The sequence below is a fragment of the Lissotriton vulgaris genome, chromosome 3_1, assembly GCF_964263255.1.
Source record: "Lissotriton vulgaris chromosome 3_1, aLisVul1.2, whole genome shotgun sequence".
Taxonomy (NCBI): Eukaryota; Metazoa; Chordata; class Amphibia; order Caudata; family Salamandridae; genus Lissotriton; species Lissotriton vulgaris.
In genome coordinates, this window is record NC_141689.1 from 881,379,688 (window position 1) to 882,387,474 (window position 1,007,787).

Sequence of the window (1,007,787 nt, forward strand, 5' to 3'; positions counted from 1 at the left end):
TTGCGCATTGACCGAAAAGCGCACAGGCACAGCATCAAATTGCCAGTCTAGTTAAACTCTGTTTAAGCCCCTATAGTCTCGCAAGCTCAATGCGTATGCGCATTGACAGGCGAGACCTAATAAAGGAGCTTGGCTGTGCTGTGTCGGGAGGTGGGAGGGGTTTGCTTTGGAGGAAATCCAACAGACATTTGAAGCACACACGCTAAAAAGTGATGCAGCACTGTTAATAAATAATTAAAGGCATGCGGACATGCTGTGAGGGGAGGGGTTTGCTTTGTAGGAAAGCCAACAAAAAAATTCCAAGCACACGAGCCCAAAGTTATTGCGGCACCGATATTAAATAAAGGTGCACAGCTATGCTGTGTCGGGATGTGGGAGGGGCCTGAAGAAACAACATTCCAAGCACACAAGCCCAGCAAATGTAAACGAGAAAGGAAGTGCGAGGGCTGCTCGAGGACAGCTGAGCTAGAGCGCTGCTCGAGAACAGTTAAGAAAATAGTACTGCAAAGTGTAAAAATAACATGCAGCGTTAGAGTTCATGTAACAAGGCCAGTCTGTATGGGAGGTTACAAAATTTTAATAGGAGGGACAAGTAAGCTATTTCACCAATGAAAAGCCGGTATTTACCAAGGATAGCAAGAGGAAGCAATAGAAAAGATGGGAGGGGCTTCAAGCCCATATCCTGAACAAAGCATGTCTCGAATATACAGCGCAAGCGATGCCTAGGCAAGACCTAAAAAGGAGACAGCACAACACAAGGAACCAAACTAGGGGAATCAAAAAAGGAAGTAAAAGTTTAATGTGGGAAATGCAATAACAGGTGCGAACTAGTACGCGAGAGAAAAGCCAATGCATCTACGAGACACATTGCCAGGAAAAGCAGAGCTGTGTATGTGTGCCTAAATAGTGCTCTACGCGTCTACACTTGGAATTCACCCAAACACAGGAAGTGAATAACTACTGCTACACTAAAGTTAGCAGTCTAGTGTTACACCCCGCTGTAAGTTGGACTGGCCCGTTCTCCAGAATCACCTGCCTCATTGCACTTGGCATTTAATCTCAATCCTCACATTCCTTCCGGAAGAGCAACAGTGAAGTACTAGCTTGAGGGAACTGTATGGTAAAGGAGCTCCTGCAGATGAAGGGGAATGATTGGTCCATGGTTGTGTTCCAGGCGTGGCTCTGTCAGTGTATTATGTTGGTGAGAAGATTGCCAGAGGCTTGTCGATGTTCACCAGCAGGGAACCCAGCAACCCAGCTATGAAGGTGGTCCACCCTCTCTCCAGAATGTGGAGGTATTGAAGGGAATGCCTGGAATACTTAGCGGTAATCTTCATTACTCCTAGTACTCCAGTCCCTGTCCCATTCATTACTTATGAGGAATACCAAAGCGTCCCAGCTATACCGTCAGACTGTAGAAGCCCCAAACAAAAGGGACACCATCAAACCAAAATGCTGCAAGCACAAAAAAGTTTAATCAAGAGAAACAGAAGAAGAAATAGGGGCAAGGCGTAATCCAGCACACCTAGCCCAAAATTCCTATGGCCATGCATAATATTCTGCAAACGATAATGGTGAACAAAAGTATTTGGACCAGCCCCGGTAGCCGTTTTGCAAATTTCATCAATGGACACACCCTTTGCCTCAGCCCAAGAAACAGAAAGACTCCCAGTGGACCTCACCTGAACACCGGGAGGGGGGGAGGGGGGGATTTGTCGGTCACTGAGAATTGGGAACCATACCCTCCTGGGCCAAAAGAGAACTGCATGGATCATTAACCTCTCCTCCCTCTGGAGCCTGTACAGCAACCAGGGAATTACAGGAAACGGAAGGAAAGCATAAAGGAGTTGGTTGGGTCAAGGAATCAGACCAGCATCCACACCCCAAGCTCCCTCCTGTAGGGCTCTTGTGCAAAACATCTGAAGCTGGGCATTGCACCGGGTTGCACCTAGATCCAGAAAGGGGACCCCAAATCGCTGACAGGTCTCTCGGAATATGGACACTTTCAGGGACAACTCCTGAGAGGGAGACAAAAATTGACTGAGAGAGTCTGCAACCAAATTGTCCACACCCTTCATGTGCACAGCCGAAAGAGACAGAAGCCAGACTTGCGCCCAACCAATCAATTGTCTGACCACCAAATTCGCAGCTGGGACCTTGTACCCCCTGGAGTGTTCACATAGGCCACCGTCAACTTATTGCCTGACCTGACCATCACATGCCACCCCAAAAGCAGATCCTAAAAATGCAACAGAGCTCTGCTGACTGCCATTAATTTCCTCCACTTGCAAGACCTCCTTCTCTCCACCAGCAACCAACGAGGACAGACCCAGAGTAGTCCCACACCAGAAGAGGCTGGGCGTCCGTCTGCAGCCGCATCTCCCAGGACAAGGAATCCGTCAGAAACCACCATGCAAATTCCTTCTTCTTGGAGTCAAGCTAGCCTGGCTGATGAGGGGATAGGCCGATACCGGCCCTAGGATGCTTGATTCCTGTCCAGGGAGGACCTGGCCTGGCAATTCGGGCTACACTGCTCCCATGGGGAACAGGGTCAAGACGGATTTGCGTATGGCTAGGTCTAAACTGAAATGGCATGGGGAGCAAACAAAAATTATGGATTTAGTTGGAGTTGACATTTCGCCCAATTCAACAGAAAATCGTGTTCCTGGACCCGACTACGTACTGACTCCAGGATCTGCAAAAGTTGTTGCTTGGTAGGAGCATGCAGAAGTCAGTCATTCAGATATGGATGAAGGCAGATCCCGTGTAATGAAGAGAGGCCAAAAGAGCAGCAATGACCTTGGTGAAAACCCGAAGGCCTGATTTCAGGCCAAAGGGAAGGACACAGAACTAGTAATGGACTTTGTTCACACAGAACCGAAGATACTGATGGCGCTCTGGTTGTGTCACAATATGGAGGTAGGTGTCAAGTAGGTCCAGCGTGACCACCCAATGACTCCTGCAGACCAAAGATATAATCATTTGAAGTGTTTCCATCTTGAATGGAATGGACTGGATGAACTTGTTCAAACACTTGAGGTCCAACACCATACAGAACCCCTGTGACCTTCTGGACCAGAAAGATAAAGCAGTGGAACCCCCAACCTCTGGAAAGCAGGGGAACCTCTGGGCCACCACACCCTCCTGAATCTCCAGCATCTTCTCCCTGCGAGATGGCTAAGGAGTTGGTCAGATTTGTGAATGCTGGAGAAGTGGCATGAACTCTATCTGGTGACCTGAGCAGATTATCTGATGCACCCAAGAATCTGAAGTGGACCTGAGCCACCCCAGTAGAAAAATGTCAGCCTACCTCCGACCAAATAGGGCCATCTCCGAGATAGTCAGAAACGCTGATTCTTCGAAGACTTAGGTTTCTTCTCCTGATCCTTACTGGGGCTAAACCGCCCGTGATAGCCTGAAAACAGACGCTGGGAGGGCTGCGCACGAGAAAGACTTAGCCGGACAGAAAAAAGAAGGTTGTTTCAATGAAGAGCAGAGTTTCTTCTCCTTTAAAAGCTTGTTTAGCTTACCCTCCAGTTTTTCATCAAACTGATGGGAACCCTCAAAAGGAAAATCGCAGAGCGGAGGACTTTTGGCCAGAGTCTGTGCACCAATACTTCAAAACAAGGTTGCGGCAGGCCGCAAATGAAGCCCCAGCCAACAGTGCTGAGGCTCTGACAACATCAAGGGAAATGCCTGACATGAACTTCACCTGCCTCTCAATCCCCTCAAGCAAGGAAGAACACTCAGTACCATCTTCCACAGCTTTGAATAGCTGTTTAAAGTGAGATATCAACGTCTGGGAGACACAAGAACTATAGAGTGAACTTCAGATCTGGGAACCTTATATAAATTGCCTGTCTGATGTATTGATGGCTGGAGCACTGTTCCAGAGTTGCTGGAAAGGAGTGGAAAGACTTTCCATTCATAGAAATGGCCACAAATCTACACCAGGAAATCACAGACCCATTAGTCTGATTGACAACATTCAGAAAGTCTATAGCATGCAAACTGTATCTAGGCTACCGGACTGGATTTCCCAAACTAAAGTCTTATCCCACTTACAGGGGGGATCCGGATCCAACACTAGTAGTATTGATAAGATTGTGAGGTTCTTATCTATTAAGAGGAAGATAGTAGACACTGATAGGGGGTTGCTGTATGTCGCCTTTGTCGAGCTGTGAGCGGCGCTCAATACGGTCCTGAGGGTAAAAAGTTTGGTGGTTCTGCATAAGATTGGGGTCCCGTGGAGACTACTCTCCCTAATACAGGCTTTATATATGGAGAATGTTGCTAGGGTTAGGTGGGGTCCTACAAGGGAATTTAACTTAGACATTCCTATCAGGAGAGGAGTAAGACAAAGGTTTGTTTTAACCCCTACAGTCTCTTTTGTACATAAGTGGATGCATCCTCTATATTTTGGATTGTGAAAATGACTACCCAAAGGTAATGGATGAAAACATGCTGTGTCTCCTTTTTGCAGATGACATTCTGTTATAATAGAAGACTTCTCGTGGTCTATCTATTCTCTTCGACAAATTTAATACATTTTGTTCAAAGCATGGCCTGGAAATTAACAGCAACAAAACTAAGTATATGGTCTTTGGTGCCCGGAGGAAAACATCCAAGAGTAGCGCATTCTTAGGGGAGAGGAGTTGGATAAGGTACATGAGTTCGACTATTTGGTCGCAAGATTGGAAGATTCCCATAGATGGGTAGCCTAGGTACAGAAAAGTGTTATGACTCTAAAACAAACTGCAGGGTCTATTATAAGATTTGCCAATAGGTCACCCACTTTGGCTTTTTTCTCCCCCTTGGAGATATATACAAGAATAAAGCTTGTGAGAGAGCCATGAATGGGACAGACTAATGAGGCACTGTAACCTTAGTACCCTTAAAAAAGCTGAAAATGCCTTTATAAAGACCCAGGTGAGACTTCCCACCAGTGTGCCGACGCTACCAATTAGACTTGACCTAAACCTAAGATCAATTTCTGACATTGCTCTGTTGAGACCTATCCAATATTGGATAAGGCTCTGAACCAAAGAGGATTTAGAACCCTATAGGGATTGTATTAGATGACCATCATGTTGGGAAGATTCCCTGGCTTGTCCTCATTAAAAATTGGCAATTCAAGTTGGGTCTGGAAGGCTTTTGGTTGCAGCCTTCTGCATTACCCTAAGGAGCTCAGGACAAACTGAAAACTCCCTTTTGGAATTGTTTCCTTGGAACCAAACTTTCTGTAGCATCCCCTGGTACCCCGGTAGACTCCTTCATGATGTTTGAGTGTGTACCTGAGTATGCACAATACTTGAATATCGTTATCAACCCTGCTGCACATGCACTTTATGTAAAATTTAGATTGGGATATTTTACCCTTGGCCACATTCAATCGTTCCTGGACGAAAAAGGGAGACATGTTGAATCTGTGTCCGATGGGTTGTCAAGTAACCGAGAATATTGAAGATGTGTTATTTTTTTGCAAGGCCTATGCTAAACTGAGATCACGCTAGATCATTCCTCTTTTGTAAGCTCCTCGGTATTAAGGATCGCCACACGGCTCTTAAGTAAAACCAACTCCAGAGACTAAGTGGTGTATTCAGTCGCAAGATATCTATCTGCAATATTTCATATTAGGTCGAATGAGACAGAAAAAATAACAGGAGGAATGCCTGGCAGGGTATACCCTTATAGGCCAAGATCCTATGGGGGAGGTTTGCCTCAAGCATTTCCTGTTTCTAAAGGTGTAACACCTCATAAGTAATGAATGGGACAGGTACTGGAGGACGTAGATGTAATGCAACTACAATTAGTACTTGCCGTTTTCAGGCGTAGCCTCAGGCAATGGCTATTCTCTTAGTTACCCAGATCAGCACTTCATGGTTGTGGGCAGAAAGGCTACCTCTGGGTGACTTATTTCAGCGGATTAATTTAGGTCACCCAACCATCGTATTACTACGGTAGGAAGAGAGCTTATTAGTGCACTTCTAAGCAGCAAGCTAGACTTGTGTTTGTTTAATTTTGTAGGCACGTGCTTGCACAACATAGCAAACCACGGTCTGTGCTCAGCCTGCAGAAGTTAGCTTGTAGGTGCCCGAATTGCATTTCATGTTTATTAAATCAATCTTGCCAGTTTAGTTTTCACATATTACAATGATCCATCAGAGTCGCCCTTCAAGATTTATGTCATGTTAAACAGAGCATAGAAACAGCCCACATAGTTCTCTCTCCCTGGTTATGCTCATTTCACAAGTTCAGGTCCCAGACTGCAGAGCAGAGCTCTTATTCTGGTAACATAAAATTAACCTGGGAACATAACCTCCCAAGTTTATGTTCTGGAAAGCCAAGGTGAACATGTACAACACAACTGTTCAAGTAGAGGATCTGCATCATCTATTAGAGAAGGTAGACAATTCGCCGACTTACTTGGACATGTAAGTCGTTCTACCTTTATTACCAGAGTCTCTGGTGATTTGTAGTAGGTTGAATGAGATTATGCTTCTTTCGTTAGATTGTTTGTTTCTGTGTCGTAACATATGAGCCTTTGAAGTGCTGATTTCAATAGGATCTCGATTCAATGGGCCTCGGTCTTTGGCGTTTTTCTGATCCTTATGATCTTCCTTCTCTCATACTCCACTCTGGTTCCTGTGCATTAATATGAGGTCTCCATTTGTAATGTCTTTATTTACTGGATGTTGTACTATTCTTCGATTTTGAGTTTTTCTAAGCAACATTATTATCAGTGACAGGAAGACGTTAAGAATCACACTTCTTAAATGCAGGCTTCTCATCCCCGAGGTCTGAAATGTCACAAAATACTGTGCTCCCATAAAACATGCCTGGTACATGGAAAATAATGTAAGGGTAGAAGGAAGCGTGTTCTCAGCTAAAAAATTAGGGGACAGCTTGGTGGTCATGTGTGTGTTTGTACTGAGGGCAGTAGGGAAAAGGCAGAGCAGAATACGGTTATCTCCGAGGGCAGAAAAAAGGCGTTATTAATTCAGGTTCTTTGTCAGATCAGAATTTTCTTGAACAGGCAAATTTAAGAAGGCTAGCGCTTAAAGTCGGTATGTGTCTGAGGCTAGGAGTTCAAATTCATTTTGCCACAGAGTAAGACACGTAAAAAGTAACACACTCACAGATGCTATGCTTGCACAGATGTTTTATTTTTTCAGATTATTTCACTATAATAAAATAGAATGCTACACATATATACACACACATAAAAAGGTGATGAATGATATGCATAGGAACCCACTCACATTTGTAAACTCAGCTTCCACATTTTCAAGTTTTAAGTGTTTTTATTCTTAAAACTGAATAATAGACTTAAAGCAAATCTAATGCTGTTACAGAACAAATAGCCACACCATAATCCCTTGTGAGGTTTAAGTGAAAAATGCACAAAGCTTAGCAGCACAAACTGAATTTCTTAGACGCTAAAATAGCTCCATTTTGGGCCTGTTATTCTGAGAAAATTAAAGTGCAGCATCTGAGAGTAGGGTGACCCCCTCCAAACATACTATCGAAGGTTGAAGTTTAACAAGTCTTAGTCCCATCTTTCCCCACCTCAGACCAGCTGCGCAGGAAGAATAGTAGCAGAGACCAGGTTGGCACAAAAAAAAGGCAAGAGCCATCAAGCAGGACTGCTTGGAGATGACTGTGGTGGCTGACACGTGAGCGAACTCAGCTTTGGCGTAGGTCAACAACCATATTACCATTAACACAATACATCCTCTAAGAAGTTTAAGAAAAGAGGATGTATTATTACCACAAAGACAAAGGGCTTTATGTCCCTTATGGCGCAGAACCTTTCAAAGAAGGAAGAAAATATACAAGGAAGCTCTTTTACCGCAGTTAAAACAATCCCAGTAGTTAGAGTGTGCAGTAATTTTTTCCCCTGGATGAGGTATTTTCGCAAATGACATGTTCTGTGGATCTACAGCTAGCCAAAGGAAAACCTACACCAGCTCGAGATCCAATCCTTGCCTTAAACTTGAAATAAGACCCATGAATTCACATTCCAAACTTTCCGAAGGCACAGTTAGGGTCAGAGCGATGAGGATCCTGCTGTCTCTCCAACAGCTGGCCATAACATCATCAATGGAGCTTTACGTTATGAAATTAGCCACAATTTTCCTTTCTCTGCATCAAAAAAGTCTTGGCACTAGATGATCTAAGCTGTATCCATCATTTTGGATTCTTCTTCACCTTGGTAAATCCCTCCACTGCAACTGTAAAACTCCGCATTCAGACTGGAATCAGCTTTCTAGAAGAAAGGCAAACAATACTTTAAAGTGTGTATGAAATACGAGGGGCTAACATGTAATCATTTATTCAGACCACCCTTATGCTCACATATTAATGTTCCCTTTTTGCATAATATTTGAAGGGGAGTCCCCTCGCCCCCTTCTTGAACATGTTTATCAGGACTCCAAAATTCCGTTTAGAGAAGTCCAGCTCTAATCCACTTTTCAAAGATTTCTAATTCTTATAAGTTTGAATGGCTCATCTGAACAAGCTACAATGACTGGACATCGCGATCCAACAGGTTTGTGAAGCGATTCTTAAGAGTAAAATAAATGGAAAATCACAAACTGAATGACCAATTCATAATGAGTTGCGGCAGCACAGAAGCTCCTGCAACAAAAATGTACATATCTAAACACACAACATAAAAGCACACACTGATAGGTAAAGTTAAATGGCTATCAAAGGCGCCTCCAAGTAATACGGCAAACTACATAGGCAGTAAAGCCCAAATGGTAGATTTAAAATAAATAAATAAGTAAATCAATGAGAAAACTATAGATATGTTTACAACAAATTAGCACACAAAAACGGAATGGAAGAAGTGCACCAACCATATTTAACAGTACCCACCCCAACACCATCAATCACTCAAATCAAAAGCAAACATGTTTGTACCGCAAATACATTTTAGCAGTGAAGTCACAGTCAGTGAAAATAAAACAATGACCTTCATGGAGGGGCATTTGTAAGAGAGGAAGGGAGCATAGCACGCGGCATAAAATATGGATTCAATACAAATTGGTTGTCTTAAAAACACAAAGGGCAAGAGCCACAATGGACATATCGGTGCACTGTGTAAATTATTCGTACCTTCACCATGATGCATCGGTGATCATTTTGAGTTTCTTTACTTTTCATAGGCAAATAAATCCTTATGGGTACAGCTACAGTATCGCAGATTTTGTTCTACACGTAGAAGGTTGCTATTTACATTCAGTTCACGACAAGCTTATGTTTGCAGGCAAATGGTTTTGCTCATGGCTTTTATAGATGTCAACGCATCGCTTGACCATGAAGTAGTCTGTCTCACACTGCGTGTAAATTTCTTCCGTTTTTATAAGGATTGTGTGCTCTCAGTGGTTTGTCAGATCCCGTCTGTAGCTGGAAGAAAAGCCTTCCTCAAAAGATTTCCAGACAATCTGTGGTATTACGGCCTGCTGCTGGGGGTTCTAACCAGTTCTAAAAGTTGAGAGAAAATGATGGAAGTGTTGGTGATAAATGAGTATCCTCAAGAGTGTGGGAAGTGGGAAAGCCTGTGTGATGCAAATTAAAACTGGAAGCCATGAAACCACCAAACCATGGCCATGCATGTATACGATTACATGATAGTGAGTAGGATTAGATATCACGTGGCACCTCACTGGAGAATTGCAAAGCCCACGTCACTTTAATGAGACATGCCCTTTACCTTCTATGGAGCAGTCAGCATCCTCATGTGAATGTGTTTTATTCAATAGCTTGTCTGTGCGGACAATCACAGGGAGAAGAGGAAGAATGGTTTAACATCTTCTAAACATACAAAGCTCACATACGTAACTACCGTCACAGCACCACGACTCACTGTGTGATATATCAACAAACCAGATTGTACATGACACTGCACCGGATTGGGAAGGACAGCATCGCAAAAATGCAACACAACTATAAACAATGCCGGGAATATCCGTTGTGCTGCAGAAAACCGCCCTTAGGCATACATTTAGATTTTAAATCGCTCACAAAGAACAGCTTGAATATAATAAAGCCCCATGGACTAAAGAACATTACTTGTCTTCTCTAGTGGATAGCAAAGGCTGATCCGTGCCACACATTTTCTTTTTACCACCATACGGACTTCTTTTATAATGTTCTGTGGTCCAAAAAAGCATAAACCGGCAAGCCTGAAAATGGCCGACTCATCTCTTCAAAGCACAAGCACTTTATCCTACCTCTGTATGATTTTTTCCAGTAGTGGCTCTTGGCAGGCCCACATAGACCACAGTGGGAGCAAACTGTTTAGATGGTCTCTCCTGGGACAAAGGTAGTAATATTCAGTGATTGGCATACATAGAATCCTGTATGTATAAGGCCTTTAATAACTGTTCGAGAAACCGGATGACCCTCACATCATTAGCAAAAGACACTTGTGCCCTGCCTGGTCTGAGGTAACACATGCGGAGAAATTGAAGAATGAGCTTGGTAAATGAAGAGTGGTAGTTTATCTGAAGACGAGCTCCAATGGATGCACCCGCATTCAAAGGTACAGGATGAGCCCAATGGGGCAGTGGGAGCACTATCTGCTAAGCTTCCCATCAGACTTTCAAACTAACTTAGACTCCCGCCCCTGTTCTTGCAACGGGAGGTCGGGTCAATCAATGTTACATTTTTATTCTTTTGTGATTTCTATTTAATGTACACCAACAGCTTTCGATTACCATTAATTAAGAAGCATTGTATCACAGATTTTAGAGGAGCTTATGACCTCCTCCTTCAGTTGAATAATGAGGAATGCATCTTTCATGTTGGATTGTTTTTGAAAACTGCTGGGAGGGCCCGGCAAACAATGACTATCTTTTAGTGCTCAGTTTTAGTGGCATATTGTTATAATGAGTGCACTGATTTTATTATTTTAGTATGGACATGATCCACAGCACAAACATGTTTTTAATTATTTTATGTATGTTTGTACTTTTATGGCTGCTTCTGTAACCGAATAAAGATCTGGGAACTGAGCTGACTTCTGTTATTTAACCAGCCTTTTGGCTACTCCAACCACCACTCATTCTGTCTAGTAATTATAGCTCCTCAATCTTGGCTTTGGGGAGACACCTCTGAACCCTAATCTTCTCTGAGACCTCAGTGACTCAACTCACCGTCGCTATTTTTATGTAAAGTTTTGTTCGAGCCCCACTGCGTCACAAAGAGATTACAAGCTAATGCGTGCATGTATGTGATCGTTCTTCTGCTCTCGTGCAGAGCATGCTCACTTACATATTGTACAATCATTGCCCATCACACCATTTGCTGTGGGACGTAAATGAGGTATCCTGAGGTATATAAGTGAATGAGAATTGCTTGAATGTCATGTCATTGCATCTCAGCACTATCTGCACATATGTCATTGCCATGTAATGATACTCCTTTCCTACAGGTAACGCGCTTCTAAGAAGCTACTTAAATGGCGCACTGTTACATAAGGTGCTGCCACATCGGTACACAGGGAGAAGTCTAAGCTCAGGGAAAAGTTTGAACAAAAGATTTACTATGCATTCATTCATACAGACATGGTTAATGAACTTGCGTTGTGTGGCTAGGCTTGAATTGTGTTTACTCTACGCAGGCACTAGCAACAATGTGTCCTTCCTGTGAATGACAAGGGGTTCTGAAATATAAGGATTCGGACATTGTCCTGGTACATCTTACATTGTATTTGCCAAAATACCACAGCATTCCTGCACTTCTTCACTTCGAAAAATAACTTTGATTAGCAAGAACCAATAACTTTTGCTAATACTCTTCCAATAACAGAAACAAGGTATTATTATGCCATTACACCTGTAAACTCACTGTGGTCTTGATGCCTGGCATGTTAACTGTCCACATATTATTAATAACGATATTTATATAACCAAGCTTCTCAGATGTTAGTGCGAGGCCTGAGGTCAAACCTTAAAGTGGGTCCCTGCAGCAGCTTTTTCTGTTTTTGGCCGGTGGCTCAAGCATCTCTCAAGTATTTTAAAAAAATGGATTAACAGGAAAATTAACATATTGCGTCAGGTGCGATCTAGTGGTCTGGCTAAGTGAGCGCCCTCATTACTAAGGAAAACGTCACGCTTGCTTGCAAGTAAATGTCTATAAATGTTGCTTAAGGGGAGGCGTGCCCAGAAAAGTGCTAGACTTGGGGCATAATGCGTTCCTTCCCCCAACTACTTCTGAAGGCCCAACAAGACATCACAGAAATCTTACGTAATAAAAAGAAATCTGGCAAAAGCATCACAAATTGTTTGGGGAGGAAGCATATGGGTGAAATCCTTAATAAAATACATCACAACCACCAGTGACTTTAACAAGGATGGTTGGGCCAGTAAGCACAGAGAAGCTGAAAGGGCCAATAACTAATCCTTCACTGTACGTACTGCAAGACCTTCCTGGGCAAACTTGAGGACGTCTGAAAGTCTGCACCGTAAAAGGTTGGTATTTTGGACACTACCCAGGCACACGTTCTTCCCAGCGTCTGACATAGGTGGACTTTATTGAAGTGCACCTGCAGCCTGGATGACATCAACCAACACGGTCAGCCAAGCAAACTCATTCAGTGCCACAGTTCAATCTCTATGCATGTAGAGACTTGGATGCAGGACTTTCTCTATTGCCGAGATAAAAGATTCTCCCAAAGTGGTAGCTTGATCGGAGGACAAATAAATAGGCTCAGAAGCTCTGGGTACCACATTCTCCTGTTCCAGTCCAGGGTAATTAGAATGACTAGGGCAATTAGAATGACTTGGGCAGAGTCTGTCCTGATCTTCTTCACAACCCAAGGAAGGAGAAGTAGCAATAAGAATGTGTACAGAAGCCCCTTGATCCATTCCAGACAGAATGAGTCTCCTAATGGAGGCCTCAAAGGAAAAGTCTTTGTGCAATATCGCTGATACGATGCAAATTCACAGTGATGAATTGATCCATCAAGAGGGTTCCCCAATGATCGAAGACACTGTGCACCATCTCGTTGTGGAGACACTGCTTGTGACCTGTCAGATGATGCATGCTTAGTTCGTCCACTCTAAGACTGAGGGACCCTGTGGCTGGCTTACCATCATGAAGATATTCCAGCCATATGCAAAGAGCCTCCTGGCACAGGATCCATCCTGCTTGTTGCAGTCCCACATGGCAGACGTGTTGTCCATGAGGACCTGCACTAACTCCCCTTTGATAGTTGGCAGGAATAGTTTGAGAGGCAGATCAGCTCTCTTCTAGAGAACAGAAGCTTCTGATCGCCACATCTCCCCAACAGCCACCACTGTAGATTCTGCACTGTCTCCTTTGGAATCCGATTGGAGTCGGAGAGGCCTGATGCTAGGCCGACTGAAATCTGAGGGGCCTCTGCAGGGCCCACATGTGCCACCTGCCACTCGTGGCTAAGAGGGTACACAAAGCCTGCAGACCAAGAAGTGTTCGAGCCATTCTCACTAAAACCCAGGACTGATCCCAAAACATTGGTATCCTATCCTGATGGGTCCCATGTTGATACAGCAGTGGACAGGCCCTGAAAGCACATTTACCTAGAAATGCCCCAATGACCAGAAGCCTCTGTGTGGGGCTCAGGTGGGATTTTGTCTCACTGATGGTGAAACTCAATGACATCAGATTTCGTCAGTTGCACTGGGGTGGTCTACAACTGACTGCGGCCAGCTCACCTTTAGCAGTGGGTCATTGAGGTGTGGGAATACATGTACCCTGACCTCTGAAGATGGCCTTTCTTGAACACATGAGTGGTTGAGTTGGACAGGGCTAAAACAAACTGAAAATTGTCTTGTCCCCCTGAACTGCACGAAACGCCTGTGGGATAGCAGGAAACACATGTCTTGCAATTACAAGGGCACCATCCAGTCTCCTCGGTGCAGAGCAGCACAAGCATTCTGGATTTGTCATTTTCATTGAAAGGCATTCAATTGGCTGAGGCTCAGAACTGTACAAAAAGAAGGTATAGCGAATAGCACCCCTCTTCTTTCTCAGAGTCTGGAACCCCGTCATTGGCACCCATGAAGAGTAAACAATTGATCTACTGCTTCAGGATTGCAGAGTGCTCCGCCAAAATTTGCTGGCTGCTTTGAGGGAGGAAGGTGAGGTGGGGAGGGAATAAAGTGAAGGCCCTAGCCCTTTTGAACAATTTGTAAAACCCATTTGACTGACGTGATGGATCTCCACCCAGGGAAGAAATGTTGGATCTTGTCTCCAACTGGCCTGGCACGAGTTGTTACGGACAAATTGATGCTGCTTGAGAGCTGCACTAGAAGAGCAGGAGAAAATGGAGGAATGCAGAACCTGCCAGCCTGGATGATTCCCACTGGTGCCACATACATGGCCTTGCAAAGGGCTGCTTTGGCTGCTGCACAATTGGCTGTGAGGGCTTGTGTTGCCTGTAAGGTATCCCTCTGGGTAACCTCTGAATTTCTTGAAAGTGTCTGAAATTGCTTTGCAGGCATCAATAGTCCCAAGAATTGTTAAGTGTATTGACTGTTTTTAATCGTTCTAGCGCCTAATCAGCCTTTTTATCCAAAGATTCTGGACCCCTCTAAGGGGATAGCCATTAGGAATATTTGCACATCACCAGCAAACCCACTTTCATACTTACATTATGAGCATGACGGTTGTGTTGATATCTCTGCCAATCCAGGCCAGCCTAAAGTACCTATTATGGTACCTCCTGGCCTCTGGGACCGCTGGCAAGAACTTGCTGGTCCTGTCCCACAATGCATTTGTATACCTGCCCAATATGCAAACCACATTGATGGAACTAAGGGACAGGCTAACTGGTGAAAACACTATTTTCCTGAAAGAATCAATTCTTTTTGGATTGCCTATCCAGGGGAAGTAGTTGGAGAGGAATTCGGTTGTTTGTTGAGCCCTGCACAATCAGGCTCTCTACTGTTGAATGTTTAGTAAGGAAGTCTGGATGAGAAGAAGCAGATCTGTGCCACTGAGCCACAAGTCTACAGACTGGTGGACATGAATATCTTTTGAAACATGGAGCCATAAGGGCATCGATTAGGCTTCATTAAAAGCAGTAATGGTTCAGATAAAGTGGGCCATGGTTGGAGAATCTCCATCAGAATATTTGTTTTAGCTTCAATAGTTAGCGTCTAAAGTTCTAGTGTCCCAGCAGCCCTACGAACCACCACTGCAAACAAGGCACTTTCCTCTCTAGGTCTTATTTGGCGAGTTGACATCTGTTTCAGTTGATTTATCTAACCCACTGGCATTTTGCAGGTCTAGATACGGAGCATCATCAATGTGACGGTGGGAAAAATTAATTTCCATCCCCATTATCATCAGTGTCCTGGGAGGCCATGTGAGCTTGCTGCACTGGAACAGAATCGGAGTTAAAAAGAGAATGAAACTCTTATAGGTTAACTGAATAAAGAATCGAGGTTTTATTAAAGAGAAGGAGGCTAGTAGTGACAGGTGGAATTTAAAATCACACTGTCCTTATTTTTGTTTACCATCCATTATTGCTTGCATTGGTTTCTAACACAAATTTCGGTTTCATTCCTAATATGCCCGCCTGTTCCAGGCATTCAAATTTTCCTTCCACCACGCTAATTCTTTCTTGCATCTCTGCTCAGACAAACCATATAGCTCTGTACCATAAATCCTTCGCTAGCCCAAGAGACTTTGCCCGCTGAAAGGCCCTGTACTGCAACAGCTCTGGAAATCGTGCCTGAATTGACGATAAGAGGCCAATCACTTGAACCAACTCCCTCAACTTCACTGATTCCTTTTTTGACATTGAGTTCACCTCCTGTCTTATCTTCCTCACCTTTTTCTCTGGTAACCGTAACTGACTTGTTACTGTGTCCATCACAAAACCTAGAAACTCCATCAACTGAGATGGTACCATTATTGATTTGTCCAAATTTATCACAAACCCTAGACTCTGTGGTAAACCTACCACCACATTAAATTCCTTCTGCAACTCCTCTACAGCTTGATTCATTATCAATATATCATCCAAACAGACAATCATTCTTATTCCTCTTTCTCTTGAGAAGCCTACCACTGAATGCATCACTTTCGTGAAGCACCAAGGTGCTGCTGACAATCCGAAAGGTAGACTTTGCAACTGATACATTTGCCCCTTTCATCTGCCACTAAGTATACCCGACTCTTCTTCGCAAATGGAATCAAGGAATAAGCGTCTTTTAGATTTATTTTCACCATCCAATCTAAGTCCTAAAGTAGATCCCTCAACAAATGAATTCATTTCATTCTGAAATGTAGGTTGGTCACATACCGATTAAAATTCTGTGTGTTTATTACAGGCCTCCAGCCCTTGTCCTTCTTTTCTAAGAATAAGGTACTTACAAATCTCCTTTCGTCCTCCCTTACTCCTACTGTTACTTTCTTCTCTAACATTTGTCTCACCTCTTCCTGAACCAGAGTCTTCAACTCATTCGGCTCTGATGACTGGCATGGTTCCGAATCGAACTCTATTCAATAACTCTCTATTGCATATAACACTCATGCGTCCTTTGTTATTAACTCCTTTTGATCCCTGAAATACCTTAATCTTCCTCCCACACCTGATGGGATGAAACCAGAAACAATCCTTGTACTTCCCTTGTCCTTGACTTTGATTAAGGGTATGTCCCCTTCTGTGGTTACCTCTTCTTCCTTGGTTTCTGCCACTCTGCGGGTGAAAGTGTCCGCCTCCAGGATTTCCCCTGAATGCTCCATACCCAAGTTACGTTGTGTTTTGATACTGGGCTCTGAAGCCTGCTCTCCTACCAGCCCTGCCATAAAAACTACTGTTTGAAAAATCTCTGCGCATGGAATACTGTGCCTTGTCTAAGCTTGTGAAGGTCTTCACTTTATTTGATTAAAGACTTAACTAAACCATCCCCAAATAGTAAACCTTCAGATGATTCTCTTCTAGCCAATTCACTTAACTTCAGATTAATCGGCAAAAGAAAGCCAACAGGCCTGCATTTGCGGTGCCCAGAAAAGAAATTGTCCTTTGACACCATTTTCTTAAAATAGTTACATCTACATCCGTGCCCTTTAAAAATGCTTCCTCCACAGAATCAAAAATCTTTGCCAAGGGCCCTAGGACCTCCAACACTTTATCCTGACAAATTTTGGGAGATTTTTCCAATCCCTTTTTGGGATCCTTCCCCATCTTAAACATACATGTAATCAAAGCAGGGTCTACGTTTAGTGTCAGTCACCTTCTCATCTATGATGGGCTTAGAACACTCAGCCTGCATGATATTTCGTTCCTCCTTCTCCATGGACCTATGCAATCTTACCCATCTATATTCTGAGACATGGTATAAGGGCCACCAATCTTTGAACCTGGGATCTCTTATTATACCCACTTCGCTCTCTTCATCAAATATGCCTTTATATTCCAAATCTAAAATATAATTATTCCGATCCTCACGTGATCTGTCGCTTTGCATTACCAACTCATCCCTGAGATTTCCTCCATTTTTAGTATTCAACTGACCTCTCTGCATGCCGCTTTGGACACCTGCTCTTTGCGAGCCCCACTTCCTCACTCACCACCCTATGCAACACTTCCTCCTCATTACACTCTTCACTTTGATTTGCATCCATATTTAATTTATTAATATTAACAACATTTTCTATTGTAAACCAACAATATACGCCTATTCACCTTCTTTCAAATTCAATTTTTTATAATTTTCCTCAAATTGCACTTTAAAAAAATCTCTGATGCACCTCAGCTCTATCAATGCGTGACTAACTGCTCCCGGTTAAGGAACGCACTACCAAGTGCTTTATTAGCTAGTTAATGGCCTTGCACGCCTATCGCCCTTAAAATCAAGCCAAAATGCTGGGGCCTAATTCCTGCCGTAATCGACCTTGGTGTTGTTAACAGCGAGTGCCAGATACAAGCTAAATTGCCTAAACAAGGCCAATCTCCCTTGAAATGTGGGCTTAGCATTGTAAATAGACGCCGAGCGTCAACATAATAATACACTATACACTCTGACGTCAGCACGGCCTTGCTGCATACACCTGTACGGGGAGTGCAGTCCCAACTTGAAATGCCATAGAAGCGTAACAGGCCTTTGCGCTCGAGCCACACGTTTCTCATCGCTTATTTCACCCAAGTAAGAAATACGTTTTTGAAACTAAGTCTACTCCAAATACAAATACACCTACTCCCTGTACTTACTGGAAAAAGAAACCTCTATTGTTTAAAAAAATTAAATAAAATAATTTTTTATTACAAACACTTTAAACAAGCATTTGCAATGCAATAGGTCTCGCATTAGGAAAGTTTAAGCTATTGGTCTTGTAAATGACAAATTTTTTATTTATGTGTTGGTTTTGAAAATAGCGAAATTAATAGCATTGTCATTTACAATGCCAATACTTTTAACTTTTGCAAATGTGACACCTAAAGCATTTGTAATGCAACATGTTTTGTATTTACGTGACTTAGATGTATTGATATTACAAATAACACTGGCTTTTAATTTTTTTAAATTATTAATACTTAAATAACAGTTATTGGCAATAGCTTAAACTTCTGTAAATAACATGCCTTGGGGGGAATGCAACAAATGAGCTGCAGCAATGCAAGCACCATCCTATGGTTGTGCATGGCTGCAGTGGCAGCCTCTATTACTGTCTCTCTTCTGCTGGTTGGGTTTTGAACTGCGGTCTCTTTTCTTCTCTGAGGGCTATCAGCACAATTTGTCAGGGGTACCTTGGAGGTTTTTATAGGGTAAAGCTAGATGAACCATTACATTACTGAAATAATTGTAAAATTATAGCAAGCTGAATCAATGTCAGACGCCTTTTAATTGCTCATATCAGGGACAACTCTAAAGAAACACATTTTATGTCCGATTTATATTCTGCTGCACCTACACATTTTAGATTGCCCTCTGTGGCTTGCGGGGGAGGACCTTCGTCTTTTCCAAAACAAAGCACATTTGGTAACTAAGCAACGAATAACCGCTTTGAGCTTAAAAGCAGAAGAAATAATTTTTTTCACACTTGTGGATGTTTTAACTTACTTGCCAATAGCCAGTTACATTTTTTACTCCAGTGTTAAAGTAGTGTGATGTGTTATTGAAGACATTTCATGTTCCCTGAAAAAGTCCTTCTCGGTTCTTAAATTGCCCTGTATTTAGACACAGAGTTAAGAAGGTTCGACGTTGTTTGAGCAAAGAAGGAAGTAGCCGTTCCATTGTTCATTGATTGACAGACACCACCTTTAAATGCGTTAATAAGCGTGCAGTCTACATTTCAAAGAATGCTGTCATTCCTATACATATCACCCAGACATTTCTACACATTTGTAACCTCAGTCTTTTTGCTCATCTTAAGAGCCCTTTAGGCAACATTTTGTTAAAGTGAGAGGCTTCGAATATTTTTATTTCCGAGCCTAATTATTTAAAAGCGTCAGAGACCGTTACCCTAAACTCAGAATTCCCCTTGTGCCTTCTTAGTATAGTAAATATAGCTGAGACGAAAAGAAAGACATCTGGCTTTTAAAAGAACTTTCTAGTGGGTTGAAAGGACTCTTATGACATTCAAAGCCCGGTAATGCACAGGTAAGTATTAAAATTCCAGATCCGTCATTAGATCCAGTTAGTTTTTTTTAACCAAATATTCTTGAGGTTTAAATTTGAATTCTGATCTGTGTTTACTAGCTTTTCAGTAAACACATTTTGTCTGTGATTCCAACAGCTGCCCTGAACTATCTCCAGATCTCATCTGGAAAGCCGCGGAATTGTTTTAAACAGACTGTAAGCTGCAGTGACCCATTTTTAGGGTTATTAACTTTGCTTTGTTACTGCTTGGATTTTATGATCAGTGTTTGAATATTAGTTCCATTGCTAGCATCTTTAAAGGCCTGCCATCCGCGATGAGTTTAATTTGTAATGGCGCGGGCCTCGCTTTTAATTCATGGAGCAGCAGTCCTAAAAAACAGACATTCAAGTGCTGCGATGGGGTAGAGCTGCCGGACAGCAACCACGCCACGGGGGTTATGACCTTACACTGTATCTGACTCAGTTCCGCCTATCATTCAGCAGAATGTGGCCCACTCGTCTACGCCGCTCCATGCGGGGCTGAGCCTGGTAAATTTAGAGCAAAGCCTGCCCACACTTAAAATACTTACTGTGCGTCATGAAGTCTGTTTCTTACCCCCGCCCAAATAAAAACGGCGGATTGAGAGTAAAGGAGTGGGTGGCTGGAAAACAAAAGGATCGAGTGATCCCTTGAGGTTCATTGGAAAAGAAGTATAAAAATTTTTGATAAAAGGGAGTCGAGATTTAGTTGATGCTAGGAGAAACATCCCCCCTGAACCCCCTCTCCCTTATAAAACTTGCTAAGATCAAATGTGTGTTTATGTTCAGGAATCGAACGCGCGACTCGCCTATTTGAACAGCTCAGTCTATTGATTTTGCAGCACAAACCCCATGAATTCTGGGCGTGTGTGTACACCAATGTACAGCCTTTTTATGTGGCAGAGAGCGAGCGGGCGCCGTGGGGGATACCATTCTGTATGATTTGTTAGGTATTTGATTTTGTAGTTTCTGCGTGTTCTGGAGAATGTTCGCGTCTTTTCCCTCTCTCTGCATGTTCAGAAAGATGCGGTATGGCCGCTTCCGTGTTTCTGTAAGCACTGCACTGTGCAAACTACTGTATTCCGGTTTCTGTGCACCGTGTCTATCAAGTGCACTGCCTTGCATGCCATTTTAAAGTTGTTTCTTACACTGCGGTAAAAGTTGCGGTCACTACTGAAAAACGAGTCTAATAGGTGCAGAAGGGCACAAAGAAGCGAGTCTAACAGAGGGCAGGAGGGCAGAAAAATGGGAAAACACGAGTCTAATAGGGGCAGAAAGGCACAAAATACGAGCCTAACAGGGGCAGAAAAAACGCGGCCGCGAAATTAAAGTAAATAAACGCGGCCGCGAAATGAAAGCCTTTGATGCAGCAAGGGGCAGAGCGGATCCCTTTGAAGTGAAGCTGCTGGCGGCACCACGCGGGGAAGCAACAGATGGCTGGCTTTGATGTGGTGATGCAAGGCAGGCAGGCAGGCGGATAGAAGTGCGTGCACGGGACAGATGCACTTCTGGAAATCCGCATTTTTGAGAGTTTAGTTTAGCTCTTACCTTCACACCAATAGTCTCGTCCTATTCATTCCTTGCGGAATGGAATAGGACGAGCCCTAAAAACGTTAGTTTTGGCACACAATCATTCAAATACCCATAAATTGGGTACTATCTACTCAAAAATTTTTAAGCATACTATACATTCAAAATTATTAAATGTACTCTCTCTATGACCATGCTCAGAAGCAGCAAACAAAAGAGGCGGAAGATGGGAGGACAAACCGTATATATGAGATTAAACATTGTATTTCTCATTGTGATGTTCTAAAGTTCTATTAGGGAGCTTTTAATGGTTTGCTGCTCAGAAAGAGGGAATAATGCTATCCCCCTGTCTTGACATAAAGAGAAGTCGCTGCTGGTAGGTGTCGAGGCAGAGACCTCAGATTACAGAAAGGCTGTATGACAACTGAATGTGCTGTAGTAATTTTGTAGAGCATCACTTCTCTAGATCGTGCATATATTATACTGGGGCCAGGTTCATATTGGCACCAGGTTGGTGTGGGTGCAGCAGGAACCGGCGCAGACCTTGAAACCAGTGTGGAAGTCTGCACAGAGTCGGTACAGGCTCTGTAGTGGGCCCCCTGGGGCAGACTGTGATGGGGATGGACACACTGGAAGTACACTGACTGGAGACCCATGTGGCTCCATGAAACCCGAAAACATGCCAGAGGGAGTCCGAATAGCACCACAAATCTGTAGCATACCCCTTTTGAAGGCTGTAATCTGCTGCTGAGTCGATGATGGCCTGGGAAACTAGGGTCACACTGGGGCCAATTGGTTCAGACTCTGAGGACTTAATTAGGGTGCACCCCTTGCACCTTCTTGTGGGATGTCGAGAGGCAGTGGGTGCAGGGGTCGAGTACTGCTCTGTTTGTTTACGCTTGGAATTCGAATTCAACTTACAGGAAGACTTTCAGCATCAAGTAGTTTTCTCATAGGAGTGGCCTCGTAATCTGGACTAAGGCCAGGTCTGCGACTTAAGACCTCTTGTGTTTGACGATGTAGAGCTTTGCCTCCCGTTCTAAGATCGACTTCGGGTGCAGTAGGGAACACCTGCCGCATGCCGAAATGCAGGATCTCTAAGAAAAATATCCCCAGGTCAAGTCTGTGCCTGGGGATATTATAAAATGTGAGGAATCCAAGGTTAGAAGCTTCAATCAAAAATTCTGATTTCACTTAGAATAAAAAATTTCTGTGGAAATACCCCATATTCTCCTTTTACGCCTTGATGGCTGGAGTTTGAAATCACACTGTCCTTATCTTTGTTCTACAAACTGAAACGACAGGTAATGTAACTTTCGTACATAGGCCCCACCCTATGGAACAAACTTCCCCTCAATTTGAGACAAACCCCGAATCATTCAATCTTCAGGAAGACATTAAAAACACATTTGTTTCTGACAGCATAAACCTTTCTCACACCTCTTAAAGCTTTGTACTAGACACATATGGCGAACCAAGCGCGGAGATACCCCTACGGGGGTCGAGTCTTGCGCTATATAAGAATATAAATAAATAAATAATAAATAAATGAGAAAACTAGCGAGCTCTGGTATTCTGTGCCGTTCTTCTACAAACTCACATTTGTTTTATTCGTTAATCATTCCCAGCTTCCATACCACTGATTTAGATGATTAAAAGCCTGCTTTCCAAGTGCTATTACAATCACACAGCACATTTGAAACCAAGCAACGTGATCTGCTTCTAGGCCAGTAACAGACTATCACAGTCATCTCATATGTTTGCAAGGGACACGCCTCATTAAACATCACCCTCAGGCTATCACAGTTCATGATAAAATAGGCCATTCATTTGTGCCTATTGCATGGTCCAATAATTCCTATTCATTTTCATTGGTACCTATTGTATAGTGAAACGTGATAGTAACACTGCGATAAGTCATGCCAAATATCTGACACATGTAGCTTCTCTTAATGAAGAATTTCCTTCTGACTTCCAAATTAGGGGAAATCTATCAGCTTCATGCATAAACCATTTTTAACCATAAAGATTGCGGTTAGTGCACACATGTGGCATTGTTCAGTCCCTTCAATGATGGTACAATTTCCATGTGAATGATTGTACACATAGCACTCAACGATTCGGGTGTAAGGCGAATCTCAAACTCAAGAACCCTGTGTTCATGGCAGAAGCCATTAGGGAAGAAGGGTTAGAATAGTACTCTGCTGCAATGACGAAAAAGACACTTTTCAGTATGCATGTGGCTTGCTCAGAGGGTAGATTGAGGGGCTTGGTGCATGGGACTGGGAAGACGGATTGGCAGTTTGGTGATAGGGAGTTGGTAAAATTGGCAAGTCAATGTATTTGCAAAAGCAGCTTGTCTGTTAGTAAGACTGGAGGTTCCATGACTATCTAAACGTCGGTGGAATGTAAAAAGGCAAAGAACTCTTTGTAAAGAAAATCCATCATTTGTGGCATCATTTTCCATGCTGTCACAGAGAAACACTGATCCTTGGCTGAGGAAAATCATAAGACTGCTGGTGTGAAACAAGCATTGCCAAATGCAATTTGATGGTTACTTTAGTGCTATGTTCACGTGTGGTGTACATAATGTAGTCATTCAGACACAGTGGGTACCAGGAAGTGAATTGCTGTGGGAAACAATAAGCAGATGTGAAGCAGTCTTGTTAGTTATTTAGAGTAATGCTGTAGTGGACTTTAATAGTGTTTTAAGTTGATTTAGGGTCAGAGTAGAAAGGTTGTGGTCGTTTGAAGTGCCCGCATTGTTCCGAATTGTGGAATGTATCCATAGTCTGGCTTTGTGTTGCGGTGTTTGAAGCATCAGCCTTGATATAGACAGTTGTGGTGTTGGGAACCGCACCATTGTGCTGCAGTTGTTTTAGAGTCCAGGCTGCCCGGGAGAAACATTCCATACCTATGTTCACCCGATTGAAAGCCACGCCCTCAAGTTTAAAGTAAGCATTCAATAATGCAGCAAGTTTACATTCTTAGTGTGTTACTCTCTAGTGTCTGGCTTGGGAGAACCAATGGATGCCAGGTATTCACTTTCTTAGGCAATCAGAATACTCCTGTTCGTGTACAGTTGCTTCATCAGAATATTGACCGAACAGTGTTTCCAATGAAGTGTTTTCTTTGAAGCCCTAAAGCTGTAGTGTCACAGTGTTAAGTGTGTCATGGTGTCAATATGGGAGTAAAATAGTTTATTGATGTTCAGTTATTTAAAATCATTACATCTCAGCAGAAAGAGATAAAAGGCAGAGCGGATAAAAGCAAAGTAAAAGCATACCATAGCAGAGCATAATAAACAAGCATTTGCAATGCAATAGGTCTCGCATTAGGAAAGTTTGAGCTATTGGTCTTGTAAATGACCATTTTTTTATTTATGTGTTGGTTTTGAAAATAGCTAAATTAATAGCTTTGTCATTTACAATGCCAATAGTTATAACTTTCGCAAATGTGACACCTATAACCTGGGGTTGCGCTGAATTATGCTGTGGTGGTGCTGAGTGGTGCTGAGTGATGTGGTGCTGAGTGGTGCTGTGGTGGTGTTGAGTGATGCTGTGGTGGTGCTGAGTGGTGCTGTGGTGGTGCTGTGGTGGTGCTGAGTGGTGCTGTGGCGGTGCTGTGGTGGTGCTGTGGTGGTGCTGTGGTGGTGCTGAGTGATGCTGTGGTGGTGCTGAGTGGTGCTGTGGTGGTGCTGAGTGGTGCTGTGGTGGTGCTGAGGTGAGCAAGCACTACATAGACCACAATTTAGTTTTTGTTAACTGTAGTAAAAAAAAACTTTCCATGGAAGTTACGGTTTCAACGTGTGTAGACTGACTACAATACCAAATAAACAAGCAGGGGGGAGGGAGTGCACAGAACAGAAGAGAAGCCCACGGAATGCCTCCGATTACAACTAATACTTTCAAATAAAATATAAACTCAAAAGTGGCGTTCAACTTCAATATTTTAAATGCTGTGCAACACAAAACCATGCAGGACCAAAATAAAACAAGAGGGAGAGGTGGGGTGCACGGAATAACTAACAAACAAAAGGAACGGCTGCCATTAATCCAACTGAGGTTTGCTGCGCAAGTTATATAAATAAACAAGGTTAATGCAGCGCCATGAATCATGGTCCGTTTCAAACTCGATTCCAACGAAACCAAGTGGCAAACTGCAACTATATATGACGTGCGGTGATTAACATGGCTGACTGCACAGATGTCTCGAAGCACACAGGCTAACAGCGCAAGCTCTCAGCATTGCTGTGGGGGGGGGGTTTGGTGGGTGGGCGGGGGAGCAGCAGCCTTTGATGTGGTGTGCGAGGCGGATGGGGTGGGAGGCGGGGGAGCAGGGGAGCGAGCGAGTGGGAGGGAACCATCTACAGAGGCATGGTATACACATCTACGGTGTGCGAGAGCTAGTGAGTGTCAGTAATGTAATCCATACATTTATGTACACACACACACTGTGTAAGGCTGCCAACACGCACCCACACGAGGGAGTTGATTTGTAGGAATATGTGTTCTTTGCGGTGCTCCTAAGTGGCAAACTGTGATCTAGCAAGCACTACATAGACCACAATTTAGTTTTTGTTAACTGTAGTAAAAAAAACTGGGCGATTACTACCCTGGGTTTTCAAAAGGGAGCTGCTGAAAGTAAATATTTCAGAACTTCGGAAAGAAATGGGGAGTTTTTGTAAAGCAGAAAACCAGTATAAACTATGTGTTTAGAGCCTGTTTAAAACAGATGCATTCACAGTCTTTTCACCCTGATTTGGAACAAGTGTGTGAGTAACAACTGGTTGGATGACGTTAGCATGCCTTATGCAGGAAGAGGCAACCTGGAGGTTTCCTTGAAGAGGGACTAGCATTAGGCTAGAGATCAAAGATAACAAGATTGAATAAATTAATAAAGTGAGTGAATGCTTGGGACTTTGAAGTGAAGCTCTCGGCAGAGCACGGCCTCGCGGCCGTGAAAGTGATAATTAGGGGGGAGGAGAAGTGAGGCTGGGGCAAATGCCTGAGGCCGAGCGCACGCTGGGGAAGCTTCAGATGCCTGTGGGAGGGAGGCTGATGGCTTTGATGTGGACGCGCGTTCCGCCCCAGAGCACCACACGAACTGTAGGAAATCCGCGATGGTTCAGACCTTGGTTTGGCCTCTATACTCTTGTCCTATTATGCCTTGCGGGATTAATAGGACGAGACCTAAAAAACACTACAATTTGTGTGTGTGTTTTTTAAGGGGATTTAGGACTGTCCATACAGTTTAAGTGCGGCTCAATGACTGCAGTCCATAAAAATCAAAAAGTGCTTTGTGCTTTCAATAACAAAAACATAACTTTTTCTCCTCAAACAGTTTTTGATTGATAGAATAGCGGTGAGCTGCATCAAAGTGCATGCTGCTTCGTAATTCCTTACTGGTGAGGTGCGACTGGAGGGGTGCGACTCGAGGAGATCCGGCACGGATGCCCAGGTTATCAGGGGCACCTTTAATTGTCTGGTGCCGTTTTCCTTACTTTGTGTGAACCAGTGCAAGTACCGGTGTTACTTGCTAATATGACATTGTGTCATGTTTGGTAGTGTATTGTTGTCCATCAGGGTGGTTGTATTGTGGTTGCCCTGTGCTCTGAGCTGCACTGCATCAAAGCCAGAAAACAGGAGCTGTAGTGTGACCGAGCCGTGTTTGTTCGAGTTGGAGAGTCAAGGTCAAAGGTCATCATCTATGACAAGTGGACACTGAGTTGGCATCCAGGACAGCGAGGAGCTCACTTGATACAGGGCTGCGTGGAGCTCATTCGTGGTGGGTATTATGAAGCGGAGTTGCCATTTTGTAGTTGATTTACTGTTTTGTTGTTAGGGTTGCTGTTTGGTATTACCTGCTAAAACTTGTGAGGAAATAGCACGGGCAGGCAGACAATAAATGGGCAAATTTCAACTGACTGGGAAGTGTGCATCTGAAATTAAATTAGCAAAACGTTTATAATCTGGCCTCAGTGCAGTTATTGGCAACCCTGCTTCATGCAATATAAACAAACCTTAGTTAAAGCCAGCGTAATATTTTCCTAATACTTTCTAAAAGTGGATTTGTAAGCAGATGTAGCAGTACTAGAGTAGTCCCTGAGCCAAGTGAGTTTGAGTTGACACACATTTAATAACAGCTAATTCTGGGGTAAACCATGGCACTGAAAGAATCTTGTGGGCTAAACAAGATTTCTTACCCACGGCAACAGCTTCAGATATCATACCCAACTATTTTTCATAATTGCCGATTCTGGTTTCTACAGAGCAGGCAAGACCTAAATTACAATCAACCATTCAGCAGCATCTCATATGTAATAAGTGCATCGTATTCTTTCCGGACCATGCCCTTTAGGTTTTGAATTGGTATTTTTTTTTTTTTTAAAGAATATGTTTTCTTCCAGAACCATTTCAAGTAATAGTGTAGTTGTAGTAGGGGCTGAACTGAACTGACTCGAACGCTCATGACCACTACACAAGCTTTTCATGATACCAGCATCCCAGAGTATATGACTATGAACCATATAGTTAACTATTTGCTGTCATTTGGTGATAAAGGTGTGCAGAACCTCAAAGATGACATTCCCCGGTCTCAGTCCTGGAAAGGAATCTCTTCTGCAAACAAGGGGTAGCACATGGTCTGAGCTTCGTGTCCTACAATTCTGGTCTTTCTCACCACCTACCATCTTTCCAGTCTGTGTTCTACTCATCTCGTCTTATTTTTTTAACACTGATTATGCATGTTTGCAATGCATTCAAATTCAAAGTCTGTCGCATAGTAATTTGGTACTGTAACTTGCTACTGTAATTTAAACCATCCTATTTTAGAGGAAGCCAACAAGGGATATATGTAGGAGGGTGAGGATGCGTTGGGTTTTTTATACCTGCCCTTAACTGCTTGTATGGTGTCAAGGGAAAGTGGCCTGTGACAAACTGCACCACAATGCATACCTGAAAGATCACTGGACTCAAGAACCACACAAGTAAAGCCTTCCAATCAGAAAGGCAGTAACAGCACAAGACTTCATCCTATAACACAGGTGAACCAATTACTAGATCTTTTGACTGGGTGTGAGTGTTTGATTGATTCAGATGCTCCGTCCATCACCACCCCCTTTTGTACCGCGAACCAATTACTAAAACAGAAAAAGACAAGTCTTTTTTCGTATTTGAATCCATTGTTCAACTACTCGCTCACGGTTAACAAGTGAAGCTTTTTTGCCGCTTGCCCAACAAATAGGATTTCCAAAGACACCTCTCCCATTTGGCACTTCATCTATGTCATCAAGTAGGGTAAGAGTTCTTCGCAGTGCTCAGTTCACAACCCACTTTATCAATAAATAACTGGAAGAAGTCCTTGACTGAGCATGTTTTGGCTGCTGTCTCCAGTACCTACACATTGTGGACATAACATTTCTGCCAATCAAATTGCTGGTGCCTTTGGTAAAGTGTGTTCAAATACCATTTACCTCTTCCCCTTACTTTTAATACTAACTAAGGCAACCAGATCAAGCTCAAATTTATGTTGGCCAAGCGGACTACTGCTTTTGAACCACTGTTCCGATATAACAAGGTAAACCTAGAAGATCTAATTCATCTAATGTAAACACTGATGCACTAGTTGAGTTAAGTAGAATATGGCAAATGGGACTATTTGGTTTTAGACCTAGTTCTGAAAGCTCGACATAAGGTAAATTCATCAATACTCTGAGCAGACGTTTCATCCGAGGTTAAGGATATCACTTCCAAATAAAAGACAATGCAATGTGTCATTGTCTACTTGTAAAACGCATCCATCCTTTTGTAAAGCACTGATATCCTTTGGGATCTTGTTCGCGCTATATAAAACTTTATAAATAAATACATTTGAGCCAACTACAATAGCTGGAAACGTATTGTCATACCTTTTTAGCTGATTACAGTTTATCCACTTACAAAGCTCTGCAAGAAGAGTTAGCAACAAAGAGATACCAAACCATGCATCAACAACATTGCCAGGAAACCCATGAACAAAGCAGATGTCGGAAGAACTATGACATCTACACAAATGTAGCAGAGGTGCTCCCGCTTTTCTGTTGCTTTCCAAAGTCTGTTATTTGTACTGCTCGCCTATCAGTTGGAATTGTATTGTATTTGTTTATCCTAGGGGGCTGCTTTTAAGTGCTATTCCTGAAACGGATACTTGCAAATTATTGAGATAGAACTCCAAATAGAAGAGTTTCAGATTTTGACGTTGTTGACTCTGCCCAAGAAGGCTGTTGTAGCAAGTATAACACTGCACAACGTGAGTAGGAAACAGTGAACAGAAAATGTGGCAGTTAATACCAGTTTTTGCTGCATGAGTCCATCCAATTAGAAATACAATGATGTACTTTCTACTAAAAACACCGAACACCACAAAGAACTGTTCTGTCCTCGGTTGCATAGAAGTTAGCATAAGAGTACATGTCCAACATTTACACTTGATATTTATGTATAGCTCAAAGGCTTTGGAAAACAAAACTGCACAGAAATTGTCAGATATATCATTGAAAAACCTTTAAAGAACCCTACAAGGCTCTAAAACATTATCCAGATGAAAGCTATAAAAGATTTGCTAATTAACAGAGCATGAAGAATAAGTTACTTACCTTTTGTAAAGCTCCTTCTGGTCGATCCTCTATCTAACCATAGATTCCTCACCTTGGAATGTTTCCAAGCAATCAACTTGATCTGAAAAACATTTCCCTAGCAGTACTCTTGTACTGTTAGGTGGTGTCATGTAGCTCCACATTAAATCCACACTGCAATGGAGTGGAGCTGTATATAAGCTGCCACCCTTGCGTGCTGACGTGAGTTTATCTTTTACCCTTTCTTTGCCCTCAAATGTGGAGCGTGAAGAATCATTGGTAACAATATGCTGAGTACTAACTTGGGTCTTTTTCAGATGTTAAAAGTAGGCCACTCCACAGAAGGGGGAAGGCCTTGAGGAATTTGCAGATGGATCAAGAATCCACAACAACAATGATCCCAAAGGTAAGTAACTTGTTCTTCTGATGAATACTTCTAACCACAGATTACTCACATTAGAATAGATATCAAAGCTGTGCCTCCCCAGATGGAGGGTGGACTCAGACCAAAAAGTCTTTCAGGACAAAGTGGGTGAAAGGTCCTTTTTGCCAGATCTAGTTGTCAAGGCAGTAGTGTTTCAAAAACGTACACAATGACGTTGAGATTGCAACCTGGTAAATGTTAAGAATAGGCATTCTGCATGCCAGTGCAGTGGTGGCAGACGTAGACCTAGTGGAATGGGTTCTCAGACATTCTAAGGTTTCTTCAAGGCCAGAGAGTAGCAGATCTTAAGGCTGAGGACTATCAACCTTGACAGGGTACTCTTCTGCAAAGTCTTCCCTTTCTTTATTCCAGAGAACCACACAAAATTAGATTGTTCACTCTATGGTCCTTGGTGTGGTGAATGTAGAAGCCTAAAGCCCTTTTAGAGTCCAACTGAAGGAGCACCTCCTCCTCTTTTGAGAGGTGCAGGGGAGCAAGAAAACCAGAAAATTGAGAGAGTCACACTTTTCAGTAAGAAGGTTGCCTTAGTTCTCAGCATCAACTTGTCTGGGGAGAAAGGTGGTGTAGATTAGTTGCACTGAAAATGCCTGAAGTTCACTCATGTAAGAAACTGCCGTAAACGCAATGAAGAAGACAATCTTAAAGTTCACGAGACACAGAAAACAACTATGTGTCAGCTCAAAGGGCATACACATAAGAAATGCCAAGACCAAGTTTAGGTGCCATCACAAATGGTTTGGAAGAGAATGTGTATAAACCCTTTCATAAATCTCCTCACAACAGTCAGTAGTCTTACAAGGCCTTGCTAGGCCTTAGGCAAAACAAACACGAGGATATCGGACAGCTGTGCTTATGTGTAATGGTTTGTAAACGCCATATCAGACTCAAAATTTGACTCAGCGTCTGCTATAAATGAATTTTGTGGGAGGGTGCCTGGTGGCAAGAATTAAATCCACCATTTCAGGTGACAAACCAAATGCAGTCAATTAATCCACTCAATCTCCAGGGATATAGTTGTAGACTGCGTAGTGTTGGTGGAGAATGTGCCATGATGATGATACAAGAGGTGCTTGCAAAATGTCAGCCTCATCAGAGGACAGATGTTCATGCCTTGAATGTTTGGGTACCTCATTTTCCTGGTCCAATTCAGAGGCACTGGGATGCCTTGGGCCGAGCCATTCCGGATTCTTTCCAGAACTCAGGGCATGAAAGGCAGGGGGGGGGGGCAGACATACAGGAGTCCTGTGTTTCATTCTAGATGGAATGCATCACCTAACAAGTGCTCATGCGGAAACTCCTACACTTAAAACGGTCAACACTCCTTGTTCGACAGATCTAGCCAGGACTCTTTGCATTGTTGGAAAACTTGTTGCAGCACCTCAGGATATGCCTCTCGTGACGCCACCAGCTAAGTTTGTGAGCTTTGGCATTCCGGAACCCTCCTAGGTGGTTTGCCATCTGGAAATTGCCCAGGTCGGCTAACAACCTCTAAAGATGTAGAGCTTCCTGACTCAGGACCCCCATTCTGCATATCTTACTGCAGTACCACATGGTAGTGATGCTGTCCGTGACAAAGGGCATCAATGTTTTCATAGTCGACATCAGGAAAGTCTTCAAAGCCAGGTGAATGGCCCGCAAATCCAGCAGATTCATATTAAACAGTCTGTCTGTGGGAGTCCAGAGTCCCTGGATCTGGACCAACCTCAAATGATAGCTCTGCCCAGCAGTGATACATCTGTCAGCACAATCAGCTATGGGTGGGAAAGGGAGAGGGGCCTGTAGCTGGGTCAACTGCGTTCGAGCAGTCACCACTAAAAATCTCAAGACTTTCCCCCAAGAATTGAATGGCACTAGTCAGAAAGCCTTTGTGCTGGACCCACTGGAACTTTAAAGTTCATAGCAGAGCATGCACCTGCCACCTGGCGTAGCTGAAGAGGAGGATGCAAGAGGCTGAGAGGCCAAAAAGCCTCAGAGATTCTCTTACAATGGTCAAGGAACGAGCCAGAAACACCAGGATCATAGCCTGAATATTATGGGTTAATTGCAGCTCAGGGAAAGCCACTCCACAATGCCCAGTATTGCTACAGTGAAAGGAAAACTCAGTGAAGGAGTCAGGAAGGATTTCAGCTTGTTGACAGAGAAGCTCAAAGATGCCAAGAGATCCGCCGTCGTCTGGAGGTGGTCCAAGACTGACTGGCACGCTGGACTTCAACAGTTGGTCTTCTAGGAAACAGAACACTGGAATCCTTGAAGATTTGCTTCGACTACTAACATCCATTTTGTGAACACTCAAGAGGTGTTGGTGAGGCTAAAGGGGAGATAAGCAAACTACAAATGCTTCTGGTCCACACTGTACTGCACATACTCTTCTGTGGGACTGCGGTACGTATATATGAAAATATGCGTCCTGCAGGTCCAAGGACACAATTCAGAGCAGATAGGATTTTCCCTTCCACAGGAAGGTATTCAGAGGCCAAAGGTCCAGAATAGGCCTGACGTCACCTTCCTTCTGCAGAATGAGGAAATATTGAGAGATAAACCTCCAACTCTTCTCAACGCAGGCAACGTCTTGATGGCACCCTTGGGGAGTAACAGCCACATCTCTGGTAGCAGAACGGATATGGGCTTGTCTAAAATTCATTCTAGTGTTGGAGGAATTGTGTGTGGGCCAGAGAAAAAATTTAGGGCACAGCCATTTAGAACGATCTGCAAGACACTTTTGTCAGACATGATGGCTTGCCAACCTGGGAGGAAATGTTTAATCCTGTGCCCCATTGTTGGGTATGAGCCAAAAGGGGCAAACTAAAGTAGTTTGGTAGTCACTGCAGGAGAAGGATGGGGGATTGGAGGACTTAGGGCCCTGCTGGCTCGCATGCTGCCTGCCAGACTTGCGTCCCTGTCCTCGAAAGGACTGAGGTGTCTCTAGCTGTACACCAGCCCTCTGGAATAGCCTCCAAATTTTCAGAACTGATGTGAAAATGTTTGGTAGGAGACAACAGCGCTAAGGAAAACAGTGTACCAACGCAGAGTCCTCCTCACTAGAAAAGTGGGAACCATCAAAAGGAATATCCACAAGGCAGGCTTGTACATCGCCGGAGAATCCTGTAGATTGCATACACAGGTGCTGTTGAAGGGCAACACTGGTACAGACTACCCTTCCCAGGCAATCCGTAGTCTCCAGATCTGCACAGATAAAGTATTTAGCCACGTCAAGTCCATCTTGACAAGTCTGGGCCAAAGAGGCCCCAAGATCTTCCAAGACGGCCAGTAAAATTCGCTGGCCATGTCACAAAGGGCATGTTTTTAATAGCCCAGCATGCAAACAGAAATTACAGTCTGCAGTGCTAGGCTGGAAGTAGACGGCATATACTTACCAAAAGAGTCAATCCTCTTGGATTCCTTAGCTGAAGGAGTGACTGGAAAGGAGTTTGGGTTCACCTTACTGGTAAGGGCCTATACAATGAAGCTTTCTGGGTTGAGGTGTTTGGGGAGAAAATCTGGATCACCACGAACCAGTCTGTGATGTCTGGCCACCTACCTATTCACAGGTGCTGAAAAACACAGCTTCGACCAAGTAGCAATCAGAGTATCAATGAGGGCATCATAAAAAGTAAGTAAGGGTTCAGATGTCACTGGCCCAGGCTGCAAAATGTCTGTTATGACAATTGTTTTGGTCTAAATGGACAATAGCTGCACTTCTAGTGCTTTCTGCCAGATCACCACTGCAAATGAGGCGCACTCTTGCGTTGGTGGTCCAAGAGGCGAGTAAAGCTCTGTCCCAAGCGTGGTGTCAAAACCACAAGCATTCTGTAAATTTATGTATAAGGTATCATAACCATAATAAGAGGGCAGCAAGCCTTCCCCATCATACTTATCACGGTCATCATCTTGGGGTGTCCTTCGCTTAGGCATAAGATCAGAGCCAGAATCATAAAGATAATGGATTCTCTCCTGGGAGGTCCGGAATGGCAGAGGCACTGCTTTCAAGTCAAGGTGGGGAATGACTGGTTTTGCAATTTCACAGCGCGGCACCGGTCGGCCTCGAGCTGAAGTTGGTTTGGGGCCAACATTGGTTTCTGCACCGGGGTAGCATGGATCAGTGTGACCCTGGGTCAGAGTACAAGTCGTTACCACTGTCAATATGGACAATACGGGCACTGTGGGTGGGCCCCCTGGCGGTAACCCAACTGGAGGATACAGAGTTTTCATGGGACCCAGAAGCACACTAGAGGGAGCAGTGACTGACTGAAGGACTTCAAGCATGAAGTTGAATGAACGGTCACTGGTGCTGCCTAGGCACGGAACAGAGTCTGAGCCGGCAACTTGGTGCATATGAGTGACTCGCTTGAAAGCCACAACGTCCTGTGTTTGGTGACATACAGCTGTGCCTCCAGGTCTCCAACCGCCTTCAGGTAAATGACCTGCACATTTTGCATGATTTAGAGTCATGTCTAGAGCCCAGATCCCAAACAGACATGCTGTGTAGGTCTGTGACCAACATCTGCTTCATGCAATCATGGCATGGTTTGAAACCTGTTTTAATGGTGAGGACATAGTTCCTTACCACACTGGCACACTGTTAAAACTGTAAGACGTCAGAAAAATGACAATAGTACAGGATCTGTGCTCCGGATTGGCATCGGAAAGGGTGGAAAGAAAGGAACTGAAGTCATCGTATAGGGGGGGTGCTTTTATGCTGTTCTGCTCCGTCACATGCAGGGCAGTGTGGAGTCAGCGTGGTGATTCATGACGCCACCTAGTGTTGCGTAGGAGCACTGCTAGGGAAAGACTTTCTGTATCCAGTCTGGCACCTGGGGAGTATTCTAAGGAATCGGTGCTTTAAAATTTCCATCAGAAGTCCTAACTTTCGGGGGTGTGGCTTGGACGCTGGTGAAATGGCGGCGTAGTTTTTGACCTCCTCCAAGCGGCTACAATCTCGCGCTGCTAAGAGCTGCTTTTACGGTCCCTTTCCAAATCCAATCGGATAATCCAATGTCGGAACTTCATCCGGGCTGATCCTGAGAATTTGGGCATAATCCGAACACGGAGAACGAAGAAAACCACCCTTTGTCCCTGACCGCTGGTTCCCCCGGACTCGACCGGTGCCTTAACCCGGCTGAGCCCACGAGACCTCTCGGAGCGCCACAGAGACCCTGCATGCTTCGCTGCTGTGAGACGTCGGATTCACACGGCCATGTCTCCACTTCGATTCCGCCCAGCAAAGAACTCGTGAGTACAGGGTGTCTCAGAAATAACTGAGGAAAGTACTTTATTTATGAGTAAAAACGGCGCAAAGACACTGCTCAAAATGGCGGCTTGCCGATGCTCCTAACTGTGCATACGAACACCCAACGGGGGAATACCAGACAAATGCATGCTATCTAACATTTTTACGCCACTGAGTTGCTGGGCCCTATTTGCATACAGCTAGTGAGAACTGAGATATTATTGTTTGCCCTTGTGTCAAGGTGAATGCCAACAGCGAGCAATTGTTAATAGTTAATCACGCTCTGCAACACGTGAAGTAGAGACTTACAGTGGCATCTTTATGTGTCTCTCTGTGGGAGGCTGTGTTTTGATCATGACGGGGAGGCATGTAACCGGCATGTAACCGTCCACGCAAGAGAACCCACTAATATATGTTGACCAATGCTGGTGTGATATAATCCTGTCACTACGTTATACGCCTGGAATCACTGGGAAATTCGCCATACGTGGAGTCTGCTGTGTGTTAAAAGAGTGCTGCTGGAGTGCCCTCAGACCAATCCAACTTCTATACCGCCATAAAGCAATTGCCGCCACCCGGTCCCGCAATGGGTGACAAAGACAATGGGAAGACACCTAAACGCCTGAAATCTGACCCACCCACTCCAGTCAAAGGGAGGAAAGACATGACGGAGGCCATGGAGACCATCTTAAGTAGGCTGGAAGAAGTTAGGGACTTAGCCAAATCAACCAAAGAGGAGGTTGTTGCTGTTCGCCAAGACATCAAAGATATCAACTCGAGGTTGATGGAATCAGAGAGCAGAATAGGCAAGCTTGAAGATTTTGAGAACAAAGCCTGCGGTGCCATCAAGAAACTCACAATGTGCTCAGAACACCTGGTGAGGAAAGTTGCGGAGTTAGAAGACAGAAATAGGAGGGGGAATCTGAGAATTTTTGGTATGCCAGAAAAAGCGGAGGAATCCCTAGAATCGTGTATAACCTTCCTGGAAAAATGGTTCACGCAGGCCACGAATTTGACTTTCGCACAACCACTGGAGTTTGACAGAGCCCATAGAGTTCCGGGGCGAATCACCAAAGATCAGAAGGGTCCGAGAGCGATTGTGTGCAAGCCGCTGAGGTATCAACACACAGAGCAGATTCTCACATTCATGCGTAAAAATAACCATATTCTATGGAAAGGCCACAAGATCTTCATTTCACAGGACTTCAGCAAGGAAACCATGGAAACAAGGAAAGCCTTCCTTGCACTGAGACCACAATTGAAATCTATGGGGTACATGTATGGTTTTATTGGCCCGACGAGATTCAAGGTAACCCTACAAGGTGTGACCCAGGTGTTCTCTGCACCGCAAAAACTACGACACCTGCTATTTAACCAAGGGGATGGCAACATGGAGGTTTCCCCTGCATCTCAGATGAACGCCTCTACATCTGGCCTAGGATGAGCTCTTACTTTTCTTTCATAATTATCCAATGCTCTCTGTCGCCGCACAACCTGCCTGATTGAGCTTACACACCCTAGCTCAAGACCGTTGACTACTGCTACTTTCCTATGGGTTTGTGCTGCCTAATGGACTCCACGTGCTGGATACTCTGCACTGGATTGATTACCCAAGTTGTACAACCCTATCCGATCACTTATGCTACAGGTTTGCCCCGGGCAGTTTAGTCTGCCTGGACCTTCTTACATTTCCCAATGTTAAGATTGCTATGCTAGTGTTCTTGCGCTTAGTTATCAACGCAACATGTTTTTCCAGTGCTACTTGTCGCGATAAGTAATGTTGATTCTATTTACACAGGTAATCTCAGACCTAAATTTATTGTTTGTTCTACAGCTCTTGTGATCGTTATGATTGCTAGGTTTGGCAAGCCGATGAACGCATTTACACCCTGTTTGAGAAGGCCTATGTTTATCGTTACCTTGGTCAGAACTAGTTATAGTGCTCAGTGGTGAGATTTCGTACTAATAGTTTTACGCCAGTTTATTTGCAGGTGTTTGCAGATTTTCACGGACTGTGTACTGTCCGTGCACTGTTCATGTTTAGCGGACCGTTATTGAGCGACCATGCTATACACAGTACTCCAATCCGATGTATAATCCATGTTGGTTTGGCAGGTATGAGACTCTTGCTATGTCTACCTACCTACTCACTCCTATGTTTGTTAGACCACTAATCTACAAGTTGGCTTGGCAGGTATGAGATTCTCGCTATGTCTACCTGCCCACCTACTCTAGTGTTTGTCGGACCTCTAATCTGCAATAGGTTTCGCAGCTCTTATGAATAACATGTTTGAATAAGCTGCTTGGAGGCGGCCTCGCGGTCGTTCCCGAGTCGCCATGTTCTTTTTCTACTATTGGGGTGGGAGGGGAGGGAGGGGAGGGATGGGGGATTGGGTGGTGGGTGGTGGGAGGAAGGGAGGAGTGGGGGGAGGAGTTGTATTTACACTGATTGTATTATTTGTATTGTTTTGTTTTGTCTTTGCTGAGCCTTCTAATTTGCGCCCTATTCTGCAATCTTATGTACCTCTTGCAACCATTTTGACTGTTTTTTACAACATGTTTATCTTCTGCGTAGTGCTATGCATAGGCCTACATGCAACCTTTCATGACAATACAGCTCATAGCAGTAAGCTTGATTATCACACATGGAAACAACAATGACTAACGTTATAGATACTCCTATAGGGACGACGACCATAAATAACCTTAAAGTGCTTTCATTGAATGTAAAGGGCCTGAACCAGCCGATTAAACGGCAAAATGTACTCGACTATCTCCGAAGACAGCATGGTGACATTGCCCTATTGCAGGAAACAAGACTAGAAGAAAAACACCTTCATACCCTACGTAATAAATTCTTTACTGAAGTTGTAGGCTCTAGCGCTGTGTCTAAGAAAAATGGAGTAGTAATTCTGCTAGCCAAGAAGTCGAATGTGGAGGTGATTTCCTCCTCTATAGACAACAAGGGGAGATGGGCCTCTGTGAAACTAGTTAAGGACGACACTGAGTTCTACGTTACAACGATATATGCCCCTAATATACACGAACCTTCCTTTTAGGCAGGGCTCACAAAACAGCTAGACACTATCTCAGACTCCTCGGTCCATATTCTAGCAGGGGATTTCAACCTACCCTTTGATCCAGCCTTGGATAGGGACTCTAAATGCACCTTCAGACCTGGCAAAGCGCATAAGGAATTCACTAGACTATGCAAAAAATTCCACATGATAAGACACATGGCGTATTCAACACCCCGATGGTAGGGACTACTCCTTCTACTCCCCACCCCAAGACTCGTTCTCAAGAATTGATTACATTTTCTTAACCCGAAATGCAGTACCCAGAATAAATGAAACCGATATTGCACCGCGGCTTGTTTCTGACCACTCCTGCATTTCACTCACTCTGTCAAATGTCAAACCAACAACTCGCCAATCAATGTGGCGCCTCAATGATGCCATTTTGAATGACGAGAAACACAGAGAAACTATAGAAGGCGCCCTAAAAGACTACTTAATAATTAATAAAAAAGGTGACACCTCTGACTTAACTAGATGGGAAGCACTGAAAGCCGCAATAAGAGGGCTGATCATAAAGATATCATCAGCAATGAACAATGATCATAATGCCACCCTCTTAACCCTGGAAAAAGATATATCTGTGCTACAACGCGAATACCTGCACAACAGAAACCCAAAATTACTATCTGAATTATCCAATCGAAAATATACCTATAACAAACTAGTGAGTGAAAGAGCGGGAGTCTGGCTAGACAAGAGGAAACGCTTTAAAATTTGTGACTCTAATAAGGCGGGGAAGGGTTTAGCAGCCTACCTTAAATTTAAAATTCAAAAGAACGCGATAGACTCACTAATGGATGACCAAGGCAATCCCACTTCGGACCCCAATAAAATTGCAAATTTATTCAAAGACTTCTACGAGAAGCTGTATGCTAAAAACAAAAAGGTAAATAAGGAAAAGGTGGTGGACTTCCTCGCCAAGTGCACACTTCCAAAACTTACCCCATCAGAACAAGAGTCCATAAACGAACCGATATCTGAAGCTGAGGTTACAAATGAGATCAAGTCCCTTAAGAGTGGAAAGGCTCCTGACCCCGATGGGTTCACGGCAAAATGTTATAAATCCTTCTCGCACACGCTTACAGAACCACTTCTGAACGCACTTAGTGAGATTAGTGATACGGGCGAGGTAAAGGGAACGATGGCTGAAGCGGTGATAGCCGTGATACCTAAAGAAGGGAAGGATTCTAAATTGGCAAAGAACTACAGACCCATTTCACTGATAAACCTAGACTGTAAGCTATATGCATCAATCCTTGCAAAACGCATTCAAAGAGTCCTGCCCTCCCTAATCCATCCCTCACAAGCGGGTTTTTTTAAAAATAGATTGTCTAGTGACAACACCAGAATCCTAAGCCATGTCATAGAAAAGGCTAAGCTCCTCCCCACGCCACAGTGGCGATAACACTCGACGCAGAGAAAGCCTTTGACAAGGTGGACTGGTCATACCTGGAAGCGGTATTACAGAAATTCGATCTGGGCCCACTTTTTACTAAAATGATAATGTCATTATATACCTGTCCCACCGCTAGAGTGAGGGCTGGTGGAGCCTTCTCGTCACCTTTCAAACTAGAACAAGGAACCAAACAAGGCTGCCCCCTGTCCCCATCCCTATTCCTCCTGGCAATCGAACCCTTTCTGTACCGTATCCGAGAAAATCATAACATACAGGGAACCCATTCAATGAATGTGTTATAAAACTCACGGCATACGCCGATGATGTTTTAGTACCTAGTGAACAGGCTGACAAAGCTGTACCCGCGTTACTTTCCACGATTGAAGAGTTCTCCGGTGTATCAGGGTACTCCCTGAAAAAGGACAAAACTGAGGTAAAATTACTAAATAATTTGGGTGATAGTACCATCTTCGGTGACTCTGGGCTCCCTTGGCAGCCTAAGACCTTCAAATACCTTGGCCTGGAATTCGAGAAGGACCTGATTATGACGCTGAAAATCAATGAGTTGCTAGAAGAGGGCAACCCAATATTCCCCAAGGAACTGGGTAATTAATATACATAGAAAAATTGTGCCTTGAGGTATTATTCTGTCTTATTCAATCTTTTAACATGTCATATCTATGTACCATGACTTCAAAAAAACATCAGAAAACGTGGAATTTCAATTCAGAGGTTTTATATCATATCTGAAAACCAATATATTCATTTAGGTATTTCACAAGTAAGGCAACAAAAACACTACTACATTCAGTGAATTTCCGTAGTGTGTTACACCGTTGGTATAATATGTACAAACAATATATACATAGAATGCCACTGAAAGTACAGTTAGCTCAGTCCATCATTTTATATACAATCCTGTTGTTGGTGATTCTTAACCCAAAACGGTGCCTGGGCGTCGACGTTTCGGTCTTTACTGTATAAATCACACCAAGACCATCATCAGGACTACTGTTGCACAAAACATCTACAAAAAATATATACAATATATACAATCAGTCTCATTATATCCACATTCCAATGTCCAATATATTTAATCGTCTGCTGACATTAAACCATCACCTCACCCGGTGTGACAAACCACTACCTGGTTTAATACTCACTGAAAAACGTCTATCCTCTCAAGAATATTCTTTCTGAGGTACTTATGTTCCACTGTGGTTAGCCTCTGTTGTAAATTAATCCAACTTTTGCCCTAAAACCAGGGCAACAAGGACATGAGAAAACCAATCACATGAAAAAACCAAATCAATAAGGCCATATGCCACATCCATTCCACTTATATGTCATCCACCTCGACTCTTGGCTTACCTTGATTAAATCTAAGAGCATGCATGTAACCACGAGTCCTAAACTCGACTCCGTGTGCAAGGTTATTACCTAAAAGACATAAGTAAGGAGGGCGACCATCACACTTCTGTCTCTATTACTTTTGGGCATCTTCAGTTCGCTAAAAGGCAGCTAGAACATAGCGTTAATACTCACTCATTTACACCGCCACGGACGGGACCCATCCTCGTCACTTTCACTTCGCGTCTGTTTCCAAAACTCGCAAACCCGGGAGACAAACTCTCCGTGAAGTGCACGCATGCGCATAGGCTCACAAAATGCTCGTAATTGTGGTGGCCATCTTGGAAGAGGCATTTATGACCTACTATATCCTATGTTTTTACATATATGTAGTGTACCATCACCATACCAAAACTAAAACAGCAATTCTTAAAAACATATAAGGAGTTCTCTCAGTTATATTACATCAACATACCGATCAACAGCTAATGAGCAAGCGTTCCTCACCTAAACGGACCACTGTTGCGCATTCTTGTACTAAACAATGAAATATGTTACATCACGTACTTAAGCTCTACAACTGAAACTCAGATAGTTGCAAGGTTGTGCCATTCCACAAACTGATTCAATCCATATTCCACTGTTCTACTCATCCATATCCATTTGTTCTCTTTTAATGTCAACAGACGATCCACATTGGTCCTTCTTTTTGATCCTTTAACCACTTCCAGTACAAACCACTTCATGTCTTTGGGACCATGCGATTTTTCAATGTAATGTTCTACTAATGGTGCCGTTAACACCTTACACCTAATTCTAGATTGGTGTTGTGATATTCTCTTCCTGATCTCCTGTGTGGTCTTACCAATATACATCAGGCTACACGGACATTCTATACAGTAAATGACATTCCTTGTCATACAATTTGAATGATGTTGTAGCATTACTTGTTTGCCATTTAAAGTACAGTATTTTATCCTGGCCGTGGTATCACAGACAGCACATTGTCCACACGGGTAATGTCCCACAATGGGGGCCAAACCCCATTGGTTCTGGATAGTGTTCGCACATGGTTCCCTGTATGTTTTAACCAAGTGATCCCGCAAATTCCTGCCTCTCTTAAAAGCAAAGCGGGGAAAACTCAATTGTGGTTCCACTTTCTGTATTAGATGCCAGTTTTTGGATATGATTCTTTTAATCTGGCTAGACTCTGTCCCAAAGGTAGTAACACAGGCTATTGTGTTATCAGCCTTCTCTTTAGTTTTATTTTCAGTCAATAATGCTCCACGGTCATAGTACCAAGCCCGCTTAAGGGCCCGTTTCACCATTCTGTGTGGATATTCTCTGGCACTTAATTTCAATTGGAGGATTTTAGCCTCCCTGAAATAATCCTCTTTGCGTGTGCAGTTACGTTTGATTCTTAAAAATTGGCCAAAGGGGAGATTATCCCTTAAATTCCTGGGGTGATGACTAGAGTATTTTAAAAGAGTGTTGCGAGATGTAGGCTTTGTGTACAAATTGACCACTAGACTACCATTGTCATTGATTAATTGTAAATCAAGAAAATTTATCCGTTCATTGCTATACTCAATAGTAAATTGTAAGTTGCTATTTTGTTCATTGAGCCAAGCATGGAATGATAATAGGTGATCCTCTGAGCCTTCCCAAATCAAACACACATCGTCGATATACCTCAGATATCGTTTGATATAGGTTGCGAAGGGATTATTATTGTGGATAATTTTATCCTCAAAATCTGCCACATATAGGTTCGCTATGTCCGGAGCAAAAATAGCCCCCATCGCCACTCCTTTCCGTTGGCCAAAGAAGTCATCCTTAAATAAGAAATAATTGCGCTCCAAGGCTATTTTGGCACATTTAATGACAAATTCTACCGGTACCTGCGTGGGACGTGTCTGGGTTTCTAACACTTTCTCAAGGACTTTTAGAGCCTCATTCTGGGGGATATTAGAGTATAGACTCTCAATGTCCATGGTAACTAGGATATTCTTGTCCGGGTCAAATGGCATACCTTCTAGGGCATTAATTACACTGATACTGTCTTTAGTGTAAGATTTGGTCAGTGGCACAAAGGGCTTTATAAAATGTTCTACATACTCCGCCAAGGGTTGCAAAATTGACCCACACCCTGCCACAATGGGTCTTCCTGGAGGGTGTGTAGAGTTCTTATGTATTTTAGGGAGTATGTAGAACGCCGGAATAGTAAACTCATTTTTGTTTAGGTATTCAAATTCTTTCTGGCTTAGCCACATTCCTTCCAAACCCTCTTTGCTAGTAGCAAGTATTTCCTTCCTTATCATTTCTGTGGGGTCTCCTCTCAGTCTGGTGTAATGTAAGTCATTGTTTAATTGGCGTAAAGCCTCCCTCTCATAATCAGCCTTATCTTGTACGATTATACTACCCCCTTTGTCAGCGGGTTTAATATAGATGTCCTCCCGTTTAGACAATGCCTGTAGCGTCTCATGTTGTTCTCTACTAAAGTTATATTTAACAAACCTTCTCTTATTGTTAAAGAGTTGGTCCAGCTCAACCAGAACTGTGTTTTCAAACGTTAGTAACTCTTTAGGCATAAGGTTGTTCGAGGGGTAAAACGTTGATGGACACCGTAGACCCGTTACATTCGTGGAATCATTAATGGTCATAGATTTGCTGAAAAAATGTTTCAAGCGCAATGTACGGAAAAACCTGTGTATTTCCATCTGTGTTGTAAAATGGTCATTCCTATTGGTGGGCACGTATGACAACCCATGGCTCAAAAGATCTAATTCTTGTCTCGTAAGTTCATGACTAGAGAGATTAAAGATGGGTACCACCTCCAGCAAAGGGTTCCCAACCTCATCTGTTATTGTATCCATCTCTCTCACCACTCGTAATAATTGTTCCGGGTTTGTCGGAACCCCGGGGTGTATTGATTCCTGTACTGGCCCCTGCGTCCTCCCCGTGCTCGTCCTCGTGGTGGTGTCTGGCCCCTCCCTAAAAAACGGCCTCTACCTTGTCCTCTATTGTAGCCTTGATTGGAGCCCCCTGCTCGGCTAGTGCTGTCGTCTGAATTAGATGAAGCTGTATCAGAAAATGTTATTTGTTTAGGAGCCCAATGAGTCTGACCCTGTTGAAAAAACTCTTTCTTGAGGTAGGGATAGGTACGCTCTTTTGAATAGTACTTTAGATCTTTTTGTAATTTCTCTGTTTTTCTAAGAATGTTATTTTTTAGGAAATCAGCTATCTGTAACTCTAATTTCTTTAGGAACTCCTCAGCATCAGTAACGGTTTGATCTTCCCTAACCTGTTTTTCCAAATCTGTTATTTCTTGTTTAAGTTTTTCAATGTGCTTTTGTGCAGTTTCAATTCCCAGCACCATCCAACTGCGCGAGCACTTATTGGATACAAAACTAAAACCCACTTTAAAGTCCTCGTCTTCCGTAAATATTGCCGGAATATTCCGTACTTGTAACCCCACCGGAATGATGTTATTGTTCAAGCAGTCTGTGAGGAATTTAGCGTGTAACTCTGTTCTAATTAGTTTCTTCCGCAGTCTTTCTAGATTGTTACGAATTGTAGTCTGTTGTATGCTATGTGTGCTTGCGGTATTCTGAGGTCCCAGTAGGGATGGTCCGCTTGCTACCTTAGCAATGTATTCATCGCTATAAGTGAGAGTCTCCTGTTCTGACATTTACAATTTTAAATATTCAAGTGTCATATACAAAACCCAGTGAAATACAATAATACTTTTTGCAGTAAAAAAATACTTACAAAAAATTTTTTACAAAAAGTTTTTACATACACATAATTAAAGAAACAAATGCAAGCAGAAAAACCAAACTATTTGATACAACCACTTTCAAAGAAGGGCCCTTGCAGAACTTGTCTGCGCCAATATAGTTGCTAGAAGAGGGCAACCCAATATTCCCCAAGGAACTAGGTAATTAATATACATAGAAAAATTGTGCCTTGAGGTATTATTCTGTCTTATTCAATCTTTTAACATGTCATATCTATGTACCATGACTTCAAAAAAACATCAGAAAACGTGGAATTTCAATTCAGAGGTTTTATATCATATCTGAAAACCAATATATTCATTTAGGTATTTCACAAGTAAGGCAACAAAAACACTACTACATTCAGTGAATTTCCGTAGTGTGTTACACCGTTGGTATAATATGTACAAACAATATATACATAGAATGCCACTGAAAGTACAGTTAGCTCAGTCCATCATTTTATATACAATCCTGTTGTTGGTGATTCTTAACCCAAAACGGTGCCTGGGCGTCGACGTTTCGGTCTTTACTGTATAAATCACACCAAGACCATCATCAGGACTACTGTTGCACAAAACATCTACAAAAAATATATACAATATATACAATCAGTCTCATTATATCCACATTCCAATGTCCAATATATTTAATCGTCTGCTGACATTAAACCATCACCTCACCCGGTGTGACAAACCACTACCTGGTTTAATACTCACTGAAAAACGTCTATCCTCTCAAGAATATTCTTTCTGAGGTACTTATGTTCCACTGTGGTTAGCCTCTGTTGTAAATTAATCCAGCTTTTGCCCTAAAACCAGGGCAACAAGGACATGAGAAAACCAATCACATGAAAAAACCAAATCAATAAGGCCATATGCCACATCCATTCCACTTATATGTCATCCACCTCGACTCTTGGCTTACCTTGATTAAATCTAAGAGCATGCATGTAACCACGAGTCCTAAACTCGACTCCGTGTGCAAGGTTATTACCTAAAAGACATAAGTAAGGAGGGCGACCATCACACTTCTGTCTCTATTACTTTTGGGCATCTTCAGTTCGCTAAAAGGCAGCTAGAACATAGCGTTAATACTCACTCATTTACACCGCCACGGACGGGACCCATCCTCGTCACTTTCACTTCGCGTCTGTTTCCAAAACTCGCAAACCCGGGAGACAAACTCTCCGTGAAGTGCACGCATGCGCATAGGCTCACAAAATGCTCGTAATTGTGGTGGCCATCTTGGAAGAGGCATTTATGACCTACTATATCCTATGTTTTTACATATATGTAGTGTACCATCACCATACCAAAACTAAAACAGCAATTCTTAAAAACATATAAGGAGTTCTCTCAGTTATATTACATCAACATACCGATCAACAGCTAATGAGCAAGCGTTCCTCACCTAAACGGACCACTGTTGCGCATTCTTGTACTAAACAATGAAATATGTTACATCACGTACTTAAGCTCTACAACTGAAACTCAGATAGTTGCAAGGTTGTGCCATTCCACAAACTGATTCAATCCATATTCCACTGTTCTACTCATCCATATCCATTTGTTCTCTTTTAATGTCAACAGACGATCCACATTGGTCCTTCTTTTTGATCCTTTAACCACTTCCAGTACAAACCACTTCATGTCTTTGGGACCATGCGATTTTTCAATGTAATGTTCTACTAATGGTGCCGTTAACACCTTACACCTAATTCTAGATTGGTGTTGTGATATTCTCTTCCTGATCTCCTGTGTGGTCTTACCAATATACATCAGGCTACACGGACATTCTATACAGTAAATGACATTCCTTGTCATACAATTTGAATGATGTTGTAGCATTACTTGTTTGCCATTTAAAGTACAGTATTTTATCCTGGCCGTGGTATCACAGACAGCACATTGTCCACACGGGTAATGTCCCACAATGGGGGCCAAACCCCATTGGTTCTGGATAGTGTTCGCACATGGTTCCCTGTATGTTTTAACCAAGTGATCCCGCAAATTCCTGCCTCTCTTAAAAGCAAAGCGGGGAAAACTCAATTGTGGTTCCACTTTCTGTATTAGATGCCAGTTTTTGGATATGATTCTTTTAATCTGGCTAGACTCTGTCCCAAAGGTAGTAACACAGGCTATTGTGTTATCAGCCTTCTCTTTAGTTTTATTTTCAGTCAATAATGCTCCACGGTCATAGTACCAAGCCCGCTTAAGGGCCCGTTTCACCATTCTGTGTGGATATTCTCTGGCACTTAATTTCAATTGGAGGATTGAATGTAGTAGTGTTTTTGTTGCCTTACTTGTGAAAATCAATGAGGACATACTCTTCAAAAAAGTAAGAAAACTCCTAGAAGGGTGGTCCCCGAAATTCCTCTCGTGGTGGGGTAGGGCGGAAACGTTAAAGATGATGATCACCCCCTTGATCAATTATATGGCAAGCATGCTCCCAATGACCTTCACGGAGGACTTTCTGAAAAAAATAACCAAATTAATTAGTAATTTCCTATGGAAAGACAAAAAAACGAGAATCTCTATGAAAAAACTGCAGCTACCCAAGCAAAAAGGTGGACTAGGACTGCCAAACTTTCGGAATTACCAAACGGCCTTTTTATGTAAACAAGGAATCTCCTGGTTCCATGAAACTCCCGGCTACACGCCGCTATGGGTAAACATAGAGAAAGCTATCATTGGTAAGGCCCCTCTATCAGCAATTTTAACCATGGACCTGTCCCACCTCATACACTCCAAATACATCATGCTTAATACAAAAAGGGCTCTTCTCAGACTTGACCGAACACATAAATCTGGCCTACAGTTAGGAAAGTCGACGTCCTCATCTCTATGGTGTAACCCACTCATTAAGGTTAATGGCTCGTCCCCTCTTTGGAAGCATTGGTCAGACAAAGGACTCAATGTTATCTCAGATCTCTACGACAACCATGTGCCGCTGCCCTTCTCTTCAATTCAGTCTAAACACTCCCTTGAACCAATTGACTTCTATGCTTTCCTTAAAATAAAGTCAGCTATATCTACACGCACATTCATACACTCAACGCCGTGGTTAGAAAAGATGCTCCCTCTCCTGCAATCTTCAGGTCATTTTGTATCTAAAGTCTACAAGCTGCTTACGCCGAACTTGAGTAAAACACTAAGACGTAACGAAATTAAATGGGAACCAGAGCCCAATGACACCGGTATAATTATTGACTGGGATAAGATACACGCCTCAGCCCTCACACACAAAATATCACCAATCCTCTCGCAGACCAATTACATGATACTCAATAGGGTGTTCTGGACTCCCCAGAAATTGTTTAAACTGAAACTGAGTGACTCCCCCACTTGTTGGAATTGCTCCCTGGCGGATGGAGATCTTCCGCATATGCTGTTTCACTGTACATTGCTGAAGAAATACTGGTCTGATGTATTCGACTATATTGAGCGCATATTTCACATCAAACCTGAGAGGGAATTTATTTACATTATTCTGGGGGCCATCGACCCATTGGTAATTAAAGACCACGACCGACAACTCCTGGACTTGTTCCTCACCTTGGCCTGTAAGGTCGTCCTCTGCCACTGGAAGACGGCTTCTGAGGTCTCTTTCAATGCCTGGAGGGAGTGGTTGGCTTGTATTAGAGGGGTGGATAATCCGGCCCTAAACTCATCCCAATGGCGCGCTACAAGCAAGAGACTCTGGTCTTCACTGGACGCGACCTCTCTTTCTTTCAAACCACCATGAGGTCCCTTCAATTATGTATGCGCATCATATAGCGATAGGCAGCCCTGGCACACGCATTGTTTGTTGAACCCATTCTGGTTGCATAACTAGGCTCGTAAGCTTTATAGGCGCTTAAGCCTAACGTCGACATGAGGCCTCTATAGTTTATAGAATTGATTATCAATCTAAGCCCACAATGTTATCATAAACACGTTGTTTTGTATTATTGCTTTGCTGAAGCTCGGCAATGTTTCCCATGACCAAACATTTGACACTTTACTTATAGACCCATATCTCAAACATCATTGTCAAATGTATAACTGTCAAATGCTAATCAATGTTGACGTTGTGGCTCTGATCTCTCTTATTTTCATTTCTTATTTTCTCATTTTCCTATCTTATTTTTCATATTTCATATTTCATATTTTCTTATGTTCTTTTCACTCACTGATTACCGTAATGTAACCACATGACTGTATCGTATCAAAGCCTGTACATTTGCTTTCTGTTTTATTGAATAAAAATGATTTGAACAAAAAAAAAAAAGAAGTCCTAACTTTCGGTCAAGGAAATGATCTCCATAAAGCCCACTGTATTTTTATGTATCGGTCTGAAGGAAACACTTGTACACCTGCACAAAATAGCATTACATTTCCAGGTAAACAAGTGGTGATTTTGCCTCTGATGAGATAATGGGAGTAAATGTTTCGAAATGGATCACAAAACTGCAAGTACAAGGGTTCGCTGCATTCACATAGTGAGTTGATATTTCAAGTAAAAATAGATACTCGTGGAACAATAAGTTGTTGAAAACAATGAGCTCTTTGTTGAAGCCATCTAAACTGTCTCAGAAGCAGGCAAAAAAGCAAATACGGGCAAGCAAATCCCACAGAAGATAAACACTGTTGACGTGACAAACTATAGAGCTGATGAGATTTGTAAACGCTGCACAGGAAAGAGACTGTAACCATTAAAAGACAGATGGGTGGCAGCTAAAGATGGGAGGCCCAGCAAAGCTCAATCACTCAGCCCCCTTACAGCTCACACGAAGCATATTGCAATGCAAGGCAGTTGTTTTAGTACACAAAGTCAACGCATCTACTGCACCCACTGTACCAGGTGACCACCTTCTGCATATTGAAAACTAAATATATGTCGAAAAAAGATTAAAATACATCACACTACAATTATACACCTCCAATTGAGTGTTGTGCCACGCAGGTAGCATTTACAAAGGTACTGCACTAACTATCCCATTTCTGCTCACATCCGTCACACACATTGCACCATGGGACATGCAGACAAATTATGTTCCCTGGGGTACCTAATGTCATGCCTGATGTGTCAATGCATCCACCCATGATCACGTGGCAGGGACTTTTGCACCAACATACAAGTCCATAGAGTTAAACACATGTATGATTTGCGTGTCAACAAATACAGTCATGAGGGGTGGACAGCATCTGTGCAAAGTTGCCTGGCCCTCTGACATACCCCCTGATCTCCCTCTTTATAGATCCAGCCAAATGGCTGCAACAAGTGAGACTCCAGACCACCAGTATGAGTTCCACAACAAGCCCCGGCTCTAAACCCCAAGGACCTTCGTCAGCAGCACCATCTGGGTGCCCTGCAATCTAACAGGCCAAAGAACCAGATGTGACAAAACCCCAACGCCAGCCACATTAGGTAAGTGATACAGGGCTATGGGGGAAAAGCAATTACAGGCAGCAGATGATGATGATGGCGGTACTACATCAGCAAGGGAGACTAGTATGCTGGAAAGGTAGACGCTAGAAGTGTATTAAAGGCAACAGAGTAATTCGGGACTTGGATGGAAGGGTGGATTATCTAAACATCAAAGTGAACAATGGTTTTGAGACCCTAATACCGAAATGTGTATACACCTAACTCTGGGGAGCTTTACATGTGTGTGAGTCTTTGGCAGACAGGCACCACCATAGTCATACTGCCATTCACCTACAGAGCTCTGGTTGATTTGCAGACAGACTTGTGATTACCACCACCAAATGGTGTAGTTGGTCAAAAAGGGTAGAGTGGAAGAACTTGTGAGTCATGCATGCTCGTGTGATCAAATGCTACTCAACAGTCTACACTAACTAGATGTTCAGGGATCGTTTGGGCATCATGTTTGTGTAAATGGAATTGGTCTTCGATGTTCGATGGGGTAAACAAATATATGCTACATCCACATAGCCTACAACATTAGGGAAGTTTGCCTCCCAGTGCTATTGCAAATTGCTGTCGCACTATTGGTTAAAAAGTGGTTGAAAAGGCTCTGCATTTGTGGAATCTAGACAACATAGCATATAGAAATTTCCCAAATTCTTTCGATACGGCATTTGGAATATGGCACCCTCCACAGTTATTGTTCTTCCACAGAAAAAAAACTAGAATGCTTTTGGACGCCTATTTTTCATCTCAAGGAGGAATTCGAAAGAATCTTGAAGTTTTCTTATCGTTTACTATGACCTTCATTAACTCAATCTGAAGAGATGCTTGGAAGGTGACTGTAGAAAAAGACCGCCTTTTACATCAAGTGTGCCACATATACCCACCTATTCCAAAACCAGAAATCTTATTTAAGATGTATCTTTGCTTGAGATAAATTCTATTAACGAGTCTTTGTTGTTTATTTTTTTTGAAAAACTTTATTGTGCAAAACAGAAGAATTACAAGTATGGGCCTACAACCCAGAGGCCGTCCGCTAGTGATCAGCAAATAAAAAGGCAGTCAGTGAAACAGCAGCAGGTCTCGGGTAGGTCCAACAAAAGTACAGGATACACAATCGGCAACAAGGATGCATGCAGGATACGCGATTTTTTATTTTATGAAAGGAACAATAAAAAACAAAGAGACAAACAACTCAAGGCGCGAAGCATGATAAATGAAGTCGAGCTCCGACTCTGGGGACCTACCATAACGGATAGGGAATCAGGAGGACATTGAAGAACCAATGGGGGGGGGGGGGGGGGGGGGGGAAGCAGTGGTGAGATCAGGACATTCAATCAAGGAATATGGTATCGAGGAACCTCAGAGGTCAGGGGGACAGGGAAACATCAGGGATATCTGCGAAGGGGGGAGTGCAGATGTCTCCTCGGGACGCATTCCATTGGCCCCAAATTTTACTCCACGCCCTAGGCTTGCCCCTAGCCAAATATACCGTCTTCTCCCTGAACATGCACCAGTCCATGTTCTCCTTCCACTTCGACACGGTGGGCGGCCGTTGGGATCCCCAGAGCTGTGCGATGTCCCTTTTGGCAATCATGTTCCCAAGAGCCGCCCACCGGGTCTGGGCAACGTTGTAATCATTCGGCTCCCACACATTCAACAAACATCTTCGAGCCTCAGGCAACAGAGCGACCCCAGTGACGCACTCCATCACAGCATGCACACAGCGCCAATACGTAGCGACCTCATGGCACTCCCAGAGGATGTGAAGAAAGGTGGCACTCATTCCACAGCCTCGCCTACACAACCCATCCGACGAAAAACCCATGGCAACCAAACTAGGACCAGTTACATACACGCGGTGAAGAATTTTAAGCTGATCAAGGCGGAGACGGGCCGGAATGGCAACCTCTTTAGGGGAGAATAGAGCAGACTGCCAGTCTTCGTCGTCCAATTCCAACCCGTCTCTAGCCCAGGTCTCCCTGAGGCGCACGAGGAGATCTGCCCGATTGTTGATCAACTTTTTATAGATCAAGGAAATCGTACTATCGGACAGATGACCGTCAAGTATACGATCCTCAAGTGGGGAAGATTCAGGGACCACAGTACCGGCCGTGAAGACCGACAGTAAAGCATGACGCACCTGTGCGTATCTGAAGAACTCCCGCTCACTCAATTCATATTTACTTCGAAGCTCCGCGAATGTTTTCACCGCACCCTTCACCCAAAGATTACCCACTCTGCTAAGTCCAATCATATCCCAGTTCTCAAAACCTTTCGTCTTCCAGAGGCACCCCAACCGTTCCGAAGCAAACAAAGGGGTCGCCTGCGTCAATCGATCATTCCATCCCAAAGCCACATTTGCATCGTTCCACACACGCACTGCAATTTTAGTGGGTCCCTAAGTTTCCTCCCCGCCGTCCGAGAGTAGAGTGCTCTGTTAAAGTCGCCACCGGGCAACAAGTATTTGTCCATAGCGTAGGCAGGATTTGGCCCGGGAGCGTATGCGGCATGGTTAATGACGGACAACTGGGAAGCCCAATAGTACCTCCTGATGTCCGGGAGAGCAATACCTCCATCGTACCAGGGGAGGGTCAGTTTCGAGAGAGCAATGCGCGCTCGGCCGTCCCAAACAAGTCTCCTCTGGAGTCCCTCAACCTCCCGAAAGTAGCGCGCAGGAATGATATCAAAGGAGTTCTGGAGTGCATAGAGAAATCGGGGTAGGGGCATCATTTTGAACAGCGCCGCTCGACCAAGTGGGGACAGCGGCAATCTGCACCAACGATCCACGTCGAGCTTCAAGCGCCGCAAAGGAGGAAGGAGATTATGTTCGTAACGGGCAGCCGAGTCCAACGATATATGAACCCCTAAATATTTAAAGCCAGAGTGGGAGACCTGAATGGGAAACCACGTCGGTAGGGGAGAAAGACCACCAGAGATAACATATACGCAGGACTTAGACCAGTTGATAATCAACCCGGAGTTCTTGCCAAAGTAAGTTAGGACATCAAAGAGGACGTTAAGGGACTTACGGGGGGAGGTAAGGTACAGGAGAATATCATCTGCATATAACGACACCCGGTCTTCAAAGTCAGGGGTCCAACGAATGCCCTTTATCGAGGGTTCCCATCGAAGCCAGGCAGCAAGCGGTTCCAGGGCGAGGGCAAAGAGCAGGGGGGACAGTGGACACCCCTGTCTAGTACCCCTACCAAGAGCAAAAGACTGGGAGACTCTACCGTTAACCACCCAGGCCAGAGGGTCCGCATACAGTAGCCTCACCCAACTAATGAATCCCGCACCAAACCCAAACTTCTCAAGTGTGGCCCAAAGACACGGCCACTCTATTGTATCAAAGGCCATCGTGGGGTCTAATGAAGCCAAAATGGCCGGTTCAGACAGAAGCTCCGCCCTTGCAAGAACGCCATGGAGGCGACGCAGGTTTAGAGCCGTGTTCCGGTGCGGGATAAAGCCGGATTGATCCGGATGGACCAGGTCACAAATAACAGTGAGGAGGCGGTTGGCAAGAACCTTCGCGAGAATTTTATGCTCTGCGTTTAGTAGAGAGATAGGCTGGTAGGAGGCACAGCGGTCACAAGGTTTGCCCTCTTTGGGAATCACCACTATGGTGGCCAGGCGCTGATCAACGGAAGGTAGCCAAGGTCACGCGCCTCCGCGAACATGTCACGGAGGTACGGTGCGACCCTGTCCGGGTGAAGTTTATATAATTCGATGGGCAGGCCATTTGGCCCCATGGCTTTACCGAAACGGAGGGAACGAATGGCAGTTGCTATCTCATCGACTGACAACGATACCTCCATACTCTCCCGGTCCTCTTCGGACAGGCAGGGTAGCATGATATCCCTCAGCAAAAGCCGAGAGTCATCCTCGTCCCTGTCGGACACCGGGGAGTAGACCACACGAAAATAGTCAGCGAAACATTCCACAATCTCACCAGGGTCAGTCACCTCCACACCATCGGAATTTTGAATCATAGAGACCACACGATTTGCTCTCTCCTCCTTATCAAGCCAGGCAATCTCCGCCTTGTCACCAACGTCAATCACTCTACCTTGTTGTTCTCTGTACATCGATTTGGCAGCCTCTGTCACAAGGGATTTGTAATCAAACTGTTTCAAGCTAAGGGCGTGGAGTCTATCCCGGGTGACACCGGTAGCCAGGTCGTCTTCTAGGCCCAATATTTCAGCCTCCAGACTCTCGACCTCCCCGTCCCTCGCTTTCTTGGTCTCTGCTATTAACGATAGGGCGTGTCCGCGAATAACAGCTTTAAAGGCCTCCCATCAGGACACCGAGGACGAGACAGACCCCTCATTCTCAAGGAAATAGTGATCAGGTGACTTAGTGAGGCTGGCGCGAGTCTTAGGGTTACGCAGGTGCCAAGGATTGATAGGGGCAACCCGTCCCGCAGTGCGTAAACCCACGTCAAAACGAGTCTTTGTTAACAATTTTTTGACATGAGCTCTCTTCATGGCCCAATTACTCCAGAGTATGAGCTCCCTCTGGGAATACCAACATTAGATAGTACTTCAGTTGAGTTAACACCAGACACTCAGGAAGGTAAGGTAAGGGATATTTGTCTGAGGTTGCCAAATAAAGCCTCAGAAAAATATAAAAGTATTGACAGATGACTTACTAAGTCAGCAGATCCAATATGGCTGGTAGAGAGGAAAGAAACACAGGCGCTAAAGAGCAATTAAATTCGAGAAGGTCCAGGAAGAAAGTAGGCATGTTTGAAGACTACAAATGATATCAATCAATCAATCAGTTTTACTGAAAATGTGAAAGGGCAGACAGCAGAACCTAATGCTACAGATATTCATAAAATTAAATATTCAAAATGTGTATTGCCGATTTGTAATTGCTATTTTCTCTAAATGTACTAAATGAACTTACACCAGATCACAAAAAAAGGACCAAATCTGGAAAACAATTTCCCTTGTGCAAAATTTGGTGTTAATCTGTTGAGTAGTTCGGGCTAAATTGCAGATCAAAACCGAACATTAGGGATATGTACATACACCACCAAAAATGTTTTTCCAGAGTAACTTTCACCCCCATTGACCAATCTGTGCCATATTTGAAAAGAAGAACCACTGTCAAATGGGGCACCCCCTGCCAAATTTAGTGTGTTTGTTTCCAAGAGGTCCACATTTAAAATCATAAATAAATGTCATTTTCTGTTTAAAGTCCCAGTCATCAACCATGACTACAGCTTCAGCCTTTGTGCCTCTGAATTTGAGATTGACACATCACTCCATATAAAGTTATTTTGCTAACAACTTTGTCCACCCTTGAACAATATACACCAAACGGTGAAAGAAAAATCTAAATGGGACTTATTTTGCTAATACTACATTTGGTGCAGATTGATTATTAGGAGGTATAGGAGGAAAGAGGGTCTCATAAGGCATATCTGTGGCCGAAAGAGAACAGGCTAGGAAAATGTGGCTCAGAGAAAGAAACAGCCACATGAAACTGATTACGAGAGCCAAAAAGACGAACGGATCAGGCACCAGGACAGCCCCAGGGTGTTCTCACCATTCTCTGGTCCAAAGGAAAGCTTTTGAAGTACAGCTGGGAAGTTTTTAAAATATATGTTTTATTAGAGTTTTCTGAACAAGAGAACCACAACAATCAGCGAGGTAATGCACTTGACTTACAGTGTAAACATTGGAAATGAAACAGGCGTATACATACATAATGAGATCAGCCTTAGTCCTCAGGCCCACTAATCAATTTTGAATAATGCACATATACAGCAAGTGATACTATTTTCTAAAGAGTAGCAAATGCGGGGAAAAAAGCATTACCATACCCTGAATGTCACGTTGGGTAAGGCGTCAATAGTAAAGTAAATATGAAACCCCAGACCGCCACATGCGATCATCCAAATGCAAAAGTAGTATGGGGTCAGGCACCTCCTCCCCAATTTCGGCCTCTACCCCTAGCGTCAGGTAAGTGATAAAAGGGGCCCAGATGTATCTAGGCCATGACTTTTCTGCAGCTGGGAAGTTGGTGATTACAGACATTGCAAATCAATGAGACAAAGTGGGAAGAAGGGGGAGGGAACAGAACCCCCAAGAGAGGCTATGAGGGGCGGTACTAACCAGCAATCCACCCACAGACTAATAAAACAACATAATTTAGATCCAATTATAAACGGGCATAAATAGAAGGTAAGGGAGTGGAAAATACAGGCTTACAGTGGTATAAAAAGGGAAGGAAGACTCAGTTGGGAGGGAGAGCAGTGGGACTGACAGCCCTTTCTTCTTAATGTTGCCTAGCAGAGCATCCAGACAAGGACACTGGCATTTAGAAAAAATCTCCTCCATAAAAAGGCTTTTGGATTTTATTCCATGACATTTACTGGGGGGAATATTGTGAACAGTAAACCTTAACAGGCATGAACCTCTATTTGACCCATTGACAGCGTCAAAGTTACAAAATTATCCCAGTTCAGTGAATGTACAATTGTGTATTAATTTTTCCCAGTATGAACTAGAAACCCCGAAAAAACGCAAAGCATCATGTTCATGTCGTTAAGAAGATAGTGAATATCAGAAACATTAAAAATACGGAAATTTGCTTTCCGATTGGTTACAACTATATAAGGTTCCCTATTGCCATCAGCAAGACCAGGGAACCAATGGCAACATGAATGGTTTGAGCAGTTAAGATATCACAGAAATTTTCTAAAATCTGTACTGTTGCAGATTTTCACATATCTTCGACATTATTTCTTATTTGTTACAAACGGGGAATGACGTCCTCACCCTCGCCCCAAACTTTGTATACTTTCACGCAAAGTAAATTAAGCCTTGTGCTTGAGGTGGTCACTAAATCAACAAGTGGGATGAATTTATCACCTATAATTTAAATGAATGTTTCTAATATTTTATGTTAATGATCGCCACCTTTCACAGAACTGAAAACAAAAAAATGACTGCAAGTACTTTGTCGCAGCCAACTTAAGAGACAAAAATCAACATTGTGGCACTTGAATGGTCATGAACATTAAGCATACCAGCAAAAAAGCAAAAAAAACTATTACTGCTATGGGAGCTCATCTAAACCTTGAAATTCAATTACATAAACCCTTGTTAAAGAGGATGGGGAACGCAGCTGTACTAGGCAACTGCAGTGATGGGAAATTCTAAAATACACTGGAAAATCCCTAGAAAAGGTATTTATGCAACCTTAACGTGCTGTCAGATGCTACTTTTCGTTTTTAAATGGATTGTATAAAACTCTATATATAGCAAAAGGGTCAACTGCATAGCTCAGCAGTAATGCGGACGACAAACATTCAGATTATCCAATATCCATAGTTCTGGTTGCACATACAAAAGTCATTCACGTGCGCCTGGAACAGACAGAAATGACTATCAGATATCTGTATCTAAAACACCTGTGATGAGAATGGTAAAACCAAGTAAACGAGCATGTGATACTGGATGATTGAGTCATTCCATGTTCGTCCATGATCGAGAATTCAATGGTCAGTATAGTGACTCTCGAATTCTCATTGCAGACCCTGGTCTTAATGTGTTGACCTCTTTAGATATTCACGCAGTACATCTTGTCCCTGAGGTTTCACATCAGTAGTAACTTGAGTAATTCCCCCCTAGGCAGCATTCACACCTTGAACCATTTTTTCATGTCTTTGACCCAAATTAGGGTTGGGGAGCACGTGATGACCAGGTCATGATTCTGAAACATTTAGCAAAATGAGACGCAGTGAAAAAAAACTTTAAGTTATGGCCTGTCATCTTTATAAGGAACATTCCTAGCAACAAGTATTGGCAGAGCGAACAGGTTTGGTATTGGGAAGCTGGTCGGTACAATAGCTATTTTGTCAACATTTAAACACAGCTTTCGTGTTTGTTTTTTTACATTTAAAATGTACTTTGCAGTCCCTGTTGTGACTGTTTCGCAAGTGATGTTTTTTTTTTAAATAGCACGGCTTCTGCTGTGCCATGTGTTCTGAAATTAACATTTGTGAAGGCAATAAGAATAAATCATCACCTATCCAAGCATGCCAATCACTGGCTGTTACAATGTCGCTTTAACACTTTAAAACACAAAAAAGGAGGCAGAAAATAAGCCATTTAACTAGGCATCTGAAGTGCATGCAAAATAAACATCCAGTATCTAAAGGTAATATAAAAATATATAAAATAAAAAAGCACAATTTGAAGTAGCTTTGTCACTAAAGAGTAAGAAATGATTTTTTAGGCAGATGGGAACAGTGTGCCAAGGCTTTGCGCACATCACTCAAAGTGAAGGGAACCAATGGAAAATTTGGGCTGACACACTGCCCCATGCTGTGTGTTGCAGTGAGTGGCAGCAAAATGTGTATGACAATTTAATTGATCTATTGATGAAGCCGGCTGACCAAAAGCCCCTTAATGTATATATATATATATATATATTTATGATGTACGAGTTGTTTGAAAACAAATATCCTGGTGAGGCAACTCAAGCTGCATCAAAGGCCAGATCTAAAGAACAGTTTTGCTGGAAGTCAGCAAGGTGTTTCCCCACATATACCCATTACGACCAAATCGCATTACAAGTGCACCACATGCACCAGAAATCTCACTGCCCGCACTGCACCAAATTCTGCGTGGAGTGCAGTAAGAGTTACTATGTATACACTCATTAGACACTTGCATTGGCTCATTATGTTACTGCAATAAATTGTTTTAATATGTGGACATATTATTCTGCATCCAAACCTGCTACCCATGGTCTTCTTACCATTTCATTAGGTCCGCACTAGAGACAGCTCGATGTTTTAAATAAGTACAAGAAGGGATTTTTGGTTAGCCATCCTCTTCCACTGTTTTTTTCAAGTGCCCTTCGCATTTCGCTGCTGCCCACGACAGAATATAGCATGTGGCAATGGGTCAGCACACATCAACCACAGGCTCTCTTCAAAGTGAGTGAAAATATTTCGTTTTTGCACAAGTGGTCCACAGGGCGTGGCCAAGATGGCGGTGGCGTAGCAGGTCGTCAATGGAGCTCCGCCGGGCGAGACCCACATCTAGCATTGAAGCTGGCATCCTGAGGCTCTTCGGGCCATGACAAACACCGGATCACGGAAGGCACGCCTGTTGCAGGTGGATTTTGGCAGGACTGCTCTGGCGGCCGCAGAATCCTTCTAAAAATGGCGGCCCCTGTTTAAGGCCCCGGAGGGCAGAGGCTGGAGAAACCAACGTGATCCCTGGAAGGCGTTGGAAGGAGCTGGCACCAGAGGTGAGCAGGGGGCCTCAGTGTGGTCTAAGGCACGCGCCCGTAAAAATGGCGGCCCCTGTCTGGGGTGTCGGAGGGATGAGACGGTCGAAGCCTTTGTGAGCCCCGGAGAGCACCTGAAAAAGCTGACACCCAGTGTGGTGTTCGGAGCGCGGAGGAGATCACAGCCCCCTGCTCTGGCGGCACAAATGAGCGGATGGCCACGGTGAGTTCTGAGGCCCTGGAGGCCCCCGATGGTGCGATTCATGGTAGAGAGGTGCAGGGACGGGCACCCCCGTTTAAATTCCAGCGGACATTGGGGAAGTGTGGTCTGCCCTGGTGTGGTGTGGGAGTGGAAGAGCCCCCCCCCCCCCCCCCCCCAAGAAATTGAACTCTAGCCAGCCCTATTTCTGCTGCACACAAAGAAAACTCTGCACATACTGGAGCTACCGCAGGGTGCGGCCTCCAGCACGAAGATCCATAGAATGAGGCGGCATTTGCCTTGTGGCTGTCTGCAGGCAAGGGATGGCCTCAAAGAGTGCTGATGAACTGCCTCTGGAGAGCCGGTATCCCCTGGAATGTTGTCCAACCACTCCAAAAAAAAGGCTTCAATAAAGGACCTATTGCACAAGCCCAGTGCTAAAAAGAATGAGGGGTGCACAACTCCCAACCACCTTCCTCTGCGCAAAGCGGGCCATGCGGTTGAGGAGACTGGCACTGAAGAACTGGTCACCAGCAACTTTTTAGTACGCTGCGGGATGACTTTGCAGCTCTGCGACAGGACGTAGCCACAGACATACGGAACATCAGGTCCAACCTTATTGAAGGGGGGACAGGGTGGACTCCCTAGAGAGAGCTGGGGGTCGACCGGAGGACAAATTCCACGCCATGCCCGTGAGCTGCTGGAACTGAGAGACCAGAACAATGAGCTGAACTACCTCCTGGAGGATTTGGAGAATAGGTCTAGACACGTCCACATTCGTAGGAAAAGTGTTCCTCTTCAAGTGGATGCCAGAAATCAGGTAGAAGTACGGCTGTCTCCACTCCTACATGCAAAAGGAGATGATTACAGTGGCGACTTGAGACTTATCAGCTATAGCCTTCGAAGGATTCAGGTTGGAATCTTTCAGGATCTTTCGCTACCTACTCACCACAAACCTAAAGCTTTGAAACAGTCCACGACCTTCTGGCGTGAGAAAGGGATTCAATATAAGTGGGGTAATCTCTTTCAGTTGATCTTAATATGGACCCAGGAGACCCATGCAGTCCTTTCACTGGGGGAAGCGCACTCCGTGCTGAGTTTTGACCTGGCCTCTGATGGTGAGCCCAACCACTAGCAACATAAATCTTCAATGCATCCTGGTGTCAAGCCGAGATGGAGGGTCGGGGAAGGACCTACTGATGAAACCTTTGGACTCCGAAAGCCATAGGGAAAGGGAGGCGCTTCTGCGCCAACTTCAGCAACATGAGGAAGCCTCAGATGCTGTGGGTATATATGAGCTACCCCTGGGACTCGCATGGGCTCTGTGTATCCGTCCCCTCCCTGAATGGGGATGCCGAAGTGCTCCATTCACACCAGCCTTGTCTGGCAAAACTCCCCTTTCTTTCTCGTCTTCGTGGTGCTGAGATGGCTGGATGCCTGCCAGACGGACCCTTTCTGTAGGAAAGTAGGATCTGCTTTCATGGTTACCCCCACTTTTTGCCTGGGGTGATGCTGTTTCTGACTAGTCTGACTGGGATAGTGCTAATCAGGACCACAGTCTCTGTGCTTTCACCCCTAAATTGGTATGGTAAGTTCTCTGGTACACCCCGGATAGGCTGGTAGTGTACCCTTATAAGTCCCTAGTATATGGTACCAGGGGCATAGGTACACCAAGGATCTCCCATGGACGGAAGCATGTACTATGCCAGCCAAAGGAGATCACTCAAATTGTGACTACAGGCCTGCCAGTGCAGCCTGTGTATGCTGGTGCTAGCATCACTTTCAACAGATATAAGCTTGCTTATATATGAGGTCACTACATTTAAAACCTATAAGTCCCCCCTAAAGCAAGCCTTTCAATCCTGAAGACAGGGTGCTCTTGGTTCTAAGCGTGAGGGTGTCCCTGCATGAGTGGGACACCCCTACAACCTATGGAGTCCATTCTTATGGTTGTAAGAGCATCAGCCATTATGACATAAAGAGTGGCCCTGCGTAGTTACACGATAATCATCTCTAAACTGGCTGTAACGAACCCCGTCATGTTTGGTATCAAACATGTTGGAATCATACACCCACACTGTAGACAGTGTGGGAGGTATGATTTTATGCACTGTACAGCTACTCCGGGAGACCCTCAGTACTCCCGGTACCAGTCTTCCAGTCTTCCAGAACCAGAAAGCAAGCTAGGGCTGCTGCTGCCGAAATTTAAAATTTGCAACTGCGACTTACCCATTGACTTGAATTGAGCACGCAGTTGTGTTCCTACTCTGCACACAACCTCCATGGGGTTCCTGGGCACTTACCTCAGGTGGTTCCTTGGGTCCCCAGCACTTCTACGTCTTCTGGGTAGAGTCTTGACTTGAGTCGTGGTTTGCATCCTACTATTTTAGTGTATGGTTTGGTCTCCCCCTGGAGACCATTGTGAATGAGTGCTATTTACCTGTTTTATTTGCAAAGTATTATGTGCATTGTGTTAAATATCCGGGTAGGAGATATTGTTATGTGTTAGTGAGAGTCTGAAATAAATAACTTTTCATAAATACACTGTGTGGTTCTTTTTCACTTAAGCTATACCAATAGGATTAAGATCTGGTAATACAAGGTGCTTCACACGCCTTCTGGACTAAGCCTGTGGGGTGCTCTACACAACTACCACTTAGAGAGCTTTCTAAGGTTATCCAAGACCACTAAAAACACCATAAGGGTTGTCAGGGTGCTACACTTACATAAGTGAGCACCATATACTAAGCCAGCCTCTCACACTTCCTCAGTGCTGACATTGTTCCCCAGAAATGGGACTGTTTTTATAATGTCAAGTTCTCTGATGTTGTTATATCTCTCTGCGTTTCCATCTCCTTTCCCATCCAGTCCGCCAGAAGTGCATCCACTGGCTACCCTAAGGGTCTGCATGTTCTGGGTTAGTAACCATGCAGTTTTGGGAGATTATGCTTCCGTCTTGCGCGTGGCCCATAATGGACATAAAGACTTAATAATAGTGAATTTCTACAACAACATCGCCGGCCATAGACAGGGGTTGTTCATCTCTGATATCGAGCAGGCCATTGATGCAATGTTATTAAGCTCCTCTAAACCAGCTGTAATCTTGTGGGCCGGAGATTTTAACATTAAAACGTGCACTTATGCACTTAAGGGGGCTTGTGGCCATAGGGAGGAATACTCAGGAAGGGAAACTACATGTGCTTTTAATCATTTTCCGCACAACATCCTAGGCAGTGCCTTGAATAACCTACTGGCCAAATATGATCTGGAACTTCTTGAATGTAATACGAATGTAAACAATGTCAGATGTCCAACATTCCATGGAAGGAATAGCCAATCCTTTATAGACCACATCATCGTATCCAGCTCTGCAACATATATAAATGTTTGGGTAATTGAACAAACGGTCAGTGACCACAACAGTGTATCTGTCGAATTACTGGGCTGGGGGTCAAAAAGGAACTCCTATGGCCAACCTATTCAGAACATCTCCGTAGGAAGGCCAAATGGGATGAGGGTGAAATGGACAAAAGTTGACCCTGCTAAAATTGTCACCAATGTAATTACTAACTGCTATGGAGAAGTGGAGTACTGTCTATCCCCAACACCATGCCCAGGAACTTTGCTGTCTAAATTTCTAATCATTACACAAACCGTCGAGAAATCACTGACACGCAAATCACGGGAGCCAAGAAAAGTTAAGACAGTGTGGTTTGATGATAATTGTGCCCAGTCACTAAAAAGGCTAAAAATTTCGCTAGATGCCAAACCGAGAGACCCCTGTAAGATAAGGGAAGAGCGTCACAATTACAAAATCGCACTAGCCACCCGGAAGAGAGAACTACAGGACGAGGCATGGGCTAAATTAGATCAGGCTGCGGAAACAAAAGACCATAAACTCTTCTGGGACACTGTAAACAGCCCGTTCTTAAAGAACGACAACATTCCCGAACTTACTTCGCATGTCAGCTGTCAAGACTGGATTATACACTTCACTGGGATTTTTAACTCTGATTGTTCCTTTGATTGTACTTTGGCCCCAGATCCTAATGTTCTAACCGTAATGCCAATCAATTTTAAATGGGAGAAATTATTGTTTTCAGTATCTTTAAATGAGGTGCGGGATGCTATAGAGAAAAGCAAGGGGGGGAAAGCCCCGGGCCCAGATGGGGTCCCTGTGGACTTTTTTAAATCCAAGATTGATTTATGGGCCCCTATTTTAACACGCTATTTCAATGCTGCTATTGAGGACGAACTACCTACCTCATGGGGTCAATCTATTTTGGTGCCACTTTTTAAAAAAGGTTCAAGGGCTGAAGCACGTAATTATCGCCCAATTTCCCTTCTGGACTCGTCACTAAAAATACTGAGTCGCGTGCTTCTGGGAAGATTAGAGTCCTGGGTTGAGGACAATAATGTCCTGTCACCAATCCAGTACGGGTTCCGTAGGGGCATAGGAACCATGGAGCAGTGTGTGAACCTTGAGCTTATCATCGGCAAGTACACAAAAGCAAAGGAAGGGAATTTGTTCATGTGCTTTGCCGATCTAAGCTCAGCGTTCGATCTAGTGGAACACACACTGCTCTGGCCATCATTACATGCTATGGGCGCACCCCCCGAAATCATTCATTTGCTGGCCAGAATGTATAGCAGCTTATCAAGTAAAGTTAGATTCGGACCAAACGGAGAATGCACCCCCTTTTTTAAAATAGGCAGAGGGATTAGGCAAGGGTGTGTTCTCGCACCCTTACTGTTCTCCCTTTTTATAAACCAGGTCGATCAGTCCCTACAAGAGTCTTTTGCTGATGCCCCTATGATAAATGGTAAACAAATACCCGTCCTCTTATACGCGGACGACGCGGTCCTGATTTCCAGGACCGCGAACGGGCTCCAAAAGCTAATCGACAAATTTAATGTTTTTATTAAAGGCAGAAAGCTTCAAATTAATAAGGGCAAGACTATGACTATGACCTGTGGGAAGAAACTAAAGAAAAGTAAGTCATTCTTCCTTGACGGGGATAAACTTGAGTCTGTGCAACACTTCTGTTACTTAGGCATTACTTTCTCAGGGGATGGGAGATGGGTAAACGAGCAATCCTGTATAGGCATGAAGATGATTAGAAATACAAATTGCATCTTCAGATTCGCTTCCAAATTAGGGGGGCGTAGAATAAGGGAGATGATTTCTATTTATAATTCCAGGTGCATGTCCTCTGCTCTATACGGAGCAGGGATATGGGGATATAACTCGCAGATCGCCCTCTCCATTCAGCAGGAAGAAAATAAGTACCTTAAACGCTTATTATGTCTTCCTGCTTCAGCCTCCAACGAAATCACTCATAGGGAGCTGGGCATACACCATGCCACAGACTTGATTGCACTACGCCCCCTCTCCCTCTGGCGATCCATTTGGGCTAAAGATGAAACCAAGTTTACCCAGGAAATAATTTTAGACTGCATTAAATTGGACCAGCACTTAAAAATCCCTTGGTTAAAACACATTTTTCACTGGTATAATTCCCTTTTTGGTCAAGATATTTTTAAAGACACTCAAACAGAATCAGTTTTAACGAAGCGTGACCTTAAATCCACCTACATGGATCATGCAAAAGGGATTAGAATGAAGGGGTATGCCACACAAAGTACTTTTAAATTGTACCTGGAATATAATTTAAGCACAGGATTCCCATCATACCTTACATTTGTCAGTATTAACTCCCATCGCTTCGTTCTGGCACGCCTGAGGCTGGGTATAGTCCACCATCTGGTGGCCTTCCCTACTGTAAAGAAGCCGGGGTCTTGCCCGTGCCCATGCGATGGGAAATCGAAACAGAGTATCTGCCACTTTTTACTACTTTGTAACTTTTATACTGGTTTTAGAAAGTTTTACCTAAAGCAACTATTTTTAGAATATAGTACGTGTGATATAAGAGCTGCAATGCAACTGTTGTTTGACCTGTCGTCCCCTAATGTGTGTTACCGTGTAGCCACCTATGTTCTTAAATGTATCGGGCACAGGAAATCAATCATTTTATGATCTCCGTTGGAAAAGACACCTATTGACCAACTGTGAGCTACTGCCAAACCTTTTGCATTTCTCTTATACATGAACTTTGGTTATTATTATGTTTTTAGACCCGGGTATCGATTGTTCCCTTGGTTCTGTACCTCTCTGGACTTATACTTTTTTAAACTTCTTGTACATAATTGCTGCTAAAATATGTAAGAGATTTTATAGACATTGCACTTTAGTTATCCTCGCATATTTTTGCACATACTATTGCACTTTATGCCAAGTTCAGGCCTCTCTTCGACTTGTACATAATTGCTGCTAAAATACGTTAGAGATATTATAGACATTGCACTTTAGTTATCCTTGCATATTTTTGCACATACTATTGCACTTTAAGCCCAGTTCAGGCCTCTCTTTGACTTGTACTACCTCACTCGGCATGTTTTGCACTAGATTTTAAAATTGCTGCTAAATACAACGTCCAATTTTTGCATATTTTGCACATACTATTGCACTTTATGCCCAGCATAGGCCTCTTGTCTAGTACCATCTTATTTGCATGCTCTGCATCAAACGTTTAAAACGGCTGTTACATATAAGTGATTATTCTACGGTATATTAATGTGATATGCTTTGCATTAATTTGCTAAATTGCTGTTAAATACTATGTCCAATTTTTGCATATTTGCACATATTACTGCACTTTACGTCCAGCATAGGCCTCTTGTTTAGTACTATCCCACTTGGCATGCCTTGCACTAAACGTTTAAATTGACGCTACATTTAGTGATTATTTTCTATTTTTCAGGTTTTAACTTGATTGGCTGAATTAATGTAATTGTTTTAGCAAGTTTCATCATTCTTTAATCTTTTATAAAAGTGACTTCAATTGTATTCATGAATGTTGCTATATGGTTGTACCTGTACAAACCGAATAAAGCATTTTGAAACTGAAACTGAAACTGGCTACCCTAAGGGTCTGCATGTGACTTTATCTTATTTACTTCTTGATGACCGCCGGTGGGGGTTTATTTGCATGATTTGTTAAGGAAAGACTCTGGTGATCCTTTGTAAATGTTCTCTCCCTCCCACCCCCGACTTCGCTATATTTTAATGCTATTGTACATCACCTAGGGAGAGTACTCTTACCTAGGAATGTCTACGTTTTCTTGGTTTTACTCTTGGAAGGGTTTGAGAATGATTTTCATTGCAAATTCTGTGCCAAACCATCGGGAATTTGTATTTATCTCGGGGTTGATGGGCTTTTCCTTTCTTAACTCGACAGCCTTTCCCTTTCAGCTACAGTATGACTGTGTTGCTCTGCTCCAGACCCAACAATAGAGGGGGGAGAGTAGGGGGAGTTTGACCCCTTACCTACTTGCCAGCAATATGTCCTACTTATACGTAACCTTATGACTAAGAAATTGAACCTTAACATATGGGGCCTTAATGCCCGGCAAAGTGGCAGACACTCCTTACAATTCTCAGGGAGGCCGGATTTGAGGTTTGTTTCTTACAAGAAATGCATTTACTCCACACCGACTGGAAAAGTCTTAAATTGGCAGAAAATGCAGGCACTCAGTCAGACTATCACGAGAGCAGACTAGATACGACTAGCGAATATGTTTCCCTTTGTCTGGGCGACCAGTTGAGTGACATGCCTGGGACTTCAGATCTTTTCCATGACTGAGCGCAGATCCCAAGAAAACTATTCTGCTCTCTGTCCGCTGCCAGAATGGAACTTTCGACTTGGAAAAAATGCACACTGTCCTAGCTAGGTAGACTAGCAGCCGTTGAAATGACCCTACTCTCTCGGATTTTATGTTATGCAGACTTTACAATTGCAAACCCTCTCGATTCTGGCTAAGCTGTAACATCTTATGGGAGACTTTATATGGGGTGGGAAGAAATGCCACATGGCCCGTACCCAGACATATCTCAAACAAACGGACAGTAGGTTGGGAGTTCCTCATCTAGAAAGATACTACCAGTAGCCCAACTACACTACATGATAGAATGGTACAGAACCACCTCTAAAAAGCACTGGTATTTTATTGACCGCGCCGTTACTGGGATCCATGTTTTGAAGGTACCATGGTTACCTAAAAAACACCGGCCTATCTCACTTGTCACCAGGACTACAGTGGGAATGTGGGACAGGGTTCAGGAAGCGAGACGTCTCTCCACGAGCACATTGCCCCCAACTCCATTTATAGGCCACCCAGACTTCCCACCAGCAATGGACGGCGACAGCTAGATTAGGTGGTAAGAGGCTAACTGTAAGAGAATTGGGGACCTATTTGATGCAGATGGGGTGATGGACTTCACCCAACTCCGCTCTAGTTACGGTCTGCCTCATGAGGCCTACTGGCAGTATATCGCTCTGAAGCACTGGGCCACGCAACCCCTCATCCGCCCACACACTGGTCGCCCATTGACAGACTTTGAAAAATGGTTTATTATACGCCACTCGGATAAACACCTACTCTCGGAAGTATACTCCTTTCTCCTCACACCACATCAAATCACCAGCGAAAATTTAGATGGGAATCTCAATGCGAGCGTGAATTTTCACTTAAGGAATGGCAAGATATTAACCATAAAGCTAGGGTTTCTTCATGCAGCACTGCAGGCAAGGAAATGTTCCTTAAAATAGCTCACTATTGGTACTATACCCGAGTCAAGGTGGCCTGTTGGAAGCCAGGGGGGGACCCGCAGTGCTGGCTTCGCTATGGACAGGAGGGCACCCTAACACACCTGCTATGGCAATGCCTGAAATTCCAGCATTTCTGGACCGCCGTCCTGTCCGATATTGACACCACTTATGATACAGTGCTGCCCAGGTTTCCTAGTTACATACTACTAGGAGTTCCAAATGCTTTGACCTACCATTTAAAATCTCTCGCCAAAGCCATCACTCTGCCTTTGAGGGCTGCTAAACGGATCCAGCTGTCCCGCTGGGGTACTGAAAAAGTACCGACTAGAATAGACTGGCTGCATAAATTGTGGGAAATTGTCGGTATGGAGAAACTGACGGCAAGTGTCACACACACTGCAACGCTTTGGTAAAACATGGGGCTCAACTATTACATTTTTAGCGAGTGAGTTTGTCGAACTGACTTGTGCAATGTATCTCTGGGTTCTTCGTCTCAACCAAGCAGTCCGTGCAAATGCATAATTTGTCTATTGAGGGTGTGCGTTGTGCCTACATGGGAGTAGCTCTATAATTCTGCGGTGTTCCTTGCTTAAACTATCGAGTACTTCCATCTATTTATAGTTTCTTATGATTTCCTTTCCTTCTCTCCATTATTCCTTTCCATTCTTATTATTTTCATGCTGGTTATTGTTTCCCACTAGCCTGTGGATGTAGGTGGTTGCTGTTGTTATTAGTCCCCAAATCAGTGATAAGATTTAAACTTAAAAAGTAGTCCACTTCATTGTTCGGGACCCAAAGACATTTTTTACTTTATTACTATTATTATTATTGCATGCCACCTTTGGATGGCTACATTTTAATTTATTAGTTTTATACTTTTAATGTTTATTTTATATGTTTACAAAAACGAAATAAAAACACGACAGCTAGGTCAGACCAGGCTTTTCAAATGCCTGTTTTAGTGACTGATTGCATTTGGGTCCAAGGTCTCTGTACAGTACAGTTATGTGCCTCCCACCCGTTCCTAGCAATTGAATAGCCACATACACTTCATGGGTATCTAGAACTTTAGAAAACAAACTCCATGGCTTTCTAGATCCTTCAACCAACCAGGCAAACAGAAAGAAACTGGCCCGTGGTGTACCAAATGTAATGAATCTATTATTTACGTACAACTGAGAGGGCTAGACTGGAACAGAAAAAGTGTCGGGCACCAAAATAAAAACAGTCCCCCCCATTAGTAAAATAGTAAGATAAACAAGCACTGGCAAAGCCAATAGGTCTTGCCAATGCAAGCGCTATTGGCCTTGCTTATATGTTTTAGCAATGTTGTACACCAGAAGGGCAGATGTTCAGCATGGCTAAAAGTTAGTACGGTAAAGAAGAATGGAGTGTCATAAAATGGAGTGTTATGGAGTGGCGTAGAGTGGTGTGGAGAGGAGTGAAGTGGAGAGTCATGGAGTAGGGTACAGTGTCGTGGAGAGAGTAGAGTGGGGTTGAGTTGATTGACATAGAGTAGAGTACAGTGTTGTAGAGTAGAGTGGCATAGAGTGTCATGGTGTGGTGTAGAGCATATAGGGTGTAAACTACGGACGACGGCAGAGGCGGCTTGCATTGGGGACCAGGATCTTTGGATCTTGCAAAATGTATCTACATGATTAAAGACATACCATTTTATGAGGATTATACAACTAGGAAAATTATTTAAAAATGTGGCGTCCCCTCCACACCACCAACGAAAAATAAGTCGACCTTAGAGACAGTTATAAGCCCTCCTCTGCCGGGCTCTGTCCCTTTGTATACAGTTCAGGTTCCTAAAAAAACAGCTGCCTTATCCATTAATAAAAAAGGAATATAAATCTGGCCTGGTGAACATCTACGTATCTCCAGATCGGGCTTAAGTGTTTGGAAACGAGTAGAAACACCCCTAAATGCCTGTACGTGTCCTAGAAAGATCTGCACCCCAGGTTGAGAGATCCTATACCATACTGTCTGTTTGGTCCTGATGAAGGTGGTCCCTTATGCGGCATTTCCACCGAAACGCGTCGACCTTTCTTCTCCTGTTGAAATCTAAATGACTTTGGTCATTTACTGGACTACAGTCTCAATGTTATAGGAAATCTCCTTTTTTGCTGTCTTTGTGATGGAATGGATGTTTAGGAGGATGTCTGTGGTGTGTGCGTGGCTCTTTACCTGGTGTGCTTATTTAATTGATTTCATGTTTTGTATAAATTTGAAGAAATAAGGACAATTTGATTGTGTTGTAAAATGTTTTTTTGTAGCTATTGTGTAAAATGTATATATTTTTTATAACTGATGAATTTTGAAAAATATGATATAAAAAAGGAGTAATAAAAAAAAGAGGAGAAAAAAATGACTTTTTAAACTGCTAAAATGAAATAAAATGAAAAAAACTTTTCATCTTGTGTAGACATTGTTGGTATATGCCCTATGTTTGAGAGGTTACTCCTATAGTTTAAGTAGTTATAGGTCAAGAGGGAGTTCTTTTCTTGAGCATATAGGGTGTTGCATAGAGTGTTGTAGAGTAGAGTAGCATAGAGCGGAGTAGATTGTCAGAGTGGAGTGGCTTAGAGTACTGTGTCATAGAATAGAGTGGAGTAAAGTGTCATGGAGTGGCACTCAGTTTTTGCCATTGCCGGTAGTCCTTATGTGCGTCCTCTTCACCTATAATTTCTGGAGCTGTATCAGTCTTCAACCGAGAGCTAAATCAGTTTTGCTGAACAGTTCTCCCCACTGGTTAGCTGCGAACTCTTAATAGCACACCGAATGTTACACAAACAGGCCCGCATGCAACTGAAACTTCTGATAAATGTAGACAACGTACCTTTGGCTGCAAATCAACTATGCTGGGTGGTTCAAGGCTGGAGCAGAACACAGGATGCGGAGGGGCCCCTTGGCCAGATCTGCTGGAATCAGAGAAGAGCTTCACTCGCTCCTTGAAGGCTTCCAGTTCACTTCTGAAGGCCTCAGAATAGCCAGCATCCCCGGCCTAAGAGAAGAGAGGACTGCTGAAAACACGTGCAGCTCTTTCCTTAAGTAAGCTTTTAGCTAAGCCTAACCTCCTGACTATGCAACATCATTCAAAAGAGAGATACATCTACAGAATACAAGCAGAAGACCACAACATTACACCCAAAGGATCATTAGGTTTGGGATGTCCACCACATAAGCAACGTTTTTATTTTAATAAGCACATATAAAAACAAATAGGGTGAAAGTCGAAATACAACATTCTGTCACTGGTATTATAAACCATAATTAGGAGTTTTAATGATTAACATTTTTGCATCTAGGTTTAGATATATATTTTTTAGTTCAATCGAATGAGTATACTGCCTTTTATGTCTGGTGCAGCATGATCTATGTCATTAACAACTCCCAGAGATTGGGCTTTGGATCTGCCACCTTCAGTCACTGGCATATCTGGATTGGTCGCTTTTAGTCAAAGTTTACTTGAACCGTCCTTCACATTGTGGATCAGCCCCCAGCATTTTGCAGATGTTTACATTCTGCAGTGGTGATTGGAAATGAAACGTCTAGCTCCAACACTGCAGCCACTGATCTATGCTCAGACACAACAGTGAGGGATAACTACACAGAGCTTCATATCGCATCTTTGGTGTTTCTAGGCACTGCACACAGGAGATTAGTTCAGTGAGCAACGAAAAATACCATTAGCCTGTACAAAAGAGCATTGTTTACCATAATGTGTAATACATGCTTAAATACTAATTTTAAAATATAAAACAGTTACAAAAGTAGTTTCGTCGTAAATAGAAATCAACAAATATTATCAGCTCCCATTAAGTGCAGAAAAACTAATGCCTACCAAAAGCAAACAAAAAGAGACCAGTTGAACGCATGCTTTGTTTATATATGGATAAACATGGAAACCTTCCAGGCTCTGTGTTCAAGGTTTGCACATTTTTGCTCAAGGGGAAAGAAATATAACTTTGCAGCTGGAATTTTCTGATATGTAGCAACGACTTTACTTGAAATGCACTTGCTCCTCTTGTGAACAATATCATTGTTGCCTATAACGATTAGTAGTACTCCGACTGGATCGTGGGAAGCAGGACAGCCAATCAGACTGCTCCCATTCCAGAATAACTCTCCTATTAACAGAGCCAGAAGGAATGCTCGATGTTTACTAACATTCGGTTATAGGGCAAGAGGGATGTACACCATGCATTCTGTGGCCTATCGTTCACATCTTTGGCCATGAATGAGGATTTGGCCGCGTGCACATGGGTGTTGTTTCATGAACACCAGTTATCCTCCCACAAGACAATTCTGAAATTGGCGACCAGGAGCTGAGGGTGAATTGCGTCATGCCCCTGACTTTGTATTTTCGACTATCGGAGCATACCTCCAGAATGCAGTTATCACAGTTTGATCGTTCATATAACACAGACTTATCTACCCGCTTTTAAACTGCAGGGATTTTTTTGGTACGGCCTAGTGTTTTGTCGCATTGACGACTGCCTGGTTACACGTGTTGGTGTTGCTGTTCTTTGTGCCATACACAGTAGTGCTCCCAGAGGACATTGTAAGGGAATTGGGTGGCAGCCTTTCAGTCCTTGCTGTTTGTTAAGCAGGCAGTCAGAGAATTTTATTTTTTATTTTTTGGGGATTTATTGAGCGCTCGAATGCCCGAAGGCGTCTTGGCGCTGAAGAGAGTGCCTTAATGCCTGGCTGTTTTTTGTGGGCGTGAGAAGAACATAATTCATCCTTGATGTTGCTGGAGCATTTTGCAGTCGTTTTGTTTTTTGATCAAAAAAAGACGTGTCTTTTTTTGCCTAGTATAGTTTAATGTTATATACACTCAATAAGGGTGGATGCAGGCTGGCGTTTCTAATACTTGTGGTCAAGTTTTAGATTGATGCTGAGATTTCTTGTTAAATCCTGTTTTGCTGGTGGTGATCATCTGATTGGAGACGGTTGTGCCTTTCTGCTAGGCTCCATTAGGTCATTTGATGAGAGCGGCCCCTGACCACTGTGATTAACCATTCACTTTTGCTCATGAGCGAAGCATTTTCCGACCCATGCATGTATTAATTGTATGGTGTATTTTACTTTATCCTGACTTGCTATCCTTTTCTCGCTGAAAGCTGGTATTTTGAGCGGGTTAAATATTTACAACTTTTTTTTAAGTTGAGGTACCTTGCAGCGGGGGCTCCTTTGTTACAGCATTGGGCCTGTGGCCCCCCTATATTTGGCCCCTCAGCTCATGAATTTAATGTTAATAAATATATACTTTAAATATTTTTTTCCAGCCGTAGGCAGTTTTTTTTTTATTGGGCATGAGCGAGGTGGCTTAGTGATGAGTGGGTGGGGCTTAAAAATACAATGCAGGCTCACCTACTGGTGTCCACACACACACACACTTCAAAGTGCGCAAGTCAGGTTGGCCGACAGACTTTCTGTGACTAGCCCGACATTGGCACTAGAGTCCAATTACTATCTGTGCATAGTGAGGGTGATGGGCATCTGCAGGCCCCTGCACACAGAATGAGCACTGGGTTCACCTGCCTGACCTGGTCTTTCTTGTTTCTTCTGTCATTAATGCCTGGATCTAACTCCAGGCACTGTCCAGGATGGTCAAAGAATACTTATTCATCAAATTCTGCAGGACGTCCCTCTTGAAAGACTTCATTACATTAAACAGGAGTTCTGTCTGACTAAACCAAAGCAATCGCCGATTTATACATGAGGAACAGTAATCACTGCTCTTTCCCTCAATATTGACCATTGATTGGTGTTCGCTTTATCAGAATATAGGCATTTGCATGTCAACACACGTATATAGTATGGTTGTGTTTAGCAGATTAAAAAATCATTAAAAAATCAAGGTGTTTCTGTGGCCAGAAATTGTCAGGTGCAGACCTCGCCTTGCCATGCAATCTATTTTCTCCTGTGCAGTGCACACTTTGAAATGAGTCGTCTTCAGGTGTTTATAAAGGGCCACTATAGAGAGCTCTGGAGCAAAGAATTTCTCACAGGGTCTGTCAGTGGTTCAAAAAGTGTTCAGAATACTTTGTCATTCAATCCTTGGCCTCTCTACTGAACAAACAGAGCAAAGGTCACTTACTCAGAATTGTGATTCTGTGCAACTGTATGTGAAGGAGGTACACAGTTGCCAAAATATTGATAAGGCAAAAGTAAATGAAAATACAGTGCTTACAGGTGTGCTGGTGCATTGTATGTTTGGGGGTTGAGAAGTGAAGGAGGTGTGAGGAAGTGCATTCAGAAGTCAGTGAAAGGAGCTACTGAAGGTAAGCTATACAGATGGACGAGATGTGGAGAGAAAAGGGTGCACGTGTCTAACGTAGAATGAGCGTAACAGGCATGACTGAGACACTCTGAAGACCACTACCCCTTCCACGTGCCTAAGTAATGTTTAATTCCAGTCTCAGAATTGAAACTTTTTTTTGTTTTATTAACCTTCTTGCTTTCTCAAATTTGCTTGAAAATGCACTATTTCACCACTCTTTTTTCAAAATGTTCCCAAGGGGAGAACCCTCCCGAACCCCCCTATCACGGTCGGGCCAGCTCGCCACAGGGCACTCATCCTAAACTTTTACACCTTCACCACTTTTAAATGTCACCAGCCGCCATTAGTACCTCATTGGATCGGATTCCTGTTGTAACTTGTATCCTGTTAGCGGTGAAATCACTGATATGAAATTTTAAAACAATAAAAATGTTATACTGTGTAGGGTTTTGTTAGGCTGAACTGCAAGCTTTTCAATCACACTATCTTCCTGACTATTTATGTCTCATGGTACATTTACTAAAGACTGGGGCAGAATAATCGGGTCCTGGGAAATCTAACTGCACACGTAGTTAAGGCTCGCCCATAAGTTTGTTTTATCCAATTTTCCATTGTCACCACACGTTTATTCAGTCAACACACTCATCTTTTTAGTTGAGGTGAACCTTTGTATACCATAATTAAGTAGAGGTCCATAGAAGAAAAATAGTTCTCAAATATCTTGCAACAGGGTCATGTGGCCGCAACTTGCACATCCATAGAGCATTGTTAATAAGAGCGTGATTGTACAACACTCTAGCCCATCCCCTGCAAAGTACCCTTTCAGGCACACTTATTTTAATTATTACTAGAACCTGGGGACCCCATCTGAATCATTATTGGAATCTGGGGACCCTGGCCTAAGCGACTTTGAATATTTGAAAAACATCACAATACACAAAAATATGGAAACAAGCATTCATCAATCAAATACACAAATGATGACATTTTATTCAGAAACAAATATGAAAAATTGAAAGTTTTAATGGAAACGTTGGAGCGCTTCTAAAGTCAGTTGAGGCCACCTATTGCCCACACTACATTCTGTGCGACTGCTTCCTTGAATTAATCTGAGGATGCTAACTCACTTTTTAGTTTCAATTTAAAATTCATTCATATTTATAGTACGTTTTAATATTTTTAATGTTGCTTTTTCATTCATACACACCTTACTAATCTGTTAAAATTGTTTAATTTTCTGAGCAGTTGGGGACACCAGAGTGGGTGTTGCAGGCAGACCCGGTGTCCCAAGACCCCAAGTTAAAAAACACTGACCTAGTAATGTATCTTTATGGCCCTTTAAATTATGAAACGTCTTGCAGCTGCTAAGCATTTTAGGAGTTTTGTGATTGATGTGTGATGATGGTTTGGGAAGGGCCAGATGAATTGATGTATAATTCATTGTTACTTCCAGTTATCATACGAAAGAGTAATTTCTGCTTGTTAACTGTATAGCATCAAATCAATTCTTTGTGATATGGTCGTTAAACGGTGCTTGATTTGGCGACGTGCAGCATCACCTGTAAACATATGGAGACCATTTTGCTCTTCACGGAGGGGGAATCCTCCAATCAGTTCCCTCTTCCTGTGTTCCATCCTGCTCCCTGGTATTTGCATCTGTGTTCTGAACTGCCCTTAGCCTACGTTCTGTAAACAGTAAAGTGCTTAGATTGTACTATTTGAACAATTCAAAACTGCACTTTTAAAATGTATTTTGTTAAAGTATTTTAATCCCTGTAGAAAGCGAGTCGGTGCATCTTGCTTCGGGCAGAGCAACGGACTTCACAGAAGTGTATAGTTCAGTTTTCCTGAACCCTACAGTTTCTGGTTGCCAAGATCTATTGACTTTGCATCCAGGATAACGTGCTGCATGACTAAGCACTTATAAAGTCCAAAAGGTGAGACCTATTAGCTATGCTAATGGTTGTTTTTTTTTACTGTTTGAGTTTTAGGTGACTGCATGCATTGCAAAGCAGGTGTAAGGGCAGATTACACATACCGGTTTAGTTTTTGGGACCTTCTTCAATGGAGTAAACTGCACCCTGTCGAGCCATATCTTGATAACATTGTTTTGTATAGCTTACCTGAAAACATTTCCTCAGAACCTGAAAGTGAATGAGAGATTCATCCGAGCTTGGTCTGCACAGATCCACGGTATTGAGACAACAGGAGCTTCTTTGGCGTCTTGTGTGTGCGCGCCTCAAAATGGAGGGCTGGGGCTATAATGCAAATTATTTTTAATCATTGATTATTTAGTCGGTCTACGGGGTTCTGGTGGCCAGGTGCAGTAAAACACCCACTTCATGAACATCTGTATGAGCCTTTGGTCGCTGTTTGAATCTCGGCAGAACCACTCAGCCTTTCATCCTCCTGGGGCCCATAAAATGAGTAACAAGCGGGATAGCAAACAAGCTTTTGCAAAGCAATAGGTCTAGCATTTACGTGAGTTTGAGCTATTGACATTGCAAATTACAATGCCTTTTATTTTTGTTTTCGTTTTTAAAACATAAATAAAAGCATTGTTATTTGCAATGGCAATAGCTCAGACTCGCATAAACTCGAGACCTATTGCATTGCAAATGCTTGTTTTTCGTTGGCTCTGGGGAAAGAAGGGGTTTGCAGATCAGAAGGGAACTCCGACTGACCGCGTTTGTTTCCACAGCTGCAAATTAATATAACAGATTTCTTAACTTAAGTTATGAATATATGTGGCGCCTCCGGGAGCGTCCTATTTAATTTTAGGGCGCGTGATTAGCACGGACGGGTGTCGGGGAAAGAGATTTCTCCTCTAGAAGTTCCCTGGCCAGTACATCAACATCAGCTCGCCAGAAGAGAAACGTATTCCGTGACATTGCACGGCTCTCACTTTGAATACGAGGGCAGTGGCGCATCACAGGGCGTACAGACCTCCCCACTCATTTCCACCAGGCTTCTGGGCGCCTCCCACATTCCGAGAGGTGCCTCCCATTCATAAAACTCCGGTGGAAGTGGATCTGGGAGTAAAAGGTGCGCACCCCAACCTATGTTTAGGGATACAGAGGGCTGTGGGCGTGGAGAGTGCAGGCTTAGGGGAGCTCTTGCAGATGAAGAACCTGATCCGGAGGAGGCGGGTGGCAGGGCCTGACGCGCGCCAAGAGACCCCCTCCCAGATCCAGAGGAAAGCCAAGAGGAGCAAGGGAAGGAGGCAGAGCGTGAGGTGAGAGCCACACATGCCACCAGCGCCTCGCTTGCCGCCCGGACATGTTGAGAAACTTGGATCGCTGGTTCGCCTCTTCGCTCCTCTCCAGCCGGAGACCTCGCTTTCATCTAGGCGCTGCCTGCTCACGGCGGTCTCCCTAACATGTGTAGCGCCGCTTTGCAGGGCTGGAGGAGTTCAGCTTGGGGTGCTCTGGAAGAAGCCCGAGGGGTGGCTTGTTGGCTACAGGCGGCGGTTGTCCCGTCCGGAGGGAGGCTCTGAGCAGGGCAGCACTGCATCCAGCTGGGCTGGTGAATATGTGCAACTTTACCGATCTTCGTGGGGTAGTTTGTTGCAGAAAATTGACCGCAGGTTAGTTCCATTGTACTGTGTCGCAGAGCGAGAGGGAGGGAGTAAAGTGATGGGTGGTGCGCGTTGTGCCTGCCTACAGCCCTGCCTCCTTTTGGGACGGCCCATCCAGACTGGATCACGGCTTGTTTATATAACACGCCTCGTGAAGATAAGAAAGTGCTTCACGACAGCCGTGAAGCAAGCGATCAAGTCCGGAGGGGCTGTCCCAAAAGGCGAAAGGGCGGCAACAAAAAAAACGAATTTCCAATGGCAGGCCACCATTTAGCATAAACAGTGACGCCAGCCAATGGAAATGAGGGGCAGGGCTTCAAGCCCCCTTCTTAAATCCCTCTCTCACAATATCTCTCGCCAGCGAGCAGGGCATGAGCTGCAACGCTAGGCGAGACCTAAAACCCCCCAGTATCTATCAACAGCGATAAGAGGTCGCCTCTGGGTCAACTGTGCTCCACCAATACGCCTGTGTGATATTATTATAATGCACCTTTAGTAGTGTCTGCACAGCAGATCTTTAAGCTTCACAAAACGCAAGTGAACGTTTGATTAAACCACGCATAATTTGAAGTATTCCTTAACAAGATGACGTACAAAGATTTCTGAAGAGTTACATCCAAATGCGCCGGCAGTGCTGAATTGCGTTGATTTCAAACAACAGAATTCTTTATGTGCCACTGGAAGTCAAATCCCGGGGCCCTAATATTAATAAGGGCCCAAGAGGGTGCTGCCTGACTTAATGTTATGCAAACAGCAGCTCATGCATTTCACTTGGTTTTAATCATGCCAAGGTTAAAGACTTTGTAATCAGCCCTTAAAAAACCTCACCGTAATTGTTAGCACCCCATCAACCCCTGCCCTCCTCCCATCTTCCTCATACTTCCTGCATGCACAAGGTAACGACCCCTCCCCCACAACAAAGACCATATTTTCTATCCGCCGGGAGCGCTGTCTAGACCAAATTTTGCGGCAGGGTTGACTAAACTATGTGGCACGAAAAGGCAAACTATACGGTGTAATAATGCAAATTTTCGGATGGTTTTACTTCATTATTTGGTCCTTTATATACGTGTTAACACTGTCTGGACATACATTACTTATTAGTACCAGTTTAACATGCATAGTAATAAGCAACAGAAATATCACCAGTCAAACATTGGAAATTGCCTTTCAATGCGTGAGCATGCATGTTGCTGCGATGTTAGTAACTTTTGAACCGTTTGAGCTAGGAACAATTTTTTGGGGTTCAAATCTGCAGATTGTGCAGCAGATGATGGAATATGTGGCAAATGCAGCAGATCCATAAGTATGTGAAAAACACTGCAGCCGCACAATGGCATAATTCCAGTGGGCCTGGTATGGTTATAATAACACATTACTGCAGACTCTCTTTCCCCCTCTCATTCCCATTAGGGAGCATCCTTGGCTAGAAGGGGAAGAGTAGAACATGACCAGTACCAAAAAACAGATAAAGGAAGGTGGGGAGCAGAAGCAACAGATGAGTTAAAGGCAATAAAGAGTAGGAGGAGGGCGTAAAACGCACAAGCAACATGGGAAGGGCAGGGATAGATGGACTCGAAAGCAATACGAGGGAGGTAGGGAGGAACGGGGAGGCAACACAGGGGTATGGGTATACAACACGGAAGGCACACGTGAGAGGGGGCAAAGAGGGAGCATACAGGTGAGAGAAACAGGAAGGGAGACGGGCGACAAAGAGCAATGCAGGGACACAAAAGTCCACAGGGAAACAGCTCAACATCACATGCACTCTGATGGAGTGCTCAACATAAAAGAAAAAAGTAATGCTTGAAAAGTAATCACTGGAAGCACAGGTGCCAGCCAATCAAAGAGATTCTAAAGAAGGAATGCTCCATGGGAGGGACAACACAAGAAGCAGGCAAATGAGAGTGACAAGGAAAACCTGCCAATAGTAATCAATCGGCCCACTCTAAGCCCATCTATGTTGTTGGAAAGCCTCAATACGCCTCACAACACATAGCGCATGCGCGGTCTAGTAGAGTCGACCTAAAATGGTGCATCCATCAAACAGAGACAACTAACTGCAGTAGGAAAGCCATTGGTAGAGTTGCAGGGATCACTTGTCACAAGGTGCATTTAGGCTTTATGTTTTCTCTCTCACTATCATTAGGAGTAAGAAAGGCCTGTGGAAAATCAGGCTTAAACCGTGGCGTGGACCATGGGTACTCGCCAACATTTTCCTGGGGGCCAAAAAGTTAATCTGTGGTATGACCGAGTGCTGCATGATGCCAACATGGTGATGGTCGCGGCGTGGGAGGTGTAAGGTGGGCTTAGGGGAAGCAACGCTTGTATATTTAGTGGCAGAATTGCACCTCGGATCAAGCTGAGCTTCCACACTTGACCAAACTGTGATCCTGGGCAATTGTTTTACTTCACTTTGCCTTTTGGCATTGTTGTCAGTGGGGAGTGGAGGCATGAATGTTTCTAATTTCAAGTTTGAAAACTCACCTTAAAATAAAATCACATTGCACTTTTATAATCTGATGTACTAAGGTTAAAAGCCTCTGCAGGTTAATAAAATATACTTTTTTGAATTTTCAAGGGACTTTATCATAGTGTCATACGTTTGTTGCAAGATGTCTTTAAAAAGTAAAGTGTTCTTAAAGTTAAGTGGTGCAAGATAGCTTCTGGGCTTCTTTAGTTTTACTTCAGTTTGACTGTAAATAAATGCTTGCCATTTATTTTATATCTTTGAGTATTAGTGCTTTGTAAAGTAACAGCAGTGCTGCTGTTCAACCAGAGGCCGCATTATAAAGGTCAGGAGGACCGCATGCGGCCCTCGTGCCGTACTTTAAGTATCACTGGCCGGGACAGTGTAGCTCTGCTCCAGGATTGTCTAGAAGGGCTCTTTAGTGCAGCAACTTGGCGAGGAACTGTTCTGCATTAGTTTGTTTGCTGGAAGCATGCTGAGAGACTGCCTTACTCCCTAAGGGCTTCAGCCTGCCACTGCATCCTGTGTCTTGGGATGACCTCTGTAGCACATTAGCAGTACACAAAGAATGTAAATGGAGGGATGTGTTGCGTCTGGGGCAGAGCCATTAATAGTGCAGTAGGTGCAGCGGCACCAGAGCCTATGAGTGTGCAGAGCTTGCTGCAACCAATAATGGCTGCTTTGTATTTCCAAATCATAGGACAGAGGATTCAGTTTAAGTTATCTGTATGAAGGCACATGGGACCTTTCTGTGCCATTGGCTGTGGTCCAATGTTTTTCAACAAGAGAAGACACGGTTTAGGCTCATGTACTTATGAAAAAAAATATCCATCACTCATGAGGGGTTCAAATTATAAAGTGCCCAGCAATCCCTCCGAAGTGAAGACAGCAGCAGCGCGGCATTGTCTGACGATAACTACTAAAATTCAGTCCCGAAACTGCGCATAATTTAAGTATGGTGTTTCCAACTTTAGGTAGAATGATCCCTGAAAGACTCCGTAACCTAGGTTTTTAAAATGGACAATATTAAAGACTAGAGAATTATGTTGTCAAAACGTATTGCACAAGTGTATGGCTACCTCTGATGACATGCTAATTCTAATTATCGTGCCAATGTTTATGTTTGCACCAGACACTAGATTATCCTTCCTCTCATTACTGCCAATCAAAAACCTTCCCATATCTGCGTAAAGGGGCCTGGACACTTATTTCATTTAGTGCCGAGTTGTGCTGCAGTCTGTCAGACTGAACAAAGGTCAACCTGGCAGACACTGTTCATCTCAGGTCAGGCAGCCAGGAGCCAGACATTCGCAGGCTCCTGAGTTGAACTTTGCTGGGCTAAGGAGGTCACAGCTTCTGTGGGCGTGACGTCCTCAGCTCAGCAAAGATCCCTGAAGCCCTCCCCTCAGTGACGAGGGGTAGCGTCACGGATTGCCTCGCACTTAGGCGGTTCCGTTTTAAGCCAGGGTCCAGTGTCAATGAGTGACACTTCATCACAGAGTGGGGTCAGCAGTCTCACTGACCCCATCCCACTCTGTGATGACGTTGGGACTGTGTAACTGCTGCCTTCCCTCATTGGTAGACCTTAGGAAAGCCAATGAGGCAAGGCATCAGTTCCAAGCCTCCTGGGACCTCCAAGGCAGAGCTGCAGGTAAGTGTGTGTGTTTTTTGTGTGTTTTTTTTATTTTGTATTTATTCGTGTAATTAATGTTTGGTGCGTGCATGACCTTAGGTCAGCCAGTGAGGGAAGGCAGCAGTCCCAAGCCTCCTGGAACCTCTGAGGCAGAGCTGGCTGAATAAAGTATATTGCTGCAGGATTGAAATAATTCATTGAATGCGGTCCCAAGCAACGGACACAGGAGGTATGGGAAAAATGCTGCTATAATTGCAACAGGTTTAATTCTTCTGTGGATACTAAGTTCTCGCCCTCTTTATGCACATTTCTTCATCCGTCTCACTGCTAAGTGCTGTATTCCATAATACGATAACAGAACCTGGGTGCAGTGGCGGCTGGTAACTTTTGGAGGGAGGGGGGCATGCGGGACACGCACACATACACATAACACTCACAACCATGCATTCACGCATAAACACATCCATTCACAACACTCTTTACCAAACATTCATACATACATGCATGCACGCACGAAGCACTAATAATATACTTAATTTAGCCCTACAAAGCAGCCATCTTTGAGCTGGCACTAATGCACCCTGCTACTTCTAGCAGTTTGACACAGCAAGTTGGTACATCAGACAATCACATGGGTTACTATTTGTATCAAATTTGGAAAAGGTTTGATAACCAATCTCAATTTTATAGATTGTCTTTTCTATACCTGTGGACATGAACAGGAGGTTACCTCGCAGTTACCGTTCCTAAACTAAAGGTGAAATGAGAGTCTGGCAAGTACTGGAGCACTGGCCATTCACAGGGTTATTGATTAACTTTCAGTTTAGAAAGCGTCCTGATACCAAAAGACTATCTGGTGAGGGAAAACAACAGATCTACTGGACTGCATGGATAACCACTTCTATAGCTTTTTTTTGTTTTAAATAAAGTCAAGTTAGAGCTGCTCGAGAGGTGTCCCCAGAAAGAGAATTCCAAAGGTTTGTGTGTCTAGAGAGGTTAACACGAGGCAAGGCTATGAGATGCAAAGAAGAGGATCTGGTTGTGTGCGGATGCCTGTAGTATTTTAAGTTTGTTCTGGAGGTAGGTCGGACATGTGTTGGTTATTGCTCTAATTGGAAGGCACGTGCCTTAAAGAGGATTTTTTTCTGGATGGGGATTGAATGAAGGTTGGCCAAAGAAGGGGAGATAGCTGTAGAGATCAGTCGTGGGCACTAACAGGTGGTCTGTCGAAATTGGCATGACTTGCAGACTATGAGAGAGATATTTAGGGGCACCATGCAGCAGCCAAGTCCTCATACTGTAATCTAGAAGTCACTAGAGCCTGTGCTGCTGTATTACCAGTGGAAAGGAGAAGAACATTATGTGGCATGTGTAAAAAATGCAAACAAATGGTGGAGACATGATTGACTCGGTATTGAAAAGGAAGTTTGACAGCAAAAAAACATTCCCAGACTTTTAACCCAGGACTTGGGAAAAGGGCCCTGTCCTAAAGACTAAGTCCATCAAGAATCAGACCAGAAAGGTGTGTCTTTGGCAAAGATAAACAGTTCAGATTTTTCTCTGTTGAGCTTGAGACAGTTTGTGTTCATACATTTTAAAACATCTTCAGTGAAATCCTGAACCCTGATCTCAGTTTCCTGAGTGTTGGTAGGAATGGACACGAGTATCTGTGTATCACTGTAGTTTGATCGCGTCTCATATTCATGAGAGGAACCAAGGCGGCAATAGGAGAAACATAGATATTAAATTGAGTGGGACTTGGAGAAGGGCTTTGGGGGCACCATATTTTAGAATGGTGGGGCAGACTGAATGGGCTGTAGGAAAATAGCTTGAAAGTGATCGGAGAGGAAAGAATGAAACCATTTCAGAGTGAATTTGCAGATATCTAATTCAGAAAGATGAGAGAGAATGTGAGACCATATCAAAGGCAGCAGACAGGTCCAGATGCATAAAAATGGTGGATCAGCCAATGTCAAGGATGGTTCTGTCATCTGAGATGGAGAGCCGAGCAGATTTAGAACCATCTACAATTTTAGAGGCAAAGGGCGACAGTGAAATGGGTCTAAATCTGACAAGTTGGTTAGGATTGGCAGAAGGTTTTGTAAGCAAGGGGATGATCTTTGCTTTATTGCATTGCACTGGGACTGTGGCTTTTGACAAAGATAGATTACAGATGCTGAATAATAGAAGGAAAAAATTGTGTCTGTAACAACTGAGGGTACTTTAGGAAGACAAGGGTCGGCAGGCAAGACGGACTTAGTGAAAGTAAAAATAGTTTTAACTTGGGCATTAGTGAGGGGAACAGAGTTTGAGAGAGAGGGGTCACTGCAGAAAAGCCAGAGGCAATGGCATCCAGAGTGGCCCCAATTCAAGAATTGAAATCAATGGATTGACCGGTCAAGAGAGGACATTGGCGGAGGAAGTACTGGGTAAACCACCGAAACCACCTTTGAAATTGAGATGGTTAACTTTACGTCAAAGTAGGGTAATACGGAAAGTCGGACTGGTAGTGGGAACAAAGGAAGGTGCAGAACCAGAGAAAATGAAAAGATCAGCAAAGGGATCCAACCATACAAAACCAACAGTAAAACTAAACTAAATTAACAGTTAAACTAATATTACCGACAACTGCAACTGCAAGGTAGGTGACAATGGTGCACATAAGCTCCAATGTCTTTGACTAGGAAATGCACTTTAAAGGACGCTCATAGCTTTGATTAATACCATGTAGGAGGTACAACCAACAGGATGCACCAAAAAAGACTCAATAATGTTACTCGTTTCTTTAAAAAAAATAATAATAATGTTCCCTAATCGATGCAAAATGTTTAAAAAACAGTTTATTTCATAATAAAATATACGAGTACCAAACCTGGACTGTAATGATACTTACATACTATACATGCAAAACAAATCAAATAACCAAAAAGAAACTTAAAACATCCTGTATCATGTAGGTTTTGTTAGTATAAGCATGCATTGGCAAAGTCAAAAAGGTCTAGCTTGAACACGCTTGCATGCTCACTCAAATCATTTGGGCATTTGGGCACATGCATGTCACCACGTGTTTGTAAATTAAAGACACATCTACTGACTTTGGCAATGCTGGTTTTATTTTTAAATCCGTGTGAGTCATCATCACAATGCATGTTCACTCATGTATAGCGACGTTAAGCATGCCATACATACAGTAAGTTTTAAAGAACGCGTTTCAACAAGATAACTATCGTTCTATGGTATGGTGGCACTAATATGCTTCGTGGAGATATGGTGCCACCGTGTGGCCAGGCCAGAAATTGCTCTTCGATGCGCGGTTTTTACAGACACTACATAAAATAAATACGTCCTATTTCATACGCAGTGAATCCGTTGTTACAGGTCAGATGCCGTACACCTGTGCGGCTACATACTCGACATTTCCCTACAAAAGCTCTTTGGACGGATAAATAGGGTTCCAGGTGCGGGAAGGATTGTTTACATCCTCTACAGCAGACACCCATGGGCAACTTTTAAGCGAGGAGACAGTCTAAGACGTTCATTGTTTCAAAGTTGATCAAATTAATACAATTATGTAATTATTAGTAATAATCAGAATTCTGGCAGAGAGCAAGGCGGGGGCCTGCAGAGCACGTGCACGGACGCTCACATTTGCTGCCCTTCAAACGTCCATTACCGCTGCATAATATCGAAAAGCACAGATGCGGACATGGCTATGGCAAAACATGCACCATATGGCTGGAACAAAAGAACTCCGCTAAAGAGCCCCTTCGCGGGTGCCTGTCAGACATTGCAGCGCCAGTCTGACGAGGAGCAGACCCATATGATGAAGCATGACACCTAGCTTGCTGGGTGTGTGAGGGTTCTAGTTCCCAAGAGAGAATCCCCTCTTCTTCCCTCTTGGTCATTTCCTTCTACACCACACACACTTCCCTTTCCACCCAGTCCTCCCGGGGAACTTTGTGTATCTTCTTTGTTGCTTGCAAAACATGCACGAATGCCAGCACAAGGGACAAAATTATGGGCACAAGTCCCACCAGAGTATAACTTCAAGGCCAGCATGTCACCCAAGTCGCGAGATGTTCTTTCAGCTATGAAAGAATGAGAACCGAATAAAATAAACAGTTTTCTTTGCACATATGAGGTATCCGGGGCTCTAAGTACATGATGTGCAGTCCGGAGGTATCCGGGGCTCTAAGTTCATGATGTGCAGTCCGGAGGTATCCGGGGCTCTACGTACATGATGTGCAGTCCGGAGTTTCGATGAAGTCATTTAGGGCTAAGAGCAATATAGCAATGGAGTTCACGCATTCACCTGGGTGACGGCACTGTTAATAGGGAGGCGGTCTTCCATAGCAGCAAACGGAAGTTACAAGAAGTTATGGGGTTCAAAGTTACGAGATGGAGAAATTAGAATTTCTTTCCACAGGAAACGCATAAAGCCGTCATGCAGTGTAAAGCATGCGTGGTTATGGTTACTCGTGGAAACGGCTGCGTTGTAGTGGCCGTTTCCCAAAGCCGTCCATATTGTGGCGCCATCACAATATGGTCTGAAGAAGAGAGAGGCTAGAGCTCAGACTCAGAAAGCCTGACTATTTATCTTACATTGTAATCACGCAAACGTGCCCTTTAGGTTGGACTTTGACAGACTAAATTCCATGGGAACCAGCCTCAAGTCTAAAGGCAAAGCTGGAATGAAGGGTTAGAGGCCTTGCTCCATTTCCAAAACACCAGGAATGGCCACAGGAAGAAAAGATCTCACATGTTTGGCAGAAAAAAAAGTTGAAGATGATCAGAGACTCAAAACTAGTGCGATCGCTTTGTGGCTATGAGGATTAGGCAATAGTTGTAACTTTCTAGGAGCATGAAATCTTCCCTACCATATATACGAAGATCTGATACCCTGGTTCGTGCAAATTTTGTCTTGTTGCAAAATGATCACTTTGGGTGAACCCCTTAATTGGGAAATATAAGATGTCACTGGTTGGTTGGGCTGCCACTCAAATATTTATTGATTAAAACACTACTTACTGTTTTTAAAAGTAGTTGGGTACAAGAAGTGGGAATATAGGTTCAGATTTAAATTCATGCAGTGCACCCTAAACCAGCATATCATTGCAACCGTTTTAACATTTTCATTGTTTTTGTTGCTGCAAAGCCGTATCCTTATGTATATTGCTATGGTTTTTAGTGACTGTACAATAAACATTTTGAGGCCCACTAGCAACGCATCTAGTCTCAACTCATAACTCCATGTAAAGGGGCGGGATCAGCAACTAGAAAACGGAAACGATTCATCTTTCAAGGTGCAGCAAAGAATACTGAGAGAAACGGCAAATGGGACAAATGGAGCGTTGGAGTTTTGACGTCTTGGTGGGCCATCAAGCCCTGCACCAAAGTTTCAGACACAAAGGAAACAAATACAATCTGGGATTCAATGCCTAGATTAGGAAGACGTGCAGAGGGCAAGGCCCTTTTTCCACCAAGCGCAGGGATGGAAAGCTCGACAGCCTGGCCTCAACTATATATAAGAGCCTTTCTTCTCCTCCACAAAGCACCAAACATGGTCAGAGGTGCTGGATGCAACGGTCCGTCTGGTGTAGAGGATAGATCTTCACTGAGTCAGGATCTCACCACAATCTCCACAGGCACCACTTGCTTCTATTCCCCCACTGATCCATATTGTCAAATGATTCATTGTCTCTCTGAACTGCAGCAAGAGGAAACATTCAAACCCACTCTACTAACCCAAAGCAGAAGGGAGGAAGGAGAATACTAGGTCTAACTTGTCCTGAAATGCATGCCTCATTTTAATGTACTTTCATGAAGATCCTTAGACTGAGTGCAGGTTTGGCTCAAAAAGTGCAGCGGTTAGATCTGTTAGAGGCAGAAGAACAACAGAGCAGACTGAGGTAACAAGAAGAACAGGCTATGGTAAGAAGGGCCAAGAATACAGAAACATAAGAGACAGACAGCAAAGAAACCTACATAAATAATGACATTTCAGAGTGACCATAGTTGACCTATGCCCTGGCTTTCAGCACGGCACTAGAAAGTTTCACCTACTTGGGCTTTCTGGAAAAACAACCGGAAACAGCCTCTTGGGTCCACATTAGCAGCTTTAGCCATCTCTAGAATGAACTGCATGACGACTGCCTGATGGGCCACTTGTTCCATCAGAGCTCTCTTCTGCAAAGAAAAGGATGGGAGAGAAGAATGTGTAAGGAGAATGCAACTAAATGTGTTATTCATAATGTCGTGCAAAAGACTTGCAACCATTTACAAGCTAAAGGCGATAAAACATGTCTTTCTGATACAGCAAGGCACGGAGGAGTTATCCTCAAGCATGTAGAATCTAAAAGGTGTGATTTCTGGGGTAGAATTCTAATAAAAGTAGGCTAAAAATACATTTACTTTTATGCAAAGATTTACACTTTGACATATGTGTCATATGTATCGTTAGGGCACCTTCAAGGACGTGCTCAGGATATCAAATGCTAATATTATACAACACTGTAGGAGGATACACCTTTCTGAGAATTCTACCCCTGCCGCAAATAACCAGCCGTGTTAACTTCTGAGGAACCAACTAGCAAAAAGGAGTAGGAAACTGTAAGCAGTGAATGCAAGTTTACCATTATGGACAACGATGTACCTATATCTAGTGATGTGCCTTCAATTTGCCATGAACATCCCAATTCTTATGCTTCTAAAAAGTATATGCGAAAATGAGTCATTGAGCAATTTTACACTAAGACACAGCCTTTAAATCTATTCAAAGTTCATTCAACTGAGCTTCTAGTGCCACAGGTACTGTCCAAGTAAAACATTATCCCCCAACATAACCTCCTGTTAAAACTGATATTAAAATCAATCAAATAAATCAGCTTGAAATAAAAAAATCTATAAAAGCAATTAAGAACCACCCCACCTCTACCAAAAATATCTTTAAAAACGAAAGTGGTCATAAAATACTAAGTGGGCTAAGGCAACCTACTTACTGGCCGTGTGTCCACGGTGCAGACTGCGTTGTAAGGCTCGCGTAGCACTAACAGTTCAGCTTGGTCTTCAACAACTAGAGTACTTACTAACAAAAATGGCATTTATAAGTAGGGCCAAAGGAGCAAGAAAAAATGGCATAGATTACCCAGATAAGTAGGGCTAGATTGACTTGTAAATTAAATCGATTCAGTTTGCTCAACTGAGCTTCAAGGTATTGCCCCAGTAAAACATCACCACGATTCCACCCCCCATACAACGGGTTCGCAGGATACTGGGATCTATGGTCCGATTATTCTGCTGAATGGGGCAGGCAAAATGTATGGTACACTTTTGATCAACCGCATTCGGATTGGGCTGAAAACAACCAGATTCTATCCAACCTCCAAGAAGGGTTTAGGAAAAGAAGTTGAGACTCTACTTTACATGCATCAAGTATGTGAAGCTGAAAAAAATCTACCCAGTTAATGATATTCATATATTTAAAAAACACATTTGACTCAGTCGATAGAACTCTCCTATGGTACTCACTGAAAGACAAAGGATTACCCGAAAAACCCCAGAACACCTTACCTCAACTTCATCATAAGAACACAGCTGGGGTCAGGTATGGGCAGAGGAGTCAGACAAGGCTGTGTTCATGCACCAACTTATTCAAAATATTCAAAAGTGATGCAGGATAATCCTGTCTCGAGCTGAGCCTGGACATACCAACAATTGTAGGTGAAAAAATCCCAAAAGAGATTACTGGAAATATGTACTGTCAAAATGTTAGAAAACGGGGTCGAGGCTAAGCCAGGAATGGAGTGCAACGTGGGTCTTCGCTTCTCCACTCCACCGCGGCCTATCTGTACTCATCTGCCACCTTTATAGCATTTATCCTGGGCCACGACCATACGCCACCTTCCCAGGATGAAGCAGAGGGCCCCGGACATACCTGAAACCACTGAGGCGCCTTACCGGGATTAAAGCCCGACCGAAAGCCCGATACAACGCCTGGGGCTGTCAACTTGTATCCCCAGCCTGGAAACAGAGTAGGAATTACCTTCCCTCCCTTGTTAGTGCCCAAGAGTCGGCCCGCCCCAGACCTGGACCGCGTCTCTGGTGGAAACGAACCCTACTGGCTTTATTGGTGGCAGGGCGTTCAGGCGGGGCTTACCTGGGAGGAGACCCTCTCCGGCCCTGGTGCAAACTTCTCGCTGACTCCAGGTCTCTAGAGACCGGTGGAGGCTCGGCCCAGCCACTTGCTCCGATGTAGAGCCGAATCTGGAGACTACCCAAGAACCCATTGCATGGCCCGAAGGCCGGTAGGCATAGACTCCGCAGAGCCCTGGAGGGACGTAGCTGAGACCGTGCAACGCGGCTCCTGATCCACCGCGGCGGTGGCGCTGGGCCATCATCATCCACATCACTGAGCAGCCGACTGGGAGCCTCACCCTTGCAGGGACTTGGCAGCAGACATCAACGGAGGAGGTAAGGGGGATCGGCTGCGGGAATCGAGCAGCATGCCCCATACCCCACTTCCCTCTTTTAAAGCCTACCAGTCGTTGACTCAACCCTAATCACAGGGGACCGGCCTGACGGACGGGGTGTGTGGACATCCAACCCATCATGCCACAGTCTTGCATCCTACCCTCCCTGTCTGGTGTGCATAGGGCAGACGGGCGCCCGACCAAAGCAGCACATTTACCAGGCACCCTCTTCCCTACCCAGTTCGTGTGCTCCCTGTGCTGGTATAGACAGCTTGACATATCTCTTTGAGGGGGTTTTGCATCGTCCCTCTACCTCTGCTCCGACCCCCCTATAGGCCCTGATAACAGGCCGGTCAGTAAAATATAACTCAGGGGTCCAGTGTGCTAACTGAGACGACCTACGTAGAGACTTCCCCCCTCTTGTGGGCCCTGTCTGAAACTGTGGCCTGCCTACTGCCTCGTCCATCACACTCCTGTGACAGAATACATGCCTTTGAGGCCTCTGCCCCTGGAGGTGGTTGTACATGGCCCCTACAACAACACATGAGGATCAACAGGCCTTGCTCTGGATAGCTGGTACTCCCCGCTGCGGGACATTCCCAGCCACCCCATTCCTACAAAGTACTGCAGTCGCACACACCGCAGGGTCAACCCCTTGGCCTGCTCGCTGACTGGCTGATACACAAGCCCACCACACAGGCAGTACACAACTGACAGAGCCACTACGGCCATGCCACGTGATAAAGCTGGCCAGGATACCCTCTCCACACCGGCTAAGGATAATCCAGTGACTTCACTCTGGCAGACCGGTCCTGGTCACATAGGCTTTTATGACCACCTTTCTGCAAGAAATCAAAACCAAAATTGGCTCCGGCAAAACAGAGTTAAAGGACTGCCTCAGAGAGATCCAACAGGACGTTAAAGTGATTGGGGGGAGAGTGGACAACTTCGAAAGCACAATGGATACGCGATCAGAAGATCACAAGAATTTGTGGTGCAGGATGCTAATGCTTGAAAATCAACACATCGACCTTCAAATAAAGCAGGAAGACCTGGAGAATAGAAGTCAACGCAATAATCTCCGCATCAGAGGTGTTCCGTGCAGAACTTTACAGCAGACCTTTTGCAGACAATCAGAGTTGATGATGACGCGTCTCACCCCACTCCAGAGAGAACCCATTGGGTGGCTGGTCCTCGAGGTTGCCCAGACTTCACTTCGGACATTCTCACGCGCATCCACTTCTTTGTCGAGGAGGAAGCCATCTTGCAGAATGTCAGAGGAATTACCAACCTACCATACAACGGATACTCGATTCAGATCTTTCAAGATATTCCTCCTGTTACTCTCCGTAGACGCAGAGACTGTAAACCAGTAACCGACAATCTGAGTGATCTCCACATCAAATACCAATGGGGTCACCCTTTTGCATTGATCTTTTCCTGAGAGGGCAGCCGCCGGGCTCGCTGCTCCCTGAGAGAAGCAAAGCAACTTCTCTAGCTCCAGTCGGAACCTACAGATACCAGCCCCTCTTCTGCCCAGGCTTCTTGCAGGATAAGAATACGGCCTGAATGGGCCACGATACCTCCACCTCATAACAAATCTGGCCCTAATAAACAAGACTCTACCCAAGCCAAACAGGACATCATTCAGCACATCGGCGCCATGAGCGAACCCCGTTCACTGGCCCACTATTCAGAAGCTGCGGAATAGCAGGCATTTAGATCTCTGTCGGACACACTTGGGTCTCCCTACATACAATTTATAGACTTGGGGACACTATAGACCTTACTACTTGGAACATAATATAGCCCCGAGTGGCTCGTGGTGCTCTTTCTACTCTGCCCGCTCCCACTCATAGAAGCATTCCGACGAGGTTATTCTACCACCTTGTAGGCTGAGATCCATCGCCATTTCTCCTACTCTTTAGACATAGGCGGATCAACAGCTGGCTTAATGCCTCCTCTCCAGAATGGTGGCTGATTAACTGTGCCCCCCATACCCACAATGCCCTTCAGAAGAGTGACTTCTTCAATGGCTCCTATCTGGACTCCCGAGCTGTTAAAGAATGGCAGTACACGCTACCGGCCCTGTTGGGATTTCTAGGTTACAAATACCATTTTTTCTCCCTCTCCCTTCTATCCCTACACTGGAGGGCGTAGGCGTCTGTCCGGGGGTCCCCTCTGCACCTTACCAGATATGCCCTTCAGACTGGAGGCACTTGACACAAAGCCTCCATCTCTCCTCCATGGGATGGTACAGCCTCCCCATACATAGCCTCAGCACCGCCTTTTCCTACCACTATGAATGCAACACCAATTGTTAAGCTCCTCTCCCTCAATGTCAAAGGGTTTAACTCCCCAGATCTGACAATATATGCTCATACAAGACCTCAATTTCATCTTCTTACACTTGCTACTTACGGACACACATCTTATGGCTCATCCCAAATACCCCTGCCAATACCGGGCGTCCTCCACCTCCAAAACAGCAGGAGTTGCAATACTAACTAAAGCCAACCTAAAGCAAAACACCCCCTTGGGTGCTAAGAGACACTGAAGGCGGCTACTTAAAAATTCAAGCCCAGTTAGGCCACAACCCTCAATCTTTGGGTGCCCAACCAGGCACAATACGCCTTCCTGAGGTCTCTGTTGAGGTACCATTTGCGCTCCCCAGAGGGATTAGTGATACTTGGGGGTGACTTTCACTTGGTCTGGGATCCGCATACGGACGGCAGCATCACCACCTATCAAGGCACAGGGGCAATGTCAGCCGCCCTTAAGAAAGACCTTACAGACTTAGGCATGGTGGATGCCTGGAGATACCAATTGCCAGTCTCCCGGGATTACTCTTTCTACTCACATGTCCACCGCTCATACTCGCGCAATGATTATTGCTTCCTTTCCTACTCTCTGATAAGGTCCCTGGAAAAGGCCACTGTATCAGATATATCTATATCGGACCACGCCCATATAGCCGTAACCTTCCGTGTCCCTGGGGTGGGCATGACACCCCGCGTCGATGGCACCTACCTCCCTACATACTACGAGATCCAGTAGATGTAGTCAAGATCCACCAGTAGATTCTAGCCTTCTTTCACACAAACATCCCCCCAGATCCGCTTGCACCTATGCGATGGGACACTTTCAAAGTGACTATTCAGAGAGTCAGCTCCTCCATTGCCCGGTCTTGTGAAGCCCACCTGGTCGAAACTAACCTAGCGAATAATATCAGGGCCTTAGAACGCACAGACCACACAATGCCTTCGAATAAGCATAAGAAACGCCTAGCGATGCTAAGGAGACAGCTAAGACTACATCGTACTAACAAAGCAGAACAGGCACTCATGACCCTTAAACAGAAATTCTTTGCAGGGGGAGATAAGGTGAGGCCATCACTGACACACCGTCTCCGGGCCCAGTCTGCCAAAGCTCATACCTCCAAAATTAGACATTAAGTTAACTCATGTGCTACGACTGAATGGGAAAAAGGGCAAGCTTTCTCTACTTTTATAAAGAGCTCTATACTGCCGGCACCTTATTGCCGCAAGAGATCACCTCCTTCCTCAGAGCATGCCCTTGGGAACCCATTATTCCACAAAACGCAAAACTCCTTGATGATCCTATCCCTTTGGAAGAGCTACACCAGGCACTAAAATAACTTCCGATGGGCAAAACTCCGGAACCGGACGGCCTCAGAGTTGGCTTCTATCATGTCTTTCTCCCCCAGATCCAAGACCACTTTCTTCATCTTTTTAACACTTTCTCTGAAGTGTCGGGTCTTGCCTCAAGATGTCAGAAGCCAAAGTAGTTCTCATACCCAAACCCGGAAAGGATCCTTCTCTCTGTACTTTCTACAGCCCCATCGCCCTCCTCAATACAGACGTCAAGATATACACTAAGATACTGGTGAATCGTCTTGAGCCTTACCTCCCTGGCCTGATAGATCCGGATCGGGTGGGGTTTATAAGACACCGTCAGGGTGTAGACAACATCCGTTGCATTGCTCACTTCATCGAAAAGGTGCAAAGGTGAGTTATCCCTGCTTTTTTAGTGTCCCTTGACGTAGAAAAGGCCTTTGACCGCATCAACTAGCAATTTCTACGAGCAGTGCTGCACAAGATAGGCCTACGTCTGGCTATGATCTCCAAACTAATGGCCCCCTACACCAACCCTACAGTGGGGATCCGTATCAATGGTCAACTCACGCCTCTGGTTTCTGTATGCAGAGGCAACCAGCAGGGATTGCCCACTCTCTCCCCTTCTCTTCGCCCTTGCAGTGGAACCTTTAGTTATTGCTATACTCCGGCCTCCGGAATTAGCAGGCATCCCTTTTGGAGGTCAAGACCACAAAGTGTCATTCTTTGCTGATGACCTCCTACTCATGCTCACTGCACCTACTACCTCCCTTCTGGAATTAGCCTCCCTCCTTTGAAGTAGCCTCAGGCTTTAAGATTAACATGACCAAGTCCTAGGCCCTGAACCTCCCTCTCCCAACTTTGGAGATCCAGCAACTCCAGTCTCTCACCCCTTACATTGGACTGACAACTCAATCCTGAATCCTAGGACTCAATCTGACCCGTCACGCTCCTCATGGACTCAGATCAATTGGCCTTCCTGCCGACAAGTAATCCGGGAAGAAATACGCCGCTGGAAAAAACAACCAATCCTATGTATGGGCTGCCTTAATGTCAAAATGATGCTCCTGCCCAAAATACTATACCTATTTTAAACCCTGCCCACACCCCTTCCGCAGGTAGACATTCAGAGTCTTCAACGTGACCTAACCTCCTTCATATGGGGCAAAGGCCATCCCCGCTTTTCATATAAATTGCTTATGATGCCCAGAGATCGAGGCGGTTTTGCCTGCCCTAACCTCCTCGAATATTATTGGGAGTCTCATCTCCGATATATTTCAGAATGAGTGGTTCGTGAAAGTGAGAAACATTGCCTCCACCTGGACTGGGCAGTCACATGTAGACCCCTTTGGAACCTGGCCTGGCTCCCCAGAACGGCGCTCCCACGAAGCGCTTACATAGCAATCCCCACGAAAACAGTACTCAATATCTGGGATAAAAAATTGCGATCCCCAGAAGCCTCACATCCTTCGCCTCCACCAACACACCTATAGCTTGCAACCCCATGTTCGCTTCGGCCTTGCAATCACATGCATTCCTATCTCGGACTCAGGGAGAATGCCGTACTATCCAAGACTTATTCGATGGGGACAAATTAAAAACTTTTGAACAATGTAAAAAATCCTTTCATATCACTGAATCTGATAGATTACAGTACAACCAGCTATGTCATTGGCTGCTCGCCCCCAACTATACCCAAGGAGCCACCAGACCACTCACTCCTTTTGAAGTTCAGGTCAGAGCCTTTGAGGGTACATGTGGCTTAATATCTCGTACATACCAAAAATTACAACACTCCCACCCAATCAGCTTTACACCTATCAGAAGAAATGGGAGGCGGACATGGGGGGGAAGAGGTGACTCCACAAAACTGGGAACAACTAGGACGTGACATTCCTAGAATATACAGGAGCATCCCCTAACCTGAGTCTGCATACAAACTAATGACGCATTGGTACTATACCCCCGTACGACTAAATAAAATGCTACCTACACTCTCCCCCCTCTGCTGGAGATGCCAGGCAGCAATGGGAGACTTCATACAGATATGGTGGACTTGCCTGCGCCAAGCCATGTTTTGGAACAAGGTTGTAAGTCACATTAAAGATACAGTGGGCTTTCCCATACCTAACTCCCCCATAGTGACCCCTCTAGGTATCAACTTGCAGTCATGACACACTCTGATAGGTGCATCATCGCACAGATGTTGGGAGCGGCTAGACAATCTATTGCTCTACAATGGAAGAAAACCTCTCTCCCTGATCTCCACTTGGATCCACCGCCTCTGGCATGTCATGGCTATGGAGCTACTGACGGTCCGCCTAACTCACAGGGATGCCAAATTCACTTGCACTTGGCCATCACCATTCACCACCTTTTGCAAATAGAAAACACTCGCTATGCCTCTCCCACACTACGGGGACTACTTGAGGACCACCTCCTGCCATATCCCGAGACAACCCAGGACAAACCCCCTGACGCTCGGCCTGAACAGTAGGCCTCCCTCCTCTCAAACGCTGGACCTAGACTTATCGATCACCCCCTCCATCAGCCCTCTCCATTATCACCCTCCTTATTCGAACCCCCTTCCCCACCCTCTGTTATTTCATGAGTTCTATTCAATTCAATTCAATTCAATTAATTTATATAGCGCGCTACATACCCAGAGGGTCTCAAGGCGCTTGAAGAAGGGTGGGGAATTACTTGTCGAATATCCAGGTTTTAAGTTGCTTTCTGAAGGCTAGGTGGTTCTGAGTGAGGCGAAGGTGAATGGGAAGTGAGTTCCAGGTTTTAGCCGCCAGGTAGGAGAAGGATCTTCCTCCCATGGTGGTTTTGTTGATGCGAGGTACAGCAGCAAGGGCTTGGTTGGAAGAGCGTAGCTGGCGGGAGGGGGTGTAGAAGGAAAGTCGTGTGTTGAGGCATCCGGGTCCAAGTTCGTAAAGTGCTTTGTGTGCGTGGGTTAGGAGGCAGAATGTTATCCTCTTATTGACGGGGAGCCAGTGGAGGTTTTTCAGGTGACCAGAAATGTGGTCTTTACGCGGGATGTCTAGTATGAGTCTGGCTGATGCGTTCTGGATGCGTTGGAGTTTTTTCTGAAGTTTTGCGGTGGTACCAGCGTATAGGGTGTTTCCGTAGTCCAGGCGGCTTGTAACCAGTGCGTGGGTGACCGTTTTTCTAGTTTCGGTGGGGATCCAGCGAAATGTTTTTTTGAGCATGCGAAGAATGTTGAAGCAAGATGATGAAACGGCGTTGACTTGTCTGGTCATCGAGAGTGAGGAGTCCAGGATGACGCCCAGGTTCCGTGGGTGGTCCGTCGGGATGGGTGCTTTTCCAAGGGCCTCTGGCCACCAAGAGTCGTCCCAGGCGGAGGGGGAGGTACCTAAGATAAGGACTTCTGTTTTGTCTGAATTCAGTTTCAGACGGCTGTGCTTCATCCACTCGACTACTTCTTTCATTCCTTCATGTAGGTTGGTTTTGGCTGTGTTAGGGTCTTTGGTGAGTGAGAGGATCAGTTGAGTGTCATTAGCGTAGGAGATGATGTTGAGGTTGTGTTGGCGTGCGATGGCCGCGAGGGGGCTCATGTATACGTTGAAGAGGGTGGGGCTGAGTGAAGATCCTTGTGGCACGCCGCAAATGACTTCAGTGGCCTCTGACTTGAATGGTGGGAGGCGGACTCTGAGTTCTTCCGGAAAGGAACGAGGTGATCCATTCCAGTGCTTTTCCTTGGATTCCGATGTTTCTGAGGCGTTGTAACAGGGTGCTATGACAGACTGTGTCGAAGGCTGCGGAGAGGTCGAGGAGGATGAGGGCGACTGTTTCTCCATTGTCCAGTAGAGTTCGAATGTCGTCTGTTGCTGCGATGAGTGCGGTCTCAGTGCTGTGTTTGGCTCGGAAGCCGGACTGTGAGGAGTTGAGGGATTTGTTGGTTTCGAGGAAGGCAGCGAGCTGGTTGTTGACAGCTTTCTCGATGACTTTGGCCGGGAATGGAAGGAGCGAGATGGGGCGGTAGTTTTTGAGTTCGGTGGGGTCAGCTGTGGGTTTTTTTCAGAAGGGCGCTGAGTTCGGCGTGTTTCCAGCTTTCCGGGAAGGTGGCAGAGTTGAGGGAGCAGTTGATGACGTCTCGGAGGTGTGGTGCTATGATGGAATCTGCTTTGTTGAAGATGTGGTGAGGGCATGGGTCTGTGGGGGATCCTGAGTGGATGGAGTTCATCAGGCGGATGGTGTCCTCAGTGGAGACTGGGTTCCAGTCATTAAGGATGTTCAAGGGGGGTGAAGGTACGGCAGAAGGTTGGGTGGGTTGGTCTCCGGGTTGGTTGTCGAAGCTGTTGTGGATGTCTGTGATTTTGTCGTGGAAGAACGAAGCTAGGGAGTCGCAAAGGGTTTGAGAGGGAGTGATGTCGTTGGAGTTAGCAGTGGGGTTGGTAAACTCTTTGACGATGTTGAATAATTCCTTGCTGTTGTGGGCGTTGTTGTCTAGTCGGTCTTTGAATGCGGCTTTCTTGGCAGTCCGGGTCAGTTGGTGGTGTATGCGGGTGGCGTTTTTGAAGGCGTCCCTGGTGCTGGTGTTTGGGTCTTTTTTCCAGGCCTTCTCAAGGGAGCGACAGAGTTTCTTAGATTTCTTAAGATCATTGTTGAACCAGGGGGCATTTTTGCTGCCTAGTTTGATTTGACGTTTTTTCAAAGGTGCTAGGTTGTCGGCGCTGTTGGTTAGCCATTGAGTGAGGTTAATGGCTGCTTGGTTAGGGTTCGAAGAGTGGGCAGGGGGGTTTTGAAGAAGCAATGAGGAGATCTGGTCGATGGTGATTTTGTTCCAGTTTCTTTGCAGAGTAGGTTGAGGATGGTTGTGGGTTGTGGTCTTTTTGTAGATAAAGTGAACGCAGCTGTGGTCCGTCCAATGGAGAACTGTGGTGTGACTGAAGGAGATATGTTTGCTGGAGGTGAAGATAGGGTCGAGTGTGTGACCTGCGTAGTGAGTGGGGGTATTAACAAGTTGTTGGAGTCCGAGGTTGGCGAGATTGTCCAGAAGGGTGGTGGTGTTGCTGTCGTTGCTTTTTTCCAGGTGAAAATTGAGGTCTCCCAGTAGAATGTAGTCCTCGGAGGGGAGGGCGTGTGGGGTGATAAAGTCAGTGATGTCTTCACTGAATTGTGCACGGGGTCCTGGTGGTCTGTAGAGGAGGGTGCCTCTGAGTGTGGTCTTGGGGTCGATGTGGATCTGGAAGTGAAGGTGTTCGGCGCTAGCGAGGTTGACGTCTGAGCTGGTTGAGATGCGGATGGAATTCTTATGGACGATAGCGATGCCTCCTCCTGTTTGGTAGGTGCGGTCTTTTCGGATGATCTTGTAGCCTTCCGGGATGGCAATGGTGATGTCTGGGGCTGAGGAGGCGTTCATCCATGTTTCTGTTAGGAAGGCGACGTCCGGAGAGATGGTGTCTAGTAGATTCCAAAGGTCGATGGCGTGTCTGTGGACCGAGCGGGTGTTTAGCAGGATGCATTTTAGGTGGTTGGTGTCAGATCTCTGTTTGGTGTTAGTGGATGAGGAGTTGGTCTTGGTGCCGTCATACTTGCAGGAGTTGCATGTGAAGGGTCCATGGGTGTGTCCAGGAGCGGCTTGGGCGCAGTTGGGGAGTCGACCGGGGTTGAGGGCTAAGAGGGTGGAGGCGTTGTATGTAATGCGGGTGGGGTGGGTGGTACGGGGGCCAGGGGGTCTGGCGCTGGGCGCGGGCTTGGCGCGGACGGCCGTAGACGGGCTTACCTTTGGCGCACCTTCGGCGCGCATGGGGCGCGACCGCTGCGCGTGAACGCTGCACGTAGGAGCATCTGTCATAAATGGAAAGTGGAGGGGGCGGAGCGTGGGAGGGTCAGCTGGGAGGCGGGCGCTGGGAGGAGACACGGGCTCACACAAGCCTAAAATGGCAGCCCGGTCCTTGAAACGAAAGTGAGTCACAGCCGGAGTGGTGCACAATTTTAAACACTCTCCACACAATTTTCTCTTCCCCCCAAACAATGCCAATAGTGCCAGCTATTACAGACAGAAATAATGCAGGCAAATGAATCCAGGCGCCGAGTGTGCTATTAATTAAATAATTAGTTAAAAAGTCTGCAGAACGATACCGGGCGCTGGATGCGCTCTTTCAGGGCAGGCAGCAGCGCGATGTTCTTTTCTGTGCTAATCAGTGTCTGAAGGGAGGCAGAGGGCGAGGGGAGCGACCGCTAAGGAAAGCGTCCGGTTCTGTCATCACTGTAGATTATTCAATAAAGGCCGTCGGGACTTCTTGGAGCTGCCTCGGGCTCCCTACTCAATTATGTCTTACAATGTAATAGATATATGCATCGGCCATTTGGCACCTCTAATCTGCAACGTTTATCTGTGTAACTTTCATGGACTTTAAGATGTACTTTAATATACATTGTAACCCTTGCATTTAAAGTTGAAAAACATGTAAGCTTACATTGCCTTGTTAATGATTTGTACTGCATGACAACGCCTGTTTTTCTCCTAAAAACTTTAATAAACATATTTTGCAAAAAGATTTGAGAAAACTGGAGTGAGCTTGCGAATATGCTATTTAGAGATCAAATACTTCTACATTCTATGAAAAATACAAGGAACACACACAGCCTTAAATAAAGAGAAGTCTTTACATAAAATTCAGATTTGGAGTCCTACCACTTTTAGGCCACACAAAAAGTAGTCTAATAATAAGGATTGCTCAGAACTTTGTAATTGTGAGCTATTGGTCAAGAGACAGTGAAACACGTTATGCTGTCATGTACAAAAACCTTGCTTTGTTCTCTTTTTTGAAAGCACAACACAAGACTGTGCAATGAAGACATGACTTTACGCTCCCGGACCCATTAGAGAATTTTTACCTCCGTAAAAAAGTTTTTAAACTCTTTTTATTAGTATATATTTGCCACACTCCAGCACCATTGGAAACACCATGGCATTAAAATTATTAATTTGCTTTACAGTCACGACTAGGACTCCACTGCAAGGATTGTAGACATGTTTACTCCCTCCCCACTGCCCCCCTCCTCCTCAGTCCTCTCCCTCGAACCTTTGTGCCTGGAAAATGCCGGAGTACAGATCTGGCCCCTGTGTGTATTTCAATTTTTTCAGATTGGTGTCCATTTGTCCTCTACTCTCAAAGATGGTCTTCTCGGCTATCATCGACCAATCCATATCTTTTTCCCATTTAAGCAAGGTAGGTGGATCCCCTACTCCCCATTTTCGTGCTATATTTCGCTTTGTGGTGGCAAACCCCAATGTCACCCATATTTGTTGCTTCCTATTAAGGTCTGATTGCCCCCATATATTCAGAAGACATAGTGGCTGTGTGCGTTATAGTTCCATAGTTACCTTGCCACTACTCGCCAGTATTTCTGGATAACGGGACAATCCCATATTATGTGATAAAATGTTCCCTCTTGCATGCATTGTCTATGACACCTGGAGTCTACTCGTCTTTTGATTTTGGTCAGTGTGACACAGGAGAAGTACGATCCATGGAGGATTGAAAGCTGGATTAGTCATAGTTTTGCTGTTTTGGCCACCCCCATGGAGAAGCCAAGGCTTCCTGCCAGTCTTCATCATCTAGCATTCCTATGTTGTTTTGCCATTTCTCAAGTAAAGTCTGAAGGGGGTCCAGCGTGTTAATGATTAGTTTCCCATAAGTCAAGGAGATCCCTTTGTTATCCATGTGCTCATTTAAGAGTCTGTCCTCAAGCACTGTTGACTCTGGTAGCTCTGTAACCTGAGGGATGGCTGTTTTAACAGCATGGCTGATCTGGAGATATCTGTATGTCTCGGAGTCTGTCATCTCAAATTCCTTTTAAAGTGTAGCAAATGGTTTCATGGCGCCCCTTACCCACAGATCCCCCACCCTCGAGATGCTGATCATAACCCATTTTTCGAACCCGGGACATCGGCACAGCCGACCACTGTCATACCACCCCCTTACTAATTTGTGGATAGCTATGCGCTGGGGCTTTCCGTCCCACAGTAGTGTACGGCTTTCAGCTTCGATCTTAGCAAAGTAGGTGTCGGTGACCGGATAATGAGTATTTTGCAAGACATACAGGAATCTTGGCAATGCCATCATTTTAAAAAGGGCTGCACAGCCTATGAGGGACAGTGGTAACATCCTTGAGTGTTGGGTGTCTTTCTATAATAATTTCAGGGGGTCTAGCAAGTTCAGCATATAAAACAGCGCGGGATCACGAGTGGCACTGAGTCCTAGTTAGCGGAAGCTATCTTCTGCTATTTTTACTGTACGTCCCAGCGGTAGATTGGGTTTAGGACAATAGAAGATATAAAGTACAGATTTGGACCAATTTATGGTGTATCCTGAATAATTACGGAACTAGGTAAACACTTGGAGGACCCTGTTGATGGAAGCGCTAGACGATGCAATGTAGAACAATATATTGTCTGCGTATAATGAGATTCTATCCTCCCACTCCACAGTCCATTTCAGTCCAAGGATCAAGGGATCTCCCCTTATCTAAGTAGCCAATGGCTCAAACATTAGTGCAAACGTCAATGGTGACTAGCAGCATCCCTGTCATGTTCTTCTTTTCAGGGGGAGTGTGTGTGAGGTGTGTCCGTTCACCACCACCTGTGCCAGTGGGTTAGTGTAAAGCAAATTGATCCATGCAGTGTATTCCGGACTAAAACCCAGCCGTTCCAGTACTGCATAGAGATAGGGCCATTCAATGGTGTTGGACGCCATCTGTGCATCTATTGATAATATCACTGCATCTTCCCTTATGAATTCACTTCTGCACAGGACGCTGTGTAGCCGGCTGAAGTTTAAGGCCCTATTTCGCCCCGGCATAAAGCCAGATTGATCTGCTTGTACTTATTTCGAAAGAAGTGGTAACAGCTATTAGCTAGCAATTTGGCCAGACTCTTTTCCTCACGTTGAGCAGTGATATGGGCCGATATGAGCTGCATGATTCTGCCATTTTAGCTTGTTTATGGATGACCACAATAGTGGCCAGTCTCTGGTCACTCGGGAGGGTCCCCTGTCGTGTACTGGCGTGGTACAGTCAGCACAAGAGAGGTGAAACTGTTGATGTCGTGAGTTTGAATAGTTCAATTGGTAGGCCACTAGGGCCCATTGCTTTCCCTAATTGAATACTGCTGATTGCACCAATGATTTTGTCATCAGTGATGTCCCAGTCCAGTGCGTCTGTATCCTCTGGTGATAGTGACGGGAGGCGAATGTCTGACAGTAACTCTTTGGCGTCATTGAAGGTTGTAGTGGATGAGGGAGTGTATCATCTAGTGTAATATTGTGCAAATAAGTCAGCTATATCTTGTGGGTCCCTCACAATCTCATCTTTCTCGGTTCGGAAACTTGTCACCCATCTGTCTGCTTTTACACGCCTGTCTAACCAAGCTAGTAGTTTTCCCGCTTTGTCACCTATCTTGTATAGCCTGTGATATGTTGCTAATCGGTTACTCTTTGCCTCTTCTGTCACAAAGTTTTTATATTCTTGTTGCTTAGGATCTAGTGAGTGTTTCATCTCTTCCGTAACGGGGTCTATTTGCTGCGTTTCTTTATCCAGGATCTATTTTTCTAATTGTGCAACCACCCCCTATCTAACCTTTTTGTATCTGGATGTCAGGGATAGTGTTTGCCCTTGGACGCCTGTTTTGTACGCTTCCCATAATGTGGTTGGGGATTGTACGGAGCCTTCGTTTTCTTTAAAATAGTATTATGTTGCGCGGATTAGATCATCACCGATGTGTGGATTTTTGATGGGATGCAGGGTGATCGTTTTGTAGTGCGCTGGTTCCTCGCGTGTGAAGCTGGCCGACAGAGGGGCATGGTCCGATATTCCTCGTGCCAATTGTAGGATGTCCTTAAAGGAGGGAAACTGGTTCGGCCAGGTTAGAATCTAGTCGGTTTGTGACTGACTGTTATATCCACCTGAATGGAATGTGAAGTGTAATTACTCCGGATTGTTAGTGCTCCGGATATCTGCCAGGACCCATTGCCACCAAATATTCTGCTAGGGTGGAACTGCTATCTTCAATAAGGAGCTATAGGGGTTCTATAACAGCCAAGTCAAACCCCCACTCAATGATTCAGCAACACTATATGACTCGACACTTTTTCATGAACAGATTCCCTTGGATTTCAATGCATCTTCTAGCTCCCACAGGTTTGTGTGCTATCTGGGCAGTTAATACATATACTGTCCCCCACCATGAATCGCTGTTCAATGTAATGTTCCGTTCCCTCCTTGTGCACCCTAATGTGTAGTGCAATATATGAAAGAAGAATGTGTGAAAAGATATGGAGTGCCTCACGGAAGTAACACCATGCGAGTTCACTGGTAGGTTCTCACCAGTGGTCTCAGGTTCTCATCATTAGCACTACCATATCAAAAACAAAAAAAGATGATGTGCAAATATAGTGGAATAAATAGTGCACCAATGGTAAAGATGCTGGTGCTGCAAATACTAAGGGATATCTCCCTAGTGCATGTAAGAACTTACCAAAAATAAGGTGGACCTTCTCACTTCAGACCATGTTATTTGGAATTAAAAACAAGCTATACCTACACTGGCTTTGCCTTTTCATTCTATGCTGTGAGGTTGCTCACATTAAAAGACACTCTGTTGCCTTCTAACTCCGCAGAGGGCCAACATGTTTCATTGCCTTAAAATATTTGGGCAATTTCGTCAGGGCGATAATGACGAGAACCTGAGCCCACTGGTGAGAACCAGTGGACTCCCATGGTGTTACTTCCGTGAGGCACTCTATATCTTTTCACACATTTTTCTGGTGTTTCTTCTTTTGTATATTGCACTACACATTAGGGTGTTCAAGGAGGGAACGGAATCAGTGGCGTCACTAATGGGGGTGCGGGGGGTGCGGACCGCACTGGGTGACACCAAAACATGGGGTGACACCAATGAGCGGCGACCAGCGCAGATGCCATGTGAAGCTCTAATTATTGTATTCACCGATGCAGACTGTCACACATTAGTTTACTTTAAATAATTCCTGCTAGCAATCACTGATTCTAGTTAAGAACGGTCTCTGTCATTCTCCCTTGTGACACCTGGAGTCTCGCCTTGAGTGCCTGTGGCCATGCATGGTCTGATTGGTCAGAGGCACAGGCGGGGGTTTCTCCTTATCACGCACGCATGCGTCAAAGCAGCGCCATTCCTCCAGCTCTTATCCTGTGCGCGCCGGGGCCTGTCCGGCCGCCTCCTTCCACGCACAGGTCACCAGGTCACTAGGCATGGGAAGATTCATGCCGTGTGGGTGTGCTGCTAACACATCCCTGATCCAAGGCAGTGTTTCATCACGGAACGTGCTGTTTGGTAAGTACAGTGCTGTTCATATTATCAGAAACAATTGCGTGATCGAGTCAGGTGCTTGCATTTTGTTCGTGGAGGGGTACGCACCAAAATGTAAAACAAGTGTTGCTACTAGTAAAATGAAAGTTTCCTGTGCTGATAAAAGGAGCACATAGGAGTCATATAGTGTTGTTGAGGGTGGAACTGCTGCCAGGTTTGTGCAGCGGGGGATTGTGATCTTTTGTACTGCATAACACCATGCTTAGGGCCCCCCTAATATCAAATTTCCTTTTGGGAGATCTAGCATTACTTTGCTTAATTCTGGGAGAGTTGTCTTCTTTAATGTTGGTGGGATGTACACCGACAAAAGAGTGAGTGGCTTGCCCTCCCATATGCCAGTGATGGCCGCGATTCTGCTTAACAGGTCTAAATAGGATTGTCCTGGAATAAAGTGAACATTACTGCGTATGAGAATCCCTGACCCTCTGGATCCAGTTGTGAAGCCCGCATGGGGACTAGAGTGTATCTCCATCTATTTAAAGCCTTGCATTTATTACCTGTGAGATGTGTCTCTTCTAGCTATACCACATCTGGTGTATTTTGTTTAGTATATTGTAGGACTATACCTCTCTTAAGCTTATCCCCCAGATCGTTTAAGTTCTTGGACAGCAAGTAAGAGGGGGAGGCATGGTATCAGAGGTCACTAGGTTTTGATTTGTAAGTGTTATTTTCCAAGGGAAGGAGAGGTTTGTGAAGCGGGCCGTTGCTACAAGTGGGAGATGTTCTGAGTTTTCGTTGTGACTGTATTTGGCTTACTATGTGGTTATCTGAGTGTGACTGTGCAGAGGGTTTCCGAACAACTAAACTAGAACGCAAAACCATCCCCAAGTATCATCCATGATGCAGGATTCATTTCTGGTATATGCGATAACACTTCTTTATTTGATACTCATTTTGTGTAATGGTGTCTCCACTATAATTTGTTTGTCATATCAAAATGTGCCCCATACAAACAATTTACTCTGCCTGAGCCTTTCTGTTTTCATGTTGTATGTCCTTCCCACTAAGTTGAACACAGGCTTGTGTCCCACTTTAGTTGTTTCTTGCTTTATTTTGTGTATATTTAAGCAACTACATATTAAAAAACCCGGCTTGGCTGGACAGCTGTAAAATATAGTACTTATTGGGTCTGTATTTATTGTTTACTCAAATTAATCCTTGTCTAGAGACCACTGTCTATAGAAATAATGGATTACCCAAGGTCCCGGACCAATTGTATTTGGGTTTCCCTTGTCTTTAATTCATTTAAAAAGTGACACAATTAATAAAACCAATTCCCTTAAAATGGTCAATTAAAACATGTTAACGTGTACTTAATCACTCGCTCCTTACAAAATATATTGGATCATAAAAAACAAAACAAAAGCATGAGAGAGAGAGTGTTTATGGAGACTTGTGGGTCACTGTTTTAAAGGGTGGTAAATCGCAATAGTCTAAATTGCTTGATTTTGCTTGGGAGAAAGTGTCACTCATAGTTATTGAAATGTCACTCATAATTACACTTAAATTATGAAAATGTCACACATAGCAATCTGAAACGTTGGCAGCTATGATGGTGACGACTGATAAGATCCAACATAAAATTCAAGATAGGTGGAATATCATAACAACAATACCAAGACAAACGCATTATCCATGGAAGGCCCTAAAAAATGTGTTTCCGTGGTTTGCAGAGCAAATTGGTCTCACACACAAAATCAGGTCAAAGAGGGCCAATGTAGCAGGATGGAATCAATCAAAGACTACTGGGTCAATCTTAGCTTTGGAAAGGGACATTTACCAGAGTCTGTGGAAAAATCCACACGTTCATTCTTCCACATGAAAATCATTCCCTCCTTTGTGAGGGAATGCTGCCATTCCAGGGACTCTCGAACAGAGAAGACAAGGTAAAAGGAGGTTCAACACTTTTCACCGACTACCAGAATGTCAAAAACCTGGACATGTGTACTAGGAGCACATGATTTGACTCTCAACTCTCATAAATAATACGTTGCTCTCTGCTGCTTACAAAAAAGATCCATAACACCACTAAATTAAAAATACAAGTAAAAGAGAGATGGGGAAATTGTAAGCATAAGGCAGAATTACATAAGTGCCATTTCTTGTCTAGACACATGGTGGGGTACATGTTCACGTGTGGGAGATACAAGGTAGACAAACAATGCCATATTACAATTAGGATACCTAGGGCGAACTCGAGAAAAAAAGTGATAATTTAAATACATTAACTCAAGGACTGCTACATTAGATATAAAGAAAAACGCTGGACATCAGTTGTTTAAGCACATTTACAGGAAAAATAATTCTTTAGAGATACAAGAGGTGAAACAAAGCACCATACCTGCTCTGCTTCTAGAAGAAAACACCAAAACAGGAGATATTTAGACGTCTCTTCACAAACTAAATCTGGATACTCCGACAAAAACCTCTGGCTATCAGCCCATCTATTCAGCATGCCTGGAAAATACAACACAGCCATCCTAAATAAAGTACTGAAATACACAAGGATTCAGAAAGCTGCAAGTAGATAAAACTACTAAAAGCAGACTGAAAAACAGCAACTCAAAACAGTCCAGTAAACGAAATTTGGAAAAACATTGCATGCACAGGTTTCTGTGATTCTTCAGTGGCATTTCTTAAAGCAGAGGTAACATTAAAAATTGAATAATCTGATCGTTTGTGGTAGTAGTACCTCAATGATGGCTCCACTACACCTTCTCTGTAGACTTTTTCCTAATCTCAACTTACCATCAAGTGAAGGACCAAAGCCTTGTGTCCTGGTATCACACGCATTGACATGCGTCATTTGTGGTCACAGGTCCACCCACCCCTCTTTAATTCCAATGTCTATAGAAGGAGACCATGGATTTTTTGTTTGACCAGTGGCTAAAGGTTTGCCAGAAGGATATTGATAATGGGACAGCACTTATGAAACCCAGAAGTAATGGTCTCGACTGCAATGACTAGTCTTAATAACACTGATCTGGCGTCTACGAGATTCACAATGTATGGGTAGATTTCACTGCAGAAAGGGAGTTGAGGAAGGCATCATCATGCATATTAAAGCCTAGTTAAAAAGGCTCCTCACGTCTTCCTAACCAAACGTGAGCACTGCGTCATGAAGAAGCCTCGTGAGCATAAATAATTAACAATATGAGTGGCATATCGCACATTCATTCAGAGCTCTGCATTGGTTATGAAAGACACCTGATAGGAGAATGCCACTGAGACTTTTTAGCTCCGATGGTGGATGCTCCAAAATGGGATGGAGGACGTCAGCAAATGTAGCGGGCAAAACAAATCACAAATGGTTGAGCTGTATAACAGAGCCCTGGTTCTCTCCAGATAGAATAAAAGTGTGGGAAACATTGAGCATTTGTATGGTTTCCTCGCCTGGAGATGCACTTGGGCGTGGAAAAAACACAGGAAGAAAAATCCCTGGGTTCATGTCAAATTCGGTCAAATCCAAGAACAAAGGTGAGGTGATCCCCCAACTCCATCTTTTCCTTCTAGAACAATGTGTATGGGTTGGATTTACCCGGGATCTGTAACTCACTAAATCCACTGGCTAGATTGATCAAGATCAGAAAATAAGCTTTAATCCTTAAAAGATTATATGCTTGATGAGTGAGTGTATTAGACTGTAGAGGACAAAGTTCACAGCCGAACTGGCAGTAAGTCACCTGAAGATGAGGGTACAGCTACAAGAGAACTGATAGATGATGCCCGATCTACTCTTTGGGAGTAGAAAAACATATTCTAGTCTCATGCTGTAAGCACTATGGCCGCGAAGTATCTGGTGACAGGATGTCAAAAGAGCAACAGAGATATCACCTTCCAAATCCTCCAGTCCCTGGGCCCATCTCCCTGTGAGGTTGCAGGACACTTGCATAAAAAAGCCTTATGAAGAGATAATGGGACAACATAATAAAATAAAGGAGTGCAGGCTCAAAGTAAGAAGTGATTCAAACAACTTTCTAGAATACATTATTCAACATATGATCGTGCATTAATATACAGGGTGTTACCATGTCAACGCTTTTCTTCTTCAATAAGAGTCTGTCTGCGGGATCGGGGGGAGCAAACTGGATTCAAAACTGTGCCAAAAATAATTTACTAAAAGGCTCTCACTTGATCATTTTATCATTAGATAAGTGAGTGCACATAACTAAAATTATAGCAGTAATGTAGACAACACAAATAGTACAAAACAGAAAATAATTGTCTGCACAGAGCACATGGACTGTCTAAAGAAACTAATGTCAACCAGATTAGAAAGAAATACTCAAGTAGCAGATCCATACAGAATAAGTAACAACATTCTCTTCATGAGAACAACAAAGCCCATAAAAACGTATGCACATGCAGAACAAGCCTGATTATAACTGCAAATAAGTCAACGGTGCAACTGTGCCAAGTAAATTAAAGTGAGCCTGCTAACAAGGGAGCTCTAAAGAAAAGATTTAAAATGTACTGGCAATTAAAGAGCAAACGTGCAAAACGACCTGCAAAGAGCCCAAATGAAAATGTAAAGAGAGCACTCTGTGTGTGTGTGTGTGTGCTCAGAGTGCAGAAGTGTGAGAAAGAGTCTGCAAAGTCTGTACAAGAGTGTTTGAAATGTGCAAGAGTGTTTGAAATGTGCAAGAGTGTTCAGGACTGACAATAACTTAAGTCCATTTATACTATTTTGCAAAATACACGCTACACAGAACAAATTGTGAGATGATACACAAAAATAAAACATTTCTTTTGCTTTCCACCTGCACACGTGTATTGTTAATAAGCAAAACTATGAATTCCTGTTAAGGTATTTATTTTTCAAGTAATGTTTGCACCAGAAGTAAAATAAAAAAATTAAATGTATTGCTTAAATTCATGTTTTTGCACTTATCATGCTGAAGGAAGCTTTACATAATAGATAATGAAAATATTCACTACTGCCAAAAGGCTACAGCCTTCGCCCTTCAAATTCTGGATCTTATTAGCTAAGAAAAGATACAAAGACTAGTAACGGCTAGTTGAAAATTAATTTACAATATTTTTCTGTTTTACAGTGAAAGAAACGTGTGCGCACTTATTTGTTATGCAGGTTTTAAAGGCCTTTAGTTGGTAACATGTGTCAGAAAAGAGGGGGTATCCCCGACTATGGTTCCTAATTCGGGATATATGAATCAATTGAAAAAACAGGTAATTAGGAACAAAGATAATTGGTGGACATAAACTGACATCAGACAGTAAGGACTATATCTTAACAATGTGCATGGGACAAAAATATATATTTATTTTATTTAGTTATGGTCTAAAAGGCATACGTTTTTGTCTCCTATGTATTTGTGATATATAATCTACATATACATGATGCTGTACAGATTTGTTTGTTTCAGTTTGCAGTACATTACATTACAATTCATTGTACGGAGACTTCGTTTTGGATAACATTTCAATCTAAAAACATGGCTAAAGAGTACTACGCGCGTTTCGGCTATTAGCCTTCATCAGGAAGCCATGATGATTTTTCCAAATGAACCTGAGGGTTGAATTGAAAGAAGTCTTATATGGTAGACCATTAATACGCCTCTGTATGGTGAAAACTTATTCGGTGATGTTGGGAGTCTCAGAAACCATAAGTGTGGATGTTCCCAGAGCGATGGACTCGAGTGTTTTTCTGCTCGCAAGGTCCGGCGTGTCTTCCAATGGTGGGGTCTGTGTAACTGGTGCTTAGATCTACGTTTTAAATGAGGTTGCAATCTCTGTGGCAGGATTATCTGCTCGCGCAGTCCGCCGCGTCTTTCAATGTTGGAGTCTGTTGGTCGGGTGCTTCAGTCTATGTTTTGTATGGAGTTGGAATTTCTGTAACGGGATAATCTGATTAATGGGTCCCGCATGCGTTCCAATGGTGGGGTCATCTGGCGTCTCGATAGACAGTCCGGGTGGTAACATACAATAATGTAAAACATTTTTTTGATTGCTTTCTCTTCCACAGCTCATCCTTCAGGTAACTACTCTACCTTTATAATGTCAACCCATCTCACCTGCTGATACTTGCATATATAGGGCCTGATTACGAGTTTGGCAGTCTCACACTGGGCCATCACGCCAGCGCCTCACTGTGAGACCACTAAACCCGTAGTCAGACTGCCTGTCCGATTACAAGTTGAATCCTGGCGGGCGGTCCTACTATGGTGGTCCCACAGTGGTGCCTTTCTAAGGCTCAAAGAAGAGCCATAGCAAGGCAGCGCCGTAGCAGGTTCCTGCATGCGAATAAATACACCATGCTGTGGATTTCTTCCTGTGCAGAAACTGGGCATGCTATCATACAGGGGGCACAACATGTGCACCCCTGCATGCACACCTCTGCACACAGGTGACAGGGGGCCATGTAAGGGCCACCTGAGTTGCCTCACTGCTACCCGTTCCATGCTGTGGATAGGGTCGTAGTGAGGCAACTTGTAAAATGCTCGGCATGCCAATTCGGCACCGTCAGCATGTTGTGGCCTCATCCAGGACTGCCACCGCCCTGGGATCAATGACCCCCGGCAGTTGCAGCAGTCCTGTGTAGGTCTCACTGCCGCACTAGAAATATGACGGTCGGACCACCAATGCGGCAGTGTGAGGACTGCCACCACAGGTTTGGCAGTCCCATGGACCGCAGAAATCGTAAACATGCCCTTAGACTATCAATTGTCCAACCAATGTAGACCCTTGCAGTAATGAACATAATCGATTAAGTCCAGGTGTAAATATTTAAACAGGTTTTTTAATCCAGGGGAGCACTCCTCAGTATATTACCCAGAAAAAACTCCTTTGCAAGAAGCATGAACTGAAAAGACCCTCAGCAGCGTAACTAAACAAAAAGAAATATGAACTTTAACAGTAATTTCTTGACATTTCCTGTAGATTTAAATGAAATATTTGGCATCAGATTAGTTTACTGCAAGACACTTTCAGGGTACAATGTATTCCCATAGCATGTAGATAGAATTTATCACAATGTATCCCCTATGAGCAGTAGAACAAGTTCTTGTTGAAAACCAATGTAGGAGACTGGAAGACAGCTTTTGTACATGCCCAAGATGGCATCTGTGTTCTTGCAAGATTTCTTCCATCCGTTGCAAGGGTTTGCCGTGAACTGCCAGATATGCTATATATAAATGGCTGATGTGCAACTTTTGACTTATGTGCCAACACTTAGCAGCTGAGGTACGGATGAGCTGTTGGTCACTCTTGATGTGCTGCAACATGGGTGCCTTGTTTCTCGCCAGGCACAGTTGCAGCAAGAGAGTGCATTTAGTGGCTCCCGGCTGTGCTACCCACAACAAGGAAACTATGAACCAGGCATAAATGCAGTGGGGCTTGTTTACGTGCTTGAGGCACAATTGCTAGCATGACATGGGTCATTTTTTAATACTTTTTTGTCTTCAATGAACTGGATTCACTTTAGGTCTGCGTCTTCCTTATGAAGCTTCTAGATTCCCTCTACCTCCTGAGTTAGTTTTCTGATCGCCAGTCCCCAGTGATAAAGTGCTCCAAGAGCTTAATCAGACCCTCATGTATCTTATATCATCTTCAGGAACATTTACGTTAGCTGGGTTTCCAAAACATTGTGCTTCCTCACAAATATATCACATTGTGCCAAAAACGTGTCCCCCTATGGTCTCTTCATTTTTAGGCAGAGTCCCATGATAGGATCCCTCCTTCTAGAATCCAGGACCAGGGTATGATGTTTTTGAGGATTTTGAGAAACAGGGCCACTTTTATTAGTCAAAAACAAAGAGGTTCAGCAGATCATATACTTCACCCTGAATACTCATGCCATATTTACTCGGTAGGTACGCACACCATGTCACCACCATGGTTGGGCAATGAACAGACACAAATATGTCTGGTCTAATCTCTGGTGGCTCATGTGGATGTAACAGTAGCAGGTAAAGGTTGAGAAAGGAGCCCTCACCCGACTACAGAAAAGATAACATTAAGTCACATCAGGCCTCCGAGAACCGAGCAAAGTCTGCCAAGTTACTGAAGCAGAAAGGATGTGAGGCAGGACAAGGCCAGGAAGACATTTTCTTCAAACCAACTAGATGTTGCTCAAAGGGGCTGGATCATTCTTCCCTCTCTGTTAGAACCAAACGTTGAAGGGTATCCAGAGGAAGGGGAGGAACCTTCAACCGGGGCGCTACATATGCACAGCAGCAAACCTAAACAGAAGGAGAGGCTGACAGACAAGCTCCCTGACCACAGTATATTTCTCTCTTTACAGGGCCCTCATCTGGACATATATATATCCAAGATGAATGTCACTGTGAACAAACTTTCCACATACCTCACTAAAAACGTGATTAGTGGGTTACTAGTCCCATAAAGACCTTCCACCTATAAAAATCAGAACTGTAGCACAATCCACAGTTTGCTTGCAATCTGTGTTAAGATTGAATATAGAATGGGCTGTAAACTAAATATAAACTTTCACTGGATACCACACTGAGTGGGTGCACACTCAATTTGAGTCAACACACAATGCAGGCAAGTATACTCCCCTTTTAGTCATGTAACCCTGCTAAACCGTGCAGCAAGAGAGTACAATAATCCAAATGTTGCACCTAACAAAAACGGACAAGGTGCACAGACAGAAAAAATGCGGACTACAGTAATAACTGTTGCATCATGTTATAAGCAAGACAAACAATAGTTCCATGTAATAAGAAATGTGTTTTTTTTTACAGAATTCAGCAAGTATAAATAAATAAGAATTTTGAATACTTTAAAACACAATTAATGAAGCAGAGAGGCACATTAACAAGTGACTCAAATCTTTACTGCTACACAAAAAGTGCTCAGTGCTGATAAGTGTTCACACAGTGATACATGACAAATAATGCAGAGTGTACATAAATAAAATTAGCAAAGGTACCCAAGCAGTGCATAATCGATGTTCCTTAATGTCCATTCAATGATCGGTCCCATCAATGCATGCATTCATATAGGCTCCACTGGCCCATTACGTTGACATTTCAACCCTAGCCTTCTAATGGGTCATTACCTAGACTGTTAAAATTCCTACGGAGCAAGCGGCTCTAATAATTACTGTACACTGGTAATATCTGCAAAGAATTTGCCTCCCGCAACTTTCACGAGCATGTCCACACGTCTAATCAAGACTACCACAGATTTTCTGAGCAGCTTAACACTTAGTTCATTAAGAGAGGGGGGAAGTCTAGTGGCTATACTTTATTCGGCCATCTATTTGCTCACCCAACGAAAACCAGAAGATACGATCCAAGTGGGAGGTTGATGTTGAGAGGGAGGTTCTCAAATCATGGATGTGACAGAGTACACAACTTTACCTAAAAAAGTACAGACAACGCAGTTTCAATGTATAAATAGATTCTATAAAAAACTCACTATTATTCACAAAATATACCCCGATATTTGCATTGATGCAATTTTGAAGGGGCTGAATGCATTCCTGTGATCTGGTGCTGCGAGAAGCAGGTAGTCTTTGAGTTACAGAGATAAGTGGTTTCCATGAAAGATTACTCCCTGGAAGAACGCCTTTTGGGTTCCTACCCAAAACCAAAAAAAAAGGACCTAGTGTGGGATGGTGTATTTATAAAGAAAATGATATGACCATGATCTCCTTAAAATCATCATTTTAATCTGTTACAATCATAAAAAACAAATTCTTGAATGTTCAACTTGTAGCTGAAATTCCATTGCATGCTTGATACATTTTCATGCTTGTGCCATGATCATGTTCATATCATTTTCTTTATAAATATAGCACTGTTAATTGTATAATATATATGCACTAGCTGATTGTAGTGAAGCTATCAGAATATTTAGAAGCAAAAGCATCTCAGATACAGTGCACAGAGGTCAAGTAGCATTACTTGAAGTAAGAGGAGGATAAAATAAGGCATGATTAGACAGCATGTCCGCCTCTGTGGCACGCTAAGTTTACAGGAGTATAGAAGCTAATATTTAGATCATCAAGGAGTGCTCCTCTATAACGCAAAAGAGAACAGATATTGTGCCTCCATCAGCGAAGACTCTAGCAGTGTGGCCGTATTGTATTGGTGAAGAGCCCTCTTTGCCTTAAACGATTCTCCATGTACACTTATGCTCACACTATGCTTTTTTATACGATGGAAAACTTCAGAATACCCCGTTACTCTGATAAACATATATACTCCTAGTGTGTAGACATTATGGAGTTTTTTGTAGATTATAGCACTCTGCAGACCGCACAGGTCGCGGAACATCCTATGAAAAGGCAATTTTAATTTAACTATGCAACCTTCATTGGATATCAACATTCTCTATAGAGTTCATTATCCTGGATCCACAAGCACACAGAGGTATAGTTTGGACATGGACAGGTTGAGGGATGTATGAAGGGAGAAGAGGGGTGAGAATAGAGTAGATTATAACTATTTCACAATATATGACATGTACTCACGTATGGAAGCTGAGACATTGCTGTGGATTGTTAACATTGAATATTTGCCACGAACATTGTCAGATCCCTCCCAACTTAGGTTGGAGATCCCTGAACCACTGTGACAAGAACATGTGTGGGACTTCCCCTTGGGGGCACATTTAAAAAAATAAACATTCGGTCTGTTGAGCAGTTTTCAATAGTATGGGAGATGTATAATGTCTACATAAGAGGCTTTCCGATTGGAAAGTGCAAGAAACTGGATTATTATTTGAGGTAGTTTACCAACCACTTTACAGAGTAATCACAACCAATTTTTGATATCACTTGAAAAAGAGATTTTTAATTTTAACTTAAATCACTGAGTGGTGCGGCAAAACACAAGTCCTAGATCCCACATCGGAACAGCAATGTACGAAATTGTATTATTATACGGGGTGGGTGACTGCCACCTCAAGGAATAATTATAATCCTAGTCAGAACAATCAAAGTTACAAAGTTAACCTGATCTCAAGCCCTTGGTAGCAATAGCACAGAGCAGACCGGCTTAATTTAGGGCAATGAGTAAAGGATTTATGCAGTGCAAAAATAGTAAAATCTAAATGCAAAGCAACAAAAATCCCAAACCAAATTTGAAAAATATAGTAACATTTAATAAACAAAATGACAAAAATGCAATAATGGAACTGCTGTGAAAATGCACTGCAAACCACAATATTTACTGTAACGTTGGTATACTGTACCACAATGGATGGGCTCACACTGCGTGATTTACCTCTGTCCTGTAACGGCGTAGTCCACTACAGTACACGTTCACCTATTCCTTTAACAGTTGCATACCTATGATACACTATACCGCAGCAACTACTGTGTATCACAGAGCACCATCCACGCCGCACCCGCAAGAACAGACAGACAGACAGACAGACAGACAGACAGACAGACAGACAGACACACACACACACACACACACACACACACACACACACACACACACACACACCTGCAACATCACACCTGCACCACATCCTTCCCCAGAAAACCCTAACTCCAAAGGGCAGCAAGAAGCGTGGGTAAGGAGGCAGAAATGTTAGTAAACAAGCATCTTCAGGTACATTTTTGCTCCAGCTTCAAGTGCCTGCTGATCAAACGGAAAGCTTCCTCCTCCCCCAGGAGGCAACAGAAAGGTACAGAAGGCTCAACCACAGGTAGGCGAGCAGAACTTCTGCAGGCTGGAAGCAGTCAGCAACGCCGCCTTCCTCAGTCAGGAGGACAATACAGATCCCTCCAACCCCAGATCACCTTCTGCCGCCTTTTCTCTGGGCGCTGCAGGCACCTCTGGGACTGCGCGTTTAGCCGGGTCCTCTCCTCGCCCTGCAGTGGCAGCCGGGGTGAGCATGGAGGTTGTAGCTTCTCTCGGCTTTGAGGTAACCAGGGCCTCAGATCCCATTACTTGTTGCTCAGCACCAGTGACACCATGATGCTGCACCGGGAGGAGTCTGAGAGCATCATTGTGACGTCAGGCAGGGGGTAGCCGCAGTCCTCTAGTGTCCATCCTAGAAGCCCCCTCTGATTTGGAAAGGTCTGGTCAGGCTTTCTTTGAATACCAAGCATATTTTTACAAGAAAAAACCAAGTGGGTTAATCTTGATTTCTTGGGACACACATACCAACTTTTATTATTGATGAGAGTTCAGACTATTGTTTCTGCACATAGCAATGTTTAGACTGTTCAACTTTTTATCTCTTTCTACAGTATTTCTCAGAGCAAAGCAAATACATTCGGTAATAGTTTGGCGTATTTCTCAGGAAAAACTTTACCATGAAAGCATTGACATTTTTTTCAGTTGAAATAGCCCTAGGTTAAATTCAAAATATTTGCAATGCAATAGGTCTCACAATTAAATGTGAGACCTAAGGCACTGGAAAGAACTGGCCGCCATTGTCCCGGCTGCTTGAAAAGAGAAAGCTCGCAAGGTGCGCTGAATAAAAGCAAAGCAAGCCATGCCTGCAGTAAGAGAAAGTCAATAAAGAAAATAGTGCTTTCAAGACTAATTAACACGTACCGTGTAACAACCTAAGTAAAAGGGCCAGTCACCATGGGAGGTTACAAATTAAGACAAGGCAGTACTAAGGAGGGACTAACAAGCCTATTTACGAATCAGAAGCAAACATTTACGAAAGACAATGACACAAGCCAATGACAAATATGGGGGCGGAGAGTGGGCAGGTTTCTATTCCACACTCCAGTACATCAAGTCTCGCAGAGCAGCGCATGCGCGCTGACTCTAGGCTCGACCTAAAAACAATTGGGAGGCTCTCATGCAGCCATATGAAAGCAGGGGTTTGTGGTCCATGACCTAGAGGTACTACCACGCAGCGCAGTCCCATTATGTGGAATACTGGCTCAACTCGCGGCGCTGCATGCCTCAGCTCCTGATCGTAGAAGACCAGATAGATGCAGGAGAGTTGAAAACAATCATTATAATTAAACTAACCAAGCCAATTCAGCTCATAGAAATGGTTCTCTCCACAAATTGGTTGATTAGCTCATGAATAATCCTCCTCTACACAGACACTAGACAAGGGGGCGATAAACAGCCTGGAGAACGTGGGCCTGACATAAATAGGGCAACTGGCTATAAATAGTAGGTTCATGAAGCTGAACAATTCTGGGTATAGAGATAACAGCTTTGGTCACATTCACCTTTCTCAGAGTTCGACACGTGGTGTTGGTTATATGGCCCTTGTTCTCAGATGAGCCTGTTGAATTTCCTCCTCACCCTTAAGATTGGGGTGCCTGAAATGATGAAATGAGGGGGTGGGTCTCAACACTGTACAGGTTATACACTAATTATTCTGCTGTAGCTGATAATAAGGCTTTCGAGATCTGGGAGCTGGACTTGGGAGAGACAATAGAGGCTGGGGTTTGGAAGTACCATTGTGCTCAAACTAAATTTGTGCCCATAAAGTAGAGTAATACGTTGTTTCAATTTAAATTCCAGAACAGACTGTACTGCTCCCCCAACTTCCTGCACTAAACTGACCCTACTAAGCCCTCGCACTTTGCTAGATGCATGAGGGATCCTGCTGGTTTTGTTCCACTTGGAGTGGAACTGTCCACCAGTCAGGATGCATTGGATGGAAGTATCACAGAATGTAAAGAGAGATAATAGATGCACATGTACACCTGTGACATTGATATTGGAATATGTTAAGTTACTTCCCAAAATGACACACCAATACTAATGAAACATAGGGTGCTAGACTCGTGGATGAAGACCCTTCTCCCCCAATAGAGAAAAATTGGTTAAATGTTGCGGTGGCAAAATGGCTAAGGTGTACCCAGTGCTACAGATACCACAAGCATGGCCAAAACACATTTGGGGACCACTCCGACACTATTTAGATAGTCGGCTGGATGATAATGGGCGCACTAGAAGGATTATGTAGGAGAAGAGCCTCAAGACCTGGCTTTTCGGCTGATTCTGAGCTGCATTCCCCCCCCCCCCCCCCCCCCCCCGGACCTTGAGACCCTCAAGGGTGAGTTGCGCGATTAAAAATTCCCTAATTGATTGAGAATGCAATTCATGTGGCAGTTCATGCTTAACGCCGCATACCACGAGATCCACAAATGAGTGCTGTATATTGTTTTATGTAGAAGCTGTTTTGTTACGCCTCACATGCAGGCCAGTCAGTGACTGTGCACGTGATTGCTGGATTTATTTACATCCTTAATCATTATTGTGTTTATAACATTTCAGATGAGTGATTATGTACTCCTGATAACAGAACTGCTCTCTGCCTACAGTATATGCTTGATTCATGTATGTACTTACTTGTTTACTTACTGATAACCAACAAAAGAAATCAGTACAACATAATTGTGGTCCTCTCCTTGCTATTAGTCAAGAGGCAAACAGCAACTGGTTGCTAAGCACTGGTCCAGTCACTGCATTATGGCACTGAGATATAGGTAACTAGTCTTTGGCTCAAAAACTGTTCATGACCAGAATCCAAATGATTTCAGAGGACAAACTAGATGAAAATCTGTAAACACGGAAGAGCTGGTCGGCAGTCTACTGTACCAACAGGAAGAGGAGGACATCTCTTCATCTGTAACCTGATTATTAGCTCGAGTCTTGCATGGAGGGGAACATGATACCGGTTGTGGGGGCAACGTTTTTCCCAATTTTTGTGATAGATGGTGACCTGTAAGGGTAAGCAGCCTGGACTACAACAGCGCATGGTCTATATACCGACTTACCTGCAATTGTTCTTTTATTATGTTGTTCAAGTATCCCTCATTCTAACCTGTATAATACAATTTGAAATTAAGGCCCCGATTAGGCTACTGTTGTTTGAAAATCTTATTGTATTTTTTTAAATCAATAAAAGCATTATTTATTTATTCTTATTTTTTTAAGCACTGCCGGTAGATTTGGCAATTTGGATCCCCTTTTAGCCTTCCCATTAGCAAGAACAATTGATGAATATTTAGACTGGTGCTTGGCCAGGCTACAGATGTCTGATCTTTATTAATCAGTACTTTGATTACTCCAGCAAGCCTACTAAATCAGGCTTTTACCTATTATTTTGGAGTCTGCATCAATCAAGTCGAGCAGTGTGGGGGGGTCTACACTCCTGAGGATCATGTTCATGTTTAGTGAGCAATTCCTAATGCACCGATTATGGGCATTTCCCTATCACCAGAGGCGCGATGTATAATGCCAACAGTTTGGAACGAACAGGTCAAGATACAAATCATTATATATTTTATAAAAATGCATCTCTTCCAATATCCTACAACTTTCCAGTTTGCCCATCAAATGTCAGTTAATTATATATGGGATAATTATCTCCTGACATATATTAGAAGGATGTTGAAAGTCACAGAGACATTCCATGGCCATAATAGAGGAATGAGGCCGGAGACAAATTCCTATGTAAGGCCACGGAACTCCGAGGTGACCTGCTTTATCCTTTTAAAATACAGCAGAGATTATTTTATTGTTTAAAATGCATTGCAACACTATCACCCTTCCCAAACATAGCTTAAATGCTTGGCGTCTTGGTCTTTCATATGAAAAATAAGAGTAGAATCTTTAGTGGAAAGTTAAGCACACCAAATCGCTGTTATTGATTTGGTGCACAAATATATCAGAATCTCTTTAATGCAAGTCAGATAAAAAAACATGCCTTAGCTCAGAATGTTTAGAAGCATGGAGAGATTTCGTGTAATGACCTATAGCATAGACAGAATAAACACATTGCCAAAAAGATCTCCTTTTTGCTGATTAATGTGGATTTTGAAAAAACAGGTCAGAAGAATGAAAAGCGTGTTCACCTTGTCTTTGTTTAAACTGCAGCTATAATTGTACACTGTGGCCTGTCTTTCACCTTGGCCACCAGCAGCAGGCATAATAACTTCAAAACTCAAATGTAATAACTTATTACAGTTGTGAAGCTCTGTCATTTTCTTATTACATATGACTAGAGACGTCACAACTGGACTATAAAACGGAATTTAGACACACTTTTATATAGTGATTGTAAGCTACCATGTATTACAATGGACGGTGCCTTGGAAAATGTCTGATTATATGATGCATTAAGATAAACTACCTGTTCTAGATCTTCTCTAATTTAATCAGCCTACAATTCTTAATACAATTTCTCAAAAATCAGCTTTAACTTTATCTCATTGTACACTGAAGAACTGCTGTTTTAATCATCAAACTCATTTTTCTGGGTTTACTAGCCATACAATAGATCTTCCCAGCATGACTGGCATAGTCATGTGGTTTTGTCATTTGACCATTACAATAATCATCCTTGAAATATTGTAATTGAATGTTAATTAAATACTTTGACCGCTGCCGGATTACATGCATGGGTTCTTGGAGCTCTTCAATTTCCTTTGCCATTATTTTCAGCCTGGTTCATTTCTACAAGCATTCAAAAAGGTTACCTTATCTAAACACATTTAAGAGAACCGTGGCCTCTGCTATCAACAGAAGATTGCACCAAAACCAGATCCAATGAATATCACCAGGCAGGAACTTACCAAAATGCCTCATCTTGTCCTCATATTTTTGGATGAAGGTTTTCGATGTATCTTCCTCCTTACCTTGGTCTTCTTTATTCTGGTTGATAAATGTCTGTTAAGAGTAGAAACAATATTTCGGGTTGTGTATACAGTAGACCAACCAGAAACTCAATACTGAAGTCATTTTAAACCAGAAAAATGTCTGCACTGAGATCATTACAAACATTCCAATGAAATGCCACTTTAACAGTACCCAGACATTGAAGACACTCGGTACATTGATTCAGCAACAAAATATTTTTTAAATTCCTATCGCCAATGCACAGCACTGAAAACACAACTCAGTTCACGAGCAACAAAGGTCTTCTGCACATGGCTGCATTCTCTGCCATTACAGGTTGCAAACATTTTGCTTCAGTGACAAAATTACTGTAGAGCTCAAAATAGCAACTACATTGAAGTTTCCTTACCAAAAGCTAATGAACCTGTAACATCATTATGTTATACAAATTCCCACCTTGGACACAGGCTGTTCGTCAATCCTAAGAGATAATAAAGGGAACGAAGTACCTGAATATCAGTCATCTCAGGATAAACATTTAATAATGCCATGTTCTACTACCGCTAAGACCAGTGAGAAAGGATAATAAGACCCTGTATGGGTGAAAAAAAATTGGCGTTCATAAAACCTCCTCCGATTTTCATTGTCTAGACCAGTGTTTCTTAACCCGTGGACCGGGGGACCCTGGAGGTCCACAAGATTAGTCAGGGGGTACAAGATTGCTTAGAAAATTAAATAATATTGACCAATTAATAACAAATATAATGGATTTTTTTTAACGTCATGTCAATGTGAAGAAATTTGAAATAGGAGTCTAAAAATTAAGTTGGCATTCTTAGATGGATTTGTGGGCATAGTCCAAGTGCATCAAACCGAATATAGTATGGACGATGAGGCCCCTCAATTGAATTTAGAAAAGCTTAACCCTCATTAAAATGTACATATATTATATTTGTTTGTGAATTAAATAAAATATTTCATAATGTGTGTATTTGTTTGAACGCTCGTTTCTGTATTTTTTGTGCATTGTTTTGCAGATCAAATAATCTTAAGTGCTAAGGCCGAGGGTCCCGGCTTCCAGTAATGACTCAATGGGTGTCTCCAGATTTCAATAACGATCCAGTGGGGGTCCAGTAATGATTAAGTGGGGTGCATATAGGTCATAAGGTTAAGAACCACTGGTCTAAACGGTCTTGTTTTCAGGTTTTGTAGAGTAAGGAGAAAAAGAGTTCAAATCTGTATTCTGACCTCACTTTTGATCTTTATTGAAACCTCAAATCTTCTTATTAGATTCTCTGGACTGACAGATGGGACGAGCAATATCCTTTTGTATGTGACTAAAGCTGGTGCAACCATAACTAATTTGTTGGACATCACTCAAACCTTTGGTAAATACTCCGGCTTTCATACTAACTCAGAACGCGTCTCCGGGTCCATTCACCTGTTGCCAACTGCAGATAAGGCCACAAGGGTTTAGGGAATATTCACTATTTGTGCTAGGACGAGGTTCATTAATTTGGGTAAGCTTCTAAACCAGTTTTTTTAATTTTTTTTATAACACAATCCTAAACCAGTTTAGCTCTAATTTAGAACACGTGCGTAGTCCCCCTTCCACCTAACGGGACGGGATAAAATAATCACTCTTCAGAGACTGCTGTATTTTATCCAGACTACGCCTTGCTAGACTGAGAAGCAATTCTTCTGTAAGACTGGAACCCTGCTGTGCACGCCACTGTTGAATTGTGGTACACCACACATCTCACTGGAAACTCTACAATGAAACGTGTATGATGTGGAATATCCTCCCTGGTATTCCAATTTACTACTGGCTCTCCCATAAAGAATTTTTACCAAATGGTTTTTTGCTCTATTGAATGAACCATCTGAATATGGAGAGGTGTGTCAAGAGTGCTGAGATTTACGAAGGCACTATACATGGGGACAGTCTTTCTTCACAACTGCAATGGTAATTCAGCTTTGACAAAAAAGCATTGCAATATGTGAAATGGGAGAGTCCTTATCAAAACTAAACAGAAAAAAAACATGTAGAGGAGTAGTAACCTGCTGCTGTATTTGAGTGCCCTTATCCGCTTTGGGGCATGGGAAATAAGAACCTTGGTGACATTTGGGAAAGTTTCTCTACAATGATCTTTGAATATTTACAATCAGAGAATTAATTGACACCTACTGAGCACTAAAGATGCATATAACCCACAGACGCCCCCCAGAAATATGTGAATATTAGCTTCCACTATACAAGATGGCTTTCCCCTGGAATACAGATTTTAGAAGGCCCAGATGAAACCAAATGTTGTCTGCCAAATGTATCAACAGCCAATTAATAAAACCCCACTCAGAAGTCAGAACTAATTGGGAGCCAGAACAAAGCACTTTGGAAAACTCCGACTGGGAGGAGGCCCTGGGATACTCAAGGGAGATAGCCTTACATAATGTTTTCCATTAATACAGGGCACAGCTCTGCACCTACTTCATTATTCTTGCACTCCATGAAATTCGAAAGGGCAACCAGTAACAGATGCCTCTGGGGTTATAAGCAGCCCGAGAACATTTCCCATACCATATAATCGTGTCCAGTGGGTTAGGCTACCTGGAGTATTTGCACAGTTTGCAGGAGGTGAGTAAACACTTAATTACTCTAGAATCTAAGCTTATGCTGCTGGGTAAAAGGGCGAGGTTTCTTGACCTAGGGTAACCAGGATTATGCAGGCATGGATTCGTGTTATACACATATGTTCAGTGGAGAAGTGTGGCTCAAGTGGTTGGAGCGGCAGACCCTGATGCAGAGGTCTGGCCCGGTCCAGGGTTCAATTCCCCGCCTCAGTGGGTCTTGGGCTCAATTTCCCCGGACCTGACAATTCTCGCCTCGGTGCCTATTCTAATCATGGAGTCCCACTCTGCAACTCTGGGCAATAGCTTGCTTAATCTCCACAACGGCCCCTCGCAGCGGGATGCCTGGCTTTCACCTTGGGGATGCCCAGTAATGGGTTATCTCGCAGGGGAATACCAGGACGGGTTCCCTAAGCAAGCCCTGGGACGCTTTCGGGCAGCCATGCGCTCTACAAATCAAATTTCATTTAATTTCAAAGCGGGGATGGTTTGAGGCAGGAGATTTAGAGAACCATAAGTAACACTGCCTTTAACGCTTAGGCCACCACTACAAGTTAATTCACCAGGGAGATACTGGGGTAGGAATTAATGATTTAAGATCGTACTAACAGGTATGAGTTAAAGGTGCAGTAACGGGGTTTAACCCACTGCCCCTCGGATTATCAAATTATTTTGTGAAGGAATTCCGCAATTACGGATAGTGTAATGCAGATATTTAGCACCTGTTCTTTGCAGGCGGTGTGGGGAGGACGTGATGGGTGGGAGTCTGGGAGGGCATCTGAGGGATGGAAAGCTGTGCACTCTATTGGGGGTGTGGAGGTGATACTGCCTGGAGTGGCTGTGTGGGGGCCGGGCTGTTCTTTTACCACAGCCTCTGCCCCACTCCCAGACACAGGTTTTATGGGTCCAAAAACGCAATGGTAAAAAGGGCATGCTGTTTCTCAACTTAGAAATTTCAGGTCTGGAAATACCAGACCATTCAGAGTTACCCAGTGCGCTATCCCTGTCAGGATTGACTCTCAATGGGTGCCTAAGAGACAAGACCATAGAAATCTTTGATCCTGGCAGTAAATCAGGAATACTATCCGGATTGTTAGTTCTGGTGTCTAAAAGGTTGATAGTGTTAGGGCTGGACTTCTCTTAAAAAGGATGCTAGACCGCTCAACACGAAGTAGACATTCCTCATCATAGGATCCTGCTCCTCAAAAAGGACAAAATATCCAAGATGGGTTCATCAGGAGCATGGCAGGTGGATACAGATTATCCTGAAAAGCAAACGGTCAGCTTTTATTGCGGACAACAGTTACGATTGTATAGTGAAAGGCATTAGAATTACTTATTGAGACCTCTCTAACCCAAGGTAAAAAGACATGGGAGTTAATAGCACGCCCTGTGTCACTGCCAGTATGTTTCTGTATATCACCCTGCCGCAGTCAGGGATGCATCAGTGATGTCATGAGTGATGTCACTGACCATGTATTGAGTGATGTAATATGTGACGTCATCAGCAGTGCATTGCGGGCGCGCAAGTTATAGTTAGCTGAACTAACTATAACGGGGGAATTTCAATGGTTTTGTATGAGTGAAATGTCCAGCTAACTATAACATGTGTGAAACCTATGGTTTTTTCAGTGAATTTGCAAGGTTTTTTAAATGCTAATTCCCAACTATAACGTGGCTGAAACCTATAGTTTCTTCAGTGAATTTCAAAGGTTTTTTAAATGCTAATTCCTAACTATAACGTGGCTGAAACCTATGTTTTTTTCAGTGAATTTCAAAGGTTTTGTAAATAATTATTAAATGTATTAATTGTTATATTTTTTATACTAATTTACTACATTGTTTTAAAGTATTTATTTGTAGATATTTTATTTTTTAAATTACATTACATATTTTTAATATAAATTGAAAAAAATGTTTTTAAAAATATTGAAATTGTAATTTTTTTTTTTAATTTATATAAAGTTTATATAGCAGGCAATGATATCCTATGGAAGGAAATTCAAGTTACTGGTGAAGACAGTTAAATTTACTTTTCAGGAATAGTAGTGAGCTGAAAGACGCAGCACTGAGGTATCTCCTGATAACAGGTGAGTAAATTGGAATTCGTAGTTCGACTAATTTTTGAGGAATTTTTTTAAGTTCCAAAACTCTAAAATTCCCAAGTGAAACCAGTCAATGTTAGCCTATGAAAGGAAATTCAAGTTACTGGAACTACGATTAGAATTACTTTTCAGGATCAGTAGTGGGCTGAAAGATGCAGCACTGAGGTCTATCCTGATAACAGGTGAGTAAATCGGAATTCGTAGTTCGGCTGATTTTACAGGAATATTTTGCTCAATAGTGAAGGAAGGGGGCAGGGCCTGCGGTAACATGCGTGCAAACACGCCCTGTGGCGCTTTTTAGATTGGGGAATTAATTCCTCTTCAATCCTGAGGTCCCCTGTGAGCCAACTAGCCCACCAGGTACTTCCAGTATGCGCCAGGCAGCTGTGTTGCAGAGAGGTGTTCAGAGGGCACAGACCCTTTTTACAACACTCTGCAACACAGCTCCTTGGCGCTTACTGGAGATACCTGTTGGACGAGTTGCCCCGTAGGGGACCTCTAGATTGAGGAGGAATTAATTCCCCAACTTAAAACGCGCCACAGGGCATGTTTGCACTCACATCACCTCAAGCCCCGCCCCCTACCTTCACCACTGTGCAAACGCACCCTGTAGCATGTTCTAAGTTGGGGGATTATGTCCCCTTGCATAATGGGGGTCCCTGGGGCAAACTAGCCCACCAGGAACCTCCAGTATGCACCAGGGGGCTGTGTTGCAGAGAGGTGTAAAAAGGGGCGTGGTCTCATTACACCTCTCTGCAACGCTGCCCCCTGGCGTGTTTGCAGAGAGGGGAACCAATTCCTCTTGCATACTGGAGGTCCCTGGGGGCCAACTAGCCCACCAGGAACCACCAGTATGCGCCAGAGGGCTGCCTTGCAGAGAGGTGTAATGAGGCCAAATAGAATATTGTGGATTTCCTATGGAAACTAGGTCCTAACTATAACTACCAATATATATCTATATATATATATATATATTTTTTTTTTTTTTACAAGTTCAGGGTACAGAGCAGAGTCCCCTTGTACTGTAATGGCAGCTGCAGCATTATTGTTCATCTAGAAGCCAGCCAATCTGATAGCTTGGTCCACTGGACAAAAACAGCCGATGGAGAAAAAAACCCTCTCAGCCAACTAGAGCGCTCTATTATTTTATTTTTACCTCGTGGTACCGTGGGAATGCTGCACGAGTCCTGTGGGACCACCTGTCCAGATAGCACTATAATTTAAAGGCAATGTCTCAAAAAAGGCCAAACGGATTTACACTAAATAATGAACAACACACTTCTGAGTAAAACTCTAACTTTTTGTCAAATATGGTGTCATTCAGTTCAGTTGTTTTTCCGCTGTCGCTTCCCTATAGTAAGTAACATTGGGAAAAAATACTTTCGGACCCCTTCTTTTTCTTGGCCCCCGTTTCACAGATTACTCAAAACTTTCCAGGAAGTAGCTGAGGTCGATGAATGTTTTCTTTGGAATGTTTCGTGAAGAGGCACCAAACAGTGCCAAAGTCACTGGCAAAATAAAAAACGCTCTTCCTATGGAAATTCTGAAACTCTGGAAGATTCTAAAATAAACACACACACACTAGATATATATATATATATATATATATATACACACACACACACACACATATGGACTGCGGGGGTTCTTGAGGAAAACTTTTAAATATATATATTTTTTGCACTCGAAGATTTAGAAGTACTTCAGTTTTGTCCTGGCTCAAATTTCATTTAGTTGACAAACATTCATCACAGAACAGCTGACAGGCTGTCAGTTAATAGTAGTATGGATTTGTAATTGGAATAAGAAGAGACTGAAAATAAGCTGTGTATTGTCTGCATGTCTGAATTTGATGGAGCAATTTGGCAGGTGGGTGCATGAAAATATGGACGAGTAACGGCAATAAAATTGAACTTAGGGGGACACAACTATCAATGGTCTTAAATTTAGAAAAGAAGGGGAGTTCATTGCTGTTTGCTGACAATTTCACAGACAGACTTTCAGCCCGAGTAGGAGCGAGTCTCTAAGTTAGCAAACGAATCTATTATGGTCAATGATGTGAAAAGCAGCAGACCTAGGATCACTAAGGGCTTTGAGCTCTCGGCATCCAGCAGTCAATGTAGATCATCTAAGTCCTAAACAACTAAAAGTTCAGAGTTTCACGAAGGCAGAAACTTACCCGATAGGGATCGATATATATCTATATCTATATATATATATATATATATATATATATATATATATATATATATATATATATATATATATATATATATATATATATATATATATATATATATATATATATATATATATATATATATATATATATATATATATATATATATATATAATTTGAGTAAAAATAGTTTCTGCATTACCTAGGACAGGTAAGGAAGTGACAAAATTGGTCAAACGTTAGGATCACAAGAATTCAGTGAAGGCTTTCAAAGCAAAGGTTTAATCACTGTTTTTTATCAAAGGCTGACGTGTCAGTTCAGTTTTCAAGTAACAGTTAAAAATGTATCAGTCTTACAAATACTTCAGCCTTAATATGTTTCCTAATTGAAACAATGTTTTCAGAGAAGACTTTTGCAATTTTTCGCAGAAAAACAATGATGATGGAATGTCTGTTTGCACAGAGGTTGGTACCTAACTCTCTCACAATTTTGAAGTTATTTTAGAATATTGGAAGCATTGGCCAATCATGTAGAAAAGTAGGACTTTGTTTGTTTCTTTTATTTTCAGATAAATACTCTGTTTTTTTTTGTGAGTATCGGCATTTTAATTTCAGGTTGGAATCCAAACGTCATTGGCATTCTAGTTGCCTTAATACTAATTTACATTTTCAAATTACGGAGAAAACAATGGATTATCCTTTCTTTTCTTTTGAATTATTTAACTTTCTGTTGAAAGGTTAAAGTCTCATTTAGAACCAGATAGATTGCTTTGTTGAATATCTTCAAAAGGACTGTAGAGCTTGCTTTTACATGCCCTTACGTCTTGCATTCTAATGTATGAGAACTTTTGTGACAGGTGACAGCAGACGAAACGTTTTCCAGAAACGCTGTCCCACAACTATTTGGGATGGGATGGTTTTCGGGGGTTAGGCAAGTACATGCAAAAAGGAACAGCAAAATTAAATGCCCAAATCATTTGGAAAGGCTTACCCACTTTTATACCATAGTGGAAAATATAGGGTCTAAAATGTGACCTGAACAATGAGTGAGTTCTCAGGATGAGAGATTTAGTTTTAATATTTCAAGGTTTTTTTCAAATGGGGTGTCTGTCTCGCTGGAATTTCCAGCCACAGATTCATGTCACCCAGGAAAATTGAATTGTCATTTAGAAGGCAGAGGGAACTCAGCTCTTAAGTTAACTGTTCCAGTGCAGCAGAAGGAGCGTGAAGCAAGAGATACATTAGAGTGAATGTGACTGAGTGTACTTAAAATCTACTTGTGGAACCTGGGTAGCACAATCTTGGACTGTCAAAGGATTACAAGGTTTTACATGTGTAGCTGATAAAGTATGGCAACTACATCACCTAGTGTACTCTCTCGATTTGATTGAATGATTTACAGCCCTCAAAAACGAGTTCACCTAATACTGTAATGGCCATGAAGAGTTAGCCACATGCCTGTCAAAAATAATAGTTGAACACCGAGTTGTTCAAAATGGGCACAAATGTTAGATCTATCTGCCACTGCAGCACATAAACTGCATTGCAAGGAATTCAGCATAGAAAATGAATATAGGATATAGTGTTTAGGCAGGCCCAACTTATCTAATTTGCCATTATTGGAGTTGTTTTGACCACAACAATAAAATAGGTAGATGTTTCACTGGAAGTGTTATCTTAGAAGCCATGACCTGAAAAGCCACCTTCTTACAGTTCAATTTTTGTTTTTCTGTGAGCCACTAAATTCTCCTTATAACGTTCCATAACTAAAAACCGAAGGCGAGAAGACTACCTAGAAAGGCTTAACCTTAGATTGAGTACTGCTTCATTTAACATTCTTAACCGGGCACATAACGTGGCCAGGACCTACCTTATTGAATCCATACTGTCGAACTGCATCCACATTCCAGTGATTGGTTCCCTCTTCCTGCAGCAGCTCCTCCTCCTTCTGCCTCCACGCCTGTTCACCCTGCTGCAGCTTGAACACTTCCATCTGTACTTTGGCCTGCTCCTGGTCCATGGACTCGGAGTTATGCAGGGCCAAGCTGCAAAGTTTCTGCTGGGCTTCAGCGAGATTCCATTTGCACTCCACTGAACTCTTCACAAACTCGGCTTGCCTTTTGCATTCCTGCTCCAAACTGCTGTTGTACATCTTTGTGATTCACATTGAGAAGGCAAATAAAAAAAAAACATATATTCAGTTTGCAGCAGTCTTGTAGTCATCATAATGCAAAGACATGTTAGCAGCACTGCTCTTTCAGTGAACTATACACCTTTACCGGTGTTTTTCTAAGCTTCTGCCTTGCTTAGCATATACTGTGTAATGGATCGGGAGTCACATTGTAGATAAAGCACAACACTATTTACCACCCTAGCCCCATACCCTCATACATTACCCTTGGAATAGCCATCTCTAGCCTCAGGGGAATGGAGCCCAGAGAGAGCAGTTTCATTGCACTCCAAATACGGTGCTTAGAACCTTGCAATATTTAGATTAATAAATAACACCTAAACGCAAAATGTGACTAAACAACAAAACTTGATCAAACCAACTAACAAGACTACATTCATAGCTGTCAAATTGGTAATTGTAACGAGATATGTAATATTATATTCAAGACAATTTACATTTGTAAATTCATCTGTTTATTAACCATTTTGCTGCAAGGCCTTTTCCTCCAAGAACGCTAAGCCCCTTTTTAGATCTAGCCTACGCAGCGTGCACGCGCTGCTTGGAGACCTTTAGCAGTCGTACAGCTCTTTTTCCAAGAACATACTCGTGCTTGTGGCTGCAAACAGCTTGCGGGAGTGCACATCTAATGATAATAAGCAACATGACGTAACATCTAGAAACGCAAATCTTACGTCTCTAATTAGGAAAAACTTGTCTCCCTCTTCCTTCCCAACTCCTGATGACCAGTTGTTTACCTAGACGTAGAACGACTCTCTCGCCCTCTAGATTCTGCAAATGTTCTATTACTTTTAGTTTTGCTCGATGTTATAAATGTAAGTTTTAAATACATTCTTTGTACGTTACCCTAGCACCTCCTGGGGGTAACAGCATTTTATCGCTATATAAACCAATAATCACAAATCAATTAATAAAAATTGGCCCTGCCTCGAACTCTCAACGCCACATCTCAGATGCTGGGAGGCGGGCGTTCTGGTGTAGTCTCTACAACCTGGCGGAAGCATCCGTGGAAACTCCAACTATAACCTGTGCAATTTTTGTTTGGAAAAAGCATGACATACACGTTACAACTCTGCAACGTGCCGAGTGTCATCTAATGATAATAAGCAACATGACGTAACATCTAGAAACGCAAATCTTACGTCTCTAATTAGGAAAAACTTGTCTCCCTCTTCCTTCCCAACTCCTGATGACCAGTTGTTTACCTTGACGTAGAACGACTCTCTCGCCCTCTAGATTCTGCAAATTTTCTATTACTCTTAGTTTTGCTCGATGTTATAAATGTAAGTTTTAAATACATTTTATGTACGTTACCCTAGCACCTCCTGGGGGGGTAACGGCATTTTATCGCTATATAAACCAGTAATCACAAATCAATCAATAAAAATTGGCCTGCTCAAACTCCAAATGGCTTTCCCGCCTCGAGGTGCCAAATTGTCCATAGTGTTTGAGACTACATATGGCTAATATTTGACTGTTAATTTTGTTCAAACCAGTTTGTTAACTTGCCTGCGTTTTTGCAATGCTTGCATCGTTTTTTAGAATGTATTAAAGTGGAGACCAATTGCTACTACAAAATGGGCGAGTGTCAAGGGCCTGGCGCTCCGAGCTGAAGATGCGGAAGGGCGGGCCAGGCGGAACAACCTGCGCTTCGTCAGACTCTCGGAAGGCTGCGAGAAGGGCAATATGGAGGGCTTCTTGACGTAGTGGATGGAAAGTTGGCTCCCCCGATTCCCTTTCTAGATGTTTTGTGATAGAGCGGGCACACAGGGCTCTCATGCAGAAGCCGCCGGTGGGGGCTCGCCCACGGCCTGTGATAGCCAAATTGCTGAACTATCATGACCGTGGCACTATCCTGCAGCAGGCCAGGGCTAAGGAACCCCTACTCTACGAGAACAAACGTATTCTAATCTTTACGGACTATACGCTTAGTACAACAACAGCGGCAATCATTCACGGCCGCCAAGGCTCGTCTCCGAGAACTTAAGCTCCCCTACGCCGTGCTCTTCCCGGCCCGCCTGCGGGTGGTCTTTCAGTCCCGCACCCACTTCTTTGATACCCATGAGGAGGTATTTAAATGGACTGACGAAACTGTGAAGGTGAGGGTGCACACACCGCCGGGGTTGGAGTCGGATTCATCTTTGAGCGAGGCACAGTCACAGACCTCCCGAGGGTCACGGAGGAGGGGGAACTGGATATCCAGGTCCAGGCGGCGCTCTGCATTCGGTGGTGCCTCATATAAGGGGGAAGAAGGCTCCTGAGGCTCAGACAGTAGACCCTTGACTTTTCTAACTGGCGGGCAGGAGGGAGCTGGTGTGCATTTCTATTTTGCATGGCTATGTGTTAATGTGCGTTGCGGTGGGGTGGAGGGGGTTGCATTGTGGGCGGACTCCCCCATTAGCCTAGTGCTTGTTGGGGGTGGGTCTGGGCTTCATGGGCTGTTGGGTGGGCTCAGGTCCCATGTTGGGGGCCGAGAGTCTCCTCTGCCGCGACAGGTACTTCAACGTTCTTGAGGTATGGGGTGGGGGGAGAGGGGGTGTGGGGGGGTTTGTTCATTTTTTGGGGGGTCTTGTTTGGGTGGGGTATGAGTCGTACAGTCGCGGGCGGGTCTCAACATCTGTTGTGTGTACACCTACTTTGCCCAGTATCCGGGCTTGGGCTCTGGGCGTTGTCTGATGGCGGTGAATGTGGATAAGGCTCTAGGGTCCCGAGGCTCTCTTCGTGTCCCTAGTTGGAATGTACGGGAAGTCCTAGACAAGATCAGGAGGGGGGCGGTGCTACGGCAGGCTTAGAGGGCGGGAGCAGATGTGTTAATGCTGCAAGAAACTCACCTGCTAGATATCAAGGCTCTGTGCCTGCAGCGGTATGGTTACCAACAAATTTTTCATGCAGGCTTTGCTTGGGCTCTAGGGGGGTGGCTATTTTGGTGCCACGCAGAATCCCCTATGTCCACTCTAATCAATGGATTGATACGCAGGGACGATACTGGTTTATTAGGGTATGGTTGGGGAGGAGTCTTTGGTGTTAGGATGTGTGTATGCCCTGCCCCCTCTGCAATGGTCGCTGGTTGAGAAGTTGTTTGGTGGAAGGGCCGGTATCCCCGATGCGTTAGCGGTGGTGGAAGGGGATTGGAATGATGTTATTGATGTGTGCAGAGATAGATATAGGCCAGGGGGCTGCCCGATTGGGGGTCAATCCACCAAACTGAATGACATGATTAGGGGCTTGAATTGGGTGGACACATGGCGGCACTTGCATGGTAACGAGCGGGAATACACTTATCGCTCAGCTGTCCACAAATCCTTTTCTAGGCTGGACTATATCTTTGTTCCTAGAGACTCGATTGGTAGAGTGGAGTCGGCAGACATACTACCACGTGGGCTCTCAGACCATTCCCCCATCTCAGTCGAGCTCCGCTTGGGCAGGGGGCGGCAGTCATTTCGCTGGCGCCTCTCAGTGTGGCACATGCAGCAGGAGGACTATCAGAAATGTATGGGCGAGGCAATATCTGGGTACTTAGCGGAGAACGTGGGGTCTGTCGCCAGTGCCGGGATGCTTTGGGAAGCCCTAAAGCTCACGCTACGGGGGTAGATATAGCTTGGTGTGCTGCGGCTCGGAAGAAGCGCAGGGCGGAATTGGTGCGGGCCGAGGCTGAGATTGAGGCGTTGGAGCATCAGGGCCACGCCGAGGGTGAGGGCCAAACGGTGGGGCGGCTACTCCTGGCGCAGCAGTCCTACGCCTCTCTACTGTTAGACGAGGCGCAGTAGATATGGCTTGTGACGCGCCGCGCCGCAGTATTTATCAGTGGGGAGACAAATCGGGTACGATGCTACACCGGTTGTGTCAGGGCACCTTCTAGGCGCAGACCTTGCCTGGACGGTGCGGGTGCCTTAATTATGGACCCGAGAGAGCTGGCGGAGAGCTTCGCTGCATATTATGCCGATTTGTATGCCCCAAAATAATGCTTACCCAAGGATATGGTGGACAAGTTTATTGCCGATTTGCAGCCTTGTGCGGTGACGGATGAGGTGCGGGAGTGCCTAGAGCTCCAGTTGACGGATGAGAAGCTGGGTACGGCCCTAGGTGAGCCCAATCCGGGGAAGGCTCCCGGACCAAATGGGTTCCCCAGTGAATTCTTCAAGAAATACCATCTGCAACTTGGTTCGCACTATAGAGCGGCGTTGGAGGAAGCCTGGGAACAGTTTAGCCTCCCTCCAGATTGGAGACATGCTGAAGTGGTGGTGTTCCACAAGCCGGGCCGACCCCCGGTGCGCCACGCTTCCTACAGCCCAATCTCGCTCTTGAATGTGGAGGCAAAAGTCTTAGCCAAAGCGTTAGCAAACCGGCTTCTACCCTATATCTCAGCACTTGTCCACCCAGATCAGGCCGGCTTTATGCCCCAGAGGGCGACCAGGCAGAACATCCGGTGGGCCCATGTGGCGGTTCAGAGCATGGGGGAGCAGGCTGCTCTTCTCCTAGCGGATATGGACAGGGCTTTCGATTCGCTGAGCTGGGTCTACCTGTTTGCGCTCCTCCCTCGTCTTAACCTTGGGCCCCGATTCCTATCCTATTTGCGCCTTTTATACATGGACCTGACAGCCTCGGTTCGAGTGGCGGGGGCCGTCTCTTCATGATTCTCCATCGGGCGTGGTACCCGACAGGGTTGCCCTTTCTCGCCGTATCTCTTCGCCCTGGCTATGGAGCCGCTGGCGGCGTGGGTGCGCATCGATGCACAACTACGAGAGTTCGAGTGGGCACAGGTACCGTCGGACAGGATTGCGTTATACGCGGATGATGTCCTGTTCTTCCTTACAGATCTCAATAGGTCGGGGCTGCGTCTCTTGCGAATTATGCACATATTCGGAGAAACATCAGGGCTATATATGAACCCTCCTAAGTCCACCCTATAGGTGTTGGGGGAGCGTTCGAGAGTGGGGGATTGGGCATCTACTCTCCAAGTGGCAGTGGGGGGCATTAAATACTTGGGGGTGTTTCTATCTGAGGTACCCACAGTCTCCTGGGAGCGGAATTTAGCGCCGGTGTGGGAACGGGTCCGGGCGGATCTCAATACGAGGTCCCGTATGCCACTGACGATCTATGGCAGGTCGGACATTTTTAAAATGGTGGCTCTCCCCCGGCTACTATATCAGCTTTAAAACCACCCATACCCCGTCCCGCCCAAATGGTTCCGACAGGTAAATTCTGCACTAGGGCAGTTTCTCTGGGAGGGGGCGCTGTACGTGTGGCGCTCTGCACTTGTTTCCTATCTACATATTGCGGTGGGCTAGCAACCTCCGACATTCTCTCCTACTATCAGGCTTCGTTCCTCCTAGTCCTGAATGAGTGGTGCTATGGAGACAGGGGGGACCCGGCATACGCTCCGGAGCGGTACATTATGGGGTCTCACACGTTGCACACTCTCCTATATACGGCGCCGTTACGGAGGGTGCTACCACCAGCCACGCAGGTGGTGCTTCAGGCCTGGAGGCAGGCTCTGCGCCATATGGGATGGTGGAACACCCAGACGGGTGAAACCCCTCTGTGGCACAAGGGGCGGCTACCTGGGCTTCCGACGCTACAGGGATTCCGGGGATGAGATAGTAATGGTATCTCGACCTTGGGAGACTTTTTATAAAGGTACGATGCTTACGTCATTTCAAGAACTTAGCAAGGAATTTGGTATGCCCCGCTCTCAGTTCTTTTAAATACCTGCAGTTCCGCCATGCACTTGCCCCTAGTCTGGAGGGCCTTGAGTCCCTTCCCGAGTTTAGCCCTCTGAAAGCAAAGGTGTTTATGGGGGATCTGGAGACGAAGAAGATATCGCGCATATACCAGTCCCTGGTCACACATTGTTCCCCCACATTGCAGAAGCTCTGGGAGACCTGGGAGGAGGATGTGGGTGAGTTGGAGGAGGAGGATTGGAGGGAGGTGCTGGCAGCCCCCAGGGGTGCAGCCATAGCGATGCGCCTACGCCTCATCCAATTTAAGTACTTGCATAGAGTTTACTTCACTAGGGTGCGGATCTGGCGGGCCGGAATGATCGTATCTCCGGATTGCCTTCGGTGTGGCAGGGAGGAGGGGACGTTTCTACACACAGTGTAGGGTTGTGGTTCCCTTGCTCGGTTCTGGAAGGGGGTGTTGGACTGCTTATCTGACTGAGGTCTTGGGGTGGGAGCTCCCCCGTTCGTTGCAGTTAGTCCTACTGCATGTGATGGAGGGGGTGGGTGGCAACGTCTACAAGAGGCATTTGCTTCTGCTGGGCCTTACATTGGCGAAAAGAGACGTGGCCAGAGCATGGAAGGATCCGCGTCCCCCCTCTGTGGTGGCATGGAAGAGAGACGGAGGGGGGGTTTGTCCAATATGGTTTTTGTTTCTAGATTTGGTCAGGAAAAGGGAAAAATGATTGCTTTTCAATTGATGTTGTATATTTGTCCTGCAGATGCCTCTGGTGTGCAGAGCTCTGCGGAATGTGTGCAATCTATCAATAAAATCTGTTTTTAAAAAAAATGGCCGAGTGTCATCAGCAGCATGACTCCAAGAAGCCACACTGCATTACACTGCATCTGCCTACAATGCCCAGTCTCAACCCTTTCTTTCCCAGCACCTTTGCACCAACAGATTGCAAGAATCCGCAACTGCGACTGACAAGTGAACTGGGCTTTACAGATGCACAGAGCTCGTGTCTTTGACATTTCACTGCATGAGCGAAAGAGTGAGACAGTCGACTCTGTCCCAATGAAATGCATCCACAGTTGGAAGCAGCAGTGTGTGTCCAACTACCACTGGCAAAGAAAATGCTCACTGTGGAAGAGCAAGAAAACAGAACTACAGAATCCCAGGCCAACCCATAAGAGTGGGCCATTGTAATTTTCACTAGTGCACAAGTGTCCCCAGAGATAGATATGACCCACGTGCTGTTCTCGACGGTGAATCGCCCTGTACGACATTTCCAGGCTCACTGGAGACTGCGACGGTGGGTCTGTTTTGCATCAAAGAACCACCAATCGTCCCATTGCAATGAATGGGAACAAAACTGAAATGTACTTGCTCTGAACACAAAGTAGAAACAAGCATTGGCATATCCAATAGGTCTGGCCTTTGGGACCTTATAAGTGTTTAGCCATGCAACTTTTGATGTTGTTGCACCAAGGATATTGTGCTGCATAGCTAAATACTTATAAGGTTTCAAAGTCGAGACCTATTGGCTATGCCAATGCTGGTTTGCTATTTGGGGTAGTTCGCGCTTAGGCCTCCATAAGATTTTTCCACTGAAGGTATCCATGCCAAATTAGCGTCCTGCCATTTCCACCATCCTAGGGATTTGAAAGGTACATAGGGTTTGTGGATTAACCTGGGAAACCGAGAAACTAGCCAGAATTTAGCTACATTTGGGAAAAAATAAGAAAAATGTACTCCGCAAAAAAGTGTCAGTTTTTTCCCCTAAAAATGGCATCACCAAAAGGTTTGCTGAGCTAAAGTCACCACTTCCCTAGCTTTCAGGAACATGCAGAGCTGAATCAAACAAATTATTTTTTAACCACAGTTGTGGCCATTTTCAAAGAGGTAGCCCATTTTTCCTTCCTATTGTGTATCAGGGGTGTGGAATTTAATAATAATAATAATTTCTTTCTTTATTTGGATGAAAAACACATTCATAAAAGATACAATTATACAATCATACAAAGTAAAAAGCATTACATACAGATAGAATAGCGCAGCATTATTAAAACAGAGCAAAACAAGTTGCAAAACCTCCACGATCTGCAGCTATACACCCCATCACACCAGCACTAACTTCATAAATACAAAACGATGGGATGTCAATCAATCCTGGATAGCCTAGATCTATACGCTGCCCGTAAAAAGCTTAATACTGGGTGAAGGGTATAAGAGTTTGGTAACAGCTGCAAGTGTAAAAGTGCCACTTTAACCTGCCTGAACTTCAGACTCTTTAGTAAAGGCCGGAGATATATCTTTCTTGGCACTGAAAACAGTTTACACAATAAAAGAAAATGAAGTGTGTCCTGTGGAGATCTGAAATCGCAGCCACAGGGGCCTCTTTGGGTTAGAGAGAGAAAACCAGCCGGAGATCCTAAAAGATGGTGCAATTGATTAAATCTTAAACGTGTATTAAAAAATCTGTCATGGACACTAAAAAGTGCAAGAAGGTATGGCAACATACCCAATATGGATTTTAAGATTACATAGGCCCTTACAGAGGGTTTACCAAGCTCCACAGTTTCACGCTGGACAATAGCAAATTTAAAATATAGATCTTTTGTTATGGTTACATCCCTGGGGGCCGGGGCTCAAAGTGTTGTATGAAAAATAGAAGTCTGGCCTCCCTATGGTCTTGAAGGATTCCTTTATATACCGTATCCAAGGGATTTTGTTAGCATGTTCCAAGGCCAGACAATCTGCTAAAATTAGACGGTTTAAACCCTTAGCTTGGCATGTCCATATCTTTAACCAGCAAAGTAGGGGTTTAATGGCCACTTGGTCCATCAAATATTCAAACCCTAACTTGGGGAAGGAGGCGACGCAAAAACGTATTTTCTGCTACCTGTAACCTAAGGGTAGAGACGTACCCCCAGACCTCACTGCAATATAAACACTTCGCAATGGCCTTAGATTTGTACAATTTTAGAATAACCTCTGGAGCCCATGAAACCAGCCTGCTAGCAAAGCGGGAGATAGCCCCGCTGCTTTATTCAACTCATTGAATTTCCCATCTAAAGGGCTCTCCACTGCAATCAGTCATCAAATAACACATCTAGATAAGAAAAAAACGGAACCCTGGTGAAAATATGGGGGCCCGCGTTAAAGCTTTTTAACAGGGTCCCCCGACAGTCAGCAACTAGCACATATGACTTAGCATAATTAACAGACAGATCCAGTCAGTCCATAAAAGAAACAAACCGTCTATTGAAATCTGTAGGGCCCCAGGCCATAAGGACCGCATCGTCAGCATAAATTAAAACTGGGAAGGCTCTCCTACCCACTTTAGGGGAATCAGACTGGAGGGTCAATAAGGCCGCCTAAAGACCGTTAATATAGACCGATAATAAAAATGGAGCTAGAAAAGTGCTTTGGCACACCCCCCTATTGCACATAAAATGATTTGTAAGTGCCCCCTCCTGTGTGTATCGCACTGCCGCTGTCGTCTGGGCATGAAGTGATAAACGCAAATTGACAATACAGGGTCCGCTCCCAAGGAAATCATAATGTCCCACAACTTCGACCTGTCAACTCGATCAAACACGGGCGTAAGGCCCATGAAGGCCAAATACAAAACGCCTAGTTGGGTCAGTGTGTATTTAGCTGACAAGAGATAAAGATTGAGACATTGGTTGGTGGTTGACACGCCTTCACGGAAACCAAATTGAACGTCCGATAAAATCTGGTTGTCTGTGGCCCAAAGGGACAGTCTGGCTAGAAGAACCCGGCCAGAACTTTGACCACAACATCAATAAAGGAGAACGGGCAATATGATTGCAGATCATCCTTGTCCCCGTTTTTGTAAATCTGGATTATTGTAACTGTAGACCAGGAAGCCAACATCCCCTTTACGACTGCCGCATTTAAAACTGGAGTCAAAAGATGGGCCCAGACCTCAATATTATCAATGGAAGAGATCTGTAGGTATTCCATCAGGACCAGGAGCCTTATTTAGGGCAAGCAGCTCTATACTTGAACGTCCTTCATCCAAAGAGAAACTTCTAGGGATTAAATCTGGACTAAAGGGTATGTCTACCTGTGAGTCCACCAGAGAGCCTACAGTATAGACCTTTTCAAAATGAGAAACCCTCTGATTTGGCGAAATATGGTGGCACACGGTCAGTCTAGCTGGTTCAGCAAAGCAGGGATTGTTAATGGTCTTCCAAAATAAAGTTGAGTCCCTCAACTCTCCCGCTTTCGATAAGTCCTCCCAGGCCTGCATCTGCAGCTGGTACCTACGCACTTTCACTGTTTCCTTATAAAGACGCCGGCACTGAGTCACACTGTCTTTCTCCCACGGCACCTGCTTCAAGGCTACCTTTAACCTCCTCAATGCTTGCAAGCCCTTTTGGTCATACCACGAATGAGAATCCTGGGCGTCCTTCACTGAGTGTGTAGATAGAAGACCGGACACTACCTGTGCAATAGAAATAAAATAACTTAATATATCTTCGCTCGGGGAGTAAGGGTCTAAACAAAGGCCTAGCTTGGGCAGACAGGAAGAGAAAATGTTATAATTAAACATCTATACTTGACCAGCGAAGGCGCCTACCCTGGTCTGTTGGAATTAAAGGTGCCTGGGAATTCAGAGGGCCCACAGTATGGCTGCCCGCCCCCTCAATGTAATGTCAGGGGGTTATGGTCACTAAATGGGTTATGTTCTATTTTAAAGGAGCCCATGCCTGCGTCCATGGAGGCAGACACAAATATCAAATCTGTAATGATAGCAGAGCCCCTACCTTTATAAGACGGTGGCAGATGTGAGATAGGTTCAGTGTACCAGTTGTCTAAAGTGTGTAAGAGATTATGAACAAGTAAAAGATTATTTAACTCATCCCTTCTCTAGTATGCTCCATGTGCAAATTCTCTATAAACAGACAGGACTGTGGGATATGGGTAATCTTACCAAAGGTGAGCACAGATGACAATTAAAATCCCCACTAAAATAAACAGGGTTTGCCTTTGTATACACCTCAGAGGGTGGAGCTAAGCAAATCCTATTCGAACTTAACAAGTGGAACCCCGACAACCTCCAGACACTGAAGCATGGGGCCTAGGTGATGGTGTAGCTGAGCCTGACTTGCGTCTGGATTACGTAGTCAGTCCAGCTCATCCCGATCCCCTAAGGGAGCGTACACATTTCTAAGTTGTAACTGGCGGCCCATACCTCCTGCAGTACGCCCACCTACTCTGCACAATTCCTTATCCGAGTTACACCATTGGCGGGTCTATAAAGGAAACCCACCGGGAGTAATGTAATGCATGAGTCTGTGGAAAACAATTTGGATGTCCCGAAAATAATTTTTAGTGCTAACTCAGGGTGGTGTAAAGAGATGATGATGCAATCTCCATTATGCATTTTTCATTGAGGCGCCTTTCCAAGCCACCCTCCGTGCCATCAAAATGTCATGATAGTCCATAACGGAGAACCTTGAATGCTGCGCTAGCCAATGAGAAGCTTTATTAATAAATTGGATGGTAGTTTCCTATTTATGGGCAGCCAAACCTTTTGTTAAGATTGTATCGATAGTGAGACGCAGTTGACCCAAGGGGGTCACAGGCTGAGCCTTCCTCTTTCCCATTTCTCTATATCAGTCAATGGCCCTGACAATAGGGCCCTAAGTGTGGGAAAAACAGTGATCACAGTATAAAACAGTGATTCGCTCTAAAATAGCTCAAGAACCCCAGGTGTATTGCCCCACCTCAAGAATGAATCCTGGTGGACTTCTGATCTACTTCAAACCCTCAATGTGGCAGTATAAGAGTCCAAGGGCTGGTCTAGGGACCAACTGCAAGAAGATGCAGGTGAAACCAGGCTTAGCAAAACACACACTGCAGGGGTGTTGTGAATCACACTCCCACCGTTTGACAATTAGCGCCCCTGCAATAGTAACATCTACAGAAAGTCCGAAGGGCCTTAGGCCAGAGATCCCAGTCAGTACAAGAGACAAACAGGGGCTGCAGGCAACACAACAAAGAATGCCCCCATGATATCCAATCACCGTCTCCAAAGGTTTCACAGTCCAAACCCCAAAAGAAAGAGGGGTGGCCCAGCTCGACCACTTCCGGTCTATGACAGGCTAAGACGGGCCTGTCTTGGACCAGTCTTCACCCAGCCGCGCCTAGTCTTCGCCCATGCACGCCCCATGCAACGCTTCTGATGCTTTTAAAGGCTTTCCGGCCCCGGTTGTCACGTCACTGACCAGTGGGAGAGCAAAGGACTGGCCCAGTGGAGGTTCCACCATGGGAGAGGTAGCTTCATAAATCTACTTGTCCTGTAAAAGACATCCACTTGTCCCTTTGGTGCCACGTAGTGCGGCGACAAATTATGGCAGCAATCTCATATATGAGCTCTGATAATATATTCTCCGATTCTGGCAGGGAGAATACTACAGTAGGGTTTGAATTCTAGCAATTGCCTTATTTTGCCACTATAATACAGACCTACATAATGGGGTTGGAGGTAGTGCTAAGTAATAGTTTTAGGGTTGGAATAGCTTTTGAGTCTGTGCAAACCTACTAACTTGCACTTCTCTAATCTTTCCCTATATTGAGAAAGGTTGGAAATTTACCCCAGACAAGGACAGAAGATAAACTTCTTTCCGAGTTGGGAAAAAAGTGGTTTGAGAGAAAGTGAACTTTTAAATGCTCAAAAGATTTTCTCATTAGCAAATCTACACTTGCATATTCAAAGACTCATCAATCTTGCTTTCAAGCTTCTGCAAATATTAGCATCTAATCAGAGAGCATTCTGGGAGCATTATACTTAGCCTCATATTGTTAAACTTTTCAGAAGTGTGTACACATTTTTATACTGGGATCAGTGACAGCAGTGCAGTTCAAGCTTACAACATGTCCTTAGGGCGCTCACCCTAATATTAAAGACTTTTCAATAAAGGACCATAAATACAAGTTCAAACAATATTAACATATGCACACAAATAGAGCCTTAACTGCAGACAATGCACTTCATTGATCCATAATGTGGCACTCTAAACTGGCAGCCAAAGGGTTTGTGCTGCAGGGGGTTGGGCCTACTTGTACCCAAAATAGTAGGTCTTGGGATCTTGGGAGTTGGTCTAAAGGAATTCCACAACCCTGCAAACCTACTACTAGTTGCACACAGCTGTGAAACCGAGGGTGATCCAGGAAAGCAATAGAATTTTGAAAAGTAGATAAAATTCAGAATTCAAGTGTTTGTGTAGATCCCTCAAGGGTTTCCCAAGATACTAACCAGTGAAATAAAAAACATATTGAGTAGAAAAAAACATCGATTTGAGACATTTTCATTTGAAAATTCTTGCCATGATGGCTGATGTAGAAAAAGGCAATATACCACTATGTCTGTTAGCCCCTTCTAGTTTGCGATGATATATAGAGTTTGTAGGTATTCCAAGGATTCTGAGGTACCCAGAGCCAACAAATGACTTTGGGCCATATGTACGTAAGACGTGTTTTGCGATTCTCAAATTGCGATTTTTTAGGGAACCTCAATTAGAGTATCGCAACACGCAATGTAGGTAGGATTAGCAAAATATTTTGCAAATAGAGATTCGCAAATAAGGAATATCTTCCCATTCATTCCTACGGGCTAGAAGGCCCATAGGAATGAATGGGAAGACATTCTCAATTTACGATTCTCAATTAGAGAATCGCTAATTGAGAATGCAATTTCAAGGTTGCATGGGTGTCAATAGGATACCCTTTTGCACCCCTGAAATAAACATGTGTGCACATGTGGTGCACATACATGAGCTAAGGGCATGTATGTGCGCCACATGGCACTTTGAAAAATGTAAAAAAGGGCATTTTTCAAAGAAATCGCTAATTACCACCAACCTGAAGGTGGCGGTAATTTGCGATTCCTTAAGCCAAAATCGCATAACTTCGGTGCTTCCTACATTGCATTTAAGGAATCGCAATTTGGGATTCCTTAAATGCATTCGCAAAATAAGGAATCGCAGATTTTGCGATTCCTTATTTTGCTGTGGGTTTTTGTGTGCTACTTAGCACACTGCCCAAATTGCGATTGCAAAACGCTGAAATTCTGCGAATTTCAGCATTTACGATCGCAATTTGGCTTCCTACATATGGCCCTAAGACCTTACAGTGGTTTTTCCATTGTGTACTGGTTATAGAGCAATGCATATGGCAACATTCAGAGTTTTGTTTTCAAAACGTCTTCTTTCTTGCACACTGGCATGCATTTGAAAGGCACATTTGCAGGGAAATATATTTGATAATAATAAGCAATGTTCTACCATCCTGATTCCCCAAGTCCCCTGATAAAAACGGCACCTCAATTGTGTTGCTAGGCCTAGTGTACGTGACAGGAAGGGGCCTAAAACACAACTTAGACACCACATTTTTCCATAGAAAATGGACCCTTTTTATGGAATCCGGGTAGCTATAGATTTTGGGCTTTAGCTCAGCTGGCACCTTTGGAAACCTTCAAAACCTGTAGATATCTGAAAACTAGACATCTAGTGGAATCCAGGGGAGTGGGGTGACTTTGAAGGCTCTCACTATGTTTTCCTACTCAGAAGCCTTTGTAAACATTAAACTTTAACTAAAAACAAAAATATTCTTCACATTTCTGTGAGGAAAAGTTCTGGAATCTGATGTGAGTAGGCAAAGTGCCAGCAACAGGAAAGGGCCCAAAATTTAACAGTAGCTCACCCAGGCATCACACCGTGCTCCCAATCCAGAATGGGTCCATCAGTGCTTCTCCCCCACCCCCCTTCCAAATCTGCTGCCAGGCAACAGAAAGGCCACTATACATTGTGGGAAACATAGACCGAAAAAACAAAAAAAGGGGGTGGGGTGGCTAACCCTATGCTAGCCTTACGCCTTGCTCCTAGTACAGAATGGGCACAACAGCTTTTTCTGACCCTTTGGGCAGATTGTGGGTAAACACCCACCAACTCAGAAAAGGGGGTGGTGATGAACAGAGTGTCTGAATTAAGCAGACCACTCTTACCCAGTCAAGAGATCAGGGCTTGATCCATCACCGTTATTTAGCTCACTGCATCACCCCAGTTCAGAACCTGGCTATATGCAAATTAGTCTGACCCAGTGCCTCATGGGAACAGGGCAGACCAAACTACCAAGCCAATTCTTCACCGGAAAGGAGACAAGCTTCCGGGGACCGGTTTCTGGCATTTCAGCCGTCGTCGGCCCGGCTTGCTTGAATCCTGGTGGTGCAGTGAGCAAGGGACTCATGTCTGAGTATACCCTGCCACACTTGTGGTGGCCAAAAAACAATTCAGAAAAGGGGGTGGTGATGAACAGAGTGTCTGAATTAAGCAGACCACTCTTACCCAGTCAAGAGATCAGTGCTTGATCCATGAACACCCACCAACCCCTTAATTGGTAGACACAATAAAATTCCCTGTGTAGTGGACTCCTCCCTCCGCCCGAAGGGCATACTGGAAGTACAGATCTATCTATCTACCACCTGGGGTGGGGGGGGGGGGGGGGGGGGGGGGTTAACGGGTTCGGGGAAGAATGTTGGGGCTATTTTGGGGATGGGAGCTCGGCAAGATGTCTGGGTAGGCCATACCCATCCCTTTGACTGATTAAAAAACTCTTCTGTCTAATAGGCTTACTCATCACCCCCCTCCTCCAGGGTGAGAGAGGCAGATAAAAGGTCTCCTGCTTGACTTGGGAGGGGGGAGAGTTCGGAAGGGGGACAAAGCCTGTCAAGGTCATTTTGATAGCAGGTGCTCAGCTCAATGTCTGGGAAGCAATAAAAGAATCCAGACAGCAATAAAAAAATATTGTCCTGATATCTAGTGGTCTTTCTGCTCGAGGGGCATATTGGTGGTAAAGACCTCCTATATGTCCCTGTGGTGGGGCAGAAAGACTGTTGCCATATTCATGGGGGTGGGAGTTTGGCCAGTTGCATGGCATGGCCACCACCATCGCTTTTCGTTATAATAACTAAAAAATAATACAAATACTTCATGGTGGGTCGAGGGCTTAAGATTTTTGTGGCAGGAGTACAGTACTAGTCCATTGCCAGGTGAGGCATTCTTCCCTCCATCAACACCCCCTAGTGTCTAGTGAGCTTTTTGGTTCCTGCTCTCAGGGCGGCAGATTGGAGGTAATTACCTCCTTTCTGATCCAGAATGGGGAGAGGTAGAATGACTGTCAGGGTAACTTTGGTAGGGGGGGGCTCGTTGTCTGGACAGGCTGACCTCATTAAAAAAATGTTACTTGTGTCTAGTGGCCTCTCAGGCCCTGAGGGGAAGATTGGATGTAAAGACCTCCCTTATGCCCCTCTTATAGGTGCGATGCTTGGGTGTACCACTTCCACCCCTTTTCATTATTAAAAAAAATACTCACTGGTTTTTAGTGGGCTTTCTGCCATCCCCTTGGAGGGCAGATTGTAGGTAATAACCTACTTTCTGCTTCAGGTGGGTGGGCGGGGTCGTGAGGACAGAGATCATTTTGGGGTTGGGGGATGATGGGGAGCATTAGCACATCGTCAGGGGGCTTCTACCACTCCAAATAGGCTACCCAGGGATCTAGAGGGCATCTCTTATCTGCCCCGATGGGAGTGACAAAGAGTGAGTCAGCTCTAAGGCAGAGTCCAATATATTACATGTGAGGACATCTCTGCATGAGCAGATATGACCCTGTGCTAGTAAGTACAATTACTGTTAGTACAAGTGAATAGGGATGCCATTTTAAGGTGTGTACTGGTCCTGGCCTGCCACCACCGACGAGTTTCTGACCTCCCAGGGGTGAGAGCCCTCGCTCTTAGGAGGTCAGGAACAATGCCTGCTCAGGATTGAGGTGTTATCTATTCCTCTTCCAGGAAGGCTGTTAAATCAGCAAATCAAGGCAGTAGGCTCCAAAGGCCTCTGCCACCTTTGATATGAGACCCCAGGCCTCACAGACAGGGGAAATGCCATCCCCTGCCCTAGGCCCATCTGGCAGATGGACAGGCAGGAATATTAGCTTTGCAGGAGGATTGTTACACTGTCAGGGTGAACACACCTCTAGGATGACCAGTTTGAAGTGAACACTAAATTAGGAATTTCACCACCTTGTGTGTGGTGGAATTAGGAATTCTGGGACAGGGTGATGCCCACTCCCAAAAAGAAGTTGTCATCTAGAGGATGTAGTGACCCCATGGGTAAGTAACCCACTGGCTACTACCCCTCAAACCTCTTAATGCCCCTAAATTGAGTATGTTAGGGGACACCCTGATACCAAGATTTCAGATTTCGACTGACAAAAAGAATAAGTAGAGAAAGAAGAATGCTGCTGGCCCAAGAAATGAGGATCACGACTGACTAGACACCAACCCTGCCAGCCTGCCTGCTGCACCTAACCTCATGGGGCAGCCAACTCATCCTGCTGCTGTGCAGACTCCAAGAAACCCAGAGGGCTGCCAATGCTTCACCAATCGCCAATGCTTTGCCAATCGCCAAAGAAGCTCCCTTGGAGTGGAGGAGCTTCTCCCCTGCAGCTGCAGGCACCAAAGAACAAGGCCTGGTACACCGACCAGCTGCCTACAGGGATAACCGATGAAGCAGCCACCCATAAAGAGGTCACAGTGCTCCTGCAGGCCAGATCTGTCTCCCTCCAAGTGCGGGGATGTCAGGACCAATCGGAGCCGCACAGTACCAACACCTGGAATAAAGGACCCTTGCAGCAGCCAAGGCTTGTGTCCAGTCTGGACACCAACACTGAGAAAGACTGACCTGCACGTCCAGGGAGTTCTGGAACAGTGAGACCCACATCAAGAGTGGCCAAGCTGTTCTGGTGGGACCTCTGCAGCAAAGACAAAGAGTGAGTTTGCGACCCCTGCATAAAGCATCTCTGTACTTACGCCACAGATTCCAAGGGAGGGGACGGTGCCAATGGGTTTCCGAGACCCACAAGAGCCAAGCTTATCCCAGGGTCTAGCCAGACTGGACTTCCAGTTGCCGCCTGCAGCCTCTTTTTGAATGCCCCCTCCAACAGTGAGAGAGTCCAGCACCGGACCAGACGCCAATAGACACCACTGCACCTGAGCACCACAGCCCGTGGAGAAGTGACCTAAAGGTGTCCCCACGTGCCAGAGCATCTCAAGGGTCGAGCCCCCAAGTGGGCTCTCCCAGACTGGTCCCCCAGTCCCAGCTTGCAGCCTCTTTCCAATCGGACTGTTCCCCGTTAAAGTGAATGGGACACCTGATGCAGTGACACACCTCTGCACCCGGGGGCCCCAGAGCCTCTGAGGTAACTTGTGGGTATGGCCTTGGACCTTGCCCTATACTCACCTTAAGTCCCGCAGAAAAGCCCTGTAACTCGCTGTTAAGTGTCCGAATGCAGTACATGTATATCCCCATAGGATAACATTACCACTCTCAAAAGTGGCACTGTCAACTTTTGAAAACTGTACAAATTCTTAAAATGAAAAGTACTTATCCGATTCTGATGATCTTGGTATCTAAATTCATATACAAGTATGTGTTATTTTTATATACTAATATACCGACCTCCAGGGCCTTTAGGACAATTCGGTCATTCCCTACCGGATTTAGCAGCCAATGCAGCAAATATCTCAGCCAACTTCATTGTATTAGGAGATTTTAATCTGCACTTCAATGACCCCCTGCAGACGGTGGCAGCAGAGATCACAAGAGATCTTGCTGCCTGCCAGCTTCACCAAAAAGTTGCCAAACCTACTCACACGAAAGGACATTTATTAGCGCCATCTTTTCCAATGTGAAGGAACTAGCAGGGGAGGATCCGATACCAGTATCATGGTCTGATCATTTTCTCATTCCATGTCTCTGGACCCCCAATAACACCATACCCCACGCTAAACCAACCAGTAGAAGGTCATGACCCTGGTCCAAGTTATCAATGGAACAATGGACCTCACAGTTAGAAAAAACAAAACCAGCGCCAAATGCTGAAGTCATCATTGCCAAGGAAAATGTTAACAAATAGATACAGGATTCGTTAGATCTACTTATTCCAACAGAAACAATCCAGGTAAAAAAAAGGTAGTAATAGAATGCCATGGTTCTCTGCTAAACTTCGAGAACTAAAAAAATACTGTAACAAGTTAGAAAGAACGTGGAGGAAGAATTTCTCTTCATATAACAAACTAAGATACAGGTAAACTCAGTGCTGTCAACCTACCTGCAGACCAATTCACTCCTCCACCGTCTCAAACTGGCTTCCGCTGACGGCAAGGTACAGAAACAGCCCTACTCTCAGTTGTAGAAGAGTAAAAAAAAATTGTTGATGCCGGAGGCATCAGGGTGGTTATACTTTTAGACCTCAGCACAGCCTTCGACACGGTAAACCATCATTTCCTGGTCCACAGACTCAGGAGACTAGGAGTGAACGGGGTTGCGCTGGCCTGGCTGTAATCATTCCTGAGTGATAGGCTCTTTCAGGTCTTTGACTCTGATGTAGCCCATAAACATGTGCCTCTTCGCTGTGGGGTCCCCCAGTTGTCGTCCCTGAGCCCCACATTGTTCAATGCGTACCTGAGTCCTCTAGCTAGGCTGGTGGTGCCATTTGGGGTACACATAGTGACCTACACAGATGACACACAACTGGTGGTAGGACTCAACCATGTCGACATCGCATCCTCCAATATTCGACAGTGCCTGGAAGAGACAGCCAAATGGATGGATGAGTCTTTACTGAAATTAAACGGGGAAAAACTGAGTTGATGATTCTGGGGAACCGGTCACCCATTGATCTGAACACCATATGGCCTAATACATTGGGCCTTGTTCCCACCCCCAAGTCCCAGATAAAGAGCCTAGGTATCTAGATTGATCAGGACCTAAACTTTAAAACTCAGGCACATAAGGTAGCGGCTTCATGTTATGGGATTCTGAGGATGCTCCGGAAGGTCCTCCCTCTCCTTCCTTTCCAGGACAGGAAACTGATGTTTAGGCTCTTAACTGGTCATGGCTGGACTACGGTAATGCCCTTTACTTAGGTGTCCCATGCGCAACATTGTCCAAACTGCAGACGGTACAGAATTGGGCAGCCAGAATACTCCTGAACATCTCAAAATTCCAACCAGCAAAGCCAGCTTTGAAATCCCTCCATTGGCTCCCGATCTACGAGAGAGTCGAATTCAAGGCGATGTGTACAGTACACAAGTCACTGGCTGGGAAAAGTCCTGCCATCAACCAGTCCGTTATTCGCCCCTACCGTGCTAACAGACGCCTTAGATCAGACCATTTATACCTAGCCACCATCCCAAAAATTAGGAAAGCCAGAAGTGGAGGCCAACTGTTCTCATATAGTGCATCAAAACTGTGGAACTCCCTTCCTCTTGATTTACGGAAAGAAACTAGCCATCTTGTCTTCGGTAAACTGTTAAAGACCTGGCTATTTTCTTAATTTGGTTGCTACGCTGTTCCTTCCGCTGTAAGCACTGGGATGCCTCCGGGTAGCCATGCGCTATATAAAAAAAACCTTCATTCATTCATAAATTGGTGGCGTATTTCTTTATTGTGTGTCTTATTTAATGCATTATGTATGCAATAAATGCTAAGCACTACCCTCTGGTAAGCCTAACTGCTCGCACAACGACCACAAAAGAGAGTATTTGGGGTGACATTGGTGCCTCTGTAATTCCTTTGGGGTTTGCCTGGACTCTTTACACAGTGTATCTTTTTTTGGTTCACTATAAAGAGCCAACTCCCTACAATGGGTATCCGATACACTCTAATGTTGCCGGAAAAATTGAGAGTCATGGTCTCTGGAAAGGCCCTATTCTTCACAACCCTTGCATGGGAATGTTGGAGTTGAAGGTGATCACATTTATTCTCCAAGACCTCCAGCTGGACGTTGTGTGGCGCCCCCCAGGGATCGGCATGATGGCAAAGCAAGGGATCGACCCACCTGCAAACATGCGGCGAGAGAACAAGACATAGTGGTGGCTGAACTGGGATCCCGTCATCGCTCAACCACTGGCCCTTTAAGTCATGCATTTGCTTCTCTGGAGCAAGGACTGGTCTCTATTCTGAAGAGTCTACCGGTTGAGCTGTGAGTGGAACTGGAACTCACTCAGCTGCCAACAGACCAAGGGCCAGATGTAGGTGGCCAAATACCGGTCGGTAACGGCCGATTTCGGCCGTTACCGACCGGTATTTGGAGTTTCAGATTTAGGGGCCTTAACACCTTAGCAGGTATGGAACGTCCAGCTCCAGTGCTGAACGTTCCATCGCGCGGTGCAGTTGGAACGTCCAACGGCCGACGGCAGCACTCCCGAGAAAGTGGTGCCGTCGGCCGTTGGACTGGGCGCAGCACTTATGAGGTTAAAAATTCCCGAATCAGTAAATTCACCGATTCGGTAAATTTACCAATTCTGTAAATTACCAAATCGGTAATTTGAGATTTAGGTGGCACTGAAAACAGGGGCTTAAGGACAGGGCCTTAAGGATTCGTTATTTACCACCAACTATTAGTTGGTGGTAAATAATGAATACCTGTGTATATGTGAATCTGTGCATGTACACCTGTGCCATGTGGTACACATACATGCCCCAGGGCATGTATGTGTGCCACATGGCACACAAGCCTGAATCAGGGGTGGAACAGGGTGTCAAAGTGACACCCTGCCACCCTTGACTATTCGGTAATTTTACTGAATCGGTATTTACCGATTCGGTAATTGCCATTGATTCCTATGGGTCTCATGGCCCATAGGAATCAATGGCAATTACCGATTCGGTAATTACCGAATCTTAATGATTCGGTAATTGTTACCGAATATTTACCTACATGGCATTTACCGATCTGTAAATACCTAATCGGTAAAATTCGGTATTTACGAATCGGTAAATGCCATTTACCTACATCTGGCCCCAAGTTTTAAGAACTCGCCCACTACGTCCATTTGCATTTCTTCCTATCCCCTTTTTCCCGGGAGTAGGGGAGGGACCTAGTGCGGTGGTGACCCAGACGAGGAAAGGTAATTTCGCTTTTATTTCTCTGCCTCTGGTTGACGCCTCCCTCAATGAACCATCTCACATTAGAAGTGCTACCTTCGATCTAATCATCGATGAGGACAATCCCATTCAACTGGAATACATAACACCATGTGATTGGGCTGACCACTATCAAATCGCCTTCCTCATCCTGGCTATGGTGTTGACTAGAAAGGGACAACCGCTCAAACCCAAACAATGGTTTACAGACCTGAGAAATATTAATCTAACTTCTCTTTGCAATAACATTCTCCCTCCACCCTCAAGCATGAAGAAGGTGAATGAGCTCACGGAGCATTACGTTCAATCCATGCTATTCCAGTTTGGACATAGCCATATGCAAATCAGTCTTGACCCTGCTTCCCATGGGAACAGTCCGTCCAAACTACCAGGGCAAGTCCTCCAAGGGCCGGAAACAAGCATCCTGGTAGCAGTTTCGGGGTATCACCTATCAGTCAGGCTAGCTTGACTCCAGTGGCATGGCGTGCACGGGACTCATGTCACGGCATACCCCATATGCAAAAAGAACATATGATGGACGGAATGCTGAACAATGTCAAACAATCACCTCCAGTACAGAGATCTATGCCTAAATCCAACAGGTCCCAGGATACTTCTTTCCAGACTATGGAGGAACTGGCTTGGTAGTTTGGGCTGGACTGTTTCCCATGACAAGGCTCAGGATCAATATGCATATGGCTGGGTCCAAACTGGGGTGGCATGGTGAGCAAAAAAACAATGGATTAAACCCCGATCTTTGACTGGGGATGAATGTTTACATGGTTCAGCATTCCATCCATCATCTGTTCTTTTTGCTTTGTCAGTCTAAGTGGGAAGGTTATGCCCAAACGTGGTTCAGTGCTCACTGTGCCTCTGGATTCAAGCTAACCTGGCTGATGAGGGGTGTGTGATCCTGCACTCTATCTCAGGGATCCCAAGACGTCCAACACAGACTACCCGCAGAGAGACTAAGGTAGCGTACCAGCATGCCTATCACACGTGGCCGGAACATCGTCAGACAGACCTATGAAGGGAGAGGAGGAAGCAGGCGACAGGAAGACTCTAAGGAAGACGTCGGCAAACACACAGAGTCTGAGAGCACAGGAGAAGGGAACCATCCAGAACAAGGAGAGTACACAGAGTGACGACTCGTGAAGGCAACGCCAAGACAGGAAGGAGTAGACGGGGATGCAAAGTCTCTGCCAAGAGCCCGCCCGAGACTGGACCAGGAACGCAAGTGGTCAAGACGGCTGGTCCTGAGTAGGAGAGAGCGCCAAGATATCCCCTGCCATGGCCCAAGAGGGCTGTGGCCAAAGGCAAGTTCCTATTTCTTCTTTTTGGTCGCCGAGAAAGTGGTGGGTGGGAAAAGGGGCGTCCACACCAAATCACTGAGCATCTATTCAAAGATGCATGTGATCACCTAACACAGGCTGTGGTGGTGGTGGTACACTCTTAAAAGTGCACAAACTGAACCAAGGTCTGTGACTTTTAATTTTTTTTTAATTTCTTTTTTTGAGGCGCGATCTTGTTATTTTTTTTTTAATACCCCACAATGGAAAGCCTATCCTGGAAGGAAGACTGCAGCTATTAAAGAAACCCCAAAAAAGAAAGAAACGAGAAGAGGAGACACGTTACTAGTCTGCCATGATAAAAAAAAAAGAAATAGAGACATTTTTGGAAAAAGAAATTAAAAAAAAATTGACATCTTATTATTGGGTTTTGGACATTCACTTTGTCTCATTCCTTCCCCCTCCCACCTCACAGGACTACAGGGTGATACCTCAAAACCAGTCCCAGGATGCTTCTTTCCGGTTCAGGAAGGACCTGGCTTGGCAGTTTGGGCTGGACTGTTCCCATAAGGGGCAGGGTCAATACTGATTTGCATACAGATGGTATCCAAACTGGGGCATCATGGTGAGCAAAAAAACGTGGATTAAACCCAGATCTGTAACTGGGGGTGAATGTTTGCATTGTTCAGCATTCTGTCCATCATCTGTTATTTTTCCTTTTGCTTCACAAATTCTATGCACCACTGGAGAGAGGAGGACTGGGAGCTCTGCATTATGAACTTTATTATGCAGGGGCACAATTGCAGTGGCCTATGGGGTGGCTCTCAGAAGCACCCTCTTCCGAGAAGGCAGTAGTTGTGACAGATGGTGGGAGGACATAGAATCATAGCCTGGGTGTTAGACCCTCACAGGGACATTCTGCTACCAGGACATCTAGCCAGAAGGTCTAAACATTAATGACATAAGTATGTAAAGTGCCAAAATAACCCCATAACTTACTTGGTGAACACTCCATTATGGGCACACCTTGCCTTCTGTGCTGTGGCTGACAGGCACAATGCAAGACCATGTATGGAGACAGGCATCCTCGCGCTGGGTGACTCTTACATGCATAACAGTCTGTAGTCCTTCTCAGAGATTAGGGACTAATACAAACTAGATGATGGGCAGTCCCTGACTAACAATGCTTTGGTAACCATAGTGTGGGGACCTGACCGAACAGAACCCAAAGCGTTTCCGACATTGCACTCCTGATCAGTCATGGTGCTATATAGGGCACTACTGGACACCTTTACCACATGGCATGAGCCTGCCCAGATATTGGGAAACTTTGGGCAGGTTCCGTGACCACCTAGTCAGAAATTATAGGTCGACCCCTATTGGTAGACCCCATGACAGGTCTACTGGGAATACTGCCCCGCACATGTAAGAATACGTACACTACAAAATGTATAGACATAGCCTATGCCCTACTCAAATGGCATACAGAAAGCCTTATGCGACAAAATAGCTACACACTTCACACAGAAAATAGATCTGATCTACAACAATATTACCCGAGATGGAAGGTGCCAACTCAACTTATCTAGCCGATCTCTCACCCACTCGAGCTACCGTGCAGGAGTTGGAATACTTCCCCTTGATCATGCCCGATACAGGAGAGTCCTTACTTGCTACTGTTAAATCAGGCTCACCCCTTGATATAATCCCGGCAAGGACCACCTTACTACTATTCAAACAGCTCGCTACCCCCATCTGCTCCATTCTTAACCTCTCACTAAATAAAGGTCAAGTCCCTACTGAGTGGAAGGCAGCACAAATAGTTCCTATACGAAAGAACCTTAAGGCCCCTATGGATGACTTGACCAATTATTGTCCTATCTCACGGTTACCTCTCTTGAGCTTTTTGTTAGAAAAACATATTATTAAACATCTTTAGGACTTTGTCGAGGAATCCGGCTGTCTTGATCCATCTCAGTCTGGTTTTAGACCCAGACATAGCACTGAGTCAGCCTTGATTGCCGTCACGGATTACATCAGACAGGCTCTGGACAATGGACAGGCAGTGATACTTTTGCTGCTTGACTTGTCGGCGGCTTTCGACTCTGTCTCGCACCAAATCCTGCTCAGGAGACTCTGAAATTGGGATTCAAGGAATAGCCTTACAATGGATGTTGAGTTTCCTCTCGCACAGAATTCAGACCTTCAATCTAGGCCCCTTCCGTTCTGAGACCATGGAACTGACCAAAGGAGTACCCCAAGGATACTGTCTCAGTCCCACTTTATTTAACATCTATGTTACTTTGTTGGCAGGTTTACTTAAGAAGTTAGGTTTGATACTCATCTCCTATGCTGATGATACTCCGCTCCTGCTATCCCTTGATAAACATAACCCCAATGATGGATAAGGCAAACTTTTCTCCAGCTTAACGCGGGAAAAACGGAAATAATGCTGTTTGATGATGCTCCTTTGAGATGGTCTCCGAGCTGGTGGCCAACGGAATTGGGACCCGCACCCGAGCCCAAGACTGTGGTAAAAAATGTAGGTGTCCGCTTGGACCAGAAATTAATTATGAAGGATCAGGCTTCTACCACCATTGGCACCTGCTTCCATGCTCTAGGTCTTCTGAGAAGAGTATTTCCCTTTCTCCCCTTGTCCACTGGGAAAACCTTGATCCAGGGACTAGTACCAAGACGCCTAGACTACTGCAATGCTTTGCTGATCTCAGCCAGTGAAGCATCTCGGAACAAATTGCAAGTGGTCCAAAATACCGCTGCCCGACTGGTCTCCAATGCTCCTTCCTCTACTCCCTCCCTTCCCAACTAACACAGACTGCATTGGCTGCCAGTGCAGAAGAGGATCCGCTATAAGATCTGCAGCATTGTACAGGAAAATAAAAAAATACCAGCCTCCCAGGACACTACGCTCAGGAACCAAGGGCCAGATGTAGGAAGACTATTACCGGTCGGTAACGGCCGAAATTAACGAATTTCGGCCGTTACCGACCGGTAATAGGCTTTTCTGATGTAGGGGCTGAAATTAAGGATTCAGTAATTTACCGAATCAGTAATTTAAGGAATCAGTAAATTATCGATTTCTTAAGTACCGATTCGGTAAATCACCGAATTCCTAATGTAGGGAGCACTTAAATGAGTGCTTATCCCATGTTAGGATTCGTTATTTACCACCAACTTCAAGTTGGTGGTAAATAACGAAAAAAATACGAAAAGCAATTTTATGCAAATTGTTTCAGTGCCATGTTGCAGACATACATGCCCTTAGAATGGCAATTACCAAATCGTTAACTACCAATTCGGTAAATACCGAATCTTAACGATTCAGTAATTTTTACCGAATTATTTGCTACATAGCATTTACAGATTAGAAAATACCGAATCGGTAAAATTCTGTATTTTGGAATCTGTAAATGCTATTTACCTACATCTGGCCCCAAATCTCTACTTGTGGTCCCACGCTGCAAAAAATCTCAGCTAGGAGGGAAAGCTTTCTACCACTTCGCCCCTACCTTCTGGAACCAATTTCCAATCCATTTGCGAGAGTGCTCTAATCACCTGCAGTTCCGTAGGCTTTTGAAGACTACTTTGTTTTAATCTATTCCTCTTTCTCTGACTGACTAAGTAGTTCGCGAGTGCAGAGATAACCATTGGGGGGTTATACAGGCGCTTTATAAATCCTAAATTAAATCAAATCAAATCAAGCAATGTTGTGGAAATCTTCTATCAAGTCACCTCAGTGACTCTGGCTATACGACCCATTAAAGTAGGCCAATGCGGAAATTTGGACATGGTGCTCACTGCCAAATTGACAGGGGACGAACCCACCGTGAGATGTGTGGGATACATATATAGAGAACCTAACTGTGAAAACAGGTGAGAGATCCCCTTAAGGACCCAAGCCATGCCCACCTGCCAGCCTACCTGTCACTGGATGACGTTCTGGTATTTCCAACAAAAATAAGCGAGTTAAGCGCAGATCATGGCACAATGGGACAGTTACTTGCACTGGCCCCCACAACGGCCCAGACATACATAAACAAGTGCATGAAATACATACATACTGACATGGGCTATCCACGCACGCCCTTCCTAATATGTAATAACCCACTATATGGAGAAAATCTGCTCAGACAGGCGCAAATGCTTAATTTTGTATCACAGATAATTCTTAACAAATGCACTCCCGTTGGGCATTGTTCCTACATCCATGATGGCACGAGTGGTAAATGCAGATACATCAATTTGATTATAAGTGTAACATTTTCTTCCACTTGCAGGTTTGATATTGAGTCTGTGGGTATGCACAGAGATGCTCCAAAGTACACAAGCGAATGCAACCAAACTCAGTTGCATTCAGTCATCAGTCTTGGTCTCTTGCCAAATCCTGCACCCAACTGGCAACAGGCTGCCAACCCCACCTCACACGGCCTTCAGCTTTAAGCAGCAGGCACTGGCCACATGGCCTGAGCTATAGCCAGGACGGGTACCCAATACAATCCGTCCATCTCTATGCTTTAATGATTTATAATGGATTCTTATAGGTGCAGTCATGTCATCAGTGACGTTAGTGGTGATGTCATCAATTTCATTGTTGAGATCATCAAATGATGTCCTGAGTGAAGCAAATTATGGTTGGACCATGTATAACAAATTTCCACAGTCTGTCGAGTCCGAGCCAGAACGATAACTCAGTTTCTGTGTTTTTTCAGTGAATTTTAGGAGTTAATTTTTTTAGCTAATTTACAACAACCATTGAACACGGAATGTGGAGCGGTGTTGTATGAGGACTTTGTACAGGGCCAGGTCCTGTGCCAAGGTACCTGTGCGTGGCGAACACCCACTGCACTCTGCCTCTGGGGTTGGTTGCAGTACCTCACCTCCACCCAGACCCTGTGCAGGTTGCAGCAGGGCATGTCCACAGGGCTCGGCCTGTGGGCAGGTCTAGCACTCAAAGAAGAGCAAACAGGGAACCCCCTTTACACAACCCGCAGGGCATGGCTTGCCCAACATACCAAGGGCAATGAACCCTGGCGCGCATGCATTTTGGGTGTGCGCAGCAGGGGGGTTCGGCACAGACCGTGGCTTCCTGCAAGGGATTGTGCTCATCCATGGGCTGACAACCTCAGCTTTTTATTTTATTTTTAAATAAGTTTCTTTTATTGGAACCATTTTTTGGTAACTTTTTTATGTTAAGCTTTGCAAAGAAGGCCTTGTATCATGTTATCAGGTGCTTGTTCATTCCCCAGACTAAATTATTAATTTGCATTTATTGTAGTACATGGATGGAGAAAATATTCTACCTTGGGTCTTCTTCCGCTGCTTGTAGCAATTCCAGTGGGACAGTGTTTTCTTCCCCTTCCGCCTGACGCTGCTTTTACACTTCTGTTTGGAAGTAACTGTTCAGGCACATGGTTCATAGGAGTTTGATCATCCGATACTTCTGAAATGACTACATGCCAGGATGTCTGTCCTGCAGGACCCAGTTGCATAGAGTGCACGTCACCTTTCAGGCATTCACTTTCTTCTCTCTATGGTGTGACAATATCAATAGTAGAGATTCTTGCCCAGAATGATCAGAACCACAACCCTTGACGTTGTTGCCACTTTCCCTATGTCACCTTAGTGTTGTAGCCCAGCACATGATTGTCCTTGACAGGATCTTACTGGTTCCAGGGCATGCCTGATCCACCCTCGCTTATTTCGGGGTAGCCCAGATCCTTATAAACCATTAAGGAGCTTTGATAGGTTCCTGAGAAAGTATTGCTTCACATTCAAATAATTGTTGCAACTAACACACATCAATCCACTCCTTACCAGAGGAGAACTCTGCAGCAAAGTGGACTATTTTTTGTTTTGCTTTTCTTTTTGGGGATATAAAATGCTTTGCTCCTCTGCAACGGTTTATGGAAAGCAAGGACATGGGAGGGAAATCCAGAGGAACATGATGAGAAGACGAATGAAGAACTGGAAGATGTTCAGATAGAGGAGTCGCAATCGCCACCAGAATCAATTGTTTGGACGCTAGTGAACTATTCCACCTAGTGAAAATAAATTGACCTCAAAACACCAAAGGCCCACTTTCTGCAACAAAAATCTTATCAGTGCTAGCAGGGGGGAGATCAGTTTTGAAACCTCTTTGATGCACCAGCATCTTAATGCGTGGTATGAATGGCACTTCAATACTGAGAAAAGGAAAGAGCATGCCGAAGAGGAGGCTAGATCTGCTTCACCACGAATACACATAACCCCTCCTGGAGAGAGGTCATTGGAAGATGTACTGCAGCAAGAGGAAGACAAGACTGATCAATGCTTTTCAGCTATCCGCTTGCATTGCTTGATGTGCCGTGAGATCTTCTCTTCTAGAGAGCCAAATAGGAGAGTGTGGAAAAGATGAAATGCCTCTTTATTAGAAGATGTAAAAAAAAAAAAAAACACATTGGTTCACCAATTTCATACCCCAATGCTTCTATTACATTTTGGTAAGAAACACAAAAAAACTAAAAGAAGGTAAAAAAAAAGACTATTTTCCGAATGACCATAAATGGGTTAGCAAAACGCTAAAAATGTACGTTTGTTTTGTATGTGCATGTGACCAAATAAGCTGATGCAAATGGTGGACACAGAAAGAGATGAGCGACGAAAACAGCGTTGTGAGAGAGTCAAAGAGGGTGCAAAAACATGAGGAAATGATTGGCGCAGTGGGGGTGCCTCCAGGGCAGGGCCACCAGCCAGACCGTTTAGCCAAGTCCCTTGTTCTCAGTCTTTTGCCGTGTACAGCAGCAGATAGTCCGCTGAGCCTAGCTTATGGCCAAGGCCTCCGCCTAATGGCCATGAGTGATCAACCCCCTCTGCATAAGGTCTTTGCCCGTACGCAGCAGGGACTACTTAGAGGGCCTGTGCTGCGGCTAAAACGTGTGCCTAACCAACGTGGGAGACCTACCTAGCATGCACCTGTTATGTTATGTCTATTTGTATAGTGCACTAAACACCTGTGAGGGTATTCAGGGCCTTGAGCAAGTGGGTAGGTTTGTGGTTATTTGAAGAGTTAGGTCTTCAGCTTCTTGAGGAAGGTTGTAGGTGTCAGGAAGGCAGGAAGGCAGGTGAAAGTGTATGCGGCTGTTCAGGTATACTGGTCCAAAGTTGTACAAGGCTTTGTATGTGCAAGTGTGGGCTGCATTTGTGAATGGGATGCCAGTGGAGGTGAGATATGGGTGCAGCATGGGAGGTTGAGTACGTGTCTTGTTCTGGATGGTCTGAAGTCTGTGTAGGAGCAGCTTTGAGATTACAGCGTAAAGTGTGTTGCCATAGTTGAGTCAGCTTGTGATGAGTGCTTACATGACAGTGTGTCTTGTGTTCTGTGACAGCCACTTGAAGATCTTTCATGGAGGCGTAGGATGTGGAAACAGGTAGTGCTCACTGCGTTGACTTGTGCCATAATGTTGAGTTTGTCGTTCAGGATGATCCCCAGATTTTTGGCTTGGCTGGTGAGTGTTGGCCCTAGCTCTGTTGGCCTCCAGGTGGCATCCCACAGGGATGTAGGGAGATCAAAAAAGGGGGGAGGAAGAGGTAGTGCCGCGTGGCACCGAGGTGGGCACGTCCTCCTCATGTGAAAGTAACTGTAATCAAAAGGGTCCACCTCAAGGGGGGTTTTTTGTATGTATCCTGATGGCTCTGGAATACACACATTTGTTTAAAATACCCCTCACACACCAAAAGGGCCCTTGGTGTCATGCTTCATCATCGGGGTCTTCCCGCCCGGCGGCCGGACGGGGCAGTGCTGCGACAAGCGACTACGCTGGAGCACCTTTTTAATGTGGGTGCTATGTGAGTGAATTGGAGTGAGTGTCAGTGGGGTCAGGAGTGATATGAAGGTGATGTTAAAAAATACCTGGCCTAGTGATACAAAAAACTATTTTAGTAGTATGCTTATTATGATGAGGCCACGGACGGAGGAGGAAGCACAACGAGGCTGGGGGACGCGAGCGGGACGGGACGCCCGGATAAAGGGCGGACAGTCTAAGACAGTCCAAGACTGGCCACGACTGGACTGGACCAGGACTCTAATAACATCAGTACTGTGAGTTACTTGCTTTTTTGTCCCGCTGTTATTGACTGCCCAAAGACTTAAGGCTTAATATCTTGTTATTGGTAATACCTCACAATCTAGCCTTATTGTATTAGGATTGTCTGGCTCCCATATGTCGAGACAGAAAACCCCCATCACCCCTGCCAACACCATGGACAATTATTTAGTCCAGGTGGTGGCAAAAATAAATAGCGAACGGAGGTCTTCCCTGGGGCTCAGCGACTCTCCACCATGTGCACAAAGAGAAGCGTTAGGCTTGACTCAATCGGACTCTGATGCAATGAATGTAATAGATCTACATACTGAAAATGATTGCTCAGTGCTAAATGTTTCTACGGCATCTATCGCCCCACAACTAGATACAAATGCCGACCTATTAATGGGGGATGAGATAAATATGTCCTGCAATGATTTAGAGATATGTGAAGAGAGCATCACTCCACCAACGCCAGTCCCCGCACCAAGAGCAGCCAAAGGGTCCACCAAGGTTCCCCCTAAAAGACCAGGACTGCGGTCTAGTAGGAAAAGACCAGCAACCCCCCCTAAAATTAAAAATAAAAGTGTCACAGAAGGAATAAGGGAGGAAGGGAATGACAGTACAGGATGGGATGATATGATATCGAATAAGTTTATGGGCATGTTGGAATCTAAGATATCACGGTTAATTAAACCTCTCCTATCTAAAATAGACCATCTTTCTGATAAAGGTAACAAACTGGAGACCCTTTTAAAAATAACAAATGATAGTGTGGGGGAAATACCGAATTTGATCATAGGTAAACTTGATGAAAAACAAGCGATGGAAAACACATCAGGGGGAATATTTCTGGGAGAGTAGAAGATATACCAGCCCCTATTCAGTCAACTAGAACTAGATCTAGTAATGATCTCAACAACCCTATAGCTGTAGACCCTCCGACAATCCAAGGGAATGCTATAATTCCTGATTTTAATACAGAAACAAGCCCTGTGGAGTTAATAGTGGAAGCCTCACCCCTGATTCTAGTACTTGCCAACGTGCCACCACTGAAAATAGGCCAGATCGAGACTCCAGATTCCCTATTAAATAAAGCATTGCAGTGGTTAAGTAATAATATGCACATATCTCCCTGGGGCAAAGAAAAGCTGACAGAAGACTTGCTAACAGCAAGAAGAGTAAAGTGGATAGGGATTAAAGCCAAGAAATTTGCAGGAGATTGTGTGGTACTAAACTTTAAGGGCCCTGATGTACTACCAGACATTCTGCTTAATATTTTCCCTCCACAAAGCAGAACGGCAGAAATAATTCCACTTACGTTGGACTTCTTTTATAGCAGAAGAGGCCTTGTGGCAAAGCCAAGCATACTAAGGACTAAGTGGTCAGTAGTGGGAAATAGAAGGGCTAGGGGTGGCCCCATCTGTGACTGGGGGCTAAATTTGGAAAATCATTTCTCGGCTATATCCGATCTAAACAAATGCGATTGACTCGCAAGCCGTGAACCAGTCTTTCCCAAAAGGCAGATGATCCAAAAGAATGGAAGGGTAGAAAACTTGACATGTACACATTTGAGCAAGCAGATAATAGGCAAACAGATAACAGGTCCCATGGAATCCCAAACCTCTCTATCCGGAGAGCCAAAGATAGATATAGAGGGCTCAATCAGAATTAGAGAGGCGAAAGGGAGTATGATTATATTGACGGATGGAGAAATAATAATGGCAGAAAGCGAAGTATCTGTAAATAATGTTGAAAAGGGCCAGCCACTGCAACAACAAGAAACTCCATTACTGTCCCTTGTCTCTTGGAACATAGCAGGCATAGTAAATAAGGTAACTACACCGGAATGGGTTGATTTCATTGATCAACATGACATTATTATGTTGCAAGAAACTTGGTCATTGACTCCAACCTTTTGCCAGGGGTATCTAAACTTTTACATGCCAGCAACTAGAAATCGTTTGGGACGCCCCTCTGGAGGTTTGTTAATCTGGATACGCCAGTCCCTGAATTGTACAATAAAACAACGATCTGTACCATCTAATGACATCATGGCACTTAATATTGTATGGGAAAACGGCCAAGAACTCGTCCTGTTTAATGTTTATGCTAGGGGAGTGGGTAGTGGCAAATCCTCAGAGGTTGTAACAATTTTAGAGCATAATATCGAAATGTTAACACCAAAATCTCACATAATAGTGGGCGGGGATTTTAATGCCACCTTTGAACCCTTGGGTGTAGAGGACAGGATCTTGTCTGAGGAGGAGGATGCCAAGTGGGGAATACCCCAGTTGGAGTTGCCTGCCATTAAAAAATGGAGTGCAGTGGCAATCCAGCTAAAGAGTCTCTGCTTAGCAAGAGGATTGAGAGCGGTAAATGGGCGCTCGCCCTCTGATTTAAAAGGGAACAACACGTTTGATAATGGCCGATCAGCTAGTAGAATTGATTATTTATTATTGGATGTAAGGGTCTGGAATAAAATGCTAGACATGGTTGTGGAAGAAAGATTAGAAAGTGATCACAACCCTCTACGATTGACCCTTTACTCCCACCATGAGACTACAGTGTACACCAATAAAAATGGAATGGTGACGCAAGATGTTGCATGCTCGAATAACCAACGCCACTTGAAATGGAGAATGCTAATAGAAGATGTAGCAAAATTAGAGGTCCTCAAAAAAATGGTAGTCGATGAAGTAAACAACATCAAGTCCCATTATGGGAAGCTTAACTTCCAAGAATACGTGATGGAGGCCCATGAAAAACTCTTTTGCAAAATTCAAAGCTTCTTCATTAAAACAGCAGATCCCAACAAAGCAAAAAAAGAACAACCAAGACAAGGTTGGTATGACAAGAGCTGTAGGTTGGCACGACTCAACCTGAGTACGGAATTGAGAACAGGCAATGCCATAGCAATTAGGAGGGCGAGAGACAACTACAGACAGACCCAAAAACAGGCCAGGAAACGCTGGGATGAGGAATGCTGGTATGAATTGAAGGAGGCCTCTGCTGCCAAGGATTCCAAGCGATTTTGGGCCACAGTAAAATGGGAGAGGGGAGGGATGGCTGCCCAGCCACAACATTATGTTGCTATAAATAAATGGAATGAGTTTTTTAAACCACAGTATGCCCGAAATCCATCCTATATTTCTGATCAACCCCCCCCATCCATCTTCTTCAAACACCAAATATTTAATGAAAAGGACGTTGACAAAGCATTGGATTGTATAGCGGGTGGAAAAGCTCCGGGCATGGATGGAATCCCGGCTGACGTATTTCTATCGGACCGGAATTCCTGGTGTACTTACTTTAAAATGTTGGCTAATGCAGTGGCGATGGGAGGGGAAGTGCCCGCTTCATGGAAGGGAGCAGAAATCATCCCTATATTTAAAAAAGGCAATAAAACTCTAGCTAAAAACTACAGACCCATCAGTCTCATTGACACAGCACAAAAGCTGATGGGGCGCCTAGTCCAGAACAAGTTGCAACAATGGATTGACGAAAAGAACATACTGTCACCCTACCAGGCAGGGTTTCGCCCCCTGACTAGTAGTGTTGACCAAGTCCTTTACTTCATAACTATCTATTGGAGAAATGTCACACTAAAAAAGGGTTCATTGTATGCCGTTTTTGTGGACTTAAAAGCAGCTTTCGACCTAGTCCCTAGAGAAAAATTGTGGCAGACCTTGGCTGATGTAGGATCAAGCCAGGAACTCCTCACTCTCCTAGTTCGCCTCCACGAAAACAGTTTTGCTAAAATCAGGTGGGGCAAGCAGGGAGAAGTAACAGACCCCTTCCCAGTAGAACGAGGAGTAAGGTAAGGGTGCGTCCTAGCGCCAACACTATTTTCAATCTATATAAATGGTATTGTTGACCATCTAAAGAAATCCCCATGTGACGCTCCAATTATAGCAGGCTCCCATGTCCCCGTCCTAATGTTTGCGGACGACACGCTTTTACTTTCACGCACGCCGAGCGGTCTCCAAAAAGTGGTTGATGTCTTTGGTGAATATTGTGATAGTAGGGGCCTTGAACTGAATACCACCAAAACTAAATTCATGTGCCTAAATTATCAGTCCACTTTCAAAGGTGTAATAAAATACAAAGGCACCCCTCTAGAGAAAGTGGATGCTTTTTCTTACCTAGGCATCATTCTACAGGGAAACATGAAGTGGAAATCGCACATTAACTCAACAGTATTGAAGTTTAGCCAGCTCGCAGGCGCAGTTGCTTTAAAACATCGAGCCTCGCTAACAAAGCCGGTAAACTGTGCACTTGAAATCTATAATATGAAAGTACTGGGCGCCTGTTTATATGGATCCGAATTATGGGGGTTTTCAAACTTGGGAAAGTTGGGGCGCGCAGAAAACAGATTTTTACGAGGGCTTGTAATGGTCCCCCAAAGTACACCCATAACTCCTCTGAAACTGGACCTTGGCAGAAAAAATATTGAGGACATAGCTAGACTGCGGCCACTTTTGTATTGGAGACGCCTGATGGTGACTCCAGAGCTAAGCCATTATGCTGCAGCTCTGGCAGATGTTGTCAAGTTTGATCGTTTTCATTGTATTGAATGGCTAAAAGAACAACGGGGACTTCTTGTAAAGTTAAAGCTGGAACACCTATGGGGCACTAATGATGTGGCTAGTTTTCCTTCGAAAGCAAAATTGAAAGAACTATATTGGGAGATGGTGTATTTAACAATGTTCTGTAAAGGATCCCAATCAAAATTGTCAACTCGCTTTTTTGATATAAAAATGTACCCGTCATGCGAAACATATTGGGATATAATCGAACGGCCACATGACAGGAAACTATACTTCCAATTTCGTATAGGAACATTACCAGTGAATGCTTTTAAGAAGCACTGGTCTCCAATGTGGGATGAACATTGCTATTATTGTAAGGATCAAATAGAGCACATTTCCCATTTGTTGTTCTGTTGCCCATTGTATGCCAGCCCTAGGCGAAAATGGCTAAAGCCAGTGTGCTCAAATATTGGTACTCGTAGTCAATCGATAGCCCTCAGAATACTAGAATCCGATTGTTCTACACCATTTGTAGTTGCTGTAGCTAAATTTCTTGCTTGGGCTTGGGCAATCCGCACTCGCACTTTAATGTCAAATACAACAACAACATGAAATATGGGCTGCTATTATCTAATCATTCCGTTGTATGAATTGTCTTTTTAAAAATAACTTTTATGAATATTGGAAAAACTTTTTTGTATTTTTAACATGTATAGCATTCGACTGTCAATGTTTAATATGTGTTTTAGAAAGTATTTTTAGCTGTAGTATTTATTGTAATAGGGTTAGGAAGGATGCTTTTATGACAAACGTCGAATAAAGCTTTGAAATTTGAATTTGCAATAGGAGTCCTTTATTTTTTTTAATTTCTAGTCTCACAGAAGATTTACGGATCCCTAAGGGCTTCAAAGATGTACGTAGGTGTTAAACCTTGAAAGTCTGCTCTGCAATTTTTTTAATGCTTAGACGTTTAAAACTACTGAACACATTTACAAACCAACAAAAGCACAGTTTATAAGTAAAGTTCTACTTTCATGCCAAGTTTGGGATAACTAACTGTTAGGACAAATTGGCATGTTGAGCCTTAGCTGACTATGCCAAGCGATTGCCAAATTTGGTGCATATCCTTCCAAGTTATTAAAAGCTAAATTCGAATCAAACAAGCTTTGGTAAACTCAATAAGTCCCACCTAAGAGGGCTATCAGCTTTGTCAACTTCTTTTAGCAATGTTGTACAGCAGTGCGACTGCTGTGCAGCATTGTTGAAAGTTAGGGAAAAAGAGCACTATTACGCAGCCAGCGCTGACCGTTAGGGGCAGTGATTCATTTTCTAAGTATGGAGTTTTTCTATGCCTTCACAAAAAATAGTGCAATTATCTTAGGTCCCAGCTGTAGTTTGCCGGTTTGGCCACGCATGAAGACAGTTCCAATAAAGCAATGCAGAGCAGTGAGCTGAGTGCCGTTTGGTTCTTTGTAGCATCTTGAAACCCTTAGATGTGACTTTCAGGCACTTTATTTTCTGGAGGTACAGAAGGGAGTAAGCAAAGAGGAGGGAGGGGTTAAGCGGGTGGACAGGGCAAGCAACGATAGGGGAGGGGCGGACCAGACGAGCATTAACGCAGGAGGAGGGTGGAGACAGGGCAAGCAACAACGGAAGGGGGGGAGGGAGATAAGGGGTGCAAGCAAAGGGAAAAAAGTACCTCAGAAACTGGTGAGCGGTGTAAAAACAATGGGCAATGGAAGGAGCACTTGGGCCATGCTCCAGGTTACGGAAAAACACACGAAGAGGAAATAAAGCTGGCACTTGTTGACCAAAGAGAAGTAAGGAAATGACAGTGATAATGAAGTCAACCAATGATAAGCAATAGGCAGGCCCTAAGTAAACAAAATGATTAGCAAGCCACAGAGCATGTGCTGTCGCAGGTATGACTTACAGTATAGGGTGTGGGCTGGAGGAAGGGAGGTAGAGGGCAAACTGTTAAAATGGTAAAAGCGCCTGCTAAACATACTGAAGGGCATAAAACAACCAAAAGTGCCCCAAAACATTGGTATCCTGCCTGAGACAAAACAGCCTTTACCTCGCTGACCTTACCATTCAGGACCTTTACAACGCAGTCTTTACCATGCAGGTAAGTACCACATAGGTAAATATTGTTTTTAAATACCATACCTTTTTGTAAAATGGCTTTAGTGTTTAGAGAAGGGTAGAGGTAAAGGGAGAGGAGGGAGACTTGAGCGTTGAGGGGTGGATAGAGGTAAACGGTGGTTAGGGTGACTTGAGGCCTCAGAGGTGGGTACAGGTAGAGGGAGGTGAGGGGGACTAGAGGGTTGAGGGATAGAGGTAAAGGAGGGGTGAGGAGGACTTGAGGGCTCAGGGGTGTGTCGAGGTAAAGGAAGTGAGGGTGACTTGATTGGATAGTATGATATAGTAATGGCCTGTCATGGTATGGTATGATATGATAAGGCCTGTATTTTTATTTTATGGTATGGTAGGTTACTGTATGGTATGTTATGGCCTTTTATTGTATAATATGGTATGGTCTGTTACTGTATTGTTGGACTGTTTTTGTATTGTATGGTAAAGATATTGTATGTTATACATTGGTGTGCTGTTTTATAGTATGGTATTTTATTGTTCAGTATGGTGTGGGGTGGATTGATCATAGACTGTTATTGTATAGCATATTGTGGTTTGAGTATGTTGTGATATTTAGCCATACAACCCATGAATCGCCAACAGCACGCATACACATGCATTTAGGCAAGCATTGGTATCACCAATTAGTACAATTTAAAAACGTGTAACTTACGTTGGGTTTTCCAAATTGGTAAAAAAAAGGCACCCTTAACCCTGAATGCGACTAACATGAGAATGAGTCGTAAACAAACACACCCTTACCTTAGTGCATGCTGTAACATTTAACTTTATTCAAACTGAATAAAGTTGTGTTATGCAGTTTGGACAAGACTGGCTGGAGGAAAACGGCGTACTGGAAAGAGAAGCAAATAATGAGCAAGGGGAGCCGTGGGTGAAAGATGTAAACGCAAATAAGAAGGGGTTTTAAAGCAGCTAAAGAATAAGAGAGAGAGCAGTAAAGGAGCATGTAACAAAAGAACATACAAACAATAGACACTCCTAAAAAATCAAAACTAACACAATAGTGGCAAAAGCAGCATGGAAAAACACTCATCAAAAAAAATCAATCAATACTTAGTCAATACTCCAGGGAAAAAACAAAAACATAGAGACGAAGTGACTCCAACATGCACAGACACATGTTCAACAATGAAAAAGAAGAACATAAGAGTGATAATAACGCCAACCAAATTAACCAATGGTAAGTAATGTGTGGGCTAAATGCCCATTTCTAGAGGTTTTTCCCCCCAGAAACAATACATAGTTGCAAGCCACACCACATGCAAGCGGTCTCAGGAGAGGCCTAATAATGCCTTTTCAATAGAAAGTGTGGCTGAACCATAAGTATTAGTAGTGACTGCCACTGTGTAACATATTGCCACTTGCATACCTGATACCTATAAAGAATGACTGGGAGTTTCTCTCTAATCAGTTGAAAGTGTCACTGTAGTCATAATATTCAGAAAAAATTGTTTATGCAGAAAAAGTTGCTTATTTGGGTCAGGGGCATGAAGATTTTTTTTCTTTCAACTACTGGTTCCACGAAGACCCCTCAAGTGCCAGGGTCCTGGTGAAATGAGTATACTTTGTCACAAGCATATTTTTAATTGCTGGCAGGAAGCATTTCTGAGGGAGGGTGTGGGGGAATAAATGTGCCTGTGGAGTCCGCATCATAATGCTTTTTTTGCTCTGGCAGGTGGGTGAGGGAAAGCAACAACAATGGAAAGGAGGGAGGGAGGTGAGGAAAGGTTTTTTTTTTTTTTTTTTTTTTGGTGTAAGACGTTTATTAAGTACTGTCGGGTGCACACAGCGTCACGCCTACAACCCGGAGGCCGGCCGCTATCCACATATAATCAGGTAGTCACAAGGCATCATTTATAGCTATATACATTCAAACTTGCAGTTACACTTCTAACATCATGACAGTACGCTTATTCAGTAATCAAATCCATGCGTCTCACTTTTTTCATTTTATTTTTTGTGTGTTAACTTGCAACTCGTGCGGTATCTTAACTCGTCAATGGGGTGTCCGTCCACTCGGCAGAGCCTAGTCCATATCAAGCGTGGCGCGACCTACACACCACACAGCTGGGTTGCTTGGTTGCTTTGGAACAATCTACAATGTCCTGAAGTGGAGCCAGACTGGCCCAACATTTGCCTAGCCCCCATTAACCTCCCCTGAACAAACAGAGTCTCACGTTAGTGGCCGCTGAGGCCCATACAGGGACACTAGGGGGACATCAATACCAGAAAGTGAGGTCACAGTTATCTCACCCCTCTCCTCAACCCGTGAGCACAATGCCTTGTAGTAGTACTACTGTAATGGGTAATGCCCCACGTCAATTACATGGCTCTTCCCCAGGTATTTCTAGCAGATAACATTGCAGTGGGGCCCATACATCAGTAGGCCTGGAGGCGACAGGCAACAGCTCTGAATAGGTATGCAACTGTTCCTGACAATATACCAGATCACTCATCCAATCCTTAAATTTGGGGGCTCTCCCTCTTCCCCATCTGCACGCCACTCTTCGCTTAGCCAACAACATAGCTAGTGCTACATATTTGCGATGGGCCGCCTGAAGCGGTTCCACATACCCCAGCAGTGCCATCACCGGGGATAGCTCCACCTGTGCGTGTATCATTTTGGAGATGGCCGTAAACACCTGTACCCAATAGTGTTGGACCTGGTCACATTCCCATGCAAGGTGCAAGAAATCAGCCTCCGGGGCCCCACATCTATCACAATTTGCAGTATCTCTCAAGTGAAATCTGTGTAGTCGTGCAGGTGTGTGGTAAAGTCTGTGTAGAAATTTGTAATGAATGATTCTATATCGACTACTGGATGATATGCGTTCTGTCTGCTGCAAGCAGAAAGTCCATTGTCTATCCGTTAGGGCCGTGGCCAATTCCTGATCCCACTTTTCCCTGGCAGGTACTTCTGTATACTCCACCTGGGCACGGACCGACTTGTAGAGTGTGGACACTAGTTTGCTGGGGTTGTCGTTCAGGAGAATATGTTGTAGCGGGACAAGGACAGGTGGTTCGTGTGGAAAGTCGGGTGTCACAACTTGCAAGCCACCTCGGAGTCTGATATAATAAAAAACCTCCAGTGGTGTGGGCTGGATTCCACTGTAGAGCTGTTCCCTTGAGCGGAATACGCCATTCTGGTACAGATCTCCCCATGTACTCACATTTATTTTTTTGAGTAGTTTCTGAAAGCCTGGCTCCTGTAACAGTGGCATCCTCGGGTGATACACCAACGGCAACAGTGGGGCATATAGCATCTCCAGGTCTAATTTCGAGCAGATATATCGCCATGCCGTCACTGTGCTTAACACAGTATTGGGGGTTTTATCTCTGCCCTCCACAGCGGAGTAGAGTGCACCTTCAATAGGCGTAGGATGCGCCAGCCAGTGTTCAGCAGCTAATTGGGGCATATATCTGGGCTGCCTAATCCAAAAATAAGCAAAATGGGCCTGGGCTGTACGGTAATAAAGTTCAAAATCTGGGATTCCGAACCCCCCCTGTGAGTAGGGCCGAATAAGGACTTCCCATTTGAGCCGTGGCGACTTTCCGCCCCACACTAGACGTAGCAGTTCAGTGCGCAACAGTCGAAAAAAAAAGGTCCCTGGGTGGAACGGAATGTTCATAAAGAGGTATAGTAATTGAGGGAGAATCACCATCTTAATCAGCGACGCCCTGCCAGCCATGGATAGCGGAAGGGTAATCCATCTGGAGACGTTGTCGCTAATCTTATCCATAACAGTGCCATAATTGGCCCGGATAAGTGCGTCCCTGTCTTTCTCAACTCGTATCCCCAGGTATTTGAAATCTCCCTCACACCAGGCAAGCGGGTAGTCCATGGCGAATTTATGCGTTGACGCCGTTAGCGGGAATATACAGGATTTGCTCCAGTTAATCTGGACCCCGGAGAGGACTCCAAATCGCACAAACTCTCTAAGGATAGGGTTTAAGTTGTCACCAGGGTGACGAATGTAGAGCGTGATGTCGTCGGCATACATCGAAATTAATATCTGCCTTTGAAAGCACCGCAGTGCACTATCTCGGTGATGTTGGCGCAATTTGGCTGCTAGGGGCTCGGTGGCTATGGCAAATAGTAGTGGGGAGAGGGGACAGCCCTGCCTCGTGCCTCTGGATATAGTAAATTCCGAGGACAGTTTGCCGTTAATGAGGACCTTGGCCACTGGTTCCGTATACAACAATCTAATCCAGGATATGAAAACTGGCGGAAACCCCATACGTCCCAGCACCTGGAAGACATAATCCCACTCTAGCGAATCAAACGCCTTTGTGGCGTCTAGAAAAACGGCCGCCATCGGTAGGTCTTCATGAACCGAACCACAAATTGAAAAAAACGTGCGGAGGTTATGTGATGTTGCCCTACCCGGCACAAATCCAGCCTGATCCGGGAGTATCAAACCAGGCAACAGGAGGCCAATGCGCGTAGCTATCAGTTTGGCGAGTATTTTCACATCACAATTTAATAGTGACAGGGGTCTGTACGAATCACAGCGGGTAGCAGGCTTCCCGGGCTTAAGAAGGGACGTTATTAGGGCGATTCTCATGGATGCAGGCAGGTGGCCTACCTCCAGTGCGTCCTCAAATACCTCGCGCAAGACCGGTGCCATGAATTCTATATATGTCTTGTAGAATTCGATAGGAATGCCATCTAGTCCCGTCGCCTTTCCAGAGCTCAGGTGCATGATGGCCTCCCGCACCTCGTCAAGTTCAAATGGGGCACTAAGAAAGGCACGCTGTGAGTCACTCAGCCATCCCAGCGACACATCTGCCAGGTAGTCGTCCAGCGACAATTCTCCTGTTCGGGTTGAGGTGTACAGAGCACTATAATGTCCTATGAATTCATTCATTATTTGTGTGGTGTCTCTAAGGAGAATCCCCTCTGCCGTTTCTAATTCAAAAATAATAGCGGGTGATCGCATAAGTTTAATCGTAGCAGCTAAAGTCTTCCCAGGCCTTTCGCCTTCCCCATATCTCCTGGCCACCCAGTGTTTGTTTCTGAATTTCACCTCCCGCGCAGCCTCATCATTGTATTCCGACAATTTTTCTCTTATGGTAGCTAGTGTGTCGCCTCCAGGCTCAACCCGAAGAGTAGCCTCCGCTTCTCTAAGTTCTGACTCTAGCAGTGTCAACCTGTTCCTGATAGCTTTAAGTACCCCCGATCCCTTCGAGATGCAGAGACCTCTGAGTGTGACCTTAAAGGCATCCCAGATGGTCTCAACGTCTTTTACAGAGTCTCTATTGCGCTGGAAAAAATCCAGACATTCAGTCCTAAGTTCTTCCTGAAATGTATTGTCTAACAACATCATGGGTTGCAATCGCCATGCCGTTACTGGGGGCCCCAATTCAGCGCCTCGCAATGTGACGAGGACGGGGGAGTGGTCTGAGTATGTTCTGGGGAGATGCGTTGAGTGGATTAGGGTTGTGTAAAGCTGTGGTGTTAAGAGAAAGTAATCCAATCTAGCCCAGGACCTCGCCTGTGCTGTAAAGTGTGTGCCTTCCCCTGCCGCCCCGTGCATAGCTCTCCATGCGTCTAGTAGATTATTATCCTTAATCGTTGCCCGGAGGAACTCCCTCCCCGTGGTATAATGGTGGGGGGCCGGATGCGACCTATCCAAAGCGGGGTTCAGGGTAATGTTGAAATCTCCCCCCCAAATGAGATGCTGTGGCCCAGTTTCAACGATAGCCGCCCATAGGTCAGTGAAGTACTGCACATCATCCACATTCGGCCCGTAGCAGCAGGCCAGGGTGACAGCAATGCGCCCCAGTCTGCCCCACATCAAACAATACCTCCCCTGTGTGTCTGCTCTCGTGCCCACCAGCTGAAAAGGCGTGTTTCTTTTTACCAAAATAGCAGTACCTCGTGCATACGACGAGTAGGAGGAGAAGACTGCATGTAAAGCCCATTTCTTTCCAAATGAGTGTAAGCCCTGCGGTTTAAAATGTGTCTCCTGAAGAAAGGCAATATGTATTTTGTGGCGGTCAAGGTAGCCCAGAATCTGCCTCCTCTTCCTAGGATCTCCCAGCCCTCTCACGTTCCACGTAATTATGTTCAAGTCAGTATCACCCATGTATGCATCTGAAAATATCAACAAAAGGCCATGGTTCAAGACTGGGCCTCCCCGACCCCCACATTCCACATAGTATGGCTGTATAATGCACACACCATATTCTCCAGCGATAACAAAGGACCAGACAAACAGAAGATAGTACTGCCTCCGCAGCAAACCGCTGCAAAGTAGAGTTCACAAAGCGCACCCCAGGCGTATTCACAGACCCTGCGGAATCCGAAACACCCACATCTAAGCATAGAAATCGCTTGTTGATACCTTTCGCACATGAAACAAACAGTAAACAAAACATTCCCCAATGTACGTATCCATCCCTCCTTCCCCAAGAGACCCACAGCCGGCACATAGTGCGCACCGAAGCAGTAGCAAAAATTCCTCTCTCCTCCGCCCTCGGATCTCCAATTAAGGCTGTAAAGTGAGTCCATGTCTCAATACCTACTGTCAGGATACATCCCAAATCTACCCTACCCCCCCCCACCCACTGAAGCATCCCCAACTCGCCAGTACTCAGAGCCCCCCCCCCACCCAAAACCCTACCCAAACATTCAAACATGAAGAGAAATAGTACCAAGTCACTTGGGGTATACCCAGTAGGGGACATCCGAGGTGCACTACCGCCCACCCCTAGTTCTCCCGCTCCGTGCACGCTCGCCCCTTGTGCCTCTGTCCGAAAGGGGAGGTGAAGCGGGGGGGGTGGGTGCCTGGCATACGTTACCACCTGTAGTCCGCGCCCGTCCGTGGCACCCCTTGGAGTCGTTAAAGCCTTCATAATCAGAAGTGGCACCATCTTATGACTTCGAATCAGGGACCACTCCACAGTAGCACGTAGAACTCCATGGAGCGCAAAATCAGTTCACAGTTCACTCAGACCTTGCGTCGTCCTGGTCCTCGGCGCCCGCAGCAGGCCTTCCACGCTTCGGCAAAGTTTTAATGTAATCCTCGACTTGTTGCGGGTTGACAAAGAAATGTTGCTTCCCCTGGTGCGTCACTCGCAATCTGGCCGGGTACAAAAGGGCATAGTCAACTTGAAGGTCTCTAAGTTTCCTCTTCACCACCAGGAACTTCCGCCTTTGTTCTTGTACCACCGGGGTGAAGTCGGGATAAATTGAAAAAGTAACTCCATCGTGTGAGAGGGTCCGATTTGCCCGGGCCGCTCGCAACGCTGCATCGCGATCTCTGTAGTTGAGTAGGCGCGCTATTATGGGCCGCGGCGCAGCGCCTGCTTGGGGCCTGGGCCCCAGCGATCGATGAGCGCGCTCCACTATGAATTGGCTGGAGAGGGCCTCCGCTCCCACCGCTGCGACAAGAATCTTTTCAATGTAGAGCTCCATTTTCCCTGTATTGGTTGTCTCCGGAATGCCCGTGACGCGAATGTTGTTCCGTCGGCTTCTCGCTTCCAATTCCTCATTTTTGGCGGCAATGACTCGCAGCACATTGTCCATACGCGACAATCTCGTAGCGTGGGAGGCTGTGGTGTCATCATTATCGGAAATACGGCGTTCCGCTGCTGTGAGACGCTCTTCGTGAACATCCAGTTTCTGGGCAATGCTGTCCATCCTGGCCGAGAGGCTGTCCACTTTGTCCACCACTGTGGCGAAGCCCTGGCGCATCTCCTGGAGCATCGTAGTAAGGTCCTGCGCCATCGGTGTTGATGTGGATTGTTCCGCAGACGGGCTTCGAGGTGGTACGCCATCCACCGTGTGCCTTGTGGTCTTTCTTTGCACAGCAGGTTCAAATTGCAGTTTGGGCTGCTTGCTGTCAGGTTTCCCCATTGCGCCGCAAGGCCGACCTGTCCAGGCCGAGCGCTGGACCCTTCAATAGTAGCCTGCCGTGTATGGACTCACTGCCTCTTCAGATCAGCCACTCACTGCACCCCCAGGTCTCAGTGCGCTTCAATCTGGTAAGTAAATAGGGGCTCAGAATATTGTAAGGCTGTATCAGGCAGGGTAGATGGGTAACTGCTCCCAGGGCCCTCTCAGTACTGGCGTGTGTTTGGCCTCGTGTCAGGTCGTTGTGCAGTGCAGCCTGTAGTGCCCCAAGTCTTCCTCAGTCCTGCGGAGAGTGGCAGATTGCCCACGTTCTCCACGCGATCACAAAAGTGCACCAGCTGGGGAGGCAACGGCCCGGTCCCCCTCCCAGCGTTATCAGGCCGGCCGGGGGGGAGAGCCCAGTCCGCCTCGTACCGTGCGCACTAGCGTATGGCCGCAGCGCCGACGTTGGTTTAGAGCGCCTCACCTCCGTCTGGTCTTCACACCGCCTGCGTCTGTCCCAGGCTGTCACAGTACAAAGGATAGGGTCTCCGGCAAATGATTTCGGGAGGATGCGGTAAAAACCGTAGTCTGCTGTCCCGGGTGCATCCAGGAGCTCCGTCCACAAGTGGCGCTCAGGCCTGCGCACCTCGTGTTGCGCACCGGTGTCTGGTGTCCACCCACGCCGCCAGAGAGCTCCACAGCGGCAGGGCGTCCCCAAGGCGAAAAGCTTCAACTCGCTCTAATTTCGGAGTCATACAACTCCGAACCACCAAACTTTCACCGAGTGTTCAGCTGACCACACTCGGCAATTACAGGGGTTTTCAGACGTCGCGGATCAGGTCAAGAAGGATAAACTACGGATATTGGCGCCAGGCTGCTGGAGCCTCACGGGAGTGCGGCCATTCAGCTTGTGCGCCCTCTAGCGCCCCTAGGTGAGGAAAGGTTGTATGATATGGAAACGACGTACAGCCATTTTTGTATCTACCTGACATTTTTGGACATTGTTGCCTGCAGAGTTTTTCCATGTACCTGCTGACATGTGCATATTCAAGTCAAAGTCAAGTCAAGTCAAAATATGCTTTATTCGAGGTTTCACTCATAAAAGCAAGAACAGTCTAAATTTTTAAAATACAATTAAATTGTCAATCAATTACATTAAAAAGATAAAGCATATTATTTACAATTCATGACTCAACATACAGTTCAAAATTTAAAAATGTCATGTATCAATAATTATTCATTATTAAAATAGTTTAAAAGAGTTAAAAAAACACCCAGGACTAACAAGGTTCTAAAAGAAAAAACATGAATAGATTATACGGGCAGTTTACCTAGACAGAGAATAGTCGAATGACTAGCAGTCTCTGTCTGATCGACCATGCCCATCCAAGGTATTTAGCAGTTGCTATTAATATCCATATCTCGCTACTGGTGCATATAATACGCAAGGCAACTGAGCTACTGGTAGTCCCTAAGTTCTTGCACATCGGTTTTAGCCAAACACGTCTTGGATCCAAGTAAGCTGTGCAAGAGAATAAGAAATGGCCTATAGTTTCATTAGAGGAACCACAAACAGGGCAGCTAACATTTAAGCCACCTTCCCATTTAGCTGTCAGAGATCTGAGGGGTAGTGAACCTGCTCTTAATTGGAATAGAAGTTTTCTGTCTCCAGGCCTAGTTATACTATCCCAGTAGGGCTCCAGGGAAGGGTACAACTTAGCCTCCAAAAATCCTTCAGTCATAGATCCTAAGCTAGTGCTACTCCAACCCCGAGAGGCTTCCTTTTCCCAATAGATTTCTTTTAAAGCACTTTTAGTAGGGAATGTTGTTCCAGCTGGGTCTGACCAAAGCGAACCCATTCCGAGCTCATTCAAGATACCCTTCAAGGATTTAACACCTTGGCTGCTAGGGATATTTTTCCCCTGTGCTGGGATTCTGTAAAGTCTATACTTCATGACGAGCTCAGCTCGTCATCAGCACAGCTCAACCGTGCCTCATGACGAGCTGAGCTCGTCATCAGCATCGAAAGGGTTAAGCCACCTATTTATATGGAATATATCCGCTTTGATCATGTCTAGAAACCCCTCAGCATAGTGGGAAAGCTCAGGCGTAGTCCAGAGCCTTCTCCAGTACAGAATCGGTCGGAGTCTGACCAGGTCTGTAACCGCTTTTCTACCCAAGTCATACCTGAGGGGCAACAACGGAGTACTTTTCGGGACACCAGTGATAGACCGGAAAAACTTATTTTAGGAGATTTGCAGGGCAGCCACCTTCTCGAAACCCCATAACTCAGCACCATATAGTGCAGAGCCAAGAGCTTTTGCCTCATATACCTGCAAAGAAGGCTTTATAGGTTTTGTCAGGGACTTTCTATGCTCAGAACTAATAGCACCTGCTAGTTGCCTGTGCCTCAATGTAGCTATATCTATATGTTTGCTCCATCCGTTCTTATTTGAGATATGAATACCCAGGTACGTGAAAATGTTCACCACTTCTAGAGGCCGACCATTCATTATGATTTTAGATTTAAAACTGGGATGGGGATTGAAAATCATGAGTTTTGTTTTGGTCACATTGACCTCCAGACCATGCTCACCGCAAAATAGATCAAAGATAGCCAATGCACGCTGTAAGCCACTTGGGGTTTTTGATAGGATGAGCGTATCGTCCGCGAACATTAAGATTGGTATTTTAGTGCCAGCTAGTGAAGGAGCATCTAACTCTGCCGATACCATGCGGCATACAACACCGTTGATAAACAGTGTAAAAAGAGTGGGGGCCATTGAGCAGCCTTGGCGGACGCCCCGCTCTACCGGGAAATCCGCTGTCACCAAGCCCTGTCCCCCCCACTGGATTCTAGCGAATGTTGCTTCATGAAGCCGCATTATCAGAGTCAATAAATCATCAGGTACACCCAGGTTCTTAAGAACAGACCACAACTTCGATCGCGGCACTAGATCTAAGGCAGCCCGCAAGTCGACAAAAGCCGCGTATAGGCTGCCCCCGCCCAGCACCACGGTCTTCCATTGCAGTAGGTTAAAGCGGAAAACCTGATCCACAGTACTTGTGGACCTACGGAATCCCGCTTGAAACGGTGACAAAGCATCATTATCCTCAGCCCAGTCAAAAAGCATGTTCACAATCACACGCCCTATTATCTTTTGTATGATATCAATAAGGCTAATCGGCCTGTAATTGCCGGGCTGGGATCGGTCACCTTTCCTAAACACTGGTATTATTACGGCTCCTTGCCAGGATATCGGTATCTCTGCACCCCTAGCAATGTTGTTAATGAGGAGGCAAATGTACTTACACCAGTGTTCTTTATCATTGATAAAGACGTCGGCAGGTACACCATCCATGCCTGGCGCACGCCCGCTGTTCACGGTACTCAAAGCCGCCAGAATTTCTTGTAGATGAAGGAATTATCTTTAAAGTGGGTATAATTTATATCCGCTATAGTTGTAACCTGTTTTATCTCAGCATACTGAGTTCTAAAACATTTTACCCACTCCTCCTCCGGGACATTGTTATTTGGGGGTTCAGGTTTCCCCTCACCACCCATTTAACAATGCTCCAGAACAGTCTAGAATCTTTCTTATCGCTAGCTCTTTTTAATTCGGACCAGTGATGCTCATCCCAGGCTTTCTTTGCGTTTGGTATACTGGCTTTATATTCCTTTCTAGCGGATTGAATAGCCATGGTATCCCTACCCTTTAGAGCAATACCTAGGGCGTTTCGTGCATCCCTACAATGGGCATTATACCATTTTGCGTTCTTGGGAACTCTCTCACCCTTGCCCTTCGCAGGCTTCAAAAAGTGGTCTTTAATTACGGAAAAGAGGGTATCGTGGATTACAGCCAGGCTACTCAGCTCAGAGCTGGAGGGATTAATACATTCCATCAGCTTCGATTTTGATGTTATCCATAGCCTGTTGATTAGTTACAACATTTATCCATCTCAACCTACGCATATCGTTAGTGGGGACAATTAGGGGTGGAACAAGGGCAGTAGGGCCATTTGTCCTGGTGGATAATCACCACCATTTATGCTTTATACACAGAGGATTGTGGTCACTCTCGCTCCGCCATACAACCTTCATGTCACGTAACAACGGCCATAGTTTCAGACTACAAAGTACATAATCTATTCTGCTCTTGTGCGGCCCATTGTCAAATGTCATGGAACCATTTTTGTCACTAGACGTCCTTCCACTTAATGCTCTTAAACCTTTCTCAAAACATAAGGCATTCATACTAATCACATCCTCAGTCCAGCGCACAACTGGTTTTAACTCTAGTTTTGGGACCCCCCAATGCCAATCCTCTTCATCCCCAAGGAAATCATCATCTGTGGCTAAGGGTTCGAATGTTCGATTAAAATCACCTGCAATCACAATATGATTATCTTGGGAGTAGGTATCTAGAAGGGAGCCAAGGCCGCTAAAACCTCTGGCCTCCCACCCCTAGTACTCCTTACATATACATTGTAGATGTCTAATGTTCCCAGAATATCTGAATTCATTGTGATTAGTTGAATGTCTCTATGACTAGTTTCTTTTACTTTAACTTCTAGTTTTAGGGACTGCCGAACCCAAATGGTTAGACCGCCCAGTGGTCTTCCCTTCGGGCCTTTTAAAGCAGGCACAGAATAGTTCAAGTATCCCTGTGCAAAGGATGGTTCACATGACCAGGTCTCCTGAAATATACATAGGTCAAAAGAATTAACAAATTGAAGCCACTCTCCAGAGTCCAGTTTAGAACCCAGGCCTGCAATGTTCCATGAGAAGAATTTCCCCATATTGTCCACAATACCATCCGTGTCCGTCAATGAAGGATTCTCAATGTTAGTCTCAAATAGTTCCTGTTCAGTTCCAGCTGGCATGCCTTCGTGGCAGATAACATCAGTAACCTCTACCCTCACTGAGGTGTTCTCAAAGTTAGTATCCACTATAGGAGCTACAGCACACGCTTCAGACTCAGGCTTTGCGGTGGTAATTGGCTTGGTAATTTCATTCTTCTTGCTATTAACTAGAGGAATTGTGTCACCTGTTAATGTTCCTTGGGGCATACAAGTAACATTACTAAAACCAAACTCCTCGACAATAGAAGTATAGATTATATTTGGTTCAGCCAGATCATTGAATACAACACTGCTTGCCCTGTCAAGTCAATCGCATTCATTCAGGTCTGACAATGCCGCAAATCTATTTTCAGCGCTGATTCCCCATTCGCTAGGTTGTACGGCCCTACCCCAGTTATATGTTACCGAGTTCCATTTTGTTTTTAAAATGCTTAGATTCACTGTGCTACCTCTTCTATAGAAAAAATCCAAAGTTAGCGGAACAATCTCGGTACTCCTACGTTGGGAGGGAAATATGTATCTTAGAAGCTCGGGAAGTACTTCTGGGCTTAAGAAATGCAGAACTACACAGTCTCCTTTTAGTTTTTTTTACGCTGTTCCCTATCCAATCCACCCTTCTTGCCATGGTAATTTCCCCGGCTAGCTGTTGTTTTCCCCTCGGAGTTATCATCGTATTATTACATAGCCAGTGGTATGCTTTACTAATCAAAGAGGAAGTAGATTCTACTGGACCTGGTTTTAGGGGAGGTACGTTGGCCAAGACCAACACAAGAGGAGAGGCCTCTACAATAAGTTGAACCGGGCCTTTGTCTGTACTGATCCCTATGGAGTTTGGTGGTAGATCTTGATTGACTATCACCCGGGCACCTTTATCTACTGGCTGTTGAGTAGGAGGCGGAACTGGTATCACACCATCTCTGCCCCCTGTCCCACACCTAGGGATATTTGTAGATGATACAACTCTATTTGCCACTAAAGTTGGTATGTTACCCACTTCCTCCGTTGTCTTGTTTATCAGGCCCCCTAATCTATTTACTTCGGCTGTTAATAGGTCAATTTTGGTTAGCAAAGGTTTAATTATAGAATTCATCTTGGAGTCTATCATTCTCACTAGCTTTCTAATCAAGTCGTCACCTAATATCTCCTTCTCACCTTGCTCCCCATTCGCCTCTATTATGGCTGTAGTTTTCGGTGAGGACGCTGTTCTTTTCCTACTGGAGCGTAACCCACCCAGTTTGCTCTGTCCCTTTCTGCATGATCTAACAGCTCTAGTTACAGGCACAGACACAGGGGAAGGGGAATGATCTTCTATCGTGTTTGACTCCTCACCTGGTTCATTGTCTAGATTAACAACAGAAGATGTGTTTAAATCAAGGTTAACATTCGGGCTTATCTCGGTGGCTGAAATATCACTATTAGATTGGACCTGATAAATAGGCCTGAAAGTTTTCTCATTTAGTTGGTCTCTGACTTTGAGGGATAGTGAGCAAACTAAAGAAATGCCTTTCACTGTATTGTTGTTGCTGTTTCAGGAGTTCATGCCCGGATGAGTCTTAACCAGTCCTGGTTGAGGGTAGTACTGCATGGAAGATGACAAATTATGGGACAGCGGTGACTTGTGAAATAGACTATGGCATCAATATACTACGGGAAATGAGGCTTTGAGATGGCAGCTGGACAGTTCATTTGCTTTGGATAAAATTCAATATTTACAGCAATGTTTGTTTGAGGGAAAGGTCAGATTAGTGATGTGGGAACGCTTCAATATATGAGAAAATATGCTACGTTAGCGATAAAAGAACAAAAAGAGAGGGAACAAGAACAGAAAAAGGGAGTGTTGCAAAAAGCCAAGGCAAATGACCAACTAAAACAAACTGCAAGTATTGAATGTATAGACAGAGTTTAGAATGACCGCTAACAAGACATATGTGACAAAAGACAAACACTAGGACAGAGACGAGGTATTAGAGAGACTACTAGAGAATCCCCAACCATATGTACCACAGGTTCCTGTACCTGCCCCACAGGTACAAAATGTACTACTACTGATGGGTCAGCAGGGAAATGCACCTCTAGTACCCGTTCCAAATGTACCAATTCTTCCTGCCTAATTACCAGGTCAGCAATTGCCTGTCCCACCTAGACCAATACTCAACCCACCCGCTGTTCAACAGCAGTCACATGCAGGACAAGCGATATCTGCACCAAATGTACTGACTACCCTCAAGTGCATTTTCTACCAAGAACCCCCTCTGCATCCAATCAACTGGAAACACTCCTGCAAGTACCCCGCCTTTGATTCACAAGCATGGTGGTAGTTTGATAGATAGGAGTGGGAGTTGGAGGGAGAGACCTAATACCAGATATGGATCACAGAGAGGTGACCCAGAAGAACTAAAACAGATAGCCCATAGATGGATGGATGGCATATATAATGCCACCATAAATACTGTCATGCCAACGGTGAATAAGTTTGATGTTTTTCAGCAAAACAAACTCATCCAATACATGACTGAAAGGATAGAGAACTGGTGGACATGGTGTAATACAAACACCCACAAGAGCTGTTATGATTGTAGAGTGAAGCGCAGGGAAAGGGGAATATCCCTTGAGGGAAATACACACCCTTCCTGTACTCCCTGCTGTTGCTGGTGTTCCTGCTCAAAACACCATTCAGTAATTTGTCTCTACCCCATGGAGCAAGAATGAATTAATGGCAATAAAGAAAGATTTGCTCGACTTTATAAAAAACCAAAAGGGGTTTTATGAAGCCCTAGAGTCAGCCACTACACTATGTGTAATGACATTAAAGGACTAAGATCTATTTTTTGATGCCCTGCTCCCCAGAGAAATATATAATGAAATACGTAGCCATGATGATGTAGGACACTTTGGGCATGCCTGAAGACACTTTGAAAATCTAAAATGATAGAGCAGCCCAGAAGACAGACCAGATCAACTTACACTTGATTTGCCTGATCGTATTACTGCTAAATTGCAATTAATAATACTGAGGGAAGACATAAATTGGGATAAATTGACAGCTTGTAAACAAAAGCCTACAGTAGAAGTTTCCGACAATTTCACTAGGATGGAGGAAATATTCAGGGCTCACAGTGGTCAGGATTTGGCAACTGTCACGGGGACAGAATGCTTGCTGACAAATTCATGAATAATTTAATGAAAGAATTAGGAGACTTGATTAAAGTGTCAGAAAGCAACTGGCCAACTAAAGAACCTGCAGAACTCATTGTAATGGCGACGTATTATGAGAATGACCAGAAATATAATAAGGAAAAGAATGATAAGAAAATGAAAGAATTAAAAATTAAGGCTTTACTGCAGCAAGCCTTCCCAGATAGGGGAAGACAAGGGGGCATGGGAAATGTGATGGGAGGAGGACGTGGAAGAAGGGCTGGCAGAGCCTCATCAGCTCCTGCACATCAACATAGAGCAGGATTAGACCAAAATCAATGAGCCTATTGCGTCCAGGAGGTTCATTGGAAGAGGGAATGCCCTAGTCTACAGGGTCAAACAATTGTGGTGAGAGGAAGAGGCAGCTCAGTGCCAAGGTGGCACAAATATGCAACATTTCACCCAGTGTCAGAATGACAATAGACGTCAGAATTATTTTGATGGCCAACAAGTTGACAGAAGTTTCTATAATGACGATGCTATTGACATTGATTATAATACCTTTGAATATGCACAACAGAACAGCGATGGAAAGGGTGGGAAGAGGGTAAATGTGTAAATGTAAATGTATGTATACTTGTAAAGTGCACTATCACCTTTCAGGCATCCTGGCGCTGTATACTGCTGTGGAACCCTTCCTGGCTTTCCCTGTGAGATGCCCCCTACTGGGCACCCACAAGGTGAAGCCAGGCATCCCAGCGCTTTCAGGGCCGTTGTGGAGATTAAGAAAGCTATTGCCCAGAGTTGCAGAGTGGGCCCCATGATTAGAGTAGGCACCGAGTCGAGAATTATCGAGTCCGTGGACATTGAGCCCAAGACCCTGCCGCGTCGGGAATTGAACCCTGGTCCCAGGTCACACCTCTGCATCAGGGTCTGCTGCTTCTAACCAGTGAGCCACACTTCTCCTGTCATGATTACAGTTAATCAAGCAGGTCAATATGTCATCATGTGTATAGAAGGGGGAAGTTGGTGACTTCCTTGTTGCTACAGGCGCCACTCACCCCTCTTTGGCTCTTGACCAATTTCCAGGGGCTCCCCTTTCTGGCAGAATGAATACATCAGTGGGATTCTCAGGTATCCCCATCCAGAGCCCCATCTCCAAACCCCTAGTTGTTACTTTTATCATTCCTAACCTGCTTCATACGGAATAATTCTGCTGTTGCCCATTCACCCATATCTCTCAGACATCTGTCCATGAGCGGCGGGACTGGACTTAACCACGAGATTGCCACTTGTCTTTTTGCCAATACCAACCCTAGGAGTACAAACCACTTGCTTAATTTTTTTTAGGGGTGGGCTGTTTGTCCAACAGCACAACTCGTATTTTGTTCTAGGGATTGTGCAACCCATGGCTATATATAGTCTTTCTAGTATACCATCCCAGTATTGTGTTATTGTTTGGCATGTCCACATCATATGTATAAAGTGAGCGTCTGATTCACAGCATCTAGGACAGGTATCTGAGCGTCCCGGGTATATTTTACTTACGGTCTACGGTGTTAGATATACTTGATACACAATACTGTATTGTATTGTATTAGGTTAAATCACGCGTTAGAGCTCACCCTTCGTACCACTTCATGTATCTTCGTCCACTCCCGGCTTGATATAGGTTCGTCCAGTGCCTCCACCCATCTAGTCTGCAATGGGAGAACCCTGGTGGGGAAATCATCGCGAAGTGCTCTTTAATGTGGGAAATCAGACGTCTTATATAACATTACCGTTAGTACCGATGTATTGGGGGGCTCTTTCGGAAATGAGCATCATAACTTTCAGGCAACCACAGACATCTTCCCACATTGGAGAAACTGCCCAGTTCCCAGGTCAAAGTATGATCGCAGCTTCCACTCTTGACAAAACTCCCCATTACTATAAAAGTCCCCCATTGTAAGGCATCTGCTGTCCATCCATTTTCGGAATGACAGAGTCCGCTATTCTATAACAGCATGTCCAGGGCATAAGGTGCGTGCTGAACCACCCTCCTAACTGTGGCCTCTCATTTATTTATTTATTTATTTATTTATTTATTTATTTATTTATTGCTATTTGTAAAGCGCGGCAAATACCCGTAGGCGTCTTGGCGCTGGTTAGTTTGCAAAATTCTGAATGATGTTAGAGTTCTCTGTATTTACTGATATTTGTGAGGTTATTGAGTGAACAGCCACGTTTTGAGTCTCTTGCGAAATTGGAGCAGGGTTGGACAGGTTCTAATGTCCAACAGGAGAGTGTTCCACAGTTTTGGTGCAGCGACCGTAAATCGACGGTCGCCCCAAGATACTGTTTTAACACGGGGGATCATTAGGTGGTTGCAGTTGGAGGACCGGAGTTGACGGGAAGGCTGATATGGTATCAGTTGCTCTCTCAAAGAGTGTGGGCCTTGCATGTTGAGTGTTTTATAAACAATACACAATGACTTGAATTTGATCCGGTTTTGGATCGACAGCCAATGAAGTCGTGAAATGGCGTCCGAAATGGCCGCATATTTAGGAATTCCGAAAACCAGGCGAGCCGCAGCATTTTGTATTGACTGTAGTTTTCTCAGGACTCTAGTTTGTGTGTTTAGAAATAGGCCATTACAATAATCCAGTGACGATAGAACCAGGGAGCTAACTAGGGTTTTAATGGCCGCCACTGGAAGGTAGGGACTGATTTTTTTTATCATGCGAAGTTTATGGTGGGCTGTAGAGGCCACTTTATTTGCATGGTCCATAAAATTGAGGCCATCATCAAAGATGACTCCCAGATTTCTTACTTTGGAGACTGGTTTGGGGATAGCTCCAAATGTGGCTGGCCACCATTGGGCTGACCAGTCCGGCAGAAGGGGGCCAAATATCACAACTTCAGTTTTTTCTGAATTGAGCTTCAGGCAATTGGTTGCCATCCACTCTCCTATCTCCATCATTCCTCTCTGAAAGCGTTGGGCAACCTCTACTCCATCTCCCCTGATGGCCAGCACCAATTGCGTGTCGTCCGCATATGAGGTAAGGCCCATCCCATGTGCTTTGATGACACTAGCAAGGTCCGACACATAGATGTTAAATAGTGTCGGACTCAGGAATGAGCCTTGGGGTACCCCACATGGCAGCGTCAGCTTAGCAGATTGGTAGGGTCCTAGGGTGACGGCCTGAGTTCTCTCAGAGAGGAACGAAGCCAGAAGGTCCTTGGCTGTGTGGCAGATGCCCATCTTCTCGACACGATTGACCAAGATCTTGTGGTCGACCGTGTCGAAAGCTGCCGAGAGGTCCAGCAGTACCAGTACTGCAGTCCCCCCACGGTCTCTAATTCGGCGCACATCATCGGCGGCTTTGATTAAAGCAGTTTCAGTGCCATGATGTTTCCGAAATCCGAACTGGGTATCGTCCAATAGTCTGTGCGTCTCAATATACTCTGATAATTGAGTATTCATGGCCTTTTCCACCACTTTGGCTAGGAAAGGCAGACTGGCAATTGGCCGATAGTTTTTTAGCTCTGTCTTGTCTAGTCCCGGTTTCTTTAAGAGAGGTTTGAGCAGCGTGGTTTTTAAAGACTGGGGGTAATTTCCTGAACACAGGATGGAGTTGCATACCTGTGTCAAGACCTGTGTGATTGAGTCCATCACTGGAGGGAGGACCGAAACTGGGCAAGGATCTAGTATGGATCCCGATTTAATAGTGGAAACAATACTCAATATTTGGTCATCTGTTATTGGTTTAAACTGGGGAAGATTGTAGCTTGAGGTATCTTCGAGGTGGAAGACACTGTTTCGCTAGATTGAGTACTTGTAGATTTGAGGGAAAAGGCCTGATAAATGTCATCTACTTTTGAAAAAAAGAAATTTGCCAGCGCATCACACAGGATTTGGGATGGTGGTGGTGTTAGGTCAAGGATATGGCCTGAGAGGGATTTAGTGATTTCATAGAGCTTTCGGCTGGAATTTTTTGCTTGCTCTATTTGGTCTGAGTAGAAGGATTTTTTTGCAGCTATAATCAAGGTTTTGTAAACGGCCAGTGATTCTTTGTAACGTATTCTACATGTCTGATCATAATTCTTCCTCCATTGCCTTTCATAATGTCTATTTTGTTGTTTTTGTTTTTTTAATTCCTCTGTATACCATGGTGCAGTAGGGGTAGACCTGTTCTTTGAGATGGTCTTAGTGGGAACAAGAGGGTTTATGGCCTGGCTCAGCCAGTCCTGGAACAGCTGTGTTGCCATAGCCGAATCTGGCGGAATCCGCGGGCGGGTAGTGTCAAGCTGTTTTATTAGGTCTGACTGTTTAATATTATGCCAGGCTTTAAAGGGCCCTGGTGAGCCACGGTGGTTGCCTTGTTCGCGGGGTTATTTGTCATGGTGCAGAATACCACGTAATGGTCTGTCCACGTCATTGGTAAGATGTCCGAGACCTGTAGACCTTGGACATTGGAGAAGATCCCATCTAGAATATGTCCCGCCTGATGCGTGGGCGATGTGACCAGTTGTCTGAGCCCCATGGTTTGCATATCCGAGATAAGGGTTGAGGTATCACTGTCGCTTTTGTCATCTAGATGAAAGTTCATATCGCCCAACACGGTTATGGAACTCTCGAGCGCAAGAGTTTCTAGTGTTGAACTTAAGTTAGCCAGAAAGCCAGCCTTGGCTCCTGGGGGTCTGTATAAAAGTAACCCCTTGAAGTTGTTAAGGGGACTTAGTTTGATAGTGTACCGAAGGGCCTCGCAGGAGGTATCTGGAATAGGTGAGGTCGTAACCCCAAATTTGTCTCTGGCTATAATAGCTAGCCCGCCACCCCTTTTTATGGGTCTATCCTGTCTATAGGATTTATAACCACTCGGTGTTGCTGTCACCAGATCTGGTTCGGACGAATCATCTGTCCATGTCTCTGTTATGAAGAGAATGTCCAGATTGAAATCTGTTATTAGATCTGCGATTTCATGACTGTGTTTACATAGGGATCTTGCGTTAATAAGGGCTAGATTTATAGTTGTATTGGCATGTGGCTTGGTAATAGTTCTGTCATGATTGATTGATGTTGTAAACTGACAGTGAGAGCAGTTGTAATCTGCTTCCTTAGCATTGCTAACTAAGTCTAGTAAGGTACATGCCGGGTCTATGAGTGGTCTGAAGCTGGTCAAGGATGCTTGAGTGTAGACCAACTGGCGAGTTGTGGGGGTCGGACCAGGGGTCTGGGCCCTCGGCCCGGGACCGGCGCGGACGGGCGCAGACGTGCTTGCCTTTGGCGCGCCCGCTGCGCCCGCCCGCTGCGCGGACGGGATGTGCCTATCCTTATATTCATGATTGGGCGGGGAAAAAGGGGAGGGTTCGACCAGCTCCACCGCTAACCCTACCTCCGCAAGATGGCGGCTGAGGAGAGTCGGGTGAGGTCCCAGCGTCTGTTTCCAGTCGCGCTGTAAGTGGCCAGCTGATTTGGGCAGCCTCGGTGCGAAGCAACTCTCGCGCCGAGGTGTAGATAGTTTTAAAAAAGCTCCGATTAAAATATATACAATTTTTAACAACACGTGAATTTTTAATCAATTACGCGTTTAGCAGTCTACGTTATGGCAAATAACAGAGTAAAGCAGAGATACCCCCGGCTTCCGCCTCAGGGGTGAAAGTACAAACAAAGTTGTGGACTAAAGGAACTCCCTTAAGTAGTCTGAGAAGGGGGAGGGCTCGACCAGCTCCACCGCTAACCCTACCTCCGCAAGATGGCGGCTGAAGAGAGTAGTGTGAGGTCCCAGCGTCTGTTTCCAGTCGCGATGTAAGTGGCCAGCTGATTTTAGCAGCCTCGGTGCGAAGCGACTCACGCGCCGAGGTGTAGATAGTTTTAAAAAAGCTCCGATTAAAATATATACAATTTTTATTAAAATATATACAATTTTTCTCATAGCTCCGCCACGTGCCATACTATATATGGGTATTTTTGGGGAATCCCAACACACAGCTTAAGTAGCTCGGGGAGGGAAGCCCCACCATATGTGCCAGCCAATAGCTGCTTTTCCCAATTGTCATTCTCCTCCAACCAATGGATCGCATGTTGCAGATGTTTGGCCATATAGTACAACTCCAGGTGAGGCACCTCCAAGCCACCATCCTCCCATTTTCTTTGAAGGGTTCCTAGTCGTATGCGCTTACGCTTGTTACCCCATAGGAGCTCCAACAGCAGACTGCCTAAAGTTACAAACTATCTTCTGGGTACTCCATATATGGAGTGCTGAAGGGCAAAATAATCATTTTTATAAATAGCTACCCTCCCAATCAGGGACAGAGGTAAATCTTTCCAAACACGTATTGAGGTACGGATACCTTTCATTACCCTCCCAATATTGTGTTCGGAAGGGGTCGTATTCATCAGGTGGATCCCTAGGTAGTTTGTTCCATCAGTTACCCATGGCAGGCCCACAGCAGGAAGATCATCTGGTGACTCCTCTGCCAATTTCCCTACAGGGACTAATTTTGATTTCCCAAGGTTAATATGGAGTCTCATAAGTGCCCCAAATTTCTCCAGCTCCTGAGAAGGACTGGCACCGCCCGGGCTGGGTGACGTAGATACACCAATGTATCATTGGCATATAGGGATACTACATGGTTACTGTCCCCCATGGGACTTCCCCAGCCACTCATTCTCCACCTCAGTGTCGCCGTCAGGGGTTCCACTGCCGCCGCAAAAAGGAGTGGCAACAAGGGGCAGCCCTGTCTGGTACCCTTTGTCAGTGTGAACTGTTCAGAAACCAGTGCCCGGAGCTGGACCCGGGCTGTTGGGTTTTTATACAGCAGTTAGATCCATTGATTAAACCCCCGCTCCATACCAATTCTTCGAAGAAATGCCCAGACATACTCCCATTCCACTGAATCAAATGCTTGTTCAATATCAAGCATTGCCAACGAGCATTCCTCGTTCCTAAGGGACGGGGCGTGCCAAACATGTGCTAATCGTTGCACGTTATGTGTGTTGCTCCTCCGTGGAATAAACTCAGCCTGGTCTGGGTGTATAAGATGGGGCATATGGGGCAGTAGCCTGGCCGCTAGGATCACCTTCAGGAGCGTAACTTCCAGATTTAGGAGTGGGTTCGTCATGCAGGACTCGGGCAAGAGAGGGTTTTTGTCAGGTTTTAATATCATACTCACAAACGCCTCTCGCATAGATGCGGGCAAAGTCTGTCTTTCTAGGGCCTCATTATAAACTTCTAGTAGTCTATCTGCTAGCAACGGCATGACTCATTTGTAGACCCCAGCCGGAAGTCCATCGCTTCCGGGGCATTTGGCTGGTTTAAGACATCTTAAGGCTGCTGTTATTTCTTCTTTGATAATGAGGGCTGATAGCATTTCTACGATATTATGATCTATTTGGGGCAGTTCTATCTGCTCTAGGAAAGTTTGTATTATTTCTTGTGTCGGGGAGAGTTTATTTTGGTATACAGCAGCTAAGTGTTGGGGGAAATGTGTTAATAATTGCACCCTGGGTGCATATTGTGTCCCCGTTGTTATTTTGTAGTTGCAGTATCGGAGTTGCAGAGGTCTCTTACTTAATAAGTCTAGCTAGTAGGGTTCCAGTTGTATCCCCCTCTATATGTAAGCGTTGTCGGTACGCTGTGTACGTGAACTTTTCCAGTCTACGCCAAGAATCCAGCAGAACTTCTCATGACTGTATGCCACTCCTCCATGTGCGTGCAGGTCCACTTCTAGGGTACCCAACCGCTGCTCTTGTGTTCAGATATCCTGGTCTAGCTGATGTCACACCTCACAGGATGTTTTAATACAAACCCCCCCCTTATAACCACCTTCATGGCCTTCCATTCCATTGATCTAAAGGATGTTGTCCCCCAGTTGTCCTCAAAGCAGTGGAATAGGGCACCTGAGATTGTAGCTTGGTATGGAGGGTGTGTCACGGCCTCTGCCCGGAGCTGCCATACAGGCATCGTCGGGCAGCCATCACCACCATTCAGGCTTAGCAGGACTGTAGAATGGTCAGGTAAATAGCGGGGCATATAGGTCACCCCGTTTAGGTCAGGGGAAAACTCTGGTGAAGACAACAGTAGTCCAGTTGACTGAAGGTGTTAGTCGCAAGTTATGACATGAGAATACTCGTTTCAAAGTGTAACACGCTCTCCGTTTGTCTCGGAGCTGCATGCCCTGCATAATATCTAACAGTGTTGCAGTCATTCGGGGTTTGGTGTTTTTCTAGGGGGCTCTCGGTCCAACGTTGCTTCAAAGATGCAATTAAGGTCACCCGCTAGGATCTTCCCCTCCCCAAGTTTCGGGGTGGCTGCTTTCATGACTGTTGGGAAAAAGATAGGACAGTCCGATTAGGGGCATAGACATTGATGAGGCATAGCTCCCTTCCCTCCCATTTTCCATGTAAAATCACATAGGGCCCATCGGGATCTGTCACTGACAATCCTGAGGCGATCAGCCGGAAGGAAACGCGCTTTTTAAAAAATTAATTGAATTGTTGAGGAAACGCGCTTTTTTAAAAATTGATTGAATTGTTGAAATTGATTTTACTTGTGTACTGCTCCTTCCCCTGGGCACTCCCCCCTCGCCAACCAGTCCAGTTCTCCCCGCGCAGCCGATTGGTTCTCTAACCCGAAGCAGCGCTTCAATCAGGCCACGCCACTGCCAGGCCCGCCTCCCTGACCCGCGCCAGAACGGGCCACGGGCCCAGCCCCCCTGCACCCCTGATCTCATCACCCATCACATACTCTGCATGTGATCTGCGGCAACTCAGGACTAGTACCTCTGATCATTGTCTCCACTCAATAACACCCGAGCAGAGTCAACGCACATGCAGACATTGCTCATACAGACTTACTCCCCACGCTACTCCCAAACCTCGCACAACTAAAATGGCCCTGTTCAACTGCAGATCCCTTCCAAAACACAGGACCGAGATTAACCTTCTCATACTGGACAGTGACATCGAGGTACTGTTCCTCAAGGAAACCTGGACCAACCCAGCCTCCGACCCAGACATAGTCCAAGCTCTACCTCCGGGCTACCTTATCAAAAATCATGATAGACCATCAGGGCCAGGAGGCGGCATAGCAATCATCACCAAAGCACCCATCTCATGCCAGATCTTGGACAGCCCAATCCTTGACTGTGAAAACATCCACTTCTCCATTCACCTCTCCCCAGAGAAAACATTGTCAGGACTGCTGGTCAATCGTCCCCCGGGCCCTCTGGGACAATTCCCCAACTCCCTAACGGACACAGTTACCTCACTAGCATGCCTTTTCTCCAACTTCACCGTGCTTGGAGATCTTAATATGCATTTCGATGACCCAGGGAACAAAGCAGCGGTAGATCTTAAAGAAGACCTAGCCGCACTCAGCCTCTCCCTGAAAAATCATCACCTCACCCATAACAAGGGCCATCTCCTGGACCCAATCTTCTCCAATATCCTGGAACTCTCCACAACGACTCCCCTACCCATTCCCTGGTCTGATCACCACCTGATTCGTCTAAACTATCCGTTTATCACCAAACCCACACACAGCCCCCCGCCTCAGGCCCCCTCGCGCCCGTGGCACAAGCTAGACAAGGCTGTCTGGAGCAACCTGCTGACAGCTTCCACTCCTATGCTGGACCCGGACCCCTCTCTGGCGGACATCCAAATTCGTTCATGGATAGAAACATCCCTAGACTTAATCCTCCCACACAAATGCCTACCTAGCAAAAGGGGATCTTTCAAATCACCCTGGTTCACCCCAGAACTGCGCGAACTACGAAAACAATGCAAAAAACAAGAACGCCTCTGGAGGAAAGACTGGGCCCCCAGCAGCAGAGAAAAATATAAATCAACCATGAAACAGTACAAAACCTGTATTAAAAACACACAAGCCGCTTACTTCGAAACCAAAAACCTTGCAGCTGCCAACTCCTCTAAAGAGACCTATCGCATCGTACTGTCACTCATGAAAATCCCCGAACCTCAGCCCATCGCAGACCCCACCGGCGCGAGATGCACCAAACTCGCCGAGTTCTTCTCCTCCAAAATCCTAAAAATACTAAAAACCTTCCCCCCTTACCTCCCCCCGGCTAGAATCACCAGCCCAGTCAACTGTCCCAGACGTCCCTTGCCTGGACGCCTTCTCCCCCATCTCCACTGAGAGGATGACGGCCACCCTGACCCAAGTGAAGAGGGGGTCACCAGCAGACCCAGCACCCATGAGCAAATTGAAACTAGTTGCCCACATTATATCCCCTGTCCTCACTAAGATGATCAACGTCTCCCTCTCCCAAGGGATAGTTCCTACCAACTGGAAAAACGCGATGGTACGTCCCCTCCTCAAAAAACCCCATCTGGACCCCACGGATCCCTCCAACTTTAGACCAATTTCCCTTCTCTCAGGCTTCAGCAAAACGGCAGAAAAAATAGTGAATGAACAACTATCCACCTTCCTAGAAACCCACAACCTCCTCCGACAATCCCAGACAGGGTTTAGGCCTGGACAAGGGACTGACACCGCCCTCCTGGCCGTGACAGAAGAGACGAGATCCATCTTGGACGCAGGGGGATCAGTGGCAGTGATCCTCCTGGACCTGAGCGCCGCCACGGTGGACCACACCATCCTCCTCCACCGTTTGCACAATAGCGGAATCACTGGGACCGCTCTAGCTTGGTTAAAATCGTTCCTAGAGCACAGGACCTTCCAAGTGACCGATACCCACGGTCGCTCCAACGCCCTTCCCCTTCAGTGTGGGGTCCCACAGGGATCCTCCCTGATCCCCACCCTTTTTAATGTATACATGGCCCCTCTTGACGACATAGTCTCACCATTTGGCATAAAAGTGGTCATGTACGCTGACGACACCCAACTAGTCGTCTCCATCAATCAGGCTGACCAGTCCATGGAGAATCTGGTCTCCTGCCTGCAGAGCGTTTCCAAATGGATGGTAGACTCCCGCCTTAAACTCAACGGCGAGAAGTCGGAGATTATGCTCCTAGGCAACCGAGCGAACTCCCCAAGTCGCTCGCTTGGCCGCCCAGCATGGGCGTTCCCCCTACACCAAAAAACGAAATCAAGAGCCTAGGCATATGGCTTGACCAAGACCTCAGCGAGAGACAGCCGGTACATGCTTTGGCCTCTTATGATCAGCCCGGAAGATCCTCCCCCTGATTCCCCCCAGTCCAGAAAAATTCTCATCCAAGGCCTTATCATATCCAGACTTGATTACCAGAACGTCCTATACCTGGGCGCCCCAGCAACTGTGATCAACAAACTCCAGCACGTGCAGAACGCGGCAGCAAGACTCCTCACGGGGACGAAATACAGATGTTCTGCCAAACCTTCTCTAAAGGCTCTGTACTGGCTCCCCATTCAGGAGTGCATCACCTTTAAAACCCTGTGTATCTCTCATAAAATCCTCCAGGGTAAAGGCCGCCCTATTCTCAAACCCCTTATCAAACCCCACACCTCTACCAGACAGCTAAGATCGGACTCCCTCTCACTGGCCAGCATACCCAGAATAAAAAGAGCACGTACGGGTGGTCGCAGTTTCGCCTACAATGCCCCAAAGCTCTGGAACAGTCTCCCCATCAGCATCTGTAAAGAAACCAACCTGCTGCCCTTCCGCAGGGTTCTGAAGACCTGGCTCTTCCCCCAATAACTTCGTCCCAGGATCATTTCTAGCTGACACTATAGCGCTGGGACGCCCTTGGGTAGCTACGCGCTTTACAAAACCAAATCCAAATCGCGATGGTCTTGAAAAGGCGCTCTGGAAGCCACCCAAATAAGTGTTCTCTGTGCAAATACGGAGTAAGAGGTGGCATATAGTTGCCCTCTCCACCATCAGCGTATACAGGGAATAGCATTTCCCCATATGTGTATCATTTGTAAACATGCTATTACCACTTGGTATTCCTTCAGGTAAGCAAGCACCCTAAGTCTTTTCTGACAGTTTGCCATACCCCAGACATTCCAGGTAATGAGTTTCAGTACTTGTGCGGCCATTGTACAATGAATTTCCGCTCATGTTCCCCACATCAGCTTCCTTTCATTTTCCACCCCTATACATGTACACTGTGTTGGTCTTTCGGACCCAGGTACCAGACAAGTCATGAGTAACATCTTAAAACTTTTCCAGATACAAGCAACTATAATATATTCCCCTGTCTCCCTCCCTCAGGACAGTCATATGGCTCGCATGTGCCCCTTCTGGAGAAGACACCAAACTTTCACAAGCTGCCCCATTTTCTACCCAGCCAGCAAACAGAAAATAACAATCCACAGCATCTTAATTTTGTATGTGTCTACATTTTTGGTACCAGTCGTAGGTGTGTGGCTGGTTGCAATGTTGCTGCACCAGTGGTCTGGCAGCCGGTGGAGTGTGAGGTCAAGTCCTCCGGCTCTCCACTCGTGTTCTGACATCTGACGGAGAAGCCCACCATCGATAGCGCAAACCTTAAATTACAGGATACCCTTTCTATTCCATAAAGTACCTTGTTTACCTTTTGCGTTTTATTTCTACTCCCTCCCTTCCTATGGTTTAAAGTCCCTGAACACCAGGGGCGGATTGGCACAGCGGGCATTCGGGTGTGGGCCGAAGGGCCAGTGTCTCTGTGCCCTCTGTGGGCCGTTTTTTTCTCCCCTTTCCCAGTCCACGGAGTGCTCACTGTGGACTAGGAAAGGGGAGAAAAAAAAGGGCCCACAGAGGGCACGGAGACAAAGACAGACAAATGAATGCAGCTTCACTGTGCGGCCGTACAGCGATTATCCGCTGTGGCCTCTCTTCACCCCCTGCCATGCAAAGGAATCACGCTGGGAGTGGGCTGGGGAGATGTGATTGTTTGCAAAAATCGGCCTTCCTGGGGGCCAGATGTTGCTCAGGCCTTTGAGCCATTTTCACCTCGGGCCCCCCTGGGGCATACGCAGCTCAGAAACAGTGTTAGTTTTAACACCTTGCCCACAGCCCTTCACATTCAGGGCATAGTGGGCGGGAAGAATGGGTCTCGCTGTGGGGGCCAGGTGATTTTTGGAACTTGCACCATCTTCACCTCAACCTCCCCCTGGCTAATGTTGATGACCCAGCAGCTGTGTTTTGTGCTTCCCTGCCCGGACATTGCCCTGAGGCCTGGAGGGCTGGGGAGGACTGATTAAATTACTAATTGCAGGGGCCTTACTGCTGTTCATGTGCTCCTGAGCTGAAGGTCTGGGGAGGGCTGAGTAGGTTAGTAATAACAGGGGCTTCCTGCTTATTAGGTGCTCCTTCGCTGGAGGGCTGGAATAATTTTGTGACAGAAAGGGGCCTTGCTGTTTTTTTAGTTGCTCAGCATGTAGGCCATTGTCACCTTGGTCCTGTGTCCTGGGCAAGAACAGTATCCTCCAACTTTCATTCCTTGTCTGTGCCAGGGACATCTTAAGGATTTTGGGGGCCCTGGGCCAAACATATTTTTGGGGCCCCTGTTCGGAACAGATTTGAATTTATGATCCAATTTTACCTCAGCTGGTCACTGGACAGTGCACTACCATACTTGTCCAAATTCTTAATGTAATGACATCTAATATTCAAGGACATTGACGTGTGTTTTCAATATTACAACACAGTAGCAGCTCACTAACATTACTGAAAATAATCTCAGTGACATCCTCCCATTTCTCATATGTGATGGCCTGTTTGATCTCAAAGACATTTTTTATGGATGTTGCATGAAACGTAAACACATTTTTCTGCAAAATCTCTGTGATAGGTTCTTACTCATCGCCCATATTAAAAATACATTTAAAAAAATGGTATTTAAAACAATCTGTTTAAGTAGTATGCATGGTCATTAGGGCAAGATTCTCTGCAGAAAAGAGCTGGCTCTATCAGGGGGCTTCCTGAAAGGCTGGGTCCCTGGGCCAGAGCCCACATTGCCCATGCCTTAAAATGTCTCTGCTCTGTGCATAGGCATATGTGGCCGGACGCCAGAGGTGCAGAAATGGGGATTCAAGTTGGAGTCCCAGCGTCTGCTCAACAACCTGTGATTCTGGGCTTAATTTACTAAATATTTCTCTACAAATTAGACCTCAAAGTGTAACCAAATGGTGTTTCATGTAAGGGCATGCCCCTTGAATGTGGGACACGCCCCTTGAATGTGGGACACGCCCCTTAAATGTGGACCACGCCCCTTAAATGTGGACCACGCCCCTTAAATGTGGACCACGCCCCTTAAATGTGGACCACGCCCCTTAAATGTGGGCCACTTTTTTCGTCAGTGCCGGGCCAAATTGTGATCCCAATCCGACCCTGCTGAACACTTATCTGTACATCCCACGTAGCGACTCTTTTCTAGGTGATCATTTGGCAGCGTCGTCTGGTCCCTTGGAGTTTACGACAACATCCTGGCTTGCCCCCTCCAATTTTAGCACAGTCTCTGTGTCTGAGGCTTATAGAGTTTCATCAGGGTGGACCCGGATCCGTCCCGGGCTACTGCTCCCATTCCGTGGTTTCTGCTGCATTCTTGTGCGCCGGTCATGGATCTTTTCCCCAGCCGGCGACGCTCTGGAGGACCCTGTCGATGGGACCAGACAAGCCCCTAGTTCGCCGCTAGAGACAAGCCAATCACTGGCCTCGGCTGCAGAGAAGAAGAACAGGGTTCCGCCCACATTTTCAACTCTTTGCTGGAAACATGAGAGCATATTTCATGTTTAGGTCTCAGAGACACCGTTTAACCATTAGGAATGTTTTTCTCAGATCTTGGGCCCGTTGTGTATAGTCGGGATATATTGAAATGGGATGGCACTCGAATAGTATTGGTCCTTCCATACGGGTGGACTGCAGGATCGAGTCTCTATCCTGGTAATTAAGAAAACAGGAAATAATGGCTCTCAGTGGTGCCCCAGGTCTCGGCGGGGGAGCCAGTGCTCTGTGCGCTCTTTCCACATTAAAACAAGCATTTACAATGCAATGGTTTCGCCTTTGGAAAAGTTAGAGCTATTGGCATTGTAAATGACAAACTTTTTTATTTATGTGTTGGTTTTGAAAACAGATAAATAAATGGCATTGTCATTTACAATGCCAATAGCTTCATGCAGCAGTGCTGCCAAGGGACTCTGCGTGTGCCGCGTAGTTGTTTGCCTCTGTAGTGAGACTACTACGCACGTTCAAAGCTTTGCTCGACAAATAACATGCACAAAAGGTTTGGGCAACGTTTTGGGCACCCTTATCCTCATCACTAAACTAATGCCTGCATAGTTTCACCCAGCCACTAACCCGGGGAGCTATCCAGTGTAAGAAATAAGATGGGCTATGCAGAGTGAGTACCACCAAGGGGCGTGGGCAGGACAGCTGCACCTCCGGTACGAGACTGTGGGCTAGCCGGGAGTGTTAATGCGCATGCTGCGGCGATCTGCAAGCAACATATAGGTCATGGGCTTCAATCCCTTTAAAGTAGTCAATGCTATGCACCTTTTGTAGAGATATGTGTATATGTTGATAGTATATCCTACTCCCAGTAGGATATCTCAGTTGGTTTAATCATCTGCTGCGAAGAGCAGTTCTGCAGGAGCACGTTATAGTCCCAGTGAAAAAGCACAGGTGGCTAATGCACATGCAAGCATGACGTGTAAAACAGAGGTAGGTGCAGCTAGGGTCTGCTTATGCGCCACCTACCAGGTAAGCTTGGACAGAGTAGCTATGGAATTAAAATCACCCCTCCCCCGCCCCTCGAGGTTCGCACCGCAGGCACCTCTAATCACACTCATTGCTGAAAAAATGGCAGAATTTGACAACCAGTTTACACCAAATAAAACAATGATTTGGTAAAAATGGTCTCTGGCCAACAGGCCTACACCCAAAGAAAGTCTGAAAGCATCCAAAATATATAGATAGTTGTTAAGAAATTGTGACTGTCTTGCCCCCACCACTCTTTTCGACCCTTCTGCGGGCATGCAAGGTGTCATTGTGTGGCCCTCATTAAAAGGTTAAACACTTTTGTAGCTTTTTAAAAATGAAACATATATGAACATCCCAAACCTTCATTAAGTCCAATGCACCGGAACAGCGCTAGAAAGAAGTTAGGCCAGAACAGAAATGGCAGGGACACTGGTCTTGAGTTATAACTTTATTGGTACGTACTATGCAGTTGAAAGCACGTGCAGCGTACGTCACTTTAGCATTGTTGGACAAGGTAAAATACTGAAGCCAACTTTTAACTGTATAATCTATTCTGCCCTTTGCGTGAATAACCAAGGCAAGGGACAGGAAAGTCGATTTTTTGCGCGCCCTCTGAGCTGTCTGCAGTGCCAGACGCCCTGGATGTGAAGGCTCTGTGAGTTGAACTTGGAGGCTGGCTTGTCTCTGCCTAGAGGGCGCAAATAATCGTCCCGGCTGCAGAGGCCCTCACAAAGGGCGCCAATCCCTCTCTGAGATAACACTGCTAACCACAGAAAACTGGAAACCGCCGAGCGGGCTGGCGACGGCCGCAGGAACACTGCTCAAAAACACAGTTTTGGAAACAGACGCTTCTAAACCTTCTCGCTCTTTATTAAATAAAAAACAGAAAGGAAAAAATGCACGTTTGTTGATGCAAGAGGCCATTGAGAGGGAGCCGGGGCCGAAGTGCAAATGTATATTTAAAGCATTCTAGGAAAGCTAGCAAGAGAGGCCGTGCTTTCAGCAGACACTTTCCCCTCTGCGCTATCTCTGTCACATTCCAGGCCGGCCCTGCACTTTTCTGTCGATGAACTTGCAGTGCAGATGACTTCTCCACCGGAAAACCATCTTCCTGCCCCGAGCCGAGGGCACAGGGGGTAATAACACCGTCTGAGCGCGCCCCGTGCCGTGCAGTGCACAGAGCTGCAGCCCGGATCCCCGGACAGAGTGAGGAGCGGCAGAGAGGGCGCGAGGAGCGCGTGCGGCGTCAGAGCGGCTCTGTTCAGGCAGGCACAGGAGCAGGCAGTGCCGAGGACTGGAGGCAGCAGGCACGCTCAGCGCTGACATCACGGGGGTGTCCCGGGCCAGCAGCCAATCACTACGCGGCCCGGGACACACGGCAACAAGGGGCAGGACTTTAAAAAAAAGAGTCAGAAACGCCCCAGATTCGCGTTCTGACCGGGAAAAAGCGATTGGCAACGATGTCTTCCAATGGCTAGCCTCCATTTATGGAGCTAGCCAATGGAAGACAGAGGCGGGACTAAGCCCCACACTGTAGGACATAAGATTTCGCCTGGGCGGAGCACTAGTGCTCCGGCCCAGGCGAAACCTAAAAATGTTGAAAGTCTTTTTGGGGCCAGCACTTGAACTATCCAGTCTTCTAGAAATAGCCCCACCTAATCTGATCCTCACGGTCTTGCATTGTCCCGGAACATTCGGATCGGGTTCAGCCAGGTTCAGCCCAACTGTTGGATCAGGCCGATCCACGTCCTCTGGCTCCGCCCCCGCACCTTGTATTACAGCCGCTCGGCCATTCCCCGGGGACTGCGAGGCAGCACCAGGGAGGAGCCCCGCGGGGCCCAAGCTGCCCAGCTCACGCAACACCTATCCCACTCTCACTATGGGATTGTACGAGTCCTCCGTACCTTCGCTCCTCTTGCGGGTAAGAGGAGGAAGCCTCCATTCATTCCGTGATGTCTTTGTTTCAGCTGGGTTCTATTGTAGTCTGCGGGCTCATCAGTGTTCCATCCGCTTGATCTGACTCCCTTTCAGGGAACGGACAGCATTTCCCATGGCTCCCTCTGCTTGTTTCCCCGTGGCAGGCCATGGCTGCAGTCCCCTGTGACTCCTCCTGCCCTGTACTTGAGTTGCACCAAATGGCGCCACCGGGCCCATGGAGCTTCCCCTTTGTGTTCAATATCACCTCCGAAGCGGCCGACTTCGATGTTCAAATTCCTCCAGGAGGGAGCAGTCATGATTACCCTTATATGGGTGCAGGTAGATTGGGCAGGATATTTGTAGATTGATGAAAGATTACTTCGCCAACGACAGGAGCGCCGGTAGAGACGTCTACATGCACATCTTGTTAGACCACGCCTCAGGAGATAATTATGTTGGCAAAATGGAAATAGATCCCATAATAATAACTGTTAAACAAGGTGTTCCCTTAACCTGCATTCTGCAATACAAAATATCCCGGGAGGGAGAGGAATATCTCAAAGATATTCGCTCTGATTTAATATATAACGGTATAATAAAAGAAATTGAAGGTAGACCATGTAACAGTCCTATACTTCCCGTTCTGAAAAAAAACCAGAGGGAATACCTGATAAATATAGATTAGCGATTAATCTTTGAGCCATTAACAAAGTTGTAGTACCCCAATATCCTGTTGTTCCTGACATGAATTCTATTTTTACCATGATCCCGTCTTCACCCAAATATTTTACTGTTCTTGATTTGAAATGCATTTTAGTGTGCCCATTGCTAAAGAAAGTCAATACCTTTTCTCATTTTCATTCAATCCTAGTATATACAGTCAAACTTTTAAGAAACAATTAGGCCTTTATACCCCCTCTAAGGGCTCTGTGTTACTCCAATACATTGATGATCTGTTGATTGCCTCCGATACAGAGGGAGGTTGTAAAGAGATAACAGTTAATTTATTACAACATTTAGCACTCTTAGGACAAAGCTTTGTAATCTAAAATGCAATATTGTCAACAGGAGGATGCCTATTTAGGTCACCTCCTGTCGAATTTGGTACAGAAAATCAAACGTCCCCAGACTCAAAATGATGTTCGTGCCTTTATAGGTAGGACTTCCTTTTGTAGACAATGGCTACCCAACTTCTCTTTATGGTTTAAATCTTTTTATTGAATATATAGCAGACAGAAATACAAGACCCTCCGCTCCCAAACATGAAGCGGGAGAAAAAGTAAATATCTAATTCAGGGTTGCCATCGGCAAAGGGCATGGAGCGGGTCTGCCAATGAGGTGCTAAGACAATGAGTAAATGAAAAGAAAAGGGACCCAACAACAACCCCCCCTCCCCCACCCACACCGGCCCATTCCCTCCCTAACCCACCCACCCCTCGTCCACTAGGAAGTGAAAAGGAAAGTGAAACATGAGGGAGATCAATGCAGAGGTCAATGGTGAGGTCCACGGGCCCTTCTGGGAGCGACATTGGGAATAGGAGTGTCAGAGAGGCGGAGCAATCGAAAATACCAGGGGCAGGTCAGTTCCCTGAATTTCGGTGTCAATAATGTCAGGAATGGTCGCCATAACTCGGGGAATTCCGACCCTCTACCAGCTAGTGTCCATGTGAGTTTCTCCATGCCTAACCCCATCCAAAGTCTCTGGAGCCAGCCTGTATGTGAGGGGAGTTGGGTGGACCTCCAATGAACCAAAATGTTTTGTATGGCTGCCCCGAGGGCAATGGCAATCAGCCTGCTTCTCTGGGATTTAGGTGGAAATGTCACGGGATTAGGTGAACCAAGCAGGATGTAGGAGGAGAATCGTGGAGGCGGTGTGTCAAGGTGTGACTCCACTTCGTCTAATATCTGAGTCAAGTAAGGTCGCAGGCGACTGCAATCCCACAGAACATGCACCATGGTGCCCACCTCCCCACAACCTCTCCAGCATAGGTCACTCCTGCGTGAGTCGAACTGGTGCAGTCGCTCCGGTGTACAATACCAATACGTGAAGATTTTTGTTAATGTTTCCATGAGACCAGCATGGTAAGCTGAATGTCATGCTCTGTAATATATGCCCTCCCATTCCCGGTGTGTGAAAGACCTCCCTAAATCCTGCTCCCAACGTACTAGACCTGCATTATATGTATGTGTGGTGTGAGCAAGCAGCTGTTTATACAGATCTGAGATAATTTTCTTGTTGGAGGTACGGGTCACTAACCATTTTTGATAGGGGGTCAGTAAGCGCTGTACTTGCGGTCTGACCGAGGGGTGCAGAGCCCAATGGCGTAAGTGTAGATACTCCAAGCGGCCTTTTTCCGGAATGTCGTAATGCTCCCTGATCTGTGGAAATGGGATGATGCCATTTAAATCAAAGAGGTGCCCCAACGCCCTGCAGGGGGAGACGCACCATACTTGAAATGCACGTGCGTCCATGCCTGGATGAAAATCGGGGTTGTCACATAGTGGGGTCATCGGAGAAGGGAAGGAGGTCAACTGCGTCGAGACAGCAGCGTTGTCCAGGCCTCCATGATAGTACCAGTGATGTAGGAAGAATATAGATTAGGCAGGCGATGTGGTTTATGGAGGAAAGAAATTCCCTGTAAAGGTCTGCCCGCTATTGCTTGATCTTGGAAGCGCCAGTGCTTCTCTGACTCCAACCTTTGCCATTCCACCAGGTATTGTTTTTGAGCAGCATAAAAGTAGGTTTGAAGGTCCGGCACTCCCACTCCACCCTGTCCTGGTGGCAAAACCGCAATCTGATGACGGAACCAAGGTTTGCGACTGTTACAAATAAAGCCCGAGAGCTTCGCCTGGGTCTGTTGTATCCAACCCACCGGGGGTCGGAAAGGGAGAGTATGAAAAAGGTACAAGATCTGTGGGAGGATCGTCATTTTAGTGGCTGCGATCCTACCCAATAATGGTCATTGTTCAGTGTTTCCACCGTCTGAGCTCTGTGCGTATACATGTGTGGAGGAGAGAGTAGTTTGTGTCGGCAATGCACTGAAGAGACGGTGCTAGGTGAATGCCCAAATAATGTATGTATGTATTTTAATGCTTATTAAGCGCGGCTGTCACCCAGCGGGTATCCTGGCGCTGAGATCAGTTCCACCATCTGTTCTACCAATTATTCTGCTCTAGGGAAGAGAAAGGTTTTAAGGTCCTTTTTAAATAGAATCAAATTTTGACTGCTCCTCAGTGTTAGAGGTAGAGTGTTCCACATTGTGGCGGCCGTAAAACTGAAGGCGCGGCCGCCCATTCTCACTCTGTTTATTCTTGGGATTTTCACCAAGAACGCTGAGGCAGATCTCAGAGGTCTGGCAGCCTGATACCACGAAAAGAGATTTTGCAATGGTATTGGTCCTTGACCGTGCAGTGCTCCAAAAACCAGGCACAAAGCCTTATAGGAGATCCTCTGCTGGACCGGTAACCAATGTAAGATTGCCAGGGCTCCGGCAGAAGAAGCCGAGCGAGGCAGGGATAGGGCTAGTTTAGCCGCCATGTTTTGAACCCTCTGTAATTTATGGATCAAAACCTTTGGGGCTCCTAGAAGTAGTGCGTTGCAGTAGTCTAACCTACTGAGGATGGTACTACGCACTACTTCTACTCTGGCTTCCCGCGGGAGAAGCGGCAGTATCTTCCGTAGAGCACCGAGCAGGCCAATACATGTCCCAACAGTCCTGTTCACCGAGACGTCCAATTGCAGGTTCGACTCGAACATGACTCCCAGATTGCGGGCCGAGTCTGCTGCCTCCACCGAGCCTGGAATGGAGATAGGCCAGAAGACTTCCGGCAATGGGCGAGGGAGTCGGTCAGAAGAGCAGTGCAATATCTCCATCTTTGCGCCATTAAATTGGAGTGAATTGGCTTGCAACCACTCTGTTGTGGCCGACATACACTGATGGAAGGTGTCCCTCGACACTGCCTCTGAACCCTCAAAAGAAAAAATCAATTGGGTATCATCGGCATAGTTGATGACTTGAATACCGAAAGATCTTATAAGTTGTATCAGGGGGCGGAGGTACAGATTAAAAAGAATCGGACTTATCGCCGAACCCTGGGGGACACCCTGGTTCACCTGGCGTATGGCAGAGCGGAACGGTGGTAATGTTACTGCCTGTTGTCTGTTATCCAAATAAGATGATAACCAGGCTAGTGCTGAGCCCGTTATTCCCGCATTACCGAGACGGCCCTGGAGGACCTCATGGTTCACCGTGTCGAACGCGGCCGACATGTCAAGTCAAATAAGGGATTGTTGTGGCCGCCCAGTGCACTGGGAATTCCTTCTTTAAGGCTGCCAGGGTCTAAGCTGAAAGGGAAAGGTCCAGCGCATGAATTTTTCCACATTGATCTTAAACCCTGAGCCCCTCGCAAACGCGTCCAGTTCAACTAGGAGGGCACGAAGAGCTGTGACCAGCTCTGACAGGGAGAGAAGAATGTCGTCCGCATAGAGACTAATAGTATGGACATCACCGCCGAACTTAATCCCGGTGATAAGAGGGTGTTTCCGAATCCTGAGAGCTAGAGGATCCATATAGAGCGCAAAGAGGAGAGGCGACAGGGGGCATCCCTGCCGCGCATCCCTACTGATAGGGAAGAGGGAGGACGAGCAACCATTTACGCGAATCGTTGCCATGGGTAGCCGATAACAATTCAAGATCCGGGTCCTACATTTCTCCCCAAACCCGGCGGCCATCAGGACCATCTCTAGGTAGGGCCAGTGCACTCTGTCAAAAGCCTTTTCGGCGTCAATGGCTAAGAGCATAAATTCACCATGAGTGCGGGATGCCTTCTCTATCAAGTGGAGGACGCGTTTGGTATTGTCGATGGTTTGCCTCTGTGATATGAATCCAGCCTGGTCAGGCTCAACAAGAAGAGCCATGTATGGTGCCAGCCGTGTCGCCAGGATACTGGTGTACAATTTAAGGTCAATATTTAAAAGTGAGATAGGCCAGTATGCTCCACACATCCTTTCCCGGGTTTGGGATAACCATGATTGCCGCCTCCAGCATTTCCCCCGGGATGTTACCCGTGTGCTCAAATGTGTTGTAGAGGCCTGTTAATATAGGAGCTAGTTGAGAACAGAATGATTTATAGAAAGCGGCTGTGTAGCCATCGGGGCCAGGCGACTTACCCAGCTTGAGGGCTTGAGGCGGGAGATCGCCGAAACGACCTCTTCCGTTTGTATGGGTGTTAGAACCGGCTGTCTCTAGTTGGCAGAGGTATGCACTTCTGACAAATAGGGACACTCCTTTTCTAGTCAGGGCAAGGGGATCACACCCTTCGATAACCCCTGCTCACCCCCTTGGTAGCTTGGCAGAGCAGAACAGGCTTATCTCAGAGGCTGTGCGTTAAGCAATTATGACCACATACAGTAATACAGTGAATACACTACAAATGGACACGACACCGTAGTATTATAAAAATAAGTATTTTTATATAAGACTTAGCACAAGACCAAATAACGGCAAAACTGTACACAATCGGAATAAATATGTTCAGGAAGGAAAAAGGATAGTTCAAAGGTAGTTTCTTCTTTAGCACAAAAGTCTTTTAGTATCAAGCAAATCTTCTTCTTGGAAACACAGTTCTTAGCAACAGGGTAACTCACACGGGAGCTACACGACGTCGAGGCAAAGATAATCCACAGGTGTGGCGTCGACTGCGAGGAGTGCTACGTCGGGCCTGGAGTCACACGGACCCCCCAACAACACAGTACCTTAGGAAAATGAAGCACACGATGATCAACGGCGTCGAGCAATCCGGCGTCGCGTCATCGGTGTCGATCAGGCCTCAGCAGGCGTCGTCGATGATGCGGTTGCACAGAGTGAGCAGCGCTCACGGCGTCGAAGGGCACACGGTTGATGCGATCAGCAGCGGGGCAGACACGAGGTCCTCTGGAGTTAGAGCCGTACTCCTACTCACTGGCGTTGCTGCTGGCGTCGGTCGGGCCCAGCGTCCGGTCGTCGTGATTGCTGGTCCTTTCAGAGGTGCTGGATTCACACTTCCAGCAAAATAGCACTTTAGCAGATGAAGTCTTTTAGCCCTGTGACTTCAGCAGGAGACTGGCACTCTTCCAGTCCTTGGAGATTTTCTTAGCAAGCGTGAGAGTACACACACAGTTCCTCTCTCCTGGTTCCTTGGCAAAAATAAAGAAGCACTGCAGGATTCCCCCAACAACAGCACACTTGGCAGAAGGGGTAGGCAGTCCTTTAGATCAGCAGGCCTCTTGTCCTTGGTTACAGGGTTCCTTGTCAGAAGTGATCTGATTTCCTAGTTCAGGGGTCCTTCTCTTATACCCCTTTTCGTCTTTGATCCCTTTGTCTATGCCGGGGATTTCCCAACATCCCGGGTCTGTGGTGGGTGGAGCTAGGCAGTAGCACCTGGCCTATTCATTGAGCCGGGCTGAGTCCTCAGACGCCCCGCAGGGGTGGAGCCAGCATTGACACTGGCAGGAGCAGAGCTATCGCCCTCCTGGCAGGAGGTGGGGCTAGGATCGTCCATGGCAGGCACAGAGCCATCAGTCGCTTAGCAGGGGGTGGAGCCAGCATTGTATCAGGCAAGGCAGGCTATCAACAACTACTCTCCCCCTACTCTCAACGTAAATGTCCCACTCATCCCATACTGACTCATCCAGACCTGTGGAGCCACCCAGCTCCTGTCACACACACGCAAGACCAGCAGAAACCAGATATGGTTAGGCAAGAAAATAGACACTTTCTAAAAGTGCTATTTTCGAACCCAGAGTCCAAAAACCATCCACACCAACGGACGCGTAATTGAACCCCGAGTTCAGGGATACCAAACTCGACATTGCACCGTGCTCTCCGAGCCAGCTAGGATCATAGCATTAACAATCCCGGCGGCCCATTCTAAGCAATGGAGAGCAGGCTACCTCGCAATAGTGAAGCACGAAGATGGCGGTACTTCACTATCAGGACATGCCAACTTGGTCAGGCGTGTCCTACCTTACACTTACAATGCACCGGCCCGCGGGCCTACCATAGGGGTGACTAACATGAAGTTAAGGGAAGGTTGGAGGGGCTGGCAAGTAGGTATACTTGCGCAGCCTGCGCGACAGTACAAGACTGCACGTGGGTCTCGCAATGACCGACCCGTAGACATTCTTTTACGAAGCCGCTCCTGTGGGTGGCACAACACGTGCTGCAAGCCCACGAGCGGCATTTGTATTTACAAGCCCCGGCACTCCTGGTGCACTAGACTAGGGACTGACAGTAAACCAAATAAGCCAAACATGGATACAATAGACACATCAATTTAACATCGGGAGCACTTGCGCTATGGCACTGATCAGCAGTGACACGGCGCCCAAAGCATATACCAGCAAAACATCGTAAAACAGTAGAGGCAAACAGAAAAAATGGAGGAGAGACTCAAGCCAATGATGTCAGGTCTAACACGTGTCCCCTCCAGCTGAAAGGTGGGGAGAACTACCCTTAACCTAGGGAGTCCTCATCACTAAGGCGGAAAAATCTGGACAGACCATCAGCATTGGCGTGATCTGTACCAGGGCGGTGTTCCACCGTAAAGTCCATCCCCTGTAGAGAAATGGACCATCTCAACAGTTTCGGATTCTCACCCCTCATTTGCATCAACCATCTGAGGGGCCTGTGGTCGGTCTGAACCCGGAAGTGAGTCCCAAACAGGTAGGGCCTTAGCTTCTTCAGCGCCCAGACCACAGCAAATGCTTCTCTCTCTATCGCACTCCACCTCGTTTCCCTGGGAAGTAACCTCCTACTGATGAAGGCTACAGGCAAGTCTCGACCCTCTTCATTCACCTGAGCTAGAACAGCCCCCACGCCATGCTCTGAAGCGTCCGTCTGAACAATGAATTCTTTTGAAAAGTCGGGTGCCTGGAGTATAGGTGCTGTACACATTGCAGTTTTCAGGGTGTCAAAGGCCGTTTGACAGGCATCAGTCCAGATCACGTTTCGTGGCTGCTTCCTGGAAGTCAGCGACGTCAAGGGGTGCACAATGTTGCCGTAATCCTTGACAAACCTCCTGTAATAACCCGTGAGTCCTAAGAAGGCTCTCACCTGCGTTTGGGTTTTGGGCGGTGCCCAAGCCAGGATGGTATCAATCTTGGGTTGCAGGGGGGCAACCTTGCCGCTCCCTACTTGGTGCCCCAAGTACACCACAGAACCCTGCCCAATCTGGCACTTACTGGCTTTGATTGTGAGGCCTGCTCCGCGCAGGGCCAACAACACTTCCTGGAGGTGGCGCAAGTGTTCCTCCCAGCTGGCGCTGAACACTGCGATGTCGTCCAGGTAGGCGGCACTGAAATCCTCCAGTCCAGCCAAGACCTGGTTGACCAACCTCTGGAAGGTGGCAGGGGCATTCTTCATCCCAAAGGGCATCACCCGGAACTGGTATAGCCCATCTGGTGTGGAGAATGCTGACCTCTCTTTTGCCCCATCAGTCAAGGCGATCTGCCAGTACCCAGACGTTAAATCGAACGTACTAAGGTACCGGGCAGCCCCCAACCGATCTATGAGCTCATCAGCTCGGGGGATGGGGTGCGCGTCAGTCTTCGTGACTGAATTGAGCCCTCGGTAGTCCACGCAGAACCGGAGTTCCGGTGAAGCACCAGGCGCTGCAGCCTTCGGGACCAAGACCACTGGGCTGGCCCAAGGACTGCTAGAGGACTCAATCACCCCTAACGCGAACATTTTGGAGACCTCCTCCTTAATGTACGCTCTGACCTTGTCAGTCACCCTGTAAGCCTTGTGCTTCACAGGAGGGCTGTCTCCGGTGTCAACGTCATGGACACACCAATGCGTGACACCCGGAACCAAGGAAAACAGATCTGGGAATTGTCCCAACAGTTGGTGACAATCCTGTTTCTGTTCAAGGGTCAGTGTGTCAGAGAGGACCACACCATCCACTGACCCGTCTTGCTCTTTAGCACACAGGAGGTCAGGAAGAGGTTCACTCTCCTCCTCCATTCCATCATCTGTAGCTAGGAGCATGCCCACTTCGGACCTTTCTAAGTGGGGCTTCAAACGGTTGACATGCAGGACCCGCAAGGGGTTCCTGGGAGATTTCAAGTCCACCAAGTAGGTGACATCGCTCCTCTTCTCCACAACCTTAAACGGTCCAGTCCACCTGTCCTTGAGCGCACAAGGTTCCACAGGGGACATGACCCACACTTCCTGACCAGGCTGAAGCTCTACCAGAGTGGCATTCCGGTCGTACCACCGCTTCATCTCCTCCTGGCTGGCCTCCAGATTTGCCTGAGCAAGTTCTCTGAAGCGCCGAGTCTGGTTCCGAAAGGCCAGCATGTAGCTGTATACATCCTGGGGAGGTTTCCTGGGAGATTGCTCCCAGCCTTCCTTGACCAGACTCAAAGGTCCTCTTATCGGGTGACCGTATAAGAGCTCAAAGGGGCTGAACCCTAGAGACTTCTGCGGCACCTCACGGTAAGCAAACAACAGGCATGGCAAGAGGACGTCCCATTTCCGCCTCATTGGTTCTTCAAGACCCATAATCATGCCTTTCAGGGTCCGGTTGAATCTCTCAACCAGCCCATTTCCTTGAGGGTGGTAAGGAGTGGTGAACTTGTAGGTTACCCCACACTCCTTCCACAGAGACTTCATATAGTTCGAAATGAAGTTGGTGCCTCGGTTGGACACCACCTATCTGGGGAACCCCATCCGGGAGAAAACACCCATCAGTGCCCGTCCCACTACGGGGGCCGTCACTGTTCTGAGAGGGATGGCTTCCGGGTACCTTGTGGCATGGTCCACCAAGACCAGGATGAACCTGTTGCCCAGGGCTGTCTTGGGGTCCAGGGGCCCAACAATGTCAATACCCACCCGGTCAAAGGGGGTGCTGACCACTGGAAAAGGTTGGAGGGGAGCCTTCTGCTTCCTTCCGCTTTTCCCACTTGCCTGGCAAGTGCGACAAGTCTTGCAATGGATGTCTACATCCCTACGCATCTGAGGCCAATAAAAATGGGTGACAAGCCTGTCATAGGTCTTGTCCTGCCCCAGATGTCCAGCTAACGGTACGTCATGAGCCAAACCCAGTAGGAAGGCTCTGAAGCGCTGGGGTACCACCAGCACACGGGCTGACCCAGGCTCAGCAGCCTTAGGCTCGCTATACAGGAGGTCGTTCTCCCAGTACACAAAATGTGACCCTGACTGATCACCTGAGGATTGGGCTGAGGCCTGCTGCCTCATGCCCACAAGAGAAGGGCACATCTTCTGTTCCGCACAGAATTCCTCCCTGGAGGGACCACCATCCTGCTGCCAGTGGGTCAGCTCGGGCAGATCTCCCAGTTCGGCAATTTGTTCCCCGGTGGGCTCCAGGGCATCCCCCTCAGGGTCTACCTCCTCCTGGACCACGGGAACTACGGGGGCCGGTTTCCCGCGCCTCCTGCCTCTTCTCTTCACAGCTGGGTCCTGGGCCATACTTTCAGGCTCCGGGACCCCATCAACACCCTTACTCGCTGTCATCGAACGAGTGGTTGCACACACCCACTCTGGCACACCCAACATTTTCAAGTGCGCCGCTCTCTCCACCTTAGCCCAAGGGGAGTCTTCCAAATCATTGCCCAGGAGACAATCGACAGGCATGGCGGGCCTCACAGCAACCTGAAGAGTACCTGAAACTCCCCCCCATTCAAAGGAAACCTGAGCTACCTCACACTCTTTCTGGGAGTTGTCGGCAGCTATCACGGGGTAGAATGCGTGGGGAACCACCTGCTCTCTGGACACTAAGTGACACCTGACAGCTGTCACACTCGCTCCGGTGTTTCTGAGAGCTTCCACTCTATGGCCATTAATGGTCACCCACTGCCTATATTTACTAGTGTTACTAGGCAGAGGGGGTGGAGGGACCATTTGCATGTCTCCTAGCGAGACCAGGGACATCTCTGCGGGACCCCTCCCACCATGGACAACCATCTCCCCCCCCCCCCAAGGCTACGCTCGCCAACTGATGAGGGGGTGCACGCGGCGGTGCATTCGAATCCTTTTTGGGACACTGGGGGTCATAAAACCGGTGTCCCACCTGCCCACAACCGTAGCAGGTTAGGGGGCCCCTATGAACAGGTTTACCCGTCGGGCCCCTGGCTTCTTCTCAGGGGGAGGCTGGGAACCTTTCCCTTGGTTCCCTTGGGGATTACTTTGGGGCCCTTTCTGAGACTCCTTCTGTTTTCCCTTGTCCCCCCCACTCTTCTGCTGGGGACCCTGCCCACCTTTGGCTGAGTCTCCCACTGGACCCTTGTGGACCCTGGTACTGACCCAGCGGTCCGCCTCCTCAGCAAGTTTTCTAGGGTTAGATATCTTGCTATCAATCAGGTGCTGGCGCAGCTCTGGAAAACAGTTATTAGACAAGTGCTCCCAAGCAAACAAATCATAAAGAGCTTCATAACTTTCCACTTTGCTGCCCTTTACCCAACCATCCATGGCTCTGCAAAAATAAGACACATATTCAACCCACGTCGTACCAGGCAACCTCTTACATTCTCTAAAAGCTTGTCTGTACTTCTCGGGGGTTAAGCCATATCGCGACATTAAAGCATCTTTCATATGAGCATACGACATCCTATCTGCAACAGGCATGTCTAACAGGGTATCTCTTCCCTCATTCACAAAGCGACCCCACAACCCCGCTCCCCAATTCTTCTCAGGGACCTGGTGGGCCAACAATGCTAACTCATATGCTTTAAACCATTGACCAATATCTTCATTCTTATTGTAATCTTTGATCACATCTTTCGGGAAGTAAAACTTACTTTCTGCAGGCTCGGATGGAATGCTGCCACCAGAGGGATTCAACTCTAACTTTTTAGCTTGGATATCCAGTTCCCTCAACCTGGCTTCACGCTCCAAAGCTAACTTCTCTCGTTCAAACTCCAACTTTTTGATCTCTAAATCAGCTTCCCTTCTACCTCTTGCATTTTCTAACTCCAACTGCCCATTTATTTTTAGCCTTGCCATCTCCATGTTGTAAGCTCGCTCTTTCGCCCTTTCTTCTCTTTCTTCAGGGGAAAGACCTTTGGAGGAAACACTGCTTCCGGGAGAGGGCATAGGTCCATTCACTGGCACCTCCTCATCCCCTTCCTCTGTGGGTACCACCACCACATCAGAGGGATTTCTGGACTCCCACCAGGCCTGCAATGCTTTATAAAAATCATCTTTTCTCGAGAGGCCGGTGGTAGGAACTTTAAACTGGTCGCAAAAGTGTTTCAGCTCATCTTTCTTGTATTTCTTTAGCTTACTCCGCTCGAACTCCTCCACAACAACGATAGCAGGGGCAGTGACTCCGTTGTCACTCATGGTTAAAACTGGCAGTGTTCAAAAAATCAAGTTTCAGGAAAGCGGAGAACAAAATAGGATCCTTCCGAATCAGATTGTGACTGCGCTATGGTCTGCTTTCACTATGTAGCGCACACTAATCACTGTACATGGGTCATAAATGCAAAGTCCAAATCCTCACCGCTGACCCACCAATGTTAGAACCGGCTGTCTCTAGTTGGCAGAGGTATGCACTTCTGACAAATAGGGACACTCCTTTTCTAGTCAGGGCAAGGGGATCACACCCTTCGATAACCCCTGCTCACCCCCTTGGTAGCTTGGCAGAGCAGAACAGGCTTATCTCAGAGGCTGTGCGTTAAGCAATTATGACCACATACAGTAATACAGTGAATACACTACAAATGGACACGACACCGTAGTATTATAAAAATAAGTATTTTTATATAAGACTTAGCACAAGACCAAATAACGGCAAAACTGTACACAATCGGAATAAATACGTTCAGGAAGGAAAAAGGATAGTTCAAAGGTAGTTTCTTCTTTAGCACAAAAGTCTTTTAGTATCAAGCAAATCTTCTTCTTGGAAACACAGTTCTTAGCAACAGGGTAACTCACACGGGAGCTACACGACGTCGAGGCAAAGATAATCCACAGGTGTGGCGTCGACCGCGAGGAGCGCTACGTCGGGCCTGGAGTCACACGGACCCCCCAACAACACAGTACCTTAGGAAAATGAAGCACACGATGATCAACGGCGTCGAGCAATCCAGCGTCGCGTCTTCGGTGTCGATCAGGCCTCAGCAGGCGTCGTCGATGATGCGGTTGCACAGAGTGAGCAGCGCTCACGGCGTCGAAGGGCACACGGTTGATGCGATCAGCAGCGGGGCAGACACGAGGTCCTCTGGAGTTAGAGCCGTACTCCTACTCACTGGCGTTGCTGCTGGCGTCGGTCGGGCCCAGCGTCCGGTCGTCGTGATTGCTGGTCCTTTCAGAGGTGCTGGATTCACACTTCCAGCAAAATAGCACTTTAGCAGATGAAGTCTTTTAGCCCTGTGACTTCAGCAGGAGACTGGCACTCTTCCAGTCCTTGGAGATTTTCTTAGCAAGCGTGAGAGTACACACACAGTTCCTCTCTCCTGGTTCCTTGGCAAAAATAAAGAAGCACTGCAGGATTCCCCCAACAACAGCACACTTGGCAGAAGGGGTAGGCAGTCCTTTAGATCAGCAGGCCTCTTGTCCTTGGTTACAGGGTTCCTTGTCAGAAGTGATCTGATTTCCTAGTTCAGGGGTCCTTCTCTTATACCCCTTTTCGTCTTTGATCCCTTTGTCTATGCCGGGGATTTCCCAACATACCGGGTCTGTGGTGGGTGGAGCTAGGCAGTAGCACCTGGCCTATTCATTGAGCCGGGCTGAGTCCTCAGACGCCCCGCAGGAGGTGGAGCCAGCATTGACACTGGCAGGAGCAGAGCTATCGCCCTCCTGGCAGGAGGTGGGGCTAGGATCGTCCATGGCAGGCACAGAGCCATCAGTCGCTTAGCAGGGGGTGGAGCCAGCATTGTATCAGGCAAGGCAGGCTATCAACAACTACTCTCCCCCTACTCTCAACGTAAATGTCCCACTCATCCCATACTGACTCATCCAGACGTGTGGAGCCACCCAGCTCCTGTCACACACACGCAAGACCAGCAGAAACCAGATATGGTTAGGCAAGAAAATAGACACTTTCTAAAAGTGCTATTTTCGAACCCAGAGTCCAAAAACCATCCACACCAACGGACGCGTAATTGAACCCCGAGTTCAGGGATACCAAACTCGACATTGCACCGTGCTCTCCGAGCCAGCTAGGATCATAGCATTAACAATCCCGGCGGCCCATTCTAAGCAATGGAGAGCAGGCTACCTCGCAATAGTGAAGCACGAAGATGGCGGTACTTCACTATCAGGACATGCCAACTTGGTCAGGCGTGTCCTACCTTACACTTACAATGCACCCGGCCCGCGGGCCTACCATAGGGGTGACTAACATGAAGTTAAGGGAAGGTTGGAGGGGCTGGCAAGTAGGTATACTTGCGCAGCCTGCGCGACAGTACAAGACTGCACGTGGGTCTCGCAATGACCGACCCGTAGACATTCTTTTACAAAGCCGCTCCTGTGGGTGGCACAACACGTGCTGCAAGCCCACGAGCGGCATTTGTATTTACAAGCCCCGGCACTCCTGGTGCACTAGACTAGGGACTGACAGTAAACCAAATAAGCCAAACATGGATACAATAGACACATCAATTTAACATCGGGAGCACTTGCGCTATGGCACTGATCAGCAGTGACACGGCGCCCAAAGCATATACCAGCAAAACATCGTAAAACAGTAGAGGCAAACAGAAAAAATGGAGGAGAGACTCAAGCCAATGATGTCAGGTCTAACAATGGGCCTGTCCAGGAAGGTGGCCTGTGATTCAGTAAGAGCTGGTATCCCGGCCGCAGCGAGATAATCGGCACTATGGTGGGCGTCTAAACTGTCCCCCGAGTACAGTTCTGCATAAAAATCCCTAAACTTTCTTGCGATGGCAGCATCGTCTACGACAGTTTCGCCTCCAGTCGCGCGGATGCCCTGCACTCTCTGGCATTGTCTTTTCTCCCTCAGTTTGTTGGCCAGAATGCGGCGACATTTATCTCCTCCAGTGTAATAAGAATTGCGGAGCCTGAGGGCTGCAAACTCAGCCCTGTCTTGATCCAGCACTGCAAGTTGTTTCCGCTCTAGGCATAACTGTCACTACGCAAGGTGAGCACTGGTTTATTGATGCAGCTGCTCAAGCTCTCGCACATTCTGTGTGAGTTCTGCCCTTTTCTGGCTCAGCTCACGATTCTGGGCAGAGGAAACTGCCATGAATTCGCCCTGTAAGACGGCTTTTAATGCCGTCCACTGGATCGCTAAAGAGGTATCCGGGTTGGCGTTGTGAGATAAGAAGTGAGATATCGCTTTCTGAATCTGTTCAACCACCGAGTGCTGGTGTAAAAGAGTGTCACGCAGACGCCATTATCTCGAAGGGCGGGAGGAACGCGGGAGACAGAAGGTAGCCAAGACCGGGGAGTGATGACAATAACACTGTCAGGATTTCAGCGTCAGTGGCAGCGGCTTGAAGGGATGTGGAGCAGAGAAAATAGTCGAGTCGTGCCTATGTCTTGTGAGCCCCAGAAAAGAAGGTGTAGCTGCGTGTGTGTGGGTGAAAGTGGCGCCACATGTCAAAGAGCCCCGTGTCTCTCATGTGTATCTGGTCTTCCCCGGGGAGAATCCCAACCTGTGTCCTCCGTTGACAGGAGCGATCCAACTCATTACCTAGTACTAGATTAAGGTCCCCCCCCAAGCAGTAGGTGGCGGTCCGATGCAGCCATCGCCTCGCAGAGGGCAGTGCGTAAGAACTTGACTTGCCCCTCGTTGGGAGCATAGATGGAACCAATAACTAGAGTCATGCCCCCCAGGGAGAATTGATAGGCCAGGAGACGGTCTTTTATCTCCGCCTCCTTCTGAATCACACTACCGGGGAAGGAACGAGAAACCAAAATGGCCACTCCCAGCTGTGTGGGGAAGTGTTTGGATTGCAGCCTATGGTGATCTTTGGTGAGGAGGTGTGACTCCTGGAGGAGGCAGATGTCTGCCTTGGAATGTTCCAGGTAATTGAGCACTGCTCTTCGTTTTATCGGGATGTTCAGACCCTTCACATTGAGGGTCAGGACCTTAAGCGTGTCACCTGTCATTAGGGGAGTAGGAAGCTGCCCAGGGGCTATACCCACCATCCCACACTATGGGCAAAAAAAGGAAAGGACATGTCGCATTAGGCCCAAAACTGGGACACCGTGGAGGAGGGCCAAGGGAAAGTGGACGAGGCACCCCTACCCTGAAAAGAAAACCCCAAAACCATGTCTGGAAGGAAAACAAAAAACAAAAAAACAATTCCAATCTGGAAAACACAGTTCACAGTACAGTGTTCATCTTTCCCGGGAATCCGGGAAGTCGTCATGGTGGAACTCGGAATGCAGTCAAGAATGGCGGTCCGGAACCATCCGCCATCCACCACGGATCAACCAACCTCCGACCAAGAACAAAAGGAAGACCTCGTAATACATCTTCATTCCATGTCCGAAGTAGGCCCTGCAAGGGCGTCAGCGGCGACGGTAAGAGCCTCCTGCTGTCCCTGCTCTATTACTCGCTGGTTCGGTTTCTGGAACCTGCGTCGTCTCCGGGGTCTCTGCCATCCAGATGGTGAAGTCCCAGGTTACGATTTTCGTTCCCCCTGTCCTTCTTCTTCCTGGGGCACCGCTAGACCCAGCAGCTGACAAGCCTCAGTAAGCGAGCGCATCTGGTGTAGCCTGTCCTTGAAGCGAAAGATACGCCGAAATGGGTGCCCCCAGGAATATATGATGTTCTGTTGTCGGAGGTGCTCCGTGACCGGGCGGAACTGCCTTCCATGTTGCAGCGTTATTAGATCAAGGTACTGGTATAGCACTGGAGAGCAGCCTTGATAGGAGGTAGGGTGCATGGTACGTGCCTTAGCCAATATTGCTTCCTTTGATTTAAAGTCTTGTACACAGACCAGGATGTCCGCAGGCGGAGCGTTGGGTGCACGAGGCGGGCCGACTATGTGCTCTGTCCAGGATGATGGGGACGTCCACCGGGGCGCCCAGGACGTGTCTGAACAGGCCCTTTGTGAAGGCAAAGAGATCCCTGGTCTCATGCGACGCTTTCACCCCTCGGATCCTGATTGTATGCCTACTGGTTGCGTAGTCGCCATCGGCGCCGAGGGGTTCAGGGTCATGGGGGTGGCTGAGGTCTGTTCAAAAAGTTCTTTTAGCAACTTCTGCTTCCGCGTCCTGGCCGTGGACATAGTCCTCAGGGCGCCAGCACTGTTTCAGGAATAGGGTGTTGACTACCCAAACCTCTCCGCTTCGAAGCGTGCAGCCAGCCGCAGATCTGGACAAGGCCCAATGGAGTCCGCTCTCACCACAATCCACTATGTGGGCCCGCTATCTCTACTGGACACTTCCCTCGGTGAAGGCGATGGCCAAAGAGCGATCGGGCCAGGCACCCTCCACTCACTTCTCAGCCCCTTTCGATGACGTTAGACCAGGGGTCCCCAGGGAGGTCAATCTTTGCCGGGCTCTCCAGAAAACTCCCTGTGAACCGCTGAGTCTGAGTTTTGTTCCTTGGCTTGCGGCACCATAAATGTCAAATTGCGACCTAGAACATACATTTCAGATTGTCTGACTGCAGCAGCTGCTATTGCGCACAAACAATTTGGCAAAGCCTTTGCTACTGGATTCAGTGTGGTGGAAAAATAGGCACAAGCTCTATTCCACTCCCCTCATGGGACTGTGTCAAAACAGACAAAGCCTAGCCATCTTTTTCATGCACAAACCAGCAGAATTCCTTGGCATAATCAGAGTCACCCAAATTAGGCGTATTGCATAAAGCATTCTTTAGCTGTTGAAAAGCATGCTCACACTCATCTTCTAAGAGTGGGTTACCAATAACCTTTGATGTTAGAGTAATCAAAAGTTTTGCAAATAAAGACAAATTGGGAGCGTGGTCAAGATGGCGGTGAGGTAGGGAGCAACTTGCGGAGCTCCCGCCCGTCGTCCACCACACATAGCGGCAATCAGCTTCTTGTGAGCCGCCGATCGTCCGGAACTGGTGCGGAATGTGCCTTCGAGCCCCCCTGGTCCCGATAGCTCCGGGGGCTCTGCTGCTCGACTCCTGTGGGCACCGGAGGCGACGGACCACTGAGACCCGAAGCAGGCCCCACAGACAGGGGCAGATCGTGAAATGGTCTGCAGAGGCAATCAGCCTGTGTGCGGGCCTAATTCCAACACGAGCACCGGGGCGCTGGGGGCCGGCAGAGGCGCCGGAACCAGTGAAAGCAGTTGTCACTATGGCTCATAACCCTCCTCATATCAGCGAGAAGGGACTAAGACCTTAGATGATGTTTGGCGGAATCCCTTAAAAGCCACAATAGTTGCCTCTTTGGTCAAGAATTATTATTTGTGCAATTCACAACGTAGGTAAAGGCACTGTTGCACCACCAGGACATTTTGACTCACCAGTTTGAGAGCCTCCTGATGGACTTCATTGAGATGGAACGAGTAGGCAAACTAAAGTATTGTTTGAATGTGGTCTGTGCCTTTAGCAGATAGGTAGAGCCCTGTCCCATGAAGTATAACACAGCCTTGAGTACCCCAAAAGTGCTTCCCAAAGAGTACTTTCCGATGTTTGATTTGCCAAGGGTTCTCTTGAGTGACAAAGGGCCACACTTAATTGGGAAAGTAATGGTACTGGTCTGTAATGAGTACAAATAAAGCAAAAATGTCATGCTGCTAACCATCCACAGGCTGCGGAGAGATTTTAGGATATCTTGAAAAACAAACTGCCAAAAACATGTGAAACAAGTGAATTTAAATGGCCTGACGCCTTACAAATATTTCTATTTGCACCATTGCACTCAAAAAGGGACTTAATTCCCTATGAAGTAGTCATGGGGAGGCCACAAATGTGTGGGGTGTACCTGGACCAAAGAAATGTTCGGAATTTGAATATCCCTTGCTGAGATTCCTGATTTTGAATATGAACAAATTCCACAGCAAGTACCTTTTAGTGACCGTGAACTGGTCGAAGAAGGAGAAGTAGCACATCGATTGCTCAATCTCACTCCTGTTGAGCCTGAATTGATACCAATACCTCCGTTAGAGCATCCAGATTGTGATTCGCCTAGGTATAATTTGAGATCTAGGACTGTCAAGAACTATAGACTTTGATTGAAGAAACGATCTCGGGAGAGATAGCAACCCATGCTGGTGGTCAAGACTGCCAACTGAGGTCACGCTGCCTTCCTTAATCACAGAACAACAAGGTTATCTTGATCATCTGATTACACAGGGAGAGGTTAATGCAGCTATTGTGAGCTGTAAAAAGGGGAAGGTGGCAGGTCCTGACGGTCTCCCCTCGGAAATTTACAGGGTGTTGGGTAAGGAAATTGTCCCTATTTTGACCGCTCATTTTAATCGGATACTCCAGGAGGGGGTAGCCCCTCCAGCTTCGTGGAAGAATGCATCTATAACTCTGATTTTAAAATCTGGCAAAGCTGCATCTAGTTGTGGGTCCTATAGGCCAATATCTATTCTCAATACCGATTATAAAATCTTTGCTTCTGTTATGGCCACAAGACTGGGGCTGGTAGCTGGTGATATCTTGCATCAGGATCGGAGGGGCTTTGTTAGGGGTCGGCAGCTTTCGGATTTGACATACGACTTGATCGGTGCTATCGATATTGCATCTGCTCAATCTCTAACTCTGGCAGTTCTGACTCTTGATGCCACCAAGGCCTTCGACAGGGTAAATTGGTTATACCTCACGGGGATCTTGGGTAAAATCAATATCGGGGAAAAAAATACCCCGAGCTGTTGGGTTGATTTATCATAATCCTTCTGCATGCCTTTTGGTGAATGGAACTCTTTCTGACCCTTTTAAGATCACAAGGGGTACTCGTCAGGGCTGCCCTCTCTCCCCTCTCCTGTTTGATTTGTATATCGAGCCCTTCGCCCAAAGGCTGAGGAATGATCTTAACATCAAGCCCTTCAGGTATGGGGAGTGGGAGAGGAAGGTAGCCCTGTACGCAGATGACATTCTGATTTTCTCCTTCAATCTGCATACAGATTTTCCTTTGGTTGTCAAATTAGCCCAGGGCTTCGGAGCGGTCTCCGGGTATGAAATGAATGCATCCAAAACAGATATCATGGCTTGGAACATGGGTGAGATCCAGCAAGGGCTGCAGCTTAGCTCTAAAATGAGGTATCTTGGAATCAGCATTCTTCAGCATTCTTCACGGTTGATGCGATCAGCAGCGGGGCAGACACGAGGTCCTCTGGAGTTAGAGCCGTACTCCTACTCACTGGCGTTGCTGCTGGCGTCGGTCGGGCCCAGCGTCCGGTCGTCGTGATTGCTGGTCCTTTCAGAGGTGCTGGATTCACACTTCCAGCAAAATAGCACTTTAGCAGATGAAGTCTTTTAGCCCTGTGACTTCAGCAGGAGACTGGCACTCTTCCAGTCCTTGGAGATTTTCTTAGCAAGCGTGAGAGTACACACACAGTTCCTCTCTCCTGGTTCCTTGGCAAAAATAAAGAAGCACTGCAGGATTCCTCCAACAACAGCACACTTGGCAGAAGGGGTAGGCAGTCCTTTAGATCAGCAGGCCTCTTGTCCTTGGTTACAGGGTTCCTTGTCAGAAGTGATCTGATTTCCTAGTTCAGGGGTCCTTCTCTTATACCCCTTTTCGTCTTTGATCCCTTTGTCTATGCCGGGGATTTCCCAACATCCCGGGTCTGTGGTGGGTGGAGCTAGGCAGTAGCACCTGGCCTATTCATTGAGCCGGGCTGAGTCCTCAGACGCCCCGCAGGGGTGGAGCCAGCATTGACACTGGCAGGAGCAGAGCTATCCCCCTCCTGGCAGGAGGTGGGGCTAGGATCGTCCATGGCAGGCACAGAGCCATCAGTCGCTTAGCAGGGGGTGGAGCCAGCATTGTATCAGGCAAGGCAGGCTATCAACAACTACTCTCCCCCTACTCTCAACGTAAATGTCCCACTCATCCCATACTGACTCATCCAGACCTGTGGAGCCACCCAGCTCCTGTCACACACACGCAAGACCAGCAGAAACCAGATATGGTTAGGCAAGAAAATAGACACTTTCTAAAAGTGCTATTTTCGAACCCAGAGTCCAAAAACCATCCACACCAACGGACGCGTAATTGAACCCCGACTTCAGGGATACCAAACTCGACATTGCACCGTGCTCTCCGAGCCAGCTAGGATCATAGCATTAACAATCCCGGCGGCCCATTCTAAGCAATGGAGAGCAGGCTACCTCGCAATAGTGAAGCACGAAGATGGCGGTACTTCACTATCAGGACATGCCAACTTGGTCAGGCGTGTCCTACCTTACACTTACAATGCACCCGGCCCGCGGGCCTACCATAGGGGTGACTAACATGAAGTTAAGGGAAGGTTGGAGGGGCTAGCAAGTAGGTATACTTGCGCAGCCTGCGCGACAGTACAAGACTGCACGTGGGTCTCGCAATGACCGACCCATAGACATTCTTTTACGAAGCCGCTCCTGTGGGTGGCACAACACGTGCTGCAAGCCCACGAGCGGCATTTGTATTTACAAGCCCCGGCACTCCTGGTGCACTAGACTAGGGACTGACAGTAAACCAAATAAGCCAAACATGGATACAATAGACACATCAATTTAACATCGGGAGCACTTGCGCTATGGCACTGATCAGCAGTGACACGGCGCCCAAAGCATATACCAGCAAAACATCGTAAAACAGTAGAGGCAAACAGAAAAAATGGAGGAGAGACTCAAGCCAATGATGTCAGGTCTAACACGTGTCCCCTCCAGCTGAAAGGTGGGGAGAACTACCCTTAACCTAGGGAGTCCTCATCACTAAGGCGGAAAAATCTGGACAGACCATCAGCATTGGCGTGATCTGTACCAGGGCGGTGTTCCACCGTAAAGTCCATCCCCTGTAGAGAAATGGACCATCTCAACAGTTTCGGATTCTCACCCCTCATTTGCATCAACCATCTGAGGGGCCTGTGGTCTGTCTGAACCCGGAAGTGAGTCCCAAACAGGTAGGGCCTTAGCTTCTTCAGCGCCCAGACCACAGCAAATGCTTCTCTCTCTATCGCACTCCACCTCGTTTCCCTGGGAAGTAACCTCCTACTGATGAAGGCTACAGGCAAGTCTCGACCCTCTTCATTCACCTGAGCTAGAACAGCCCCCACGCCATGCTCTGAAGCGTCCGTCTGAACAATGAATTCTTTCGAAAAGTCGGGTGCCTGGAGTATAGGTGCTGTACACATTGCAGTTTTCAGGGTGTCAAAGGCCGTTTGACAGGCATCAGTCCAGATCACGTTTCGTGGCTGCTTCCTGGAAGTCAGCGACGTCAAGGGGTGCACAATGTTGCCGTAATCCTTGACAAACCTCCTGTAATAGCCCGTGAGTCCTAAGAAGGCTCTCACCTGCGTTTGGGTTTTGGGCGGTGCCCAAGCCAGGATGGTATCAATCTTGGGTTGCAGGGGGGCAACCTTGCCGCTCCCTACTTGGTGCCCCAAGTACACCACAGAACCCTGCCCAATCTGGCACTTACTGGCTTTGATTGTGAGGCCTGCTCCGCGCAGGGCCAACAACACTTCCTGGAGGTGGCGCAAGTGTTCCTCCCAGCTGGCGCTGAACACTGCGATGTCGTCCAGGTAGGCGGCACTAAAATCCTCCAGTCCAGCCAAGACCTGGTTGACCAACCTCTGGAAGGTGGCAGGGGCATTCTTCATCCCAAAGGGCATCACCCGGAACTGGTATAGCCCATCTGGTGTGGAGAATGCTGACCTCTCTTTTGCCCCATCAGTCAAGGCGATCTGCCAGTACCCAGACGTTAAATCGAACGTACTAAGGTACCGGGCAGCCCCCAACCGATCTATGAGCTCATCAGCTCGGGGGATGGGGTGCGCGTCAGTCTTCGTGACTGAATTGAGCCCTCGGTAGTCCACGCAGAACCGGAGTTCCGGTGAAGCACCAGGCGCTGCAGCCTTCGGGACCAAGACCACTGGGCTGGCCCAAGGACTGCTAGAGGACTCAATCACCCCTAACGCGAACATTTTGGAGACCTCCTCCTTAATGTACACTCTGACCTTGTCAGTCACCCTGTAAGCCTTGTGCTTCACAGGAGGGCTGTCTCCGGTGTCAACGTCATGGACACACCAATGCGTGACACCCGGAACCAAGGAAAACAGATCCGGGAATTGTCCCAACAGTTGGTGACAATCCTGTTTCTGTTCAAGGGTCAGTGTGTCAGAGAGGACCACACCATCCACTGACCCGTCTTGCTCTTTAGCACACAGGAGGTCAGGAAGAGGTTCACTCTCCTCCTCCATTCCATCATCTGTAGCTAGGAGCATGCCCACTTCGGACCTTTCTAAGTGGGGCTTCAAACGGTTGACATGCAGGACCCGCAAGGGGTTCCTAGGAGATTTCAAGTCCACCAAGTAGGTGACATCGCTCCTCTTCTCCACAACCTTAAACGGTCCAGTCCACCTGTCCTTGAGCGCACAAGGTTCCACAGGGGACATGACCCACACTTCCTGACCAGGCTGAAGCTCTACCAGAGTGGCATTCCGGTCGTACCACCGCTTCATCTCCTCCTGGCTGGCCTCCAGATTTGCCTGAGCAAGTTCTCTGAAGCGCCGAGTCTGGTTCCGAAAGGCCAGCATGTAGCTGTATACATCCTGGGGAGGTTTCCTGGGAGATTGCTCCCAGCCTTCCTTGACCAGACTCAAAGGTCCTCTTATCGGGTGACCGTATAAGAGCTCAAAGGGGCTGAACCCTAGAGACTTCTGCGGCACCTCACGGTAAGCAAACAACAGGCATGGCAAGAGGACGTCCCATTTCCGCCTCATTGGTTCTTCAAGACCCATAATCATGCCTTTCAGGGTCCGGTTGAATCTCTCAACCAGCCCATTTCCTTGAGGGTGGTAAGGAGTGGTGAACTTGTAGGTTACCCCACACTCCTTCCACAGAGACTTCATATAGTTCGAAATGAAGTTGGTGCCTCGGTTGGACACCACCTATCTGGGGAACCCCATCCGGGAGAAAACACCCATCAGTGCCCGTCCCACTACGGGGGCCGTCACTGTTCTGAGAGGGATGGCTTCCGGGTACCTTGTGGCATGGTCCACCAAGACCAGGATGAACCTGTTGCCCAGGGCTGTCTTGGGGTCCAGGGGCCCAACAATGTCAATACCCACCCGGTCAAAGGGGGTGCTGACCACTGGAAAAGGTTGGAGGGGAGCCTTCTGCTTCCTTCCGCTTTTCCCACTTGCCTGGCAAGTGCGACAAGTCTTGCAATGGATGTCTACATCCCTACGCATCTGAGGCCAATAAAAATGGGTGACAAGCCTGTCATAGGTCTTGTCCTGCCCCAGATGTCCAGCTAACGGTACGTCATGAGCCAAACCCAGTAGGAAGGCTCTGAAGCGCTGGGGTACCACCAGCACACGGGCTGACCCAGGCTCAGCAGCCTTAGGCTCGCTATACAGGAGGTCGTTCTCCCAGTACACAAAATGTGACCCTGACTGATCACCTGAGGATTGGGCTGAGGCCTGCTGCCTCATGCCCACAAGAGAAGGGCACATCTTCTGTTCCGCACAGAATTCCTCCCTGGAGGGACCACCATCCTGCTGCCAGTGGGTCAGCTCGGGCAGATCTCCCAGTTCGGCAATTTGTTCCCCGGTGGGCTCCAGGGCATCCCCCTCAGGGTCTACCTCCTCCTGGACCACGGGAACTACGGGGGCCGGTTTCCCGCGCCTCCTGCCTCTTCTCTTCACAGCTGGGTCCTGGGCCATACTTTCAGGCTCCGGGACCCCATCAACACCCTTACTCGCTGTCATCGAACGAGTGGTTGCACACACCCACTCTGGCACACCCAACATTTTCAAGTGCGCCGCTCTCTCCACCTTAGCCCAAGGGGAGTCTTCCAAATCATTGCCCAGGAGACAATCGACAGGCATGGCGGGCCTCACAGCAACCTGAAGAGTACCTGAAACTCCCCCCCATTCAAAGGAAACCTGAGCTACCTCACACTCTTTCTGGGAGTTGTCGGCAGCTATCACGGGGTAGAATGCGTGGGGAACCACCTGCTCTCTGGACACTAAGTGACACCTGACAGCTGTCACACTCGCTCCGGTGTCTCTGAGAGCTTCCACTCAATGGCCATTAATGGTCACCCACTGCCTATATTTACTAGTGTTACTAGGCAGAGGGGGTGGAGGGACCATTTGCATGTCTCCTAGCGAGACCAGGGACATCTCTGCGGGACCCCTCCCACCATGGACAACCATCTCCCCCCCCCCCCCCCCCCCCCCCCAAGGCTACGCTCGCCAACTGACGAGGGGGTGCACGCGGCGGTGCATTCGAATCCTTTTTGGGACACTGGGGGTCATAAAACCGGTGTCCCACCTGCCCACAACCGTAGCAGGTTAGGGGGCCCCTATGAACAGGTTTACCCGTCGGGCCCCTGGCTTCTTCTCAGGGGGAGGCTGGGAACCTTTCCCTTGGTTCCCTTGGGGATTACTTTGGGGCCCTTTCTGAGACTCCTTCTGTTTTCCCTTGTCCCCCCCACTCTTCTGCTGGGGACCCTGCCCACCTTTGGCTGAGTCTCCCACTGGACCCTTGTGGACCCTGGTACTGACCCAGCGGTCCGCCTCCTCAGCAAGTTTTCTAGGGTTAGATATCTTGCTATCAATCAGGTGCTGGCGCAGCTCTGGAAAACAGTTATTAGACAAGTGCTCCCAAGCAAACAAATCATAAAGAGCTTCATAACTTTCCACTTTGCTGCCCTTTACCCAACCATCCATGGCTCTGCAAAAATAAGACACATATTCAACCCACGTCGTACCAGGCAACTTCTTACATTCTCTAAAAGCTTGTCTGTACTTCTCGGGGGTTAAGCCATATCGCGACATTAAAGCATCTTTCATATGAGCATACAACATCCTATCTGCAACAGGCATGTCTAACAGGGTATCTCTTCCCTCATTCACAAAGCGACCCCACAACCCCGCTCCCCAATTCTTCTCAGGGACCTGGTGGGCCAACAATGCTAACTCATATGCTTTAAACCATTGACCAATATCTTCATTCTTATTGTAATCTTTGATCACATCTTTCGGGAAGTAAAACTTACTTTCTGCAGGCTCGGATGGAATACTGCCACCAGAGGGATTCAACTCTAACTTTTTAGCTTGGATATCCAGTTCCCTCAACCTGGCTTCACGCTCCAAAGCTAACTTCTCTCGTTCAAACTCCAACTTTTTGATCTCTAAATCAGCTTCCCTTCTACCTCTTGCATTTTCTAACTCCAACTGCCCATTTATTTTTAGCCTTGCCATCTCCATGTTGTAAGCTCGCTCTTTCGCCCTTTCTTCTCTTTCTTCAGGGGAAAGACCTTTGGAGGAAACACTGCTTCCGGGAGAGGGCATAGGTCCATTCACTGGCACCTCCTCATCCCCTTCCTCTGTGGGTACCACCACCACATCAGAGGGATTTCTGGACTCCCACCAGGCCTGCAATGCTTTATAAAAATCATCTTTTCTCGAGAGGCCGGTGGTAGGAACTTTAAACTGGTTGCAAAAGTGTTTCAGCTCATCTTTCTTGTATTTCTTTAGCTTACTCCGCTCGAACTCCTCCACAACAACGATAGCAGGGGCAGTGACTCCGTTGTCACTCATGGTTAAAACTGGCAGTGTTCAAAAAATCAAGTTTCAGGAAAGCGGAGAACAAAATAGGATCCTTCCGAATCAGATTGTGACTGCGCTATGGTCTGCTTTCACTATGTAGCGCACACTAATCACTGTACATGGGTCATAAATGCAAAGTCCAAATCCTCACCGCTGACCCACCAATGTTAGAACCGGCTGTCTCTAGTTGGCAGAGGTATGCACTTCTGACAAATAGGGACACTCCTTTTCTAGTCAGGGCAAGGGGATCACACCCTTCGATAACCCCTGCTCACCCCCTTGGTAGCTTGGCAGAGCAGAACAGGCTTATCTCAGAGGCTGTGCGTTAAGCAATTATGACCACATACAGTAATACAGTGAATACACTACAAATGGACACGACACCGTAGTATTATAAAAATAAGTATTTTTATATAAGACTTAGCACAAGACCAAATAACGGCAAAACTGTACACAATCGGAATAAATACGTTCAGGAAGGAAAAAGGATAGTTCAAAGGTAGTTTCTTCTTTAGCACAAAAGTCTTTTAGTATCAAGCAAATCTTCTTCTTGGAAACACAGTTCTTAGCAACAGGGTAACTCACACGGGAGCTACACGACGTCGAGGCAAAGATAATCCACAGGTGTGGCGTCGACCGCGAGGAGCGCTACGTCGGGCCTGGAGTCACACGGACCCCCCAACAACACAGTACCTTAGGAAAATGAAGCACACGATGATAAACGGCGTCGAGCAATCCGGCGTCGCGTCTTCGGTGTCGATCAGGCCTCAGCAGGCGTCGTCGATGATGCGGTTGCACAGAGTGAGCAGCGCTCACGGCGTCGAAGGGCACACGGTTGATGCGATCAGCAGCGGGGCAGACACGAGGTCCTCTGGAGTTAGAGCCGTACTCCTACTCACTGGCGTTGCTGCTGGCGTCGGTCGGGCCCAGCGTCCGGTCGTCGTGATTGCTGGTCCTTTCAGAGGTGCTGGATTCACACTTCCAGCAAAATAGCACTTTAGCAGATGAAGTCTTTTAGCCCTGTGACTTCAGCAGGAGACTGGCACTCTTCCAGTCCTTGGAGATTTTCTTAGCAAGCGTGAGAGTACACACACAGTTCCTCTCTCCTGGTTCCTTGGCAAAAATAAAGAAGCACTGCAGGATTCCCCCAACAACAGCACACCTGGCAGAAGGGGTAGGCAGTCCTTTAGATCAGCAGGCCTCTTGTCCTTGGTTACAGGGTTCCTTGTCAGAAGTGATCTGATTTCCTAGTTCAGGGGTCCTTCTCTTATACCCCTTTTCGTCTTTGATCCCTTTGTCTATGCCGGGGATTTCCCAACATCCCGGGTCTGTGGTGGGTGGAGCTAGGCAGTAGCACCTGGCCTATTCATTGAGCCGGGCTGAGTCCTCAGACGCCCCGCAGGGGTGGAGCCAGCATTGACACTGGCAGGAGCAGAGCTATCCCCCTCCTGGCAGGAGGTGGGGCTAGGATCGTCCATGGCAGGCACAGAGCCATCAGTCGCTTAGCAGGGGGTGGAGCCAGCATTGTATCAGGCAAGGCAGGCTATCAACAACTACTCTCCCCCTACTCTCAACGTAAATGTCCCACTCATCCCATACTGACTCATCCAGACCTGTGGAGCCACCCAGCTCCTGTCACACACACGCAAGACCAGCAGAAACCAGATATGGTTAGGCAAGAAAATAGACACTTTCTAAAAGTGCTATTTTCGAACCCAGAGTCCAAAAACCATCCACACCAACGGACGCGTAATTGAACCCCGACTTCAGGGATACCAAACTCGACATTGCACCGTGCTCTCCGAGCCAGCTAGGATCATAGCATTAACAATCCCGGCGGCCCATTCTAAGCAATGGAGAGCAGGCTACCTCGCAATAGTGAAGCACGAAGATGGCGGTACTTCACTATCAGGACATGCCAACTTGGTCAGGCGTGTCCTACCTTACACTTACAATGCACCCGGCCCGCGGGCCTACCATAGGGGTGACTAACATGAAGTTAAGGGAAGGTTGGAGGGGCTGGCAAGTAGGTATACTTGCGCAGCCTGCGCGACAGTACAAGACTGCACATGGGTCTCGCAATGACCGACCCGTAGACATTCTTTTACAAAGCAGCTCCTGTGGGTGGCACAACACGTGCTGCAAGCCCACGAGCGGCATTTGTATTTACAAGCCCCGGCACTCCTGGTGCACTAGACTAGGGACTGACAGTTAACCAAATAAGCCAAACATGGATACAATAGACACATCAATTTAACATCGGGAGCACTTGCGCTATGGCACTGATCAGCAGTGACACGGCGCCCAAAGCATATACCAGCAAAACATCGTAAAACAGTAGAGGCAAACAGAAAAAATGGAGGAGAGACTCAAGCCAATGATGTCAGGTCTAACAATGGGCCTGTCCAGGAAGGTGGCCTGTGATTCAGTAAGAGCTGGTATCCCGGCCGCAGCGAGATAATCGGCACTATGGTGGGCGTCTAAACTGTCCCCCGAGTACAGTTCTGCATAAAAATCCCTAAACTTTCTTGCGATGGCAGCATCGTCTACGACAGTTTCGCCTCCAGTCGCGCGGATGCCCTGCACTCTCTGGCATTGTCTTTTCTCCCTCAGTTTGTTGGCCAGAATGCGGCGACATTTATCTCCTCCAGTGTAATAAGAATTGCGGAGCCTGAGGGCTGCAAACTCAGCCCTGTCTTGATCCAGCACTGCAAGTTGTTTCCGCTCTAGGCATAACTGTCACTACGCAAGGTGAGCACTGGTTTATTGATGCAGCTGCTCAAGCTCTCGCACATTCTGTGTGAGTTCTGCCCTTTTCTGGCTCAGCTCACGATTCTGGGCAGAGGAAACTGCCATGAATTCGCCCTGTAAGACGGCTTTTAATGCCGTCCACTGGATCGCTAAAGAGGTATCCGGGTTGGCGTTGTGAGATAAGAAGTGAGATATCGCTTTCTGAATCTGTTCAACCACCGAGTGCTGGTGTAAAAGAGTGTCACGCAGACGCCATTATCTCGAAGGGCGGGAGGAACGCGGGAGACAGAAGGTAGCCAAGACCGGGGAGTGATGACAATAACACTGTCAGGATTTCAGCGTCAGTGGCAGCGGCTTGAAGGGATGTGGAGCAGAGAAAATAGTCGAGTCGTGCCTATGTCTTGTGAGCCCCAGAAAAGAAGGTGTAGCTGCGTGTGTGTGGGTGAAAGTGGCGCCACATGTCAAAGAGCCCCGTGTCTCTCATGTGTATCTGGTCTGCCCCGGGGAGAACCCCAACCTGTGTCCTCCGTTGACAGGAGCGATCCAACTCATTACCTAGTACTAGATTAAGGTCCCCCCCCAAGCAGTAGGTGGCGGTCCGATGCAGCCATCGCCTCGCAGAGGGCAGTGCGTAAGAACTTGACTTGCCCCTCGTTGGGAGCATAGATGGAACCAATAACTAGAGTCATGCCCCCCAGGGAGAATTGATAGGCCAGGAGACGGTCTTTTATCTCCGCCTCCTTCTGAATCACACTACCGGGGAAGGAACGAGAAACCAAAATGGCCACTCCCAGCTGTGTGGGGAAGTGTTTGGATTGCAGCCTATGGTGATCTTTGGTGAGGAGGTGTGACTCCTGGAGGAGGCAGATGTCTGCCTTGGAATGTTCCAGGTAATTGAGCACTGCTCTTCGTTTTATCGGGATGTTCAGACCCTTCACATTGAGGGTCAGGACCTTAAGCGTGTCACCTGTCATTAGGGGAGTAGGAAGCAGCCCAGGGGCTATACCCACCATCCCACACTATGGGCAAAAAAAGGAAAGGACATGTCTCATTAGGCCCAAAACTGGGACACCGTGGAGGAGGGCCAAGGGAAAGTGGACGAGGCACCCCTACCCTGAAAAGAAAACCCCAAAACCATGTCTGGAAGGAAAACAAAAAACAAAAAAACAATTCCAATCTGGAAAACACAGTTCACAGTACAGTGTTCATCTTCCCCGGGAATCCGGGAAGTCGTCATGGTGGAACTCGGAATGCAGTCAAGAATGGCGGTCCGGAACCACCCGCCATCCACCACGGATCAACCAACCTCCGACCAAGAACAAAAGGAAGACCTCGTAATACATCTTCATTCCATGTCCGAAGTAGGCCCTGCAAGGGCGTCAGCGGCGACGGTAAGAGCCTCCTGCTGTCCCTGCTCTATTACTCGCTGGTTCGGTTTCTGGAACCTGCGTCGTCTCCGGGGTCTCTGCCATCCAGATGGTGAAGTCCCAGGTTACGATTTTCGTTCCCCCTGTCCTTCTTCTTCCTGGGGCACCGCTAGACCCAGCAGCTGACAAGCCTCAGTAAGCGAGCGCATCTGGTGTAGCCTGTCCTTGAAGCGAAAGATACGCCGAAATGGGTGCCCCCAGGAATATATGATGTTCTGTTGTCGGAGGTGCTCCGTGACCGGGCGGAACTGCCTTCCATGTTGCAGCGTTATTAGATCAAGGTCCTGGTATAGCACTGGAGAGCAGCCTTGATAGGAGGTAGGGTGCATGGTACGTGCCTTAGCCAATATTGCTTCCTTTGATTTAAAGTCTTGTACACAGACCAGGATGTCCGCAGGCGGAGCGCTGGGTGCACGAGGCGGGCCGACTATGTGCTCTGTCCAGGATGATGGGGACGTCCACCGGGGCGCCCAGGACGTGTCTGAACAGGCCCTTTGTGAAGGCAAAGAGATCCCTGGTCTCATGCGACGCTTTCACCCCTCGGATCCTGATTGTATGCCTACTGGTTGCGTAGTCGCCATCGGCGCCGAGGGGTTCAGGGTCATGGGGGTGGCGGAGGTCTGTTCAAAAAGTTCTTTTAGCAACTTCTGCTTCCGCGTCCTGGCCGTGGACATAGTCCTCAGGGCGCCAGCGCTGTTTCAGGAATAGGGTGTTGACTACCCAAACCTCTCCGCTTCGAAGCGTGCAGCCAGCCGCAGATCTGGACAAGGCCCAATGGAGTCCGCTCTCACCACAATCCACTATGTGGGCCCGCTATCTCTACTGGACACTTCCCTCGGTGAAGGCGATGGCCAAAGAGCGATCGGGCCAGGCACCCTCCACTCACTTCTCAGCCCCTTTCGATGACGTTAGACCAGGGGTCCCCAGGGAGGTCAATCTTTGCCGGGCTCTCCAGAAAACTCCCCGTGAACCGCTGAGTCTGAGTTTTGTTCCTTGGCTTGCGGCACCATAAATGTCAAATTGCGACCTAGAACATACATTTCAGATTGTCTGACTGCAGCAGCTGCTATTGCGCACAAACAATTTGGCAAAGCCTTTGCTACTGGATTCAGTGTGGTGGAAAAATAGGCACAAGCTCTATTCCACTACCCTCATGGGACTGTGTCAAAACAGACAAAGCCTAGCCATCTTTTTCATGCACAAACCAGCAGAATTCCTTGGCATAATCAGAGTCACCCAAATTAGGCGTATTGCATAAAGCATTCTTTAGCTGTTGAAAAGCATGCTCACACTCATCTTCTAAGAGAGTGGGTTACCAATAACCTTTGATGTTAGAGTAATCAAAAGTTTTGCAAATAAAGACAAATTGGGAGCGTGGTCAAGATGGCGGTGAGGTAGGGAGCAACTTGCGGAGCTCCCGCCCGTCGTCCACCACACATAGCGGCAATCAGCTTCTTGTGAGCCGCCGATCGTCCGGAACTGGTGCGGAATGTGCCTTCGAGCCCCCCTGGTCCCGATAGCTCCGGGGGCTCTGCTGCTCGACTCCTGTGGGCACCGGAGGCGACGGACCACTGAGACCCGAAGCAGGCCCCACAGACAGGGGCAGATCGTGAAATGGTCTGCAGAGGCAAGCAGCCTGTGTGCGGGCCTAATTCCAACACGAGCACCGGGGCGCTGGGGGCCGGCAGAGGCGCCGGAACCAGTGAAAGCAGTTGTCACTATGGCTCATAACCCTCCTCATATCAGCGAGAAGGGACTAAGACCTTAGATGATGTTTGGCGGAATCCCTTAAAAGCCACAATAGTTGCCTCTTTGGTCAAGAATTATTATTTGTGCAATTCACAACGTAGGTAAAGGCACTGTTGCACCACCAGGACATTTTGACTCACCAGTTTGAGAGCCTCCTGATGGACTTCATTGAGATGGAACGAGTAGGCAAACTAAAGTATTGTTTGAATGTGGTCTGTGCCTTTAGCAGATAGGTAGAGCCCTGTCCCATGAAGTATAACACAGCCTTGAGTACCCCAAAAGTGCTTCCCAAAGAGTACTTTCCGATGTTTGATTTGCCAAGGGTTCTCTTGAGTGACAAAGGGCCACACTTAATTGGGAAAGTAATGGTACTGGTCTGTAATGAGTACAAATAAAGCAAAAATGTCATGCTGCTAACCATCCACAGGCTGCGGAGAGATTTTAGGATATCTTGAAAAACAAACTGCCAAAAACATGTGAAACAAGTGAATTTAAATGGCCTGACGCCTTACAAATATTTCTATTTGCACCATTGCACTCAAAAAGGGACTTAATTCCCTATGAAGTAGTCATGGGGAGGCCACAAATGTGTGGGGTGTACCTGGACCAAAGAAATGTTCGGAATTTGAATATCCCTTGCTGGGATTCCTGATTTTGAATATGAACAAATTCCACAGCAAGTACCTTTTAGTGACCGTGAACTGGTCGAAGAAGGAGAAGTAGCACATCGATTGCTCAATCTCACTCCTGTTGAGCCTGAATTGATACCAATACCTCCGTTAGAGCATCCAGATTGTGATTCGCCTAGGTATAATTTGAGATCTAGGACTGTCAAGAACTATAGACTTTGATTGAAGAAACGATCTCGGGAGAGATAGCAACCCATGCTGGTGGTCAAGACTGCCAACTGAGGTCACGCTGCCTTCCTTAATCACAGAACAACAAGGTTATCTTGATCATCTGATTACACAGGGAGAGGTTAATGCAGCTATTGTGAGCTGTAAAAAGGGGAAGGTGGCAGGTCATGACGGTCTCCCCTCGGAAATTTACAGGGTGTTGGGTAAGGAAATTGTCCCTATTTTGACCGCTCATTTTAATCGGATACTCCAGGAGGGGGTAGCCCCTCCAGCTTCGTGGAAGAATGCATCTATAACTCTGATTTTAAAATCTGGCAAAGCTGCATCTAGTTGTGGGTCCTATAGGCCAATATCTATTCTCAATGCTGATTATAAAATCTTTGCTTCTGTTATGGCCACAAGACTGGGGCTGGTAGCTGGTGACATCTTGCATCAGGATCGGAGGGGCTTTGTTAGGGGTCGGCAGCTTTCGGATTTGACATACGACTTGATCGGTGCTATCGATATTGCATCTGCTCAATCTCTAACTCTGGCAGTTCTGACTCTTGATGCCACCAAGGCCTTCGACAGGGTAAATTGGTTATACCTCACGGGGATCTTGGGTAAAATCAATATCGGGGAAAAAAATTACCCCGAGCTGTTGGGTTGATTTATCATAATCCTTCTGCATGCCTTTTGGTGAATGGAACTCTTTCTGACCCTTTTAAGATCACAAGGGGTACTCGTCAGGGCTGCCCTCTCTCCCCTCTCCTGTTTGATATGTATATCGAGCCCTTCGCCCAAAGGCTGAGGAATGATCTTAACATCAAGCCCTTCAGGTATGGGGAGTGGGAGAGGAAGGTAGCCCTGTACGCAGATGACATTCTGATTTTCTCCTTCAATCTGCATACAGATTTTCCTTTGGTTGTCAAATTAGCCCAGGGCTTCGGAGCGGTCTCCGGGTATGAAATGAATGCATCCAAAACAGATATCATGGCTTGGAACATGGGTGAGATCCAGCAAGGGCTGCAGCTTAGCTCTAAAATGAGGTATCTTGGAATCAGCATTCTTCAGGACGTTTCCAAGATTGTTGAAACCAATTTCTCAGATGTGGCGAAGGAGTGTCGGAAACTTATGCGAGCATGGGCTTTACTACCCCTGTCTACTTTGGGAAGAGTAAATCTAGTAAAAATGTCAATCTTACCACAAATTAAGTTTCTTTTTAATACTATTCCACTTTACTTTGAAAATGCCTCTTTAGTTAAGCTGCAGAGCAATATTAATTCATTTATTTGGGCATATCATAAGCCTAGGATCACCTGGAAAAAACTAAGGCAAAAAGGGAAAAGGGGCGCCTAGCTGCTCCGGATCTTCAGTTGTATGCTTGGGCTATCCAACTCTCCCATTCTCGCATGCTATTGAAAAAGCCAACTAACACCGGGGCTGGTGGCATGTTCCTGGCTATGCTTAGAGGGGCTAGGTTACCAGAGGAGGGTTTTTTGTTCAAATTCGGTGATCCCAAATGTAAAAACAAAATTAAGCTAAAGGTTTTACAGGGTCTAGCTAAAACATGGGCTAAGTTGAGAAACTCAGTAGTGCTAGGATATTTTTCCAGCATGGCCCCTTTGTGGGATACACTGGGTGGCCCGGAATGGCTTAAAGATAGATTAGTCTTACCCCTGAGAGAAGCTGGGATTTAGGTCTGGGGAGATCGGTTTGTGGAAGGTATCCTTATTTCATGGGAGTCTCTTAGAGTTAGGATTGGCATAGGCCTTTCTAGGTTAAAATACTTGCAGATGGTCAGCTGGGCCCAGTCGCAGAAGTCCACCCAGAGCAAATATCCAATTGGAGGAGGCAACCATTTGGAATATCAGCTTGTTAACAAAGTTCCGGGAAAGAAGTAAGTCGCTTTCTGGTATCAAGCCATATTGGAAGAGGTAGATGGTGAATTTCAACTAGCCAGCAATCTCTGGGGCAGTTCCCTTTTGGATCAGGATAGCGAACATCTGAGGATAAACTCCTGTAAGACTCTGTGGGAGGTAGTTAAACCTGCAGGGCTCGGAAGGAACCACCTCTTCACCATACACAGGGCCTATTATTCATCTCAGAGACTATCAAGATTCTCAAAGGGCCCCTCTGTGTGCTGCATGAGGTGTGGGACAATAGCTGCCTCTGATATTCATATGTTCTTCGAATGCCCTGCCCTTTCCTCCTTTTGGGACTCCATTGGCAAAACATTGACAATATCTCTTGGTTGTCCCGTTACTATCAATCTATCGTTGGTTATTTTTGGCTTGGTGGAGGGCGTGACAGGCCCCGCTAAACAACTTCTTTATTATGCCATCCTGGTGGCCAGAAGAGAAATCTGTAAAAAATGGACAGAACCCTCATCCCCCTCCTTTTTGGATTGGCAGTCATTGGTACTAAAGGTTTCCAGATTGGACTTTATGAGAATAGGCAACCAAAATAAGGGAGCCTTCTGAAATCTCTTGAAATGGGGGTAGTTACAGAGGTAGTGGAGACATGTTTTATTTTTGTTTCCACTGTCCTATGATTAAGCTGCCCTGCTACTCTGTAGGCACTCCCGGAGCCATCAGGTTGCGTCCTGATATGACTATGTTTGTCAAGCCTGGTAAGGCGGCCTCCCATTAGGCTCCATATAGGCCCTTGAGTATCCATTAATACTGGTAGGCGAGGGCCCTCACCTTCAGATGCCTACATATCCAGTATGCTGAGGCAGTGTGCGGATGTCTCTAGGGTAGATTGGAGCTAGTTGGGTAGAGAATGAGGACAAAAAAAAAAAAGGACTGCCAACGTCTGGGCCTGTATATAAGCTTGCCAGTGAGGTTTTGAAACAAAGCACACTGGGAACTCTTGATGTTCTTTGGTAGAGTAGATTAGGATGTCTTATCCATGTTACTTTGATTTTTGCCGTTAGGAGCTCTTGATTTGTTTCTCTTTTGTAAAAAAAAAAAAAAGAGGCCTGCATAAACAAGGTTATCTATCCAAGGGAAGGAAGGGTAGGAAAAAGAATGGTCTGCGCATAAAGACAAGTATTAGGAGAAGCATCAGACGCTCATCAAGAACAGGTATTTGTATGCAATACATGATAAGTATGTTATGGTAACACTAGGAGTATTGAACTGAGATCGTTTAGGAGGTCACCCTCATATCTTTGGTAAGAGGGGAAGACTCCAGTATCTGGTATCCCTATTGAGTTACAACAATTTTGGATCAGGAAAGTGAAAGTTGAGGTGCATCTATGCCTTCTGATAATAACATTAGGAATTCTAGGATTGTTCTGGTGGTTAGAAGAAAACTACCCAGTTGACAAGCCAGTTAAACCAGTCACCACACCAAGACCAGAGCATCATTACATAACCCTTGCCCCTGATAAGAAAGCACACCGCTTGCATTATGTGAATTATAGATTCATTCAGGTTTTATATAATGCCTATCTTGGCTATAATGCTACAGATTGTTGGCTATGCGGCTTCCTGCTGACTTCAGTCAAAAGGAAGGCACCTTATTCCACAACCTTTATCCTACAACGGGTCTTGCAGTACCTGATGGGAACTGAATTAAGCATCCTATATCAAAGTCACTAATAAGACTGTACAGAGTCAATTTAGGGATCACCTCTATTAGCAATGCTGGTCAAATGCTGTTAGGATCTATGGTACCATGGAGGAGAGGGAGTCATTCACCGCTATAACGACTCCTCTATGCTATTATTCTTTAATGAGAGAAAGATGTCCAAGTTGGCTATGCTTCCCATACCTGTGCATGCCAATAGAGCCCCTTTTGTGTTCAAAGAGAAGGCCCCTCGCTGTTGGGAATAGTATTTGTTACCGTACAGCGATAGTAAATTGCACTAGTTCCCCATCATTTGTGGCCTCGCAAAATACCTATTTTGTTTGTGGTAACTAGGCTTATGTCTGGCTCCCTAGAGGATGGTCAGGCAGATGCTATATCGCATTACTTCTCCGTCCCACTTACCTCGCACACTCCGATTATCACGATATACTGACTTAATAAACAGGAAGTACAAGTTAACCAGACATATACAACCTAACAGCAAGGTCCTGGTGCCTTTCTGGGTCCCATGGCCAATAGTGTTCAGGTCCGTTGATTGACCAGGGTAGTGGAAGCAGTTATCATTGAGACTGCTGGTGCCCTGAGTAACAATATTGTAGAAATGCAAGCTACCCATCTTGTTTCTGTTCAAAATCGTATGGTTTTAGACATCCAATTAGCAGAAAAGGGAGGGGTATGCCGCATAATTGGCAGCTCATGCTTTGTGTATATACCAGATAACACCCCTAATGTCAATTTGGCCATTCAAAACCTTCACAAAATTGAGGCTGCAATACATCAGGATACTGGAGATTGGACTTGGTCGGATTAGCTTAGAGAAGTACTGCTCACATTGGGTAGGGAAACTATTAGTGATAGCTTTGATTATAGTTTGGATTGTTTTAGGAAGCTGTCTGTGTAAATTATCTTCCCATGCATTGAACCATGTGCATTTCAGCCTACAAGCCCCTCCAGTTTCTTTACCCCAACAGAATATGCTTATGATGCAAGATGAAGAAATACGGGATTTAATTAACATTACTGTTACTGCACTCACAGGTTAGCCTTCTTACCAAGGCCCATTTGTTTCCTATTTTCCCCTGCTGCAATGCTATAATGTAGAATATATGGGCATGAAGAACTATCATGGTATGAGGGACCAATCCGAATGATCTACTACTGATACTAAAGGTTTGTGATAGCAGGTAATGATAAAATGTTGCACTTATTTTCAAGGACCATTTGAGGAAAGGTTGTATGATATGAACACGAGTTCAGCCATTTTTGTATCTACGTGACATTTTTGTACATCGTTGTCTGCAGAGGTTTTCCAAGTATGTGCTGACTTGTGCATGTTTTTGTTCGCTATGCCCTTGGAAAGTACCGAATGGTTGCTAAAATAATTACACGCTGTTAATCATTTGTGCTCATCGTAAGATAAAATACCACATGCTTTTTCCATCCAATTTGCAGTTTCTCTCACATTGCTTGCCTTGAAAATGTAGTGTGATTAGCTATTTTCTTTGTATACATAACTGGAAGGACATTTTCAATGGATTAGAGGCGGGGAATGGAGTTTGCACACAGACTTGTTTGTTATATAGTAAAAATACAAAAGGAAAATTGTTGCAGTTGTTCATTCCCTTCACGGTCATGTTAATCCTGTGTGGGTTTATACCCGCTCAAGCGTAATAAAGCTACTCTGTTTTACCTAAGACTACCTGTACTCATTTGGATTTAAGTACACAAGATTGGTATTATCTAAGGTGCAAGAGTACGCTTTCCAATAGGAACTGGTGCCTGGCATGATAGGTTTATTAAAAAAACAATAAGATGCAGCCAATTATGGCAGGTGAGGGCTGAGGCAACACAGACAAAGAAGGAGGGTGGGAGGGGGAAGGGAACAACATGAAGGGGGAAAGCAACACCGGAGAGCCAGTGGGGGTAAGCAACTGCAAGTGGGTGGGGGCAAGCAACAACAGTGAAAGCAAGCAACAACAGCCAATTATGGCAGGTGGGGACAGAGGCAACACGGACAATGGAAGGAGGGCGGGAGGAGGCAAGCAACAACAGGTAGGGGACAAGCGACAACTTGGGGGCAGAAGAGGGCTAGCAATAGCGGGGGAAGGATGGGTCAAGCAACAGCTGGGGCGGCAAGCAACAGTTGCAAGCAACAGTGGGGTGAGTAGGAAGCAATAGTGGGGTGGATGGGGGAAGTAATAGCGGGGGTGCACGGGGCAAGTAACAGCAGCGGGCGTGAGGGGCCAAGCAACAGCAGGGGTGGCTAGAGGCAAACAACAGCAGGGGGAAGTACGACGGGGTTGGAGGAGGCAATCAACAGCAGGGGGGAAGCAACAAAGGCCAGCGCGGGTGCAGGCAAGCAATAGAGGGGGCGAGTGAGGGAAAGCAACAGCGGGAGATGGATGCGGGGAAGCAACCGGTGGAAGCGGGTGTGGGGAAGCAATAGATGGCAAGCAACAGCGGGGGTGGGTGGTGGCAAGAAACAACAGTGGTGGAAGCAAGCAACCGTGGGTGCAAGTGAGGGAAAGCAACAGTGGGGGACAAGCAACAGCAGAGGGCAGGCTGGGCAAGCCACAGCAGGGGCAAGCGGGCCAAGCAACAGCGGTGGGCCAAGTAACAGGGAGGGGGCAGGTGGTAGAGGCTAGCAAAAACAGGGGGATGGTTGGTGGGGGAAAACAACAGCACAGGGGCGGGTGGGAGTAAGCAATAGACGGCAAGCAACAACAGGGGAAAGCAACAGGGGAGTGGAAGCAAGCAACCATTGGGGCGGGTGAGGGCAAGTAACAGCAGTGGGGGCAGGTGGAGGCAAGCAACAGCGGGGCAGGTAGAGACAAGCAACGGTGGTGGGGTGGGTCGAGACAAGCAATGACAGCGGAAAAGTGGGGGCAAGCAGTGCCGGGGGTGGGTGAGGGCAAGCAACAGCAGGGGGAGCAAGCAATAACATGGGGTGGGGTAAGCAAGCAACAACGGGGGCAGGTGGGAGCAAGCAACATTGGGGGGCTGATGCTGGCAAGCAACAACAGAGGGTAGGGTGTGGGCAAGCAACAACAGGGAGGGTGGGAGGGGAAAGCAGCAAAACGGACATAGAGTGGGGGCAAACAACATCACTGACTGTGGGTGAGGACAAGCAACATCACGGATAGCTCATGAGGCAAGCAACAACACAAACATTGGGTGGGGGCAGGCAACAACAAAAACAGGTGGGGCAAGCAAAAACATGGACAGCGGCTAGGGGCACATGGACAGCAGATGGGGGCCAGCCACAACATAGACAGCGGGTGGGAGCAAGCCACAACACAGACAGCAGTTGGGGACAAACAAAAACACACATAGCGGGTTGGGACAAACAAACACACAGCGCGAGTGGTGGCAAGCAACAAAAGAAAAGGGGGACAGTAGCATATGAGTAAGAGAGCGCGACACAGAGAAGGGGAAGGGAACCACTTGAGGGAGACTGCTTGCAAACACACAGTCTTTTGAACTGCTTCAACAAAAATAAAAAAGTAGCGCTGAAAGCACGAGCAGTGAAAGCGCACAAGCACTTGAGAAGTGCTCCAGGGGAGGGCCAAATAGAAGAAGAGGAAGTGAAACTGGCACATGCTGACCAAAGGGAAGCAAGCAAATGAGAAGGATGATGAAGACAACCAATGGCAAGCAATGGGTGGGCTCTAAGTCTACTGTAAGTTACCAAAATGTCTTGAAAGCAACAGCGCATAAGCTCTTGCAGGCAAGACCTAAAAATGCTTAGACGCCATACAAGATGGGATGCCATAGAAAACAAGCATTTGCAATGCAATAGGTCTCGCATTTGCGAGAGTCTAAGCTATTGACATTATAAATGACAATGCCTTTTATGTACATGTTGGTTTTCAAAACATAAATAACAAACATTGTCATTTATATGCGAATAGCTTAAACTCTCGCAAATGCGAGACCTATAGCATTGAAAATGCTTGTTTAGCACTGTCGACCGTTCAGTATTTTTTGTAAAAATGGAATGAACAAATTGGTCAATTCACAACAAAATATGTTGTTTTTAACTTAACTTTGTGCTTGTTTCCTATTGTATTAGTTTGTGTGCAGGGGTGAAGGAGTTAAGCAATGCCGAAAGCAGTGTGAATGCTGGATGTTGTAGGACTGAGCTTCTACCTGTTGCTTCCTACAACGGTGGTCACTGCTGGTGGAATAAGGAATCATGTGCTCTTTGTAGGATTGCAAAGGAGAGCTTTAATACAGACCTTGGAGAGTATTTTATGCATAAATACAATGTGCAGCAACGGAGATAAGATAATATTTTGAGTGTCTGGTAATTATTTTAGAGAATATGCAAGAAATAAATGGTGCACGTTTACTGAAGGTTTTTGCCCTTGCCGGCCTTTTTACTCGAGCAAACGGGCAACCTAAACGAGAGGAAAACAAATCCTAGTGAGAAGGCAGAATGGGCAGGAAGAGAGGGGAACGCCACGTGCACAGAGGGAGAGGAGGGGGTAGATGTCGAGAGAGCTTCAGGCGTGGAAAGATGATGATTGGGAGTTGGAGGGCAGGCAGACATCATGTGGCGAGACTGTTGGAAAGAGGGACGTGTTTCAATATCGTTAGTAATGCCCCGGTTACTTACCGGTAATCTTCATTACTCCGAGCCCATGTCTTCCTCACCACAGTAATTACCCATGAGCCTCCGGCTCCACACAGAACTCCAAGTATAAAAAAATCGCTCTAGTCTCCCTCTCCCTCCTCCAAGATGGCCCAAGTGGCTCCAGCCAATCCTATAAAGGGATACAGATACAGCCAATCGACCTGAGAAACCAAGCCGCAGACATGAAGCCACCACCAGGGCCGGGAGGGAAGGGAAACTATACTGCGGCGAGGAAGACATGGACTCGGAGTAATGAAGATTACCGGTAAGTAACCGGGGCATTACCTCCTCGTCCAGTCTTCCTCGCCACAGTAATTACCCATGAGCCGATACCAAAGCAATCAGCTTCATGCAAGGAAAACACTCCACAGAAATCATGTAGAGAACATATTCAAACACAAGAGGCACAAATATTCCACAGAAATATACACCTCAAGGAATCCCAGCCGACAGTACAGAGGAGGCAAAGGAAACAGAAACCACACCCCAAGCTGAAGGCGACAATGGGACCCAAAAGTATGCGGGAACGACCAATCGGCCGCCCGGCAAACATCCTCCATGGACACCCCCTCAAAAGCGGCCCACGATACAGAAACAGATCCGGTGGACCGACCCTGAACAGTAAGAGGGGGAAGAACAGAAACAGAACCGAAGCCACCCGTATGGCCTCCATAATCCAATGACTGACAGTGGACAGGGAGGGCTTCAGGCCCTGACGAGACAAACCAAAAATTGACAAACAAAAAGTCAACCCTACAAAGGCAATGAGTGCATGAGAAATAAACCAACAATGCACGACGCACATCCAACAGGCGGAGAAGGTAATCCGCAGCCGAGGAAGGATCAGGACAAAGAAATGGAAGAACCACTTCAGCATAACGGTGAAAATAAGAATCCACCCCAGGAACAAACGCAGGATGAGGGCGCAAGACTGCACGATCAGACAAATTGACCAAATGGAGCAGACCGTAGGAAGGCACCCAGCACACCAATAAGCCTGGCAGAAGCAATAGCCACAAGAAACACCACATTGAGTGCCAAGAATGTCAGGCCCACCGACACCAAAGGCTCGAAGGAGCCGACAGCAAGGAACGCAATACCAGAGTAAGGTCCCAAGGAGGAGAACACAAGAAAGGACGGGGACGTGGCAAAGAAAACGACTGAAAAAGCCGAGCCATCAAAGGAGAAAATCGATCCAAAGGCAGGACATGAAATGCCCGAATGGCGGCCCAATGAGCCCCGAGAGTGGAAACGGCCAAGCCCATAGGGAAACCATGAAGTAAAATTTCAGAATCCGATCAGGTTCCAAGGAAGCCAACGACAGCCTGTGACACACACATCAAGAGGCAAAGAAATCCCAACGCTTAGCGTAGGACTTAAGAGTAGAAGGCCTCCGACATAGCTGAATGACGCCAGCCACAGACATAGAACAACCTCCATGCTACAGAGAATCCCACACAAGAGCCAGGCCCGCAGACCCATGGAACGTAACACAGGTAGAGGAAGAAGAGGACCCAACAGAGGGTAAGGCACGAATGGTAAGGCCCACCCTGGAGACACAGCCAAGTCCAACAGTAGGGGATATCAAGTGCGACGGATCCAACCCGGAGCAACCAGAAGCATAAAGCATCCCTTCCTCTCGATCTTTTGTAAGACCGCCGGAAACAGGGGAACAGGGGGAAAGGCATACAACAGGCCCCTTGGCCGAAGGAACGACAGAGCGTCCACCAACCAAGCACCCTGGCAAGGCAAAATCGTGCAAAAGCAGCGGATTCAGGCAACAGCCCGGGAAGCAAAGAGGTCCACAATCGGAGACCCAAACAACCTCCGCCACCCCATGAACCTCAAATGTGTGAGGGACAAAGACTCCATGGAAGGAAACACCATGCCAGAAAATCCGCCACAGTGGGCGCCGGACCCGGCAGGTAAATGGCAGATAGGGACGCCAGGTTCACCTCCGCCCAACAACAAAACAGACGGCTGAGGCAACTGAGGGAACGAACCCTGCATCCCCCTCGACGGTCTACATAAGACCTCACCACCCGACTGTCCGTCCGGACATGCACATGGAGACCCCGAAGAAGATCCTATAATCCAGCAGATCAAAAAGGACGGCCGTCAGCACCACGCAGTTGGAAGAACACGACAACACCGACAGAGGCCAGACCCCCAGAGTCGCCGAATCCCCCAGAGTAGCACCCCAACCCAGCAGGCGGGCATCGGTAGTGACCATGCGGGTGGGAATAATCAGAAAGGGGCGGCCCCCGGACAGAAGACCCTCGTCCAACCACCAACTCGGGACCACCCGAACATCCACTGACCTAGGAACCAAAACATCCATATCGAGGGAACAGGGGTCCTAATGCAACCCAATGTGGGAACACCACCGGGTACATGTGGAGGCGAGCCCATGGCATCGTCAATAAAGAGGCCGACATCACACCTTGAACCCTCAACCACAGGTGTACAGGACGAGAATGCTCCAACAACAGGGGACTAACAGCCGACAACAGGGACAGAATCCGGGGAGGGGGTAGGAACACCATCCCCAAATGAGTCTTGAACAGAACCCCAACGAAAGTCAATCCCCGTGTAGGAACCAGGAAGGACTCCGGCACAATCACGAGGAAACCGTGATGCCCCAGGACATGGAACACACTCCGGACATGAAACTCCGCCATAGAAAGAGAAGAAGTAGAAATGAAAGTGTCGTCCAGATAAGGAACATACACTAATGCCCTCCCCATGCAAGAGTCCAACAAGAGGAGCCAGAACCAAAGCAAAGGTCCCGGGAGAAGAGCACAAACCAAAAGGCAATACCAGGAACCGGGAATGACGACCCAGGACGCAAACCGGAGAAACCGCTGATAGACGGGATGAAACAGGCACCTGCATACAAGCATCTCTCAAGACCAAAGACGCCAGGAAACACCCTGAGACACCAGAGGAAGGATCAACTGTAGTGAAACCATATCGAAATACAGGCGCGGGATGAAAGCCTCGACCCACATCAGGTCCATCACAGGACGAAGATCCCCGGTGCGTTTGGACATAAGAATATAGAATGGAATACACGCCCAACCTCAACAGATCGCCGGGCACAGTAATCACCGCATGACTGGTCATCAGGAAAACAAACGCTTTCCAAAGCGCCAACCGCCTTAGAGGGTCTCTGGGACAAGGCGCGGACCTGAAACAGCCTGAGGGAGTCCGGTTAAACTCAAGAAGTACACCCTCTGAAACCACTCAAAGAACCCCTTGGACTGACACAGTCACTTGCCAAGAGCCCATGAATCAAGTGAGGCGACCCCCAACCGCACCAACACCAGGAGCGATCCAGTCATGACTAGTAAGCCCAGCACGGCCCCTCTTAGAACGACCAAAAGCATGCTGGGAATCAAAGGCACGGAAGCAACCAGTACGCTCAGGAGCAATGAGCTTACGGCCCAACTCAGTACTAATCACCATGTCATGCAAAGGAGGACCAAGCAAAATAACACCCGAAAAAGGGATCATCACCAGGAGACTCCACTGCGCAGCATCAGCCTTCCAGGAACGAATCCACAACTGACGCCAGGTAGCGACAGAAGACCCAGCCGCCGAAACCGCCCGCCCCCAATGAATCAAAGGAAACATCAGCCATCAGGCGTACATGCCGCTCCAGCAATTCCAGATCAGAAGAAGCATCCTCCCCCTGATCCAACATACAGCCACAGATTGAAAATCCATTAGCAAAGACTGGATCGAGCAAGATGAACAGGCAGCAGCCCTGACAGAAAAATTCACAGCTGCAAAAGTGCGCATCACCGCACTATCCACATTACGGTCAACCGGGACAGCAGAAGAAACCACCGAAACAACAGTCCCCTGAGAAGACATGCTGGCCATCAAGAAATCAACCTCCAACGAGGAGGGGCAGTACACAGCAAACTCCTGCAGGGTTTACCCTTACACAAAAAACGCGGAAAGGAACCCTTGGCCACAACCATCCACACAAACTCCAGAACCCCCAAAACTGAAGAATGAAGGGGCAATGATCCAGGCTCAGGGCGCTGAGACGGATAGAATAAATCATCAGCAAGAGGTGACACAGAATCAGGAAAACACCAAATGCTTGGTAATGTGCCCAAGGACCAACGCCAGAACGGCCCCTTGTACAAAGCGTCATCAACTCAGGCCCACTCCACAGCAGGAACCGGCCCCTGACACTGTAAAGCAGCAGCTACAGCAAAGTTAATCATGCGCTGCGACAACGTCATAAAGGTAATCGCCATCCCAGAAGTAGAACTCACTGAGAAGGCGCAAGGAACAGGCACGTCAGAAGCATCACGCCCTATGTCCACTCGAACAAACACAGGCATACGTGAAAACAACACGGCCGGTAAAAAAGGACCCTAGGTCGCCAGGCAACCGTCCCAATCACCATAACACACGCCCCCTAATAGAAGAAGAGCGCATGCAAACCGGCGCGCTTCGCCTAAAGCCAAAACACACGTCTGAGCACATCACGCCCATCGACAGGTAACAACACACAGAAGCGACATAAAGCAAGCGGAGGGGAAGAGGAGCCACCGGCCCCGAACATCACCTCACCCGGCCGCGCCAAGTTAGCTCAGCATGACGCGCGGCCGGGAAAGAGCAGTCCCGAAAACGGTCCCGCGCAGCAGGACCACAGGAGCCCTTACATAGCTCGAGGTCCAAAGCGACCGAGCACAAACAAACAAACGCCCCCAAGGTCCGCTACAGCAGGACACGGAGCGCGGAGGCAAACGAATGGGGAATAAAAGCATGTAAAAACACAAAATGAAATATATATCGATTCGAGAAACAATAAAAACGACATCACATCCCCCACCGAAATACCCAAGGCCAAAAAGGGGCTGCTCAAGCAAGACCCCAGCCTTCAATAAACAACAACAATCACTCACCTGACCAGCAGGGAACACAGCACTCGGAGAAGTGCAGAAAAAAAGAACAGGTCGATTGGCTGTATCTGTATCCCTTTATAGGATTGGCTGGAGCCACTGGGGGCCATCTTGGAGGAGGGAGAGGGAGACTAGAGCGATTTTTTTATACTTGGAGTTCTGTGTGGAGCCGGAGGCTCATGGGTAATTACTGTGGCGAGGAAGACTGGACGAGGAGGTAATGGAAAGAGTTGCTACCCACACTCAATGGCACGTACAGTTAAATGCCTATCATGCAGGAATTAAAGATTGGGATGCATATAATTTAATATTACTAAACCAGGATTTCAAAATCACTCACATTTTTATTGTGACTCGGATGAGGCTGTATAAAATAGCATAGCGCTGAAAGAAGAAACTGGACGTGGTTTCTCCGACATTCTTTGGCCTGCTCTACAGAACGGAGGGCTTTTTTTATAAAGAACATATTTCTCAGTCAGCACTTTCATTCTTGCTCAGCGGTGGGGAGATTCATTCTTCAGCAGCGACAGGTCTGACTTGTGTACGGCAAAAGAGATATAATAAAGAGTAGCTCAGCTTGTGAGACGCAGGCAGTGGGGTGAGGTATGGCTTGTACGGTCGAAAGGTGCGCTGGCCTGCAAGGCTAGTGGGCAGTATGCTTGAGTGGATTACATGAGATCGGCTGGCCAGTTCTTTGCCATTTTGCAAGCAAAAATGTGACCTGCAGAGGCAGCGGCAATGAAAGCAACATGGAGAATGGGAGGGTGGGGAATGGAAGCTAAAGAATCGACAAGCCTTCTTATCAGCAGTTAATTGATGGAGTCACATAAAGCTGACGACGGAGCAGGCGCTGTGCTGAAACATGGAGCACTACAAAAGGGGGTGGTGATGGACGGAGCATCTGAATCAATCAAACACTCACACCCAGTCAAAAGATCTGGGTTTAATCCATCACCGTTCTTTAGCCCACTCTGCCACCCCAGTTCAGACATGGCTATATGCAAATCAGTCTGACCCTGTGCCTCATGGGAACAGTCCAGCCCGAACTGCCAAGCCATGTCTTCCCTGGACCGGAAACAAGCTTCCGAGGACCGGTTTCTGGCATTCCAGCCGTCTTCAGCCCGGCTTGCTTGAATCCAGTGGCATAGTGAGCAAGGGACTCACGTCTGATACCCTGCCACACTTATGGCGGCCAAAAGCAGTACAAAAGGGGGTGGTGATGGACGGACCGCTTTCTAAAGAGCACTGGTGGGACGCCAGCTTTAGCAGGTTTTTTAAATTGGTGCTTGAAGTGTACTATGCGCGGTTTTACTTTTGTTTAATGGGCATTGGTTTAACTTTTAAATATGCCCCCTTTTTGCACGGACGCCGCGCGAAGCGGGAGCTGTGTTAATTACAGCAATCTCTGGATGACTCAACCATTGATTCCCCTCCCTCTCCATCCATGCCCTTCGTGTACCTTGTGGTTTTTTTTTTATGTACGCTGTGTCCGCTACATGGTGTTTGCATTTTTTTTGTTGCTATAATGGGCAGCCCTCACACTCCGTTAAACTGTCCTCCACAGCACCCACATGGCTGCCTCTCCCCCAGTTTCAGCCAGTGCTCATGCAGCTGCCCAACACCCACCTTCACCACTTTCATGTCGAGGGGGAGAGTGAAGAGGAAGAACTGGTGAACCTCCCTGAGGCGCAGTCACAACGTGATTAAACTAAAAAGTACACACAGAAGGCTTTTGCATACATAGCAGGTATTTTTATTTATGTTGAATTATCTATGTTGTTCAAAAATATTTGGTTTCTTTGAGCCTGTTTCACATGGTAAATATACTCCCCCATGGAAACCGCGATTTGTGCGGACTACTCAGCGCAAATCGTGGTTCCCATGGGGGTAAATCGATTGTGCCTAAATCATAATACTTGACTTATGTTGATCTGTCTTGTATCATTGACCTCAGAACTACTTGTTTTTACTGTTTTTCCACAGTTTACGCAGTTTTTTCACCTTTGTGTCACTGCACAGTTCATCAACACAAGCATATTCAGTGTACACCTGGTTGTTATGGCTACTTTAAGTTAAATTGTACCGTAGTGCTGATCCAACTACTTACAAATAACATCTTATATTCTAAAAAAAACCTGCTCTTGGTCTACCTTTCTTTTTTTCCCTCAAGTGATTTATACACTTTTTGTAATTGTCTTTGCTAATGATTACCGGTTGAGACACTGTTGTTTTTGCTATATACTTCACCCGGTCTCAACTGGGTTAACGGGTTTACTCCTGTGCTGTGTGTGATTACTGGTTGAGACACTGTTGTTTTTGCTATATACTTCACCCGGTCTCAACTGGGTTACCGGGTTTACTCCTGTGCTGTGTATTCTTTCCCATACTCTATAAGTAAGCATTTCTTTCTGTATAGACTTGCAGTTTTTGATTGCTGTTTTGCTTTCTCTGTCACTCTGTGCAAACAGAACTTTGGTTCTAGCACTCATTACCTGCCGGTTACAAATGAAACTGCAAAATTGTACTGGTGATGTAAACAAGCATTGTCATGCAATAGTCTCGAATTTACGAGAGTTTAAGCCACTGTCACTGTAAATGACAATGCCTTTTATTTATCTGTATTCAAAACCAACACATGGAAAAAAAGGTTTGTCATTTACAATGCGCTTAGCTCAAACTCTCGCAAATGCGAGACCTATTGCATTGTAAATGCTTGTTTTGTTTGTTTCCAAGCACTCTATAGGAGTACTTGTCTTTTTAGGCCATCTCCCTTGTACAATTACACACACATCACAAAAATGCACGCATGTGTATAAAACGTATGCATTTCTTAACAATGTGTTAAAACACGATCTGTTGGTAATGGAACTCTCGCTCTGTCATCCATCTTGCCATAGCGCAAACGCAAGGCACTTTAAGTGCTCACCAGTTACATTACACAATGACACATTAGTTTTTGCCACTGATCCTGCTTCAATTATAGTTTTTTTCCGATTGTTGCTTGCGCCCAGCTCCTCTTGCTTCTCTGCTTGACCCATCCTCCACTACCTCCCTCGTTGCTGCTTTTTTTGTTGTTGTTGCACAAATGGACTCAGAGTCTGCTCAAAATACTATGATTCTGGGCTTTCCGTAACTTTCCGCTATGCTGAACAGCACACGTGCTGTTGACATCATGACTAAAGGATATTCCCATTGACAAAGCCAATAGCTTGGACATTGCCGCGACCATTTGGCTTTGCCAATGCTTGTTTTATGTTGACCAAATTACTTCTGAAAACAGCTGCTCCATCAAGCCAGATCCAAAAAGAATGTAGAACATTTTACACAAAATAATATTTGAGTACAAACTCTTGGCCCTATTAAAATCTGAAAACATGAAAATGGGTCACTATTATTCTCTGAAAATGGTGGCAACTCTTGTAACAGTGCATTGTTATAGGGTAGAGGATGCCTGCACTAACACAAACAACACAACCCGTCATCCTTAGCATAGCGTATGCAAAATGGATCTTGACGCACATTTGACAATTTCAGAGAGTTCAGAGTCAACCATTAATAATTCGTAAATTGTGATTTTTTTAGACAGTTTTGTGATATTGAAAGCGAAACTATAAATCCAAGAAATAGGCGTGTTCTTGTGTTTAAAAAATAAAAACAGGCACGGGTAATTCCATATAATAACGATGGGCCGGCCCCTTGTTATGCTTGTCAGAAGGTTGGTCTAATGTGCTACATTAACACACTTTAAAAGCGGCGACGTGCCGGGAAGTTGGCCTAAAAACAATCCATGCAATTTTTTTACCGGCACTGTGACCTGAGTCTTTGCAAGTAACCTGCAGTATATATGTGGTTTGGTAAGTATTCATCACTTGGCTTTACACTGTTTGTTCAATAAAGAAGATTACACCAGCAAACCTCTGGAGGTGTATTAATGAGGGATTACTACACAGCCCAGCACATGGGTATTTCTGTGTGTAGCCCAGTAATTATACGGGGAGAAGAGAGGCTGTACCTGCTGAGAAGCCAATTCCTTGTTGCTTTCATCTACCGCTACGTCACAGCCTACGCGTAAACCCCAGGACCCGTCCATGACTCGCAAGTGCACTGCAGAAGAAGCGAGCCCAATCGCCACCTGTTTTTTTCATGACCCCCCCTCCCCCCACCCAGTGAAAGCGTTTCAGTAGTCACGCTCATCAACGCCACTTCCTGCATTGTGACGTTGCGGTACTAGGGACGACATGTTAAAATCAGGCAAAGCTGTTTTCTAACACCAGAATCAAATAAATCATTTTGGGGTTTTACAGCTACTTTTATGAGTCATTCTCTCCTCTATCTCTCTGTGGTGCTTGATCCAGTCTTTCATAACATACGCTGGCAGTTTATAACTGGGCACGTATGCTTTTAAAAATATATCGCACTTTTAAAACGTCCACTTGGTCTTTAGGTGCGGAAAAGCCGTTAAAGAAATTAAAGTGCCATACCGCGGCCAACCTAGGACGTTTATGAGTCTGGTGTGATAATTAACGTAACTTGTAATGTGAGACATCAGCAGGGATAGAATGAAGTTTTCAGAACATCTGAAAGCAGTCTTCAGGGATACGTAACAACGTGGAACCCTCGTGTTCTATTGAAGCCAGCTGCGTCATGTGACTTGTACGTCACTGTTAGTGGCTGCCATGGCAACGGGACGCTTCCCCACGCTGCCTGCTCCCTGTATACCAAAGCCCGAGGGAGGAGGAGGAGCCCCGAACCAGCACCGGACGCACCGCGAACACCGGCACTAGGCGGACCCTACATCAAAGAAACAGAAATGCCGCTGAAAGTGCAGGTGGAACTTCAAATACAGGCGGTAAGCCAAGACACCTACATAACTGCTAACATACGTTGAAACACAGTGTGTTAAACAAGCAATGAGTAAATGTACACACACATAATTATAGACACATTGTTTTCGCCAATACATAAAGACATTCACTTACACTGCAGATATACCCGTCCGTACACACAGTCATGGCTACAAAGTACCACTTAAAAATCGCTTTACAGACGGACACATTAATTTTTCAGGCAACAGAGAGATAAAGTGTTTGGCCCAGAATCACAGGATGCTTGAACATCCTGCTAAGAATCGAACCTGGGTAGAGGACGTGGCCTTGCGACCAGAGCTGCCGACTTTGGTGCGGGGTACCAGGCTCGAGCCTCGGCTCAGCATCCTGTGGTTCTGGGCCAATCACTTAATCTCCCCGTGCCTATAAAAAAAAAAATGAATGTGTCCTTGTGTAAGGTAACTGGTGCTCATGTAAAGCGTTCCAATACCTTTAGGTCGAGTTTGGTTTGCGCTATATAAATATGCCCGCCCCCCGCGCCCCTTCCCATCAAGAAACAAGTATTGGCATAGCCAATTGTTCTCGCCTTTGGGACCTTATAAGTGTTTACCTATAGCTAATGACTTCTGGAGGCATATGTGGCGCGTACACCGAAGAAGCCATTAAGCTGGTGTAAATCTATTGCTTATGGTAAACAGCACCGCAAAAACATATCAAGCTTGGTAACAGCGGGAGTGGCTATGGAGTAGGAGCTGTGATTAACTACAACACTGTAGTGTAGTTCCTATATTCCCAATAGGCTCTGCACATTGGAATAATATACCCTATAGATATGACATAGGACTGAGGTCAGTATGTCTCTATCGAGTATACTAAACTTAATTGTGAGTGCCCGCTAGCTCAGAGGTTACTAGAAACTTTCTCGAGTACACAAGAAGGGATTTGTTTCTGACAACCGCATAAACATGACAACTTTGTTTCCCAAGAATAAAACGTATCTTCAGAGTCATTGAAATAATGGATAACTATTTTACTCAGTCAATCGTGCATGCTTCGTTTCTACAGAGATGCAGAGAAAATAGACAGACGGGCGTTTCAATAAAAGGGGTTTATAGAAAAGTCTTCTTTCTCATGCAAGAGAGTTGAACTGCTACAATCGTTAGACAGAATGTAAAGTATAATGCGTACAGCGTAAACAGTAGTATATAATAATACTGTAATAGCATTGTCTGGTGCTATGACATATAAAAATACATACATAAATAACACAGGCTAAAATACTCAACTGGTGCTTCTAAAATACGCCTACCCCGATGTACCTAACCTAGGTCTAGTACGAGGGAAGAAGTAAGTGTGGTCTTTAGCATAGGTTTAGTTTTGCCCAGAATTGCCAAAGGTTTCTCTAGGTTCTAATCGACTCCATACCTTAGAATGAGAGAGGTTGGTATCTCTTTCACGGACTCGATTTCCCAACACCCCGCAAGGGGAGTCAGAAACACTGGAGCTGGATTCTCGGCAGAAGAGGACAGCTTCTGATCAGTGCGTCAGCTGGAGAGTTGGCTTCCTTCGGGACTTGCTGTGGCGAGCTGCGTCGTGCAAGTAGGTAGTCGAACTGCAGCGAACCACACCTTGCTTTGCCATAGCAAGTGAAGGTATATTTATACCTTGAAGGTGTTTAGGAATGCCAGTATTGACGTAAAGTCGGGCATATGAATGTCATGAATGAACCCCTAAGGAATAGATGTTCATGAATAATAAATTAGTTCTTGTAGAAATCAATATCCAAGCAAGGGGAAGTCCCTAACAGCTTAAGAGTCTGGTTTTCCAAGAAATCGTTGTGATGTAGATGAACGGATGGAAGTAGCCATGCCTGTGTTTGGGTAGCATGGACTATGCCTAAATAAGGACTGGATATCTATGCCTATATAAGGGCAATGTAATGTACCTATATAAGGGCATGAATCGGGAAATGCATACAGAATCTAAATCGACATAGAACACCCACTCCGCTTTCTTGTGTACGACATTACTAAGTTCTAAACATGTTAAACATATCCAAATCAAATCTACACATGAAGTGCTAAAAGCATGTTTCAAATACATTGTAAATGATGTATCCAAACTAAAGCATTGGTGCTGGACACATTAAAGTAAGTATTCACTCTAAGCACATGTTGTCATTTGTAAATGCTCACTGAATGAATCATGAAAATATACATTTATGAAATGGCTTGTTAAATACAGAAGAAAAGTGTCAAAACCATTTCATGTCAGATTACATAACACTGTTTGTATGTGGACAAGGTCATATATTGTCTCTGGAAGTTTTTCAAAGAATTCTTGTTCTCTATGAATAGTTCTACTGTAAGCAGATTACTTGTGCCAAAAAAAGAAAAATACAAATTTGGAAAAAAAAGTAATCATAGGAAAAAAGAGTTCCAAAGTTAGTACCTTGTTTTGAAAAATGAAGGTCAAATTCAAAGTCTCTCAGAACTCTGTGTTCCAAAATCGAAAGTGAGTGTTAGTGCTTGGAGAAAACATGAAATCTTCTATGTCTGTTGACAAAAAGTCGTCTACCATTGTAGGCGAAAGTTGGATTACCTCGTTTAGAAGATTAACTGCACATAGATGTGAAGCCGTCAGCATGGGTCGCATTAGCAATGTTCGTAATGGATGGTACCTGCGCGCCTGTTTCCTCTTGTACCTCAGCAGTTGCAATTTGTGTCTGTGCGATCTCAATGAATGCCGTCATCAGAATTGGTAGCCACTGGGGACAACACAGTGCATGAGCTATTACTGGTTCAAGCAAAGTATCAACATCCGTTGGCATGACTGATGGGAGTGTGAGACATGAGTCTAACACGCATTCTTCTCCGCATAACAGGAAGCGTAGAACAGGTAAGATGCAATCTTGCCAAATTGGTCTGAATGACAGAAACCATGTGGTATTTAACTCTCGTAGACGAGGTAGTCCCAAAATTTGGACAATGCGCTCACGACACTTCATCACCAGTAGAGTTGTTTCCATGGAGAGCTAGTTTTCGCTGGTGAATTAGCTTGCCATATCACAGTAGTAGGAGCAAAAATAGTATCTCTGCAGCCAGTCCCAAAATGAGAGGCAGTCTGCCAAACACAGAGTGCATGAAGTTTGGAAATATTCCTAGGACTGCTTGAAAAGGTGCTAACAGTCCAGAAAATACGGTCTTAAATACATGTACAATACCGCTCGTATTTGACATGTTTAAGGTATGACTTAACATTTCTGTGAAATGTATAGGGCAGTTTGTAGTTAAGACAGCATGTATCTCGGCAGAAGTCCTTGCCACTTGCAGATCATAGGTCTCTTTGGCCGAGGTCAGTGGCACCGCTTTTTGCAAAAGAATGGCTTTCATTCTGCTTAAGGTATCAGTTCGTATAGAAGAGATGTTCAGTGAAGGCCATAAAGGCGACTCCCTGCCTGTGTTAGTTTTAGGAAACAATACTTGCATACAGCAAGTGACCCTGGCTGACACAGTTACTAGATATGGTATGCCTGGCAACATGCCACAGCAGCCATTATCATTCAACATTAGGTAACTCCCATTTGAGAGCTGCCCAAAAATTGGATCAGTCACTGCAGCTGGTGAACCTTGCAGGTGGCACGATAAATTGTTAGAGGAACCATCACAGGCCCCGTGTAAGTTTATACCCTGACAAAGGAGAGAACCGCTTAGTGCGTTTTCACAGTTTTTCCCACTAAGAAACACTTCACGTCCCCCACTCCAACATCTATGTGTGTACGGTAATTCCCAGGATGTCTTGATGTATTATTTCCCCAACCTTTCATAAGTGCCTGCTGGTAAATGCTTTAGGCAATACTGAAAATGGAAAATTGTAACAGACAGAGAGATTGTTCCATGTATTATCCATTCAATAGACTGGTTTCCTTCTACTATAAATGGCAATCTTTCCAGTTTTTCAATGCTCAAAACCGTATAGTCTGCTCCCCTTTGTGCCAATTTAATCTGTTTATCAGTGAGATTAAGTTCTGAAAACAGAGACGTTGTATTGATTAAACGCCAAGGCACATAGTCTGAACGAAGGTTTTGCCACGTCCAGCATAATCGCATGATAGAACGTAGTTGTGACTGACCATGTTGCAACATGACCAAGTCCTGTTCCATGATGTCTATGGCAGAAGACACTATGCTGTCCAATGAATATATCCTGGACGACAGAGTCGTTAACTCATTGTCAACCACAGAGTTTTCTCCAAATGAATACGATCAATTCCTTGTATCCTTTCTGCAGCCTCTGCTTGCATAATCTTCCATGCCTCATTATAAGCAGCATAGATCAAAGCATATATAAAACGTTTATGACGCAGTGTTCTTGGTCCTAGCAAGAATTCCCTAAGATCAGCGCCATCTTCAAGTAAAGATAAGTGTTGTTCTACATCCTTAAGTGTAGATCTTTGTAGCCAATCAAGGCAGAGCTTCCCTACACTGTATGTTGTTACTATTCCTGGATGCTGTCTTTGAACATATCTTAGGTCTGGCCTAGTGTGTGTGAAATCCTGTGTTTTGTTCACTAATCTATCTTGACTGCTGTTTGTGTCTGTGGGCCAGATTAACCATTTATTCCAATCAGGATCTGTTCTGTTGTGATGCAAAATAATAGTATGCACGTCTACCTCCCCCTCTGAAGTGTTACTGCTATCAAGTGTAGGTGTAGGTATAGATGGATTGTTCAGGTCTTTTATCTTGGCTATCCCAAGAAAAGACGTCTGTTGGACAGTGTCATTCAAACACATAATTTGCTCAGGGATGATACTGGCTCTAAACATAGCTTCTATACCCTGGACCTGCCAATCTTTTGTGCCCCAGACAGTTTTCGTCTCAATGTTGTCTTTCCAAAAGCCGAAACCCAGTTTAGACATTTGAGCATAAAAGGCAGCAGAATAAACTTGTTTGGTATTTGTCAACATACTTTTCAGTCCTGTTTTGTTAACATTTCTAAAGTAAAATGATTTTTGATTAGATACATTGAACCCTGAAAAGTATGGACATTTTCTTGCAAATGTTTTTGAGAAATCCTTTGGTGGAGTAGGATAAAGTTCCCATTGGTTATACATTAATAAATTTCTAGGATTTGTAGATTTGTGCTAGAAATTATGACCATAATGATTATAACAATACATTTGTTCATAGTCTGATGAACCTTCTAAATATTCATGATTTGTAAATACCGCAGACATTTCTAAGTTTGACATCATATTATTAACAGTCTCGAAGTCCCAATCATCAGAAAAGGTACTTGATGAAACAAAGTCACTTAACCTCATGCGCGCTAGCGGAATTCCGCTCGTACGCTGAGACTTTTAAAAGCGCATGTTACGTGACGAGCTGGGCTCGTCATCAGCGTGCGAGGAGGCTACGCTATGACGAGCCCAGCTCGTCATCAGCGTGGAAGGGGTTAATGAAATCTTGAATAAGTGTGGAATCTTCAACAGCTCAGACGGGCCAAAAATTTCATAGTCAGTTCTGTCCCAAGTTATACCCCCAGGTATAGGAACGGCTGTGATGTTCACTGATGACACATCTCTTTGTTCACAATGGGATGATTTGTGTGGCTTGAGGAGTAAGTTGACGTTCTTACTTGCTGTTTCTATTTTGACATGTCTTCCATTTATCAGCATTCCCAAAGTAATTACCAGAGTCAAACAAAGTAGGAGAAAAAGCACACCCAATACAATCCAAAGTTCAATCCATGGTGAAATTAGATACGTTTTTTCCAGGTGATAAAAATGTCTGTAGCTTGTTCTTTCAAAGTTCTTTTTACTGGCATTGTTTCAGGCTCACTGGGATCCTCTGAAAACGTATCAAAGATAATGAAATAGCCAGAGGCAGTTCTGTCAATTTTTGGGATTGCATCAGGATTCGTTGAAATCGCTGGAACCTCAGGATCACTTGTTACATTTGTGTAGTCAGATGTTACTTCATTGTAGACAGGCGTTTCTTGATGAACTGTTATTTGGGTTTCAAGAGGTACAAGTTCCATAGCTTTGTTGCTTAGTCCTTCATTTCGCACTGCAGATTCTTCAAAGGTGATGAGTCTCTCACTTTGAACCTCTTGGATAGTAGCTAGAGCAGGGTGTCTGCTACACTTGCAGAGTCCACTTGGCCTACTGCTTATTATCGGCCACATGATGTGGTTTGATCAGGTCGATAGACACGTACTTGTTCTCCGTTTTACCAGCAAAGAGCGGCAGTAAAACTGTTCTTGATCTGTGGATTGCTAGGACAGGTACCGGTTGTCTGTAAGAAATCCCAAATTCCTTCTTGTCCGCAATCTTTTCTCTGACTAGATCCCCAAGCTTAGGAATCCAGACAGGCCTTGCTGGGACAGTCGGTTTTTCCTCAGTGGTGGTGGTTTTCAGGATCACGGTACTTTGTTTAGTTCTTATTTCTTTTAAGTCCTGCAAAACAGCCAAACGATCTTTGATATAAAAAGTTTTCTGGTCCACCACTGATGTCTGACAATCAAGGTCCGCAATCAGCATCCTAGTCCCAAAAAGGACCTCATATGGAGTGATACCCCATAGAGAACTTTTTGGCAAGTTATTAAGACTACTTTGGACACTTATTAGATGTTTGATCCACCTGTCACCCAAACCTAATACCCTAGCTGTTATAGTTTGCTTTATGTCCTGTTTTTTTCTCTCCACAACAGGATTTCCCTCAGGATGGAATGGACTAGAATACCACAATGCAACGCCCAAATTGGCCATGGCCTCCTTGTAAGCTTGAGAGCTAAACACAGGACCCTTGTCAGAATGTAGCGTGCCGATTCCGTATGTGTCGATAAAGACTCGCAAATCTTTTACAATAGTTTGAGCGTCAGCCGAGCACTGAGGCCACATCCAAATGAAACTTGAACACGAATCCACTGCGACCATGATATATTTATAGTTACCATCCCTTTGTAAGGGACCGCAGTGATCCAGGTAAACGCAAGCTAATGGTTTATCTGAAATTAACAGGGGCGTCTGCACAGTACGTTTCACAGTAGAGATTTTCATCTTCTGGCATATTTCACATTCCAAAACATAGTTTCTGGTTTGTTTCCTCCTGCGTGGCCACCAGTATCTCTGTTTTAACAATGACACTGTGGCTGAAACACCTGCATGAACAGAGGCGAGCCCTTCATGTGCTGCTAGGATTAGTCCTAATCTATGTTCCATGTTTGGAATTACCCTGTCCCCCACTCCAGGGATTCGAGCAAACAGAACATTGTTCGCATCAGTTATGTATGCGTATTTGAGTGGAAACCCTTTCGGTAATGTTTTACCACTGTCTTTGCTTGAAGCAGTGACAGCTAGCATTATTTTGCTGTCTATTTTTGTTTTTGAACGAGTGATTGCAGCTACGGAAGCCGTTTGCACAGCTGCCTTTGCAGCTTCATCAGCCAATGAATTCCCTGCAACGTGAACGCCATCACATTGATGACTCAGCGTATTGATCACATGAGTGTTTTATACTCCTTGTCGTAACTGAACTACTTGTTCCCAAGACAGTTTATGCTTGATTGTGCCTTCTTTTGCATCTTTGTAGCTGTTTTGAATCCAGTTTTGCAAGTATACATTGTAAGATTGAACACAATAATATGAATCGCACACTATGAGTGTGGAGAATTTGCGGTCCGTATTCTCAAGTGCCATCTTGAATGCTTTTAGTTCAGCTCGCTGAGCTGTACAATCTCCTAAGGATTGAGTTTTAATGACCATTGGTTCGAATTTGCCATTGCGCCAACAACCTTTAACGATCACGCATGCCGCACTATAGGCTTGTTTACCCTCCGTAGCGGGTTGAGCTGATCCGTCAGTATAAATTATACATTTATACTGCCCTAGAGGCAGAATTTCAGTAGGCAGAGGACATTCTTGTTCGTATTGTAGAAAAGCTTGTATTTTCAAATAGGGATCCAAAACGTATTCAACATCAGTTGCAGGAAGGGAATTAACCCATTGTATCCATCTTGGATGTAAAGCTTTAGCATTTGGAATGCTCACTTTCGTCACTGCCTCTAAGGCAGGTACAGGTGTTACGACCATAATGCGCTTACCCTGTGCGTGGGCTCTCTCTTTTGCTACAGCGGTTTGAAAAGCTGTCAGAATTTTTTCTGTTGAAGTGAATTTCATTTCTGCTTGTGTCTACAAGTGTGACTTGTAAGATATTGGTATTTTTTCACCTTGGTTAAAAGTTAAGTATGTGAATCCGCTTTGTCTTGGAATGATTCAGATCACTAAGTTGCGTATTTTTGCGTGCATTTGCAAATGTTTAGTTGCTAACACATCTGTTTGCAATGAATGCAAAATTTCAGTGTGTTTTTGTGTCCAATTTACTGTTTTAAAATCAGGTTTGATTAATTCATAGAGAGGTTTAACCCTTTCTGCGTAATTTAGAATGTATGTTCTTCCGAAATGTAGGAAACCTAGAATCGACTGTAAGTTTTTCTACATTTTTAGAGGTTGGAGCAGCGCACATTTCTCTAGAAAGTTTGCTGCCAGGCTTTTGCCAATTCATATCCTAGAAAAAAGACGCTGAGATGGGCAATTCTCGATTTCTTAAAATTTAATTTGTACCCTTCAGAGGCGAATCCCAGTATAATGGTGTTCACCCTGTTCAAGTGCCTATCCAAGTCATCGTCTGTCAGATAGATGTCATCTACATATGATAATGCTTCGTCATCATATGTTTGTAGTAACTCTGTTACCCTCACTGAAAATAACCCAGGACTATTCTTGAATCCCTGAGGGAGACGACAGAAGTGGCTCTGTGTCCCCATAATTGAGAAAGCGGTCAAATATCTACTTTCTGTTGCAATGTTTTGACAGAAGAAACCGTTAGAAATATCTAATGTTGTTTTATATTTTTTACGCACAATGTTATTCATTAATGCTGCACTGTGTGCATTTTGCACTACAAATGTTTTGCAACAAGAGTTTAGATGTCTGTAATCCAATACTAGACGATTTGGAGACAGGAAACAAAGGATTGTTCATTGATGAAGTGCATGTTTCAATCACCCCCTGGTATTCAAGTTGATCTAAGATCTCCCTGACCTGTTTTTTAGCTTCTTGCTTAACTGGGTACTGCCTTTGTGCAGTTGGTTGATTTTTTTATTGTATTTTGTGGGGAGGTGAGTCCTCATCCCATCCTACATGATTTTTGTATAATGCAGAAGCCTGGGCTACTGCTCATTTCCTGGCATAAGTATATTTTAAATAAATTGGAATATGATTAGGAAAGGCTGGCATAATGATGTCTTTGCCATGTGGGCACTCCCTGACAAATTCTGGTGGCCAGTCTTGTTTAGCTAGAAGAATGTCATAACCCTTAGAAAGTTGCTCCCAAAAGAGTGCTCTCACTTTTCTTGGTATGTCTCCCTCCATCCGGAGGTACTTCATATAACTTATGTGGAGAACTAACCCTGGTATCTGCAGTTTCAACTTGAATGAATTCATTCAAGTCCACTATCTCAAGATGATCCTTCAAGTTCTTGCGAGCTATGGTGACTTCTGCTGAGCTGTCCAACATTGTCTGAGCCCATTCCCCGTACTTGAGTTGTGTCCTCAAGATCCTCGGCATGTCTGATTTTTAGACCTGCTACCTTCTTTTTGGTGAATTGATGTTTCTTGTTTTTCTGAACGTGTTGATCGTCTTTGGACTTCACGCATTCTTCCTTGTGTTCTGACCGTCCTCTTCATTCTGATTTCTGTGACAAAGTCTGAAAGGTACAAGAGGAACGTGTATCAGTATCTTGATATCTATCAGGTTTTCTCAAATTATCCCTTTTCCTGAGTTGTACCCCCTTTCAGAGGGCTCTGTTTGAGGAGACCTACCTCTGGAATGAGAACACTTCTCTTTAGAAGTTTGTTTAGTGTTTTCCCACTTCTTTTTAGAAGGAGTAGGAGTGTTTTTAGTAAAGACCTTTTCAGGACTTTCAGACAGTTGTGGTTTCACTGGTTTCCCACCCAAACTGTCTCTGCCTAATTCTTCATAGGATTTTTCAATTATTCTGGCTAGTTCCTGTGGTTGCTCAGTTACATCAAATTCTCATAATTTCTGGCGGCTCGCCACTAATGCTGCTTCACCTTTAATATTAGCTAATATTATTGTCGAGACCTGTTTGAAATCTTTCAGTAGTTTCATACCCAGATTGAAAGCAGGCTCTGCCCGGTATTCATTTTGAATCTGTTTTAGGACGTCTGGTATTACCGCCATAGACGGAACACCATGCGTTTTTGTGTAGATTGCAGCAAAGACTGTACCCCAAGTGGTGCAGTGCTCCAGATGTGGTGTGATCCCCAGTGGTAAACAGATTGTTAAAATTCTGTGTTTCTCATGACGGTTAGTATTGGGAAATACTGAATAAATTTGAGTAATTTTTTGAGCTATCCAGAATGGAATCTGTTCCCGCTTTGTAGGTAATTTACCAATGACTGAGTGTAAAGTCTGTGGTGTTATTTTTAGTGTGTTCCCCTGGTGAGGGGAATGTTGAGGAATCATTATTGCAGGTTGGACTGTAAGAGTCCGCATGACATATTGAACCAATTGTCTATAAATTTTGATTAACTCTTTTAGTTGAGTTCGTAATTCTACATCTGTCATTTCATTAATGTCAGGATGCGGTGTATAGCTGGCTAAGACCGGCCATATTGCCACTGGTCTACCTAGTGAACTGAGCCTGGTAATGTGATTTAAATGTTTTAGGGCGCCTTTAAACCAGAGCTCATGCTCCTGGTAAATTTGTGGAATTTCTGTATCTTCGAAAGGAATATATTCCTCTGGTGGTTCATCATCTTTGTAGAAGTGAAACACGTGTTATTGGATTTGCTTCTGGGAGGACTATCCATGAATAGAATACCTCTGTCTGGTGATATTCGTGTGCCTCTATCACAAAAACTATCCTACCACCTCTCAATGTTAGGCCATTTTTTACAAGTTTTATAGTGATGGCTTTCCTTAAATTTATAGGAATGCATCATCGGTTCCTTGGAAACCTGTATAGTTTAAAGCTCTGTCGGTGTTGTTGTCTGTAGCTCCACTGGCCCCTGGATTACTTTCGTCGGCCATTTTGTTGACTGAAAGTTTGCAGAGCAAGTTTCAAGGAAACAAAGCTAAGGTGCACAATATTTTGGAACACTGTATCCTTCAATGTTGAACAAACCAAAAAGCTAATACATAGGATTTTTCGTCCTACTCAGCTATGGCGGATATTAGCCCATTACCCACTCCAGACGTCTATTGGAGTATTTACTGAAAAAGGGGTCTCTGAGAAAAGCACGGCTGAGTTACTTTAGTATTAAACGATAAATTAGTGCCTTACAAAACGTTGGGCGCCATGTAGTGTAGTTCCTATATTCCCAATAGGCTCTATGCATTGGAATAATATACCCTATAGATATGACATAGGACTGAGGTCAGTATGTCTCTATTGAGTATAGTAAACTTTATTGTGAGTGCCTGCTAGCTCAGAGGTCACTAGAAACTTTCTTAAATACACAAGAAGGGATTAGTTTCTGACAACCACACAAACATGACAACTTTGTTTCCCAATAATAAAACGTAACTTTAGAGTCGTGGAAACAATAGATAACTATTTTACTCAGTCAATTGCGCATGCTTAGTTTCTACAGAGTTGCAGAGAAAATAGAGAGACGGGCGTTTCAATAAAAGGGGTTTACTGAACAGTCTTCTTTCTCATGCAAGAAAGGTGAACTGCTACAATCGTTAGACAGAATGTAAAGTATAATGCTTACAGCGTAAACAGTAGTATAAATTAATACTGTAATAGCATTGTCTAGTGCTATAACATATAAAAATACATACATAAATAACACAGTCTAAAATACTCAACTGGTACTTCTAAAATACGCCAACCCCGATGTACCTAACCTAGGTCTAGTACGAGGGAAGAAGTAAGTGTGGTCTTTAGCATAGGGTTAGTTTTTGCCAAGAATTGCCAAAGCTTACTCTAGGTTCTAATCAGCTCCATACCTTAGAATGAGAGAGGTTGGTATCTCTTTCACTGACTCGATTTCCCAACACCCCACAAGGGGAGTCAGAAACACTGAAGCTGGATTCTCGGCAGAGGAGGGCAGCTTCTGATCAATGCGTCAGCTGGAGAGTTGGCTTACTTCGGGACTCGCTGTGGTGATCTGCGTCTTGCAAGTAGGTAGTCGAACTGCAGCGAACCACACCGTGCTTTGCTGTAGCAAGTGAAGGTATATTTATAGCTTGAAGGTGTTTAGGAATGCCAGTATTGACGTAAAGTCGGGCATATGAACGTCATGAATGAACCTCTAAGGAATAGATGTTCATGCATAATAAATGAGTTCTTGGAGAAATCAATATTCAAGCAAGGGGAAGTCCCTAACAGCTTAAGAGTCTGGTTTTCCAAGAAATCGTTGTGAAGTAGATGAACGGATGGAAGTAGCCATGCCTGTATTTGGGTAGCATGGACTATGCCTAAATAAGGACTGGATATCTATGCCTATGTAAGGGCAATGTAATGTACCTATATAAGGGCATGAATCATGAAATACATACGGAATCTAAATCGACATACACCAACCTCAACAATAGTAAAGCTAGTACTGCCAGAAAGGTACCAGGGAATGTTTTCGGATACGTCCTCGTGCTCAAGTTTACTAAGTAAAAACGAGGGTTTGTTAATTACAATAGCTGCAAACGTGTGTTCGGCATACATTAAGGCTGTCCAATGCGAACTGTAGGAAGGCTATCTGGAACACGTCCTGAAGTAAATAAAGCTCGCTGTTGAAGTCTTCATTACCTTTAATTGAATTTCACCAAAAAGTAAACTGTCCCGGAACACCATGACAGCTCTACTTCTTTATAACGATTCAGAACTTATCAGATAAGTGGAAGGGGCCCGACCACGCAAGCTGCATACACAACAGAGGGTTCCAGAAGGAGCAGGATACGAATGTCTGCCATGCCTCCCCAAGAACATATTACATTTTTGCTAGGAACCGCATTACACAGACTGGTTGATTACCAAGACATAGATGCCTTCATTCCTGGCCAGGGGAAGCAACCTGTTAGTTCAGTCTGTTGCGAGGCGTATAAAAAAGTCATGCTGTGCTCACCAGTGTGGGTGGAGTCTATGGCAAAGCTGAGATGAACTCCCAACAAGTACGACACATGCAGTGAGCTTTGGGCTGTCCCTGCCTCAAAACTGCCCGGGACAGCTGGTAAGCATCAGGGAATTGAGACTAGTAAGGGCAGCTTGTGTAAGACGTAGGAGGCAAAGACACTTCAGTAATACCAGTCTTGCACACCCAGCCGCCTGAAGTCATCATTTCAGTGCCAACAATCGGAGCAAATACTTTTCTGCCAACAGACTCCGAATGTGAAAGCAGAATGCGTTCAGGTGAAACAGTTTAAATTAACTTGGTGGCTTAACACGGTCGATATCGGGACAAAATCAGTTGTCAAACAGTAACGCACACAACCTCTATTTTAAAATGTGTCTAATTTTAAAAAGATCTATTGGAATGGTCACAATCTACTACGGGTGGTTTCTAAAGATAGAGCTTGCATACATCATTGTTCTACGAAGTACAGCATAGGAAACAAAAAGATGGCAAGACAGAGAAACTATGGGCTTCTGTATTACAAACCACAAGCTGAATGATTCTTAAACCATTCTCTAGTAACCCAACACTACCTCCATGTTTTAGTTTTATTACAACCACAGCCTGCAAGAGGAGGGGTAAAGACTGCATGCGAACCAAGCGTGCCCATCCTGATTAAAAACAGATGGTTCCTGCGTGCCGCTGCTGGCTCCTGAGAGCAAAACGCTCTGGGAGTAAACCTTTGAAAAGAAGCTGGGACATTCGCATGCCTTTGGCCAATTGCGTACTGAAACCAGACACAAAGGCCAATAGCGTGTGAGCACAACATGCATGTGCTTTGAAGAAAGCTGAAGTGATTCCAAGAGGTTGATATCCTATGCAGCGCATGCGCACTGCCATAGGAAAAACTGCTTCCCCACCTTCAAGGTTGGCCTCTCCATCCTTGGCTAGTGTAATAGCCTCTCAGTATCCCTGCTCACCCCAGGCTTTATGTTCTCTCCCCAGGCTTTCTGGTCACGCTTCCTACTGCACACATGCACCAAAAGTGTTAGATTCAATGTACCTGATTTGTAACGCACTACATCTCATCCGACAAAATAACAACTTACTCATGCTTGGTTATTACTTTGCCTGTCCTGCCACACTACATCATATACTAATTTGTATAATGAAAACAGTCAGCCAATCAACAATGGACAAATATAAAAGTTTGCAATATTGTATAAAGTCTCTTATCCACTCTGAGGGTTCTCTAGGAGTGCGCACCTGGTCTTTTGGCTGTGGGGAACAGGCATCCTTCTACCTGGCTGTCCTGGCATCCTATTCCTGGACCACCAGGGCCCGTAGGGGACTGTCTCTCTAATGTCAACAGTGTGCATCCGTAGGGTCCGCTCTGTTCCGTTCATACAAACACCTCAAGACAAAGGTGTAAAAAGTAAATGGGCACTTATACAAAGCCACTTCTATGAATGAAATTCAGGCGGTGCAACATCATGCACAGGATAGCTAATTCCAGAATCTGAACTCAGAAAATCACTGCCCCGACATCAATTACCCATTTCATTTGCGGTTTTTAAGTGAAAAGCATTGGTCTGTCCCTTCACTACCACTAACGTGACATCCCTACTTAGCATGTCCCAGGCAAGTTTCGGCAAAAGGTGTCAACATGTGAAGGCTTCCTAAGAAGTACACCCACTGTGAATGGGCCAAGTAGCATAAAGCTACGGAGCTCGTGTTAAGATGCTCTCTCAAGTCATGGCTGAAGTTCCCGGACTCTGTCCCTAACCCCATCACAAAAGTCATAGGCCAAAACCCTCCACACATCACAAAATCTTGCCATCCAGCTAGACACTTCCTCTTAGGTAACTTTCCATGCAGCAGCGGTGTCCCTAGGCTCTTTCTCATTGACCTTGATTATCAGGTCTTCTCTGGTGAGAAAGTACACCTTCCCACATTATCAGCATTTCTTGTTCAAATGTATCTCCTCCTTCCTAAGCATAGCTCCTAAAACAAGAGCGTTAATCTAACTAACAAGGATGAATTTCTCCACCTGCAACAGAAACGTGGAAAAGACAAATTCCACATGGACATGAATTCTAATAGCAAACTTTAAAGTGAGAGCGAACAGGGAGAAATACATGTTAGGCCTACCGAATCCGGCCAACATAAGGAAAATACATAAGCTTTAGAAAGCATACGCATGTATAAATCATTAAACTTAACATGTTATATAAACACATTAATATCGAAAACATTCATTAGTTATAAATGCACTTATACACGTTGAGATTTCATCTAAACACGAGTAATTACAACGTAAATTCTTCGTTTCCATGAAAGAATGCTAAACACTTCATTTCTACTGTTATTACAGTACACAATATGATGATCGAATGTTAAAATGACAAAGGATTATATGTAGGTTGCGAACTAATCATAATTATAATGCACCCCTACAAGTGAAAGAGCAAAATCGCGCTCTATCAGTCCCTTCTACTCTCTCCACCTTACCCTCCTTTCTCTCACTCTTCCCCGTGCCACTGTCCAATTCGCCCTCTGCTTCCTCCCACTTGTCCCTCGTCTCTCTTCACCTCATCCTCCCCTCTCGCTGTCTCACCTTCCCCCACCTCAAACTCCTCTTGCCCTACTGCGGCTTCCTTCCTTTCTCTCTCTCTCCCTCATTTCATTTTACCCTCCTTTCTTTCTCCACCTCGCCATCCTCTCAATTTGCATCCTCTTTCCGCCTCACCCTTCTGTCTCCACCTCACGCTTCACTCTCTGCCTCACCATCCTCACTCTCTGCCTCACCTCTTCTGTCTTTCTGACATATCTTTCTTCCTATCCCCATCTCGCCTTCCTCTCTCTCTTACTCATTATCCTCCCTCTCTGCTTCACCCTCCTCCCCCTACCCGAACTCTTTGACCTGTTGTCCTCACCGCTCTCTGCATGACCATCTCACCTCACCCTCCCCTGTCTCAACCTCACCCTCTTCTCTTTTCACCTTACTCTCCGCTCTTTCCTCCATAAGTCCCTCTCTTTGCCTCACCCTCATCTTTCTCTCACCTTTTCCTCCTTTCTTTCTCCATCTTGCCATCCTTTCCCTGTATTTCATCCTCCTCTCTCACCACCTTACTCTTCTATCTCCAACTCACCGAACTCTCTCTATCTGATCCTTCTCCCTCCATCTCTCCTTGCTCACTCTCTGCCACACCCCCTCTATCTTTTGGACCTGCGCTCCTTCTCACCACTTTGTTACCCTCCCTGACTTCCTCACTCTTTCTATCTCACCCTCCTCCCTTTTCCCCTTACACTCCTACTTTATTATAATCCCTTCTCTCTGTTTCACCTTCTCCTCTCTCCATCTCCCCACCTCATTCTTGTCTCTCACCGCCTCTCCCTATTCTGCCAGACTCTCCTTCACTGCTGCTACATATTGAGTAACAAGTTTGTGTATGCTGAGGATAGTGCCTGCTGCTGTTCATTTACTTCAAGAAGGCATGGAAACAAATGAAACAATTGGAAGAGCAAATATAGTTGAGAACGTGAGCAGGAATGACCAAACATCAAAAGTGGGTCTGTTTCTACCCATAGCGGCTCACTGTGCAAAGAGTACAGCTTCCAAGGTTGACAATTGGACTTCCCTTTTGGTGGATAGTTTCTCAACCAATATTTTGTTGTCAGGTTCTGGAGCAGAATGTATTTTACTGGGAACAAAGAGAAAATATATAGCTCATGTGAGTGCCTCAAAACTGAGCTGACTCTTCTAAATTGTGTCTTGCATGTTCCCGCCTCTTTCCCGTTTTCATCATCTTTTGGAGTAGTCTCTCCTATTCCCATCACCGTCCCTCACTCTATCACTCTCCTTGCCTATCACAACACTCACATCTACCATTGGTTCTGCCACTCTCCTCCAGTCTATTCATCCGCCTTCTCTGGCCCCTCTCCCGTAATCCTTGTCTTGGATCACATTCCTTTCTCATTATCCCCCTCATCCTCCAGCAGCCTCATCCTCCACATTCACCCTTTCCTTCTCCTCTTTCGCTACTCACTTTTTGGCCCCTCTCATTACATACCTAGCCATCACCCTACTCCCATCTGCCACGTTGCTCATCATTCTCCAGCTCCTTCCTACTCCATCATCCTACTTTAGGCATCAAAAAACAAAGTGATGGCTGCGATGCTGGAATTAATCTTTACTGCTGGTAATCTTTCGGGCGACACCCCAATCAATAGTTTTTTTGCCTACCATGCCAACTCAGGGCTATATTACGATGTTGGGCAGAAAGCCTCCGGCTGCTGGTTGGAGGCTTTCCGTCTGACAGGGTAGGTGTAAAGTCCAACCACTGTATTAGGATGATGGTAGTCTGCTTTGAAACCTGCGGGGGAATCTGATGCGGTTCGACGATTGAGCCCGTCGGTCCGTCGGAAAGGCTGTATAATCCCTTAAGGATGGCGTTTCTGCCATTGGGATTTTGATGTTTGTGTCTGACAGCCATTCCAGGATAGCCTTTCCAAAATGGAAAGGCTGTCGGAAAGCGACATTGGTTCCCAATCTGGCTCGTTGCATACTGCCCTGATGGGGCACTCATCATCCCTGCACCGTGGCACGGTGCCTGCCACACAGAGCAGTGATGTTTATAAACTTCCATTTTTCAACGGAAGGTTGTGCAGCAGGCATTTTCAGCCCGCAGCGTAAGTGCCCATTGAAAAATTGAAGTTTCCTGCACCGCACTATGATCTTAATTGGGATTACGGAACCGCCGACCCATGTTCGGGCGGTTCCTTTCCCACCCTGACATCATAATGAGTGCCTCAGTTTGGACCCAGTCAAATGCACTCTGCTCCAATGGGAACAGTTCAGCCCGAAATGCCAGGTCAGATTCTCCCTCAAATAGAAAACAAGAAACCCAGGTCTTGGTTTGCCCTGGTTATGGACTCTACAAGATGTACAAAGGAAAAAAGTATGGAGGGATCAATCACTCATTTATTTTTGTTCAAGGCACCATCAATTACCCTGATGTTTTCTATATTTTGTGTTTATAAATAATAATGATTTTTTTAGATACACATATCATTCGGCGGGACTCTGGTACACAAATCAATTACACATGAATTAGACATCAAACATAATATATATAAGACATCAACAAATAAATAAGAATCAAACACAAATCATTATCACAAAAACAGTACAATCTACAATATATACAACATATACAATACCCTCATTATTACATATAATAATGTACACTCCTCAATCTGAGTGATACATTCCGAGGTAGTCCTCTTAGCACAAGAGGTATCACACATCTCTTTCATTCACTTATGTGCGCCTATAATCTGAAGCCAGATGAAAAAATAATTGGACTCCTCATATATCTGTCGACGCTGTCGCGTTTCAGCCCACAATTTCTTCGAGCTTTCTCAGGACAAGGGTACACAATATCTACAATAATAATTGAAGTTTTAAATTGCATAACTATACATTTTATTCTACCGATCTATGACTATCCCTTATTTGCCCATACAGTGCTCAGTAAAAGTAGTCTAACGACTACCATGTGGAAGTATCCACTCCCATAAATAGTATAGTGGGTGTGTTTTAGTGTGTATTTGTTTCAGAAAGTTCCTTTAATTGCACCCTTTGTCAGTGTATATTATGTGCATATCACCTAGTCTGAGCTTACCCCAAGACACCAATTAACTACCTGGTCTAATGGAAAAAATCTGGAGTCTTATCCTAGCTATCAGGGTCAAGGCGAATACTTTTCATCGGGGGTACGCATTCCCCTCATAGCGCGTTTCCATGCTACGAATGTAAACTTGTGGTGGTAACAAGGTAGCCAATATAGGTCAAGATTGTATTCTACTCCTTTCTATCTATACTTCAAAACGTCCTTCTATCCAAGTACACTAAAGAACATACCAAAAATGACCTTCAATTTATATTGTATGCCGCTTTTATAAACAGTTGCTGTCCTCCGGTCACTGGCCGTTCCTTCAATTCTCTCCTTAGAGCGAAAAATTTACTAATGTTATATTCGCGTCATTCACAATGCCTGTAGTCCTACTCAAAAAGTAACTAAATATCCGGTTCTCAACTCTGGTTACCTGCCGTAATGGTCCACCGTCGAATAGTACGATTCTCACTGTTCACGCCACACTGATGTAGTGCAAACGCTCTCCGGCTGTGATTGTATCTGTACGCACCTAATCGTGTCATACGCCACCCGCTGGTAACATAGAGAAAAGACTATCAGAAAACTTCGTATAGTTACCAAATTCTCCGGACTGCCTTCTTTAGAAAAAAGACTACTCTAATGTTAAGTCGTTGTTAACCAGCACTGCAATCCACATATGAATTTATGCATTTGTTCCCATTGGTAAGACGACAATTAGAATATGTCCGCCCGCCCCCTCGCTCATTGAAATGGGAGTTAATCTCATCTAATCCAATGTCAATCTAAATGACACCAATACGCATTGGCGCCCTTTCTGCGTTACCTGTATCTCATGCAGGTTTAATGTTCTAACTTTCTACACTCTCTTATACATAGAAGTGTGGACATACCAACACTTTTATTAATACACTTGTGTCCATAATCTATCTACTAAAATGTGTTGTTTCACGTCCCCACATGTGGCAAAAAAATGCTCAGTGCCAGGAGAATATACCTCGTCCCCCTGAACCCATCAAAATATATCTCTGACCTACATAGTGCAGGTAATTTCCTAGTATCTATACATACAGGCTAAGCTATGATATACAGTCAGGGCGAATATTAAAATTATATCCAGAGGGAACCGACTTCCTCTCCAAAATGCAGGTGAGGCAGCGCACCTACTTATATACAAGGTGCCTCTAACTTCCCATATTCACTCTCACAAACGAGGTTCTAGTGCACTGTATGTTCAAAACAGGGTTTACAATCTACCAATCAGTCTAAATACATATTCTCTCTCTGTTCTACAACCCCACCTATATCCAAAGAACATCAGTTCCATGTTTAGCAACTCCGTCATGGTGGAATATTGGAATATCTGGGCATACATGATTGTACCGTATAGTGCAAGAAAAACATACTTATTTGTTCCACATTTTCAAGTTAATAATCATGACACATACATCCCAATTGGAGTACATTTTCTTCTAAATCAATGTCCATAATTCATCACGGTCATTGAGACCCTCTGTAGCTATATGGTATCTTTCTATGAGGCGTGCTTCTGTGAGGTTCAGCCTCATTTCTAGTTCTCCTTTATTGCATGCCTTAATTACCGCCAATACAAACCATACCAAGTAGTCCTCACTATGCCCACACTCAATGTAGTGCTGCACCAATAGTGCTCCGTGAGTTCTACATCTTATGCGGGATTGCATTTTTACTGCTTGAGTTGTTTTTCCAATATATGACTTCCCACAGGGGCAAGTAACTACATACACCACATTTCTGGTGTTACAATTCAAAAAAGTCTGCATCATATGCTTCTTGTTGTTAATCAGGACAAATTTTGAGACATTCGTGTATAATCACGCGACACAGTTATTACAACGGTAGTGTCCTATCAATGTGGGTAAGCCTAGTAAACCTCTTGTATCTTTTTTCATCAAAGGTTCCCTTATTGCTCTTACTAAATGTTGTCTCAGATTTTTACCTTTTCTAAAGGCAAAGAGCGGGTTAGGCATATTCAGATGCTCAATCAGTCTCCAATTTCTCAAAATAATTTGTTTGACTTTATTGGCTTTGGGGTTAAACGTGAGGACACATGTTATTTGTACTACTTTTATTTTAGGAGTTAACAAACTTTCCCTTGGTGTATACTACGCCCTTTTAAGGGCTGCTCTCACCAGATTTTTCGGGATACCCTCTAGCACAGAGTTTATTTTGTATGCTTTCCACATTTTCAAAATAATCATCCTTATTGGAGCATATGCGGCATATCCTTAAAAATTGCCCATACGGCAAATTTTCCTTGAGACTTCTAGGATGCCCAGACGTGAATTCTAAAACGGTATTCCTATCTGTGGGTTTAGTATATAAACTCACCTCCAACTTACCCTCATTGTCAAAAATCCATACGTCCAGGAAATTAATCCGGACATTACTTACAGACTTAGGGCCAGATGTAGGTAAATCTGAAATACCGATTTCTTCATAGCGAATTTTACCTATTCGCTATTAAGAAATCAGTATTTCCTATGTAGGTAAAGATTCGGTAAAAAATACAGAATCCTTAATATTCCTTATTACTGAATTGGTAATTGAGATTCGGTAATAAGGAATACCTACCCATTCATTTCTATGGGCTTGGAGACCTATAGGAATGAATGTGAAGACATTCACTGTTAGCGATTCGGTATTACCGAATCGCTAATAGCGGGAGCACTTTCAAGGGTGCCAGGGTGTCAAAAGGACACCCTGTTGCATCCCTGAAATGTGCATGTGTGCACATGTGGCACACATACATGCTCCAAGGGCATGAATGTGTGCCACATGGCACTTAACAAAAAACAAAAAAGTGTTTTTCTAAGCAAATCAGTAATTACCACCTTTGTTGGAGCAATTGCGGCGTATCCTTAAAAATTGCCCATACGACAAATTTTCCTTGAGACTTCTAGGATGCCCAGACGTGAATTCTAAAACGCTATTCCTATCTGTGGGTTTAGTATATAAACTCACCTCCAACTTACCTTCATTGTCAAAAATCCATACATCCAGGAAATTAATCAGGACGTTAATCACAGACTTAGGGCCAGATGTAGGTAAATCTGAAATACCAATTTCTTAATAGCAAATTATATTGATTCGCTATTAAGAAATCGGTATTTCCTATATAGGTAAAGAATCGGTAAAAAATACAGAATCTTTAATATTCCTTATTACTGAATTGGTAATTGAGACCCCGTAATGAGGAATACCTACCCATTTATTTCTATGGGCTTGGAGGCCTAAAGGAATGAATGTGAAGACATTCACTATTAGCGATTCGGTATTACCGAATCGCTAATAGCTGGAGCACCTTCAAAGGGGCCAGGGTGTCAAAAGAACACCCTGTTGCATCCCTGAAATGTGCATGTGTGCACATGTGGCGCACATACATGCCCCAAGGGCATGAATGTGTGCCACATGGCACTTAACAAAAAACAAAAAAGTGATTTTTTTAAAGCAAATCAGTAATTACCACCAACTTGAAGTTCGTTGTAATTTACCGATTTCTTAAGGCTCAAAATCACTCTTTAATGCGCTTTCTACTTTGCATTAAAGGAATCTGTATTACCGAATCCTTAAATGCAAGAGCAATAAGGAATCAGTATTTACCGATTCCTTATTTACCGATTCTTTACCTACATTAGGAATGGCTAAATACCTGTCGGTAACGCTGAAATGTACAGACCGGTATTTAGACACCTACACCTGGCCCTTAGTGAAGTTCAAATCTGGAGTACGTGAGTTCAACCATAAGTGGAACCTTTCTAGCTCTTCTTTACTTCCATTTCATATAAGGAATATATTGTCAAATAAGCGCACCCATTTATTCGTGTTGTTTCGAAATGGTGCCGCCTCACCAAACATCTATTGTCTTTCAAAGTGATCCATAACCAGGTTCGCTATTTAAGGGGCGAAGCAACAACCCATTGCCACGCCCTTTATTTGCAAAAACAAATCATTCCTAACCCCTTCCATGCTCATGACGAGCTCAGCTTGTCATGCAGCACAGTGCTCGTGTGCTTATGACGAGCTGAGCTCGTCATGACCACACCCGTTTTTATTGCTGTCCAGCACAGCAGAGGAATATCTCAAGCAGCGATGTGGTTAAAAGAAAAAAAGTTATTTTTCAAACTGATTTTTGCCAACTCTAGTATAAAATCTATAGGCACCTGGTGTGGTCTTACCGTTTGCTCCAGGACCATTTCTATTACCAATAACGCCTCATCCTGAGGAATGTTACTATATATAAACTCTCGATGTCGAAGGAGACCAACAATTGTCGGTCTACATCGAACACCGAGTGTTCAATATTAAAAATAAGGTCCATGGTGTCTCTCACGTATGCCTGGGTGGCACTCACAAATGGTTTAAAAAATGTATCTCCATACTTAGCCAGGGGTTCAAGTATCAACCCTTAGGCAGCAATGATGGGATGTCCTGGTGGATTTTGGACATCTTTATGTACTTTGGGCAGTACATATATCGTGGGCACTTTTTGTGTTGTAAAATTTAAGTAGTCATATTCTTTTTTGCATAGATAGCCACAATCTCAAGCTTCAGTGGTTAAATACAACATTTTTGCTTTTAGGGTTGGTGTTGGGCTGTCATGAATTCTGCGGTAGTGTGTGGGATTATTAAGTTGTTTTAGAATCTCTTTGTCATATTCACCACTATCCCATAAGACCATTCCCCCTCCCTTGTCAGCAGGTTTTATACCGTCAAGGGATTACTTGCTAGATTTTTAAGGGCTGTACTTTCTTGTTTGGTAAAGTTAGACTTAAACGAAAGATGTTTCTCATTTAGTTTGTCTATTTCCCGCAAGATTTGATTTTCAAACAGTATGATCTCATCTGGCAGTCATACTATCTGGACAGAAGGACAATTTTTTCTTGAGACCACTCACATTTAGCTCTTGTGTCTCACTTTGATTTGCAAAAAAGGCTTTCAACCTAATCTTATGTAAAAATTTGTAGTACTTCAGTTTTTTTATCGACTGGATCCTGTACCACCAATGGAACAAAAGATAAGCCCTTTTGTAAAACTTTTATTTCCCATGGGGTAAGAGGATGCTTTTATAAGTTATATATAGGCATAAGTTCATCGTTGGATTGGCTGATAGTATCTATATTAGAAACTACCATCTGTACACTGTGACTGTGACTCATCAGCCAGGTATAGTTGGATTCCAGTGGCACAGTGAGCAAGGAAGCGCGTTTGCAGAGTGGTGGAGAAAGGGGGCGTGGCCTCACAAAATCTCGCAGCAATCTCACTATGTGGGACCTACCGAAGGTAAAAGGGGTGCTTGTTGTTTCCCAAGGACACTCCGCATCTAAAGGGACTTCATTCCCCAACCAGCAGTGCGCCAGGTGGTGCGGTTGCAGAGTGGTGGAGAAAGGGGAAGGGGCCTCGGTGACTTGTCGGCTTCTTAATAAATTTTAAAATGTATTTGGGAAGGTGAGAGCTGCGTGGCCTCCTTTTCCTGGGCTGATTTGGACCCAGGAACCTTATCCCCCAGGGCCTGGCCTTAATGTTTTTTAATTAAAGAAAAAGTGGAGGATCAAACTTTCTATAGGAAAAACGTTTTTTGCTTTGCCAATACCTTTGTCGCCATGTGATGAATCTTCACAAAACGTTTAAAAAACGTCTCCTTTGTAGTTCAGCTGTGAAAGTTTTGGGGTAATCCATCAAGCGGGAGCTGAGAAAAAAGGGGGGGGGCCAAAACTCGTTTTCCCCATGTTATGTCTATGGATTTTTTCATTCTTTAAACACAACTACAGCCCGAACACCGGAGAACGGAATTACAACAAATTTTGCAGATTTTTGTCCAGAAAACGTGCTTTTTGTGATTTGGTGTAAATCCGTTCAGTAGTTTCAGAGATATTTAAGTGTAAATAATAAAGCTATCTGGGAGCCCAAAATCCTATTGAAACCATACTGAAATTTGATTGGCCGCCTACACTTCAACCAGAAAGTGTTGGCAGCTATCTTGGGACTTGGTTGTACCGAGTACCACACAAAAAAGAAAAAAAAAAGAAAGAAAAAGGTTGTAGGGTAGAAACCCGCTAGGCTTCATGAACGGGGATAACACTGGGATCCCACAGGACCCATAAAAGCTTTTTTTAAGCATATTCGGGTGAAAATAAAAAAAACAAAGAGAAGCTCCCTCTTTTCGTTCATTATCAAACAAGCATTTGCAATGCAATAGGTCTTGCATTTGCGAGTGTATAAACTATTGGGATTGTAAATGACAATGTCTTTTATTTATGTTTTGATAATTAACACATAATTAAAAGGCATTGTCATGTACAATGCCAATAGCTTAAACAAACTCTTGTAAACGCAAGACCTATTCAAAGAAGTGGCTACCATTGTCCCGAGCTGCTTAAAAAGTCAATATGCTCATGACGTGCTGAATGTTGCAGGAAAGCATGTCGTGCCTGCAGTAGGAGAAACAATTTAAAGAAATAGTGCTTACAGACTAAAAAAGAGTCACTGTGTAACAACCGAAGGAAAAGGGCAAGTGGTCATGTAAGGTTACGAATAAAGAGAAGGTAGTACTAAGGAGGGACTAACAAGCCTATGTACAAATCAGAAGGGAGCATTTACGGAGGACAATGACACAAGCTAATGAAAAATATGGGTTGAGCGTGGACGGGGCTTCTATTCCATTCTCCAATATAGCATGACTCACAGAGCAGCGCATGTACTGCCCAGGCTCGACCCCCCCCAAAAAACTACATTAACCGCCCGTCTACCTTTTAAGCAAAACGTGTAAATAGTGTATGGAGCTTGAGAAATGGTATGGCACCAAGTCACAGACTAAAAGAAACAACAGACCGATTTTTCCTTACACAACAGATATAGCAAAACCTGAGGCAGGATGACCTCCTTAACACACAAATCAGGCAGAAAATAGTGCAATCTCCCCTTAAGCTGACCATGCAGTCAGTACAGGTTTTTCTAATGGAGAATTTTAATAAATCGACAGTAAACCAAAACTACATTACATCTCTTTTCTTTAAAGGCTATTTCTTCATCATCACAAATTGCTCAAGTCTCCAGAACAAAGGCAGACATGTCCACAGATTTTCAACATGAGCGTCCATAAAACGGAGACTGGAATGAAACATTTGTCTCACTTCTTTTTTTGGGGGGGGGGGGTTAATAAGCTATTTTGTGTTTGAAAAATGTAAGTTGTGCTTCTTTCATTTCTTCCCAGACTTGTGCATTTTCACTTTTTACTGCTTTTTTGTTTATGAAAGTAATCTGGACTAGAACGATGCCTACTGGGTCTCATAAATTCTACAGAGCCTCCTGACTGAAGAAGTTGCCCCTAAAAAGCATCTACAGCGCTTTTTTTAACTTTTCCCTAAAGTGAACTTTCTTGAAGTCCTGTAAAATCACAGAATCCCACCTAGTCCCTCTAACCAGACTAACTATTGCTTACTAGAAAATGGGAATATTTGCAGAAAGGGAGGGGTCTTTAAACTTTATCTGAATGAGTCTGTCCCAGACCCACCAACCTAAGAAGACCAATGCCAGATACAGTACTTATTCTGTATAGGTAGATAGCTTTACAAGAGAGGTTGTTAAGGGGTTGAAACCGGATTGATTCTACCCCCACTTTACCAACCTTTCCAAGCCCCATGTCTGAAGCCCAAATACTAACTCACATAACCTACAAGCCTAACTCTGAGAGCAATATGTAGTAAACGCAGAATAAAGGACGACTTTAGGGGGCCCTTTAGCACACTCTCATACCTCATGACCAGCTCTAAATATGTTACACAATGCGGGAGTGAAGTTGTGACCACCACTGTATAGTAAACATACTGGAAAAGGTTTCGACAGAACACAAGGACCGACCACACCAGTGGCGTACCGCCTGCGAGCCCCCCCCCCCCCTGCAATATCTGGCCCATTACAAACTTTGATTAACAAACCGCAGTCAAAGCCTTTCATCGAACAACAGACTGTTTTAAAGCGCAGATAGGTTTCTTGTGGTTTACTGTAAAAACTGAAGAGGGTCACAGAGGTCTTTCATACTATAATAAGGATTAAAATTAACGTTCTGAGACAGCCATGTTACTGACCTTACCTCAACCCAACTGGCACTGGAGGTGAAAACTGATCCACCCTCGCATACCCACTTTTCTGAGGAAGCAGAATGGACTTGTCAAACACTGCCTCCACTTAAGGCTTTTCAAGGGCAGATGAGCAAACTGTGTCCCAGCCCTGCCGCCCTCCGTAAATCTTTGCTGTGCTAGGAAACCAACTTCATTTTGGCCAGCACCTTAAAAAGGAACAAGAAAGAAGTGCAGAAGTGCCTTTTGGCATTGTAAAAGTAAAAAAAAAGAGAAAGAGCAGGGTGTCCATGAAGTGGGCGCCACGGTCAGTAGTAAAGTTAAAAAAAACCAACAAAAAAAAACAGAGCGCGGTGTCCCTGAAGCGTGCACCGCGCTCGGTATAAAAGTTAAAATAAAAAATAAAATAAACAGAGCACGGTGTCCCTGAAGCGGGTGCCGGGCTCCACATCAAACTTTTAAAAATAAAATTTAAACTGAGCGCGGTGTCCCTAAAGCGGGCGTCGCGCTCAGCATGCAAATACAACAAAGGAGCCCCCATTGTCCCCATTAGTGTCACTAAACAAAATAGTGCTTACCTACTAGATAAAGCAGACCGTGTACCGAGCCAAGTAAAAGGTTGTCAATATGGGCTGTAACAAATTGAGGCAAGGTGGTACCTAGGAGGGACTAACAAGCCTCATAATGAAGCAGAAGCCAGTGTTTAGAACTTAAACTTGAGTTCTCAGAGTTGAGTGTAAAGGAAGGAGTAATGAGAAGAACAGATTTGCTGATTGTTCCACGTGGTATGAAGAGCAAAGTGCTATGTGTGGCACATGAAGGACATGTGGGAATGACAGCCATGAATAGCCAGACTAGTGAAACATTTTGGTGGCCTGTCGTGATCAGATGTGTGTAGAACTATGTGAGAGAATGTGTAGCTTGTGCTGTGAGTGACACATTACAGGTCACTTTTCTCAGTCCGGTGCAAGCCTTACCGGTTCCAGGGAAGCCTTTGCACAAGTTGGGTTTGGATGTCCTAGGACCAATGTATGTGTTGGATGAGCAGAATAGGTATGGTTTGGTCTTAATAGACTATAGTACACGATGGCCTGAAGGGTAGTTTGTTAGATTGGCAAGTTCTGAGGCAGTAGTGGAGTTTTTACAGTCCATATTTTTGAGACCGGGTACCCCTGTGGAACTCGTTACTGACAATGGCGTGCAATTTATGTGAAAGGAGTTCCATAAATGTATGTCCCATTGGGGTATAAAACATGTAACAAACTTTTTGTACCTTCCCCGCAGCATTAGTTTTGTGGAGCATTGTAACAGAGTTATCAAGGACAACATTTAGTTGTCTTTGGCTAATGGTTTGGAGGAAAGAGCTCAAAGACTTGATGTGGACCGAAGCACTACTCCCAATGGCACCACAAATGTATAACTGTTTACGTTGTTGAAGGGTCGGTTGGCTGCCACAAAGCTAGTCCGACCCTGGATGTGTGATTTGAAGGTGTCTGAGGAGAGATGGAAGCAGGTAAAGGACAGTTGTGAGAAAGTGCAAGGGAAATATGTAAGCAAGAAAGAGTGGGTCAAGTTGAACTGCCTTATATAATATCCAATGGACAGTCAAAGTTTTCCAACCCGAAGGAAATTGTGTGAGTCAAGGATAAGTTGGTTAAACTATGTCCTGGAAAGTGGTGGAACAAAAATAAAATGTCCATCCAAAGAGGGGTGGGAGACCTTCTTGCTAATTAGGGCAAGTTCTCATCTGTGCGTGTGGATGCAAGGAGCCTGAGAATGGAAGAGGAGAGAAGATCATCTGCAATGTTCATTGACTATGTCTGCGCAAGCACTTTATTCAGACTTCTGAAGGGTACATTTTGTCATCTAAGGCTTAGTCGTAATTAAGTAGGTTGGGTTTTAGAGAGTGGTATGCTCAAGTTGTGTTTCCCAACGCTTCTTGTCATTTGTGCATGCATTTATATTCTCAGTTTTTCATGCTTTTCTATTTCTTGAGTTCTGAGGGTTTTGTGTTGGGTCTGAGTTCATATTATTTCGGTTCTGACGGCGTTCTGACAATTGACACCTAACATTTAGGAGCTTTGGATACAGGTGTGGCATTGGCCATTTCCAATTTCCATTTACAATTACAGCCACATGTAGGGTTCACATGACAGCTAAATTGCCTCTTAGTTCACGATGGGGGAGCAGTTCAAAACAATCAATTTTAAAAAATAACTCAGATAGGTGTAAGTAATATAATATGATGCTTTAACATGAAATGCTCCAGCATGTTAGAAAGACGCTTTTTAGGTTTTGCCTAGCCAATGCGTACGAAGTACGCATGTGCTAGGAAAAACCTAATGAGTATAGTATAGGGGTTGGAATCCGCCCCCGTCTTCCATTGGCTAGCTCCATAAATGGAGGCTAGCCATTGGAAGACACGTTTGTCCGTCAATGCAGGACCAGATTCGGGGGCGTTCCCGAGAATTTTTGGCTTTTGGCGACGTCAGCCGAAAGCCGATTCTCGGGCACGCCCCCGAATCTGGTCCGGCATTGAGCCGGCACCCGCCTTTCTGCTCATAGCGCTTTTCTGCCCTAGCGAGTGCTCACCTCGCTTTTTTGTAATTAAATTGTCCCCTGGCAGGCGCCCAGGGACCTTGCCGCTATTGTTTATTTTCACCTCGAGGGAGCCCACCCCTCGGTGAATTCACTCCCCGCCTGCAGTAGCTGAGACGGGCCGCCGCGCTGCCCGCGACGACCCGGAAGCTGAGGGGGCGACCCGGAAGTCCCGCCCCCCCAGCGCGGACAAGGAGAAGCAGCTGCACCCACCGGCAGGGCTCCATGGTGGAAGAGGAGCCCGGCCGCCGCCCGTGAGAGCACCCGGCCCCAAGAAGCGTGACCGGGTGAGGAAGAGCTGCAGCGAAGTCCCCCCCCCCCCAGCGCGGACAAGGAGAAGCAGCTGCACCCACCGGCAGGGCTCCATGGTGGAAGAGGAGCCCCACCGCGGGACCGGGTGAGGAAGAGCTGCAGCTTCCCGTGGTGACATTATTTACTTCTATAAGTGTTCCAACTTGTTCTGAGGTGGAGTAAAGTGTTACTGAAGTTATTCTACAGCACCTCTTAGTGATTTTTTTCGGCCTCACTGCTAGCGGTGAAGGGTACATACCACTCATCCCTGCTGTCCCGGATGTTGTGGTGTTGCCTCCCACGGGGCTCTGGGTCACACGCCCTTCCATGTGACCAGGTAAGCTTTCTGGCAGGAAATCCAATGTGCGTATGTGACGGCCTGACCCATCTGGTCCCACGTATTAGTTGCGCAAAGTAAAAACAATAAAGGACTACTATACTTCTGTGTGTACATACTTATGTGTGTATGTACTATGTGTATGCGCCTGTGTGTTTGTGCGCGTGTGTGTGCGGGTTTCTTCATGTGTGTACGTCTGTCTGCGCATTGTGTGGCTGAGTGAGTGTGCCTGTGCGTGTCAGCTCGTCTGTCTGCATGTCTCTCAGTCTCTGCATATGTGTCTACGTGTTGAGTATCAGTGTGAGAGTGTGTATTGTGTGTGTGTGTCCGCCTGAGTGTGAAAAAATGTGCGTGCAGTGGGGCGGGCACACATTGCACAAGGGCTGTCGTGACGCCGTCGTGCCCCGAGAGGAGTGCACTATCCCAGGACACATTCTGTGTGTGTGGGGCTAGCAGTGTGTGTGGGGGGCTCGCAGTGTGTGGGGGGCTCTGTGTGGCTGTGTGTGTGGGGGGCTCTGTGTGTGGGGGGGCTCTGTGTGGGTGTGTCTGTGGTGGGCTCTGTGTGTATGTGTGGGGGGCTCTCTGTGGGTGTTTGTGTGTGGCATTTGCGAGAGATTAAGCTATTGGCATTGTAAATGACAATGCCATTTATTTATGTTAAAAAAAAACATAAATAAAAATAATGTCAAGAGCAATGCAAATAGCTCTAACTTTAACAAAGGCAAAACCATTGCATTGTAAATGCTTGTTTAAATTTGGTGAGAGCAAGCTTGGCTCGTGTAGGGGCTCTTAGAGCCAAGCCAGACTGTCCTCCAATCAGAGAAACTGCAACCTGGATACCAAGAATTGCCTGTGAACTGCGTGCATAAAGATGCACCAGCACCTTTGGAATGCAGGCTGGACTTCGAAGGAGTTTTGCAATATTCTACGTCATCACTGCTGCCTTCCACTCCTTCCTGCTGCTTTTCTTGATCGCCGCTGCTGCTGATTTCACCTCCTTTCATACTTTTACACTTTTTATGCTTCATCTTTGTGGTTGATTCGTGGCTGTCTCTGCACTAGGATCGTCTTACTATGTCTCTTGCTGTTTCCAAGGCAACCAAAGCTTCCCGGAACTGTTAGGCAAGCTGCCTCTTCTACAGCTCATCCACCATGCCCTGGTTTTTCACCTGTTAGATTATCTGTGGTTGGTAGCTGACCCTGGGAACAATAAACTTCACCCACAAAAACGAAACGACTGGTGTCTTTTGTGTGGGCCTTTATCTCTAGACGAGTGTGTTTTTCTACTTTTTACAACCTTTCCTCTGACCCTCACCCTGCAAAGGCCCTCCCAAGACGAAGGTTTATGTGAGCCATTTTGAACTTTCAACATGTTGCCCTCCACCTGAACCAAGTGCACGGGCACACGTGTTCACAGTGAATACCATTCTCCTTCCAGACACCAACTGAACTACTTCCCTGCAGGGAAGGGCACTTCCAGGGGCACTGATATGAACAAGGCTTGGGTCACCTGCTAGGGACACCAGTGTGCATCGGTGGTCTGCTGCAAGATGACCTCTGTGTATAGTCCAAGCGCGCACATCAAGCACAAGGGCATACGGTACCCGATTGCCGCCATTTCGCCACCTCAACATAATTATCGTCCAGGCGACTAGACACCGTGGTCGTCAGTCTCTTATCAGTTTGCAGTGGTCTTCAGAAGTTATAGTTCACTTGGCTAAAACGGTTACCAATAACGGAAAAAATAACAACAACTAAAAGAGCAATGGGGATATGGCTTGATCCTGTGACTCCAGCCAGTACCAAGTTCTCGATATGTGTGTGTGTGTGTGTGTGGGTGTGTGTGTGTGTGTATGGGGGGTCCATACGCCAAAAAAGTTTGAAGACCTTTCGAGTCATGTAGGCTGGGTATAATTAAAGAATGGAAATATATTTTTAAATGAAGCAGTAGTGCCATCTACTGGATACAATGAAATTAACATGAAATAAAATCGTGTTTTTTTAATGCCGTGTTAATAATGGAAGAATAATCATAAAAATAGCGACCCGAAATTAATTACCTAAAACTAATCCCAGTTTAGTTGTCGGTCCCTGGATAAGGGCAGGGAGACGTCCATTGCTTCTGTAACCTCTGAAGCCCTCACCGACCATAAGATGTTACCTAGCTCCTGCCAACATTCCCAAAGGGCAAGCTTCGGCAAGGAAAAAGTGATTTCCACTCGAGCACACTCTAGAGCGAATTCTGCCTGCTTATAAAAGACACACCCGTGACCTAATTAACTATACACACGCGTATAAGCTTCAATCCTTTTTCTGATGGAAACAAAGTGCCGGTTAGAGCACCCGTGAAAATGAGGACCTGGTACTATAAAGAACGAAACATAATGTTATTGAAAATCAAATGTTTGTATACACCTGCTCGCAGTCAACCTGAACTCAAATTCTTGTTTGATGGGCACATGCTCGTATAAACAATTCCATTTCCTTAGTGTCATAAGCTGTGCCACTATTGCTGTATAATGTAATCGATTTAAACCTCATTTGAACCAAAGTATATTAATGAAATCTTATTGCACTATATAACTCACTTGTAACCACAAAATTGAAATTGTGTATGATGTATGCGTTTGTATAAAGCAAACACAAGGAGATGACGGACAGAGCGCTGAAACTTTTCAGACACTCAGCCCCAGTCACAGATCTTTGTTGAATCCATCATCGTTCTTTAGCTCACTTCGCCACCCCAGTTCAGACATAGCTATATGCAAATCAGTATTGACCCTGTGGCTCATGGAACAGTCCAGCCTGATCTGCCAAGCCGTATCTTCCCCGGACCAGAAACAAGCATCCTGGGACCTGTTTCGGGCTAACAGCCCTTATCACACAGGCTAGCTTGAATCCAGTGGCAAAGTGAGCAAGGGACCCACGTCTGGGCATAACCTGCCAACTTAGGGCGAACAAAGCAAACACAAGGAGATGATGGACGAAGCGCTGAAACTTTTCAGACACTCGCCCCCAATCACAGATCTGGGCTGAATCCATCATCGTTCTTTAGCTCACTTCGCCCACCCAGTTGAGACATAGCTATATGTAAATCAGTCTTCACCATGTGCCTCATGGGAACAGGCCAGCCCGAACTGCCAAGCCATATCTTCCCGGACCGAAAACAAGCATCCTGTGACCGGTTTCAGACTAACAGCCCTCTTCAGCCAGGCTAGCTTGAATCCAGTGGCAAAGTGAGCAAGGGACCCACTCCATGTCACTGGAGTCAAGCTATCCTGGCTGATGAGGTCTGAAAGCCCAAAACCAGTCCTAGGATGCTTGTTTCCAGTCCAGGGAGGACCTGGCTGGCAGTTCGGGATGGACTGATCACATGCTTGATGGCCACTCCAATTGAAATTGTATTTGAAGGCTACGTTGGTATAATCAATGCCACTACAATAGAGGGTAGTTAGGCTACTTTTAATACGCCATTTATTGAATTTACATCATCTGATTTAAAATGTATTCTTATATTGCTGATTCTTGATGTGATCGGCGCAGATCAGGTGAATGGTAACCTGTAGTAGTGCTAGGACTACCAGGTGGTCAATGGATGTCTGCAAGCCATGCTTCGCTGGGCTGCACTACTTCCTGCCAATCAATCTTTGAATGCTTATCTCACTTCCTGATCCTTACTCCATATACTAAACAATGGTTGTGTAATACACATTACTGTGGATCCATCTTTAACACCCCTTGAGGGGATTACCAGACGAGTCCAAAGGAAGCTTACTCCGGTTCTGTCTTTTCATGGAGGAACACAACCTCTGCCACAAAGTGTGACCTTCTATACTACGTTTGCTAAATTGAGTATATGACAATTGCTTGAACGGGTCAGTCGTTTTCAGACTGGGTGTAGTAATCAACCATATACCACCCTGGCTCACATAGACCCAGAGATTATAAAAGGGTATTCTTCAGTTGGTTCTGGATTGACCACAGAGACCATATACTATGGCTGATCATATACTGCCTATTCACATTGGCGGCCCCTTCAAGACTCTCCGGCCTTCCCCCAGAGAATATGATCCAGCTGATGGCATAATCTCCATTCCCATTGGCTGCCCAGCCCCTTTTGGATTATAGAGCAGATCTCATAACAAGTTCCATCTTTCCCCAGAGCAAATATACAGCTGGAGGCATAATCACCACTCACATTGGTTGCCTTACTGGCACTTATTGGCCAGAACCAGCCAGAGAATACAGTAACACTGGCTGTATGTCTGTTGACATGGGTCGCTCCTCTGACCTGTCTTTGCGGCCTCTGGAGCTCATAGTGAAGTCAATGAAAGCAAACAGCACCAAGGGGCAGTACATGCTCAAGCAGGGTCTTACAGGGTCATGCAGACCACCCTACCATGGTAGGACTCTGCATGCGTACTCGGCCACGTCTATTCTTAGGCATTCCAAACACTTGCTTATGCGCAACCTCACTGCTGAGGTGACTTGTGTTTAGCTTCCTTGGCTTTACACATTTTACATGAAAATGCTTCCCACAAAGACCACTCCCCCTGAGAATAAAAACTCCAGGTGTTGTAGTGATGGATTCCAGCGTGGGAATTCCGCACCAATGATGACCCCCAAGTAAGAATCAATCTAGGAGAGGTACTGCTGGAAATTGGAAAATGTCCCTTTTCCAATGGTACCTCTCCCATCCTAGTTGGTGCTTGGGGACGGAGCTGGGCTCCCACGCCCTGCTATACCTGAAATCCAATGGAGCCAAGAGGCTTGGCTGCTTTCAGTTTGCCCTCAATGACATCAGAATGCCATACACGCGCCATGCATGCTGATTGCAATTTATTCACCTTCTTTATTGGTTATCCCTCTATCCCTCACAATTTTTTTGGTTTTGCAGAATTTTTGAGAATAGCAATATGTTACAATAGGAACACGCACACACCCACACTCTCTCTCTCCCTCTCTCTCTCTCTCCCTCTCTCTCCCTCTCTCTCTCTCACACACTCACTCACCCACCCACTCTCTCTCTTCCAACCTGGGGCGTAGCATGCTACACATCTGCAAGCAATGTATGCTATCGCAAGGAACAAGACACCCTTTTCTATTTCTAGTAAATATCTGAAGTTAAGCCAGGCATCTGGTCGTTTTCCATCAGCCTTAATGACTTCATTATCTTTCTATAAATTTGTATTCTTTACCAGACAAACTGATAGAAATTTTGTTTTTTGAATCACCCTCTTAGTTCTAACTTTGCTGAAGCAGAAATGCTCATCTCCATTTCTTAATATGTGAATTTTATAACAGTTTCATGTCTGAAATACATATGATTCACCAAAGCCTAAGTAGAAAACTTAGGAATTGACTGCTATGTTTGAAACGCATGTTTGGCTTTTATGGAATTCCCAATGAAGTACATTGAATATCCACAGTCGGAATGGTAACCAAATGGAACCAGGTCTTTAACAGCCATAATATTTTTCCCTGTGGAAATCCTTTCCGCTGCACCCCCTTTAAATATAGTGATTTTCCCTCCCCATCCTGACCTGGAAACAAACTTACTCCTGCCTTTAACAGGAGTAAATTAGCGTGATTCCAATGTGGGAGACTAGCCACATGTTGTTGGTGAGTACCTCAAACTTACAAGATCATAGTCCCTCAAATTCAAGTATTTAATATTGTTTTGTGTAATATTGTTTAAAATAATTCCTGTTTTTTTTAGTAGTTTGGTGTTATATGTAATTATGATTTAAAAATTACTTGCAAATATTTTTGGTGACATTAATTTTTTGTGTCTAGACATCTATTTTTTTTTAAAACTCTTTTTTTATTGAATCATCAAATAAAGTAATCACATATATTACAAAGAAGTAAAAGTATAAGTCAAACAGTATATCTGTTTCTGAGCAGGCAACTACTATATAGCTTTTATAAAGCAAGAAAATAAACCATTCAGGTCTGTAAAAGACAGCCCCTAACATTATTAACATCTGTGTCCCACACCGCATAGCAAGCCTCTGATCATGTCCATCAATCCGCCCCATATATGTCACATCTGATGTAACAATATTTCTGTCCTGTGATATATCTCTATATGGTTTCAACTGGCAGGTTGCGGTGGAGGTGGTTCTAATAGGAGACCCCTAAAATCCACTGATCGTTTCCATATTTTAAAGTGTTTCTGCGGACACCCCTGTGCTTTAAAAATAGGCAGTTCCTGGCCCATACGCCAGTTCTGCAAGTGTCTAATTTAGGCGGGCCTGGTCTTTCCATGCCCTTGCTATATCCCTTTTGCTATGGTAAACCCCAATAATAGTAGATGTCGTTTGTAGATGTTTCCCCCAATTTCGTCTGTGATATGCAACAGAACGAGTTTTGGAGAAAGGGGTATGTCCCAGCCCAGCACTTCTGATAAACAGCTAATAACCCTTCTCCAAAATCTGCCCAGCGCGGCACAGCTCCAAATTGTATGTAGAAGTGTACCTTCCTTGCTGCCATATCACAGGCACATAGAGGAGTCTATCAGCCCTGCCCTCCAAAGTTGGTATCTGGTAAAATAGCTATGATGTAAATACTTGAACTGAGTAAGTCGGAGACGAGATGCAATTGCTGCACATCTCCGGTATTCCAGGGCTTCTGTCCAATCACCACCATCTAGGGGACCGAGGTCTGTCTGCCATTTCACTCGAAGTGAATCTAAAGTCTTGAAAAGGTTTGTCACTAATTTTTGGTATATTTTAGCAGTTTTGTGAGCTCATAGATCTCCCATAAAGACCTTTGCCTCAATAGGGTTAACCTCCGGGAGGGATTCTAAATGTGTAATATATGGGAATAGAGCATGTTTTAATTGCAAGTATTTATAAAATTGCGTATGTGGCATGGCATATTCATGTCTGAGTTCCTGAAAAGATCTCATCGTGGTACTATGCATGACATTTCCCAACATGGAAATTCCTATAGCATTTCATTGTTTAAACCCTACTAGCTCGGACACTTGCGGCATAAGGCCGCTCTGCCAAAGGGGGTGTGTCCCTTGTCAATCGTTTCCACCACCCTATCTTGCTCATTGAGTCTTTCCACACTCTGAAAACCACACGCGTAGCAGGTGGTAGCTTCCGCAGCTTTTCGGCGTATATAGTAGTTTGTAGGGCAATACATCTCCCATAAGCCATCTCTCTACCCGGTAGGCTGGGTCATTGCTAATTCCGTACCACCAGTCGTTCAAAACCAAGAGGTGGGATGCTGCATGACATGACTGAAAATCAGGGGTCGCTATACCTCCGCAGTAAGTTGTTTGAAAGCACGTTTTAAGTGGTACCCTAGCGGCCTGATTGTGCCACAGAAAGAGGCTAAGCCTAGAGTTGAGCTGCCGGAACCAGGAGGTTGCTATCTGAAAAGAGTGATTCTGCAGTTGGTAGAGAAGGCGAGGGAGGGACACCATTTTGAATATTGCTGATCTACCCAGTATGGAAAGGGGCATACGCGCGCAAGACTCCATCTCTGCCTGTGCGCGCGTCCACATGGGGGCAATGTTCTTATTGCACAACACCGATTGAGAGACCGAAATATATACCCGAGGTATTTCAGTCTGGTTGTGGCCAGCGTTACGTATGCTGTTCAGGTGCCCATATCGGAGCCACCGCGAATGGGCAAAATAATTGATTTTTTGGCATTCGTATATAGGCCAGAGTGCTGACTGAAAATCTGCCTAATGCGGAGAATACGAGGTCTCGTCCGCTGCGGATCCATTAGGAAGAAAAGGACATCGTCTACATATAGGGCGATCCGATCTCAAAACCCCCCTGGCCATTCGAAGCCCCTCACCTGAGCATTGATTTGAACCCATGAGGTTAGCGGTTCCGTAGCTAAAGCAAATAAATATGGTGAGAGGGGGCATCCCTGCCTGGTGCCGCGACCTATAGGGAAGGGATCCGATTTTGCACCGGCCGCTTTAACTGAGGCTGAGAGGGCAGTATATAATAGTCTAATATAGGACCTGAGTAGCGGTCCTATGTTTAAGTGCTATAAAAGAGCAAACGGGTACGTCCATCCGAGTGAGTCAAATGCTCTATCTATGTCGGCAAATAATAAGGCCGCCGGGCTCCCCAGATGATTGTTTGCCGCTACTGTCTTGTGTACCCATCGGATATTGTGATGGGTCACCCAATGGGGCATAAAGCTGGCCTGATCTGGGTGAACCAGTTCCTATATATAGGGGATAATATGGTTGTCCAAGGCTTTGGCCAATAATTTGGCCTCCACATTCAGCATTGAAGTGGGGTGATATGAAGAATGTTTATCTGGAGATCGGCCAGGTTTGGGAAAAAAACACGATTTCAGCATGTCGCCAGTCCGGCAGAAGCCTCCCCTCCTCAAGGGCTTCATCTACCACTTCCAGGTAATGAGGAAGAAATTGAGATTGGAACGACTTATGAAACTCACTCGGGAAGCCATTCAGGCCTGGTGCTTTACCGGAGCGTAAGTCAACCATGGCGGGCCCTACTCCTCAACCGTCAGCCGGGCATGAAGATTCGCCCGTGCCAAGTCTGAAATGGCCTTAGGGGGCAAATCATCCAGATATTGGTGGATCAAGGGTGCCGGTAGGGCGTCATTAGGGGCATAGAGCTCTGCATAATATGTCGCAAAGCTAGAAGAAATTTGAGTTCGGTCCATGAGAGTACAACTGTCATGGAAGAGAATACCTGGGATACTTATTGGGTGGAGGGCCCGCTGCCACAAACGGTGTAGTAGGGAACTCAACTTATCGCCCCATTGATAGATTCTACTGCGGGAAGCCAGCCAAGCCTGTTTGGCCTCATCACGCAGCGTGTTGGCATAGGTTTGTTGCAGAAGAAGCAGTTGGCAACGAGTCTGCCCGCCGTTCACACCTCTACAACCCCGTTCCAGTTCCTGCAGCTGGGCCTCAGTCTGAAGCAGCGCCTCTCGGCGTTCCTTCAGTTGAGCTGCACAATATGAGATATCCGCCCCCCGAAAGGTGGGCTTCATTGCCTCCCAAATACTTGCTGCAGAACGCACCGTGCCCAGATTGTCGGGAAAAGAATCCGTAATTGTCTGACATATGTGCGATTTATATTGCGGGTCTTGGAGATGCCACGGCGACAGGCACCCTCGAAAGGGGGTTGGGTGGGCCACCCTCAGTCGTAAAGTCAGGACCACTGGAGAGTGATCCGACAAAGCACTGGGCAATATATCTGCAGCAAGAGAATAGTATGCGTTAGGTATAAATATATAATCCAGCCGGGAGAAAGAGTCATGGACTGCCAAATAATATGTGTAGCCCTGTGTAGTTTGATGTCCGTGTCTCCGCGTGTCCAACCATCCCATGTCACCCACCAGTTCCTGCAGACGTGTACCTCCAGGTGTTTCTGGCGCAGAGTGCGATCTCCATCTATCTTGAGCCACACTCACTACATCGTTCCAGTCTCCACCTATTATTGAGAGGCCCATCGCTAATTCCAACAGCATGTTTGTCAGGTGCTCTAAAAACGAGTCAGAAAGCGGGGGGGGCCTAGATACTGCTCAGTGTAACGGACTCTCCATGCAGAGTCCCAGTAACAATAATATACCTGCCGTGGGGTTCAGACCATGTTTTGGTATGTGTATATGGAACCCGGCAGTGAATGAGGACTGCTACCCCACGGGAGCCTCTGGTGAACCCTGTGCGAAAAATTTGAATATAACCGAAACGAGCAAGACAAAGCACCTTGGTGCCCGTAAGATGGGTCTCCTGCAGTAAGAGGACATCGTCTGTGGTGCGCTTGGACCGCACCTATCTTGATTTTATCTAGTGCCCCCGTATATTCCAACTGACTACATGTAGCCTACCAATAGGGTCCATCACAGTGGAAGGTATCTAAGAGAAGAGTGGAGATTCGGCCTGTCACAAGGCATATAGACCATATAATTTAGTGAGTGGGACAAAGTATTTTCAGTAACATTTAACAAACCCAACCCCACCCCACCCACCCAATACCTCAAAACAGCAGAAGCATCTGTTGCGGTAGGTGGCGTACCTCTGCCCCAGCAGGAGCAGGGCACAACCCCATACCAAGGGTTCCCCAAGCAACTGTCCCCAAACATAGATAATGTTCTCAGATACTTAGAAAAGAGTTATGGGGGAAGGCCTCACGTAGGCCCTTAGATGGTGACATCAGCTTAATACACATCACAGTCAAAGTTCTCAAACCCCATGTCATGCTGGTGATGGGTCTCACTGGGCACCTGCCGCCCAGAAGCAGGAAGCACAATGTGACTTTCACCGGCGTCTCGAATGCGACCTGCAGGCTGGCTTCACCTTGGGCTTGGCAGCCTGCCTCCTGGCTTCTCCAGATGAAGATTTTAAATCAAACCATAGCGGGGCATGTGACCTGGGCCTCTGTCTCTCATCTGTCCAGGCGAAGACCTCTTCTAGAGTATCAAAGAAGTGGGTGTGTGACTTGTAGACAACTCGCAATCGGGCAGGAAAGAGCAGTGCATGCTGGATTTTGAGCCGAGCCGAGCTTTAGCAGCCGTAAATGACCAGCAACGTTGCTGTACCAGTCTTGTGGAGTCCAGAAAAAATTAGGATATGATGCGATTCGAGTTGGAGTTTGCCAGCAAGTCTGGCCTGCGCGAGGACGGTGTCACGGTCATGAAGGTTCAAGAGTCTGGCAATTATAGGTCGCAACTGGGCCCCAGGCGGAGGCTTTTGTAATAAGGCACGGCGCGCCCGTTCAATAATAAAGAACTGCAACAAGGCTGTCTGGGGGATCTAACTCGCTATCCACTTTGCAAAAATTGCTCCATATTCTTGCCCTCTGATCCCACCGGAAAACCCACAAAGCTGAGGTTGTTTCTCCTTGCTCTACCTTCTGCATCTTCCGCCCTGATCACCAGCCCTTTCGTAATGGATTCCAGAGAGGTCATCCGCTTCTGAAGGGACGCAACTGTATCTTCCACAGTGGAGATGCGAGTTTCCGCCTCCGTGTTTCTATCCACCGCTTTGTGGAGATCCTGATGAATAAGTGCCACATCCGACCCCACCTCTCCAATCTTAGCCTCCAGTGCCTCACAAGACTGGGTTATCGCCGCCATCGGCGCAGCATTATCTGGGCCGACAGAGCTCTGGCTCGATGTTTCTGGCGCTTGCGTTCCAGGCCCCGAATAGCGATCCAGGGTGCTCTGTTTCTGTAGTTTGTCCTGTGTCAATGATAATGATCGTATACTGACCCAGCGAATAGGGATATTGCGGCACCAGATATATTAGTTTTTTTTCATAGTGCCAGCGGCTTTTAAGAGGTAGGGAGTCTACGCCTCCATTGTCATACAAATCGGCGGGAAGACCGGCACTGAGGCAACCCACACAACGGCCGCACCAGACCTAGCCCTGCTGCTTCCACGTACAGGTACCCTCGCACCCCTCTATTAGTTATCACTAATCCACCCAACGTTGCAGTGTCACAATAGGAGGAGGCCACAACTGGGCCCTAGGCAAACAGGCAGGTCGATTCCCCCGTGCACCACAACCAAGGCCTGGGGAACTGGGGTGTAGCAAAGCGCAGCTCTCTCGCTCTTAAGAGATATATTGAAGCAAATCCCTGCAGGCAAGAGTCTGTAGAGGCCACAGTGCCGAATCCTGTGGGGAGCAGCATAGAGGCAGCCAGGTACTTTCCACTCGCAATCTCTTTTTTTGTTGTTGGGGGGAGGAAGGCGATATGGTGGGGGGAGCCACCAGGGACTTCGGCCGGGCACTCTGCCTCACCAACCCGCAGCACACACAAAGTTGTCTGTTGCCCAGAGATGAGCAAACAGGACAGCAAAGGGCTCACGTTTAGTTCCAGGAAGGGGGGGCACCATGCAGCCACAGTTTATGGCGGGCCGCCACCAGCCCCTGAACACACCAAATATGTCAGGGGGAGCGTGGCTCACTCACCTCAATAGTGCCCAACCAACAGGAGAAAGTCGGGGGCAAGGGCCACAGTCTCCGACCTCTCAACCACCCAGTCCTGGTGTCGGCAGCCGGCGCCGTCCAGGTCGCGCCTGTGGTGCCCCGCGGACCAATATGTATGGCGCGGGATCCACCCAGCACCTTGCGGACCAGCCAACAACTGCACCAGGGTGCAACAACGTCCAGCCACGAGGATCCAGTGTCAGCCGCAGCTGGGTTATATTAGTGCGGCGTCGCTGCCGCGGGTTCCAGGTCGTTAGGTCAGCCCACAAGATGGTCGTCTGCTCAGCAAGAACCGCAAAACTCACCTGGCCGCGCCCGGCCTAAGGATTGTGGGATTCCAGAGGTGCTGCATTCTGGGCAGTCACCGTACCAAGGTCTGCTCTCGATGTCCGGGAGCCCCACTCGGCTCGGACAGCTCCGCAGAGGCAGCAGCCTAGCGCCTTACGAGCGTCACCCAGTGTTGCCAGATTTTGAGACCCATCCCAAGCCCAAAACTGCTCAAGTATAAGCCCAAATCCAGCCCAAAGCATACCACTTCCAGCCCAAAGTAGCAAGTCTCAAATTATGCACAAACAGTCATCAAAAACAATTTTAAGGACACATATACATTCTATTCAATATACAGATGGTGGGAGGGAGTTAACTGGGCACCTGCCTTAATGCTACTCATTTTTAAGACCAGTCCTCACTTACTCAACTTTCCATGTCGGACTCAAGTTTGTGACAAGCAGAAAAGCTTTCCCCTTTGCATTTTACACTACAGCGACACAACAGTTAAACTCTAGAATCACCAGCACAACACGTACACTGCAACCATTTCCCAGAAGATTTTCATTTCCTTATTTACCCAATACTCCCACATCATTCATAAAAGTGTTTGATATAATTAAAAGACATGTCTTGTAAGATCTTATCACAGTGCATTTGAGGAGAGTTTTCTGACCCTCATGGCCAATCTGCTAGCACCAGGCTTCGACCGGATGTGCTGCTCACTCATGACCCTTGCGGTAGAAAACTCGTGTCACTGCACATTTCTCTTTTTATCGTTGGGGCCGTCATCAACTTACCCACCCAGGGCAAAAAACAAAAACCTACACAAAAGCAGTTTCCAAGTAGTTTAGGCTCCGTAATCCTTGACAAACTCAGTCTGCAGAATAAGCACCGCAATAACAGAGCCCGTAGGCTGCAGCACAATAGGGTGGAGAGAGCGCGCGCAAGAGTAGCCGCTGCAAGTCCTTCAAACCTAGCGCTTCTCAACAATGTGGTGTGCAAATGTTACCTACTAACCTTTCCTGTGCCTGCACCCGGCCAGGCAGGAACGACGCATTGGTCAGTACACACACACCCTGTCACTGTGGCATAACTCTCAACCTAGGCAAGTTCCTACTGTATAGGTAGTCTGGACGAAGAGAGGGAAAAATTAAATATCACTTATTTAGATTAGGGCAAGATACAGTCAGTAAACCGAACCGTCCTGGTCTTGGCGTCCTTAAGTTGAAGAAGGCAGCTACTCAAGACAGGATTGAAGGCTGGGGCCGGGCCGCAACTTGTGGCAGCAGACAGTGCACACACAGACGCAGGCCAGCCAGCCCAGTGCACGCGTACTGGAGGAGACAAGATTAACCAGTGCCAGACTGCAAGTATTAGTGCACACCAGTCACTTTCGAGTCTCTCTTTGACCGTGATGACTGTGTGAGTGAGACTCCGGACCGCGGCTTCGCCCGGTGAGGAGGGGGCCCTCAGACGAGACTCACAAAGCTCTTGTACCTACGTCGTTGGTCCCTACCCTATCCTGTGGCATCCTCCAGGCTGGCCGCTGGATCAATGCGGAAATGTGGTCTATTATACAGCCTAAGGCAGCACTGAGTGTGCAAGCTTTATCCTGGCAGGCAGGGGCCAGGCTCTTCAAGGTGCGCATTAGCTATAAGCCTATGATGACTGAAAGACGAGACGGTGCAGTACAGTTTACTGGACAGGTGAGTGGGCACCAGACCACGGAGAGGAGCAAGTCTGCCTGCTGCGGCTCATCACACAACTTCAACTTTCTTCCACGAGTGGGAGATCGCGTGGTCAGCCAGCATTATAACGAACCGCGCGGGGGCTGGCCAGAAATGATGCCCAGGGCCGTCATTGGTAGCCCTTTCGCGCAGTACACGATTGACGGCCCTGAGGACCCACAAATCGTCCCGCGACACACTACTAAGCTAGGTGGTGGATGGTGGGTGTGCAGCGCTGTGCATATGAAAGTGGCAGCCGGTGCACTTGCACTTACAATTTACATGTGCAACCGCCTCACGAGTGTGTGGGGAGGGGACAACTGTCGTTGATGCTCACGTCACTGGTAGGGTCATGTGCGAACAGGCTGACCTTGTGGGGGTCCTCCTCCAATCATAGTTACCATGTCAGCGCGCTGAGTGCTTATTCGCCATGATGGTCCCTGCAACACAGGTGAGCCACTGTGATAGGCGCACCCCACCGGCTCGTCGTGGTCGGCTCCGCCCAAGCCAGTATTTTACCACACTTGCCTTAAATCAGCCCAAAAAGTAGCCCCCACCAGGTATGGGTTTTCCCCTCACAATTGGGAAAAATGTCGCCCAATTGTGCGGGAAATAGCCCAATCTGGTAACTTTGGCATCACCCCCTATCTGGTACCACCCTGCGGGGCCGAATTAATAATGCAGCAATGCAGTAATGGGCGTGCGCGCAGCACGGGTCCGATCTCCAGCGCCCCAGCTGCAGTCAGTTCTTGGAGCGACACGTTCGCCACTCCATGAGGCATCCGGCACAGGTAGGGGTATATTGTGGAGGGTGATGTACAGGATAATTGTAGGACTAAGTCCGCCCGCCATCCTAATGACCCACTAGGTGTCAGAAAATAGATTGCGGTATCACTATTGGGAGCACTGCAAAGAACTATAGCAAGCAAGGTAGTGCTACCATTTTGGCCATGTCTATGCGGCCCGCCACCGATAGGAACAGGGTTCTCCAAAATGCTACGTTGCACGCATAGCAGCCACTGCCATTCTTGTATTACCTCCCAGGAGTTCAGGGATGGTTCAGTATATGTGGACTCCAAGGTATTGTACCACTGTTGGCATGTCTCCCAAATCTGTGGGTTCTTCCCGGTCACCACGGATTGAGAACTGTACGTAGGTCATGCAAGTAAAGCACCATGTCATCTGCGTACAGAGAAATAAAATGGGATGCGCCTGAGCCCAGATACCAGAATGTGACAGGCCACCAAGCTCATTGAAACCATGTGGTTCCACTGCAATGGCAAAGCGCAGCGGGAAGAGTGGGCAACCCTTGCATGTCCCAATTCCTACAACACATTGGTAGCGCTTTGCACCCCTGTGGTTCCACCGCAATGGCAAAGCGCAGCGGGAAGAGTGGGCAACCCTGGCATGCCCCAATTCTTATAACACATTGTTCCGATATCGTGCGACCAGTGCAAATCCTGGCAACAGGGTCAGTGTATAATAGAAAAGCCCGAGAGACAAAGCGTGGCCCCAGACCCATCCAGAGCATGGCGGCGCAGAGGAAGTTTTAATCTAGGCTTTCAAATGCCTTTTTAATATCCACAAACATGCACGCTGCCCATTCCGGCAATAGTTGTCCCTCTCCCATTTGTGCCAATAGGCGTCTAACATTTAGAGCCATGCACCAGCCTGTTAAAAACCCGTACTGGTCGGCGTGAATCAATCTGGGCATGTTGGGGAGTAAGCGGTGTGCTAGTATTCCACTTAGGGTTTTGTAATCAATGTTTAAAATTTACATGGGTCAGTAGGCAGCCATATCTGAGGCAGGTTTACCCGGTTGGAGTAAGGGGACTATAAGTACCTCTAATATAGTGTGGGGCAGAGCCTTGGCAGCCAATGCCCTTTGGTATAACGTCACCAGGACCACAGACCACGCCAAAAACCTCGGCATCGTACTCGACGCATCGCTCACCATGAACCCACAGGTCAATGCCGTCACCTCCAACTGCTTCAACACACTCCGCATCCTCTGCAAGACATTCAAATGGATCCCCCTCGAGTCAAGAAAGACGTTCACCCACACACTCATCACCAGCAGACTGGACTACGGAAACACCCTCTACACCGGCACCAACAAACCCTACTCCACAGACTACAGACAATACAGAACGCCGCCGCAAGACTGGTCCTAGGCCCCCACAAGCATGAACACACCAGCCAACACCTACGTAGACTCCACTGGCTCCTCGTGGAGAAAAGAGTCACATGCAAGATCCTCACCCATGCCTACAAATGCCTACACAACAACAGCCCAAAATACCTCAACGACCGAATCAAATTCCACGTACCCAAAGGAAGCCTCAGATCTGCCAACCCCATACGGCCTAAAACCCACGCATCCACAGAGCCAGAGCAGGCGGAAGATTCTTCCCCCACATTGCAGCCAAAACATGGAACGAGCTACCAGCAGTCATCAGGCATGCCCCCTCCCTGAACACCTTCATAAAAACCCTCAAGACTTAGCTCTTCGGCTAAGCAGATCTATTCCCCTCCCCCCCTCAGCACCTTGAGACCTTCACGGGTGAGTAGCACGCTTACAATCCCCTGATTGATTGAAGTGTGGGGTGAAAATATCAAGATAAGCAGCATAGAATTTCACAGGAAGGCCGTTGGTTCCCCGGACCTTCCCACAGGTCCTGTGCCGAAACTCAGCAGGGATCTCCTTTTCCCTAATATCTTCCGCTATAGCATCAACGACCTCCGGAGTCATCCCATTAGGCGACAAGGCAGTTAGCCATTCACCAATAATGGAGGCATTAGGTGGTTCCAATTCTGTGTACAGAAATGAACAATAGTCTGCGAAGGAGTGTTCAATGTCTCCCTGACTAAATAGACAGATGCCAACTGTAGCTATTAATTCTAGAATTGAGTATCCTTGACACAAGGGGTTTGCCGGCAGAGGGCCTAACCTGTCTGCCTCTAAGTATGCCCTAACCATATAAGCTTTATGATCAAAACAGCGGAGACGTTCCACATGTTCTGCCACCCTTTCCTCCCCTTTTAGCAACTCTCGCTGCAGATTCGGTTTTTCGGTCGTAAGCGTTCTAAGTCTCAGAGGATGCAATCATGGGTGACAATGTTTCGTAACAAAGTCCTCCTGAGCACTGCAGATTCCGATAGGCACTGCCCCTAATCACAACTTTAAAGGCTTCCCACGCCACAAGTGGAGAGGAAGCTGAGCCGACATTTTCGTCAAAATAACATTGAATACCCTATTTATTTATTTTTCTTTTATTTAATGAGTTTTATATAGCGCTGGCTAGACCCGTAGGTATCAGAGCGCTTTACATTAGGTTACACACTGTAACAGAAAATGACAACAAATACACATTACATAAAAAATAAGCAACACTTTGAGAGAGGAAAGAAAGGTGAGACAAATAGAGCGGAGGGGGAAAGGAGAAGTGTGAGGGGTGAGGATGTGGGAAAAGATGCAGGAGAGACAAAAGCAAGTCTGCCCAAAGACCAACTGGGTAGGTGACAACCGAGGAGGGACTCCACAGCCCGTCTCCCCTTTAACTAAACAAGGTAGCTCCATCAGGCATCTGTCAAACAGCTAGGTCTCAACTGACGAGGGAAAGTTCACAGAAGAAAGTCCAGTGGATAAACTGGGTGGGAACTATGAGTAAGGACGGGTGAGGGCAAATGTCAATAGCTGGAAAGCGGAGAAGAGTAGAGCGGAGAGGGGTAAGGCGCAGGGTGAAGGAGAACGAGTGAGATAAGGTCAGGAGAGAGGCAGTAGAGTTTGTCCAAAGACCGGCAGGGTAGGTGATGTCCAAGGAGGGAATCCATAGTCCATGTCCCCTTTAGCTCACGAGGTAGCTCCACCGGGCATCAGTCAAAAAGGCTAGGTCTCAACTGTCTAGGGAAAGTTTTCAAAGTAAATGTCCTGGTGGGTGAGCAAGAACAGGGTCGGGTAAGGGCAGGTCAAGATCAGGATGATGACCAATGATTTTAGACCAGGAGAGATAGAGCATTGAGGAGGGTCCCACTGAGGCGGCCATCCTGAGGTCAGGCAAGGGGGATGAGTCCTTGGAGTTCTAATTCAGACGGTCCTCATTATTCTCTGTTAGAGCAGAGCGGGGGGGATGAGGGAACCGCCAGTTTTGTGGAGCCACGGGCAGAATATCGTCGACAGGTGCTTAAATGCGGAACATCATGAAGTTTACAACTAGTACTGGCACATTGCAAGATAAGCTGGTCTCAGGTTGAGAGTATTGGCAGATAGCCCCCCCCCCCAGCTTTTTATATGGGAATGGATGAATTGATCTTAACGTTGTAGCGATTTCAGATGGTTGTATTGCTGATTTAATTTTGCTGAGGTCTAAGTCCCGGGCGCCATCTTAGGTTCAGGCACCCACTGAGGGGGATCACCCAGCTGAGAAGATCAATTTTCGTGCAGAAATGTTCCCCATAAACAGCAGACCCAGCCTTATCACAGTAAATGCTCAAAATTGCCAGTAGACTGCAGCGCAGCTCCGCATGAGAAGATTACGCGCAACCTGTACCTTTCAAACATCTGCTATCTTAGGGTCAGGCCGCTTTAGTTAAAAGTCACTCGTAGTGCAAACTTTCTTTAGTGTAGTAACAAAGGTTGATATACCTTGTCGAGAGGTGAGGTTGTTCACATCACCTGAAACGGATACGCAGGAGGGCAATCCAGTTCTTTTCCGTGCCTTCTGTAATGATTTTAACAATGTTCCTCATCATCCGCCTTTATGTTCCTGCATGTTGCTTCGGATGGCGGAGTAGCAGTGATAATACTGCTTCAACTGGCACCTTTCCTAAAATCTCGATGTCACCCACAGGAGCAGCGCTCCATCAGAGTCCTAAACCTGGTGCTTAGGTTTAAAAGCGGTCTTGGGAGCTCTGGTATCCAAGCATAATGCTCGAGGGCGTCAACAGCCTGTGCATGCGTCTGCCTCTGTTCTTAAAAAATACCCTCCCGAACAGTTTCCTGGAACATGAGGTCTTCCAGGCTCTCCACTCTCAGGCGCCCACTGGGAATGCAAGTCTGTGGTCCACCCCAGTGTAAGGTCAAAAATAAGGGATTATGATCCGAGATGGTGCAGGCTAAATATTAAATGGACGAAATGGTCCCCAGAAGGTATGGGGAACATAAAAAGATTCTGTAGAGCACCGGCACATCTGAGGAGGGGCACAGAGCTATGCCAAGAGGGGGGAGGAAAAGGAGCAGGCCTCTGCAGGACTCCAGTTAATCCCAACAAACAATAAAACAAACCAGCACCCTCTCCCCAGGACAGTACTGCAATAACTCCCCCATCCAAACTGAGAAACTACTATGACTAAACATAGACTCATTCTAAGCAGGGTGGGGACTGACATAAGACACAGTACCCTCTTAAGGGAATGGGAACCCCGACGGGCAACTCCAACCCATGGCACAAACCAAACAACGAACACAGGGATTCTTCAGGCTCCCACACAAAAGGAAAGAACCCCTCAGCCCCACTGCAAGGAAATAGCAAGAGATCATACTTGCAAGTCCTTCTGCAGTTTGCGGGTTGATCTCAGGCAGATCCCAACTCCAGTCAATGTGTAGGGTAGAATCTGACTCTGTGCGTGTGTCAGGGCCAAAGGATGCTACTCTCACCTCGGAAGAATGTCACCCAGTGGTAGAAGTTGCAATCTTAGCTGCTGCCTCAACAGCTCTGGTTATCCTTACGGGCCTAGTCTGAAGAGGGGGCACCGCTCCATCCCGTCCTATGTCTTGACAATATCAATAGTGCCTGCTATGCCCCTGAGATTCCAGGCTCAAGTCAAGCCAATCCCACACTTCATCCGGTTCCAGGAAGAATTTCATCCCCATGGCAGTGATCCCTTACAGTCATGTAGTCTAAAGAATAGCATATTGGATATCAAGTTCTCAGAGCTTATGTTTGAGCTCTAGGAAAGAGGCCCTCTATTTCTGGACCACTAGTTTAAAATCATAACCATTATCTGACTGTTATCCACCTGGAGGTTCCCAAGGTCTCTGACACATTTAAGTATATGGTCTCTGTTCCAGAAGTGGAGTAGGTGTGCAACGAGAGCCCTAGGTGGCCCATCGGGGTAGGAGGGTCAGGCTGGCACCTGTGGGTTCCCTCCAGTGCAAAGAAGGGGGACAAGCCCTCCAGTGCCATCTTCCCCCTCCACCATGCCTCGAGTAAGGCCACCATGTCCGTGCCCTTTGACTTTTCAGGCATACCCACCACTCGGATGTTATTTCTGCGGATTCAGTCCTCAGAATCCTCCACACGCACCTCAAGAGTTCTGACAACCTCTCCTACTTGAGTTTTCAGATCTGTGGTCATGGGGACCAGTTCCTGCAAGGTAAGTTGTGTGGCTGCTGTGCAATCCCCCAGTTTACGGTTATCAGCCCTTAGAATGCCAAATCCACTATCACCATGTCTATCTTGTTCTCAAGAATATCCTTGGAGTCTTTAATGGCCATACAAATAGAATCCAACTTGTCCTGTGATACTGTCACTAAATCAAAGTGTGTGCTTGATTCTTCGCTGGGTACAGGAGATTTTTCATGTCTTTAGCCCAGGGCTCCTTCCTGCGCCCAGGGCACGGTATTGTGACAAGCAAGACGGGAAAGCTGAGGGGGGTAGTCAATCAACATAAAGTATAGTCCCCAGCTGCCAAACAAGGTTGGGAGGGTATATAAGCACCACCTGCACCCATCCAGGCAAATCCCACAAGCGAGGGGAGGTAGGCCGCAGGGCGGGGAACAGGCACGCAGTTGGCCCAGCTCAATAAGTGCGTCGATATGCCATATACAGCACTTTACTGGTTCCAAGTGCCAATGGGAGGACCTACTCCTCACAGTAAAGGTCACAAGTAACAGCAAAGGTGAGGCAGTGGTCCCCTCGGGAGGTAGAAAGCAGAGGGCGATACTAGTGAGCTCCTTTGAAGGAGTCCAAGCTCCCAATGTAATAAGATGGACCCTGTGTCAACCACCCAGTCGGCCAACCACAGTCAATTAGCCCATATCCCTTTTTACGGCATTCCTCACCTTCAGCATGGCAGCACAGGGATCCTAGAGTCATAGAATGCCTTTGTGGAACTCTGTCAGTGTAGTCCACAACCAGAGTCCGAATTCAAGCCCTGGTGTTTTGAAGGACCTACTCGGGGCCCACCTGCCCAGTGAGGCCCTCCAGCAAGGCAGACAGATCTCCTCATCCAAAGTTTGTCTTGAGCAGAGCATCGGTGATCTTAGGCATTCTGTACGCTAGTGCAACTGAAAATCAATGGCAGGGATCCGCCATCTTGGGTGTGGGAGCGCCCAGCATGGGCGCTAGGTGAACCAGGAAGCCTCTAGTAAGGGGGTAGAAAGGACAGCGGGGTCGCCCAGCACCCAGATCGCTGATGTAGAGGTCAAGCAGCAATTTCTTCATGTCGCTCCCCTGGTGGCTCACACTCTGGAGTCACAGCAGTTGCCTGCTGGCTCCAGCAAAAGGTAGAAAGGTTCCTCACTGATCAGCGGGATCCCTCAGGTGTATGCAATTGCTCCGGTCCACCTGCCAGGCCTCCGCTCTGTCCGGCAAGCTCCTTCATCCATTGCCAATTTTGGCTCCTTTCAGGTTTTGCCAGGAAAAGCCACCATCTTGTGTGCGCGTGTACGGCTTGGCCAAAAAGTCAGCAGCCGGAGCACTTCAGTGGTATCAACTCGGACCCCAAATAGCTGGTGGGGGTTCCCCCAGTCATGCAGGTGGTGGTACAAATGGGGTCAGATGCCCCCTGGGGCAAGTATTAGCGGTAGAATAAGGTCTAAACAAGGACCCCGCTGGGAGCGCCCAAAACCTCGGCTCACTTCATCGGCAGTTGTCCACCCCATTGGTATTAGTAAATCTGATCCCTCTACAACCACCTTTCCATAATATTGCTTGCATTGGAGTGGCAATAGTGCATTTATCTCCTACAAAGAGAAATACTTAGGCTGGAACTTGAGTAGAAAATTTCGTTTTCTTTGTTTTGCGTATTTGTTGTAACATTTGTTTGCAATGAGTTATAATAGTTTTTTAAAATTTATTTGCTTATTAAATTGGAGTTAGATATATAATTATTGTTCCTCTGTATTCAAGTATATGTCATGTATTCATGTTTTAGGTTTTTTTGTACACGTATTTGTGACTATTTGTAAATTATTCTTTAATTTGAATGTTTTTCTTTTTTGTATTTGTTTTAGCAAATGTTGGTATTTTTTTAAAATATATATTTATTTTAATTTTATAATTGTATATACTTTGTGTTCCATTTTTGAGAAACATTACTGCTAGTAATCTTTTTTATATTTAATTTCTGTGATTCAATAATTATATTTTAGCTTTTTAATTTGATTTACTTTATTAATTCTATATTGTTTTTTGTTATTTCAGTTTTTTTCATTATTTTTGTTTATTTAAATAATGTATCTATGACTGGTGCATATATGTTGATTTTCTGTTGAAATGTTATTTGAAGTAACATTTGTTTTATTTCTGTGTTATTTTATTAATGATAACTTCTTTCTATATTTTGAAATATAATTGTTTAATGGTAATATAGTTCTCAAAGTTATTTTAATTTTACATACTTTTATATCCTTCTGACAAAATATTGTTTATATTTTTGTCTACAATGTTCTTGTAGTTGACATTATTGTAATTTTCATAGTAAGTATGTAAAGTCGATATTTTTGCTGTGATTTCTTTTTTAATCACAATTTGTTTAAGCTCGATATTATGTCACCCACCCCTGCAATTGTGAATGCAGAAAACCCTCCATACAGGTGTTATTTCCACTTTCCTGAAGTCCTTTGGTGTATGGAAACTTCCCCTCTAGTAAGATTCAGGATGGAGAAATCCCATGTTCAAGTAAACATTTTGCACATCAAAGTTAAATTTAGGCATGCAAACTCTACCGTGCTCAAAGTCCTAAACAGAAAACGGTGATATATATGAATAAAAAAGGATATATGTTGATGTGTCGTATGCATTTGAGTTGAAATACTGCAATTCTCGTATTCTACGTAACCGCTTTTTGATTTCACGTTATATGTTGGTTTTCTGTTTAAGGTCACCTGTCCGGGTGTTTTCCTGCCAGAAAAAGATGACATCTACCTCAGTGTCTCTATGTTGGATCAATGGAAGGAAACAGAGTGCCTTCCTCCAGTGTTTCCACTGCTGTTCCACGAGAAGATGAAATTTGAAAAGGTGAATGTAATAATTCGACTAATATATAGTTGAGATGAAGTTTTTGAAATTTATATTCCATATTGTTTTGCATATTGAGCACATTTATTGAGAAAATATTTGCTATGCTGTTAGCCGCAGTGGTAGCTTAAATATCTCATTCTCATTCGTAAGTAAGTTTTGCAAATATTTTGGGTAAGAATGGAGAATGAGACACAAAACAAGTAGCAAAAGCCCACTCCTTACTTGGAAGTACACTGCGTTAGAATGGGTTATGTTATTTTGAATCAAAATGAAATGGCGGAGACTGATGCTCCAGAAATTGTAGCTTTTATTCGGACAAAAAGAGTACAGTGTTATAGTATTAATGAGTTGCTATGGTTGCAATGAGAACCTTATAAGCACCATTGTTCTAGGGGTTTCCATGAATCCATATCAATTGCCTGATCCCTTTTCCAGAATTAGGATGTTATTTTAAAAATACCTTTATGACATGAGCTCAGTTAAATACTCATAAGGTCACTCCTTCCTTCTAACTATATTCATGTTACTTGCTTTTACATCTACAGGAGCAGCACCGTTAATTCACAGCTCCTACGTCCAGCCAAGTAAAGCGGTCACATAATCAATTGCTTTAAACAAGGACCAAGCTCGGCCTAGTGTTAGGTGTCCTACTCCTGTATTTGTCGGCTTCCTTTTCAAACATGTTTACAGACAGAGGTACTGAGTACTGCCATGGAAAGACCAAACTGGACAGTAGTATGCCATAACAACTTTTTAGTTTCAATTCTTAAATGTCTGCTACTTCCTTCTGGATGCACCAATCCTTTTTTGAGTTTACTTAGTGGTCTGTATGATAAGAACAGGACAATGTATCTATGTTGAGTTTCACCATCATATTGACAAGGAAACTGACTAAACATATTTACACAGATTACAAACCCTGAGCATCATCTCAAAGGTAACTGTCAGCTCTAAAGACTTAAAAAGGTTTGAGCTTAGAGACAGTAATTTTGCCAGTATGAAAAATAGTAATCCATACAATTCAGTCATCCCTGGTTTAATTTCATGCATGACATCCATGGTTGTCCCTCGGATCCCAGCAAACACTTCTTCCTCACTATATAGAGTTTTGTTGATGAAGAAAGGGCATATTTGCCCAACAACCATGCAGAACATCCCCAGAGTAAATCTTCCAAATGCCTGTCTGGAAGTGTAATAGGCTTGTTTCATCATCACATGTGGGTCAGAGTGTAGTTGATGTAAACATAAAGACTGAAAGATGAATAACTTGTTAAGTCAAGAAGCACAACTCAGTCACTCAATTTCACCCTTGGTTTACTTCGGGTAGCAAGTTTCAACTCCATGCACTCCTCTTCCTTCGAGCACATCTCAGTCTTTGTGCTCTGGACGTTGTGATGCCTGCGTGCGAGTTCGGATGGTGAGATTGGTGCAGCCTGTGCTTGCAGTAGCTGCTCCTGGATGCTGATTTCACTGGGTGGGAGCAGTTCGGGTTCGGATGTCACAGCCCCACCTAGGCACTGGAGGGGGCCTCTTCAGTTAATCAGGCTAACATCAGTGCCATGCAGGTACAGCCTCCCAGGACATTTGAATTCACTGTGAGGTTGAACAGTGCTGCATCCCAGGCCAATCAGGCTCACAGTACTAAGGTTCGGTTACTGCATCCTAGGCCGATCAGGCTTACAATGGCGAGCTGCAGTTGTACCCTAGATGGCTGATCAGACTTTCAGCAGAGAGGTGCAGTTGTGGCCTCCTAGACTGATCATGCTTCCAGAAGTGAGCTGCAGTTGTGGCCTCTGAGGCAAGCCAAGTTGGCAGTGGTGAGGTGCATTTGCAGTCTCCCAGCCAATCAGGTTCACAATGGTGATTTGCAGTGGCAGCCGACTGGAGTCACAGCCACAGTGGACAGAAGATACGGCCATGTCTGATTGAAACAGCCTTTGGTGCAGTTCTCAGGTTTGAACCATACCAAGATTACAGGGGTCCGTGCGTCCTCCTCATGATGAAGTTCATTTCTGGATCCCACTCTATGATAGCATCTGGATTCCCTAGGTGCGCCACACACCAGGAACCCACTGGGTTTCTCCTCCTTTACAGTCTCTCTTCCTGCAGGTCCATGCACGCTCTTACTCTCTCAGCCAGAAGGCAGACAGGCTTCTAGACACTAGATAGACCCCCAGCTGCCTAGTGTCTAGGCAAGAAAGTGCAGACTTTAGGTGCCATCCCGTCACTTTTGGGAGCCTGGCTGGTTTCACTGCAGTTCTTCCAATAGTCTGTGGAGTATTCCCTTCCTTGACCAAGCAGAACTTGGGACTGTAATAAAGTGTGTGTCACTTTTATTCACATTTTCTGGAAAGGCAATGTGATGCACTGCCTCCAGTGTCAGAGCTGGTTTGGGTGGTTCTCCCTAGACTGCCCTTCTCGCTTTCCTGGCACAACCTTTGTGTAAAGTGATGCTTTTCAAAGCAGGTAGAACTGGGGCTGTCTCCAACAAGGAGCATCCATCACATGAGCACAATAAAGTGTGATATCTGTGCTCCTGTCAGTCATCAGTCTTTCTAAAGTAATCAGTGACAGAGTGGCGGACCTGTTCTAGAAATGTCCTCATCTTGAACAACAGAAACTGCAGTCTGACCTTTCCCTCTTACATCCACCAAATGATAGTGCTCAGGAAGAACTAATGGCAGCCCCTTTCTAGCAAACTCTTCATGGAATTTGTGAGGTAGTCTATCCTCATCCTTCTCAACTAATGTCTGGATCTCCACCTTCCAGTCACAGGAATGACGGCCATACGCTTCCTCTGTCTGGGGAAGTTATCCATATCCTGCACACTGAGCCATGCAAAACAAGGAACATCCAATACGGATCCTAGCATTACTTAGACTCACACACAGAGTCCTACTACCATGCATGTATCAGACACTCACTGTACATGCACATGATGTAAATGCAAGTTTTGAAGGGATACATAACAGCCATAATAGAAGAACCTTACACAGGAGGGGTCAGTAGACCACACTCACTGATACAGATAAAAAGATCTGGTCACACTATAAATTACAGAACATAGTATGCTGTCACCACTACCTTATGTGCTACATTCTGTCCAGAATGAGGATACATTTGGTGCACCCCACCAGGGCACATGACCAGACCTGGAACTCACATTGTCAGGAACAGGTCTTGACCTTTGTGCATGTGCTAGATCAGTGTGTTCGCTAAGGCCAAAATAAAATTCAGGATACCAGATTTGCGTACAGTCAGGAACTCGAGTCAAGTGAAAACCCTTGTATGCAATGCAAGGCATATGCTCATTCCAATAGCCTGCTACTTCTCTTTTGGAGGATAGAGCAAGTCATTAGACAGTCACGTAGCATGGATGTGTTTAGGCAGAAGTTGGGTATGGTGGCTAGGAAGCTTCTTGCTATTCAATCTTAGTTTTTAATTTGACCTGGAGTGTACCCAAGCTGGTTCATTGAATGCCTTAATAGAAGTACTGAAAGTTGAAGTGAACCTCTGCATGTGATTATGTAGAGATTGCCTTATTACAATTTTGACGGATGGGATACTCTGGCACACACATGACGGATATCCCATCTGGCATATTACAGTTCTATTATGTCCTGTGGAACTTGTAATATGGCGGATGGGATGTCCGTCACGGTTGTGATGGAGTATCCTACCTCCCAAACTTGTAATCAGGCCCTAAATTATCAAATTGGGCTGCTGGTCTACATAGCAAATCAACGTCAATCTAAAGTGGCCTTCAAGTAGGAGCTTAGAACTGTAATTAAAGGAGTACTTTATACTCAAGTACATTTACCGTCTCAGGAGAAGAAACCTGCAAATTCTTCTTACAATATTTTAACTCTTGCAGTAGCTGTATACTGTTCTCCGCCTTCGTCATCGAAAGGAGTTTGCAGTTTGGACACAAATGTGTTTGGTTAGTCAAATGCTGCCTCAAAGGTTTCCCTTCTTAAAACATAGTTCATTGCTATTGTAAATGTGATTCTATTGGTAGCAGTTTCTACAGAATGTGTAAGAAACACATTGAAGTGAACTCACTCTAAAGTTTTATTGGATGATTTTGTTATCAAAGCACAGCCAATTACATTTTATAAGTCTGGCGCATGTGGCCCACTTTGTATTAGCATCTAAAGGTCTGTGAATGTTTGTAAACATATTTTAAAGGTTTGAGAGATCATGTGTTGGAACATCCATTGATGGTAACGTCTGACTTGTATGATGCATTAGTAATACAATGTTTTAATGTTTGCATTGTTTTGTAATTCATTTGCTTGCTGTAATTGACTTATTGCATGTCTTTTGTACAGGTGTTTGAAGATGTCACTGACCCTGCTGCAGTAGCAGAACTGCTAGAATGTATGTATCACGCAGAGGGAAAAAAAGAATATGATTTGTGAGAGAACGTACTAAAGTGATATAAGTTATGATTTCAGTTAAATCTTGTTTGAACATGACATTTATAACTTAAATATGGTTGATCAAATTAAGAAAAGTATATGAACCAAAGACTCCTAGGAGGTACTTTTCCTAATGAGAACATCAAAGTGTTTAGCAATTTCCTTCTAGGATTGGATGTCTCCTAGAATATCGATTGCAAAAGTATCATGTGGACAGAATATTGATTTAAAAATATCAAGGAGCAAAAAATAGAGAAGGTAAGTCCAAATAGTTAAGTATAGTAAAACGTTGCTTTCCCATAGAAACGTACCTTCATTATATTTTTGCCTTGATATTCTTGTCACTTTATTTTGTCCTACACGATATGTATTCCTCGAAATTTTGTCAAAACGTCCTGGGATTTTGTGAATAAAGGAATCCTGTATTAAAAGGTAGGTGTCCTGGTGCTGCAATCACATCAGGCCTTTAGTGAGTGTGCTTGATAAACTAGCAGTCTATGCAAAGGTTTTATGTTTGTTTTTTCCAATAAACTAGGTGATTGGCTAGAATGCACAGATTGAGAGGGAGATAGTTCCAAAAAGTGTTGCCAAGGAAAAGATCTGCCTCCTTCTTTGGAATGCAAAAAGAACAATGGATGGACAGAATGCAGAACAAATGTCACTTTGGACCCAGCCATATGCAAATCTGTCTTGACCCTGCGCCCTGGGGGTGAATGTATGATTCATTCAGCATTCCGTTCATCATTTCTTTGCATATCACTTTTCATCCAAAGTGGGATGGGTATGCCCAGACATGGGTCCCTTGCTCACTGTGCCACTGGATTCAAGCTAGCCTAGCTGATGAAGGGCAATACCCATAAATCGGTCCTAGGATGCTTGTTTCCGTTACAGGGAGGTCCTGGCTTGGCAGTTTGATCTGATCTGGCAAGTAGAAGTGAGGGTGTAAGCATGTGTTCCTCCCTTCAGTCGGTCTATGATTTCATTCGGTTAATTCCGTTTTTGTAATACAACACAGCAGTCCAGGTGGAGTAGAGTGAAGGTAGATATTTTATTTCCATTTGTCACTTAAAACAAAAAAAAACATTCCACTCTTTTTTTCATCATGTTGTTATGACAATTTGTTAGGCAAAAAGAGACAACCTGGCTTGGCAGTTAGGTCTGGACTGTTCCCATGAGGCACAGGGTAAAGACTGAATTGTAAATGGCTGGGTCTAAACTGGGATGGCAAGGTGAGCAAAAGAATGATGGATTTAACCCAGATCTCTTGACCTGGGGTGAATGTATGATTTATTCAGCATTCCGTCCATCATTTGTTTGCGTAGCACTCCTTCTCTGGAATGGCAGGGACTTTGAGGTGGATCCTAGATGATGTCTAGGTGAGTAAAGCACAACGTGAGAACAGTAGTTGCTGGGACCAACTCCTCTTAGTGTCTGTGCACAGTGACTTAAAGATAATTTGCTTGTTGAAAGGGAGCCAGTGAAGGTTTTCCAAGTGATGATCTTTTTTCTGTCTAAGGCATTTTAGTCATTAAAAAATCGACATTGGTACATCCAAGAATATATATTGGCTCCTAGGGTACAGGATGTCCAACCTCTCTCCACACTTTACCCCAGATCTGAAAAATCAGGGCATTCACACTCACCTGATAAATTGCAATACACCACATGGAATGGTATTTCATGTAACTGTGAGACAGCCCCCAACCGCCAAACAGTCATTGCTATAAATCAGGGATCCCAATGGCTCTTACACGATAAAGTAAGTGATCCTCGTTGCAGATACTATACAAGAAGTTTCCCAATAACACACAAAATCTTTATTTTTAATTTTGCATATCTTAAGACAGCATTTCCATTGCTATCACTGTCCGCTGTCTTCTGGACGAAGCAGAAGCTCTCTTCCAATTAGTGACTGGAGGTGAGTGAAAAGTTTCAGCACTCCGTCCATCTTCTCCTTGTGTTTACTTTGTTTGCCCTAAGTTGTCAGGGTATGCCCAGACTTGGGTCCCTTGCTCACTTTGCCACTGGATTCAAGCTAGCCTGGCTGATGATGGCTGTTAGCCCGAAACTGGTCCCAGGATGCTTGTTTCTGGTCCAGGGAAAACATGGCTTGGCAGTTTGGGCTGTACTGTTCCCATGAGGCACAGGGTCAAGACTGGTTTGCATATAGCTGTGTCTGAACAGGGGTGGTGAAGTGAGCTAAAGAACAATGATGGATTCAACCCAGATCTGTGACTGGGGGTGAGTGTCTGAAAAGTTTCAGCGCTCCGTGCATCATCTCCTTGTGTGTGCTTTGATATGCATTCAAGAGCCATGTTTGTACCTAAATATGGGTGGTTGAGCACACATGTACAGAAATCGACTCTTATCATTTCCTTCATCCCTGATGGTGTCTCCCAAAGTATCAAGATCACAGTTTATTTTTTCATGGCCCATACCTATTGAAGTATTCTCTCTCCAGATGTCTAAGGTTTTTCAGATATCAAAGCTGCTACTTAATGGTGGTTGCAGCGCAACCAGCCGATCCCCTGGTATTTCTAGCACAGAGCAGACAGATTAAACTTAGAGGAAATGTGTAAAGTTTTTATACAGTCCCAACATAGTAATAATGTCATAAAGTAATAAAGTCAAAACACAACACTTGGAAAATCCTAAACTAATGTTGAAAAATAGAGGGAATTTTAATAAATTAAATTACACCAAAAAGACAAAAGTCTAATAGAGGTAACCAGACATATATGTAGTAGTTTAGTTTATTAGTAAAAAAAAAACCCATAAACAAATCACAAAAAAAGTACATAACGATTATAAAGTAAAATGGATATAAAACAGGTGTGTCATACAGCTAGTACAACCTCGACTCTTCACGCTACATACCATTTGCTTTCTTCAACTTTCCTTCCTAGAAATTTTAGTCAGGATACCAACACTAATCTATGTTAGAAAAAAAGTGAATAAACAGAAATCATTTGTCACCCTAATGTATAAAAAGGAAGCTTTTTGCACAAATAAATGTCTCTCAAGTACCATAATATATATAAATAAAATGCCTATAAGAAGTACTAAGAAAGGTATGAATACGGTGCCAGATGGACTATGAAACCCACTACAAAAACAATTATACAAATATTCACATCATTAAAAATACAGAAATAGATAAAGTAATTATCTGAGTCTAATGGGATAGGGATATACTGGTTTTAGTCCCTAGCAGCCCGTCCTTCACAGTTACTGTGAGTGCTCAGTTAACATTAAGGGTTTTCGAGTTATCACAATTTAGGATTACATTCAGGGACCACCTCCAGATTACACATCACATATCCTGTTAGCTGATCATTTTCTTAAAACAGATCGATAACTGAGTCAGTCTAATGTTCAGCATAGTGTTGATTGGGTCCATGGATTCCACCAGTGCATGCCTGCAGGACCTAATTCCCCGTTCAAGGAACTCCCGTCTTAATAGCACAGAGCAGACAGGTTAAATTTAGAGGGAATGTGTAAAGTTTGTATACAGTCCTAACATTGTAATAATGTCATAAAGTAATAAAGTCAAAACACAACACGTGGAAAATCCAAAACTAATGTAGAAAAGTGAATTTTGATAAATGAAATTACACCAAAAAGACAAAAGTCCAATGGAGGTAACCACACATGTAAATTCTTTAAATAAAAATAGCACCAAAGAGCATTAGGCCACTGTGATTAATCTCTTCTGATGGCCCTTCAGAGTAAGGATCGTTGGGGGCGGACCTTTCATTCTGTCCATCTAATTTAGATGCATTGAATGACTGGTCAGTTTTCACTGCTCGTCACAACCAGGAAAACCCTTGTGGTAAGAGCCAATGCAAAATGCTCACCTTGCCATGGGAAAGGACTCCCATTGCAGGGGAGCATTATTTTTTTATTTTCAAAAAGAAAATTCCATTTCACGATTTTCATTTTTAAAATAGAAAAAGAAATCTGTTTAGTACAGGGCTCCATCACACTAACGGAGCCCTGCTTCAAACAGGAAAATGCACTATTAAGACCCACAGTGACAATGGTTCCTGCCAAGGCTTTATAAATGACCGTCAGCTTAGAGGTCATTTATAAATCTGTTGGATGGTCCCCCCACCCAGGTGACTGAGTAATTTACTCTGTCAGATTTGTGGAACAACTGGCCATCCACCAATATATAAATGAGGCAGTAAGTCTAAAAAAATTGAAGTCTAAAATCTACTGTGGAGGAAGGCAGCACCTGCAGCCAAGGAGGGCTCCATGAGATTGGATAGTCGGTGAAGCTGTTGGTTTTTGGCAGGAAAGCTCTGAGTGGGGAAAATTCAAATGTGCACACAGTGATGGCCCCCTCGCCAGCCGCATACTTTTTGGCACCTGCGCCCGTCAAGATTCAGTTCACCCTGTGTCACTTTTTTAAAGCTTTGATTCTTCCAGTAGGGCAATGCTGCAGACTATAGCCAAATAAGGCTCCACGAGTCTGGATAGCTTCTCTGTGATGTGCCACTAAATCAGCTTTGCTACCACGGAAAAGCTCCAATAAGGTGAAACCTAAATCTCTAGCCTACCTGAAACCCACCCCGGTCAGACCGGTTTGGCAGGTCTTTCCTGATTCTCTGGAGGTCTTTGGAGCCAAAGCATTTCTAAGCCCCAGGTATTCATTCAAAGGTGGTTGAAGAAGTCCATCTAGACACAGACAAGGCTCTAGGACCACCGGGAACAGCACTTCAGGATCAAGACTCACTCCAGCAGCAGGGTCAGGCCATGTCCAATTAAACCTGGTCAGCTGGGTAGTTGCAGGAAAATTTCTTGTAGCTTGTTGTGTCCCTTTAGCTTGAACAGCTCTTCCAAGCTCACAAACACCCGGTTCTGTTCTCTTTTAATCTTCCTCAGGTCCAGTAGTGTTCTGAGGAGGGTATTGGGGATGCCATATTTATGCCTGGTACCAGTTGTGCCTGGGTGTGACTTTTGGCTTCTCCCTAACCAATGTCGTGAAAGTTCCCAGTGCTACCCTACTCACTTTTGCAGCACTTCTTGTGTGCCATACTTTAAACAATCCCACTGTACCACTCTCTGCCTAAATCCAAGATGATGGTGAAACTTTTCTCCCTTTATACAGAACCTTTGTGTCCACCCCAGAGCTGTGGCCAGGAAAAGGAGCAACCCATCCTCTGTGGTCACTTTGTATCAATTCTGGGGTCTGCTCCCTTCCCACTGGGATTGGTGCCTGTCTGGCTGGTCGAACAAAGAAGGGGCCTGTTCAGGTGTCATCAGACATCTGCGTGTGACAGGAGAGACCTCTTTGAACTTAATTAAGTTGCTGGGCATTGCTCAGATGGTCATTCTAAAATAGTAACAGAAACACTTTCCCACTCCCAAGCCTTTGTCTCTGCTCTGCGAGCAGTTGTCACACCTCATTCAGCGTTGAGCACTCAGAGGGCTGCAGCTGGAGGCTAACTCCAATTAGCCTCCAGAGGCTTCAGGCAAAGAAAATTTAACTTTCTAAACATACATTTTCCATAATAATTTTAAAAAATCTGACTTTACCAGTGAATTGGGCTTTTAAAACATATTACAAAGAGTCCAAGAATTTAATTTCTAGTGGTTCCTAGTTAAAGATAGGATTACTAAATTTAATATTGTATCCCAGTGTTTCTCTAATGGACAGCTAGCTTTGGGATTTTAGGTGCTAGTCACTGTAAGGACATGTTTGGAAGTAACTTTCTGCATGTCATACTTCTAAATGCCACACCCTGCATTATGGGCTATAAGCCTACTTAAGGTTGACATATTTATATTTAAAAGGAAGATATAGACCTATCAAAATGGTTTATTTTGCAGGTTTAAGAACTGCTTCAGCCAAACTATGATGGTTGGCTGAAAGCCATGTTTTACACTACCACTGTAGTGAATGACTGAGGTGTTGCAGTCCGCTAGTGGCATTTAACTTATAGGTCCTGGGGACACTTTGTAACCATATACTGGGGACTTATAGGTGAGTTAAACATGCCAGCTATGGTTATGCCAATTCAAACATGTTTAAAGGACGAGCACAAGCACTTTACTACTTGTTAGCACAGGTAACATGCACAGAGTTCTACAGCCAGCAAAAGCAGGTATGCAAAAGTCTGGTGTGACAACACATACACCATGGTCATTTCCTGTAAACGTATGGTAGATGAAGAACATCGCAGAACCACGTTGAGGGTCAGCTCATGTCATAGGAATATAGCTTTTTTACAGCTTTACACAATGCTTTCTATTCCTTAAAGATTACCATGCCCTGGATTGGTCTGTTTCTCTAATCTTTAAGCACAGTCTTGGTAGCAAGAAATTCTACTTTATGGCATCAGTTATTGCGGAGATGGTGAGGAGCATCCATGTGGCATAATTGTTCTGGTCGAAGAGCTCTCCCTGAGTGGCAGTTGTAGATCCTGCTGTCCATTGGATGGTCTCGTTTCCAAACAACAAGCATCAGGAAGATGTTGATATTTAGTTCATTCTGGTATGCCTCACGTCATGTTTCTCTAGAACATTTCAATGACCATTATATTGTGGATCACAATAAGATTCTTGGGATCAGATGGGTCTACACTGGATTTTTTAGCAGTGATTTTACCAGTGGCAGTCTTGTCTTGAGGAAGACTGTTAATATTAACAAAAATAAAATATTTACTTTATCTAGCAAAGAAACGTTTGAAAAAAAGACGATAGCTGAGCAGTTACCTGGTTCATTAACCCATCTCTTTATCCCATTTACAAGGGTTAATAGTATTAACCCTTTCCATGCGGCTGCGATTCCCCTGGTGTGCTGTAAACAACACGAACAGGGGCGGGCCGTGACGAACCCCAGCCGTCATCAGCACACGAGCACCGTAGTGCATGACGGCTGGGGTTCGTCATCAGCATGGAAGGGGTTAATATAAAGTTCTAAAACTGTTAAAAATAACCTTTTTCCCTTTTATTTTTTTCATCTTTGCGAGTTCCACCTTTTGAAATCTCCTATTTTGTTAGTTCCATTTTCAAACTTTCTGTTTGAAGGACAGAAATAAAGGATCTATTAGCATCCCTAAACTTTAGGGCTTTGGGCTTCTCAGTCTCTTGATGTTTCTGCTACTGGCCAGTACTTTAACTCCTGAGGATTAAACACCCATGCCAGTGTGTGTTTGACCCTGAGAAGTGGAGAATAACCAGTGTAATCAAATTAACTGCCTCCAAGCCCACTCATTATTCAATCACGGCTGCATTTTAGCCAAGACAATTTGGCTTCTTTGAGCAGCTAGAGTCCCCAGTGGAAATTGTAGGAGTCTCTGGCAGTTTTACATTACTCATAATTAGGGCTCCCGGTTTTCTGTTTAAATGGATTTTTACATATAAAAACTGTGCATGGTTTAAAGGGGGGTCCCAACCTGAGACCTCCGGGTTAAGGGGGGCCTGCTATGGGGCTCCGATGTCAGAGTCAGACAGACATTTTGTGTTGGGTAAACTGAATCGGAACAGCTTTCCAAATCAGTCATCGTAATCGCTTGTTCGAAAACCGTGTCCATAGAGCTATATGAATCGACTCCGAATTACATGGTTTGTCCGAATGTCCTCCAGAACGGATTCAGACAACCCAAACAGTTTCCTTGTATCGTAATCCGTCGCCTGGAATGGTGTCCGATTTGGTTGGAAACATAGGTTCAGAATCGGATTCACTGAATCCTGTCAGAGCCTTTCCGGACAGCATCATAATCAACCCCTAAATCTACATCCCACAGAACGTCAGATCTTGCCTGTCTTTTAAGGCTCATGCTCTTCAAAATCCTACAAACCAAAACATTACTTCCTTACAACTTACTCCTAACAAAAGCATGTCCAGCAGAAATAGCTGACCTATAACAATTTATCGTCCCATAGCTCAAACCCGTTTTAAATTGCTCTACTAATAATTTTACAACTTCCACTACAGACACCTCCACGGGATCCAAATCCCTTTCCATGCACCAACAAGTCCAAAAGTCCCATACTCCTTTATATATTCTTCTTGTGCCCGGGCCTAAGATTCTTCAAGCAACTCTACAGCCCCCTAGAAAAGGCCCTCGAATGCTCTAGATCTCCTGACACCTTCCAAACAAGAAGGTTCAAGACTTTGTTCAGCATCAAAGGATGTTCCTCTCTTTCCTTGTTTGATAACAGACATTCTTCTGCCGACATCAACATTGGAACTTGACATGCCAGTTCTAATACTGCTGGAAACCATGCCTGAGACACCCAAAACGGCGTTACCAGTACCAACTGACACCTCTCCATCCTCACCTTCAGATGTACTCTCTGGATCATTGCAAAAGGTGGAAAAACATACCCCGTCATGTCTGACCACTTTTGTTGAAAAGCATTTATTGATGTCGCACCCAGATCTGGTAACCAACTGAAATACTTTTGAATCTGGTATGTTAACCTTGTTGCAAACAAACCCATCCCTAAGGGCCCAAAGATCTGATCTATCCTCGTGAAAAACTCTCGCTTCAGCATCCAATTGCTGTAATTTTTTTCACATGTCTCGAATTCCAATCTGCCACCAAATTCATGTTTCCCGGCATGGTACTCTGCTCTTAATGCAATCTTGTGTTCCTGAAATAACATTCACAAATTTTTCGCAATGTACAAAAGGCCCTTGGACCTGCAGCCTCCTAACATGTTTATGTAAGACACAGCAGATAAATTGTCCATCTTTATCAAATCCGTCTGACCCTGTAACTCCTTCTTGAAACTTCTCAAAGCATACAAGCCTGCCATCAATTTCAGACAATGTATGTATAGGCCCCTCTTGAAGCCTGACAAAGCACCACCTATCTCTTTTACTCCCAACCCAGCTCCCCAACCTAATCCATTGGCATCTGTTACAAAACAAAATCTGGCACACAGCCAAAAATGGCTCTTCCATTCCATTTCTCCAGATTGTGCATCCACCAACTCAGATCCTCCTTTGCTTCCTGATTACACTCAAGACATCTACTTTCACTCTCTGTAGAGCCTGGTAGGGTAAGGAACCTGGAAAAATCGCTTCAATTGATGATGAAAATAACCCTAAAATCCTTACCAAGTCTCTCAAGGTTAAAGTTTCCTTCCGTAATACTCGTATAACCTGTTTCTTTATCATACTTTCTTCTCATGCAACAACAACACTTCCCCAATTGTGTCTATTTTGAAAGCCAGAAACTCCATACTCTTAGATGGAGCTAATATTGATTTTTCCATGTTTATCAAAAATCCCAATTTCTCTAAAAAATGAATCGCTTTGTTTAGTTGTGAATTCAATTCCTTCAAATCCTGAGACATTAACAAAATGTTGTCTAAATAAATAATCAAATGGAGTTCTCTCTCCCTCAAATAAGCTACTATTACTCTCATCACCTTTGTGAAGCACCACAGTGCCGAAGTCAGACCAAATGGAAAACACAAAAACTGATATAACTTGTTCTTCTTTCTGAACTGCAGAAATCTCTGACTTTCTTCCTTCATAGGCACAGTGAAATAAGCATCTCTTAAATCCAATTTCACCATCCAGTCCCTTGACTGTAATATGCCCCTTAATAGATCGATTCCTTCCATCTTGAAATGTCTGTAAACCAAAGACCGATTCAAACTTCGCAAGTTTATAGCTAGACAACTCTTTCAAGTTCGATCCCCAAGCTGTGAAGGTAACAGGGGCCTGCTTTGGCACACTCATATTACACGGAAAAGTCCTGCCGCTCCTTCCAATGGCTGCAAAAAGAACCCTGATTCAGGACTTGGTCCTATCACTATTGGATTATGGCAACTCCCTCTACTTGGGGACTCCCAAGGCAACATTAAGGAAACTTCAAGTGGTTCAGAAGTATGCAGCCCGGATGCTACTCGGGATTCCAAAAAGCCAGTCAGCCAAGCCAGCCTTAAAGACCATACACTGGTTGCCAATCCCCGAAAGAGTAAAATTTAAGGCCCTCTGCATTGCCCATAAGACTATGTGGGGAACGTGCCCTGCCATTAACAAATCCCTCATTAACCCCCACCGCCCTAAGAAGGACTTGCGATCGGGTAATCTAAATCTTGCAGTTGTTCCCAAAATCAGGAGGACAAGAATCGGAGGAAGATCCTTTGCCTATAATGTGGTGAAACTTTGGAATACATTAACCCCTCACACTCCACTTTGAACTTCAGCTCCTTCCGTTTCGTAAACTTTAAAAAATCTGGCTATTTCAACAACCAGCTCTGTAACCTCACTCACTTTCTGTTCAAGTCGCTAGCGCTGGGATGCCCGAGGGTAGCCATGCACTCTACAAATGTTTAATAATAATAATAATTATTCCTTAGCTTCCTCTCAAGAGGCTTTCTAATCCACTTGTTAATAAACTTGCTGACATGATCCAAAGGCCACCAATTTGCACTTCTCGGATGCCTTATATCATACGGACTGAATATTTCCTCCGACTAAAGATCTTTAATTACCGTCTTGGATGATGACACAGCTTCTGCCTTTAAATCATCATTCAAGTCATCCTCTTTGTCCACATCATAAATAAACTCATTGTACACTTTACCCGACCCTTCCAAAACTGTCATCAGTTTCCATTAAATAATCTTCATTGAATAATTCCTGCTTGCCACCACGGACACCTTTGCTCTGCATGCCACCATGGGCACCCATTCTTGTGATGGAGTTAAATCCATCCTCTGTTTTTATCCATATGTTTTGTTTTCCTCATTTTCTTCCCTTGTTTATTCTCCTTTCTGTTACATTCTTCATGTGAAAAAGACCAAAAATCATTCTCTGATCTACTCTCCTTTCTCTTTATCCAAAACAATCTCTACTACTTCCCTAACAGAAGCTTTCACCTCATTTTGAATTAATCTTCTTAAACTTTCCTCATTAACTCTACCTTCAACCACCTGCGTCTGACCGACTCTTTAACCAAAAAAACCTTCAAACAAAGATGTAACTTGATCTTTTTCTCCAAAATAGATTCTTTAACCAACCCAAACCTTCTTTCAGGTGTTCGCTCGATAATTCAATGCACCGCCCTCCTCAGCTGATTAATAAGTGCCTAATAACTTTGCGCACTGCCTCCTACAACAAAAACGGTAGCATGAACCCAACTTGATATCGAGTCTTTCAGCCCAATCCAAGATGACTGCCATGATCTTGCAAGATCACAGCGAACCAATCACTGGCCTTCTTCTCTCCGACTCCTATTGCATGCGGTTTTCAGCATCAAACCGCCATGCTGCCAGACCTCGGATGGCTGCACAAGCCCAGGCTGAACAGCAAACCTACTGCTCAAGGAGCCTCTTCTCTCCCAGGCTCGCACCGACGAACGCGCTGACCTGAAGGTTAAACCTGCGCGCACCTGGAAATCTTAGAACTGAACAACACAACATTTTTTTTCCAATACCCAAACACCTAAATTTCGTGTGAACTACTGGGTACACACATACCCCTTGTAAACAGGTATACCATAAATACCCCTTAAGGCATTACTTACACATTCAACTAAACAACCACCATACATACAGAATTTTACTATCAATCAACAATATACACCACTTCTGAAAATTAGAAGCCTCCAACCATCCCAAATACTTACACACTAATAAAGTACCTAACTATACATAGTTAAGAAGGTATTTATCAGAACAGGAGCAGCATTTAAAAGAGGAAGAGAGTTCTGTGCAGTAGACATTTAATGTTTATTGAGATTCCAGTTCTGGATTGTTCTTGTTGGAAGGTCCCTTGAAGGTGCTGCTGCAGGGGTAGCAAATAAATCCAGGAGTAGCAAATTAAAGAATATGCATAATGGTAGCCTCCGGTCTTGTAATGGAATCATACTGTTCACCCAGAATGAGATACATAGAAAATGTTTGAACTATATACTGAGTGATATAGGAGAGCAGCAACAGTGTCACAGACTGATGTTGATTCAAACTTAGACAAGGCGGTACTAACCTGCACACTTTTGAGCTGCCAGGAAACATTGAGCCTATCTATAATAGAAGAAACTGGAAGTAAGCCATTCATGATATGGCCCTGGAAAAAAGCTCAGAATCTGATGGCCTACATATGAAACTTTCTTTGACCTACCCTGATCTACTGGTCTTCCATTTAGTGCAGATTTACTCTGCAGTCTTGGATCAGGGTACCTCCCTAATACAAATAGAGAGAACGTGATTGTTTCTGATTGTTTCTTTTTGGAAACAGATGAGACCTGATAAAAACAGATCTTTTATAGTTCTCTGTCAATGGTAAACTTGGACTATAAAAACCTTATCAAACTCTCAGCACAAAGAATGTATCCGACACTTCCTCTGCCTCAACTGAATCGTAAAATAGCGCTGAATATCAAGCTTCTGTTCAAAGTATTTGAAGAAACCCTGCATAGGCTGGAGTGCTCAGTATTGGTATTGAATGACTTTGAAAAGGCCTTCGACTCAGTTACCTGGAAGTATCTGTCTAGAGTGCTAGAGTGCATGGGTCTAGGGAGAAACATGCTTCACTGGATATCCTTGTTAGTCGTTAACCGCATGACTAGGACCTGCACCGGCCAGATAATCTTTTTCTCATTTAGGGTGCATAGGATTAAGCATCAAGGGCGCCCCCTGTTTACCATGCTGTTCGCCTTGGTGATGGAACCTTTTGCTGGAGTATTGAGAGTAGACAGGAGCATGCTCCTGGTGGATGGCACACACATCATTTTGCCTTATGTAGATGACCTCCTTTTGTTCCCCTGTGAAGAGCCACAGAAGACTGGATAGCACAGTTAGTGCTTTACAGACTTTGTACAGGTGTCATTACTTCGAGTGAACTTGACTAAAACTTTAGCCTTCCTGGGGGCGTGGCCAAGCGACTGACGATGATGGATGCGTAGGGGAAGAGCTCCCAAGCCGCGCCACATTATCCGATCCTACACCTGTGTTGTGGCAGCCATTCACAGTCAAAGTAGGGCGCAAAAGAATCACCTAATCCTGCCGGGACCTACCTGGTGGAAAGGAATCCAACTGGCGGCATCTAAGGGTACCGTGTGGGGTGCCCTGCAGTCTGAGGCTTGCAGCAGACGGTCTCAGCCTGCATGAGACTTGGCCGTAACTAGCCTGAGGAGGGGATCACAGGAACAACTGGGGCCTGCCTAGTGGCTAACTGATCGCCCTGTGGGATGTGACGGTCCCCACCATGGCTGGGCGGCCTGTGCAATAACGTAGTCCCTAGTCCTGGGGTGCACCGATCCAACTGTGGCAGTGTGAGGAGTCCTTGTAGGGCCTGTGGTGTGCCACGGCTGCGCAGTGGGGGCGCGTCCACACCCGAGAAGCACCGACTCCTGCGGGGGGCCATAGCGGTGGCGGCTCTGGCCCGAACAACCCTCTCCTCTAGTCACGACGAGTTGGAATCAACTTAAACGGCCATCCTTGAGGCGGGCAAAAAGCTGTGAGTTCCAGCGTCCAGGTGGGGGGAGAGATGGAGGGGGCTGGTCCCCTTTATCTCCGTGCATATGAAAACCTGATGAAGAAGGCCTCCCTGGGGGGTGACACGCCTCCGGTCAGATAGCTCCATCGGCAGTGGGGAAGACTCCAGAGGGTGGAGGAATTGAGGTGAACGACAATATACATAAACTGAGCTGCAGACTGTTTAAAAGAACAGTTCATGGCCCAAAGACAAGAACGTCATAACTGCCAGGCCCGAGGTCCGTTCTAGAGACAAGATCTGGGCTAAATACCCTGAAATTGGGCAACAACCAAGAAAAAGGCCACAGTTAACCCGTGTAGAATACGCAGGCCTGTGCAGAGTGCGCTGTGAAGTGGCAGTCACCTCACGTGGGCACACGGTCCCCACTGCATAAAGATTGGCTTACTGTTCATGGGCCTATGCTCCAAGAGTGCTAAACCATGTACGGTGGACTAGAGAGGGGGCCCCAAGGCATGCTAAAAAGAGAGGACACAGCGGGTTCTCTGGCGGCTGGCACCATAAAACTGCAACATCAAAACTCTTGTTCCCACTCCCCCTCCCATAGCAAGTGCATGACCACCTACCTGCTAACCGGCTTTGGCGGCAAAGTACCAAGCACCCCGGAGGTGAAGCATAAAGGTGACATCGCGTGAGCACGATATGGCATGAGCACAGGACGGGCCGGGCTTGCAACCCCTGGATGCCACTGGTACCCCCACAGAAGAGTATTTCTTGATCCCAAAGTGAAGCCGTGACAGGGCAAGATGGGGTGCACAAGGGGGAAGACAGCAGATCTAGCAGAAGGCGTTCGCCTGAGGAATGAAGAAACAGAGGACTCTCTTACCACATCCCAGAAGAATATGTGACCCCCACAATGGCGGACCCACCAAAAGACAAGCTAGACGTCATACTGCAAGAAATCCATGAGTAACGCAAAGCAATTGAATTACAATTAGGAACCCTGACCTCAGACCTCATTCTCCTAAAGGAAGACCACAGAAAACTAGCTGATACAGTACAAACCAACACGAAGGAGCTGGCTGTAATCACCCCACAACAAAAAGAACAAGCGGATAATATCCCACAACTCCAAAGGCAAGTGGGGATACTACAAGAACGAGCAGAAGACGCGGAAGGGCCCTCCTGCCTTAACAACATGCAAATAGTGGGCATGGCAGAAAACTGCGAAGGTATCCATGCAACACAGTTTGTAGAAACATGGCTACAAACGGAGGTGGCATCGGATTTTCATAACAATATGCAACACATAGCCCAGTCCTTGGCAAGATTTTAGCAAATCTCGGGACTATCCATAAACGCTAATAAATCGCATGCATTCTTCTTCAGAGAAGGCCCCCACGCCGCAGAAATCTCTCTTGGTGACAACATTATCATGGTAGCCCCCACAACTTTTGAACTCGGTGCATTACATTCATTGCTACGCATCCGAGTGCGCGCCCCAACTCAGGCCCCAGTACTGTTGAAAATTGCCCTGACATACTGGAAACAAGCCCTCAAATATACTGTCAAAGCTGCCCCGTACGCCCCAAACTTACCCCTCCAGGGCCTCCCCACCCCCACAGGACCACTGACGCTGCGACGCCTTCAAATATGGGAACAGCTGGAGCATTCACATTAGGGACACTATTTGGGGATGGTATGTTGCTAAACCACATGGATGCATGCACATGACCTTCCAGAATCCCTGTTCCTCACACTTGCCCACATAACACGGTTCGTAAAACTACACTGGGCTCCTGACAATACCGAACCCACCACGCATGAACGAATACATGCAGTACACTTAATGGGCAACGGTAAACACTTGACATGCTGGTTATACTGCAAAATTGGAGGTCACCTCGCTATACCTCTGACTTCCCTGCGCGATGCTTGGTAGCGAGACATAGGGAAGCCCCTGCAGGATAAGGGGTGGGAAACAATTATAGCCTACCAAGACATTAGTGGAACAAGTGAATGATTGCACCAAAGCACAGACAGATCCTAGGTTCCCTTTAGCTTTTGGGCGCTGTAGTCCAGGCTTCTTTTAACAATCGTAAGCAAAACACTATTCCGTCAAACAAACCGGATAGGGAATCTAAAAAGCTTGATGCACTTGGGAAAAAGTCTGACCTTGTGATCATCCAACGCTGCTACTTTGATGGTCAGATACACCCATGTTATTTTGGAGTTTGTGGCATGCGCCACTTTTGTTTGTATGAGCTCCTCAGATCTCTGTTTAAATATTTTTCCTTTGGTGGTATGGACCCTTCCAAACACACTATGACAGCCGGATTGGACTTTGTAGACGCAGTGGTACAATCAATGGATTCAGGAATTGTTCTCCGAAGAAATGCGTAGATGAGAATAATTTTTCCTAATGTTGTTACGCGAAAATTTATTAACATTCTGTGTGATGTCCAATGCATTTTTAAAGAAAAGACTGATGCCTCATTTGGACCACTTTATAAAAAGATATGTAAAGACAAACTCTTTGGGTCTGGCATCTTCCTCCAGAGAATTTCACACACTACAGCACCAGAGGGTAAAGCAGCAGTTTGAGAAGTAGCAGATAGCAAGGACAGGCGCAGAATGGGAACAAAAGTTTCATCCCCAAAGGGGATGAGGCTCAGGTAGATGCAAAGACAAACCTCTTCCTTCTCCTCCTCACAGCCAGCATTATGGGGAGAAAAGATGCCATGGCAGTCGATGACTGAGGTAGGAGAAGGACACATTAATGGAATGCATAGGGTGCATGCTGAACGGTGGAGTCTTGGGGCAAAGGGAACCGCTACTACAGTTTTTGATCTGCAGTAGCCGCCTCCATGTAGTGCTTTAATCGTGGCTGTAAAACCTTTGACAAAGTGTTGTCAGTCTTAAATTCGGCCAAAAGTCTCTCCTCAGGTGTGGTAGAGGTCTTGTTTCTAGCAATTGTATTTAAAGTTTCATTCTTCTTTGTGTTTCACTGGTACGGAAAGATAGATACTCTTAATTATAGAAGCCTTTAAGTAGCCAAATCTCATAGCTTTGTAAATATTTGGAGAATATAACTTACTGTCCACAAACAAAGATGTCAAATTAACAAACCGAGTTTCAGCAAATCTTATCCGCCCTTTTTTTTCTATCCATTAGCTTGTATTTAAATTTTAGGAACTCAAAGTCATCTACAGCATCTTCACCCCAAACTATTTGATTTAGCATATTATCAGCAATGGCAGTTCTTTGCTTTTTTTGGCCTATCCAATTAAAAGTTACTATATGTTATCCTTATCTTTTCCTTCCGTACAGTAGTCACGTTTGGAAATGTTTGGGTGACTTTGTTTAGAGCAAATTAATTATACATAGAGAAAAGCACGTCCAGAGCGGTGGGTGTAGGCACTGACTCACTGTTGCACCAACCTGGAGTACTTTGTTTGTCATAATTAAATCTCTGAAATATAGAATATAATGTAAATGCATCATGCCGCTTGTCAAGATTAGCTAGACTTAAACATAACAATTGTTAATTCAGGCTCTGATCCTTTACCATTCCATGCTGTAAAATATTATGTGGAGAGACCATCCCCCAGATTCATCAAAGTCATGTTTTGCGAGTCCTTAATAGCAAATTTTAAGGAATCGCTATTAAAGACTCGCAAAACGGGATGCATGTAGAAATCGCAATATTTTTTGCGATTTCTACTGCTTCCTTATTTGCGATTCGCTAATTGCTAATTGCAAATAAGGAATGGCTTTCCCATTCATTCCTATGGGCCTAAAGGCTAATAGGAATGTATGGGGAGTAATTCCTTATTTGCGATTAGCAATTAGCGAATCGCAAATAAGGAAGCAATTTCAAGGGTGCCAGGGTGTCCAAAGGACACCCTGTTGCACCCCTGAAATGGTAATGTAAACTGGTGTTGCGCACACGCATGTCCCAAGGACATGATGTGTGTAACATACAACTCAGTTTTTGCTATTTACCACGTAGTTAGACTTTGCGGTAAATAGCGGCCCCAGATTGCGAATTCGCAATTTTGAAATGGTTTATGCATTGCATTTAAGGAATCTCAAATTGAGATTCCTTAAATGCAAATAATCGCAAAGTAGCGATTTCTAAAATTGCGATTTTTGCATTTGGGATGATGCATCCCAAATGCAAAAATACCGCTCGCAAAGGGCCAGATTCTCAGAATCTTGGAAAGATCTCTGTATTGCCCTAGGCCTGTGGGTGTTCACCCACCATTGTAATGTGGGCCAATGTTTTGAATTCCTCTTTTCTTTGAATTATACCTTTAGCATGACAGTGTTATTTAGTGGCCACTAAACATGATTGGATAGCCACATCTGAAAAAGGGGCAAAAGTCTAGCCTTGCCTCATCTCTTTACTATTTTTGCAATCTTTTTTTTAAAAACCATAATATAAATTGATCGCCAATGTTAGTTTTAGAATAAATCAGTTGGAAATACCTCATTCTTCAATTTCTACAAATTGCCAATTTCAATCCGTTCCTTTGTATTCACACTTACATATCGACCTCTAATGAATCCTGTTTTTAATGAGCATACACATTTTGGTATTCTTTTTTTCAGACGCATACCAAAGGTTTTTGATAAAAGTTTAATGTATTGATAAAACTGGCCTAACATTTGTGTTTAGCATGATCTTTGTTTGGTTCGGGAATGAGAAACTCTGACAGGATCAGTGGCATGTTAGTAAGTATTTCTGAAAAGACATCATAAGACTGAATTTGAAAGCCATCCAATCAAGCTAATTGTTTCTATACGTGTTTCCTTACTTACATTACAGACTAAGTTACTCTTTTCGTCTTGTGATAAACTGGACGAGGTACCTTGTCTATACATTATTTAATCATTCCTGAGTCACTCACAAGTGATCCTTTTTTAACTTCTCATAAAAGTTCAAAAATATATGGGCAGGTTTTACTTAAGGGCATTGATTTAGTGATCGTGAAATCACTTGCATTTTAACTCTGAATCTAGGAAGTGGCATCAAATTGCTTTTGATTCAAATTTCATCCCGTGTAATGATGTAATATGTTCTATGGCCATGGCGATGTCACAGAAACTAAAACTATTGAAGTATACATCTACAGTAAGTAATGGACTAGTACAATAATAAAACAGTTATGAATACAGATGCAGGTCTTTTTTTCTGTGCATATATTTACTAGGGTGCTTCCATGATATGAAAGGGTATAGCGTTGACCCCCTGACTATGCCAGCTGTCCGGCCTTTGCTCTGCACACCACTTGTCCCTTAGAATTGCCCCAAAACCTGTCACGCATGAAGCGTCGGGCTGACACCCAACCCTCTCTCCAAATTAACCGGCCGTTGAATTCTGACAGAAATGTATCCCATATGATGAGGTCGTGCTTGACCTCTGCCCCTGACCTAACATGAGGTCGCAAAGTTGAGTTTGCCGATAAGCTGTTGCAGCTTGCGGAATGTTGCCTTCTGCCTACCGCATAGGTTTCTTTGGCCAACCTGAACTCTCTTACTTTCACCTCTGGGAGTCTGGGGGTTCCTGCCACTGAGTCAAGCTCGATCCCCAAAAATGTGAGCCGGGTGGAAGGACCTACTGTCTTATCTGCCGCCAAAAGTACTCCCAGTTCCCCTGCCAGTTCTTGAAATGCTGTCAGGGTCTCTCCACATACCGCCGACCCAGCTGGGCCTACGAACAAGAAGTCATCAAGGTAGTGCAGTTTGCCCCCCGCAGGGTGATGTTCATGTAAAGCTCATTCCAAGAACGTGCTAAATTTCTCAAAATATGAGCAGGACACTGAACATCCCATTGGTAATGCTTTATCAAAGTAAGTTGTCCCATTCCATTGGAAGCCCAGCAGGTGGAAACTTTCCGGGGGCACCGGGAGGAGGCAGAATGCGGACTCGATATTGGCTTTAGCCATAAGGGCACCGTGACCTGTAGCCCTTACTAGATCGATGGCATCGCCCACTGTCGCGTAGCCCACTGAACATGCCTCTGGGCTAATGCCGTTGTTGACGGACTCCCCCTCTGGGAAGGAGAGTTGGTGAATGAGCCTGAACTGACTTGCTTCCTTCTAGAGAACCACCTCTAGTGGAGATATCACTAGCCCTTTAGGTCACGGGTGAGTGAGGGGGTCCTTCAACCATACCCAGAGCTATTTCTTTGTCTATTTTTTGTCTCACTATCTCTGGGTGCTGTAACGTTGATTTCAAGTTGTTTGCATTGCCCGTGTGTAATGGGCCTGTACATGGTATGACAAATCCTTCTTCAAAACCATTCACTAGCATCATAGCGCATCCTTTGTCGGTAATTGCTCAAGTCCTTCAGTCCCCCACCAGCCCCTGTGTCAGTATTATTGTTTCCTCTTTTTCTTGTCCCCTCGCTGCTCCTCCATGCGTCTGCTCCCAGCAGCTGGGTGCCCCCCGCAGATGGAATCAATTATCGAAGGTCCTTTCCAAATCCTTCTTATCACACATCGTTAAGTCAAGCCCATCCTATTGTATCTCCAATGATAAAAAAATATCTAGGAACTCTTTTCTCCATATCCTCTCCTTCATTGCTAAAGGGATGAGGCTCTGCAACCTGGTGGCCCTCGTGACCGCAGGTGTGGGGGCTGGTGATGGCCTAGTGTATGCCTCCAGGGGTTGGCCTGCTCTATCTTGGGTGCTCGCTGTTTTTGCACTACCCCATGCCTCTATGGGGATGTCGCCCCCCCCCCCCCCCCTCTGCCTCCTGCGCCTGGGTGCTGGGATTAAATGGCCCAGCCTGCCTGTTCTGCGAACACTCCTGTTGTGCGCTACCCAGGTTGATAAGATACCATGGCAGCCCTGATACCCCCCCCCCCCCCCCCCTGTGGCGGGGTGCCTTCTGCCTCCAGCCCCTGTGTGCCCAGACCCTTAAGCAATAACGGAACAAATTACTTAAAACATTCTTGCATTATCGCGCCAATATGCTCACTACTTGTTGCATTGTCATTTCCGCTCAGTCCTGCTGCTGCCGGGCTGGCTAAAGGCGGCACGGCACAACCTTTGGAACCCCTCTTGGCTGCAGGCTTCCTTGTTGTCTTTTGTGGGGCCCTTTGCCTCTTCAGGGGGAGCTGGATGCCCTGAAGAACCTGATGGTTGACTTGCTCCTTTTTCAGCTTCCTCCTCAATGTGAGTCTGTATCCAGCTGGTCCCATGTGCCTCCGGTGCTGCCCTGAGCAATAGCTCTCCTAGTTCAGCCGTCTTGTCCCTCCCGTTGCGGTTTGCCATTGCGTCCTGCTTACTTTTGTAGAGCACTTTACTTGCCTCCTGTCACGCGGCGGGGTGCTGCCGCCTCAAATATGCACCAAACTTGTACCAAGAGATCAGTCCGGGGATTGGTTAAACGACTCTCCTTGATTTATTTCTTCCTGTCCTCTTTTTTTTTTTTTTGCAGGATACTATCTGGAGAAAACCCTGGTTACTTTACATTGATGTTCGGTGTAGGTGGGGCCGGTTGCAGCAAGGACTCCGCTCCTGCAGGGAAACACGCTCTTCCCTTGCGAATGCTAAGGCCGCCGATGGAGCCTCCAGCTCACCGCTGCACACCCGCCATCCTGTTGGACTTGTGCGGGGACCTCCACACCTCGAGGATTACTCCGCAGCAGTTTCCCTGCACACTGCACGTCAGGCTTGTCATGCTCGCTGACCCTCGACCGGGGCGATACTTGGAGGCAGTTATGAATGGAGCGGGGGAGGGGCGGAGAACCGACTCGCCGTGCACCATCCCGACGAAGTAGACATGCTCACTGCCCTTCATCCGGGGTGATCCCTGGATGCAGCCTACCCGACGTCCCTTCACCCTGCTTGGCTCTAGGAACGGAGCTCCGAGAGATAGAATAGGGGAACCACCCCGATCGCGGGCAGCCAATAACCACAGCGCTGTCTGATGCCGCCCTCCGGGTGCCGTGATGAATCTCTGTGCAAAGGAGCTCCGGGGGAAACTTGGAGTGGAGGTGAAAGGAAGACCGCCGCAATCTGGGCGCTGCGATAAATCCCCAAGATTGAAGCTGCCAAACTTCTCGAAAACCTTCCGGCGCCTTATATCCCCCTTTCTCCTCCCACTGATTTTGGTGGGAGTTTGTCCTGGTTGAGGGGTTTCAAACTATCACCTGCCCCCTCCCCCCCCATTGGCCAGGTGACCCGGCATCTCTCTGGCACGATTCTTGCCGTGCGGAAAGCGCCCCCCTTGTAGATACTGGTTCTTGGAGGGCTCTGGCATCTGTTATGGTGCTGGCCCTTGAGGCCCCCTTCGGGGGCGGCCTCTGCAGTAGCACTGAGATGTCAGGCATGCAGCCATGATATGCCAGGCAAAATCTAAAATCCTCAGACACAACCATCTTATGAGCAGCCATCACTTAATATGTTAAACTATTGAACATAAAAAAATCTGCTCAGGTACTATCACATCTATCTCACATTTTCATTTTATAGGTGCAGCCCTAGATGGCCCCCAACCACTTGCATTAAGGATGCCTTCTGCCGACAGAAGTTAGTGTTGGTGGCCTTCTGGGCAGCCAGGTGTGCCATTACTCTCAGCTTCTTTTAAGGAAGAGTAATCTTGAGCACAAAACGCTTAGGAAAACGCAAAATTCTTGGAGGTCAGGGATTTGAAAATGGATTTTGTAAAAATAAAATTGAAAGTCAACCCAATGTAATTATAGCACCCCTGTTCATCGTATCCCTGTCTCCTTTACAACGTCCCCCTGTGTAAAATTCCAGCTTTCTACTTTACAAAACTGTAGGAAAATGTCTATTGTCCCCCTGTGTCTTAGTTCTTTTGCCTGTGACAAATTTGGTGAACCTAGAGGCCAGGCAGACTGTGCCCAAGATCAGTTCCATGGGTGTTCCTCATTTCAAAGGTGGTGTTATATAGGATAGTTCACTGTACAGCAGCTACACTGCCGCATAGGTCAAACCATCATAGCTTGTCAACCTGGTAGAGTTCTAACGAGTGTCATTTGAAGTGGAAATTCTGGCCCTATTTGAATTTTCATTAAAATGAATTTGGTTAGATAAATATAGAGGAGCGTCATGGAAGGAAATTGATGATTCTTTGACTAAATGTAATGGTAATGTGAGGCTCGCTTGAGAGCCATGAAACATGCAAGACGTATGGGGCATCCTTCAACAGGGTGTTAGGATTTTAGCCCCCAAAGCATTTTTGTAGAACGTATGAAACTTGGTAATTCAAAGGCCCTTTTCTCCACATTTGAAGGTCAGACTGATTAATTTTTGGTGACAATTGGTTTCATCTTCCCTTGAAATGTGGCTTCAAATACTTGTTTTTACCGTTGTCAGAAGCAATTTCTTCCCTTCTCGAAAACAGCTATCTCTTTCTCAATAAACATTGGCATAACCAATATTAGCAGTTGCGTAGCCCACAACCTGGGACCTCCTCTGCTGTCTTTGTCCTGAGAGCCAGCTAGTTCAATGGTCTTGGGTTTGCAATGGTCCAATAAAACCCATAAACAGAAAAGGAGGCTGACAGCTCATTACAGTACAACTGCGAATCCAATACTATGTCCAATAGGTGTAAACCCTGTTCTTTGAAAACTCTGGGACCCCACTTGATTTTTTGGCTGTAGCACTATGCTTTGGTTCCCTGAAATATACATGAGTGGGAGGGGTAGAAAACGCTTGTCCAAGGGTAGCATTTGCAACCCTTGTTGACCTCTACATAAGTCTCAGTTTTTTAAATCTGTGAAAGCACTTTTACAATTTCATTCGGATTTCGTCTGTCCTGTTTGAGCACGCAGCAAACTTAGTACGCCTGTGCTCTGACGCACCCGCTCACTAACATCTGTTTGTCTTATCTAGAGTAAGCTTGGTCACATGCACATTGGAAGGTAGTATGGCAAACTGTCATTTTACCTACAGTTTTCAATATGATGTGAGACAAGACCAGTGTCTTTGATCTCATATGTCATCATAATTTAATTACCTAAAAACCTGATAGCGGAAGAATTATCTGTGAAATTATACATAGAAGTTGTTGCTTTTGAATTCAGACAGCGAGGTCGGCTGATCTTTCCTGGCTCACCGCTGTTCGTTCGTTTCTTAATTTGAGGATGAATACGTCGGTCAGAAAGTACATTAGCTAACGCATTTAAAGACGCCATCAAAGCACCTGTGGAACAGGAAGTAGCTATCTACTGTATCAGAATCTCCCTGACTAGTCGCAATGTGAAGTCATTTGAAAAAGTGTGTGCTGATCTCATTAGAGGTGTGAAGGAGAAAAACCTAAAAGTGAAGGGGCCAGTTTGCATGCCTACCAAGACTATGCGTATTACAACTCGAAAAACACCTTGTGGTATCGGTTCCAGATGCGTATTCACAAGCGCTTGATTGAACTCCATGCCCTTCTGAAATTGTACAGCAAATTACATCCATTAGTTTAGAGCCTGGGGTAGAAGTGGAAGTTACCATTGCTGATGCATAATTTAATCTTTTAATTAAAGATTATTTTTTGTGGCATAGAAATTGTTAGAAACAGACGTGGAAGTTTTTAGCATTATCCTGCAGATGTGAAGGCAGTTTATTTTTTTATTTTTATTTATTTATTTTATTTTATTTATTTATGCAATTTTATATAGCGCGGACTTTACCCGAAGGTGTCAGAGCGCTTCACAATAGGAACAGAGTGTGTCTGATCTTTAATGCCCAACGTTGTAGTTGCCCCTTAATTTGTATTGGTCTTGGTCTCATATGGTTATGTTCTGTTATAATTACCTAAAGCTTTCTCATTTATGCTTTTCAGGTGAAATAGTAAAATTTGAATTAACGCAACTCACTCCTCCAGGTAAGATCTGCCATTTTTAACCTGTGCCCTTTTTATCAGTGTACTTTAATGTAATATGATATTAAGTTTCTAAGAAACATATGAAAGTCGTACTGTTTCAGATATATGTTAATGAAAAGCGTTGAAGATAGCTCAAGTAACTTGGCCACATGGTTGATTACCTGCCTATCTCCCTTTTTGAGCTTTCTCCACAATGGTTTGTTTTTTGGTTACTTTGGTAATCTAGAAATTACTCTCATATATCATATTTTTTTCTGAGTGTTGGCTGTGCATTATTTGGGTCTTTTTTTAAATAACCCTAAAACTTTCCACTGTGGCAATCCTGAAAATTAGCCATTTTCCAGCTTTTTTAATGCATTTTAACGTGACTTTTATATTATAGGGAAGATAGGATTAGCAACCTATGTGTCCATTTATCTAAAACAGTTACTATATCAGTGCACAGGTTGTGTAGGGAATCTTCTTAATGTACAGTTTCAATTCATGTGGGGGCTAGCAACATCATGGGCAGGCTATTCACAAAATTGTATAGACCCATTACTCTTGGTACTGCAGTTCCCCAGTCACCACACACTTTTATATTAAATATAGAAGAGTTTTGATCCAAGGGTAGTGCCACGCTACCTTTAGCTGATTTGTATATATGAATGTAAGGGATTTACAAAGCACAAATGTAGCTTCTCTTCAAAGGAACACATAAATATAGGGTAAATGAGGTGGTAGGATAATGACCTGAGTGCTGTGGTGGCCATGGAGAAAAGAGATGTCTGAACCGAAAAATGTTTAGCCTCTTGTGGCACTGTAGTGGTGTGGGTGCTGATTGAATTAATATTGGGATATCAAGTTCTTGGAGAATAACAAGGGAACGCTTGCTAGACGGTCATCTCTTTCTTGCATTTTCTGTTCTCTAGTCTTGTGATGTTAAGTTTGACAGAGTTCCCTGAGCACAAAAGTATAAGAGTGTATCTGTTAAATTTACAGATGATGTCAATTCAAACAATGAAAGTCCATATCCATGTATCCAAGTTTGCAAAAAAAGTCCTTATTTTATTTCTCTTCCAGATGTTCACGAAGACTTGTCGATACAGCAGTACAGTCCTGATATTTTATAGACCAGCCAAACGCCAACACGTGTTTCGTCAAGGGGCATCACCCAATGACTTCCTCAGGGCAAACAATGATATCACTTGCAGATGTGAGAGCGGTTGAATATCAGGAATTTCTATAGAGCAATCCACCTTAGGGTGGACACGTAATTTTATTCCTCACTAGTGTCTTTAGGGGTCTATCAGTCTCTTTGTAAAAAATGCTAGGCAGAATTAGCCTGTATATCTTGAGACCATCAGGTATGTCGCGAGCTCCCGTGTGTGAACTGTGTCATTAGGACGGCGTGTTGCAACACTCTCACATCTGCAAGTGATATCATTGTTTGCCCTGAGGAAGTCATTGGGTGATGCCCCTTGACGAAACACGTGTTGGCGTTTGGCTGTTGTATAAAATATCAGGACTGTACTGCTGTATCGACAAGTCTTCGTGAACATCTGGAAGAGAAATAAAATAAGGACTTTTTTTGCAAACTTGGATACATGGATATGGACTTTCATTGTTTGAATTGACATCATCTGTAAATTTAACAGATACACTCTTATACTTTTGTGCTCAGGGAACTCTGTCAAACTTGTTACTGTGACAATAATTACGTTTGTAAATTACTGTCTCTTGACAGCGGTGGTTGGTAGCTGTCTGTGGTTCCCTTGATGCCCAACTTTTGAGATAACAAGCTGTAAACATATTGCTACATAGGCTATGCGCTGTTAAAACCTCACTACCCATCATCCGAAGAGTCTTGTGATGTTGCTGCTGGAGTTGTGGATACTATTGAAGATCTTGTTCTTGAAGGTATTGGAGGCTAGGTCTATGCATGTAATGTGGGCATACGCATCATGCAGAGTCAGTGGGGTTCTCAAAGCTCGTGTGCAATCTCATCAAATTTTCATAGTCCTTTGATCCGACAGGCTGCAGTCTGAAGGACCCTCTTCAATAGGGTGAGGTCGGATTGAGATAAAATGGTCAGCAGGGAAATGTGTCTGTCGAGTTGGGACAGTTCCATGGGTTTCTAAGAAGTCTTTCTCTGTGGGCTTTGTCTTGGGCTAAATGTGAGGTATCAAGTACAGGTGAACCATAGTATTGAGAGTAAAGAGTTGTGTAAGATAATGCAGTCAATTAGAATTGTCTTGGAGTCAGTAGGGTTTAGCTGGGTGAACAGTGCTCTTTTATTTTGGGAAGACACAGTAGCACTTGACCTTCAAGAGGACGTTGAGCAGAGCTAGGTGGCTGACGTTGTCAAAGACTACTGAATGGTCAAGAATGATGGATAGACATAGGTTGCTGCTGGCAGAGATTTTGAGGACATCATCTATTACTTGAATGGATGTTGTCTTTGTGCTACACTACCACCTAAAACCTGATTTCTAATTGTGGAGGAGGAGGTTGTCATTGGTTAACAATGTTGTGCTTTCAGTGATCTTTCCATATAGGGAAGATTGGTGACTAGCACTATTGTATGAGGTTGTCAGTGGGGTTGTTTTGTTTCATGAGGGATAGGATGCATTTGTAAGAGAGGCATTGATGATGTGGAGTAGCAACTTAAATATTTTGTCCTGCGAATCCTTGGAGTGACAAAACATTTGGAAACTGCTATTCCCATAACATAGTCTGTTATAGATTTAAATAGAAAGAAGGTGTTGTGTTCATTCCTGGTCTTTTTACTAATTAGCATGGAGGTAAGTTGTCAGCACGGGTGTGAATATGCTTAGATTTTATCCATGTCTTGCACAGCAGTTACTCAGGAATACTGAAGTTTCATCATTAAAGTGATCTTTTATTTTAACTAATGGTAAAGTGTACCAGTATAAGTCACCTCATAATAGGAAAAAAAAATTACAATTAAATGTTGGTCCAACGCGGTGTCCTTGTTCTTTCTGGATATCAATCGAGTTTGTTTTCTTTTTTTCCCATTGTCAACAGTTTGTATAAGCTGAAGTCTTTTTCTCTTGTAAGGTTAGAGGTCTTCTTCTTAAATTTGGTTCTTGTCTTCCACTTATTACATCATCCATTTCAGGAAATGGAGTACTGTATGGGGTACCTCGGGAATGAGAAACATAGGTTAAGCAATTTTGCTTCTACTTTCTTACTAATTATATAGGTAGGGTCCAGTACTTGGCTCAGTGTCAACACAGGTTTAGCTGGAGTGCCTATGGTTTCATTAGAGTGCTCTACCTTCACTTCCTGGCCTGTGATGTTAGCCGTTCTATCTACCCTCTCACCACCAAATGTATATTGGAAAAGTGCCCCGGGCACTTGCCGGAAGCCACAGAAATATGGCAGTAGAGTGTTGTGTTAATGTCTCCTGGTCCTCCACAGAGCTCTCATCTCCCGGACTCTCAGGAAAAGTAGCATTTCTTCACTGACTCTGTTGGTCACCTGGCTCCCGCCCATTCATTCCTTACTCTTCTCGTCTGAACGCTTGTATGTTTTCCGCAACCTCTGTGTTGCGCAACGTTCTCCTCAGTATCCTCTGCTCCTGCTTCCTCTTGGATTTCGACATCCACTGACGACTTTTTTGTTCTTCATGGCCTGAGGATTTCTAGTTATGGTTGTTGTATAAATCCTATGGCCCGACTCCATTTTGTTCTTGATTGGGACTCCCTTTTATCTTAGGCCTATTTGCAAAATGGCAGCCTTTTGCTTCTTAAGTTTAAAACATGGTGGTCTTTGCTTTCCTGGGGAAAATATGCATGTCACAACCCTTTGACCCATATTTGTGTCACATCCTTTTAAGTAAGTAAGTAATCTTTATTGCTCAGTTAATTAAAACCATTGCAAATATTAGTACATGGGAAAAAATAAAATTATAAAAGTATAAAATGACTATAGGTTCATGATGTTAATGGTCATTGCTGCAGAAATTTATACAGCTTTTCCACAAAACGTGAGTTAAAATCCGTAAGTCCCTTGTATTGCTTGAAGGAAAAGTCTTACACGGTAGCATTGGTCCCTTATATTCCTGCGGTGACTGTGTAGAAGGCATTGCCCCTGGGTTTTAAGCCTTGTTGTAATGTGCGACTTTAATTTGCTTCTTGATTTTTACTGCAGCTGGTGTCTGCCATCTGGCTTTCCTGTTTCTTTTCTGCTTTCTCTAGAAATTTTACGAAATGGCATGCTAATTGGATGTGTTTTCCATCGAAGCAAGCCATGACCGCTTGCCGGCATGTTCTTATGCCCAGCTTGTTAAAGGGCACTTTTAGATGTAATCTGCGCTCTGTGACCAAGCCTTTGCAGGTGCAAATTAGATGTTGAATGTCTTCTTTTGCGTTCCCGCATATTCGGCAGTTGATTGTTGCTTTGGACCTTTTCCATGGAGGAAGGTGTTTTTGAGATGGGAGTAGGCCCAGCCGTAGATGCAAAAACTTCTCCTTTATGCTCCTGGTAAACCCAGCTCCTAGGTAACTTTGGTTGAGGCTGCTTGTATAGCTTTTAATGACCATCCAGCCGTGCGCACGTTTGACTAGGCTTGCTTTTGACCCTACTGTGTAAAGATATCATATTCCCCCAGTGGTGACATACAAAAGATGCTGTATCCTCACAGTAGTGACATAAAAAAGTTGTCATATCCTCCTGTTACTGACAGAAATCAAAGTCCCTCTTATGACAGTAGTTTGAAATGGGTTCCTTTTCCAAGGTCAAATGGCATTCATAACCCAATTGGCATATTTGATGTATATTATTGCCAATACATTTAAGAAGCCAAGGCAGAGGTTCTCACCTGATGATGTCCTTCCGACCAGCCAGCCACATTTTGAAGCTATGGTGCACTGTAGTAGTTTTTTAAATGCTACAATGGTTCCCAATCTGTGTGCCACGGCACCCCAGTGTGCCGTCAAAACTAGCAAGGGGTGCCATGCACCAAGCACACAGTAGGGAACCACTGCGTGACTCACCCCTGACTTCTTGGCCCACTGGCCCATGGTACTTGAGCTTCAGCAATTCAGTGGGTGCATGGATGTCAATAGACTCCATGGAGTTCTGTGTTTTTAAACCAACAGTACAAACCACAATGGATTTTGTAGTTTCCATTGTTCAATTCAAGTATAGGCCTGCAAGCCTGGTATGTTTTGTTATGTGTACTGAAAACCCAGAAACCCACACCATGTGTCAGGATCACAGCCAGGCATGTGATGGCGGTGAAGAGGAGGGCATGGTTCAGTGGTGACATCCTTATTCTTATATTTGCAAATGTGAGGTAGGCTGTGCTACCTTTCCATCAGACCTGCCTGCTGAGTCCTGTGAATGCCATTCGTTTTGTGACGTTAAACAAGGCGTGCCCACATGTTTTGGAACTTCTGGGATTCATGGGGACTTGTTCCTCGTTTTGGAGGTTTTTGTCGAGGCGAGTAGCCAGCAGGGGTCTTGGTTGCACTCCAGCAGTCCAGCCAGCCTCATAACTATTGTTTCTGTCTAGGAGTCCACGAGGGTGCCAGTCTTTACTCACTGCCGGTAGCCGTATCAGGTAGGCGCTGGTGATTGCTGCATGCATGCTATGTAAACAAGAGGGGTACTGTAAGTTTTATATGCCCCTCTGTACATGCCTGTTTATGATTTTGTCCTAGTAAAACTTTTAAAAACTTCCAGGGAAACCCTCCTTTCCTAGGGTTTCCTTTGTATTGTACCCCTCTCACATTGTCCCAACGCCGCTCCGTTCTATCCCAAATATCTCTTTATTTGCCACCTTTCGGTCTTCCCAGCCCCACCTCTCCTCCCTTGCCCAGGGCCGGTCCTAGCCATGGGCGGTATGGGCAGCTACCCAGGGCCTCCCGCTCAGGGGGGCCCGCCGCCGGCCCCGCAGTTGCGGGCAGCGGGAATAAATAAATTATAATAATGGGAAAAGCGCTGCGCAGTGCGTACAGCACTCTCGTCGCGCTCGCGCAGGGGCCCGGACCAGGCCGCAGCCGGCAGTAAAAGTAAGGCAGGGAAGGAGGCCGGGAACTATACACTGTCTGCGCAAGCACCGCACGCACCGTGACGCATGCACCCCACCACCTAGCTTGGTGGTGGTGGTGGTGCCTTAGTGGTGGAGACGTGACGCCGGCCTTGCTCATGATGCGGGTGACAGTGGGTCCCAGGGCCGTCAATCTGGTAGCGTGCGAAAGCGCTACCAATGACGGCCCTGGACATGATTTTATGGCCAGCCCCCGCTCAGTGTGACGCACTGAGCATGCGCACACGCCATTCGTGAGCAGGCAGTTACTACTCGGATCGGGCCACGTGGGCAGGGCTGCAGGCAGGAGTCGGTCGGGCCCCGGCCTCCCAGTTGAGTCGTCGTTGAGCAGTTAAGGTGAGAGACCTGCTTCGTATTTATATTATAATACTTCCTGCTTCTTACATCAGTGTGCCCTTATAGTACATTTCCATAGGCCACTACTTTACATAACTCTTTGCCCTCTGGTTCGCATCATTGTAGGCCCTCCTTAGCCAAATAGCCTTTTATCCCTCAAATGTACATTATCCTGCTTCCCAGATGCACAGCAGCGAGTGTCTTATGGAGGCGTATCAATTAGTGGTGGCCTGAGTTGCATCACTCAGTTCCACCCCGAGGCACATCACCCTGAGCCTTCAGCTGTATAGTGTTATGTGTGACTGTTGGGGTGTGTGCATTAGTGAATGTGTGTCTTTAGGCTCTTGAGAAAAATTCTGAGTGTGTGAGTTTTGGTGTGTCTGTGCATATGTGTGTGTTTTATGTGTGCATGTGCCAATAACTGCGTGCTTTACGTGTGCTTGGGCCAATATTTTTCATGTTTTATGTGTGCATGTGCCAATATTTGCGTGCTTTATGTGTGCATGTGCCAATATGCAAGCCTACTTGGTTTGTCAATCCTTAGTTCCTTTATCATGATATTTAAAATGTTTCTTTTTTTTTTGATAGACATATGTATTCTGGTGCAAGAGCCTCCCGGGGAACTCATGTGCCCTTTCAAAAGTGGAAAACAGACTCTCACAATCTGTTGGTCCATGGGCTACAACGCAGGGATCAGTGTACGTTTATGTGCTGGTAATCTTTGGAAAAGTGCATGACTTGGGCAGGGATATGCAGATTCTATCCAGTTCTTTACTGGCAAAAGGACCATTTATTTTCCAATGCTAGCTACTTGGCACAGTAATTGCTAGCTTTTTGGCACAGTGATTTATATACAATAGCACACGCGGGTTGCATTTCAGGTCGCAGAGCGTTTTATAAAGCTCGCACCTGAGCCATACTGTGCTGAAATGTTGCTTCGAGAAGCACATATGCTGAGAGCCGAGAGTATATTTAATTGAGTGGTAGTTGATGATTTGCCGTACATTCTCACCAATTAATTTGCGAAGTCACTTTCTGTGATTTCACTTAGAGGGGCCTCACATCTTCCCTTTTGCCCAGGGCCTCAGAAGGCCTAGGACCGGCACTGCCCTTGCCTATACTTCCTAGTCGCATATTAAATCTTGCTTCCTTGACTGATATCTTCTCCCCACCTCATTTCCCTTTGTTTCCTCCTGCCAAGCCACACTGTCTTTACTTCTGTCTTTTGTCCATCACACTGCACCGAAGATAATCTGCACCCTGAGATTCCCAAAAGCGCAAATAGGCAGTGTGCAGTTTCATGATTTTCCTGTTTGTTTCAGTAGTAGCCTCTTATTTCTATGACGGCATCACTAACCATTTCAATATTTGGTTCGAACGTTTTTGGTCAGACAATTTCTTTCATGAGGTTACAGCCTTAAAACGTTTTGCACCCACTCTTCCCGTGCTGAAATGCAATGGTAACATGCCATGGTCTCATAACTGAAAAATCCATTAGATTTTATGCACAAGGCAACACTATGCTAGCGTTGCTCGTCAAAGAAAATGCGTAAGTTGATCCTGCAGCAAAAAGATGAACGGGAAAAATAAGGAGCTCCATGTCACGAACCATGGTACATAACTAAAAGAATTTTCTAAGGAAATGTTGATGCAAGATTGTTGAGCTGTTCTGGTGGATAATTACAGAAATCTCACATCACTTTGGTAAGAAATGAGTTTGTTGCGTTCTGAGTAATGTTTAGGGGATGTAGGTAGAATGCTTATAGTTGTTTAGGTGGGCAGTTAAAGAAATCTTACAAGACAGTTGTAAAACATGTGTTGGGTGTCATCAGCTTCATAAGGATTATTGGTTATTCATCAAAGCATAGGATTCGAAAAGAGAAAGTCATCTAGTTTACAATATTTCAAACCATTCTTCTCTAGAGACTAGTGTGTTTAAATGACGAATAAATTCAGCACCCTGCACCTCTACCGAAACTAGATTGCTCAGATGCACCCGTGCTCAACCCTAGGACTTTCCCAGGGTCACAAATGGACGTGGTCTTAGATTTGTGGGCATATTTCTGGGGCAATGGGCGTTTTCCTAGGCTTTCAAGCGTATACGATTATAATACCTTCATCGGCTTCCTCACAATCGTTTTCTGGGAGAAAAATGGAAGTACTCCTGAGGTCGGGATTATATCTCCCCACCAGCCAAAAAAAAGTAACCTTATTGGGAGCTGTGGTCAGCGGCAAATAGGTCATGGGAGCTACAGATCAAAAAAGTTTGGGAACCACTGTGCTGTGTTCTTTCCCCCATATTGTCATAGGGTAACATCAGAGTTAACTGCCCATAGTAATCCACACTGAAGTCCATCAACTTTTTTGAAAATGTACTGCATCAATACAGGTACTGAAGGCATGTTTTTAACAGAATTTTCAATACCCCCTTTATTAAAATAAAATTGTACTGTAATAGATTAGATTACTTATGAAATACCCTATATCCCAGATATTGAAATGATACAATGGCCAATTGCAACTTAATGACCTAGTCTTACTACAAACCCATAGAAACAGATACCATATATCGTTTTTGATGCTTTTATAATCTCATTAAACATTAGAATTGTAGACTAATAGTAAGAGTCTAATTATCCATTACCAATCCATTTCGAAGATTTAATTTCTTCTTCAGGGGATCACAAGTTAACATCTCTAAAACAACTTAAAACAAAAAAGCAGTATTTAATAAATGTACCCTGCTTTGATACTGCATTATATATGGACGTTTTGAATCTGAATAGAATTTTCGTTTGCTCTCATTTAGAATCCTAATCCAAAGTGCCTCGGTGCCCATTCTTTTCACCAAGTACATGAACATCTGCCTAGTGTTGCTGTTTCTTTGCAGGTCCAAAATGCCAGTTTAGCAATTGCATTGTCTACCCTCAACAGCATTGTCCGGTCACTCATCTAATTACACAAGTTCCTTATTGCCATATTTGCCTTCTTATATTTCTTTCACCTTTAATGTTCAAAATGTAAAAACTGTACTCGTTATGTGATTTTGAACGGGTAATACATTTTCTTCCATTGTCGTGCTATATTTCTAGTATTCAAAACAGAAAACTTTAATGCCAGGCTCTTAATAATCTATAGGTCCACTTGAGTATATCCATATCTGTGCCTACCTGATCCAAAAGGACAGTTTGTAAAAAGTTAAAGTTGCAAATAAACGTCCACTCAAACCTTTACTTCTTTACTTCATAGTTTCATATTAGAATATCCCATCATATTTTAAATATAGCAAATCAAAGCCTAATGACCTTGCAATCCATTTGCTTTATTGTTTTCAAGAATTCCATCCAATACATTTCTCTTCACAATTATTTTTTCCCTGTGAGCTCCGCATCTGGGAACTTTACTAACTATTTTCAACACACGAAATTTCAGTTGTGCAATTTGGTGTCCAAAATGCACATAGTGATTACCAGTGATGGTTTAAGATTCTTAAGCCTCAAGTGAGATTTGTGTACCTTCAAACGATTTCTAATGCTCACTCTGTCATTCTCACATAGTAAAAAACATGTGGACATTTTATTCCATAAATACAATCTGTACACTCAAATGTTGTAAAATACTTCTGTGTAATTTGTTTGCCAGTGTAGGGGTAGTATACTATTCCTCCTTTCAAAATGAAATTATAGTTTGTATAGTTTAGACATGGAAATGCTACTGCTTTTTGTGATACAGGTTTTTTTGTGTATTTGACACTTTCCTTGTCTGCTCCTATCATTTTCACATTTTGAAATGTCACCGTTGTTTGTTATTTAAAGAGCTTTCAAAAACTCACCATAATCAAGTATATTCCAATCTCTACACAATATTGATTGTATTTGTTTATGCTGTTTTGAAGATCTAGTATAATAAATAAGACAATGTTTTAAAGTTTTTTCTTGGCACCTTAATATGCCATCTCTGTTCACCCATGTGGCTTTTTGAACAGTTTTATCCACAATAATTTTAACATAACTCCTCTGTTAAAACTTCTCTTTTAACACTTTTGCTCTTCAAAAAAAGTCTTCTGACTCTTAATAGTTGACTATACGGCAGATTGTTGTTTAATTTTTCTGAATGGAAATTTGGAGTTAATAACAAGGCTATTTTAATCTTTAAGTTTTGTGTGTATGTCCGTTTTCCACTGCTCATTTGTCTTAGCTGCTTGTACACCAAGATATTTTGTTCTTTATTTCTATATGTTTTTATAAACAAATTCTTGAAGGGATTTCTTTGTGTTCTTTATTTTGATTGCAAGGATGTTTATGTACTAGACCACACCCCAGACCTGGAAGATGTTGTCTATGTATCGTCCATTAGAAGTTAATCAATCTTTCCAATCCTCATTGTCCCATATATGTTGTTGTTCATAGTTTTCCATTAATATATTGGCTATTGAAGAGGTTGCATTAGAGCCCATCAAAGCTCCACTTACTCCGAGGAAGTATTTAATCTGCCATTGATAGATATTTTATTTGAGAACAATTTCTAAAAGTTGCATTAAGAAAACTTTCTTTGCTTCACATTCATCCATTTTTAGCAATGCTTGTACTATATATTCCTTTCCTTCTTCGTGTGATATATTTGAATAAAATTATGTTTTCAGAGCAGAGAGATCAGAAATCATTTTCTCTCAGTATGGACCTCAGCACGGACCTCAGCGAGCCTCCCAAACATCAGAGCCTTCACTGCCCCGGCCGCCTTGATCTATTCAGGCACTGCCCACCTCTCTACCGGCCCCCGGATGCGCTAAGCCAATTGCAGATTAATTATCCGCTGCCTCCGCCCTGGGACCCAGGAACCACGCTACCACCAGTGTTTCCACAACACTGCCTGAACCTGACAACCCTGTCCTGAAGACGATCCCGACTCACGGGGATCGAAACGCTGTCGACATCTCAGCGCAACTTTATGGCGCATTTAACGTTTTTGGCTCTTGTAAAATTGTATGATACCATGATTTAAGTGACTAAGACTTAATCCTGCGGAGCCATCACTGTATATTTCCTTTGTCACCTGGCGCCGTTCACGCTGTTCACGTTCAGCACTTGCATCTTCACATCTCACCAATTGTATATATCACCACTCACCAAGTGCCTTCGGGTTGTCACATGATTCCCTCTGTACAGTCCTGTTTAACTGTATTCCCATGTGAAACACCCTCCTCTGAATTGGTGAATAACAAGCTCTTAAACCACATGAGCCTCCTTGTTTCTTCTTTTCATGTAATGCTGGTTGCATACATCATTTAACTGCCTTTAATTGATACCTGTTGGGAATTTTTGTTTTATATATGAGTTATATAGTGGCTCAACTGTCTCGAGCAGACATAGCTGTCAAATCTGCATGTAGGAGATATTCAGGTCCCTGGTACCATGTATTTCCTCACGACACATGGAGTTAGTAACGTTGAGAATGTAAGTCAAATCAGCAGTATAGAAGAGCACAGTTGGCTAGGGAGGAATGGTTCTCATAATACACACTGGAGCGGAGGTCCATTTGACCTCTTCAATGCATAAGATATGATCCGCAGTCTGGGGGGTTATGCTGGCAGCTTGTTCCTGCCAAGCACTGTGCCATCCGAGTCTGAGTCCCATAGTGGTGCCCTGAAGTGATACTGCCCTCCTGTCTGAGGGCCTTGTCACTGTGCGCTCTGCAGTGGTCTGGACTGCTGCTGCTGTGTCTTTGTCGGCCTGGAGTTGGTCGGTTTCTTGCTAGTCTGTCTGCGGGCAGCTTCACAGGATCATTTTATGGCTCTGTGATGGATCGCCTGCCAATCAGTCTGTCTGCGTTCTCCCCCGGCTCTGTAGGTTTTCAGCCACTCCCAAGCCTCCGTGGGATCGAAGCAGAAGTTGCTATTTCCATGCAGCATGATTTCTACTTTTGCTGGACACAGTAGAGAATACTGGAGTTCTTCCACCCGCAGTGCTTTCTTCACTTCTAGGAAGGATACCCTTTTGGCCTGTACCATTGCAGTAAAGTCTGGGAACAGAGACACCCAGCTATTGCCTACCTGACATTGGCCCCGATCTCTCACCTGCTGTAGTAGGACATCTCAGTTTTTATAGTGCAACAGTTTGGCCAACACAGGTGTGTGTCCCGGCACCGGAACCCCATGTGTTTGTTCAAGGACAAAGAAAGGTTTATTCTGTGTTGGGGGCCACCTTAGTTTGTCTCCACTTCTTCAGATATGCCTCCATGCCACCTCCCTCTGTTCCCTTAGGGAGACCCACTATGTGCACAGCCCCAACCTAAGTACCGCCACCACAGTCTCTAACCCGTGTACTCCTATTAGTGATAGCTTTTCCAGAGGCCCCCCAAGCGCCCGCTCACAGACTGAGACTACATGGAGGGACACTCCTCTTCTTCGCAGTGCAGTAGCTGAGCACCCTGTTGTCTCTCATATTGTCTACGCAAATAGCAAATACTGTTGTGAGCCAGGCAAGGAGGGTGCAACCTGTCCGCCACATTGTAAGCATCCCAGGACCACAGGATGCCTCTTGTTACATATCATATAGTACCCAGGGAGTGGCCCCACAGTTCATCTGTCCCACCAGCATCCATCCAGGGTGGAAGCCCAGCCTAGTATGATGCCCATTGGGTAACTCTCTGCAGGCCCTAGTTGGCTCTATGTGTTATCCTGTTTCGGGCCCCAGGCCTTAAATGAGACTCATGTGCCCCTCCAGGGACCTGGGTTGGCTGTACGGTAGTTCAAGCTTCGGGGGTGAGCTCCACTTGCTCTGTCCCCCACTATAGGTCCCAAGCTCCACATCCCTCTGACCAAACTCAGTATCGCACCATGTGCCTCCCTTTAGGCGTTGCCCAGTGAGTGCCCCCTTCTTCACGCGGCCTCTGGGGGAATACAATCACCGCTGTGTCCGGGCAGTACCGTTGTGATTTCTCTTTCTCTTCGCTTTTGACGCGGACGCCTCGCGTCAAAGGTCGCGTGTTCTGTGAGTTGGGCCCGGTTAGCAGGCCTCAGCATTCCTAGAGGCCTTGCTGCTACCAGCCCACCGATGTCTGTCTTTGTCTTCTCGCTCAACCGGGGCTCCCCTCGATGGTCAGGCTCCTCAGTTGGTGGTAGCCAGGGCTTTTGGGGGGATAAGCTGCACCTGCTCCGTCCTCCATCTTCAGACATCTGAGCCAAGTACACAATGGGCAAGATTTCGGCCCTCGCCAGCCACCGTTGCGTCCCCCGAGGCCTCAGTGTGCCAAGCACCGCTCACCAGTCAGCTCGGTAAAGCGTTCATGTCCTCACACGGATGCCGGGGTGAGGCAGCCACAGCCGGGCATCGCCCACTCCCCGGGCCGGACTGGCTGTAGAGGACACCGGGCGTTTCCCCAGTTGGCCGCCAGGGTGAGGGACTGTTTTGGGCCCCTTGGTGGGGCCATTGTTGGTACCGGGGGCCTGCAATATTGGCCCCCGGTAACAAAATCGGCCGAAACCGGCCCTTGCAAAGAGCTCGGCCGCACCCTCTTGGCTCCCCTAGGCAGGGGCGTAAGACAGGCCCCCGCATTGCGAGGTGCTCACGATCCAGGGGCCCCCTCACTCATCGGAGCCATGGCAGGCCTCTTCAAACGCACACCCAGCCTCTTAATAACTTAAATGGTGCGCACGCCCGTGGCAGATCAAGAGAGAGTGTGAGGCTTAGGTCCACGTGACACTATTGGTCACATGCACTATTTGTGCTAACAAACAAGCCTTCACAGGCTCTTTGGCGCGCTGACAGGAAGTGGAACCCCTTGCTATCCTGCCTGCCCCCAGGAAGGCATCACTGCTGCTTAAGGGGCGCTATTGAAAAAACAACAGGGGGATCTTCGAATCACTGAAAACTGCCGCCAGCGAGAGCAAGCACTGTTGAGCAGAGCTGCCAGTGGCTCACTGTGTGCTCTGGGACAGCTTTAAACTGCAGCTCTGGAAGGGCAGCACTCGGGTGAGTCATGCATTCAGAGTTCACACCTTTCCAAGAGAAAATTCCTGGCCATTAATTATTATTTTAAGAGTCTGCAAAGGCTTGGGTCTTGGACATGCCTTATACTAACTGGAAACAAAATCGTATTAGTCATTTGTATTGTGTAATTTCGGTCACATTTAAGCGGGCTTTCTATTTATATGTGTGAAGTATACCGATAAACTGTAAAAATGTGTACCAGCTGTGATTTTGCTTTTTCTTTTACTTGCTGGAACATCAACATATCAACCCTGTGTTTTTTCGATCTCAGCAGCACGTACTTCACTGTACTAATAGAACGCAATAAAATGTAATAGCATCTGGGTGTGAGACCTTTTATGGTGATGATTGCTTTACTTTTCTATGTTCTTGGTAGACAAATAGTTTTGTATCAGTATTTTAACCTTCCATTTCATGGTTTTAAAGCAGTTGGGAGATATTTTAGGGCTTTTCATTGTTTAAAGGGGTATAATTTCTAATATTTATTCATTTCCTTGCACTTTATTGCTTGGTTTTGCTCGCTTGAAAATGTCACACTAAGTGTCACACATTTGGCAGTTGAGGGTTATTCATAAGTGCACTGAATCAATGGTGATGTCACAGAATCAGAAAACTTGGCAGCTGTGTGCATGTAGCCTTCTCACTTGCCTCTGCTTCCCTCAAAACCCCAGAATCTGGGGCCTAGCTGCAGTGTCACACAGTCTCCAGGTAGCAACCCAATGCATGGAGCCTTCTCACACCTCCCGCTTTCCTCAAACCCCTGACTCTGGGGCCTGGCTTCAGCAAAGCAGCCTCCGTGTAGCACTCCTATGTAAGGGCACTAGGTTAGTGCCCTTACATTTCTAGTGCTTTATAGCAGTTTTAAGATCTTCTTAGAGTTTCTTGTCGCTTCAATGGGTGTAATTTCTGATATTTATGTTTTCCTCCTTCATTGCTTGATTTGGCACACTAGAACGTGTCACTCCTAGTCGTTGAAATGTCACTCATAATTACGCTGAAATTATGAAAATGTCACACATAAGCAACCTGAAACCTTGGCAGCTATGCACCCAGCAGCCCCAGTTTCCAGCCTCCAGGGGCCCCATCAGCGCTGTAGCGCACACAGGCAGCACTACACTCTCTCGCCGGCGTTGGTTGCTTCATAACAGTCCTACCTCATAAATTAAATGGTGCTAGCCGTGTGCGGTGGGTGCAAGTGACCTCAGTTGCCAGGCCCAGAAGCAAGGGTGTTGAAGGCAACTGCCTCGAGGCCAGAGACCTTTTGCATATTTACATACCTTTGTAAATTGGTTACCAAGGCTTAGTTTCTTTCTGATTCCAGTACCCCCTGTGCCCACACTCTGCCTATTCCTTACATTTGTATTTTACATTTACTGCCGTAGTGTGAAAATGCATTTCATGAAAAGGAAAATGAAGTAAGGTTGCCAAAAGAAAAATGCCAGCAATGTGGTGTTTAAAGAGCTTGGAAAGACCTCGTCTTGACATTAAATAGCGTTACAAATAAAGTATGTATTGATTTGTAATGTGACTTTCCTGTCTTTGTACACTTTAATGATCAGTCATGGATCATTCAGGCAGCCCTAGAACACAATTAAAAGTGCATTCTATTTATATTTGTTGTTCGAAGTATGAACAGATAGGTTTTGAAAATATGGCTTTAGGTAAGTGCTTATTATTGTCCCGTCTGGGACATCAAAATAATGAGCTAGCAACCCTAATCATAAGACAGGAAGTTTGTTGGAGGATCAGCACATGATTTATTTCCTCAACCATCGATCTCTGATTAACACCATAATAGCAAAAGTTTAACTTGTATCTGAAAACCCTACACTGCCATCAATAAAACATGCTGAGTTACTTCAAGTGTCTGGGAATGCACCCTGCATTCAGACAACTCACTCCTCATTCTCGCCCTTCACTTTTATGCTCACCCTGCACTCCCAGCAATCACATTGCACTCACTGATAACCATGTACTCCCACCATTCATCCGCTCTCCCTGCACTCCCAGTGATCACTCTGCACTCACAATGCACTTGTGCTGGGCACCCTGTATGTACCTCACTCTGCAGTCGCACGAGCACACTACTCGCCCTTCACTCATGTCACACTTCACTCAGCTGTCCCACTCACTGCTCAATCTGCAAACTCACTTAAACAAGCCCATCACTAACCATGCATTCTTTCGTCCCACTCTGGACTTACCTCCGCACCCAAATTCATATGGTCACCTCACTCACCCTGCAGTCACTCCTCTTACACTACTCTCACACTGTTGCATTACTAACGTGCACTCACATGGGCACTCCAACCACCCACAAAGCGCATAGGTTTAATATGCCTGCTACAAAAAACGTGTATCATGCAGATCACAGAACTGAGTGTGTGCAAACTATGAGTAGAGCTATAACAAAATGAAATGTTTGTCAGAAAGGTGCTATAGAGAGATGAGGTGCATTGTTGGTGAGTGATAGTGATGGCTGCAAACACTTCAAACCATGAAGTTTTGGCAGCCAGTTTGAAGTGTTGGCAGCCATCTTGTGAATCGGTTGAAATGAGTCACAGGAAAAACATTAAAATAAAGAAAAATGGGCAGTGTAGAAACATTCTAACCCACTAGGCCCCACAGGTCCAAAAAAGCTTTTTTACCCCAAAAGATTTCAGCTGGAGTTGCCTGGATCCGCGTCTTCTTCCGAAATGTAAGCAAAAAAAGAAGAGTGGTTTCCCACGCTTTGTTAAATATAGGCCCCGGGTGGGCCAGGTCCTGGGGGAATTGTGTACACATAGGAGGGGGATATACAGGTCCCCTCTCCTGAGTACATTCAAAGCCCTGGGGACCGCCACCTCCCGGGAGCAGTAACAGGATTATATGTGGGGGACCCTTGCGATTCCCCTGCTTCCTTGGGGATCACCACCTCCCTGGGGCACAGATTTACGTTAAGAATAATGCGGGGGAGGCCCAATGGCCTCAGCCGCAGCCCCCAGGACTGCCACCTCCCTGGAGCTCATAATGTATTAATGCGGGGGGCCCGGGGATCGTCACCTCCCGCTGCAGTATCAAGATTTATTGAGGGGGAGCCTTCTGGCTCACCCGCTGCCTAAGGACGTGCCACCTCCCTGGGGCACAGATTTACATAAAAAAAATAATGTGAAGCAGCCTCCCCACAGTCCTTGGGACCGCACCTCCTGGGGGCTCAAAGTGTATTCATGTGGGGGGCACTAAGCCACCCGCAGCCCAGATACCACCATCTCCGCGGAGCAATGATTAACAAAAATGCGGGGGCCACACGCATCCCCTGCCCCCCTTGGGGAACACCGCATCCCTTGGGCTATGATTAACAGAAATGCGTGGGCCACGTGGCCTCATTGCAGCCCCAGCGACCGCCACCTCCCCAGGGCTATCACTAATAGAAATGTGGGGGGCCACTAGGCCCTCCGCTTCCCCAGGGACCACCACCTTTAGACGTGGCTGGCTGTAACCTGAGTAAAGTGAGCAGTGTCTAAAGAAAGGGTCACGGCCACCATTAAAGTGGTCTCGCATTTGCGAGATTTTGAGCTATTGGGATTAAAAATGACAATGCCTTTTATATATGTGTTGGTTTGCAAAACACATGAATAAAAGACATTGGCCTAGATGTATCATCGTTCCCATTTGCGATTTCTTAATAGCGATTTTTACCGAATCGCTATTAAGAAATCGCAAAATGGGATGTATGTTTAAAATCGCTTTTTTTTGTGATTCCTTATTATTCCTAATTTGCGAATTCGCAAGTTGCGAATTCGCAAATAAGGAATAATTTGCCATTCATTCCTATGGGCCAGGAGGCCCATAGGAATGATTGTGAAATAATTCTCAAATTGCGAATTCGCAATTTGCTAATCGCAATTTGAGAATTATTGCAAGGGTGCAGGGGTGTCTCATGGACACCCTGCTGCACCCCTGAAACTTACATGTGTTTGCATATGGCCCACATACATGCCCTATGGGCATGTATGTGTGCCACATGCCACCTTCAAAATTGCTTAATTGTGAATTTTGAATGGAATTCGCAAATTAACACCAACCTGAAATTGGTGTTAATTTGCGATTTCTTAACCTGAATTCGCAAATTGAAATTGCTTCATACATGGCATTTAAGGAATCGCAAAATTGCGATTCCTTAAATGCTTAAGCAAAATAAGGAATCGCAATTTTTTTGCGATTCCTTATTTTGCTAATTTCTCATACATCCCAAAAGATGCAAAATGTCCGTTTGCGATTCGTTAAGGCCGAAATTCTGCGAATTTCGGCCTTAACGAATCGCAAAAGGCTTGATACATCTAGGCCATTGTGATTTATAATGCCAATAGCTTAAACTCTCGCAAATGCGAGCCTATTGCATTGCAAATGCTTGTTTCACTGATGACTTAGTGCAAAGGGTTTTTATGCCCTGGTCGAGCGAAGTACAATTACTTAAGAGCAGTGCACTATTGCTGCCCTGCGTGCAGTCTTTGTTAACTGGTCTGTGATATTTAAAAATAGGTCTTTCTTAAAGTAAGTTAGCGGGCGATGCTTTTGGTGACCTTGCAATCTTTAAAGACAGAACTGATACACTGCGCTTGGCAGTACTCAGGAAAAAACTGCGTCGAAAACATTGTGGGGCAGATTTACTGGTTATCTAAATTTATGCTCTGTCTGGAGCAAACCCCACGATAAAGGGAGCGCTAGCAGAGTGCTTCGAGAGAGCTGCGATCCTAATTTACGGTGATTCGTTTTATAGGCAGTCTAGCTGCGAGGTAAATTATTCCTTCAGCCTTCTCTCATTAAAAGTTAAAATGAGAAAAAGTATTTAGAAACCGAGATTAAAGAAGTTAGATCTGAGTTGTAGCACATTTGAGAATACTAGTTGTGTTGCCATGATTGCTGCAAGGTGGGCTCTGAGTATTTAGTAAAAACAATAAGCAGCCAATAATAAGTTGCTTCAAAGAATATTTTTAATTATAGGTTTAGTTCACAAAATTGTAAACAAGCATTTGCAAAGCCAATAGGTATCGGCAGCCCCAATAGGTCTCGCCTAAGCGAGGTATTGGCTAGAGGGTGGGCTAGTAAGCAAATGCACAGAGAAATCCAGCCATGGGTCTAAGAACCCTAACACTAGCCAAGCCATAAAACGATTTTGCTTCTAAACTATAAATTATTCATCATGTACAAATCTGTTATTCTTCATAATTGGAAAAAGTTATTTTTTAACAGTGTTTCCTTTGGATGACTGTGTATTGACTGTATTTTGTTAAACATGAATTTAGAAGCATTAAAGAAAACCCCAATACCCTTATGACATTCCCATGAGTCTACAAACAAATAAGTTTGTCATCTGGACTGTATACAGCCAGGCTCACGATATTTCTAGCAACAATATTACCTATTAAACTATATTTAAATGATCTGAGTTACACCAAGGTGCTTTCAAACTGTTTTCTCAAAGAAAAAGAAACCGTGAAATTGAAAGATTTGTATCACACAATTTGGTAAATTGAGGATCATAGGAATTAAGCCCAGGTTTCCTTGTTATACATTGTGTAATTTAGCCTATATGGATTGTGTCTTCAGTTTCCCATTTAACAGCAAAGGATATTGGGGCACATGAGGGGGGTGACCAAGCACCTAAGATGGTGGACGCACACTGAGAGCGCTCCGCATCCTATCTCCTGGTTATCCTGAGCATCCTGGCATCCCGAGGGCCAAGAATAACATCAACCCCATGGAGGATAAGCGCTTAAGTCTACCGCAGCCACCGTGGCGCTTCCTGTAATCAAACTGCGTGCGGAAGCGGTGCCTTGAGGGACGCGGCCTACTGCCTTTAGAGAGCCTGGCACGGACCTACCTGTTTGCGCCTTCACAGTCCTCTTAGAAGATCCGGATCCTGCCCTGTGGTTCATGCGACAATCAGGCTCCAGTGCCGCCAGTGGATCCGGCTTGGCGGTGAGGGGCCGGTCCTGGGATCGACTAGTACCGACGCTGAGCCTGTATCTTGGCTGTGTACTTGGGCTCTACACGAGAGGCCCTCCACCCTTCCGCTACAGAGGTGGGGCTCCGGCTGGACTGCTCACAACTGCACACTAGGAGTTCCTGCTGATATCACATGAGATGGGCTGGTGGCGGAGCGCCCTTGAAGCAGTTGCGGTCTGCGGCAGTCTGGGCTGATAAGAAAGGGGAAGGGGGCCGCGAGCCCCGGCCTAGCCGCTGTGTGGCAGCTCTGCTCCTCCCACCGTGGCACCGGCCTGCGGGCGTATCCAGCAGCTTTGGACAGCGGAAGGCACGGGTGATTGCCCAGTGTGGAAAATGACCCACCCTTTGTGTGGACCAGCTCCCGGTGTTGTTGCCTGCCACCTGGGACTAGTAGGGGATCGTGGGCGGACGCTGTGACCAATTGACCCTTATGGCCCTTACTGGAGGCTGCGGCGTGTCTTCCCCCTTCTGCGTGGATCAGCGGTCACCACATGTGATGACACACAGAGGGATCACACGTGAGGGGCAGGAGGTGTGCTCAGACTGGAACCGCCCCAGTGGACGGTAAAGCAGGCCCACTAATGCTCAGCGTTTAGGGCTTCATCTGAAGCCTGCTCCCTGTAGGACGTCTAACCCTCTGTGGTGGGCATGGTGCCGTCACTTGGACCCTTCCCTGTTTTGCTATCAAGCTCTGCTGGGACATGGGCAGGTGGTTTCTGCTGGGCCTCACCGTCAAACCTCAGGCTGTCATTCCCTGTCTGCGGCAGCATGATCGCCGGTTTGTTGAGGACGTGCTAACGGAACAAGGTAGGCTTTTTTAAATACACTAGCGACGCCCATCCTGGTTGGGGGGGGGGGGTGCACAGAGGTTGGTCGGGCCTGGGCCCACCTAAGCGGTGCAGCAGAGAGGTGACAGTACAATTTACACAATACACGGTTGGATAGCATGGGGGTCAGATCGGGCCTAGGCCAGCCAACACCTTCTGCCAAGACATTGGGGTTTCCTGTAACTTAGAGTTCCAGCGGCAACAAATGGTGTGTTTGGAGTGTGCTATAGCAGTGGTCAACATTGGTTGGACCCTCCTCTTCCTCTCGCCAGTATATTAAAAGACTGTTAGCTAACAGTCCCACTTGCCCAGTGCGCAACTGCTGGCCATGGGCCGCTTTCGCTCTGCCTCTGTCCAGGGTGGCTCCCCTCAGAGCTCTGCCGGGAGTACACCAGGGTTGCAGGGAAACTATCCTGGCCTAACCAGGCGGACCTCTTTACAAAATTGGACTTTGTACTGGCTGCGGTAGAGCGGATTGGCACAGCACTAGATCAAACTTGGACCTCTCTTGAAGGCAGAATAGACAATGTCACCTCTGACTTCATGCTCCTACGCGCAGATCATCAGAAATTGTCCAAATGTGTGCAAGGAGTGGAGATTGCACAGGCAGACCACCAGCTTAAGACTGCAACCACACTGCGACGCTGCAAGATCTGCTGAACCGTGTCTGCTCCCTTGAAGAAAACTGGATGACACAGAAAGTCGCTTGGGTCGCAACAATGTGCGGGTAATTGGCCAGTCGGAGGGGGCGGAGGGACGTGATACGGTTGGGTACGCTGAGTCCTGGCTGAGGAAGCTGCTCTTGCCTGGAACACTCTCCCCCCAATTTGTTGTTGAGCGGGCGCACTAGGTCCCTGCTCATAAACCCTCTCCTGGGCTCACCCTCGCCCTTACCGGATCCATCTGTTGAACTTCCGAGATGATATTGAGAGATGTCGGATGGCACCCCGGACCCAAGGTACAAAATATCTTGGCCTCCCTCTTCGGGGTCTATACTGCCATGGTACAAAGGAGACGTGCTAATTTCAGAGCAGTACAACAACAACTGAGAGCCAAAGACATACACTACTCACTGCTGCTACTGGTCCGCCTCTGGGAGGCCCATAATGGCGCAGTATGATTTTTTGACTCCCCATCCGATGCTTGGGATTGGCTTGAAGAGAATGGGCTGGCAACGGTCTCTAGGCCACGGGAAGATGTCATGCCCCAGAAGAGGCACAGGTGGCGACGTCGGTGGGGTAGAGGATCGAAACGTCAGCCAACACCTGGCAGGACGCGCTGCACATTGCCTCAACCCTCTAGTCAACCAGATTGTCATCCAACCCGCTTCTTCACCATCCAGTTCTAGAGGAGACACAGATTCCCTGCAGGTCTGGTCTGCTGATCTGGACTTTCCTCACCCTCCAGTGGTCACGCCTCAAACATTGGACAATATTGTTTAGATCAGTAGATGGCCGTTTTCACCTACTTTGTGTGTAACTGTACCTTAATGTAGTTAAGCGCCTGCCACCAATGCCCGCACTCAGACATTCTACACAGCACACACGCACCAATTTACACATCTTTAGGAACGCCCTCGGATACCAGTTTCTAGTATTATTTACTCGGGGATGACTCATTAGAGGCTATCCCCTTCTCCTGCATACCCCTCAGCAGTCTACTTCCGACTACGTGTTAATCGCCATGGTTGGCGGTATAAGTTTGGGTTGATCCCAGTTTGGGGTTCGCTCTTATGTAGCTCTTCCGCCTAGGTCGAATATTATTGTTTTTCCCTCTGTATATGTTGCCCCAGGTTGTGACCTAGGGCCACTGTTGTTCCAGCAACACACATTAACTGCTGCACTGATTAGGTTCTACAGTTCATCATACTCATGACAGACATCAACATAATTTCCTGGAACGTTAGGGGCATCCACACCCCAGCGTGCAGGTATGCCATATATGCTTACTTACGGCACAGGTCCACCGGGATTGCATTTCGACAGGAGACTCACCTGACAAGCCTAGAAGCAGGCAGACTTCGGCACCGCTGGTGCAGCCATGTATGCAGCACTAACTGCTCTTCTCAGACCAGGGGCACCCTGATATGGGTGAGGACGGGGACCCCATGGGAGGAGGAGGAGATGGTGGTAGACTCAGTGGGGCACTATGTGTCCATCAAGGGTAGGCTCAGTGGTCAATTCCTTCTGTTAGGCTCCATATATGCCTCTAACACAGACCAGAAAACATTCCTTGGCAGCTTCTCCACCAAGCTTTCTAGTTGGGGGGTATCCCTTGGTTACTAGGCGAGGACTTTGGGGTCCTCGATGTCTCACTTGACCGCTTCGTCCCCAGCCCTACTTCCCTTGATTAGTGACACCAGCTATTTAGGCCGCACTCACTGGGATCATAATCCACAGATCATGTTGCTCTGTTGGGAGGCAGGACCACCTTTGTTTCCCACCTGGCGGTTACAAACAGCGGCACTGGAGGACCATTCGTTCCGCTGCTCTTTGGAAACCTTAGTAGTCGAATATTTTGCGCATAACATCGGTTCCACAGGTTCCCCCTGGTAGAGTGGGAGGCCTTTAAGGCCACTACAAGAGGTCACTGCCTGGGTCTAACCTGGTGCATCCGTAAACAATTAGATATCTCGCTTGCCTCCTTTGAACAGAAGCTCCTTCGCCGTAAAACGCTGTCAGTCACTCATCCTGCCGCACAGGCCAGGCTTGCGGCCCTACAGGCAGACCGTCTAGAACTGCTGGAAAAGATACGATGTCCTAATTACCTGGCTCATTCTGCCCGCACCCATGCCACATCAGACAGGGCAGGCAAACTGCTTGTGTTCCTTATCAGACAGGAGCACCCACATCATCCCATACAAACCATTAGAGATGAGCATGGTCAGATGAAATACACACATAGGGACATACACAAGGCCATGACATTACACCACATTATACGCTTGTAGCACTCACGGGTATGTCTAACAAATAGCTAGTTCCTGGCGTCTGTGCAGCTACCCTCACTAACCGTTGACCAATTCCTAGAGTTGGATTCCCCCTTATCTGCGGAGGAGGTCAGGGAGGCGCTAGTGTACCTTGCATCTGGTAAAACGCTGGGCCCTGATGGGTACCCTACAGAGTTTTTCAAGACTTATGCAGAGGCACTAGTGCCCCGTTTACATGTACTCTATACAGCAGTGCTTCAAAATGCAGTTAGTGCTCCCTCTCTTTGTGCAGCCAACGTTGTCTCCCTGTTGAAACCAGGCAGGGATCCCACAGCCTTAGGGTCTTATAGACCACTGGTGATCCTCAACACAAACTATAAAGTCCTTGCGAAAGCACTCGCTATTCGGCTTGCCCCTCTTGTGCTCCTCCTGGTACACTCGGACCGAAATTGTTTTGTTCCAGCCTGAAACACTGCACTCAATCTCTGCCGCTACTTTAGAATAGCTGAGTATACCCCCCTGAACTGGCCCCACCTCAGGATGACTTGTGCTTGACCTTGAGAGAGCATTTGAGAGAGCAGTGAGCATTTGAGAGTAGTGAGTAGTGAGTGCAGAGTAGTAAGTAGTGAGTGCAGAGTAGTGAGTGCAGAGTAGTGAGTGCAGAGTAGTGAGTGCAGAGTAGTGAGTAGTGAGTGCAGAGTAGTGAGTAGTGAGTGCAGAGTAGTGAGTGCAGAGTAGTGAGTGCAGAGTAGTGAGTGCAGAGTAGTGAGTAGTGAGTGCAGAGTAGTGAGTAGTGAGTGCAGAGTAGTGAGTAGTGAGTGCAGAGTAGTGAGTGCAGAGTAGTGAGTGCAGAGTAGTGAGTGCAGAGTAGTGAGTGCAGAGTAGTGAGTGCAGAGTAGTGAGTAGTGAGTGCAGAGTAGTGAGTGCAGAGTAGTGAGTGCAGGGGGCAGAGTAGTGAGTAGTGAGTGCAGAGTAGTGAGTAGTGAGTGCAGAGTAGTGAGTGCAGAGTGCAGAGTAGTGAGTGCAGAGTGCAGAGTAGTCAGTAGTGAGTGCAGAGTAGTGAGTGCAGAGTAGTGAGTGCAGAGTAGTGAGTGCAGAGTAGTGAGTGCAGAGTTGTGAGTGCAGAGTTGTGAGTGCAGAGTAGTGAGTGCAGAGTAGTGAGTAGTGAGTGCAGAGTAGTAAGTAGTGAGTGCAGAGTAGTGAGTGCAGAGTAGTGAGTGCAGAGTAGTGAGTGCAGAGTAGTGAGTGCAGAGTAGTGAGTGCAGAGTAGTGAGTGCAGAGTAGTAAGTAGTGAGTGCAGAGTAGTGAGTGCAGAGTAGTGAGTGCAGAGTAGTGAGTGCAGAGTAGTGAGTAGTGAGTGCAGAGTAGTGAGTAGTGAGTGCAGAGTAGTGAGTAGTGAGTGCAGAGTAGTGAGTGCAGAGTAGTGAGTGCAGAGTAGTGAGTGCAGAGTAGTGAGTGCAGAGTAGTGAGTAGTGAGTGCAGAGTAGCGAGTGCAGAGTAGCGAGTGCAGAGTAGCGAGTGCAGAGTAGCGAGTGCAGAGTAGCGAGTGCAGAGTAGCGAGTAGTGAATGCAGAGTAGTGAGTGCAGAGTAGTGAGTGCAGAGTAGTGAGTGCAGAGTAGTGAGTGCAGAGTAGTGAGTGCAGAGTAGTGAGTGCAGAGTGCAGAGTAGTGAGTGCAGAGTGGTGAGTGCAGAGTAGTGAGTAGTGAGTGCAGAGTAGTGAGTAGTGAGTGCAGAGTAGTGAGTAGTGAGTGCAGAGTAGTGAGTGCATAGTAGTGAGTAGTGAGTGCAGAGTAGTGAGTAGTGAGTGCAGAGTAGTGAGTAGTGAGTGCAGAGTAGTGAGTGCAGAGTAGTGAGTGCAGAGTAGTGAGTGCAGAGTAGTGAGTGCAGAGTAGTGAGTGCAGAGTAGTGAGTAGTGAGTGCAGAGTAGTGAGTAGTGAGTGCAGAGTAGTGAGTAGTGAGTGCAGAGTAGTGAGTGCAGAGTAGTGAGTAGTGAGTGCAGAGTAGTGAGTGCAGAGTAGTGAGTAGTGAGTGCAGAGTAGTGAGTAGTGAGTGCAGAGTAGTGAGTGCAGAGTGAGTGTGCAAAGTGCAGAATAGTGAGTGCAGAGTAGTGAGTGCAGAGTAGTGAGTGCAGAGTAGTGAGTGCAGAGTGCGGAGTAGTGAGTGCAGAGTACAGAGTAGTGAGTGCAGAGTAGTGAGTGCAGAGTACAGAGTAGTGAGTGCAGAGTGCAGAGTAGTGAGTGCAGAGTAGTGAGTGCAGAGTGCAGAGTAGTGAGTGCAGAGTGAGTGTGCAAAGTGCAGAATAGTGAGTGCAGAGTAGCGAGTGCAGAGTAGCGAGTGCAGAGTAGCGAGTGCAGAGTAGCGAGTGCAGAGTAGCGAATGCAGAGTAGTGAGTGCAGAGTAGTGAGTGCAGAGTGAGTGTGCAAAGTGCAGAATAGTGAGTGCAGAGTAGTGAGTGCAGAGTAGTGAGTGCAGAGTAGTGAGTGCAGAGTAGTGAGTGCAGAGTGCGGAGTAGTGAGTGCAGAGTACAGAGTAGTGAGTGCAGAGTGCAGAGTAGTGAGTGCAGAGTAGTGAGTGCAGAGTGCATAGTAGTGAGTGCAGAGTGAGTGTGCAAAGTGCAGAATAGTGAGTGCAGAGTAGCGAGTGCAGAGTAGCGAGTGCAGAGTAGCGAGTGCAGAGTAGCGAGTGCAGAGTAGCGAGTGCAGAGTAGCGAGTGCAGAGTAGCGAATGCAGAGTAGCGAGTGCAGAGTAGTGAGTGCAGAGTGAGTGTGCAAAGTGCAGAATAGTGAGTGCAGAGTAGTGAGTGCAGAGTAGTGAGTGCAGAGTAGTGAGTGCAGAGTGCAGAGTAGTGAGTGCAGAGTGAGTGTGCAAAGTGCAGAATAGTGAGTGCAGAGTAGCGAGTGCAGAGTAGCGAGTGCAGAGTAGCGAGTGCAGAGTAGCGAATGCAGAGTAGTGAGTGCAGAGTAGTGAGTGCAGAGTGAGTGTGCAAAGTGCAGAATAGTGAGTGCAGAGTAGTGAGTGCAGAGTAGTGAGTGCAGAGTAGTGAGTGCAGAGTAGTGAGTGCAGAGTGCGGAGTAGTGAGTGCAGAGTACAGAGTAGTGAGTGCAGAGTGCAGAGTGCAGAGTAGTGAGTGCAGAGTAGTGAGTGCAGAGTGCAGAGTAGTGAGTGCAGAGTGAGTGTGCAAAGTGCAGAATAGTGAGTGCAGAGTAGCGAGTGCAGAGTAGCGAGTGCAGAGTAGCGAGTGCAGAGTAGCGAGTGCAGAGTAGCGAGTGCAGAGTAGCGAATGCAGAGTAGCGAGTGCAGAGTAGTGAGTGCAGAGTGAGTGTGCAAAGTGCAGAATAGTGAGTGCAGAGTAGTGAGTGCAGAGTAGTGAGTGCAGAGTGCAGAGTAGTGAGTGCAGAGTGAGTGAGTAGTGAGTGCAGAGTAGTGAGTAGTGAGTGCAGAGTAGTGAGTGCAGAGTGAGTGTGCAAAGTGCAGAATAGTGAGTGCAGAGTAGTGAGTGCAGAGTAGTGAGTGCAGAGTAGTGAGTGCAGAGTGCGGAGTAGTGAGTGCAGAGTACAGAGTAGTGAGTGCAGAGTGCAGAGTAGTGAGTGCAGAGTACAGAGTAGTGAGTGCAGAGTGCAGAGTAGTGAGTGCAGAGTAGTGAGTGCAGAGTGCAGAGTAGTGAGTGCAGAGTGAGTGTGCAAAGTGCAGAATAGTGAGTGCAGAGTAGCGAGTGCAGAGTAGCGAGTGCAGAGTAGCGAGTGCAGAGTAGCGAGTGCAGAGTAGCGAATGCAGAGTAGTGAGTGCAGAGTAGTGAGTGCAGAGTGAGTGTGCAAAGTGCAGAATAGTGAGTGCAGAGTAGTGAGTGCAGAGTAGTGAGTGCAGAGTAGTGAGTGCAGAGTAGTGAGTGCAGAGTGCGGAGTAGTGAGTGCAGAGTACAGAGTAGTGAGTGCAGAGTGCAGAGTAGTGAGTGCAGAGTAGTGAGTGCAGAGTGCATAGTAGTGAGTGCAGAGTGAGTGTGCAAAGTGCAGAATAGTGAGTGCAGAGTAGCGAGTGCAGAGTAGCGAGTGCAGAGTAGCGAGTGCAGAGTAGCGAGTGCAGAGTAGCGAGTGCAGAGTAGCGAGTGCAGAGTAGCGAATGCAGAGTAGCGAGTGCAGAGTAGTGAGTGCAGAGTGAGTGTGCAAAGTGCAGAATAGTGAGTGCAGAGTAGTGAGTGCAGAGTAGTGAGTGCAGAGTAGTGAGTGCAGAGTGCAGAGTAGTGAGTGCAGAGTGAGTGTGCAAAGTGCAGAATAGTGAGTGCAGAGTAGCGAGTGCAGAGTAGCGAGTGCAGAGTAGCGAGTGCAGAGTAGCGAATGCAGAGTAGTGAGTGCAGAGTAGTGAGTGCAGAGTGAGTGTGCAAAGTGCAGAATAGTGAGTGCAGAGTAGTGAGTGCAGAGTAGTGAGTGCAGAGTAGTGAGTGCAGAGTAGTGAGTGCAGAGTGCGGAGTAGTGAGTGCAGAGTACAGAGTAGTGAGTGCAGAGTGCAGAGTGCAGAGTAGTGAGTGCAGAGTAGTGAGTGCAGAGTGCAGAGTAGTGAGTGCAGAGTGAGTGTGCAAAGTGCAGAATAGTGAGTGCAGAGTAGCGAGTGCAGAGTAGCGAGTGCAGAGTAGCGAGTGCAGAGTAGCGAGTGCAGAGTAGCGAGTGCAGAGTAGCGAATGCAGAGTAGCGAGTGCAGAGTAGTGAGTGCAGAGTGAGTGTGCAAAGTGCAGAATAGTGAGTGCAGAGTAGTGAGTGCAGAGTAGTGAGTGCAGAGTGCAGAGTAGTGAGTGCAGAGTGAGTGTGCAAAGTGCAGAATAGTGAGTGCAGAGTAGCGAGTGCAGAGTAGCGAGTGCAGAGTAGCGAGTGCAGAGTAGCGAGTGCAGAGTAGCGAATGCAGAGTAGTGAGTGCAGAGTAGTGAGTGCAGAGTGAGTGTGCAAAGTGCAGAGTAGTGAGTGCAGAGTAGTGAGTGCAGAGTAGTGAGTGCAGAGTAGTGAGTGCAGAGTGCGGAGTAGTGAGTGCAGAGTACAGAGTAGTGAGTGCAGAGTGCAGAGTAGTGAGTGCAGAGTAGTGAGTGCAGAGTGCAGAGTAGTGAGTGCAGAGTGAGTGTGCAAAGTGCAGAATAGTGAGTGCAGAGTAGCGAGTGCAGAGTAGCGAGTGCAGAGTAGCGAGTGCAGAGTAGCGAGTGCAGAGTAGCGAGTGCAGAGTAGCGAGTGCAGAGTAGCGAGTGCAGAGTAGCGAGTGCAGAGTAGCGAATGCAGAGTAGTGAGTGCAGAGTAGTGAGTGCAGAGTGAGTGTGCAAAGTGCAGAATAGTGAGTGCAGAGTAGTGAGTGCAGAGTAGTGAGTGCAGAGTAGTGAGTGCAGAGTAGTGAGTGCAGAGTGAGTGTGCAAAGTGCAGAATAGTGAGTGCAGAGTAGCGAGTGCAGAGTAGCGAGTGCAGAGTAGCGAGTGCAGAGTAGTGAGTGCAGAGTGAGTGTGCAAAGTGCAGAATAGTGAGTGCAGAGTAGTGAGTGCAGAGTAGTGAGTGCAGAGTAGTGAGTGCAGAGTGCAGAGTAGTGAGTGCAGAGTGAGTGTGCAAAGTGCAGAATAGTGAGTGCAGAGTAGTGAGTGCAGAGTAGTGAGTGCAGAGTAGTGAGTGCAGAGTAGCGAGTGCAGAGTAGCGAGTGCAGAGTAGCGAGTGCAGAGTAGCGAGTGCAGAGTAGCGAGTGCAGAGTAGCGAGTGCAGAGTAGTGAGTGCAGAGTAGTGAGTACAGAGTGAGTGTGCAAAGTGCAGAATAGTGAGTGCAGAGTAGTGAGTGCAGAGTAGTGAGTGCAGAGTAGTGAGTGCAGAGTAGTGAGTGCAGAGTAGTGAGTGCAGAGTGCAGAGTAGTGAGTGCAGAGTACAGAGTAGTGAGTGCAGAGTGCAGAGTAGTGAGTGCAGAGTAGTGAGTGCAGAGTGCAGAGTAGTGAGTGCAGAGTGAGTGTGCAAAGTGCAGAATAGTGAGTGCAGAGTAGCGAGTGCAGAGTAGCGAGTGCAGAGTAGCGAGTGCAGAGTAGCGAGTGCAGAGTAGCGAGTGCAGAGTAGCGAATGCAGAGTAGTGAGTGCAGAGTAGTGAGTGCAGAGTGAGTGTGCAAAGTGCAGAATAGTGAGTGCAGAGTAGTGAGTGCAGAGTAGTGAGTGCAGAGTAGTGAGTGCAGAGTGCAGAGTAGTGAGTGCAGAGTGAGTGTGCAAAGTGCAGAATAGCGAGTGCAGAGTAGCGAGTGCAGAGTAGCGAGTGCAGAGTAGCGAGTGCAGAGTAGCGAATGCAGAGTAGTGAGTGCAGAGTAGTGAGTACAGAGTGAGTGTGCAAAGTGCAGAGTAGTGAGTGCAGAGTAGTGAGTGCAGAGTAGTGAGTGCAGAGTAGTGAGTGCAGAGTAGTGAGTGCAGAGTAGTGAGTGCAGAGTGCGGAGTAGTGAGTGCAGAGTACAGAGTAGTGAGTGCAGAGTGCAGAGTAGTGAGTGCAGAGTAGTGAGTGCAGAGTAGTGAGTGCAGAGTGCAGAGTAGTGAGTGCAGAGTGAGTGTGCAAAGTGCAGAATAGTGAGTGCAGAGTAGCGAGTGCAGAGTAGCGAGTGCAGAGTAGCGAGTGCAGAGTAGCGAGTGCAGAGTAGCGAGTGCAGAGTAGCGAATGCAGAGTAGTGAGTGCAGAGTAGTGAGTGCAGAGTGAGTGTGCAAAGTGCAGAATAGTGAGTGCAGAGTAGTGAGTGCAGAGTAGTGAGTGCAGAGTAGTGAGTGCAGAGTGCAGAGTAGTGAGTGCAGAGTGAGTGTGCAAAGTGCAGAATAGTGAGTGCAGAGTAGCGAGTGCAGAGTAGCGAGTGCAGAGTAGCGAGTGCAGAGTAGTGAGTGCAGAGTGAGTGTGCAAAGTGCAGAATAGTGAGTGCAGAGTAGTGAGTGCAGAGTAGTGAGTGCAGAGTAGTGAGTGCAGAGTGCAGAGTAGTGAGTGCAGAGTGAGTGTGCAAAGTGCAGATTAGTGAGTGCAGAGTAGCGATTGCAGAGTAGTGAGTGCAGAGTGAGTGTGCAAAGTGCAGAATAGTGAGTGCAGAGTAGTGAGTGCAGAGTAGTGAGTGCAGAGTAGTGAGTGCAGAGTGCAGAGTAGTGAGTGCAGAGTGAGTGTGCAAAGTGCAGAATAGTGAGTGCAGAGTAGCGATTGCAGAGTAGTGAGTGCAGAGTAGTGAGTGCAGAGTAGCGAGTGCAGAGTAGCGAGTGCAGAGTAGCGAGTGCAGAGTAGCGAGTGCAGAGTAGCGAGTGCAGAGTAGCGAGTGCAGAGTAGCGAGTGCAGAGTAGCGAGTGCAGAGTAGCGAGTGCAGAGTAGCGAGTGCAGAGTAGTGAGTGCAGAGTAGTGAGTGCAGAGTAGTGAGTGCAGAGTAGTGAGTGCAGAGTGCAGAGTAGTGAGTGCAGAGTAGTGAGTGCAGAGTGGTGAGTGCAGAGTGGTGAGTGCAGAGTAGTGAGTAGTGAGTGCAGAGTAGTGAGTAGTGAGTGCAGAGTAGTGAGTGCAGAGTAGTGAGTAGTGAGTGCAGAGTAGTGAGTGCAGAGTAGTGAGTAGTGAGTGCAGAGTAGTGAGTAGTGAGTGCAGAGTAGTGAGTGCAGAGTGAGTGTGCAGAGTAGTGAGTGCAGAGTGCGGAGTAGTGAGTGCAGAGTGCAGAGTAGTGAGTGCAGAGTGCAGAGCAGTGAGTGCAGAGCAGTGAGTGCAGAGTAGTGAGTGCAGAGTGAGTGTGCAAAGTGCAGAATAGTGAGTGCAGAGTAGTGAGTGCAGAGTGCAGAATAGTGAGTGCAGAGTAGTGAGTGCAGAGTGCAGAGTACTGGGTGCAAAGTGCAGAGTACTGAGTGCAAAGTGCAGAGTACTGGGTGCAAAGTGCAGAGTACTGAGTGCAAAGTGCAGAGTACTGAGTGCAGAGTGCAGAGTAGTGAGTGCAGAGTGAGTGTGCTCCTCCCGTTTCCAGCCAAAGTCATCTAGAAGACCGTCAACAAGCAGATGGCCGCCTTCCTCGAGACGAACGGATCCCTCGACCCCTCACAGTCCGGCTTCCGAGCCAATCACAGCACCGAGACCGCCCTCATCGCCGCCACCGACGACATCCGAGCCCTGATGGACAATGGAGAAACAGCGGCCCTCATCCTCCTAGACCTCTCCGCGGCTTTCGACACGGTCTGCCACCGCACCCTAGTACGGCGCCTCAGCAACATCGGAATCCAGGACAAGGCGCTGGAATGGATCATCTCCTTCCTCGACGGAAGAACACAGAGAGTCCGCCTACCACCGTACAAGTCAGAGGCCTCCGAAGTCATCTGCGGCGTCCCTCAAGGATCATCTCTGAGCCCCACCCTCTTCAACGTCTACATGAGCCCCCTCGCGGCCATCGTACGCAAACACAACCTCAGCATAATCTCCTACGCCGACGACACCCAGCTGATCCTCTCCCTGACCAACGACCCCACCGCCGCCAGAGCCAACCTGCACGAAGGGATGAAAGAGGTAGCCGAGTGGATGACGACCAGCCACCTAAAACTGAACTCGGACAAGACGGAGGTCCTCATCCTGGGCCCCTCACCCTCCGCCTGGGACGACTCCTGGTGGCCTCCCGCCCTGGGCACCGCACCCAAACCGACAGACCATGCACGCAACCTGGGCTTCATCCTGGACTCCTCCCTTTCCATGACCAGGCAAGTCAACAACGTCTCCTCGGCGTGCTTCAACATCCTACGCATGCTACGGAAGATCTTCTGGTGGATCCCCACCGAGACCAGGAAGACCGTCACCCAGGCCCTCGTCACCAGCCGACTGGACTACGGCAACGCCCTCTACGCCGGTACCACCGCCAAGCTCCAGAAGAGACTCCAGCGGATCCAGAATGCCTCAGCCAGACTCATCCTCGACATCCCACGAACCAGTCACATCTCCGGACATCTGAGAGACCTTCACTGGCTCCCCGTCAGCAAAAGAATCACCTTCCGCCTCCTCACCCACGCACACAAAGCCCTACACGACCAAGGCCCGAGCTACCTCAACAGCCGAGTCAACTTCTACGCTCCCAAACGCCACCTCCGATCAGCCAACCACGCCCTCGCCGCCGTCCCCCGCATCCGAAGAGCGACTACAGGAGGAAGGTCCTTCTCCTACCTGGCTGCCAAGACCTGGAACTCCCTCCCTCCCGACCTGCGCCTGACCCAAGACCACCTCTCCTTCAGGAAGAAGCTGAAGACCTGGCTGTTCGAGCAGTAGCAGCCCCCCCCCCCCCCCCCCCCCCCAGCGCCTTGAGACCCTACGGGTATGTAGCGCGCTTTAACAAGTGTCATTGATTGATTGATTGATGCAGAATAGTGAGTGCAGAGTGAGTGTGCAAAGTGCAGAATAGTGAGTGCAGAGTAGTGAGTGCAGAGTAGTGAGTGCAGAGTAGTGAGTGCAGAGTAGTGAGTAGTGAGTGCAGAGTAGTGAGTGCAGAGTAGTGAGTGCAGAGTAGTGAGTGCAGAGTAGTGAGTGCAGAGTAGTGAGTGCAGAGTAGTGAGTGCAGAGTGGTGAGTGCAGAGTGGTGAGTGCAGAGTAGTGAGTAGTGAGTGCAGAGTAGTGAGTAGTGAGTGCAGAGTAGTGAGTGCAGAGTAGTGAGTAGTGAGTGCAGAGTAGTGAGTAGTGAGTGCAGAGTAGTGAGTGCAGAGTAGTGAGTAGTGAGTGCAGAGTAGTGAGTAGTGAGTGCAGAGTAGTGAGTGCAGAGTGAGTGTGCAAAGTGCAGAATAGTGAGTGCAGAGTAGTGAGTGCAGAGTAGTGAGTGCAGAGTAGTGAGTGCAGAGTGCGGAGTAGTGAGTGCAGAGTGCAGAGTAGTGAGTGCAGAGTGCAGAGCAGTGAGTGCAGAGCAGTGAGTGCAGAGTAGTGAGTGCAGAGTGAGTGTGCAAAGTGCAGAATAGTGAGTGCAGAGTAGTGAGTGCAGAGTGCAGAGTACTGAGTGCGAAGTGCAGAGTACTGAGTGCGAAGTGCAGAGTACTGAGTGCAAAGTGCAGAGTACTGAGTGCAGAGTGCAGAGTAGTGAGTGCAGAGTGAGTGTGCAGAATGCAGAATAGTGAGTGCAGAGTGAGTGTGCAAAGTGCAGAATAGTGAGTGCAGAGTAGTGAGTGCAGAGTAGTGAGTGCAGAGTAGTGAGTGCAGAGTGCAGAGTAGTGAGTGCAGAGTAGTGAGTGCAGAGAAGTGAGTGCAGAGTGCAGAGTAGTGAGTGCAGAGTGAGTGTGCAAAGTGCAGAATAGTGAGTGCAGAGTAGTGAGTGCAGAGTGCAGAGTAGTGAGTGCAGAGTGCAGAGTACTGAGTGCAAAGTGCAGAGTACTGAGTGCAGAGTAGTGAGTGCAGAGTGCAGAGTAGTGAGTGCAGAGTGAGTGTGCAGAATGCAGAATAGTGAGTGCAGAGTAGTGAGTGCAGAGTGAGTGTGCAGAGCAGTGAGTGCAGGTGCAGAGTGGTGTGTGCTGTTGAGTGCAGAGTGCTATGTATTGGCAATGTAAATGACAATGCCATTTATTTATGATTTAAAGAAAAAAAAGAAATGTCATGAGCAAAGCCAATAGCTCTACCTTTAATGATGCCGAGACCATTGCATTGCAAATGCTTGTTGGTTATGGCGCTAACCAGTTGATGGAGGACGACATGCATGAGATATGTCGCACTCAGATTGTATTAGCTGGCAGATACAATTTACTCTGGAGGTTCCATGTTGAGCATATCCTCGTTACTGAGGACTTTCCATCCTCCTCTAGTGAGTAAGTAGGTAAAATGTATTGTTTTTGATTAATTAAAACCATTACAAAATACATTCAGATAAATCGTTTTGATAAAAAGGCTTTTCAATCAATGCTCTGTTAAAAAGGTTTTTAGGTATCAGTGCACATGTAAGTAAGTAAAAAGTGCAGAATGTTCAGAGTCTTTTTTCTGGAGGCCTGTGAGGAATGATACGCTAGTTGTAGTAACAAGCATCCTTTGCTTGAATGCTACTAGAACTAAAAACTTGACAAGCTTTCCATTCAGTTGTGTATCCAGTGGATTGAAGCATGCAAGTACTGCTTGTCTCCGTGTGCGTATGCTTCGTTCGTTAAAGTTAGTTTTTAGCAGGTCAACCCTTTCCTTGTTAAGCTTGACACAGGAGCATATTATTTGTTCGATGTCTTCCTTTCCAGCCCCAAATAGCTGTCATAAGTTCCAGTAGTTTTTTCTTAGCCATGGTGGAAGATGTGGTATGGCTGGCAGGATTCCTAGCATATGCTTTAAAAAGGCTTCTTTAGACTTCCTTGAATACCCTAATACAAAGTAAGCCTGTGATCCAAATGATTTATAATTGGATAAAGTCATCCATGCGTGGCTCCTGTGTGCAAATGCTGCTTTGTCTTCTATAAAGGAGAGTTTCTTAACAACCTTATTAGTGACGCGTTTAAAGTGCAAATGCATTGTTGGGATTTCCCATAGGTTGGCCAATCCCGTTATGACGAGCGATTCCTCCAAGTAAGCTTTGGCCAGTGAGGTAGGTGTGCTGCACAGTTCCTGCCAGAGCTGGTGATTCAAACTGTTTGCGGCGGAGTTCTTAATTTTGTACCAGCACTTGATGTATGAGCCTCGCCTTGCGAGGAGTCGCTTCGTTAGACCAAGCTCGAGCCAAATCTGTGCTGGTGACACTTAAGGCGGTAAATTTATCATTACGCTATATGCTATTGTCGAAATGGTGTCCAGTAATCGATCATCCCTGCCTCTCAAAACCTCACTGCCATATGTAATTGATGATGGAATTTTTGCTTCCGCAACGCGGCGAAGTGGAGCGAATGTTGGACCAGTAAGTTTTGGTTTAAGTTGTCTTAACATCATCACAACTGCCATTCCTTTCCTTTTAAGTGCTTTCAGCTGATTCGTGAAGTGACCCCTCTTGTCGATCATAACTCCTAGGTATTTATACACCTCACAGTTGGTGAGTGGAATTTTACCTAGTGACCAAGAATGGGACCTCCAGTGGTAGGTACAACAGTGAGGACATCCACTCAATACATCTTGTGGATCTAGAGATCCTGGATGGCTACTTCAACGCCATCACTTATGTGAGCTCTTTTAGTTATGAGAACATTTTAAATGGTTTTGGGTGTAAAATGTTTAATATGGCGAGGGACAAGCAGAGAGGAAACTTTTTTTAAAGCCCTCCAGGATGCCAGCAATATGAGACAGATCTCTGTGTGAATTCAGGGTGTGTTCTCTTGGTATTGAGTGTCTCCTTCAGTGAAAAATGAGAACATTTCTTCCCAGAAGATTTTTGACTGCAATTGGCTGTTATAGCCCTGTATTTATTGATTTATACAAAATATGTTGGAAATTATATTACTGATTAATTCTGTCAGTTGTATAAGCGGGACTGTCTAAATATTAGCTTATAGGCAGGTATTAAAGGAAGGAATTGGTCTCTGGTGGGTGGTGCACCTCTCACAAGCATCGGCAGCAGCTGGCCCTGCTGTAGTTTTCCATCATGCATAGGACACTTTGCTCAGGGATCCACTCATGGTTCTGGCAATCTCCATTTCACTACACAGGAGCTCGATGTCTGAGAACACGTCCCAGGGCTTCTCCTTGATCCCCACTGCTAAGCAACTCTCCTATTTAATTTATACGTTGTAGACCTCTCTGTAGAATTGGATGGCCAGACATCTCACACCGAACCTTGGTGGCCAACAATTGTCAAACATTCTGTATGCAGACGATCTGCTACTACTTAGTAACACCAGAATAGGCCTACAGAGATTACTGAACTGCCTCGGATCATATGCAAAGGACGACAAGCTGGAAATTAATCTCAAAATGACGAAAGTGATCTCCTTCAAATGCCGCATTTTAAATCAATGCAAATGACATTGTAGCCGAAACACAATTGATGAAGCATCTGCATACGACAATAACAATAATAAGCTTTATTTTGACAGCTTACAAAACTCTTTAACTTCAACTTCAGCTTGTGTCATAAAAGCAGAAGAAAAGACAAGCATGAAATGTGGTCAAAAGGCATACAAAAAAAGTATACAGTTCTTAAGGCGCATGTCACGGGTACGCACAACTTCTTCCTAATGCAGAAACTAGATCTTTGCAGTGTGGAGACTGTTTGGATGTTTGTCAGAATACAGTCGCTTGTACAGTGTCCGCATCAGTTACCTGGTGCCAGTTCTGGGATACCGATCGAGCTGTATAAATTAAATGCCATAGGATCGCCCCACATGTGCGAGCCATGTTTTTGGAGTGCAAGGAAAAAGGCCAGCTCCCTTCTGATCAACGACTGGCAAATATAATAGTCATACCTAAAGCAGGTAAGCCCAGGGCACAATGCGGTTCCTATAGGCTTATTTCGCTCCTTAATGCAGAGCCCAAAATCTTAGCGAAGCTTCTCGCTACTCGGCTGGTAAAAGTAATCATGAATTTGGTACACCCGGACCAATCTGATTTTATGCCGCGTAGAAACACGACACTGAATCTTCGGAGGCTGCATGGTGTCCTTGGGGGCTCCTCGAAAATACATGAACCAATGGTTCTGGTGTCCTTGGACGCCTCGATGGCTTTTGACAGGGTCGAATGGAATTATCTGTTCGCAATAGTAGAAAAATTGGGCTTCGGCAGTATGTTTATCGGCTGGGTGCGATTATTGTATGCAAACCCCCTGGCCAGGGTGGTCGTCAATAATTGTAGGTCAAATGATTTTGCGTTGGAGAGGGGCACGAGACAGGGGTGTCCGCTGTCCCCGTTGCTTTTTGCCCTTGCTATGGAGCCACTGGCGGCCTGGGTCAGATGGGATAGAGCGATACGGAGCCTCCGATGGACACTGGAATGGGAAGATAAGATCTCGCTATATGCGGATGCCGTTTTGCTCTTTCTTACCAAACCCAGGGAATCCTTCCGGAATTTTCTAGACGTGCTTGCCATGTTTGGTAGATATTCAAGATTAGCAATCAACTGGTCAAAATAGGTGCTCTTTGTGTTAGTGGGTGAACCGCCGAAAATCCTGCAGAAATGCCCAATCCTGATTGAGACCGTTGACTTCAAATATCTAGGTATATACATAACGCTCGACCCGCAGTTAAGATACGTCAAAAACTTGGCCTTCCTGCTGAATAGATGTAAGAAAGACGTGGAACGCTGGAAGACCCTTCCGCTTTCTATGCTCGGAAGAGCCGCCCTTTTTAAAATGATGGCCCTCCTTCGGTTCCTCTATGCCCTGCAGAACTTGATGGACCCAGTGCCGGCCTCCTATTTCAAGCAGATAGTCGATTCAGAGACAGCTTTTGTGGGAGGGTAGGCCCCGTATAGCATTCGTCAAATTGACGCTACCGTGGTACGATGGTGGAATCGGACTCCCAGATATGAGAAAGTATTACTGGGCTTTGCAGCTGGCCGCTGCAAACCACATTGTTTACGGGCCCCGGGCGAACCGGGGTACGCCGTGGACGGTGGACTAGCCCTGGGTGGAATGTTGGACAGAACACTATACGCTAAGTCAGGGAGGTTTTCTTTAAGGGGCCCGACTGCACATGCAGTACAGGTGTGGCATGCGGCCACTCGATGTCTGGGTTGGGATGGCCGGCTGACGTTGGCTACACCCCTGTTGAATTCGGAGAAGTTAGGAAGCCTATGGAGATCCAGGGGATTTGTTAAGTGGGACTTCATTGGGATTGCACAGATAAAAGATGTCTGGAAGGGAGATACTGTACACACATTCGAGTCACTTCATCTCTGGAATGCCCTACCCTTAGCGTTGCGGCACACTCAGGACTTAAGATGTTTTAAAAAACTCGCGCCAGGATACTCAGGAGTAGTTGTGCGCGCTATAAATCCTGCTATAACATAAATTAACATCACATAATTTCTGATGCAGTATGGACTGCATGAAAACGAACACTTCCGATATAGGCAGGTGAGACACGCTCTTCTGCCTCACATACCCAGGGGCACGATACTCTCGGAGGCTTCGCCTCTTGAGGACCGTGTGCTGGATGGGCACATCCCTGAGAAAACCATCTCTCTCATATATAGGAAGCTGGTAAGTAATATGGAGAGCCCGCTGGGGCGAGTTAGAACACAATGGTGTGCAGATGGCCTGGAACTGGACGATGAGGACTGGGTGGAGGCGGTTTCCTCCCCGAAAGTAGTAGCGATTCAGATGCGGCTCCGGCTGGTGCAATTGAAGATATTGCATAGGACATACATAACTGGACTTAGGTTGGTGCGAATGGGACGGGGGGAGAGTGAGGCATGCAGAAGAGAGTGTGTAGAATCTGGCACCTTCATGCACATTCTTTGGCATTGTGTGGCAATACAGACGTTCTGGACAAAGATTCATGATGAATTGAAAGAAGTGCTGGGTGAGGAGATCCGCCCAGAAGCCCGTAGATGCCTATTGAATGTATGGGAACCTACAGATCTGAATGAGTATCGTAAGCAATGGGTGACACTGGCGTATATGGTGGCAAAACCAAACATGCTCAGCTTTGGGGGGCAAGTCGGCCACCCCGAGTATCTAAATGGGCCGAGGACCTGGACTGGTGTATGTTTTGGGAGAAAGCTGAATACATAGCCAGGGGTTGCCCGGAGAAGTGTGATAATATTTTGGGGGGGGGGGGCATGGAATGGTCACCGAGGAGAGATTTGTGAACCACCGCAGCAAGATCTGCAAAGGGAAGCGCAGGAATCACTATGATCCAAATGTGAAATATTGACCTTATGATTCTGATTTTGCCGTGGATTACCCATTTGAAAAGGAATATACTGTATCACCTGATGCTTGTTTTTGGTTTATTTGTGTTTGATCAATAAAAAGTTTAAAAAATAAAAAAAGATGCTTGAGCTGGGTGGCCTGTGGAACATCAATATATCAGGTCAAGCTTTCAGAAGAGCCGTAAATAAATCCATTAAGTTGCAAAGTTGGATGAACGATAAAGAAAGAGTGTCCAAGTGGTTGCACTGGTGGTTGTGACTGAAATCTTATGAGGTCCAAAGAGAGTCACACCTCCTGGGAGCCACCTACCACTTGAAGATAAAACAGAGATTACTGGCATTAAGATTCAGTGATATTCCAACTTTAGGTTTTCTTCCAAAGTGGAGGGCTGATGGCCAAAGAGGAGACAAGAAATGCCACCTGTGTCATTAGCTAGACGAAACCTTGCAGCATGTCATATGTATTTGCCCTGCTCTGGCCATACAGCGAAGATGCTTGCTGATTTATTTTTTACTAATTTAGGGATCAGGTCCTAAAGATCAGCACAAATTAAGTGACTGGATCCAAGGAACACAATGCTGAACATTCGACTGGTACAGTTCCTGGACATTTTTAAATCATTTATTTTAGGGGATCCATGGACATAGGTGGGGTCAAGATAAATGGTGAAGAAAGCTCCAACAAGAACCTTTGAATGTATTTGTACCTTGGCGGGCTGCTAGGGGCCATAAATCCTGGTTGCTTCATATTCCATCAGGTTAAGTACCAGTTTGATAGTCCCCCAATTTGTTCAAGTGCATAGGCTTTCGCCAGCTTTGCTATTCAAATGTCAGCACCTTTACACCCTCTACTAAAATTGCTCGATGTGTAGGCTCAGTAAAATCTGTATCAATGGCCATTTTCCAAACAAGAAAGCAGGTTCACATGATTGCACTTTAATGTATTCATACTATGGCGGGCTGCTAGGGACCATGAATCCTTGTTGCTTCCTATCCCGTCTGGTTGACTACCAGTTTGACACTTTCCCAATTGCTCTTTTGGCTAAACATTAGCTTATTTTGCGCAAACTTGCACATTGCATAAGTCTTTGCCTGCCCTACCAATCAAATGTTAGCATTTTTGCACATGCTGCTATGCTGCTAAATTTGCTCACTGTGTAGGCCCGGCAAATTTTGTACAAATGGCCATTGCCCAATTAGAAAGAAGGTTCGCATGTTACCCCTTTAAGCATCACCTTGTTCACGCTGGTGGCACTAGAACCAGTCAAACTATTTCTTTGCACGATTTTGCACATCGTATAGGCCTCAGCTGTTTGCTTTAGCGTAGGTTGCTACGGGTGCCAGATAAGACTTAAGCTTTACAGCCCGCTAAACTGCACCTGTACACACCAATTGTATATGATTGATAATTACACCCTAGACGTCTATCTATCAATATGCTCAGATTTGTATGCTTTTTATGATGTTTATGGTTTTTATTGACTAATAAACGAATATTTACTACTACACTGCTTATGGGCCTTGGCATGCTGATCTTCTGTCCTATCACCACTTCTATCACAGCAAGCCGCCTTTTCTGTGGTACCCCGTTGTGTCACAAACAGGTCCCACTGGTTCGAGCAGGCATTTTTTCTGTTCAACAGGTAGCAGAGGGACCTCGCTCACTGTGCAGATCCAACTGTAAGCCTGTGGGTTTGATGCCAGTCAGAGGGCTCTTCAGTTACTGATTTCTGTCAAGTTATGGAACCTGCAGGCTGTGGCAGGATTCTGATGCCTGGTAGAGCCGTTGGTATGTCCCATCTACTCCGCCATCTTGTCTGGCCGCACCCCCAGGAAATTCTTGAGTTAGGATAGTAACTTGAACTTAACTCTCTCCCTCAACATCCACTCTTTTTAACCTTTCAAATTGTTTCACTCACATAATACTACATTACATCATCTGCAATTTGACTAGTTATAGCAGTTTGCCACATAGCTGGAATTGTACAGCGGGAAAAGAAGTGGAACGCCACGCTACGGTACCAAAATTGAAACCCATCGAGATGATCTGTGCAATCTAGGTGGCAAATGTTAACTTTTTCCCATGCAAAAACCTTGTACTGAATAAAGGCAGTTTCTACTCCGTTTCAATGGACTTCACATTTTGTTATATGCTCTCATCAATATATATTTTGTGATTGAACTGCAGTAGTATAACAGAACATCACACTCTATTTCTTTTCTGCATCATGTTGAATAATTTTACCAAAATGAAAAGTAAGCTAATTATTTATTCAGGAAAGATATGTATCATTGGTCTCAACTTTGTTAGCAGTTCAAATTTGACCCACCAAAAAACATGAAAAGTTACCAGTCAAATTGCAGGGTTGCTGATTTATCCTGCCAATCACAGTACATGCATCAACAAAATACATCGACACCAATAATAATACAGTGATTCCAATACACTTTAAGGAGATGAGTGGAATTATTAATTTATTACTAGCGGGAGTATTGCCAAAAAACAGACGGTGACCCTCACCCACCTTAGTGGCATGCTTCATCATTGGGTCCCTCCTCATCCTGGACCTCACTGAGGCTTCTACATGAGGTTAAGGTGTGTTTTTATGTTGACACTAGGTTACAGAGTGTCAGAAAGGTTCCTCAAACAGAGGTATTGTATACCTCCTAAATGGTAGTGGTAAGGTATTATGTAAAGGGCCTAAATGGCAAAAAATGTATGAGGGATGGTATGTCATAAACCACCTAGTCTGACCTGCCTATCACATAGGTTAACCAATAGACTAAGGAGCTTGTATATTGCAACCACTGAGTCTAGTCTACATTTTCTGCCTCCGATTATAGCCCAATATGGAGCATTCTTCATAACTGGTCCCAAAAACTCGTCTTAACCCTGGCACTCCCTTGTGTGGGAAGACTAACCTAGTTTAGTGTGGAAAGAAGAAGGAAAAAAAGACAACTACATCTGGATTATTATGGTGCAGTGTCCGGTTCCATGACTTGTGGCAAAGTAACAAGACATACATGATTTTCTGATCTTCTCACAGCAGATTCCTCAACATGCGAATATCCCCAGGTGCCAAAATGGATTTGGAAACTCAAAAAGCAGTGCTCCTGCACGCAGATAAGTGACACAGTGCAACTCTGTGTCGACTCCGTTCTGCTCCAAAAGTGACGAGCAGAGGAGCCACATATCAGTGCCATTCATGTGTGCTGGCATCAGTTCCTTAATTTCGGTGCCTTCAGATGCAGATCCAGAGCTCTGACTTCTTGAAGAGATGTATTTCCTATGATTTTTACTTCTAAATTCTTCTACTGTACAAGGGAACATGGCACCTCCTAAGTCTTCAGGGTTCAAACCTTCTAAAGTAATTGGCTGGGATTCAGTAAATAAATAATATGGAGTGTGGCAGTGGTGTGGTAACTGAGCTTAATAGCAACCTGTCTAGATCTACTAACTGACAAAATCATGCACAACAGTGATGTGTTAAATGGGCGTCATTATTATTGGTTGCAGTGTTCTAGATAGGTATAATGCCAACTGATCATGCAGTTCTAACTAGACCTAAAGGCAGCTGGTTGTGATTTGCTATCTGGGCATAATGCCACTTGGTCATAAAGTCAACAAGCCATGATATGCTGTCGATACAATGGGAAAATGCTATGGTGGCAGTGGTGTGCAGACCAGAGATAATAGTAACTTGCAACTATTAGTGAACTGATGATAATGAACAAAGACAGCGATGAAGTGAAATGACAGTGATGTGCTAACTGGACATAACTGAAATTGTTTTTGGTGTGCTAATGTTACCTAAATGTCAACTGATCATGGTGTGTTCACTGGGCCATAGTGGCAACAGGTTACCATCTGCTAACTAGGCCAAATGGCAACAGGTCAGAAGTCCGCAACATGAGTGGCCTGGTAAGTGGGCTGGATTTCACCCACCCATAAAGTTATCCCAAACCGGGTGTACTGGTAGTTCCAAGGGTTGAGTAAATCTGTCCCATTATGAGTTGGACCACGAAGGTCCCCTTAGAAATCACGATTTAATAAGAGAATCGGTAATTCTGGGTCCAATTCCCCCAGAAATTCCTCATTTTGGGACTGACTTTTGCAGATACTTTCAGCTGTCTTTATTTGACGAAATCTCCGGGTGAAATGTACAAGATCTGAAGTGTTCATGCGGATCTCATAATTCCAATGAGGTTAGGATCTGCTGTTACCATCTCCATCGGAATTAAGAGCCCACTTGTAATGAGGGCCAATATCTGGCAACCAGTGATCTAACTGGATATTAATGCAAATAATCATGATATGCTAATTGGTGATAACCGCAACTGATTATGTTTTGCTAAATGGGCAATATGGCAAATAGTCCAGATGTCCTAACTTGGTCTAACTGGTCATGATGTGCTTACTGGAAAATCCGGGCAATCTTTTGAAGTGTAACTACACGGGTAGCAGACTTCAAACAGTAGTATTATCCAACCAAACAAACGTTTGGCACATTGTAGTATAATTGCCACTTTGATTTAATATATGCAGTTGCATTTAGTTAAAATCTTTCCAAAATTATTTTTTTGATTCCCACAATATTCCTGAAATTTACCCATTTATTTTTCAAATTGACCCAGAGGTAGGAAAAGATCAGTGTAACTTAGGCAATATCGGTATAAGTCCTTATTAAGCTATCGCTTGTCACCTACAATTTGTTTTGAATTGCATGTAACTGGAATAATGTTTTGACATAAATTGCTGGGAACTGTTTTATCATTTTTTAAGTCTGGTATATGGCTCTCTCTTCCATCCCATGTTTTATAAAATGTTATAATAAACACACATCTGTATATAAAAACGTCAGTGGAGCGCTTAGTCCGCCCTCTTAATCTATTGGTCTGTTCAAATGCCATTAACAGTATTTACTTCATCCAACCACGGTATGCAGCCGTGGGTCGGCCCACTTCATCCAGGTACTGTCTTGCATAGCAAGTTACAGCATTTTGCCAGATCACATGTGCACTGCTGACTAAAAGAAGTGCATGCCCTTACCAGGGCTGGCGTCACTTGTGTGCTGGGCCACTTCGTTATTTTCATATGTTTGCCATTTTTATTTTGCATATTACGTATGTTTGCAAAAATAAATAAAATAATCACCACAGGCACACAAAGTCCAGACCTATTGGCTTTGACAATGCTTTTTATATAGAGGTGAGCAAATTAGTTCACATCAATTGCTCCTTTGTACACTGAATACAATTGGGAACATCGAGATGCATCACTTAAAGCTAGAACTGGGAGTGCTAAGTTTAGACACTGGGCTTATTTGAAGATCAGACTACGAATTTTACTCCATCAGGGCGATGGAGTAAGATACTCCATAGCCCTGATGGAGTAACCACACTCCGAATCTGGAGATGTCCACAGCCCCATCAGGCATCTCTTATATTGGCAGGAAGTACTGTCCCGGTCGTTCCTGTTAATTTATTGAATGTGTGCGGGTGGTACCGTCATCAAGCTTTCAATATCTGTTTTAATTTTCAAAAATAAAATCCCAAAGTTAGATTATATTTTGTTTAAAAGAAAGAAAAAAACAATGACCCCCACGTCATGGGAATTTTCTCCCGGCGTGAGGGTCATTAAAATGTTTGTACTTTCACTTACCCCCACATTTGTGAAAGTACAATGTTGCCATTTGTCCACCCACTCTCAGTAGGGTGCGCAGACAAAGGGCCAAACCTCAGATGGCCCGAGAGTGTAATGGCCGTCAGAGGAGTATGTCAGCAGCAGAGATATTGTAGTTTCTGTCGCTGACATGCTTAAGTTCCGCCCAGCTTTAAATTACGCAAAACTTCAGGCTGGCAGAGAGGTATTCCTTCGCTGTTGCAACGGAGTACCTTGTCCACCAAACTCTAAATAAGGCCCTCAGTCTCTGTCAAATGTTTGGACTGACTGATGTCTTAAATAATTGAAGAGCTAGAGCAGTGCTATTTTAACCCCTTGCGTGCTGCGGACGGCCCCCGGCTGTCACATGTCACGGTGGGCGTGTGCGGAGAACGGCCGGGGTCCGTCCCAACCCCGCCCACTCTTTATTTCGCCCGCACAGCGTGAAAATTTGTCCAGTGTGCAAGGGGTTAAATCCTTAGACAGTGGTAAATGGTTGCTCACAGGAACTCCCAAGGAATGTGCTGCTGTTGGCTGGAAATGTAGCAGGCTTTGTTCACATATCTAAATTAAACAACAGAGCATAACAGAATAACAAAGAACATAATATAACAGTTAAGACATAACTGGGCACATCACAACAAAACACATCACAACAACCACAGTACAACAGAACAGCATAAGATTGCAGCAATGCAGCACATAAATACAGGAGTCCAAGAGGAAGCAGAACAATTCACAACACAATTCCACACAAGAAATGTACACAAGCATTCTTGTCACACACAACCACCTTCCGAATCCTGTTTCCATAATAAGGCGGTAAAAGCTTTTTGTAGTGAGCACTGCCTTAACTTACCACTAAACACTTGAAACTGCTGCCAGTTTAAAATGTTTTGTAATCCGGCTCATGGTGGTAGAATAATCCTATATTTTAGATATTTGCCACTTCTCAGTTATGTAAGAGAGAAGAACATCTATTGCATTTTTATATAAACAACTAAGTGCATTGGTGAAGACATTTACTTGAAGCATATTTTTACAGGAAAGATGAGGCATTTTATGGTAATTCTCCATTTTAAAACGCATTTTCTCATTTGACACACTGTATAGAAGAAGGTCAGATTGATATACAATGTACTCATGCACACACATGCAATTTTCCATAGTTGCAGGATTTACAATTCAATTAACTGGCATACACCGCTCATTCGTTATAAACTCGTGTCCTATTGCAATGCATCAAAGTGCTAGATGCAGAAGTGCATCCTTAGCAGTTTATAGAGTGTGAAGGAATTGCTGATTTTAGCTCTTTGCTGACCTGGAGGTGGGGTGTGCACAGTCTTAGGTACAGGAGTAGGACATTGATTTCAGCCGTCTAATAGAAGAATGCCTGCTTCTGATATGCATTGAAACAGCCTTAAGATTACAGGTTTGGTTATCTCCCACGACGAATGGTGAACAATAGAGATATATGAATCTGCTGCTGCTGTTAACCCTTAAAATTGCGTTGCCCTGGTAGTCGCTGATCGCCTGGACTTACAGGCCCTGGATGCCAAACTTATAGGAATGAACCTCAGATGAAAGGATGAGCCTGCCTAGGGCGAGGAGAGGCAACAAATAGAGTACCTACACAGTCAAGTGAGATAGACTAGTTGAAGCATTATCACACCCAGTAGATGAGTCACCCTGAAAGTATTGGTATTTTGATGGCAGTGACTATGACAGCGACTAACATGGTGTCGCACATCACTACTATTCAGTTTCTTTCAGTCTGGCCTCAAATATCGGCCATTTAGTTTTTCAACAGTGTTTTGTTCTGCTTTAATCACTAGAAAGCTATCTTCCAGCAAAGCCCATCATGTGCATAAAGTGCTCTGCGTCCGACTGCTAAAAGAACATGAGACCCTCTAGATAAATCTGAACCTACAGCCTTCCTGGTATCTAGTTTCCACTCATCCGACTGGGATACTGATACCTACGGCCAATTCACTGTTTTTCTAGCTAGGTCTTGTTGAAAAGAATTCCTCAGGTACCCTGCAATTGGAGCAAGGTCCACACAGACTGATTCTGAACACAATATGCTTAGTTCTGCTTTCTCTTTTCTTCCAGATCTCCCTACTGTGTCATTTATCCCTAATTAATGTTCTCATAGATCCTGACTTCTGCTGCTAGTCGTTTCTTCATTCTGACTTCTGGGGATTCCACCCCATTGCTTGAATGGCTCTTGAAAGATATCCTTATAACCTTTGCCACTGCCTCTTTACCCAGCTGGACCTCTTCTCACACCTACCATCCTTGTCTTGACTGGCATAACTACATTTGCTGTGTAGTTTATTTCTGCATGTCCATTAAATTGCTGTGTTTGCACATGTCTTAGTTCCAGGATGAAGAAGTGTCCTCAATGAGCTGCGATATTGCACGTGTCCTCTTGTGGCCCTCTTGTCTAAACTATTCCCATTGATTTGTGTTGTTGTGCACAACCGCATCATTTGCTACCGTTACATATACCCCTGGGCTCCTCATAACCCCAGCACCTGTGGTTGGCAATTGCCTATTCCTTTCTCGGTTTATTTTGTTGAGATGAAATACTTTCGCAGGTTCCCTTTTTGATTTTTGCTGGAAATGTTCTCTATTGTTTTGAGTTGGAACACGTATGTGCTTTTGTGGTTTCCTCAGAAACCCGCCTGCCCAAACTAAGATCTACTGTTTGTCCATGCCCCTTATGCTTGATCTCTACCAACATAGGCCCGTGTTATGAGTCCCCCCCGAATGACCAAATAAAAGAACTTACAAGTTTTAATAATTAACAGCTGGAAATTGATGTTTAGGAGCAGATTTCCACATGTTTTCGCAAGTGAGAGTAGGCTGGTTCAAGCAGTTTCACACTCCAGTGCTCACCTTGAATATTCAATTTTGAACTGGTTCAAAGCTGTTGACTGCTTTATTGTAAGTCCATTATGAGTCAAAACCCATCTGATACCAGGGCCCGTATTACAGAAGCAACGCTTGTGCACCCCCTTCTCTAATACAGATAACACTGGCATACCCACTGTGCCTGCGCCGTATTATGGACGTGGGCGCAGAGTTAAAATAGCTGGCAGGAGGTGCAATAAGAGAGCGCCATAAAAAGGTGTTGCACCGTCAGTGCGCCACCTGATAGCAACCCTCTGGAGGGGGTCATGGGGGTGGACCCCTCCGACATCCCCTCACATGCAGGTGCAGTCACTCACTGCACCCACCTGCTAGGTGGATCTCTCTCTCCCATCTCTAATGTGTAGGTGGGTGCCACCTGAACAGAGAAACATGGAGCGGCTTTCAAGCAGTTGCGTTGTATTTCACTTGAATGCGCTGCTCCCAGGACTGCATGAGTTTGCCACTGCCAAGAGGGCAGGGCATTAAACCTAATAGGGCACACTTTCCCTGTTAGTGCACAGTGCAACTATTTGAAGGTGCGCCGTGGCGCAGACAGGGAAAATGCAAACTATACAAAGTATGGCCCCAGATAGATGGCCGTATGTATCCGTCTGTGTCACTAGAGTAATGACATTCTTCTGAAGCAAACCCTAATTTATCAATCCAAATACCTTGTGCAGTCCTTACTTTAAAGAGCTTCACGTATGTCTGCGCTTAGAGTGCAATTGGTGCTAAGTCTATAAAGTATTCGGTGGTGATAACCTCTAGAATTCACCAGTTTGTGATCACCCCTTTATACGATGCAAGAAGTGCAAATGCCTTCCAACTGATACATTGTGTTTTCACGCCACTGCTTGGTGGGAATGCCGTGAGGACCTTGAGAAATAGCTCATTGGAGGTTTACCTGACCTGTCTCTTGGAGGTGTTGTGGTAAAAGCACATCTGTTCTCATATTGCCCGGAGCGACTGAAGAACTGCTGTCATTGTAGGGTAATTACTACAATTAACAGGGGAACCCTACTCACTGGGAGCCTGGGCAATGTATTTAAACAAAAACAATGGCTCCTGTGGGTAAATACTGAACAAGTTATAATATTATAAATGCACAATGGCAATATGGGTGATATAAAGAAGACGAAAGGCAAATAAGTGGTATATGCACAGGAAGAATATATTAAATACCAAAAAAGAAGGAGAGGGGGGTATACATATAAACAAATTACACACTTATATACATTTATACAATTTCAAAACCGTGTAATCGTGTCCCAAGTAAATAGATTCTAACAAAAACCTAAACACATTACAGACATTTAAGACAAAAGTGACATAAAGTTCTTTGAGATAGATTCGTTTTTTAGTTTTTTGCAGAGGGAAAAGAAGCGACCCATGTGTTAATTTTCAGGTAAATACAAAAAAGTTGCCCAATTATGACAACTTATTTTCGAATGGTCTGCTTCTTCCAAAAGTTGTCGACGACGTTTCGACCTTATACGGATGGAAGGTCTCTTCAGGACTAAAAGGGTATGGGGCACCTGTTCGATTATAACTGCGGTATGTGCATGTTGCTAGTGACACCGTGAGGAAAGTGAATAAAATCAACTTACAGAGATCCCGGCGGGGACCCCTGTAATGACTAGATGTACCGTGAGTAGGGAGCGCAGTTTCGCGGTCTGTTCCGGTCTGCGACTTTAGTTAAGGGTTGCCTCCAAGCACTAATTAGTGCTAATGGTGGGGCGATTTCTTTAAAAACAATGTGGCCAACTAGTTTCTGCGATCAGATACTGTTGACTCTTAGAAAAGCCGTGTGGCTTCGGACAATCCCGAGGATGCAACCGGCGTCTGCACAGTGGCAGGAATGACCAAACGATTACGCGGAATGCGTTAGAGTGCCGGTATAGGCTGTCAAATATACCGGCACTCTAACGCATTCCGCGGGGCCGCAGATTCAGGAGTGCCTCTGAAGTGTTTAGCACTTATTTTGCCACTACTGGTATCTGGCAAGAACACACACAGATTAATGATAGAGTGGAGGGTCCTTGGAAAGGAGTCTTAGGGAATGCTGCTTCCAAGAGCACAAGGCCAAGTCCTGCTGTAAAAACTGCAAATCAGAACCCCGCGAGCTAGGCCCAATCACGTCCCTTGAGCTGTAATGCTGGGAGGCCTCCGTTTATGAGTCTCTGAAGGAATCCATCCCATGTAGCTCAACTGGAGCCGCAGCTTAGCAGTAAACAGTCGATCAATGCCACTCGAAAGTAACTCCATTAATAGGTCATTCCAAACCATGAGGCCAAAAAGACTAACAATTGTAGCCTGTGGCAAGCACAAAGCATTTCAGGAAAAATAAATAAACTAGCAGAGAGCACTGGATCCAGCCATGGCTAATGGGGTTCTACTTGGAGACTTACATATGACTGGAGGTATTAGGGTACGGTGGCCTTATATGGATTCTCGCTACAGTTGGTGTAAAGGTTTGTTTACATGACATTACACATTATATGTGGCATGGCAACTCAAGATGAGTACTTCATTAGGGTATAATTTAGTAGCAGCCCTTTTGTTTCCTTCGGGGATTTGCCCATACAATTTTCACAGACAACTGAAACATTTTTCTTGATTCTAGAAAGCACAACAACGAATACTTGTTTACAGTACCTGCCCTGGTCCACCCAGTCCCCATTTTATTTTTCTCTCCTTTACCTTGGAATTTTAGAAGGTAAATTGTACTGTTGATTTTTTTTTATTATTGCAACCTAAATAGTTTCCCGTACAAAACATGGTTCAGGAGCAGCCCCACTGCTCAGTTTGTCGTGTTATGTAGGGATTATTATAATTCGGTAGCATAGGTTTTGGCTTTAATGAAACCAAGTGCAGTTTTTTATGCAGTGATGTGATTGAGCATTGATCTGCTTGTCTAACTAAAAAAGCAAAGAGGAACGGATTAACAACTGAATGAACTGCTCTTTTTAAAGCGCAACAGCTATCAGCACATTGGTTCTTGAAGAGAACACAGAAATGGAACAAGGAAAACTAACAGGCCATATAAGAACCGGGGACTCAACAGAGTTTGTATAAAATCAAGTTTTACATTTGATCATGAAGACTGAGTAGCTAGTCAGAAGCGGAAGTTCCCAAGGACGATTGGTCCGGATTGGGAGCTCCCAAGAAAAACAAGCATTGGCAAAGTCAATAGGTCCTGCATATGTAAGAGATATTGGCTTTGCCAATGTGTTTTAGCCATGTTGCGCACCAGCATGGCTGCTTTTCAGTATGGCAAAAAGTTAGTGGCACAGAGGAGAGTGGTGTGAAGTGTTGTAGAGTGGAATGGGGAAGAGTGGAATAGAGCGTTGTAGAGTGGACTTGCAGAGAGTGACGTGTATTGGAGTGGCATAGTTTGGAGTCGTGTAGAGTGACATAGAGTAGAGTAGATTCGTGTAGAGTGCATTGGCATAGAGTGTTGCAGAGGATAGAGGCGTAGAGTACAGTGACATTGAGTGCAATGGCATTGAATTCAGCAGTGTACAATGCAGCATTGTGGAATGCAGTGGCATAGATCAGAGTGGCGCACAGTAGAGTGCGGTGGCGCAGATTGGAGTGGCATAGAGAGGAGTGGTGCAGAGTAGAGTGGCGCAGAGTGGTGCAGAGTGGGGCAGCATAGAGTTGAGTGATGCAGAGGACAGTGGTACAGAATGGAGTTGAGTGGCATAGAGTACAATGGTGTAGAGTGCAAAGTAGAGTCGAGTGGCATAGAGTGCAGAGGTGTAGAGTTGGGTAGAGTACAGTAGCTTAGAGTGGTGCAGAGTAGAACACAGTGGGATAGAGTGCAGTGGTGTAGAGTGGAGTAAGTTGTGCAGAGTAGCGGGCACAGAGTTCTGTGGCAGAAAGTGCAGTGTTGCATAGTAGAATGTCATAGTGTAGTAGTGTAGAATTGAGTAGAGTGGCAAAGAGAGCAGTGGCATAGAGTACAGTAATGCATAGTGGATTGGTGCCGTGGCATAGGGAAGAGTGGTGCAGAGTGGAGTACAGTGGCGAAGAGTGCAGTGGAGTAGAGTAGATTGTTTCAGTGTAGCGTGAAGTGGCATAGAGTGGAGTGGTGCATGGTAGAGTGCAGTTGCGTAGAGTGGCATACAATGTAATGCCATAGAGTAAAGAGGTGTAGAGTGCAGGGGTGAAGAGTAGATTAGAGTGGCATAGAGTGAATTGGCATAGAGTGCAGGGGCATAGAGTTGAATGTTAGAGTAAAGTCCATTGGTGTAGAGTGCATTGGCGTAGAGTACAGTGGCCTAGAGTGCAGTATTGCAGAGTGGCATAGAGTACAGTGACGTACAGTGGAGTTGAGTAAAGTGGATTGATGTAGCCTGGACCGGAGTGGTGTTCAGTGCAGTGGTGTAGAGAAGAGTGGCAAATAGTGCATTGAAATAGAGTGGAGTGGTACAGAGTAGAGTGGAGTGAAGCAGATTGCAGTGGCATGGAGTGGAAAGTGGAGTGGTGTAAAGTAGAGTGCTGTGGAGGAGGCAAGCTCTGTAGCACAGGTGCAGCAGGGGAGAAGCAGGTGACCATATGCTTTGGAGAGCAGCCGGACATTGGCAGAGGGGACCTGGGGCCCCTGCCTGCTGCTAAAGCCCCTGCTTCTCTTGACCAATGCAACCTCTCAAGAAAGAGTGACAAAATAAGCAAGGTATAGACTCAGCCACCACGATTTATGTGTCAACGTATGACGTCACTCTGAGTGCAGATGATCTGTAGCTTCTGAGCCACATTAACCCATACAGACACACAAGTCAAGTCAAGTCAAGTTAAGTCAAAGAATTTATATAGCGCACTACATACCCAGAGGGTCTCAAGGCGCTTAGGGAGGGGAGGAGGATTACTTGTCAAATATCCACGTTTTAAGTTGCTTTCTGAATGCTAGGTGGTTCTGGGTAAGGCGAAGGTAAGTGGGGAGTGAGTTCCATGTTTTAGCTGCCAGGTATGAGAAGGATCTTCCTCCCATGGTGGTCTTGTTGATGCGGGGTACAGTGGCGAGGGCTTGGCTGGAAGAACGTAGTTGGCGGGAGGGGGTGTAGAAGGACAGTCGTGAGTTGAGGCATTCTGGTCCGATGTCGTAGAGTGATTTGTGTGCGTGGGTTAGCAGTCGGAAAGTGATCCTCTTATTGACGGGTAGCCAGTGGAGGTCTTTCAGGTGGCCAGAGATGTGTTCGTTACGCAGGATGTCTAATATGATCCTGGCTGAGGCGTTTTGGATTCGTTGGAGTTTCTTCTGGATTTTAGCGGTAGTACCTGCGTAGAGGGTGTTTCCGTAGTCCAGTCGGCTCGTGACCAGAGCATGGGTGACTGTTTTTCTGGTTTCGGTGGGGATCCAGCGAAATGTTTTTTTGAGCATGCGAAGAATGTTGAAGCAGGATGAGGATACGGCGCTGACTTGTCTGTTCATTGAAAGTGAAGAATCCAGGATAACGCCTAGGTTCCGTGCGTGGTCTGTCGGGATGGGTGCTTTTCCAAGGGCTTCCGGCCACCAAGAGTCGTCCCAAGCAGAGGGGGATGTACCTAAGATGAGGACTTCTGTTTTATCTGAGTTCAGTTTCAGACGGCTGTGTTTCATCCATTCGGCAACTTCTTTCATTCCTTTGTGTAGGTTGGTTTTGGCGGTGCTGGGGTCATTGGTGAGAGAAAGGATCAGTTGAGTGTCATCCGCGTAGGAGATGATGTTGAGATTGTGTTGGCGAGCGATACAGTAGTGTACACAAACACACAAAACATGCACATATGCAGAAACAAACACACACACACACCAGAATCACAAATATATACAGACAAACACACACACAAACATATACACAGACCCTTGCACACGCATACATGCAGGCGGGTCCATAAACACCCACAAACACGCATAAACCATACACACACACAAACACACACCAGAAGCTCAAAAATATAGACAAACATGCACACACACAAACATATACAGAGACATATGCACACACACATGCACACAGGCGGGTGTGCAAACACACACAAATGTCACAGAAGCAAGCATACACCAGAAGCTCAAACATATACAGACAAATATGCACACATATACAGACAGGTACAGACATTTGCGCAACAAATAGGTACACACAGAAACATGCGCACACAAACATATACACAGATGTACCAACACACAAACATACAGGCGTAGGGTTAAACCGCCTCCATGGTGAAACTATTGCAATGTCTGTAACACATTCTGCAAAGGGCATGTTCACAATCTCTGCAAGTCTACCCCCGGGGTACATGTGTGGTTTCTGGTACTGGCCTGTTGTAGGAAGGTGCATTACATTAGAAATCACCATAGGAATGCCCCATTCACTGGTCAGTGCCAGCCCCTGGGCAGGGCATGTGCAGCATGTCGAGGTGGGCAGGGATGGGACAGCAACAGTGGACATGCAGTTACTCTCATACAGTGTGCACCAGACAACCCAGACCCCAGAGGCTACACCTCCTACACGTTTATGGGGGTGTTCACCCCTGATTCCATCCAGTAGCACTAGGAGTCAGTTACCTTCACTGGGCAAAGGTCACATCCCCAGCTTTACAACTGGTTCTCCTAAGGGGAGGTGTTATGAGGCTAAACTGGTGAGAATGATAACAGCCAAATGGGAGAGAATGAAGAAAGGCTTCTCACTGCCCCTTCCGAAGAAAGACTCGCTAATTAAAGGTCACTGCTGATATGTTTTGGTCCTTTGTCACAAAGTGCATGGCCCCAAATCATTTCAATGCAGAACAGTAATTGACCCAGTTCCTGGGGAAGGGGGACACAATCTTTAATGGAACTCCACACCCCCTAACGTCAGCACATTTGTAATCTCTTCATTTTTTCTCTTGTGCCACAGACCCAGGTTGCCAGTTGATTGCATGGTCTGAGCACAGAGGCCATAAAAGAGTGTGTTTGAGACTTTTAGCAAGAACCATCAAGGACAGGGAAGGGGCGGTTTTGGCAAGCAAGGACGGAGTAGGGTGTTCGGCGAAGGCGACAGCACATGGAGAAATAGTGGGTGGGAGGGGAAAGCAGTAACACAGGAAAAACAAAACAATCAAAGTAATGTGCTGGTCATACAAAAGCCGCATATGCTGTTCGAACAAAACCCGCAAGAGCACCGAAAGCATGTTATTAAGAAAAGTTTGTTTACACACGCTACCTTCTTGTTGGAAAATGCAAATGCCACCACCTGGGTGCATTTCACTTTAAAAGCACAGAAACACCACATTCCGAAAATGAGCTGAGAAGAAAAAAAAAATAGTGCACCAAAACTATCATGAATAGACAGGAGGGAATAAGTACATGTAATAGGGCCAGTCGCCATGGGATGAAACCAAGCAACAAAAGCAGGGACAAATACAAACAATGCACCACTGAAAAGCCAGCATTTAAAAATGGCCCACAAAAGGACAAATGAAAATTGTTGGGCACGCTCGAAGCCCTCAGAGTACATACAGCATGTCTCAAAGAGAGAGCATGCGTGCTGCCAATGCTAGGCCTAAAAAGGATTACAACACTGGAGAGCCGAATCCTAGGCATTCTCAGAAGATAGGATAAAGTCATCCTTAATACATGAGCAGGCATACCAGGCTGAAAATGATCTCATATATTGCAGACTGGCACCCATGAATGTTTAGTGTAGCGTACACATGGATTTAAAAGCAAAGTGCTTCTCAACCGGCTGCCAGAGAAGTTTGTGCAAGTACGGTATGGCTAAGGTACAACTTAGCTGTGACAGAAAGTTGTGCCGCTTCCTTCTTAATGACTCGCGAGTGGTTTGGAGAGATAGTTAGGAAAGCCCTATAGGGTAGGATTGCCACAGTCTTGGTGTGATGATATAGATGCGTGAACCATGAGATGTCTACCTTTGTTACTTTGAAATCAGAAGATTTTCCTAAGACTCTGAAAAAGGGTAAAACATGTGAGCACATTTTTTAACGTAACGTATAAGTGATAATGCAAGGCCAATACTAATACCACAATTCTTATGCTACATAGGAGTAGGAACAGTGTCAAGAGCAGAGAGGCACCAGGTCAATTTCAAAACAAAGAACTATTTGACCATGATGAAAACCTCTGTTTTTTAAAGTTCAACTTTTAGATATTTAGTGCTATCCAGTTGGAAGCAGCTGTGAGTTAGGTCTGCAGATGTTCATTGGAGGCTCAGCAGTTCCCAGCAGGCTGGGCAGGCATGTTGGTAAAGAAACAAAAGAGATTTAAAAGAACAAATTAATATAGCAAGATAAATGGTGTAAAGATTAAGAAAGGTAGGCTTCAGGGAAAGATCCTGATGAATTTTGAAGGTCATTGGAGTAGCAAGGAATTGAAAAGATGCAAGGGCATGCTTGCTAATGATCCTGAAGAAAGAGCCAATTCAAACTTTTATTGTGGACTCCTACTGTATAGTTTATCAAAATACCATAATCTACTGTATCACAAACTGTTGACAAGTCTAAAAGGATAATGGTGGCAGTACAGCATTGATGACAGAAGAGAATAGCCAGGTGACTGAACCGGCAGAAGAATGAGTGGAGAATCTTATCCTTTGCTAGATGGGTCAGGTGGAGTTGCTGGCATGTAACACGTTATCTTATTGTCAATGGTTAGACAATTCTAGACAAAACAATTTAAAGTTACTGTAACTTCTTGTTTCTTTGGTGTATGAGTTGTATAATCTACATTTGATCTGGAGTGTCTGGCCTCATAACATAAAGAAATATTATGCCCATTTTCTGTGAGCTGATCAATTCTATTTGTTACTTTGATACTCAGTTAAAACTTTTTCAAGCAATGTCAAATATGTGGCATGGGTCAGTTTTACACTGCTTCAAGTTTGAAACCACGAAACAGTCACCAGGAGTGACTTAGTCCAGAATGAGATGTCCACAAGTCGCAACATGAACAGCATTGTTTTTGTGGTTTTCCTGTGCCTATGACTCAAAATATTCTGCAGCTATGTTTTGTTTCTGGAAGCCTTGTACCTCAGTCCTAGTCTTTGAATAACCCTTTACCATTGATGAATACATTGACATTTCCAATCAACCGTCTCTTTTCGATTGTAAGATTGTCGTAGGAGTATTCAAATGATATTAATATAACATTTCATTCGTTGTTAACTATTAAAAAAAAGTTTACATTCCAGAATGTTTCTTTTTTTGAATTAAAATGCATAAACTACTTGGTCTGTAATTTAGAAAGTGCAGTAGATTGTGAAAAAAATCTTTACTGTGTGTATTTCTAGATTATGCACTCTAATGTCATGATTCAACTTAGATTTCTGCAAAGTGGTTCCCATGCAGGAAGGTGGCAGGCCCTAAATTGTTGAGTCCAGCTTTAAGCAAGAGGCAGTCATTTGTGTGCTTTGCCCTTCCTTATGAGATACAAACATTATTCTTTCGGGAAGGTAGTGTACCTATCAAAAGGTCACAATAAAATACTACCAATTACTTTTCTTAATCATAACATCAAAATAATTACCTTACCAGAGCAGCATCCTGTCTTCCTACTCAAATGGCAATAACAAGGATGAATGGAGGCAAACAACAATAGTGTTGTTGTTGCAGCAGAACAACCTTTCACTAATTTTATTTGCAGAAAGCACTGTGCCGTTATTGTTCGGTTTCTGGATTACTTAGTGGTTGTCTTCATTACACTAAGTCCTGCTTTTCCCAGTCTCAGCCCTTAAATAATAAGCTGATGCTGCAATCAGGCCCTCATGTAAAAGCTACAGTGAAGACTTAACAGACAATTAATTAACAGAAAATACTATTTATAATAGTCTTGTGGGTGTGGAAGCAGGATCCAGTGTAATGAATGTTATTAATAAATGATCAGGATATTACAGCTTCATACCTCAACCATGTACCACTCCTTAAGTCATTTGGATCTCATCTTATTGATTATGGAATATAAAAGGTAAGTGAAGTTTGACTTATGATTGCCTATGTACATTTTAATGATACATACAAAAACAAATTGCTCAATCTTCCCCTACTTTAAGAGCTGTTCTTACAAACTCAGCCTCATTGGAACTCATATCCAGTCTATAATGTTTCATAAAGGTACTGAGGAGGCCCATATAGCTGTCTGGTAAATGGCAGTCATTGAAACAGCCCTATTTCTGACCCAGAAAGCTGCCAGTCGACCATCCTAGATTAAGAGAAGAGGCATTGCCACATAACTTCACCTGATCTTCCTTGTCAAGGAAAACCATGGTGACATACAGAGAAAAGGGCCCTTTAAAGAACCTTGTGTAATCCAGTTATATATCCTTGGCAAAGAAACTGCAACATAGGAAGAGGGATCTTGTGCAATGCACACAAATGCACATTCATGGTGAAAGTATACATGACCTTAGGGCAAAAGGAAGATGAAGCACATAAAACCAAATTCACTAAGAGGAGCCTCATAAAGGCGGCCTATAATGGAAACCATATTTGTGCTCTATTCCCCACATTCCTTTGCTACGAGCAACTAGATCTTTGACCTCTGTAGTATCTTCAGTCTCTTAAAAGGCCCATGGTTTCTGTTTATTTTGTTGGCATTTGTCTTTACAATATGCTAAAACCATCAATTGGGTCCCTGTGCAGATACTCTCAACAGTTGCATGGTGAACAGATATGGAAAGCAAGAGTGAAGGATTCATTTGTACCCTCTGCATTAAAACCTTACCATGTGATTTTTAGATTGCATAATTTCCAAGCAATCATTGCTGCAATATATAGTTCATGCCTATAAAAATGTAATGTTTGATTGGAACATTTTATCAAAATCACATTTGCATCATATTGGAACCTGAGCTACAAACGGCAGCAAAGTAAAATTGTTAGTAAATACACTTACAGTGGTTTTGAAATATGAAATATATTCTTCCTGATCTAAACTAAAGTGCATTCCAATGATGTACGCTTTTCTGTCTAGAACTGCACTCACATCACACATTATGCTGACTTTGTATTCAAACTCAAAGAACCGCTCACCCTCTGACCAGGATGTCTGGTGTCTGATGTCCTGCTAGTGTGACATCAGAGACTGAGTGGAATCTCTACCACCCTTTCCATTCAGAAGTTAGGCCAAGGAGACTAAGTATAACCATGCTCTGTAGGCCAAGCTCTAGTTTAGGTAACCGCTCTCCTTTATGCAACTTGAATGGGAGGCCCAGAGGTGAAGTATGGAGGGAAGAGAGAATTCTGCAAAGCTAAGTTATAGATTACATGTATAGAACTTTGCTGCAAATAATGTTTTCAGCAGAGGAAACACACAGTTTTGGAACAAAACAGAAAGTGGGAAGCTAGAATATTATTAGGATTGGCTAGATCCCCGCAACGATGAAAGACTGCAAAACACCATTCTTGGCCTACTCCATGAGGAAATCTGCCTGGATCTTAAAAATAGACATTTCTGTTGTACCTCTAAAAGTTCCTCCATATCTTCCAGAGCTTTTTACATAGGGGTGTCTGGTGTCTCTTGCTGTACCTGGTCTTGTGTCTCCAGAATTTTGCTCAGTCTCTTACTGAAGGAGCCATGGTCCTGCCTTTGAGGCCTGGTTGCTCTTGTGGAGCCCCCTAAGGATTTGCCACTTTTTTTTCAATGGTAGCAAAACTGCCAGAATGTGTGCACAATGTTGTACATTCTTAAAAATATGCCCTTGAGGATGGATTGTAACCTGTAAGTTTTCCCTGAAAAAGGGGCTACAATGGCGTGCTCAACTTCGTGATTCTTCCAGATGGAGTTTTTGTTGAAAGATTTGAGGTTGTTGAAGGATTGCTGTATTATTGTATCCAATCTTCTGATGCCTATGCAAAGTACATCCTACACGTTTGCACGCTGATGCTATTTTTCATCCAGAAACATAAATAAGTTTGAAGGTAAAAATTCTCAGTGGTATCAGTCACCAATGTGTTTTTTTAACCTTGTTCATTCGTCGTCAGAAAATTATTGTGGACAAAGGTATGGACTAGATTGTTACATTAAGGTCAAATTTGTTTGGATGCTGAAATGGTGCTGGAGGACCTGTAAAATTATTGAGAAATTATAAGCAGGAATGAAGGACCTAACCCTCAAGGAGATCATGTGAAAACCATTAAGGTGAGAAAGATCATGGGGTTCAGTGCTCCTTAAACACCCTAATGGTTCAAAACTGCTCCATTGGGAGTGGGGATATTTTACGTCCAAAAGCAAACCAACCCTCTAGGAAATTAAGACTTTAAGGGATTTTATAAGAAGGGTAAAATTCATTACTAGCACACCAACCATAATGGGCTTTCTAGTGTGTTTAGCATTTGTGGATGAAGGATTACAAATTCTGTTGTACTGATTTGAGTATCTCTACTCAGAGGCTATTTTTCTGAAACTCATACTTCTGAGTGTTCAAAGCATCAGGGGAATACATAGGTGCATCTTTGGGAGCAGATATGGCAGGCCTTCCAGAAATACAAAGAGTGTCTATGCGGGGCCAAAAGCTACAGGAAGATCTAGACCTTTGGAAAATGCTAGCATGTAATTTGATGCATCCTCCGGAGACAGAACCCATTGAATCACTTGTGATCTTGTGTCAAAATGCTGCAGTGAATATGTATTGTACTATTACTACTTAACAACATGAACTACATGTCAGCATCTAAGTGAAAAGTCTTTTTTAATTCATTTGTGCCCTTTGTATTTGTGCCATTGCTTTGAAGTTCTGCGTGCTTAATGATTATATATGTTATAACAAAAAAACAAAATTACCTACTGGCAGTTGCCAGTAGGTGGTTATGGTTCTCTTCCAGGGGATCCTCATCAATAGTTATAAGCATTAGAATATTCCCGCCCATGCGCGGGACCCCGGAAACACTATATTATATGTGCCCCACATATATATACTCATATATATATATATTCACTGAAAAAACCATAGGTTTTAGCCCATATATAGTTGGGGATTAGCATTTACAAAACCTTAATTTACTCGCACAAAACCATAGAAATTCGCATATATAGTTAGATGCAATAACTATATATCGCGCAACCGCAACCCACTGCTGATGATGTCACATATTACATCATTCATGACATGGTCAGTGACATCATTGATGACATCACTGATGACATCTCAAATGACATCACTGATGACATCACTGATGACAACATCCAGTGACTGTATGTTTCTGTAAAGTTAAAATATGTCTTACATATTAAAGAATGAGTGGATGTATAAGTGTCTGGATGAAGCATTTAGTAGGTGCATGACTGACTGTATGAGAGAGTGATTAAATGAGTCTCACTGAGTGCATGGGTTAGTGACTAAACTGTCTTAATTTGTGCATCATTATATCTGTTGTTCTGTAAACTGCTGCATGTGTTGATCAGTAGCTATATGAGCAACTATATGGGTTATTGATTGGTTGCCCAAGTATTTGTATGGGAGAGTGTGTGTGTGTGTGGGTGGCTGGGAGGTGTGTGACTCTGTGCATAGATGTGTCAACAGTTGATTCACTAGATGTATGGATTCAAAACTGCATGTGGAAACAACTGTATGGGTTGTTGACTGTGTGCATGAGTGTATTGGTGAGTGAATGTATATCTCAGTGCTACATGTCGAAGTAAGTACATATGTAAAACACAGTACATGTGAGAGTTGTCATATATAAATTACTGTGCATATGTGCCAGTGAATGTGTGAGTGGCTGTATGGATCATTGTAAACTTGTATCAGGGATTGTATAAGAGAGTAAATATATGTTAGTATATGTTTGAATAAGTAAGGTGTGTATAACTGTATAGTTGAGGAAATGGAGGTGTGATTGATTTTCTGCATGAGTGACTAGGTGTGTGAGTAACTCCATGGATGAGTGACAGTCTGTGAGTGTCCGTTTACACTGATTGTATCTAAGTTTATATTAGAATCTGAAGAGGTTCATCGTATTATCACATGAATGATATCATCACTGATGTCATGAGTGATGTCATTTGAGGTGTCATCAGTGATGTCATTTGAGATGTCATCAGTGATGTCATCAGTGATGTCATTTGAGATGTCATCAGTGATGTCATTTGAGATGTCATCAGTGATGTCATCAGTGATGTCACTGACCATGTCATGAATGATGTAATATGTGACATCATCAGCAGTGGGTTGCGGTTGCGCGATATATAGTTATTGCATCTAACTATATATGCGAATTTCTATGGTTTTGTGCGAGTAAATTAAGGTTTTGTAAATGCTAATCCCTAACTATATATGGGCTAAAACCTATGGTTTTTTCAGTGAATTTCAATGGTTTTTTAATAGCAAATATCAAAAGCTGTCAAATGTCAAGTACGTGATAGGTAAAAACGTTTTCGTGTTTATGCACGCTGATGTGCTTTGAACGCTGCCCCCCCCCCTCTTTTCTCTTAGTAGTACTCTCTCTTTGCAGATAGTGAAGGGTAGTTAACGCAGGCCTTTGCCCCCGTTGTAATCCGTCGTGCCTGCTTGTCTCTCCATTTGATTGATTGTTATCCAAGCATTTACTGTTTTAGAATTGATTCTCTTTGGTTCATTCTCTATTTACAAACAAGCACAAAGTCGCAATACTCTGTTTAGTCTTTGCAGATAGTGAAAAATCGTGTAAAAAAACAAAAGTAATCGAGCAAAATCAGTAGGCCACTAATGGGATCTCTTTTTGACCTCGCTAAAATAGAAACATTAGGAACAACCCTTCATGAGAAATACGAAAATAGTGAGATGAACTGAGCTCCACACCATGATGGCTGCAAGACAGCTCGGCTCCGCCACCCACCCCGCCCAAAATAACGATAAACTCTATGCAAATATTATAAATATATACAACACACCAGCAAAGTAACAGGGTAAAACATTTTATTAAATAACTATTTACATAACTATTTTATACTTTATATTGCCTGATCCTGCTAGCTCAATCGATCGAGCATGAAACTCATGCACTCTGATAGCAAGCGTTGCTGCTGATGCTATGCAGACAAAAACTGGTTTTCAGTTTGTACATTCTTCAAGATTTTTCCATCATAGGCTGGTTGAGAGTTTGTAGAACGATGGCTTCAGATTTTCAACATACGGTGTGGTGGCGCAGACTGGGAGGGGGCGCTTGGCTCCTGCCCCCTCCCCAAGTCGTGTTGCCCTGGTGTGGCCTAAGATCGCCCCCGACATAGGCGGCCGGCTCCCGGGGTCCGGCGGAACTTTTTGCCTTTTGATGACTCTTCCATTCTGGACCTTGTCCCACAATCCGTTTGACCTATAGACACGCTGTAGTGGGGCGCCCCTTTACCGTTTCAGTTGCCATTCCGCCCGCTTTTGCTACACTGTGCCTCTTCCGCCATTCAGCTGTTTAACGCCCGCTCTTGCGACTACAGCGTCTCGCTCACCATGTAGTTGAGTTGCTCCCGCTCTTGCGATGCAGCGATAGGCGGCTGCCACAGGACTCTCAAAATGGCGGCCGGCTCTTCAGATTTGGGCGTGATCCACTAAAATGGCCCTGGGACACCTTGGAAATCGGACGCTTGTCTGCTAGGGCTTGGGCCCCATTCTCGAAAGCGCCTTGAAGATTCTACAAAAGTCTTGGGGGCCCCCGACTCCCGCAGGCTTCTGGTGGAGAGCGGCTGCCATGATTGCTCGTGGAATGGCCACGACTGAGCTACGAGATGGTGGTGCTCACATGCTGACGCCAGCTTCAGTCTGAAACATCCAGAAACACTGTAGACTACCAATTCGATCAGTTCCAGTAGCGCCCCAACGTGACCCGGTAGGGAAGAACTTGCCCTCCCCTCTTTGACTGATGGTTCTTGTTGCCTGTCCCTTTTGTTGTCATTTAACAGAACTTTTTAGACTGCTGAAAGGGGTTGTGTTCCGACCGCTGGTTGGTGGAGACATTTTGACTATATTCTGGACCTACGTTGTCGCGTAATGCGTTATATGACACGCCGTGTTAGCGCACCCGGAAGTGCTCCGGTGCGCGAAGCGCAGCTTCCCGGAAGCGATCCGGGGCGCGGCGCGTAACGTAAGCATAACAGGTCATGTGACTTGTTTATAAAACTTTTCATTGGTTCATTTTACTTTTGTTATTCTAATGATGAAAGGCTTGGTCATCATATGACCTAAAAATTACGCTTTTTATTGCTTTCGAACATTATTTTTTCTTAAACATATATGTTATAATGTTCCAGGCTAATGTACTTTCCCGGAAAATTTACAACTGTCCTGCAAGTAAAATATATTCCTTTTTCTAGCAAAAGGGCGTTTCTTCGTCCCATGACGGAGCCGTTGAGCAAAAATGCTCGGCCTGCTGTCTTAGTCGCCGATACGCCTGAATATCAGATTCTTATCGATCACTTTATGTTGCAGGAGTAAAAAACACAACAGCCCTTGATCATTTATCTTTACTGCGTTCCTGCGTATTATACCTTTTATCCGTCCTGTAATTGGACTGCTTTATTTCACTTGCCTTTTACTGATTCGAAAACAGTGACTAAAATTAAAAACTTTACCAATGTAAATACTACTACCATGTTTTGTTTTAAAAACCTTTATTGTGAAAATGTCAGTATACAAATACGGGCCTATAACCACGTGGGCCGGCCACGGAGCAAACTGGAATCGTATATGATGAGGAGACATTTACACTGTAAAGGAACGTAACGAGCGGGCCATTAGGTTGCAAGAACTAAGGTGTCTAACAGTTGCGGAATCGGTGGACGTACATTTTGTAATTAAAATACGACAGGGCCACTTACAATAAAATTTTCTAGATATACATTTGCGGGCAAGTACCATGGGTGACGTTAATTCGAACTTTCAATAGTACAGTAATCAATAACACATCAGAACTTAATATCAATAAGGATGTCGAAATATTCAATCAATTCTCGTCCCCGCCCGCCATGTGCTTCAAAACTGCATACGTATCTCGTGATATCAAGGTTGTGCAACCAGTACACAACAAGGAGTTACGAGTCCCATTTATACCGGCGCCATTTTGGGCGAGGCCGGGCAGGTCCAGGATATAGTCAAAATGTCTCCACCAACCAGCGGTCGGACCAGAACCCCTTTCGGCAGTCAAAAAAGGTTCAGTTAAATGACAACAAAAGAGATAGGCAACAAGAAACAACAGTCAAAAGAGGGGAGGGCAAGATCTAAAGCCATTGTTCTACAAACTCTCAACCAGCCTTGGATGGAAAAATCCTGAAGAATGTACAAACTGAAAACCAGTTTTTGTCTGTATAGTATCACCAGCAACGCTTGAGTCAGCTTTGTGTGAAGCCGCCATTTTGATTCAATCAATAGCGTCCCCCTGCACACATTCAGGGACCTGGTCGTGTCTTCAGGTCAAACGGATTGTGGGACAAGATGCAGAAAGGAAAAGGAAAAAAGTTCCGCCGGACCTCGGGAGCCGGCCGCCTATGTCATGGGCGATCTTTGGCCACACCAGGGCAATAGTGAAGCTGCAGCAGGTGCAAATAAGCTTCAGACAGTGTTACAAGCACTGCTCAGAACTCTCAACTATGGCACCCAACATCCAGGACTTGCCATCCGGATCTTGGCGCCTTGTGCTGGTTCCGACCTATTCACACATCGGTCCGCTACTGACACCACCTCATAAGCCAACGGGGCACCCCACGCCGACTTTCGGCGCAGCTTTGTAGGATGGCCACACCAGTGCGGCAACTTGCTAGACACCACCTCGGTGCCATCCCGATCTCGGCGCGTTGTGCTGCCTTCGGCCTACTGTAGCCGCAAGTGCGGACGCAACTCAGCTGGATAGCGAGTGAAACACCAAGGGGCGCCCCACTGCAGCCGAGGAGCCTCCATCTTGGGGGCGACGCACAGCATCACATTGCTTTCCAATTCAGTCAGATCCTCAAACAGCCCCCACTGACTGACGCGACCTCACAGGCCAACGGGGCGCCCCACGCCGACTTTCGGCGCAGCATTTTAGGATGGCCACACCAGTGCGGCAACTTGCTGAACACCACCTCGGTGCCATCCGGATCTTGGCGCGTTGTGCTGCCTTCGCACATCGCACATCGGTCCGCTACTGACGCCGCCTCACGTGCCAACGGATTTTCTACGCTTTTTATAGCAGCGCTTAACGTAAGCATAACAGGTCATGTGACTTGTTTATAAAACTTTTCATTGGTACTTTTGGTTTCCTAATGATAGAAGGCTTGATCATATGACCTAAAAATAACACTTTTCATTGGATTAAAACATTTTTTTTTCCCAAACGATGAAAGCCCCACCTTGTTTCTGGATGTTTCAGACTGAAGCTGGCGTCAGCATGAGAGCACCACCATCTCGTGGCTCCCTCGTGGTCATTCCGCGAGCAATCATGGCAGCCGCTCCCCACCGGAAGCCTGCAGGAGTTGGGGGCCCCCCAAGACTTTTGTAAAATCTTCAAGGCTCAGGGGACATCCGAGTTCCAAGGTGTCCCAGGGCCATTTTAGTGGACCAGGCCCAAATCCGAAGAGCCGTCCGCCATTTTAAGAGTCCTGTGGCAGCCGCCTATCGCTGCACCGCAAGAGTGGGCGCAACTCAACTACATGGTGAGCGAGACGCTGTAGCCGCAAGAGCGGGCGATAAACAGCTGAATGGAGGATGAGGCACAGTGTAGCAAAAGCGGGCGGAATGGCAACTGAAACGGTAAAGGGGCGCCCCAGTACAGCAGACGAGCCTCCACCTGGGGAGGCCCGTTCACGCCGCCTCCCCCCCACTCCCCCCCCGGGGCGCCCCACGCCGTTTTTCGGAGCAGCATTGTAGGATGCCAAAACCAGTGCGTCAACTTACTGGACATCACCTGGTTGCCATCCACATCTCAGAGCGTTCTGCTGCCTTGGGACTATTCGCACAACAGACCGCTACTGACGATGCCTCCCCCCGCACCACCCAGGACGCCCCACGCCGTTTTTCGGAGCTGCATTGTAGGATACCAAAAACCAGTGCGGCACCCAGGTAACATCACCTGGGTGCCGTCCAGAACTCAGCACGTTGTGCTGCCTTGGGACTATTCGCACAAAACACAGCTACTGACCATTGTTGCTTCTTTTTTTAAAAAATGTTTAAATGTATTTACTGTTTTTGTTGCGTTGTATATATTTATAAGTTATTAAAATGTTATAATCCTACTACTTTGTTGGAGTGCTATATATTTTTAATGTGACACATAATTGTAAAAACTTTGATGTACAAAGAGGCATCCCTAGAATCTTCCGCTTCAGGCTCAGACCCACACACCCTCACAGTGAGAATCCCCTCCCCAAGCACAATACAGGATGGTTATCAGATAGTAGGAACGCGTGTGGTGTGACGGATCTCATCGGGTGGGGGCCTTGATCTACTGTAACTCCTTTGAAGAGGGGTGATTCTCTACAGCTGGGGCCATAAACTACACCTGCAGGGCTAGGTGATAGCCTGGGACCGGCCTGGACAATCGGACACAGAGGAAGAGGAGTGCCAGAGGGTGCGGTAGTGAATAGGGTGAAAGGGAGGTGTCGGGCGGGCACAGGGCGTGATTCTCAGAGAAGAACAGCGCAGATGGGAGGAGGTTTCTGGCCCATGCATGAGAGAGAGAGTGGGGGTGACCAGTGCGTGAGGGAGATGCTCGCGAGGGTGGGGAGCCATGCTGAGGATCAGCGGTGTGCAGAGAGTGGGTCTGGTCAAGGCATATAAAATGGCTGCCGTGCTCAACAAAAGTGTGGCATTGCAAAAAAGGCAAGATGGCGCAGACAATGTTTATCAATAAGGATTAATTTATAACAATTATTTTTAACAAAATATTTAATCGCAGTGACAAAATGGCGGTCAACAGTTCCTGATTTCCATCGAATCGAACGTTAACAGACGTCACGCAGCAAAAAAAAAAACGCTCATGCACAGCCGATGGAAGACATGTATCAACATATATGAGCCTCCTCAGCCACCCTCAGAAAACATAAGGGGTCAGGATACGTCTCCCGTACCCCCTTATACCTAGTAATTTAATTAAATCGAAACACAAAATGGCGAATTCAAGTTTCGCTACCAGTTTGCGACCCGGTTAGCGAACCGAGAAGCGCTTCTACCGCGAAAAATCTAATTTTTATTATTTGCCCCACGGGACCCTTTAATAACCCCAACATCATTCATAGGGGGTCAAGAAGGATCTACCTTGCCCCCTTTCATTAAATTCCCCCTTCGTTTTTCTCCTCTTGTCTCTCGATCCTACCGAGAGACAAGATGGTGGCCGCACCGGACTGTTTAGAATGTTGACAGACACCGGAGAGCCAATCAGCTTCGCTACGCAAAGCTCCGTTACGCGAAAAGTACGCGATCTGGTGCGCTATCTGGGACGCTGTCACAGATATATCTGTTTTTTTAAACGTTAATTTCTCAAAATCCACTGGAGCACATATATTGAGACCCAGCAAAGGCACATCGGGCTAACAGTCCCTATAATTTTGCCAAGTTTCGTGTAAATCCATTCAGCCGTTCGAGCTAAAAGTGAGGCCAAAGGCCCTATGGAAAAATGAATGGGAAAAACGCGTTTTGGGACCCCCCTTTTTTCTCGGAACCCCCCCAAACTTTCAGGGGCTGCTCAGAAACAAAATGTGCCATTTTCCTGAACATTTCAGCCGATTCCGTCCACAAACGCCAAAGTTATTAGACATAGAATTTTCAAAAGTTCCATAGAGAAAAAATCCTAACTATATATACCTACTGGCGACCGCCAGTAGGTTATATATATATATATATATATATATATATATATATATATATAGATATATATATATATATATATATATATATATATATATATATATATCTAGATATATATATATATATATATAGACATATATATATATCAAAACATGCAATAGCAGCCAAATAACATCAGTGCTGAAATATGCTGTGAAGAATTTCCACCATACATGAATAATATGCATTAAAAACATGAGAAACAACACCAAAGATTGTTTAATTGTTTAGAAACTGTTTTAATGCTTAGAAATCAGCAGAAATTCTCATAACTCACTGGAAGCATAGACAGCTCCCAGGCTGCATTGCAAACACACAGTCTAAAAAGACTGAAAAGCTAACCTGTAGCTGCATAGCAATAAACTGACACCGTGCCTTTAAGGCACCCATGACCCCATCATGCCTCAGGGGTGACAGTTAGGTCAGTTTTCCTTTCCGGCTCATTCAGGAAGGATCCTGGTTACACAGCTCCACTAATTTCTGTTTTCTGACAGAAAATTACTTCACTTTTAACAAATTTTTAACTTACTTTGACATTTTACATCTAGTCAAGTAAGAAACTGTCTTTTTAAGTCAGTTTAGTGAGCATTTTCAACTGAGAATGCCTTCACTTTTTGACAAATGTCCTTCTTGTGGCAACAAGAAGGCAAAATCAGACAATCACGACGTTTGTATCCTGTGTCTGCCTGAAGAACATGATCCAGGCACCTGTCCTCACTGCGAGCACCTGTCAGGAAGAACTCTCAAAGACAGGGAGAGGATTCGCATTTATGGCCTGGCTCACAGGTCATCCAGAGGAAGGTCTCCGGTGAAGAAGGGCTCCAAGAAGGCTAGAAAATCTTCAAAAGAGAAGTCTTCACGTCCTTCAGCTTCAGCGTCGGGCTAGGCGCTGAGGAAAGAACCTCCGGTGGGTCATTTATCTTCGAATTTACCGTCGACGGTGGGCTTGCCGTCGAAAAGAAGACCAGGTACGTCGACGACGTCGAAGAATCCAGCTCCGTCGTCGTAATCCCCTCCGCCGTCGTCAATCCGGTGACGATCGGCGTCGAGGGAGGTCACTCCTCCGCCGTCGTCAATCGGGCGACGTCCGGCGCCGAGAAATGTGACTCCGCCGTCGTCAACCAGGCGACGGTCGGCGTCGAGATCCAAGGCCCCTCCGCCGTCGTCATCCCGGCGACGATCGGCGTCGAGGGAGGTCACTCCTCCGCCGTCGTCATCCAGGCGACGACCGGCGTCGAGAAGTGTGACCCCTCCGCCGTCGTCTGAGAAACGACGTTCGGCGTCGAGGACCAAGACCCCTCCGCCGTCGACAACAAGACATCGTTCTGCGTCGAGGAGGCAGTCTCCGTCGCCGTCTCGTCGGCGCTCGGAGTCGAGGGGGACCAATGCCCCTCCGCCGTCGTCGCACAGACATTCGTCATTGGGAGAGAGGGCTCCGTCGACGGCTGGTCATCGCCGTTCGGCGTCAAGAGAGGCTCCGCCGACGGCTGCTCATCGCCGTTCGGCGTCGAGAGATCGTAGATCCTCACATCGATCACTGTCGAAGCATTTGACGTCGAGATTGATGGCTCCGCCGACTCCCCAGAGGCATTCGACGTCGAGAGAAAGACATCAGACGCCAGAACGCTCGACGTCGAGGCATTCAGAAAGAGCTCGATTGTCGTCGAGGAACTCTGTAATCATGGTGACGGAGTCAGCTTCTCGCCATTCCTTGTCAGTCTTCTGGCTCTTCGACAACATCCTCAAGATCCAGAAGTCCTGTCCACAGATCACCTGTACGGCAGCCAGATCCTTCGGCTGCGGAGGTCAGACTGTCACCTAGATGGTACAAGTCTTTGGATCATTGGCGAGAGTCAGGGGCTGCCAGACGTATGCAGGAGTATGTCAGTCCTCAGCACAGATCTCCTCTCCAGAGGCTGGTGGAGGAAGTGGACTTGCACAGTCCCCCCAGGCGCCAAGCAAGCAAATCACCAGTGAGAAGGCCAACCAGATCCCGCTCTCCCAGAAGGGAAGATCCGGTTAGATCTCGTTCTCCCAAAAGAGAGGGTCTGGTCAGGTCGCGTTCATCCAGAAGGAGAGATCCGGTCAGATCTCGCTCTCCTAGAAGGGAGGAACACCCAAGAAGATCATGGAAAAGGAGGCACGGTGCGCAACATAGACGTCGAAGAACTCCGTCTACTTCATCTACCTCTTCTACCAGGTCTTCCAAGAGGGATTACTCTCCTTTTTTAACGGATAGTCCTGTTTCTAGATCCTCTCCAGTGGATGACATAGGCACTTACCTAGATGTCCTACAAAGAGGAGCTCAGAAACTGAACATTGAGATGTCTGTCCCCCAGGTGGCTACGACAGTAATTTTTGAAACTTTGCACAAAAAATCTGGCTCTTGCCCGCTGCTGCCTTTGGTCCCGGGGATTATGGATCCGGTCAAGGACGTTTTCCTTACTCCAGCAACCATCAGAGCGGTGCCGGCCCGCATACAGAAGAAGTACAAACCAGCTTCATCTGACCCGGTTTTTGTACAATCTGACCCTCCAGCGGACTCTGTGATAGTGGCAGGTGCAAGGAAGACACATGCAGTTTCTTCTTCCTCTTCAGCACCACCAGATAAGGACAGCAAATCACAGGACTCGTGGGGTCGCAAGGTGTGCAATTCAGCTGCCTCCACACTGAAGGTCTCGAGTGCGGCCGCACTGTTGGGTAGATACGATAGAGCCTTATGGGACTCAATGGAAAGATTTAAGTCAAAGCTTCCAAATGAAGACCAGAAGGACTTCAAAGAAACTATGACAGAAGGATGTCTGGTGGCGAACCAGTTGATAAGCACTGCAGCGGACGGTGCAGTTCTTGCGGCGCACTCCTACTCACATGGGGTTTGTGGCAGGAGGTCAGCTTGGTTGCGTCTCACAGGTTTGAAGCCGGATGCTCAACATCGCATCCTAAATCTGCCTTTTTCGGGGTCCTCTCTCTTCAGAGAACATGCTGACGAAGAGATGACTCGTATGAAGACAGAGTTGGATACAGTAAAAGCGGTGGGTTTGGAAAAGAAAAAAGAGTTCAAACGCTGTTTCAAGACCAGCAAGGGAAGAGGGGCTCAACAGAGGGTTCAAACCCCTCAGTGTTCCCAAAATAAGAACCAGGGGAAATCCCAGTTTCGAGGAAAATCCAACAGAGGTGGAGGAGGTCACCAGCAGTCCTCTACCACAACAAGTGGAGGAAAGGCCTGAGCAGTGGCTTCCTCTGGCGCCGTTGCCCACTCCAGTGGGAGAAAGTGCTTCACAACACCTGGCAGAGTGGGTCAGCATCACAAAAGATCGATGGGTGCTGAATATACTGCACAATGGATACATGCTACGTTTCCGTGCGTTTCCAAGGAGCATTCCTCCAAAGAGCTCTTGCCCTCACCAGCTAAGCTTGCTCAGGAGAGAGGTGAAAATCCTGCTACAAAAAAGTGCTATAGAGGAAGTTCACCCCTCTCAAAAGGGAAACCGAGTTTACTCCAGATCCTTTCTTGTCCCCAAAAGAGATCAAGAGGACAAGTTCAGGCCCATACTCGATCTTCGTCTCTTGAACAAAGTAATCGTCAAAGAAAAGTTCTGCATGTTAGCTCTTCATAAAATATGCCCACATCTTCAAACCGGAGATTGGATGTGTTCGGTGGATCTGCAAGATGCATACTTTTACATTCCGATTGCACTGCGGCATCGCAAGTACTTAAGGTTTGTCGTAGGAAACAAACACTACCAGTAAAAGGTGCTACCCTTCGGACTCAAGTCCGCACCACGAGTCTTCACCAAATGCATGGCAGTGGTGGCGGCTTTTCTTCAAAAAAAGGGACTCTTCATCTATCCGTACCTGGAAGACTGGCTCCTAAAGAGTCCATCTCCGGTGCGGGTAGCCCACGATCTGCAACTTTGCCTGCACCAGTTGCACAGGCTCAGTCTCAATGTAAACCTGGAGAAGTCAGTCCAGCGGCCGACACAGTCCATCCACTACCTAGGCTCCGTTCTGGACACAAAATTGGGAAAAGCGTTTCCTTCGGAGGAGAGACTTTTTTTCCATGAGACAGAAATGTGGGATTCTGCTAGAGTCTCGGTTTCCAACAGCCCGACAAGTAGCATCCGTGCTGGGTTCCATGGCGTCCTGCATTTTTCTCATCCGAAACGCCAGGCTGAGAATGTGGCCTCTGCAACAGGCCCTCGAAGACCACTGGGACCAAGCGGCAGGGCGTTGGGAAGATCGTATCACTCTTTCCCAAGCAACGAAGGATGCTATCAAATGGTGGACTCGGACGAGGAATGTGCTGGTGGCAGTGCCTTTTCACCAACCTCTTCCATCCCAGTCTATAGTGACGGATGCCTCTTTGCAAGGCTGGGGAGCGCACATGGGTCCGCTTCAGATTCAGGGTCAGTGGTCTGCGCAGGAGCAGACGTACCACATCAACATGCTGGAGCTCAGAGCGGTGTTTCTAGCTCTCAAAGCTTTCTTTCCAGCAATCAAGTCCAACTCAGTCCTAGATCAGGCGGACAATACAACCACCATGTTCTATCTGAACAAACAAGGAGGCACGCGGTCTCGCTCACTCTCCCGAGAGGCTCAAACCATCTAGCACTGGCTTCTCTCTCGAGGCCCCTCAGTAGTGGCGGTGCACCTTCCGGGCGAATTGAACGTCAAAGCAGACGCACTCAGCAGGCACTTCGAAGATCAGCCAGACTGGGTGCTAAACGACGAAGTGGTAGAAGAGCTTTTTCGTTGCTGGGGTCGTCTGGCCATAGACTTGTTTGCAGACGACGAAAACGCCAAATGCCACGCCTTCGCGTCCAGGTTCCACCGGCCAGGGACGCAGGGGAATGCTCTCCTGATGGATTGGTCGGGAACATTCGCTTACGCGTTTCCTCCCCTGGCTCTGATTCCGAAGGTAGTGTCCAAGCTCCTCAGGTCGGACATGGAGATGATCTTGATAGCTCCGGATTGGCCACGGCAGTGGTGGTATCCGGACCTTCTGCATCAGTCTGAGTGTCCACACAGACGACTTCCTTGCAGGCCGAACCTGTTGAGCAAGATGAACGGGAGGATACTGCATCCCAACCTCCCATCACTGAACCTAACAGCATGGCACCTGAGCTCCTGCAATATGGACATCTGAACTTGCCTCCCGAATGTATGCACATTTTAAAGGAGGCTAAGAGGCCTTCCACGAGAGCGTCCTATGCGTTCAAGTGGAAAAGGTTTTACATATGGTGTAGGGATCATCACCTGGATCCTACTGAAAAACAGGAGGAGGTAATTCTGCCATACCTCCTTTCCTTGGCAACTTCTGGATTGAAATATGCATCCATTAGAGTGCATCTGTCAGCTATAGTAGCGTACAGGAAATCGCCTAATCAGATTTCTTTCTTTCAGGTTCCGGTGGTAAAGGACTTCCTCCATGGGTTGAAAAAAGTCTATCCCCTGTGCGAAATCCTTCTCCTCCTTGGGAATTGAACCTGGTTCTATCCAGGTTAATGTCACCTCCTTTCGAACCTATCCACAAGGCCTCTTTGCAACATCTATCCTGGAAAGCTCCCTTTTTAGTAGCAATCACATCACCGCGCAGAGTAAGCGAGATACAAGCGCTCTGTGTGAAGGAACCATATACTGTTTTCCATCACAATAGGGTGGTCCTGAGGGCTCACCCATCCTTCTTGCCTAAGGTGGTTTCTGATTTTCATATAAATCAGTCCATCTCCCTCCCTTCTTTTTTTCCAAATCCAGCGACCCCAGCGGAGCGGTCATTGCACTCCTTGGATTTAAAGAGAGTGCTCAAGTTCTTTTTGGAAAAAACCAAGGGAATCAGGAAGTCGGATCAGCTGTTCGTGAACTAAGGTTCAATGAGAACGGGCTTTCCAGCGGCCAAGAGGTCCATCTCTAGATGGATTGTCTCCTGCATTAAATTGGCCTACCAGCTTGCAGGCAAGCCTTTATTGGTGTCACCCAAAGCGCATTCTACCAGAGGGAAAGCAGCCACAGTGGCCTTCTTGCACGACATTCCAATGTCAGAAATATGCAAGGCTGCAACCTGGAAATCAGTTCATACCTTTACGAGGCATTACTGTCTAGAATCTGATTCCAGGGCCGATACTCAAGTAGGACAAGCCTCTTTGAGGAATCTATTTGGGTAGCCTGCGGCATGTACGAGCTTAGTTGTTACTAGGCTTAGTATGGTTATTACTGTATTGTTACTCCTTTGCCCGCAGGGAGATGAGGTGAGGCTCGCTATTCTATTCTAATGCTTATGACTATTGATGAGGATCCCCTGGAAGAGAAGGATTAGTTACTTACCTGTAATCCTAGTTCTCTTCCAGGGGTATCCTCATCAAAGTCATAAGCAACCCTCCCGCCTCCCCGGGCAAAGGACATTCTTTAATAAGGAGATATTGTTAACCTATTTGTTTCTTGGGTTTTTAAGTCTCCGAAAAGAACATCTGACCTAACTGTCACCGCTGAGGCATGATGGGATACAGGGGGTCATGGGTGCCTTAAAGGCACAGTGTCAGTTTATTGCTATGCAGCTACAGGTTAGCTTTTCAGTCTTTTTAGACTGTGTGTTTGCAATGCAGCCTAGGAGCGGTCTATGCTTTCAGTGAGTTATGAGAATTTCTGCTGATTTCTAAGCATTAAAACAGTTTCTAAACAATCTTTGGTGTTGTTTCTCATGTTTTTATGCATATTATTCATGTATGGTGGAAATTCTTCACAGCTTATTTCAGCTCTGATGTTATTTGGCTGCTATTGCATGTTTATATATATATATGTTTATATATATATATATATATATATGAGTATATATATATGTGGGGCACATATAATATAGTGTTTCCGGGGTCCCGCGCATGGGCGGGAATATTCTAATGCTTATGACTTTGATGAGGATACCCCTGGAAGAGAACTAGGATTACAGGTAAGTAACTAATCCTTACAACCTAGTTTCCATAGGAATTTTTTTTTTTGATTTGATAATAACGTTGCCGTCGTTTAACGAATCTTTGCAAAATTCTTCCCAAAAATAGTCTATCCAGAACAGCTTCTATCCTGAAAGTTTGGGGGTGATTCGTCGAGGGGGGGCTGAGAAAAAGGTGTTCCAAAACGCGTTTTCCCCATGTTAATTTCCATAGGAAATTTTGTAATGAGCTACAGCCCGAATGCTGAACTGAATTACTCCAAATTTGACAGAAAGGTAGAGCTTGGTTCAGAAAGCAACCTTTTTTTTAAATGTTGTAAATCCGTTCAGTAGGTTTTGAGAAATTCAAAAAATAAGAGTCAAAAAATCAATTTCCCATAGGAAACCTTGTGCAAGGCTACAGCTGAAACTACTAAACGGAATTACCCCAAATTTGTCAGAAAGCAACCTTTTTATTTAAAACGGTGTAAATCTGTTCAATAGTTTCTGAGAAATTAGAAAAATAAAAGTTTCGATATCTGGGCGGAGCCTAAGTCCTGTGGAAAAGCTTCACTGTGATTGGCTGCCAACACTCCAAACCAGGAAGTGTTGGCAGCCATCTTGTGGCTTGGTAGAATTGAGTCGCTAGAAACAGAGAAGCAAAGGTAGAAAACAAGAGAAGGGGACAGGGTAGAAACACCCTGACTCCCTAAGCCTGCTCAGGGGGTCCCAGAAGGACCACCAGGGCCCAAAAAAAACATTAAAAAAAAAGAAAATAGTCGCAATTCGCGCTGGGGTCGCGGGTTCCGTGTTTTATTTTAATGAGACCCCGTGATGGGCTAGGTCCCGGGGGCAATTCTTATTAGCGGGGGCTTGCTGGGGTTGCGTGGACCTGCTGGGGTCCCTGCAGTCTCGGGGCTTCACTCTTGTTGGGAAGGGGGTTGTGCTACCCCCCTCCTGGAGCCCATCATGTGCTTATAACTTTGGCGTTGTTTGATGATTCTTTACGAAATTTTCCAAAAAGTTTCTCTTTTTTGATCAGCTCCTCTCTTGAAAGTTTAGGGGTGAGTGGTTAAGGGGGGGGGGTTGAGAAAAAAGGGCGGTGTCAAAAATGTTGCAGGGAGAAAGGTCTTGGTCCAGAAAGTGCAGCTCTGTAGAAATGGCATCAATCCGTTCAGTAGTTTTTGAGATATTAAAGAGAAAATATATATATATCTGGTCAGTGCTTAACTCCCGAGCATGAGCTTGCTTCAGATTGGCTGCTAACTCTTCAAAGCTGGAAGTGTCATCTGATTGGCTGCTAACACTTCAAACCAGGAACTGTTAGCAGTCATCTTGTACCTTGCATCGAGTGAAAATATAAAACAAAGGTTCCGGGGGCAATTTAATATAGCGGAGCTCTGTGTAAGGATGATTTGAACGCAGTGAACGTTTAAGATATATTAACAATAAAGGAGAAGCCGGTGAGCACCAGGCAGCCTGACTTCCACTCCAGGACACCAGTAGGAAGATAACCTTTTGACGCTCCCTGCGCTCAACATCACCACTTTGTAGCTATGCCTTTAGAAGCCAGTCTGTTGGCTCGCAGCTGTCTATCTTTGTGAGCTAGTACGCTGCTGTGCCTCTTCCTCTGCGAGCTACTACGCTGCTGTTCCTTTGGGAGCAGACAGCTCGTAGTTCTGCCTCCGTGAGTCGAGCGAACAGGCCGCAGTTGTCCCTCTGTGAGCCTGGGTACGAACTGTTCATAGGTCACACTGTATGAGCATTGAGAAGCCATTTTTTGATTCAGTTCATCAGCTGGCATCTGTCCGAGGCATTTCTGAAAACATACCGGAGCTCTTTCTGTGAGAGATACCCCTTTCACGCTGCGTCTCCCCACATTAGCAGGTAAGGCACCCTCTTCCCACATCACCAGCATACCCCTAACAACCTTCTTTGGCCCGGAAGTGTCCCTCTACAAACTATTTATAAAAAGCTGCTTGTGAGGTTGGAGAAATAAGAATCTTAGTCATGTATAGATTTACATGTAAAACATTTTATTAACAGAAAACAACAACAAATAAAACTATGTACAGCCGTGGCGTGTCATCGCTGATTCATTTGTGATTCTCGGCCTGCAAAACAAAAAGATAAGATGGTGTGTCATGCGTTCAGCAAAGGAGATAGAGAGAGAGAGAAAGAGTGAGAGAGAGGAAGACAGAGAGAAAGAGTGAGTGAGAGGAAGAGAGAGACTGAAAGAGAGGAAAACAGACAGAGAGAAAGAGTAAGAGAGAGAGGAGGAGAGTGAGAGAAAAAGAGAGAAAGAGTAAGATACAAGGAAGATAGAAAGAGAGAAACAGTGTGAGAGATAGAGGGAGAGAGAGAGTATGTGAGTGAGAGAGAGAGGAAGAAAGAAAAAAAGAATGAGAGAGAGAGTAAGAGACAGAGAAAGTGTGAGTGAGAGAAAGGAAGAGATGGAGAGGAAGTGTTGTCACTGGAGAAAATCTTTGCAGCTCACCTTTGTGCAACTGGCGTGTCTCCAACCATGTGCTGGGAGATATTGCAGCCCTCAAGTTTAGTGATCTGAAAGATAGTATAGAATTAGTAATGGCAGAGTACATACAACTGCACACATATAATTCTCTGTTTCGCTAATGCACAATGAGGCTGGTGCACCCCATCCCCTCCTGCTGCTTGGAGGTGTGTGTGCGCTCTTGTGCGTCCAGGCTGCTGCACACTATCCACTCCTACCACCCAGAGGTGACTGCCCGCTGCTGCGGAAAGAAGTCTCTGCTCACCTTCCTCCATCGGCGTGTGTGTAAGAGGGTCCACCACATGCCAAAGCAACTTTGTCATGCGTTCAAGATGGCCATGCATCATCGCAGATTTTTAGCGCGTTCAGCTTTGGTTGTGGTGGGGGGGAGGGAACGTCGACTCGTAATTTACATCCTTTTAGATAAAAAGCAAGATAAAATTGCACGTCATGGGTCCATCAAAGGAGAGAGGAAGAGCGAGAGAGAAAAAGAAAGAGTGAGAGGAAGACAGAGAGAAAGAGAGAGAGTGAGAGAAAGAGAGAGAAAAAGAAAGAAAGTGAGAAGACAGAGAGAAAGAGTGAGAAAGACAAAGAGTGAGAGAGAAACAGTGAGAGAAAGAGAGAAACAGTGTGAGAAAGAGAAACAGAGAAACAGGAAGAGTGAGAGAGAGATAAACTGAGAGAGGAAGAGAGATACAGTGTAAGAGGAAGAGGGAGATAGAAAGAGTGTGAGGGGGAGAAAGGAAGAGATGAGGAGGGACACTGAGTGCCCACACTGTGTACAAAACTGCCACAGCTTACCTTTACGCCACCGCTCTGTCTCCAACCACGTGCCGTGACCTAGTGGAACTCTCAAGTTCCCACATCTGAAAGATAGTACAGAATTAGTAATGACAGAGCAGGGTTGGATTAGAATTCAAAATCGGCCCAGGCACGCTAAAAAAAGAGTGGACAACATTGCATTTTGCCTTTCTTCAAAACACTGCTTCGGCAACATTTTATTTTAAAAAACGGGGGTGAGATAGATACAATAAAATGCACGGATTCGTATACACTGGTGACTTAAAAACAAGTGAAGCCACTTCTGCTCAGGCCCCCTGCCCTGCTAGATATGCATATATTAATGGGCGGCCCTGCGAGAGAAAGAAAGTGACACCTCTGCCTGTTGCTAAACGTGAGGTAATGATTCTCATCTGCCTCCAGAAAGGCCATTCAGACACCCACTGGGCCGCTGGCTGTATCCAATCAACTGCGACACCTACCAAATCTGTCCCCCAGACTGCTCCAAAAAGCAGCCCAGAGATGGAACTTGGCACCGGCCCCTCGGGCATTGCACCAGTGCCTGCGTTACCAATCTGTCGCTGTGGCAGAGTATATACGAGTGGGTACGCCCAAATCGCTCTGCCGTCTTTCTGTATTCAGGCTGCTGTACTCCATCCACTCCCACTGCCCAGAGGTATCTGCCCGACGCGCACCCAGGCCTCACAGCTCCCCTTTTCGCGGTCACGGCACCCTCCACATCATGCAGCTCCGTTCTGCAAGGTGATAGGTTTCACATTGGGAACTGAGTCTTTATTTCGCCATAGCAGAGGACATACTAGTGCACCTATCATCATCGCAGGTTGTACACCCGCTCAGTGCTTGCGGTGCTACTAACTCAGTGAGAAGTGAGGCCAAGCACTCTAAACTTTAAAACTGCGTAGAGCACGTACGCTTGGTTTTTTATATTAGTAGGGTCACGTGTCCTGTGACGCCTGTGCTGGATGGGTGTGGTGTGGGTGTATACCAGCTGTGAGGGAGTGGCTGTGGCATCAGTGTTGCCAGATTGGGCTAGATCACGCACAATTGGGCTATATTTTGCCGGTTGTGTGGTAACATTTTGGTTTGTGCAAGTTGCCTGACTGTAAATATAAATTTAAAAACAGCAAGGGAAACCCAATAGAGTCAGCCAGGGACCTTGGGAGCAATTCCTTTTAAGTGACAGTGGTCCCTAGGAAGGAAAGGAATTAGGAACAATGAATATAGACTCAGTCGTTACTATATTTGCTTGGCATGTCCAGCCGGACAGAGGTCTGGTATTTACTTACAAACAATATAAAGGTATTTTACAGCAATACACAAAGTGAGGCACAAGCCTGTGCCCTACTTGCCACATAAGCACATACAGTAAGGAACAAAACAGGGACCAAAGGGCTTTTAGGCAAAAGCTTAAGGTTAGTTGCACTGATAAATAGACAATGTCAAAGTATAACAAAACATAACTACCACCTTTACACTTTCAGTACAATTAAAGTTTGATTTGTATAAGGTGTTTCCAGGGTGTCGACGGCATTTCGATCCGCCTAAGCGATATGCAGATCATCATCCGGATATAGATATTAGAGAAAACGCTGCATGCACAAGTGGGTCTAGTGCAGATGATGTGGAGATAACTCGTTCAACAATTTGTTACCGGAATCAGACATAAGCAGCCGGAACAATGAAGGAAATTAAAAGGAGTATCTTGAATTATATATTACACCAAAACCTTTCATGAATTTCAATCGATTACATCAGGGTCATTTCAACGTAGGTGCAAGGATTGGTAGTTTGTTGACAAATTGCAGCAGCAACCATGAAGCATGAATAAAATGATAATTACTTGGAGTGACATGTACAAGGCTCATAAACATGGTGACTGGACAACCAATAACTAAAAATTAGAGAGACAGAAGTGCAACCGTGGGGGGCCGTGAATTGGCTCGAACAACCAATTTGTGATCGAAAGTAAGTAATATGCGTGGCTTACCAAAACTCTATCCCCATGACTATCCCTATCTACAATCTGGCTCACATACTTTATCTAGTGATAAGATCTCAATTCTCAGTAAAGGACTCTCCTTTGTTCCGACTACATGCCTGAATTTCCTGGAACTGCAGTCTGAATTACTTAAATTCTTTTGTAAAATCATACTTCATGCATTTTTTCTACCAAACCCCAGTCCTCCCAAATACCCAAATACACCTTTCAGACCCCCCTTCGACTTTTACACCATTTACCAATATGGTCCCAAGTGAAATCGTCACTTTTGAAAAAATTGTTCTTAAGGAAACATCACGAATAGCCAAATCGCACCTTTTCATCCCTTACAACATCTCCCTACAAGAAAGATCTGCCATTTTCACACTGCGCGAAAACACTAACCTAGTGATTAAACCCACGGATAAAGGGGGTGGGGAATTGACGCCTATAAGGAAGAACTCCAACGACATTTGTCTAACACAGACCATTATTGCAGGCTCCCGACTAACCCTACCAAGGAGTTACAGTCACTTATAAAACAGATTACCAATGAGGGCCTCCAGGAAGGCTTCCTGAGTAAACATGAGTTACTTTCTTAATGTAAAATCCCCTCGCACCCAGGCCTACGTTGAAATGACCCTGACGTAATCGATTGAAATTCATGACCGGTTTCGGTGTAATATATAATTTAAGATACTCCTTCTAATTACCTTCATTGTTCTGGTTGCTTATGTCAAATTCTTGAACGAGTTATCTCCACATCATCTGCACTAGGCCCACCTGTGCATGCAGCGTTTTCTCACCCCTATTATGTATTGCACTTACAGTGGCAAACCCTAATTCTTGAATGTTTGTATTTTCCCTCCCTTCCTTCCCATAGGCAATTGAGGCTTTCTATCTTTAGGCATAATATCTATGTCCTGATGATGATCCGCATATCACTTAGGCAGATCGAAACGCCGTCGACACCCTGGAAACACCTTATACAAATCACACCTTGTGTACTGAAAGTATAAAGGTGGTAGTTGTGTTTTGTTGTACTTAGACATTGTCTATCAGTGCAACTAACCTTAAGCTTTTGCCTAAAAGCCCTTTGGTCCCTGTTTTGTTCTTTACTGTATGTGTTTATGTGGCAAGTAGGGCACAGGCTTGTGCCTCACTTTGTGTATTGCTGTAAAAATACCTTTATATTGTTTGTAAGTAAATACCAGACCTCTGTCTGGTTCGGACATGTCAAGCAAATAAAATAACAACTGAGTATGTATTCATTGTTCCTAATTCCCTTCCTTCCTAGGGACCACCGTCGCTTAAAAGTAAATATAAATACAGCGCTCAGCAAAGTAGTATGTTAAAGCGCTTTATTAGACAAATATTTATTTGCAATACTGCTGCAACATCAATTGCAATGCATCCACTGCCTGCTTGACCCTGTCCCTGCCCCTCCTTCCCTAACGTAGCAATATTGGGCTAGTTTGGGCTACTTTTTGGTTGACTTTGGGCTATAGAAAGCTTAAAAAATCTGACAAATGTGGATGCGGGTGTCCTTGTTGGAGTGCTACTAGGAATCTGTGAGCCAAGTCCAACAATATGGCCAACATGGAAGGTACGGGGATTTACTGACCCTATATTCATCCGTAGTTCCACACAAGAAAGATGGTGGACATGAGATATCTGTGTGGATATGAATGTTTATTGCACATTTAGTGGAGTGTTGCATCTGTAGCAATACAGGGCCATGGAAAGTTAAAGTTTCCGTTTTTGGCACATGGAGGGCAGCCAATTAGAGACAAGCTTGTTGTCGGAGTTAGGCAGCGCCAACATATGTACTTATACAATCACTGCAATGTTCCTCAGCAGACACAGAGATTCAACCATAAAGGGTCAATGATTTGTGCTGCACTAAGGTACGGGTACCAGATATGAAATCATACAGAGAAGAGTCTATTGTAATGGGTTCATGACTTGTGATGCACTGAGGTAGGACAGCAGATGTAAAATTATATACAAAATATTGTATCAGAAAGGGTGCATGAGTTGTGCTGCACTGAGATAGGGGCATCAGAAGCATTTAGCGTCTGCCGGGTCAGCGAGCCACAGAATCACAAGTAGTGAGCCCTGCTATTGCTAGTGTACATCAAAGGCAGTAGTCAGCGCAGACATCGAGGAATGTTTTTAGTCACTTCCTCTTGAAAAAGTTCGAGGACTTAGGGTACAATTCTCTCTAATAAATAAATCCTATTTTAATTTCAATTGTGAGCTCTGCTGACCGCAGTGTAGGTGTATGGAACAAAAAATGAAACATTTATGAAATACACTGAGGACATCTTGGTTGTTCTGAGTACAGTTGTAAAGTACGGTATTCGGAAGCTTGATTCTGAACTGGTCGTTCATCATATCGTTGCCTTTTCCAGTAGGATACAGCTGTGGAAAACAACGAGCTTCCAACCTTGTTTCCCACACACTCATGGGAGTTTGTTTTGCGTTTTTCATCTAGAACAATTCAATAGTATGTCCTATCAGTTCTTTTGAATGCAAAGGATGTATAGTATAATGTTCGTGAATTTCTTCTTTTCTTGAATAGTCCACTTGAAATATGTGTTTCATCTTCTAAAGTCATTTCTTCTCCTACATTTACAATTGTATAGTAAATATTGTTTTGTACCAGATATAATGTAGCCTTTTGAACTTTACTGACATCTACTAACTATTGCCATATTTTCCGACTCTTTGTGGGTACACCATTAACAAGGAAGATTACAGGTTCAGTATCATCTCTTTTTACACTAACAGTTTCAACATTTTTCTTAAAATCTAAAGGTAAATACACAATTCTTCCTTTTAAAGCTCTTTATAGATCAGTTGAAGTTTTAGGCTGCCTACGAATTCTAATTCATTATGGAAAGCTGTAGCTGGCATTTTGTTTTGTTCTAATTTATTGTAACAATATTTACAAATACATTATATAGTACGTAACGTAAAACAAGCTTCCACAAACAGATAAGCAGCAAATTCTTTCTATTTATCATTGTTATCCTTTTCACTTTACACATCTACATTCCTAGTTTGAATTTTATAATGAGTACGTCGAGAACAAATACAAACATAGTTGGGATTTTCAGCCGAAACTTATCTTCCATCTCTTCTTCAACATGTACACTTATTAAACTGTTATTTTCTGTACAATTCTCTTGACTAGCAAAGAAACGTAACTCGATATTATCACAAACTTTTTTTACATCCAACACTGAACCATGCAAAAGAGCTGTACTATTTTCATTTAGACATAATGCAGGAGTTTTTACGTAGTATAATTTTCTAACTCATTTTTTACATTTTTTAATGATGTACTGCTAACATTGTTAAATGATGAAAACGACTTTGACACACTTCCTAGAAATCAAGCCAGAGAATGACCTTGCAGTGCTGTATTTTTTCTCACTTTGGAAATTTACTAAAGAAACCATAGGTTTCAGGCACGTTATAGTTAGAAATTAGCATTTAGAAAACCTTTGAAATTCACTAAAAAACCCATAGGTTTCAGGGATGTTATAGTTACAAATTAGCATTTTAAAAAACCTTTGAAAATCACTGAAAAAAACATAGGTTTCAGGGGCGTTATAGTTAGTTGGACATTTCCCCTCATACAAATCCATTGAAATTCCGCCGTTATAGTTAGTTGAGCTAACTATAACTCGCCCCCCTCAATGCACTGCTGATAATGTCACATATTACATCATTCATGCCATGGTCAGTGACATCACTGATGACATCTCAAATGGCATCACTGATGACATCATCCACGTGAAAATCTGATGCACTCCCTCATACCTTAATAAAACCTTTGTACATCCATTCTAAAATACAGACTACATTTTTAAAAGAGTAGAGACACCAATACCAGTTACTAAATATTCAATCACGGAAGCCTAGGTCTACACACAGATCATGTCATTCATCCATACAGTTAGTCATAGATGCATTGACTCATCAATACAACACTATAATAGGCACTCATACACCTATACAATCACTCACACACCGCCACTCATCTAGAGTTACTCAAACACCTAGTCAGTCATGCAAAGAATCAATCACACTTCTATTTACTTACCTATACAGTTAAACACACCCAACCTCACTTATTCATGCAGATACTAACATATACTTACTCTCTTATTCAACCACTGATACACGTACACACTGATCAAATACAACCACTCTCACACTCACTGGCTGTCATGTATAGTCATTTATATACTCCAACTCTCACATACACTGTGTTTAACATATGTAGTTACTTGGACATGTAGCACTCAGACATGCATTCACTCACCAACACACCCATACACATACTCACCCACTCATACAGCTGTTTCCACATGCACTCTTGAACCCATACACCCAGTGAATGAAGCACTCAAACATCTATGCACAGAGTCACACACCTCCCATCCACCCACACACACACACACTCAGGCACCCATACAAATATTCACGCAACCAATCAATAACCCATATAGACACTCATGTAGCTACTTCCCAACCAATGCAGCAGCTTACACAGCAATAGATAGTCTGATACAGACATTCTCACAGTTCAGTCACTAACCCATGCATTCAGTACGATTCATTTAATCACTCCCTTGTACAGTCAGTCATGCACCTACTAAATCCTCCATCCAGACACTTATACACCCACTCATTCTTCAATACATCTTTGTGTATATATATATATATATATATATATGTATATATATATATATATGTATATGTATATATATATATATATATATATATATATACATATACATATATATATACATACATATAGATATATATATATATACATATATATATATATATACATATATATATATATATATATATATATATATATATATATATATATATATATATATACATATTGATATATATATGTATATAACATATTTAAACTTTATAGAAACACACAGTCACTGGATGATGTCATTTGAGAGATGTCATCAGTAATGTCACTGACCATGTCATGAATGATGTAATATGCGATGTCATCAGCAGTGCATTGCGGGGGCGCGAGTTATAGTTTGCTGAACTACCTATAACGGCAGAATTTCAATGGTTTTGTATGAGGGAAATGTCCAACTAACTATAACGTCCCTGAAACCTATGGTTTTTTCAGTGAATATATATATACATTTTTTAAGTTGATGAGTCACTCAGATTATCTGGTTTTATTGTGAGATTTTATACAGCAATATAGTGAGTGGGCTGGATTTCATTTCAAGCCATATGAATCTAGAGGTCTTCCACTTCAAAGAGACTCTTTGCTTACTTCCTTGGAGCAAAAAAGGTAGCGTCATTGCCATTTCAAAGACACATCCCCATTAAATACATTTCTGTAAAGGAGCGAAGTGGGACATTCGGTGCATACGTTTTGCAGGCGTGCTGGAAACTAGGAAAACATTGTTTTAGCCTGGGGGGTACTGAAGAACTTGTTTACTCGAAGGGTAAATCGGTATATTATGTCTCCTGGCTGAACAGAAAAAATTGCAAAAATCAAATGGACAACCGGTTTGGAATAAGAGGAACTCTGATGACACTATAGGAAACTATACCTTCATAGCGATTTCATTATGCTTATTTTTTCTCTCTCTTTTACAAAACACAAACAACAATCCTCTCCCCCCCCCTTTAGTTTAAATGTATCTGCAACCCTCCATGCATGTGGTTTTTAAATCAGCCTTGGATGTTGCATATGTTATCATGAATTTGGAGTTGGGCTCCTATGTATGGAGGTACTTTTGCACCTATAATGTTCCACGATTTATTTTAAAGTAATATCACTCTTTTTGATCCTTTTCAGTTCCTGCCTCCAAGCGCAGGCAGTTTCCCACTCAATATGAGTACGCTAATCACCATGAAGGTCATTTTCCTATCTCTGTGACTTCAGAATATGTATTGAATTGAATTTTAAATATTCACATTGACTATATACAATATGGAGTTGGAAAGGAACCTATGACTCTTCTGCTGCTCAGTAAGACCATGATGTTTGAGTTTAAAACTCCTGCAGCATTACGCTTTGTTTAAAAGTCACCTTTAGAACATTGTTGTAGAAACGTTAAAGCTAACAAATAATTGTAACACTTTGTATTATGGATACCAGATTTTTCAATAAAATCTCAAAAAGATTTTTAAATAATTCTTACTTTTTAAACCAGCTTTTGAAAAAAAAACTTGTAACTTTTTAACTACAAACTCAAATTTTAAAATGTCTTAATAATCTGTTAGCTCATGTACTAGTTAAATATTTGTACAGATGTGAATCTCCTATCTGTATGTTTTTTCTCCCAGTCTTACATGCTCAAATTTAATGATATAAACCATTGCCAATATGCTTATAGTTGATGAAAATTAAACTTGTGACACTCTTAATTTGTTAGCGGTGTGTTGGTGGTGGGGAGTGGAGGAAAGCACATGACACTGTTTCATTCAAGATATGTAACTTTCATTAGCAGATATTCATAGGTCTTTTTACTGCAGGGATTGCAAACTTTAAAAATGCTCCAACTTCTACAGTTAGCAGCGGAAAAATTGGCTTCCTTAAGAACAAATCCTAAAATTAATTATATGTTTTCTGTTTTTCAGTGGGAGAGTTTCTGGCTTTCTTTGAAGAAAACACCCGAGAGTTTCTCTTCCCAGAACCAAAGCTGACCCCTTCATACCCTGGGGTGGGGAGAGAGCTGTTAATGAATACTGTTCGAAATTTCCCTGTAAGTTTTTTGTAGGGGACACTGTGCTCGTGTTTTTTAATGATGAAACATATTTATTGATCGTTTCAGATAATCTATCTATCTATCTATCTATCTATCTATCTATCTATCTATCTATCTATCTATCTATCTATCTATCTATCTATCTATCTATCTATCTATCTAAAAAAAAGCAGCTCCGGTATGAGAAGAGGCTAACTCGCGGGCGGTCCAGGTGGGCCACCGGAAGCCCAAACATTATTTCACAACTCAGGATGCTGGTGCAAAGAGTGAAATTTAATAGCAGGACATTTTAGAAGTTCTTGGCATGTAGGAGGGCCCCTTACAGGCCAGGGTTCAGTCCGGAGAGAAGTTCACAGGGAGTTGTTTTATCAGACCTGAAAAGTAACAGTGCAAAGAGTGAAATTTAATAGCAGGAAATTTCACTCTGTGCACCAGCATCCTGAGTTGTCCGGGTATGTTTTTTCAGATAACAAAAACGTTGTGGGCCCCTTAGAGGCCAGGGTTCAGTCCGGAGAGAAGTTCAGAGGGAGTTGTTTTATCAGACCTGAAAAGTAACAGTTGGTGGTGGTGTATGTGGTCTGATACTATTTTCAATTGTTCTTCCCACTGTTGCTCACTGTTGCTTGGGTTCACTGGTTTGACCATGATACTTTTTATCTGACCAGTCCCTAGTTGTGCTTTTTTCCTATGATTTCACATATTATTTAACATGTCAAATTCCACATGGGTTCTTCCTCTCACTTATTTTGTTTAATCTTTATGTGCAATATCTGGCACAGTTGATCAGATGTTATGGGTTTTTAAGTTTACATTTTGAGAACCATACCCAGGTTATGCATTATGTTGAATGGAACTTTATTTCTTTATTCATATTTTTTTTTATCATAACATGAAGTTTAATTAATAGTTATTCAATTTATATATCACATCAAATGAGAGATCGGGGAAACAAGGGAAAAAAGCTCACCCATCTCCGGTCTCTATCATGTTGCAGACATTTACGTTGTGCCATTGAAAATATTATGTAGTAGAGGAAGTGACTGCAGTAACTTTCTACTTCACAATATCATATACATCGAATACTGGCTTTACATACAGTGTAGTATGTGTATAGCAGGCAAGCCATGTATATTGGCTCTACCAATTCTTTTTACATATGGTATTAGACATTTGATTCCCCCCAAATCAAAGTTGACAAGAGAGTGCAGAACTGTATCCATTTTTCTGACCTGGAAGCAATTGGAAATCTAACCCAGGTTGCATATGTTATATGAATTTGTAAAGCGCACTATCACCAATGAAGGTATCCTGGCACTGAGCAGGTTTGTGTGCTTTGCCCTGCCTACGGTGGGTCAGTTAATTGAAAAGCCAGCTCTTTAGCTTCTTGCAGAATTCAAGGGGAGAGGAAGAGGCTCTGATGTGGAGTCGGAGTTTATTCCACACATACAAATGATGTAAGAGAAAACCTTCCTCCTGATCTGGTTCTGTGCATGCGCGGGGTGTGTGCAGGTAGGAGTCCCGTGGAGGTGTCTAGGTGGTTAGTAGAAGGAGATGCAACTGTTAAGATAGGTGGTGACTTGAATGTGTAAGCAGTTTGAACCGAGCATGTTTGTGTATCAGCAGCCACTGGAGCCCTTGTGGTGTGGCGTGATGTAAGTTCTTTGTGGGAGGTTGAGGATGAGTCTGGCTGCTGAGTTATGGATGGTTTGTAGTCTTTTATTGCATTGCTAGGTGATCACGGCTTAGAGGGTGTTTCGATATGCCACCTTGCTGGAGACTAGGGCATAAGTGACAGTTTTTCTATTGTTGCTTGGGAGCCATTTGAAGATCTTCCTCAGCATCTTCAGGGTGTGGCAGCAAGATCTAGTGATGGTACTGACCTTTGCAGTCATGTTCAGTTTGCTGTTGATGATTATTCCAAGGCTCCTGGGGAGTGTCTAACAGGGAGAGTATAAGTTGCTTGCCATTGGCGTAAGAGAGCATGTTGTTGTCAAGTGCACAAAAGATGTTGGCCAGAGGGATCACGTATATGTTGATGGGAAATTCAATAGCGTTTTAGGTTGATAGATACTACATTCGTAAAGGTCTTTCCTGCGTTTTACTGTGGTACCAGATATCTAGTGTGTATTATATCCTACTACCACAAACATAGGGGAAAGAATTACATTGCTGAATAAGTAAATCTTCAAATTATATAGTGTAATGGTCGTGCCTGGCTTTCTGAACCTGATGTTTTATTAATATTGAAACAATAGCATTTAGAAATTCTTCTTCCAGAATTATTCCAGCTATCTTTTTCTACTTTGAATTCATCTTGTAGAGATTTGCACACTCTAAATATGCATGGTCTTTGCAGGTCATCTGCATCTAAAACTTAGAGCAGTACAGAATGTTTGGAACCCTGTCAATGTATGTATGTCACTGAATCAGTTTGCTCTTTTTTTTCTTCCCCCTATATATGTTTGATTTTGTTTACCCTTGTGTAATAGAAAACCTTTGTGTTTCACACATTTTGTTTTTTGTAGAATTTTCCTTTTAAGTTCAATGGGGCTAGTTCCACTTTACTCAATAATAGGGTACTGTTTTATCCAGTAACTCAAGCAACTTATGGTTTATTTTTTCAAATAGAGCTTTTATGGTTTTTTTTCTGATTGTATTGTCTTGTTATTATTTTGAACATACTAACAGAGACTGCTTGAAGTGTGCTGATGGGCACCGATTTCAGGCCCATTGTCTGCTCTGTGGGGTGTCCGTAAACATGTTAATATTAAGGTAATTATTGTTGTGGGTAGAGACATGGCTTTCACTGTGTCTACTTTGCTTTCTATTGTGTAGGACATTCCAACAGGTGCATTGTGATCTCTACCGTGGTATAGTCAGTTAGACCCATGGAGACAAATTGATGTCTTCCTGATATCCTCCTCTCAGTGTCTTATAGAAGTGTTTTTATTCTGTTAGACACTGTAAGGACTTGGGAAAAACAAAAGTCCTTAGCCTCATTGTTCTTCACGCACATAGCACCTCTATGGCCAAGATCAAATTTGTTTGTGTTTACAGCACCACTAGGGTGACATGTTGGAATGGATATTGGACACCTCAGCAGGAAGGAGCTGGATACATCACACATCAATGAATCCACAAAGAAATGAAATGAAATTAAATTAAATGAAGAATTTATAAAGCGCTACACAGACCCTGAGGTATCTTGGCGCTAGATAGACAGGCAGGCAGAGAGGTCTAATTATCTGCTAAGTTGGTAAAGCCAGGTTTTTAAACGCTTCCTGACTTGCAGCAAGTTGGGCTAATTATTGAGAGAAGTAGGCTGGGAGTTCCAGAGTTTGGTGGTGGAATAAGTGAACCTTTTTACATCCCCATTTTACTCTGTTAATCTTAAGGATGGACAGATTGCCACTGGCTGACTATCTCAGTGATCTGGCCGGGATATAAGGCTTGAAGAGTTGCAACAATTGCCAGGGACCCTTGCCGCGTGTAGCCTTAAACACAAAACACAAAGCTTTGAACCAAATGAGTTTGCTGATAGGCAACCAATGAAGCTCAGAGAGGGCCTTGAAAGCAGAGTCAAAACGGGTGAGCCCAAGCAGGACTCTGGCATCAGCATTCTGATCATCTGGAGTTTATGTATATTGCGCTTGCTCACACTAGTGAAAAGAGCATTGCAGTAGTCTAGCCTAGAACCATTTAAAGCTGTGACCACTGTTTTCCGTAACTCGAAAGGGATGAACGGAAGTACTTTTTTTTTTAATTTTAAGGATAAAAAAACAGGCTGCTGAGGTACAATTTATCTGGGATTCAAAGGAAAGCTTGGAGTCAAAGAGAACTCCAAGGTTCTTTACTTTACTGGCTGGTATTGGAAAAGGCCCCATATCAATTAGCCACCAGCTATCTGACCAGGTAATTGGCGTGATGCCGAATAGCATGACTTCCGTTTTTGAAGTGTTAAGTTTCAAACAGTTAACCTGCATCCACTTTCCTATATGGCTCATGCAGTCTTGAAATCGAGATGCGGTAACCGTAGATGGACAGAATGATCTGAGTGTCGTCAGAGTAGGACACCAATGTGAAAAAGAAGCTTCTTATCAGTTTGGCCAGGGGGGTAACGTATAAGTTAAAAAGATTGGGCCTCAATGATGAGCCCTGTGGGACTCCACAGGGAAGTGAGAAATCCGGGGAGACGAATACATCATGTGCCACTGATTGTGTCCTGTTGGACAAAAATGATCTGAGAAGGAGGAGTGCTTTATCCCTGATTCCTAGCTAGGCAAGACACTCACCCAACATGTTGTGGTTGACCATGTCGAATGCCGCAGGGAGATATAAAAGGATAAGGGCAGCACTTCCCCCTCTGTCAAGGTTTGCCTGAGTTCTTCTGTGGCCATGATAAGCGCCAACTCATTGCTAGGATGGGCCCTGAAGCCATATTCCGAGTGGTCCAGGATGTCACCTTCCATGAGGAAAGAGGACAAAGGTGGCTCTAACGATAGAGTTGGTGTCGGTAAAACGTTTCAGTGATTTCTAACACTCTTATTCAGTTTGTTGCTTATGGGGCAAAAGATGGAGACACAGGTGATTTTATTCAAAGATTCTTTGTCTTTTGGTTGTAAGAGTAATTCCCTGTGAAAATACCAGACATATTTTACTTAGCGTTTTCCAAGCCTTCTGTGGTATCTATTCTACAGGGGTATTTTAAGAAAAAATTGATTGGTAGCGATTTGGACATATTTTGTCTCCACGACGTCAACAAACAGTAAGGCAAAGTTTGGTGAGAAAACTGCTCCCATGGATGTACCTTTGCGTTGGCGGTAGTATTACCCTCAAATAGAAAATTGTTTTTTTATTAGAGCTATTTCTAGGAGGGAAAATGTTAAATCAGCAGGGACCTGTACAAGGGTTGGTCTGCAAATCAGAAGATCTATTTTGACGTCTGGCAATATGAGCTCATCATCAGAACAGGGCTTGAACACCCGATATCTGGAATTAGAACATATGCATAAGCTTGTTTGTATAAGCTTTATTTTGACAACTCGTGTCATAAAAGCTAAAGAAAATGCCAGTTATAATAAAAGAAGAAGTATAAAAATAGACAGTTCATGCAGCAGCTCATTACAGTTAAATACAAACATAATTTATCTTAATTCACAGCTACGACGGAAGAGCAGTCTATAATTCAGCTGATCGATAATAAAAAACAATTAGTACAACATTACAATATTAACATGTACTTAAAACAGTATGGAAGAGGATGGAGGAACGTCACTGTATTTTCACATTTGAGGCTTCTTCAGTTGGACCTAGTTCACAGTACACAGCAGACCTTTTTATTGTTTTTCCAACCCCTTCAGACCTTTTTATTAACCCTGGGCGGAGCAGGAGGAGTGCCTCTACGCAAAGTTCCATGTAGTTGGAAAACAACTCCGTGGAACTCCGCCCCGCTCCACGCCCTCCCCCTCCCAAAGTAATTAAAAAGGTACTTACCTGCCCCGTGCCTGCCTCCTCCTCGCTTTCAGATCGCCATGCTGAATAATGCGCCAGACACCAGCTGCCTTGTAACACGTCCTTTATTCTCTGCGTTACAGGCGCGAACTGCGGGACTGTCCCCCAAGCTCCTTCCCTTCCCGGCCATGCCTGACCCTGGGTTATAGACAGGACAGGAATGGCTATACGACATCTCCCCCTTTTGTATTTTGAATGTTCAAAGGGTCTCTTTCAGAGTTCTTTTATGAGTCGAGTGGGTTTTCTAACAGTTTTCCGTGGTCGCCGGCTTCGTGGTTGGTTGGAGAGGCGCCCCTCTCTACTGTCACTAGCTTTCGACACTCGTTTGGGTTCTTCATACTTGTTCTCCTCTTGACTAGACACGTCAGTGTCCCAGTTAGATTGTCGAGCCCGAGTGTATGCTGCCGGGTTACACTTCTTGAAGTGTGACACGTTTCTTGTTGTTCTCTTGGTTCCGGACTCAGCTGTAATCATGTTCCCTTTCCTTCTGGTTACCTGTAGCCGCTGAGCTCAGTAGCTGAGCTTTCCTGCTGCACCAGAATCCAGTCTTCTTCTCTGATGTCGGACGTTCTGGCATGCCTACGCTGGTAAGCATATTCTTTCATCTTTGCTTCCTTGGTCCGATCACGCTCTACCAGTGTCTCATGGTCCGAAGTCGTGAACCTGTACTATGTGACAGCATCAGCGGCCGGTATCCAGGTGTGTGGAATTCGCCCAAGCATCAGAGTGGCAGAGCATTGGTTTGTAGTGCTGTGCGGCGTGGTCCTGTACGCCCCTAACACTTTGTTTAATGCTGGCTGAATGTCATGATGAGCTAGTTCGGCTTGTTGCATTGTCTTTTTTATGGTGGCCATAAATCGCTCGATCATCCCGTTGGCCTGAGGCCACAAAGGGGTGATCTTTTGGTGCTTGAAATTCAGGTGTCTGCGAAGTCTTGTCCGTTAAATGGTGGTCCATTATCTGTCTTTACCACCGTAGGGATTCCCCATGCAGCAAATGCTTCATCGATGACTGGTATGACGTTGGCCACTTTGATGGACGAAATTTGGTGAGCAATGGGGAATCGGGAATACTCGTCCATGATAACAATGAGGTATTTTCCTGACTTCAGCGGGCCGAAGAAATCGACAGCCACCTGTTGCCATTCGCTGTCTGGGAGGTCTGACATCTGTATGGGGGCAAGTGATTCTTCTCGCCCCACCAATTGACACTGTGGGTAGTCTTGTAGTGTGGTCTCTACCATCTGGTCGAGAGAACGAAACCAGATGCTTTCTCTCAGCGCCTTCTTTGTGGCTACTACGCCTCTATGTCCTTCGTGTGCCAGTTTGACGGTGCCTTGTGTTAAATGGTGGGGGATTATGATCCTCCTGTCTCTTAGTTGCAGACCATTGGCGCTGATGGAGAGGTCATCCTTTGACATACTTGAAGGCCATGAGTTCTTGTGTGTTGATGGCGTCATTTGTATTTGGCTCCTCCAGGTGTCTCCATGAATTGGTGCGGACACGGTGCATGATGTTTTGTAACGTGGCATCTCTTGCAGAGGCTTCTATGATGGCCTTTAGTGGAACAGCAGGTGGGCATGCTTAGTCAATGATGAAATGAAGGTATTCTTCTGCTACAGAGGGTCGCCCTTCGCGTCACTGCTTGGGGATGCAGTGATATGTAATCTGTCGGGTTCTCTGCCTTCCCGGGTTTGTGAATGATGGCATATGGGTAGTCTTGCAGACTGATACCCCACCGTTCGATCCGCGGAGGCATCTTCACCCGGGGGTTTCCAAAGATGGTTGTCAGAGCATAGTGATCGGTGATAAGTGTGAAGTGCTTGCCATAGACGAAGAGATGGAAATGCTCACATGCCCACACGACCGCCAGGGTTTCTTTTTCTGGTTGAGAATATGCTTTCTCCGTGTCGGTGAGACTGCGACTGGCGTATGCAGCGATGTGGCGTTGGTCTTCTTCTTCATCGCATTGTGCCAGAATTGCACCTAACCCAACGGGGCTGGCGTCTACCGTAATTTCCGACTTCCGTTTGGGATTAAAATATGCCAAGTTGATGGTTGATCTTACAGCAGTCTTGATTTTGTTGCACGCTTGTTCACATTTAGCTGACCGATGGAAACTCTGACCTTGTCGTGTCAGTTCTCGTAGTGGGTAGCTGATGGTTGCATAGTCCTTGATGTACCGGCGTAGTAACTGCCTATCCCCAGGAACGAGTGGATGTCGCTGACATCTTGCGGTTGTGAGGTGTCAGATAATGCTGATATTTTCGCGGGGTCCGGTCTTATGCCCTCTTTTGAGAAAATGTAGCCATAAAATTTGAGAGTTGATTTGTGAAACTCACACTTGGTTGACTATGAGATTGGCATTAAGGAGGGCGTGGCACACCCGGTCCAGCACCTTGCCTTGATCTTACAGAGTCTCCACGAACACCTGGATATCGTCATTGTAATTGAATGTGTTTGGGATGTGTTGGATTACTCATCGGGCGGTCTCCTGAAAGATCTCGCCCACTGACGAGATACCGAAGTTGAGGCGCTTGTATCTGAAGAGCCCTTGGTGTATAGTAAACATGTTCATACACAAAACCTGATCCTGATATCTATAAGCTTTATATTCCTTTTCATCATCTGTTGTTTAGTGTGTGTGGGTTCACTTTCTCCTATCACTCACTATGCCTCCTACAACAGTGACTCCTACAGCAGATTGTGCTTATCTCTATAATGTCCTTGTAACAACTGTGTGTCTCCCCGTGTGTGTCTGCCCTAACCACTCTCAGGCACTACTTTGTGTCCACCAACAAGAGTAAAGGAAAAAGTGTGGGCGGAAGGAAGGAACCTCACGGGAGTAACCACCAAGAAACTGCTGACTGGTACTTGTCAGTATGTTCCACTTCTCATCATCAGCTCCTTCCCACCAAAAAGAAATAGAATTTCAAAAGAAGAAAAATACCAATGGGAAAAATGATAAACAACTCAAAAGTGTGAAAACCTCATAGTATTCATGTGCATCTACCCCCCGGGGCGCCACGACCGCTAGTCAGTCTGGTACCCTGTTAAAAATGGAGTTAGATTACCCTGGCTCTCTGATATGCTTTATTCTGTGCTGGGTACCTTCTCCTATTAAAAACTACACTCTCCAGTTGAGCTTCGTTTTTAAAGTATATGAAGCCAACATGTTTCGTTGCCTATCTGTGTTGGGCGGCAACTTCTTCAGGGCTGGGGGTTTTCTTTGCCACACTGCACTGGACTGTGCCGGTTATTAAATCTGCAGACACATAGACACCACATACAAAGATAAAAGCATAGAGTGACACCAGTGAATGTGTTGCCCATATCATTAACACTTTTCTAAAAGCCAACTGTTTCAGGGAAAGCTGTATAATTTACCTTTATGAGGGTGTCTGCCAGCATACCTGGGGTCTTAATGCACTTGTACGCTTTATTGATCCCCTTCTGTGTGCTGCGGCCGCTTATCGTCAACCTACAAATGCGCATTGGGTTAGTGTATGTTGGATTGCTCCTAACACCAGCGCCCCTAATTTTCATGGGTGCATGTATCCCTTGTACTCATTGCCCCTGGTAGGTAATGCTACGAGTGCCTGCGAGGTGTCTTGCACTCGTTTGCTCCGATTCCTTTTGTGAGCCTTTACCCTTTGCATTGATCCACTATTCTACTATGCTCACACGCTCCTATGTTTGCCCAGTCGTCCCGCCTCCTTACGGTCAATAATGCTGAGCACCGTCTCTCATCGGGCTCCCGTTCCTGTTCGCAGAGGCTAGCTCTCCCCGCTGTTGTTTTGAAAGCCGGTGAGCGATGCGTGTATCGTCATCATGATGGGCGCCGCAGCACGTGACCCAGTCACGTGCGGCGGCCATCTTAGAATGGAGTGTACTTGCGGCCCATACCATTGTAGTGTGCCTGTTTGATCTCACCTCACCCTGGGGTTTCAGACATAAACTATGTACTAGTTATAGTCAAGTATGGATATGCTGTTTAATTCATATTTACGCATTTGACTATATTTCTGTCTCTACTATCCCAGTATATGACTCCCCTTGGTGGTTTAGAGGTGGTTTACGATGTAATTACTGGGTCTTGTGCTTGTTTCTGTTTGCAGGGACCGGATGTATCATGTTGGTATGCTGCGCACTATAATTACTAGTGGGCCTTCACTTCATCATATGGTTCTTTCCTACAGGCACTTGGTCTCTGCTTCAGTGGCTGTCCCCACTGTTTGAAATAAGGACCATGTGTAGGTCCACCTAGGAAAAGGTCTACACAGTCCCTTTATGTTTACTGTACAGGAGAGCCCTCCTGCGGTGACTCCTTCATCGTACGGACACCTTATTCCATTCAATTAGGTCATTCAGACCCCTTTTATCTGCCGCCTCTTGGTAGATCCATCGCGCTTCCTTGGTAGCCAGACTGGTTTCTATCGTGGCAGTGTGTCCCCTGATTCTTTCCAGGACCACCCATCGTATCTCCATGGGTTGGTGATTTGACTGTTTTAAGTGTTCTACCAATCTCGTCGTCAATCGCTCAGCCTTGAGCGTGCTCAGGTGTTCTTGAATGCGGATCTTGACCTTTCTTGTAGTGAGGCCGATGTAGTGTAACCCGCACGGGCATGTTAAGCGATAAATCACATTTGATGTGTTGCAATTTGTTAGACTGTTCAGTTGCCAGGTCTTGCCGCTCATCAGTTGGACACTTCTCGTTTTTGTTGTTAGGGCACATACAGAGCAGCATCCACAGGGGTGATGTCCCGTTAAAGCAGATGGTGCTGGTGCCTCGGGTTTTGGACGCGAATGTACCAGTCTATCTTTCAAGTTTTGGGACCTCTTAAAAGCGGACCGTGGGGGGGGCATCTTGAAACTACTGGTGCTCAATAGGTGCCAGTGTTTCCTTAAGATCTGGCGAATCTTTGATGAAAGTTGATCAAATGTAGTTACCACTGGTAGGCACTTGCCCCTCTCCTTTGGTGTTTTTTCTAGTAGGGCTTCCGTGGGGTACTGAGCGCTCACTTCCATGCTGCCTTCACTATTCTCCTAGGGTGGATTACTCATCGGGCGGTCTCCTGAAAGATCTCACCCACTGACGAGATCCCGATGTTGAGGCACTTGTATCTGAAGAGCCCTTGGTGTATAGTAAACATGGTAATGTATCTCCATTTGTCGTGCAACTCAAGTTAGTGATATCCCTTGTTGAGATCTAGTTTTGAGAAAACAGTCGCTCCAATCAGGCAGGTGATCATGTCGCTGAGGTGGGGTCCGGGATGTCGCTCCTTTTGATGGCTGTGTTCGGGGCTCGCATGTCAACACACAGGCGTACCTTGTTGTCTTGGCCTCTCTTGGGCACAACTACTAATGGCGACACCCATGGGGTGGGCCCAGTCGATCGTTCTATGATGTCTGCCCGTAGTAAGTCTTAGAGTTCGTCATCCACTGCTTGCTGGAAGTGGAACGGCACTTTCCTGTGATGCTGTTCTACTGGTGTCACTTGCTCATTGATATGCAGCTTGAACTTGAAATGGGGTAGTTTCCCTAAGCCACTGAACAGCTTCAGGAACTTCCTGATGATGTCAGGCGAGTCATCCACTCTGTACAGAATCTCTACCAGCTTGAAGCGTTCCACTGTTGGTGAGCTGAGAAGACAATCATCTGTTTCGGGGCCTTCAATCATATGGATTTGCGCATTAATTGTCCTGTCTTTGTATATCAGCATTGTGTAAAACTGTCCCAGACATGGCAATGGTTCTCTGGATGTCCATGTGTAGACTCGTACTGCAACTGGCTCCAGTTTCGTTTTTGGGTTAATTCTCTGATACTCGGTGGTGCAAATGTAATTAAGCGACGCGCCTATGTCTAGAACGAACTTGGCAAATGACTTCCCATCTGAATGTGTAACCGCAGGTACTTTTTTAGCCTGTCTGGATCTGCCACCCTGTATACATATTCGTCACTGTCTTGCGATATCGGGGTAAGTGTGGGCGACTCTCTGGATGTCGACCCCTGAAATCGGTATGAGCTGTGTGACTGTGTGCTGGACCTCGATGAGCTCGTTGAACTGTCTCTTCTCCCTTGTATGTCCTTGATGTGGTGACGTGACCCTGTGTTACGCTTGGCTGGTCGTGTTTCCTTGTGATGGGTTTGGCAGGCGGCTTCAAAGTGGTTATCTTTCCCACATCAATGGCATTGTTGGCCAATGGCTGGATACAGAACCGTCTGAGGGTAGTCTTGTTCACACCAATAACACAGTGGCAGTTGTCGTCGGAATGGCTGCTCTTGTTTCCACTGTGAGGTGACCTTGCGTGAAGTGGTTTCATTGATCTTCCAGATTGCTGATAATCCGGACAATGTCTTGGTTCGGTGTGAGATTGTACAGAAAGAGCTTAGTCTCTTTTTTCTGTTTTACTGGCTTCCATCTTTTTCGCATGCTCTTCCGCTTGGTCATTTATTCGGGTGAGTTCTTCATAGAATGAGAGAGTAGTGCTTTTTCAGTAGTCGACGGCTTAACGATTCCAACTGACACCCTTCAATAATGCGTAGGTGAAGTGCGTCTTCCGTGCTGAAGTTGTCAAATTCGCAATAGCGAGCCAGACGCTAGAGGCGGGAGATAAAATCGCCCATGGGCTCATCTCGCTCTTGTGACGCAAGGTTGAATGTGTAGCGCTCATAATCTAGGTTCTGCTAGTGAAGGAACTTCCTGTTCAGGGCCTCTCTCACATCATCATAAGACGCAGCATTGGCTGGGGGTAGTTCTTTAATGATTTGTCCAACATCTTTGCCCAGTAAATTTCATAGTGCGATGAGTTGTTGGTTGGGGTCCCAAACTTGTGATCCCTCCATGAAATCTTTGAAATCCTCAAGCCAACTCTTCCATTTGCGGCCATACTGTTTCCAGACGTCAGTATTAAGGGCTCAGGAGGACGCAGGAACGATACTCCCATGAGTATCGGCCCAGGCTGTAGAGCGATGTGCCCAGAGCTGGTCGCTGCAGGTTCCGACGATTCGGGTGGTGTCGACATGGTAAGGCGCACATAGCTTCAATCTATGCTTCGGGTGAGCTGCAGTGACGTCTATGGGCCGGACTTGTAATCCGGGCCATAGGGTCTTGTCTGTTTTATTTTGTCATTGAATCACATAAACTGTAATTATAGAGAATCAGAATGTTAAGGACGTAATAGGAAAATATTTTTCAGTATGAAAGTACTTTTTCTTAGTAGACCTTAAAATGAAGTACAATATTTGTACATGAGGTCCCAAATATCATAATATTTTTGCGTACAATCTGAAGAAATCAACCCACCTTTCAAAACTGTTAGTTTTCACCATCTCCTGACACCATTCTGCAAAGTATTGTGCACTATAATTTTGCCATTTGAGTGCAATCACTATTTTGGCAGACGTTTAAATTCATCCTAAAGAGTAACACTTGGTAGCATAGAGACTGGAATTGTATCATTTCCTTGTTCCCCTTCACCCCTTTGGATGTTTTAAGAAGATTGTTTCTAAATTATATTGTATGCTTTTTCCACTTGGGGGAATCGTCCCTTGCTGTCCAGTACTCAAAATAAGGGAGTACATGCAAGGATGGACCAACCTGACAGAAATAACCTAGTTACAAACGTCTGAATGAATCTGTATGAACTAATGATCACATGATCTGGTTGTGTTTTAGGTGAACTGTTGTCCATTGATTATTGTATTAGCTAATTTCATTTTAACTCTTGATTTGCTACGATTCTCATTTGTCAACATAAGGAACATTGTACATTTTCTTGAGTTTACTAGGATTTATGTGGGCATCTCTCTACACTATATAGATACAAAAAAGCCGAGGCACACAAAAGGCAGTCCATACTCACAATCACATTCCATTCCAAGTTCTCTTTTCTTTTTATTTTCCGATTGCCTTCTTCTTGGTGTAGTACAAAAACACTGGCGGCGACACGTGTTTTGTCCTTTGGACTTTTTCAGGGCCAATCAAAATATATGGGAGACAGACCTGCAGGTCTGGATATAATTGGCTGGCGGTTTCACCGAATAACGGGCTCCTTATGCGAAGAGCTCACAAAGAATCTGTGTGCGTTCACCAGAGCCCAGGAGGTCCCTCCATATAAGCAAATAATGAACACTGCGGGTTAGTTTCACCCAGCATGCAGATAATACAACTTGGCACGGTGCGCGTTCACCAGAGCCCAGGAGGTCCTTCCACATACAACGATACTGAGCAATGAAGGCTCGTTTCCCCGGGCATACAAATAATGCAACTTGGCTCTGGGCACCGGTCATATGCCGTGATACCTCACAGGCTGATAGCGACTGTGATTACCCCTTTCTGCTCTTTCCAGAGACAAGTTGCATTATTTATATGCCGGGGGAAACGAGCCTACATTGCTCTCACATAAACATACAGTACCCAATGTACATAGACCGACTGATTTGGGTAGGCCCTTCAGGCAGTGCCGAAATATGTATGATGTTCATCCTATTCTGGAATCAGCTCACAGCATTTTGCAGCTGTTTGTATTTTGCATTTCCTTACACCAAAGGTGAGAGAGAAACAAATTGATACATCTCCTTGATTATAGAAGCTGCTTCGCACTCTTCTTCGATTGCATGTGTGCTTACAGTACACACACACGGACACACACGCACAGACACTCTCATCCTCTCTCTCTCTCTCTATGATTTACACCACTGCTTTTTCTCTTTCCCGGTGTGTGTGATCTGGTTGCTGCTGTGGGTGTGCTTGCACACAGATGCTCGCCTGTGCTTCTTACAGAGATGGCAGCAGCAGCAAGAAGCTGTCAGGCTCCCTCATTGTTAAAGTGAGTGACCAAGCAATGGGTGCTTTATTTCATTCAATCTGCCTCTCTGAAATGAGAGGGTTCAATATTTTCCCCGGTCCCAAATAAGTGGGGCCTCAGTAAAGACCAGGGACTGGTAGGATATTGAATACTAAATGCAGGACTGAGCAGGGCCTCCTCAGCCAGCTGATAAACGCTCAATGATGAAGCACAATTTGACATGGAGAGCACCGACAGGCTCCCTTGCTCATGTTGTAGACATGGTAGACATCCTGGTGATATGTTGGCAGCTCCTCTGGGTTTTTCGGAAGACAAGCACCCAGCCTCTTTGGCGTTGACCTCCCTGAAAAAACAGTTTTAGACTCTTTCAGGAGTAAGGGGAGGGGCAGAAGGGATGACGCCTAATGTATTCCGCTTTCATTTGAATACATGTTACTCAATGGCTCTTCTAGCAGGCAAGCCAACCTCCTTTGAGGCAATTGGGTAAATGCCAACCCTATTCTCCTTCTGTTTGCTGAAGGGACAGACGGTCCCGCAAAACCGGTCTTGTGGAGAATACTCGTTCCCTAGTTTGCCTAATGTTTATTAGTAAGCAATGAGTTGGGTATGTAAGCCTCCAACTCGTTTTTTGTATGTAATACAGAAACCATCATTGTTTGCCTTTAGCAGGCTATGGTGTATCTTCTCACAAAGGGCCCAATTCATAAAGAGCCTCCGCAGTCGTTGCAGAGGCTGCGTAGGCGTGGGGGAGGCTCTGTGGCCGTGGCAGGGTCTCCACAGTCGTGGTGGAATCTCTGCCCTGCAATTCCAATTGGGGAGATTCTTCCACGAGTGTGGGGACTCCGCCACAACTGCAGAGCCTCCGCCACGACTGCGGAGGCTCTTTGTGAATCGGGCCCTGAGCATTCAATTACAGCACAGAGAGAGATCGGGACCTCCACTTTCATCATGTTGTCTCGTCTTACCCAAAGTGTTCTAGGGACAAAAAGCATTCCGAATCTGAAAGTGCCCAGCCACGTCCTCAGCAAAATATTTAAATAAAGTCATAATTTCACCCACAGTCCAAGCTCTCAGCTCAGGTTTATTGACTTTGTCAGTGATTGGCAAAACCAATAAGTCTAGCTTTAATGTGCTACGACATGCAAACACAGGTATGCGCACATGCTGTTTGTGTGTTTTAGCATTCAACGCCAGTCCTATTAGCTTTGCCAGTGTTGGTTTACTACAGATTAAAGCCAGTCCTATTAGCTTTGCCAGTGTTTGCTTACCATAGATTATGATATGGGGATGGTATTGCAAAGTAGCTAGGGTTAATGTGTCATCATACTGTTGGTTTTAGATGGACTATGCTTGACATATTTTTCAAGTCGACTAGCTTTTACAGTGGACAACGGTCTCTTCTCACTGCACTTGTGTTTAATTTTTAAGGGGATTGCACCAAAGATAGAATTCTCTACACGAACAGCCATAAAAGAGTTTTCAGCTGATAAGAAGAAAAGGTCACGGGTAAGTACATTGCAATTAAAGAGAACGTATTATTATGATGCATTTTGTGATCTAAAACCACTTTGTAATTGAATTTTCTGTTCAGAGGCCAATTACTGCAGACGTTTTTGTGTGACTTCGACCCTGTTCAAGCTTTCTTCTGTGCGTGGTACCCACTTTAAGTTCAGTTAAGCTAACGAGACTTGAAAATAAATGCGTTACGATTTGCTATAGAACACACTAAGACATGAGAAATTTCAACCCACCCAACCTACAAACATCTTGAAAGTGGTCGTATTTTGAACAGTGAGCATTTGTTTACTGTTAGTTTCATGTTTATTCATTCTATCTTGGCTTGGTTATTCACTAAGCAAGCAGTCCTTTTTACAGTACACATTTTTCTACAATCATAGAAAATTGATAAAAATACGTTCTGTGGGAGGTAAACTTCTACCCTACCTTTTCCCTTTGTAAGTTATTAGTACCGCCATATGGTTTTAAAAGGATAATTTTAATTTGGCTTCTGACAACTTTCTGGAAGCAGAATTATTATTCTTTTTTTTAAATCTGTTTATTTTACATGTTCAATACATTCAACAGACAGTAGTACAACTGTTGCTCACAAAAATAACCAGCCATCGCTGTCAGAATCCCCTCATTCCCAGACCATTGCATTCGTTTGAATCAGTACTGTTGCTCTTTCATAACATCCAATCTCCCCTCTGGGCCCGGGAGTGAGGGACAAGAAGGACGAGCCGAGTGGTCGCTCCCAGTGCCTCTGCTGAGACCTGGTATCGTAGCGCTGCATTGCCTCATAAGCTGCTTTTCACCTGCCTGCCTGTGCCTAGCTAGCGCTAAATATCTTTGTCGCTGTATTTTATTTGACTGTGCTGTGTTTAACGTGATTTGCGCATCAGCCTTCAGCGCTCCGCTCATTGCCTGCAAAGTTGCTTTTTGTCTTGCCTGCTTGTGCCCAGTTGCTATTGGACTCATTGGCGCTGTGTTGTGATAGTTTCTGCTGTTTTATCGTGGTTTGCGCGTTGTGCTCCGCTCTGTTCCCCCCCTCCGCCTCCATTTTGTTTATTTGTTGTGGTCGTCGTCCTCGTGTGCCCGCCCCGCCTCCCAGCTGAGACGCCCTCCCACTGACCAGAAGTAGCGCTCCTCACCCTTCGCTCACCGTGACTCGCTCCTCTCTGACGAGCCGAGTGGTCGCTCCCAGTGCCTCTGCTGAGACCTGGTATCGTAGCGCTGCATTGCCTCATAAGCTGCTTTTCACCTGCCTGCCTGTGCCTAGCTAGCGCTAAATATCTTTGTCGCTGTATTTTATTTGACTGTGCTGTGTTTAACGTGATTTGCGCATCAGCCTTCAGCGCTCCGCTCATTGCCTGCAAAGTTGCTTTTTGTCTTGCCTGCTTGTGCCCAGTTGCTATTGGACTCATTGGCGCTGTGTTGTGATAGTTTCTGCTGTTTTATCGTGGTTTGCGCGTTGTGCTCCGCTCTGTTCCCCCCCTCCGCCTCCATTTTGTTTATTTGTTGTGGTCGTCGTCCTCGTGTGCCCGCCCCGCCTCCCAGCTGAGGCGCCCTCGCCCCTCCCCCTCCACTATCCATATATGACAGTAGTTCCCGCGCGCAGCGTTCGCGCCCAACCCGCGCCGAAGGTGCGCCAAAGGTAAGCCCGTCTACGCCCGTCTGCGCCTGGACCGCGCCCAGCGCCAGACCCCCTGTCCCCCGTCCCTCCCAGCCCCCCCGCATTACCTACGATGCCGCCACCCTCCTAGCCCTTAACCCCGGTCGCGCTCCCAACTGCGTCCTAGCCACCCCTGGCCAAACCCATGGACCTTTCTCCTGCTACTCCTGCAAATTCAGCGGCACCGACAACATCTCCGCCACGACCACACCACAGATTCTCGACCCCAACCACCTACAATGCATCCTTCTCAACACCCGATCAGTCCACAGGCACGCCATTGACCTATGGAATCTACTAGACACCATCTCTCCAGACGTCGCCTTCCTAACAGAAACATGGATGAACACTTCCTCCGCCCCAGACATCACCATTGCCATCCCGGAAGACTATAAGATCACTCGCAAGGACCGTACCGGCCACACAGGAGGAGGAATCGCTATCGTCCATAAGAATTCCATCCGAATCTCTACCAGCTCTGACGCCAACCTCGCCAACTCCGAACACCTTCACTTCCAGATCCACATCGACCCCAAGAACACACTCAGAGGCACCCTCCTCTACAGACCACCAGGACCCCGCGCAAAATTCAGTGAAGACATCACGGACTTCATCACTCCTCACGCGCTCCCCCCCAAAGACTACATCCTTCTGGGAGACCTCAACTTTCACCTCGAAAAGATCAACGACCACAACACCGCCACCCTCGTGGACAACCTCGCCAACCTCGGACTTAAACAACTAGTCACTTCCCCCACCCACATCGCAGGTCACACACTCGACCCCATCTTCACATCCAGCAACCATGTCTCCTTCAGCCACACTACGGACCTCCTCTGGACTGACCACAGCTGCGTTCACTTCACCTACAACAAGCCGAAACCCATCAACCACCCCCAACCTACCCTGCAAAGAAACTGGAACAAAATCACCACGGACCAAATCTCCGCATCGCTCCTTCGAAACTCCCCAGCCCTCTCTTCTAACGCCAACGAAGCCGCCACCAACCTCACCCTATGGTTATCCAACACCGCCGACACCTTGGCACCACTGAAAAAACGTCAAAGAAAACCTGGCAGCAAGAAAGCCTCATGGTTCAACGATGATCTCAAGAAGTCCAAGAAACTCTGCCGCTCCCTAGAAAAGGCCTGGAAAAAAGACCCAACCACCAGCACCAAGGACGCCTTCAAAAGCGCCACCCGCACTCACCACCAACTGATCCGAAAAGCCAAGAAAACAGCATTCAAGGATCGACTTGACAACAACGCCCACAACAGCAAGGAACTTTTCAACATCGTCAAGGAATTCTCCAATCCCTCGGCCAACTCCAACGACATCACCCCCTCCCAAACCCTCTGTGACTCCCTAGCCTCTTTTTTCCACAACAAGATTGCAGACATCCACAACAGCTTTGACAACCTACCCGGAAACCAACCCACCCTACCATCTGCTGACCATCTTCCCCCCGTGAACACCCTTCACGCCTGGAATCCAATTTCCACTGAGGACACCATCCGCCTGATGAACTCCATCCACTCAGGATCCCCCACAGACCCATGCCCTCACCACATCTTCAACAAAGCAGACTCTGTCATAGCACCGCACCTCCGAGACGTCATCAACTGCTCCTTCAACTCCGCCACCTTCCCGGAAAGCTGGAAACACGCTGAACTCACCGCCCTTCTGAAAAAACCAACAGCGGACCCCACCGAACTCAAAAATTACCGCCCCATCTCGCTTCTTCCATTCCCGGCCAAAGTCATCGAGAAAGCCGTCAACAACCAGCTCGCCGCTTTCCTCGAAGCCAACAAATCCCTCGACCCCTCACAATCGGGATTCAGAGCAAAACACAGCACTGAGACCGCCCTCATCGCAGCAACTGACGACATTCGAACTCTACTGGACAATGGAGACACAGTCGCCCTCATCCTCCTCGACCTATCTGCTGCATTCGATACAGTCTGCCACAGCACCCTTCTTCAGTGCCTCAGAAACATCGGAATACAAGGAAAAGCACTTGATTGGATCACCTCCTTCCTCTCCGGAAGAACACAAAGAGTCCGCCTCCCACCATTCAAGTCCGAGGCCACTGAAGTCATCTGTGGCGTACCACAAGGATCCTCACTCAGTCCCACCCTCTTCAACGTATACATGAGCCCCCTCGCGGCCATCGCACGCCAACACAACCTCAACATCATCTCCTACGCGGATGACACCCAACTGATCCTATCACTCACCAAAGACCCCAACACCGCCAAAACTAACCTACACGAAGGAATGAAAGAAGTTGCTGAATGGATGAAACAAAGCCGTCTGAAACTGAACTCAGACAAAACAGAAGTCCTCATCTTAGGTACATCCCCCTCTGCTTGGGACGATTCCTGGTGGCCGGAAGCCCTCGGAAAAGCACCCATCCCGACAGACCATGCACGGAACCTAGGCGTTATCCTGGATTCTTCACTCTCAATGAACAGACAAGTCAACGCCGTATCCTCTTCCTGCTTCAACATTCTCCGCATGCTCAGAAAAACATTTCGCTGGATCCCCTCCGAAACAAGGAAAACAGTCACCCACGCTCTGGTCACGAGCCGACTGGACTACGGAAACACCCTCTACGCAGGTACCACCGCCAAACTCCAGAAGAAACTCCAACGAATCCAGAACGCCTCAGCCAGGATCATACTAGACATCCCACGCAACGAACACATCTCTGGTCACCTTAAAGACCTCCACTGGCTACCCGTCAATAAGAGGATCACCTTCCGACTGCTTACCCACGCACACAAATCACTCTACGACATCGGACCAGATTGCCTCAACTCTCGACTGTCCTTCTACACCCCCTCCCGCCAACTACGTTTTTCCAGCCAAGCCCTCGCCACTGTACCTCGCATCAACAAGACCACCATGGGAGGCAGATCCTTTTCATACCTGGCTGCTAAAACATGGAACTCACTCCCCGCTTACCTTCGCCTCACCCAGAACCACCTAGCGTTCAGAAAGCAGCTTAAAACGTGGATATTTGACAAATAATCCTCCTCCCCTTCCTAAGCGCCTTGAAACCCTCTGGGTATGTAGTGCGCTATACAAATTTTTATGACTTGACTTGACTACTTGGGCAGTTCTCCATTTCTAACCATAAGGACATCTCCTGTGGATTGTAGCATGAGCTGTTGTGTGTCTTCCTATAGATCAAGCCCAAAGTGTCGTCTCCACAGACCCCATATTGTGCTGAATTTTCTGGGGCAGCCCCTACTTAGTTATGTAGTGTGTTCAGTGGCCATGTGGAGGTTCATCCCTCTTGTCCATTCCTGAATTTTAGGGTTCTCCACTACTCCCCATCGCCTGGCCACATCACTCTTGGCTACCGCCAGTCCTAGGGAGGGGAAAAGTAGTTGGGCAATATGGGCAAATCCAGGTTCGATCGGCAGTGCCGTTTCCAATATTGTCCCGAATGTCTTAATTATGGCCTTCCAATATGTCTGTATCGCGGGCAGGCCTATATTGAGCGGAAAAAGTAGCCTGTGACAGTTTAACAGGTGGGGCAGTATGGCGATTCTGATCTTCCAATCTTGTGTAATGTTTCTTTATCATTATACATTTTATCCAGTATCTTATACTGTACATGGGGCAACCTTGCCTTGATAGCTGCCTTTCTGGAGTGCATTAGTGCCGCCTCGCAATCTATGTTTTCCAGGGGCCCGATATCCTTTTCCCACCTTCCTCACAATCCCCCCGATCTGTCTGGCATGTTATTGTTAATAGTTTTGTATGTGAGAGAGACTGCCGTTTCTATGAGCTCTTCCTGTAGTAATCTTCCCTCTAGTGGAGCATACTCCAGCAATTTCATGCACTGTATACCCTCTGTCCTCCATCCATGGCGCAGCTGCGCATATTTTATGAATTGAGATTTGTGTAGACCATATTCCTGACTAAGCATAGTCCAGGTTTTGAGTTCCCCTTGGTCCGTTACATCCCCTATCATGGAGATGCCTAAGAGGTCCCAGGTCTCGAACCCCTTTAGTTTGCATAGTTCCTTGAATCCTTCCCCTTTCCAGAGCGGTGTAGTCTTTGTAGCCCGGCTCGTCCAGCCTATAGTTTTCGTTACTCTTGCCCATGCCTCTAAAGTAACTTGTGTTGCTGCCAGTAAGTTAGGGATTCCCTTCCCCCGTAAAGATAGTATAGATGTGTATGCGGTGCCATTAATTCCTTCTCCAGGCGGTATGTTGGGTGGTCTCTGACTCTATAGCCCTTCATTTATGTGAACGAGGAGGGAGTAGGCTTCTACATCTGGTAGCGCAATCCCCCCATTTTAGGGGTTTCGCTGTAATGTTTTAAGCGCAATTCTGGGGTGACCTCCTTGTCATCTGAGTCCCCTTTCCAGCTTGGCTGCTCTTCCGAGCAGAGAGAGGAAGAGGTCTTTCCAGCGTTCTGCGTCTTGTTTAAACTTTTGTAGGACCGTTACAAGGTTTTTAGGCCTACATTTCTCTCTTTGTGGGGTTATAAAGATTCCTAGCAATTGGAAGCCCTTCTGAACGACTCTCGCGGGCAACGGCCAGCATATCTGAGTGTTGTAAGGACAGTAGAGTGTGGACTTGTTTCAGTTTATTTTGTACCCGGAGTGCCATATTCGAATATGGTATCGAATAGAGTAGGAATTACTGTATCGGGGTTGGGAACATATATGAGAATGTCGTCCACTTAAAGGGAAATATTGTCCTCCTCTTCGTCAGTAGGAACCATTTGGAATCCCTGGATTTCCAGGTGGCCTCAGATACTACAGGTGAGGGATTCGAGGGTAAGCACGAAGAGAAGTAGTGAGATGGGACATCCCTGTCTCGTTCACTGTCCTATAGGCAATGTTGCTGATCCTACTCTGTTTGCTCTCGCCGTGGCTTTGGGTTGATTGTAGAGGAGTGCTACCCAACTACAGAATTTTGTATCTATCCCAAATTTGGCCAGAGTACGTTCTAGAAAAGGCCATCGTACCACGTCAAACGCTTTTCCTGAGTCTAGTGATAGGAATATGTGAGGTGTGTCATGGTCTTTTACCTTCATTAACCAATTACGTGTCCTTTAGAGGTTCAGTCGGGTGGCTCAACCCCGCATGAAACCCCATTGATCGTCATGGACTAGTGATGTGATGTGCTTGAGGAGGCATGTTGCTAGGATTGTGGCCAGTATCTTCACTTCGGTGTTTAATAATGAGATAGGTCTGTATGAGCCACATTGGTCATGGGGTTTGCCTTCCTTGTGTTTTCCCTTCACCACTGTGATAGAGATAGCAGCCACTATGTCTGGGACATTCACCATCATTATGCAAAAATTACTTCTGTCTTGCCAGGACATCTTTACAGAGTGCCAAGACAGCCTCCAAAATGTCAAGAGTTCCCACAGTACGCCAGGGTAACCATTATGCCACTGCTAAGGATGGTTACAGTATGCCTGGAACACCACATTCACTCCTACACACACACAAGCTCACGCTTGTGCATACTGAAGATACCTTGCCACTCAACGCTCTTTTACTCCCGGTCCCCACTCATCTATACATTTTCAGCAGATGCTGATGGCTTCACGTGCTTCCCGCCGACATGATAGCACCACCACAACACGTTGCTCATTTCCAGTAGGGACTGGGGTGGGCATAACCCCTGTGTGAGTGTGTATATAAAGATACTTCCAGTGCACAAACTAGGCTGAGTGCTAAACACGACGTGATCGCTAGGGCATAGTTCAAGATTATTACACAAGGCACCGAGGCAGGTTATACACAGGTTCCTATTGTGTGTGCGTTTGGTATTCTTTGAGGGAAGGGAGGGCTATTCTTGATTTGGTAAAGCATGGGTTATGAGAAGGAACTAACTGTTGTGGGCTTTATACCATCATCTTGTAGCTTATGCTGTGATGTTTCTACTGCTTTTTGTTAATTTTTCACGGGTAAATTACGCCGATTTGATTCTTTTTACTCGTGTATTGGTTTATCTTGGTACTTAGGCCATTTGTTATGCTGACTTTTTTGTTGCTTATTTTATCTTACACACAGCTGACGCACAAACCGCGACACAAGTCGACATACACTTTTCCCCCACTTCCCTCATACACACGCTCACATGTATATGTGATTATTCTCGATAACTGCTTCCATTTCATATGTCACACGTATTACTATCACTAGACACCATATACCTCTTTGTATGCTATTGTTTATATTTGATCCTATCCTATGTAATTGTATTTATGCATATGTAACCTGGGTAATCTGTTTCCCTCCCAACTATGTAAAGCGTTCTGATACCTTCGGGTCAAGTTCGCGCTATATAAAACTCTACAAATAAATAAATAATAATGATGTTGTTACGGGACATGAGTGCATAGATGGGGGTCGGCCATCTGTTCTTTTTTTTTTCAATCATGCATTTCTCGGTCTGTAATATGTTGACCTCCTGGCTCTTGATTGGGGCTATCTGTCTGAAATGCAAACCTTTTCAGCCAGGTATGGAGAGTTTCACTGGGCGTAGCCCTCAATAGTGCTAGAGGTGGAGTGGCACCTGAGCCCGGGGTTGTGACCCCAATTCGGGCTGTATTTTGCTACTTGTCTGCAATTATAGCATTTCCCTGCTTGGCTAAGGGCCTGACACCCTTGCTACGCCACTGAGGGGTACCATTTCTGATGGACTTGCCGCTGGTTTTGGAGATGGAAGAGATTTGGTGGAGGAGCCGATATAGCCTGCTAGGGTCTGCTCAGCCACACAGCATGATACGAGCTCTCTCCAAGGCTTAGTACAGAGGTGCACAGCTCTCTTTTACCTCAGTCCTTCGAAGGGCTGTGTACCAGACTCCAAGCAAGCTGAGGAAGGTAAGAGGTGAGTGGCTGTTGTTAGGAGGAAGTAGAGAGTGCTGGTACAGGTGCAGACAGCAATGGCTAGCTACTTACTTACCGTGCACTCATATTCCCACCCAGCACCACGCTATCTTCTTTTTTTGTGCGAACCTCTGTAGATTCAGCAAGAGGAAGGATGTGGCGCCAATCTGACGTCTGCAATGAACTCTTGCCTGAACACATGCACGCGCACACTCTCTCGCGCCACACTCCGTCACGCACACGTGCACGTGTGTTTGCTATTGTGCGGCTCTCGTACTGTGAGACGCTTCAGTTGGAGTGGACCAGAGCTCACTGCTAATCTCACACACTTGCTGTTGGCTCGGATGTGAACAAACGTGAGGACTGGGGAAAAGGACAACAGTGGGTAGGAAAAAGGGTGTATCAGAAAGCTGCAGCATTTTTAGGAGACTTGTTGTAGCACCAGAAATCTTTAAAACATATCTTGAGCCAGAAAATATATAATTAAATGGCTAACAGCTGAACATAATAATAACCATTAGATCTAGAATTCCCTATATTGAATGATATTGATTCATGGGTGGATAATCACCATACGACATTGTACTAAAAGACGTGAGTGCTGCCATGCCACTGGACCACCCGCCAGGATTGCTCCTGTTCAAGTTGTAAGGCTGATTGCCGAAACTTATGGTCGAATTTGACTACCGTGTTTCACCGCAAATACGAAAAATTCCCCCTCGCTGAGGCCTTATCCACTCCCAGAAGTGCCTATTCTTACTTACTAAACTAGTACTTTCGTTTCTACTGCCTCTTTTATTCACGCTGACCTATTATTAAAAAGGGCCATCCAGTTGCTCCAATTCGTGCACCCACGGGCACTGGCTAACATTCTTTCAGCGCTGAGTGCTCCTGTACTCATATTTTGGCTTGGCTTCGTGTGTGGCCCCACCAGGGCCGGCCTTAGGCATGTGCAAAGTGTGCACCTGCACAGGGGCGCCAAACCCCAGGGGCCGCCACGACAACGAGGATCGGATCCATTGGATACCAATCATACAATATTCGTGGCACTGGCGGCTCCTGGCAGGATTTGGCGGCCTCCGACCCCAGCTTTTTACTAACTTCCAACCAAAGCCTGAGTCGCCCCCCCCCTCCCCTCCTCCACCCTTTCACTTCCCTGCTGGCCTCTGGCAGTGGCCCCGCACTGACATCTGTTCCCCGTTCCTGATTGGGCAGCAGGGGCGCCGGGGTGTTTCAATCATGCACAGACACGCCGGAAGCCAAGGATAGAGTGATCTGCGCGGCAGCTCGCAGAGTGCACAGACTCAACCTAACCTAGTGCTTCCCGTGCGTTGTGGTGCCTTGGCGTATGTGAGTCTCTCTCTCTAGTCTCTACAGTGCAGCCATTTCTGTGGTGTGGTGGTGCCACTGGTGGTTGTCCTAAAGCTGAGCTCAGAATAAGGTAAACTAAGTGAAGTAATAGTATAATGCACCTGGCGCGTGGGGGGCAGATCTGCATGTAGTTGATTCTGATTCTGCAGCAGTGTCACTGACTCTGACTGACTGCTGCGTCAACTCCGTGAATGAAGGTGTGGGTTGGTTTCACACCTTGGCTTTGTCAGCAGTGGCCGAGCTGAGGCCCGCAGTGCGAGGTCGGATGCCTTTATTGTCCTTTCATAACTTGTGCAGTAACGCAGGGTAGTATAATTAGGGGGCTGCAAGAGACCCTTCAGAATCTCTGTTCACAATCACCCGTCCAGCCAGGGGTTATTTCTGCTGCCCGACACTATTACCACACAGGAATCCACCATGCCTAGCAACCGCAGAGCCGGGCTACCCTGACCTGGAAGGTGTGTATCAAGTTCACGCTCCACGGGATCCGCCTGCAGCAACAATGCTCCACCTCCGGACCCTCCGAACACCCTGAAGTATAAACACAGGGTGTTCAGACGATACGGCGAGGGAAAAACCCCAAAAGGGGAAAAAACCCAGAAAGAATAAAGAGGAGGAGGAAAGGGGCAGCAGGGATAAAGAAACTGTAAGACAAAAATACAAAGGTTAATACAATACTTAACCCTACTCTCAGTAATTCTCACTAGTCTAATAACCCCTAAATTCACCTGTAGCAAACGTGCCCAAAAACACCCTAGTGCTGTCTCTCCCGTCTTCCTTCCTTCCTGCACAACACAAAAGAACGTATTACCAACAAGCAGTAACACTTCAAAAATAAAAGCCTTCTTTGTTGATAGCAACATACCCCATAGTACAAAAAAGGCTTTGAAGAATAGATCCAAAGAAATTGTTAATTGCGCCAGGACTTAAGTAGCACGCCTGCGCATTAACGCTGTAATGAGTACCTCCTATGGTATAAGCCAGTGCATTAGTATCCTTCAGGTCCTTAAACACGAATAAGGTAACCCAAACACGGCATGACGTAGTTCCTTCACTACTGTCATCCGCTTTGGTATTTAAATCCACTAATCCAATATAGTACCCTCAACTTCGTGACGGCAGTGCGGAGGTCCGACTCCCCCCCTGCACTCCGCCACTTGCACCTCCAAAACAACGGGTACCGGAGCACTCCAGAAGACCCTCTCCTGGCACTTGTCAATAGACACAGTAATTCTTTTTGCTAAACTTCCTCACAGCCGCGAGGCAAAGAAAAAACAGGCAGAGTCACTCCACTTGTGCAGTAAGCACTAAACCGATCTGCAGGAAGAACGAGCTAGCCAGCGCGTATTCACAGTCAACCGGAACGTAGGCTTCTCCCCCTCGCAGCCGCGAGGGACAGAACAAACAAAAACAGCGTTGCTCCATTAGCGCAGAGAGCGCCTAAATCTATACAGCAGTAATGAACGCGCTAACCGCGCGTTAACAAAAGTTACCGGAACGTTGGCCCGAGTTCAACATCAAAAGGATTCCCCAGTAACCTAGAACCACCGGGAGCAGAAGAGCAGCCGCTACCTCCGCCTCACAGAATCACGAGCACTGAACGTAAGGCTCCGCCCAGGGATATCCTGTTCCGCCGGGCATGCTGGGAACAGTAGTTCAGAGCCACAGCCTGCTGGGAAATGTAGTTAGGCAGGCGCGCTGGACTTACATCCTGACAGTACGCCCTCCTCCCAAGCGCCTCCTAGGCCCAGGCTTCGCAGGGAATCTATCATGGAAGGATCTCACACCCCTAGGTGCATGGAAGTGATGTACCGGTTCCCATGAATCTTCCTCGGCACCGTAACCCTTCCATGAGACCAGATACCAAAGCACCCCTCTGCTATATTTGGAATCACGGATAGACCTCACCTCGTACTCCAGATTCCCGTCACCAGCAACAACAGGAGATGCTGTTCTGCGAGACGTGAGTGTCAGATTCTCGTTTGCTTCCTGGGTATGATGCGATGCACAAAGGGGTCCACCTCCCGACGTCCCCCCTACTCTGGAATATATACAGAGTATGGAGGCAATCAGGTGAGGGAAAAAAGAGAAAAAGAAGGAGCCGGAACCGCTGGGAAGAGGGATACCTAAAAAGAAGAACACAGGGTAAATACACAGTGAAAACAGTCTACACTCCAATAGTCTCGCTAGTACTATACTAATACCTGGGGCTGTAATGTAACCGACCAAAAATCAAAACTAGTCTTTCCAGAGCTACTTCTCTCCAAGATCAATAAACGAGAACCTATAACATAAGAGAACAACCACGTTACTTCCATGCGCATACCAATCTGCCAACCAACCCACTATATATAACATACATACCATAAACAAACATTCATAGCAACCAAGGATAACAATCCAAGCAAACCAGAGATTCTTCCTGAAGATGTTTGAACGAACCCCAGAAGTATATTATATATGAGTAGTTGATATCCAAGTTGCACCCAGCGTAGAATCCCAAAGAAAATAACAAACTCAATGTCCATAGGAATCAGCAACCAAAAGGATGAACTCCCAGCGCCCGACAATAGCGCGAGTTATTTAAGTCTGAATCCCTCAAAACAAAATCCCCAAGAAGAACCAGCCGGTACTTCCAATGCGGAGGTCCTAGACTGAAGCGAATACGAAATTAGCGCTTACCTGCGCTAGCCGTGCAGACGAGAAAGTCACTAGCAAAGGATGCGGAAAAAGAACCAGAAATCCAAAGTTTGTTTTCCTCTCAGCCACACACCTTCCAAGGAGCGGTTCTGCTCACCCACGCTTTCCTCAGCGTAAGCGGAACCAGAAAGGGTCATAAGCAAAGGTAAACAGCGCGGCTCTGAAACGAGAGTCCTAGCGCTATTACCATGCAGGCTGCATGCACGAGGCGCCGTCTCCAGCCATAAACAAAACTCCGTCACTCAGCCAGGCTGCACCACGGGGATGTCCCAAGACGAATTCAAGCAACGGAAACAGGAACAAATCCCAGGCACCGTGGAAGGAAGGACAGCTTCACCAGCAAAACATCCAAACACAACAGAATTACGCGCACAGAAGGGGCGCTCAAGATGACCTATATAGGTTTTGCTCCTCCCACAAAGTTGAGCATGCTGGGAGATGTAGTCCACTACTAGGCAGGCGCGGGGATCACCTCCTGACAGTACGTCCCCCTCCCAAGCACCTCCTAGAACCAGGCTTATCCGGATGGCCAGCATCTGTCAGATTCTCGTTTGCTTCCTGGGTATGATGCGATGCACAAAGGGGTCCACCTCCCGACGTCCCCCCTACTCTGGAATATATACAGAGTATGGAGGCAATCAGGTGAGGGAAAAAAGAGAAAAAGGAGGAGCCGGAACCGCTGGGAAGAGGGATACCTAAAAAGAAGAACACAGGGTAAATACACAGTGAAAACAGTCTACACTCCAATAGTCTCGCTAGTACTATACTAATGCCTGGGGCTGTAATGTAACCGACCAAAAATCAAAACTAGTCTTTCCAGAGATACTTCTCTCCAAGATCAATAAACGAGAACCTATAACATAAGAGAACAACCACGTTACTTCCATGCGCATACCAATCTGCCAACCAACCCACTATATATAACATACATACCATAAACAAACATTCATAGCAACCAAGGATAACAATCCAAGCAAACCAGAGATTCTTCCTGAAGATGTTTGAACGAACCCCAGAAGTATATTATATATGAGTAGTTGATATCCAAGTTGCACCCAGCGTAGAATCCCAAAGAAAATAACAAACTCAATGTCCATAGGAATCAGCAACCAAAAGGATGAACTCCCAGCGCCCGACAATAGCGCGAGTTATTTAAGTCTGAATCCCTCAAAACAAAATCCCCAAGAAGAACCAGCCGGTACTTCCAATGCGGAGGTCCTAGACTGAAGCAAATACGAAATTAGCGCTTACCTGCGCTAGCCGTGCAGACGAGAAAGTCACTAGCAAAGGATGCGGAAAAGGAACCAGAAATCCAAAGTTTGTTTTCCTCTCCGCCACACACCTTCCAAGGAGCGGTTCTGCTCACCCACGCTTTCCTCAGCGTAAGCGGAACCAGAAAGGGTCATAAGCAAAGGTAAACAGCGCGGCTCTGAAACGAGAGTCCTAGCGCTATTACCATGCAGGCTGCATGCACGAGGCGCCGTCTCCAGCCATAAACAAAACTCCGTCACTCAGCCAGGCTGCACCACGGGGATGTCCCAAGACGAATTCAGGCAACGGAAACAGGAACAAATCCCAGGCACCGTGGAAGGAAGGACAGCTTCACCAGCAAAACATCCAAACACAACAGAATTACGCGCACAGAAGGGGCACCCAAGATGACCTATATAGGTTTTGCTCCTCCCACAAAGTTGAGCATGCTGGGAGATGTAGTCCACTACTAGGCAGGCGCGGGGATCACCTCCTGACAGTGAGGGCTTTCTTTAGCAATTGTACATGGAACACCGGATGGATTCTCAATGTGTTGGGCAATTTAAGTTTGTATGCGACAGGGTTGATGCGTCGCACCACAGGGTATGGCCCAATAAATCGCGGATGGAAGATACTCCTCATCTTGAAACAAATGTACTTGGTTGAAAGCCACACCTTGTCCCCTACATTGAACAGAGGGCCAGGTGTTCGGTGCCTATCTTCCCAACATTTGTACACCTCTTTTGCCCTCAACAGATGTTTTTGTACCGCTTTATGCACCCTCATCAATGTCAGAACATGCTCCCTCACAGATGGCTGGTTAACCAAATCATCAGGTATATGGATTGGCAAGGTGTGAACATCATAACCATAATTGGCCCTGAACTGTGACATGCCTATGGAACTGTGCCAAGCATTGTTATATGCCATCTCCGCCATCCACAGTAAGTCCACCCATGACTCATGTGCTTCTTTAGAGTAACAGCGCAAATACTTCTTTAATGTTTGATTCAGACGTTCTGTCTGGCCATCTGTTTGGGGATGGAAGCTAGTAGATAACGCTGCCTCTATGCCCAATGCACTGCACCACATACGCCAAAAGCGAGCGATGAACTGTGGCCCCCTATCAGACACAATGATCTGGGAATGCCATGCAAACGAATGATTTGAGAGGCCAGTAACTGAGCTGTTTGACTAGCTGTGGGAAGGTTCACACACGGCACGAAATGTCCCATCTTCGTCAGGTTGTCCACCACCACCAACACAGCTGTGTTTCCCTTGTCAGGTGGGAGACCCGTAATGAAGTCCAGACTTATGTTCAACCATGGACGATCAGGCGTGGGCATAGGCATCAACAAGCCTTTCTTTTTAGTTGTTTCCCCCTTCGCTCTGGCGCATGTGTCACATTTACCAACCCATTGAGTAGTGTCCTTGACCAAAGACTCCCACCAGAAATGCCTCCTAAGCAGTTCCACGGTTTTTGTAATTCCCGGATGTCCAGCCGCTGGAGCTTCGTGACACCAACTGAATGCTTTCTTTCTAATCTCCTCATTGGGAAGAAACAAGCAATCCCCTTGGAAAGGTAAACCCTGTCTTATCTTCCTACCTGATTTGGCAGTTGCCCAACGAACCCAGGAATCCATAGACCTGGAGCCCTTGATGTCATCCAGAAATTTCTCGGCCCGGATCACACACACCACTTTGGTGGCAGGAATGATATGATATGATATGATATGATATAGTTTTTGTAAAGCGCGGCTTACACTCCAAGGAGCATCTTGGCGCTAGTGGTGAGAGTGACCAGTGGAAAAAGAAGAAGGGAAAGTGCTGACAGAAAGAACTAAGGAGAGTTAGGTTAGATTAGTTTTAGGACTAACGTGTCAGGCGCATTAAAAATCCAGGTTTTGAGGGCCTTGCGAAATAGGATTTCAGAGGGGATCTGACGCATCTGGGAGGGGAGTTTGTTCCAGGCTCTAGCTCCCAGAAAACCTAGCGATTTGCCACCTTTGGTTGCGAGCCTGAATCTAGGGACCACCAGTAGGTTCAGGTTGGAAGACCTGAGTGATCGAGAGGGGGTGTATTTTCCAAACCTTTGGGACAGGTAGGAGGGACCCGACTGGTGGTAGGCTCTGAAGGTGATGAGCAGGATTTTAAATAGTACTCTCTTATGAATGGGCAGCCAGTGTAGGGTTCTAAGTGCTGCTGAGGCAGATGACCTCCTGGGCAGCCTTAGTACTAGGCGGGCTGCGGTATTCTGCACCATCTGCAGTTTGTGCAGGACGCTTTTATTGGAACCTGCATAGATGCTATTGCAGTAATCCAGGCGGGATGTGATGAGGGCCACAGCGATTGTCTTCCTGGCCGTCAGGGGAAGGAGGTCGAAGAACCTTCTTAAGCCCTTGATGATGTTAAAGCAGGACCCTGCCACGGTACCTGCTTGTTGCTTGAAAGAGAGGGCTTCATCAAATCTAATCCCGAGGTTGCGGGCTGATTTGATTGTGTTTGGCGGGACCTCAGCATCTTGGGGCCACCACTGTTTCGGGCAGAAGAAATTATCTTGACCGAAAGGGAGGATTTCCGTTTTTCCTGAGTTACACTTGAGGTGGTGGGTTCTCATCCATTCAAAAGTGGCGGTAAGACAGGTTTTCAGATTTTCTTCAGCTGAGGTAGTGTTGTCTTGGACCAGGATGAGCTGCGTATCATCAGCATAAGATATTGTGCTGATGTTGAAGGAGCTGATGAGTTCTATCAGGGGGGTCATATATAGGTTGAAAAGAATTGGGCTTAGGCTAGAGCCCTGTGGCACCCCTGTGTTTAGTGCCTTCTCGCCTGACCGATAGTTTCCCAATAAGGTGACTTGCTTTCTATGGCTAAGGAAGTTTTTTAGCCAGTTTAGGGCGGTTCCTGCAATACCCAGGTTTGCCAGGCGGCCAATTAATACGGGATGGGAAACCGTATCAAAGGCCGCCGACAGGTCGAGCAAGATCATGACGGCTTTTTTGCCTTGGTCCATTGCTGTCTTGAGGGTCTCTACTGAATGTAGGAGGGCTGACTCCGTGGAGTGTTTTGCTCTGAAGCCTGCTTGGTTGGGATGTAGTAGATTGTTTTCCTCCAGAAATGCAGTCAACTGTTTGTTTACAGCTGACTCTGTGAGTTTAAACAGTAGAGGGAGCAGCGATATAGGGCGGAGGTTGGAGAGTGTGGTGGGGTCGGCAAGGGTTTTCTTTTGAAGGGGTTTCACGGCAGCGAGTTTCCATTCAGAGGGAATGGCAGCGGTAGCAAGGGAGGAATTAATAATATTGTTTATAGTGGGATTCACAGTGTCCACTATGGTTTGGAGTAGCAAAGGGGGACACGGATCAAACGGGGAGCCTGACTTGGTAGAGAGGATAGCTTGGCGAGTTTCCTCCATGTTGACCGGGGTAAAATTGCTTAGCTGCGGGTTTTTGTTGGTTGTTGGTAGGTTTTCCTGTAAAAGGGATTCGGGGGGGTCTGGAAAGTCTTTAATTAGGTTTTGAATTTTTTGTTCGAAATAGTCTGCAATTGAGTTGCACAGGGCGAGAGAGGGTGGGATCTCTTGCCTAAGAATTCTGGGATTCATGAAGTCATCGACTATTTTGAAGATTTGCTTTTGATTGTTGTTAGACTTAGTGATGGCTTCAAGGAAATGTTCTTTTTTGGCGATTTTTATCATTTCGTGATAATGTTTCCTAGCAGTTTTGTAATGTAGGAGTTCAGAGTCGCTATAGGTGCGACGCCATTTCTTTTCGAGGGTTCTAACCTCTGAGCGCTTGTCTTTGAGGTGGGGGGAGAACCATGGGGCACATTTTTTGTTATGCTTTTTTCTCACTATTTGCGGATTGGGGGGTTTTCCGAGATTTGTGATCCATGTGCAGAAATTGCTGTAATCTGTTTCAGTGCAACCAGTGGGGAGGGGTTTTAATTTCTCGGCAACGAGGTGCAGATTGGGGGAGTTTGCTAGTTTTTTCCAGTCTGTCTGTGCCTGAGTATCAGTTCTTGGTTTGGGAATGTTTGTCCTTTTTTTAAGAGCGAGGTTAAAGGGGATTAGCCAGTGGTCAGTCCACGTTTGCGGCAAAGGAGTTGCTGTGGTAAGGGTAGTGAGATTGGTGCAAATGCAGTCCAGGATGTGGCCTGCTTTATGCGTGGGCTTCTTGGTCCGTATTTCCAGTCCCAAAATATCGGTGAGTTCATTGAGCCATATTGTGTTAGGGTCATTGACTTTGTCCAGGTGGAAATTTAAGTCGCCCAAAACGGTGAAGTTGGCGTATTTCATGGCGAGAGTGCTGAGTGCCTCTTCAAAACTAAGTGAAAAACCGTTCTGTGGTCCTGGTGGGCGGTAGATGAGGGCACCGGCAAAGGTGTTTTCATCATTTATCTGGATGCGGAAACCTATGCTTTCTGCTCCCTTAATGTCCGATATCTCGAACGTGGAGCATTTTATGGAGTCCCGGTGGATGATGGCAAGGCCACCACCTCTTTGTTCCTGTCTGTCAGCACGTTGGATGAGGTATCCATGTGGAACAGCCTGGGCTATAACAGGGTTGCACCATGCTTTTAGCCAGGTTTCAGTTACAAATAGTAGGTCAAAGTCGTTTTCTGTGATAAGGTCATAGATATGAGCTCCATTTTTACATATTGACCTAGCGTTGATTAGGGCTCCTCGGATCAGGGTCAAGTCTTCCGTAACGGGTGACCATTTCTCTGGGGTGAGAGTGGTTTTACATGAGTGGCAGCTTAGAGGCCCTAACCAGTTTTCGACATTGATCACATTATGACAGCTTTTACAGTTGTTGTTTAGGGAGAGGATTTTTTCTCTCGTTAGTGTAGGCATTAGGTTAGTACATACCTTAGATTGGGCTGCGTGGCGTGCCCTAGGCCCGGTCGTGGCGCAGACGGGCGCAGACGGGCTTGCCTTAGGCGCGCCTTCGGCGCGCAGACGGCGCTCCCGCTGCGCTCGTCCGCTGCGCTTCCTCTGGAGGCACATTTTGTAGGGGGATATGGGGCGTGGCCTGAAAGTGGGCGTGGCCTAGATTCTGGCCGTGATGGCGTCAGGCTTCGTTGCAGCTGGCGCTGAGGAGCGCTGTCAGCTGTTTAGGTAGGCTTCGTATTTTAAAAGCAAAGTACAGTGAAATGCAATTCAAGTTTTAAAAAAGGTTCTATTCCTGCGTGCTCCCGGCGTGTGCCTGCGGAGTTCTGGTCAATTTCAGTGAGTGGCGCTCGATTTGGCGCTTATTTATGCTGCTTGGAGGGGGCGTGGCCTAAAAGTGGGCGTGGCCTAGATTCTGGCCGTGATGGCGTCAGGCTTCGTTGCAGCTGGCGCTGAGGAGCGCTGTCAGCTGTTTAGGTAGGCTTCGTATTTTAAAAGCAAAGTACAGTGAAATGCAATTCAAGTTTTAAAAAAGGTTCTATTCCTGCGTGCTCCCGGCGTGTGCCTGCGGAGTTCTGGTCAATTTCAGTGAGTGGCGCTCGATTTGGCGCTTATTTATGCTGCTTGGAGGGGGCGTGGCCTAAAAGTGGGCGTGGCCTAGATTCTGGCCGTGATGGCGTCAGGCTTCGTTGCAGCTGGCGCTGAGGAGCGCTGTCAGCTGTTTAGGTAGGCTTCGTATTTTAAAAGCAAAGTACAGTGAAATGCAATTCAAGTTTTAAAAAAGGTTCTATTCCTGCGTGCTCCCGGCGTGTGCCTGCGGAGTTCTGGTCAATTTCAGTGAGTGGCGCTCGATTTGGCGCTTATTTATGCTGCTTGGAGGGGGCGTGGCCTAAAAGTGGGCGTGGCCTAGATTCTGGCCGTGATGGCGTCAGGCTTCGTTGCAGCTGGCGCTGAGGAGCGCTGTCAGCTGTTTAGGTAGGCTTCGTATTTTAAAAGCAAAGTACAGTGAAATGCAATTCAAGTTTTAAAAAAGGTTCTATTCCTGCGTGCTCCCGGCGTGTGCCTGCGGAGTTCTGGTCAATTTCAGTGAGTGGCGCTCGATTTGGCGCTTATTTATGCTGCTTGGAGGGGGCGTGGCCTGAAAGTGGGCGTGGCCTAGATTCTGGCCGTGATGGCGTCAGGCTTCGTTGCAGCTGGCGCTGAGGAGCGCTGTCAGCTGTTTAGGTAGGCTTCGTATTTTAAAAGCAAAGTACAGTGAAATGCAATTCAAGTTTTAAAAAAGGTTCTATTCCTGCGTGCTCCCGGCGTGTGCCTGCGGAGTTCTGGTCAATTTCATGATGGATTGTTCCTCCTCACGCTGTTTCAGAGGGATTTCCTGTCTGGAAAGAGCATCCGCCTTCCTGTTCTCCGAGCCAGGACGAAAGGTTACCACAAAGTTGTACTCGGAAAAGAACAGCATCCACGCATTTGCCTTTGCGTCAGATGTCTAGCAGAGGACATGTACTGGAGGTTCCGGTGATCGGTATAAACTGTCACTGCCTAACAAGCCCCCCACAGATAAGGTCTCCACTCTTGGAAAGCCTTTTTAATCGCCAAGAGTTCTTTCTCCGCAATTGAATAGTTGACCTCAGCCGAGCTCAACTTCTTCGACAGGTAAGCAACCGGATGGAGCTGACCCGAGTGTACATCTCTCTGAGACAGAACTGCCCCTATGGCTTCATCTGAAGCATCTGCCTCAACTATAAAAGGATGTTCCAAAACAGGATGGGCCAACACCGGGGCTGTGATGAAAGCATCTTTCAGAGCTCTAAAAGCCTCCTCAGCCTCTCTTGTCCACACAAAAGACTTCCCTTTTCTTAAGAGCCTAGTGATGGGGACCGCTGTCTGGGAAAAATGCAATATAAACCGACGGTAATAATTGGCGAACCCCAAGAAGCTCTGCACCTCCTTCACGTTCTTAGGGGATGGCCAATCCTTCACCGCCTGTACTTTCCTCTCGGACATTTGTAAACCGTTAGGACTGAGAATCACACCCAGAAATTCCACCTCTCGCACCCCAAATTCACATTTACTCAGTTTTACGTATAAGTGGTGCTCCCTTAGTTTGTCCAAGACTTTGCAAACATGTTTAGTATGACGTGATACATCCTGTGAGTAGATCAAGATGTCGTCAATATACATCACGACAAAGTGGTCCACATATTCTTTCAGAACATCGTTTATGAAAAACTGAAATGCTGTAGGAGCATTACAAAGCCCAAAAGGCATCACCAAGTACTCATATAAACCAAATCGCGTCTTGAACGCCGTCTTCCACTCATCCCCCTCTCTTACTCTGACCAGGTGATACGCCCCCCGTAGGTCCAGACGGGTATAAATCACAGCCTCTCTCACCTGATCGAGCAGAACTGAGATGAGTGGAAGAGGGTAACGGTTACGAATGGTGTTTCGATTCAGGACGCGATAGTCCACACATGCTCTCAAGTCACCATTGGCCTTCGCTATAAAGAAAAGGGGGAAGCTGCGGGTGAGCGGGACAGTCGTATGAACCCCAAGCGAGAATAATGCTCTATGTATTCTCTCAAATGATTGGTCTCGGGTACGGATAAAGCATACACTCTACAAGATGGTATCGTAGCCCCATCCACCAAATCAATACGACAGTCATATTCCCGGTGTGGGGGTAGAGTTTCTGCCTTTGTCTCACTAAACACATCACTATAAGCCAAGTATTCGGCTGGTAGTTGGACATCCTTTTCCGCAGCTGTAGCTACCAAAAACGGGGTGGCTAACGCTGTTACATTGGCAGACACACATGGAGTTACATGATCTTTACAATACTCAGATACAAACTGAAACGTTTTAGACTGCCAATCGACCACAGGATTGTGTTTATGTAACCAAGGCATCCCCAAAATAATTTCATACTGAGGTGCGTCAATGATGTTTAGTGATAAATCCTCAGAATGCACATATCCATGTGTCACCACTGACAACCCCAACTCGCCTGTTCTTTCAGTAATCTGACCTGATGTTAAAGGCTGCCCATCAACTGCCAGCACGTCCTCCGGTATCTCCCTAGAGACACGAGGTAAAGCTAGACGTCTCACCAAACCTTCATCCACGAAGTTACCAGTCGCTCCGGAATCTAGCATTACCCTCACCTGACGTCTTTCTAGGTCATACTCTAGTGTCATGACCACCACCAAATGTGACTCTGTCTCCTCAGTACCCATAGAGGACAGAGACGTAAGTTTCCACTCATGTCTCCCTTCTACACTAGTCTTGTTGTCTTCCTTCTGCTCTCTTTCCTGTACTGTATTAGAGACAGCAGCCTTTTTAAACCTACTGACATTACCCGAAGACTTAGGTTTAGATGGACATTCCCGGACGTAATGCCCCTTCTTCCCACAGTACATGCATAGGCCCTGTACTCTTCTGGCTTCCCTCTCTTCTCTTGACAAAGGAGCTCTGAGTGCTCCTATCTCCATTGGTTCTGTAAGGGTGTCAGTGGCCCCAGAGGCTTTCCGAGGGTTCCTTTCCCCACTGTAGGCTCCTCTTTCCCATCTTCTCCTATTACTCCCCCTGTCCGTGAGACGGCTGTCCAGCCGTAACACCAAATTCACCATATCCACAAATGAAGTAGGTTGTGGATCCACCTGAGCCACTACATCTTTCAAGTCATCATGTAACCCTTGATAAAATAAGGATAATCTTTTCTCCTCGGGCCATTCTGCTTCTGCCACAAGTCTATTAAAAGCAGTAAGATACGTTATTAGTTCTCCCCTCCCTTGTCTCAATGTCAACAACTCTCTGTCAGCACTGAAAGTAGTAGCTCGTCGGTCGAAAACCCTCTCAAATTCATTTTTGAATGCTGCCCAATCAGTCAGGATAGCATAGTCTCTTTTTACTAAAGTTACCACCCAATCCGCAGCATCCCCCACCAGATACGAAATCAGAAAAGCCACCCTAGAATGATTGGTGGGGAACAATGAAGGCTTACATGAGAAATGCATGAGGATTTGTGTCATAAACACGTGTACCTTACGGGGGTCCCCTGAAAACCGTTCAGGTGTAGCCAACGGAATGGGTGGAGGCACAGTGACCTGGACATTAGAAGATGAAGCGGAAGCATTAAACGGATTACTACTCAGACGTTCCACCTTTTCCCGCAAGGCAGTGGTCTCTGCCTTGGAGGAGGCCAATTCTTGTTGTACCAGGACCAAGGCATGCAACACATCCTCCATAGACGCCATTGTTGCTACAAACTGATCAGGCAGAGCGAAATTCTTGGGCTCGTGATTCTATCAAGTTCACGCTCCACGGGATCCGCCTGCAGCAACAATGCTCCACCTCCGGACCCTCCGAACACCCTGAAGTATAAACACAGGGTGTTCAGACGATACGGCGAGGCAAAAACCCCAAAAGGGGAAAAAACCCAGAAAGAATAAAGAGGAGGAGGAAAGGGGCAGCAGGGATAAAGAAACTGTAAGACAAAAATACAAAGGTTAATACAATACTTAACCCTATTCTCAGTAATTCTCACTAGTCTAATAACCCCTAAATTCACCTGTAGCAAACGTGCCCAAAAACACCCTATTGCTGTCTCTCCCGTCTTCCTTCCTTCCTGCACAACACAAAAGAACGTATTACCAACAAGCAGTAACACTTCAAAAATAAAAGCCTTCTTTGTTGATAGCAACATACCCCATAGTACAAAAAAGGCTTTGAAGAATAGATCCAAAGAAATTGTTAATTGCGCCAGGACTTAAGTAGCACGCCTGCGCATTAACGCTGTAATGAGTACCTCCTATGGTATAAGCCAGTGCATTAGTATCCTTCAGGTCCTTAAACACGAATAAGGTAACCCAAACACGGCATGACGTAGTTCCTTCACTACTGTCATCCGCTTTGGTATTTAAATCCACTAATCCAATATAGTACCCTCAGCTTCGTGACAGCAGTGCGGAGGTCCGACTCCCCCCTGCACTCCGCCACTTGCACCTCCAAAACAACGGGTACCGGAGCACTCCAGAAGACCCTCTCCTGGCACTTGTCAATAGACACAGTAATTCCTTTTGCTAAACTTCCTCACAGCCGCGAGGCAAAGAAAAAACAGGCAGAGTCACTCCACTTGTGCAGTAAGCACTAAATCGATCTGCAGGAAGAACGCGCTAACCAGCGCGTATTCACAGTCAACCGGAACGTAGGCTTCTCCCCCTCGCAGCCGCGAGGGACAGAACAAACAAAAACAGCGTTGCTCCATTAGCGCAGAGAGCTCCTAAATCTATACAGCAGAAATGAATGCGCTAACCGCGCGTTAACAAAAGTTACCGGAACGTTGGCCCGAGTTCAACATCAAAAGGATTCCCCAGTAACCTGGAACCACCGGGAGCAGAAGAGCAGCCGCTACCTCCGCCTCACAGAATCACGAGCACTGAACGTAATGCTCCGCCAAGGGATATCCTGTTCCGCCGGGCATGCTGGGAACAGTAGTTCAGAGCCACAGCCTGCTGGGAAATGTAGTTAGGCAGGCGCGCTGGACTTACATGCTGACAGTGTGGGTGGGTTTCACATCTTCTTGGCTTTGTCAGCAGCGGCCGAGCTGAGGCCCGCAGCGCGACGTCGGACGCTGAGTGCAGAAACAAACTAAGCGCCTTGACTCCGGAATGACCCCTAGAGGAAATTCGCACCCAGACCCAGACCAGTTCAAATGTCCAGGCTACGCAGCCTTAATGGTGTTTGTTGAAGCAGGTTAATGCCTTGCCTTTATTGTCCTTTTTTGCCGTAACGCAGGGTAGTATAGGGGGCTGCAAGAGACCCTTCAGGTTCAGAATCTCTGTTCACAATCACCCGTCCAGCCAGGGGTTATTTCTGCTGCCCGACACTATTACCACACAATGACTCCACCATGCGTAGCTACCGCGGAGCCCGGCTACCCTGATGACTGTGATAACATTTTATGTTAAAACTAAGTAAAATTGAAAATATGAAAAATCCAATGTAAAAATCCCCTTTTTTTCCGACTTTTTGAGAGTTGGGTGAGGCGTCTCTCTCTGTTATTTTGTAGGGGTTCTGTCCGACTTGTAAAAAGCCTTAAGCATAATTAGTTTTCCTCTCACCTCTGAGGCCTGCCCTTTTCCCTGCAGTGTTCTGTGCACTTTAGCATTCTCTAGATTCCAGGCCATAGAAATTGTATTCCACGAGCACCCATATACAATAATATTTTTTTCAAATCATGTACAGTGATATGACCACCGAAGACCCAGATTTTATATTAAAAACAGAGATTGGGACTATACCATTTCCAACTGAAAGGCAATATTTCTCTCCATGTAATCCCATACCAGGCGTTTTTCACGTAGTTTGGTGCTTACTTTCCCTCCATGTTAAAGAGCAGTAGATATTTCAGCACCCAGTTCTACATAGGTAAATCACATATAAGGTCCCAAACTCGAGAATATTGCATTGCAAATTCTCTTGTTTAAATTGTTCTAACTGCAGCCACGGCGGGTTTTTGCTCAGATAGGGGCCCTGACAAAAGCACATTTTGAGCCCCTTCTGATGCCCTCCCGCTCTTGCCCCCTCCCCCCTCCAAGGTTTACATTTCCGCCTGTTCTAAGCGCTGTATGTAGCAGGGGGTTGTATTCTGTATCACTAAGTGACCCTGGGTGGGAGTAGTAGTACTGTCCTTATTCCGGCGCGGCGCAAAAAGGAGGAGATAGATACGCTTAAGTCATCACGACACAGGCGGTACAACCTCATTACCATTATCTAAAATTAGAGAGGTAATTTAGGGTCCAGGGAGTTGATCTTGCCACACGTCTGCAGCAGACCGCATGGCACTGCCACCAGATTCGCTTCCTCCTCTGGGAGCTTGTGGCTGTGTTGGAAAGATATCACCTGGGCTCCCTAGTCATACTCAGGTGAAAGGATGCATTCCATGCATGCTGTGCCGTGCCACTGTGCATAGGGCTGGTGGGGTATTCGTACATTTGTGACGTTTCAGTACTTAAGATGCCTATATTTTTTCTATAACATTGGAATCCATTTTATATCTATGTGTTTTTTAAATATTTTCAGCAACTAGGAAATTGTGTGAGCATTTAAAATCTGTGCTATCACGTAGCTGGTGTTCTAATTTACAATAAATATTTGAGGCTTCACTTTATGTTCAAACCAGTTGTTTCACGTGACTTAGGGTGCTGGCTTTCATTCTCATGTTCATGCATGCATGCATGGGATAAGGCTAGACCTATTGTTATTATAATTTTGTGGACTGTTGGAGGGGGCGATGAGGAAGAGTTTCCATTTTAATAGCCCGTTTGCCTGTTGTTGCACTGGATGATGGCCAATCCTGTCCATTTAGTGTTTACTGCTAGGTTCTATGTTTTTCTTTGGTTGTTGTGTAAATACATTATGTGGGTCGTCATCACTATTAATGTCTGGTACATTCTGCAATTGCCCTGAGTCGTTGCTGTTTCTGCTTCCCTATACATGGTGCTTTGTCATCATCTGCATTCCCGTGTAGAAGAGCGAATATCGAGGTATAGACGGTGGACCATAGTAAATGTCGTCTTACATTTCTAGACCAAAAGGGTAGAGAAAGATGAAGTCGAGATATTGAGAGGTCAGGTAGACACACATGTGAGATACATAGAGAGGGAGGTTAAAGGTACATGGAGAAGTATAACTAGAGTCAGGTTAAGAGAGAGGGTGAAGGTATAAGTGAAGTAAGGAAATAAGGAAATCCCATAGAGTATTTTTTAAATTTAATTGCCACCAACTGCCCAAGAGTGCTAGGGTTAAGGCTAGATTGGGCACGCCAGGTATGCACACCAAGGGGCAGATTTTTTTTATCGCAATGCGGAAGGGTAGGAGCAGCTGCAGGTACTGGTCATCTAATGACTTCTCTGGAGGTATTATTAAAACACCTTCCTGAGCTCCGCCCCGGCCGGAGCCCCTCTTCCGGGGCCTCCACCTACGCTCCCTGCACAGGGCCACCATGAGCCTAGAGCCGCCCCCGGCCCCACAGGTGTCCTTCTGGACTGCTTCCTGATGAAGGTATTTCGACGAAACACGCGTAGTAGGAACACCTTTACGGAGGGCACAGGTCAGGGGTCCACCTGGGTGAACGGCGCCCCCCACTTTTTTCACAGGATGTGAATGCCGTCCACCCCGACAAGAATTTGGGCCCCACTGAATAATGTGCTGAACTCGTCCCTGTGTCATTTCCAAACACAGGGACACTTTCAGCAGCGCCTGCACGTTGTCTACTTTCCATCTGCACCAAGCAACAACGTGCAGACAGGGAGGGGCCTTTCTTATTTAAGACTCCTGCTGGGCCCATAACAAAGGCCGAATTTGAGGGGTCATCAGGCCTCCTTTTGTTTGAGCCTCTTGGCTGAGAGCAGTCAGGAGCCTCACACCTGATGCAAATGAAGCGGAGGGGAAACAAAGGCTCACACCTTGTTAGCACTTCACACATACTTAAGAGAGGCAGCTTTTCACTTTGTTCAGTCCCTGTTTAGGAGATATGCATGCACTGTAAGAATATCAGATGTGTTGGTCTTTCCCAGTATTTACACAAAGCAAATTACATTTATATAGAGTGTACTTCCCCTGAGGAGGCGTTGGAATAATTTGAGTACCACTATTTTTTCCTGTATAGCCCTACTCATTCCAATGCAGGGTGTCAGGGCGCTTTACATCAACATGTGCATGTTACCTGTACAATAAACTATCTAAGTTAGTAAATTCATGTACAGGATGTGTTACATAAAACTGGGGGATTGCTAGGCGTAGAAGTCACATATCTTCCATAGCTCACTGTACTATTGTCCTCGCAATGCCCTCAAATGTACACATGATAGACCTGCTAAACATATATGTGAGTGCTTTAGATCTGATGTCACTTTTTGTGATACCACTTCCTGTAAAGTCGTGGCTTGTGATGCCACTTTCTATGATGTCAATTTCTGTGATGCCATGTGTGATGTCGAGCTCCGTGAAGTTGTGCACCGTGATGTCATGCGCCTTGAAGTCATGCGCTGTGATGTTGCATGCCGTGATGTCACTTGCATACTGCCAAACTAGGTAGCCCCCCACTTCTTTTTTTAGGACTTGTGCCCTGCCTTTAAGCCTTCTAGTACAATGTTGTATGGTGATTATCCACCCATGAATCAATATCATTCTATATAGGGATTTCTATGTCTAATAGTTAATATTATGTTCAGCTGTTAGCAATATTAAATTGAATCAACATCATGATGAATTGCTTCACATTATGTTGGTTTGAAAAGGTCTACAGCTAGTAAATTATTGAATAAACCTAACTCGATAAATACAGTTATGAATTAATTTATAAGTTAGAAATTATAGTGAACAGTTGAGTGGAAAATTTCATTTTTTATATTTTTCCTAATATATACCAAATAAATGTTTTGCTATTTTAGATATAATAAAATCTCAGTATACGATATCGTTTATAGTACATCCATGATAAATATAGTGTCTTGTGAAGTCACCAGTGTGCTCTTATATGCCCGCAATTTAATTATATATTTTCTTGCTCAAGATATGTTTTAAAGATTTATTGTACACTCCCTGCTCTTGGCAAGTTACCCGCATGCAGGGGACCCCCTTTGTTCAAAATATGTAGCCCCAGAAATGACATTGTCATTTAACTCCCAGATGACACCGAAAGAAATGACATGGCACCTGTGACCATGATGAGGTGACATGTATGCTTTATTAACTTATTGAAAAGTTGAGCTTGCTGCATGGTAAATAAACATTAATTGATAACCGACACGCATGGCTACTAGAACTGGAAAAAGCCAGAGACATATTTTCTTGTAAAAGAGGGGTAACTAGATTGGTCCTATCGAAGGGCTTGAAAGCAGTATCCTTGGGCTTGCAGTGGCTACTGGCACCCACGACTCATATATTTTCAAAAGCTTGCGGGTTTTCAAACAGAAACACCCCAAGTCAGTCAGCTGTAGAGAACGGCGACGTGAACTGGCTTCTTTTGCACACAGTGAGTGGTTTTGTGATGAGCCTCGCATTTGTTCTTTGCTGGAGCTGATCGTTGCAGTCCTGTTTGATTCAGTACATTTTCCAGGTGACTAGGCGGGGAGAGCGAACTGTTCTCTTATTTGGTAAAAGAAAGCTATCCATAAATAACACATAATGCAAATAATGCAAGGTACAGGCTTCCAGGACAAGGCTTCACCTTTAAAAAAAGATTCTTAGTGTACCTGAGAATGAGTAGGTTGTTCAGTACAAATCATTACTGGAAGGACTAGGGGCCAGCAGGTGTCATGGTTGTAAGCGTTGTGCCCAAGATTCAACTTACCCTCTTGCTTTATTTTGATAGCGCTCCTTAGTAGTGTTCTGTGGTGGTGTGCAGGATTTGTCTACCATCTTCAGCCAGTGTAGCTTCTGGAGTGCATATCATACAACACAGCCATTTAACACTGAACACAAAATTATAACAAGCAGAACACAAGTGGTTATATTTGTGAACACATTACTGGGCTTACAATATATTTTGACCTCCTCAAGCAGTAGGGGGGTAATTAGGGATGTGTGCTGGTAGGATGATGAAAGTTCACGGTGATTCTCCTATTGTAAGAGGCACTAGTTCTATTGACAAATGACAAGACATTAATAAGCTTGTCTGAGGGGGACACTTGTGAGTAGACTCTGTGTGCATTGGGTAGGAGAAATCCATCAATGCCGCTTCTCATGGTGCAAATTGGTTACCAGTCTTTGACATAAATGGTTATTCTTTATTTTTTCACTGATTAACTATTCTGATGCTGGGCTGGCTGGGCATTACACTGATTTCATTACAAGACCGGAGGCTGACATTATGCATTATTCCTTTAACGAAGTCCAAGCAGCTGCATACATCACAATAGTAAAGTCCCAAAGCAGAATAAAGGCAACACATAAAGGGCATGAGCCAGCAACAATCTGCCTCTTTTAAATGTTTCTCCAAGCTGATAAGTTGACTCTTACTTCATCTTATTTTATTGTATTTATCTTGTTTTAATCCCTTCCTTTTCAGGGTGTGTTTCTGGTGTGGCATACCCCCACCCCTCCCACACCCCTCATCCCTACCGATCTCCATTTTATGGAGATTTCCTCATTTCCCATCCCCAATTTCCAGTGAGTGTATGTACATATTTCCCTGCTCTCTCGATTTTGAGGGAATCATGTTTTAATTACTTCATTTACACCTTTATTCATGCCTTTTTCCCTCCTCGCCGCTTTTACAGCGATATATTCATTTTGTATACATTTCGGTCTACCAACCTCCTTGACGCGGGTCTTCTGCCTGGGATAACCCAGTTGCGGATCATTCCTTCCTGCAGGGCCTTTGGGCCTTTGTTCCTCGCTGTTCTCTGTTTTAAACACAGCTCTCGGGAAGAACTGAGGAAAGCACCTCGGCAACGGGAGCACAACGTCCTCCCGTTGCCTAGTGTCCTTCCTCTTCTTCCTCCGGCCTCCAGCCAATCGGGCTCGAGGCCGGAGGGTTAACATGGTGATCTCATGGTGATTTAATCGAGCTGATCGCTCGAGCGCGTTTAAATCGTTGCTCAAAGCTTTTTCTCATCGACTATCAACCGCAAGTCTCCCACTCATTTATTATGTTTTTCTGCATATATAAAAAAATTAAATTGGATTATTATTTTACATCTTAATTATCTCTATGAAGTGGTTATTTTACAATATTAAGACAATTATATTCTTTGTTGGCATCTTTTATAAACCTTGCCTCCTTTCTTAAATCTATTTATTATCTGGAATTAACTCCCTGTTGAGTTTTTTCTCTCTGACATACTATGTCTGATTCAGACTCTGATGAGACTTCTGCCCTACTCCAAACTTTGACAATGAAGCATTTAAGAAAATGCTCCACATGGAAATGAAATCTTGTATGATGGAAAGCTTATCTCACATAATGGCATCTAAACGATCACTCCAACAGTATGAAATTGCTGAGTCTACACATTCTCAGAATGACTCCGGATTAAGGGGCAAAAGATTGAGAAAAAATTATTAAAATGTTGAAAAGAGCTACATGGGAGGTCTTGGCACCTCATCTATTCAGGGAGGTCTTAGCACCTCAACGAACAATGGAGGTCCCCGCACGGCAAATCCCCAAGGTGTCCATGGCGGCACAAAATATCATAAAGCTCTTTATAACATGGGAGATGACGATTCTAATGATTCCTCAGAGTTTCTGGTCGCATATGTCCTCGAGCTTAACGATGACGATCGGGAATTTGACGACTTTGGAGAGGATCTCCCATCATCCTCTAAGAATACTATTCTTAACCCCTTAGGAGAGGAAATGTTCTCCCCAATAAATTTAAAACACCCAAGAAGTTCTGAATGGTCTCCGCAAGACCATGTTGCTAAGTTTATCTCAAAATGGATTAGAAACCTCTTGGAGTGAGAAACACGTAACATTCTTAGAGCTGAATGCTCAAGACCCTCTGTTGAGGATAAAACCTGCTATACCCCTAACCTGGACCCAGAACTAATTAAGTTTCTCTTCAAACTTGGGCGTGACCCAAGAAAAGGGATGGAAAAATTCCTCAAAGGGTGTCAGGATCGTCTCCTAGATGTTCTGGGTCTACTAGCCACAATTTTGGATTCCGCAGAAGAGAGCCATATTAACAGTACTCACCTTGATACCAAAATGATTAGGGGCTGGAGCCCGAAGCCTATCATCCTTCTGGGTAACGCTAATGTGAGGATGAACGCAGAGAGACGTAGAATCGTCCTTTCCAAGATAAACCCAAAATTAAGCCATCTAGCTTATAAAGAACCCCCACAAAGCCCTAAAGGGTTGCTCATTGGCGAAGACCTCATCACATCTCTGGGCAAATATGTTTCCACCTTTATCGCCCTTGATAAAGCACAACAAAACATGCAAAAGGTGTTTAATTCCAACCTTTTTGGATGGGCCGGAAGATGGGGCCTCTCTTCCGGCTGCTTAAATCAAAGGCCCTATTCCAGAGGCCGTGGCTACGGTAGAGGATACCAACAATTCAATGTCAGTTCTACCCTCAACGAAGTAGAGGTCAACGAGGCAGAGGATTTTGATCACGTGGAGCACCTAACTCCAACACTCCTTGAGGTGAGTACTCTCCCTTCTTCTTCTTTCCCCTTAAAAGTGGGCAGCAGACTCAAACATTTTCTACACAAATGGAAGTTGAATACTCAAGACACTTGGGTTTTAAATACTGTAAAAGGTTTTATGATAGATTTTTCTCATACACCCATTCAGACCTCATTCCTGGGGAAGCTTCCTTCAACTCTTGCCGATTGAGATGGCAAACCATCTGGCCGGGGTGCTGAACGTGCGTGAGGACAGTCACAGTCGACAGTTCTCCACCGACCACAAGTATAGGCTTCCTCCAGAGGTAGTTCGTCACGTCTTCCAGATGTGGGGAACTCCTCGGGTTGACCTGTTTGCCACTCTCGGGAACACGCACTGCCCGTCATTCTGCAGTCTCCAGTTTTAGAGGCAGGGAGCGTTGGGGGACGCGTTTCATTTGAGTTGGAGCTTGCAACTCCTTTACGCGTTTCCTCCCACACCCGTAATTCTTCGGGTTCTGAGGAAGATTCCTTGTCATGTCCTATGTTCATAGTATATAATGTAAATCCTTTATCTAAAAATGTCTTATTTTTATTTTATTTTAAAATCATTTAATACCATTTTTTAAATTAACACCTTGGCTGCTAGGGGGTTTTCCCCTCCTGTGCTGAAAATGCTTGAATACTATAGTTTCATGACAAGGTCAGCTCGTCATAAGCACAGCTCAACCGTGGCTCATGACAAGCTGACCTTGTCATGAGCATGGAAGGGGTTAAAAGTTAATGTAACATTTGTTTCTATGGAAATATACCATATTTTCCGGCGTATAAGACGACTTTTTAACCCCTTAAAATGTTCTGGAAAGTCGGGGGTCGTCTTATACGCCGGGTGTGAAATTTGAGAGTATGTTTTCATGCGTTTTTACAAAGCGCGGACTTCACCCGAAGATGTCAGACCGCTTCTCAATAGGAAATGGTGCATTGCAGGAGGAAAAAGTGACATGTGTGCAAGTAGAGGTACGGTATATTACTGCAATAAATGGAGGGCACTCAAACACAAGAACTAACGTTACGTAGGCGATGGGGGCACTGTGGAAGTATCAAAAGCAAACCCACTGAAAGCGGATCTGAAAGAGGGAAATAAATTACAGTTACGGTACCGGTAATCTAACAATACTAATGTGGATAATGGCAATGTACAGAACAGGGAAGTGGGGGGCACATCTGGTGAGGACATTCTATGATCCAATATGACAGCATTCACATTACATTTTGAATTGATTTTGGATGAAATGCCAAAGAAAGGATATCAAGTACCGTAAACCAAATATCAGAAAGAATGCTTTGGGTGCAAATCTTATGCACAATTCTCCAAATGGCTATGCAGGACTGCGTTGGAAGTGGGGGTAGTCTTATACGGCGAGTACAGCATTAAACCTACATTTTATCAAGAAAAGTAGGGGGTCGTCTTATACGCCGGGTCGTCTTATACGCCGGAAAATACGGTATTTAAATTAGTTTTATTAAATTATGTACATCACTTTTATTAATTATTAATACATAATAAAATATATTTTTTACTTTAGGTTTAAATTACATTTCTGAAAAAGAATTTTCATTTAATTTAATGTATTCAAACTAATTACGTTTTAAATGTAAAATTTAGTAATTACTGCGATAGCATTTTTTTCTTTTGTTTTAGATTTAACAAAGATAAACAACATTCATTTACAATAATATTTCACATAAACATGTTTTTACCAATATTGTCAATTTAATAAAACTTTTTACTTTTCCCTAAAGTAATGTTAAAGTATAAGGATTAGTTCCCTTTACTTTAACCTATGGATATCAATACCCTGATGGGGGAATAGCAGGAGGAAGAAAGAGAGGGTTTGTAGGTAAAGGAACTACATGTTTGGCATGACTAGGGAAACTATCATTGTCTGATATCGCTACTCACCTCAAAATACTATCTGCATTCCATTTCATGACCACTGGATCCTTCCAGAGTCTCAGCTCAGACATAATTTTATCTCACAAGCTCAATGCTTACATCAGGTACTGACATTCATCAACATAGGAGTGCACTATTTTATCACCATGCCACACTCACTTGCAGAAAGCCAAAGGGGGGAAAGGGAATTATGTGCCTTTTCCCACTTTCTTTATGTGGTAGATGTCACTGACTGCACCCACATGGCACTTTAGCACCCTTACCATACAGTACATCCTTACCATAACACGCACTTCAGGCACTCCACTAATGTGCACTCTGTTTGGAATACCATGGGCTGCTTCACTATTGCGTATGCTGCCTTTTCTGGATGTGCACACAATAGCCACATCTTCTAACAGTCTTCACTGCATGTCGCTTGGTTTCTGGGGATTTCTGTGATATGTGGCCATTGTGAGTAATAACAACTCACAATGGGCCTAAATGTGTATTTGGGAATGGTATCTCTGACATTACCCTCACATCCACTGCATATTTGTAGGCATGATATATTACTTGTAAAATAGAGACTCATTTAAAAACTTTTCATATATTTATTGCATGTGATGCCGGGTATGCTCTCTCCACATCTCCACATGCCCTACAGACATACAATAACACTCCCTCAAGAGAGGTAAATTAGGGCACACATACGTCCATGCACCATTATTTAATGCACTTTTGGTGCCCTCAAGTTGCAATTTAGATATCTTGACCTAGCTGGTGTACTCCCCAGAAGTTGTGTGCAAGGTTATTATAGCCTGTTGCATGGTCATGAGATGGGGCTTACATATAAACCTTGACAGTGATATCGGCCCGCATCCAGGTAGCCAGGGTGGGGTACAGAAAAGAGATCAGGGTATATAGGTGCAGGATCGACTAGGTAACTCAATTTTCTTGAGCTGCTAGTTTGGTTGATGTATTTATGTCATTATTCAGTCTCTTGTCAATGATGAATGGTGAAGTATTTACACACTGTCCACATATACCGTTCTGAAACAACACAGTTTATTTCACATAATGTCAACAACTAACATGCTATGTTCTTGGAAAAAATTGATGACTCTTCATTTTCTTGAAACTTTCAACAGTTATCATTAACAACACATAAGCACAGAGGGGGTCATTACGATGTCGGGCGGGGACACCGCATCGGTCATGGGGCCGGCCGACACCTGGTCGGCGGTCCAGACGGCCCCATTAGGATGCGACTGCACACTGTTCAGTCGCATTCCTATATTTCACTATGGGAGCATGCATTCTGGCCGTAATGCATAGTAAAATGGGAGGTGCGGTTCATCCCTGCACCCCGTGGCAGGCATCTCAAAGAGCCTGCCACAGCCCTGCCTCCAACTGGAGGCCATGCACCCAAGAGGGACCTGCTGGGGGGCCCCCCAAACAGGCTTTCCGACATGGTTTCCATGTCGGACAAACTAGGCTGGAAACCATGTCGGAAACCGCCATCGTAATCTCAAGGGCGGAAAGACTACTTGCCGCATTCTGACTGGCGGACATGTTCTCCGAGCCAGTCGTAAATCAGCTGAAATGACCAATCGGATTCCTTTCTGACCCCTCCATCAAAATGAGGCAGTCGGAAAGGAATTCCTATTACAATGTGGCTCGGTTGGAGCCGTCTGAGCCGTATCGTAATTGGCCCCAAAATCTCACATACAACACTCAGATTTTAGAGCAAACATACTCAAATCCTTACTTAATGCACATGCATTACGTACAAAAATGAGTTCCCTTGCTACCTGCCCCTTTGGCTTTCTGTGTAAATTGATTATTCTCCACAAGTATTGGGTTTTAAACAAGCCACTCGTCTCCACTGATAAACCAAAGACTTTGACTTTTTCACCTAAATATTTTGAACTCAGATTGTGGCTAGGAGGATCCAAGCTTGCACAATTATCCCAGTAAAAATACCTAAGCCTCTTATGTTTGTATATCTTGAAGTGGGATGAACATATTGTTGCAATAACAGTTAATACATTTTCTTTTAATGGTTTCATCAGTGAGGTTACTGTTTTGGAGGCCTCTCCTACACTCCAATTTGAGGTCACTTAGAAGAGAAAGTAATATCACAGGCACTTTATTGGGCAAAGTTTTAGGAATTCAAGTTAATTGGCACTTGAAAGATGTGCTGGGTGGAGCTGCCACCAATTCCATGACACAAGGTTTGAAGATGAAAAAAGCAGCACTTTTAGGGATTTGTTGTTACAGATGCAGAGTCTTAGGTTCTTGTATTCCGGAGAGCTATATGTTGTGTTTTGTAATGACCTGTTAGAAGATTCAGAAGGCTCCCATGCTTTTTGCACTTCAATGTAATGAATTGACCAAACAATACTTCTCCACAAGCAGTTATCCAATGCCACATAGATCTATACTCAAATTTGGGAAGCTGTTTCACATAGGAGTCAGGTGTCTGAGTACAAGGTCTAAAATAAGGCGTGTCTTCAAGAGAATCCCTTAGTATCTCCATTTCTGAATCGATAGAGCAGTAACAATACTTTTCCTTATCTGAACATCTTCCTTGAGTGAAGGTTACACTTAAAGTGGCTTCACTAGATCATTGAGCTGAATCCTGTTTGCCAAATACCAGGGGCGATGGGTGTAATGGCAGTGATTTATGGCAAATTGATATGCCATTTTGGATCAATGGCATAATATTGTAGAAAACAATATCGACTCACAAAAATATATCTAAAACCATTGGTTATGAAAATATCACCATCCAATACATAATTAACAAAAACTCAAGTATCGATAACCAAAATATCACTTTTTAACAATATCGAAAACACAAATATCGGAAACAAAAATATTGTTACCTTTAAATAAATATATAAAATAACCAAAATATCAGTAACACCATATCGACTACAATTATAATATCAGTACAAGTAACCCAAAATATTTAAAAAATAATATAAAAATCTTATTTATATTGTACAATAAACAAAATTAAGCTAAACAAATATATCATCAAACTATATTACAAAATGTATATTCATATAATATAGCACTATTCATTATACTCTAAAAAAAGTATATGAAACCTGTATATACAAAATCATGTAACAAATGTATAAGTCAAAAATAATGTTGTACAATGTTTGTAAAAATGGTTAAAAATATAAATATTTTGAAAATGTTAAAGAAAGACATTACGTGTGTCATTTTTAATACAAAGTACCAAAATCATAATGAAAGCTTTATATTTTATGGTAAAGAAAAGTATATATATATATGTGTTTAAATAAATGTAAACATATACATTAAATTAAATATGAAAAATATAAATACATTTCAATATACATAACATAATATTGACTTTAGAAAAAAAAGAAAAATATTTTTTGGGTGAAATGTTGAGTACTGAAAACGTTACATCTACTACTCGCACTGTAATGTAACATATTACGGTAAAAGTGTTGGACAAATGTAAAGGCCTCACACTTATTAATCCAACTTCGATCTAAATCAATATGGGAAGGGCGATGATTAATAAACGGGGTCACGCTTACTATTTTTTTTTATTAAGAAAGACCTTTATTGAAAGCAAAGCCATTGACATCGCCAAGTCTCTACAGTTTCACATTGCACTGTTTCACACAACATAAGGAACTTGTGCGCAATAATCAAGAAGTACCGTACACAGCCTTATTGCCGGCATCCCGGAGGCCCGGCGGCGTGGTGAAGTGACGTTTATCCAGTATAACCAAGAGCGATGCTCCTCCGTGTGCAGCGAGTAGAACAGTGTGTCAACTGGCAATCCCCAACTGCAATCGCGGCAAGAAGGTCTTGTATCAAAATAAGGTCCATGGAACTACCCCAACTACATCCCAACTCCCTCCCCCCTTGAGTGTGTCTGTGGAACTACTAACACTAATCATTCATGTGTACCTCGATGTGAGTCTGCCATGTGTCCCGCGCCATCCCACCGTAAGTGAAATGTCCCCCCCAGCGCTAACCCCAACTGTACCCAAGAGTCAAGAACCTCAGTGTAGCCCCCTCCCGCCCCCTCACTCGCCCCCTCCCGCACCCCTCGGGGAAAGGGTCACATGCATTCAACCCACTATTCCAACACCCGGTCTTGGAGATCTACTACCTCGGAGGTGTCAGAGTCGCCATCCTCCCCCTTTTGCAGGTGTTCCTTGTAAAGGTCCCAGAAATTCTTTGGCCTACTCCTGGGCGGTAACAGTTCGCTGTACAGTTCTGTTTGAGTGCAGCAGTATTGTAGGTCCCTCAACCATCTCGTTTGTGGCAGGTAGGGGTCCACGCATCCAACAGGCTGCGACCACCCTTCTGGCCAACAGCAGGGCCATATCGACCAGCCGGCGCAGAGAAGGGGCCAACGGCTTAGAGTAACCAAGGAGTGCAAGCGCCGGAGTGCGCGGCAAGGTCTCCCCCAAAATCTGGTCAAGTTCAGCAAACACCTCCCCCCAGTAAGCTTGTACACCGGGGCAAAGCCACGCCAAATGGAAGAAGTCAGCCACCAATGTTCAGCAGCGCTCACACTCCGCAGAGGGGCGAAGGCCATAGCGGTGCAGTCGTTCGGGGGTATAGTACACCCGCTGGAGGAATTTGAAATGCACCAGCCTGTGCCTGCCATTCAGGGAGATCTTGCGCGTGCTGGAGCAGCAGTATCGCCACATGACGTCGTCTATGGGGGTTTGCAAATCGGCCTGCCAAGCCGCTCTAGCTTTAGAGGGTTGTGGGCGTTGATGCGCTACTCCCAACCTGTTGACCTGTGAAATCAGTTTTGCAGGTGATTTGGATTTAATGATATGTGTCAGTTCAGGGATCTCCTCAGGCTCCTCCATGGAAGAGCCCAGGACCTCCCGGAACGCAGAGAGGTGTCTGTGAAACTGGAATTTCTGCAGCAAGGAGGGGCCCGTTTCTGTGGGAGTGAGCTGATCCCAGGCTTTCAAGGTGCCTTCGGAGAACAGATCCTCCATTTTCACAATGCCGAGAGCACGCAAGGCCTCGACCACTCCCCTCTCACCCAATGGATCCAGCCAGAGGGCCCATTCCACAGGCATCAATGGGGAGTACAGAAGATCACAGCCGCGAGATCGCATCAGGGAGTGCCAGGCATGATTGGTCGCTTTAAGAGAGTCCATCCGGCCGATCGATCGATCTGTCGGGAGGCAGATAGTGGCAGGCAGGGGGAGCGGGTCTGCAAACAACCTTTCCAGAATGAGGTGCGGCGTGCGTGCGTCACCGTGAATCCACGAGTGCAGGTGAGAAGCCTGCGCAACTCAGTAGTAGCGCTCTAGATCAGGAGCCCCCAAGCCCCCCATCTCACAGGGGAGAGTCAGAGTCGCCCACCGCACTCTCGGTTGCTTGCCGCCCCAGGCCAGTCGGATCATGACTTGCGTAAGTTGTCTAAAAAAACAATCTCAACAGAACCACTGGTAAGTTAAGGAAAAGGAACAGGAATCGAGGTAGCACTATCATTTTCATTAGAGCGACCCTGCCCAAAAGGGAGAGCGGGAGTCTGACCCAGGCATCGACATCGTCAACCAATTTATTGTATGCAACTCCGTAGTTATCCCTGACCAGGACCTCGGGATCAGTATGCAGGCGGATACCTAAGTACCGGACCGAGTCGGTGGACCATTGTAGTGGGTACTCCATATCGAAGGGATGTGTCACCGGGGTGAGAGGGAAAGCGATGGACTTATCCCAATTCACCCTCAAGCCAGAGAGTGATCCAAAACGGACCACCTCCCGCAGAACCGCAGACAGGTTGGACTCCGGGTTCCGGACGTACAGCAAGGTGTCATCAGCGTACGTCGAGATCCCTATTTTGTAGGTGGGAAAGCTTATGCCCTCTAGGCTGTGGTACTCTCGTATAGCACAAGTAAGGGGTTCCGCGACCAGTGCATAGAGCAATGGCGACAGAGGGCAACCCTGCCTGGTGCCCCTGCCGATGTATATCGGCTCCGACACTCTGTCTCCCAACCGCAGTCTGGCAGATGGTCTATGGTACAGCGCCCCAATTCTCTGCAGGGATGGTTCGCCCAGGCCCAGCTTTCGTAGCACTCTAACCATGAAAGGCCATTCAACCGAGTCGAACGCCTTTTCCATGTCAAGGAATATTGCCAGCGCACTGTTCTCCTGCTTGACATGTTGCATCGTGCCCAGCACCGTACGGATATTGTAGGTTAAATTCCTGCATGGAACAAATCCTGACTGCTCCGGGGCGACCAGCTCTGTCACCAACAAAGCCAGCCGGTTGGCGAGGACTTTGGCATAGATCTTTGCGTCTACGTTCAGCAGACTTAGTGGCCTGTACGAGCCGCAAAGGTCCGGAGGTTTCCCTGGTTTAGGTATAGTGATCAGCAACGCCTCCCGCATGGTGAGTGGCATCTCCCCATCCTCGCAGATAGCATCAAAGAGGGCAACCAAGTGCGGGACCAAAATGTCTTTGAAGGCTTTGTAAAAGCCAACCGTGAGACCGTCGGAACCCGGCGCACTCCCCGATTTCATGCCCGCAAGAGCCTCCAGGATTTCGTCCTCGTGGAAGGGGGCCATCAAAAACTCCCTATCCGAATTCTTGAGGAAAGGCATGGCAATGTGGTCCAAATAATCGTCCATTTTGCTCTCCACACCCTGCGTCTTGGACTGATACAGTTCAGAATAATAGCGTCTAAAGGTCCCTAGTATCTGCTCCTCTTCCATGACTGTATCACCCTCCGGAGTCCTTAGTTCCTCAACGACCAGAGGCCTCCGAGTGCCTCGAACCATGCGAGCCAACAAGGCTCCCGGCCTATCCCCTTCACCATACACTCGGGCAGTGGCATATTTGCCCATATATAGAACCTCTCTATCCGCCAGAGTCTGATACTCCGACAGGAGCTGGGTGAGCGCCGGGCCATCTGCAGTACTAAGAGTCAGTAATTGTCGATTCTCCAGATCCACTATCCTAGTTTCTAAAGCGGTGAGTTCCCGCCTGATGGAACGTAGCACACTGGAGTGCTGAGACATAGCCATCCCTCTAATGAACACCTTGAAAGCCTCCCAGACCGTAAAAAAGTCTTCCACCGAGCCTAGGTTAGTGGCGAAATATTGTTCTATATCTTCCGCAAGTTCCCCCCGGAAGGCATCATCTAGCAAAGCGAAAGGAGGGAACCTCCAGGTGAAGGCCGGTATCCCCTTCCTGGCAGTGGAAAGGTGTAATAGAATGGGGTAGTGGTCCGAGAGTGTGCGCGGGAGAACCTCGCACGCGCTGATACCACTGAGGACCGGAGGAGATGCTAACCAATAATCTATCCTAGTGTGCACGTTGTAAAAGGCAGAGTAGTGCGTGAAGCCGCCCTTCGTGGGGTGTTTGTCTCTCTAGACATCCACCAGGTCTAATTTGGTCAACTCGGCTTTCTTGTATGTGGCAGAAGCCACCGGGCGCCGAGCAGGGCCCGCGGAGCGGTCCCTGGAAGGGTCAAACACGAAGTTAAAATCCCCTCCCCACAACATCCCAGGCTGAGCGTGTGACCTGCAATGGGCGGACAGAGTCGCATAGAATTCAGGGTGATCATAATTGGGGCCATAAACATTGACTACCAGTAGGTCAAGTCCCTTACCCACACATCTAGCTAGGACGTATCTGCCCTCCGTGTCTGCAAGTACCGGGATCAATTTCAGTTGTGATGTAGGATTGGCCCAGGTTAACACCCCCCGGGCGTGTGTCATGAAGCCTGCTGCCACTATATTCTCCGCCAACCCCCTAGATTGCAACATCCTGCGCTATTGAGTGGCAAGTGTGTTTCCTGCAACAAGGCCAGATCGACATGATGTCTGTGTAGGTAGCCGAGGACCTTCCTCAACTTACGAAAGTCATTCTGGCCCCGAACATTCCAGGTTAACAGTTTCAGCTTATGCGGGGCACACATGGGAACACTCAGTGCATCATTAGACATTGCATGAGCCTATGAACCATTTTAGCAACAGGGATGGGTAGATCAGAACACAGCAGTACACTTGCACTCATATTCGCCAGCCGGCATTCCAAAACAGGTACAGTTCCAAGAAGCAGTCCACACTCAATACGCACAAACCCCTCAAACACCCCAAGGCAAAAAACCCCCCCAACGGCCCAGTCCCCAGACCCCACCCCCCATTCCCCCGCCCACCCACAGCCGACCACCCCCAACCAGGTCAGACAGGTCCCAAAAACTCCCCTCATCTACCCCAAAACAGCAGAGTGTTTGTCAGTTCGATACACAACTCCCTGGAGAGTCGCACAACCAAAGGCACCGGGGCAAAGCGCGCCAGAATAGTACAACACCACCAACTGTCCCAATGAAAGTGTTCAGATCGGCACCCCGTCCCTGCCCCAATTGTGATCCAGTGCCCATCGGGAAGCAAGTATAACAGCCCCCCCCATCCCTACCAACCCCCCAACAATGCAGCAGTGTCCAGATCCCCCCCCTATCAGTGCTTAACGATCTCCTCACCAGTAATCCATAAAGCATATGTCCGAACGGTGTGGCCGCCTCCCCTCCAAAGAGTACTGGCAGCTCTCATGTATTCCAGACTTACCGCCCTATGTGGGGTGGCGTAGCGTTACCAGATTGCAGGAATGCGTCCTGCCCTCGGTAGGAAGAGCCAAATGTCTCGGCAGAGCCCCTCTAGTCTTGTTCATCTAGATTCGATGCTGAGCCAGCGTCGTCTTCCTGACTCTGCCTAGCCTCCTTCCGCTCCCGTGTCCATGCCTTCAGGGATTTTTGGAGTTCTTTGGGATCCGTAAAGAAATACGATCGCCCACCTGTGTTAATGCGAAGCTTGGCAGGGTACAGCATCGCGTAGTCCAGGCCCAGAGTGCGCAGTTGTTTTTTATACGGCGCGAACTGTCGTCTCTCCTCCTGTACTTTGGCCGTGAAGTCCGGGTAGAGGGAGATGTCCATGCCCTCATGCTGGAGCTTACCCTTCTCCCTCGCCAAGCGCAAAGCAATGTCCCTGTCGCGGTAATTAAGGAGCTTCGCGATGATGGGGCGAGGCGGCGCGCCCGGCTGCGGTTGTGGGCCCAGCGTACGGTGAGCCCGTTCCACAATGAACATGGGGGAAAAAGCCTCCTCCCCGAGCAGCAGTTTCAGCAGTTTTTCGACGTAGAGCTCCATCTTCCCAGTTTGCGTCGTTTCCGCCACACCTGTGATACGGATGTTGGACCTGCGTGAGCGCGCCTCCAAATCCTCCGTTTTATCACGGATAACCTGCAAAAGTCTGCCAAACTGCTTCCTATCTTTGTCCCACTCGGTCTGGGCTTCCTCCGCTTCGGTGAGTCGACGTTCCGCCATGTCCAGGCGCTTTGCATGTTTGTCCACTCGCTCCGCCATGCGGTCCATGCGGTACGACAGAGCGTCTATTTTAGAGCCCACAGACGCAATGCTGTCCTGGATGCCCTTTTCCATGGTGGCCAGCATGTCCCGGAGCTCTGTGGACGCTGGGGCAGTCGCAGTGGCCCCCTTCGGGGATGTCTCCGGGGCCGTAGCATCAGGTCCCTTCGTTCGACGCCGTTCAAAGGAGAGCTTCACCTGGGCGGCGTCGTTTTTCCCCATTCTCTGCTCCTTCCGCAGTGAGACCCAGAACCAAGAGGCGCTCCGCTGCCTGCAGGTCGCAAGGGTAGTTCGGGTGACACGCCAGCCAGTGATCTGCAGCCACTAGATACTAGGTCTGTGCCTGAGGCACGATGCAGCCAAGATGGCGTCTGTTATGGCGGACGAACAGTCTCCAATAACCCCAGCGATACCCACATTCACTGGACACTGGGTAATGTTAGTTCAACAATGTCGGCACCGGGCACCGTCGTGCAGCTGTGGCGCGGGGGCTCGGGGACAGCAGGGCACCGCGGGGTGATTCCGCTTCCGTGCTCGCTCCGAAATGGCGACTGCTCCGCCTCCCGGTTCTGGTGCCCAGTGTCCGCTCTGCTGGTGGCCCCCCGCTCGGGAAGACAAGTCGTTCTGATGTGGGGCAAGAGGTGGTCGCTCCGGTGAGGGAAAAATCCAAATATTAGTCCGGCCGGGGACCAGACCGCCCACGCTCAAATTCTGAGGCCGCACGTCAGGTGACGTCGCCCGGACCTCTCTCAAGGATAGCACGCGGCGTCAGGCCTCGTCCTCCGCCGTCCAGTCGCCAAGGGGCCGTGCTTCAAATCAACCGGAGCAGCTCGCCAGCCAGTGTCCAAAAGGCACCCAACAGAATCTAGGGGTGTCGGAGGGTGCAGGAGAACCCGCTGTGGTAGATTGGGCACTTCTTAGGATAAATTAACAGGATTATTCCGGGGCTAAGGCGAGGAGGCGAAAGCTCACGCATCCGCCATCGACGCCCGCTAGCTCCGCCCCCCGGGTCACGCTTACTATTCCCCCTCCAATCTAAACCATTTTGGGGAATGTGTTGGATACTAAAGGGGTTAAACTTACCATTCCAACTCTAATTGAAACAATTCTAAGAAGGTTTTCGACACTAAAGGGGGGGTCACATTTACAATTTCAATGTAATCTTCAATCAAACCCAGTTTGAAGCAGGCATTGGGCACCTATAGGGGTCCTATTTACTGTTCCGACTCCAACCTAAACCTTTTTGGGCAAGGTGTTGGACACTGAAGGGGTCACACATGCTTTTCCAACTGGAATCAAAATGAATTTGGAGAAGGTGGTAGACACTAAAGGAGTCACACTTACTATTCCAACTCCAGTCAAAACTATTTTGGTGAAGATGTTGGACATTAAACGGATCACATTTACTAATCCAACACCAATCTAAATAAATTTAGGGAAGGAGTTGAGCACTTAAGGGGATGAATTTTCTAATCCCAGTCCAATCTAAACGATTTTGGGGAAGGTGTTGGACATTAAAGTGGTTACATTTACTATTCCCACTTCAATCTAAACCAATTTGGGGATATCAGAATTTATAGTCATCACTCCATTATTACAAATATGTTCTTATATTTTCAAGACCATATTCATAATCAAAATTACAGATTTTATATCAAACAAATAAAAACACATTAATTCAATAAAAAAATATAACTTAAAAATATACGTTACTAATATAGTAGTCGTAAGCAGGCCCTATGTATTAAAAAATAAAATAGGATTTACTTTTCTTTAAAAAAGAGTTAAATAATTGTCGCTAGAGCAACGATCAGAGTAGCAGAGCAGCGGGAATCGAAGGAGCCGCGAGCCGTGGGGAAAAAATTGCCGAAAATAACCGGTTCAGAGAAGAGGCAAAGTCGTGATCCAAAGACGTAAGAAAGCGCGGAGGTTGTGGTGCAGCGGCCCGCTCTCCTGGTGAGTGTGAGCGGAGAAACCCTGTGGGCCATTCTAGCAAAACGTTAACCGCCCCTCCTCCCTTCACAATCCTCCACAATCCGGCCTTGGCCTTAGCTACATCCCACTTTATCTTGCTCTGCTTAACCCCCAACCTCCTGCCACCACCACATTCTCGCCCTGCTACATTTGGAGGCAAAGAATTTGGTCTTGGGGAAAGAATTTAGCTGGAAAAGACCTTCTCCGGGATGGGCACAGGGGATTGCAGGGCGACTGGTGCCCATCGGTGATCGTAGGAGGCAAGCGGGGCTGCACTTTAGCAGGCGGCTGCAGCAAGTGTGTGCCCATGGCGTCTTGTGGCTGCGCCTGATTATGTCAGGCGCAGCCAGCAACTCATCCTTGAGTTCCGAGCTTGCCCCCGCCCTTGCTCCAGCTCCACCGTCTCACCGACTCATTGTATTCCACCCCACAACACCCTACACTAGCCTGGTTGAAGTCATTAAGTAGGTTTCGTAAACAACTCTAATGACTCCAATGACTCCAACCTGACTCTAACCTGACTCTAACCCGCCACAGATTGACTCCAGGTTAAACTTGCTCTGTTTAGCCCACAGGCCACTATTACCAGCAACCCCACCTATAAACAAAAAAGAATGGAAGCCAGGGTGCAGGATTGGAGATTGGAGATATCAAGACCGTCCCTCAGCTGCTCCTTGTAGCCCCAGTAACCCGGTCAACCCACCGTCTATCATCCATTAATCCAACTGGCGAAACTGTAAAACACTCATCAAAGCAAACACCCTCCTCACAATCGAATAAGCCCTAAAGGCTGTCAACCATCAGGAAGATGCGGGCCGTTCTCAGTAGCAAACAGCCCTTTAGAATGCGATCGGGGCGAGTAAGGAAAGCTCCAACAAGGCCTACTAAAAAGAGCGCAAAGATCAATGCAGAATCCTCAATGGCCCTCATGCAAACTCAATCACCCGCAAACCTAAATTTAAAGTACGTTTTCAACCCAGGAAATGATCATCTGATTACTGACATGCCGGAATCAGGCCAGACAGAGCCCACAAACTCCACGATAAAAAAGGTCTCATTAAGGGATTACTTCTGGAACTCAGCACCTGCGACAACCTTGAGGAAAAAATCCAGTCCCTCTGACACGTCTCAGGTTCCCCGTCCTATGAACATAGAAGCAGTGTTGCATCAAATTCTGGTCCAGCCCACAATCCACGCGGCCCTTGGAGGGCTAAATAGCCCGACACGAACAAGCCTACCAGTAACAACATAGTCCTTTGTAACAGATGCCTTAGACGCTCCAGATGACTGTCAATCACACCAGGCCCCTGATCAATAGAAAGCCCAAATCGAACAGGCTTCTCTTCAAGCTACCATCTCCATAGATGCATCTCTGCCAACTCTTCAGCCTGCCCCGAACTCGAGTAAGTTCTCTCCAATAGTATTAAAATTCCCAACTTCAACCACAACAGATTGTCAAACAAGGAATATTAGAGTTCTGTCACCACAGGTCATGACCTACCCAAGTGCCCACTGCAGCAATCTCAATCAGTCTCACCCAGAAAGTTCTTAAAACAACGCAAACCACCGAGATCCATCGGTCAACCAAGAGTGGCCCAGCGGGAATGTAGTCCTCACTTCTTTAGATCTATCATGTTTCACTAATGAACCTAACAAGTTCACCATGCATGAAAGTCCTCATCAATTGACCTCAACGACCCATGGTCTTAATTATTGCAAACCCTTCAAATCACGGCCGCAGTACTGTCCTACCATTCAGATAAGATGGACCTGCAGGTGCACCTTCTAAATACACTTGCAGTACACACCGCCGGAATCGATCTAAAACTGGAGGCACTCAATTGACTCAACGTAAAATCCCAATCCCAATCCCAAGCCCAACTGGTTCAATCAGTATGCTGCTGCTCCCCCATAATTGACTCTCTATCGTCCTTACCTCAATTTCTCTCCACAGTATTAACGGAAATCAAGAAGCTACCAGTACCAGGGCTTCATGACTCTTCGCTCCAGGCTTCTAGTTTTATCAAGGATCCTACTCCTCCAAAAGCGTAACCCTGACCCTTTTTCCCGTTCCTCGCGGAGCCAGCTGATGGCAATGTAATACCCACAGCATCAACTAACCTTCACAATACACACCGGCTGTCAAAATGGGAAAAAAAACACAGCGGAAGAGCCTGGAATAAACAAAAAACTGAAACCAAAAAATTAAGAGTTAGTTATTCCTCAAAGACCAATTCAGAGTCACTACGGGAAGAGCAAGCTTTGCCAACTACGACAGGAGCAATTCAGAGCCCGCAGCCAATGGCGCTTAAACTGGTTACCCAGAAAGAAATTTCACGACAGAACAGTCAATCAGGAGGGCCATTTCAAGACATCTCAACATAGGGCAACAAGGATCCGTAAATTGCCAGACGCCACGGGCCCACAGCGTACAGTCAAGGAGTAAGCCAACTTGAATTCCTTAAATATTTCAAATCGTCACCAGTTGGTGGCCACAAGTAAAAGACACAAGTTTCACCTCCAATTACCTATTACCGGGAATTGTCCCTTCAACTGCCCGCCATAGCCACAATCAAGCTGCACCTTGAGGAAAATTTAAATCAAACAAAGCCGGCAACGATTGATGAGGTCTTTACGCAAGCAACCAACAGCTTAGACACCAAACTGCTGCTAATTCCAGAATACATCTCAAGAGGTCCTCCCAACATTCTCAATCGAGGAAAACATTTTTGACTCTTCAAATCATCCTTAAGCACCCTGCAAGCGAAAGACATAGTAGCGATTGAATTTATATCAACTGCCGGGTCCAATATGGGTGAAGCAACCCAACTCACACTAGCATCTCCAGCAATTCGAGAATTGGTTCAGTCAAAAACCAAACAATTTAAAAACTGGAGCATAAAAATCACAATGCCCAGTGTCCCCCGCTATCCATCAATATTAGGAAACAATCGGGCTCTCTCCCTTAGCACAACTTCGGCCCCTTTTTAAGTTCTAAAGTCAGCAAGAAGCCATTTGCCAACAGCAACCCCAGAGCATATATTTAACCAGCAAATCCCTGAGAGGGTAGATTTGTCATGGTTGCCAGAGGCTCTATCAAGAAGCCGGAACGATTTAAACAGCCTAACAATATGCTCTTGGAACCTTAACGTATTTGGGCTGAAAAATCAATCCGCCGCCACCCTCGGTTTTCTAAAAAAAACTTGACATCATCCTCTTACAGGAAACCTGGGCAGTAGATAGCATAGTTCGTTTTATTTTTGTTCACTGAGCAGCCTTTCTAAAGTTTTCTTTGTTCAGTCTAAATTCCCGATTGACGGCAGTGGCCTCAGTCAGACAACGACAGCAATTACTTTCACTCAACTTGACAACTGATGACGCATCGGAGCTCACAGACTAGCCCCCTCATCCTTGCCTTCCGATTGGTCACTGAATCAGTGACACGTGCCAGGAAGCCACGCCCCACCTGGAAACGGGATACTCCTCATTACTGAGACGGATATTCTGTTCAGTAACACTACGGAGCCCCCGCCAGGACGGCATAGGCACGAAAGGCGCCCGTCTCTTCTTCCACAAGTAAGACTGTTGCTTTGGGGCTCGGAACTGGCCAGTCCGGGGGTGCTCATGGAGCCGTAATTATTAGCGCTCCTAGTAAGATGGGTCTCATTCTTTGACGCTTATCTTGCATGCTCATTACACCTGATAGCAGCGCTCTATAGCTCTCACTGGATGGTGTGACATGTTCAGAGAAAGTGCCACATGTAGTTATGATCACGCATGGATCGCCATCACGATCACGGCGACCATGCTTTAACCTCAATCTCGAGGCACGACACCCACAGTACCCACTACTGCGTGGCAAGGCCCCTCTCACGAGGTTAACTTACCACTGGGCGGAGACGGTTACGGTATCATTGATACAGTGGGTGGATCCACACAATCATGCGGCCCAATACCCTTGGGTCACCACCACATGAGTGCTGCCCTAAAATAGTTTCACTGGGTCAGCACCTGATAACACCAGGTGCACTTTTCACGGAGTGACTAGTTACTCTTGTGTGTTCCACGTGTATGTCTGGTATACGTGTATGTTTGTTACCCACAACCCTCTTCCCTTATTTTCCTTCCACAGGTTTTTTTTCCAGGGAACACAGGAAGAAAACAACGTTTTTATTTGTGAGACTCATTTTGAGACTCCACTTCTATTACCTGCGTGGATAGGGTGCGCCTTAGCGTGCGCATACCGTTCCCGCTGGTACTTCATTGGTCCTGACGAAAACCTGTTAATTGACACATAGGTTGAAACATGTAGACCTCTTTTTAATTCACAATACTCTAGTTTTTACACCGACAGCCCACCTAACAGGGCAACAGGTGTCCCACATTTTAACAGTACCCGAAACACTCCAGAATAAACTCCTCGAGTGGGTTGTATCGGATACTTTTTAAACACACGATTATCTTCTTTGCACATATAAAAAGAAAACCAGCTCCACTGTAATCAGGTGTCGCAGCACACCTGGATGGCACTCGGCTATCCAGGTGGGACCCCAATGATGAAGCATGTCACCAACTAGGTTGGTGAGTGAGGGGTCTTCTTAAGGTCAAAGGACGTCCTCTTTTTGGTTTTTTGTGTAACACATTTGTTTTCCCTCCCTCTACTGAGGCTGGGACTTACCCATAAGGTTCAACTCCCTTATTGTTGTTTAACAGTAGATAGCATCCCCATAGAAGGCTACCTGGAATTTACGTAATTCGCCTCAAGACAGTCAAAGTTTGGTAGGCAGAGTGGCGGCATTTCGATTTACGTATCAACTAAATTATCCCAACGCATCACATAGATAAAATTTGAAGAAAAATGGCTCTCTGGCAAAGTGTTAGGAAGCTTACCCACTGATAGACAGTTGCTTCTCCTCAATGTTAACACCTCCCCTTCTACCATCGAGAAAAAAACTGAAATGGAGAGTTTAACTAACAACGTCTGCAATTTAGTAAGCGAGTACGGCAGCATACCCACCATAATATCAGGAGACTTCAAGACCAATCTCCATTGCAACATTTTAGAGGACATAGGGATTGATCCACCAATGGTTCCCTCACATTTCGCTCCCCAGTCGAATGCCATCGGAAATAAACCATCGATACTGGGGGAGTAATCAGTTATCCAGCTTAGCAGTGTTGGATTCACCGTACTGAACAGGTGTCTTCACAGAGACTTTCCCCTTCCTGGACCCGTTCAGATGGTTGGACACACTCCTTCTTGGACTTCACCTTAGGGAGCAGAGAAATACTTCACCTGATTGAGAGTTATTACATTGCATCACAAGGTGAGAGCGACCACTGGCCACAAATGATAACACTATCCGCCTATATCCCATGTCATCAGGAACTCGCTCATACTCATTCAGGTTGTCAAATAGAGAACCTAAAGCAAATAAAATGGTTGGATGCCACGGCTCTCCCCATGATGGAAAAATGTAGAGCTCTACTACACTCACCGCTGGAGTCAGATACTTCGGTTATCAGCAGTTGGGCTAGCTTCATAAATCAACTATTTGAAGACTCACCATCAAAGTGGAGCATTAGGCAACAAACATTCCAATTTTGCATCACACAAAGGATGACCATCCCAAATCCTACAGTTCAGCTAAAGCTATGATTTTCAGTTCAGAACCCATGAGCGTAAAACAACCTGATCTCAGTCACCCATTTACTAACACGACAGAAGTACCAATAATCGAGGGCCCAGTGAAAAACAATGACTTACCGTCGGAGACCACAGTGTCATCGGATGAGCTAAAAAACAGGATCTCATGCTCCACAAGGAAAGCCAGGGCCGAAGGCACACCAGGGCCAAGTGGTCTTCCCCAGGCTATATTCAAATCCGATGTAGACCTATAGTTAGCTTATCTGACCCCCCTGTTTCTCCACTGCAGGCTAAACAACACCGTCCCAGATTACTGGCGAGGAGCTATCATTCACCCAATTCATAAAGGCGGGAAGAGAAATTACCCTAATAATTACCGAATAATAGCACTCCTAGACGTCGAATCCAAATATTATGCCAGTATTTTATTAGAAGAGCTGCAGGCTTGGGCCGATACAACAAAGCACCTCCATTTTAACCAGACTGGTTTTGTGGCTAACTCTGGCACAACCACTAACTTACTCACTTTAACCGTCCTGATGGAGAAAGTGGCAGCTCACCAAAACCCAATTGCATTGCTGCTTTGTTGACTCTAAAGCAGCCTTCCACTGTGTACCCCGGGCCTACTGTGGCAAAAATTAAAGTCCGGGAGCATACCTCTGACCCTTTTACTCTCTATCGTCCAACTCCATTCGGAAAAATGGATCAGAATCAAGCTAGGCGAAGGCTCCCACGTGTCCAGGAAAATCAGAACTAAAACCGGAGTTAAACAAGGCTGTGTGTTGGCTCCACTCCTTTTTAACTTGTTTATATCAGACCTATCCCCATCACTAGATAGTGTAAATTACCACCCCCCCTCAACTAGATGGAACCCGAATCAGCAATCTGCTGTACGCCAATGCCTTGGTGTTGCTAAGCCACACAAAAGTGGGCCTACAGAGGCTTCTCGATGAACTGCTTCCTACACTTTAAGAAATGCTTTAGGACTGAATCTGCTATTCAGTTATTCTGTCAAATTTTTATGTATTCCTATATTATTAAGATAAAAATAAAATTACAACAAACTTATATTTTAAAAGTCTCCCAAACCTTTTCCCCAATAACCCCAACATTCTGCTCCTAAATCATTTTAAAACATAACTTTTATAAATAAAAGTCAATAAATAATTTTTAAAACTTAGTTTTACAATAAATAAAAAATGAACATTAGAAAACACAAATTGACATAAAACAATTAATAAAGACAACACATAAACCATAACAAATTAACCATAAAATCTATTCTATATATGACAGTATTTTTTCTAATTATATTTTTTACAAAGATATTAAAAACAACACTCTAAATTATATTCGTACTTTCGAAATTTATGTCCACAATATTTTGGACATGGCAGTATTCTGGCAATGATATTTCTGTATCAATATTTTTTGCAACATTTTGTCCAAACATCATCATTTCAGTGTAAAATGTCATACATGCCATCTTTTTCTAGTTTGTTGTTTATTTTAATTTGCCTAATATTTTACAAACTATGTTAAAAAATGCAAATATTTTTTAACGTGTTCTGATGCTATGCAGTTAAGTTTGATGTGACCACTAGCAGTGCGTAGTTTGAAGTGTAATTAAGAGATTACATTTTAATAAATGTAGGCTTAGGTCTTGTATTAATGAAAGCAAATAACGAGTGAATTATAATAAACGTTTGTTTAAGGCATATGCCTTATTGCATTCAATTTCAAATGATATATTGAAAGCAATAGCTCTTGCAGAAATCTAAATCTGTCAAGCCAGACCTATAATTTTTATCCTAATATTACAGTTTGACGGGGCATTGGATTGTTAGCGAGTGAGGCAGGCAGGTTATGTCTGACTTGCTGTGGTAAGAAGCACTATGACAAGAACCTGAATCAATTTAATTCTAATTTTCCCTTTTAAGAGTGAAGCAATAAATTATCATTTACCAGACAGGCAGACTGTGCTTGTTTGTTAACATCACCTCTTAGAAATTGAAAGATGCACCAGGTAGAAGGGGAGAAGATATAAGATTCCATGTTGTTAAAGCTAAAATTTGCTTATTTTTTAACTTGTTCTCCCTCAGACCTTGCTCATATTAGACACAATTTAAAAAGAAAATTAAACTTCCCATATTTTTTTGGTATTTGCCTATTGTTCACCAATTTTCAGATTTTCATTGTTCATTTATTAATCCCACCATCCATCAGCATGAGCACAAATACCCCCTCCACCACTAATGATCAAACCTAATTCGTATTAGTTTAATCTACCACAAAGAAACTGGAGAAAAATTGATGGAAAAGTTTCCTTGAAAGTATGTGACTAATTCCAATAACCACCAATAATCACTGCATTAACCTCTAATCTTGTATTCAGAGCAGCAGGCTGCCCTGCATAAAGTGCTTCCATGCGTTGTGAGGGGTAGCAAGTGTCATATCAATGCAATTTTAATTACAATTACATAACTGTACGATTCAAGCATGGGACCATTTATAAATGTCCTTAGTACCCCAATGTGCCCAAGGTTAAAAAAAAATATGTGGAATTGGTTTGCAGCCTGCAGTACCCATGGAAAACTGCTATGTGCAATGGAGAACATTTTAATTTGCCTGTGGTAGTGTGCTAGCACTTAGTATATAGTCGTAAATTACGGTCATTGCTCAGTGCAAGACCGAATTTATTGGCTACTTCTTCTTTGAAGTAGACCGGCACAACAGTTGGCTCACATCATGTAGAATCTAGGTTGTTTCAGACCCATGCACCACCACTTCAACCTGCATGCAGTATGCCAATGGCAGCTGCATGCCATGAGGAGCAAGGTCTCCTGTGCAACGGAGAACGACTTTCCTAAGTCCGCTTTGTTCAAAGTCTGGTCATAAAAACTGGGCTTTTGAAGCTGATACAAGTGCTCAAAGGCTTAATTTCTCACTGTTGATGTCTGTGCTTGACCTCTAGGTCACAAGATAGCATCCTGAGGCCAGCTCACCTTTTAGTTTCTAAGGTAGATATAGAGCCATTCATTGGGGAATGAAAACACCCATTACTTCGAGGGCTTACAGGCGGCAAACCTGAGGTATTAAGTGATATATAGAGAGAAAGTTAATCTTTTGTGCAGCTTCACATGCCTTACGGGGCATGCGAGAGGTCTCCCACATAGAATATAGTCACAGCAAGTGCATTATACTGGTAACATTGGTCAAACACTGGCATTATTTGAAGACCAATTTGCAGTGGGGTGTAGGAGGACTCCTGCAAGGAATCGAGAGGATAATTTAACTGGAGCGGGGGAGGAGCAATGTTAGCATACAGTGTGCTTTTACGCAGTGATGCTTTTCCTATGGCGAGAAGAATATTTACTGCATATGGGTATATGCAATAGGATTTCGATTGTCCCCTTTGGGTTGTGGAATGTTAGGGGTCCAAGGTCCCAAATTCCACCACCAGTTTGGTTTTACCTGACCTGGTGGGTCGGGTGCAGAGGTGTTGGTCGGGTGCTGGACAGGTTGGTAGCCTGGCACTACACCGCTGGCTAAGAGGGAGGCAACCTAGAAATAGGCTGCAAAGGAGGAGTTGGGGACAAGATTGGAAGCTCATAATGGGGGTCAGTTCATGAGCGTCCTGGGAGCAAAGGGGAACAGTCGGTGTTCACGGACCTGGGCCGGGAAGCTCGAGTGCAGCTTGTTTTGGTCGCCTTGCCCTGGTGCATCGCAGGCAGTCATTTTCTCGATCTGGACCTGCACAGGGGGACAAAACAGGACAGCTGGGCCACTCTCTGTTCTGGCCCTGTGAAGCTGATGTCCCTCGTTGACTGGTCAGTCTTCAGATTATTGGAGCCCAGATTGGGCTCTAAACAAGCATTGATCGCGTCAAGGGGTCTGGTACCTCAGGTCTGCCGGCATGGCACACAGGATGTGTGCCATGCCGTGTTTTTACTTTTGTGTGCACCATTTCACGCAGCCTACAATGGCAGTCTGAAAAAGTGTGGTGAGGGGTCCCTTATGGTGGCACAATACATGCTGCAGCCCTTAGAGATCTTCTTTAGTACCCAATCTTTCCTCAGCTATGGCAGCTTATGCCACATTGCTTCAGATGTAAATAATGCCCATTGTGCCACTTGTGATTTGGAGCAGCGGAACACTACTCCTCTGTGTCTCCTTCCTGGGCGTGACCATTCAGGTCATGACTACACCTTGTATTCTGATATCTTTTCTCTGTTCGCACGATGTGCATGCAGAGTCAGGGAGACCTTGTTCCTCAGACCATTGATTTCATCATCAGGATGAGGAGTCGTGGTAAGTACAAGGGCTCATCCAAAGACCATTCTCTTCCCATGAAGGGGTCACATGCACCAGCAAGTCTGACCGTCTTTCTACCTTGTTTCAGCCAAATTCAGATCCATCGGTGGAGTGCCAAGTGTCTGGGAGCAGAGTATTCAACCTGCCCCTTACCTACTACAGAGACGTCTTTGCCATGCAGTTGCTCGATTGGATCAATCCTGTCTCCCCTTCTAGAGGTAGTGTTACTGACTAGTTGAATCAAGTGTTCAAGCATGTCATCTACCCAGGGCATACGTTAGAGGACTCAATCACAGTTCACTTCAGTGACTTTTAAAGATTGCACTGAGTAGTAGATCCATGCCCCTCCTGTGGGTGCCCTCTGTCACAGTCCAGTGTTACGATGCCCAACAGGTTCCTGACATCTTCTCCTTCCCTGCTTTTGTGACTTGACCAGACTCTGTGAAGCAGATGGTTGAGGAGGAGAAAACCAATGAGCTAGTGACCATCTCACAGAGAAAGTAGGAGCCTGACTCCCCAGAAATACAGAACACTATATTCCTCCATCTTGCAGAAAATTCTGGAGAGTAAGCAAATGTGCCCAGTGTTCTCAGAGGAAACACAAATTCCCCGCCCCTTGGTTGTCACATTTGGTTGCAGCTGTTCGTTTCCTCAGAACTTCTGGTTGTTTTCCTGTCTGGAATGATAGGCTGTTTGTCAAACAGGTCGACTTTTTCTAACCAATCGGAACAGGTACAGCAAAACCTTTAATTTTATTGACCCCAGGTCTAAGGTCAATACTTGCCAGCCTGATTTCATCCCGCCTCAGTTTATACTCATTTCTGGATATCTTAAGTGCCAAAATGAAGACCAGGAAAGTCATTATTGCTCCTTTCCTTTGTCATTGTCATAGCACCCCCTGAGCCAATAATGTAACATCCCCCACCCCTGTCACTGAATTTGCAGTCTCGGTCCAGCCACCTTTTCTGGTTGTACTTCCAGTAGTCCTAGAACAAACATTTGAGATAAGTCACCATCCCATATTTATTTATTTATTTGTAGAGTTTTATATAGCGAGAAAGTGACCCGAAGGTATCAGAGCGCTTTACATAGTTGGGAGGGAAACAGATTACAGTCTCCCTCCTCACAACTCGTTATTATATACGGGGTAACCCAACAAAAGTCCTAGGACCTGGGTATCAAGTGTTACAGTAAAAAATGGTCCTAGACGCTAGCTCCAAATACAGTTATTAGTACTTTGTTACACAATTCAACTCAGTTTTCATTCCACATGCGATTGAATCCTGTCATGAAGAATTTTTGGAAAAAAGGAGAGAAAACAAATAGCCCAAAATAATCAGATGTCCAAAAACACACAATTTTCTCGTAAAGGTCTTAAAAGTAGAGGAAAAGAAACTCTACCATTTATTTTATAAAATTCCTCATCATTATACAATATATACAAACACAAGTTTATGAAAAGCAGAAAGCGGGGTTACCAACTAGTAACGTGCATAGAATAGAGTGAAAAGATTATTAGTGCTTGTGTAGGACAGAAAATGACCAAGTAGGTCTAAAGAAAAGGTGTTTCAGTTGATTTTTTAGAATCCAAGGTTAAATAATCCTTAGAGAGGTTCTGGAGGAGCCTGCCCTTAAAGTTTATTCTGCAAAAAATGTAATTCTTTCTTGCTATATCACGATGAACAGTTCTTCCGTTGCTCTTATTTTTAAGGGAAAAAGGCGGGGGACAAGGGCACAAAAGATGCAGGCTCCAGATGGGGGACTGGTTGTCGACGTTTCGACCCAAGGATAAGAAGGGCAGTTGATATCCAGATAAGCGGGTTTCATCAGGACGGGATGGTGAAGGGAGGGGGCTTAGTTACATTGAATTCATGTAACCCCAGTGGTGTGGACAGGCAGGTTGCCTAGCAACGCCTAGTGTTTAGAGTGAAGACAGACTCAGAGCGGATCAAGACGCTTATGGAAAAGATCCAGAAAAAAGGTGACACATGGCTAAGTAGTATACAGTGCATCAGCTTGTAAAATACACATTGAATCATGATACATAGTACAACATTACATGGTGTAAATAAGACTTGAAACAGATGTGTAAAATGTACAAGAGTAACATAGCCAATATTGGATGACTGAAAGGGAGACAAGTGTTGCAATCATCCATTATACAAAGTAGCCATTTGCCTCGTCGTTTCCTCATATTCATTAATGCCCCGATTTACCGTGTCAAATATGTGCATCCATTTACATTCCCTGATGCTGAGGGTACTTGCAAAATTACCACCCCTTATGTTCACGAGTACTCTTTCCAGTACCCACCATTTGAGGCTCTCGGGTGGATGGTCAAAACTAAGAAAATGTTCAACAAGGGGGGCTCCCTGCACCTTACAGCGTATCCTGCTAACATGCTGCAAAATACGAGTTTTAACTTTCTGGATGGTCTGGCCTACATATAGAAACCCACACGGACATGCGATCGCATAGATCACACCAGCAGTGTTTCCGTTTGTATGCTGTCGCATGGTGTGTGTGTAGTTGTTATGCGTACACTGCTTTAGTTCCAGAGTCATTGGACATGCTTTACATGTGCCACACTTGTGGTGGCCAACCACTGGTGGAGTATTCCATAGAGTCGTCTGCGTACTGATGGGTTTACTGGGAAGCAAGGATTGTACTACATAGTCCCTCACACTCCTTCCTTTTTTGAATGCATGCATGGGTAGGTCAGGGATACCAATTTCATCTGCCACCAAGTGCCAATGGCCATTAATTATTTTCTTAATATCACTACTCCTAGTATTAAAAGTAGTGACACAGGTCATTCTCTCAGTGTTATCATTCTTCTTGGATTTAGGTTCCAGGAGAAACTCTCTGTGGCAGAACCATGCCTTCTTCCGAGCCTTTTTTAACAGTCTACGTGGGTAACCCCTGTCAACCAAGCGCTCAATCAGTAGTGCTGATTCATTGAAAAAATCCACTTTACGACTACAGTTTCGGTGTAACCTCAGAAACTGACCGTAAGGTAGGTTGTCCCTGAGGTTACGGGGATTGTGGCTTGAGTAGCGAAGCAAGGTGTTTTTCTCACTAGGTTTTCTATATAGTGTGGTGTGTAGGTGTCCCTCGTCTACTACTATACTAATGTCAAGGAAGTTAATCTTCTCTTCACTGGAATCTAGGGAAAATTGGATGTCATCAGATTGGCTGTTGAGCCAGTTATGAAAGTTTTTTAACAGCTCCTCATTACCCCGCCATATCATTAAGCCATCGTCTATGTAACGAGATAGATGTGGAAGCTACAAGTTGTTCAGACATAAAGCAATAATCTAGCCGAACCATCTTATTGTGGGGGGCAGAGTAATACGTGTATCCATCAAGATGTTTATTGTGGTAAAACCAGAGATCTGTGAGGTAATGTTCTTGAGCCATAGCTTGAAGAGATCTAAAGACTCTTGGCTTTTTACCAACGTCATTTTGCCCCCCCACTAATTCAAAATCAGCAGGAAGATGAATGTTCAGATCACCACAGAGGCACACAGGCTGGGGCCAAAGAGCAAGCTCAATATTCAAATGGTGCAGCACTGCCGGATCATCCAGGTTAGAAGAATAAACTGTACATATGGTTAAGGATCTGCCATTTATTTGCAACTCATTGATTACCCATCTCCCAGTATTATCATGGGCGGTCTTCTTACAAAGCTCTGATCCACGTTTTAATAAGACCGCCACCCCTCTAATCCTAGAACTCTGGCGAGAGCACCCAATTAGATCGTACCCCGGAATTTTTAGATAGTCCATATCACTCCAAGATAACTAACTTTTTTCGATCTGTTTGGGATCTTCTCAAGTCGTTAATTTACTCCGGTGCCGGTATTGATGCCCGGGTTCAAGCCCTGTGACGACTGTAACCGACTGATGTCGGTTACCGACCCCCACCGTCAGTGCCTTTATTGCCTCGGGCCGACCATGATGACAAGTCAAGCCCCGACTGCCAGGCCTTGACGTCGAAAGCTAGGCGGGAGCGGTTCCCTAAGTGACTCGAGATCCGGCAGTCGGCCCCGTGCCGTTCGAGGTCCCGGACCAGGAGGAGGTCGAGGGACCGGTCGCGGGGCCACAGTCATCATAGCTCGGCGAGTCGACACCACTCGTTGGGTTCGAAGTCCTCAGGTAAGTCAAAGCACAAGAATTCGAAGAAGCGACATCGCTCTTCTGACTCCCCCCGACGCTCGCGCGAAGCGGCCGGAGGTTCGCGCGACACCACCCACGCGGCTCCGCCAGAGCGCCGCGTCCAGCTCCACACCCGCCAGTCCCTGGACTGAACGCGACGCCGGAGGAGATCAGCGCCTTCCTCATGGCCATGAGGTTACGCTTCCCTCCATCGGGTCCCTACGAGGCACCTTCGGGCCCCGCGGACCCGTCTGGGAGCCCAAGCGGGCCGGCGAATTCGGCCCTGGCAACGTCTGGTGCTTCGGCCCCGGCCCCGTCGGCGACTTCGCTCCCGCCGCCGCAGGGCTGCTCAGGATCCAGGCCTGTCGACCTTGCAACCCCTCCGCCGGCGTCGTCACCAAGGGTGTCACCCCTGGCGCCGTCCACGGGTGGCGGCATCCCCGATCCCTGCCCGGTCCGGATCGAGCTTCGGACCGGCGCCGATAGGTGTGTCCTTCACCGATGATCCGGCTCCATCCTTTCTTCCTGACTTTCAGGAGATGGAGGACGAGGGGGATTGGGAGGGGTCTGAGGAACCTCTGGCACTGCAGTGCCAGTTGAGTCAGGACTGGACGGATGAACTTGGGGAGGCCAGTGGTCTGGACACCTCGCCCGACACTGGTTTTGTCACTCCTCCTTCCTTGGCTATGGAGGAGGGCTCCATACATCATGGTGTTGACTTGGGCAGCCAAGGCCTTGGCTCTTGAGCTCCCAGTCACGGCCGTGATGACTAACCTCCTCATTGAGGTACTCAAACTGTAGGCAAGCTCCTCGGAGCCTCTCCTGCCGTTCAACGAGGCCCTCACTGACATTCTTTTGGGCACCTGGTCCAAGCCCTCCACAGGCCTCTCTGTGGATCGGAACGTGGCCCGACGCCACCGCCCGTCTCCGGGCGACCCCAGTTTCCTGTCCGTTCACCCCACCCCTGAGAGCCTGGTGATCCAGGCCTCAACTTCCCAGACCGCATTCCCGACTGCCCCTCCGGATCAGGAATCCAAAAGGTATGACCTGTTTGGTAAAAAGCTGTTCTCCTCACTGAGTTTGGGGTTGCTGTCTGTCAACACCGCCTGCCTTTTGGGCCGTTACTCCCACTCTTGTTGGGATACGTTTGCGGAAGTGCTGCCCTAATGCCTGGGGGAGGTCCAGGCAAAGCTGACCCAGGCCCTTGCGGAGGGAAGGGACGCAGCACGATATTCCAGTCGGTGTGGGCTGGATACCACAGACTCGCTAGGCAGGACGATTGCAACGACGGTGGCGGTTCGCCGCCACGCCTGGCTGAGGTCTGCCAACTTTTTGAGCGATGTCCAAGCATCCCTTATGGACATGCCCTTTGATGGCCGTCGCCTTTTTGGCGACAAGGCGGACAGCACGTTGGAACGTTTTAAGGACTCCAGGGCTACGGCCAAGTCCTTGGGCCTCAGTCAAAGCCAGCAGACTTCCACCTTTCGTGGCCAAAGAAGGGGCGCCCCCTCACGTCCAGCTAGCCACAGGCCGCAGAACCCACCTCAACGCAGTCGCGGACGTGGTAACTGCTGTGGCGGTGCCGGGGGACACAGGCAAGGCCAGTCCACACCCGCCCCCGCAGCATCTGCCTCAAAATCCTCCTTGTCAGAGTTTTCAGGCCCATTCGACGCCAGTGGGGGGGCAGGGTTCGCCATCACCTCCTCCACTGGCGCTCCATCTCGTCGGACAGGTGGGTGCTGCAAATCGTCCAAAGGGGCTACTCCTTCCCCTTCGAGGCAACCCCTCCATCCATACCACCGCAGTACCACCGAATATCGGGGGATCACTTGCAACTTCTGCAGGAGGAAGTTACGGCCCTCTTGGCCAAGTAGGGCATGGTTGCTATTCCCACTACTTTCTGGTACCCAAGAAGGGCAAAGGGGGCCTACGCCCTATGTTGGATCTAAGGACCGTCAACGGCTTCCTCCGGAAAAAGAAGTTCAAGATGCTGACTTTGGCTCAAGTCCTAGCTGCCCTGGACCCAGAAGACTGGATGGTAGCGTTGGACTTGCAGGACGCATATTTCCACATCCCCGTCCTGCAGGCCCACTGACGTTACCTGCGGTTCACGGTAGGCCACAAGCACTTTCAGTTTACTGTGCTCCCCTTCGGCCTTACCTGCGCCCCAAGGTTGTTCACGAAAGTGATGGCTGTGGTCGCAGCTCATCTGCGCAGATTAGGGGTTTCAGTCTTCCCCAATCTCGACAACTGGTTGTTGAAGGCGGGCTCGCCGCAAGCAGTCGTCTCCCACCTCCAGACTACGGCTCTTGCACTCCCTGGGTTCTCCATCAACGTGCTGAAGTCACACCTGTGCCCCTCGCAGAAGCTCCTTTTCATCGGAGCGGTTCTGCACTCAGCGCAGTTTTGGGTTTTTCCCCCGAACAGCGGGTTCGGGATATTCAGGCTCTGATTCCGGTCTTTCAGCCTTTATCCCGAGTCTCGTCAGGTTGACGCTGCGCCTCCTGGGGCTGATGGCCTCCTGCATCCTTCTGGTGCATCACACTCGGTGGCGGATGCAGGCTCTGCAGTGGGACCTGAGGTTTCAGTGGGCATAGCATCAGGGCAACCTGTCCGATTGTGTCCGGATCTCGGAAGGCACCGCGAGACAGTTGCAGTGGTGGCTCACGAACCGCGATTGGGTCAGATCTCTCTCCCTTCCCCAATCGAAGCACGTAGTAGTGACAGATGCGTCCCTCCTAGGATGGGGAGGCCACATGGGAGAGAGGGAGATCAGAGGACTCTGGTCTCCGGCCGAGTCCCGGCTCCACATCAATCTTCTGGAGCTGCGGGCGATCTGACTTGCACTGAAATCATTCCTTCCCTCTGTCCGGGGAAATGTAGTGCAGGTGTTCACGGACAACACCACCGCCATGTGATACTGCAACAAACAGGGCGGGTGGGGTCGTGGACCCTTTGTCAAGAGGCTGTGCGCCTCTGGACATGGCTGGAACACCAGGGCGTCACCCTGGTGGTTCAACACCTGGCAGGTTCCCTGAACGCCAGGGCGGACGAACTCAGCCTCCGGTGCATGATGGATCACGAATGGCGTCTGAACTCGGACATGGCGCAAGGTCTCTTTCAGCAGTGGGGAGAGCCTTGGTTAGATCTATTTTTCACCGAAGAGTACACGCAATGTCATCAGTTTGTTGCGAGTGGAGCTGCGGTCTGTTGTATGCCTTTCCGCCTATACCACTTCTGCCCAGAGTGCTGAAGAGGATCAGGAGAGACTGGGCCCAAGTCATCCTTGTGGCTCTGGACCGGGCACAAAGATACTGGTATCCCGAGCTACTCAGCATGTCAATCGATCCCCCGATTCTTCTGCCTCTTCAGGAGGACCTTCTGTCGCAGCAGCAGGGGACGGTCCTCCACCTGAACCTGTCCAGCCTCCACCTCCATGCGTGGAGATTGACCGGCGGCAGTTGAGGCCATTTGACTTGCCTCCTGAAGTCTGTGATGTGATTCTGGCAGCCAGGCGTCCCTCCACAAAATCGGTATATGCCTGCAGGTGGAACAAATTTGTGGCATGGTGCACAGCAAAGGCTTTGGATCCTCTCTCTGCCCCCCTTTCAGAGGTTCTCCTCTTCCTTCTTTCTCTTGCCCAGCAGGGCTCTGCTCTAGGCACTCTTAAGGGCTATCTCTCTGCCATTACTGCCTTCTTGAGGCTTCCTGATCAGCCCTCTCTTTTAAAGTCCCCTGTTGTCAATAGATTCTTGAAGGGCATCCCACACATGTTTCCTACTGTTCCTTTTGTGATACCTCAGTGGGACTTGAACCTTGTTCTCACCTATCTGATCTGCGCTCCTTTCGAGCCACTTCACAATTGCCCTCTTCGTCTTCTGACACTCAAGATTGCATTCCTGGTTACCATCACCTCTGCCAGGAGAGTGAGTGAGCTCCAGGCTCTCTCCTCTAAGCCTCCTTTCCTTTCTGTCCATCCGGACAAGGATGTTTTAAGAACGCGTCCTTCTTTCCTGCCCAAGGTGGTTACGGCCTTTCACACCGGGCAGTCTATCACCTTGCCCACCTTCTTTCCGCCTCCGCATCCCTCGAAAGAGGAAGAGAGGCTCCACCGTCTGGACCCAAAACGTGTGCTCTCCTTCTACCTTGATCGCACATGCCAGTTCCGGGTGGATGACCAGCTCTTTGTTGGTTACGTGGGCCCGAAGAAGTGATGGGCGGTGCACAAACGGACCATCTCTCTGTGGGTTGTGTTGTGCATCAAGTTCTGTTACTCCTTGGCTAAAAAGGAGCCCCCTGTTGGGCTGAGGGCCCATTCCACTCGGGCCACGGTGGCTACTACTGCCCTGGGTCGGGGAGTTCCCTTGCAGCACATCTGTCAGGCAGCTACGTGGGCCTTGCTGCACACGTTTGCTAGACACTACTGCCTGGACAGCCAAGTCCGGAGAGATGGCTTTTTCGGCCGTTCCGTTCTCCAGGACTTTCTGGTGTGATCTTGGTCTGCAGACCCACCACCGGGATTGGTATTGCTGGGGTATCTATTCTCGGGTAAGGAATCTAACACTAACCTGTTTCTTTCAGATGCACAAGTTACTTACCTTTTGTAACGATATATCTGTAAGAAACAGTAGTTATTGTTATATTCCTTAGCGCCCCACCCATCCTCCCCGTTCTGCGGACCGAAATTTATGGTTAAGGTATTTCCCTTTAAGGGCCCTAGTTGTACGGCACCAGTGTCGGTCTCTGGCATGGCTCTGCGTTCCTGGCACGGAAAGCTATGTACAAGAACTGACGTCAGCGCGCGAGGGCGTCGTCTAAGTACTCCGACGACGTCATCCCGGCGACCACGACGACGGACGCGGAGCCGCAGACGACACCTACCGACGCGCAGGGGTACTGCTACGCAAAACTTTGCGGATCCAGTCTGACGCCTCGGGATATTCTAAGGTAAGGAATCTAACACTAACTACTGTTTCTTACAGATATATCGTTACCGAAGGTAAGTAACTTGTGCAATAAGTACATAGCCACTTTTGATAACTGCATTGAACACAGTACCCAGGCCTCCTGATTTTGTTCTCTGTGGTATGAGAAGAAGAATCCAAGGAAAATTGTAGTCCATTATGTGATCATGGAGTTTGATTAATTTACTATTTTGCCAGAGAGATTGGGCCCTGCCTACTCAAATCTGCCTCAGCGGCCCAGATAATCCTTTGACTTTTAAAAATCTTGTTATGAGATCCAGGGGACTTGCCAATGGTTTTGGCCAAGCTTAATAAACCTGCATTATTTTCCATGTACAGTGAAATAGCTTAATTCTCATATATCAGACTTTCTAGCGAAAACAATAAACAATAAACTTAAAGATGTGGAGACGCCCCAAGGCACTAATTCTAATTTAGACTTTGAGGAAGCGGTTGAAGCATATTTTTCCACCATTGTAATACAAATCCTCTGTAGTATTTAAATGTCCTCGTAGTGACTATAACTAAATATTAACTTTCAAAATGACTTCATTTGTGACCGTCTTTTATACAATTTTTAGTATAGGTTGAGCCTTTTTAGCTGATCAAATTTGCATTTTATTTTATGTTTTAAGTGCAAAGTCAAAGTTTATTTCAAACATTATCTGAAATAATCTTCTTTCTCCGGTAAGAGAATATTTAGGTATCTCTTTGCCAGAAGAACTTTAAAGTGTCATAGGGAAACATTGCCACTCTAAGGGGATCAGGACCAGCGCGTTGTGGCTTACAAATCACGATGGTCATATATGGGCATGATTCTGTTGGATGGGTTCAGCCATAGGTGAATGCAGCCATTCCATCTGGATAGGGTGGTGGGGTTGTCAACAGGTGTTAGAACTAATAAGAAAAACAAGACTGAAAGAATCTGTTCACTGGGTGCTAAGTATACTTCTTCGTGTCAATAGATGGCAGAAAGGTAACACTGCTTGAGTACCGTGTTTTGCTACGTTTATAACTTGAAATTCCGAACAGTATATCACACATGCAGGCCAAGTAAGTATGCATTTAGAGAAACATATTATACTCATTGGGAACACTGATAGCATTGTACTGTTAGGAGACTATTTAGAGGGATCCTATCCCAAGGGGATGTCTAGCACTGTGATCGTTTTGGTCAGAGGTCTCCAACTTTGGTCCGCAATGGCTAGAACCATGAACGTTTTTCTGGATATCCACATAAACTTCAGTGCCACTGGCAATTATGTGCATCAACAGGGTCATTCTGAAAATCTGGAATTGATCTGGCCCTTGCTGACCCTCACTGGATTACTCTGATTTTAGGCCTTCAATTGGAAATATAGCAATAGCGTTTCATAAATGTTGAGTAAGTGTTATGATAACGTTATCCTCAACTGTATTTTTATTGCAGGAAGAAAGTAAAGTTTGTCGCAGAAAATCCACATCACTGTCACCAAAAGGAAAAAGCTGTTCGCCTACAAAGAGTAAAATAGAATTAGATAAGGAAAAACCTGTTGAGAAGGCTACTGAATCTTCTAGACACAGGTCTCCTTCAGAATATAGCCAGAAAGCCATCCACAAGCGTATCAAAGATAATCATCAATGGCTGTCTCAATTGAGTCAGGGAACATTGAACTTCAAGTCAGATATTGACTCCAGGCCTCAAGTAATAGCCAAACATGTAAGTTAATGATTTGCTTTTCAAATGTACAGTTATTGAGATGCACAAGTAAGCAAGATACCTGCAAACATAATGAAACCTCTCCAAATACAGTTTAGTCTTTGGTTGGCTCAGTTGTCGTCGTCATTTCTGCTCTCAATAACACTTGTCCACTTTGCACATAGGCTTTCTAGTGGCTAACTCCTATTATGATTGTCAAAATCCTTCAGAATTAGGAATATACTGAGTGCACGTATGTAAACACAGCATGCATTTGACTCCCTAGATTCTTTTTCATCCTAAAATTATTTGTAATTAGACAACTGGAATACAAGTCAGAGGAAAAGATGATCATAGATGAAAATCGAATCAACGACTGTATCAGGGGATAATACCAACGACAGGGCCATCAGCCATAGTCTGAATGAGATGCTCAATGGGGTTTATGAAAAGAAGTTATCTCGAAAATCATATATATTTACAAAACATCACCATCTTGTTTCCCACCAGCTCAGTTTAGACTATGATGGGGTGGCTCCATCCTGTTTCAGATTAGAATTGTATTCTCTATGTCTCACAACACAGAGTTTTGGTAACAGACTCGACCAAGTAGGGTATGTTTCCCACTTTTAACATCCGTTTGTCATTGATCTTTTCTAGAGTTTTCTAGAGACCTTAAGCTTTTCAGAGATATCTTGAAGTTCACTGAAGTATACTTTTCTGTCACTTTTCCTGTAACAGATAATGATTATTTATTTTATTAGGTGTATTTTTATACTGCTTACTCAGCCCAATTGTGAGGCAGAGTACTTTATAAGGCAACGAGGAGATGGTTCTGCATCTGGATTAAATACTAATTTTGCAAGACATTATGAACTTTTTTTATGAATAAAGCTACAGGTTTTCATGAGATTACAACTGTTTAAGCTACCTCCGTAATTGTAAAAAGTATAGCAATTTAACTGTGCATCAGGCTCTTTTCCTGGATATACTGGAATGTTTTGCTTGCAATTTCAAGAGGCTAAGCCTGGAAGCCTCTTCTGTAAAACACTAACAACATTAAAAGAAAAAACAGCTAAACCAATGCTTTGGAAGAAACTAGATGTGCTTTAAAAATAAAGTATCAGTATTGATCCTTACTGTGAACTCACACAAATTTCCAAGTTTGTAGGTGTTCACTTACTTTTGCAGGTAGGTCCGACAAAGAATGTCCACATATCTGCCTGAATGCATCAATTTCATAATAGTAGTGGAAATTCTGCAAACTCTCATTTGCAAGAGGAACATGTCACCATTCCTGAGCCTGTAAATCGGGATTGCAATGTTACCCTTGTGAATGAATTTATTTGGCATTTATGTTTAACCTAAGGTCGCTACCAGAGCCAGGGGTATTTAGTGCTGCCTCCTAGTACATGGTATTCCAGGCTGGGCAAGGGGAAGGTTACTCTTGTTATCTTAAAAGCATTTTTCACCATCAGAATGATGTTGGCCTCAGTGTCAGCCCCTAGATTAATAGTGGAGTAGCTAATCCCGATCTAGCTCTTGGAGCTGGCTGATGATATTGTTGAAAACGTTTTCCAATGGAGTGGAAGTGGGTGAATTGGTGACACTGGTAGATGTTGTAATGGTCGTGCTTGCATTTCGTAAGGAAGGTTTAGACCATTTTTAGGCAGGATAGATAAGTACCAGTGAATAGCACGTTTTTTAGTAAGTTGAGCAGAAGTTTGAAGACTTTGAGTTACGGGAGTTCATGGTTAAAGCAGAAATTACGAGATCAACATAGATGTTGAATTTTTAGGATATGATTTTGTTTACTAGAAATTTGATAGTGAGTGACTGATAGTAGTACCAAGATGGTTTGAAGATGGGGTATGTGTGGTTTGTCTCTGTGGGTACCAGTGATGTAAGTGTTTTGTCTGATGATGTTGTTTCTTCAAATTTGGAATGTTGGAGCTGTTGTGCATTTTGAGCCTTAATTTCTCAAAAACTACTGGACGGATTTGCACCAAATCACTAAAACCACAATTTCTGGTTCAAAATGTGTCTTTCTGCCACATGTGGTGCAATTCCGTTCAACCATTTTTGCAGAATCGCTGTCAATTCAATTCAATTAAATTAGTTTATTTGTTACGGAACTCCAACAGAGGTCTACAAAAATACACCAATACAATAAAAAAGACATACTTTACAACAAATACAATTCTTAATAAATATCCAGGAATGTTTGAAAAAATTGAAATATTCTGTAGCAAGTCATTTCATTTGGCGGGGACAACACAAAAGATTGTGCCTCCTGAGCGGAACGAATATTACATTTAATAAATAAGGGTCTCAAAAACGTTCGCCTTGCCCGTAGAAGTTCTGAGCACACAAATAACACATGATTAAGATCCTGTATTTGGGAACAACAAAGTTCACAGATTCTCTCCTCTCTAGGAGTATTTTCCCAAATGCCCGTTACTTCTCTCAAGGGCAGCAAGTTAGTTCTTAAAAGTAGTATTAGCCTTCTAATTCCGTGTTGGATATTCCATGAGAGATAGGACTGGGGTCTGCTCCCCATCGCACTCGCACAGAACACCCCATTACGGGCTTTAGGGTGACTTAAAGCCATATCTCTTGCCGTACTAATCGTGCTTATTGACTTCTTTAGAAATAACTTAAATTCAGGCTTTGGCATGGGTAAATCACAGTTTAAATTAAGCCCAAATAAATAGTTTGCATTGGCAAATGATCTAAAAAAAAGCTGATTTATCTTTTAATTTTGCAAAAATTTCCAACTTCAAGGCGGCCCTTAGGGTGCCCTCATCCCCCCAAAAAAGGGAGTTCCCCCACCTCAGGACCGCTGCCAAGGACAATATATAAGAAGAAACTAAATGGAATTCCAGACGAAGAACATGTGGGGCAAGGAATTTAAATGACAAATTTGGCGGAAAAACCAGCCTTCAGCCTTATCAAAAGAGAGCCAGTAATTCCTATCAAAAACTTCTGCAGCATAAGTTAATGTCGGGGGGATTTTAACCTTAAAAACTGACAGAACATGATTGAAATGACGTCTCCCACAGGTCTTATAAAATCTATTTAGAGCTCCGGCCTGGGAGGCGGCCTTGCCAACACACCTTTTAATGTGCTCTGAATCACGCCCATTTTTTGAGAAAACCTTCCCCAGATACAGATACATATTGACCAATTCAAGATCTTCGTGCCGCAACAGCCACTTATACCCTTTCTTTGTTGGAAAACCTTTCTTGCGAAAGACTAAAATTTTGCTTTTAGCAGTATTGATTTTCAAATAATGGTCCTCCGCATATTTAGTTAAAACATCCAGACGATGCTGCAAACCAATGGGAGTTAAATCAAAAATTGCAACATCGTCTGCATATAGTAGGGAGCCAATGGACATTGTACCAATTTTAGGGGCATCTCCCTTCACTGAATTCAATTTCTCGGGGAGGTAAAAAATATCAAGAGAAAACAAAAGAGGGGCCAACAGGCAACCCTGCTTGAGAACATTATGTGTATTAATCCTGCAGGAAAGTCCCTGCGAGCCACCCATCATCACTTGACACCAAGTGTCTGTGTGTAATTCAATTATAAGGCCCAGAAGATGGTATGGCATACCAAGATGAGAGAGCTTTCTCCACAGCGTCTGACGATCCACTTTGTCAAACGCTGTGGAGAAATCAATAAAAGCTGTATACACTGACATTTTTTTTGAGAATACATATTTCTCCACGATGGTCTGGACAACCGCAATGTTATCCAGCGTTCCGAGGTTCTTTCTAAAACCAGCCTGTTCTGGCGGTAAGATGTTCTGGTCTTGGGCCCATTGCTGCACATGCTGAAGTAGTACAAAAGGGGGTGGTAATGGACGGAGCATCTGAACCAATCAAACACTCACACCCAGTCAAAAGATCTGGGTTTAATCCATCACCGTTCTTTAGCCCACTCTGCCACCCCAGTTCAGACATGGCTATATGCAAACCAGTCTGACCCTGTGCCTCATGGGAACAGTCCAGCCCGAACTGCCAAGCCATGCCTTCCCTGGACCGGAATCAAGCTTCCGAGGACCGGTTTCTGGCATTCCAGCCGTCTTCAGCCCGGCTTGCTTGAATCCAGTGGCAAAGTGAGCAAGGGACTCACGTCTGAGCATCCCCTGCCTCACTTATGGCGGCCAAAAGCGGTACAAAAGGGGGTGGTAATGGACGGAGCATCTGAACCAATCAAACACTCACACCCAGTCAAAAGATCTGGGTTTAATCCATCACCGTTCTTTAGCCCACTCTGCCACCCAAGTTCAGACATGGCTATATGCAAATCAGTCTGACCCTGTGCCTCATGGGAACAGTCCAGCCCGAACTGCCAAGCCATGCCTTCCCTGGACCGGAATCAAGCTTCCGAGGACCGGTTTCTGGCATTCCAGCCGTCTTCAGCCCGGCTTGCTTGAATCCAGTGGCAAAGTGAGCAAGGGACTCACGTCTGAGCATCCCCTGCCTCACTTATGGCGGCCAAAAGCGGTACAAAAGGGGGTGGTAATGGACGGAGCATCTGAACCAATCAAACACTCACACCCAGTCAAAAGATCTGGGTTTAATCCATCACCGTTCTTTAGCCCACTCTGCCACCCCAGTTCAGACATGGCTATATGCAAATCAGTCTGACCCTGTGCCTCATGGGAACAGTCCAGCCCGAACTGCCAAGCGATGCCTTCCCTGGACCGGAAACAAGCTTCCGAGGACCGGTTTCTGGCATTCCAGCCGTCTTCAGCCCGGCTTGCTTAAATCCAATGGCAAAGTGAGCAAGCGACTCACGTCTGAGCATACCCAGCCACACTTATGGCGGCTAAAAGCGGTACAAAAGGGGGTGGTAATGGACGGAGCATCTGAACCAATCAAACACTCACACCCAGTCAAAAGATCTGGGTTTAATCCATCACTGTTCTTTAGCCCACTCTGCCACCCCAGTTCAGACATGGCTATATGCAAATCAGTCTGACCCTGTGACTCATGGGAACAGTCCAGCCCGAACTGCCAAGCCATGCCTTCCCTGGACCGGAATCAAGCTTCCGAGGACCGGTTTCTGGCATTCCAGCCGTCTTCAGCCCGGCTTGCTTGAATCCAGTGGCAAAGTGAGCAAGGGACTCACGTCTGAGCATACCCTGCCACACTTATGGCAGCCAAAAGTAGTACAAAAGGGGGTGGTAATGGACGGAGCATCTGAACCAATCAAACACTCACACCCAGTCAAAAGATCTGGGTTTAATCCATCACCGTTCTTTAGCCCACTCTGCCACCCCAGTTCAGACATGGCTATATGCAAATCAGTCTGACCCTTTGCCTCATGGTAACAGTCCAGCCCGAACTGCCAAGCCATGCCTTCCCTGGACCGGAAACAAGCTTCCGAGAACCGGTTTCTGGCATTCCAGCCGTCTTCAGCCCGGCTTGCTTGAATCCAGTGGCAAAGTGAGCAAGGGACTCACGTCTGAGCATACCCTGCCACACTTATGGCCGCCAAAAGCGGTAAAAAAGGGGGTGGTAATGGACGGAGCATCTGAACCAATCAAACACTCACACCCAGTCAAAAGATCTGGGTTTAATCCATCACCGTTCTTTAGCCCACTCTGCCACCCCAGTTCAGACATGGCTATATGCAAATCAGTCTGACCCTGTGCCTCATGGGAACAGTCCAGCCCGAACTGCCAAGCCATGCCTTCCCTGGACCGGAAACAAGCTTCCGAGGACCGGTTTCTGGCATTCCAGCCGTCTTCAGCCCGGCTTGCTTGAATCCAGTGGCAAAGTGAGCAAGGGACTCACGTCTGAGCATACCCTGCCACACTTATGGCGGCCACAAGCGGTACAAAAGGGGGTGGTAATGGACGGAGCATCTGAACCAATCAAACACTCACACCCAGTCAAAAGATCTGGGTTTAATCCATCACCGTTCTTTAGCCCACTCTGCCACCCCAGTTCAGACATGGCTATATGCAAATCAGTCTGACCCTGTGCCTCATGGGAACAGTCCAGCCCGATCTGCCAAACCATGCCTTCCCTGGACCGGAAACAAGCTTCCGAGAACCGGTTTCTGGCCATTCCAGCCGTCTTCAGCCCGGCTTGCTTGAATCCAGTGGCAAAGTGAGCAAGGGACTCACGTCTGAGCATACCCTGCCACACTTATGGCCGCCAAAAGCGGTAAAAAAGGGGGTGGTAATGGACGGAGCATCTGAACCAATCAAACACTCACACCCAGTCAAAAGATCTGGGTTTAATCCATCACCGTTCTTTAGCCCACTCTGCCACCCCAGTTCAGACATGGCTATATGCAAATCAGTCTGACCCTGTGCCTCATGGGAACAGTCCAGCCCGAACTGCCAAGCCATGCCTTCCCTGGACCGGAAACAAGCTTCCGAGGACCGGTTTCTGGCATTCCAGCCGTCTTCAGCCCGGCTTGCTTGAATCCAGTGGCAAAGTGAGCAAGGGACTCACGTCTGAGCATACCCTGCCACACTTATGGCGGCCACAAGCGGTACAAAAGGGGGTGGTAATGGAGGGAGCATCTGAACCAATCAAACACTCACACCCAGTCAAAAGATCTGGGTTTAATCCATCACCGTTCTTTAGCCCACTCTGCCACCCCAGTTCAGACATGGCTATATGCAAATCAGTCTGACCCTGTGCCTCATGGGAACAGTCCAGCCCGATCTGCCAAACCATGCCTTTCCTGGACCGGAAACAGGCTTCCGGTCCAGTATGCTTTCTGCAAATAATTTACCCAAAGCGTCCAGCAGCGTGATCTGTCTGAAGCTAGTAGGTGACCTTTTTGAGGCCTTTTTATACAGCGGGTCTATAATGCTCCCCTTCCAAGATTGGGGAATACTAATTGATTGAAAGCAGTAGTTAAAAAGTGGCACCAGGAGGGCTCCCCATGCAGCTGGATCCTTTTTAATTAGCATAATTGGTATACCATCCGGTCCTTGTGCACCGGAGGTTTGAGCGTTCTTTATATAACCCATCACTTCAGCCCTTGACAGGGGACCATAATCAACACAGACGGCCTCTTCTACTACAGGCATCTGGAAAGGCACTGAGCTGTTAGATTTATATAGTAGTGAAATATAGTCCACCCACTCCCTTTCTGGGATCGGAATGGGAAGTGCCCTCTTTCTGGAATCACAATACTCTGCAATCAGCTGCCAATACTTTTTTGTATCTTTAGCTCTCGCTGCTTCTCTCAACCCTATCCATTTAGCATCCATCTCATCTCTCTTTACTCTTAGTTTATACCGGCCTCTGACTCACTGTAAGCGAATAATTTCCCGTTGCACACCTATTGAAGATTGTTTATGTTGCTTCCAAACTAAATTGTTGATTTCGTAATTTAAAGCCTTCAGGGCAGAGGGATCCTGATTTATTCTACGTCGGCCAGAGGGTACTGAGCTTACATTTTTTATCTCCCTCATTTGTGCCTCAAAGAATTGCATAATATTAGCGGAAAGGCTACCATGCTGGGCTAAAATACTTTTTTTCAATATCGCACCTACCTCAACGATATTTTTATGTGTCCAAAATAAACGACCATTAGATTTATTAAAAACAATTGTGCCCTGGCACAAATGCCCTTGATTCAGTGCGGATAGGTTAAAGGACAAAGTCAAGCATATTACACTGTGATCACTCCATACTGATGGAATAACCTCTAGATTTTCGCAGGCCCCAAACATTTGTTACGAAATAGCTACGTAGTCCTGTAGGCTTTGTGTACGGGAAGACTGAAAGGTAAATTGGGCTGTTTTATCGACTGGTATCCTCCCATTTAGGATGACCAAATCTGCATCTCTAATGCTATCAAGCAGGAGGAATCCCTGCTTGTCCGTTTTTATTTTATCCGGTAAAAAGGACTCTGGAATGTGCCAAATTTCTTCCTTATCTGGGTTAGCGTATATTAACTGCGACAAATTAGACATTTTTGCATTTAAATCTCCGACTATATCACTAGAGGGCATTCTTCCATTGTGGTTATCTCATTCATATATGAAAAAAGTGGACTCAACAGATGGTCATAATTTTTCCCTGGGGGGATATAGAGATTCGCCACCAGGAAAAAGGAGGGCCTATCGTACTCTCCCAGGCATGCCAGCTTCAGGCAGATACAGAGATTGCAGTGGAGACTCGGCGCCCGGAAACAACATGAACAAGACTTATCAAGGTCTTTAAGAATTTCTCATCTAACGAGATAGGACGTATCTCCACGCAGCGAGACGCACCCTCATAACAAGACTAATCTAAATCAGCTCTGTTCGTTCAATGATCCATGAGGGACTAAACTAGATCCGTGTTACTTAAAGGGAATCTACTTGCTGAATAGCTCGCTGTGACCAAAACTTCCAATAGGTTTCGCACAAAACGCTTCCATATCCTTTTGATTACAAACCAGTCCGATGCCAGAGCAGCACAAGACCAGAGCAGCATAAGACCAGAACAAGATAGCCTTGAAAAAGCCCTGGAGAGGGCGAAACACGTGTCGGCAATGATAAGCTGGGAATCTTTTAACCTATTTGAATAATAAAGAACTTTAAGAACAAGATTCGGTTTTGGATCCATATTTTACATTGACATCGAACCATTGAATAATGTTGGTGCAATAACCTCGGAAATGACTACATTCATGTTCATAGATTAATGGACTGTTAAGAGGGTGCTTGTGCAATTTGGTTTTCTCTCTTGATTCATGGTATTTGCATTCAGTTGCATTGCTCAAACACCCCTGGTGGTGGGTGTCTTATCAAGTTCTCAGTGCACCTCTATATCTTTTTTATACCTCACGCACTACGTACCCGGGGAGAATAACTAACAACAGTAGGTGCGGACGTTTTCTCTGATGAGAAACACTACCACCATTTTGTTTGTATAGATACAGAGATTAGATGGATGGTAAAAAACTTTCTGACTCCAATTAATACTGTTCTTAAGCAAAATGGTGATCCCCCCCCACTAGCATGCCCCCTTTCAGAGTGCTTAGCGTAACATGAGAAAGTAAAAAACCCATTACAAACAAGATCTTTGCACGCCCAAGTCTCTTGTAGGCATATAATCAGAGGGTTTAAAGATTTTAAATAATTCAATTTGTCTTCATCGTGCCCCAAACCGGCCATGTTCCAGGACAGAAGTAGCCCCCCTGGCTACCTCAGAGGAGCACTCCTTTCTACCTCTGGACAATTGGTATTCAAGGTTTTTGCTACCCAACTCCACTGGGCTAAGTCATCTTCTTTGTTAGGGGGAGGACACGCAACTACAGACAGACACTAAGTTTATTGAACGGCCCTTTTTGTTTAATAAGACCATAATATTTTTTGCGTTGTCCATAGGAGACTCTAAGTCGGGCCCATGGCGTTGCATACCACGGGATTACCCGGCCTCAGATCTTGAGGGCGTAGGATTGTACTACACCTAGTAAAATGATCCTCAAAATTTGCTACAGAAGTTATATCTAACCCTCGTTTTAAAAAGTGCTCGCTGTTCTGAATGGCTAAATTAGCCACTAACAGGGAACAAAAGGTGCCTCTAGAAAAGGAAACATTCTTGTGCTGGATAATATTCACATTTAAAATATCCCTGCTTTCTAACAACATCAATGCCTCTATTTCACAAAAGATTTTGAGAAGGAGTCCTCTATTTCTCGGATCAAATTCAGACTCAAATAGCCAGATGAAATCCACTATGGACGATGAAGCGGTCTGCACCGTATTAACTTTCTTTACCGCATCTCTTTTTGGGATCCATAGAGGCACCGTATCACCATTATTAACCACCTGTACCTTCGCATTGGACACGATTTGTGTGAGAGACCCCACCTCTAGTTTACCATCTGGTCCAACCCCTGAACTGTGGACCATGTTTGAAATGTAGGGTCTCCACCTCCCAATATATTTCTCCTCCCCAAGGGATCATCCCCCTCACTAGGCGGAAGAGGATGAGGTACTAAAGGAGACTGCAGTGGAAAACTTGAAGATGCTGCTACTTCTCCAGTAGCCCCAACTCTCCCATTAGGAGATGGAAGTATTGCAACTGGGTTTCTGGGTGCACCTTCTCCAGTGAATAGTTGACAACCACCCTCCTCCATTGCAGTCTGAGCGGCACTCTGACTATCTGGGATCTGTGGGAAGTGTAACTTTGACATTTTTCTTTTAGGTAATCGTCTTCTCCTTTTTTGTTTCTTCTTCCTGTTTTCCCCTTTGCAGTTTATTAAAAGCCCACCCCTCTTCCCTACTTTCGTTCCCAAATCCACCAAGGGGTTTGGCGGTTGGGCCTGAGGGGCAGCTGGATTTTGAACCTCCCCCTCTATCTCTCCTGCGCCTTTTTGCCCAACATCACCCTCAATATTCTCTGCCTCCTTAATGGCTTCACCGGCCCCCCTTTTCCCCTTGATAAATAGAGGGTAAAGTTTTAGTGGGACATGTCCCGGAGGAGGGGCCACTGCAGCTTCCTCAAAGAGTAAGCTTAAACCTAGCTCTTCATTTTCAGGGTTGCAGGAAGCTTCTATTGGGGACAGTGAGGAGAGAGGTGTACCTGCTTGAACAGACACGCCTCTGTGCTCTACGCAGGGCGCCAATAAAGGGGGACTAACATCAATTTGTTTATGCAATCGTGCAGGTATAATGGAGGGGGGAATAATGGTGCCTAATTTATTTACTTTTTGTATTTCAAACAGCATTACGGAGATCATTTCCAATATATGATCTGAACTAAAAACAGATTTCTCCAACAAAGACAAAATAGAACTTAAGAGTCTTTCAATACCTACAAAGAATTCCGAAGGCATACCATCCCTCTCGTTGCCCAATTTTGGTTGTGAAAAATACATCGTGAGCATCATGAGCATCATAGACGGACTCCACAGAGTTACCATTCAGGGGACTTGTGCTACAATATAATAGGTGCATTGAGAGGCGCCTAGGGGGGAGTTTACGGTGCAAATGTTCTTCTCCTTCGGACTGCTCATTTGATACCCGCTCTTCCCAGTGTTCTTCGCAGGGTGTATGTTAATGACTCCCCACCCCCTTGTTTGAACATCAATGTCAATGCCTGGGAGTGTAAAGTCTTCCCTTAAATTGGGTTCTCCACTAAATGAAGCCTTTTCCACCATTACAACAGTGTCCTTCCCGGCATCCTCCCTAGTTCCTACAACACCCCCAAACACACCCTCTACACTGAGTCCCTTGCCGATGTTCCCCTCCATGATGGCAACATATGTACCCTCGATCTTACTAGATGATTCTTTTCTGCTCAATGAAGAGGATTCCTGATTCTGCTGGTTGAGAGAATGATCCGAACCCATGACTATATGCAGATCAGCGTCCGAAGCAACAGGTATACCGACAGCAGGAAACTCCATTTTTGATGGATTCAAGGGTGTGTATAGGCTATGTTGTGACTGTTGAAACCATTGGATTGGATCGTTACCACAAGGACCAGGAAATAAGTTTGTCCTTGAAGATATATCGGGTAAAGAGGTAATTGGTTCATCTTCCGTGCCTGATCTTATCTGGTCCCTTGCCCCTTCTTGGGACATTTTCAAACTCCCCGTGGAACCATAAGGGTTTCCCTGAACTTCCCCTGTAGACAGGGGGGGCGATGTTACTGAGGCAAATTTGGAATGCATGCTATCTTGTCCCAATATTGTCTCTGCAGGAACAGTCAGGGGAGCTTTCCGAAAGAAACCTGTGATAGTTGATTGAGATTTATAGCAAAGGTGTTGTAAATTTTTTGTTCCACTATAAGTTCTCCTCAATTTCCTTATACAGCTAGGAGATGAGGTAAGTACGCGACCAGAGCGTAATTTTTTTGAAGACATCTTGCGCATAGGGTAGAGACTTACGCCTCTCACCCACTACCACCACCTCGACCGCTGAGATGCTCTTGAAATATACAGTACGGTTCGTACTTCACCTGGGGTTGCAAAGGTTGCTTATTTTATTTATTTAAGGTTCTTATAAAGCGCTAACAATCATCCTTGGTAGGATATCACGGCGCTATATTTGCTAGTGTGCAAGTAAATGGCAGTCTAGCGGGGTTCATTCAGGAAGAGGGAAGAGGAAGGATTTTAACTGCTTCCTGAATGTCAGGTGGTCTTCTATGAGTCGGAGGGCTGTGGGTAGTTCGTTCCATTTGGCTGCTGCAATATGAGAGAAAGCGCGTTCGCCCATCCTGGCTTTCTTTACCCTGCTTGCTGGGCTTAACTGGTGCCTGGTGCCTGATGCCCAAACCAGATCAAAACCGGCACTGGGGCTGAGGCTTTAGCTTAGAGTGAGACCGCGATGCTCTAAGTGGTGGGGACTCCGTCTCCTGCAGCTCTGTACTCGGTGAATCGGGAAGACAGTGACTCCGCTCCTAGCAGGGACCGCTGTAGCCCCCTTGCGGCCTCCTGCAATTCCCACGACTCCACGCTGCAGCCTCCATGTGCAGCCTCTATGTAATAGTCCTGCTACAATTTGCGGGCTCCGCAGCTTACCGCAACACTGCTGCAGGACAACTCCTACGCCACTCCTGCTGTAATCCTTGACTTTCGCTGTAACTGTAGCACTATAGCACCTGGCGCAGCTTGCGGTTTCTCGCGTTCACAGTTCTGCGGTTCTCCTGCGCTCTCACTGCCGCCACCGCTTCACCGCCGCCGCTGCTACTGCCAATGCTACTATGGGGCCGGAGTCCAGGGCCTGGGGGGCAGCCAGGAACCGGGCACTGGACACTGGACACTGGGCACTCGTTTCTTGTTTAGCTGCCACAATATACGCCACAGTGTATATTTTTCTTATGTAGACTCTTGGATGGGAACTTTTTTCTGGGGACTCGAGGTTCAGGCTCAGGCTCGCTGCTCCGTGCTCAAATGCCACGGTACCACAGAGTTTTACAGGGGGCTTCAAAGGGAGCTTCAGAGTGACTGTGACGACCCCCTTTCTAGCTGCCACCGGCCCCACTAGCCCCCTGCACCTTATACCTTGCTCGCTCCTGGCCGGCGGTACCTCACCTCACCTCAGGGGCTCACCTCTGGAGCCGCCGTAGCCAGCAAGGCAGGGAGCGGGTGTGGTCGCTGTCGGAGAGTGTGGAGTACGAGGTGTTTTACTGCACCAGTTTTCCTGGGTACAGGCTGATCTCAGATACACCGCTCTAAGGACGCTCGGGGTGCGGTGCTGTGCGGCCTCAGATGAAGTCTCCTATGGCTCCCGCCACGCTTGCAGACACTTGCGGCTCAGCCCAGGAGATCTTTGCGGCTCCCGCCGTGCCCGCAAGCCAAGGCACAACCGCGCCCAGGAGGTGTCCCGCGGCTCAACCTGCGTCCGAGAAATCTCCCGCTGCTCCTGCGGCAAACACCTGTGGCTCAGCTGCGTCCGGGAAATCAGCTCCTGCCGGCAAACACCCGCGGCTCAGTTGCGTCCTGGAAGTCTCATGTCTCTCGCAGCTCCTCGCGGTTCCTACCGAGCGAGGGTCAATAGATGAGCTAGGATGCCTTTAGGGGTTGGAAGTTAGAGGTTTGGCACTGGCTTACTGACCTTCGCGCCACCTTCCGTCTGCATTCGACTTTTGCTTTTCCAACCTTAACCCCTTCCGTGCGGCCGCGATTTCCCCCGTGTGCGGCCGCCGGACGAACAGGGGCGGGCCGTGACGAACCCCAGCCGTCATCAGCACACGAGCACCGTGGAGCGTGACGGCTGGGGTTCGTCACCAGCATGGAAAGGGTTAAGCACCGTCCGCTTCTCGGGAGGCAAAGTCCTCCTGTCTCCGCTGCAAGAATCGCTGTCCAATTTCCTTATGGAAAATTCCATGGCTAAAACACGTTTTGCCTCCCCCCTCTTTTTCCCAGTCTCTTCTTGATGGATCATGGATCACCTTGAAACTTTCCAGGAATAAGATGAGGTGAATGAGACTTTTGTTGAAATGTTTTGTGAAACGTAGCAAAGGTTTTTCGCAATCCCAAAAAATCAATTTCCTTTGGAAATGTGGTTCTTTCTGTAACTACCCTGTGGCGACCACCACTGTGTAATATATATATATATATGCATATATATCCAAATGTCTTTTGTCATGAAATATAGTTATTTATAATATAGTTTTTAAATTATTGTTATGTATTTTACCATATTTTTCAAATATATATGTTATTAATGTTTTGTATCATTATTGTTCGTTTTTTTAGCATAGTTATAGAATTTAGTTGAATACATTTTTGTGATTTTTTGTACCATAGCTGGTTGTGGGATTTATAAGAGTACAGGATGGGAGGTAAATTAATGATAGGTAATTAATTGTTTATTAATATTAATTATTTAATTGATAATGAATTATGTTAATTGTGTAATAATGTTTTTTACGTTACATTTTAGGTGCATGTTGTGGGTTTTGTAGGGGTGTAGGGTGGGAAGTCAATTAATTATGATTAATTAATAATTATTTTTTTTAATTAATATTAATTATTTAATTGGTAATAAATTATGTTAATTGTGTAATTATTTTATATTAAATTATGGTGTGGGTTGTGGGTGTTGTAGGGGCATTGAGTGGTAAGTAAATTAATTATGAGTAATTAATGTTTATTTTTAAATTATTATTAGGTAATTGATCAGTAAATATGCAAATTATGTAATTCATTTTTTTTAAATGTTAAGTTTTCATGTGCTGGTTGTAAGTTTTGTAGGGGGTTAGGGGTTGCACTGACTGGATTGGGAATAGTAAATTTTACCCCTGCCCAATCCAACACTTTCCCTACTGTTGCACGGACTGGAGAGAGAATAGTAAATTTTACCCCTCCACAATCAAACACTTTCCCTATTTGTTACATAGTCTGGAGTTGGAACAGTACATTTTACCCCTCCGCAATCCAACAATTTCCCTACTGTTTCACTTATTGAAGTGGGAGTAGTAAACTTTACCCCTTCGCAATCCAACTCTTTCCCTACTGTTTCACTAACTAGGGTGGGAATAGTAAATTTGACCCCTTCTCAATCCAACACTTTCCCTACTGTTGCACAGACAGGAGTGAGAATAGTACATTTTACACCTCTGCAATCCAACACTTTTCCCTACTATTGCACTGACTGGTGTGGGAATAATACATTTTACCCCTCCGCAATCTAACACTTTCTCTACTGTTGCACTGACTGAAGTGGGAATATAAAATTTTACCTCTTCAAAAACCAACACTTTCCCTACTGTTGCACTGACTGGAATTGGAATAGTATATTGTATCCCTTTGCAATCCAACTCTTTCCCTACTGTTACACAAACTGGAATGGGAATAATAGATTTTACCCCTTCATAATCGAACATTTTCCTTACTGTTGCATTGACTGGAGTGGGAATAATACAGTTTACCCCTCCGCAATCCAGCACTTTTCCTATTGTTGCATAGACTGGACTAGGAATACAAAATGTAACCCCTCTGCAATCCAACACTTTCCCTACTGTTGCACTGACTGGAGTGGCAATAGTACATTTTAACCCCTCCACAATCCAACACTCTCCCTACTGTTGTGTAAACTGGAGTTGGTACAGTAAATTTTACCCCACCGCAATCCAACACTTTCATTACTGTTGCACTGACTGGAGTGGGAATATTAAATTTGAACCCCTCCACAATCCAACACTTTCACTAATGTTGCAATCACTGGAGTGGGAATCGTAAATTTTACCCCTCCGCAATCGAACACTTACCCTACTGTTGCATAGACTGTAGTGGGAATAATACATTTTACACCTTCGCAATCTATCACTTTCCCTACTGTTTCACTGACTAGAGTGGGAATAGTACATTTTACCCCTTCTCAATCCAACGCTTTCCGTACTGTTGCACAGACTGAAGTGAGAATAGTAAATTTTACACCTCCGCATTTCAACAATTTTTACTACTATTGCACTGACTGGAGTAGGAATAATAAATTTTACCCCTCCGTAATCTAACATTTTCTGTACTATTGCACTGACTGAAGTGGGAATAGTAGATGGGACCCCTTCTCATTCCATCGCTTTCCCTACTGTTGCACAGACTGGAGTGAGAATAGTAAATTTTACCCCTCTGCAATCCAACAATTTTCCCTACTATTGCACTGACTTGTGTGGGAATAGTAAATTTGACCCCTTCACAATCCAACACTTTTCCTACTGTTGCACAGGCTGGAGTGGGAATAGTACATTTGATCCCTTTACAATCAAATGCTTTCCCTACTGTTGCACAGACTGGAGTGGGAATAATAGATGTTAACACTGTGTAATCTAACACTTTCCGTACAGTTGCATAGACTGGAGTGGGAATAATACATTTTACCCCTCCACAATCCAACACTTACCCTACTGTTACACTGACTGGAGTTGAAATAGCAAATTTTACCCCTTCGCAATCCAACACTTTCCCTACTGTTGCATAGACTGGACTGGGAATACTAAATTTTATCCCACCGCAATCCAAAACTTTACTGTTGCACTGACTGGAGGGGGAATATTACATTTTAACCCCTCCACAATCCAACACTTTTACTACTGTTGCAATTACTGGAGTGGGAATCGTAAATGTTACCCCTCCGCAATCAAACACTTACCCTACTGTTGCATAGGCTGTAGTGGGAATAATACATTTTACCCCTTGGTAATCTATCACTTTCCCTACTGTTTCACTGATTGGAGAGGGAATAGTACATTTTACCCCTTCTCAATCCAACGCGTTCCCTACTGTTGCACAGACTGAAGTGAGAATAGTAAATTTTATACCTCCACATTCCAACACTTTTCCTTACTATTGCACTGACTGGTGTAGGAATAATACATTTTACCCATCCGCAATCTAACACTTTCTGTACTATTGCACTGACTGAAGTGGGAATAGTAAATTTTACCCCTTCACAATCCAACACTTTCCCTACTATTGCACTGACTGGAGTGGGAATAGTAAATGTTATCCCTTTGCAATCCAACGCTTTCCCTACTTTTGGAAAGACTGGAGTGGGAATAGTACATTTTACCCCTCCGCAATCCAAAACTTTACTGTTGCACTGACTGGAGGGGGAATATTACATTTTAACCCCTCCACAATCCAACACTTTTACTACTGTTGCAATTACTGGAGTGGGAATCGTAAATTTTACCCCTCCGCAATCGAACACTTACCCTACTGTTGCATAGACTGTAGTGGGAATAATACATTTTACACCTTCGCAATCTATCACTTTCCCTACTGTTTCACTGACTAGAGTGGGAATAGTACATTTTACCTCTTCTCAATCCAACGCTTTCCGTACTGTTGCACAGACTGAAGTGAGAATAGTAAATTTTACACCTCCGCATTTCAACAATTTTTACTACTATTGCACTGACTGGTGTAAGAATAATACATTTTACCCCTCCGTAATCTAACATTTTCTGTACTATTGCACTGACTGAAGTGGGAATAGTAGATGTGACCCCTTCTCATTCCATCGCTTTCCCTACTGTTGCACAGACTGGAGTGAGAATAGTAAATTTTACCCCTCTGCAATCCAACAATTTTCCCTACTATTGCACTGACTTGTGTGGGAATAGTAAATTTGACCCCTTCACAATCCAACACTTTTCCTACTGTTGCACAGGCTGGAGTGGGAATAGTACATTTGATCCCTTTACAATCAAATGCTTTCCCTACTGTTGCACAGACTGGAGTGGGAATAATAGATGTTAACGCTGTGTAATCTAACACTTTCCGTACAGTTGCATAGACTGGAGTGGGAATAATACATTTTACCCCTCCACAATCCAACACTTACCCTACTGTTACACTGACTGGAGTTGAAATAGCAAATTTTACCCCTTCGCAATCCAACACTTTCCCTACTGTTGCATAGACTGGACTGGGAATACTAAATTTTATCCCACCGCAATCCAAAACTTTACTGTTGCACTGACTGGAGGGGGAATATTACATTTTAACCCCTCCACAATCCAACACTTTTACTACTGTTGCAATTACTGGAGTGGGAATCGTAAATGTTACCCCTCCGCAATCAAACACTTACCCTACTGTTGCATAGGCTGTAGTGGGAATAATACATTTTACCCCTTGGTAATCTATCACTTTCCCTACTGTTTCACTGATTGGAGAGGGAATAGTACATTTTACCCCTTCTCAATCCAACGCGTTCCCTACTGTTGCACAGACTGAAGTGAGAATAGTAAATTTTATACCTCCACATTCCAACACTTTTCCTTACTATTGCACTGACTGGTGTAGGAATAATACATTTTACCCATCCGCAATCTAACACTTTCTGTACTATTGCACTGACTGAAGTGGGAATAGTAAATTTTACCCCTTCACAATCCAACACTTTCCCTACTATTGCACTGACTGGAGTGGGAATAGTAAATGTTATCCCTTTGCAATCCAACGCTTTCCCTACAGTTGGAAAGACTGGAGTGGGAATAGTACATTTTACCCCTCCGCAATCCAACACTTTTCCTACTGTTGCACTGTGTGCAGTGAAAATAGTTACATTTACTTCTCATGAGTCCAACATTTTCCCTACTCTTGCAGTGACTGGTGTGGAAATAGAAAATATTACCCCTGCGCAATTAAACATTTTCCATACTGTTGCACTGCATAGTGTGGGAGTAGTACATTTTAGCCCTCCTGAGTCCAACATTTTTTCTACTGTTGTATAAACTCGAGTGGGAATAGTATATGTATTATTTGCAGAAATGTATAATTTACTTTGCTTTATTTCAAAATAAATTATTATGTTTTTGTGTATGTAAAAATCTAATGTTTATAATTGTTAATATTTTTAATGGTTGATCTATTGTTAGCAGATCTGTAATTTTTTCTGTTGTTTACTTTTTTAATTGTAAATAATTTGCAGTTTTTTTTATTTTCTCATGTTATTGATTATATATATTGATTATATATATTATATATATTATATATAATATATATTATTAAACAAATGTTTTTAATTTATATTTTAATTTAAAAAAGTATTTTAAATGTAATATTTGAATAAATAAACATATTTACATATATATATATGTTTATTTGTTGAAGTATTACATATAAAATATGGGGGGCGCACCGCCGCGGAATTGTGCGGCTCCGCAGCTGGTGTGATTATCAGCGCAGCGGGACAGTTTGGCACAAACTTTGAACGGGGATGGACTTTGCCTGTACACCTGTGATCATAGAATTGTATTTTATTGATGGTACTGCCTGCGGCCCACTTGGAATGTATTTAATGAACTACTGGCCCCAGAATGCATTTCGAATATATTATTCACTTGAATGCGATTGAGGAATGGAAATGAATAAGGGACTAACTGGTGTTCGTTTTGTTGGCAGTTCATCGATATGCAGAAAGCCTTTGAAGAAGGGCGCTAGCCCAAAAAGCGCCAGGCTCTGCTGGCGCTGGGTACACTGGTATATATATATATATATGTATAATAGTATTTATATTTATTTCAAAATTAATTAAACATATTTAATTTGTATTATATTAGTGCTACTCTTTTGATATATTTAATTTTACATTTTTAGATGCATATATATAAAAAAACTATATTTTGTACAACAATATCAATGACACTAATATTTTTAATTAGAAATGTGTGTTATTTACATTATGAAGATAGCATGATGATATTTTATACAGCAATTTTTATGTGAGGATATTTTGGTTTGGCGATATTTTGTCCGTAAATTGCCACCTGCAGCCTCCAAACCCACTGCAGTCTCTGCAGCAGAAGGGAAATGTTATGCACAGACCCAAAACAGTAAATAGCTTCATTTATGGAAACTGCTGTGGTAAACACAAAATGCGTTGCCGCTTGCAGTCGCCATTAAAAAGTAAAGTGTACAGTGCCCTCAATAGTCGATCTAAAGTAAACAAATGCAACACCCTTTGCAGCGGCCATGTTTAAAGCAAAGCGTGCAGCACCCCCAGCATCCATAATTATAGTAAATAGATGCAGCGCTATTGCAGTCATCATTTAAAGCATAATGTGAAGGGCCCCCAGCAGCCGCATCTAAAGTAAACAAATGCGGAGACCAAAGGCAACAACTGAGGAGGTAATGAAACCTTAAAAGATAAGATTGGAAAGGGGCGACCATTCGGTCCCCCCGAACGTATGGTGGAGTACCACGATCCCCCCGGGAAGCCATCTTGGGCGGGAGGCGAGTCTCGGCTGGTATGCCCGAAGCGGCGTAGCCGGGGCGCGCCTTTTTCCCGCCCTAGAGTGGGCTGGCCTAGACACCGACGCGGCCGGCCACGCCCTCGGAGGCAGGCGGGGGCGGGTTTACGCCCACCCTGAAGACGGATAAAAGGAGCGGAAGCCAAGAAAGCATCCTCTTGTTCCTGTGCTCTGAAGCTGCACCTCCCCGCTGCACGTGAGCTCGAGACGGAACGAAGAGCCAATTTTGAGCGTTGTAATCTTTCTTTTGTCTTACAGATATCCCGTCTGAGAATGCCCAAGAAAGTCGTAAAGCGGGTCGGTACCGAGCAGATGCTCCGCATGCTCATGAAGGAGATAGCCGATCTGAAGAAAAAGGTGGAGGCTAAGGACGGGGAGGGAGGACCGAAACGGCCTTTGCAGGGAACAGTCCCCGGTGGAAAAAGCAAAGGCCCAGAAGGGGAGCGCTTGGGGGAGACACCCCGGTTCCCGAAACTCCACGTGAGGAGCCAATCCCGGTGCCGAAAGAGGGGAATCCAATCCCTGTGGTGGTCACCCCCGTGAACAGGGAGGATATGCCCCCCGAGTTAGCGGCACAATTGGCAGCGTGGTTGGGAAACGATAGCGAGGGCGCCACGGCTGACGACGCCCGGGCAGTAATGAGGCAACTGCGGGAATCTAGGGAGGCTGCGAAGGCAACATCTTCTGTTCCCCCACAGGTTCCGGTGGCTGGAAGTACAGCAGGCCCAAGTCCGGCGACAAGCGCGGGGTCTACTTCAGGTAAGCGGCCATTGCCGATTGCGGGGGAGGGGTCTGTACCTTCTCGAAGGGAGAAGATTGCCCAGCACGTCCCACAAGAAATTAAGGAATTGATTTGGGCGGATAAGTATGTAAACATGTTTTCATTGCTTATCGACCATTACGAGATAGAGCATGTGAAGAGTCAAAAGGAGCTCATGCATCCGAGTGTTTGGCGCGCGAAAATGGCCGCCTTTAAGGTCGACCAGACCATTGGTACTTGGGGCAGAGCGTGGGGCATTTTTACCTCCATCATGGGCGAGCGCAGGCCCGAGTTGCTGACCGAGTTACCCATTTATCAGTCGCGTATTATGGAGTATTCTGTGGCATATGGGGGCAATCAGTGGTTCTGCTATGACAATCTGTTTAGAAAAGCTAAAGAACACAACCCATTGTTGACTTGGGATTGTTACGACTCCGTGTCATGGCAAAAAATGGAGAGTACAGGAATGTTGAAGGTACCATTGGTAGGGAGTAGCGGGGGGGAATCTTCCCGCCAAAACTCTGGGACACCCTTTCGGACGGGTGCAGGTAACGAGTACCACTCGAAGCCGAGTGGCAACACAGGTAAAAGGGGGATCTGTTGGAATTTTAACAGAGGGAAATGTACGAGGCCCCAGGGGTCATGCAAATTCAGACATGAGTGTGGAGGGTGTGGGCAGCCATCCCATTCTGAGTCCATGTGCAGAGCCAAAACGGGTGATAACGGTGGTAAGGGAGGCGCCAAACAGGTCTAATACAGTCCGAGGGGCGCCTTTACCTACCCCGATTGATACCATGGCAATGATTCCTTGGCTCAGCGAATACCCGGATCATGCTTCCGCTGGGGTGTTACGAAACGGGTTTTCATATGGTTTCCGCATCCCAGTGGGGGATTTTCAGGGTGTACCAAACTGTAAGAACCAACTGTCGGTCTTGCAGCACACGGCGGTGGTGCAGGTAAAGATTGGGAAAGAGGTGACTCGAGGTCGTGTCGCCGGTCCATTCAATTTGCCACCGGTTGCTAACTTTGTTTGTTCTCCTCTAGGGGTGGTCCCCAAGAAGGACCCGGGTGAGTTTCGGCTGATACATAATTTGTCAGCCCCACGTGGTCTTTCCGTGAATGACGCGATAGACCCGGAAGTGTGTTCGGTGCGGTACGCATCTTTCGATGAGGCCGTTGCCATGTTGAATCGCCTGGGGCCCGGGACGCTGATGGCAAAATCGGACATCGAGTCAGCGTTCCGGTTGCTCCCGGTACACCCAGACGATCAGCGTCTCCTTGGTTTTCAGTTTCAGGGTCGCTATTACATGGATAGATGTATGCCAATGGGATGCTCGATTTCATGTGCCTATTTCGAGAAGTTCAGTTGTTTTCTGCAGTGGGTATTCACAAGGAAGACAGGTTTTCAACATGTTATGCACTATCTCGATGACTTTCTGTTTTTGGGGGCAGCCGGGGATTCTGAGTGTGGACAGGCTTTACATGAATTTTGTGTCCTAATGAATCAATTCGGTGTGCCATTGGCGCCAGGTAAGACTGTGGGTCCCTCGACCTTGATCGAGTTTCTGGGGATCGAGCTCGACTCGGGGGAAGGTTGTTTTCGATTACCCAAGGAAAAAGTGTTAAAATTCAGGTTATCCCTTGAGACATGTATTCGTGCAACGAAAGTAAACCTGCATCAATTGCAACAGGTGGTGGGTCAGTTGAATTTTGCCCTAAGAGTGATACCGATGGCGCGCCCCTTTTCCCGCTCGATTGCACAATCCATGGTCGGCTTGAAGGAAGGACATCACCGCACGAGACTCTCGGCAGAGGTTCGCCAGGACATGCGCATTTGGATTGCATTTCTGGCGGATTTCAATGGTCGAATTGTCTGGAACAAACCAGCGGTGTCTTCCGAGGAGTTGGGGCTTTGGACAGATTCGGCGGGGAGTATGGGTTTTGGCGCCATATTGGGTACACAATGGTCGGCCCAAAAATGGCCGTCATGGTGGCATGAGTGCGGGTTGACGAGTAACATTGCTTTTCTCGAACTGTTCCCTATTCTGGTGGCTTTGAAAACATGGCCTGAAGGGTTTAGGGATCACTCTGTGGTGTTCTGGTCTGATAACATGACCGTGGTTGAGTGTGTCAATAGTCAGGCAGCACGATGCAAATTGATTCTGAGACTGCTCAAGGAAATTGTGTTGTTATGCATGCAACTGAATGTACTGTTTAGGGCGCGACACGTGCCGGGGGTGATGAACCAAGCGGCTGATGCGCTTTCTCGTTTCCGTATGCAGGCCTTCTGGGGTTTTCTGCCCACAGCGGACCCGGTGGCGGCACCCTTTCCCGAAGCTCTCTGGTCTCTCGGTGCCCCGAACTACAAAACCTCGTGGGAGAGAGTTTAGCACCCAGGACAAGGAAGGCATATGAAGGGGCGTTCCGTTCCTATTGGGCCTTTTTGGGCACTGCCGGGGGGGAGCTTTGGGGTCAGGAAGAGTTTGTAGTGAGATTCCTGCTCTCTTTACATCAGGCAGGCAAATCAGTAGCTACGGCCCAGAGGCATCGGGCCGCCATTTCCTTTATGGCAAAGGCTCATGGGATCCAGGACCCGACAGCGTCTTTCGTTGTGCAGAAAGCGCTACGTGGGTGGCAACGCCTTGAGGGTCGCAGAGTAGACGATAGGCACCCGATAGGTCTGGATAGGTTGACCCTGTTATTGTCCGTACTACCGGCAACGTGTTCATCCCAGTACGAAGCAGTGTTGTTCCGAGCCGCATTTGCACTAGCATTCCATGGGGCTATGCGGGTAAGCGAATTAGTGGCAAAGAACAAGCGAGATACGATGGGGGGACTGTGCCGGGAACACATTCAGGTCAGGGAGGAGACGATGACGGTCTCGTTTGTTAGGTCCAAATCCGATCAGGGTGCAATCGGGGACTGCGTAATCATTCAGAGGATCCCCGGGTCTTCCATGTGCCCTGTTGTGTGCGTAGAGGAATATTTAGCGCAGAGGGTGGCAGCATGGGGGGGGACCTTGTTGAGACACGCTGACGCCACCCCACTGACGAGGTTTCAGTTCCGGAGGGTGCTTGCGATGTCTATTTCCGCCGCGGGCTTGAACCCCGGCGAGTTCGGGACCCATTCCTTTCGGATAGGGGCTGCTACTGAGGCTACAGCCAGGGGTCTGAGTGTGGAGCAAGTAAAACGTGTGGGGCGTTGGTCCTCTAATTGTTATAAAAGGTATGTGCGGTTGCACATGTTGTGAAGCTGTAATGATATACTCACGCTTCTTGTCTCTGTTTGATTTTCAGTTACGCAAGCTTACGAAGCGGGGCGGACTGTACAGTCGACCCGACTCCTGGGGACCAGCGGTCAGAAATCACCGTCTGCGAATAAGGAGGTGTGGGTCGTGGGCCACTCATATGTGAGGCGTGCCGCGGACGTATTCAAAGCAGGTGATATGAGTCACATGGCTGGGGAATACGGGTACAGGGTGTCCTTCTACGGAAAGGGCGGGCTCTGTATTGACCAGTTTCAATTCTTTTTTGAGGGTTTGTTAGAGCGGACGAGGTCACCGCCGTCTATAATCATAGTCCATCTTGGGGGTAACGATCTGGTGGCCACTGGTAGACGACTTCTTCTTGAGGCAATGCTTTCCACAGTAAGTTGGTTGGCAAGAAGAGTTCCAGGGTGCACAATTGCATGGTCCCATATGATCCCACGGAAAGTGTGGCGGGGGGCTATTTCGGTTACTGCACTGAATCATTCAGTAAGAAAGATAAATAACAAAGTGAGTAGATTGTTTCGTTCAAATACACTGCATTCTGTTTCGCATGGTTGTATCAAAGGGGACAGTATGTATTTGGGGGACGGTGTTCATTTGTCCCGGGTGGGGAACGAGTTACTCATAGGAGACTTCATAGCCTGGTTAAGGGGTTTACAGCATGACCTTTAGGTAGGAGTGTTTTGTGGGGGGTCCGGATAGCCGGTCAACTATCCGGCCTGTGGCGGTAAGGTCATGATCGGTGAGCAGTAATTCGAAGATCCCTATGAGGGGGCGTCACCCATTACGGGTGGGAGCGCTCGGGGGAGGTGGCCAATTGGCCCCTCAACGGGGAGGCGGTCCTGTCTAAGGAGAGGCCGCCGGAAGGAAAGGAAAGGTGGTCAAGGCCCCTTCCTGGATAGGAGGGGCTACTGCCCCTCCTGGGGAATTTCCCGGGGCCAGGACATCTGCGACGGCAGATGGGTAAGTTGTGTGGGGTGCGGGAGGGGGTTTACGCTACCTTTTAGACACCTCACACGAGTCCTCGAACGACCGTTAAATGGCGTCGAGTTTATTGGGGCCCCGTCAAGTACAAAGGGAAATTGGTAGATGCACTTGAGGTACGCCTCTGTGCGGTCGCTCCTCTCACAAGTGAGGGGGGTATTTCTGGTTTAGGGATCTGACACCGGTTACGACCTTGCCGTTGGCCCTTAACGTTAGGATGTACAATTTCAAGTCAAATGTTTTGTAGGATGTTAGTTCGGCTAGGAGAACCTTTGTATTAGAGATCTGTTAAGGTTAGCCAAACATCGTAATGTGGAAATGAAATTGTACATAATATGAAACTGTTATTTTAATGTTTTATTTTGTTTCATGTTTTAATAAATACGGCCGGGAAGGGTAACTCCCTTCCCGCCTTCCAAAAGTTCAAGAACTGTTTCCGGTTTCCCAATTCTTGGGGATTGTGTTGAGAGGGGGTGGCGGGTATCTCAGCCATATGGAAAGGGGCGACCATTCGGTCCCCCCGAACGTATGGTGGAGTACCACGATCCCCCCGGGAAGCCATCTTGGGCGGGAGGCGAGTCTCGAGTGGTATGCCCGAAGCGGCGTAGCCGGGGCGCGCCTTTTTCCCGCCCTAGAGTGGGCTGGCCTAGACACCGACGCGGCCGGCCACGCCCTCGGAGGCAGGCGGGGGCGGGTTTACGCCCACCCTGAAGACGGATAAAAGGAGCGGAAGCCAAGAAAGCATCCTCTTGTTCCTGTGCTCTGAAGTTGCACCTCCCCGCTGCACGTGAGCTCGAGACGGAACGAAGAGCCAATTTTGACCCACCCACCAGCCCCTGAGGACAGCGATTCGTTGTGAATACAGTTGATATAGTATCTTTTTTGTTCTCTGTTTTCTTACAGGTTGTGATGATTGTCATGAAATTTCTTAAGATGCAATAAAGATTGGTTATTTTCAGTATGTTTTGCAAATAAAGTAATTTGGAACAAGGATCGATCAGTATTTACGCTTGGTAATAAGTGATGTTTGCTTTGTAATCTTAGTAACTTAGGTAGAATTGTCGTATTTATTTTGGTCGGGCGGTAAGGTCATGATCGGTGAGCAGTAATTCGAAGATCCCTATGAGGGGGCATCACCCATTACGGATGGGAGCGCTCGGGGGAGGTGGCCAATTGGCCCCTCAACGGGGAGGCGGTCCTGTCTAAGGAGAGGCCGCCGGAAGGAAAGGAAAGGTGGTCAAGGCCCCTTCCTGGATAGGAGGGGCTACTGCCCCTCCTGGGGAATTTCCCGGGGCCAGGACATCTGCGACGGCAGATGGGTAAGTTGTGTGGGGTGCGGGAGGGGGTTTACGCTACCTTTTAGACACCTCACACGAGTCCTCGAACGACCGTTAAATGGCGTCGAGTTTATTGGGGCCCCCGTCAAGTACAAAGGGAAATTGGTAGATGCACTTGAGGTACGCCTCTGTGCGGTCGCTCCTCTCACAAGTGAGGGGGGTATTTCTGGTTTAGGGATCTGACACCGGTTACGACCTTGCCGTTGGCCCTTAACGTTAGGATGTACAATTTCAAGTCAAATGTTTTGTAGGATGTTAGTTCGGCTAGGAGAACCTTTGTATTAGAGATCTGTTAAGGTTAGCCAAACATCGTAATGTGGAAATGAAATTGTACATAATATGAAACTGTTATTTTAATGTTTTATTTTGTTTCATATTTTAATAAATACGGCCGGGAAGGGTAACTCCCTTCCCGCCTTCCAAAAGTTCAAGAACTGTTTCCGGTTTCCCAATTCTTGGGGATTGTGTTGAGAGTGGGTGGCGGGTATCTCAGCCATAAGCAAACTGGTAAGTTACCGCCACAGTCATGCCACTGCAGGAATAGCTGGAAAGTATATCCCCATGGCCAAAGATATTCCCAAGTCATAATTTTTCTGAAAGAAAGTAAAACAAGACTGCGGCACCCAAGCAACCACCGAAAACATAAGGACGATGCTCCGCAATGGTAAGGTGAAAAGTCCGGCACTCAAGCAGCCAATACAATAATAAATATGTGTCTGAAGCAAACTCTTACCTTGCAGAGATGAAAACCAAACCCAAGGGCCTGAGCACCCTGAATGATGAAATTAAGTTGTCCCTACAGACCTTCAAGCAGCCCTTGTAGCGGAAAGACAGGACACCACAAGCACGTTTTAAAAGCCTAGCGTGAGGCTGAATATCAACAAGAACAGATTAAAAGTCGGGGAGTATGGTCTGGAAAAAACTGCAGAGTAAATATGAAACTCAAGGCTGAGGCACGTACTATTAATGTACGGGTCTGTGAATTGCACTGCAGCCATTTAGTGTCTGGGTGAGCGATCTGAAATTCAACAAGCTGTTTCACCTGTGGAAGAGGTCAGGGGAGGAGGGAACAAGCAGCGGTGGTGACAGACTTTCTCAGAAAGAAGTTCAACGAGGAGGAAAAGGAGTACTTGGGCTGTGGGATACTGATAAGAACACACAAAGAGCAGCAGGAAATGGCATTTTACAATCAATAGAAACAAAGGAAAATTAAGTGGCAAGCACACCAACCAATGAAAAGCAAGGGCGGGATGTAAGCCCCTTTTGAGGTTTTTATTAAATACAATCAATTTCACAAGAACCGTGCAAGCACTGTGCATGCCACACTTTAAAAAGGTGAGGGAGACCAAGTGCTCCCCCTCCCTGAGCCTTCATAGGCCCCAGGGCCATGTCTTTTTAAAGGGTAGGGGGACCATGCAGCACACACAACAAATCACTAATGACATGTTGTCTTTTATTGAGGAAGGTTGTGATTAACTACTAAAATCAATTCATCGTTAATGTAATGAAAAAAAAACCCTACTAATGTTACCTTTTTTTAAAAATTCATATAAAGAGGCGTCTTTGTCATGATCCAAGTTTTTAAAAACACTGAAATTTCATTCACGGTTAGCCGCTTAGTTATAACCCGCTCATCTGCTCATTCTCTCAGACATTACATCATCAATGACATCCCTCTTACTATCACCTTTAACCCCACATGTCACACTTACCTTATGAACTTGAAAGTCTATGGTTTTGTTGACACATAATAGACATCCCCACAGAGTTTATATGAAAATATGAGGGTACGATATTACTGAAAGTTACTAAAAGCCCTCCTATTAACTACATGCAGTTGAAATAAGGCAAATCCATGAAGATCTAATACTTGTATATTAATCAAGACTTTTTTAGTGCATGTCACCTTTTGGTCACCTGTATTTTGATTTTGCCTTTAAGGAGTTAGCCTAGATTCCCAAGACCTGCCTCCACCATCCGAAGACTGGTTCAGTGACTAGATGTATCAGCAATTGCGAACTATGCTAATACCAGGGTTGGAAGAATTATATGGGATAGGTAAAGTAACAGCACATTGACTTGGGAAGTGTAAGAAATATCAAATTAAGGCTTCTTATACCCTAAATATCCCCTAAGATTAAGATTAGCTAGCCAATTAAGAAACAGCAGGGCCCTCCTCCTATCACCAGGATCCCGATTTGAACACAGTTCATGCATAAGAAGTTTTATTTAATTTAGTGATGCATCTGGTTCACACTTGATGTTTTCCCCTAGTTTGGTAACCTCTTTTTTAACCTGTACCCATAATTTGGCCTGCTCAGTGTGCATTTAAAGTAAGTGTCACCTGGTACTGTTTTAGAAACGTTACCTGAGGAAAGGTGATGAAGAGCAGGCAGGAAAGTGATTACCTCTGTGTTCCAGTGACCCAAACTGGACTTAATGACTGTTGCTGGATTGGAAACAATAGATCATTCCTTGGCCAGTCCGGAATCCCCAGCCCATTTCTCAGATTACTTAGCAATGTGTTGTGGCCCACCGTGTCATGCACTGCTGAAAGTTCCAGTACGAGTGCTTGTTTCTTGATGTCATCAAGCAAGAGTAAGAGCTCTGCTCAGATTTAGTGACACATGCAGACCTGAACTAAATTGATGTTCATGCAGGATGTATTTAATTTCCATATAATCCTAAAATTGTCTTGCAACCTACCTTTCCTAGATATTGCTTGGGTATTCAAGGTTGGACATTGGCTTGTAGGTAGCTAGTACTTCAGGTCAGCCTTTGGTTTCTTCAAAAGAGTCATTCAGCGAAGTGGAAACAATTCATATACAAGGGAGGTAATAATTATGATGAAAAGGACTCTTCTAGATCAATGTTATATTGACTTCTCAGTGCTTTGCAGGCAGGTTGGACACTATAATTTTTTTGAGCCAGTTTAGCTATTTCCCTCTTAGTCTGTCAGCATGATAAATAGCTAATGAAGCGAAGTTGGGTTAACCAATTGTTAAGGCATAGATGTTCAGTTACTGCAATGGACCTGTCTATTTTGGTTACATTTGGGTCCAAAACATTAGACGGCCCTTGTAGGGTTATTGGGTTACACAGGCAAAATCTTTTAAAGTATTTGGGTTTGCCATCTCCTCGCTGTTCTTTAAAATGACCCTACTTCTGCATCTGATAAGTCTTTTGGGCTATTTTCATCTCCTTGCTGTAGGTCCTCCTGTGCCTCTTTCTGCAGATCTTGTCAGCCTTCACCATTAATATGCACCACGGCTGTTCAAAGTTATGGCAACTGCACTCAGTTTGTGGATTTTCTTTTTGTACCACTTGGTGGATTTGATGAAGGTCCTTTATTTTCTAGATCTGAGCGTATCATGTTTGTCTAGTGTGATTGATATACTGTGTCTGATTTGGGATTTGTATTAAATAGGATGCATTCTGAGAGTTAGTATTTATAGTACAGTAGGCTGCCTAGAACTCTTGAACACCAACATTTGTATAGTGTCTGACTGACATGATATGGTTTTTATTTAGATGATTTATAGAGCGCATGAATTGCCCCACATGGGGTATCTCCGCGCTGAGGACTATGGAGGTTAAGATCATCTTGCTTAGAACAGGAATGTCTTCAGTTTCTTCCTGAAACTGTAGTAGTTGTGGGTTAGGCGAAGTGTCTCAGGTAGCTGGTTCCACATTTTTGGTGCGAGATGGGAAAAAGCTTTTCCTCCCCATTTGGTTTTCTTGCAACTGGGGATGACTAGAAGGCCTTTGCCTTCTGAGCGGAGCTTGCGCGAGGGGGTGTATATCGTCAGCTTGTTTGATAAATATGTCGGGCCCAGCTGATGGAGACCTTTGAAAACTAAGCAGCAGATTTTAAAATGGATACGTTTGCGGACAGGGATCCAATGCAATTTGTGAAGAAGAGGGAGGGAGGGAGTGCGACGAGGGGCGTTAGTGACTAGGCGGGCTGCTGTATTTTGGACCACCTGTAAGGCCTGTAATGCAGAGTTTTTTGCCGAAATAAGAAGGGCATTGCTAAAGTCCAGCTGGCTTAGTACTAATGCTTGTATAAGAGTCTCACGAGTGGTCAGGGGAAGGAAATTAAAGACTTTCCGTAGAAGACTAAGGGCATGGAAGCATGACCGTTTTGTGAGTGCTATGTGTTCCTCCATATTAAGCTTGTTATCAACAAGTACCCCAAGGTTTTTTACAACTGGTTTAGGAGTTGGAGCCGTACCAAGTTCTTCCGGCCACCAACTCGGGGACCAGCTGGTGACTGCCTCTGTGAATAGCATAATCTCTGTTTTGCTTGCATTAATCTGGAGGAAATTTTGACTCATCCATGTCTTAATGCTGAGCATGCCTTCAGAGAATATTTCGTGGATATTGGGTGCATCGGTATTGTAGGCAAGGAGCAGCTGTGTGTCGTCTGCGTAGGAGACGGGATAAACCCGATCTTCCTAAGCAGAACGGCCAGTGGGGCAACATAAATATTAAAAAGGGTGGGGCTAAGACAGTATCCCTGAGGGACTCCCTTAGTAACGGAGGTGGTCTTAGCTTTAAAGGGGCCGAGATTAACGGTTTGGGTTCGATCCTTGAGAAAGTCTGTTAGCCAATCCAAGGTGGTGTCCTGAATGCCAATAGTGAACAATCTGTCTAGAAGAATCTGATGCGAGATGGTATCAAAGGCGGCGGATAGGTCGAGCAGTATAAGAATTACTGCTCGACCCCCATCGGCTTGCAATCTAATGTCATCTAGAACCTTAACGAGAGCAGATTCCGTACTATACCGGGGACGGAATCCTGACTGAAAGTGGTCAAGGCAATTGGAGAGCTCAACAAAAGAAGAGAGATGCTTATTGATATGTTTCTCCAATAGCTTGCTATATAGCGGGAGCAAGGAGATAGGTCGGTAATTTGTGATCACGTCCGGTGGTAGTTTTGGGTTTTTCCTAATTGGCATGACTTGCGCATCTTTCCATTCCTTCGGAAGTTTGCCCTCAGTGATAGAGCTGTTGAAGACTACCCTCAGAGGTCCAGCAAGTTCAGCAGCAAGAGTTTTAGCAATTTATGCCGGTATGAGGTCTTTGGGGGACCCTGACTTGGCTGATTTGAGCAGGGTTTCAGTTTCTCCTGTGGTAAGAAAAGGGAACGCTCTTAACAGGAGCTGGAAGTGCGCAAGGGAGCTGATCAGGGGGATGTCTGTATCTGGCTCTTGGGAACTGAGGGGGGGAGAAATTTGCGTAGATATCCTCAATCTTCTGTGTTAAAAAATTGGCTATATTGTCACAAAGTAGTTGGGACGGTTCGTCCTCAGGGCTGCAGGCTTTTGGGTTGACTAAGGAGTTAAGAACCTGAAAGAGTGTTTTGGAGGTGTTATCAGCATGCTCCAATTGGGATGCTATGTGTTTTTTGCGGGCGTTTCTGAGATTCTTATGATATTTTCTCTGCATCTCTTTGAAGTTATCCCTGTCAGATTGTGTTTTAGATCGTCGCCAGGTACGTTTCAGTACTTGACATGTACTTTTTTCTGCTTTCAATTCTTGTGTGTACCAGGCGGCTTGTGGCCGACGGGCCAGGGTGGCAGCCTTCTTAATGGGTATGGTGGCATCTAAGGTTAAATTGATAGCCTCTTGAAAGGTTTTGAGGTGTTCCTCAACTGTGTTATCAGGGGATTGCGGGAGGACATGGAATGCTTCTGCAAAGGACGCCAGTGAAAGTTTGCGCCATTGTCTAAAGCTGCGCGTTCCTGTTTTTTTATTGGGTACGTTTGCCTTGGGACCTGCTAAGTTGAAAGTGATCATATGATGGTCAGACTAAGTTAGTGGGAGTGTTTGTTTATAAATTAATCTGAGGAGTTAAATAGTACTTGGTCTAAAGTATGACCTGCATTGTGTGAGGGTGCATCGTTTTACTTAATATGGTTGATACACTGAAAAGCAAGTTTGAGAGGCAGAGAAAATTAAGAGAGTTTTTTTTATAGAAATTGGTCCAGGAATGAAGAGTGATAACCCAGAGTGGTAGAGCGACATGGTGATGATTACACCATGTCGCTCAATAATTGGAAAGTTAGGTCAAGGTATTCCGCCCTAGACACATCAGTGCTATGAGCTACAGCCACCCCCCTTTCTCTTTCACTCTGTGTGTGATTTTGCATCATTTTCTAAGGTTGTTGTTGAGGATGAGTATTGATTAAGACCTGTTTTGTGTGAGGACTGATTTGCACTTGAGGGTTGAGCTCAAATGATACACTTTAAGTTGCCTTATGGAAATCTGAGGTTTTGTAGGTAATGTGAGGTGGCACAACGAGGATGTTTATCAGGTTCTTCTAAGGGTGAGTATGGTTGTGGCATACCACGAAGTAGTATTGAGTGGCACTCGGGGTCAATGAACTACTATTTGTAGGGCTTACACTTTTGTGCTCATAAACCTCAATAGACCGAGTGGGTCATCTAATCCAATGGAAAATCAAAAGATGAAACAAAGGGAGATATTGCAGTTCATTAGCAGGCAACACTGTTATTCAAAATCAGTCCTGGTTGGGTCATTGCAGCCCATCTAGCTCTGAAAGCTACCCCAAGCCGGAAGCCTACACGGAAAATGCAGAGTGGCAGAATGAGCATTCCGCCCTTGGTCATTAAACAAGGGCTACCATCTTGCAGGGTCATTATTACTTCATTTCTAAGCAAATTTGTTCAGTAATTTTGATCATCATGTAGCAAGCTTTGAAGGTTGTTTACGAGGCAGGGTTAAGATTTTACCACAAGAAAGGGGAATTTTATTAAACTGGTGCGTTTTACACACACTCGACTAGTGATGTTTTCCTAAAACTGGTTGATTTTAAATAAAACATACTAGAAGTCTTCTCCACAAGGAATTATTCTGAGAACTATGCTGACACATCCTGCAATCGTAAGAGTGTTAGGCCAAAAACTTTGGACATTATTCAATGGGTTTTAAAGACCAGTTTACTTATTATAGAGAGGTCCTCCTGAAGAAATGTTTTTTAAATGTAGTGCCAAAATCGACATTATAAGCCAAAATACATTAATAACATTGTTGCAAACTTTGTTTTATTTCAAAAATAACTTTACCTAAGGAAAGTTAATGGCAAATTGCTGAAAAGTATTTTCAAGGCATGTCGCTCTTGAATGATCTAGAGACACCCCAAATGTGCTAATCACGGTTCCACTTGAAATCTTATTGATATTGTAAACCATTAACCGAATTATTTAATTAGCAATATTGTACGTCTGATGACTGCTCTGTTAGCACACTTCCCGAGATTCCATAGTGCCCCATTATTCATACTTTGCAATTTTATATATTGGCTGATGTAACACACCATGCAATTTTTCATAATTTCTCAGTATACACGCTTTAGAGTTATTCCTTATACTAGTGATTAGACGGTTTGCTTATCCCATAGTGCCACTGTAATTTACACTTTGCTCTCTTCCAAATACTCACTACCTTAGTCAACACAGTTCCCAAAATAAAAATGTCAGTCCCAATTAGTATCTTTCTACTGATTGCTTAATGTCTGAAACAAGTAGTCATCTTCTCTTCCCAGGGTTGCATTAAGTGCTGCAATTTCATCTGTTGCTGATTGAGCCAGTTAAGCACATTGTCTGCACCATTAGGGCTCTGGTTTACAAAATGTGACCAGAAATGAGGTCGAAACAGATATACAGTGTAAAGGTTTCCACTATATGGGAGTCGCAAAGGATTCCAGGGTTCTTCCAAGGAATCTGCAGCTGCCGCCTGGACAAGCGCTGGGATGCCCTAGGGTAACTATGCGCTATATAAAACTCCAAAAAAATAAAAATGTAATTACAAGTAGTAGGACTGGAATTCTTTGTGTATTCCACTTTTTTCCCCAAGCAAAGGCATGTTTAGATGTATCTGCAAAGGCATGTTTAGATGTATCTAGTGTACCTCTGCAAATGTGTAAAAGTTCGGCACATTTGCATCAGCTAATAATAGTTTGTTTTCTCTCTCTTCACAAGACATTTCTCCCCATGGAGATACCCTCATTAAATTTAAAGTTGTTCCCTTCGCATTCCCACCCGGGATGGGAATATCATTTTTCTTTGACAAGAGTACATTTCTGACCATATTGAAGGTGTAAGTGTGCCTTTCGAATATTTGTGAGCACCCACAAACATCATTGTGTGTGTCACACCTACTTGAAAACCCTGGAAAACCTGCAACCTGTTCCTAGTACCAGCTTTGCTCAAACATAAATTTACATCATGAAAGTGTATTTTTAAGTGGAGTTGGTTCATTTATCAGTACAAACTTCGTTTTTGTGAATAAGAAATCAGAAACTTGACTATATGCTGGGGACTCGTACAGCCCAGCTGTCTACTGGCTAGTACACCATGTCTATGCTGCCGCAGATCTGAGGTATGTTGACTGTCTGAGTGTGGCTCATTCACAACAAACCGACCTCGGTTTGCTGATGTTTTCACTGGTTGTGTTGAAACCAACAGCTGCCGGTATAAGTGATGTCCTCCGCATTGACTGGTATAGTTCTTCTACTATGTACCGTGGACTCTGGATGGCATCTACTTCTGCTCATGTCAACCAATCACAGGCGGCACTCCTGAATGTGAAAATCACGCAGTTGAGGCCATGGTCCGGACCCATCTTCCAGCAAACAAGCCAGGTAACCTCAGCGGAAAGAGATCAGTGGGCTCCATTGAAGACAGGAGTGTAGCACACACATCTTTCCCTGTTGCCTGCTGAGGGCCAGTGCCAGGACCACAAATGCTCACATGCACAAAGGGGAGTCCACTAGCTTGGTTCATTAAACAATTTAGGTACCCTCTAGCTGCTGCGAGCCTGATGGGGCAGAGCCCAGCAGTCCATCAGGCAAAGCAAGAAGCGCTGGGTGAGCAGAAACAATAGGGAAGCAGCATTTTAGGGTGCAGTAGGAACATGTTGCTCACGAGCTACACCTAGTGGCCAATGCTGAAACCATACTCTGGAAATACATAATTCACTACTCTTTCAAAGCTCTTCTAATACTATTGTCTTGAACTGCATTTTTATTACAGGAAGAAAATAGTGAGCATTTCACAGGACACTCACCAGTATCAATAAGAAAGAAAAGTTCTTCTCCTGCAAACAGTAGGACAGAAAACACAAAAGACAAACCTTTGGAGAAGGCTACAGCACTTTCTGGGCACCGATCTCCCTCCCCGTGCTCGCGGTCGGGCATGTGCGAGCGCTGCAGCAACATCCAGCAGCGACTGGAGCAGTTGAATCAGGAATCCAATATGGTGAAGTCAGAAATAGAGCCGAGTCGTGTAAGTTCTCATTGTTTTTCAAAGCTACTGTTGATAAGTTAGTTAGTGCCTACCGTGTTGCCGTACGACACTCTTCATTTCCGAGTTCTTCCTACTCTCCAGACTGCAGGTTACTCCCACGACGGATGACCCTTCAACAGTTACATGTTCAAAGAGCTGCTTGGAAAAAAATAACAGTAGACCAATAAAATCTGAGATGTCAGTTAAAGAACCTAGCAAAAAGGGAAATACACTTCTGCTCAATATGAGTGGGAAAATCTTCAGAGAGGAAAGAACAATTCTTTCTTGAGTCCCCTCACTCACCAGGGTATCCCCTTGGTGACATGTTTCATCATAAGGGCCATCTCAATCCGCTGCAGATTGAGGCATTCTGCGACTTGCGAAGTTACGTAGGAGCACTTTTGTGAAAAATATGTGTAGTGTGGTGGTGATGTGGAGTGATAAGATAAGATAATTTTATTGCACAGTTAATAAAAACTCACAATTTAAGATGCACAGCTTTAAAAGAAGTATGTATCAAGGATAAAAAAAATTAATTGGTGGAAATTAAAATTATTTAAATATCATGTTACAATTTACATTTTTAATATTGTTCGTTAGAGCTGTGGACCCAAGGTTTATGCTCAGAGGCACTGTCTGTCTCTTATTCAGTTTCCTCCTTTTGTGTCTGCTTAATTCTCTCTGCCACAACATCAAAGAATTTTGTAAATCGGCAGTTCAATTGGGTCTCCTGCGGGTTAAAACATAGTTTAACTGCCTGTCTGCAAGTTCTAATGCCCTTCTGGTTCCATATTACGCGAAGTAAGGATCTCCTTTTGTCCATTAAGGTTAGACAGATACATATTATATGGATTAGATCTTCAGGTCCTGCACTGCAGAGTCAGCAGGTTTTATCATCCCGATTCCTTTTCCATGGGGCCAAATGAGGGCGAATTGGTACTATACCGAGTCCCAGCTTTAGAAATTTTTCTTTGGTCTTCTGTTTGAATCCATGGTCCATGTACGCTTGGTACTTTAATATTTTGTAATCGTTTAGGACTGTCCATCCATGTGCCCTTTTTGCTAGAGTTTCCTTGTCTTCTAATAGCGATGTTATTTTTCTAACCTTTGTTACTAGCTTTTAAAAACTTTTGTGATCTACTGGAGTATTCCAGAGGTTAGTCAGTTCAAGTCTTTCTAATGATTCCATCAGATACTTCCTTGCATAAGATCGTTCTCGTCGCTGCAGCTCGATCCAGAGATGGGCACTTAAGGTGCCCTGCTCTGAGTTTCTGATCTTGTGCCAACATTTTATGAAGCTGCCCCTTCTTCCCACTGTCTGTTTTTGAACCCTGAACTCCAGACGGATTTGGGCAGGAGATACGTAGCTAGGTAGCCGAAAGATGGTTCTATACGTTTTACTGATCACTTTGTCGAGGGTAAGTGCGTCTTTTCCGAGAGTTGACTCACTCCTGTATGTTAGCGTCGGTTGAAGGCGAGCTCTCAGTACTTGGAGAAGCGGGTCGAGCGTATAGTCTGGCAATATTTTCTTTAAGAGGATCATTGTGAGATAGGTCATGGTGCCTTTTCAATATAATGTCTCTAATTGCGTTTTAGACAAGCCTCTGCTGTCTACTAGGACTCCCAGGTATTTGTAGCACGCTACATGGTCCAGTTTGTGTCCGTCCAAGTACCAGCTATTTTTTCTGACCTTCTTATAGTTCACAGCCATAGTTTTTGTTTTCTTTAGGTTGATTTTTAATCCATTGCGCTGTGAAAATGAGCTGGTGGTGTTTAGAAGTTGCTGAAGGCCAGTGGGAGTACGACTTATTAGGACCAGGTCGTCGGCATAAAGGAGATTGTACAGCGTGATGTCTCCCAACCATGGGGCATGTGATTTCGTGCTGTCCAGTTCCCCTAGAAGGTCTGCCAGAAAAAGATTAAACAAGGACGCGCCCTTGCTTCAATCCTTGGAAGGTGTTAATTCGCTTGGAGAGGTGCGTCCCGTCTCCCAGCTTAATCTTGACCCAGGTGTTGGTATGAAGTAAAATTAGCTGCTTCAGGAGGGGTTGCGGTATCCCCCATTTTTCAAGCTTTCGCCAAAGTTTGCCTCGGTCCACATGGTCGAAGGCTGAGCTGTAATCGATAAAACATAGAAACAGCGAGCTCTTTCCTGCTTTGGCCGCATCTGTCAGCAGAGTTAGCGCCATGAGATTGGTGGTAGTTCCTTGTCCTCTGCAAAACCCTGTTTGATTAGCCGGGATTATGTGTTTTGACGCCGCCCAAGATGTCAATTTATCCAATAAAATGCCAGCATAATACTTCGCTTCTATGTCCAATAGAGCGATCAGCCGATAATTAGAAGGATCACTCCTGTCTCCCTGCTTGTAAATTGGGCTTATGGTTGATCCTTGCCAGGATTCCGGGCAGGTTTCTAATTCCTGTATGCCCACAAAGAGTGGTGCTAGTGTGTTGCTCCAGAAGTCGATGTCGTATTTAAATATTATTGGCGGTATCCCATTTGGGCCTGGTGCACCTTCCGATTTCCCCTTCTTTATTTGCGTTTTTATCTGATCCGCTGTTATGTTGATTTTTTCCTCTATGAAACTTGTTAGTGTGGCGTTGTCATTTGCCCCGTCGTTCTTCTTACGGTCATTTTTTCCCATTGTACTTTCCGTGGGGTTTCCAGACCCTTGTTCTTTCTTTCCTTTTTCATTGTCCTTCTTTTTATTCTCTGTTTTTTGTGTTAACAGGACTATGGGGTTAGCTTCGTCGGTTAGGTTAAAGTGATTGTGCAAATACTCAGCCCAAGCTGCCTCTGATATGTATGAGTGTATTCCTTGATGGCCTGGCCGCTGCAAGCTGTGAATTGTTTGCCAAAATTTAGAGCTGTTTTTTTAATTTCGAATCGTACTTTATTTTTGCCCAGAGTTCATCGTTTGCCTGTCTTTTGATTTCCCATGTTGCCTTTCTTAGGCTTGCTTTTAAACCGCGTAGAGCGTCCTGCAAAGGCTCTTTTTTTAGGATGTATACGGAGTTGGTTCAAAGTTTGCTTTATGTTCCGTTTAAGTCTTTTTATCTCCAGCGTGTTTGTCTTTCTCGGTGCAGACTTGGGAAGTTTGCATTTGGCTAGCCTTGGTTTTGTTGCATATTTGATCCCGAGAGTCTTCGTATACCCCTCCCAGGCCTCTATTGGGTTTACAGCCAAATTGCCCTGAACCAAGAGCTCCTTCGCGTTTGAAGACAGTTCTTCGATGTTATCTTGTTTGTATTTTTTGCGTTTGAAGTCTGATGTATATTCGGATGTAGCGCATGCCCTGACTTCCGTGGGGTTCTCTCTGATTATCCTTAGTACGATTTCTTGTGGTAGATGATCGCTTTGGTGATGTGGAGTGGGAGAAGTGAGTTAAAAAAAACTAACTAGTGGGCACAGTACCTTTATTCTAGCTCCTAGTTGGTATGTCTAAAAATAAGGGTGAGATACTGGGAAGAACCTAGCCGTAATGCGTTAGTCCCTAGTATATGTCAACATGTTTTGAGCCTCCCTAAAGCTCTTCTTCAGAACTACACAGGGTCCAACCCTGTGCGTATCACTCCAAAGGTGACCTAAAATGAAGGTAAATAGTGAAAAAATGATAAAGAAAGAAAACGCTGCAACTAATATTACCTCCCCTCAAGACCGCATATTGAATATGCGGTCTCGAGGGGAGCTAATAGGTAGTGTGCAGTCGAGGAGAGCTCAGATCAAAATTTGAAAACGAGCCCCTCAACCCCTCAAGACCATGGGGCACAATTTTGCCTCTAAATGAATACTACGTTACCATTGGGTTTAGTGTATGTATAAATTAACGCATGCATATTAGTTGCAGCGTTTATTTATTTATTTAAAAAAATATTTTTCTTGCTTTATAACAGCAGACAGTCTTTATAGCAAATGCAATTATACCACTTATTCAGAACACTAAACATTATTTATTTACATATCATAAAACAACAAAATTTCAATCTCATCAATTAAAGCATTAGTCAATAAATTCATATCCATTTTGATAAAGGAGCCCATAAATTCAACCCAAACAGTTTTTTCCTTGCCCCCTTTGATTTATATGCAGCAATCTCCAAATAATAAGTAGATAGCAATCTAGATTGCCAATTATTGAAAACTGGTGGATCTGGATCTAACCATTGGGCAGTAATGCATGATCGATAGATCGACATACAAATAAATAAAACCCTTCCTCAGCTTCAGATCTGAATCCGGCTTGGACTGTCTGCGTGCCCAGAATGACCATTTCTGCAGATAGTTGCAAACGAATTCCCAAACTAGCATTTAAAAAAATTGAATAATAGTAATAAATTGCAACAGTTTAGGACAATAGAAAAACATATGAGTAGAATCGGCAGCAATACACCCACATCGATTACATTTATCCCCTTTTTTTTATTTCCATTTTGCCAGTTTGGCAGGGGTATAATATAAATCAAATATAGCCATAAAATGTTGGCTTTTCAGAGAGCCATTAAACAAAACTTTGATTGAGAGATCAATTACTCTCGGCATGTCTATTTTATCGATTTCCAACTTTCTTTGCCATTTGTCTTCAAAAGTGCATAAATCATCTTGTGATCTATTTAACAAAAGTTGGTAAACTAGGCCAATTTTCCAATTATCGCCTATTGCTTCTAGTATATCGATTCTACCTATTGTTAGCTGATCTTGGATCCTTCTTTGATCCAGAACACTTCGGATTTGGAGATACCTAAAGAAATCTGTCTTAGCCAGATTGTATTTATGCTGCAAATAAGTAAAAGAGGCAATTTGGTCTCCCTGATATAAATCTCCTAATATACATATCCCGACAGAGTGCCATTTGTTCATTACCTGATCACTAAAAACATCTGGTAATAACCTACAATTATTTAAAGGTGTATAATAATTCAAATCAAAACACAGACCAACAGTCCTTTTTAATTGTTTCCAGATTTGAAAAGCCGTCTTCAGAATTTTAAATTTAGTCTTTTTGTAGTAATTGGGCTCGATTACTCTCACTAGGCATTGTCTGGCCTCTTTACCCAATATCATTTCATAAATTGAAGGGCTAGCAGATTCTTCTATACTTAAATCCTGAAAGATTAAGACACCCATATATTTCTGCAATACAGCCCAGTAGTACAGCCGGAAATTTGGGATCCCCCAACCTCCCCGAGCTCTAGGGAGTATACACCACTTCATTGCTCTCCTAGATCTGTGTTAACCCCAGAGAAACCTAGAACACACTTTATCAATTCTAACAAAAAGAGAGGTTGGAAAAAGCAAAGGGATCGTACGAAATAAATACAAAAATTTTGGAAAAATTAACATTTTGAATACATTACTACGACCGTATAAAGATAAGTGAAGATTATTTAACCTCTCCAGCATTCTATTTACTGTATCTAATATGGGGTCTACATTCAACCGCACTATGTCATCTATTTTTGCTGATAATTTTATACCCAGGTAGAGAGCATCTGAAGAAAAATGAATGTCTTTTGGTCGATCAGCTTCCGAATGAATCAACTGGGTTTTGGAAATATTCAATTTATAGCCCGAATATCTCCCAAACTTTTCCGCAGATTCCACTATCTTCAGTAAAGCGTTATCTGGAGTTACGATAGCGATATCATCGGCACAAGCAAACACTTTATATGCTACCTGGTATATCCTAACCGGGATGATACCTATTTCTTTTTCATGTCTGCTTAAAAAAGGCTTGATATACAAAGCAAATAACAAGGGGGAACAAGGACAACCTTGTATGGTCCCCCTTGATATTGCCAAGTTGGCAGAGAGATCCCTGGAGATACGAATTGCAGCCTTCGGATGACTATATAATGCCTGTATTGCATTAATAAACTCTTTGGAAAATCCCTTCCAAATTAGGGTAGACCACAAAAACTTCCAGGAAACCCTGTCAAATGCTTTTTCAGCATCTAACAGGGCTACCGCAACAGGGGATTTTGTGGCTTGTGCCCAATCCAGAAGAAAAATAATCCTTTTCACATGGTCTGTTGTGTCTCGATTTAAAATAAATCTGTGCTGCCTTGTTGAGACTAAACTCGGCATTAAACCATTCAGGGTATTGGCCAATATTTTTGAGAAAATCTTGCTATCCGCATTAATAAGAGAAATGGGTCTATATGAAGCCAATTCAATGCCAGCCTTGCCCTTCTTTTTGAAGATTACAATAGTCGCCATAGACCAAGAATCTGGAGGATATCCAAGGAAAGCTTGTTGACATAGTTCTAACAGTTCTGTTTTTAATATGCTTCGGACGGTACGGTAGAATTTGAGAGGTATATTATCTGGTCCCATAGCTTTCCCGGAAGCTAGACCTAGTAGGGCTGTTTCGATTTCTTCCCACGTTATGGGGGCAGCTAACAATGTTTTCTGTAGTTCTGTAATTTCTAAAGTATCTAGATTCTCAAAGTACTCCAAGACATCATGCTCAACGCTCGCCCCATCAGTTGATTCGGTATATCATAATTGATAAAAATCTAGAAAAACTTTTAGCACCCCCTTTTTAGAATCTCGCACAACCCCATTCAAGTCGAGAATCTTTGGAATATCATTAGAAACTGCTTTTTGCCGTAGTCTTTTTGCCAGAAGCCTACCAGTTTGTTCTCAAAATTCATAGCATTCAGCCTTATGTTGTCTGTATTTAAGAGCGATTTAATCAGCTATATTAGAGTAAACTGTAGCCCTTTTAATAGTTAAGTCTCGTTGTGCCGCTACACTATCTTGACCCAATCTAATATTCTCAGCCAACTTAGTTTCTGCCTGCATAACCATGTCCGATTCTATCTTGAATTTGGTCTGTCTTGTTTAACGTTGAAAATTCAAATAGCTAAGAGATTCGCCCCTGACTATCGCCTTAAAGGTTTCCCAAACGATTTTATTAGATGCAGTATTTTTATTAATTCTAAAAAAGTCCTCTATAACTTTGACCATGTGTTGACAATAATCTTCTTCAAGTAATACATTTCTTTGGAAAGACCAAATTCCTCTTTTTATTCTTGTATGTGAATCCAAAATTAATTTAAAGTATTAATGGGTTGTGGTCTGATATGAGTTTTGGCAAAATCTCGATATTGACATTTCCTGTAAGTTGTTGGGGAATAAAAAAGGAATCCAATCGAACACATTTTTTATATGGGGCTGAAAAGAAAGTATATCCTACTTCTTTCGGACGGAGCATGTTCCAAACATCAATAAGCCCATTTTCTAAGACTAATGCACGAAGAACCCTAAAAGTCAGATATTTTCTACCAGAATACCTCCCATCTTTCCGAATATCAAAATACGCATCCATATGAATATTCAAGTCTCCACAAAAAATTACTGGTTGAGTCCATAGAGCTAATTCTGTGCTAATAAAATTCATAAGCTCAGAATCATCCAGATTCGGACCATATAGAGTACATATAGTAAATCTGTTTTCATCGATCTTAAACTCTCCCATAGCCCACCTTCCCTATTTATATTCCGAAATTTTTAAACGGACCCCTAAACCCTGTTTCTTAAAGATAGCTACACCTCTCTTAATCCATGTTTGTTTTGAGCATGCGACTAAATCTAAACCTAAATTTTCAGCCAGTCTCTCTTTGCTCAAGCGATATGCGTCTCTTGTAAACATAATATATCAATGCATAGCAGTTGAATTATTTTAGACAAAGCATTTCTTTTCTTAAGATCATTGAGCCCATTAATATTTAACGTGCAAATTCTCAGTTTCCTATCCATATTTAAAAATAAAGAATGCTACAAACATATCATACCACTTTTGATTATTTGCATAAGAATTCAGCCGAGAATATAACTTGAAAAGAACCAATCCATATTTACAAACAATAATGACTGCTGCTGACTTATAACCCCCTCCCACCACCACCCCGCCTTCCCCCTTCCCTTCTTCCTACCTCCCACACCCTTCACCCTCCAACCCACCCAACCCACCATATGAGGCGCAAGGACTGGAAGTCCCTGGGAATATAGAGTGCCACCCCCCTCACCCCTTTCCTAGGTAGGGAAAAAGAATATCATATTAATTAAACAAAACTTAGAATCTCCTTAGGCTTGGTGTTCACAAATAAAGCACTCATGAGATACCAGCTTATCACATGATAATGACTGGATATACTCTTCGGCCAAGATTTCAGAAAAAAATAACCTGGTTTGCCCTTTTACAATAACCTTTAACTTGGCCGGGTTCTGCAAATAAACTACCGCTCCCTTTTCTTGAAACCGAGGGATCAACTGCCGTAAATGCCATCGTTTGGATACAGTAGCTTGACAGAAATCCAGCCGAACAAAAAAATTGCATCCTTTTGTGTATTTTCCAGCTTTATTTCCACTCAATGTTCCATCATGGTCTGGTAAATCATAGATAATGTCACTTCCTGTTTGATGCACCGTTCATCTGGCCTCATAGCTACTTCGAGGGGAACCCCCTGAGTATTAAGTTCTGGAGAAGCTGTGCCAGTGTCCAAAGATTTATTCGTTACACCCTGGGTCTTTCTAGCTCTATATTTCTTGACTGTTGTTACGGTTGTAATTGTACCAGGAGAGGTCTCACTCATTCTCAGGTCGTCTTCAATACTGCTACCATCATCTAGATAGTCAGCCCAGTCTTTGTTCAAACTTTCATCCGAGGAGTGATCTGACATGGAATAAAAATTATCGGCAAGATCTTGGGAGCCAGTCATATCCTGTAGACAAGCGCCCTCAGTTAGCGCAAGAGAGTCTATCTCATCAACAAGATTATCCAACCTACCGGTGGTTTCTTCTTCTAAGGTGTTCGAGAGGACTCCAACTCCCATAATGCCGTTGGCTGTGCTTGTTCTAGCAGCATTTCCTGGAACAGCAGATGGTGTCTCTACAAGAACACTCGATGGAACCGTTACAAAGGTTCTTGAGACGAAGACAAAAGTGCCCCGAGCGCGGGAGGCAAGATGGCGGCCACAGGGTTGGCTGTGTGAGCAGCTAGCTCCCCTGCTCCTGGTTGGGAAAAAGAAAGAAGCGAGGCGACTTGTTCATGTTTGTGCTAATCATTGCATAACTCTGCATTAATTTTGGTGATCTGGCGATTACTTTGCTAATTTTATTGATCATCTGTAAGTGCTGAAACTCTGCGCCGCGGCTTCCTGCTCGGAGTATCGGATGGTGGATCTGTTACTGTTTCCCGGTACGCGGAGAGTGCTGGTCTGGCGTTTTCCACCTCTCTTGCCTAGAACACACAGGGGCATAATCCGTGGCGTTGGAGCGCCAGCGGCAGCTACGCAGAATAGAATGCCTCTAAAGCCACCGGGTACGAGGAGCGGGAAAACGAAAGCTCAACCCGCGCTGAATGAAGGTATGGATTCCGATAATCTCGGAGCTGCGGGTGCGCCGGGGTAGATGGGAGTAGGCGAAAAAACGGATCAAATCCAAAAGAAAGGAGGTGAGCGCTTAACTAAAGCCGGTTTAGCTGCTCGTTCTGCTAATCAGGGATCACAAACTTTACCAGAGCTTTTCGAGAAGCAGCTTTCTAAGAATGTACAGACTTCGCATACAGATATTTCATCAAAAGGTGCAATTGACATAAGTAAGGATACCTGTGCGTTTATTTTCTTTATCATTTTTACACTATTTACCTTCCTTTTATGTCACCTTTGGAGTGGTACACACAGGGCTGGACCCTGTGTAGTCCTGAAGAAGAGCTTTGGGGTGGCTCGAAACATGTTGACATATACTAGGGACTCCTAACTCATTACGGCTAGGTTCTTCCCAGTATCTCACCCATGTTTTTAGACATACCAACTAGGAGTTAGAATAAAGGTACTGCTCCCACTAGTTAGGTATTTTTAACTCACTTCTCCCACTCCACATCACCACTACTCTACACATATTTTTCACAAAAGTGCTCCTACGTAACTTCGCAAGTTGCACCACGCCTCAATCCGCAGCAGATTGCGATGGCCCCTATGATGAAGCATGTCACTAAGGGGAAATCCTGGTGATTGAGGGGATTCAAGAAATACATTTTTCTTTCCTGTCTGCACATTTTCCCACTTATATTGAGCGGAAGTCTATTTACCTTTTTGCTAGGTTCTTTATCAGACATCTCAGATTTTGTTGGTTTACTATTGTATTAGGAGGGTGGACCTAGCACATACCTCTTCCTCCCACTGTTTTCCGATTTTGGAAAAAAAAATGACACCACATGAATGCATTTCCCAGGAAAGGGGATAGAATATAGTCTTGGGAGGCCCTTGTTTTACATATTTTTGCAATAAAAAGTTAAGTCTAAAACGAGTGTAAAGAACTGGGGCAACTGGCAGTGTTAATGAAGACCAAGAATTATGGGTCAGGTGTACAAAGGTGCAGTGGAAAACCCTGAGATTCAATAAATCACAGAGGGCTAGATGTACACATTTCCAAAATAGCGATTTCTAATGTGTGAAACTATTTTGACTTTCATTAGGGATTCCTAGTGGGTCGCAAATGTTATGTTATGTTATGTCATGTTATCTTGACTTCTAAAGCGAAGCAGCTGCCCCAGCAAAGGGGCGTCCCAGTGTTGATGCAGGAAAGACAAACACAGCAAAAGGCAAGCAGGAGACTGGAATGCAGGAAAAAGGTAGGTCTTAATGGCCTTTCTAAATGCAGTATAATTGTCAAAGCCATGGATCTGCACCGGAGTGAATTCCAGAGGGTGGCGGCTCTATAGCGGAAATAGACTACCTCATAAATATTAATGAGGTAGGCTACAATTTGCGACCCATTAGGAATCGCAGCATCACAGGGAATGTGGCCTGTTGGGGTCAGCAGACCACCATGTCTCTGATTGCTTTTAAATTACGCATTCTTTTTTTTAAAAGCGCAGTCCATTTATCTTTAAAAAAAAAAGGATGTGTTTATAAATAAATAAATAAAACTTTGAAGTTTTATGTTTTAAGAGTAGGAAGTGGTCCGTGGGACCACTTACTTCTCTTAAAAAATATATTTTCAACTTCATCAAAGGGGAAAGGGTGTCTTGGGGGCCCCTTCCAATTTGCAAATAGGTTACAATCGACTTTCAATTGGCAGTAAATTGTGAAGGTTTTGCAACTGCATTTTGGTCGCATTACATTTGTAAATACTATTCCGATTCCATGTTAGGAAGGGACGCCCTGCCCTCAACATGCCCCTACCTAATCCCAAATAATAATACCCAAATTGGGATTCAATTACAAGTTACCGAATCGCTATTTGGGCTTTGTACAGCCCAAAATGCATTTTTCCTGTCGCAAACGGCCCAGCTCTGCGAATCGGGCCGTTTGCAACAGGGAAAATGCTTCATACATCAAGCCCAGAGTTTTCAACCACAACATTTGTTGCGCTCCTTATTAAACTCATTTAGCAAGTCAAAAATATTGACCCATTCACAATCGCAATTATGAAGGGGTGCAAACTGTGATTCAGAATGGTATGGTTGAGTGGTTTGGAACCAAATTCCATGCCTAGGAGGAAAGTAGGCAGCAGTCAAAGGGACCACTTGTTGCTCCCCTAATGTACTATCAAACTAGAACTTTTTTTATAGGAATGCCAGATCCTTTAAAGAACACAGACTGCTTTGCTCTTCCTTGCAGGTCACCATCCTTGTATCTGTAGCCAATTACAGGGGGTTGCAAATAGTGATTTGCCTAATTAATATTTATTGGGCAGGTCATTCTGCTGCCTCCTGCAACTAGAGATTTTGAAATCTAAACGTTTAGTGCATAGGCCCATTGCAAACTTAACCACTGGTCCAGATCGTTTTGAACAATTTGTAAGCACACGTTGTGAGATCAGTCATTACATACTTCTGGTATGTCCTCTGTTGGTTCAATACCCGCCATGGCAGTGAGTCTGCTTCAGATATGTTTTATTAATTAACAAGGGAGAGTAGACATGGCAGAAATAAACAAAAATAAACTTGTGTTTGTGGACTGGTGGGAAATGGGACCGCCAAACAAGCTGTCGGCGGTCCTGCACCCTGAATCACAATGTAACTGCCTTCAAAGCGGTCGCAAAGTGTATATTTTGTGTTGTGGAGGGTGAGGCTGGCTGCCGCACATACTGCAGTACAAAATATGCCCCCCGTGCATATCTCTGCACCATGTGGCAGCACATGGTGCAGGGATTTGTTGAGGGGCACCCCTGGTGCGCCCCAGTGGGGGGCCCAACTACGGGTCCCCAATGTCCCTTTCTGCCTGCCTTTTCATGGCGGGTAAACCGCCATGAAACAGCCGGCGGGAAAGGACATTGTAGTCTGGCTGGCACTACCACTGTTGTAGTGATACAAGTCCCTCCCAAAGGCTGATGGGTTTCATGAGCCCTTCGGATCTGTGGCTGTCTGTCTCTCCGACCGCCAACCATCCGCCCGCCATCGTAATGTGGCTGACAGTAATCAGTATTACTGTGTCCGTCTCACCGTTATCGTAATCATGCCCATAGGTTCAGGTAAATTGTTGAGTTACAGATATTAAAGTCTATCTGAAAAAGAAACATACATTTGTGACACATCACATTCCTCTCAAAGAGTCAGATAGGTTTGAAACTAAACAGTCCAAATACATAGAGTATGTAAATCTCCATTAATAAGCACTAGAGCTATTAAAGACAATCATTATGTGCGCTAATAGGTTAAGCTACTGATGACTTCTTGGAATGTTTTCATTAGCGACAAGTATTTGTATGGAGTAAACATCCACGTCTATCCTATGAACAATACCAATTTGATAAATTCCTGTGCCCTGATCTACCCATTGAAAGTACAAATGTATATATTTGGTAATTTACACCATCAACTGGGATATATATATATATATCTGGGTTATATATATATACATCTGCGTTCCCCTTTTGGCTGGAAAGCTCTTCTTGTTTAGAAATGATTTTCCCAACTTGATTTCTTATTGCAGGGAGAAAATAAAGAGCTTCCCATAAGGTCCACATCAATAGGAAAAAGACATTCTTCACTTGATAACAGTTGCACGACCAAAACCAGGGAGAAACATTTTGAGAAGGCTGCAGAATCTTCTAGATCTCGATCCCCATCACCATGCACCCTGAGGAGCGTGTGTGAGCCAAACATTCTCAACCACCAACGGCTGTCTCGGGTGAGCCAGGGAGACTGTGTGCTCAAGCCAGATATAGATTCCAAGCTTCAGCTAGTAGCCAAAGATGTAAGTTCTTTTTGTTAATATGGTTTTTCAAATATATAGCTATCCATCTGCATTAACAGGTTGTGTCTGAAAGAAGAAATCATATAATACTCATCCTTTTATTTCCCGAACTCTGGATGTCTGGGGTTTGTCACTGACTAAAGTTCGAATTATGAAAATAATTGACCACATTTTACCTAATTTGTAGTTCCGTTTTCATTATCTTTGGATTAAAAAGGCCAGGCCATAAAGCTGAAAAATAAAGTGAACTGTCCATATAATAGAATATTTAGGCATTCTGCCACCTTACAGCTTCAGGGGAAGAGGCTAAATATAGTTCTACATTTAAGCAAATGCTCAAGCTGGATCCATTAGAGCTAACCGGTGTACATTAGGCAGCAGTGATACAGATCACATGAGATCTTGGCTCTGGTATCTGTGAAATAGGAGATTTCATAAATCAGCATCCTATCCAAGCATGCCACATACTTCTGTTACTGATTGGCTCTATGGCGTTGGGCAATATTTTTCTAAATCATAATACAAGGAACAATCAAATCCTGACAAAAGTTCATGCTGTTCAGTGGCGGCCGCCACAAACAAACAGTGGTAGGCCAGGTGGAGGGGGTGCGGGGGTCGGGGAGGGAGGGGAGATTTAATAATAATAATTAAAAAAGCGATTTACCTGGCTGAAGCTGCCGGCCGCCTCCCGTGTCGTGCCTTGGACTTCCTGGTCCCAGCACCCCCTGGGACAGCATGTCAGACTCCCTGTGCAATCACCACAATGCTATCTTTCTATGAGAGCAGCGCAGGGATTGGCCTGAGCATGATTGTGACGCTCGGTTCAGGACAGGGAGCCTGTGATGTTTCTCCAACCCAGCCGTGCAATGCAACTGGGTTGGAGAAACCTAAGTGCACATGTGTGTTTGGGCGGCCTAAGACTGCTAGCCAAACACATATGCACACTTATTAGTGCACCAACCACTCCTCCCATGGCCCCGGCCCCGGCCCTGCCCCTCACTACAGTGCTGGGTCAGAGCCAGCAGCTAAAAAATAAAACAGTGCTAAAATATCATTTTATTTTTCAGCTACTGGCTCTGAGCCAGTGGGGTGCCCTTGATGCTGTTACATGTGTGGACTCTGTGAAATCATCCTGTCAACCCTTTTGAAATAGGAAAGGGTTGGAAGGGTTCAAGTTCATTGCATGAGCTGCAGACCTTCTTTCACCGCAAGATAGCAGACATCCATGACAGCTTCAACACCCAGACAGCCCCAACAGACAGCAACACAACAGACCCTCCCCACACCATCGACCAAACCCCCTGCTAGTCTGGGCCAGCGTGAGCATCGATGACACCATCAAGACCATGTGCACAATCCACTCCGGCTCTCCGTCAGACCCATTCCCGCACCACGTTTTCAACAGAGCAAGCAGCCCCATCGCACCCCACCTGCGCAACGTCATCAATCTCTCCCTCGAGACTGCGACCTTCCCAGAGATCTGGAAACACGCCGAGATCAACGCCCTACTCAAAAAACCTAAGGCAGACCCAAGAAACTTTAGGAACTTCCGGCCCATCTCTCTGCTCCACTTCCCGGCCAAGGTCAACAGACAGCTAACCCGATACTTAGAAGAAAACAGAATCCTGGACCCTTCCCAGTCAGGGTTCCGCAGCAACCACAGCACCGAGACTGCCCTCATCGCTGCCACCGACGCGATCCGGACCCTGCTGGACAACGGCGAGACCGCAGCACTCTTCCTCCTAGACCTCTCTGCTGCCTTTCACACCGTCTGCCACCGCACACTACGTGCACGCCTCCACGCCACAGGGATCCGAGACAAGACTCTGGATTGGACCACCTCCTTCCTCTCCGGGGCAGAACCCAGAGCGTCCGCCTCCGCCCATTCCATTCCAAAGCCTCCGAGATCATCTGCGGCGTACCCCAGAGACCCTCTCTCAGACCGACACTGTTCAACATTTACATGGCCCGCTCGCACATGTAGCCCGACAGCACAACCTCAACATAATCTCCTACACCGGCGACACTGAGCTGATCCTCTCCCTCAACAAGGACCCCATCACCGCAAAAGCCAACCTCCATGAAGCAATGAAGGCCGCCTCCGACTGGATGAAGACCAGCTGTCTGAAGCTGAACTCGGACAAGACGGAGGTCCTCATCCTCGGCTCCAACCCTTCAGCCTAGGACGACTCCTGGTGGCCGACGGCACTGGGGGCAGCCCCGACACCCACCGACCACGCACGCAATCTGGGAATCATCCTCAACACAACGCTCTCAATGACTAAGCAAGTCAACGTCGTCTCCTCCTCCTGCTTCAACACCCTCCGAATGCTCCGCAAGATCTACAGATGGATCCCGAAAGATACAAGAAAGACAGTCACGCAGGCCCTCGTTAGCAGCAGACTCGACTACGGAAACGCCCTCTATGCGGGAGCCCCAACCAAGCTCATTAAACGACTACAACGCATCCAAAACGCATCAGCACGACTGATCCTCGACGTACCATGCCACGGCCACATCACCCCCCACCTGAGAGACCTGCACTGGCTCCCTGTCAACAAGAGGATATCCTTCAAGCTCCTCACCCATGCACACAAGGCACTCCACAAGACCTGCTCTCCTCCTACATCCTTAACCGCCAGCTACGCTCCGCCGACCTCTCACTCGCCACCGTCCTGCGCATCCGAAGAACAACCACCGGTGGGAGATCCTTCTCCCACCTCGCCGCCAAGACATGGAACACCCTCCCACTGAGTCTACGACAGACCCAAGACCTGCTGACCTTCAGGAGGATACTCAAGACCGGGCAGTTCAACCAGTACCAACCCCCCCCCCCGGCGCCTTGAGACCCTTTGCGGGTATGTAGTGTGCTTTACAAATGATTGATTGATTAATTGATAAATGGTCTGATTTAAATGTTGGACTTTGTGCTGCAGAGTAGGATTCATCAGTGGTGTATTACAAAAAGATCAGTGCCCTTCTTCAAGATATGGTCTGTCCAGTAAATTATTATTCTACTCGAGTCCCTTTCTACCTACAGCTGCTCCCTGACTTTCTTTCTTTCATAACTGCATCTGCTCTTCACTCTTGTGCCATTAATTCCTCCTCTCTGCTCCTCCTATCCTCACTCTCCCACCTTTCATTCTCCCACCATCTGACTTTCTGACTTCTCTCCTCCATATCCCCATCTCCATTATGACGAGTGGTGCAGCAAAGGTGTCATGGGCCCTAGTGCGAGGAAAGAGAATGGACTCTCACTCCTTGAATTTGCCAATAAAAGACAGTCCTAACTGGGTGCAGAGTGCCCCACACAGGCAAGGACCTCTGCCACTGCACCTGCTGGCCACTCTTGTCCTGACGCCCCCTTCTTTAATATCCCCTATTTTCACCTCTTCTTCCTTTTCTGCCATTTCTCCATAACTTTTTCAACCCCATTGTCTCCATCCACCTCAATTCACACCACTTGTACTTACACATGTATCTATCGCACCCACAGCTGAAACTGATTTGTAGTTCCATAATACCACAGCCATTTGTCCTTAGTTTATACTTAGGCTTGAATACATCTTTATTCATCTTTCATCACCGCAGTCAATTATCCTGTGTTCATCGTATGCAGATATGAGCTTTACGATGAACAACGTACAATCCACCCCTGACACACCCCTCTTCATTCTAGCCATCCTTTCTCCCCCGACATCCCACCTGGCTCCCCCAGTTAATCCAGACATTGCAGTGGCGAAGTTATAGTGTTCTTGAGTTCCACTGGCAGCCTCATTCGGGTCTCATTGCTGTCGGTAATGTTCACAAATGGTATTATATTAGTCCTTTAGCTTTGAGTGATGTAAGAGTTTTAGAGCACGAAGCCACCTTGGGCATGTTATCTCTCAAAAGTCTCTAATAAAGTAGTCGGAAAGATGAGATCATTGTTTGGTAAAAACCCTTTCCTCCCTGTGCGTTACTACAGTTTCTCCTTGCCGAGAATCCACCACAAGCGATCGATCAATTTATGTTCTGATGGTAGAGTTTGTTATCCCTAAAGGCTTAGAATAGTTTGTTTTGCCACAAGTAGGAGGTGGGAGATCAGTTCACCTTGCATGCTGTATTGTGGATAAACATCTGGTGTGGGGCATCCCAGCAGGGCCACCTCAGCACCTCTGGCCAGGTCTGACCTAGTGATTTGCTTGATTGTGGATAGTATTGTGGTCCAAAAGTGTTAGAATTTGGGGCAGTACCATATAATTTGAGTAAGAGTTCCCTTTTTCCTGCACCCCTCCAGCAAAAAGAGGTTCCCCATGTTCTTCATTTTTTCTATGCATGCTGGGGTATAGTGCCGGAGGTAAAAGTATCATGAGTGTGGTTTCTCTCCCTCCCAAGTGTGATGTGTAGTTGTTTGACTGAATCAAGATCTCCCCCACTGCTTGTGGTCCAAGGTAATGCCATGTTCCCCCTCCCCCTCCCTCTAAATGTTTGATGGGGGTGCATGAAGTATTCAGAATGTTGTATATGGGAGATATGGCGTTGTTGTCATTGGTTCAATGTATGAGATACTTTTAAAATGGTGTAAGGTCCCTTGACCCTCCAAGCTTAATCCAGGGATGGGGGAACCAATGGCATAGCTGGAGATGGCAAAACTGTTCTGTCTCAGGAATATGGTGGTACTCCTTTATGTGTTCAAACGATCTGATCGAGCCCTCCGAGTGCCTGTCCCTCAATGTACCTTCTTTCCAGCCATTTATGGTATGGGGCCCTGGTTAGTCTGAATCTACGATTTCCCTCAAAGGGGCGTCTAAAGGGAAGGGAAATGTAGTAAGACCAAGCTTTCCCCCTTTGGCCCTTGTGATTTGGAAGACATAGAGCGCTTTCATCCCATCATGAGGGTCTGAAAGAGGTATAATATTTTGGGTAATATTCACATTTTATATGCCGCAATCGTACCAAGGAGTGAGAGTGATTTATGTTTCCAACTATTGAGTTCCCAACGAATACCTTGTTTCAGGCGTTGAAGGTTTATGTACTTAGGTCTAGCTAGAGTGGGGGTGAAGAGCCAAACCCAAGTATTCTATGTGTGTGGCGGCCCATCTAAGTGAGTGCTTGTATCTGTTGTACTATTGTACGGGGGTGGAGATATTCAGTATTTCAGATTTGGGGATATTGATCTTGTACCCTGGGATGTGATGGAATCTGCCTATCCCTCTGAGTACTTGGGGGAGGGAAACTCTGGGGGTCTGTCAGAGATAAGATAATATCATCAGGAAACACTGTTAGTTTTAGTCCCTGCTGGCTGAAGCAGATGCATATGATCTGGGGGGTTATTGCAAATTCGTTGTGCCAATGGTTCTAACACAAGGAGAGGGAAAGGGAAAGAGGGCAGCCCTGAAGTGTGGCTCACATTATATTAACCCAATGGAGGAGGTGACCGTTTACCCAAATCCTGCCCTGTCGGCTTAATAACCTGCGAGGATATAAATGTATTCCCCATCTCTCTCAACATGTCTGTCATGAAGTCCCAGTCCACTCTGTCTAATGCTTTTTCTGCATCCAGGGTAACCATAACAGACTGCTTGGCTCAGTTGGTACAGCAAGTGGAGGTCCTTCTTTGTATAGTCACCTGCTCATCATGCCGGTATGAAGCCTGATTGATTGGGATGGATCAGATTTTCCATTAGGGGCATACGTCTCAGAGAGGCTATTTGGTGAGGATTTTAGTGTCCATGTTGAGAAGGGAGATTGGCCTACACAACCTGCAGTCACTAGGGCTTCATAATCAAGGTTATAGTGTATTCCGTCATTGTGGGGGTGACTCTACCCAGCTTCATAATCTCGCTGAAAACATTGATGTAGTACAGGCAGTAGCTTGGAGCTGTAACATTTGTAGAATACTACAGTGAAGCTCCCAGAGCCTGGTGTCCTGGAGTGTTGGAATTTAGATATGGCTGTGAGGATTTCCCTTTTCCTCAGCGAGTGCCTAAATACTGTTGCTCTGCCCAGACTATGTATAATTGAACCTATTTATGCTGACACCATCCATTTCCCTAAATAAGGACATGGCTAGGGTGGTAATAGACTATATGAAAACATACATTTAGAAGCACCTTCATATGCTCACTAAGCAGTGTTTAGAAATATCTGATAGACATTTCTAGCCGCCGAATTCTTATCTTAGAATTTTCCCCAGGGCAAGGATGTCCCTGTTCCCCCATCCTGTTTGCCCTATATATAAATTCTCTGATAGAGAAGATCTTAAATAACTAGGGGATAAAGCTGATTATCTGCGATGGGTTTGAGACCAAGGTGTTCGCATATGCTGACGATATCGCAATTGTCACCACCAACCCTGCAGGAGCAATCAGGTAAGCTGTAGCGATCGCCAAAATCTTTTGGCAAACCTCTGGGTATTCCCTGAACGAAGGAATGCACAGATTACCTTGCCTTTTAAAAATCGTCGGCGTGTAGGCACAGCAGTGTATCTGGGTATCCGTATTAGTCCAAAAGTAGATACAATAGGAAAAATTATCTTTAATCCTCTGATAAAGACAATAGCAACAGACTTGAAATGAATAAATGGGTTATCGGCCGGGGTAATGTTTTAAAGATGTCAATGCTTCCTAAGATTTTAGCTCTCTTCTGGTCAATCCCGGTGGCAATAGACACATCCACTTAAAAAGCACTGGAATCCATTTTTGCAAACTTTATTTGGCAATATGGGAAGGTGAGACGGTCATTAAAATATCTGACTCTCCCAAAGGGTCAGGGAGGGTTGTCCATTCCAAAAATCACATTTTATTGTTGGGCCGCACCTCTACAGCAAATGCATATTTTATTTACCGCGGTTAATGACGAAGAGATAGGTTATGAAAATCACTGTAATCTTCCATCGATATATTAGTTGGCTCTAGGGAAAAAGGCCGCTGGGTTGCTGCGGAAACTAGAGCAGAGCTATTATAAGAAAGTTCGATTTAGGGTGGTACATAATGCTTGGAAATTTTGGAACAAAGTGCCTAAAGTTATGGCGATCCCAATGTTTTGCCGATATACACCTCTGTGGGGATCCCCTCTTTTTCCATCCAAGACAGTGTTAACAGCATGGGTTGACAACAATAAGGGACCTTTATTTTCTAGATCAGATTTGCCCTTTTACCCATCTGCAGCAGGAGTTTGGAATCCCTGATAATCAGTATTTTGTATATATGCAAGTCGGGATTTCTCACCACTTTCAGGCCAGCTATATCTCTAGATAAAATACCTTTAGTAGAGGCAATTGTCCGGATTAACAGTAGTATAAAGAATATTTACAGTGTATTGCTTGATAGCTTGCCTGATGATCTAGAAAAAGCGCAGGAAAATTGGGCAAGGAAGCTAGGTAAGACCAATGCTGATTTAGATATGGCAATGGCTTCAACCGCAAAGATTCTCTTATCAACAAGTCTGATGGCGCAGCACTAGAAAACCTTATTTAACCTTTACTTTACCCCTGCCAAGTTGTTTGACTGGGGCAAGAGAACAGATAAGTGTCCAAGGTGTTGGGAAGGGCCAGGCACAATAGTACACATGTTTTACAACTGTGTCAGACTTCTTCCTCTAAAGAATGCCCTGGTGTGTATTTGGGAAGGTTTGTTTGGGCGCAGGATTAACTTGAGCCCCACTCTGATGATTTTGGGCTGTGGAAGCTGTAGTGGCCTAGACACTGCCCAGATGTAATTTGTATTTATCTGTGTAGCTGATTTTAGTATAATAATTTCCGCCAGATGGAAGGACCCAGAGCCCCTCACGTTTCAGATATGGTTAACACGGCTGCTGGAGGTATAAAATCAAGAGGCTGCTTTATATGCATGTAGGGGCAGGCAGGCCATGAAGCTGGGGGAAAAAATCTGATCGCCAGTTATGAGCTGGAAAAACGATATTGACAGCCTCACTAGTCTGATACCCGGCAGTCTGTATAATTAATTTATGAAATAAGACTCCAATCCATCATAAGGCAGTCAAGAGGGGGCGGCTCAACCCAGCTCCCTTTTAGAAATATATGCATTTGCATTAATGTAAATAATGATGAAATGTTTTATTTTTATATACGGTGTTCTTGCCATAAGTTTTTATGGGCCATGTATTTATATCTTATCTGAATTTATATGTACTATTCTCATATATCTCTAAAGTGCCTTTAATTTGGACTTCTCTGAGTAATCAATATTAAAAAATAAAAATAAAAAGAATTATCCCCAGGTGTCAGGCTGCATCTGGAAATTTTTCTTGAGTAGTACCCCTGCGCTCTGGTAGGTGGCATCGTTCGGCTCGTGTGGCGTCTTCCCTGCTGGAAGTAACGTACCCTGTGCCTATGTAGGAGGCTCCCCAAGGCGCGGACGTCAGTTTTGTGGAAGTATTTTGAGGTTTTATCCTTCTACTATGGCAGGAATATCATCTGTAAAGGCTGGTTTCAAGCCCTGCGGGGACTGTGACCACTCTATATCTGTGACAGACCGACACCTTGTATGCCACAACCCAAAGGCCTGCTCTGATTGCCGCCATGCACCCGCAGGCTATAAGTGAGCAATGCCTGAAGCTCTTGCCAGCTCGACATGTGACGCCACGACAATCCAGTTCCCGGTTGAGAGGAAGGTCTAGGGAGTGGTCACATAGTCCGAGAAGCTCATCGCACATGAAGTTGTTGGGCCATTTAGATAAGTCCTGCCTCTTGAAGGCGTTGAAGCGTGCTTTGAGTTCACCTCATTCGTGGGGTGACGAGACGAGAAAGCATCATTCTAGGCCTGGCTCTGCGGTTGTGCCAGCACCTAGGCTGGCTCCATGCCTCCTTAAGTGTCTGGGAGCCAGAGCAACCACCCGCCTAATTGAGAGAGTTTTAGGAGGACATGCATCTCATATTTGGGTGGCCCGTTCCCTCTGGTGTGCCTTTGGACCCCATGTATTTGATTAGACCCCTACTGGATATACACCAGTGGCTTCGGCCCTAGTTGGGCCCCAGAGACCCACAGATAGATCCGGATTGGCGCAAGTCTTGCCATGTCAACCTTCTCCAGCACTGGTCCCCAGGCCTATCCTGCCGGCACTCACCAGTGACACCTTCCCCATTTACATCCCTGACTCCGATACGGAGGGGAGTCGCCTGATGCTGACTCCAGCGCAGATGGGAGCCATGCCTTTCCAGCCAGAGCCTGAGCCCTCTTCTTATGGGCTAGGACTTGGGGAGGAATGTGAGGTGTTGCTGAACCCTGAAGAATACCAGCCTTATGATAGCACCATAGACTGGTGTAAGCATTTGGCAGACGCCAGCTGACTGGATACCTTGCCAGATACTGCCATACTCGCTCCCTCCTATGTGGCTATGGAGGCTGGAGCTTCATTTCCAGTGGTAGGTAGTGGTAGGGCGGCTGAGGTCATGGACCTTAGCTTGTCCTTGGTGGCAATGAAGACTAATGTCTTGATGGAAGTGCTTCAGCCGGGAGTGTCCGATTCAGAACCTCTTCTCCCATTTAACTAAGTACTTACTGATGTCCTGCTTGAGACTTAGTCCAAGCCCAACACAGGGGCTCCTTTGAACAGGACAATTGCCCGCTGTCACTGCCCCTCTACAGGGAAGCCGATATTCCTCACAGAACACCCTACCCTGGAGAGCTTGGTTGTCTACATCACCACTTCCCATGTAAATCCTGCCACATTCCCAACTGGACCGCCCGATTGGGAATCCAAGAGGCTGGGCAACTTAGGCAAGAAATCATTTTCTTCCACCAGCCTGGCATTGCGGTCTGTGAACACTGCATACCTTTTGGGCAGCTACTCCCATGCTCTTTAGGATACTGTTGTGCAGGTGCAGTCAACAGTTCCGGAAGAGGCTTGGGCTGAGCTGCCTGAGGCTTTTGCTGACAGGAGGGATGCAGTGAAGTTCTCCATTCGATGTAGACTGGACCCCACCAACTCACAGGGCAGACTGGATTCGTTGACAGTGGCCCTACAGCTTTTCTTGCTATGTCCAATCATCACTTATGGCAGTGCTTTTCAAACTCTGTGTCGCGACACATTACTGTGTCGCCTGCCATGTGTGGGTGTGTCGCAGGACGACGCATAGACGCGGTCTACTCATCACTCAGGACGGTACAGTTCATGTCAGTGACGCAGTACCTGTTCCTGCAGACGGCGGAAAGGAGGAGCTTCGCACTGCCGTTCTACTGCGGGCCCAGCTGTGAGTATAATATTGTGCCGTGAATGTCTGGGGATGGAGCCCCTAGACAGAATAATTAGGAAAAGGCTTTCAGTGATGCTCATTACCCTGATGCGTATGCCAGGGAAATGCTGCCCATGAAAACAACTTCCGGAAGACAGGATACAAGGTGAGTTTAGGGAATTTTGTTAGACAATCTTACACAAATGCATTCCCACACGCGTTCTTGCTGCGCATAATTAATTTGTCAGGACACACAAAATTGGAGAACAAAAACACAGATCTTGATAGGCTCAAAGCAAAACAGACTACTGTCCAGAAAACTGCTCAAGGAGGGAATCAGTTTTAACAATGCACATCCAATCCTTATGGCATTTTAGCCAATACGAAATAGGAGCGCGCAGAGCCCGAAGACCAAAAAATCCTGGGGTCAATCAGGACCTCGTTCTGAAAAAAGAATTCAAGCATTTGTCAAAATGAATAATCCAGGAAGTGCGATATGGCGCTCCTTCAAACACCGCCATGAAGTTTTCAATCCGAGTGGAATCTGCAGAGATGCAGACTCGATAACCAGTTGGCGTTTATAGCCGCACTGTTTGGGGATAAAAACACTGCTTTAGCGAAGTTGCCTGCAAACTGTACTCCTAGGAGACTTCTCAAATATCTTTTCACATGAGCAAATATACATGATAACTTGTCTGAATCCTGGCAGGTTCACGAAGTCATTTGTCCTTTTGAGTACAAAACAAACATCTTACTTAAGTGCCAACAGACTCGAGAGCAGAGGTGGTCAAACTGTGGGGCGTGCCCCTTGGTGGTCCGTGGCTACATTCTCGTCTCAGGATTGCTTTCCATCAAGAGATTAGATTTCATTCCATGGTTCACACTGGAAGGGAGTATGTGCAAAAAACTATATTTCCCCTGTTTGGACATATGGATTCCCACTAGTAAACTTCACATTTGGGAAAGAGAAGGAAGAGGCAATTGTAGTTGTTCCATAGAAGAAGGTGCTCTTAGACATCACAATCCACAACAAAACCACAAAGGGTGGCTTCACACTGAGAAGTCACTGCTGTCGAGGAAGGAACTCTTGTGCATCTACTGCAGGGAAGTCCTTAATAATAATCTTTCAGAGTACTGTGGTCATGAGTGGCATTCATGCTGAATTTATAAAAATCCAGAGTTCAGAGCAGTGAATCTTACAAATATTTAAAGATGCACAGCTAAGTTTTCCAACAGTTGCAAATGTGACCAAGATCCTCTTTATTGTGCACCACAGTGAGGAATTGAATATTATGTAATTATTTGCCCAGTTCTTTCACAAATGCTTTGGTAGAGTTGCATCATGTAGGTTCCTTAGGGTAGTTTTAAGCGTATTAACAGAAAGCCTTTAAGTGTATCTTCAGACCTTTCTGATTTTTTGGGGGAGTTGCCAGAAAAAGAATTCTTCGCATTTGTCATTAGTACTGAAACTGGTGTTGAGCTGCTGCGTTCTTGAAAAAAACACACAAACTTTCAAAAACGTAGTCACACACACATACTGACACGTGCCGGCATTCACAACTAGCGGTACAAAAGGGGGTGGTGATGGACGGAGCATCTGAATCAATCAAACACTCACACCCAGTCAAAAGATCTGGGTTTAATCCATCACCGTTCTTTAGCCCACTCTGCCACCCCAGTTCAGACATAGCTATATGCAAATCAGTCTGACCCTGTGCCTCATGGGAACAGTCCAGCCCGAACTGCCAAGCCATGTCTTCCCTGGACCGTTAACAAGCTACCGAGGACCGGTTTCTGGCATTCCAGCCGTCTTCAGCCCGGCTTGCTTGAATCCAGTGACAAAGTGAGCAAGGGACTCATGTCTGAGCATACCCTGCCACACTCATGGCGGCCAAAAGCGGTACAAAAGGGGGTGGTGATGGACGGAGCATCTGAACCAATCAAACGCTCACACCCAGTCAAAAGAACTGGGTTTAATCCATCACCGTTCTTTAGCCCACTCTGCCACCCTAGTTCAGACATGGCTATATGCAAATCAGTCTGACCCTGTGCATCATGGGAACAGTCCAGCCCGAACTGCCAAGCCATGTCTTCCCTGGACCGGAAACAAGCTACCGAGGACCGGTTTCTGGCATTCCAGCCGTCTTCAGCCCGCAAGCAAGCCGGGCAGAAGACGGCTGGAATGCCAGAAACCGTCACAACTAAACACAAAGTCACACAATTGGCGATGCGTTCACATATCACACAATGACACAGACACACAAAAGCACACATTTCACCTGCACATACAAAACGTTCATATTTACAAAAACACACATCAGAAGGCACACTCATTTGCATACACACAATCAGACCCATACTCTGATATACAAACACACGAGCACACACCAACAGACACCAGCAACTGAGATCGCACAGTCAACCATGTTCGAGACATCCAGTGTTATTATGAACGCGCCATCTGCTCTTCTCCAATGCTTAAGTTGTAAAAAAAATAGAAGAACAAAAATACGTGCCAAGCCATTGTCAGGAGGCTATCACAGCCTGATCCACCCAGTGCCCCTGCCAAACCGGGTCTGATGGCTTAGTAGCCTAGTGTATCCACTGTAGGGGCCTGTGTTTGACCTCATGGTCACAGGTTCTAATCCCTGGCTGGTCCACTCAGCCATTCATTCATCTGAGGTCGATAAAATGAGTACCATTGGGTTGGGTAACATTAAACATCTGTTATTGAGCACCTTGAGACACATGGGGGATAAGTGTGCTTTACAAATACATGTGTTATGTTATGTTTTATGTTATGTCAGAGCTGCCAATGATACTACCTTCACAACTACAAACCATCACACACCTATAGGTGTGACAATTTAAACTATTCAAGGCCCCAAAGCTATAAGAATTGCTTGTATGGGAGGTATTAGTAATTTTTTCTATAGATATGTTGCGCCCCTATACCTTTTGTTATTTATATTTTCTATGGCATTTATTTGACATTATCTCTTATATGCAGCTAATTTAATTTCCGGTTTGCTAGTATAACTGAATTACTGTGTCACGAGATGATGCATGTCTAAAAAGTGTCACCAACATGAAAAGTTTGGAAAGCACTGACTTATGGTCATGCCCTTTTAATGGCTTCTGTCTCTTCGGAGACCAGGTGGATTCTGTGCTGAAGCAATTAAGGACTATTAACACAAAAACGGGTATGGCTCTAATCAGTAATGCTGAGCCCAATATACCATAAAACATGAGAAATGCCAGTACTGATTATCATTCAAAAATATTGAACCTAAATGCATAAACCATACACATTTGGAAGCTCATTAATAGCTTGTTTATTTAAAAAATATTCTGTTTATTTCAAATAACAATAGGAAACATAGTCAACAATCAAAAAGGAAAATACTGGATCAATTGTGGACAAGGGGACTGTAAAACAATTAACTCATACCTTCATTCACATCATCATATATGTACTTATACACAACATTCCTCATTCATACAATCCAAGCAGTGCACACTCAACAAGGGAAAAATTAGTAGACCCTATGTGGGGCACCTGGTCTGCTACACCAATAACAATTTTTACTTTTTTACTTTTTTTCTTTATCTACACCTAGTTGTAGCCAATTCGACTTGATTGATTTAAACACCAGTACAGTAAAATTAAATGCGACAAAATTACAACTCAATAGTGGGACGACAATTTTGGCAGAAACAATGGTCTACACGTTTCGAATCCCACCACTTAAGGGATTCTCCTCAGGACCACACCAATCTGTGAAAAAAGACAAAAAAATATATGTATCTAACTGGATCCTATTTGAAAAGTCAATGGACACAAACACTGTTCTAAAGCCCCAACCTACCAGTAATGCAGAAAGCAATCGGGCATGAATTTTCTAAACAGATAATTGCTAGAATTTCTAGAAATAAAAGAGAAGAGGGGGAGGGGATAGACATACACGAAAACTCTGGTCAAGATCTCAATCTAAAGGAGTGTAGTCCAAACAAGTACAAAATAACCTGTGTTGCCATGGTGGTCTTACCTAAAAGATCTCCCCTAGGTCCACTTGATTTTTATTAATGGAGGGCAGTAGCAGCTTAGTCTAAAAATAATTGTAACAACGTCACAGTTAGCCCCTTAGCCGTCCTGTTCTTTACACAATCTTCAAAAACGGTACAATGTACATGCTCTGAGCTTATCTTACCGCCTGCGCCGGCCGGCATGGAGGGCACTCGCGTTCTTCTGGCACGTTGTCTACTTGAAGCTACTTGTGAAAAAAGGGGAGAAAAAGGCCACCACAAGGTTTTTAATAAGTGGCTTTCTCAGGCGGTAGTCATGTGTGCAAACGATCTTGACGAATAGAGGTTCCTTCTTACCAGAATGGAATAAATAGCCCGCTCGTCTAACTGGGGTCTGCTTGTTGCTCCAGTGGGTAAATTCGGCGTCTACTAATGGCGTCACGATTCCGCGAAGGTTTCTTGGGTAATGTAGTTTATTCGTTCCACGCATGCGCGTTTTGAGGCGCTCAATGCGGGAATGTTGGTCTGGTTATTGCTCCAGTTGACAAACTTGGCGTCTAGTGATGGCGTCACGATCCTGCGACGGTTTTTGGGTAATGTAGTTTATTGATTCCGCGCATGAGCGTTTTGGGACGGTCAATGTGGGAATGTTGAAAGTGCATATTAGAACCGCAGGAAAAAGTACATAAGTCTCTGATAGAATACCGGGAGTGTTTTATCAGAATCTCCATAGTTGGTATTTCCTTAACAGGCATTTTGGATGCAGTACATAAACACTGTACCCTCTATGAATATGTGGTCCAATAGCTCATCTTGACAAATTGGTGTCAAGGTTGTGTGGCCGGGGGTATGTTGGTGGACTAATTGAAAGTTGACATACCTCCTCTTCTCTTAGTAGCTTCGGTCTTAGCAGCTATTGCTCATCCTGCCGAACCAGCAACAGCCTTATTTCACACTTGAAGATCATAAATCCAGGGTGGTTACAGTTTATAGATTTCTGACATTTCATTCAGACCTGACACGGCCGTGTCAAATTTAACAATCAGGAATGCCTCTCTTTGGTCCAGTTCCAATTCAATATTGCCTCCACGTAAGTGTCTTTCAACTTTCGAGATCACAGTCCATCGTAAATCATTTACACTGTGTGCCTTCTTTTTCCAGTGATTTACTAGTGGTGCGGTCTCAACATTCATTTTAATGCGTGATTTATGCTGGGAGATTCTTTGCCTTACTTCTTGGTTGGTTTTTCCAAAGTAGAGCAGTCCACAAGAGCACGTAATCCCGTAGACTACATTCTTTGTTTTACAGTTACTAAATGTGTCGTGCTTCCAGAAGATTCCATGATGTGTAAAAAGGGAGCCTTCTACCGTGATTTCGAAACACACACAGGTACCACATTTATGATGGCCTACAATCGGTGATAGTCCCATGAGTTGTCTTAGTGTTGGTTTAGGGTCCTTTTGAATAGATGCTCTTACTACATAGTTTGATATACTGCTTTCTTTCTTGAAAGCGAACAGTGGTGGAGATGCTAGACTACTATCTAGATTTTTGACAAGATGCCAATTCTGAGAGATTATTTTCTTCATTTTATTCGAATTTGGACAGAACGTGGTGACACACACTTGGCGTTCCATCTTTGGTTTGTTCGTTCTCTCAAGGAGGGACTCTCTTGTGGTCCATTGGGCACGTTTCATTGCATTTTTCACTAAATATTTCGGATATCCCTAGTCCCGTAGTTTATCCTTAAGTTTACTTGCATGTAATTTAAACTTATCTGTGTAGAAGCAATTTCTGCGTATTCTTAAGAACTGGCCGTACGGCAGGTTTTCGCGCAAACTCCTTGGGTGGTTGCTGGAAAATAACAGAGCTTTATTCTTATCAGTTGATTTTGTGTATAAAGTTGTTACCAGCCCTCCATCGATTGGATAAACCTCAACGTCCAAAAATGATATTTTGTTTGCTGAGTGTTGGATGCTAAATTTGATACCAGTTGTTCTTGCATTCAACCACTCATAGAATAGCATTAGTTGTTACTCACCACCCGTCCACACCATAAAAACATCATCGATAAACCGTAGCCATCTACTGATATACTGTGAAAACGGATTATTGTTGTGGATGAATGTATCCTCATTCAATGACATAAAAAATACTGCCAGCTACGGGGCAAAAGGACACCCCATCACAACTCCCTTGACCTGGAGGAAAAATTCATTTCCGAATGTAAAATAGTTTTTCTTGAGAGCAAATTCCGCCAGGTTAACGATGAACTGGGTTGGCACTTGAACCGGTCTTGATCTTTTATCCAGATAGTATGAAAGCACTGCCACTGCTTCATCCTGTGGGATTTGAGTGTACAACGATGTGACATCTAGTGTCACCAGTAGATCTTTTTTCTTGTCGAATTCAACTGTCTCCAACTTGTTAATGAAGTCTGTGGTATCTTGTAAGTAGGAAATAACGTCGCTCATCAACCGCATGAACCTACTCCGCCCAGGATTTTCTTCCGCGGGGGCACGTAGGAGTCCAACTAGCCCGATATGAGGCACAATGGCCTCAGTACTGTTTCTCTCCATCCCGGACATCGTGGTGGGCCAAACCTGGTCAATAACTTGACTGGAACAAAGTTGCCGAAGTGTTGTCAGGAAAGGTAAGGCCACTTGCGAATGCGGGGACCTCTGAACACGTCTCCTGCAGACGTGAATTAATGCCACAGATTCCTTCCAAAGAAAAGACAGAGGCCGCTGCAGGGATAAACGGAAATTCTTTAATCTGCAACCAACACAGGGGGCGAATGCATTTCGGCATCTAGCCTTCGTCAGCGCCATGTGAATATGGGGGAAAGGGAAAGTGTCCACGCTTGTAATTGTCCCACTGCTTGTGGATAGGCTACGGCAGTTCCTCCCTCTTTAGGCTCTGCTTCAGGTAGATAGCACAGTCGGTGCCAAGACTACGGGACCCAGAGTGCACCAATTTCACTCGGGGTCCTAAGGCGATGATGGCAAAAGGACCAGCCAGAATACAGGACAGCATGCGACCTTGACCCTCAATTCCACAGTTGCAGATTCAGTCTTTTCCTTCCATCCCCTACCGCATCAACCTACTCCGCCTAGGATTTTCTTCCGCGTGGGCACGTGGGAGTCCAACTAGCCCAATGTGAGGCACAATGGCCTCAGCACCGTTTCTCTCCATCCCGGACATCGTGGTGGGCCAAACCTGGTCAATAACTTGACTGGAACAAAGTTGCCGAAGCGTTGTCAGGAAAGGTAAGGCCACTTGCGAATGCGGGGACCTCTGAACACGTCTCCTGCAGACATGAATTAATGCCACAGATTCCTTCCAAAGAAAAGACAGAGGCCGCTACGGGGATAAACGGAAATTCTTTAATCTCCAACCAACACAGGGGGCGAATGCATTTCGGCATCTAGCCTTCGTCAGCGCCATGTGAATATGGGGGAAAGGGAAAGTGTCCTTGCTTGTAACTGTCCCGCTGCTTGTGGATAGGCTACAGCAGTTCCTCCCTCTTTAGGCTCCGCCTCAGGTAAATAGCACTGTCGGTGCCAAGACTACGGGACTGTGGGCTAGGGGTTTGGGCGGACCGGAATAACAGGCGTGGAGGCTTGATGTAGTGAGCTATGTCTTAGCTTTCTTTATTGTCACACACACAGTCGGGGTTTGTGGAAGGTAGAGAAAACATAGGATTGAAGAAGGAAGGGTTCTTGGATGTAGTCGTCAGGGAGGAAAGGTCCGGGATGAGTTCTGGCTGTACGTCTTCTTCTTCTTGGCTGTTGGTCCAGTGGCCCTCGGAGTTAAAGGGAGAGAGAACAGGGGAATTAGTCCTCCACTTTGGACTCTGAATACTGTCACCAACACCCGGTTCGTGGTAGGGTAAAAGCGAGAGTGAGGAGGGTTCGGAAGGGGCGGAGGTGGGAAAGATTACGAGCGGGAGGGAAGAGGGTGTAATCAGTGAGGGTTCCGGTGTGGGGTTCTCTACGTACAGTGTCTCGGGTAGTGCTCTATATATAGTGCTCCTAGGAGTGCTATACAGTGAGGGGATGCTCTATATACACAAATATACAGGTCCACCTGGGAGCCAGGAGACAGGGTACTCACATGCCCCGCCGCAACTCTTCTCCGAGTTGCGGCCGCTCTCCAGCCACCTCCTGGGGACTCCACCAGTCCTCGCTCCAGATCTCCTCGTCCTCGCCTCCGGTCTTCTCTTCTCCTGTGCCTCCGCTATCTCCGTCCTCCGCCTCCGGTTCTCTGTATGCTGTCTCCTGCCACGAGTCCGCCGTCAGGAACGCTCCTCCTTCACCGCAGTTGCCTTTTCCGGGTTTCGGGCCGGGATCGTAGGCGGGACTTCCGGGGTCAGCGTCAGGTCCTTCCGGTCTTCCGTCTATCGCGATTGGTTCCTGCACGGGAAGAGAAAGGGGAGGAGACCGTGTTGCCAGGGACGCTGTTGGATCGCTATCGGAACCCAGAGAGTTCGTACTGAGCCATCGCCCAAGGGAGGTAGGGGACGGTTCCGTTCCACATCCCTTTCCCCTAGCAATCTTTCTACTAGGGTTTGTTGGGGGAGGGTAACGGGACAGGTAGTCGGCATTTCCCTGCTCCACCCCTTTCCGATGTAGGGTCTTAAACCTGTAGGGTTGAAGGGTAAGGAACCATCGCAGAACACGGTCATTGTGTCCTTTGTTTCTCGCCATCCATTCTAATGGCGCATGGTCCGTATACAAGGTGAATTTGCGTCCGTCCAGATAATAACGTAGGCTTTCCACTGCCCACTTAATAGCCAATGCCTCCTTTTCGATCATCGCATGATTCAGCTCCCTGGGAAAGAGTTTCCGGCTAAGGTAGAGGATTGGTCTTTCGTCACCATTTCTGTCTTTCTGGGATAGTACTGCCCCTATACCCTGATCCGAAGCATCAGTTTGAAGGACAAATGGCCTAGTGTAGTCGGGGCTAACAAGGACGGGTTCGGAGACAAGGGACTGCTTAAGTCGGGTGAAGGCTTGAAGCAACACTGGTGTTGGATGGCGTAAGGCCTCTTCGGCCTTCGTGGCCTTTTTGAGGAGGTCGTTTAAGGGAGCAGCGGTCTGGGAGAAGTTGGGAATGAACCTCCTGTAGTAACCCAGGAGGCCCAGAAAAGCCCGTAATTCTTTGCGTGTCTGAGGAAAGGGGATGGACTGTATGGCAGTTATTTTTTTGTTCTGTGGTCTGATGACTCCCTCGCCTAGTAAAAACCCCAGGTATTTAACTGTTTGGGCGGCCAGGGTGGTCTTGGAAGGGTTTATGGTGAACCCATGGCCCCCCAGAGAGGAAATGACTTTCTGTAAATGGTGTAGGTGTTGATCCCAATCGTCGCTATAGATGATAATGTCATCTAGGTAGGCGCCTGCGTATTGGGAATGGGGTTGTAGGACATGATTCATGGCCCTCTGAAAGGTGGCGGGAGCACCGTGAAGCCCAAAGGGCATTACCTTAAATTGAAACAGGCCATCGGGTGTTGAAAAGGCGGTTTTCTTTTTATCCTCCGTGCGGAAGGGGATTTGCCAATAACCCTTGCATAGGTCAAGGGTACTGATGTACTTGGCCTTGCCTATGCGTTCCACCATTTCATCCACACGGGGCAACGGGTATGTGTCAAAACAGGAGATCTTGTTGACCTCCCGGAAGTCTATACAAAATCGTACGGAGCCGTCCGGCTTCGGTACCAAAACAATAGGGGAATTCCAATTGCTAATGGACGGCTCTATGATGTCCATTTTCAGCATCATGTCAGTTTCCTCCTTAATAACCGCCCGGCGAGCCTCTGGAACTCGATAGGGACGTTGTCTCGCGGTTTTTCCAGGATCGGTTAGGATAGCGTGTTCTATGACCGTGGTATGACCTGGTAGGGAGGAGAATACCTGTTGTAGGGAGGTCAAGGCTGTTCGAAGGTCTTCTTTTTGTGGTTCCCGTAAGTCGGGATCAAGACAGACCTCGTAAGGGAGGGGTGCTTGGGGTGTGACACTGGACAGAACAGGCCGGGGTCCTTCCCATTTTTTTAAGAGATTTACATGGTAAATCTGGGTGACACCTCGTTTAGGATCTAGTTCTATTTCGTAGGTCACTGGGGTTACCTGTCGTAGGACAACAAAAGGGCCCTGCCACTGACCCAGTAGTTTGTGGTCAGAAGACGGTAGGAGGAGGAGCACGAGATTACCAGGGACGAAGGAGCGGGACTTAGTTCCTTTGTCATATTGACGTTTCTGGGAGGTTTGAGCCGTCAAAAGGTTTTGTCGCACGATTTCCCTTATTTGCCCCAAGTGTGTTTTTAAATTAGCAACATATTCCGGGAGGGGTTTGGTGCGGTCGGGCTCGGCCTCCCAGGCTTCTCGTGCCATGTCCAACAGGGTTCGGGGAGCCCGCCCATATAACAGTTCGTAGGGGGAGAAACCAGTGCTGCTTTGGACCTTGCAGCGGATTGCAAACAAGGCTAGGGGTAGCATCTCTTCCCATCTTTTACTTTCTAAGGCTAACAGTTTCTTTAGAGTGGTTTTTAGTGTGGCATTGTAGCGCTCGACTAGTCCATCGGTCTGGGGGTGGTAAGCAGAGGTCCTTATCTGTTTGACGCCAAGCTGGGAACATACTTGTTTCATGAGGGAGGAGACAAAGGGGGTCCCTTGATCGGTTAGGATCTCTCGAGGGAAACCTACACGAGAGAATATCGAGATAAGGGCTTTGGCAATAATCTGGGTGGTAGGCTGGCGCATGGGGACTGCCTCAGGGAAACAAGTGGCATAATCGACCAGGACAAGGGCGTATCGACACCCACTTCTAGAGGGAAGCAGGGGGCCTATGAGGTCCATGCCGACTCGACTGAAAGGAACGTCTATGAGGGGCATGGGTTGAAGGGGTACTCGGGGAGGTCGATATCGGCTGTTTTTCTGGCAGACGGGACACTCCTGGCAGTGTCGTTTTATCTGCTGATACTCCCCCGGCCAATAGAACCGGTCGAGAATGGATTGTCCTGTTTTTACATCGCCGAAGTGTCCCCCTAACAAGTGGCTGTGGGCGAGGAACAGCACCTTCTCCTGAAATGGGCCAGGGATTAACAACTGTGAGGCCTGCTGAGGTCCGCCCTTTCTGTACAATAGTCCATTCCGTTTAAAGAAGTATGGACCTACTTGAAGAGGGTCTTCGTTATCCAGAGCCCGGCTCCATGCGTTCTGTAATGTGGGGTCTTCCTGTTGAGCTGCCCGGAATTCCCTTTCGGTTTCCCAGGGATGGTCATTCAGCTGTATTGGATATGCGGTAGCGTGGTTTCGTTTCTCCTTCTTTTTCTGACTCTTGGTCTTGTAGGGCTTAACGGGCATCTCCGTGCTTGTACTGGTCTGGGGGAATGGTGCTTCTGCCCACCATTTCTCCAGTGAGTCGGTCGTTTTCTGGAGGAGGTGAGGGAGTCCACTGTAATCACTACCCAGGATTATTTGTTCCGGCAAATTGGGAACCAAACCTACGGTCAGTAGGCTTCCTTGATCTGTATGATGTTGTACCCGTACCCTGGCGGTGGGATAACTCTTGGTGTCGCCGTGTACGCATTGGATGGCAACCGTACCGGTCACCGGTCCTATGCGGGTCGGAATCTCCTGTGGGCGTAATACGCTTTGCCGGCACCCCGAATCGGCAAGAGCCCATAATGGTTGTCCGTCAATCCTCACCGGACAGTGAAAGCGAGAAGGATCCAATTCCGACGTATCACAAACAAGGTTGGGAACCCGTCCTACCTCCATGGGTTCCTCTTTCTGCGGGCATACTCGGGCAATATGACCATAACCCCCACAATGATAGCACTGAGGTCCAGGGGGCTGTTGTCGGGGTAGGACCGGATAGGGAAAAAGGGGGACAGGGTCTGGTTTTCTGGGTAGGGACGGCCTTTGGGGTCGAATGTGATTGGCATGATGGCCTCGGGGTAGGTGTTCTTCTTTTATCTTCTGGTTCTCCTAGGCACGGCTGAAGGCACTGGCAATTTCCACCGCCGTATCCAGCGTCAGGCAGGCATGTTGGCGTACCCACTTCTGGGTGTAGGGGTGTAAGGAAGCCAGAAATTGTTCTAAATAAATTTTCGCTAGAATGTCTTCTTTGGAGGAGGTGGCGGGCTTCAGCCAGCGATTAGCCAGATCCTGAATACGGAATGAGAGAGCCCTGGGATTCTCCTGTGGCCCTTCCTTTGCTTGTCGTAGACGAATCCTGTATGTTTCCTCGTCGATCCCCAGACGCTCTAGAATACAGGTCTTTATATCATTATACGGGGTTTGTCCCTGGATGTTGGCTTGCTGGTAAGCCGCCTGTAATTCACCGGTAAGCAGGGGACCCAGATAGTGGCCCCAATGGTCAAGTGGCCAAGCAGCAGCTTGGGCCAGGCGCTCAAAGTTTGTAAAGAAGAAGTCCGGGTCTTCCCCCGGGACATACTTCTGCAGTACCACCGACGGAAGGGAGGTGACTGGTCTCTGTTGTCCCAACACATCGGTTAATTTTCCCAAGGCCTGGTCTTGCGCTGTGCCTTGGCCTTTCATTACGTCATGTAACTGCCCCCGATCCTCCTCTGCAGTCTTAAGGAATTGTTCCATGAGCTTCCCCATCTGCTCCTGGGATTCAGCCAGCTTTTTTACTGCCGCCTCCATGCTTCCGGTGTATCCCACTTCTGACACCACCTGTGGGCTAGGGGTTGGGCGGACCGGAATAACAGGCGTGGAGGCCGGATGTAGTGAGCTATGTCTTAGCTTTCTTTATTGTCACACACACAGTCGGGGTTTGTGGAAGGTAGAGAAAACCTAGGATTGGAGAAGGAAGGGTTCTTGGATGTAGTCGTCAGGGAGGAAAGGTCCGGGATGAGTTCTGGCTGTACGTCTTCTTCTTCTTGGCTTTTGGTCCAGTGGCCCTCGGAGTTAAAGGGAGAGAGAACAGGGGAATTAGTCCTCCACTTTGGACTCTGAATACTGTCACCAACACCCGGTTCGTGGTAGGGTAAAAGCGAGAGTGAGGAGGGTTCGGAAGGGGCGGAGGTGGGAAAGATTACGAGCGGGAGGGACGAGGGTGTAATCAGTGAGGGTTCCGGTGTGGGGTTCTCTACGTACAGTGTCTCGGGTAGTGCTCTATATACAGTGCTCCTAGGAGTGCTATACAGTGAGGGGATGCTCTATATACACAAATATACAGGTCCACCTGGGAGCCAGGAGACAGGGTACTCACATGCCCCGCCGCAACTCTTCTCCGAGTTGCGGCCGCTCTCCAGCCACCTCCTGGGGACTCCACCAGTCCTCGCTCCAGATCTCCTCGTCCTCGCCTCCGGTCTTCTCTTCTCCTGTGCCTCCGCTATCTCCGTCCTCCGCCTCCGGTTCTCTGTATGCTGTCTCCTGCCACGAGTCCGCCGTCAGAAACGCTCCTCCTTCACCGCAGTCGCCTTTTCCGGGTTCCGGGCCGGGATCGTAGGCGGGACTTCCGGGGTCAGCGTCAGGTCCTTCCGGTCTTCCGTCTATCGCGATTGGTTCCTGCACGGGAAGAGAAAGGGGAGGAGACCGTGTTGCCAGGGACGCTGTTGGATCGCTATCGGAGCCCAGAGAGTTCGTACTGAGCCATCGCCCAAGGGAGGTAGGGGACGGTTCCGTTCCACAGGGACCCAGAGTGCACCAATTTCACTCGGGATCCTAAGGCGATGATGGCAAAAGGACCAGCCAGAATACAGGACAGCATGCGACCTTGACCCTCAATTCCACAGTTGCAGATTCAGTCTTTTCCTTCCGTCCCCTACCGCATCAACCTACTCCGCCCAGGATTTTCTTCCGCGGGGGGGGCACGTGGGAGTCCAACTAGCCCAATGTGAGGCACAATGGCCTCAGCACCGTTTCTCTCCATCCCGGACATCGTGGTGGGCCAAACCTGGTCAATAACTTGACTGGAACAAAGTTGCCGAAGCGTTGTCAGGAAAGGTAAGGCCACTTGCGAATGCGGGGACCTCTGAACACGTCTCCTGCAGACGTGAATTAATGCCACAGATTCCTTCCAAAGAAAAGACAGAGGCCGCTGCGGGGATAAACGGAAATTCTTTAATCTGCAACCAACACAGGGGGCGAATGCATTTCGGCATCTAGCCTTAGTCAGCGCCATGTGAATATGGGGGAAAGGGAAAGTGTCCACGCTTGTAATTGTCCCGCAGCTTGTGGATAGGCTACGGCAGTTCCTCCCTCTTTAGGCTCCGCCTCAGGTAGATAGCACAGTCGGTGCCAAGACTACGGGACCCAGAGTGCACCAATTTCACTCAGGATCCTAAGGCGATGATGGCAAAAGGACCAGCCAGAATACAGGACAGCATGCAACCTTGACCCTCAATTCCACAGTTGCAGATTCAGTCTTTTCCTTCCGTCCCCTTCCGCATCAACCTGCTCCGTCCAGGATTTTCTTCCGCTGGCGCACGTGGGAGTCCAACTAGCCCAATGTGAGGCACAATGGCCTCAGCACCGTTTCTCTCCATCCCGGACATCGTGGTGGGCCAAACCTGGTCAATAACTTGACTGGAACAAAGTTGCTGAAGCGTTGTCAGGAAAGGTAAGGCCACTTGCGAATCCGGGGACCTCTGAACACGTCTCCTGCAGATGTGAATTAATGCTACAGATTCCTTCCAAAGAAAAGACAGAGGCCGCTGTGGGGATAAACAGAAATTCTTTAATCTGCAACCAACACAGGGGGCGAATGCATTTCGGCATCTAGCGTTCGTCAGCGCCATGAATGTATATATATATAATATAAACCCAGCAGTCCGCCAGGATTCTCAGCGTGGAGGAAGCAGGCTGAGGTATTTAATCTCTATGGGGCGAACGGTCTCACATTTGACTGCCCCAGCTTCTGACCTAACCTGGGAGGAGAGGCGCTGCAGTCAAGCGGGGACACAGGGCATGCACCGCGATGTTCACTCGTCCTTCCACCATCCCACCTACCTGATTGGGCACGAGACGACATTGATCTCTACTCCTCCACACCGGCTACCCGACATTGCCAGAACTGTTGCATGTTGGGATTTGGAGTCCGCGACATTCAAAACGGACTGTGATTGGCTGTGCAGACTGCATGGGGGAGGGAACACAGTGCCTTTGAACATTCAAAAGGAGGTTACTGGGAAGAAAGTTGTTAAGGGGCAAGGCGCTGAAGAAGGCACGATTGCCGAAATGCATTCGCCATTCCAGGGCCTCTGAAATAAACGGCTGTTTGTTCTATGTTCCCCGCGTGGCCTCTCATCTTTTCAAATGGGAAAGGATCTTCAGACATATATATATATATATATATATATATATATATATATATATATATATATATATATATATTTTTTTTAACCTGTCAACTTTCAATTAGTCCACCAACATACCCCCGGCCACACGACCTTGACACCAATTTGTCAAGATGAGCTATTGGACCACATATTCATAGAGGGTACAGTGTTTATGTATTGCATCCAAAATGCCTGTTAAGGAAATACCAACTATGGAGATTGTGATAAAACACTCCCGGTATTCTTCCAGAGACTTGGGTACTTTTTCCTGCGGTTCTAATATGCACTTTCAACATTCCCACATTGAGCGTCCCAAAACGCTCATACGCAGATTCAATAAACTACATTACCCAAAAACCGTCGCGGGATCGTGACGCCATCTCTAGATGCCGAATTTGCCCACTGGAGCAATAATCAGACCAACATTCCCGCATTGAGCGCCTCAAAACGCGCATTTGCGGAACGAATAAACTACATTACCCAAGAAACCTTCGCGGAATCGTGACCCCATTACTAGATGCCGAGTTTACCCACTGGAGCAACAAGCAGACCCCAGTTAGACGAGTGGGCAATTTATTTCATTCCGGTAAGAAGGAACCTCTATTCGTCAAGATCTCTTGCACACATAACTACCGCCTGAGAAAGCCACTTATTAAAAACCTTGTGGTGGCCTTTTTCTCCCCTTTTTTCAGAATTAGCTTCAAGTAGACACCGCGCCAGAAGAACGCGAGTGCCCTCCACGCCGGCCGGCGGCAGGAGGTAAGATAAGCTCAGAGTATGTACATTGTACAGTTTTTGAAGATTGTGTAAAGAAAAGGACGGCTAAGGGGCTGACTGTGATGTTGTTATGATTATTTTCAGACTAAGCTGCTACTGCCCCCGGTGTGGCCCTCTATTAATAAAAATCAAGTGGACCTAGGGTAGATCTTTTAGGTAAGACCACCATGGTAACACAGGTTATAACAGCGATGTTGTACTTGTTTGGACTACACTCCTTTAGATTGATATCTTGACCAGAGTTTTTGTGTATGTCTATCCCCTCCCCCTCTTCTCTTTTATTTCTAGAAATTCTGGCAATTATCTGTTTAGAAAATTTATGCCCGATTGCTTTCTGCATTACTGGTAGGTTGGGGCTTGAGAACAGTGTTTGTGCCCATTGACTTTTCAAATAGGATCCAGTTAGATACTTTTTTTTGTTGTCTTTTTTCACAAATTGGTGTGGTCCTGAGCAGAATCCTTAAGTGGTGGGATTCGAAACGCGTAGACCATTGGCTCTGCCAAAATTGTCGTCCTACTATTGAGTTGTGATTTTGTCGCATTTAATTTTACTGTACTGGTGTTTAAATCAACCAAGTCGAATTGGCTACAACTAGGTGTAGATATAGAAAAAAAGTAAAAAAGTAAAAATTGTTATTGGTGTGGCAGACCAGGTGCGCCACAGAGGGTCTACTAATTTTTCCCTTGTTGAGTGTGCACTGCTTGGATTGTATGAATGAGTATATGTATATATGTGATGATTTGAATGAAGGTATGAGTTAATTATTTTTCAGTCCCCTTGTCCACAATTGATCCAGTACTTTCCTTTTTGATTGTTGACTATGTGTTCAATTGTTATTTGATATAAACAGAATATTTGTGAAATAAACAAGCTATTAATGAGCTTCCAAATGTGTATGGTTTATGCATTTAGGTTAAATATTTTTGAATGATAATCAGTACTGGCATTTCTCTTGTTTTTTGAAGCACTTAAGGACAGCATTGCTATGGCCAGGTCCTGGTGCCTTTTCATGGCCTCTAGTCACTAATCCATCGATCACTCCTTTTGTGGCCACGGAAGGGGCTTCCAGCTGTGTCTTTACCCACACAGCTACCGCGGCGCACTAGCTTTCCAGCCTCTGTGTGGGAGCGGTACACACAGACCCCGTGGTTCGGGCAGCCAGAGGTTGGGCCAGCCCACCTGTCCTCTGGCAGCCACAGACTCCAAGCCCGAATATTCTCCCTTTTTATCAACATGGGCATCCAGTGGGGAGCAGGATCTGCCATCACCTCCCTTACTGGTGATCTATAACATTAGACCAGTGGGTTTTTCAGATCATCTGAAGGGGCTACTCTCTCCCCTTTGAAATTATCCCTCAATCTATGCAACCTACTTGGGCTGGCGGACGACCACCTATCTCTTCTCTGCCAGGAAGCGATTGCTCTCTTGGCCAAGGGAGCCATAGAGGGAGTGCTGATGCCAGAAGCTTTGCTATTCCCTCTACTTGCCAGAAACTTTGCTATTCCCGCTACTTTTTGGTGCCTAAAAAGGACAGGGGCTTTCATCCTATCTTCGACCTGCACTCTCTCAATTTCTTCCTAAAGAAGAAGGTAAAGATGCTCACTCTTTCTAAGATCCTGTCTGCCCTGGACCCAGGAGACTGGATGGTACAATTGGACTTGCAGGAGGGATATTTTCACATCCCCGTCCTGCCTGCCTACAGACATTACCTACAGTTTGCGGTAGATCATAAGCGCTTTCAGTTCACTTGCTTCCCTTTGGCTTTACCAGGGCCCTTTAGGTGTTCACTAAGGTGATGGCAGTAGTTGCAGCTCATCTGTGGAAATCAGGGCTGCCAGTCTTCCCCTATCTCGACGACTGGCTGTTTAAGGTGGGCTCACCTCAGGCTGCTGTCTCCCACCTCCAGAGTATGGTCGGCCTCCTACATTCACTGGGGTTCCCTGTCAACGTGCTGAAGTCACACCAACTCCCTCTCAGGTGCTCCCTTTCAGCTGAGCTATTATGGACAGGGGGCAGTTTTGGGCGTATCCTCCAGAATGGCACATCCAGGATATTCAGGCTATGATACCGATGTTTCAGCCTCTATCCTGAATTTCTGTAAGACTGACTCTGAAGCTGCTGGACCTCATGGCCTCCTGGGTCCTGCTGATGACGTATGCCCATTGGCATATGCGGGCTCTGAAGTTCCAGTGGGCACAATTTCAAGGGAATCCCTCTGACATGGTCAATATTTCAGAGGAAACTGCAAAAGATCTGCATTGGGGGTTAACAAACTGCATTTGGGGCAGCCGCAGACCCCTCTTCCTTCCCCAACCAGACCTGCAGTAGTGACAGATGCATCACTCCTGTGATGGGGTGACGATCTGGGAGAGGTGAAGATCAGAGGCCTATGGTCTCCGGTTAAATCCAGACTCCACATCAACCTGTTGGAGTTCCAGGCAATCCGGCTGGCATTGAAAGCCTTTCTACCCTCTATCAAGGGAGGGCTAATGCAGGTGTTCACAGACAACACCACCACCATGTTGTACTGCAGCAAACAGGGCAGGTGGGGTCTTGGATCCTTTGCCAAGGCGCCCAGTGTTTCTGGACATGGCTGGAATGTCAGGGCATTTTGATGATCGTTGAGTATCTGGTGGGCTTTCTGAACTCCAGAATGGATGAACTCAGCTGAAGATAATTAGCAGATCACAAATTGTGTCTCCATCTGGGGGTGGTGCAAGGTCTCTTTCAGCAGTGGGAAACACCTTAGTTAGATCGGTTCACCGGCACCAAGAATACACAATATCAGCAGTTTTGAGCACTAGAGTTTCTAAGGCTGCTCTCGCTCTGAGATTCTTTTTGTCTTGAGTGGAGATCAGACTCCTGTGTACCTTTCCACCCATACTGCTCCTGTCCAGAGTTCTCAAGAAGATCAGGATCAACCGGGGCTTAGTCATCCTTATGGCGCCGGACTGGGCAAGGAGAGTCTGGGATCCTGAGTTATTTAGCACGGCCATCGGCCCTCCAATCAGACTGCCCCTTCAGTAATATCTCTGTGGCAGCAGTAGTGGAAGGTTCTCCACCCAAACCTGCCAACGCTCCGCCTTCTTGCGTGGAGATTGAGCTCCGACAGTTGACAGTTTTCGACCTTGCTCCTGAAGTCTGTAATGTTATCTTGCCAGCCAGACATCCATCCACCAAAACGGATTACTCCTTCCATTGGGGAACATTTGTGGCATGTTGTACAGAAACACAGATTGATCCCCTTTTTTGCTCCCCTTTCTCAGGTTTTCATTTTCAACCTTTCTCTTGACCAGCAGGGCTCTGCTCTGGGCACTCTGAAGGACTATCAGCTTTTCTGCGTTTGCCTGACCAGCCATCCCTCTTCAAATCCCCTATTGTAAATATGTTTCTGAGAGGTTTACAACACTTGTTTCCATCTTCTCCTTTCATTATGCCCCAATGGGACCTACATCTTGTCCTTACTTTCCTTATGTGCAGTCCCTTTGAGCTACTGAACAATTGTCTGTTCAGACTCCTTACCATAAGGACAGCCTTTCTCATGGCTATCACATCTGCCTGGAGTTGTTGTGAGCTTCAGGCATTGTCATCTAAGTGTCCTCATCTGAACATCTACCCAGAAAAACTGGTTCTCCGTAAGGGAGTTTCCTTTTTCCGAAAGTGGTTCCTCCATTTCATGGAGGCCAATCCATCAATCTGGCTACTTTTTACGTTCCGCCATATCCTTCCAAGAAAGAGGAACAAATTCACCATCTCGACTCAAAAAGTGCATTATCGTTCTACCTTGACTGTACATGAGAGTTCCGGGTGGATGACCAACTCTTTGTGGAGTATGTTAGAACGAAGAAAGGAAGGGCCATACAGTAGAGGACCATCTCATGATGAATCATGCTCTGTATCAAAATCTGCTATGCATTGGGTAACAAGCAGCGCCATGAGGGTTTGCGTGCTCATTCCACGAGAGCAAAAGCTGCAACCACTGCATTAGCATGCAGAGTTCCGGTCCTGGACATCTGTCAGCCGGCAAAGTGGGCTTCCTTGCACACGTTTACCAAACACTACTGCTTGGTCTGCAGGTCTGTAGGGATTGGCACGTTCCCCTTTCAGTCCTGTGGGACTTTTTCATGTTAAATTGGTCCGCAGACCCACCTCCTCGGAGGTATTGCTTGGGCATCTATTCTTAGCTAAGGAACCTGCGGCTAAAAGTCTCTATCAGATGAACAAGTTACTTACCTTTGGTAATGCCTTATCTGGTAGAGACTCTGTCTAGCTGTAGATTCCTTGCTGATCCACCCATTCTCCCTGCTCAACAAACGGATTTCAAGGGACAATGCTTTCCTCTTTCAGGGCCTCAATATTCCACACCAGTGGTCAGTGTACTTCTTGGCTCTGCGCTCCTGGTGTGGAAAGTCGCAAAAAGTAACTGACATCAACGCGTTGTGGTGGTGCCACCTACCGGGGTGCAGGGGAAATGCTCAAGAAAAATTTCCAGATCCTGTCTGATGCCTGGGGATAATTCTAAGGTAAGGAATCTGCAGCTAAATAGAGTCTCTACCAGATAAGGCGTTATTGAAGGTAAGTAACTTGTTCATGAGGTCTCTTTTATGCAGTTTTATTTTACTCACTGCATCTGTGGTATGCCTTATGGTAGTTTTGACTTACATTGCCTACATGTGAAGTGCAGTGTAGAATGCACAGTAAAGTCTGTTCCAGAGCCATACATAAGGTCACCCTATTTTAGAGTTGCCCTAATTCAAGAGAGAGACAACAAAGAAAATGAAAGGACGAGCCATAATCTTCGTATCGGATTACAAACCTGATTTAGACTAGCCCCAGACTGTAAATCTGATTGAGCCCCACACACCATTTGAAGGGAGTAGTGTGGCCTGATTTACATCCTATTTATATGCCTGACTTGATCATGCATTTCAGTTTCTATCTGGATTAACACGCCTAAGCACCCTAGGTCATGTTGTCCAGTAGATGGGGCAATAGTACATTTATAGGTGGGTGGAATTTGTACAGTCACATTGCCTACCTTGCTGGCTTAGAGTAGTTCTCCGCACTTGCTCGTGCAGGTGGGGTATTTATTGACTGTGTATAGGGTGACGGCCCTCACTGTCAGTAAATGGCTGAGGCAGCTGTTGGAATGTGTGCTGCTGCCACAGAAATGTGCTCTGTTCTGCTCATGCATCATTATGAAGAGAGAAAGACACATCAGTGTCAGTTTATGTATGCAGCACACGCTCACACCTCGAACCCTGCCTCTTCCCTAATACATGTTTGCCAAATGCTCTGCCCCACCCCCTTTGGAGCAGGCCTACCCTGAAATGAGCCTGCTTATCCCTCATCTTAGTCACAACCCTTTGAGGCCACACATTTTCTCCATGCTGTTTTACTTTCTTAATAAACCAATTTACTGCTCTTTAATGCATATGGCAAAAGAGAAGGCAGTCATTAGAATTTCATAAAGTGAGCATACAAAGATTTATGTCACACAAGTGTTTCATTGATGTGATGTCTGTTTTGGCCAACAAATGATGAGGAAATGTATTGACAACACCCGTTAAGGAGCCAAGCCATGGAAGTGATCCCATCATGTACTCTATATTTTACTATGCTTCCCTACACACTGTTAGGGAGGTAGGATATGCTCCGCCCTCTAGTTGTGAGAGGCGTCATGTTTAGCCGGGAGAAGGGCCACCATCATGCAGAACTCTTGGGATCTTCCCATCAACTACTCCTTTAGCCCCAGAATCGCTGCCATAGAGCTCCATTCAATGGGGCTACCCACAATCTTTATCAGAGTGTGGTGTTTGCCCTGCCAGCCTATATCTTAGGACAGTCCCAGACCATATGTGTGAAAAAAAAGTCCAGCTATATCCAAGTAACTCAAACATTTTGGAGATGGGCTTCTCCCCATTTTCTACAATTTCTCTGTGGTATAATAGGCTATGAACAGTGAGAGATGTAGGTTTGTGGATATTGCCACACACGAGTGCCATATGCGCTTCCCTTCAGTCATCCTAATCCAGGGAGCCCACATCCTGTTCCCAAAGCTTACAGAGATGCACAAGAAGGTCAAGAACTTTTCTCCAATTGTATTTAAACTTGCTGTAAATAAGTGGCACAATATCAGTGACAAGCGTCTCCTCCTCAGGATTTGATGAGGCATATGTGTAATTGCGGCCTATGTTAAACTAGAGGTCTTTACTGATTTTGGAAATTCCCAGAGGTGAACATCTTTACATGAAAGAAACTGCAAGCGGCCCTTGCATTCTGCCAGTGGATTAAAAGAGATCTTTAGCTGAGTAGACTGTTCCCTTAACTTGCCCGATTGGCTGTATTACATCCTGCGTGGAGAACATGCACAGCCTGCCATCTCCTGTCTGAGGCCCGAACCATGGCACTCAGACCAATCACAAGGCTGCTAAGGCAGTGTTGTGATTGGCTAGGGGATTCTGGGAGGCTGTGTGCTTCCTGCTGTGCAGAGAGGAGGAAGGAGAAAGTAAAGATGGCGATCGGTGTTAAAAGCTATGTGCTTTTAAAAAAAATTATTCGCCCCCTCCGTCCGTCCCTCAACCCCTCCGCCTCACCACCCTGGTCGGTAGCAGCCGCTACCGTCTTCACGTAGCACAATTATTATTATTATTATTTAGTCATTTGTAGAGCGCCTGAATCACCCCAAATGGGGTATCTCCGCACTATGGACGAAAAGAGGTATCCCAGAGAATAATCCTAGAATAGCAGAGGTTTTTCCTGAAACATAAGTAACTGTTGGCAAGGCGGATGTCCAGGGTTAGTTGATTCCAGAGTTTGGGAGCAAGATAGGAGAATGATTTTCCTCCCAATCTGGCTTGTCTGATTCGGGGGATGACAAGGAGGCCTTTCCCTTCTGAGAGGAGGGTGCCCGAGGGTTTGTGTTTAATTAGTTTATCGGGTCAGATAAGTCGGACCTAGCTGGTTTAGGCCTTTAAAAACTATGCAGCAGACTTTGAAGTGAATTCTCTTACGGATTGGCAGCCAGTGGAGTTCACGCAGTAGGGGAAGTGAGGGGGTGCGGTTGGGGGCACTGGTTTATAGACGGGCTGCTGTATTCTGCTCCACCTGTAGAGTCTGTAAGGCTGATTCTTTGGCGGATATCAGCAAAGCATTGCGGAAGTCCAGGCGACTAAGTACCAGTGCGTGAATTAGGGTCTTGCCGGTAGAAACAGGAAGAAAATGGAAAACTTTACGCAGCAGGCTGAGGGCATGAAAGCAGGCTCGTTTGGTTGCTGATATGTGGTCATCCAGATTCAGCTTGTTATCTATGAGGACTCCTAAGTTTTTGAGCACTGGTTTAGGTAAAGGTGCTAATCCAAGTTCTTCCGGCTACCAGCTGGGAGACCAGCTGTTGACTGCATCCTTGAAGAGCATAATTTCTGTTTTTCCTGTGTTTAGCTGTAGGAAGTTGCGGCTCATCCATGATGTTATCGTTTTCATGCAATGCTATTTAATCTTTATATGTCTCCCTAGCTTTCTTGATTCACTTCTTTAATATCACTTTTTTCGCTTTGCCAAGGCTTAATAGAAATGTTATGACGTCCCTTCACTCACACTTCAAGGCTTTTATTTAAGTCATTTCCTGGTGCCGTGATCTAACAACCCTCATGGAAATTTTAAAACAGCTCAGAATGCAACAAAAGAACACCAGTGGGTGTGTGTATACACAAGTGGAAAAACTGAAGATCTGCAGTGGCTTGCTGTACATGTGCAAAATGAGGGGAAATTCTGACCTGCTCCATTATGTTTACGTGAGGAGTGAATGCTTGGCGGGCCTTTATCGCCGCATGGAGTATGAAAAATATAACAGGGGTGCACTGCACAAAGGTTGGGGAGCTGATAAGGGCACTGCAAGGTTTCAGTCTACTGAGATTTCATCCCCCCAAATTTCTGAGGGGCAATGGAATTCTAAGAGTTAAAGCCATTGCCTTTTTGCTCATTCTGAACCAACTCTTTAGATTTGAGAAGTAGATGTTTTTGAATATTCTGGAGAAACTCTGACATACAGTTTTGATAATCCGGAGAGGTGAAGGCAGCTCCAGAGGAAAATGAAAGGAATAACTTTTTAGAATTATCCTTAGGACCTTAGAATCATGTGTTAATAATGTCCATACATTGTTAATCGTGGCTGCATGGTTATTAATAAAACGAGGAACATTGTACATCCTAAAGATAATCAAGTAGATTTCATTATGAGAAGTAAAAGAATCAGAGACCTGGTGCTTCTTTCAAAATCTGCTGCGGTGTCCTACAACTATTTGGGTGCTTTGCTTTGGAAACGTGTCTATCCTTGCAAGCTTCTAAAGTTTGAGAGGACTGGTAAGAGGTCAAGTGACTATCTGTTTAATACCAATGTGATGACACACACTCATTGATTACATGTACGCATCCAGGTAATTCACTCTTGGTACTATTTTCAAATTGGTGGCAAAACATTTCCCTATCGATAGGTAAATCTTATAACTTGTCCTTGCATGTCGCAATGAAGACGTGATGTATGCATCCAAGCATGTAGGAACATGTACACAGATGCAGTAAGTGATGTGTCTTCTTTTTCTGTTTGAAGCTGCAATAAGGCAGCTTTATTTGCTTTAAAAAAAAAAGCATGACAGTGTTAATGCTGTCAGTTCAGTTGTTATCAGCAATGTTATCAATGATGTCACAGACCACATCATGAGTGTTGTATTATGTGAGGTCATAAGCCAATGGTGACTGTGTGAGTTATAAATACTTGAAATAAATATGACTGTTAACTTTCAGTGTTTTTTTTAGTTTAAAACGTTACTTTAAACTCACTGTTTTTACCTAACTATAAGGTTACTTTAACCTTTGTTTTTTCAGTGCATTTCTGACTTTTTTTTAATGCAAAGTAAGATATTATGATGATACCTAACAATAATGCCAGTTTAGCCTTTGTTTTCTTAAGTGAATTTCTATGTTTTTTTATGTAAAGTAATATTTTATTACAATACGTAAGGCCAAACCCCAGCCTGTGGCCAGGCCCTGCGTTCATCATCTTGTGGGCAGCTAACTGCACTGCGTCCAACCCCTGTGAGAAGCCAATCCTTCAGCTGCTCACTGCCTTTACCACCCATTCGCAGCAACTAACCTCAGGCAGTCATTCCCCTGCCCCTCCCCCTTAAAAAGAAAAAAATAATAATTAAGATCCCAATAGAATCTTGCAAGAGACAGCCCAGCCCTTGTGCTCCCATGGGACTCAGGTGAGAGTCCAGGAAGCTGTGCTGGCTTTTACGGGATCACGGAAAACCAAAATAATATATGGTTTTTTTATTAGTCCCCCGGGGCCTCCCTCTGGGGCCCACCACAAGGTCTGCATTGTTTGTGTTTGTCATGGTTTCCACACCATGGAACAACAGCACCCGTCGTTGAGTTCGGCAGGGCAAGTTGGTGAACCTTGGAGCAGAATGTAAGTGCCCATTTTGCCAGAATTGCCATGTGGGGGTTGAGGAGACACTCCTGTTGACAAAGTTTAGCAGTTATGCAAACTGCTGGTAGTATGGCCATTTGACCAACTCCTGCGGGCTCGTACTGCATACAGGGCATACGGGGGGCCGGCTCATTAAAGAAATCATCATAAATAGTGAGTGACAACCCGTGTGAAACAACAATCCAGAAGAGACTGAGCCAAGTAAATCAATCAAATGGATCAGCATTGTGCTGCCGTGTCACCATTGCAGTTTAATTTTTCATCGACTCATTGCAGAGTTTGAATTGAATGGTATACTTGCATGGAACGCATGCTGTTAAAAAGGTGGGGTAATTTGCATCAGATTTGTTTTTTATGACAATGGACCTCAAATTAAGAACATAATGCAGCAGTTCTCTTTTAAATTCTATCATGAACATTGGTCCAATAGGAATTCATGTTGAGACACTCTATAACCTATTATCAACAGGAGGGAGAGGGAAAAAAGGTAAAGGAGCACTCTTGGTCCCCCAACTAAGGTAGTCTAAACAACAAAAGAGTGTGCCTTCTTGTGAGAAGAGCAGGCATGAAGAATCTCACTAGATTCTTTATAAAGCTTTCACTCACCAACCTAGTTGGTGACATGCTTCATCACCGGGCCCCACCAGGAAAGGCCCAGTGCCTCCCCGATGTGATCCAACACCAGAATTACTGTGGAACAGGTTTTTTTGTGACTGAGTGACAAGTGAATGTGATCGTTAAAAATGTCAAGATTGTGTCCAAAAATAATTTATTAGTTGGCCAATCAGATACACTTAAAACAGGGTGTGGTTGAAAAACTGGATAGATTGTTCAGTAATATCCCATGGTGTAGAGTTGACATGTTTCTGCCTGAGTGGTGCTATTTGCCAGGCATTATTCAGGACCACGAAAGGGGGTACCTCAGTGGTTTCAGCGCACTAAGACCCACCCTAACAAGAGGATGTGAATGTGATGGTTAAAAATGTCAAGATTGTGTCCAAAAATCATCGACGGGGTCCGGTTTACGAGGTTTGCTGAAGGTACCAAGTGGGTGCCTGGCATTGAAGGCGGTGTGCCAACTTGCCACCACCCACTTTCCGAGACTCATGGTGTGATAAACTATTACACCGCATGTGCAATTCGGTTTCTCAAAAGAGAGCAACCCCTGAATTATAGGATTGCAATTTTAATTTTGATTTTTCACATTCACATCCTCTGGCTAGGGTGGGTCTGAGTGCGCCCATACCGCCGAGGTACCCCCTTTGTGGTCCTGAAGAATGCCTGACAAATAGTACCCCTCAGGCAGAAACATGTCGACCCTACACCATGAGATATAACTGAACATTCTATCCACTTTTTCATCCCACACCCTGTTTTTAAGTGAGTCTGGTTGGCCAACTAATAAATCATTTTTGGACACAATCTTGACATTTTTAACCATCACACTCACTTGTCACTCATTGACAAAAAAACCTGCTCCGCAGTAATTCTGGCATTGAAGCACACCGGGGAGGCACTTAGCCTCTCCTGGTGGGGCCCGATGATGAAGCATGTCACCAACTAGGTTGGTGAGTGAGGGCTTTCTAAAGAATCTAGTGCAATTCTTCATGCCTGCTCTTCTAACAAGAAGGCACACTCTGTTGTTGTTTAGACTACCTGAGATGCTGTACATAACAAGTGTGATAAAGGCAAGCGCTGAAACGTGTTACTTGCAGAATAAAATGAGGATTTAGCGACCCCGCGAATGCTAGGTATTTCTTTCTGCATTGTTTGTGTTTGTTGTGGTTTCACCACCACTCAACAATAGCATCTGTAGTTTAGTTCGGCAGGGCAAGTTGGTGAACCTTGGAATGGAATGTAAGAGCCCATTTTGCCAGAACTGCCATGTGGGGAATGAAGAGACGCTCAGGTAGAAAAAGTTCGACAAATGTAGAAACTGCTGGTAGTATGGCCATTTGACCAACTCCTGCAGGGTCGTACTCCATACAGGACATACACGGCAGACGAGGGGCCATCTCATTGAGGAAATCATTGTGAACAGGGAGTGAGAGCCCGTGTGAAACAACAAGCCAGAAGAGACTGAGTCAAGTAAATCAATAGTATTGGATCAGCATTGTGATGGCGTGTCTCCATTGCGGTTTAATGTTTCATTGAAGAGTTTGAATTGAATGGTATACTTACATGGAACTCATGCTGTTAAAAAGGTGGGGTAATTTACATCACATTCGTTTTTTATGACAATGGACATCAAATTAAGCACATAATGCATCAGTTCTCTTTTAAATTCTATCATGAACATTGGTCCAATAGGAATTCATCTTGAGACTTTAAAAGTCACGTGGGCTGTGACATGCTGTATTAAGCAAGTTTGATAAAGGAGAGCGCCAAAACGTGTTACTTGCATAATAAAATGAGGAATTTGAGACCCAGCGAGTTCTACGTATCTCTTTCTGCATTGTTTGTGTTTGTTATGGTTTCACCACCACGACACCACAACACCCGTCGTTGAGTTCGGCAGGGCAAGTTGGTGAACCTTGGAGCGATATATATATATATATCTATCTATCAATGCATCCTAATTCGTGTGCACCTTATTACATGATAGTGATAGATACTGGTATGGTGAACCCCCCCACTTCATCAGCTTAAGTGGGGGGAGGGGAGGATGCTACTGGACCCACAGAAGCACTTTGCGCCCAACTGAAAGGAACTTGTCACTGACCGAAAGCTCCTGCTCGGTTGCTCGGTTGCTCGTTGCAGTGAGTGAGGTTTATGGAGAGCATAGGCTACAGGCCCGTTCCTCTTCTTGGAGGCTTGCATGCGTAGAACTACAACCGCCAGATGGGAGCTAAGTACTGGCTCATCTCCCAAGGGAAACCGCAAGACACATTCCTTGATAGCCAAAACAGTCTTGGCTTGCATCGCCGACGTTTTTTGCTTTGTTTTAATACCATAAGCACTGGAAGGTAGGACGATTCTTTAGCACGGCCAAAACAACCATGCTTGTGTTCCGAAGGTGAATGAGCAATGAGTTAGTTTTCCTCCTGTCGTGTTTGCTGTACATTTAAAGACAGAAGTCAGCTGTCAGGCAGTTTCTGTCAAATTGATGTTCATTCTTTGAACATGCAGTTTGGCATTTACTTTTGTTTGACTGCAAAGTGAGAGGATTTTTAAAATGTAAACACTTTGCAATTCTCCTGGTGTGAAAGGGAAGGCTGTAGGTTGGTGTTGTTTTGCGCATATGACAAATGTTTGCTGAAACCCAATTCCACACATTATCATTTGTGCGCTATATAGTTTTAGCAAATAAGTGGTTATTTTAATGGAGAATGTGCTGTTCATAAATGAGTGTGCTACCACACCATGCTGTAATAATATATGTGTGACAGTGTGATCCTAAACACACTGCCAGCTACATAGCAGACCCAGCCGAATAGACGTGGCTAATTTTCTACACTTGGTCTTTGTGTGACAGTTGAATCATTCGCAATCTATATGAGTGTAGTGATGTAACGTTGATAGTAGCACCCCAACTCTGACAATTGTTCCAGCACTACTGTTTGAAAGAAGTTGTGTTTAAAACCAGAGAGCGAGAGAGACCATAGATGCCCTTTTCTCCCTCCACTCTTTTAACCCGTTGCGTGCTTCTGTCAGCCAACGGCCGTCGTGCGCACTACCTCCGTAGTGCTGCGCACGTCCGTTGGCCGACGCGACCCCGCCCACTCATCAAAGGTGCCGCACCGCGGCGGAATTTCTGCCGCTGTAAAAGGGTTAATGATGTGTATCAACTGGAGTGTTTTGTCCATGTGGGAAGATTGACCTACATACTTGACCTTTAGGCTCAAAATATATTTCTGCTCTTTGTAAGCTCTAAAAGTATACTTAGTTGAAAATGAGAATGGAGAATAAAACGGAAAACTTCTTTCACTACCAGGATTTTAGGACTGTAGAAACCATGCTACTCATTTGTTTTATAACACCAAAAATGCCTATTGCTCACTGCAGAACGTGCTGGAATTCATTTGTACCTGTCAAGACACATTTTTTATATTTAATATTTATATTACACTTCCCCTTTATGGATGAAAAATACCAAACATGCCATTATTTTATCTAACTTGCTTTTATTTGATCAACTGTATTACTTTTTAGTCTAAATCTGTAAACATATGGCACAAAGCAGGGGTACCACACTGGCCAAAACTAAATCTGTGTGTTCCTTAACATCAAGTTGGTGAGAGAGCGAGGAAAATCCACCTTCCGGTGAGATTTTTCCTTGATCGTGATCGTGAACATCAAGTTGGCGAACGCGAGCATGGAAAATCAACCTCCCGGCGAGATTTCACAACGCAGTCGGTCTGATTTCTCATTGTGAGTGGTCGCGTTGAGAAACTGTCCGTTCATGTTAAGAAAGCTGCCGCTCGAGTAATAATCTACTCGAGCAGCAGAAAGGAAGCAGCGCCGGCTTGCGCTGTGCATGATTGCACAGTACAGACAAGAATCTTGCACTTAAAATCACCACAAACAGCATTTATCCAACAAACACGGCTGCTTGTGGAGCTCCGCTCCGCGTAGCGTGGCAGAGGATTTTTTTGCACTTCGTGGAATTCCGTGTAGCAGAACTCTGTGAACTCCGCTCAGGCCTAGCGGGAGGGGAGAGAGGTAGAGATAAAGGAAAGCAGAAGAATGAGAGGGGAAAACAGGGCTAAATGGAGGGTTGTAATGGAGAGAAAGGGTCAAATGGGGAGAAGCGTTACAAGAGAGAAAAGGGAAGAGAAAATATTAACAGAAATGGAATAGAAAGATGGATGGGAGAGCAGGAGAGACATCGGGCAAGCCAGAAGGGGTATTTGTAATTAGGAAGGGGGCAGGCAGGAGAGAGGTGAAAAGAAAGGGAGGGTATGACAAACGTAGGATGGAAGGAGTGTAAATGGAAGAGGGAAGAAAGAGATATGAGGAGAAAGGAGGCGTGGGAAGGGGAGAAGAGATGTAAAGGGGGGTTTGAGGAAGGGAGTGCTGGAAGAAGGGAGTGAAAAGAGAAAAAGTAGAAAATATGAAAGGATAAACACTTTTAAGGAGAAATGGCCTTGCTTGCAGCTATTCTGTTTGTGGGCAAGGCTGGACTGGCTGTATCGGGCATCGGGTGTTTCCCCAGGGTGCTGAAAGGGTGGTGGCCGGTTTTGTTGGTGGAGGCCGGTTTTGTAGCAGTGCAGCAGTTTTAAACACAGTGTATGGTTCCTTGTATAAACAGCAGTTTTCACCAATAAAAGTGGCAGGTTAACTCTGGTGATTCATGTACCTGCTGGAGAGAGATGGGAGGTTTGTCTAGTGCAGTTATGACTCATTTAGGGTAGCGCAGGGGCTTAATATGCTGCCGCAAAGAACGTGTACGATGCATATCAAAGAACAATATTTTATGTGCATAGCTAAAAGGGTTACTGCTTTTGTCACAGAGATTCTTTTGCTACTATGTAGTTCATAAGTTACAATCGTAATGTAGCACAGTGAGCTATGAACTGCCATTAAAGAGCTGCATGCAGGCTGCATGGTACAGGTTAGAAAGTTATGTTTTTTTCCCAGTCTTTCATTATCCTAATGTTGGCAAAAAAAGGTTTATTTGGGTCAAAATACATTCTTATTATTAACCCTAACCACTGTGTTATTTTCTGTATCCTGAGTCTGTGCTTCTCCAGACCGAGCACTCCAAAAAAGTGCCTACCAGTAGGGATGGCATGTTAATAGTGACATTGTCGTCTTCACTAACTTAGCATGAACACGATGCAGATTGCCTGCTGCTTTGCACATGTTACTACACATCTTTATTTTTTGCAATAATTTCTATGGCTATTTTCACACGAGAACTCATCGCTGTGTTCATTCTCTGCATGTTCCTTGGATTTAGACTGAACATTATGAGCAAGGTCGAACAACAGTGCCCCTTGTTATTTTGTCCTGGCCAGGCCTTAGCACCTAGACAAAACATACCAATGCTGCTGTTGTTTGGACAATGTACTTTAGTTTTATGGGGATACACAAATAGGAGGGACTTTTCCGACAGAAGAGCGAGACAGCACCTATGATGTAGATCTACCATCTATAGGCTAAGGTATGGGGTTTGTTGACAAAACCCAGAGATCTTCTAATATATAATAATACTACTTCTTAGCAAGGGGAGGGAGATTAGGCTCTATGGTCTTTCCATGATGACCGCCCCCTTAATGATTTATGGACTAGCTGCTATGCTGACTGTATTTGTATTGTGCATTTTCTTGCATTTTGTGGCACGTACACTGCATGTTAGGGCATGCTGGTTAAAATAAATATTTTAAACAGTTTTGTGTCTCTGTCAGATTTTATTGTGGACAAGTACAAGAGTGGCAGTGAAAGTGTGTCTTGTTACCGTGACTCCTGAGAGATCTGAGAATTTTGAGTTTTAATGTGTCTAATCATTTGTTTCTCTGTGAGTGAGTAGGAGAGCAAATGAGACACTATAGCTAGTCGGTCCTGGACTTATGGGTACTAAGGTGGTATGATGATTCAGTCCCTATACATCAATGTCCTATAATCCTGTGCATAGTTTTGTTTTTGGGTAGAATCCCTGCAACATGGCGCCACCAACGTTTGGACTGGTACTTATTCACGAGACCTCTGAGTAGAGCTTGTGCTTATTCACAATATCCTCTGACCGATTTCTATAGATGTCCGTGGTGTTGGGAGCTTAGCCTCCTATATTTGTATATTTATAGATTTTTCAAGCTTGAAGTTTAATAGGTTTTTATTTACCCTATTTTGTACTACAGTATTTTCAGTTTCTTTGTCCCATTTCTAATATGGCATAACCGATCGCTATTGCGGCACATAACCGCTCAGCGGTTACAGATTTCTTGACTCACGGAGTCCCCAATGCAGGGGCTAACATTATTTTTGTTATGGAAGCAGACCCTTCTTTTTGCTTCGAGGTTTTCTATTCTTCGGTTACATTTCCGGCAGTAGAAATAATTTGTTTCATGAATATACGAGAGCTGCTGCTCCGGCTGCTTATCGTCCATATGCATTACTTGAAGTTCAGTTGAGCTTACTTTTAAGCCACTTTGGGGTCCTGGGGGAATCCCAAAAAGGAGCTGGGTCTGCATAATAGGGTATCTCAAAGACTTTTCTGAAATAGACCCACAACTTAAGAGCTGTGAGAAGTACCTTCAGTCTTACTCAGTTGAAAAATGTCAGGGCCCTGAACTTAAATAGAAACATTTCAGATCCGACATGTGCAAGCAGAGCCATATACAATTGCCTCACATAGGATTCATCCAGTTTCCTAGCTAGGACCTGAAAGTTCTTGAACTGTAAAGCATAACAGTATTTCTGGAAATCTGAAAGAACTAAGCCCCCTTTTTTTTTTTTAGCTTTTTCCAGAATATCCTAGCCCTTTTAGATGCCTCAATAAAACTACGTACTGTCCCTTGGAGTTTCTGGATCTGTTTTTTTGGGGAATGTCAGTGGTATGGTATTAAACAAAAAGGTAATTTTGGGAAGTATCAACATCTTAATGATATCTACCCTCCCGGAGACAACTAATGGCAGGTTTTCCCATCTTGTGAGAAGGGCCTCTATTTCCTTACAAATCTTAGACCGTTTTTTTCCCCAGTAGATCTTCGATATTCTGTGTTATCAGGACACTTAGATCTCAAATTTGCTTTTTGACCTGATATGCAACATTCTTGCTTGCCCCTGTTATAACCTCCATTTTCCCCCCATTTATTGCATTGCCATATATTCTCCAGAACTGTTCAGGGTGCTGTTGGAATGGAATGCTCTGGGTTAGAAGTATACAAAATGATGTTGTTTGCAAATGATGCAATTTTAATCGGTAGACCAGAAGCTTTAAACGGGAGCATGGACTTATCTAGCCGAATCATCGGAGCAAAAGGCTCAATATATAGATCAAAGAGTAACGGAGAGAGCAGACACCCCTGCCTAGTGCCTCTAGAGATCAGGAAGGATGCAGCAAGATCGCAATTAATCAGTATCTTGGCCATAGGCACCTCATATAAGATTTGTATTGCCTTGCTTGATGGCATTGCTGTTAAAGCCATAGTTCCGCAATACTTCCCATAGATAGACTTGATTTACCTCATTGAATGTCTTTGCAGCATTCACAGTTATGATCTTCAGGTGGATTTTGAAAGTCTATATAGGAGGGACTTTTCCGACAGAAGAGCGAGACAGCACCTATGATGTAGATCTACCATCTATAGGCTAAGGTATGGGGTTTGTTGACAAAACCCAGAGATCTTCTAATATATAATAATACTACTTCTTAGCAAGGGGAGGGAGATTAGGCTCTATGGTCTTTCCATGATGACCGCCCCCTTAATGATTTATGGACTAGCTGCTATGCTGACTGTATTTGTATTGTGCATTTTCTTGCATTTTGTGGCATGTACACTGCATGTTAGGGCATGCTGGTTAAAATAAATATTTTAAACAGTTTTGTGTCTCTGTCAGATTTTATTGTGGACAAGTACAAGAGTGGCAGTGAAAGTGTGTCTTGTTACCGTGACTCCTGAGAGATCTGAGAATTTTGAGTTTTAATGTGTCTAATCATTTGTTTCTCTGTGAGTGGGCACCTCATATAAGATTTGTATTGCCTTGCTTGATGGCATTGCTGTTAAAGCCATAGTTCCGCAATACTTCCCATAGATAGACTTGATTTACCTCATTGAATGTCTTTGCAGCATTCACAGTTATGATCTTCAGGGGGATTTTGAAAGTCTCTGTCATGTTTATGTCTCCTATGAGAAGATGGTCCACTCCTCGAGCTGCATACCATGGTTAAATCCCTTCTGGTCAGCATGGATGATTGTATGTATAATATTCAACAACCTTTTATCTAAAATGCCCGGAAATGTTTTATAGTCACTTTTTAATAACGAGATAGACCTATAAGAATCTGCCTTCTATGCATCCTTGCTTGGTTTCAAAATCATAACAGCTATAGCTCCAGGGGAATTTCATTGTTGTCCAAATAGATTATATATAATAAGGTTTTTCCATAGCGGAACCAAATAATTTAACATTTGTTTATAAAACTCTGCAGGAAGTCTATCTGAACCTGCTGCTTTCCCATTTTTCAGCCCTTTAACCTGATTTCTAATCCTTTCGTCTGTAATTTTTGCTTTAAGGACTGCAATTTGTTTATGTGAAAAGTGCAGAAGTTTTTTTTATCCAACAGCCATTCTCTGATCTTAAATGGGTCGGGTCAATGTTTTTTCTATACACTGCGCTAAGGTTGCCTACAATCTCAGATTTCAGTTCCTCTGCTGTATTCAAGACTCTTCCTGTGCCTGGATCACCAAAGCAATCAATATAGTTCTCCTTCCTTCTGGGCAATTCTCATGGATAAGTCCTTCTCGTGATCCGGGCTTTTAATAATGTTCTGAATATGCGAGGCCTTTGTGACACACCCCTTTATATAGGCATTTTAGATGTTCCAAACTATGTCAAGTCAAGTCAAGTCAAAGAATTTATATAGCGCACTACATACCCAGAGGGTCTCAAGGCGCTTAGGAAGGGGAGGAGGATTATTTGTCAAATAACCACGTTTTAAGTTGCTTTCTGAATGCTAGGTGGTTCTGGGTAAGGCGAAGGTAAGTAGGGAGTGAGTTCCATGTTTTAGCATCCAGGTATGAGAAGGATCTGCCTCCCATGGTGGTCTTGTTGATGCGAGGTACGGTGGCGAGGGCTTGGCTGGAAGAACGTAGTTGGCGGGAGGGGGTGTAGAAGGACAGTCGTGAGTTGAGGCATTCTGGTCCGATGTCGTAGAGTGATTTGTGTGCGTGGGTTAGCAGTCGGAAAGTGATTCTCTTATTGACGGGTAGCCAGTGGAGGTCTTTCAGGTGACCAGAGATGTGTTCGTTGCGCGGGATGTCTAATATGATTCTGGCTGAGGCGTTTTGGATTCGTTGGAGTTTCTTCTGGAGTTTAGCGGTAGTACCTGCGTAGAGGGTGTTTCCGTAGTCCAGTCTGCTCGTTACCAGAGCATGGGTGACTGTTTTCCTGGTTTCGGTGGGGATCCAGCGAAAAGTTTTTTTGAGCATGCGAAGAATGTTGAAGCAGGATGAGGATACGGCGCTGACTTGTCTGTTCATTGAGAGTGAAGAATCCAGGATGACGCCTAGGTTCAGTGCGTGGTCTGTCGGGATGGGTGCTTTTCCAAGGGCTTCCGGCCACCAAGAGTCGTCCCATGCAGAGGGGGATGTACCTAATATGAGGACTTCTGTTTTATCTGAGTTCAGTTTCAGACGGCTGTGTTTCATCCATTCGGCAACTAATTTCATTCCTTCGTGTAGGTTAGTTTTGGCGGTGCTGGGGTCATTGGTGAGAGAAAGGATTAGTTGAGTGTCATCCGCGTAAGAGATGATGTTGAGGTTGTGTTGGCGGGCGATGGTCGCGAGGGGGCTCATGTATACGTTGAAGAGGGTGGGGCTGAGTGAGGATCCTTGTGGTACGCCACAGATGACTTCAGTGGCCTCGGACTTGAATGGTGGAAGGCGGACTCTCTGGGTTCTTCCGGAGAGGAACGAGGTGATCCATGGCATGCCTAACAGTGCTGACATGCTTGCTATCCCTCCTAACTCCTCGATAATGAACCCATCGAGAAGAAGAGCGCTCCTAAGGTTTCACCCATTGTGAGTCTTGACCATTCGTAGATTCAGAGCAAGCAACACAGCTGAATGGTCCAAAATGATTGTTGGGACATGGGATTCTGACTGCTCTAATTGACTTAAAGCTTTATCTAAGAGAAAATAATCAATGCAAGAATAGTGTCCATACTTTATTGCTATAATAAGTATAGCCTCTCTGGTACCCCGATCTCCTGCCCCAAATATCCACTATACTTAAATCTGCCATAATATCCTTTAACAAACCTCACTTTCATTATGCTTGAGTAATTAGATTTTGATGTATTGTCAGGTTTCTTATCAACAATAACATTAAAACCGCCCCATACTAAACATGGATGGTGGCAAAATACTGTTGGTCATCATAATCAGGATCAATAGCCTCCACTGGTCCACTCAAAAGAGCCAATACTTAGAACAGCAATTATCCATCTCCCTGAACTATCAGTTTTATTAATAACTACACTTATCCCAAAGTTCCTCTTCATAATTAATTTTGACCCCCCCTTTTTATTGAACTGATTACCTCTTGTGCCCAGGTGCAATTTTTAAAACATGATTTATAGTTTCATTTTTCTAGATGTGTTTCCTGCAGCATGGTAATCTGAGCTTTTAAGTCTCTTAAGTATTTGAGAATCATCCTTTGCTACTTTATATCTCTTAAACTGTTAACATTCCATGTTATCATCCCTACCAAGGTACCCATTTGTACTTAAAGATGACCCCCCCCCCTTTGCACCCCTCATAGGCTCAGAGGCTTGTACATCTCAGACATCGCCTCCATCTTCGGCAAACTACTACACATCCTGATAATTTATTCATTTTTTCCCCATCTGCTCCCCACTCTAATATACCCAACTTGAGGAATCCTCCTTACTATAGATGGTGCCATTGTCTCGCATTAAGGGCTTCCTCAGGAGTGATTCCTATGTGCCTACAAGACTAAAGTTCCTTTTTAATAATAGAAGTGGAAAGAGGTGAAAAGAAAAAGAGAGAAAACATAGAAAAAGAAAACATAGAAAGAACAGGTATACAAAATTGTCAGCATTGCTCGCATCTGCACACTTATACACCAAAGTCCAATTCCATCCCCACCTGACACTTGTATGGCGAAGGCACCTACGAGGATGACTTTAAAATAAATATTTATGAGATCATCTGCTTCCTCCATATCAATTTCAATATAGCCGGAAACCTAAACTGAACAGTGGCTTTCAGGAATCTAAGCCCCTCCCATTTTCTCCCCCAACTCCCATTGTTGCTGCGCTGTGATTCTACATCTCGCGGTACAAAAGGGGGTGGTGATGCACGGAGCATCTGAATCAATCAAACACACACACCCAGTCAAAAGATGTGGATTTAATCCATCACCGTTCTTTAGCCCACTCTGCCACCCAAGTTCAGACATGGCTATATGCAAAGCAGTCTGACCCTGTGCCTCATGGGAATAGTCCAGCCCGAACTGCCAAGCCATGTCTTCCCTGGACCGGAAACAAGCTTCCGAAGACCGGTTTCTGGCATTCCAGCCGTCTTCAGCCCGGCTTGCTTGAATCCAGTGGCAAAGTGAGCAAGGGACTCACGTCTGAGCATACCCTGCCACACTTATGGTGGCCAAAAGCGGTACAAAAGGGGGTGGTGATGGACGGAGCATCTGAATCAATCAAACACTCACACCTAGTCAAAAGATCTGGGTGTAATCCATCGCCGTTCTTTAGCCCACTCTGCCACCCCAGTTCAGACATGACTATATGCAAATCAGTCTGACCCGGTGCCTCATGGAAACAGTCCAGCCCGAACTGCCAAGCCATGTCTTCCCTGGACCGGAAAAAAGCTTCAGAGGACCTGTTCCTGGCATTCGAGCCGTCTTTAGCCCGGCTTGCTTGAATCCAGTGGCAAAGTGAGCAAGGGACTCACGTCTGAGCATACCCTGCCACACTTATGGCAGCCAAAAGCGGTACAAAAGGGGGTGGTGATGGACGGAGCATCTGAATCAATCAAACACTCACACCCAGTCAAAAGATCTGGGCTTAATCCATCACCGTTCTTAAGCCCACTCTGGCACCCCAGTTCAGACATGGCTATATGCAAATCAGTCTGACCCTGTGCCTCATGGGAACAGTCCAGCCTGAACTGCCAAGCCATGTCTTCCCTGGACCGGAAACAAGCTTCCGAGGACTGGTTTCTGGCATTCCATCCGTCTTCAGCCCGGCTTGCTTGAATCCAGTGGCAAAGTGAGCAAGGGACTCACGTCTGAGCATACCCTGCCACACTTATGGCTGCCAAAAGCGGTACAAAAGGGGGTGGTGATGGACGGAGCATCTGAATCAATCAAACACTCACACCCAGTCAAAAGATCTGGGTTTAATCCATCACCGTTCTTTAGCCCACTCTGCCACCCCAGTTCAGACATGGTTATATGCAAATTAGTCTGACCCTGTGCCTCATGGGGATAGTCCAGCCCGAACTGCCAAGCCATGTCTTCCCTGGACCGGAAACAAACTTCTGAGGACCAGTTTCTGGCATCCCAGCCGTCTTCAGCCCGGCTTGCTTGAATCCAGTGGCAAAGTGAGCAAGGGACTCACGTCAGAGCATACCCTGCCACACTTATGGCGGCCAAAAGCGGTACAAAAGGGGGTGATGATGGACGGAGCATCTGAATCAATCAAACACTCACACCTAGTCAAAAGATCTGGGTTTATCCATCGCCGTTCTTTAGCCCACTCTGCCACCCCAGTTCAGACATGGCTATATGCAAATCAGTCTGACCCGGTGCCTCATGGGAACAGTCCAGCCCGAACTGCCAAGACATGTCTTCCCTGGACCGGAAACAAGCTTCCGAGGACCTGTTTCTGGCATTCAAGCCGTCTTCAGCCCGGCTTGCTTCAATCCAGTGGCGAAGTGAGCAAGGGACTCACGTCTGAGCATACCCTGCCACACTTATGGCAGCCAAAAGTGGTACAAAAGGGGGTGGTGATGGACGGAGCATCTGAATCAATCAAACACTCACACCCAGTCAAAAGATCTGGGTTTAATCCATCACCGTTCTTTAGCCCACTCTGGCTCCCCAGTTCAGACATGGCTATGTGCAAATCAGTCTGACCCTGTGCCTCATGGGAACAGTCCATCCTGAACTGCCAAGCCATGTCTTCCCTGGACCGGAAACAAGCTTCCGAGGACCGGTTTCTGGCATTCCAGCTGTCTTCAGCCCGGCTTGCTTGAATCCAGTGGCAAAGTGAGCAAGGGACTCACGTCTGAGCATACCCTGCCACACTTATGGCGGCCAAAAGCGGTACAAAAGGGGGTGGTGATGGATGGAGCATCTGAATCAATCAAACACTCACACCCAGTCAAAAGATCTGGGTTTAATCCATCGCCGTTCTTTAGCCCACTCTGCCACCCCAGTTCAGACAGGCTATATGCAAATCAGTCTGACCTTGTGCCTCATGGGAACAGTCCAGCCCGAACTGCCAAGCCATGTCTTCCCTGGACCGGAAACAAGCTTCCGAGGACTGGTTTCTGGCATTCCATCCGTCTTCAGCCCGGCTTGCTTGAATCCAGTGGCAAAGTGAGCAAGGGACTCATGTCTGAGCATACCCTGCCACACTTATGGCGGCCAAAAGCGGTACAAAAGGGGGTGGTGATGGACGGAGCATCTGAATCAATCAAACACTCACACCCAGTCAAAAGATCTGGGTTTAATCCATCACGGTTCTTTAGCCCACTCTGCCACCCCAGTTCAGACATGGCTATATGCAATTCAGTCTGACCCTGTGCCTCATGGGAACAGTCCAGCCCGAACTGCCAAGCCATGTCTTCCCTGGACCTGAAACAAGCTTCCGAGGACCGGTTACTGGCACTCCAGCCGTCTTCAGCCCGGCTTGCTTGAATCCAGTGGCAAAGTGAGCAAGGAACTCACGTCTGAGCATACCCTGCCACACTTGTGGCGGCCAAAAGCGGTACAAAAGGGGGTGGTGATGGACCGAGCATCTGAATCAATCAAACACTCACACCCAGTCAAAAGATCTGGGTTTAATCCATCACCGTTCTTTAGCCCACTCTGCCACCCCAGTTTCGACATGGCTATATGCAAATCAGTCTGACCCTGTGCCTCATGGGAACAGTCCAGCCCGAACTGCCAAGCCATGTCTTCCCTGGACCGGAAACAAGCTTCCGAGGACCCGTTTCTGGCATTCCAGCCGTCTTCAGCCCGGCTTGCTTGAATCCAGTGGCAAAGTGAGCAAGGGACTCACGTCTGAGCATACCCTGCCACACTTATGGCGGCCAAAAGCGGTACAAAAGGGGGTGGTGATGGACGGAGCATCTGAATCAATCAAACACTCACACCCAGTCAAAAGATCTGGGTTTAATCCATAACCGTTCTTTAGCCCACTCTGCCACCCCAGTTCAGACATGGCTATATGCAAATCAGTCTGACCCTGTGCCTCATGGGAACAGTCCAGCCCGAACTGCCAAGCCATGTCTTCCCTGGACCGGAAACAAGCTTCCGAGGACCGGTTTCTGGCATTCCAGCCGTCTTCAGCCCGGCTTGCTTGAATCCAGTGGCAAATTGAGCAAGGGATTCACGTCTGACCTAATCTGGTAAGAAAAGGAATCATGGGACGACAATCTTGATTTTAATGCAGTAGAAAGGCTCTGTTTGTTCCTAAATGGATCTGAAAAGTCACCTGTATCTTCCAAGGTGCCTTACGATTAGGATTACGCTTGAAAGACACTCTGTGGATAATCTGAATTTTGCCCTCCAGGTTTACTTATTTCCTTAGAATCCTAATGATGAATCCCTTTAGATTGGACCCTTCTGCTCCTTCTGGAATATTAATATCCTCAAATTGTTCCTCCCAGACGGGATCTCAAGTCTCCACATATCCTCCCTTAGTTTTCTGCCTTGCTGCCTCAGCTCATCGATTTCTTGTTCATTTTTAGAAAGCCCCCGACTCACCTGATCCATCCTCTCCTCTAAAGGTTTTGTGCATTCTGCTAGATTGTCAGGTTTACCACCAGGGCCTGACACATACCCTGAATCTCTCTTTGATTTTGGACTGAGGTCTCAAATGTTTTCAGAATCTTGGATTTCAGGCCTAAAAGAAGTTCCGCTACAGAGTTACTGTCTTTGGCCTGAGACTAGAGTGGCCAGATAGCAGAGTATCCTCAGTGTGTCCAGAGGCCTGTAGTTCCTGAGATATGGTTGATGCCAAGCTTGCAACACTGATAAGCTCCAGGCAAATGACACCAGCCAGCACTTCGAATGTGTTAATTACAGCGACAGCAGGAAATTATATGTCTTGTTTAACCCCTCAACAATATCAGATACAGTGACTAGGTCATCATCGGCTTTAGAGGTTGCTTTATTTACATATCTTTTGAAAAAGGGGGAGTTTGCCTTCAAGGGATTTTGTTTATCTGATAATTTTGGAGATACTGTCTCAAAGGTATTTTTCATGGTTACACTCTTATCAGATGTGAACAACAGATTTAATCAAAACAATCAATGAGGCATTTCAAAGAAATGTACAATCTCAAAGAACACTTGAAAAGTAACACACAGGTGGAAAATCTACTTCAAAATAAACATATATTTAATATATGGTAAATGTATAAATCCGGGAATAAAAAGATTTGAATCAACCAAGCATAGTTTGTAAGGTGACGTGAGTTAACCTGCACAACAGCTATGTTGACATCTTTTCATAGATTCAAAACAATCAATGTATAAAGAAAAAGATGCCGTAATCGACGTTTCGGTCTGTGATGGCAATAAGACCGTCAGACCATCTTCAGGACGAAAGGTTGATGAAAATCCCTGTACAATACAATGCAAATAGCGGTATTTCAACATTGTATGCCAAACTGAATTATAGCAAATGAAGAGAATAGACGCACCCGTGTGAAAGAAAGAAAGAAATAGAACTGTGAACATATTTAAACCTTCACCCAAAAAAATCATTTGCAAATGGTCACAAGGTGAAAGTCTCAAAAATTATGTATTGATTCATGTTTTATATTTAGGTGATAAAACATCACTCGAGAAGTAAGAACACATAGTTGCTGATGCTTACTTACAAAATAATCTCTTAATGGGTTCTTTCAAATGACTTGAACCGACCAGGTTGTGTTTTCTGGATTCAAAAGGAGGCTAGAAAATTGAACTAAGAATACATTGTTTGTGCGTACTGCACTATCCATTGTGCTATCATGCGTAGGTTTAACTAATGCTTCTTGGTTTACTATACTTAAACATTTTTTTTATTGTTGTTAAGAACTCAGGATCAATGGATGACCATCAAGGTCAATGGCCAACGACTTAATGTAGACCATTCAAGACCACAATTTTAATTTCCTAGGTCTAAGTTCTTAATTTAAAATCATCACTTGCTCCATGCATCGGAAAAACATGATAGGCAAGACAGAAGCAACGACCTAGCTCTTTTGTCGTCCAATTACTGGTGATGTTATATATCTCACAGTTTGTCAATTCAAAGCTGAGAGATAGAAGCTCAATTTGCAATGCATCAGCTCTTTCAATTATAAAAAATACAGTGTTATATGAAGCAGGATGCTCAAGGCTGTTTGCTGCCTGTAGACAGTGTATTACGGCAAGCGACTGTAATTTCAGAGCCAAAAGTACACCTCTGATGCATCAGCTTCATCGGTTATTCTAAAAAACATACTGTGATATGAAGCTGTTTTCCGCCTGCAGACAGGATATAACGGCGAGCTGACGTGTATTAAATGACCAAGAGCTCACCTCGTATAAGAAAGTGATGTTCGTGGTTCTGCAAAAGATTACTCCACGCCGCTAGATAAGGCCGTCGGTGATCTAATCATAGATGACTCTACAAATAAAATCAAAAAAGCCAATGCAGTTTTATACGAGCACTTATACAATGTTGACCAGAGACAACAAAACCAAGTGACCGGCAAGAGAAAGCTCACCTTACTTCGTTTGTACAACTTGTTCAACGCGCTCAGGCTCCCTTCAATTTGCTACTGCAGCAACTTTTGTGTATCGCGAGATCTATTTCAGAGACGTTTTTCCACGTTTCCTTCAACAAGGTCAATGATAGACTGGAGTTTAATCTTTTACTCAGTTGTCGCAATAAATACTCCAGAGTAATGCGGTGGCCATCCTAAAGCTGTGTTTTGCCGAAAACACTCGCATTGGTCTAAATGGAGTTATGGGTCATTCTCCTACATTAGAGACCACTCTCTATTCTGTGTTATATTCTAAACACTGTTAAAGGCTAATTGTCACTGGGGATGCTCTGTCCATATTTGATAGTAATTAAAAAGGGGTGAAAGAAGTTAAATTGAAAGGAGATGAAAAGGAATAAAGAGGGTCGGACAAATAGCACGATCCATCACTTCAACATCAAATGTCTTGACATGTATATATCCAATAATTTGGTTTGTAGAAACAAATCACTGCTTCGAGCAAAGTTAAACACTGCTAACAATCATTTAAATTTGTTTAACAAATACTGATTTTTCAACCATCACTTCAACATGAAATATCCTGCCATATATGTAACTTGTAGTTTGTGACATTTCAGTTTATAAAGATAAATCATCAAAACGTTCCTAACAAACATATCTAATTGTTTAACAATCAAAGAAAAGAAAAATTTGGATACATATAGTAACAGTGCTCACAAATATGGCAGAAGGTCTGTGCAGATTTACACTGACATATAACATGCTGATGGAAAATTACAGTCTTTGTATATGCCTACTGGCACTGGTACAAAAAACGGAATCCACATTGATCATAAAGTGAAAACCAACATTGACCGAACATGTTTTGTATTCATAGGCATGCAAGAGTGTGCCATTCAGTGGCCGAATTTAACCCCTTGTTGATGCTGTCCGTTCGACAAATCCATTGATTCTCTTTCAGTGTCAGTAGACGATCAACATTGGATTGTCTAATGGACGGTTTGACTACTGTGGTTGACACTGAAAGAGAATCAATGGATTTGTCGAACGGAATGATAAGGGTGTAACCTTGAAAAATACCTTTGAGACAGTATCTCCAAAATGATCAGATAAACAAAATCCCTTGTAGGCAAACTCCCCCTTTTTCAAAAGATATGTAAATAAAGCACCCTCTAAGGCCAGGGATGACCTAGTCACTGCATCTGATATTGTTGACAGGTGAAACAAGACATATAATTTCCTACTGTCCCTGAAATGAACACATTCGAAGTGCTGGCTGGTGTCATTTGCCTGGAGCTTATCAGTGTTGTAAGCTTGACATCAACCATATCCTAGGAACTACAGGCAAACTCCCCCTTTTTCAAATCTTTATCGCCCAAGCCTCCAAGGGTATATTGGGTTTCCCACTTCTTTTGAAACCTTATTTACATCTCGGCCAGCTAACTGAACCACTTGGTGCAATGAGCTTTTGCCTTTATTTTCCACAATGTACAAAAAGGAGTTTCATGAGGAAGTGAGCTTCTTTTGGGAGTATTTTAATTACAGTCCATGCCTCAAATCTTTTGTGCCCCTGATTTGTATTGAATATTTAAAGAATTACATTTAGGCTTTTTCTTTGGACAGACTTTAGTGACAACACTTTGCTCACAAACCTTGATTTTAATTGAATTGAATTGGAAGGTCCACTTATAGAGCGCACTGCCACTCGCAAAGGAGCCCCTGGCGCTGAGCGGCTATGAGTGTGGCTACATAATCCGAAGTGATCTGAGGGAAGTGAACTGCAGAAAATGAGCAAATAACAATGCATCAGAAATTCATAAAAGCCATGTCTTGAGCTGAATTCTAAAGACTTCCAATTTGAGGAATCTCAAATAGCTAGGGGGATGAATCTAAGCTTTTCTACCCAAGACTGTAAGGGAATTGTCCTCCCCGTGCTTTAAGTCTGAACGTAGAAGGTTTAAGCAGGTTTGCTTGTGAGGACCTTATTTTTGGTAGAGTTGTATGGTGAGTGACTCTGGAGGTTAAGAATTTTGGCCCCAGTGCTCAATAAGCTCTGAAAGCGAATAGTAGGATTTGAAAAAAGAACCCCTTTCTGCACTGGCAGCCAGTGTAAGCTTCCTGGGCTGCTGATACAGAGGAACGTCTGGGGAGTTTTATTACTAGTCTGGCCCCAGAATGTTCTACCACCTGTAATTTCTGGATAGTTTGTTTAGATGAACCTGCATACAAACTATAACAGTAGTCCAGTCTAGATATTATCTATGCAAAGGTCATTTTCTTTCTTGCCGCTAGCGGGAGGTACCCAAAGAACGTTTGCAATGATATTATGAAACTAAAACACGTTCCTCCTACTGCTATCGCTTGTGAGTGAAATTACAGAGAGGCATCAAATTTTGCTCTGAGGTTTTCTATGACCGTGACCATGACCGGCGATTGGGGGTTGGGGTCGGCTCGGAGTGGCATTAGGCCACCATAGGGCCAGATGAAAGGAATTAAACTTCCATAGTTTCATAATCTCTGTTTTGTTGGTATTGAACTCAGAGCAAATAGAAGCTTTATCCATTGACAAGATCAGCGGTGTGTTTTCGGCATAAAATATTGCTTCAATACCAAAAGAGATAATCAACGAGAACAAGGGGGCCATGTAGATGTTAAATAATGGGGTCAAAGTGAGGAGCCCTGGGGTACCCCTGAAGTGACAGTCTTTTCGAGGGATAGAAAAGGTCCTAACTTAAATGTTTGTCTGCGATCTGAAAGGAAGGATTTAATCCAAGACAGTGCCAGATGAGAGATTCCACAATCCTTGATACGTTGCAGCAGGATGTCATGGGAGATGGTATCAAATACAGCTGATAGGTCTAATAAAATCAGCACTGCATTTTTTCCTGCATTCAACTTTAACTTTAATGTATCTGCAACTTCGATCAGAGCTAATTCTGTGGAGTGTCTTGGACGGACACCCGACTGCCATGGATGTTAGATTTTCATTAACCAATGTTTCGATGGTTTTACATAAAATAGGAAGTAGTGAAATCAGACGGAGGTTTGAAAGAGTAGTGGGATCTGTCAGTTGTTTTTTTCTCTAGTGGTTTAACAACTGCTACTTTCCAGCTGTTCTGGACCTTAGAAGTAGCTAATGAAGTGTTCAAAATGTCATTGATCACTGGGTTTACGGAGTCAATAACTTTATGAAGTGTACAAGGGGGCAAGGATCATGAGGGGATCCTGATTTGCAGGCTAATATAGTCTGGTGTGACTGAGGTAAGGTGACTCTTTGGAAATTTGTCTCTGGGAAATTTGCAGGAGCCTTCTGCTAAACAGGCCTAAGTGAATATCTGTTTTTAAATGTAAGAATGGTTGTATATGGACCTGCCTCTCTAAGAGTACATGTAACCGGAGTGGGGGCTGGTAAAGAAAACCCTGCCAGGATAACCCAGTGACGTAGCAAGGGGGGGCGGTGCGCCCCAGGCGGCACAAGTTTTTTTTTTTTCAACTTTCTTTTTTCATTTTGTAACAGTCAGAAAAGTAAGAACCCCCCCTCAATTGGCATTGTTACAACATTTGTACACAAATCGACCTTCTCATTATGGCACTTGTGGATTTAGGCTTCAACGGAATAGGCACTGACACTTGAGGAATAACATAATCACAGGCAAATAAATAACATCATGAGGAAACGACCAGGCCTCACACCACTCCTTGCAATAAATAAACAGTAGGACACTCCCCCACCCTCTCCCTCAGATCCCGAACCCCATTGCGGGAACAATTTGTCACTTGTCCCCTCGGACTCGCTCTGGGAGGACTGCCCTCTCTCTGCCAGCCCCGAGATACACATGCTCCACCAGGCAAGTAAGTCCTCCTGCAAGGCGGCACAAGTTATGTGGGTGGCAGCCTTCCGCTCTTCAATCGGCCGCTGGAGGCGGTAAATGGAAAAAATCTCTGCAGCACCCCACCGCTCTTTGATGCGGCTACAGCGGGCGGCAAACAAGGGGACTGCCACGGACGGCCAAAGGGGTAGCTACGCCACTGGGATAACCCCTTTGTTCCTCACCACTTTCTCCTTCCCTTATACCAGGCCTCCTACAGAAATGGCCCACTAGACAACACCTCAAACCTTTGAGCAGTGTTCTGTACCCGAACCATCCAAGGAATTCCCTGAGAATGCTAGTGTGGTGTTAAATGAACTGATCTTGTTGTGGGATACAGCCACCTTCCTTCTTGGACCATCCTCAGCTCCCAGCCGGTCTCCTGTATTAGCGGGCTCCCTGCCAGCACTGGCTCAATCACTATTCCCCCTGAGACAACTTGTGCTACCAGGACTCGGCCACATTGCACTGACGCGTAACACCAGCGTGGAAGCAAGCAACACTGCTACTGCATCTGAGGCTGCACAGCCGATCTCACGAGCCAAGGTAGGCACTAGAAGGGACAAAAAGAGGGGCGGGCTGGCTCAATGGCGAAGTCCTCACCTTCCTAAGGCTGTGTCTTGATGCTGAGGAATGGTCGTGGAATTTGTGTGGTATGTGGACGGAATCACTCCCGGAGCTCCCTGTGACCGGCGTTTAGCATCAATCAATCAATCAATCAATCAATCAATCAAGCACTTGTATAGCGCGCTACTCACCCGGAAGGGTCTCAAGGCGCTTGGGGGGGAGGGCGCTACTGCTCGAACAGCCAGGTCTTGAGTTGTCTCCTGAAGGCGAGGTGGTCCTGGGTCAGCCGAAGGTAGATGGGGAGGGAGTTCCATGTCTTGGCCGCCAGGTAGGAGAAGGATCTGCGTCTGGCGGTGGCTCTTCGGATGCGTGGTACGGCGGCGAGGGCGAGGCTAGCGGATCGTAGCTGGCGGGTGGGCGTGTTGAAGGTCAGGCGGTCGTTGAGGTACTTGGAGCCCAGGTTGTGGAGAGACTTGTGTGCGTGGGTGAGGAGCCTGAACGTGATCCTCTTGTTGACGGGGAGCCAGTGCAGGTTCCTCAGGTGGCCGGAGATGTGGCTGCGTCTAGGGATGTCTAGCATGAGTCTGGCGGAGGCGTTCTGGATGCGTTGTAGTCTTTTCTGCAGCTTGGCTGTGGTTCCGGCCTAGAGGGTGTTTCCGTAGTCCAGCCGGCTGGTGACGAGGGCCTGGGTGACCGTCTTCCTGGTTTCGATCGGGATCCATCGGAAGATCTTGCGGAGCATGCGGAGGGTGTGAAAGCATGAAGAGGAGACGGCGTTGACTTGTCTGGTCATCGAGAGGGAGGAGTCCAGGATGAAGCCCAGGTTGCGTGCGTGGTCTGTCGGCTTGGGAGCGGTGCCAGGGCTGGGGGCCACCAGGAGTCGTCCCAGGCGGTGGGTGAGGGCCCAAGGATGAGGACTTCCATCTTGTCTGAGTTCAGTTTCAAGCGGCTGTTCTTCATCCACTCAGCGACGTCTTTCATCCCTTCGTGGAGGCTGGTTCTGGCGGTGTCGGGTTCTCTGGTGACGGAGAGGATCAGCTGGGTGTCGTCGGCGGTCTCATGTAGACGTTGAAGAGGGTGGGGCTGAGTGATGATCCTTGCGGGACGCCGCAGATGACTTCGGTGGCCTCGTAGCGAAACGGGGGGAGGCGGACTCTCTGTGTTCTTCCAGCGAGGAACGAGATGATCCACTTCAATGCCTTCTCTTGGATGCCGGTGTTGCTGAGGCGTTGGACTAGGGTGCGGTGGCAGACAGTGTCGAACGCGGCGGAGAGGTCCAGGAGGATGAGTGCCGCTGTTTCCCCGTTGTCCAGAAGGGCTCGGATGTCGTCGGTGGCTGCGATGAGGGTGGTCTTGGTGCTGTGGTTGACTCTGAAACCGGACTGCGAGGGGTCGAGGGATCCATTCGTCTCGAGGAAGGCGGCAAGCTGTCTGTTGACGATCTTCTCGAAGACTTTGGCAGGAAAAGGGAGGAGCGAGATGGGGCGGAAGTTCTTGAGGTCGGTGGGGTCCGCTGTTAGTTTCATTAGTAGGGCGCTGAGCTCGGCATGCTTCCAGCTCTCCGGGAAGGTGGCGGTGTCGAAGGAGGTGTTGATGACGTCTCGGAGTTGGGGTGCGATGGTGGAGTCGGCCTTGTTGAAGACGTGTTGGGGGCAGGGGTCAGTCGGAGATCCGGAGTGGATGGTGTTCATCGTGCGGGATTTGTCTTCGGTGGTCTTTGCGCTCCAGGCGCGGAGGGTGGCAGTGGGGTGCGTTGGCTCGATGGTTGGTTCCGAGGATGGTGTGCAGAAGCTGTTGTGGATGTCGGCAATCTTGCGGTGGAAGAACGAGGCGAGGGAGTCGCAGAGATCTTGTGAAGGGGTGATGTCGTTGTTGCCGGTGCTGGGGTTGGAGAACTCCTTGACGATGCTGAAGAGTTCCTTGCTGTCGTGGGCGTTGTTGTCCAGTCGATCCTTAAGTGATTTCTTCTTGGTGGCGCGAATGAGCTGGTGGTGCTTGCGGGTCGCGTGTTTGAGGGCGGTCATGTTGTCAGTGGTCCGGTCGAGGAGCCAGGCTTTCTCGAGGGTGCGGCAGGTCTTCTTGGAGTCCTTGAGTTCGTCGGTGAACCAGGGGGCCTTCTTGCTTCTGGGTCTGCTGGGAGGGTTCTTTAGTGGTGCGAGGTCGTCGGTGGAGGCTGTCAGCCATTGTGTGAAGTTGCGGGCTGCTTCGTTGGGGTCCGGTGTGCTGGCAGGTGGGTTCTGGCTGAGGGAGGCGGTGAGCTGGTCGGCGGTGATCTTGCTCCAGCTTCTGTGGGGAACCTGTTGCGGGTGGTGGTTTTTCTGAAGCTGAAGTGGACGCAGCTGTGGTCGGTCCAGTGAAGTCCGGTGGAGTGGCTGAAGGTGATGTGCTTGCTGGATGAGAAGACGGGGTCAAGCGTGTGGCCGGCATAGTGGGGGGGGGGGTGTTGACCAGTTGCTTGAGTCCGAGGTAGGCGAGGTTGTCCAGCAGGGTGACGGTGTTGCGGTCCTTGTTGTTCTCCAGGTGAAAGTTGAGGTCCCCTAGAAGGATGTAGTCGGCGGAGGGGAGGGCGTGTGGGCTGATGAAGTCCGTGATGTCTTCACTGAATTGTATGTGTGGTCCCGGGGGTCTGTAGATGAGGGTGCCTCTGAGGGTCGTCTTAGGGTCGGTGTGAATCTGGAAGTGGAGGTGTTCGGCGGCGGTGTAGGTGTCGTCGGCGTCGGTCGTGATGCGGATGGTGTTCTTGTGGACGATGGCGATGCCTCCTCCGGTCTGGTTGACGCGGTCCCTCCTGATGATCTTGTATCCATCCGGGATGGTGATGGCGATGGCGATGTCGGGGGCTGAGGAGGCGTTCATCCATGTTTCAGTGAGGAAGGCGACGTCTGGTGTTGTTGTGTCGAGCAGGTTCCAGAGTTTGACGGTGTGTCTGTGGACGGAGCGGGTGTTGAGCAGGATTTACTTGAGGTCGCTGCTATGGTTTGGCTTGGCGGGCGTGGTGTATGTTCGGAGGCAGGTGAACTTGCAGGATGTGCAGGTGAAGGGTCCGTGGAAGCGTTTCGGGGCGGCCCGGCAGCAGGCAGGGTTCCGGCCGGCATTGAGTGTGTTGAGGGCTGGGGCGTCGTAGGTCTGTCGGGTCGTCTTCCGTCGGTGGGGGCCAGGGGTCCTGGCGCTGGGCGCGGTCCAGGCGCGGACGGGCTTACCTTTGGCGCGCCTTCGGCGCACAATCGGCGCGCCTGCTGCGCGTGACCGCTGCACGTCCGCGTGGTCGCCATTTATGGCGAAGTGGGAGGGAGGGAGGAGCAGCTGGGAGGCGGGAGCGGGGAGGGCACAGAAGGAAAAGGGGGCGTGGCCGCTAGCACGGCGGCGGGAAGCAGGGAGCGGGTCGGGCAGGGGGCACAGTCAAACAGTACAGGCAATGAAAAAGAAATATTCAGACACTGTAAATGGTAAATAAAATATAGGTTAGCAAGCTGCAGGGAGAAAAAAGAGACAAAGGAGATAAAATGAGAATCAGCAGACACGAAGATACGGTGGGGGGCGAGGCAGGCTCAGCGAGGCTGCGGACGGCAGCGGGGTGAGTTGCACACGCAACAGCTGGTGGCCATGCGGCGCGGGGGTGTCCTGGGAACAGGTCACACTCACCTGCGCTGCGCGGTCGCCATTTATGGCCAAGTGGGAGGGAGGGAGGAGCAGCAGCTGCGAGGCGGGAGCGGGGAGGGCACAGAAGGAAAAGGGGGCGTGGCCGCTAGCACGGCGGCGGGAAGCGGGGAGCGGGGCGGGCAGGGGGCACAGTCAAACAGTACAGGCAATGAAAAAGAAATATTCAGACACTGTAAATGGTAAATAAAATATAGGTTAGCAAGCTGCAGGGAGAAAAAAGAGACAAAGGAGATATGCCACCATATTCCTCTCCAGTGGCCTGGGACAGAATCCTCCCAGGTTATGTGTCTGTGAGTAGGTCATAGATGTGGTGCTTGTGGACTGAGTATGTTTGGTGTGAGTGAGCAGTGTGCATTTGCTGAGACTTTGTATGTTTATCTGGCCCAGACAGGCCCAAACAGGCAACACCTTTCTACTCTCTGCCCTTAGCCTCGATATCTGGACTGAAATTCCTTCAGGGGAGAGCTTGTAAAAGCTGGTGTTGAGGTCAGCTGACTCTCTCTCAGCCTCTTAGACTCACGTGCAGTCCCAACCAAGTGGTCGCCTAGCAACAGCCAAGTAGGTTCACCTGGAGTAGGGGTTTGTGCTACTCTCCAATCCACAAGCTGTGTATGGAGAGCAGGTAGGAAGATGGTAACTAGAGGGAAAGGGGGGAAACTGGCTTTTTAAGTAGTAAAGTTTTGATATGGCAGGCAAATTTGCACAAAAACCACAAACATTTACAGTGTCACTTTTATAAATAAACAGAAGCACAGTTTAAAAACAATAATGCTAAACTATAACTAACAAGCACAGGGAGTACACAGTTGTTTGGAAGATAAACAGACTCAGGGAGCCAGCTGGGCCATGTGACTGGAGAGTCAAGGAGCCAGAGAATGCGGGTGGGAGACAGAAGAAGACAGAGGCTTCAAAGAGGGAAAGCAGACAAAAATAGGGGAGCAGAACCCCAAAAATGGAGGCGGGGTCAAGAGAGCAGAACAGGACCAGAGAGGAAAAAGGGATGCAGAGCAGAGGATAAACAGAGGAAGACGGAGGCTTTAACCCCTTCCGTGCTTCGAGCGTCCAACGGTCGTCGCGTGCACTACCTCGCTGGTGCTGCGCACGACCGTTGGACGTCCGAATCCCGTTAGCGCGATCGAACGTCCGCACTGGGGCGGAATGTTCGACGCGCTAAACGGGTTAAAGAGGAAATGGAAGGTGTTTTCTAAAGGGTTTAACACACAAACAAAATGTTTTTCATTATGCAACAATACAATGCAAAGCTAACAGGTTCAGAGTCCAAACAGACCACTGCCTGTACTAGAAATCACAAATTAACTAGTATTATGCTATGTTATATTTGGAAACAGTCAGATCTGGATTAAGGTCCGGTTAAGGGAAGGAGTGAGGTTTCTCCTCTTACCTGCAGGTGTATCTGTTGCATATATATATATATATTACCTACTGGCGATAGCCAGTAGGTATATATAGTTAGGATTTTTTCTCTATGGAACTTTTGAAAATTCTATGCCTAATAACTTTGGCGTTTGTGGACGGAATCGGCTGAAATTTTCAGGAAAATGGCACATTTTGTTTCTGAGCAGCCCCTGAAAATTTGGTGGGGTTTCGTCAAGGGGGGGCTGAGAAAAAAGGGGGGTCCCAAAACGCGTTTTTTGCATTGAGTTTTCCATAGGGCGGTTGGACTCACTTTTAGCTCGAACGGCTGAATGGATTTGCACGAAACTTGGCAAAATTGTAGGGACTGTTAGCCCGATGTGCCTTTGCTAGGTCTCAATATATGTGCTTCAGTGGATTTTGAGAAATTAACGTTTAAAACAAGATATATATCTGTAACAGCGCTCCGGGCAGCGCTCCGGTTCGCGAACCTTTCGCGTATCGGAACTTTGCGAAGCGAAGCTGATTGGCTCTCCGGTGTCTGTCAACATTCTAAACAGTCCGGAGCGGCCGCCATCTTGTCTCTCGGTAGGATCGAGAGACAAGAGGAGGCCAAAACAAAGGGGGAAATGAAGGAAAGGGGGCAAGGTAGACCCCTTCTGACCCCCTAGGATTGATGAGGGGGATATTATAGAGCCACGCCGGGCCCAAAAAAAAAAAAAAAAAAAATCCGATTTTTTCGCCGTAGAGACGCGTCTTGGTTCGCGAACCGGGCAGCTAACCGGGCAGCTAACCGGGAAGCTAACCGTCAGTGTAACCCAAAAAAAAAAAATAATAAATTCCGATTTTTTCGCCGTAGAGATGCGTCTTGGTTCGCGAACCGGGCAGCTAACCGGGCAGCTAACCGGGAAGCTAACCGGCAGTGTAACCCAAAAAACAAAAAAAAAAATCTGATTTTTTTGCCGTAGAGACGCGTCTTGGTACGCGAACCGGGCAGCTAACCGGGCAGCTAACCGGGCAGCTAACCGGGAAGCTAACCGGCAGTGTAACGGGAGTCTGAGGAGTAGCTGATTGGCTGTCAATATTGTAAACAGTCCGGAGCGGCCGCCATCTTGTTTCTCGGTAGGATCGAGAGACAAGAGGAGGTCAAAACAAAGGGGGAAATGAAGGAAAGAGGGCAAGGTAGACCCCTTCTGACCCCCTAGGATTGATGAGGGGGATATTATAAAGCCACGTGGGGCCAAAAAAAAAACCAAACAAAAAAATCCGATTTTTTCGCCGTAGAGACGCGTCTTGGTACGCGAACTGGGCAGCTAACCGGGCAGCTACCGGGAAGCTAATCGGCAGTGTAACGGGAGTCTGAGGAGAAGCTGATTGGCTGTTATCATTGTAAACAGTCTGGAGCGGCCGCCATCTTGTCTCTCTGTGGGATCGAGAGACAAGAGGTGGAAAAAAAAAAGGTGTAAATGAATGAAAGGGGTAAGGCAGACCCCTCCTGAACCCCTAGGATTGATGAGGGGGCTATTAAAGTTCCCTGGGGGGTGAAAAAAAAAAATTTGCGATTTTTCGCGGTAAAGGTGCTTCCTGGTACGTTAACCGGGCAGCTAACCGGCAGCGTAACGGGAGTTCGACATATTGTGTTTTTTGAACGTTTGTGATATGTGCACGTGTGGATTTTGTCTAATTAAGGTTAAAAAAATATATATATATCTTTAAGCGTGTTCTGGCGCGCTTACGTTTTGGGTTTGGTTTGCGCTGCAGAGACGATACGTCACGGTTATGCGATGCATCATGAGGCGTCTCAAGGGCTACGTGATACGTCACTTAATAAAGAATATATTTTACAGCTATAGATATTAGCTTTTAAAAAACCAATGAAATTCACAGAAAAAACCATAGGTTATAGACCATATATAGTTAGGAATTTGCATTTACAAAACCTTGAAAATTCACTGAAAAAACCATAGGTTATAGACCATATATAGTTAGGGATTAGCATTTAAAAAACCTTATTTTATTTGCACAAAACCATTGAAATTCCATATATAGTTAGTTGCACTAACTATATATCGCGGACCCGCAATCCACTGCTAATGATGTCACATATTACATCATTCATGACATGGTCAGTGACATCACTGATGACATCACTGATGACATCTCAAATGACATCACTGATGACATCACTGATGACAACACCCAGTGACTGTATGTTTCTGTAAAGTTAAAATATGTCTTACATATTGAAGAATGAGTGGATGTATAAGTGTCTGGATGAAGGATTTAGTAGGTGCATGACTGACTGTATGAGAGAATGATTAAATGTGTCTCACTGAGTGCATGGGTTAGTGATTAAAGTGTCTTAATTTGGCAATCAATATTTATGTTCTTCTGTAAACTGCTGCATGTTTAAATCAGTAGCTATATCAGTAACTATATGGGTTATTGAATGGTTGCCCAAGTATTTGTATGGGAGACTGAGTATGTGTGTGGGTGGCTGGGAGGTGTATAACTCTGTGCATAGATGTGTGAGCGGTTGATTCCCTAGGTGTATGGGTTCAAAAGTGCATGTAGAAACAGCTGTATGGACAGTTGACTGTGTGCATGAGTATATTGGTGAGTGAATGGATATCTCAGTTCTATATGTCAAAGTAAGTACATATGTAAAACACACTCCATGTGAGAGTTGACATATATAAATAACTGAACATAAGAGTCAGTGAATGTGAGAGTGGCTGTATGAATCATTGTGAACTTGTATCAAGGATTGTATAAGAGAGTAAATATGTGTTAGTATATGTTTGAATAAGTAAGGTGTGTATAACTGTATAGTTAAGGAAATGGAGATGTGATTGATTCTTTGCATGACTGAATAGGTGTGTGAATAGGTGTGTGAGTAACTCCATGGATGTGTGACAGTCTGTGAGTGCCTGTTTACACTGAGTGTATCAAAGGTTATATTAGAGTCTGAAGATGTATTATCACATAAATGATATCATCAGTGATGTAATCAGTAATGTCAAATGAGATGTCAGTGATGTCATCAGTGATGTCATTTGAGATGTCATCAGTGATGTCATCAGTGATGTCATTTGAGATGTCATCAGTGATGTCATCAGTGATGTCACTGACCATGTCATGAATGATGTAATATGTGACATCATTAGCAGTGGATTGCGGGTCCGCGATATATAGTTAGTGCAACTAACTATATATGGAATTTCAATGGTTTTGTGCAAATAAAATAAGGTTTTTTAAATGCTAATCCCTAACTATATATGGTCTATAACCTATGGTTTTTTCAGTGAATATATATATACAAGCCCGGAGGGCAGAGCCCTGCAGAGTGCCCCTCAAATGCTACAGGCAAATTGCTCTCTACGTAACACACGGCTGCCTGGCCGTGGAGTGAGCACCATCGCCTGCTAATTGGAAAGTCCGAGCAGCAGGATGAAGCTCAGCTTTCCAAACCCAAATTGGAAGCACCTTGAGCGCAGGACTCTTTCCGAACGCACAGCGCACTGCAGCGCATAGGCAGCCAACTAATGGTATTAATTGCAAGCTAGAAGAATCCCAGACCCTCGACTTTACTCAAAAGCCTATCAACTTACTGTGCACCACAAGTAACGACTTCAAGTCCCAGAATGCAGGATGGACGGTGGATGAAAACACACGCCTACCTGAAGGACTTGTACCTTTAAAAGTCAGGAAATCACGTGGTGCAGCATCGAGGATCTACAAGGAAGCAGCCCCTGAGGAGGGGGGGAGGTTCCCCCAGAAACGCGTCGGGCAACTGAAAACTTTGCCAATATGTGAAGTGTGCTGGAACTTACAAGCCCGGAGGGCAGAGCCCTGCAGAGTGCCCCTCAAATGCTACAGGCAAATTGCTCTCTACGTAACACACGGCTGCCTGGCCGTGGAGTGAGCACCATCGCCTGCTAATTGGAAAGTCCGAGCAGCAGGATGAAGCTCAGCTTTCCAAACCCAAATTGGAAGCACCTTGAGCGCAGGACTCTTTCCGAACGCACAGCGCACTGCAGCGCATAGGCAGCCAACTAATGGTATTAATTGCAAGCTAGAAGAATCCCAGACCCTCGACTTTACTCAAAAGCCTATCAACTTACTGTGCACCACAAGTAACGACTTCAAGTCCCAGAATGCAGGATGGACGGTGGATGAAAACACACGCCTACCTGAAGGACTTGTACCTTTAAAAGTCAGGAAATCATGTGGTGCAGCATCGAGGATCTACAAGGAAGCAGCCCCTGAGGAGGGGGGGAGGTTCCCCCAGAAACGCGTCGGGCAACTGAAAACTTTGCCAATATGTGAAGTGTGCTGGAACTTACAAGCCCGGAGGGCAGAGCCCTGCAGAGTGCCCCTCAAATGCTACAGGCAAATTGCTCTCTACGTAACACACGGCTGCCTGGCCGTGGAGTGAGCACCATCGCCTGCTAATTGGAAAGTCCGAGCAGCAGGATGAAGCTCAGCTTTCCAAACCCAAATTGGAAGCACCTTGAGCGCAGGACTCTTTCCGAACGCACAGCGCACTGCAGCGCATAGGCAGCCAACTAATGGTATTAATTGCAAGCTAGAAGAATCCCAGACCCTCGACTTTACTCAAAAGCCTATCAACTTACTGTGCACCACAAGTAACGACTTCAAGTCCCAGAATGCAGGATGGACGGTGGATGAAAACACACGCCTACCTGAAGGACTTGTACCTTTAAAAGTCAGGAAATCACGTGGTGCAGCATCGAGGATCTACAAGGAAGCAGCCCGTGAGGAGGGGGGGAGGTTCCCCCAGAAACGCGTCGGGCAACTGAAAACTTTGCCAATATGTGAAGTGTGCTGGAACTTACAAGCCCGGAGGGCAGAGCCCTGCAGAGTGCCCCTCAAATGCTACAGGCAAATTGCTCTCTACGTAACACACGGCTGCCTGGCCGTGGAGTGAGCACCATCGCCTGCTAATTGGAAAGTCCGAGCAGCAGGATGAAGCTCAGCTTTCCAAACCCAAATTGGAAGCACCTTGAGCGCAGGACTCTTTCCGAACGCACAGCGCACTGCAGCGCATAGGCAGCCAACTAATGGTATTAATTGCAAGCTAGAAGAATCCCAGACCCTCGACTTTACTCAAAAGCCTATCAACTTACTGTGCACCACAAGTAACGACTTCAAGTCCCAGAATGCAGGATGGACGGTGGATGAAAACACACGCCTACCTGAAGGACTTGTACCTTTAAAAGTCAGGAAATCACGTGGTGCAGCATCGAGGATCTACAAGGAAGCAGCCCCTGAGGAGGGGGGGAGGTTCCCCCAGAAACGCGTCGGGCAACTGAAAACTTTGCCAATATGTGAAGTGTGCTGGAACTTACAAGCCCGGAGGGCAGAGCCCTGCAGAGTGCCCCTCAAATGCTACAGGCAAATTGCTATATAATATATATATATATATATATATATATATATATATATATATATATATATATATATATATATATATATATATATATATATATATATATATATATATATATATATATATATATATATATATATATATATATATATATATATATATATATATATATATATATATATATATATATATATATATATATATATATATATATATATATATATATATATATATATATATATATATATATATATATATATATATATATATATATATATATCCATACCCCAAACAATTCCCACCACTTGCGGCGAGGAAGGAACTCAGACCACCACAACGATTCAGGCAAGATGTTCGTTTATTTGCGTTTCACCTGCAGCCTGCAACGACGCGTTTCGGGCTTCAAGAGCCCTTGATCACATTATTATATATATATAACACCATTCATTAAAGTAATCAAAATAGAGAACGGCAAGCAATTAATTTGTCTATGTCAAAATGGCAGCCATTTTAGAAGGTTCAAATTAATTCATTCTCCTCTTCCTACTATCAGACATTACTGATATTAAAAACTCACATAGCAGTTATGCCTTAAGATCAATTATGTACAATTCCTATTTGAGCATATATTGAACTTGCCCATTATCATAACAATTTATCAACAGTTTTTAAATTATGCCCTGGATGGGCTTTCGACAAGATCAATGTTTCTTGGCCTATTAGTCCTTTTACATCTTACGATAACCGCCCAATACTCTCCACTATGTAATGCCCTGAATGGGCAATCGCTCTGAGTTTATTATGGGGTCTATCCCTTGCTCCTCAGGGGTTGTACTCTTGTTAGCTTGCCATTTGCTCATGCCTATTTTGCCTACCTGTACATCCCAATCTTGTTATATCAGAAGGACCCAAAAGCAATCTAGGATCTTCTTAGGTGAAGATCACTTCCTAATTTATTCTTCTTCTGGTGTTCCTTAACCCTCTTAATCAATGTGAACCCAAAGCTCCTCTTCATTATTCAGTCCTCGTGGAGTCTTGTTCTGCAGCTCAACAATATAGCCCGATTCCAACTTCCTAAGCTTTCTAGTTCTATCGCCTCCCCTCTCACTCTTAGAGACCTGATCCAGGCAGAAAATAAATTTGCATTAGGGTTGTGTTTTTCCTCATAATGCCGAGCTACCGAGTGCGTCACATCATGATTCTTTATCGCACGCAAGTGCTCGAGAATCCTTTTCTTCGTTGGGTGGATAGTGCTCCCAACGTAATTCCTATTACATGGACATATTAGACAATATACAGTGTAATCAGAATTACAAATCATTCATTTTCCGATCTTTCACTTTGTTGATCTTCCTGGTACTCTAAACGCTTTTACTTTTTGGGCTATTTCTGCATGCTTTGCTGCTCATACAGCGATAAAATCCAGTTATCTGGTCCTTCTTTTTGGGTCTCTTCATAAAATGGCTCCTCACTAGCTGATCTTTTAGTGCAGGAGCTCTTCTGTATGTAATCAGGGGACTCTGTGGAATTATTGGTCCGATAATGTTGTCAGCTTTTAAAACCCTCCAATTTTTTCTGAAAATTTGAAATATTTCAGTGGAACCGGTCATGTACTCTTTTATCATTCTGATTTATTTTCATTGTTGCATTCACCAGAGTCTCCTTTCTGTATCCTCTATTCTCAAACTTGTGCAATGCATCCTTGCCTTCTTTTTGAAAGTCCTCATCTAGTGAACAGTTTCGTTTTAAGCTTATTAGTTCTTCATAGGGAACACCATTTATAACACTTCTTGGATGAAACTATCTGCATGTAATGTGGATATCCTATAAAGAGTTGTTCGTTCTTATTGTCCTTTATATATACCATTAGATCAAATTTGGCATATTTTTCCTACTCATACACTCTGTGAATTTCAGATTTAAATATTTGTTGTTTAATGCTATCACATATTCCATTGCCTCTTGTACTGACCTTCTCCAAACAATGAAGAGGTCATCAATATACTGAGACCATAGAACAACTTTCTCAAGCCATACTTTGTTGTCTCCTGCCCAGGCCACATGCTTCTCCCACCAGCCTACGAACAAGTTCGCATAACTGGGGTCGAAGCACGTGCCCATGGCAGAACCTTGCTGTTGGTGAAACAATTCTCCTGCAAATAAAAAGATGTTATTCTGGAGACAGTATGTTCACATTGTGCTCACAATACTTTAAATTTCTCTTTTTTAAGATGAATTGTATTGCTTCCAGTCCCTTTTGATGTTGGATAATTGTGTAAAGGCTGGTTATATTCAATGTTACCAACAGCATGTCTGGTTCCCAGTCAATATTGGCAGTGATACGTAAAAAGTCCTTCGTATCTTTCATGTAAGAGCTCAAATCCATTACTAACGGTTTCAAAAAACAGTCAATGTAGATAGAGGCGTTTTCTAACAGGCTATTTTTGGAGGATACTATTGGTCTTCCAGGGGGACTGGTTATGCTCTTGTGTACTTTGGGGAGATGGTAAAAGGTAGGCAGTTCCGGTGTCTCACAATATATACATTTAAAGTCTGCTTCTCCCAGTATTCCTTTCCCCCTCCATTTGTTCTCTAATTCATGGAAGTCCTGTATGTTTTTTTCATATTCCAGTCTTGTTGACGCTTTGTAACAATCTTTGTCAGAAGCTCTCTCCTAGCTTCATTGAGATAAGTTATCTTGCCCATTACCACAACATTTGCTCCTTTATCCGATGCCTTAATTATTATGTTGTCACCATCACTCAAATTTGTTAATTTCTTTCTCTGTGCTGCTGTTAAATAAAAAAATATATATATATATATCTATATCTATCTATATCTATCTATCTCTCTCTCTCTCTCTCTCTCTCTATATATATATATATATATATATATATACATATATATATGTGTGTATATATATGTGTGTATATATATATGTGTATATATATATATATATATATATATATATATATATATATATATATATATATATATATATATATATCAAAGTCAAAGTTTGTGAGCAGTTGCTCACCGTGCCTTCCCCAGCCACTTAATGACGACGGTCCGTGATGAGGCAGGCAGCCTCAAGAAATTGCACCAAAGCCATCTCACATTCGAGGCAGGACAGCAATCACGGACACAATCTGCTGCAGTAAAACCTCAGTTTATTATCACTCGGGTCTAACGGCAAGTAGCACTCAACGCGTTTCAGGAACACTCCCTTGTTCACTTGTGAACAAGGGGGGATTCGTCAAGTGGGGGCTGAGAAAAAAGGGGGGTCCCAAAACGTGTTTTCCCCATGTTATTTTCCATAGGATGATTAGAAACGGCTTCAGCCCGAACGGCTGTAGGGGGCTGCGTTGCAGAGAGGTGTAAAAAGAGGCACAGCATCATTACAGCTCTCTGCAATGCAGCCCCCTGGCGCATACTGGAGGTTCAAGGTGGGCTAGTTGGCCCCCAGGGGCCCCTAGTATGCAAGGGGAATTAGTTCCCCCTCTGCAAATGTGCCCGGGGGCTGAGTTGCAGAGAGGTGTAAAAAAGGGTGTGGCCTCATTACACCTCTGCAATGCAGCCCCCTGGCGCATAATGGAGGTTCCAGGTGGGCTAGTTGGCCCCCAGGGACCCACAGTATGCAAGGGGAATTAGTTCCCCCTCTGCAAACACGCCAGGGGGCTGCTCATTTATTCTTCCATCGACCTTTAGATAGACATATATAAAAAATATTTAATTTTCAGAAAAACACACATTCACGTGGATGATGTCATCAGTGATGTCATTTGAGATGTCATCAGTGATGTCATAAGTGATGGTACTGACCATGTCATGAGTGATGTAATATGTGACATCATCAGCAGTGCATTGCGGGCGCGCGAGTGATAGTTAGCTGAACTAACTATAAGCGGGGAATTTCAAAGGTTTTGTATGAGTAAAATGACCAGCTAACCATAACTGGTGTGAAACCTATGGTTTTTTCAGTGAATATATATATATACTAGCAGCCCGCCCCAGCGTTGCCTGGGGTAGAAGGGGGCTGGGGGCTGCATTTCAAGTTTGCGTGCTCTCCCGCCCAGGCCCCCGCCCGCCACGACATTGTCTGTGTCCCGGACAATGTTGTGGCGGGCGGGGGCCGGGGCGGGTGAGCACCCAAGCCTGAAATGCTGGCTTCCCCTACCCCCGCCTGCCCTGACATTCCCCAGCAGCCCGTGCCCCGGCCGCCCGGACCCTGGCTGCCCCGAATTCTTACCTTGCCTCTGCTGCTCACACCGCCAATCCATATTTCTCCGATCCACCGCTCTGCCACTCACCACCTGTCCGCCGCCGCTCCTTCCCCTCGCCATGTCCGCCTCTCCGCTTCGCCGCTGGCCTCACTTCACCGCTCCTCCCCTGCGCGCCATGTCCGCCGCTCCTGGGACGCTGCTCCTCCCCTGCTCCTAACGTGACGACGCATGTCGCGGCCGGCGCTACTTTGGGGGTACTACTTTTTGTAAAAATTTAACTTTTTATATAACGTTTATTTTTTAAAATTTTAAAGCCTATGACCATCTACACACCCTGCCGATTTCAACGGTGTATCGGGTGTGTAGATTGGCGCTGTGGTTCCCGAGTTTACCTGGCTCAAAGGTGCAAGTTCTCTCTTTATAATAGTAGCATAGATATATACCAGCAGTAATCTATAGCGCTAACCATCTGTGGAATTATTATGGACATTACAAATCCCAGACTGCTCTGTTTTGGGACGCAATGGAGCAGCCCATCCAGGGCGTACCATTTATTATTCCATGACGGGGTGGTGTTGAGATACTCCAGAAAAACGTCAGGCATTAACGGTGGTTGAGCTGCTCACGGAATCGGTGTGCTGGATGTGAGCATACCATTAAAGACTTGATGCTTGTGGCTACTGTCCGAGCGCTCCTTCTATGTTGGGTAATCTTGGAGCTTTGATATTAAACGTGGCTACCCTGCCGTGGAGGAGCTCCACCCTGAGATTGAAGGGGGCCATGTGGTTTGGTATTTACCGAGCCATAAGAGTGGGACAGCAGCTAAGGATTTAGCATGCACCAGCATGCTGAAGCCCATCAAGGACTTGCCACTTTTGCCATCAGTAATGAATAGCGCTAACCATCTGTGGAACTATTATGGACACCACAAATCCCAGAAGCCCATCCAGGGCATACTATTTAGTATTCTAATGACAGGGTGGTGTCCCGCTCGTTTTCAAACTGCCGAAGTTTCTGAGGAGGAGTTGAAATACTCCAGAAACACGTCAGGCATTAACAGCGGTCGAGCTGCTCATGGAATCTGTGTGCTGGATGTGCGCATACCATTAAAGGCTTGATACTTGTGGCTACTGCCCGAGTGCGAGAGCAGAGACCCAAGGGGATATATTTGGAGGCTTTATTCTTATTCCACTGCCGGTTTTCCTCCTGTGCTCCGAGGCGGAATTAGGACCAACCAAATCACTCTGGTGAAGCAAAAGAACTGAAAACAGTCCAAGCCTGTGATGTCCGATTCCAAGGTGAGGCGGGGTACTCTGTGATGGCGTCTCAGGCTGACGTGTCAATATGTACAGAGAACACTCCTTTAAAGAAAAGAGAGAGCAGAGACCCAAGGGGATATATTTGGAGGCTTTATTCTAGAAAGTGGCGGATGCATTTCTGGCTGTTGTTGTGCCTTCGTCAGCACCCAAAGCCTCCACAGGAATAACACTCTGTTGCAAGTTCCGCCTCTCTCTTAAGCTCGATGTGACAAGCCCGCACCTCCCACAGGGAAACCTGAGGCAGCACACCTGTGTAGTATCCCGTGCGTCTGGGAAAACTACAGGTCCCAGAATCCCTTGTAGAAGGACCATGGGGGTTAGTGCTGGGGGGATAGAGTAAAAATAAAGTTCTGTGCGTGGATGCGGGAACCAAGCAGGGTGAGTCCTTAAAACAAAACAAAATGTCATGCTCCGTTTTTTTTCGGCTGATTTGTCCACAATAGAGCCTCCTCAGCTCCCCTGCGTACGCCTCAGCCCCAGATTGCAGGTATCCATTAAGCAGGGGCGGCGAAGACGGTGCCTGCAGCCCACAGCGAGGTTGGAATAACCTTTTAAATGCACCACACTCCAGGAAAGTAGTTTTTCCAGCAAAGGTTTATTAACCAAGTACAGTTATCACCACCACCTACACATTTCAACCAGAAAGGTCTTGCTCACAGTAAAGTGAGTCCCTTGTCTCTTTCTGCTATTTGTAGTCGCTCCCATTTACACCCATTATGAGGCATTTTGTGATTTGTAGTTTACACATACAATTAAAAAAATTACAATTACCTCAGAGTTCCTTGTGATTATTTATGCCCCTTATTCCTCATTAATCTCACTATATTGTCATACAATATCTTTCTCAATGTATTATACAAATATATGATTTTTAGATTGTGGGGAATGTAATCATTCTATTATTTGTTCTTTATATTCCACAGTAACAGGAGCATTCACTCTCAGGTTTATTCTTATGACTCACACAGTATGACCTATGTTTACGGGGGATAGTGTTTAAAAATACTGAAATTCACAAAAAAACACAAAGGTTAAGTGACTTCATAGTAAGGTGTGAAAATGAGACGAGAATTAACATTTAAAAAACAAATAAACACTGAAATTTGCCAGGTGCAGTTTAGTAAATTAGCTAGAACTTGCGCCCCTATCATGCACTGCTTATGACCTTATTTATTGCAGCACTCATTACATGTTAAGTGACATCACTGATGACATCACTTAGGACATAATTGATGATATCACTGATGACATCATTAATGCCACTGCTACTAACATTACCCCATAAATCTTGCATTATTATAAAAAAAATTTTAATGGTAGTAAAGTGCCTACAATCATACGTGGCATAGATTTACTGAATGTACAAGAGTGAGTGCATAGAATGGAAATAGCATAGTCCCTGGAGCCAAGTCTTCCTGTGTGTGTTATATGGTGCATGATTTACCTTCCAGTATGGTTTGTTTTGAGAACAAGTGGTGCTCCATGATATACAAGGTAAAGGCCGAGCACACCTAGTATGGGTTGAAGAGGCATGCTTCTAAACCTGTTGCAAAAAAGTGTGAGAAAAGCCAAAGCTTGTGTTCATAATAAATAATTCACCAGTTGATGTCTGGGCACATGCCCATGATAAATTGTTGGTATAGGGTGCTATAGACAAAGTATGAGTATAGTGAACATTGATATGTTGTGGGTGTTTATTTCTGGAAATTCACTGGATATTTTAAGACAATGTACATTGTTGAATAATTTAGAATGTAAGGGGGCCCACTTAGATATTGTTTAACTCAGTATGTGGTTGTAAGCATGGCTCTAAAGCTGTATGACATTCTTCTCATCTCAAGAATGTACACTCAATCAATCAATCAATCAAGGAATTTGTATAGCGCTACTCACCCGTAAGGGTCTCAAGGCGCTGGGGTGGGGGGGTCGCTACTGCTCGAACACCCAGGTCTTGAGTTGCTTCCTGAAGGCGAGGTGGTCCTGTGTCAGCCGGAGGTGGGTGGGGAGGGAGTTCCATGTCTTGGCTGCCAGGTAGGAGAAGGATCTTCTTCCGGCGGTGGCTTTGCGAATGCGTGGGACGGTCGCATGAGCGAGGCTGGCAGAGCGGAGCTGGCGGGTTGGCGTGTAGAATCCGAGTCGGTTGTTGAGGTACGGGAGTCCGCGTTGTGGAGAGCTTTGTGTACGTGGGTGAGGAGCCGGAATGTGATTCTCTTGCTGACGGGGAGCCAGTGCAGATTCTTCAGGTGGGCAGAGATGTGGCTGTGGTGGGGGATGTCCAGGATGAGTCTTGCCGAGGTGTTCTGAATGCACTGCAGTCTTTTCTGAAGCTTGGCTGTGGTTCCGGCGTAGAGGGTGTTTCTGTAGTCTAGGCGGCTGGTGAGGAGGGCCTGGGTGACCGTTTTCCTGGTCGCGGTGGGGATCCATCTGAAGACTTTCCGGAGCATGCGCAGGGTGTTGAAGCAGGACGATGAGACGGCGTTGACTTGTTTGGTCATTGTGAGGGAGGAGACCAGGATGAAGCCCAGGTTACGTGCGTGGTCTGTGGGTTTGGGGGCGGTGCCCAGGGCAGGTGGCCACCAGGAGTCGTCCCAGGCCGAGGGGGATGGTCCGAGGATGAGGACTTCCGTCTTGTCTGAGTTCAGCTTAAGGCGGCTGAGCTTCATCCAATCTGCGACGTCCTTCATTCCTTCCTGGAAGTTGGCCCTGGCGGTGGCGGGGTCGTTGGTGAGGGAGAGGATCAGCTGTGTGTCATCGGCGTAGGAGATGATGATGTTGAAGTCGTGTTTGCTTGCGATGGCAGCGAGGGGGCTCATGTAGATGTTGAAGAGGGTGGGGCTGAGCGAGGATCCTTGTGGGACGCCGTAGATGACTTCGGTAGTCGCGGACCGGAAAGGGGGGAGGCGAACTCTCTGGGTTCTACCGGCGAGGAACGAGATGATCCATTCTAAGGCAGCACCTTGGATTCCGGTGTCGTTGAGGCGTTGTATCAGGGTGAGGTGGCCTACCGTGTCGAAGGCTGCTGAGAGATCCACAAGGATGAGTGCGGTGGTTTCCCCGTTGTCAAGCATAGACCTGATGTCGTCGGTGGCTGCGATGAGGGCGCTCTCAGTGCTGTGGTTAGCTCGGAAACTGGACTGTGATGGGTCGAGGGATCCGTTTGTCTCGAGGAAGGCGGAGAGTTGTTGGTTGACCGTCTTCTCGATGACTTTGGCAGGAAACGGGAGGAGCGAGATGGGTCGAAAGTTCTTGAGGTCCATGGGGACCGTGGTGGGTTTTTTCAGGAGGGCACTGAGTTCGGCGTGCTTCCAGCTCTCTGGGAAGATGGCTGATGCGAAGGAGCTGTTGATGACGTCGCGGAGTTTGGGTGCGATGATGGAGTCTGCTTTGTTAAAGATATGGTGTGGGCATGGGTCAGTGGGGGAGCCGGAGTGGATGGTGCTCATAGTGCCGGCGGTGTCTTCGGTGCTGACCGGGTTCCAGGTGCAGAGGGTGGCGGTTGGGTGCGCTGGATCGGTGGTTGGGTTGTTGGTCTGTGCGCCGAAGCTGTCGTGAATGTCGGCGATCTTGCAGTGAAAGAACGAGGCGAGGGAGTCGCAGAGGTCTTGCGAGGGTGTGATGTCGTTGTTGCAGGCGCTGGGGTTGGAGAGCTCTTTAATGATGCTGAAGAGTTCCTTGCTGTTGTGGGTGTTGTTGTCCAGGCGCTGTTTGTAAGTGGTTCTCTTGGTGGTACGGATCAGTTGGTGGTGCTTGTGGGTGGTGTTCTTGAGGGCTGTCATGTTCTCTGATGTCTGGTCCTGGCGCCAGGTCTTCTCCAGGGAGCGGCAGGTTTCTTTGAGTTTATGAGGTCGTCCGTGAACCACGAGGCTTTCTTGCTGTGGGGTCTGCTGGGTGGTTTCTTCAGTGGCGCGAGGCCGTCGGCGCAGTCGGTATTCCATTGTGCGAGGTTGCGGGCTGCTTCGTTGGGGTCCGTTGTGATGGTGGGAGGGTTCTGGCTGAGGGAGGTGGTGATCTGGTCGGCGGTGATCTTGCTCCAGCTTCTGCGGGGGGCCTGTTGCGGGTGGTGGTGGGTCGTGGTTTTCTTGAAGTAGAAGTGGGCGCAGCTGTGGTCTGTCCAGTGGAGTCCGGTGGAGTGGCTGAAGGAGATGTGCTTGCTGGAGGAGAAGACTGGGTCGAGCGTGTGGCCGGCGTAGTGGGTGGGGGTGTTCACAAGTTGCTTGAGTCCAAGGTTGGCGAGGTTGTCCAGCAGGGTGGTGGTGTTGCTGTCATAGTTGTTCTCCAGGTGGAAGTTGAGGTCTCCTAGGAGGATGTAGTCTGGGGAGGCGAGGGCATGCGGGCTCACGAAGTCTGCGATTGCCTTGCTGAATTGAGTGCGTGGTCCCGGGGGTCTGTAGATTAGGGTGCCTCTGAGGATGGTCCTGGGGTCGGTGTGTATCTGGAAGTGCAGGTGTTCGGCGGCTGTGAGGGTGTCTTCCGAGTTGGTCGTGATGCGAATGGTGTTTCTGTGGACGATGGCGATGCCTCCTCCGGTTTGGTTGGTGCGGTCCTTCCGGGTGATCTTTTAGCCGTCCGGGATGGCTATGGCGATGTCGGGGGCCGAGGAGGCGTTCATCCAGGTTTCCGTGAGAAAGGCGACGTCCGGTGCTGTTGTGTCTAGGAGGTTCCAGAGTTCGACAGCGTGCCTGTGGACGGACGGGTGTTGAGCAGGATGCACTTGAGGTGATTCTTGCTGGTGGTAGGTTTGGCGGGTGCTGGTCCGGTGCGGATGCAGGTGAATTTGCACTCTTGGCAGCTGAAGGGTCCGTGGGTGCATTTCGGGGTGGCCAGTTAGCAGACGGGGTTCCGGCCGGTGTTGAGTGCGTGGAAGGTGGCGGCGTCATAGGTTCGTCGGGTATGGTGGAGTCGTCGAGATCCAGGGTTCCTTGCGCTGGGCGCGGTCCAGGCGTGGACGGGCGTAGACGGGCTTGCCTTTGGCGACCCTTTGGCGCAATCGGCGCGCCCGCTGCGCGTGACCACTGCGCGTACACGTGGACTCCACCATAAGTGGCGAAGTGGGAGGGAAGAGCAGCTGGGAGGCGGGAGCGGGGTGGCGAATGGGAAGGGCAGAGGAAACCGAGCGAGAAGTGGGCGGGGCCGCCGGGGAGCAGCGGCAGGGAGCGGGGAGTCGGGTAAGGACAGCGGGCAAAGAAAAGAAAAAGGCGACAGAACGAGCACCAAATCAGGGGCACAACACAGTTGGAAGCAGGCAGGGACTGGCACAATGGGGCAATCAAGTAGAGAAAAAGGAGCCTCAGCCTCGAGGGCAGCGGCGATCAGGTAGTTGAGCGAGGGAGACCGGCGCGCTCGGGGGGAGCCACGCGGCGGGTGACGCGACCGTCTCTGGCCAAGGTCAGGTCAGGTCACCACTCACCATTGCGCGTGTGTGCCCCTAAGTAGCCAGTGGGAGGGAACCGAGCAAGAAGGGGGCGGGCCGCAGGGGAGCAGCAGCAGGGAGCGGGGAGCGGGGTAAGGACAGCGGGCAAAGAAATGAAAAAGGCGGCAGAACGAGCACCAAAACAGGGGCACAACACAGTTGGAAGCAGGCAGGGACTGGCACAATGGGGCAATCAAGTAGAGAAAAAGGAGACTCAGCCTCGAGGGCAGCGGCGATCAGGCAGACTGAGCGAGGGAGACCGGCGCACTCGGGGGAGCCGCGCGGCGGGTGGAGCGACCACCTCTGGCCAAGGTCAGGTCAGGTCACCAATTTCTCACCAATATGGATTCTCTAATGTAACAGTGTGCTCTTCACAGCAAAGTTTCTCTCACTGAAAAGGTTGCTCATCTCAAAGAATACTCTAATTCTCTCTGTCTCAGTGAAACGTTTCCCACATTCCATAGACTGGTAGGACATAGCCCCAGAACAAACAAGCAAATAGCCCATAGTGCAGCTTTTCTCACGTTATGTACACTAGTATGTCTCCCATATGCGCAATCTATGGTATACCTTATTTCTTTGGTGAGTCAAGCTCTTCTAAACCTCCTTAAAATGATATGGTTTCTCCAGAGTATGGCTATTCTGGTGCTTTTCCTAATTTGACATTAGAATGGAAATGATGCATGTACAGACATGAGCTCTGAGTGAGGCGTTTCTCCCACTCGGTACACAAATATGGTTTGAGTGTCTATACATATCAAGCTTCCAAGTGGATGTATTCTCAGACTCTTCACACTGATACAGTTTTTTCTTCTGGTAATGCTGCTCAGGAGTTTTTTGGTGCAGAGGGCCTGTAGGTGTGTTCATCAGCTCCTTGATTCAGTGTTCCTCGGTGAAAGGCGCCCTCTGCTGGATGGTCAAGGGGGTGCCCTCTCTGCCACCCCCAGGTGCAGTTCGACCGGTGGCAGCAGCTTCTCGGCGCTAGAGTGCAGGGCGCCTGGACCCGCTGGGAAGTGAAGGAGAGGGAGTGCGCACTATACTATTTAGGTTTTACGGTTGCCTATTGGACCTGGTTGAAGGTGTTATCAATGGCTAATGTATACCTGTCAACCTCTAAACTCCAAATTGTGGGTCAGGAGATTAAAGGGCAGCATCTGAGCTCATTTCCATTAACTTCTGAAGTAGTGGAGGTTATTGTTGTGGCTAGGCACCCATCTACCAAATCTATATATTTGGGTTATTGGAGAAAGTTTATTTCCTGGTGCGGGAACCTTCAAATTGATCTTCTACAGTTCAAGTTATCTGAATTTTGTTGGTCGGACTATCTCTGGCGCAGCAAGGCCTGGCGGTGAGCAGTGTTAAAGGTTATTTGTCACCCTTTTTACTTTTCAATCCAGCCTAACCAACCTTCATTACTCAACTGACCAGTTGTTATAAGACTTTTAAACGGACTCAAGTACAGGTTCCTGCCGACCCCTTTCATTATGCCTCAATGGGGCCTTAACTTAATCCTTACGTTGCTATTGTGCACACCTTTTGAACCCATGCATACGAGTTCTCTGCTACTGCTAACCATTGCAATGGTGTTTCTTTTTGCAATTACTTCTGTGTGCTTTGTCAGTGAGCTACGGGTGCTGTCAATGCAACCTCTGTCCACCACCATTTTGTCCTGCGTATGCATGCTTTATTTCTGCCAAAAATCATATTTCCCCTCCATTAGAGTTGTCCATTACCCTTCAGACTTTTTTTTCTCCGCCTCCTCCATCTAAAGAGGAGTATGGGCTTCACTGGCTAGACCCAAACAGAGTTCTCAGATTTTACATTGAATGCTGAGTTGACAAACAGATTTTTGTGGGCTATTAGGTAGACAGTGGAGAAGCGGAGCCTATCCATGTTGATCGTCCTGGGCATTAAAAATGCTATGCCCTGGCCGAGAAGGAACCCCCTTCCACGACTTCATTCCACCAGAGCTAAGGCTGCTACAACGACTTTAGTGAGTGATGTTCTAGTACTGGACGTCTGCCATCTGCTACATGAACATCTTTGCATACATTCATGAAGCACTGTCTCAATAGTGAAGTCAGCAGAGAGGACCATTTCACAGACTCTGTCCCTTAGGTCTTCTTGGTGTAAATCCACTCTGCAGACAATCCAGCTTTTGCTGTGTATTGCTTTGGTATTGATTCAGAATATGAGTAATCTGCAATTAGAAGTATTTATCAAAAGAGCCAGTTACCTTTTTAGTGCTCTTTCAGGCCGGTACTGTATCCATCCTAAGATTCCTCACTGCCCTCTCACCTCCCCATTCTATCGAATGGATTCCTGTGATTCTAAGGTCACAGGTTAGATTCAGCATGCTGACCACGGTGTACAGCGGAGGTGCATATTTGTAACTCTGTATTGTAAAAGGAAAAAGAAACCCATTTTCGTAATTGGTAAGGGACCTTTGGGTAATTGTACTTTTTTATAAAGACCGCGGTCCCCAGACAAAAGCAGTTGAAAAGTCAATAAATATAGACCCAATCAGTACTATATTGTAGAAATCTGTCCAGCCAGAAAGATATTTAATGTGCTATCAATTCAATATATACAAAGAGTAAACAAGAAACAGTTTTAAGTGGAACACAAGCCTGTATCCAACTTTAGCAAGAAAGACGTACAACATGAAGTGAAGGGTTCAATCAATGGAAAATGTTTGTTTTCAACACATTTCTCATAGAACAAACAGAATATACAGTAGACACCATTACACAAAAATGAGGACATTTAAAACAAGCGTATATGGTGTACAAGGTGTCAACAGCGTTTCAATCCCTTAATAAAATACTGGGATCATCGTCAGGACATTTTAATAGGCATGCCTGTTTACATATGACTTAATTGCTAGAAGCATGGGAGAAATTGAAGGAAGAAAAAAGAAAGGAAATTTGGAGTTAATTTACATGCAAGGGGAATTCGGCGTACGTCAAGGTGCTTGTGATATTGCCTATAGTGAGATTTCCGGTTTTCGATGTGTGAGGCTCCTCATTTAGAAACAAGCACATGAAAAATAAAAGTGCAGTGAAAAATTCTAGAGAAGGTGATGCGAGGAGATAGATAAAAGGAAAAAAGAATGCCAGCGATCAGGATGGAAGTGAGATCTGGCAAGGGTGTTTGAAGGGGTGAAAATAACCATATTTGTAGCCGTGTGGTATGTGGCAGTTGCACGGAAATGACAGATTTTCCATCCGTTAGAGAAGCGCATTAAAACTATTGCATGGGGGGCCTGAGCGGAAGGGTGAGATGAGCTTACCCTGGCTTAATGGCCAAGCTGCCTATGGAGGCAAAATAGAAATGACAGCGTGGGACCATTTAAATAAAGGTTGGGTGCAGGTACGAGGGATGACGTACCTGAGACCTACAGTGGGTAGAATTTATATTATTAAGGAGCGATAGGTGGGTTGGAGGTAACCACGGCGTGCAGGGCGAGCGCGCTTACCGGGTAGCCTGGTTCCAAGATGATGATAGTTTAAGTTGGAGCAAGCCTCTTGTGCGGGTATGAGTTAGATTCTTGTGCCAGTGCTAAAGGGAAGGAGTAGGGGGGTGTTAGGGATGAGAGACCAACAAGTGGGAAGAACAGCAGCATGTGTGGTGACCAGGCTTACTGGTTAGGGAAGATCCAGAATGTATATTTAGCAATAAAAACCAAGCTGCGGATGCGGTTTCGAGAGGGGTTCCGGAACCATGCTGTGGAAAGGAAGTGGAGGGATAGATAAGGATTGGGAGCGTAGCCTGTGAAATGAGGGCGAGTAAATAAGACAAGCGTGCTTACCGTCAGTCACAACATGAATGTTGCTGGTCACAGCAATGACTGAGCTGGGAGTAGGCACTATTTAAGGCACTTCCAATTGGAAGAACTAGGTCAGGTGATCGGGGATCCTGGTTGTCAAAACAGTGGCCATCTTGGAGTGTGAAGGAGTCAAGGTGCAAAGCAAGTCGGAGTGGAAAGATAGGATAAACCAAGTAAGAGATGTATTGCCAGGGATAACAGATCTAGTACAAAAAAGAGCAGCACGAACCTTCCAGAAGAGATAAAATCAACAATACAATTAAAAAGCCCAATTAAGACATGGAAATGGAAGATAGACTCTCCTAGTTGTAAAGAACAAGGACACATTGGATTGTGTAGGTAATAAAGGGGCATGGTGAATTGTAATAGAGAGACAGAGTAAAACCAGTAAGAGAAGTAGACAAAAGGGGAAGTTACCAGAAAATGCAGAATTTCTAATGAAAGAGCAAAATGAACCTCTATACAGTGACATAGCGGCAAAGTCAGAAGTGGAGTTAAAAAAGCACTTTAGACATTATCAACAGGACAAAATAGGGCAGTTGAAATAATAATACATGTCTATGGTAAAAATCACACGCGCAGGAAACCTCAGAAAAAATCACAGTTAGATTAATGAAGTCCAATCCTCCAGAAGATTGAGGCCTGTGTGGATACTTTCAGTTCTCAATATGCATTTCAGTTCTTCCTTGTTAAGGAGCTGAGCCATGTCTGGCCCCTTGGTGGTGGCTTTATCACGTTAATGATTGTCCACCGTTTGTCATCTTCAGTATGGCCTGCTGCTTGAAAATGGTCCACCAGTGGGGCATTTGGAGTTGATGCAGCGTATTCTACTATTGTGCTGACAGATCCGTATTCTTGCCTTTTGTGGTGTTTGACCAATGTAAATTTTGTTACATGGGCAAAAAATTGCATACATTACATTGTCAGTATTGCAATTTGAAAAGGTCTTCAATTCAATCTTAATTTCATCAAATACAGATTCTTTACCCTCAATTGTAAACACGCAAACAATACAATCACCACATTTGGCATGACCTGTTAGCGGCGGGAGGCCCCAGAGCTCATTGATGGTTCCTGTGCTCTTGATGGATGGTAGTGCTGCACGTACTATGTGATCTTTGATGTTTTTTGCTTTTTGGAATGCAAACAGGAGGCGTTCTAAATTAAGTATTCCTGCATTCAGAGCCCCCAGTGTTTTATGATGCTCTTCCGAATGGAGTGTGACACCGGTGAAAAAGGGGTCATACAGACCGGGAAACATCCTTACAACGGAACCGTTACAACGCAGTACCGTTACACTGCAGGATTTACAACAAAAGTCGTTACAACGACTTTCGCTGGAGTGCGCTCTAGGATAGGGGATAGTTTAATTTACTATCCAACACCTTCCCTACTATCCACGGGGACTGGAGTTGGAATAGTAAATTAAACTATTCACTATCCAGCGTCCCACAACGTAAGTCGTTGTAACGACTTGCGTTGTTAACCCTGCGTCTCAAAGGTACGCGTTATAACGGTAGTTGTACCGTCATACATCCCACAGACCATGTGGTTTTGGGGTCGTTTTTTTTTGGGTTCAAAAAGTTTATCTCTGGGGCAATACCAGGCTCTTTTGAGGGAGTTCCGGACCAGCCTGCGTGGGTACCCCCTTGATGTCAGTTTGTTTCTGAGGACTTTCGCCTCACGAAAGTAGTCCTCCTTTAGTGTGCAATTCCTTCTGATACGGAGGAACTGCGAGTAAAGTAGTGAATCCCTCAGGGCATGGGGATGGGCACTGTCGTATCTGAGGAGGATGTTCCTCTCTGTCGGCTTTCGAACTACACTTGTGATTAGTATCCCGTCTTTGTGCTGAATGTCCAAGTCAAGAAAAGGGAAAGTGGACTTATTGTGTGTCAAAGTAAAGTTGAGTCTGTCACAATTGTAATTTAGCCAGTGAAGAAATTGTAACAAAGTTGTGTCAGAGTCCTGCCAAATCATAAAATCGTCATCTATGTACCTTTTCCACATGGAAATACCAGTGCGGAATTGGTTCATAGGTGACAGTATACAGTTGGTTTCCAGGTCGTCCGTGTAGAGTATGGCTAGGTTTAGGGCAAAAATTGCCCCAATAGACGTACCCTTTACCTGCTGATAATATTGTTCATCAAACAGGAAAAAATTCCTCGTCAGACAAATTTCCATAAGTTGGAGTATAAAAATCGTGGGTACAGCATGGGGCCTTGGTTTTTTATTGAGGACGTTCAATAACCATAAGTGAGTCAATTTGGTGGATGTTGGTATAGAGCGACTCCACATCCAACGTACACAAGGTGTCAGATGTGGGGCCGAATGGGCACTCATCCACTATGTTGATCATTGTCATACTGTCTCGTATGTAGCATTCAGTCTCTGGCACAAAGTCCTTAATAAAAAAGTCTACATATTGACCCAGTGGTTCCCAAATGGATCCACAACCTGACACAATGGGTCAGCCGGCTGACTTGTCCTGGCACTTATGAACTTTGAAAAAAGTGTAAATCACTGGTGTGCGTGGTGAAGTGGTATTAAGAAATTTGTGTTCATTTTTTACTAAGAAACTCATGTTCTAATCCTTCATTTGTGACTTGAAGGATGAGTTTTTGTAATTTCCTAGTGGGGTTGGTAGGTAATCTGCAGTAATGATCAGTATTTGCCAACTGCCTCAGGATTTCATTCTTGTACTGGTCTTTTTCTTGGAGAACTATCCCTCCCCCTTTGTCTGCAGGTTTAAAAACAAGGGTAGAGTTTTGTCTGCCGGTTAAAGAGTGCATTTTTCTCTTCCATTGAGATGTTATAAGGAATGAATCGACGTGACATTTCCAAGTGGGTAACGTCTCTGAGAACTAGTTTCTCAAAAGTGAGTATTTTACCTGGAATTATGTTGGCTGAGGGGGAGAAGGTAGATGGAGGTCTGAGAGGAGTATTGGGACTTTTTTCAGGTTTAGAGTTCAACAGGAAGTAGCTATGTAATCTTTTTTATTTTTTTATTTCTTTATTAAACAACCGTCAGCAGAGCACAAGTGATGCCATCATCAGGTACAGCAAATTACATTATCATCATGCAAGGATTAGTACAAATGAAGATTTACGACATACGAAATGCAAAGACAACAATAGATCTGCATAGCATATATTAGGCGTTTGATGACAATAGGGTAAACAGGGTGTATTGCTCAGTGTTTGATGGTATATGTAACAATACAGAGCTGTGTTTCCCACCCCAGACATCACAAGAATGGCAAGAGTATCTCTGGATCACGTGCCAGGCGCGCAAGCTTAGGAATCAAAAGTGAGCGGATGTTCCAGCATATATCCCGGGATCGTGAAGAGTGAGGTAATAAGTCCGCATTCGTGCAAATTTGGTCTTGCCAAAGGATCATATTGCCTAACTAGTCCTTAAATTTAGGCGCACGGCCACGACCCCACCGGCAGGCCACGTGGCGTTTCGCTAGAACCAGGCTGAAAGAAACAAACTTTCTGTGTTTGATAGGGATGGGCGCAGTATAGCCCGGGAGCGCAGTGAGTGAAGATCTAGGAAGGGATGCAGTGGTCATTGAATCAAGAGCATCTAACATCAGCTGCCTGTAGTCATACACCCCAGGACATGCCCAGGCAAGGTGAAGGAAATCTGCCTGTCCCGCCAGGCCCATAGCGCAGCTGTCAGAGTCGCGTAGCCCGTACCTGTATAACTGCATGGGAGTGTGGTAATAGCGTTGAAGATATCGGTAATGGATAATGCGTAACCGGCTGTTCGAGGAGACCCCTCAGTCTGTTTACTTCAATAGGTCCATTGCTTATCAGTGAGCTCTTGACTGCAGATCTAATCCCCACTTAGGGCAGGAAGTACAAGGCGAGTATTCATACTCGGCGTACAAAGAATGGTAAATTACAGACACCAGATGACTAGCGTTATTCGCCTAAAGCACACGATGTGAAGGCGGCAGGATGGGAGGGTCTGAGGGGAACGTGGAGTGGCACGCTCGTACCCCATGTCTCAGGCGGGCATACAGAAATGTGTCCATGGTAGAGGGTGGAGGGTCATGACATAACTGCTGGAGAGTGCAAAATTAACCTTTAGCATAGAGGTCCCCCAAGGTGCGAATGTTCTGTGCACGTGTCATGTTTCTAAAAATGCCGTCTTGCAGCAGCACCACATCGGGGTGGTAAGTCAAAGGAAGGAGAGGGGAATAAAGATAGGGTGCAGACGTATGTGCTAGAATACGAGCCCAGACTGCGTTTGTTCAATCAATTGAGGTTGGTTCTTTCTCACATGATGCTACTCTGGACAGCATAACACCATCCAACGGGTCACGGTCTGACAACCAATGCTCAGTGGCTACGTGAGGGGTGTAAAGGGGGAGTGGAATCAATAGTGAGCAAAGTGTGCCTGTGCACTGAGGTAATACAGCTCAAAGTTTGGAATTTCCAAACCTCCCTGCTCGTACGGTCGTGTAAGCGTGTCCCATTGGATACGGGAAGGTGTTTACCCCACCCCACACTAGTCTAATCAGTTTTGACCGAATGGAACAGTAGAAGTGGCGTCCGGGGTTATAAGGCATATTAAGGAATAGATAAAGGAATTTTGGTACTATGACCATTTTAATAAGGGATATGCGGCCCCCCATAGTTAGGGGTAACGCTATCCAGCGGGTAATGCAACTAGCAATGTGTTCCATGGCACATCCATAATTGAGGCGCATGAGTTCGTCGCGATTCGTCGTGACCTTGATCTCAAGATATTTGACCTCGTCTACGCACCACACTATCGGATAGTCCGTCTCAAAGGGGGTAGCAGCATTCTTCAAGGGAAAAATTTGCCACTAGGACCAATTTATATTAATGCCTGAGAGGCCACCAAATCTAAAAAATGTACACATAAGTGGATTCAAATTTTGACGGGGGTCTTTTATATAAAGGGTGACATCATCCGCATAGAGGGATATGAGGATATGGCAAAAAGGAGGGGGAAAGGGGACATCCTTGGCCGGTGCCGCGGGATAAGGAAAAGGATGGTGAGGCTCGCCCGTTAATCAATACTCTCGCTGTGGGCGATGTGTACAGCAAGCGGATCCAGGAGAGGAAACCGGCGGGTAGTCCTGTACATTCAAGCACAGCAAATAAATAATCCCAGTCCACAGAATCAAAAACCTTGGAGGCGTAAAAAAAAAAGCCGCCACTGCCAGCTTCTGCAAGATGGAAAAAAGGGTGCGGAGATTGTGTGACGTCTCCCTGCCTGGTATTAAACCCGACTGCTCAGGAAGGACCAATTTGTCTAGCAGGAGGTACAGTCGGTTTGCTAAAAGCTTAGCAAGAATCTTGGTATTAGTGTTCAGCAAGGACAGCGGTCTATAGGACTCTCATTGGTCAGTGGGTTTACCTGGTTTTAACAATTAGGTGATTAGAGCTTCCCTCATTGAAGGCGAAAGAAGTTGGGTCTTTCAACACAAGGAGTAGCTGGTCGATGTATAATTTATGAAAATTCCACAGGTAGGCCGGTAGAGCCCAGGGCCTTGCCCGACCTCATCTGCATAATAGTCTACCTGAGCTTGTCGTCTTCAGAAGGCACGTCCAGAAACTCACGTTCTGAGTCCCCTAACCATCCCAGAGTAATGTTACTGAATAGGGGTGTGAAGTCTGACGGGGAAGTGCGGTGCGCTTTATATAAGTTCTTGTAGAACGAGGTGAATGTGTGTAATATGTCTTGGCTATCCCTATGTCGTACGCTGTCCTCGTCCACCACCACCAACACAAAGCTGGAGAAGCGAGGCTGTTTAATCTCTGGAGCTAGAGCCAGACCGGGTCGCTCCCCCTCCCCGTAAGGGGGAGCTGTGAAGTATTTCCCACAGAATTTCACTTCTCGGTCAGCAGTGGTGACATAATCAGTCATTTTTTCTCGAAGCAGTGCTCTACGATTGCCAAATCCCTCCCTCCACATGTCAGTCTCTAGTTGCTGTATCTCGACTTCCAGGCATTGCAAGTTATGTCTAATGTCACGGAGGACACCACAGCTCTTGGATATGCCTATGCCTCGGACGGTGACTTTAAAAGCCCCCCAAAGTGTGGACAGAAGGTCTACAGAGCCCTTGTTCCTGTTGAAAAAATCTTTGATTTCGTCCTCAAGTTCAGCCTTGAAGACTGTATCTAAAAGGGACTCAGGGAGGAGACGCCAGAAGCGAGGGGTGGCCTCTGCACTGGGGGGACTATCTCAAGGCACACAAGGGCGTGGTCGGAGTATGTATGGGCAAGATAAGTGACAGATTGAATCCAAGGTGCCATGCCCCGGGAGCAAAGCCAGTAGTCGAGCCGTGACCACATGGTGTGACCAGAGGTGTAATATGTGCCCTCCATCCTAGCGGGATGTATATACCTACTAGCCTGTGTTCTTCCAGTATCCCCAGTAGCGTCTCAAGTGACCTGGTGTAATGGTGAGGCTGAGGGTCGGAGCGGTCCGCTGCTAGGTGCAGTGCTATGTTAAAATCCCCCCCCCCCATATCACATCTGTGAATCCCATATCTAATATGCGGCCCCAGATAGTGGAGAAATATTGCGGCTCATCATGGTTAGGGCCGTAGCTACATGCCAGGGCAACTGACTGTGTGCATAGAGTACCCCACACTATACAACTGCGGCCAGAGTCATCACAGTATGTGCCTTCCAGTATGAATGGTGTATTCTTTTTTATCAGAATGACGGTACCTCTTGAATAGGTGGAGTAGGAGAAGAAAGCTCGGACCGAGGCCCATCTGGTGCCAAAACTTGGGGGCGAATGGGGATCCATATGGGTCTCCTGAAGCAGTGCAATGTGCACCTGGTGCCGATCTAAATATGCCAGAATCTGTCTCAGTTTACGGGGGTCGCAGAGACCCCGGACATTCCATGTAAGCAGTTTTATGCCTAGGGCCTTAGGGTGTATTGCCATAATAAATTTAGAAGAAAGGAAATGTCACATAAGCAATTGTAAAGCAATTCTGTGCGTACCTGTGTGTTGAACAGCGTAACAAGAAACTTGTGCAATATTCCTGACGGTGTAGTTAACTAAAAGCCACCCTCACCACCAACCCCTATCCCATAGCCACCCTCACCCAACCCACCCACCCGCAAAGAGTATCTATGCAGGAGCAATGGAGAACAGTCATCAGCATTTGAAACCCAACCCACCCACAACAGCACCCCAATCGTGCAAGTATACCACATCCCACCCGAAGCAACCCAATAAAACAGGAAAACTACATTGACCCAGAAAAACTGGCGTAGGACCATTGAACAGCAGTAAAAAAAAATCAAAAAGACTGACATGCAGTGGGGAGCTCCCATAAGGGGGGGCGCCCTGTGGGCACGAACCCCCTCCGTGTCCAGCAACGCTATGTCATACAAACAAGAGGAAAGAGGAGAAACATGTCCTCTCGCCAAAGGGAAGACCAGCGGCGTGGGGGGTGGAGGGTTGCCCGGTGAAATAGTAAGTGCACCTGTCCAATGTACAGAGGTTTGACTACGACATATGCACCAATGAGACTCACGACAATCAGATCCACCCATAGCACTTATCTGAACAGGCACAGTCACCAAATTCAGGAGAGTGACAAGCATGACAAGCGCAGTCGCCTCATGTAAGGAGATCATGAATCCATTGCGCGCCTCGTAGGATCAAAGCACAAAACCAAGGACGTCAGGTGACCGGGAGGCCTCCAGCATGGTGGGAGGTCAATTGCCGGTCGGCGAGGAGGGTTTGGAGTCCTGATCACGTTGAAGTGATCTTCTAGCCAGCTTCTTCAAGAAGCCATCGACTTGTTGTGGATTTGCATAAATGGTGTGTTTACCATCGTGAAAGATCCGGAGTTTTGCAGGGTAAAGGAGTGCATACTGTATATTAGCCTTCCGGAGTTTTTGCTTAGCGGGTAGAAATTTCCAATGCGCCTCTTGAACTGCGAGGGTGAAGTCTGAATAGACTGAAAAAGCATTGCCTTCGAATTGCAGAGGTTTCGTTTTGCAAGCTTTTTGTAGTGCCACATCACGGTCTCTAAAATTTAACAGTCTGGCATTAATAGGTCGAGGGGAAGCACCTGGGGGCAGGCGCGGCACCCGGGATCGGGGGGCCCGCTCCACGACCAGGTGGGGTGAGAAGGAGTCAGCGCCAAAGCAGCCTTTCAGGATATGTTCCACGTAGTCTTCCATACGGCCTGTGTTGGTCGATGTGGGTATGCCAACTAGGCGGATGTTGTTGCGTCGGCCGCGAGCCTCAATGTCCTCGTTTTTAGCCACGATAACCTTCAGCAACTTATCCATGGTAGTGACGCGGTCTTGAAGTTGAGATGTGGTGTCTTCCGTCTCGGAGATGGGACGTTCGGCCTCTTTGAGTTGTTCGTCGTGTTTGTCGACTTTATGAACAAGAAAATCAAGGCGGTTGTTCATGGAGTCCATTTTCCCAGACAAGTCTGTCAAGCTGTTCTGCACCGGTAGGAGAAGTGTCTTAACTTCGTCCCCGGAGGATTGTGAGGCGGTTGGACCCAATGCCATGTCGGATGATTCAGAGTGAACAGAGGTGGAGCGTGTACTAGCTTTCCTGGAGTCAAACGTCAACCGAGGTTGGCGAGCATCAGTTTTCCCCGTAGCCTCAAGGCCCAAAGAGGGACGCAATAGCCCGCAGGATCCTGTTGGCCAGATGTGTTGTGCGTTACCTCCCATATACTGAGTGAGACCCTAGAGGAGATGCGTCTGGCTGGCTGTTCAGCTCGCCCGTTCGTGCCTAGCTGGGGTGTTGTTGGCAAAGCCCCACGTATCTGTGACGTTGCAGATTGAGATGATAGCTGATGGCCTTCACAGTTGAGTTGTCAGATGAGACAGTGGGGGGGCGGGCCACCTCTACCAACAGAAGGGGGATTCACCGTAGTAGCATGAAGGCTGGCAGGCGATTATTGCCTACAGGTGTCAGGGGGCACAGGGGGCCAGCCACGCATAGAGTACACCCCTCCAGATGCGTCCCACCCCGCACTCAGCAGGAGAAGGATAACGTGAGAGGCCTGGTGTCAAGGCGTAGGGTCGATGTCAACCAGGCAGCCACAGCGCCGCTGGAGGCACAAAAAAAGCCTCAGCAGGGTGGGCACCGAGGAATGCCTCCCTCCCGCCTCACAGCAGCAACCGGCAAAGGGTGTAGCAGCCGGATGATGCTGATCCGCTTTGAGGTGGCGATGGTACAAATACGGCGCCAAGTGGGAGTGGCTATTTATAACGCTTCACACAGCGCGACCAGAGTGGCGGTAATAGTCCTCCCCAGGCGCGATGTGTGGCAGTTGGGTGTGGTAGAAGAGTGCGCCGTGTACTGAGATGGCGGGCACCCACCGATGGTCGTAGCTACCCTTTACCTCCAAGAGGGGGCCGGAGCAGAGCCGCCACACGCGCCGCAGTGGAGAAGCGTGCGGGGGGTCAGAGCACGCTGGGTATGGTGCACAGCTCACCTCCGTATAGCACAGGTGTGTAGCTATCTTGGATGTGCGCCAACTCGTGCCCCCAGGTAGCTATGTAATCTTATCTTCCTGAAAAAACATCAGAAGTTCCGTTTACAGTTTTAGAAAATTAGGGTGAATAGTCGGCACAAATGAGAGCCACTTACTTAATAATGATTGCTCGTACGCCACATTCCCCTTGTATGTAAATTAACTACAAATTTCCTTTCTTATTTCTTCCTTTAATTTCTCCCATGTTTCTAACAATTCCGTCATATGCAAACAGGCATGCTTATTAAAATGTCCAGAAGATGATCCCAGTATTTTCTTAAGGGATGGAAACGCCGTCGACACCTTGTACACCATGTATGCTTGTTTAAAATGTCCTAATGTTTGTGTAATGGTGTCTGCTGTATATTCTGTTTGCTCTATGAGAAATGTGCTGAAAACAAACATTTTTCCTTGCCTGAACCCTTCACGTTATGTTGTACGTCTTTCTTGCTAAAGTAGGATGCAGGCTTGTGTCCCACTTAAAACTGCTTCTTGTTTACTCTTTGTATATATTGAATTGATTGCACATTAAATATCTGTCCGGCTGGACAGATTTCTACAATATAGTACTGATTGGGTCCATAGTTATTGTCTTTTCAACTTGTTTTTGTCTGGGGACCGCTGTCTTTAGAAAAAAATATATGTAACTCTGTGGCTTCAATTCCGGAGCTGGTGTGCGGTTCAGCAGAGTCTGATGGCACTACCGGTAAGTGTACAGGAGCAATTGCTATGAAAAATTGTAAACCAGCCTTGCACCTTTATATATTCAAAAGTTCATGTATCCACAAGAAAGAGCATTACTGAAGGTAAGTAGGTCGATCTTCTTGGAGGGGGCGGGCATGTAGAAGATGGCACCCGTGTACGTTGCACGATATGGTGCTCCACAACTCTCAGCCCATAAACAGTCCTCCTGATTTATATTGGGGACATTTTGTCTCCGGACCCATCACCCTTGGTTCCTGGACTGTACCGACATGGAGGGGAGGTCTCAATTCTGCCGGAATTGGTCTCCGTATCTCCCTAACTTAGACACCCAGCATCGCAGTTTACCATTTCCCTACCAGGTTGTGGCACTGGACCGCATCTGCCTACTTGGCAGACCCAGCAGAGCACCGACTCAGCTGAGAGGGGCCACAGCTGAGAGGCGGGAGCCCATCGGGACCCAGCGATTGCTCACATCATATTTGGGCAGCTTTGGAGAGAATTAACTTGTGACGTGCTGTGCTGGCTTCCGTACTTACCCCGTCGCCATGAGAGATAATCCCTGCACCCGCAATGTCATTGTAGGAGGCACTATAGACTGCACAGTCTGTGGCCTCACACCAGTTCCCCGAGGTACACTTAAGCAGACTGGGAGGAGGAGGAGTGGCGAGTGTCTGACCTCATGCGCCCCTTGGGCTTTGAGCCACTGAAGAAAAGGTGGGGACTCTTACCTCCTCTGACCCCCATGCTTTGCCACTTACTATCTTCCTCACAGCCTATGGTTGGTTAATAATTCTCATGTCCACATTTTCCCTGACTTCACTATGGAAGTTTAGTGACCCAGTTCCTCCTTCTTGGTTGTGAAAAGGTGCCTGTGAGACCATTGTATTAAATATGTATTGCAATTCCATGTTACTCTCAGTATCATACATGAGAACACCACTTCTTTTCTTTTTACGCAACACCTTTTGGCTGGACTGCAGAGGCATCACAACTCCCTCTACTGGGGGGTCAAACCCCTTCTACTGCCTGGAAAGTGCAGAGACGTCCCAGACCTCACAACAGACGCATCACTATTGGACCTTCCAGGAAACAGGCTGCCAAAGAAAGGGTTCAGGTGGTCGCATACGTGGAGCAACATGTTGCAACTCTCTCATCCTCAGGGTCAGCAACAGAGAGCCTCGCCATTAGGACATCGGATATGGCTGATTCCGTGGTTGACGCACTACTAAGGGGTGGACCACTTAGCGCCCCTCAATCAGCCGAAGACTTGTTATAATTTGTTGGTTTTAGTCTACTAACATTATATTACTGAATGTACATGGATATACGAAGGTATGGGTGGAGTGTACGGATATACTGTTGTCACAATGGCTGAGCACACCCTCTTTGTGTTATATCTGTTAATACACAACCATTGACCCCCCTCCCACTTTGAACAGTAATAAAAATGTAGCTTGGTGCATATAGTTGTTCTTTGCTGCATTACAGTGCTAATGGCCAGTCTCTCATTGGTGTACTGGTTTGGGAGAGTGAGTTTGGTGGTTCCTGTTTTTATATTTTGTTTATTGCCTTTTTATTTCTTTTAATATTTTGGAAGGTGTCACTTGAAATGGGGCTTAGGTGAGCTGCGGGTGAGGAGGTCACCTTGGGGTGGTGATGCGAGATTGACAACTCACATAGGCTGCAATGGGTACTAATGTTACATAGCAAGGTCCCTCCTTTTCCGCATGACCTGGAACATGCGTGGTTTGACTAGCTATGTGAAAAGATACCGTGTCTAACAATACTTATTTTGACGTAAAATCCAGGTAACTCTCCTCCAGGATACCCACCTTACCGCCCCTAAACACACAGTTTTGTGTAGGTGCTGGAGGACCACATTGGTAGGAACCACATATTCAAGGTATGCCAGGGGGTCCTCATATGGGTGGCACAAGAGGTGCCTCTTGAGGTATTGTATGCTATAATAGACCCAGAAGGGAGGTACGTTATACTGGAGGGACTGTTAGACGGACTTCCATTGTCCCTCATATTTTTGTGTGCAACCAATACCAACCTGGCACCTTTTTTTACATTCTCTTACTCTGGAACTATTACATGATGCACTGGCACCCTGCTATTGGGGAGGGAACTTTAACTATGTACCAGACTCGGTTCTGTACTGCTCCTCCCCACCACTACCTGAGGGGCAATCCATTTTCATAACTCAGCACTTACAACGTTGGGCAATTAATACAAAGGTACTGGATACCTGGTGCAGCTTATACCTTATGACCAGGGAGTACCCAACTATTCGGGTCTCCATGACCTGCCTACTAGGATTGATCTTTTTATTGAAGTCCTGACACTCTCTCAAATGTTACAAGTGCTGAATACCTCTTGCACACCCTGCCAGATCACTGTCCTCTGCAGCTTCATCTGTGTTGGGACGTAGTTGCTCACGTATACCCACCTGGTGCCTTCCCTTGGAAGCGATGCGTGATGCTGCGCTTCATTCCAACCTCTCTGATAAAATCCCATCGTATTTCCAGGACAACGAGGGCTCAGCCACGAGTACTGGTATCGAATGGGACGTATTCAAAGCCATGCTGTGTGGCCATACTATCAAAGCAGTATATGTAGCCAAGCTGAATTTACACAGAGAACTCCCCATACTACAATCAGATATTCAGCGATGCAAGCAATTAGTGCCCAAGGATCAGACATCTATTGCTCCACTGGCTCAGGCAAGTCTTACATACAAGTCCACACTAGAAAGGCTGTGCACACTAGACTACAGAGAATATTTGGCGAGGAAACATACTCAGATTCTCCCAGGTTTCCGATCACTGTCATACGAGATGACACAGGTCTTATCCTTAACTCTCAAGATAAATAAACATTTAATTGCGTACGTACTGTGTAAAACTATATATGGCCCCACTGTTGATAGACCCAACACAGATTGTATCCTTCCTGGATAACTTAACTCTCCCATGCATACAGGAGCCCCAGCAGACAGGATTGGAGGCCCCCTTTCCGACACAGAAATCTTCGACATGATCAAACAAATGACGCGCTGTAGGACTCCTGGTGCAGATGGCTGGCCTGTGGATATTTATTTTGCTTTTCAATCACAACTTGCCCCATTGCTACTCAAGGTCTATGCCACGGCCTACACTGAGGGTATACCCCCCTCCCATCCTACCAGAGGTGGTGGTGGTTGCACCGCCCAAGCCTGATAGAGATTAATTGCTCCTCAGGTCGTACCGCCCTCTCTCATTACTAAATACAGATTGTAAGATTCTCTCCAAGGTGCTGGCCAACCACCTGATTCCCATTGTGCAACATGTAATACATCCTGATCAAAAGGGGTTTATACCCGGCAGGAACACATTCCTAAATCTACGTCACTTTTTTATGTTTACGGCCTGGGCTTGAAAATCAGGCACTCTCCCCTGGGTAGCTTCATTCGACATTGAGAAGGCATTCAGTACCCTGGTGTAGGACTATTTGATGGGGGTTCTTGGCAGGTTTGGGATAGAAAACAAATTCCTCAAATAGATAGCTTTACTGTATAACTCACCTTTTGCCTGGGTGAGAACAGGACACACTTTCTCTGACCCTTTCTGAATCGAATCTGGCACACATCAGAGTTGTCCCCTGTCCCCACTTATACACTAGCTATGAAGCCACTTGCGTGTGCGCTCCAGATGCATGCCTCGAGATTGGGAATCTGCGCCAGCGACCACTGGCCTATAATGTCTATATACAAAGATGACGCCCTAGTATATCTTTGAGACAATGGCACAGTGCTGCCATTTCTTATGGAGCTATTGCAGCAATTTGGAGTAGCCTCCGGATTGAAAGTAAACTGGGCTAAACCGCCGCTGTTCCCACTGACGCCACTCTCTGCGGATCAGCGGCGACTGCTTTCAAATACTTTGCAAACTTGAACATGCAATTCGATTAAATATTTGGGGATCTGTGTCTACTATTCAGATAGGGATCTAGTGGAAGGCACCCTGGGCTGGGCCCTTACAGGTGCAACAGCCTCCTTCCTATTCTGGACCTCATTGCCGCTCTCCCTGGTGGGATGCATAGCCATTTCTAAGATGCTGATCCTCCCCGGTTGTTGAATTTTTCTCTGCTCTCCCTGTCCTTTTATCCCAAAAGAAATGTAAGGAAATGCGAAAAATTCTGACCGCTTTAATCTGGGGAAATGGCAGGAGATGGGTGGCCCTCTCCAAGTTATGCACTACGCTGGAGGAGGCTGGCCCGGGTGCCCCGAATTATGAGTATTATTATGCAGCCTCACAACTACAATAGCCTGCATGCTGGTTGGCCTGACACAATATATCGTAATTAGGCCGATTGTCCATCATGATGCACCCATCTTCGATGCTGAAATGGCTGCTAGGTTTGGATAAGGTGTTCGCAATGAGGGGCTAGGGAACATTCTTATACGAGCATCTTGGGTGTGCTAGAACACTTATAACCCCATGAATTGCCTCTCTGGGTGATGGCAGGTTGTATTGAACTGGGCCTCAGACCAGAGCGATCACATGGACAGAATCAAGTCTCACAGTTTGTGGCACAAACCACTAAAGAGAGAGTCAAGTGGAGACACTTCAACCCTGCTGCTGCCCAAATACAATAGTACTTAAACAAAAGAAGTAGGTTGCCTTCACCAACACAGCGAGCAAGAACCCAATGATTGGATACAGATGCTGTTTACTGCACGTCAAGTGGGGTCTTTTAGACCAAGGAGGCCATCCTTAATGGAAGAGGATGCCTCACACACAATATTGTGTCATGCTTCATCATAGGCATCCGCTCCACACCCTGGGAAGATGGTACTACCATGGCAAACTCAAGCTCCATGAAGACTTGGCGGTAGGAGGGAGTTCTTACATAAAACGTACAGGACAAGAAATCGGGATTCAGTTTAATTAAACATACCTTCAGGTACCTCGGTTATCACCTTTATTATTGAGAACCTGAGGTACACTATAAACAAATCAAATGATGGAACTTTAAGAGAGTAATGTCTCTAGTCCATCTTACAGTTTGGCTCCCTACCTGAGAAACAGTTGGTGTGCCTGCTGTCTTATCCCTAGAGCTGGCTCAGTCTAACACAATGCATAATGGTAACTTGAGTTACACTTTTAATTATGAACCTTTACTTTGTGGTACCTTTTAATGGCTGAGGGGCTACCATGTGCAGGGGGTCTCCTTATGAGCTGTTAGCGCAGAGCCTGCGTGCACATATAATATTGGCAGACTGATCCCTAGCCGTCAACCATGGGATTACTTGAAACCACTATTTAAAATTCTGTTATAGTTGTATTCTTACACAGCAACCATAGCCGCGCCTTGAAAGGAAACTCCCTTTCCTGGTATCTGTGTATCTTGTAAGTTGCTCTGTTTATCAATATTGTTCAATTTATGATGTTTTTCCTTTTTTATGTACCTCTGCTACATTAGTGTGTGACTACGAAGGCCACCACCCCTCCTTTGACCGAGTCTTTGGTTTCCCCTGAAGTCTAGGGTAAGGAGTAGGAGTTTTACATTTCCTGTCTTTAATAAAATTAGCTGACATAGTTCATTTTTTTTTTTTTAAGACCAATGGTCCCAAATTTTATTTAGTTTCACAAGTAATAAGCCAATTAATCACACAATATCATAAAAAACTACTACAAACGTTACCCAGCTAGTAGCATGCTTTGACATGTCGGTCATACATAAGTGAAAATAAACAGTAGCCAGGGGAGATGCATTAGTCCGCAAACATCAGTGCCAGGAAAAGTCTCGGGGTGCAGTGCCTGTAGCATGCATCACTGCAAAAGGACCAAGGTGGTCATGTAAGCCAACAACCATTGTTCTAGGCCGTGCTCCCTGGTCGGCACTGATGTAGTCAAAGGCAGGAATCACATCCCATATTGCCATATGGGTCGCTGGGTTACAGTCTCCTGATCTTGGCAGTGTCCAATAAGCATTGTGTAGAGAGTAAACGGGGAGGGGAAATCGAACATCATCGTGAGTACAGTAGAAACAAACTCACTGTCAACCAAGAGACACAACAGGGAAATAATGAAAGAAGAATAAAAAAAGAAAGGAGGGAGAAACATTTCAACAACAGTTGGACTAGTATTAGCGTGTACAGTAATGTATCAGTGATCCTAGCTGTGTATGTTGCGTCCTATATGGACCGTGCGGGGATGGGGACGGCTGTGGATGTTGGGTTGCTGTGACCGCAGGGCGGGGAGGGGGGGGAGGGGGGATGATAGGAAACAGCCCTCGTCGGGTATCATCTCGGTGGCCGGGGGGGGTTGGGGGGGGGCGGGGAAGGGGAGGGGGGTTGTGTCATGACGGGACGGTGGATGACAGTTCCCTCACAGTTCCGTGTCAAGGTGGTCACGTTATGCCGGCCTGGGTGCATGCCCGGTGGTACGCAGTCAGGGTAGTGTCCCAGTCTTGGGCAATCGGGTACATCCGGAGGCCCGCCGTCTCTTCCCTGTGTAGAGACACACTCTCCGCGCAAGCCCAGTTGTCAAATGAGCGACGCCAGTCTGCAGGGCGCGGGGGGGCGACATTTTTCCATCGTTTCGTGATGAGTCGCTTAGCCGTAATGAGCCCTAGGTCCCAGAAACGTGCCCTTAGTTTGGTCTGCTTGGTTCTCTTGTAGAGTCCCAGCAGGCATGCTTCCCACGTCTTGGGGAGGGTATCGCCCGTGGCTGTCGTCAATGTGTCAGTGACCGCCGACCAGTACAAGGTGAGGTGAGCGCAACTCCAGAGTGCGTGCAGGATGTCCGAGTTCAGGAGGCCGCACCTGGGGCACGCTGACGAGGTGAGTCCGAAGTAGCGGTTCAGTTTGTCTGGGGACAAATATGCACGGTGTATTATGTAGTATTGGATGATCTTAAATCGCGCGTTGCGAGGAATGTTTCTGGCGCCCGCCAGCACCGCGGCCCACTGTTTGTCTGTCCATTCACTACCCCGGTCGGTCGTCCACTTCTCCCTCAGCCGTTGGGAGGAGAATTGAGTATGGCTGTTTAGTGCCTGTGCCAACCAATGCACTATATGGGAACCATCGCCCATCACATGTAGGTACTGAATAAGCATATGCGTGGTCGGCTCGTGGGTCAGGTCTCCCCATGCCTCCGTTAGCGCACGAAGAAGCCTGGCGTGCGTCAGAAATTGGCCTGCTGGCAGACCGGTGTCAGTGGCCAGAGTCTCGAAGGGCAACAGCTCTCCGTCGCTATACAGGCCACCCAGGTCGTCCAAGTCTGCCGCAGTCCAACTGCGTAGCTCGGATGAAGACAGCGCGCCAGTTCCCAGGGGGGTCCCCTGCAGAGGTAGGTTCGGGGCATAGGGCACCGTGCTCTTGGTGAGTCTGAGGCTCCGCATAAAGCACTGCCTTGCGACTGCCACATGGACCTGATTGGGGGGCCGGCCCCGCGTCAGGGGGTGGAAGAGTGTCAGCACCTGTATGGGGGACAGGGTAGTGTCTTCCGTGGCCGTATCCATCAGGTTCTTACCACTCAGCCAGTAGGCAACCCATTGTAGCTGGGCCGCTAGGTAATATAGCTCCTGATTGGGAACCGCCAAGCCTCCAGAGTCCGAGGCCGCGTAGAGGGTCCTCAATGCTACTCGGGGGCGTCCTTTATTCCAGATGAGGCGCCTGGTGAGGGCTTCCAACCCCTTGAATATGCGTGTTGGTACATACACTGGTAGGTTAGCATAAAGATAGAGGAGCCGGGGGAGCATTATCATCTTAGTCAGCGCCACTCGGGCCGGCACATTCAGTGGGAGGGAGTTCCAGAACGTGACCTGGGCTGATAGCGAGGATATGGCTCTCACGAGGTTGCCCTCCAGGAGATCAATGGGGTCTCGATATATGAGGATCCCCAGGTACCTGAATACCGTCTGGTGCCATCGGAGCGTCTCTCCCATCATGTGCACATCACATTGCGGCATTGTGTCACTGAATGCATAAGCTCCTGATTTAGCCCAGTTAACACGGAGCCCTGACATGTCCCCGAACGTTTGAAAGATGTCCGTGATTGCCGCGGGTATATGAGCGAGGTCCCTGATATATAACAGCAAGTCGTCGGCATACAGAGACACCGAGTGGATGCCGTCTGCCAGTGGGATACCCCAGGTGACGCCGGAGGCACGGAGCAGTTCTGCCAATGGCTCCATCACAAGGGCGAATAACAGAGGGGAGAGGGGACAGCCCTGCCTGGTGCCCCTCCCAATCCTAATTCTGTCAGAGAACAATCGCCCAGTCCGGACTCGTACCTCGGGCGCCTGGTAGAGGAGCCCCACCATCTGGACATAGGCATCGCCCAGCTCATACTTCTCGAGGACTCGGAGGAGATAGGGCCACTCCACCGAGTCAAACGCCTTTTCCAGATCAAGTACTATGCATCCTGAACGTGGCCAGGTGGAAGTCGCATATCGTTGGACCCTGAAGAAGCGGCGTAAATTGTAAGACATGCTTCGGGTGGGCACAAAGCCGTTCTGGTCAGAGTGCACCAGCGTGGGAACTAGGGGCGCAAGCCTCAGAGCCAACGTTGCTACTAAGATTTTGTAATCAGTGTTGAGGAGTGCTAATGGTCTGTACGAGCCAAGTTCGCTCGCCTCTCTGCCCGGTTTTAGCAGGGAGATCACGTTGGCTTCGTTCAAGGACGCCGGAAGTTCAGCATCCTCAGATGCCGCCTTATACACCCTTAACAGTTCTGGTATTAGTACCAAGGAATAGGCCTTGTAGAATTCAGCCGGGAGCCCGTCTGGGCCCGGTGCCTTGCCATTAGAGAGGGAAAAAATCACCTCCCGTAGTTCCTCACTGGTAAGCTCAGCTCCCAGCTCTGCCTGGTGGGCGGGAGTGGCTGTCGGAAGTTGTAGTGTCGCCAGATAGTCCGTGATCTCCACCTCAGTGGCCCTCAGTCGTGAGCTGTATAAGGACCTGTAATGCGACGTGAACGCCTCGTGTATCTGTTTCTGGGTGAAGACTTCAGCGCCCTGAGTCGTACGGATCGACAGTACCGACGCGGACTGAGTGTCCTGTCGTATCAGCCACGACAGGAGTCTGCCAGGTTTGTCACCTGTGTTGTGGGTGCGTGTGGAGTGTGCTGCGAAGTTAATGTTCTTCAGCCTTTCCATCAAAAGAGCGTGATCTGCCCTGGCCGAGACCAGTTGGGAGTCATCGCCCTCCGCCGCCTCCCGCTCCTTGTCTAGTAGTGCCACTTCCGCTTGTATCAGATCTCTCTCCACCTGTCCTCGTAGGCTCGCTTGCATGCCGAGGCAGCTCCCCCGGGTCACTGCCTTAAAGGCGTCCCACTCAATTTTCGGGGACAAGGTCGAGTCGCTATTGTCCTCGAAATACTGTATTATCCTCCTAGATATCTCCTCTCGGAATGGGGTATCGAGCAAGAGATCCGGTTGCAGGCGCCATGTGGGCACAGGTAGGCACGGGCGTCTCCATCCATAAACTAGATTGTGTTTGTTGTGGTCTGAGTGTGTCCGCCCCAGGTAGTCAGTGTCTGTTACGGAAGGAATCAGGTCGCGGGACATCATATATCTATCTAGTCTGACGTGCAACGAGTGGGCTCCAGAGTAGTAGGAATACACCTGGGCGGTGGGATTTCTGACTCGCCAGGCATCCTGTAGGTTCCACTGCGTCGCCCAATCAAGTAGGGCCCTGGAGGCTGCCTGGGCTGGGGCGATAGTCGCCGGGGGAGACGAGCGGTCAAGGGAGACATCCAGTACACTGTTGTAATCACCACCTAACAGTAGGGGTACGTCAGGCCAAGGTGCAATCACCGCTGATAATCGTGTTAGGAATTTCCCCTGTTCGACATTAGGTGCGTAGATGGAGGCTATAACTATCTGCTGCCCGTCCAGTCTGCCCTGTATGAAGACATAGCGCCCCTCAGTGTCAACGTTGCTGTGTGTCAGTGCAAATGGAACCCCCGGCCGTACCCAGATCAGAGTCCCTCGTGCAAACGCTGAAAAGGTCGTGGCGAATATTTGCCCCCTCCACCTACGGCGAAGTGTGGCTACCTCTGTGGCTACCAGGTGGGTCTCCTGCAACAGTGCAATCTGTATCTGATGTCTTTTAAGATAGGAGTACACCTGATATCTACGTGAGGGTGTGTGCATGCCCCTGACATTCCAGGTACAAAATGTAACCGTAGTCATCACAGTAGCCATCTCGCCCAAGTACTCGCTCCCCCTCCACCAACCCCCAGCCCGCCCCGGCCACACATGCACAGCAGCAGATATCAATGACCATTTTTCCAACCCGCCATCCCACACAGACCCAGGAATGCGCGCTGTAATACTTTAGTGCCAACACTAGTCTCAAAAAGAACAGTAACAAAACCATAATACCAAAAGGGCGACAACAAAACAAGTCGCCGCCCAAACGCTCTAACGAGCTCAATCAGTCCGTGAGTTCAATGGGGGGATGACAAAGTACGTTGCTTAAGTAATACAAGATAGTTCACTAGGCCAAGAGAGCCGTGGTGACTCCCCTCCACGGGCTGTGGGCCAAAGGGCATCAGAAGTCAATGGCAGTGCCCACAATCAGGGCCAGAGTGTCTAATGTCACAGGACCTGGATGCTGTGTTCCGGGGGGGTCTCCTCTTCCCTCCCCCGAGGGGCACTCACCTCTAGGGGTCCGTCCACCCCTTCAACACAATGTTTCCGGTGTTACTCAAGTGGAACGGCTCCGACCCCCTTCCCGGTGTCAGGGGCAGCTCAGAGTCCATTAGGGAGGTGGGGGGGGGGGGCGGAGGCAGGGCACAGGCCCCGGGGACGGAGCCGGTTGTGGCAACTGGAGTCTTCAGAAGTGCCGGTGGGGACCTCCAAGTGGGTCGACCATTGTAGTGTAGAGACTGCTATACGTCGCCAGCTGCTGCATTCCGGCCAGGACTAGGGTGAGGGGGGTTGCTATGCTATTAGGTCCGCTGTTTGGGGTGTGACATCCGGTAGGCCCTCTGTATTCTGGTCATCCGGCAGTCCGTACAAGTATTCATCGTCTTCGCTCCCGCGTGATCTTGGGCTGGCGTTGGAGATCAGGATGGGTGACTGTGTTCCACTGATCTCAGCCGCTATCCGGAGGGCCTCTTGCTGTTCACTTTGAATTTGCTCTGGCGTGGGGCCTATTTCCGTGTCCGCGGCGGGCGACCCGGTCGGCGAGGTGCGCCGGTGTCTTCGCCTGCGGGTGCCGCGATTTCTACGTTGCTCCGTCGGCGCGGACCCGTGGCCCGTATCAATCCCAGAATCCAGCCAGGACGCAGCCGCCTCAGGAGTCTTGTCCTGTGCCACGACCCGGAGGCGTGCCGGGAACAGTAACGAGTTTTTGAGAGCTAGGCGCCTGAGTCGCTGTTTCGCCGCTAAGAACGATTGACGTTGTCGTTGGACTTGTACTGTGTAGTCGGGGAAGAACATCACCTTGGCGTTGTCCACCTTTATGTCTGATAGTTTCCGGGTTTTGCGTAGGATGGCGTCCCTATCACGGTAGTTCAGCACCCGCATAAGCATTGGTCTGGGATTGGAGCCCTCCGGGGGTGGACGGGACGGCACTCTGTGTGCCCTTTCCACCACAAAATGTGGTGACAGTGTGCCCTCCGGCAACAGTTCTCGGAGCCAGGTCTCCATGTGCTCCGCTGTCTCCCTCCGCTCCCATCGTTCCGGCAGGCCTACTGTGCGCACATTGTTCCTCCTGGCCCGCCCTTCCGCATCCTCCGCTCTGTCCTCAAGGAACTCCACCCGGTTGAGGAGGTCACGTATGTGCTTATCCGTCTGTGCCAGTTTGGGCGAGGCCTCCGCCATTGTTTGTTCCAGGACCGTGGTGCGTTCGGATAGTTTCTTGTGGTCCGCTCGGAGATGCGTCAGGTCCACCGCTACCTTATCGATCTTGGTCTCCAGCGATGTACGGGTTAACTGCATGGATTCCTCCAGGCGCTCCATGGCCGCCAGCATAGTGTCTAGTTTGGAGGCAGTCTGGTCAGCCTCGGAGTTCTTCACCATCTTTCCTTTGTTCAGTGTCCCACCGGTGCCGGTCTTCGCTCTAGTCCCCCCTGACATGGGGCTGGTCGACGCTGCAAAGCAGCCGGGTGGGTAGGCCCCCGCGATCAACACTGTTGGGTCCCGTGTGTGATGGCTACAAGGTCAGGCACTCTGCTCCACTCGTTCTGGGTGGTGCGTGGCCGGCGAGGGGTCCGCTATACTGCCAGGGCCCCCAGGATCCTGCTCTGTGACACCGTCTGGGGAGGGCAAGATGGCGGCGTCGTGACTGATGCGGGAGCTCCTATGCGCCACCGGGTGTCACTGCGAATGTCTCAATGGCGGAACGCCTCCTGGCAGTGCCACGTGTAGGTCGGCCAGGCCGGACCGCGTGGCTTCTCTGGTCGTTCCCGTCTCCCGGGTCTGGGAGGTTTCGCCCGTCCGGGCGACCCTGGACACCACCCAGTGCAGCGCAGGGCTCCGTGCGTCCCAGCGTGAGGTAAGCAGTGGTGATGAGTGCGTGGCCGCACTGGTTCCGCACCCGCGCGGGCAGAGTCCAGCCTCCCCAATGTAGGGTCGGCCGCCGGTGGGGTTGCACAGGTGTGGTCGTGGTCTGCACAGGGCGTAGGCCGGGTCTCCGAAGGTGGGCTAGGTCCAATGTCAGTTAGGGACTGCCGCAGGGTGGAAGGTAGGAGCAGGAGCCCAGGGTATGGGACTTCACTGCCTCCGTCGGTGATCGCCGGGGCCCAGGGGCAACAGGGTCAGTGAGGGCCCCCAATCAGCAGTACACGATCTCTCTCCGGAGACCACGTGGCTCGGCGGGGTATTCCCGGCGCCGTCAGGCAGGAGGGCCGGTGCCACAGCCTTCGGTGGGCGAGGGTGTCGTCTCCGCTCTCAGATTCTGGGGCCCCCGAGTAGCGGGGCCGCCGGGGGCACCAGGCGCAGTGGCGCGTTCCCGCTCCCAACTCTCTGTTGCTCAGGGGAAGGTGTACGCGTCACGGCCTACCTCGTAGGGCCGGATCCCCGGTCTCTGGTGATCAGGTTCGCCGGCCGGAAGTGTGCCCAGGGCGGGTAGTTGCCGAGGCCGCAGTCGGTCGGAAGGTCCGTCGCTCCGATCTGCCCCAAAGTCGCACCGGCGGTGGATCAGGCTCCGGGGTGCACTTGGTTCAAGTCTGGGTCCGCCACAGCTTAAAATGACGGAGAATTGGCCCGTGGTAGGGGAGCTTCACTCGGAGCTCGGCCCGGGCACGTCCGTTCACATCGCGTGCTAAGCCACGCCCCCTAGCTGACATAGTTCATAGTGCTGGATACCTACCCCTGAAATCCACATTAGAAGGTTCTATGGTTAGCATTGCATGGACTTTTGAGCTTTCACCACATATAATATAATTAGGTGATACCTCATCTTAAAGAGAGAGGGAAGACCCTTGTTTCATGGTCCACCTGCACTCACTAGAAGTTCTCAATTAAGTGCGAGTGTTGGGTGGGGCAAATAAGCATGAAAAGGATGCCTGCGACTAAAGTAATTTGGTTCACCGAGGTGTGCTCTCTGACATATCTGTGTTTAGCACACCAGTATATTTTCACTCACCTTTCTCTCTGTATTATGAGTTCCCATATGCAGGTGTACGATTAATTGCGCATAGAAGTATCCCAAGTAGGATTTACTTGGGTTATTTCTTAGATGTATTCCCCCACGCTAGCATGTAGGGACACAGAGGACACCCAGTAATGTATAGGGATCGACAGCCCTGGCGAATGTCCCAGACCTATTAGGCTATCCATATGGGCAGAAACATGTTGACAGACTGTAAGATGGACTAGAGACATTACTCTCTTCGGGTTACATCATTTGATTTATTTTTAGTGTACCTCAGGCCCTCAATAATAAAGGCGATATCCGAGGTACCTGAAGGTATTTTTAAATAAACTGGACCTCGATTTTGCCCTGCAAGTGTTATGTAAGAACTCCATCCTACTGCCAAGTCTTCATGGAGGTTGAGTCCTCCCTAGTAGTACCATCTTACCAGGGTGGGGAAAGGATGCCTATGATGAAGCATGACGCATTTTGTGTGTGAGACAACCTCTTCCATTAAGGATAATCTCCTTGGTCTAAAAGACCCCACGTGACTTGCAGTAGACAGCATCTGTATCCAACCGTTGGGTTCTTGCTCAATGTGTTGGTGAAGGCAACCTACTTCTTTTGTGTTCGTACTTAAAATTTGGGGCAACATGTTTGAAGATAAGATCCTACCCTGGTTTGAGAGCTTAGTGTACAACTATGGAATATCGCTGGGATCCCTCCTTACCTATGCCTCACTCACTAGGCATTTGCACAGGGTCTGGCACAGAACATATGATGAACCAAAAACCATGATATTCTTTCAGGTGATGCTAAAACACAGTGGGACCATCATGCGAACACACACTTGTACGGCTCCCTGCGCATGTAAAGTGGGACACTACTTCATTCCCTCCGTGCTTTTTGGGACACTGCACTCGCCACCTCACTCACAGACAAGCAATGGACATAGTGCCTGGGGGAGGGGGAGGGGGGGGGGGGTTCCAAAACATGTTTGCAGGAATTCTTGACTCAAATATATACCATTCAGCTATCTCTCCCACACTTACCTCACCTCCAAGTGACTGGCGGGTATGTACGAAAGGACACCTAACTCCTGCCTCCACTGCCAAGACAATACAGCAAATTTTAACCATGTGGTATGGACATGTCCCTAACTTGCTACTTACTGGGATGGTGTAATGGAAATTTTCTCTGATGCCTTAGGCTTCCCGTTCCGAAGGGATGGCTTGCATAGGCTTCTAGGAATCATGTACCGACTTGCATAGCCTTTTAGGAATCATGTACCGAAGGTACACATTTATTCTCCTATTGTTCATTATCATAATTGCAATGTTTGCTTCTGACTTTGCTGTTGCTCTAAAAACTAGTAAATAAAATATTTCACGCAAAAAAGTATGTTGATCTTCTTACCACCGTAGTTTCTGTCAACAGTAGTTCTTACACAAGCACCAATTTTCTTGGTTAACAGAGAGAAGGCTCCTATGAGAAAGGGAAAGGGTTAGCTTGTAACCCTGCAACTCCTTTAGCAGGCAAGAAAGATGCTGACTGCACTATATAGAAAAGTTTTTACTATATGACAGCTATAAAGGGTTGTAAGCTGATGCCTCATTGGAAAAAGAATTGATGAACAAGCAGCAGACTGCTAGTCAGGGCTGGTTTTAGGGCAGTGCGACTGGTACGGCCGTACTGGGCACTGACCTGTGGAGGGGGCACTGACCTAAGGGTGAGGGGTGCTTTATTTAACTATAACTTATGATTGGTGAGATGAAGGGCACGTTTGCCCGGTGGTAGTGAGAGAATTCGACGAGGCAGTAATGGGCTGTCGGGGGGCGCCCAAAATGATTGTATTGAGATGATGCTACTAGTTAAAGCCATCTCTGAAGGCTGTCACTAAAATAAAATAAAAATGGCTAGTCCACTACACAATAAAATGATACAGCATTAATTACTGTATGCACTGTAAACATTTAAACTAAAGCTACCTGTTGATACATTCGGCAAAGTATTGCTATGCACGTACAAACAGCGTGCAGTGAATGTTCACCTTAATGAATACGTTCCATTTCTGCCGCAAGACTAGGAATGTATGTATGTATGAAGTGTTAATGCCCTTATTGTTATATCAATATCAACACTTGACTATAATTCTCATTTGGCCACAATATAGCTGGAGACACTCACTAAATCTATGGGTCTCTTGAAGTTTAATGTGGCTTATGGGGGTTTCTGTTATTCATCACTCCTGAGAATTTACAATGGTAAAATTGTCCCTTCATCATATTTGCAAGTGGTAACAGCTAAAGGGCCAACTAATAATACATTCATTTTAACGGTGTATACAAGAATTCATAAAACAGAGGATAAATATATTTCTATTTCACAAGCTTTTCTTAGATTGAGATTTGAATGGATATATGTTTCTAGGTATAATCTTGGATGAGGGTTGTAAACTCGGATGACAAAAAGTACAAAACAGAGTGATCTTGGAACCTTCACAGATGTTGTAAGGCAGTTCTCTGGGATTGATTAGACTATACTGAGGATAAAGAGGACGACTGGATACGGGTTGCACAGACTAGATTGAGACACTGTTAGAAATGGGGTAGCATGGTGCAGAGCGGGAAGGCCAAACTCCTGAGGACATGTGTGAAGCATCCACGCATTACACACAGACGACACACAAGGCACCCCACAAAAAGAGACACAACACCAGTTTTGGTGAAAAATAATAACTTTTGTATTGTACCAAACCTACACAGGTAATCACAATTATCACTCTACTGCGCCAACTGGCGCCAGGGCAATATTTACAATGGGGATTATTTACAGGGCAGGGCCAATTGGGCCACTGCCAGAACCATTGGGAAAGTATAATGGATAAAGTAAAAAGATGAGTTCATCAGTTGCAGTGCTGGAATAGAAAAAACATAAAGCATTCTCAGTTGGCATAAGACATTAGGCTTGAACTCCTCAGTGTGCACCTTAGGGGAAGCATCAACACATGGTGCATGGCATAACACTGTGCCTAGAAACCTTTCTTAGCATGAGCACCTCCAACTTGGAGGCCTAAACCAGTAGCATGAACACATGTAACATGGGGTCTATACCATCAGCATAAACACATTGGCAGTCTATCAGCATATGGCACCCTGAATCTAAACACATGAGACCTAGACACATTAGATCTAGTGGAAACCTAGATTACCACTGCCTGGTATCAGGCAGTCATGTTAGGCACAAATCCTGAGCATGAGCATGGGGCATAACTCCCCTCCGTACTTTAATACACATCCTGCAAAGTAACCTGTAAGGCCTAAAACATCAGGCATACAACCATCAGCAGGGATCGCCTTGTACCTAAACCTGGGGCCACAAGGCTTCATCATCAGTGTCAGTGTCCCATGCATATAGCACTACTGCCCTGGGATTCCTTAAATAGACTTTGTCCCCAACGTCGCTGGTTAGTTTATTGGCGCTACTGCGCTAGGGGGAGCCCCTCTTCTGAACTCTGCAATTAAGAGTGCCCCACAATGTTAAAGCTGCCCGCTGTCAACCAAGCAGGCAGGGGGGAATCCCACACACCGGGATTCCCTTGTAGCGCTTTAGAATCCCGGCGCTGCAGACGTCCACTCCTCTTCTCCTGGGCACAATTGTAGCGCCTTGGCAGCAAGCAGAGCACAGTTAATGCAAATAAGGCACTCTGGCAGCACCACAATGCAGCACGCATGCAGGGGAATTGAAATATAGCGCTTTGACAGCACATCGCTGCAGGGCTCAGCTCCTCTTCCGCTGGCACCATGAATATAGCGCTTACGATGTGCTCAGTCCCACCAGGGGCTTCAGGGACGACAGGTAGTGCTCCTCACCAGCAATGCGAATATAGCGCTCACGAGGCGCTAGGTAGCTGCCACAGATTAAGGGTTCCACCTAAGGACGTAGCGCCCACGATCCTCTCTCCACACTCGCCATCTGCATATAGCGCTTGGGCAGTACAGCACTAGAGTGCAGGCAGTGGGAGGGTACAGGCAGTCCACATGGACGGCTCACGAGGTGCTAGGTCCCACCAGCAGACTCATGGGCAACCGGTCACGCTCCTCACCTCCTTCTGGGCGCAGTCAAAGGTGCTCCTTGGCAGTCAGTCAAAGCGCTCTCCTTTTCCAGGTGCTAGGGAGCAGTCAGGGCCCAGGTGTAGCGCTCACGAGGCGCTAGGGCAGGAGAGCAGGCAGGCAGTGCTAGGCCAGGTCAGCGGTCAGTGGGTACTCATCAGTACAGGACAGCAGCTCCTCTGAACCATCATCCCCTGTAACATGGCACTCCTCCTGGTAGAGCAGCCTGAACTCCAGCAGCGGGCTCTCACTGGCCCTGTGGACAGTGGAGGGGTACAGATGGGCTCAGGGGACAGCACACAGGCCCATGCGGCGGCACCCCCTTGCAGCAGGTCCCCTCACTCTCAAGTCTACGCTCTGACTGATCACATGGCATCTCTACTGCTCTACAAGTACCAGAAAGGCTGGAAGCTTCTAGATGGTCCCTGGCAGTTCCAGCCTCAACTGTCACTGTGAGGAGTATAGAGCACCTTGTCACTTCAAACACTAGACCGCTAACCCACCTCAGTCAGGCGGCACAAGCAGACAGCAATGGCATCCATTTTAACACCTTAGCTGCTTTGGAACGTCCAGCTCCAGTGCTGAACGTTCCATTGCGCAGGTGCAGATGGAACGTCCAACGGCCGACGGCAGCACTCCCGAGGTAGTGGTGCCGTCGGCCGCTGGTATAGGCGCAGCGCTTAAGAGGTTAAAAGTTACATTTTACAAAGGGGCATTTCTACAATGGTAAAAATGACTCTGCGAACGCCATTGAGCAGCATGTATCACTGCCTCTCCCACCACTCATGGCCTATACATTCCTCTACCATGGGGGAGCTAAAGGTGTGTACACCATTTCACAGCATTTAACATTTGCATTTGAAATACATCCACATGACATGTTGATTCCCACAAAAGTGAAAAAATTCAGGGAAAAAGGGCCAAGTCCAACAGACACACTGGTGAAATATCTCGCTGTCTGTTACCCCATAACCTCTTCAATAGCTTTGTAACAGATTTTTGGTAAAAATAGTTGTCATGTGTATGAGGCCCTATAAAAAATGGGCACTCCATGTGCCTCAAAGAGACATTTAAATTATGTATCTCTGCTTTTGTGATTTAGACGCCCATTACTACAACTTCTCAAGGCATGTGTGACTTCTACAGTTTCATCAGGGGTGGCTTCTCCGTAATAGCGTAGGAGCATTTCCGGACTTGTCAGTTAGTCAGTGAAAAGTAAAATTTATAATAAAACAGTATCATTTTATTTTCTGCTGACTAACTGCCAATTACAGTGTAGAGCGGGGCTGGACCATGGCACGGAGGAGGAGTGATGGGTATTGTTAAGTGCGAATGTCAGTTTGGCTGTCTTTCTTAGGCCGGCCAAACAGACATGAGCACTTACATTTCTCCAACCCAGCTGTGTTGCACTACAAGTTGGAGAAAAGCCACAGGCTCCCAGGCACTGCCTGAGCAACATACCAGGCCACTCAGGCCTATCCTGGCCCTGCTGTCATGCTAGGTATAGCATGAGAGCAGCGTCAGGATTGGGTGGGGAGCATATGCTTGTGCCCCAGTGACTGTCGGGAGGGGAGCCGGAGACGAGCAGTCCCCCCACCTGCCCATCCAGTTTGATTTTGCAGCATCCGCCACTGATTTCAGGTTCGTTTAATGGCCTAGATTGTGGTTTTTCTACTACATGGATGCAATGCCTTTTTGGTCTGCATTCTGTAATCTTCTTGTCTAGAAGCCACTGGATAATCAATACTAATGCATTACCAAATTCATAACTTTGAAAAATAAGGTTGCATGGGCACTACTCTGTTCAACATGGGTCATGGAAGGAAAACTCAGTGAATGAAATGAGAAATCCTGTTCTAGAATAACATTTACCTCAGTACAGATTTTTCATTTATTTTTTTAAATTACGTTTGCCATCACCTATACCACAATAAAGCTGCCTTACCACTTATTAAACAGTTGTCCATCGGAATATCAAATATACCAAGGGGTGAATTGTTGAGCTCTTTCAGTAGCACTAAACATTTTTAAGGAGAATTTTCAAAACCTCTCTAGTTAATTCAGAAAATTTATAGTAATATTGCTATTCACATCCACTCTAAAAAATGGTATTCAACTAAACCAATATCTGTAATTAATTTATCTCTGATTATCCTGTTGTGGGTGGAACTCAAGTTGCGTGATCCTTACGACTACCCTCGAGAATTGCAAGTTGTGGAGAGGCCTCCTAACAATGTTTCTCTTTCTGCCTTTCTATAATAGGAGGAAAGCAAAGTACGCTGTCGAAGAGATGCACCATTGTCAAGAAGAAAGAAAAGTAGTTCTCCCATGAAAAACAGCACAACTAAAGACAAACATTTTGCGAAGGAGACAAAATCCTCAAAATCCCGGTCCCCCTCACCGTACACTCGAAGGCGGATGTGTGAACTTAGCAATGATAACCAGCAACGGCTCTCTCAGTTGAGTGTGGGGAACTTTGAGTTCAAGTCGGATATAGATGCAAGGCCTCCATTTGTTGTCAGACATGTAAGTTTTTTATTCGTTTTTCAGTCTGTGTCATGTAAATGCAGAAGCACATTGAATGAGAAGGGATCGATAAAATAAAACTTGTCCAAATAGTCTCATTTCGGCAGGTGACTTAAAAAGTAACTCCAATAACTGTTAACATTTTACCAATTTTGCATCAATGGCAATGTTATTTTATATTGGTGGTATGAGGCAAAATTGAATAGATTCTTTGCAGTGGCACTGTTCAAAACTGTTATGTTCTTGGAAGGGAGTAGCAGAGTATTGGTATGTTCTTGGTGATCTTGATGAGACAAATATTGTGATTTATTTATAAACAAAATTCCACCAAAACGACAAAATCCAAAAAGAGGAACCAGAAGTATTAATTTTAAAAATTGTAAGTAGAAATAGCACCAAGAAGAGCAAAGTGCCAATGGTAGTCAGTTGTTGCAGTAGAACAAGATCTATGTGTCATTTGACGCTGACCGTAATGTAATGTGGGTTGGAAGCCCTAACCAGTTTCACCATGGCAATGATTTTGCTTTATGACTTTATTCTTTTTAATTCCCAACCTACCACAGGATTACAAGCACACTTCTAAAGCCTCTTCAAGACCTCAAAAAGGCACTTAGAGACTCACAGGGTGGCACGCAGCGGCCAATAGGAGGGTTCACTCCAGTTGCCACTGGTCAGTTGGTCAGTTGCAGGAAAAGGTCTATTGTAGCTCGTTGTTTTCTTGTAGCTGTAACAGGAGGTCCGCCTTATGAACCCTGGAGTACACTTCTTTGTTCTGGGTCCAAGAGGGAGAGCAGGCCCAGTCATCGAGGGTCTTCTCAAATTTCAGACAGCAGGTTCAGTCCTCTTCTGATCTTCCATAGGTCCAGGAGTGTTCTGAAGTGGTTTCCACAATTATGCTTGGCACAAGCTAATGGGTGGAAATCACGCTTGGGAGACCCTAACCAATAGGGTAAAGGTTTTTGGTGCAAACCCTGCCCACTTTGGGCATTTTCAAGATGACCAAAGTCTTTGGACCCACTAAACTTTGAAGTTCACTCCAAATGTGGTACGTAAACCTAGTAGACCTGGCAAACTGGCTGTGACACTGTAATTTCAAAAAGAGGCTCACTGTGACTAGGACCTGTCTTGCTGGGGGAGCAAATGAAGGGTCCTGCCATGTCTACCTTTCAATACGCCTGTGACAAGTGAGGCTTTTCTGAAGTGCACCCCAAGTGACACATGAAAAACACCAGCAGACTTGTCAAGAAGGATATACCATTCAAGAGGTCTTGGCACTTTAATGTTAAAAAGGATCCTCCCAGCTTCTCTGCATATTCTGTCAAGTTCAGATGGTTCATCTCTGCCCAATTGTTGTCACCTTATTCTTTGTTTCTGGGAATTGTTGTCACCTTATTCTTTGTTTCTGGGAGCAAGTTTACACCTCATTTAAATACAAAATACTGACTAGTGGGAGAGCAAAAGGAAGATTTAGGGTTCCGGGACCTCAGGCAAGACGAAGGTAACTTTTAAAAGGCATCTTTTCGAAATATTTATTTCAAATCCGATCGAGTTCTCTAGTGAACTGGGCTTGTAACAAATATTTTTAAAAGTACAAAAATGTAATTTGTTGTAATTTCCTAGGTGGAGACAACATGTATTAAACTTAATATTGTATCGAATGCTTCCCTATGGAACAGTCAACCCTGCTACAGTGAAAATAGCTTTTAGGACTTTTTCAGAGTAATAACATGTTTAACATTAACCTATGGCATCTCCTACTTTTAAACCCAATGCACCCTGCCTTCTGGGCAATAAGGCATACTTAGGAGTGGCTCATTTGTATTCAAAAGGAAGATTTGGACCAGTCAAATGTGGTTGTTTTGGCAGGTCGAATTTGCAATTTAAAAATTGCACAGACTATAGTGCTAGGCCTGGAGACATCATTCTCAGTGCCAGTGCAGTCAGAGGCACAATGAGTGCTGCAGTCCATGGGTAGTATTTCATTTACAGGCCCTGGGTACACATGATACCTTATATTGAAGACTGGTAGGTGAATGAAATAAACCAATCAGGTAATCAGGTGTATTCCTCTTTTACCGTGTCGAAAGGAGGTTAGCAGTGGTAAAGTGCACTAAGTTCTATAGCTAATAAAAATACAATTCAGCAAAAAGGCAAAAAATAATCCAGGGTGACTCTACAGAAAGGGTAAATTCCCAACACTTTGGATTAGTTGTAATGTAAACATGGCATGTTTATATTGTGATTTTCTTATATCCTAGTCACCTTCTTTTGGTAACATTAATTGTAAAGTCCTTTTGAGATTTCTCATCTAGTAATAGAGATGAGATTCTTTCTACAAATTAGCAACCTGTGTTGCTGGTTCATTACCCATTTGTGAAGAGACTTCCCTTAATTAGCCAACAAAATCGCGGTCGTTTACTGATCCTTCTGTAGTGCTGTAAGTGTAGTCATCGAGTAATACGTTTGAATCCTGGAAAAATGACTCAGTATTTTCTCATTTGGTTTTTGCAAGAATGAATTGAATCAGATTAGGGATACTAAAATGTACAGCAGAATGAAATTGTTGCATTCTGATATATTGCTGATTTAATAGTAACTCCTCTACTTCACCTCCCTCTTTTTTCCCTTCTCACTTGTTAATGCATCCTCCTGCCTTTCTCTTATGAAAGTAGGCATTTAGGCTACTCGTTCGTTAATTTTAATAGCATTCAATAGATCTTGAGTGTAAACAAGGGTTGCAAGCATAGCCAACTAGTCATCTGGCTTGAACAAAGCGTGCTTGGTGTATCTGTGGGAGTATTGGAGTAATAGTCACAAAAGAAAAAGCAATTCATACATACCACTTTGTGAGTACAGAGACATTAACTACATCTTTCCCTTCAATTACAGTAGAAGACTGTGTGTTGATTTACATTTGAAACGTGTGTTGTGTTAAAATCTGGAGCCTGTAAGTGCAGGAATTCAATTCCTCAATTAAATACCAGAAATAAAAGGGCTAGCTTCAACTTTCAAGTGTTCTCTAGCAACACAATTATCCTGTTTTTTATTTTTTTAAATAATTTATAATGATATGACGTAAATTTGGGAGTCCAGTTCCAGTAAGTTAACTTACCCTTAAAAATCATAAAATATTTATCCATGTACAACTAAAGGTGGATGACCCAGTATCTGTTTCCTCTAACACACAAGTTTATATACAAAGGTGTCGAGTCTTTTTCTTGACTGTACATGGCCATGTATGCCAAGGAGAAATTCTGACTTGAAACTCGTAGACATTAAAATCAAGAAATGTCTTTACAGATAAATCCATTATATAAGCAGTTTTTGTACATAGCTTAAACACAGTAACTAGGAATGAGTTTAAAATAAGTTGGCTGGGGGCGTGGCCAAGATGGCGGAGTGAGGGGACGCTTTCTCCCGGAGCTCCCGACCCAGCCCGGGCCCTGAGCCTTCTGTATAGCTTGTTCTCCCCCCCCCCATCGGCGTAAAACCAAGTGGGGACGGTGCGGGAACAGTTTGGGCTTTGTCAGAGCCGAAATCCAGACCTTGGAGTGATCGTAATCCAGCCCGCGGCATTGAGTGACGCAGAGACCGGACGCGAAGAGAAATGGCGTCCTAGCCGAGGCTGACCAGAGCTCTTTCCCCGAAGCACGCAGAAGTCGGCGGCGGTGCAGCGGAAGACGGTGGGTGCCACACCTGGGTGCCGGGACAGGACCTGCAGCCCGGAGACTGGCTGCCGATCCCAACGGAACTTGAGGCCGCGGCTGCGGCCTAGCTGATCGGAGGACTGCGAGCCAGAAGAGCGGGGTCACTGGACGCATAGGCGGCAAAGGAGTCGCAGCGACATGGATAGGAACCGAGACCCTCAAGTTGCCGCGGAGGAGTCAGCTTCTGGCCGGCTGGTGACTGACCCTGTGCCGGGCGGAGAGACGCCCATAGCCGGAACCTTCACCGGAAGGGGAGCGATAGCTTGCTGGGGCACATAGAGACGCCATTTTGGCTTTCGGTGGTGGTGAAGAAACGGACGGCGGAACATGGTGCCCTTGAGAGTTCCGCCGTGGATGGTCGGCTTACTGTAACCAACTGTGGCAGTCGCCGAGGGACGAGCCAGGCCAGAGGAACCGGTTTGCGCAGGCCGTGGTCGACTCCCTACCCCTGGCTGTAGCGTGGCCGGGAGAGGATAGCTGCGCCCGGCCATTGCAGTCACCCCCTGGATGCGGGGGGTCCCGGAGGTGCATCCGGCGGCATAGGACAGAGTCATCCTAGCAAGACGAGGCGAGTGGGGCCGCTGCCCAGGTGTCCGGCCGACGCGGTGCCCGTACTTGGCAGGGCGGCCTTGAGTACAAGATGGCGAGTCAGAAAGGCAATAAACGGAACGACCGCACACTCCCCGAGATGCTTGGCAGGTCTCAGACCAGGGGTGAAAGGAGTCAACCGTCCCCGAACGTGAGTGGCTCCAATGCAACAGGCGGAGGCGAACCCCCGGTCACTCGGTCTTTTTTGGAGTCGCTTTTCGGCACACTGAGAGACGACTTTCAGACGCTGAAGCAGGAGGTGGCCGGGGAGGTCCGCGAGATCCGGAGAGAAGTCGACGGTCTTGGCGAGAGAGTGGTCATGGTGGAAAGTTCCACACAGAGACAAGACGAGGAGATCACGCAGCTACAACAGGAGGTGCTGCGTTTGAGGGACCAACAGATGGACCTCCAGGCCCACAACGAAGACCTGGAGAACCGCTCTCGGCGGAATAACATCAGGGTCCGGGGTGTGCCATCCACGGAGGAGGGGACGGATGTGGCGGAATACCTGAGGGAGCTCTTCAGGGACATATTGGGCGAAGCGGCAGACTTTCTGGTACGGATTGATAGGGCTCATCGAGTGGGGCCTCATAGACGCGCGTCAGCCCCGCCACCAGACATCCTGGCATTTCTCCCTGATTTTCCGCTGACAGAACGGATCATGGCGGAGGCTCGGAAAAAACCCTCGTTTACGTTTAGAGGACACCCAGTGGCCTTGTATCAAGACCTGTCTGTAATCACCCTCCAAAAACGGAAAGCGTTTAAAATCGCAACAGACTTCTTGAAACAGCATGAAACGCCTTTCTCCTGGGATCATTCTTTTCGACTTATTTTCCGTTGGAACTGTGTGCTACATCAACTGAGGTCCCTACAGGACACGTGCGAGGTGCTGGGGATCACTGCGGAGGAAGAGGCCTCCACCACACCTCGCAGGAGACGCACCACCGGGGATGGCTGGCACAGGGTCTCGAGGCGCAGAACATCAGCGTTATCCCAACGTCCGAGTTCGCCTACCATCAGGGCTGAAATGGCGAGTGCCATCCAGGAAGCCTCCAGAGACATAGTGGTGCACGACGGCGTCGCACTAACAGCGTAAGACTGCTCCGGGGGGAGAACGACTTTGCATTTCTGTTTTTGCCGGCTTAGAGCCATGAGCGGCTGGGGGGGGGGCGGCAGAGGGGGGAAGGGTGTGGCTGGACGTCCACTACGATAAGTTACCACAGACTTGTCTGGACAGGACATGGCTGGGACAATTTCTCTGAAGAAGTTAGGGGTTTGGGGGGTTGGGGGGGAAGGGAGGGAGGGGAGTTGGGGTGCCGAATGGGGGGTGGGAGTAGGGGGAGTTGGGGGACGAGGGGTTCGGGAGTTGGGTAGGGGAGGGGAGGGTACAGTCCGTTCAGTGTTCTTGAGCTTTCCACGATGGCCCGATGGGGAGTCACGGGCAGTTGAGGCCCACAGGCCCCCCAGATACACAGGATTCACTGCATGTTTCATTCTGTCTTGACTCTGGATGGCAACCCTTAAGGTAGTGACCCTTAATGTTAAGGGACTTAATAACCCTGTCAAAAGAAGAGCAGTTCTGTCCTTGCTAGAGAACACACAGGCTGACATTTGTCTTCTACAGGAGACTCGCTTGCGCGAGACTGCCATAGATTAAGATCCCGTACATTTCCCACGCAGTTCTTTTCCTCATCCAGCACCAAGACGGCGGGGGTGGCGATCTTAGTGTCGAACTCTTTTAGAGGGGAGGTCCTCCACAAGTTTGCGGAACAAAAGGGGAGACTATTAGCCCACAGATTCAAATTAGGGGCTCTGACATTTACCATTGGTTTGATTTACTGTCCGAATGAACATCAGGATAGCTTCTTTCAGTCGGCATTAGTGGATATAACAGCATCCCCGGACAGGCACATTATTTTGGGTGGGAATTTAAATATGGTGGTAGACTCAGCTATAGATAGATCGGTACAGCGCTCACCACAGACAGGGGAAATGTCACAAGCAGTTAAATCCCAACTGGTGGACCTGGATCTTCATGACCTTTGGCGCCACCTACACCCCACGGATCGAGATTACTCCTTTTACTCTCACGCACACAAAACCTACGCGAGGCTGGATCACCTCATAGTTACCGGCCCGGTCAGTGATTTAGCTACGACATCGGAGGTGGGGGTCTTATCTTTATCAGATCACGCACCGCTCTCGGGGAGCTTTTCTCTGCCGGCTGACCGGGCCCCCCGGGGGGTCGGGCGCCTCAGAGACGCTCTGTTACACAAGAAAACTGTCGTGCAAAAGGTTACGGAGGTGATCAGGGACTTCCAAACGCATAATGATAACGCAGATACCTCGGTGGTGACGCAGTGGGCCGCACTTAAAGCGGCGGTCAGAGGGGAATTTATCGCGATTTCCTCGGCGGAGAACAGGGAACGGAAGCAGAAGCGGGACGAGCTCACCCAAAAAGTTAGGGAATTGGAAGATGTGCACCGCCGTACGGGGGCCCCCAGGATTTGGAAACAGCTGAAGGCAGCGAGAAAGCTCCTGTCATCCCTGGACATGGACAGGGCAGAATACGCAGCACTTCGACTGAAACTCGCTTACTACACGGGGGAGACAGGTGTGGCCGCCTTTTGGCGAATAAACTCAGGGTGGCCAATGAACGTCATCGGGTGAAGGAGATTGCGACGGGGAATGACGGACTGGTCACGGGGGACGACCAGATAGCTGAGGCCTTCCGCCGATTTTATGCGGACCTATACACAGGGGAGAGTCTGCAGGAGCAGGAGTCGGAGGACTACCTGGACTCAGTCACACTCCCATCCCTAGAACCATCTCAAACGGAGTATCTCGAGAGGGAGATACAGGTCGAGGAAGTGATTGCTGCCATCTCCAGGCTTAAACATGGGAAGGCCCCTGGCCCGGATGGCTACACAGCGCTCTTCTATAGGACGTTCAGTGTCACGTTGGCCCCTATACTAGCTAAATTGTTTAACTTTTTCTCCGAGCCGGGGGCAATCCCTCCGGATGTCCTACAGTCCTCGATCTCGGTTATCCCTAAACCAGGGAAGGACCGGACCCAATGCAGCTCGTACCGCCCGATCTCCCTTCTGAACGTGGACTTGAAACTGTACACAGGTATTCTGGCGGCGCGCTTAGCGCTTCACTTACCGGGCCTGGTGGAGCCGGATCAGGCTGGCTTTGTCCCTGGGAGGCAGACGGTGGACAGCACCAAGAGGGTGGTGCATGTTCTGGAGAAGGCCTCCCGGATTCCTGGAGAGAGAATGCTCCTTTCGGTAGATGCTGAAAAGGCGTTTGACCGAGTGCACTGGCCCTATTTGGAACGGGTTATGATGAGGATGGGCATATGATAGCTTCTGTGAGTGGTTAAATCACTCACTAGATATGCTTATACCGGCCAGGTGGAGTAAGACTAGATCGAGTCCTTCTAGTCCTTGGTATGACGAATCCCTTAAAAAGCTTAAATCTTCCTGTAAAAAGGCGGAACGTGCATGGCGCAAAACTTATGATGCTGACCTCAAGTCGGCCTATAGGGCCTGCACCAGAGTGTACCATCGGGCCATATGCTCAGCTAGGGCTGCCTTCTACTCTCAGGAGATAAAGAACAGCACGAATCCTACCAAGGTTATCTTCAGGGTATGTAAGGACCTCACAAGCAAAAAGACTGACACTACTACTCTTGAAGCCTCCTTGGCACACTGTGAGGATTTGGCCTGGTTTTTTGTTGAAAAGGTGGATGCCATCTACAGGTCATTCTCTCAGCCCACCATCAGGGAGAACATTATTGCACCAATGGTCTCTAAACCACTGTTAATTATTCCCAGTCCTACTCTGGAGGAGTTCAAAGCCTTGACGACAAAAGTCAAATCCGGTTCACCGGATGACCCTATGAGACCCACTCAATTCCGGGAACTTGCCGAGTGCTGCTACCCTGCCATGCACAGTCTTATTGATCTGTCCTTTAACACTGGCAGTGTTCCCACTGCTTGGAAGCAGGCGACTATCATTCCTATTCTTAAAAAGCCTGCCCTTGACCCTACTAAATCAGAACACCATCGACCTATCTCCCTTCTCCCTTGGCTAGCCAAATCAGCAGAAGCGCATGCTAATCACATTCTATCATCTCATCTGCAGGAAGCCAATATACTGGACAACTCCCAGAATGGGTTCCGCACGGGCCACAGTACCGAGACTGCTCTCTTGGTTGTGGTGTAGCACATCAGGAAGATGCTGGACCAGGGTCAGACGGCGGCCCTGATCCTATTGGATCTCAGTGCCGCCTTCGACACGGTCTCCCACCAGATCCTTTTGCACCGTCTGGTGGAGGCAGGAGTTGGAGAGGTAGCACTTGAGTGGTTCCGATCCTTTCTCACGGATCGAACCTTCAAAGTATCTACACCGCCCTATGTCTCTGCCCCTCGCCCCATTCCTCAGGGTGTCCCGCAGGGATCGGCCCTTAGCCCTACCTTATTTAATTTGTATGTTCAGCCGCTGGCGGAGGTAGCCCACAGTTTTGGTCTCACCTTGGTGTCATACGCCGATGACACGCAGCTGGCGGTGGCACTCAATGGCGATTCCAACATGGATGCCCCCACCTTTCAGTCAGCTCTTAAAGCTGTGGCAGGCTGGATGGCGAATAATCGACTCCAACTCAATGCCTCTAAGATCGAGGTCATCATTTTTGGTAGGGAAAGTGGGCTATGGGGAGATCAATGGTGGCCATCTTAATTGGGCCCTGTTCCCACTCCCGTAGCTGAAGTTAGAAATCTCGGGGTATGGCTCGACGACAAACTCTCTTTCACCTCCCACACTAAACGTGTAGCTGGTACTTGTTTTGGTGCCCTGCAGTGCCTTCGACCTATCTTCAAGTTTTTTGATGCGGACACCAGACAGATCATAGTCCAAGCTCTGGTCCTTACCAGATTGGACTATGCCAGCTCTCTGTTTTTGGGCGTGAATCAGGCAGAACTAGTCCGCCTTCAGAGGGTCCAAAATGCAGCGGCCAGGATGCTGGTCGGCCTCCCGAAGTTCGTCTCTGCTCGTCGAACTATCCAAGATCTTCACTGGTTACCTGTAGGGCAAAGAATTAAGTTTAAAGCTCTCTGCTTAACTTTTAAAATTCTTAAGTCAGCCTCCCCTCCTATCCTCTCGCAGACTATCCTTCCCTATGCCCCTTCCAGAGCTCTTCGATCCTCAGGATTAAATCTTGCCATCGTGCCACGCTTTAAAAGAGCTAGAATGGGTGGACGTTCTTTTTCAGTGCTGGCGGCAGCTCTCTGGAACTCTTTGCCTGCCCCTCTCCGCTCCATCCCCGACCTGCTCCCTTTTAGGAAGGCATTAAAAACCTTCCTATTTTCTACAGTTTAGTCCCATTCCTTTTTAGGTTATCTCTGTTGTGTTGTGTTACACCATCTCCTAAAGCGCCGGGACGCCGCTTGGCTGCGGCATCTGCGCTATATAAAATAAAATAACATAACAAAAAATAACATAACATAGGTGAGAAATATCGCACCTTGGTTTTTAACTGTTACCAGTTCCCGTCGGCGGTGGTGCGGGTGAATGGCTGCAGCTCTCAGAGGTTTGGCATCGAACGCGGCACCAGACATGGCTGCCCCCTGTCCCCACTCCTTTTCGCTATATATATGGAGCCACTCGCTCAGAGGCTCCGGCAGAATCCGGACGCCACTGGAGTGAAGATGGGGGGATATGTTCATACGGTCAGCCTCTATGCGGACAACGTGATTCTGACCTTGGAGGAGCCCAGGCGTGCACTACCTGCGTGTATCAGCGAATTGGCGGCTTTCTCACAGGTGGCTGGATCCAAAATGAATATGGGCAAATCGACAGCACTGGACATCTCCCTGACTCCTGCAACACGGCGGGAGTTGCAGGGCCTATTCCCCATGCATTGGTCGGCTCACCAGGTCCAGTACTTGTGTATCCTGTTGGCACCTACGTTGCAGGCTATGGTGACAGCCAATTATACGGCTTTGACTGGAAAGATTAAAGAGGAACTGGGGAGGTGGAGCAAAGGTTTGATATCGTGGCTCGGAAGAGTGGCAGCGGTTAAAATGACGGTTCTCCCTCAGATACTTTATCTATTTCGGGCCCTGCCACTGCACCCGCTTAAGGGCTGGTTTCAGCAGACACAATCGATCCTATCCCGTTTTATTTGGCAAGGCCGCAAGCCACGGATGAGGAGAGTTCTCTCCACGTTGGCACCGGAATCTGGGGGGCTGGGAGTCCCTGACTTACGCAAGTATTTTCAAGCGGCGCATCTTCGATATCTGGTTGAATGGAGCCGATGGGAGTCGGACAAGCATTGGCTATTTCAAGATCAGGCGGTAGCGGGCCGCCCTTTACAAGAGGTGCCTTTTTTGCGTAAGGCTCACCGCCCTCCGAATCTCTAAGCGTCTTTTGTAACGCGGGTCCCGCTGAGGGTGTGCGACACTACTAGCACTGCACATGAGCTTACCACGTTCCCCTCCCCGTTTACACCTATTGCAGACAACCCGGATTTCACACCAGGGGTTGCCCAGAGGGCTTTCGCACACTGGCGGGCTGCTGGTTGTAGGTCACTTTTCCATGTATACAGGCCAGACGGAGTTCTGCCTTTCCAGACGCTTAAGGAAGAGTATGGTTTAGCTGAGACAGATAGGATGCGCTACTAGCAGGTGCGACACTGGGCCTTGCAACCACAGGTGCGTGAGCTGGCAGATAGTAAACTATTGCCGTATGAGAGGTGGCTAGTGACGCGGTCTTCGGACGCTAAGCTCATCACAGATCTTTATAAACTATTACGGCCTCCCCCCTCACACTTTCATAATCCAGGTAGGGAACGCTGGAACAGAGAGCTCGGAAGAACGTTGAGCCATAAGGAGTGGGATCAGATTTCATACCGCGCACGACACTGCATACCATGTAGGGCTTACTGAAACTTTCACTAAGGTGTCTACGTACTGGTACTACACCCCGGAGCGGTTACACGAGATGGATAGACATATCGATAATACTTGCTGGCGAGAATGTGGGCATCTGGGCACACTGACACATGTCCTATTGGAGTGCCCGGTGTTGAGCCTTTATTGGAAGGAGGTGCTAGATGAGATTGACACTCGATTTGAGATAGAGTTGCCCCGCTTTCCAGCATATGTCCTGTTGGGCTTGCCCAACGGGCTGATGTATCCATTGAAATCTCGTAGGGGCAGACAAATTGCAATAGCACTGGGCTCCGCCGTTCAGAACATTCTAATACATTGGCGGACCACCACTGTTCCATCTATCACGGGCTGGTTACATAGGCTGTGGCATGTCCTGGGCATGGAAAAATTATCACTGATGATGGCTGGGGAGGTAGAGCAATTTGTGGAATTGTGGCAGCCCTTCCATGCATTACTGGCCACCGAATTTAGGGAGCTGACCTGTCCGAGGTACTTGAGGCTCTTGAGATTGACTCCACCGCTAGACTTCACTGCTCAATAATCACGGGTTAGATAGAGGTTGGAGATAGTGGGGGGGGCTGAGCTCAGTAGGTTTAGCTAAGACAGGACACTGGATGGGGGTACTGGGAGGGGGGTGGGAAACAAGAAGGGGGTGGGGGGAGTTGGGGGGAACTGTTTCTTTAAAAGGGGAAGGGCACGGACACTTTATTTCTACCTCAGGGTGTTATCTAATGTAATGTTGATGGACGAGGAGCCCATGCATCCTCTACTGCACTTGCGGGATACGTAGCATTTTCTTGAAGATGGGCTCCCGGGATTGCAGCACAATGTCATTGCTTGAATGTCTTTCTTTTTGTTCTGTGTACCCTTTCAATAAAATACTTTAAACATAAAATAAGTTGGCTACAAAACCATTTCTCAATGAGTCGGTTCTGAAGGGACTCCAATGTGTTTGCTACCTCCATGGTGTGCCAAGCAAACTCGATTCTCCAAGTGGTTGTTGGGAGGGTCACCCTGAAGAAAACTTTGAAGACACTGTGATAAAATGGTCTATTTTTTTTAGCAAAATTATCCTAAAACGTGTTTAATAATAAGTATTTCACATAATCTAGAAATCAGGATGCTGCTCCACTCATGTGCATATGTGAAGGTCTAGTGCCAGCTCATGGTCATTTGTTAAGATCAATATGATGAAACTTCTGAGAATGAAGCAATTGAAGTTTTTTTATGGCTTCTTCTTTGGGAACCATGTTGCAGTTGTTGGTAAGGTTGACCAAATTGTAACAGAAATTAACAGAGGAACTTGGAAGGGCATTCATCACATCTTGTGCTGTGTCTTTATTGCAGTAGACAGCACATGATAAACCATGCTTATTTAAGGTGCTTTTTTATTTTCTCTTTTGAAGATCGCTTTTAACGGATTGCACTACTGTGTTTTTCTAAATAGTCTTATGATAGTGTTGAGACGTATCTAATTACATTTTGATCTGTTTTATTGTTTTAGCTTGCGCTTATTAGTTTTACTTGTACTTGTTTAAAATATTACATAATTCTGACCCCTCTTTCCAATATGTCTTAGGTTCTAATATATCACTTAAAGTGGATCTTTTAATTCTTTGGTCACATCAAAAATATATTTTCTTTATCAATAAGTATTCTTTTAAAAGCACCACTAGTTCTTTGATGAGTTGCTCATTTAACAACAACTTCTGCTTCTACTTGCAGTGTCAATTCATTGTGTCCCCAGACCATGACTATTTTCTTCTGTTTTAAATTAATTGGTTTCCATAAAATAGAGGGAGAGAGCCAATGGCTTGTTGCTTTTAAGTTTACCACTTACCTGAGAAGAATAACCTGGGCTTAGTGGGCATTCGGCATCAGTGAGGTGTTCACTCGTTTTATTTGGTTTTAGATGTTTATAAGGACTCCACAACAGCAAAGTGCTCTTCACAATGTCAAGCTCTGAGCAGATTTTATTCCAAAAGAAAAACAGCAATCAGTCTCTTTGATACAGAGCTTTAGCAGTGCACTCAGTGAGCTGGATTAGTGTGAGGCCGTGGTTGCATCCTGGCTCAAAGGTCCTGGATGCAGAGCTTTATCATTGATCCTGTGGTCTTGGAACAGTGTGAGATTATAGATGTTCTTCCTGGCACATGGTTACATCCATACATGCTATAAGTATTGTCTCTGCATCCACTGGAGCTGTACAAATGAATTCAGTCTAGGATAACAGCCCCTACAACCTTTAGGGCCTCATTTATGAAATGTATTTCATCGCTGGTTGAAAACAGTGATGCAATGCTTTTCATTGCACCCTCCTTGTTACACCTTGGATGCTCAGTATTTATAGTACGGCGCTCCACGTCGCAAGGATTGACCAGATAATTCCAATGATTAGAGGGAGCGGTCCATACTTCTTGAAAATATCACAGGGTCAAAGAGTGTTGATTCCCAATTTTATTATTCATGTTTCATTCACCAACTGACGAGAGATTCTTCAGTTAATTTCAACAAAAACGGATTCCAATTTTTACTCAAAACATCAGACAGCCAAAGCGTTTCGTCCAGTGAAGGACACCATCAGGGCTTTCAAAAAAATCATTTTGACAGATATATCTCTCTAGTCCCAGTTAATAATAGTTTTTTGATCATGATTCGATATCTCTTTAGTAAGTAAAATCCAAATTAGGACCTCAACTTCCCTTTATGTTCTTCACGTCTTCTACTGAAGTCTCATTTAGCTATCCATAATTCCCTTCAGCGTTTCATCCAATGACCACTTTCTATATTTCCTATTCAGGTCTCGTTTATCCTCTTGCTTGCAGTTCCTTAATTCAACACCAAAAAATACGAAATAAGGGAAGTCTCAGTCAGCGGCGACGGGCATATCTTCAGTCCTCCGTCGGACTGATTTTTTTGAAAGCCCTGATGATGTCCTTCACTGGACGAAACGCGTCGGCTGTCTGATGTTTTAAGTAAAAATTGGGATCCGTTTTTGTTGAAATTAACTGAAGAATCTGTCGTCAGTTGGTGAATGAAACATGAATAATAAAATTGGGAATCAACACTCTATGACCCTGTGATATTTTCAAGAAGTATGGACCGCTCCCTCTAATCATTGGAATTGTATTGGACATTTTTGGGTCTTAGGACGGTGGATCCTTTTGGGGTTTTGAGCGGACGCAGAATCAAAATAGATAATTGTGTTATTTCTATTTGCAAATTTGGGTTATTTTCTGTGCTACAGTGTGTGGTGCCCTCACCATTGCTGCTTTTGAGTACAGGATTGACCAGATAAGTCAGGAATTCTGACGTATCTGGAGGCGCAGTAATGACGCATTTCTGGAGTGTGTCACATAACAGATGCAACTCCTGCAATGTGACATTCCACATGGGTGGGTCCCATGTAAATGGCCTGCATCAGTCCATACGCCTGGATTTGACGCAGGGAACTCGTAGAAGTGACGCAGTGAAATCTCATAGATTTCACTGCGCCACTTCTACGAGCCTTTATTTACGGGGAAACGCCCACCTTGCATACATTATACCTGTTGCAAGTATAATGTGGCTCAGGAGATTACAAAGTGACGCATCTGCCTAGATGCGTTTATTTATAAATATTGCGCAGTGTGGTGCATTTATTACGCCGCCGCACCATCACAAAAAGTGATGCAACTGCAGTGTGAGCCCTTCATAAATAAGCCCATTAATTTCTATAATGCAACAATGTTTATGTGCTGGATCTCTGTGGTTAATATTTACATTGGATCAGACTTCCACACCTATCACTGGAGTGCTTTACAGAATGGCGGTTATGAAATCACATTGGAATTCATGCCACAAGAACTAGATCGCAATCCTTACATTATATGCAGAGCATGTTCATTCATTTCGAACAAACTGCTGTAATGCATTACGCAGGCATACACTTTGCATTGTTGTTGGCCCATTACGAGCCACTTAACTGACCAGCTTTCTATTGACTACAGTTCACGTCCATATTAACAGCTAATAGAATAGCTATACTCCTGTTAATGGAACAGGTTTAAAATGTTGTAAACTGCATACTCTACAAGTCTAAGGACAGTTACAGACAGTAAACATGATATTAACATGTAAACTAATGTGATGTAAGGGACAAATTGTAGTTTTTTCTGCTTAATAGTTATTTTTTATTATTCATGGTACTTCTAAATAAACCTTATTGCAAGATTCCAATTTTCATTCTATATGCATTTGTCAGTACATATTTTGATTATTTATCTTTTATTATGGCTTATTTGCAATATTGTTACTTCTTTGTAATAGAGCATATATAGTAAGTGTGTGCAATTTAATTATTTTAGGTAGACAGTTCTAAACCAGTTGGGGAGAAATCTTCATCACAATTGCGGCCGCATAGTTCCAGACATCACTCTAGGTCTAGAAGCAACTCATTTGAAGGACCAGTAAAGAGAGGTATGTTGCACTTTGAATTAATACCTTGATTTGAACTGAATTATTGTGCGTTTCTTTTTGTTACTTATAAAAAATAATTCAGAAAATCAGTGTATGTGGGATTCAAACATTGCTAAAATGTGTTGTGAGTACAAAACACATTATGTGGTCGACTGTCATCTACTAGGCTTAGTGTGAATCCTCTTAAATTATATGAGGTTAAACAGTTTGAGATCAGCACATCCTTAGATGGATGTGAAAGAAACCTTATCGGAAGTTCAATCTACAGTCTTCCATAGTAGGCAAGGTAGCAGCATCAATATAACAAAAAATTGAGTATCACCATAAGAATCAGGAGAAGATTCTGAATGGGATATATTTTAGAACCAAAGGGGTATTACCCTTTGTTTAAAAACCCCTCACTCACCACCCTGGTTGGTGACATGCTTCATCTTCGGGGTCCACCCTGATGACCGAGTGTCACCAGGGTGTGCTGCGACACCTGAACTTCAGTGGAGCTGGTGTTTTTGAGTGATTGGTGCAAAAAAATCTTTATTGAAAAAACTTTATTCGCAAGCAACTGGACAATATTAAAAATAGTGAAAAGATACTGTGGGTGATTATGACCATGAGTAACTATGTGATTGGTCTACATGTTTCAACCTATGAAAGGTCAATCCCAGGTTTTCATCAGGACCAGAAAAAGGAAAATGGATGGTGTACACACACTAACGTGTACCCAATCCTAGATTCCTAAAACCTAATTGCAAATATCCGCAATAGGCACTAGCTCAAACCTAAAATAGGCGAGAAGAAAAGGAAAAAGAAAGACTCCTACTGCAGGTCTCTCAAGCTTCGGGGGGCAGTGGGTGGATTAAATCAGCTAGGAAACGTACTAGTTTCGCCGATTTTAGCAAGGTAGGAAACCTACGTGTCTCACTGGGAACCCCGCTCAAGGTAGCAGCATCAGCACTACTGGTAGTCGCAGACAGACACTGGCAGGTAAGGGGTCAAAAACATAATACATTTTCTTTATGCTATAGGAAAGCTCATATAACACTATTTCAAGTCGATTCCACAAACTAAAGGATTCTTGAATGTATGCTCGCAAAATTATTCGGTGGTATGGGTCATGTGAAAGACTTGGTCTAGGAGAATTGTTAGGGGCGCATGGATCAGAAAATCATGTAAAGAAATGTAAAAAAAGTTCTAAAACAAGATACTAATGCTAAAAAAGTGATGCTAATTGGCTAAGTGAAACAGTATGAAAATAGGCTTATCTGTTTCAGTGTATATCCTTGAAAGCAATTGTTAGCGGTTAAGTTTATGAAACAAAAGTTATCCTACCGAACACTAATACAAGGAAGAGAATTCACTCAGTGACTGCAGGCTTATTCAGCAAGACCTCAGCCAAAATGAGGCCTACTCGAAAGTGCAGACAATTGGATAGGGCTTGAAGGTTTGTTTCAGTCAAGAAAGTAACTGAGGACTTAATTTTTCTTATGAAGAGAGAAAGGAACATGTCTGTTCAAGATCCCCTAAATTCCACTTAAATGTATGTTCACATGCACAGAAAGAGCTTCTAAAGAAGGCATTGGAAAAAAACGAGAGGATCCTGTGTGGTAATGGCGAAAGAGTATTGCTGAGGATGCTGTCTGGTGCAGAGTAAGCGAAGTTGAAATCCATAAGTTATCGAAAGTCATCCCAATACTAATTTGGATATTTTCTTGATAATTAAATTTTTGAAACATATCACAAAACTAAAATTACTTACAGTTTTCCATTTTTTTGTCTTTCCAGCATTATCATTTGAGAGTCTTGAAAACTCAAACGAATCAAGAAAGGTACAGTATATCTTTTCAAAATGCTGCTTTTCTTTGATATACAGTCACTTTGTTACATATCTGAACACCTATTAAATCCCCTGCAAACGTGCTTTAATGAAAACCTGCTTTCGTGCATAATAACCTGTTGTACATCCTTAGATGTCAGGGTGGGCCATTTCCCAAAACAAGCGAAATTCGTGGGTTTTTTCAACCGTGGAGTGCAATTGGCAATTAATGGTGATCCGTTGCTCCGTGTTAAGATAAAGATAAAAGGCAAATACAAAGGCTAGAGCCGAAAGCAGTTCTTTTTAAAAGCACTGTGAGGGGCTGAGCGTTTCGAAGCAACTTCCCCAGCATGGACCTCTGCGTTCCAACCCTACCAGCAAGGTCCTTCTGGAGCCCTGGCAAGCAAACACCAACCATAGGCTTCCCTGCTGGGAAAGTTGCTTTGGAGACACTGTCATAGGCCGGGCAGTGTAATCAACTCATCATCAAATTTCTTAATTCAGTCAAAATTGACCATAAAAGAAACAATGATACATACAAATAAATAATACCTAACGGAAATTTTAGTTAAAATTGATTAAAATATTTACAGTCAAGAGAAAAAATAATTAATTGGTGGATACAATTTTAATAGCCCAGCATAAATATGTTTTGTACAAAAAGAACAAATAATGCAATCGATAAACGGACGAAAATTCGCCAATGAAAAACATTTCATAGTGCATTTCTCCTTATGATTACATTTTGAATGAATTTAGCTGCAGCCAAACAAATATAAATTCAGGGTGATTGGGTGAAGACCATAGCTTGTCTGCATTGTCTAGAATTGGCATGCATAAGAAGTGATTTCAAGTAGAGTTTCCTAGCCATCAGGTGTACAATATTCAACCTCAGTCCAGTGAGTAAATATCTGTGGTGGCTAATAAGATATGGCCCCATACTGCGGGGGAGGGGGGTATATTTAGTCTGTAATTTAGTAGTGCGTGCTTTAAGAATTACATCTGTTCTCTAGCATTGTTGCACACGGTTAAAAAATACAAGCCTACAATACGTGTTTGCAAGAAGGAGACAGATCCCTTGAGTTACTCAACAGTTCTGAAATATGTATACAATAGTTTACATTCCTTATATGGGCTAGCCATGGAATTTTCATTTCATAACCCATTTAATGTTGTACCTGTGCCTTTGTTATGGAAATTGCCCCCGAGGCCTAACAAGCGTGTGAGCATTCTTTGTACACCCTGAGGCACTTTGGTATTACAGGAGGGGCAGCAGACGCTTACAATACTGATAGCGCTGACGCACATGCAGCGTCAGCGCTATCTTCCAGAGGGCATTTTTCATTTACATGAGGGACATAGCCCCAGTCAAATGATGGAATAATTTTGCCTCTGTGCCTGCACAGTACGTATTACAGGCCCTTAAGAGATGCACTGAGGGTGCACCACAAAAAGGTGGCACACTATTATTGCGTCCTGTAAAGGCATCACCCTCGAGGAGTTGTAGCGAGTCCAATGGACTCCCTCAAAATTCTACGGCAGCCGGGTGAAGTCACTCACTACTCCTGCCTATGAAGGCATCTCTCTTCCCTCAGTGGTGGCTGCTCTATCCTTAAAGCAGTGGGGCAACCCTAAGACCGGGGTGGGGGGGCAGAGGTGAGGGGGATTAATAAAATTAAAAGCACTTACCTGCTGTTGCTGTCTCCGCCTCATGACTCCTCTTCTGACACTGGACGCGCTGCACAGCTCCCAGGGACCAATCGCAGTGCTGCTCTCCTGCTGGTAATACCAGCCTGAGAGCAGTGACTTAATTGGCCTGAGCAGGGTGAACTAACGCTCACTCACTCTCTGGGAGTCTGTGCCTTTTCTCCACCAGGCTGTGCAAGACAGCTGGGTGGAGAAATGTAAGTGTGCATGTCATTTTGGCCGGCCAGCAAAACTGACATGCACACTTACAGTGCACAACTCTCCTCCACCCTGCAGCTCAGTAGTGACACTCCTCAGGATACCCCGCCCCTGCCCTAAGGCTGGCAATTGGCTCAACAAGAAAAATAAAATGATAATAAGCTGGTTTTCTTATCATTTTAGTTTTCAGTGGGGCGACGCTCCTCCGCCATAACGTAGAAGCTGCCCCTGTGTTCCCTCTTGAAAGTGTGGCCTACACGAGGAAACATAGATAAGTTGCTCTGCATATTACTGAGCCAGGGCAGTGCAATAGGGTATACTGTCTCTGTTTGTGCTCAGCGCACCTGTTTAACCCCTTCGCTGCGGCAGCAATTCCGCCGCAGCTCTAGGGGGGCCGAGCGGTGCTCGCATGCTCATGGCGGAGCCGCTCCGTCACGAGCCGCGGTTGACCTGTGCTCATGACGGAGCGGTTCCGTCATGGCCCCGCCGGCTCAATGGAACGTCCAGCGCAGGCGCGGAATTCGCGCCGCGCGGGCCATGACTGAACAGCTCCGTCATGAGCACAGCTCAACCGAGGCTCATGACGGAGCGGCTCCGTCATGAGCATGGAAGCAGTTAAAGAAACGCTGTGGTACAAACAGGAAAAATGCACCCTATTTGTAATACGACCGCAAAAGCGGTTAAAACTGGTCTGCTGCTTTTTCCAAAAAGTTAGCCATTAAAGGAGTAGGCATGGTTTAATGTAGCCAAAACTATAATCCAACCCTATTTCTGCATTACCCAGGTAAATATAACTAACTCATTTTATTAGCATTAAGTTAATTGCATTGGCTGGGTCCTGACAGTGGTGGACGGCATAAGATTTCCTCATTCCATGCATCCTTTACTGCACGGAACAAGCAATTCTTGTTTGGCAGGCCAATTCACCTGTATTCCGCCTTTTTTCTAACCAGGGCAGGTGGAAATATTTTAGGTGCACGTTAACTGTATCATAACTTCATTTTTCAGACCTACCATTAATTCAGTGTCCACTTACCATTCGAACAATCTTCCATTTTATCAGTTCACCTTGTTCTTAGGGGTGCAATAGTGCATGCCAGTTAACAACCGTTGACTGCACAGTCCCCATCACGGCTCGACAGGAAGCAGAAACCCTTCCTGGCAATACCACCCGACCGGCCTCAGGGTGGGGGAATGGTATACTGAGATGTGTTGGTCCGTGGGGGTGGAGTGGGGAGGGGGGTTGCTAGTGTCAAGCACTACTGCCGCTTATGTTACAGAGAGCCGATATTGGCGCAATGCGGGTCAAAAAATCGCCTCCACCCTTCTGGCCCACTGGGAAAACACCTGGTGCCAGCTATGGCCAGTCAGGCCCTGTGCCCCTTGTGCTTTTTGTTTGCCCAACAGGCGGTACTGAGCTGCCTCGCTTGCATGCTTTATGACAGACCCCAATCTAGAGCCAGATATCACCTGGCCCCCCTCCCCGCAAAATCAAACACAAGATAAACAAAAATGTCACAAATTCACATTACCACCTAAATCAGCAAAAAGTCCAAGTAGGTTACTCTGCTGCTACTTTGCTTCCTAATATCTGCTTTTAAAATAGTTCGATTGATTTTGAATGTAGGGTACACAATAAAGTTGGTCAATACACTCTATCGTGTCCACCTTTTAATTATTTGCCAGAACAGAAGGCAATTACCAATGGTCAGTACCCGACAGCACATGGGCAGTAAGGGTTTTAGCATCCTCTCCCTGACTTCACTTGCGACCACAAGGTACAGTTCCACGGCTCCCACCTGCTTCATACCTCAATCTGACACAATTACTGAGCAAATGCTGGCAAATAAAACTAGTTGAGGCCATCATTTTTAAGTTTTCAATTTTCAGATGTAAAAAACACATTAGTGCACAAAGGCATAGAGATAATTATTTTATAAATTATATATTTTTATAAATTAAAAATGTATAAATCAAAGATCATTGTCCTGAGAAGTCACACTCATGAGCCACAATGCTCCTTCATGCTGACCAAAAGAATATGTTACTTCTAAAACGCCAATACAACTAGAAAATATGCTTCTAAAAGCAGTTTCTGCTCCAGCCGTCCCCTGGTTGTCCCTTATAGAATGTTACCTGGCTTTAGGCTATATAGTTACATAGTACAAGGAGAAGGGCATTTGTTTTTCTGTCTGGTTTAATCCAGACACCCCTTGTGAACAATACACCGATGCAGGCCCAAAAGCCGGCCCTTGAATTAAAGGGTTTGTAACTTTTCTGTCAATCGCACATATATTTTGTCATAAAAGAACATCACAACAAAAACAATAACATCCCAACACTAAAGCATAGCCTGAGGCTGCTTTACATTCCGAATTATTGGTTCATGTTTTCGTCAATGTGCATCTAGTTTTATAACTGAGCCATGCAGTTTGGCCCAGATTTTGGAGTTCTTTAAAAAAAAAATTGATTTTATTATTTGCACAAGAAAATCAAAAACAGACATACAGAAGGATGGCATATTTTCATCTCGTCAAAAAAGACGATACAGAGTCTGTAGGTACGTAGTGATAAGACATACATGTAAAACAGTACCAATTAGCACAAGTATATTTTCTGCTATGTAGCTGGAAGGCAATAAATAGAAGAATAGTATATAATGTATGTCATATCTGTAAAGGAATCAGGGAGGGGAGAGAGCTGGGGGAGGGGAATGACCACATAGACACTCAGAGTGAGTAATATTGAACAGAAATATGATTCTGTAGATTAGTGGGTAGGGGTCCAGCAATTCACCAGTATATTCCATAGAGGACTTGTACATGAGTTACTCATAGGGTTTCACGCGGAGTAGCTTGGGGAGGGTGAGCGGGAGGGGCTTCGCCGTGCTTCAGAGCTGAAGATGGAGAGGAAGCAGTGTAACCGTGTTGCAAGGTAAGCAAATATGCACGGTATATGTGCCAGATGCCCTTAGGTCGGGAGGTGGGGAGCTGCAGAGTAGAGTAAACCTCGGTTTGCATATCACAGTATGCCATGCTGCGAGGACATGCCTCTTTTGTGGGGCGGTATTGAGCCCCCCCAATCTATTGCAATTTCCCTTTTGGCTAATAGTAATACTATTGCTGTGAACATGCGGTACAAGGTCGAGATGTCTGAGAGAATGCCCAATAGGACCAGCTTGGGGGATGGTGTAAGCGATGTGGAGATCATGGTCGATAGCACCTGAAACAAAGATGACCAGTAGGTAGAAATGACAGGGCAGGTCCAAGTCATGTAAGAGAAGTCTGCATCTAAGTGATGGCATTTGAGGCATTGTGAGGTTTTGGAGAAGTCGAATTTAGTCAGTTCTATAGGTGTGATATAGTATCTATGAACAAATTTAAAGTGCAATAATTTATGTTGATTATTGGGTGAGACCCTTTTAATTTGCTCATGGCTGCAGGCCCATTCCTTGTCATTGAGTGGTCGTCCCAGGTCTTCTTCCCAGTGGCGACATGCCCCTCTGTCACGTACCTGTTTGGGTCGGAGCTGCATAGCGCGATTACATAGCGCGATTGAAGGCGATTTCGCGCTCTTACAGCGCCGCTCTTGCTAATTTTTAAATAACCTGTTTTGTATTTTCGTTCTTTTAATTTTATTTCCCTTGATTTTACCTGGCGCTGAGTTCTGGCTCTCACTTGCACTTTAATTCTTCGGCATACCCTCCGCTGTTTGGCGGGTCCGGTTTCCGGGGAGGCTTGGGAGTTACCTATACCACCTGGGTGAGGAGGGACTTTGGCGGCCATCTTGGAGCGGTCTAGCGCTCAGGGGCATTCGGAGCCACCTATTCAAGGCGTCAGTATCTAGCGGTCAGCTGGCAGAGGTAACCACTTGGGTGGGAGCTGCATAGCGCGATTGCATAGCGCTATTGAAGGCGATTTCGCGCTCTTACAGCGCCGCTCTTGCTAATTTTTAAATAACCTGTTTTGTATTTTCGTTCTTTTAATTTTATTTCCCTTGATTTTACCTGGCGCTGAGTTCTGGCCCTCACTTGCACTTTAATTCTTCGGCATACCCACCGCTGTTTGGCGGGTCCGGTTTCCGGGGAGGCTTGGGAGTTACCTATACCACCTGGGTAAGGAGGGACTTTGGTGGCCATCTTGGAGTGGTCTAGCGCTCGGGGGCATTCGGAGCCGCCTATTTAAAGCGTCAGTATCTAGCGGTCAGCTGGCAGAGGTTACCACTTGTGTGGGAGTTGCATAGCGCGATTGCATAGCGCGATTGAAGGCGATTTCGCGCTCTTACAGCGCCGCTCTTGCTAATTTTTAAATAACCTGTTTTGTATTTTCGTTCTTTTAATTTTATTTCCCTTGATTTTACCTGGCGCTGAGTTCTGGCCCTCAATTGCACTTTAATTCTTCGGCATACCCACCGCTGTTTGGCGGGTCCGGTTTCCGGGGAGGCTTGGGAGTTACCGATACCACCTGGGTAAGGAGGGACTTTGGCGGCCAACTTGGAGCGGTCTAGCGCTCGGGGGCATTCGGATCCGCCTATTTAAGGCGTCGGTATCTAGCGGTCAGCTGGCAGAGGTAACCACTTGGGTGGGAGCTGCATAGCGCGATTGCATAGCGCGATTGAAGGCGATTTCGCGCTCTTACAGCGCCACTCTTCCTAATTTTTAAATAACCTGTTTTGTATTTTCGTTCTTTTAATTTTATTTCCCTTGATTTTACCTGGCGCTGAGTTCTGGCCCTCACTTGCACTTTAATTCTTCGGCATACCCACCGCTGTTTGGCGGGTCCGGTTTCCGGGGAGGCTTGGGAGTTAACTATACCACCTGGGTAAGGAGGGACTTTGGCGGCCATCTTGGAGCGGTCTAGCGCTCGGGGGCATTCGGAGCCGCCTATTTAAGACGCGCTTCATTACGTGCAGCGGTGACGCGCAGCGGACAAGCCTTCCCTGCGCCTGAGTCGTGCCAGAGTCCTGCCCGTCTGCGCCCGTCAGCGTCTCGGAGGCGGTCGGAGGCGGACTCTGGCACTTATGGTATGCGTTATCTTTCTTAAATGCTTTCCTACTCTTGTTCTGAGCTTTTGGCTCTGCGTAGGGACTTTTCGTCTTGCCATCATATATTTCCGGGTGGGCGTGTCCTTAAGAGAGGTTGCTTGGGTTGCGGCTGGCGTTTTCCATCTAAAGATACCAACCGGCAGGTGGTTGTTCCTGCTTTAAATGAATGCCTCCTTCTCAATACGAGATCCCTCGGCAGACACTCCCTCGTTATCTGGAATCTATTGACAGAGTCCAAACCACCGTGTCTGTTTCTTACCGAAACATGGCTTGGAGAAGGCTCTGGCCCCGATCTAGCCAATGCCATCCCTCCTGACTATACTATATTTAGGAGAGATAGAGTGCTTGGTAGAGGAGGAGGGGTTGCTCTGATTGTTAATAAACGTTTCTCTTGTACTACTTTTCCGATTGATAATATTTCCAACTGTGAGGCGCTTGGCTTTGCTCTTACGCTGTCACCTCATCAAACGGTCGTTGGGATTTTACTTTACAGAGCACCCGACCCTTTGGGGCCTTCTTTTGAGGAGCTGCAGGCGACACTTTCTGCGCCTTGTCTTAAATCAGACCACTGTATTCTATTGGGCGATTTGAATATCCATATGGACAATAACTCGGACCCTGATGCTCTTAAGCTACAGGACATTACTCTTCCTCTGGGGTTGGTCCCTTATATCATCTGGCCAACTCATAATAAGGGTCATACCATTGACCAAGTTTTTTCTACAAAAGCTATTGTTGCATCCATGCCACTTCCTGTTTTATGGTCCGACCATTTCTTGATAAAGTTTACCATATCTCTTGTTTCTGTGACTGCGCCGAGAGCATTGAAAGATCAGAAAGGAATTACACAAGCTTTTCACCAGGTCTCCGCTGAAATGGTGTCTGAGGCGCTTTGTCGTCACCCTTGTCTACTCTCGGGCAATCTGGAGGAAAATCTTGAGCTGGTTCATAAATGAATGAATACTATCTTTGAGGAGCTAGCTCCTGGGAAACCGGCTAAGTCAGCCGACAGGCGTACTTCAGCCCCTTGGTTTACTTCATCTTTGAGTGTGATGCGGCAGGAATGTAAGAAAGCCAAAAGGGCATGGAGACGCCTGTATGACCCCCATCTCAAGGTTAGCTATAGGAATGCCATTAAGTTATATCATAGGCATATCCTTGCAGGAAAAAAAGTCTACCTTGAGCGTAGAATAGACGACTCTGAGAGTTCCAGCAAAGAGATATTTAGGATAGTTAAAGAATTCACTTCTCCATCCTCCAGTACCCCCTCTCATACACACACTGAAGTTTGGATTAGCCAGTTACGGACTTTTTCGTGGATAAGATTAAAGTTATCCGCAATTCTTTTAGCCATTCTTGCCTTCCACCATCGCCGAGCTATATATCTGGCTCGTCCACATCTATAGTTGAAGAAGGACCATTTCTCTCGGATTTTCCGGAGATGTCTCTCGCGGTCTCTCTTGATCTCTTGTCTCGACTTAAATCCGGCTCTCCGTCTGACCCCTGCCCGGCTAAGTGCTTAGGCAGAGTAGCGCCGGCTTTAAATGCGCTGCTTAATCCTCTGCTCAATGCTTCATTGAGCACGGGTGTTGTCCCTCAAGCGTGGAAGCAGGCAATGATTCTTCCTTTGATCAAGAAAACTAACCTGGATCCTCTTATCCATGCTAACTACAGGCCTATCTCTCTCCTCCCTGCTTTGGCTAAGGTGACCGAGAAGTACGTGCATAGCTCTATCTCTAACTTTATTGAGAGTAATGGTTGGTTAGCACTTGCCCAGCTCAAGTGTAATGAAGACAAGTCGGAGGTTCTGTTCTATGGCTCCTTTCCCGATAACTTCAGAGACCTCCTATGGCCACCAGATTTGCCCTGTCCCAATTCTATGGGTGGCCCAGCTAAGAACTTGGGGGTCTGGTTTGGGAATGCTCTTAAGTTTGAGGACCATATTAAAAAACTTACGGGCATTTGCTTCGCCACTCTTAAAGCCTTAGGCAGGTTTTTTCCCCTCCTCCCGAGAGAGGCCAAAGAGACGGTGTCACGTGCTCTAATACTTTCAAGGCTTGATTATGCGAATGCCCTGTTTAGTGGCTTACCTGCTTATCTCATCCAACGGCTTCAGGTTATCAAAAATGCGGCCGCACAACTTCTGTTTCAGCTCCCCAGGAGATCTAGCGTCCGCCCTTACTTATGCAGTCTCCATTGGCTTCCGGTTGCCCACCGAATTTTGTTTAAATCACTGGTTCTCTCCTTTCGTGCGACCCATCAGCTTGGCCCTGTCTACTTGAGGAAAAGGTTTACCTTATATGTCCCGAACCGTTGCCTCCGCTCGGCCAACCAGTACCAAATGACTGTACCTAGATTTAGGTACACTAGATTAGGAGGCCAGTCTATTTCTGTCAGGGCCTCTAGGGCCTGGAATGCTCTTCCTCTGCATCTTAGGGTTGCCCCGACCGTTGCTGCTTTCAAGAAAGGGCTGAAAACTCATTTGTTCCATATGATCCTTTAACTGTCAGCTCTTTTTTTTCCCACTACTTTCTGCAGCCTCACTCACCGCGCCAGGATACTTGCTAGTAACGGAGCGCGATATAAAAGCTTTTATAACATAACATAACATAATAACATTCTCCATGACTCTCAATCAGGCTTTCGCACGAATTTTAGCACTGAGTCTGCCCTTCTCGAAGTCACCGATGCCATCAGAGAGGTTTTGGATACTGGAGGGAAGGCCATCCTGGTTATGCTGGATTTGTCGACGGCTTTCGACACCGTCCCTCATGAAGGTCTCCTTTTAAGACTCCAGGAGATCGGTTTTCGAGGGACGGTGTTGAACTGGTTCAAGTCATTTCTGACCGGCCGCCGGCAAGTGGTCTGGACACCTCCGTTTTCCGCTGAAATGCCGCCGCTGGAGGTGGGGGTACCGCAGGGTTCTATTTTGAGCCCTGCGCTTTTTAACATCTACATGGCTCCCTTGGCGGCGGTCGCGGAATCTTTTGGTGCCCAGATCATAATCTACGCTGACGACACCCAGTTGCTCTTTACATCTGACAAGGGCAGGGATTTCGACGGTTTGCGGATCAGAGACTGTTTTGGAGCTGTCTTTGCCTGGTTTCAGCGCCACAGTTTAAAATGCAATTCCGATAAGTCGGAATTGCTTTTTTTTGGATGTCCTCCAGATCCTGGCTGGAAGACCTGGTGGCCTTCAGACACGTTCCCACCGGATGTCGCTTCTTCTAAAGCCAAAAACCTAGGCGTTGTGGTAGACAATGGCCTTACCTTTGTCCCCCAGATCATTGGACTGACTGGCAAATGCTTCGGCCTTTTAAAGATGATGCGGAAATTTCTTCCGCTGCTCTCGCTGAAGCACAGAAAGATCATCGTGCAGGCCTTGATAGGTTCGCGCCTCGATTACACGAACGTTCTTTATCTTGGCCTGCCGAAATACCTGTTGGCCCGATTGCAGATTGTGCAGAACTCTGCAGCTAGAGCCATTTTTGGTCTGCAGCGCAGAGCTGGAGCCACAGAGCTGCTAAAGAAATTGCACTGGTTTCCAGTTGCCAAAAGGATTGCTTTCAAGGCGCTTACTTTTGCCTACAAGTCCCTTCATCGGATAGGCCCCAAATACCTTCAGAAACGCCTGTCTTTTTATGTGCCTCGCAGGACGTTACGATCTGCGTCTCTTTTCAAAGCTTTGACTCCCTCTATTCGTCTGACCAGAATCGGAGGACGTTCCTTTCGATTTCTAGCGACTCAAGGCTGGAATGATCTCCCTGTTTTACTCAGGAAAACTGATGATCTGTTTTCCTTTAGAAAAGGACTTAAGACCTGGCTTTTCACTCAGTAATTGGTTTTTGTCTTTTTTCTTTTCGCGTCTGTTTGTGCTATGTTCGCTTATCCCTTAGGCTCTTTGCCAAAGCGCCGGGACACTCCTAGGAGTAGCCGTGCACTATAGAAGATCATTTTTAACATTAACAAGAAACATGCTAGCATGATATAGTTTGGTGACCAGATGCAAACCATCATTGTCCGCTATTATAAGCGTGAAAGGCTGGAATTTGTGCGGGGGGAGTGGGAAGGAAGGTATTGTTGCACTCAGGGTACCCAGTAACCTAGTCATCATAAATATGTCTATATGGGATAGTTCTGCGTGCGCAGAAAAGTTTGCTAGTGTTATAATGTGCCCATCTGGGAAAAGATTCCCGAATGTGTGAAGGTGTAGTTTTCGCAAGGTGTGTTGTACCAATTTCTCGGATGTTGACAGGATCCACGGATTTTGAGAAAGTGGGAGTTTAGGCGAGTATAGAGAGCCAAAGCCTAGAAGCAGGTAAAGTTTCCGCCAGGCCCATTATGTAGTGGATAGTGTTTGTATGTCGTTGGGATCGAGTTGGATACCCAGTGGGAATATTGGGTCAAGAGGGTCAGGGTCAGCTAGGTCCTGTTCGGGTTTGATATAAGGTATACGGGCATCTGGATGAAACCAATTGTATGCAAACTGGGTCTGTGCAACCAAATAATATAAGTTAAGGTCAGGGACTGTGAATCAGCTGTGCTCGTAGGGGAGTGTAAGTGTATGCCATGCTATTCGTAGCCCTTAACCAGCCCATATCAGGCAGAGCAGTTGACCATGTAGCTGTAAAAACAATGGTTTGTCAGGGGGATGGAGATGTTAACGAACAGATATAAAAAATGGGGAAGGACGTTCATTTTGATGAGGGCTATGTGGCCAGCCATGGACAGCGGATCCAGCAGTCACGTGAGTGGCCAGCTTGTCCATGACAGGCCCATAATTCAGGAAAATAATCTGTTCTTTGTTTCTGTGAAGTGTGATTCCTAGGTATTTAGTGGCATCTGCCTCCCAATGGAGGGGAAAGACACCACCAGTTGGGACAGCTTGGTCTGTCTGAGGGAAAAGTTTGGACCTGCCACCGGTTTATGCGCAGGCCAACATGTCCCCAAAGCAGCCAATCTCGTAAATGAGGGGATGCAAATTTTCAGCGGGGTTTCTGATAAATAGTAGAATTTCATCTGCATACATGGAGAGTAATAGTGGACCAGAGTGGAACTGAAGTCCTCGATGCAAGTGTTTCTGCTGTAGACGCATAACAAGGGGGTCCATGGAAGCTATGAAAAGTAGCAGCAACAGTGGGCAGCCTTGCTGCGTGCCTCGTGAGATTGGGAAGGGGTCTGATAGCGAGCCGTTTACCCGAAGCCTGGCTGTGGGAGAGGAGTACAAAAGTGAAGCCAGTGCGATAAAGTTGTTGGACATGCCTAGTTTGCAGAGTGTTGCAAAGAGAATAGGCCACTCCAAAGAGTTGAAGGCCTTCTCAGCGTCTAGTAGCGCTACTGGTGCAGGGGTGTTTGGTGAGATCCTATTTAACACTGAAAAGACAGTTCTAAGGTTAAGTGCAGTCGACCTGTGTGGAATAAAACCGTATTGTACCGGCGAGAGAATTTGGTCTAACAGTAGTGACAGCCTGTTTGCAAGCATCTTAGCCAAATCTTATTGTCAAAGTTGATCAAGGATAATGGTCAGTATGAGGGGCATGCAGTGGGGTCCTTACCAGATTTCAGCAAAAGAGAGACCAATTCCTCCCACATTGAAGGAGGGAGTGCACCTTTAGTGAGAGATTCAGCATAGACCTTGAGAAGGTGGGGTACCAGCGTCTGCTTGAATATCTTATAGAAATTCCTGATAGGCCATCCAGTCCTGGTGCCTTTGAGCCATTGAGTGAATCCATTGTTGACCGAGATCCTCGGCGGTCAAAGGTTCGCTGAGGAATTTCGCCTGGCCAGTGGTTAGCCACACCATTGCCACCTCCTCCAAGTAGGCAAGATGATCAGTGAAGTTGGCATGGAGCTTAGTAGTGTATTGGGACCTCTAGTACATTACTAATTGCTTTAATATGTCTACATTGTCAGTAACAATGGTGTTGTTGGCTTATCATACGGATGTGATGTGTCCAGCCCCACGGGGTGCACCAGACGGACAAGTGTCCTACAGGGGCGCTCCCCCTCACCATATCTGCGCGCTGCATGGTGTTTGCCCAGCAGTGTGGCTTCTCTATCGGCAAGGCCATTAAATAGGAGAGATCACTGTTTAAGGAAGGAGTCTGGGGTGTTGGTCGAGCTGTCTATTTTCGTCAGCTCAATTTCAAGTCAGGCGAGGCTGCCACATATTACCAGCAGTACCCCGGCTTGTTTGGAAATACAGATGCCGCAAATGTATGCTTTAAATGCATTCCATAGTACTGATTATTGTGTCACCAAGCCTGTGTTAAGAGCAAAGTATTCGAGGATCACATCATGTAGTTCCGATCTTAACAGTCGTCTAGTAGTGCTGTGGCTGTGAACGTCCATCTACATTCCCAGCTGGTAGAATAAGGGATCACAAGGTGGAGCGGCACTGGTGGGTGGTCTGAGACCGTGCGGGGTATTGCGTCTTCATTGCATATCCATTAACAAGTATGGGCATCGACAAACCCATAATCAATACGTGTCCACACTGTGTGCGGTGCCGAGTGGAATGTGTAACCAGGATCTATGGGGTGTTGTGTGCACCATGTATCGTGGAGGGCCAGGAGGTCATGGAAGGCCCGCATGGCCTGGGGTTTAGTGCCCTGCCTAGTTCCAGAGGTGTCATGGCTGGGATCCAGCCAAAGATTCAGGTTGCCGCCAAGGATTAAGGTGTCTGGTTCATGTCAATCGAGCAATGTGAATAGTCATGGGGACGCTTTTTCAGTTTATTGCCACTTGCCCTGCTGACACCCGGGATTGTGCCTGAGGGACTTGGTGTCCCAGAACTGCAGAGGAGCGAGGGAGGAGCCAGGCAGCACGCATAAGCTGTAAAGTGCAGGCCATCTCTCATGGCGCCCGGGCCCAGGACGGGCCTGTCCGACCCCAGAGGAGGCTGGGCTGGGCCACCCCCCTTGGTTCCTCCATTTGTATGTGTAGACTTAATCCGACTGGATTACTTGCGTTGCTGGAAACTGGCTGTACCACTGAAGTATTACTTTGCAGTAAGGCGAGACAGAGATGGGGACGTGTATCCAGCCAAGCACGATGTCCTGGTGCGAAGGTAGGGAAGCACGGTGTTACGTCAAGTTACCTCCTTAGTACCCTTTTTCCACAGTGATTAGATGTTTGGAACTCCAGTCGCACTTAAAATTTATATTGGCCTAGTCTAATTATTCTTACAACCCCCTCTACGATTCTGCAGCAGTGGTAGTGGTTTTTATGTCTTGCTGAGTCAGCGCGCATGCGCTGCTTGGAGAGACATTTAGTAGTGGCTTTTAGAAGTTCTCCCAAAGTGGCCACCAGCTTGCTAGAACGTGCACCGGCGCGCGCGATGTGCACAGCACTTTTTTACGTCACCCACGCACCACTGGCGTCACCACTGGCATTTTTTTAAATTTAGTTTTTGCGCGCGACACAACTCCCGGCAGTGTCGCGCGGCCAATGCTTGTATTTTTTTGAGTTCTTCTACTTCTTCCCCCACAGAGACAGTATGGAGTGGCGTGCGTCTGATACCATCATCGAGTTGTTATCACATTGCTCCCTGCGAGTACTTTCTCCGTTCTGTTGTTCATTGTGCACTATGGCCGGAAACCACAATCACTTTTTTTTCTTAGACACTTTATTGCTAGTATAATTGTTATTTTTCTCCAGTTCCTGGCACAGCGTTCTTTGTTCCTGGTTACACGATGGTGTGCAATTTAAATGCAATTACAATGCCGAAGCTACATTCCTTCATTCCAAAGCTTCAAGTGTTGGTACGTTCTTCACAAAAGTAAACATTCTCAGTCACTTAATATGTGACATTTCAATGCATTACATTGTGCGACTAGAAACTTTAATTTATTTAGTAATAGATGAGGTATGCACTCCTTTATTTTCAGTCGAGTTTGTCAGATTTGCCAGCAGTGCGTTACTTTCTTTAGTCTCAAGGTAATCAAAAATTCACAGTTTGATATGCTGGTAACACCTCCCTTAACAAATGAGTTATTTTTCTAATTTATACAGCTGCGATAACATTTTCCTTAGAAACGTTTAAGATAGCAACCACAAATCAATGACCGTGAGGTGGTTAACATAGATTAGAGAAAAAACAGTTGAGATGTGGAGAAATTGTGTTGACTGTTTGACAATGGATGGTTAAGAAGACCCATATATAACACAATTATTTTTCTAGCTAATGCAGCAAATACATACTGTGCAGATTCAGAAAAGAAAGGGTTATTAATAACTTCTTTTGAGTCAAATTAAATGTCCTAATAATGCTATTTTGAACTTTGAGAAGAGGGGTGCCACAGATGGCTGGTAGTCGGGCGGTGCAATGCTTTTGGGCCTAGCAGGTCGGACTGAAATTTGGGCTTGACAGACAGAACCTTGATTGTGACTAGAAGGTGTTCTGTTTGGTGAATCTTGAAGTTTGACCTGGTGTGTAACGATACATGGTGTCAGGTAGTTGGGAACCAGTACCTTAACTTCTTTGTTTACCAGTGTCGGTAGCTTGTATATGGCTCTCTTTGTGAAAGTTAGCCAGCTGACTTCAGGAAGGTGAATGCATGATTACATAGGGGTACACTGGAGTAAAATATAGCATGTAGCTATCAAAATATACTAAAACTAGCAGCCCGCCCCAGCGTTGCCTAGGGCAGAAGGGGGCTGGGGGCAGCATTTCAGGCTTGCGTGCACTCCCACCCCGGCCCCCGTCTGCCACGACATTGTCTGTGTCCCGGACAATGTCGTGGCGGGCAGGGTTCGGGGCGGGAGTGCACGCAAGCCTGAAATGCTGCCCCCAGACCCTGAGCCTTACCGCAGTTGTTCCGGGCCAACCTCCCGCACCAGCTCCCTCCCGTCCCGTGTCCCTGAAATGCTGCCCCCAGACCCTGAGCCTTACCGCAGTTGTTCCGGGCCAACCTCCCGCACCGGCTCCCTCCCGTTCCATGTCCCAGAGCCTTACCTGAGCTGCCGCTCCTCCCCGAGCTCCTCACTTCACCGCCGCTCCTCCTCATCATCACGTACGTTGCGGCCAGCGCTAGGTCGTCAGTGTCGCGGCCGGCGCTACTTTCAGGGCACTACTTTTTTTTAAGTTATATTTTTAAATTTACGTTTTTTTAAAATTTTCTATAGCCTATGTCCATCTGCACACCCGGAGGATTACAACATTGTATAGGGTGTGTGGATTGGCGCTGTGGTTCCCGAGTTTACCTTGCCAAAAGGTTTGTGTTCTCTCTTTATAATAGTAGTATAGATATCTAGTGGAGTGATGGAGTAGTGAGAGGCTCATTACCTGTTGAAGTATTTCAATCTGCTGAATACTAATGACTTGTTAAATGATTTATCTTGTATTGAATTTTGTGTAAGAAAATCTGGTGTATGTTATGAAGGTGGAAACCTGTTTAAGTAGCTGTGTTGCTTAAGAAATCTTCAATTCGTATGAAAGAACTGAATACAACTCTACGGTTTGTGATTGAAGATTTTGGTCATGTCTAGGGGGGCAATTCACAAGGAGACTTCCTCACCCCCTTGTCCTTTTTGATAAGGGGCTTTTTGTGGTGTTCTCCTTGAACCCCACAATGTTCAATATTTATTTTGCTCCTTTGGCATCCCAGGAGTCTATAGGCATCCCAGAAGTCTACAGTTCTAATCATATGTGGATGATGCATTCCTCATGATGGAGATTTAGCTTGTCTCCACAATAGCTCAAGGATTGCATGTATGTAATGGCAGAATGGATGAATTTCAACTCTCTGACTTAACATTGCTAAGACTGAAGTAGTGCTTTAAGCAATCATTTAGCCTGTTCCATTTCAAGCTGGCCACAGCCCTGCACTTGTCCCTGTCGCTCCTGCCTGTAACGTGGTAATTATTTTGATTCTTTTTCATCTGCACACTCAAAAACTAACCTCCACCTGCGACGTCATTCTATCTGCTAATTTCCAGAAAACTCTTATCCTTTCCTGTTTTGAATGTGGTAACTCTTTGTTGGCCATCTTACATATGAGGTTGTCCATCTTCGTGTTCAAACTGCGGCAGACCGGGTCATCTAAGTCCTACACAGATGTCTGAAGTATCATTGCACCTGAAGTCCCTACATTGACTTCTGTGAAACAACAGCGCTTGTTCAAGGCAGTCTCTCTTTGTCACAATGCGCTTCATTGTACTTTCTCCAACTATCTGAACTCCTCCATTAACAACCATATTCCTTCTGAAGCCTTGCATTCGAGCTCAGCCAACTTTGGCCGTTTTTATATTTTGTAAAACACGCCCAGGTGGACGGATATTATTAATTATAACCAGCAAGGCATGAAACTCTCTTCCTGTCTATCTTCACTCCACTGATTTGTTCGCCTACATTCAAGAAGCTGCTAAGATCCTATCTTTTTAGCCTTTGATACAGATGCATTGCTTATTGTGCTTCCTTCCCAGTTCGGGTGTGCCCTTTTCCTGGGAAATAATTTAATCATCCTCAGAAACCTACCCTGGTGGCTGTGCTGTTTAAGAAGTCTTACATTTTCCTGAAAGAGCTGAAGGAACTCAAGGGTATGAAAAGAATTTCAAAGAGTGGAGCATCAGAGACGAAAGTGGAAATGACGAATAGGAGTGATCCATGCGAATGGATCTTACCTTACTTTTTGAGGAGCTAAGCATGAGTGATTGTAGAACAATCTATTGTCGAATGGCAGTGATGTAGTTTGAGAAGAATATAAGCAAACAGAACAGTGTGATGGGTGGAATTCTTGAATTAATCTCAGCAACTGGTAATTACTAACATAAGCACTTAATACTTTGGCAGCGGCGTTTATTGGCTGTAGTTTAGATACTTCTACATTTTCTGTTTGACAATGCATTGTAAATTATTAAGAAGGTACAGTATGGTGCTGGTTTTAGTTGGCAAGTTGTGCACACTATACCTTAATTATTGAGCACATCTGTTTGCTGCACAGCTGGTTGCTCTAAATCGGTGGGCATCCTGGTTGGGAAACATCCTTTACGACACAACTTTTACAACGCAGTGCCTTTACAATGCGGTATTTACAACGACAACCATTACAACGCATTGCGCTGGGGGGCGCTCTAGGATAGGGAATACGTTTAATTTACTATCCAACACCTTCCCTAGTGTCTACGGGGACTGGAGTTGGAATAGTAAATTAAACTATTCACTATCCAGCACCCCAAAGCACTATGCGTTGTAAACACTGCGTTGTAAAGGTATGCGTGGTAAAAGTATGTGTTGTAACGTCATACATCCATCCTGGTTGAGTGGCGGGATGCGATAATTGAGTGAGGTTAATCGGGCATTGGATCAGCCACTAAAGAGTAAGTGGAGCATGGAACCAGTCGTATCAGCCACAGGAAAGCCTTTTCTCACTCCTGAAACTCTCTCAAGTACCCAGAGCCCAGCCCCCACCTTGATTTAGCCACACACTCTAATGCCCACCTCTAAGAGCATCTGGTAAAAGTGAGTGTAATGTACGGTGACCACCTCCCTCCAAAGGCACTATTTCCACTCCCGGACTTTTGTGTGATAGACTATTGTATTATGGGTATTGTAGTCTTGTTAATCTTCCACTTACCTAATTACACTAACACACATAAAATTTAGTTGTTTGTAGGTGAATAGTTCAGGACTGGAGATAGTGTCTGTTGTGACCTACAGTGCGGTAGCCACTCTATTAGTAGTGTACTTATCATCCTCTGCCTGAGCAAATTTCTTAATTGGCTCCATTATTCTAAATGTTGCATGCTGGATGTTGTTATTGGGCTAAAAAGTTTTTTTTGTTGAAATTTTCAATGCAAGATGGTGCACACTCTGAAATCCGTAAAAGTGCACTCTCCTAATGCTTTATTTAAATAAATATATTTAGGGTGATCACCAACCTCTAGTTTCAGTGTGTACACTTTCTCCAGTCCTTGTCTTCTCTCTCTGTACATCACACCTCTCTTTCAATAAACATCAGTGCCCCACAGCACTTACCTCTCATGACCTCAGCTTGTCACCTCTCTCCGATCCTACCTCTAGATCTCTAGCTCTCGGTTAACTCTCTGCCCCTCTCTTCTCCTCAAGTGCCTCTCTCTCTCTCTACTTTCTCTTCTTTCTGCATCTTGCTGCTCTGTTTGCATCTCATCCCCCTTCATTTCTCTTCCATTTACTTCACCTCCCTCTTAATTTCATCTCTCTTTATCTTACCCTTTCTATTATTTTTGCCATCTATACCTTCCCTTTCTCTACCTCTCGCATGCCTCTTTCTAACCTCACCATTCTCTCTTTAATTTCCCTCTCTGCCTCACAACTCACTGCCTCATCTCTCTCTTCCCCACCTCTCATACACTATCTAGACTCTCAAGTTACATCACCTATTGGCCTTCTATGTCTCTCTTTTTATTAATGTCCTCTTTCTCTCGCCTTTCCCATCATTTTATTTCTTTCTCTCTACAATGCTCTCCCTACCTATTCCAATCCATCTATCACTCCCTTTGCTTTCATCTCTCTTTCTATCTCCTTCACTGTTTCCGTTCACTCTCTCTGCTTCCAATGTCTTGCTTGTTTAATACATCTTTATTACCTCTGTCTCGCTTTCCCTATTTCACCATTCTCTACTTCTCCCTCGCACTTCCTCTGTATTAGCCTCATCTCTCTACCTCATCTGCACCTATTTTCTCTCTACTTCTCTACTTCTTTCTATTTTTCATCCCACCGGCTCTGCCTGCCTCGCTACTTTGTTTACTTGACCTGTCATTCTGTGCTTCACCTTTCTATTTGTTCTCATTATAACTCACCTCTCTTCCTATCTTATTTCTTTTTAGACCTTGCCCCTCGGGTTGGCACCTTTCTTACCAGCCTACATTTAAAACTGCATGCCAGACCTATAAAAACAAGTATTGGCATAGCCAATAGGTTTCGTCTTTGGGACCTTATAGGTGTTTAGCCATGCAACAGTTGGTGTTATTGCACCAAGGATATTGTGCTGCATAACTAAATACTTATAAGGTCCCAAAAGCAAGACCTATTGGCTATGCCAATGCTTGTTGTTATGGCCACTGTTTTAGCAGGCCTCAGTAGGAGAGTGCAAAGCAGGCTGTGCTCATCCATTGGACCATCATGGGGAAACGTAAGGCAGCAATGTTACCTGAGAAGGCAACAACTTGCGCCGTAATTACCATGGACTCCTTTTTAATAAGGACGTCTGGAGTCCTTGACAAGGAGATAGAGATGGTTAAATTGCGCCTTTCCCACTCCCCGATTAGCCACCTCCTTGTAAACCTGCCAACGGAGCAGATGACTCATGAGGCAATAGTTTTACCTAATGTATCTCCTACACGGGAATCAGGGGGTACAGGTAGCCGTTTAGTTGGTTAATCTATACCTCTGTCTCTCACCCTATTGGTCTCCAACGCAAGGGGGACCCCCTGCCCAGGAGTCAGCTAATAGCAGCGCCGTTAAGCAGTCAGCTGCTGATATGGTAATTCTTCAACGGAGGACGAGAGGAGTAACAGACGCCCTACCAGGCTCATGGACGAAAAGAAAGGGCATAACGATTGGAGAAAAGACAAAACGACCACGGGATTAGGCTATTCACCACAAGGCAACCACAGAGCAAACACTAAGGGGGAGATGATGGCTGCTTTGGAGCTATTACAGGGATCTATAAGGGCTATCTTGGACACAAAACTTGAACCCCTCTTACAGTGCCTCTCCTCCATAGAGAGGGGACTCTCTGAACTCAAACAATGTTTTTTATCTAGGGGGCAGGCAGCCGCAACGGGACAAAGGTAATCGGCGGGCTGCATCACAGAAGTTACGCCTACCGTAGTGGACCCACAAATAAACCACTGGGAGCAGCAACTGGTCCCTTCAAGGGTTGTAACGGGGAAAAATACTCTCCGCCCTCTGAATCCTCAGCCATTGTCTCCGCCCCCTGCACAAAACCAGATGGGACCATGTATAGAGTCGGTGTGCAGGGCTCCCATCCAGGATTACTCACAGGATCATCTGTGCCCTAGGAATTTGAATAAGGGTGCAATATCAAATGGAGGAGAAAGGAGTTCCAACCAGACTTTAGTTAATCTTCATCTCCCTCAAGAATTAAAGCCATATGTTGTAATCTTGGGGAACGTTCCAACCCTCTTACCAAGGGCTAAGGAAGATTTCCTCCAACTGAAGAACAGAGTAATGCACTGGCTGTCCCATAACACCACATTGGGTTTAAGGTGGGGAAAATATATAAACATGGTCCGTAGGGTGAACTGGGTAGGAGGGTCTACAAAGTGTTATAAAGGTGACTGTGTGTTCATTCATTTTTAACAAAGAGCACATTGCAGAAAGGATTCTAGCCTCTTTCTTTTCTCGCATTGATTCTTCCCTTGGCCCGCCGTCATTTATCAAGGCCCTCCCTCTTGGCTTTTTTGATAAACCTGAATCTCCAGGCTGAAGCACTACACTCCCTAACAGGGAGGCCTCATTTGTAAGAAAGTTGCAGTTCTCCATTCCACCAAGGCATTTTAACATCACAGGGCCCCGAAATAACTCGCATTTTGTTCATCAGGACTTACATACCCAGTCCTCCCTGGTTTTCTTAAACAGTTTTGCACATTTGCGCATCCTGGATGATTGTGATTGACTGTGTGAGGCAGCTTCTCAGGAACCTAGGACTCTTAACTGCCATCAGGACAATTCCTTGTTAGGCTATAGTAACTGGGGTGTAAAGGGTCGTAATCTTATCTCATGGAATATTGCGGGATTGGCCAATACGTTTTGTGACCCTTCAAGGCTTCTTTTTATACAAAGGTTCAACATCATCTGCTCCCAGGAAACTTGGGCAACCACAAATAATTTTCATTTGGAGGGTTATAAGTCCTTTTTTTGTCTCGGCTGTTCTCTTGAGTTCAGGAAGATCAAGGGGCGGCCTCTCAATTTATGTTTCTTTAGCATTAGATTGTATTGTAATAGTGTTGCCCATAGATAATCCCTGCTTACAATCAGTAATATTGCACAAAGGGCCTAGCAAATTGGGAATCGTGAATTTTTATAACTCAATATCACGTCACTCAGAAGTTTGATATATATCCTAGTTGGGCTCCTTTTTAAGCGAAAAACGTTGTGAAAATGTTATGATACCCGGGGAATTTAATATTCAGCCAAGTGGGGATCCAAAGAAAACGAATCTTATTGATTTGGGTTATTTACGTGTGAAGGGTATTCATTTTAAGCATAATGCACAAGGTGATTTCCTTAATGATTTATTAGATGAATTTGATTTAATCTCGTCCTTGTGCACATTGAACCCACGCAGTGAGGTTCTCATTCCAACCTTCGAAGGAAGGGGCAAAGGCTCTATCATTGATTTTATTCTTGTATCACTGTCCCTCCTTTCAGGTTTTTCCATCGAGGCAAGTATTTATAGTGATCACAATCCCCTAAGTGTGTATATCAGTTGGCCTTCCCTGGCCTCCACCCAGGGAGTAAGGAGGACTGGGCAATGAAAGTAACAGATGGCGGAAGAAGGTTAAAATGGGCTCAGATAACCCCGGAGCCATTTTAGGACTCTTAACACACCCTCTGTGATACTGAGCTAGCTCTGTGTACTGCCCCACTAACAGACCTGGGTGGAATCAAAGAAGTCTTTGAAGTAATCTCTTCTACAATATCAAATGTTCTCAGTGTTCCCGCACGGCGACCAACTATCTTGACGCCCAGATGGTTCAATTGAGATTGTTTCTGTGCTGCCAGGAACCTGAAAGAAGCTTTGGGTGAGAATCCAAGGGATATGGTCTTAGTCAAAACCTTGAGAAGGGAGTATAAAGTAGTATTAGCCAAACGCAAGGCAAATGAAGGAGGAATTATGGAAGGACCTAATTGAGGCAAGTACCATGAAGAGTAGTGCCAGGTTTTGGGGTATTATTAACAGCCCTTTTTTAAATATGAATACATGCACTGTGGTGGAAGCTCATATAACAGAGGAGGACTGGGTGCACCATTTTGAGGATATATTTAAATGCCCCTCAGACAGGAATAGTTTAGCTGGGGTAGCAGAGGTTAAATCACTCATGGTGGTATCTGCTGAAGAGGTAAAGAAGGGTATCCTAGGGCTGTCCAACAACAAGGTGCAGGGCCCTGATGGCATTCCATCAGATTTATATAAATCAGACGTAAACCTCTGGGCACCTGTTCTCACTGCCGTTATTAATGCAGTAGTTATATCTAGTCCTCCTGTGCCACCTCCACTATTGTCCCAGTGTTCAAAAAGGGTAATTGGGATTGTACCCTTTGTTACAGACCCATATCTCTGTTGGACTCTGTGGTTAAAGTGCTTGGCCGGGTTATTCTAGACAGGCTAACAAATTAGGCAGAAGAAAACAATATTCTAACTGATATCCAATACGGCTTTTGTGCAGGACGTTCAACTGTGGCCCAAGGTCTTAATTTACATCTGATCCTTAACAAGTCTACTGTCGCCCGCCGCGGTGCAATCTATTTGGCCTTTATGGATCTGTCTTCCCAATTTGATCGCGTGAATAGAACTAAGCTATGGCAGACCATGCTGTCCATGGGGGTGGACGCCGATATTGTTCATTTTCTTGATAATCTCCACAACGATACCAAGGCTGAGGTTCGTTACTCACAAGATCTTAAGGTATCTCGCCAGTTTCCAATTACAAGAGGAGTGGGCTAAGGGTGTATCCTAGCTCCCTTCTTGTTTAATCTATAGATTAAAAAATTAAAGCAGGTCTTGTTGGAGACCAAGATAGATTACCCCTGGTGGGATGGAGTGGCTGCCGGTTTTGCTGTATGTGGATGACAGGTTCCTCATGGCCTGGACAGCCAGAGGGTTACAATCCCTGCTTAACTCTTTTTCTTCTTTCATGGAAGATTTGGATTGGTCTATTAACGGCTCCAAATCTTATGTGATGCAGGTGGGACCCCGTACAAAAAAGCAGTACCAGTTTAGGGTTGGTGCCACCCTGGCTCACTGCACAGAGGTTTTCTCCTACCTTGGGGTTACGATCGATGTTAAACGGAAATGGGGACCTTTAAAACGGAGTAAGAAGGGAGATTTAGTACGCGCCAACACTGCTGTCTTTAATTTTAGATCTAAATTTGGTAGGAACCCGATCGCAGCACTTTTGCAGATATATCCGGCAAAGTGCATTGCAAAGGTTTCCTATGGAAGCTCAATTTGGGGCTACATCACCATGGATGAATTACAAGTGGTTGAAAATACTTTTCTTAAATGTCTTCTATGTGTGCTGCAGGGTACCTCAAGCTATATGGTTCATGAGGAGCTGGGGTCCCTTATTTGTCGGATCCGTTGGCCCTTCGGCCTCTTATTGTGGCTGAAGTTATGGTTACACCAGGGACTGACCCTAAGTAAATCAATTCTAAAGGAGTGTATGGGTCTTGATTGTGCCCATTATATCCCGTGGCTTACATCAAGAAATGTGTTGAGTGGTTGGGAAGAGTAGAACTATTCTCCAAACCAGAATCTGTACCCAAAAAAGACCTGGGCTGGGTAAAGGAGATCTTTTTTACTCAGAGGATTGTCGAAAGGGAAGGGTGCGAGCTGAGGAAAATTAGCGCCCGTAGGTTTGTTATTCTGAAAACGTTACAATCTACTGAGCCTTATCTATTAGGACCTTTTAGTACCCATGATACTAACTAGGTTTCGCTTTGACCTCTTCCACATTTTACTGGCTCAGCCGCGTGGGTGTAGTAGAGGCCAGAGCTTAGAGTCATGTGGCTGCGACGGTAAGTCTCCACAGGATATGCTTCATTTTTTATGTTTTGTAATTTTTATAAGATTCCACAGAATTTTTTTATTATTTCAACCCTGAAATTATTGGATTTAAGGCAAGTGCGTCCAGCTTTTATATTTTTACAAATGTTATCCGTCAATATTATTCTATCTGTCCTTAGTTTTTTTTTAATCAGCAGTGAGACTTTGAGCCTGTTGCGACTAACTGTTCATGGCCCAAGAGATTGTTAGGTGTTTCTAAATGTAATCTTATTGTGTTCTATGTATGTATTGCAAAAGATGTCCCTTAAAGAACGAGCTGCCACTTATGTTACTGCTCTGTATATATATTGTTTTAGATTACTTTTATGGTTTTATGCAAACACTGAATAAAGTGATTGATTGATTGATTGAGTAGTCCAAAAGAAAAAGTGGGGTCGTCAAGGTTAGGAGTGGATAATGTTAAGAAACAGGGTTTATTTTCCCAGCAGTGTCCCTGTCATTAATACATATCGCCCATGCTATCTGCGATGGTGGTATGGTGTATGAAGGGGAGGCTGTGTGGTATAAGTATACTTACTCCTCTGGAGTATGTGCTGTATCCAGTGAAGAATTGGTGGGGTCCTTGGGAAGATAACAGGGCAGGTGCATTTCCTAAAAAAAACTATCTTAATCTGGTGCCTGTGTAGGTAGGACAGTACTAGCTTACATTTCCGGGGTTGTTGAGGCCGCGAACATTCCATGTCAGTAGCTGCGCTTCAACCTTTGTGTTAGGAGTTACCATCAGGTGCCAGAATGAGGGGGAGTCGGATATGCATGTGTAGTGTACTATATGTTAGAGGGAAAGTCGTACCCACGAGAGGGAGAAGAGAGGGGAAAAATAAATGAAAAAAGACAAAAAATTAGCAAGTCCCAATTAGACCCCCCCACCCACACCAGGAGAAATCAACCTGGCGAATACCCTATGCCCAATTCTAGAAAAACAACATCATTACAGTCTGAAATATCCGTAGCGGCGAGCAACGCTTTGGGCGGCACAACGCCCGGTCCGCACAGATAGTCACTGAAACAAAGAGAGTTATTATGGATGGTAGAAGTTAAATAACTTAGCAAAGCTCTGGACTAAACCACAATCATGTAAAAGTACTCTACAATGTTGACTATTGTGTATATGGCCTTAGTGGGCTAATCCAGTAATAGTAGGAGAGGTAGAACAGTCGCTATTATTGGGGAAAGAGTTTGGCGCTATCCGCCCGTTCTCTATGCAGGGGTGAGAGCCCAGATGAGCAAGGAGGGCTCTGACAATTGTTGGCCTTTTGTGTTTTGCAGAAAGCCAGGGCATTCGCAGTGGTGTCAAAAAAGTGGGGTTTGTCACCTACAGTCACCCGCAATCTCGCTGGATATAGCATGGCTTATTTCAGGCCAAGTTTACGGAGTTGCGCCTTAATGTCGGCAAACTTTTGCTGCGGTTCCTGGACTGCAGCAGGGTTATCAGGGTATAAGGAGAGCGAGGAACCCTGGTACTGCAGTGGAGAGTTCTCACAGGCCAATCGGAGGTGGGTGTCACCGTCTCCATAGTTTAAGAGACGTGCAATAATGGGCCTCGCAGGGGCTCCAGAGGGAGGGCGTGGGCCCAAGGACCTATGTGCTCTCTCTACAAGGAGAAGTGTTGGGCCCCAAACAAATCAGTGACTAATGTCTCCACAAAGAGCTTTGGGTGTCCAAGGTTGGTTGATTCTGCCAGTCCCAAAATCTGTATGTTATTCCTCCTGGATCTGGCTTTTAAGTCCTTGTTTTGATTGCTACCGCCTTAAGCAGTCGTTCAGTTTTTTCCAGGCGGCGTGTCATGTCTCTTGTCTGATCTTCATGTGTGGATATGCGTCCTCGGCCACATCCAACCCGGTGCCATGCCGGTGCAGGCGTTCTCCCATTTAGTCGAGTCACGTATCATTGGTGTGGAATCCGGATCTCAATTCAGTGAATTGGAGATGCACAGTGGTGGAGGTAATGGGGAGAAGGGAGAGTCCAGCGGGGTCCCCGCGTGCCAAGTGCCGGAGTATATCAGGGCCCTCACTGATGCAGGGTCTCTGAGGTATGCAAGGCAATTGTTTGTCCCCACAACAGAATGCCACAAACAAGGAGGATGCAGCCGAGCAAGAGAGCTCAATAGGTCTGAGCAGCCCAGTGCAGTGATGAGGGAACAGGCAATGAGGCAAGGAGAGTTCCATGCATTCCGGGGGCAAAATCGAATGGCCCGACTGTTGCAGTGGTGATGCTGGGTCGTGGCGATCTCTCATGGGGAGGATGCAGCGTCCCAGCCTTGTCTAGAGGGGCTGGTATGCCCGATGCAGCGAGCTATATATTGCAAATCGGGTCGTGGTGGGCCCAGTACTGCTAGGGCCTGTGGTTCAGGGCAGGAAGCCCCACGTTGTCCTGGTGGCGGTGGCGCGCCATGCGGCCTGTGGCGTGGTGCTCCCGGGTGAGGATGGAGAGTCTCAGGTAGGTGGTGTGGAGGGCCCAGCATTGAAATGGAGGGCCGGTGCAGGGCAGGGAAGTGGCACCATAGCGGGCCAAGCGCCACCCTCGCCCATGCCACTTCTCATCCGCAGCGATGGCCCCCAACCACTCACCTCGGCAGGCATCAGGGGTCCCTCGGACGTCTCCCAATCAGTTCGGAAGACCCCCGCCCACAGCGATGATGGCTGGATGTGTGCAGAGTCGAGGGAGGGCCTAGCGGGTCACTGCAGGCCAGGCCTCAGGCTCGCCCGCGGCCCCTGTCGTTGGAGGGCCTCCGAGGCAGGCAGGGCCCCCTTCCCACACCAGCAGGGTATAGCAGTGGCTCGATGACATGGAGCCGGGGCCGGAAAGCCCTCACTGCATGCGTCGTCAGTGCAGGCGGCAGGATCACAGCATTTGCGGGTGTTAGAAATGGGGGTCTCTAGTTGGCAGAGGTAGGTACCTTTGTCCAAATAGGGATCCTTGCTTCTAGTCCAGGTAAAGGGGATACACACTTTGGACAACACCGGCACACCCCCTCGGTAGCTTGGCACGAGCAGACAGGCTTATCCCAAAGGCAATGTGTAAAGTATTTGTACCAACACTCACAGTGACACCGTGATAACCCTACAAATGGGCACCACACCAGTTTAGAAAAGTAAAGTATCTTTATTTAAACTTGACAAGACCAAAACGACAAAAATCCAACATACACCATTAAAACTATGACTTTCAAAAGGTTTCAAGAACTTGTACCATAGAAATCTATGGATGTGTGACTTTTCACCAAAGTACCTGGAGTTGTCAAAGTTCACCAATCCAAACAGCCGCAGCATCAGAAAACAAAGAGATGCAACACTCCTGAGACCCTGAGGAGGCGATGCGACAGTCCCACTGCATGCAGAGGAAGGCTTGCGTCAGTTCCGGTCTGTAGGGGGAGAGATGTGTCAATTTTTCGTGCCGGTTCCGGTCCGCAGTTGATGGGTCAGGGAAGCTTGTCGCACAGGTACAATGCGTGGACCTTCGCAATGAATCGGCGATCGATGCAGCAGCGGTGCGCGGCGCTGCATTGGTCCTCTTCAGCTGCAAACTCTCAATGCATCGATTCTTGCAGCAGCGATAGGCACTGCAGTGATTTTCGCACCGGCGCAGCAAAACTTGGAAATTCAGGCGCCGTGAAGATGCGTGAGAAAAACAGCTACAAGAATAGCGATGCATCGCTATCTGTAGTTCTTTGAGTCTCTTTTCTCCTCCACCTTCCAAACAGAAGCAACAACCTCCAAAGGGCCAAAAGTGGCACAGGCTCCTCAAGGCAGGTCAGAACTCACAACAGCAGAGTTCAGGGGAGCTAGGGGTAAAGTCTTTGTGTCCCTGAGACTTCTGAACAGGAGGCCAGCTCACTTCAGTCCCTTGGAGATCTCCTTCAAGCAGGGGAAACAGCACACAGCAAAGTCCTTCTCCTTTCCTTGGCAGAAACAGCAACTGCAGGCCAACCCCAGACACACAGCAAGGGCAGTACTTCTCCTCAGTCTCTTCAGCTCTTCTCCTCTGCAAAGGTTGCTCTTGAATTCCAGGAATGATCTAAAGTTCAGGGGTTTTAGGTCTAATACTTATACCCCAAAATATCTTTGTTCTCTTTGTGCAAGGGGCTCTGAGACCGGTTAAAACAAGTTCTGGGGCACTCTGCCAGTGCACAACAACATCCTTTGTTAGTGTGGGTCTTGGTCCCAGACACACCACAGGGTTTTGGAGTCTGATTTGTGGAAGGGCAGGCGCAGCGCTATTCAGCTACAGGTGCTACTCCTCCGACCCCTTTAAATGTAGATCAGGCCTATTCATCCTAGTGCTGACTCATACAGACTCCTGAAGCCACTGCAACTCCCCAGCCCCTGTTACTCCAAAGCCAGACAGTCAATCCATAAACAGGCAGAGGCACAAAGGAAGGTTGAACAAGAAAAATGGCCACTTTCTAAAGGTGGCATTTTCAAACACACAATTTAAAAACCATCTTTACTAAAAGATGTGTTATTAAATTCTGAGAAGATTTGCTTGTAAAATGTTACAAAGCATTCCCCGTTCTGTCCTACGGGCAAGGTAGCCTTTCATTAGTGAAAAACGAAATTTGCAGTATTTCACTATCAGGACATGTTACACCCACCAGTACAGGTCCTACCTCTCACATACACTGCACCCTGCCCTGGTGGGGAACATTGGGCCTACTATAGGGGGTCCTATGTGTAAGAAAAGGGAAGGGTAAGTCATGGCAAGTGGGTGCACTGGCCAGGTCGACATGGCAGTTAGTAAACTGCGCGCAGGCACTGCGGTGGCAGGCCTGAGACATCTTTCCAGAGCTACTCATGTGGGTGGCCCAATCAGTGCTGCAAGCCCACTAGTAGCATTTGATTTACCCGCCCTAGCACACTCAGTGCACTTTACTAGGGACCTACTGGTAAAACAAATATGCCAATATGGGAGAACCAATCACAATATTAATTTACAGAGGGAGAACCTACGCTTTGACACTGATCAGCAGTGGCAAAGTGCCCAAAGCATCTAAGCCAGCAAAAACAAAATCCAGCACAGCATCAAAAACACAGGAGGTAGAGGCAAAAAGTCAGGGAAAACCACGCCAAGTATGCCAGGTCTAACAGCAGGGAAAAGCGACAGCAATGGTATGCCATCATGCGGATTCGGGTGGGGGGCTCCGGAGCTTCAATGCCATGTGGCCATCCTGGTCGCCGGCTTGGCCATGCCCCTGGATTTTGCAGTTCTTACAGTCCGGTTGTTTCTTCACCGTTAACCTACTTCAACTTCAGAATACTTTGTTTTTTCATATCTCCCTCTCTCCATGTTTTAAATAAATTAGCAATCTTCATTCTTCGCTGACTCCAAATTTTCCTGTCTCTGTGTGAACCTATTGATGCACAGCTATTTTCTAAAATGCATTACAAAATGTTTCTTAACGTTTCCAACTGCTTTATGCAACAATGTTGTAAATGTTGCTTTGAAGTGAGAAATTGATCCCACCCACCCCCACCAGAGAAGGCGGGCGTTGCAGCCGCAGTGGGACAAAGGGACAGGGAGTCACAAGGTTTAACAAGAAAGAATCTTAGGACGTAAAAGGGTAACTGCCCGAACAAGGTCCTTGGGATGCCTTATGCTTGAGACTCTTGAGAAAGTGCAATTGCCCAAACAAGTTCCTTGGGATGCCTTATGGCAGAGACTCTTGAGATAAGTGCCAGGACAAGGTCCTTAGGAGGCCTTACAGAGGGATAGTTGAGGGCAGACAGAGGATAAGAAATGGTCAGCGCTAGGTTGACACGTCTCTTGCAACCTAGACATGGTCATGGGGCCATGAACGCCAGATATTCGGTAGCAAGTTGAAGCCTTAAAGCCACGACCCGCTGTACCAAATAAGTGACAGAAGTAGAGCTGTGACGACGGTTGTAAGTTATAGTTATTAGTATGCAACAATTTATATGATGTACACTGTATTAAATGCCTTATGTTGTAGTTCAAGATGAGCCAGAAACAAGCATGTTGATAACAATTGTGTACCAACTTATGATGTGGATAAACTGCAGCCATTTTAACACCGTAAAAGGTCTTGGTGTACATAATTGATGGGTAAGAAAGAATGGTGGGAGGGGAAGTGAGTTGCTCATTTCCATTAAGTATATTTTTTCAGACACTTAAATACATTGGCTATGAAAGGGAAACACGTTTATTAAACTATATCCTTAAATATTTGAAAAGGTTTATTTTAAAAGGATCACAGGTTTAACTGATGTGAATGGTTCAATGAAGGACACAATTATTAGTTGAATGGTCTTTCAAAGTGCAACAGTAATATAACAAACTGACAACTGTGTTTTTTTACACGGCTTCAAGAAATACCGGATGTACACAACATCTAGAAACTAGCCTGTAATGGATCGAGAACTTAAAGTATATCATCAAGTTTTGATTGTATTTCAAGCCTACCAGACTGCGCAAGCTGTTTGGTTGCAAAAACCTGTTGTGAACTTAAAGTGGTTTCAGAGCCTACCCATTAATTACCATTGGTAGATTTTCTTGTCACTCTCATTACCTTGTATATTATTTGTTGCCTTGTGTGGGCTTGCTTGCCTCTTCTTTGAAGACCTGGTTCTTCACAAATAGACATGGCGCATAATTTACATTAAAACGATCCTGTCCTACTGTCCCTAGCGCCAAGACGCCCCTGGGCATTTGTGAGCTGTATAAATTATAAAAACAAATCAAATCAAATCTCTTCTGTGTTTGTCCCTCCCGGGAGCATAGCCTATTTACCTGTGTCCTTCCACTGATTACTTTTCAAAACTAAATTTTTTTTTTGGTTATGCACTCTAAGTGAGTGCATGTATTTTCAAGCTTGTCTCCTTCATGTATTTCTCTCCCCCCACGCTCTGTGTTTCTCACTCATGTGCTTACCCCCAATCCCTGCTGTGTTGCACTCACCATCATGTGCTTCTCCTCGCATTGCTTTCTCATTTGTGAGCTTCGCCCTTGAGTGCTGCTTCCCCCTTCCACCCATCCACTCCCGTTGCTTCAAACTCCCACCCACATGTTGCTGCCCCTTCCCCCACCAGCAATTTTTATTTTAAATTGATGTTTTTGTTTTTTTACAGAGGAGTAGGCAGAAAATTCCTTGTGGCCTACCTGCCTTAAAAGCAAATTTACGATCCTTTTATTTCTTTAAAACATTTTTTTACTAATCCATCTAGGATCTGAAAATAAAAAAATAGCTCTTGCGTCATCTTGTAGACGTGCATGTATAATAGACAATGCGTGCACCTGCCAAATGATATTGGCGGGTAGCCTCATCATCACATTTTTTTTTTTTTAGTTTTTTACCTTGCTGCACCACTCTCTTGCTGATGCTGTACAGCATGGCTAAAAGACAATTTGCAAAGGCAGTGGATTTCAAGAGTGAGAATTATTGCCTTTGCTAATGCTTGTTTAATTTGCATTCTGGTACTCACAGTTCTGTATTTCTAATGAGAAAAACAAAACCAACAAATAAATGCACTTGGCCGTAGAGCAAATTTAGGTTTCCTTATTTCATATGTTGTAAAAAATTATCAGTTTTTGCTTCGTACGAAAACATATTTTTCACTGTCCCATAGACACGTGTATTTAAGCCAGAAAGTAGGAACATGGGACAAAATGAAGAAACGTGAGGCAGTTTCAGAAATAGTTGACTGGTTATTTCTATTTCCATTTCATTCTGGTACCCCTAGCTTTGATATTTTCATCATGAACTCACCAAAAAAAAACTTGGTCTGGCGTACTCAGCAGTCCTTCTTATCTCTGCTTGTGATAAAAGTCTAACTCAAGAAGCCACACATGCCTCATGCAAATACCACACATAAGGCCGTACCAACAAGGAAATGTCACTCATTTGCATACAAAAAACTTTCATCTATGTTATGTAATGTGGATTAAGGGCTATATGACTGCAACAATGAGTAACCATAGATAAGCAATGGATTACATGCATGGATGGATGAGCAAAATCATGGCTAAACATATCCATCCAATCAGTAAGGAGACACTCTCAGTTTTAAGCCAAATCTATTGACTTTGCCATTGATTGTTTTTGAGAGGCAGCAGTGAATTTCTCCATATCCATTGACCATAATGATTCAAATTCAAACATACATTGATACATCTAAGATGGCTGGAATGTAAAATGTAATATAAAAATGTGATAACATTCTGAATGGGACAGTAAAAGGAAGGTCGTACTAAACCGCAAATTTCTTTTAGAAACACATTTCTTTACGTAGGATATATTTTAAATCATTATGGGCCATAGGTATCAAGCACTTTTCTCATTTGCAAACGGGCAGATTTTCAGAATCTGCCCGTTTGCGAATGGGAAAAAGCTTTTTTAGATGTTTTATCCCAAAAGGCCATCGCAAAATAGAGAATCGCAAAATTTGTGATTCTCTATTTTGAGAATGCAATTAAGGAATTTCAAATTGCGATTCCTTAAATACAATTCTGGAAGCACCAGAAATTTGCTATTTGGCCTTAAGGAATTTCAAATTACCACCAACTTCAAGTTGGTGGTAATTTGCAATTTTCTTTAAAAAAGCACCCTTTTGAGTTTTTTAAAAGTGCCATATGTGCACAGATGCATATTTCAGGGGTGCAACAGGGGGTCCTTTTGGCACCCTTGCAACCTTGAAATTGCATTCTCAATTTGTGATTCTCTTTTTGGTAATCGCAAATTGAGAAGGTCTTCCCATTCATTCCTATTGGCCTCCTAGCCCATAGGCATGAATGGGAAGTTATTCCTTATTTGCGAATCTCAATTTGCAATTTGCAAATAAAGAATATGTAGGATTCGCAAAATTTTTAGCAAATCCTACATACATTACATTGCCCTAAGTTCTGTGTTACCCAGTACAACTGCCCTTCTTTAATTTGGAAGGAAGAGTAGCTGCACTTTTCAGCACTGCTACACTACATTTATTTATATAGAGTACCAGCACTTCTCAGGAGCTGACAGGTACTCCAAATAGTGAGAACCTGCACTTCTATATTTCCATTTAAAGCACTGGTTGTGGCTCATAAGTATGATTTCTCCTGGCAATGACCTCTTATAGCATTTCATGCAAGATGGTAATAAATAAATGTTTTGTCTCATTGAAACTACCTTCTGTTAGCTGTAATGTCTCTACTAAGGCCATTAGAAACATTAATTTAATGTTTTCCTCACTACTTTTGCCATTTGTCATTTTTAGGTCGAGCATCAGCATGCATTCGCTGTCAGCAAGACCTGTTGTAATCACTCGCACTGAGTGTGATCCCGCCTGCCATTTGATATTGGTTCACTTGTGTGCCGCTTTTATTTCCTGGTTCCTTATTTGTTGGTGCTCCACATACATCACTTCCATTTTTAGGCGAGGAGCACAGGCCAACTACAGTTTCCTTACACTGTAGGTCTTTATGTATTCTATTGGAGACTACTTATTTATGAACATGGTGCCCGCTGTACTCAGCAGCCACGTAAGGCCTTTAATGTGCACCGGCGCCAGCTACTTACTAACATGGTGACCGCTTCTCTCGCAGCAATGCAGTACCTTTAATGTGCAGGGGGCTGATTATTTACTAACCTAGGTCCCGCTTCACTTGCAGCCACGCAGTATTTTTAAAGGTGCATGTGTGACGCGCTTTGTTTCAGCTTAGCACCTGCTTTCGTTAGTATCTCTCTTGGTCCACCTCAAAAATAGCAGCAGCGGCGCTGCCGATCACCTTCCTGGCGCTGCATGTCTTCCGCTGCTGCTGATCATTCTGTGTATATTTTAAGAGGTGGGTGGGGTGGTAGGGAGCCCCGCAGGAACGAGCTTCCGTCCCCACTGCCACCGACAGGTAATACCTTTAATGTGCACGGGTGCCACACTTTGTTTCAGCACGGCACTCGCTTTCATGTAATCTCACATGGTTCACCTTAAAAAAAGCAGCAGCAGCGCTCCTGATCACCCTCTTGGCACTGCATGTATTCCGCTGCTGCCGATCAGACTGCGCAACTTTTTACCAAGGGAGCCCCGCAGGATCGAGCTTCCGTCCCCACTGCCACTACACCTGCTGTTATAGCGAACTCCTCGCAGATGTCTCTTCCCCCTCACAAAAGGAAAATGTATGACATGGTTAAATGTAGTGGACACTTTTCGCTGTCCTTTTGTTGAGTGTTTTGTTTTTGCTGATTCGTTTTCAGTTCCGTTCCCCTACAGGCTGCCAGCAATGGTGTACTTTGGCATGCCGTGAGCTGCTTTCTGTTATTTGTTCTCTGTAGCCTGTACATAATGCCGTCTTCAAGCTTTCCATGTTATTTATATTCATTGCTGTCGCGGTTGAAATGCATGTTTATTACTGCTTCCTTTGTGCGAATTTTATATTTTTAATAACAATATGACTAATATTGGTGCACATTATGCATCTGCTGTCCTGTCTTTGGTTGCTTGTTTTACGTACTGTATAGTGCGCACACCCAGGAACGTAGCTTCCAGTGGTAGTGGTGCAGCAGGTGCAGAGGCAGGGGCCCATTGAACCCTGATTACTGCTGTATTTCACAGTCTAAACCACAGCTTTCCAAACTATGTGGCGCGACACATTACTTTGTTGTGACCCATAAGTAGGTGTGTCGCATCGGCAGAGTTGAGCTGCAGGGGCTCTTAGAAGGGGCGAAGCAACAACAAAGCCATATTAACATGCACAAGGTCTTTAAAGACCTCTGAAGTGCTCAGGTGCGACTGTGAGCAGTCCCGGGCTGCCACACACGACGGGGTGGGACTCCCCGCGAGAGGCCAGGTGTCTGACACACGTGAATCCACCCTGACTGAAAAGCTGCATGTAAAACATTTAAATTCGTAGACTAGGCAAGCAGCTCCTCTCACACAACTTAACACCGACTACAGAATAGCCCCATGTCACACTTTTAAAACTCCGTGCTTCATGTGCGCTTTCAGACCTGCACTCTGAGTAGGGAGATGTCACACTTGTAACCCTTCACGCCGAGAGGCTGCATAAGAGTAGAGAAATGTCCGGGTTTTACAACAGCGTCTGGGTAAAAGATCCAAATGTCCCGGTTTTAGTATGCTGTTTAGATCACCCCTGCGGGCCTTCCAGCAACAGGCAGAGTGGCGCTGCAGGGGCTCTAATATGAATACAAACAAACCCTAATTAGCACATTAAATGGTCTTTTAAAGACCTGTGAAGTGCTCGGTTGCGCTGTGTGTGTGCCCCTAGAAGCTGTCTCAGCCCGGGCGACACACACGATGGAGGGGGGCTCTTGGGGGGTTGGGTGTGTGGGATTCATTTGTGGATAGTCCATTTGGCAATGGGCCCTTCACTGGGTGAATACGGTGGGTTATTGGGTCCAGGGGGTTGGCCTGGGGCAGCCCCGGGATTGCAGTGCACTGGAAAGAAAAGCTGCCAAAAAGCACCATAGAAGCTTTCACATTTACATAATTCTGCACGCTGCGGGGGAGGGAGTGGGGAGGGGCGCTGCGCACCTGGGCACCACCAATACAGGAAAATATTAAAACGATTTAAGAATGAAAGCAACATTTTTTCCTCTTTGTCCCAGACCCTTATGGAACCCACAGAATATGTTGGTCGGGGGAGAAGAGGAAGAGAGACACAGAGGGAGGGAGTGAGACAGAGCAGGAGGGAGTGAGACAGTGAGGGAGGGAGGGATTGAGGCAGAGGGAGGGAGTGAGACAGAGAGGGAAGTAAGACAGAGTGAGTGAGACGAGGGAGACAGACAGGGAGGGAGGCAGAGTGAAACAGAGAGAGTGAGACAGAGGGAGACAGAGGGAGAAAGTCAGAGGGAGAGGGAGTGAGACAGAGAGGGAGTGAGACAGAGAGGGAGGGAGACAGAGAGGGAGTGAGACAGGGAGGGAGTGAGACAGGGAGGGAGTGAGACAGAGAGGGAGTGAGACAGGGAGGGAGGGAGACAGAGAGGGAGGGAGACAGAGAAGGAGTGAGACAGAGGGATTGAGACAGAGAGGGCGGGAGGCAGAGGGAGGGAGACAGTTGGAGGGAGAGGGGGGGAGACAGGGGGAGTAAGACAGAGAGGGAGGGAGAGAGAGAGGGATTGAGACAGAGAGGGAGGGAGGTAGACAGTCGACGGGCGACAGATGGAGGGAGACAGATGGAGGGAAAGGCCACCTCTGCCACAGATTCCCTCACTAGTACCCTTTAACAGTGCCCCTTAAGTCTCTGTGTGTTGGGTGTGTGTGTGGGGGGGGGGGGTGTGTGGTGTGTGTGTGGGGGTGTGTGTGTGTGTGGGGGGTGGGTGGTGGTGTGTGTGGGGTGTGTGTTGGGTGTGTGGGGTTGTGTGTGGGGGGGTTGTGTGTGTGGGGTGTGTGTCTGTGGGGTGGTGTGTCTGTGGGGTGGTGTGTGTGGGGTTGTGTGTGGGTTGGGGTGTGTGTGTGTGTAGGGCCCGAACCCACCATAGGTGGTTCGAGCTCGCTCTCTGCGCTTACTCGCATTACTGTGTCCTTGAATTTTTTTTCACAAAAGGGTGTGTCACCAACATGAAAAGTTTGGAAAGCTGTGGTCTAAACGATCAGGGAGCCACGCCCTTCCTGGCTCTAGGCCTCATGGCACACTAGCTGCCCCTTGGTTTTGTGTGTTCAGCAGGTGCCAGACAAAGGGTACAGAAAATCTCATCTCTCTCTGTCCATGGACAGGAGAGACCCTCTCTGCCCCCGTCCCTGCAAAACCTCTTGTCCTCCTTGGTTGGGCCACGTCAACAGTCTCAGCAGAGTGGCCAAGGCACTGTGCATGGTTGTGTGCCTCGCACGGACTGTATGAAGCCCATAACACTAGATGAAGCATTCTGAGGGATGCACACCACGGCACTGCCTCTTGCTGCCCTACTGAGGGAGTGCACCCCTAAGGTGGGGGCTGTCATCAGTTTCTTCTTACCCTGTCTCTCTGTCTGCCGCTGGGTGGTGCTCTTTAATTCTCACAGTAACCTGTGCTCAATAATTGCCCTGTCTCTCTTTCTTGTACTCTCTTGCAGGCAATCTCCCCACTCATACCATGTCTGTTTCCACCCCACAGACTTTCTCTTTCTCTCTTGATACCCTATCAACCATAAAGTCTCTCCCTCTCACATCATTCTAATTATGTCTATCTGCTAAAACAGAGCCTCAGTCTCTCCTCCTCCCCCAACTCCATTCTAAACAACCTCACTGGGCCCACATTCACCACATGCCCCTGCCTGCCCCCTTCTCCTCCTGTCCCTCCATCATGTTTCTACTCCTCACTCTTGCGTCGTTTATTGCAGGCTGTCATTCTGTCCTCCCTTCCCTTTCATACTCCAAATCTTCCCTCCTCACGCTGCCTCTTTATAACTTTAGGTTTAAATTGCATCCATATAGCGCATAGGTTTAAATTGCATCTATATAGCTCATAGTACCACGGACGAGACATTGAAGGCCTTCATCATCTTTCACCCTATTCCTTTACTAGGTACATTCATTCTATCCGTCTTTTACGACCCCTCCATTCTGCCTTCCCTCAGCCTGTTCGTCCATTCTTTGCGAGCTCTTTGCTTCTCCTTACCCTATGATCCCTTAATTCACCACAAGACTTCCCCACCCCGTCCCTCCTTTCATCTTACGTTTTCATTCTCCCCACCCATCTCACACTCTCCCAACTGCTCATCACAGGTTGGCTGCCTTTTCGTCATTCTGTCCATCCTTTCACCAAAGGCTCTTTGCTTCTCAAGCGGGGTGTTGTGATATATTTGTATTGCAATAGGTCTCCTATTACTGAAAGTTAGAGCTATTGGCGTTCTAAATAATAAGGCAACGCCAATAGCTCTAACTTTCAGTAATGCCAGAGCTATTGAATTGCAAATGCTTGGTTTAGGTTGCTGTCCCTCTCTAGGCGTAGGTACAGTGGTTCTGTACACCCTCTATTTCACTGATCTAACCTAGAAACCCTTGCATGATCTTGGGTATAGTTCTCTGCGGGAAGTCAACATGATCACAGAAATCTATACTTTACTACTAGAACAATCACCCCTTTCTGTCGCTTGCGCTACAACCCATGGTATCCTTCCGCTATTGCAAACGTTGCTGTATCTAACTTCTTGAATATTTTTCCCTGATTTGCAGGTTCTAGGAGACTCAAGAGAATTGAATACATCAGAATATGGGTCTTCATATCTTGATTCGTATGAATTTATGAATTTTCCGGGCAATACTAGCATTGGAGGAGCACCTGAGTGCCATCGCACATCTTCACCCTCCGACTTGAAGCGGGAGAAGCCAAGAAGTCCAATTCTGAGCCGTTCTGCTCTGTCCACAAGGTTAGCAGTGTATCTGAAGTATGTTGATAAGCTGAATTTGGCCAGGAGTGTGTTGGGTCGTTGTTCATATTTTTAGGCCATAGTAGCTGGTCGTGTTGATTGGCTGGCGTTGTTTCTTTCCCTCTATAATCTGTTTTAACTTCTTTGTGTAAGTCCTTTGCAGCTGGTCGGCATCGCACAGTCGCAGAGGAAGTACACAATTCTCAAGAAAGATGAGGACACGCTAAAACAAGAGGGGGTAACAGAAACCAACATCCAACGGCATATAAATGATCACTCCATATAACTACAAAATATTACACCAAGCAGTAGTTTTTTATTTACTGTCCCGATTAATTGAAGTGGGGTGATTAGATGCTTTGCTCCTTCTGAGCATAATTACTCGTCTTTTAAACTTGCGTACACATAATCGATATGATATAATATTTCAATTATAGAACAGTTTTGGAATACATCTTTATAGGATTCGTATATCGAAATCACCCTATGTTTCCAAGGCCCAGAATAGAGAAGTGTGCTTTCGTCACCAAATGCATTGTAATTATTATATTTTGGATGTATGTTGTTACAACGCATACCTTTACAACACATTTTTTACACCGCAACATCCATTACAACGCATTCCATTACAGCGCATGCCATTACAACAAATTCTTTGAAACTACCTTTACAACGCATTCCACTGCAACGCATACTACATTTACAACGCATACCATTACAACGCATACCATTACATTGCATGTATGGTAAGTATTGGATAGTGTAGGGGTAAAAATTACTATTCTAACTCCAGGGGGCGCAGCAGTAGGGTAAGTGTTGGATAGTGTAGGGGTAAAAATTACTAATCTAACTCCAGGGGGTGCAACAGTAGGGTAAGTATTGGATAGTGTAGGGGTAAAAAGTACTATTCTATTCTATATACTAAAAGCAAGATATTTTGCATGGTGTATTATTAACACTCTTCTTGTTGATAAAATGCACAACTGACTGACTAAGACAATGGTTACTTAGAGGGATCTTATAGTCCTTTAGTCCTTGTCTTTAATCCTTTGTGTACTATTTTTCATCTTGAAAATCAAGCATTGAGTTGGACAGTCATTTATTAACTAATGTCTATGTTGTTGAATGCTGAGCTCGAGCCTTCTACACTGGCTTCCTGAGAAGCCTTTGACACCTTGCCAATGCTACCACTCAGAGATAAGTGATAAAGAGGTTTATTGGCCCATATTGCAGAGTCATTCTAGGATGGAACCCTGGGTCATCAAAGGCGAACAAGCTCAATCCCCATAGTTGAGGACCCGTAGCACATTCTTACCCCATGGCACATCCAAACTGGGTCTGACATCTTAAGGCACATTAGAAGAAAATTACTTGGTACAGAGGTTACTCCCAGTGGCAGGCCAATGATATCTCAGAGATGGCTAGCTGTGGTCTCCATTTCTGACACAAATTTGACAACTGACTCTCCTTCCGCCTTGACTATGACCATAAAGAGTGCAGATTCTTGGTCAATCTGGGCGAAGAAGCTATTAGCCGAAATTGTTGATGGCAAGGATCCTTGTTGACATGGCTGTCAGAAACATGAACACCTCTCTGCCCATGGTGCAATTTGTATGTTGCAAATCATTGAACTTGCAGCTGGAGGTCAGGAAAATGTAATTGAAACCCTCTTTGACAGGATGAACCTCTCTGAGCCTTTAATGGATGAGGTCTTGTAGAATCGGCATAATCATGGACAAATCCATTTCATACAAATAATACCTGCCACAGCTCACTTATTCCAGCCAACAAAGGCCTTTTAGTTTTTTAAAGCTAGGGCCCTTTGATCTAGCCCCTAACTGAAAACCTATCTTTCTAGAGAGCAGACAGCCAATGCAGAGACAATTTACAGCAGAACAACAAGTTCAATCCCTCCAGCCTCAGCTGAGGCCTAAACGTGTCTTAACATCCCTGTGGATCCAGTGCTCTCCTCAGCAGCATCTCAGTAGGCTCACACCAAAGATTGGGGTAAAGAATTTCCCTCAATTACCATATACAAAGACGACTGTCCTTTCTTAATGGTAAAGGAGCATTATTCTGTACAGCTGTCATGGCCACCACTATTCTGAATGCCTCTTCACTAGTCAGCATCCAAAGAAACTTTGCAGGTTTGTTTAAGGGTGCAGCCATTGGAAGTGCTTAGTGGATCTTCAGGACACCTACGTTGATATATCTTTCTGGAAGTAGCACAGGAAGTATTTCTGTCTCACAGTGACAAAACCAACTCTTTGTACAGAACACTGTAATTGTTTCTAATTGTAACCTGGTGCTGTCCTTCCTGCATCAGAAGATGATTCTCTGCTACCCATACCTGGTGGACTGTCTTGTTCATGATGCGCTCAGGATGGACGCAAAGTCCCAATAGGTCCTAACTCTAGAGGCATTGTACAAACATTGGTTGTGGCTGTCCCAACAATGGTAAACCCTTTGATACTCGTGAGTAAATTAAAGAAGCTTTTATCATGTATTGTATTTACCATAATGCATCTGGCAGAAATGTGTACTGGTATGCCAGGTAACATGCACCCCTACCCCCATTGATTGGATCCTTCTTCGCGTTACTTGGCTGACAAGCCCTATGGATGCACCTGTGCTCTCTGAGTGGTACTGAATCTGTGAAGGCTTTGAGCATCATTCCAAGTAGGCCCACACTGACATATTACTCTCTGCTAATGAAGGACAAAAATCCAGAAACATGTGTCCAGAAATATCTAGCATTGGCTTTGCCAACAATGGTAAAAACCTTGACAATTTTAAATTAATTAAATACGCTGTTATCATCCACTACATTTACCATAATGCATCTGGGAGGAATGAGTGCTGGTAAGCAAAGCAGCTTGCTATCCTGCCTTACTTCAATCCTTGGTTCTCAGTGAATTACCCAAAATCCTTTATAAATCCCTCCCAAAGGAGTCAGATTAGAGGGGTACGTTTGAGCTTCTGCGTGGCAAATGTATTCTCCCTCTAGAGAGATAACGACCATTAACAAATCAGTGGGTCATTTCTTAACCAACAAGATAGTGACATCCATCGCTGTTCTCAGAGGCCGCTGTGACAACATGCAGCTCGCATTGGGGTGATATTGAATTTAATCCCCCAATGCATTTCCTGCAGTTATATCAGATGGAGCCCTGGGTCAGACTGCAAGAAAACCATTCAAAGCTCATTCCATTTCATCCATCCTTGATCCCAGCTTTGGAATGGTTGAGATACGCTCCCACTCTCTGAGAGGGATGGTTTTTCCACCTGCTCTTGAGCACCACTGATTCCTCTTAGTATGTTTGGAAGACACAATGTCGGTAATGCTCCTTCAGTCGCTTTCAAATTTTGGAGGGAGAATGGGATAGAACATCCCACTTAGTTACCCCAACTGCTTTGTGCATCCAAAACCAACAAACTCTCCATGATTTACTCATAAGGTAAGTCAGATGTGTCTCTGCATGAAATCCTCCTGCTGCTGAAGGCAGTCGTCATGGTATTGAAAGGCCTCCTGCTAGTGCTAGGATCCAGGGTGGTGATGGTCCACAGAAACAAGTACTTTAGTGTGGGAGGCTGTTTGGAGTGGACATAATGTTCTGTATTGCTAAGACCTTTAATCGAGAAGTCGCTTCCAGTGGGGTTCTTTTGTCATTTTATAGGGCATGTGGGAATGGCCTACAGGGAGAGAGGCATTTAGTTTGAAACTGGTAGTTTGAGATATTTCCATCAGTATTCATTAAAATGACAGATAAAGGCTATGGCTGACTTGATGAACAAGTTATTGAACAAGATGTGTTAAGCCTATTGATCCCAAGTCTGCAATCCCTTTTTGTGCAGTAGAGTTTAACGAGTCTTTAGGCAAGATGATATGGTTCCGAGGAAATGCAAGAATGATTAGAGCGCAGTTATCACTGGTTGCTGTCGTTCTTCGAGCTCTACCTAATTTTGCTCTACACCTGATGATAAATGATTCCTTCAAAGAGGGAATTGGTAAGAATGGTTGTAAACGACACCATGTTGTATAGTAGGTTGTAACTTTTCAGCACTTTCCATTTCTCTATTTTTTTTAAAGATATTGTAGAAAGGTGATAGAAGATCATTGTGGATAGGAGCAGTTTCAAAGGAGAACCAGGTTTCTGTGATATCTAGAAAGTAAATTAGTCAGAGGTAATGTCATAGAAAATGTTGACCATGTTCGGTGAAAATGAGAATTTAGCAAAGTCCCTGAGAGGATACCATCAGTGCCTTGAGTAGCATCCATAAGTGGTGTACTCCCACGTTTTCCTATGGATGCAAGAGGTTTTGTGTTGGCAGGTGGAGGATATGCAAGGAGAGAACTATGTTTTGCAGTTCTCAAGGGTGCAGCTGGTGATATAAAGACATAATATCGAGTCAAAAATATAGAATGACACAAATATCGAAGTAAAAATATAGAATGGACAAAATATCGAATGGACAGAATATGGAGGTGAAAAGTATAGTTTTGAAGGTAAGTAATTTAATATCGATTTTTAAAATATAGAAAGTTAAAATATCGAAGTATATAATATAGCAATTAAGATATATCGAATTTTTTATAATATCGAATTTTTTTAAGTGCATCTTTTTATGTTATTTAATTTTTGTGTAGTTTGATTCTGTAGCGGGTTGTGGGTTTATAGGGAAATAGAGTGGGAAGTAATTTAATTGTAATTAATTAAATCTGTTAATTTATTTATTGGTATTAATTTTGAATTAATTGTTAATTATTAATTTGTAATTGATTCATTTTTAATTGGTAATTAATTTTTAATTGTTAATGACATTTTCTTAATTGATTAATTGATAATTATGTCAATTTCATTAATTTATTTACCGTAGCGGGTTGTGGGTTTATAGGGGAATAGTGTGGGAAGTAATTTAATTGTAATAAATTAAATTTGTTAATTTAATATTGGTATTCTTTTAGAATTAATTGTTATTTTTTCTTTGGTAATTAATTAATTTTTAATTGGTAATTAATTTTTATTATTTGGTTAATTGATAATTATGTTAATTAAATTAATGTATTTTCCGTAGTGGGTTGCATGTTTATTGGGGAATAGGGTGAGAAGTAATTTAATTGTAATTAAATTAATCATTTTTATTTATTTATTGGTATTGATTTTTAATTTATTGTTAATTAATTGTTGATTGGTAAATAATTTGTATTAATAGGAAATTAATTTTAATTAATATTTATTTGTATTTTTATTTGATTAGTTATTACATAATTTTAAATTTGTAATTTAGTTTAATTAATTTTTTATTGGTATTGATATTTAATTTATTTGTATTAATATATTAAATGTTTACTTTCCCTACTGTTAAACTCACTAGAGTGGGCATAGTAATTTTTACCCCTACGCTATCCAACGCTTTCCCTACTGTTGCACCCTCTGGAGTGGGAATAATAATTTTTACCCCTACGCTATCCAACGCTTTCCCTACTGTTGCACCCTCTGGAGTGAGTTTGGTAAAGGTCTATAGTCAAGTGAAAATACAAGAATTATGAACCACAAATTGTTATAAACACCATAAAGGACTAATAAATGAACTCACCACCCACTAGTACAATTATAATAATTTGTATACTTTTATTTAGTCATGAAGAAATCTTTTTTTTGGTTTTTTAGAAATATTCTTTGTGTACAAATATATCTTTTTTCATTTTCTAAATTGATTCATAGTGAAGCTGGTTTATAGTTCATAGGACTATACATTTAAAAACCATTTACAAACAAACATAAAACATAGGACCAGACAAGTGATGTATGCAATACGGCAGGGTAATTCACAACGCGCGTTTCGGCCAGTTAGCCTTCCTCAGGTGGCCATGTATTGCAAAGAATGTGTATATCCAACCTATGTGCTGGCAGAAAGATTTGCTTGATGTTACCAGTCGTTGCATAAGAGTGAAACTAATTTGAGCAGGATGAGGGCGAAACGTCCTTTAGCAGTTTGTAAATAGTAGTATCATGAAAGTTGAATTTCCTTAAGGCGTGATAATATTCTCTTTTGCTGTTTCGCCGATTCGTTGAAGGATCTATTGTGTAAACTGTAAGCCGGGCCTGATGCTTATCCCGTATTGACACTACTAACTTCCAGATTGGTAGGAGATTAGGTTTACGGCGCGGTTGGAACGAGCTCAGAGACAGATAATTGGATGTATTCCTAAGCGACGTGGTTGTCACGAATCCATAAAGATGATGTAGAACAGGTATTTGGATATATTCCTAAGCGTTCAATAATCAGTCCGCCGAGAGTCAGGGTTCTTGGGTTTTGTTACATCCCCATGTTCGTAACACTTGACGATTATAGCCAGCTATGACTCTCGGTCTAGATGCATAACGACGGATCCCCAACCAGCAACTTGATGAGTGTAAATAGTAATTTTTACCCCTAGGCTATCCAACGCTTTCCCTTCTGTTGCACCCTCTGGAGTGGGAATAGTAATTTTTACCCCTACGCTATCCAACGCTTTCCCTACTGTTGCACTCTCTGGAGTGGGAATAGTACTTTTTACCCCTACGCTATCCAACGCTTTCCTTACTGTTGCACCCTCTGGAGTGGAAATAGTAATTTTTACCCCTACGCTATCCAACGCTTTCCCTACTGTTGCACACTCTGGAGTGGGAATAGTAATTTTTACCCCTACTCTATCCAATGCTTTCCCTTCTGTTGCACTCTCTGGAGTGGAAATAGTAATTTTTACCCCTACGCTATCCAACGTTTACCCTACTGTTGCAGTTGCTGGAGTGATAATAGTAAATTTTAACCTCTTGCTATACTACAGCAAAAATATTGTATATTTTTAATTAATATTATGTTAATATATATATATATATGTGTTAAAATTTTTTATTATATTTTTATTTTTTTTAACTTTAATTATTCAATAATATGTAAGTTATTTAAGTATGTTTAAGTATGTTTTAATTAATTATAGTTATTATTTTATTAATTTTAAATTATTTTTTTAGATATTTAAATGAATTAAATATTTTTACTAAGTATATATTTGTTTCCGATATTTTTGATTCAATATTTTTGTACTTACCTGTTTGAAGATAGGAATTCGATATTTTGTCTTTCTATATTTTTTCTTCGATATTTTTTTCATCTATATTTTTGCATTCTATATTTTTTCAGTGAACCGCAGCTGGTATCAGTCCTGGTCTGGTTCTTTTGATATAGTTGGATGAGCAGGCGCTCAACTGGTCCTTTGGGGACAAGCTTTTAGAAAAACTACCAGGGACATTGCTAGAGATTCGTCAGGGTGACCATCATTTATGGCTGTGATTTTTTGAGTCCAAGGAGAAGGCATGGAGGACAGACTCGGAGGTGATCAATTGCAGTATTTATGAGCATCAGATTTAGGAGGAGGGGCACAACTAACTGGCACTGTATTATAGCAGGGGCTACTTTGACCCTATGCAGATATTAAATGCCAAGATAGTGTTATTTTCCAAAAACATAATTTTGCCATTGTAGTAGAGATTGAATTTGAGTATCACATTTATTATCGGTAGATGACACAATCAATGCTTGTCCACCAGGTTTCCCACTTAAGTAGGCGGTGAGGTCTACCCTCAGTGTGAAGTGTAGGTTTTATGCAACACAAAAGGCTGCTAAAGCCAGTATATGTATGATTTTTCTTGGCTATTTCTGTGTTCCTGGACGGTCAAAAAGGTATACTTGTACAAACCTAGTTGTGCACTTTGCACGTTTCAGTAGTGGTCCAAAGAAGCTAAAAGAAATAACTGGTAGGCATTTTAAGGTGGTGTAAGATAAGGCAAGTGCAGCGAGGATTGTAAAACAATTCAGAAAAAAAGAAAAAGCACAAGCTTATGACAAGATACTTATCCCGGTGCTGCTACCCTGAACCCCCACCCACCAGCTTAACAGGAAGAGCCTCTAAGAAAATGGGCTCAGAACAGTAGTGTTTTTAGGTTCTTTTTGAAAACAACCGGATCCGAAATCCTCCTGAGAGCAAGAGGAAGCTCATTCCAGGCTAGGCCAGCCTTACGGGTGAAAGAGCAGCCACCTAGCCTCTGGCGTGAAAAGCGCGGGTTCTGAATAAGGAGTTGGTCCGAGGACCTCAAAGTCCTGGAAGGAATATAGAGAGAGAAGCGCTTCTGCAGATAGAGTGGGCCCAATCCATATAAGGCCCGATGGACAATGGCCAGCATTTTAAATTTCAAACGGGCCTCAACTGGGAGCCAATGAAGATGGCGGTAATGGACCCGCACGCTCTTCCTAGAAGAAAGACCCAAAAGGAGTCGAGCAGCCGCATTTTGGACTACCTGTAATTTTTTTATCAGATAGCCTGGACATCCCACTAAGAGTGCGTTGGAGTAATCCAGCCGAGAGGGGATCAATGCCCGGACTACTGTTTCTTTGGCCACCACAGGCAGAAGGGGGAGGAATTTACGCAGGGTTTTAAGTATGCCAAAACAGGTCCCTGTAAGTTTTTTGACATGCGTCGCAAAATTCTAATTTTCCTCAAACCAGACCCCCAAGTTTTTTGCAAGGCCCTTGTCTGATTGGGGGGTGGAAAGTCCGGAGGCCACAGTCTGGTTCTAAAACCAGCAGGAAACGCTCCAAACAAGAGCACCTCCGACTGCTCCTCGTTGTACTTGAGTTGTGCATTGGCCAACCAGCGAAACACCGCGGAAAGACAGCGCTGAGCCATGTTGACCGAGTCCTCGCCCCTTCCCCAGGTAAACAATAACTGCGTGTCGTCCGCATAGGCCATCACCCTAGCCCCCAGGGACTCCAACAGGTAAACCAGGGGAGTCACAAAGATGTTAAACAGATGTTAGAACCTTTTGCTTGCATGGTGGCCTTGAGCAGCAGATATTTTGAGCCTACTAAACAGTATAGTAACAGTATAATGGTTAAGAGGATGTGGCCTTACGACTAGAGCGGTCAACCTCGAAGTTGTGGAACCAGGTTCAGTCTCGACAGGGACGCTCAACATCCTGTGATTCTGGGCAAATCACTCAATCTCCATGTGCCCAACAAAAATGAACGTGTCCATCTTCTATGCAAGTGGTGTTCATGTAAAGCGCTCTGATACCTTCGGATCAAGTTTGCTCTATATGAAACTACGGGGGGAAGCTAGTTGAGAGGAAAGGTAAAAGGGCGATATGCATGAACACATTTTTCCATAGACACAGAACGGGCAAAACCCTTTAATGCATCTGGCCTATAGTCTTTGTGAGCTGTGACTGAGCTAATACAAAGGCCAATCAATGTAACTCATAAAGGTTAAGCTGGTTTCTGTGAGGAATACCTGGGTCCCTTTGGCAGCTGGGCTCAAGAAACAGTTCTTTACTACACATGCAATGGTTGTATGTCAGAATATGTAGTACAAAAATATTGACATGCAAAAAATATCCTGGCCAAAAAATTGATTACCAGAATATTGTGAAGGTAAGTATAGGTTGGTAACTGTAGATGTATTATTTGTAACTCCACAACTATGTACCTTGAAGACTTATATCCGTCAAGGTACATATATGCTCAATAGTCTGGTAGTCCGTATTCTTGTCATGATTTTTTTGTAAGTTGAAATTGAAAATGTAATACTCTGGTAGTAAAGCCGTGCAGTGACACAAAAAACAATCAAACAACCATACAGGCATGAATCAAAGACCTTGACATTTCCAAATCTGATTAGTAAAATCACCTCCTATGTTATTCGTGGTGTTATCATGGAGCATATTATCTTCGAGTGCAAACTAACTGCCCAGATGTTATCTTTTGTTTCCAGCCTCCCTTTCTCTTTCCTCCTCTCTTTCTCCCTGGATAATAGCAAATGTAGCACTGAGTTTAATATCATTTTGTCTGCGTTTATGTTTGTTTTGCTGATTAATTACTATGAGCCTCCTGTAGAGTTGTGCAGGTTGGATACTTTGTCAAAAACTAGCAGACATCCTATCTGCTAAAGTCATGGTTCCACCGTTGTATCTAGAGTGGAAGGAACTGCTCTATTTCCGGTGGCGATGCCCGTGCTGGCAGAAACTTTAGGGAAATGGCTCATCAAATATTGAGTCATCAGCCAAAGTATCTTCAACCATTCACCATATTTAGGACAGATGTTCGGAAATACTTTTTTCGTGTTTGGGACCTCATGGGAGACCCTGGTGATCCTGACCAGGAAATCAACTAAATTACCCCCACACGCTTGGAAAACTCCAACCGTGTTAGAAACATTTCTTTTTGTTGCCCATTCTGGACATTTGTTTTTGAAGAACAACATTTTTGCTGTGCATAGCATTTAACAAGTTTCAATACCTTCCATGAAGCCATAGATGCACTGCTGAAGGCCTGATGAAATGGATACTTTTGGGACAAATTCGACCTCTCTGCTAGTTAAAAGACAGCTGAAGTTTCGGATATGTCAACACGGTATGACTTACCTCCTCTAGATGTGTTTAAAGAATATGAACTGCATGTGCTTTATCGCTTTTGTGCACGAACAGATGGTAACTCACCAACATGCTATTTTCTTTGTATTGTGTTCCATTGTTAATATGCTTGCACTGTGTCATGGCCTGCATGCAAAGTTTATTCTAAAACAAAACGCTTTGTGTATTCATCTATAGGGTTCAGACAGATCAATCAAACACGTGGGAGTCCATTCATGAGAGAGTGAGGAATCTTTTAACGTCCAGCCGTGCAAAGCAGCGACTTTTAAGCGTGAGTAATAGAAATACACTGGAACTGTACCCCTAGTGATGCATGTTTCTAACTGCATAGTATATATGTTTATTGGTCACTGAGCGTGCATGTTCATGGATTCCTTAATGTGGAGGTTCCCATCTCCTGGGAGCACCTAAATATCAGTGCACATTTCCTTTTCGGGGACTCCGTGACGTAACAATAGCCCCAGCAGCCCATGCGGTGCGGGGGCCGAACTCCGGTGGGGCCCCTCCGAGTACCATGCAAGGGTAGGCCTGAGACCTCTTGACTGGGTCCGGAGCGTGGGGCCCCCCTCCATGCACTTTTCAGGTGTTTGGAGACTGATGCTGTTGTAAATTTGTGCAAGGGGAGGTGGGTGTCCTCCAGGGGCTCTTGCTGAGTTGTGGGGTTTTGTGCATGCCCTGGTTGAACTATAAGCGGGGATACAAAGACATGCCCTGCTGTGAGCCGCCGTGCTCCATTCTGTCCAGTGTGTGCAATACTCTGTGCTACATAAATGGCCATTGGTCGCCATGCACACAGTGAATAGGCCATTTTCAAACAGTTAAGTGTTTGAAATAGCCATAATCTTTCCTGTTGCTAAATGGACTCATTAGCTTACTGGAACATTTGAAGTACCGGGTTTTAAGAACCCAGCGGTGCCAGGGTACACACCCGAAGACTTCGAGTCCTTCCTGTTTCAGACTACAGAAACACAGAGTCTTCTAGGTGAAGTCAAATATCGTATTCATTGGCTGCAGCCAGTAGCAGGTACAGGTATCCTAGAAGTACAACACGGTGTATGTTCTCAGGAGACTGCTCAATCTTACAAAGCCAGCCTTATATTTTATACAAAATATTATGCTTTAGGCAAACATTCCTTATATTACAGTTGACCATTCACATATTTCTACTACAAAGAAAAAGCAGAGTCATGATGACAAGCCCATATTTCAGTTTGTGCAACCCACAATCAACTATCCGGCAAGGCCCAGTATTTCCATCAGATATCGACGGACCCCCTAATAAAAACGGGCACCTCCTCATCGTAAAGCAAGTCATAAAGAAAGAAACAGAGACAGGTGAGGGTGAGATTAGACATAGTTTGTGTGCGATGAAAGGTTTATGACATGTTGTGCTTCGATGCTAATCTCATTCGGCCACTGGGAAAGGAACTGGCCGAACAGGTTTGGCTTCAGACAGTGGACTCAGCTCGCCCAGGTCACAGAGGAGTCCGTGAAGGTATACGTGTCCTTCTGACTCGATCTCGGCTTCAGTCATTTAGCCTAGGTGAGGGCAATCACAAAATGGCTGCCGTTCACAAAATGGAACCCGAGGGTTCAAGACGGAAACTCTGATTTCGAGGTGATTTCGTCACTGGAATATGACGGAAATGCTTGTGCATAGTATCTCAATCATTACCGGTCTGCCGATACCAAAATTGTCATGATACGACGATGTATATAACACGGGTCCAGAATCTTCAGTACTACAGACCCTCCTTTTGCCCTTACATAGGCAATAACCTTTACTCACGCTAATCTGAGTCCAGGTCTGTATTCATAAAGTCATTGAGTTGCTGCTATAGCATCATCCTATTACTTAGCTCGTTTCTTGATACAGGTTTCCTTACACACGATGTAGCACAGAGGCCACATATTGCAGGAGCACACTGTACACACAGACAGAACAGAAAAAGAACGGCTAAGATCATCCCAATGACTATCAGAATCTTCCATCCCCAGGCGGATATCAGTTCCCAGAACCACCCCATCAATGACCAATCCCCTTTATCCATGTGGATAGATTCGGAGATCTTATGCAATTTGGAAATGGCCTGGTAAACCGTCGGAGCGTTGTCAGGGATGAAAATACAGCAACTTGATTGGATCACTTTACATACCCCACCTCGGTCTGCAAGTATGACATCTAATGCGACCCTATTCTGAAGAGTCATAAGGCAATCCGACTGGAGCTCAGCCGTAAAATTACTAAGGGCACCAACAGTTTCAACTACGGTGGATTCAACCACCCTTGTCAATTGCCTTATGTTCCTGCTGTTAACCATAGGTCCCCAAAACAGCAGAAAACCCTTCACGAAATCTCCAAATTCTTGTCCTGCAGTGTCTTCTTCACTCATGACACCTCTAACTATCCTTGTCCTGTGGTAATCTGCTGTAGCCGGGAGGCAACAGGAACGAAAAAAAACATGTGCCCGAGAAGTCAGGGGGCAACCATGTATAGGCTCTATCATGGCAAATGAAATAGGTACCCTTAGCTGCTAGAAACGGAGAGGAAGTCTGAGACGCAAAAACGTATGTCTCAGTGCAGATAATTTTCCCTAACTGAGCTCTGGGATTCTTGCCATTACCTTGCAGACATAGGTGACCCTGATGGGGTACGATCCAAATCGAGGAGGATCTCTTCGCTCGCTGGTTCTCACTCAAAGCAACTCCATATTTTGTCACATTCCATCTAACGTACGCTTGCAACTCATCTCTAGTAATCGTTCTGTACGAGTCAATTGTTCTGCTCATATTTGCAATTCCTACTACCAATGCTTTGTTGCTCGAGTTACTTCTCGTGGAACGCGGAGGATATGGTTCGATAGCATATATGAACATCATCTGAAACACCCACAAAGAACCATTGTAGCTAAATGGTAAGACCAAGTATGGGATACCTTTATCCGTTGTATGTGGCATAAGACCACACACCCAACAATTAGTTGTGTTCACTACCAATTGGTGTTGGTGCAAAAGCTGGATGAAAGAGTTATTGATAAACTCTAGTCTTCTAGTGGACTCATGCTCAGGCAGAGGGTGAAAAGAATGCAAAGAAACAGTTGGAGAAGGTTTGGGCTGTGTAGTGGATGCAAAGGTCACTTGAAAAGAGAATAAAACATATCCTATTAAAAACATCATTACACTAAGCAACATAAAAATGCATAATATCAAAAATCTTTTTTTTGTCATTATTGTACACATTCTGGCTTTAAAGTTCATCTGTTTGACAGGTCTCTTCATCTCGAAAAACTCCATCCTCTCTAAATAGCTGCCCGCGGCGGGCGGTAGGGTGTTCCATGCTGAGGAATGCTTCTGTCAGTCCAGGGCAACTCCCTTAGACCAACCAGAACTGTCGACCTAACGTCTTCAGCTGCACTCCAAAGACTTAAACAACTGTGACCCTAGCAGCTGAACCCGGATGGCGGTTCGAAAAACAAAAATAAGCAAGTTTCTCAGATGAGAGAGCTGCACATTTCAAAAATAGAAAAAAAGAATTTTTATTTGTCCATAGTTCTCAGCCTCAGATTATAGCGGCTTCTTCCAGGTACTGTCTGGTTCTGAAACAAAAGTTCAGGCTCTGTAGTGTTCAATTGACTTGACGGTGGCACAGCTTCTTGCAAGATATTGTCGCTTTCTTGTTCAGAAATTGTTCCTTTTACACGTGCATCGCTAAAGAGCAGAAAACGAAGCACAGTCTCTGTTTCAGAGTCAGCGATACTCTCCTGGATCCTACGGTCGTACGGGAGAGGCAGTGGGACCCTCTTACAGTGTACGCCGTGGATCCAGTGCTTTTTCCTTCTACTCGAACAGCTGATCTTGTTGAGAAAAGAACAAGGTGAGGTCCGGTCCAACGGGGCTGGTCATTCTTTGCCCGCTGGAAGTTCCGGATAAGCACCCACGACCCAGGATCGATAGGATGTCCTGGAGCTTCACAGACCGGAGGCAGAGTATCATGAACCTGTTGGTGTAAAACACGCAATTTAGCTGTCAATTCGTACAAATAATCAAGCAGTACAGGATGTTCGAGTTCACTATATTTTTTCGACCTTGGCACTCCCCATATATTGGCCGGACGGCCAAACACAATCTCATAGGGACTAAGTCCCACTCTCGAGTGAATAGTCATTCTCGTTGACAGGAGTGCTAAAGTCAAAGCGCCAGGCCATTTAAGACCAGAACTCGCTTGAATCTTTGCCAACTTCAATTTCAATGTGCCATTATAGCATTCTACTAATCCAGCTGATTGGAGGTGATTTGCAGCGTGGAATTTCTGTTGGATGCCTAGCCCCTCACATACTTTCTTCATCACTCGACCCACAAACTCACTTCCATTGTCACTCCAGACCATTCTTGGCATTCCGAATCTAGGGAAGAATTCCTTGACAAGAGCTTTAGCTGTGGATATGGCAGTGTTGTCTTTTAAAGGATATGCTTCCACCCATCTCGAAAAGGCACAAACAACAACCAGTACGTATTTCAAATTGTTGCACCTTTCCATATGAATAAAATCTAGCTGCAAAACCTCAAACGGATACGTTGGAGGCGCAAAATGACCATCTGGAGTTGGAGTTCCCCTACCAGGATTGTATTTCAGACACACCATACAATTCTTCACCAAGTTCTCTGCACATTTTGGAATTCTCGCATTCTGCCAAACCGGAGCCAACAACTTACAAATCCCTTTCACACTAATATGTGCCATTCCATGATCCATCGTCACCACTGCAAGCACATACGCATCGGGTAACAACCATCTCTGATGCTCTTACAAATCAATCCATCAACCATTCGAAACCAATCTACCCTTACTTTCTCTCCATTCATTCAACTCTTTCTCTGTAGCTTCAGCTTGAATGGATTTCACGCTCTCAATCGTATCTTCACACATTCCAACATCACCAACCCATCTTGCAGGGCCTGCTACATACATTCGATTCATTACATCTTTTGTTGTTTCTTTTGCGATCTCATCAGCAAATGCATTACCACGACCAACATCATCAGTAACCTTTTCGTGTACACTGCATTTCACAATCGCAACTTGTAACGGTAAGGTCAGTGACTCAAGAAGCTCATTCACCAACTGTCCATGCTGGATCTTCGTCCCATGCGAAGTTAAAAATCCACGTTCACGCCACAAACGTCCAAAGCTATAAGCCACGCCAAAAGCGTATTGGCTGTCAGTATATATGGTCACTCTCATACCTTTCGACAACATGCATACTCTCGTAAGTGCAATAAATTCTGCTGCTTGTGCTGAATTATGTGGAATACATGCAGTTTCAACAATCGTATGCAAAGTCATAACAGCATATGCCGCAGTCGTATCACCATTCGACAACTTAAAGCACAAACCATCAACCCACAAAGTACCATCACATTCAGGAAGAGGAGTATCCCCAAGATCTATTCTCCCTTTTCGTTTCTTCTTCAGTTCTCAGAAAACAGTCATGCTGTTCTTCATTATCATCATCTGTCTCAACTGAAATCGGCAACAATGTGGCTGGATTCAACGTCTTGCATCATTTAATGTGCACATGACTCGCTAACAACGTCAACTCATAACCTGACAACCGAGCACTAGTTAAATGCTGTGTCTTCGTACGGTTCAACAAGGTATCCACTGCATGTGGAACCATAACAACGAACGTATTATCCATAACCAAACCAGCAGACTGTCGAATTGAAACAGCCGCTGCCGCCGTAGCTCTCAAGCAACTCGGCAACGCTCTAGCTACCGGATCTAAAGTCGACGAAAAGTACGCACATGGACGTTGCTTATCGCCAAACTGTTGAGTCAAGACTGACAATGCACATCCCTCTCTTTCGTGAACATACAATGTGAAAGGCTTACTGTAGTCAGGAGTACCCAACACAGGAGCCGAACACAACGCATTACGTAATTCAGAAAAACTCGTTTGACATTCGTCAGTCCAAGGAATAGGATTTGGAGTATCCTTAACAGTAAGAGCTACCAAAGGCTTCGCTAACAAAGAAAAATTAGGAATCCACTGTCTACAGTACGACGTACTTCTCTCTGTGTCGTAGGCACACTCATTTTCGCAATAGCTTGAATTCTTTCTGGGGTCAGTTTCCTTCCCTCCTTCGATAAGAGGTGACCTAAGTAGGTTACTTCTTGTCGACAAAATTACGACTTCGAGAGAGAAACTTTGTGATGGCAATCAGACAAATGATGTAGTAATGACAAAGTGGCTTCCCTGCAAATCTCCTCAGTGTCAGCAGCGACTAGTAAATCATCTACGTATTGAATAAGGGCTGCACCATTAGGTAAAGTCAACAGATCAAGTTGTGTCTTCAAAGCTTGACTATAGATCGATGGACTCTCGCAATAGCCTTGAGGAGTGCGTTTAAAGCGAAAACTGTGACCTCCTAAAGAGAATCCAAAAATGTCCCTACTCTCCATGGCAATCGGGATGCTGAAGAAAGCATTCTTCAAGTCAATCACCGAAAACCATGTGGCAGTAGCTGGAATCAGAGTCAACAAGGCTGTAATGTCAGGCACAACTGGAAATTGTGGAACAACAATCTTGTTTACTTCACGAAGATCGATGACAAACCTATATACAGGAGGCTGTGAAGGATCAGTTCTCTTCAGAACAGGCAAAACAGGACTATTGCACACATTACCTCTCATTTCCTCAATGACACCCTTTTCGATCAGATCATAAATAATCGCTAAAAGTGCACGCTCACCATCACTCGAGATGCGTTATTGTGGAATGCGCAGTAACTTAGCATTCGCCTTCAGTGTCACGACATATGGAGGAATGTCCAATAGACCCACATCATTCGGACCAGTAGCCCACAATGAATCTGGTAGGAGAGACAATTCAGATGGAAGACAATCTTTCGACACGTACATCGGAGAGATCACTCTCTTACCTAAAGTAAGATGTACTCCTGATGGAAAACAATACAATGTCGCATAAAATCTCTTCAACAAATCCAATCCCAACAAATTCTCATTACAACCTGTAGTCAAAAGAAGGGGTGCTTCGATCTTACAAGGACCAACAGAAAGAGACAATGGAGCAGAAATCGGATTCGTAACAGTGGTGCCAGAAAAACCTACAGAAACATTATCAAAGCCAGACAAAGGAGCGCCAGGGAGTTTAGAATGCATAATAAAACTCTTTGTAGCACCAGTATCGAACAGAAAAGGTTCTGACACACCTGATGTAATCACTTCAACATAAGGTCCACTCTGATCTACTGGAACTGAAACAACTCCCTCTCTTTGTCCATGGCTGTCCTAACAACCATTACCATTTGCTCCATCACCTTCAACATAGTAATCATCCACATAAAACTGTGCTGTCCTACCAGACGAACTCTGCTGTTGATCAAAACTATTCATCGAGTTCTGCGGAGGCAAAGGACGTACATTCTGTCCGCGACCTCTACCTCTAGGCACTTGTTGAGCACCTCTACCTCTCACACCAGAAACACCATTCGTGCGTTGTAACAGAACCGGACAACTATTCTTGTAATGGCCCTCTTCTTTACAATATGCACACTGATTAGGCCCATACGGAAAACGCTGTTGAGACAACTCGTTTCTTTGCGAGTTTCTCGAATACTGCTGAGGCTGCTGATAATCGCGCTGACTAGTAATACGGGGTGGATAAGCTTGCTGTAGAAGAACTTTAGTCTTCAATTCCTTAGTCTTCCTATCCACTTTCTCTAACTCATCTTTGCGCCTATTTTCATAGTACTGGGCAGTAGCCAAAATTTGGGCTGACGTGGAAACAGCCCAAGCACTTTCAGAATCCTTCAACTTATTGCATATTTTAGGAAGCAAATTATGTACAAACTTGTCAACAAACAATCTCTGACCACCCTCGGTAGCCATATCCTGACCACTATGATCTACGAAGGTCTCTTCGAACCTCGTGAAAAAGTCGGACACCGTTTCGTCTTTCTTCTGCTTACATGCAGACAATTTGTCCCAATTGACACGCAATTCGGGCATTAAAGTCTTCATATACGTAATCATTTTCTCAGGAAGTTCAGTAATCAAATCCTCAGGCTTAGCACCGCCTACTTGTCTATTGTCGGCGTCTCTAAGATTAACCCATGTATCACCTAATTCAACCGCATGATCCGTATGACGAATCTTACTCCAAATAGGTTGCGGAACGACATTGCCAAATAACATGTCGATGTCCGCCAAATTCATAATATACAAACTCACAGTTTGAGTCAACTCTTTATAGTACCCTGCTGGATTTTTGGGTGGATCGGGCAAAGACTGCTTAATAGCTAAAACTTCAGCACGTTTCCACGGAACATGTACCCAAACACGCTGAAAATGAGCCGGTACAGCTGGCGGATTATTACCTGGACCAGCAACCACTTCTTCCTTCCACACCGGAGGAACTTCTCTCATCGGATATTGTCGTGCCTTTCTCCCAACTGAAGAATCAGACTCAAACAATTGTCGAGAAGGAGACTCACTCCTAAATGACAACAACGTCGCAACCGCTTTCTCAACATCAGATGGACTCACAATCGTTCCTTTCGCAAATTCGGAACGTATGCTATACAACTTGTCAGTAGCTTGCCCTACTTCCTCATCCCATTTCTCAACGAGAAAAGCACACATCGTATCGAAAACGTACCGTTGCTTCGGTGCTTCCCATTGAAGGAAAACATGCATAACACCCTCAAGATCATATCGCGTATCGTACATAATCCATTAACTCGCCATATGGTCCAAAATCGTACACTCATCCATATTCGGCAACTGACTACGTGACTGTCTACGCTCCATAACGGGGGACATACCCAACTGTCCCAACAAAGGAGAAAAGAAACCCGTAACTGTAGTTGTCATTCGTTGTCTAGCAGAAGGAGAAGGTGAAAGAATAAGAGAAGACAGAACAGTAGCAGAAGAATTTAAATGGAATGGAGGAAACATTAAGAACAGGCGTAGAAGTAGCAGACAAAAAAGGAGACAAAGGTGGTGGCCCCTGAGGAGGCTTCGCCAAAGGAGGAGTAGCCAACGGAAAAGCAGCTGGCTGTGGTGGAATCACATGTGGCACAACAACTGGGGGTGTGCAATCACAGCTGGTGGCGGTGGTGCCGTAGCACTCTGTGCATAAGGGGGTGGTGAACTCAAGAGATGTGACATTAAAGGATCTTTCTCAAGATCTTCCCTTCCTTCCTGCTCTTTACGCGGCAAAACTGGGTAGCATCTGTCTACCGCTAACTTCTTCATCCTAAGCATTTGTTCGCTTTCTTGCTCTTCCTCATTATCCCTAAACGCAACCGCTGCTTGTACCATAGACATACCTCGTTCTTGTTTATTTTTCTTCGCTAACTTCATTTTTCTCTGTTTGGCTTCTTTGCGCCACATGCGAAAAGAGTCAAACATTGCCGGCCGGGCTTTCTTCTTAAAAAGATTAACCTCTAAATTATCCAAAATCTCCGTGTCAAAACTACCATATTGAGGCCATTTTAGAAAACCATCTTTCCTGGTGTATCGGATCCATACTTCATTATATGCGATACGGCCTACCCCATGTTTCACATAGAGTTCATAGGTTGGAGTTCCAATCGGAGGAACCGGACATGAGTCCTCCAATCGGGAATCCTTATTACAGCCAAAACAAAACATATTTCGAAGTCTGCTAAGACCAGGTATCTACGCTCTCTAGTCTAGCTTCAAACTTCAAAGGATTATCGAATACGATAGTCTTGCGAATACACGAGTCCTTCGGCTTTGGGATTTGCAAATTCCAAATCAAAGCGATCCTGGAAGGATACCAAAACTAAGAACCAAACTAAGGACTGGGAGACGCTCCACTCATACTTAACTGAAAGTATCGATGACGTCACCAGAAGACTCGTCTACCATTTCGCTCTACCAATCATCAAGGGTCCAAAACAGGGCGATAGTCAGGGCAGCAGTCCTTCGTAGCCGTCGGGAAGCGGGGAACTTCGCAGCAAAGACTTTCGGACCACGTCGACATACAGGGGTCGATGAAGTGGCTGGCCTTCCTCCAGAATTTTCACACAAAGCTCCTCACGAACCTCTGGCTTGGACCGGTACCGCTGAAATTGCCCCACGATGGGCGCCAAACTGAAGTACCGGGTTTTAAGAACCCAGCGGTGCCAGGGTACACACCCGAAGACTTTGAGTCCTTCCTGTTTCAGACTACAGAAACACAGAGTCTTCTAGGTGAAGTCAAAGATCGTATTTATTGGCTGCAGCCAGTAACAGGTATCCTAGAAGTACAACACGGTGTATGTTCTCAGGAGACTGCTCAATCTTACAAAGCCAGCCTTCTCTTTTATACAAAATATTATGCTTTAGGCAAACATTCCTTATTTTACAGTTGACCATTCACATATTTCTACTACAAAGAAAAAGCAGAGTCATTATGACAAGCCCATATTTCAGTTTGTCCAACCCACAATCAACTATCCGGCAAGGCCCAGTATTTCCATCAGATATCGACGTACCCTTAATAAAAACGGGCACCTCCTCATCGTAAAGCAAGTCATAAAGAAAGAAACGGAGACAGGTGTGTGTGAGATTAGACCTAGTTTGTGTGCGATGAAAGGTTTATGACATGTTGTGCTTCAATGCTAATCTCATTCGCCCACTGGGAAAGGAACTGGCCGAACAGGTTTGGCTTCAGGCAGTGGACTCAGCTCGCCCAGGTCACAGAGGAGTCAGCGAAGGTATACGTGTCCTTCTGACTCGATCTCGGCTTCAGTCATTTAGCCTAGGTGAGGGCAATCACAAAATGGCTGCCGTTCACAAAATGGAACCCGAGGGTTCAAGACGGAAACTCCGATTTCGAGGTGATTTCGTCACTGGAATATGACGGAAATGCTTGTGCATAGTATCTCAATCATTACCGGTCTGCCGATACCAAAATCGTCATGATACGACTATGTTTATAACACGGGTCCAGAATCTTCAGTACTACACAGTGTTGAAGTCGAAATAATGACTCCCAGGGTCAAAAACTATCTGCATGAGAAATTGTGAGATCTTTCTTGAAAACGAGTAGGAACAGTTCTGATAGGAAGAGGTAAGATATTCTGCAAAGCTGCGAATAAATAAGGAAAGTCTCATCTACCTTTCTGTTCCCCCTCTGGGATTGGTAGGGGCTGTGCTGATCAAAGGGACGAGCAGGCACACAGGGGGTCAGCTACCCCTTTAAATGCTTGACATACTTTTTACAATCAAAAAAAGGGGGAGATGGAGGTACTGGTTAGGTTCACCCTCCAATGTACATGTAGTTCACAAAAAATCTGTAAATGTCAGATTCAAAACACCTAACCAAGGGAATGGGGATTCCGCTGAATGCGCGAAAAAACAAGACCCCTGTCCAAAGAAAAGAAAATTCTTTTCTTGAGTCCCCTCACTCACCCAGGGTTGCCTCTAGGTGACATGCTTCATCATTGGGGCCATCCCAAACAGCTGCTGCTTGGGGCGTGCTGCGACTTGCGGAACTACGTAAGAGCACTTTTTTGTGAAGAAATGTGTAGTGCAGTGTACCTGGAGTGGTGAAAGTGATGTTAAAAGTACCTAGCTAGTGAGCTAATATTTTATTCTCGCCCCTAGTTAGTAAGGATATAAATGGGTTAAATAGTAGGGAAAAGATATAACTGTTATGTGTATACAGTCCCTAATATTCAGTCGACATGTTTCAAGGTATTCCCTAAACCTCTTCTTCAGGACCACACGGGGACCAGCACCACGCGTGCCACTCCTTGTGAAAACCTATAATAAAGTGAGGATGCACACCTAATGTGTGAGAACCCGATTAAACATACATACGGTTTAGTCTTTCACTCGTAGTATCTGTTATAACCCACCTATGTTCTATATAAAATTCAAAGTGGGTTCAAGGCAGATATATTTTCTGTGCATTGGGGGTGGGTGGGTGATCAGCTTACCTATACATAGAAGCCATCCTGGTAACCTATTGCCTGATGAGAATTTTATGAAATGTTACTGATGGAAAAGGCGTGTATTACTTTGCATTGTAAAAACAAAACCTCAATTATGCATTCAGTCATCTAGACGTAGAAACACAACTTAACAGATCCTGGAATGCTGACTGCTTGCTTAACGACGACTTTGGCAGCTATTATTTATTTATTTTATTTATTTATATCATTTGTAGAGCGCTTGAATCACCTCGGTTGGGGTATCTCCACACGCTATTTTGAGAAAAATATCAAAAGTACCATAAATCTGTTTCACTTTGGTAATATGCCCCTTAAATTCAAATGAACTGTAATAAAAAAATAAGATTGACAGGATACGGAGGGCATTGGGGAGAGCATGCAGCTGCCACGTGGACCACTTTGTGCTAACCTCAATCCCAACTGTTACATTGTGGGACCTTCCACTGGACAGCATCCACTTTGTCAATGGATAGCACATAGTTTTGTGGTTGGTATCCAAGTCTTCGTTGTTAACTATAGTTAAGATGAAAAACCTTTGATACATCACATTGCGAATCGCTGGGAAGGAAGATGTCCATTTCACCCCCCCCCCTTTTTATGATTCATTATGAGACGTTAAGTGTATACTACGAGACACAACTTTTATTTTTAGTTACAAAGCCTGTAATTTAGAAAATCCCAGCCTTTGTGACCACAAAACTCCTTCATGAACAGTCTTATGTGGTTAAATGTAAAACCTGGAGTGCTAATAACAACCAATGCTGACGTTGTAACACCTGATGTAATGCCAGGTAACATTTCCAGTCCTTGATTCAAATATTCAGTTGATTCAAATACTGTGTGTTGAAGTTAAATTGCATAATATATTTTATGGCAACTGAACTTCGATACCGAGTAATCGACGCATGGCGTGTGTTGGGTTGCAAATAATGGCCATGGAGGAAGTCAGTAAGTGCATATGTTGTTACGTTTGTCATCATTTTGTCACCATTGACCTCAATCCACCAAGCTCCTTAATAATGCCTTTGAAAATCATAAATGTCACACACACAGCGATTAGCATTCAGCACATCTTAAGTTGGCTACCTTTTTAGGTTTGGCTTGATGCCCCTTGCACCATTCATGCCAGATTATTCCATTTGATGTACATGAATGGACTAGGAGACAGGTTAGAATTGATTTGTGTTTGGTTGAAAGAAAGCAATATTCAACAATGCCATCCAGGTGTTACAGATATGTCAGCACAGAACAGCTGGTGGTAACATAGAATGCTGGTACAACTAACTTTCTCAACTCGGATGACCCTGAAGCCTTACTGGACAATCTAAACCACAATACGTCCACCACTCTCTGCAAGGTGGCCCCAGCCAAAAGAAGAAACACAACATTTTGCATTAAATCCACTAAAAATCGTTCTGTGAGGTGCCAGTGGAGCTGAAACAAACCAGTCTCAATCTATAATGCAAGTTGCAAAATTCCATTATAATTTAAGATAGCCTGTCTCTAAGAGATACCAGTAATGCCTCTATAGTGCCATAAAGAGAGAGCCAACATGTCTTAATTTACAAAATTCATCTACAAGGTCTGACCGATTAAAAGAAATCCTCAGCATCGTTCAAGAACTGTCTAACCCAGATGCCCAGAAGAACAACCTCTGCGCATTACAACAATATTGTGACAAATTCCTTAACTTTTTTGGGTCAAAATTATCATTATCCGTGACTCCAACTTCACATACCTTTACCATCTAACTGTTATTCCCCACACTTCCTCTATGCCTCAATCCATTTTCATGAGCCCCAGACTGTTGGAGGCTGATGAGGTGCTGAAACTGGCCTCTGAGGCAAACAGATTTACCTTAGCTATGTAACCAAGCCCAGCCCTCATATATTTGAACTAATTCTCTCTTTGCTCATTAGTGGTATCATAAATGTGATGACACATCCCTGTCCCATGAAGTCAATATTAGCCTTGTAAAATATGCCACAATTACTCAGATTCTATAACAAACATTCAGCACACCTATCATTGGCACCAATGCCATCCTAAAATTATGTGCTTAAATGCATTCCACTGGATTCTCATGAGTCATCGAGGCATGGATATGCCATTCGATGGATCTGAGCTATTTAGTGAGAAGGCTGACAGGCCTTGGAGATATTTATAGATACCAGAGCTACAGTCCATTGTGGGTATTTTCCCTTATTTGCCAGCTCTATCTACTATACAGTAAATACAGTGGGAACTCAAGGGGTCTTACACATTGCCACTGACAATCCTCTCAGCCTATTCAGCTTCAAAAAGAGACTTTTCATGGTGGTGAGTAAGGTTCCAAAGGATGAAGCCAAGAATACCAGCAACGCTACTCATCCTTCTATTTATCCAGGCACTGTTGTGAACCTCTTTAGTTCACCCTCCAGTCTAAGGTTGTTTACCGGTGGGTGATCAATATAGTACAAGAAACAATGAGATGACTTCCCGCCACCTGAGAAAGACCGGGTCTAAGATGAATTTTAAACCTATGACTCTTGATCTTCTTCAAGAAAGAGAAGGTGAAAATGATGATGCTTGCTCAGGTTCTTCAGGCCTTGGATCTCAAAGAGAGGATGGTGTCCCTGGACCAGCAGGTCATGTATTTTCATGTCTAGATCTATTGTCCCACAGGAATTATCTCCACTTTGTGGTGGGATCATACAGCTTCCAATTCACCATCCTGCTCTTTGTTCTTACATCAGCCCCTGCAGATCTGTACGAAGGTTATGTCAGTGTTTGTGACACATCTTCTCAATTCAGGGATACACATATTTCCCTAACTTTATGACTGGCTGCTGAAGACAGACTCACCACAGCTGGATTCAGACCAAACCAGACAGGTTCTGTCTTCTCTGGGATTCTCCTCCAACAATCCTAAATCTCATCATCAGCCATGATTTGCTTTTTAGTAGCCATTTTTAATAGTTTCCCAGAAGGCTTCCTGCCCCGTGATGAATCTGTGATATTTATGCTTGAATCCTAATGTTTTGGGTGAGAGCTTCTATTCTCACTTTGATGGCTCTGAAGCTGCTTGGACTCTTGTTATCCTGCATCCTGCTGGCGAATCACTTTTGTTGGCATATGCGGGCCATTCAATAGAATCTGAGGCTGGTTTGGTTCTAGAACTGGAGATGCCTTTCAGACAGAATCTGTATCTCCAGCAAGACAGCTCACAAACCTCAGTGGTGGATGATAGGCATTAATCTGATATGTGGCAAGTCATCTTTCTTGCCCCTTCCACAGCTCTCAATAGTGACGTATGCATTATCTCTGGGCTCTGTTGGTCACCTGGACGAGGTGGAGATAGGGTCTCAGGTTGAGCAGCACCATCATAGAAACCTTCCTCAGCTGGGTGCTATCGATCTGGCACTACCGGCCTTTCTACTGTCCATCGAGGAAAGATTGATTCAAGTGCTGATGGACAACATGACTGTCATGTAGTATTGGGAAAAGCAGGATGGAGTGGGGTACTATGTTCTCTGTCCAGAGGTTTTGATGATTGTTGACTCTTCACAGGATTTACCTGGCAGGCGATCACCTAGCGAATTACTCAACATCAGGGCTGATGAGTACAGTAGATGTAATCTTGCTGATCATGATTGTTATGTGTATCCTTAGGTGGCATTAAGTATCTTCTCCCAGTGGGAAATTACTCTGTAGACCAATTCACTACCTCTGAAAATAATAATTTCCCAGAATTGGCATTCTGGAGTTTAGTCTTCAAGGAGCTGTAGGAGACATGTCTCGCTCTCAGTGAAACTCAATTTCCGCATGTGCCACAGATCACGTGGATCCTAAAGAAAATCATACGGGACTAAGCAAAGCTAATTCTGGTGGCCCTAGATTGAGCCACGAGGGTTGGGACTTCAGGCTACTGACCCTGAGCATCTGCCCTTCGCCTTGGTTTCTTCTTTCAGAAGTCCTGTTCTCCACGCAAGCATGCAGGGTTCTGCATCTGAGCTTCCACAATCTGCACCTTCCTGCTTGGTGATTAATCTAAACCAACTGAGGGGTTTTGATCTGTCACACATTACTGTTAACTAGAGGACTCCTTTAGGATAGACCACCCTGCATGCCCTGAACAGTCCCAAACGTCTAAAATGGCAGAGGGATGATTATAAATCAGTTTTCCATGGCAAATCCGATTTTTGAAGTCTCATAATAGCAGTCATTTAAAGAAGGGCTGTAACGCAGCCTTAGTAGATCTGTGCTTCCTCTCTCTCCTTCTCAGCACCTGTTACCTCCAACATCTATTACCTCCAATGGGTCTGTAAGATTGCAGAGTGGATAGCCTCCTTTGGCAGCCAGCAATTAGATTCCACGATAACTGCATCTCAGTGGTCATTACGCATGGCCGGTAAATTCTTCCCTCATAGGCTCAAATTAAAGACAACACACTTCTAACTACACTCCCATACGGTTTTGCATGATATCTGTGTGGGTAAAATGCTTCAGCCCCCCTCTCTATGGGGTACGTTATACAAATGCTATAATACAATAAAATACAGTACAAGGCTGAGTTGGGGTGGTATATGTCTAGCGTTGTCGCATAGGAAGATTTCTGTTTTATCGTGGTTGAGTGTGAGGTAGATGCATCTATTTCTCAGTTTGCAGTGGCCATCTACTGTGGATGCATTTTTCTAGACTTTGAGAATGATTTGGTTATCACGAATATAGTTACAATGGATGAGTCCAAGGGATCAGTTGAGCAATGCAGGTGTGACTGTCAAACTACTGAGTAAAATGGTATTTGAATTTATAATGGGATCAATGGGACTACTAGTATCTGATTTAAAAGAAGACCCTGGATTGGATGAGCTGCTTGAGCATGGAGCTGGAAAAGCCTGTCCTTGTCCCAAGATTGTCAGACATCCGTTCCGACACAAAAGACCTGACCGGGGGCAGCATTCATAGTATACCGAGAGGGAAAGGTGAAGAGGAAAATCTGGGGTCCCAGCAAGAGTGTCTGGTTGGCAGAGTGAAGAGTGTGGATGCACGTGTGGGGGTCGATTTGTTGTGTTATGGAAGCAATGGCTGCGAATTGTAACACGGGTACACACACACACACAACAAACATTATAATTTCAAACTCAGGAGAATCATCATGCTTTCATGAACAATCAAGGATGGAAATTAATCAATTTTGCTTTCTTTAGGGAGCCTCAAGTTCTGAAGTTGATGATGTGCTCAAGAGGAGGTCCATTGAGTTAAGAAAATCCATCATCCCCAACATAGACTAATTCCAGTCTGCCTTGCTGCGGTGAGTGACATTCAAATGAAGACATTTGCCAGCACTGAGTACTACTGTCTGTTATGTGTATGTTTATGTTCGAGGCATATGAGCTGCAGATTGCACACTGTGCATAGATCGCCACCTAGTGTTGGTCCCGGATGTTTGCAGTTTGTTGTTGTCCTGAAAAGTTCTATGGAAGACTCCTCCTTTGGAACACATTGTGCATGGGCATCGGCTCCATCCTCAGATTGTTTTTTACCGCCATCGGGCTCGGATGTTTTTCCTGCGCTCCGGTTTGGAACTGAATTGCCTTCGGCGAGCAATCCTCACCACTTCGACGGTATTGTTTCGATCGCGCTCCACATCGACGCGATTCTTCACTACTTTGAAGTCTTCGATTCCGGTCGTAGGCCTTCGGGCCTACCTAGGCCTTACTTTCTAGCTCATGGAAAGGACGCCATTCAACAAATGTCCTCGATGTGGGTCGAAGTTTCCCCACACCGACCTACATGAGGTGTGCAACCTTTGCCTCTCACCGGAGCACGAGGCCAAAGACTGTTCCGCTTGTGCCTCATTCCGCTCCAAGAAAACGATTCGGGACCGACGAGCTCGAAGAACTGTGGCTTGCTTGTCAGCTTTGATCCCCGACAACATCTTCGAAGAGGACATCGAGGACATCACTCTAGCTCAACGGGTCGTATGTAAGACCGTCGACCCCAACCCTTCCTCGACACCCTCAAAAAAGGCTTCGGTCACACCCTCACCTTCGGGCCCGGGTGCACACCGAGAGACTGCTTCCCACGCCCGGCCTTCAGGCCCAGCAAAGAAGCCTATTAAGCCTTCAGGCGACTCGGGCTCGAGCTAGCCTATTCCTGGTGCTGATCTTATACCAACACCAAAGAAGAAGCCATCTTCCTCAACCCCGCCAACAGTTGCTCCGACACCTAAGCACGCTGCGCCGAAGACTGGCAGCGGCTCATCGATGCCGAAACCGCACTCGGAGCAGAGTAAAAACCCACCTAAAGCTCCAGATTCACACGCTTCGGAGCCGAAAAAACACCCGGAACCGAAAAAACAGATTCCGGTAAAAGACATTTCAAAAGAGCACACTTCTAAACCAAACGACCCAAGCCCAACTGCCGACTCGGTGCCGAAAAAACCTGCGGAGACGAAAACTTTGACGCCGAAGGATCTGCCCTACTCTGAAGAACTTTTCACACCAGATCCTAATCAGAAACTCTTGTAAAGTATCCTAAGACTGGTCAATTGACTCTTAGCTCCAAGAAGAGACCACTTGAGGCGCCAGCACCACCTCCTCCTCCAAAGAAGAGAGACATTGTAACCTCTCCATTAAGGGTCCCTTCTCCACCACCTCCCCATACTATTCCCCCTCCTACACCTCCTCCACCACATCATTCACTTACACCATCCACTAATCCAGAGGATGATGTAGACACAGACTCTGATGACATAGGTGGGGGTGCACATGACCCAGTAGGGACCAATAGTCCCCCTCAGTCACCTAATCCATAGGATGATTACAACACCCCTGATGTGCCTTACGTCCCACAAGATGACGTATACCCTTCCAGACCATCCCCACCAGAGGACACTATAGGGTTTAACCTACTAGTCCAAAGAGGTGCCCACTATCACAGGGTGGACTTACACGCTGATGAGGTGGAAGAAGATTTCCTATTAGACACTTTTGATAACACACAAAGGTCTACTGCCGTTTTTCCAATGCTTTAAGGTGTCATCAAGCATGCAACAGAGGCTTTTAAGGATCCTGTCAGGGCTAGGGTCCTCATTCCTTGCATTAAGAAAAAATATAAAGCTGCCCCTACAGATCCAGTTTACATTAAAGGTCCAGCACCAGTAGATTCTTTAGTAGTGTCTAATGCACGTAAACGTGCTAATTCTCAGACATCAGGTCTCCCCACCAGAAAAAGAATCTTAGCTTCTAGACGCCTCCGGCAAACGAACAGCGCCACAAGCAGCTAACATCTGGTGCATTGCCAACACCCAAGCGTTGCTGGCAAGATATGACAGGGCACATTATGATGAACTAGAGTCCATAATGCAGTATCTACCAGACAAATACAAGAATAGGGCCAATGAACCTGTACAGGAAGGTAAAAATATTACTAATACTTCCATTCGTTGTGCCCTAGATGCTGCAGACACCGCCTCAAGGACAATCAATACCAGCACCCTTCTACGTAGACATGCCTGGCTACGTATTTTAGGTTTTAAACCTGAGGTACAAAACTCCATCCTTAAACAGCCATTTGATGATACACATTTATTTGTCCCAAATGTTGACGTGTCTTTAGAAAAAATGAAAAAAGACACGGATACAGCAAAATCGATGGGAGCCTTGCAGCAGCAAGCTCCCAGACGTTCTTTTTGTCGCTCATCATACAGAGGCAACACAAGAGGCTACTCCTCGGAAAGTCCTTCCACTTCTTACAAAACCCCTAGCCAATCCACATTCACTAAGGGCTATCAGAGCGGGGGTTACAGGGGTAACAAGAAGAAAGGCAGAGGCAAGACTGACAACTCCCGCTCTGCCTCCACCCCTACCCAATGACTTTCCTCCCCTTCCCCCTCAACATTCCACTTCTGCCTGGACCTACATCACATCAGACAGGTGTGTGCGACAAATTATTCAGTCTGGTTACTGTCTAGAACTAACATCTACCCCCCCCAAACATACCACCCAAACAGCATCCAATGTGAAAAGAACATCTATTACTGTTAAAACAAGAAGTAATATCTCTGCTAGAAAAAAAGTGCAATAGAACCAGTGCCTCTGCACCAACAAAACAAGGGGGTTTACTCTCTATATTTTCCAATTCCAAAGAAGGGCGGCTCTCTTAGGCCTATTCTGGACCTCAGACCGCTAAACATATACATACAGTCAGACCATTTTCACATGGTCACACTCCAAAAAGTCCTTCCGCTCCTGTTACAAAACGACTTCCTTCTACTCTAGATCTCAAGGACACATACTTCCACATTCCCATTCACCAGGCTCACAGGAAGTATCTCAAATTTATAATAGACGGGCAGCACTATCAAGTCAAAGTACTCCCATTCGGAGTCACAACAGCACCAAGAATATGCACCAGGTGCTCCAGTAGTGGCAGCGCATTTACGAAGACAGCACATCCATGTCTTCCTGTACCTCGACGACTGGCTCATAAAAGCCAGCTCATACAACCAATGCGTGGAACACACTCATGCCACAATCCAACTGCTCCACAACTTGAGGTTCACAATAAACCACACCAAGTCTTGTCTACAACCATCCAAAGTACAACAGTACCTTGGTGCCACAATAAACACTCAACAGCGCTAGCTTATCCCACTCCAGCAAGGATAGCCAGCATACAAACTCTTCTGACAAAGTTTCAGCAACAACACTCCCTTCCAGCACGAGTGTTCATGCAACTCATAAGGATGATGGCCTCTTGCATTTTCATAGTGCCCTATGCAAGACTTCAAATGCATCCTCTACAAGAGTCTTTATCACGTCAATGGAACCAGGCTCAAGGTCAATTAACAGACCTAGTGTTGGTAGACGGTCGGCCTCATCGCTCTCTGCAGTGGTGGAAAACCAAAAACCTTTCCAAGGAACGACCGTTCCTAGAGCCAGTTCCTCAGATAATCTTGACTGCGGATGCATCGCTCTCCGGCTGGGGGGCCCACCTACTGCAACACACCATGCAAGGCAGGTGGACACTGCAACAGAAGTTACTCCCCATCAATCATCTGGAGTTACTAGCAATATTTCTAGCACTAAAAACTTTCCAAAAGCAAGTATCAAACAAAGCTGTGTTAGTCCGCATGGACAACATGACAGCCATGTATTACATAGAGAAGCAGGGAGGCACACACTCCCTGCAACTCTCTCAACTAGCACAGGACATATGGCGGTGGGCTATACCTCAAAACATATCCCTTCTAGCCCAGCATGTTCCGGGAGTACAAAATACCATAGCGGACCTGTTAAGTCGTCAAACACAACAGACCCACGGGTGGGAACTTCATATGCAAGTTCTTCAACCATTCTTTCAGATTTGGGGACAACCTCAGATAGACCTCGTTTCCACCCACGAAAACGGCAAATACCCAAGCTTCGCCGCCAGATATCCACACCCACTGTCCGAAGGCAATGCGATATGGATGAACTGGTCAAACAGATTTGCGTACACTTTTCCACCTCTACCACTCATGGCACTAGTAGTATGCAAACTACAGCAGTATTCTCTGACCCTCATCCTAGTTGCACCAACGTGGGCCAGACAGCCATGGTACACCACACTGCTACAACTGCCTGTAGTACCGCACCAGAAATTGTACCTGTCTCCACACCTCTTAACACAGAACCATGGAGAAATCAGACACCTAGACCCAGCTCAGCTCAACCTTGCGATCTGGCTCCTGAAATCCTAGAATCTGGATATCTGAGCCTTCCTCCAGACTGAATGAATGTCATAAAAGAAGCTAGACGTCCAACCACTAGGGCATGTTATGCTGTCAAGTGGAAATGCTTTGTAATATATTGTCATAACAACAATACTAATTCTCTAGACGTGTCTATTCAACACATCATAAGATACTTATTTCACCTCCAAAGATGTAACTTAGCCTACACGTCTATTAGGTTACATCTTGCCGCAATAGCAGCATATCTGCAAAACAGACAACATCTATCTCTGTTCAGAGTGCCTGCCATTAAAGCCTTTATGGAAGGCCTTAAAAGAATAATTCCTCCCAGAGTACACCTTCACCTGTGTGGAATTTAAACGTTGTTCTCACACGGTTAATGGGACCTCCCTTCGAACCCTTACACAAATGTGAACTACAATTTTTAACGTTGAAAGTTGCATTCCTAGTAGCTTTTACTTCTCTGCGGAGAGTTAGTGAACTACAAGCACTAACCAGTCAAGAACCCTTCTTGCAAATGCATAATAAGAAAGTAGTTCTACGTACTAATCCAAAATTCCTGCCCAAAGTCTTTTCTCCCTTCCATCTCAATCGATTTGTGGAACTGCCTGTTTTCTTCTCGCAACCACAGGCAGTAGCAGAAAGAGCTCTTCACACTTTAGATGTCAAAAGAGCATTGCTATACTACATTGAGAGCACACAACCCTTTCGTAAAACAAAACAACTTTTTGTGTCTTTCTCACCACCACACAAGGGTAATCCCATTTCAAAATCTGGGATAGCTAGATGGATTGTCAAATGCATACAGATGTGCTACCACAAAGCTAAACGTACGTTATCTGTTCCTCCTAAAGCCCACTCTACAAGAAAGATAGGTGCTTCAATGGCAGTTTTAGGGAGCATTCCCCTAGATGACATCTGCAGAGCAGCTACATGGTCTACACCGCACACATTCACAAAACACTAATGTGTAGATGTGCAAAATAAACAACAAGTTAATGTGGGCCAGGCTGTTCTCAAAACATTATTCTAAACTACTGCAACAGATAGGAGTGGGTACTGCTATACAATCTATGCACAGTGTGCTATCTGCAGCGCATATGCCTCGAACAGAGAATGCTACTTACCAGTATGCATCTGTTCTTGGCATGTAGAGCTGCAGAGTTGCACACGCCCACCCGCCACTCTGGCTACCCTCATCTGTTCCAGTATTATCTTAATTAGATACAAATTACATGGGCATCCTTCCTTTTTCTTGCAAAGCTCCATCATTTCCCTAATGGCGAAAAACAATCTGAGGATGGAGCCGATGCATATGCGCAATTTGGTCCAAAGAAGGAGTCACCTATCTCGTGACTTCCAAAGAACTTTTCAGAACAACAAACTGCAAACATCCGGGCCCAACACTAGGTGGCGATCTATGCACAGTGTGCAACTCTGCAGCTCTACATGCCAAGAGCAGATGCATACTGGTAAGTAGCATTTTCCTTTGGTGAGGCAATTATTCGATTTTCAAAGCTTTTACTGTAAAAAGAAAAGACAAAAATTTGTTGTTTTATAAATGAAAGCAATGCGGCATGAGTTCTACATAAGAGATATACGTGGGCGAGTTTGTAAAGTCAAGGGATCGATGCATTATTTGTGTAGACTACAAGTCCACTTACACTCACTTGGTCTCAAGTGCACACTGGTATTTCAGTAAGAATCACATACAAAAGCAGATAATATTTGACCATATGAATTAAAATCTCCATTAGTCTTTATTTTCTTTTCAACAAGGAGCCTCGGCCCAGTGAAGTATTTCTAATCGCTATAAGTTGTCAATTGCTAACAGCTTTGAACGGTATCAGTACCCACAGGTGCTGCGAGTATCGGTGCTGCGAGTATCAGTGCTGCGAGAAACCAGTGCTGGAACAAACCGGGCACTCACGCTGAGAGACTTGCCATGTCTGAGTGAAGCCCCATTGATATTAACTTTCATTGACACAACGTGCGGTTTTTGCTGCTTTTAGACCTAACTCCGAAGCCTACCGGTGTTATGAAGAAGAGAGGTGGTGGCATATTTTTCAAAGGCTTTGCGCCTCCCTTTACACCAAGCAAAGGGACGCAGGGCAGCGCAAAACCTAGAATAAGATTTACCAAAGGCCCTCTTGGGTGCACCTGCGTAGCTTGGTAAATCTGGAGTAACACAAGGCAGCGCAAGTCGCTGCTTGGTATTACTCTACCCCTGGAAGGCGTTCTATGGGTAGAGCTTGAGTGTTCCCACGCATACACCTATGGATTTTGGCACGTTCCCAGATTTACATTGAGTGGTAGACCTGTGAATGCATCAAAATGCTACGCCTTTCCAAGGGAGGCCAAACAAGGAGAAATGTCTTTATGACTCCTCATTTTTAGGCCGAGCATAAACAGTGCTTGCGCTGTCAGGCGATCTGTTGTAGATACTTTGTGGGGGCCTGACTCCTCCCTGGCTTCGGATTGGCTTTTGTCTGTGTCCCTTAAAAAGTTGTAGCCAGCAAATGGCTAATGGTGGGTGCAAGGTCCCTCCCATGGAGTATTGCCGTGGGATCGAACAGCAGCACGCACAGTTGTGGCTGCTGTGGCAGGACGCACGCATGTGCTTCAACAACTTGAGTGCCACAACTTCTGGTGCAGCTGCTTTGCTTTCTGCCTGTCCATATGTCCTTCATTAAAATGCTTTGTTTTCTTAATACTAGTTCTGGATATGCACATCCAGCAAGCATCCTTACTATTGATAAGAGAGCTTAGTTGGTTCATGCACTTACTGTAATTAGAAACTGTAGGTAATCTGCTGGTGCAGTTTCTTTGAATGTTCATGAATTAACTTCATCACAGTAGTGCACAAAGTTACGGCAATTGATTGAAACGTGGTCATCCCTGTATCCACCAATCCATACCCTTCAGGTTTTTGCTCGCCGCAGTTTTGTTAACCATGGACGCATGCACGAGGAAGTTCCTGTGCATTGTTTTACTGACATACTTGACTTTTATGTTTGCCAATAGCAGGGATTCTACGTCACTGACAGTGGGCACCTGGAGCAAAACTGTCCGGTTGTTTAATGTTTCAGTTTTCCGCTGGCGCAGGGTGGTTCTTCTGCCTGGCCACCGTTATTCACTGGATTTGTGCCAATGTCAGCTAAACGAGGGAACCCTGAGGAGGAGTCTGGAGGACACCAGGTACGACTTCTGCACAGCACCTTTTCATAACCATTTGTTTGCTGTGTCATTCGCAAACAGGTCATTTTTGTGTTAGTCAGTTCATTCAGTCATTTCTTCTTTGCACTTTGTGTGCCAAGAACAATGCCAGTGGCTATTGGCATTTTTTTTCTTTTTCTCCTACAAATTTATAGACCGAGCCCCTTGGGAGTGCTGCAGACCTATGTTAAAAAGCAACAATGCCTTGCCGCTATTTCCAGATTTTTGTTGGTCTTTTTTTAGGTCTTGCCTACGCAGCATGCATGCGCTGCATAAAAAGAGACCTTTTGAGATTGCTTTAGCTTTCCAGGCAAAAACGTGCACGCGTTGCATTGCTTTCAATGCAACGCATGCACGTTTTGGCGATTTCCTTGCGGGAGAGTACGGCGCCATAATGTTGCGCGCTCCCGCAAGGGAATCACGCAGGCCCCCCTCCCCTGCTGCCGCGCAAGTTGCGCGTTTGTTTACACTGCCTGAGACCGCTGTTTCCATGACCCTGATGAATGTTTGTGTGTTGCGCGTGCGAGTCTTTCTTCCCCTGCCCTCGCGCCGTTGTTTTGTTTAGGTGTACTCGGCATATGTGTTTTAAGATTGTATCTTTCGCAATTGTGGCCTCATAGTGAGCCCTACCCCAACCCATTGCGTGGAAGTGAAAACACTTCAAAAGCAAACATTAGAAGACCCTGAATGCCCTTCTTCTAAGTGCCAATCCTTTGCATCTGAATACTTCCCCCTTCACACCAGGCGGCACCCGTTCCCTTTTCGTAGCTCGACGAGGTGTTTTAAGATCGCATTTCCCGGAGCACCCCCTGACTCGGCTCTCTAGATCCTTCCATTCTGGGGGCAGGAAATGGGTCGACAGCGGGTCGGAGCCGGTGCTAGACAGAAGGCGAGGCTTTCTTGTGATAGTAGTTATGGTGGTCCTGCTTGATTGTAATTGTCATTTGTCTATAGCTTCCAGGCTTTCAGACTACTTATGCGTGACATTTCCAAGGCTTCAGTGTGCGCATGAGTGACATTCGATTGACAAATGTGTGACGATTCGAGTGACACGTTAGCACGAGTAAACCGAGCTATAAAATGTATGTAAACAGACAAATATAATAATGAATTGCCACCATTTTCGCAATGTGGAGCTCACGTAAATCCCTTGAAAATGTTGCAGGCTCCTGAAATTGGATGTCACTAACCACAATTACCCTTTCTAATGTGATTGCGTACTGTAAACAATGATGATATTTACCAATAAACAAGTGTATCACTGACTGAGGATCGTGACTCACCTTGAGCTCTTTCTTGAGTGGGTAGTGAATTTGGCACCCAGAGCCTCTCGCAATAAGGACTTTCAGAGCACCCATAGGCCTTTGCAGTGGGGGCAGCTGCAGAAAGTGAGGCACAGGGGCCAACCTCTGATGCTATCTTCGCAAAGCACCATGAGGCCTTCATTGAGAGGACAGAGAGTAAACACAGCCAACTGCCTCTCGCACTGAGGATGGTCTCCGTATCCCGTAGATCGAAATAACTCCACTGGTTTCTACTTACCTCGCTCAGCAGCGTCCCCTGAAAGTTCCCATCCTGGATCCCACCTCGCTCCAGAAGCCTCTTCTCAAAGAGGGGCACTGAGTGCCACTCGTGCTCTCAGTTCATTGAAATCCTTCTGCCCTCACTCCGCGCTGTTACTTCCTCACCCAAATCTTCTGTCTAGTTCTGTTAGAGCCCCTTCTCCCCCTTCCCTCCTCGATGCACGGAATCAGACGGACTTGCATGTGTTTTTAGAAGCCACTATTCTCTCTTGGAATGCATTAGGTCCTATTGAAGCTTGGACATTTGTGTCAACTGACACACATTTACTTGTTTTTATGATGGAAACACAGAGCCACGCTCAGTAAGCGGGCGTTCCCGCCAGCAAATGTACACTTTTTTGGGAGAGACAAGAAATCGAATGGCCTGCACAACCCTATTTTGGTAAATGCTTTTGTCGGAAATCAGAGTTCAAAGGTGTTTCTTTTCAGTTTCCCTTTGCCTCGCATCTCATGCAAGCGGTACAGGAAAAGATGGACGAGAAAAAAAGTTTAACGGAAAAGTACTTTTCGCTTGTGAAAGACCAAACTGAAAATAATGTCTCGCGCCATCTGCATAAATGTGAATCCTGACGATTACTGAGTTCTGTGGAGTTGGTGGAAGAGAAGGTAGGAAAGATCTGACAAGCGCAATACCTCATGGTTTAGTCAGTGGGATGCTGACCTTGCTGTCCTTTCATTAGTGGTGTCTGGAATCCTCTCTGCTGTTCATGTGAATGTATAATATGTTTACATTGAGTCCACTTGATATAAACCCCAGGTATATCTATATTTTTGACAGCTGAGGGGAAACTTCCTCTATTTAAAGACAAGGCGAAAGCAACATACAGAAGAAATAGGGCACCTTTAGGAAGACAATCTTCCTCTTGAACAGATGGCATTTCACAGCTCCAAATAAAACTCTTGCGTCATTCCTTAATTGCAGCTGTGCCCAGGACACGCAGTCGCTCGTGAGTACAGCTGGTGGATTTGGACATTTTGTGACCTCCCACTTCAGGCTGTCAAAGGTCCACTAGTGATGACCAGACGCGATCTTTTGATCTCCACCCCTTAAGGAAGACTGGCCCCAAGGCACCACAGGTTCAACATTACACAAAGAAACTGAGCCACAGGGAGATTAATTACTTTCTCAGGATCACACACTTTTGGCTAGGTGGGACCCCTCTCACAACAGTGCATGACCGCACCCTGTGCAATCCCGCCCGTCGCATAAGTAAAAAACATTTCCATTACAATACCAACAGCTTTAATTCTAAAAACATGCTAGACTTATTGCATTGCAAGTACTTGTTTAGATAGTATTAATCTGGATAATAATCAATCTAACCACTGAACTTGGACCGAAGAAATTAAATTCTTGCGTCTTCAATTGATTTATAGTTACCCCAATTTTAATAAACATAGAAGCTGCCTGCTAAAAAGGAGGAATTCATGGTTTACAACTGTCGTACACATAGAGAAAAGAAAACTCAAGAATCCAACAAGATTAGTTTTAAATTGCAATATGAGGCAGATCTATGGAGAACTGATTTGGTCAAACAGCGTAAGCATTATAAGAAGCTAATATGAGAGCCCAAAAGAACCGCAAATGAGTAGATGTGGTTTCTTCTACATTATGGATGCTCTTCATCGAATTCTAATGCTTTTGGGAACTGGGTTAAAAAAATTCCAGAGCCAACCGAGATGCGCAGACAAACCATCTAAGCAGTGCAGTGTGGGAAGAGTATGTAGTTCTCCTGTATAGGACAAGTGACACATCATGGGGACCTCTGCCAAATTCAATCAACAATTCCATTGGTGGAGGTAATTTACCAGAAACAATTTGTGGTAAGATAAAGGAGTAATGGTCACAGAATGGGTCCAATCGCACACTCTTGTGAACGTTATCTCAAGGAGCAGAAATTATGATGGCCCAGCACCAAACAGGATTCCAACGACTATCTTTAAAATCAACCCCATTCTGGATAAATGTAGTAGGTAATTTTTTTGAAAAATCCGATTTGACCAACTCAATAACTTCATCCTGGCAAGGCCCCTACATTCATCCAATCCATAAGAAATTAAAAAAAAGCATTGGCATAGCCAACAGGTCTCACCTTTCGGACCTTATAAATATTTAATTATGCAGCACAATATCCTTGGTGCTACATCAACTGTTGCATAGCTAAACAGTTATAAGGTCCCAAAGGTGGGATCTATTGGCTATGCCAATGCTTGTTTTACTCTTTCAATAGTGTTCTTTAGAGGTGCCGACTACTTCCAGCGCTCACTGGGACCATCAGGCAAATTAAAGTCCTACACACAAGCGTTTGCTTTGCCCACTACGAGGATCCGCCCCTTCCCTTTGATATGTAAACAAAGGTCTGCTTGCACAATCACGGTTAGCATTGAACATTGGAGACCAGTGAACTACTCTTATGTGCCAACCATGTTTCTACATTGCCAACCAGCTGAAGCGTTTCTGGTTGTAATGCCACAGTTTGCTGCTGATGGTGTGGGCGGACTTACATTACTGCCTCTCCTGAAAACTTCTGTGGCATCTCTGGTTGATCTCTGGGTCGACAGCTAAGCCCAATATTGCAAAATCAGCTGCGGCACGTTGGGGTGTCTGGTAGCCGGAACCCTGGTGAGAGACCCAGGAAAGCAGGACTGTTGGGCGGGGTTTGTATATCCAACAGTGACAAGTGACCAACAGTGACAGCGCTGAGTGCACAACCAACTCAGACACCTAGATACTGCCTGGGCAGCAGCAGAGCCACGATAAGAAACACTAACTTGCCCAACATCACACTATTGTTATCTGGGTGACTTTTTAATAGTAGTTGGTTCACAAACAGCTGTGGGCTTAGTGGGAGCTATAGTAAACATGTTAGCGTGCAAGTCGCAGAATGCTTAATCCAGTGAGCAGAACACTAGGACTAGGTAGCTAATCGGCACCAATGACATAAACCCTGTGGGCTTTTATCAAAGCTAAGCAGCCATTGACTGACTCAATACAAGCACTAAAGAGACCAAAAACTGAATGGCTAAATATTAGCTTCACTCACAAGGGAGAACAGACCAAGCGTGGACTTTACTGGCACAAAACACCTAAGCAAACGCTGATAACCACTTATTGCATGATAATACAAAGACAACAACTCACAGAGTGCATCGGGTTGTTAAATGTAAGCCCAGCACTGAATGCATGGTGCTGTGTCAACATGGGCCGATTTGGCAACCCCACCCAGTGGCAGAAGCCAGCATTTTCATCACTTCTCTGCATGCCTTTCATGGGGCTGAAGCTACGTAGGCCCGTGAGCACTCTCAGGGAATGACACTGACCTTGTGGATGATTTCCAAGAAGTGAGTTGGAATGCTGTACAGAGGTGCAAAGTTCACCTGTGCTAATGCAGTTTCACTGCTGCTGAGGAGAGAAGGAAAGGAACAGAGCCAGACTGAGAGAAACTACTGTGTACGAGGTGAGGCGTGGGTTGCGGGTGAAACCCCAGTGTCATCACATTATAACAACTTTAGCCCCTTTTACAAATAACATTATGTATGTGGCACTGAGAGTGCCTCTACATACTGATGGGAAAATCAATATTACTGTTGGCAATGTTGGTGTACCTTGCCCCCGCTTGCTCCCCACGCGCAACCCTGTTATTGGCACTCTGCTGCTCACTGTTAAAATAACCTCATTTTTTAAACTGAACTACCAAATTTTCCACAAACACACTGTAAAATTATGATCTATTTCTAGATTTTCTCATGGAAAAACGTTACATTTTCGCATATTATGCTTCTACTGCATATGAATTCCCGTAACTCAAATAATTTCTCTATTGCACAGCAGCATCGCATTCCAAAAGTCTATTTTTTTTTTTTTGGTCTGGTTTCATGACTACAGGCTATAAGGCCAACCGTTCATCTCAGACTGATTTAAACATTCCAGTTTCTACTCCTTTTCACTAATCGCCCAGTTTTGATAGCTGCAAAAGAGACCATAAATATTTCACTCCCATGAGTGATATCGCAGGTCTCTTACTCTTTATGTTAGACATTACTATTTTTGTATTTTTCAAAGAAGAAAAGCTTATTGCAATCTTAGGAGGAGAGCTACTATGTCTATCAACTTGACCTGAAGGTATCAAAGCGCTTTACATGAGCACCAGTTGTGTAACACAAGGATACATTAAATTTGTGTTTTGTTACGCACAGGGAAATTAAGTGATTTTTTCCCAGAATCACAGGATATTGAGCGTCAGTGCCGAGACTTGAACCCGGTTCCCCAGATTTGAAGTCGACCGCCCTAGCTGTTAGGCCACATCCTCGCCCCAACGTTTACTATAAGCAATCTCTGTAGTATACTTGTCCTATGTTCACAAAGATGCTATGTCATATTTGACTCCTATGTTCTTTTTAGGGTCATTGTGACTTAGAGTGATGCCTTCCTGCACCCATCTGGGTGTCTGTGTCCAGTTGACTCTTTTATTTGAAATGCAATAGTACCTCTTGGTTTCCTCCAGGACTCTTCTGTCAGTTCTCCTAGTTGTTTGAGTTTGTGCGGCAGAAGTTATATAGCTGCATGTCGTCTGATGGCTGTTTACAGGCTTGTACTTAACGTTGCTCAAATGTTTCAGCAGTATGTGAGTGCTGAAGCTGTGTCTCTGTTCCCAGTGGTAATTCTCATCCTTAGTCCTTTAGGCAGTGCTGAACCTTCGTCTCTGTTTCCAGTGAAAATTCCCCATTCTTAGTCCTCTAGACCGTGCTGCTAACTGCTTCTGTAGTTACAGTGGTAATTCCACATTCTTAATCCTCGAGCCAGTGCTACTAGCTGCTTCTCTGGTCCCAGTGGTAATTCCTCATTCTAAGACCTCTAGGCAGTGCTGCAGCTGAGTCTCTGTTCATACATCCACCACACTCCAAACCAAAACACATAGGTAAACAACATTATCATTTACAACGGCAATAGCTCTAACTCTAAAAAATGCAAGACCTATTGCATTGCAAATGCTTGTTTCCTCTTTCTGCCTATGTTTGCTGTATTCTGCAGCACACGTAGAAAAAGGAAAAAGCCTCAAAGGATTGTTTGTGTGCAGGAAAGTGTCCCTTCCTGCACAAACCAATCATGCCTGCAGCGCAGGCTCACTTGAACCATAGTGCACAGAGCCTGCGTTGGTGCTAAGCAGCACATAGTGTGCCAGCGCAATCAGGGGACAGGAATGCCCCATATAATGTTAAATAGGGAGCATTCCTGCCCTCTCCCGGTCATGCAACACAATGCAGCAAGGTATCTTGCTGCACTGTGTGGCATTTTGATAAATCTGCCTCTGGATTTCTGCAGCTGAGAGATGAGGGACAAGTTCTTTTGTCACAGCCATATCTCCAGTCATGTTAAAGACTTTGGTCCTCATGAAGAGTGGCTGCTTTATTTCCAAGAGCTCAGAACAGCAGTTACCATACACATTGGAATTATGATATCAATCGCTTTACTTTCACAGTTTGGTTTTGGTTGCCACATGAAAGTCTGGGAAAATGACCATTTACAAGAGGAATTGACCCAGAATTACAGATTGCTCTGGTAATTTCTCATTTGAAAGTGAACTCTCAGGATTCAACTGGTTATAGGCCTGATTTTCGCTACCGAAGAAGTTACCGGTAGCCCCAGGATGATTGACTAAGAGGTTGGGGAAATACTGGCCCATTTTGCAGGTCACTCATAATGAGGGCCTACCGTGAGGAGCATAGATGGTATGCAGTTAAACATTGAACATTTAACTAAAAGTGTGCTCTTCATGGGTAAATATTGCAGGTAAAGATCAATCAGATGGATGTTAACTTTACATCATTTTGCGGAACATTTTAGAGTGTACCTTGTCAGTGAACTGCTTCCCTTCCCGCACAGCTCTGCCTGGTACCTGCTGCCCCTTGCTGGTCGGTGTTTGAGACCCTCCTCCACCGCAAGCACCCACCTGCACCTCATCTCTGGTGGTCCAGTGGGGAGCTTCTCTGCTGCTGTTTTGCCGTCTGTCTCTCTGCCTTCTGCTTTCTCTTTCCCTTGTTTCATTATGCTTTGCTTTTTATTTGCCTCCTTTTATTTGCTTTGCTTTTATTTTGCTTTGCTTTTTATTTGCCTCTTTTCACTCTTTCCCCTCTCTTGCCTCTTTTTGTGTGTTTTCCATCTGAGTACCTGCTCGTCCCCGCGGCCCTGTCCCCCCTACAGTGCCAATTTCCACTTTCCCGCCTGCCAGGTGTCCAGCCCTCCTTACACTACTTTTGGCGGCCACTGCCCGGCCACACATGGTGGACTCGCCACTAGCACAACAAAGGCAAGCCCATCTGCGCCCATCTGCGTCTGGACCGCATCCAGCGCCACAAACCCTGGTTCTTGGGCCATCCACTGCTATGATGCCAACACTCTCCATGCTTTGAACACCGAAATCCTGCCGAAACTGCAGCTGCACAGTTGCCTACCACCGCACACCAGCCCCACCCACAGCACAACCGACAAACACCAGACCTAGCTGCCTCAACTGCATCATGCTCAACACATGTTCACTCCACAAACACGCTGTGGAGATCTCGGACCTGCTGGACTCCGTCGACCCCAACATCTCCTGCCTCAAGGAAACATGGATGAACTCCACCTCTGCCCCGAAAATTGCCACCGCCATCCAGGACGGCTCCAAAATCAGCCACAAGGACCGCAGCAACATACCGGGAGGAGGCATCCCTATCCTACATCAAAAGTACCTTCAGCCTCACCACCCACACAGCCTCTTGGCCACATGGAGTATCTCCACTTCCAGGTCCAGACCAACCCAAGCACCACCCTCCGCAGCACCCTCATCTACAAACCCCTGGACCCTGCCCACCCTTCAGCGATTCCAACAACTTCATTGCACCCCATGCTCTCGCTCCATAGACTAAATCCTCCTCGGCGACCTCAACTTTTTCCTGGATAACTCTAACGATGAGACACCTTATCCCTGCTGGAGAACCCCGCCACCATTGGACTCAAACAACTGGTCACCACCCCAACCCACTCAGCTGGACACTCGCTCAACCCCATCTTCTCCCCCAGCAACATCACCTCCAGCCACACCACTGAGCTTCAGTGGACCAACCACCGCTGCGTCCACTTCTCCTTCACCAAACCAACCGTACACCACCACGCCCACCACTAACCTTCCGGAAGTTGGAACAAAATCACCAAAGAACAGCTCAACTGCTCCCTCAGCAAAACGTCTCCACGGACATCCACAGACGCCAATACAGCAGCACGCCACCTCCACCGATAGATCTCTGACTGCACCAACACTTTGACTACCCTGATGAAAGCCCCAAGCAAGCGACCCTATAAGAGAGCCATCTGGTTCTAACCCACCCTTCATAAGTCTAGACGCACCTGTAGACATCGCAAGAAGAAATGGAGGAGAAGCAAGACCCCGGAAGACCACTCAGCTTTCAAGACTGCTGTCACCGCACACCACCACCTCATCAGAACAACAGACAAAGCGCCCCTACAAGAAAGGATCAACACCAACGCACTCAATATCAAATAACTTTTCGCAGTGGTCAAAGATTTCTCCAGACCCAGCACAGGGACAGCAGACATCCCCCTACCAAGACCTCTGCAACAACCTTGGCACCCACTTTCACTGCAAGATCAATGAGATATACGAAAGCTTTGAAAGCCTCCATACCCAAGACCATCCCATCCGACCCACAACCACCGCACCCTATGCCGCCGGTCCCCAACATACTCTTCTCAGCTGGACCCCCCTCACCGTGGATGACACCTTCAAGATTATAAAGAGCATCCACTCCGGAGCACCCTTGGACCCCTGCCCACATCACATCTTCAACAGAGCAGGCAATATCATCGCCCCCGAACACTGCTGCACCATCAACTCCACCTTCCCTGAAGAAGGAAAACATGCAAAGATCAACCCCTTGCTAAAGAAACCCTCTGCCAACCCGACATACCTCAAGAACTTCAGACCCATGTCTCTTTTCCCCTTCCCAGCCAAAGTCATCGAGAAGGCCATCAATCTCAAACTTTCCGAGTTCATGAAAGTGAACCACATCCTGGACCTCTCCCAATCTGGCTTCTGAACCAACCACAGCACCGAGACCACCATCCTTGCTGCCACAGACGACATCCGCACCCTCCTAGACCGAGGTGAAACTGCAGCCCTCATCCTCTTCAACCTCTCGGCCACCTTTAATACTTTCTATCACTTCACCCTTTGCGCAAGACTCCATGACGCCAGCCTCCGTGACAGAGCCCTGGAATAATAATAATAATAATAATACAGAAACTTGTTGAGCGCGAACAGCTACCTCTGGGAAGGTGTCCCGGTGCTAGCGAGTCCCACAGTAAGAGTGAGTAGTCAGGAGGGAGAACAGGATTATTGCATAAAAAGCCAGGTTTTTAGGAGTTTCCTAAAGCTTGCTTCTGACGTGGCGGATTGGATGGCAGGGGGCAGGGTATTCCAAAGTTTCGCCGTACCGGCCGAAAAGGACCTGCCTCCAAGTCTAGCTTTCCTCACGCGCGGTACAGTTAGCTTAAGTAGGGAGTTTGAGCGCAGCTCACGTTTTTGGTGGTAGCGGGGAAGTCGAAGTTTCAGATAATTTGGACACGTGCCTTTTAGCGCTCTGAAAGCCAGGGTCAACACTTTGAACTTAATTCTAAATGGATCAGCTCCTTCCTCAACTACCAATCACTGAGAGTCAGACTACATCTGTTCCTCTCGGAACGCACAGAGATCAGCTGCGAGTGCCTCAGGGCTCTTCCCTGAGCCCCACTTTTTTCAACATCTACATGGCCCTGCTCGCAACCATCGGCAGAAACCATGGACTCAACATCCAGGAGTTGGCCTGACCGCTAGGGCGGTCGTCCTCGAATCTGGGGAACTGGGATCGAGTTTCGGCAATGACACTGAACGTTCTGTGATTCTGGGCAAATCACTTAATCTCCCTGTGCCTAACAAAAATGAATGTGTCCGTCTGTAACTAAACTGGTGCTATGTAAAGCGCTCTGATACCTGATTCGGGTCAAGTTTGCGCTATAAAAAATTCTGCAGAAAAAAAACATTGGCTCCTACGCAACGACATCCATCTGATTCTCTCCCATATCAACGAACCTACAGTCACCAGAAACAACTGTCACAACGGGATGAAGGCTGTGACTGCCTGGATGAAGAACAGCTGCCTCAGGCTCAACTCAGAGAAGACCAATGTCCTCATCATGGGCTCCACCCCTCCACCTGGGACGACTCCTGGTGGCCTGCTGCCCTTGGAACCCCCCACACCAACAGACCATGTGTGGAATATCGGCATAATTCTGGACTCCTCACTCACCATGAGCACCAGATCCATGCCGTCTCATCATCAGGGTCGGACTGGGAACTGAAAGCAACCCTGGCAAATTTTTCCAGAGCCGCCCCCATCCGGCGCATAGCGAGCGACTGCAATGAGAGAGCCCGACCAGTACTAGGGAGGTTTGGGGGGGTTCTCCCCCCAAGAAAAGTTTGGAAAAAGACAGACCAAAATGGTGCATTTTACAGCACATTTTTCATTACAAATGTAATTGTATTAACTTTTAAAGCACAGTAAATAGTACATGATGACCTTAAAGAGCACCAGGTTATCCAGTCATTATGCCTACAATTAAGGCAGGTCAGGTGCATCTGTGCGTGCCTGGTCACCAAGGGTGGTGGTGGTAGACAGTGGGTGTGGTGCCGAAAGTAAGTGTACGCGGGCCACAGCCTGCATGCACCGGCTGCTCAGCACCCTGTCCCTGCGCACGCACGGTGCAGTAGCTGGGTGGACTGGTATGGTAACTTGGGTTGGATTTAGTAGTGTGTGTGTGAGGCACACGCACTACTAAATTCAACCCAACTAAGGCATCGCATCACCTCTGTCTTTGCGGGTCAAAAGCACCACTGCCATTTGTGAGTGAGAGGTCACCTCACCAATGGCAGTTGTGCTTTTTCACTGCAGAGCAGAGGCAGTAGTGCACACTTCACTGTGCATAACTGCCAAGGTTTCAGATTGCTATGTTTGACATTTTCATAAATTCAGTGTAATTATGAGTGATATTCAATGACTATGAGTGACACTTTCTCGCGAGCAAAAATCAAGCAATGAACATGAGGGAAACATATAAATATCATAAATTGCACCTATTTGAGCAACCAGAAACTCTAAGATCTTAAACTGCTGCACTAGTGCTGCTGGGAAATTCCATCTGTAACTGGCTCTGCGTGAGACTGAAATTGCACAAAGCAACCCACCCACTGCTCTAGTGGTCTCAAAAGGATAGAATATAAAAAAAATGGCAGTGGTCTGAAAATACAGATAGCGGCAATAGTTAGTGGAGCGCTGTAAAGCTATGCAGACCAATGGTTTGTCAAATTTCCTGTATTTCACTTCTGAAATGGACTGAAAAGTGCCCAGATGCATTTTACCTTCCAGTACTGCGCTATTAAAAGTTCATAAATACAGTCAACAAAAGTGTATCATAATCATTATGGGAAATATTCATTCTAAATAAAACATTAATGTGAGGCAGGGCAATACAAGAAGTTCAGGCAAAAAGCAAACAGCAACTGGTGGTGCTGTGGTTTGTGTTTACGCGCTTACGTCCAACCCCTTTCGCTCAGTGACTCTCCCTCAGTGCCATTTCCTAGTCAGTGTGCCTGGGTCACTGCGCCATATACTCACTGTTTCTCCGCCCAGGGCTTGCTCCTCCGTGGACTCTGCAGCAGCTCCCGTATCCTGCTCCCTGGTGCCCGTGCTCCTCTGTCAGTCTCATGGCTCGAACCTCCAGCTCTCCGGGCTCATGGGCCTTTATTTTGGGGCTCCCGGCTCTCCCGGACTTTGCCAGTGCTCCTGGGCAGTGCCGATTCGCGGTGTGTCCTTGCTCTCACATCACCGGCGGTGCCCCTTCCCTCTTGCATTGAGCATTGAACTCTCTGTCCTTGTGCCCTTCTCATACCACATGCCGCCGATGCCGGCACTCACACCTTCACCTGGCAGCTCTTGCTTCTGCCATGGCGCCTCCCGTTTACCCTGGAGCGCTCCCTGCCTCCTCCTTCTACCTGTAAGAATGCACGTGCAAGGTGCTGCCACACTGCAGGCCTCTGTAGCACATCTACTGCCCTTGGGCCTCAGTCCTGAGACTACCCTCGCCCCTAGCATGAGCTGCTATCGCTCTCCACGCTGAGCCTTCCGCGGTTGACCAAGGTCACACGCAGATCTCTCTGTTCCTTCTGGACACGGGCTCCCTCCCTCGAGGCCGTTTCACACAGGCCCTGCCGCGGACTGCAAGCTTTAAAAGGGCCGGAGTCCTCCACCAAAAACGATCTCGCCAGCAGTTGGAGGACCTGCCTGGTTTATACTTGAAGCCCTCCTTGTGATCCTGGGCGCACACTGGTTCTGTGTCACTCTGTGTACCCCAGTGCTTCGAGGCCTACTTCTTCTCCTGTGCTCCCTTCTTAACCCGGCAGCCTTGGTGTTCGCCGCCTCTCTTCCAGGAGGCCTCCTTCCGGACCCTACACTGCGTCTGCCCCTCATGCATGGCTCCTCCCTCTGTCCCTCACATGTCACCCCCTGCGCGTCTCCTCACCCACAAGTACATATTAACCAAATGCTACAATACACATGCAGTATAAATAATATCATGTTATTTATACTGCGTGTGTATTTTTGCATTTGGACACTCAAGAGTCGGATTCCTGCTGAGAACCTGTGCTGTCACAGGCCTGGAAGCAGGACGGTCTTCTGATTTTGTTGCTGGGGGCCGATTATTCAAAAATCGGCAGCCCCAGTAACAAAACCGGCCCGCTGTAAAGAAACCCGCCCCTTCCGGCCTCCCGGGGGATTGCCCGGTGCCCGGTATTACCAGTCCGGCCCTGCTCATCATCCTGCTTCCCCACTCTATGCCTGCTCTGAAATATCTTGAAGTGGATCCCCACTGAGTCCAGAAAAATGGTAACCCATTCACTCATCAGCAGCAGAATCGACTATGGCAATGCACTCTACGACGGCATCACCCAGAAACTCCTCAAGAAACTGCTGAACATTCTCAACGCCTCCCCCAGACTGATCCTCAACATCCCCCACCGCAGCCACTTCACAGGCCACCTAAGAGACCTCCACTGGCTCCCAGTCAACAAAAGAATCACCTTCAAGCTCCTCACACACGCCTACAAAGCCCTACATGACGCGGGACCTTAATACCTCAACCAGTGCCTCGAATTCAATGTACTTACCAGAGACGTCCACTCTGCCTAACTGGTCCTGTCCATGGTCCCACGAATCTATAAACCCACAGCCGGAGGAAGATCCTTCCCCTACCTCGCAGCAAAGACCTGGAACACCCTGCCTCTCTACCTCAGGCAATCACTATCACTGCCTCAAGACCTGGCTCTTCGACTGAACCGCAACGCCTTCGACGGATCAGCAGCTCCACCTCAGTGTCTTGAGACCCTTACATGCGAGTAGTTGTGCTTTACAATCCATAGTTTATTTGATTGATTGATTGTACCTGTAAACTAGTGTGACTTTATATCTAGTTGAAGATGTTTCTACTTAAATACGACGGTACAAAGTCCCACTCATTTTGTTTTTTCCATTGCTACTTCTGTCACTTTTTTCCTAATTTAACATGTGAAATTTGACTCTTCGCATCTTTCTCCCTCCTTGCTAGAGAGACACGTTACATGAGTAATTTAATTGGTGTATGTGTCCAAACAGCAAGCAGAGAGCAAGACTGGCTCCCAAGTGTTGAGAAATATATGTGTTTTTGAATGTTTTCGTCAAGCACTCTCGAGTTTTTTCTGCCATGTAGAAAATCTACTCTGGTACACATGTAAGATTAACAGTACAGCTGCAAATCCAAAGTTGTAGATTTCCTTGCGTTCTGCCAGATGGTTTTGAGAATAAAAACAAAATGCACAAATAAACGCGAATGGCCTCACGTCTATACAATGTATGTATGTTTGTAACTCTAGTCATATGGAAGGGCGCACAAGCCAGTGTTAGCCATTGTTGGAGCTGGAAAACTAAAAAATGGAGCAGTGTTATTTGTGTCAGAGTTTTTGCATTCAATGGCAATGTGAATGATGATTTTGAACCCCAACATCCTGCTTTATAAAGTGGGAGGGGGAATGAGAGTGATCTTAGCCCTGGAAACCCAGCATTGCTGTACTAGAAGAAATCTAGAAAAGAGTCAGCACATTGATCTTCTTCACATACCATTAGGGCTGACTGAGACAAGGCCCTGGCCTGCCCTTTCTGTGCTCACCAAATAACTTTGCTCTACAAGAAAAAGTGTGGGACTGATTCAGAGTTGGTTTGTAACTGAAAATGTATTGGCTTGTGAAGGAAATATTAAATCCTCTTCTGGATGATTCTCCTTCTTTGGAGAATCCAGTAGGAGAATTAGCAACATGTCAGAGGAAATTCTGCCAGCATATTCTCATCAAGATGATAATTTACCTGCTGTCATCTCCTTTAATTTAAATATTTATTACAGTTTTGTTTTCACCAGTGGCTTCTGGCATCATCCATGAGGGGGTGGGGGCATGCAAAATAAAATTAAAATAAATAACATTTGCCAAAACGCAACGTGCTCCACTCCGGTCCTCTTCTTTCCACAGGAACTGGATGCAGCAACTCCCTTGACCAATCCTGGCACTGCTCTCATGCAGCATGAGATGCAACAAAACATTGACCGGATAGGTTATTACTGATTGCTCATATATGAGCTTAGACAAGCAATTCTAAGTTCATGTGATTTATTTCACATCACTTGTGACTTATTTGATGCACATGTAAGATAAAGCATTCATTAATGTCATAAGACAGAAAACACATCATTCAGTATGTCAAGCTCATAAAAACATTACAAAATTCAACATTACAACAAAAACACATGAATCATAGACATAAAAAGAAACATAAACGCGAAAACAATTCTAAGTGTCCTACAATTGTACTATGAACAGCCAGTCCATGTTTAACACATAAAGCAGAGGCGGACAATTAACAGTTCTAAGGGTCCTGCCTGTGTGTGGGGCAAAGTGCTATACAGTTGTCCTGTGGGTTGTCTGCCCATAGGGAAAGAATTTTTCTTTAACCAATTCCCATACAGCACCCCCAAAGGATCATTTGCCTTTGCACAGATGCTAACGCGTTTCAAACCCTGGATGGTTCTAGGGTTCTCCTCAGGACTCAGGCAGGGGATCAGTGACTCCAAAACAGAAAATGACAGAGCATGGCATCAATAAAGTTGGGGACCCCTGTTTTCAAGTTACAAGAATATTGTCAGTTTCAATTAAAAAGTATCTGTTTTGTGGGTGCTCTGCCGCTTGTGTATTGTACCGCCAGCAGTGAGCCTGTTCATTATTTGCCAGAGCTGTAGGGGCAAGAGTACATTATGGGGACTCAATAATGAAAGATTGTGGTACCCACAGGGTTGAAACCGCTATGAATTAAAGAGAACATACCTTGTATGTATCCATGTAGCCATCAATACAATGGAGAACTGCACTCACAGAGGAAGTTTTTCCAAATATTCTGATTTTAATGTTATCGGTAGGAAGCAAGAACCATTTCCAGTATAACGAAATGGTGCCCGAAATGAGCGTGCTCGCATTTTGCTTAGCTATGCAGTTTAAACAAAAGGGGATGGAAACAAGATATCCACGCTGCTCTGAAATGCAAGTCTATTCAATGGCCCACAGGTTCCATATAATGTTTAGTGGGGTGCTCACGCATGGATGAAACAGTTGTGCTTTTGAAACTGTAACTGATAGCGCTTGCAAAAGGGTTTTCTTTCAGAGTACCCGTGTGTTCTTCAAACTCTAAGACTCTGTGGGGAGGAGCCTGCAAGTCGTGCTTATAACAGTAAAACATGGAGTGGAATGCATGCTGGACTCAGTAGTTTTTTATATTTGTAAGCAAGAAATTTCAGAAAGTTTCTTGAGCCCACGGATGGGAGTGTCGAATTTCATTATTAAAAAGGCCTCCTTTAGGGCTATCTGGATTGCTGGGTCACCACCCCTGGGAGAAGTTTTAATGGCTGACAATACTCTCCACTTAAAGTCATGTTGTGTAGCATACATCGCGACAAAGTGATCCTCCAGTGGAGCAGCAGCTGCCTTGCTTCTTTAGTCTCGAGCAATGTTGCACTATGCATTGGTGCACCTCCTGACTCGTTTTACCGATGTACACTTTTTTGCAAGGGCAAGTGATGGCGTATACGACATTCTTCGATTTACAATTTGTAAAGTCGTTGTGACGCCAGTATTTATGTCCATCAGTAAATAGCATTCCTTCCATCGTGGACCTACACACAGAACTTTTCTTAATGCATTTATTTAACACTGATTAATAATTTGGTCTTTCACGGTTACATTATACCAGTATACAAAAAAGTGATAGATGGAATACTTTAATTAATCTTAGCCACTGATAGTTACTCGGGCTGCATCCCAGTCAATCGTTCTTTGAGTCCATCATGCCACCTCAGTTTGGACCCACCTATATACAAATAAGTCTTGTCCCTGCTCCAGTTGGAACAGTCCAGCCCGAACTGTCAAGCCAGGTCCTCCCTAACCGGAAAACAAGAGACCCAGTACAGGATTTGCCCTAGTTATGGGCTTATCAGCCAGGTACCGCTTGGTTTTAGTGACACAGCCTGCATATGATCCACCTCTGGTCATACCCATCGCACTTAGGGCGACAAAAGTATACAAAAAAGTGATGAATGGAATGCTTGAATTAATCTCAGACACTGGTAATTTATTCAGGCCATATCCCAGTCCATCATTATTTTGCACAACATGTCACCTAAGTTTGGACCCAGCCATATGCAAAGAAGGTTCCAGTTGAAACAGTCCAGCCCTAACTGCCAAACCAGGTCCTCCTTGAACCGGAACACAAGCAATCCAGGACCGGTTCTGTTCTAGTTATGGGCTCAACAGCTTGGTGACAGCATGGTCCCACTGAGACAGTGTGCACTGGACCCACGTCTGGTCATACCCGTCCCACTTAGGGCAACAAACGGTGCTGAATTGCATGTTTTCTGGTTCTGGAAGGACCTGGCTTAGCACGTTTAGCTGGGATATTTCTATTGGAGCAGGGTTAAGAGCGACTGCTTTGCGCATAGCTGGGTCCGATCTGAGGTGGCATGGTATGCACCGAAACAATGGATTGGGTTGCAGCCTTAGTAATTAGTAGTGGATGAGATTAATTCAAGCAATCCACCCATCACGTTTTTGTATGCATTATACCAGTGGCACTCTCTATTACCCAACCCTTCTATGAATGCTCTGAGGACAGCCATGCCACATTGTTTAAGGTGTAAGTCAAATGCTATTTTACAAGTTTGTTGTTTTGTGCACATATGGCATGTACCATTGAAGCCACTATGGACCAGGCCCCTAAAATATTGCCTTTGATGGGTTCAAACACGTGTTGAATTTACAAACATATGTTGTCCTGTTTGTTGCGTTGTCTGGTATGAAGCCTCGACCCTGCATATGCTTCCCTGAGTCAAGCATCGACACACAGCGCAACTGGCCTTTTTGCCACTCTGACATCTCCCTAGTAGGCTGCAGCTTCGGGCCTTCTTTCAGAGCTGGATGGGTTGCAGAGTTCCTACCATGCTCCTTCCTATTCCTGCATTCTAGGCGCGTCCTCCTTCATTGTGAGGAAGCTTGAAACTTTTTTGTTAGTTTTGTTTTCCAGTTCTCTCCGGCGCCCCCAGCCAGCATGTTTACAAAGAAGTTCCTGCTTACTGCTCTCCATCATGTGCAACCCTGAAATCCTCTCTTTCAAACACTTTTCTGAGCGCCAAGTCTCACACCCTTCTCTTGGTGGAACCGGCTCCCCTGTTCCAGCCTGCCGCTCCCACTGCCCCCCACCCCTCCCAAAACAAGCATTGGAAATGCAATAGGTCTCGCATTAGAAAAGTTGGAGCTATTGGTCTTGTAAATGACAAATATTTTATTTATTTGTTGGTTTTTAAAATAGCCAAATTGATAGCTTTGTCATTTACAACGCCAATAGTTATAACTTTCGTGAATGTGACACCTATAGCATTTGGAATGCAACATGTTTTGTATTTACGTGACATAGATGGCAGCTCTGGTCGTTAGGCCACATCTCCAGAGAGCAGGAGAGTGCAGCAGGTGTGAGAGGGTGAGTGGGTGTGTGAGGGTGTGAGGGTGAGTGAGGGTGAGGGTGTGTGAGGGTGAGGGTGTGGGTGTGTGAGGGTGAGTGAGGGTGTGTGAGGGTGAGTGAGGGTGTGTGAGGTGGTGAGGGTGAGGGTTAGGGGGTGTGAGGGTGAGAGGGTGACAGAGTGTGTGTGAGGGTGAGGGGATGAGGGTAAGGGTGTGTGAGGGAGAGGGGGTGACGGTGAGAGGGTGCGAGGGTGAGGGTGTGTGAGGGTGTGTGAGGGTGAGGGGGTGTGAGGCTGAGTGAGGGTGAGAGGGTTGTGAAAGGGTGTGAGGGTGAGTGAGGGTGTGTGAGGATGAGGGGGTGAGGATGTGAAGGCGCGTTTGGCAGTGTATGTTTTAACGCTCGGAATATCATAATTAAACGTACGTAGCGTCACCAGAATCTCATCAAAGGTTATGAAGCTAGACCAGGAGGTATTATTTTTCGGTTCGATGAGGCGATTATACAGCCAGGCTTCATTATCTATTGTGGAGGGGTGGAGGAGGGGTTGGTGCGAAACTAGTTTGAGAGCGATCTCAATATTGCTAGTAATTTGTGATGTTTTTTAAGCAAAAAAGGAGGCAACGGTTTAACAATTAGGGGGTGCTTTGTTGTTTGTGGAAACAAGATCGGTTCTCAGGTAGATTGGTTTCTGATCATTTCAAACAGTTTCTTAGGTATGTTAGTATCAGTGTCTAATTAACCATGAAATACACAACACAATAACCTAACACAGTAATCATACTCATCGACATATATATTGAAAACGAGACGCTTAACTGGCTACGTAGTAGCAAAGAGAGCGTAAAATTGCAGTTTGCGATTATGTAGAGTTGAGGGCTCTGTGATTGGTACATGTGACTATGTTGATTGGTGTTAATTAGCAATGTAGTGTTCTCACATTAATTAATCTTATTGGCTGCTGTAAAAAAATATGAAAATAAAGAGAAGCCTAATCAGAGCCTGCAGGCTTGACAATTTGAGCCTTTCCCATTCCCAAGTAGACAGCTCTTGCGCCTAAGCTACAAGTCATTTCAAAAGGAGGATGTGGCATAACAGTCAGAGCTACCCACTTTGGCCATAGGGAACCAAGTTCCAGTCTTGGTGTTAAGTGTTGGCTTAACAGCCTGTGATTCTGGGCAAATCATTTAATCTCCCCCTACCAAAAAATGTATGTACCCTTGTAACATGATGCTCATGTAAAGCGCTCCCATACCTTTGGGGCAAATTGCTTTAATAACTGCAATAACAAAAAAAATATACGCCCCCTTCCTGCACCTTAAAAGATGTGTTAGTCTGAATGGTTTTGTTGTAAATTGGTACATGTCCAGGTTCGCGCTATACAAAAAACTTTAGAGACTTTCACAATGATTTATTTAAACAGAAGTGTATAAATTGAAATTTGCATTATAAAATTGGCAATATAAGAACAACTACATAGGGATTGGATCGTGCCAACAAAATTCCAATAGTTCAAAAAGTTGTCATCTGGAAATATTACGTTTTCCCGTTCAGAACGACGCCAGCCTTAATACAGGCGACAAGGCGGCCATCTTGGGTAGGGCTAATTTTCACGTTCGTAATTACAGCTGGACTACCGTTGTGGAACGCAATACTACCCTGTTAACAGACAATGAGCCTTGAGTAGAGACGGTCGTCAGTCCCAAAAAAAGTAAAGCTTGAATACCCAGCAGTAACACCAAAGGCCATTTTGAAACGGGTTAATGTCCGTCTGATGTAAAGAACAGCGGGTCAATGAGCGGAATCATACCTTTCAGTAGTAGGCATGAAGCCCGGCCCATCTGATTACGTTTTCCGGTCTGGTCGCACAACTTTGTTGTTGAAGACCTGGTACGATCCAAAATAGGGGCAGGTGTGACGTCTCCACCGCGCATTCATGAAACATTTTGGAATGCCCAGGAGGGAAATCGAATTCCATATAGTTATATCAGAATTTAATAACAGAACGCCCCGTTTGCGTGGCGGAAAAGGCATGACTATGGATCTCGTTTTACGATCACGCACAGTAACACCCCATATCATTCTGGTGGTACAGTCCGCTAGCCACCTTCTCGCCTTCCCGGAAATTTATTGGAAATTTAGTTTTGGCCTAGACATGTTAACGTTCTGGGGCGATAGACTTGCTCGATGGGAAGAGGATCAGTTTGGCCACTGTATACGTACTTCTGGGACAGCTGACTCGTGCTACCCCAATAGTTAATGAGTGGGCACTATGTATCAGAAGGTTACTCTCGTTAACAAGAGAAACACCGAGCACGGCGTCAGTGTTGGAATTGCTGGGGGGTAGGGGGTAAGTGGTGATTTAAAAAAAAATGCGACACGGCGGGCAGGGGAGGGGGCGGAGCGGGGAGAGGGAACAGACGGAGGGAAGGCCAGATAAGGGGAGGGGGGAGGAGAAATGCGACACGGCGGGCAGGGGAGGGGGCGGAGCGGGGAGAGGGAACAGACGAAGGGAAGACAGATAAGCGGAGGGGGGAGGAGAAATGCGACACGGCAGGCAGAGGAGGGGGCGAGGGGGGAGGAGAAGTGCGGATGAGGGAACTGATGTGCACGCGCTTTTAAGCTCAATGCGCATGCGCATTGAGCTTAAAAGTCACGGGCACTGCAAGGAATCGCCACGATTCCTTGCAAGTTGGACAAAGAGTGGATAAGCCCCCATAGTCTCGCTTGCTCGATGCGCATGCGCATCGACAGGCGAGACCTAAAAAGCTACACGTTGTTATTTCCTCCAGTGTTTCATCTGCTGCTTCTCAGGGAGGTGGTCGCTGCTGCAGGCGTAGGAGATGATTTTGTTTTAAATACATTTATTGTTTTAAGTGACTTTTTTCATGCATAACACCAAAAAATCGTATCTAGGTACTGATTTTCACCTTCTTCCCGGGGTTGTAATCTAACCTACGAAGGCTAGCTTGAAATGTACCTGAAGGCCCCCACCACTCCCCACCAGATAGGCTTTCAGGTCGAAAATGAAAGGAGGCGATGACCCCAGGACCAGGAGCCTGGTAGCTCCTGTCATGTGTTAGCCACCCTCTTCTTCCATCTGCCTCTCAATAACTGGGGATTCGTTTGTTAAGGCTTGATGCTGAACTAGGGTGTGGGTCAGTGCAAGTCTTGAGCCGTGCCAAACCACTCCCTCTCAAAATAAAACAGTGCTGGTAATCCCTACCGGACAGTACCAGCCCGTTTAAAGCACTGGTGTGGGTATACCACTATGATGTATTCTCTTGCCATCAGGACTTTAAGTGGGCCGGGTCTCAAGGGGTCTGAGCACCGGCAGTTTTTTTCAGGGGGCCTCGAAATGGGTCTCTATCGGGCTCTGTTTTGGGCTCTGTTTTGAGCCCTGACACAGGCAGTACGTTTTTTTCCCAGACTGCAGTGACAGCTGTTTGCTGTCACTGCAGTCCGGAAAAAAGTGCAAGGGTGCAAAACAAAGCCTGATAGAGACCTGTTTCGAAACAGCAGGCACATGGATGGGCTCTGCTCACACTGCTCACTTCTCAGTAGTAGAGAAGTTACAGCATGACGTCATGCCAGGTGAGCATTGTTGGGGGAAGGGAAATCCTTTAAGAGTCATTTTCTTTCTGGATTTCCCTTCTCTTTCTGAAACTCAGGAGCAGCAACATTGTGGTAGGGTCACCAGGGATTTAATTGGAAGCTTTGTCAATATTATATACAAGTCATCGTTGCAGCTTATTTATCTTCTGCAAGTAATAACCATTGACAAAGCCAATATCCCTTACTTAATGTAGGTATGATGTTAATTGTATCAAATATCTGGATGCAATGACAGAATCAGCAAAATACAAGTCAAGCAGCACATTATGCTAAGCACAGATTTTTTGTGTAAGTGATTTAAAGCTGTGCCCCTAATTACACTGGCCACGCCCCTTTGAGAGACCCCCCCAGTTTTTTCATCCCACTTAAAGCCCTGCTTGCCATGATCAGTTACCAACTGGTACCATTTCTCTTTCAGGAGGAAAACGTTCGGACTTCTGACCGCCATTTTGAAGAACCGTCAAGTGAACCGCAATCAAAGTCTTGTGTGCTGTGCTGAAAGGGTGAAACATGCAACTCCCCTCTTGTAGCTGGGTTAGATTGTTTTGCTTTTTGTGTTTTTAAACATTACAAGACTTTGTGAAACTATGCCGTGCTCAGTCAGTTATTTACCAAAGCGGGTGCAAATTAAAGCTCAAATGTTTGCGATCTGATAAAGGCTTGACAGACAAGTAAGTGTTAGCGCAGTTACCTGGGACCTTGGCGCAGATTTATTCCGAACAGGCATGATGGATGCAATCAGGAGTGCCAACGCTATGGGCCCGATTCCCAACGTTTTTTCCTGGCGTACATCTGACAAGAGGCTGGAAAAAGTAATACTGTAGGACGTGTAAGTATGTGTGTTTCTCAAGGCACACAGATCCCTCCGTTTATTCTACTTCTGTGTACTGTATGCAGAGCATGTCACTGGTGTGGAAAAGTAGGCGTTCCCAGGGGCCTATCAGGGGAGTACAACGAACACGAACCTATAGGAATCCTCTTCCCTCACTTATGTGAGCACCTAAGTTACAACAAGATGTATTTGACGTAGCTAGCCTGCAAGTCTCAAATTGCTTTTATTTGTGCAGTTTTTTAGGCCGTGAGAAAATTGTAACTCGAAAGAACCTGCTCTTACTGTACAAATAAAAGTTAATTCTACGTTTCGCCACTCAGTGTGCAAAGTCTATGCATTATGTGCACTATTTGTAAATGCCAGGCATAACTATACTTGAATATCACAGGCATAAGGCACGTTTTGACGTGCATAATTTCGAGTTTCAGCGGAATGTATTGGAATACTTTCAACCAGTAAATTGCAGACATACATAAACATAAATTATGCACACTTCACATTTAAACTAAGGCCTTGGTGCATCAACCCGCATGTTTAAGGGATTCCTCAAATTACCATTAGTCCACTAGTATATAATGAGATGGAGAACTGGCTTTACATTTACCTGCCTAACATCGTTGTTTAGCATTGTTAAGGATCTATTATTTTCCCCCGTTTTGAAATTCCAATTGACCAGTTACAAATCATTTTGTCTAGATCCAGTTGCAGTCACAGGTTTTTAGATATTACTGTTCGGCTACGGAGAAAATCCCAGCTAATTTATATATATATATATATATATATATATATATACACACACACACACACACGGCAAAAAAAAATCTACATGTCTTCACTAGAATCAAAAACAAATATTTGCAACTGGTCACTTGGATATTTCTCCAGGGTTTGTTTTGCTTCATTTGAAAAGCAAGTGAAGTTTTTTCTCCTGGTTATTAGCTGATCCATTCTTGTACTTTCCTCACCAGCATGTGACCTGAACTTGTAACCTAGTCTGGATGCTCAGATAATTTGCCTTTGTTAGCATGGCCTCTCCCAGCTGCGTCCTTTAAGTAATTCTGCCTGACCTAGGCTTTTCTTGTCATTCCTAACATGCCTGACCAGATTAATACATTCTATTACTATAAGAATCCTCAAAGGTCGGCCTGGTCAAATCTGTAGAGCTGAACTGAGCTTCCTGCGGTTGATAACATTCATTTAGGCGCCTTTTTCTTCATCCTTTGTGCTTTCCCCTTCCACACACAAAGGCATGCTCCAATTAGCTGGGCATTCAAGTATTCTTGACCAAGAAGCGTAGCTTTTTTTCCCGGAGTTTTATATAGCGCGTACTTGACCCGAAGGTATCAGATATCAGAGCACTTTACATGTGCACTGGTTGAGTTATAGAAGGACACAATCATTTTTGTTAGGCACAGCGAGATTGCCATTTGCCCAGAATCACAGGATGTTGAGCGTCGTTGCTGAAGCTGGAACCCGGTTCCCCAGATTTGAGGTCAACCGCCCTAGCCGTTAGGCCACACCCTCTCCCCAAAGCTTTGAAGATGAGGAGTTAGAACTAGACCTAGTGTAGCCTTGATGTTCAATGGCGCGGCAGTAAGCAGTACTTACACAAACTGGGATGTCTTCTTGAACATTAAACCCGAATATCTGGCAGACAGTGAAACAAAGTAAGAGCTTAGTATGACAATTAACTGTTTCCCTTGCTTGTAATCAATAATCATTTGAAGATGAGTGTGGGCAGAAGTACAAGAAACAAAGGGCGACGACGGAATAGGGGTTGGTGCTGTTTTTTTTCTCGGTCGGTTGTCCTTGTGGATTGGTTGCAATCAAGTTGTTTTTACTTATGTCACCAAAGGCTGCCTCCTGTCATCATGTTCTTTTTGAATAGAGGGTTTCTGTATCAAGCAAGATGCATGTGTTGAATAATAATTAAGCGTTGTAGCCCGCTGCTAAGAACAATAACTGTAGTTAAAGGCCCCAAACCTGTGTTATGAACCTGGTAGAAGAATGATGCCCTTTACCAACCATTATAGGCCAAGTAGGAAAGGCTATAAGGCTATTAAGCACTTCAGCCACTGGGGCTAGATTGTTCTATTTCAGAAAGGGAGAAACTGAAAGACAAACATTGGAATGTTAAACACAAGGTCTGTACAAGCCATTATTGGCCCAGAGCAACACAGTTGTAATCAATGGAGCTCTCAATAGTCCAGTGTTCTAAAGATAGCTTTGTATCTGTCCTCAAAGTTATAGCCAAAATAAAGCTTTCTGATACTTTCTGCACATGAAGACATGGAACCTAATATTAACCACAATTAGGTGATACCCCACAGTATATACTTTTTATGGACTTCTTGAATACTACAAAGCACATGCTGTCTGCAAGTGAAGCTCTCTAAAAGGTTTCACTCTCCACACAACATCTTGTAATATTCCTTTGGCAGTAGACAGTGAGGTGTTTCATATTTCACCTACTGAATACATTTGTTTGATGGAAGAATGACATGTAGAAGAAAATAATGGAGTATAACGTGTGCCTCGTTTACAAAGTGGTGCTTGAAGGTATCTCTGAATGTAAGACAATATACAGTGTGTTTTTATAGACTTTGGTGAATTAATTATTTTATTATGTGTGTTTTCTAATTATGTTTATTTGTAAAAACATTTTTAAGCAATAAATGAAATCATGTGAAACCATCTGTGGTTTTATTTCTGAAATTATTGTTGTTTTTTTCGATACAAATACTACATACATTAATAAAAACGAACAGCCCGCCCCATTTACTCTTTGCCTGTATCTTTGCCTCTGACCCTGTACAGCGCTCTATATAATGAAAACATACATACACCTTGCATTGAAAACTCCATCCTTGGATGGCAGTGTGGTGGAGCGAGATAATAGTAGGCGGATCAAAAGTTAATTTTATGTCTCTCATACAGACAGCTTTTAGCTATTATTGAAAACATATTGTGGATAGTATCTATACTTACACTGGGCCTTGGGTCAGCCCATTGCATACTATTGGTTGGCTTTCTTGTCCGTCTAATTTTCTTACTTCTGATCAATCGCTTTCCTGCTTCTTCATGTGCTTGCCCTACTCCAGGAGCATAGCTCCTTTGCTATTGTTTTATTTCAGTGACTTGCATCGTTCAATTCTCCCATTCACTGAACTGCTGTTTTCTTTTTCTTCAGTCCACCATGGAGTGCATGAGCTTTCTTTTACTCTATCCCTTTTGTGCTGCTTCCCCCCTCAAATGCCTGCCCCAGAAGGTTTGTTGCTCTCTCATTCAGTTTCCCAGCTTGTCCTTTACTTCCGCCACGTCTCCCTGCCTGACTCATTTTTTCCTCCCTCTCCACCTTGCTACCCTTTACACTCCACCCTGTGTTGACTTCACTTTTAGCCCACTTCTCTGTAGTTTACTTGCCCTATACACATGGTCTTCAAGTTCTTTACAGAAACATTTTAAAACCTTTTTGGAGGGCCTGACAGCAGCAATTTTCTAACTGACTGCTCCTTTTTTTCAAAACTCGCTTTCATGCATATTTCATTAATTTACACCAGTATTGGAACTTTCATAGATTCCCAAGCTTGTATCATTCCCCGTCATCGGAATGGGAGTCTCGGTAAACAAAATAACATAGCAGTAGGTACAAAAGAGAAAGAAAAAAGGCCTAGGCCTTATTCCCTTTTGTAGCATATCCATCTGTTTTTGCAAAAAAGACCAAAGTAAAGCAACAACCAATCAGATTAGCCTCACCCCATAGAACCCTCCTGAGAGAACCTCCGAGCCTCAGATTTTCTACCGCACTTTGTGCTAAGGGAGTCTCCTTTGAGGTCTGCTCACTTCAACTCTAGTTGACTATTTTTGAGCAGTTTTTTCTTCAGATTTGTTCTGTATTTCATCTTAAAATGTCTGACAAGGAGAAGAAAGCCACTTTTTAAGGCTTGTCCCTCCAGTGGCAAGAAGAGATTTTATGTGATGACAGGCATAAGTACTGCATTTATTGCCTGTATTCTGACCACAAGGCAGCTGACTGCAAGATCTGTCACACCTTCTCAACAAAGACTCCCCGGAACCATGAGGGTCGTCTCCTCACTTGGCTCCAAAAGCTGAAGTCGAGGAAGGAAACTCTGTCAAGTGACAGTGAGGATTCATCTTCTGCCAATTCATCCAGAAGGTCAGTCCAAAGGGGTAGGGCTTCCCCTTCACCATCCACAGACCGTCCTGCAAAGGCCTAAAAAAGACCCCTCGTGAGTCTGAGTGCCAGAGTCCTAGCAAATCTCCTCACTGTGTTGCACAGGAGAGGGAAGGACTATCATCAGCTGCAGCAGTGGTGGAGTCTGCTAAATCTTTCAAAAAGCCCTCTTCTGTAACATCTGAGAAGTCTGATAAGGATACCAGGTCGTTGACGATGCTAAAGAAGACTCTGTCGACGAAGACTACTAAAACACAGGTGAAAAAAGTACCACCGTCGACGGGCTCGTCGAAGGTACCTTCAAGTCTCCACAGTTCTACGTCAGTGTCGGCGGGAGCGTCGACGACGATTACGGCGACAAAAGTGTTGACATCAATGGCGGCGATGACGAAAGCAGCTATGAGGACGATGATGACAACGACGACGGAAGGAGTGTCGATGGTCTCGTCGACAGCAGTGTTGACGACGCCCATCTCTTCGTCGACGATTCAACCGTTGACGGTGGATCTCCCGTCGACGACCTTGTTGACAATGTTTTCTCTTACATCCCCATCACCGACGGTACCGTTGATGACCTCTTCGTCAAAGGAGAGAATCACTATTTCTTTAAAGAGAATAACGCCTGATATGACATCTCCAAGGAGGGTTACCCCTTAGCCTCCCACACTGTTGCTTGAAGAAGAAGAAGACTCTGAGGGAGATGAACAGGATTCTTTTGGCTATGCCCATAGCCCCTCACAACTTTTGGTGAAATGCCAGGATACTGATTCTGCGGGTGAATACCTTCATGAGCACTCATACCAGCAATCCTACCATCGTCAGGAAGACGCAGGTCAAGACATGATTTCAGTCCCTTCTTCCCTCTTGGCAGATCTTCAGAGGATGTAGCAGGATTATAGGAAGAGATTCTCTCCTTCTCCTTCTTTTTCTGCAGTACACAATGTGTCTGCTCCGCCAGCTTCTTCGTCGGTTTCGTCAGGAGCACCATCCCAGATGGTATAAAAGGCGCAGGTATCCAGCCCAGGTATACCTCTAGTGGTTCAAAGGGTACAAGACGATTCCTCGGACGAGGATCAGGACGATGACAACAGGCCTGACCGGTGTGTGGAGTGGGATGATTACGTGATTCCTGACCCAGCTTCTCCTATTTCGGGATCCAGTGGATTCTCCCATGGCGGACATTGGGGGGGTTTCACAAACTGATGGAAAGAGCCTCAAATAGATTTAAGCTTCCTATGCCTTCTGTTCAAATTGAATGCTTCCATTATGATTTTAAGGAGCCCTATAGGAAAATGGTCCGTTCCATTCCCATTGTCAGCCATGTCTGGGACGAGGGGTTGAAAGCAATGAAAAACCTGACGACTGTCATTCCAGTCTTGCCAAGCCTGGAGAAGAAGCACAAGGCCCAGGATGATAGTCCAGCATCCTTAATAGGTCAGCCAAAGCCAGATTCGGTAATATTGCAGGCGGCTCAAAGAAAGTCACGCAATCCTTCTGCACCCCCCGACGACTCCTCCTGATAAAGAAGGCATATGCCTAGACAATGCGGGGAAAAGGTTTTCTTCGATGGCGAGCCTTGTGCTTAGGGCGGCTAATGCGTTAGCGATCCTTGGCAGATATGATCGCCAGATGTGGTGCGACCTCTCACCATATTTAGACCAACTACTACAAGAATCCAGGGTGGAAGCAAAGAGAATTTCACAGGAGGGTGAAGCTACATCTGTGGAGGTAATTGACTGCGCAATGGATATTACCATGACGGCTTTCCGCTCTCTGGCAGGCGCGGCGGTTCTTCGTCGCCAAGGATGGCTCAGTCAGGGCAATATGGTTCCGACCGGAGGTTTAAAACAAGATCCTGGAACTTCCGTTTGATGGTGAGGCATTATTTGCCAAGCATATTGATGATGCCCTCCAGGATATAAGAAAGGCTACGGAGACAGCAAGATCCCTGGAAACTCTACAGTATCGGAAGGTTCCTATCTGTGGAGCCATGGGAAAGAGTACCACTTCCTACAGGTGTTCATACCAACAGCAACGGTATTCTTCTTATGGTTCAACACCTCAATCTTATCGTCAATCTTTTCACCAAAGGCAAGGCCAGACCTCTTCTTTCTTGAGGAACAACTCTAGAGGAAAACAGAATCACCAGGGGCATGACACCACCAAAAGATAATAGCGGTGTTCTGGCTCTGCCTGCTGTACCTCCTCCCCGAAAACATCTGTGGGAGGCAGGGTGTCTCAATACCTCCACAACTGGGAACAAATCACATCAGACCGTTGGGTACTCAACATCATTCAAAGTGGCATATGCTGGAGTTTGTACATTTTCCACCTTCCAAGCCCATTTGCCATGCCTTCGAAACATCTGCGACTTCTCCGACTCGAAGTTCATCAGATGCTCCTCAAAGGAGCGGCAGAGCCGGTCCCCCTTTCTCAAAGGGGAGAAGGTTTTTATTCCAGATTTTTTCTGGTCAATAAAATGCTGGAGAAATGGCGCACCATTTTAGATCTCAGGGAGCTAAACACCTATCTCATAAGTCAATCCTTTCGGATGGTATCTCTTTAGGATATTTTACGTCTCCTCCGGGGGACTTCATGGTACTCTCAATCTTGAGTATGTTTATTTTCACATACCCATTCATGCAGCCCACAGGAGTTTTCTGCGGTTTACAGTAGCCAAGAGCCACTTTCAGTTCAAAGTTCAACCTTTTGGACTTTGGTCTGCTCCAAGGATCTTTACCAAGGTGCTGGCACCAGTGGCAGCTTTCCTATGGAGGCAACATTTTCAAGTCTTCCCCTACCTGGACGATTGGTTGTTGAAGGCCTCGACCAGGCGGGCAGCGGAAGAAACAATAGATGCATGTACGAGACTGTTTAGCAGTCTGGGCCTGACTCTAAACAGGGAGAAGTCATCTCTCTGTCCGGCCACAAAAGCACGATTCCTGGGAGCCATCCTGGACACGTCTCTCAGCAAGGCTTCTCCATCCTTCGAAAGGCAAGAGAAACTGTCTTTGGCTCATCTGTTGCAAAAAAGAAAGTATCTTTCAGTATGCCGTTGCAAGTCCCTTCTAGTCGTGATGTCCTTGTGCATTCCTCTAATACCCCACTGGAGGTTACGGATGTGGTCACTTCAGGAGCAGCTCGACATGCAATGGCTGCAAGTTCACAGGTCATTCGGTGACAAAGTTGTGATCACGGTGGCAATGAAAATAACAGCCTTGTGGTGGACGAAGTAAGAAAATGTTTCCCAAGGTCTTTCCTTCGTAATAAATCCAGCTCCTCAAGTAGTCACTACAGATGCATCGCTGGAAGCTTGGGGTGCTGTGCTTCAAGACGACTTGCAAGTAAGCGGGTATTGCTTGCCTCAGCATCGCCTTCTTCATATAAACCTCCTGGAACACAGGGCGATTCATCTGGCGCTGCAAGCTTTTCTTCCACGGTTGCAGGGGTCAGCAGTTCTTGTCTGCACAGACAATACCACGCCCATGCATTACATAAACATGAAAGGGGGTACCAGATCTCTTCCGTTATCGCAGGATGCCAAGAAGATTTGGGAGTTGGCGATCCTACACTTGATATCACTGCAAGCGGAACACCTTCCAGTCGTCCAAAACGAAAAAGCGGGCATGTCGTCAGTCAGCCACGAATGGGAACTAAACCAGACTATCTTGGAGGAAATTTTCCCATGGTGGGGCAAACCATCAATAGACCTCTTTGCCACTCCGGAGAATAAGAAATGCCAGTTTTATGCAAGCAAGCTTCACCATCGCGGATCTCTGGAGAATGCACTTTCGATAGCCTGGTCAGGCGGATTTGTATACGCCTTTCCCCCATTCCGTTAATACTGAGAATTCTCTGGAAGATCAAAACGGAACCGTGCCAGATGATCCTAATAGCTCCAGCTTGGCAGAGGCAGTTTTGATTCACATATCTTCACCTTCTCTCTCTGGACCTTCCACGTCCTTTACCAATGGTCCCAGATCTTCTCACGATGTCCCAAGGCCAGGTTTGGCATCCGTATCCTCGCTCCTTACACCTATCAGCATGGCTCCTGAGCAGCGAGAGTTTCTTAATCTAGGTCTCTCAGAAGAGATAAAGGCAGTTCTCTCTCAGGCTAGATCTCCTTCGACTAACAAGACGTACCGTTTGAAATGGAAACTATTTTGTATCTGGTGTCAACAAGAAGATATTGATCCCTTTTCGTCTCAACCTCACCAGGTCCTTCCTTATTTCCTGTCTTTGGCGAAGGTGGGGCTGGCTCACTCATCCATAAAGGTTCATTTGGCGGCAGTGTCTCGCTATAGACGCACTGCATCTGGACCTTCCCTTTGGTCAGCCAGGATTGTTAAGCAATTTCTCAAAGGCCTATTTAGAGTCTTTCCTTCAGTGAGGCCTCCGCCTCCCACGTGGCATTTGAATTTGGTGCTCTCCCAGCTCATGAAGCATTCCTTTGAACCGTTTCATCGAGCAGATATGAAATTCCTCTTGTGGAAGTTGGCTCTCCTTCTGGCTCTCACTTGGGCAAGAAGAATTGGTGAGCCACAAGCTCTAACGATCCAGGATCCTTTCCTCCAATTCAATGGGGAATACCGTAATTCTAAGGACTAAACTGAAGTTCATACCTAAGGTGCCTTCGGACTTTCATTTAAATGAACCGGTGATTCTTAAGGCTTTCTTTCCTCAACCTTCTACGGCGGCGGAGAGGGCACTCCACTCTCTGGATATGCAGAGATTTTATCTGGACCGTACTAAAGAATTTAGAAAATCTTCTCAACTGTTCATTGCATTTAGTGCTCCCTGCAAGGGCTTACCCCTCTCCAAACAGGGGATTGCTCAGTGGGTTTCCAGCGCTGTACGATTCTGTCAATTAGCATCGGACAAGCCTCTAGAAGGCAGAGTCAGAGCACACTCTACAAGTTCCATGGCTTCGTCTACGTCTCTCTTTCGGGAGTTCAGATTAAAGATCAGGGCTGCAACTTGGAACAGCACGCACACCTTCACAAGACATTACTGCCTGAAGACCTAGTCACAAGAAGACGTGGCTGTAGTCCAGGCTGTCCTGAGGACCCTCTTTCATTGAGTGGTGAGCTTTCCTTTCTTCCCTCCTTCCTTTCTTTATTGTTATGGGCACATTTTGCTATATGTTCCTAATGTTATTGCACTGTTTATTAATGTTTTAGTTGCATGTAAAAGGAGGAGATGTCAATGAGGAGGCAAAATGTGCTTTCTGACTGCTAGCTACTCTGATACAAGCTTTGGGAATCTATGAAAGTTACAATACTTTCATAGATTCCCAAGCGCCCACCCTCCTCCCCTCGGAAAGCTCAGCCCTCAGCAGGTTTTTGGTTTTACTTTTACACAACGGCTACGAAAATCTGAGGCTCTGAGGTTCTCTCAGGAGGGTTCTATGGGGTGAGGCTAATCTGATTGGCTGTTGCTTTACTTTGGTGTCTTTTGAAAAAGAGATGGATATGCTACAAAAGAGAATGAGGCCTAGGCCTTTTTTCTTTCTCTTTTGTACATTCCGACAACGGGAAATGATACAAGCTTGGGAATCTATGAAAGTTACCAATACTGGAGAACCAAAGTTACAGGTAAGTAACTTGTTTTATTTTTTATTTACTCCTGCAAGGCTACCGTATGCCATCTTTGGACTGGTAAATAAAAAAATGGTGGTTATGTCATGCCGAATGAGCAATCATGCCTGTTGACGCATGGGCTTGTACACTTAATCACACAGGGCCACTTTAGGGTTATGACACATATGTTTGAATGTATGATGGTGCATGTGCACGTAAACATCATTGTAGTTTTTTCTTTTTTTTAATGATTCTATACAGTATTGGAAGAGCCAATAGGTGCAAATTGGTAGTCAAAAGTCGAGACTTATATGCTTTTCCAGTTCTTGTTTTTAATTGGTGGCTAATGAACTTAAACTTAAATGCAGGTTTTTAATATTCTTCTTTTTGGGTTGTATTGACTGATTGTCTTGTAGTGGTGACAACCTGTTCTTTGCGTACACTGTAAAGCAGCGGCGGCTCCTCCTCTAAGGTGGAGGAGCATTGCCCCATTGAGTTCAAAGGAAACATAAAATTATAATAATGCAACATTAATAATGTTACGTTATTATTTTATTTTTTTGTACGGATCCTGAGCCTGATTAGGGTGGGGCAGGGCTTGTCTGTCCTTACAGGAAGAGGAGTGGCTGCTGTGCCATAAGTGCGCATAACGTCCCCCTAGTTACTTTTAATCGGACAGCTACTTTGATCAAACTAATAATGCCACACAGTGTAAGGGGGTCCGACGCCTGTTGTAAAAAAAACAAGGCCTCTTTTGCACATTTAATATTAGATTTTTTTAAAATATCTACCAAGAATCTACGTCTGGGTTCAGAATAAAATGGACATATCAATACAAAATGAAGGGAATCCTGCGAAGACCTATTGTCGCAGCCGCAGGTTCCCTTCTGCTCAATAGTGGGTGAATACCCTAATGGTGATCCCAATAAATAAGGTAAAAAGTTGAGCCTAAAACGGGTCATTAAAAACCGTTCCTGTACGTTGTGTAACAGATATAGATAGGGTTCCATTCCTTGTGTGGTCTTTACAAGGTTGTATGCACACACCGTAATTTTAGCCCTTTCTTGTTATAATCTTTGTGCGGCTTTGTGTGCAAAAAACGCTTTTTTAACAATTGTCTTGTGCTGGGGAATGATCGCTGTCGGGTCAATAAAAAGATTCCCCAGACCCAGAGTTACCAATACAGATTTTACATAGCTGAGCCACGGGATTCGAGACCATTTTTCTCTGCCCAAGCAGTCCTTCAGTATTTCCCTGCTTAGGCTCGCCTCTTGATTTATCCAGAGCTTAAGCCAGGCTAAAATTGGCCTAACCTTAATCGAATCTTCCAGGTAGGGGATCCCTAACTCCCTATGTGCTATTGTGACTGTGTGGGGCTTTCAGGACGGATCGTAGGTGTTTATTCTCCTCCCGCTGCAGTTGGCAAACGTTGGCAAAGCCCCACACCTCTGCTCCATAGGTTACTTTAGAACAACATACTGAGTTGTATAGGATCCTCACCTGTTCGGGGCACCACCTCCCAGGGCAAATCTATTTTTCGAACCTCTTCACACTTCTTAGGTCACAGCAGCAGATCAAGGTCTATCATGTCTCATAATCTCCCAAATCGAGATGTACTCTACAATCAAAAATGTAGCTAACCGAAATGTTCCGCGGAGAAGGCAAATCTCCGCGCACTCCGCAGCGGAGTGGAGTTGGCCAGCCTCCACCTCCCCTATATTATCAATTAAATCTACATTACCTACTAGTAAATTTAAACCACGTACCTGGCATGCAGCGCCCCCGGGCTGCCCTCCTCCTCTTCCTCGCAGTATCGGTAATCCTTGAGAGAACTGCGCGCACGCCCGCACAAGCGGATTTCTTGCGAGAAATGTGCATGCAATGGCGTTTTCTCAATTAATTAAATATTAATAAATTTAAAGTATTCATTAATTTATTATAATTAAATTACTTCCCACCCTATTGCCCTATAAACCCGCTATGGAACTAAAAAACACAAACATTAATTAAAATAAAATGAATAACTGCTAAACATTTGACACATATATTAAAAATCATAAACAATAATTTTTACAAAAATACATCACATATTTAAAATATGTACTAAAATGCATAACAATAATTTAAAAAAATGGATACTTTAAACAACTATATTTTTGCAAACGATATTAATAACTTCTATATTTTTAAAATCAATATTACTTACCTTCATATCGATATTCTTGACAACGATATTCTTGCACTCGATATTTCCATTCCATGATATTTTTAACTCAATATTATGCTAGGTCGAATTTTTTTCCCTTGATATTCTGTCTCATTACCATCATTGGCAAATAAGGAATTAGCATAAAGCTCAATCGATTGCAGCAGGAGGTCTGACATAGAATCAAGCCTCATATAATATTACAAATATTCTAAGTCCTAAGCATGAGACAGACTGGCAAGGTTCTTATCTCTAGGATTCGAAAAAGCAACTACTGGCCCACCTCCAAATGTGCTTTCTTTTATAGGAAATTACGCAGTAAAAATCACAGAATCAGTATAAGGTGAGCAAAATGTTACAGAGACTCAGCTAATCACAATGTTTAATAAATGCAACAAAGCGTAACACCATCCTAATGCAAGCACTCAAAATGAATAATAATTAGTCCCTCACCTAATTTCATCGAATGTGGCGGTATAAATCTAATTAGAAACAAAACAATGACAGGCTCACTGAGATCGGACAGGAAGGACTTTGAACAGTTACGTTCTGGAAGTAAATTTCCTTTGAGGCTCACCAAGAATAGCATCATAACAAAGTATTTCATAAGTGCACCTTTTGCTGTGTGTTGAGTTATGATAAATTGAAAACACAGTCATTTTGAATTTCAAGATGGAGTCATACCTGGTCTGGGCTTAATTTGACCAAGGTAGGAAAACATAGTTCTGTGGAATACAATGAAATAGTTTTTAATGCAAAGCATTCACAAAGCTAATGAAACATTTGTTAATTAGAAACAATGTCTTACACACCACCCATGGATTTTGATGCAAAACCGTGGCAGCACAGTCACCAACTTGTGCACGTAGTTTGAGCCTCAGACTGTCAGGTTAAGAATCTCTTGAATAAAGTATGTGTGAAGATTTTAAGAAAAGAGTGTATGTCCATGAAATATTAGTTACATCTGTGGACACATAGATTTCTGTCCTTATGAATGTGTTGGAAATTTGGTGCAGTACGTAGGTACTCAAAGAACCTTTACCAAAACAGAATTGATGATTTGGAACAGATACATAAATTTACAAAACACCTAACCGGAGTAAATATGGAATACCTGATTCTTCGTCGAATCATCCACTAAGGCTGACCAACATCCATTCGTCCATCTTTCCAGTCCTTTTAGAAGGTGATGAGAAACATGATGATTTTCGATTCTGAATTGTTGGACCCTTGGTAGCTTGGCAGCTAAGCAGTCAGGCTTAATTTAGGAGACAGGTGTGCAAAGCATTTAATAGCACCAAAAAGTAAATAAGTAAAAGACATAACACAATAAAAATCCAACACCAATTTATACAACAGAGAATATTTTTAGCTTTTAAATTACACAAAAATGACAAAAATCCAATGAAGGGAACCGGAGATATGAATTTTGAAAGATTAAATAATTACAATGTGCATTCTAGCGCCAAGCTTAAAACACCACTCGAGGCTTTCTGGTCACGCTGGACTGGGACAAAGCCAAAGTGTTAGGCTGACCGCAATGGAGCATGGTTTGTATAGGTTGAGTTCTAGGTCCTGGTCAAGATTTTACCTGTGCACTTAGTCACTTTTTTGGAGCTTTTCTCTCGTCGACTGGCTCGTTGGCAGGTTCATGGGCAACGACGAGCTGGTCTTCTTCTGTAACCTATCCCCGAAACTTTGCAAAAAGTTCCCAGACTGTCAGATTTTCTTGTGAGTAGCTCCTTTGTGTTGACAAGTCTCCAGCAGTACCAGCTAAGGGTTCACACTGTCTGAATTGCCACTTAGGGTGTAGGACATAATCTCCCACAATGCACCTAGTCAGTCCAGGCAAAACCAGTTGTAGCTGGTCAGCTGGAGTAATCCTCTCAGTTGATGTTACAGGTGGCTACTTCTACCACTTTTCTACCTGTTGCTGTGCTCAGGGAGTTCACTCCTTTTCCTTGAATCGGGCACATTTCTTCTCTTGTCGGGATGGGGCCTTGAGAGTGCAGCAGATGGAGTCTTTTTGAGTACAAACCTTCTGTAGTGTAGTCCAAGAGTCCAGCAGGGCAGTCTTTCTTCTCCAGATGTTCCAGGCAGGGATCTGAGGGGCTCCTGCAGTTCGCCAATTCTGGGCTGGCAAGAGAGAGACCCCAATCAATAGGGAACAAGTTGCCACCCTTTGCTATGTTCACTTCCTGGGAAGTGTGGCATACTTGTGACACAGAATGCACTGTTCCCCAAAAATCAAAAAGGATACATTCTCTCCTTGGAGTGCCTTTCTAAGCCCACCCACAGGTGTGACTAACAAATCACTTCACTTCCCTTACAGCCCATCTCCTACTCAATTAGTGGGGTAGGTCCGGTGGCACATGTTTTCCTGCCTTTTACGTCCAGCTTATCTCCCCAGCTCCCTTCCTGTCTGTCCTACCAACTGGCTGCATTGTTTCAACTCCTGGCCTCTTCACATCTACTCAGGGAGCAGCTTGGCTCAGGTTGTCAAAGGCTGGCCAATCAGAAGAGGCTGCTACAGGGCTGTTTTAGTTAACTTCAGGACAGTAAGTTCTAAAACAACTTTCTTGTAATAGTTATAATAAATCCGACCGTGGCAAGTTGTTGGATTTATTGCAACTATTATTTTGATACTTTTAATTATTTTGCTAGCTAACTCCAATCAAAAGTTATACTTTTTTAAAGATTAATAAAGCCTTCTCATGTTAGCCAATGGAGCTAGCAGCACTACAATGGGGGAAATCGACGTTGGCTGTTTTCCCCACTACTTCATATTAAACATATTTTATAATGTTCCTGCTTTTTATAACAAGGCACCCTATCCTTGTGTCAACTAAGGCAGACCTTAGCGGTGAGTTATCTATACTACTATAATAAAGGAAGACCTTTCAGCCTTTGAGGCGGGTAAACTCGGGAACCACAGTGCCAATCCACACACCCGATACACTGTTGGAATCGTCAGGGTGCGTAGATGGTTATAGGCTATCTAAATGTTAAAAAAAACGTTATTTAAAAAATTTACAGAAAAAAAAAGTAGTCCCTCCGTAGTAGCGCCGGCCGCGACGTGCGTGCTCACGTCAGGAGCGCGGGGGGAGCGGTGTCCAGGAGCGCGACGAGGAGCGGCAGACATGGCGCGGGGGAGGAGCGGTGACGTGAGGAGCAGCGGACAGGCCAGCTGCGGTGTGAGCAGCGGACAGGCTGAAGGAGTGGCGGCTGAGGTAAGGGAGCGGCAGACATGGCGCGGGGGAGGAGCGGTGACGTGAGGAGCAGCAGACAGGCCAGCGGCGGTGCGAGCAGCGGACAGGCGGAATGAGCTGCGGCTGAGGTAAGGGGACCCATGTCGGGGCTGGCGGGGGACGGACTGGGCGGGGGCCCGGGCTGCAGGAGAAAAGAGAATGATCCCGTGTTTTTATGATGAAACAGCAATCATTAACACACCTCTAGGCCAAAAAGATTAGCTATGATGTAAGCTTTCCCAGCCAATGTACACTCTGTAGAACGGATTGGTCAGCTGTACACCTCTGCAAAGAAGAACAGACATATTTAAAGCAGTATATCAGCACCGGACAAGCGGGAGAAGCGGCGGCTGAGGTAAGGGGACCCATGTCGGGGAAGGCGGGGGTCGGGGCAGGCGGGGGTCGGGGCAGGCGGGGGCCCGGGCTGCTGGACAATGTCGGGGCGGGCGGGGTTCGGGGAAGCCTGTTGCTCCCGGACAAGGTCGGGACGGGCTGCTATATGTAATAAAAGTCGGTTTCGACATTGGAAGTACTTTTAATCCAAAGTCGATTTTGGACATTGTTTTATTTAAAAACCAGTCTGCAAGGCAAACCTGGCTTTTAAAGTACACCAGACACCACACCCATGCACATGTAGGCATTAAGTTCACTGGCGTATCTAAACCTACATCCCCAACCATATACTAAAGGCTTACAGGTAGGTTGGCCAGTTAGAATTATACCAATTACCATATATATATTTTAAGTACAGAGCACTAACCATGGGCCTGGTTAGCCAGGCCCTGGGCACTTTAAAGTCAGTAACCATCAGGATCAGTCACAAAACGAGGTTGATCTGGCCAAAAAGGATGACTTTTCTACAATCATTCTGGCTGAGAATGCCTTACACAACATGTGATCATCCCCTTGCTGGTTTACTGATCCTCACCATCATGTTCCTGGTTGCTGGGACTTTGAGATTGTAAATCCATCTATTTTTGGTGACCAGCAATAAACATATGCAAGCCCTATATTAGCTTCATAAAAGGCAAATGCTGAATTAAAGTCTGGTTTGCCTCCTCACCCCTAGAGATCAAAATGCCTTTCCAATGTTGGCAATTTGAGTTGAAGAGGGCAATTAAGATTAGTATCACTGAAACTGCCGCCGTGTTTTTGACCAAATATAAGTGGTTCAAGAGAGATACGTTCACATCTAAGCTCAAATCCAAACCCAACTTCCTCAAGTTCCAGTGGCAGAGTCGGCAGAAACCTACCTTGGGATGGGTTCCCACGATGCATAATCCTAAGGGAATATGCAACACCTGTGAGAAACAGAGCCAGATGTTAAAGGACTACCTTCAAAACAGAGAGAGGCAAGCAAGGCTCAGATTATGAATAGGGAGGGACAAGAAAAGATGAGAGGGAGGAGCAGGACAAAGAGAAAACAGACTGCATCCCTCTCAACAGGAGGGTTTGACCTGAGGCTGTGGACACTGACACATGCAAGTTGGATGCTGGACTGGAGACAAGCTCTTGCAGCACTGTTGGAAGAACCTTGCCTGCACTAAAAGAAACACGAGACACAAATGTTCATGTACAATGGGACTGGTTTCCGGTGAGAGAAAGAAGGTGGCAGAGCAGAAGAGGAGACAGTCACGAAGATGTAGAGGTGGCTTACACCAACCATGATGTCTTCTTGTCAGCTCAACACTTCTGAGACTTTCTGTCCTGCCTCAACCCCACAGGGTGGTGTCTTTTCCAGGTGCGTGGCTCAGAGTCCCCTGAGACAGGAAAAGTTGGTAGAGCTGCGATATTTGGCAAGGAGTTGTGTTTTTTCAATTCTCAAATTCCTTTGTTTGTCCTAGTCACAGTAGCTGGTTGGGGACAAGCAAATATGGTTTTCTATCAGAGTAGGGCATACCAGCACACCTAAAAGGGGAATCCTGACCCAGAAAAAAGAAAGGAAACTTCCTTTGAAAAGGAATAGTTAATTCTGTGCTGCAGTGGTGTTCGTTAAGTAGCGACTTTAAAGCCTGGAACGACTCCTGGTGGCCGACCTCTCTGGGAGCAGCGCCGACACCCACCGACCACGCACGCAACCTGGGGTTCATCCTCGACTCCACACTCTCCATGACCAAGCAAATCAACGCTGTCTCATCCTCCTGTTTCCGCATGCTCCGCAAGATCTACAGTTGGATCCCGATCGAAACAAGAAGAACGGTTACCCAGGCCCTCGTCAGCAGCAGACTGGACTACGGAAACATCCTCTACGCAGGAACCTCAGCTAAACTCCTGAAACGACTACAACGCATACAGCAACTCTCAACGCCTGATCCTTGACATCCCTCGCTACTGCCACATCACACCCCACCTAAGAAACCTGCACAGGCTTCCCGTCAACAAGAGGATCACCTTTAAGCTCCTCACCCACGCACACAAGGCACTCCACAACATTGGATCGCCATACCTCAGCAGACTACTCACCTTCTACACCCCAAACCGCCAACTCCGCTCCACCGACCTTGCACTCGCAACCATCCTCCACATCCGAAGAGCGACCACCAGTGGCAGATCATTTTCCCACCTCGCCGCGAAGACCTGCAGCCCCCTCCCCATCCATCTGCAGCAGACCCAGTACCTACTTACCTTCAGAAGGCTACTCAAGACCTGGCTGTTCGAGCAGTAGCAGCACCCTACCCGCCCCCCCCCCCCCCCAGCGCCTATTGATTGACACTCAAATTGGTTAAGGAAAGCTTTGAAGTGGAATGCTTAACTGCAATTGAAAGTTAGGCGCTCTTCATAAAGTATTTAATAGCCACCTATGCATCAAAGCCTTATGACAAACAACAGCCTAGTAACCAAGCTGAAGCGAGAGAGAAAATCAAATTATCATACGTAACTCATACTTTAAAAAGAACCCGTAGCAGGCTACTAAGACAGACAATACAGCTATACGTTCCAAAATAAGAGGTATTAATTACGATTTAAGAAAGCTTATTTGGGAAGAAAAAACAAAGGAAAAACAAACAATCTGGGCTAAATCGTTGTACACAAGTAAAAAGAATAATTCGAGAGACTTCTGAAAACTGATAAATGGACTGTATTGTCTACATTAAATGAAGTGGTCAGGATAGGATTCTTAACAAGGCACCTTAATAGTAGCCTGGTAATTACACATAATGACATCATGTTAAATGGTATAGGAATGGAAAAAATTAATTTGGAAAATGAACTGGATAAAACTGAAAATGAAGTATGTAAACTTATCCAAAAACAAAAAGACGATGCTCCTGGCCCTAACGGGATTCCATTTGCCTTATACAAAGAAAATGCTGCGCTTTGGGATGGATATCTTACGAAAGTTTTTTAGAATGCTTTTGAATCATCATCAATACCAGAAGCCTTTAGTGGCGCGTTACTATCCCCAATATATAAGAAAGGCGATTGGGCTCTACCTGGTAATTATTGATTCATTACTTTGCAAGACACAGATGCTAAACTATTTGCAGGAGTTTTGCTATCTAGGTTATCTACATGGGCCTCTGAGAAGCAAGTAATTCCGCCTAATGAAACCGGTTTTATGCAAGGCCTGGGAACTGCAACAAATATAGTATCCTCTCAGTTATAATATATACATATCTAGTAAAGAAGCAACCAATATATTTGTGTTTTGTCGACTTTAGAGTGGCTTTTGATTGTGTTAACAGGCAGCTACTCTGGGAAAAGCTGAAGAAGCAAGGAATACCACCCTCCCTTCTGAAACCAATTCAGTTCCTCTATTCCAATACTTTTGTCAGAGTAAGATTAGGTAATGGTTCGTGTCTCAAAAACAATTCCAACAACCACGGGCTTAAAACAGGGGTATGCACTTGCCCCATGTCTTTTTAACCTGTTTTGATCAGCTCTATCACAAGTTATGGATGAGATAAATGCTTATCCACCGAAATTAGCCGGTAGTCACATATCAAATTTACTATATGCAGATGATGTTATCCTATTAAGTCAAACTAGGGTAGGGTTACAACATCTGATTAATAGGATATTAAATTACTAACAAATAGCATGGTTATAAATGAGACTAAGACATAAATGATGGAAGTTAGTAAAGCCACAGTGACAAAGTATAAGCATAAATGGTATCTTGGGAGTATACTTGGGAGTACTGTTCGACGATAAGGGATCATTCGATCCATACAAGGTTGATATGCAAAGGAGAACTATACCTTGAGGACAATATTTCGAACTTTACAAAAGTGATATCTGGAAAACTATTGCCAAGTCTGACCTATGGTAGTGAAGCACTGTGTGGGGAAGATGCTATAACCATTAATGATGCAGTGACTAAAATCTTCAAATCACTTTTCCACCTTCCACATAATGCATCATCTGCTCAAATAAGATTGGAATTTGGGAATTCGAACCAGCTAACTGCCAGGAAAGGCCAATTTATAAAAGTGTGGAGAAGAATTAAAGCTGACAACTCTAACCAATTGTGCAAAATGTTATGGGAGGATATACAAACAAATCGGAAATCTCAATCGAGGAAATGCGTAAAACTTGCCCTAGATGAATACTCAGCACACGCAATTTGGGATCTGCCTATAACTACAGAATCTTTTTAAAAAACGATTAATAAAATTACAAAACAATTATTGTTGCATAAAGATAAAGAATCCCTTGCAAAAAGAACGCATGCATGGGCACTAAGGAATGAGTACAAATCTGTTAAGGCACAGTCCTATCTAGAAATTCCATGGTCATTAAAGTTGAAAAACATTTTTTTAAAGCACGATTTGGCCTTTTCCCAGGATCATGTCACGTAATGCCATGGCTGCGCACAGTAGAATGAATACCCTGCAGACTATGTAAAACAGGAGAAGAGAATATTACCCATTTGCTTTGCATATGTTCAAAACTGAAGGAAGAATGAAGAATGGTACTTAAGTGACATTTTAATACCCAGGGAATTCGGACTTGCAGACAAGTACTTATACAATGTCTAAAATCAAATTACATAGTTTTGAACTCTGCATTTGTAAAATTCATATTAATGGTAAAAAAGAAATTAACCCCTGATGATTTGTTCAAAGAGAACACATAGGATGGGTTTAATAGTTAAATATTTAAAAAATGTTAGTACTCAATTAATACAACGAGTATATTTTTTATCCTAATATGTTTTTATTCACAATGTATGTGTTATAATATGAATTAACATTTTTATAAGATTTTAAATAATCAAACAATAAAAAATATTATTATTATTATTATTATGTTGCAAATCTTGCCCACTGTTTCCAAGTAGTACTATCTGAAAACCAAGCTATGCTACTGAAAAAGGACAATTGATCTGGGCCAAACAACAAGTATCGGGTTCTTCTTTAGGCTGTAAGTGTCAAAATGCATGAGTAACGGCAGATAATTAAGCACCATATACCTTGCAGTGCCCACGCAACACTTCTACACAGGACTCTTATGTGCCTCTTATCTTTGGGGGAGCCTGACAATCCATTCACTGACATTTTTTCAATTATGCAATGATGTCCGACCATGCTGAATGTTGGACATTCAGGCCCTTCACTCATCCTGTTAAGTAATTGAAAGTGTAGTGTAGTAATTTGAGCACTATAAGAGTCCCCCAAATAAGCACATCAGTAAAGGAATATGAATATTTAACCAAATCCTTAAGGTCAATGATAAATAGTTCAAGTACATTTTGAATTTGCAATGAGAACAACGGAAACATTTCTAGATACAAATCATTATTTCTCACTTTTTTTTCTAAATTTTTTAAAAATGTTATTTTGCTTAAATCTGCTTTTATGCTTTCGTATTCTGTTTTGAAAAACAACTTTTGCTAGAATAAATAGGTTTGATGTAGTCACAGCTGTCATGTAAAATGTTTGCCAATCATCAAGAAAGTCGGATTACCATGCCATTATTTTATATTCATCACTTGCCAAACTTACTCCACAATCTGCAGTTTTTGTTAACACCCGAACGTGTGCATACTAGTTTTTCCAACCATTTCAGCTCTTATCTTCCCTTTGGAACCAAGAAGGTACATCCATTGTTTACCTTCTCTTCCATTCCCTCGCTTGCAGCCTAACATGTGAGGTCTCCCGCTCCCTCAGACACCAATCCCACGTAATTCTATTGAATGAAAGGCCCTCCCACGTCCACACCTCCAGTTTTTTTTAGTGTCTCCTTCCGTCAATCCTTGCCAGTGATGGCGGGGCCTCACTGACCGTCCAGGATCAAGGCTTCGTTTTTTTGTGGATTTGAAGCAGAGAAAGTTGTAAAATTATGCCTGTCAGCTTTTGTAGTGGGTTTAGCAGTGTGGCAACAATGAAGGGACCCAGGAGCCTGAGATGCGGCTTGAGCGGCTCTGTAGTTGATTTCAGTGAGCCACTCTGCGCGGGTAGGCTGTGGCTTGGGATGCCTAGATGGAGTCAGGCGGTCCCATTGTGGCTGGGGCACTGCTTCCTGATGAACGAGGTGTGACGCGACCTCACTCGAGTGAAGCGGTGGCATTAAAGACAGCAGTGGTCCTCTACGTCTTCAGGCAAATATCTGTGGAGAGAAAAGATGTGGGAAAGTCTGTATCGTGTACGCCAGAATCTTGGGTTTCCTCTTTTTCACCTGGATAATGAGGGGATGGCCTTATATCCGCAGTAGTCTAAACCATGTGCCATGGCAATACCTTTTCATGGCGCAATCAAGGATGGTGAGGTCTGAATGGAAGGAGGTAGATAAGATTTCCATTCCACGGTTCTTGCAGAAATATTATGTGCTGGAGGGTGATAACGCTCTTCCTCATAATGATAAGGCTAGCTCTATATTGGAACCTCTGGCAAGATTTTTATTATGTAACAATCACCTCATGTGCTCTCTGTGTAGTAGACCTAGCGTGCAGGGCTCATTTTGTATTACCCAGGTGGTGTTTAATGGCACGCTACGATACCATGACTGATGTTTCTCAGAGCCCATGATTTCATTGCACTTGAAGTCCCAAGAAGCACTCCCCAGAACCTGTGAACCAATGGTTACCTTGAACCCGTTGTAACCAGGCCTTGGTGTGGTTTCCCATTCAGTCTCTGCAAGCTTCTCCCAGATTCCTGTTAAGCAATAGAGTATCTTGCCCTCGCTGTTGCTTGGGTCTTGGTGTTGTTTTCCATTGTGAGCGTTCGAGTGAAACAATACATTTGTTTCCCGTTAGTTAGTTCCTATTGTCAAGTTGCATCTGCTCTTCCTATAAAGTCAAAGTGAGTATACTAACAAGTGTTTTCTCCAAAGGTTCAAGAACCTTTCCGATGGCCATTTGCCCACATGCAACATGTGATCTAGTTACTTCCGTTAAGCCTTCAAGAGGGTACATAAACCCTGCCTAACTCTGAGTTGTGGTTTGGCCCCGCTGCCTGTGCAACAAGCTTTGCCCTTCACACTCACCTGAAGAAACTAGCTGAAACCGAGAAGTGCTTGAGTCTCCTTCTAGCCCAAGTTGAACTGGTGGTTTCCATGGATCCAGCCCCCTTGACGACTCCTACATCTCTTCCTCCTGCACAGCTACTCCTGTTGCCCTGCGACTCCCTGAATCAAAGCCTCAAGACCTTCTTCGAACTTCAGACAAGTGGAAGAACAAGGCTAAGTACTTGATATCAGGTAAGTACGCACTAATCCTCCTACAGTAGTGAGTAGGACCAAATATCAGCATCTGTAAAGACTATAGACTTTTCCAACATGCCCTCTCCGTGAATTTCTCCGGAGTTTCTTATGTGTTCATGCTCCGGATCCCTCTTGTAATCTTGCTCTTGAACTGTGATTGCGCAAAAACGAAAGTCTTAGCTCTGTGTTTCTCTGACAGTAGTGCCAAGAGAAAGCATGTCAGAGCATTTGATACATGCTTGAACCAATCTGTGTTCCGAGTTTAATCCTTGGGAGTGCCAGTAACACCAACCTTTGTTCTGAGTTTGATCCTTGTGAGTGCCAGTAACTCCAACCTGTGGGCCTCATTTACAAAAAAAATGGCACAGTGCGGTGCTGCAAACGATTTTGCTGCGCTGTGCTGCGTCATTTTAAAAGCACAGTGATACGTTGTATTGAAAACAACACAACGCATCCTTGTGCTTTCCCCTGCGCTGGCGCACACTTGGCTGCCATGTGCCTGCGTTGTGGGGATGATTGTATTTTGAAAGATGAAAAAACAAGGAGAAATAAAAGTATTTGTCCTCATTCAACTACAACTATGCCTCCCCAGGGGAGGTGTAGGATTCTGACTCATTCCCAGCTTTGCAAAACTTTGTAAATCTGGGAATGTGTCATGTTCCATGGATGTTGTGTGGGATCCCCCACATGGAATACCCCTTTCATGCTGAGTAATGCATGAAAGGTGCCCATATTTACAAGGCCATGAAAAGTCACACAGTTAAGCACACTCCCCGAAGGTGCAACAAAAAAAGTGACGCACAATGGCCTTGTAAATTAGGCTTGTCTTCCGAGTTGATCTTTGTGAGTGCCAGTAACTCCAACCTGTATTCTGAGTTTATTCCCACGAGTGCCAGTAACTCCAATCTGTATTTCCAGTCGATTCCTGGGAGTGCCAGAAACTCCAATCTTGGTTCTTCCGCTCTCAAGCTGCTATTGCTGATGAGACCTTGTATTGTGTCTTGCGCCTTCCCTAAACCACAGGTTCTGGTCCACTGCTCATATACCTAACAAACAAAGAAGGTTTCAGAAAGGACAATTCCTGTTACGCAGTGTCGCATAAGCCACTGAGGAAATCCAGTACCGCAAGTCTATCTTTTCTTTATTTTATCTCAACCCCATTTCCCCCCATGGGTCGTGCCTGATCTACAAAGTTTAATCCCTTGATCTAGTGCAGGCCCAAGAGGGATAGAAGGTCCAGCATTTGTTCCAGAGTCGTCTCTGCGGTTGGGACCAGGTGAGTATGTGACACATTTACTCTGAAGACTGTACTCGAACTGACCCTTCAGATAAAAAGATCAATGTGAGGTTAAAGAAGGCTTTTGTAGGAGAAACCTGGCTCTGAAGGCTAACCTGCATGCGGCATATATGACAAAATCTGTGATTAAAGACTTTGATTAGCTAGCTGTTGCAATCCAGGAGGGTTGCAAGTGTTCAGAGATATTTAGGCAGATATATCATTGGATGAAGTCAAGGCTACAGCTATGTTTACGGCGCCTTTGGTGGCAGCCAGATGGCACCTCTGGATGAGGGATTGGAAGACTGAAGTGGGTGAGAAGTCTGCTTTGACAAAACCCCCATTTCAGGGGAATATGTTGGAGGGCGAGCATCTGTATTCCATGATTTCCTTTCCTGTAAGGACCCTGGCATATAAGGGTAGACCTTAGAAGGTTCTGGGTTAAGAGATCAAGGTCTTCTCCTTGCAAAGAGATTATGGGGTACACTATCCGCAAATACAAGTATCAGCCAAGATATTCTTCACCAAAAAATTATTTAAAAAAGATGGGCCCTTGAGAATTACAGCGGATTCCCATTTGGAGGGAGACTGCTTCATTTTGTGTAGTTTTGGCACCAAGACATCACAAACAAGTGTGTTCTCAGTGTGGTCAGTGATGGCTATGTAGTGGAGTTCAGAAGGCCTCCTCCATGCACGGGGCACAAAGTGACTCATCTGCTGGCATGGGTTCTGAAACGTATTGCACTTTTCCAGAGGTTGACCTGCTGCTTCACAAGAATGCGATTATTCAGGTTTCTCCATGAGAAAGAGGTACGGGTGCTTATTCCATTCTTTTTCTAGTCCAAATGGTGGCTGGAGCATAAAGGCCGGTGCTAAAATTGAAATGGATCAATACTTGGGTCCAGACTCTTCACTTTCGTATTGTGACACTGCAGTCGATTATTTCTCTAATAAGGACAGGAGACTAGTTGGCATCTATAGACTTGGAGGATGTTTATCTCCATGTTTCCGTCAAGACTTCTCATCAAAAGTTCCTATAGTTTGTCGTAAGGGACACCCATCATCATTTTCAGTTCCTTCCTTTTGGGTTGAAGTCATCCCTGCAGGTGTTCAAAAAAGTGCTGCCCCTTTGGTGGCGCTTCGGCATTGAGAGGACATCTTTGTGCACCCGTATGGAGAGACATTTTCCTTAAATCCGTCCCAAGACCTGGTCTTTGTTAGGGCACATTTTCGGACATTTCAGAGTCGAGTTTGTTTGCCAGAGGGTTGGGTGATCAAGCTGCAGGGTTATTTCAGGAGTCTGTTGGCACAAGACAGTGCAAAGATGGAATCTTAGCTCAGGTTCAGGGAGACATTGCATCTATGATCTCTCTGGTGCTATGGGTTCATTTCCATCTTCCAAATTGGTCACATGGATTCTGTGTAATGGGGATCCCGGGTCTCAGGATTTGGCAAGCTCAATTCCTCTGTCTCAAAGGGTGAGGAAGGACCTCGCATGGTGGTTAGATTCAACAAACTTGTTGGAAGGGGTACAACTCGATCATCCCGATCCTGTGATACTTACTGCAGTAGCCAGTTTGTCAGGCTGGGGTGCCTGCGGAGATGAATTGCAGTCGCAAGGTTGGTGGACTCGCACCGAGGCAAGCCATTCCTCAAAAATGGAGGGAACTCTGGGCAATAAGAAGGGCTCTTCATGTGTTCAGTTCCCAGTTATAGGGGAGCGTGGGCCCGTGAGAATGGACAATGCCATAGCAAAGGCCCATGTAAACAGACAAAGGCGGACTCATTCCAGCAGTCTGGGCAAGATTTTTTACAAAATGTTTTCATGGTCTCAGGAGTCTCCCTCCGAGAGACATTCACATTCAGGGGTCATCCAATGTGATGCCTGATTAGCTCTGCAGGGACATCCCCTCCTCGAGGGTATTTTCTCTGGATCAGAGGGTGTTTTCTCACTTAGCTCACCGGTGGGGTCTTCCACTGGTGCCTGTTTTTGCATCACAGAGCAATTCCGAGCTTCCAAGATTCTGCGCCAAAGAGAGACAGACATCGGCTTGGGCAATCGATGCTCAGTCATGTCAATGGCCCGAGGGCCTAGAATTTACCTTTCCTTCATTTACTCTCATTTGGTCCTTTTTGGTAAGAATGTGGAGGTTGGGAACTGAGGTGATTGTGGTGGTTCTCCGGTGGCTGTGTGTCAATTAATTTCCCCTGTGGCTGAAGACGTACAGAGCTCCGGAGTGGCTTCTCCCGATTGGGATTTAGAGGGCAGATAATCTATGGAAGTTCCGTTTGATGGCTTGGAGGTTGAAATGAGGTGACTGAAAGGTCAGGGTGTTTAGGATGCCTTTCTGGCTACCTAACAAGCATCTAGAAAGCCGTCTACTCGATGCTCTTATAACCATCATTGGAGATCTTTTTCCAAATGGTGTAAGGTCAGGGGCCTTGATCCTACTAATGTTAGTTTGCTGATGGTGATCGAATTCTTGCAGGATGGTACAAATTGGATGACAGTGGCCACTTTGAGAGTACAGGTGCAGCAATCCGAGCATTCAGTGGTCCTTTGAAGAATTTGTTGGAAGAGGATGGTTATGTAGTGAGTCTTTTGAGGGGACTGTCCAATTCCTGTCTGTTAGACCTGCCATCCTTGTCATGGTTTTCCATAACTTTTTGCCTTCTGACCTCCTGTTTTTGACTGTTTTGTTGAACTTTGTTTTTCCTGATTGTAGATCTCTGTGCACTTTTTCACTGCTGTACCGGGTCTAAAGTGCTTGTGCTCTGCATCTAAAATGTGATAACAATTGGTTTAGGCACCAGCTGTTCCGCGCTACCGTTGGAGCGCTAGACGTGTGGATAGGTCTTCGTACCCAGGCGGTCCGCACTAGAGGCATCATACCTCACTGGGCAGCCCCACGGGAACAGACTGCGGGGCCCACTAGGGACACTCCTTGGGTCACCCTGCTAGAGCAGGACCTTCTGGCCTGCCTCCTTACCGACACAGAAAGGTTGTATCTTTCTCCTCTTATTTTTGTTGTTTTTTAGTCACCATGTAGTACCGAGCACTTGAGGTCCTGAAGAATTGCCAGTCAGGCAAGAAACATGTCGACCGATTTAGAGGGTTGAGGTAGTCCGCTGTGCCCCTTACAGTCCCTATCTCCCCTCCCCCCCTTTTAACAAAAGGAGTCAGCCACGTGAATAAAAGTGTTTGTGGACTGACCCACCTTCTTTTAAACCACCACCCTCTCACGACTACACCTTCACCAGACCCCTCACACGCACTCAACCATTGACTGGAACTCCAACAAAGAGCGCCTCTTCGGCGCCCGTCGGACATTGCAGCGCCAGTCTGACGAGGAGCAGGAGACCAATGATGAAGCATGACATCTAGCTCACTGGGTGTGTGAGGTCTTCTAGTTCCAACAAGGGAACATTCTGTCCCCTGCCTATGCTCTCCTCCCTTAAACACACACGTTGTTATCTTCCCCTGGGCAACTTTGAACTTTTGTGATATATAAACAATTGGTTTAGCCCTAATTTGCATATTTGATTTTCCTACAAGTCCCTAGTACATTGCACTCCATGTGCCCAGGGCCTATAAGTCAAATGCTCTTGGTGGGCCTGCAGCACTGACTGTGCCAGCCACACAAGTAGACCTTTCTAACATGTCTCAGTCCTGTCACTGCAGAGGCTTTATGTGCAGTTTTAAACTGCCATGTCGAATTAGAAAATTAACCTACTTGCCAGGCCCAATCCTTCCTTTTTATTACATATATGTCACCCCTGCGAAGGCCCTGAACAGCCCATGGACAGGCTACAGTGTGCTTAAAGGGTAGAACAGTACTTTGAAGTTTTACATGTCCTGGCAGTGAAATACTCTGAAATTCATGTTTTACTACTGCAAGACCTATTTCATCCGTAGGATAACATTGAAGTTGCCTTGTAACATTTTATAAGTGTAGCTTCTAATTAGCAAAGAATAGGAAGACCAAATGTGCTATCTCTGGACTCAAAATTTGAAAACACATTTTTTAGTGAAGTTAGGGCCATGTTATCAAGGCCGGCGATAACATTATCCCACAGTTCCCATAGAAGCCCAGGTTCTCGTGTGAACCTGGGCTTCTATGGGAATTCACAAGGGCATATTATCAAGCCCATTATCGCTGCTTTAGCAGCAATTTCCTGCCGCTAAAGCGGCAATAATTGTAACGCCTTTCTTGATAATATGCCCCTTCGTTTTTAGATTACAGTTCTGAAAATAACACTTTCAGAAAGTTGGAATTTTCTTACATAAATCATTTAGTGCTGACTGCCAGTCTCTGGAATGCACATCTGAGGTGGGTGACAGCTGGTTTCCTGCATTCTAGACTGCCACACATAAAGGGACAGTAGGTGTACCTAAGCAGGATGAGGGGGGGGGAGCTAACACTTCTACCTGAAAGGGCTGTATCCAGTCCCCACACAAAGGGTTGCATATTACCCTCTAGTGAATCTGGAGCCAACGCAGGGAAGGGCATGGTCTTGTGCACTATAAAGACCTTTCACTGAAGACGCCCTACTTCAAAGGGTAAAATAGGGATAAGTACTGGACCTCTGACACTATATACTCAGAACATTCTGCCAGGACGAAGAGCTGCTGTGCTGTATGAGGGACAAACACTTTGGTACCTAATTTGCTCTTTTGGCTTCTGCCTGCTGCTTGCCTGAAAGTGAGAAGGACTGGACCTGCTTTATCTTAAGGCCTTAAGTTTCTCTAAGGGCTTGTTGGCTTGCCTCCTTTTGCTGAAGGCTGAAGTATCAGGGATATCAAAGACTTCAACTTTCAACTTCATCGCAGCACCTGGACTTTACTTGCAGTAAGTCTTGCTCTGCCAACTGGTGCCAATTCAGTCCATGGCCCTTGGATGTGCTTTAAAGTGCTGCATCTGCCAGAACTTGCGCTTTGACATCTCTTTGTCGATCGGACACCGACATATTGCCTGCCATGGCATTGGGATCAACACATCACCACCCCTCCGAGGTATGGACCCAGCGTACTACACTAGACACTGCCACATCTCCTCCAGATTCACTGCTTCAGAGATCAACATATCGCCACCAGCATGTGGATAAGATCAACACATCGTCTCCCGCGTGGATTAACCTGGTGCATTGCTCTTGCGTTCTAGGCTGCGTGCCATGCATGGGTCCTGTACTGGCCTGCGCTCCATCGCGGGCAGATTAAACTCTTGATTTTTTCCCAGTCCAGCACAATCTACAGTAACCCAAAAGTGCTATTTGCTACTAAGAGCTTTTTTCACTTATTCTTTAAAAATTCATTTCTTCATTTGTATTTTTGCTGTTTGGTCTTGTTTGGTTCAGAATATAATAGTCTATTTTTCTGAACTGGTTTGGAGTCTTTTTGTGGTGTTTTCACTGTGTAACTGTGTGTGTGCACAAATACTTTAGACATTGCTTCTTAAGATTAGCCTGACTGCTATGTGCCAAACTACCAGAGGTGAGCACATGTGGTCTTTTAGCGTGTACCTTACTCACCCCGACTAGGATTGTGATTCCTGCTTGGACAGGGTGCATACCTCTGCCAACCATAAACCCTATTTTTGACACTGCCCAAGGTCAATTAAGTCTGTCCCCTCTTGGGACTTGTCGGTGGTGTTGGAGTCCTTGATGTCTGCACAGTTTGAGGCCATTGGAGGAGATTAATTCACAATTCCTCAATCTTAAATCCCTTTTTTGGTGGCTATTACGTCAGCAAGTAGGCTTGGAGAGCTGGAGGCTTTGTGCTCTATGTTCATTTTTGCAGGGTGTTTCCTGATGAGGTTGTGTTACCTCTAAGGTGAACTCTATGTCCTACTGGCGATCCTGTTCAATTTGCAGGGTGTACAGCATCCTTGTAAGTTGGAGTCATTGTTTGTGATGTTTGGCTCAACTAGTAAGGGGGAGAAACCTGCAAGAGTTACTTTGAGCAGATGGGTCAGGTTGTTGGTCTCCAAGGCTTATGAGGTTCAGGGTCAGGTTCCTCCTTTCTCGATTCAGGGTAGTCCTATCCCGAGTATGGCTTCTATTGTGGTGGAGCTGCAAGGAGCGTTCATTGGGGACTTTTTCCAGGCTGCGACATGAGCTGATTCCTCCACGTTTGCTAAACATTATAGGCTTGCTGAAGTCCAATATATCACTGATGTGTTTAGTCATTGGATACTTTTTTCTGTGGCGAAATAGGAAGAGTCCTGATGATGTCGTTTTTAATAAATTTGTGTGTTCAGCAGGCTTTGTCAGTTCTGATTTTATTGCTATCTACTTCTCACACGTAATGGCTGCAAGCGAGGTAATGGACAAGGAGGTACTATCCAAATTAACTACTGGTAAATGCATTACTCTGAGTTCTATTCCCTTGCTTGCAGCCATGGTCCTCCCACCCTCCCTATGATACAACTGACAATTGTGTTGGTTGAAGATTCTCAATGACAGGCAATGACAGGAGGTGGGGGGGGGGTAGGACCTTTTATTCAATAGAACTGCATGAGATTGGTGTTTGGGGAGGTGGGAGGTCTCACATATAATGGCTGCAGGTTAGGGAATAGGACTCAGCGTAATGCAATTACTGGTAATTAATTTAGACATTTCACTTCACCAAAGTTCTCGAAATATAGAGTGGAGAGCCTCCAATCTGGCATGACATTTGTACAGCATAATAAAACCTTGTCTTACTCCAGGAAGTTTGTGAGTATTCCAAACCTAGGGAAGGAGGAAGAAATTACTATTCAAAAATGCTTTGTAAATTCATGTCCCAAATAAGGGTCTTATGGAGCACATCATCTTATCTTATGTGAATAACACTTTCATTGAAATTCTTACAAATTAGTGACCCAACACACTCCTTTCTCCTATAATGTCCAAACTCAATGAACCCTTGCAATATAAAGTAACATGCAGATTTCTCCTTAAAAGTCAGACATATTCCACACCTTACCAGTGCTACCTAGTCTATTGTGATCTGCAGATAGCCCCGACTTTTTAACCAACACAACTTAGCATTTTGGGATTTGTCTGCACTCTAGTAACACATGTCTTTGTAAAACATTTATTGAGGCGCTGAATAACACCTTTAGGGCCAGATGTACTAACTAATTAGCCCTGAGGAAGTCGTGGGGATACACCCATACACGACGAAACGCGTTGGCACAAGGGAGTGGAAGGAAGTGACAAAAAATAAAGGAATCAAGACAAAGACAAGCACAATTATTTCTTTAATTCACATGTTTATTTATGTGTACTGTTGATAAATATTTTTTTGGGCCTGTGCTACAGACCATTGTGAATACCAGATGTACTAACGTTTTTGGTGGGGGTAAATGGGTTGTAGACCTATTTGCAACCGCAAAAAATGTGTGGCCCATGTACTAATCCTATTTTGCGAGTTGCCAATCAATTTGAGACTCGCAAATTAGGATTAGCGACTCACTACTAGGAAGGGGTGTTCCAAGCGTCAATTCCTAATAGCGACTCCTGAAGCTATGACTGTTTTGCGCCTGCAATTGCGGTCTCAAATCAGTCACAGAAGGGTGGTAAACCACTCGCAAACAGGAAGGGGTCCCCAGGGGACCCATTCCCTTTTGTGAGTGGTTCTCAAAATATTTTTTAAGGGTAGGTAGTGGTCCCATAGACCTATGCCTTCCCCTAAAAAGTGAAACGGCAAAGTTTTATTTTTATTTTTTAAATGCATACCGTTTTCCGGTAAGGAAAACAGGCTGGGGGGCGTGGCTTGGATGGCAAGGGGAGCAGCAGCCTATATCCGGATCTCCGCCTGACTCCGGGATTAGAGCCAAACTAACAGAGAGAACCAACGTTGTTTCAACTAAAAAACGGCGCGGTGGACATCGGAACAGAGCAGGAGTAAAACGAAGTGCGGCAGGAGGCACAGAGACGAGCCAACATCGCGATTTCGCTCATTGCCCGCACAAGCCCACACAAGAACAAGCACAAAATGGCGCGAGAGAACAGAAACACCTAAGAGCCGGGAGTGACGAATGACGAACAACCGCGACCTCTCAAGGCTCCAAAGGTCAGTGCGTGCAGCTAGATCAGCAGATGGTTCGCTATTGAACAGTACTCCTCCTCCTCAAAAAAGCGAAAACAGCAAAGAAAGCAAATAAAGCAAACAACTACGAAGAGAGCAATTCGAAAGCGAAACCCGCTAAGGACGTGGCCATTTTGGGAAGCAGTTCTCACGAAAACGAATCTCACAAGGGGCGCTGGAGTTGAAGGTGGAGCACATCAGAAAGTAGGGTCATCTTAGAAGGGGCACAGGAGGAAAGAGGCAATATTCCAGCAGAAAATCGGTCGGTGGGTAAAAAGGAACAAAACACAAGCGGCAATATCGGCACAATCACACTAAAAGCCAGAAGCCTAAAGCGAAACTACAAAGCTACAAAAGGGGGCCAACTGAAGAGGTGAACAGTAAGAAAAAGGCTGCTGAGCGAGCGCAGGCTTCGGGCAGAAATTCTGGCGGTGGGCAAAGAACAACAAAACACGAGCGGCAATATTGGCACAATAACGCTAAAACCTAAGAATCAAAGGTGAAACTACAAAACCACAAAGGGCGGCCATCTTGAGAGGCGAGAAGGACAAAAGAGGTGCTCAACAAGCGCAGACATCTGGCAAAAATCTGTTGGGGGCAAAAAGGAACAAAACACAAGCGGCATTTATGGCACAACAACGCTAAAGGACTGGAGCCAAAAAGCGAAACTACAAAGCTACATAGAGCGGCCATCTTGAGAGACGAACAGTTGAAAAGAGGCGGCGTATCGAGCGCAGACTTCTGGCAGGAAAACTGTCGGTGGGCAAAGAGGAACAAGACACGAGAGGCAATATTGGCACAATAACGCTAAATAGCAAAGAACCAAAAGGGAAACTACATAGCTACAAAGGGCGGCCATCTTGAGAGGCGAAAAGCAGACGAGAGATGGCTTAACGAAGGCAGAGTTCAGGCAAAAATATGTTGGTGGGCAAAGAGGAACAAAAGTGAAACTACGGTGCTACAGAAGCCGGACCACCCGGTCACAACAAAAGAGCCTAGACACACTACAGTCCCTCAAAAGACTAATAAGGAACAAAGTCCACCAAGAACACGTAAAAAATGGTCAGCAGCGATGATAAAATGTCACAACAACAAAAGAAAAACAGACTCAAGAGCAATATGGACTCCCCAATTAAACAGAAATCAGACATCGCCAGCACGCTAGAAAGTATCCTCAAAAAACTGGTGGACGTCCATGACCTGGCCAAATCAACCAAAAAAACAACGGACAAGATAGAACTGGAGCTAGCAGCAATCAGAGCGGACATCCACGCAACAAACAACAGAGTGGAAGCAGTAGAGCAAAGGGTCAGTGACATTGAAGAAAGATCACTGCTCATAGGCAAAGCCATAGGAAATATCGCCAAAGCGACCACAGAACTCCGGAGACAAGCTGCAGAAGTCGAAGACCACAACAGGAAAGGCAACATAAGGATCTTGGGAGTTCCGGAAGGAGAGGAAGACAAAGCAGGCTCATGTGTGTCTCTTATACAAACCCTCATCCCATAGCTAACCAACCTGAGGTTCGAAGGTCCATTTGAGCTGGACAAGGCATACAGAGTGCCAGTGATCAAACAAACGGGCAGAACAAACCCCAGACCAATAATATGCAGACCACTACGTTCACACCAAACGGACGCCATATTCGAGGTAGCGAGGAAAAATCCCAAGCTGGTATGGAATGGCCACAAAATCATCCTAACGCAGGATTACTCAAAGCCGACAGTCAACATCAGAAAGGGGTTTCTAGCCCAGAGAGACAGGCTAAGAAAAGAAAACATTGCCTTCTCATTCACGGGCCCCGCAAAATTCAGAATACACAATAAAGGAATCACCATGACATTCGAAGACCCAGCCGAACTTTCACAGTATTTACAAGGACCTCCAACGCAGAAAATGGAGGACTCAACACCGACGGGTAAAAGGAGCGCCTCACTAAGCACTGTAACAGATAGCGGCTAAGTACCAGGCAATCTATACAGCAGAGCGAACAAACAAACAGACACACAAGCAGACCCACAAGAGAAAAACCTATGGCCTTCCCAAACAAGGCCCATCGTGACGAAAGAAGAAGTTAACAAAATAATCAGAAACTACATTTCTACCTTGCAACGAAGGAAAAGCGCAACTACCTCAAGGAAGAACATGAACAGTACAACAAATATACCTCAAAATTCCACCTCGCAATGTAGGAAAACACGCAACTACCTCAAAGAAAGACTATACAAGTATGAACATGAACATTACAACAAATCTACCTCAGAGACCCACATGTTGCATCTATATATCCTTTACACCGCTTCTAAGCGAGATCGAGAAAGACAATGGGTTCGCTTTCCCGGGGTCAGGGCGGGAAGAGGAGGATCTTGCCGTCGCACACGCACACAGCACGAAGAAGCAAGGGAGAAGGAGAGGGAGGGAGGGAGGGAGGGAGGGGAGGGGGGGAGGTGTGAAGAGGGGAGAAGAATAGTTCGTCCAGTAATTCATGTATGTTTGTCGTGTTTGTCTTGTTCATTTCTTTGTCAGCGAAGTAACCAATACTCTGTATAGATCGTCACCCACAGCCAAATTGTACTTAGCCCACCGCATTTCCAACAATGACACAGTCAGGTAGCAAATCACTACTAACAGACCTCAAGATCATCTCGCTCAATGTCAAGGGCCTCAATCACCCAGTCAAGAGGAAGAAAACATTAGACTACATAGCCAAAACAAAGGGGGACATTATCTTACTACAAGAAACAAAACTATCCATGGAGGAAGCAGACAATCTTTAGAGCCAGGTGGATAGGCCAAGTGGCTTGCTCACCGGCTGTGGGAAAAAAAGAGGAGTCATTACCCTGATCAGTAGCAAAGCTAACATAACCATTGAGAACGTCCAGCAAGACAAGGAAGGTAGACTACTGATCACGCAGCTGAAAAGAGGAGAGGAGACAATACTAGTCGCAAACATCTATGCACCCAATACAGACGACACTCCATTTTGGGAGAGGGTAACCAAAGATCTAGAATTCAGCTCATCACACGACATGATGGTAGTGGCGGGAGACTTCAACATGGCGTTAAACCAGACACTAGACAGACAGGCCAAAAACAAGACACGTACTTCAACGTCGCACACGACACTGACGATCCTATACAACAAACTCGATCTAGTTGACCCTTGGCGATTGCAACACCCCGATACCAGAGACTACACCTTCTATCGCACCCACACAACTCCTACACAGAATAGATTACATCCTCACATCAAGCACTCACACACACCTAACCGAATACAAAGGAATTGCGGCCAGAACAATATCAGACCATGCCTGCCTTAGCCTACACCTGGCGGGGAGACATAATGAACAGCTAACACGCAGATGGTGACTCAATCCAACAACCCTAGCCAAACAAGAAGACAGAGTCAAAATCCAGAAAGCCATCGCAGAATACATCTCAAATAACGAAACACCAGACATAGACCCTGGCACATTGTGGGAGGCACTCAAAGCTACTATCAGAGGAGTATTAATAGAAATAAAAGCGAGAAGGAGAGAGCTCAGCTAGCTCAGCTAGCTCAGCTAGAAAAAGACATCAAAAGGCTAGAAACAAAACACATTGAGGACACCACAAATCAAAACACACTAACGGAACTCACAAAAAAGAAATACGAATTCAACAGAATACTTAGTGAGCGAGCAGGGCTGTGGATAAAAAAATACAAAGAGATCAACCTTTGTCAAGCAAATAAGGCAGGGAAATCACTGGCATCATACCTCAAACGCAAACAAAGACAGCACATCATCTCATCAATCACAGATACCACAAGCAAAACACACACCCGACCCAAAGATATCGTGAACACCTTCAGGGTATTCTATAAGGAGCTATACAACAAAGATGAGGGGCTAGACATAAAGGGTACGCGTTCCTATCTAGAAAATCTAAAACTTCCAAAAATAACGGCAGAAGAAGCGAAGGCGCTAGACCAAGACTTCAAGACCCATGAGGTTAAGACAGCCATTAAGTCACTAAAAGATAACAAGGCCCCAGGACCGGATGGCTACACAGCACCATTCTACAAATCATTTCAAGAACAAATAGTACTGACCCTAACGAAAGCCTTCAACCATTGCGGAGGCGTAGGGGAAGTAACCACAACAATGTCACTGGCCAACATCATAGTCATTCCAAAGGAGGGAAAAGATCCACAATGGCCAAAAAACTACCGGCCAATATCACTCATTTACCTCAATTGCAAACTATATGCCAAGATATTAGAAACAAAGCTCAGCAAAGTGCCCCCACAGTTAATAGGCAACACACAGGTAGGGTACATGAAAGGCCGAATGTCCAGCGACAACACCAGACTCCTATATTGTAACCGCCTCGTTAATATGCATGAGGCATGCAATTTCTGTCGCCATAAGGAATTGCAAACAGTCTCTCAGACAGGCATCCGAATTTGCGAGTCTGTCCAGACACACTCGGTGGGAGACAAGTCAAGCTGGGTATTACTTGGCTGGCTAGCAGGGATATAAGAAAACCACCTGTGACCAAAATCTACGCCCGAATGGTGGAATTCTCTACACCCAGCAAGCTATGAATGATACCTTCAGCTCTTAGTTTGCAGATTTCTACCGCCCTGTCCTGGTGTGCCCTTCTTCTGACCTCAGAGTGTTCCTGGAACCTGTGCACCTCCCCAGACTCACGCCAGAGGAGCGGGGTGACCTTGATGCCCCACTCACTGTCTAAGAGGTGAAGGCAGCAGCCGCAGCACTGGCGTAAATTACCCGGGACTGATGGTCTCCCAGCTAAACTTTACAAAACATTCCACTGCACATTAAGCCCCAAGCCACTTTGGCTGTATGAGATGGCGTTGTTGACCAGGAGACTTCCAGCCCCACTCTAGGAGGCATCCATATTGTCCTTACTGAAACCAGGTTAAGACCTGTTATTGTATTTTATCATTCTACTGCGACAATGAACATAGACTACAATATACTAAGGGACATATTCTCAAGGAACTATCGCCGAGTTAACGCCACTTTATCACAGCCAAAGTCGTGATATATTTATCTCCCAATTCACAAGCTGGCGCTAACAGCCCATATCACCAGTTTACCCGGGATAGCAGCCGCAAAAAACATCGCCACAGATGACCCCGGGAAACTATCGCTAATGAGATGCAAAGTAGGCATTCCCTTGCAAAAAGCAGCGACAACACCACTTCGCAACATCGGCCATAAGGTCATAAAACATGCGATAAGGCGTGTTTGCAGCAGGAAACTAACACCTGCTCTGACCTGGTGCAAAGTAGGACGACAGCCTGCACTACAAAAGGGATCCCAGCCCATAGCCACACCTGAAGGGCAATAGATGCCATGGAGCCACTGATCATGCAGGCCGGACACCCAAGAGGGCCACAACACCCACCTCCACTACCCCAGGACCACCCCCCGGCCCTATCCCGGGCACCCCCACCTCCCCCGGACCAAGATACTGCACATCAACGGCACAAAATCGTGAACAAAAGCACCCGCCTGGTCACACAATTACCACAATCAACATACATGTGAGTACAGAAAACCTGAATCATTCATTCACCATGGAAAGTCCAAACAAAATATCTTATTCGAATTTGTCCCCAAACAACTATTTTGAAGAGTCATGACAGGGCATACCTGGACAATCTGTAAGCCACAGCCTGCAAGACAACATCCAAGATAAGAATGTGTGTAAGGCACTCGTCAAAGGACAGAGAGAGAGAGAAAGAGAGAGAGAAAAAAGAGAGCAACTGAACAAGGAGCACAAGGCCAATCGGCCCCCTTGGCTCATTCAAACATGCCAACTTATGCATCTATTTCATAATTGGTGCACCCCAAATCACAGGCCTGGCATCAAAGTCAGCGCGAAGGCCACATCACATTCAGGAAATGCAAGCATTAGTCAGACCAAAATTTGGTATGAAAGCTCCTTTGTCTCAATACACAAGGCAGACAGACAACCAAACCCATATCATCCACGGAACTGCCACCGGTCAGAGGATTACCAGTGCTACGAGACAAACAAACAAAATGGCAGGCCATCCCAGGCACATGCACAACCCCTGTCACATGGAACTGTACCGTGCTCGAATGCTGCATCCGTTGGGATCACTGCCAATGGCAGTGTTGCAAATCAGTTTCCGTCTGAGTTTCCGTCTTGCCTACGTCACCTGCGTCCAGCCCTGGTTTCACTGTCGAACATGCACATTCAAGTGGCCCATGGAGGTCTGCCTATCCAACGCAACGGTAGCTAAATTGGATTATGACCTGGCAGTGTGCCCCCTGTTGGCCCATGAGGAGGAGTGTCACCTGGATACCCATGCATGTGATGCACTGATCATTGGCATATGTGCTGGCATTTGTGCTTGGGAGTTTGCACAACTCCTTGTGTGCAGTGACCACATCGAGGCGCTCCCCTATTGGGCTGTGTTGTGGATTGGTGAAATGGCGTGGACTGAGCACATCTGCCCGGACCAGTTAATGGATTGGCTCACCCTGGTGTTCCTTGAACCCAAGAATGGCTCACTATTGGAACAGATGGCCCATGAAGCTGTGCTTGCATTATTGGACGAGTATTCACGTTCCTGCAGCCAAATCGGATTGTCACCCACAGCACAGGTCCCAATACCTTGTTGCATCGTGGGGAATGCTCACATAGCCAACCACACCAATTGACATGTCTGCCTTTGTCTGGATTCATAATGCATGTGCGTGGAACTACGCATGTGTACCCACACCTGTGCAAGGTGATGAAGTTCCATGGGCAGAGCAGCACAGCGTCGTTTGGCAACGTACCCAATTCGGACATACTGATGGTAAGAGAGTAAACACATGGCAATGTAGCACGACATGTGACCTTGTCGGACCCTTTCACCCGATCACTGTCGGCAGAGCAGACAGTCGGCGCTGTCCGGTGGTTCAGAATTATGCAGATCCCATGGGCTGAGAGTCGTGTCACCTCACACGGGGCAATGAGCAGATGCCAAACATCACATGACTCATTCAGCAAGGCAAGGTGGGCTGAGACCGTTGCCATCCATAATGATTTTGTGTACATTTTTGCCTCCCCATTTCTTGCACCTCGACATGTTCCCATGCTGCGTGTAAGTGTCTTAAGCTTTTTCCTGCATGTTGTGGCCATTACCTTGTGCGTACTGACATGCACATGCCAATAAAGTCTTCGCAACTTCACTGGTGTCTAACTGTGATGAGTGTTGATTAGATTGACAAATTGTGTGCCACAATGAGCATTGGCCGTACACAGGGAGGGACTGACTGATGCATGTACAATTGGGGTGGAACCCGCATCTCCACCACACGCAGGGGGAAGTTCAGCCCACAGACTGCCCTGCTGTTCTTTGCGCCCGGAAGCGCCGTCACCTTCTTGCGCTTAAAGGCAGTCGCGGCTCCTGCTTTGCGGGACCCCCATCACCACCACACACAGGGGGAACTCCAGCCCCCAGACTGCCCTGCTGTTCTTTGCGCCTGGAGGCACCGTCACCTTCCTGCGTGCCCGTAGGTGCTTAAAGGCAATTGTGGCTCCCGCTTCGTGGGACCCACATCACCACCACACGCAGGAGGAACTCCAGCCCCCAGACTGCCCTGCTGTTCTTTGCGCCTGGAGGAGCCGTCAACTTCTTGCGCACCCAGAGTCGCTTGAAGACAATTGCGGCTCTTGCTTTGTGTGACCCGCATCACCACCACACGCAGGGGGAACTTCAACCCCCAGACTGCCCTGCTGTTCTTTGCGCCTGGAGGCGCCGTTACCTTCTTGCGCGCCCGGAGGTGCTAAAAGGCAATCATGGCTCCCACTTTGCTGGACTCGCATAACCACCACACGTAGGGGGATCTCCAGCCCCCAGACTGCCCTGCTGTTCTTTGCGCCTGGAGGCACCGTCACTTTCCTGCGCGCCCGGAGGCACTTAAAGGCAATTGCGGCTCCCGCTTCGCAGGACCCCATCACCCCCACACACGCAGGGGGAACTCCAACCCCCAAACTGCCCTGCTGTTCTTTGCGCCTGGAGGCGCTGTCACCTTCTTGCGCGCCCAGATGCGCTTAAAGGCAATCGCGGCTCCCGCTTCGCGGGACGTGCGCTGCTCGCCCGGGCCAAGGGCGGACTCAACCGCGCCCGTCAGCAACTGGGCTGGGCTGGGCCACCCCTCTTGGCTGCTCTATTGGGACACACGGTACCTAGTCCTAGACAACGGAACTGGAACTGTAATCACCTGGAAGGCAAGGTGGTGAGACTTAATCCCCATTCCCCCATTTCTTGCTTCCCTAGCCACGTCTCCTGGGGACTGTAATCTCGTCAACACTGCCATTAACTTGCACAGACTTCTTAATTAGTGGGGGCAACCTCACGCAGGGTGGCATGAACGAAACTGTTAAATGAGGTTTTGTGCTTTCAACCATTTACGTAGAGTTAATAACCACGTATTGGATTGCATATTTTATTCATTTTAGCTACTCAGTGTTTCTATAGATTTTACTTCCACCAGAACATTGGACTTTAAAGTGGATCTGAACCAATTTGACCTTAGCGTTGAATGCCCCTTGTGATCTGGTTGTAGATAGAGCCTTTTACCTTAGGCACTCTAATCTGGTAGCCCTGCTAACCCTACGTAGATCCATACTGTGGCCTGTTTCCACCTGCACTCCTGCACTTGCACTATTGTTTCTTACGTTTTTGTGTGCATTGTCTGACATACTGCATCTGCACTCTGCACTTTATGGCTGAGCACTCATGTACTTTATTTCTTGCGCTAGTTGTCTCCAATTAGCTCTCCCTCTACCCTGAGTTTCCAAGTCCCCAAGTAGTGCCCAAATTAAACCATCTATAGTACAAAATGTAATTGCCACAATCAAAGTAGAATGGGTAAACGAGTGTGTATAGAAAAGAAACAAAAGGCCACTCCCATGCCTAAATCTAAAACCAAACCGACCACTATTGATAGGATATTGGAATAGGCTCTAGGAGTAGGGCCACTGAAATCGAGCGGACAGAGAGACGATTATCCTTAACCCCTAACCTGGAAATCCTCTGGTAGATTCTGACACCTCGCAAACCTCAGAAGTCTTGATAAAAGATACACCCAGGGCCCACACTCCAATAGCTGAAGTAATTAACTCTGATCAGACCAGGGTGGAATCTTCTATACAGCCCGCTATAAAAGGGAGACCTAAAATACAAGCAAACCCAGCGGCAAGAAGGAAGAAAGTCATAGGAGAGAAGATAGATAATAGGAACACTGGTACAGGAGGACTAGTGAATAGTATCGAAACAGCCAGCGAACAGCCAGTGTGGGTCCCTAAGCTAGTGGTGGATCTGCAAATCCAAGTGAGGGACATAGTTAAGGACAAAATCAAATCACTTGCAGAAAGGGTTGACAAGCTGGCCTTGCTCCTTAATGACTGGACAAGTAACAGGGGGGTAGTAAATGGGAATGTTGGACCTGACACTGGACGCCGAGATCAGGCCGCTGTGAACACCATAAGGGCCATCTTGACCCCCAAACATAGTGATTGGCCTGCGACTCAAGTACCAAATCTAGAGAGACCGCAACCACCAGCCCCCACTAGAGGCAACATAGAGAGTCCCCCCACTGGAGCCAACATAGAGAGTCCCCCCACCACCCCCCCTAATAGAGTAAATCCACCCCCTTTACTCCAACAACCCATCAGGCAATGGCAGGCGAATACACAACGGGTAGGGGTAGACTTTCCCACACGCACAGAAGCCACTAAAGAAACCACCCCTCTCCCCCTCCAGTTATAAACCTATGTATGTATGTATGTATAGGCATTTATATAGCGCACTACTTACCCGGAGGGTCCCAAGGCGCTTCGACCGCTGCGAAACCCTTCCTGGCTTCCCTGAGAGCTGGTCCCTTAATGGGTATCTCCAGGGTGAGACCAGGCATCCCCGGCGGTCTGGTGGGGCCGTTAGTGAAGATGAGGCAAGCTAATGCCCAGAGTTGCCGAGTGTGATCGCTGAACAGAGTGGGCACCGAGGCGAGAGAATTATCGAGTCCGCTGACCCTGGTCCAGAAACCTGCCGCGTCGGGAATCGAACCCTGGTCCCGGGCCGTCCTCTGCTCTCGGGTCTGCCGCCTCTAACCAGTGAGCCACACTACCTCCACCGGCTTCAACTCCATATGTTCTCATACTTGTAGGCATCCCCGAGCTCGGAAGGGGTCAACATGAACCACACCAAGAACTAAAAAAAAATTGCATGCAATGGCTAGCCAATCATAGGCACTTCCGGTACGACGATGCAGGAGAGATCTTAACTACACGCAGAGTTGGATGGCTAGGATGGAGGCCTAAGGACAAGCAAGGAGACTGTATAGTGATACACTTTAGAAACCCTTGAGTTGTCCAAGAAATATTTGAAATAGAGAGTATGGGAGACAAACGGGTAGTATCCAAGCCCTCCCACTGGGTGATTTGTACCCCCAGGGAGGGTCCAACAAGACATGTAAATGTATGTAAATGTAAATGTATGTGTCTTGTAAAGCGCACTGCTGCCCTGAGGCGTCGTGGCGCTGTAGACCGCTGGGGTACCCGTCCTGGCTATCCCTGTGAGATGGTCCCTACTGGGTATCTCCAAGGTGAAACCAGGCATCCCCGGCGAATGTGTGGGGCCGTTGTAGAGATGTGACAAGTTAATGCCCAGAGTTGCCGAGTGTGATCCCTGGTTAGAGTAGGCACCGAGGTGAGAATTATCGAGTCTGCTGACCCTGGCCCACGACCCTGCCGAGTCGGGAATTGAACCCTGGTCCCGGGCCGTTCTCTGCTTCTGGGTCTGCCGCCTCTAACCAGTGAGCCACACCACTCCACATAAGGCATTATCGGTGGGACCGGAGACACGAAAATCATAGCTATAATATAGCTGCTTTGGATCACTACTGGCCCAGGCAACCAATCTTTAATATTCCCACAGCAAACAGATTTTGCAGCCTAGAAGGAGTGGATTGACTTGAGGCTCAGGCCATTGGCCCCGAAGTGCAGTTGGGTAACCTTCTGATGGTAACTGAAACCCACGAGAATTAAACAGGGCACTTCACGATATTAGGGGAAGGAGAAACCTGTGGGAGCATGAGCGGCTCCCCAGGAAACATCTATGAGGGCCTTAATATGACCATCTCCTGCAACCCTCTATCGACCCTCTATCGAATAGAGCGGGGCCACCACGAAATCTGATTCTGGGCTCTGCGGGTCTCCCCTTCAATCCACTCCGCCAGTTGCTGATAAAACCAACTCTTCTGATCGCCCAAGGCTGCGAGTCTTATCCTGGAATGTAGCAGGTCTGAACAACAAGATAGATGATCCCGAATGGGGCCATTTCATTGACCAACACGACATCTGCATGTTCCAGGAGACGTGGGCAAGAGGGGACATCTCAAAATCGGGTTTTGCCATCTTCAATATTTCTGCAATATCTGGTGGAAAAGGGAGACCCTCGGGGGACTAAGTACATGGGTGGGAGTTCACCTAGGCTGTTCAGCAAAACAGATAGAAACATCTTCAAATGATATTCTGTGTGTCCTCCTGCACTTTTCACCCAAGACCTCTATAGCCCTTCTAAATGTGTACTCAAGACCAGCTAGCCAGGGACAAGAGTCAAAAACACTTGAGGAATTAATGTCATTTTTAGCCACCATTTCAGACAATCATACGGTGATCATAGGAGGAGATTTCAATTGTCAGTTTGAGCCATTAGATGGCATGCTTAAGGACAGTCTCTGTGAAGAAGATAAGTACTGGGCCATCCCGGAGACTACGTGTCCACCAATTAAAATGTGGTCCCCTCTGGTGATCCAGATGAATTGCCTTGTTTTAAAATACTCCTTAAGGGCATGCAATGGAAGAGCACAATCTGATACATCTTCCAATTACACCTTTACTAGAAATGGACGAGGCTTCTTACTGGACTATAATTTAATCGACTCCAAATCCTGGCATGGGGTAATTGACTTTAAAGTCATGGTACGGCACAATAGTGACCATAATGCCCTTGCACTAGAACTAAACAAGCGTAATCCCGGGAGTGCCACAGGGGTATACTCCCCCACTGATAACATGTTGTCCCTCTCAAACTGTAGGAGCAGAGTGCGTTGGGCTGACATAAACCACTCTCAAGATAGACTAGCTCCCTGTATGAAGCCATCATCCCGGTGCTCTTGACTGCAATTTATTCTGTACCTACTAACGGCGCCAGAATTGATCCCCAGATGGTCACCCAGAATCATACGAGGCTAATGGCAATCACGGTAGATTTCTTCTTTCCTATAAAAAACACCAGGCCAAATAGGAAACCCCCCCACCCCTGGTATAACTACCAATGTCGCAAGGCCAAAACAGCCCTGATCACATCTATCAAGGCCAATGATCGTCCCTTAATTAAAATATCTATATCGGCCTACAAGGCCAGTGTCAACGAGGGAAAAAGAGGGTGGAAAAGCGACAAGTGGGATGCCCTAAGAAGCTACCTGGTGTCAGTGACATGAGGACCTTTTGGAAAGTGGTCAACACAGGCAGTGGTGAGGCTAAATCACTGGCAGAGCCTAACCTGGAGGCAGGTGTACGGAGGGACCATTTTGAGTCCCTTTATTCAAGGGTGGAGACACTAGATGACTAAGCCGTCAAGAGTTGTTCTGCAGGGATCAATCATCCGATTGCACCAATGTTCACTAACAGAACTTTGGATGACACCTGGATAATAACCCTTAATGAGATAACTGGCGCCCTCTCCAAAATAGCCCTGGGTACTGCTCCCGGATTAGACAAGATCCCAGGGGACCTAATCCACAGCGAACCCATCGTCTGGACACCATATATCTGGTTCCTATTCAGTGCCATACTCCAAGGTATGAAGATCCTTGTTAGCTCGGCCAGAGCTGAAATGATCCCCATATACAAAAAGGGCTCACCACTGTTACCAACAAATTATAGGCCGATGAGCCTTATAGATATTACACAAAAAAACTTTGCATGTGTGATGCTGCTCCGGCTGCAGAGCTGGATGGAGGAGCATAAGGTACTTACTCCTCTCCAGGCAGGGTTCAGAGAAAAAGATTTCCACACTGGCTCAAATCCTCAGCCTACAAATGTTACACTGGAACATCGTGTGTTTTGAGGGTGGCAGGCTCTACCTAATATTTATAGACCTGAGGTCTGCATTCGACCTGGTCCCATGGGAGAAGCTGTGGGCAGTTCTCCATGAGATGGGGTTTCCGCCTTACCTGTGCCAAGTCATGAAGCGGTTCCACAAGGGAAACTATGCCCAAATTAGATATGGCAAGGTAAGAAAACTTACAGCCCCCATTCCCATAAATAGAGGCGTTCGCCAGGGATGCGTACTCGCCCAACCCTTTTCAGCCTTTATATAAATGGGCTAGTTGACTTTTTGCTCTGCGAGAAAGACTTGGGCGTCCCTAAGTTGGCATCATGCAAAATCCCAGCTATGATGTTTGCTGACGACACTCTACTAGTATCTAAATCGATACAGAGGTTACTAAATAGATTCGATGCGTTTTGCAGGGAAAGAGGGCTTGAAATTAACCTTCTAAAAACTAAATTCATGGTGTTCAACTCTGCCAAAAGCACTCCCCAAATCCATCCTTAAATGGCTAACCCTTAGAGAGAGTATCCTCTTTTGATTACCTCAGCATCACCATTACATAATCTATGGACTGGGGGGCCCAAATGAAAAAATCAACCCTGAAATTGGCACAATCTTCAGGGGGGTTAATGAAGGTTTTCCCAAAATCCTGCCATAGAAATATACAAGGTCCAAGCCAGGAGAGGGGCACTGTATGGAGCAGACATATGGGGCCACCACAGTTTTGAGTCTCACACAGACAGAAAACACCTTTCTCGGGCAACTGTTTAGCCTCCCATGGAGTACCCCTCTAACTCAGCTCCGACTGGACCTGGGGGTAAGGGCCATTGCTGAAGAATCCAATCTCAGACCCCTTCTATTCTGGCGGTGTCTGTGGGTTACACCTGAATTTACAGAATACAGGGATGAATTAAGAGAGGTGATGAGTCTACCGGGGGCAGGCAAATTACCTTGGCTCTCCTATATTCGACACACGTTAGCGAGCTTGGGAGGGGTGACCCTGAGGTTGCTTGTGCTTTAATTTCTAGGAAAATGCTAAAGGACTGCTATGGGGAGTTCAAACTGGCTCAACTGAAAAGCAACCCTCTGGCTGGTAAGCTGACTGCAGTCTTCCTAGAAACCAAGGAAAGATATAGCCTAGAGGAGGCACTGAATGACATCAAGCCGGCAACCGCAATAAAGCTTTATTTGCATTTCAGACACTGGGCCCTGCCACTCCGCTCAGGGGCGTAGGAAGCACTAAAATTCTGGGGGGACAGAGACAAACCTTATGGACTTTCCAGTGACCCCATACAAATCACCCGTTAAACAAATACAGTTGCATAGTTTTGAAGTGATATATTGAGAAAGGCAGGCAGTAGTCACAGTTTGCAATGTTAAAAAACATGTATATGAATCTTGCATCTTCATGAACAAAGCAAACAAAGGTTGCCGACTTCGGGTGGGGGTGTGGTGTTTGCAAGTGCACTATGATTTGAAAAGTACCTGCTGCTGCATTCCTGGTCTCCAGCAATTTCCAGGCAACAATAAAATTGTCGACATAACTCCAGTGATTAATGTTCTTTATTGAGAGAGATCGGAGGTTTGTCTAGTGGATGTTTTGACTCAAGGTAAGGTCGGCACAGTGGGTTAATGTGCCTGCTGCAAAGAACGTGTACCACACAGATCACAGAGTGCATATAATGTAATAGGTCAGTGGGTTACTGCTTTTGTCTGACAGATTCTTTTCTTACTTGAAGTTTATAAGGTAAAATCCTAACATAGAACAATGAGCTATTAACCATCATTAAAGAGCTGCATGAAAACTGCAAGTCCTAGATTAGGCCGTTATGATTTCCCCCTGTCTTTCCGTAGCCTAATGTTGGAAGATCGGTTCAGTTGGATAGAAATCAATTCTGATTATTATAGAGAACCCCCAACCGTGGTGTTATGTTAAAATTCTGAGTTTGTGCTTTTCCAGTGTTGCAAAGTCATCCTCTGCCGTGGGCACACCCCTCAACTCTTTGCTGATTGCTACTGGTGGTAACTGACTCTGGGCTCTGCCTAACCAAACCCAGGGCCGGTGTTAAGCTGAAAGAGACACTTAAAAATACAGTGAAAAGTGAAAACACCTACCTACACTATGGGTTAGGGTACCACTATGATTGGCATGACCTCCACTATAAGGCCCTATCTAGTACATGATAGAGCAGGGAGATTAAAACTACCTCTAAGTCCCTAGTATATAATAGGGCATGGCAGTTTAGAGGCCAGCAGCCTTTCTGCACTTGCATGTGTGAACTTCTGAAGCCTGAGGATAGTTTAAACGCAGCCCTGTGTTGCAGGACTGCTATTAAAATGCAAATTGTGCCCAAATTGACTTCTGTGTTTGGGGCACTTAAAAATGGATAAACTACAATGTTGATGCATATTAGGCATCCCCAGAGTTTCCCCAAGGTGTCACAGGGATAGGGGTGGGGGTGTTATAAATATATATAGAGGACTCTTATAAAATGAGATTTATATGCCCTGGGTTTAGTGAAATTGAACATTGCACTCCCCCATTGTAGTAAAGTGCTTCCCAAATTGACTTTTGTGCTAGGAGCACTGTGAAGTGAGGATCTGCAATATTTCTATATAATCAGAACCCAGTTCATTTTTCTATTGCAGATCCCCAGCCCATAGGTTAACATTGCAAGAGATTATTAATTAATAACTGGACAAAGGAAAGCCATAAAACTAGGATTAAAGGACTCAGTTGAATGGTAATGACAAATGCAACAATTTGGTATTGTTGAATGTATTCTAAAATGTACAGAGAAGAAGTTATAAGACTTTCTTGTCTGTAAGCCCAAATGTAGCCCTCTAGTGCTCTGCCTTGATTGGTCAAAGACAACTGGGCGAGCATGGCTGTTTGAAGAGGTATTAAATAGCCCCTAGGGTTAGGAAGCCTTTCTGGGAGGAGAGGTTGTTGGGCATGGGAATGCCAGAGCCAGGGCGAGGGGGTAGGAAAAATGCTCTTCAAGGGAGGGAGGAGACAAGCTGGAGAAACCAGTTTCATTTACACCTCTCACCCCTGCTCCACAGCTAGATGGGGGATTAAGGAGGAACTCCCAGATGTAAGGGGAGTGGACCTATGCAGATGAAGCCATCCTGTAGGCTGTTTTTGTAAGTTCTGCTCCCTCTGCTGGAAAATCAACCATGATGAAGTATGGAGAAACTGGCTCTCTGGGAGAAATAATGCCACACTTTAGAGGTCATGGTCATACCCTACTCAGAAGATTCCACCTGTTGCACAATCTGGAACTACAGCCCTGTGGACTACTTTGCTTCAAAAGGAGAAAAGAGTGGACTCTCTGCAAGCTACAGGTTAGCAGAGCTCACCTGGACCTCCACCACCAAGAATCCCCAGCCTGTAGAACTACCAGTGAATTTGTAAGGGTTTTGTCCAAGTGAATTGTGGGAACTGAAGTCTCAAACTTTCACGGACTATCATGGAGATACTAGACCCTTGGAGTAAGGTTTGGACACTTTGGGAACCTTTGGGGAACTTCAGGAAAATGTCCTAGAGGTTTGGAGAAGTTTGGACCAACTTTGGAAAAAAGCTCCATTAGTGGACCGACGTGACCTGACCATCCAAGTTAGCGACCCTCAACGGGATGCTGGGCTGCCATCCAGGTTTCTCCCCCTAAAAAGCTCCAGAGGTCCAACTTTCAGAGTTTGACTAGGCATAGGCGAAACCTAAGCCAGCGAACAGTCATCAAATCTAGCCTAGTGAAGAGCATTGAGGGACCCCGAAAGAAAAAGGTCAGTAAACGTTTTTAATTCCGAACGTAGAAAAGGTAACCGGGACCAACCGTGAGAGCCAAGCAGCCCACCTTCAACTGCGAGCCGGCCTGGATCCCTGGCCCGTCCCACAGGAAAGCTCTGGAAATCAGACTTACATAAGTTTGACTGGGAGCTCGTCGCAAGGCAAGGCGGCGAACCCTCGCCGAATCTGGACTGGCTGAGATCTTCGAGGGACGCTGGGAAGAAAAGCTCCAGAAATTCGATGGCACCGGGTTCAAGCAACAACTCATGCCTGTAGAGGCTCTATATTCTTGCATACCGTGGGAGGGTACGTGGGGGAGAGTCATGAATGAGAAACAGCAGAAGCTATACACAGTTCAGTTGGCAAGCATTCCTGAGTGTGTTGATGGGGTAGGCCTGTTTCCTCATTGTTTTATTGGTTCTTGCACGTCTTTGTCCCCCTGAAAGAGGGACTCTGAAAATGTCCTTGAGTGGCCCATTGATAATTTTGCATTGTTTGTTAGAAGTGACCTGCATGACTGGGCCTAAGACTGCAGATGAGGCCTCACCAGTGGTGTTCACAGAACTTACACCTGTCTGCTAAGTTTGCACCCCGATATCCAATCCAGAAGTATTCATACTGGCCCCACTAGCCACTGTGGTCTCTGTATTTTCGAATCCGGTCCTGGTTTTGGTTTTGGCTCCCGCTGGTTCTTGCTGGCGATTCTGCTGGCGGAGTTTGAGGAGGACGTTTGGAGAGAGCTGCTCCCGCTTTTCTGCCCTCGCAACCTCCGTGGACCCCCGGCCTGCCGATAAAACACAGCCGGGTGAAAGGACCTGCATCGAGTTGCGGTTGCAGCGAGGGAGACGGGGACAGAGACTTACGAGCAGCGGTCGCTGCTGTTCAATTAAACCTGTGGTGACGGCGGCGGTTGTCCTGACCACCTTGTTAAGCAGTAAAAAGAGGTGAGAGGTGGTTTAAGAGAGAAAGCCCCGACAGGTCTCACTGTCCAACAACATCTGCATGCCCCCCCCGCTGGTGACACCTCTCCTGCTTTGATGTAATGAGCAGGGGCCTGAGGATTGGTTCCGCCGGCGTTTATGTATTGCCCGCCACCCGCCCGGAGTAAAAGACTGCTGAGTGATTGACCACAGATTGGTTTTGGCAGCTTTAACACCTTAGCTGCGTGTAAACATTTCTCCCCAGTGCTGCGCTGTCCATTAGAACTAGTGCTGAATGGACGTTCAATGGTCGTGCGCAGCACTGGGGAGGTAGCGCTGCTGACGACCATTGGCCGTCAGCAGCACTTAAGGGGTTAAAGACATTTGATTTTCCTTTGCCTGTTTCACATTGATGGTTGCTGCTCTGTGAGTGTGGCAGGCAGAAGCCCCATGAAGCAGCTCGAAGTGTCCTGCACACACAAGCTGAGCTGAGAGTTCGTTGGTGCATTCCGGGCGAGAGTTTGCTTCTGAACGCTGTGGAGCCTGGTGTGCGGCCGAAGCCGCGAGGGTTTCCTAAATGCGTCAGGAGCCGCGAGTGAGGCCTAGTGCACTGTAAAAGCCACAAGTGTTTCCTGGATGCGGCAGGAGCTGCAAAGGTGTCAATCCACTCACCGCTATCTGGATTTGAAAACTGTTGCTCACCTGTGCCTGGCGAGGGATCTTAATCCCAAGTTGCTGACTGTATCCCGTTTTTTGCTGTGCCAGAGCTGACGCTCTATTTATCATCTCTCCGTGGTGTGCCTCCCCTCGACTCGCTGGTGTGAGCGTGAGCTGCAATCCGCATGCTCTGTCCACCGCTCCCAGCTGGAGTCTGAAGGGTTGAGGCAAGGGAAAAAAACACAGAGCGCATAACCTGGGGGACTGCGAGGACCAGAACTCCCAGCTGGGGTCAGCTGGTTCCTCTTCCCCCAGGCGACACGCCCACGGACACGCTCCTGACCAAACGTTGAAAAACGAGTTGCCTCCCGCGACGCGGGACCAAGCGCGGGACGAAGCCCGGACAAAGGGCGGGCCGTCTTAGGCCGTCCAAGGACGCACAAGGACGGGACGGGCCACCCCCCTTTTTTTCCATCTCCTGATTATTCGCTGTGATACTAATACTTGGATTTAAAAGTTTGATAGACATATAGTCCCTGCCACCAAGAGAAATCTGCGGAACCGTGGAAAAGCTTCTTCACCCAAAAGTACTTGTCGCCGACTCCCGACGCTGATAAACAACACATCTGATAACATCACGGTAACTACTTACAATATACTTTATCTGACCGTGATAATTATTTATGGCATATAAAAAACTAAGATCGCGTACCATTTTTATGAAGAGAATGGGTACAGAGGAAGCAGTAAGGCAAAGCTCCGTAAAAGCAGTGAAACAGGGTCGGTTAATTGGTACACCAGCTATCAGTAATTATTTCTTAGCTCCTACTCCAAAAAATCAATCTTGTCTACCTGATCGTGAATTGCCTATAACAATGGAAAATAACCCAGCTAAAGAGGCTTCTGAGTTGCCTACTACGGATGCACAGACTATCTCAATCTCAAGTGATCAAGGGTCCCAATCAAAACCTCAGATATTTTGTTCAACACAGGAATCTCAAATATTGATACCTGACTCTCCTAAAATAATCCCCAACACACCAGTAAAACAAATAAATCACCTTTCTGACATCGAGGATCCCTACTTAAACGGTACAAAGCCGATAGAAAATATCTCTGAGATATCACCTAACTCAGTTGACCCGCAAACTGAATCTCACAATCAAATATTTGATCATAAAATAGACTTGGATACATCAATAGATACATTTCTGCCAAATAATATGAACTCTACTAACATGGCGACACCTATCTCAAAATCTCTACATACTTTACAGGAAATACTAGAATCGGTCCTCTCTTTTTTAGGTAACATCTTAGAAAATTCAGATCAAACTCTGGATGTACAAATTGGCATTCTGAAATTCTTGGTTGAAGAAAAGAGGAAAAAAGAGCATATTCAATTAAAAAAAATATACAGACTCAAGAGGAAAGAAAAGATCTCTCTGAATCGTTCCTTTCAACAAAAATTCCAACTCCTAAATCTCAAAATAAATGTGATAACAGTACTCAAACTACCGATCAAAAATCAGTATGTTTAGCTAACACTACGACCCAGAAAAATCCTAACGGGGACCGAATATACTCTCTAAAGAAATTGTTCAGAGAGGAACCTTCATCAATAGCCAAAGAATATCCGATCTTCTCGATTAAAAATACCAAAATGATAAAAGATACCGTTGAAGGAAATGAACTAACTACTCTAGTACCTGTATTAGATGAGGCTGGAAATGGAAAACCCTATCAAAAGAAATGTAACAGAAGGGCAAAAAGAAAAATGAGCAATAGGAGGTCGCTAAGAAGAATTAACAAAAAGAAAACTAGAAAGATCAGATTTGAAAACGAAAATATTGATCAAAATATTGAGGAAGGATTGGAAAAGGTAACAACTAATCAAACTATGGTAGAGGAACAAAATGAAACCACAAATATATTGCCCACAAAACATCTGAATCATAAAGCACCTGAATATGTTCCCCTTAGAAACAGTATAGATCAAACAAATACAGAAAGCAGAACTAATAAGTTGCAACCCCAAGGTGGTGATCAACCCTCAACCAAATACTTACAATTTGAAGAACTTTTTCCTACTGATGATCTATTGTTAAATCGAGAAAGGATAATCAATTTGTTGCAACAAATCTATACGCTACAATCCATCACTAGTAAAGAAATAGATTTAGTCACATTTCCTATAAAAGAAAATCCAAAAATCGCGAAAGTAGCTTTTTGGTCAACTGTTGTTCCTGGGATCATTGTAAGGGAAAAAGAAATATTGCATAAATATGGATATGATGTTATTGAAATATTTCCACCAAAGAACTTTGTAACCAAATTGACTTGTCCCCAAAACTTTATTACCAATACTTACTCAAACAATTGGACCACAAATATCTCTGATCATGTTGAACTGGGGCGAACTACCTCTAGGAAGGATATTCTAAAAATTCAGGTCAATAATGGTCAAAGGAATGTATGGACTCAATATCATGAGGAAAAAGAGGCCAGAAAAACAACAGAATCTTGGGCCTGGATATCAGAGGCCTTAAACAGCAACAAACAAGTACATCGATCACAATGCACTGTTTAACAGTTGCTTAAAGATTATCTCGTGGAATATGGCCGGAAAACTATCCAACAAAATGACTACAGCACTAAGAGATAACCCTGATATTCTAGCTATACAGGAAACATGGGCAATAAATTCATTCAAACAGAAAGGTTACTATGTTTATGCTATCCCAGCTACAACAACTAGCAGAGGTCATGCCAAGGGAGGTTTGGCTATTCTTTTAAGCGAGGAGCATCAATGGTCACAAGAAATAATTGACTCGAAATCTGACAACTTTCAATGTATCAAGATCATACTAAAAACAAATATTTCCGACCAAAAAAAAGCCCTCTTGTTTTTCAACATGTACAATCCTCCAGGCACAACACAGGATGCATCTTTTATAGAAACCATAGATTTAATATCCAAGATAATTGAAGAACGAGTCAATACGCCGTATTTAATTGTGGGTGATGTGAACGGGAAACTTTCTAATAATGAAATTGGCAAATGGGCAAAAATATACGAAGATGAGTCAATAGATCTACCTATTCCAATATTCCCAAAAGGAAAAGTAGCCGATAAAAGAGGGAAAATGCTATTAGCATCACTACCAAATATAAACGGACTAATCTTGAATGGTAACATAGAAGGTGATAGACCGGCATCCTACACAAGGCGTGGAAATGGATCCTCTTCTATCATCGATTACTTAATATGTAGTATAGAGATTTCGGACACATTCCATCACTTGAAAGTAATTTTTACAGAAGAAAACGACCATGCGCTTTTATGCCTACACACTGGTTGGTCGATAAAAACTGCTTCTTCTATTCCGATTATGTACCATAAGGGGAATATTGAAATTGATAAAAAGCAGAGACGAATCTTCTGGAATTCAGGGACACTAGACTATATAAATGGAAAAATTCTACAAAACAACATTTTAACCACAATACACTCGGAAGACCAAATAATTAACTTCGAATGTATAATGACAATTCTTAAAAGATTTCTTCTTAACGGGGAGAAACCACGCAAAAACAAAGTCTACAAGAACGCTAATGAAAATATACATAGGAGGAAATTAAATAAACTTATACGAGGACAATTTTTAGATTACTCACCTGTTATACAGCAAGAGATAAATAAGTTAAAAAATCAGCTTAGAAGGGAGAAGACGAGCAAAAAAAGAATGCAACAAGACAAAAACTGGGTGGACATTCAAGAGGCAGCGAAACAATACAATCAAAGAAAATATTGGTCTCTGATAGCTAAAATAACTGGAACAAAAAAGAAGTTATATGCTATACCAGTACCACCCCAGGAATGGGAAGCCTATTTAACTGACCTATATAAAGCGAACCCAACTGAGACTGGCAATAATGCCTCTGAAATTAGTCTGGAAAGCAACCTAACACCAACAGAAAAAATTACAGCACATTCTATTGAAAATCACATAAGAAATGCCAGGAACACTTCAGCGTCAGGTCCTGACCTGATACCGATTAAAGTTCTGCAGTCAAATCCTAAGGAATGGAGTCTGATGTTAACATCACTTTTTAATCTTATCTTCTGTACTAGGAGAATACCTAAATCATGGCAAGGAAGTACAATAATCCCTATTTATAAAAAAGGGAATCGAAATGTTGCTAGTAATTACCGCCAAATTGCATTAATGGACGCTACTGGTAAAATATTCGCAGCGGAGGTACTGGACAGATTAAAAGCCTGGTGCTTCTCGAATGGAATAATACCTAAGTTTCAAGCTGGCTTTCGCCCCAATCATTCAGTAACAGATAATATCTCAACACTTCAGACTATTCTCGATAAATACATTGGGAGGAAATCACAACCAGTGTATGCTGCCTTCATAGATTATTCCACTGCGTTTGACCGCGTAGATAGACCAACGTTATGGAAAAAACTGAGAAGACTGGGGATTTCTGAAAATCTATTGCAGATTATAATCACATTACATACGAACACCTGGTCCCAGGTACAAATGGGAAGTGAAAAAGGTCTGACGAAATCAATTAATACTTCAAATGGTCTTAAACAAGGATGTCTTCTTGCACCAATTCTTTTTTCACTATATCTGAGCGATCTACCATCTTACTTACAAAAATGCTCGAGCCTGCCACCAAAGATTGCTCTTCAGAGCATACACGCGCTACTTTACGCAGACGATATAGTTATGTTAGACCTCACCCCTTTTGGTCTCCAAAATTTACTGGATTCTTTAAATGTTTATTCGAAGGAACATTTTCTAATCCCTAATCTAACTAAAACAAAAGTAGTGGCGTTTTCTGGTCGGAAGAAAAGCGCTAAATATCACTGGAACCTTGATGGGATAAGAGTAGAGGAAGTAGATGAATATACTTACCTCGGCAGGATCTTTACCAAGAACTTACAAAATCTTAAACATATAAACAATCTAAAGAAAAAATCTGAAATCCATGCCGGGGCACTCTCTAGAATGTATACTGCCACAGGAAGTAGGCATTTTTCCTCATTACTCAAGGTGTATAAAGTAAAAATACCCTCGGTCTTGTCCTATGCAACTGAACACCTACCTACAAAACAATGGTCTTTCATGGACATGACCGAAGGAAAGATCTTGAAAAGATTACTAAAGGTTTCCACATCAACATCTGTACAGGCCCTCAGATTGGAATTCGCTCTGACAAGTTCATATGCGACAGCAATCGCAAATGTTATTCGATGGGCGTACAACATTCTGCACGCAAAGGAAGGAACGTTGAGATTCCTGTTGAAGACTGAGATATTTAAAACAGATTCTCGACAACTCAACTTCTCAAAAAACATGTTTGAAGCGTTTAAAACAGCGAACCTGACTGAAGATATTCTGTTATCATGGACAAAACCCCAGTTAAAACTTTTTCTGAAATGCTTTACTCCAAGACTAAGTTATGATCTCGACCTTATGCATTGTAGTAAGTTATCTACATATAAAACTTACATAGAGTCGTTGGAATATAAGCAATTACGTCCATACTTGGGGCTTTGCCTTACACATGGAGCAAGAAGGTCCATGATTATGTTGCGCTTAGGCATTCTCCCAGTCTCCACTGTTACATCTAAATGGTCACCAGGAGACTCCCCTATCTGTAAACTCTGTTTTGGTGGTGATCAAGATATTGTGCATATTTTATTTGTTTGTCCACACGAAAGTGTAGTTAAAGCACGAGCTAGATATCTTAAGCCGATATACCAGAAATGCAATATTACTACAGTAAACAATTTACTAGCATTATGTAAACAACCGACTGACGAATGGGTTTGTTACAATTTTTATAAATTTTAAAAATCCTTTTTAAAATTATATTGATTATGCTTATGTTCTGTAATTGTTGTTTTTAAATTTGTGGTCCTCAGTTGAGTACCAAAGCAAATAAAAACTTTTTTGACTTTGACTTTTGACATACTGGCCCCACGTTGTTGACAAGTGAATTCCACAGATTGCATTCTTTTAGAGACATCATCCCTCTGTCATCCTGGACCCAGACTCATGCCTAGAGCTGTTATGCTCCTAGCTGCCAATTGGTCACATGTCAAATGCAGGCTCTTTAGGCCCACTTCAGTTTGCATTACTGGATTTCAAAGTCCATGCCTTTAGTAGAAAATGTAAAACTACAAGTCCCAGAATGCAAAGGGCTGATGGTTAAAGACAACGACTAGCTGATGACCTCATCTGTGATTCTTGTCCACTTGGAGCTTTATAATGTAAAGTAATCTGCTGAGAAGCTAATTTGTAGTCTCAAAAAGCATATTGCTTGGTTAGAGACAAAAATTTACCGCAGCGCTGCGGCGATTTTTACCGCAAATAAACCTTGGTATTACCAAGGTTTAATGCAAATGCGGTAAAAATCGCCGCAAAGCATGAATATCGCTGAAAAGTCAGCGATATTCCTGCATTAGCGAGCTAATGCTCTTAGCCATGTTATCCACCTCCCATTGGATAACATGGCTAAGAACTGCTCAGGGCAGGTGTTAGCATTTGGAGATATTCCCGCTTAGCGCGAATATCTCCAAAAGTTGGTAATAGGAGATAGCGATGTTAGCGACTGTTTTCAGTCTCTAACATCTTGGCACGCCCACTTTGCATCTCATTAGTGATAAATATCACTGACATGCAAAGTGGGGCCCAAGATGGTCGCTATCTCCTACTAGCTGTCGCTAACTGGTGCTAGCGGCAGCTAGGTAATAGGGAGATAATTTTATCTCCGCTTTCTTGGCTTTTAAAGCCAAAAAAGCGGAGATAAACCCCCTTGATCATATGCCCCATAGTTTTTTCCTTGAAAGCCCACTTGAGTGTCCCTTATTTAAGAATACCCGCTGCTGTCATAGACAAAGACAAAGAGACGGCACAGAGGGCATGTGGTGCTAAAGCACTTGCCACATATTTTATCAAGAAGATGCCATAGCAGGCCTGCGATTTCTAAAGGTGACGGGGCGCCAACTGGTGCAATGGGGGCATAAGAGCTACTCACATTTCGATTGTTGGTGCAATACTGTGAACAAATCTCTTGCCCTTTTTGTGATTCATAAACACAAGAACAGGCCTAAGTGGAAAAATGATGCTTTAAATTGGGAACACTGTCTGGCCATTAATGATACAGACTGGATAATGAGGCAACTTGGGTAACACTTGGCATGCCTGCAAAAAAGGGGCCTCATATTTTTAACCTGGTTCAGTGGTATTGACTGAATAAGTGTGGCTTACCTTTAATATTAATCAAGTGTTGAGGTTAGAATCACTAGCCTCTAGACTGGGCGCCAAATTCACAACGAAAACAACGTTTTCTCTTTGAAGATCATGAATATTTATTCAGTTCATCAATATTTTAAATCACTTCATCTCAGCAACATTATATTGTCTTGCTTGCCAACATAATCATCTTCTTATGTCGCACTGTGTTTAGTACAATAATCCACTTAATGATAACACCCAATGCATTTCGGGTCGAACAAAACCATGACCCTTCGTCAGGGGTCTCTGGATGGAAATCAAACAGGACCAAATTAGTCACCCTCAATAATAAACAGCTGTTCCAAGCTCTGTGTCATAATCTCACAGACAACTCCTCGGAAAAGGAAAAAGGAAAAACGGTCGTGCTGATTAGAAAGTTTCCAACGCACCAACAGAAAAAAATATCACAACGCGCCATTTGGTTAAACTAAATAAATGAGCAGAAGAGTGCTCCACCATCAAGGTCTCACCATGTTTAAACGTTTCATTTATGATATTTTTGTGATTTGGTGTGGATCGAGAGAAAAATTGGAAGAGAACATCAAGAGGCTCAACTGTCAAAATGAAAGGATCAAATTCACACTGAGATGAAGTGATTTAAAATATTGATGAACTGAATAAATATTCATGATCTTCAAAGAGAAAACGTTGTTTTCGTTGTGAATTTGGCGCCCAGTCTAGAGGCTAGTGATTCTAACCTCAACACTTGATTGTTTTGCAAAGGCACGTTCAGGCTACGTGCGACGACGAGGGCACCTACCTTGATTCTTTTCTAAACCAGATGAACATACTTTAAAAGAGTGCTCGGGATAACACTGTTTGTTGTTACCTTTAATATTACCAGAGGACTCCTAATATCATCAGAGACACAGTGGTCAAGTCATGGGCTTTTTCCTTTTCCTGACATTGCTCTCAGGTGTATTTGTTCACTTGGTTAAGCTTATGTAATGCAAGACTATCAATCCCAGAATGCCTTATTGTGTTTAAGGAAAGTGAAGTAGGAAGACACATGAGAAAGGGCCCTATGCAGTCTGTGATTCCTAATTTCAAGCCCCAGCTCCCACCTTAGCCAACTGTGATCTGTGACTCAATAAGCAGGCAGCAGTGGTCGAAGTGGGGAAAAAAGTAGGAGAACTGTGGACGCAGAATCAGAGGGCGAGAATAACCTGAAATTTCGGTCTGTGGGCGTAGTCAGAGGTGTGACCAGAAATAGCAAAACCTCCCTATTTGTAGTATTTCTTTGGCATTTCACTGACCAGTTAATTCAACCAATAGATGCACATGTTTATTTAAGGTTCAATATGAGTTATTGACATTAAAATACATTCACAAAGTGGGATATGTTTTCATTCCCAGATTGTGCCAAATACGCTTAAAAGTGGAATCAAAAGCCATTTATCTTCCAGCCATGGAGTATCTGTCATCAGCACTTCTCCCTTGTTCCACAACAGCAGTTCAAACATGAATGGCAAAATATCCTAGTTTGCAAATGTTTTCCACTTAATTATGGCTGTACCATATTTGCCACATAATACATCATCCACAGCATAATCCAACGATATCACCCAAAAAATAGTTTGTAGCTCGCCTCAAACAGATAAAAAATTACTATAAAAATGTGGCTTATGTTGCTGCGAATTGGAGGGCCCTTTGCAAAGGTTGATTAATCACCTTTCTCACTGCTGCATTTGTATGTTACACAGGTACTAATGAGGCTAAAGCTTTGCAGAGGCTGTTAGTATGTATAAAAATGTTAAAATAAAGTATCATAAAATGTACCGCATTACTCTGTAGCCTTTTTTTACTCCACAATTTAGTCAACATTGCGCCACAATTTTGCCCTCCATTGCTGCATAACTTCTGTGGCCCAAAAGCAGGCAGCATATGTTAAAGGTGCTTGTGCATAAAGCAGACGCCATGACGTTTGCGAAATTAGTTTGGTGTGCATGCAAATCCTACATTGACAATACTTGGTAAGTTGCACTACTATTGCTGAAAAAGGCCAATGGAGGTACCAAAGGGTGAGGTGGACTAGCCTCAATGGTCTTGTGACCTCAATGACAGAGTCATTGTCGCTCTATGGTGTGCTTCTTCGTATGCCTGCCCACAACACTGGAGGTGAACTTCAGTATGAATTGTGGTGGACAGGCCTTCAAGGTTAAGCCATACTTGCCACCGCAAGGGTCCATCTGCTGGTGCTAAGACACCGATGGTTTCTAACGTTTATCGGGGACTTCTAAGGTGTATCATGGGAATGTCATGAAGGTTGAACCTGGTTCTGCAGTTCAAAATTCTGCAGCTCTGGTCAGAGTGCCACATCCTCTCCCCTACTGAACACCATACTGCCACACTAAGAGAAACTAGCACTGCCTTCAGCTACAATCCAATTGTGCTGCGACTCAATTCAAATTATGCACTAGACAAGAGTAATATGCTGCCTGAAAAAAAAGTAATAACATCCTTGAAAAAGCAAACACTCGTAGGGACGCAGGGATAAGAAAGTATGAAATGTAAGCAGAAACAACATGGTTACCTTAACGCTTTAACACTCATTATTCAGCCATCAGTGAGTGTTTGTGCCTGAAAAGTCAGGACATGACTACAAAACCCGGAAGGAAACCGTTTCAATGTCCATTGCTTTAATTCTTACAAAACTTCTGAATATTTTTCACTAAAGGTTCTCAGCGCTGATAACAAAGCTAAAGAAATATTCTCTATTGTGGATGAGTTGGCTAAGCCTGATAGGATTACCCCCAAACTAGCCTCATCCCAACAGCTCTGCGACTCCCTTAATACTTATTTCTTTGATAAAATCGTCACGATTAAAGAAAGTATTCCCAAGGCTACAACCCCCCCTATACCTGCTGAAATATATCATAACACATCTTCATTTGACTCATTCCCCCCTATCACACAAGACACTTTCTTCTCTCTCCTCAACAAAGTTCGTTCTGGTTCCCCCACGGATAGCTGCCCCCCCACATCGCTCGTGATATTTTTCATCAGTTCCCTGAAATCCCCCTGTCTCTCCTCAATAACTCACTGTCGTCAGGCATTGTTCCCGATTGCTTCAAGATGGCAGAAGTACGACCCATTCTGAAAAAACCTGGAGCAGATCCTTCCGTGCCCAGTAATTTTCGGCCCATTTCACTTCTGCCGTTCCTTGTTAAGATCTTGGAGGCGTATGTCACAAGTTGCCTCAGCACCTTCGTGGAAAACTCACACTACCTGGAATCTCACCAGGCAGGTTTTAGACCTGAGCACTCCAAAGAATCCATCTTATTAGCCGTCCACGACGAGCTGAGATTAGGCGCGGATCATAACATCCCGCAGGCCCTTGTCCTCCTAGATCTGTCGGCTGCTTTCGACACTCGACCACAAACTTCTGGTCAAACGTGTTGAAAGCGCCTGCATTCAGGGTATCCCCCTCAAATGGATATCCTCCTTCCTTTGTAATCGTCACCAAGCTGTACGTCTATCCGACTTTACGTCCAAAGGGAAAGAACTCACCTGTGGGGTCCCTCAGGGTTCCTCCCTTTCCCCGCTTTTATTCAACCTTTACATCCGTCCACTAATATCAGACCTGCGAAAGAGAGATGTAGCTATCTTCAACTACGCTGATGACATCCAGCTTGTTTTTAACATCGACACCTCTCCCCCTGCAATTGAATCCTTTCAGTCCACTCTAACTTTCATTCAATCATGGATGAATACAAACCAACTCAAATTAAACCCAGATAAGACGGAGCTAGTCTCACTAGGTCCATATCAAATCCCTGGAACCCCAACTTTTGGCCACCCACCCTTGGTCACCCACCTATCCCTGCCCAAGCAGTCAAAAGTCTTGGTGTCTACATCAGTAGTGACCTTACCCTTAAGACTCAAATTAACTCCGTGGTATCCTCCTGCTTCTTTCACCTGCGCAGGATTAGAAAGATTAGTAAATTTCTCTCCCCTGAAGCCTTGGTTCAGGTCACATTGGCCTTAATAATGTCACGTATTGACTACTCCAACTCTCTGTATGCTGGGATTCTGGCCTACCTGCTCCAGAGGCTTCAGCTGATTCAGAACTAGGCAGCCAAACTGGTCCATGGCCTGCCCAAATCACATCAAGTAAAACCTCTTCTTAAGGGCCTTCATTGGCTCCCCGTGGCTCAGCGCTGCCTCTTTAAGATCGGCTGCCTAACCCACAGAGCTCTTTCCTCTCACGGACCAATGTTCATCGCAGATAGAATCCAGCGTTACATCCCCCGCCGGATCCTCCGCTCGGCCAACTCTAATCTGCTGACTCCCCCTGCCTTCAAGCGCAAAAAACTCGGGGGTTTGAGATTTGCGTCAATCTACCCCCAGTTCTGGAATTCCCTTCCCTCGACGTTACGTCAAACTGAGTCCTACTCCATGTTCAGGAGATCTCTCAAAACTTGGCTGTTCTCCCAGGCTTATGACCAATAACTCCCACCCCCCTCTCATCTGCTATGCTCCTTACCCTAGCGCCAAGAAACCGTCGGTGTACGAGCGCTCTATAAAACCCTTCTATCATATCATATCATCAAAACTTAAGCCGTTTGCTTTAAAAAGACCACATTCCTGAACACCCAGCAGCAGTACACATTTTATAATCTATAATAATTAAAACTGTTGAAAAAGATCACATTAAACGTTTCCCACTCCACCCATCAACCAGGTATTGCAGCTCCTCTAGGAATGGTGCCCTTCCACACCCTGGGAAAACAATGTTGTTTAAAGGAAGAAGGTAAATAGAAAGTAGTGTTTCACTGGCAAACTCTGTAAAGTGGCACTAATGTGCATGGGTGTAAATAACACCAATCCGGCCTGTCTGTGACCAGTCTTTATTGCTTTAATTAGTTATTTTATTATTTTTCGTATTTTTATACTTGTTTCTCTTCATTCCGAGATTGTCTTTCGGAATATAAAAGGGTCAGAAAGTGATGACATTTCCATCCCAAGTGTTTCGTTCTTTTTTGGAACCATTTGATACGGGAACAATTAAAGGAAAGGAGGGGCAAGAGGGGGTAAGTGCTGTCTCTTAAAAAAAAGCAAGTGATGAGGAGTGAGAGAGAAAGAGAGGGAGGAATAAAGAGAAAGAAATAGGAGGAGGGCAGCTGCCAGAGGCAGAGCAGGAGAAATGGACACTTCTCCGTGCAGGAAGGAAAAGAGACGTTTTTTTAATCTTGCTGAACCAACACGCATGCGTTGTTCTGCGAGATTATATTGGGCAAAACAGCTCTTGAAACCAGCGAGGATTTGCCACAATGCATGTGAGTTACTCAAGCGCGACGCTTCCCCAGCCCGCGCTTGAGCTCACTTCTTAATCACACCCCATATGGTGTTCCCTCCCACTCGCTCGCACATCAAAGGCTGCTTCTCCCCCACCAATGCGCTCCCGCCCCGCCTGCCCACAGCAATGCCAAGACAGCCTGCGGCCACTGACAACAATAAACAATAGAGAAATGCGCACATACACACACACACACACCAATCTCACAAACAAACTATATGCACACTACTTCACATACACAACTACGCGCGTAATCACTCACGTTTTTTGTTTTATTTTCATTTCGCGGGCAATTTTTTTTTTTGCAACCGCCAATGCTTGTTTGACTCGTTTTCCCGAGGGGGGGAGGCAATAAATCAGCGACTACGGTGGTTTGGGGCATTTCCGCTCCAATCTTTGTGTTGATTTTTTATTTTGTCACACCGTGTGTGCAGAACATTCAACTAACGTGTGTGGAAACTAAATACCTAGCTGTCTATTTTGAACTGTCTCCCCTTACAGTGACAGCCACTGTACCAAACCCGTGTGCATCCTATATGCAGGCATTCCACACAGACCATCCTGTACTCCAGCGAGACTGTATATTCGGGCGCATATGCAGTCACCGTCAGATTGTCTCCCACTCGGAACCATGCTGCAGGAGCGACGATATTCCCAGCCCTCTATCCCTACACAGACTGCAGCGCCCAATAAAGATAACATCGAACCCTACAGCCTGCGCCAGGAGAGGGGGCAGGATAGAAAAGAACCCGTCCCGGGGAAGAGGAAGACTTCAGAGGACCAAGTACGTCTCCAGTTCATACGGCTCTCTAGGGGTACAGAGAGAAACACACCCTGCAGAGGAGAGATAAACAGAAAGAATACACATGAGAATTCACACCCCCTGTACTCTCTCAATGCACATCCAGGGTTTCGAAACCACAACAACCCCTCTCGTCTTACCCGCTGAAGGTGTCAGTATCGCCAGACAGGAGACGTCGTGCCTCTTCTTTAGTATTGAAGTCGTCTAGAGTTAACTCCACTCTATTGTAGCTTCCGGGATTCTTTATACACCGAAGGGGAAAAAGTCTTCCGACATAAAAAACCCCTTCCGTCTTGGATATTGTGAAAACAAACAAAACGTCCCGCTTCCCAAGAACCCAAAAATTCAGTGGCCACCAAAAACAAAGGAAACGAAAACCCGCCAACTAGCAGCTGGTTCGTAAAAGAAACCCGAATAACACAAAAAGATATCGAGAGTGCTCCAAAGTCCGGAACTGAATGCACTGGCGTTTAAAGATGTCCGCACGCAGCCGCGTACAAACTCCAATGCCGAAATCAGGTAATTTACCCAACAAAGTTCGTACTCCCAATCCAGATACAGGAGGTATCCTTTCACTGAGCGAAGCCTCGCTCAGTACACAAAGTATCTCCCAGTAATCCAACACGAACACAGCGTTATTTCCACGTAGCTCGGTCACCAGAGAAGACAACGTGACCGGTAACTAAACCAAGCACTGACTGCCCGGTTTCGTGTCCTTAAATACGATCATATGGGTCAAGAGGGAGGGGTGAAATCGACAGCATGTGCACAGAGAGAGGACTGAACGCAACCCGTTCTAAATCCCAACAGTACCTCCCCTCAAAGGCCTCCCAACCGGACGGGGCTTTGATGGGTGGCGCAAATGAAAAAGTCTCACTAATCTAGGTGCATGGACCCCGCTCGCTGCCTCCCAAGTGCGATCCTCCGGGGGATATCCCTTCCAGTCTATCAGATACATGAGTTTCCCATTCCTTCTCCTGGAGTCCAAGATAGCACTAACCTCAAACTCCTCTTCCTCTCCTATCATTACAGGGGGAGGAGGGGGCAAAACCTGGGTGGTAACGACATAGGGTTTCAAGAGGGAGGTGTGAAAGACAGGATGGATCCCATACTCATCAGGTAACCCCAACTTCATTGCTACAGGATTGACTACCTTGAGAACAGGAAAAGGACCCACAAACCTAGGCTGTAATTTACGTGACCCCCCTAATCTCAAGTTCTTGGTGGAAAGCCACACCTTATCCCCCACCCGATAGGAAGGAGCAGGGGCCCTATGTTTATCTGCCTGCCTCTTCATGTCAACCTTGGCCTTCTCTAGATGTTCCAAAGCCGTGTTCCAGATCTGAACCAAAGAGAGACCTAAGGCAGTTACAGCCGGTACCTGGCCTGAAGGCTGAATGTGGATCGCTCGAGGGTGAAACCCCATGGAACAAAAGAAAGGGGTCATTCCCACTGCTGAATGCACACTGTTGTTATAGGCAAATTCAGCCAGCGGGAGAGCCACAACCCATTTACAAGCTAATGATGTTCCCAGACACCTCAAATACTGCTCCATGGTCTGATTGGTGCGCTCCGTCTGACCATCCGACAGAGGATGATATGCGGAGGACAGACATAGATTCATCTTTAAGGCAGCACACAATTCAGTCCAAAAATGAGAAACAAATTGAGCCCCCCTATCTGAAACAATGGCCAGAGGCAATCCATGCAGTCGTACCACTGAAGACAAGAAGATCGTGGCCAATTCCCCTGCAGTAGGCAACTTAGCCAAGGGTATGAAATGTGCCATCTTAGTGAAGGAATCAACCACAACTAATATGGCTGTAAAACCAGACTCCAGAGGTAAGTCCGTCACAAAATCCATACTTATTGTTTGCCAGGGAGCCTTGGGAACAGGGAGAGGATGCAACAATCCTGAGGGCTTAGCATGAGTTGGTTTATTCACTGCACACACAGGACAGGCCTTTACATACGACTGAACGTCTCTAGCCACTGACTCCCACCAGAACCACCGCAAACAAAACTCCATGGTCTTGGTGGAACCAGGATGCCCAGCAAGAGATGAAGAATGACACCATTCCAATACCATATCTCGAAGATCAGGGGGAATAAACAGTTTGTCCTCATGATACAGCAACCCAGTTCTTAAGGAAATCAAAGGCTGCGACAACCAAGGTGTAAGATCGATCTTGGCCAGTTCTTCCCGAACCTATTTGTTAAAGTCCTCAATGGAAATGCTGCCCACTATTCTTTCAGGAGCTATGAAGGAACACCTCTCTTTCTCAACTGTCAGGTTAGTGTGTTTCACATGGATACGGGACAATGCATCTGATTTTAACTGCTGCACCGCGGGCCTATAAGTAATGATGAAATCGTACTCATTAAAAAATGAGACCCACCTCATCTGTCGAGGGGTTAAGGCGCGTGCTGACCGGAAGAACTCCAAGTTTTTATGATCAGTGAAGATAGTTATCGGATGCCGAGCACCCCACAAATGATGGCGCCACTCTTCAAATGACAATTTGATGGCCAACAATTCACGCTCCGCCACGGTGTAATTCCTTTCTGCGTGCAGCAAGGTCTTAGAAAAAAAGGCAATCGGATGCATGTATCCATTCTCCACGTCTCTCTGGGACAACACCCCCCCCATGGCGCACAAAGAAGCATCCGCTTCCACAAAAAAAGGCAATGTAGGTTCAGGATGAACCAAAACGGGTGCAGTAGTGAACCTTTCGATTAACAGATCCAGAGAAGATTGAGCATGATCGGACCAAACAAAAGGCACTCCCTTCCGTAACAATACTGTCATAGGAGCTATGATCTCAGAGAAATGCGAGATAAACCGCCGATAGAAATTGGCGAACCCAAGTAGGACTTGAATATCTCTCACGCAAGTTGGCGACGGCCAAGAAGTAATAGCTTCGGTCTTCTTGGGATCCATCATGATCCCCTGTTCGGAAATCACAAATCCCAAGAACTCCACCTTAGGTGTGTGAAAGCTACACTTCTCAAGTCGGACGTACAACTGATGTTCTTTCAGACGCTGCAAAACCTGCCCCACATGGACTTCGTGTTCCTCAACAGTGGTGGAAAACACAAGGATATCGTCAATGTAGACTATGACGCTCAAATCCAAATATTCCCTCAATACCTCGTTGATGAAAAACTGAAACGCAGCCGGAGCGTTACATAGCCCAAATGGCATAACGCAATACTCATAGAGGCCGAATTTGGTCCGGAAGGCAGTTTTCCATTCAACTCCTTCACGGACGCGGATGAGATGGTAAGCACCCCTGAGATCTAACTTGGTGAAAACCGTTGCATGCTTCAGTTGATCAAGCAACACAGGTATCAAGGGAAGAGGGTACTTGTTCCTAATCGTACCCTTGTTGAGCGCTCTATAGTCTACACACGCCCGAAGTCCACCTTCCTTCTTCGGAATAAAGAAGATAGCCGATGACACAGGCGAGGAGGAGGGACGGATGAACCCTTTCTCCAGCATCTCTTCGATATACTCCTTCAAATGTTGTTCCTCAGGGCCTGACAAAGCATAGACACGACTACAAGGTAGCATAGCCCCTGGCATCAGATCAATCCGGCAATCAAATGAACGGTGCGGGGGTAGTTCTCTAGCTTTCCCTTTATCAAATACATCACTAAAGGCCGAATAGGATTCTGGGACTCTCAACTCATCACCCATCCTACCGGAACTCGCAGCACAAGTCAAGGGGGTTATCCAATCAGTTGCGACCTTGTAACAATTTTGCAAACAATGAACGGAATCAAGGGTCACTGTTCTCCTGATCCATTCTATTTTGGGATTATGTGTCTGCAACCACGGTACTCCCAAAACCACACCGAAAGAAGGGGCATCGATCAAATCGAAACCTATTTCCTCCGAATGACCATTGTCTCCTACCATACATAGAGGTTCGGTCTGACGTGTGATTGTACCAGATGACAATTCAGTACCGTCAATGGCCCTTACCGGTTCCGGTTGTTCCTTGTAAACCCAGGGAACTCCAATTCGCTCGGCCAACTTGATGTCCATATAGTTCCCCGTAGCCCCGGAGTCTAACAAAGCCGACACAGGAGCCCGATGGTTGTTTGATATAACCAAACAAACTGTGATCGTAAAATGTCTGGGGACCCTCTTCACTATGCCAGGTATTTGATACAGGGTACATGGAACCATAGAGTCCTTAACCAGGGCGTCCCTATGCACACAAGCCACCGCCTTACGCGAAGATTCCTTAGAGGGTTTCACGGGACAGTCCCTTGCATAATGTCCTTCATGGCCACAATATAAACACAGGTTGTTGGATCTACGCCTTTCTTTTTCTACTGATGACAACGGCCCTCTGACTCCACCTATTTCCATTGGTTCAGGGGTCTGTTTTACCTCCCCCCCTGTTCCCCGTGATTCACTCCGAATAGGCAGGGGTCGTGACAGAAAGTGTCTAGTTCTTTCTCCCTTCCTTTCCAATAACCAGTGATTTAACTTCACCACCAGATCAATAAACTCAGTACAATCAGACGGAGGATTGACCACCTGGGAAACCACATCCTTTAATTCCTTGCATAACCCCTGATAGAAAATGGAGGTACGTTTATCAACAGGCCAATGCGTTTCAGACACCAATCTATTGAAGGTGGAAACATACGTGAGTAGATCTTGTTTACCTTGCCGTAACTTCAATAGTTCAGCGTCACTGGCCTGCATAAACGCATGTTTAGCAAATAGGGCATGCATCAATTCTTTGAACGTGTCATAATTGTTCAAGACGGGATCGTCATTCTCCACTAACGGCACAGCCCAGGTAGCTGCAGTCCCTGCCAAATAGGAGATCACGAATGCCACCTTTGCGGAATCGTTAGGGAAAGCTGCGGGCCTACACAAGAAGTGGAGATGGCACTGATTCATAAAGACAGCAAATTTATTCGAGTCACCCGTAAAGCGTTCAGGGACCGCTAAAGGGACAGGAGTAGGGGTGGTAACATTGACTGTCATAGGAGCAGAGCTATTACTTGCTCCTCGGTCAAATTGAAAAGTAGCGGGTTGTATCACAGGTTTACCAGCTCCCCAGCTTCCCTGTTCTCGGGACCTAGCCACATCCAACTCCCTACGCAACCCCTGATTCTCTTGTTTTACATCCTGCAATTGTGTTTGTAAAGCAGTTATGGCACCCATTAATTCCTGCATAGTGGGGACCCTCTCTTCCTGCCCATTCTCCTCGCTCTTATCTACATCCATCCTCGCTCGGGCAGCGCAACTATTCGTGGGCTTGGTTTTTTGTCAGATTGCCTCCCACTCGGAACCACGCTGCAGGAGCGACGATATTCCCAGCCCTCTATCCCTACACAGACTGCAGCGCCCAATAAAGATAACACTGAACCCTACAGCCTGCGCCAGGAGAGGGGGCAGGATAGAAAAGAACCCGTCCCGGGGAAGAGGAAGACTTCAGAGGACCCAGTACGTCTCCAGTTCATACGGCTCTCTAGGGGTACAGAGAGAAACACACCCTGCAGAGGAGAGATAAACAGAAAGAATACACATGAGAATTCACACCCCCCTGTACTCTCTCAATGCACATCCAGGGTTTCGAAACCACAACAACCCCTCTCGTCTTACCCGCTGAAGGTGTTAGTATCGCCAGACAGGAGACGTCGTGCCTCTTCTTTAGTATTGAAGTCGTCTAGAGTTAACTCCACTCTATTGTAGCTTCCGGGATTCTTTATACACCGAAGGGGAAAAAGTCTTCCGACATAAAAAACCCCTTCCGTCTTGGATATTGTGAAAACAAACAAAACGTCCCGCTTCCCAATAACCCGAAAATTCAGTGGCCACAAAGGAAACGAAAACCCGCCAACTAGCAGCTGGTTCGTAAAAGAAACCCGAATAACACAAAAGGATATCGAGAGTGCTCCAAAGTCCGGAACTGAATGCACTGACGTTTAAAGATGTCCGCACGCAGCCGCGTACAAACTCCAATGCCGAAATCAGGTAATTTACCCAACAAAGTTCGTACTCCCAATCCAGATACAGGAGGTATCCTTTACTGAGCGAAGCCTCGCTCAGTACACAAAGTATCTCCCAGTAATCCAACACGAACACAGCCGTCAATTCCACGTAGCTCGGTCACCAGAGAAGACAACGTGACCGGTAACTAAACCAAGCACTGACTGCCCGGTTTCGTGTCCTTAAATACGATCACATGGGTCAAGAGGGAGGGGTGAAATCGACAGCATGTGCACAGAGAGAGGACTGAACGCAACCCGTTCTAAATCCCAACAGTCACCACTTCCTACCGCATGGCCACATGGGTATTCTGCCGTCTCCGTACTTGACTCCGCTTCTATCCACCTGGTCTCAAAGTATGTTAGTGTTCGGTTTACTTTATGTTTACATGTTGGGTACTTTGTTCCTTTATGGAACTCCTGCGGGACGTGGCATGGAGGGTCCCTCCTGGCGGTTCCAGCAGTTGTCGTTGGAGCAGCTGCGAAGGAGTGTCGTGTGCTGCCCTGACTACCGTACTAATAAACATCCCCCTTGTGGTGGTGGCTGCGTGTGGCTAGCTGGATACAGGCCTGGCTATGGCCTAGTCGCGTGCGCGGGGGCAGGACGCGCAGTAGGCAGCGACTCAGGCTCACACGCAATGCCAGTCGGAAGTGACGTGCACGAGCACACGCCTCCCTTTTATTTAGCCCCGCAGGCCACGCCTGGCCTGCGGATGAGGGGATGCGTGTACGTGCATCAACTAGACTGTGGACAGCATTACATCCCTATCCAACTATGTAAACTTTGCACAAAGTCCCAAAATTTTAGCACAACAGGATTATCAGTTCACAACATGACGCTCTGTACTTGCATGTCCCTTGGTGATCGCTTCAAGGTCTCAGCTGACAGGCATAGTCTTTTAGTCTTTGACTTGGAGGTGGATTGGGCCGCAGGTTGTACCTCGGGGCGTCACCTCGGCCTCGCTCCATGGTACGGGGCAGGTTCCTGGTGGGAGTTGATGTGGCGGGGGATCCGCACCCTGGCTCAGACACCGCCTCCTGTGTCCCTGCCGGTGAGTTGTTCTCCCTCTCCGGTGTGAAAGCTATAGGCAACACGCTGTCTCCATCAGTGGCTTCTGGGTTTTGTCTCGGGCCAGGGGATATCACCTTGAACCAGGACGTGTTCCTCGATACTTCCTCCCCCTCTTTTCTTGCAGTTACCATGGTACCTTTTGTGGCTGTTACGGTCCATGGACCCGGTTCATAGTAGGTCTGGAATTTTCCCCCAGGTCGTCGGTTTCGTATGACCACTTGAGCTCCCAGACACAAACGCCTTGGAGTGGCTCTCCGGCGCCGGCTTGCTCGCTGGTTATTTTATTGTCTCCGCACCTGGGCGTCGCCCATGTTGTTCACATCCGGTACCGCCCCTGGTTCGGCGGGAAGGAGGTCTCTGCGTTGGCCTTGGAACATGAGAGCCCAAGGGCTCCGCCGGGTGGTGCAATGAGGGGTCCCTCGGTACTCCCGTAGGAAGTCGTGTAGTCTTAGTTCAGGGTCAGCATGCTCGACCACCGCTATCCGGAACATCTTGTTGAGTGTTCGCATAAACCTCTCCGCCTCCCCGTTGGCTTGGGGCCATTGAGGTGTGATGCAACGGTGTGTAATTCCCCGGGTTTTCAAGAATGTGGAAAACTCTGCTCCCTGGAACGGTGGTCCGTTATCGCTCCGTATCTCCTCAGGGTATCCAAACATGGAGAACATCTTCTCTAGCACCGGCCCTACGTGCGTGAAGGCCGTGGAAGGAACTATCTCGACTAGCGGCTACTTGGAATATGAATCGATGGCCACAAGAGTATGTCCTTCTCCCGGGAAGCTCCCAAAGTCTATGCTGACTTTAGCCCACGGGGTCGTACAGGCTTCCTCTGTGATTATCGGGGCCCGTCGCTCGGGATCACTTGTTAATTAGCAGGACATGCAGTTCTTCACATAGTCTTCTACCATTGTTTCTAGTTCAGGGAACCATACCTTCTCCCGCATGCGCGCTTTCATTTTCGTAGCTCCTTGGTGGCCACCATGAGCAAGTTGTGTAGCGCGGTATTTGAGGCTCTGCGGTATCACCAGGCGTGACCCCCTCAACAGCACGCCCTCTTCCGTGGCGCTGAGTTCATGCCGGACATGCCAGATCTTTGTGAGGGCCTCTTTGTCTGCTGCTTTCCAGGTATTTGGGGGTGTAGGTAGTTAGCCCAGGACCCTTCCTGAACGGCCTGTAGTGACCTCATGTAGATGTTGTCCTCGGCAGCCGCTTCCTTGATTTCGTCAATCGTCATGCATTGGGGACATGAAGTCAGGGCTACCCATCGGGCGTACTCCTCGCAGTCGTCATCTGTGGGCACCGGCTCTTGTGGGAACGGATGACGCGACAAGTAATCGGCAGGATTCTTGGCCCCTGGTCGATGTACCACCTCCATTCCGTACGACTGAAGTTGAATCACCCATCTTTCAATGCGTGACGGTGGATGCGGGGCGGTCCCTTTGAAGAGGGGCACCAGAGGCTGGTGGTCTGTGACCATGACGAATGAGTGGCCTTGCAGGTATAAGTGGAAGTGGCCGCAGGCCCACTTGATTGCCAGAGCTTCTCGCTTAATTTGAGCGTACCTGGTCTCGGTTGGGGTCAGGGCTTTGCTGGCAAAAGCTAGTGCTGTCCATTGGCCGGGCTCGTGCTCCTGGGTCAGGACCGCTCCCAGGCCCACCGGGCTGGCGTCCACGATTACCTCGGTGCCTTTTGCAGGGTCAAAGTAAGATAGCGTGGCATTTTCCAGAAGAGAATCCTTTATCCCCTGGAATGCTTCGTTTTCTTTTGGGCCCCACTGCCACGTGGCGTCCGTCTTGGTTAGTGCTCGGAGGGGTTCGCTTCGGGTGGCTAGGCCTGGTATGAACCGGCCACAGTAGGTCGCCATCCCGAGGAAACTCCTCACCTCCGTTGGTGATTTTGGGGCTGGGGCGTCCTTTATGGATCTGGACTTCCTCGGGTCAATCTGAATTCCTTCCTGGTTAAAAACGTAACCGAAGAATTCAATGGAGGACTGAAAGAATTGACATTTGTCCTTGTGGAGTGTCGCTGCATATGTGCTCAGTCTTTTCAGGACGTCTCAGAGGTGTTTGTAGTGCTCGCGCGGTGGCAGAGTGAATTAAGATGTCATCACTGACATTAAATTACGCCCGGCAGTCCAGATAGGAGTTCTCTAATCGTATTTTGGAACACCTCAGCCGCTGAGGAAATACCAAAGTTCAGGCGTTTGTAACGCCGGAGGCCAAGATGAGTGCTGAATGTAGTAATAAAACGGCTTTCATCAGCAAGGGGTAGCTGATGATATCCAGCGTTGAGATCGATTTTCGAGAACCATTTCGAACCGTTTACGTCGACCACTATATCGTCCATGGTGGGCGTTAGGTGTCTTTCCCTCCTGATAGCCGTGTTCGGCAGTCGCATGTCGATACACAAGCGAATTTCGCCTGGTTGCTTGGGTTTTTCCACGATGACCATGGGTGAGACCCACGGGGTGGGTCCCATCACCTTTTCAATAACGCCAAGGTTCTCAAGCTTTTCAAGTTCTTTCTCCACCAGCGGGCGGAGGTGGAAGGGTATCCTGCGATGGCGCAGTGCTGTGGGGGAAACGGATTTATCAATGTGGAGTTTAATGGGTTCGCATTTTATACATCCCAATCCTTTGAATAGTTCAGGAAAACGCTCCAGCAATTCATCCACTTGGTGAGCACGGATGCGGTTGGCAAATGCTATTAATTTTAAGTCTTCAGCCGTGTGGCTGCTTAACAAAGTGTCAGCTTCCCGGTCAATTATGTGGACTGTTGCCATGATCTCTGACTCATCCGCCCTGATAGGTATTACGATTTTTCCCTTGAGTGGTAGCGGAGTGTCTGCCCCATAGGCAAAAATTCTTGTTTTGGATTTGAGAACCTCAGGCCGTGGACGTAGCTTGTTGAATTGTTGCAGTCCCATGACGTTAACAGTGGCACCCGTATCAATGATGGCCTTTACTTCGTTTTGCCCCATTTTTACCACACATGTTGGTTGTGGCCGTCGTCTTTGCTTAAGTTCTCGGGCGAAAGAGATGACGTATGCCTCCTCATCTTCCGAGTCCGAATCATCGTAGATCGTGGGTAGGTGTCTTTCCGTCTTCTCCGGGGGTGGGTCAGTCAGTGATAACTGGCGGACAGCTTTGGTGGGTGTCCACGCTTTCCTGGTGTTCTTGGGCTGGTTTTTCCTGCGGCAAACCGACGCGAAATGGTTTGGGATCCCACAGTTCGCACATGTCTGTCCCTGGGCCGGGCAGTCTTTGGCCGCATGGGGTTCATGGCCACAGTACCCACACCGGGCTTGAGGTGAGTTTCTCCGGTATCCTTTCTGTGCCTGACCGCGTGGTTGGGGTCGCACGGCGTCTGCGCGTTCCACTTTGATGGTTTCCGTTTTGACGGGGGCTTTGTGTAAAGCCTGTTCCATGGCCGTCGCTCTAACGTCTGAGAGCTCGTGGTTTCTGGCCAGGATGAGGATGTCTTCTAGAGAGATTCCTGGTCTGCGTAGGATTTGTCCTCTTAGCGTTTTATCCCGACATCCCTGGATAAGTTGTCTCCTTATGGCCCTCGGTTGGTCTTCGTCGGTGGAACTGGCTAGTTCCCTGACGCGGGTGTGGAACTGGTCCATTGATTCTCCATCACGTTGGCGTGCTTGTCCCAACTTGAACACCTCAAAGTCTACGTTTAATTGGGGATCAAAATGTCCGTTGAGGGCGGCCACGGCTGCCGTGTAGCTGTCGGCCGCTCCTGTGTTAGGGAGGTGTTTAAACAGTCTAAAGAGATCTCATCCCCTGCGTAATGGAGTAGTAACGACCTTTTCACAGCATCATCCGTCTCCCTCGTAACCACGAAATAGTTCTCCAATCTTTCCAGCCAAATTTTCCAGCGTGGTGAGGCAGTGGACGGGTCTATGGCTTCGCTGAAGGGCGGCAGCACCCCGGCTGCCGCGTGTTGGAACGGGATGTTAATGACAGGCGCTGGTGCATCGCCGTCCCCCATGGCGTTATTCCTCTACAGATGGGGATGTGAGGTGCGTAGTTCAGATTGTCCCCTTCCAGGCAGCGGTAGCGCGTGTACCTTGGTGTCTGAAGTTCGCCTTCCTTCCTTCTTTTGTAGCACCCCCGTGGCAGTATTGCGACGTCTCCCACGTGCACCTCGTGAATTACGGCCAGACAGATGTAGAAAGAAGATTTGTTGTCCCTCCTAGACCACCTGCGAGCTCCCTCGTGCCCCAGCAGAAGTCAATCCCGCAGTGGGAGGCGATTTCAGGACCCCAGCAAGCCGAAAACGTGTTGCACGTGAGATGCGTGGTATTTGGCAGGGTGCCGTTCCCGCCATACACGCGAGATGCGTGTAAAATAGCTGGGTGCAGCCGCAGCGCGGGTCACGCGGGAAGCGTGGCAAACGGCACCTCGTCGCCGTTGCCGGTGAAGGTGGTGCGGCGAGGTCGCGCTGACGTCCAGCAGCAGTGAAAACGACCCCCACGGAGTGGCAGAGGGGAGGATCGTTAGGCCCCAGCAGGGGTTTGATGGAATGGAGCGCGCCGGCTCCGATGAGGCAAAAGCAGCACCTAGGACATGCACGGTAGGCACCCTGGATATGAGCAGGCTGCTCCGTCGGGTCCCAGGTGCGTGGCCGAGGGTTGGGCCCCCTCCGCTCGTCGCCAATGTGGTGGTGGCGTGTGGCAAGCTGGATACAGGCCTGGCTATGGCCTAGTCGCGTGCGCGGGGGCAGGACGCGCAGTAGGCAGCGACTCAGGCTCACACGCAATGCCAGTCGGAAGTGACGTGCACGAGCACACGCCTCCCTTTTATTTAGCCCCGCAGGCCACGCCTGGCCTGCGGATGAGGGGATGCTTGTACGTGCATCAACTAGACTGTGGACAGCATTACACCCCTACTCAACATTTCCTGGCTGCGTGGTACCTTCACTCTCGTGGGAGTAAACCCCACAGTCGGCTTACAGCAATTAGCACCCGGCTGTTTCTCCCATACTCAAGCCACCGGCGGGTGTGATTTGTATCCCAGCTTCGATTTGTCTTGTCTTTAAGCCACGTCTGCACACCTTGCTGCCCTTGTTTGTATTCCCCAGTCACTAACATGCTGCCTCACACTCAGGCAAGCACGCCCCCGATGTACGTTGTTGCAACACAGGTTGTAACAAAGCATTCCTTTACCACGCGGCCGCTACAACGCACGCCCCCACCCTCTTTCATCTTGTGCTGGACGCAATAGCAGCCTTCTGTAGGGTTCTGGCACCACACGCTTCTTGTCCGCTCAGAACGGTGTAGGGGCTTGTATTGCCTCCTCAAGCGAGCTTCTGGGATCCACTTCATGCACTTCCATTGGTGAAGTTGAATGATAGTGATTGACAGGCAACCATTAAGGTCAAGTCTTAATCTCTGGTTTTACGTAGGAAAATATCTGCTTTGTGATAAGGAAATGTCTGCTTCGATAAGACTCTGTCTGCTACATTACATAGTTAGTTTCATAAAGCTCACAATCACTACACCCTGGCTTCTGGGCGCTAACATCAGACTAAATATTGTCTACTTAGGGACCGGAAAGGTATTCTGCCATAATTGCAATTAATTGAAGACTTACTTAGGACGTCTTAAAACATGACAAATCCCGGTCTCCCTCTGCTCGTCATCTAAACAGCTGTTTGCTGTTTATTTCTCCTTCCTTTCTCTTCTCAATTGTGAGTAATGGCGGACCTCTGCTGTGCTGTGCCCCCTTTCCTGCCTTCGTCCCTATTAAGCCCCTTCCTCTGATGCTTCTACCACCTTTGCCTGTTTATGGGGGACAAACCTGTGTGCTTCCGGTCCCCCAGGTTGGTTTCTGCCCACTCTCCAGTCACCTTGGTCTGGATTACACTCTACTTCCTGTCCTTTGAGCATACCCCGGTTAGGATAGGCAGAGACTTACTGCACAACCTCTTGTTACCTTTCTTCTACCAACTGTTTGCCTATACCAGAGTGAGTGCTGCTGGGAGGCCACATACATCCACCTATGGTTCCACCAATACAGCTTTCTATATAACCTGTGTTCACCGCAAAAGCTCCGTGGGCCAATGCCTACCTGCTTTGCACACCCTTACAACAATGAGGCCTTCTGTCTCACTCTCTCCTGCCCCTTCCCTGTCTTGGCCTCTCCACTCTTCCTCATTTTCTGTTTCACTCTCTCCTGCCCCTTCACTGTCTTGGCCTCTCCACTCTTCGTCAGTTTCCGCCTCACTCTCTCCTGCCCCTTCACTGTCTTGGCCTGTCCACTCTTCCTCTATTTCTGTCTCACTCTCTCCTGACCCTTCATTGTCTTGGCCTCTCCACTCTTCCTCTATTTCTGTCCCACTCTTTCCTGCCCCTCCACTGTTTTGGCCTCTCCACTCTTCCTCTATTTCTATCTCACTCTCTCCTGCCCCTTCACTGTCTTGGCCTCTCCATTCTTTCTCTATTTATGTCTCACTCTCTCCTGCCCCTTCCCTATCTTGGCCTCTCCACTCTTCCTCTGTTTCCGTCTCACTCTCTTCTGCCCCTTCACTGTCTTGGCCTCTCCACTCTTCCTCTGTTTCCGTCTCACTCTCTCCTGCCCCTTCACGGTCTTGGCCTCTCCACTCTTCCTCTATTTCTGTTTCACTCTCTCCTGCCCCTTTACTGTCTTGGCCTCTCCACTCTTCCTCAGTTTCCGCCTCACTCTCTAATGCCCCTTCACTGTCTTGGCCTCTCCACTCTTCCTCTATTTCTGTCTCACTCTCTCCTGCCCCTGCACTGTCTTGACCTCTCCACTCTTCCTCTATTTCTGTCTCACTCTCTCCTGCCCCTTCCCTGTCTTGAACTCTCCACTCTTCATCTGTTTCCGTCTCACTCTCTCCTGCCCCTTCACTGTCTTGGCCTCTCCACTCTTCCTCTGTTTCTGTCTCACTCTCTCCTGCCCCTTCACTGTCTTGGCCTCTCCACTCTTCCTCTATTTCTGTTTCACTCTCTCCTGCCCCTTCACTGTCTTGGCCTCTCCACTCTTTCTCAGTTTCCGCCTCACTCTCTCCTGCCCCTTCACTGTCTTGGCCTCTCCACTCTTCCTCAGTTTCTGCCTCACTCTCTCCTGACCCTTCACTGTCTTGGCCTCTCCACTCTTCCTCAGTTTCCATCTCACTCTCTCCTGCCCCTTCACTGTCTTGACCTCTCCACTCTTTCTCTGTTTCCGTCTGACTCTCTCCTGCCTCTTCACTGTCTTGGCCTCTCCACTCTTCCTTTGTTTCCGTCTCACTCTCTCCTGCACCTTCACTGTCTTGGCCTCTCCACTCTTCCTCTATTTCCGTCGCACTCTCTCCTGCCCCTTCAGTGTCTTGGCCTCTCCACTCTTCCTCTATTTCTCTCTCACTCTCTCCTGCCCCTTCCCTATCTTGGCCTCTCCACTCTTCCCCTGTTTCCGTCTCACTCTCTCCTGCCCCTTCTCTGTCTTGGCCTCTCCACTCTTCCTCTATTTCCGTCTCACTCTCTCCTGCCCCTTCACTGTCTTGGCCTCTCCACTCTTCCTCTATTTCTGTCTCACTCTCTCCTGCCCCTTTCCTGTCTTGGCCTCTCCACTCTTCCTCTGTTTCCGTCTCACTCTCTCCTGCCCATTCCCCGTCTCGGCCTCTCCACTCTTCCTCTGTTTCCGTCTCACTCTTTCCTGCCCCTTCACTGTCCTGGCCTCTCCACTCCTCCTCAGTTTCTGTCTCACTCTGTCCTGCCCCTTCACTGTCTTGGCCTCTCCACTCTTCCTCAGTTTCCGTCTCACTCTCTCCTGCCCCTTCACTGTCTTGGCCTCTCCACTCTTCATCAGTTTCCATCTCACTCTCTCCTGCTACTTCACTGTCTTGGCCTCTCCACTCTTCCTCTATTTCTGTCTCACTCTCTCCTGCCCCTTCCCTGTCTTGGCTTCTCCACTCTTCCTCTGTTTCCGTCTCACTCTCTCCTGCCCCTTCACTGTCTTGGCCTCTCCACTCTTCCTCTATTTCTGTACCACTCTTCTGCCCCTCCACTGTTTTGGCCTCTCCACTCTTCCTCTATTTCTATCTCACTCTCTCCTGCCCCTTCACTGTCTTGGCCTCTCCATTCTTCCTTTATTTATGTCTCACTCTCTCCTGCCCCTTCCCTATCTTGGCCTCTCCACTCTTCCTCTGTTTCCGTCTCACTCTCTCCTGCCCCTTCACTGTCTTGGCCTCTCCACTCTTCCTCTATTTCCGTCTCACTCTCTTCTGCCCCTTCACTGTCTTGGCCTCTCCACTCTTCCTCTGTTTCCGTCTCACTCTCTCCTGCCCCTTCACGGTCTTGGCCTCTCCACTCTTCCTCTATTTCTGTTTCACTCTCTCCTGCCCCTTCACTGTCTTGGCCTCTCCACTCTTCCTCAGTTTCCGCCTCACTCTCTCCTGCCCCTTCACTGTCTTGGCCTCCCCACTATTCCTCAGTTTCCGCCTCACTCTCTCCTGCCCCTTCACTGTTTTGACCTCTCCACTCTTCTTCTATTTCTGTCTCACTCTCTCCTGCCCCTTCCCTCTCTTGAACTCTCCACTCTTCATCTGTTTCCGTCTCACTCTCTCCTGTCCCTTCACTGTCTTGGCCTCTCCACTCTTCCTCTGTTTCTGTCTCACTCTCTCCTGCCCCTTCACTGTCTTGGCCTCTCCACTCTTCCTCTATTTCTGTTTCACTCTCTCCTGCCCCTTCACTGTCTTGGCCTCTCCACTCTTCCTCAGTTTCCGCCTCACTCTCTCCTGCCCCTTCACTGTCTTGGCCTCTCCACTCTTCCTCAGTTTCTGCCTCACTCTCTCCTGCCCCCTCACTGTCTTGGCCTCTCCATCTTCCCCAGTTTCCATCTCACTCTCTCCTGCCCCTTCACTGTCTTGACCTCTCCACTCTTTCTCTGTTTCCGTCTCACTCTCTCCTGCCCCTTCACTGTCTTTGCCTCTCCACTCTTCCTCTGTTTCCGTCTCACTCTCTCCTGCCCATTCCCCGTCTCGGCCTCTCCACTCTTCCTCTGTTTCCGTCTCACTCTTTCCTGCCCCTTCACTGTCCTGGCCTCTCCACTCCTCCTCAGTTTCCGTCTCACTCTGTCCTGCCCCTTCACTGTCTTGGCCTCTCCACTCTTCCTTTGTTTCCGTCTCACTCTCTCCTGCACCTTCACTGTCTTGGCCTCTCCACTCTTCCTCTATTTCCGTCGCACTCTCTCCTACCCCTTCACTGTCTTGGCCTCTCCACTCTTCCTCTATTTCTCTCTCACTCTCTCCTGCCCCTTCCCTGTCTTGGCCTCTCCACTCTTCCCCTGTTTCCGTCTCTCTCTCTCCTGCCCCTTCACTGTCTTGGCCTCTCCACTCTTCCTCTATTTCCGTCTCACTCTCTCCTGCCCCTTCACTGTCTTGGCCTCTCCACTTTTCCTCTATTTCTGTCTCACTCTCTCCTGCCCCTTCCCTGTCTTGGCCTCTCCACTCTTCCCCTGTTTCCGTCTCACTCTCTCCTGCCCCTTCACTGTCTTGGCCTCGCCACTCTTCCTCTATTTCCGTCTCACTCTCTCCTGCCTCTTCACTGTCTTGGCCTCTCCACTCTTCCTCTATTTCAGTCTCACTCTCTCCTGCCCCTTCCCTGTCTTGGCCTCTCCACTCTTCCTCAGTTTCCGTCTCACTCTCTCCTGCCCATTCCCCGTCTCAGCCTCTCCACTCTTCCTCTGTTTCCGTCTCACTCTTTCCTGCCCCTTCACTGTCCTGGCCTCTCCACTCTTCCTCAGTTTCCGTCTCACTCTGTCCTGCCCCTTCACTGTCTTGGCCTCTCCACTCTTCCTCTATTTCTGTCTCACTCTCTCCTGCCCCTTCCCTGTCTTGGCCTCTCCACTCTTCCTCTGTTTCCGTCTCACTCTCTCCTGCCCCTGCACTGTCTTGGCCTCTCCACTCTTCCTCTGTTTCCGTCTCACTCTCTCCTGCCCATTCCCCGTCTCAGCCTCTCCACTCTTCCTCTGTTTCCGTCTCACTCTTTCCTGCCCCTTCACTGTCCTGGCCTCTCCACTCTTCCTCAGTTTCCGTCTCACTCTGTCCTGCCCCTTCACTCTCTTGGCCTCTCCACTCTTCCTCGGTTTCCGCCTCACTCTCTCCTGCCCCTTCACTTTTTTGGCCTCTCCACTCTTCCTCAGTTTCCATCTCATTCTCTCCTGCCCCTTCACTGTCTTGACCTCTCCACTCTTCTTCTGTTACCGTCTCACTCTCTCCTGCCTCTTCACTGTCTTGGCCTCTCCACTCTTCCTCTGTTTCCGTCTCACTCTCTCCTGCCCCTTCACTGTCTTGGCCTCTCCACTCTTCCTCTATTTTTGTCTCACTCTCTCCTGCCCCTTCACTGTCTTGGCCTCTCCACTCTTCCTCAGTTTCCATCTCACTCTCTCCTGCCCCTTCACTGTCTTGGCCTCTCCACTCTTCCTCTATTTCTGTCTCACTCTCTCTTGCCCCTTCACTGTCTTGGCCTCTACACCTTTCCTCTATTTCTGTCTCACTCTCTCCTGCCCCTTCACTGTCTTGACCTCTCCACTCTTTCTCTCTTTCCGTCTCACTCTCTCCTGCCTCTTCACTGTCTTGGCCTCTCCACTCTTCCTCTGTTTCCGTCTCACTCTCTCCTGCCCCTTCACTGTCTTGGCCTCTCCACTCTTCCTCTATTTCCGTCTCACTCTCTCCTGCCCCTTCACTATCTTGGCCTCTCCACTCTTCCTCTATTTCTCTCTCACTCTCTCCTGCCCCTTCCCTGTCTTGGCCTCTACACTCTTCCCCTGTTTCCGTCTCACCCTCTCCTGCCCCTTCACTGTCTTGGCCTCTCCACTCTTCCTCTATTTCGGTCTCACTCTCTCCTGCCCCTTCCCTGTCTTGGCTCTCCAGTCTTCCTCTGTTTCCGACTCACTCTCTCCTGCCTATTCCCCGTTCGGCCTCTCCACTCTTCCTCTGTTTCCGTCTCAATCTTTCCTGCCCCTTCACTGTCCTGGCCTCTCCACTCCTCCTCATTTTCCGTCTCACTCTGTCCTGCTTCTTCACTGTCTTGGCCTCTCCACTCTTCCTCAGTTTCCGCCTCACTCTCTCCTGCTCCTTCACTGTCTTGGCCTCTCCACTCTTTCTCAGTTTCCATCTCACTCTCTCCTGCTACTTTACTGTCTTAGCCTCTCCACTCTTCCTGTATTTCTGTCTCACTCTCTCCTGCCCCTTCACTGTCTTGGCCTCTCCACTCTTCCTCTATTTCCGTCTCACTCTCTCCTGCCCCTTCACTGTCTTGGCCTCTCCACTCTTCCTCGGTTTCCGCCTCACTCTCTCCTGCCCCTTCACTTTCTTGGCCTCTCCACTCTTCCTCAGTTTCCATCTCATTCTCTCCTGCCCCTTCCCTGTATTGGCCTCTCCACTCTTCCTCTATTTCTGTCTCACTCTCTCCTGCCCCTTCAATGTCTTGGCCTCTCCACTCTTCCTCTATTTCTGTCTCACTCTCTCCTGTCCCTTCCCTGTCTTGGCCTCTCCACTCTTCCTCTGTTTCCGTCTCACTCTCTCCTGCCCCTTCACGGTCTTAGCCTCTCCACTCTTCCTCTGTTTCCGCCTCACTCTCTCCTGCCCCTTCACTGTCTTGGCCCCTCCACTCTTCCTCTATTTCGGTCTCACTCTCTCCTGCCCCTTCCCTGTCTTGGCTCTCCACTCTTCCTCTGTTTCCGTCTCACTCTCTCCTGCCCATTCCCCGTTCGGCCTCTCCACTCTTCCTCTGTTTCCGCCTCACTCTCTCCTGCTCCTTCACTGTCTTGGCCTCTCCACTCTTTCTCAGTTTCCATCTCACTCTCTCCTGCTACTTCACTGTCTTGGCCTCTCCACTCTTCCTCTATTTCTGTCTCACTCTCTTCTGCCCCTTCCCTGTCTTGGCCTCTCCACTCTTCCTCTGTTTCCGTCTCACTCTCTCCTGCCCCTTCACTGTCTTGGCCTCTCCACTCTTCCTCTATTTCTGTCTCACTCTCTCCTGCCCCTTCACTGTCTTGGCCTCTCCACTCTTCCTCGGTTTCCGCCTCACTCTCTCCTGCCCCTTCACTTTCTTGGCCTCTCCACTCTTCCTCAGTTTCCATCTCATTCTCTCCTGCCCCTTCACTGTCTTGGCCTCTCCACTCTTCCTCTATTTCTGTCTCACTCTCTCCTGCCCCTTCAATGTCTTGGCCTCTCCACTCGTCCTCTATTTCTGTCTCACTCTCTCCTGTCCCTTCCCTGTCTTGGCCTCTCCACTCTTCCTCTGTTTCCGTCTCACTCTCTCCTGCCCCTTCACGGTCTTAGCCTCTCCACTCTTCCTCTGTTTCCGCCTCACTCTCTCCTGCCCCTTCACTGTCTTGGCCCCTCCACTCTTCCTCTATTTCGGTCTCACTCTCTCCTGCCCCTTCCCTGTCTTGGCTCTCCACTCTTCCTCTGTTTCCGTCTCACTCTCTCCTGCCCATTCCCCGTTCGGCCTCTCCACTCTTCCTCTGTTTCCGTCTCACTCTTTCCTGCCCCTTCACTGTCCTGGCTCTCCACTCTTCCTCAGTTTCCGTTTCACTCTGTCCTGCCCCTTCACTGTCTTGGCCTCTCCGCTCTTCCTCAGTTTCCGCCTCACTCTCTCCTGCTCCTTCACTTTTTTGGCCTCTCCACTCTTCCTCAGTTTCCATCTCATTCTCTCCTGCCCCTTCACTCTCTTGACCTCTCCACTCTTCTTCTGTTACCGTCTCACTCTCTCCTGCCTCTTCACTGTCTTGGCCTCTCCACTCTTCCTCTGTTTCCGTCTCACTCCCTCCTGCCCCTTCACTGTCTTGGCCTCTCCACTCTTCCTCTATTTTTGTCTCACTCTCTCCTGCCCCTTCACTGTCTTGGCCTCTCCACTCTTCCTCAGTTTCCATCTCACTCTCTCCTGCCCCTTCACTGTCTTGGCCTTTCCACTCTTCCTCTATTTCTGTCTCACTCTCTCTTGCCCCTTCACTGTCTTGGCCTCTACACCTTTCCTCTATTTCTGTCTCACTCTCTCCTGCCCCTTCACTGTCTTGACCTCTCCACTCTTTCTCTCTTTCCGTCTCACTCTCTCCTGCCTCTTCACTGTCTTGGCCTCTCCACTCTTCCTCTGTTTCCGTCTCACTCTCTCCTGCCCCTTCACTGTCTTGGCCTCTCCACTCTTCCTCTATTTCCGTCTCACTCTCTCCTGCCCCTTCACTGTCTTGGCCTCTCCACTCTTCCTCTATTTCTCTCTCACTCTCTCCTGCCCCTTCCCTGTCTTGGCCTCTACTCTCTTCCCCTGTTTCCGTCTCACCCTCTCCTGCCCCTTCACTGTCTTGGCCTCTCCACTCTTCCTCTATTTCGGTCTCACTCTCTCCTGCCCCTTCCCTGTCTTGGCTCTCCAGTCTTCCTCTGTTTCCGACTCACTCTCTCCTGCCCATTCCCCGTTCGGCCTCTCCACTCTTCCTCTGTTTCCGTCTCAATCTTTCCTGCCCCTTCACTGTCCTGGCTTCTCCACTCCTCCTCATTTTCCGTCTCACTCTGTCCTGCCCCTTCACTGTCTTGGCCTCTCCACTCTTCCTCAGTTTCCGCCTCACTCTCTCCTGCTCCTTCACTGTCTTGGCCTCTCCACTCTTTCTCAGTTTCCATCTCACTCTCTCCTGCTACTTCACTGTCTTGGCCTCTCCACTCTTCCTCTATTTCTGTCTCACTCTCTTCTGCCCCTTCCCTGTCTTGGCCTCTCCACTCTTCCTCTGTTTCCGTCTCACTCTCTCCTGCCCCTTCACTGTCTTGGCCTCTCCACTCTTCCTCGATTTCCGTCTCACTCTCTCCTGCCCCTTCACTGTCTTGGCCTCTCCACTCTTCCTCGGTTTCCGCCTCACTCTCTCCTGACCCTTCACTTTCTTGGCCTCTCCACTCTTCCTCAGTTTCCATCTCATTCTCTCCTGCCCCTTCACTGTCTTGGCCTCTCCACTCTTCCTCTATTTCTGTCTCACTCTCTCCTGCCCCTTCACTGTCTTGACCTCTCCACTCTTCCTCTGTTTGCGTCTCACTCTCTCCTGCCTCTTCACTGTCTTGGCCTCTCCACTCTTCCTCTGTTTCTGTCTCACTCTCTCCTGCCCCTTCACTATCTTGACCTCTCCACTCTTCCTCAGTTTCCGTCTCACTCTCTCCTGCCCCTTCACTGTCTTGGCCTCTCCACTCTTCCTTAATTTCCGTCTCACTCTCTCCTACCCCTTCACTGTCTTGGCCTCTCCACTCTTCCTCAGTTTCCGACTCACTCTCTCCTGCCACTTCACTGTCTTGACCTCTCCACTCTTCCTCTATTTCTGTCTCACTCTCTCCTGCCCCTTCACTGTCTTGGCCTCTCCACTCTTCCTCTGTTTCCGTCTCACTCTCTCCTGCCCCTTCACTGTCTTGGCCTCTCCACTCTTCCTCTATTTCCGTCTCACTCTCTCCTGCCCCTTCACTGTCTTGGCCTCTCCACTCTTCCTCGGTTTCCGCCTCACTCTCTCCTGCCCCTTCACTTTCTTGGCCTCTCCACTCTTCCTCAGTTTCCATCTCATTCTCTCCTGCCCCTTCACTGTCTTGGCCTCTCCACTCTTCCTCTATTTCTGTCTCACTCTCTCCTGCCCCTTCAATGTCTTGGCCTCTCCACTCTTCCTCTATTTCTGTCTCACTCTCTCCTGTCCCTTCCCTGTCTTGGCCTCTCCACTCTTCCTCTGTTTCCGTCTCACTCTCTCCTGCCCCTTCACGGTCTTAGCCTCTCCACTCTTCTACTGTTTCCGCCTCACTCTCTCCTGCCCCTTCACTGTCTTGGCCCCTCCACTCTTCCTCTATTTCGGTCTCACTCTCTCCTGCCCCTTCCCTGTCTTGGCTCTCCACTCTTCCTCTGTTTCCGTCTCACTCTCTCCTGCCCATTCCCCGTTCGGCCTCTCCACTCTTCCTCTGTTTCCGCCTCACTCTCTCCTGCTCCTTCACTGTCTTGGCCTCTCCACTCTTTCTCAGTTTCCATCTCACTCTCTCCTGCTACTTCACTGTCTTGGCCTCTCCACTCTTCCTCTATTTCTGTCTCACTCTCTTCTGCCCCTTCTCTGTCTTGGCCTCTCCACTCTTCCTCTGTTTCCGTCTCACTCTCTCCTGCCCCTTCACTGTCTTGGCCTCTCCACTCTTCCTCTATTTCCGTCTCACTCTCTCCTGCCCCTTCACTGTTTTGGCCTCTCCACTCTTCCTCGGTTTCCGCCTCACTCTCTCCTGCCCCTTCACTTTCTTGGCCTCTCCACTCTTCCTCAGTTTCCATCTCATTCTCTCCTGCCCCTTCACTGTCTTGGCCTCTCCACTCTTCCTCTATTTCTGTCTCACTCTCTCCTGCCCCTTCAATGTCTTGGCCTCTCCACTCTTCCTCTATTTCTGTCTCACTCTCTCCTGTCCCTTCCCTGTCTTGGCCTCTCCACTCTTCCTCTGTTTCCGTCTCACTCTCTCCTGCCCCTTCACGGTCTTAGCCTCTCCACTCTTCCTCTGTTTCCGCCTCACTCTCTCCTGCCCCTTCACTGTCTTGGCCCCTCCACTCTTCCTCTATTTCGGTCTCACTCTCTCCTGCCCCTTCCCTGCCTTGGCTCTCCACTCTTCCTCTGTTTCCGTCTCACTCTCTCCTGCCCATTTCCCGTTCGGCCTCTCCACTCTTCCTCTGTTTCCGCCTCACTCTCTCCTGCTCCTTCACTGTCTTGGCCTCTCCACTCTTTCTCAGTTTCCATCTCACTCTCTCCTGCTACTTCACTGTCTTGGCCTCTCCACTCTTCCTCTATTTCTGTCTCACTCTCTTCTGCCCCTTCCCTGTCTTGGCCTCTCCACTCTTCCTCTGTTTCCGTCTCACTCTCTTCTGCCCCTTCACTGTCTTGGCCTCTCCACTCTTCCTCTATTTCCGTCTCACTCTCTCCTGCCCCTTCACTGTCTTGGCCTCTCCACTCTTCCTCGGTTTCCGCCTCACTCTCTCCTGCCCCTTCACTTTCTTGGCCTCTCCACTCTTCCTCAGTTTCCATCTCATTCTCTCCTGCCCCTTCACTGTCTTGGCCTCTCCACTCTTCCTCTATTTCTGTCTCACTCTCTCCTGCCCCTTCAATGTCTTGGCCTCTCCACTCTTCCTCTATTTCTGTCTCACTCTCTCCTGTCCATTCCCTGTCTTGGCCTCTCCACTCTTCCTCTGTTTCCGTCTCACTCTCTCCTGCCCCTTCACGGTCTTAGCCTCTCCACTCTTCCTCCTTTTCCGCCTCACTCTCTCCTGCCCCTTCACTGTCTTGGCCCCTCCACTCTTCCTCTATTTCGGTCTCACTCTCTCCTGCCCCTTCCCTGTCTTGGCTCTCCACTCTTCCTCTGTTTCCGTCTCACTCTCTCCTGCCCATTCCCCGTTCGGCCTCTCCACTCTTCCTCTGTTTCCGTCTCACTCTTTCCTGCCCCTTCACTGTCCTGGCCTCTCCACTCCTCCTCAGTTTCCGTTTCACTCTGTCCTGCCCCTTCACTGTCTTGGCCTCTCCGCTCTTCTTCAGTTTCCGCCTCACTCTCTCCTGCTCCTTCACTTTCTTGGCCTCTCCACTCTTTCTCAGTTTCCATCTCACTCTCTCCTGCTACTTCACTGTCTTGGCCTCTCCACTCTTCCTCTATTTCTGTCTCACTCTCTCCTGCCCCTTCCCTGTCTTGGCCTCTCCACTCTTCCTCTGTTTCCGTCTCACTCTCTCCTGCCCCTTCACTGTCTTGGCCTCTCCACTCTTCCTCTATTTCCGTCTCACTCTCTCCTGACCCTTCACTGTCTTGGCCTCTACACTCTTCCTCGGTTTCCGCCTCACTCTCTCCTGCCCCTTCACTTTCTTGGCCTCTCCACTCTTCCTCAGTTTCCATCTCATTCTCTCCTGCCCCTTCACTGTCTTGGCCTCTCCACTCTTCCTCTATTTCTGTCTCACTCTCTCCTGCCCCTTCACTGTCTTGGCCTCTCCACTCTTCCTCTGTTTCTGTCTCACTCTCTCCTGCCCCTTCACTGTCTTAGCCTCTCCACTCTTCCTCTGTTTCCGTCTCACTCTCTCCTGCCCCTTCACTGACTTGGCCTTTCCACTCTTCCTCAGTTTCCGCCTCTCTCTCTCCTGCCCCTTCACTGTCTTGTCCTCTCCACTCTGCCACAGTTTCCATCTCACTCTCTTCTGCCCCTTCCCTGTCTTGGCCTCTACAGTCTTTCTCTGTTTCTGTCTCACTCTCTCCTGCTCCTTCACTGTCTTGGCCTCTCCACTCTTTCTCAGTTTCCATCTCACTCTCTCCTGCTGCTTCACTGTCTTAGCCTCTCCACTCTTCCTCTATTTCCGTCTCACTCTCTCCTGCCCCTTCACTGTCTTGGCCTCTCCACTCTTCCTCAGTTTCCGCCACACCCTCTCCTGCCCCTTCACTGTCTTGGCCTCTCCACTCTTCCTCAATTTCCGTCTCACTCTCTCCTGCCCCTTCACTGTCTTGACCTCTCCACTCTTCCTCTGTTTGCGTCTCACTCTCTCCTGCCTCTTCACTGTCTTGGCCTCTCCACTCTTCCTCTGTTTCTGTCTCACTCTCTCCTGCCCCTTCACTATCTTGACCTCTCCACTCTTCCTCAGTTTCCGTCTCACTCTCTCCTGCCCCTTCACTGCCTTGACCTCTCCACTCTTCCTCTTTTTCCGTCTCACTCTCTCCTGCCCCTTAACTGTCTTAGCCTCTCCCCTCTTCCTCTATTTCTGTCTCACTCTTTCCTGCACCTTCACTGTCTTGGCCTCTCCACTCTTCCTCAGTTTCCGCCTCACTCTCTCCTGCCCCTTCACTGTCTTGGCCTCTCCACTCTTCCTTAATTTCCGTCTCACTCTCTCCTACCCCTTCACTGTCTTGGCCTCTCCACTCTTCCTCAGTTTCCGACTCACTCTCTCCTGCCACTTCACTGTCTTGACCTCTCCACTCTTCCTCTATTTCTGTCTCACTCTCTCCTGCCCCTTCACTGTCTTGGCCTCTCCACTCTTCCTCTATTTCTGTCTCACTCTCCCCTGCTCCTTCACTGTCTTGGCCTCTCCACTCTTCCTCTATTTCCGTCTCACTCTCTCCTGCCCCTTCACTGTCTTGCTTCTGTTTATTGTATTTGCACAAATCTAATATCTTGGTCTATTCCTATTCAATAATCAGGCATTTTTGTTTATTAGGTGTTTATGTTTTTGATGGGTTTATTAATAGGCACTATCTATCTATCTATCTATCTATCTATCTATCTATCTATCTATCTATCTATCTATCTATCTATCTATCTATCTATCTATCTATCTATCTATCTATCTATCTATCTATCTATCTATCTATCTCTCTATCTATCTATCTATCTATCTATCTATCTATCTATCTATCTATCTATCTATCTATCTATCGCCCTCACTCTATCTATCTATCGCCCTCACTCTATCTATCTATTGCACTCACTCACTCTATCTATCGCAGTCACTCGGCACCACCACTCAGGGGCACCACAGCATCAATCTGTGAAACCATTCAACAACAACTGGTTCAAATATGTTCTCTTAATGTCTCAAGCTTTATTACAAATTTCACAAAAAGATGTTAATATTTCACTTCTGTTCTTGGATTTTCGTCACAATAAAATACACTTAACACAATTGCTATTGCTATTATAAATTACAATAACTTTTATTTAAGTATTAATTATTTAACAAAAATAAAAGCTATTGTTATTTGTAATAGCAATACTTCTAAGTCATGTAAATACAACACATATTGCATTACAAATGCTAGAGGTGTCACATTTGCGAAAGTTATAACTATTGGCATTGTAAATGGCAAAGCTATTAATTTAGCTACTTTCAAAACCAACACAGAAAGAAAAAAAATTGCCATTTACAATACCAAAAGCATTCAATGTAGCCAGGGTATTCAACCGTATCTAATGTATAGCTTGACCAACTATGAAAAATATATGTTGACACGGTTTAGATTTAATACTTTCTTTCGCCTGCTTACATTTCCGAAGAGACAAGACTGGTCTTCCTCTATCACTAGGTGTCCATGCGATGGTATCTCGGAACAATCTAACATTCACGTAGTACTGTTCTGTAAGTTTTATGACTTACCACGCAAACGCTGGTTACTGCCAATTTTGTTGACTCAAGGTCTAAGGAGATGCCGACCCGCGTTTCTGGCTTTACAACATCTAGAAACTGCATCAACTGCCAAAAGTATTGCTATGTTTCTTAAAAATTGTTTTAAAATACGTTGTTCTTACGACGAATCATAGTCCCAAAGTTGTATTATAATATTTTTCTCTGGAGTTTTAAACTATCTAATTGCTTCTGGTGATGAAAATATACCATTAACCGACGGTACCCAATCCTTTATAATCTTTTTATTTTTTCATTTGTAGATATAATAGTCTCTATTCAGCAATTGTAACGAAATTGTTTAATATCAATTTTAGCTTGTTTTATGTTAAGTACGGTGAAACTGTATAACATGTTGACTGTTTTTATGATTTTATCCAGTTCTAAAATCGAATAAAGCTTTATACTACTACAATACCAATAGCTAAAAATTTCCTAATGCGAGACCTATTGCATTGCAAATGCTTGTTTTCCTTCTCTGCCAGTCTCAGAATGGCCGAGTCTCACTGAGCATAACAAAGGGCAGAGGACGAGCCTTACTGCAGCATAACAAAGGGCAGAGGGCGTGTGGCCTCTGTGACTGGAGGCAGATCACAGGTAAAGTTCAGGGCCATTAACGGTAGCGCTTTCTTGTGCTAATGGCCCTGAGAATCACAGAAGGGAGAGAGGAAATTCTTTTGTCCCCTCGTATTCCCCACCCTGGTCCTACATGTCCCCCCCACTGCAAAATCTGGGGGGGATATGTCCCCCGCGTCCCCCACACTTCCTACGCCCATGACTCCGCTCTTTTACAAACAAATGGGCGGGCTTGCAAATTCTGGGGTGCCCGGCATGTGAATGCCCCACAGAATCAGACCTTCATGGTTTTTTTAGCTGCCCCGGTTATCACAAAGCGAAAAAACGGTGGCTGGTCCAGATCTGTAGAAACATATACACCAGGAGCTGCTGCGAGGCTTTTAGGATATTGAAACACAATCCTAGTCTCCTGATAGAATACTCGGTAGCAGATTTTGTATTCTCTATGAGGTGCACTCGCAGAGCATTTTTAAAATCAACTTAATAAATAAGGTCCACAGTTTTGCACGAATAAAATGAGGAAATTTAAAGGGTCTTCCACCTTCACTGTTCAATTGAGATCATTTGCATTGATGCAGTCTATTTACATTTTGAATTTACTATTATATTGGGCTGTTGCTCCCGAGAATTTGTAGCTAGTGACTAAGATCAAGTTCTGAGCTCTCATATTTGGACCGGTCAGTTGCTTATTTAGCTCGCACATGCACTTTGAATTGCAGCACTGCTTCCATCTTTGATTAATTTATTGCCTCATATAATCTGATTCTCTCACCTGTTGAGCTGCCTGCATAGATCGCATCATACTTCATATTTGCCCCAGGCCATACCTCTGTATGTTTTAACAGTTGTTAACGTATGTATCCAATCTCTTTTTATCTATATCGATTTTAAAGCAAATTAATTGTATACAATTTTAGATGTACTTTTAAGGTCAAACTGACCGACATAAAGTTATTATTGATTGATTGATTGATTGACTGCTCCACCTCTGTGAGTCAGACATTGTGTTTGGGATAGTTGATGGCATACCTGTTCACTTACATGTCTTCAGCAATGTGAGTATGGTGTTCAAACCCTGGCCATGTGGAGCAATGTTATACATCAAAATATTATGTGTCCACAGAGATGTGTGTGAGTAGGTATGCGAAGTGATGTTCTGTTGTCACATGTGATGGAAGTACAAACGGGGGTGCTCAGACGTGAGTCCCTTGCTCACTTTGCCACTGGATTCAAGCAAGCCGGGCTGAAGACGGCTGGAATGCCAGAAACCGGTCCTCGAAAGCTTGTTTCCGGTCCAGGGAAGGCATGGCTTGGCAGTTCGGGCTGGACTGTTCCCATGAGGCACAGGGTCAGACTGATTTGCATATAGTCATGTCTGAACTGGGGTGGTAGAGTGGGCTAAAGAAGGGTGATGGATCAAACCCAGATCTTTTGACTGGGTTTGAGTGTTTGATTGGTTCAGATGCTCCGTCCATCACCACCCCCTTTTGTACCACATGTGATGGAGGACACCACTTCTGGCCTGCTACCGATTTTGTCATTTCTACACACATCACTATTTAATACATGGACTTGTGCCTACATTGGGGTTTTGCGAGATTGTTGTTCATGTGCAATGAGGCCACAGCTAGTTCACACCTTCACGGTCATCTAATTGGTAAAACATGTGCATTGATGTCATTTACCAGGGTGTACCTTCTTGTGCAATCAATGTCCCTACATCCATCCATACTTTCATACTTGAGTGAACATAGTCATGACACATCTGTGTCATTTTGAATAATTTACTTACATTATGGTGAATTTTGGAGCTGGAGCTGTACATTGCCATGCCAGCCCACATTACATGGTAGCCTAGTGGTGGGCCAACCAGAGTCCTTTGGGGATAGAAAAGTGAATTGTAAGAGGGAGAGTGCAGTCCGCAGCAGGATTGCTGTGTAATTGACAACCAGTGAAGATATGGCAGTCCATGTTGTGGTCCAGGTGAATATCGCAGTGTTCCGGGGGTCAGTGGGAGGTATTGTTCCAGGGCATGATGCATAGGGCTGAACCCAGCAGGGACAGGCCATATGCAGGGATGGATGCTACTACCTCCTTCCTCACATAGTAATTACCATCCACATCTTACTCCTCTGATACTTCTTCTGTGTCCGGTGTGTCCGGTGTTTGTGGTGGTGTAATGGCTGCATCACTGTGTGCCATTGACACATCAGGGTGCAAAGGTGATAGACCTGCATTACTGTGTGCCACTGACACATCAGGGTGCAAAGGTGATAGGGCTGCATCACTATGTGCTTCTGACACATCAGGGGTCGGAGATGTGTATGTCGAAGTTCCAGCAACAGTTATCTGGGACAGGCTCAGTGGCAGCAATGGCAAGATGAGGAACTGCAAGGCATGGAAAATCCCAGCTGCATCTCGCTTGTGTTTAGCCTGCATCTGCTCCATGGTCTCCATTGTCCTGCGCATCCGTGCCAACTCTGTCCTGTCATCGCTGGTGCCTGTCTTACTAGACAGTTCTTGTATCCGAGTAATGGCTCCAGCGATGTCAGCCAAGGATTGTCAGGGAGCATGGTGAGGACAGTGGGTGTCCGTTAAGGACTGTAAGTGGTCCCTGAAGGGACTCAGACACCCACGTATGGCATCGAGTTTGGCTGCCCAAGCTCAAAATACACCGCAGCTGACATCTCCACCTGGCAACACAGCACACGGCGTTGGAATTCCATGTTATGTTTGGGGGGTCCTGGAAGACAGCTGCGGTGGTGTGTGTTTCCTGCTGTGTGGTCTGTGCAGGGGGTGGGGTCACCTCGAGGCAGCTGGGGTGTCCTGCTCCTGGGGGTGGGGTGCGGAGGCTGTCCATTAGCCGTTGGAGGGTGTCTGAGCATACATGCAGGTTGTCCTCTTCATCATCACTGATGACATTTGTGGTCTGCTCTGCAGTAGGTGTTGATTGTTTCTCTGCAATGTGAAGGGGAGATGCAGGTTAACAGAGTGTCCCATGTATGTTGATGCTTTGTAGATGTTTACATACCGACTGCATGACAATGTACATTGTGACTGTTTTGGTGGAGCTGGCTATTTAATAGCAAACAGTGGGAATTTCGACTACTTGGCGGATGTGTGGTTGTACTCGTATACTATCATCACACAGTGTCAGGCAATGCCAGATGTGAGTGGCCAGTTACTACGCACAAGCGGAACCTGTTGTGTCTTCTTTCCTGTGGTGTGGGTGTTGCACTTTGTACCACATTGATGTGCTGTGATTATTATTATTAAGAAGCTTATAAAGCGCACGGCTACCCCCGGCGGGGGTGTCCCAGCGCTACAGACTGCAAGCTAGAGAGAAATGATCTGGTTATAAGATGGTAAACAGCCAGGTTTTCAGTTTGCTTCGGAATAAAGGCTCCGAGTCAATGAACCTGTTAGACGGAGACCCAGAGGGTCGGCCGAGCACAGGGGGAGAGGCCTCCGGTGAGGGCCGTCTCCAGCGATCGTACAGACAAGTAACTTCCCCCCCCCCACAAATGGACACCACACAAGGATGAGATCGGCACTCTTTATATAAGGTTCTTGAGGCAAGGTTATCAACGATACAGTGGGGGGCAGGACACGAGGATCCTCCCAATTCTAGTCTCTGTAGGGTAAGGGGTAGCGGGACAGTCTTGGTACCGGTCCGGTACAAGGGCGGCCAGAAGGAGCTCACAATCCTCGAGCTCAGGAGTCTGCAAAGTCGGGCCGCGGCAGCGCCAGCAGGCTTAGGATGATAGTTCTCGGCAAGGAGGGCCGCGGCAGCGCCAGCAGGCTAAGATGATAGTTCTCGGCAAGGAGGGCCGGCTAGGATGAAGGTTCACGTTGCAGAGGGGCCGCGGCAGCGCCAGCAGGCCGGAGCGATGGTTCACAAGGATGGGCCGCGGCAGCGCCAGCAGGCCAAGGCGAAGGTGCACGTTGCAGAGGGCCGCGGCAGCGCCAGCAGGCTTCGAAGATGGTTCACAAGGCAGGGTTGCGGCAGCGCCAGCAGTCAGTCAAGGATGAGTTCTTCAAGGTGTCTCTCGACTCCAGGATACAACTGCCTTCCTGCTCTGGAGCTGCCCCAGTTATAGGTCTGGTCTCCTTTGATGTCTGGACCCTCGCGCTTGGAGGTCGGGAGGTCCGGGATGAGGGAGTCCAGACACCCAGCAGGGGGGTGGAGCCAGCGGCCGGGGAGGCCGGGGGTGATCGACACCTGGCGGGGGAGAGCCATCGACACTCCTTTCTCCCATTGACCTGCCAAGTGGTCTTTTCACCTCCTGGGTGGATGGTGGTGCCTCGATGTCGGGGCCTGGCCAGGCCCAGGGTTGGGGTCGAGCCGAGGCCACGGGGTCGAGCCGAGGCCACGCGGCCTCGTGATGCAGTGTCCAAAGATGGCGCCATGCGGCCTCGTGATGCAGTGTCCAAAGATGGCGGCGGGGCCGGGGCAATGGTGCTGACGGAGGCCCGGGCCAGCCGATACTGGGGTGTTCGGGAGCAGGCGTCCCGTTGGGGACGGGTTGTGGGTTGCCTCGGTGGGTTGCCGGGATGGTTCTTTCTGGGGATACAGGGAGAGCCGGCGTCCGGGCCCTGTCATGCGGGGAGGGAGCGGGCCTTTCACGCGGCCTGTCCAACATGCGTCCCCCCCAGCTGAAGGCAGGGAGAGTCACCCATCCTCTTGGGTACTCTCCTCGCCGAGGCGGAAAAAGCGTGACAGGCCGTCCGCGTTGGCGTGGTCCTGGCCAGGACGATGCTCCACAGTGAAGTCCATCCCCTGCAAGGAGATGGACCATCGCAACAGTTTTGGGTTCTCCCCGCGCATCTGCATCAGCCACTGCAGGGGCCGGTGGTCTGTCTGTACCCTGAAATAGGTACCGAAGAGGTAGGGCCGCAGTTTCTTGAGGGCCCATACCACTGCGAAGGCCTCCCGCTCGATGGTGCTCCAGCGTTGTTCTCGAGCCAGCAGGCGTCGGCTGATGAAGGCCACTGGCTGATCGACTCCCTCGGTGTTGAGTTGAGAAAGGACTGCCCCAACGCCATGATCTGAGGCGTCCGTCTGGACTATGAATTCCCGGCTGTAGTCGGGGGCCTGGAGCACGGGGGCGTTGCACATGGCGGTCTTCAACTTCTCGAAGGCCGCTTGACAGTCCGGAGTCCATTTGACTGTTTTGGGGTTTTTCTTGGAAGTGAGTTCTGTGAGGGGCCCCACAAGGCTGCCATAGTCCTTTACAAACCGCCGGTAGTATCCGGTGAGCCCCAGGAAAGCTCGGACCTCGGTTTGGGTGACAGGTGGTTGCCAGGACTGGATGGCAGCGATCTTGAGCTGAAGGGGGGCCACCAGACCGCTCCCCACTTGGTGTCCGAGGTAGGTCACGGACCCCTGGCCAATCTGACATTTGCTGGCCTTGATGGTGAGGCCGGCCTGCTGGAGGGCGTGCAGGACTTCTCGGAGGTGGTGGAGGTTGTCTGCCCAGTGGCGACTGTACACAGCAATATCGTCCAGGTAGGCGGCGCTGAATTCTTCGAGGCCCGCCAGTACCTTGTTCATGAGTCTCTGGAAGGTAGCGGGGCGTTTTTCATGCCGAATGGCATCACCTTGAAGTGGTAGTGGCCATCCGGGGTAGAGAAGGCGGATCGTTCTTGGGCCCCGGGGGTGAGGCCGATTTGCCAGTAGCCCGCTGTTAGATCGAAGATGCTCAGGTAGCGGGCGGCCCTCATGCGGTCAACTAGCTCATCTGCCCGGGGGATAGGGTGAGCGTCAGTTCTGGTAACGGCGTTCAGGCCCCGATAGTCCACACAGAACCGGAGCTCGGGGGCAACGCCCGGGGCGGCAGCCTTGGGGACCAGTACGACTGGGCTGGCACAGGGGCTGTCCGATGGCTCGATCACTCCCAGAGCCAGCATTTTGGTGACTTCGTTCTGGATGCAGGCGCGCACCTGATCTGGCACTCGGTACGCCCTGTGTCGAATAGGTGGACTATCCCCGGTGTCCACGTCGTGAAGGCACCAGGAGGTGACCCCGGGGGTGAGGGAGAACAGGTTTGCAAATTGTAGCAGGAGAGCTCGACAGTCTTGACGTTGCTCCGGGGACAAAGCATCGGAGAGTCTGACCCCTTCCACTGAGCCATCCTGTTCACGGGTCCTCAGTAGGTCAGGGAGGGGCTCGGAGTCTTCCTCCGTCCCACTATCTGTCGCCATCAGTAGTCTGAGTTCCGAGCGTACGAAGTGGGGTTTGAGTCTGTTGGCGTGGAGGACTCGTAGGGGGTTCCGGGAGGACTCCATGTCGATTAGGTAGGTGACGGGACCCTTGCGCTCTATCACCTTGAAGGGTCCTGTCCATTTGTCCTGTAGGGCACAGGGTTCGACCGGAGACATCACCCAGACTTGTTGTCCCGGTTCGAACTCGATGGAGGAGGCATGCTGATCATACCATTTCTTCATGTCCTCCTGGCTGGCTTCAAGGTTGGCTTTGGCTAGCTCCCTGAATCGCCGGGTCTGTTGCGGAGGGTCAGGAGATACTTATATACATCTGGAGGAGTCTTCCGGGGGGCCATCTCCCATCCTTGCTTGACCAGGCTGAGGGGACCCCGGACGGGGTGTCCGTACAGGAGCTCAAAGGGGCTGAAGCCTAGGGATTTCTGGGGGACTTCTCGATAGGCGAATAGGAGGCACGGGAGCAGCACGTCCCATTGGCGACGTAGGGGTTCTTCTAGGCCCATGATCATTCCCTTGAGAGTGCGGTTAAACCGCTCGACCAGTCCATTTCTTCGCGGGTGATAGGGGGTCGTGAATTTGTAGGTGACCCCGCACTGTTGCCAGAGAGATCTCATGTACTTCGAGATAAAGTTCGTGCCCCTGTCGCTGACGACTTCCCGGGGGAAGCCCACTCGAGAAAAGATCCCCATCAGGGCTCGGCCTACCACGGGCGCTGTCACGGTCCGAAGAGGAATGGCCTCGGGGTAGCGGGTGGCGTGGTCCACCAGGACCAGGATGAACCGGTGCCCCTGTGCCGTTCGGGGGTCCAGGGGCCCCACAATGTCTATTCCCACCCGTTCGAACGGGGTGGTTACGACGGGAAAGGGTTGCAAGGGTGCTTTGATGTTTCGGCCGCTCTTACCGCTGGCCTGGCAGGTGGGGCAGGCCCGGCAGTGGTTGGAGACATCATTTTGCATTTTGGGCCAGTAGAAGTGGGTTACTAGGCGGTTGTATGTTTTGTCTTGCCCCAGGTGTCCAGCGAGAGGGACATCGTGTGCCAAGTTCAAGAGAAAGTCTCTGAAGCGGAGGGGTACCACCAGCACCCGACTGGCCCCCAGCTCAGCAATTCTTTGCTCACTGTAAAGAAGGTCATTGTCCCAATAAATCCAGTGGGTCCCTGAGGTGTCTCCTGCGCTCTGGGCGAGGGCTTGCTGCCGGAGTCCCTCGAGGGAGGGACATGTTCTCTGCTCCTGTCGGAATTGTTCCTGGGTAGGACCACCCTCTTGACGCCACTGGGTCAGTTCGGGAAGGTCCTGGAGCCAATCGGGCCCTTCTTCGTTTTCTTCTGGAGGACTGGCTCCTAGGGGGGCTCCCTCTGGGACAATCGGGGGAGGAGGCTCTGGCCATTCGGGTTCTTCGGGACTGGGGATGGCGCTGGCGGCCATGGACCGGGTCGTTACGCAGGCCCATTCAGGGAGGCCCAACATCCCCAGGTGCTCTCTTCTTTCGACGGCTGCCCAGGGGGAACTCTCGAGGTCGTTCCCCAGGAGGCAGTCCACGGGTGCATCATCGCGGACAGTTACCTTCAGCATTCCGGACACTCCTCCCCACTCGAAGGGGACGCAGGCCATCCGACACAGGCTTTCTGAGTTGTCGGCTGACCGGACGGGGCAAAGGATGTTTGGCAAGATCTGGTCCGGGGTCACCAGATGACAGCGGACTGCGGTCACACTGGCCCCGGTGTCGCGTAGGGCTTCAGCCCGGCGCCCATTAATGTTGACCCACTGGCTGTATTTCTGCGTGTTGGCGGGTAGGGGGGCCCGCGGGATCATGTCTCTCTCCCCTAGGCAGACCAGGGACATGGCGGCTGGTTCCCACTCGGGCTGGTCGGCCTCGTACTCCTCAGGGTCTTCTGGGGCTTGCTCTTCCCCCAGGGCGGCGGCAGCGACCTGGCGGGGCATAGGGTTCTGGTTCTTCGGGTAATTGGGATCATTGGCGTAGTGGCCGGGTCGCTGGCATCGGTGGCAAGTAACGTTGGTCCGGAAACCTGGACGCATCGGGGGGTTTCCCCTGCCGGCCGGGGGCGGGGCGTTGCTGGCGGGAGCCACCAGGACGGCGTCTCTGCCCCGACCCTGGCCTCCTCCTCCCCCTCGGGGGCGATGGGGTCCTTGGGTGGTTCTGTTCGGTTCGCTGGGCCCTTTTCGGGCAACTCGGGTGCTTTCCCATCGGTCAGCTTCGGCGGCGAGTTGCCGAGGTTCAGTCAGTTTACTGTCGAGGAGGTGCTGCCTGAGCTCGACGAAGCAATTGTTAGAAAGGTGCTCCCACACAATGAGGTCGAAGAGTTGCTCGTAAGTGGTCACCTTGCTGCCCTTGATCCACCCCTCGAAGGCTCGGCTGAAGAAGTTCACGTACTCCACCCAAGTCGTACCCGGGATCCGTTTGCAGTCGCGGAACCGCTGGCGGTACATCTCGGGCGTGAGTCCGTATCGAGTGAGGAGGGCGGCTTTCATGTGGTCGTAGGATGTCATTTGATGATCCGGGAGGTGCAGCAGGGCGTCTCGCCCTTCATTGATGAACCTCCCCCATAGCCCGGCTCCCCAGTCGCTCCGGGGAATCCGGTGGGAAGTCATGGCTACCTCATAGGCTTTGAACCATTGCTGGATATCATCGTTCCGGTAGTACTCTCTGACGACATCCTTGGGGATGTGGACTTTAGGGTCTGTAGTGGCAGGAGTGTGTGGGCGTTCGGGAACCCCGAGATCTTTGTTCTGTTTCCGAAGCTCTATTTCTTTTAGGTTGCGCTCATGTTCGTAGGCTAGCTTTTTCTCTTCTAACTCTCACTCTTTGTTTCTCTTCTCGCTCCTCTCGGAGCCGCAGGTGTTCCAACGTTATTTTTTGTTCCGCCAATTTAAGTTCTCCATCTAAACGAAGTCGAGCCAGTTCCAATTCATGGAGCCTGCTTTCTTCCCGTTCTCGGATCTCCTCCGGGGAGAGACCTGATATTCTTTCTTCCGTTGGAGTGGTGCTCGTTTCCGGTGCCTCGAGGCTTTGGTTTTGGGGTACGGCCGTACCCGTCTCTGCCCAAGTTTCCAGGGCCTTTTTGAAGTCTTCTTTCGTGCTCAGTCCTGTGGTAGCAATGCCTAGTTCTATGCAGAATTGTTTTAGTTCTCTGTGGTTGTACTCTTCTAGTTTCTCCATCTGGAATTTTTCTGTGGTTCCGCTCTCTTTTGTTGTCATTGTGGTTGAGTCGTGGGGTGAGTTACTCTCTGTACGATTACGCGTTGGTTCGGATCCCGCCGCTGGCCACCAATGTTAGACGGAGACCCAGAGGGTCGGCCGAGCACAGGGGGAGAGGCCTCCGGTGAGGGCCGTCTCCAGCGATCGTACAGACAAGTAACTCCCCCCCCCCACAAATGGACACCACACAAGGATGAGATCGGCACTCTTTATATAAGGTTCTTGAGGCAAGGTTATCAACGATACAGTGGGGGGGCAGGACACGAGGATCCTCCCAATTCTAGTCTCTGTAGGGTAAGGGGTAGTGGGACAGTCTTGGTACCGGTCCGGTACAGGGGCGGCCAGAAGGAGCTCACAATCCTCGAGCTCAGGGGTCTGCAAAGTCGGGCCTTGGCAGCGCCAGCAGGCTTAGGATGATAGTTCTCGGCAAGGAGGGCCGCGGCAGCGCCAGCAGGCTAAGATGATAGTTCTCGGCAAGGAGGGCCGCGGCAGCGCCAGCAGGCCAGGATGAAGGCTTTACAACGAGGAGGGCCGCGGCAGCGCCAGCAGGCTAGGATGAAGGTTCACGTTGCAGAGGGGCCGCGGCAGCGCCAGCAGGCCGGAGCGATGGTTCACAAGGATGGGCCGCGGCAGCGCCAGCAGGCCAAGGCGAAGGTGCACGTTGCAGAGGGCCGCGGCAGCGCCAGCAGGCTTCGAAGATGGTTCACAAGGCAGGGCTGCGGCAGCGCCAGCAGTCCGTCAAGGATGAGTTCTTCAAGGTGTCTCTCGACTCCAGGATACAACTGCCTTCCTGCTCTGGAGCTGCCCCAGTTATAGGTCTGGTCTCCTTTGATGTCCGGACCCTCGGGCTTGGAGGTCGGGAGGTCCGGGATGAGGGAGTCCAGACACCCAGCAGGGGGGTGGAGCCAGCGCCCGGGGAGGCCGGGGGCGATCTACACCTGGCGGGGGAGAGCCATCGACACTCCTTTCTCCCATTGACCTGCCAAGTGGTCTCTTCACCTCCCGGGTGGATGGTGGTGCCTCGATGTCGGGGCCTGGCCGGGCCCAGGGTTGGGGTCGAGCCGAGGCCACGCGGCCTCGTGATGCAGTGTCCAAAGATGGCGCCACGCGGCCTCGTGATGCAGTGTCCAAAGATGGCGGCGGGGCCGGGGCAATGGTGCTGACGGAGGCCAGGGCCAGCCGATACTGGGGTGTTCGGGAGCAGGCGTCCCGTTGGGGACGGGTTGCGGGTTGCCTTGGTGGGTTGCCGGGATGGTTCTTTCTGGGGATACAGGGAGAGCCGGTGTCCGGGCCCTGTCGTGCGGGGAGGGAGCGGGCCTTTCACGCGGCCTGTCCAACAGAACCTAAGATCAAGAGGGAGGCTGTTCCAAAGTTAAGCTGTTACTACGCCGAACGCTCTGCCCCCACACCTGGCACGACGGAATCTGGGTACCACCAGGAGGCGAAGGCTATTCGATCTCAGAGATCTGACAGAATGGGACAGTTTAAGTCTCTTTCTCAAATATCCAGGGCCCAACCCGTTGAGGGCAAGGAAGGCAAGGATCAAAGCTTTGAACTGGATGCGACGGGCAATGGGGAGCCAGTGCAGCTTCTTCCGGTATGAAGCAACCGAGTGGCGAAAAGGGATATTGCCAATCAGACTTGCAGCGGCATTTTGAACTATTTGCAGACGGTCAATTTGGTACAGGGGGGCGCCCACATAGAGACTGTTGGCATAATCTAAATGCGATGTAATCAGGACATGAACAATGGTTTTGCGGGAGTCCAAAGGAAGGTAAGGGAAGATCTTCCTGATCATACGTAATTTGCCGAAGCAAGCTGCTGTGACCTTGTTGATTTGTGATTTGCAGGACAGAGCATTATCAAATTGAAAGCCCAAATTTCGAGCTTTCTGGACTGGGACCGGAGGAGGATTCAGTACAGTTGGCCACCATTGAATAGCGGGCAGCGCGGTTTTCTGATTAAAAAATAAAACCTCAGTTTTGTCGGTATTCAATTTAAGGTGGTTAGAGGTCATCCAGGAGCAGATGTTGCTGAGGCTGTGGTGAAAATTGATGAAATTGGCGTCAGCGTGATCTCTAAATGAAAACACAAGCTGCGTATCATCAGCGTAGGAGATCACTCTGACCCCCCAAGATTCCACCACATTTGCCAGTGGCGCCAGATAGACATTAAAAAATAGGGGGCTCAAGGCAGAGCCCTGAGGCACTCCGCGGAAAAGAGGTTTACCCTCTGATTCAAAAGGTCGGAGAAAGACCTTCTGAGTCCGACCTGTAAGGAAAGATCTAATCCAAGTCAGCACAGTACCTCCGATTCCCGCCTGCCCCAGCCGGACCAGCAGTATCTCGTGAGATACTGTATCGAAAGCGGCGGATAGGTCGAGGAGGACCAACATGGCCCCCTTGCCCCTATCCACACTCTCACGAATTGTCTCCAATACCTCTAAAAGAGTGGTTTCGGTACTATAGCCTGTTCTAAAACCAGACTGTGAGTCATGAAGCAATTGGTTGGATACTAGACAGTCTGCCAATTGTTTCTGGGCAGCCTTTTCCAGGATTTTTGCTGGCTTTGGAAGGAGAGAAATCGGACGGTAGTTGCTGAGTTGCGAGGGATCTGCATCCGTTTTCTTCAAAATCGGGACTAGCATTGCCTGTTTCCATGCCAAGGTGAATTGACCCGTGCGTAGCGAGGAATTCCAAATGGAAAGGAGAGGGCTGATCAGTACAGGGGCAAGCTTGCCCATCACCTTAGCAGGAGCCGGATCAAGCGGCGACCCCGATTTGCATTGGACAAGTAGATTTATGGCGGTCTCAGAAGTGAGCTCCTTAAAAGAATTCAGCGAGGCTTTCTGAGAGTCAGGATCACCGGTCGGAGGGGAGGCCAGAACCGGATTAAATGAAGAGGTTAATTTAATAATTTTATCCTGGAAGTAGTCCGATAACCCATTGCAAAGTGCCTGGCTAGGGGAACTCTAAACCATCATGGCAGGCGGGTTAACAAAGTCCTTCACAATTTTAAAAAGAATTTTAGTAGAGTTCTCTGCATTCTTAATTTGCTGGGTATAAAAATCTCTCATAGTGGACCATTTGAATTTTTTTAATTTGTTCAGGGCAGTCTTGTAAATCACTTTCGACTCAGTATCATAAGTCTGCCGCCATTTGCGTTCCAACTGTTTACAGCGGCTCTTTTCCTCACGCAAGGCGGGGGAGAACCAGGGTGCAGAGGGCCTAGATCTAGTGGAGGTGATAAGTTTTAATGGGGAAATGTCATCAATAGCCACAAAAAGAGCGGAGTTGTATTTCGTCACTTCTTCGTTAAGGTCCTTAGAGAGAGGATCAAACTGATAAGAGAAGCGAGGATCAATGGCATCACATGTGACTTTGTGCCATTTTCTTCCTATTTCCCCATTAAGAGTTGAGGGAATGGGTAATGAGGGGATAGTAAGATCAAAAGGAAGGAGGAAATGGTCCGACCAGGTCAGGGGATGTGAGGGAAGGGTGGTGATACCAGGATGATTAGTAAATATCAAGTCAAGAGTGTGACCTGATGTGTGAGTCGGGCCCTGAACTAATTGGGACAAGGTTAGTCCTTGCAAGGTCTCAATTAACTGAGACGCTTGTGAACAAGAGGGATTGTCAACATGCAAGTTAAAATCTCCTAGTACAGTAAAGTGTGAGTGTCTGAGGGAGAAGTCCGCTATCATGTGCAAAAGAGTGACTAATGATGAAGTTAGAGCATTGGGGGGGTTGTATACTAAGATGCCAGCCAGAATAATAGTAGCTGAGTTCATGATCGTAAAATACATGGCTTCAATAAGCCCTATATTGGTTAGTTTCTTAAAAGTTAAATTGAGATGTGACTTTAGAATGACGGCAAGGCCACCCCCGGTTTTAGCATTATCACAATTGATACCCACCAATCGGTAACCTGAGGGAGTACCTACGTGAATATCAGGTTTAGAGGTATCTTTAATCCATGTCTCCGTGAGAAATAAGATGTCCCAGGCATAGGTATCGAGTGACATCCAGATCTCACTAGCGTGACGAGGAAGGGAGCGGCAATTGATCAGAGCAGCCTTTAACATCTGAGGTTGGCTCGGGCATTTCGCCAACTTCGAGGGCTGAGGGGGACATGTCAACCAAGGGGTGAGAGTAAGCTCACAAAGTGCACATTTGAAAGGACGGTCCTCTAGGCTGAAAGGGCAGCAGCGGGCAGCTGGTGCACAAGTACCTTGTCTCATCTCAAGGAGCTGAGTTCTAGTCCAGCAGAACTTTTTGGTCATACTAGAGGAGAGTGGGAGGTGTCCAAGAGCTGGACCGCTACCCTGCCTCCCCCTAAGATGGCGGAATTAGCCCTCTGACACCCGGCGTCAGCGCTTCAATCGGCTACGCCGGGAGGGAGATCTGAATACCGGGAGCCTTGGAAGCGATGTAAATCTCTGCCCCAAGGATCGGTAAAGTAGGTAGGCAAATATCTAAAATTGCGCGATTAAAATATATACAGCCTTAAAATCTCACAAAATGCTCAGCAAAAGTAAAAAGGTGAGTGATAGTGGAGAAACGCCCCCGGCTTCCGCCTCAGGGGAAAGTAGCAAGTAGTCTGCTAGTGCGCTGAATTTGGTGCCTTAAGTAACCAGGGAGGGCGGGAGGCGTCCAAGAGCTGGACCGCTACCCTGCCTCCCCCTAAGATGGCGGAATTGGCCCTCTGACACCCGGCGTCAGCGCTTCAATCGGCTGCGCCGGGAGGGAGATCTGAATACCAGGAGCCTTGGAAGCGATGTAAATCTCTGCCCCAAGGATCGGTAAAGTAGGTAGGCAAATATCTAAAATTGCGCGATTAAAATGTATACAGCCTTAAAATCTCACAAAATGCTCAGCAAAAGTAAAATGGTGAGGGATAGTGGAGAAACGCCCCCGGCTTCCGCCTCAGGGGAAAGTAGCAAGTAGTCTGCTAGTGCGCTGAATTTGGCGCCTTAAGTAAGCAGGGAGGGCGGGAGGTGTCCAAGAGCTGGACCGCTACCCTGCCTCCCACTAAGATGGCGTAATTAGCCCTCTGACACCCGGCGTCAGCGCTTCAATCGGCTGCGCCGGGAGGGAGATCTGAATAGCGGGAGCCTTGGAAGCGATGTAAATCTCTGCCCCAAGGATCGGTAAAGTAGGTAGGCAAATATCTAAAATTGCGCAATTAAAATATATACAGCCCTAAAATCTCACAAAATGCTCAGCAAAAGTAAAATGGTGAGGGATATGCTATGTGTGTGTGCTGCATTGTGGTAGACACGCCCCTGAAGCTCTGATTTTGCTATGGGTGTGTGCTGCATTGCAGTAGACTCGCCCCTGCAGCTCTGATTTCGCAGACCCTTATCCCTTTGAGGCGGTGTGCCTGTGAATTGTGTGCTTTTCTGGGGCTGAAATGTTTGCAACTTGGGTCATTTGTGCTCTTGAACAGATTATATGGTCTTGTGCATTGTTTGTCTGCTGGTGTGTAATGGACAAAGCGGTACAAAAGGGGGTGGTGATGGACGGAGCATCTGAACCAATCAAACACTCACACCCAGTCAAAAGATCTGGGTTTAATCCATCACCGTTCTTTAGCCCACTCTGCCACCCCAGTTCAGACATAACTATATGCAAATCAGTCTGACCCTGTGCCTCATGGGAACAGTCCAGTTCGAACTGCCAAGCCATGCCTTCCCTGGACCGGAAACAAGCTTCCTAGGACCGGTTTCTGGCATTTCAGCTGTCTTCAGCTAGGCTTGCTTGAATCCAGTGGCAAAAGCTTGTTTTGGGTGTATGGCATCTAGTTGGGCTGCCGTGGGGTCGAAGCCCACCTGCACCTGTTCTGCCAGATTCTCCTGGCACCCGAACACACAGCATTGGAAGACCATGTGTTCTTCGTGGGGGTCATGAGAGGCAGCCATGGGGGTGGGTGCTGCCTGCTGTGTGTTCTTTGCAGGGGGTGGGGTCCTCTCGATGCAGCTGGGCTACCCAGCTCCTGGAAGTGTGCTGCGGAGGCTGTCCACGAGCTGTTGGAGGATGTCAGAGTCGAAGCTGTGGTGGTCCTCTTCTTCATCAAAGAAGAGAGGCTCGGGCTGGTCTGCAGGAGGTGTTGATTCTCCCTGTGCAATGTGAAGGGGAGATGCAGTTTAACTGATGTGTTCACATGTATTTTGTCGCATTGTACATGTTACAACACAGAATGCAGTGTCAACCAAATGGCACTGTGCCCTGTAGGCACTCCTCTCGAGACGCGTTCTCTTTCTGTAGTAATGATGTAATCTAATTTTGTTCAAATAATGTAATCAACACGAGTTCATGATGACTCCAAAGGACTTCTGTTTATTCCAAATATGATGTGTTATCACTTAATGGCATTCGATTTATCACACGAAAATTTCATTTTCAATAAAGATGTCGCTTTTTCATTTGATATTGTCTCAAATCGCGATATGTACTTCCCTATGCATTTCGGGACCCATGCCCTTTATCAGGGATCAAATGTACAATCTGTGGAAAAAAAAGTATAGTTTTGAGTTTTCTATACAGGTGTGGCAACACGGCCACAATGAGCACTGTTAGTTGGGTATAGTGCTGAACATTGGAAAATTACAACTAAAAAATGATTTGTTCGGCTAATTGGGAAAAAAACTACGGTGATACTCGAGGGAACCATGCATTCGAAAAGTGGTTAATTTCGTGTTCGGGACATAAAAGAACGTAGCAATCCTGAGTCGTGAAACATGTTGTTAAATGGAATGTGGAATAGTAAACCAGGTGATACGGGTGTACATGCCGGTTTCAAAAATATGAAGAACGCTGTTAAAAGGCGAAAGGATGAGGTTAAATCGTAGTTAGTTACTATGCGTGCCCCTAATGGATTGGTAACCCACGAAGTGTGACAAAGAGCCTGGTAACACAGATTATCCGTGCCAGTGCGAAGATACGTTCAGTGATGGGTACGTGAACGAGCCTTACCGCATGTGAATGAAAGTGACGAGTTTATCTCCCGCAAGTGGCGCCGATCGCAGTGATATATGGATAGATGTAGCCTGATTACTGTGTTAGGTTAGCATGAGCTTTTTGTGAGTTTAAACACCATTTTTACTTTCTGCTGCTTTTGCACACGACACGCATCTGCTGCTTTAGCTTTGAGCCTAGTAAAATGTTTTCGGTTCATATGAGAATACGTTGTTACACTGATATCAGCCTTGCTTGGCGAGCTGTGTCTGTACAGTGAGTGCTGAAACCTTCAAGGATATCTCAACACAGTAGTTGTTATGAGTAGTGATCTTCGTACGTCCATAGACATAACATACATGCAGCTGCAGCCAAGTTCTTACTTTAGGTGCGTTTTTATATTGCTTTGCACAAGAGCATACACACACACTTGATGGTGCTTCGCATGCAGAGAGCTGGTTGCTGATGATGTGATCCCTCACCACTAGGATCTCGAGGTATGGGGACGCTCTGCTAAAACCCAAAAGAGACCTTCTTAGATATAATATAATATACTAGCTAGGGAGGGTGAGAATTAGGTTTTGTTAAACCCTATTCATTTTAGCATAATACTATGCTTGCACCGTTTGTGTTCTATGGACTAGTGACTATGCTGATTTCTTTGTTTCTTATAATATGTTTGCTTGTATTAGCTAAGATACTGTGCATGAGAGCACTGCATTAGTGAATAAAAATTTCAAATATGCACGTGTCCTCTTTTACTCCTTGTTCTGGATTGAAATGATTGTATAACGAAAGAGTGTTTATGTGTTCCACGTTACCTGAGGTGTACTAAGTTCATGTTCTGGTTTCTCTAAGCATTGGGAGTTTATGATAACCAATGAGACACTGTAGTTAGTCTGGTAGGGGATTTTTGGGTACTAAGGTAAGTTTTGGCACACCCTAATTCACTGAGGTTCCAAGCCTCCAGGCACAGTTCTGTCTGAGCACGGAAACCCTGCGACATGGCGCCCAATCGTTGGTGGTCTTATAGCATGATACTTGAGTAGTATATAATTTCAGTCCTTAACCCCTTCACTGCTGTTTCCGGTTAACGGTGGTGTAGGATAAACCTACCTATATTGGTATAGGTCTTTTCAAGCTTGAATATTTCTAAACGGTTTCCTTGAATTACTACCCAGTTGTGCTACAGGGTTGACTTTGTACCTTTACCTTTCTGTGTCGCTATGGCCGAGGTGGACATTCCGCAGCATAGTCGCATTGCGGTGCGCAATCATTTGCAAAATTATAATGTTCCCGTGGATGGCATGGCGGTCATAATGGTGGTGAGTGCGGAAGTGGCTTACCCATATGAAATTTTTTATTCATGGGTGACCTTCCCTGCTGTGGACGGAACTTCTGGTGTGTTCCATACGTACACTCCCTCTGTTGTGCCGAATGAATATACTCCATATAGGGCACAGGAGGTTCCTATTGATACTTGGCAGCATCGAGTTTGGTTTAATGGCGCCCTACCCCATCCATTAGCAGCTCCGATGTTGGGTCCTTTGTCCATTCCAGGCGCTACTTGGCCTGTTTTGGCTGGGTTTACCCCTCATCCTCAACATGGAGCATGTTCAGTAGCTGAGTTGAGACGACTTCATGTGGTCTCTATTAGCTCGATCAGGTCGTTAGTGCAATACATTACCCGCAATCTCCCGGGCGGGGCCCCAGGTATTGCGGCGCTTCCCGCCAGACAGAGCGGTATGAAGCTCAGTCCCGTTATGGTCAACGCTGTGATGGGTAGGCGTCCCCAAGAACAGGATGATTTTCCTTTCTGGCTTGCCGAAAAGTTTGACCAGCTGGAAGCAGTATTTCCTAAGACGTCTCCTGGTGAAAAAAACAGGATTCTGACAATTAGCTTACTTAAGGACTTGACCCCGAAATCGGTGACTGTGAGTCGTGCGGAAAAACATTTGCAGCAGTCTACTCGAGGTGTTACGGCACTCCGTCAATGGCTGTCCTGCCGACGGTCCTTAAACGTGTTCAAGATGACCAAGGACCAGAGGCTGCGGTTGAATTGGGTATGCGCCTCTGTGGCACCTTTGATGTGGTTTGCGATCTCATCCTTGCTAATGTCAAGGGGGATGCGGTGAACTTTCAGGTAGCCAATGCTGATAAACCCCGGCAGTTGGCGAAAATTATTGCAGGGGCTTATAAAACCGTGGGCCGCAATAGTAGGGGTCTCAAGCCCTTTTCTACTAAAGAGAACAAACAACCCCAAGGGCAGAAGTCGGAAAGCGGCGATCAGCCCAAGTCCAAAAAACAAAATTGGCCTAAACAACAGAAACAGGAGTCCCGTCCTGTGTCTCCATTGCCTGCGCCCACAGAACGTGTTTATGACTTGCGCGATCGCGCGACGATAAAATCACCTGATCGTTTTCAGGTTTCTGATCAACGCTCTCCTCGTTCTTTACAGGACGCATCGGCTTTTTCATCCGGTGGTGGAGGCGGCAAAGGTCGGGGCGGCAGCAAGGACACGACCAGCCCCGCCCGAAAGAAGGCAAGGGCAAGCAGGACGATTCTACACCGAAGAGACCCCAGTTTCAGAAAAAGAAAGTCGCTGCTTTAACAGCACACAGATATGCCACAGATAGTGAGAACCCAGCTTCAGAATCAGACGTGGGCTCTGACCTTGCTGGACAGCGCAGCAGAGATTACCATACTGCGAGAGGCCCTACGTTCACTACTGAAGGCGACAGCGACTGACCGTTATGTTGTTGTGGAGACAGCTGACACTAGAGTAGCTCCCTCTGACAGGATCTATGAAATAGCCTTATTCATTGAAGGTGACATTCAACGCACCATAGAGGGGGTATTTTGGGAGAATATACGACTACCTATGATATTTTGTTAGCGGAGGCTGACTGGCCCCCACCTTTGCGCACACAGTCTCGAAGGAGCATGCACTGAATTTTGCAGAAGAGTGGGCTAAGGCCCTTGCGCCGGCTCTGTACCGTACTCACTGTGGATGGGATAAATATTCCCCTCACCACGAGATTCCTTTGCAGTCTATGCCTCAGCCTCAGCCCCAATATCCCTTAAAGCGTGAAGTGAAGGCTTCCGTTGCGGAAATCCTTGAACAATTGGAATATCAGGGTGTTATTGAAACTTGTTTGTCATCAATGAATAACCCTCTTTTTACTGTAACCAAGCCTGATGGTTCATATCGTTTGGTATTGGATTACCGGCATTTAAACTCGCATTGCCGTACCTGTGCAGTACAGAATACTCACGGCTCTGCTTTAGTGGATAGTCTCCTGCGTAAGCGGTTTAAAACCACTCTTGACATATCCAACGGTTTTTATGCCCACCATTTGGATGGTCTTAGTTCCCAATGGACCTCATTTTCTTGCGGCGGTGTCAAAAAACATTTCAAACGTTTACCTATGGGCTATGAGAATAGTCCAGGAGTGTTTTCTGCTCGCATAGTCTCTCTCTTAGAGAGGGTTGACCCGGATGCTTGTTCATATGTGGATGACATTTATCTCACGGATGATGAACTGTGGGAGCATCTGTGTCGAGTTGACCGCTTAATTTGTAGCTTTGCGGACTTCGGTTACAAGTTTAACTTTGCAAAATCACACATTGCAGAGTACACAGTGTTGTTCCTGGGCTACGAGCTCAAAGATGAAGGTCGAGGATTGGCTCCTCACTTTTTGGAGAAATGCGCATGCATAGCTATGCGGCCTTTGGAGGATTTCCATTGCATCATATACACTGATGGTTCGGCGCAGGTTGCGCATGGTTCCAAACACGCCTACGTTTCCGCATGCGCTATTGTGGTAGGTGCCATGGTGAACGATGAGTTCAAGTCCAGAGTCGTGCACACGCAGACTCTATGGGACTGCACCGCACAATTAGCAGAGCTCCGTGCTCTAATGCTTGCATTGGAGTACGCTGATCCTAGTGTGACAACACTAATTGTAAGTGATTCTTACTACTGTGTCCAGTCTTACAATGAGAACTTGTTCTTTTGGATTCAGAATGATTTTCGTGATTCCAAGGGTAGCACAATAAAACATAAAATGATCTGGATCCGAGTGGCTAAGCTTAAAGAGCAGTTGTAATTCATACTCTCGGTCACCAGCGCGTGGGAGTCCACGCTGTTGGCAACTCGCTTGCTGATGAAGCAGCAAAATCAGCGGTATCTACATATTTGGTTGCAGCAGTCACACGGTCCAAGAGTAAGATTGATAATGATATCTTGGCGGCTATTGCTGCCACTGAGAAGGGAGATAAATATCCTCAGGGGTTCACTTCGAAGTACACATACCACTTAAGTCCCGATAAGGTTCCTTATGTGAAAATACCTGAAGTTGGTGAGAGATTGATTCCCAACTATGATCGCAGACATTCACTGATCACGGCGGCACATGAGGGCATTGCGTCTGCGCATGCGGGCATTTTGGCTACTGTGACTCAGTTACAACTACGTTTTTGGTGGCGGGGACTGTACAAACAGACGCGTGACTATGTCCTTCAATGTGACATATGCCAGTAGATTAAGCCTTCAACTGCTTCGCGTCCACCCCAAACACAGTTGTTAATTTCTAATAAACTGTTTGGTTGTGTTTATTTAGATCACTGCGGTCCTTTTTCTTCTGATACTGCGTACAAGTACATCTTGGTAGCAGTTGATGCATGCACACGCTTTATTTGGGTCTGGCCTCATCGCAGCGCTGATTCACGGACTGTCATCAGGGATTTGCCTGTCTTTGTAGGGATTTTTGCCTGTGGTATCTTCCATTCGGATCAGGGTCCTGCTTTCGCCTCTAAGGCGTATAGGGATGCCATGAGTTCGATGGGGGTCCAAGTCAAGTTTTCGTCCACATACAGACCTGAGGGTAATAGTGTTGTGGAGCAAATGAACCGTGACTTAAAGCAATCACTGACAGCTCGAGTTATAGGCACTGGCAGAAACTGGTTGGCCCATCTTAATAGCGTGCAGCGTGCCCTTAATAATCTCCCTAGAAGGTCTCTGGGTGGGCGTACCCCATACGAAATTCTCCTTGGTATCAAGATGTATGTCCCGGACCTTGACCGGCTAGACGCGGTCGGTTCGGCTGTCTCCTTTGACGTAGATAAACATTGCAATGTTTCACAGACTCTACAAGAGACCAGAGACAGTCTTGCAAAGGAACACTTGCCCTCCACCTCGGATGATGCCTTGCAGATCCCGGTAGTTGGCTGGCTACCCCAAGTTGGAGAACTAGTTCGGGAGAAGATCGATAACAAAAAGGAATTTGGTCCCTCATACCGTGCTCCGGTTCCTGTGCTTGGAGGGAAGGGCACAAGAACAGTCATTTTACCACCACTTCCAGGTCGTAAAGAGAACAAGTATATCTCCATTGACAATGTCAAAATACACAGAGTGGCCGATTCTTCTTAGCATGACACCGGCAGTCTCATGTCCTTCGATGGTGAGAAATTCTGTTTTGGCCACTACTTCGGATTGTGCACCGGAGGTGGCCCTCGGGATGCCTGCAATTTCCAGTCCGTTATTGAGTGCCTTGCCTGGTACTCACCTTGATGATACAGATTACACCTACCCAACTGATTTGTCGATGCCTGATTTGCAGACTTGTTTAGCCACAGAATCCAGATTTTCATTTGACACTGTTTCACGTACATCAGGGAAGCACACAAGACTGAGAGCCTATGCAACTTTGTTTAAAAAACATTTTTTGATACCCCCTTGGACTTACATTTGGCTGGGGCTTTTTGCTCTCTATATTTTTATGTCAATTGGTTTTGTGTTGTATTTTTTCCGATTTATCAATGGACATTATGTCGAGGAGAGAACATGCATTGAACATCTGAATTGAACTTTAGCTCCCCTCTCCTCATCACATTCAGCACATAGGTTGAAGAGAGACTTGGCCTTTGTTAACATCACCGCATGGCCTGTCCTGGATGGAATAGTCTGGGATACAGTTAAATTTCAAATCCATGGCCCGACCGAAGTTGTTAATGTTCCTATTGTACTTAGAGTTAATATGGGGGATGTGATTCAACAAAATATACGTTCTGATGATTGGGAAGTTCGGGCCGTAGAGGCTTTGTTTGCTGATTTGAAATATTATGCTGCCTTTGATGCTGAAGATTTATATTTAGAATCTGCTAATTATGGTGATTTGTTTTGTTACCAACATTTTGGCAATCACTATTTGCACAAAACTAATTCCAGGAGGAGTACTGTGAATTATACCCAGTGGGAACATTGTGCAGCTCCTTTAAGAGGCAGCTCAGACACATTTTTGAAAAAATATACATATTTTACTGATTTTAATCAGTCCAATCCCGCGTCATTTTATTTTAAAATGACAGACAAATACAATTCCAAAGTTCGACTTACCAATACTAAGTTACTGTATTCGAAGTCCTTTCTAGACCAACTAGCTGTTGGTGGCTACGAGTTATGGAAGGAAACTATTGACCTTAAATCAGTTTGGGGTTCTAAAAGTTGGCAGGTACAAGGCATTGAGGCTTTGCACCGTGCATGCCTCATCCCAAATCATATGTTGTTTTTGAATTCTAGCATCTCACAGACAACATGCTTTGGATTGGCTACTTCTAAAAAATTAAATACTCCTTCCTTCCCTGATTTGGAAGAATATTCGGTTTGGGAAAATTCAACTAAATTTTCAATTAGATAGTTACAGACCCCTTTGCAAAATTCATCCTTTAACATATCCAGTTTGGATCCCAAGGGTTGATTGATGTGGCACAGAAGTGCAGATTCGTGCCAGCATCGTTTTTTGGGCCTGGCTGAGGGTTTTACCCAGGACAGAGTAGATCCCCGTTTTGAGAGTGACCATTCTGTTACCACTTATTCAGTAGGCAAATTATGTCAGAATTGTCTCAAACACTCTACATTCGAGTCGGTAAAATTACTTTGTCTAAACTGACTGACGAGGTTGACTTAAATGATTTCATCAAGGGCCCGGCTAAAGGTAGATCTAAAAGATGGATCTATGCCATTTATAATGAATTCTGGAAAACATCACAGATTGAAGTGGCTACCCGCCTTAGAGCCATTGACCAAGCTAATTTAGAAAAAGTGCTTGCAGTAGTGGACAACAGCATTAATACCCTTTCCTCGCGAATCTATACATTGGATAATATTGTTTCATCTGTAGTTGAAATTGTACATGATGAAGTGTCTGTTTTGTACCATGGTCAAAATCAATTGTGTTCTGTTATGCAATTTGCGTGCACCTTACAGATGCTGAAAAATGGTAAAGTGCCTTGGGCCTGTGTTAATGTCACTTCTCTGTTTGCACCTTTTAATTTGACTGAAAAACAGCGTTTGCTTTCCATGAGAGATGCTTCTTTTTCGAAGTTACACATTGAACGCTTAGAGTCTTTACCCTTTTCAGTGGCAGAGGCCACGGCTGCAACGTGGCTAATCCACGGAGTGATTACTCTCCCTTTCCCGCTCTTTCAGTTTTCAAATTGCATGAAGTATTTTGCCATAGGCAGATATGAGCGCCTCGGTGCCTCCTACTTACAGGAAGCCTGGTCGCTCCCTTTTACTTATAGATGCCTTAGGGACGGGAAAGAGGTATATCTGAATGGAGATGAGTGTACAGAAACACCAGATCACTCGTTGATGTGTAGGCACATCCAATTGCATGGTTCTTGTAACCAGAACTGCCCTAATTTAGCATGTGTTTTAAAAGGTACACCGGTGCCTGCTATACTCCCGACTTTTACCTTATTAGTTAACGGGAGTTATTTACTTTTAAACAATGAAGATTGTTGTGGGTTATTGAAAGGCATAGCTTAAATTGTAACAGTAAGTGAGCGTGTCGTTTTCTGTAAGAATGTGCTTTATCCACCCCCGCATGGGAACCTGGATGTTTCCATCTGGCCGAGAATTCCGGCCTTGAAGTCAGAGTTCAATAAGATGAGCAGAATAAGAGCCTTATTGTCACAAAAAGAAGTTGCCCTGACATCTGCTAGTGAAACAATTGTCCTTCACGTAGCTAACGATTCAGAAAAGGGGGTGGTGATGAACAGAGTGTCTGAATTAAGCAGACCACTCTTACCCAGTCCAAAGATCAGGGCTTGATCCATCACCGTTATTTATCTCACTGCACCATCCCAGTTCAGAACCTGGCTATATGCAAATCAGTCTGTCCCTGGCCCAGTGCATCATGGGAACAGGGCAGACTAAACTACCAAGCCAATTCTTCACCAGAAAGCAGACAAGCTACCGGGGACCGGTTTCTGGCATTTCAGCCGTCGTCGGCCCAGCTTGCTTGAATACTGATGGTGCAGTGAGAAAGGGACTCATGTCTGAGTATACCCTGCCACACCTATTGTGGCCAAAAACGATTCAGAAAACCCCTTGTTGGTAAATATTTTGTCCACCCTAAGCGTGGAAGGGTATACTCAGATGTGAGTCCCTTGCTCATTGCACCATCAGGATTCAAGCAAGCCGGGCCGACGACGGCTGAAATGCCAGAAACCGGTCCCCGGAAGCTTGTTTCCTTCCCAGTGTAAGAATTGGCTTGGTAGTTTGGTTTGCCCTGTACCCATCATGCACTGGGACAGGAACAGACTAATTTGCATATAGCCAGGTTCTGAACTGGGATGGTGCAGTGAGCTAAAAACGGTGTGGGATCTAGCCCTGATCTCTTGACTGGGTGAGAGTATTCTGCTTAATTCAGAAACTCTGTCCATCACCACCCCTTGTTGTTAAATATTTTGTCCACCCTAAGCGTGGAAGGGTATACTCAGATGTGAGTCCCTTGCTCATTGCACCATCAGGATTCAAGCAAGCCGGGCCGACGACGGCTGAAATGCCAGAAACCGGTCCCCGGAAGCTTGTTTCCTTCCCAGTGTAAGAATTGGCTTGGTAGTTTGGTTTGCCCTGTTCCCATCATGCACTGGGACAGGAACAGACTAATTTGCATATAGCCAGGTTCTGAACTGGGATGGTGCAGTGAGCTAAAAAACGGTGTTGGATCTAGCCCTGATCTCTTGACTGGGTGAGAGTATTCTGCTTAATTCAGAAACTCTGTCCATCACCACCCCTTGTTGTTAAATATTTTGTCCACCCTAAGCATGGAAGGGTATACTCAGATGTGAGTCCCTTGCTCATTGCACCATCAGGATTCAAGCAAGCCGGGCCGACGACGGCTGAAATGCCAGAAACCGGTCCCCGGAAGCTTGTTTCCTTCCCAGTGTAAGAATTGGCTTGGTAGTTTGGTTTGCTCTGTTCCCATCATGCACTGGGACAGGAACAGACTAATTTGCATATAGCCAGGTTCTGAACTGGGATGGTGCAGTGAGCTAAAAAACAGTGTTGGATCTAGCCCTGATCTCTTGACTGGGTGAGAGTATTCTGCTTAATTCAGAAACTCTGTCCATCACCAACCCTTGTTGTTAAATATTTTGTCCACCCTAAGCGTGGAAGGATATACTCAGATGTGAGTCCCATGCTCATTGGACCATCAGGATTCAAGCAAGCCGGGCCGACGACGGCTGAAATGCCAGAAACCGGTCCCCGGAAGCTTGTTTCCTTCCCAGTGTAAGAATTGGCTTGGTAGTTTGGTTTGCCCTGTTCCCATCATGCACTGGGACAGGAACAGACTAATTTGCATATAGCCCGGTTCTGAACTGGGATGGTGCAGTGAGCTAAAAAACGGTGTTGGATCTAGCCCTGATCTCTTGACTGGGTGAGAGTATTCTGCTTAATTCAGAAACTCTGTCCATCACTACCCCTTGTTGTTAAATATTTTGTCCACCCTAAGCGTGGAAGGGTATACTCAGATGTGAGTCCCTTGCTCATTGCACCATCAGGATTCAAGCAAGCCGGGCCGACAACGGCTGAAATGCCAGAAACCGGTCCCCGGAAGCTTGTTTCCTTCCCAGTGTAAGAATTGGCTTGGTAGTTTGGTTTGCCCTGTTCCCATCATGCACTGGAACAGGAACAGACTAATTTGCATATAGCCAGGTTCTGAACTGGGATGGTGCAGTGAGCTAAAAAACGGTGTTGGATCTAGCCCTGATCTCTTGACTGGGTGAGAGTATTCTGCTTAATTCAGAAACTCTGTCCATCACCAACCCTTGTTGTTAAATATTTTGTCCACCCTAAGCGTGGAAGGGTATACTCAGATGTGAGTCCCTTGCTCATTGCACCATCGCGATTCAAGCAAGCCGGGCCGACGACGGCTGAAATGCCAGAAACCGGTCCCCGGAAGCTTGTTTCCTTCCCAGTGTAAGAATTGGCTTGGTAGTTTGGTTTGCCCTGTTCCCATCATGCACTGGGACAGGAACAGACTAATTTGCATATAGCCAGGTTCTGAACTGGGATGGTGCAGTGAGCTAAAAAACGGTGTTGGATCTAGCCCTGATCTCTTGACTGGGTGAGAGTATTCTGCTTAATTCAGAAACTCTGTCCATCACCACCTTTTGTTGTTAAATATTTTGTCCACCCTAAGCGTGGAAGGGTATACTCAGATGTGAGTCCCTTGCTCATTGCACGATCAGGATTCAAGCAAGCCGGGCCGACGACGGTTGAAATGCCAGAAACCGGTCCCCGGAAGCTTGTTTCCTTCCCAGCGTAAGAATTGGCTTGGTAGTTTGGTTTGCCCTGTTCCCATCATGCACTGGGACAGGAACAGACTAATTTGCATATAGCCAGGTTCTGAACAGGGATGGTGCAGTGAGCTAAAAAACGGTGTTGGATCTAGCCCTGATCTCTTGACTGGGTGAGAGTATTCTGCTTAATTCAGAAACTCTGTCCATCACCAACCCTTGTTGTTAAATATTTTGTCCACCCTAAGCGTGGAAGGGTATACTCAGATGTGAGTCCCTTGCTCATTGCACCATCGCGATTCAAGCAAGCCGGGCCGACGACGGCTGAAATGCCAGAAACCGGTCCCCGGAAGCTTGTTTCCTTCCCAGTGTAAGAATTGGCTTGGTAGTTTGGTTTGCCCTCTTCCCATCATGCACTGGGACAGGAACAGACTAATTTGCATATAGCCAGGTTCTGAACTGGGATGGTGCAGTGAGCTAAAAAACGGTGTTGGATCTAGCCCTGATCTCTTGACTGGGTGAGAGTATTCTGCTTAATTCAGAAACTCTGTCCATCACCACCTTTTGTTGTTAAATATTTTGTCCACCCTAAGCGTGGAAGGGTATACTCAGATGTGAGTCCCTTGCTCATTGCACGATCAGGATTCAAGCAAGCCGGGCCGACGACGGTTGAAATGCCAGAAACCGGTCCCCGGAAGCTTGTTTCCTTCCCAGCGTAAGAATTGGCTTGGTAGTTTGGTTTGCCCTGTTCCCATCATGCACTGGGACAGGAACAGACTAATTTGCATATAGCCAGGTTCTGAACAGGGATGGTGCAGTGAGCTAAAAAACGATGTTGGATCTAGCCCTGATCTCTTGACTGGGTGAGAGTATTCTGCTTAATTCAGAAACTCTGTCCATCACCACACCTTGTTGTTAAATATTTTGTCCACCCTTAGCGTGGAAGGTTATACTCAGATGTGAGTCCCTTGCTCATTGCACCATCAGGATTCAAGCAAGCCGGGCCGACGACAGCTGAAATGCCAGAAACCGGTCCCCGGAAGCTTGTTTCCTTCCCAGTGTAAGAATTGGCTTGGTAGTTTGGTTTGCCCTGTTCCCATCATGCACTGGGACAGGAACAGACTAATTTGCATATCGCCAGGTTCTGTACTGGGATGGTGCAGTGAGCTAAAAAACGGTGTTGGATCTAGCCCTGATCTCTTGACTGGGTGAGAGTATTCTGCTTAATTCAGAAACTCTGTCCATCACCAACCCTTGTTGTTAAATATTTTGTCCACCTTAAGCGTGGAAGGGTATACTCAGATGTGAGTCCCTTGCTCATTGCACCATCAGGATTCAAGCAAGCGGGCCGACGACGGCTGAAATGCCAGAAACCTGTCCCCGGAAGCTTGTTTCCTTCCCAGTGTAAGAATTGGCTTGGTAGTTTGGTTTGCCCTGTTCCCATCATGCACTGGGACAGGAACAGACTAATTTGCATATAGCCAGGTTCTGAACTGGGATGGTGCAGTGAGCTAAAAAACGGTGTTGGATCTAGCCCTGATCTCTTGACTGGGTGAGAGTATTCTGCTTAATTCAGAAACTCTGTCCATCACCACCCTTTGTTGTTAAATATTTTGTCCACCCTAAGCGTGGAAGGGTATACTCAGATGTGAGTCCCTTGCTCATTGCACCATCAGGATTCAAGCAAGCCAGGCCGACGACGGCTGAAATGCCAGAAACCGGTCCCCGGAAGCTTGTTTCCTTCCCAGTGTAAGAATTGGCTTGGTAGTTTGGTTTGCCCTGTTCCCATCATGCACTGGGACAGGAACAGACTAATTTGCATATAGCCAGGTTCTGAACTGGGATGGTGCAGTGAGCTAAAAAACGGTGTTGGATCTAGCCCTGATCTCTTGACTGGGTGAGAGTATTCTGCTTAATTCAGAAACTCTGTCCATCACCACCCCTTGTTGTTAAATATTTTGTCCACCCTAAGCGTGGAAGGGTATACTCAGATGTGAGTCCCTTGCTCATTGCACCATCAGGATTCAAGCAAGCCGGGCCGACGATGGCTGAAATGCCAGAAACCGGTCCCCGGAAGCTTGTTTCCTTCCCAGTGTAAGAATTGGCTTGGTAGTTTGGTTTGCCCTGTTCCCATCATGCACTGGGACAGGAACAGACTAATTCGCATATAGCCAGGTTCTGAACTGGGATGGTGCAGTGAGCTAAAAAACGGTGTTGGATCTAGCCCTGATCTCTTGACTGGGTGAGAGTATTCTGCTTAATTCAGAAACTCTGTCCATCACCACCCCTTGTTGTTAAATATTTTGTCCACCCTAAGCGTGGAAGGATATACTCAGATGTGAGTCCATTGCTCATTGCACCATCAGGATTCAAGCAAGCCGGGCCGACGACGGCTGAAATGCCAGAAACCGGTCCCCGGAAGCTTGTTTCCTTCCCAGTGTAAGAATTGGCTTGGTAGTTTGGTTTGCCCTGTTCCCATCATGCACTGGGACAGGAACAGACTAATTTGCATATAGCCCGGTTCGAAACTGGGATGGTGCAGTGAGCTAAAAAACGGTGTTGGATCTAGCCCTGATCTCTTGACTGGGTGAGAGTATTCTGCTTAATTCAGAAACTCTGTCCATCACTACCCCTTGTTGTTAAATATTTTGTCCACCCTAAGCGTGGAAGGGTATACTCAGATGTGAGTCCCTTGCTCATTGCACCATCAGGATTCAAGCAAGCCGGGCCGACGACGGCTGAAATGCCAGAAACCGGTCCCCGGAAGCTTGTTTCCTTCCCAGTGTAAGAATTGGCTTGGTAGTTTGGTTTGCCCTGTTCCCATCATGCACTGGGACAGGAACAGACTAATTTGCATATAGCCAGGTTCTGAACTGGGATGGTGCAGTGAGCTAAAAAACGGTGTTGGATCTAGCCCTGATCTCTTGACTGGGTGAGAGTATTCTGCTTAATTCAGAAACTCTGTCCATCACCAACCCTTGTTGTTAAATATTTTGTCCACCCTAAGCGTGGAAGGGTATACTCAGATGTGAGTCCCTTGCTCATTGCACCATCGCGATTCAAGAAAGCCGGGCCGACGACGGCTGAAATGCCAGAAACCGGTCCCCGGAAGCTTGTTTCCTTCCCAGTGTAAGAATTGGCTTGGTAGTTTGGTTTGCCCTGTTCCCATCATGCACTGGGACAGGAACAGACTAATTTGCATATAGCCAGGTTCTGTACTGGGATGGTGCAGTGAGCTAAAAAACGGTGTTGGATCTAGCCCTGATCTCTTGACTGGGTGAAAGTATTCTGCTTAATTCAGAAACTCTGTCCATCACCAACCCTTGTTGTTAAATATTTTGTCCACCTTAAGCGTGGAAGGGTATACTCAGATGTGAGTCTCTTGCTCATTGCACCATCAGGATTCAAGCAAGCGGGCCGACGACGGCTGAAATGCCAGAAACCTGTCCCCGGAAGCTTGTTTCCTTCCCAGTGTAAGAATTGGCTTGGTAGTTTGGTTTGCCCTGTTCCCATCATGCACTGGGACAGGAACAGACTAATTTGCATATAGCCAGGTTCTGAACTGGGATGGTGCAGTGAGCTAAAAAACGGTGTTGGATCTAGCCCTGATCTCTTGACTGGGTGAGAGTATTCTGCTTAATTCAGAAACTCTGTCCATCACCACCCTTTGTTGTTAAATATTTTGTCCACCCTAAGCGTGGAAGGGTATACTCAGATGTGAGTCCCTTGCTCATTGCACCATCAGGATTCAAGCAAGCCAGGCCGACGACGGCTGAAATGCCAGAAACCGGTCCCCGGAAGCTTGTTTCCTTCCCAGTGTAAGAATTGGCTTGGTAGTTTGGTTTGCCCTGTTCCCATCATGCACTGGGACAGGAACAGACTAATTTGCATATAGCCAGGTTCTGAACTGGGATGGTGCAGTGAGCTAAAAAACGGTGTTGGATCTAGCCCTGATCTCTTGACTGGGTGAGAGTATTCTGCTTAATTCAGAAACTCTGTCCATCACCACCCCTTGTTGTTAAATATTTTGTCCACCCTAAGCGTGGAAGGGTATACTCAGATGTGAGTCCCTTGCTCATTGCACCATCAGGATTCAAGCAAGCCGGGCCGACGACGGCTGAAATGCCAGAAACCGGTCCCCGGAAGCTTGTTTCCTTCCCAGTGTAAGAATTGGCTTGGTAGTTTGGTTTGCCCTGTTCCCATCATGCACTGGGACAGGAACAGACTAATTCGCATATAGCCAGGTTCTGAACTGGGATGGTGCAGTGAGCTAAAAAACGGTGTTGGATCTAGCCCTGATCTCTTGACTGGGTGAGAGTATTCTGCTTAATTCAGAAACTCTGTCCATCACCACCCCTTGTTGTTAAATATTTTGTCCACCTTAAGCGTGGAAGGATATACTCAGATGTGAGTCCCTTGCTCATTGCACCATCAGGATTCAAGCAAGCCGGGCCGACGACGGCTGAAATGCCAGAAACCGGTCCCCGGAAGCTTGTTTCCTTCCCAGTGTAAGAATTGGCTTGGTAGTTTGGTTTGCCCTGTTCCCATCATGCACTGGGACAGGAACAGACTAATTTGCATATAGCCCGGTTCTGAACTGGGATGGTGCAGTGAGCTAAAAAACGGTGTTGGATCTAGCCCTGATCTCTTGACTGGGTGAGAGTATTCTGCTTAATTCAGAAACTCTGTCCATCACCAACCCTTGTTGTTAAATATTTTGTCCACCCTAAGCGTGGAAGGGTATACTCAGATGTGAGTCCCTTGCTCATTGCACCATCGCGATTCAAGCAAGCCGGGCCGACGACGGCTGAAATGCCAGAAACCGGTCCCCGGAAGCTTGTTTCCTTCCCAGTGTAAGAATTGGCTTGGTTGTTTGGTTTGCCCTGTTCCCATCATGCACTGGGACAGGAACAGACTAATTTGCATATAGCCAGGTTCTGAACTGGGATGGTGCAGTGAGCTAAAAAACGGTGTTGGATCTAGCCCTGATCTCTTCACTGGGTGAGAGTATTCTGCTTAATTCAGAAACTCTGTCCATCACCACCCTTTGTTGTTAAATATTTTGTCCACCCTAAGCGTGGAAGGGTATTCTCAGAAGTGAGTCCCTTGCTCATTGCACCATCAGGATTCAAGCAAGCCGGGCCGACGACGGTTGAAATGCCAGAAACCGGTCCCCGGAAGCTTGTTTCCTTCGCAGCGTAAGAATTGGCTTGGTAGTTTGGTTTGCCCTGTTCCCATCATGCACTGGGACAGGAACAGACTAATTTGCATATAGCCAGGTTCTGAACAGGGATGGTGCAGTGAGCTAAAAAACGATGTTGGATCTAGCCCTGATCTCTTGACTGGGTGAGAGTATTCTGCTTAATTCAGAAACTCTGTCCATCACCACCCCTTGTTGTTAAATATTTTGTCCACCCTAAGCGTGGACGGGTATACTCAGATGTGAGTCCCTTGCTCATTGCACCATCAGGATTCAAGCAAGCCGGGCCGACAACAGCTGAAATGCCAGAAACCGGTCCCCGGAAGCTTGTTTCCTTCCCAGTGTAAGAATTGGCTTGGTAGTTTGGTTTGCCCTGTTCCCATCATGCACTGGGACAGGAACAGACTAATTTGCATATAGCCAGGTTCTGAACTGGGATTGTGCAGTGAGCTAAAAAACGGTGTTGGATCTAGCCCTGATCTCTTGACTGGGTGAGAGTATTCTGCTTAATTCAGAAACTCTGTCCATCACCAACCCTTGTTGTTAAATATTTTGTCCACCTTAAGCGTGGAAGGGTATACTCAGATGTGAGTCCCTTGCTCATTGCACCATCAGGATTCAAGCAAGCCGGGCCGACGACGGCTGAAATGCCAGAAACCTGTCCCCGGAAGCTTGTTTCCTTCCCAGTGTAAGAATTGGCTTGGTAGTTTGGTTTGCCCTGTTCCCATCATGCACTGGGACAGGAACAGACTAATTTGCATATAGCCAGGTTCTGAACTGGGATGGTGCAGTGAGCTAAAAAACGGTGTTGGATCTAGCCCTGATCTCTTGACTGGGTGAGAGTATTCTGCTTAATTCAGAAACCGTGCCCATCACCACCCCTTGTTGTTAAATACTTCACGTAGCTAACACCCGCACAGAAGTGCATGCCTTGTTAAATACTGACCTTCCTTTACATTTTGGTGAGCTGATTCACACAATTTTTAACGCATCCTCCACTTCGGGCTGGATCATTTTTTTAAAATAGTCAGCGGTGGCTTAGTGACTTCTTTCCAGAAAATATTTGGAGTCATTCCTGCTTTCCTTCACTCGATATTCTGCGGTCTATTTGGTGGACTTCCTGTTTTGCTAGCACTAGCTGCTGGTTTTTTGTTACTATTTTGTTTATTGCAAAATGGATGTCCGTCCTGTCTTCGCAAACGGGCAGGAGCAGTTAGCACTGTTTCACAACAGGATGCTTGAATTCTATGGTGTGCTGCCACTTGCCACTTTGAGTGCATCATATGGATTATCGTTTTGATTTTCCTATTTCACCTGTGTCCAGCCTGTATTTCATTGCCTGAGCTGTGATTTCATGTGGGCCCTGGATTTGTGTCTCTGCAATTTGGTGTCTCCTCGACGTTTCCGAACACCTTGTTTCCTTGATTTCACCACTTTAACATGGCCGCCCATTTTTTTTTACCCGATCCCAATCCATGATGGCCAACACCTTGAGTCACCCAGTGCACAGTCCTCTCTCTAGCCTCATCACTACTAACACGTATATGTCTCAGTTTAACAGCGCTTTCTCATGGAATGCGATTGCCGCGATCGGCGCCACTTGCGGGAGACAAACTTGTCACTTTCATTCACATGCGGTAAGGCTCGTTCACGTACCCATCACTGAACGTATCTTCGCACTGGCACTGATCATCTGTGTTACCAGGCTCTTAGTCACACTTCGTGGGTTACCAATCCATTAGGGGCACGCATAGTAACTAACTACGATTTAACCTCACCCTTTCGCCTTTTAACAGCGTTCTTCATATTTTTGAAACCGGCATGTACACCCGTATCCCCTGGTTTACTATTCCACATTCCATTTAACAACATGTTTCACGACTCAGGATTGTTACGTTCTTTTATGTCCCGAACAAGAAATTAACCACTTTTCGAAACCATGGTTCCCTCGAGTATCACCGTAGTTTTTTTCCCAATTAGCCGAACAAATAATTTTTTAGTTGTCATTTTCCAATGTTCAGCACTATACCCAACTTGGCATGTTCACCAACTAACAGTGCTCATTGTGGCCGTGTTGCCACACCTGTATAGAAAACTCAAAACGATACTTTTTTTCCACAGATTGTACATTTGACCCCTGATGAAGGGCATGGGTCCCGAAATGCATAGGGGAGTACATATCGCGATTTGAGACAATATCAAATGAAAAAGCGACATCTTTATTGAAAATGACATTTTCTTTTGTTAAAATCGAATGCCATTAAGTGATAACACATATTTGGAATAAACAGAAGTCCATTGGAGGTATCATGAACTCGTGTTGATTACATTATTTGAACAAAATTAAATTACATCATTACTACAGAAAGAGAACGTGTCTCGGGAGGAGTGCCTACAGAGCACAGGGCCATTTGGTTGACACTGCATTCTGTGTTGTTACAATTTTCCATCCCCCAGGGTCAGAGGGGATTATACCCAGAGGCACCCAAAAAATCCATTTGAAGTATACCATTTAAAATAACAGAAGGAACAAATGGTGTGCCGCACACCCCAAATTATTTCTAATCGAGCATTGTACATGTTGACATACAAACTGCATGACTGTGTACATTGTGGCTGTTTGGGAGGAGCTGCCTATTTGATGGGGGTCAATGGACATTTTGACAACATAACGGATGTGTGCTTGTACTTGTACATTGTCAACTCACATTTCCCTGCAATGCCAAATGTGACTGGCCAGTGTCTACACCCAGTCGGCACCAGTTGTGTCCTCCTGTGTTCTGTTGTGGACATGTTTCGGTTGGTACCACATTGTTGTCAGTGTTGATGTGCTTTGCATGTTATGTGTGTGTGCTGCATTTTGGGGGAGTCACCCCTGCAGCTCTGATTTTGCTGCCCCTTCTCTATTGCATGCGATGTGCCTTTGACTTTTTTGCCTATGCAGTGCTGAGATGTTGCATACTTGGGTACATTGGTCACTTGGTGGGAGTTGGGGGCTGGGGTAAGGTTTGTTCACAGATGTGCTCAGCTCTATTGTACATGTGTGCCATTGTGCCCATCTCCCCCGTCCCCCCAGTCCCTGGTCGTTACTCACCCTGGTGCTGTTGTGTCCGGTCATGTTAAGCAGTGTCCGGTCCCCCAACTCCTGCCACCGTCTCCCCGCTGATGACTGTGGACACCATGTTCTCCATGTCTTCCAGCTCCTCCTGTGGCGCGGGACTGCAACCTCCAGTCTGCATTACTACCTTCTCCAGTATTGAATTTTTCATAGATTCACATGCTTGTATCTCCCCCGTCGTCATGGTGGGAGTCTCATGGTAACAGAATGACCACAGCAGTACCATAGAGAAAACTGCATAGAAAATCCCATAAGGAATCACATTATTTGGTAACCTGACCTCATCATTATTTGGTCTAAAACGTAGCCAATCAGCTGCCAGCCCTGACATCACACTCCCCAGCAGAGGTATCCTACCTCACATTTCCAACCGCCTTCGTGAGAGAAGGAGTCTCCCTGAGCCTTGTCCAGTTCTGTTCATGAGTGAAATTTTCACCTTTACAACTGCAAGTTTTCTTCTGGATATTAAGGTACTGTGTTACATCTAGTATCTAAAAATGGCTGAAAGCTCCAAAAAAAAGCTTTTAAGGCCCTGCAGATCTTGTGGGAAAGCTAGACTCTATTCTCTCGGCTGCTTTCAGGGACGCTGCAGTTAATCAGCTTGATTAACTGCAGCGTCCCTGAAAGCAGCCGAAAAATGCATGGACGATTCATTTCACATGTCCGGATTTGACAACTTCAATTCATTCTAATCCAGTCCAGGTGACTCAACTGCACTTGAACTCCAGGACTGTCGTGCTTGCTACACCTGTCTTGAGAAAGACCCGCTGCGACCTCAATTACCCAGGCACGCGAAGGGTCGAAACGTCGACATCCTTCCAATTGGCCCCAATACTCCAGAAACCCAAATTGACTAGCTACACATGGGATTCTGTAAATTTGTATTAGTGGATGGCCTCTTTTGAAAATCAACTTTGTATATATTTGTATACATTGTTTATATTGGAAGTCAGCAGTGTATATATTGTATATGTCACAAGAGCACTATTCACTATTGTCACATGTTGCACTTTTTTACTATGACAGTCGTTTATGTTTCACTTTGAATGCAATTTGAAAATATAAAAATATAAATAGCTATATACAGGTTTTTCTTTTCATTTATTGTAAGAAACTGTATCGAATTCCTGTCAGAGGGAGGAGGGAACTCCATATGCAAATAGAATCAACAAATCAGTTGTTTCATTACCCGACAGAACCAATTTTTTCTTTAATCATCTTACAAGACGGGGCTAGGGCGTCCGCCAAATCCATCGATATCGCTATGGACATATCTTCATTAGCGTTTTGACAAATGGCGGGAGCAGTAGCTCTCAGGAGGCAAGGATGGCTTAAAGCCACTTCATTTAGACCGGAGGTGCAAGCAAAAATTATGGACATGACTTTCGATGGACAGAATCTCTTTGGTAAACATATTGATGATGCTCTCCAGGGAATCAAGGCTCACAAAGACACAGCGCGGGTGCAGGGGTCTCTTCAACAGGGCAGATTCCAGTCTTTTCGGAAGAGGTTCTAGAGGACAATACAACCAGAGGTCTTCGTACTAGTCCAACAGGTACCAGCCTTACAGTCAGCAAGGATATCAACAGTATTCTAGCAACCAGCAGTATCGTTCCTCAAACTCCTCCTATCACCAACAATCCAGGGGAAAGAATACTGAGAGAGGGAAAGCGCAGTAATCCAAAAGATGACAGTGACTTTCTCAAGGAGCTCGCCACCTGGTCAGACATCGGCAACGACTTATATCTCTCTCTCTTTTCTCATCAATGGCTGTCGATAACAGCAGAGAGATGGGTACTGGATGTAATTCATCAAGGCCATACCCTGTAATTTGTGCAGAAGCCCCCGAATCAACCACCTGTTCACAGACAGCAACAAGATCTGTCAGCTCTCAAAGCAGAAGTATTATCTCTTATAGTAAAAGGGGCAATAGAGGAAGTTCCGTTTCCTCAGCATGGGAAAGGATTTTACTCCCATTTCTTTCTGATAAAGAAAAAGCAGACATCAAAATGGAGGCAGGTATTGGACCTGAGAGGTCTGAACCAATTTATCAAGAAAATTCCCTTTCGTATGCTATCCCTTCAAGAAATACTCTTGCTTTTACGCAAAGGAGATTTTATGGCATCCCTGGAGCCTCTTAGATGCCTATTTCCACATTTCGATTCACATAAATCACAGGAAATATCTGCGTTTCGTAGTGGAAGAGCTCCACTACCAATTCAAAGTGTTGCCCTTTGGGCTAAAATCGGCTCCAAGGGTCTTTACAAAGTGCATGGCGCCGGTAGCAGCTCACCTGAGACTACAGGGGCACCAGATTTTCCCATATCTGGACGATTGGCTCATAAAAGGGTCATCTTACAAAGAAGTCCTGAACTCCCTTCAATTCTGCATGGATCTCTTTCATTGCCTGGGCCTACGAATAAACCTGGAAAAGTCCTCCCTTGTTCCGTCACAATCCCTTCAATTCTTAGGCGCAATCCTTCGCATGAAGGAAGCAAAGGCCTATCCATTCAAAGGAGCGAACTCAAAAAATCTTAAATCTGGCATCAAATTTGCAATCAAAAAAGTACACTTCAGTGACAGTATTCAAGTCCTTGTTGGGGATGATGTCTTCCTGGATCCCATTGCTTCGAAATTGCTGACTGCACGAGGCCTCTGCAGGGACTCCTAGACAAACAATGGATACAATCCTAAGGGTCCTTCGAAGATCAGGACACCATTTCTCCTCAGATTCAAGAAGCCCTGTCATGCTGGAAGATCAGAAAACATTTAACAAAAGGCCTGCTATTCGAGCCTCAACGCCCCACTTACGTGATGATGTCAGATGCCTTACTTCAAGGCTGGGGGGCGCATCTCCAGGACCTCGAAATACAAGGTCATTGGTCCGCCCACAAAGCTCACCTTCATATCAACATATTGGAGCTGAAAGCAGTATTCTTGGGTTTGCAAGCATTCCTCCCCAGGATACACAATTCTGCAGTAATGGTCAGAACGGACAGTACAACGACAATGTTCTACCCCTTAAAACAGGGAGGTACAAGGTCAAAGCTTCTATCGGCACAGGCACAAGAGATTTGGAGATGGCTACTACTTTACAATATCTCTCTTCAAGTGCAACACATTCCGGGGATAAACAACACAAGGGCGGATATCCTGAGCAGATCAACCAGTGTTTCTCATGAGTGGGAGCTAGCTCAAAACCAACTCCTAAGAGTGTTTTGTTGGTGGATCTGTTAGCAAACCAGCACAACTCAAAATGCAAACACTTGGCAAGCAGGTTACCGCAGGAGGGATCATGGGGCAATGCGCTGCATCTATGTTGAACCGTAATGTTCGCATATGCATTTCCTCCATTCCCTCTGATATCAAGAGTACTTAGAAAATGAGATCAGAGCCATGCCACTTAATTATGATAGCCCCAGCTTGGCCGAGGCAAGCTTGATTCTTGAAGCTTAACCAGCTGTCAATAGCCCCCAGGAAAGGCCTAGCTTTATCCAGATCAAGTATCTCAAGATGGATAACGTCGGCCATTATCAAATGTGAAAGAAAACTGGAAAACCTCTATGTTCCAGAGTGCACGCTCATTCCACTAGAAAGATGGCAACTTCAACGGCTCTGTTCGCAGGAGTGTTGACACTGCTTTGAAGGAGGATGCAGCAGTGGGACAAGCAGTTCTCCGACATTTATTTCAATAAGGTATTTTTCAAAATATGTGTTTCTTTATCAAAGTATGGAGATGTATATATATATATATATATATATATATATATATATATATATATATATATATATATATATATATATATATATATATATATATATATATATATATATATATATATATATATATATATATATATATGCTATGCATTTTATTAGTCCTCTTCTGTAAATATTGTCTTTCTATCTGAATTGCTCACAGTGACTGTTTATTGATTGATACTGGATGGCCTCAAAGGGTATATATATCCTAATGTTTAGGAGCAGAACCCAGAGATATTAGGAGTTCTATCCTGGAAACGCAAATGGGTATGTGTATTGCTCTCTACTCGGATACAAGCATGTGAATCTATGAAAGATTCAATACTGGAGAAAAAACTAGTTACCTACCTGTACTAGATTCACATGCGGCCTGCCCGCCTTCCCGTTTCTCAGGTAGAACATTTTACCTCTGGATATATCCTTATCTCTCACTTGGGGCTGAAAATCTAAGGTAGGATAGCTCTGCTGGGGAGTGTGATGGCAGCTGATTGGCTAAGTTTTAGACCAAATAATGTGATTCTCTATGGGATTTTCGATGCAGTTTTCTCCATGGTACTGCTGTGGTCATTCTGTTACAGTGAGACTCCCACCATGACGGCGGGGAAGATACAAGCATGTGAATCTATGAAAGATAATACTGGAGAACCATAGTGTACAGGTAAGTAGCTTGTTTTTTCTGGTTGTTAGGCGAGTTTCAGCTTGGTTTTGCGCTTGACATCATTCCAGTGCCTCTTGGCCTCTTCCATTGTCCTCTTCAGCACTCCCACTGCATTCACCTTGTCCACGATGGACTGCCATTGTCCATTTTTGGTTGCCAAAGACACAGTGGAGGTGACAAACAGTTGTTGATGGTGTTCTACCACCTCTGTTATCAGGATCCTGTTTTCCTGGGGACTGAATCGCTTCTTCCTACTCTTCTTCTCCTTGGCCTTCCCTGACCCCGTGGTCCCTGGCTGGCCCTCCGGGGGGCTTGTGGGATTCTGGTTGTTCTCCGTAATTGCTCCGGCAACATCCATTGTGCTTTGCTGTTGTTTGGCATTTGTTTGTCTGTTTTTTTTCTACTTTTATGGTGATTTTTCCTGCCTGACATGTGTGAATTGCAGGCCTGTTGCTGGTTTTTGCAGATTTTTGTATCGCAATTGGCCTCATCGCAGCTTTTTTGCGTTTGTGTTTTGCATTTTTCCGGCGTCGCATTGGTTTTAGCGCGGTCATTTGACGCGTTGTTGTGAGACTATCGCATGGTGCCGCTATGTTGTGAATCCTTAGTTAACACTGCGTAATTTTCCTGCGATAGACTGTGATGTTGAAAGTTGCGTTAAGTTAATTTTGCGATGGTTATCACACGTTCTTGAGAATATCCCCTTAAATATATTAGCCCAAAGAGTTCAACAGATTTGACCACGTTTAATCCATGCGGACAAAAAGGGAATTTATACCAGGGAGAAAATCCCCTGTATGTCCAACTGCTTTTCCAAATAATGGAGGCAGCGCAGGGTGGGTGGCTCAGGGCAACAGCATTAGTGCTTGCTATCCATAAAGCATTAGATTCTCCCAGCTGGGAGGGAGGGGCCCATTCCATAGGAACCCACCTTGGTCCGTTACTTGGGGATTTGGGTTTATCAAGCAACCCCAGACCTGCTTGAAGGCAGCCTATCACCAGCGGTCACCTTCATCATGTCACAAATCCCCTTTTGGTCCTCCCTCCCTCTGTCAGTGGTGGGCCGAGTGGTGATTTCCAAGATGGTGATTCTCCCCATTTCCTTCATTTTTTTTTTTTTTTTGTAAGACGTTTATTAGTTTCCAAAAATGCAGTACATATAGCAAAGCCTACAACCCAGCGGGCCGGCTGCAAAAAGACAGTAGACCCTGAGGGTGAAAGTTGGCAGGGGAGGGTGTGCTGTTGCGCCCCACTTGTCTCTGGCAGGTGAAACTTCAGGTATTACGGTCACATCACTTTCATTCAGCAAATAAACAGGTCTATAAGTGACGTCTTGTTTTACAATTTTTCTAGAACTAAACCATGAATTCAGCAAACGAAACAGAACAGTTCGTATCAGCATGTCCCAATGTCGCTTCCGCGGCTGCGCCGCAACATGTCTGTCCTGCTTGCACGGTGCTAAAAGAAGACCCCTCTATACAGTGCAGTGTACACTGATAACGTGTCAGTATATTAGTGGGTCAGTTGTGCGCTCGCGCAAATAAACGCAGACTTGAAATGGGACAGCTCCTGTGGGCTAGTGCCTCGCCGGTCGCCTGCCTGGCTAGCGGCGCGTGTAGCAATCAAGTGGGGCAGCCTAGCTGTTGTCGTAGCAAATGTCGTCCGCGCCTGGAGTCTCTGTTGGGGGCGCGGCTAGTGGCGTCTGTCCGCCGTAGCGTGGAAGGGTGCTGAGGCTACAGCTGGGATTCAGGATTCCGATACTTCAAACATGTAAACATATAAGGGGGAGGGGTGGGGGGGGTGGAGTGTACTTGCGGGAGCGGTGCAACGGCTTGGAGCTGGGGGCGAAGTGTGAGTTGGCGTCTGCTGGTGAGCACTCGTGTGGATGGCTGACCGTGACTGTGGCCTGCGCGCGTAGGGGTCGGTGTCCAGAGCTGGGGGGGGGGCACGATGCGTGATGGTTCCGCCTACTGAGTTGTCGCCCCATGGCGCCCGCCCACCTTAGCCTGCTCTACGTGAGCCCTCTGACTGCGCCCTCCCCCTGCAAGGACCCCAGGATGCCATCCCAGAGTTGTGCGATCGGGAACTGCCTCCTCCCCATTTCCTTCATTACTTGAGGAATATTCCTGTCTTACTCCCTATCTCATTCTTTCTGGAAATTCATGTCCTTTTGTGGGACCTATGCTGGCATAAGTTGCATAGACAAGTGGCCTTGGTCAAACTTCAGCTTCCCTCAAAACAGGAGGGCCCTGGAGTGCCTACCTTTGAATACTATTACCTGGCGGCCCAACTTCAGTGGCTCTCCTACTGATTGGCAGACCAGTTTCTGGAGGACACATAGGGCTGCTCCCCCCCTGCCCCCGGCACAACCCTTCTTCGTCTCATACACACTGGTGTTCACTCCCCCATGGCTTGGCCCCCCCTAAAGTTGGCTCTTTCATGTTTGTCGCAGCTACTTCTTCTTACTAGACATCTTTCCCCTTACACCCCAGCGATTCCAATACTCTGCTTCCTGATTTGGAGGGGTTACCTCACCAACGTTCAGGTATAGGTGTGGGAGGAGGCTGGTCTCACCTGCATGAGCGATTTTTATGTGTATGGGCACCTAATGGCGTTTGAAGCACTAACTGAACAGTATCCACTACCCGAGGACCAGATGTTTCTCTATGCCTCCTTGAGGAGGACGATCGAGGATGTCTGCGCCGCTCGGGCTGTACACCAGTCACACCTCAACTCATCCAAACACTGCACACTATGGGCTCTAGTTGCGGATTAATCACATGGCTCACTAAGGCTCTATTTACACATATGCAGATATCTCTACAACCCTTGCGAGACATTTGTGAGTCTAAGTTTGGCAGACCACTCCATGACAGGGAATGGGTGGGGGCCTTAACTTACCTGCAATGAGTGTCCCACAGCCCCTTCCTAAAATTACTCCAATTTTATATACTCTACAGTGCACACCAGTCTCCTAAGCAATTAGCCTACATCTTTCCCAGTGCCCCTGCCACGTGCGCCTGGGACTGACCGTAGCTACAGACATACTGGTTTAACATCAATTCCCACATAGGACAATTCACAGGAATCTCAAACATCTCTTCATGGGAGGCGAGGGTCTTGGTCATCTACGCCAGACCATGCAAATGTACAATTGCAACATGCTTTTTAGACCTGGCCCTTCTACTGGAGAAGTGTGGCTCAATGGTTAGAGCGGCAGACCCTGATGCAGAGGTCTAGCCCGGGACCAGGGTTCAATTCCCCGACTCGGCGGGTCTTGGGCTCAAAATTCCACGGACCTGATAATTCTCGCCTCGGTGCCAATTCTAATCATAGAGTCCCACTCTGCAAATCTGGGCAATAGCTTGCTTAATCTCCACAACGGATCCACAATGCTAAGGATGCCTTGCCTTCACCCTGGGGGTGCCCAGGAGTGGATGCCTTACAGGGAAAGCCAGGACGGGTTCCACAGCGGTATTCGTACAAGCGCCTTGAGATCCTTGCGGGTGAGTAGTGCGCTATACAAGTATCAATTTACATTTTTTACATTTACTGGGCAACAAAACGTTTACTGCCAGCGCAAAATTACCTCCCCTTCGAACAATGGTTGACCATGTTCATCTGCAGCTGTGTTGCATGGCGAGGATGCCAGGGGGCTGCGCTGTCATCAAATGGCTCCATCTGGAAGGCATTATTCTCTAAATTGCTTGATCGCCCCTGGAGTCCCCCTCAGAATCGACATCCACAAACTCTTGAATCTTGCCACATATCATGAGTGACCACGCCCTCCTCGCTCAGCCCCACTCCCGATTCTAATGAGTCAACCTACCCCTAACTGTGGAGACCAGTAACTTACCTTCACCTCTACCCCATTTCCCACCACCTTGTTCCCCTGACAATCCCACCCTACCTATGCAGTACGTTCACAGTGTTACGCGTTTCAAGTCTTCTCTGGACAACTGTGCATTTTGATTACCATAAGAAACATCTGAGAGTATTACAAATGCATTTGCAGATAGATACGCATGAACCAGTGTTAGATTAGGACCGTTGATGCTCACGCAATGCCATGTTTTAGTTAGCATTCACTAAACTATTTTCTTTGCCAGCGTCATTTTAGGCTGAGACATGCCCTTTGCTAAGTTTCATTTCTGTAATGCTAAGTTTGTTTTAGTAATTAGTGACTGTTCATGCCAGCGCATACCTTTCCCACTAGATAAAGGCCCTCTCCCAATTGTCTGGTGACGGAGTTCGATCGCGGCCGAGGGTGAAACAACCTTGGACTATGCTATATTGTGCAAGATACAAGAAGAGAAAACTTTTTTTTTGTATTTCACTGTTCAGCTAAATCTGCTTGGAAAATTCCACTGTGGGTGTGTCTTTGCCTAACTATGAAATGTACATAAAGTATCTCTATGCTTGCTGTTATTTAGTTCCCTCTGGTGCACTCTCTGAGTGTATACGAATAAACAGTTATTGGTTTATATTCTCTTCTGTCTGACCAACTCTTCATTTGGGATGGAAGGCAGATAGGTGGTCATCAGTGACCTGGGTGGCCTCAAGCGGGTCACTTCCTTCACCAGTTATATGTTTGTTGAAAAACTCCATTAAAAAAGTGTTAAAAAACATGTCGGAGCCCTTCACCATACAGTTTTCCTTTTTAGTTTCAAAAAGAAAATCCTTAAACAGGATTTCTTTTTTCAAAATAAAAAATAAAATGCCCCTTTCATCATGGGAGATGATTCCTATGTTTTTACTGCCCCTTTCTTACTTCCAGGGTTTACCTGGCGGTGATGGGCAATGAAAACGGCTTTATGTCCACCTATCTTAATTCTCCAACACCCGTTATTTTGTCAAGCTTTCGGAAAAGTTTGGTCTGGCCACAGCAGAGATAGAGTAGGCTCTGCTGTGGTCAAACTATGGTCTGACCACTTTTAAGTTCGGAGTCTGACCATAGTGTTGGCGTTAAGCACACTCACCCATGTTGCATTAGAGTATGATTACCGCTAATATTTAAATCGGGCCCTTAGTGTCACCTACTTTCACTCACACTACATTTTGCAGTTTCTGTTATTTACTTACCTGCAGCTGCCTCCACTGTTCGGCTTCAATAGCTTTGGTGGGTAGACTCTTAGGGCCGGAACACTGCTTATTCCAGGCTCGAAAACTGACGCAGAAAACTGAAAATTGGAGTATGTGCAAAGATGAATAGGCTGCAGTTGTAATTTTCTTGATTTATCTTCTAACCTTCAACCCATCTTGTCACAAGATGGTGTGAACGCATTGAGACTATTAATACCCACATCGTCCACCAGTGACGAGATGGGACAGAATGAGGAGACAGCTTGGATGATGGTAGCCATGGGTACTACAGGGATAAAGGCAAAATGACTTGGGCTACATGTACAAGTGATGATGCAGGCTGTCACTAAGAGAAGGCCCTGAGGTGTGGCAGGAACCCGGAGATAGGGCTCGTAGTTCACCATCCCTGACCAATCTCTCTGAAGGTTGGTACAGGTGCCTCTGTGTGGCTGCAGCGAAGGTGAGCATTTTTTAAATTATACCACTAGTGAATCATACAGTGGCGTAGCTAGACCTACTGCCACGAAGGGTGGACACTAAGGGGCCTTGTTGGCTTAACACCGCACACCACAACTTCTGAAACATAGGACTGCACTGTATTTACAAGTTTACGGTGCAGCCCTGCGTTTCTCCCTGTGCTGGCGCTAAAAATTAGCAGCCTAGCACCAACGCAGGCACCGTTGCACCAAAATGCAAGTGAGCCTGCGTTGCGTAGAAGGATTGTTTATGTGCAGGAAGGTGTCCCTTCCTCCACATAAACAATCTGACATGGTGTTTTGTAACTTCTATGTGTGCTGCTTTGTGCAGCACACATAGAAGTTGCAACTCATCAATTTTTTAATGATGGTTAAAGTGCAGAAAGGGCCATCTTCCTGTACATAAACAATCAATGACGTTTTGCTGCATCTATGTGTACTGCACAACGCAGGACACGTAGAAACAGCAAAAACGAGGAGAAATAAAGCATCTTTGTTTCGCCAGGGTAAGACCAGGTTTTCCCTGGTCGTAATTTTGGCACTGCCCCATATTTAAGTCACCTTTGTAAATTTGGATCAGCGGCATTGGGTGTTGCCTTGAAGCTCCCACCGCAACACACATTGCCTGCCCTTTTCACGCTAAGTATAGCTTGAAAGGGTGCCTTATTTACAAGCCAGCGGTAAGCCAAGTTAAGTTGCTTTAACGCTGCCATGTAAATAAGGCGAAGCCCATATTGTCCAATGAACATCACTATTGTTCCTATCCTGTTGCGATAGGGGCTTGAAGTCATGTTCCTGTGGTGACAGGGGCTTGAAGTGAAGTTTCTGTGGCGATAGGGCATGTAAATATGACCCTAGTTTTTCGGTGTAGGTAACAGCTGGGGGATCGGGTGGCGACTGATGTACAACTTGTTCGGAGGGGGGGAGTCTTACAGTCAATGGACGACTTGTTTTCAGGGGTGGGGGGATGGTGGTGGTCACTTCCGCCGCCCCGGCTTCACCCCTAGCTACACCACTGGAATCATACATTACTTCTCACTACTAGTATTATTGAAAAAAGGGGGTAGAAACAAAGGTGAACCTCTGCAGAAAATGACACGTTTTATTTTGGCATACCCCTCGAAATTGAATCATCAAGAGAAAGAATTTCCAAGTTCCCTTTCTCTATGTTGTAATTGTAAGTTCTATTCCCAATCATCCCAACCTAGCAAATTTCCCCAAAATTACTAAAATATGTTATATTCACGGTGGAGGACATAGTTGATTTCAGCGGCGGCCACCATAAACAAAGGGCGGTGAGGCAGGTGGGATCTTGTGGGAGGCGTCAGGAGGGGGGGGGGGGTAGAAATACAATATATATTTTTTAATGTACCTTTTGCCGCCGGTCGCCTCTAGAGTCACGTCGCGTCTCTCCTCTTCCTGCCTGGTCCCAGCAGCTCCAGCGACAGACTTCCTGTCCAATCTCAGCCCGGGGATTGGTCTGAGCAGGCAGGAAATATGCCTTGCTTAGCCCAGGGAGTCTGTGGGGGTTTCTCCAGCCTGGCTGCTCAATGCAGCTGGGCTTGAAAAAACCTAAATGTGCCTGTGTGTTTTGGTCGCTCTGAGACTGCAGGCACAACACACATGAGTACTTAGGGAGTGATGTGCACTAGCACTCCTCCTCCCCAGGGCTGGACTGGGAACCAAAACTGGCCCTGGCAAAGTGCTCGGCTGGCCCCCCTCTAGGTTTGGGGGTGCGGCCGAGCTGTTTGCAAGGGCCGGTGTTGGACGATTTTGTTACAGGGGCCCATATTGCAGCTATGCTGCAAAAATGGTCTTGTGACAAAAACGGACCCTCAGGGCCCAAAACCAGCCCCCACCCTGATGGCCCACCGGGTAATGCCCAGTGACCGCTACAGCCAGTCCGACCCTGCTCCTCCTCCTTCCCATGACTCGACCCTCCCCTTCTAACACCATTGGCTAAGAGCGGACAAATGTAAAATAAAACGATGCAAGAACATCATTTTATTTTACATTGCGGAGGATATGCCACTGAATGTCATTGCCTTGTGCAAAGTGTGGAAACTGCAAGTCACTTTACGACACCCGATGAGGCCACAGAGTGGCTTGAGGGATGGCGCCAGGCCACGGGCTCAAGACGAACTGGCAGGAGATTAACACAGCGCTTGCAGGACGGAACACCAACAGAGCCAGGAGCAACAGGAGGTCAGGACGAGACATCACATCCAAGCGGAGAAGAGTGAGAAGACCGACAGGCAAGGACTACCACCTCGAGTTGAGGCGCAGTGAGAGATGGCCAAGAGACTTCCCAAAGCAGACATACTCCTACCAATGACCATTGGTGACCTGTGAACACACTCCCAGTGATACTATGGCAGCTCTATATACTGAGAACGAGACCAGATGATAAACCAACTTGACACCTTAAGGGTGTCTGGTACTGGTTTGGCTCACATGGTCGCCCCTTTTTTTTCATTGTACTGAACTAAGAATCAGATTATGCCAACAACTTTCATTGCAAGGATCAATCAATCAATCAATCATAACATTTGTATAGCGCACTACTCTCCCGGAAGAGTCTCAAGGTGCTTGGGGGAACGGGTCCGCTACTGCTCGAACAGCCAGGTCTTGAGTTGTCTCCTGAAGGCGAGATGGTCCTGGGTCAGCCGAAGGTGGATGGGGAGGGAGTTCCATGTCTTGGCCGCCAGGTAGGAGAAGGATCTGCCTCAGGCGGTGGCTCTTCGGATGCGTGGTACGGCGGCGAAGGCGAGGCTAGTGGACCGTAGCTGGCGGGTGGGCATGTAGAAGGTCAGGCAGTCGTTGAGGTACTTGGGGCCCAGGTCGTGGAGAGACTTGTGTGCGTGGGTGAGGAGCCTGAACGTGATCCTTTTGTTGACAGGGAGCCAGTGCAGGTTCCTCAGGTGGCCGGAGATGTGGCTGCGTCGGGGGATGTCCAGGATGAGTCGGGCGGAGGCGTTCTGGATGCGTTGGAGTTTTTTCTGTAGCTTGGCTGTGGTTCCGGCGTAGAGGGTGTTTCCATTGTCCAGTCGGCTGGTGACGAGGGCCTGGGTGACTGTCTTCCTGGTTTCGGCCGGGAACCATCGGAAGATCTTGCGAAGCATGCGTAGGGTGTGGAAGCATGATGAGGAGACAGCATTGACTTGTCTGGTCATCGAGAGGGAGGAGTCCAGGATGAAGCCTAGGTTGCGTGCGTGGTCTGTTGGCTTGGGAGCGGTGCCCAGGGCTGGGGGCCACCAGGAGTCGTCCCAGGCGGAGGGCGATGGTCCCAGGATGAGGACTTCCGTCTTGTCTGAGTTCAGTTTCAGGCGGCTGTTCTTCATCCACTCGGCGACGTCTGGCGGTGCCGGGGTCTCTGGTGAGGGAGAGGATCAGCTGGGTGTCGTCGGCGTAGGAGATGATGTTGAGGTTGTGTTGGCGTGCGATGGCAGCAAGAGGTCTCATGTAGATGTTGAAGAGGGTGGGGCTGAGTGATGATCCTTGCGGAACACCGCAGATGACTTCGGTGGCCTCGGATCGAAACGGGGGGAGGCGGACTCTCTGTGTTCTACCGGCAAAGAACGAGATGATCCACTCCAGTGCCTTCTCTTGGATGCCGATGTTACTGAGGTGTTGAACTAGGGTGCGGTTACAGCCAGTGTTGAACGCTGCAGAGAAGTCCAGGAGGATGAGTGCCGCTGTTTCCCCATTGTCGAGCAGGGCTCGGATGTCGTCGGTGGCTGCGATGAGGGCGGTCTCTGTGCTGTGGTTGGCTCTGAAACCGGACTGCGAGGGGTCGAGGGATCCGTTCGTCTCGAGGAAGGCGGCAAGCTGTCTGTTGACGATCTTCTCGATGACTTTGGCAGGAAAAGGGAGGAGCGAGATGGGGCGGAAGTTTTTGAGGTCGGTGGGGTCCGCTGTTGGTTTCTTCAGTAGGGCGCTGAGCTCGGCAAGCTTCCAGCTCTCCGGGAAGGTGGTGGTGTTGATGGAGGTGTTGATGACGTCCCGGAGTTGGGGTGCGATCGTGGAGTGGGCCTTGTTGAAGACGTGGTGGGGGCAGGGGTCGGTCGGAGATCCGGAGTGGATGGTGTTCATCGTGCGGGCTGTTTCTTCGGTGGTCACCATGGTCCAGGTGCGGAGGGTGGCGGTGGGGGGCGTTGGTTCGACGGTTGGGTGCGTGGATGCTGTGCCGAAACTGTTGTGGATGTCGGCAATCTTGTGGTGGAAGAACGAGGCGAGAGAGTCGCAGAGATCTTGTGAGGGAGTGATGTTGTTGTTGCCGGTGCTGTGGTTGGAGAACTCCTTGACGATGGTGAAGAGTTCCTTGCTGTCGTGGGCGTTGTTGTCAAGTCGTTCCTTCAGTAATTTCTTCTTGGTGGTGCGGATGAGCTGGTGGTGCTTACGGGTGGTGTGTTTGAGGGCGGTCATGTTGTCAGTGGTCTGGTCGAGGAGCCAGGCTTTCTCGAGGGTGCGGCAGGTCTTCTTGGAGTCCTTGAGTTCGTCGGTGAACCAGGAGGGCTTCTTGCGTCTGGGTCTGCTGGGATGGTTCTTTAGTGGTGCGAGGTCGTCGGCGCAGGCGGTCAGCCACTTCGTGAAGTTGCGGGCTGCTTCATTTGGGTCCGTTGTGCTGGCGGGTGGGTTCTGGCTGAGGGAGGTGGTGAGCTGGTCGGCGGTGATATTGCTCCAGCTTCTGTGAGGAACCTGTTGCGGGTGGTGGTGGGTTGTGGTTCTTCTGAAGCTGAAGTGGACGCAGTTGTGGTCAGTCCAGTGGAGTTCGGTGGAGTGGCTGAAGGTGATGTGCTTGCTGGATGAGAAGACGGGATCAAGTGTGTGGCCGGCGCAGTGGGTGGGGGTATTGACCAGTTGCTTGAGTCCGAGGTTGGCGAGGTTGTCCAGCAGGGCAGCGGTGTTGCGGTCCTTGTTGTTCTCCAGGTGGAAGTTGAGGTCCCCTTGGAGGATGTGGTCGGCGGAGGGGAGGGCGTGTGGGCTGATGAAGTCTGTGATGTCTTCGCTGAATTGTGTGCGTGGTCCCGGGGGTCTGTAGATGAGGGTGGCTCTGAGGGTCGTCTTTGGGTCGGTGTGAATCTGGAAGTGGAGGTGTTCGGAGAAGGTGTCGTTGGAGTCGGTCGTGATGCGGATGGTGTTCTTGTGGACGATGGCGATGCCTCCTCCGGTCTGGTTGACGCGGTCCCTCCTGATGATCTTGTACCCGTCCGGGATGGCGATGGCAATGTCGGGGGCTGAGGAGACGTTCATCCAGGTTTCCGTGAGGAAGGCGATGTCTGGTGATGTTGTGTCGAGGAGGTTCCAGAGTTCCACGGCGTGTCTGTGGACGGAGCGGGTGTTGAGCAGGATGCACTTGAGGTTGCTGCTGGTGCTTGGCTTGGCGGTGTGGTGCAGGTTCGGAGGCAGGTGAACTTGCAGGTTCTGCAGGTGAAGGGTCCGTGAATGCGTTTCTGGGCGGCCCGGCAGCAGGCGGGGTTCTGGTCGGCATTGAGTGCGTTGAGGGCGGCGGCGTCGTAGGTCTGTCGGGTCGTCTTGCAGCGGTGGGGGCCAGGTGTCCTGGCACTGGGCGCGGTCCGGGCGCAGACGGGCTTATCTTTGGCGTGCCGTCGGCGCACAATCGGCGTGCCCGCTGCGCGTCGACGCAGCGCGTACGCGTGGACTCCGCCATAAATGGTGTAGTGGGGGGCGGGGCGAGAGAGGAGGAGCTGGGAGGCGGGAGCGGGGTGGCGAGTGGGGGTGAGCGGGCAGGAGGAGCTACCGTACTGACCAGGACAGGTCAGGTAGGTCACCTGGTTGGGTTAACAGACGAATCACCCCACCCCCCCATATAGGTACAAGGGATGGGAATTAAAATTCCACTGTACAGTTCTGGGTGGCGGGTAGTTTTAAATCCATCATGCAGGGAGGCAGGGATGTGGGTGGGCAAGGGGACAGAAGTATTTGGTTTTATGTTAACATGTGTTCTTTGTTTGGCAGATTTGACGGTTTGGACTCAATGTTCACGCAATAGGCTTCCCACACAGAGTACACGGTGAGTCCCATTTGGCACTTACGAGATATGACGAGGGGTAAAATACTGGTAGACCGAGTGACCACTAGCACATCAGTGCCTGTAGCAGATGGTCCCCCCTTAACACTTGTATTGTGGAATGTCAACGGGCTGGGGGATAAAATAAAGAGAGGTCTGGTTTTACAGTACCTCAAAAGACACTCGCCGGTGGTGGCCTTGCTTCAGGAGACACATTTGGTTGGAAATCCATGCAAAGCCTTGGACAGATGGGGTTACCGCATGGTGGCACACTCGGACTTCACGTCGGGCTCCCGAAGAGTGGGCATCCTGATTCGAAAACAGTTCCCACTCATAATTAAACAAACATGGACGGAAGACTAGGGACGGTTCACAGCCATTACATGCCAATAGGAGGGACGGGTATGTAATATCGTCTCAGTATACATCCCGCTGGCACTTCACTCACTGGCGCTTCCAGCCCTTAGCACATTCCTCCTTGCACTCCCTGAAAGAGAACTCCTTATAGGGAGCGAATTTAATGCCGCAATCAATGATAGGCTCGACCGTATGCCACCATGAGAGCAGCGTATTACAAATCCCCGATTCGCAGAATTCCTTGAGGCAATTGGCCTCATAGATATACAAATTTCACTCTGGGGCACACAATAGCCTATCTAGGATAGATTACATACTTACACTGGCAGATAGTATCGGGAAGTTACAAGAGGCGACTCACCTACCCAGAGGTATCTCCGATCATTCCCCAGTCGCAGTGCAGTATATGTATCCAGCTAAAATTCCACCCCAAACCTTCCCTAAAAATTTGGGGTTTCTCAAAAATCCTAAAATTGGGAAAACTTTGCCCAAAATGACACAACAATATTTCAGGAGAACAAAAACTTGGTCGCCTCTCCAGCATCTCTATGGGAAGCATATGAGACAGTTCTCCGAGGCCAGGCCATTTCGGCAATAGCTGGCCACAAAAAGGAACAAAAAACACAGGTAGAAGCCTTGGAACAAGCGGTGAATCAAGCGGAGAGAGCACATGCCATGAACCCCACCGCAGACACTGCCCCTGACATTTATTTAAAAAAGCAAGGATATAGAGAATATGTGTGGAAGGCAACAAAGTCTAAACTTTTAGCCACCCAACATAAAGTATACGAAGTAGGTGACAAAGCAGGAAAAATTCTGGCTTGGCTGGATAAAAGAGAGAGCGCTACTCGATGGGTGACACAGCTGCAACTGGATGAAGAAGACCCCATAACAGACCCCCAGAAGAGATATATATATATATATATATATATCTTTATTTAATCTATTTTATTGGTATTTTCAAAATAAACAACCATCACAATCATTGTCATTAAGTATCAGCAGTAGATATACAGACTGTGTTCATAAAAAAAATGTTAGGAATTTATTGGTAAAGAGCATCACTTATACATGACAAAACTTCAGGACCACAATACCGTACATCGGGGAACTCATCCATTGCGAATTAGCTGACAACCTCCCTACCGTCCGGGGGCCCCTACTAACCACTCCACCAGAGTCCAATCTTCCTTCCAGACCATAGTGCGTCAGTGGTGGTCCGGCTATGAGGTGGTGTCTACGTCCCCAGTCAGGATTCCTCCATTCGTTGGCCTACTTGAGTCCTCATCCTCCGTAGCATCGCATACATATCATCTATCTAGAAACAGGGACCAAAGGTTTTTGGACCTATTATGAGGGGGCAGTAAGTCGCTATAGAGCTCCATCTGCTTACTACAATATGTAATTTCCCTGGTCCACTGTGCTAGCGTAGGGGCTGGGCCTCGCATCCATTTGAGGGCAACACATCGTTTAGCGATAAGGAAGGCCATATCGACCAGTCTTCTGTGTACCTGGCGTAAGGATTTGGAATAGCCCAGTATGGCTAATAATGGGTCAGGTGTCAGTGTCAGCTGTGTGATCTTGTTCATTTCTTTGTACACTGAGTGCCAGATATGTTGGGATATCCGGGCAAGACCAAGCAACGTGTAAAAAGTCAGCAAGTTGGTCCCCACATCTCTCGCAATTAGGGCTGTCCCTCGATCGTATCTATGTAATCTTTCAGGGGTGTAGTAAGTCCTGTTTAGGTATTTAAAGTGCAGCAGCTTATGGCGGGCATTCAGAGATACCCTTCTCGAACTCGTACAGCAGTACTGCCATGTCTCTTTCCCTAGGTCAATCTGTAAGTCGGCTTGCCATGCTAGCCTCGGCTTGGCGTTTTACGCCCTCCTCTAAGAGAGGCCTATACGTTGCAAGTTGGTTATTAATTTAGTAGGGGTCTTAGCATTGAGGACGTAATCAAAAGCTGCAACTACTGTGGGTTCCTCCATGTCTTCCCCTAACAAGTCCCTGGGAGCGTGTCTCACTCTGTGGAACTGGAAGTGCGATAGCAGTGAATGAGAATTGCTGTCTATTTCGATCTCACTCCAGCTGCGGGCCCTGCCCTCTGCAAACAAATCACCCATGGTATGTATATGCAGCACACTCAGAGCCTCTATGACCCCCTTATACATGCATAGGGACAGCCAGGCGCACCAAGCTATGGGCGCCTTTGGGGCATAAAGTAGACTGCACGCTTGAGTGTCCATCATGTGGTGCCACACGTGAGTGACTGCATTCAGAAAATCGAGGAAACCCATTCTTCGATCTCGAGGTCTGGCCAACAGCGTGGGCAGGGGCGTTGGGTCCGCCACAATCGATTCAATGCGTATGTGTGGAATATACCCTGGGCCATGAATCCAGTGATAAGCGGGTGCCCTTTGCGCCGCACGATAATATAGCTCCAGATCAGGGGCATTCAGTCCTCCCGTACGGACGAACCAGTATTTTCCATGCCACTCTAGGATGTTTCCCCGCCCATGCCAGCCGGACCATTAACGATTGCAGTTGACAGAAGAAGTGGCTCGATAACACGATCGGGATGTTGCTGAATAAGGACAAAAAATGCGGCAGCACGATCATTTTCATAAGTGAGATTCGTCCCAGCAGCGATAGTGGCAGGGCAATCCATTTTTCGAGATCCTCCTCCAGTTTAGAGACGGCCTTCCCATAGTTCTCCCGAAGGACAACCTCCGAGTCCGTGTGTAGTCGGATCCCCAAGTACCGTACCGCGTCAGTAGTCCATTGGATGGGGTATTCCGGGTCAAAGGGCCGCGTAACTGGCGTAAGTGGGAAAATAAGGGACTTCTTCCAATGTACATGGATGCCTGAGAGAGAGCTGAATAGGACCACCTCGGGAGCACCGCCGACAAGTGCACTTCCGGGTCTCTGACATATAAGAGGGTATCGTCCGCGTACGTTGACACAATCAAATTATATGTGGGGAATCAAATGCCCCTATGACTGTGGTACTCGCGCAGAGCGCAGGCAAGCGGCTCTGCTGCCAACGCATATAGGATAGGGGATACGGGAAAGGGGGCACCCCTGCCTTGTGCCTCTCCCTATCTGTATGGGGTCCGTGATGAGAGAACCTATTCGTATACCAGCCGTCGGGGAGGTGTACAGCGTGGCTAGAAGCTGTAGAAACAGCTCTCCCACACCCATGCCACTTAAGACCTGTCTCAGGGAAAGGTCATTCAACGGAGTCGAAGGCCTTTTCCATGTCGAGGAAGACAGCAATCGCAGGGACTTCCGGGCGTGTATGCTGGAACGCCGCGAAGACCGTCCTAAGGTTATATGTGAGATTATGAGTGGGGACAAATCCAGCCTGTTCTGGGGTCACCAATGAAGCGACCATGGGGCTGAGGCGGTTGGAGATCAATTTAGCGAAAATCTTTGCGTCCACGTTTAATAGCGACAGGAGGTGGTACGTAGCGCAGTCCGCCGGATCCTTTCACGATTTGAGAATAGCAACCAGTATTGCTTCTCGCAGAGTAGGCGGCATAGTGCCCGTATCTGCCATATCCTCACATAGGGTTAGCAGATGGTGTATCAGTAGATCAGAGTATGCCTGGTAGAAGGCAAAAGTGAGGCCGTCACTTCCCGGCGCACCACCTGCCTTCATTGCCGACAATGCCCATACTATTTCCTCCCATTCGCTCGGGCGCGACAAGAACTCACGGTGTATATTGGAAAGCCAGGGAAGCTCTATGTGAGTAACATAATCAAGTATGCGTTCCTCCTGAGCGGGGCCTCGTGAGGCATACAGTGTCGCATAATACTCCCGGAAACTCTCCGCAACTTGTGTGTCCGAAAGCAGTTCTTTGGTCGTTGGGGACCTCATTACAGGTGTCGTCATTCTGCTTCTGTTCCGCTTAGCCAATTGCGCAAGCACCGCGCCAGGGCACTCCGCCTCGCCGTATGATCCAGCTATTGCATACTTTCCTAAGTGTTTGACTTCAGAGTCAGCCTCCTCGTGGTATTCCTGTAGTGTTTAAGCCAGTTCTTGGGCGAGGGTTTCGCTACCATTGCACAAGCGCTTCTGTTCTAGCTCCGTAAGTTTGGTTACTAAAGTACGCAGCCTAAAACCCTAATCGATTTGAGGACCCCCGAATGTTTCGAGATAGTGATCCCCCTGATATATGCCTTGAACGCCTACCATATAGTCTGAAACTAATCTACAGAGCCCACATTAGTGTCAAAAAATATCTCAATGGCCGCCGCCAGCTCCTCCCTGAAGGAGGCATCTAGTAAAGAGTATGAAGGGAAGAACCAGGCAAACGGCGGAATACGCCGCTTCGGCGCAGCTATCGTTAGCAATATAGGAGAGTGGTCTGAATATGTACGTGGTAGTATAGTGCAGTTCTGAATCGCCTGGGTTAAATGTGTGGTGACAAGCCAATAGTCTATCCTAGTGTGTATGTTATGTGGTGCTGAGTAATGTGTATAGCCCCCTTGGGTAGGGTGTCTGTGCCTCCACATGTCACATAAGTCCAGCCTAATCATTTGCGTCTCCAGCACTCTAGCAGAAGCCGAGGGACGGCGTTCGGGACCATCTGATATGCCAATGTGTGGTTGCCTGGCCACGTTAAAATGCCCCTCCCCAGAGTATATCCCCTCCCAAGTGCGCCGTGACCTTGGCCGCTAACTCTGAGTAGAAGTCCGGGTGGTCGTCATTGGGGCCATAGGTGTTCACTATGCAGAGCTCCATACCCTTACCGCAGCACTTCGTGATCGTGTAGCGTCCGTCTCTATCAGTCCCCAGCGGTGTCATCCTCAAAAGTGTCTTCGGGTTGACCCACGTAAGGACTCCCCTAATGTGTGATGTAAACCCAGCTGCGTGTATATTACCCATAAAGCCCCTGTATCTTAGTATGTGGCTGTCTGGGTGTAAATGTGTCTCCTGTAATAATGCAACATCAACACTATGTCTCGCAAAGTATTGCAGAACCTTCCGGACCTTCCTATGGTCATTAAGACCTCGAGCATTCCAGGTTATCAGCGTCAAAGTGTCCAAATTGTCCCCAGATGTGGTCATCCTATCTGCGGCGGTCTGTGCATATGTCTCAGTAAAAATGTCTGAACAAACATCCTAACATCGTATCTTGCCTTAGTCATGTGTGGTAACTTGCAAAAAACACCCTCCAACTGCAAACATTCCCCTTGGGGCACCAGCGGTTCTCTACAGTGCCGTCCCACTCTCCCCCCCACGCCCACCCACACCTGCCCTTCCCCAACTAGGCCACGATCAACCCCTCTCCCCATCAAAGCCTCCCTAGCCTCCCAGTCCCTCCCCAAAAATTCAAAACCCTTAAAAGACAAACAAAACCTTTTCCGAACTCAGTGGGATTCACACGAGGGCAAAGGTAGCCAACAATATGCAAGCTCTCTGTAGGGCCAAATCATATAGCCGCCCGCCCCACCCCCGTCCCAATGAAAAAGGCGTCATGCGTGTAACCTAAAGCTTGATCATGGAGCAATCTAGGCTGGGCAATAGTAAATATGCATTCATATCATAGACCAGTAAACAAAATAGTCTGCTAAGATGTCCTTCAATCCGTAGGGATCTATAACAACAGCAAGGAACTGAATTTAAGTAAAGCAGGTCATCGCCGATCTTGGGGAAAATAATGTACATCTTAGTGCCATGACTCACCCGCTAGTGCACTCCCATGCCCAGGCAGCGCCCCTAGCCCTCAACTGCGCATCCACTATCCAAATCACATAAACCCTCCAAGTAAGCGAAGGTGCATCATGACCATTGTCTTACCCAGTACCCGTGTCCCCCCCTCCCACATCACCCTGCACAATACAATGCAAATAATGGAGCTAATCTGCAAGAGTCACAGTTAGCCTTGTTCGTCCATTGAGCCTCCCGCAGCTTCATCCGCCCTATTCGGGGAGGAGCAACTTTCCTTTCGCCAGTCCTTGAGGGCTCTCTGTAGGGCCTTAGGGTCCGTAAAAATCAAGAATTTCCCCTGTCTGTTTATTCTTAACTTTGCATGGTACAACATCGCATAATCTGCTCCCACTTCATGTAACTGACGTTTCATCGGTATAAACTGGCGTCGTGCCTCTTGCACCCTCGCTGTGAAGTCCGTGAACAGTGAGAGGGTCGAGCACTCGTATTGAAGTGGTTGTTTTTCCCTCGCCAGTCTTAATGCCACATCACGGTCCCTGTAGTTGAGTAACTTAGCGATGATAGGCCTCGGTGGCGCCCCCGGTTTTGGTCTCGGGCCCAGAGAACGGTGGTCCCTTTCAACTACAAACATTGCAGAGAAGGCGGATTCGCCAAGGAGTTTCTTTAGGAGATTTTCAATGAAGACTTCCATATTTCCCGTCTGCCTGGTCTCCGGCAGGCCCATGATGCGAAGGTTGCACCGCCGAGAGAGTGCCTCCAAGTCCTCCGTCTTGTCCTGGAGCATCTGCATCGCTCTACTCAGCTGTTTGTTGTCAGTGTCTAAGGAGGTCTGCACCTCCTCCACCTCGGTGAGTCTGTGCTCTGACATGTCAATGTGCTCCGCTTGTTTGTCGAGCCTCTCTGCCATGCGGTCCATGCGGTAGCTGAGCGCATCCATCTTGGTGCCTAACAATGCTATCCCCCCTGCAGGCTCTTTTCCATAGTCAGCGGATATCTTGCTGAGGGAGTTATCCGTCGGCTCCCGCTCCCCCAGGTCTTTCCCCGATGCAGAATCACCAGGCTTGGTTCCTTTAGGATCAAATGACACTTTGGCTTGCGCCTTATCTGTGCGCCCCATCTTGACAGGACCCGGTGGCCAACCGCCGTCCGGCACGGAAAGAGACTCTCGGTGTGTTGTTGTCTGGGACTCAGCTGTGCAACCCCTAGATCGGCCGCAGTGCTGTGAGCCAGGGCAGTTGGTACCAACGTAATCCTGTAGCACCCCAGGTCGTCCTGTCCGTCATCTGGTACTCTCCTACCCTGATGCTTCGACCAACAGGATCGCCGCGCAGCTCAACAGGATATCGCTGCCACCCTCTAGTCACACCGGGGCAATAAGTGGGTGTACTGCTTCCGCGTCATTGGCCCTTCGAGGCCCCCCAGCCCCCCAAGGGCAGAGCTCAAAGCCCCTTGCACGTGGAGGGGGGGGCAGATGGACACCCTCAAGGCCACAAAATGTCCCAGGATCAGCAGAAGGGCACCAATGACACATGGGGTATCTTCCAGCCGCCGTCGCTGTGCCCTTATGTGTAGTTAGCATTCTGCCGTGTCGCACCACCGTCATTATGGCCACCGGCGCTATCATAGCACACTTCCCATGTGGTACCACTGCACCGGGCACCCAACACCGCTCAAGGCTCCAAAGCCGGCCAAGTGCACCCCAGCTCCGTCGGCTCTCCTCGCCCCTGTCCGGGGCCTCAACCGCACATGTGAGTCCTCAGCGCCACCTCACGCCGCCCAGCACCAGAGGCGTCACCCGTCCCAGTGGTGCACACCCCAGCTCCCGCACGGACCTTCGGCCCAGAGGGCCCGGGCTTCAAAGTCCGCCGCAGCAAGCACTCTTCTGTAGCGGCAGGAGCCCTGCTGGCAGGTTTGGGGAGAAGGTCTCTCCAAGGCTCCTCGACTGCCGAGGCCCCCTCCGGCAGACTCAGGCAGACGCAGCCGCGTCACTGACGTCGGCCCGCCTCCTCCGCCCAGGTCGCAGTCGCCGTTCGCACCACTAGGCCCCAGTGTCTGTTACTATGCCAGCAGGGGGGTGCAGTGGTCAAACTCGCTCACTCCAATGTCCGTGGGAGTCCAGCGTCACGGGCCGCTACTAGGGGTCTTTCAAAGCAGATTAACATGCAGGAATATTGCAGGATAGTTGATGAGACAGGGGAGCTCTCGGCTCAAGCAGCCATCTTGGTTGCGAGCTAGCTCCGCCCCCCACCCCCAGAGGATAGTTAAAGCACTAGCAGCGCACTACGAGGAAGTATATACCCCGGAAAACACTACTACAGTCATGGAGGCACAGGCATTCCTCAGAGATATCACTATGCCCACACTTACACCAGAAGAAGCCCAACACCTTGAAACAGACTTCACCACAGATGAGTTAGTGTTGGCCATAGGATCTAAACAATCAGGGAAAGCCCTGGGACCAAATGGCATTGCCATTGAATTGTACAAAAAAACAGCTACTACAATTGCACCACATTTATTGAGATGTATGTAGACAGCCTAAAAATCAGAGAACTCCCTAGAGAACAACATATAGCGACAATTGTATCCATTCGCAAACCCGGAAATCCAGCCATGGAATGTGCGTCATACCGGCCGATTTTGTTGCTCAACGTAGAGGCCGAAATACTAGCTAAAAGCCTAGCGGCCAGACTCACGCCCATCTCACTAAACTGATACATCCAGATCATTCCGGCTCCATGCCTGGTAGGAACACAGCACTTAACTTGAGAGGTCTGCACAGTGTACTCGCTCGTACTCCTACGATCGAGGAACCAGCAGCCATCCTCTCCTTAGAGGCACGTATGTCTTTTGATATGATAAAGTGGCCCTATTTGTTTGCCGTTTTGAAACACATGGGCTTTGGCCCTAAATTCTGTGAGTGGGTTCAGCTGCTTTATACGAAACCCTTAGCACATGTATTAGTAAACGGACACATCTCAGCTAACTTTCCCCTTGGATGTGGTAAACGTAAGGGCTGCCCCCTATCACCACTTTTATTTGATCTGGTGTTAGAACCATTAGCAGCCTGGATAAGGTGGGACCTTATCATTCAAGGCCTCATGTGGGCAGGGGGGGTGGGAAGACCATATCTCCCTGTACGCTGATGATAAACTACTTTATGTAGCCTCCCTGAGATGCTCCATATCCAGCCTCTTAGTCATCTGTGAAGCGTACGGCAAATTTTCCGGAATTACTATTAATTGGGCCAAATCAATCCTCTACATCCTAGGCGGTCCTCCAACACAGCTCCCGTCTGCTTTAAGTATTTGGGAATCTGTATCACCTTACTTCCAGAAGAATTTATGGAAAAAAACCTCATGGCACCTCTGCAAAAACTTCACCAAGACACAAGACGCCGACGTTGCTCGGGAGTGCAGCACTTTTTAAGATGATGGCGCTCCCCAGTTTCCTGTATGCCCTTCAGAACACCACATTCCAGGTCCCTGCATTTTATTTTCGGGTGATTGAAGTAGAAGTGAACACCCTGCTTTGGGATGGCAAACCGGCCCGAATCGCCATGAAGAAACTAGTAAAGAGTAGGAACCATGAAGGAATCGCACTTCCAAATATGCAAATGTACTATTGGGCCTCACAGCTGATTGTGGTAAATCACTGGCTTCACGCCCCACAAGCAGACCCAGCATTCTGCTCAGACAGGAATAGTTTAGGGGAGGGAGGAGTCATGAGGCATCTATATAATAAAAGTTGAAAGACATCACTAACGGGCCCCTCAGCACACACAATACCAATTTGGCACAAGGCACTCAAACAGCTGGGGTGGGACGAACAGGTAACACAAATGGCTCCGCTCTGGGAAACTCAGCGAATATTATTATTTATACATTTATATAGTGCACTACTACCTGGGGGCGTCTAGGCGCTTGAGGAGGCAGCTCACAGAGCATCTGCGCGTCTAGGAACCATTGCTTACCAAGTTACAGAGTGTAAAGCCAAGTTTTTTCCCATTTTAAAAGGACTGAAGATCGATGGAATTTTTTTAATGAAGAGGTAGCTTGTTCCACCATCTGAAGGTGATATTAAAAAAGCTTTTACCACCCCATCTCTGTAGACGGGATGATAGAACTCTCACGAGCTTTAGAGACGCCGAGCGGAGGGCGCGGGCTGGTGTATGCAGGCTAGGTACCAGTTAGGGATTTAAACACTGGGATTCTTTTTTATTTTTAAATTTTTTATTGTTAACAGGCTGACGAAGGAAAAAAAGAAAGAAAAAAAAATAGTATATTTAAACACAATACATATATGAAAATTATCATACAAAGCATATACAAAGCCGAGTCAATCAGGAAAAAAAGAGAGAAGAAAAAGAAAAGGAAAAGAGGAATGAGGGCAAAAAAAGTAGAGAAAGAGCAATTTCTCTTTATCGATCTCACAAGCTATAATATTTAGCAGATGACAAATATCAAAGTCTTTCTTAAGTAAAACTCTTATGCCCCTAATGTTTGCTAAAGCTAGTTCCATTGAGTGTATTTCAGTTACCAGTGCCCACCAATCCCAGACCTTTGGTGTTTCTGAACTAATCCAGGCTCTAGCCAGAGTTAGTTTGGCACAGGACATAAGTATTGTAATCAAGGCAGCATGTGAAAATGGAGCTGGATAAATATCTAGTAAAACCGATGTGGCCGTAAGCGTAGGCATCTGAATCTATTTCATATTCAGAACTTTTTCAATGTCACACCAAAAAGTCTTGAGACTCGGACATGAGAACAGCATGTGTACCAAATCAGCTGCTTCGGTAGAGCATTTGGTGCATTTAGTACGATCGCTATAAGTATTATTGGGGGACCATTTAGAAATTCTTTCGGGGGTGTAATATAACATACATGTTGTTCTAAATTGTTGAAGTCTTAGGCCAGATGACCGTACTCTTTTATTAATTTTCTTAAAGGAGCTCTTTATCTGTTTGGAGGTTATATTTGATCCCAATATTCTACTCCATTTATCGGCAAGCTTACTGCAGTCATTAGATTTAAGGGCGATAAGGAGTCTATACGCTTCACTTATAACAGATTTATTTTTTAATGAGTGTAAACAAATCCAGATGTTGCATTCAGAAACCTCCAAGATTTGTTTTTTTATTAATCAGATAATCATGTATCTGTAGATATTTGTATCTCATATTTTCAGGTAGACTATATAGTAATTTAAGAGTATTGAAATCCAAAAAACCTTGTGTGTTATATAGATCCCCTAGAGTAGTAATGCCTAATCTGGACCATCCACGAGTAATATTATCGTTGAAGATGTTTGGAAGGCCAGGATTACCCCATAGCAGTAATTTTGAATGAAAAAAATTAGTATTGCAAAAGGAGAGAATATTGCCCCATATCTTTGTTATATCTCTAGCTGTCTTAAATTTAACCCTTTTGTAATAATTGGGGTCATTGGTTCTAAATAGAAACAGATTTGAGTCAGATTTCAACATAAAATGATGGAAAAACAAAGCCCTTCCTTCATTGAGTAAGGAGCGTAGGCGGTTAACAAAAGCAGACCAAAAATATAATTTAAAATCAGGAAAATTAAGCCCTCCTTTGTGCGTGTCATTTTTCATAAAGTTTCATGATCTTCTTGCTTTTTTGTACCCCCAAATGAAGCTACTGAATACTCCATCAAGTTTCTTAAAAAACTGATTGCTTAACGCTAATGGTATAGATCGGAATAAATATACATATTTGGGCAATACCTTCATCTTTATTAAGTTTATTCTGCCAATTATATTTAAAGGTAATCTGTGCCATTTTTTTAATAATGAGCTGGTGGACTTAAATAGTTCGTTATAATTTATTTTATTAATATCTTGTAATTTAGCTGTTATTTTGACCCCAAGGTAGGTGGCTATTTTACATATCTCGGGCACTATCGCGGGTGGGTTATAATTGACTATTATTTGCATTTTTTGTCGATTTAATTTATAGCCCGCTACCTTGCCATATTTCTATGCCTCTAATATTATTCCATTTTGAGCCTCTACGACATCTTCTGTATAAACCGCTATGTCGTCAGCATATGCTGTTATTTTTAGTTCTTGGGGTCCTGATTTGAAAGGTATGATCTGAGTTTGAGATTGAAGGGCAAATAAAAAAGGCTCCAAAGAGAGTGCAAATAAAAGAGGTGATAGAGGACAGCCCTGACGGGTTCCTCGTTGACTCAAAAAGTCTGAGGATGCCAGCCCCCCATAACTGGTAAAGGCAGTTGGTTTGTCATACAGTGCTTGAATGCATCTCAAAAATTGACCCCTGAACCCTAATTTAGACAATACGCACCAGAGAAAGTCCCACCCCACTCGGTCGAAAGCTTTTTCAGCATCTAGTAAAATCATACCGAGTGGGGTGGCTTCTGTCTCTGCTACGTCGAATGCTGTTATGGCCGTGTTGACATGTATGGTAGTATCTCTCCCAGTGATAAAGCTGTGTTGTTGTGGGTGGGTAATCAGGGGCATAATAGGAGCCAATCTTAATGCTAGGATTTTAGCAAAAATTTTCGCATCTGTGTTTATCAAAGAGATAGGGCGATAAGACCCTCTCTCTTCTTTCGGTTTGTCCTTCTTCAAAAAGAATATTATTTTGGCCCTATTCCAAGATTGAGGTGTTTTTCCGTCAAGGCCTGTAGATTGGATAACTTTCAGCAAGGGTTGTTCAAGCTCTTTTAAACATATCTTATATATTTCTAATGGTATAGTGTCTTCCCCTGCTGCTTTTCTTGAGGGCAATAAAGCTATAGCTTGGTGTAATTTTGCCATTGTTATCTCGTCAGATAACGAGTCTATCTCTGGAATATTTTGGGTATCTATAGTATAATCTTCTATATATTTCTGTATGTCGTCTAGGCTAGGGGTCATTTCTGGAGTGTATAAGTTACTGTAGAAGTCAGCGAATTGTTCTAAAATATCTTGTGGTTTAGTGTAAGGTTTGTTCCCTCCCCCCCGTATACTTATGATCGTAGCATTGGCTCTATCCTCAGTTGTTTTATAGGCCAAGATTTTCCCGATTTTATCCCCCCCCTTCATATTGAGTTATTTTGAATTTATGCAAACTGTTTAAGCTTTTTTTGATAAATTTAGACTTTGTTTCATTTTTAAGTGAGCTAAGTTTAAGTCCTATTTCTATACTCGTTAGCGAGTTAGACTGAAGAGCTGATGACAATAGTTCCTCTTGGGTAGCTATTTTTGACATCAATATATCATTATTTTTTTTTAATTCTATATTTTGTCTGATCACATAGGTTTGAGTAAAGCCTCTAATACTGGCCTTACAAGCGTCCCATACTATGGCGGGTAAGGCTGAGTTTGTGTTTATGTTTATGAATTCTATAAGGTGTGATTTTAATTGTGTAATATAGTCTATGTCTGAGATTAAGTGTCTGGGAAAAGAGAATGGCCTAGGCGTGGTTCTAATATTTGTTGTTTTAAATATCAAAATTATAGCGTTATGATCAGAAGAGATACGTGGACATGAAATCATGGAGCTTGTTTTCAATAAGTTGTCACTTATAAATGCCATGTCTAGCCTTGAACATAGTTTATGGGGTGCGGAGTAGTAAGTGTACCCTGGTTTGCTTGCATATAAATTTCGCCAAACATCTTTTATATTATGTAAGCGGCATAGGTCAAGTATAGAAGCCCTGGTCTTATGCATTCTTTGATGGCACCCAAGTCTAGTTGTATCTATTCTATAATCCATAATACAATTAAAATCCCCCATGATAATAAGTTCTCCAGCCCAATCTAAGAGTTTAATATTCAATTGATCAAAAATAGTAGGATCGTCTATGTTACATCCATAGACCACACATAGAACATATTTAACATTCTCAAAATATATCTGAGCAATGGCCCATCTACCATCTTTGTCGCAAGGTGTTTGCATTATCTCAGCCCTAAATCGTTTGTCCTTAAGTATAGCAACTCCTCTTGTAGATTGCCCATAAGTAGAGCAAAAGATTATATCATATCCTAATTGGTTAAGTACTTTCTTGTCCTTCCCTGCGATATGTGTTTCAGATAAAAGAGCGACATGGGGATTATGCATTTTTAGTTCTTCTTTTATCAAGATTCGTTTGTTCTTGCTATTTAACCCTGCAACATTCCAGGCTAAACACTTTATTTCATACATCTAAAGAAAAAAAGAATAGAGAGAACAGACAAAATTAAAGCCTTACATTTGGAGCTTATCCTGAATTGATCAAAGTATTGTCCATGATGACCACTTGTCCTCATGTATTGTGTTTTTCGGGTACATTCAATATACAAAGAAATTCCAGTATCATAATTTAAATCCTCCCCCTCAGCCTGTGAACGATTTTTTTTATTTTTACCTACCCCCCCTCAACCCCCCATAGTGCGGAGAACACCCTCCCGCCGCCCCCCTCCCCCCTAGCTCTCTCCCCAGCCGGGGAAGAGCCATCCCTCTGCATCTGCTGCCGCTGGATGGGCAGCTGGCTGGCAGGTCGACACCGGAGACCCCCACCCTCTCTTCACTTAGACAGTCCATAAAAAAATGCGTAAGAAGTAAGCTTGATATTAGGCTAATACATTATGATGCGTATAACCTAAAGTAAGGATTGGAGCCAAGTTTGCTTATACATATACTTGTATGAGTAGATTTCTAGTGGAAATAGGATTTTTTTATTTGGACAGTGTCTTAGTTTATATTAGTTCTTAGTTTTAGTATTAGTCTTGCTTGTACCAGCACCGATGTCTGCTAAGTACGCTTCTGCTTCTTTTACATCCGTGAAGAAATAGGTGCGTCCCCCTTTTATTACCTTTAAACGTGCTGGTTCTTGAAGAAAGGCCTGTCCTCCACTGGTTTTAATTGAGTCTATCAATTTGCGTAGCAGCCATCGTCTGTCCATAGTTTCTTTACTAAGATCGGAACGAGCAAAGATTGAAATCTCACCAATGGTTACAGGGGTATTGGGGCGGGCTCTCTGCCAAATAGCCTGTCGAAGTAAGAAGTTACCAAAAAAAACCAAGAAAGGGCGTGGAAATTGGCCCCCTCTGTTTCTCTGTACCAGAGGAAGACGGTGTGCTCTCTGAATTTGTGAGTCCCAGTCCCAATCTGCTAAATCAGGAAAAGCTTTCTGAAACAGTCCCACTAAGTAGGCCCTCGGGTCAGATCCTTCTGCCCCCTCCGGTATGCCAAAAAGTCTTAAATTTGAGCGTCTCTGGCGATTCTCCAAATCTTCAACTTTTTGTTGTAGAGTCGCAAGCTGTGTTTCATGTTTTTCAGCTGAGGATGATGTTTTGGCGGTTGTTTCTTCCAGTTCAACTACCCTTTGTTGTAAATCCACAATGTCTTGTGAGACTCCTCCAAACTTAGCAGTCAGTTCTTGTAAGGATGATTGTACCTTGCTATTATCTTCTCTCAATTGTAGATAATGTTCCTGAGCCTCAGCCCGTTGATTGCCTAGTAGTTGCAATATTATATCCAATGGAGAAGCATCAGTTGGTTCTCGTCTTGGATTTGATTCCTCTTCAGAGACAGCTATATGCCTGTTTGTCTCCAGAATGGTGTGGGGAGATGAAAGTTCGTAGGGGGAGTCCCCAAGAGAAGAAGCGGCAGTAATTGTAGTAATTGTAGTAGTTGTAGTAGTTGTGGCCAAGAAAGGTATTTGCGGTTCAGACGTCTCAATTTTATTATTGGTATATCTACAGTAGAATCATGCGATTCATGCAACATTGATAATGATAATATTCGCTCAGAGGAATTATCCAATAGTATGCTAGGTGGCGTATTGGATGATTTAGGCGAGGTAGTTGGGGAACAATTTTCCACATTATTAGTGTCATTTGTGTTGCTCTGTGCAGTTTTGTTAGATAATAGCTCTGTAGGGCTTGCCCCTGATAGTCTTTGTGTCATGTTTTTTACTAGACCTTTTGCCTCAAACCATCTTCTTAATGGGCTTTTGTCCTGCAAAGCCTTTATCGAAATTTGGCTATTACTGGTGATGGATCTATTTATCAATGGACCAGTCTTAACACATTTCTTTGCCCTAGATTTGTTTTTTTGTTTGCGTCCTTTCTTTATTCTTATTTTTGTTACAATGCCAGAGTTGTCCTCTTTCTCTCCTGTCTCATCTTCTGTTTCTGCGTCGCAATCTTCAAAAGAGCCTTGCTCAGTGAGATCCATTAGCTCTGTCGCCAATTCTGCCGCTAACCCACCATCCATTAGTTCAGTTATAGGAGCTGTGGTTCCTAAGTCTGTGTTAGCTGTTGGGTCTGTTATATCAATGTTCTCCTCTCCGGAAATATTCTGAATAACCGTACTCAGGTTAGAGCTTAGTTTGTTTAAAGTTTCTACCACTTTTGAAGTAGTTAGCTCTTTAGTCGCTGGCCCCTCATAGCAGTTCTCCTCTGCAGTTAAATGCCTCACTATCATGTTGGCATCTTGGACCCCAGTTGAGGTGGTTGCTTCCCCATACACTGTTGCCTGAACTGCATTTATCAAATCTCCCCCGTTTGCACATTCTTTTGTCGTTAAATTATTTTTAGCTGCGGCTATACCAGAAGTCTGCCCAGTTTTTTTCACATTCTCGTTTAAGGAAATATTAAGCAATCTCTGTACCTGCTTTGTGGTGTCGCTGCTTTCCTGTTGTTGTCCTCCCTTCATGCTAAAGACAGCAGTCGTCTCCGTGGATTCAGCGAGGACGGCAGGCTTTACTTTTCTTTTTCTCTCTCCCTCCTTATCAGCGGTTGGGGCAGTTGAGGCGGCAGGGGCGCTCTCCCGTAGGATGTTCTCTGGCATATCCGAGGTCTGTAGGGTCAGAGGTGCCGCTGGTGCCACTGTTGCTGTTGCTGTTGTCGGGTTAGGCGGGTTTGGCAGGTTTAGCGGTGCTTGCACGGCCGGGGGAGGGAGGGGCGCCGTAGTTCCTGCTGGATGTTTGCTATTCCTCGTAACTCTCGGAGGATTTTTCGGAGACATTCTTCTTCGCCTCCAAAGTCTTGATGCTTGCTGATTTAGACGATTAAGGCCCGATAAGCCGAGCCCTGAGCCATTAAGCAGACCGTAAATCGTCCGCCGGAAAAGTTCAGCAGTGGCAGTAAGATAAAACATCCGTGCAGGAGTGCCGTCGTTGAATTTGTCGGCGCTATTTCCTCAAAGTAATATCAGCTTCTCTTCTGCTTCCTTTTTCAAAGTGGTTATCGCATCTCACATGTAGTTCTGTGAAGGGTGGGGAGAGAGACTCCGGGCGAGCCGCTAGTGCAGATCCTCACTCCGCCATCTTGGATCCCGGGCTCTAAACACTGGGATTCAATCGGAATTTCAACGGTGGGGGACCTTTGGCAGAAGGGGGAAATAGTTACTTTTGCACAACTCCAAGAACGATATGAGATGGCATCAACAGAACTGGTTCGCTACATCCAACGGGAACTGTACTCCCTGAAGCCTTCCCGCTAGAGGATAGGCTCCTAACAGAACAGCTAGATAAAAAGGCCATCTCCCTCACTTATCGCAAAATCATTAACAAACAACCAGATCCCACACAAAGCCTCCGCAAAAAATGGCAAGGGGAGATAGGGGGATTAGTACAACTGAAAATACTCCATCATATTTATTATACTAGAGTAAGCCTTCATAAAATAGGGAAAATTGACAACCCACTCTGCCTGAGACAATGCGGGAGGGAAGGCACCTTCTATCACACACTGTGGGAATGCCCAGTAATAGTATCCTACTGGGGTACAATTATGAACATAATTACACAAGTGGGTGGAGTGACGATCACCCCGGAGCCCAAGAGATGTATTTTAAACATATGGGAACCAACAGATCTCAACCATGCGGGTCAGGATTGGGCAACATTAGGTATGATGTTGGCAAAACGTAGTTAAACATTGGGGGGCTCAATTTCATCGACATATCAAGAATGGCGAGGAGACATGGATAGGGCAACGGTGGCTGAAAGGGTGGCGTATATGCATCGGGATGCCCTAAAAAATGGGAAAGAATATGGGGCAAGTGAAACACTTACAGAGGGAACATTTGTGCTCCACCCCCGAGTGGGTCAACGGTGGACTCCAGTTGAGTATTAAAAGTATGGAGCTGTAGCAATTCAGCTTCGGTGAAACAGAATGTAATAGTCGTTTAATTATAACTAGGGCGCCCAGTTTTCCGTTTTTACGGATTTTTACAGATAAATACAGACAGAAAACTATTTTTTTCCTGTCTGTATTTATTTTTAAATACAGAAAAATACGGAACATAGGTCTTCTTTGGATGTTTTTTTCTACTGTCAATCATGAGTGCCAGATCAGCAGGCATACAGATTGAGAGGTAGGTGAGATGAAAAAAGACAATAGTTTTCCTAATTAAGCTGAATTAAGTGAAGATCTACAGTTATTGATGCTATTCTACAATGCAAGTGTTTTCAGATAACGCTAGTGAACTGTATACTGCTGAAACCTTTTGGACATTCAAATGTGAGTATACACTTATCAGTCAAATAAATGTGGAAAAATACCAATGGCAGTTTCATTTATACAGAAAACACAACATAAAAATGGATAAATACAGACAAAATGTGCCAAAAATAAATATGGATAAATACAGACGGAAATGTAGAAAAAATAAATACCATAAAACCGGGAGCCCTAATTATAACAGATGAACCAGATGTACTCGGAAGCATGAATACTGTCAAATGTGTTCCTGAACCGTCAAAATGTTAATGGTATTTGAATTCAATAAATAGAATTTTAAAAAAGAAACTGCAAGTCAGTATTCCGTTTTTAGAGATTAGATGTTTCCAATCTTGGCCATCGTAAGTGACCATACATGCCTTAAAAAGCGTAAATTACCACACATTTCTCCAAAAATTACCCCCCTGACCCTAATTAACGAAGTGATGTTCCGTGAACGGTAACGATCCTCGAATGTAGCCTACTTCTCTGGTGCTAATTTGGTCCCAATCTGACTTTGTATATACGTAATTGTCTAAATTATAATTTAAGGCACTCTTAAGAGGAACCATCTCCCGCTCACCGTGGAACCAACACGTATGTGAACAGATTTGATAACATACGATGTCATCAGTTCCTCTGCAACTAATTTTTGAATTACAAATTCCTTTTGGCTCGGAGAGACGGTTCAAGAACGTAAGCAAAAGAAAAAAACACCGCGCGAGAAAAATGCTTCATTTCAACACAATCTGTGATGTTCCTCTTATAAGTCAGAACGAGATGCGGTGGCAACGGGCTCCGCTTATTATCATCCCCACTGAGCGCTCGGCCGTCAGTCACGTCCCCGCATTAGTCAGCGGAACAACAGAACGCGTTACAACGGCGAGAATGCAGAAGGCTAGGTCCTTTAAGACTTGTCGCAGGAATTTATTTAGGAGCAGAGTTATATTTTTAGTGTCGGGCTCAGACCTTGTCACGGCCCTTTATTGCTTCAGCGAAGATAAGGCAGTTTGACCTTGGAATCTTCCACTACGAGGCTCCAAAAATCATTAAGTGAAAGTTACGTTGATACTCTCGGAGAAAGATCAAAGTAATCTCCCTGGAAAATTACTACTTTGAATGATTGCCCCGCACCAGCCTGCTGCAGGGAGTGATTTATAGAAATGAAGATGTTATTGCAAAAGCAGAACTCTTTATGTTCTCTTCGATGCTCCACGGTGCGCAGCCGCTCACTCTGCTGGCTTCATTTATTTCCCAGACACTTGTTGGTTGACCTTGAGGGGAGCTGGAGGGCGGAACGCCACGCCCCCTCCGGTGCACAGATCAGCAGACACCAAAGAGAGTTCCATGTGGTCTGGCTTTTCTGCAATGCAACAAGGTGCTGGGGGTGGTAGTAGTTTGACTAGCAATTTAAGGAGTTCTCCAGTGTGTGTGCCTGGATTTAATTTCACAATTAAATGTGCATGTCTGTCCTGCTCACACACATACCTTACTAGTGACCCTCATTTGAAAGAAGTCACTCTTTGGACTCCTACTCGTCCTCCAAACTACAACATGCTGTCAAATGCTTTCTATGGACCCAAAAATGTGTGTGCGTGTTTACAAGCATAGCAACCACTCCACAGTGTCCCTCACGGCCAGTTCAATAACTTGTTGTCTGAGACTCTCTGGTATGACAATCCTCGACCCTCATAAGAAGATGCCTTCTAGGGAGAAGTAGTCGACAGGATTTTGATCTGTTCCTGGACAATGCAAATCGTATAATCATACTTCTGCAATCGCAGCCCTGATCGCTCAATGAGAGGGAGCATCTTGGCTTTAGTGTTGCCAAAAATGGTGAGCAATGCTTGGTGGTCAGTGACAAATGTGAAATGTTCACAATCCCACAAAACAGCGAGGCTTATTTTTCAGGTTGGAAAAAGGCAGTTCTGTTGTCGACAAACTTTGCCTAGCATCAGCCACAATGTGTTGTGGGTCATTGGGATGGCCAGTGTGCTGAGCAAGGATGGCATCCAACCCACTGGCCTCCCACAATAACAACCTACGTCTACAATATCAATTTATTCCATTTCAGTTTCATTCTCAATTTCATGCTTGATTTTCTTGAAGCTTTGTTCACATTCACTTGACCATTGACATGGGACATTTCGTTTTGTTAAGTCTCTCAATGGGACACTTACAGTGGCAGAGTCACGTATATATCTTGAACATTAACTGGCCATACCAAGGAAGGATTTCAGGATAGTTAATCTTGGGGAGTAGAAATGGATGACAAGGCCTGTACTTTATGTGGATCCAAAGTCATTCCCCCATTAGAAAAGATATGACTAAAGAACTTGAGTTTCGTTTGATGAAACTCACACTTTGCTGCAGTTAAAGTGAGACCTGCATCAGCAAGTATACAACATACTTGTGTAAGAGCTTTATCATGTTCCTTTCGTGTGGCCAGTGGCCCCAAAACACTGTCATCACTCTAATGGAAAGCATTTGTGACTGGCTGTAAGCATGGGCGAATTTTGTGAATCTGGCGTTCGCAAATTTGCGTATTTGCGAACTCGCAATCCGCAAAATCCACGAATTCTCGCGAATTTGCGGATTTTGTTTTGTGTTCGCAAGGGTTTCTGCCAGTTCGTGAGGGTTTTGTACCAGTTCGCAATTGCGAACTTACTTGTCGGCTCGCAACGGTCGCGACTATGTTGTTTCTACGTCTGGTTCATCATCACAGGTTCACAGCACCCTCTGTTTCAACACTGCCACCCTGTTTCACCCATGCCACCCTCTGGTACATCAATGCCACCCTCTGGTTAATCACTGTAGATTATGAGGGGAAAAGCAAGCACACCTGCCCTGCTTCAACTGACATGAATTAATTTGGGGTTGATTTATTAATGTGTCACTGTTTTAAAATTCCAGTCTGGCACCTGCTTCCTGATCTGTAATTTGCTTTCTGTTGCAGTGCAATTTTTTTTTCCAGGACCTTTGTGGCCTACTTGTAGCTATTCTATGAGCCTGCTGTGAGGGTCAGAGCAGGGTCATAGAATTGTTGCAACTAGCAACGGAACTCTGGAGGGGCCCCAGTCAGGAAGCACAACTAATGATGAGTTTGAACTTTTGCACCTGCTGAGTGCTTTCAGTTTTGAAAAACTCGTTTTTCTGCAATTTCGCGGGATTTGCGGGGCGCGAACTTTCGCGAGATCGAATTCGAAAGCTGCGAATTCGTGCGAATATGCGATTTGTTTTTTTGCGGCGTGTTAGTTCGCAAGGTTTTGTGCGTTTTAGCGAGCCGCTTGTAGCGCAACGGCGGAAGTTACCCTCACGGTCGTTCACGGGCGCGGCCATCTTGTTTGCATGACGTATTTCCGTTTCCGGGCGCGATGTGTAATCTCGCAAAGTGTGCGGCTCGCTAGTACAATTTCGCGTGTGATCGCGGGGAAAATCTTGCGCGAACTTACCCACCCGGTCGTGAACGGGCGCGGCCATCTTGTTCTCGTTCATTGCTATGGTTCTGGGCATGCTTTTTGTATCCTCTCTGAATCTCTGCCATCCTTTGCTTGTTTGAAGTGTTTTTTTTAATCTATTTTACTTATTATCTATCCCTCTATTTTTCTAGCTCTATATTTTTGTGTTTTCTGCTACTTTTGGTTAATTTTAAACTACTTTTTTATACTCTTTTCTTTTCTTCTTCCCTTTTCTATTTCTTCTTTATTATTTAGCTTCCTTTCTGCGCAGACCATGGTAAAGGGAGCCGGGAAGCATCCCGAGAAGGGGAAGGGTCCCGCACCCCGTGCCCGGCTCCCGTGCGGGCGTTTGAGGGGGGAGCAGGTCACACCCCAGGAGATCTTCAGCGCGGAGGAGGTGTCCGCACTCATTTTTTATGTTCAGCGCCGCCTCCCCAGGACCATCATGGCAGGCGGCAAGATCGCTAGCGGGTACGGGATCCAGGAGCGCCGGAAGCGGTGGGAGAAGGTGTGCCGGGCCATGTACCAACACTCTCGGGTCCAGCGCACCTACAACCAGGCCACCCACCGTTGGACGGATCTCCTGGACCGGGAACGCGATCTGCTCGACCTGCTCGGCCTTGAGATCCCCGGGCTTGGTGAGTAGTAGTAGCTATTTCTTTACTACTCTGTTTTCTCCTGCTCTGTGTGTTATTATTTTACAAATTTTTGTTTTTTGTCAAGAGCATTAATGCTGCTGATTACATTGTAGGTAAATTATATTTCAAAATCTTCTGTGCATTTCAGGTGCACTGCTCTCCTTCTCAGTAGCGTTGCTACTATGATTATTTGTTTTCGATTTTGTGTTCATTTCATTGGTCTGTGAAATTATGTATGAGTGTAGTTTAAAGAACTGCGTAATGCTAGACACTAAGGGTCAGATTTTTAATTACCGGCGCATCCCTGCAAAGTAGCAGGGATGCGCCAGTAATTGTGCGCCACGCCACCACCACCCATGGTGCGCCGTATTTACAATGCGGCGCACCATGGGCCCAAAACGTCACCAAAGCGTTACGCATCTGTGCCGTAAAGGCGGCGCATTGCTGGAGTTGCATCGCAACGATGGCGCAGCTCCAGCAATGCTCTGGGGTGCCCTATCTCCCCAATGCTGCGTCAAGCCGTACGTCTGATTCAAGCAGGTGCAGGGTTTGAGTCACGCATCATTGTCCTCAAAGTGACTGATTGAAATCTTGTAGATTTCCCTCAGCCATTTTTAGGATGCGTTCCTGCGCAGGAACGCCCCCTGATGGCGCAGGGCTTTACAACGTGATGCATCTCCCATATGCGTCACGTTGTTAATATACACTGCACCATGGCGCCTCTTTTGTTCTGCCGCTGCGTCACAAAAGTCACGCAACAATGGAGCAAAAGAGTCTCTGCCATCCTTTCATGCCCCGCAAGGGGCTTCTAAATCAGCCCCTACAGACTCAAGTCCAGTCCTTCCTTTGTACACAAGGCGATAAGAAGAAATAGTGGTGGTGGATTGATAGTTTGAGTATTTTAATGACTGGTTAATGTAGTAGTATACTTTTTAGTGTTGTCGCTGATCTGCAATCACGATGGACTTTGTCTGTCACTTCGCGTGCTGTGGACTGCTGCCTGCCAGACCTAGGCGAACCTTTTTAGTAGTTTGTTTAGTGAGTAACATAAGAACTTTCCAAGTCGACGGTCCGCAAATCAAGCAATACTAATAACGTAGTAGACCACATGAGATCGGTCAATATATCCCGTGGAATAGTTATCTATTAGCTATTTCGCCAAAATATTTTGTTATTGTTCTTTTGAAATGTTTGATTTGGTTGACAAATATCATCCATGTTTTCTGGTCTTTCTTTCATGTTGTACATCAGCTCCCCCCAGGGGCAAGAGGACACAGGAGGAGGAGGCTGCTGTTCAACAGGATGCAGGCCAGGATCGGGCAGGCGAGGGCTCCTTTGCTGGCCCCGGTAAGTTTTAATTTTAATATAGAGTACCTATTTTTTCCTAGCGTTCCTCATTCAATTTTTTCTAAATCGTCTTTGATCTTCTTGTAGACTGTATCTAAATTATTATCCTGCCTCGACTATGACTCCCTGTGGTATTACTAGATTATTCTTATTAGTCTGTCTGTGTAGCTAACTAAGATTGCACATTTGGCAATTCCATTGGACTCCCATTCTAGTCAGCAATAGCTCTATGCACTGAGTGCAGTCCTCTGGGATTGTCCATAATGTCTTTTCAAGTCTTCTAAATGTTTATGCTTTGACAATTGCCAACAATAAAAAGGTAAATGACCACCAAGAAAGAATAGGATACTACTTTACTTTTGGTTTGTATAGGAGGACAATCCATTCTTCTACTGTTGCAGGAACAAATCTGCACAAACAGAACTATGGACACTAAATAATGCATTGCTTAGCTTATCAATTATAATAGGCGCTGTTAGGCTTTCCACATACCTCAGTGATAACAGACTTTGTAGTTGAACCCCCAATCTCCTTACTGACTAGATAGTGTGGCAGAGTCATTTAGCTCCCAAAGTCACCGATGATTGATCCCCAATGATGATTATCCAACGCAGGACAAGAGTACGGAGTCAGAGTCAAGAAGTGTCAGAGGCACGGACTCATGCTTGCAAAAATTGCAAAACCTTTAGCTCAGCCACTCTAGTCTGGAGGACCAAAAACCACAGAGTCTATTTAAGTTTAAAAGCTTTATTAAAAGTAAACACATTTAATAAAATCAAGTTTGTCATAAAACTAAACGTTTAACTGAAAATGGAAAAGTGCTTAGTGCTGACGATTAATTGAACACATTTCTTGTGGTCGAGCCGAGCTCTCACCTGGTTTGAACTTGATCTTGCTCGTGTTCTTAGAAGTCAAGCTTCTGTCTGTTAGGAGAAAAAGTGGTGCGTGTTAAAAATAAAAAGCAAGCATTCATCAGTTGTGTCAAAAAGTGCAGCAAGACAACAGCCTTCCCTGGAAAAAGGGACATTTTTACTTTAGAGTAGACAGTCACAAATTATTACATTGTTTTCTGTTTTTTTCACATTTCTTTATTCCTAGACCAAATATTATATAGTAGTGAGTGGTGTATTCTAACATTCTTAAATGTACTTTGTAGGTGGAGCATCTGGTGCTGGGCCCAGCGCGGAGGTGGGGAGGAAAGTTCTGGGGAGGAGGCGGTGCAAGTGCCGGACGACACCAATGTGCCTGTGAGGGTTCACACGGTGGTGGCGGGCAGAGGTAAGCTATATATTCCTTACTTATTGAGATTGAAGACTGCAGAGTGTGCTTTCTGCACGGGTGTATTATAAATCAACCAGGTAGTAGCCTACTCTAAATGTACTTCGACTTAGCTGTGAAGTTTTTGGCGAGAAGAATCCCAATCAGATCGGAGATGAACTTGATGGATGGGATGAACGAAAAGCGAAAGAAGGGTGTAAGTAAGTGTGGAAGGACGAGAAATTTATTGATGACTGGCAAAGAAGAATGATATGTGTTTGCTTGGTCCCCGAGGTGGCTGGGAAGGAAAGAATATGGTATGGTGCATGGCTGGGTGAATGATGAAGCAAGGATGGGTGGAAGGAGAACAGCCTGGGTGGGTGAAACAGAACCTGTATGTGTGCATATACTTTGAATGGATGGATGCCTGGATCATGGTACTATCTGACTCTTAGATGGCATATGTGTATCTAGAGAGAGTAGACGGTCACTGGATGAACTAAGTGTTACTTTGAAGAGCATGTAACACCGCACCCGCACGCCCGTTCCAGTGTAGGAAAGGCAAGGAAAAGAAGTTGTAATTTTGTCCAAATACTACCATGAATAGTAGCAGTAGTTTGTATTGCAATTGCAAGCACAGCATATATCCAGTTATTATGGTGGACACTCCCTACCTCTCTTAATAAGTTTAGTTTAGTAGTAGTACGTCATTCATGTGTGGGTGTATCACTGTTCACTCAATAAAAACAAAGCACCTAAAGTCATCCCATATGTAATCAAATACATCCCATGTGAAGTGATAGATAATCAGATTATTTAGCTTCTTCATTTTCCTTTTCTAGTACTCATTTGTACTGTAGGGTGAAAGTTAAATTAATTAAGCAGTAGCCCTTTTAACAGAGTATTCTCAGTGCCACCCGTAATAGAAAAGTAAGAGCTTCACCACCTACATGTACTGGACCGGTACAGTAACGCAAGTCTGTCTCACTCATCATGGTGTGCGTCTGTTTTCCTCGGGTGCAAGTTCACTGCCCTGGCATTATGCCGGCTTGCATAAGATAACGTACCAATTTTCCTAAACAAGAGAGAAGAATAAGAATAAGACTGGTGTACTGTCATAGTCGACTGTAATGGAAGTCCATAGTGCTCGTAGAATTTGTTCCTTAAACTCCCACTAATGTTAGAGCAAGGATGAAGAAGTGGGAGGTTAGATAGATACTGGCCTCAATAGTTATGTACTGTGCTTTCAAGTTGCTATTTGTACTGTGACACAACTTTCTGCTCAATCATTTTGTGTTAATCTTAAGGAGCATTGGTTACAGACTATGTCTTTCTTTCTTCATATAGTTGCTCCTTCCAAATCAAACAAACCAACAAGGAAGGAGCTGGCTCGAATGGCCCGGCAACGGAGGCTGGATGCCACTGTCGCTGAATATCGGCGCCTGGTGGCCCTGGAGGAGGAGGACACGCAGTCTACTGGTACATCCACTGGGACAGCTGCATCCTCCTCCATGCCCCCACGGGCTGCCAGCCAGCGCAGTGCTCCAGCGGTACGGAGCCGGGCTACCAAAGCCAACCGCCACCGCCGAGCAGCAAAGACAGCAGCTGCCCCCCACAGGAGTTGCAAGGCATGCCAGCACCGCTTATGCCTCAGAGTGTCCTACCTGGAGCAGGAGGTCCTAACATATAAGACCTTGGTGGAGGGCCCCCGCTCCGACCATGCCACCCTCTGCAAGGAGTATGATGCCCTGGCCGCTAAAGTGAACAGCATCCTGCCGTAGTGTCCCTTGCCCCTTTTTTAGAGACTTTTGGGGGGTGGGAATTGGGAGTTGGGTTGTTTTTGGGACTTTTGAAGGACAATCGTTGGGGTTAGGGAGGCTGTTGCGGGAGATTATTTTGTTAGGGCTACACAAATATACTTTTTGAAACTTTATCTGAGCATACCTGTTTTTTACTGCTTTTGAGTCTGGTGGGTGGGGGTTTAACAGTGAGTTTGTTTTCCTGAAACTTAGGTCTGTGTCATTTTCTTCCTTTAAGTGTAAATGGCTAAATGTTTTCAACACTAAGTGCCTCTCGCAGAGTAAGTGAATTCAAGAGTCCTAGGACTTTAGTAGTACTACCGTCAATCTCTCGTCTCTCCTAATACTCCACCATTATACTACCTCCCACCAAACGCTTATCTTACCTGTAATTTGTGTTTGAAAGTAGGGCTAGGCCCAGGGCTGGCTCCACGGGAAATGGCGATTAAGGTTGGCAATCCTGGGCGGATGAAATGTCCTCATTGCGGTGGTACTAGTGGTGTGACACAGTGGCAGTTGCATGCCTATGGAAAAAAAGAAAATGAAACCTGCTTTGTCCTTACTGGAGCATTACAACGGTACGGTAGAGAATATAGCAGGTGACAGTACACTAGAACAGTTCCACAATGTAGCCTAACAAATGGTAAAGTATTGAAAGTATAACTAGTACTTGCGTTGAATTTCTTTGACATTGGCTACTACTACAAGAAATAGTACTGAAGCTGAGTAAGTCTAGAATATATCCTCGGATTCCTTCACCAGCCTGTTGCTATGACCTTATCCTCCCCAACAAATATGTGGAATTATTGCTGTCATTTAGTCACACATCAATCAAAACCACACAGCCCGGGGGAAGAGGGTTAGGGTTTGAAAAATGGATGGGAATGGGGTTTCTTTTTGGGTAAGTTTTGTTGAGAGAAGAAAAAAAAAGCACAGCATGGACAAACAATAATTGAAGATAAAGAAATCTTTGGGTACAAAGCTAACCATAAATCTTTTATGTGACATAAAGGAAGTGCATGCACTACTGCATGCATTGTTACTGAAAAGTAAGTAGTACTTTCGACAACCGTGAATGACAGAATGCGACAGTACAGGGCTGCAGCGTTTTCACTTGCCTATCTCTGCACTCAGAGAAACACTTCTTACATTAAATTAGGTTTAAAAAATAGCCGAAGTAAAACCTATAGAATGGCTATAGGGATCAATTTAGAAGCAGAGAGAGATCCAAGAAATGCAGAGTCACACTTATAGAAGTTCACAGCACTAACATTACTTAAAAAATCATTAGAAAAGAATGGATACTGTATCTGTATGTTGTTGTAGTTGTCCTGTTGAATTTGGTAAGTAAGTTGCACTCATCAAACCATTCCTCTTATTAGCGGCACTCCTCCATTCTAGCTGACGCTTCGTCCATCAATGTTGGGGACCAGAAGACACCCTGTCCACTGCCTGCCTGGAGGATGCTGAATTGCGGCTCGCTAATGTGAAGCCTGACTTCATCCTTTTTTTCCCATTGCACAGACTGAAACTCGGCCTGTAATTATTAATGGAAAAACAGGAAGTGATATTAGAACACCACTGACAAATAAATATAAGGTATGTACGCTGTGTAGCGCAAAAAGTCACACTTTGAGTTTCCTAATAGACAGTACAATATTTTTGAAAGTGCGTACTCTGTCTGAGTCTCCTTTTGAAGGATAAATAAGTATGGGCAAATTAATTTAGCAGATCTTTCCCCTCAAGCTAGGTGTACTGTAAACTGTGTTTTAGAACAAAATTAGACCTTCCCAGCAGTGCTCCCACCCAGACCCTTACTAAAGCCAGTCGCAAAAATGTAGAAGACCCCCAATCAGATCTCAAAAAACGAGGCCTAGTAGAAAACTGGTGACAAAACGTACTTTGAAAGTAAAAGTAGGCCAAAAATACCCCCTTACCCACCGTGGATTGTATTCAAACCACTTGCAAGCAAGCAAAAGTATCCATACCCAGCATTGCTCCAAGACTCGCAACCCCCCCCCAAAACAGCCCCCCACCCAAACACATGAAATACAAATACTGCTAACCCTAACGAGCCCTAAGTTAAGAATAGTGGCAAACGCTTTCTTTAACTATGCCAAATCCCCCCTTTCCCACCATGGATTTTCTTCAAATCACTTGCAACCAAAATTACACATACCCACGAGTGCTCTAAGACCCCAGAACTCAGTTGCAAAAATCTAGAACACCCCGAAACACATGCAATCCTGCTGCTAGGGCAAACCCTAAGTTACAAAAAGTGCCAAAAGGCTTTTCCGCATGGATTTTCTCCAAACTACTTCTATCCGGTATTAGACCTTCACAGCAATTCCCCAAGACCTGCCAACCCACCCGCAAAAAAGCACAACACCCCCAAACAGCCAAAAAGGAAAATCTCATACTTACAATATTTATCGGCCTTTGGTACAAACGCGCTGTGCAGCTAGGTCATAACTCCTGTTTTCCACCACGGATTTCCTGAAAAGCAAATGCAATCAAAATTAGACTGTCCCAGCAGTGCTCCCAGACCCCAAAACCCACCCACAAACACCCGGAACCCCCCAAAGAGCACCTCAAAAGCAAGCAAGTCAGCAAAAATGCAAAAAAAAATTCGCCTCCGATTTGGTCCAAACCACTTTTATCCGGTATTAGAGCTTCCCAGCAATGGCCCCAGAGCTGTCAACCCAGGCAAAAACTAGTAGAAGACCCCCCAAACAGCCAAAAAGCAAAAGTACAAAAATGGGGACAGTCATTTTCATGGCAATTTCCAAAATCATTTCACGCGCGCTCTGCAGCTAGGCCCTAACTCCCCTCTGCCACCATGGATTTGCTTCAAACCTCTTGCAATCAAAAGTATCAATAGCCAGCAGTGCTCCCAGACCCCTAAACCCACCCACAAACACCAGGAAGCCCCCCAAACAGGCCCCCAAAAATGCTACATTGAGCGAAATGTCAGAAATAGCAAAAAAAATGTCATCATGGATTTTGTCCAAACCACTTCTATCCGGTATTAGACCTTCCCAGCAATGCCCCAAAACCCGCCAACCCACCTGCAAAAAAGCACAACACCCCCAAACAGCCAAAAAGGAAAATCTCATACTTACAATATTTATCGGCCTTCAGTCCAAACGCGCTGTGCAGCTAGGTCATAACTTCCGTTTACCACCACGGATTTCCTGAAAAGCAAATGCAATCAAAATTAGACTGTCCCAGCAGTGCTCCCAGACCCCAAAACCCACCCACAAACACCCAGAACCCCCCCAAAGAGCACCCCAAAGGCAAGCAAGTCAGCAAAAACGCAAAAAAAATTTCGCCTCCGATTTGGTCCAAACCACTTTTATCCGGTATTAGAGCATCCCAGCAATGGCCCCAGAGCCGTCTACCCAGGTGAAAACTAGTAGAAGACCCCCAAACAGCCAAAAAGCAAAAGTACAAAAATGGGGACTTACTTAGTAATTTTCATGGCAATTTCCAAAATCACTCCGCGCGCGCTCTGCAGCTAGGCCCTGACTCCCCTCTGCCACCATGGATTTGCTTCAAACCTCTTGCAATCAAAAGTATCAATAGCCAGCAGTACTCCCAGACCCCGAAACCCACCCACAAACACCAGGAAGTCCTCCAAACAGGCCCCTGAAAACGCTGCATTGAGCAAAATGTCAAAAATAGCAAAAAAAATGTCATCATGGATTTTGTCCAAACCACTTCTATCCGGTATTAAAACTTCCCAGCAATGCCCCAAGACCCGCCAAACCACCTGCAAAAAAAGCACAACACCCCCAAACAGCCAAAAAGGAAAATCTCATACTTACAATATTTATCGGCCTTCGGTCCAAACGCGCTGTGCAGCTAGGTCATAACTCCCGTTTTCCACCACGGATTTCCTGAAAAGCAAATGCAATCAAAATTAGACTGTCCCAGCAGTGCTCCCAGACCCCAAAACCCACCCACAAATACCCGGAACCCCCCAAACTGCACCTCAAAGGCAAGCAAGTCAGCAAAAACACAAAATAAATTTCGCCTCCGATTTGGTCCAAACCACATTTATCCGGTATTAGAGCTTCCCAGAAATGGCCCCAGAGCCGTCAACCCAGGTGAAAACTAGGAGAAGACCTTCAAACAGCCAAAAAGCAAAAGTACAAAAATGGGGACTTAGTCATTTTCATGGCAATTTCCAAAATCACTCTGCGCGCGCTCTGCAGCTAGGCCCTAACTCCCCTCTGCCACCATGGATTTGCTTCAATACTCTTGCAATCAAAAGTATCAATAGCCAGCAGTGCTCTCAGACCCCGAAACCCACCCACAAACACCAGGAAGCCCCCCAAACAGGCCCCCGAAAACGCTACATTGAGCGAAATGTCAGAAATAGCAAAAAAATGTTCATCATGGATTTTGTCCAAACCACTTCTATCCGGTATTAGACCTTCCCAGCAATGCCCCAAGACCCGCCAACCCACCTGCAAAAATGCACAACACCCCCAAACAGCCAAAAAGGAAAATCTCATACAATATTTATCAGCCTTCGGTCCAAACGCGCTGTGCAGCTAGGTCATAACTCCCGTTTACCACAACGGATTTCCTGAAAAGCAAATGCAATCAAAATTAGACTGTCCCAGGAGTGCTCCCAGACCCCAAAACCCACCCACAAACACCCAGAACTCCCCCAAAGAGCACCTCAAAGGCAAGCAAGTCAGCAAAAACGCAAAAAAAATTCGCCTCCGATTTGGTCCAAACCACTTTTATACGGTATTAGAGCTTCCCAGCAATGCCCCAAGACCTGCCAACTCACCCGCAAAGAAGTAGAACACCCCCACAAGTGCAGAGTCTTTCTTCATTGGGCGTAATCCAGCCCTCTGCTTTGAGGGAAATAGGAGTCTGGAGGAGGAGGATAGAGGAGCATGTTCTTGTGAACCTGAGGAATGCAGACTACGGCACCTTCAAATCAATAAGCAAACAAGTGAAGACAGTTCTGCTGATGGGCTTGTTTTTGTGATTAGGTGATTAAAGTTTTAATTATATTAACTGTGCAAAACAAAGAAAGACAGACACACAGGAATAAAAGTGAATAAGGACGAAAAAGAAATGTATTGATTCATTGTCTCATTTTCAGGGCTCGGTGTCAGGGAATAAGAATAAGAGTTCGTCCTCATACTCTGCGAATTCAGGCAGGAGTACGTCAGTGTCACCTAACAGAGAAGAAATTCCCTCATCTACGTTGCTGTCCTCCTCTTATTCATCCGGCGTGTGTTCTCGTACTTTGTAATCTGGTGGTATGAGGTGCTCATTCATCTTGATCATTGTTAACCTCTCCACATTTTTGGGCGAGAGGCTGCTCCGTTTGGAAGTTACAATGCCACCAGCAGCACTGAAAACACGTTCAGAAGACACGCTTGCGAGTGGGCAAGACAAGTAGTTTATAGCCAGGTTGGAGAGCTGTGCCCACAATTCTTTTTCCCATGCCAATACGCCAATGGGTCAGCATTAACATAGACCTCTGTTGAGTCATTCAGATAGTCCTGCACCATCGACTCAAGGTTCTCCAAGGTATCTCCACTTTGCTTACTTTTTGCTGGGACCTTTTGAGAACCAAACCCAAGCAAAGCTAGCCAATCCTCTTCTTCACCCAATGTTACTGTTGTGTCTGGTGCAGATGATACGGTTGCCGGTGTCTTTAACGGCTGAGAGGTCACTTGTGCCACAGCCACAGGTGCAGAAGTGGATTCTTTTGACTGCGGATGGCCTGCTGATGCTGATGTACTGCCTTTTCCTTCAATTTGCTGCCGTTCTCTTTCAAACCTCATGGCTGACAAGGCTAGTCAACGTTTGTACTTTGTAACATCTTCATCATCAAAAGGAAAGAATGCTCGGCCTGCCAGCGTCTTCTTGTAGCGTGGATCCAGAATAGTAGCACAAATGCTGTTCTGAGCGAATCATTTTAAGACGTTCATCGCCAGGTAGGCGCTCTAATAATTTCTCCGCCAAAACAAAAGCGTCTTTCTTTTCTTTATCTTTTTGAAACATAGAAGACACCGCCTTCTGTTGATGCTCCAGCATGCGCAACAATGGGATAGCTTTTCCCAAATTACAGTCCTCCCTGCTGACTGCAGGCGTGAAGACCTCAAAAGGACGAAGCATGTCTGTCAGGCTTTTAACTAGCTTCCATTGCGCCACATCTAGCCTCAGGTCCTTCTGAGCTGTACCCAGTGTTAAGAAATAGTGATCGAGTACCGTATACTGCTCATACAGACGCTCAAGCATGTAGAAGATTGAGTTCCAACGTGTTGGCACCTCCTCGATGAGTGCTTTTACTGGCATTCGACGTTCATGTAGCAGGCTCCTCAGATGCTTCCGGGCCTTAAAAGAATGGCTGAAATGGTTGCACATTCTTCAGCAGGTGGCCACTAACTCGCACGCTGGACTGTCTTCACTCAAGAATTTTTTAACAACCAGGTTTATACAGTGCGCCAAACACGGCACTCTGAAATAGTGACCCAGATCCATGGCCTTAACTACATTGGTGCCATTATCCGTGGAAACAGAACCAATCTGGCGTTTTTTTGGGGACAGCCAGTGAAAGACCTTTGTAAAAACTCATTCAAAATATTTTCTGCTGTATGACGTTTCTCCAAGTCAAACATGGCTAGTGTTGCATGTTTCCGATCAGCTTTAAAAACTTGGTCCGGGTCAACACCTGCGTTTAGCTTTGCTTTAACCCCTGAAAAAGAGACCCAGTGTGCAGTGATGCACATGTAATCAGCACCTGTGCCACTGGTCCACATGTCTGTTGTCAGATGTATAGTGTGAACAGCACTCTTCTGCAAAGCTGCCCCAATCACCTCCAGCACATCCTAATGTAGTGCTGGAACCGCAACTCTGGCAAAATAGAACCGGCTAGGAACCTTTCATTTAGGGCAGAGCGCTGCCACTAATTCTAGAAAACCAACCCCTTCTACAAAAGAAAAAGGGAGAAGGTCCAGAGCTAGCATTTTAACCAGCTTAGTGTTATACAGACGCGTCAGTGGGTGGTTGCGATCATATGGCGCGTCTGAAAACAACATGGTTCTAATGTTGGCCTGGACCATGCATTTACGGGATGATGATGATGATGACTTCTTCGACCCAGTTACGCTCGCTGATGAATTTTTTCGCATTGGTGTCTCACTCTCTCCCACACTCTTAGTGTGGCTCACATGGGGTGTGCTGCTGACAGGGGTACTGGGTGTAAGTGAAGTGTTTGACACGTCTTCTTCCTCCTCGTCATCATCAGATGAAACATCAACGTTTTCTTGACTTCCAATTCTGGCTTCCTTGATCTCCTTTAGGTGCGCAAACCATTGGACAGCGTGCTGTCTCTTAAGATGACCTCTCTGGCCTCCGGTACCATAGTTGGTACCAAACTTACCACGACTAACTGCAACCTTACAAATGCTACAAATGGCGAAGTTTTCCTTTTTTGGGCAAATACTAAAGAAGTCCCAAACTGCAGACTTGAAATGTCTGTGGGGGCCGGAGGAGGCGGCGATACTGGTGGTGGTCATGCTTCTAATGCCAGATGCAGTGGAGGATGTGGATTGCCAAACTTTACTACGTTGTGCACTTTCACCACCACTAATTGAGGTCGAGGTGGATGGAGGTCCCTTCTGGCGAGGAAGAAATATGGAAGCGGTAGGTGTTGGTGTACTAGTTAACTCCAATGATTGTGGTATTTCCATTGCCTCCTCGTCGACAACATCATCACGCTCAGCAGCTTCTCGGGCTACGGTCAAAATGTCGGTTTGCTGCATGCCCGCTGGGGCTGCAGTGACCTTTATGATGACTGCGTCGTCATCGTGAGAGTCTTCATCAGCAGGCGTATCCGCCACTTCTTGTTGAGCCTCATCACACTCCATAACTATGAGACTTTCGACAAGCTTCCTTTTACCCTTAACTACCTTTGTCAGATCATGGTGTGCCTCACTCTCAGACGGCAGTGGTGCTGGTTCCCAATTTTGATCCGTATCATCAGAAGGAGGTGTGCTTGAAGAAGATGTAGACACCACCCTTGATATCTTCCTTGCTAGGGATGTGGAAGACAACGAATGATCATCTGGAGGAGTGGCTTCCTCAAATGATACCTCGGCTTGATTGTCGATTTCCTGATGTGCCCCTACTTCGGGAGGAACAACTATTGTGGACACTTGTGACCCTCCATGCACCTCTGCTTGCGCATCTCCTTGCGCTGCCTCTCCTTCCACTTGTTCTTGGGCTTGTACTTGCACATGTGGTTGTTGTTGCGGCTGTGGTTGTTCAACACTCGTCAGATGAGTTACAACAACCTGTGTTGATTGAGGGACATTGCTGCTACTTTCTTGCGATGAGCCAACATCACTGGTCGATGGTGATTGAACAACTAGACTAAGTGCCTCTGCAGCACTCAAGGGCTTGGACTTAAGTTGGCGTGGTGGTGGTGGCACTGAGCCCAATGGATCCGGGGGTGCTGCTCCCAGCTTGGTCCCCAGCAGATCCCGCTGCTGCTGCAGGCGTACTTTTTTTTTTACTCCCACAAAATGTGGCGGTGGCACACCAGTCTCCTTGGTAACTTGCTTCTTCTGCTCCTTACTGGCAACTTTCTTGCTAGAGGAGCTAAGGGGAACTTTTTTTGGGGCCATCTTCTTCAGAGGTCAGAACAGCAGGCCGCAGTTGCACTAGTTGCAGAGTTGTCTGTGGCCAGACGTGACGTCGCGTGACGTTATGCTGCACACACACGCTGCTGCAGGACTTCTTCCTGGCACTGGTGGTTCTCTTGAGTCTTGTGCACCTAAAAGCAATGGAAGACAGAGGAACATCAGTTCAGTTATACACCCCAAAAACTCGAAAACCACACAAAAATCAGCACAATCCCATGCCATCCATGCCCTCAAAGATGTTTAAATTCAAGACACCCCACAGAAAGACTAGGCCCATGCACCACTTAGTACCCCTGGTCCAAAGGCCACAGCAACAGCCCAAAAATCGAAAAACACAGAAAAATCAGCACAATCCCATGCCATCCATGCCCTCCATGATGTTTAAATTCAAGACACCCCACAGAAAGACTAGGCCCATGCACCACTCACTACCCCTGGGCATAATGGTTGAAAACTAGGCAAAATGGTTGCAGGCCTAAGAACACTGCCTGCATTCAAAATGGCCACTTGCCTCCCAGCACATGGCCATGGCCTGCCTGTACCAGCACTTAAAATGGCCCCCACCCACATGGCCTGTCCCCATGAACACCCCAAAAAATCGAAAATCACAGAAAAATAAGCACAATCCCATGCCCTCCATGCCCTCCATGATGTTTAAATTCAAGACACCCCACAGAAAGACTAGGCCCATGCACCACTCACTACCCCTGGTCAAAAGGCCACAACAACAGCCCAAAAAATCGAAAAACACAGAAAAATCAGTACAATCCCATGCCATCCATGCCGTCCATGATGTTTAAATTCAAGACACCCCACAGAAAGACTAGGCCCATGCACCACTCACTACCCCTGGGCATAATGGTTGAAAGCTAGTCAAAATGGTTGCAGGCCTAAGAACACTGCCTGCATTCAAAATGGCCACTTGCCTCCCAGCACATGGCCAGGGCCTGCCTCTACCAGCACTCAAAATGGCCCCCACCCACATGGCCTGTCCCCATGAACACCCCAAAAAATAAAAAAACACAGAAAAATAAGCACAATCCCATGCCTTCCATGCCCTCCATGATGTTTAAATTCAAGACACCCCACAGAAAGACTAGGCCCATGCACCACTCACTACCCCTGGTCAAAAGGCCACAACAACAGCCCAAAAAATCGAAAAACACAGAAAAATCAGCACAATCCCATGCCATCCATGCCCTCCATGATGTTTAAATTCAAGACACCCCACAGAAAGACTAGGCCCATGCACCACTCACTACCCCTGGGCATAATGGTTGAAAGCTAGTCAAAATGGTTGCAGGCCTAAGAACACTGCCTGCATTCAAAATGGCCACTTGCCTCCCAGCACATGGCCAGGGCCTGCCTGTGCCAGCACTCAAAATGGCCCCCACCCACATGGCCTGTCCCCATGAACACCCCAAAAAATCGAAAAACACAGAAAAATCAGCACAATCCCATGCCATCCATGCCCTCCATGATGTTTAAATTCAAGACACCCCACAGAAGGACTAGGCCCATGCACCACTCACTACCCCTGGGCATAATGGTTGAAAGCTAGTCAAAATGGTTGCAGGCCTAAGAACACTGCCTGCATTCAAAATGGCCACTTGCCTCCCAGCACATGGCCAGGGCCTGCCTGTACCAGCACTCAAAATGGCCCCCACCCACATGGCCTGTCCCCATGAACACCCCAAAAAATCGAAAAACACAGAACAATCAGCACAATCCCATGCCATCCATGCCCTCCATGATGTTTAAATTCAAGACACCCCACAGAAAGACTAGGCCCATGCACCACTCACTACCCCTGGGCATAATGGTTGAAAGCTAGTCAAAATGGTTGCAGGCCTAAGAACACTGCCTGCATTCAAAATGGCCACTTGCCTCCCAGCACATGGCCAGGGCCTGCCTGTACCAGCACTCAAAATGGCCCCCACCCACATGGCCTGTCCCCATGAACACCCCAAAAAATCAAAAAACACAGAAAAATAAGCACAATCCCATGCCCTCCATGCCCTCCATGATGTTTAAATTCAAAACACCCCACAGAAAGACTAGGCCCATGCACCACTCACTACCCCTGGTCAAAAGGCCACAACAACATCCCAAAAAATCGAAAAACACAGAAAAATCAGCACAATCCCATGCCATCCATGCCCTCCATGATATTTAAATTCAAGACACCACACAGAAAGACTAGGCCCATGCACCACTCACTACCCCTGGGCATAATGGTTGAAAGCTAGTCAAAATGTTTGCAGGCCTAAGAACACTGCCTGCATTCAAAATGGCCACTTGCCTCCCAGCACATGGCCAGGGCCTGCCTGTACCAGCACTCAAAATGGCCCCCACCCACATGGCCTGTCCCCATGAACACCCCAAAAAATTGAAAAACACAGAAAAATCAGCACAATCCCATGCCATCCATGCCCTACATGATGTTTAAATTCAAGACACCCCACAGAAAGACTAGGCCCATGCACCACTCACTACCCCTGGGCATAATGGTTGAAAGCTAGTCAAAATGGTTGCAGGCCTAAGAACACTGCCTGCATTCAAAATGGCCACTTGCCTTCCAGCACATGTCCGGGGCCTGCCTGTACCAGCACTCAAAATGGCCCCCACCCACATGGCCTGTCCCCATGAACACCCCAAAAAATCGAAAAACACAGAACAATCAGCACAATCCCATGCCATCCATGCCCTCCATTATGTTTAAATTCAAGACACCCCACAGAAAGACTAGGCCCATGCACCACTCACTACCCCTGGTCAAAAGGCCACAACAACAGCCCAAAAAAAATCGAAAAACACAGAAAAATCAGCACAATCCCATGCCATCCATGCCCTCCATGATGTTTAAATTCAAGACACCACACAGAAAGACTAGGCCCATGCACCACTCACTACCCCTGGGCATAATGGTTGAAAGCTAGTCAAAATGGTTGCAGGCCTAAGAACACGGCCTGCATTCAAAATGGCCACTTGCCTCCCAGCACATGGCCAGGGCCTGCCTGTACCAGCACTCAAAATGGCCCCCACCCACATGGCCTATCCCCATGAACACCCCAAAAATCGAAAAACACAGAACAATCAGCACACTCCCATGCCATCCATGCCCTCCATGATGTTTAAATTCAAGACACCCCACAGAAAGACTAGGCCCATGCACCACTCACTACCCCTGGTCAAAAGGCCACAACAACAGTCCAAAAAATCGAAAAACACAGAAAAATCAGTACAATCCCATGCCATCCATGCCCTCCATGATGTTTAAATTCAAGACACCCCACAGAACGACTAAGCCCATGCACCACTCACTACCCCTGGTCAAAAGGCCACAACAACAGCCCAAAAAATCAAAAAACACAGACAAATCAGCACAATCCCATGACATCCATGCCCTCCATGATGTTTAAATTCAAGACACCCCACAGAAAGACTAGGCCCATGCACCACTCACTACCCCTGGGCATAATGGTTGAAAGCTAGTCAAAATGGTTGCAGGCCTAAGAACACTGCCTGCATTCAAAATGGCCACTTGCCTCCCAGCACATGGCCAGGGCCTGCCTGTACCAGCACTCAAAATGGCCCCCACCCACATGGCCTGTCCCCATGAACACCCCAAATAATCGAAAAACACAGAAAAATCAGCACAATCCCATGCCATCCATGCCCTCCATGATGTTTAAATTCAAGACACCCCACAGAAAGACTAGGCCCATGCACCACTCACTACCCCTGGTCAAAAGGCCACAACAACAGCCCAAAAATCGAAAAGCACAGGAAAATCAGCACAATCCCATTCCATCCATGCCCTCCATGATGTTTAAATTCAAGAGACCCCACAGAAAGACTAGGCCCATGCACCACTCACTACCCCTGGTCAAAAGGCCCCAACAACAGCCCAAAAAATCAAAAAACACAGAAAAATCAGCACAACCCCATGCCATCCATGCCCTCCATGATGTTTAAATTCAAGACACCCCACAGAAAGACTAGGCCCATGCACCACTCACTAACCCTGGTCAAAAGGCCACAACAACAGCCCAAAAAATCGAAAAACACAGAAAAATCAGCACAATCCCATGCCATCCATGCCGTCCATGATGTTTAAATTCAAGACACCCCACAGAAAGACTAGGCACATGCACCACTCACTACCCCTGGGCATAATGGTTGAAAACTAGGCAAAATGGTTGCAGGCCTAAGAACACTGCCTGCATTCAAAATGGCCACTTGCCTTCCAGCACATGGCCAGGGCCTGCTTGTACCAGCACTCAAACTGGCCCCCACCCACATGGCCTGTCCCCATGAACACCCCAAAATATCGAAAAACACAGAAAAATCAGCACAATCCCATGCCATCCATGCCCTCCATGATGTTTAAATTCAAGACACCCCACAGAAAGACTAGGCCCATGCACCACTCACTACCCCTGGTCAAAAGGCCACAACAACAGCCCAAAAATCGAAAAACACAGAAAAATCAGCACACTCCCATGCCATCCATGCCCTCGATGATGTTTAAATTCAAGACACCCCACAGAAAGACTAGGCCCATGCACCACTCACTACCCCTGGTCAAAAGGCCACAACAACAGCCCAAAAATCGAAAATCACAGAAAAATCAGCACAATCCCATGCCATCCATGCCCTACATGATGTTTAAATTCAAGACACCCCACAGAAAGACTAGGCCCATGCACCACTCACTACCCCTGGTCAAAAGGCCCCAACAACAGCCCAAAAATCGAAAATTCCAAAATTGTAGTAGCAGCAACTGTAATGCCCTAAACAAACTTACTTGTGAAATTTCTAATCCAAAAGTGATCCAAAGAAAGTCAAAAAGGCCTCAAATCCAAATATCCAGTAGGATCTACAAAAAGTAATCCTTCCAGGTCAAGAATCCGAATGAAAGTGACCAGCACATGAAGAAAGCACTGGTAGGAGCCTGCTGGACAGGAACAGGAAGTTGGAGACTCTGGGGCACTTCCTTCCTCCCACCCCCCCCCCCCCCCCAAATGGACTCCTTGCAAAAAAAAGTGCAGGCAAATGTCAACCTGAGGAGTTATTCTGATAAAAATCATCATTTTCAGAAGGTTTATGCTGCTTGCTGGTGGATTTCTTGTGCAGAATTTCAAATTCTGCATTTCGCGAGTGCGAGATTGTTGCTTTGTTGCTGCCCGCCGTATCTACGTGTTCGCAATTGCGAACTCTTGCGATGCGTGCTGTGCAAGGTGGCAAGCCGCGATTACGTAATCGCGGTCGCCAAACTCCCGCGGGATCCCGCAGCAAGATCCAAAATGGCGCAGCACTCGCAAAATATCGAGAAAAACAACTCGGCAAACGCTGAATGACGGTAAGTGAACGCCGCACGCCGCAATATTGTATCACCAAGAAAAAAAATCCGCTGCGTGCGAATTTGCGGATTTTCTGTAAATTCGCGAGAGTTCGCGGATTGCGAATTTACCGAAAATCCGCAAAATCCGTGAGCGGAACGGATTTTCCGCCCATGCTTAACTGGCTGTATTATGCGATGAATGACATCCTTAAAAAGTTTGCCAGTTGATGATCCTCCAAAACGTAGCCTTTTGCATCTAAGCAAACCAACATGAATCAATGTGCTAATGCTTGGATTATATAAGATAAAACCCACAAAAAAAACATAAAATGTGACATTGACTGTCCTAAGTTTCCATCACAGGGACATGGAATAAAATACAAATTAATGTTAAAACCCAGCAGGAAACATAACAGATATTTCGCTGTATTAACCCTACACCAAAATAGAAGGCTTTGCTCCCACCGCCCTCTTACTCTAGGTAAGTACTTGTTATCTGAGGGGGCGAGTAACATGCAATTTGACACACTCTCCTTCACGGTTTCCTTATGCAGTCTTTTGGAAATTGCCTGGTCGTATAGTGCCTGTCCTAACTGGTTTTTATTAATATTTAAGTTGTTAAGTTGATCATCAAAATCTGTTCAAGATTGATGGAGCATAGTAGGGATCTTACACTGGCTAGCCATGGAATTTCAATCCCCTTCTCACAACTGAGGCACTCCTTAATGATGTTCCTGGTTAAACAAGCTTTTTAATGTTTCCAGTTAGCAAGCCATAATAACAGCAGACAGGACTTTATGTGATTCTCGATGTATGGGATGCCTATTTGTCTAGGGCTAGCGTAAATAGAAGACGGAATAGGAGCAATAAGTACCTTTCTACAAAATTTGTTCTCTTCCAATTGAACTGGGTTGCAATTCTGAAATCCCCAGACACCAGCATCATATGTGGTGGCAGGCAAACATTGTGTTTTATATATTTGCAATAAAGGGGGGAGTGCATCCCCACACTTCTGTTGCGGTAAGGAAAATAGTGCGCAAATTGATTTTGTTAGTGTTTGCCTGCTTTGCGCAACCTTTGGGCCCCATGATGAAAGGTAAAGGTGAGCCATTGATTAGAGGAATGTCTGTGGTCATGTTAATTAAAAATGGGTGAAGGTTAATAATGTATAGTATGAATAAAAGTGGTGCCAGTACACATCCTTACCTCACTCCTTAAGAAACATTTATTGGAGATGAATCCTCACCCTCTGTGGTGATTCTAACCTTGTCCTTCATGTCTGTGCAAATATATGAGAAAGTGCACTAGTGCCGGGTCCAGTCCCGGCACCAAAAGGTTTGTCCAAAGCTTAGACCGATTTACACAGTCAAAAGCTTGGAATAGATCCTTGAATGCTAACTACACTTGTGACTTAAGTGCAATTCTATATTTTCCTACTATCAGTGTCAAATTAAAGCATTGTTTGACTATGCCAACAATACTCCTAAACCCATATTGACAGGGATATAAAAAACTGACGTTGCTTCTACCTAGTCCGTAATATGGTTGTATAAGATTCTCCCTAGAATCTTAGCCGTAGTGTCGATAAGGGGGATCGGTCTATAGCAACTAGGTTGCGTGTGGTCTCCCTTTTTGTAAATCGGCACGATGATAGACATTGACCAAGATTCAGGTAGTGGGGAGTGAATCAAACCAATAAAAACATTCACTAACAGAGGTGCCCAGAACTCAATTGAATATTTTAAAAGATCTAGAGCCTTCCCAGCCAGACTTTGGGCAATTGCTTCCTCCACTTCACCTATAGAGACAGAAAAATCATTACAATGGCCTTTCCCCTTTTCTTTACTTGGATCATCAACAGAAGCATGGATTTTAGAAAAATGTGCCTCCCAAGTTGCACTAGCAATATGACAATTTAATGGTGTTGCTAATTGTGTCCCTCTCCTGAGTGCAGATACCTTACTCCAAAATGAATTACTAGTTTTTTGTTGCCACTAATATTGTAAGTGAATCCTGTTGATTTCGTAACATTACTCATTTCCTACTTTCCGTTGTGTTTTTATATATCTTATTGTTTGTATCCATTTCTTTAGGAACCCTAGGGATAGATGTGAGTGCCCTCCTTAAATTACGATTAGCCATTGAGCATTCATGATCAAACCACCTTGATTTAGAATGTTTAGAGTGCATGGAGCGTACCAATTTGCTTTTAACATTTAGGCATAATTGAATGAAGGCCGGAATCACCCCTTAACTCACACCGTCATTGCCCAAGCATACTTCTACCAGGGCTGTATTTTCTCTGACTATAGTGTGGAAGAGTTGGGCTTGGTCAATATCTCATCATTTAATTCTGAAGCAACTAGTATTTATTTGTAGGCTGAAGGCCCCACACTCCATGTTTAAGGTATCCTTTTTGGACAGAGCAAATGTTACATTGAGAGGGTTCTGGTCCCCATAAGTAGAAGCTATCACCCTCCCCCTAACACAGTCGAGAAAATTAGAAGTTATAAATAAAGAATTTATTATAGAAGGGCGTCCTCTGCCCCTATATGTAGGTATCACTTGTTCACTGGGCCTACAACATCCATTACAATAACTAAATTGTGAGAATGTAGGAGGGTCTTTAGTTCTGCTCTTCTGGTATCAGTGCCCGTGTCAAGCACCAAATTCTCCACAGAGGCAGAATGCTACCAAGTCCCAATGCCCTCTTCCCAGAACACAATGGCTGTATTGTAGCTGCTCTAGAACGGGGGAAAGTGGTTAGGGACAGAGAAGAGACACTCCGCCTGATCCTGGATTCTCTCTTTTTCAATGGAGTCTTCAAGTGTACTCCACAGGTATAATCGGGAGAAGTCCCAATGCACAAAAGGAGACAAACTTAGAACAATTTCCTCTCTTCAACTCTACACCTGCTTCACTTGAATACCTAACAACCCCCTACCAGGTTCTGCAAGAGTATTGCCTCTCTTCTGTTTTCATGTAATATCTCCAACCACTGTTATTCTTTTTGTCAGGAAATATAACTTTCTGATTAAGCACATTTTATCCTCATCCCCCCGCCATGATGAGTACGATATTCTCTATTCCTACATACTAATGTAATACAAGTATCCTATACAATAGTGAAGTATCTCAAACTGCTGATATGAAAATATAATTGGAAGTACTTGTTAGTTTCTATCTATTGCGTAGTTCCACACTGTACCAATTATACAGCTTGTGCACTGTCCAGGCTGCTTCAGAGGGGAGACGTGCAAAAAGGATAAGGGAAGGGAAGACAGGAAGGAAAAAATCAGGAGAGGACGCAAGGAGGCAGTAAAAGGAACTGAAGCGTGAGAGAGGAGCCCACGCTGAGCCCAAGTTCAAGTTCTTGACTGGAGCTGCAGAGCTAATTAGTTGAGTTTTACTTGAATGCAATTCGGGTTTTGACTCTTCTTCTAATCTGAACGGTAATCAAGTCTTTGAACTTCCACAAGGATGCAAGAGGAGCTGGCTGAAAGATGAGACGCGTCTTTCTCAAATTCTCCTCACAAAGTATGGAACCTCTGGTACTCTCGGAAACTGCGGAGAAACCACACAGGAACTATGATCTCGGAACTCTTCTCCAAGCGGACTCAGGAAACCGGAGCGTAATCAATCAATCAATCAATCAATCAATGACACTTATAGAGCGCGCTACATACCCGTAGGGTCTCAAGGCGCTGGGGGGGGGGAGGGGGTGCCGCTACTGCTCGAACAGCCAGGTCTTCAGCTTCTTCCTGAAGGAGAGGTGGTCTTGGGTCAGGCGCAGGTCGGGAGGGAGGGAGTTCCAGGTCTTGGCGGCCAGGTAGGAGAAGGACCTTCCTCCTGTAGTCGCTCTTCGGATGCGGGGGACGGCGGCGAGGGCGTGGTTGGCTGATCGGAGGTGGCGTTTGGGAGCGTAGAAGTTGATCCGGCTGTTGAGGTAGCTCGGGCCTTGGTCGTGTAGGGCTTTGTGTGCGTGGGTGAGGAGGCGGAAGGTGATTCTTTTGTTGACGGGGAGCCAGTGAAGGTCTCTCAGGTGTCCGGTGATGTGGCTGGTTCGTGGGATATCGAGGATGAGTCTGGCTGAGGCGTTCTGGATCCGCTGGAGTCTCTTCTGGATCTTGGCGGTGGTACCGGCGTAGAGGGCGTTGCCGTAGTCCAGTCGGCCAGTGACGAGGGCCTGGGTGACGGTCTTCCTGGTCTCGGTGGGGATCCACCAGAAGATCTTCCGTAGCATGCGTAGGATGTTGAAGCACGCCGAGGAGACGTTGTTGACTTGCCTGGTCATGGAGAGGGAGGAGTCCAGGATGAAGCCCAGGTTGCGTGCACGGTCTGTCGTAACACTCCCGAAAACACTAATTTCATGGAGTGCACCTTAAGATGAACTTCTCTTCACTCAGGCAAATTGAAGTGCGCAGATGACAGCGCAATCTCACAAATCGAGCATTCAAGTCCCACGAGAATTCCAATTACCACACAAAAATATTTACAGAGAAAACTAATGTGGCGGCCATCTTAGAACTTGTCCTACCTATCTAATATTCAACCACAGGTTGTAGTTAGATGGTCTAACGAAGACTCTGTGCATTTTGAATTTTCCTCAAACAATGGTATTAATTTGTTTCCTGACAGCCGGGAATACATCTGTTATAACTATCCTCTTTGACTGTACTACATATTGCTGCAGGGATATTATTGCTATCCAATCTGGCATTAAAATCACCCACCAAACAATTCCCTGGTGATAGGCCAACGACTACTGCAGCATTTTGTAATTCCAACATATAATCGAAAACTTGGATACATTTAGTATTAGGGGTGTAACGAAAATCATTATTATAAAACTTAATAAAATAGAGAAACAATTGCTTCTTAAATGTTCATGCTTGAAAATTATTATTATTAGTCTGGAGCGGTTTGACATATGCCCCCAATGCTAGTTTCACCCAGATGGCCAATCCCCCAGCAGCCCTCCCAGAGCACAATGGTATAGCTGAAACATAATAACAATCAAAGCCATCAACATGAATATCTTCCACTACCCATGTTTCCTGGAACAATAGTATGTCAAATTAATTCATAACCATTACCCACTCGGGTAACAATAACTTTGATGCAAGGCCGGTCACATTCAAACTTAAAATACGCAGTTTGGGACACCTATCAGCTTCAAACAGATTTGGACACCTATTGTCCCCATTGATCTCAATAATGTTGAACGGAGGAGAGAGGGGAACCAAAGGGATAATCGCGCATAAGACTTGAGGTTGGGAAGGAGATCTTTATTGGGGCGTTAAGGATATTTTGTTCTTTTCATCCCCCAGTCAGTCTAGGTTTTCAAAATCACTTAACAGAGCATATCTATTTTCAAAGACAAACTGAGGACCATGATTATTTAAAGTGGTGCTTCCAGAGATGATTTCTTGCCCAGTGGCTTATAAAAGTAGCCTGATGGGAGAGCACAAATGTTGATGTGGATCCCGTTTCTGTCCTCCTTCAAGCCCAACAGATATATTACTATAGCTGGTCTATGAAAGTTTTTAATGATGCAGTCTCCTTCAATGTCCTTCCTAGAAGGTTCAACCCAACCCACTCTTCTGGCCATCAATATTTCATGAAAATGTGAGCTATTAAAGCGTTTATGCATCTGTAGCCAATCAAGACATTTATTACGTAGCTCTGGCCTTAAGTGGAAGGATACCAGAAAAAAACAGAACGTATGGGCTTGAGGCTAGAGGTAAATCCAGTTTGTCCTTGTTAGAAAGGACAGAAAGAGTGTTCTGATTAGGCTTAATTAGGTTAACCGCTAACTGGGCAAGTTCATGTTTGGGTGGATTAACTAGCCCATCTGTCAGATGAGCTACACATTTTTCCTTCTGAGTTTTACATATCCCTGGGCTTGCAGACTTCATCAGGTTCTCCTGTATTGTAATGGCAGTGCTATTAGAGACTAAAATATCAACTGGGTGATCAGTTAGGTCATAGTTATTCACTTTTTTGAGTGATTGAGAATTGAGTGCGAACACAGATAACAATCTAGATAATTCAAGCACGGATAGTCTGGACATAATATCAAGCAGACATTTCTCAATACTAGATAATTAGGCCCTAATTGGTTGAAATTTTTCATTTATGACAACACCCAATTTTTCATACAATAGATTAAAATGTGACGACTCTATAATAGAACTGTCTACAGTCTATGTTGATTGTGATAAGGACGGTTTTAGACACCAATTAGTCAACTGCTCCTGGCATGCGGATTTACCATTCCTTGTCCCAGCAACCTTTGATGACTTTGTGACATGCTTTTTATTCTTAACGGCTGGCTCCAGATAAGGTAAAGTACTTATAGAGCTGCCAGAATTTAAGGGTGGTGACCGGTTACCATTTTCACCTACTGTTGGTTCCTCCAAAATGGGTGGGATCTCCTGTTGCAGCGAATCGTTGGTTAGACATGGTACAGGAGTGCCCTCAGGCAGAGGTATTTCGGTCAGTCGGGAACCTTGATTGAACCTATAATCCAAGGATGACCTCCTTTCAGTTAATGTAATTTCCTTTGCCACAAACTCCATTGCCATTTCCAACATACTGTCAATGGTGGTGGTTTGAACAGCCGGCGTACCTGGGGACCCACCCTGCTCCTTTCCGCTTACCCATTGTCAGCATAGGACAAAAACACTCACAAGAGAGACAGCAGGGGGGGAAATGAATGAAAGAGGGCAGGCCCAGGTCAGCCTTGACTGGCAGCAGATGGGCCAGTTCTTGGCACAGACTTCGCCCAGGAATAAGTAGGTGCCTCTGTGCACTTGCGGTATCGTTGGCAGCTTCCTGCCGCAGGGAAAACTGGGGCCTGAAGTCCTGCCCCCACTTCCGGCAACAAACTTTCAATCAGGTGTCATTTATTTCTTCACTCTAGCTTTATGGGGGTCAGAGGGAAAAACTTGGAGCTTTGAAGACGTCAGTTCCTCTTTCTTTTGAATGTAGGAAAGTTGTGCCCCTCGGACGAAGACAAAAGGCTCAGGTAAGATTTTCTATAATGGTATGAAGGATACCAGGGTTGTGGATTGTGAGGGATTTTCACTATCAAATAGTGCTCCCATTACCAAGTGGGTACTGCATAGATTACTCTTGAAGGGGGAATTAGTCTCAATTAAGCTGTAGACTTGTGAGAACAACACAAAAAGAGCTAACTCGATCAAAGAAGCACAATACTAGTATTCCTTAATGCAGTATGTAGAGCTTAGTGCTCTGTTCCTCGCTGCTTCCTTCTTTTCCTCCCATAAGGACCCAGGATACAAGCTCGTACCAGGGAATGCCATACAGTTCCAGGAGCATGGTGGGGCGATTTGTGGTGACGGTGGCCTCCTGGCTTCTCCGCACCCTCTGGCTCCGTTCACAATGCTCCTGCCTCAACTTCGACTTCCTCAGGAGTCCACCATGCTCTACGGTTCTCTGCCATTCCCGACTCGGCCAACTTTTGTAGTTTCTCTTCTGTCATCTGGCAATATCCTGGCTCTTGGGAAAAAGAAGATTAACTTGACATCCAAGGGACATTCTTGCTTCAGTTAGGGGTCTCTCCTTGACTCAGTGGTGACCTTGTCTCACATGCCCTGCTGGAACTCACTCGACATGACCTCCTCCATCTGGTTGGCTTTACGTCAGCCTTTGCATACCTGTCCAATGGTGGGACATCTATCCTCATGTGGCAAGGAAGATCCACATAGAAAACACAACTTATTTTCTTTGCAGACATTACTTTATGGCCTTGTGTTTTGACTTACTTTTCACACTCAGTGCAAATCCTTTTGGGCCATTCTAGTATCCATGTTAGCATTTTGTCTGTCAGGTCTTTATTGTACTCTGGCAGCCATGAGTACTCGCTTCAAACTGAGTGCCTCTTTCAGCATTTGTCGTCTGAAGGAATCGGAAAGGCAACCATCTATTACCCTGAGACGCATGGCCTCTTCATCGTTAAACTCTTTGACTTTCAATGCTTTTTGAGCGAATCAAGTTTTTCTAAAAATTCATCCATTGTTTCACCAGTTCTCTGCCTTTCCTGACTAAAAATTTACCTTTCATAGTCAACATTCGGAATGAGTTTGAACTTGATATTTACCGCCGCTTTGATTTGATGTATACCACATCATCACCTTGTGTTATTTTCTTTTATCAATTTTTTTACACCGTCCCCTGCTAAATACTTAAGATATTTAATGATATTTTTGTCATTTCCTTCTTCCAGCACATCAATGAAATCATCAAAGGTTTTGATCCAGGTGGTCCATCTATAACCAGTATTGTGCCTTCTGGTGGTGTTTAAGGGAAAGCAGTGGTTTAAGGAATGCGGCAGCACCATAAACTGTGGAGATTCAGACTACCAGGAGCAGAGGTTGCTCCTGCGGTGCCTGTTGCCCGCTTGTACTGGCATGCTTGTCATGCACTAGCCGCATGCTGACATTTGGATCTTTGCTCCCGCTCTCCGGTTGTACGGTGCTGTCTTCTTCTTGGTGGTGAGTAGCGGCCTTGTTTCTTGCATGGATTCTTCACCCTTCTCACCTCTTTGTATTGTATCAGGTTTCTACTGCCTTTAGCGTTTTCTTGAGTTTGCTTGCTTCTGCTCACAGCGTTCTCTTGCAGCTGGTTGTGGTCACTCGTTGCGCTTTTCGTACCTGGATGTTACTGCCTTTAATGCTCCTCTGTACTGTATGAATGACGGCTGTGTGTCGTGTTGTGGTGCAGTTCCTCTTGTCTCTACTTTATCAGCAAATTTCTAGCCGACGGTAAAACAAACTTTCTGTAAGGCCTTTAATTTCTTCATAGGCCGTGCACTGGCTGGAATGGGGTTTTGACTCCATGTACATCGACTGTCAATTTTCACTTTGACTGAGGCCCATGTAGCAGGCAAGAGTAGTTTGCTGGACCACAGCAAAATTTCCAGGAGAGCACTCTTGGTTCCTCAGGTAATGGCGTTTATATAATCCCCTGTAGCATCTTACCCAGCCCGGGTACATGTGAATGATCACACCACACACAGAGCTTGGTATTACACATCTTTATTCCTCAGCATGTAACATTAACTCAACATTCAACATCATGAATTTCATCACCCACGCACTCTTGTCACTGTTCTACAGAGTGCATCAGGAACCAAAAGGGTCCCATCATCTCTAACTCACAAGACACTAAAGGCTGTACGATGGTTTAAAAGCTTGCTTCTTGTGGATTTTCTCCCAAACTATGTCCCCAACCTTGGGAACCCACGTGTCAGCAGCAGAAATAACCTCTCTTTAAAGGTGGTGGCATCAGAGTGGTTTGTTTTAGACAGCTTGTCTGTGACTTTTTCGATACTCTGTAAAAGTTTCTCCAAGTCAAATTTATCATTGTCCGCCACCTTCCCATAATTAACTAAGCCAGACACATACGTAGAATCTCCGAAGAGTACCTCATATGGAGTGCACCCTCTCAATACTTGTCTAAGCAAGTTATTTAACGCTCTCTGAACTCCATACAGATTATGGTATCATATGGAGAGCTTAGTGCTCTGTTCCTCGCTGCTTCCTTCTCTTCCTCCCATAAGGGCCCAGGATACAAGCTCGTGCCAGGGAATGCCATACAGTTCCAGGAGCATGGTGGGGCGATTTGTGGTGACGGTGGCCTCCTGGCTTCTCCGCACCCTCTGGCTCCGTTCACAATGCTCCTGCCTCAACTCAGACTTCCTCAGGAGTCCACCACGTTCTACGGTTCTCTGCCATTCCCGACTCGGCCAACTTTTGTAGTTTCTCTTCTGTCATCTGGCAATACCCTGGCTCTTGGGAAAAAGAAGCTTAACTTGTCATCCAAGGGACATTCTTGCTTCAGTTAGGGGTCTCTCCTTGACTCAGTGGTGACCTAGTCTCACATGCCCTGCTGTTACTTACTCGACATGACCTCCTCCATCTGGTTGGCTTTACGTCAGCCTTTGCATACCTGTCCAATGGTGGGACATCTATCCTCATGTGGCAAGGAAGATCCACATAGAAAACACAACTTATTTTCTTTGCAGACTTTACTTTATGGCCTTGTGTTTTGACTTACTTTTCACACTCAGTGCAAATCATTTTGGGCCATTCCAGTATCCATGTTAGCATTTTGTCTGTCAGGTCTTTATTGTACTCTGGCAGCCATGAGTACTCGCTTCAAACTGAGTGCCTCTTTCAGCATTTGTCGTCTGAAGGAATCAGAAAGGCAACCATCTATTACCCTGAGACGCATGGCCTCTTCATCGTTAAACTCTTTGACTTTCAATGCTTTATGAGCGAATCATGTTTTTCTAAAAATTCATCCATTGTTTCACCAGTTCTCTGCCTTTCCTGACTAAAAATATACCTTTCATAGTCAACATTCGGAATGAGATTGAACTTGATATTTAACGCCGCTTTGATTTGATGTACATCACATCATCACCTTGTGTTATTTTCTTTTATCAATTTGTTTACACCGTCCCCTGCTAAATACTTTAGATATTAATGATCTTTTGTCATTTCCTTCTCCCAGCACATCAATGAAATCATCAAAGATTTTGATCCAGGTGGTCCATCTGTAACCAGTATTGTGCCTTATGGTGGTGTTTAAGGGAAAGCAGTGGTTTAAGGAATGCGGCAGCACCATAAACTGTGAAGCTTCGTACTACCAGGAGCAGAGGTTGCTCCTGCGGTGCCTGTTGCCCGCTTGTACTGGCATGCTTGTCATGCACTAGCCGCATGCTGACATTTGGGTCTTTGTGTCCGCTCTCCGGTTGTACGGTGCTGTCTTCTTCTTGGTGGTGAGTAGCGGCCTTGTTTCTTGCATGGATTCTTCACCCTTCTCACCTCTTTGTATTGTATCCGGTTTCTACTGCCTTTAGTGTTTTCTTGAGTTTGCTTGCTTCTGCTCACAGCGTTCTCTTGCAGCTGGTTGTGGTCACTCGTTGCGCTTTTCGTACCTGGATGTTATTGCCTTTAATGCTCCTATGTACTGTATGAATGACGGCTGTGTGTCGTGTTGTGGTGCAGTACCTCTTGTCTCTACTTTATTGGCAAATTTCTAGCCAATGGTAAAACAAACTTTCTATAAGGCCATTAATTTCTTCATAGGCCGTGCACTGGCTGGAATGGCTTTTTGACTTCATGTACATAGACTGTCAACTTTCACTTTGACTGAGGCCCATGTAGCAGGCAAGAGTAGTTTGCTGGACCACAGCAAACTCTCCGGGAGAGCACTCTTGGTTCCTCAGGTAATTGCGTTTACATAATCCCGTGTAGCATCCTACCCAGCCCGGGTACATGTGAATGATCACACCACACACAGAGCTTGGTATTACACATCTTTATTCCTCATCATGTAACATTAACTGAACATTCAACATAATGAATTTCATCACCCACGCACTCTTGTCACTGTTCTACAGAGTGCGTCAGGAACCAAAAGGGTCCCATCATCTCTAACTCACAAGACACTAAAGGCTGTAAGATGGTTTAAAAGCTTGCTTCTTGTGGATTTTCTCCCAACCTTGGGAACCCACATGTCAGCAGCAGAAATGACCTCTCTTTAAAGGTGGTGGCATCAGAGTGGTTTGTTTTAGACAGCTTGTCTGTAACTTTTTCGATACTCTGTAAAAGTTTCTCCAAGTCAAATTTATCACTGTCCACCACCTTCCCATAACTAACTAAGCCAGGCACATAGGTAGAATCTCCGAAGAGTACCTCATATGGAGTGCACCCTCTCAATACTTGTCTAGGCAAGTTATTTAACGCTCTCTGAACTCCATACAGATTATGGTATCAACAAAGACCTGAAAATAGCACCCTAGCAGTCATAGCTTGTTTAATCATGCCATTGGCCATCTCTACAATGCTGTTTGATTCAGCTTTGAACAGGTTGCTCAATTGCAGACAAAATCCCACAGCAGACATTGAACCCCCGTAAGCCTTGGAGGTGAATGCAGGATCGTTATCTGAATGAAATGAATGAACTGCCCCCATTGACAGTAGGCAATACACATCTTTTACGACTGCTGAAGTGCCTGGAGTTCTCTGTGGCCAAACCCATAGGAATTGAGAACATGAATCAATAGTTACCAAGATGTACCTATATCGGTTAGCTGAATTAGGGGATTGGTATGGTCAATGTAAATCACCCAGAAGAGGAAATTTCAAATCATATGCGAGGTTGGTGAGGGTCTTTTTACAGTGAAGGGTTTGATTTGTTGACAAATGTTGCACTGTCTATCATAGTCCCTAGTCTGTTTTTATATAAACTGAACCACCAGTAGCATTGCTGTAGCATTGCTACAGCTGCATTCATTACTGTATGTGCAGAGGCCAACCCTTTGTGAGCGTCTCTTATTAAGTCTAATCTGGACCAACTATTTGGTCTTATTTTGTCTCCCACCCGTGGTATGGTAATTACAGGAATATTATCTGATTTATATGAATTATCTGAATTATCTGAATAAAAGGTGTAGGTGTATTTGGGAGGAAACCCCACAGGTGGTTTCCCAGCTTGCTTGGTTGCATTTATGGCTGTTAAAATATCTGTATCGATTTTCATTTGAGATCTGGTTAGGACTGTTACCCGGGCAGTCTGAATTGCAGCTTATGCCACTAGGTCAGGTGCACAGTCCCCGCTAGGATGAATGCCACTACACTGATGGCCCAAAGTGTACCTCATTTAGACCATTAGAAGCTTGTCTTGTAAGACAGCTATGTTCTCCCAGACCAATCTTTTTAATAGATTTTCCCTTTGAATCCATCCAATCTCTAAAAGCACACAAAAAGCTGAGTTGGACACAATGAGTATGGTAATCGACGAGTCAGTCTTTTGTAATGGAAGTAGCAGGGCATGAAATTGTGGATGTTGTGCAGTACTATCACCTAAGAGTTTGGTGTAGGTGCATTTTGGGATGAATGGGAGTGTAACCAGCCAAGACTGGCTACTTTCCTTGAGAGGATCTGGGCCGGACCTTTCTATGACTGCGCGCCGCCCACAATGGAACCTCCTGTGCCAGAGGCCTCCATTTTACCGCTGACATTACTTTGACTTCCTCGCTCAGCTCCTGGCTGTACAAATTTGCTGCACGACTTTGATTGATTATCCTTCCTCACACACCCGTGTGTTAACGTCTATTCCTGAGACGCCTATCTGTGGTTCTTACAGTGCTCCACTACTGAAACTCTAGCTGGTAGTTCAATAGCACCGACTGATCTTTACCCTTGACCAGTGATCAACCCCTCCTTGTTCTATACCAATTCAGCACCTACACAACGCTAACCTGGTCCTGAAGATGACCCTGATTTCCTAAGGGTCGAAACGCCCCTGACTCTCCAGCACAAACCTTGGCGCTTGTTCTCTGGGTCACAAATTGGTAAATTTCTGTAATAATGTTGTAAAAATTGTATTGTGAACCAAAAGTTCAATGTAAATATTTTTTCACAATTGCTCACACTGCGCTATTTGCCGCTGTGTCACTTGTCACTTACGCCGTCCACCTTGTATGTCACGAGCACTTATATGCACAAAGTTTTTTCAGGTTATGCCTACATTTGTTGTAAACAGTACTGATACAACTGTTCTTCGATTTGCTTTAAATACATAGGCTCTTTAATCTTGGAGTCTCCCTTGTCTGTCCTTTTGCAACTCTATGTGCATGATTATTAATTAGCCTATTTGAATATTGCCTGTCAGACATTGCTCTTGTTATAAACGTCCGTCACCCAGGTCTCAACTGGGGTTACAGGTGCACTCCTGTAGGATGGTCTCTCCTCCATACCAAGACTGGCCACGTATACCCTCCATTGTTCAGAGACCCAAAATGGACATGTCTGCGCATATGCGGCAATTGACCACCAAACCAATTTAGGGGTTTCTGATAAGTCAAAGGGAGTTCCAAATCTTGGTGAGTCATGTAATGTGCTGGCGGGTCTACTGTTGCATATTCTTGAAACTGCCCTGAGGCATTATCAATAGGTTGAACTCCACCCAGGAATAAAACATCTCAAAGGCATACGCTGGATATGAAGCTTTTGCAAAAATAACTGTCCTCCCTATCAGGGACACCTCGAGCTTTAAAGTGTTGACTAACTGCTTCCCTGGAATTGGTCCCTATAACAATGAATGGATTACATTTTACATTTGGAACCCAATACTTTGAACTCCCACAGAATGGGAAATAAGGAGTCAAGCTCAACAAATCTACGGAAATATGTGCTCCCTTATCCCCCATAGGACATACCCATGATTACTATGGACATCTCCGTAATGACGTAATAATAGTTTAGATGTGTGTGATAGGTGTAAACTACTAAAGGCGTAACCATAAAATACTGGCTCTACATTGGGCACCAACTGTTGCTGTAAGTTATGACTTTGCTTAAGTCTACAAGGTTTGCTTTCCCACCCACGAGTGACATGGGTGAACTTGTTCAATGCATCAGCGATTATTGTGAAAACAAGTTAATGCAGCTCTGCAATGAGTAATTGACATAAAAGTATTGCTTTTGGGTTACTAACAATCCCATAAAGGAATCAGGGGCGCTGTAGAAACAGCAAAACAAACTCTATTTCATTATTGACAGCATCATACACACAGTTCTAACAAAAATGAACACTTTTAAGTTAAAAGTATTTATTACTACAAGAACAATCTGTTGCTCAGTACATCTAAACTACTACACTGAATATTATAAAAGCAGCAGGAAGGCACATTACAAATAATAATAAAATGAATATTTCTAGCATTGTTAAAATGTAATTTAAAATGTAATCTAGAACCTGACACCCTAATGTTTTACTGCTATGCGCTATACTAAGAGATCATGAAAGGCAGAGTAATGTGCAGTCTAGAATTTCGTAGGGAGAAGAGACACATTGCATATCTCGTTGAAAACAAAGACTGTCTTTATCAGCAGAGATGAGAAGATAACATGCCCCACAAAGGGCAATCACACACTGAGGTAGCAGTAACTCGCTCTTCCTTTAGGACTCAGCGTTATCATCTTATGGCTTCAGGGGAGATGTAGCATCTGCGAAGTGTGAAGTGTGCCGGCAGTAGGTGAGGCCTGTTCTGGCAGAATCTTGATCGATAATTGGGGTGAAGGCCCTCTCCTAACAAGTGGTCAAGTGGTCGTTCTTATAGACTTAAACATTTAAGAAACTGGAATTTCTGACATAAGTTTAGGAATGTCTGACATAGATTAGGTGCATCAAGGTATGCGTCCTAGATGTTTCATTATGAACATAAAATGTAAAAGGACATCAATTCAGACTACACCATTCTGTATGTGTCCTTAGAAATGGTTGTTTTAGATTACTAAAATTGTGATATTTTTTATGCTGTTTTCTTTTATTAGAAATGTGTGTGATATTTTTATAAGAATATATTTCTTGGAAATAAAGTACTTCCTATCTGATCTAGACATGGTGGAAAGTAGACATTTTACCTAGACAAATGTTGCATTGATGGTCGTATCTATGTCATTAATCAAATGGTTTGATGCTTTCGCAGCTCTTAGAAAGATAAGGTAATGCAACATCTGCGTTGAATGACAGACATGACAATGATCCTGCATAAAGCGGGAAAGATGGGGACTCCCATTGTGTGAGAGAGGAAGATGTCAGTCTAGTCAAGATGGAATTTGAGCCTACATAAGTTGGTGTCAGATGTTAGGGACCTTACTTCACGATATAACCTTTGACCACATCCTGGACACATAGCATATCTGTCAAGTCAGTCACATTTGATGAGTTACCCTAATTTTTACTAGAATTCACCCACTTAACAAACAAATTGCCTCCATAGACTTTAATGGGCTCTTCCCCTTTTTAAACCTTGAACACCCTCCAAAAAGAGTTTGTACTCTACTCACCTTAACAGGATTACCCTCTTAAAAACTTCTCAAGATCCGCAATTTTAAGGCACAAGGTTGACAGATATGCATTTCGCACTGAAATGACACCTGCTGCCAGGTCCTTAGGACAACCCTCCGTAATTTGGTAAAATACACTACACATATTCCCAAAATGGGCACAATGGCTTACAACCTTACAGCCATGTGTACAACACAATTGTGAGGTGAAACACTTTTAAGTGGGGCACCCCTAAATTCTACTTTATTCATCAATCTACTATGCCTCAAAATCATATGCAAAGTTCTGGACATAAACATCCCACCTTATATATGGCCTTGTTATATAGAATTTTCTTAACATGGACATATGCCCATATATCCACGGATGGATATTCTATTGTCAGCAGAAGCTGCAGCCTTACTCATAGATTTTTTACACTGGGCTTTTGCTTTGAGCCACAACTTACTTTGAAACATTGGTGCAATCCGCATCCGGTGTGCGCAGCCTCTACCTTGTTTATAATGAAGTACTACTTGTACCCTAAATTGTAGTGATTTGCAAACAGGGCACCATAGACCTTTGAACATGCACAAGCACACTTGCTTCCAGATCTTACGCTATTTCCATTTGAAGCACCCACATGTGCTCACACAGTAACTATGCTGTATATGACTATGGTGTTATCAGTGATGTCATCAATGAGATAATTTGACATGTCATCAACTATTTCATCAATGATATCATTTAACATGTCATTAGTGATGTGATATGTGAGGTAATAAGCAATGCATGGCGAGTGCGCAAGTTATAGTTAGCTCAATAAATTAAAACCGGTGAATTTGTATTTTGTCAGTAAATTTCTAATGTTTATTTTTAACGTAAGCTATGATCTTATTACCATGAATGACTATAACATCACTTTAAACTTGGGGGCAGATTTACAAGAAACTGACGCATCCGTACAGATGCGCCAGTTTCCCTGCATCTGCGTGAAAAATCCTTGCACCACTATAGATGTGCCGTATTTATAATACGGCGTACTATGGCGCAAGGCTTGACAGGTGCGGCAGAGTCAAGCATTGTTGGAGTTGTGTCGCAAGCACGAGGCAACTCTAACAATGCGTGTTGCGGCCTATTCTCAATACACTGCGACAATCCTTACGCCTGCTTCAAGCAGGCGTAAGGTTTTGACGCAGTGGCATCCTAAAAGTCACGCAGTGAAATCTTGTAGATTTCACTGTATCACTTTTGCAAGGCTTTCCTGTGTGGGAACGCCTACCCTGGATACATTATGCCTGATGCAGGTATAATGTCACGCAGTGCTTTACAATGTGACGCATCTCCCTAGATGCGTCACATTGCTAACTTGCCACATTTTATATGCTGCAGTTGCGTCACAAAAGTGATGTAACAGCAGCCTAAAAGTGATGCAAGGGGCTTGTAAATCTTCCCCTTAGTTTTTTTAGTGAATTTCTACTTTTTATTTATCATAGTCAGGTCACTTCACTGTGCATTGCTTTTGGTTATGAAAAGCAGGGGTTTGGCTGCAGGGCTTGCCTCTGGTCAAGCCCTATAAAAACAGAATAGGGCAACCCAATATTCCCACGGAACAGGGTATATTCAATACCATAAACTGAAAGGTTCCTGAAGGAATTGTTTTAGTAATATTTATCAACTTATTGAGATGTCATAAAAATGAACAAAATTCAATAAACAACCGGAGATTGTACTTATACGATCAGTGAATTTATGTGGTGAGATAAGATATATACAAAAATATATCCTATTCGATCAGCATAGGTAATACATCCATATGACAATTCATGAATGGCAACTCAAACAAAACAAATGCTACTTGACTTATTCGTATGAGCAGTAGTGATTGACACTTTTGCAAATTATATGGACAATATATACAATTTATGCCCTATGCTCAACCCTCCAATGTTTCGACAACCCTGTGGGGTCCCTCATCCAGGTCCTGTGCCCAGCACTCACTATAGGCTCCCAATGCTGTGCAAGGCTGCTAACCTTTGGCCATGGACAGTGTACGGTTGGGAAAAGTCCTGGTCTCTGGTCAGGTCCTGTGCCCAAGCCCCAAGCCCAATGGGTGGGCAACACCAACCTGTGTTTGGCCTTCTGCCATGGGCAGCGTAGGGATGGCCAGATGACTTGGCCTCATGCCAGCCAATTACCCACCCACCCATGGATTCTCATCCCACTCTTAATGTCCAACCCCCTAAGGGTGCCCTACCCACCTTTTGCTTTTTTATTTCTTTTAAATATATTTTCAGGGTACTGGAGTACATTCATGGTATTTGTCGCTCAACCTTTACCCCCTTGGTACTACGATGTGATGAAAACATCGTCTGGGAACCACAGTACTATGGGGGTGAAACTTGAGCGGTGTCTCCCATGGGAGTGCTGCTGTACCCACTGGCAGATTTTATTTTTTTTCCGCACCTGAGAGTGGAGGTCTCTATGGGCCCTCACCTGCAAGGAGTGGGTGCCCTTATCTTGCCCTTTATACTCTATTTTTTTTAATATTTAATAGGACACAGGGACTGAGTATTCAAGTCCTATAATGTTGGCAGCAACATTTTCTTCACAGTTGTTGCCAGGCAAGCAAATCGCTCTGAACCGCAGGACTGGGATATGTCCTGTGGAACCGAAATGGCTCAATTTTTAAAAAATGGTAACGTTGGACTCCCGCGGCGCCAACTGCCCAGATATGCCTAACTTCCGAGCACCTCTTCAAACACTAATTACTCGAAAACAGCTGAACAAATTTGCACCACATCACAAAATGCATACTTTCTGATGAAAGTTCTAACTTATTCCTACATTTGGTGTTCTGCTGTTTTTCTGTTGTAGAGAGCTAAGTTCACCATGGTAATCACCATAGGAAACAAGCATTTTGGACCCCTCCTTTTTCTTGTTCCCCGCTTTATGGATCGGTGTTAAACTTTCCATGAAGGAGCCGAGGTGGATTTTAAAAATAAAGGTTTTCACGAAGATTCGTGAAACGTCACAAAAAATGCTCTTCCCAAGGAAACTGTGTCCTAACTATAAATTCACAGTGGTGCATGGCACTATGCATGGCGGTTGCCATTAGGTAGTTATAGTTAGGACTATGTTTCCATAGGAGAAGCGTTTTTTTGCTTACCTATGTATTTGGCGCTGTTTGATGAATCTTCATGAAATATTACTAAAGAAGTGTATATATGTAACACACCCAAGCACACCATATTATTGTGACGCATCAAGTGATGTAAATATTTTATCTCAAGAACAGTCCATATAATCTCAGCATCCAATGATTTTCCAAAGCCCAAAAAGAACTTCTCAAAAGAATATCCACACAAATCTTCTTGGGTTGAGATCTGGTGTTTTATTTCCCAAGTTCTTATGTCTTTCCTCATAAGAACTTGTCAAGAGGCAGTGAAAAAAAATACTCTTGTGGCACTGCTTCTATGTACAAGCATCTCAGGACCACACATCCTCAGAATCTTGCTTGGGAGGAAATGAGGCGAGCTGCTTTGAACCCCTCACCTGCTGTGGCAAGTACGTCTGGAGCGTCCTCAGGAACACCTGCAATGGACATTAGGCCAGAATTCGCCTTTCTCGAGCAACACTGCCTGAAGTGTAAGAAACTTGTATGCTTTGGTGAGCAGTCGGTGGATGCAGTTTGTGCTAATCAACGCAATCATTGTTCTTAAATTCATTTTTTGGGGGGGAATGATAAGTAATTCCAAAATTTTCATGTTTTAGTCGTTCTGTTTTTTGTGAATTTTTTGAAAAAACATCCAAAAAACACAAAATTGTTACCAAAAAAAAATACAAAAGTAAAAAAGTTCTTATCAGAACTACCTTAGCTGATTAAAGAAAGAACTGTAATTACAAGGCAATGTGTGAAAATTTGGTTGAATATATGTATACAGCATCATTGACTGAAAGAATGCATTTGTAGTGTATGGTGAATTTATAGGTGAAGATGTATGAGGAAGTACTGCAGCGTGACACTGCAAGCTCTTTAGCTGCACTGCACTGTGGCACTTCTGAAGCACAAGGATGTGACATATGTACATGAATATGTTGCAACTCGGTGCTTCCCTCTGCACTGCTGCACAAACTGTAGCCATGCGGTGACACAGGTACCCTTGTCGTGCGGAGATTGTTTTTTTGCAGGAAGAGACACCTTCCTGCACGAAACCATCAGTAAAGGCATTTTCTTCAGGAAAAAATTAGGAGAAATGAAAACAATTCTCCTTGTTGCGCCTTGCTACACCAACTCTAGGTTGGCGCATCTTTCACACACATCTCCAGATTTACGATTTCTCATAAATCTGGAGATGTGTCTTGTTCTATGGGTGTTGCATGGGAACACCCACAGCAACACCTTTGGAACCCCCCTTCAGCGCAAAGTTCTGTGTATGAAGGGGTCGTATTTACAGGGAGAGCAAAAACCATGCAGGGTGGCTTTTCCTCTCCTTGTAAATATGAAGGAGTGCCTGGCGCCATTACTATCTTACAAAAAGTGACATACTGGTGGTGCAGGGTGCTTGTAAATCTGCCCCATAAGTGCTTAGGTATTGGCAGATTGATACAATAAGAACATAGTGCTGGATGAGTGATTGAATAATTGCATGAGACTGACAGGAGGTATCCTACGCTGCATGGGTACTACTTCAGTATTTAATGGAGTAGACCAATAGTATGTATCTGCTTAGAGATTTGTAGGGATTATGCACAGAATATTTTATGTGTACTTGTGTTGGTGCCTAGGTCATTTTATAAGAATACCACTAGTAACTGGAATGATGACAGTGCTGCAAACAGAGTGAACACTTAATTTATAAGTTCTTACGTATTGGTGGAGTTACAGGATAAGTAGATAGTGGCAGATAAGTGATTAAAGAAGTGCATGGGAAAGACTGGATGATTCCTACACTGCATGAGTACTAACTGGGTTTTTAGAAGAGTGTATCAATAGTATGTAGCTAGGTAGAGGTCTGCTTGGATAGTGCCCAAAATATTATAGCTGTACTAGTGTTAGTACCTAGGCCATTCCATAAGTTCATGACTAGTAACTAGAATAAATACAGTATTACAAACAGAGTGTATAGTGAATTTATAAGTGACTAGCAGCCCGTCCCGACGTTGTCCAGGAGCAATTAGGCTTCAGGGCCACCGCCCGCCCCGACTTTGTCCGTGGGTCCCCCGGAGCCTTCCTCCATATATTGCAGTATTATACCTCTATGTTTACTTTGTACGCTTTTGTAACCTGCACACGTAACTTTTTCCTCCTGTAATGCACCGTTTGGCTCACTTTTTTAATGCTCCGTTTGCTTCCTCTTGCTACCTGCACACGTCACTTTTTCCTCCTATACCTCTATGTTTACTTTCTACGCTTTTGTAACCTGCACACGTAACTTTTTCCTCCTGTAATGCACCGTTTGGCTCACTTTTGTAATGCTCCGTTTGCTTCCTCTTGCCTACGATGTACGCTTTTGTAACCTGCACACGTAACTTTTTCCTCCTGTAAAGCACCGTTTGGCTCACTTTTGTAATGCTCCGTTTGCTTCCTCTTGCTCACGATTTTCATTTTTGCTTCATTTTTCTGCCGCTCACCGCTCCTAAATAAATAAATAAATAACCTACCTCATCTGCCGCTCACCGCTCCTCCCTGCCTGTCCGCATCTTCTCACCGCCTGTCCGCCGCTCCTCACCGCCTATCTGCCGCTCCTCACCGCTCCTCCCCGCGCCATGTCCGCCGGTCCTCCTCGCGCTCCTGGACGCCGCTCCTCCCCGCGCTCCTCACGTCGGGCATGCATGTCGCGGCCGGCGCTTCTTCCAAGGGACTACTTTTTTTCGGTAAATTTTTTAACTAACATATATTTATTACGTTTATATAGCCTATGTCCATCCGCACACCCTGACGCTTACAACGATGTATCGGGTGTGTGGATTGGTGCTGTGGTTCCCGAGTTTACCCGCCTCAAAGGTTCAAAGTTCTTCCTTTATAATAGTAGTATAGATTAGGTATTGGTGGAGTAATAGGATAAGTAGATAGTCCTGGATGGGTGATTGGAGAAATGCATGGGACAGACAGGAGGATTCCTACACTGCATATGTACTAATGGGGTATTTAGATGGGCGTATCAATAGTTTGTAGCTGGTTAGAGGTGTGCATGCATAGTTTACAAAATATTGTACCTGCACTTGTGTTAGTAACTACGCCATTCCTTAAGTATACGACTAATAACTGGAGTAATTTCAGTGTTGCAAAGAAAGTGCGTGCTGAATTTATAAGTGTTTAGGTATTTGTGGAGTGATAGGATACGTAGATAGTGCTGGAAGGGTGAATGGAGAAGTGCATGGGACAGACAGAAGGGATCCTAGACTACATAGATACTAACTGGGTATTTAGAAGAGCATATCAATAGTATGTAGCTGGTTAGAGGTCTGCATGCATAGTCCATAGACTATTGTAGCTGTACTAGTATTGGTGTGTCTATGGTTTCGAGAATGGTAGTCTGTATTTTAGGGTGTGAGGAGGTGCATCAGATGATCACGTTGATGATGTCATCAGTGATGTCATTTGAGATGTAATCAGTGATGTCATCAGTGATGTCACTGACCATGTCATGAGTGATGTAATATGTGACGTCTTCAGCAGTGCATTGCGGGGGCGAGAGTTATAGTTAGCACAACTAACTATAATGGCCAAATTTCTCTTGTTTTGTACGAGTGAAATATCCAACTAACTATGATGTCTATGAAATCTGTGTTTTTTTCAGTGAATTTATGAGGTTTTTTAAATGCTAATTTCTAACTATAATGTCCCTGAAACTTGTGTTTTTTTCAGTGAATTGTATATATATGTATTTAATCTCCTCTCACTCTTACAAGGAATGAATAAGCGCTCAGGTTGTAGTTTGGAAGTATTTAATCTGCAAAGTACGTGATCCACGTGATTCGGCTCATCCGAACCTTGATAACAATACAAGACGTCATTGTAACATCCTTATTTAAATGTACAAATGCCTAAAGTTGCCAACATTAACAAAGGACTACATATTACTTTAATCCAAAAAGCTGGCCGCCATATTGGCCTGGTCACGATGTGAAAATTCAGGAATTGATACAATAAAGAAATGAAAACAAGTATTAATATGCACACAATGTCATTTCAGCATATCTAGCCCCGTGACCGCCATACCTGTATGTTCGTCAACGTGACTTATTGATAATAAACATACTTAGGATTGAAAACATCAAAATAAACAATGGACTACACAAACTTTAAAGCGAAAGGCTATCGGCCATATTAATATGGGCACGTTGCATATTATAATGGCTCTTACACAAAAGAAAAGAAAAAGGGGTGTTCATATACACACACAACATCCCTAAATAAAGTACTAGTGATTATAGTTCCATTACATTCACTGCTCATTTGAGATGTCATGAGTGATGTCATGAGTGATGCAACTGACCATTTCATGAATGATGTAATGTCTGAGGTCATTAGCAGTACATTGCGGGGGCGTAAGTTATAGTTAGCTCAGGTAACTATAACTGCTGAATTTTACTGGTTGTGTATGAGTGAAATCTGAGTCTAACTATACCATCCCTGACATCTTTTAGTTTTTTTCAGCAAATTTCTAGTTTTTTTAAACTTTAAGTAAGATGCATATCACAATGGATGGTTGGGGTTTGGAAGCAGGACCTGGCATTGTGTTGTCCCCATCAAAGCTTGCTGCTCCTGCCTTCCCTTCTCCCAGCCATCCATTGTTCAAGTCCATGTCCCTGCTCCCTTATTACAACCCTATGTGGCCGTTGTTCTGCCACTGGCCTTCCCGCCTTCTCTGAACAGTTGGCTTGTTGCCCCATCCACCTCCTCCCTATCCTCTGTTGTCTGAATCCATGGACTAGCCTCCTTCCTCCTGCCATGCATGGTCTGACGTGCTGCCACTGCCCTCCATTCAGCATGATGTACCAGTCCACTCCTCCTGCCCTCCATTGCCCAATTCTATGCCCCATCATTGACCTCCTGCTTAGCCTCTGTGCTTAGCTTGCTGCCTCTATTCTCCTTCCTCCTGCCTTTGATGTCTGTATGCATGCCCCTGCTCCTTCCTTTTTGCCCAACATGTTCCATGGACCTGGCACTCCTATATACTCTGAGTGTTCTGTTGAGCTGCCACTCCCCTCCCACCTACCCAGCATTGTCAGATGACTGTAAAAAGTCCCTACCACCTCCACCCTGCCTGTCCACATTCCATGCCCCTATCCCCTTCCTCCTGTCCCCCATGGTCCATTTTACTGCCACACCTTCTGTCCTCCCGGTTTTGTTGTGTTGCAACTGCTCCTCCTGCCTGCCCCACGAGATCTGTTGTGAGGCCCCTTCGCCTGAACTCTCTTATCTGTGCCCAGGTCCTGACCCTCCCTTCTATCCTCCATGGTCCTTTGTGCATGCCCCTGCACCCTCCTTCTTGCCCATCATAGCCATTGTGCTGCCACTAACCCTCCCGCTTGCCATGCATGGCCTTCTGTACTGCCACAGCCCCTCCTACCTTCCCTGTGTGGTCAGCTAGCTGCCCCAGACCCCCTCCCACCTTCCCTCCATGGTCTGTGTGTATGCCATTATAGGCACACTGTTGTTCTCCATGGTGTGCCTTGCTTCTAGGGCCCTTCCTGCCTGACCTCCATTGTCATCTTGCTGCTCCTGCCCTGCCCCCTTGCCCCAGCCCTCTGTTTCCATGTGCAGACCCCTTTTCCCTCTCTCCTGGCTTGTCTGTTCCATTGTAATGCCCCTGATCTGTCCCTCCTGCCCTTTATGGTCTGTTATGCTGCAGCTTTCTCTCCTGTCTGTCCATTATGGTCAGCTTGCTACCATTGCCTCTTTCCCCTCTGTTCTCTGTTGTCCATGTGCATGGTCCTGTCCCCTCCCAAGTGCTTTCTATGGATTGTTGTGCTGCACTCCCGTCCCGCATGCCCTGTGTGTTGTATTGTGCTGCTGCAAACCCTGATGCCTGCCCTGTAGGGTCAGTTTGGTGCACCTCTCCATGTCCCTTCTGTCCTTTGTTATCCGAGGCCATGTCCCTACCCCAAATCCCCCTGCATTCCATGATCCAATGTATCATACTTGCTAACACTTTGAACTTGGTAAGAGGGAGATTTTGAAAAAAACTGGGGTATTGATTTTCCACTTTGACTTACATTGAAAAAAAGGAGATTGAAGACAGGAGACAGATCAAATAAAGCCTATTTGGGCTTAAAAACATTGGACGTTTCCTGGCTGAATTGGGTCTGTTGGCATGTATGGTTGTACTACCACTGCCTCTTCCTTCTGCCCACAATAGTCTATTATATTGCCACAGCCTCTCTTGCCAGTCCTGTATTGTTGGTTTGTTGCCCCTACCCCCCTTTGCATATTTTCTGAGTTTTCAAATAGCGACAAAGCACTTTTAAATTATTTGCTATCTTTATGTTTTTTTATCCAGTTGACCCCTTTATTATGTGAGGATGTGGTGTTACTTCCAGAGCTGCAGACTTTGCAATTGGGGAACCAGGTTGGAGATTCTGTTTCAGCTCAACATTCTGTGATTCTGGTCAAATCACTTAATCTCCCCATGTCTAAAACCAAAATGAATTTGCTCTTGTGTGATGTAACCAATGCTCATGTAGGCAAACTAAGAAAATGGCAAAGGAGGAATAGATATCTGAAGAATTGACTAATTCTCCTATACTGGTGGCACTAGTCCACTAACCTACTACTTCATCAATGAGCATACCATCACAAATAATGGAGAACGTGATTATACATTTTAATTATCATAATCACATAAAAACGTTCTTCAATAGTTTCAGTCAGTTTCAAATTTACATTATACACAAATATACATACACTAGCAGCCCGTCCCGACGTTGTCCGGGTATGAATTGCTGCCGGCCAGTAGTATATTGTTTTGTAGGATTTCGTTTTGATAGCATTTCTTATCTGTGACAGGCCTGTGAAACACTCCGATTCACAGTGCACTGCTGATGCACTTAAGAGTGCGCGTTCAGTAGTGTGTGAACTCGAGTTTCCCTACTTTATTTTTCCTTGCAATATTATATAGCGCGAACTCGACAACATGGCATGAGCACAATTTACATTACAGAAGAATACATTCATTTGTGGTAGGCACGGGGAGACAAAGCGATTTGCCTGGAATCACAGGATGTTGAGCTGATGCCGAGATTCGAACGTAGCTCCCCAGCTCTAAAGTTCGCAATTCTAGAACTTGTGGCGGGAGGTGTGTCTAAAAGTGTATGTCGGTGCTGGCCATCAATGAGAGAGACCTGTGCATTTTTCAAATGGGTGGTGAAAAAATATGAGTATGTATCTGGAGATGTGGGCCGCCGTGCCACCAATGTACTAACCGGGGGAGGGTAAACACCCATTATTCCGCAATAATCTTTCTGCATACCATCACTCCGCATACTTTCATTACAAAAGTAGCATGACTCCGCAATGCCATTATAACGCATGGCATTACATTTTGTATGCTTTTACCACACATACATTTACAACGAAATTTGTTGTAAATGCATGAATGGTAAAAACATGTTTTTTTTAATGTTTGGTTAAGGTAAGTATGGGTATAAGGGTATATGTTTTGGGGTACTGAGGTATATGTTTTGGGGTGTTTGGGTATTTTAAGGGTTCAGATATAGTTTGGGGTTATGGGGTACAGGGGTAGTTTTAGGGTTTAGGGATAGGTATGGGCTTTGGGGTACAGGGGTATTTTTAGGGTTCAGGGCTAGGTTTGGGTTTTAGGGTATAGGGGTATTTTTAGGGTTCAGAGCTAGGTTTGGGTTTTGGGGCACAGGGGTATTTTAGGATTCAGGGGTAGATTTGGGTTTTGGGGTACAGGGTTATTTTTAGGGTTCAGGGCTAGGCTTGGGTTTTGGGGTACAGGGGTATTTTTAGAGTTCAGGGGTAGGTTTGGGTTTTGGGGTACTGGGGTATTTTAAGGGTTCAGGGCTAGGTTTGGTTTTGGAGTACAGGGATATTTTAGGGTTATGGGGTAGGTTTGGGTTTTGGGGTACAATGGTATTTTTAGGGTTCAGGGTGAGGTTTGGGTTTTGGGGTACAGGGGTATTTTTAGGGTTCAGGGGTAGGTTTGGGTTTTGAGGTACAGGGGTATAGGGTTTAGAGCTAGGTTTGGGTATTGGGGTATAGGGGTATTTGTAGGGTTTAGGGATACATTTGGGTTTTTGGGTACAGGGTATATTTATAAGGTTAAGATGGGTTAGTGTTTAACAGTGTTGGGGTATTTTAAGGAGTAAGGGTGGGTAATGATTATGGGGTGCAGGGTATTTTAAGGGAGCAGGGTGGGATTAGCACACGATATGAGACATGGCATGAAGGGCAGAACGTACCACACACTGCCCCAGCGTTTGTCACACCCCCAGCACACGCCCACAGCACAACGCAGACATGCCCACAAGGGACTACTTTGCTGGCACAGTTCATTTACCTTTTAAATGTATATGGTGGGCGTCTGCATAGCCTATGTCCTTCTGCTGCAACTGCCCTTTCCAATGCTGTATTGGGTGTTGTGATTGGTGCTGTGGTTCCTGAGATTACCCGCCTCAAAGGTTTGGGCTCTCTCTTTATTATATTAGTATAGATATGTACACAGCTATATACAACAACAAGGGACATAATACACAAAATTAATACAAACAGTACATAATCACTAATAAATCCATCTTCACCCAGACAAAAATTATTGAAGCAAAAGCTAGGTGTCCTCCTATTACTTCTAGGAAGTACACTCCGAGGTAGTCAGACACAATTGGTTCAAAGCAAACAATATGGAACCTAAATATAAAAACTGTGTCAAAAAGATATAATTCCACTTTAATTTCTAGTTGAAATCAGACTCCTCTTTATGGAAAGTGTCGACGCGGTCACGTTTCGGCCTTCCAACGAATCTGGCCTCTTCAGGACAGGGTGAAAAAAACAGCAGTAGATCCAATCTGGCGGCACCCTTCACACTTTTATTAAGCAAACTAGCAATTCTTATCAATGGGGTAGTACGTCTGTGAGGTTCACTCTCACACGTCACTATCAATGAGGAAATAAATCCCAGGTACAAACAACTGTAACAACGAACAATTCAAGTCACCCATTCACTCCGGGTGATCTGCATTCTACACCGCGGGTCACTCGCGTGTAGCTCATGTAAAGCACTCCAATACCTGACAAGTCTGCACTATATAAAACTGCAAAAACACAAAAAATAAAAAGTGTTTTGCACACTTCTGTCATTGGGCTACATGTGGACTACATCTGGGTGACATTTGTGCTACATTTGGGCTCTTTTGTCTCTGGTGGCCATCTTGGGAGATTTATTTGTTATGAAGTTTCCCAATGCCCTCATTTACTGCTGCCCCTCAGTAGGAAATGCTTTCAGTTTTTTACTTTGATTCTATCAAGAAGGTATTCAGAAATGTCACACATTTGCCATCAATTCTGAATGTTAGCACTCTAGTTGCTCATTAGATCACTGTAGAAAAGCTACTGCTCACCACGGAAATCTGCTGCTGGTATTAAAAGTGCATGTTTCAGTCTGCATGTCAGAATTTTTTATGAAATAGAAGAGGATTTGAGAAGTTACTCAAAATGTGCCCTAATTTTTCTTTCTGCAATACTAATCATAATTTGTATGGCAAAATGAACCCCCCTCATTGTGCTCCTTTTTCAAAATAAATGTTTTAAGTGTTACCACTTTATTCCAATCAAGATGGCTTCAGGTGTGCCATACTTTTGTCATAAGTAAGACAGTAAGCGCTCTAGTTGTTCTTTAGAACACTCTGGGACATTCTGTCATTGAGCTATATGTGGGCTACATCTGGATGATATTTGTGCTACATTTGGGCTCTTTTGTCTCTGGTGGCCATCTTGGGAGACTTTTTTGTTATGAAGTTTCCTAATTTCCTCATTTACTGCAGTCTCCTCAGTAGGAAATACTTTCAGTTTTTTTTAACTTTGATTCCATCAAGAAGGCATTCAGATGTGTCACACATTTGCCATAAATTCAGAATGTTAGCACTTTAGTTGCTTGTTAGATCACTGTAGCAAAGCTACTGCTCACCAGGGAAGTCTGCTGCCAGTATTGAAAGTGCCTGTTTCACTCTACACATCAGACTTTTTTAATGAAATAGAAGAGGATTTGAGAAGTCACTCAAAATGTGCCCTAAAATTGAAATTCCCCCATTGTAGTTAGTTCAGCTAACTATAATTCGCGCGCCCGCATTGCACTTCTGATGAATTTATTTATATATATATATATATATATATATATATATATATATATATATATATATATATATATATATATGCACTGGAAAACTAAACACCCACTTCCCTTACAAAGAAATGGAAAGTTTGCATCTCTGCAGCCTCTCTTATTTTTCACCTTATTCATCTTTCGCTCAATCAACACATCATCCACAAATACACATACCTACTTACTGCCTTTCTTGGCTGGGCTTATCAATTATTATTCTTTAATTCAAACTCAAAGTGCAGGCCCTTTATTCAGCATTCTTCGTACCTACTACCCATCAAAAGCAGTGGGTAATTTGCACACGTCAGTCCTTTCTTGCGTCCTTACTACCGCACACTATGTGTACTTTAAGCACTAGCTCGCTTCCTTAGATGTGGTACTCGTTTCTCTTGCTCCCACTTCGGAATCCAACACCCTATCTGTGTAATGTGCTGGAAATCCAAAGATTCTCTTCACTGACAAGGCAGTGGGTAGTATGCGTGTCTCCAGCCTTTCTTATTTTTAACCTTTTTCATCTTCCACTCAATCAACACATCATCCACACATACACACAACTACTAGCTTCATACCTTAACTGTGATTATCAACTATTCTTCTATTTCATATTCCTATTCAAAGTGCAGGCCTTTATCGAGTAATTTTATTGTAACAAGTACCCCAGCCGAAGGCATTGTAAATTTGCACACTTTCTTGGCTGGGGTTATCAATTATTCTTCAATTTCATATTCTGATTCAAACTCAAGGCCCTTTATCGAGCCTTTTTGTTGTAACTACTGTTGCAGGAATTCTGGTCCTACACAGAACTGTGCATAAAGACTTAGGACCTCAATAAATTACGGTGTACCAAAACCCACCTTAATACCCAAACCCCCTACCAGACTAGCAATCAGTGACTCATTGGTTCTTTGTTCTATAGCAAAAACACCAATGACTAGTCAACCCAGAACATGCGACTTAGATTACCTCAACTAAGGTGGATAAAAAGAGCACTCTTTCGTTATAGTCTTACAGCAGTCCAAAACAAGGAGTAAATAAAGACACGTGCAAGTTTGAAATGTTTATTTCTAACGCCGTAATCTCATACACAGTACGTTAGATAATACAACCAAATATATTATCAGAAACAAGATTGTCAGCATTGTTACTATTCCATAAAATACAAAGGGAGAAAGCATCTTATATTGCTAACAGGAAACAGGTTTAAAATATACCTACATTTCACCCTCCCTACCTACCAGGTTAGTTTATAACTACGGAAGGTCTCATAGGATTACATGGACGGCCCCATACCTCTGGTACTCAGCAGTAGTGTATCACATTGAGTTCTGCACAAACTGTCAGGATACCAATGTTCTCCAACTGTGTCTCATTATGCCTCCACAATACATTATTAAACGCGCCAGTATCAGACGTGGCCACAGCTGCATATGTGTTATAGGTTGAATGTGCGAGGATCATTCCGAATAACAGACACAGTACCAAAAAGATAACCTTGATGTTCCATGCTCTCCCTATACACACTAAACTAGCGAGACAGTCTAGAAATGTAGCATAACAAATTATTCTCATGTGAAACAAAATACTCAGCCTTCTCTAAACAATATCACAAGTGCGTGTCATGTGAAAAGCAGAGCAGGAAAGACAAAATGGCGTTTAACCTTCTAATGAACCCATGCTAACTTAACATGGTGTGAGTGCAAGGCTCAGCCCATGACATCCTTCCCTTGATAGAACCACGTGATATAAACGTGGGTGAATTAGGAATGCAGAGTCCAAGCCTGAAAAGCAGAGTCAAGTTCAAATTTGCATAAAAAATGATCCGCTGTTTGATAGAAAACAGTAACTAAATAATAAAGAATAGGTAGAAAAATCAAAGAGTCTTAATCCAACAGCGTATAAGCACAGTATGTAGCAACAGCCTCCAAGAGGAAGTCATTGTCCTCATCTGAAAACATTTCAGTCATCCAATTCAATAGTGAGAATGAACATACATGTTCCTCAACGACCGGAGCCTCTATCACCATCGGAGGAAAACTAAGGTAATCTTCAATGTAACTGAGTGCCAAGAAGTCATGCGCCGCTGCAAAAACATTCCAACGTCCCATTAGTCCATTTATCGCTGCTAAGGCCATAATCCCACCCCAGAATAGAGCAAGTCATGAACCACTAAGGGGCTCATCAGCTGGTCATAATCCACATTGGGAGACACCGTACTGCAGAGACACACATCCAGGGCCCAGTCAAAATCGCAGCTCAGGCAATGAAAGACAGGTTGAACGCATGTGAAAAAGGAAAATCGAAACGATAATCCTTAAGCTGCACTCAATGTTGCCAGAGGCAGCGCTCCGTAATAACTAAGCATTCAGTTGCGGAGCAGCAACAGCTGGGACATATTGTCGTGTGATGCAGGATGTGCATCCATATTGAAGTAAACAAATTAATAAAAGCACACCTGCAACCAATGTGGATATTAAGCGGAATTCACCAAAGATGCTGGAAAACATTGAATGAAAAAATGCAGAGAAGACACAAAATATACTTTGAAAAGAAGTCACAAGACCACTGCTTCTATCTTTAAAAAAGTAAGGTTACCCCGTAGTCAAGGACGCATTAAAGATATTCTGAATTAACTCCCCAAAATACAGAGGCACGTCTGTATTTAATAAATCATACACTTCTGTGCGGGTGTTTGCTACATGAAGGACAAATGTTTCTCTAGCAGATGTAAGAGCGACCTCTTTTTGAGACAATAGCGCTCTAATACGGCTCATTTCGTTGACTCTTCTTTCAAGGTCGGAATCGACGGCGAGATGGAAACATTCAGCTTCCCATGCGGTGGAGTAAACACAACTTTTTATAGCAAACCACACGCTCAGTTACCGTAATCATGTAACTGATGCCTGCTAACATTGCAAAACAATCTGCATTATTTCAAATTAAATAACTCACGTTTCCAGTAAACTGAACGTTGGTATGATAGCAGGTGTTGCAGTGCCTTTCAAAACTCAGGCCAAATTAGGCTCATCTTGATTACAAGAGCCATGCAATTGTATGTGTCTACAAATTAAGGAGTGATCTGGTGCTATTGTGCAATCCTCGCCATTCACATAGACTTTTTTTCCCTCCCTCAGGCACCTATATATAAATGATAATAACCAAGCTTCATGCAGATAAGCGCTGCCAAAAGATCCATATCTGCCTATAGCATAGTATTTCATGCAAACCCCAAACTTAAACTGGCTAAAAAGTAACGTTATGATACTGTGGATAAGCCACACAGCTGAATCGGATCTCCAATGAGTGACCACTTGTAACCATTATCATAGCACGCTCTCTGCTCTGATTTGACAGTGAGAGAGTGATTGCACCATAGTTTGTACTGATAATCATTCTCAGCATATGCTACGAATACTCTTTCACGTTACAAGTTGCATCAAAGCTTCCGTGTGACGTCATGTACCGCGCCCCATACACAAAGACGCAAATGTTTTTAATTGTTTAAAAACATATATTTATGTATTTATTGAACATACTAACAGAACACATTATCTAGGATAATTATGAAAAAAAAAATTAAGTTCCAATAATCCTATATAACTTTTAAAAGCAATTACATCAATCGCGGTGAAACGTCAGGCGTACTCGCATCGTAAGAGCACCGTAGTCATAGCGTAAGCGGTCGCAAAGCCATGTGACCTTAAAAGAAGAGATTTGATTGGTTCATAACACTTCCTATTACAACTGTTAAAACTTCCATCCCATTTTAATAATTCTACTTTGACTTTCTAAAAAGAAGCATCTCTTCTGAGAATCTTGTCAAATAGAATAAAGTTTACCATAATAACAGCAATGGAATCATCTTCCAGCCATTCTTCAGAGGAATATTTCATTCCTAAAGAACCTCCAAAGACGAGGAAAGAAGCTCTAATCTGGCAGGTTTTTACTTTTCCAGATGTGCCAAAAAAGGTTAATGCTCCAAAAGTAACCTGTAAAATTTTCCAAACTCTTTCAAGGGGTTATCCATCTAAAAAATACTCCTTTAGCACAGCAAATATAGAGTGACACGTGAAGAGCTTACACCCCAACAACTTTGCTCGAGCTGCAAAACAGAGGTTGAAGGACAACCCACCTGCTACTGCATCAAGCACATCAACTGCTGCACCAGCATTTTCAGCAAACAGTCCACACCCACAAATTCATCTTGATTTTGCTCAAGTTAAAATTCTATACATTTATTGCAATAAACTTTTGTGTTATGGGAACCAGTCTATTGACCTGATAAAACGCTGGTGAGCAGGAGCATCGCTGTCCTCGACATTACTTTTTTTTCTCCATTCTTTTGTTCCTGTTGGACACTCCCAAGCCCCCCATTTTAGAAAAAAATTGCCCCCGGGATTTGGCCCCCCCCCCGGGAGTTAATTAAGAATAAATCGAACTTCTAGTTTTTTTTGTCGTTTTCCACCGCGTATGAGTACAATACGCGTACAACGCGTTTTTTTTATTTTTGCACCTAAAGATCCATGTGAGACCCCCTGAGCAGGCCTAGAGGGTCAACATGTTTGTACCCTGCCCCCTTTCCTTATTTTTCAACTTTGTTTTACTGTTTTCTTCTAACTCGGTGCTACCGAGGCACAAGATGGCTGCCAACACTTCCTGGTTTGGAGTGTTGACAGACAGTTGACATCCAATCAGCATGCAGCTCGTGCTCGTAATTGTACGGATTTCCATACGCGTGCTGTACTTCGTCTCTAGATAGATATCACTATGATTCTACTTTTGATTTTCTCAGGAACTACTGAAAGGATTTACACCATTTAACAAAAAGCACAAACTGCGAACCAAACTCTACCTCTCTGCCAAATTTGGTGTATTCCGTTCAGCCGTTCGGGATGTAGCCCTGGCTAAAGGTCCTTATTGAAAATTGCATGGGGAAAACACGTTTTGGGGACCCCCTTTTTTCTCAGCCCCCACTTGACGAATCACCCCCAAACTATAAGGGAAGGAGCAGAGGGGAGCAGGCCATTTTCTTTCATCACCAGCGCCAAAGTTATTTGGAATAGCATGTTGTGGATTTCCTATGGAAACTAGGTCCTAACTATAACTACCTACTGGCGACTGCCAGTAGGTAATACATATATATATATATATATATATATATATATATATATATATATATATATATATATATATATATATATATATATATATATATATATATATATATATATATATATATATATATATTTATATATATCACCTACTGGTGGTCTCCAGTAGGTATATATAGTTAGGACCTAGTTACCATAGGAAATTCTGAACATTCTATTGGGAATAACTTTGGCGCCGATTGAGGGATCTGCCTGTAATTTTCCTTAAATTTGCCTCGCTGTGCTCCGTTCCTTCCCTGAATGTTTTGGGGGGATTCATCAAGCGGGGGCCGAGAAAAAAGGGGGGGGCCCAAAACATGTTTTACCCATGTTAATTTCCATAGGGACATTCTGACAAGGCTACAGCTCGAACGGCTGAACGGAATTACACCAGATTTGGCAAAATGGTAGGGACTGGTATGCAGCAGTACCTTTTGTATGTTTGGTGTAAATCCCTCCAGTAGTTGTTGAGAAAATTGAATTTTCCCAAATTATATATCTATATGTGGGACACCGTGAGTGCACGTAAGCTTACCGTACTCTGTACTTTCCCGAGTATGAGCTGCATGCTGATTGGCTGCCACTGTCTGTCAACACTCCAAAACAGAAATTGTTGGCAGCCATCTTGTGCCTCGGTAGACTGAAGCACAGGAAAGCAGAAAAACAAATGTGTAGAACTCAAAAAGGGGGCAGGGTAGAAGCACTCTCCTACTGATCTAACTTCTATATCTCTGGCTGATCTAAGGCTTCCTCTATATACTCAAAATTAGTGGATGTCTCCAGTATCAGACCCAAGTCCAATATTTAATTAGCATGGAAAAAATATCTTGATATCATTTGGCATACATCTACTTGGAGACAAATTTGGATTCAAATCAGAAAGTCCTCTCGAATAGCCAACACAACCACTTTTCTTCATTTATAATAGACTTTTCAGAACACCAAAACTTCACCATAAGATTAACCCAAATACCCTGGATACCTGTTGGACTTGTTCGTAACAATCAGCTGATTTGAAACATTTATATTAATTTGCCCCTATTTTGCTGCTTTTTGGTTACAATTTGGCATTAAACAAATCTTATTTTTCCTTCCAACGTCCCATTCTCTATGCGTAATGTGAATTTGGGAAGTGTATATGATGTTCGGATAAATAGTCCTTTTAATATTAGACTACTGGATCTTTAATTAGCAATTGTTTCAGCAAATGCCTGAAATTAGAAAGACTCTACACAGTTGTCCGCCAAAGCGTGGTCATACGCAGTATGTCACAATCACCATTTAGATGCTACATATATGCAACCTTTATCTTTTGGTTTTAAAGCGAAAGGAGTTATAGACACCTGTTACGCAATTCCTATATGACTCGGTAAAGGCATCTGTTGCTCCTACACCCGACACTCAAGAAGTTCTGTAACCTTCTTGACACCGTATTGTATTATTTACTTTATTATCAAGTATCTTTTATAATGACTTTTTAGGATTTATAATGTCCTTTTGTTCAGACATGGTTGTATATCAATATTATATATATATATATATATATATATATATATATATATATATATATATATATATATATATATATATATATATATATATATATATATATATATATATATATATATATATATATATATTATATATATTCACTGAAAAAACCATAGGTTTCAGCCATGTTATAGTTAAAAATTAGCATTTAAAAAACCTTAGAAATTCACTGAAAAAAATCATAGGTTTCACATACGTTATAGTTAGGAATTAGCATTTAAAATAACCTTAGAAATTCACTGAAAAAACCATAGGTTTCACACATGTTATAGTTAGCTGGACATTTCACTCATACAAAACCATGGAAATTCCCCCGTTATAGTTAATTCAGCTAACTATAACTTGCGTGCCCGCAATGTACTGCTGATGACGTCACATATTACATCACTCATGACATGGTCAGTGACATCACTCATGACATCTCAAATTACATGACTTTTTTCAGTGAATTTCGAAGGTTTTTTAAATGCTAATTTTTAACTATAACGTGGCTGAAACCTTTGGTTTTTTCAGTGAATTTCAAAGGTTTTGTAAATGATAATTTTTAAATGTATTAATTGTTATATTTTTTTATACTGATTTACTACATTATTTTAAACTATTTATTTTTAGATATTTTATTTTTTAAATTACATTACATATTTTTATTATATATTGAAAAAATGTTTTTAAAAATATTGAAATTGTAATATATTTTTTTTATTTAATATTTTTTTAATTTATATATATTTTATATAGCAGGAAATGATATCCTATGGAATGAAATTCAAGTTACTGGTAAGTATAGTTAAATTTACTTTTCAGGAATGGTAGTGAGCTAGATTGGGGAATTAATTTCTCTTCAATCCTGAGGTCCCCTGGGAGACAACTAGCCCACCCGGTGCCTCCAGTATGCGCCAGGCAGCTGTGTTGCAGAGAGGTGTTCAAAGGGCACGCCTGAAGGATCTCAATTTCTTAAAGTCAGACTATACTTACCAATAGTCCGCGAATATATATATCTACGTATTCACAATTAAGGAATAACCAAGCAGTCCGCAATGGAGAAGGTTGAATCGTTTTATTGAATCGAAATACAAGCCCTGACAGGGGAGCCTCTGTCTACACAACCCATGAAGGTGTGCAGAGGAGACTAACTAAATACACATTACACAGAGTATATATACGTTTTTACATATTCTGGTTAACACCAAGAAAGGAAATACACAAGCTATCCGTTGGTCTACCGGAACACCCATTTAAGGTTCTTTACACATTTGTCAGTAGCTAAGCTAAAAGGCTATTCCAGGAGTAGGTCAGTGAGGTGCCTTTCTTGTCTATATTGGACCCTTAGAGTACAGAAACAGACACTGTTATAATGTATGCATTCAACGAGAAGAGCAAGTCTGACCTTGGGTTTCCCTGAACCATGTTCCATACGAAAGAGAGGCAGACTTACGGTTTAACCTGTTTTCAGTGTTCTGTGTTATACCATGAAGTATCAACACTCGAAGAGATAGACGAAGGGATATAATACTAAATAGTTCTAAATACATTAATAGGACAGAACAATATTCTCTAACCTATCATTAGGCTATCATACAAATATGTTTTTATTCTCAATTCATAGATACGTGTGACGGTTATATGGTTCATAGTGGGAAAATCATATTTATATTATTTTATATTCCAACACGCCCCCTTTGTACAACACTCTGCAACACAGCTCCGTGGCGCTTACTGGAGATACCTGTTGGACTAGTTGGTACCAATAAAGAGGGATGGTGAGCTTTCAGTACCAGAAATAATTGTAATCTGGCCATGGAGAGGAATAGATTGTGGATGAGTAGAACATTATAGGGTCCAACTTTGGAACAGCAGCTGCCATGCCATCAAAGGTGCCACAGAAAATAAAGAAAAGAGGCAGAGAAGGGACCAGTGATGTGGAGTGGGCTTGGCTAAAGGTCTGGGGGGAGATAAAGTGAGATAAAGGTCCAGCAGTACAGCATGTGTGTCGTGGGCCCTAATACAAGCATGGAATATGAAACCCTTACCCACAGGGTTAGGAAACAAACAGTCATAAGTGGGGTGCTGTGAGCTTCATTGCCCCTTGGACCCTGGTGTCATTGCATCTGATGCCCTAATGATAGCTACATTGTATTTTTTACATTGACAATAGTTACACACACCCGACATTTACTGTGCTTAGAAATGGCATTATTACTGTACTGAAGCACCATTTACAAGCAATATAATGATATTGACTATTATTGTTATTGTTGTTATTATTATTATAATGATAATGATAACAACAACAACAGCAACAATAATAATAATAATAATAATAATAATAATAATAATAACCTCTTAGCAGCTATGGAACGTCCAGCTCCAGTGCTAAACGTTCCATTCCGCAGGTGAGGTTCGAACGTCCAACGGCCGACGGCAGCACTCCTGAGGTAGTGGTGCCGTCGGCCGTTGGAATAGGCGCAGCACCTAAAAGGTTAATATTACCACTAATCATAACCATCACCATCATAACAACAATCATAATGATAATAATAATAATAATGAATATAATAATAATAATAATAATAATAATAATAATAATAATAATAATAATAATAACGTGTCAATTTCAAGCACTCACTCTTCATCAGTCTTTTTCAAAAGCCAGCTATTTTGGCTTTGTCACTCCTCTTACAAATTAACTTTTTCATTGGGATAAAACATGCATTTTTTTAAACATAATAGTCAAAAATAAATGGTACATAAATCTCATATATCCTTGATCATGTTTGTAGGTGTATCCAGGAGAGATTCTGATTCCCTTCTGATTTGTCCTATTAATTGCTCAGGCAGCACGAAGAGGGTGTCCGCTGAGATGTTCTACACAAATCCTGTTCCATTGCCTGCACTACGAGATTTGTCTTTGAATAATTGTGGAAGGTGACATTATGCTTTCATGGTTTGCTGGCTACAAATGGAAGACATTCATCACATTAGTGGTTATTGCTTGGGTTAACATCTCTGTACTGTATCTCTGGTACACGTGGTTGCACTTTGGCATCCTCGCTCAAACCTGTTCAAGCGCAGCACTGAGGAAAATGTGGTATGAAAACAGTGCCAGGCCCTTTGATGTCTCACCTTAAAAAACACACATTAAAAAGGCACCAGCTTCTGTTTTTATAGTACAAGACAGTCATTGGTTCTTCACAACTGTTGACATGAATAGAGATGTGAAATGTAACTGAGGGCTAAAACCAATAGAGCTTTAAAATGTAGGTGTTTGACAAGCTCAGGCTATTCTACATAAGTTCCAAAAAGGTAGTTATGTCTATGATCAAAATAGGACATTAAGAGCACCCTTGACTGTCTTCACAACCCATAATCTCTGATTTCAGCCAACTCACAGAATGAATAATCCCTGAGAGATATAATAATTTTAACACAGCGCAGCAACCAAAGTTGCTGTGCTGTGCTGCCTGTGGGGGAAAACACGGCACAGATTGGCCTCCTGCTCCCCTTGCCGCACTCATGGTAGACATGAGTGTGTGCTGCTTACCATAGAATAGGATTTGTACTGGAAGCATACCAAATGTCCATGTCTAGACAAACATAGACAGACCACAAGCAGTGTATGTATGCTGTGAACTTCAGTACACACACAATACATGCTTTTTTTTGAGAAATGAAAACAGTTCTCCTTGTTAGCGCCTGCTTCAAGGAGGCAGAGCCAGGTCTTGGGAGTTTGAGAATCAGTGGTGGAAGTGGAGGGATACATCTTCTGTTGAAAGTCACAGACATAGAAAACTGTGAATGTATACTGAAAACTGTGAGGAATATGGGAGACCTTAGTTTCAATGGTCATTAAATCCATATTTTCCCTTAAATGGTTCTGAAAACAATGAAGAGAAGGAACAACATGTACATAGTCAAAATGTTTTATTGAAAATGGGTTAGAAATTGAATGGTTTAGCTGGCCATACTGATGGTGTCTTGGAGAGACAATAACCATATGTACTGCAATGTGGAATGAGTGAAGAAACGTGTAACTGCTCTCTGTCCCATAGATTTTGGATGAAGCAAAGTATTTTTGTTTTAGTGTGTATACTATTTTCACTATTTTCTAAGAGCTGGCATTCCTCAATAGTTATGTTGAAAGAAAACTTAGTATCTGACAGTGTTTGAACATGGGGCAGCTTGGGTAGCCTGTCCATCAATTTCCTTAAACATGTCAGTAGTCTGTGAGATTAGATTAGCAAAGTGTGGGAGATCCTTTAAATGCATGGGTTGTGTCTAAGCAAGTTGAAACACCAACAAAGGCACTTTGTCTTTTAATGTTGTGTGCAGTGCATTGGAAGGGACTTAGCTGGGCATTTTCCATTCTATGCTTGTTGCTCCCCAACCTTGGTTTTGGATTATGAAGGTTGTAACTTTAAAAACTGCTGCTTGGATTTGGAGCTCCCCCTTTGACGTAGCAACGATCAGTTCCACCCCACTCCGAATGGTATTGTTAGATGCTGAGAAAGCATTTGATCGAGTGGGGTGGGACTACATATGGGCTGTGATGAAGGCATATGGTTTTAAGAGCCAATACTTAAGGTGGATACAGTCACTATATGACCACCCCACTGTGAAAATTAGCTATGCAGGTATGACATCTTCAAATTTTACAATAGCTAGGGGCATTCGGCAAGGGTGTCCTTTGTCACCCT

The 1,007,787-nt window shown here is 45.8% G+C and overlaps 2 protein-coding genes across 3 annotated transcripts; one reads left to right on the top strand and one right to left on the bottom strand.

Annotated features, from left to right (window-relative positions):
- Window positions 1–7,144: 7,144 nt before the first annotated feature.
- On the bottom strand, window positions 7,145–253,559 carry CDC37L1 (cell division cycle 37 like 1, HSP90 cochaperone). Its single transcript, XM_086961203.1, has 7 exons — window positions 253,407–253,559; window positions 131,369–131,650; window positions 122,544–122,637; window positions 108,381–108,496; window positions 88,620–88,742; window positions 71,427–71,591; window positions 7,145–8,269 (listed from the first exon to the last, which is right to left on the bottom strand). The coding sequence occupies exons 1-7, from the start codon at window positions 253,482–253,484 to the stop codon at window positions 8,177–8,179; spliced, it is 951 nt and encodes a 316-aa protein (XP_086817329.1). The 5' UTR covers window positions 253,485–253,559; the 3' UTR covers window positions 7,145–8,176.
- A 559-nt stretch (window positions 253,560–254,118) lies between these two features.
- On the top strand, window positions 254,119–783,632 carry SPATA6L (spermatogenesis associated 6 like). Of its 2 annotated transcripts, XM_086961205.1 has the most exons (16): window positions 254,119–254,243; window positions 307,431–307,568; window positions 311,903–311,951; window positions 336,214–336,255; window positions 424,286–424,410; window positions 440,162–440,239; window positions 505,920–506,189; window positions 541,763–542,014; window positions 554,957–555,220; window positions 668,458–668,721; window positions 684,319–684,430; window positions 686,210–686,253; window positions 725,080–725,273; window positions 735,923–736,016; window positions 752,926–753,029; window positions 783,465–783,632. In XM_086961205.1, the coding sequence occupies exons 1-15, from the start codon at window positions 254,205–254,207 to the stop codon at window positions 753,007–753,009; spliced, it is 2,049 nt and encodes a 682-aa protein (XP_086817331.1). In that variant the 5' UTR covers window positions 254,119–254,204; the 3' UTR covers window positions 753,010–753,029; window positions 783,465–783,632. The 2 variants fall into 2 exon arrangements, with proteins under 2 accessions (XP_086817331.1, XP_086817330.1); XM_086961204.1 differs by lacking the exon at window positions 505,920–506,189.
- Window positions 783,633–1,007,787: the final 224,155 nt, after the last annotated feature.

Bases quoted from the DNA above. Each gene is read 5' to 3' on its own strand.
- CDC37L1 (XM_086961203.1), bottom strand. From the start codon at position 253,484: ATGGACGGGTCCTGGGGTTTACGCGTAGGCTGTGACGTAGCGGTAGAT. The intron at 122,638-131,368 runs GTAGGTCCTGGC...TACTCTTAACAG, and splicing joins GACAGTATGGATTCAATAAG to ACATTTATCAACCAGAATAA. The intron at 71,592-88,619 runs GTAGGTGAAACT...CTCTTCTCTTAG, and splicing joins TGTTTTTCCAGAAAGCCCAA to GCCGGGGATGCTGGCTATTC.
- SPATA6L (XM_086961205.1), top strand. From the start codon at position 254,205: ATGCCGCTGAAAGTGCAGGTGGAACTTCAAATACAGGCG. The intron at 254,244-307,430 runs GTAAGCCAAGAC...TTTCTGTTTAAG, and splicing joins TGGAACTTCAAATACAGGCG to GTCACCTGTCCGGGTGTTTT. The intron at 725,274-735,922 runs GTTAGCAGTGTA...ATTCATCTATAG, and splicing joins CGTTCTGCTCTGTCCACAAG to GGTTCAGACAGATCAATCAA.